General features: G+C 42.9%; 6 protein-coding genes, 3 long non-coding RNA genes and 1 pseudogene across 27 annotated transcripts; 7 read left to right on the top strand and 3 right to left on the bottom strand.

Moving 5' to 3' along the window:
- The first annotated feature begins 30,018 nt into the window (after positions 1-30,018).
- LOC310825782 (cytochrome c, testis-specific pseudogene) lies at positions 30,019-30,695 on the top strand (annotated as a pseudogene). Its single transcript has one exon. The product of its transcript is annotated as a cytochrome c, testis-specific pseudogene (transcript).
- A 222,865-nt stretch (positions 30,696-253,560) lies between these two features.
- Positions 253,561-773,059, top strand: LOC310825730. The gene is made up of 3 exons (XR_014555493.1): positions 253,561-253,670; positions 772,394-772,586; positions 772,716-773,059. It is a non-coding gene; the product is annotated as an uncharacterized lncRNA (long non-coding RNA).
- On the top strand, positions 426,559-705,945 carry KCND2 (potassium voltage-gated channel subfamily D member 2). The gene is made up of 7 exons (XM_083699258.1): positions 426,559-427,239; positions 429,659-430,825; positions 689,524-689,686; positions 700,019-700,108; positions 701,528-701,623; positions 703,758-704,005; positions 705,490-705,945. Exons 2-7 carry the CDS (start codon positions 429,711-429,713, stop codon positions 705,665-705,667), a joined length of 1,890 nt encoding a protein of 629 aa, XP_083555384.1. The 5' UTR covers positions 426,559-427,239; positions 429,659-429,710; the 3' UTR covers positions 705,668-705,945.
- Positions 712,594-797,821, bottom strand: TSPAN12 (tetraspanin 12). Of its 4 annotated transcripts, XM_083699476.1 has the most exons (9): positions 797,567-797,800; positions 796,220-796,374; positions 777,521-777,666; positions 770,270-770,352; positions 766,851-766,986; positions 736,282-736,356; positions 726,523-726,630; positions 719,635-719,778; positions 712,594-716,225 (listed from the first exon to the last, which is right to left on the bottom strand). In XM_083699476.1, the coding sequence occupies exons 3-9, from the start codon at positions 777,536-777,538 to the stop codon at positions 715,920-715,922; spliced, it is 870 nt and encodes a 289-aa protein (XP_083555602.1). In that variant the 5' UTR covers positions 777,539-777,666; positions 796,220-796,374; positions 797,567-797,800; the 3' UTR covers positions 712,594-715,919. The 4 variants fall into 4 exon arrangements, with proteins under 4 accessions (XP_083555602.1, XP_083555600.1, XP_083555601.1 ...); XM_083699474.1 differs by lacking the exon at positions 777,521-777,666 and having other exon boundaries at positions 797,567-797,821; XM_083699475.1 differs by lacking the exons at positions 777,521-777,666; positions 797,567-797,800 and adding an exon at positions 796,495-796,968.
- On the top strand, positions 758,499-763,057 carry LOC310825655. 2 transcript variants are annotated; one of them, XR_014555388.1, is made up of 4 exons: positions 758,499-758,580; positions 760,603-760,957; positions 761,173-762,004; positions 762,732-763,057. It is a non-coding gene; the product is annotated as an uncharacterized lncRNA (long non-coding RNA). The 2 variants fall into 2 exon arrangements; XR_014555389.1 differs by lacking the exon at positions 758,499-758,580 and having other exon boundaries at positions 760,281-760,957.
- Positions 797,822-835,089: 37,268 nt separating the features above from the next.
- ING3 (inhibitor of growth family member 3) lies at positions 835,090-850,924 on the top strand. Of its 4 annotated transcripts, none has more exons than XR_014555364.1 (12): positions 835,090-835,381; positions 835,556-835,627; positions 836,581-836,681; positions 837,693-837,758; positions 840,597-840,693; positions 841,590-841,661; positions 842,010-842,129; positions 843,302-843,459; positions 843,991-844,261; positions 844,646-845,673; positions 849,319-849,357; positions 849,904-850,924. XR_014555364.1 is itself a non-coding variant. In XM_083699419.1 (12 exons), the coding sequence occupies exons 1-12, from the start codon at positions 835,354-835,356 to the stop codon at positions 850,018-850,020; spliced, it is 1,254 nt and encodes a 417-aa protein (XP_083555545.1). In that variant the 5' UTR covers positions 835,090-835,353; the 3' UTR covers positions 850,021-850,924. The 4 variants fall into 4 exon arrangements, 3 of the variants coding, with proteins under 3 accessions (XP_083555545.1, XP_083555546.1, XP_083555547.1); XM_083699419.1 differs by having other exon boundaries at positions 843,991-844,181; positions 845,481-845,673; XM_083699420.1 differs by having other exon boundaries at positions 843,401-843,459; positions 843,991-844,181; positions 845,481-845,673.
- A 7,408-nt stretch (positions 850,925-858,332) lies between these two features.
- On the top strand, positions 858,333-991,757 carry CPED1 (cadherin like and PC-esterase domain containing 1). 6 transcript variants are annotated; one of them, XR_014555343.1, is made up of 26 exons: positions 858,333-858,490; positions 858,935-859,425; positions 886,404-886,581; positions 905,194-905,300; positions 907,575-907,650; positions 925,180-925,315; positions 926,582-926,738; positions 927,231-927,373; positions 928,323-928,395; positions 929,711-929,878; positions 931,742-931,846; positions 932,826-932,995; positions 934,646-934,702; positions 936,057-936,121; positions 939,037-939,081; positions 939,888-940,074; positions 941,472-941,640; positions 969,802-969,919; positions 971,090-971,226; positions 975,359-975,579; positions 978,515-978,616; positions 980,072-980,159; positions 981,954-982,100; positions 985,584-986,877; positions 987,313-989,095; positions 989,146-991,757. XR_014555343.1 is itself a non-coding variant. In XM_083699068.1 (24 exons), exons 2-24 carry the CDS (start codon positions 859,168-859,170, stop codon positions 985,809-985,811), a joined length of 3,135 nt encoding a protein of 1,044 aa, XP_083555194.1. In that variant the 5' UTR covers positions 858,333-858,490; positions 858,935-859,167; the 3' UTR covers positions 985,812-991,757. The 6 variants fall into 6 exon arrangements, 1 of the variants encoding a protein (XP_083555194.1); XR_014555345.1 differs by having other exon boundaries at positions 985,584-986,749; positions 987,823-989,095; XR_014555341.1 differs by having other exon boundaries at positions 985,584-989,095.
- LOC310825725 lies at positions 942,098-957,165 on the bottom strand. The gene is made up of 3 exons (XR_014555488.1): positions 955,212-957,165; positions 952,774-952,817; positions 942,098-943,679 (listed from the first exon to the last, which is right to left on the bottom strand). It is a non-coding gene; the product is annotated as an uncharacterized lncRNA (long non-coding RNA).
- An 18,536-nt stretch (positions 991,758-1,010,293) lies between the features above and the next one.
- Positions 1,010,294-1,020,766, top strand: WNT16 (Wnt family member 16). 3 transcript variants are annotated; one of them, XM_083699429.1, is made up of 4 exons: positions 1,010,294-1,010,588; positions 1,014,525-1,014,814; positions 1,016,726-1,017,012; positions 1,019,622-1,020,766. In XM_083699429.1, the coding sequence occupies exons 1-4, from the start codon at positions 1,010,488-1,010,490 to the stop codon at positions 1,020,084-1,020,086; spliced, it is 1,143 nt and encodes a 380-aa protein (XP_083555555.1). In that variant the 5' UTR covers positions 1,010,294-1,010,487; the 3' UTR covers positions 1,020,087-1,020,766. The 3 variants fall into 3 exon arrangements, with proteins under 3 accessions (XP_083555555.1, XP_083555556.1, XP_083555557.1); XM_083699430.1 differs by having other exon boundaries at positions 1,014,540-1,014,814; XM_083699431.1 differs by lacking the exon at positions 1,010,294-1,010,588 and adding an exon at positions 1,012,883-1,013,471.
- Positions 1,020,767-1,026,231: 5,465 nt separating this feature from the next.
- On the bottom strand, positions 1,026,232-1,062,408 carry FAM3C (FAM3 metabolism regulating signaling molecule C). 4 transcript variants are annotated; one of them, XM_083699497.1, is made up of 10 exons: positions 1,062,301-1,062,408; positions 1,041,993-1,042,051; positions 1,041,126-1,041,230; positions 1,040,396-1,040,425; positions 1,038,570-1,038,693; positions 1,035,739-1,035,797; positions 1,033,684-1,033,734; positions 1,032,236-1,032,320; positions 1,030,054-1,030,180; positions 1,026,232-1,028,524 (listed from the first exon to the last, which is right to left on the bottom strand). In XM_083699497.1, exons 2-10 carry the CDS (start codon positions 1,042,003-1,042,005, stop codon positions 1,028,435-1,028,437), a joined length of 684 nt encoding a protein of 227 aa, XP_083555623.1. In that variant the 5' UTR covers positions 1,042,006-1,042,051; positions 1,062,301-1,062,408; the 3' UTR covers positions 1,026,232-1,028,434. The 4 variants fall into 4 exon arrangements, with proteins under 4 accessions (XP_083555623.1, XP_083555622.1, XP_083555621.1 ...); XM_083699496.1 differs by having other exon boundaries at positions 1,038,570-1,039,655; positions 1,039,728-1,040,425; positions 1,062,301-1,062,379; XM_083699495.1 differs by lacking the exon at positions 1,062,301-1,062,408 and adding an exon at positions 1,046,635-1,046,717.
- Between the last annotated feature and the right edge of the window lie 91,025 nt (positions 1,062,409-1,153,433).

Raw genomic sequence — 1,153,433 nt, forward strand, 5'->3', positions numbered from 1 at the left:
ATCACAGGGGGTTGGATTAGATGATCCTTGGGGTTCCTCCCAACTCTGTTATTCTGCAAATACAGATAGCCAAGCCCTAGTCCCAATGTATTCCATTTAAATATCAGAGATCTGCAGGAAATTTTGAGAGATTAGTTTCAGTTCTTTCAAAACACCATGAGTACATCAGTGTTGTGCTCCTAGTACAATAGTGCCATAATTTTGCTTCATGTCTGTCATGACATCTCACACTGTATAAATTTAGATTATTCAGAATTACTGCAGCCACCAGCCATTATTTCCAATTACCCTGATGCTCAATGACTAGATTTCTTGACAGATAGGAAATTAACTGCTATCTGAACTCCAATGTGCAGTCTGCCTCCTTTCTCTCATGACTATTGTTTTACGAGGCATAGGGCAGAGTCAGCGCACCATGATTCTGAAACCAGATTTTTAAGAGCTTCCTCAGAGGAGGTGGGTTAGCAAAGCATGGGTTTACATTATGTAAAACCTGCTTGTAAAATGAATGCAAAAATTCAATTACGCACACCGAATATCCAATGCAGGTGTGAAGCTATTTTCCTTAGTTTCAGCTGCCTTGACTGACAAATGTCGAGCTGTTTTGACAAAACACACTGCAGGTATTTGTGGAATTCGACAAACGAGAAAGATGGAGTAATTTGGTTGTGGCAGCACTAGCCCAGTAATCCAAAGAAGCTGGACGAATAGAAGTAGTGACTTGTCCTGCCACAAAACAATACTAGCATCTTTAAAAAAAAATTAAAAAATTATAGCAAGTTTAACCAAGAAAGGGCAAAAAAGGCACATATTAGAAATGCAATACCTCCAGCTTATTTTAAACATGCAAGTTGATATATGCTATTCAAATATCATGATAGATATCCGAATGAAATTGACGTTTATAAGAAATACAGTACGTACAAATGCCGCAAGGTCAGTGTCAGGCTTCAGGGAACTGGCTTCCTCCCTGCCTTGGCAGATCAAAGGAAAAGGAGTCTTCTTACCAGTTAGAAACTTTAATGATCACAGCGAGAGAACAAAGAATCCATTTCCTAGGAATGGAGGTGCTCCCAATTAAGGGTGCCAACCACTTCCTCCCTAGTCACCCACATCACTACTGCATCTTGTAATCTGAGCTCATAATCTCTGTGCTTTCTGTTCCACCACCTTATCAGCTCTTCTTTCAGAGACAGTGAATCTGTTAACTCTCCCTCTCCCCCAGTGCTTCTTCTCCTAGCTGTTCCCTATCCAATATTTCCCAGCTTCTGCCTTCTGAACTATGCCCCTCTGCAAAACACCATTCCAAATCTATACTGTCCTCCTGCTCCTGGGAAGATTCAGGATCCTGATCAGGAGCAGGGAGAGGAGGAGGCTCCCACCATTCCTCCTCGGTGCAGCACTCCTCAGCGCGGTCCCTGACAGTCAGTCAGGACTTCGGACCATTACATAAGGGATGGTGGGTGCTTGTCCTTTCAGGCTCCAGGTGACCAAAAGTGTTCACAAAATCCACTTTTGTTGTCCTGCCATTAGTCCCCATATCACAGGGGTATAATGTAAAAGTACACAGACCTCTGCAGATATCAATGATTTTTTCCCCAATAAAAAACATCACTGAACATGCCCACATCATACAACCCAAAGAGGCATTATAAGCATTATGTCTCCAACAACTATCTGTTTTTAGATGATGCCATCCTATGAAGATGTCATGGTGCCCAGTAACACCATCTTGTGATTGAAGAAGTTGGCAGAGCACTTGTCTCAAGCAAACTCTTTTTTGGGGGGAGCCTCTTGTTCCTATCTTAGCTTGTTATTCCATTGTAGCTCTGATGGGTCTTTGTAGAGTACTTTCTATACCACACGTGAGTGCTGCGACGGCAACCAGTGATTGCGATAGTGAGTCTGAGATGGAGCTCTTTGTTCCTCGTATGGAATGGAGGGTGTGAAATCAAAGAGGTGGAAGCAGTTGCTTTAAACAATGTTGAATTTTGAGCAGTGGAATGGTAGAAGAATAACACTTTTATATTCTCTCTCTCACACACACAAACACATAAAATAATGGCAGCAGATAAAAAACAATTCAGCATGATGTTTAGAAGGGTGGATAAAAATGTCATAGATATTTTCCCAAGCCATTGAAGTTCAAAAATTGCAGGGCTTTAGTTCATTCTGAGTTGCAAATATTAATAGATTTGTTTACAAGCATCCTAAACTGCTGCTTTATTCAAGCCATACACTAAAATTGGGTGAAAGTGTGCACCATATGTGTATTTAGAATTATCGTAATGTGTTCTGGTTATGGATATACACTAGCTTCAAGGATCTGTTTCTGTTTCTGGGTTACAGCCCCATCTGTTCTGGATTGATCTGTGGTTTGTCCAATTTGTATCATGATTCTGGTCTAACTCAGCTTAATTAAAAACAAGCTGGTGTTTCCCACCATTCACTATTATAGTGAATCAATAAATGACTATAACCGGCCTCCCCTTTAATGAAAGTGGATGAAATTTGCAGGCACAGTGACCCCTTCTGAGAGGATTAAACTTGCCAAATTGACAGGAAGATACATCTTGGGTTTTTCGTTTTGTACTGGGCACCTTTAAATTTTAATTTAGAAGAAAAACCAATCCGATGCCATTTGCTGACACAGTTTCCCCTCCTGAAAGGTATCTATGGTTGGTCTTCCACAAAGACAGATCTTACCATTTCAGGGGGGGGGGGGTAAAATTGTTTACTTTTAAGTCCCCCACCCCCCAGAAGGAAATGTCTATAACTTTTTTTTTATTGTTTCTGGATAGAATTTTTAAAAATGCAGCCACAGTCATACCTTCAAAGGGGATGAAGCCTGCCAAATTTCAGAATGACAGCTGTGGTGGTTACAGTATTCCACAAAGGAAGCCTTTAATTTGGGATGAGTAAATTAGGAATCATTTTATCTCCTTTAGTTTTGTGGGCAATCAGTCTGAAAACTGCTGACACGAGAGAGGTGCCCCTGGGTAAGAAACCAACCAAATAATAGAGAAAGAGGTTTTTGTGTGAGGAACCCTTTAAAACAATAGGAGAATAAAATAATGAAGGATTGTTGAGAGATCGCACTATGCTCTAATGTGTACTCTAACAACATTTCCACAAACGTCAAATGAAAAAAAAACAAGAAAAATGGAATGAAAACAAAATAATTAAAAAGAGATAGGATGCATTGTCAGTAATTGGAGTAAAAAGCAGTTTGGAAAAGAGGAAGGGGGTAGGAAAACGGATTCTGCCTAGTTGTGATGGCCTGGGATTCGGACTTGGATTCTGAGCCGGGGCTGGGGCATGAGCCTGAAGGGTCCTCACCTGCGCTGGATCCTCAGGTGCAGGCATCAGCTGAGTCTGCTCTGGCTCCTGAGATGATGGAGGACCCATTGCCTGCAGGTGCTCCACTCTCAGCCCCATCAGAGGAGGCTGAGGTTGCCTCTGGGTCCAGTAACCCTCCATCCTCTCCTGAGCTGCAGAGGCTCAGGGCAGAGAGGCGGAGGGAACTCCAGACCAGGAGAGGCGAGTCACCAGAGGACCGGGGCCGCCCTATGCCTCGGGGCAGATAAAAGCTGGCCAGCCCCAGTCCCAAGTTGCGGGAGCAACATTGTTGGTTGCTAGTTCCTGCCTGAGCTCCTGACCTGCCCTGGCTCCCTGCTTGCATGTTCCTGACTTCACCCGACTCCCTGCCCTGCACCCAGCTTCAGCTACCACGGACTGCCTCCACGTTGCGCCTTTGACCATGGACTGGACTTGGACCTCACCTCTCGGGTACCAGCACACTAGCACTCGGGTACCAGCACACGGGACCAGCACACTAGTCCACCAGAACTCTTACAAACATCCAGTTCCAGAGAGACAAAAATTGTAGAAGAGCTATAAAAATGTTAAACATTCTCCAAAGCTCTGTGATGGGAGACTCCTTGTAAAATACTTCCCCCTGTTCAAATGCTCTTCCCACAGAAGTGGTAATGGGGTATTTCTCACATAATCAGCTTTGCTTCACTTACACAAAAAATAAAAGAAAGTCTGTAGTAATTCTTGGTAATCAGGGTGACACAAGACTTTGGATGCCTTGCTTTGCAAGTCTACTTGAGTGAGTCCAAAATCCACCCTGAGGAATCCTGACATGGATTTCAGACAGTCTTAGCACACCCCAAACTATGGGTACCCGAAACTATGGATACCCCAAACTATGGGTACCAGATCTCCCTGAGTAGCAACAGGGTGTCAGTAGTGGGGGTGGTGAGGCAAAAGACCCTGGGCCCAAGCACACATGCATATTGTATAAAGGTGCAAAGCCCTTCTTTCACACCCTGTGAAACATAAATGTGCAGAGTTTTTTTTAAAAAAACTGGACAATGGCTGTCCGCCTGTGCCTCCTGAGCCTCTGTCAAAACAAAGGGGAAGGGGAAAGGAGATTGGGGGAGGCTCAAGAGTCATGGTTGGGTGGCGTGCCGTTGCCCAGTTTTAAAAAACTCTGCACATTTATGTTTCACAGGGTGCGATAGAAGAGCTTTGCACCTTGCCTGGCAGAGAAACTGAACGCCTTGTGCTCCTCCGGGGCAACGGCCGCCTGTGCACAACTCCCAAGCCTCCCCCACCAGTCAAAACAAAGGGGGAAGGGGGCAGGAGATCTGTACCACTGGACGTCCCCAGTTCCCCTTCGGCAGTGGCTGTGGCAGCGGCATTTAGCAGCCTGGAGCCAGCCAGAGCCACCTGACCTACCAAGCTGGTTCCGGGCTGCTAAGGCTGCCACTGCCATGTTTCCTAGGGACAGATTTGCAAATCTGGGGACATTCCGGGGACGGAATTTATCCGGGGACAGATTTGCAAATCTGGGCACTGTCCTCGGGAACCGGGGACGTCTGGTAACCCTACCCCAAACAGCAACAGCACGACGTACTGCTTGGGAATATTTGAATTTTACTTGTTTGGGTGCATTAATATACACCACTTCCATTTTATGTTTAAAGTTTATACTGTTCAGTAAACAGCTGCAAGACTGGGGTTTAGCACATACCTGAGCTTAATGGGAGAAGCTCGCCTGGAGGAGTGGAGCTGCAGCAACAGCCTCCTGACAGCAAAGTCAGTAGAAAGGAGAGAAGACGGTATGTGGTAGTGATGAGGTTATTGTTGCATTGACACAAGATTGGGAGCTCCAGATTGGCTCTGCATGTGCATTCACACCTCACTGCCTCCTCCTCACTTCCAGAAAGGGTCAGAAACTCAATTGGTGGCAGACGATTGCTGCTTTACCTCACAGGGTGAGCCCACTTCTGGGGCATAGATAACCTCTCAGAAAGGTGAAGTCTATGAGTGCTACTGCATTCTTGTTACAGGGACTTGGGTAAGTAACAGGCTTGAATAACTGCCTTTAATAACTGCTTGATCTACTGACATTAGTAGCTGATGATGAAGGTTATCTCCACACAGACAAACACACACACGAATCCATATGCCTATTTCTATAAATCAACCTGTAATTAAAGACCAAAGAATAAACCTTGAGCAGCATTTAAAAAATAAAATAAAAAAAATCTAGACTGTTGGCAGCTTTATAATGGAGAATCAGTTGCAAAAATGATTTGCAGAATAAGGAAGAAGTGAGATTAACGCAGCAACAACTAATTCTTACCCGCTACGAGGTGCCAAGTTTGCTTACAGCAGATAAAAACACAATACAATTTGCTTACCATTATTTGCTTTCACATGTCCTCAGATTTAAAAAAAAATTCACCACCATTGTGCACTTTTAACTGTGTTTCCCTTTGTATTTACCCAGCAAACAAGCTTTACAGAGAGCCTTGTATGGCATTCTGTTTTTTCATCTTTCTATTAATAGGTCAAAAGTTGTTCCTTTACAAATTCAGTTGATTGTCTTGACCCCCAACAATTATGGTTATCAAGCTCTGCAAAATTTGAGAATGTATATTGTTGCATTCCACCCAGATCTCTGAGTGGTGCAAGATTCCAGGCGCTCACCCAGGGTTTGTGTTTCCTTTTTGGGAATGAGGCACAGCGGATACTGATGTGACCTTATGATATATGGTTTGTTTTCACATATATGCAACCTGAGCCTATGATGGAGGGGTTCACATTAATTTCCCCATAGCCTCCCATACCCTTCAAATATAAATCAGCTATCATGCTCTAACCATGTCTCCAGCTTGTTGCCCTACCAGCCTGCAACCTTTTCCCCTCCTGGTGACATCAGAGCCAGCTCTTGCCCTCCTTCAGTCTCTGGCTTTGTCTCAGAGTTGGGGCCCCACCCTTTTGCCATCTGGCAGAAAGCCCATTCTCATTGGCTGTCTCAATGGCCTCCTTGTTCTCTGAATGGTCCATCTCGCAGGCAATCTCCTGAACACTGGAAGCTGGGTCCAGGGATTAGCAGTTTGGAATCCAATTTATTTTTTTTTTTTTAATAAATTTTTATTAGGGGTTTTTACAAAATAAAGTACAAAGATAAACAACCTTTCTTTTATCTCAACAGAGTTTCATGACTTCTTTGGACTTCCTCACATCTCCCGCTGCCATTTTCATCATCATAAATTTTTCCCAGCAATTTATCATCTAATTTGCAAATTTTATAACCACTTATTTAAATATAATCCTCTGTAAATTAATTTCTCTTAATCTCACTTTACATCCCATTTCGATCCGATTTTGTGGTGGCCAATTATTTATGATCAAACATCCTACTTAACTTTCCACCAAATCACAATATTTTTGTAAATAAGTCTTAAATTTCCTCCAATCTTCTTCAACCCTCTCTTCTCCCAGGTCTCGAATTCTGCCAGTCATCTCAGCCAGTTGCATATAGTCCATCAGCTGCATCTGCCATTCTTCCAGAGTGGGTAGATCTTGAGTTTTCCACTTCTTGGCGATAAGTATCCTTGCTGCTGCTGTTGCGTACAAAAAGAATGTTCGGTCCTTCTTTGGCACCATCTGGCCGACAATGCCCAGGAGGAAGGCCTCTGGTTTCTTAAGGAAGGTATACTTAAATACCTTTTTCAGCTCATTATATATCATTTCCCAGAAGACCTTCACCCTGGGACAAGTCCACCAGAGGTGAAAGAATGTTCCTTCATTTTCCTTACATTTCCAACATTTGTTGTCTGGCACATGGCATATTTTGGCTAGTTTAACTGGGGTCATGTACCACCTATATATCATTTTCATTACATTTTCCTTCAGAGCATTACATGCCGTGAAGTTCATCCCCGTGGTCCACAACCTTTCCCAATCCTCAAACATAATATTATGCCCAATATCCTGTGCCCACTTTATCATGGCCGACTTAACCATTTCATCTTGTGTATTCCATTTCAACAGCAAGTTATACATTCTTGAGAGTACTTTAGTCTTAGGTTCTAACAATTCTGTTTCCAACTTCGATTTCTCCACCTGGAATCCTAACTTTTTATCCTTTTTAAAAATTTCTTGAATCTGAGCGTAATGTAACCAGTCTCGCACTTTGTCTTTCATTTTTTCCAAACTCTGCAATTTCCAATTGTTGCCCTCTTTCTCTATTATTTCCCAATATTTCGGCCATTTGGCCTCCATATTGGTTCTTTTTCGGGCCTTAGCCTCCAGAGGTGATAGCCATCTTGGAGTTTTATTTTCCAATAGGTCTTTGTATTTTGTCCAGACATTAAACACTGCTTTCCTGACAATATGGTTCTTAAAGGCCTTATTGATCTTAACTTTGTCATACCATAAGTATGCATGCCAGCCAAATGCATTGTTAAAACCTTCTAAATCTAACACATCAGTGTCCTCTAGAAGTAGCCAGTCTTTTAGCCAGCAGAAAGCTGCGGCTTCGTAGTACAACCTTAAGTCTGGCAGGGCAAAGCCCCCTCTTTCTTTCGCATCAGTTAATATCTTAAACTTAATTCTGGGCTTTTTGCCCTGCCAGACAAATTTAGAAATATCTCTCTGCCACTTCCTGAAGCACTCCGTCTTATCCACAATTTGCAATGTTTGAAACAAAAACAACATCTTAGGCAATACATTCATCTTAATAGCAGCAATTCGGCCTAACAGAGAAAGCTTCAATTTTGACCAACTGTCCAAGTCTCTCTTAATTTCAGACCAACATTTTTCATAATTATCCTTAAATAGACTCAGATTTTTTGCTGTTATGTTTACCCCTAGGTACTTTACTTTTTTAACCACAGTTAGTTCTGTTTCTCTCTGAAACCGTTCTGACTCTGCATCTGTCAAGTTTTTTCCCAACACCTTAGTTTTCTGTTTGTTTAGTTTAAAGCCCGCTACCCGACCAAAGTCCTGAATCAATTGTAACACTCTTTTTGTACTAGATTCTGGCTCTTGCAATGTCAAAACAAGGTCATCTGCAAAAGCTTTAAGTTTATATTGTTTCACTCCGATCTGAATCCCTTGCACCAACCGGTCCCCTCTAATCAAGTTCAAGAGCACCTCCAGGACAGAAATAAACAGCAAGGGGGAAATCGGGCAGCCTTGTCGTGTCCCTTTTTCAATCTTAAACTCTTCTGTAACCACATTGTTGACTATCAGTTTTGCCTTTTGTTCTGAATAAATCGCGTCAATCCCATTTTCAAAACCCCGCCCCACTCCCATTTCTTTTAAATTCCCCTTCATAAATTTCCAAGAAATATTATCGAAGGCCTTCTCCGCGTCTATAAAAATTAGAACTGCTTTAGTGTTAATATTTGTTTGCAAAAGTTCCAAAATGTCAATAATGTGCCTTGTATTAGCAAATAAATGTCTTCCTGGGAGAAAGCCTGCCTGGTCTTTATGAATTATCTCATTTAAAACTCTTTTGAGTCTTCCTGCCAAAACATCAGCAAATATTTTGTAATCCACATTTAAAAGGGAAATGGGACGGAAGTTCTTAAGTTGTGTCTTTTCAGTTTCTGATTTTGGTATCAATGTGATGAAAGCTTCCTTCCACGATTCAGGCGCCTTCTTTCCCTCCATAATTTCATTGCTGACCTCCATCAGTGGTTGAATCAAATAGTCACTTAATGTCTTATAGTACTTGGAGGTCAAGCCATCTGGCCCTGGAGACTTGCCCAACTTCATATTCTGAATGGCCTGTTCTATCTCTAGTCGTGTTATTTTACTATTCAGGAGTGATCTGTTTTCTTGTGATAGTTTTTTAAGTCCATTTTTCTCCAAAAATTTTGCAATCTCTTCCTCCTTTTGTGGCCCTTGAGTGTATAATTTCTTAAAATATTTCTGGAAACATTTTCTAATTTCCACCGGGTTCTGAATATTCCTTCCTTCTATTTCCAAATTTGTTACTATGTTCAGCTTTTGTCTCTTCTTCAACTGCCAAGCCAGCAGTTTCCCACATTTATTAGCCGATTCAAATGTTTTTTGTTTCATTGATTTAATCTTCCATTCTATTTCCTGATTTATCAGTTTGGAATATTGTGCCTGATGAAGTTTAATTTCTCTCAAAATCGGCTGTGACTTCGGGTTTACTCTTAGTTTCTTCTCTAACTCTTTAATTTTCCCCAAAATCTTGTCCTTTTTCTCATTTTGTAGTCTTTTCTTTATGGCGTTCTGTTGTATCAAGAACCCTCTCATCACAGCTTTGCTTGCGTCCCAGATTGTTCTTTTTTCCACAGCAGTGTTCAAATTTATCTCAAAATAGTCCTTTATTGTTTTTTTGGCCTTCTTGATAATCTCCTGATCTCTAAACAAGTTGTCATTCATCTTCCATCTAAAGGAGCCGGTTGGTAATAGTGTCATGTCCATTTTCAACGCGTTATGATCGGAGCAGGTCTTTGGGCAGATTTCCACTTTCTTCACCTTGGGAGCCAGACCTCTAGAAATCCATATTTGGTCAATTCTTGTCCAAGTCAGTTGGGCTTCAGAGAAAAATGTTCCTTCTTTCCCTAAGGGGTTCTTTGTCCTCCATATATCAATCCAGTCCATGTTGTCTGTCATTTCAAAAAAGGTCTTTGGTAGTCTGCCTTCTTTAGTAACCTTTTGGCTTTGTGACCTATCCATGTTCGTAGAAACGATCCCATTCATATCTCCCATCATAATGATGTTATCATAGTCCAGATAATCCAGCATAATCTCATGCAACTTCTTGTAGAATTCTGATTTCCCTTCATTTGGAGCGTAAATTCCTAATATCAAAATTTTCTCTCCTTGGTGCTGTATTTCAATTGCCAAAATTCTTCCATGTTCATCTTTAAATAGAAATTTTGGTGAGAGGCTCTCCTTTGCATATATCACCACTCCTCTCTTCTTAACTAAGTCCGAAGATATAAATTCTTGGCCTAACCTTTTATTTACCAATATTTTTCTGTGGAGCCTAGTCACATGTGTTTCTTGTAAACAAGTAATGTCTAGTTGCTCCTTTTTTAATATGTGAAAGATTTTCTTCCTTTTTTCCGGACTGTTGCAGCCATTTATATTCCAACTTAAAAGTTGCAGAGACATCCTGGATAGATCTGTTTAGTTTCCTTGGGATGGTATTTTGTTCTGTGAGTCTTCAGGGTTCTGAGGTACAGGCACCTGTGGTGGTTCAGGCCCTGAGGGTAGTTCAAGTCCTTTATGAAGGTCCTCTCCGTAGGCAGTCAAAAACTTATCCCTATCTTCCAAAGTTCTAATTTTAATCTTCTTCCCTCTAAAGGTAAAAGATAGTCCTTGGGGAAAGTCCCACCTAAAGATGATTGAGTTGCTTCTCAGCAGTTTTACTAAGTCCAAATATTCAGATCTAAGATCCAACAGCTGTTTAGGAATGTCCTTAAAAATCTCAATTCTTTTGTCCGAAATGTTCAAGGAGCTTCCGTAGTGCAGGCCCAAAATCTTGTCCCTTTCCTCCTTTGATCTCAACGTAATCAAACAGTCTCTGGGCCTTTCTCTCTTTGTGAGTCTTCCAAGTCTGAAGGCTGACACAATTTTAAAGTCTTCCTCCTCTAGACCCCAGAACTTGGAGAATTCTTTGGTCAGAAACTCAGCTAGATTACCTTCTTCCACTTCTGGTATCGATCTTATCCTTAAATTAATCTCCCTGTTCCGAAGTTCCAACATGGAGAGATAGGTCTGGTGTTCCCCAACCTGCTTACTGAGCGGCCTTACTTCTTTTTCCAACTCTCCCACTCTTTGGCTGGTCTCTTCGGCCAGTTTCTGATTTTCACCTGCAGCCTCCTTCAGTTGTCCGATTGCTTGTGCATTCTGTGCAACTTGCCCAGATAATTTGTTTAAAGTTTCTGTATTAAGGTCAATTTTCGCAGTTTGTTGGTCAACTTTCCTCTCCAAAGACTCCAATTTCTCAAGAATTCTCTCTAATACAGAACCAGATCCTCCTGAGGCCATCTCTTCTAGTTGTAAATCCTCAGTTTCTTCCTCCCCTGCCTGTGACAGGGAGGTAGCTTTTTCCTCCGAGGGCAAAGTGGGCACAGATGATCTGCGTGCTTGTGAGGCTGCAGTTACGGTTGTCAGAGTTGTTTGTCTGGTTCTTAATCCCTTTCTTTTTGCGCCACTCATTCCAAAGTTATCTAGCAGTCAAGGTCAAGCTGAGTTGTTCCCATGGGAAAGCTACGGCCCAGGTGGTAGCAATCAAACAGAGGGCCGGGAAATAGAAAGTAAAACAATGTTTTTGTTGTAAATCCTCAATCCTCTAGGGGGAGCATAAAATGTCCTAGGAAGAAGAGTCCATTCCACATACGAAATCTGAACCAATACTTAGGGATCTTCACAAAAGTAGTTTTAGCAGAGTTGGTTTTAGGTTTGCCACAATATTTCAAGTTGTGCTTACTGGAGTTCCAAAATGCAAGAACGTAACCATTCTGAACTCCCTCAGACTGTCTCAAAGTTTAAATAGAATGTATCCAAGTTTGCAGTCTGACAGTTCTACTGCTCAGGCAGTTCTGACACCTGGGCTTCTTAAACAGAATTGTAATCCACAAAGAAGGGAGTATATAAGTCCTAATAAAAGTCCAAAAATCAATTGCTTACAGTCATTAAAGGGAAAAGTAATTTCTGCGGGTGCTCAATCTGAGCTGTCAAAAGTTCTCTCTATGCCTCCACTCCTCCTGCTCTTTGCTTTAAAAGTCAATGGCTGCGGAGGACGGACTTCCTTTTCCTCGTCTCTCCGCTTTCAGCTTATTTTCAATATTTTTAGTCCCGAAATTTAGTAAAGTCCTCAATTACTCACGGGTTGTTGCGTTTTAGAATCTTGTGTTGAAGGAAGAAAGGTCGGCGCTCACCGGCAACGGCAGCGCGGCTTCGCTCCGCTGAATGCGCATAGACCCACAGCGCCGCTACCCCCTCTGCGATCCGGAGCCCCTTACGGGGTTCCCTCCACGTTTCGGGGGTAGCTCCTGGCGCCCGCCGGGTCCCGAGACCGCAGGCTTCCGCTGCCTGCGGTTTTCCAGAATGGGTCTCCGCTTCGCCGTAGCGGACGACCCTTTTCCAGCGTAGCTTCCCTCTCCCGGTTAGGAAAGGGCAGCCATTACCGTTCGCGCCGCCTCCGGAAGTGGCAGTTTGGAATCCAATTTAACCCCCCAGGCCTTGATTAAATTCCAACACCTACTGAGCCCAGGAATTTAAGGGAGCCTGGCACCCACAAGCTCATAACCATGTGTTAAATTTTATCAGGAAACCAAACACCAAATATTGGTCTTTTTTTAAAAAAAAAAGGAAAGGAAAAACATAGCATCACTTTCATGCAATGCATTGGGGAGAGAGGATATTTGAAAAAGTCTTGGATCTATAGCTAGGGTGGATATCATCATGCTATAAATAGACTGCTACAAAGTCAATTTCTGCTGCTGGGCTTTTAAGAGGAATCCACGAATGTACATATCCATATTGACATATGCACATTCACCCAAATTCCAAAAGAAAATGTATTAACAAAAACATAAGGTAGCGGGAACCGTGGTCAAAGTGAAAATGTAATTTGTAATTCGGGGGGGGGGGGGACAATATGCTTTGGGATAAAATGTGAACACTTGCAAGAACCACTATAAATTCATGACATTTTAACAAGGAGCTTAATATCTGAAGTTTGGCCAACTTTTCTCATACTGTACTTAGTTAACAATGTATATATGAAGCACCCTCCTCAGTGTGGTCTACTGTGGGTAGGAGTGACTCACTGAGGTATCACAGAAAGTGGTATGCTAGGGATTGAAGCTGGGACCTTCTGGATGAAGAACATATATTCCACCAGTGAGGTGCAGGTTACCTCAAGGGAACTGGATAAAGCCGTAGGAACAAATGTACATAGGTTTGGGTAGACGGATGAACTTGGGAGTCAGAGTTTCAATTGGTAGTTAAGTTTCAATATAGCTCTACAGCAAGGTGCACTTGGCATTTTAGGGTAATATGCGGAGGCCCAGAATTATAATAATATAATATAATATAATATAATATAATATAATATAATATAATATAATATAATAATAATTTATTATTTATACCCCACCCATATGGCTGAGTTTCCCCAGCCACTCTGGGTGGCTCCCAATCAAGTGTTAAAAACAGTACAGCATTAAATATTAAAAACTTCCCTGAACAGGGCTGCCTTCAGATGTCTTAAAGATAGGTTAGCTGCTTATTTCCTTCACAACTGAAGGGAGGGTGTTCTACTGGGTGGGCGCCACTACTGAGAAGGCCCTCTGCTTGGTTCCCTGTAACCTCACTTCTTGCAATGAGGGAACCACCAGAAGGCCCTCGGATCTCAGTGTCCGAGCTGAACGATGGGGATGGAGACTCTCCTTCAGGTAAACAGGACTGAGGCTGTTTAGGGCTTTAAAGTTCAGCACCAACACTTTGAATTGTGCTTGGAAACGTACTGGGAGCCAATGCCGATCTTTCAGGATCGGTGTTATGTGATCCTGGCAGCCACTCCCAGTCACCAGTCTAGCTGCCACATTCTGGATTAATTGCAGTTTTCGGGTCACCTTCAAAGGTAGCCCCACATAGAGCGCATTGCAGTAGTCCAAGCGGGAGATAACTAGAGCATTCACCACTCTGGCGAGACAGAACCCTAGCAGAAGCTACAACTAACACCTGTCGAAGTTTGCCACCACCAAGTAAGCTTCCTATAGCTCAATGGAGTGGGGGAACAGACATAAGAAAAATCCCACATAGATTATTCTGCTATTTATGTTAGAAATGCTTAAACTGCCAATCATCTAAGTCGATTCCAGGGCAGTGTACAATAATTAAAATGCAATACACTAAAACAAAACAAAAAACACCCACCCCACATTCTTCATATAAACATAAACACTGAGAGGCAACCAACCAGCAGAACTATTAAGCAGACAGAGGCCATAAAACCAATTTCAAAATGCCTGGGAAAGAAAAATGTGACTCTGGAAAAGTCTGTCGTGTCAGCATCAGTCAGACCTTGCTGGAGAGGGTATTCCAAAATTTGGACACCACCACATTATGCTGAGCGATTCCTCTGACCTGAAGACAGCCCAGTTCTATAATTCTGAGTGTAAGTTCAACTGATGAGTTAACATGTAAATTAAGTATTATACAGCTGATGATTAAGGCATTTTAAGTCCCAATGATTGATGAAAAGGTCAGTCTTAAGTGTTCCCAGGCATGGAGTGTGCCCTATTTAATTTACTGCATTCCACTCTGGGTGCTTTATGAGGCAGCCATTTCTTAAAGCAACCCCCCCCCCACTAAACACAATGTTTAATGATTCTCCACTCCCCCCTTGGGGCGTACCTAGCGGTTGGCTCCCTCCAATAGAGCAGGCCCAGGATGTGCGTGTAAAAATAATGATGCTCCTGGACCAGCTTCTGGGTGAAAAGGGTTTTCCCAGGGTGGTGGAGGGCACCCCACTCCAACATTTCTCAGGGGAAGAGAGGGACATCCTATTCCATCCCTTTCAGCATTTCTCCAGTGAAAATAGGGACATCCAAAGGGAAAGTGTGACAGTCTGGGATCAAATCAGAAACCAGGATGGCTTCTGTAACTCCGAAACTGTCCCTGGGAAACTTGGAGGGTATGTGAGTGTGTACACATCTGCAAATAAATGGTGAGGCTCTTCTTTGGTCCAGGTACGTGGTAGTGCCAGAAGGCAGGCTCTGTCCAGGGCATGTGAATCCACCCACTTTTTCTCCTTTCATGCTTGCCTACTAATTAACTTTCATATTTAGTGGCCAAGCCACTCACAATAAATGGACAGCATAAACATGATGGCAATTTACCTCCGTTTACTCTCTTCTATGATACTAGACTGTGAAAATATAAAGGTACGAATGAAATGCAGAGAGCAGGTTTTAGTAGGGTTCTCCACCCCACATAGACCTCTTTCGCCTTTTATCTGAATAGACAGATAATATTCAATGTAAGCACTGCAGTGTTTGCGCTGTGGGCGCAGAGGCAGCAGAACTAAGAAAGGGTGTGTCTCTGCATTTTGTAGCAAACGAATGTCAAAGATCTGCGGCAACGCAACGTTTCCCTTAGCTAAATTCCAGGAGAAAAGTCTTTGCAGAGTTTCACAAAGACTCCTGTAGCATATTAAAGACAGATAAATCTGCTGTGAAGTTACATTTCATAGGCCGCAGGCTATTTCTGGATAAAGTGTTCAGGGAATCCCAATCGTGTGAGGAGGTACAGCAAGGGTGCACTCTTTGGCACCATCCTCCAGGCTGAACTTCTGCAGTGGGGACCCATGAAGGCACCTTGTGTGATTTAGATCAGACCCTGATCTTCCAGCATAGAAGGCTGCAGGGCAGGTGATGGAGAAACAACAGAGAGAGAAGGACCAGGGAGCACACTTGCACTCCTCTCCTCTCCTTCACTTATGAATTGCATGTGGGGAGGAGGGTCTGAATAGGGCTATATGGCCTTGCCAAGAAAGCTCATCACACTCATCTCTAAGGTGCTTCCGAATTATGGCTCACCTTAAAGGTAAAGGGACCCCTGACCATTAGGTCCAGTCGTGACCGACTCTGGGGTTGCGGTGCTCATCTCGCTTTATTGGCCAAGGAAGCCGGCGTACAGCTTCCGGCTCATGTGCCCAGCATGACTAAGCCGCTTCTGGCAAACCAGAGCAGTGCACGGAAATGCCTCTGGCTCTCCTTAGGTAGCATTAAATAAAACTGCACAGAATTCTTTGAACATGCAAGGAAAAAGAGCACAACTGTAATCAGAGTTCTCACTGCACAAGAAGGATGCCTAGAGCCAGCTGGATAGGCAATTTCTATCACGAGTAATATAATCCTTCCATTAGCTGAATGGCAGCCAGTAAAAATTCATTGCCTTTGTGTGCCGAAGTGGCTCACATTGATGCATGATTCCTGATTAATGCTCTGTGAACGGCTCTTTGGCCCGTGTGTGTTTTCAGCGCTATGTGGCTGTGGGGACACAACCCTTTGATGAGCTTGCATATGGATCTCATTAGGCACTGGCTTGATTTTCAAAGCACACAATTGTGCAAAATCGGCTCGTAAACACATTCCAAAGATATATGCAGGGAAAGAAGCAGCCATTAGTAGGCGGGCACCATCTTGCCTCTAGTAGTTGTTTACTTTGCTTCCTTTCAAGTCAGGCAAAACAAAGGTTGGGCATTAGGTACTGCAGGTAGCTAGACACAGATCATTGCTCAGCAGAGAGGTAGGGAAAAGAACCCATTCCAGGCTTTGACATATGGATCAGATAACAGCCAAGTACACCACTTGACTGGCACCAGTGCAAGAGCATATGAGAAAAGGGACCAGAGAGTTTTCTGAAGAGCAGCGGTGAGAGGAGAGGAAGTAAACAGTTGGTAGCAAAACTGCATTCCAGTTACCACTGTGCATGGTAATTGCTTTGCCCTTTAGGAAAGAGAAAATTGCACAAATAGTATTATATTCCTATGCTGCTTAAAAGGGGGAAAAAAGCAGAAGACCAGTGTAGCAAAGTTAAATGGGACTAAGTCCAATGGCAAGATACTGACCTTGGGTTTGGAGAGCTGAGCTAAATTACAAGCCCTCCTGATCTTGTACAACCTTGGGCAAATAATCAAAGAGGATTTTGAGACAAGGCCGAAGCAAGAGGAATCACTGGCTTTCTATTGCAATCCGATGATGCCTGTTTCTTCAGAGTGCAGTTTTGATTATGTAGCAGTATCACTAAAGTCTGTGCCTGAGGATATCTGTGCCTGCACACAGACCTCTAGCAGATATCATGCGGCACACTTGGTACGCTCTTAAGGAGCACAGAAAAAGACACGGCAAACATCTGCAAAGCACCACGCGGCTTAGATCGCTGGAATTGGGTGGCATGCCTAAAAGCCCCCCAGGCATAAATACCATTAGGGAATAACAGTAAGCTAACCTTGAGAAAAATATTAAAAGGTTTGTGGACATTTCCAGCAAAGAGGTGTACTGGTAATGGCAAAAATGGTGGCAACTCTATAATATAGCAAGTGACCATTTCTCAAGGAAAAGGGAGACTTATAAGGAAACAAATGTTGAGCTTGGGGGTGGGGATTGGAAGTTTCAGTAGTGGTGGAGATATAAACAAGCTGCTACTCTGAATCACTTGTCCATCATACCTGTTTTGGGGTTGAACATAACATTTGCTTAAGTGTGGTGGATCTGCTTTTCACTGCCCTTCAATAGTACTAATAATGCTTCAAGAATTCATAAAATGTGCTTTCAAATCATTTTCACCACACTCGGTGTTATGTCTGTCTTCAATATTAGGTTTCCCAGTCTGTCAAGCGCTGATGAGACTTGCGGGCAAGTGGAGGGCTGGGAGTGGGGAAGCTTCCCATAGAGACCTTGCAGGTTTTGTGCTGGATAGCGTCCTAGATTTCTATGCCAGCCTCTGCTGTGCAACCCTCTATAGCTTCCCAGTGGGACTTGGCAGTCAGGTTTTAAGTACCCAAGTTGAAATTATTCTGCAGATTTTATCAGTGTGTGAAGCTGATAAAGGAAGATAAATGCTGGTGACGATTGTTTGTGAATGAAACATTCTTGATATAGGATACTTCGTCATTAACTAAAAGCCACTTATTTCCTTGGTGTTAACAGGTTTAGCAACGATTTTTCAGGTCAGCTAATTTATTTCTCATTTCTGTGTTTTCCTCTTGGAGCTGATCTATTTACATCTCTTGCATCTGGGTCTTCTTTTCTAGAGTGAAGATTGGGCCAGTGAGGGTTTCCACTTTGGAAGCCAGGTCGTTCATCTTTGTCTCTCTAGAGGAGTTGGCAATTTATTCATGATTTCTGTTAGTCTCAGTTCCGTTTCCCTCAGCTCCTGTTCTGTCGTTGGATCGTTGTCATCATGGAGTGTGTGTGTTGTGGTCTCTTTGTCTTTTGCCTTCCCTTCAGTTGGTGCCATTTTGATCTTCTTGGTGACCTTGGTCTATGTTGTACGTGGTGTTCTTCGGAGGTTGGAGGTATTATGGTGTGTTAACAGTTTGTTGATCCCAAAGAAAATATGGATACAGGTTTCCATTGCCCATCTCACCAACCCCCATCCGTACAAACAAATATCCCATTGTAGATGCTTTATGAAAAAGTTTCCAGTCATGCACAGAATTTCACCAAACATCAGTATCCCCAAGACTACTAACCCCCACATCTCGCTTTCCACCCAATTTGATTCCTTTTCCATAACAGCACAAATGTATGTGGCAAGGGGGGCTTCACTAACAACTTTGGTAGGTTAGGCATTGGTTAAGCCTTAGTCTTGGGTGAAGGGGAGGTTGTAGCCTCTGCCAACCCTTCTAGTCTCCAGGGGTATCCTGATAAAGGGATCCTGAAGGAGTTACTTCTGTCCAGAACCCCAGGTGGGGCGCTAGATCCATAGCACTTCCCAAGGCAATAACCCAGCAAGAGGTTCTTACTTGATGTGTGTCATAGGACCTCTTCAGCCCAGGTTGACTCCTAACAGTTATACATCAATAAGTGAATTTGGTGGTTCAATGGTTATGTCCAATACCTATGCCAAACCTCTACATCTGTAATCAATAAAGTTGTCAGCTGGTTTGACCCCCAAATAATGTTGTTTTGTACATTTCCCCGGAGTCAGACATGGGTGAGGGGAAGCGCCCAGCCTATGCAAAAGAGTGAGTGAACGATTGGGGTTGCTGATTCCAAGGAAGCCTTCGTGCATGCAAGGCTCTTTTGCTACACATGTTTGTGCATTATGCGAGAACATCCAGGGAGGAGCATGTAGTGTCAGGAACAGGCTACTCGGTGTAGCCCCACTCCTGGCTCTCCTGTGTTTTTCAACATAGGAGCAAAGAATGCCCAAATCGGCTCAGTGTTATCAGTAGAGGCTGATCCATTAGGACGAATGGGATGTTGTCTCACCATCCTCAGTCTGCCCCTAGCCAGCCTGCACTTGCCTCCCTACTTAACAACCAGTCTACTTAACAAGGATGGCAACTGACTGTTGCGTGGCGAGTTCCCACCTCTCCCCTCAGAAATAAAGACACGAGACACCAGAGTTTTAGGTTAATGGGCAAAATAGGCCACAACTTTATTGATTAAAGGAATTGAGCAGTCTTGGCTTAGGCATTGGTCCTATCGTCTAACCGGCTTCAGCCTGCTTGCTTGAAGACCGGCAAGGGTTAACCGCCAGTAAGGGGAGTCCTGCTGATGCACATCAACTAGGAGCTGCCCCGGGGTGCCCATCTTGATATCAATACCCCTACCTATGCCTAACCGCCAATGCCAAGGAAGTTGTGACGATTTGCTACGAGGTAGACGAAAAACCCAATGGCTGGTGCCAATTTGCCAAGTGGAAAAAATTCCTACCAGGCCCCTTGACGGCGACCAACCGAAGTCCATAGCAATGTCAGAGAGCCGAACCTAACGGGTGGGATGGGGCAGGAAAACCTGAGCAGCTGGAGAGCGGAAAGAGGGAAATCCTCGGCCGTGCCAGCCCTAAATAGGACGAGCCATGCCTCCCGGACCAGCCAATTGGCTGGCCAGGGAGATGACACGACCAAGGATTCCCTTAGTATCGCGGGGGCTGTGAGCCAGCCCCTGCGCACGTGGGGAGGGATATGAAGCCTGCAACCCCACATCCTCTCTAGTTCGGAAGTGGCTTTAGTTTCCTCCTCCTTAGTGTTACGCTTGCAGAAGTCTTCAGGAAAGAAGATGGGGACAGAACTAAAATGAATGGGCTCTGCTTCTCAATGGCACTGCCTCCATCTGCTCTTTGGACTTCCGGCCCTGCCGGTCACAATCAGCACCAACCACCACGGTTTGAGACATCATAGTTACTGTTCCCTGAACAGTGTGTGTGTCTCTCTCTCTGTGTGTGAGTGTCAGTGGCGGGCATGTAGTCCACATATCCTTCTAGCCATCCAGATCTTGAACAAAGAACAGGCGAAGTTTTGAAGGGGCAATTTAAAAGCTCACCAACAAACAGAAGTAAATTCTTTCCAGAGTGAAAACAAAGATTAAAGAAGACTGTTTCTGTTCAGCTTTACTTTTTATGCTGAATGTGAAATGTTTGGGGATCAGATCATATATTACACTTAGGGCTGTCATTTACAGCTCAGTGGGTTTGTTCTTGTGAATAATAGTTCTAATTATTTAATCTTTTCAAGAGAAGAGGCTTTGCAATACTACTGAAGTCCCCCTTGGAATATAAGTGATGATCTACACCCTTCATAGTGTCTGGAACAAAGCTCTACTATTAGCCGAGCATTTGAAACATAAAAGATTTAATGCTCAATGCAGGAATGTAAGCTGCCTCTTTCTTATGGTAATTATTTAATTCCAGCAACTCAAAGAACATGAGTTTGAGAACTGGCATACATTTCCCCTCATGCTGAGATAACATCAGGATTCTTCTTCTTTACTTACCTTTTGCTCAAAGCATTGTCACTTAAGTTTCTTACTGGTAAATCCCATGGATTGGTTGAAGTGGAAATAGTGCAGGGTATGAATTAGGTCTAAGAAAAAATGGGCTCCAAAAATTCTCCACCGTATTTGTGTGCTGCAGGAGTGTGTGTGTGTGTGTGTGTGTGTGTGTGAGAGAGAGAGAGAGAGAGAGAGAGAGAAACAGACAGAGACAGACAGACAGAGATTGTGTGTGTGCGTGTTTGTGTGTAGCTCTCAGTGAATGTTATTTTAGGGTGGGTGGAATTTAGGGTGGGTGGGAAGGAGATAAATTTCTTGGAAAATCTCTTGAGAACATTCTCTTTTGAGATTTTATACTTTGGCTCAGTTAATGCTGAATGAAACTGGTGGATGAAAGCAGCAGTGGGCTACGAATTGAGAACTAGAAAGAGTTAAGCCCACTGCCTCTTTCCTCAACATTAAAATAATACTTAACTAGGTGCACTCAAAAATCTTTATCTTATTTGTGGCTGGCAAAAAGGGGGTATTTTGCCAAATATTCTGTATGTGGGCTGAAATTCTCAAGGCAGGGCACCTCCCCTCCAAAAACACACGCAAATATCTCAGGAAATTTATCAGATAATTCTTTTCTAAGAGATCTTGTCCCAGTACTTCTTTTAAGGAAGCAGCACTTCATCACTTGCCATAAAATGCCATCTCATTTACTTTTGCCAAAAGAATCCCAGAGAAAGTCATACAAGAAGGATAAAGAGAGCTCTCTCACATTCTTCTCTGTTTCTTACATCCTGCTCCCAGGAGGAAGCTGCAGTTTCTTTGAAGGCAGTGGTATCATGCCATGCTTGGAAGAGAAGTAGTGGCAGGACAGCACCAAAGGCAGCAGTGGGGCTTCCTTTCAAGTTCTGGCAATAAAAAGGAAGTTGTTGTTGTTATGTATTAAGATTAAGTTGCAGTTCTCACTCAGGGCCACCAGTATGTAAATGAAGGATTGAAAACTGTCGCTCCTGATTGGTTAGCTAGTTGTGAGTTGTTACTGTTTCAAGTTACTTAGTATTATATAAAGCAGCCAGCTAGGCTGCAGTCAGTCTGATTCCAGGAGCAGTTCTAACTGCTGCAGTAAAGAGCTGTGAATCCAACAGAGCTGGGTCCTTTGTCCATCTCTTCCACTATTCAACAGTTGTGTTATGGCAGCTCTAGGACTTTGGAGCCAGATCCTACACGCTACGAAAGCAGGATGGGGGTCACTAGGACTGGTCCTTTAGGGGATAAGGACAACAACAGCAAAATTTGCTCTAGAACAGAAATCAGGGAATAATTTTCTCTTTTTTTTTTAAATGGAGACCATCATGAACATCTGTCATAAGTCAGGAGTGGGGATCATTTAAAAAATACGTAGGAAACAGATCCACCTTTAATCTTTTCTATATAAATCATGGGTCACCAACTTTTTTGGACCAGTGGGCACATTTAAAATTCTGAGGAAGTGTTTTGGCTCCCCGTCAGAAAACAGCTGCCATAGGGTTGTGACGTAACACAACATGGCTCCTGTGAGGTGTGGCATAACACAACATTTGAGATGGTGCAGTCATTGCTGCTCCTCCTTCACCACTGGACAGCTTCATACTTCAGCTATGTCCTGCTGGTGGAATCCTGGCTGTGTAGATCACCCAATATTATTTCCCCCTATCCCCATAGTCAAGGTGTTGAGGTTCAGCTGCTTCCATCAAAGCTCCTATATTTATTTTGGGGGTGTAATGAGATAGACAGACATCTGGTGCCCTTTTGAAATGTGTTGTGGAGGTGGGATTATTGGGTTGTTCTTGCTTTTCATTTTTATTATGTGTTTTGTGGTTTTATATTGTGATTTTATGTTGTGAACTGCTCTGAGATCTGCAAGCATAGAGTAGTATATAAATTTTAATAATAATAATAATAAAAGTAGTAGTAGTAGTAATAGATGAACATGCTATGGGTGAGTAGGGGAGTATGGAGATATATCTGCCACTCTTCCTGCATAATAGAGTTTTGCTATACTTGCTCCGTGCAAACCTTGTTTTTGATGGCAGTTATGAAGAAGCTACCATTACAGCTTTTCTTCTGTGCACATCAACTATCACCTTCTTTATTCTCTCACAGTCTGTTTCAATAAAGCTATCATCTATCACCTTCTCATTATCTTCTGCTCTGAATCCCAATGCAGCAGTAACTTACACAAACAGCCATCCTGTCTGTGTTGGTTGATGCCCATTGGGACTTGCAGGGCAGAAGGCAGAGAACCCAAAAGTAGATGGAGCAAGAGCCAATGGCAGGCAGAGCTTTGTCCCCATCCTTCTCCCTGTTGAGCCCTACAAGGGCAAAACCGAGACCAAGGAGGAGAAAGCTAACAGCCAGGGCAGCCCCCTGGGCTGGTTGTAAACATGGTGTAGGCAAGTGGGGACCAGCTATGGGGAGACTGAGGTTGGTGGCACAGTGCCCCACTTGTTCTGATGGCTCAACTTCCCCTACATCCTATTGCCATTGGTACTGTATGCTCCATGCCTGAAGCTGAAGGTGAAGGAAAGGTTATTATAGTAATACTGCAATTTTAATCTGTATCTAACACATCTGAAAAGAGTCTCCTCTCCCTCCTCCACTCCTGCCCCTAAATCTTCTCCACCAACCCTAGAAAACAAAGGTGGTGGCATTTTAGCTCGAGGCAGAAGACTTTTAGTCAGAAAATAAAATTATATAGGATTAAGAAATGGAAACTTGACTCGTAATTTGTTTCAAAGGAATAAAGAGTTTGTGATTCAGCTTCCTATATTTAGTCTAAGGACTGAGCATGTATTATTTGCTGATTCTTTGGGTCTGGGTATGAAAGTCTTCTGGAAGTGATTTTCCCAGATATCTCCCAAGCCAATCAGTTTCTGAAGTTCTAAAGAAGAAAAAGGAATATTAGTACTTAACAACAAATGTAGGGGTTTTTTTGTAATTAAAACAACCCCTACAACTGATTTTTCTTCAACAGGGAATGCAATGTTAGTGAATCATCTAAAAACAATGATATTTTCCTCTCTCTTTTTGGCTGAAAGAAAGCTTCAGATTTTGCCGTGGCTATGCTGGTTCATTTAAATTCACATTACCACACTAGCCTCTGGTTCAGATTCAAGAGAATGACTGATCAACTTTAAGAGACAAGGAAGCAGATAATTAGATACTCAGGACTGTGGCACAAAATTAGTAACTTGTGTTAAGTGTTGGAATTCATTAACGATTTAAGAAAAATTAACAACAATCAGGTTAAGTAATCTCAAACCTCATTTAATCAGAGTCTGGGCATTTTCCACGTGTTTCTTCCAGGTGCCAGCAAATGGATCTTGGAACTTTCCCAGATAGTTTATACTGCTGAGTTGTAGAGGGCTCCTAATTTTACATAAAATTCAGAATGTGATCTAAGAGGTCTTGGTTCTGATTTCTGGTTGATTGCACAGACATAACCAATACTATGGAAAATTGGTGACACTTGGCTTCTCTAAGTGATAGCGATTTCCTCCAAGGGTATTGAGACAGAGTTTTCCATTAATGGGAATGAGTCTTAAGGACTAAGAGATAAATGTGGCAGAAAGGCACTCACATATTTAGTTACTGGATGCCTTCCAAGGTTTCTTCCTCAAGGTGGAACACTATGGGGTTGAGACCAGACACAAAAAAATAATGGTTAGTCACTTATGCCTGGGATGAAATGGCAACTTCCTTGCATATGAATTGGATAGAGTCTATTAAGAGATATCCTTTATTTATACATGGATTCTCTCAATAAAGTAATGAACTATAAGAAAGATGTTGACAGTTCTCTCCATTTGCATCTAGATTTCCAAAAGCAACAAGAAAATTATCAGTCTATCTGCATGAGCTGTGCTCTGTGGCAAATAGGTTGTCTAAAACCTGACAGAAGTGCTCTGTTGCTGGAAGAATAATATATTACATGCGACTTACAAAATTAAAACGAAAGGAACATTGCAAAGGAATGCAGGATTCGCGTGTGAGTGTAATTATCAGAGAGCAGCAGAATGCAGAAAGTGGCAGGTAAAACACTGCAGAATATTTATTTTGAACAATTAAATGCAGTTCCCAGCTTAAAATTGCTTTGCATTAGTGATTACACCTTTGAATATATTCAAGCATATTTACAGTGTGTTCACACTGTGCTGGGTTTTGTTCACTTGTACTGGACAGCAAGGAGGCTTCGTTTTTGTTTTCTCCTGTGTGGGGGGCCTTCCCCTCCTTCCTTGGTGTAAAGTGCACTTTATCCTGCACAGCACTCATCCATAATGCACTAAAATCACCCGTCCATTACCGGAAGACTAAGTGCCATCCACAGGACTCTTGCAATCCATTGGTAAAACCTCTTCAGTGGATCACAAACCAGCCTTGTAGAATCAGGTTAAGAAGTCCTACAGTATGCTTTTTCAGGTCAAAGTCTAAAAGACAGAGAAGGTCAGCCACATTAAAAATGCAAAGTTTATGCAGTGTCCAGGTCCAAATAGACATTCTTTGAAGAACAGATGCTAAGCAATAGGTAGGAGCAGAGATTAATATATCAAGACTTTGGGACGGAAGCAACTTACTGAAGGGGTTAAACCTTGATGCACTAATGGACCCTGAGTGATGTTCACAACAATTCTGATCACATTTACAGCTGGGGCGGGGGTCTTTGATACAAGCCACTCTTGCACCCATGAAACAAAAAGCAGACTAGGCTTTCCAAATTGGTCCATTTGTTAATTGCACTCCAACCAGCTCTCTGTTTCCTAAAGAGCCCAGTGACAGGTTTGGTGCAAGCCAGCCTCCATTGGAGTGCATAACTGGCAGTATGTATGTTGCCCATTTAAGAGTTTCTCCAACACAATTAGCCATAGGACAATGAGTCATAGCCTGGGGTCTTCCTATTTAAGGACTCAGAAAAGAGTTGACCTTTGCAAGCGCAGAATTGCAGTTTTCCTAGCTCCCTGTTCCAGGTGGATAGTCTCTGTTCATTCAACCTTTTGATGACTTGATCAATCTCCCACATACAACCCTACAGCTCCAGCTAATTTGAACAAACCTTTTTCACTATTAGGGACATGGGTGGCTCTGTGGTTTAGACAGAGGGCTTGCCAATCAGAAGGTTGGTGGTTCGAATCCCCACAAGGGGGTGAGCTCCCATTGCTCAGTCCTTGCTCCTGCCAACCTAGCAGTTCAAAAGCACGTCAAGTGCAAGTAGATAAATAGGTACCACTCCAGCAGGAAAGTAAACGGCGTTTCCGTGCACTGCTCTGGTTCACCAAAAGCGGCTTTGTCATGCTGGCCACATGACCCGGAAGCTGTCTGCAGACAAACACTGGCTCCCTCCACCAGTAAAGCGAGATGAGCACTGCAACCCCAGAGTCATCTGCAACTGACCTAACGGTCAGGGGTCCCTTTACCTTTACCTTTATTTCACTCTTAACTTTCTCATGATTTAAATATACTCCTCTGAGGATAGTGGCTTAAGCCATCTCCTGTCTGATGTCTCCTTCCTACCCATCGTAGAAGATTCGAGAACGAAAGTGCACCTAAGGTCAGCTGGAAAATATCACCTTACAGAAGGTGCAAAGATGTAAGAGCTCATAAAAGGGCAAGAAGAAGAGCTCACTCAAAGACAGAGAGGCTGAAAATAAAAGACAAGGCAGAATCTGTGGAAACTTGCGGCAAGTTTATCCCACGTACATGCCCTTTGGAAGCTATCGTACAGGTAACTCGCAACTTACACACGTTTAACTTGTGCACATTCAGCATTATGCACTTGGCAAAAAAATAAAAATAAAGATGAAAAGGGGACAGGCAATTGGGAAAAAAGACTTTGGCAATCCTGAAGTCCTGGGATTGTATACAAAGTTGAGAATATTGTGGAAAGTTTTCAACCAAATGCTCAGAGGTCAGGGGCAGGGTTGCCTAGGAGCGGGATATGAGTTCTCCAGAGGATCCATTTCTTTGTGAAATTCAGCTATGCATGGTTTTGAAGTGCACTGTATCTGCCTAGGAATGGAATTAAAATAAATAAATAAATATCAGTATTGAGTAAAGTATTTACATCTGCATGTGCGTGGTTTTTTTATTTTAAATAATTCCCTTCTCACTTCTTAATCTCAAGAAATGAGTTAAGCTTTTTTGATAGGGTTAAGAAAAGAAAAGAAGATTAGCTGCATGAGCAGCTTGGACATCAGTTGGTGCTCAATAAAAGAAATAGTTTGGTGGGAGCAAAGCTCAACTAGGTCAGAACCACCAAACACAGTTTATAATGGTTATCTTCTCTATTCCTATATCTACCCAACCACTCATCTCCACATTTCATGGACTTGAAAGGACAGATCTTACCCTCTTTGAACAACAGAGGGAGCCTGTTACTCTGAGCCACAGTGGATCTTATTATAGTTGACACTATGCAGTTGTTTCTTGTAGAGCTGAGAAGAAATAAATAAAAACTGAAGCGAGTGCGGTGGAAGACTTTTGCGGAAAGCCCTGTAGTCTGCTTTTCTGTCCCTCAAGATATTTTTTCCTTAACTTGAGCATTGGTGGTAAAGGATTCAAGGTTTCTGAAGAATTCAAGTGGACTCTGGTGTTTGTAGGCCAGATTCAAATGAGAGCACTTGGGTGGGCGGAGGGGGGGCATATCCTACGGAGAAAGATGAAAGGGCTTTGAGAAGATCAAAGACAAAACAGTGAATAGGAAATGGAAACAGTTGTGGTAATAACCAATGTTCTCTTTATATATCAGTTCAGCATTTTCTAGTATACTTTGGAAGTCACACTGTGTGAAAGATAGCGAGTCCCGCCAGACTGCAAGTGTTTTGCAGGAGGGATTCAAGCATACACCGGAATTTAAGTTTGTGCAATTAAAGTGGATTAAAGTGCTTTGTCAGCCTGGTACTACAAATCCACTCCTTATTTAAGAAAGGACTTTTGCAGATTGAAAAGCATGGAATGAGCAAATGATTAATGGGAAGACATGCACACCCTGCGAGCAAGTCAGGACGAATGCTGGCTGTGATTCGAGGACCTGATCCCCGCTTGGGGAATAAAGACACGTGGACACAGAATGTAAGGTTAATGGGTAAGGAAAAGGCCACAACTTTATTGATTACAGCATGTGAGAAGGTATTGGCTTAGGCATTGGACCACGGAACATTAGACTCCACCCACTCGTAGAGGGGTGAGTCTGAGGAGGGGTTAACCACCAGCAGGGGGAGCCTGTTGATGCTAATCCAACTATAGGCTCTCTTCCTGATGTCACCGAGGGTCGTGCCATGGCCCCCTGCCACACAGGCATCGGACAGGATCCACGACCGCCGGATTCCTTTAGCGTAATACCCAAAATTGTCAGGGAAGGCGATGGCCACACCTTGCCACCCGAAACACCAACAACACATTCCAATGCCTAACCGCCAAATACCACGAAAGTTGTGACCGTTGCTATGAGGTAGGCGAAAAAAACCAAGAGGCCGGGCCCATTTAGCCAATTGGAAAAAACTCCTACCAGGCCCCCTGGTTAAACAGGGCAACCAACCAGAGGTCCATAGCAAAGTCTCAGGAACAGCTAATCTAAAGGGAGTGGAGGGTGGGTGACTCAAAGAAAATGTGTGTGCAATGGTGGGGATCGCTGGCACGACTGCGTTTGAGCAGCAAGCCACACCCCCGTCGAGCTTCCCTATTGGGTGCCCAACTGGGGAGGGGCGTGGCGCCAGGCCTGGAGTTGAAGCAGGGGGTGGAGCGCCCCCTGCATGACGCGGGAATCATCTCCCGATCACAACCCCTCCCCTCCTGGGAGGAGGAAAGGCTTTGTCATATAACCTCCCAGTAAACCAATCAGAACAAAGGTTCAAGGAAGACTGGACTACTTGTGCAAGCAAATGTGGATGAATGCCTTAAAAACCAGATTATCTGGATGGATCCATTGACTACATTGCACAAGGCACTTGATTGATGCTCTGGCCAAAGTGTCACATTGCTTCAGGCAAATGCTTGTGTAGTAAGTCCATCTGCACAGACACAACCCTGCTGAGACCTCTCGTGTTCTTTTGCTATTCTGCCTTCTGAGCTTCAATATGGTAGCATAGATATATTTATTTAGTTACCCAATCTTTAGTGGTTAGTTAGCACATCAACTGTTAAGGCAGGTAGTCTCATTCTCCAAGCCCAATATTCGAATAATCCCCCAACAAATGTATATAAAGGAAATGTTGTCCGCAGTCATTTTTCTCGTGCAAATACTGTAGATTAGGAAGTATGTTTTATATTCATTTATATCAGGGAGGACTCCAAGGGTTAGTAAAAGGTAAAGGTAAAGGGACCCCTGACCATTAGGTCCAGTCGTGACCAACTCTGGGGTTGCGGCGCTCATCTCGCTTTATTGGCCAAGGGAGCCGGTGTACAGCTTCTGGGTCATGTGGCCAGCATGACTAAGCCACTTCTGGCGAATCAGAGCAGCACACGGAAACACTGTTTACCTTCCCACCAGAGCAGTACCTATTTTTCTACTTGTACTTTGACGTGTTTTCGAACTGCTAGGTTGGCAGGAGCAGGGACTGAGCAACGGGAGCTCACCCTGTCGCGGGGATTCGAACCGCCGACCTTCTGATCGGCAAGTCCTAGGCTCTGTGGTTTAACCCACAGTGCCACCCGCGTCCCTCCAAGGGTTGGTATATACAGTATCCCCAAATATCTATTCCTTTTCCAATTGCTTTTACAACTTTCATTCACAGTAATTTCTCATGGCTCCTAATACTGTGTACTGCCTCTTTGGTGCGATCTGCCAAGGAACACGTGGGTGCTGTAATCGGGGGCAGACTTTGGTCTTTCAAATTTCAGCGGCACCCTGTATGAGCCCCAAATTCGATGCCCCATCATCCCTTCCATTCTGCCCAATTCACAATGTCATAGTTGCGCCGCCCTGCAGCGCCCCCTAGGCTGCCCTAAATCCGCCTCTTCTGTAATGGTGTGTGGGCTCTCCTTTGTGTGTTATCCTCCAAAACAGGGATTGTGAGGGGCACAAAGAACTCTCCCTATACTTGCAAATTTCAGTTCTTGCATTATTTCAGAAAGTGCAAATTATGTAGATTTGCCTTTAAATGTCAATTGAATTAAATTTCTCTGCCATCACTAGTTCTCAACAATTGCAACATGTGGATTACTAGTTACAACATGCAGATGATGGGGCTCAGTCTGCGGAACTCTTGACGGGAGTACGCGCTTCGGCAGAGGCGGCTTTGCATCCCTTCCTCTACTTTGCGTGCAGTGACCATGGGAGACGTTGAGAAGGGCAAGAAGATCTTTGTTCAGAAGTGTTCACAGTGCCACACAGTTGAGAAGGGAGGCAAGCACAAGACTGGCCCTAACCTTCATGGTCTTTTTGGCCGAAGACTGGTCAGGCTGAAGGTTTCTCTTACGCAGAAGCCAACGAAAGCAAAGGTATAGCCTGGGGAGAAGATACAGTGATGGTTTACTTGGAAAACCCCAAGAAGTATATTCCAGGAACCAAGATGATCTTTGCTGGCATTAAGAAGAAGGGGGAGAGGGCAGATTTAATAGCATACCTTAAGGAGGCCACTTCTAACTAATGGCTTCTGCTGCCTTATTTATTTCACCATACAAATGGGAATGACTCTCTGATGAGATTGGTTTTTAAACTTTCTATTTTTACATGCATTACATTGTAACAACTTCAAAAAGCCTTTTCCTCAGCCTGAGAACCTTGACCATGGATGGTTCTCAACATATGTACTTGTTCTTGTATTATAATTTATAGAATTGCACAATCAGGCTTGAATGAGTCCAGCCAGGGTGATTGTAGTGTTTCCTGATCATGTAATTAAAAAACAAACAACCCCTAAAAAACCCAAAAAAACATAAAAAATTCCTTCCAGTAGCACCTTAAAGACCAACTAAGTTAGTTCTTGGTATGAGCTTTCGTGTGCATGCACACTTCTTTTATTATTGTGGGTTAGGAGTTGTTTAATAATAATACTACAACCAGACCTAACACGGACACTGGCACCAGAGCCTGCAATAAACCCAGATGCCAACTTTGCTGCCACATACACCCAGACAACACCATTACTGGCCCCAACAATGTCACACATACCATCTCGGGACTATTTAATTGCTCATCGTCTAACATTGTGTATGCCATCAAATGCCAACAGTGTCCTTCAGCTCTCTATATTGGACAAACAGGCCAGACCTTACACCAAAGAATAAACGGACATAAATCGGACATCAGGAATCACAAGACAGAGAAACCAGTAGGAGAACACTTCAATCTCCCAGGACATTCTATACAAGATCTCAAAGTAGCTGTTTTACTACAAAGGAATTTCAGAAATAGACTGGAAAGAGAAGCTGCTGAATTGCAACTTATCACCAAACTTAAAACCATGGAGACACCTGGTCTGAACAAAGACCTTGGATTCTTATCTCATTATACATGACAAAGCCATTTTCACCTTCTCACCCCTTGCTTTTTCCTGTAGACCTATTGCAGTCGTTAAGAGTCGTCAACAGGCTCATCACAGCTATCTGCCAATCACCCATTCCCACCACCCTTCTGAGTAATACCCCTCCCCACCTTCTCACTATATAGAAGGGTCTGGAAACTTCTGTTTCAGTGTATCTGAAGAAGTGTGCATGCACACGAAAGCTCATACCAAGAACTAACTTAGTTGGTCTTTAAGGTGCTACTGGAAGGAATTTTTTTTGTTTTGACTATGGCAGACCAACACGGCTACCTATCTGTAACCAAAAAAACATGTAGATGATGATGGCCAGAAGAATAACACATAGAGAATTTCTCAAATTTGCCTAGGAACTGCTTGGATTTAACGAGGGAGAGTGACACTACACTCCAGCAATTTATCCATCCTCTTTCTATTTTGCATAAGTTTTCCCCCTCCCTGACATATCTCTTTTGGTTGCTTTGAGGACTAATTTACACTTTGTGAATAGACCATTAAAGTGAATCCGAAAGGAGACAGGATGTATGAAAAAACCATTAAGGACAGTGAAGATCTATGGAGCTCCTACAAATGACTATCATTCAGTGTCATCTGATTTATACAGAGAAACAGGAGAAATTGTTCCCTCGATAATATTATGCTACTGCTTTCTAAGGGAATTTCTAAATGAAGAAAGTAACTTGGGGCATATCAACTGTTAATGTGAGACTAGTAAAGTACACTCACCGAGCTATGAATTAGTTATTAAAATAAATAACTCAGAGCCCAGCATCTCTCTTAGCTCTAGAAACCTTATTTACAATTTGGTGAGCAATAGTGAATCTTCTATGCCTAGGGAAAATTATGTTAGGAAAACATTAAGGTTGATAGTAATTTATGGTATTTACATATTGTTGATTAGGCGAAGCGTTCATATGGTTCTACAGAAATGTAGATATGGAAAAGTTATCACAACCAAGCATTCTTTTATATGGCAGGAAACAGAACATTTTTGTTTGCCCAGGCATTTTAAACAGCGGGAAATTAATTTTGTTGATTTTTATTTAGTGTTTTCTTGTTGTACTGTTGCTATGATTATTGATTGGGGGTTGGGCTGAGATGCACTTTTAACCATTAGGTCTGAACTCAGGATTTCCCATGACTTCTGTACTGGAGCATCTTTATTAATATACCAATTTGTGTTGTGTCTCTTTTCAATTAGATTATGTAAGATAAAATGTACTGGAAGGTAATCTCACTGCCTATATGAGTCTCATTCTTTCTAGAGCAAGGATCGCCAACCTGACTAGTGGCCCTCATATTTTTTTTTGTTTATAAAGCACAGAAAAGCCCACAAAGGAGCTTTTCTGAATGGGGTGTGTGTGTTATCCAATATGCTCTCTATGAGTGTGTGATTGAGAGTGATGTACTTTTTGGATATGTCCTCTGTGTACCCAAGTGGTCTGTGTGAGAAAGGGAGAGATAGACTTGGGCAAAGAGCGTGGGAGATATTTATGTATGACCTGTGTCTATGAGAGAAAAGGCAAGGTGTGTACCTAGAGAAGTATGTGGTGTGTATGTGAGAAAGGCAGTGAGGGAGGTTGTGTTCTGTGTGAGTGAGGGGGAGCTGTGGAGCTGTGTATTCGTGAAGTATACAAGTGTGTGAGAGAGAAAGAAATATGAATGTGTGCCTGTGAGTCCTGGAAGACTCCCCCCCTCCGCCTTGCAGGCCTTTTCCCACTTGGCCTGAGAGGGCAGGGCTGAAGTGTAGGTGGGTTCCCACGAGGGATAACAGCAAGAACCTTTATTAAACTAACAGAACTGGACAACAGGGGCAAAGCAACTGCTTATATACATTTCTGAAGGCCTGGGCCACTCCCACTCCCACTCCCAACGTGATTGGCTGTCTAAACTTTCAAGCTGTGAATCATACCCCAGAGTTTAAGGTCCAATGGTAGAGGCCAAAATCCTGAAATGTTCTGTGATTGGATATCATGTATCGAATCAGAACACAGGGTCTCAGAATCCTTAGTCCAGACTCAAACTCAGGCAAACACAGACCACTGAGTACATAACAAGGGCCCTGACTGACTCCAGCTACAAAAGCTGAGGCTGCTGAACAGACTCTTGGGCTGGGGTGTTGTTGGGGGGGGGGGATGTTGCTGTTGGATTTTTGTGTCTTTGCTTTAGATCTTGTGATTTACATGGAAATTGTTCGTCTTGGTTCTGTATTTTTAATGTTTTGCTGATTATTTGTGACTGCTTTCATTATGCTGGAGTTAGGTATGTTTTTCATGTTGTAAACTGCCTTGAGCATGGTTTGAACCGCGGAAAGGCGGCATACAAATTATGTATGTATGCATGTTTGTGGCGAGTATGTATGACAGTGAGTATGGAGTGGCAACATTATACCCATTTTGTGACTGGCACCTACAGCACTTTCTCAGAAGCCTGTATTTGCCTAATGTTTCAGAATGGTTGGTGGCCTCTGTTCTAGAGCATGAATAGCAGGAATGGACAAATTAATTAGCTGTGGTCCAGATATGATACCACATTGGGAATGGTTTGAAACAGTCCCAAATTAGCAGTCCAAATACTGGGAGTATGAGACTGAAACTGGCATGTTGACTGGAGTGGTTGTCAACTTGCCAGACTGTTACATTTGCTGCAACGAGGCTGAAGATGACATGATCATTCTCACTATATAGAAGGGTCTGGTAAGTTCTGTTTCAGTGTATCTGAAGAAGTGTGCATGCACACAAAAGCTCATACCAAGAACTAACTTAGTTGGTCTTTAAGGTGCTACTGGAAGGAATTTTTTTTGTTATGATCATGCCAGGTTATGTTGAGTCAGGATGATGCCATAAGCTTCAGCCAGTTCCCAACCTGCATTTGTCCCAATGGTTTCCTTTATTAATGATTGATTATAGCCCACCTTCACTAAATGGTCCCAGGTAGGGCTTTTTTCAGCCAGAACTCAGTTATGGCACCTCTCAGATGGGCACCATTGCCATTATAAGAGAGCAAGGGAGGCATTAATGGTGGGTCCTGGCTAGAAAAATAGCACTGGTCCAATGACATGTTACAAAAGCCCAGGATAGATTGCAATTTAGATCTCTTTCAATATAATTTCAAGCATCCTAAATATAAAGTGCCCGTGCATGGCTAAATATATGCAAGATTGTGCCTTTAAAAAGTTCCCTAGTTTTATTCCACTGGCACAGCTGAATGCCTGAAAAGAAGAACTGCCTTTTCTGAAAATAAAAGTCAGATATAGTTTTAAACACCCTGAAGTAATATTAGAAATTCTCTTAGAAACAACAGTGATTTATCAGAGAGATAGTTTTGTTTCATTTTTGGTTAGCTGTTACCTTTAGCCTATGCTACGCCTGTCATTTCGAATATAGCAGCATTATGATTTTTGTAAAGAAAGCAAGGCACAGATAGAGGAAGACGTGATTGCAGAATTAAGGTCCCAGTTTTAACATTTTGCCTCCTTCATTCCCACCTGACCATGTTTGACAAAAGGGAAAGATTCATTGGGGTTAATAATAATAACGCAGATCTCTGCACCGAAGGAGAAACTGATTGATGTTTACTCAGGCTCACATTTTCTTATTTGAAGCCGGGGCTTATCTTAGAGCCTTTGCTAAAAGAGGCTTACTGTTTAATTATAACTCCGAATGTTGAGTCCTTAACACTAATAATCAGATTCTTGTGAGAAATGCTAGGATATTGTGCTTGAGATTCCCCCCACCCCTTCTATTCATTGTTTAGTTTAGCAGGGCCTGTCTTCTTTGAAGGCCTCTAATTTTCTTCCAGATTGTAGATCTATTTTTTATTTTTATTCTAAGTTCAGCATATCATTGATCACTCTGTGCTTTGTCTCTTATACTTAGAACCAGAAAAAGCAGGTCCAGGCAAAGTTTCCATTGTTTAGCCAAAGCCTATTTCATAAAGGGATGCGGGTGGCGCTGTGGGTTAAACCACAGAGCCTAGGACTTGCTGATCAGAAGGTCGGTGGTTCGAATCTCTGCGATTGGGTGAGCTCCCATTGCTTGGTCCCTGCTCCTGCCAACCTAGCAGTTTGAAAGCATGTCAAAGTGCAAGTAGATAAATAGGTACCGCTCCGGCGGGAAGGTAAACAGCGTTTCCGTGTGCTGCTCTGGTTCGCCAGAAGCAGCTTAGTCATGCTGCCCACATGACCTGGAAGCTGTACGCCGGCTCCCTTGGCCAATAAAGCAAGATGAGCGCCGCAACCCCAGAGTCGGTCACGACTGGACCTAATTGTCATGGGCCCCTTTACTATTTTATAAAACCCAATGGATTTTCCATTTTGTTTCCATATTTATCTGGATCATAGGAAGCTGTCTTCTATTGAGACAGTCCATTGATCCTTCTAGTTCAGTATAAGGTGTGTAAAAGGAGATGGCATACCCTCTAACATTTCTCTGATTAAAATAGGGATGTCCTATTTCATCATCATCATCATCATCATCATGCTCCACCCTTCTGACTGGGTTGTCCCAGCCACTCCAGGTGGCTTCCAACATATATAAAAGCATGACAAAATTTTAAACATTATGAAACTTCCCTGTACAGGGCTGCCTTCAGGTGTCTTCTAAAAGTTGTGTAGTTGGCTCAGGAGTCACATAACTCCATATCCTCCAACATTTCTCTGATGAAAATAGGGAAAGCAGGACATTCTGGGATCAAATCAGAGAATGGGATGGCTTCTGTAAATCTGGGACTGTCCCTTGGAAATAGGAAGGTTTGCAATGGACTGCATGCATTTTGCTCATATGATTCATTCAGTGGATGGAACATTGTGTTTCCTCTCCCTCCATTTCTGTGTATGCAGAGCTCAGAGCCAATTCTGTTTGTTGCCTGCTTAGTAAAGTCAGCTGTTCAGCTACTTTCCAGGAGTCCATGGCACATGGTTAACAGGGAGGTGTGCAATTACATAAATAGGTGCAGAAAGAGGCACATAAACATCTCACAGTCTACACTGACTCCAGAGTTTCAGGCACAACATTTCTCAAGCCACTTCTGGAAATGCTAGTGATGGAGCCTGGGACTTTTTGCCTTCAATGCATGTGGTCTACTACTGAGCACATATGACCCATTTCATTTTTAAAAACATGATTTTTGCAATTTTTCAAAGTGAAATCTGCATGAAAATTCACATTAAATTGTTATTTATTATGTGCTTTCAAATGTATTTTTTCACAAAATGTGCATTTCTGAACAGATTCTGTCTTAAATGGTACATTTAAAAATCAAACTATGCATTCTTAAATACATTTTTGTACATTTGTTTGTGCTAGCAACTGCATTGCAAATCTGGAGAAGTTCAAAACTCAAAGTATGATTACATTCTGGTCTGCACATTATTCCAAGACAGGGAATGGAAGGTTGCATGAATGCAACAGCTAATTTTTAGACTTCACGATGAATAAATTACAGACAGTTAATAAAGAACACGGTTATGATCCCTAGTTTTAATTTATGGTTAAGTTTTATTGACATGTAAAAGCTTGTTACATAGTTCTATTTTATAGTGTTTTTGTGTAATTACATTACTCTTTGCAAGAAGAAGAAGAAAGATTTTGCCCAAAAAGGGTGCCAAGCTTATGTGTTTGTAGGTAGGGTAGTATCTCTGTGCTGGATAAATGAGGTGAATGGTTCATTTGTGCCACCAGTGAGATTCTTATAATGGATCCAACACACACTGGTCTGGGCTTTTACATTCTCTAAGCCTAGCATCACTCAGCTGCTGCTGCTGCTGTATCTTTTATGAGAGCGATCTCCATCAATACTGTGTTGGGAATAGGTTGTTTTTATCACCACATATATAGAAATATCCCAGATTAACAAAAAGTAAATAGAAAGAAGCACTGAGTTTGCAATTAGTTATGGTATTAATAATGAACATAATAAGATGAGAAAAGAGAAGGGGGAAATTCTGAATAAAACAACAAGCATCATTTCTGATTTACACTGAAACCTCTGTTTGAACTGGAAACGTAAAGAAGCTTTAAAGTTGTGGCTGTTTTAAAAGGGCCTCAGTGTAAGGAAGAATTAGGCCACCTGGGTCCTGAGTTCTGCTTCCAAAAAGTCAGAAATAGAGGAGGAAACACTGGATGAGATTTTCTCTCCCTCTCTCTGTCTATCTCTTTTAACATAGAGCTCCATTGAGGTTCAGTTTCCTCCTGGCTAATTTCCAGCAGTGTATTTGTTCTCTCAAAGGCAGATGAACCTTTAAACTAGAGAAATAACCCTGGCAAGGAAGAGACGAGGAGAGAGACCTGCCGACCAGCAGAAAGAGCAACTATAAAGGCATGCTTTCATGTCCTCACAAGAATGCCACATCCATACAAACAAGTAAGTGGGTTTCTAGCTCAGCTGTGTGAATTTGCCACCCAGGGATATTTTTTTATGTGTATCTTTGCAGATATATTGTTGCCTATATATGAAAAAAATGTTTTCCATGGGAAATGGAGCCTCATTTGATGCCTTTCCAAAGGTCTTTCCTTAGAGAGAAGAGTTAACCTGTAGACCTTGGTCTGATATCAAGGAAATGAGGAACCCAACAGCCATTTGATATAAAAGCACCAGTGTTTTTAGGCCAGGGCTGACTGTCTTGAGAAAAAACACAAAGACAGAAAACAAACAGCTTTTAGAACATATAATTGAAAGGCAGGCTTTATCCACCCATTTTCCCTGGAGGATATGAAAAGTTGTTTCATGAGTCACACAAGGCCTATCAAAGCGACTGGGCTTCCAGAGAGTTGGACTCAATTAGTCCAGCAATCTCGCGTTAGCAACTGCATCTAATTCAACAATGTAGTTTGCTGTGTGCAGGAAACAGGATTACATCGCCATTCATTGTGGACAGTTGGAATATTGGGGCACTAGGTAGATGCTTTTGCCTCTGTTGCATCTAAGCCTCTTGCATCTGTTGTCAAGAGCCAGAAAGGATGAGTGACAGCTGCAGCGGCCTATAGGAGGAAGCCGCGTCCTATAATGGACAACTTAAGTGTGCTTTTAATGAATTGTCAACTACTTTGAGAACTTTGGCTTGTAAGCTGACCATATTTCAAATAAATCCACACAAATAGGCAAGCAAACATAAAGTTATTTATTTTTTTACCTCTATTTATTTCTGTACCACTGTATCATGGAAATATATCACAGCGGTTTACAAAAATTTGTGCAAATTAAGACGGGGATAGGTTTTGCTATGTTGATTATAAAATCCCAAGGATTTGTTTGTATAGCTAGCTGAAGGGCCTTGTTTAAATCAACTTGTGAGCAGAAGGTGCGGGAGGGCAATAGACTTTGCCACTGATCTTCACACAGTGATGGGCTCTGGGTCTGTGCATGCAAGCCGTATCTGCATATAAGTTCTATCTGTGTGATTAGGTAGCCTGTGAAAAATGTGATACCAGATCACATATGCTCATCTACCCAAGGAGGTTGCATTTCCATGGTGTCAGAAGTTATGGCTCAACCTTTATTAAGAACACAGTAAGGTTAGAACCTGGCAACTTTCTGGGTTCATTCTGAGACGGACTAGGAACTCTTTCTCTCCATTGTGTGTGCAGTTATAGAAAAATAGCGAAAAATACTCATATTAGCTTCTGACTTGTTGGGGGCATTTAACAGTACAAAGAAAGAAAAGGCACCACTTTTTTTACGCAAAGCTTTATCTACTGTAATGCTGAAGAGGCTGCTGGAAAGTTAATAATGACTCACAAATCAATGCCAAATACATAGTACAGGCTTCTCCTTCTTCACAGTTTGTGGATCGGCAGACTGTAATTAAACCTTGCACTTTCTTTTAGCTTCCCACCAGAGCACCTCATCATTTGCTGTGTTTCTTCGACACAATTACCATTTCTGCTGGCCTGCCAATATCACTCTGTCCCTCCGGAGATAGTGTGTCTACAAAGGCATAAGCTTCAGAGAATAAACTGAATCTGGAAACATCTCTAAAACTACTGTTCAATATTACTCTGGAGCCCAGCAGAATACTAATACCAACTCAGTAGTGTAATGAATAATAAAAAGCAAATTGGCATTGTTTCAAACATTTTCCCAATATCTCCAAATCATATTCATGACAGATATAACAAGTATTTCACAAATGAAAAGGCTTTCAAGGGCCTAAACCATGAATCCTAGTTGAAAATTACATGCTGGGGTGGGGGTGGGGAAGACCTCAGAAATGACTCTCAGCTTTATAGGACAGAATTCATTTGCATATGCTTTTAGAAGGTACAAGTGGTTTACTTCCTCTGAGTGAGATACTTTCATATTTCTGCCTTGTTGCTTGGCAACACTATTTTTAGATATTCAAAAATGTGTACTTTTTGCAAATTAATCTCAGGCACATTGTTGCAGAATGTTTTTCAAACGGCAGCTATTTCGTAATATTAAAATACAAATCAAATCAACTGCTCCTTCTTTGGCTTTGATTTATAAGAATGTTTAAAAATCTTGGGCTAAGTCAGATGGAAACATCTCAAGTGCAGTGAATGAGCACGTGCCATATATTTCACATCATTGGAACTCTCCATTAGCAGTTAGGAAGGGGAGGTCTCAAATTTAAGGAAATCTTTATTATTATTACGGTGGTACCTTGGGTTAAGTACTTAATTCGTTCTGGAGGTCCGTACTTAACCTGAAACTGTTCTTAACCTGAAGCACCACTTTGGCTAATGGGGCCTCCTGCTGCCACCGCGCCGCCGGAGCACGATTTCTGTTCTGATCCTGAAGCAAAGTTCTTAACCCGAAGCACTATTTCTGGGTTAGTGGAGTCTGTAACCTGAAGCGTATGTAAGCCGAGGTACCACTGTACTTCTTAAATTTGTATACTGCTCTTCAGCCAAAGATAACAGGATGGTTCACAACATAAAAACACAAAATGGTAACACAGAATACATAATAAACCAAAACCAAAACAATACCAACACACACACACACACACACACCCGACACATCTTTATGGTATGTATAGTACTTTCACAATAACCTTTTTTCTTGAAACAACTTGTCAGGTTTGTCAAAACCAAGAAAGTGAGCAAGTCCAGCTGGTCATACAGTATGACCAGGAAGCATGGGAATAGCTGGGAATTTTGTTAGGGGGACAGGCCTTTTGTTTTGGGGAGGCAGAACCTCAGTTCGCTATGTATTATTATAGATTTTTATTGATTTAAGGGGGCGGTTGCCCCTCCTTGACCCCCTTGGCTACGCTCATGCCAGGAAGAGAACAAGAAATATTGTGTAACCATCTAAAATAACCTGTCCAAAATATGGCCGTCTCATTCCGAGATCACATTCTCCAGCCCTCCAAACCGTCGACCAGTGGTTCCCCATGTTTTGTCAAAATCCAAAACACGGACCCCCTACTTTTGAAAATATTGAGCTCTCTATATGGTATTTCTTGTTATGTGAATGGTGCCGCAGACCGCCAGAGTGGGTTCTGTTCTAAGAAACAGAAAGCTCATGGTAGGTGGGAGAACTATCCAAACCCCTTCTTTAACAATTCAACAACTGAGGTGCAAGAATAATAACACTGACATTTCAGCAAGCTAAGACTGAAAAGGAGCAGCTTTGAGATGGAGGTCAGGTTTTAGTCTCAAACACAGAACACCTGGACAAATTTATGTTTCTGTGACAAAAAGTGGGAAGGAAAGAAGTTGACTTGAAAAGTGGCCCAGTGACACATTGTACCAGAAATCTGTTCCAAAAAGAGAAAAGAAAAAGCAAGGAAGGGCAATCCTCAGAACTGCTTCTTAAAATAACGATGTCTTCTGCATTTTGACAAGTATAATGTCTGAAGATCAAAATCAAGTACTAGTCTTCAATTATTCAAATAACTGGATCCTAAACTAAAAATATATAGGTTGTGATTTGATATATAGAAGTGATTTGCCTCTTGCACTAGCAAAAATGTTCATAATATATATAAAAAAGCCCTCTGGCAGCACAAGTCCTGCCCTATTTCAATTTGAAGCCTGGGAGTGTAAGTGCTTTCAGGATCAAACCACAATCAATATAAAGTGGGAGCATTCAGCTTTCCTTGAAGGGCAACATGAACTTTGCCCCAGTATTATTGCAACCAGCTTGTTCAATGAATCACACTACACACATATATACAGTATATATATATATATTCTGCAAGCAGCTGAAATTGTAAGACAGTGGTTTATGATTAGCAAATAAAAGCCTTTTTGGAATTCTGCCAGCATGCATTGTTTATTAGCAGGTCGCAATGAGCTTACTTAGTCAAGTCTTGCTATTAGTCTGCCACTTATATAGAATACTTTGGATCTTGAGGCTAAAATTATCGGTAGCTAATAAAAAATGGGCTCTCTCCATGGCCTGTGTTAACACAACACTACATAGAATAATTACTTTTTGATTACTGACCTTACTAAAACTCTGTAACTTCTACATTATTGTCGTCTTGGCCTACTCCATAAACAGTCATGATAAACCTTCTGTTGCAGTGAACAGTTTAATTTCTAAAACGAACACTGCTGTGCTTTTTAGCTTTTCCAGAAACTTGGATATTCTGTCACTGAACATTTTCCCCTACCCCTCCAAATCCCAAATGTATGAAGATATAGTGTTATTTGTGCTGCATTCATAGATATAAGAGATACAGTGGCTTGGATCCAAGCCGCCACGTGAAAGGGAAGAAAGTGGGTGCCCCTCATCTGTGCATAGTTTCCTTTCCTTCTAGTGCCCCCACCTGTTCTCCCCGCTGCTTTAATTTGCACCGGGGGGCGGGGGCGGAGGAGACCTCCAATTAGGGTTCCCACAGCTACTGTAGTATAAATAAATATTTTCTTATTTTCTCTGGCTACATCCATATCTAATATCCCCAGTAAAAAAAGCTTCTGTTCTCTTAACAAAGTTTTGTTTAAACAGTTTCTTTATCTCTTCGTATACCATATCTGTTAAGTTGTGGGTGAACATATCAGACTGAGGCATCTAGTCATAAGCCTGCATTTTTTATCAGAGCTTCTATATTTTATCAAGGCTTGTATTTAAAAATGAGCTTAAAAAGATTTTCAAATGTTTCATGCCAGGCAGAAAGAACCTTGGCAAGAGGTTTTTCTCCTAAGACAAGGGGGCCCCATTGATTTATAGTAGAAAAACAATTCTCAAAGTCATAAAAAGGGAGAATTACATATGCTGCCCTTGCAGACTGAGAAAACACAATTAAAGGCAAGGGTAAATAGTAAAATAATACCAATGTGCCTCTCAGTAAAATGAGCCAGATCTTCTTTCCAAGGTTGAAAGGCCAAGAGCAGTGAAAAAGGCAACTGGCTTGGCTAGAAGAAAAAAGAGCATTTTTGGGAAATTTTCTAAAGCTGTTTCTTTCTTAAACTGAGAGAGTTAAAAAGGTTAAATGTTGGGAAGAGCTAATGGGAGAAGCATCTAGCTGGCTGGGAAAGGAGGGGGAAAGGGGGGAGGTGTAAACTGAAGAGGCTTCTTTTTAAAAGCTGTTTTTTACTGAGTTCCTTTTTACTTTACAAAGGCTTTATTCTTTTAAAAGGCTACCTATGATAAGTGAATGAAATATATTAGCTTAAATATATTGGCTTAAATGTAATTATGCAAAGGATTTAAGGAATGCTAGATTCTTATTTCATATGGTTGTAAGAGTTGTATTTATCCTGAAATTAAGTCAGCCACCAGCCTAGCCCCCCTGCTAGACAGAAGACGCCATCCAAGCACTCTCGATATATATGGTTGTCAGGCATTTGTTTAGAAACTTTCAAATGAAGGAAATCTTTCAATATTGATGTGAAACTCGAGATCCTTGACATCTGTTGAACATAAAAATGTAAGATTAAACATTTGTTTTAGAAGGCAATAGGGCAAGGAGGGCAAAGAGGTGAGCTGGTAATTAAGATTCCATGTAAGATATATTATTACTTATTTGTCATTTATATATAGCTCTTTGTCTCCCTTATAAGGGCAAGGAAGTGGGTGTATCTTTTGTGGGTGTATCTTTTGTGATTGGTTCTACCAAACAGCCAATAGGAATTTCAACCAGGCTGATTGGACAGAGGCAGCCACAGGAGGAGCAAAGGGGGCTGGATTAAGGGAATATAAGTGCTGGCCAGGATGGCAAGAGGCCAGGCCAGAGCTTGGTAACCATATACCACTGAGCCTCTCATTTATTTGTCTGACAAATAAATTATTATTTTAATTTCTCTATTGCTGCGTTGAATATTTCATTCCAGCTAAGCGTTAACCACAAGCAGGGTGCTACATTTTATGGTGCCACTGTGACTCGGATAAGTGGTCTGCTGGAACGCAGCCCCTTCGCCCTACTGGGCAGGGTACAAGAGAGAGGACCACTGCTTACCCAGCGCGCACTGGTAAATTTTTCCAGGGGGAACGCAGAAGACTCGTCTGTCTGATACCCTGCTCACTGGCGGCGACGGACCGGGGGAAACAGGGAACCAACCAAGGGTAAGTGCACAAAGGGATTTTTGGCCCTCCAATTAATTGGGAGGAAGAGAAGTCTTGATCAAACTTCTGCGTCTCAGTAAGGGGAAACTGAGTACGCTAGGTGGTTGGGTACATCAGATGTTGGTCTGGTGGAGGAAAAGGGAAAATTGACAAAGCGTGTGTGTGAGTGACTGAGTGGATACTTCACAGGGCCATACAATGGGAGTTGGGGGTTCAAAGGGGGAAAATACACCTCTTGAGTGTATGTTAAATAATTTTAAGAAAGCCTTCTCAGGGGCATATGGAGTCAAAATGACGCCAGAGCGCTTGAGAACGTTATGTGAACTAGAATGGCCGAAACAAAATACTGAATGGCCATCTCAGGGAACTTTTGATATAAATTTAGTAAGCAAACTTTGGTCTAATATCGCCAAAGAAACTGGAGGGTGCCCAGAACAATTTCCATATATAGATTCCTGGCTGAGCACATTAAATAAAAATCCTCCATGGATAAGGGAATGCAAAGTCAAACGATGCAAATTATTGGCTGTAAAAGCTGAAGCTAGGAAAGGAATCTTGCCAAATAAACTCAAACCCATTTTTGAGGGACCAGAGGAAGAGGTGCTTCCACCTCCACCCTATGCTCCACATCGAAGGGAGCTTAATTCAAACACTCCGCCAGTTGTAACCCCAAGGCAAGAAAGTGGAATGAATAATGGGAGTGGAGTCACAGAGCTTGATTCCTTGATAGATTATGATAAATATCTTCAGGAGGCATTGGAGTCCTATAATAAAGCCCAAGCAGAAGTGGTTATTCCACCTGTGACTCCTAATAGACCTGCATCTACAGTCTCCTTTAGTGGAACAACTGATTGCCCACCCCAAACCCCTGTACATCCAAGTCCTAGAGAATTATTACAGAAGTTACAGGGAGACCTTGATCGGTCAGCAAGCAATACAGCCAGGCGTATAAAGCTGCTAAAAGAACGCCTTGGGACAAATACCATCCCCTATGATTTGAGGCCCCTAGAGCAAAGCGAAGAGAAAGATCACGTAGTAGCCCCTCTTAGAAGAGTATTTGATGCACTTGAGGAGCCTGCGCTGGTTAACGGGCAACCCGGACCACGGCCACCTCGAACTTCGACCCTGCAATATATTCCATTCACAACTACAGATTTGATGAATTGGAAAACACACACCCCATCTTTTGCAGAAAAACCTCAGGCTATGATGGACTTGGTGACTTCAATAGTAAATACTCATAGCCCTACTTGGACAGATTGTCGCCAGCTCCTAAATACTCTTTTCACCACTGAGGAAAGGAGAGACATAATTGAAAAGGCACAGATATATTTGCGTGAGCAGGCCAGAGTGGGAAATATTTTTAATATTGACCGTCATCTCCAAGATAACTTTCCCTTGGAAGATCCTAATTGGGATCCAAACAATGGAATTCACCTGGCCAGACTTACCACCTACCGCCAGACACTTGTGCAAGGTATCCACAGGGCATGCCAGAAGCCCACTAATATGTCTAAAGTCTCAGAAGTAGAACAGAAACCAAAAGAGAGTCCAGGAGACTTTTTAGAGAGGCTGCAAGAAGCCTATCGTATATGGACTCCTTTTGACCCTGAAGCCCCTGAAAACAGCAGAATGATTACTGCTACATTTGTGGCCCAGTGCGCTTCTGATATTCGTAAGAAAATTCAGAAATCAGAAGGATGGGAAGGGATGCTGATGAGCCAAATTATGGCCATTGCACGCCGAGTTTATCGGAATAGGGATGAGGCTGAGAAGCAAGAGAAGAAGAAGTGGCAGAAGGAAAAGATGGTAATGCTAGCCACAGCAGTGAAGCAAGACCACCGCCCCTTAGATGGAGGGAGAGGGCGAGGAAGGAATCCACCACTGGGAAGGAATCAATGTGCAAATTGCAAGAAGGAGGGTCATTGGAAGCGGGAGTGTCCTGAACCCCTGAGGTTGGAAGAAGTACGCCCAGGCCCAGGCCCAGGCCCAGGCTCCGGCCCAAGAAACCAGGGACGGGGACGGGGAATGATCCGAAATGGAAGATATCAGAGACCAGGACAAGGACAGAATAGAGACAATTTCATTGGACTGGCAGAAGAGGATTTTACTCAAGACTAGGAACGACCGGACTCCATAAAGTTAGGCTTCCAGGAGCCCACGGTCACGATTCAATTAGGGAGCCATTTAATAGACTTTATGATTGATACTGGGGCTGAATACTCAGTACTCCCAGAACTATTGCAGAAAAAGGCATCCAAAAGTGTAGTCATTAAAAGTGCCACTGGACAGTCAGCTAAGAGGTCTTTCCTCCAACCTTTGGAATGCCAGATTGGGGGACATCGTTTAACCCATCAGTTTTTGTATATACCTGAGTGTCCAATACCTCTCTTAGGCAGAGATATGCTGTCCAAATTGCAGGCCCAAATCACCTTCACTCCTCGAGGTCCAGAAATGAAACTGCCATCAAAAGCAGCAGGAATAATTACCCTCTCAGTACCTAAGGAACAATCATGGCGCCTAATGTCAGCCCTGCAAGTCCAACCCACATTGGATACAGAATTAAACAAGCTCCTCCGAACTCTACAAGTGCCACCAGGAGTATGGGCCGAAAATAGCCCACCAGGAATGGCTAAGAATATAGCTCCAATTGTAGTAACCCTAAAACCTATGGCTACCCCCGTATCTGTAAAGCAATATCCCTTACCCCGGCGAGCAGCAGAGGGCATCCAGAAACATTTGGACCGCCTATTAAAATATGGTCTGCTTAAGCCTTGCCAATCAGAATGGAACACACCCCTTTTGCCTGTTCGAAAACCTGGGACAGATGAATACAGGCCAGTGCAGGACTTGAGGCTCGTAAACCAGGCTATCGAGACCTTGCACCCAAATGTACCAAACCCATATACCTTGTTGAGTTTGATCCCACCAGAAGCAACATTTTTTACTGTATTGGACTTGAAAGATGCATTCTTCTGTTGCCGGCTGGCACCACAGAGCCAACCTATATTTGCCTTCCAGTGGGAAGACCCTTTGACAGGAACAAAAGGCCAGCTAACCTGGACAAGATTGCCCCAGGGATTTAAAAATTCCCCAACTTTATTTGGCACTGCCTTGGCGAGGGATCTAACAAGTTACCCCTCAATACCGGGAGAAAAGGTGGTTCTGCAATATGTAGATGACCTTATACTAGCGGCAAAGGATTTTAATACCTGTAAAGAAGGGACAGAGGAACTGCTCCACTTGCTCTGGGAAGCTGGCTACCGAGTTTCCCAGAAAAAGGCACAGTTATGTTTAGAAAAGGTCAAATATTTGGGCTTTGACATCTCACACCAACAACGAGCATTGAGACCAGAGAGGAAAGAAGCTATTTGCCTTATCAAGGAACCTACCACAAGAAAACAACTTAGAGGATTCCTGGGAACAGCAGGGTTTTGTAGACTATGGATACCTGATTTCAGCAGTCTGGCCAAGCCCTTACATGAAAGCACTCGAGGTGCAGAAAAGGACCCATTCGTATGGGGACCTGAGCAGAAACAAGCCTTTTTAGTTATCAAACAACGACTTATGGAGGCCCCAGCCCTTGGATTGCCTAATTCGGAAAAACCCTTTCAGCTGTATGTACATGAACAGAATGGGATTGCAGCTGCAGTCCTGACCCAGAGATTAGGAAGTTGGAACCGCCCAGTAGCTTATTTGTCTAAACAATTGGACTCAGTAGCAAAAGGATGGCCTCCATGCCTAAGGGCAGTAGCGGCCACTGCAAGCCTTGTCAAAGAAGCTGATAAATTTACCTTCGGCCAGACGATGTATGTGAATGTACCTCATGCTGTTCTGACACTCATGGAATATAAGGGTAGTTATTGGCTAACGAACCCAAGGATGGCTAGATACCAAGGCCTATTGTGTGAAAATCCCAGGATTCATCTACGAGTAGTGAATATGCTCAATCCAGCGACTTTGCTGCCCCTACCAGAGGTAGATGATGAGGAATCACATGATTGTCTCCAAGTAATGGATGAAGTTTATTCCAGTAGACCTGATCTGAAAGATGAACCATTGAAAAATCCAGATGTTGTATATTATACGGATGGTAGCAGTTACCTTCATGAAGGTGCCAGACGAGCAGGATATGCTGTGGTCACCAATGAGGAAGTTGTGGAAGCTGAAGCTTTGCCTGCTGGCACATCAGCACAAAAAGCTGAACTTATAGGCTTAACTAGAGCTCTGCAATTGGCAGCTGGATGTAAGGCAAACATCTATACTGATTCTAAATATGCCTTCTTAACCCTGCATGCACATGGAGCTCTATGGAAAGAAAGAGGTCTAATAGGAGCCCACGGGAAGGCCTTGAAATATGGACCTGAAGTAGAAATCCTGTTAGAAGCAGTATGGGCTCCAGAACAGATTGCTGTAATGCACTGCAAAGGTCATGGACGAGGAAGGGATCCAATAACCAGAGGAAATCATGCTGCTGACAAAGCAGCCCGAGAGGCAGCCCAAAAGCCTGTGGGAGGATTTATAGCAGCCCTCATACCAGAGGTAGTTCCAGAAGAAGTTAAACCTCACTATACCCCAGAAGAGAGGAAGTGGGCTGAACAGGAAGGAGCGGTTATGAAGGACGGTTGGATGATCCTGCCGGACAATAGGATTTATGTACCTCATCATCTAGCAGGCACAATTGTAAGAAATTATCATGAATCTACTCACCTTGGCGGTACTGCAACCAGAGAGAGTCTCAGTCGGAAGTTGTATATTATTAATCTATCACAATTAGCAACTTGCATTTCACAGAAATGTGTTCTTTGTGCTAAAAACAATCCCAGGCAGGGACCGGTACAACCTCCTGGAATTCAACATGTGGGATATGTCCCCATGGAAAGTCTAATTGTGGACTTCACAGAGCTGGTCCCTTCTAAGGGATTCAAGTATCTCCTTGTGTTTGTAGATACTTTTACCGGATGGGTTGAAGCTTTTCCCACCCAAACTGAAAAGGCACGAGAGGTAACTAAGAGACTCCTCACTGAATTGATCCCAAGGTTTGGATTACCTAGATGCATTGGAAGTGATAATGGGCCAGCGTTCATTGATCAAGTAGTACAAGATGTATGTCGAGTCCTACAAGTAAAATGGAGACTGCATGCAGCATATAGGCCTCAGAGTTCAGGGAAAACTGAAAGAATGAATCGGACTCTGAAAACCCAATTGGCAAAATTAACCCAGGAAACGGGATTGGGATGGGTAGATGTGTTACCCATAACACTGTTTCGTGTTCGGTGTGCACCCACAAAAAGACTTAAGTTGTCACCTTTTGAGCTCCTGTATGGGAGACCGCCCTCCTTTGTTCAGGATATTCCAGCTGACCTTAAACAAATAGGAGATCATGTGACACAGGGACAAGTGCAATCTCTCTCCCGTGTTTTTGTTTCTCTTAACAGGTGGGCCCTCGAACGCACGCCGTGCAGCATTGCCGAGCCGATTCATCAGTTCCAGGCTGGCGATAGCGTATGGGTGAAAGAGTGGAAACGTGATCCACTTGCACCAAAGTGGCGTGGACCTTACACCGTCTTGCTCTCTACTCCAACAGCGGTGAAGGTAGCTGAGGTGACCCCCTGGATTCATCACTCTCGTTTGAAGAAGTCCGAAGGCAGTTGGACGTGCAAAGGTGACCCCTCTAATCCTTTAAAACTAACTCTCTCCAAAAACCCCTGTATCTAGCCCTACCGGGAACGGGCTAGGTCACGGGCAACATTTGACGACCGGCCTGCTGCAGCCACAACCTGGAAGCTGGCTGACCTGCGCACGCCTGAAGCTTGAGGAGCGTCTGAACCAGCGACTGTGAACGGAAAGATTCTCTAATACAATTGATTGACTGCCCCCTTGTGGAACAATTATCAGAGATATTACTCATTGGGGATCCTCGGGATATATGTTTTGGTCTTGGTGGTACCCCATTTCTGTCACTGGGGGAATTATATTGGGGCTAATAATTATTTGCTATCACAATAAGGTAATCTTTTGTGGAAGGAATGCATAAACTAGACATCAACATGATTTTATTATTAATCCTGATCCCTTGGGAAGGGGAAGGGTCCTTGAATCTGACCAAATTGGCTAAATATGGATTCAGCCATGACCACAATATGTGGGTAGGTTTAGCTGAAATGGTAGCCAATGTTGCAAATAGGACCAATTGCCTTGTTTGCTCTCTTGGGCCAGATGATTCAGAGGGAGGTATGCCCTTATTACCGATACCATTAGATGCCATTGGTATGGTAAGCGAAATGCCACACCAAACAGAAATACAGAATTTCCCCGGATGGAACTCAACTAAACCATTACGAGTTATACCTGTACAAGGGGAATTCTGTGTACATAAATCATCAGATGCAGCTGATTCTCCCATGATAGGCTCTTCTCATTGTCACTATACTTGGGATTATATTAAGAATAGTCATACCTGGGCACACGGTACTACCTATCGAACTCGGAATACCTTGCCCTGTGCACCTCCTTTTATTCACGCATGGAAAGTGGTGTGGAACATAACTGTGACAGAAAAAGGCAATCTAACATACTGCACTGTGAACTCTCTACCTCTTTTGGTATTTCGCCTTCTGTACTCCACGTACCAAAAACCTCAGACCCGATGGTTGTGGTGGATATGTGGAGAATGGGCATACAAAAAGCTCCCTTCCAAATGGAGTGGGACTTGTTTCTTGGGTTGGGTATTACCACCAATGTGGATTATGCCCACTAGTTCGGCCAGGCGAACACGAAGGAATGCTGATATTTCTCATATAGCAGGAGGAAGTACCCAAAGTTGGAGCGGTACTGATGATTGGCCGCCAGAGCGCATTATAGCCTATTATGATCCTGCCTCCTGGAATCCTGGTGAGCTCATACAAGGGGCACGGGATCCTATTTATAATCTAAACAGAATAATTCGATTGCAAGCAGTAGTGGAACTTGTAACCAATGCAACGGCCCAGAGTTTGAGACTTATTGCACAACAGTTGGATGAAAGTAGAGCCGCCATTTTGCAGCTGAAAATGGGAATGGATTATGTACTTGCCAGGCAGGGAGGCCTATGTGGAGTCTTGAACTTGACAGGGAATGCCTGTTGCTTTAACATTTCAGATAATGGTGAGGCAATCCGTGTGTTGGCCACAAAGATGGAGAATATAGCACATGTCCCAGTACAAACATGGGAAGGATGGGATATGGGATGGCTCACCAATTGGTTACCTAATGTCGCAGGACTCAAAGGGATACTATTGTCTTGCTTGTTTTTCTTGACAGTAGTGGTAATGGTTTTGTGTATGATGCCATGTATCATTTCATGTTTTAGAAGTACAATTAGCAAGATGGTTTCAAATGAAACTCTACCTCATATCATGGCCCTATACAGAGCTTTACCTCAGGAATATGATGAAGGTCAAGCTATCAAGGACACTTGGGATGAAGGTCCTTGAGCTTGAAAGGGGGGAATGAGGCATCTAGTCATAAGCCTGCATTTTTTATCAGAGCTTCTATATTTTATCAAGGCTTGTATTTAAAAATGAGCTTAAAAAGATTTTCAAATGTTTCATGCCAGGCAGAAAGAACCTTGGCAAGAGGTTTTTCTCCTAAGACAAGGGGGCCCCATTGATTTATAGTAGAAAAACAATTCTCAAAGTCATAAAAAGGGAGAATTACATATGCTGCCCTTGCAGACTGAGAAAACACAATTAAAGGCAAGGGTAAATAGTAAAATAATACCAATGTGCCTCTCAGTAAAATGAGCCAGATCTTCTTTCCAAGGTTGAAAGGCCAAGAGCAGTGAAAAAGGCAACTGGCTTGGCTAGAAGAAAAAAGAGCATTTTTGGGAAATTTTCTAAAGCTGTTTCTTTCTTAAACTGAGAGAGTTAAAAAGGTTAAATGTTGGGAAGAGCTAATGGGAGAAGCATCTAGCTGGCTGGGAAAGGAGGGGGAAAGGGGGGAGGTGTAAACTGAAGAGGCTTCTTTTTAAAAGCTGTTTTTTACTGAGTTCCTTTTTACTTTACAAAGGCTTTATTCTTTTAAAAGGCTACCTATGATAAGTGAATGAAATATATTAGCTTAAATATATTGGCTTAAATGTAATTATGCAAAGGATTTAAGGAATGCTAGATTCTTATTTCATATGGTTGTAAGAGTTGTATTTATCCTGAAATTAAGTCAGCCACCAGCCTAGCCCCCCTGCTAGACAGAAGACGCCATCCAAGCACTCTCGATATATATGGTTGTCAGGCATTTGTTTAGAAACTTTCAAATGAAGGAAATCTTTCAATATTGATGTGAAACTCGAGATCCTTGACATCTGTTGAACATAAAAATGTAAGATTAAACATTTGTTTTAGAAGGCAATAGGGCAAGGAGGGCAAAGAGGTGAGCTGGTAATTAAGATTCCATGTAAGATATATTATTACTTATTTGTCATTTATATATAGCTCTTTGTCTCCCTTATAAGGGCAAGGAAGTGGGTGTATCTTTTGTGGGTGTATCTTTTGTGATTGGTTCTACCAAACAGCCAATAGGAATTTCAACCAGGCTGATTGGACAGAGGCAGCCACAGGAGGAGCAAAGGGGGCTGGATTAAGGGAATATAAGTGCTGGCCAGGATGGCAAGAGGCCAGGCCAGAGCTTGGTAACCATATACCACTGAGCCTCTCATTTATTTGTCTGACAAATAAATTATTATTTTAATTTCTCTATTGCTGCGTTGAATATTTCATTCCAGCTAAGCGTTAACCACAAGCAGGGTGCTACAAGACGACACAGCGATTCTTCCAAAGCAGCTCTTTATTTGTAAGCTGGAACAGAGCTGAACTGAGGAGCTCAGTCAGTCTGCTTATATAGAGCTCCACTAGAATGCAACAGTAACCATTTTCTGTAACTATCCAATCACTGAACGTCACTTTCGATCCTTCATTTGCATAACTATCTACAGTATTCCCCCTGCTGGCCCGGGGTGAGAACTTCAGTACATAACAATATCCCATCCCGCCAACCTAGCAGTTCGAAAGCACGTCAAAGTGCAAGTAGATAATAATAATAAAAAAAATAAAAAAGTAGATAAATAGGTACCGCTCCGGCGGGAAGGTAAACTGCGTTTCCGTGCGCTGCTCTGGTTTCGCCAGAAGCAGCTTAGTCATGCTCGCCACATGACCCGGAAGGTGTTTGTGGACAAACGCCGGCTCCCTCGGCCAATAAAATGAGATGAGCGCCACAACCCCAGAGTCGTCCGTGACTGGACTTTAGGTCAGGAATCCCTTTACCTTTAAACCATATCCCAAAAGCCTTTGATTTTTATCACAAGTCCACCACATAGGAGTGTCCCCTCTACTTGGTTACACCTCCAACATAAATTTGATTTTGTTTTATACATTTTACATACTTTGGTTGGTGTTAAATACCACCTATAAAACATCCTTATCAAATTGTCCTTTATGGCCTCGCAAGCCGTAAATTTCCAATTCTCCATCCATGATTTTTCCATATCCCATATCTGTCATTTCTATTGCCCATCAGAGTCAGTGCATCACATGGGACTGGGCCTCACTGTGGCAGCCTCTCCTCTTCCTCAGCTGCTGTCTGCTACAAGCTGCCCAAGGGAGGATGCCTCTGTTGGGATGCTGCCAGGAAACGGGGCATTTGGCAGGCCCCCCAGCTGGCTCCAGCCACTTCTGGCCAGCAGCCGGGCGATCTCTGGTTCTCGGAACAGCATCAAACAGCGACACAAGCCTCAGATACCTTTGGAGACTTGACATGCTCCTATCAGCAGAGTGAGTAACTTCTCAGAACAGAAGTGGTGGGCAGAGGCATGTGCAAGCATTAGTTACAGGCGTTTATTCAGCATAGTTCAGGAACAAAGGAAAAAACATGTGTGCTTCCCTTCGTGTCCAAGCACACAGCAAAATAGCAAAAGCAATATACAAACGGAAGTTCCCAGCAAGCCTGTGCTGGAAGTAAACAGGCATGTGACACACAACAGTCATGCCTGTTCCCTTTTAAGGTGGAATGGAACTATTTCCTAACAGCCCCCACACAAGTGCCACTCGGGACAACTGCTGGCTCATCCTCTTTCCTGAGCTGAGTGGTGGCAGCACTGGCGGGGGAAATAGGTACATTCCAGGATCGAATCAGAAGCCAGGATGGCATTCATAATTCTGGGACTGTCCCTGGAAAATCGGGAGACTTGGAGGGTATGCATCAGGCTTTTGGGCCAGAGATTCCCCCGTCCCTGGTCTTCACTGACTGGCAGCAGGCAGGAATCTTTCCCTGCTCTATCTAGAGAAGCCAGGAATTGAACCTGCATGGAAAGTTGGTACTAATATTAACTATGTTATTATGGTAATGTTGACATCAATGGAGGGACTTAGCTGAACATACTCCACTTGAATAAACCTGTGCAGCACAGTCTTCAGAAGTAACTGGACAGTTGTGCAAAAGGATGCCAATAGTCTCTGCACATCTCCAAAGTGTCTCTGTTCTGTGCTTGCTTAACATGTTCCACAGCTTGGCACTGGAATTAGATTTTCAAGGACCTTCGATTAATGGTGGTTCAGGTAAAACTGTGGTCTGTGGTCTATCCATGAAAATGGAGATATGGCCATTGGACAGAAGACACCATGCAGGTGTTGTTCTTAAGTATAGCCATAAGCAGGAGGGGGGGGGAGGAGACAGAGAGACTCATATATCAAAGGTAGATTTAAGAAATGCTGTACATTTATAATCTGTAAATCTTGTGATTTATGGGCTTCCCCCTGGCTAGACCATACCCCTGTTGCCGCTACAAATCTCCTAATATGTTGAATAGAGCTCAGGCAATGATCCCAGTATGGCGAGGAGTGGCAGGTAAATTCCAGTGACAAATTGGATCAGCTACTGATATAAATAATACATATATTACAAGCGGAGTTGAATGTTCCTTCTATCAGGACAGATAAGGGCTCATCTAAGCCCTCTGGCCAAATAAAATGATAAAGCTCCTTGCAATAAAGATTTGCTCTTTGTTACGGTCTGGGGGTCAACTTTTTCTTACCCTGGAGCATCTGAACTGTTCTAACTGTTGAAGAGTGGAATAAGATAGATAGATCTATTTCTCCTTGGTTTTTTTTTATGCTCGGATCCAGAAACAATAAAGATAGTTTTATTTAATTTTACAGAGATTTATTTAGAGGTGCCAAAAATGGCAAATAAAAGATGTGTAAAAAGTACGGAAAGCCAACAGGAACCACCAGAAGAATCCAAAGTAGCACAAAAAAACCTCCAGCCCAAACCGCAAGACAACACTCAAACTAACGAAATTAAAATTAGAGTCAATATTTGAGTGAATGCCAGCAAAATGGTTAGAAGCTGTGGACATAGGCATAAGGAATGGACATTGCCTGATTTGTACAGCCTAACACTATTTATGTTTACTTGGAAGTAAGTCCACAAACCACTATAGCTGCCTTGTGTATGGTCAATGGCCAAAATCCACAATATGCAATTACTTGTGAATAAATCCCATTGAATGCACCAGGACTTACTTCTGAGCAAGTGCATTTGGGAATGGGATATGAGATGAGAGCAGGGGTGGGGAATCTGTGCCCTTCCAGATGTTGCTCGACTACAGCTCCCATCTTCCTTCACAGTTGGCCATGCTGGTTGGGCATGGGGGGAGTTGGCATCAAACAACATCTGGAAACATGCCCTCCAACATTTCCCCATTAAAAATAGGGACAATAATAATAGTTATACCCCACCCATCCAATTGGATTTCCCCAGCCACTCTGAGCAGCTTCCAACATATATAAAAACATAATAAAAAATTAAACATTTAAAACTACCCTATACAGGGCTGCCTTCAGATGTTTTTTTAAGTTGTATAGTTTCTTATCTCCTTGGCTCAGGGGTCGCATAACTCCATGCACTCCATTTCTCTGATGAAAATAGGGACGTCCTAAAGAAAAGCAGGACATTCTGGGATCAAATCAGAAACTGGGATGGCTTCTGTAAATCTGGGACTGTCCCTGGAAAAAGGGTCTGCTGGAAGGCCACAGGTTCCCCATCTCTGGGTTAGAATAGCTCACAAAGAACTGTTTTATTTTAGCCTTTTAATAACTTCTACAAAGAAAGGAATTCTGAGCTATGTTTGGAATGCATTATTTAGAAGCACAACTGTCCATGGAGTATGAGGTAAAATGATGCAGCCATTGTGGGAATATTAATGCCATATACAGGTAACCTGTCTGTAAAAAGAAGATGCAGAACTCAACTAGTTCAGTTTTAATTCCTGTCAAGGAGTAACCTCATGACACTTTCCCACCTTGTGATGGCCTTGAGCAACAGAGCACAAAAAGTCTAAATTCCAGGCCCCAAACCCGCTCAGTCAGCATGGACACATCACTTTGTAATTAATTACTATAATGAGATTAATTAATAATCTGAGCAAGCAGGTTCTGCTCATTCCTAGTGGTGGCTGACATTGTGAAGGAATATAGAATGATTGTTTCGGTGTAGTGGCCAGTCCTTTGAATGCCTTTGCCTAAGGCAACAAATGGGAAGTCTGTAATTTGCCACATCAGGCTCAGTCCTGATTTCCAGGATGTAGTGATCTGCATCCTCACCAGCCAACTGCCACGCCTCAGGGATAAACTAGACATTATAATGCAATTGGGTATAAACGTACCCAGATATGTGGGAGGGAGGTGGCAGTGGGGGGTGTTTATCATTTTTGTTGTGTTGGACTCAACAAAAATCAAATGAAGCAGTAGTTGTGGATGCATTCGATATGACTTAATTGATTCGACTTCTAAATGTCTTTGTGTATTGTGGAACTGTAAAAGTCAAATAAAGAGGCAAAGCAGGGGGAAGTTAGTAAGTACAGTGGTACCTCGGGTTAAGAACTTAATTTGTTCTGGAGGTCCGTTCTTAACCTGAAACTGTTCTTAACCTGAAGCACCACTTTAGCTAATAGGGCCTCCCGCTGCCGCCACGGTTTCTATTCTCATCCTGAAGCAAAGTTCTTAACCCGAGGTAATATTTCTGGGTTAGCGGAGTCTGTAACCTGAAGTGTATGTAACCTGAAGCGTATGTAACCCAAGGTACCACTGTAAGGGCTTCTCCTTTGATGTCAGGCATCAGAGAATCCAACCCCCCACGGTAGGTTGCCAGGAACAGATAAGACAAGGAAAGTTCTTACCAATGCTTTTACTCAATATTCACAGAGAGAGGCTAAGAAATTAGTAATTGTGTTGCTCTGAGTGAAACCACATCCCCTCTGTCTCTCCCACTTCCTCATGTCATCATTACGGGTGCTGAAAAGTGCTTTTGCCCTTGAACTCTTTGCTCTCCTACTTTCAAGGCCTGCCAGTTCTAGGAGAAGCGGGGTCTGGAATGCTTTCTAAAGAAACTGAGTCTGTCAGCTGTCTCTCCTCCTCCTCCTCCTCCTCCTCCTCTCCCATTACTTCCCAGCTTTTCCCTTCTGAGCTGTGACCTCCCTCAAACTCCTTTATAATTCTGAATTGTCTTCTCCTTCTCTGGAAAGGTCAAGCAGGGGAGGCAGTCTACACCATTCCTCCTTTGCCCAGTCCCTGATACTTGAATAGTAGAAGGCAAACAGGGAAGGGTTTGATACTTTTTCTGCCACCTGTTTACCCTGAAACCACCATCAACTTCCTCCTCCGGCTTCAGAATTTATTAAAAAATGAATGTAAAATGAAACCAATTTGCTCATTTGTTTATTTGTTTCTACAGTGGTACCTCTGGTTGCAAACGGGAGCCGTTCTGGAGGCCCATTCACAACATGAAAAGAGTGCAACCCGCAGCGGCGCATCTGCGCATGCGAGGGTTGTGATTTGGTGCTTGTGCGCATGCGTGAGTGGCAAAACCCAGAAGTAACCCTTTCCGGTACTTCTGGGTCGCCGCTAGACGTAACATGAAGCAAACGTAACATGAGGTATGACTGCAATTTGATCAAATAAATATAAATGAAAATTTGTTCATGCATAAGTTCACTGATTCTAACTTGCTTGCATTGTTAGACGCATCCCGTCAGCACAATGATGTCTACTTGTACAATTGGATGTTCCTCTCTCCTTCCCCCACATACTCCCTAAATGTGTTCTAAGGGTTGCTCCAACTCTCCAGAACAGATTTAGGGGGAGCACGGGGCTCACATGTGGGGGAGAAGAGGAAACTTTCATTGTGCAAGTGGAAATGTTTGCACTGATGTGGCTTGTTAGTTGGATAGCACCCATTGCTTTGCACTGCAGAAATAGGCTAGAACACCAATATTTTATGGATAAGTCACAGGAAAAGAGAAGAAAGAGAGAGTAGTGCAATTGACAGAGTGGAGGAAATCTCTGCTTGGTTTGAAATCACAATTAGAGTGTGTCTGTGTATTTTTGCAAACCACCTATAAAATGAGATTATTTGTTCTCTCTATATGAAATGAAGCAGAATTCCTGCAAATTTCAAGTCACATGAATGGAAAACATCGACATTGCAGGCAGTGGAAGGCTGACTGGGTCTTCCATTGAAAACCATGACAGAACCAAATGAACTAATGCAATTCAAATAAATAAGAAAAAAAACCTAATAAATTCTAAAGATGGAAACAAATAGTTTTTTCCATACATGCCTTAAGCTCATGTTTGCATGCATAATTTTCTCTACCACCCTCCTCTGCTGCAAATCAGCTTCTCCAAAGCAAGAAGCATTCCATGGATTTTGAGGATTTGCTACCTGAGTCACATACAGTGATTTAGTTGACTAATTTATAAAGGTTTCCTTCCCATCTTGCAATAGCCATATCAGTATTTATTTATTTAGAACATTCCTTTTCTAACTTTCTACCTCTAAGGAAACCTCCCAATGTTGCCTTGTCTATGAAGGAACCCCCTGTGTGCTGTGGAAGATTCTGGAGGATGCAAATTCAATTCACTTGGAAACCTGTCCAAACCAATTGGGTGTCACTGTCAGTCACCCAACTAGATGTCATTATACCTTGGAATTCATCCAGTGGTTTCCTGTGCCACACTCCTTTCCCATCGCATTAGAGGATCAGGAGACAGAAGCAAGCTGTCTTTCAGAGAAGTTTATCAGTCATTACTAATCTTCTCTTTGAGGAACCCCTGCTAAGCTTCCTACAGATTCTGGGAACACAGTGTGAAACCATTGATTTAGAGCATATACCAAACAAGTTCCATATGTTTCTAATTTGATGGGTTTCTTTGGTTTTTTTTTTTAAAAAAATGTTCCCTACATCTCTTCTCTTTACTGCAAAGGGGATTTTCATTTTCTATTCTGTGGCTTACGTTTACTGTACATTAGGAATTGTTGACCTTGCAAACAAATAATCCAAAGTGATAATTACCTAGTTTCTATATTTACAGAAGAATTGCCTTTGCCAAGTGAACAATGCCATTTAATATTAATGAAGGTAATGGTTTGTGTGAATGCAGCAATTTAAATTATTAATTACTGTTTGAACGTTTTGTTATTCACCTTCATTTCATGAATGAGAGTGTGTGGGGGTCAATTACAATTCCAAAAGCCCACAACCATCTTAAGAAATTGTGGCCAGCTTGCACTGCCAAGCCTTGAATTATCAGCAAACTGTGAATTCCCTCCTTTGTGATCAAAGGATTGGAGATCTATGCCTCTGTCTTCACTCTCAAAGGAAAGCAGTGCCCAACCTGGTGATAACAGAATCAGTGATGCAAGGAGGGAGCTGCTGCCCAAGATAGGAAAATAGATAGTAAAGGAACACCTAGCTAGAATTCAGATCTCGAGGGCCTGTTGCAAGGAGCTTGCAGATGTAAACTCAGAGCCTCTGTCTATGATCTTTGAGATATTTTGGAGAACAGGCAAGGTCCCTGCAGAATACAGACAAGCAAATGTTTCCGTATCTTCAAAAAAAAGAAAGGGGGTGGGTGGAGAGAAGACCTAGGTAACTACTGACAAGTCAGCTGTTTCTTGCACTGTCCTTAAACAGAATGAAACACTCATGAATTTTTATCCTTCCTTGAAGGTTTTTAAGCAGAGTTTGGGTGGCCAGCTGTGGTGTATGATTGAGCTGAGATTCCTGCATTGCAAGAGGTTGGCTAGAAGACCTTCAAGGTCACTTCCAACTTTACAGTTTTATGATTCTGCAGATCATTCACTGAAAATGGTCAGGAAGTCAAAGTTGTTGCACTATCCATGACCTCCTCTGACTTGGGTTGAAGCCATAACCTTGCAAGGGAGACCAAACGCAACATCAGTTCTTCAGTTTCCCAAGTAGACATGTATGGTTTCCATACACTGGGAGAACCCACAAATGTGCCTTTGGAGAATAGGTGTGAGCTTTGGACATTTGACAGGAAGGCTGCTTGTGGTTTCCTCTAACTTTACTTGTTAAACATCCAATCTCTCTCTGAGACACTCTCAAAATATACAGTTACAGATAGGTAGCCGTGTTGGTCTGCCATAGTCAAAACAAAACAAAAATTTTCTTCCAGTAGCACCTTAAAGACCAACTAAGTTAGTTCTTGGTATGAGCTTTCGTGTGCATGCACACTTCTTCAGATACACAGCCAGCCAGCCCACATTCTGAAGAAGTGTGTACCACTGTATTGGAATGGAGATGGATATAGTTTTCAATGATTCCTTAACTCCTCTGCATTCCCCATATCACCTGAATCTGTAACACCCAAACACCCTGGCACTGGTCCAAAGAACATTCTGAAACGAAAAGGTCACACCATTGTTCCTTAAATATAGTCATTAGATCAAGACCCTCAATAACAAAGCTGTAACGACATTACTGTTTATGCAGGAATGCATCTTTTCTTCTTCTTCTTCTTTGGCGATCACTCGCAGCCGAGTAAGATTGTCTTCCATAAACGCAATTTTAACAATGAGTCCGTAAGTGACTGTGGAGGCCAATTCTGGATCCACACGTCCTTCCACAGTGGGGACATTGGTTTCCGGGCAGGAGTTGATCACGGTGTGGATTTGCCAAGCGCGCCTTCCTCTTAGCACATTTCTCCCTTGTGTCCTGAGTTCTAGTGTCTTCAAAGCACATGAGACCTTTGGTAAAGGCTGTTCTACAACTGGAGCGCTCGCAAGCCAGTGTTTCCCAGTTGTCAGTGTTTATACTACTTTTTTTAAGATTTGCTTTGAGACAGTCTTTGAACCTCTTTTGTTGACCACCAGCATTACGCTTTCCATTTTAAAGTTTGGAATAGAGTAGTTGCTTTGGAAGATGGTTGTTAGGCATCTGCTCAACATGACCAGTCCAAAGAAGTTGATGTTGAAGAATCATTGCTTCAACTCTGGATATCTTTGCTTCTTCCAGTACACTGATACTAGTTCGCCTGTCTTCCCAAGTGATGTGTAAATTGTTTTGGAGACACCATTGATGGAATCTTTCCAGGAGTTGGAGATGGCGTTTATAAGTGGTCTATGTTTCACAAGTATATAGTAAGGTTGGTAGTACAATAGCTTTGTAAACAAGCATTTTGATTTCCCTGCAAATGTCCTGGTCCTCAAACAGTATGCACTTCAATCGGGAGAAAGCTGCACTCGCAGAGCTCAGGCGGTGCTGGATTTCGGCATCAATGTCAGCCCTTGTGGAAAGATAACTGCCTAGTTAGGATCTTATAATGCATCTTATAAGAATGCTGGGATGATGCTATAGTATCTCTGATTAATGAATTGTAAAAATGGGCAGATCTGTTAAGGAATTTGCAAGAGGATTGCAGGTAAGATTAGTAAATGGTTAAGCAATATTTTTGGAGCAAATAAATACATTTAATTTCGGTTGCGGGAATGAAGATTGACACAAAGTTAATTAAAATCTTGTGCTGAATAGCTCTTTTCTTTTGTTGGCTCAACAGCCACACCTGGCCTGTCATTTAACAAGATTACAAATGAGCCAAATGCATTTATCTATATGTTGGCAATTTCAAGACTGGTAGTGTATATTCTCTTCCTCACTTGTTCATTTTGGGGGCTTACAATCAAATCAAATCCAAGAGTGATTTTATTTTATCCTAGCTGGGTGCAAAATAACCGAGGAATTTAATACTCCCGCGAACCTTTAGATACTCTCATCCTCCATGACACCCTGCCCCCACAATTTAAATTAATAACAAATAGGGCATGTGAATCTCCACAAAATTGTCTTCATCTATATTTGCAAACAATGAATGAAGCAAACAGAAAATCTTTAACATTGTAAGTCGCACTAGTTCTTTGCCTCATTTGCCCAAATGTACATTTGCTTCATAGCCGGTCAAATGTCACAAAGGTGGATTTGAGCCAGGATGTGAAGTGAGAGGAAGGGTCCTTAGGCGTATTGATCGACAGATAATTTCCCCCCTCCCCCAGAAAATAACATTTTAGCAGTTAAACTGGCCTTGTTTATGTCAGGGGCAGGGATCTGGCAGACAAAAAGCAAGACTTCAGTTGTCAGGACCAGCCCTGCTGCTTAGTATGGGCTGTTTTCACACTCCCCCCCCCCCCTTTTTGGAAAGCAAACAGACACTTGCTGTTCTGCAATTTGTTTGCATCAAAAGGCCTTTCAGACCCTTTTGAATAGCGAACATATCTCTGCATATTCAGTTAATTTGTGAACAAACAAACTCAAATTCTGAATGGATTATTGTACAGAAAACATTTGGCTTCCTGTTCAGGGACAGAGAAAGGGAGAATGGAGCATGTTCAGCCAGAACAATCGCTCCCCCTCCCCACTAAATCTTTTCATTTGTAGCAGATGTACAGTTGATGATGTGTGACTGACATGTTCTGCCACAATGATTTAAAGCCTTACTGCAGCATGCTAGCCTTATCATTGTGTGAATAAAGGCAAAATGCTTCCCCCATATAATTCCAGTTAGAAGAGATAAAAGAAAATAATGCATGGAGCCCCTTTCCCCCTGCAGAAGAAATTGTTTGCCCTACGATGAATAAAGCAAGATCAGGTATTCATTAGCATCGTAATTCAGAGGATCTTTGGGCAAGATGCTATCAGCGCCTCCCACTGTTCTCTCCTTCTTCACTACTGCTACCATTGATCATTTACTTGACTCTCTCTCTCTCTCTGGACCCAATCCACACCACACCACCTCTGAGAGACACAGAAGCCCTTTCCATGTGTTCCTTGTATGCAAGGCTTTTTTTTTCAGCCGGAACTCACCAGAACTCAGTTCCGGCACCTCTCAGGTGGGCGCCATTGCCATTCCAAGAGAACAAGGGAGGCGTTCATGGTGAGTCCTGGCACCTCTTTTGCTAGAAAAATAGCACTGTGTATATCTTTAGGCTGGGCCCATTTACCTGGGAATGACCCTTGTTGAAATTGATGTATGCATACAGTACAGAGAAACGCGGGCACTTTCACAGCACCCAACAATGCAACGCCCCCCCCAACTAAATACTGTGCATTGTGGTATGAGAACAAAAGCCAATCCATGGCCACTTGTTCCTGAGTAGCAGGAACATGTGGTTGTGGGAAGCAAACAATGTGGTATCTAGGGTGAGGAGATTAATATATATATATATTACAAGTGTAAAGTTACAACAATACAAGATGCATATCTGTCAGAGCTGCCTCTAGGTCCCAGCTCACAGAGGACCAACGCTAGGCTGTAGTAATGTACAAAAGTCTTTATTGAAGTTCAGTTTCCATTTCAAAGCCACAGCGTGCAGCCCTACGTCTTAAACCCTAGATTGGCGAAGTCCCGTTTGAGTCTCCTCCCCTCTGACACCAGTTTAAGATCCTAGCTCCACCTTTTCCACTGCTCTCTCCTCCTCTGGGTCCTCCTGCCCGCTGGGGCATTGCCCTTTCTGGACTCTTCCGACGCTGAGTCGCTTAGCTCCTCCCCTGCCTCCGGCGGGCTTTAGGACCCGGTTCCCAATCCTCATTCTCTGCTGTCCCGCGCTCCTGTACATTTGAACTTGCCTCTCGCGCCAACCCAGTGACCTTTCTCCTAACCGTTACACTGCTTCTGTCACTGCTCCCCTCTTCCGTGATACTGGCCGGATCTGACCTCCCCTCCGTTGTCCGACTCTCCGATGGAGGCGTGGTCAGCCCTGCCTCGTCTTCTCTCCCTGGTGGGGAATGCACTGGCCCCAATACTTGGGACTCTTCCCCCCCACTCTGCTCTGGTGGGGAAGCTGGTCCTGATTTCCAACTACTGCTCTGGGAGTCCCTGCTGCCCCCTTGCTCCTGGGGCGTTCCCCTTGGGAACCCCCTACCCCTGGCCACTGGCGCCCCCTTCTGTGAATCTTCCAATTCGCTGGAGAGGCTCATGGAATCCCTCGGGCAACTGTCCTCTTCTCCTACGCTCCCCTCGGATTCTTCCCCTTCGCTCTCCATTTCCTCTCTTCCCTTTGCCTCTGCTCCTGAGCCCCTGACAATATCCATATTTAGAGATTTCTTCAAATCTCTAGACTTCCCACCTTCCCCTCCATGGGTCCTATTATAAACCTTTTCAACTGCATATTATTTCATATCCAAATTTTATGTCTCTCCATTTTGTCCATAATATCTTTTACATTACAAGTGTTATTGTAATCCTGCAAATGTTTCCATTTGCTTACAGCGGTCTCTCAAATAAATTATAAATTTCCCCCCTTCTTTATTGAAGTTTTGGTCTTCTTGGTTCCTGAGCTTTCCGGTCAGTTTTTCCCATTTCGACATAGTCCAACAGCTTAGTTTGCCATTCCACTGTGGTAGGGACTTCGTCTTCTTTCCATCTCTGGACTAGTTGCATCTGTGTGGCTGTCATTGCATACATGAAAAGTCTTTTCTGCTCCTTTGGGATCTTGGTACCTACAATTCCTAATAAAAAAGCTTCTGGTTTTTTTAACAAAAGTTATTGTAAGCATTTTTTTCAATTCATTATCATTTCCCAGAACGCTTTTGTTACCTTACACATTCACCACATATGGTAGAAAGTGCCTTCTTTTTCTTTATGTTTCCAGCAGGTATTTGTACTTGTCTTATACATGTTTGCTAACTTACTACTGCAATGCGTTCTATGTGGGGCTACCTTTGAAGGTGACCCAGAAACTACAACTAATCCAGTATGCGGCAGCTAAACTGGTGACTGGGGGCAGCCACCGAGACCACGTAACACCGGTCCTGAAAGACCTACATCGGCTCCCAGTATGTTTCTGAGCACAATTCAAAGTGTTGGTGTTGACCTTTAAAGCTCTAAACGGCCTTGGTCCAGTATATCTGAAGGAGCATCTCCACCCCCATCGTTCTGCCAGGACACTGAGGTCCAGCGCTCAGGGCCTTCTGGTGGTTCCTTCACTGCGAGAAGCAAAGCTACAGGGAACCAGGCAGAGAGCCTTTTTGGTAGTGGCACCCGCCTGGTGGAACACCCTCCCATCAGTTGTCAAAGAGATAAACAACCACCTGACATTTAGAAGACATCTGAAGGCAGCCCTGTTTTTAATGTGTGACATTTTAACGTATTTTTAATCTTTGTTGGAAGCCATCCAGAGTGGCTGGGGAAGCCCAGCCAGATGGGCGGGGTACAAATAATAAATTATAATTATAATTATAATTAAGGAAAAGGTAAAGGGACCCCTGACCAATAGGTCCAGTCGTGACTGACTCTGGGGTTGCGGCGCTCATCTCGCTTTATTGGCCGAGGGAGTCGGCATACAGCTTCTGGGTCATGTGGCCAGCATGACTAAGCCGCTTCTGGCGAACCAGATCAGTGCACAGAAATGCTGTTTACCTTCCCACCAGAGCGGTACCTATTTATTTACTTGCACTTTGACATGCTTTCGAACTGCTAGGTTGGCAGGACCTGGGACTGAGCAATGGGAGCTCACCCCATCGCGGGGATTCGAACTGCAGACCTTCTGATCAGCAAGTCCTAGGCCCTGTGGTTTAACCCACAGCGCCACCCGCATCCCGTTTGCTAACTTACTAGGAGTCAAATACCACCGGTGCATCTAGGGTGAGGATGAAAGCATGGTTGTGCTTCTCTCTGCACACACATATGCCCTACAAGTGAGTAACATGTGAACAGGGCAACTAGAGAGAATATGGCATGAGGTTGTTACTGATCTTTCTCCTTGCTCCTCTCAGTGCTCAGAGAGGTCAAGCTGAACAGGCAGAAACGGCAGTTGTGGGGGTGGGTGGCAGAGCGCCACCAGTGGCCTGTGGGTCTTAGCAGGTGCCCAGCATAACCATCTCTTGATACTGGCTCTGGGCTGAGTGAGGATGCATTAAACTGAGCCTCATAGGATGCAGGATTTGGAAGGTTTCTGGGAAGTGTCAGTTTGTCTCATTTGGTGTTTAACTGTCTGGCAACAGATGCCTCTGCTGTAGGGAAGAGAGAGAGAGAGAGAGAGAGAGTGCGCCATGGAGAAGTTAAGTCTGGCACAATGAAAAGTTTAGATAACCAAGGCAATGGTGTAGACAAGGTTTGCAAATGATGTTATCATAATTCTGTCTACATCATCAGCCTTTATTTCAACACTGAGTACACGGAGCCTAGCCCATATGTTTAGCCGGGGAGAATCTATTATCAGCTGAGTTTCTGCTATATATGTATATTTATTTCATGCATCTTCACTCAAGATCTCATTGCATTTCCCCCACTGACAGTGTAAGCAAACACTATATCCCCAAGCCTAAACAAATAAATATGATTTAAGGAGAGAAAAGTCTTCCAGCAAATTAGCAAAAAAACCAATTGACTTATTAAAGCTAATTTTCTTTAGTATACTACTTCCCACATGATGGTACGTAATTGTTTCTTTAATGACCCTGGAGTTTTGCCTCAATAGTTTTGCCTCAGAGGCAGCTTCACAGTTCTATAATTCTCTACGTGAAAAAAGACTTCTTGACATCTGTTCAGAACTTGCCTCTTTTGGTCCTCCACACTTTCAAATCCTGCTTTGTCCCCTTTGCCCTCTCATTGTCAGGATTTTGCTGATAATAGGCGTTTGGGTTGATGGTTCCATAATATTTTATGTGCATGACTTTAATTAATCTCTTTGCTATACTGCCTAGTCCGAGCCTTTACAGCTCACCCTGTGATTCATCGTCGACTGAAAACAACCTGAGACAGGAATCTTTCAGTATGTCTGAGGAGAAACCAATACTTTGGGGTTAGTATAAAACTAAGTAGAACATCCAGCAAAATAGTTCAATTACTGCAACTTCCCGGCTGCGCAGTGGATCTTCCCCTCCTCTCCCTGCTCTGATGCTGTGTACACACCATACTTTGCAGCACATGCGTAGTTTCTTAAGGGTCCTGGGAATTGCAGCTCTGTGAGCAGTTGTGATTCAAGGACCTGCCACCTGCATGGGGATAAGAAAGACACATGGACACAGTACAGTGGTACCTCGGGTTAAGTACTTAATTCGTTCTGGAGGTCTGTACTTAACCTGAAACTGTTCTTAACCTGAAGCACCACTTTAGCTAATGGGGCCTCCTGCTGTAGCTGCGCCGCCCGAGCACGATTTCTGAAGCAAAGTTATTAACCCAAGGTACTATTTCTGGGTTAGCAAAGTCTGTAACCTGAAGCGTATGTAACCCGAGGTACCACTGTATATTAGTTTAATGGGCTAAAAAAGGCCACAGCTTTATTGATTACAGCATGTGAGAGGTATTGGCTTAGGCATTGGATAAAACAACAGAGTGTGACTCCACCCCCTCAGGGAGGGTGAGTCTCACAAGGGTTAACCACCAGTGGGAGGAGCCTGTTGATGGAAAAACCACTGAAAGCTCCCCCTGATGTCTCCAGGGGTCGTGCCTCTGAAGAAATATTTATTGCTCAGATAAGCCTTGGCGTCCAGCCCGCTTCGGCTGCGCAGTTACCAGACTTCAAAGGCCACATTCCAAAGGCTCTGAGCAACAGCAGAGTTCAGCAGCGGCAAGAGAAAGCTGCAAAAAACTCCTTCAGAGCTTTCTTTATTGTGCCCAAACAAAGTCCACTCAGCTAAAAGCAGTTTTTATTTACAGCAGACTATCCATTATCTATCACAGCGAACAGCATCGTGAAAACACGTCCTCTCTCCTCAAAAGCGAAAGTAGAGAGAAAGAACAAAGGCTGGAGACTCTCGGAAATGACGCAGTCTCCCCCCTCCCAAATGTAGGCAGGGCGTACATTCTGAGCTGTTTAACCCTGTAAGCTCAGGTTCTCCTCACAGTGCCATGGCCCTAGCCACCAGCAACGGCGTCGGACAGGATCCACGACCGCTGGATTCCTTTACCGTAATACCCATAAAATGGAGGGGTAGGCAATGGCCACACCCTGCCCTCCAATACACAAACATATTCCAATGCCTAACCACCAATACCTAAAAGGTGTGACAATTTGCTATGAGGTAGGCGGAAAACCAAGTGGCCAGTGCCAATTTGCCAGTTGGATAAAAATTCCTACCACGCCCCTTGGACAACCAAGGCGACCAACCACAGGTCCATAGCAATGTCAAGAACCAAGCAATGAACTAAAGTGAGGGTGGGTGAGTGATCTGACGAAAACCAGCAGCGGAATGAAAGGGAAGTACTGCCATGGTTCGCATTTCAGTGGCTAAACCCCACCCCCAAGCCTCCACCTGATTGGTTGGCTACCTGGGGGCGTGGCACAGCAGGCAGGCCATCTGGGCAGGGGCTGAAATACCCCCTGCCAACACGGGAAACGGCTCCTGCTCACAACTCCTCCCCTCTGTAAGAGGCTTTCCCAGGATTTATGCTGGAAAGTTATGCTTTAAAAATATGGTCCATACACAGCTTCAGTTTGTTCCCCACCAACACTCCTTGGCAGATTTGGGGAGGGCAAGGGAAGAGGGAAGAGGGATGGGAATCCTCATTGCTCAAATGGAAATATTTGCGCTAATGGAACTACGTACGTCGTTGCTTTCCCTCCCATCCCTACCATGGCAAGCAGTCAAAGTCCCTGCAGGGAATTTTGCAATGTATTCCCTGCACACATTGTGATGGAGGCTTTGCGTTCCATTTTCCTGGAAGTTGTGGTTTGGGGTCTATAATGTTCTCTGTTTCAGAATGAGCAAGCCCAGAGGAGTTGAAGAATAAATAGTTTCATTTAAAGAACTATGTAGAACAGGTCTTTTCTCCTTTAGCTACTTTCGTATTCTGCTTCTAAACTTCCCAAGCTTGATGTGGAAGGTGCCCTAAAAGGTACAGTCACATGTTTCCTCTAAACACTCATGCTCATTGGCTACATTCAAATGAAGGAAAGCTACTGCAAATCAAGTTGCCCTCCCTTTTTCTGGTTATTTGGCTATAGCTGTTGATAGGATACAGATAATTGAACAAACTTTGTTGCATTACATTCTTCATTAAATTATTTATCCATTGATTATATAATTTTATGGTATTACTCCAAAGAAAATTGGTGTTATGAGCCATCAAACCTCAGAAATACACTTTATCCAAAAGTTTCCACAATTTTGGCCACGTGTGTGTGTGTGTGTGTGTGTGTGTGCATAAGTTTCTGTGAATCCTTCTGGTTTCAACTGGACCCCCCTCAGGCTCATTTCTGAAGATTCTTAATTTTCTGATGTATGACCAATCCTGTGTTATAATGATGTCAGCAGACATGACAAGAAGTCTGGAAACATGAACCCCACCATGTGGGAATCCCTTGCAGATGACTGCAGTGCCTTGAGACAGTTAGGCTGTGTATCTACCGAAGTGACCAGAGGAGAAATGACTCCTGGGAAGGGTGCAGAAAGAAGAAACATCTGTAACAGTGAAAATATATGCCTCCATCTGCCCCAGCTGCAATAAACATGTCTGTCCTGTATCAGTCTCTACAGCCACTGCATGTACTGCAACCTTCCAGTGGTTTGACTTCACCCCCAAAGGTGCACTCCTCCATTGTTTCTCCATGCAGATGTATGCCAACGACATGACTAGCTCAGTGTTTTCACCTTGATGTTTTTCCTGCTGTGTTCCTCCTAAAGATAAAGGTAAAGGGACCCCTGACCATTAGGTCCAGTCATGGCCGAATTTGGGGTTGCGGCACTCATCTCGCTTTACTGGCCGAGGGAGCAGGTGTACAGCTTCCGGGTCATGTGGCCAGCATGACTAAGCCGCTTCTGGCGAACCAGAGCAGCGCACGGAAACGTCGTTTACCTTCCTGCCGGAGCCGTACCTACTTATCTACTTGCACTTTGACATGCTTTCAAACTGCTAGGTTGGCAGGAGCAGGGACCGAGCAACGGGAGCTCACCCCATCACAGGGATTTGAACCGCCGACCTTCTGATCGGCAAGTCCTAGGCTCTGTGGTTTAACCCACAGCACCACCCGGAGGGCCCCTATCTGATACTGGAACCTGATCTCCAGTTCACAGACCCCTCTATATGCACTTATTTCCTCAGTGTAAACCTTCAGTCTTACATTTGGCTTTCAGACAGGGCAGGTTTTTCTTGTGTTTTTTTTAAGATTCTGAAAGATTGTATGGTCAGTGGTCACATTTGTCCAACTTGTATTCCAGCACAGTTTCGTTGGTTTCTAAGGCAATGGTCCATATCTCTGACACCTGCCCTGTTCTTATTACAGCACTGATGTAGAAGTCGTCCTCTGCACTGTCCTGGGATGAAGTTCCTGCTTGCACTCACTATATTTTCTGTTGAGCTTGCTTTAGTTAGTAACATACTTTTGCGAAACGGTTGCAATTTTTGGCAACCAGTGAAGTGATTCCCCATTGCAAGAGTGTTGTGTCTTTGATTGCCTTCACAAATGCACATGCTTCTCTTGGTGAGACATTAATTCAGAGGTGTGTGCATGTTGCATGCCGATAAACCTGTGATTTCCTTGTTTCTCTGACTTTTTCCCCCTGGAGCTGTCCCTTCTGTGAAAACCAACTCCTACAGCATTCTGGATTCCTAGGGTTTCTGTCTCCTCTGTTTTAATGGAAACATTTAGTATTTTTCTCTCTTAAGATCTGCATTCTACCTTCGTTGCAGCAGCCACTTGCGCAGTCTTGACTGCCCTTTCTAGAGTCAGATCACACGAGTCTTTTTTTCCCTTTCACTTTGCAGTCTCTAACTCTCAACACTATCTGATCACTAAATAATGACTCTGTTAGGGTCCCCAAGTTTTATGTCTAACTCATCAGTTTAAGGCCAGTCAAGAACCCTTTCTGCTGCATTCTGAGGCAAAACTTACATCTGTCATAAGTCTTATTGAATTTGGGTATGGACTACTGAAAAAACTAGTCAAATAATAATAATAATAATAATAATAATAATAATAATAATAATAATTTATTATACCCCTCCCATCTGGCTGGGTTTCCCCAGCCACTCTGGGCAGCTCCCAACCGAATATTAAAAACACAATACAGCATTAAACATTAAAAACTTCCCTAAACAGGGCTGCCTTCAGATGTCTTTTAAAAGTAAGATAGTTGCTTATTGCCTTGACATCTGATGGGAGGGCGTTCCACAGGGTGGGCACCACCACCGAGAAGGCCCTCTGCCTGGTTCCCTGTAACTTCGCTTCTCGCAGTGAAGGAACTGCCAGAAGGGCCTCAGTGCTGGACCTCAGTGTCTGGGCTGAACAATAGGGGTGGAGACGCTCCTTCAGGTATACTGGGCCAAGGCTGTTCAGGGCTTTAAAGGTCAGCACCAACACTTTGAATTGTGCTTAGAAACATACTGGGAGTTATCATGTGTCTACCACCCCATGCCCTGCTATATACAAAATATGGCCACCTTTGCAGATTTTCTGTTTCAACCACTCCTGTAGCTTGCCTGCAGTCTTCTTCCTTAAGCCTTTTCCAGGAATCTGCTGCATTGCCACTCAGTTTCAACTCCCCTGGGCCTTGAAGCCATTCCATCTTTCAATCTCAATTTTCTGCCCTCTTGCTGATCCCTCTCCTGGTACCGTGTAATGTTCTCTGCTTAATGATGAGCAGGTCAGAGGAGTTGAACGAAAAAGAGTTTAGAGAACTATATACAAGAGGTCTTCGCTACTTCCTCACTCTGCCTCCTATGTGGACCTCACCTCCTAAATAGAAGCGACAGATGCCCTAAATGGTATCGTTACATTTAGACTGGAGATTTACAACATGAACAGAAGCTCCATAGCCAACATTAGATAACGCAACCACTGGGACGAGGATCTCTTGCCATGGAGAAGCTGTACATTAGTTTAGCTTTAAAAATTGGATCTCTCCATACTCCCCCCCCCCCCCCCGATGCAAAAGTACTTTGTCTGTTGTCTCCTTGTTCCAGCTCACTTCCATTCAATTTGTACTTGTATTATTATTTTTAATGAATAAAAACTTATATAGCTGCACTGCTGTCAATAAGCTGTAATTTCAGCTCATAAGGAGGCAGTCTTTAGCAGTTGCATTACAAATGCAATGGGCCAGAACCATCTGCATTCACCAGCACTTTTCCAGACTGTAGAAATGAAGTGGTAAACTTTAGTATCCTGGTTGTTGGCCAGAAAGTGAAGTATTGCACAGTCATCATCATGTAAGAAGTTGGGATCCTGGCTTGAATTTCCTATGGCAAAACTGCTACATCAACACTTATAAGTGTGACTTTTCCGGGACTTGCCTCCCGTAGAGACAGTATTATTGACCCAACACCATATACTGTGCAACTGTATTGATTTTCTAATATAGTACTTTATTCCAGGTGCCTGTACTGGTTTTCTGTGTGCATCTGATATGTACCAAATTGCAACACCATGCAGCTTGCCTTCCCTGGAGTCCTCAGGTCTATCCTGGGACAGAATGGCCTTTTGTAACACAGCGAACAGTGCAACATAGCTCAATTTCTTTGCAAGCTAATCAGCTCCCTGCAATAAGCCATGGTGGTTTTTTTAGGTAAAAGAATTAACTTGCCAAGGAACACTGCTGTGTTACTTTGAAAACTTGCAGAAGGGTTTGCAATGTTTAATCAAGGACACCTTCATAATCAATAACATCTTTTAATCAAAATATTGAGAATGCAGGGTGATGAATGGCAGATTCAATTAAAATATCGTAAGGTTTTAAAAAATAATCTAAAAGGTCAAATCAGCAGAATAAAATCTCATTCACAAATAAAGAATAAAATCGCACCCTCAATTTTAAACCAGCAACAGGAAGCTGATAAAATGTGGGTTGAATGAGGTAACTGTTAGATGGATTTGTAGCTGGTTGACTGACCGAACCCAAAGAGTACTCATTAATGGTTCCTCGTCACCCTGGAAAAAAGTGACAAGTGGAGCTGCAGGGTTCTGTCCTGGGTCCGTTGTTGTTTAACATCTTTATAAATGACTTGGAAGAAGGAATTGAGGGGATGCTCATCAAATTTGCAGATGACACCAAATTGGGAGGGGTAGCTAATGCCTCAGAAGACAGAATCAGAATTCAAAAGGACCTTAACAAATTGGAGAACTGGGCACAAGTTAAGAAAATGAATTTCAGTAGGGACAAAAGTAAGGTTCTGCACTTAGGTAGGAAGAACCAGATGCACAAATATAGGATGGGGGACACCTGGCTTACTAGCAGTACATGTGAAAAGGATCTATGGGTCTTGGTGGACCACAAACTTAACATGAGTCAACAGTGTGATGCAGCAGCAAAAAGAAAGCTAATGCTATTCTAGGCTGCCTCAACAGAAGTATAGTGTCTAGATCAAGGGAAGTAGTAATATCATTCTATTTTGCCTTAGTCAGACCACACTTGGAATACTGTGTCCAATTCTGGGCACCACGATTTAAGAAGGATGTTGACAAGCTGGAACGTGTGCAGAGGATTCTTGCTTACGGTGATTACCAAAGAACAATCTAAAATATGCCTTAAAAATACCAGTAAGGGTAAACATTAAAAAGACATTGGCATAACAGTTTATCAAAATATAAATATCTTATCGCACTCACAAATCTACGTTAGAATTCTTACCTCATGAACCTATAACTAAACCAGTTAGCATTTAACTGATTACTGAATCTTCATTTGCTGGTCCCCAAAGAGAATCCAAATAACTTCAGTGACAGTGGAAACTTAATCTATGTCTAAGAAATGGTATAGCTGATGTCTTGAGTACTATATAGTGGTATTGCTTGTCAGCCAACAGGGAGTTGGGAAAGCCATCAATATTTTAGGGAGAGTTATTCACTGTTTTAGAAGGTCAACTCCAAATTTCTTAGATGGAATAATTTTCAGAAACAAATTCTTCCCTATCTAAAAAAGTTGATCTTCATGTAATATTTTGTTCTTAAGAACCATTAGGTGATTGAATCGCTAGCATTAATCCACCAGGTGACTTTCCAAAATGACCAACATGATTTGTAGCCATTTAAAGACATTTCAGAAAGCTTAATGGCACAGAAAGACTATATAAAGATTTTAGAAATGGAAATCTCATTTCATGCAAAATTCATTCATTACTTGGGCTGAAATATCTCTTGCTCTTTCTCAACAGTAATGAAGCAATGAAACAATTCCTATGTGCAGGTATGGATGGGGGACAATGCACCCATGTAACAATAAATAAATAAAAAAAATGTTGAACATAGCTGATTTTCTTTTTCTTTTTCTGATGAGAGGGACCAAAATATGTATGTTATTTTATGAGCAAATGAGGGACAGAGCCGCACCATTTTCTTTATTGAATGGCTTTGTACCACTAAAGCAGAGGGTCATTGTGTCCTCTATCTGAATGGCTGCCTAGTGAGTCCTCTTTTTGAAAGGCTGTCCAGCCCAGGTCAATATAAAGATAAAGAACCATAAGAATTAAGAGGAGTGCCCTTGAAGTTGCCCATCAGCAGTTCAGCACATGAAGTGCAGACTGAGAAGACACCATCCAGCCACAGTCTTCACCGATATGGTGAGACGTTGCGTAGTATATTTAATCATGTACATCAGCATATGCAACATTTATGTAAATTGGCACCTTGTTTTGTCCTCTTTTGGGGGGAGGGGTGATGTGCATCTGTACACTCTACACTGAGGCCGTATTTCACTCATTTAAATCTATGATTCCTTTAATCATTTAATAATCACTGTCCCCTGTAATTACTTCTTGGTATATCCAATGATATGCAGTGCAAACTACATACGGTATTTTAGATTAATCACAGTGCGATACAATGAAATCCTTTTTTGAAAATCATTTTTATTTGATTTTACAAATACAAAGTTATAAAAATCCAAATATATATCCATAGACAGAGATTACTCTCAATCTCACGACTTCGCTCCACCCCCTCCACGTAGTCCCATTTTAAACATTTACAACTGCATATTCTTCCATACTCTTATCAGTCCATATTGTCCATGGTATTTGTTACACTACAAGTGAAATCAAAATTCTGCCAATGTTTCCATCTGCTTACAGTGGTCTCCTAAATAACTTATAATTTTCTCCCATTTTTTAATAAAGTTTTTGTCCTCTTGGGTCCTGAGTTTTCCAGTCAGTTTTGCCATTTTGGCATAGTCCATCAACTTGGTTTGCCATTCCTCTCTGGTAGGGACTTTGTCTTCTTTCCAGAGTCACAGTTCAATTCTAACCATGTCTACTCAGAAGTAAATAGACTCTTCAGGCTATTATGGTCCTTCCAAAGCAAATCCTGCATTCCACAAAAACGTAGAAGAGCCTCCTGCTGATCACTTTTGAATTAAGTTGCCAGGATTCATAAACTAATCTTCCTCTCAAAAGCATGGGCTTTCCAGGTCTCCCAGCCATGATTTAGCTTTCCGTTGAGTTCTGCTACATAAATGGTTCCCCCCTTTTTTGTAGTGCTGTTTACTTATTTGCATTTCAATTGGCTTTATTTGTAGCACTGGTGAGCAGTCTTGCCCTCATATCACCCACAATGGCTTGTAGAAATTGAGATTAGTTCATTCTGGGCATCTTGCCAGTGGCTTTCAGGTTTATGTTATTGAAAACAAGTGTTTTCCCAGTTTCCTCTGAGTAGTTACCTCTGAATATGGTTTGAAGCTTTCCATTCATGGCACATGTTGTCATGTCATCCGCCTTTGAAATTGTGATTTCCTGATTTTAGTAAGTTCTTGAGTTCGGTCAGATTACCAGATGTGAAAGAAAGCTCCTCCATCAGCATCACCAGAAGAAATTGGGAGTCATTTTAGGTGGTTCTTCAGCTGTTGACTGTACAATGTACCTGCATACATAATTAGCTGAGAAGTAAAAGAGGGCTCAAGCTTTGAGAAAGGACTGACCACAGGTCTGGTTTTTTAAAAGCATAGGTCAACATTATTATTTTTTTAGTAGATCTGCATGTGCAGAACTACTCTTGTTAATGGTTCTGTGTGCTTCCAAAGGTTGAACAAGCCTTATCCTTACGCATCCAAACTTTGAAATTATGGTGAATTTTCCTTCTTGTTGTATATGGCATAAATATTATTCCTTTACTTCACAGATGAGGATTGCTTTTGAGTACTTATGCCATTTATTATGTAAACGCAACTACCTTTTTTTCTAAACCAAATGATTAAAAACTGTGTGCTGCAAAGAGATTTAGGAAGTACCACTCTGGAAGGCAGTATTAGAAAGCCAAATCTTATTTTTGGCTAGAGTTTCCATTGAGTTCAGACTCTAAATGCTTCTAAGATGCTTGTTATGGATTTAAATGGGATCTGTTGCTATTGGAAACTGTTTCTGTAATTGTAAAATCCATAAAATTGAGAAGGCTATTTAAGACGGTTAAAATTTATAGCTTAGTAGATTTAATTAATGCATTCAAATGTGAGAAAGCATTGATGATTTAAAATCTAAATCAACATTTCATATATATATATATATATATATATATATGCTTTCGTAGATTTTCACGGGTACAGGAATGCAGGTTTTGGTGTCCTCGGGTGTCTTCCCGTGTAAAAGTTGGGGTGTCTAGGCGACGTTTCGACGAGGTCTCACTCGTCATCTTCAGGCTGGTGCTTTCGGCTTCTTGTTACTGGAACAGAGCGGGATCTCAATGTTTGAGTTCCTATAAATACTGTAGAGGGGGTGTGGTGTCTAGCCTCCAATGTTCTGGGCAGAGAGGAAGTTCCCAGGCTAGTGTGCCTTTTCTTCTTTTGTTCCTTAATTACTTGAGAGATACCTTGAGTGATTTCTTGAGTGATATCCTGAGTACCACTTAGGTGGGTCATTAGGTGTGGATTAGTTGCTAAAGTCTTTGTGTCTTGACCTCTTGAACTTTGTGAAGAGTTTTCCTGAGAAGATGGCTGTATTGCACTTAGTTGTGCTTTGGCTTGGCTTCGTGTATAGGGGCGAGCTGTGGTTTTGTGGCTTGTGTCAGCCAGATCTGTGTAGGGATTGCAGGGGGGTGCAGCATCCGGAGGTGCCACCATGGATTGGCTACTGGATGGTGTCAGTAATTCATCTGTGGAGAGGGTCTGGGTTTGGGTCTGGTGTGGTTGATTGGTGTTGGCGTTCTGTGTGCCTCTGGATCTGGTGTCAGTTTTTGTGGGGAGGGCTAATTTCCAGATGTCTGGCAAGCGGGATGTGTCGTCACGCTTGTTCATGTTGTGAGGGTGTTTCTCTATCTCGATGGCTTCCATGATTATTCTCTTGTGGTGATGTTCCGTGTTAAAGAGCAATTTGGAATCTGCAAAATTAATTTCGTGTCCTGTTTCTTTCATGTGTTGGAAAAGAGAGGAAGTTTTTTCTTCTTTTTTGACGGCATTCTTGTGTTCTGCGATACGTGCATTTATTCGTCTGTTTGTTTGTCCAATGTACGTGGCTGGGCAGACTTTGCAGGGTATTTCATAGATCCCTTGGTTTTCCAACTGGATTTTATCCTTGGGGTTTCTGAGGATATTGGCTATTTTTTGGTTGGTGCAAAAGGCTGTTTTGATATTGTGTTTATGGAGGATTTTGCTAATTTTATCTGTAGTGCCCTTGATATAAGGAAGGAGGGCCATGCCATTGTTTTCTTCTGTGTCTTGGTTTTTGGGGGGTGTTTCCTTTTGGATTAGCTTCGTAATCCTGTTTTGCTGGTATCCATTGGCAATTAACACATTTGAGAGATTCTGTAACTCAGTTGTCAAGTGGTCTTTGTCAGCCAGGCGTTTGGTTCTGGAGATGAGAGTCTTGGCTACGGAGTTTATTTGTGCAGGGTGGTGGTGTGATTGTGCATGTAAGTAGCGGTTGGTGTGTGGTTTTTTCCGGTAGATAGTGTGTCCTAGGGAGCCATCAGGTTTTTTGTAGATTAGGACGTCAAGGAAGGGAAGTTGGTTGTTGGCTTCTATTTCCATAGTGAATTGTATTTTGGGGTGTAAGTTGTTGAGATGTGTGAGGAAGCTATCCAGTTTTTCCTTCCCGTGTGGCCAAATTACAAAGGTGTCGTCAACATATCTGAGCCAAAGTTTGGGTTTGTGTTCTGACTTGTCTAAAGCATTGGTTTCAAAGTGTTCCATGTACAGGTTTGCGATGACCGGTGAGAGGGGTGATCCCATAGGTGCTCCTTCTATCTGTTTGTATCTTTGTCCATTGTGGATGAAGTACGTGTTGGTTAGGCAGTGGTTGGTCAGGTCCAAGATGTATTCGGGGGGATTGTATTTGTTTTGAATAGCTGTCAAGGCTTCATTAATGGGCACTTGTGTGAAGAGAGATACAACATCGAAGCTCACAAGTAGGTCATTAGGATGTAGGTTTTGCTTCTTTATTGTTTCTATGAACTGGAAGGAGTTTGGTACGTGTGAAGAGATGGATTCTGCATAGGGCTGAAGTTGCTTGGCGAGAAATTTAGCGAGATTTTGTAGAGGTGAGCCTATGGAGCTGACTATTGGTCTGAGTGGTGTTCCTTCTTTGTGTATCTTGGGGAGGCCGTAGAGTTTGGGGCATCTGGATGATTTTTCTCTGGGGATGATTCTTAGCTGGATTTCTTCACTGATAGGAGAGGCTTTTATTTTGGATTTGGTGGTTTTTTCCAGATAGGAAACACGTACATTGGACAAACAAACAGACGAATAAATGCACGTATCGCAGAACACAAGAATGCCGTCAAAAAAGAAGAAAAAACTTCCTCTCTTTTCCAACACATGAAAGAAACAGGACACGAAATTAATTTTGCAGATTCCAAATTGCTCTTTAACACGGAACATCACCACAAGAGAATAATCATGGAAGCCATCGAGATAGAGAAACACCCTCACAACATGAACAAGCGTGACGACACATCCCGCTTGCCAGACATCTGGAAATTAGCCCTCCCCACAAAAACTGACACCAGATCCAGAGGCACACAGAACGCCAACACCAATCAACCACACCAGACCCAAACCCAGACCCTCTCCACAGATGAATTACTGACACCATCCAGTAGCCAATCCATGGTGGCACCTCCGGATGCTGCACCCCCCTGCAATCCCTACACAGATCTGGCTGACACAAGCCACAAAACCACAGCTCGCCCCTATACACGAAGCCAAGCCAAAGCACAACTAAGTGCAATACAGCCATCTTCTCAGGAAAACTCTTCACAAAGTTCAAGAGGTCAAGACACAAAGACTTTAGCAACTAATCCACACCTAATGACCCACCTAAGTGGTACTCAGGATATCACTCAAGAAATCACTCAAGGTATCTCTCAAGTAATTAAGGAACAAAAGAAGAAAAGGCACACTAGCCTGGGAACTTCCTCTCTGCCCAGAACATTGGAGGCTAGACACCACACCCCCTCTACAGTATTTATAGGAACTCAAACATTGAGATCCCGCTCTGTTCCAGTAACAAGAAGCCGAAAGCACCAGCCTGAAGATGACGAGTGAGACCTCGTCGAAACGTCGCCTAGACACCCCAACTTTTACACGGGAAGACACCCGAGGACACCAAAACCTGCATTCCTGTACCCGTGAAAATCTACGAAAACATATATATATATATATATATAAGTTTCTGAGGTATATATCTCAAAAACAATTTATTCAGTTCTTTGGGTAGCTCAATTTAGCTGTATTTATTTACTTGGGCAAGTTCAGACTCTAGCTGGCTTAACGCACATCACAAAGAGAATTAATGTGGACAGTTTCTCCAATTCCCTGTCAGGAGGTGATGATTAAAGCATATTACACATAATTTTAATTTGAGGGATGCTTGCAATATTTGCAATGGCTGGGTTCCAGAGAGCTACTTTAGGGCTGCTCAAGGGTTGCACAGGCCCACTGGCATCCCGGACTTCGATTTTTGAGCAATATCACAAATTGCTTCAGAGGCTTCTCCCAGATTCAAAAGTGACTTGCCAATCAGGGCTGCACTTCGTCAGACATTATTGCATTGGACATGCATATTCTAAAAATGGTAAGGGCCACCTCTATGGTCCTTGAGCAGCAACAGGAATGGAATCACAGCATGCAGGTGGGGGACTTTTAAGACTTCCCTCCTGCTGTGATCCAACTGAACCTACCCCCCCCCCAAAAAAAAAGATTGGGTGGAAATCTTCCAATCATTGGTAGAGTGGCGGGATGTTTTCACTCCTGTTTAGCTGTTGTGGTTTCAATCCTGTTTAGCTCCTCCCTACAAAATGCTGTCTATTTCTATATTTTTAAAGCAATGTTAAATACAGTGGTACCTCATGTTACATACGCTTCAGGTTACATATGCTTCAGGTAACAGACTCCGCTAACCCAGAAATAGTACCTCAGGTTAAGAACTTTGCTTCAGGCTGAGAACAGAAATTGTTCTCTGGCGGCGCGGCGGCAGCAGCAGGAGGCCCTATTAGCTAAAGTGGTGCTTCAGGTTAAGAACAGTTTCAGGTTAAGAACGGACCTCTGAAACGAATCAAGTACTTAACCCGAGATAGTAAGGTACCCCTGCCCGTACGGGCCAGTCGTGACCAACTCTAGGGTTGCGCGCTCTTCTCGCTCAAGAGGCCATGAGCCGGCGCCATCCGAAGACACTTCCGGGTCACGTGGCCAGTGTGATGAAGCTGCAGCTGGCGAGCCAGCACCAGCGCAGCACACGGAAATGCCGTTTACCTTCCCGCTATAAAGCGGTACCTATTTATCTACTTGCACTTAAGGGTGCTTTCGAACTGCTAGGTGGGCAGGAGCTGGGACCGTCCGACGGGAGCTCACTCCGCCGCGGGGATTCGAACCGCCGAACTTGCGATCAGCAAGTCCTAGGCACTGAGGTTTTATCCACAGCGCCACCCACGTCCTGAGATGCCACTGTACAAAAAACATATTCAATGTCATGTCTAGTTTAACCTTTAGTGCGGTCTAGCCACATTGGGAAAGCAAAGACAAATGGTGGTGGGGAGATAATATCAAATCCTTAATTTTCAGCTACCTGTTGAGGAATTAGGGCCCCATGTGCAGTTATACCTTTAAAGCAGCATCACACCACTTTAAACAGTCATACCGTCTCCCAAAGAATATTGGGAAGGGTTCTGGCAGTTGTTGAAAGACCCCTGTTTCCCTCACAGAGCTGCCATTCTCAGAGTTCCCTAGGTAGCAGGCTTGATTGTTAAAGCACTCTTTAAGCTATGTCACTGTAGCTTATGAATCTACTAAGGGTGGAAAGACCTGTCACAGAGCAAGCCGGTCAGTAAGTTACACCATTCAAAGCTGGACTTAATTCTTTATTAGCGAAACATGATCTACACAGACTTAGCTGGATTTCAGGCCCAATGAGCACAGCAGCTCATGCCCTGTAGGACTTACTCAATGAAATCAGTTGCCAACACGAAAAGTCAGTGTTTCTCCACAGCCGTCTATGTCTCCTCTTCTGCAGGGCTGCTTGTCAGCAATCAGACTGTGCCCATGTAAAGTCTGCCTTTGCTCCACCCGTTTCATACCTCTCTTGGTTCTGAGAGTATGGGAGAAGGCAAGGTTGTCACAGCAAGAAGGGAAGAGACACCTGTGACTCTTCACTAGCCTGACTTCTCTCTGTCTCTTGACCTCCCTCCTCATACTCACCTGCTTCAGCTTCTGCCTCTTAATCTTGACTTCTCTCTGCCACTGACTCTCCCAGCACACTGAGCCTTGCTATACCTTTCAACACATCCTCTTCCCAGTCTTCTCCCTCTGACCTCTCATTGTTGTCCTACCACCACCCCCCAGGCTCTGAGCCTTTCCCCCTGGGTGGTACACCTCTGTGTCTTTTTTATGATAATAGTTTTTATTAGTTTTCAGTTAGAATGCAATAATAGCCTCATTATAACAACGCCAAATTATAACACAGTTATTTATTCCAATCATTCAGATGCCACATTCTATAATTTAGGTGGCCACCCGTGTGCTATAATTGATGGTTTGATTATTATTATTTTCCATGTTCCACTATTTTATTTATCTCAATTACACTGCAGTCAAAATAACAATACCTTATACAACTGCAATATTAATGATTCCTCTGTGTCAGTCCATGACAAGACCTGACAATTTAAATTTACTCAGTTTCTGCGGTTTTAAAAATTGATCTATCTATCTAACAACAACAACAACTTTATTATATCCCACACATATGGCTGGATTTCCCCAGTCACTCTGGGCAGCTTACAGCATATCTAAAAACACAATAAAAACATCAAGCATTAAAAACCTCTTGATACAGGGCTGTCTTCTAAAAGTTGTGTAGTTCTTTATCTCCTTGACATCCAATGGGAGGACGTTCCACAGGGAGGACGTCACTGCCGAGAAGGCCTGGTGTGAATTTAGAAAGATAGCTACAGTATGTTTGGGTTCTCATTATTTCAGAAAGTGTGATTTGTTTAGACTGGGCTTTAAATATTAACTGAATCAGATTTTCCACCCAAATCCAGAAGCTGCACATTTCCCTTGTAGTAGTGCTTAGGCAAAACCCACTGCAAGAGTAGTGAGAACATGGATCCAAAAGTCCAAGTTAGATAGATAGTCCTTGAAATTACACAAACTCCAATCAATACTCAGCTGTAATGGCTACGGAACAGAGTTTAGCCCCTTAGGAAAGAGAATTGAAAACACCAAAACCAGGGCTGGATTTAGATGAAGAGAAGCCCTAGGCTACTCCACTTGTGAGGCCCCTCCCCCCCTCACAACTAGAAGAAAATGGAAGCGATGATGGGATATATAAAATTCTGCAATTCACAATTCTCCTTTAAAGAACGTAAGATATTATTGTTAAAACCATGGTGATTTTTAAAAATGCATAAAGTTAACACTGAAAAGCTTTTGCAATAACTAAACTTTGTAAACTTTTTTGTTGCCTGTGACCTTTTGTGGGCAGGCCGCAGTGCCACTTTGTTTTGTACAATTCTTTGCAAATGAAGGAAAACAACTTTTCTGCTTGTATATGTTGGGGAGGCTGGGTCTTCCTGTTACAGTCATTCCTGTTGAAGTGCGTTACTCCCGGGTTTTGCCGCTTGCACATGCAGACACTCAAAATGATGTCACATGCATGCATGGAAGCAGCGAATTGTGAGACATGCGGACACAGGTTGCATTTGCTTCAGGATGTGAATGGGGCTCTGGAACGGATCCTGTTTGCATCCAGAGGTACCACTGTATATACCTGCTGGGATTGACAAGGTATTTGACCCTCACCTGAATCTCATAGCTCTCCTGACGAGTGCTTTGGTCTGCAGCCAAGTGTGGAAATAAAGGATGAGATTGCCCACCGGATACCAGGCACTCTACTATTCAAATTAGGCCCCAGTGTTTTTGTTACAGTCCCCTTCTCAATTAAGTAATCAATTTTAATCCAGAATTTAAATTCTCAAAACTTTATTATTTGTTAATTTGAGCAGGTAAACTACTGCTCTCACTTCATTACAAACAGTATTTCTATCTGCAACACACTTGAGCAAATCTGCTCCTCTTCCTTTCACAGATATTTTGTTGTCATTTGCAACTGTAGCTGCCACTGATTAGTTATCATTTAAATCTTGGGGGAAATAATTAGCATCACACGTCATGTGCATGGAAGTTGCCGAACCAATTAACCACCTAGAAGGATTACTGTTAATAGCACCAGTTTCCCTATAACTTGATATTGCTGGACAGTTTTAATGAGCTGCAAAAGCATTTTCAGATTGCTTTCTGCTGCCACCCTGAAACTTTTCTTTATTAGTGCCACTTTGTTTTGTACGATTCCTTCAAATGAAGGAAAACAACTTTTCTGCTTGTATATGTTGATAATATCATTTTGGTTACTGAGGACAAACAAGATTGTGTGCAGGCCTGGCCAGGACATAGGCGTCCTGACTGTGACAAAGGTGACCTGTGTGCTTGCTTGATTAACAGCTGTTGGGAACTTCAAGGTCCCTACTCTCCCTTCTTATGGTCTTTGTACTGGATCTGGAGACTCCAATAGAGAGTATTCCAGGTCAAGAAGGAGGGCAAGTGGGCACCCTATCAAATGACAGTGCCGGAGCTACACGGAGCAGCGCCTTTTCACTGGTGGTGCCCACTGTATGGCTTGCTCTTCCCAGACCTGCTCTCTTTTGGCCTGTATTTTGGAACTTTATAATTTAGGAAGACTTTGGAAGAACTGGTTGACAAGTCTTATCGGTTGCTGACGTATGAACAGATTTTATTTGCTGCTATTCTGGGCTTCTGGTGCACCAGGGTTTACACCAGCATAATAGAGTTGGCCAGGACGCCAGAATGGATACAATTAACGAGCTTTCTCCATTATCTGCACAGCAGTGGGTGTTTAGTCAACAGTGCAAAGGCTGAGCTGAAGCGTTTCCTGCTGGTTACCTGCTTTCAGCAATAGGGGCCACTGTTTGGTAGTACCCAATTGGTTAGCTGTCAGATTCTAGAGGTCTCTGTTGGTGGCTCTTAGATAATTCACAAAATACAGAGTCCATTCATAAAACACAGTGTTCATTCATAAAGCAGTAACATAAATCTCCATTGCTATATATATTGGGTGTATATTTCAGCAGTTGAACATACAGGTTTATGGCCATGCTGTAGTGTAATGCTTATGGAACTGTGAATAAAAGGTGGCTGGGCTCATTGTCTCAGGGTTTTTTTGGGGGGGAAGAGGCGACAAAACTGATTTCCAATAAGTTCTCCCCCTTTATTTCCATAACAAGTCCTTGAGTCTGTACTCTGAATAGTGACACCAGGGACCTAGAAGGTGCAGGGCTTGTCAGTCCAACCTCTGCACAGTCTCATCATGGCTGACCTTAAGGCAATTGGAGCAAATGGGCCAAATTGGGCCCCACGTATCGCTCCTAAGGGCCCCCCTCCAGATTTACAAGTAAAAAAGAACAAATTCCAAATACATATACTAACCATCAGATTCAGCAGCTGAAAGAAATGCTTTTTGTTTCCAATGACATCCTTTGGAAGGCAGGTAAAGTGCTTCATAAGCTACTAGGTAAAGAGAAGGGATAGGGTTTTTTTTGCCCTGTTTTTAAGTTGAAGGAAGGGAAACAGACATTTTTCTTCATGGTATTTGTCAACTCCTTTCAGAAGACACTGCAGTTTAATCCAATGAAACAACACCTTCTAAAGGGTGTCTCTCTCTCTCTCTCTCTCTGTGTGTGTGTGTGTGTGTGTTTGTGTGTGCAACCAATATACAGAGATAGTGATACATAGGTATTTTTTTGCAACTTTGTGATTTCATCACACAAGAGAGAATTTAGCCCTGGAATTCAGCATCCTGAATTTAGTTCAGGCCACATGTTATTCATGGGGCTATTTCTGCTGCCTGCCAGGGTAAACTCACCAAGGTTCATGAGAGCTTAGGAGGCGACTCTTTGCAGGGCTCTGTGCTGAAGGCTCCCTTAAAACTGGAGCTGACCCTGCTTAGAATTGACCTGGCTTTCAAACGTGTAACCAAATTCCCAAAGCAGCGAGCAATGCAAAACATAATTCCATTGGGGATGTAACAGCAAATGTAATTTATTTGCAGAGCAGCAGGTCAGATGACTAATCGCAGGACCAGAGATAAAAGTGGTAAAACAGCAGATAAGAGAATAAAAAATGATCCATGCAAAAATGTTCTCATCAGAGAAACCCAAGCTCATTTTTTACTCTAAAAATGCTGTCAAACTATAAAAGCTTTCTCCAGAGAGAGCATGCCATCAATGGGGTCCTGTAACCCCCCAAAAGGGTACCTGAGAAATGCCTCCATTGAAGATTTCAGTGCCCAGCAGGTTTTGAATGGGCCTTGCATGGTGCTGCTAGGAAGTCACTTAAATAATGCATGTGGGCTCCAGAAAGAAAATAAATCTTGATAACACTTTACTGAGGAAACAGAACAAAAGTAGTGCATAATTTCAGGAGAAAAGAGCAGAGATATTTCATCTTTTTTTTTTGGTCAGGCCTTGTACATAGCACAGAGACATTAAACTAAGCATACAGAACTCCACAGAGCACTTGCTACCAAAGTGAATAGAATATCACTTTGGTTGCTAAGCAACACCTCCACCCATCTTCCCCTTGGCTAGTTGACTGACTTTTACATAATTAACTCTTAAGTTACAAACTCAATGATCACTGCTGCTGCACTTCCAGCAATTACTTAGACCATGGGTAGGCAAATTAAGGCCCAGACCAATTGCCTTCTAAATCCAACCCGTGGACGGTCTGGGAATCAGCGTGTTTTTACATGAGTAGAATGTGTGCTTTTATTTAAAATGCATCTCTGGGTTATTTGTGGGACATAGGAATTCGCTCATTTCCCCCCCTTCAAAATATAGCCCCCCCAAGGTCTGAGGGACAGTGGACCGGCCCCCTGCTGAAAAGGTTTGCTGACCCCTGACTTAGACAATCCCGTGACTACTTGAGAAAGAGGTGTGCATTTGCCCAATCTGCATAATTTCTACAGGTTGCAGAATTTGTCTTTTGTGGTTGTAGGAATCCAGTGTGCAGACTTTAAGAGTATTTTAGCACAGGATGTAAGAACCAGATAGACACATTCCCTAAATCAGTTTTATCAACTGTGATAAAACTCATTTTATAATCGTGTTCCCATTGTGGAACTGCCTCCTCAGGCAATTGGTCTTATGCTGACATCACAGTTGTCTCTTTGGTTGCATTCTGAAACTTTTCCCCCAAGCTTTTTGTGAGAAATAATATTAGAAGCTCACTTGGTGACCTTGCCTCTCAGGTTAACCTTCCTCACAGGGCTGTTGCGGGGATTAAATGAGAAGGGGGAGAACCACCTTGAGCACCTTGAAGAAAAAGCTGGGGTACAAGTACAATAAATAAACAAACATTTAAATTTCTGTTTAGTGCTGCTTCTCTGCAAATGTGGGAGTTTAGATTGTAGTGTACTTAAATGTGCAGAAATAGGACAGTTGAAAACAAATTATAAGATGCCACAAAGGTCAGTTTTGGTGGAAAGGTAGGATTGAACTTTTTTTGGGGGGGGGGGTAGAGAAATTGTGTACTCAATAACTCTAGCACTGATGAACTCCACACAAGTGCTACACAGCTCACATCATTCTCTGATGAAAATAGGGACATCCTAAGGAAAAGTGGGCGATTCTGGGATCAAATCAGAAACTGGGATGGCTTCTGTAAATCTGAGACTGCTCCTGAAAAATAGGGACACTTGGAGAGTCTGCTCCTGCCAGCTCTGTTGCTTTGCTTACTACTACTGCTACTACTAATTTATTACTTATACTCCACCCATCTGGCTGGCCCTCCCCAGCCACTCTGGGCGGCTTCCAATTGGATATTAAAAACACAATAAAAGATCAAACATTAAAAACTTAAACAGAGCTGCCTTCAGATGTCTTCTAAAAGTCAGATAGTCGTTTATCTCCTTGACATCTGATGGGAGGGCGTTCCACAGGGTGGGCGCCACTACTGAGAAGGCCCTCTGCCTGGTTCCCTGTAACCTCACTTCTCACAGTGAGGGAATCACCAGCAGGCCCTCAGAGCTGGACCTCAGTGTCCATGCAAAACGATGGGGGTGGAGACGCTCCTTCAGGTATACTGGGCCGAGGCCGTTTAGGGCTTTAAAGGTCAGAACCAACACTTTGAATTGTGCTCAGAAACATACTGGGAGCCAATGTAGGTCTTTCAAGACCGGTGTTATGTGGTCTCGGCAGCCACTCCAGTCACCAGCCTAGCTGCCGCATACTGGATTAGTTGTAGTTTCTGGGTCACCTTCAAAGGTAGCTCCACACAGAGTGCATTGCAGTAGTCCAAGTAGGGATGAAGTAGTGGTAGAAGCATGTGGTGGAGCCAACCCAGTGCTCCTGGTACTTTTTTGCTCACACAATGTCCTCATTGCCCTTGCTTCTCTCTGTCTCCCTCCTGGTAAGCCGAGTGATGTGATTGACAGGAAGCCAGCCTTCTCCACCAGCTGTGGAGAAGACACAAACCAAAGTAATGGTTGCACAAGCTGTGGGGTGGTGTGCAACTGCAGAGCTCTCCCACACTTCTCCCCCCCCCCCCCCGAGCTGAAATAACCATGGAGCTTAGTGTTATGTCTAATAAACATTCATCATTTGTTTTTGATCGAAACAAACCATGAACTGAAGCCAAGGTTTTTTCCTTAATCTTGGTTTGTTTGGGAGCAACAAGCCGTGAGCATTGGAGCGGATGCGATACTAGAACAGCCGCCCTGCTGGTTGTTTCCCCACTGGAGGGAGCAAAGAGAGAATGCTCAAGCTACGTGCACTAGTGTTGAGCTCATGCACTGAATAGTTTGCTTAGAGTTGTGCAAGGCTTTTTATCAGCTGGAACTCGCCCGAAGTCCTTTGCAGCACCTCTCAGGTGGGCGCCATTGCCACTATAAGAGAACAAGGGAGCCATTCATGGTGAGTTCAGGCACCTCTTTTTCTAGAAAAATAGCACTGGTGTTGCATCTGAATGTGGACAATGGGCCCTTTTATGCCGAAAATCCCCATGCAAGCTCTGGAACATGTAAAGTTTCCATCATGATTAACATGCGCCAACTTATTGTGTATTAATGTGATTCTGGTGCGGAAGTCAAACAACTACATTATTTGTAAAATGAGAGCTTTCTAAATAATTCATTCTTCCTTTTAGCTACAAGAAATGTGCTTTGTTTAAATAATGATGTGCAAAGTAATAGAGAATGCTCCCTGCGCAAAATTTTCTAGTTATCTAATCTTTGATTGTTCTGATTGAGAGCAAACTTTTGTGCTTTTCTCATAGCCTGGAGTCTTTCTGCCTCTTTGCGGGCTTTATTTTTCATTGGAAACATCTAATAGGCAAATTAATAATGTCATTGATTTCAATGGAACAACTCTCATGCTTAAAATTAATCACATACTTTTGTGTGCTGCTAGCTTAAGGGCCCAAATGCCTGGTGTGGCTAGGCTTCAACTATAATGGAGAAGCCTAAGAAATTCATAATGAGAAAGAAGCATTTATTTTTTTTGGCAAATATTTTCTTGCAATATATACTTGGAGGTGTCAGGACCCAGGCAGGAAGGAGCAGGATACTATGGGATTGATTCAAGGCCAGAAAGAAGATCAATACCAGAACATGACCATAGCTGAGAATGTAAATCAGGTGGTCTAGCAAACAGAAAAACTTGGACCTAGACTGAAATACCAGCTAAGCTGTAGGATGGCAGTGAATAGCCCAAGGTCAGCAAGGGAACATCCTAGATTAGTGGTGATTTTAACCCTGGTCTCCTACACCCTGGTAGGACTGTATATCCCTCCACATTTTGAAAAAAAATGTATATTATTATTATTATTATTATTATTATTATTATTATTATTTCTGTACCCCCTTTCATCCAAAGAACATAGGACAGTTTACAATGTCAAAGCACAAAAATAACATACCATGGGGGTCAGGACCCAACACCTCCATAGTTTAAAAGGCCATAGACTGTTTAATTAGCCAAAGGCCTGGGAGAATAGGAATGAGTTTCCCTGGTGCCTGAAGATATGTAATGAGGGTGAGCATTCCATAAGTGGGGAGCCATCACAGAAAAGGCCCTCTCTTGTGTTGCCGCTTTCCAGACCTCTCATGGAGGAGCCACACGTAGAAGGACCTCAAATAACAATTAGGTTGGTTCATATGGGGAGGGGCAGTCCTTGAGTGTCAGGATGCTGTTAGCAGCTCCCAGCTGGTTGCCCACGAATTTATGCAGACAAGGAAAAGTTTCTTACCATCAATTTTTATTTCAATCTTTACAGAGATTGAGAGAGGCTATAGAACACAACCTCTTGGATAATGGCGTTGTCCTGAGTGAATCTCCATCCCTGTCTCTCCCACTTCCTCATTCGTCTTTCTCATCAGCTCCTCTTCGGATGCTGCTACCTGCCCTCTGTCTTTGAGCTCTTTGCTCTCCTACTTTTAAGGCTTGTCAGGTTCTGAGAGATGGAGGGTCTGTAATGCTTACTAATGACAACTGTCAGCCGGGTGTTGTTCTGGCTCTCCCATGATTTCCCAGTTTCCTCCCTCATCTTCTTCTGACCTGCTTCCTCCCTCCCTGTTGTAAATCTAAACTGTCTTTCTCTTCCTCCTCCCTGGGTCCTGGTCTTCACCATTCCTTCTCTGCCCAGTCCCTGTCACTGAGATACTGCAGTCCTGAGCCATTTAAGGCTTTATGGGTCAAAACCAGCACTTTGCATTGGGCCAGGAAACTGGTTGGCTGCCAGTACAGGATTGGCATTGTATGCTCAAACTGTCTTGCCCCGGTGAGCAACCTGGCTGCTGAATTCTGCACCAGCTGAACTTCCGACACTGTCTTCAGAGGCAGCTCCACATATAACTTGTTGCAGTAATATAACCTGGAGGTAACCAGAGCATAGACAACAGTAGTTAGGCTGTCCCTGTCCAGATAGGGGCTCAGCTGGCCACCAGCCGAGGCTGATGGAAGGCACTCCACATCACTGAGGCGACCTGAGCTTCAAGTGACAGCAAAGGATCAGGAGTACCCCCCAAGCTGCGTACCTGCTCCTTCAGAGGGAGTGTAACCCCATCAAAAGCACACAACCTCCCATCTATTCAGTCTGGGAAACTGTCCACCAACAGTGTCTCAGTCTTTTCTGGGTTGAGCTTCAGTCTTTTTGGCTCTCATCAGGGGTGGCCAACTCCCAAGAGACTGCGATTTACTCACAGGGTTAAAAACTGCCAGTGATCTACCCCCTTTTTGGGGGGTCTAGGTCAAAGTTGTTGAGCCAGTGATCTACCAATGATCTACCACAGATGTCCAGTCATCTACCAGTAGATCGTGATCTACCTGTTGGACTTGCTTGGTCTAGTCCATTACCAAGGCAAGACGACAGTCCAGCCCATCTGCTGCCACTCCTACAGATATAAAGGGGAAGTAGAGCTTTGTGTCATCAGCATTTTGCTGACAACATACTAAAAACTCCGGATGACCCCATAGAAATAAATAAACTGGGGTGGGAGCTAAGCCTTTTTTTCAGGGTTGTGTGTCTTGTTAACAGCTCCGTGTGGCACCTTTAAGACTAACACATTCAAGACCCAGTCCTATCTAGGAGCTTTCCCCGTGAAATTTAGTGGGGCTTACATCTGAATAATGTACAGTTAATGTCACATTAATCCACACTTGAAATTGTGATAGCAGGGGCTGCTTCTAAATCAAGGCCAGTTACTCTTCAGTTTAGTTAGGCACTATGTAATACACAACTGCGATGTTTTTCTGTCCACAACCTTGCAACGGCGGAGGAGGGGATGAAAAGCAGAACAAGTTGACCATGTCCATGTCACCTCCTTGGTCCCAACCATGTGAGTTTACTGGCCATCCCTGAATGACCTCCTTGGCTACTCACCAGGTCCAGGGGTTACCAGCCATCACTCATCTATCAATGGAATTTAGTACATTTTCAGATCATTATTCATGGCTGCCAACAAGCCCTAGGGGAATGTACATATCCTGGCTGAATTCTGTGCATTCTCTTTCCAATATGCATAATCTCCAGCAGGCCTTGAGGAATATACGTACAGTCAACCAAAATCCCCAGCCGTTATGTATGTTGATGGGGGATTATGCCTAACGGTCAAAGAATATACAAAATGTAGTCAATATGCGCTATGTGGATTTAATAGATCTGTTGCATTGTTGCTGTTGCTTTGTTATAATATTGATTTGTTTATTTCTATAGTAATCTATCGTTGGCGTTTTTATGAAATTTCTTTTTCTGAGCTGCCTTGCACCCAATACCTATGGAAAGATGGCAAAGAAATAAAGCCGCCGCCCCCCCCCCCAAAAGATGACATGCATTAGAAGAAAATTGTGGGAGAATACAGAACATATTCAATGCAGAATAAGGTCCTGTTTTTAAAAAAATCTGGTGTGCTTGTGTTGAGATTTCTCATCACACTTCTTTGCCTGTGATGAGCATTCTCATTTGAAATCTGATTTTCATTAACTTACATAATACCAGGTGGTTAAGCAAAACAGCTGGGGCAATAGAAACGTATATTACATTTACATCCAGGCTCTCGTCAGAGTGGCAGGAATCCACAGCTCTTCAGAGCTAATGTCTGCAGCAATGCTCACTAAATTCAGCACCGGCTCTATGAAATTTCCATGACAATTCAGAAGGAGTAAAAGCTGCATAATTCATAACAGCAGGGAACATAATATAGGTACTTTTCCGCATTAAAAACAAAACCTTATTTTGTTTTTATACCCTGTAATAAATCAGACACCTTGCACATTCAGTTTCCCTGAGAAAGCTTCTGGTGCCTTTTATTTTGGATTTTTAAAAAACACCACCCACCTATGCGATTTAGGAACCATCAACTTTACACCTCCAGTGAATGTTCTAGGTGGAAGGGGGAAAAGAAGTTAGTGGATTGAACATGGGTCTGTGCAATCAGGGGCTTTAAAGGTAAAGGGACCCCTGCCCATTAGGTCCAGTCGTGGCCGACTCTGGGGTTGCGGCCGAGGGAGCCAGCGTTTGTCCGCAGACAGCTTCCGGGTCATGTGGCCAGCATGACTAAGCTGCTTCTGGCAAACCAGAGCAGCACACCTTCCCGCTAGAGCGGTACCTATTTATCTACTTGCACTTTGTGCTTTCGAACTGCTAGGCTGGCAGGAGCTGGGACTGAACAACAGGAGCTCACCCCATCGCAGGGATTCGAACCACCAACCTTCTGATCAGCAAGTCCTAGGCTTTGTGGTTTAACCCACAATGCCACCCGTGTCCCAATCAGGGGCTTTAGAGATGTGTTAAATGACATCAACATGTACCTGAATATACTGATAAGAAAGCAGTGTTCTCACTGCCACATCCTATAGCTCAGCTGTGGGGGACCTTTTACTCTCTGGTTGCTGCTGAACTGCAATGCCCATCAGCCCCAGGAAGCATGGCCAATGGCCATGGATGATGGGAATTGTAGTCCACCAACATCTGGGAGCACCAAAAGTTCCCCATACCTACTATAGCTCAAAGGCTTCTGGGTAGGCTTAGCTTTGTGGGTTTATAAAGTGGGACTGTATGTGTGACCTAGCTGAATTTATTGTGTTTTTTTTTTTCTGCGCTGGCTTTAGGCATGGGTATAAAGAGGGTATTTTAAATGTTTTTATATTGCACTCCAGAAATGGAATTTTTCTCAATATCTGAAAGCTCTCTTACTTCCTTGGCCACCTCTCCTTGGCCATGCAACGTCAAGGCGGGGGCTGGCAGATCCCAGCGAACATGCATCTCTTCTCTCCATGCCCCCTCTGTGGGGCGTGTGCCTCACCCAAGGACACATGCCAGGAGGGAGGTTCTGGGGAACGACTGGTGTGGACCAGGAAGAATCTGGGTTCTGGTCAGCAGAAGTTCTGTCCGGGGCAAGCGCCCCTTCACAGGCTGCAAAGAGAAGGAGGCGACACTGCAGCTTGCCTCCCTGCAGTGAGTGAGCCTGTCATGGGGGCACTGGATTGCACCCCCTCAGAATTCTGTGCCCAGGTCCACAGCCCTCCTTGACCCACCCCCCATGCACTGCCTGTAAAAGGTTGTCATGTGTGAAGAGGAACTTTGGATGTTTACACCCATGTGTTCACCTGCATTCATAGCGCTCCACCTGCTGGTTGAGAAGCAATGTGCCCAATCCCAACTTCTCCTGTATTTCTCCCATAGTGTTTTTTTTAAATGAAATACTGCATTTTGATGGATTTCCCACCAAACCAGCTGAGAAAAAGAATGACCTACTTGTGTTTTAACCCGGTAATGTGTGCATGCCTATGTGTGAAAGAATCGAGCCTGTACAGTATAATGGTTTGGCTTTAGAAAATAGCAAAGGAAACTATGGGGTGTGTTTTCAGAGCAGCAATGCCATGTGCGTGAAGGATGTACAGTTGTACCCGAAAAGTTGAACGGAATTCCAAAACATTCAGAAACCGAGGTGCGGCTTCCAATTGGAAGCCACGTCAGACATTCAGGTTCCAAAGAACTTTCGCAAACTGGAACTCTCACATCCGGGTTTGCAACGTTTCACTTGCAAGGCGTTCAACATCCGAGGTACAACTGTATCATTCCGGGGAAGACACCTCATGGAGGGAATGGACTAAGTATAGCTAGGGAGTTAAATTTTTCCTGTCTTCCCCAATGAATTGTGTACTGTTGCAGATCCCTTTCTTTTACCTAGAAGCACTCATGCCTGCAAGTAATTGCCAGATTAAGCAATTCTGTACTACACAATGTTGTCCTGACAACAATTTTGATATCGTAGAAGAATAGAGAAAGATATTATTTTCCTCCACGGGAAAAGTGTTTTCTTGTTGCCATTTTTATTAACCTTTGGGAACTTGCATTTTACTTCCAACCATGTGTTTAACACCAGCATCCAGTTTAATGCAGACTTTACAATTCACCTCTAATAATATTTGATAAGCAGGGCTGACATTTCTGAGCTCCTACTTTGTCACTCTCATAGTGGGTGCTAATAAGAAAATGGAGATTTTTTTTAGGGACTGTTTGAACTACTTCTGCTTAGCTGTTCAGATTTTGAGTGGTGTGTTAACTTTTTAGATTACATTTTGCAAATAAAGTAAAGAAAGAAAAGAAGCATTGATAAATTAGCATACCACCATTATTGATGATGAGCTAAATGTTTTCAGGAATGGATGCCAGATTCATATAAAAAACATCCACTTGAGAATACATATAAATTATTGCAGCAGAGACATTGCAGATATACTCAGTAATTTGCTAAAAGGACTCTTGTTTATAAGCATTCTATAAATCAAATATACAGAAACCAGTTTCATAGCCCTCATACCGTTTCCATTGTATATTATGGCAGTAAATATATAAAAATGAAATAGCCCAAGACATTTCACAGCTACTACATTGTCTGACAGCCATTTGGAGAAACATTTGTAAGAAAACAAAGTACGTTAAATTAACAAATGGTTCGCTATCATTTGTTCTATAGAAATTGTTCTGACAATCTGTATCTCTGTAATTGTTTTCTCTTTTTTGGCAGGGATATATATATATATATATATATATATATATATATATATATATGCAGGTTTTGGTGTCCTCGGGTGTCTTCCCGTGTAAAAGTTGGGGTGTCTAGGCGACGTTTCGACGAGGTCTCACTCGTCATCTTCAGGCTGGTGCTTTCGGCTTCTTGTTACTGGAACAGAGCGGGATCTCAATGTTTGAGTTCCTATAAATACTGTAGAGGGGGTGTGGTGTCTAGCCTCCAATGTTCTGGGCAGAGAGGAAGTTCCCAGGCTAGTGTGCCTTTTCTTCTTTTGTTCCTTAATTACTTGAGAGATACCTTGAGTGATTTCTTGAGTGATATCCTGAGTACCACTTAGGTGGGTCATTAGGTGTGGATTAGTTGCTAAAGTCTTTGTGTCTTGACCTCTTGAACTTTGTGAAGAGTTTTCCTGAGAAGATGGCTGTATTGCACTTAGTTGTGCTTTGGCTTGGCTTCGTGTATAGGGGCGAGCTGTGGTTTTGTGGCTTGTGTCAGCCAGATCTGTGTAGGGATTGCAGGGGGGTGCAGCATCCGGAGGTGCCACCATGGATTGGCTACTGGATGGTGTCAGTAATTCATCTGTGGAGAGGGTCTGGGTTTGGGTCTGGTGTGGTTGATTGGTGTTGGCGTTCTGTGTGCCTCTGGATCTGGTGTCAGTTTTTGTGGGGAGGGCTAATTTCCAGATGTCTGGCAAGCGGGATGTGTCGTCACGCTTGTTCATGTTGTGAGGGTGTTTCTCTATCTCGATGGCTTCCATGATTATTCTCTTGTGGTGATGTTCCGTGTTAAAGAGCAATTTGGAATCTGCAAAATTAATTTCGTGTCCTGTTTCTTTCATGTGTTGGAAAAGAGAGGAAGTTTTTTCTTCTTTTTTGACGGCATTCTTGTGTTCTGCGATACGTGCATTTATTCGTCTGTTTGTTTGTCCAATGTACGTGGCTGGGCAGACTTTGCAGGGTATTTCATAGATCCCTTGGTTTTCCAACTGGATTTTATCCTTGGGGTTTCTGAGGATATTGGCTATTTTTTGGTTGGTGCAAAAGGCTGTTTTGATATTGTGTTTATGGAGGATTTTGCTAATTTTATCTGTAGTGCCCTTGATATAAGGAAGGAGGGCCATGCCATTGTTTTCTTCTGTGTCTTGGTTTTTGGGGGGTGTTTCCTTTTGGATTAGCTTCGTAATCCTGTTTTGCTGGTATCCATTGGCAATTAACACATTTGAGAGATTCTGTAACTCAGTTGTCAAGTGGTCTTTGTCAGCCAGGCGTTTGGTTCTGGAGATGAGAGTCTTGGCTACGGAGTTTATTTGTGCAGGGTGGTGGTGTGATTGTGCATGTAAGTAGCGGTTGGTGTGTGTTTTTTTCTGGTAGATAGTGTGTCCTAGGGAGCCATCAGGTTTTTTGTAGATTAGGACGTCAAGGAAGGGAAGTTGGTTGTTGGCTTCTATTTCCATAGTGAATTGTATTTTGGGGTGTAAGTTGTTGAGATGTGTGAGGAAGCTATCCAGTTTTTCCTTCCCGTGTGGCCAAATTACAAAGGTGTCGTCAACATATCTGAGCCAAAGTTTGGGTTTGTGTTCTGACTTGTCTAAAGCATTGGTTTCAAAGTGTTCCATGTACAGGTTTGCGATGACCGGTGAGAGGGGTGATCCCATAGGTGCTCCTTCTATCTGTTTGTATCTTTGTCCATTGTGGATGAAGTACGTGTTGGTTAGGCAGTGGTTGGTCAGGTCCAAGATGTATTCGGGGGGATTGTATTTGTTTTGAATAGCTGTCAAGGCTTCATTAATGGGCACTTGTGTGAAGAGAGATACAACATCGAAGCTCACAAGTAGGTCATTAGGATGTAGGTTTTGCTTCTTTATTGTTACAAAAGAACAAAAGAAGAAAAGGCACACTAGCCTGGGAACTTCCTCTCTGCCCAGAACATTGGAGGCTAGACACCACACCCCCTCTACAGTATTTATAGGAACTCAAACATTGAGATCCCGCTCTGTTCCAGTAACAAGAAGCCGAAAGCACCAGCCTGAAGATGACGAGTGAGACCTCGTCGAAACGTCGCCTAGACACCCCAACTTTTACACGGGAAGACACCCGAGGACACCAAAACCTGCATTCCTGTACCCGTGAAAATCTACGAAAGCATATATATATATATATATATATATTCTTTGTGCTTGTTCATTAGTCCTTTGCAGAGTGCAGCAATGCAGACAGACTGTCCTTATTTTCCAGGACAGTCCCAGATTTACAGAAGCCATCCCAGTTTTTGATTTGATCCCAGAATGTTCCTCTTTCCCTTAGGACATCCTTATTTTTTAATGGGAGAACTATTGGAGTTAAGTGACCTCCAAGCCAAGCCATCTGAAGGCAGCCCTATATATGCAAGTTTTAAAAAAAAGTTTAATGCTTTGTTATGTTTTTATATATGTTGGAAGCTGCCCAGAGTGGCTGGGGCAACCTGGTCAGATGGGAGGGGTATCAATTAAAAAATTACTCTTGTTATTATTATAGAATAGTGTGTCCCTATTTTCATCACAGAAATGTTGGAGCGTATGAACAGATGATAAGAACGTAAGAAGGCCTCTGCTGAATCAGACCAAAGGCCCATCTAGTCTAGCATCCTCTTCTCACAGGAGTCTTTGGGAATCCCATAAGCAGGACCCAAGTGCAGCAGCATTCTTCCCATGTGTGGGTCCCAACAATTGGTATTCAGCGGTATACTGCTTCCGACTGTGGAGGTTCAACAAAGCCACTGTAGCTAGTTGTGTGTTAAGATCCCAGGGGCTTCCCAATAAATAAAGACATAATTGACACGGAACTTAGTTTTTAGGTTATTGGCATAATTTTGGCCACAACTCTATTGATTACAGATAGTGAGTGGTTTGTTCAGGCATTGGTTCCCGACTAGCTGAACCTGACCTTGGCAAGGCAGCACGGACAACTGGAACATCGTGGGGGAGCAATGGTCCAGGATGAGACTCAAGCTCACCCCAAATGCTCCCAGGGACTCTTGCGTGGCCCTACCCCTCGAAAGGGGTCGACAAAAGCATGGTGAATCCCTGGATTCCTTTAATGGAACACCTTTGCGCATTGGAGGGGACAGGTCTCCAACCCCCCCTTCAGACCACCTTGAACCATTGCCTAACCCCCAAACCTTACAAAGTTGTGATGATTTGCTATGCAGCAGGCGAAACCCAAGTGGCACCAGCCAATCAACCAAATGGGAAAGTTCCTACAGGGCCCCTGCCCCCAAAGCAGACGACCCATGGCGGCATAGCAAGGTCATGGCAAGACTCTAAATATAGGGTGGGTGGGTGTTCTGGTGCACGAAGCGAAATGAGGAAGCTCTATGCAATGTCCAGCGGTATATAAAGGTCACTCGGTTAATAAATTCCCCATTGGCCAGATTTGCCCAGCAACTGATGGACCACCAATCAGGGTTGTTGTGGCTATCCAATCGCTCCCACCCACCCAAACAGTGAGGTCAGTCCTGATTATCTCCCCGCAACAGTGCCCTCTATGAGGAGGACTCGACTTGCTGCTGAAACCTTGAATTGGTCTAACTGAAAACCCCTCACCATTTATAGTTATCTTAATATTGTATCTTAACTTATCCCATTACCTGAAGCAGTTGTGTTTGGCACACAACACACTTTTTTAAAAAAAGAAAAGAAAAAGAAAGGAACCTGTGTCATTAACACGTACACCATCGTTCCTAAAATGTTCTCAAATAAAGAGCCTGGGACCTATTTGCAGTCATCAGTATCACTGATATCACTCAGCAAACCCAATTCACCCTCACCACAGTCAAGAAGACTTAAAGGACATGTTAGCAAGCACACTTATTCATGAGCTGATCCCATAGTGACATGGTCACCCCTTTTAAATCACCTGATGAGCTTGAGTTAACCTTGCAGCAAGCCAATATTCTTTTCACTGAGAAGCAGGCATGAAGAAGTGGGTCATCTTTCAAAGTCTTTTTTCCCTCCCTTGCTAGTGCAATATTTTCCCACCTGGAGATATTCCAAAGAAAGTGCTTACAGCGGAGTGGGGTGCATGCAGGAAGAGAAGACTGGAAAATTGAAGTTTGCCAAATTAATTCACTGGCATTTCCAGTTAGGGCCAGGAAAGACTCTGTCTGAGACCTTCTAGAGTCGCTGCCAGGTGAGAGAGGCTACAGCTCTAGAGATTCTGCATGCCATTTTTTTCTACGCTAATAAAAATAATATGTAACCAGAAATCAGTAATTTGCATCTTCAAATCCTGTTCTAGTTGAAGAGAATATAAAGTGTGAATTCACCAGTGGGGATGAATAGATAAGGGCATGACCTTTACAATTTGTAGTTTCCCTCATCTCATGTTTGTTTTGTTTTTTTAAGACAACCCCCAAAGCTTTTGAACTTTTTTTAGAGAAACCCCAAAGTTTTATTTTACAAAAATACAAACAAAAAACACCTGTGATTTTTTTATTGACTTGCCTAAGATCCAGAACAAAGCACCACCTTTCGGAAATTCCCTGTGGATGTCAATGTTGCCTTTGAAATCCTAGTAATGTCCCGCAGTTTGGTCAATCTCATGTTAGTAGCTTCAAGAACACTGTCCAGCTATCTCGTCCTCTGTTGTCCCCTTCTCCTTGTGCCCTCAATCTTTCCCAACATCAGGGTCTTTTCCAGGGAGTCTTCTCTTCTCATGAGGTAGCCAAAGCATTGGAGCCTCACCTTCAGAATCTGTCCTTCCAGTGAGCACTCAGGGCTGATTTCCTTCAGAATGGATAGGTTTGATCTTCTTGCAGTCCGTGGGACTCTCAAGAGTCTCCTCCAGCACCATAATTCAAAAGCATCAATTCTTCAGCAATCAGCCTTCTTTATGGTCCAACTTCATGGTGTTAGTGGAGTACAACTCCCATGATCCCTGCTCATTAGCTATGCTGGCTGGAGCTGATGAGAGTTTGGAATGCAACAACATCTTGAGGGTGTCAATAGGGCTACCCCTATTCTAACATGAACTTGAGAATGCAGGGTGGCGCAGCACCACTGACTTCAAAGTGCCCTTGATTCTAAGCCATGTATTTTTTCAAATCAAAATCATTATTTAACAACTTTATATTATTTTGCAGTGTTCTTGAATTCATCCACATGCTTTCTTAGCCATCTATCTTTTTAATTTTAATTTTCCTTTTGATTCTAGGATACCACTAATACATTATCTGGTGGGTAGATTTCACCAACAGATTTTCTACTGTTAAAAAATAACTAGACTACCTTGAGGGAGATAGTTCACTTTTTAAGTTTCTTCTCTCCAACTTTTATCTCTATCTTTTAATGAGATTTTAAAAAATGTTTTATTAGAAGTTCCACTCTTCCTCACTTAATTGACCATTAGTACTATTATAGGTGCAGAAGTTTTATATTAGATGAAATTGCATATTCAAAAATTAAAAGCATCTCATAAGAACTATGAATAGAGATAACACCTTTCTATGCAAGAGACAAATCTCTAATACTGGTCTTTATACTCGCTGGCAATATAAATCCATGCCCTACTTTTCTAGAGTCATCTTATGAAGCAAAGTCTTACATTTCTCAACCTCTTCTTTCTGCAACAGTGTTTTCAATACAGCCTTATTGTAAGAGAACAAAGAAAACTGTAAGTGTTTTTGTCTGAACTAATAAGACATAAGGGAAGAATTTTGAAGCCATGAGAAGAAAAGTATTTGGTTTTGTTATGTTTTAGTCATCATCAGAAGGCACCTTGTGTACAGTATATGGATTCAAATTTCAATATTTCTATAGCTGTGGGACTAATCATGCATCACAGGGTCAACATAGTAGAGGTGGGTAATTGGAGCACTATAAGCCATGAATCATGACATTATGCCTTTCTGGGATGACAGCAGTCTGAAAGAATCAACCACTATTGCTCTCTAGCATGTGGGACTAGCTCCTGGGAGTGGCCTCCCTCTGGGAGCAAGCCACCCTAGGAGGGACAGGATCAGATCGTGTTCAAGGGGAATTGTATGGGGAAAGCATAAACGAGTGGCTGGATGCATGATTTAACAAGTTTTCAAGTTGGGGAAGTGGGCGGTGGGAACGGAAACAGTATACAACCCTTGGACCACGTCGTAAGTGATTTTAATTATGTGTTTCCAGGCAGGTCTTCAGGATTTTCCATTAATGGAAATGGGTTAGGATGGACTTTAATGAGTTCAGACATTCCTAGGTACAAAGTACAGTGGTACCTCGGGTTACAAACACCTCAGGTTACAAACACTTCGGGTTACAGACTCCCTTAACCTGGAGTAGTACCTCGAGTTAAGAACTTTACCTCAGGGTGAGAACAGAATTTGAGTGTCGGCGGCGCAGCGGCAGTGAGAGGCCCCATTAGCTAAAGGGGTACCTCAGGTTAAGAACAGTTTCAGGTTAAGCACAGACCTCAGGAACGAATTAAGTTCATAACCAGAGGTACCACTGTAAAGGTAAAGGACCCCTGGATGGTTAAGTCCAGTCAAAGGAGACTATGGCAGGCCAGACCATGTGGCACACACAGGCCTGTCTGCCAACATCTCAACACTCCTACCCACCTCGTAGCTGATGTACATTTCTTACAGTGTGGGTGTGGGTGTGTCATCAGCTGGTTGTATGTTCCTGATTGCTGGTTGTAAATTATTGTTATTGTTATTATTCCTCTTCTTCCTGGAACTGATTATGGGATTTTGATGGGGGTTTTTGTTGTTGTTTTTAGGGCCCACTCTTCTGATTGTAAATTATTTTAACTGATATTAATATAGTGTTTTTATACTGTTGCAATCTTCCCTGTGACCTTGTGACGTGTAAGACAGGAAGTGGATAATCATAATGATAATCATAATGATATCTCAAAATGTAGGAAGCTACTCTAATTCTATACTCTTGGACTCAGGAGATTTTCTCTGGAGAGATTCTCATTTGCAATGGAGGCAACGGGATGTATACATTGTGACATGTTTCATTCATCTGTTTTAACAGCCACTATAGATTTAGTCCTGACATGCTTTCCGAATGTTGAGTAAAATATTTTGCAGTGCATTTGCATAATTTCAGAATTTATTGTTAAATGACCCTCTGGGTCTTTTCTCTTTGCCCATTTTAGATTACGGTAACGGGATCTTCATTAACTTATACTTATGTAAATATGTGGCAATCAGAAGTAATAAAAGTTTATGCCAATCATTATAGAAATTGAATAGCTGACACCACATTTTAGATAAACCATAAATATTTTATTTAGCTTTAGTCACTCTTCCTGGAACATAGTCTAGGAGCATGCCTTTAGATATGCTAACAAAATGCAAAAACATTACTGGAAATGAATAAAGTATATAGTCATCATGGCTAGGACATAATGAATCAAACTATATAAGACCATGATGCCTTTGACAGCTTCAATGGATTTCTGTAAAAACAATAGTAACTCTAATTGGAGATTTTGGATAATATTTGGTTCATCTTACAGAAATAAGTGGAAGCTAGATAAAATTGATATGTCAGTCATTTCTTTTTATTTTTTGCCACTGTGTGGGACAAATCAAACCAGTCTACTGTCAAACATAAGTGAAAGAAGTTAATATCTTTGAAACATCTTATTAAATTAGTGTAATATAAATTCAAAGCATCTAGAAAGAAAAGGCTGAATAAAAGGTACAGATGAAATATTCAGGTTGGAGAAAAGTGAATAATGATGAAAGGGACCACTTTCTAAACTCAGTTACAAAACAACCCCAAAAGACTTGTGCTCTCTTGCCTTCTTGGGGCCCAACCCAGTCATGATTAACTGCTAAATCTTATGCATATCTACTCGGAAATAAGCTCTTTTGAGTTCAGTGGGGATGATTTCTCAGGTTATGTATGTTTAGGATTTCAATCTAAGCAATCTTATACACAGTGCTATTTTTCTAGAAAAAAGAGGTGCCTGAGCACACCATGAACGTCTCCCTTGTTCTCTTAGAATGGCGATGGTGCCCACCTGAGAGGTGCCTCAGAGGAGTCCACCTGCCTCCTCCCCCTCAGCCGCCCTACAGCTGTGGGGGAGGCAGCAGGTGGACTGCTTGGGGCAGCGCAGAGCCTGTGGGTGCCCAAGCCACTGCATCACTCTCAGGAGAGCCACGTGTCTCAGGTGTGCTGCAGGCCCCGCGGTGAGTGCCGCCCGCCATTTTGTCACCCCCCCTCAGTGCTGACACCTGGGGTGACTCGCCCCCACCTCACCCCCTTCCTCCGCCCCTGGTTAACAGTCATTGTACAGAAAGACTCCTGTGGCTTACTATTGCTTGTGAGTGGTTTCCGCCCTCTATCCCTTTGATCTACAGCTGCAGATTGTGATTCAGAGAACAATACATTTACATTCAAGCTCATCCATAGCATAGCAAGTAATTTGAAGTGGAGGAGAGAAAACAGAAGTAAATTCTAGAGGGGGTTTTTTTTGTCTTAAGAAAGGCAAACAATAAACAGATTTGCCCCTGATTCCCTTCACAAAACCGTTCATTCATGTAAGAACTAAGACTCCAAGAGAAGCATGTGCTACTGTCAGATAACTGTCAGCACAGAAAGGCTCAGGAAGGAAAAATAAAACAAAATGATTGTCTTCAAAGAGAGAGAAAGCATTATCATTTTACATATCGTACTCCATAATGTGTTTAAAATGGCAGGACAAAACTGCATTTTAGGAAAAGGTCTTGGTTTCTGAAGGAAAAAACAAGTGAGATGCTTTTTTAAATAAAATGCAATGATTGTAGAAAATGTGTGATCAGTTGGTTAGCAATGGTATGCCAAATTTATCTCATGTTGTCTTTCAGCTTGTGCGGTGGAATTAGTTGAGAACATTCGCCCCAATCCTCAGTGGCTGGTCAGTCAGGGTAACCTGCCTCTTAGCTACCATGGAGATGGGCAACCACTGCTTCTTCTGATGTTTTTGGACTCCAACTCCAGTCACCATTGACCTTTGACCGTGTTGGCAAAGGCTGTTGGGAATTGAAATCCAACAACATCTGGAGAGCCACAGGTTCCTCAACCCTGAGGAAAAATGCCTTGTTCTCAGTGAGCTGATAAATCTGTGTCTGCATTGGGGACAAATGAGTTTGTCTATTTCTGTCCATTTCTCTCTGGTTTTTTTTTTCCTTTTTTTCTTTTTCAGTCTTAAGTTCAGTTCCACATCCGATTTTTTTTTTGTTTAAATTCATCAGTGATCATTTTGCCTACCACTGTCGTATACTCCCCCAGCTCCCACTGTGTACATATTTTTTGTTTGCAGTTTTACATATACCAATAACTATAAGATGATGTAGATGAAGAAACTAAGTGCTTAGGGCTCATTGCAATAATTTTAAACAGAAATTCATCACTTGATCATTTCCCATTTATTTCAATGGGAGCTAAGCACAACTGTTTAATGTGAGTCTACCCCTATATAGAAGGGACGCGGGTGGCGCTGTGGGTTAAACCATAGAGCCTAGGACTTGCCGATCAGGTCGTCAGTGGTTCGAATCCCTGTGATGGTATGAGCTCCCATTGCTTGGTTCCTGTTCCTGCCAACCTAGCAGTTCAAAAGCACGCCAAAGTACAAGTAGATAAACAGGTACCGCTCCGGCAGGAAGGTAAACGGCGTTTCCGTGTGCTGCTCTGGTTCGCCAGAAGCGGCTTAGTCATGCTGGCCACATGACCCGGAAGCTGTACGCCGGCTCCCTCGGCCAGTAAAGCAAGATGAGCGCTGCAACCCCAGAGTCGGCCACAACTGGACCTAATGGTCAAGGGTCTGTTTACCTTTACATTACCCCTATATAGGCGCATTCAGTGTCAAGGTTAAAGGCAGTAGAAGCATTTGACTCTATTTTTGCTGCAGATTGCAGTTTTACTTTGTTCACACATGCTTTGTTATAAATTTCTGCCAGAGGAGTTTTAAATCCCAAGTTTGAAATTTATTTTCCTCTTGTCTTTAAACTTCATGCCAGCTTTGGCATGTGGGAAGAATGAAGGATTTAGTTAAAATTCTTGCACTCAGGGAACTGGACTAGATTACCCTTATGGTCCCTTCCAGCTTTAAAATTCTATGATTCTGTTACTTTTATGCACAATCAACCCTATTACCTACATTTTCTCCCACTGTGTATGTGCTGCAGAACTGCATTCAGAGACGTGTGGATTTTGAAGGGTGGTTGTGTGTCAGTTCTTGCATTTGTTTTTGGAAGGTTAGATGGATTCACCTTGAAAGGAGAACGGGGTCAAATTTCTACTCTATCCCTAATCTGGACTATATGACTTCTGATTGCAGATTGCATTTCTTGCAATAAAACTCCTCCTCCGTGTTTTGATAATGAGGCCTGACTCCACTTCTTCAGAAAGTGAGGCTTAGGATTCAGTGTGGCAGATGGAATTTCCCTCAGTACTGACAGCAGAAACAACTAACCTGCTAGAAGTGCCCAGGAAGCCATGAAGACATTGTGTTGTCCTTCTCTGATTTATAGAACTCATCTTCAAAAGTCTTCTCCATTCAATCAGAGTAAAGTTTGCAGGAGAAGACTGGGCCATTCTAAGAGGCACCTCTCAGTGACGACAGCTCTGTGGCGGAGCTGCAGCTCCTATATACGGCTTGGACTGACACTACTGCTGAGGCAACATCTGAGTTCTGCTTTCATTGCAATATTCAGCCTGAGCTCTGCACAAGAGCTGTCCATGGCTTCTTCACCTGTGCTTTTGGTCAATTCAAAGGCAAACATGGACCCCCCTCCCATGTAGAAAGCTAGGTGTCAGGAACGAGATGTTTAGCCTAGAGCTTTCCTGAGGTCTAGCTTTCTTTGTGCAGGGATTTGTTTTATTTGGATATACAGTGGTACCTCAGGTTAAGTACTTAATTCGTTCTGGAGGTCCGTTCTTAACCTGAAACTGCTGCCACCACACTGCCGGAGCCCGATTTCTGTTCTTATCATGAAGCAAAGTTCTTAACCTGAAGCACTATTTCTTTATTAGCGGACTGTATAACCTGAAGCGTATGTAACCTGAAGTGTAACTACCCACTGTAGTGGAGGATTTCCTCAGGTGACTTCCATGCTGTTGTCTGAATTGGCACGGCCCAGATTAGGTACTAGTTTACCGTATCAGTGGAAACGAGACTGACGAGGCTATTCCAGAAGAAGAATTGGCTCAAATGAGCCTTTAATACAGGGGAAGAAGGGAGTGGAGAGCTTGCCACCCATGGGAAATGAGCCAAATCTGGGATTTATTCCATTTGCAGGAAAAGGAGGTTGTGCTTCAGTTTATGCTGCTTTATATAGTTTTATAATGAATGTTGTTTATGTATCAGGAAAGCTCTGTTTGATCCTTCCTGCGGTATAAATACCCCAAATAGATGCTCTTATGACAGTAACGGCACGATTTCCCTCTCTGCTTTTTTATAGTATCAGAGTAATGAGAGGGTCCTCCTGGGTGGGAGTAACACCCTAATCTTTCCCCCTTGAATAGTTGCTGTAAGAAGCCCAGTTTCCTGAACTGACTACTGGAATGAAGACCTATTCCTTGATATGCTATGTTAATAAGCTGAGCTGTTTTAGCATATGTAGGTCACATCTGAATCCAGGCTTTTCATAGAACTTAAAATCTTGGTGTGCGCGCATCTCACTGAGCTCCTAAATCCATTAACTTTCAGTAAGACCCACTTAATATCGCTTCCCATTGCGATGATTCAGAGGACTGAAGAAAGGGAGGAGATAATAAATGCTGAAGAGAATAAGCATTAAGGAAAGCACATTTAATCTGAAAGCCAAGAGGAAAACAGTGCAGATTTATCATGCATGGGAAACAGGAAAGCAAATCACCTACCCAATATGAGATGAGATGAGGGGCAAACACTTCTCCCCATTTTTTGTTCTTCCGTAGCTTGGTTCTGCCTCCTATTGTCCTTGTCTCCATTTCATATTAAGGATGTCTACTTGAGTCTGGGTTTGGTATATGGACTGCTTGCCTCCATTTGTTTTTTTCCTCCCTTCTCTATGTGCATAAGCAATCATGTGTTTTAACAATGTGAGCTTTCTGGTTTTTTTGAGTCTGCGCTCAGGATGTATAAATTTGCATCACTAAAAAAGCATGGGTCTTAATGGGGTGGAGAATCATTTATTTATTCCAAGGCTTTATGAGCCATTTTTTCAGGGCCATGCCCTCACACAATAATTTACATAAAAAGAATGATATGGATTTATGCTGGATACATGAAAAATATATCCATTACTGTACAAAACCTGCTCTAAACCACTTAAGCCACTTTCATTCTTAGGAAAAGGCCTCTTCAAATCAATATATTTTCAAAGCCCTCTGAAAAGGCCCTCCAATCCAGAGTTCCAGAACTATGGAGCCACCACTGAGAAGGCCATGCCTTTCCAGGTTTCTTAAACAAATGGGGAGCCTCTAGGGATGGACAAAGGTTCCCCACTGCAGAAGTTGTTCTTCCATGAGTTGGAAGGTGTCAAGAATAGCGATCCAGTTGACAGAGTTATTGCATTCATCCCTGCTTTACTAATTACAACTCTTGAAGAGGACTAACAGTTATCTATGATCCAGAAGGTCTACTTTTTTGCAGTGCTGTTTGGTTACTTCTGAGTTTGTACAGTATATAAACACATATATATACATATCTTGCTGTGAACTTGCTGCCTGATCATGATGACTTTCATCTTAAAATGCTGCCCGATTAGAGTCTGAGATTTGACAAGAGAATGTCCACGGCATTTAGAACTGCGAATAGCCTTTGAAATCAGCAATTCACTTGTAGCACTGGGGTCACCAATGATTTCTTGCATGCAATAAATAGTTGGCTACAACCCCATGTCCCTGTCTGTTTCCCAAATTCAAATCTTGGGAAATCACTCCATTTTACTCCCAACCAAACAACCAACTGAAATTAATAAACCCTGAGCTAGTCATGTCCATTAAGTTCAGTTGCTCCAACTCTGAGCATGGCTGATGTTAGAATCAACCCAGAGAGAACTGCAAGTTGGGTGAGGTCACCATAGAGATGCAGGTTGTATTTCTGGGCATCTGATGTGTAGCAGATTCGGCAGGTGAGCCTTAGCTTCCACTTAAGCACTGCTTGAATATTTGTGTTTAAAGGAAAGGTGACAAAAATGGCATGATAAGTGTCAGGGACTGTGCTGGCGAGGGCTGCACTGAGGAAGAATGGTGGGAGCCACCCCCTCCCCCGGATCCTGATCCTGAATCTTCCCAGGAGCAGGAGGACAGCATAGATTTGGAACAGCGGTTTGCAGAGGGGCATAGTTCAGAAGGCAGAAGCTGGGAAATACTGGCTAGGGAACGGCTAAGAGAAGAAACCCTAGGAGAGAGAGAATTAACAGATTCACAGTCTCTGGATAGCATCCACCCCCCTTTTCCAAAGTCATGAAGAGCTCAGAAAGTGTCAGAACAGAAAGCACAGAAGGTACAAACTCAGATTACAAAACGTAGGAGTGACGTAGATTAATAGGGACAGAGGGGGGAGTGTCCCTTAATTGGGAGCACCACCATTTCTAGGAGATGTGTCCTTTGTTCTCTCACTGTGATTGTTAAAGATTCTAACTGGTAATACTTTCCTTTTGTCTGATCTCTTATCTACTGCCTACTACTGGGGGTGGGGGTGGGAGTGGGGAGGAAGCCAATTCCCTGAAGCCTGACAATAAGGCCGTAACACCCTCTCATCTAGTGGTAGTTACGCCTGGTAGTCCTGCCCCTGGAACCTCTCAGTGCTTGGGAAACCAGGGAGCATGTAAGAACACCAGCTTGATAAGGCCCAACCAGTCAAGCATTCTGTTGTCACAGTGGTCAACCAGTGGCTTATGGATAGTTCAAAAGGCAGAGCCTGAGTACAACAGAACTCTCCCCAGTTGTGATTCCCATCAGTTGGAATTCTAACAGTGGGGGAAGAATGTGGCCAATATACACAATTCAGAATGCACAAAAAAGTATACATTTACTACAAAAGAGACACAAAACTTTTGATTCCTGAGTTTGCTAAAGCTATCCAATATTAGAAGTGACTTTAAAAGAGGTTTAGAGGATAAAGCTATCAATATGTCGTCTGTGGATGAATTCCAGAGTTCAACTTTGTGCTGTGTGAATAACTTACTTTCTTTTGTCGCAATATCTATGTTGCTGTAGGTACATTAAGGGAAGATATAATGTCTCAGAATGCATAAATGAGTTGCTTTCAGGTGTTTCCTGATTGGCAAATTGGTCAATGCCACCTGCAAGAAAATTAGTGTGTTGAATTTATTTGAAAACATAATTATCAAGAAGATGACACTTTTTCTCAGAACTGCTTGAATACTTAAAGGCAAAAGCTTCTTTCAATAGACCTGACAGAATATTAAACAGAAAAGAGCATTATTCCCCTCTCACCCCCAGGAAAATATATCATCATCCTGTGAAGAGTATAATCATTTAATCATCCTTGTCGATGCTGTTCTAAACAAAAATCCATCAAATTTGTCAAATCTGCAGTATAGCAGAAAAGTTGGATATGCATTACGTGAATCCCTTCTAAATCCTTTTGGGATGACATACCTCACTGCTGCCATTAACTCTACAGACATGGCTCCACTTCTGCACCGAGGCTGCTATTAGGGACACTCTTATAAGAGGCTGGTACAGATGTAATGGGACGCAGGTGGCGCTGTGGGTAAAAGCGCCTAGGACTTGCCGATCGAAAGGTCGGCGGTTCGAATCCCTGCGGCGGGGTGCGCTCCCGCTGCTCAGTCCCAGCGCCTGCCAACCTAGCAGTTCGAAAGCACCTCCGGGTGCAAGTAGATAAATAGGGACCGCTTACCAGTGGGAAGGTAAACGGCGTTTCCGTGTGCGGCTCTGGCTCGCCAGAGCAGCGATGTCACGCTGGCCACGTGACCCGGAAGTGTCTCCGGACAGCGCTGGCCCCTGGCCTCTTGAGTGAGATGGGCGCACAACCCCAGAGTCTGTCAAGACTGGCCCGTACGGGCAGGGGTACCTTTACCTTTACCTTTACAGATGTAATGCTGGTTTAGTGATGTGAGAGTGACCCTGCCTCTTTCTCTAGTGTGAATAATAATAATAATAATAAATTTTATTTATATCCCGCCCTCCCCAGCCGAAGCCGGGCTCAGGGCGGCTAACAACAATAAAACAGTACAACAGTACAACAGTGTGGACACAAAGTAGTGTTTGCATACTTCCATTTCTGACAAACTCCAGCTTGCTGTCTTGTCCAAACCTGGACTAACTGAGTGATGGTCTTTCGCCAAATCCTAAACCACCCCAACCCCTTGGGTGGATTTATGGACACAAACCAGTTCTGGGAACACTACTTGGACAAGCACACTTCCCTCACACCAACCTATATGATCTCTTTCTGGCATTTGAAATAGACAATTGTTTTTTCAATAAAGTAAGTCAATTGCCCTCCTAGAAAGGAAGCTATGGGATTTCTGTAAAATGAGAGTGAGTGTGATGTGAACACCTTGTGTATTTTTTCTGGAACAGCACTAAGGAATGCTCCCTGTTGCTGTAAGATTGTGTGTGTGTGTGTGTGTGTGTGTGTGTGTGTGGAGAGAGAGAGAGAGAGAGAGAGAGAGAGAGAGAGAGAGAGAATATTGCATGATCTCCACAAAGCGTGTTCTCCTTCATGGTCATGGACAAGACATCCAACTGTTGCTGGGTGGGAAAGGTAGTTGGCCACCATTGTGATTGGGCTCTGTTTGTCGTTGGGGAGAATTTGATGTTGCCATTTTTTGATTGACAGCCAAGAAGTTTTATATTCCCTGCGCTCAACCTTGAGCTTCCTCTTTTCGCTGTGTGCATCAGATTACCCGCCCACCCTTCCTATAGTTAGATTTGTTCGCTTTGACCTTGCTATGCCTGTCCTGGGGTCATCTGCTTTTGGGGCAGGGGCCTGTAGGAATTTTGTCCATTTGGCTGATTGGCTGGTGCCATTTGGTTTTTGCCTACTGCGTAGCAAATCGCCACAACTTGCAAGGTTGAGGTTAGGCATTGGTTTTATGAATTGGTTGGTGGAGGGGTATGGATTGGCTGTGCCTGTCCCTCCAATGCTGCTGCTGCAAGGGAATTCCGTTAAAGGAATCCAGGGGCTCACCATGCTTTTGTCCTAACCCCTGTCAAGGGGCTAGGGCCACACAAGAGCCCCTGAGAGCATTTGGGGAGATGTGAGGGCATGGTACCCAGCTCCTTCTTTCTCCCCAAAGTGTTTTCCCTTTCTGACTTTCGTGGGCGTGCGAATGTCTGTCTGTCCCCAGGCTGGGACAGATAGTTGCAACCAATGCCTAAGCAACCACTCACATTTTTTGAATTTTTAATAAAGTTGTGGCCCAAACTCTGCCAAAAACCTTAAACAAAAATTCTGTGTGAATTGTGTTTTATTGGGGTGGCTTGGGGACCTCGACACGCAGTCAGGACCAGCAGGACATAGCTGACTTACCATGCTAAACAGAAGGTTGCCGGAGGTGGCTGACTAATTTGGTTTTGCACCATGCCCTCTCTGTTACACCATCCCCCTGCCCACTGCAGTTATTTTGTGATTGTGACCCTTAGCACTCTCAAAATTTGAATTGCCCATTGGTTCAAAAAGGATAGCAACCCGTGAAGCAATCGCTTGTGTCTACAGGAATTTTGAGGCACACGGGTCCTTCTTCCCCATTAATTTCAGTGGAGAACAGGTTGTATACGCGTATTCCTTTTGCTTGCACTGAGCTCTACCCAGTTAAAAGAATGGAGATTTCCATGTTGGTGGAGGAGTGTCCTGGACTTTGCAGCTGTCCAGATTAGGGCAAAGATTAGTAGATAACGCAGTATGGCAGACATTCACTTTTCTGATGGCTACATTAGATACTTTGACACTGAGAGCAATGAGAATGCATCATGAAGTAGATGAACATAAAAATCCATTTGCTAAAAGCAATCTAAATTGATTTACCTTGGCCGCTTGAATAAACTTGACTGTAGTCAGAATAAAGGATTTATCATCTGCAATTCAACATTTCTTGGAAACAAATTTCGTGGGTGTACCCCTCCTCCATGCACCAATTATTGCAATGTTTGCTCTTCTCCATTGTAGTAGTAATGATTAAAGAACTCCTCCAAATAGCCTGTTCATTCAAGATTCCTCCTCACTTGTTTGCACAAAGTTTACATGGTGGTGAGATTATGTCTGGGCTTCACTGAGCATTCATTCTGATTTGTTTACGGGGTGGTCATACCAAGCTGAGCATTCATTCCAGTTTGCTTGCAGGGTGTTTGCACATATTCCCATTAACCATTCACTTTTCAACCCCTCACTTTTCAGTGCACTTAATAATAATAATAATAATAATAATAATAATAATTTATTTATACCCCGCCCATCTGGCTGGATTTCCCCAGCCACTCTGGGCAGCTCCCAACAGAATGTTAAAAACACGATAAAACATCAAACATTAAACACTTCTCTAAACAGAGCTGCCTTTAGATGTCTTCTAAAAGTTTGGTAGTTATTTTTCTCTTTGACATCTGGTGGAAGGGCGTTCCACAGGGCGGGCACCACTACCGAGAAGACCCTCTGCCTGGTTCCCTGTAACTTGGCTTATTGCAGTGAGGAAACCACCAGACGGCCCTCAGCGCTGGACCTCAGCGTCTGGCTGAACGATGGGGCGGAGTCCCTCCTTCAGGTATACTGGACCGAGGCCGTTTAGGGCTTTAACTTTCCTTAACTCACAAGTCCTTTTTTTTTTAAAAAAAAAGGTGGATTTGTTGTTCTAGGGCAAAAGAACATTTTAATCACACAAGCATACTGTTGCACACCATCCCAATTTCTGAGTAGTGTGAGATTCCAGGGGTTTGAGGCATTTACCCAGAATTTGTGTTTCCTTTCGGGAATGAGGCACAGCAGAGACTGCAGTGTTTACATGATATATGGTTTATTTACACATATATACAACCTGAGTCTACAATGGAGGGGTTTGCAGCATTGACACTCCAAGAAACCTGCAAGACTTAGATTCAAGGTTGCTCTGACTCTCTCCCCAGCTTGCTGCTTTTCCATTACTGAAACTTTCATCTAAACTCTGGCTTTCTCCTTCTAACTAACCACGAGCTGGGGTCCCCCAACCATTTGCCATCTCACACAGAGCCTCTTTCCTTTGTTTCCCTTAATGGCTCATCATGTGAGGAATCACTTCATCAGAAAGCTAGCCTGGCTCATATTTTGACACTTGCTGGATGCAATGATTAGAAGGGTCTAAGCCAGAGGTTTTCAACCTTTTTGAGTCCATGGCTCCCTTGACCAACTACATTCTTTCTGTGGCTCCCCTGTGCTCCAAGCCTCAGAAGCTCAGTTATGCCAGCCCTTGCAAGCAGAGCTGGCAGCCCCTCACTCCTTTTCAAACACCCTCCCTTTGGGGAGTGTTCCCTTGGCCTCCTCTCCTCTTCCCTTCTTCTTGGGAGTCCTCTAGGCAGCCGCCACCACTGCTTACCTCCCCCAACCTCAAACTCCTAGCAGTACATTTCCAGCATGTGTTTTAATCCTTCTCACAAAACAGCCACAGTCGAAAGGCACCCAAATGCAGCATTTGCAGCAGTTTCCTAATAGCTCAAAGTTCTTCAAATATAATACAGCATCAGTCTCTACAATTCTGATAATGTTGTTGTTGTTTAGCGTTTAGTCATTTAGTCGTGTCCGACTCTTCGTGACCCCATGTACCAGAGCACACCAGGCACTCCTGTCTTCCACTGCCTCCCGCAGTTTGGTCAAACTCATGTTGGTAGCTTCGAGAACACTGTCCAACCATCTCATCCTCTGTCGTCCCCTTCTCCTTGTGCCCTCAATCTTTCCCAACATCAGGGTCTTTTCCAGGGAGCCTTGTGTTCTCATGAGGTGGCTAAAGTATTGAAGCATCAGCTTCACAATCTGTCGTTCCAGTGAGCATAAATTTACAATGCATTCAGTATAAGGGACATGTTTACAAGTCACATGATCAAAGGGGGTCTGAAGGAAGCTAGTCTTCTCAGAGCATCTAGGTAAATAAACTGTCCCTATACCAGCCTTTGAAAAGGACTGCCAATTTTCCTGTAGTTATATCTGTCCCTGTAGCGAACTCTTATGAGATTAGGTGTTTAAAATTTAATTTAAAAAATTGCTGGTTGTTAATGCCACATAAGGAACCCGAAGTGTGTGCTGAGGTGATTCTCAATAGGTAGACAATCCGCTTTGTGTAAGTCAAACAGATTCATATTAATTAAGAGGCCGAGATGTACTTCCTAGAAAGGCAATCTGGAGTGGCTGGCCTACATGGAAAGGATTAAAAACAGGACTTTTCAAACCACTGAATGTAAAATTTATCATAAAAATAACTTGAGCTCCCTTCCTCTAAAGAGAGATCAGGAAATAATTTCATTCCTTAGGCCTTACTGGAATGCTCAAACAGTTCCACCGTGCAGTTTTCAATAACACATCTTACAAAGAATTTCAAACCTTCAGTTTCATCCATTGTGAAGGGAAGGGGAAATTAAAAATGCTTCGTGCAGGAATGATAAAGTAAAATAATTAAGACTCATAAACTAGGAACCACATGAAATTTGACAAATGCCACAGGAGGTTTGGGCTGGGTGTTCACTAGTGTGCAGATGATACCCAGCTCTAGGAGCCGGTGGAGGCAGTGAACGTCCTGTGTGGGTGTCTGGAGGTGGTTGGAAGATGGATGGCAGCTAATGGGTTGAGGCTGAAGCCTGACAAAACAGAAGAATTGTTTCTGGGGGACAGGGGGAGGGCAGGTGTGGAGGACTCCCTGGTTCTGAATGGGGTAACTGTGTGCCTGGAAGACCAGGTGTCACTCTGGACTTACAGCTGTCCATGGAGGCACAGGTCAGTTCTGTGTCCAGGGTAGCTGTCTACCAGCTCCATCTGGTATGCAGGCTGAGACCCTACCTCTTGCCAGGGTGGCACATGCTCTGGTTACCTGCCGCTTGGATTACTGCAATGCGCTCTGTGTGGGGCTACCTTTGAAGGTTACTCGGAAACTACAACTAATCCAGAATGCAGTAGCTAGACTGGTGACTGGGAGTGGCCACTGAGACCATATAACGCCAGTCCTGAAAGAACTGCATTGGTTCCCAGTATGTTTCCAAGCGCAAGTCCAAGTATTTGTGCTGATCTTTAAAGCCCTAAACAGCTCCGGCCCTGTATACACTGAGATCCAGCTCCGAGGGCCTCCTGACGGTTCCCTCATTGCGAGAAGTGAGGTTAACAGGGAACCAAGCAGAGGGCCTTTTTGGAGACACATCCGCCCTGTGCATGTGTGTAGCTGGCACCCAGAGTGCAGAGGGACAAGCTCCATCAGCCCCGACCCTGCAAGGTGCTGTGGCTAAGGAAGGTTGTTTCTCCCTCGGCTTCTTTTCCCACTGTGCCCTGCACCCAGCACACCACACCCCCTGGTGCTCTCACCTGCCCGCCCCAGGCGCTATGGGCTCACGCAATGCTGCTGGCCCTGTGGAATGCCCTCCCAGTATGTGTCAAAGAGATAAGACAGCTATGCAATTTTTAAAAGACATCTGAAGGCAGTCCTGTTCAGGGAAGTTTTTAGTGTGTGATGTTGTATTTTGCTTTTACTATTTTTTGGGCAGCATATAAATTATAAATTATTATTGCTATTGTTGTGTTGTTGTTGTTGTTGTTGTTACTAGAGGCCATCACCTGGTTGAAGCTAATCAGGTCTAGGTCTGTTCCAGCATTTGGACTCGAGATTTTCTGGGAGCCACAAGTGTGCCACTTTGGGTTCCTGGTGGAAGAAAGGCAGGCAGGAGATATAGATGATAGATAGATAGATAGATAGATAGATAGATAGATAGATAGATGATAGAGTATGGGCCTAATGTTTCAACTGTTGGTTGCACCAAAGGAATATGATAGATGATAGATGATGATGATAGATAGATAGATAGATAGATAGATAGATAGATAGATAGATGATAGATTAGATAGATAGATAGATAGATAGATAGATGATATATAGATGATATAGATGATAGATAGATAGATAGATAGATGATAGATAGATGATGATGATAGATAGATAGATGATAGATAGATAGATAGATGATAGATAGATAGATAGATAGATAGATAGATGATAGATGATAGATGATAGATGATAGATAGATGACAGATAGATAGATGATAGATGATAGATAGATCTCTATCTGTCATCTATCTATCATCTATCTATCTATCTATCATCTATCATCTATCTATCTATCTATCTATCTATCTATCTATCTATCTATCTATCTATCACCTATCTATCTATCTATCTATCTATCTATCTATCTATCTATCTATCATCATCATCATTATCTATCTATCTATCTATCTATCTATCTATCTATCTATCTATCATCTATCTATCATCTATATATCATCTATCTATCTATCTATCATCTATCTATCTATCATCTATCTATATCTATCTATCTATCTATCATCTATCTATCTATCTATCTATCTATCTATCTATCTATCTATCTATCACCTATCTATCTATCTATCTATCTATCTATCATCTATCTATCATCATCATCATCTATCTATCATCTATCTATCTATCTATCTATCTATCTATCTATCATCTATCTATCATCTATATATCATCTATCTATCTATCTATCATCTATCTATCTATCATCTATCTATATCTATCTATCTATCATCTATCTATCTATCATCTATCTATCTATCTATCTATCTATCTATCTATCTATCATCTATCTATCTATCATCTATCTATCTATCTAGCATCTATCTAGCATCTATCTATCTATCATCGATCTATCTATCTATCTATCATCTATCTATCTATCTATCTATCTATCTATCATCTATCATCTATCTATATCTATCATCTATCTATCTATCTATCTATCATCTATCTATCTATCTAATCATCTATCTATCTATCATCTATCTATCATCTATCTATCTATCTATCTATCTATCTATCTATCATCTATCTATCATCTATCTATCATCTATCATCTATCTATCATCTATCTATATATCTATCTATCTATCTATCTATCTATCTATCTATCTATCTATCTATCATCTATCTATCTATCTATCTATCTATCTATCTATCTATCATCTATCATCTATCTATCTATCTATCTATCTATCTATCTATCTATCTATCTATATCTATCATCTATCTATCATCTATCATTATATTCCTTTGGTGCAACCAACAGTTGAAACCTTAGGCCCAAACTTAAAAAGTGTTAGACCTGTGTTAAATGAAAACTCTGCAGTATTAATGAGTCCAGCTTCGAAGCCTACTTACACGGTTTCCCAAACACAGTAATGTGAAACAAAGCCATTCATTTTACCTTAACAGCAGTGTTGCTACTGCTGTTAAGTTTCATTAAATTTTGGTTGAAGCAGAAAATGGTCTGTAGTTCAAAGTGAATAATTTACTATTGAAATATACAGAACCTACTGCCCATAATCAGATTGCTAGTACTCTTCCTAGCATTTCAGAATATGGCAAAGGAAGATGTGCTTATTTTATATGTTTCTCTCTCCACCCTCCCCAACCCACTCAGGTTTACCCAACTTCTGGCAGAGTTCCTTCACTTTGTCATTCTGATCCTGGGGAGTTAGGTGGTCTGTAATATTTAGAAGAATTAAACTTTAATAATGCATCACATTAAATGTAGCAATAATGGAGTACAGAAATCTAACCAACCATGCCTTTAATAGAATTAAAGTTTTAGCTGTAGGTGAAATAAGCACACGCTCTCACTTCTGCCATGGTTTTTGCTGCCCTGTATATTCAATGAGTTAGGGATGAGTAATGAAATGCTAATTTAGTGAAAAACACTCATTATGTTGGGTGACCTGTGGGCAAGTTGTGTCCATATCAAAGACAGATTTTCATCACACAGATGGCACCTTAACATAGGATTGGGATGAGGGGGAAATCTATTGATCACATCACAGAAGACACTTCTAAAAATGGCAAGTAATTGACTATTAATGTGCTGCTACAAAAGCTGGCCCTATCAAAGGATTTGTCACGTTGCTCTTTGGAAGAAAATGAAATATGAAATATCCTGTCAGAACTGATTCGGATGTGCATAACAAGGAGAGAAAGCAGAAACACACATGATTTGACCTATTCATCTCATACTGTATCACCCAAAATGGAAATCTGCAGATCACACAAACATGACTCGCTCAAGACATTTTGCCGCCTGGGGCAAAAGAAATGCACAGAGGACAATTGTATCTAGCTTCAACATTGGCAATAGAAAAGTGTCCTCCATGACACCTCAGGGAAGCAGGCTAGTTTAGGAGGTGCAAGACAGGTCATGTGACACACACAACTCTGCTCCCCCCACAGAGTGGAATGGCTGGTGAGTTCAGGAGGAACATTTTGGGGGCTTCCAATGTTACCCACCATCATCAAGTGGTCACCTCGTATGAGATACTGTTAGGCATTCAGTAAAAGCAGAGGATCTTATGGATAACATAATATGAAGAACTACTTCCCTCTACTGATTCAAATCAATAACTCATTTAGCAAGGTCTGCCTCTTTTGACTGACACGCCTGTCTCTGGAGTTTTGAGCAAAAGGCTTTCTGAGCTTTGCAAGCCTGTGATCCTTTAAATAGAGACGTCAGCAATTACATCTAGGATAACTCATGCAAGACATGTGCTCTTCACTAAGCTGTATCCCCTCCCAACATCCATTTCATACTGTGAGATCTATTAGACCTGTGTTGATTAATACATTTGAAGCAGCTTTTAAAAGAAACTGGGCTTTGCATGCCTTCCTTGAAATACCCCCAAACCTCTCCTATGCCTTTGCAACTACCTGCAAGGATGTCTAGTTGACAGTTTTCTAGCTCTACAGGACTGGGAAACAGATGGGACCTGGTGGGTCATGTAGTCCAAGGGAATAGAGTCCCACAGAGCAAGGAGGGAGGGAACTTCAGAGACCTTAAACCAACAGTAACACTGCAAAGACTGTTGGGCTTCTTGCTGTAAAGTCTGCCTGGGTCCCAGACTGCAGCTAGTTAGAAGAAGAAGAAGAAGAAGAAGAAGAAGAAGAAGAAGAAGAAGAAGAAGAAGAAGAAGAAGAATAGTAGTAGTAGTAGTAGTTTGGATTTGATATCCTTCTTTATCACTACCCTAAGGAGTCTCAAAGCGGCTCACAATCTCCTTTTCCCTTCTTCCCCCACAACAAACACTCTGTGAAGTGAGTGAGGCTGAGAGACTTCAGAGAAGTGTGACTAGCCCAAGGTCACCCAGCAGCTGCATGTGGAGGAGCGGGGAAGCGAACCCGGTTCACCAGATTACGAGTCCACCGCTCTTAACCACTACACCATGGAGGCAACAGGGAGTATAGAAGCAACAGAAGAAATAGGTCCAGAAAAGTATAGGGTAGGACATCAAGACCCTAAGAAGTGGAAGATCAAAATAGGAATGGAGCAGTGGGAATATGCAGCTTCCTCCTTCTAGTGGTCAAGACCACCTCTTGTGGCAAAAGTTTGGCAGATCTTTAAAACAAAGTCCTGTACACAATACTACAGTTAATGACACAGCCACTGCCCACAGCTGCAAAAAAGTTCTACTATTGTATTGTTATAGCACTGCAGGGTTGGTGGTTTCAACTATGCCTCTTTTTTATATCTGTAAGACTGTAGTCAACAGCAGAAGTAACTAAAACTGAAACAATATAAAAAAATTCATTGCACACAAAAGCTCATACCAATAACAAACTTCGTTGGTCTCTAAAGTGCTACTGGAAGGATTTTTTTAAATTGTTTCAACTACGGCAGACCAACATGGCTACCTACCTATAAGTAGAATTAACTGTTGAACTGGTCAACTATAGGTTTGAGAGCTAGTCTTGCAGTAGCCTGGTCTGGTGTAGGGTACTGGAAAAGAGACACAGAGACTTGACTTGTGTCTGTGCTGAATCCAAAGCTATGGCTTTGGGGGACAGCCTCCCTAAGAACCTAATGAAGAAGCAAGGTCTGCTGGAATGTTAACGCTGGAAGCCCTACCATCTTATGCTCAAACTGTATGTATGCGAAAAGAAAACTATACCTATATAGTCTACAGTGACTTTTCTTCCAATGAAACCCCAGGAGTCTATCACCAGAGATTCGGATGCATGCAGCAATATACACAGGGCCGGATTTAGGTTTGATGAGGCTCTAAGCTACTGAAGGTAAAGGGGCCCTTTATATGCCCAGCTGTCCTTTGTCAACAACAAATTATCACTGTTTTCTTTGTCTTGAATATATGCTATATGGTAATTTATGGACCCAATAGGTATCTAAAGCCATTTGCACATAACAAAATATGTATTTTATCAAAGTAATTGTTGAACTGAAATACAATTAAGAAGTATATTAATAGTGAAATTTCTTGGGGGGCCCCAAGAGAGTGGAGCTATAGCTTGTTTAGCTTATATGTAAATCCGGCACTGAATATACATGAGGGGTGGGGAACCTGCAGCCATCCAGATATTGGATTTCAGCTCCCATCAGTCCAAGTCAGCAGGGTCAATGATCAAGGATGATGGGAGTTGTAGTTTCTTAGCAACTGGAGGGGTACAGACTTCTCATCCCTGATTTGCACACACCGCTGAAAAATCCTTAAAAGGTACAGGAACTCTGGCATCTCGTCCACCTACTCGTGAACAAGGCAGAGCTGTAAGGTGTAAGCTGATGCCACGTTTTTGGGTTTGACATGAATCAGGATAATGTAGACAAGGAGCTGGGAAGTGCATGGCCATTGCCACTGCTTTCAAAGGGAGGCAGGATTAATAGCCCTTCATCTGAAGGTGCAAGAGTGAAATGTCAGGCAGCAACCATTATGCAAGGTCTATTTCCCTCTGCAGACAGTAACCAGTTGCTTGGGAAAGCAGCTGGTGACATTGTAGTCAGTGCTTTCCAAAAGCTAATTGAGAGTGATAGGGGTAGAAATTCTTGTGTAATATATCGGTGCACACATTTCTATTTCACCCCAGATGCTCATCATACACATCTGTTCTTTGGTTCCAATAAACAAGCCGTTTCTTCCGTCCTCCTTCCTTCCTCCAAAATTCATCAACAGCCTGGAAGACAAAGAGGCACAAGGGAGGGACAAGATGAAGCTTGTTGCCTCAATTACAAGCCCCTTCCCTTACAATCTGAAACACGTTAGAGGTTACTCACTTTGCAATCCCCGCAAGGAATTTGTTTCACAAATCTGCATCACATTGTGGCATTCATATTGTGCTAACTATGACATGTCTATGCTGAAGCAGCATTTCCTGGCCCCGTCTGTAAAGTTCTGATGGTAAAATAAATCTAAAAATAGAATACATGCTTTTTGCTTTTGGATAAACACCGTTTTCTAAAAACAAAAAAAAACCAAACTGCCAGGTTTTGATGTATTATTGTCATACAGAATGAAGTAACACAAAGATGTGGATTTTTTAAGCATATGTTTTTAATGACACATGCCCAGTTCAGTTTATTTTATTGCACCACAGACATGGTATCACCGTGTGATGAAAAGTAGATTGAAAGTATTTTAAATAAAAACAAGTATATAAAATCCAACACTTAATATTGAAGCAATATTAAGTAGCAGAACAGAGAAATTTAATTACCTGCCAAAAAAAATAAGAAAACTTATTCTGTACTAGCTACTAATATAAATTTTCAAAAAATTATATTCCTTATTACAGTCTAAATATATATTGCATAATAAAAACCCAGCCAGATGTGCAGGGTAGAAATATATTATTATTATTATTATTAGTAGTAGTAGTATTACAACAAATACAGAAGAAACCAAGGCTGGGAAGAACCTTCTTTGGTAAAGTGCTTATTATAATTTTAACTAAAAAGCCATCCTGGTTTCTTAACAATACTTAATAGAATAACTGGCATATACAGTGGTACCTCGGGTTACATACGCTTCAGGTTACAGACCCTTTTTGGTTACAGACTCCGCTAACCCAGAAATAGTACCTTGGGTTAAGAACTTTGCTTCAGGATGAGAACAGAAATTGTGTGGCAGCAGCAGGAGGCTCCATTAGCTAAAGTGGTACCTCAGGTTAAGAACAGTTTCAGGTTAAGAACAGACTTGCAGAACGAATTAAGTTCTTAACCCAAGGTACCACTGTAGTTCTTGGCTCAGAAACTTCTAAAAGTTAAAAGTCAATAAAGGGGGGGGGGGTTGGTTTGCGGTGGTAGTTAGTATTTTATTTTCATAGCACTGAAACATAATGCTGATCATTGTGTGTTTGCTGTTCAAAATCCCCAAGGTGATGAATCTAAAACTATTGCATAAGCTGCTAAATAGTGTGGGAGAGGAATAATTCACAGCCTTATTGGTAAGTACTTAACAGAATGAAGTGAAGAAAATGGGAATCCTTAAATCTAGCATACCAGCGTTGTGTTCTTAAATTTCTTTGGGCCATGTTGAAAAATCTATGTTGCTGTTGTTGTTGTTGTTGTTGTTGTTGTTGTTGCTGCTGCTGCTGCTGCTGCTGCTCCTGCTGTTGTAGGATTGGAGTTTGGTTTAGATTATGCCCATAGGTCCAAACAAAGCCTTTGATGGCCGGTAGAAGAGGGAATCTTCTTTACTGATCAAACCAGTTTCTTTGTCAATATGATGGCCCTGTTAAGTACCACCAACTGAAGAGTTTGCTGCAACAGAGGCAGGTGGGTGTACCTTTACCTGGCTGGGTACCATTTTATCCTGGGAAGGAGAACATTAGACCAGGTTGGCTAGGGTGTGTATGCATTTAGCTGGACTAGAAACAAGAGAGAGAAGCTTAACTTTTTCTGAGCTCCAAACTATGACTTTGGAGCCTTCCTGTGGAAACCTAATGGGAAAGCAATATCTGTTGGCGTGTTAATGCTGTGAGCCCTTCCAGCCTGTGCTCAGGTAATATATATGTGCACTTGTTTGTTTTGTTTAGTCGTCTTAGTCGTGTTCGACTCTCCGTGACCCCATGAACCAGAGCATGCCTTGGAAACTCTCACTTTCTTCTCAAAGCTTCTCCTTTTTTATGTCCATGGAGTTTTCTTGGCAAAATACTGGAGTGGTTTGCCAGTTCCTTCTCCAGGTAGATCACATTTAGTATAAACTCTTGGCTATGACCTGTCCATCTTGGGTGGCCCGACAAGGCCCTTCTCTGAGTTATTCAAGCCCCTTCGCCACGACAAGGCAGTGATCCATGAAGGGGATATATGTGCACATAAAACTACATATTCCAAAGAGAGCAGATTCTCCACTGACCTTTACTCCATGGAAACTGAATCCTAGGTAAGAACAGGCATCTCTGGAGTCTCCCACTGCTCAGAGATTGGGGTGCATGCAAAGAGTCACACAGTTCTCCTTTAAACACTAGCCATTTTAAATGTGAACCAACATTTCCGAACAATATTGGTTAGGAATCATCAAATAACCACAAAGAATGCTAGTGCACATTGGCAAATAAATCTAAAGCTTCACTTATTCGTTAATGGCATCTGAGCTGGTGAAAGAGGTTTTTGGGGTCATGGTGGATAGTTTAATGAAAATGCCACTTACGCAAGTCTTCAGTTTCAGGGGTCCATGCACAAAGCAAAATCTTGTAAAGCCAGGAACCCCCAGAACCGCCTGTCCCATGACCACCCCTACCTGCCGCGAGTGGGCCTTGCCTCTGCTTCACTTCCTGGGCTCTAGAAAGCTCTCATGAGTCTTTAAGCCTCTTTCCCAGTGGCCCATAAGCAGTCCTTTGCTTGTACAAGGGCCTTGGACTCTCCCAGAGCCCTTGCGCCTCTTTTTCCAGGGCCATGATGATAGTTTTGTAACAAGTATTAGTATAATACTAGAACAGCACATACCTGATTACTGTTATACCACTCTGATCACACACTGACAGCCTATTATCAAGGTAACAAAGAAGGCAGCTTAAGCAGCTGATCCCCTGAGCATCAGGGTTTGGTGGAGGTGGTAAGACTGGGAGCAAAAAACTCTGATACCCCAGCCTCATCTCTAGTCCTCTTTCTTCCTCCTCCCTCTAGCTGACCTAGGACTCAGCTAAACAGCTGCAAATATGACATTTTATGTGTGTATTAAGTGCATTATAGAAATGTGACAGTAGATGGCACTGGTGAGCTAATGGCAGATTTTATATATATTTTAAATCGTTGGGTTGTTTTTAAGGCATTTTCACAGCATTTTAAAATATATGTGTAGATTCAGCCCCAGACTGGCCATCTACCAGTTTAAGTCCTTATCCCTAGTAACTATCCTCCTGCATTTGTTAGTGTGCAAACGTGTATGTGTTTGTAAAGGTGTGTGCACCTCTGCTAAGGTGTGTATGCATTAAGATGCATGTGGATAGTTGCTCTTGGCTATTTCTCCCCCCCCCCGGCTGTACCAATTGTATCAGTAAGTACAGGATTTTACCTCATCCCCCACTATATATATATATATATATTTGCTGTTGTTTAAGTCTGGGCCTTATGCACAACACCAGCCAGACTCCTACTTTCTGAAGTGTTTGATTTCCCATTGGCATAATAAATAAACCAGTGCACAAGATGTCGCTGCAGATATGATTCTTAATCAGCCTTTTGTGGCATATCTTTTAATGCTGCTGATTGTCCACATTTCCATTTCTGCTCCAGATTTGAATATATTGGAAATGCAGCTTCAATTTCAGAAATAACCATCTCATTTTAGCTATAAGACAACATTGTTATGAGTCAGAAACCTGCCATCCATTTTGTATGTAATTCTGCATAAGATTTGCCTGAACTGGTAGACAGATTTTGTGTTTTTGCAAAGTACCTTATGTAGCTTCCAGTATGAAACTACAAATAATTGTATTCAAGTGTCCCGGCTAATCTGCATGCGAAAGCAGGATTCTCTGTGCAGATCATCTCCAGCCATGTATACATAATGGTGCAGTATGGTATAAAAGCAATATATCAGGCACCTGGGGATATATGTGTGGTAATCTATGCTAATCCATTCATTCATTCGGTGGAATATTCTGCTGATTAGACCAAAAGATCCTTGCAGCAGTTTACAACAACACACACACACACACACACACACACACAAAATACAAAATTTAATAAAATCAATTAGCAGTTTTTAAAAACTGTTGTGGAATAATTAAACCAACTACACAGACCCAACCAGCAGATTTACATCAATATCACTAGATTCCAACTTCCAGTAGGTAGAAGCCGTCATGCACAAGAAAGATAGAGCAAGTGTTCTGAAGGGTAGAAGTTTACAGAAGTTGGGCAGAGTTTTTAGCTTGCCACAAATGTGAGGGCAACGCCACCAAGTTCCTTTGCACTAAACGTGTACAGTGAGGTATTCTAAGGATGTCCTCTGGTGTATCTTAAAGTGTAAATCAGAGCACGGAAAAGTTAATTTTTAAAAGGAGCTAGTTCTAGTTCAACAGTTCAGCATGTCCCGAAAGGAACTAATTCCAGTTCATGTTCATGCCTTTACGAAACAAAATAATCCGGTTCCTGTGGCCAGCACTGTCAAAACTGACAGCAGCAGTCATCTTCGGTTCAGGAGGTCTACATCCCCAGATCCTATAAAATGCACAGATTTTTTTGTGTGTGGCTTGGAACTAGGTCAGAATACCATGAAAATGAAATGGTTCTGTTCTGTTGTGATGAAATGCCCAGGAAATAAATATCACTAGTGATATATTTTTTAACAAGCACTAGGTAGATAGCTGCTCTCTTGCTCCCCATTGATACCATTTGATGCCTGTCACCTCTATCCTATGATGATATTCCAAAATGAAATACCTTTAACAGATTTATATTATTCTGTGACTCACTCCATCTCTATTTTTAGAGAGACCATTCAAACTGACAGGCAGCACTTCCTTTCTGAAAGGCCAAGGTTGGTGTTCATCGTAGTTCCTGATAGCATCTCATTGGAGCATAAACAGTCTAGAATTATTCACCCTCTGTATGGTTTTTCAGCTAATTAATTCAAGATTTTTGTCACTCCCTGCACTAGAGGGCATGTAACTTTTGTGCAGCAAAAGAACAATGTGCTTCTATCTGATTAACAAAGGGAAGTCCAACGTTCCTTTCTTTTCTGATTTGGTGCTGCTTCGAAACTTCTGCTTGGAAGAGGCCAAAATCCCTGATCTTGTCAGCAACTCACATTTCTGGAAAGAAAAATCTCTATATGAAGTGGCCTGTCTTGTTGTTCAAATATATGTTGCACTGGAGGAATCCTGTCAGATGGAGATATATTAATCCTTCTCAGCACTGCAAAACAACAGCCCTAGCTACTGCTCTCAGCCCTGCAAGAAGTAAAAGCAGAGAATTCATGGGGTAGTTTTAGAACAAAGAGAAACAAACACCCCACACCAATTTCATTTTCAAAATTCATATTGTAAGAATGATTAACTGGGGGGTGTGTGTGTATGTGTAATTCCATTCTGGGAAATAGGCGAAGCTCTGGATTGGTTATCTGTGCAAGTTTCCCTTCTAAATCATTGCAGATACTTCAATGCCTAGAAATAGTTGACCTAGCCAAACCTGTTTGCTGCATTGGCAGAGAAATCCCAGTGGCAGCTTGACAGTGGCAGAGCATGATGGAGCCGCAGGGTCAGTTCTGCATCTGCAGCCCCATCACTCACGCTGACCAGGATGGGAAGCAAGAGAACAGGCAAATGTTGGTGTAGCAAAGCATGTTCTCCTTCATGGAGAGCACGTGTTGCGGTGGGGTCTAACAAGATGTTGCTGGGCGGGAAAAGATTTTGGCCACCATTATCATTGAGCTTCCTGTTGCTGGGGAGATTTAAATGTTGCCATTTCGTGATTGACAGCCATAGCCTTTAAATACCCGGCGCGCAGCGTTGAGCTTCCTTTTTTCGCTGTGCGCATCGGATCACCCGCCCTCCCTCTCTATTTTCAGGTTTTTCGCTTGACCTTGCTAAGCCTGTCATGGGGTCATCTGCTTTGGGGGCATGGGCCCGGTAGGAATTTTGTCCATTTGGCTGATTGGCTGGTGCCATTTGGTTTTTGCCTACTGCGTAGCAAATCGGCACAACTTGTAAGGTTGCGGTTAGGTATTGGTTGGTGGAGGGGTATGGATTGGCTGTGCCTGCACCTCCAAAATGCTGCTCCTGCAAGGGTTTTCCGTTAAAGGAACCCAGGGGCTCACCATGCTTTTGTCCGAACACTGTCAAGGGGCTACAGCCTTGCAAGAGCCCCTGGGAGCATTTGGGGAGAGGTGAGACATGGTCCCCAGTCCTGTCTCTCTCCCCAAAATGTTTTCCCTTTCTGACTTCGCTGGCGTGCAAATGTCAGTCTGTCCCCAGGCAGGGACAGATAGTTGCAACCAATGCCTAAGCAACCACTCACATTTTTTTTGTATTTTAATAAAGGTATGGCCAAAATTATGCCAAAAACCTTAAACTAAAAATCATATGTCAATTGTGTTTTATTGGGGGGGTGTCTTGGGGACCTCAAAATGCAACTGAGTGTGAGTCAAGTCCAGGCCAGTCAAGCTGATGATAGTGGGGCCACCTCAGGATCTAGATGCTGCCCCCTGGACACCCCATTCCGAGCTTTCAACAAAGAAATGGGTGAGTAGAGGAATGCTTGGTTAGCTGCTCCTCTTCAGGCCAGCATTGTGCTTCTGGAATGGCAGGTGGAGCTGGCTGGCTCCCTAGTTGGCTGTTGTTACTGTCATGGGAGCCAATCAGCAGCCATGGCTGGCTCCCTGAGGGTGGGGACTGCAAGCATAGACTGGACTGACTCCACCTGTCCAGGCTTTGGCCACAGCAGGGTGGTTTCTGGCAGTAGGTTTCTCACTCATCCTCCCTTGGAGAGAATCACCCTTGCTGTGGACAAAGGTTGGGTCAAAGAGATTGGGAAATAATTTTACTCACTGTCATAGTTGGCCTGGTGGGCTTGCCATCCCCTAAGCAAGGCTGTGTGTGCATTGGTTTGGATGTTGCAGCAAATTTGTCATGACGTCCCTTGGCAGGACCTGCAATTTACATGGAGATCGTCATAAGGGACAGAGCTGATTTACTGTAAAGATAGCTTAGGAGACCAGGATTTGTTACCATACACACCTGGTTGTCAGTAGGACCTCCAGGAGCAACCTTCATTATGATGGGTCCTACCTGTTTGCAACTCCTTCTGGTTACCCAGCAGATGGGCTGGCTTATATTGGCCAGTACCCATGTTGTTCATTAGACGGATCCATGCTGTGTCAACCAGGAAGTTGTGGCTATGTTTGAAACTATAGTCTTGACTCTCACTGGCCCTGCATTCCAGTATAGCTGTGTAGGGTGTGCAATGAGAGACAGCCGTTATATTCTGTGACATGGTGAGATTCTATGGATTAATCTCAACAAAGAGCTTTATTTCTGAATTGGAAAAGAAATCACACAAGGTAGCCAAATAATAGGAATGAATGAATGAATGAGGAGGAGAAGGATTATGATGTTGTTGATGATGATGATGATTTGGGATGCAATATTCTATAATAAGGGGAAATCAATTTGCTATAATATCTTCTGGCCACTCCAGTCACTTAAGAGAAATCAGGGAACTTCCTGGTTTGATACGGATAATAGTCAGAAGCCCTTTCCTAGTAGCTTTTAGCGTTGCACCAACAGCTTCCTACACCGGAAAAAGCTGCCCTTCCACAGAATAAATTGCAGGAGCTCCAAACTGGTTGCCTCCTGTAGCTAAATTATTGCTCTCCTTCAGATTGCACCACAGCTATAAATAAAGGGAACAAGAAGCCACATTTTTCTGAATGACCAATATAAGGTCTGAGGTGCATTTTAAATAGCAGTTCCCTTTCTGCATCACAATCAGGCCATTTTACAGATTTCTTTCCCCTTCTTGAGAGCAGCCTCATCGAAAAGCATCTCTTCTGAAGACAATGAGGTGCATTCATTGCTTTGCGTAGATCTTGTGGCTTAAACATCTAGGGAATGATTCTGAACTCACTAGCTCGTGAATGAGAACCATTGAATTCAGGAGTATGGCTTTCCCCATTCTACATCCACTTATTGCTTTTCTCCTCGAGTCTTCCTCCTTGCTGTGCCTTTCAGCTTCAGTTCCCTTCTTTGCTACTTTTTTCAATTATCCTTAGTAGACATCCCCCCGTCGAAAGAGAAAAAAGAAAGGAAAGGAAGGAGTGCAATTAAATGGAGTAGATATAAACTGTTCACTCATTAGCACTATACCGGCTGAAAAGAGAACAACTTCAAATGATAGTGATACCATATACACATACAGCGCTACCTAAAAATAATTGTATTCACAGTTTTGTTGCTGATTTTTAACAGGCTTTTTGCCCTGCCTTGGATTTTACAGATGATTCCATTCAAATGTTTTGAACTATAACTCCTATCAGGTGCAGCCATGACAGCCACGCTGGCTGGGCCTCATGGGAGTAGTAGTCCAAAGTGTCTGGAGGGAACCAGCTTGAGGCTGGCCTATATAGGGTTTCCAGTTGAGCCAGGAGGATGTAGTCTGCCGTCCCTTATTTGGTGGGAAAGTCCCTTATCCCAGGGCTGTGTCCCGCTGCTGTCCCTTATTGATGATGTCCCTTAAATTTCCCGGGTTTCAAGGGAAGCAGCTCCTCTCCCTCCCTGCCTGCCGGCCAGGTAGGAGGGAGGCTCCAACTGTGTTGCTTGGCTGCGTCACTCACCCAATAAGGAGTCTAAGAATGACTGGGGGGGTGGAGCTTGCATGCCTTGTGCCGATCAAATTGGCCGCATTGCCTGGGGACTCGCTTTTGCTCAACGCTTCCCAGCAGAGAGGTGATGGTGGTTTTCCTTGCTGCATCCCCTTTGCCGGGTTGCTGCGCTGTGGGAACCACCACTTGAGGCTTTGTTTGGCTGCTGGCTGGGCTTTCTGGCTTTGGCTCGGAGGGGCTCAGAAGTCGAACATACCTGTGTTCAGAAAATCCCTTATTTTGGCTGCTGATCCCTTATTTTCAAGGCTGCTGGTCCCTTATTTTCAAATCTGTAAATTGACAGCTATGATGTAGTACTATTAGTTTTCTGTTGGCTCCGAAAATGGTTTTGATGTCATATTACGCCATTTTCAAATTCATATGGGTGATAACCCTCTCACAAGGCACCAGGTTCAATCCCAGGCTGGGAGAGAATCCTGGCTGAAAATCTGGAGAGCTTCTGCCTGTCATTGTAGACAATACTTTTTTTTAAAAAAAAAAACTTCTTCTTCAGCTTCTGAAAACCCTTATAACAAACAAGCCTTATATACCCCCAACCTGGAAGAAACATCTCATGTATATGCAATGTAAATGATACAGCCAACATTAAGCAGTTTTGTACAATAGTTTAGAGTTGATTTTATCCATTAAGTGTCTTAATGGCAACACTGTCCTTTCCTGAGTATAGAATAACCATGTATCATTCAATCATCAAATTGTGCGTGGTCTTTACTGTAGACAGTACTTAGGAATGGTCTAACTTAGTGTAGGGCAATTTAGAAAGATTTACCACTTTTACTCCTTGTGTTTTCTTACTACTCTATGGGAAAGCACATTAATCTGACCTTTGAACAGTTTGTAAGTAAACCATTTTTAACTTACCAAATGTGTGGTCTCTTTCCATGATGAGGGAAGTGGGGAACTTTGGAAGCAACTTAGAAGGAGATATTTTAAAGATCTAACAGCCTATATTTCCATTTGTGGAATATTTTGTGATTTTAAATCTCTGCTGGGGTTCTCTCACCATACAGTACTTGTCCCAAACCTGGATCTTAATCATCCAGGAAATTCTCCTTCTTATATACCTACTATATTTATATTTAACCTAATCAAATTATCTTTCAGAATCCATACACATTCCTTTCATTCATACCTTCTCTTTCTCTGCTGCTCGACCTTTTTTGAGCCTGGGAGGTGCTAACATTAGATCAGTTCCCCTTAAGATGCAGACCAAACGAAATTCTCCTCAATTCCAACACTCCACTTGCCTGCTTCTGCTACTTTTCTCTTATTTCATGAATACCACCACAAAGTAACACATCCACAGTCTTAAAATTATTACCAATCCCAAACGCCGAAAGATTCTTACTAATCCGGGGAACGGGGCCACCATCATTTATCCAGATTCTTTGCTCTGATCCCCATAACTGGTGTGTCAGTCAATTTTATGTTGTGAGCTTGTGGGAAATTTTTTATTTTAAAATGCATCGCAGAGAACCTATAAAATTCAACACAACAGAACATGAATGAACCACTTCCCTAAGCAGAAGTTGGTGGTACTTTCATGTCATAGAACATAGCTGTAAAAAGTTGTAGTGGCTGAAAGAACCTTTGTAAAGAACTTGATGTTTGTCAAATGGATAGTTTCTACCAAAAAGCCAAAGGACAACTGTGACCTTTCACTAACAGCTCAAATCCCAAATAAAATACACAGGAGAAAATGAACTGAGCGAACCACCTAATCTATGTCTCTCTAACAGACCAGTGGATCTTAGCTATTAAAGTCGGAGAACTTTACTGAAAAATCAAGTAGACATCAGCAGGAATTAAAGATTTGCCTTTGTCAGCTGGTTTCAGGGACATTTAAATCATTTTTCTTGGAATGTTGAAAGGTTGGGTACTATAAATTTAATATATGGGGCATAATTTTATTTTATTTCTTTTGTAGAGCTGTGAAGTTTCAAGAGGGCAGGCTTATTTATATTAAATATGACAGCAGGTTTATTCAAATGTGTATTAATGTTCAGTCTACATTTGCAACAAAAGGACATGGCATGTTTTCAGCAGTTAATATATTTAATGACATTATTAACCACAGCATATGGACAGCAATGTGAGGGAAAGTGTGTACTTGAGAAAGGGAAGGTATGAATGAAAGGAATGTGTATGGATTCTGATGGATAATTTGATTGGGTTAAATATAAATATAGTAGGTATATAAGAAGGAGAATTTCCTGGATGATTAAGATCCAGGTTTGAGACAAGTACTGTTTGGTGAGAGAATCCCAGCAGAGATTTAAAATCACAAAATATTCCACAAATGGAAATATAGGCTGTTAGATCTTTAAAATATCTCCTTCTAAGTTTCTTCCAAAGTTCCCCACTTTCCTTATCAAGGAAAGAGACCACACATTTGATAAGTTAAAAATGGTTTACTTACAAACTGTTCAAAGGTCAGATTAATGTGCTTTCCCACACAGTAGTAAGAAAACACAAGGAGTAAAAGTGGTAAATCTTTCTAAATTATTTGTACAGAAACACAAAAGATTCCATGTTTAAGCCACTTTTTCTGTTTCCTTGGTCTTTTGGAGTTTTTAATGAGAAACCATTTCATCCTTGACTGGTTGTTCCCCCCCCCCCAAAAAATCATTTTTTAAAAAAAAAAACACACCCCAAATTTATGTTATAATACCCTGACATTAGTACTGATAAAAGGTGGGCTATAAATCTTCTAAGTAAATAAACATCCCACACAACTGGTGCATTAAGGTAAAGGTAAAGGTACCCCTGCCCGTACGGGCCAGTCTTGCCAGACTCTGGGGTTGTGCGCCCATCTCACTCAAGAGGCCAGGGGCCAGCGCTGTCCGGAGACACTTCCGGGTCACGTGGCCAGCGTGACAAAGCTGCATCTGGCGAGCCAGAGCCGCACACGGAAACGCCGTTTACCTTCCCGCTGGTAAGCGGTCCCTATTTATCTACTTGCACCCGGAGGTGCTTTCGAACTGCTAGGTTGGCAGGCGCTGGGACCGAGCAGCGGGAGCGCACCCCGCCGCAGGGATTCGAACCGCCGACCTTTTGATCGGCAAGTCCTAGGCGCTGAGGCTTTAACCCACAGCGCCACCTGCGTCCCCAACTGGTGCATTACTATGAGAGTTAAAATGAAGTCCTATTATTTTCAATGGGAAATTTGAGGACATGCTTAAAATTCTGCTTCAAATCACTGGACCTTAAAAGCTCTTAGCATTGGCTAGATTCAGTAGCTTAGGACCAAAGTTATATGCACTTAAGTAACAAAATGAATCTGTTTCACTATGCTTGGACTTCAGTTAGTCTTAAACGTGGTTCTTTTTCTTTGAACTGGCTAAATGAATATGATTTAACATGTACATTTGAAAAATAATAATAACAACAAATTTAGACACTACTTGTATTCTGACAAGATTCCACATTAAAAGTGTTAACTTTAATGATGTGTGTCATTAGGGCTAAAAAATAGTTTATGAAGAATAATGCTGAGATCTAATGGCACAAAACCAGTCCATAATTACTAAACACCTCTTAAGTCTAATTTTTAAACTGTAGTAATTGATCCTACAGTGAGATTTATTCCATAATCATGGAAGCGACAGCATTTACAACCAGAATAAATTAAAGTAAATGAAGAGGAAAATTGTATTCTGTGTAACATTTAGTTCATTATAGGCTTAAACAACTACACCAATCCATGTTCATCAATATAAGTTATGATGCTCGCAGACATAATTAAATAAAATGTTATCACCAAGAAACAGTTTGTGTTCCACAAGCATAGAAATTGGTACATTACAAGTGAGTTGCTTGTCTTAAGGGCTTATTGGCGGCGCTTAAGAATATGAATGGCAGGCCCAAGTATGGCAATCTCTCCTGTGTTTTGATCTGGAGGTAGAAATATGACACAACACTGTTGCAAAGTGTGTGCCTTGTGGATTGTTTCCTTTTAAAAGCCATTTGCACTATGCCATTTGGTGCTTTTTAAAAATTCATTTCAGGCTCTCAAGAGTCTTTTCAGCTGTTCGGAATCTTCAAAGACATTTCTGGAAGTGCAAGAGATTCTGAAACCTCCTCACTGAAAGTACATGTTCTTGAAACTACGTCTGGTTCTGGCCCAGATTTTCAGTGTGTGGAATGAGAAAATGGTTAGGAATCACCTAACCATTCATGGGAGATCTGTAGGCAGGGTTTTGCAGGTGGAAGTGCCTTGAAACCCAGCCCTTGCAGAGCTTGTCTGATGCTCAGGGTAGGAGTCTGGTTAGAAAAAAGTTATAAACTCCTACAAAAAGGCAGCTGGTCCCTAGTGGGACCCCCTGGCTGACTTAGCCCTCCAAGGCCCAGGACAAGTGTGCACAGCTGCCCCCAACTTCTAAGCAGGTGTGCTTGAAACCAGTGACTATACCTTGAAGCAGATGAAGACCCTAATTCTCCATCGCACTTCTTGATTGTGATTTGTTGTTGTTGTTTAGTCATTTAGTCGTGTCCGACTCCTCGTGACCCCACGGACCAGAGCACGCCAGGCACTCCTGTCTTCCACTGCCTCCCGCAATCTGGTCAAACTCATGCTGGTAGCTTCGAGAACACTGTCCAACCATCTCGTCCTCTGTCATCCCCTTCTCCTTGTGCCCTCCATCTTTCCCAACATCAGGGTCTTTTCCAGGGAGTCTTCTCTTCTCAAGAGGTGGCCAAAGTATTGGAGCCTCAGCTTCAGGATCTGTCCTTCCCATGAGCACTCAGGGCTGATTTCCTTCAGAATGGATAGGTTTGATCTTCTTGCAGTCCATGGGACTCTCAAGAGTCTCCTCCAGCACCATAATTCAAAACTTGATTGTGATAGGAGTATATATATTTGCTCAGATACCAGTTGGCGTTGCCTTGTGACAGGTCATTTCCAGTGGTGGTTATGAAATGCTTTCCCTGGTGAGGTACACCTTTATTCATCAATATTAACTTTCAGGAGCAATTTGAAAGCATCCCTGTTTACCCAGGCGGCCAAAAATGCTGTTCCTGGCAACCCTGAGATCACTGGATAGAATAATGTTTTTAACTGGAACTTCTTTTAGAATGTTTTAGAATACAGTGGTACCTCACGTTACAGACGCTTCAGGTTACAGATGCTTCAGGTTACAGACTCCACTAACCCAGAAATAGTACCTCAGGTTAAGAACTTTGCTTCAGGATGAGAACAGAAATTGCACGGCCGCGGCATGGCAGCAGCAGGAGGCCCCATTAGCTAAAGTGGTGCTTCAGGTTAAGAACAGTTTCAGGTTAAGAATGGACCTCCAGAACGAATTAAGTTCTTAACCTGAGGTACCACTGTATATATCTTGCTTTTGTTTTGAAATTATGGGTCCATTTGCCACCCTGAGCTCCTTCTGGGAGAAGGGTGGGAAACAAACAAACAAATAACCAACCAACCAAACTACGGTGGTCTGCAACTAAGTCCTAGCCAATGCAGACCCCTGGTTTTATGGGACATGTGCTTCAGGGCAAGGTCCCCATTATATGGACATTATATTTTTGCCATTTGGAGAGAATCTTATTTCAAGCTGTTATGGGAGCACTGGGGAATCTGTTTTTGGTTATGGAGCCACATTTCCTTAAGTGTAATCTACGAGAGGCCACATTCCAATAGCAGGTAGGCCTGGAGCCGAAAGTGACTTAAGGGCTCATGAAATTAGGACTGCAAGTTTTGCACCTCAGTTTTATGGACTCACACCAAAAACTCAGGCATGTGGGAAGACATTTCAGTATCTTGACTTATCCTACTAGGATATCTTAAGATTACTGCAGCCTTTGGCAAACAAGAGTGTCAACGCTGCTACCAGCATGGAATATTGGAAATGTAGTACTTAGTGAAAATATTGACATATGCAGCGGTTGCGGGATTTGTCTGTAGAAACCATACCTTCACAGTGAAGTTTTCTAAATGAAAAACTGATCACGCTCACCTCCTATTGAAATTAGTAATTATGTATTTGGTCATACACACTGCAATTATAGCCAACGAACTGTAGAACTCGATTCCATTTTGTAGTTACTGCTTTATCAAATGTTCATGTTAAGAAAATAATAATTGGTACACCAAGACTGTATAGTCCAGCATTCCCTTTCAAGCAGGATCAGCGAGATGATTCTAGAAACAGGCATCTTGATTTCCTATGCAGGTGGCTTTCCATTATTTAATCGTTTTCTGTGTGGCTTGCTTTCCTGTCTGTAAATTAATAGACATGCATTTTAATTTCTGGCGTTCTTTTTTTGTTTAGCTTAGCAGTTTATGGAAAAAGGGAGACAGCTTTTTTTTTGCCTTGTTGGGATCAGAGCATTCTTACATTTTCACTAAACATTGACTTTGTACTTAAAAAAAAAAAAATGGTTGAAAGAGTGCATTTGAGTGGCGATTTGGTTTGGTCGAGAATGTAGCCTGAAGATTTAATTAGTGAGGGTTCAGTGGGTTTAGACTCTCAAGATTTGTTCTTATGGGATTTATTTATTTATTTATTTATTTTGGTACACATTGTGCCCTGGAGGAGTCTGAGCAGGTCCAAGGATTCATTGCCATCCTTCTCACAGTAGAATGCAACAGAGACCAATTTAAGATTCTGCTTTTGGTCTTCCTCTGGCTCTAATTAACTGCAATACAGAATTCCAAATGAGTGGGATGTTTTTAACTTGATGTGTACTTAGCTACTCACAACCGATTGGTTTAATTCTACTCAGTGAAAGTGCTCCACTTGGTAAAAAAGTTCACGTGAGCTCTGGGAACAGAGAAGATAACCCAACTCTGCCACATTATAGAGTCATTAATTAAGGAAAACGATGCTGAAGTTTGCTTAATTACTAAATTGTTGATTCATTCAGTATAATACATTGCTTTTTTTATAATTACTTCACAGGTTCACCATTTACCATTCAGGTCCAAACAACCCATTACGTTTAATGCATAGTAAAAGTAAGAGCCAAATAATATCCTATAATAAACATGTATGATTATTTTAACATGTTAAATAGGGGGAGGGGAGTCTGTGATTAAGACGGTGGCAAGATGGGCTGAAGAAAGTTCCCAACTCTGCAATAAAATAACATAGTGCACATCAATTTTAACAGCCTGAGCAAATAAAAACGTCTTAGCCAAAAAGAGTACAATGTTAGTGCCATTCTGCGTGCCTTTGGGAGGGCACAAAAGCGAAGACACGGAACATGCTTTCCCTGTGCTCCTTTTCTCAAAGCCTGGCCTTGGGGCTGGCAACTCTCTAGAACATTGCAAGGCATTTCAGATGATAAAAGTGTGTCGGCGACCATTAAATCACAACCTGATGGCAGTTATGTGTCCCACAACTCCTTTGCAATTTTCTCCATTCAATACTTAAAATTCGCTACTGATGCCTTTGCCAGCTGACCTTTTCCCCCGCTTCAGTTCCAGAAAAGGCATGAGGGCTGCAACAAATTTGTGGGACTCCAATGTTTCTTGAGCAGCAACTGGCATTGTCTGATTCAATCTCGCTGGGCTTTGACGCTTTCTGCTCCTTCTATAACGGCAGATCGCACACTCTGTTTCCTTAACTGGAATGCAGTTGTCACTGTGTAACCACAGTTTTGTGGCCGGTGAGCTTGGTTTTCTTTGCTGCTACCTACCTTTTTCATATCAACAACCTCAGATATGCAGATGACACAATCTTGATGGCAGAAAGTGAGGAGGAATTAAAGAACCTTTTATTGTGGGTGAAAGAGGAGAGCGCAAAATATGGTCTGAAGCTCAACATCAAAAAAACGAAGATCATGGCCACTGGTCCCATCACCTCCTGGCAAATAGAAGGGGAAGAAATGGAGGCACTGAGAGATTTTTCTTTCTTGGGCTCCATGATCACTGCAGATGGTGACAGCAGCCACGAAATTAAAAGGCGCCTGCTTCTTGGGAGAAAAGCAATGACAAACCTACACAGCATCTTACAAAGCAGAGACATCACCTTGCCAACAAAGGTCTGTATAGTTAAAGCTATGGTTTTCCCAGTAGTGATGTATGGAAGTGAGAGCTGGACCATAAAGAAGGCTGATTGCTGAAGAATTGATGCTTTTGAATTCTGGTGCTGGAGGAGACTCTTGAGAGTCCCATGGACTGCAAGAAGATCAAACCCATCCATTCTTAGGGAAATCAGCCCTGAGTGCTCACTGGAAGGACAGATCCTGAAGCTGAGACTCCAATACTTTGGCCACCTCATGAGAAGACTCCCTGGAAAAGACCCTGATGTTGGGAAAGATGGAGGGCACAAGCAGAAGGGGACGACAGAGGACGAGATGGTTGGATAGTGTTCTCGAAGCTACCAGCATGAGTTTGACCAATCTGCGGGAGGCAGTGGAAGACAGGAGTGCCTGGCGTGCTCTGGTCCATGGGGTCACGAAGAGTCGGGCACGACTAAACGACTAAACAACAACAACAATAACCTGTTTCATTGCAACCCTGTGATTGTAAAGACATTAGCAAAGTTAATAAAACAAGTCTTTGGAAACCAAACAGTTCGCAATGACTTGCATCAACTATGATTCGTGTGCAAAACTGCTGTTACTGAAGCTGTTCGTAATTAGCATTGACCCAATGCCAGTCTGTTAAATTTAAATGGGGTTCCTAGACTGGAGGTATTCTACCCAGAAACCCCAAAGGATGCAGGCTCCCAGGGAAAATTAATGCAAGAAATTCCCTTTATTGAAATGCAAATGTACATAGGAACAGCCTCAGAAATAAGGAGGCTGCAAATAACTGCATCCAACACAATGTTTTTTAAACATTTCCAGATTACACATGATTTCATTTCACCAACCAAAGGATCACAGCAATCTTAGCAGTTGCAACCCTGTGTCATCATTCTGAACTAATCAAAATCAGTTACAGATAGGTAGCCGTGTTGGTCTGCCATAGTCAAAACAAAAAAAATTCCTTCCAGTAGCACCTTAAAGACCAACTAAGTCAGTTCTTGGTATGAGCTTTCGTGTGCATGCACACTTCTTCAGATACACTGAAACAGAAGTTTCCAGACCCTTCTATATATTGAGAATGCCAACTTTGCTGCCACATACACCCGGACAACACCATTACTGGCCCCAACAACATCACACATACCATCTTGGGACTATTTAATTGCTCACCGTCTAACATTGTGTATGCCATCAAATGCCAACAGTGTCCTTCAGCTCTCTATATTGGACAAACAGGCCAGACCTTACGCCAAAGAATAAACGGACATAAATCAGACATCAGGAATCACAAGACAGAGAAACCAGTAGGAGAACACTTCAATCTCCCAGGACATTCTATACAAGATCTCAAAGTAGCTGTTTTACTACAAAGGAATTTCAGAAATAGACTGGAAAGAGAAGCTGCTGAATTACAACTTATCACCAAACTTAAAACCATGGAGAAACCTGGCCTGAACAAAGACCTGGGATTCTTATCTCATTATACATGACAAAGCCATTTTTCACCTTTTCACTCCTTGCTTCTTCCTGTAAGACCTATTGCAGTCGTTAAGAGTCGTCAACAGGCTCATCACAGCTATCTGCCAATCACCCATTCCCACCAGCCTTCTGAGTAATACCCCTCCCCACCTTCTCACTATATAGAAGGGTCTGGAAACTTCTGTTTCAGTGTATCTGAAGAAGTGTGCATGCACACGAAAGCTCATACCAAGAACTGACTTAGTTGGTCTTTAAGGTGCTACTGGAAGGAATTTTTTTTGTTTTAATCAAAATCATTTAGCTCTTCAGATCAGCATGCAGTTCCTAGGATTCTTTCATGGAAGCCATGGCTGTGAAAGTGGTATAAGAGTGCTTTACATGTATGGTGCAGCTCTGACCTGTTCCCTAATAAGTGTGCTTAGAGTATTAGATTATAAGCTAGTTCTTACTGCATTGACTCCCCTTTGTGCAAAAGTGCATATGAGTTTCTTAAAACATTCCGCCAAAGGTATTAATTATAATGGGGTCATAATATTGGTAATTTATATCGTGTGATGATTTAGAAGTAAGATGTTTTGCAAATGTCTTCAAAATCAAAAAGAAACACACCTATAACATCAAGAACGTAAAGGGCAAATGAAGAATCAGGCGCCGAATTAGCCTCCTCGATGTGCAAATGACAGGAAAGTCAAAACTATTGGTAAGCACAGCTTAGGCAGCCCTGAATTATTAATTACTAGATTACTAATTAACCCTTAATTAACTTGGAGAACTCATTACCACAAAACACCGTTAAGGCCAAATAATTTAGTAAAATTCCAACCTATTAGAGTCGGCTTTTAAGGAATAATGAGAACATCCATCGCTACATTAGACGTGCCTCAGAGCATAAAGTCAGCTAACAAATTGGTTTAGGGGGGAAGGTCTCTTGTGGCCAGATGATGTCATAATTGCCAACTACCCTGTGCTGTCTTTTTGAAAGAGTTTACAGTGGTACCTCGGGTTACAGATGCTTCAGGTTACAGACGCTGCTAACCCAGAAATAGTACCTCAGGTTAAGAACTTTGCTTCAGGATGAGAACAGAAATCGTGCTCCGGTGGTGTGGCGGCAGCAGGAGGCCCCATTAGCTAAAGTGGTGCTTCAGGTTAAGAACAGTTTCATGTCAAGAATGGACCTCCGGAATGAATTAAGTACTTAACCCGAGGTACCACTGTACATTGGTGGCTTTGTTTTGTTCAGCAGCATACAGTAGTTTGAATACTCAAAAGGGAACTTAGGAAGATAGTTTATTCTAATCAGGTTTTGCCAGTAAGTGGCTCTGTAGCAAATGCTTCTCCCATCACTTCCTAGCTGCCTGAGCCTTGTTTGATAGAGATGCCCAGGACTGTACTGGTGCTGTACTACTGAGCCATAATAGTCCTCACACCAGCACTGAGCAATACAGTTGAGGGGCAGAATGGAGCTACACTCAGTGGCTCCACTCCCTCTAAAGCAGCGGTTCTCAACCTGTGGGTCCCCAGATGTTGTTGGACTAAAACTCCCATCACCCCTAGCTAGCAAGGCCAGAGCTCAGGGATGATGGGAGTTGTAGTCCAACAACATCTGGGGACCCACAGGTTGAGAACCGCTGCTCTAAAGCATGCCAGTTATCTGGACCCCATTGTTCTCCATTCTTTGGAGGGGAAAGGTCTGAAGCAAGGGGTCTACTCTATGTATATATGTGCAAGGGAGGTAAAGGGACCCCTGACCATTAGGTCCAGTCGTGACCGACTCTGGGGTTGCGGCGCTAATTTTGCTTTATTGGCCGAGGGAGCCGGTGTACAGCTTCCGGGTCATGTGGCCAGCATGACTAAGCTGCTTTTGGCGAACCAGAGCAGCACACGGAAACACTGTTTACCTTCCTGCCGGAAGTAGACCTATTGATCTACTTGCACTGTGACATGCTTTTGAACTGCTACGTTGGCAGGAGCAGGGACTGAGCAACAGGAGCTCACCCCGTCGTGGGGATTCGAACCGCCGACCTTCTCATCGGCAAGTCCTAGGCTCTGTGGTTTAACCCACAGCGCCACCCGCGTCTCCCCCAAGGGAGGTAAGTGCACTTAAAAGTCTAACCATATTCTGTGTTATAACTGGGACATCCCCAAAGAAAATGGATCTGTTGAGTTAAGCATAAGTAAGATTTACAAGAGCTGAGGAATACCTGCCTATTCTTCCCCAACCCCCAAATTATCTGCCATCTTTCTCCCATCATGGAATTCAAGGGTTTCTCCAAGCCATGAAAAGTTACCATGCTGTTGAAGACAGAGGGCTATCAAAAGACAAACGGTGATTAAAAAAACCCCATGTCTTTATAGAGGATAGAACTGCATTGAAGAATCGAATCGCATTTCTGCCAGCAAAAAAATGCCCTTGACCTTTGTTCCTGATTCAAGTTTGTTCCCCTGCCATTGTGGCACATTCCAGTGTGTGCTGAAAGTGAAACCAAGGGAGCTATGGAAGAAAACAGCTCAAGCCATCTTCTGTATGACCTTCAGACCTCATTCACTGTGACGCAGAGAAGAAACTCTGAATCATTTTGTTAATGGCTGGGGTTACAGAAGCTAATTAACACTGAACTACCAAGATCAATGGTGGAAGTAATTGGGTTTTCTCTTTGTATACCCATAGCCAAGAAAGCCAGTTTTGAGGGAAGAGAAAGGGATAAGAACGGAAACACGTGAAGAAGGAGAAATAGAGTGATGGTTCGATTATTAGGACTTTACATGCACTCACTTGGCTTCAGTGCTGTGCACTGAGAAAGACACTTCCTTTCTCAACGCAGAAACACAGAGAATTGCCATTGGTGGAAGAGAGTGATCTCCTTCTCCATGGACAACTCACTTTACTTCCATGTTGCACAATGAAATAAAAAGCTGCTATAGGGACCATGGGTTCATCACTATTTTCTACACTGAATGACAGTTTCTTTCCAAACCCTACCTGTAGACAGTGGCATAGTGGGGGCCACAGAGGTGGTTGCCCTGGGTGCAAAATTATTATGGGCGCAAACATTCAACAAACGGTGCTGCCTCAAAACAGCTGCACGCTTCCATCACTGGGCTCAGTTAAAAACAGCTTCTCCATGCAAACCAGGAAGTGACCTCGCCACAGAACGGAACTGTAATCTCCTGGATGATGTGGATGCCATTAGGCAATTGAATGTGCATGCATACTCCATCTGTTTCCCTCCCTCACACCCACTGTCCTCCAAGCAGCCCCAGGTGCTGGTAACTCACACTATGCCACTGGCTGGAGATTCCACTTGTCTGACCATTCCCAACAACAAGTGCTGTTGGACTGGCTGGCTAGGTTGAAAACCACTGGTGTAGACAGTGCTGAGCTACTTCGACCAAAGGTTTAACTCAGTATGAAGCAACTCCCTATGTTCTTTCCCATGTCCTACTATAGGCCACAGTGTGAAAGCATTTCAGTTTCTTTATAAACCAATGCAAGTTGTCAAATCCATGAAACCTTGTTTAATTAGTACATTGTACCCAATCAAATATTTCAGTATGTTCAGTTTATATGGAGAAGCCTGACTTTGCTGGAGGAGCAACAGTATATGGTTGTGGGGAGGAGATGTTATTTTTTCTCTCCTTGGTTTTTCAAACCATTTTTAGCTCCTCAGACTTAATGAGGTAACACTAGGTTCCTTGAAAGTGGCAGATATTCTAATGTGTCACTGGCAGTGACAGAAAGAGCCAAGAATGAAAAATCCTTGCTCTGTGGTATAAATATAGTGAATTGCCTTGGGTTCGTGTTTGAGACTCTAGATATCCAAGCTACCTTTAAAGAGTTGTCATGCTACTTTCACAGCAATTCCAATACAGTGGTACGTCAGGTTAAGAACTTAATTCATTCTGGAGGTCCGTTCTTAACCTGAAACTGTTCTTAACCTGAGATACCACTTTAGCTAATGGGGCCTCCCGCGGCCACTGCACAGCCTCCTCACAATTTCTGTACTCATCCTGAAGCAAAGTTCTTAACCTGAGGTATTATTTCTGGGTTAGTGGCGTCTGTAACCTGAAGCGTCTGTAACCTGAGGTACCACTGTACTTCATTTGCATTTTTTTGAACTAAACTCCTAACTGCATAAGCACGCTCCCATCATACAGCTGTGCTGACTGAGGCTGTTGAGTGTTGTGGTCCAAAACATCTGGAAAGCACCAGTTGGCGAAGGCTGGCTTAGGAATAGTAGTTTGACAGACTAAAGGGAAATCACAGAAAGGGCCTCCACAAGACAGTTAATGAACAGTTATGTTTGGGTGGAAATGGGGCAATGGAATCTGCTAACCATGTTCTTCTACACTGTAGTGTATGTAGAGAAAGTTTACTTTCCCTTTACTAAGAACTTTCCTGGGAAGATTTCCCAAAGATTTGGGAGCATTCCAGACTTTCCAAGTGTCCCTATTTTCCAGGGACAGTTCTGGATTTATAGAAGCCCTCCTGGTTCTGATTTGATTCTGAAATGTCCTGCTTTTCCTTAGAACTTCCCAATTTTCATCGGAGAAATGCTGGAGGGTATGGAGTTATACGACCCCCGAGCCAAGGAGATAAGTAAGTATACGACCTAACTGTACAAGATATCTGAAGGCAGCCCTGTATAGGAAAGGGTTTTTTTCAATGTTTTATCATGTTTTATGTCAAGAGTGGCTGGGGCAACCCAGTCAGATGGGTGGGGTATTAATAGTAATAGTAATAGTAATAGTAATAGTAATAGTAATGACTTCCCTAGTTTCATTGCAGAAATGTTGGAGGGTATGGCACTCTGTTCCTTACATGCTACTGAAAGGGTTGCAAACAAATTTCTGATTTCCATGCAGATCAGGATAAATTTTCTGCTGCCTTAAGAATAGGGTGGGAGGAGAAACGTATATTTATTCTAATTGTTTTAATGAATTGTATGTTTTATTTTGCACCTAACTTTATTGGTCTGTGTCCATAAAAAACAGTCCATTCATTTACATATGCAGAGGACCTGTTTAGATGTCACTCACTAGAGAGGAATCTCACCCATTCCTTGGCAATTTGCCCTTTCACTAGATGGACATAGTTGGTTAGCTAAATTTATTTAGCTAACTAACAGTGATTATATAATAGGTTCCATCCAGAGAAACACTCACATAATGGGGCTGGTAGAAACTCAAAACCCCCCTGCTGAACGGAATTGACGGTGACACAGGGAACATTCGTCTCCGTGGTATTGCATAGAGTCTGGAGGAATCAAAATCAGTGGTGGTTCACAAGTCCCCTATACATTACAAATATGAATAATTGTGTCATTTCATAGTATATATGCTAATGATCTTATGTGCTACATCCACCTGGAGCATGTAAAACCTTACACATACGAAACATCTGTTCCATGTGTAGAAACATGCCCAGACTCTGCTGTGTACAGGAAACAAGGCAGATTGAGACATTCAAATTTCATATACGTAAGTAGAGTCTGGAAGAAGCTACATGCAGATAAGCCAACCTGTAGGTTGTATTCAGCATTAGTCCTAGTCAAAGTAGAAACATTAAAAATGATGGGCATGGCCAACTTGGGGTCATTAATTTCAATGGGTAGAACTTAGCTGGATACAACCTGAAGCACACAGATGTTCATGGAAATTTGTAAGGGCTACATGGGCAGGCACTTTGCCATATGCCCTTAAATGCAAATTGCATTCATTCACATGGCTCCTGAAGTCCTATGACTACTCCTGTGCAATGTAGATATTGCTGGATTTTATATATTTGTGTACCAGTTACTGTGCATGCTTTTCAAAACCCCTTAGCAATGCAAGTCATTGGCAGAAAAAATTAATGGACTATGCAGAATTAGATAAGATGACAGGAAGGATCCGAAACCTGCAGGACTAGAGATTCTCAGAGGACTGGAGTAAATATTTGAACTATTTGAAAAGCAATTGTAATAAACAGATTACGCTAGTAGGACTTCAAGAAGTTTTGTAAGGAGGACTACGCGAAGTATTGCAGAGAAGATTATGAAGAGAGTTATTAGTTAAGGATAATTAAAAGCAATAGAGAAATTAAGAAATGTAGATTAAGTGATAAAGATTGAAGAATCTTCAAATGTGGTTGATGGAAGTCTAAAACATTGTATAAGATAAGAAAGTATGCATAGCTGTCAACTTTTTCCTTTTCTTGCAAGGAATCCTATTAGAAATAAGGGAATTTCCCTTAAAAAAAGGGAAACGTTGACAGCTATGGAAAGTATGTGATATGATTTTTGGAATATATATATATATATATATTCACACAATGCAAGTTGTGAGTCTTGTGCATTGCGCCCAACAATTTCTGGACGTGAACCATGAAAAGGTCCTTGAACTGAGTGGGCGAAGTACTGAAATTTGATTAGATGAGAGCTGAAATTGGAGGTTGTTAAGCAGAGGTTGAATGGCCGCCTCTCATAGATGCTTTAGCTGAGATTCCTGCATTGCAGTTGGACGAGAGAAGCCTTGGGTTTCCTTCCAACTCTACAGTTCTATGATGGAAGTAGCGGTTTGCAGGAACGAGTGCCTGACAAATATTTCCCTCTCTTGTTAAGCACAATTATTTTCATACTCATTAATATTTCCCTCTAAAATCCCACAGAGCTGTGATCTCAACTGATTCTTTTTGTCACCGCTGCATGACTATTGACAGTAGTCTGAATGAGAAAGGACAACTTGCACCGTATTTTTCGCTCTATAGGACACACTTTTTCCCCTTCAAAAATGAAGGGGAAATGTGTGTGCGTCCTATGGAGCGAAGAAGCCATTGCCCCGTGACCCTCTCCTGGCTGGAGAGGTGACACGCGGCTATGGCAGGAACCTCTTTAGCCACACACCACCTCTCCAGCCAGGAGAGCACGTGCGGGGCTAAAGAAGCCATAGCCCCGCGACCCTCTCCCAGCTGGAGAGGTGGCACGCGACTATGGCAGCAACCTCTCCGCTGCGCGCATTTCCGCTGCTCCCCGACCTGCTCTTTGGGGCTGGTGGTGGGCTTCCCTCCGCCAGCCCCAAACAGCAGGTCAAAAGGAACCTGAAGCCTGGAGAGCAAGAGGGGTTGGTGTGCACCGACCCCTCTCGCTCTACAGGCTTCCAAGGTAGCCGCCTGAAGGCGACTGAACTCACCTTAAGCGGCACCTTGTTTTAGAGGGGGAAAACAAGAGGGGGGAAATTCTCCCCCTCTCTGCGCAGCGCCTCCTGCCGCTTCGCTGAAGGGGTGCTGGGCAGAGAGGGGGAGATTTCCCCCCCTTGTTTTCCCCCCTCTAAAACAAGGTGCGTCCTATTGTCCGGTGCGTCCTGTAGAGTGAAAAATACGGTGTACTTCAGTCCAATTATTTCTTGGAAAAAAGGAATGAGATCCAGTTAAAGACACTTATTATTATTATTATTATTATTATTATTATTATTATACCTCACCCATCTGGCTGGGCTTCCCCAGCCACTCTGGGCGGCTTCCAAAAAAATATTAAAATACAGTAATGCATCAAACATTAAAAGCTTCCCTAAACAGGGCTGCCTTCAGATGTCTTCTAAAAGTCTGGTAGTTGTTGTTCTCATTTCTACTGAAATGAGGCTGCATTTTAATGTTGTACTTAATCTTGTTTTTAAGTTGTATTTTAATCAATTGTTTTTATCTGGTGTTAGCCACCCTGAGCCAGGTATTATTATTATGCGTTCCACAGGGCGGGTGCCACTACCGAGAAGGCCCTCTGCCTGCTTCCCTTTAACTTGGATTCTCACAGTGAGGGAACTGCCAGAAGGCCCTCGGTGCTGGACCTCAGCGTCTGGGCAGAACAACGGGGGTGGAGACGCTCCTTCCTAAAAGTCAAATAATGTTACTGGCAGGATATTGCTCTTCATATCCAATTTGTCAAACTGGCATCATTTAACTCTGATAATGCTTTTTAGTTGCTGCTCATTTGAGGCCAGAACTTACAAAGTTTAAATAACTGGAGTCAGAGCAATATTCTGAACCACACTGGGGCAGAGGGATTGTATACAAGCACCATAAATTTATCTTCCACCTTTATCCATTTCATGGCTCCATCTTCTAAAAGGGGTCCAATCTTTCACTTAAGCCCAATTAATCAGTGTATTGGTGAATGTTTAGTGCAGGAGTTCATCATGACAGATTCTCACAGCCAAACCCCCAAGAAGAATCTAATTTATTAAGACCAGCTGACAGTGAGAGAAGAGTGAGTTGGCAATAGTAGAATATTGATTAGCATGTTGGACTTGGGGTGGGAAGAGCAGGTGTCACATCTCTGATCAGCCATGTTGTTTCCCGGGTTACCTTGACTGAGCCTTAGCCTAACCAACTTCACAAAGGACTAGGGGCCAGGGAGAAATTTGATTAAAAGTCACACCTTCCAAACAGTACATGAACCAAAACACAACCATCCTTCTAATTTTGCAGTGCAGTTTTTCAGCCAAGCCATGTATACAAAAATGCATACACTAGGGCAGGGGTCAGCAAGCTTTTTCAGCAAGGGGCCGGTCTACTGTTCCTCAGACCTTGTGGGGGGCCATCCTATATTTTTTTTTGGGGGGGGGGTAACAAAAAAATGAATGAATTCCTATACCCCACAAATAACCCAGAGATGCATTTTACCGTATTTTTCGCCCCATAGGACGCACCGGCCCATAGGACGCACCAAGTTTTTTGGGGGGGGAAATAAAGGAAAAAAATTTGATTTCCCCCCCAGGCGCTTGTGGGGCCGGCAGCGGGGAGAAGCGCTCTTCTCCCCACCGCCCGCCTTCAGACCAGGTCCGGGGACAGCGGGAAGACGTGCTGCGCCTCCCAGCTGTCCCCGCAGCTTGGGGTTTTTTTTGGGGGGGGGAAATGAATAAAAAAAATTTATTCCCCCCCAGCCGCGGCTGCCGCCCCAAGCCTTGCACACACCTGCCCGAAGCACGGGGCACCCTCCGGAGGGCTCCACATGCTTCAGGCTGCAGGCTGCCGCCCCAAGCCTCGCGCGCCCGGCGGGACCTCCCACCGGGCGCGCAAGGCTTGCGGACGCTCGCCCGAAGCACGGGGAGCCCTCCGCAGGGCTCCCTGTGCTTCGGGCGGCAGGCTGCCGCCCCAAGCTTCGCACGCCCGGCAGGACCTCCCACCGGGCGCGCAAGACTTGTGGACGCTCGCCCGAAGCACGGGGAGCCCTCCGCAGGGCTCCCTGTGCTTTGGGCGGCAGGCTGCCGCCCCAAGCCTCGCACGCTCGGCAGTACCTCCCGCCGGGCGCGCAAGGCTTTTGGACACTCGCCGGGGCTGCAGGCTGCTGCCCGCAAGCCTTGTGAGCCCGCGGCAACTCCCGCCGGGCTTGCAAGGCTTCCGGATAGCTTCCTGAAGCCTGGAGAGCGAGAGGGGTTGGTGCGCACCGATGCCTCTCGCTCTCCAGGCTTCAGCGAAAGCCTGCATTCACCCCATAGGACGCACACACTTCCCCTTCATTTTTGGAGGGGGAAAAGTGCGTCCTATGGGGCGAAAAATATGGTAAATAAAAGCACACATTCTACTCATGTAAAAACACGCTGATTCGCAGGCCATCTGAGGGCCAGATTTAGAAGGCAATTGGGCCAGATCCGGCCCCCGGGCCTTAGTTTGCCTACCCATGCAGTAGGGTAAAGTGTGCATTAAAATGCCTATATTCATTAAAATAGCATACATAAATGCAATATATTTAGGGAAAATATTTTGCACATATGTGTATACAGTGGAACCTTGGTTGTCGAATGTAATCCATTCTGGAAGACTGTTTGACAACCAAGGCGCAAAGTGCTGTCGGCAAGTTCAATGGGGGAAAAATAGAAACGCTCCTCCGAAGCCGTTCGACTTCTGAGGCACGTTCAAAAATGGAAGTGGTTACTTCCAGGTTTCCAGCGTTTGGCTTCCAAAACGTTCAGCAGCAATTATCAGATAGGCTTAGGATTTAAATATGTAATGAGATGAATTAATATGTTTAAAGCTGAATTGATAAGAAAGAAAGATGATAAGAGATTAAGTTATTAAGTTAAGTTTATAAGAATTTTGATTTGGAAAACCGTTAAAATGATATGTATTGAAATTCAACTAGGGGGATACGAGGAAGTGACTTAACAATGTTAATAAGATTAGTTTTAATGAGGTTATGATTTATGTTTGTTTGTTTATTTGTTTGAGTGTTTATAATTTTGTGAAAAATCAATAAAAAAAATTTGGGGAAAAAACAAAACAAAAAAAAACGTTCGGCAGCCGAGCAGTTCAAAAACCAACATTCCACTGTATTCGGCAAAATTGCATGGAAACTTGTATGCTCAGGAAAATTTGCACTAAAATGTAGATAAAAAAAAAAGTGAACTGAAAAATGTGGACAACTGAATTTAAGAGTGGAAAAATGAGAAACAAAGAGATACTGAAACTGAATGATTAGCCTATTCCAGGCTTTGTCAACCTTGGCCCTCCAGATGTTTTGAGACTACAATTCCCATCATTCTTGACCACTGGTCCTGCTAGCTAGGGATCATGGGAGTTGTAGGCCAAAAACATCTGGAGGGCCGAGGTTGAGGAAGCCTTGCCTATTCCTACAAAGAGGCCATGTGCCTGGTCAACCCTCTCCTCCACTGACCTGGCGAATGCCGTTCCAGCAGATGACATCACTGCTCCTGCTATGAAAAAGTACGAAAGCTGCACTTCCCTATAGTCACTGTTCAAACTTCAAAATTAGGTCCCCACATGTCGACAGACTACAACTTCCATCATTTCCACCAGTTTAGACAATTGACAGGAATGATGGGTGTTGGAGCCCAACACCACCTGGGGACCCAAGACTGAAGAACACTGTGCTATACTACTCAACTGTTTCAATTCAAGTTACCACTAAACGTTGCCAAAAGTGAATTTGTGGGTTCTTCCTGAGCCAAAACAACAAAGGATTTCAACAGAAGCCCAGAATGTTTCTATAAGATCAGCAATATTTCTCAAAAGGCATTTTCTTAGTTTTAACAACAACAACAAACACCACCACCCATCTGGTTGCCCCAGCCACTCTTCCACACTCTTTCATGTCTTTCTCATCTCACTGCTTACTGCAACCACTACTATGCTATAAGACCCACTATCCTGTAATATTACATATTGTATGTACAGTTGTTTATGGTTTTTTTACATTAATTTTGCTGTAAAAATGTGTGAGATTACGATATTGTATTTATTTGCATTACTTAGAGCCTGTTCTACTGATTTCCCTCCAACCCAAACTGAAAACCTTGGTTTGTTGGGCTGGTTTAGACCTATTTGAACTACTGTGGAGTTTAATTAACTGCTTGGCACATATCTGTGCAATATTTAGCTACTTCCTCTTCCCTTCCCCTTTGCAAAGCTTGCCATAGATGGGGGAGGATATGCATCTCATTCAAGTTTGCACATGGAAAATTCCTCTGTAGTTCTTCCTGGTAAAAAGTAGTCCTGAACCTTCCATTTTGAGGGGAAGGTTGCATGTGTGCATAGCTCAATAATGGTTCAGCAAAATGTTAGCAAAGATTAAATACAATTAAGTCTCACACTTTTTCAAAATTAAAAAACACACAATAAATGTCTAATAGATCTACTTGGATGTGACCATGCCTTCTGGCTTAGTATTGCTTTTTTCATCGCCTTTCCAAATAAGCATATAAATCAATTTCTTCCTTAGTTCCAGCTGAGACATTGATTTCAACTTATAAATCCAGAAAGCTTCTTTCTCTTCTGTTCTATTTTATCTATTACTTCCTCTCTTTAATTACAGCAGATGATCTATTGCTTGGATCTGAAATTGGACCACCAAATATTTCAAACTATTAACATGACGCAACCCCAGGGATGCTATCTCATTATTTCTCACAGCACGTCCGTGCTCTAGCGGTTAAAAAAAATTCTTAGCGATGTCCTCAGTAAAAATTAAAACCATTTAGACATTGTGTTAAATGAAAAACATACTCATGACGGCACTTACCATATGAAACTCCCTCCATAATTGAGGATGATGGAATGCATTCCTTATAGTAATACAACTCCATTTTGCGTAGCCTGTGAAGAAAGATTGTCATGATGACATAGGTACTTTGGGTGAGATTAGCAATTTCCCTCCGATCCCTGGAACACAGCGACTTTGTACATGTGCATCGGGGCTTAGCTTTCTCTACATGGTGCTCCCTACCATCTGGACCCTATTCTGGAGATATATACCCGTGCACCACAACAAACATTAGAACCATCCAAGTATCTATGTGCAGCTCTTAGAGAGGTTTTCCATGCTATGTTTTAGTGGCTATTCTGATCAGCTATGTCTGAGAGCTTCAGCTAGTGAACACAGCAGCTAGATTGGTGGTGTAAGAAGACCACTGCCCAAACATGGTCCCAGTGTTAAAAGACTGCAGTGGCTTCTCATCTGCCACCAAGCCAGGTTCAAAGTTCTTGTACTAGTGTGCCTTGCCCTGAACAACTTAGGCCAAGTACATCTTATGGGCTGCCTTATCCCCATTTGCTTAAAGCCAGTTACTGGGATCATCAGGGGGAAGCAATATTAGTTGTTCCTGATGGACCAGAAGCACAACTTATGTCAATGAGGAGTCGTGATTTCAGTGTAGCGGGCCCAATTTTATGGAACTCCCTCCCAGTCGAAATCAGACAGGGACTGTTCTTGCAAAGGTGCAGACACCTAAAGGTAAAGGGACCCCTGACCGCTAGGTCCAGTCACGGACGACTCTGGGGTTGCGGAGCTCATCTCGCTTTATTGGAGTACAGCTTCCGGGTCATGTGGCCAGCATGATTAAGCTGCTTCTGGCGAACCAGAGCAGCGCACAGAAACGCCGTTTACCTTCCCGCCGGAGCAGTACCTATTTATCTACTTGCACTTTGACGTGCTTCTGAACTGCTAGGTTGGCAGGAGCAGGGACCGAGCAATGGGAGCTCACCCATCGTGGGGATTCGAACCGCCAACCTTCTGATCGGCAAGCCCTAGGCTGTGTGGTTTAGACCACAGCGCCACCCATGTCCCTTTATGGAACTCTCTCCCAGTTGAAATCAGGCAGGGACTGTTCTTGCAAAGGTACAGACACCTAGTTAAAAGTATTTTATTCCAGGAGGTATTTGAACCATAAATGCCGCTCTTTCAATCCCTGACATTTACTTTTTGCATACTGTATGGGGTGCTAGGGAAGGGGTAGTACCTCTGGTGGGGGTCACATCATGATCCTTCTGGTGTAGTTTGCCCACCTTTGGTCCCCACTCTGCACTCAGCTAGAACCTGTGGCTCCTAGAAGCTGCCAGACTGAGATAGGTACCCCAGCCTGGGAACGGCTTTGACTGGCTGGCTTAACTAAGTGAGGGTAGTTGCTGGGTCTCAAACTCTCAGTGAGTTAGGAGCTTCCCCTGAATGTGAAGACAGGCTCTGGCGAATTGAGTGGACGAGACTACAGTGGTACCTCAGGTTAAGTACTTAATTTGTTCCGGAGGTCCGTTCTTAACCTGAGACTGTTCTTAACCTGAAGCACCACTTTAGCTAATGGGGCCTCCTGCTGCCGCTGCAAGGCCAGAGCAAAATTTCTTTTCTCATTCTGAAGCAAAGTTCTTAACCTGAAGCACTATTTCTGGGTTAGCTGAGTCTGTAACCTGAAGCGTATGTAACCTAAAGCATATGTAACCTGAGGTACCACTGTAATTGTGGGTTCAATGGTCAAGAAGGCGGTTTCTGCACATGCCGTAGAGGGCAATCAGGGACTGCCATGGCTCATCAACCTAAGAAGGCAGCCCATCTAGGAGATGGAAACCTCTGATCCTAAACCTCTGCTGTCTTGTGGCTATGCTCATTCATGAGAAAGACTTTGAGAGAAAACCCCAAGGAAAAATCTGTACTCACTGCCTTGTGGGACATCTTCAGTAGAAGAAAAGACTAATCATTAAATCCTACACAAATCCGGAGTGGATTCCTTAAAGGATGATGTCTTGTACGCCTCTTTCCAGTAACTCCTGCAGCCAAGTTGATGCCAAATGTATTGCTCTGCTTTCCTTTGGACGACATCAGCAAAGCCGAGAAGGGGGTCTTGTTGTATGGTTAGCCCAGGACCTTGCACCCCAGAGCGGTCACTTCGCTGTTGCTAATGGTCAGTAGCAGTTATGAATTACTGGTCTGTGTGATTCTCCAATAGCTTGACTTCACCCCGGAGGTGTACTCCATTGTTCCCCTTCAGAGCCATGTAAGTTAGGGGCCATCACTACTTCTTCTGTGGTAACGATTTCCTAATTTAACTATGTGCTGTGTGAAGAACTTTGCTGCTGCACATGATGGCCTGTGATCCATTGCCTTGATACAAATGTTTCCTAAACAGATAATCAAACAATTAAAAACCTATATTTAACTACAGCCAGAACCATTCTAATGCATGTCCACAGATAACAATCTGTTTTGTCAGTACTTATTATTTCGAAGAGTGTTACAGCTAAACAGTATCTGACGCTTCTAAATGTAGCAAACATTAGAATAATAAGGAAATGGAACCCCATTATTGATTTATGGATTTCCACACTAAAACTAGTGCACAGAATGTCTCTCAGTGCTTTCATTCTTCATAAACATTAGCATCAGGAAGCTGATACAAGGTTGCAGCCTTCAGTTTGAGAAATCACATCAGATTACATTTACATTATTAGATGTTCTTTACCTCGTTACTTTAACATGACTAAATGTCATTTGTCAAACCGGCATAGTCAGTTACACTTCAGAAATGTCAAATGTCAAAGGAATTGTCATACTGGTTCAAGAAATTAGTTGTTGTTCAGTGTTCTATCTCTGACAGATAGAGCAGATATTTCACAGAAAAATACTAAAATTAGCAAAATAATATTACTCTGTACATATATAGTGTGTTCCAGGTGTTCAAAGCAGTTTATATACTTTATAAATTATATACCTTATATATGTATTTTACCTTATAGTAATGGACAGATGCATCTGTTTCCAGTTGGTGTAACTTTCGCATACATTCACTAGTAAATTCATTTCATCCTGTTTCCTCATTAATCTGTGAACAATATAAAAACAAAATGAAAATCACATTTACCTGCTAATTAAAGGCATATTTCCCCACAAAAAGTAACATTTAAAAGCTGAGAAGTGCAATACATAATTTGGAGAAGTGTCAAATCTAAAAGGGAATGACCTCATGATCCATACATTCGTCTGGGATGAGCAAATCTCATAAATACATTTTAGAATTGTAGAAAGAATCATTGAATCATAGAATAGAATCATAGAATCATAGAGTTGGAATAGACCACAAGGGCCATCGAGTCCAACCCCCTGCCAAGCAGGAAACACCATCAGAGCACTCCTGACATATGGTTGTCAAGCCTCTGCTTAAAGACCTCCAAAGGAGGAGACTCCACCACACTCCTTGGCAGCAAATTCCACTGTCGAATAGCTCTTAACTGTCAGGAAGTTCTTCCTAATGTTTAGGTGGAATCTTCTTTCTTGTAGTTTGGATCCATTGCTCCGTGTCTGCTTCTCTGGAGCAGCAGAAAACAACCTTTCTCCCTCCTCTATATGACATCCTTTTATATATTTGAACAAGAAAACCATTCAGCATTCCTCAAATAATTCTACAGTGTTTACAACTGCCCTATAACTTTTACCCTAACAGTGCAGATAACAAGCTTGGAATGAGAGGCTATTGCACCTCACCTGAGCATAGAGCAGCTCTGAAAAACCATCCACTTAAAAAAAACCCAAAATACTCTCCTGGCTCCTCTACAGGGTAAGAGGCCTGCATGAATTCAGAGGCATTTCCCTCCCAATATAGACAAGCTGCAGAAGACCCATTTCCCCACAGATAGAGCCAATGCTCTGTAGTGACTCATTCAGCCAATGAAGAATAGGCTTTCATGGTTTGCCTTATGGGCTGTTGCAAATGTTAAGATGGGGAAATGAAGGAAGCAATCCTGTGACTCACTTTCTGTTATTAGTGTCCGTGTTTCTATGCTAGATTACATTATTTCATACTCTCACACTACATTGTGAAGTAAACATAATGGGCATTTATTTCACTTTGGAGCTTTAATGTTTTTAAAGAGTAAAATAGTGTGTGCGCACACACACACTCACATATATATTACCTAGTATCATGACAGTACTGCTGGACAGGGAGCAAATGATAAGGGAGGTATAGTCATTTTCCTCAGAGAGTTTTTAGCACTCTGCTTCATGGCAATCCAAATCCAGCAATGAAAAGCTAAGCTGTAAACTATTTTAGCACACCCTGATAGGCTATGTTCCCAGAACGGCGGCCACTTATTTATTTATTTTCCGACAGCAAGAAAAGGGCATTATCGCATACAGCTGTTCAGTCACACTTGGCCACATCTTTTTAATAACTAGGTGTAGCTCACCCTCGGCTTTAATGTTCATAGGCCAAAGGGAAATGAATAGCACTCAAGCAAGTTGGCTGGAGGAAGAGGCCAAACTTTCCTCAGCGAGGCATTTCCATTCTTGGCTGCCATGGTCTGCCTGTAGGGTGAAGGTGGCGGAATGCCTTGTTCTTCAGTTCCCTGACTGCAGGCTTACTTGACAACAGTGCTGAAGAGTTTGAAAATGCCATTAAACCCCCCTAGTGCCACAGAGTGGTGCTGTGTTGAGTGCTCTAGGACATAACGGGAAGTTTTTAGCGCAGGGACTCATGGCTGCCAAGCGAGAGGGCTTGAGGAAGCTATCAACACCAGTGGACCCAACTGGCTTGCTCATGCTCTGTTGGGTGCTTAAGAATGCTGATGCTGGACCTGCAGGTTAGTACAGGTTGTATGTAATAAGCTATTGCATGTTAAGATCCCAAGACCTCCCCCAATAAATAAAGACACAATTGACACAGAATTTACTTTAAGGTTATTGGCATAATTTTGGCCACAGTTTCATTGATTACAGATCCTGAGTGGTTGGCTTAGGCATTGGTTCCCGACTAGCTGCAACTGACCTTGGCAAGGCAGCACTGATGACTGGACACTGGCGGAGGTCAGTAAGGGTAAACATCCTGGGGGAGCATTGGACCAGGCGCAGTCTCAAGCTCACCCCAAATGCTCCCAGGGGCTCTGGCGTGGCCCTAACCCCTGGAAGGGGATCGGACAAAAGCAAGGCGAGCCCTTGGATTCCTTTAACAGAATACCCTTTTGCGCAAGTGTGATAACCTCCCCTCAACTCCACGTTGAACCAATGTCTAACTGCCAAGCCTTACAAAGTTGTGACGATTTGCTACACGGCAGGTGAAACCCAAGTGGCATCCGCCAAATGGGAAAATTCCTACCGGGCCCCTGTCCCAAGAACAGATGAGCCACGATGGCATAACAAGGTCATAATGGACCCTAAATATAGGGAGGGTGGGAGGGTGATCCGATGCATGAGACAAAAAGAGGAAGCTCAACGCAACATGCAGTGGTATATATAGGTCCCTTAGTTAATGCATGAACAATCCCAATGGACAGACTTACCCCAGCAACCGAGGGACCACCAATTGGGTTGTTGTGGCTATCCAATCGCTCCCACCCACACAAGCGGTGAGGCCAGTCCTGATGATCTTATTGCAACACGTGCTCTCTGTGAGGAGGACATGATTTCTCAGAATAGACCCACCGAAATCAGTCGGCATTATTAGCTTGTCAATTTATTTCAGGGGAGGGCCTGGTCTCAGTATGATCTTTTTGTTAACACGTCAACTTTCCGATGCCCCAGTGAAGTCGCAAACAGGAATCTGGGAAATTGCCCTGTCATGACTTGTCTACATTGACTCTGGGATATGAGAAAAGGTTCTCTCCTATTATTTATTAGTCTTATATCATCTGTTCAATTTATATACAGCCCTTCATCAAAAGATCTCGGGTGGTGTACAACATTAAAAACACATTACAAAACATCAGTGATAAAAACATAGTAAAAAGCATACTGACAGACAGCCTAATAGTAAAATAATCATAATAATAGCAGTTCTTTTCCCTACACTTTTACAGGCCATAGATTATTTAATAGCCATAGGCCTGGGTAAAGAAGAAGGTTTTTGCCTAGCCTCTAAAGACATGTAATGATGGTGCCAGCCAAACCTCTCTACTTGGACACGCCATGGATCGGACCCAATCCATGCAAAGCAGATGCTATTCTACCCTTCCCTATACCTTGCAAGGTCACATCTTAGTACAATGATACCCAATGTGGTACCTTTCAGATAATAACTCCCATTATTCACGTAGTTTGGTGAATACCCGTTAGGAAATATTGACGTGGTGAAGAAAGATTCCAAACTAGATCATGCCATTCTCTAGTATCTTGTGATCTTCAGACCCCAGAATCCCTAGAGTGGATGTAGATGTGGATTGCCATACATGGAATTGGAGATGAAACATATCCATGAGGCCAAACATTATATTTAGCAGAGAGTCACCGAACCAGCCATCACCCTTTATTTTTTATTGACAAGCAGACCTACCACTATTCACTCAGGGGGTTTCTATACTTCCTGTGAAGGCAAGGCAAAATAACAACAACACCAGATTGGACTAGTGTTAACAACTGTTGATGACCATCACTTTTGCCCCAACAGTGGAGACTTTAGATACCAACATCAAAGATTGGTGGCTAAGATCAGACCTTTGGCTTAGGTTCTTCCCATGGAATTGAAACCAACCAAGCATAAGTTAAAGTAGGGTTGCTGTATTTCAAAAAGTAAAAACCAGGCGCCTTTCAGAAATTCCCCCCGGATGTCAATTCTGCCTTTGAAATCCCAGTAATGTCTGGGAAAATCTGGATGTATAGTAGCCCTAGTTTAAGGGTATCATATTCTTTAAGCCAGGGACCCGAGGTTATGTATTTCACCTCAGCTTCTACTATTCCTTGGGGTTAGGCCTAGGCAAGTCAATAGGGATTTACTGTTCCATTAGGTAAAATGCTAGACCACTCATTTTCTCCATCCTCCTTAAGTTCACTTCCAGGCAGATGGCCATGCAAATTATTATTAACATGCAGCTCTTACATTTCTAAATTTATAGCAGGAATGATGAGGGTTTTTTTTTTTAGCACTAATGAATTTTCCTTATTAATAACTTCAAGATACATTGAAATATTAGCCTGCACGTGGAGATTTGGGAAAAGATGCACATGCTGTCTTATTTCATTTATTGTATCTTTTAACAAGGCATCGGTATCTGTGAAATCAGAATTATATTTCCAAATGGTTAAAGTGTTAACGTAACTTCTTCTTTTTTAAGGAACTGATAGACGGTTCTAATTAATGAAGGAGCCATATCAGTACATTTCAAACAAACCTTTCATCCTCTGTTGTTCACATTTGACGCCAGCGCCTCTGAAAATTTAAAGAGAAACACCCACTAAGTATTAGTAGAGGGTGCTCTTTAAACAAATAATCACACAGCCCTAAAAAAAGGACTACAAAAAGGTTTTCTGCTTTGGGGCTAAATCTTAAAAAATCTGCAGGTATCAGCAAGAAATAAAGAAGTGAAAAGAAAATTTATATTTGGCCAGTCCACATTCCTTAGAACAAATGGTTCTGTTTTTGTCCCAGTAATGAGCAGAATTACCTATACACTAAGGACTCAACCATATACAAACTTAGGTAAAGGTAAAGGGACCCCTGACCATTAGGTCCAGTCGTGGCCGATTCTGGGGTTGTGGCGCTCATCTCGCTTTATTGGCCGAGGGAGCCGGTGTACAGCTTCCGGGTCATGTGGCCAGCATGACTAAGCCACTTCTGGTGAACCAGAGCAGCACACGAAACACCGTTTATCTTCTCGCCAGAGCGGTACCTATTTATCTACTTGCACTTTGACATGCTTTCAAACTGCTAGGTTGGCAGGAGCATATACAAACTTACATGGGAGTAAAGCCTGTTTTACCCAGTGAGACATACTTTTGAATAGACACACACTGGATTGCACCATTAGTGAAACAGCTCCAACAATGACACATTGATAAGAAATCACACATTTTGGTCCAAAACAATTTATGCAAATAACACACACAAATTCAAATATACATACATATGTTCATTTGTGGGGATTTCTCTTAAAATCAGTACAGTGGTACCTCGGGTTAAGTACTTAATTCATTCCGGAGGTCCGTTCTTAACCTGAAACTGTTCTTAACCTGAAGCACCACTTTAGCTAATGGGGCCTCCCACTGCTGCCGCGCCACCGGAGCACAATTTCTGTTCTCATCCTGAAGCAAAGTTCTTAACCCGAGGTACTATTTCTGGGTTAGCGGAGTCTGTAACCTGAAGTGTATGTAACCCAAGGTACCACTGTATTGGCATACCCTTGTTGAACTTTCTGAATGATGTTTTGCTACTTTCAGAAGATGCTGAAAACTAAGATAGGTTTTCAGCTTGGACTGTAAGAGCTTAATTAACTTCTCAGTTCATGAGTGTTCTCATTAGTTGAACTTAGGATAATCACAGCAATGTAAACATGCCACACAAACTCTAGTTTCTCAAGGCTCTTTATGGAGTGCATGACTCATAGTGGATCAGAGATATGCATGTAAAATTCTCATGCAAACATCTGTTAGGAGTAACTCTTTTCGTTGAAAATGTAACACCAGAATTCACCCTAAAGAAATGGCTGCCACTATACCCCCTTAGTTATCCATGGATAGCAAAATCTGTATTCAGGTATATAGGCATAAGGCCTGCAGGTATAATGCAGCAAGTGTTCTCAACCTTAGGCTATAATGTTTGTAAGCTGTTTCCATCTTCTTAACCAAAAGTATTCTGCAGGAGTCCTTTGGAAACATGCCAGAAACTCATTGATTGAAACAGTGATGTTGGGGATTTAGCAGAGAACATTACAGCAAACACCTCTGATCCAAGGACTCCTAGAGGCTAGCATGTTTAGATTTGGATTTGACCCATGAGGTTCTTCTCATTTTGCTTTATGTGAAGTTAGTGTAACACAAGTAATTGTCAACACTACGTTGAGAAATAAAATCTAGATTTATGACTGTGTTTTTGGAAAGATGAGTTTGAGCATACTGCAAACGAGCATCAAATCTGACAGGTGGATAGTTTTAATTTCAATATAATTGATACCTTAGGGAGGACAGAAAAATGTGGTTGAAAGCTTCAAACACGTAAGCAGGCAGAACTGTGTATCTAGTTTATTTCTTCAGGAGGTTAATGCATGCTAGTTCAGGTTCTGAGGTTATGGAGCTAGGGTAAATTACTTTGTAGTCAAATAATCCTGTTGGGAACGGAGCAGGAATAATGGAAAAACAGCTAGAGTGCGGCAATTTTTGGAGGTAACTAAAATGAATTAATAGGGTTCCAAGTTACAAAATTAAATCCCAGTGTGTCTGAGCTTGCATGAAAAGTGCAGCAATATTTTATCATTTTAGTGCTCTCAAATATAAGAGTTTAAACCTTAATGCCGATACGTAAACACGGATGCTGCATAGTGATTAATATAAGGACTCATTTCAATATTTTAAAATCTAGGTGAGCTATTTAGTAAGATGAAAGGAAATGAATAAACATTCAAAAATATTTTTTTTCTAAGTGTAGAGTACATCTAATCATATGTGTCAAATTCATAGGGAGGGTTTTGCCCCCTCGGTTAACATTTTAGAAGTTAGAATGTTTTTCTTAGGCATTCAACAACATGCAAAACTTCAGTTTTCAGTGAATGTTGTTATTGTTCTTTTCAGACCTGGATGAAAGGTTTTGGTCAGCTTTCAAAAAAGCTTATATTCTTTTCTTAAATATTGAAAGCAGCTCAGTTTACTGACAAGGATCCTCTTTCAATATTTCCAGCTCATTGCGTCCTTGTAGGATGGTCACCAGCAAACAAGGGCATCAACATGAACTGCACAAATCATTTTCATTGCCAGGGCTTGTTACCCAGCCTTGAAACAAGAAAATAAAATTTATATGCAGACCCTCGATGAAAAATTAAAATCACAGCTGCAATAGCAACATGCAGAAGTTTAAACAGATTGTAGTAATTTCACATTGCTGAATGAAAGCAACACTGGAGTGTCCTTTTGTTCTGTAAATATGACACAACTAAAGTGTGGAACGATACGTCTCTGCCCAAAATAAGAACACAAACAAACATACGTGTCTTTCTGAAATTGAGTCATCAATAAAACAGACGTACTCCGATAAACTGGCACCATTACTCTTGAACTGGAGAGTGCTAATGCTGACAGATGTTCATCTGACATGAATGAATAGAGGTAGGCTTCTATCAGGTTCAGCTGGGGAAATCTATGTTCTACAGATGCTGCAATCATCAGAAATGTCAGTAATATTCTCATCGAAATGTGACAACTTGGTGATATGTTCCAATATAGATCTGTTTACATTGAAATGTGGAAGTGCTAGGCACATCTGTATTTTTCTCAGAACATATACTCCGAAAGACTGGAATGAACTTCATTACTGTAAGTATTACAATCTCCTCAACCATATCTCAGGTACTATAGGTATTATTTGATACCCTCCCCTGCAAATTTAATTATGTGTTTCCATCTTTAGTACACACACACACACACACACACACACACACACACACAATGCTTGAATAAAAATCATTTGGTTACACTTGTATTAGGAAACAAAGTGCTGGTATATACCTTTTCGAGAGTCTAGGACCAGTGCTACCACTGGCCAGACAAATTCCTACAGTGCTTCCTTGTGAGTAGGGACTAGGGATGGGTGATTATGTCATTTTTGGTTTCCTTCCATTTCTCATTTTTCAAATCTTAAATTCAGGTCTCCACATTTCCACACCAGTTTGCGTCCCCTTGCCTAAAATGTACTCATGAAAATTCACCAAGATTTTAGTGCACGTTTCCTAACGAGCACATTTATGTATAATTTTTGCAAAGCCATCCCTCCCCAATTTAACACAGTTCTGCATGCTACTTTTTCACTTATATATGCATTTTCATGCACACTTTTAAACTAGCATGTGCTTTTTTGCACACATTGGTAAGTTGAAGAAATCAGTTGCAAAATTCAGAGAACTGAGAATTTCAAAGAATGGATTTTTGTTGGTTCATGTATTGTTTCCGGAAGCACAAATCACCAGTAGGTGGGTTTGACTTTGAATCTAAACTGAAACAAATTTATCTCCCATCCCTACTATGGACTGAGCAGGCATACAGATCACCTGGCCCCAATCTTCCCTGCTATGGTGAGGTGCTTGTAACCTCCAGTAATCATTTCTAGATTTTCCTCTGTTAGCATATGCTACTTTCATGGAAAGCTGTGTCCTCTTTTGACTTTTTATGTATGTTACATTCCCTGGCTCTCTATGCCACAGTTCTTTCTTTCATATATATATGGGGAATCACAGGCACTGAACTACCGAGGCAGTAAAAGAGCCTTCCTCTCCATTTGTACATATTTGTCTCCCCTGCTTACCTACTTCCATTCATGGCCTACAGGTATTGGGGCAGCACATACTCAATTCCTGGTCCTTTCCCCAATGTTTCCCTTGCTGGATGGGCTCCTTGATATGAGGCACAGTGCAGATGGAGCACACCTTTTCATTGAATTCACAATGCAGATTAGGACACAGGTTTCCTTACTACATTTTGGGTTATTGGGACATGCAGCTGTACTGGAACCTAAGTTCTATAGCTTTGATTATTACACAAGTATCAAAAAGGCTATATACTATGATTTAGAATTGTACTGCTTAGATTAAAGCTATTTTGAGCTATGCTTTAGAACTGGCACTCCCTTGGGTGTGTGCATATATATATGATCTCACTAAGTCATACTCAGAAAAGACTTTTTGATATCAATGGACCTAAGGTAGCAATAGCTAAGTTAAGTCCAGGGCTCTTTTTTAGTCTTAACTTGCTGGAACTCAGTTCTGGCATCTCTCAGGTGGACACCATTGCCATTCTAAGAGGTGTTCATGGTGAGCCATAGCACCTCTTTGTATAGAAAAATAGCACTGGTCAAGTCCATAGACGCCAATGAGTCTTCTCTTAAGTCGTGAGTATGACTCAATTAGATACAATCTTACATGCATACATCATAGAAGACTACCGTCTAGGTCTATAAACGAAACTGAATATAAAATTTCCCTCTCACTTTGTCACTGCAGACATTGAATTATATTGTATTGATCAAAATGTTCCTTCAGATGACAGGCCCGCGCTCTGAGTGGATGTTCCTCCTCAAAGAACAGTACTACCTCATGGCTCCCATTTCCCCAAATCGTCACTCCTATATTTCCCACCACCTCCAGTTTCAACTCCACCAGCATCCCAAAACAACACGACAACATGGTGTATTCCTAGAAGTTCAGGCCATATTTTGCAGGGCCAGGGGAGGTGCCCTTGGTAGTTAACACGGATTCCCCCCCCTTTTAATTCACAAACTTCATGTGTTATTCTTAGGTTAATAATTTGCAGAATCCAGGATGTCCATAAACATAATGTAAGATTGTCATGGACTGGCTGGGTGCAAAGGAGTGGTGGGAGGCACAAAAAACAGGGCACCCCCTGGAGAACCCTCAGGGGAAGAAGGCTCAGAGCCAGGGGAGTGGTGGTGGGATGACAAGGAGTGGACAAGGAGCAAACTGGGAGGTGTCAGAAGCAGAAAAGGGGACAGGGTTTAGTGAACAGGAAGGGGCTATGCCTGAGCATTGTCCAGACTCCTGCAGAAGTGGAGGCAGGAAAGGGGTGGAGCGATGAGACAGAGAGGCAGGCAACTGAAGAAGCCCCTGGTCTCCTAGAACACAGAGAGAAATCAAATGAACAGAGCGGAGGGGAGGGGAGTTGTGCACAGAGACTGCACGAGAAAGACCCTGGAGAGGAGCAATCCTAGCGGTCACTGGGAAGGTGGAGACCACCAGTCTTTGCAACTGCAAGACCTCCTAGAATGAGTTGCTGAGGCCAGAGCTGCAGTTTGTTTCCTTGAATAAAGAACTCACTGGCCTTGGTTGAATTTTTGTTTTGTTGCTGACCTATGCCTGACTCCAACCCTAACATGATATAAACTTATTAACCAAATAGTACCTTGTTAAAGGAAGCCATGGTTTCTCTGTTGCTGAATCATTCTCCTCCCCAGATGTCCCTTCCAGTCTCATCTGATTCACTTTGGCACAACCCACTTAAAGTGATAGGCCCTCCTCCCCTGGGGATGTAGAAACCACAGTGTTATTTTTGGGCAGTCTATTTCACTATCAAACTGGTAAGCAGCCTGATTCACTATAAGAAAAACACACCATACAATTAGATAAGAAACAGTATCACAGTGGGTTAGAGAGAGCCCCATAATTTACTGTTCCATCCTCCTACAGGGGAAGGACTAGCAGGTATTGCTGCCAGAGAGATTGTAGCCGCCCCCCTCAATGAATTTTAATTTTTTTTCATGAACCTTTTAAAGACATTATTTGTTTTTTGTTTTTTTTGATGTTTGGAGTGCCCAGGCTCCTGGATACTTTTTAATGTAAATTTATTCTCCTATGCAACTAAACAAATCTCTCTCAGAAGCAGGGCATAACTAGGTAAATTTTACAAATGGGATATGAAAGCAGCACCATGTAAATCTCCTGGGAACCTGTTGTTTTTATGGATATACATTTCTATAGCAGCTATAGTGGTAAACTGCTCTGGGCATGTATTATATTATTGGAGGTTTGTTGCATTTCAAAGCATACCTTGATTTCCCATACTTTATGCAAAGACTGAAGGCATATATGCAGATTAGCAAAGAACATGTTTTCTGTCACGGCTAATTGCAGAACAAACATGTTCATTCTCAGGGAACGTTATTTAAAAATTGCATAAAGCACATGTGTCAGTAAACATGCAGTGTTTCATATTGTTTAACATGACATTCCTTCAGCGCTCTGCACATAGCCTCTGGAGAGTACTTGAATTAGAAATGGTATTGATTTGTGTAGCCAAATTATAATTAACGAACACTCAACTGTTTGCTTTTTATTCATGGAAAACATTGCTAACTCCAAGCCTCGCGCATTATAGAAATTGGTGTTTTCTATGCAGTGAATGGCTACAATAATGAATAACTCAAAAGAGGATTAAGTAGTTTGTTTTACTTGGTTTTATGACAGACACTTTGGAATGGCAATGAGAAAATGCTAAGAAAATCACAGCGACAGTGTAACTCAGGAAAACTATGGTTATCTGTATCAGGAGCATAATGCACAAGCAAGATAGAATTCTGTCTAGTGTTGCCATTAAAAGAGCAAGTAATGCAAAATCTGTACTGATGTATCTTCTTGCTTAGATGAAACACCTGAAGAATTGTGACAGGACCCAGAAATAAAGAGATCAGGCCTGTTATCGTTTAGCATCTTGGAAGAAGGAATTGAGGGGGTACTCATCAAATTTCCAGATGACACCAAATTGGGAGGGGTAGCTAGAGCCACAGAAGACAGAATCAGAATTCAAAATGACCTTAACAGATTGGAGAACTGGGCGCAAGCTTAACAAAATGAATTTCAGTAGGGACAAAAGTAAGGTTCTGCACTTAGGCAGGAAGAACCAGATGCACAAATATAGGATGGTGGACACCTGGCTTACTAGCAGTACATGTGAAAAGGATCTAGGGGTCTTGGTGGGCCACAAGCTTAACATGAGTCAACAGTGTGATGCAGCAGCAAAAAAGCTAATGCTATTCTAGGCTGCATCAACAGAAGTATAGTGTCCAGATCAAGGGAAGTAGTAGTATCACACTATTCTGCCTTGGTCAGACCACACCTGGAATACAGTGTCCAGTTATGGGCACCACAATTCAGAATGGATGCTGACAAGCTGGATGGGCAAACACATGCCTGTTGTGTTGCTGTATCTCACCTCCCTTCTGGTTGTGACCAAAAGGTGTGGCCCAAGGGAGTGGGATTTTGAGTAAAACCATAACTACAGCAATAAGAGGAGCAACATTTATCACATATCCATGAATTGCTATATAAAAAGCATAAAATGACATTGTTTTTATAGGTTGAGCACTAAAACAATGTGATCCCCACATACAGTTGTTGTTCGCATCCACCTGTCTTGATAAACAACGGAGTGCGCCTCTGGGGAGGAAGACAAACCACTACATTAGCAGTGGGAATTATGCATTTTCTACCTAGTTCAAAAATGGAGTTGAACAGCACCAAACTCTTCATTTCAGTGAAGTTGTGCCTGTCTTTACAAAAACAGGAGAACCGAAACAAGATGAGTCATGAAGGTGGGGTGCAGTGGTAGCAATTATAATAGTAGTGAAGAAGGGCACATTTTCGAGGGACCCTATGGACTTTCCAAAAAAGGCTTAGTTTACAGCTTCATTGAATTCTGTAGCAGTGGTATACCCTACATTTTTAGCTCAATACTTGCATTTCTGAGCATCACCAATCTCAATAGTGTTGTAACAGCAGGCAGGCATTTACAACTACATACCTGAAAGGGGACCCACAGGTCTAGGCATACTTGGGAGAAATTGATCTTTGCAAATTCCAATATGGAATGTCGTGATCCGTATCTCTCAGACCAATATACAGTTCGAAATTTGGCTATCTAAACAGATCTCACAGTTCTCCAGATGTTTGGATACTGTTCTTGGCCATTAAATAAATAGATTATCTTATTCAGAGAATACTGTTCATATATATCTTTTGAGATACAATATGCATTTAAATGCATACTAAAACAGATATGTTTAAGACAATTTAAATGCTAACAAAGCCAGATTAATATGGAAATCCAAAGGAATAGAGCTATGGGTAATATCCAGCCTTGAGAGTAGATCCACTGAAGGCAGAAGAACCCCATTGACTAAGCATGACTAAGTTTGGAGCTAACACATGTAGAAAAAAACAGAGAAATACAGATTTATCAATCCATTTGCAGGCCTATGCACTGGCTACTTTACAGTAACATTGCTTCTTCTTTGTCTGTATTGTACAAAAATGTTCATTAAGAGACCCTGATTTATTGTATCAGTTGCACATATATGCAACTTTTTGACAGCTACCTTATATAGCAACACAATGTTCCGTGCCTTTCTAGGCTAAACCTTTGACAATGGCAACAGTATGGGGCCTTAGTGGAATATATTAAAAACAGCATATACTAAAATATAGTGTTTATCCATTAGTTAAGCAGAAAGCCAGCAATGTAAAGCGGTTGCCAGACGATTAGCAAAGCAAGTTGGACATCTAAGAGATTACCTTTCGTGCCAAATCCCTTTCGCTAGTTCTCCACCTCATCAATATTGAATTCTGAACTTCCTTTGAAAGAAGCATAAAAGTGGTTGTATTGATGATATACTGCCACCTAACTTTTCAAAAGCAGCATTTTGTTCCCACATCAGCCTCAGCAGAAAAGTACTTTGATTCTGCACTTTATCAACTGAAGCTACTGATCTTCTGCTAGGATCTGCCCTCACACCAGGAAGAAAAGTAGATGTGACCCCCATATTTGTTGGTATCACGTAAGCCTGTGTGGTTTTGCAAATGAGACCTGAAGTACGGTAGTTTCTTATCTCATGCCACTGAGGGAACTACTTCCTCCACTCCGTTGAAAGGATACACACAGCTAAGTATGTATTTTGAGATAAAATATGCATTTAAATACTTAAAATACATATTTAAATAGTTTGAGTTGTTTTTTTAAAAAAGAAAAGAATAATACAGATCTGGAATGGAACAGAATTAAAGGTTAAAATGTGCAGTAGTGACATGGATCAAAACTAGTCAGATTTGTGCATCCCTCATAATACATCATGGTTTACTTTCACTGCCAATTTCCCTCTCAGGCTGGCCTAAATAGAATATTAGTTTCTTCTGAGTGCATTTCCCCTCCACTATGGCTGTGGGTCAAGGGTGCTGACCCACAACTATAGCCTTATTCATGCACTCCTACTCCCAATTATTTCAAGATGATTGGCCCTACCCATCTTGCCAATCCTCCTCACTATTCCTGAAGCTCATGCATGTTGAGGGGCTGAAATTCTGCAGCAGAAAGCCTGCTCTCATTGAGCTGCCCACATCATTATGAACCTGAGAAGAACAGGGTTCTATATTGTACCAGGACTCTACTTGAGCTGATAGGTGGTGACTTCTAGCTTGCTGGTCAACAATGCTTCAAAGCATCAAACAGGGGCTCCTTGCAAGCCCCGCATGACACTTTCAGTTCAGTCAGATCAATTCATCCAGCCCTGACCCAACATGTAGAATCAGGGGCACCTCTACCAGAGAGCATTTGAAACCCACACAGACCAAAACAAAATATGAAAAAAATAAATGAGTTCAAGGGAAGTTGTACACAAAGTAGATTGACAAGCAAAAGTGCCCAAGTGTGAAAACATTAACCGTTTTCCTGTCTCTTTTCATATTCAAAAAGTAATCATTTGGTTGCCTAGAGGAATGGAATATGCAACATTCTTTGAAAAATGAGACCATTTCTGTTTACTCACAGCCAGCCCCCAGTATGACTGTCCAATACAGTGGTACCTCTAGTTATGAACTTAATTCGTTCCGGAGGTCCGTTCTTAACCTGAAACTGTTCTTAACTAGAGGTGTGTTTTCACTAATGGGGCCTCTTGCTGCCACTGCGTTGCCGCCACACAATTTCTGTTCTCATCCTGGGGCAAAGTTCTCAACTAGAGGTAACTCTTCCAGGTTAGTGGAGTTTGTAACCTGAGGTGTTTGTAACTTGAGGTACCACTATATATGGATCAGTAGAATAGAAACATTAGTAGAAACTTTTAAAGGGAAATGCTTCCCAGCTGACGATTTCCATTGAGGATTCAGATTTAAATTCAGAGGTAGAACACATTAGGGAAAAGTAGTGGAATGGTCAGAACAGCAACAGGAGAGATATATGCTTCAGATGACACTTCAGCAGAATTCTCATTTCTGCAGTACTCTGCACAATTTCAATTAGCTGTTATTCTGGGCTGGTCACAGAAACTCAGGCCTTCTATTAAGACGACACAGCACATTCTGCTGGGATGACTCAAATCAGAAACTGGCATGCTCTGGCAATGATGTTCCTGCCCACCTGTGGGTGGGGCTAATGGAAGGATTGCTGTGTGCAGGCATGCAAACTGTAGGGAGCCAGGGCAAGGTGATGCCACAGTAATTCAGCTGATCATTTTGCACCTTCCTAATAGAAGCACCAGGCCCTCTGCCCATGTGGCCAGCAACACACAGCAGTATTAGCTTAGAGGACAAGGCAGTCCTGGAGTGAGGCTTCTTTCTTCTTGTTTATCCAGAGCAGGCTAGACCCATCATAGGAGCCTACACAACACAAAACACTGTTGTTGTTTGTGGGTTTTATTTTTTTATCTTATATTTTGGAAATGTACACCCAGGTTTTTGTTTCCTTTAAATTTTTTGGGGGCCCCCAAGAGAGTGGGGCCCTAAACTGTAGCTTGTTTAGTTATACGTAAATCTGGCACTGGGTGGGAAGACAAGGTCAGGCTGTCCCTGGGTCTGTCCCACCAAGATATGATGTGGCCTGGCACTAATGCAACCAACGCTTTCGTTAAGCACATGTTATTTGAACACATTTTTAGATTGGATGCATCTGGGAGTGATGAAGAGATCAGAGTTGTGAGGTGAAGCTTAGACTAGGCCAGGGTGAAGCTTAGACTAGGCCACTCAGCCACAAAGCTCACCAGTAGATGATGGATCTGTTGCTGTCTCTGTCTCCCAGCCTAACAGGGTTAGAAACATGCATGCAGGGGTGGTCCTGTCCTGTGGAACTCCCTGCCAGAAGAGAGTGGGAATGAATTGTCCCAGTCTTCTAAACACTGTTTGATCCACGTAGGCCTCTGAAACCTAAATTTGTTTTCCCAACAAGATTTCATTGATGGCTTTATTAATTTTGTTGTCATTTTGTATGTTGCATACCACCTTTTTGTATTTTTATGAAAGTGTGGTCTAGAAATAATATTCAATATGGGCCAAGCATGGAATGAACAGACAACAGATCCCATGCGTGGGAGTGTTATAGGTTTCAAGGTGGGAAAAAATTATGGTTTTACTGGAAGATAGTAAGGGGAATCAGAACTAGAATCCACTAATTATCCGTCACCCATAGGACCTATGTAAAAGTTTGCTTTTGATCGCGATTGATGCTCTTTGCTTCGAAAAGCCAGCTTTCCCTCCCCCACCCTGAATATCGGCATAGCCCCCCCCTTTCACCCAATTCTGGAGACTGGCACACAATGCCTGCAGGAAAAGATAGAAATAGACACCATGTCACCATTATTTCTCATCAAGCTATAAACCTAATAGCAGGCTCCTGTAATGGCCAGTTGAGTTCTATAAATGTAGTGTGTCACATTTTCAGTAACAGATAAGGAGTACTATCCTTCCCCAAGTCAGCACAGGACCTATGTAGGTATGGAGCTCCAAAAGATGCAACAGAAACCAGGTCCCACCCTCCTCATTCTCCTAGCTACACACACAACACGACACTTAATCCTTATTTAACCATTTTTTCTGAAAAAGGTGTTAAGGGGAGAACAGGGTCACCTATATTAAACAGGCCCCAACATCTCTGAGACCCAGAGCTGGCTCTTCTATAAAGCAAACTGAGGTAATTGCCTCAGACATCAGGTGCAGGGGGTAGTTAAACTGCTCCCCCTTGGTTTAGGATGAAGAGTTGGAACCGACAAGGCTGGTGCATGTGGACATATTGGAACAGGTGCTGGTGCATACAGCCACATTATCTATATACTTTGCCACCCCTCACATGTTCTTTAAATATCCAGATAGGGCAATAGGATTATCACAAATGAGAGGCCTGTGCTCACTTCCCTTATCCTTGTCAAGGAACATTAGCTTGTGTTCCTTTATGAAGCAGAGAAACGGTTGAATGGGAATGCAGGAGATGGGCCCAGACATACTGTCCTCTGTTATGTCCAGGGCCTATGTTCATGCTCTAGGGCAAGGAGGAATTTGTTCTGCTCTATGGCAGGAGTGGGGCATCTCCAGATTCTGTTAGACTACAACTCCCATCATCCCCAGCAATTGGGGCTGCCTGGTGTCTATAAGTTGAACCTGTCTACTCTGCGGGAATATTTCTACTGTCCATGTACAGGGAAACATCATGCCCTATAAGTATGTACAGATTTACATGTGTTTGTTTTGTAAAAGAAACAACAAATAGGAGCAACACATAATAGCAATCCAAAACTGGTCAGCTCCCTTTTCGTGGCAGCTATTTATCAACAGAACAAGTTTTACACTGTGTCAAAAGACTACAAGTATTCTACAGCCCCACCTGGACTGGTAGACAAGCTCCGTCATTTCTTTCTTTTGGGTGGATGCAACGAGTTTCATTTGCCATTTCACTTGCTAACAGGAGCTGTTCTTATGGATTGATCTGCATTCACTTGAGCCATCATATTCCATACGTAGCCCGGCTGAGTTGCAAGATTCCATTCACCATTGATAAGGCTGGAGTGTTATTTCTGGGCAATTCCTATAGCAGTATTTCCTAAACTTTTGATACCTGCAACACAGTTTTCAATTAGAATTGGAAGCAAATCCCACACTTAAAACTAAACAATATTTATCTGAACCATATTCCTAGTCAGCAGAGCTTGACTCCACCCCCTCAGGAAGGGGTGAGTCTAACAAGGGTTAACCACCAGTAGGAGGAGCCTGTTGATGCAAATACAACTGTAAGCTCACCCCTGATGTCACCGGGGGTCATGCCATGGCCCTAGCCACCAGCAGGGCATCGGACAGGATCCACAACTGCCGGATTCCTTTAACAGAATACCCATAAAGTGAAGGGGTAGGCGATGGCCACACCCTGCCCTTCCATACACCAACAACATATTCCAATGCCTAACTGCCATCCGAGCCAAAGAGGCTCGCCGCCAATACCCTCACAGCTGCAACCAATCCCTAAGGCTTCGGATGATGTTGGCCAGCCATATATCATTGCCAAGATCTGAAAGATGAACTCCATCATCCCGGAACAAAGTCTCCTTGCAGATCCGGATGTCAGCATGTGGAATAACCTGCGCTACCAAACAATTTAAGAGTTTCCTGGATTTTCCCCAGCAGCGCAATGAGGGGAAGGAGCTGCCACGGCCGCATCTGAGTAGTTAAACCCCACCCCCAAGCCTCCCCTCGATTAGTAGGCTGCCTGGGAGCACAGCGTGGCAGCAGTGACGGCAAGCAGGGGCCAGAACGCCCCTGCAAAGCACGGCAATGGCTCCCGATCACAACCCCTCCCCTCCGGGAGGACGAGAGGCTATGCCACAATTGCCTTCCTTCCTGCAGTCACTCAGGTCACTAGAATATAAGTGTGTTTATGGGGCATTGCTTCTCCTTTTTACTATTACATAGCCAAAATGGCACCACACATACACACAAAAGGGGGTGTATCAGCTCACTTGGGGAAACCGCAAGGTTTGCAGAAATATTTTCCCCAAAAAACAACTCTAGGGCTCCTTCCCAAAAAAACAGCCCTATGAGGATGAGCATGCTCAGTGGCTGAAGAATAATGGCTGACTGTTGGAGGTGGGGATGGAAACTAGCAGCAGAAAGAATTGAGTGGAGTGGCTGGAGCCATGAACAGCCATGGCCCACAATGGACAGTTTTGTTGCAGGTCGAACTGATACCTCTCATAGTCCCATGCACCTGTCAACTAAAGCCCAGTAAATAGTTCTTCTGAATTATATCACCAGGTGGAGGCAAAGCCATTATGCTAACTTCCGGGTAGATAGGTTACTGTTACATAACGGGAGGGAGAGTGGGGAGATAGCAGGGAGGTCATCATGGTGCAAACTCACAGACAGAGCCTATCAACACTCCTGCTGATGCATTTCCACCACACTGACGTCCCTCCTGCCTCCTCCGTTCCTTTTGATAGACAGCCATGACCCATCTGCTGGGAAGCTAGGAATATATTGTAGCTTCTTCTAGGTGTCACTGTCCACATACTGGCAAAGATATGTGGGATTCAATGCTGCACATGATCGCTTCACTCCAACAGACACAAAGTTGTAGATCCATTTTTTAATTTCTTTTTTTAAGGCATACTGCCACACTGCACTATTTGGGAATTACTTCCCAATAGTATAAAATCAGGATTTTTTAAAGCAGGATTACTTGGTGGAATGTGCCCACAGTTAGGTTTTTCAATTTTTACACCAAATTATGAGCAGTCCCATCTGGGGACTATTTTAAAATGCTAAAAGTTGATGATTTAATGGCTTGCAAAGCCATTATGTCTGCATTGCCTGAAATCCATTTGTATTTCAGAATGAATTCAAACCCCAAGAAAAAGCTATATCCCAAGAAAATGTCATTAAGATCCCAAAGTGAACTGGATGTATTACAAGGGAAATAATTAGTATCAAACATGTAGATTCTACTGAAGCATGACTAATACATTTGGTGCAAGCTGAATGAATAAGCAAGGGTTTCTTATTTGAAAGTATATTCCTTTTTAAACAAGCTATGTGAAAAACACGCACAATGAGATTTGTTTTTGTTTATACCCCAGACTTTTAAAAAAATCAATTATAATTTTGCCTAAAGAAAGGGGAAGCTCGGAATTATTTTTAAAATTATTTTTGTTGTTGACTCAAGTTGCAAACTTCAGCTGTCGGTAACAAAATTTTGACAGTTCATTACCAGCATGACATTTAATATATTAGCAGCTTTCCCCCCTCTTGGTTATTTTGCCAGCTGCAGCATATTTGTTGCAATCTATTGCAAGTTACTAACATCAAAAATTAATTTTGTCACTCTCAACAAAGAAAAGGATAGATCAGATTCTGTCACTGCCTCTGTGGATGCCGTGCAACAATGATGTCGGCCTGAGATGGAACACCCATGTGACTCAAAGACTTCTGATTATAGTGCTACACTCTCCCCAACTCTCTGAGCCAGCCTCTCTCAACCTCGGGTCCCCAGATGTTGCTAAACTCCCAATCTCACCTTCCATGAACAGGAGGGGCAGCAGTCAGGGATGACTGGAGTGGTAGTCCAACAACATCTGGGAACCGAAGGTTGAGAAAGGCTGCAATTTACCTAATAATAAGGAAATATTTAGCAGGTTACCATATTTTGTTGCATCATATTCTAGTTACAGGACTACAGGTGCAGGTCAGTAATGAAGTGTTGTGCATGGAATTGAAAGGCCTGTGCTCATGTCTTACCATGGCTATGATCACTAAGCAATCATAGGTATTACTTGCTAGCCTCTGTTCCCCACCTGTTAAATTGGAACTAGTGCCTTAACATGTTTGGGGGAATCTTAATGTCTACTGAATAGTAAGTCTTATGTAATTTCAGAAAGCAGGGGGAAGATTGCAGCCTTAATTCTATAGTATTGCCTTTCCAAAACATTATGCAATTAATTAATGTCAACATCTTCGGTCTATTTTCCCTTATTATAAATAAATAATATTAAGGGTCAATGTCTGCAACATGCAATAAAGTGGAATTCAAGCTGAAATGAACCCAAGTTGATTCCTGTAGCAGCGGTTCTCAACCTGTGGGTCCCCAGATGTTGTTGGACTACAACTCCCGTCATCCCTGAGCTCTGGCCTTGCTAGCTAGGGGTGATGGGAGTTGTAGTTCAACAACATCTGGGGACCCACAGGTTGAGAAAGGCTGCTGTAGGTGATGGGTCAGTCTGAGTGGTTCACTGCCAGTCCAGGTTGTTGGCTACCTCATGACAAGGAAAGTTCAACAAAGTCAGTCAGCTGGCAATCCAAGCACTGGGTTCAGCAGTCTGCCTGGGCATGTGTTTTTCCACGGACTGAAGTCTCCTGCGAGGGCCAACAACCACTTGACAGATTAGTGAGGCTAACTATTCTGATAGTTGAGAAAAGCAGCAGACTTCACAAAGCTTAACTTTTGATTTCTCTCTTGTTCCCTCTTGCCCATACTTGATTGCATAAAAAGGACCTGGGAGACTGGGGGTGAAATCCTCACTCAGCCATGAAACTCACTGGGTGACCTTGGGTCTCTCAGCCTAGCCAACCTCACAAGGTGGTTTGTGAGGAATGAATGAAGAATCATGTTTGCTACCTCGAGCTCCTTGGAGAAAAGAGTGGGATAGCAATGTCATAAATAAAATAAAATAAAATCCCCAGATCATTCAATGCCTTTTCTCCTTCCTATTCAGACTGATTTCTATCACATACAGAAAGACTAATTGCTAGGTCACTTTAAACATAAAACCAGTAAACCTAGACTGGGGAACACTGACCACACTTGTCTCTATTAGCACAGCTTAGGGCTTGGGGTGGAACTTACAGCAGTCACCCAGCTGATTTGAAACTTAATCAAGTATCTAAAAACAGAATACTTTCTCTCTTATTACTGTTGTAATTAATATTCCCTAGTGCACTTGCATGCATGAATGCAACTGTAGTTGATCTGAATTAATCTAACTACACATTATAAAAGCCTAATTACCTGAATCATTTCTTCCTGGCTATAGAAATGAAATCATGGTAATGCAATTGTGCCATGTTGATCTCCTGCAACATTCATCTGGAAGTCGAGGAACGTAGTCTATGGACTCAGCTATAAAACTGCAAATTATGGCTGGTGAAACTGCCGCTGCAAGTCTCACATTACAACTGGACCCTGAACCATCTCTTACAAGAAGTAGAAACTTACTGTTTCCACCATTGTGCATTTGAAGCAACCTCCCCTGAGAAGTATGCACGTCTTACTCTTTACCGGCCTTTAGATGGATTTTAAAGATTAAAAATAGAAAAAGAAAGAAAACCCCATCAGCCTGTGTTTAGTTAGTTTTTGTGCAGTTTTCTTTCTTTTTCTATTTTTAATCTTTAAAATCCATCTAAAGGCCAGTAAGGCTTTATCTCCTCTGCTAACTTATTTGTTATTTGAATGATTCATATGATGGATATTGTTTTTATGGTTTGATTATTAATTACTCTGTATTTTAAAAGTATATTGCAATCTGCTTTACGGGAGGTGGGGTGGTTAGGGTCAACATTATCCTCTTAGAGTTCCACTAAAATACAATACTATGATACTCTTTCGCTGTCCCTGGGAAATAGCAGCACAATGCCATGTTGGTCAACATCATTTGGTTTAATTAACTGCAGTGTCCTCACAGTTAAAAGGTAAAGACCTGACCGTTAAGTCCCGTCGCTGACAACTCTGGGGTTGCGGCGCTCATCTCACTTTATAAGCCAAGGGAGCCGGCATTTGTCCATAGACAGCTTCCGGGTCATGTGACCAGCATGACTAAGCCACTTCTGGCGAACCAGAGTAGTGAATGGAAACGCCATTTACCTTCCCGCTGGAGCAGTACCTATTTATCTACTTGCACTTTGACGTGCTTTCAAATTGCTAGGTTGGCAGAAGCAGGGACCGAACAACGGGATTCGCGGGGATTCGAACCACCAACCTTCCGATCGGCAAGCCCTAGGCTCTCTGGTGTAGACCACAGCACCACCCACGTTCTTGTCCTCACAGTTACTCACATGTTTAAAATCCAGCTTCTCAAAACCCTTCAGAAAAAGAGGCACATTTTCACTTTGCTCTGATTATGGGGAGGTGGGGAGGAGAGAGAAGATAGTTAAAACTTGTAAGGCATAATGACTCCATGTTAAATGCTCTTGTAGAGAATCCCCTATGGAGCATATTTTAGCAGTGTCCTGGAAACCTTAGTCTGGAAGCCCATTTGCTTCAGAGCGAAAGGCTCTGGTGTAAGTGAATTGTGGCACCAGAATAACATCAAATAATTCTTCATCTCTCCCATAGTCAGCTGTGGGCCCCTGGAAAATGTGGAGCACCGTTTTTCTGACGTGCCCCTTCCTCTAGAGTACAGCACAGCGAGGAGGAAAATACAGGAATGCTGCAACACCACTTATAGCAACCCAGAAATAATAGCATGAAAAATTGGGGTGGGTGGGGTGAGGGAGAAGCCGTGTGCAAAGAACACTCAAAAGGATATTTGCAAAATACTAAATATTGAATGCAATTACATTGGGGAGAATGGAATTCATTTGTCAAAAATTGAGAAAGCGGGTTATTAATCCCATGGGTGGGGGCAGAAAGAATGATGCAAACGTAAGGGGAAATGAAACAGGAGGAATGTCAACCAAGTTCCTTTGACGTACTCAGCTTTAGCTGACAACTGCTAAACCCCAGAGGTTTTTCTACAAGTCGTGAATGCTCCGAATTCATTTTCTCAGTTAATGGATGGCACAGGGAAATGCCTGTGGAAATGGATGAACACATTAGTGATTAGAAAGAGAGGTTTTGGTGTCTTTGGGCCAGTGGCTTATAAGGCTTTCAGAGATTCATTTGCAAATCCTCCACCCAAAGTACTGTGTTTTCTCTTCTTGATCCCCAATAAATTACACCTTATACTTTTCAAGTTGGTTTGAAGACACACAGACTGGGTTCATTCGTAAGTGGGACTTGGAACATTTCTGCACATGATGCATTTGGAATAGAGTCTAAAATCAGTAAAGGATGTCCGCTGCCCTTGAGCATTTAATCCTCCGCCTTCGACATTTACCTGCTTGACCTAATGTCTTGTGACTTAATTCCCAGAACTACTGCATCTGGAAGGTGATGGTTCCTGGAAACCTATTTCAGAGCAGTGCAAATCAATGTCTTGATGGCTAAAATCTAATTTCTAATATTATAATTCATCCCAGAAACCATATGTTCATGAATGATAATGCAACATCGCACAAGGAATGCACTTTTCATAGAGATGCAAAAAAATGGGCATTAGTCTCCGACTTCAGACTTCGCTGCTTCTTAATGAAGATGCCTCACTGTGTTATGACATTCCGAATGTAGCCATGGATGCTTCTCTCAAACAAGAATTCATACAAGATTGATAACCTGATATTGTTTACTGAGCTAATTTATGCTGATAATGGAGTGCGCCAGTCTTCAATTTATGCAGATATTTTAATCAGACAGGATGCATAGCTAGTTCACTTTGAACCATATATAATTCAGCCATAAATTCAGATACATAGGATTGTGCAGAAAGCTTTGGCTCAATCTTGACTGAGACAAGGTGCTAGGATTGTGTGACTTATTCATTCTATCAGTTGCACAAAATTCCCATCCATTTCCAAGTGCAAATCAAGGTGCTTGATATTATCTATCAAGCCCTAAACCAAGCTACTCAAAGAACTGCTACCTTGTATGGGAATCTGCTTATCTGTTAAGATTGGCTGGTGTGCCCCTCTTACATTGGCTGGTGTGCTTCTCAGCAGCAATCGGCAATAAGGCATTTTCTGTAGTGGCCCTCTATATGCAGAATTCCATGCCCAAAGTGGTTAGGCCATCTTCCATTTTATCTCCTTTCTGCTAGCAATTGAAAATGTTCCTTTTAAGCAAGCTTTCCCACTCTGATGCATGTTACTGCTCATCATGTTGGTGCTTTCCACTGCTGCTTTTAGCTTTATTAATTTGTGCTGCAATGATTGGCTTATTTCTTTTATTTCCTTAGATATTTGTGATCTGGTCTTCGCTCCAAGGCTCCAAGCTAGCACACAGTAAGCAATGTAATTAACAATAAAGGAAACCAAAAGAAGAACGAACAATAAAACTCGGTAACAATCGCAAAGAGAAATTTCACAGATTGTAGAAAGCAAAATAAATGCACGCTCAGTTCACCAACCCACTTCAAATTCTTGGTCAAAGAATTTTATCGTTGCTGGCTGTCAACATGAAAACAATGTTGGAGCATGCCACACCTCAAAAAGAAAGCTATTCCAAACTTGTGGAGCCACCACAGACAAAGGCCAGTTTGTGGAGATTACAAATACACTGTGAATAAGGCACTTAAACAACATTCATACCCAATGACAATCTGTTTCAACACATGCATTGCCTGACAATGGGTCCACATTTGCATCAATTGAATTTAAGGAATTTGTGCACATAAACCTTATATGAGCAGTCACCGCTGCACCCCATCATCATCTAGCAAATGCTCAAGCAGAATGGATGATGCAGACAACAAAGGATGCTCTGAAGCAGATTATTGGGGGTGACTGGCCAACAAGAGTTGCCAGGCTCCTCATTGCACAACATGTTACTCCACGTTCAACAATAGGAGCCAAATCCTGCTTAATTACTCAAGGCCTGCCCCAGCCATCTCCATCCAGACTTAGCAGAGGACTTTACAGGATAATCAAGGAAGTACTTTTGATGCTTTCTCAGCTCCTAATCACTGTTCATTTGTGCCACAAGACCTAGTTTTTGCTAGGAACTATGGATCTGGACCCAAGTGAGCTCCTGCAAGTGTGATTGAAGTCACAGGACCTGTGCCATATACAGCCCAGAGCACAGATGGGCTGGTGTGGCTTTGCCATGTTGATCAGCTGAGAAGGCCTTCTGCCTACAACAACAGAACCATCAGAACAGTGGTGCTACAACAACAGAACCATCAGAAGCTTATCACCTAGAGCAATCTGGAGCAGATGTTCCTGCTACAACTCCTGTGGACTTACTGGAGCCACTAAGTGACAGAAGTAACAATACCCCTCTGTCCACAGGAGCTGCTGAAGCAGAGTCACCCGGGGTTTCTACTCCCATCAGTGATACACAGACTACACCATGAATGGGTACCTCTCGGTTGGTTAAAAGATTATGTTCACTAAGTGGGGAGGAGTGTTATGTGTTCAGGGGGCGCTATGCTTCAATGTAGTACTTTTTGGACCTCTTTAGCTCCTACAGTTTGCATGCTGCAGAGCTCCAGAGTTAGTTTCTTTTTCCATTCTTGTTATGTAGCATTAAAGGACAATAAAGGGCAGTTACGTTTGAGAGGCATGTTTCCTACTGATGTGTTTTCCTGTTAGCCCAACAGAACTCATTTCTCCCATCAAGCTGGAGAATAAAATGGTTCAATAACTGTTTAAGCATTGCTCATACAGAATATGTTTAGAGGCCAAGAATGACATGAAACCCAATTGCAGTTCTTTTTTTCAAGATGAGCAAGTGCCTTTGAGGACTGCAAAATCATTTTTTCCCCACATGTAAATATTATTAACTGTTCGTAATATCTGAACTGTAATTTCGAATCTAATTTCCAAACACTGTTTATGAAAAATTGTTCCATGAAATCACTTTACCCTGAAGATCTAGCATGATATTATAAACGTAATATATAGATCCCATTTAACCCACGACCTTTGCTATTTAAAAAAACAAAACAAATTTCAGGAGTTTATAAACAAGGTTGAGTCAATGGGAGAGCAATTTTCATCAGTGTTTTCATTAGAATGAAACATGCCTTGTGCCCTTAGTGACTTTTTGGTGTGTTGTTGTGCAAGGGAATGGAACTGACTTTTCAGGAAGCATTATCCTGAAAAGGCTTCATTTTCCTTTAGTAATATTATATTATTTCTGATTGGTTAGGTTATATCAGGTCCAATAAGCATCACCCTTTATATTCCATCAGTGACATTAGCACATAAGCAAATTTGACCGTCTGTTGTTTTATACTGCCATAATGGTCAATTATACTGCCATAATGGTCAATATCACCATGGTCACAGGTGGCGCTGTGGTCTAAACCACAGAGCCTAGGGCTTGCCGATCAGAAGGTCGGCTGTTCAAATCCCCGTGATGGGGTGAGCTCCCATTGTTTGGTCCCAGCTCCTGCCCACTTAGCAGTTTGAAAGCACGTCAAAGTGCAAGTAGATAAATAGGTACCACTCCAGCGGGAAGGTAAACGGCGTTTCCATGTGCTGCTCTGGTTCGCCAGAAGTGGCTTAGTCATGCTGGCCACATGACCCAGAAGCTATCTGCGGACAAACGCCAGCTCCCTTGGCTTATAGAGCGAGATGAGCGCCGCAACCCCAGAGTTGTTCACAACTGGACCTAACAGTCAGGAGTAGCTTTACCTTTAATAGTCAACATGGCTGGATGGGATGAATCTAGTAAGACGACAAATCACTAATTAGAAATAAAGATAGCACCAATATACAATAGGCCAGGGGACAGCATTTCCATTTATTATGTGGATACTCTGGGTCCAATTTTTATAACTTGACAAAATCGAATCATTAAGAGAATGTAGAATATCCTTGCTGCGTGATTACTTATTTTTTAATAGTTGTCCAAATATCATGGATCTCAACCTCATATCTACTGGCTCTTTCCATGTGCTACTCTAGCAGCTGGTCAGGGGATTGTATTCTGCATAATCTAATCCAGTCAGGAAGCTGACACTTCCAGGAAAGAAATTCACATGACTCACAGAATCCATTTGCATGCCACTGTTAACATCCTGGTTGTCATTATATGGTTGTCAATATATCCCCAGATCCCTAAGGACTGTGCTACAGGATTCGGTTTTCTTTGGATGAGAAATCACTGGAAGCTTGGGATTTCTTAGTGCTGTTACAAATGTACAAGCAGATTGTAATGGAAGCAAATACACTGTACAGATATTATACCCACTAATTCTGAATAAAATGCTGAGAGAGAGAGAAAGAGAGAGAGAGAGAGAGAGATCCTGAATCCTACAGTTAAACTCTAAGCTCAATCTTTTCTTTGTCTAAACTGTGGTTTCCACATGCACAGAAGGTAAAATGTCTGTTATTCAAAGAGGGGAAACTCCACAACCCACCCATAGTCTGCGAGAGCCATTAACAACTCAACAGATGTGATATTAAGCAAGTCACAATAATAGGCCACTCACTTCACGGAATTAAAGATGCCCTGACTCACAACATTATACAGCACCATCAGTGTACATGGCTTTTTACCATGTTTCATAAGTCATCAGTAGAAAGGACCACTGCCCCCTGGGAGTTGAACTTCATAATGTGGGGTGGCAACAAATGAAAGACAAGATTGGACTGAAACAAATATGATAAATATGGTTACAAAACAAATAGTTAAACTTGGTTTTGGGTATGAGGATTAACAAGTTAGCATAGTTGATATCATTATGATCAATTCATTGCGAGAACTGGACTTGGAGGGGCCATTTTGCACTCTAGATCCACCGGTTGCTGTTCTTGATTGAAAGATGCTTCGATATGATAGAATTATACTCTTTAGTAGAATATCTTTCAATCTGTATTGTGGGATTCTGCCTGAATGGAACATCTGCAAATTTTGGAGAGGAAATGCTGCCTGGAACCTCTGGCAGATCCAACCTGGTCTTGGAAGGTGTCCTAACACCCAAAACCTTATTAGATGTTGTCAAATGTCTGTTCAAAAACTGAGCCTGAAAATAGCCTCCCAAAAAATAGCCTCCCAAGCTGTTCTAGATGGTAAACAACAAAAATTTGCAAACCGATTTTGAATGTATTCAATTTTTCATCAAGCAACTTGATAAGTGAGTACAATGAATTGCTAATCAGTGACTAAGCACATATATGTTTTGGTCATGTTTATCATTGCCAAGTTTGCCATCTTACAAGGTGTTCCTCCAATATTGCAGACATGCATTGGAGCTTTGTGTTCAATTCTTTAGGCCTCTGTCCTGCCACAATCCATTACAAACACCATTTGTACTGCAACACCATAGAAATGTATTTGGTCTCCCTTGAGTAGCCATTCACAACCTTTGATTTCACACACTATCAGCTTTAGATCAGATATATTTCCCCTAGCCTATGGCTGCCTTTTTGATAGATAACTCCTGCCTTGGCAAGCCTTTTCCCCTGAATCAAAGTCTGACAGCTGGGTTAGGGCCAGTTCCCTTTCCTACAGACAGCTCTGGAAGACATTCAGGGTCACTTGTCAAACCACCTTTCTTTGCGAGTTCATGGGTGAAGACTGGCCGACCACACGCTTTCTGCTCCAAGTGAATTATTTAAATCCACTTAATGCTGATGGTGAGGCAAAGCAACATACAGAAAAGGCTATGTAGGTGGTTCCACTGGAATAAAAACCACTTATGGGAGAAATATGGCTTTAAAATAAAAGGTAGTAGGAAAGCATACAACCCCAGTTGTAGACTAGTGATTTAACCTCCGTTATTAGAAAATATTTTTACTGCTGGCCTTAAACTGCAGGTTCTCTTAGAGAAATATACCACACACTCTCATATGCACAAGAGATTAATTACCCCACGATGTAATAAAAGAAATGAGCGGTGCAGTGTTGTCAAGAACTACTTATACAGCAAGACACCTCTACAATGCAGAATAAGCAGCGGAGGAGCAGAGGTGCAGAGTTTATTGTGCAATGCATTAGCAGAGTGCTGCTTCAAGAGTCTCTTGCTGCCCTTGCTTGTTTTCCCCTTAGCAAACTTAGTGTCAGAGGTGCGAGCCAGGAGCAGGCCAGTAGTAAGTCACACCGCGTCAGGGAAGTTAACTCTTTATTCAAAGCAGCAAACAGCTCAGGAGGCCAAGCCTATAGAGCAGGTTTCCTCAACCTCGGCCCTCCAGATGTTTTTGGCCTACAACTCCCATGATCCCTAGCTAGCAGGACCAGTGGTCCGGGATGATGGGAATTGTAGTCTCAAAACAGCTAGAGGGCCAAGGTTGAGGAAGCCTGCTAAAGAGCACAGCAATTCTTCTAGGTCACTCTTGCCCCAATGAGGCAGTTGCAAGGACTGATTGTCCCCACATCTCTCGTAGGTCTCCTCCCTACCCTAGTTCCTTTTCCAAGCAATCGGGGGTGCCTTCTTCTTGCCTGTCTTTGCTCCACGCTCTGCATACCTCTTTGGGTTCTGGGAGACTGGGGGGAAAGGGAGCTGGTCACAGCAGGAGGGGGAGACAGCCAGGATTCCTCCCCAGCCTAACTCATCGCTGTTTTTTGCTCCCTACTCTCCAGCCTTCACTTCTGCCACTGATTCTGGACAGCTGTCTGCCATAGACTCTTCCTGCTCACTAGACTGTTACCTTTTCAGCTTCCGGCACCATCTTCTCCCAGTCTTCTCCCTCTGACCACTCCCACCACCAATCCCCTGGCTCTGAGCCTTCTTCCCTTAGGGGTTCCCCTGGGGGTTCCTCAGCTGGTATCTCCCACCACTCCTCTGTATCCAGCCAGTCTATTACACTTAGCTGCATTGTTGGAACTTAGGCTGCAGTCCTAAACAATGGTAAATTCAACTGAAGACAGTGGCACTGCTTCTGAGTAGGGGTAGACAAATCTGACAATCGTAGTTTCTCTAGGTTTTTTATACCGAGTACAAACAATACCTTTGAAGCACATTCAAAGTACACTTCCCTTCTCAAATAATTCTGGGTGCTTCACTTTGTTAAGCATTGCTGGGAATTGTAACACAGTGAGTGGTAAAGTAGAGTGCCCAGAATTTGTTGACGGAGAAAATCATGCTTCAGATGATTTTCAAATAATTCTGGGCACCGCAGTTATCTTTTGGTAATAAATGTGGCCATTGCTTCCAATTCCTTTTTTACATGTTGCTGTACAGCCAATGCAAAGTGTGCCATGGCAGAACGCAATTAAAGACTGATTTGTTCAAATAATTACTGTACAATGAAAATGTACGTTTCAATCAGGCATTTTTGCACTCAGAAACAGTAGTGTAGCTTTTTACCTTTTTTATTCATGCAGAATTTTTTTGGAAAGGCAGAGCAGATATAAGGACTTATGGGAAAGGAATACATGTGTCTTGACTCTTTCTGTGAAGCAATTGCCCATGTGGGCAGATACCTCTGAGCATTATTTTTTAAAAAACCAAAGAGTGTTACCTCAAAAGTGGAAAAAGTGCTGCCCTTTGACACTATCTTTAACATTAAAAATAGTAGTATTGGGGTCTGGAAAAGGTTGTGCTACTTTTTATTAACTTTAATAGTATTTTTTTTTCTGATGAAGAACCCCACCCCAAATTTCCAGCAGTGCTATTCAAGGAGGGCTGTAAGGTGCACAGAAGAACAAGATGTGGCACCAGCGTTGCTGTTGTGTCATCTGACATTGATTGGATCTGAAACCCCCAAGTCCTTTAATATTAGCACTCAGAAACTAGGTCTCGGAAATGACATAGTCTCAATCTAAAGTTCCAAGGCTGGCTGGCTTTCAGCCTTCTGGATGGGAGAGGAGAAATCGAGCGGGCAATTTCATGAGACCATATCTGGGTTAATTTCACAAATGTATGGTCAAATCACTGTTTAACCAGTGTAGACTGCTTTGCAACCCTGATTGTTGGAGCAACCATTATTGTTTCTAAAAACCATCATGTACAAATCAGCATCAACATGGGGCGAGTGTGATAAGGGCAGATTTGTCTCTGGTCCCAAGTTTCAGCCAAAGGTGCAAAATGAGGCTTTGGGACTCACTGGAGTCTCAACTGCTGAACCAACTTTCTAACGACCTCTGACAATAGCCAAGGATGGAGTTGAGAGTTGATTGACAAATTAGACGAATTCCATTAGCTCAATCCTCCTTGGCAGGCCTGCTTTTCAAACAGTAGTTTATATGAAACATTTTTTTTTTTTGTGGTGCAAAACAAACAGATAAACAGGGAAAGGTACATCTATTGTCTCCGCTTTTAAATCAGAGTCATTTTCACAGTTCGTTTCATTTAGCGAGAGAGACTTGTCATAGACATCTTGTGGTCGGGGGAAAAGAGAGGAGACAGATGTGGGGGAATTGTTCTTTTGTTCTGTTGCCTAGTGTTAGTGTAGGGGTTTGTGTCAGCATCATGTGGGTAGGTCCTTAGTTGAGAGAGAGAGAGAGAGAGAGAGAGAGAGAGAGAGAGAGAGGTATTGCAAGAGAGGGGTTCCAGAGCTTGCTTGGTTGTGTTCAGTTGGTTGCAAAATAACAAAATAGGTAATAGAAGCAACTCTAGAACTAGCCCTATTAAATATTTTCCAGGAGAGCAACACACAAGCACATGATGCCCGCCCTGTAGAACTCCCTCCCATCAGATGTCAAAGAGATAAAAAACTACCTGACATTTAGAAAACATCTGAGGGAAGTTTTTAATGTTTGACATTTTGATGCATTTTAATCTTTGGTGGAAGCTGCCCAGAGCGGCTGGGGAAACCCAGCCAGATAGGCGGGGTACAAATAAATTATTATTATTATTATTATTATTATTATTAGTCACTTATTTGCAACAGCTAGAAATATAGCAATTAGACACTGGAAGGACCTAGCAGGAGTTAACATAGACCACTGGTACCAAAATATATGGAAAACAGCCCTATTTGAAAAGTTAACCAACAAACTTAAACTAGCATGGGGACAAGCAAAGGAGGACGCCTTTACCCTGGTGTGGTTCCCCTTTATCACATATGCAGGACAATCACCTATCCCCAGAGGCAAAGCAACCTGCTCCGGTACCCAGAGCGGCGCTCATCTCTGGGGGCATGGCGCTCTGCCCATGGGGGGCATACTATGCCCCCCATGGGGGACATGGTGTGCCACTTGTGGGGTGTGTGGCGCATGTCCTGGGGGCGTAGCACGTGCTCTGGGGTTGCTGCCAACAGGGGGCAGGATTTTGTCACCCCCCTTTTGAATGGTACCTGGGGCGGACCGCCCCCCCCCTCAGAATGCCCTGCCTATTCCCCCCCAACAGTTTATAAATCAATATGGCTAACCTGACCCAAGAACCTCTTTCCCCCATACAAGCAAGTCACACTGCTTGGTTATTTTGACCATTTCCCATTCTTAAGAAATCAGGTGATACAATTGTTGTAAGCAGGATAAAGAGCTTGAGAGACTCCGGGGGGGGGGGGGGAGAGATCGTTATAGACTACAATTACTTTTAAGTGGATGATTAGGATTAAGTTTTTATCATGGGGTAGGAAAGAACAAGGGGAGCAATATTTCTTAGCCTTTGAATTTAAAATATTCTAGTCCCTGCATTGCTATTTGCACCAAAGTAAAGGCAGGCAGTATTTTTCAGTACCAGCTGCTTTAGTGCCCACCATCTGTGGATATTGACAATAAGCTTACCCAGGAGAGCTTGTATCATAGCACTTAACATTGAGAATATTTTAAACCTTTTATGGGCCTTGCTACACGCTGAAAAATTCAGGGCAATGCAACAGTTTGACTATGGGAAACTTGCATAAAAATCTCCGCTCAGCCCTTACACTTATTCAAAAAGTCTTGGGAGGGGGGGAGTCGTGATTTCACAACCTCACAGGTTTGTTGTAAGCAGTGCTATTTTTATAGAAAGAGAGGTCCCGGAACTCACCACCTCCCTTGTTCTTTTAGAATGGTAATGGCACCCACCTGAGAGGTGTGGGACTGAGTTCCAGCATATTCTGGCTGGGGAAAAGCCCTGGTTATGAGTATAAATGGAATTAAGAATGGTAAAGCACTTTGTAAGGTAAAGGTAAAGGTACCCCTGCCCGTACGGGCCAGTCATGTCCGACTCTAGGGTTGCGTGCTCATGTTGCTCTAGAGACACTTCCGGGTCACGTGGCCAGCGTGACGAAGCTGCAGTTGGCAAGCCAGCACCAGTGCAGCACACTGAAACGCCGTTTACCTTCCAGCTATAAAGTGGTCCCTATTTATCTACTTGCACTTAAGAGTGCTTTTGAACTGCTAGGTGGGCAGGAGCTCGGACCGAACGATGGGAGCTCACCCTGCCGCGGGGATTCGAACTGCTGACCATACGATCAGCAAGTCCTAGGCACTGAGGTTTTACCCACAGCGCCACCCGTACTTAGGGCTAAATCTATATAAGTTATTAAAAACAATGTACCAATGGACATTAAAAAAAAAATGGATGGGGAATAATTTTCAGCCCAAGGGTCACATTACAGTGGTACCTCGGGTTAAGAACTTAATTCATTCTGGAGGTCTGTTCTTAACCTGAAACTGTTCTTAACCTGAAGCACCACTTTAGTTAACGGGGCCTCCCGCTGCCACCGGAGCCCGATTTCTGTTCTCATCCTGAAGCAAAGTTCTTAACCTGAGGTAATATTTCTGGGTTAGCGGAGTCTGTAACCTGAAGCGTCTGTAACCTGAAGTGTATGTAACCTGAGGTACCACTGTACCTTGTGGACAGCCTTGTAGGGGCCACTTGGCAGTGATGAATGGGACAAGAGACAAGAGTGGGCAGATAAATGGATGTGACCTTTATATTTATACAGTAGGTTACATTCCAGGCATGTAAAAGTCAGAGGTTTGACACACCCCACCGACTCATGCCTCTCCATCGTCCATCCAGGCAGTCAAGAGGCATTAACAGAGTTAAGGAAACACTCTAACAAGATAAAAAGGTATGGAAGAGCGCCATTGAGATGGAATCTAGTGAGATTCTAGAGGGCCAGAAACATTCAGTCCCTGGGACCAAGGTTCCCCAACTCCGATACAAAGGGTTGGAGATAAAATATTGTAAGGAGTGTTTTGCAATTCTTCCTGAAGGGCAGCTGAAAAATACTGTCCAAAGATTCCTGGGTGAATAAGCTACATTATCAAATTGTTTCCATCTCTTTGGTTTCTATTTATATTAGATATTGGACATCGCTCCACCAGCAGGTGCCCATGTCAAAGGCTGTAGGCACCGTTCTTGAGAAAGTGAACATAAATGGATTTGATGCTTGATTTGGTCTGGTGAGTCAGGGTAAGTGGCAAGGACCTCCTGTCTGCCATGCCTAGCCTGAAGGCTGGTGTGATGTGCAATTTCAAAACTCATTTTTTTCCAGCTGTTTGACTAGTAAACGATCATCGGATAGCCCAAATGGTCACCTCATGACCTATTATCAGAGGATACTTTCCATTGTTTACCTGCAGGCTGGGTTGCAGCAGAAGAACAATTTTTCTCCTAGCAAAAACAAATAACCTGAGCTCATATTGAACAGCGTTGGGGCCAAAAAAGCATGGCAATGATATGATTTCTAAGTTAAAGGATGATTAGGAATGGGTGGGCAGGTTTATTTCTGGTCTGTGTCACTGTCATGTGTTCATTCATAAGGTTGTTCTGCTTTTTTCTCATTTTTCTCTGTTGGTTTTTTAAAAAAATATCTGCATGAAAATTCATATGCAACTTACTACAAAATAGAGATTTCCAAGTGTGTTTTATCTAAAATCAAACGTTTTAAAAATGCACTTTGATACTTGTTTGATCTGAGAACTGCATTGCAAAATCTAGAGATTGTATAACGGAATTCTCAAAAATAAAATTTGAAAAAATTAATGGGGTAAACCTTGAGCAGGAAGAAAAGAGCCCTACTACAGCAGAAGGGAGCGGTATAACAGATATAGATGAATTAGGTTCACATAAATGACAAGTTCTCACAATTTCCTGGCTGACATATGAATGCCAGTTGATTCTGCTGAAAAGTGTTGCGATGGAGATGATGAAAAGCAAGATGGAAGTCATGTCTATAGCAACTGGTCTCACCCCTTCACAAACGCCAATCACTACCTGATCATTTGAGACAGCAGTGACAAACTCTCAAAGCTGAATTTCCCCAGAACTCTGTTTTTCCACCCCCCTCTGGAGCAGTGAGCCAAAGAGATTGTTGCTGTTAAAGAAAGCTATTTAATTACCGCCCACAAGGTTTGAAGTGAGCACCTGCTGGTGGAATGATATCTAACAAGTCGTATAACTAGAATCCAGAAACCGGTCTTCCTCTACAATGACACCCCCCACCACCATGCTAAGTAAGGGCTCCAAAAGCACCCTGGGAAATGGAACTGCAGGTGAGGAAGACATCAAAAGCTTCTGTGTAGCAGAGAAAACACTAAAGGAAATTAAGCTCCTTGAAAACCTAGCCTAAAATGATATGAAATTCAACAAACAGAAAGAGGATGTTCAATGAAGGCCATGTGATCCATTTGTTGTTGTTTAGTCATGTCCGACTCTTTGTGACCCCCTGGACCAGAGCACGCCAGGCACTCCTGTCTTCCACTGCCTCCCGCAGTTTAGTGAAACTCATGCTGGTAGCTTCGTGAACACTGTCCAACCTTCTCGTCCTCTGTCGTCCCCTTTTCCTTGTGCCCTCCATCTTTCCCAACATCAGGGTCTTTTCCAGGGAGTCTTCTCTTCTCATGAGGTGGCTAAAGTATTGGAGCCTCAGCTTCATGATCTGTCCTTCCAGTGAGCACTCAGGGCTGATTTCCTTAAGAATGGATAGGTTTGATCTTCTTGCAGTCCATGGGACTCTCAAGAGTCTCCTCCAGCACCCTAATTCAAAAGCATCAATTCTTCGGCAATCAGCCTTCTTTATGGTCCAGCTCTCACTTCCATACATCACTACTGGGAAAACCATAGCTATGCGATCCATACCCAGGAGTAAATTCAATTGCATTCAGTACACATGTTCCGTGTGTATAGGACTGTAATTTAAATATATATTCTCTTTGTTACCCCAGATAAGCAAGAGAATAATAAAGTGCAATTGAGATGCAGATTGATCAACAGTTTCCCAAAAATCACATTTTATATTAATCCACTTGTTGAGAGATAATCCTATGTTTTCATAAACCGCTCTAACTATTTTCTAATCTACCACCTTTTGGGAATGATGGTTATGTATTTATGCTTTTAATGTTTAGGGTGTTTTACTATTTCAATTAACTTTTTTCCAAAAGTTTTATTGAAATTATAAAGCAGTTAGAGAGGGGGAGAATGAGGTCTTTGATAATTTAATCAGAGCTTATTTTTTTTTCAATTAGCATGCTTCTTAACAGCAAAAGACAGCATGATGCCAGCGGGAGATTAATTTGGACAAAAGAAAATGAAGATGGAAAAACTGTACATGAAAAGCAGCATTTGAGAACCAAAAGTTTCTAATAAATGGGAACTGTAAAATAAAACAAAGTCAGTCAAAGGGCAGCAACTAGCTCTTGTACATTGAAAACATTGTTCACCTCAGAGTTGTCAACCAGCAACTTCCCACTAGTCATCCAGCCTACCTTGACGAAAGGTGACCCATGCTGGATTCCAGAATTTGTGTTCCTACTTAGGATCAAGTTGCGTTTTATGCTTATTTCTTAGCATGTAACTACATCCTGTGGAGGCTGTTCCATCAGGGCAAATAGGACATTGCCCCACCAACCTCATTCTGCCTTCAAGCCCCTTTCTTCTTGCCTTCTTAAAGATAAAGGGTAAAGGGACCCCTGAGCATTAGGTCCAGTCGTGGCCGACTCTGGGGTTGCGGCGCTCATCTCGCTTTATTGGCCGAGGGAGCCGGCATACAGCTTCCGGGTCATGTGGCCAGCATGACTAAGCTGCTTCTGGTGAACCAGAGCAGTGCACGGAAACGCCGTTTACCTTCCCACTGGAGCGGTACTTATTTATCTACTTGCACTTTGACGTGCTTTTGAACTGCTAGGTTGGCAGGAGCAGGGACTGAGCAACGGGAGATCACCCCGTCGCAGGGATTCGAACTGCCGACCTTCTGATCTGCAAGCCCTAGGCTCTGTGGTTTAACCCACAGTGCCACCCACGTCCCATCTTTTGCCTTCTTACGTACAACTAATCAGGGAACACTGGCTGTCACCTTCCTCCTCAGCCTCAGTATTGTCCTTGTAGAATTCAGCAGGGTGGAGGATGAGGACAAAAGTAAAATTGGTTGGCTCTGCCTGTCATTGGCTTTCTAGCTTTACCTGTCACTGCCTCTGGCTCCACCTACTTTCAGCCTTCTGCCCGACCATTCTCAATGGGCACCAGCAAGTACTGGTTACATCTCTTATTTTTAATTCATTAGAGGTGGGATTGTTTTCTAGGCCATGTAGCCTTTGGGGAGGAGACTTGCACACTCTGATCCTGATAATAAATGGGGGCTTATGGCTATCTGCTGTAGATCAAAGAACAAGAATGTGCATGCTTCTCTCTTTTTAAAAAAATGTGTGATTTCACCCATATTTTTCTCATATGGGCAAAACTTTTAGGTGAGTGGGGGAACTTTTCCAGCCTAAGGGCTATGACCCCTCCTGGGAAGCAATCTGAGAACTGTGTGCCAGGGGTGGATGAGGCTAAATGCAAAAGTAGATGGAGCAACAAATATCAATGTTATCTGTGTACAGTAGGCTAGTTTCTACAGACACATGCACATCCCTCTTCATCCTCTGTCCAGAAAAGAAAGAGGACATATTTCAGCCAGGGGAAAATACCTACCCTGGGGACACAGCAAGGGCAGTGAGGGGTGTGTCCTGTGGCAAAGGGAGCAGAGAGTGGAGAGTTGCATTCAGCCCTCATTTTCCCACCAATGTTTTAATGGAAGCATGTATGGAATGTTAACCACATTTGCATCCTCTTGGCTTCATTTGTGTGACTTTCATGATATGTATGATTCATATTCCGTCTGAACTTAGAATCGCAGAATTGTAGAGTTGGAAGAGAGTCATCTAGTCCGGCCCCATGCAATGCAGGAATCTCAACTGAAGCGTTCATGGCAGATGGGCATGCCACCTCTGCTTAAAAACCTCCACTGAAGCAGAGTTCACAACTTCCTTACCAAGGGAGACTGTTGTGCTGTCAAACAGTTGCTACTGTCAGGAAGTTTTTCCTAATGTTTAGTCGGAATTTCCTTTCTTGGAACTTGAAACCATTGGTTCAGGAGAAAGCTTGTGTTCAGGTGAAAACAAGCTTGCTCCATCTTCCATGTGATAGCCCTTAAGGTATTGGGAGATAACTAGAATATCTTCTCTTATGCTCCTCTTTTCCATGTTAAACATTTCCATGTTAAACATCCTCTTTTCCATGTTTAACAGTTCCTCATAAAGGCTTGGTTTCCAGACACTTGATGATCTTGGTTACCCTCCTCTGCCCCCACCCTCTTTTCTCTCATTCTTTTTGTTTCCTGGAACAGGCAAGAAGCAGTGTGGTCATGGCTCTCTGCAAGTGAATTGAATCTCTCTAAAAGGAGATTTTGTAGTCTGCATCTTTGGTAACCCAAAGATTGTTTCCCCACAAAAAGGATCATGCAAAGTTGTTGTTTTTTAAAAAGCTATTTAGATCCTTTTTTTTCTGCCAGGAGATGAAGACTTGCTTGCTGCAACTTCTGGAAAATGAGTTAAACATTCACTTATTTGCAAAGCAAAGTCCCTGTGATTTATTCTAGCCTATGTATTTTCATGGGGAATGTTTGTTTAATGGTGGATGAGGGTAAATGTAAATCTAACCAAGTTTTAATATCCCTGGAGCAATGACCATTGTGCTTAACTCTGCCTGCCCTGTGGAACACCCTCCCACCAGATGTCAAAGAGAACAACTACCACCAAACTTTTAGAAGACATCTGAAGGTAGCCCTGTTTAGGGAAGTTTTTAATGTTTGATGTATTACTGTATTTCAATATTTGGTTGGAGGCCAGAGTGGCTGGGGAAGCCCAGCCAGATAAGTGGGGTATAAATAATAAATTATCATTATTATATTATATTACTGGACAGTAAGAATCTCTTTTCCAAACTTCTCTCCCCATCCATTTTGACAATATTTTGTGAATGTTTTATTTGTTTGTTTATATATTTCCATTTATGTATAATTTCCTATGAAATATATTGTGGTTATTTTGTGGCTGTATTTAAGGATGTAAAACTTATTTTGTACACCACCCTGATATTTAATTGATCCAGGGCAAAAAGTTAAAAATCTTTTCATAAATAAAATAAATGTTGGTTTCTTTAAATCTAAAGAGGCTTTATTCCATGTCCTTCAATATAAGGGGCCCACCACTAAAACTCCCTCTCATATATATTCACACACACACACACACGCACAATGTGAGAGAGAAATTGTTTAGCTTTAAAATATTAAATAGAAGAACAAATTTGTATATATATTTTCATAAGAATAACAGTTTTAAATATTAATATTGTAATTTGACTGGAAGCATGCACTATGGAATCAAAATAATTTATTTTAATGGGATTATAAATGGGTAACAAAATGAAATTATGTTGAAATATCATCAGTTTGACACTGAGCAGCATTCTTCAGCTATGCACCTTTTTATTTATGTTTATACTAGAACCATTTAATTTCTAGAAACATAAACTTTTATGCCCTAATTTAGTGCTACAGAAATCATCAGAAGCAATGGTCCAACATCTTAGCACAACTGAAGGTCATAGAATGCCACCTCTATTTCTGTCCTTCAGTTTCAACTAATCCACGCATTCCTGGATGGCTCCCAATGACATGACATATAATTTTTACGTTGATTCATTTGCAAACATTCCTCATCTTTGTTTCCATTATGCCATGCTATAGTAGTTAAGGTTAACTGCCTGAATTAAAAGCCATTTTGCTTGTATGTTTGCAATGCCTTTGTTTTGAGTATTTAAATTTGCTTGCAAACATACCCTTCCACTCTTTTCTTTCTTTCCACAGCCACTCCTCACTTCCCCCCGCCCCCTAGGTCACATTCACACCAAAAGATACCTCCATATCAGTACCTCATTAAACTGAGGTTTTCTTTCTCAATATGATGCCCAGAAGGTTCTTGGGGAAAACTCAAGTCATAGAACTATTGCAATGGACAGAAGCTGGAGTAGCCAAATTCAAGAAGAGGAACATGGCTTTTTTGTATCATCAGTGGACTTTTTAAGATTGTCTCTACTAATGTTTTCATTTCTATATCCATGCACAGTATTTAAGAGTGTCAACTAGAACAGGGGAGAACTAAGTTTTAAGCCCTCATGCAGGCATGAAACTCATTGGTTGACAGTCCCTTATCACCCTAGCTAACTTCACGAGGTTCTTCTGAGAATAAAATGGGTGAGTGGAGTGCCTGCTACTCCAATCTCCTTTCAGAAAGGGGGAAAACAAAATCAGAATGGTAATATATGGTGGCATTCAGTTGGCACCCATATGTGCTCATGGAAGGGCTTTAGATCCAGCAGAGAAACTGTTAATGGAAGAGGAAGAGGCAATTGTCCCCATGACACCTGTATCCCTACTCCCCATCATCTCCAAAGAGTTAGGAGGCCACTCCAAATAGTGTGGAAGTTGAAAGAGGGATAAATGCTTCCATTTGTGATTTCCATTATTAGTGGTTGTCTCCACTGGATCAAAAGCCTTACCGTGAGCTTCAGGGCACCAACTGGATTCCTCCTGTAACAAGTTGCACACCTTTGTATGAGCAGAGATCTGTGTTCACTATATTGGTGTGAGGTATAAGACTCATGTAACATATTGCAACATGAGCTGGGAATATGAAAATGTGGCAAGATTTCTGGTGGGGCAAGTATTTTATGAGACATTCTGTTAATTAGCAAATGTTTAAGTCCAAATGATTACTATTTGATGAGGAGGATAAAAGACTTATTTTATCAAAATCATATAATCTTCTTGATGGTTGCAATTCAGTTAGAAGTTGTAAAATACAATGCAGAAAACTGTATGATGCCAGCTTTTTAGGCCCAGGAATCAACTGCAGTCTTCTAGGCCTCAATCCAGCTATCTGGAATCTCACTAGGGCACAGTCTCTTTTCCACTACCCTCATAGACCTTCCTAACCAACCTCCTTGAGTGCTTTGCCTGGCTGGAATGTTTCCCTAACTGCAATAATACATGTTGCCTTACTAGATGGATGGAGGATGAATAGATGGGAGTTGGTGGCTTTGGAAACCTCTGATTTGGGTGGGGGATTATAGCCTACTGTTCAAAGGGAGCAGTCACATCCATTCATCTATCCACATTTGCCTCTTACCTCAACCTCCTGCATTTCCTGAGAGGTTTTCCAAGATGGAATGTGGCCCCCAGGGCGAAAACATTTACCTTACCTTGATCTAAATGATGGAAAGGAATATCTTTTTGATGAGAGAACATAAATCACACATCTTCCCATGGAAGGAAATACATTCCTCTCCCCCTTTGTGTGAGACCAGAGGCAGATCTACGCTCATGCTTAAGGAAGGGTTAAGGCAGGCTTCCTCAGCCTTGGCCCTCCAGGTGTTTTGAGTCTACAATTCCCATCATCCCTGACCACTGGTCCTACTAGCTAGGGATCATGGGATTTGTAGGCCAAAAACATCTGGAGGGCCAAGGCTGAGGAAGCCTGGGTTAAGGAATGGTTTTGATAATCTATATGGACACATGACATCCTACTTTTAACGTTTATAATACATTATCAAAATGTGACACCAGACACCAGCAATAAGGAGACAGTGTTTAGATGAAAGAAACAAAGGTAAAAACACTTTAATTTACAAACATGCCCTGTGACATTTTGGAACAATATATTTAATATCATTCTAGTAACGTTAAACAGATCAGTGTAGATCCAGGTCTAGTAGAATGAATGGGGAAAGCACAAGCCCCTAATATTTATTTCCTCTTTCGCTTCCTCCTTTCATGTCCAAGAGTGCTCTTTAGACTCAATGTTAGTCATAGGAAGCAGCACTTAATTCACAGCTAAAACAGTGGCAAAATATTTGTTTTTTACAGTTACTTTGAATGATGGCTGCTACTTTACAGATACCAAGTAAGAAGTTGGATCAAACTAGCAGGTTTACAGTCTCTGTGAACAGGTTAATGCAATTCATACAATGCAAAAAAAAGGTCTTCTCTCCCTTACAGCCCTCTGAGAGCTTCACATCATTAGTGAAAAGAATAAATATGCTCACTAATTCATGAGGGCTACAGCTCACAGGCAGACGCAAGGTCATCAGTAGTTTAGCTACCCGATCAAAGATTTGCTTCAAAAAACATAATGGAGAATTCTCACCACCCACCTTTTGAATTTTAGTCCAAAATGGAAATGCAGAAGTTGCAGCTTATTAAAAACAGTTAATGTTCTTCTGGATGTTTCTTATTTTATGTCCTCGTATTACTTCAGGCAGTTGTACTTATCTTGTGCCTCGGCATAATCCTTTTGTGGATTACTGTGGAATTGTAAGCACATCTCTACATTCATGGTTTCATAAATATGTTCAAATACCAAAGGCGCTTTTCATTTTAAGTGGAATGAATACTGTATCCCACTGGAAGCCATTAGATAGTCTCTATAGTGCACAAAAGTGAAAGACTGTAGTATCTTTGAAATGTAAAGCACCTTTCTCAGTAGACAGATTTCTCTTATGGGGTGTTCTTTAAAAATCTGGCATTCTAAAGTTTTAAGGAAATATATCTCCCTCTTTCTCCCAAGTTCTAAAGAATGGAGAGGGAGATGAGAGTCATGGATGGCTATCTCAATGGTAGAGTCAAGATATTTATACTAGGTCTGAAGCTTTAACTAATCCATTAAGCATTCATGGTGCACCCTTGGGCTTTGTCCTGGTGCTAGCGTGATCCAACAAGCAAAGTGCCGTGCAGAGGGATCCTAGATTTCCCTGCTGGCCTATAATTTCATTTTGTAACCTGGGCAAGTCATTATCTCTTAGCCTCATCTCTCAATGTGTAAAATGGGAATGGAATTGATGTCCCCCAGAGGTTTGGTTAAAGATCAGTTGCATAAAAATTGCATATTTGGTGAGACTAAGGCTTCAACACTTGCCCCAGCCCAGAAGTCTGGGTTGACTCTGTGGGATATTTACAAAGCAGTCAAACCAGGAATGTATGTTTGCTACACAGGTACTTGATAGGAACTGAAGCTCAGAGTCCTGTAAGTTTCCTAGAGATAACTCTGAAAGACATTCCCATTCTGCCCTGTCAGGGGGAGAGGAATAGGCACTTCCCCTTTCCTCTTTCACCTTTATTCAAGCAATGTGAGAACATATTCCAAATCTGCACCACAGCTCATACTCCATTTTAAACTGAACTAAATCTCAGCAGCCAGAAGCATCATAGCTAGACGTTGAAGAGACTGGTCAGAAGTAAACATGGACCACTGGTATCAAATTACATGGGAAACAGCCTTACTACATGAAATATACTCGGAGTCCTGTAGTGATTTCATGCTCTTTATTGCAGCTTGTAAAACAAAGATTGAATTGCCCCCCAAACCTCAGGCTTTTATATACATTATTTACACAATGAGTCCAGTCTGATTGGCTGATTCTGCTTACCTCCTGGAGCCTGATTGGTCTTTTCCTGCAGGCCAATCAGTTGTTTCATTCTAGGATCCTACTTGCCTATTGTTCTAGGATCCAAGGTTAGTATATAACACTAGAAAAGCTAACCAATAGAATGAAATTGACATGGAACAAACAGAAGAAGACGCCTTCATTCCGGTATGGTTCCCCTTTATCGCACACACAGCCCAACAAGACAACAACCAGAATCCACCAACAGCATATGACTAACCTGATCCGACAACCCACTTCCTCACATACACAATTGTCACTGAAGCCAACCAAAGACAACCAACCACACCCTAGGCTACACCCAACCTATCTCACTACCAAGCGAATAGGAAGTGAACCTACCCAAATGACGCTGACACAAAACCCCACACATACACGAAGTAGAAAAATATAAATTTTACCATCCCACCCACCCCCTTCCTCTCCCCAACCTTATACTGCATACAACACTAATGTCTCACAACAAATGTAACTGATCTGTAGAAAACACAACCTGAAAAAAGAACTAAGAAAATCCTTAATTTTTTTAATTAAAAAAAACTGGACTAAAGTATATCTTTGCAACTGGATTATCACTTCAAACCTGCCTGAACAAAGCTACTGTATCTGTTACACTTTGAGTGAGTAAATGCTTTTTACCTTTCAAAAGATTGTATGATTGTTATTTAAAGGGGGAGAAAAGTGGGAAATACCAGGATAATCCAGTCTGCCTTAAAGCATCCTGGGTTACTTAAGCTAAAAGGATAGAACTAGCTTAACTAAGCTTCCCTTTTAAGCTGCAAAGGAGTTGCACTCTGCTGAACCCACAAACGTGAGGAAGGAAAGATAATATCTAATAAATAAATCATCTCCTAGCATCTATACACATCCCTACAACACTGCAGCACCCATGTGGAGCTTCTAGACATCCGACTTCTTTTTATCCTTACTGTACACATTCAAGTGCCTTCTCCTAAAGGAGCCCATGCGAAGTGCAAAGCTCTGTATGTCCACCAAAGCTCCTCAGTCTGTAAGCCATCACTTGATTGGATCCCATGTGATGTGCTTAAAGAGGGTGAACAGAAGCTGGTTCATACATGTTGATAATGAGTTCCTTATATACAGAAGTGTCCCCCTCCCCACAATCCTGCGATGATTGCTTTTGAGTCCTAACGCAGCAGTGTCATTTTGGGAGAATAAGAGAGCACCATTCTTCCCAGTGTGCTGCAGCCCACATGTGATTATTTGTCAGGAGCACCTACACTTCTGGCGAATTTGCTGGTCTACTTACAAAGAGGCTATTATAATGAACATGCAAGTGTCCCTCTGCACAAGATGTGCCCATTAATAGCACATAGGTAAAGGTAAAGGGACCCCTGACCGTTAGGTCCAGTTGTGGACAACTCTGGGGTTGCGTGCTCATCTTGCTCTATAGGCCGAGGGAGCTGGCATACAGCTTCCGTGTCATGTGGCCAGCATGACTAAGCCGCTTCTGGCAAACCAGAGCAGCACACGGAAACACCGTTTACCTTCCTGCTGGAGCAGTACCTATTTATCTACTTGCACTTTGACGTCCTTTCAAACTGCTAGGTGGACAGGAGCTGGGACCAAACAACAGGAGCTCACCCCGACATGGGGATTCAAACCGCTGACCTTCTGATCGGCAAGCCCTAGGGCTCTGTGGTTTAGACCATAGCGCCACCCGCATCCCAATGGCACAGTATTGGGAATGGGGAGGGGGAGGGAAGAGTGGCCTCTTACTTAATGTCCCCCACTTTGGGTTTAGCATTCCAGGGCGAAATCAGCACGACCTATATTTGTACATCAGCTAGCATGAGTTGCAGGTCAGACCAAAATTGCTGTATCAGGAAGCACTGCATTGATGCGTGTGTTGTGTCGATTACAGAACAAACTTCTCAGGGCGCGGTTGCTGAACAGGTGCTGGTGTTTCTTATTAAGAAATAGCTATCAAATCTCAGTAGTGCAAAACATGTGCCCTGTGAGACTGTGGTGTCACAGCAGCATTTGTGACTCAGTGACGCTGCAGGAAGCACTGAACGAAAAGAAGCTTGTCAAGTAGGAGAGAGAGAGAGAGGAAAGGAGAGAGAGAGATTCTGTGTTGCGGCTTACAAAAAGAGAACCCATTTCACGCTGAAAAGGTCAAGGAAATGATCAAGGTAAAAAGCAAATATTGACTAAGTACCTCACATCTGATGTAAATGTCACAAGCAGGAAGCAGGCAGAGACACACATGTCCAATTAGCTTTTGGCAGGGCTTCTGGTTACATTCTAAGAGTCCTCAGTACGCATAATCAAAATGGTGCTTCGTACAACAGCGTAAGATTGTACATTATGTCCCAGCACACTTCTGAAGGGCAGCTTTAAGAGCTTCTGCCAAGATGCATCCTTTCCCTCTACTTGCCAGTGCCTTGGAAATATATATATTTGTGAAACCTAAACGACCTCTGGGAGATAAGTGGCATTTCTAGAGGTCAAAGATATCCTAATCAATAAGGACATTTCCTGGAGATTAATGATTCAAAATCTCATTAATCCGTGGAAAATATCCTGTATCAAAACAAAGGTTGCTATTATGACTGGGTGTGTGTGTGTGTGTGAAACTAACAAGGCGGAAATGTATAGTATTTCAGCCCCAAACAGTATTATTATACCATTCACTTGTAAAATACACTTCTGAGTTTTTCTTCTAAGATGGGAAAATAGCTTGGAATTTGGGGGGGGGGGATGGAGGGGCAGTTAGAAAACGCTGCCTGAGAAGACTCCAAATTCTCCCAACAGTTGTGGGGAGAACAAAGAGAAAAAAATCTCAGAAAATTTATCAGAAAATTCTAATTGAGAAACTGCATATTGGCTAATAGTGAATGAAACTATAGTGTTGTTGGTGAATGAAGGAAGCAATGAGCTAAGAGAGAAGGGCTGGAAGGAACAGGAGTCAAACTTATTGCATCAGCAGTACTGAAGTAGGGTAGGTTGGGGTGGCTCATAAGAACTAAGAAGAGCCTGCTGGATCTTGGGGTGGATCATAAGAACTAAGAGGAGCTCAGGTCCAGCATCCTGTTCTGACAAGCACCTGTAGGACACCTGAGAACAAGAACATCCTCTCCTCCTGTGGCTTCCAGCAGCTGGTACTCAGAACAATACTGTTCCAACCATGGCAGAGCATTGCCATCATGGCTAGCAGCCACTGGTAGCCCCATTCTCTATGAATTTATCTAATCTTCTTTTAAAGCCCACCAAGTTGGTGGCCACAACTGCCTCTTGTGGAACTGAGTTCCACAGTCCATGCACTGCAGAGTTCACAGTGGTGCCTGAGATTCTCCACTCTATGTGCTGGTAACAAAATGGGAAAGACATGCAAGTGAATATTCTCTGGGGGTTAAATTCTGAAAAAACTTTCCAGGGGAAGAGGGGAAATTCTCAAATTTTCTTCAGAAATGTTTCAGCTAAGCTATATACCACAAGGGAAATACTAGGCAGACATGCTTTTCCACCAATAAGAAGTACAGTGGAACATTGGTTCTCAAACTTAATCCATTCCGGAAGTCCGTTTGACTCCCAAAACATTTAAAAACCAAGGTGTGGCTTCTGATTCGCTGCAGGAGCTTCCTGTACTCAAGCGGAAACTGCAATGGACATTCGGATTCTGAAAAACGTACGAAAACTGGAACACTTACTTCCAGGTTCTGGGCGTTCAGGAGCCGATTTGTTTGTCAACTAAGCCATTCGAGAACCAAGGTTCCACTGTACCATGATGGCTTTGTTTCCATGAGTGCTCTTGCATGCTATTTATTTTATTTATTTTGTTATTAAATTTCTATCCTACCCTTCTATACGTATATTTTTAAATAAACACAATCAAACAGCTGAAAACATGTAAAAAACCCCAGGTTCAATACCCTCACAGCAAATAATTTCAAGGTTGGCAGTCATTAAGTGCCTTGGGTGCACAGGAATGTCTTTAAATCTATTCTGTACCATCAACTAGTCCACCCCTGCAAAACAGCTGATTTTGGAGGAGGTACTATTTTTGGTACTTAGGTCTCAATTCCATTGTTATTTAAAATTGTCACTTTGTAATCTGTAATCTGGATTGGAGCACTGGTACAAAGAGAATTCAGCCTTAGGAAATAAGTTTGCTTTGATTAACCTATTGCAGTTTATTAGATCCAGTTTCAGTTTACCGGTTCCCATTCAGCCCCTTAGTGCTCCCAGGCACTGGTCTAGCTCATTCAGTGCATTGTTCAATTCCAACTTGAGAGAGAGCTGGGTAGCATCAGCATACTGACACCTTGCCCCAAATTACCAGATGACCTCTCTCAGTGGCCTCATATAGATTAACCTCCTCTGATCTGGTGCCCTCAATATATCTCAGAGTACAACTCCATCTATCCCAATCAGCAATATTCAGTGATGGTAGGAGTTGGTTTCCAAAATAATCTGGGGGAAACTAGGTAAGGAATCATCACTGTGGTGGGGGCTGCAGAATGCAACCATCTATCATCTCTCAGCACAACTACCACATGGCTGATCAAAGATCCCTCAGTGCTTTCGATATCACAATACCCTAAACAGTATTCCAGTGATAGCTACAGTATTAGATTCAGAGACCTATTTACGACTAGATCGTGACACATAGGTTTTGTAAAGGCTACATGAACTGAAACTGACCTGAACACTAGCTACAAGTTTCCATTTGAGCTAATTATTTCGTTAAATGAAGGGCTGTGTTCCTCAACTCACATTTGTGTGGCAGGCCTGCAGAGGCAGAGGGGGAATAATTGCCTTCTTTCTGCAGAGTATTCAGTTCTGTGGCACAATAACTGTCATGTCTTGGAGAGCTATCAAGTAGCCGGATTAGTAGCACCAAAATAAATTCCGTTCTAACTATAGTTAGCTCCCCAGACTGTCTCCATTTCATACTATCCATGTTACACATTTCATTCAGCTCATGCCAGATTGGCAACTATTCTAATTGACAATTCCCTCAGTTTCTCCCATTCCGTTAACTTTGGCGAGGAGAATACAAGGCACCTTCTCATGCTTGCAAACAGAAAATTGGAACTGGTGGATCAAAGAGGACACAAAGAACCCCGTGGGAGTTGTAGCTCAGTAATATCTGGAGGGCCTAAGGTTCCCCACACATGGCCTATAAAGTCCAGCATCCTATTTCTCCCTGTAGCCAAACAGATGCTTATTGGAAATCTACAAGCAGGGCACAAGGTAATTACCCTGTCCCACTGTTGTTCCCCAATAATCAGAGGCAAGTTGCTAGAGGACATGTACTCAGTGCTTTTTTCTTAAAAATATGTTTAGGGTATTCTCATTTTGACTCAAGAAAATCACCATTTTATAGTTCAAATTGGGAAAAGTAAATACAGTAAATGGACAAAGATTCACAAAATGTTTAGGAGAATGAGTACCCCTGCATACCCACCAGAAAAAAGCATTGCATATACCAGGCATCTGCAAACTCCGGCCCTCCAGATGTTTGGGACTACAATTCCCATCATCCCTAGCTAACAGGACCAGTGGTCAGGGATGATGGGAATTGTAGCCCCAAACATCTGGAGGGCCGGAGTTTGCCTATGCCTGGCATATACTAATGGCCTTCCCCTTCATGAATGGCTTTGAAGCCATCTAAATTGGTGGCCCTCACTGTATCTTGTGGTAGCAAAGTCCATACTTTTAACTGTGCGAATAAGCAATTTCCCTTGTCTGTCCCAAATCTCCCATCATTCAGCTTGATTAGATGTTGTCCAGCTCCAGTCTTAGGACAGGAGGAGTAGGGGGGAAAATGCTTCTATCTATCCACGTTTTGTTCACCATGCAGAATTTGACGCCCCTCTATCATGTCCCCTGCCTTACCTGCTGTGGTAGTCTTGTGCTGAGCAAGACCGAGCAGAGCTCAGTGGAAGGGGAGGCCAGCCAACTAGAAGAGTCTCTGAGGTGGACTTGCCTGGAGACAAGGCAATATCCAAAGTCAGGTCCAGTCCTAGGGTTGGGCGAACAGCAATCCACGTGGTCAGACAGTCCAGGGATCAGGGAATGCGATGGTCAAGGGTCACGCTGAGCAGGAAGCAACAAGGTCTGGCCAGGAACTACAGGAGTTGTTTCCAGCGTCTGACTTCTGCTAGAAGCTCTGCTTGAGAAGTCTGAAGCCAGCTGGTTCTCATCAGTGCCTTCTCCTCTATGTCCTTGAAGGCTGATCAGCTGCAGGTGGAGTCACTCTGCCTTCTCTCCCTTCAGGCTGCTGTTCAGCAGGTGAAGCTGACTCCTGGCCCATGACACCTGCCTTTTCCTAAACTAAAAGGACACAAGAGTGGTAAACATTTCTAGTACAAAGGACCTTTTCTGCAGCCAGAACTATACACAGTATTACATTTGTGGTTGCTCCACAGATATGTATAAAGAAATTTCAATACTGGGAGGTTCATTTTTCAATGCCTTTTCTGATCACCCCCAACATAGAAAATACACTTTTCACAGCTACCACACAACAGTGCAGCACTTTCATTAAGCCATCCACCACAAGCCCAAGATCCCTTTTTCTGGTCAGTCACAGCTGGCTGAGGACCCTTAAGTGTGTATGTGGAGGTATGATTTATTTCACTTTTTGTCTCAAAAGTTATTAAGCATGCAAGGCTGTGGTTTGTGTTGTGTTTCTTAAAATGCCATCTCCTTTTTTTAGCTTTATACATTTGCATAATCTCCTATGACTGTACCTTATTCTGCCTTTGCTTCTAATATTGCATCTTTTTTTATTCCTTTACCTTATTATATAATAGCGCAAGCATGATCTAGCCAAAGTTACTCTTCCTTAAATCTCATTGGTTCCAGGAGAAGAGATTTTAGAAGGTGCTTAACTTCCTCGCTGATAACAAAAGGATGAACTAATATTTAACTTGGGTGGCAGAATGTCTGTTATTTGGAAGCTTCCTCTGTAAACAACTGAAGAAACAAAACTCTTCTTTTATGAGCTCCCTAAATTGGCTCACAATTCATTCATTTATTTATAAATCTTTTGTACCCCCCAAAATATAACTTAAAAAAATTATCTAAGTGGTTCACGTAACTGCAGTTAAGGTACAACAATAACATTCAGTAAAATATTTTCTTACAACTTGATCAAAGCAAAACCGTGTATCACTAGTAAAACTAGTGTAACAGAGATTAAAAATTAAGAGTCCAGGAAAGCTTGGGTAGAGAAGAAAGCTTTTAAGAGGTGCTTAAAGTTTGTCCCTGTCTCACAAATCATTCAAGGGAGGGCAAGAAGGCTAATTTTCGTAATGTCAACAAGGGACAATCTGCTAGTCATGGAAAAACCAGCAGTCTCCTCAGAAGATTTTAAAGATCAGCTTGGAGAGATAGTTTAGAAGGTATCCTGATCTCATGTAGTATTTAGGGCTTTATCTGTCAACATCAAAACCTTGGACCTAGCTGCGTAGCTAATAGGAACCCAATGCAGATCTTCAAATACTGACACAATATGTGTAAAGCTGGGTGTTCCCCTAAGCACCCTAACAGCTGCACACACATATATAGCCTTATATGATGCCCACTCCAATACTTGGAAGCCAGATTTCAGAATGCCATCTTCCTGGTTGCCATCTTCCCATTTTTAGTTGCAAAAGCACAGCGGCCATTTTGGTTTCCATGATCTCATGCAATTTTGCACCACCAGTTTCCCCCACAAAAGTGCTTTGGGGGGTGGGAATCGTGCTGTGAAATCTCAAGAGGTCACGACAACCAAAATGAACACCATTCTCTCGCAATAAAAAAAAAGGGATGTCCCAGTTTTTCCAGGACATTTGTGGGGTATGCTATATACATTTATTTGCAACTCAGCACAACACGTCCTACATCAGACTGAGAAAACTTGTGCCGTAACAAATGTGATCATCTGTAAGGCTGCACGAGGGTCCTTGTGGGTTTTTTTAAAAAACAATAACAACACCACACACACGCACACAGTAAGATATTTTAAAATAATCCTTTAAAACAATTGCAAAACTGTTCCAGGCAGTTTTGGAAATGGATCCCCGCTTCCCATAGTGAGCACTATCTAATACAGTAAGTGCCCACAGCAGAGACTAAAATGTATACACACCTATATTGCTTTTTTAAAACTGGTTGTCACTTGTGAATCAACAGTCCTGTGACATCAATTTCACTGGCTCACACTACCTCCGTTTACAAGCGATTTTTTCTTTTTAAAATAAGGTGGAAAGAACATGATTTCTTTTAAGAGAACATCGACTTGTCACCAGCAGGGGGCGCTAGTTCAACAAGAGCAGGACTCTTCCTGCCTGTGTGAAGATGCAAAAAAGGGAAGAATGCCAATGGACCCAAGATATTGATGAGAAAGAGAGGACAGGCTGCCCAAGCTCTCAGTTCCAGCCATGGAATTAAGGGTACAGCCTGGATACAGTCCTTTAATGTGCATTACTACTAATAAGGAAATCCCACTGAGTCAATAGGCTATACTGCCATGTAAGGCTTGCAGCCTAAATAGATGCGAAGAGTTTCCATTTTAGTGGAGGACTTAGATAATTTTATGGCTAATGTCTGGCTTATGAGGTGCTCTCACTCAGATTAATATGCAAGTGGGTGAGACCAGAAACCAGTTTCTTGTGCCACTAGGGGGAGTTTGTAACATGTCCAGTTTCACTGTTGGTGGAGGCGTTGGCAAAGAGATTGTGGCAGCGCACTATTGACTGCAAGGTTCAAAGGCCTCTTCTCACAAGTTAAAAGCAGTGTATTTTAAGACCATTTGTTGGATTTTCACTCCTGTACATATCATAAATTGAGATACAGTTATTCCTAGGAGAGCGAACTGAGTCTGAAATGTATGCAAGAAAGCATTTGTGTGTGTGAGAGAGGGGGGGAGAATAAAAGCCCTCAATCAATTGAAAATGGTGCCCCTGAAATATTTGTTTAAATATTTTTGCACTGCTTGTTATGGGGGTATCACAAAGTATAGTGGAACCATGGTTTTCGAGAGTCTCAGAAGCCAAACAATTCAGAAAGCGAACACCGAAAACCTGGAAATAATTGCTTCCATTTTCGAACGCACCTCAGAAGTCGAACAGCTTCTGAGGCGCGTTTTCCCATTTTTTTCAATGGATTTTGTTGACTGCCCATTGAGCCATGGTTTTCAAATGTTTAGGAAGTCGAACAGTATTCTGGAACAGATTACGTTCAAAAACCGAGGTTCCACTGTACAACAAATAATATATCACAACTCAAAAATGCAATTAAGAGAATCAGGTGCAAAAAAACAGCCATCAAGTGATCAAAACATCCTTCAAATTCTACAGTTGCAGACGTCAAAAGTGGTATGTCTCCTTTCACCATGCCTCCTGCCTTTTTAGGGTGACTTGTGTCACACTCAGAGAACATAATGTAAAGATTATGGGTTGTAGCCACCCATAATATTTCTACTCAGGGCTTATTCACACCTCCACTTGCCTGGCTGCTTTCCCCTGGTGAAAACCGATCTTTAGTGCTGAACCAGAACGGACGGTGATTGAGTTTTCCATAGATTGCTGTTTCTTCCAATTCAGCGCTAAAGAACAGGTTTTCCGGAAAAAGCAGCGAGACAAAGGCAAAACCACTAACACCCATGTTTTCTAGGCACAAGACAAGGGAAAGTGTGGATGAGCCCTCCAAGTCATGCCCACTAATTTAATTGGGTCTGCTCTAAGTAGAACAAACATTGTCTAAAATTCTATATCAATAAAATATCACGCCAGCAGCTGGGAAATATTCCTCCCCCCTTTCAAGCCACCCACATCACTTTCTGATCTCTTCATATGATTTAATTGAAGAGATAGCTGAGAACACTGAATGTTCAAAGCCAACCATTACAATAATTTATGCTATAGATACTTTAGTGTTTAATTAAAGGCCAGCATTTTCCTGCAGTGCTCTGTCTGTCACTTCTCTTTTGCTGATTGTTTTCCTCATTACTAATTGAATGAATTAATGCCCCTTTGCAATCAGTCAGACAATTTAATGGTTCCTCTTTTCTTACGATAGCGATTTATTACCTTCCATGGCTAACTGTCAAGGTTGCATGGTTCTGGTTCCAGTGATTGCATTTAATCTCTTGCAGGTACAAAGCTGACCTCCACTTTGCTCAGTCTTCTTAATTGTGATGAAGAGGCCTGTTCATCAAATACTTTCTTTACTTTCAAACATAGCGCAGTGAAACAGGGGCAATTAAAAGAGCTCACGGCAGCTGACACCCTTCCTACTCAAAGAACAGGGAAACCTGGAAGAAGAATTCTCACTTGCCATGCAGAATGAATGCCAGGCAACAGGAACACCTCAACACCACTTTTTCACTTAGCTTTCTCTCCCCCCTCCCCATTCTCAGTGAGAAAAGGCATGGATATATTCAAGATGAACTAGCAGCCCCATATGAACAATTGCCAGTCAAACACTGATCTAGCTTTAGCACCCACAATATGTCAGATAAATATTATGGACAGGGAACTGTTTATTTGGGAGTCAACAGAAACAGGGCCACTTTTCTCATCTTGCTTTTCGGCGCTGGCATCAATGATGGCAGGATTGCCAGGCTTCTCTAATGCAGATGCCATCTTTAAACGTGCCTCTATGTGAATGGGCGGACGCGGGTGGCACTGTGGGTTAAACCACAGAGCCTAGGACTTGCCAATCAGGAGGTTGGCGGTTCGAATCCCCACAACGGGGTGAGCTCCTGTTGCTCGGTCCCAGCTCCTCCAACCTAGAAGTTGGAAAGGACATCAAAGTGCAAGTAGATAAATAGGTACGGCTCCAGCGGGAAGGTAAATGGCATTTCTGTGTGCTGCTCTGGTTCGCCAGAAGTGGCTTAGTCATGCTGGCCACATGACCCGGAAGCTGTACGCCGGCTCCCTCAGCCAGTAAAGCGAGATGAGCGCCGCAACCCCAGAGTAGTCCACGACTGGACCTAATGGTCAGGGGTCCCTTTACCCTTTACTTATGTGACTGGGAGGGGCAGAGAAAGATGCTATTGTCTCATCAGTCCTTGCAGCAGCAAATGTAAAGATAGAGGAAATCTGTGGTCTCATTCCCTAAGAAGAGGGCAGGGGAGGGACCCACAATAAAAGGTTCTGTGTGCATCCCCATGGCCACTTTTCTTCTCTTACATCCTCTCCTGAAATAACAAGCTAATTGTTTCACATGGACATCTCTTTCCATAAACTGCTAGGCTTTGGATCTTTGTGGCCTGCCCTGCATTCCTGGAACTTTGGGAAGGTGCCTTTATTTAGCCTAACCACCCCCAACATGCTACCCTTCAGATGTTTTGCACTATAGCTCTCATCATCCCCGAACATTGGCTCTGCTGGCTGGGGCTGGTGGGAGTTGAAGTCCAAAACATCTGTAAGGCACCAGGTGGGGAAGTATGACTCAGTCCACCATTGCCTACATGGATAAGCAGTGATTTTCAGACACTCTTCATTCCAACACATGCTACCTGGTGTACCTGGTGTCTTTTTAGCCAAGGAATAAATAAGGGACTTCTGCTTATCAGTTCTCTCTATTGAAACTTTTCAGCACAGAATAAACTAAAAGGCAAAGTAATCTAAATAAAGACAGAAGAGGGAGAAGCAAACAAAATGAAAAAGAAAAAGAAAAGAAAGGCAGAAAAACACAAAGAGAAGAAGTAGTAGAAGAAAAAGAAGAATAGAATTGTAGAGTTGCCAAGGGACCATGAGGGTCATCCAGTCTAATGCCAATCTTTTTACCCAATGTGGGGCTCAAACCCACAACCCTGAGATTAACAGCGTCATGTTCTCCTGACTGAACTATCTCAGAAGAAGAGGAGGAAGAAGTATGAAGCCTTTATTAGAGTTGTATCTTACACCTTGTCCCACACAAAGAAGGTGGGCTCTCTCCTTTCTTCCCCCAGCTTCCCATCCTTGAAGATCTTCCCTTCTGTGTCGATAGAGCGTCATCTTGTTTAGTCGTTTAGTCGTGTCTGACTCTTCATGACCCCATGGACCAGAGCACGCCAGGGACTCCTGTCTTCCACTGCCTCACGAAGTTGGGTCAAACTCATGCTGGTAGATTTGAGAACACTGTCCAACCATCTCGTCCTCTGTCGTCCCCTTCTCCTTGTGCCCTCCATCTTACAATGTGCATGTTCTGTGGTTGATCTATGGACCCTCCTCAAAAGATGCTTCCTACTCTGAGTTCCTGTTGTCTTCTTGTGTTTTCTGTTTTCCTGTCTGCTTGCTGCTTACTCTGATGTTCCTGGACCTAAACCTGTATGATGCCACCCTAAACTTAACTCTGCTGAGACTCCGCCCCCCCCCCCCCAGCATCAAATTATATTCATGGTTTATCTAATTGCTAATCTGCCAAGAAATAATGAGGGTACAAGTCAAAGGATCAAATGAGTTATCCCAGATAATGGAAAGGATTAAGATATTTTTCTTATTGCTTTCTTTAAAAGACTGGAATACGAATTGCAAAACTCTATGGCATTCCCCATAGGATCAAACTGCAAAAGCTTATGTACATATTGGCCTTGAGCAAGCAAGTGAGCTCATATTTTATTTTATTTTTTAAGATTGTAGATTCTTAGGTTGAAACTTTAATTTGATAGAACACACAATTTTTATATAAAAAAATTGTCACGAAGACCCTATGAATATTCATCATGAGTTATGCTAAAACCAGCAAAATGAAAAATAAACATTTCTTCAAAAGTAACAGTAGGCTGGCATAACCTACTAAATGTAACCTACTAAAAAATCAACTTTACAGTCTACAAATCCCACTTGGCTAATTGCTCATCAAATTTTCAGCAGCTTTGTGTAGTCAGAAACATATTTTTCTGCTCTGCAGAATTTATATAGTTTGCATGCCTATATTTGGAGGGTGTTCCTTCTCTTCATTTGACTGGGTTTGTAGGAGCATGACTTTCTCATAAATACAAGGAGAGGGCTGTACACACTCTTTTGCACATCCATGCTTGGTAGTCAGTGATTCTTTGTGAATTTTCAGTTGCATTAATATGAGTTAAGATGAAAAGACTTTATTAAAAGGCTGGGGTGAATTAATACAAATTAGTTTTTAATTCTTCATGACTTTATTAACTGCCCCGCTTCCAGAAAAGGCAGAAATTACAGTTCCTTTGCCGCGAACATTTAGGCTAAGGATTTTTTTCAGACGTGCCAAGGCAAAACTTGGTTTGCCATCAAATGGATGGCCAGTGGGTCGCTACTGCCAACCACAACTCCTTGACTCCCTGTGTTTGTAAATGTTTTTGTTACATTACTGCTCTTTCCCTAACCAGGACTTCACAGCATGATAAGCAGGACTAAGGTGACTCTGTTGCCTCTTTCTTGTACAGTCTGGCCAATGGAGTCTTAGCCCAAATTGGGTTCCTGAGGTCAGAAGCCTATCTCCTGGGCACACTCAAATATTCAGCCTCTCAGCTGAACATCTGCACTGTAGAGGCTTGGCAGGAATCGGTCGAGGATGCTCTGGCTCTAAGATTCCTAGCTTCAAGCTGAGGCTGGATTAAAAATGAATGGCATAGCAGCTAATGAATAATGAAATGAATTTGATTCGAACACATTTAAATGAATGAGGCTTTTAAGAACAAAGAACAGCAAAATTATCTCCACCACCTCCACCCCGTTACATATGCCTAACCCTTGAAAGACCCAGACATCTTTTATCTCCTTATTTCCTGGTCCATGCAGAATCCCATTTTCCATTTTTAAGTGTGCATATAAAACATCTTATTCATATGCCTAATACTGTAACATGTAAAGTAGGCCTCATTAGTGCTCAACCACACCTGCCTTTTAGAGGATCAGGCCCCTATCCTTAGTCATACTGCTATGTTTCCACCTAAGTTATATGGATTTTAAATGTATACCAGCTAGTTAAGTGTCTGTAACCACGGCATCCCGGTCTAAATAACTCCCTTGGAAGCATCAATGACATTACATATATCCTCTGCCCAAAACATTTCATGTTTTATTTTAAACTAGCAGCCCTGTACCCTGCATTGCTCAGAAATTCTAAGGCACCCCCCCAAAAAAAAAACCCACAATGCTGTTTTGAAATCAAGTGGTTGAAATCAGTGCCATTTTGAAAAAGTTCAGTTCACCACCTTGATTCAAAATGGCACCCAGCTGTATTCAAATATCTGCTCCTTGAGTTTAGGGACCACCATGCCTTATTTGGTTAGGATATCTTGAGAGGTGTCCAAACGCATAGCTAACAGACAGCTTTCCAAAACATGTGATAGATGTTGGAAGGCAGGGACCTAAAACCTTGGCAATGGTTCTGAGTGATGAAGCGAAGCCAGACTCTTCTGAAGTGTCTAGGGTTTGTTTGTTCCTACCTTTCTAATTCATCTGAGTCGCCAGTGGAATAGATTGATTGGGGATGCAGCATTTAAATGTGCCATTGGACTTTATATCCTACCATGAAAGGAAGGTAAAAGGCTGACTGGCTAATAGATCAGAAGCCGAAGACATGTGCTGGGCTCTGGCAAATAAATGTAGGGTAAATAAAGTGTGCATTTGCTGGAGCCACAATGTCTGAGGAATTCTGTCACTGGCTAATAATTAAGGGTAATTACTAGCAAACTTTGCCTGGAGTTTTCATATGTACATCCATGTGTGTGTGCGCACACACACTCACTCACATGCCTGAATACACCCCATGCAATAAAAACTCCTGCACATGGGGAAAAGGCACATTGGGACTTTCCTTCCTGGGATCTTGTCTTCAATGTGGATGGACATTTTTAGTTTATTATTTTGTAGTATAAAAGGTAAAGGGACCCCTGACCATTAGGTCCAGTCGTGGACAACTCTGGGGTTGCGGCACTCATCTTGCTTTATCGGCCTAGGGAGCCGGCGTACAGCATGACTAAGCCACTTCTGGCAAACCAGAGTAGCACACGGAAACGCTGTTTACCTTCCTGCCAGAATGGTACCTATTTATCTACTTGCACTTTGACGTGCTTTCAAACTGCTAGGTTGGCAGGAGAAGGGACCGAGCAATGGGAGGTCACCCTGTCGTGGGGATTCGAACCACCAACCTTCTGATCAACAAGTCCTAGGCTCTTTGGTTTAACCGACAGCGCCACCTGTGTCCCATTTTGTAGTATAGAGAAGCCTTTAATCATTTCAGCCCCATCTGCATTCTGAAGTGGTACAGCCCAGACATAGCTTTACCACTGATGCTCCTCATGAGATCTAAGCCTTTGGCTGCAATGCTAAACACTGCAAGCTGGGGACAGAGAGATGGCCCTGACAAATTTTACTGCATTAAAACAGAATTGCTTTCAATGACTTAGTAAACACTAAGAGTGAAGAACTCTTTTATTCCCGAATGCTTTCCGCCAGAGAAAGTGAGAGACGATACATTTAACTTGGTGTTGGGCAGGCCCTGAATAAATTAAAGAACAGAATTACTTTATGACTATCATTCCTAAGAGAGAGGCAAGGAAGGATTGCCTGTTGTTTTGAATGAGCTCTGAATGTTGCAATTAGGATTGTCTCAAACACTCATGTGCATTGAATCTTACAAACAGTTCATAACGATTGGAACGAATCCTTGCTAGTAAATGTTTTAACGTTACTTGTGGACTATAAAGGCAGAGCAGGTATCTGGAAATTGCCCACTTTATCAGACTATAAGGGTAGCTGTGAAGCCTCTGCTACACTCTCAAAACCACCGAGGAGGCTATAAGAAGAAAGTGATGAAGTAAAGATTTTTAATGGGGCTCAGGAGAACTGAAACGGACATGATATTGAGAGAGCTGGGAGGCAGACTATACTAATCAGTGAGCTGAAAGCTTTAAATACACTAATGGAAGCCAGCGCAAGCATCACTCTTCAGCATCTGACAATCGGCTGGCTGGTCCTTCACCTTTCTTTCATGATAAGGACATAGAGTCCAGTGATTCATTTGTGGAATGCTGTAATTCGAAAAGCAATTGTTCAGAATATTTACAGCCACCCCAGTGACTTGTTTAATGGTTATACCGTCGAAGGAGCATTTGAGGTTATGCCAAATCTGCCCTGCGCTCTTATTAATCAGCGTGGAGTGCACAGCGTCTGTGCATTGACATAGGATGCATTGAAGGCTCAGGAGAGATGGAGTGGGAGAAGTGGACGGCTGAATAAAGGGTGGCAGGAATGGGAAAAGCCTTTGGCATCACCAACCAGGTGCCCTCTGGATGTTTTGGACTGGCTGATAGGCATTGTAGTCCAAAACACTAGGAGAGTCCCAAGTTGCTGGAGTACATCCTTGGTTTCTCCTCCTTGCACTGCACTAGTCCCTATGGACGGGGTAGAAATCTAATGTTTGTATTTTCATAAGGATACCGAATTCACACTTCTCAAACTAACACACAAACCGAAACACAGCTATCCTTTGAAACCCACATTTCTCTGAGCTTTGAGATGCACTGTGCACAAAACTGCATCTATTAGGGAAGTCTGTGCATACGATTCATGATAATAACACCCACGGGGAAATTGCTTGCAAAAATGCCAGGGACAGACAAAACTGTATACAAAAATGAAGAAACCTGCACAGAAATGCTGAGCCACTTTCATATGGATTTTTAATATATATATATATATATATATGCAGGTTTTGGTGTCCTCGGGTGTCTTCCCGTGTAAAAGTTGGGGTGTCTAGGCGACGTTTCGACGAGGTCTCACTCGTCATCTTCAGGCTGGTGCTTTCGGCTTCTTGTTACTGGAACAGAGCGGGATCTCAATGTTTGAGTTCCTATAAATACTGTAGAGGGGGTGTGGTGTCTAGCCTCCAATGTTCTGGGCAGAGAGGAAGTTCCCAGGCTAGTGTGCCTTTTCTTCTTTTGTTCCTTAATTACTTGAGGGATACCTTGAGTGATTTCTTGAGTGATATCCTGAGTACCACTTAGGTGGGTCATTAGGTGTGGATTAGTTGCTAAAGTCTTTGTGTCTTGACCAAGACACAAAGACTTTAGCAACTAATCCACACCTAATGACCCACCTAAGTGGTACTCAGGATATCACTCAAGAAATCACTCAAGGTATCCCTCAAGTAATTAAGGAACAAAAGAAGAAAAGGCACACTAGCCTGGGAACTTCCTCTCTGCCCAGAACATTGGAGGCTAGACACCACACCCCCTCTACAGTATTTATAGGAACTCAAACATTGAGATCCCGCTCTGTTCCAGTAACAAGAAGCCGAAAGCACCAGCCTGAAGATGACGAGTGAGACCTCGTCGAAACGTCGCCTAGACACCCCAACTTTTACACGGGAAGACACCCGAGGACACCAAAACCTGCATTCCTGTACCCGTGAAAATCTACGAAAGCAAATATATATATATATATATATATATATATATATATATATATATATGGCAAATTACAATGGAAATATGGAGAACTGAGTTTAAGGTGGAAAAATCAGAGCAGCTAGAAATGAAAGATTCAGCCGTCCCTATTAATCCCAGACACTGTCACAGACTTCCTTTGCAGCCAAAATGCTGTAGAATATAGTAGTTCACTCTTAACCCCATTCCCACCCCTTTGACACTTCTCCCGCCCAAGAATTAGCACTAAAACTGCCCCCCCTGTGGCCATGGGAGGGAGGCATGCCTAGGAAGTTGGGAGAAGCTGATGGAATGGGGAGCGCCTATCGTTGTGCAATAATATGCACCCAATGCAGACTAGTCCATTGGGGTGAACAGAATGCTGCCCCACTGACACCAGCCTGCCCTCGGCCAGCCCCCACATGCCGGTCTTCTTTCCTACATCCACTGTCTGTCAGTTTCCTCCTCCTTAGTCTCACTGTCACAGGGGAAAGGGGCGAGATAAAACGAGAATTAGCTGGCTCTGTCTCCAGCTGCTGTCTTTGTCTTCTGCCACCAGCCATCACTGGCGCAACATGAAGCACGCACAACAACGCAATACATGCAGCTCAGTCTGTGTGAGACAGTATCTTGTATGTCGCTACCCCAAGGGCCTGGAACCATATCCACTCTCGGTGTGAAAATCCCTAATATATGTGAACATCCCTGATATATGTTCCTAGTAATCAATTGCCCTTAATTATTAACCAGCCATGGAATTCCTCAGCCATTTGCAGAACTCCAGCAAACAGGCACTTTTTATTTTATCACATGCATGTTATTTATTTTCATTCCACCCTGCGCCCAAGAAACTCGGAATGGGTTTCTGTCCATTTGATCTTTACACAATTGTGGGACGTTCACTCATCTTTTTCAGTGGGTGGTGTTGTGGCCGGGCCTTTTCAGTGACACAGCATGGGAGTGGGGAGCTGCTACCGTCCTTGTGCCATCCCAGCCACCTCACCGGTGCTGGGCAGGGCCCTGCCCAGTGTAGCCCCGCTGGCCAATCACTACTGCGCCTGACATCACACCATGAGTTTTACACTGGATCTGGGGTTCAAACAATCTTTCTGATCCAAATGTTTGTTTCATAAAATTTATACATCTCTTGGTTGTAAAACAAACAACCTCAAAGCAGTTTACGAAAGGATAAGACAGGAAAATCCGGGGGGGGGGGGGGAATTACGGGCATACTTTAAAACATACAAAAGTTAAAATGCTAAAACAGATTAAAATTACCTCAATTTTCAATTTACTATTCAGTACATAGCACTGTCATTTCACGAGGCTTCTTCATATGCAACTGAAATTGTCCTGGATACCCACATTTACTATCCTACCCAAGAAATTCTTCCACACAGAAAATAGTTACTGATTTATTATATGAAACTAAGTCTATAGTTGTGAATAAACACAATGGAGGCCTTCCTATATGAACTGGTGCCTTTAGCTGAGGCACATCCCTGAAGGGGTAAGCACAGGGCGTGAATCACTCACGAGTTCACCCACATTCTATTATGTTAAATTGGGCAATTTGCTTTCAACAAAGTTACTTAATTAAACTCCAGGTAAATTAAACCTTAAGCCAAACAACAACAACAATAAATGACTTTGCCTTCCAATTGCTAAATTGGTTCACGAGCAAAACTCACAGGAGGCGAGTTTGAGCCGAGCTGGCAACCTGCATATAAGTCACAGGAAGCGTTGGAAGATGATTTAGGAAGTGAAGCTGCAAAGATTTTGTAGACAAGCACATGGTAGTCATTATGGACTCATCAATACCTCACCTACAGCCCAGGCCATTAATCTGCTTTATTGAGAGAGTGAGGGAGTGCATGGCCAGGAAAGCAGGATTTTCACCTACCCTTTTAAAAACTTCCACTTGAATAACTAAGAAAACAGAAGCAAAGGACCCTGATTTAGCTAACTTGGGTGCCTGGCAGTTGCAAAGTCCCACTTCTGATGCTTCCCTCTGTCTGATGCTTCTACCCAGGGAGAAACAAATATGTCAATTTTGGTTCCTTCAAGTTTCTTTTTGCAAGATCAGGTGTCGGGTTCCCCTTACCCCAACCCATGCAAATATGAGGCTGGGGTTTTTGGGTCAAAACAGGCTGCAACTTTACTGAATACAGATGAAAGAGGTTTGGCTTGGGCATGGGGCAAACAAAATACTTACGGCCCACCTACCGGAAGTGACGTGTGGTCAATCCAGATTCCTTAGACTTACATCAAATAGAGTGACCCCTGCAAGGACTGTCGTCTGGGGGTGTGTCTTCGGTCCTGGCCCCACCTGGGCACGCAGACATGGCCACTCCCCCCAGATTCCTTTAATGTAGCCTTTCTCAACCTGTGGGCACCCAGATGTTGTTGAACTACAACTCCCATCACCCCTAGCTAGCAAGGCCAGAGCTCAGGGTTGATGGGAGTTGTAGTCCAACAACATCTGGGGACCCACAAGTTGAGAACCGCTGCTTTAATGGGATACCTCAGGGGCAGGCGAAGACTACAACCTCCCCTCCATCCAAAACAAAGGATTGCCCCAACGCCCAACCAGTTGTGACGATTGTTTGGAGGTAGGCAAAACCACCGGGTAAGAGTCATTTATCCCAGTGGGCAAATTCCTACCCAGCCCCTTGAAAGATGACAACCACCGTAGCCACAGCAAAGTCATTGACCATCAGCTTAAACCGAGGGTGAGTGGGTGGGCAGGGAAACCTGGTGCAGCAACAAACAGGCTGAGCCCCAGGTGCTGGCTGCTTAAAAGGGCAAGGGGTGGATCCGACAGAAGCCTACCTGCGACGTCGGCTCCACCCCCTGGCACAGTCCAAGTCCGCAGCCTGCATCCCCATTAGCCAAAGCTGGGTGCAGGCCAGGATCTAGTTCCTGATAGGTGGAGGGGGCTTAAGCCCCCACTGCCTATCAGAAGGGGCACCGCTGTTCCAGCTCCCTTGTTGGGGCCCCGGTGAAGCCTCCGCTGTCCTGCAACACTGCTGAACCAAGAGAGAGGAGAAGGCTTCTTCTTCCAATCTTAAATTCAGTTCACTATGTTTCTACAGAAGTCTACACACACACACACAGCAGTCTACACACACAGAGAGCAGCAGCAGCATTTCTCTCTTTTAATTTTGTTTTGTCATCAACTGTGTACAAGTAACAAGTGTTGCATGGAATAAGTAAGCATAATATTAAAAAAAAAAAACCACCACTCAAATGGAACATGCTGAAGTCTCATATCCTTAACATTCACACTCCTGAGGAATAAACGGAATCCAGAACAATACACGAATTAAGTACTTAACCCGAGCTACCACTGTATTCATATTTCCTGCTTTCTTGCAGGTAAGTGTTCATTGCTGTTTTATGACCACTTTTTGCCAAATACTATAGTTTGGTGGTTGTTACTTGCACTCATTATGTGCGCTTCTCTCTAATTTGGTACACATCTGGGGGCGGGGTTGGCTAACCACATCACATAAGTGCAACATTTTTTGGTGGGGGGGGGGGAGGCCCAAACAGTAGCATTTCGGTTCATAAAGTGCAAACTGGGTAGCTTTGCACTGAAATGTGAACTGAATTGCACCCCTTTGCTTCCTCCCAGCACACTTGACAGAAATCTCTGGCCACCAGATGTTTCAGGGCCGATACATTGCTAAACAGCGCCAAAAATAGCATATTTTGACCTGCTAGATCATCCTCCTTCTTCCTAATTTTGTTTTCCAAACAGTGGCGATAGGAAAGTAGCATTTTTACCCAACTGCACTCCTGCTTCCAGGTCACGGCATCCAAAAAGACCCCATTTGACAGATACTTGCAGTATCGTTCACCCTAAAATACTTTACAGAGGTTGTATATTCAGAAGGATTTGAAACACAGTAGCTTCCCAGTAGTGATGTTCAGTATGCTGCCACTGGTGTTTTGTGTTTGTGTGTCTTTGCTGTCTCTGCACTACCACATTCGTTTCTTTGGAACTTATCTCATAGTTACCCGAGTTGAAAAGGTTACAGCCTAATCAAGCCATGTGGCAGCTCTCCAGAGGCAATGAATTTTTAATATGAGTATTGTTAAAACCTACTTGTCCTGTCTAGACTGTAGAAATGTGAGAGTAAACACAGGGGATCCCTCTTTCACCTAAATGTATTGTGATGGAAGGGAACGGCTACCCATACCAAGCACAATTTCTTCCAGAGACAGGCATTCAAACCCAGGCAAGCAGCAGACTTACAGAATGATAACAGAAAACAAATAGGGAAAGAAACCTCTCTCTCTCTCTCTCTCTCTCTCTCTCTCTCTCTCTCTCTGACAATAGTACCCACAGAATTTTGCAAACCTGCCTGGCATTACTTCTGTCTGCCACTGTTGAATTATAATATAATGCAATTACGGTGTTGCTCTACATATTTATACCTGTAACCACGGCTGGGCATGGTGCAATCTTTTTATGCCAATGGGCAATTGCTCATGTCTTCTGTGTCTTTTTATTTGTTTAAAGCATTTCTACCCTGTTCTACAGCCAGGAACGCTTCCAGAGCATCATACAGATCAATATAAAACAAGACCGTTCCTGTCCCCTGGCTTACAACCTAAAAGTATAACTAACACAAAGGGGTATGGGTGGGGTGGAGGTAAAGGTAAAGGGTCCCCTGACCATTAGGCCAGTCATAGACAATTCTGGGGTTGCCATGCTCATCTCACTTTACTGGCCGAGGGAGCCGGCGTACAGCTTCCGGGTCATGTGGCCAGCATGACGAAGCCACTTCTGGCGAACCAGAGCAGCGCACAGAAACACCGTTTACCTTCCTGCTGGAGCGGTACCTATTTATCTACTTGCACTTTGACGTGCTTTTGAACTGCTAGGTTGGCAGGAGCTGGGACCGAACAAGGGAAGCTCACCCCATTGCAGGGATTCAAACTGCCAACCTTCTGATCAGCAAGCCCTAGGCTCAGTGGTTTAGACCACAGCGCCAGGTAGGAGGGGGGGGGAAATGGAACCCCAGTTCTTAAAATTTAAAAATTCTATTTTTAAAAAATTCATTCATATTTTTTAAATGTTATTTTCACTAACACATGCAATTTTTTACACATTGCATGACTGGAGAACTGTGTTGCAAAATCTGGAGAACTTTAAATTTCAATTGACGGCTGTGTTTCAATTCACGTATTGTTTCCAAAAGTGCAGACTGGGTAGATTTGCTTTTAGATGTGAATTGAATTGAATTGCTGAGAGCCAGTGTGGTGTGGTGGTTAAGAGCGGTAGATTCATAATCTGGTGAACCGGGTTCACTTCCCTGCTCCTCCACATGCAGCTGCTGGGTGACCTTGGGCCAGTCAAACTTCTCTGAAGTCTCTCAGCCCCACTCACCTCACAGAGTGTTTGTTGTGGGGGAGGAAGGGAAAGGAGAATGTTAGCCGCTTTGAGACTCCTTAAAGGGAGTGAAAGGCGGGATATCAAATCCAAACTCCTCCTCCTCCTCCTCTTCTTCTTCTGCTTCCATATCCCTGCTAAATCCACCCTGAACGGAACTTCCCTATCACCAGTCCTGAGTCTGCATCCTAATACAAATTCTTCAGGCAAGCTGAATTCTCCTTTTGACTCAACGCTACCTATGCTTTGTTTCATACCTCCTAGACACATCCTGACCGTTTAATTGAAATTGTCAGAGAGCACGTTATGCTGCTTCATATAAGCATTAAAAATGTCAAAAAATATATGAGCTTGTGATTTAGACCTCTATTGCTGGAGTCAACCTTGCGGTTAATGATATAAACACATATTATTTTCTTTGTCGTGCTCGCAGCTCGCCCCACCTCCTCCAGAGTCGCCGAGGCGTAGTGCATCGCCGTCACCTGAAACGGCCACCAGGCAAAGAAATACGGCTCTGGCAGCCATGCCCCTTTGAACGCCTTTCCAGTTCTTGAAACATTTGTGTAATTCACTTGGGCTTCGGCGTTCAGGCTCTGGCTCTGATGCCTGACTCTGTAATGAGACCTGTGGCATGAATGAATGCAGGGAAAAATTAAGCTGAAAAGAAAGTATATCACACATCTGTGCCACTTCTCCAAAACCTTGTCGCTGGGAAAGCTCCAAGCGCCTGCATGAAAATGCAGGGAGCCGGCCAATGGCACTCTAAAAGCATTGTCTGTATGCCAAGAGCATGGCTAAACTTTACCACTTTGATGCCAAGGCAGTTTCCATTCGTTGGCTGCTAGCTAAGAGCTAGCGAACGGAGAGTGGAGAGCTGATGGGCCTCCTCCCGTTCAATGGCATTTGTCAGGGCTGTCATTCAACAGTTTACATGATTTAATATTCCCTGCATGGATACAGCCAAACGGAGTACTTAAGCTAGCCAAAGAGAAACACCTGGTGTAATAGGATGTCTATGGCTACTTCCTACACATGAGATAAAACACACACATGCACACATTGACTACCCTGATTAACAACAAAACAGATCTACTTGGCAGAAGCTTCTATTTATATTATTGGGGTCCACATACTTGCTATTGCAGTCTGTATCTGGGTCCCTCCCATCCCACTGTGAGCTACCAATAATATAACAGTGACCATATGTTGCTCTCTCTGGTGTACTTTAGTTTATTTACTATGTTCATATACTGTCCAGTAACTTACATTCTCTGGGGCACAGAAAAATACAGTTTGAATGCTGTATTTTATTTTATTTTTAAAAAAGAACAAGCAAGCACAGATAACAAAAACAGAAAATACAAAACCGTGAATGGCAAACCTTATAAAGAGCATTAAAAATTATAAAAGAACTAAAGAATTAAAGTAACCTGGCAAGAAAAAGCCCCTAAGTTAGACACCAAGGAAGCCTCTCTAGGGTGAGCATTGCACAACCAGAGCACTGGAATGCAATATGGTCTGATTAGCCAATAAATTCAATCTTGGCCATACTAGAGAAACCACACTTAACCATAGGTGGTACAGGACCCCAGTGCAGATGTCACAAATAACATCTAACACGCCTCCCATTTGTTGGCAGGACTCTGGTGCATGGGGAACATATTTCCAATTGTGGTGGGAGTACCCAAAGGTCCATACATTTTAGTTCCTGGTTTTCAAAGAAATGGCTGCAATTATTAAGAAGTGGATTCGGTTATCCTTCTTGCTCTCCTATTTAATTTGGACATAATGATAAGATGTTTATGTTAAAAGATCTAGAAATCTTTCTATTGGTTGCTGCATGTTTGAATGGAAAACATTACAAGAATTCAATTTATGCTTTGATACAGGAACATTGCTATTTTGGAAAAAAGTTATATTCTATGTTTGAAGATGGCAACACCAGACAATTGTCTGGAGGAATTTTATTTCATATACAAATAAACACCACTTACAACAACACTTTATTTTGGCTTCCTGTGAGATCTGGAATTCTTGCGTTAACTTTTCTTTTGCCACAGAATACAATATGTGATTTGTGTCATCCATCATCCCTATGTTTGCTTGTTTTTGTTTTGTTCTACCTCTGTTTGTTTCATATCAAAACCAACAAGAAAATAAAGGAACGGAACGCAACAGAAAAGCTTGACACCATGTCATTACCATGCCACTACCCAGAATATGCAGTATTTACCATGCTTTTTAAAATTATGATGGATTTTGTCACCATGACCAGAAAATGTTTCTGGGATCTGTAACTCTAATTAGAAATGGCACTGTGGTTTCATTTTAATTACTTGAGCCTAAGGAGAGCTGAAACTTTTTGCAGTGATCTGTAAATCTTTTGATGCCAGAGGGAAACCACTTTTGTCCTTCCTTCCTTTTCATTCTGAAACTTAATTCACATTTGAACACCCCCCCTAAAAAAACCACATAGACACACTTTTACTGTCAACAGTAGCTTGCTTTCTTGCTTTATATTCCGTTTAAAGGTAAAGGTAATGGGACCACTGACCGTTAGGTCCAGTCGCGGATGACTCGGATTGTGGCGCTCATCTCACTTCATTGGCTGAGGGAGCCGCCGTACAGCTTCCGGGTCATGTGGCCAGCATGATGAAGCTGCTTCTGGCCAACCAGAGCAGCGCACAGAAACGCCGTTTACCTTCTCACTGGAGCAGTACCTATTTATCTACTTGCACTTTTATGTGCTTTCGAACTGCTAGGTGGGCAGGATTTGGGACCGAGCAACGGGAGCTCACCCCGTCATGGGGATTCAAACTGCCGACCTTCTGACTGGCAAGTCCTAGGCTCCGTGGTTTAACCCAGAGTGCCACCCACGTCCATTTACTTTTAGATTCCATTTACTTGCTTCCAAAACAAAACATGCACAATTTTGCTCATTAGAGAAGTGATAGGGAAGCTGTTGCTCCTCCAGATGTTTGACTCTAAGGTTGCATGCACACATTTCAAGCACATCACTTGTGAGTCAAGGACCTGCTTGACGAAAATCCAGAGCAAAGTGATGGAGCAGCGCTGCCGCGGCTGCTTAGGTGCAGCTAAACCCCGCTCCCAGGCCAGTCCGATTGGCTGGCGGCAGGGGCGTGGCGCAGCAGCCAGAATGGCTGGTGCAGGGGGCCGGGAACGCCCCCCTGCCGACACGGAAACCGGCTCCCGCTCACAACCCCTCTCCTCTGGGAGGAGGAGAGGTCTTCTCCTATAGAATACTGTAGTTTACCCTCATAGAGCTGTAAATCCCAGCACTCTTAACAAATTCCTGTTCCCAGGATTCTTGGGGGCAGGGGCGGGGAGGGAGAAGCCATGTGCTTTAAATGTATGGTATGTATGGTCCTACATTCCACCAGCCACAATCAGTAACATCTGGAGATCTTCATGTTCACATCCCTGCATTAGAGCTTAGCAACAATAGACATAACACAGCCAGAAGATTAATTGACAACCTACAAGTATCATAGGAACCTTATGTCAAACCCTCCAGGGGTTCAGGCAGGGGTCTCTCCTAGCCATACCTGGGACCTACTGTATTCAAAGCTGATGCTCTCCCACTGAGGTACTGCCATTCCCTTGTTTGATTTGTTGATATGGCTGTGTAAAATCAACAACATTCTGAGAAACTTGGGATCAACAGACCACGTGTCTAACTTAGCACAAATCGTCAGGCACCAAATGTTTGGAAGAACCTGTTATCCCTGAAAACAACATTAGGGGAAAAATGGCTATAGAAAATCTAAGCTTTTCAAGGAGCATGGGATTTCGTACAATGCCTTTCACTTTAGATTATTATTATTATTATTTTAAAAAAGAAAATCTATCACTTTGGAAGGAAGAGTGAGGTTGCCGTTCAGTCAGTCAACCAACCAACCTAAAGGATAGATGGATACCTATATGTTTACTGGCACTTTTGCCTTGCCAGAACCTGCTTCTAACTCCTTCTGCCTATTAGGCCAGAACAAGTGAGCAAATGGCATGGAACAGAAAGCGTGGGGTGAAAATGGGCCTGTGGGGATTTCTAGCCATTACTACTTGGAAGTAAGTGCTAGTGAATTCAGTGGGGCTCACTTCCAGGTAAGCGAGGTTAGGATCATAGTCCAAGTCAAAGAACAGAACATCTAGAAAACCAAGACACTAGGTTTTGGCTGCATTTTTGTGCCTTCTGTAAAGAAATCAGCCCATCAGCAGGGCATACAAGAAAACCTCAACTAACACTGTTGAACGAAACTGAAACAATCTATGTATCAATCATCTACAGGCCGGGTGTGGTGCAGAGGAGAACCAATCTCATTTTATGGTCATGGACACCCAACAAGCCAGACAACAGTCCTTAATGAGAACTGTTTTGCTTCTCTATGTTCAAGGAACAGTCACAGTTTCTTCTTCTCAGGCCTGAAGTTAAACAACACGCAGTTGTGGGTACTGGGCAGTTATCCTCTAACATGTTATTTTCTTACTTTTACGACATGCAGCCACATAATGCCACTTCCGACATCAGGAGGAGGGGGTTTTGCGGTTCTCACGACCCATTCACACTCTCGCGGGGCTGACTACAGCCCCGCGAGAACAGGGGAATCCCGGGATCATTAGTATGCATTATTCATCACGCCAGCCAATCGGCTGGCGGCGGGGGCGGGGCGAGTAAGGGGCATTTAAGGTTGGGATAGCCCATACTCGCCCCTTTCTTTCCTTCCAGCAGCTACGGTTTCCCTCCCTCCCACCCTTTAGGTTCTAAGCTGGACTTTGCTATGGGCCTCGGCTGGTCGCCGCAAGGGGCCTGGTAGGAATTTTTCCATTTGGCTAATTGGCTATATTTTGGAAGCCACTTGGTTTTTTCGCCTACCTCGTAGCAAACGTCACAACTTCTTGGTTTTGGCGGTTAGGCATTGGCAGGGGTATTGTTATGCAAATGAGATGGGGGGGAGGAACGCCATCACCTCCCCCAAAATGCTGAAGGGTAGTTCGTTAAAGAACTCCAGGGGGCGTCGCCTCGTCCGAAACCTACGGAGGCTAGGGCCTAAAGCGCGCTCCCGAGCGGTAACCCCTCGGGGAGCGCCCAGGGATGTGCATCTCGGGGGCTCCCCCTGTTGGTGCTTAACCCTTCCCGGTTATACCGGTTAGTCTGATAGGGCCAATGCCTAAAGCCAATACCGCTCTTACCTGTAATCAATAAAGTTGTGGCCATTTTTCGCCCATTAACCTAAATTCCGTGTCCTGTGTCTTTATTTATTCCATTCAGTGGGAGTGGGCGGGAATAGACACGCAATGTCTTATTTCTACAACAGACTATTTTCTTATATTTACTGATAAAACATCCTGCATCAGAGAATTCGGTGGGGAGCATCCTTCTTAACGCTATTGTCTTTTGTGGTACTTCTTCAAAAAACTGCCCTTCAGCTGCTTTACCCAGCTGCCAGGAAGAAAAGCATGTAGCCAAACAGAAACCTACCCCTGTGTGTATGATGTAGAATCAACCTCTCTCTTTTGCCCTGTGATTCTGTAGACACCTAAATCTTTTCTCCTGGGTGTGGGAGGGCAGCTCAGAAATAAACTTTTGAGTGGGGAGACGGAAGTTGGGTGGGAAACTGCAATCTCCCCCTGAAAATTTCAGCTCCTTGGTTGTTTGGGGTTATAAAAAAAACTGGGGAAAGCTTCACTTGATTGACTGATCATCATTCAAGGCCAAAGTCATTTTGAAGAAGCAGACAGAATACAAGCATATAGAGCTTAAAGAGAAGTACTTTTTATATATAAAGAATATTATCATTTTAGCATTACTTGAAACATCAATCTGTGCTTGTTCACCACTGAATGGATGTTGTCATCTCAAACTTGTGACAATTCACCTTCCCATTTGTGTAATTCTGTGGTAACATGCTACCGCTTTTGAAGAAATATCAGAATCTTGCCTGAAATACTTGGGTTATGTTCTTATAGTGGTTTTTTGTTTTTTTTTAAAAAAGCCACTTAGAAATTTATGCCCATTACCCTTTGTGGTTGAGAAGGCAATGCAATATATCCAGAACTGAATCAAATCAAATGAAGGAGGGTACTGCTGTGCAAAATTTTACAATGGATTTTGTTCAGAGGGCAATGTGAGTGACATGTAAATGGAAGATGGAAATGCACCATAGGGTATGCTCTGCAACAGGCGCAGGAACCAAATGTTCCTTTCTGTCAGCCCTTGGGACACCCTCTAGGCCAAAAGCTTCCCTCCCTTGCCCCACTTCATTCTCTTCTCAAGTGCATCGTACAAAGCACGACACCAGAGTTCATCATACAAAAGATGTGAATGGTGTATACAGTGGTACCTCGGGTTAAGTGCTTAATTCGTTCCGGAGGTCCGTTCTTAACCTGAAACTGTTCTTAACCTGAAACACCACTTTAGCTAATGGGGCCTCCTGCTGCCACCGCACCACCAGAGCACGATTTCTATTCTCATCCTGAAGCAAAGTTCTTAACCCGAGGTACTATTTCTGGGTTAGCAGAGTCTGTAACTTGAAGCGTATGTAACCCGAGGTACCACTGTACGTGTATTGTTTGGCCACTTGCCCCACAAATGACGTGGAACATGCTCCTTTTCTGATCACTGCAAGCATGGATTTTAAATAAGACAAAGTCTAAAATGGAATTAAATGGATCATATGGATTAAATTTAGGTCGCTGTCCTAAACACACTTGCCATGGAACTCAGATTTACTTACAAAGTAGACAGATTTTGCTGCATGACAGAGTGAATTCACCAGAATTTAAGCATTCCTAACAGGGGCTGCATTGCAGCCGTCATCATATATTTTTCTCCGACGTCTGCAACAAAATTAAGCTGTCAATAAAAATCTATTCTACAAATACTAAATAACTGAATTATTCACGCTGCTCTTTGTTCTCATGTTTCATTGCAACGTGACTCCACTGTAGGGCGAATGATGAGAGCGTATCCACTGGCAATTATTGATGCCCACGAAGGCAATATGGTTCTATAGGAGACTAAAGTTTAGATCGGTGTCTCAAAGCATTGTGACTCTGTTTGGAAGTCTCGGGGAAAGTCAATATCTGCCTGCCTCAATGATATTCCTCACTTTTAACAAAGACATCCAGCCCCGACAATAAAACAGACCATAAGAGATCCAATGAGTTGTCACTACAACTACTAATTATGCTTTGGGTCATGAACTTGAGGAAAAGCAGCAAGAGCTGAAACTAAATGGAGGTTAAGGAAATGCATTCAGGAGACAATTAACAGCTTGATTATGAAGCCACAGTTGGGAAGACAAAGGCCCAGCTCCAGGAGCTGCTGTTTAGAGGCATCAAGCCTGGCATGAGACCAAAAGACACTGCCCCACACAGAGTGGCACTCATTCAAGGCCCACAATCTTCTCCTTTAGAATCCTGTGCATCTACTGAGGTCAGTTGGAGAGGCTCATTTTTGCATGTTTTATCACTAGCTGAAGCACAGTTCAAGGTGCAGGAAACACCTTCCTCTGTCATGGCACCCAAAATGTAGAGCTCTTATCCCTGGAAACCCATCTTGCCCCTCTTCCCTGGTCATCCATGTCCCTGCCAACATAATATGCTTCTGTTTCAAGAGTCATCAACCTGAAACAACACTGCTGCTGTTTCCCCTATTCTTGTTGCTTTGAAAACAAAGTGTGTTCTCCCTAAAATGAGAGCACGGGTTGCGCTGGGGTCTGCCAGGCCAACCCTCTGTTGCCAGGCAGGTTAATGGTTATTGCCTGAAGCAACGATTGGCTGACCGGGTTGCTGGGGCAAATTGCATGTTGCAAATTGGGTGGGTGGGACTAAAGGCTTTAAATATTGGGGGCACTCTGCTTTTGCTTTCTCTTTCGCAGAGTGCATCAGATCGCCCGCCCGCCCGCCCTGTGTTCCAGTTGACCTTGCTATGCCTGTCATGGGGTCGTCTGCCATTGGAGCAGGGGCCTAGTAGGAATTTTGTCTATTTGGCTGATTGGCTGGTGCCATTTGGTTTTTGCCTACTACTTAGCAATTTGTCACAACTTGTAAGGTTGCGGTTAGGCATTGGTTATAAAAATTGGTGGAGAAGGGGTCAGGATAGGCTGTGCCTGCCCCTCCAATGGTGCTGGAAGAGAATTCCGTTAAAGGAATCCTGGGTCTTGCCACGATTTCGTCCAATCCCTGAAATGGGACCAGGGCCGACAAGGCTTGGGGAGCTGGTTGGGTGAGCGGTGAGGGAATGTCGCTCAGCTCAACTGATCCCCAACATTGTTTTCCCTTCACTGACGTCCGAGGGAGTTCAGATAGTCAGTTCTGTCCCAGGTGGGAGGACAGATAGTCATAACCAATGCCTAAGCAACCACTCACAGATTATGTATTTTAATAAAGTTGTGGCCAAAATAGTGCCAAAAACCTTAAACTAAAATTACTTGTGATTTGTGAATTATTTGAGGGGTGGCTTGGGGACCTCCACACGCAATTTTATTTTTATTGTGAACTGTTTTCTACTGTGATCTTGCAACCCTAAGGAGGCAACATTTGATGCATGTTACAAAAAAAAGAAAAAGAATGTCACCATAATTTAATCAGAGATGGCACTGTATGTCAATAATAATAATAATAAAGAATGAAAGGACACTCATCCATCATGACTATTTGAGAACATTAAGATGATATGTTGTTGACAACACATGGCTGGTTGGGTACAGGTATAAACTGACACGCTTCTTTTTTCTATTGACCCTTTTAAATATATTAGTGAGCTGGTGGTCAGGGTTGCTGTGGTTTAATGGACCAGGTTCAGCTACTCTTAAATACAACATATCAATATCAATTTGTGCATTCATGTTACCCTTGATTAACTGATTTTTGCCCTCCCTTTTGTACAATTTTATTATACCAAAGAATACTACACACCTGTTTAAATGATATATTTATGAACATTTTCCCTCCAGTACTTGTCACACACAATATGAATGCCAAGCCGACAGCTAACAATAAGTGCTTTAGATCTCCAGAACAAAGCAGTTACAAAGTTCAGCACAGTGTAACTTACTAAGTGCCTTTCAGCACCAATGAAGCATTTGCATTCTTTGGTGCTTTCTGTGGGATAAATTGGTTACTGTTGTTTAGTCGTTTAGTTGTGTCCAACTCTTCATGACCCCATAGAATCATAGAGTTGGAAGAGACCACAAGGGCCATCGAGTCCAACCCCCTGCCAAGCAGGAAACACCATCAGAGCACTCCTGACATATGGTTGTCAAACCTCTGCTTAAAATCCTCCAAAGAAGGAGACTCCACCACACTCCTTGGCAGCAAATTCCACTGTCGAACAGCTCTCACTGTCAGGAAGTTCTTCCTAATGTTTAGGTGGAATCTTCTTTCTTGTAGTTTGGAACCATTGCTCCGAGTCCGCTTCTCTGGAGCAGCAGAAAACAAACTTTCTCCCTCCTTTATGTGACATCCTTTTATATATTTGAACATGGCTATCATATCACCCCTTAACCTCCTCTTCTCCAGGCTAAACATGCCCAGCTCCCTCAGCCGTTCCTCATAGGGCATCGTTTCCAGGCCTTTGACCATTTTGGTTGCCCTCCTCTGGACACGTTCCAGTTTGTCAGTGTCCTTCTTGAACTGTGGTGCCCAGAACTGGACACATGGACCAGAGCACGCCAGGCACTCCTGTGGGATAAATAAAAAGGTAAAGGGACCCCTGACCATTAGGTCCAGTCGTGGCCGACTCTGGGGTTGCGGCGCTCATCTCACTTTATTGGCCGAGGGAGCCAGTGTACAGCTTCCGGGTTATGTGGCCAGCATGACTAAGCCGCTTCTGGCGAAACCCGAGCAGCGCATGGAAACACCATTTACCTTCCCACTGGAGCGGTACCTATTTATCTACTTGCACTTTGAGGTGCTTTTGAACTGCTAGGTTGGCAGGAGCAGGGACCGAGCAATGGGAGCTCACCCCGTCGCAGGGATTCAAACCACCGACCTTCTGATTGGCAAGTCCTAGGCTCTGTGGTTTAACCCACAGCACCACCCGTGTCCCTGTGGGATAAATATCAGCCTCATACAACCAGCATACTTAGTGCTAGTTAATGCAGGAAGGGGTTAAGACCATAGAGTAAGCAGTTATGCTAGAATTAACTAGGTCACACCCCCTCACCTTGGGAGGAAGCATTATCAAAAACCTTTGTTCTCTTCCAACCATGTGAATCCAGCTAGAAAGGACTTCTGGGCTGATCACTCCAGGCCCAGACTCCATGACTTTAGCAAGTCATGTTTGTTTTCCTATGTGACCTTTGAAGAGTTTGAAGAGTTTGTGGTCTTTCTGCACTAAAGGAGAAGTCAGGGGAACACTGAAAGTGACTTAGAAGGGGGTATTTTAAAGGTCTAACAGCCTATATTTCCACACTTTACTTTGCTGCATGCTTTGTGATTTTAAATCTCTGTTGGGGTTGTCTCACTCAGAGTATTTGCCCCCAAACCTGTATCTAGGCATGCAGGCAATTCTCCTTTTATTCTTGTAAACCAGTTGAAAACAAACACTAAAAATGCCAACACTTTCTAGACTTCCTTTTCCATTGAGGACATTTTGTGTTGTTTTTGTTGTTGTTGTTGTGTGTGTGTTATTTCAGGCAAGAAAACAGCTTCTCATTATATATCTCTTATTCACTCTGTCATGCCGCACATTTATCAACTTCTTATTTCAAATGTGTGGCAATGTATCCTACTGATTTCTTCTAAAGCTCAGTTACTCTGCAGATGCCTTTGTGCATTGTTTAAAGGAATACTTGAGATGGTGTTCTTTAGCGAAAACAATACCACCAACAATGAGTCCTTGATGTGGGGGGGAAACAAAACAAAAAAAAGGCGCAAGACTTTGGTATTGCATCATTCCTTTAAAAATATGGTAGAATGTGGCTGCAGAAAAATGTTTCAACAGCAGTGGCACTGAAGCACCCTGGTGTTAATGAGCTGCCCAGTGAAATTCTGAGTATTATTAATGAGTGAGTTAGCAGTGAAATTGTTTGTAATGTAAAGAACTCAGCTTTATTGAGCTTCCACAGCTTCAGCAAAGCAAAACAGTGGCCTGATAAGCACAGCATCTTCTGTCTTGTAAAGGATTCTGAGCAGATTCCAAAATGATTAAACCAGGAGGTTGGGAATGGAGATGAGACAAAAGGAACAAACCCCTCACTGTTTTTCAATCTTCCCTGAAACAGGTATTTTACATCCCCCCCTCCAATAGATGATGAAACTGTTCCCATATCAGAAGCATGCACACTTCTGAATACATTTCCTAGGATTTTAAACTTGAGCTGTTTTAGAATCCTATCCTGGTACACACTTCCCTGGGAGTAAATACCACTGAACTTGTATAGCATGTATAGCATTACAGTGGGACCTCTGGTTAAGTGCTTAATTCGTTCCGGAGGTCCTGAAACTGTTCTTAACCTGAAACTGTTCTTAACCTGAAGCACCACTTTGGCTAATGGGGCCTCCTGCTGCTGCCGCGCCGCCAGAACAGGATTTCTGTTCTTATCCTGAAGCAAAGTTCTTAACCTGAAGGACTATTTCTGGGTTAGCAGAATGAATGAATGAATTAATTTATTACGGTCATAGACCAGAAAAAACAACAACGATAATTTACAAGGGGAGTAATGGTGTCAATTAAAAATTGTAAAATTATACATAAAAGCAATACACATATGCACACACACACACACACATACACGCACACACGCACTACAATGTATGTATAGACTTAAAAAATGAAGGGGCTTGTCCAGGGGTCAAGTCTTTTACTTTTTTACAGCTAATGCCCTCCGCTTGATCGCAGCCGCAGAAAATTTGGCCACTTTCAGTGTTACTTCTGGGTTTTTATCTCCTAGTAGGATTTTCAGCCGCTGAGATTCAGATCGACCTGGAAATTTCTGAACGATAGGGGAAATAAACAGTGACCTGATATCCCCATAGAGGTCGCAGTGTAGCAACACATGTGAAACCGTTTCCACCTCTTTCAGACCACATGGGCAGACTCGTTCAGCATAGGGTTTGCCCACGTATCTGCCCTTTAGTAAGGCAGATGGCAGTACATCAAATCTGGTAAGGGTAAACGCCCGCCTGTATTTTGCGATTTGTAAATCCAGCAAATATGGTGTTAGATTGAACCCTTTTCCATAATCTTGGATGGCTGGATATTTATCTATCTTGCTCATATGGTCCTGGAGCTCTACATCTCCTATTCGCTGGCTCACCATCCTTTTAGCCTTTTCAAAACCTGAGGCTATAAGTTCTTGTGGGGAAAGCCCCAGGCCCTTCAATTTTTCATAGAGCAACAATCTCCATTTAGACTGGAACGGGTCTAATAGAGTCAATGGAGCCACTCCCACTGGGAAAAATATGAGTTTTAGCCAGAAGTGAATCTTCAGGATCCATATCCTGGCATTGATAGGGAGTTGACCTACCTCCAGCCTAATGGCTGTGTTGGAAACACAGGTAGGTAACCCTAGTAGGGAGCGGTAAAATTTAGTTTGTACAGATTCCAGGGACTTGAGTTTTTGACAATTAAATATCTGGGTGCCATACATCAGTTGTGGAAGTATTTTTGCGACAAAGACCTGGGAGGCAGCAGGAACATATTGACCTCCTTTTCTATAGAAGAATCTTATGATAGCTCTGGAGGATCTTTGCGCATTTGCAATGGAATTCTTAATCTGATGGCACCAGGATCCCTTCTCATCAAAGATTATTCCAAGATATCTAAAGGATGTTACTTGCTCAATAGGTTGGTTATTAATTTTCCATTTATGTCGGAGTTTTCTCTTGGAGAACACCATAATTTTTGATTTAGTGTAATTTATTATTAGGTGTTCAGCTTCGCAATACTCTGTAAGAGTGTGTAACCTGAAGCGTATGTAACCTGAAGCATATGTAACCCGAGGTACCACTGTACATTGTTAGGGTGATTTTTGTTCAGATTATATTTTCTGTATTGCGTTTTTTTTTATTCTGTTGGGTTTTTTAAAAAACCAAATCAACCTGGAAGCAGCATATATTACAAAAAAAACTACTGATATTTCACATGACAGAGCACACAAATTATGACTGCACATTCTACCAGATATTTTTCTATACATTCCTGATGTGTGTGTGTGTGTGGGGGGGCGAATCTTCCCTGCCAGTTAGGAGGATGGTACTGTACAAACTGCCACAGCTATCCCAGGGTGAGAAAGTTTGCCCCAAGGTTATTTGGACATGTGCAGGGGCTCAAATTAGTGCAGAGTAAAACTATCCTCCAGTTTCTCAGATGTTTTCTTCCTCTGTGAAACAGGCTTCCATCTTTGCACCTCAGAGTGCTTGAGAATTCATTTAGAATTTGATGTTTTTAAACTTGCATCATCACTGTGAAGCAACCCAGAGCGGTTATGTGCGTTTCTTTCATATATATATATATATATATATATATATATATATATATATATGCAGGTTTTGGTGTCCTCGGGTGTCTTCCCGTGTAAAAGTTGGGGTGTCTAGGCGACGTTTCGACGAGGTCTCACTCGTCATCTTCAGGCTGGTGCTTTCGGCTTCTTGTTACTGGAACAGAGCGGGATCTCAATGTTTGAGTTCCTATAAATACTGTAGAGGGGGTGTGGTGTCTAGCCTCCAATGTTCTGGGCAGAGAGGAAGTTCCCAGGCTAGTGTGCCTTTTCTTCTTTTGTTCCTTAATTACTTGAGAGATACCTTGAGTGATTTCTTGAGTGATATCCTGAGTACCACTTAGGTGGGTCATTAGGTGTGGATTAGTTGCTAAAGTCTTTGTGTCTTGACCTCTTGAACTTTGTGAAGAGTTTTCCTGAGAAGATGGCTGTATTGCACCCTCACAACATGAACAAGCGTGACGACACATCCCGCTTGCCAGACATCTGGAAATTAGCCCTCCCCACAAAAACTGACACCAGATCCAGAGGCACACAGAACGCCAACACCAATCAACCACACCAGACCCAAACCCAGACCCTCTCCACAGATGAATTACTGACACCATCCAGTAGCCAGTCCATGGTGGCACCTCCGGATGCTGCACCCCCCTGCAATCCCTACACAGATCTGGCTGACACAAGCCACAAAACCACAGCTCGCCCCTATACACGAAGCCAAGCCAAAGCACAACTAAGTGCAATACAGCCATCTTCTCAGGAAAACTCTTCACAAAGTTCAAGAGGTCAAGACACAAAGACTTTAGCAACTAATCCACACCTAATGACCCACCTAAGTGGTACTCAGGATATCACTCAAGAAATCACTCAAGGTATCTCTCAAGTAATTAAGGAACAAAAGAAGAAAAGGCACACTAGCCTGGGAACTTCCTCTCTGCCCAGAACATTGGAGGCTAGACACCACACCCCCTCTACAGTATTTATAGGAACTCAAACATTGAGATCCCGCTCTGTTCCAGTAACAAGAAGCCGAAAGCACCAGCCTGAAGATGACGAGTGAGACCTCGTCGAAACGTCGCCTAGACACCCCAACTTTTACACGGGAAGACACCCGAGGACACCAAAACCTGCATTCCTGTACCCGTGAAAATCTACGAAAGCAAATATATATATATATATATATATATATATCCAGAACTCTGCAGCCTCCCCAAGCACCCATGTTTTCTGAAAAGAAAAAAACAAAGCCCCATGAGAGGAAATGCCTCATAATGTCTTCCCCTGGGATTTAACTGAAGAGCAGGTGGTGCTGTGGGTTAAAGCCTCAGCGCCTAGGACTTGCCGATCGAAAGGTCGGCGGTTCAAATCCCTGCGGCGGGGTGCGCTCCCGCTGCTCGGTCCCAGCGCCTGCCAACCTAGCAGTTTGAAAGCACCCCCGGGTGCAAGTAGATAAATAGGGACCGCTTACCGGCAGGAAGGTAAACGGCGTTTCCGTGTGCGGCTCTGGCTCGCCAGATGCAGCTTTGTCACGCTGGCCACGTGACCCGGAAGTGTCTCCGGACAGCGCTGGCCCCTGGCCTCTTGAGTGAGATGGGCGCACAACCCCAGAGTCTGTCAAGACTGGCCCGTACGGGCAGGGGTACCTTTACCTTTACCTAGAGACCACCACTGGGATAATTTGTGGAAAGAAAAATGAAACTCATAAAAACTCCTTTGCCATCTCAAAAGTAAAGCAAATGCATAAAAAACCCCTGCACCCTACCCATGGGGATTTTATTTCTCCCCCTTTTAATAATAGCTGAGTGCAATTTCTTGCCTTATTGATGGATAAATGGTCAGGAAAAAATACAAGAGGATTTTTTTAGCACTGCAGTAACTGACACAACCAAGTCATCCTGGGAAAATATACACAACCAACTTGAATTAGTTTGCTCATATAACGTACTTTTCCGTCTATAACATGCCCCCTATTTGGGGGGACTCAAAATTAAGAAAATATGGGGGTGGGAATCCAAAGTTGTTGAGCTTTTTTAAGGGGGAAATGCCAAAAATCGCTCACCTGCCAGACCAACAATGCGTCACCAAAACAACCTATCCTCTGTCTCATTGCAGAAAAAAACAGCAAATTGCCCGCCCTATTGCCTCAGCGACAGCCAATCAACAACAACAGCAGCCACCAGTAACAATCTCCAACTCACAACCGATCCCACGCCCCCACAATGCACTGCCCATGTATAAAACGACTCCTAATTTTGAACATGATTTTGAAATAAAATAGCAAAGTCTTATACATGGAAAAATACAGTACATGGGATCTAAAAATGAAGCACAATGCAAGTTAAATGATCTAAGTCCATGATGAAGCAACTCCAGAATTCAAATAGCTCTATGTACTATTGATATATTGCAGAGATGTGCCCACCATTACCCTGTAATGTTCTATTTAGATTGATTGATTGATTGATTGATTGATTGAATCTTTATTTGCGTCAGCCATCAGCCATAGCAATAAAACAATACTGTTATGTGCTAAGCTTGGATCCTAGAACAATAGGCAAGTAGGATCCTAGAATGCAACAACTGACTGGCTTCAAGCAGCAGCCCAATCAGACCCCAGGAGGAAGTTAATCAGCCCATCAGGCTGGTAGGATCACAGAATGCAAGAACTGATTGGCCTGCAGTAGCAGCCCAATCAGGCTCCTGGAGGGTAGCAAAATCAGCCAATCAGATGGGACTCATTGTGTAAATAATGTATATAAAAGCCTGAGGTATGGAGGGAAATTCAATCACTGTTTTACAAGCTGCAATAAAGAGCATGAAATCACTGCAGGACTCTGAGTGTATTTCAAATATGATATACAAAGAATAGAAATAAAAAGTCAATTATATAAAATACATTTTAGGTTTTTGAATCAATAGTCAAATAGTGGATCTTATTCTGATTGCCCCAGCTGAAAACCTTGTAACCTTTTGCTGTCACCTGCTCATCTTGATCTGCCAAGAGAACACTGTGGCAGTGGTTGGGCGACCCGGAATAGACAATAAAAGAGGGGTGACAACCTTATTCCTCAAGTCTTTATAAAGAGTGCAAGCCAGAATGGCATGTGCCCCCGATTTGGTACTGCCATCTCCACAGCAACATAAGCGTTTTCTGTTGGAATCGTCCCTCAAGTACAGTCGAGGGCAATGCAGTCAATCTTGCATGAGTAAAAGCACGTCTATATTTTAGAATTGCTATGTTATGCAGATAGGGGGCCAGAGAGTCGAAATGGGAAGGTGGAAAATAGTCATACCATGGGCAAAATTTGCTTATTGAGGCCAAGTTGTTCTGACACTCGATATCATTTAGGCGCTGACAAATTAGACTGTTTGGCTTTACTGAAACCCAAAGTGAGTAGCTGCTGTGGTGATAAACCACAAGTGAAGTTTTTGATAGACAATTTTAGTCCAGGCGTTCTATTTAGATTAATAGCAGGCTGTGTTCTGAAGTTAAACAGTGATGTGCCTCATGACATTTGCGAGGGACAGAGGTGAGTATGGATACACTTGAGCCAAATTTCAGTGAGTCTTTGGCTGGTTTGAACCCAAGTCTTTGAAATTCAAGGCCGCAACTGCTGAACAAGTTAACAGAGGACTCAAGTGAGGTGTGGTAGAACATCTGCTTTTCATGCAGAAGGTTCCAGATTCATTCTCCGACATCTCCAGACAGGACAGGGAATATTCATTGCCTGAAACCCTGAAGTCATTGCCTGTCAGTGTAAACACTGAGCTTGGTGAACCAATGGCTTGACTCAGTAAGGCAGCTCCTTATATTTCTATGATGGGTACTGAGAAAAAATGAGGAGATACAGTGGTACCTCGGGTTAAGTACTTAATTCGTTCCGGAGGTCCATTCTTAACCTGAAACTGTTCTTAACCTGTAGCACTACTTTCGCTAATGGGGCCTCCTGCTGCTGCCGCGTCGCCGGAGCACGAATTCTGTTCTCATCCTGAAGCAAAGTTCTTAACCTGAAGCACTATTTCTGGGTTAGCGGAGTCTGTAACCTGAAGCGTATGTAACCCGAGGTACCACTGTATAAGCATGCCAAGGGGAACCACAAATTTTATGCAGAAGTAAATACAATCTTGAGGGGGCAACTCTACTTTTTCTGCCTTGAATGGATTCATGTCCCTTGCCCACGTCTTGTCACACTATATTTATAGACTTATTAACATGGTCTTTATAAAGATCTCACCAATCTTGTGTGTGTGTGTGTGTGTGTGTGTGTGTGTGTGTGCATGCGTGCACAAACCTCTTCAGAAATGGGTGGATAGCCATGTTGGGCTCTCAGAACTTTCAAAAAATTCAAACATTTTCAAAATAATTCCATATCATTCATATTCAGTGAAAGCTTCCTTTCTCTGTTTAATAATGTCTTTTTAAATACATGTTGGGCCCCATAACAACTGTCAAGAAAGAAACAACATATATCTGATGTGAATTTAAAGGAAACTGTTGTGGTTATACTTTTAGAAAGGGCTTGCCACTGTGTTTGCCATTTATATTCTCAATGGAGTTTTGCAGTTTGTCTGAAGACGAATTTCAAAGAATTTGTCCTTTCATACTCTGTCTTTATTCTTTTTTTCTAGTTTAATAGTATACTTTTTTGTACATATATCTTTATTTTGTTTTTAAAACCCTGGATTAATTCTCTGTAGCGTAAGGCATGGAGACTTTTTCCTCTGTCAAATATAATAGCTTTCCACTGAAAGTTCGAATTTGCATTCATCCTAGACAAAATGTGAAAATGATCCCAGACTTATTGACACACCGAAGAAGAAATATAAAATTGATCATGATTGTCTTTAAATCTTGGCACACCAGGTACTGCAAAATTGACAGGCAACGGTTCAAAGAAATAATAATGTTGTATTGGATGGATTAGTTTTTGCAGTAAGCTGCCATTGTGAAGTTATTGTTGGAGCGATTGTTCATGTTGTGAAGGAATCATTTCAAACAAAGATAATTGACATAGGCTTTAGGGATCACTGTGAAATACAAAGTGATATGGACATACTTCTGATTAGCTTGTTCACAGTTGTATTGCAACTTTATCTGAAGGAAGTCCAGCTGGAATCAACGTATGTATGAATTTTTAGTTTCATAGAACGCAAATAAAATTTTCCTGGTGCTCACACCAAGCTTAGAGCTGTAGAACTGGAAGTACTCCTCCTCCATGAAGAAATATTCAGCCTTTAAATGTTCCCCTTAAGGTAATTTAGCATTGTAAGTGATTCTGATACTTAGAATGTCCATCCTCTAGCAAAGAGTTGATCAAGGTAGAACTAAGTGATCCATGCTTTGAGTGATCCAATACTCTCCAGGCAACTCTGTGGGTGGTAAAATGAAAAGACATATTTCTTAAAATTCTTTTTGAAGAGGGAGAAGGGGGGGGGTGGAATCCTCCAACAGCCCCTCCCCCAAATGTTGAAAAAAAACAACCCATGAGATATCTTGGTTCTTAATGTTCAATGAAGGTCCATTGTTAGCTCATATTGCTGGAGGAATGAAGCAATGGGCTAAGACAGCAACACTGAAATAGAAGAGATAATCTCATTACCAAAGTGTTGTGACATTTCGGCTTGTCTTGAAAAAGGTGTTTATTGCCCAGTTGTGGTTCTTGAATTATTTCTAATGGGCTAAGATGGCTTCCTATCTGCTTTCCATGGCTTTGTACCCTGAGCGGATGCATATGGGGCTGTTTCATTGTGATTGCTCGCAGACCATTATTTTTAAAATCACAGATAAAGTGATTTCATATACCCCTCCATTCAAATTTCTAAACAGCACGAAGCATTAAAGCTGCAATCCTAACCCCCTTATCTGGGAGTAAGTCCCATTAAACGTAATAGGATTTACTTCCAAGTAGACACTAGTTAGGCTTGTGCTATAAATTAAAAGCAGGCTTTGTCAAACTCAAGGATTTGGTATGGGGACAGAGGATGATAATCCCCAACATGAAATAAGAGCTTTTGATCATAGGGTATTTCGTTTCTACTTTATTAAATTAATGAATTAAAGAAGAAGTGGGAAATATCAAGCTGCGAAATGGAAGAAAAATGACTGGACATTTTAAAATGAAAGGAAGAGTGAGAATCAAAGTTAGAATTGGAGCCTTGGCTCTACAAAGAACTAAAGCTTATTGAAAAGGATGGTCCTAAGTCACGTTGCTCAAGTAAACTCAACACCTGCGTTTGGTAGCTGGGAAAAAACAAAAAAACCAAATTCAGCCAGATACACAGAAGCCAATGGGTGTACTAGCATCTATTTAAAATATTGACCTACAGGGTGGGAAGTCCCTGTATAGCAACTATCATTTGAAGTGGTGTGATGAAAAGTGAAATATAATCCTAAAGCTAATTCACACAGCAAGTCAAAGAAGTGGTTCTCAAATGAGTTTTTTTTTTTACTCTCATCAATAAAAGGTAAAGGGACCCCTGGCCATTAGGTCAAGTCGTGACCGACTCTGGGGTTGCGGCGCTCATCTCACTTTATTGGCTAAGGGAGCGGTGTACAGCTTCCAGGTCATGTGGCCAACATCACTAAGCTGCTTATGGTGAACCAGAGCAGCTCACAGAAACGCCGTTTACCTTCCCACCGAAGCAGTACCTATTTATCTACTTGCACTTTGATGTCCTTTCAAACTGCTAAGTTGGTAGGAGCGGGGACTGAGCAACAGGAGCTCACCCCATTGCGGGGATTTGAACCGCCAACCTTCTGATTGGCAAGTCCTAGGCTCTGTGGTTTAACCCACAGCGCCACCCACATCCCGTCACTCTCATCAATAGGTTGGAGCAAAAAACCTGCAGTCCACCCCAGCTGAGCTATGAAAGCCATGTTTACTTAATCCATCATATGATATTTGCAATTATTTAAGAAACCTTGGGATGTGAATTGGTCCAGGGTAAATCTGGAGACTTGGGGTATTTAGTGGTTTGTGTTTATTAATATCTATGTCGAGCTGAACAGTGGATGAATAGATCTGTTTTTTGTAATTACTGGTGTTAAAGAGCTATTCTCCTTGTGGTGCACAGAGGGAGCTCTTTGGCATCAAACTAAAAAGGAGCTCTTGCTTTGTAGTTCCTATAAACACATTTCAGTAAGGAAGTATTAGCATTACATATACATACTTAAGAATCAAACTGTCTCAGAACACCAACTCACAAGAGAACCAGCAAGTTTTACCCTGCATATATGCACTGAGACTGGCAAGCTTTGTTCCTTGTCAATTTCACCTCTACAGTGCTTCCAACCACACACACACACACACACACATACACACACACGTGTCAACAAGCACAATACAGTGGTACCTCAGGTTACATACGCTTCAGGTTACAGACTCTGCTAACCCAGAAATAGTACCTCGGGTTAAGAACTTTGCTTCAGGATGAGAACAGAAATCGTGCTCCGGCGGCACAGCGGCAGCAGGAGGCCCCATTAGCTAAAGTGGTGCTTCAGGCTAAGAACAGTTTCAGGTTAAGAACGGACCTCTGGAACGAATTAAGTACTTAAACCGAGGTACCACTGTAGTTTGTGCAAACATGTACCAACAAAAACTAAATTGGATGGAACCAGAAACAAGATGGTCAAGGGTACTTGTGCATGCAGTAGAACTAATATCTGCATTGGATATCCTTAAATTAAATTTTCAACAGCCTCTCTCTCTCCTTCTCTCCATAATCATTTAGACTCTCAGCCAGCTTCAGGATGTAGATGAGATAGAGAGTACAAGAGGTTAGGAAGGCAATAGTGTCTTTCTACTGCTGATGCTTCCTTTGGGATGGCTGTCTTATACTTCGCAAACTGACACTAGACAAAAGGCTAAAGGGGTTAAGGAGCAAAATGAGGGACATAGCAAGCTAAGTTCCTACAGTCATTAAAATCTATGTCAGCTCTCTCAAATCCTATGTCTCATTTCTAAAATGAAGCATAAGTTTGTGTGTGTGTTTTTCTTTTAGATTATTTTTCTTTTACTTAACAAAATAAAATCTTAATTGAGACATCAGATATTGTTAATTCAGAGTGACTGCATTTGGAGAAATTGTTTTTGTCATTAAGGCCTTATCACCAGCGCTGGTGATGATTCAACCAGTCACACACCGTTCAACAGATTGCAGACTGAAAATGTCATGCACAAGACTGAGGGGAGGATGTGCATATTATACACAAGAGACCTTGTGAATGGTTGGATTCTTAGTGAATCCACAGAAGGAGATGAGCTCTCCCCTGTTCATTGGCAATGAAAAATATAGGTATAAAAAGAGAATTCCTTGGATGCCAAGATCCAGATGTGGGGCAAGTACACTTTGCTAGGAGAACCCCAGCTGAGATTTAAAATCACAAAATATGCTGCAAAGTAAAGTGTGGCAATATAGGCTGTTAGATCTTTAAAATATGCCCTTGTGAGTTCCTTCCAAAGTTTCCCACTTTCCCTGCATAGGAAAAGACCACACATTTGGAAAGCTAAAATCTGTTTACTTACAAACTCCCCACAAGTCAAATTCATGTGCTCTTCCATACAGCATTCAGAAAACACAGGCAGTAAGACTTGGGCTCATTACAGTGGTGAAGGTTGCCAAATTATTGGTATAGGAACACAAGAATGTCTCGTAGAAGGCCATGTGATCTGAGCTTGGATCAACCAGCCCACATGCCTTTCCACACCAGAGTTCCCATGTGGACCGAAGGAACAATAGGCTTGACTTCTGTTATGAATAGGATCCAAAATGCAGCAGTCTGATTGGTCCTAGAACAATAGGATTCAGAATGCAGCAGTCTGATTGGTCTGCAGGAGCCACCCAATCCAACTCCAGGTGGAAGTGAATCTGCAACCTGATTGGCCTACAGGAGAATCCTGGAATTAGCCAATAATGTGGGGCCCATTGTGTAAATAATGTATATAAAGCAGACATTCTGGGGGAACTTCCATTCCTCCCTACTATGAGCTGAATAAAGAGCATGGAATCCACACTCGACTCAAAGTATATTTCAACTTCCTTTTCCTGAAGGTGGGGGGGCGAAGTGACCTAACTAAGACTGGCATTAACCCGTTCATGTATTAGTTAAGCTAAGTTATATGAAACTGCTTGTCCTACATTCCCCCCCCCCCCCTATTCTGGTTAACTGTATAGCAGCCCCCACAACTTTCCCATGGGTCTCAATGGGGTGAATAGATAACAATCCATGAAAATATTTGCAGGTGAAGGGGGCATTGTCCTCAGAGGAGTTTCATCCTCCAAGATCAGTTACTCCTCCCAAACTTTTAAAATGTAAAGGGTCACCACTTGTTATCAAAACCATCCATTCAGGATTATTCCAATTCTCTTCCACCATTCTCTCTCAGCCTAGCCCTATCCACCTGAAGGGTTCTGTGTGCATATGACTGCTGCCAAAATTTCATGGCAGCATGTAGACCGCTTTTGAACCCTATTGTGTGTTTGCGGGACAGGGGGGTGGGGGGAGAAGGGGAATAGTCTGGCAGCATTTCAAGCCCCCGACATTTTCCCCCCTCAAATGTACAGGGAATCTACCATTTAGTCATCTACTCCTGCGCTGTCTTCCTGCTGTTAATACTCCCTGCACACTGCAAACCCTCCTTGCTAATATAAAGAGTGATTTACAAAGCAGGTGAAAACTGCATGAAATGTTTATGGGAATATGAGCTAGTGAGAGACTAAAGAGATTTATGGCCGAGGTGTGTGTAAGCAATATGAAAGGGAATACATTTCCCTAACATTCATATAGGCACAAGAACATAGGCATTGTCGTTCTGGGACCCGTCCGAGTCCATCTTTTCAGGACAGCGGCCACCTAGATCTGCTTCCAGATATTTCAGATATTCATAAACAGGACAAAATGGATAAGAGCTCATGATCTTTGTTCCCAGCATCAGCGTCAGCAGCAGAGTATCTTTTTCTTCTTCCTATTTTCCATGTTTTATTCATTGTCTTCTGTCTGAATATCGAAATAATTGTTGCCTTGGGATGAAGTCTATGAAAAGGGGACTCTGCGGGTTCAGTTGGATTCCAACAGCCCTGTAGCAGCTATGAAACATCTGGCATTGACAGTCATCCCAAGGTGTTTTGCTGTCTCAGGAAGAGCGCAACATAGCACCTCTAGTCAATGTCCAGAAGTCTGGTAGTTGTATCTTACAGTGCTCTGGTAGTTGTATCTTACAGTGCTCTCCATTGAAACTGGAGGCAGGAGGCTACTTTAGGGAGTTCAGGGCAGCCCTCAAGTCCTCTAACACGTTGCTGCTGATCCCGGCCACCCAGCCTTTGCCACCTGAGGTGGCTACCTCACGTTGTCTAATGGTAGGGCCAACCATGGATATTATCTTCTTTTACCCATAATATAGGGACGTGGGTGGCGCTGTGGGTTAAACCACAGAGCCTAGGACTTGCTGATCAGAAGGTCAGTGGTTCAAATCCCCACAATGGGGTGAGCTCTCATTGCTCGGTCCCAGCTCCTGCCAACCTAGCAGTTCGAAAGCACGTCAAAGTGCAAGTAGATAAATAGGTACCACTCCGGCGGGAAGGTAAACGGCGTTTCCGTGCGCTGCTCTGGTTCGCCAGAAAGCGGCTTAGTCATGCTGGCCACATGACCCGGAAGCTGTACGCCGGCTCCCTCGGCCAATAAAGCAAGATGAGCGCCGCAACCCCAGAGTCGGTCACGACTGGACCTAATGGTCAGGGGTCCCTTTACTTTTACCTATAATATGTTTGCATAAACCTGTTGTTTCCTTAATTCCCATCTTTCAGTTCCTGGTTCGTTTCTGATTGTAAGCATTTGAAGCTCCAATAAATGTTCTAATTCATAAAGCATTTCTGTGTCAGGTCCTCAGCTTAATTGGTTGCTGGTCTGGTAGAAGCAATTGGCTTTAGCCATTAAAGGCCTATACAGCTTGGGACCTGGATATCTAAAGGGCTTCTTACTTCTATAGTGTAGACTCTACATGAGCATTCCAAAATATTGAGATCGTCTACACTGGTCCTAATACAGGTACTTGCATCTTCTGTAGAGGTGGGAGATAACAAGAGGGAGAGGACATGCTTCGTGGTGCAAGTCGTTTCCAAGAGACACTGGCCTGGAGCCCATTTTCAGCAATTTCCCTTTGTTCCTTTTAGTTTTTTTATATTCAGCTTTGAAACTTTAATTTTGCTGACTTCTCCAACTCCACCCCCCATCTATTTGCTGCTTTTACTTCCTGTGCATTGTAATTGATTATGCATTTCTATTGCTTTATCTTTTAATTGTGAAACACTTTGAGAGTTCCGACTGAACTGAAGGACAGGAAATTAAATTGTATGAAAATAAATAACCTTAAAAAAATACTTAGATGTAGACACAGCTATTGCTTTTCTAAAAATGGCATTATCACGTGGTTTTAGAAAAAGTCAGGAGGTGTACATAGAGCAGGAGAGGCAGACAGAGGAGGGCAAAAATATAGGTCTCCCCTGGAGAGAGTGTGGCACCTGAGAATGTGAAGGAACCAGCTACCCATTGGGAAGAGAGGGTTGGTTGCCTAGAAAAGGGAGGGGAAAGATTGCAGCAGTTCAGGATTGGTTTCAGCAAGAAAAACAAAAGGAGAGAGAATGAAGAGAAGTAAAAGAAAGCGCCTTTGCTGTTAGACTGCCTAGGAGAGGATTCAGGAGCTGGGAAGAGAGTATAATCACTGCCCTGAATGAGATTAGATTAGTGATCTCTGCTTGGTTCAATCTATGGCTTGCTCTGTAATGGAGCAAGGAAGCCATGCACCCTGGGACCAAGAGAGGCCTCACCATCTGACCACTGCCACTTTGCACAGAATACTCAAGAAGACCAGAGCACATAAAAGTATTCTCAGTTTGCATGTTCTACTTCTTTCAGCCCCCCCCCCCCCAAATCATGGAGCTAGCAGTTGGGACAAAACAATCTGAAGATTATTAGGCCTCACCCACAGAATTCAATGCCCACAAATGAGAGAGGGTATATTGTAGGAATGGATTTAGACATCAAGAGATTATGTATTGCTTAGTTAATATCTTTCCATGCTCACATTAGTGAGATCAGCAGACTACCCATCCTTTGCCGCTTAAGCTTAGAAGCTAAGACAAGGTTGATACAACCTTCTAGAAACAATAATGCAGGATTCTTTAAGGCAGACTGAATTCCCCCTGGTATTATCCATTTTCTCCACCTTAAAAACAACAATCCCCCACACATTGTTTTGTGAAGAAATAAAAGCAGTATTTACTTACATAATCTAGGTCTTGAAGCAGCAATTACAGTAGCAAAATGAAGGCTGGCTTATAACTGCTATCTGAGCTGCAAAGCTAAGAGATGCACAAGTGATACTTACCTGGCAGGGGAGACACCTTGATCAAGAGATGCACGAGTGGTCGGTTTGGAAGCATGATGAAGAAAGAGGAGGCTACTCAGACATGAAGGAAGTATGTAGTGTTACAGCTTTCTGCCAAGACAGACAAGAAAGCAATTTCACAGAGTTCTCTAGCAATTTTTTTTCAGGATAGCTCTGCGAGCCTCAGCCCTTTCCAGTGCCAATCTGGCAAAGCGTGAACTGTTGGTTTGACTGCAACAATGCCCCACATGTCTATAGGATGGGTGGTCATTGGCCAGGCATATCATCTGGCACCTTGCACTGGGGCAGCATGCCATCCTGTAGTTAGGTTTGGAGAAGAAGATCTCATTCCCTTAAAATCTTCAGAGGCCTATTGAGATCATCCCTCTATGTAGACCTGCTCATGCATGGGTTCTGTACATCAAGGAGGGCAAAGAAGGGTCACACTGGGATTATTATTTCACTTGTGTATGTAACAAATATTTTATTTAGATTGACTAATTCCATGTTTTAAAGATTTCAAGTCTCCATTGTTTATTTGCTGTTGAATTAACTATATTGCCACTATGCAAGCGACTTTTCAGTATCAACAATGTGCCTTTAATTGCTGAAAAGAGTTTTCTACTTATTAACTATATTTCAAATGAGGCAGCTGAAAAATTGAGTTTCTTAAAAAATAGATTATTATGCAGTTTAATGTGGAGATATAATACTAATTAAACTTTTAAACAAATTAGCTAAAATTAACTCCGGAGATTAGAAATTAATCTATCTGAAATGGCTGTGGTCATCACCATAAGACTCCCAACCACCTGAGGCCAAATACAGCATACTATTATAATATGGACAGAAATCTTAATTTTTTTAACCTGTTCCCAGCTGCAGAATACTTTACAGATCACAGAGAAAACTGCCTCCTCTCCTTAGTTAATTAGACCAACATTAATTTTCTAGCCTTGGGTAGTCATAACTTTGATGGCAATATGTTAAATAACTACATGGAAACGCTCCAGGTAGATTTGTGGTCATAATCCATCCGAAGTTAAGATCACCTGCGTTTCAGTAATTTCAAAGCAAAAGAGCTACTTGCATTGACTGAAATCAATGGTACATAAAAGCAAAACTTGACTATATTGTTCTCTGATTCAGGGTGGAGTTTAATCGAGTTCAAATCATCTTTAATAAAATAGCAAGCACTTTGTTGCACAAGTAGAAGCCCTCACACAGGGCTTGCACTGATAGAACACATTAGATTAATCCTGCCCCAAGTTTACGGCTGTATAAAATCCAAATCCCATAAAATTAAAATTAAATCCATTAAACATTTCAAACATATACACCCATCCCAAAATACCCAAACCACCATAAAGGAAAAGAAAAATAACCCAACTAGCTCTAAAAACACAGCATCCAGCACCCAAGAACATGCTGGGAATTTTTTTTTAGGCCCTTATGAAATTAATGAGGGATGGGGCCTTCATGGTATCGCTTGGAATTGAACTCTATGCTCATAAGGTTGCGTAACTAGGCTTATTCACTTTGAAGAAATGTGTGAGCTCGTTGTAGACCTCCCTTTGCGAGGGCTAAACTTTCTTTCATACTGAAGCAAATGTGGAAGCCTTTACAACTGGAAGCACTATGTGGATCTGGAGTCAGCAACCCCATAAAAGATAGTTGAACTGGAATTCTTGGGTGCAATTATAAATTCTAGCAATAAAAATCCCCTGATTTGAGCCACATAGGGCACTCTTCAGCTTTATTTGTTTGGGTATAAATTAGCAAATTTGGTGAGGCAGACATCATTCCTGAAAAACACTTTGATTGCATCAATATTCACCCTTTAAAATCATGGGAAACAGTATGTTCGATATATGATTTCTACCCCAGTGGGGAGTTTCCCTATGACAGAGTGTAGGATCATGGCAATGAAAATATTGAATAGATTTGGGGCAACAACACAACCCTGTTTAACAGATGAAAAGCTCTTCCATCTGGGCAGGCTGAAAGCAAAGAGTAAGGTTACCATAACTTCCATCATAGAGCTTCAGTATGCTGATGACAACGTAGTGTGCGCACGTTCAGAGGATGACCTCCAAACCATGCTAAATATCTTTGCAGAAGCTTACAAAAAGATTGGCCTGTCACTCAACATCCAAAAAACCAAAGTGCTGCACCAACAAGTACAAAATAATCCCTCTGCAGCACCACAAATCCAACTCAATGGTGTAACGTTGGAAAATGACGATCACTTCTCCTACCTGGGCAGTTATCTTTCCACAAGGGTCAACACTGATGCCAAAATCCAGCATCGCCTGAGCTCTGTGAGTGCAGCTTTCTCCTGATTGAGTTGCAGAGTCTTTGAGGACCAGGACATTCACAGAGAAACCAAAATGCTTGTTTACAAAGCTATTGTACTACCAGCCTTACTGTATGCTTTGTGAAACATGGACCACCTACAAACGCTACCTCAAACTTCTTGAAAGAGTCCATCAACGGTGTCTCTGAAAAATTTTACATGTCACTTGAGAGGACAAGTGAACTAATATCAGTGTACTGGATGAAGCAAAGATCACCAGTGTTGAAGCAATGATTCTTCAACATCAACTTCGTTGGACTGGTCGTGTTGTGTGGATGCCTGATGATTGTCTTCCAAAGCAACTACTCTATTCTGAACTTAAAAATGGAAAGCGTAATGCTGGTGGTCAACGAAAAAGGTTTAAGGACTGTCTCAAGGGAAATCTAAAAAATGTAGTATAAACACCGACAACTGAGAAACACTGGCCTGCAAGTGCTCCAGTTGGAGAACAGCTTTTACCAAAGGTGTCATGGACTTTGAAGACACTTGAACTCAAGAGCACAATGGAGAAACATGCTAAGAGGAAGACATGCTTGGCAAATCCACACTCCCGCCTGGGAACCAATGTCCCCACTGTGGAAGGACGTGTGGATTCAGAATTGGCCTCCACAGTCACTTACGGACTCATTGTTGAAACCGTGTTTATGGAAGACAATCTTACTAAGCTGCAAGTGATTGCCAAAGAAGAAGAAGAAATGGTATGACATCACAATGCTGCACAAATATTCGTATTAGCAGCATTACACTACTTAACACAAAAGAGAAGAATGGAAAGGAAGACAATGTAAATGATAAGTCCCTGGAATGAGGAGACTTTCTAGCACTGCTGAATATATATATATATATATATATATATATGTTGGGTAGTTTCAGCTCAGTTATTTAAAATCAAAACTGTATGCTCCAGCTTCAGTACTATTTAGAAAATACATTTAATAATAAAGGCAATTGTGAATTCATGCTATAGCTCCACGTTATGCAGAACCAGTAGAAATGGCTGTCCCATGGCTTTTTATCTCAAGCCTGGAGCATCTTATTAGGAGAAGATCCATTCTCAGATAAATGTACAATCTATGATTCAGAGGAGTTCCACATCAGGCCAATAGTTAAAATGATCTTGAGGGTTATCCTGCCTCTTTGTGCAGCCCATAACTAGTAAATTAGATAAAGTTCCAATTTCCACATATTTCAGGGTTAGAGGGGGTGGGGAATAAATCCAATAAGTGTCATCAGCCTCTGGGAAGAATTGAAAAGTACCCAAATATAATTGAACATCTAATTTTATTTTTTGGCAGTCGTGTTCTATCCGGATTAACACTAAAAGCATATATCTGCTCCCGTAATTAAAGTGGCGATACCAGAAAACAAGGGACAAAGACAACAGTGGTGTTCCTAAGGAAAAGGTGAGCAAAACTACAGCGCTGACCTGTCATGGGAAGATGATAGATAGATATAGATAGATAGATGAAGATAGATAGATGAACATGAAATATTAAATATATAGCTATCTGAGGAAAGGACTGTGTTGTAGGAGCTGCCCTGTCCTTCTGGCTTGGTTTGTCAACAGCTCTGCCCTCAAATCTGATGCCAGGAGATGGGAAGAGTGCTTCTGAGGGGAATGGGGTTTTTAAAATAAAAAATAAATCAAGGGCAATACACCCCAAACTGCCACTGACCTCAGTGAGATGTGGGTGCTCTTGCACTGTCATCCTAATAAAATTCAGAAAGATCAAATCTGTTTTGTTAGACTGTTCTTTGTGAAGGTCTTGAACCCCTGGCCTACCTGGCAGCAAGTCAGTACATCAAGTTCCCAGCCCAGGTCAATCCATGTGTCCAAAATCCCTCAGAGATCCTAGCACACCCAAGCTGAGACCCACCAAGAGTTGAGCAGACCCAGCACCTCAGTTCTGCTTCCCTTTTAAACTTTGTGTGCTGATTGCAGCATCTGGGCTTGATGAGGCAGGTGACCCTCACCTGTTCCGAGCCTACAGTGCTCCAGCTGAGGGGTATGTTTGTGTGCAAGCAGTTAACCTTGCCTGGTGTGCAAAATAGCCTGGCACTGGCACCAGTTGTAGATTATGCCATCAAAATTTCAATTGCCGGGCTGCTTGAAATCATGGGTTCTGTACAATTCTTGCGACAGCTTAATGAATGAACTACAGTGGTACCTCAGGTTAAGTACTTAATTCGTTCTGGAGGTCCGTACTTAACCTGAAACTGTTCTTAACCTGAAGCACTACTTTAGCTAATGGGGCCTCCTGCTGCTGCTGCGCTGCCAGAGCCCGATTTCTGTTCTCATCCTGAAGCAAAGTTCTTAACCTGAAGCACTATTTCTGGGTTAGCGGAGTCTGTAACCTGAAGTGTATGTAACCTGAAGCGTATGCAACCTGAGGTACCACTGTATTGTGCCACACACAAATAAAACTTGATCTAGTTCCGCCTGCCTCAGAAGTTGGACAGGAGAGGATGTTTTCTGTGGCAGCCCCAAAGTTGTGGAATAGGCTTCCTCAACCTCGGCCCTCCAGATGTTTTTGGCCTACGACTCCCATGATCCCTAGCTAGCAGGACCAGTGGTCAGGGATGATGGGAACTGTTGTCTTAAAACATCTGGAGGGCTGAGTTTGAGGAAGCCTGTTGTGGAATTTCCTCCGCAAAGAGGTACGTCTGGCTTCTTCATATTGTTTAGCATTTGGCAAATCATTGTAGATTTGGAAGGGACCCTGAGGGTCATCTAGTCCAAACCCCTGCAGGGCACAAATCACAAGATTGCTTCCTTCGCTGGTGTGCTGAAGACACACTTCCTTACGCTCACCTTTTGACACATGAGACGTGCATTTTCAGGATCCGCCCTATTCTTGTGGCTGTAATCTGTTTCTGCCTGAATTTAAAATCATTGTAACCCACTCTGGGACCTGCTGGTGTAGGGCAGGAATTAATTTAACAAGAACAGAAATATGTTGTTTTATATTCTGGAGGCCGTGCAAAATGTTTGATGCATGATAGACCTTTCAGAATCACCAGCCTAACACGTAATAGCTTCAATCAAGTGCAGAAAAGGGGGGGGGGAACCACACACACACAAAAACCACCATATAAATTCATTCTCTCTGTATACTTGGTCAAATCTGACCTTTGCAAATTATGTCTGTAAAAACATTTTGTATACATTATGGAAAAGTGTGGGTATATTGATACAAATTAGACTGCAAATGCTTCTATCCCTCAAGAAACGGCCATTGTACAAAATGCTGCCTAGCTTGACTTCCTAAACTACCATATAAGAACCTCCTGGCTGTGAGCAGAAGAGATTATAACATTTTTAATCAAGGAAAAGAAGCACTTGCAAGCAAAAAGCACAAATTGATTTTCGAACCTCCAAAATGATACACAGCAGGAATAGAACAAACTGATTTTCTCCTTCTCAAAAAAAATAATATAAAAAAATGCTAGCATGTGAAGGATTTTATTATTATTACTACTATTACTATTACCTTTCTCACTTTTCTTGTTGGCAAGGAAAGATTCAATTTAGGAAAAGGTGCAACAGGATGAATACCGGGACAGATCTATGACACCAACATGCTAGCACCAGCCCATATTTTCTCAGGGTTTCCAAGCAAGCTATTTCACCTTGCTTGATTGTATTGTAGCATTAGTATTCAGCCCACACTGGAAGGAAGCAGAAAGGGCAATGTTAGAGTTTCCATTGTGCTTGTTTGTGAATTGAAGCATAAGCTGACATTCTGTAGTAGAGCAGGAAAATGCAAGCAACACAGTTCATAAACTAGCTTTCTTGTGGGTCTACCACTTGAAATCGTTGTTCTATGATGCCTTCTTGCTCAATACATCTCCTTGCTTTTATTTTGCCTTCTCCAGATATGACTTCCCTGACTTGGTTTCGGTTTTGGTCAGCTAAATATGCCCTCCAGCAGCCAATGGCTCCTTTCCCCGCCAAGCAACAATAAACCCAGATTGCTTCCTAAACTCCTACAGCTTCTCCTAATGGATGATAGGTATCTGGGCAGCAGGGGCTTGCAGGGTAAATCAGAATTGCCCTCTGTCTTGTGGTTACCATTTAAATAAAAATATGCGTGATTCAGTCATAGATGTCTTGCTTGCTCAATTAGCTGTGCCATAAGTCTCAGATGGAGGAAATACTTCTAAGTCCCTTGGGATCTACAAGTGAATCATGGCCTGACCTAAGGTGGTTTGCAGCAGCAACACAATCTCTGTACGAATTCTGTGGTGTAGAATAAAAAGTGAGTCCCCAAAGGCATATCTGGGCTAGAGGTGGGTCCCTGGTCTGAAGATGTTGAGGATTATTGCTCTAGTACATGTGGCTACAGCTATTATTTATCCCTTGTGTAAGAAAAATCTACAGTGGTACCTTACAAGACGAATGCCTCGTAAGACGAACAACTCGCAAGACGAAAGAGTTTTTTGTTTTTTTAATTGCTTCGCAAGACGAATTTCCCTATGGGCTTGCTTTGCAAGACGAAAACGTCTTGCAAGTTTGTTTCTTTTTTTGAGCCTTTTTTGAGGTTTTTGAAGACTTTGGTGATTTTTGAAGCTTTTCCAAAACTTCTTTTGCAGCCATTTGGTAAGTTAAACTTTTAAAACTTTTTTGGGGGGGTTTGGTTGGAATCTGTGCTTCGCAAGATGAAAAATTCGCAAGACGAAAAAACTCACAGAACGAATTAATTTCGTCTTGCGAGGTACCACTGTACTTTGACATCCAGTGGGAAGATAGAGCTAAAATAAAATCTGGAAGGTGTTTGGGTATTACAAAGCAGTATTTACAAGAAGTCTGCGCTCAGTTAGAATAGCGTGAATATCATCATCTAGGCTGTTTGTTGCTATCTTAGCTGGTGTGCATTATTATTTCAAAAATGTTTAAAGCTGAAATCTGCTGAGGAGAGCAGGGATGTTCACACTTGGGCTTGTGCAAAATTTCAATCTGAAATTTCAGATTGTTATTATTTATTGAATTTATATACCACACCAAAATGACACTTCTGCCCCTTCCACCTAGCCAATCACTCAACCTTACTTTGGGGTGGGGGTGGGGAGGTGAACTGTGGAAGAAATTCAGAATAAATCCATGCACAAAGGCCGAGATGTTTTCTCGCCGGTATTTTTTCAAAAAAATAAATTGCAAACTTATATGGAAATGTGGAGAAGTGAACTAAGATGAGGGTAGGTGGGATGAGAAACAGAGATAAAATGAATTGACGGATGTGCCCATCCCTAGTCTGACAGAAGCAATGGGACTACAGTTATGATTAGCTTGTCTCATCAGTTTTTTGGACAACTAACTTCAGCTGCAATGGGGCAATTATATTTAAATGTTCAGGAAAGGCTGGATTGCATCTATCATTGATTTATTTACCTAAGCTAAGTCCTGCTCAGAGTAATCCAATTTAAATTAACGGGCCCAAGTTACTAATATCCATTCATTTGAATGGGTCTACCTTAAGTAGCCCTGTAATTGGAAATTGCTCCTTTCTCCTAGAAGGCCTGTTAATGATAACATTGCAGTATCAATGCCATACTGAAAAGGTTAGGTTTGAGTGGTTCTTTCTCTTCTGAGATGAAGCTAAATGAATTTTAGCCATCTATGTGTAGAGTGTCTTTACAACAAAACCAAAATAATATTTTAAAATCATTAATTCTCTTAATAAAGATCTCCTCTTAGATATATATGAGAAGGAATTATTCTTCACTTTGTCTATCCTTTCCAACATTTCCATTATTTCATTACTATTTTAACATTTCTATAAATCCCTCTCATCCCACAAAAGTATTCCTATTGAATGCAAAACTGCAGCTATTGTTCCATTCTGTATAAAGCTTTTGTGAATCAGCGGAATTCTCTAAATATAGGCTTATTACTCAATTATCTCCTGTGTTTAACTAGGGAACCAAAGTTTGTTTGTTTTTTAATTACTTCCTTTTTTATTTTTTGCAGCATCATTGCATGGCATTATGGAAAAGCACAGGACAATGATTCTAGAAGTATCACTCAAATGACCTTTCTCTTAATAAAAGCGCTCTAAAGTTAATTGAGCCTTTTAATAGAGAGCTCCTTGTATGCCTGATAAAAATTACAAATTATATAATTTGCCAGTTTAAAGGGTACAGTAAAATTTTAGGCCTGAAACCCTCCTGCGAACATGTGACCCTCCCATTTTGTGCTTCTCTGCGCCACTTCAAAGTCGCCCTTGAGGTCATAGCCTTTTGATGATATGGAGAGCACTGATGTATGAGAGCCGCTCTTCAAGGTGCCTCCATTTCAAAGGTCTAAGGTATTTGCAGCAGATTGAAGTTTTCAATTAGGAGATACTAAGACCTTTATAAAACAAATACGGGTTTGATTAATATTGCAGTTCAAATTAAGTGTTGCTTTATGACCTCTCTAGCACAACAGAAGACAAATAGTGTTGACTTGAACCAAGAAAATCTTTTCTCCCCTGCAAACCTCCGACAGTATCAGACCATTATTATCCACATTGTATAATTTAATCAGCTACCTTGTCTAGTCTAAACTAATCACATCTTCATTGGCCAGTAGGATTCATAGTATAGTCAGAGGTCAAGATTTAGCTGATTAGTTCAAGAGTCAGCATGGCTACAATGTCAGACTAGGATTTAGGAAAATCAGGTTCAATCCTAGCTTCTTCTTGCCTCGGTCTCTCAGCCTGTGAGGATAAAATAGGCAGAGAGAGCAATGAATGATGCCTCAAGCACATTGTAGAAAAGGCGGGCCATAAATGTCAGAAAAAAATAATCCAACCCACGGTTATTTCCTCCTCCTCCTCGTTTGCTCCACATTTCTCCAGACCCTAAACCTCTGATTACTTGTCCACTTTTTCTGCCAACCATTGAAAGTTCTTCCTACCCAGTGCCAGCTCCAGTTTTTTGGACAAAACTGAATCCTCTTCCCTCAATGGCCCAACTCCCCTTTTGCCACCTTTGCTATTGGATGCTTCTACTCAGCACAGGGACAATGGCCAGCTCATGAGTTGGTGGGAAGGCAAGCAAGAGCAACTGATTCTCAGCTTTGCTCCTCTGAAGCAGAGTGTGATGGCCTGGGATTTGGACTCAGAGGCTGAACCTGAAGAATCCCAGCCTGCACAGGAGTCCCCGCCTCCAGAACTAGCTGAGCCGGGGCTGGGGCCTGAGCCTGAAGGGGTCCTCACCTGTGCTGGATCCTCAGGTACAGTCACCAGCTGAGTCTGCTCTGGCCCCTGAGGTGATGGAGGACCCATTGCCTGCACTCTCAGCCCTGTCAGGGGAAGAGGAGTTTGCCTCTGGGTCCGATAACCCTCCAGCCTCTCCTGAGCTGCAGAGGCTCAGGGCAGAGAGCCGGAGGGAAGCTGCAGAAGGAGTGCTCAGCTCCAGGCCAGGAGAGGTGAGTCACCTGTGGGCTGCCCTATGCCTCGGGCAGATAAAAGCCAGCCAGCCCCAGTTCCCAGGTTGCAGGAGCAACGTTGTTGCTAGCCTGTTCCTGCCTGCACCCTGTCCCGCTCTCCTGTCAGGGTTCCTGACCCCACCCGACTCCCTGCCTTGGATCATGCTACAGCTTTGACGGACAGCCTCCATACCCCGACCTCGGACCAGACTCGGACCTCGCCTCTCTGTTAGCCCCCAAGGCTAGCACACAGAGGAAAATGGGGGCAGGGAAACTATCAGGCAGCAATACTGACAACTAATGGCAGCAAGTGACAGTAGGTGTTTCTTGGTGATAGGTTTCCTGCAGGAGCCTGAGCCTTGACAGGTGCTGACCTTATTTCTTTGGGGTCCTTTCTTTTCCCAGCCATGTGTATCTTCAAAACTGCTTCTCAGTCTACTTCCTATTCTCATTCTTGGCCACATCAACTCTTCACTATTTTTCCTGTCCAACTTTGCAGTCCTTAGCCATTCTATGCTCAGCACACCAGCTTCTTTTTCCATCTACTTGGCAAGTCCATTCACTCTCCTGTTCTTCCATGCTTAGAACAGAGGGAGCCCTGTGTATACTTCAAAGTGCCATGGTCTGGCTTTTGCAGAGGTTTTTTCCCACCCCTCTCTCTCTCTTCCTAGATTCTAGAGGAAAATGTCTGAAACTGTTTACTTCCATCCAGGCTAGGCAATGTAAATTAAATGCCAAACACATATTATAGGGCTAGACTAGACCAGCTTTTATCAGTTTTCAAGCAATAGCTGGAAACACAGCATTGTTCAGATGAAACAAATTAACCTGACTGGCCAGAATGATATCTGATAAAAGCAACAAGAGAACCAGTGACATTAACTGCAGGGCAATTTCCATAAGCAAAGAAAGCATTATTCCCACTAGACAACACATCTTGACACAGCAGTTGTAAGGCAGAGAGGCAGCAACTTTAAACAAAGGTTGAAGTAAGAATTTAGACTCAAGACCTTTCAGATCCACAGAACATGGATGCTCAACTTGTGTTCTGTTTTCTAAAGGCCAGAAGTATGTTTCATTACACCATCCAATGAAAGATAGTCCACCTGTCATTTATCAGTAGCCTGTTACACACATTTTCCAAAACCACCATTCTCTGATTGTGGGTGAACTAATGTTTGTTTCTGTAGCTCAGTGGTAGAGCAGAGGTTTTGTGGGGAAAAGTCCCAGGTTCTGTTCCTAGGTTCTCCAGGATAGATCTGAAAGATCCCTGTCTGAAATCTTGGGCCTCTGCTGCTAGACAGTGTTGACTAAGCTTCCACATCTCATACCATCCAGATATTTTGTACTTTCCATTTCCCAGACAATAGCTGGGCTGATGGGAGTTGTAGTCCAACACTTCTGGAGTGTATCAAGTGACCTGACTTAGCAGAAGGCAGTTTCTTAAGTCCCTTACTTTTTAATCTAGTTAAGCACTGTAAACAAGTATAGGAAAGAGCTAAATGAAAGGTATTGAGTCAATGTAGTATATAATACAGACTTTATGTGTAATAAAATTCTATTTAATTTTTCTTTTAAGCTTATTGAGTGTAACCAGCTAATATGAACAACCTGCTTTAAAAAGCCCATTAAGGGCCATTATCGTACACTAGCTGGAAGGCATATTTCAACCATGGTGCACTTTAAAAGGAATGTCACAATTGTTTAAGGGCAAGGCTTTGGTATCAGAGCTTTTGGTCAGACAAATTCGCCATCTGGCAATGCATAGCGAATTGCTGGTGTGCAGCTGCCTTCCGTCAAAGGGAAGAAATAACTCGAATGACATAGAGGTTAGAACATAGTGGTTGTACAAGGACTGAAGAGATCGGGTTTCAAATCCACACTCAGCCATGAAGTTAACTGGGTGACCTTGGGCCATATTCTCTTTTCCCCCCCCCTTTACCTCTCTCTTCCTTCCCCCTACTTCACAGGTTGTTGTTAGGATAAAATGAGGACTGGAGAACCATGGGACCACCCTGAGCTTCTTGTAGAAAGGAGGGGTATGTACACAATCAGTTAGTATTGAAGAAACAAAGATTCAAAATGCTGACACACACAGTCTTAGCCACCTTAGAAATGTACAGTCCCCGATCCACACTTTGGGTAGGTGCATCATAAGCAATCCTGGTGGGCCTTCATAACTCACGTAGCCTGGAGATAATTTGCACCTCTAGAGAAAGGAAAAGCATTTATCTATGCCCATATACCTCCAAGCAGGCTGGCAGAATGAAAGGGATCCTCAAGCACGTAATGTAGAGAAGTGATGGCTCGGCCACATTAGACCAATGGTGTTGTCATTTGAGTTGGAAGCACAGTAAACAATAGATGCTCTGTGACGGCCAGAGATCTGTAAATTGGGCCTCCAAAGGTCTAAACTAGGGGTCAGCAATTTTTTTCAGCAGGGGGCCGGTCCACTGTCCCTCAGACCTCACTGTCCCTCAGACTATATTTTGAAAAAAAAATATTTGAACAAATTCCTATGCCCAACAAATAACCCAGAGATGCATTTTAAATAAAAGGACACATTCTACTCATGTAAAAACACACTGATTCCCGGACCATCCATGGGCTGGATTTAGAAGGCAATTGGGCCAGATCCAGCCTTAGTTTGCTTACCATGGTCTAAAAATTGTCGGAAAAGGAATACATATACATATATGGCTGGTCTATCACCACCTTGGTTGCATTATAGTGGCTGCATGCATACAACATTTTATTATTGAATCAATGGGGACTGGTTGCTTGTTTTTTCAGCATAGTCCACAAACCATCTAGAGCTATTGCATTTTTTTTATTGTCCCTGTAAAGCTCTTTTTGAGAAACTGGTTTCATTGCAAAAAAGCCAAAAGCTCATTGCAGACTGATTCTACAATACCCCACAGTATGTCCATTTGAAAAAGATGAACATCTGGTGATGTGGAATCTAATTGCACCTGCCCAATGACATTGTGAGTAAACATACACCAAGGCTACAATCATTTCTTGGTACAGAAAGTATAGATCTGATGTGTAGAGATCTTGCCTGTTCTAATTGATTCAAGAGAGTTCTGGAAGCTTCTTTTTGTGTGATACAAACTGGTGCAAGCAGAAAGTTCATGATGTTTGGGTTATTCCTTCAGAGAAGCTGAGTACAGCTGGCTTAAACTGGTTCTGTTATCTCTTTCTGTCAAGGTCATGCTGACTATAATAATAATAAGGCTAGAAGGAACCTGGGCTTCACTCTTTTCTTTCTTTCTGGTGCGGTGTTCTGTATATAGTATGCTTAATGTTAAGGTTTTATGATAAGTTATTGTAAGTTTAAGTTAAGTCTGCTGCAACTGGATTTCTTATGGACAGTGCCAATCCTGAATGTATTGGACTTGCGACCATTATGCTCATTTGCCTTCAGTAGCAATAGCAAACTCTGCTGGATGAAATATTAATTGCCTCTAGTCTATTTGGGCAGGAATCCTGCAACGTGTTTAGGTTTTTACTTTGCTAATTGTGGTTTTTATGTGGATCTTTTCTGTGAACCACCCTGAGACCTCCGGGTATAGGGTGGTATATAAATTCAAATAACAACAACAACTACTACTACTACCACTACTACTGTAGTAGAATCTGCTCTGGATCAATATAAGTAGAATTCATGGCAGTGAACACCATTGAAAACAGTGGGGCTTACTTTCAAGTAAACATGCCTGGGCATTTATAGTGCAATAAGCCATTTACAGTGAGGTCCTAGATATTTTTACCTGGAAGTAAGTTTCAGGTTCCATAACATAAGAAGAGTCTGCCAGATCAGGCCCGTGGCACAAGTAGTCCAACATTCTGCTCTCACAGTTGTCAACTGGCAGATGAAACAGATGAATGCAGATGTAGGTGGTTGCAACAAGGGGGTGTGCACAGGGGCGAATGAAGGCGTCGTGAAACCCAGCACGGGGCATCGCTGTTAGGATATTGATGTTCTGTTTCACCTAAGAGGAGCAGATATGTGGGTTGTTGTATGTCACATGTCTGTTTACATTCCAGCACAGCCTGCTGGGAATTTCTGTTTGTGTATAGCTTTTGCTTAGTGCTTCTTGCTCTTAGACATGAAGGAGAGCAGACATGTTTCCTTTGTCTTGATCTATGCTGAATAAACTGCTTGTAAATATGCTTTACCTATGCCTCTGTCTGCCCTTCCATCGTGAAGAGTTAATTACTCTGCTGATTAGAGTGTGCTCCAGCTTCTGTAGAGTTCTGAAGCTGTAGGTCGCTGTTTGATGCTGTTCTGAGGACTGGAGTTCGCTCGGCTACCGGCCGGTGGGCTGGAGTCAGCTGGGGGCCTGCCATATGCCCCCATTACCTTGGATGCATCCCAACAGTCTCTACATAGGGTGCAGGTGTGGCGTCACTATGTACGACGCATGCACCGTATGTAGCAACGCCGCACATGCACTGTACATAGCAGTTTGCCACCAGCACTGGGATCCTCTGCCCGTGGCTACAGCTGCGAATGAAGGATCCTCCACATGTGGCTGCGGAGCCGTGATGGCTGCTCATGCCGCCGCAGCGGGGCGAGCCCCCGTGGGGTGCCTTCTTGTCACACTCCCAGACATGGCACCCGAGGCGAACCACCACCCCTCCCCCGTTGCGACGCCACTGGGAGTGCATCCATACCTGCTCACATCCACCTTTCTGGATGGCAGAATATATAACCAATCTAGATTGAAAGCAGAATATTGATGATGAGCGCAAATGATTCTGGACTGAGGGGGGAAACTACATTTTTGTGCTACAGATGGGTTAGGGTGTACACCACCAAGGTTATTAAAAACACAGGTTGCTAGGCCAAGCCACTAGACTGCCAATGAAGTCACTTGCATACATTGCAACACATTGTAGAGCTCAAACGTATGGGTTGGAATTTGCCTTCCCACTCAATCATACAAGCAATCCCTGGTGATTTTTCTGAGTTGAGCTGCCTCACTGGCACCTCGCACTGGCCTGAATCCAGATAACCACACAGTTAGTTGCTTATTCCAAGGAGATTTGGGGGATTTCAAACCAATACCTCATTGGAAGAGTTGCCCAAGCAGGCTGAAATATGACAAGAGGTTCTGCCATTCAATTTTTCATTTTTTAAATCAAAAAACACTCGTCGTTGAGCCTGTCCAAGCCTTTGGGCATACAGAAAGCAAATCTTTGGACTCAGGCTCCGCGTATAATGTCTATGCATTTGGCTCTGCTGAGAGATGCCCCATTGCCTTCAGCATTGAGAAACACTCTACATTGTCCAGCTTTGTCAAGATATACAATTAAAAGTGATATATGTAGGAAGGCACAGTATGGAAAGGGGGAAACCCCAAAGAAACAAAGACTGTTCCTTCTCAAACATGAATGCTTAAAATGCTGCATAGGAAAGTTGGGTGCTAGCAAAGGAATAATCCTGTCCATACCCAAGCAAATGACAAAACACTGCAGCTTCAATACTAAGCTTTGGAGGAGTTAATCCAGCAATGCAAGCAAGCTTATTTTTCATTTACGCAGCGCCATCAGTGTGCATGGTGCTTGGATTTAAGCGTCGTAATCCCTCTGCAGTGAAGCCTGAATCCACTGAAGCCTTCCTGATATTTTATTTTCAGATGTAGTGTTTACGTGGCAAAGGAATTTTTAATGTGTAAAATGTACACAAATGCTTGTTTGATAGGTAGGCAGATGGTGGCCACTGAATGCAGAGTGTAAAATATTGATTACTATTTTTTTATGTTAAATGTCAGAGAAAATGGAATCCAGTTTCTGAAATTCTAAATAGAGGAAAGCTGTGGTGCCCTTCATCAAAGAATAGCTATAATTGAATGTAACAATACAGTTCCCTCCTCTCATGCTAAGATTCACTTGAAAACAACAAGAACAAGAGCGCCTAAAGTTCTCAACCCACTTAAAAACCTTTCTGGAAGACAAACACTATAAATGTAAATGAGTTACTTATAGATTCTCATAATTCTTTATAAATAAATGACATGTAAATAACATTGTGCTGTGTCAGAGACACTTTTGTAGAAATGGATTTATGTCAAAGTATAACCATGGGGATCTGGTACAGTCACTCTTTGCAAACATGGTGTCTAAACCTCACGGCACATCACCCTTATGAGGAAATTGACAGATCAAGTAAGGATATGGGATTGTTTCAGGTGCATCTGCCAAGGTTTGGTTATTGACTATCCATGCCTTTCTACAAGCAAGGCTAAGTTAGCGCTCTCTACATGTGACAGGATTCCAATTCCCATCATGGACAATGGTCAGGGATTATGGGAGTGTTAAGGATAACGGTTTAATTCATATAGAAATGGGGGGAAATGTACAGCGGTACCTCTGGTTACGTACTTAATACATTCCGGAGGTCCGTTCTTAACCTGAAACTGTTCTTAACCTGAAGCACCACTTTAGCTAATGGGGCCTCCTGCTGCTGCTGCCGCGCCACTGGAGCATGATTTCTGTTCTCATCCTGAAGCAAAGTTCTTAACCTGAGGTACTATTTCTGGGTTAGTGAAGTCTGCAACCTGAAGCGTATGTAACCTGAAGCATATGTAACCCGAGGTACCACTGTATCTGTATTAATGAAGGTTTAAAATTCAAAATGGCCAAATGTGTATTGCAAACACTGGGTTTTCGCCCCACGAGATTTTTCTAATGGACTCTGAGCTTCTTGCAGAGTTAATGATTAACTGACTAAAGCATGTCCTCTCTAAAAGAGGGCACATGTTGCGGTGAGACCTGGAGACTGACCTCTTGGTTGTGGGTGGGTATATTGGACAGCCACAACACCCGATTGGTAGGTCCCCCATTGCTGGGTTTTATCTGGCCAAAGGGTGCAGTCTAAATGGATTGAGGGACCTATTTATGCCCATGCACGTGACCCAGAGCTTCCTCTTTTGGCTCGTGCATCGGAACACCCGCCCACCTCTCCCTATATTTTGGGCATTTTGTGACTGACCTTGCTATGCCATTGTGTGTCATCTGTCCTTGGGACAGGGGCACGACAGGAATTTTCCCCACTTGGCTGATTGGCTGGTGCCATTTGGGTTTCGCCTGCCGCGTAGCAAATTGTCACAACTTGTAAGGTTGCGGATAGGCACTGGTTCAGGTGATAGGAATGGGAGAAGGCTCTCGCCATCCCTATGTGAAGGGTATTCCGTTAAAGGAATTCAGGGACTCAACCTGGTTTGGTCGACCCCTGAGAGGGGGTTGTGCCCATGTCTGAGTCCAGGGGAGCATCTGGGGAGTGGTCATTGTCCGTTCTCCGGCTTTCTACCTACCTCAGGTGTTCACCCTTGGCTGACCTATGATGGAGCTCTGGGTAAGCTCTCCCTGCAAGGGTGCAGGGAGCTAGTTGAACCAGAGCCTATGCAACCACTCACTTTCTGTAATCAATAAAGTTGTGGCCTAAATTCTGCCAAAATCCAAAACTAAAATTTGAGTCAAATGTGTGTTTATTTAGGGGGGAGGTCTCTGGGTCTGAACACGCAACTGTTGTTTTCGGGTAACTAAAGTTGTAAACCTGGAATCATGTGAGAAGTATTGGGTTGCAGTCTCCATTTTGAAAGGAGTTGCCTTTGTGTCTTTGCCTCCCAAACTGAATGGAGTAAAGATGTAAAATGGAGTTGTCTCTCTGAACCCCACAGGGAGAACAATGCATGGAAATGGCTTTCCTGAAGGAACAGCAAACAGCCTGGAGGCTGGAAAGCAGGCTGGTGGGTGTGTGGGTGTGGGTGTGTGGGTGGGTGTGTGTGTGTGTGAGAGAGAGAGAGAGAGACCTTTGCTTATAGGTCTGGTTGGATTATTTCATATTTTGTAAGGTGCTGAGCCTGTGCTGGAAAGCACAAGGTATTGCATAGACACACACACACACACACACACACACACACACATATATATATATATATATATACTTCTGTTTTAAAGAAAGCTCTGCCAGTAAAGTTTGAATAATATTTCCATGGGCATGGACAATGTTTCATTTCCAAAAGAGTCAGTTCTTATGCTTCCAGTTGCTTCAAACTGCACAATATTCAATATCTGCAACAGGGAGGTGGAGTCCAACAGTGTCTGGGGGGCATCACATTGGGTATCACTGTAGTAAAGCATGGAGGACTGAGCTAAAGACTTCACATGACAGGTGAATTTTAAAGATTGGTTTTTAAATTTTTCATTAGCCCTTAATTCATGAGAGGTATCAGACCAATTGAACCCTTTGATTAAGGCTATCTATAACTGGCCATTCTTCTGACTAAACTCCCTTCCTTTTACTCACTGGTTAACTTGAAGTCTGATTCATTCAGTACAGGCTGACTAGTTCTTTGGAAGTAGGTTGCTACTTCACAGGACTTCATCTCTCTGTGAGACTGGTGCCCACAGCTAATGCTTAGCTTGCCATATTCAAGTGCCATGACCGCTTGCCAATGCTTCGAGGAAACACTTTGCAGCAGAGGGGACCATCAAAAACAGATTGCATCCTTGTCTTTTCATCTGCCTCTTTGTCTGTTTCCAGAGAAGCAAAGTGATGTGCTGACCCAGAATGCTGAGCTCAAGGCTTGATCCATTCAATGTATTCAGACAGAATGCATTTTGTTGAGAATGTAGCATTTATATATATAAAAAAATGTTTGTGTTGTGAAAATGTGAGGGGACTTTGCAAGCATTTGTCACTCTGGTGTGTAAACAAAACAAAACAAAAAGTTTAAAGTACTCCTGGATGGTTAAGTCCAGTCAAAGGTGACTATGGGGTGCAGCAGTCATCTCACTTTCAGGCCGAGGGAGCTAGGTCTAGTGGCCAGCATGACTAGACCACTTCTGGCACAACAGAACACCGTGGCGGAAACCAGAGTGCACAGAAACGCTGTTTACCTTCCCGTCACAGCGGAACCTATTTATCTACTTGTACTGGTATGCTTTCGAACTGCTAGGTTGGCAGGAGCTGGGACAGAGCAACGGAAGCTCACCCCATCGTGGGGATTTGAACTGCCGACCTACTGATCGGCAAGCCCAAGAGGCTCAGTGGTTTAGACCAAAGCTTCACCCGTGTGCCTTTTCTCCTCTGTTGTGTATACACATTGATGCACATAATAAATAAAAAAGGAGAGATGACATGGCAGACCCTTGCCTTAAAAGCTCACGTGGAAAAACACTGCCCAAGATGGTGCGTTCTCTGCAAACTGAATTCTGCTTCAAGAAAGGTGGAACTCAATTACCAAGCTTGCAACTTGGTGCTGAGGAAGCTCAGCGGATGGTGAAGGTGGCCAAGAGTGCTTCATTTGGCTGGTATCCCAGTTGCAGATGCCTGTGGAAAAACAGCAAGTAGGGCCTGAGCACACTCTCCCTTCCTATAGTTTCCAGTAACTGATATTCAGAAGCATACTGCCTCTAGTGGCTAGTAGTCACTGACTGTCTTATCCATGAATTTGTCAAATCCTCTTTGAAAGCCATTTGAGCTGGTCGCCATCTCTGCCTCCTGTGAGAGTAAGTTTTATAGTTTACCCATGTGATGCATGGAGAAGTACCTGTTGTGAATCTTTCAACATTCAGTTCCGTTGAAGGCATGGTGGAACAGAATATGGAAGGTTATTGTTTTGGTTGGAATCAAATTTATCCCCCAGATCTGCTTGTGAGTAAAAAAAATACCATCCTGAAACTGTCTGGGTCAGTTTCTTAGTTTCAGAATCTCTGTACTGGGGTTCAAAAAAGTTACACATGATTTTTCAGGGAAACCGATCCATGGAAACAGACCAAAGGGCTCTTCTGACACAACACACGTTTAGTGTTGGGACATTCTATTACCCCAAGATACATTAGACTTGGATTCTGTTTCCAGTTTTGTATTTCTCCTGGATGAGAAGGGATAATATTTTAGTGCAGAATTCCAACCATCTCCTTAAATATAGCAAGCTTCAAAGAAGATTGGAGGAAAATGCTATTGCTATTGGGATACAAGAATTGTCACAAAGCAAACTCAATCTCTCTTATGTATTCTGCAGCGGCATTTTACATGTAGCTGTAAACATTGGCATTAGTCTCAGTTGACTTGTAGTGATATGATAAAAAGAAGACTGCAAAAAGGAGAAAAAAAGAAAAAAGATCAATTAATATATAGAAATTCAGAAACTGTAGTAGTACATTTATGGAAACGGAGTATTTTAAACTGTCACTTGATGTCATGTTAATGTTGAATCTTCAGTGCAATTAGATTTCAAAATGCTGTACATGTTAGTTATTTACATGAGTCTGCTACTAAACGAAGTTCCTCTCTGCACAGAATGCTAAATATATGTTATGAGTATTCTGGGAAGTTACACCTTATTATTATAATTTTTTCTTTTAGCGCCGAAACCTGGGAGTTACACTTTATTCTGAGAATACACTTTTGGCAGGACAAACACATAGCAATACAAAGCAGACGCATGGCTAAATATTTGGGCATTTACCCATAATACATGCTGACCTTTGAATCTAGGGCACTTTGCTGCACAATAATATGTAGTATATAAGTGGCAATTACCGTCTCACATTTGCTCACACGCACAAAGAAGCAACAAATTCCAAGGCTTCCTAGTCCCTTGAAAAGCTGCAAACACAAGTTCAGCTCCACATCCAATTATATTTCCCCTATCACAGGAAAATCTCCCAATTAAAATGGAAAAGGTCTGGGTAGCTGGCCATATCTGATTAACTGGTTAAACTGGTGGGTAGAAAGAAGCCAAAGGTGTGATTCAACAATTGTGTGTGGACATGGAAATGAAGAGATGAGACACATTCTTGGATTTTAAATGGGCCACTTTTTATTCATGTTAAAAGAATATGAAATTTATATTCAGCTCCAAAACAGAGTGCCAATATCTGAATATCGTAGGAAGAGGGGATGGAAAATCTGTCTCCTCCATCTTTATTCCCATTATCAAGGTAACCACACCTCAGAATAGCCACCAGTTCTGCTGCTTGGCATAGTCTACACATCAATGAGTCATCAGGCCCAGAGCAAGAGAGTTTTAGTGAAAGAAGCAAATGGACCCCAATGAAGTTTCATCTCTTGAGCCAAGAATCAAGGCTAGGGAAAAGCCATTCACCCCTCAGTGGGTTCTCACTCTGCCTCTCAGGGTTCTCACCAACATACCTTACTTGAGGGATGGAGAACATGATCAGATCCAGAGGCTAAAGGCAGCCCTGAAGACCTCTCTATCTGGCCCTTGGCACTGTCCCTAGGATACATCTCCTCCTTAGCCACACACCATCTCCCTGGTCCACACCCACAATGGCTTGCTGAATGTTTTGGCCTGTTTGGAACATACCGTTGAACTCTGAGAATGCCTCTTGCTTGCCTAGATAAAGAGTGGGGTTTGAATGTCTGTAAATTTTACATCTGTTTAAAAAATGCTTTTAACTCTGCTCCTACCCCCTTTGGAAGGGACGCGGGTGGCGCTGTGGGTTAAATCACAGAGCCTAGGGCTTGCCAATCAGAAGGTCGGCGGTTCAAATCCCTGCAACGGGGTGAGCTCCCATTCCTTGGTCCCTGCTCCTGCCAACCTAGCAGTTCGAAAGCACGTCAAAGTGCAAGTAGATAAATAGGTACCGCTCTGTGCGCTGCTCTGGTTCGCCAGAAGCAGCTTAGTCATGCTGGCCACATGACCCGGAAGCTGTACGCCGGCTCCCTCGGCCAATAAAGTAAGCTGAGCGCTGCAACCCCAGAGTTGGCCATGACTAGACCTAACGGTCAGGGGTCCCTTTAACTTTTTTACCCCCTCTGGGCCTGTTGCCCCTGGAAGCTTTTTCAGCAGGAAATGTTCCCCTCAGTCTGAAAATGGTTCCTTTATTTCACGCAGGCAAATACTAGCTTTGACTTAGTGCCTTCTTCCCCTGCCATCTGGCAGATGCTTAGAAAAATCCATTGTAGATTTTCTATGAATCCTGTTCAACCCATTTATGGGGGGGTGGTGGGATTTGCCACACTCCTTCTCCCCTGGAAGAAGAGGAGAGGTGGTATCTCCCTAGAGAAGGACATTATGGCCCAATGAGGAGAGGTGATAACAGGCTATTTAAACCTGCTCTGCCCCACACTCTTCCCTCTTGCTTCTTTGAGGGAGGCCACCCAAGGACCCATTGACTATTTCTTGCTTATACATCCCCCTCTATTGATCTGAAGGCTCGCCTTCATCATTATTCTTCACCACTGTCTCCCTGTATTGGATGTGAGGAGCAGCAACTATTCATGTTGAAGGGCTGTGAGTAGCACATGGCTCTGTGCGTAAGTCTATGCTTAGAATGAGCTGCTCACATGTTTCAATATGATGTTTTCAGAGGAAAGTACATTCTGCATGACTGTGGCTGGTTAGCCATATTTCTGGCAGCTTTTGAGGCAATGCTTTAAACATATGTATAGGAAATCCTGACAAATACAGCTTTTTTAAAAAAAACAAAAAAACAGCTTGATTACTGAGCTTCTAATACTGTACTTCAGGTTTTTTCTGGGTTCATCTCTTTGTATTTCCATTCTCTGTGATTAAACACGCTTGATTGCTCATGAGCCGATTCAGAACTGCGTCATCTTGCATTTAAAAAAGCTCATGGCAATTAATGGTAGCTTGTGTTCAGAAACCACTTTCATCCAATAGATTCCTCTAGAGGCAAATTACTGCAAAATGGGATCAGAGCCACTACTTAATTTGCAAGAATATTACTCTGATCTATTATCAGGATTCCACCCCCCCCCCAACACGATCCCTACACCTGTATCAGCTGCATGACAAGAAAAACATTCAGCAAGGCAAAGTGGCTGCTTTTCTGAGATGCAGATGTAAGGATGGGAGAGCACTGACTGAACTCATGCCAGATGTACAGGTCTGGAAGGCAGAGGAAATTTTGGGACCCCAGCTTTGGGACAAACAGGGGTGCCTCCAAACTGTCTGTATTTTGTAGGTGGATTTCAAGTGCATACTAGAAATATAAGTTTGCTCAGTTAAAGTAGATTAAAGCACTTTGCTGCCTGAAGCACAGCAAATTCACTTAAAAATAGAGTTATGTGATTAGGAAATGCACTGAAAAACATGGGATAAACCAATTATTATTGGGAAGACGTACAAACAAACCCACATACAAATCAGGATGTTCATTGTTGTATAACTTCCCCACAAACAACAACAACAACAACAACAACAAAGACTGCACATCATCTAACTTCTGCTTAAGATTTGTGTAAGCAAATCAGAACTGTGTTGTTTAGTCGTGTCCGACTCTTCGTGACCCCATGGACCAGAGCACGCCAGGCACTTCTGTCTTCCACTGCCTCCCGCAGTTTAGTCAAGCTCATGCTGGTAGCTTCGAGAACACTGTCCAACCATCTTGTCCTATGTCATCCCCTTCTCCTTGTGCCCTCCATCTTTCCCAACATCAGGGTCTTTTCCAGGGAGTCTTCTCTTCTCATGAGGTGGCCAAAGTATTGGAGCCTCAGCTTCATGATCTGTCCTTCCAGTGAGCACTCAGGGCTGATTTCCTTAAGAATGGAAATCAGAACTAATGCTCAGTAAATGGGCAGTCTGGAGGAATTCTAGATGTGAATGCAAATCAAATCAAATTTTTATTAAACGGTCACAGACCAGATTAACTCATACAGCTAGTCAGCGAAGCATAACACCGGAAAAAAACAAAGGACAAAGGACAATTTCAATACAGATTAGGCCATAACAGCAATTTAAAATTAGACAGCATAAATAAAATTAAGTATTTGCCTTCACCTGCATATTGACATTGGAAAGCTCTTGTTTCCTACGCCTAATAGCGGCTACACAGAATTTGGCAACGTTGATCGTAATTTCAGGAACCTTATCTTCTACCAAGGCTCTCATACATTGGAGTTCTGGTTCATTTTTAAGCTTTTGTAGAACTGGGGCAATAAAGGTCAGGCGTAAATCCTCGTAGTAACTACAGTGCAGCAATACATGCAGACTTGTTTCCACTTCCGATGAGCCACATGGGCAAACACGTGACTCATATGGTTTGCCCTCATATCTGCCTAGCAGCAGGGCAGAGGGCAGAACGTTGAATCTGGCCAGGGTAAAGGAGTGTCTGTACTTAGGTATTTGTAAATTAGCCAGATAATTTGCGGGTGAAAACCCTCTCCCAAAGTCTCTAATTGTGGCATGTTTATCCATTTTGCCCATATGACATTGCAACTCTATGTCCCTAATGCGTTGAAGCACTTGACTTTTGGCTCTCTCATATCCTGCCGCTATCAAGATCTGTGGGGAGAATCCTAAGCTTCTTATCTTTTCAAACAGGGAAGCTTTCCAGGTAGAATGAAAGGTGTCTAAGAGTGTTAAAGGAGCCAAACCGGCCGGGGGAAAATAAGTTTTAACCAATAGTGTATCTTTAGAATCCACAACCGTGCGTTAACGGGTGGTTGTCCAACTTCTAAGCGGACAGCTATATTAGATACACAGGGGGGGATCCCCAATAGACACCGATAGAATTTTGTTTGAAATGCCTCCATAGGCGCAAAATTTTTAAAACTGCAAACCTGGGATCCATAAGTGAGTTGTGGGAGTATTTTTGCAGCAAAAACCTGGGAGGCTGCCGGAACGTATTTACCCCCTTTCCCGTGAAAAAATCTTGTAAGGGCTTTATTGGCCCTTCCTGCGTTGGCAATGGCGTTTTTCATCTGTTGGTGCCACGAGACCCTTTCCTGAAAAGTTATTCCCAGGTATTTGAAAGTTGCTACCTGGTCAATAGGTTGACCACTTATTCTCCATTTGTGTTTCCTTCTTTTTTTTGAAAACACCATAATTTTAGATTTGCTGTAATTTATTGATAGTTGTTCCTCTTGACAATAGTCAGCAAGTGATCTCAAAAGCTTCCTCAAGCCAACGCAGGAAAAGGAGAGTAGGACTGCGTCGTCCGCATACAGAAGCACCGGGATGGGCAAACCTGCCAGTTTGGAAGGGTGGGCATTTTCTTTCGCCATATTTACTGCTAGAGAGTTGATGTAGAAATTAAATAGCGTTGGCGCAAGGACACATCCTTGTTTAACCCCATAGTGCGTTTGAATTTCTTTAGTTAGATGGCCTGACCGATCGCATCTTACCCTCACCCTGGTGTTTTCGTATAGACCACGAATAAGGCGTAATAAGCGTTTATCTATGTTTGTAGCGCCAAGCTTTTCCCAGAGTCTATCCCTTGGTATTAGATCAAAAGCCGATTTAAAATCGACGAAAGCTGCATATAAAGACCCCCCTTTTCTAGAGTATTTATCTGCCAGGTGTTGAAGGACAAGGGCCTGGTCTATAGTTGAACGCTTTGCTCTAAAGCCAGCTTGAGCTTCTGATAGAATATGCTCTCTTTCCATCCACTCCACTAATTTATCACATAAATGAGCAGCGTACAGTTTACTAATAATACTTAATAGGCTGATTGGTCTGTAGTTAGCTGGCTCAGTTCTGTTTCCTTTCTTGAATATTGGAATGATGATGGCTAAACCCCAGTCCTCGGGGATAATAGCCGCTTGATTTATACTAGTGAACAAGGCGGCTAGCACAGGGGCCCACCATTCAACATTTGCCTTAAGAATTTCTGGTGGAATATTATCAGCACCCGGGGCTTTCCCTGATTTAAGAGATTGAATAAGGCCAGTAATTTCTTCTGTGGTCACAGGGGGCCATTCCTTGCCAAATTCACTTGAAGCAGGAAGCAGAGCTGGGACCAGTTGATTTGATGAATATAATGAGAGGAAGTAGGCCTCCCATGCTCCAGCTGGTATAGAGTATTCGATTTCAATTGGGGAGTCTCTCCAGCTTTTTGCAATTGTTTTCCAAAACGTGGCAGAATCTTTCCTTCGGGAGGCCTCCACTAGGCACTGCCATTCCTCCCTTTGTGCCTGGAGCTTTTTCTTGTTAATCAAAGCTTTATAACTGCGTTTTAACTCAAACCAGTCTAATGGAAGCGAAGGTAGGTTTGCTGCTCTATAGTTCCTGTACTTATCCAGCAGGAGGCGTTTCATAGCCATGCATTCTTGGTCAAACCAAGGTTTGGATTTATTAGAGTGTAGAGATTGCCGTGGCGTTTTTTTGTTGGTCAGATAAGGTTGTAGGGACGAAATCAGTTCTCGGAACATGTCTAATCTAGCCTCAGGAGTTGGGGAATTAACGAGGTTCTCCTTTCCAGCAAGAAAAGTATCTGAGTGAAGTCTTTCCGATATTTCATCACTCAATTTGCTGGACCATTTGATACGTGAGTATCTTAGCTCCATGTTTTCGAAACATGGGGCTACAAGTTTATCAGAGCAAAATAAATCTTTTCTTACACCCAGTATTAAACAGAGCGGTAGATGGTCGCTGTCAACCCTCTCCACCACTTTACATTCCCGTGCTCTGCTCAAAAGGTTAGATGACACCAGGACGTAGTCGATAGTGGAGGCTCCCATGTTGGATATAAATGTAAATTCCCCACTGGGTTCTTTGTCGACACGACCATTTAATACAGTCAGATCCAGATTGTTGGAAAAACGTAGAAGGCATAGGCCTGCGTAATTGCAGCCCTTGTCTTTTGAGAGCCTTGGGGGAATAGAATGGGCTTCTTCAGAAATGGGAGGTACGTCATGGAAGTGAGCATATAACGCTTCGTCTGATTGGCCAATTCTGGCATTTAAATCCCCAGCCAGCAGCACTGCCGCTGCAGGAGTTTGATTCATTAGCTCATCGACATATGATTCTAGCCTATGCCAGATATTTTTGATAAGCTGCTTGCCTCTTTGGGGAGGGGCATATATATTAATCAATAGAAGTGTGCAATATCTGCATTTCATTAATAATGCCATGGCCACACTGCTCAGAGGCTCCAGCTCGACGAAAGATGCTCTCAACTTTGTGGATATTAGAATGCCTAGCCCTCCCTTAACTCGTCCCCCTTTGTTGCTTGGTGAACCTGCGAGCGAAAATGAGGCAAAACCATTTACATCTAAGTCCCCTGTTAGCCATGTCTCTTGCAGGAAGACTATATCATGATCTTGAATAAAATTGACAAATGATTGTTCAGTCGCCTTGTTGAGCCAACCAGCAATGTTCCATGATAGAAATTTAAGATTGGCTTTATCACAGTCGAGTCTTTGTCAATTATTAGCTAATGTACTTTTAGGGTGAATGCAATTAACATACACTTAAAAAAATGCAGATAACAGCAGTGCGGAGAGACTGAGCGGCATCAGGGGTAAGGAACAAGAATTTAAGGACCTTTCCCCCTGCCATGGTCAATGGAAGCTTCCTTCCTGGTGTGAATAGCTGCTTTGGAGAATGTGACAAATCACTACAATTGGCACTGTGTATATATGGGTGTGTGTGTGACTGGTTCTGCCAATGCTTTCAGCAGCCAGTGTCAGTGAAATTAAGTAGCACTTTCCCACTCCATTCAAGCCAAAGTTCCACCTGGCACACTTTTCTGACTGAAGCTGCTATTAAATGTGCCGGCAAAAGTTAGGAGAAAAGAAAATGGTGACACCCCTATTCATTAACCTTCTCTAGGCTAATCCAAAGGGTACATCCCTGGACAATTTCAGCATGTCTCTGAATACCAGGTACACAATAATTAAAGGTGCAGGAATCTTGTCTCCTGGCTACTAGGGATTGGGGAGGAATCAATTCTAAACGGATTTATATGCTGAATTTTCCTGTTCCAACCCAAGTGAGTTGTGCGTATATCAGAGTGCCTCTTGCATTCAGAACCCACTTAACTTCACAGCCAGACATGCATTGCCAGTTTTTCTGTTATAAAGCTGAACCCATCATACAAAAAATTATCTGCAAAAACATCACAAAACATATAATACAAATGTATTATAATCAGTCCTTTTTTCTGGGGATTACGCAGGGGTACGCATACCCCTAAACATTTTGTGAATCTAAGTTTGGCCTCATTGAGGGGCAGTATTTCAATATGAGTAGGAAAATGAGAGCACCCCTAAACATTTTTTTAGGGGAAAAACCCACTGATTATAATACATGTACAATACAAATAAAACAGCCTAGGCCCATGTGTTAGAGTGGTACCTCGGGTTAAGAACTTAATTCGTTCTGGAGGTCCATTCTTAACCTGAAACTGTTATCAACCTGAAGCACCACTTTAGCTAATGGGGCCTCCCGCTGCTGCTGCACCGCTTTGTTCTCATCCTGAAGCAAAGTTCTTAACCCGAGGAACTATTTCTGGGTTGGTGGAGTCTGTAACCTGAAGCGTCTGTAATCCAAGTTACCACTGTACTGTATTTCTGCCACATAAAGTGTTACTGGTATGTACTGAGTTGAATAGGATCCAAAATGCAGCAGTCTGATTGGTCCACAGGAGCCACCCAATCCAGCTCCAGGTGGAAGTGAATCCGCAACCTGATTGGCCTACAGGAGAATCCCAGAATTAGCCAATCACCTGGAGCCCATTGTGTAAATAATGTATATAAAGCAAACATTATGGGGGAACTTCCATTCCTCCTCACCACTATGAGCTGAATAAAGAACATGAAATCAACTCTCGACTCCAAGTATATTTCATAAAGTTAGCAAACCTGGAGTGTGCATGTGTATACATAAAATAATGTGTACAATAAGGCATAGGGGGTGTGAGAATTTTTCATATTGTTAGTTGATGGAGCTATCTGTCTGGTCGATTTCAATAACTAAGGAGACTCTGGCACAGAAGCTTGGAAGATGATCAGATGCCACACTGTTGCAGGAGCAAGTAAGAAAATTAATAAACCAGTTCTCGTTGAAACCAAGGAGCAAGTTGTGAATGAGGTGTTGCGGGTGGGGAATCAGTGCAGATAAGCTTGACGTTGAAATTTTCTTAAAATCCCATCCCTATTGGCTATCCTATTGCTCAATGTGTGGTGTGTGCATGCAATGACACTCTGAGCATCCGTCAGTTCAGAGTACATGGCTGGTGGGTGGGGAGGCAGGAATGATTCAGGGAAAATATATAAAGCTGGGATGGTTATTCTACCCTTCCTGTTGTGCAGTTATTCCTTATTTATTGAAATGTTCCAACATAAATCCCGTTTATTTGTCCTGACAATGGTCATTATGTATATGTCGTTATGTATGGGGGCCAAGTGGCAATGAGGATAATGCCATCATTCTAAGCAGTTTTTGTCCAGAGGTCTTAATTCCTCTCAGTGCTGGCAGAAGCAGCCATCAATTTACATTGATGCATTGCATGGGGAGAGAGGCATGAATGCCACTGATCCCAGTCTGATATAGTAGCTCAAGTGTTTACTGTAAAAGATTACATCACTGGAAGAGATAATAATTTCAAATGCTTAATGAAAAAATCAATATTTTGCTGAAACAACCTGAACAAGCAGAATATAGTATACAGTTCCTACAAGTGAAGAAGAAACAGCCTGATTTGGAAGAGATGTTTGGCATGCCGTTTCCCTTTCTTAAAGAGAGATTTAGTTGACCAATTTCCTTAATGGCATCGAGATATAAAAAGTTTGCCACTAGTAACGTACTTAAGGTAATGGTCATTGCACCATTAATTGGCCACGACCAAGAAAGACAAGAGGAACTCTCTCTAGCATTGCCAATTGAAAAGCCTTAATTTAGCTCCTTCATTGTAAGGAAGATCCATAATCGACACTGGATAAATAATGAAGATCCAATTGTCGTATATATCCAGGAAAACCGTTTTTCTGGGAGATGCAATTGCAGACCCTCCAAGTGTCCCTAATTTCCAGGGACAGTCCTGGATTAACAGAAGCAGTCCTGGTTTCTGATTTGATCCCAGAATGTCACACTTTCTCTTAGGAGGTCCCTATTTTCATCAGAGAAATGTTGGGTGGTATGGAATTATGTGACCCCCCCCCCCAAGCCAAGGAGATAAGTAACTATACAAACTTTAGAAGACATTTGAAGGCAGCCCTGAATAGGGAATATTTTTAATGCTTCATGTTTTATTATGTTTTTATATGTATGTTGGAAGCAGCATGGCTGGGGCAAACCAGTGAGATAGATGGGGTCTAAATAAAACTAATAATAATAACTACTACTACTACTACTAATATAATTATTTAATGTTAAGGTTGTTATTATTATTGAATAGGATGTCCCTATTTTCATCAGAGACATGTTGGAGGTTATCTGATTGTCTTTAATTAGTAGGATGGTCTATTTTTTATACACAACACCAACATTCCTGTTTATCTTACTTTTTTTTTTACTATATGGTCCTGTTATAAATCTACTGTTAATAAGAATGCTTTATAAAAAGGTTTTTCTATATAATGATTTGATTTGTTTAGAAAGTAACCAGCCAAAGCTAATGGGCAAAATAAATCAATATTGGTTAGTTTGTTTAATATATTTATATGCTATCCTTTAGCTAAGTTATTATTACTGTTTCGTTTATGAATCTCTTCCCTTGATACATTCCAAAGTGTTTTGCAATATAATAAGGTAAATTAAACTGGGCAGCTTACAGCCATGGCAAAATTAAAAATGCATACAATAAATAAATAAAGAATATAAAGGATAAATTTTAAAGGGAATTTGTTAAAAGGGCTGGGAAAACAAGAAGTTCTTCATCTCGTGCTGAAAATGAGGTCAGGTGAGCTTCTGTGTTGACAGTATGCCATAGCTAAGATGTCACCACCCAAAAATCCTTGCTAAACCACCAAGAGCACCCAGAGAAGGGCTTCAGTAAAATATCTTCAGGACAGGTGTACATGGAGACAGGTGGTCCTTTAGGTACCGTGGTCCCAAGCAGTGAAGGAACCAGCAATTTGAATTGGGCCCAGAAATGGACTTGCGGTCAGTGAACTTGGCAATGCACCAGTGTGTTAAACTCCATATATGAAGTTGTCATCTATCAAGTCAGACCATTGGCTCTGCTACAACTTACCCAGTACAACTTACTGGAATTGGTACACTGGGTGGACTGGAAGCACTGGACTAAGCTTAGGGCCCTCATATTTATGGGACCCGCAGAGGACCTTAAGGTCCATGAATAATCATAGTTTAGAGGTCCCGGGCCCTAAGGAAGTCAGATTATCCTCCACCAGGGCCTTCTCAGTTATGGCTCCGACCTGGTGGAATGCTCTGTCCCATGAGACCAGGGCCCTGCAGGATTTAACTTCCTTCCGCAGGGCCTGTAAGAGAGAGCTATTCCACCTGGCTTTCAATTTGAACTTAGCCTGATCTTTTATTCCCCTTGCTTCCCTCCCCCTCCCATTTTTATGAAGATTACCTGCTCTAGGATCCCACAGCTATTTCTCCCCTGGTCTCCTTGCTGGCCCAAATAGGACTAATATTTAGCCAGCTAGCCCTGGTGATCATCTAATGTTTATTGGATGGATTCCCCCCCTAAATTGATTTTTGAATTCTGAATTTATTGTTATTCACATTTTATGCTGTTTTTTGTTGCATCAATTAAGTATTTTAAATTTGTTGTTAGCTGCCCTGAGTCCGGTTTTCTGAACCGGGAAGGGCAGAGTATAAATAAAAGTTTATTATTATTATTTATTGTAGATTCCCAACAGGTGGTTTGGTATTGCTCATCAGAGAGGCAAGGCAGTGGAAAAGCTGGTGTGGTGCAAACACACTGGCAGAAGTACCAGACTGGATCACTGCAGTGACCTTCCCATAACTGACCCTCTTTTCCTCCTGTTGGATAACGCCCTGGGGTGCCCCTGCAGCCCCCAAACTCCGAGCGTCCTCAGGTATGCACAGTTTTGGAAAAGCATTTCCCTTCTTCTCCAGTGTGCTTCAGCGACATATATCAATTGATATATGCACACTAATCTTCTAGCATAAATAACACAGCAAGAAGTGTGAGACATCATAGAGTTAATCTACATATTTATTTACACACTATGTACAGACAAAGGAATCATGGCGCTTTCTCTCTCCAGCTCCGAGCGGGAAACAGGCAGAAGTAAAAGCAAAAGTACAGTACAAATAGTACATACAGCGGAAGAGATAAGACTGTCTTCTGTTCCCACACTCTTCCCAGACAGGCATGTGATTTACACCAATCTCATCATGGGACATGGGTGGCGCTGTGGGTTAAACCACAGAGCCTAGGGCTTGCCGATCAGAAGGTCGGCGGTTCGAATCCCTGTGATGGGGTGAGCTCCCATTGCTCGGTCCCTGCTCCTGCCAATCTAGCAGTTCGAAAGCACCTCAAAGTGCAAGTAGATAAATAGGTACTGCTCCGGCAGGAAGGTAAATGGTGCTTCCATGCGCTGCTCTGGTTCTCCAGAAGTGGTTTAGTCATGCTGGCCACATGACCTGGAAGCTGTACACCGGCTCCCTCGGCCAGTAAAAAGAGATGAGCACCGCAACCCCAGAGTTGGTCACGACTGGACCTAATGGTCAGGGGTCCCTTTACCTTTTACCATCTGGAGCATCGGAGGAGTGAAATACTAACATCTCCCTCCCAGTAAAAAAAATCATAATCCACCTGGCAGTGGTTCTCCTACTCCAAAATGGCAGCGGTGAGCAGTTTTGCCTGTTCTCAAGAGATGTGGAAACTGTGGCCCTCCAGCACTTTGTTGGACTACAGATCCCAACATCCCTGGCCATCGGCTATACCGCTTATGGCTGATGGGACTTGAAGTCCAACAATCTTTAGAAGGCCATTTGTGGCCTACTCTGAATAGCAGCAGCTGTGCACGATCCCTCCTAACCCAACTACCCAAGATACTTTTAACTGTAGGTGCTGGTAACTGAACCTGGGGCCTTAATACATGCAAGGCTTGCGGCTCTTTTAGTGTTGTAGCATGAAACTGTTACTCACTGTTGCTTTTGCCCAAGTGGGGTCAAGGATTCTAATAATGAAAGCACCATAAGGAGAAACCATTCATGTTGTAGTCATGGCACATGTGGCTATTAAGATCCTACTACGATTCTTTGTGTTGCAGGATCTGAGATGGGCTGAGAGATATATATCAAAGACAGGAGCAAGAGATGAACAGCTTATCACAGGGAGAGAGAAAAATGTTGTTGGAGTCACTGTTGACTTTAATTGTTATTAACACATTTCTAATTAGGACTGAGCAAAAATTCATTCCTGAAATTGTTCACTATGCTAATGATGAGTAGGAAAACGGATGGGGCACACCACCAAATATCTTTCAGAGGGGATGGAGGTAAAAGTCTCCAAGCAGACTGGGGACTGGAAAATATAGTGGTACCTCAGTTTACCTACTTAATTCATTCCGGATGTCTGTTCTTAACCTGAAACTGTTCTTAACCTGAAGCACCACTTTAGCTAATGGGGCCTCCTGCTGCCGCTGCGCTGCCGCTGCATGATTTCTGTTCTCATCCTGAAGCAAAGTTCTTAACCCGAGGTAATATTTCTGGGTTAGCGGAGTCTGTAACCTGAAGCACATGTAACCTGAAGCGTATGTAACCCGAGGTACCACTGTATCAGAAAATGCCTCAGAAAACACTGGGAAATTTCAATTCCATTAATATTGAGTGAAATGGTACAACTGTGTTGGTCAGTACTTGGATGAAAGGTTGTAATTTAGTGGTAGAACATCTGCTTTGCATGCAGAAGGTCCCAGATTCAATCTCTGCCACTTCCAGATCGGGCTAGGGATGTTCTCTACCTGAAATTGTGGAGAGCTACTGCTAGTCAGTGTATACATTAGTGAACTAGATGGAACAATGAGTGTCTGAATTGGTAAATGGCAGCTTCCTATGCACTGGTGAATGGATTAAATGACGAAGACAGAAAGGAATAGGGCATCAAGCCCTTCCTTCAACAATATTAAGAATGATCTTAAGCATGGGTAGGCAAACTAAGGCCCAGGGGCTGGATCCGGCCCAATTGCCTACTAAATCCGGCCCGCGGACGGTCCAGGAACCAGCGTGTTTTTACATGAGTAGAATGCGTCCTTTTATTTTAAATGCATCTCTAGGGTATTTGTGGGGCCTGCCTGGTGTTTTTACATGTGTCGAATGTGTGCTTTTATTTAAAATGCATCTCTGGGTTATTTGTGGGACAGAGGAATTCATTCATTTCCCCTCCTCCAAAATATAGTCCAGCCCCCCACTAGGTCTGAGGGACAGTGGACCCAACCCCCTGCTGAAAGTTTTGTTTCTGATCTTAAGCAACATGTAAAACAGGATTCACCGCTGCTCCCCAAATTCCTCACCTGGTTATGTATTTATTATTTTTATATCCTGCCCTTCCTTCCAATGGAGCTAAGGGTGGCCAATGCAAAAATTTAAATCAGTTACAACATCTAAAAACAATTCCAGTGCAGATACATACTGAAAACGACCCCATTTTAAAAGACTTGTTGTAAAAGAAAGATATTCATCAGGTCAACAGAGACGATGCCTGTCTAATATTTAAGGGGTGGGGGATCTCAAAGGGAGATACTATAATACTAAAGGCCCCATTATTGTATGGAATGGACAGATCTGCAGATATGTAGGGGATTTTGCTGAACATTTCCGGGGTGGGTGGGCACTAAAATTCTCTAATATAATAATAATTGATTTCTACCCTACCCATCTGGCTGGGTTTCCCCAGCCACTCTGGGCAGCTTCCAACAAAAGTTTAAAAGTACATTAAAACATCAGTCATTAAAAACTTCCCTAAAACTTCCAAACATTAGGTGGGGAGAAAAATCCAGATTCTCTAGAAAATCTGTCCCATCCCAAGTTCTAATATTGTCTTTACTGTATCCTCACACGAACTCTGTGAGATAGGTCACTTTTATACCAGTTTTACATCTGTCCTTGGCATGCCTCTGGGTTTTTATGCTCTGGCACATAGGGATAGTGCCATTGTGAGGAGGTGGTGACTTGTCAGTCTGACCAGGATTCAAATAATAAAGTTCCTATCGGGACTCTGTGGCCAAACTGCATCTACCAGGCAGTTGTCCAGAGCTGAAAGTGTATACTTCTGTTGATAAAGTAAGGGCATGGATTACCGCAGAGCGATATACTGCAAATGAGAAAAAGGTGAGCTCTCAAGCAGTGTGGGATAATCTGTTTCGTACTGGGTTCCAGGAAGTTGACATTGCTTCCCACTGTTTGATGCTTGTAACTGTCATAGCTGTTCTGCACCTGGATGCCTTTTTGCAATCCTTCTAAATATCTGATCTCTTCTAGGATCCTGCTTGAATCTTGGCTCCCGCTTCATCCCTTGGCACTGAATTCCAATCAGCTAATTTTCTCCTGTGTTGGCTTGGACCCATTCCAATTGGTTCATTCATCATGTGCTTAACTTTAACCATGTCTTAAGTTAATTTACAAGGATGCCCCCAGAGCTTTGCTAAATGGAAGCCTTTAATTGGTTTCCTTTATGGCACAGCATTCCTTCACCTACAATTGCTTAAAGAGAAAGATGTGTATGTGTGTATGCGACTAAGTTAACCCATGGAAGTCAAGCCATGGAAGACATGTTCAGCCTCTTAATCCCAGAAGGGCATCTCTTACACTGTGGCAACGGGAATCATCATCATCATCATCATTTTATTTGTATGGGAATGCACTCTGTACATCCTCAGGTTTATCTGAAATGGCCAAAGCTCATTGGTCCTAATTTGACTTTAGTTCAGAATTCTTCTTTTTATGCATATTGGCTGATGGGATCCTGATAACCATGGGCCTCTGCAGATTTTTTATTTTATTTTTTTACAAGGGAAGCACAGTAAACACTCCAAACAAACTAGAACTTGGGACCACCCAATGATACTGAATTTTGGAAGATTCAGGACACACAAAGAAGGTAACTTTTTTACACAACGCATAGTTAAACTATGGAATTGGATCCCACAAGATGGAGTGATAGTTACCAACTTGGATGTATTTTTTAAAAAGGATTAATCGCATGCATGGAGGACAATGCTATCAATAGCTTTTTGTCACAATGTCTATGTTCTACCTCCGCTGTTGAAGCCAATATGCCAATGGATGAGAATGACAAGTGGGGAGAGTGTTGTTCCATTTAGTTCCTTATAGGCATCTAGTTGGCCACTGTGGGAACAGGATGTTGCACTAGATGGTCCTTTGATCTGATTTGCAGGGCTCTTCTTATGCACCTGAGAACTAATGTATCCTTTCTTGAAGAACAGGTAAATGAGCAATAGCGAAGCCTAGTAGAGAAACTTATAGTCCAGGTCTAGCCCTCCCTTGTACCTCAGTGGGTAGACAGCTGTTCATTTACAGGTAGACCTGGCATCCAGACGGTGTATTTCCATCCATCACTGAAGCTCTCCATTCACACTCTGCAGTCCTTAATTAATTGTTCTGCTGCTACATTCAACTTCAGAGCCTGCCACCGTTTCTTCATTCCCCTAACCCCCTCCCCCAAATGCTATGTTAATAGTAGCCTGCACTTCAGTGCTCTCATATACTGCTCTAATTACCCCTTTGCAAAATTGGTAGAACAACAACAACAACTGATAACTTTGCAAAGCTGGCCTCGGTCCTGTATACCTGAAGGAGTGTCTCCACCCCCATCGTTCAGCCTGGACACTGAGATCCAGCGCCGAGGGCCTTCTGGCAGTTCCCTCATTGCGAGAAGTGAGGCTACAGGGAACCAGGCAGAGGGCCTTCTCGGTAGTGGCGCCCGCCCTGTGGAACGCCCTCCCATCAGATGTCAAAGAGATAAAGAATTACCTGACATTCAGAAGACATCTTAAGGCAGCCCTGTTCAGGGAAGTTTTTAATATGTAATGCTGTACTGTTTTTAACACTGATTGGGAGCCGCCCAGAGTGGCTGGGGAAACTCAGCCAGATGGGCGGGGTATAAATAATAAATTATTATTATTATTATTATTATTATTATTACTCATACTCTCTCACTTTCATTTCTTGCTTTCTTTTCAATGGTGCTGGTGCTGCCAGTTCAGACCCTCCAAGTGTCCCTATTTTCCAGGGACATCCCTGATTTTTAGAAGCCACCCCGGTTTCTGATTAGATCCTGGAATGTCCCACTTTTCCTTAGGGTGTCCCTATTTTCATTGGAGGGTATGCCACTTTGTAAATGTTTACCAGCTAAAGATAAATAAATAAAAATATTTATTATTGGCATTAAATAAGACACCAGCACGTGTAGTGGACCTGTGAAAAAGTGACCGCAATCCAACAGTCGGTATTCAGGGAAATTTTACTCAAACTTATCTTGTGAGATAACAGAACCTTCATTTTGAACATCTTATTAGTCAGTTACTGTTGGCAGTTGGGTTAGTAGTAGCAAGGTATTGGAAATTTCTGGAAGGAGCATCAATTGCCATATGGTATTAAAAAGTATGTCCAACTCCCCAGAGACTGCAATCTACTCCCATTATAGAAAAACTGACAGTGATAGACCAGGGATGGTTGGACATGCCTGTCATATGCTATTAAAAAGTATGGCGGTTAGCTTTGGTAGAAAAAATGGCTAGCGAAGCATCCAATGACTTTGAAATGAAAGGGTACATTTGCAATCAATGCACTGGTCCCATAGGAGCCAACTCCTACTTGATGGGCATTGCCATTCAAATGGGCAGGCTTTCCCTGTGCCCTACACAACTTGGCACCATTGATTGGTCCACTGGTTAGCCTCTGCTCACTGTTTGAGAATCTCGCTGACGTAGGCCACCTTCCCGCCAAAGCTAAACAATTCCTTTTATTTCATTTCCCTCCCCTCCTCCTGTAGCATCCAATCTTGCTTTGAAAGTTCCAAATGTACAATTAGACTTGTTCTTAAAACAGTTAGACATAATATGGCCTTGTATAGTATCACTTAAGAATTAGTCCCGAACTGTCACACTTCTTACTCTATCTTGCCAGAAACATGATGGGAATTTCTGATCAAACTCAAGTCTTGTTTGCACTACATTTTTATTCTCCGGGGAATTATTATGAGTACAGAGTGCCATTTCTTTCATTCAAAACTGATCCACACTGAAATAATGTGAATGAAAAGTCAGGATATTCTAATAGGCCTTAAATGGAGAGCTAATCATTGCGATGCTGGAGGAAGTGGAGGAAGAAATGCTGGAAGAAAACGGAGATCTTTTGCGATACACATTTATAGCTATCCTCGTTTCCATTCACAGGGATAAACTCATCATAATACTGTGGCTGGCGGCTTCTACACCTAAGAAAATTAACTGTTTGTCCCGGGAGAATAGATGGCATAGGTAGAGACACCAATTTCCCTTTCAGAGCAAATAGGAGCTTGAGGGGAATTTCTATTGGGAAACATCCAACCTTCTCACATTCCAGGTGAGGGTTTCCTACCAGTTCAAAATAAGAAAAAGCTATCACATATTTAACATATTGTATACCTTGACCCTCTGTAGGATAAATTTATACCTCCTTAAATTTATTTCAATAGCATGAATCTCTGCTAGCTTGGACACATGAAGGCAGAAAATAAGAATTCTCACAACAGAAATTGAACAATACCAAATTTCTGGGCAGCAGTAATCCATGGATACTGGACTTTATTTTTTCCCCTATATCTGCTTACTAAGAGGCATTCAGGACAACAAAATATAAGCAGTTGCTTTTTGATAGCAACAGTATGTGATTTGGTCTAAAATTGTAAGTCTGAGTGCAAAGTGTTGTTGTTTAGTCGTGTCCAACTCTTCATGACCCCATGGACCAGAGCACACCAGGCACTCCTGTCTTCCACTGCCTTCAGCAGTTTGGTCAAACTCATGCTGGTATCTTCGAGAACACTGTCCAACCATCTCGTCCTCTGTCGTCCCCTTCTCCTTGTGGCCTCCATCTTTCTCAACATCAGGGTCATTTCCAGGGGGTCTTCTCTTCTCATGAGGTGGCCAAAGTATTGGAGCCTCAGCTTCAGGATCTGTCCTTCCAGTGAGCACTCAGGGCTGATTTCCTTCAGAATGGATAGGTTTGATCTTCTTGCAGTCCATGGGACTCTCAAGAGTCTCCTCCAGCACCATAATTCAAAAGCATCAATTCTTTGGTGACCAGCCTTCTTTATGGTCCAACTTTCACATAGCTGAGGTATATGATCTTATTGTCTTTATCCCTCATACTTGATAACAGGAGGGGAAAAGTTTAAAGGAGAACCTTTCCCCCAACATGTCTTGTGTTTACACGTTTCTCCAGCATTACAGTGCTACATTGGTAGAATGATATATCTTCTCCATGTTTTACAAAGAGGTTGACTTTTCCTTATAGGAAATCTGGGTTTAGCTATAAGTTGACAGAATTCCTGCAGGATCTGACAAGACAAACACATGTGGTAACAATAAAAGGATTCAAGCTTTTGATATAAAAGATGTAATGAAAATATCCTTAAAAGATTTGGGTAGCTGTGTATGCTATGTGTTTTTCACTCATTTTTGAAGCATTAAAAAAAAAAATCTAGCCAATGCTGGAGTTTCCGGAGCAGGTGCAAGCCTCCTTTACTATAGGGCCTCTGCAAACCCTACAGTTCCAAGATATCTTCAACGAATAGAGAACAATGTATGCTTAGAAGCTGTCATTGCAAAGCTGGAAACCTAGGAAGAGCTCTTAGCTTTTGTTAGCCCTCTTGACAGCCATTCCCCTTGAGTGTGGGAAAGTGGAATTTAGGAAACTAGTTAAGAAGAGGTCAGGTGGTGGAAGGGCTTTTCCAAGATTGGTCTGGTGGTGGAAGGGCTTTTCCAAGATTGGTCTAATCTGAATGTTGAAGGGTAGGTGTCTTGGGGGTGGAAAGGCAGCCGACAGTTTACCAAGAGTTCTAAAAAAAGAGAAAAAAGACTAAAAAAAGAAAAATGCATTCTGCACACTTTGTTTCATCTGCATTGAGTTGCAGGGAAGGTCAAATCAGTCAAACTCTGGCCCATATCACATCCATCTATCAGTTCCATACCATTCTTGCATTAAATCTGCAACATATGTTTTTAAATGTATGTGAATACCCATATTCAAATATATATTTTTATATACTGGTATGTTTTCTCACAAACTGTGCATTTCTAAACATATTTTCTCTACACTTTTGCATACATCTAAATGCACTTTCTGAGTTGAAAACTTTGCAAAATATGTAGGACTGCAAAAACCATCGTAAAGCGTGTGTTCCAATTCACATATTAGCCCAGGAGGTGTGATTATGTTCTGTTGGCATCAGAATTCACAAAGAATGAATTCCTCGAACATTACTTGCCAGCCGTGTTGTGAAGAGCCATGGGCCGTGGCATAACTCCAGGAAACACTGAATTTTAGCAGCCCACTGTGAACTGGACTCTGTGGTCATTTCTGGTGATATGCTAAAAGTCTACGCAGGCTTTGTGTTCCAACAGCCTACGTATGGCTGTTTTTATACATGCCAGTAGTGATTTGAAGTCAGCATGAGGAGCAGCTAGCATGCTGGTGGTGGTCATGAGACTCAGTTCCTTGTTGTCATCGTCTTCTTCTTCATCATCTTCTTTTTCTTCTTCAATTGTCTTGTTTTCGATGCAGGAATTATAACATCATTTTCAGACAATATGACTGTAGCATTTGCTGCAGTGACAGATGGGCCACACCCAGCTGCGTTTTAAATGCTAAACAAAGACCACAGGAGAGCCAGCTGAGATATCACCTGCTGGGGGATGAAAATGCTCACTTGTGCATTGTGACTAGCATCCTAAAAAGCAGGATGGCACAATTAGCTTGCCAAGCAGAAAGAGAAGAATTGTCTACGTCCCCTAACTCACCAAAGTTCTGTCATATGCACATCGCTACCCCATTATCAGAGGGACGCGGGTGGCGGTGGGGGTTAAACCACAGAGGCCAGGACTTGCCAATCGGAAGGTCAGTGGTTTGAATCCCCGCAACGGGGTGAGCTCCTGTTGCTGGTCCCTGCTCCTGCCAACCTAGCAGTTCGAAAGCAAGTCAAAGTACAAGTAGATAAATAGGTACCACTCCGGCAGGAAGGTAAACGGTGTTTCCGTGTGCTGCTCTGGTTCACCAGAAGCCACATGACCTGGAAGCTGTACGCCAGCTCCCTCGGCCAATAAAGCGAGATGAGCGCCACAACCCCAGAGTCGGTCACGACTGGACCTAATGGTCAGGGGTCCCTTTACCTTTACCCCATTATCATGTGTTTCTGTTGTTTGAATCTTGCCCATCCTCTTCAACTTGTTAAGACAAAGCTTTTGATTAAGTCTGAAATCATACACACATGAATTGTGTGCTCTGCCGCTGAGCTCCAAGGCTTCCCCACACACTGCGATGTGATCTCTGAAGCAAGCTTTTTCGGAGATAGTGTTTTACTGGAGGTGTCAGGGAATGAACCTCAGACTTTGAACATCACTGAAATATCAGGCCTTTCCCAGTGGAAATATATGAAGCTGACCTAAGACACTGCTCGGTAAAAAATAGTCAGCATTATTCACCACAAACGGTTCTTGCTCTTCGGCTCTCTCCTAAGAACTGGACTTTGAAGAAAGGCTTCAGCCTTTTAAGAGGTATGATATTAAAGAGTTCCATTTGAAGACCTGATTAACAATTCCCTTTTGGGCAAATTGAACTGGTACAGAACCTGATTGAACTGAATGTGAACTTTGAACCCAAAGATGACCCAAGTACATATCAGCAGAGTTCAATCCCTGTTTCTGTGAGGCTCCAGTTGCAGGATAACAGTTCCTGCTAGGAACAGCAGCCATGATTGAGCTGCTATATGCCAGGTGGATAGAGAATTTAATCTGCTGCTACTATGGAAATTCAGATAGAGACTATAGTGTTGGTTCCTCTGCTAAGATCTTGCCATGAATCACTTTGCTGATGTACCATTGGGGGAAAAAGGTTTCATTGTTGCTTGAGAGAAGTGACAATAAATTCCCCCTTGCCTTTATATTCTGTGTTGACAAACGGTGCACACCTCACAATTCTTAAAAATCAGAGCTTTAGATAATACTCAGTTAGCTTTTAGTGTCTGCAATCCTGCCAGAATCCCTTGAATTACAAATATTCTTACTGAAGTGTGAGGCATAATTTGATCTCTTTGTAACTCCTCTGAGTTGATGCACCCAGAAAATCTTCAGTATATGAAATACATTGGCCAACCAAAGTCTTAAGCATAAGTATGGGGTCTGAAATGGGATGAAAATCCCATAAAATCAATCAATCTAGTGAAAACTTGATGTGTAGGGCCTAAGGAATCAATACATTCATGTATATCACTTGATTTATCTAGAATTGATTACTGAAGACTTACTGCTTACTGAAATGATGAGAGGCAAACTGGATATTCTGCCTTAGATTCTATAACACTGATGTCTTGTTCAGTCATCAAGTGATATTACAACCTACCTAAATGCAAATCCAAATTTCTGGCTTACAATGAAAAAATGTAAGAGTTGGTACTGGCACATTACTCCACCATTGCAGGAGCAATGGCACATTACTCCACCATTGCAGGAGCAAATGCTTAAAATCAGTGTTTGTTTCTGCTCCTCAAAGTGCTTAATTCCCAAATCAAGTGTCATATCAGTTCCAGCCCTTCTTAAGTAGGTGCCATTGCCGTTATAAGAGAACATGGGAGGTGTTCCTGGTGAGTTCTGGCACCTCTTTTCCTAGACAAATAGCACTGTGTAAATATGTCCATCCAACAAGGTAATACCCTTCTGCTTTTAGTTTTAAAATATTTCATATTATTCAGCACAACTGCAATAAGACCAAGAAGCGGTTCAGAGGGGTGGCAGGAAATCTTTACCTCATTTTCAGCCTATTTGCTTCCATTGCGCTGCAGGAAAAAAAAAAGTAAGTCCGAGTTATCTCTTGACATTAAATGAAGAACAATCCTTTAAATCCTCATTATTCTTAAGCCTTCAAAAGATTACAGGTTTATACAGCAGATGAAAGCAGATGCAAAGGAATGACAAAGATGTACGCAAATGGGAAGTCGAGCATGCTTTCCTTTCCAAACATGGAAAGAAGAAAAATAATATTGACAATCCTTCGGCGCTCTCCTGTTCTCCAAGTGCTATGCTAATGAGAAAGTGTATCTTAAAGAATTGCTTAAAACGAGATCCGAGGAGGGTATCTTAACACGGAATAAGCGAATATATTTTTTTGCAATCCATTTAGTAAACAAACAAGCTGTGCCAAGCAAATATCTACTTCTGCAGAAAATGTTATAAGACTCCTGCTGTATTGAATATAGCATGCAGTGGAAATGGAGTGTGTCTTTTCACACCAGACATCTTTTGTCTGGAATTTCCATCCTTTATTCACTCACTTTTTATGGAGAATCCAGACATTGTTAGCATTGGATCACTGCACTCCAGTATTCTTCTGCGATGTCCTCCTATATTTCCCTCCCAGATCTTAATTGTGGCACTCTTTGCACAGTAAAACACAACAGCAGCACAAACTCATTCAGTCTGTGGACAGGCCAATTGCATGGATGCTGTGCCTTTAGTTAAAAGTCTCCTGTCCCTCTGCTGTGCTTGTTTTATAGCTTCCTGTTGATCACCGCAGAACACTAGTGATGAGTAGCCTTCCAACAGTCCCAGTTTCAGTTTCCATGCCTACAGGGGTGGCTTTAATTGCTGGTTTCCTTGTATTAAATTATCATTAACATAGGTCTCCAGGCCTCTCTGTATGACACACAAGACTATATCTTTAGGCCACACCCCTCTCTGACCCCACACCCAAGGATATTTGCCTGGCTGCAATGTGTCCTTGAATTCCAATGAACTATTTTTCAAACTACTTTTAGAATGTTTTTAATGCTGATTTTTAAATGGTGTGTTTGCCACCCTGGGCTCTTTTGGGAGGCAGGGTGGGACATAAATGGAATAATAATAATAATAATAATAATAATAATAATAATAATAATACCTATTTAATTGTTCCACCCACATTTGCCACTGACACATTTGATTCCAGTGACATGGGGCTGTAGAAAGATGGCCCAAAAGGGAATGCAGCCCTCAAACTGAAAAAAAATATTTTCAACAGTTGTGGTACAGCCAAGCAGGAATCTGTCTGTTAGCTTTCACTTCTCCTTGAACAATGGAAGGTGAGAGGTAGGAGGTGCCAAATTTTGGTGTTGCACTGCTGAAATTTTAAACTGGAGAAAAATTGACAACATTCTATGAAAGAAATGTCTCTCCCCCTTTCTTTTATTCTGTATCAATAAACATTTAGCATTTCACTGAAACCTGAGAAACTTCAATGCTTTCTCTGAACATATCAGCCTCTCATCTAAATTCTGTAATAAGGCCTTGATTTTCTACAAAATGAAGCATATTGCTGGCTTGTAGGATGTTCTCAGGAGCAATGTAATACAACTCTCTCCTTGCTCCCCACAGAAATCTGAACTCAAAACTTTTTGACAATGCTTTACTTTTGTTCATTAGGGGAAACAGTTGTAAAAAGCTTATTTCCACCAAGCTGATTTCCAGTTAATTTCTTTTGAGTATAGTAGCTGTGCCCAGAGGAAGCGATAGTTACATCTTTGAATGGAGTGTTAATGTGCCAGAATCTAATATGGATTATGTATCATGGCTGAATTTATAATAAACATTATGAAGGAACACTGTCTTTGTGTTTTAACCAGATATTTAACATGCACACCCCAAAACCCAGTACCACAAGCATATTAATAATTAGCCCAAAGAGTGATTAAACAGTTGATAAATCAGTAAATGCTCTGATATCAAAGCAAACATCAAAAGTCCATCAGTGGAAGTGTCTGCGTGTAACATATAATAAAGGCCATAGCCCAGTGAAATGTATTGTGTGTGCATGCAGAGAGAGATAAAGGGTATATGAGCCATCGACCAGAGCTAGAGTTTGACTCCTAAACAGCACACATGGCAAACATCTGGGTTGTACATGTGAGTTGTATACAGGTGAAACTCAGAAAATTAGAATATCGTGGGAAAGTTCATTTATTTCAGTAATTCAACTTAAAAGGTAAAACTAATATATGAGATAGACTCATAACATGCAAAGCGAGATATGTCAAGCCTTTATTTGTTATAATTGTGATGATCATGGCATACAGCTGATGAAAACCCCAAATTAACAATCTCAGAAAATTAGAATATTAAATGAAATCAGCAAAACAAGGACTGCAAATAGAGCAATATTGGACCTCTGAGAAGTATGCATATGTACTCAGTACTTGGTTTGGGCCCCTTTTGCATCAATTACTGCCTCAATGCGGCGTGGCATGGATGCTATCAGCCTGTGGCACTGCTGAGGTGTTATGGAAGACCAGGATGTTTCAATAGCAGCGTTCAGCTCTTCTGCATTGCTTGGTCTCATGTCTCTCATCTTTCTCTTGGCAATGCCCCACAGATTCTCTATGGGGTTCAGGTCAGGCAAGTTTGCTGGTCAATCAAGCACAGTAATCCCATAGGCATTGAACCAGGTTTTGGTACTTTTGGCAGTGTGGGCAGGTGCCAAAGTCCTGCTGGAAAATGAAGTCAGCATCCCCATAAAACTCGTCTGCGGAAGGAAGCATGAAGTGCTCCAAAATCTCCTGGTAGACAGCTGTGTTGACCCTGGACTTAATGAAGCACAGTGGACCAACACCAGCTGATGACATGGCTCCCCAAATCTCTTTTCTGTTGACAGCAGCTTTTCCATCTCATTTGGAAACCAAGGATCCAGAGTCTTGAGGAGCCACATAATGCCAGATGCTTAATGTCCAGTGTGAAGTTTCCACAGTATGTGTTGATTTGGGGAAGTGTGGAGAGCAAGGCCAATACATCCAAAGGCAAGGTAAGGGAACTTCCTCAGGTGGCAGGATCCACTGGGACAGCAGACCTGGCCTCCAAGGAATGCATCGCCTGCTGGTGCTGTGGTAGCAGTGATGGCTGTGGCGCACTCCTTGGAGGCCAGATCTGTGGTCTCCTTGGCAGCCTGCCCCCATGCCACCTCCACAGTTGGCCCCTTGGCAAATAGGAAGTGCTGCTGGTCCCCTCCCATCCCTAGGGAGGAAATGGCAGGGGCTGCCCTCTGGGGTCTCTTTGGCTGTGCGCTGTCCATCACGATTCAGAGCAGGCCCCTTGACTCCTCCAATGGTAGCCTTTGATTCCTACTTCAACCATTGGTTAAGTTAGATTTGATTCCCCCTCCCCTGATCTTCACTTCCCCCTTTTTCCTAATGTTGATTTTCGCTCACACCTCTCCTGCTATTGGGCTGGGCAGCATTTTGTGGTTTGCCTTAGGTGCCAAAATGCCTTTGAATAGAGCCAAACAACTGTATCAGAATGGATAGAAAGATAAGCTGTGAGTGAGTGACACTCTTGGACCTGGATCCTGAGACAACTTGCTGGGATATGGCATCCTGGCTGACTGGCCACCACCACCTCTGCTACTTTGGAATGGAAGAAATGTTCCTTTTTATCTTCTTTATTCACCATTGTTATTTTTCCCCGTGTTTGTTTGAAGCTCTGTGCATTTCCAATAAATCTGTGTTAAAACCATAAACATATTTGTTTTCAATACACCATATTTAAGTCCAGCAGGTGAACTAAAGGCTCCCAAGGACCAGGGATTAAACAGATAAGTAGGATTTGGCAGAAAATATCCAATTAAAGTTCTGGGACCTTATTTTAAAAAACCTCCTAAACTTATAATCCTTTCACCTAAGAAGCAGAATCCTGAGACCTCCTGAGAGGGCTGAACATCTTTCACAACTCATTGGATCTAAGCCAATGACATGCCGAGAGAGAGAGAGAGAGAGAGAGAGAGAGAGAGAGAGAGAGAGTGTATCGGCCAGACATAGGCAAACCAGGCCCTCCAGATGTTTTGGGACTACAACTCTCATCATCCCTAGCTAACAGGACCAGTGGTCAGGGATGATGGGAACTGTAGTCTCAAAACACCTGGAGGGCCAAGTTTGCCTGTGCCTGATATTGGCCATAGCCCAGTATGAGAGCATCTCCCTCCCTCCCTCCCTCTCTCTCCCTTCTCGTCGTCGTCCTCCTCTCTTCTCCAGTTGTGTACCTCTGCTCACAGAAGGCTCTACAATCCCAAAGAGGTTCCATATGCAGAAGAGAGTGATTCTCATTGTCTCTTCCTGTCCTTTGCAACCCTGTTTTTGCCTCTAACAATCTTCTTCAGAGAGTTAAGGAGCTCTTTGAAGCAGCATTGGAAGTGAAGTTGCAAATAATAATAATAATAATAATAATAATAATAATAATGCACTTGTTTCCCTCTCATTATCCCCTTGCTCTCATTGATTTGCTATGAGCTGTGTAAATGATTGTTTGACGAGATTTGTGTTGTCGTCCCCCCCATCCCTTGCCCAAATCTAGAACCCCTTTTTATTGTCGAATTTGTTTCTTTGAGGGTGGGGTGGCTGAAGTTCCAAGAGACAGTCTACCATGTTTGGTGCTGTGGGGTGTGTGTGTGATAATTACCAGTAAGCAATACAATACTGTACATGAGTGTGGCACATGAACGAACACTGCAAGCTGGCAGAAAACTCTTGAAAAACTGATGAGCTTTGTCTGGACAAATACCAAGGAACTAAGTACTAAGCTGAAATTCAGTGAGAGATCATTGCAAGTTTCCTGGCCAGAGCACATATGGCGAAAAAGATGGGATGAAAATTAATGTAAATAAACTTTTTTCAAATGACAGTGCAGTGCCTGATGGTGCATGGGCTTCCTCCAGATAAGGCAGATCCTAATATCCTTTGGTTGGATGGGCAACAGAAATGTTGAAAAGGTTTTAATTTGTAAAACCAAAATAAACTCATTTATCTTAGCAACCTACATGTGGTGGCAAAAAGACAGCAGCAATTTATTAACAATGTTTTATTTAAAAAACAACAACAACAAATGGAGATAATTTATATAAAATAGAATATAGCCACATCCTAATCTATTGTTTCATAGTAATTATTAATATGCAAGGCAAAATGCCTCTTGCAAATTAAGCAGGGGTTTAGCTTCTTAACTAGAGAGAAACAGTATACACTGCATGACTAATAGTCCAATCCTAGGTACAAGTCTTTTCAGAAGCAAGATTGAGGAAGGTTAATGGGGCAGACTCCTAGGTAAGCAGGTATTACAGCATTGCAGTCTTAGATTTCAGTCATATGGATACTTATCTGGGTGTAATCCCCACTAAACTCAGTGGGACTTATTTTTGAATAAACATGCATGGGATTGCATTATAAAAGAATATATTTCCAGTGTCACAACTTTATACAGTATGGATCAGTACAACTTTCCCCTTGGTTTACCAGATTTTTGCAAGCAATAACATTTTAGAAACACAGATAAACTCTTCCCTGGGAATTCACACTCCTTTTTAAAAGCAAACAAAATAATTCACAAGGAATCTAGGTTTTGTTTTTTTTTAAGATTACTTTAACATCTCAAGTGCAGCAGTTATACTTTTAAAGAGCTTCCTCAGAAGAATAAAAAAGTAAACAGAATTGTGTGCTTCTGAGTATGGATTTTAAAATTAAGTATACAAATATAAATTACACACACCCACATCATTTTTTGAAAGTTCGTGGGAAAGTGTTTGTCTTTGGAAAGTTGTCATCATAAATATTGAATTTGTTCCTAATATTGTTACTATATTTTGAAGATCCCCACCAGTGAAAGTTAAGTTTGCATTTCACAGGTTGTTATTTACTTACATCAGTGGTGGGGAACTTTTTTTCAACCTCTCCCACAGGCTATTTTGATAGACGGGCACTTTTATACACCTATAAATCACCTTTGATCGTTACAACTTCAGGTGAAGTTTCCAAGGAGCTTGTTGCAATCACCACTTGACCCAGGCATGGTTTGAACTCCCACCCATATCTGCACATGGGGAAAAGTCTATTTACAGGTACAGCTTGAATACAAACTGTGCCTGTAAATAGAAAAAAAATGGAGCTTTTAATTTGGCTTTTTAGACAAACTCAGGTGGTAGCTGCTAAAAGTGTGCCTTCAAAGGGGCTCACTGTGAGCGTCAATGGGCTCATGGGCACTGCCAGCAAGTCTCCTTGCAAAGGAACAATGAGACATCACTTTAAGCTCCCAATACTTCATCCATGTCCTTGTCTGTCCTGCATCTGGCATCACATACAACATTGGGTGTGGGCAGGTGGATGTGGTTTGTGTGTTCTGACCCAGAAACCTCCCCCTTAAATAAATTCACACTTGACTCAAATTTTGGTTTTGGTTTTTGGCAGAATTTAGGCCACAACTTTATTGATTACAGAAAGTGACTGGTTGCATAGGCTCTTGTTTGACTAGCTCCCTGCCATGCAGGTAGCGCTGACCCAGGGTTCCAGCATCGGTCAGCCAAGGGTGAACACCTGGATAAGTGGAAAGCTGGGAACCAGCTAACTCTTCCACCCAAATGTCCCCCTGGACTCAGGCACAGGCACAACCCCCTCTCAGAGGTTGACCAAACCATTGAGTCCCTGGATTCCTTTAATGGAATACCATTCAACATAGGGATGGCAAGAGCATTCTCCCATTCCTATCACCTGAACCAGAGCCTATCCGCAACCTTACAAGTTGTGACGATTTGCTACGTGGCAGGCAAAACTCAAATGGCAACAGCCAATCAGGCAAGTGGGGGAAATTCCTGCTGTGCCCCTGTCCCAACAACAGATGACACACGACGGCATAGCAAGGTCAAGTGCAAAGCCCTAAAAGCAGGAAGAGGTGGACGGGTGTTCCAAATGCTCGTGCCGAAAGAGGAAGCTCTGGGTCACGTGGTTAGGCATAAATAGGTCCCTTGAACCGTTTGGACTGCGTCCCATTGGCCAGATAGCACCCAGCAACGAGCGACCTACCAATTGGGTGCTGTGGCTGTCCAATCGTACCCACCCACAACACAGAAGAAGAAGAAGAAGAAGAGTTTGGATTTGATATCCCGCCTTTCACTCCCTTTAAGGAGTCTCAAAGCGGCTAACATTCTCCTTTCCCTTCCTCCCCCACAACAAATACTCTGTGAGGTGAGTGGGGCTGAGAGACTTCAAAGAAGTGTGACTGGCCCAAGGTCACCCAGCAGCTGCTTGTGGAGGAGCGGAGAAGCAAACCCGGTTCCCCAGAATTACGAGACTACCGCTCTTAACCACTACACCACACTGGCTCACAGGGTGTCGGTTTTCCAGGTCTCACCGCAATACGTGCCCTCTTTAAGGGAGGACCCGATTTGGCAAAACATCTGACAGATCAAACTGGGATCCATGCTGGGCCTGATTAAGCAGGCCAAACAATCTCCAGCCCTGCCTTATATTTTGTTTTCTATACAGCTTTTACAGAAAGACAGAAGATTCATAGGTACACTTCACATGGAGAGAGAAAAATCCTGGACACTGTGTTGCATATTCATAAGGCTACCCACTGGTTATACCTAGAACCTTATGCAGAGTCAATTTGTTGCCTTTTCATTCACCAACTTGACCCCAACATGTGAATATTAAACAAACTCAGCATTCAGCATTCCTCAAGAAGAAGAAGATGACAGCTGTCTCTGGATTATCTAACAGCTTGCTGGACAACTGCATAATCACAATTTTCCTCTAGGTATAACTGAAATGTGTCCTGCCTATGAATGAATTGGCTCAGCTGAGCCACAGATAATCGCTGTGACTCTCTTCTGACTGAAAATATCCAATGCACAATCCTGTGCTGCGAATGAAAGAGAAGCCAGGGAAATCAAGGGACCACATGAATGAAGCAAGGAGTGTGTCTACGTAGGTACTCCTTTGGAATTAAGGCCATAGCCTTGATGTCATCCATTTGGGGTGGAGTAAACTACAGTAAACTAAGACATTGAAGCATGAGTAATTCACTTCCTTCATAGCTAAAGAATGTGACTCTTACTAATGAAATATACTTGGAGTCGAGAGTGGATTTCATGCTCTTTATTCAGCTCATAGTGGTGAGGAGGAATGGAAATGCTTTATATGCATTATTTACACAATGGGCTAATTCCGGGATTCTCCTGTAGGCCAATCAGGTTGCGGATTCACTTCCACCTGGAGCTGGATTGGGTGGCTCCTGTGGACCAATCAGACTGCTGCATTCTGGGTCCTATGGTTCTAGGACCAATCAGACTGCTGCATTCTGAATCCTATTGTTCTAGGACCAATCAAACTGCTGCATTCTGAATCCTATTGTTCTAGGACCAATCGGACTGCTGCATTTTGGATCCTATTCAACTCAGTATATAACAACTAAGACTGGAGAAATACAGACTGCAAACCACAATTTATACCATTCCTACCATTTTCCATAGTACCTTAGGGACTCCCCGAACCCTGATATCCCCAGGTTGATCGCTGAGGTAATCTGTAGGAGCATTGCTGGTTATCCCATGAGTTGGTGAGACTCATCTGACATAAACACAAAAACGGAGCCTTCACTATTATTGGCCTAGGCCTGTGGAATGCTCTTTTAATTTAGATTCAGCAGGTGTCTTCTGTTGTAACTTTTAAACATTTGTTAGGAGACTTCCAGTCCCCTCATCAAGCTACAACTACTAGAGTTCCCTCTGAAGAGGGATTGATTGTTAAACTGCTCTGGAAACTATAGCTCTGTGAGGGGGGAAAGGGAGTCTCCCCATAACTCTCAGCACAACTCCCAGAATTATTTGGGGAAAGCCATGATTGTTTAAATCAGTATGATACTGCTTCAAATGTATGGTGTCGATGGGACCAGAATGTGTTGCAAATGCACAGGGCACAGACCCTCCAAGTGTCCCTATTTTCCAGGATCATCCCTGATTTAGAGAAGTCATCCCAGTTTATGATTTGACCTCAGGATGTCCTGCTTTTCCTTAGGATGTCCCTATATTCACTGGAGAAATGTGGGAGGGTATAGAGTTATCTGACCCGCAAGCCATCTGAAGGCAATCCTGTATTGTTTTGTTTAATGTTTAATGTTCTATGATGCTTTTATATATGTTGGAAGCTGACCAGAATGGCAACCCAGTAAGATGTGTGGGGGATGCGGGTGGCGCTGTGGGTTAAACCACAGAGCCTAGGACTTGCCGATCAGAAGGTCGGCGGTTCGAATCCCTGCGACGGGGTGGGCTCCCGTTGCTCAGTCCCTGCTCCTGCCAACCTAGCAGTTCGAAAGCACATCAAAGTGCAAGTAGATAAATAGGTACCACTCCAGCAGGAAGGTAAACGGCATTTCCGTGCTCTGCTCTGGTTTGCCAGAAGTGGCTTAGTCATGCTGGCCACATGACCCGGAAGCTGTACACCGGCTCCCTCAGCCAATAAAGCGAGATGAGCGCCACAAGCCCAGAGTCGGCCATGACTGGACCTAATGGTCAGGGGTCCCTTTACCTTTTAAGATGTGTGGGTATAAATGGCAAAATTATCATTATGGAGTGGGACGTTCCTATTTTCATCAGAGAAATGTTGGCGGGTATGAGAGCACACAGAAAGTCACGTTATGCAAGTGGTTTCCTATGTAGCATTGCACCCATCACGAGCTGCGCACTTGCCTCTGTGGCTGAGAAATCTGTTGCACAAAAGTTTCTCTAAAAGTTTTATTCCCTTCGTTTCACTTCCTCAACATTACGTGGAAATCAAATGCAAATAGTGCTCTAAAGACTAACCAACTCTGACAGTTTGTTGGCAGAATGAACTTCTATCAGCCCTGAGGGAAAATAATGAACAGGTTGTCTTGATGGTATTAAAAGAGGAACTTGAATCCAAACAGAACTCTTTCTGCCTTTAGTCATTTTCCCCTGATGGCAATGAAATTTATTTCTCCTGTTAAAGGACACCAATAAATTGGTGAAGAGAAGCTCTCGTTTCTCCACATTGGGGGGAAAGCTGCTTGTTCAAGGAAAATATGAGGAATTTATTGGAAAATGTTCTGTGTAAATTTGTCATTATTTTTAACCGGCTTTGCCTTTAAGTAATGTATACTGCACAGGGCGCAGAAGCATCAAAACAATGCCACCAAAATTAAGCAGCTTATTCTGGCACAAATGATTAAATGATCACAATCAAATACTAGAGCGTTAAGAATACAAATGGAGACTTTATTATCAAATCAGAATTTCCTAGGTGATGTTCAGGGAACCCCGGTACGCCATGTTTAATGAAGCTACACTTGGAGGGAAGTAAAATACAAGCATGCACTACAGAGAGAGAAAAGCTATCCCTGCATATGATGTGTGAGCGCATGAATGTAATGTGAGAGGAAATGCATACGCATGGCAACTATCATATGTCTGTGCCACTTCGATGGCTATAAAAGGTCGTAAAGCAGCATGACCACGAGCAAACGATTCACACAATTTATTTGAAGTCTTCGGCTGAACATAATGATCCTGCAAAGATTGCAGAGCGATCCTCTGCATGCTTAATCGCAAGGAAGTCCCATTACATTCAGTGGGACTTACTCACAGGCGTGCTCAGGATTGTTGCCATAGTGCCACATGGGCAAAATATGATGTGCAAGGTAAATCGTGTGCCCAGTACATGGAGATACATGCACTGTGATAATACAGTGGTACCTCAGGTTACATATGCTTCAGGTTACATACACTTCAGGTTACAGACTTCGCTAACCCAGAAATAGTGCTTCAGGTTAAGAACTTTGCTTCAGGATGAGAACAGAAATCATGCTCCGGCGGCGCAGTGGCAGCGGGAGGCCCCATTAGCTAAAGTGGTGCTTCAGGTTAAGAACAGTTTCAGGTTAAGAACAGACCTCTGGAACAAATTAAGTACTTAACCTGAGGTACCACTGTACTTTATTATAATTATATTATTCCCTTCCTACAAGGAATCCAGGATGGCTACACAATTCTCCCAGTTATTTAATTATCACGGCAACCCTGTGAGCTAGGTTAGCCTGATAAATGAGTGACATTGGATCATAGGAGCCAACTCTTAGGGTCTTTGGCCCCCCAGTAAAATATTTGTGAGAGCTTCCCCCCCCCCAAGTTGATGGGAGTTGCCATTCAACTGGTGCGCATGCACCACAACATGTGATCAATTATGTAGGTGGGGGCTTATCTGGACACCCCCAATATTTTATTCAAGTTGGCACCCCTGCATAGAATAGCATTGTAGAGATCATTTAGCCCAACTCCTTGCAATGTAGGAATATTTTGCCCAACATGAGGTTCAAACACGCGACCCTGAGATTAAGAGTCCCATGCTCTATTGACTGAGTGGTTAAGAGTGGTAGACTCGTAATCTGGTGAACTGGGTTCATGTCTCCGCTCCTCCACATGCAGCTGCTGGGTGACCTTCGGCCAGTCACACTTCTCTGAAGTCTCTCAGCCCCACTCACCTCACAGAGAGTTTGTTGTGGGGGAGGAAGGGAAAGGAGAATGTTAGCCGCTTTGAGACTCCTTCAGGTAGTGATAAAAGTGGGATATCAAATCCAAACTCCTCTTCTTCTTCTTTCTCTGATCTGATCCGACCCTGGATTTCTCCAGTCTTAAGCTACACCCACACAATACATTTAAAGTACTATGGTACCAATTTTAACAGTCATGGCTGCCCCCAAAGAATTTTGGGAACTGTGGTTTAGTAAAGGTGCTGAGCATTGCTAGGAGACACTTATTCCCATCACAGAACTATACTTCCCAGTGTTCCCTGGGAAGAGGGGCTTATTGTTAAATAATTCTGTGGACCATAGCTCTGTAAAGAGGACAGAGGTCTTTCACAACCCTTGGCACTCTTAAACTACAGTTCCCACAATTCTCAGGTTTTTTGGGTAGGGGAGAGCCATGACTGTTAAAGAGGTATAAGAGTGCTTTAAATGTATGGTGCTGATGTGGCATTTGACTGGTATGATCCTACAGTCAACTTCAGGTTAAGCAGAAAAATGTCCTAGAGCCATAAACAATGTGCAAGTACCTTAGTAAATTTCTGATTCCCTTAGCAGCCCTAAATCCTATCTTTAGGGAAGACATTTACTTGCATTTATTTTGCTGAGTCCCAAGTGAGCTGTTTTTGAGAAACCTGTCAAAATGTAGTATATATATTGAAGTGTCCAAGGAGTTATAGAGAACATCTGAGAGCCCTTCACGTTACCTTGAACTGTTATTAAGGCAATATAAAAATGGTCATCAAAAATAAAAAATAAAAATAAAATTCTATTCCATGGAATGACAATGGTGATTAACTCCGTATTGCAAAAATAAGGAACGTAGGCCAGACTGGTACATTATAATACATGGCTTTAAATTGAAATGTGGAGCCTTTCTGTAGAAGTAAGCCTGCAAGATGCAATTTAAATTCAGACTGGAAAATGGAAGACAGGCATCTCAAAGACCTTACTGAAACTAAATATTGAAGCGTAATGAAATATATAAATATTTTTTTCAGGAAGTTTCGCTAGGGAAGAGTTCCTCAACAGGAGGTCTCTTCAGGTGGTCTAATTCAAAGTGATGTGTGAATAAGATCCAACTGAACTCTTCCTCAAAGGGATCCTTAGAAATGTTCCAGAATTATATTCCTACCAAGGTCAAGCAAAAATGGCCTCCCAACATTCTTCACAGTATGTAATAATACTCACACATGTCAGGGTCTTCTCTGTTGTAGCCTCACTGCCACGAGATTCTTCAGAGAAGCCCATGACCGTCAAGCAAAAAAAAGGTGGCTTTTTTCAAAAGGCCTTTGGCATCAGTTGACTTATGCATTATATTCTTTCTTAATGATGGGTTACTGATGCTTTGAAAAAAGATATTGCTGGGATTTCCAGTGTATTTGATCATTCCTGTTCTCCCGCTGCAGACATTAAGTTTATGATCTTGTAGTGTGATTAATTCTTTTTAATGATTCTGTTGCTATTAGACACTTTGAGTTTTTCAAAGGGCAAATTCGTGCTGTTGTTTTTTTAAAGGAACAAACTGCTTTTGCTTTTTTTAAAAAAACAAACCCTTATTGTGTTCATTCTTGGTTATGACTTTTTAAATATTTTGTATTTGTATATTTTGTTGTGTTAACGTTGATACTTGTGGTTTGCTTAAAGAGAACTCCCCATTTGTGCAGGATTGGTGCACGCTACTTTCAGCACTGCAAGGGGGTGAGTTGAGTCAGAACAGTGCAGGCATATTAACAGTTAGCCATGTCTATTAATTTCAATGGGTATACTCAGAGTAGCAGTAGGATTTGTTGCAACCCATTTTTTTTAATGTACCAGTGGAAAATCTGGTTATAAACTGAGTAGCAGTTTATTTGAAGTAAAATGTGGATAGGATCGGATAAAGGATGAAAAATCAGACCATAGGAAGATTTAAAGGACAAATTAACCGGATGGTTACAGTTTCATCAGATTAATGCCCTGTGGAATGAACATAAAAAAATAGGGATGAATGAGAAAAAATCCAAATATCAGGTGGAAATACTAGAAGGAAATTCCAAACTTTTATCCAAAATGTATAATCAATTATTAGACTGGGATACCAAAGACGAAGAGGTGAAGGAGGTTATGACCAAGTGGGCTATGGACCTTGGATATAATCTAGATTATGACAGATGGGTGAAACTCTGGAATAAGGATATGAAATTCACAGCTTGTATTGGACTCCAAGAAAATATGGAAAAAATGATGTACCGATGGTACATCACTCCCGTAAAATTGGAGAAAATGTATAAGACCGGGGACAAAACTTGCTGGAAATGCAAAACAAAAGTGGGTGATTTCCATCACATGTGGTGAGCCTGTGAAGAAGTGAAAAGGTTTTGGGGATTAATCTATGACGAACTTAAGAAGATTTTGAAATATACATTCCCTAAAAAACCCGAAGCCTTCCTTCTAGGTATGGCGGGAGACGAGATTAGGAAAGAAGACCAAACTATGTTCCAATACGCAACGGCAGCGGCCAGGATATTGCTAGCACAAAACTGGAAAACACCTAATATCCCAACTATTAGAGAATGGCAAATTAAGTTATTTGAATATATAGAACTAGCAATGATGACACAGAAGATCAGGCATCAAAAAAACGTAAAATTTATTAATGACTGGAATAAATTTATTACATACATAGAAACAAACTCAGGAAACATTAAAATCACAGTAGGTGTAATATAAAACCTGTGATGTATACACAAAGGTCATAAAAAGGATACCGCAGAAGATAACGAGAAGATATAGCTCAAACCTTGATGGAGGGAAGTTTAGCGATATGCTATGAATTAATGATTTCTATGATATTAATTTATGTATTTTTGTTTTTGTGTCGTTTTTTGGTATGCTTGTGGTTGTGTTTTAGTTTATGTTGTGTTTCTTTCAAAAAACAACAACAGCTTAATAAAAAGAATTTAAAAAAAAATGAAGTAAAATGTGGATAGGATCATTAGCACAGTATCCAATCCATGAATACAATTCTCTGAATGAACTTAAGAAAATGTTTGAAAGTTTCTTCCAAAAAAAGCCCGAAGCCTTCCTGCTAGTTGTTAAGTTGTGGGCGAACATATCAGACGACACAGCGATTCTTCCAAAGCAGCTCTTTATTTGTAAGCTGGAACAGAACTAGCTGAGGAGCTCAGTCAGCCTGCTTCTATAGAGCTCCAGAACAATGTAACTGTTGCCATTTTATAACTATCCAATCACTGAACGTCACTTTCGATCCTTCATTTGCATACAAACTATCCAATCACTGAACATCACTTTCAATCCTTCATTTGCATAACTATCTACAGTATCCCCCTGCTGGCCCAGGGTGAGAACTTCAGTACATAACACTAGTAATAATGAACAATGAAATTTCAAAGAAATTTAGGTGAATATTCATATATGCTACAGTAGCGGCCAGAATTCTAATTGCAAAAGGCTGGAAAGGAGACGCTATCCCATCCAAATCAGACTAGCAAAATAAGATGCGAGAATATGCAGAGCTATCGAGATTATCAGCAAGGTTCCGAAATGTTACCAATGAAAAATTTAATAGAGAGTGGGAAGTGTAGAGTTTATCTAAAAGAACAATGCAAAAATATATATCTGTTGGCAGGTCTGGACTGACTTATCTGTGTGTAATAGGAGAATCTTACAAAATTATTGTAACTGGAATAACCTAGAAGAGATAAAGGTTACTGTGCAACTATGGAATGATATGGGAACCACAAAGGGGGGGGGGCGGAGGTCATGTAGAAAGTTATTACTAAGTGTGATATATAACAAGCACTAACTATGGAACGAAAGTTTTTTAAAAACAATAAAGCATTAAAAAGAGAATACAATTCTCTGGAAATTCTCAGAAAATATCCAGGCATATTTGAACTTTAAGCACATTTATGGACAGGGCCTTGTCAATCATGGCCCCTTATTTGTGAAATCCCCTCCCAATGGATACATGGGTACTTCTGTTAAGTTCTGGAGTTTCCTGGAAACCCCATTTGTTACGAGATTATTTCAGCAGGCTGAATTTCTAACACTGCTGGCTTCAAAGTACTTTTCCAATGGTTTAATTGGTTTTATATGCATGTTGGGCCGGACTGGCTGTTTTAAAATTATTGCATTTTATTAAAATGAAACATTTTAAATGTATTTTATGATTTGGGAGGACTCCGAAAGGTGTTGTACTTAAAGTAAATGAATTCAGAAATAAAATGAGCAAATTCCTATTGATCAGTCCGAACATCTGTCCTGTTCATTTAAACATGAAGGCAAATGGAAGAAGTAAGATTATCCACAGGACAAGTGACGCTCACATATCACACGTAATCCCATATCGGGTACAGGGGGCATGGTTCTAGGGCATCCCAGTAAAGTTCTCAGGTTTTCTGGATCATGTTCAGAATGAACTGATTAATTTACCATTAGCGATGTAAATAATCATCCTCTTTCTAAAGCTGGTCATTGTGACCTGAGCTCTTGTGTAACTTGAATAGTGCATTGAAAGCCTTTAAAAATATATTAATAGCAGAGAAAGTAGGGCCTTGAGTGACAGACAACTTTGCAACTAGGAGTATAGCATCTAGATCAAGGGAAGTAATAGTGCCACTGTATTCTGCTCTGGTCAGACCTCACCTGGAGTACTGTGTCCAGTTCTGGGCACCACAGTTCAAGAAGGACACTGACAAACTGGAATGTGTCCAGAGGAGGGCAACCAAAATGGTCAAAGGCCTGGAAACGATGCCTTATGAGGAACGGCTAAGGGAGCTGGGCATGTTTAGCCTGGAGAAGAGGAGGTTAAGGGGTGATATGATAGCCATGTTCAAATATATAAAAGGATGTCACATAGAGGAGGGAGAAAGGTTGTTTTCTGCTGCTCCAGAGAAGCGGACACGGAGCAATGGTTCCAAACTACAAGAAAGAAGATTCCACCTAAACATTAGGAAGAACTTCCTGACAGTGAGAGCTGTTCGACAGTGGAATTTGCTGCCAAGGAGTGTGGTGGAGTCTCCTTCTTTGGAGGATTTTAAGCAGAGGCTTGACAACCATATGTCAGGAGTGCTCTGATGGTGTTTCCTGCTTGGCAGGGGGTTGGACTCGATGGCCCTTGTGGTCTCTTCCAACTCTATGATTCTATGATTCTATTTTATGATTCTATGCCTTACAAATTATATCCGGAAAAGAAAATTTGTCTGATTTGGGGAAGGCCACCTGTGTGCCCAAAAATATCTGCAAAGATATCTGGGTCTAGAAAGCCCCTGATTACATGTTTAAAGAGAAGCAGGGTTATGATTCTAACTTCACACCTGTCTTCTTGGTACCATTGCGATGACTTTCTCAGATCAAATTGAAGTCTGACAGGGGAGCTGTCTGCAGTGGCGGAGGAAGGGGGTGCGGGCCGCCCTGGGTGTCATCACTGTCAGGAGCTCAGCCTACACTCGAGTAGGACCCTAGCAGAGACACATGCCCGACTGGCATGTTCCCTCCCTCCTGGTCAATCGTTCAGAAGCTTCAAAAGCTTTCTTCAGCCAGAACATCACAGCAACCAATGCCAACAGACATCGGCAAATTTAGCGATCCACAGAGTCTTCGCAGTTGTGTAACAGACCTCAGCAACTCGGCATTTTGGCTAATCTACTTTATTTACATATAAACACACATGGAGCACTGCAACATGGCTCCCTCTCTCTCTAGCATCAGACAGCAAAGAGAAAGAACAAAAGACAATAGTCCCACTTCACGGAACACAGTAACACAAACATCCAGTCTCTGTCACTTCCCACTCTATGGAGTCAAAACATATACCGTCATGTGAAAGACAACAATCCCATGACTGCAATCATGGAGCAGGAATTCTAACAATCACTGAGTGGGTGTGGGTGTGACTACATTAGTTTTTTTAAAATTGGGCTCACGAAACCTTTTAGGAGTGACATGGTGGCTTAGGTTCTGCGCTGCCTGAAATAGCAGCATGGGACTTGCACTGGCCTGCCTACTGCCTCTCCCTCAGCTGCCCTACAGCTGAGGGGGAGGTAGTGGAGAGGCTCCAAGCATGAGAGAGGCTCACCCCACCCCCATGGGCACAGATTGCCCCGCCCTCGGCTGCAGAACATGCCCCCGCACCAGGCACACAAGCAGCTAGCTACGCCGCTGGCTGGCTGCACAAGTAGAGGCTCCTCTAGAATACGGGAGCTCTGACAAATCGGGGCTCTTGGTCACATGAAGGCACTTCTATGAATATAGCCAATGTCAACATGCAGAGGGCCAGGAGGCCAGCTGGCAAGCCCAGCTCTGACGTCTCCATTCATCGATCCTTGCTCCGATGTAAATCAGCGACCCGAACTTCAAAAGCCAGGGCATGCAACAAGCAGAGTGTACTGCGCACACAAGGGACGCGAGTGGTGCTGTGGGTTAAACCACAGAGCCTACGACTTGCCGATCAGAAGGTTGCCGGTTCGAATCCCCACGATGGGGTGAGCTCCCGTTGCTCAGTCCCTGCTCCTGCCAACCTAGCAGTTCAAAAGCACGTCAAAGTGCAAGTAGATAAATAGGTACCACTACGGCGGGAAGGTAAACGGCGTTTCCGTGCGCTGCTCTGGTTCACCAGAAGTGGCGTAGTCATGCTGGCCACATGACCCAGAAGCTGTACGCTGGCTCCCTCAGCCAATAAAACGAGATGAGCGCCACAACCCCAGAGTCGGTCACGACTGGACCTAATGGTCAGGGGTCCCTTTACCTTACTGCGCACACAGAAGTAGGCGTGAGACATGTGAAGTCATGCTACAGCTACAGATTTATTAAACATAAATCAGAACAAAGAAACATGTCATCTCTCTCTCATGTCGTCTCGGAGAGAACAGCAAAAACTATACACAAACGGAAGTTCCCAGCATACTGTGCTGGAATGTAAACAGACATGTGACATGCAACAATCTCATGCCTGTTCCTTAAGGTGGAATGGAAATGTTAACAGCCAACTCACCTGTCACACCCTCACTCAATACACAGATGGAGCCATGAAAATAGGAGCAATGTCAGAGTGGAGCCCTCCTCCCCTTTAATCGTGTGGACTCCCTTCATGTAACACATTTGTGCCATGATATTCCTGGTTTTTCTCCCTCTCTTCTGATTCCTGCACACTCTCTGGAGCAGATTGTGGGGGTTCACGCAGAGAGACAGGGGAGATACCCCATTACAGGAGCAGACACCTTCTTGCGCTACATTTGCACTTCACCTGAGCTGTCAGAATCATTCCAACTATGTTTCTGGTTGGGAGTCTTATAATAAACTTTGAAAAAGTTTTAGATGGAGACGGATGCAAGGCTCCCCCTCGCAAATTAAAAAAAAGGGGGGATGGAGATTAGGACCAGATTTCTGGATTAGGATCAGAACTCAAATATATTCTAAGTTGGCTATACATTTAAAATGTATTGGGGAAGTGAATCACAATTTTTTGCATGTTTACTCTGAAGGAAGTTCCATTAAATGTCTGAATAACATGTCTACAATTGTGATCTAAGACTTCAGTTGTTTGTGTGCACATTACCCCTAGGAACAAGCCCTATGGAACTCAGTGAGACTTCCTTCCCAGTAAATATTCATGGATTCGACTACAGAAGTAACATTTGAAAAGTACACAGTACCTATAAAACCACAATAGTCTAGAGAGTGTAAATCAGCTCTTTCCATCTGTCTTGGTAAATGCCTTGCTTCTTTAATCATTATGCGGTTTCACGATGCCTTTTTAAAAAAACACCTTAAAACTGCAAAATCACACTTTTCTATTCCACTACCAGAGTTCTGATTTTCTGCCATTATGCACTGGTTCAATTAGATCCTTACTGCATGTAATGACTCTCTCTGTCTCTGCAGCAAAGAAGCACCAGGGAAACTAAGCAAAGATTCCATATATTTCAGATTTGCTTCTCAATTTACTGATTTGTTGAGCAGGGTACAGTTGAGCACTTAACTTTTTGGAATTAGACTTGGCGAGGAAGGGAACGTGTCTCTTGCAGGAGAAGCAATCAGACATCTTTGAATGTGTCATAAATGGAATGGCTCCATCACTTTTCAGGGAATATATGAAGCTTGTCTTGGGATGTAGCTCATTCTTTCTATGCCTGAGACTGTGATCCAAAATGAGCTGCAGCTTCGGGAGTAAAACAGATTGAGGGACTCAGATTTTGAAATCTGTGTGTACTGTTTCAGAACTTCTTATTTCTCTGGACTGGATGTGCAGAGTACTCAAATTCCCCCCCCCCCCCTCCGCCAGGGCCGCATGACTGATAGAAACCAACATCACAGACTTTGCAGTCTACACAGCTCACTCTCTGCCATAAGTCCGGAGTGAAAAACCTTCTGCTTCCATCAGCAAGATTCCCTGCTAGCCGGTTATTAAAGCCAGCAGGAATTCTGCTAATTTCCACCTGGGCAACAGCATCTGTCTAAAAGTAGGGGGAGGCTACAAATCTCCCAACACTATATTTTGTCATGGTGTGACTTGTGAGCACTGCTGTGATCCCAAACAACATAGATAGCACTCCGTAAAATGTCTATGAACCAGCACTTGTGCACACTTCTTGGAAGACCTTTAATTTTTGAAGAATATCCCAGTTTTTGGTTTTTATCAGGCAATGACATTGACTCCTGACCTTACAAGCAGATAATCACATTGGGGGTTACTTATGCAGTTCCGCAAAGCAGTCACCCGGCCAATAGGGATGGATTGATCAGTCTTCGGTCTTACTGTCACACAGCAGAAGGCTCCTTTCATCCCATTTTCTGTGATCTTTTAAAAGGGAGAATGCACAAAAAAGCCTGCATTTAAAATATACACCTGTCAATGCTCTTGAAGCATTCTGTCATAAAACATAACCTGTGTGCAACTGTGGGGAGGGAGATAGACCATGTAACAGGTCATATTTGTAAGAATCATGGTACTAGTGTTATCTGTTTTCTGCCGATACCTCCTGAAGAATAATAGAATTGTAGAGTTGAAAGGGACCCAAAGATCATCCAGTCCAACCCCCTGCAATGCCAGTATCTCAACAATGACCGCTCCCCACTTAAAACGGGGGGGGGGCACCCTTTGCGTGGATGCGTGCAGCCCCTAGATCTGGAGCGGCTCCAACAGCATAGGCTTGGCTTTGCCTTCCCTCAGGTGGGATACCTGGAGGTCTCCACCTACCTCAGTCATTTGCCCAATCCCACCTGGGGGAAGCGTTGCCAAGGAGATCAGGCCAGGTAGGGGAGGGATTACCTGCCCACACAATAGAGGGAGGATCTTACCTGGGAATCCTCACTTGGCTCCAGAGCTTCTCCCACCCTACCCACCCACAGTTAATGTCTTATTTTGCAGGTTAACTTTTCTTCACAGGTTTCGCAGGTTAACTTTTCTTCAGAGGTATGTGGGCGCTGCTACGTTAAGGTTGCTGTTAAAGGGCCGGAAAGGAATTTCCCTGCATTGGCAGGTTTCGCCTTTCCCGTAGCAAAATGTCACAACTTTGGCGGTATCAGGCCTTGGGCGGAATCCTTTAGTCCATCTTCTTCTTTGCGGCAGCAATACCAGGGTTCCCCGTTAAAGGAGTTTCTGAAGGGAGGCTTTGGCCGTGCGCCGAAAGGTCATCATTGCTCTCCCCTGCGGCGGCGGCGTAACGGGGGCGGCTATCTCTGCTTGAACATATGTTCTCCGGCCCATCCCCCCCCCCCACACTGGATAACCCTGTAGCTCCCTAGGTCCCTGGCTGGGGACTGGGGAGAGAGAACGCCCAATGCCTGAGCCAAGGTCTACCCACATTTGAAATTTAATAAAGTTGTGGCCAATTTAATCCCATAGCACGTTGTCTTGAGTCGTTATTCCACATGACGGGGGGGACCGCTCGGGATCTGGGGATTCCGCCTGTCCACGCAAAGCTAGAAAAATGCAACCTGTGCTGATGATGGAAGTAATGACTCATGCAACATGTTGGTGATTAATATACACAGAACAATAATTATACATACTTTATCAACCTTCTGAGAAAAAATACAAAACATTGAACAAAGCCACAAATCAGTCTCTTAAACGTAAGCCAAGAAAGAGAAAAGCCAATCTCTATAAGATTGAATATCAATATACGTATCAAGACTTTGAGATTAGATCACTGAAGAAACCCGGAAAACTATCTTGGGAGTGTGTTACCTGCAAGCCCCAGTTAAACGGCCCCATCGGGGGCGAACAGCAGCCTTTTGATTACTTGGACTGTCAGGGCGAAACAGGCGCAAAACGCCAGCACCCTGTCGTCTACACCTTCATTGTCTACAACTTTATTAACATCTATCTACAACTCTACTAGCATCACTCGGTATTGTGAATATCACCGAACTTGCCTTTTGTTGGTATCTTCATGAGCTTATCTAAAAGACTGAGTTAAGCATTTGAAAAATCTATTGAAACCAGACATTATAAGTTCATTTTAGGCTGGATAGTTTGCAAGTCTTTGTGGCTTTGTTCAATGTTTTGTATTTTTCTCAGAAGGTTGATAAAGTCTGTATAATTATTGTTCTGTGTATATTAATCACCAATGTGTTGCATGATTTGCACTACTAGTATCTCAACCAAAGCATCCATGATAAATGGCCATCCAACGTCTGCTTAAAAACCTACAAAAAAGGAGAGTCCGCCACCTTCTGAGGAGTCAGCCCCCCTGCTGAGTAGTTCCTACTGTCAGTTCTTAACTCAGAAACCTGTAAAGCTCTAATCATCTTGCTTCATTGAGCACCATAGCTTGCTCTCTGTTTCTTTGTCCTGTATATTCTTTTGAGGGGGTGTTCCTGTCTTCCTACGCAGTGTCCCAAAGGTCAAAAAGAGACCTGGAGGGCCGGATTCTGCCCCTGGCCTGAGGCTCCCCATCCCTTTACTAAGAAGATATCTTAGTGCCAGAAAAACAAAGAAGCTGTGCATCGCTGGAACAGCTGTCATGTACAATATAGAGGAGTTATTTTTAGGTGAGGCAATCTAAGCTATGATCCCAAGATTATTTTATTATTATCTTCAAGTTTATTTTATTTTTTTATGAAATCCACAGTATCTTTCCTGTCTAAACCATTTTAAGGGAGCCATCTTTTAAGAAGACTGGTTTATGTGGCTGCTACAAATACATTGAGGAAATGAGATGGTCGAGAAGGGAAAAGGGGGGGGGGGCAGGAACGTAATGTGAGAAGAACATTTTTCACAGCAACCAGCCAGATGCCGATGGGAAGTCCGTATGCAGGGAATGAGGGCAATAGCTCTGTCCTGCTGCTGTTCCCAGCAACTGAAATGCTGTCTCCTAACCAGCCTCTGCTTGCTGCCATTGGATGGCATTCAACAAGCTGTGCTCAGAGTAGACACATTAGACTCTGGACCTAACATGGTCATGTTCATTGATTTCATTGGGTCCACACAGATGTAAAATAGATGAATACCACCCAGTGACATCTTTTTCCTCCACAAATTCTCTCCAACTCCCACTTAGAGTCATCTAAGCTAATGGCACTCAGCACAATTGGTGGCAACAAAATTCACAGGTTAAGTATGGAAGTCCGTCCATAATCTCATGTAAGTCAGCATCCTTATATGACACTAGGTTCCAGCGTTACGGGGGAGAAATAAAGCCTCCCATTTGCACTACCACATGAATTATTTTTTTTAATAAACCTTGATCAAAAAGCGTTCACCCTTCTTTGGGACATTGTCACAGAATTGTAGAAGGGGCCACAAGGGTCATCTAGTCCAATGCCCTGCAATGACCCTGAGATCAGGAGTCTGTCCTGAGCTATCCCGGGCCATTATAAAGGTAAAGGGACCCCTGAGCATTAGGTCCAGTCGTAGCCGTCTCTGGGGTTGCGGCGCTCCTCTCGCTTTATTGGCCGAGGGAGTCAGCGTACAGCTTCCGGGTCATGTGGCCAGCATGACTAAGCCGCTTCTGGTGAACCAGAGCAGCGCACAGAAATGCTATTTACCTTCCCGCTGGAGCGGTACCTATTTATCTACTTGCACTTGGACGTGCTTTCGAACTGCTAGGTTGGCAGAAGCAGGGACCAAGCGACGGGAGCTCACCCTGTCGTGGGGATTTGAACCACCGACCTTCTGATCAGCAAGCCCTAGTTTCTGTGGTATAGACCACGGCACCACCCGTGTCCCTGGCCATTATACACAAATGTTAAATTTCAAGCAAATTTTGTACCATGGGTACTGGTGCAAGTGGCAATGCCAGTAGGCTTGCCATGCAGATACAGTCATACCTCATGTTATGTTTGCTTCATGTTACGTTCTTCCAGGTTACGTCCTGCGGTGACCCAGAAGTCCTGGAAAAGGTTACTTCCAGGTTTCACTGCTCACACATGTGCAGAAGCACCAAATAACATCACACGCATGTGCAGGAGCGACAAATCGCAACCCGTGCAAGCTCAGATGCGCCGCTGTGGGTTGCGCTCTTTTCATGTTGCGAACAGACCTCCAGAATGCATCCTGTTCAAAACCAGAGGTACCACTGCATCAATAAATGTTTCTGGCCATTTTATGGCTAGGAATTTGAAAAGAGAGCCTCAACGTTCCTCAGTTTAATGGCTGTGGGATTATTTCCAAAGTGGGAAATCTACCTGCATGGGTGGAATCTCAGGCCTCTACTCTCTGTTTATGTGGAAGAAACCAGAAGTCTTGTGGTTGAGAAACAGGGACAGTGGGAGAGAATAATTCTAGTTTCTAGCTAAAGCTGAAGTACAGTGCTGGGACCCTGCTGCTCTATATGGAACCTGCTGCCTGTTGCAAGAGTGCCTGTTTTCATGTGTATTTGCAATAAAGCAAATATTATTAAGATGTCATAAGTCTCCAGTCCTCTCTCTCCCTCTCAGTCAAAGCTAGCTAAACCTGTTAGTGCTTCTCCGAGTACTTATTTCTGGGGAAAGTGGGTAACACATAAATATGCCTTTCTGGATAACGTCTCTGATATACCATTGCAATTCTTTATTTTTATCAGTCCACCAGATGCTGTCCAGAATATAGAGAGGCATGGCTCTTGCCTGGCATGCTTTCAGATCCACTGCTGACAGATAAAGAGAGAGATCCTTGGTTGGCAGTATCAACCAGGATAGCAGAGATTAAGGTGACAGCAGAGAAGCACCCAGTACGTTTCCAAGCACAATTCAAAGTGTTGGTGCTGACCTTCAAAGCCCTAAACGGCCTCAGTCCTGTATACCTGAAGGAGCGTCTCCACCCCCATCGTTCTGCCCGTACACTGAGGTCCAGCGCCGAGGGCCTTCTGGCAGTTCCCTCATTGCGAGAAGCAAAGCTACAGGGAACCAGGCAGAGGGCCTTCTCGGTAGTGGCGTCCAAACTGTGGAACGCCCTCCCATCAGATGTCAAAGCGATCAACAACTACCTGACATTCAGAAGACATCTTAAGGCAGCCCTGTTCAGGGAAGTTTTTAATGTGTGATTTTAGTGTATTTTTGGTTTCTGTGGAAGCCGCCCAGAGTGGCTGGGGAAACCCAGCCAGATGGGCGGGGTACAAATAAATTATTATTATTATTATTATTATTATTATTATTATTATTATTATTAAGCAAGCAGTGTGCAGTTAAGGTGGTCCATTTAACAAACGACTTAAGCAGTTCTGGCATGGCGTAAGCCAGAGTTGGATGGTGGTACACAACCTAAATGCCTCCTTATAACAAGTCCCAGCTTCAGGACCAACTAGACAGACCCAAATCTTAACAGGAAGGAGCAGCATAATGATGGCAAAGGAAACAAAGGGAGAATCAAGGGAATAACAAGCAGCTAAGGGAAGAAATTGAATCCAATTAAGCCGAGCTAAATAGAATTTCAAATAGATTTTTCAAATTATCTCATTTTCACTTATTTCGCCCGATAACCCTTGTTGGGAAATGTAAAGGATCTGGTTCCCCCACAAATATGTCCAGTTATTAAGTCTTTTATTGACAACGGCCAGTATCATTGTAACTAAGCACTGGAAAATTGCTCCATGGCCATTGTTGTGTGTTCATCTGTAGCTTCTTCCAAAGGCTCCCCATTCCTGAGTTAGATGGTGGAAAGCATCTTAGAACATCTTCACATGCGTCATGGGCTAAGGCAGAAGTCTCCCAGCACTATCTTCTGGAAGTAGCCCATCAGGTAGGAAGGAAACCAGTGAAATTTAAGGGCTCCAATTCCAAACCTAGAGTGTCTATCCAATAGGACATCATGGTTGATAGTATCCAAGGGGACTGAGAGGCCCATGAGAAGAAGCAGGCTTGTATTTCTCCTATCCCTTTCCTTGAAGGGGTCACCATAATGGTCTGATATAGCTTTTACTTGCATACTTTCTATATCAAAATCAGGTGTGAAATCTGATTGAAATAGATGTAGTCAATGGTTCTATCCAAGAATACTGAGAACCCCAAAACTGAAAGTCAGCAGTAATCTTCTTGCCCAGCCCAAGCAACCAACAAAAAACAGAAAGAATGCTTAACCTGAACTATACATGTTTCTGTTTATTACAGATGTGTGAAAGTGATATACTTGCCTTGGATTAACTGAAAAATTACTCAATTTATTCCCTCTAAAATCAAGAACAACTGAATTTTGCTAAGCCATTTTGACTTCCCCTCACACCAGCCCTCCACATTTTCAAAAGTCTGCCATACAAGTCCCCCTTTCTCCCAAATACCCTCCATTTCCCTTACTTGGCCAGCAGTCTGGGATAGGGCAAGAGCAAGCGAAGAATAATTATCTGGGTCATATTTTGATCTAAGTTGGAGAAGAATATAATGGTACCTTGGTTCTCAAACGCCCTGGTACTCAAACAACTTGGAACCCAAACACTGCAAACCCAGAAGTAAGTGTTCCGGTTTGAGAGAAAAAAGTTGGAAGCTGAACATGCTTCGTTTTGAGTGTTACACTTCCATTTTGAGCGCCACACTTCTGTTTTGAGTGTTACGCCGAGATCTGTCTGTTTTTGCTATTTATTTTGCATTTTTGTTTTTGCGGCTGTTTTTTGTTTGTTTTTGTGACTGTGTGGAACCCAGTTCTGCTACTGATTGATTGATTGAGTGACTGCAGTACATTGTTCATTGCTTTTCATTTTATAGTCTCGTTAGATAGTAAAATTCATGTTAAATTGCTGTTTTAGGGGTTGTTTTTAAAAGTCTGGAACAGACAGTGGCGGAGCTTCATGCTCCAGCACTGGGGGCGGACAGCAGGTGGGGGTGTGGCTGGCGTGCGTCCCGGGGGTGTGACGCATGTCCTGGGGGTGTGGTGAACGTTCTGGGGGCGTGGTGTCCAGCGCAGGGGGGGGCAGCCACAATAGCACCCCAGCGGGATCATGGTGCCGGGGGCAGTGTGCTCCCACCACCCTCCTCTTCCTCTGAAATTGGGAACAGATTAATCCATTTTGCATTACTTTCTATGGGAAAGCATGCTTTGGTTTTGGAACAGACTTCCGGAACGGATTAAGTTTGAGAACTAAGGTACCACTGTACAGTGATTTTAAAGATTTGCTCCTCATTTGAAGCAGCCTTTTATGCAAAAACAAGATTCTCCTCTGACCCCGACTTGGGAAAACACTGTCAGCTCCTCTATTTGTACTATTGCTTTCTTAGAATGTTAGAAACTATTTAGTACTTTGAGTGTTGGGAAAAACAGTACTTCTGGGAATTGCGTTTCAGAATGCATCACAGATGTGAGCTGCCTTGGGCGGCTTCTTTTTCCATATATCTCTGCCGGGTTTGAAAGTGTCTCAGGCTTTCATATAAGTTATAATTTATTAAATATTTGTTCTTGCAAGGGGTTTGATTTATTTCTGCAGAAATGGCAAGCTGCAGATTCATGGAGTAATAGAAATATTGCCTCTGTAAAGTTTTCGTATTTGTTTGGCAAACTTCTCTCTGCAAATGTCAGGTAGGACCAAGAACGGCTGCGTTTCAACTCAGAAGACCGTATATATGTTCAGCAGCAGCAAACTTGCGGGAGTGTTTGATTAAACGGAATATAGCACCACCTCTGCCTCACCTAGTGGAGGCATGAATCTGTGATTATTTGGAGAAGGCACCCAGTATCTGACATCCACTAGTTGCTGCTTGACTGAGCAACTGCCATTGAGGGGGGGGGGGAGAGATGGGAGGAATCCATTTTGGAAATCAGCAAAGCTAGCTTGGTCTTATTTGAGATGCACATTTCTTTTTCTGTCACCAAGGCAACCAAGTCATAGGCCTTCTCTTTTCTACTGCATAGATAATGCCTGGCCATTTACCATTAATTGCCCTTTTCATAGTTCTTGGTCAGACTTGTCCAGAGAGGTCGAAATCTTAAATTAGATCTCTCCCCTCCCCACTCTGACAACCATTAATTTAAATTAGCATGAACAATGGGACAGCTCTTCTGGACTGGGCCTCCCTTAACTAGCTTAAAAAAAACAACAACCAAACTCTTGCGGTCTGTGCTGTCCTAGCTGCACACAGGAGTTATAGGAGTTCAGGCATTTGGGGTGTGCAATGACAACTAAATCTTCTTCCCAGGCACTGTCACTTTGCTTGGAGACTGTTTGGCCTGGAGACAGCATTCTTTCACCTCACCAGTAGTTCTTTTCTGTATTGGCAAACAGGATCTCTGAACCCCAACATCCTTTTGGGTAATATGTCATGGTCCGGTCTACAGGCAATCGAAGTCCTGGCTGACGACGTTGGGACCGGGGGCAAGATGGCAGGGTGGGAGCAGGAACGAGAGTCCAGAAGCCAGGGGTCCGAGGGTCAGGAAGCAGGGAGTCACAAAATCAAGGGTCCAGGGGTTGAGAAGCAAGGAGTCATGAAGTCAAGGGTCCGAGGGTCGAGAAGCAAGGAGTCAAGAAGCCGAGGTCTGAGGATCAGGAAGCAAGAAGCCAAACGCAGCAAGGCAGGAAACGTGTTGCTGTGGCAAAGAGCCGAAGGGAAATGCTGACCTTATATCCCTTCCAGGCTCTTGCCACCAGGTGCTATGAGCTACCAAGCAGCCTCACATGTGCAGCCATGCCTTGCCTCTCCAGAACAAACTTAGGAAGGCCCCAGTCCTACGAAGCCCTACTGGTCACAGGGCCTGGCTCCTGCACACACTCCTGACACAAGGTTGTCTCAGTATAGGTGCAGACTTTGGTAATATGGTGCCCTGTGCAAGGTCAAAATTTGAGCCCCCTCTGCCAGCCCTTGCACCGCCTTCCCAAAGCCCAGTAAGTGGGGTGCCAGGCTTTGGGACAGAGGTGTGAGACTCTTGTAGCATCCTAGAGCCCTCCTGCCTCCTTCCCAAAGCTGGGAAAGCGCTTATTTGGCTTTGGGAAGGAAGCGGGAAGCATCCCCTAGGCATCTGCACCCTGTGTGGGGTAACCGGTTGTGGTGAAGAAGAAGAAGAAGAAGAAGAAGAAGAAGAAGAAGAAGAAGAAGAAGAAGAAGAAGAGTAGTAGTAGTAGTAGTAGTAGTAGTAGTAGTAGTAGTTTGGATTTGATATCACTACCCGAAGGAGTCTCGAAGCGGCTAACATTCTCCTTTCCCTTCTTCCTCCCCCACAACAAACACTCTGTGAGGTGAGTGGGGCTGAGAGACTTCAGAGAAGTGTGACTAGCCCAAGGTCACCCAGCAGCTGCATTTGAAGGAGCGGAGACGCAAACCCAGTTCACCAGATTACGAGTCCACCACTCTTAACCACTACACCACACTGGTGCCCTAAATCCACCTCTGCTCAATAGAATCAGCACTAACATAATAATAATAATAATAATAATAATAATAATAATAATAATAATAATTTATTTATACCCCACCCATTTGGCTGAGTTTTCCCAGCCATTCTGGATGGCTCCCAATCGAGTGTTAAAAACAATACAGCATTAAATATTAACAACTTCCCTAAACAGATGTCTTTCTTCCTTCCTTCAGATGTCTTTTAAAAATAAGATAGCTGCTTATTTCCTTGACATTTGATGGGAGGGATTTCCACAGGGTGGGCGCCACTACTGAGAAGGGAACTACTGTTTAGTTCCCTGTAACCTCACTTCTCACAATGAGGGAAACCACCAGAAGGCCCTCAGCGCTGGACCTCAGTGTCCGGGCTGAATGACAGGGGTGGAGATGCTCCTTCAGGTATACTGGACTGAGGTAGTTTAGGGCTTTAAAGGTCAGCACCAACACTTTGAATTGTGCTCAGAAATGTACTGGGAGCCAATGCAGATAGATCTCTCAGGACCGGTGTTATGTGGTCTTGGCGGCCACTCCCAATCACCAGTCTAGCTGCTGCATTCTGGATTAATTGCCGTTTCCGGGTCACCTTCAAAGGTAGCCCTAAGAGAGTCTGTGTACTGGCCCAGTAAACGCTTCCGCTGCGCAACCAGCAACAGTTCTCTTTGCAGAGCATTAATTAAGTCCAGTGCAGAGATTCTTGTTGCAGTACAGGCTTCAGAGTCTCAGCAGCAAAGAAATAACAACACAGGGAAGCCTGTCTTTCCAAAGACAGGTTTATTGCAGACAGATAACAGAAACACCTCCGGAGCTTTCAGACATTTTTGCTTCACGCCCCGCAGGCAGAGAAAACAAACACTCTTTATATACTGAGCAACTTAACAACTTAACGAGCTTGACTACTTAAAGTCACATGACATTGCTAACTTGCCAGCGTCTTAGGTTTCACACCCTAACACCCCCTCTCGCTGGCAATACAAAAACAAAATTACTTCAGACCCATTTCTTCACAAAAGTTTTCATGCCGCTGACACCCAAGCGGTTTTGTAAAACCATCAGCTTGATTTTCATGACTGGGACAGTAATTTAATTTAACAATTCCTGCTTTTACCGTTTGACAAACATTTTGAAAGCGGATATCCAAATGTTTTGTACGACCTTTAAACTGCCCATTTTGTGCTAACTTAAGACACGGTTGATTATCACCCCATACAGTGATTGGAGTGATGGCCTTTTCATACATCTCTTGTGCCAAGCATTTGTAAAATTCTAGATCTCTACATAACTCAGATAAGGCACAGAACTCAGCTTCCGTTGACGACAAAGCAATCAGGTTCTGTTTCTTGGATCTCCACCCAATCAGAGAGTTACCAAATTTTATTACACAGCCAGACACTGATTTTCTATCCTTTAAATTTCCCCAATCACTATCTGCCCAACAAGTAATCTGTGCTTGTCCTTCAGCAGATAATTCAAGGCAAAAATCTTTGGTGTATTGTAAATATCTTAACACTCTTTGAATTCCTTTCCATGCATTTACACTAGGTTTTGAAGCTTCTCTGCTGAGTAAGTTAACAGCGTAAGCAATATCTGGTCTACTCCATTGCGAAAGATGAAGTAAGCTTCCCAGTGCTGACTGAAAGATTTCAGCACTCTTGAATTCAGCACTATCCTTGAACTCATTGTCTTTTACAAAACCCATTTCCATTGGTGTTCTAACACCTGCACACTCTGTCATGCCAAACTTTTTCAACATTTGCAATATCTTGCCTTTTTGATTCAGTAGAAAACTGCCATTTTTGGTCCTATCTATCTGAACACCAAGATAGACCTTTACATCACCAAGATTCTTAACTTTGAAGTGTTTATTTAACTCTTTGGCTAGTTTTTTTACTTGTTCTTGTGTCTTTGAAGTATAAATCAGGTCATCTACATAAACAAGCAAAGATTCTTGAGCATCTCCTGAACCTCTGAAATATAAGCAATTGTCAGCCTTGCTCCTGCTAAAACCAATGCCTACCAAAACGTCATTCAAACACTCATTCCAATTATGAGCAGATTGCTTGAGTCCATAAATAGATTTATGTAATTTCCATACCTGATTTGATTTACCAACTTTCAATCCTGGCGGAAGCTCCATATAAAGCTCTTCAGCCAAGTCTGAATGAAGATAAGCTGTAGAGACATCCAATTGATTCACTTTGAACCCTTTCTGAGCAGCAACTGCTAATAGTGCCCGTAGGGTTTCACTCCTTGAAGTGGGTGCATAGACTTCAGAATAATGTAACCCCTCTCTTTGCGTAAAACCTCGAGCTACAAGCCTTGCTTTGTACTCTGGTTTCCCCATCGCTGTTGTCTTTATCCTGTACACCCACCTACAACTTACTGCCTTGGTACCTTCTGGCAGTTTGGTGATGGAAAACACACCCAGTTCTTTCATAGAATTCAACTCTTTTTGCATGGCCTCACGCCACCTACTGGCCTCCTCCTGGGGTAATTGCTCAACCTCCTCAAAACTTTCAGGTTCGCAATTTGCCAACCCAGCCCAAACACTAATAGCTTGGTACCTTTTAGGAGGTATACCTTTGTTGGCACGCTTGGAACGCCTTAACAGTTCCTGTGATGTTCCTTCAGTTTCCCCCTCTGACCCAGAATCACTAGTCGTCACCTGTTTGTCACTAGTAGTTGAAGAACTTTCTGATTCTGACTTTACACTCTCTTGCTCTACAGGTGAGCTTTTAGAGCTAGAAGATTCTGACTTTACATGTCTCTCTTGCTGTACAGGTGAACTAGAAGAGCTAGAAGATTCTGACTTTACAGACTTGGGTGAACTAAACGATTTCTCACCCTTGTCCTCAGACTCAAATTCCTCAGCCTGTTCTGGAACTAATACCTGCCCTGGGGCCTGAGTTTCATTGTTACTGTTCACCACGTCAAATAGTATGTCAGGATTTCCATGAATTTTATTCCAACCATCCTGTTCACAAAATTCTGCACTTCTGCTGATTGTGATTTTCGTTTGATTGCCTTCTACATTCACAAATCTCCAACCTTTTGTGTTTGCTTGATAACCACAGAAAAGCATTTCTTTAGATCTAGGATCGCCTTTCCTACGTTGTGCCCTAGGCACCAGCACATAAGCACGACATCCAAAAACTCTTAGATGATCAATTTTTGGTTTTTTCCCAAATAGCATGAAGTAAGGAGTGTTGCCTACTGTGCTATTGTACACTCTGTTAAAAGTATAATTCGCATACAGTGCAGCCTCAGCCCAAAACTGCTGTGGAAGTCCAGAATCAAACAGCAAAGCAGCAATGGCTTCCTGTAATGTTCGAAATTTTCTTTCGGCAACTGCATTCTCCTGTGGTGAATAGGGATTGGTAAGTCTATGAACTATACCTTTCCTTTTTAACCACGTCTCCAGCGTGTGGTTCACATATTCCCCACCACGATCTGATTGTATTTTACGCACCCTGGTGTCAAATTTACATTCGACTTCTTCAATCCAATCCATCAGGATGGAAGCTGCTTGCGATTTTTCTTTCAGAAAGAAAACCCAACTAGCCCTTGAAAAATCATCCACCAAAATTTGCATAAATCTCGCACCTCCAAGCGATTTGACTGGCATAGGGCCACACACGTCTGTGTGCACAAGTTCAAAGGGTTTCTTGCTTACTCTGTCAGATCTAGGATAGTTACATGTCTTAACCTTAGCATGTTTACAAGCACAACAATCCAGAAAATTTGGACAGGGTTTAATGTTACACTCCTCAGCTAAATCTGGCATCTTGCTTACATACTTAAAGCATATATGAGCTAACCTTCTGTGTAGTAGATGTGCACAACCTGTATGAGGAGCCTTATTTACACACTTAGCTTGCGCTTCACCTGTTGAACATCTACCTGCTGCTAACTGCTCTTCATCCAAAACAAAAAGCCCATCCTCACAGGGAATTTTAACTAGCTCCTTCCCCTGTTTCGAAATGGTGCACACATCATTTTCAAACTCAACCTTAAAACCACTTTTTACCAGGCATGACACACTCAAAAGTCCATTCTTCATTCCTGGAAGAACAAAAACAGGAAGGTTAGTTTGCAAACAATTAACATAAATTGTGCCTTTAAGGCTCATTTCTCGTTTACTATTGTCTGCTATAGTCACAGTTTTTGCAACTGGCAATGTCTTGCAGTTCTTCAAGCTGCCACTAGATGTCGCTGGAACTAAACTGTGACTGGCTCCACTGTCAATTATCCACTTCAAGGTTTGTTGGCTCCTTTTAGGACTCCGTTGTGCTGCCATTGCAGATAGTCCCTTATCAGCACCTGCTCCCCCTCTGGATCGTTGATTCTTGTAGCTCTTACGTCGTCTTCCCCTGTAGCTCCGGAAACTGACCTTGGACTGTTGAAATTCCTGTTGCTTTTCAGGACACTTTGCTATCAAATGAAACCTGCTGCCACATCGAAAACATGACTTGCTGGCCATAGCAGACACTTGTGAGGCTTCCTTACAGCTCTGCCTGCTAGTTCCCCCACGCTCTATGGTGGCTCTATGGTGAATTCGCCTAAGAGCTTCCCAAATTTCAAATGCAGACCTTAAATTTTCCACATGAGGTAATTGGGAATCGTCTATCGATACCATCAACATGCATCTAGCTTTAGTGTCCATTTTATCATGTTCCCTGTTCTGAGCATGTGCAGCAGCTTCTTGCTCTGCTGTGGCATCTGCAGCAACAGCCACAAACGGCTTTCGCCTCTGGACATAGTCAGCCCACACTTCTTTGGCTTCCAACCAGACTTGAGCCCTCTTAGACCACTGCACGTAATTAGCAGAGTTCAACTTTGTAAAGGGAACCTGGAAATTTTCCACTGCCATTCTTGGGGTCGGCTGCTACTCCCTGTGTGCCCTTGCTTCTCTTTCCCCTTGGGATTTGTTTTACTCACTTTTCAGACGCCTCCAGCCTCCTCTGAAGCCTTTTAAACTTTTTTCCTTCCGTCTCTTCACTAGCAACCTACCACCGTCCTCTGTTTTTATTAACAAAACAAAAACACAACGGGAGGTCAGGCTAGCCTTTTGCAGCTAATGAAGCTGTAAATATTCACTTACGCAGCTCTCTCAACTTTCTGCAGCCTCTCAGTTCCTTTAAGAGCTGGATTTATGACCAAGCCGGTCTTCTCTCATCCGAAAGCTGCTTTCACTTTCTCTGCACACAATACAGCTGTAGAAACGTAGAAAGAGCCATAACCTAAGAGAGTCTGTGTACTGGCCCAGTAAACGCTTCCGCTGCGCAACCAGCAACAGTTCTCTTTGCAGAGCATTAATTAAGTCCAGTGCAGAGATTCTTGTTGCAGTACAGGCTTCAGAGTCTCAGCAGCAAAGAAATAACAACACAGGGAAGCCTGTCTTTCCAAAGACAGGTTTATTGCAGACAGATAACAGAAACACCTCCGGAGCTTTCAGACATTTTTGCTTCACGCCCCGCAGGCAGAGAAAACAAACACTCTTTATATACTGAGCAACTTAACAACTTAACGAGCTTGACTACTTAAAGTCACATGACATTGCTAACTTGCCAGCGTCTTAGGTTTCACACCCTAACAAGCCCCACGTAGAGCGCATTGCAGTAGTCCAAGTGGGAGGTAACCAGAGCATGCACCACTCTGGTGAGACAGTCCGCTGCCTGAAGTGGAGCTAAAATGACATACACACCTGTTAGAACCAACACTTTAAGTATTAAAAGTTTTGCTGCGCCATTCAGACACTAGCTCCTGCCTTCTCCTATCTACCCTGAATGTTGCTCCATATTTCTGCATAGCTAGGCCAGCCTTGAGTAGAATGCAGCTTAGAGCTGCAATCTCTGGGGAATTCAGGCTCAAGGAGTTCTTGGACAGCATCCTAAGCCTAGGGCCTTCCTAGTCTGCTCCCTCAGCCCTTCTGACTCAGTTGCTCGCTAGGTAGTGCCAGGGTCATCAGACGCATCTCTTAGGCAGTTGAAAATATTGATTCCTTTCTGCCGCAATAGATAAGTGCTCAAACTCTCCCCTTCCTGAAGCTTTCTCCTCTACTGAAGACTAACATTTAATTCATTTCTTTTCCTTTTTGGATGTTCTATGGATATGGGGACAAATTCTTATTACTCCCTTCTTCCAAGATAGTGGGGACTGGCATCAATCCCTTAGCCCTTTTTATTTGATTCTCTGAAACCTCTTCCACTGTAAAACCAAAATATATAGTTGCCATTAAGAATTATTAAGCATGTAGACAGGCACAGCATGTTTAAATGCCTCTTCAAATCCAGAGGCAATTTCTCAGTTAGGACATTGCTTTGTTATAGGGAATTCAGATCACTTGCTAACCCTCCAAGTGTCCCTATTTTCCAGGAGCAGTCCTGGATTTATAGAAGCCATCCCGGTTTCTGATTTGATCCCAGAATGTCCCTCTTTTCCTTAGGACATCCTTATTTTTATCAGAGAAATGTTGGGGAATATGGAGTTATGCGACCCCTGAGCCAAAGAGATAAGTAACTATACAACCTTTAGAAGACATCTGAAGGCAGCCCTATAGAGGGGCATTTTTAATGTTTAATGCTTTATTATGTTTTCATATATGCTGGGGCAACTCAGTCCGATAGGTGGGGTAAATAAATAAATATAATAATAATGATGATGATCATGATAATAATAGAATGCCCACAGTTCTTTGTTTTCTAGAAAAATAGGTGTCGGTACTCACCATGAAGTTGTTACAGTAAAATGGTGCCGGTACTGTGTACCATTGAATATCCCCTGGGGGGAAAAGTACTGGATATCCTTACTTTCATCAGAGAAATGTTGGAGGGTATGCACTTGGTAGTCAAAACTTAAAAGCAAATAAGGTATTGCAAAATGCTGTCTACTTCAGCATAGAATGGAAAGGCATATACTTCGTTGAATTATGTATTTACCCTACAAGCACACCCAACACGTAGAGAGCTTTCTGCAAATCCTTTTTTTCTTTTACACTTTGAATCCCATTTATGAACAATAAATCTATGTTTTGTCATACTAAATTGTCTCTGAATTTGACTCTTTGGTGACTCTGCATATGCCTAAATTATGTGCTACACGTTATTAGGATTTAAACGACATAATATAGGATATTATTATTTTATAGGATAAACTGAGGCATCATCAGTAGCACTCCTCCACAGTTATGGGTCCACTTGCCTCCCTTGTCAACAAGTCAGATACAGTGTGATATGCACAAATATGGAAAGATACAGCTCTACACACTGTAAAAAAAAAAAGCGGATAAAATTATTGGCTCTGGCTGAGATGGCAAAGTTAACATGTTTAATTAGAGAAAAATCACCACTGACATTTGTTAAGGAAGGAAATTTCTTATGGACTTTTTGAATGAAAGAGAAAATGAACCAGTAATTCCAGCATTTGAAGACTGAAATAATACTGGTCTATAGAAGATAAAATGGTTGGATTTAAAGGAATTAATATTATATGTAGCCGCAGAACAAAGAGCCGGAAGTCCTTTTACTCTTTTCAATTTTTCTTTGGTCCCCCCCCCCTCAAAAGATACTGTTATGTACTGAGTTGAATAGGATCCAAAATGCAGCAGTCTGATTGGTCCTAGAACAATAGGATTCAGAATGAAGCAGTCTGATTGGTCCTAGAACAATAGGATCCAGAATGCAGCAGTATTGGGTTTGTATTTTTATATAGCTATGAATAAGCTTCAGTAAATAAGCTTCAACAACAACAATAACAACAGGGGGATGCAGCAGCAGAAAAAAAGTCAATCTAGTCACCCACCATTTTAACTCTCTCACCATGTCTCTGGAGCCCTGATATAGTGTCGCCTCAGAGTGAAGCTATGTTGAGACTCCCACAGGCATTACAGGGAAATCAAAATGGCAGAGCCCAACACAGCTGTCAAGACTCCAGAAGTGGATAAAGGAACACTGAAAAGAAGCCACTCAGCTTGGTTGCCTATAACTTGCATTTTAGATTGGCCGCAGGCTCAGTGGTGGGCATTCAGACCATTGGCACCTGCCTGGCAGTGCTATCCCCTGACACCAGACCCACCTGGGTGCAAAAGAAGTATTTGAATTTGTGTTGCTTAAAAAAACAAAAAAAAACCTTCTCTTGATAACAGAAGATTGGTGAGCATTCCATTTCTGTCCCAGCAGAGGAAAGAGGATATTTGAATAGAAACTGATTGAACTATTTTGTAATTGTAATGAGCTTAGTCATTATTGCACAATAGTTAGAAATAAGGGCTGAAAATATATTTCAATTTCATTGTAAAATTAAGACTTCGTGATATATATATATATATATATATATGCATGCACAATGGCAAAATTAAGTAGGGCATCATATGTAAATGGAATAAAGAAAGAAAGAAAGAAAGAAAGAAAGAAAGAAAGAAAGAAAGAAAGAAAGAAAGAAATTCACAGGAGACAAGAATAGGATTCTGCTTTCCACAGACTATCAACTGGGTGGCATAGTATTTGAGTAAAATGCAGTTGTTTCTTCTCCGAAGATACCTAGCAGTAGGAACACATAAACTTCAAAGCAACGACAAGTAGAGGTGACCTTAAGCTTGTTAGCATGGAGAGCCATTTTAAAATGTATAAAGAAACCTTAGCCTGCAGGTTGTTCCTTGCTGTTTTAGCTCTTTTATGTAGCTACAGCGTACTAAAGCAACTATTACCAATATCTTACCTGTACTGTTAGTCATACCTACATTTTGTTAACTTTTGGCATTCTGCAGGAACTCGGAAAAAATGAGGAGTGTTGGTCCAGAGGAAAGATTTATAATAAATTCAGTATTGCGGAAATGGCAAGGGTATTTGTTTCTCTTTCCTGTGATTGCCTTCTACAATAGTACTAATTTATGAAGCAGTGAGCCTGGCAGTATAGAGTCAAGGTGGGTGCAAGGAAGGAAGAGGGGTTTTTTTGGAGATACGTAGTATTGAGACTTCAAGATAGTGAAAACAGAAAAGCGCTTTCTTTTGTGAACTGGATAATAACACATTCAGTATAGTTAATATATTGCTTCCAAGCAGTGTTCAAATTCAGCCCAGAAAGACTCTTATGAAGAGATCTGTTTTCCCTCTATCAACAATAACAAATAAAGATTAGATTCAAGGTAGAAAATATAAACTGCGAAGCAAATCCACCAGGGCTAGAAATATTAAATATAGTCTTATCTTTAATGGATTGGCCTTTCCATGGGCATTTCAGAATGGCAATCTAAGAAATCCTACATGACTCTTTGAACATGAGTTGCAGAACCAAAACATTAAAAAAAAAACCCAGTTCACAAAATACACTTATATGATTTATGTACTAGATATGTAACCCTGCTTTTTAGGGTGCTTGCCCTAAAACACACTAATAGTTTAATTTAATGTATGCCATTAAAAAACCCTCCTACAAGGTACTTAATAGCACTGAAGTTATTTAGAATGTAAATTCCCCCACTTCCATATTTGGTTAAACAGGTTTTGTAGGCTTCTGAAGCAATACAAAAAGGAGCAGAGTTCGTTTAACAAGTGATGATAGTATATATAAAAAAGAAAGAAACTGTTCAAACATACTACCAGCAACAGCATGTTCAACAAGTGTATATATTTTTTATTCTCTAGTGCGGGGAAAAGTGCTGTCTGATGTTTTTGCTTTTCAGGGCACACACATCTTCATCTTAGGTGAAGAGTGAACACATCTGCCCATCTTTGTTTTATTGGATTTAGATACTAGTTTAGGAGCAACACTGCTTTCAATATGCTAAAAGGAGGGCTGCCTGTCTGTGGCCTTGCATTCTACCTTTCTACACACATTCCAAGGTGGTGAAGTCAATTTAAAAAACAGCAATAAAGGAATCATTAAAAAGCAAGCAGACAGCATCAAATCAATAAAGCAGCCCGAGAGCCAGTCAAAACACACAACCTGAGCACAGGGGGGGAGTGACTCTCTCGAAAGGCAGAGCAAATGTCATTAAAAGCCAAAGAGAACAGGACTGACTTGGTGGGGGAGATTAAGAAGAAGGTGCCCAGCATGCATGATTAAGACAGTCATGGGTGCTGTCACTGGAAGAGGTCCCATCTCAGGTAGCAACCTGCCTGTCTGTCAAAGGCAAGTGCACCTGGGAAAATGTAACATCATTTTATAGTAGACTGCAATGTGTGTCAACCTTGAGATTTAAGCTTGAATCCAGAGTCATGGGTTAAAAAAGGTAGACAGTCAGTGAGTTCCTGTCACTCTCTGCAGTATGTGCTGTATACTGCATGTCTGCTGCTGACACAAATACTGCTTGTGTGAAGCTCTACAGTATATCTTCCCTGTGTCATTTCGTTTCTCTGTCCCTGTCTGTGGCATCCAGTAACATTCAGCTGCTGAGTGTTCAGCATCACATGTACTTCTTTCCTCAGAAAATCTTGTACAGCACAGTCCTCTACAGTGGTACCTCGGGTTAAGAACTTAATTCGTTCCGCAGGTCCATTCTTAACCTGAAACTGTTCTTACCCTGAAGAACCACTTTGGCTAATGGGGCCTCCCGCTGCCGCCGAAGCACGATTTCTGTTCTCATCCTGAAGCAAAGTTCTTAACCCGAGGTACTATCTCTGGGTTAGCGGAGTTTGTAACCTGAAGCGTCTGTAACCTGAGGTACAGCTGTATACAAGAAGTAAAGGTAAAGGACCCCTAAATGGTTAAAGGCAACTATGGGGTTGTGACACTCATCTCACTTTTCAGGCTGAGAGAGCCGGCATTTGTCCACAGACAGCTTTCCGGGTCATGTGGCCAGCATGACTAAACCGTTTCTGGTGCAATGGAACACTGTGATGGAAACCAGAGCACACGGAAACACCGTTTACATTCCTGCCACAGTGGTATTTATCTACTTGCACTGGCGTGTTTTTGAACTGCTAGGTTGGCAGGAGCTGGGACAGAACAATGGGAATAAGAAGAAGAGGAAGAGGAGGAGGAGTTTGGACTTGATATCCCGCCTTTCACTCCCCTTCAGGAGTCTCAAAGCGGCTAAAAATCTCCTTTTCCCTTCCTCCCCCACAACAAACACTCTGTGAGGTGAGTGGCGCTAAGAGACTACAGAGAAGTGTCACTAGCCCAAAGTCACCCAGCAGCTGCATGTGGAGGAGCGGGGAAGCGAACCTGGTTCAGCAGATTACGAGTCCACCGCTCTTAACCATTACACCACACTGGCTCTCTGGGAGCTCACCTTGTCACGGGGATTCGAACTGCCAACCTTCTGGTCAGCAACCCCAAGAGGCTTGATGGTTTAGACCACAGTGCCACTCTATACGAGAAGTGAGTCCCATTCAGGGTTTACTCCCAGGTAAGTGAACATATAGGAATCCAGTCTCAATTTCAACTTATAATTTGCCCTAATAGCTCCTCATATAACTTGCCCACATAGCCTCAGTGGGGCAATGTGGGTGTCCTCTCATCCTACTCTGATAACATCAGACAATGGAGGACACATCAGTGAAGCTCAGGGTGCAGTTTCTTCTATCACCATGTCATTTCCTGGAAACTGGAGCATTCCTAGTATGGCAAGGAGCTGCTACCACAGACTTAAGAGGTTACCATACCGCAGTGGTTCTCATTCCATTTCTGGTATCCTCAAAAGGAACCTTCTGACTTGAACGTTTGGGGGGAAATAGAATTAGATTTGCAGTAGTATCTATCTGCCGAAGAAGGAAACGAGATCACAACCTGACAAATGGCATCAGCAGCTTGCAGATATAAGTGAACACCACAGCACACAAGTGCCATTTTCTGCCCTTCTTATATTGTAAACAACGGAAGCAATAGATTTGACTTCACCTTCGGTGAGCTGTCTCACCCCACCCACACCTGACATTATTTCTCTAGACCTTTATACATAACCTGACAGCGCTTTGCTCACAGGCTATAAAATTACCGTCTGCAATGTGCTTTACGGTGAGCGGTTTGCCAGTCTCAGTGTTACAAGGTTATGGCCTTGGAAGTTTGGGGACTCGCAAAATTGACAGAACTCTCTTTTAACAGCACCTCAAGTGGCAAAGAGTACTGTGGGCAATGCATGACCCCTGGAAAAAAAATAGATTCAGCAGTTCAACATGAAAGGCAATTAAAATGAATGCAGCAGCCTTGTACACTTCTGCACATCATAATGAAACCACCAGTGTGCTCCGCTCTTTAGAAGTGGAAGCCTAGAATGTCAGGGCCAAAAGCACATTTGCACAGCTGCTCCAGGGAGTTTTGAAGTACTCTTAAGCCAAGCCACGTTGTTTTCATATTTACAATGAAAAAAAACACCATTTAAAAAGTAATATTTTGAGTGAGGGCAGCAAACATTAGATCCAAGACTATTGGTTTACTTTTCATTTTAAAAAATATTATTTAAGAATATATTATAATTACTACTACTATTGTCGCTATTATTATTCACACACATTTATTGTTTTTCCAGTGTTCCAAGTGCTTAACCCCATCCCAATGTAACAATCTGTGCCCTGGGCAAGGATACGGAACAAATCAGGAGCTTTGGGCATTTCGATGTGAACCAACGTAATTCATATTTTCTGAAACAATCCACAATCCACAGGATAGCTATCCTTTGAAATAAAGTGTTCTCCAAATCTTGTGATGCAGTTTTCTGACTGAAAAAGGTGCTCAAAAATTCATACATTAGGGGAAAGTGTGGCTAAGAACAGATATATTATACACTACGTTAAGGGAAATTGCTTGAAAAAATTGTGTATATTGGGCAACGTTGTGTACAGAAATGTGTGCACTGGCGGAGATGTTTACTATGGGTGGTAGCCAATGATGTAGTTTCATTTGTGCAAGGACTTCTAGCCTCACAGTGGAACTTTCCCTGTTCCTTTCCCCTCACATTCCAGCCTAAAATGCAAACATTTTCATAAGGACATTTTAAAAAAAATTATTGTAAACCAATGCAGAAATGTGGCAACCTGAATTTAAGATCCTCATTCTTTCCAAACAGAGAAACTGAAATGGGCAGCTCCATCCATTCCTAGGGATTATATCTCGCAGTTGACACAGGCATAGTGGACCCACAAAAATAAAAATCTCACTTTTCAGGCCGAGAGAGCCGGCGTTTGTCCACAGACAGCTTTCTGGGTCATGTGGCCAGCATGACTAAACCGCTTCTGGTGCAATGGAACACCGAGATGGAAACCAGAGCACATGGAAACGCCGTTTACCTTCCTGCCACAGTGGGAAGGTAATGGACTTGAGTCCATTAGCTCCAGTGCGTTTACTCATAAGTGGAGCTTTGATATAGCCCTAGCACTTGGGACAGAAAGGCTTGCAACACCTCTTGCCAAGAGAAGTCCAGTTTATTCTTTGTTCTAAAGAAACTGTAGAATCTAAATTTTACACAGTACTGCTCCTTGTTATTGATGTTGTTGCTCTTGTTGACTTCTACTCAGATAATCCAAGCCTGTTGAAGGACATACAGATCAAAAAAGTTCTTTCACGCTATTAGAGACCAGTTCTTATCTCACTTGCTCTGTGAATCACTGAGGACAGAACTAAAGAGAGACCAGTTCTCAGCCCATAAATACTCAAACATCTTCAACAAGAGCTCCCGAGGATTCTTTTTTCCAGAGGAAAATGTAGGACTAGCAGTGCGACTAATTATCCATCTGCCTAATAATAAGGAAGGCAGGGAAAACTCGCCATTTTCTGTGGCGTGCTCTGTCCCTGAAACCAACTTTCTTTTCCCAGAGTGCATCATATTTAGTTATTCCTCTGTCCCCGCTCCTGCCTCAGATCTGTTCCACTGCATCAAAATGAAACGGGAATGCATCAAATCATTTAATCCTTCTCAATGGTGTTTTTAGCACAAAATAAATAAAGCTCAGAGAGAAGAGAGCATTTTTCTAAATGAACAGCAGCACACAGGTCATTGAAAGCTTCCTCTGTCGGAGCAATCATTCTTTCACACAGCAGAAAACATCTTTGAAGGATTAGAGGCACTTGTTAATTAATTTTCCAGTCTGACTTCTTCGGTCCCATACATAAAACAGACAGCTAATGTGATTATATGCATGCACATTCTAGAAATCAAGCGTAGCTAACAGGAACCGCTTCTCTAAAGCAGCAGCTGAACAGGCTTTTTTGGCTTTTTTGGAGGGGGGACTGCTGTAATATGAATGTGTTCAGATTATGATTCACAGTTATGGAGAGATGTTTTCATTCATTCATTGTTCAAGCTAACAGTCAACAGTTCATTAAGATATCAGAGCAATTGTTTGGGGGGAGGAGGAAGGATTAAACATGTTCAGTATTTAAAATGGAAAGGTTTGAAGCTATTTAGTCGCCCCCGCCCAAGAAACAAAAAAGAATAATTTCTGTTTTTGTCATAAAGAGGCCATCAGAATCAATGACTCTTCTTTGTGTTCTCTGGATATACATTCTGATAACATTCATAAGCATCTAAAATCAAATCTTTCATGAAGCTGCAATGAAATTTGGAATATACATCAAACTAGTGATGTACGGACACCACAACCCCTGGATTGAGTTTTTCCTTTTCTTATAAAAAAATACCTTTAGGCTTCCATTGGAATTCCTCATATGTTTCCCCCCACTTGCGAAATGCACCTTGAAATTTCATGTTAGGCAAAACCCTGTGGCAATTTAGAATGCGCTGGCCCTCAAGAAATGGTGTTTGTCTTATTGGAACACATTTCAGTTGCCATGAAATTCCACAGATGCTTCATCTGTGCAGAAATCGTCAAATACAGTTTGGAGTTGAAATCTGGTGGCAAAATCTTGTATTTAATTATTACATTTTTAAAATCCTGCTCTTCCTCCAAGGTGCTTAAAGGTCATGCTTAAAGGTAAAGGGACCCCTGACCTTTAAGTCCAGTCATGGACAGCTCTGGGGTTGTGGCATTCATCTCGCTTTACTGGCCGAGGGAGCCGGCGTACAGCTTCCGGATCATGTGGCCAGCATGACTAAGCCGCTTCTGGCGAACCAGAGCAGAGCACGGAAACGCCGTTTACCTTCCCACCAGAGTGGTACCTATTTATCTACTTGCACTTTGATGTGATTTCGAACTGCTAGGTGGGCAGGAGCTGGGACTGAGCAACGGGAGCTCACCCTGTTGCGGGGATTCAAACCGCCGACCTTCTGATTGGCAAGCCTTAGACTCTGTGGTTTAGACCACAGCACCACCCGCGTCCCAAGGTGCTTAGGTGCTCGGTTATTGGTCCTCCCCCCTTTTTTTAAATCCTCACAACAACTCTGTGAGGTGAGTGGGGCTGCATAGGAGTTTTATGGAAGGAAGAGAATTTGAATCCAGCTCTCCAACACTGGCTCTAATAAGGGCTGTGTTAGGGATAAACTCCAATCCTCACATCACTGTGCTCCACTGTGCCTAAATTCATCCTTCTTACTTAGGTGAATAGGCTATTTGCTATAAGCAGAAGCAACAATTTTGCATGCTGATATAGCCTGGGCTATAGTTCAGTCTCCGGACAAATATTTTAGCTTACATCCTGAAATAAGTGAACTGATGGAACTAAATGTTTCTCATCCCATCCACCCTCCAACCACCTGCTCTCCCCGCAAAAGCCCCTGTGGCAGGATGAGGTGTGTCAAGGCCCTCTCCTGAACAATGGGGGGCATTTCTAGAGAAGTGGGGATTGGTCAAACCAAACAGAGCTCCACCCAGTTCTGAATTATTCCTTCCTCCTGCAGCGTTGCCCTGCCATGGTTTCCACAGCAGCAGCTGGGATTCTTCATGCACAGAAATGGAAGGAAGAAGTTCCCACCAAAGAAGAATCAATGAGTAAGATAATGGACTACGCAGAACTGGCAAAATTAAGAGAATCTAATGACGAGTGCTTTGTGGGAGAATGGATGCCCTTTTCGGACTTCTGGTCGGCGCCAGCGCTTAATGGCGGTCCTCCCTTCGAGCTCCGGAGGAGGACTGCTTCACGAGTTCAGGTCTGACCGCTACGGCGAAGCGGGGACCCCCAAAAATCACAGGCGCAGAAGCCTGTGAGCAAGGAGACTCGGTGGGCACCATTTGCGCCCCCCTTTACTGCAAAAGAGCCTTTTTAAAGGCTCCGGAGCGGCATCGGGTGTGCGCGCGGTGCTGAGAGTCGCTACCCAGCCCGTGGAGTGAAGCCGCGTCGCCATGAGCGGAGAGCGCCGATTCCTTCCTGAAATTGGAACTGAATTTGAATGCCCGTAAGTAGGACTGAAAGGCTTATTGGGACTTTAAACTTCATTCAAAAATTTGGCCGAAAACGGGAAAGGTAATAATTAAGGAAGTCTGCCTTTCCCGGACTGCAAGACAGCTAAAGCAACGAAACTACAGAGCTGCAATTGTGTGAAAAATTGACTTGAAAATTGTAACCTGGACATTGAACTTGAACCTCCCCCTAGCAAGCAGGAGCAAGGGGGAAGATAAGTGGATTTTGTTTAACCTGCATGGAAGAAGTAAAGGGAAAAAGAGTTTTCTGCCATTTTAGACTCTTGGAACGGACTGCCTGAGTAGGGCACCGAAACAGTGAACTGTCATTTGAGATTTGCTACAAGTTGGGACTTTATTTGTTACAAGTTTGAGACTTTCACTTGAAATTATTAATTGACAGTTTTGATACATTGGAGGATTGTTGCTAAAAACCTTTTCTTTGGAGACTTTCTGTTTCTTTGTTCTCGTGTATATTGGATACTTTGAATTACCCCCTCTAGAGGGCTGAGGGGTAACAGTTGCAAAACAGACTGTAAAAAAAGTCAGTGGATTTTTCCATCTAAAAGCTGCTCCTGTGGGAACGACCTTGGGACATGAGTGGCCCACCAGAAGAGATAACAATAAGAGCTAAAAGTAAAATCGCACAAAAGAAAAGGGGCTCAATATCAAGCCTACTGCCAGCAGGTGCAGCCGGGCAGGAAAAAGTGACAAATATACCCATGGATCCAGTGACACAAGCATTACTTAAAATAAATGAATCTTTAGAAATTTTGACAAAGTCCCTTTTCAGACTACTTAAAGAAATATTATAATATGATAAACCTCCACGTAGGATTTGAGATATGAGCAACAGAAGTAATTAGATTATAATATTGTGGTTACAATTTAATAAATAGGGTGCAGAGGAGGGGAAAAACAACAACTCCATGGAAAACGGGGTGGGAGGTTGACAAAAATAAGAGGAAAAGGTGAAATTGTATATGTTAAAAACGTTGATATTTAATATAATTGGAAAAAAACGAGTGGTAAAGTTGGGGTGAGCACCTTATTCCACAAGTATTGTGTTCCGCTCTCATATTTGAGAAGTCAGAGTTAGGGAGAGGTTGGCTGAGAGCAGAACAAGAAGCCTATGATAGTTCAGAGTTGCCTTTGTCTGAGAAGTGGGTTTTCTGAAAGAATGTCAAGATGGAAAGGGGCACTGATCGAAATAGAAGAGCTGTTCTCTAGATATATTCTGCAGTTTTCGTCTGTAATAAAACACGTGTACTCTACTTTTATTTGGATAAATCCACAGTATCTATTAAAACCAGGCAGTAAAACTGACACCACTATTCTGTGGAATGAAAGCCAACCAGGGCAGAATAACAAGCAGAGCCTGTATTACCAAAGGCAGGTCAAGAGTTTTCTTCGAGAAAAGCAATGCCATTGTGGAGGTGTGAGTGAAAGAAGGAAATTAATCTCGTAATCACAAACATGATAAATTGGAATGAGCAGGAACAGTGATCCAAGTTTTTTCTTGTTTCATATTTACGTAACTGCAATCATTTTGGAAGGAGGGCTAGCTATGTATGTAACAAGTATATGAAAAGTGGGGGAGACACACACCCTTTTTCTTACCCTCCGTTGCTTCTTATGATTTAAAGGTATTTATGGAGGCCAAAGTCAAATTGCTTAAAACAACAATAAAGGGTAAACACTCTTCAAAATACAAAATACTTCATACATATGCCCCCATTTTCATTTATCAGTTTTTAGCATACACTGAGAAGATTTATTTGCAAGTTTTTCAGCTTATCTGGGGTTTTTTTTAATCCATCAAAATGAATTAACACCCATGATGAACACCCACATCCGTTAACAATGCCAGTTCATTTCTTCATATCACCATATCATATTACTGAATCTGTGCTGCACAGTCTAATAATAGGGTGTGTTGTTATTTTGTGACAAAGGAATGTTCCTGACTATTTAAAAATCTTGCTGCATTGAACTTTTCACTTTAATATTGAGATAATATTGAACGAATCATCAAAGGATCTCAGTATTCCTTTCTATAGAAAATATTGTTTTCATCCTGGGGACACTGGAAGGCAATAGACCAGAGACTCATTTTCTGTTCTTTCATTTCTTTTGATATCTCCCTATTAGGACCCAAATTTAAATTCAGCATGATTGCCTAGTAAATAAAAGCCAGAGCAAGACCAGACTTCTAATAATAGATCAGATATCAAGTCATTGTTGTAACAAACAAAAAGATTCTACAATACAAATGTGTTTCTCCAATCTGGTGCTTGACCTCAATTTTGGATTTCGACACAACCACTTCAGTCATGCCACTGACTCTTTGGATGTGTGTCTCCATTGGATAGACACCTGGACAAGCTAGTACAGAGAAGTAGAAATTATAAAGAGACAGAGAAATGTCAGGGGCATAAAGAAGACTGAAAGGGAGATGAAGAAGAAATTACGGAGTCAATGGAATACGAATTCATTGAACAAATGGGCTGAGAGTGGCTATATTCTCCAGGGTTAACAAACCTAGGCATCTAACTGATCTTCAGTGTCTACTGAAAACAACAGCAATACTTTCCTGTCTTTTAAAGAGTGCACCAGACCTAGGCAAATAAATGAAATTTATATGACTACACATTCACTCAATGCACACATGAATCACATTCATTTATTCCCTCTTCTTAATTGCAAGTGCTTGTGGCTATTGTGAAAACAAAATAGTTTATATTAGAACTGAGCCAATACTTCTGAAGACATTTCTTCCAGAGAAAAGAAGGCTACTTCACAGAATTTTTTCCTGAGAAATATTAGAAAATAGGTTAGGAGTGGTGTTTTGGTGCCATTTGAAACAGTTATAAATCCAGTATTAATTCCCAAATAGGTTGTTTTACAAATGTTTTCCAAAGTTGTGTTTTTATCATGGCAGGGGTGGGTGATGTTGATATTCTAATTTTAAAAATAATATATTTTAAGACTTTTGATTTGGCTATTCACTTGACTGTTGATTTCTCTATACTTTTTCATTGTATGCACTCGTTATAATAATAATAATTTATTATTTATACCCCTCCCATCTGGCTGGGTTTCCCCAGCCACTCTGGGCGGCTGCCAACAGAACACTAAAATACAATAACTTATTTAGCATTAAAAGCTTCCCTAAACAGGACTGCCTTCAGATGTCATCTAAAAGTTTGGTAGTTATTTTTCTCTTTGACATCTGGGGGGGGGGGGCGTTCCACAGGGCGGGTGCCACTACCGAGAAGGCCCTCTGCCTGGTTCCCTGTAACTTGGCTTCTCGCAGTGAGGGAACCGCCAGAAGGCCCTTGGCACTGGACCTCAGCGTCTGGCTGAACGATGGGGGTGGAGGCGCTTCTTCAGGCATACTGGACTGAGGCCGTTTCCTAGTGTTCGTATGCCCTATATAAATACTAAATAATAATAATAGTAAACAAGTTTATTCTCTGGAGTCTTTGCTAGTGTGAATTAAGCAAAGAGGACAGACTTTTTGTCTGATCCAGCAGGGCTTTTCTGAAAGCCAAAGGATCATTAAATGCCCTGTCATGAAGCTACATCAATTTCCATGTTTGATGGTGGACCCCTCTACTGCCTAGGCTGATGCAGGCTCCCCTACTCCCTACTATGACGTAGAGATTTCTTCCATCTTCCCTCCCTGCTTCTCACCCTCCTTCCCTCCCCTCAGTTGGCCCAGGACCTGTTTTGTTCCGACTGTCACTTTCCCTTCCCTTTGAACATACAGAATACTCTTTGAAGCAATATGTTCTGTTTTTCAGCACGTGTCAAGCATGCCCAAGTGGTTCCCTTACTGAAGTTTCAAGATGTTCCGAAGTTAATAGTGCTACTCCAACCCAGATTCTATACAGTCCTATGAAATCTCAAGTTCCATGAAACATTGAATACCTTATAGCAGGCTTCCTCAACCTTGGCCTTCCAGATGTTTTAAGACTACAATTCCCAGCATCCCTGACCACTGGTCCTGCTAACTAGGGATCATGGAAGTTGTGGGCCAAAACATCTGGAGGCCAAGGTTAAGGAAGTCTGCCTTATAGCCTTTTGGGAATCCTGGAGAAAGTAGAAATGACTTCCTCCCTACAAGTTCTCAGGCTTTCCTCCTGTGACTTTCTGGCTGTGTTGTCAATGCCCCCTCTTGAAAAACCTGCTGCCAGCTCTGTCGCAGAGAACCTGCCTCGCATACAGAAGGGCCCAAGCTCCCATCCCTGGCATCTCCAGGTAGGGATGGGAAAGAATCCTTGTCTGAAACTGCAAAGAGATACAGTGGTGCCTCTGGTTGTGAATGGGCTTCGTTCTGGAGGCCCGTTCACAATGTGATAAGCCTGCAACCTGAAGTGCTGTATCTGCACAGGTGCACTGCGTGATTAGGCGCATATGCGCATGTGTGAAGCGTGATTTAGTGCTACTTTGCATGTGCGAGCGGCGAAACCCAGAAGTAAACCTTTCCGGTACTTCCGAGTCGCCGCATGACGCAACCTGAAAAAATGTAACATGAAGCAAACGTAACATGAGGTATGACTGTACTGCCAATCGGTGTAGGCAATGCTGAGCTGCATAGACCAATGGACTGACTTGGTATAAGAGGACTTTCCAGTGGTGGTTGGCAGGGGCAGAGGAAGGGGGGGTGGGTGTGGTCCACCCTGGGTGTCACCACTGAGGGGTGACAAAATGCCGGGCAGCACGAGCCACACCTCTCTCCTGGGAGAGACGCAGTGCCTTGGGTACAAGCAGGCTCTGAGCTGCCCAAACGGTCCACCTGCTGCCTCCCCCCCCCCCAGCTGTAGGGTGGCTGAGTGGGAGAGGCAGGCAGACTCTGGAGGCCCCGTGGTGCAACTCACCCCTTTGGGCCGCTCACTCCACCCTCGTCCCACCCCATGGGTTGCTCGCCCACCCACCCCCCAGGCACGCCACGTCAGGCACCCAAGCGGCTTCCTCTGCCACTGGTGGTTGGTACCTATTGGGATGGGTGGGGTGGAAGGCAGGGAGCCTAGCAGTAAGCTGAGTCAATGACATGCAGATCCAACTACTTTTGTCTCCATCTTGATGAGGAGATTTCACCCCTCCCATATCCAAGAATCTTCTGATGATCTCTGCTGATTCTCCAGAGAGGAGGAGCAGTGTTCTGCTCTCTACTTATTCTGCTCCAGCACCACGTCAGTCAGTCAGTCAGTCAGTCAGTCAGTCAGTCAGTCAGTCAGTGTGTTGGAGAGAGAGAGACTGAGTGTTACAGATCGTGTGTAGAGATAAGGTTGCTGCTAAGAGCAGCTGCAGACACTCAGTGTAGTGCAGCATTCTTTATGCTTAGACCCCATTTAGCTCTGTATATAGTTGTATAGTAGTTGTAGAAAGAATAAAGAAGATATTCTACAGAGCTGCTCTCCAAGTCATTTATATATACTCTGCTAGACTCTGCTGTGCGACGACTGTCTTCTTGTGGAAGTAAATCCGGTGCTCACAACTCTAAGCTGTGATTCCACAGCACTTTGACCTGTTCCTGTCCAGAAGTGGTCTCTGGAAGTGCTACCCAGCTCGCCTAGCCCAGTCGGGGCTGAAGTGGATGAGTCCAGTTGGTGGCACTGGCTCAAGGGCGATGCTGACACTTCCTCCCTGCTAAGTTCTACAAGGTCAAAACTGAGACTAAAGAGGAAGATGAGAGCCAGCACCATCCCCTCCACTGAAGGCAGCTGGGGGAGATTACTGAGGACACCCTGGAGGGCTGAGGGGGCAGTGCTCCATTAGTTGCCCAGCACCCACTGTGGCTTCCTATAAAGAGGTCTCCTTTCTGTCTTCTGCAAGTAAAAGGTTGCCTGCCATGGAGCAAGCGTTTGGGGGATGCATCTATCTTGTGCAGAGATCCTTTGTGCTTTCTGCCTAAGAAACCTTTCAGTGGGCAAATGCATACATTTCCCCTTCTCTTGTGTCACTCTGTTGATTTCCAGGCAGTGTAGCTCGTCTCGTAATGGTGTGGTGTGACATGCACTGGAAGGTACTAAATCATATTCACTTTCCATGTGTGTTTGTGTCAATCATCAGTGAGGGCGATACATATTCTCCACCTCCCTCAGCCAACCGTGCGAGGTGCTTTTTGCTTGTCATGATGTCTCAAGATAAAAAGAAATCTTTCTTTGCTCCTGGTGAATAGTCTGTCTATTTATAATGCAGGTATTAATGTTTGCCATTATCACCTTTTCCCTGTCGTCAGCTTAGAAGTCGGGTTTTTCCCATTATTCTGTGCTCACTGCCACCCATTGTTTCTTTCCTGGCATGCATTTGTCCTTCAAAAATTGCTCATGGTACATTCAAAGGTTTGTGTATTTTTCCCAGTTTCACTTCCGCCATATACTCTGCCTTTAATATGTCTTCTTTGTGCAACTCTGTGGGGTTGCTCACCCTGGCCTTGTCCCTGAGCAAAAGTCCCCTCTTGTGTCATCCTCATCAGTGCTTGAATAGCTATGGATTAATTGCCAATTGCTCCCAACCATCTGTGAATATACTCCATCTCAGAATGAAAGGCAAGCTATGCTGCTTAGGGTCATGGCACAAGTATGAATGAGCATTTTAGAAATAATTTGCATGAGTGTGAGTAATGGCATGTTGGTATTGCTAAGGCCACTGGGCCAACAGTTCACCCTAGGGGCATATTTAAAGTCAAAATGATTGCATTAGTCATTTCATTGAGCAATGGGGACTTTCAACGTAATTACTCAGAAAATCCCCAGAGATTTGTTGTCATTTGTTGGACAAATTGTAATATGGATGTGCTCAAATATATGCATATCCAGTTGAACATGGTCCTTTCTGATGGGGAGAGGATTTCTGCAGGTCTCTCTACTAGCAGAAACATTTTAACACGTGGTCTTCCAGATGATGTTGGATGACAGCTCCCACCATTCCTGACTATTGATCCTGCTGGTTGGGGGCAGATGGGAGTTGAAATCCAATGGCAAATGAATGGTCATAGGTTCTCCATCTCTGCTTGCTTCTATGGAAGGTACCAGAGAATGAAGCAGTGGTGTGTGGTCAGTAGACTAGGGGGACAAGGCTAGACCCCTAAATCTACCCTGGCACCTCCTCCCCAAAGCCCAGGAAGCTTCTGCCCACCTTAGGGAGGGAGGTGTGATGCTCAAGCATGCAACATTAGGACCTCAAGATGTCCCATGGACGACATCACCCCTCAATTGCCCTCGCAAGCTGGTATCTTTGGTCCTAATGAAACATTTCACCACACACCACTCAAACAAAGCTGGGTGGTTATATAGGTAAAGCATGCTCTCTCCCTCAGAACTGTTTCTGCACCCAAAGCTCTTAACTTCCATTGGCATTTGGTAAGGAGCTGTCTCTAGTGGCTGAGGTCCATGGTATCTCCACACAGGGTTGGGAAAAACTACTGTGCAAAACATTAGTTGCTGCTAGTCACTGAGGCAGAAGGTCCTGAGGTAGATGGGCCAGTGTAAGTAGGGATGCTTGTGAGATTTGAGCTTCAAAAATTCTTATAAGAATTGGTTGGATTAGCACTCCTAGAGCAGCTGCCATCTTGTCAGCTGAGGAGCTGACGGTAACATCTGGAAGATACTTGGTTGGCAAAGGCTAACATGTGGAACAGAACCTAGTCACCATTTTTCATACTTCTGGCATGTTTCCACTTACAGTGGTACCTCTAGATACAAATGAGATCCGTTCCAGAGCCCCGTTCGCATCTAGAAGCAAATGTAACCAACGACAGCACGTCTGCGCACACGCGCGTGTCACTTTTCCCTGATTCTGCGCATGAACGTGACGTCATTTTGAGTGTCTGCGCATGCGCAAGCGGCGAAACCCAGAAGTAATGTGCTCTGTTACTTCCCAGTTGCCACGGAATGCAACTTGAACGGGCTCAACCCGAAGCGCATTCAACCCGAGGTATGACTGTACAACATAGTTCCCAGTGCAAAAAAGCCTATTTTGAAAGCAAATATGTTTAGAAATGTATAATTTGAGGGGAAATGCATTTAAATATATATATTTTAATATGCATTTAAACTAGGTGGGGTTAATGCAGTTGCGTGGCAAGGTCCCAAACCCTCCCAGGAAGTGGAATAAAGACACATGAAACAGTATTTTAGGTTAATGGGCAAAAAAGGTCACAACTTTATTGGTGACAGAATGTGAGTGGTATTGGCTTAGGCACTGGAAACCACACGACTGTATCTGACACCTGCCCATCTGCAGGAAGTCTTGGAAGGGTTAACCACCAGTAGGGGGAGCCCTGCTGGTGCACATCAACAAAGATCTCCCCCAGGGCCACCACTAGGGGTCGTGCCATGGCCCTAGCCCCCTGCCTGGGGCTTCGGACAAAGACTATGCCTCTCGGATTCCTTTAATGGAATACCTCTGACCTGCTGCGGGCAGTTTTAAATAGCCTGCATCAAGCCCCTGGACCATCCAGATTGTATGGCATAGGGATGACGTGGCCAGGGACCCTCCAATGGCGCAGGGAGGGCTTGCTCCCAGCCCACAACGTCATTTCCCTGGGAACGGGAAATAGCTAAACAGGACAGAATAAACTTGTGAACATGTGTGAAAGTGACATGGACACAGCTCTTTCCCTAAGCCCAAGGCAGCTTCTGCTGTGGCTGTGGGAAGTGAGCACATTTCATGCTCACTTCCAACACTGACTGCTAAAAGGATCACATTTTCATGGCTTGGCAAAAATGTCGAAAGGCAGCCTTATGACTCAAACGTTTATGACATTCAGTAGCAAATCACAATGCAGTGATTATTCAAAAAGCTGTACTTTTCATAATTTCAGATCTCTTTTCAGCTGTCCTAAATGCTGTCATTTACTGGTAAATGATGGAAATGAGAATGAAATGGGGTCATCTAGCGAAGGCATTTGGACGCTTCTCAAGAAGTACAACTTAGAATCTTCTGTCAAAAAGTTCTTACTTTTTTCTCATTGGCATCCTAAAATCTTTGTATTACCCATTAAGCACTGACATTCTCTGGGTCCCATGCACACACTTCTGAATTTTGTCTGGACCCAGCGCTTTTGCACAGTGTATCCGTACTATAAAACTGGGGATTCATTTCTTGATACTTTGCTATGGTTTTATGAGTGCTCCTTGACAGATAACAGTAAAAAAAGTCCTTTCAATCTTTATCAGTCCGATATATTCACAAATGGTTCTTCCAATTGACCTTCAGATGGGATTTCCACAAGCACTTTGGTTTCTGGCCAGTTCAGTACTTCTCCAAAGTGCTCAATCCCTCATCATTTCTTCCTGCTGAATTGTGCATATTGCTGCTATCAGAGTTGGTAAAAGGAGGTTTAATGCATGCATCTTTTCTTCCTCATTTCACTTTGCAATATTAGTGGCGGTGGCGGGAGGATTCACACGTGTGGAGTTGCATCCAGAGTAGTAGTCACTACCACAATCCCAACACCAGCAATGCTACAGTTTACCTGGACAGGTCAGTGGTGAGGTTGGGGCTGCATGGATGCATCAGTGGAGCCGATGTGGTGCTCCCACCGGTGTGGTTCTCATTTCTGCCCTGCCTCACCCCACCCCATCCCTGCCCTGCCCTGCCCTGTCCAGATAAACTACAGTGTTGAAAAGGTGGCTTGGTGACCACTGCTACCCTACTGGAGGGTCCAATATGTTGCTAGTCTAGTGACTAGACTGATGATGGAAACACACTATCGCCAAAATATGCCTCCAGTGTTCAAAAGCCAGGTTCAAGTTTCTTGTATTGATTTTCAAGGTTCTGAAAGAGTCCAGGACTGCCTAACGCCTTATATTGAAATATAATACAGGTGTTGAATACAGCACAATATATTATGGGCTGTCCCGTGAACACACTGGATGAAATAATGGAAGATCGTTGCCTCAGGAGAGTGAGGAAAATTCTCAGGGATGATTCACACCCTGGCCAGCACTTTCTTGATCTCCTGCCCTCAGGCAGAAGATATAGAAGCAAGATTAGTCGCACCAACAGGGTAAAGAACAGCTTCTATCCGTGGGCTGTTAGGCTGCTGAATGAAAAGATAACAACAGGGCAACTGACTTTCGGGTTTGGTGGGTGTGCATCAGTAAACGAGGGGAATTAAGACTAAGAGAGCTGAGTGGGGGGTGCTTGTGTAATCTCACTGTATACAAGTTGTACAAGTGACAATAAAGTATTTCAATTTTGATATCTGTGCCCGATCACTGAGATATTTGGAGACTTCTTAGCAGTCCCTCCATGGCTCACATGCACAGGTCATATCCACCAAGAGCCATGTATTATGGGCTCAATGTTAAGCAGCTCCCTTCCAGCTGAGGCCAGACAGGCCCCCTCCCTGTTGGACTTTTGTCGTCTACTGAATAATAATAATAATTTATTATTTATACCCCACCCATCTGGCTGGGTTTCCCCAGCCACTCTGGACTGCTCCCAACAGAATACTAAAAAGACGCTAAAACATCCAACACTAAAACCTTTCCTATACAGGCCTGCCTTCAGATGTCTTCTAAAAGTCAGATAGTTGTTTATTTCCATGACATCTGATGGAGGGCATTCCACAGAGCAGGTGCCACTACCAAGAAGGCCCGCTGGTTCCCTGTAACCTCACTTCTCACAGTGAGGGAACCACCAGACAGCCCTCAGAGCTGGACCTCAGTGTCCATGCTGAACGATGAGGGTGGAGATGTTCCTTCAGGTATAGTGGGCCGAGGCCATTAAGGACTTTAAAGATCAGCACCAACACTTTGAATTGTGTTTGGAAACGTACTGGGAGGCAATGTAGGTCTTTCAAGACTGGTGTTATGTGGTCTCAGCAGCCACTCCCAGTCACCAGTCTAGCTGCCACATTCTGGATTAGTTGTAGTTTCTGGGTCACCGTCAAAGGTAGTCCCACATAGAGCTCATTGCAGTAGTCCAAGCGAGAGATAACCAGAGAATTCACCACTCTGGCAAGACAGTCTGCGGGCAGGTATGATCTCAGCCTCCGTACCAGATGGAGCTGGTAGACAGCTGCCCTGGACACAGACTTAATCTGCACCTCCATGGACAGCTGTGAGTCCAAAATGACTCCCAGGCTGCTGAAGACTTTTTTTTTATTCTAGCAGGCATTTTAATGGAATTCTGATATTATACTTTAAACCGCATCTCTCTCTGTGTGTTGTATTCCTTGTGCAGCACGTAGAGACAATTGCAATTAAGCAGGAGGAAATAAATTGTTTTAATAAATAAATAAAATTAGAAACCATCTGGGCTGAGAGATTTCATAGAATGATAGAATTAGAAGGGACTTTGGGAGATATCTAGTCCAACTCCCTCCAATGCAGGAATATGCAGTCGTCCCATATGGGGATCAACCTGCAACCTTGGCATTATCAGCACCACGCTCTAACCAACTGAGCTATGCAGCTGATTGGTTGGTTTTTAATTTGTCCATTAAGCATAAGACTTCATTTCTTCTCACCGCTACTTACTTCTCTCTCTGGCCCCTCTCTCCCTTTCCATATATGTTTGTCCGTGTGTATAGCCTTGCACTGAAAGCCTAATGAGGCGCTTTACAAAACGTCAGACCCTGACCATATAGGGTTTTAGAAGCAAGCTGATTTAGATGATTACTTCCCAGTAAATGTATTTAGAGTGCAGACAAAATCATTGCCAAGGGTCTGCTTGCATTCTGAAATATAGGCAAAGGAAAAACAATAGGCCAGAAATCAGACTACGAGAGACCAAAAGTATAATATGGATGTGATTAAATGCAAATGTCAAAAAAACACTCACAGAGTATTAAGTAGACTGGACAAGGATGAAGGAACAGTGGTGCTAAAAGCAGATTAAATAAAATTTACATAAATAATGCAGGCAAGCTCCCTTTGGGAATAAAATGAAAAAGACAGCAGTCATTGGCCATCCATATACAAGAGAAAAACTTATCTCAGGATCTAGGACATCAGGGTTTGTTTTAAATTTGCCTTTATACAGCTTACATGCTTATTTTTCAATGAAATATCAAGCCTAATTTTATTGAACATTTGCTCCAGAGGTGGAGATTAATGTTTTATAAGCCTTCAGCAAATAACCAAGTTTGCCACAGCCTCAACTCTCAAGCAACTCCTTCCCAAACTTCAATCAATAACAATGCGAGAGTTAGATGAAAATCACATTGTATCATTACAGTCAAAGCACCACAGGGAACTCATAAGGAAAAGAAGTGGGGTCTCCAGGTGGCATCCAATGATTTCACAACAGGATTTCTGGTTTTCCTCTGCTTTCCTGTACCATCAATATCAGCATCAGGGTCCTTCACCAGAAAGGATTTGAGGGCATGCAGGGACTGCAGGGGGCACAGGTGGAGATGAAAGAGAAGTTTTGTTGTGTGAGTGGACTGCTGCAATGAGCTCTACATGGGGCTACCTTTGAAAGTGACTTGGAAATGACAATTAATCCAGAATGCGGCTGCTAGATTGGTGACTGGAAGCAGCTGCTGGGACTACATAATCTGGTCCTAAAAGATCTACATTGGCTCCCCGTACATTTCCAAGCACAATTCAATGTTTCGTTGTTGAACTTGAAAGCCCTTTGGCCTTCCACCACCACCATTCACCCTGGACACTGAGGTCCAACTCCAAGGGCCTTCTGGCAGTTCCATCATTGCGAGAAATAACTTTTGTGCTCAGCAATAAAAAGATGAAAAGCAGTACTGGTGTAGAATGGCTACATCAGGCATAGGCAAACTCGGCCCTCTTGATGTTTTGGGACTACAACTCCCATCATCCCTAACTAACAGGACCAGTGATCAGGGATATTGGGAGTTGTAGTCTCAAAACATCTGGAGGGCTGAGTTTGCCTGTGCCTGGACTACATCTTCACTTAAATCTGCAGGCACAACATGTCACATCAAAGCAGTGCTGTGAATTAATTGTGAAGGGATGGGAGGAGGGAAGAGATGGCCTGCTCTTATCCACCCAGGGTACTGGCCTGGTTATACCAGAAATGCCCTCAGGTGGTCTGAACACACCCAACCACCTTTCCTAGGGGGAAACTGCATTGAGTAAAGGCAGGTCCCCCTCCCATAGATGCCTCAAATCTGTACAGTAGTGCCAAGTTTAGCCACTCCAGAATACATAAAATAATCCTTCTTGGTCTTCAAAAGAGTGACTGGGTGTGGCCTGCGGTAATCCTGCAAGCTAAGTGGAGAGGACAGGTTGAGCTGCCCATCTGGCTCAACCGAGACCAGCCCATGGGGTCTTTTACAGGGCCTCACAAATTTCATTTTCCATATCCCAAGAGATGGGTAAATAAAAACCCTGTTCTCAGAAGATTTGGGCTCAGCAAGAGGCTGTGGGACTGCGCCAGTGGCACAAACCAGTACATTCAGTGCTGTACTTTCACAGCTCTACAGACTAGGGCATTAAGCTACCTGGAGTTCTTTTGCTTGAATATTGGTGAAAAATTGAAATGCAGCCTACAATGACTCGTTATTTTGAAAGTTGAAGTAGAGGAGGGACAGAAGGAAAACAGTTTTATATTCTAATCAGGTGTGCTAATAGTATATTCTCAATGAGTCAGACATTCTTTAGTGCATTCCTTTTGTTCTGTTACGTCCTGGAATAACAACTCTCTAGACAAGCAGGGAAAGTGGATGGAATATTCAATTTTGTTGGGTAAGGACTTAAAATTGCAACCTTTTTTATGAACCATGTGCCTCTTCCCTCCACCATTACTTTCTGCAATTTTTGCAGGCTTCAGCTTGCTATTCTGTGATTCTATTATAATCTGTCTCTTACAGATCAGCACTTCTGTAGTTATTCAGACTGTTTCTGCATTGGCACACACACACAGCAGGTTGAACTAAATGCATATTATTGAACTTCCAGGAAGGTTTCAGAAGAAGCTTAGAAATAAGACCAGTTCCAGGATCCAAATTTTCTCCATGAAATGCATCTGGAGAGCTGGTTGAAGTTGCAGTTCAAACTGTGGAGCTGGGCTGTCCACAGTTATAGACACAACTGCTCAGAGATCATTGCTGTGACCGGAACAATGAAATAAATGTGCCACCACAGTGGCAGGAGTCTTCACAAAATAAGGCTACAGATTAGGCATGGGAACTTCTGCCCTGCGAGATGTTGCTGAACTAAAACTCCTATCACCCAGAAAGGTTGTCCATGTCTTCTATAGATGCAGCTATAGCCTAGAGTTGCCATATTTCAAAAAGTGAAAATCTGGACGCAATCTAGCCAGGGACAACCAGATGCCTGTAGGAAGTACACAAGCAGAATCTGGGCACAACAGACAACAGGGCTTACCCGTGAAGACTGTGGTGTCTTTATGTGAACCACCCTGAGACCTCTGGGTTTAGGGAGGTATATAAATTCAATAAATAAATAAGTAAATAGTGATATATGTGATTCCAAACAACTGGTATTCAGAGGCTTACTCTGCCTATAACAAATGTGTTTCTCTCCCAGTTGGTGCATTACATGGATAGAATTACTGAACATGAACTCGGTGTCAAATTCAACAGTGTTTACTCTCAGGTAAGTGCATAGAGGATTGCAGCCTCAATCTTCTTGCCCCAGTTCCATAAAATAGCCTCTTTTCACCAGGGCAGACTTTGGCAATATGGTGCCCTGAACAAGGACAAAATTTGGCGTGCACACCCAAAATATTTCTTATTTTCACATTAATTCCTTTTGGTACAGTTGCTTTTTTATGGAGCTTCTCTTTAGGTAGCACATAAATATAGGCATTTATTATTCTCATTAGGTTGAGTGCCCTGTGTGGTGGAGCTGCCCTAAAACCAGGACCACTTTTCATATAGCAAACTCTTGAATGTTGTGAACTGAATTGCCATTTTATTCAAGCTGGCACCCTTGCTTGGGATATTGGGCAGATAGATATTGGGATTTAATTCTGAGTGAACTTACTGAGGACTGAGCTGACAAGCTTACCAGGACATTCTCCTTTAATTCATTTCATTCTCTGGAATACCTTTCTGGAACAGTCCCATAAACATCAGTAAGACTGATCACTTTAATAAGACACTATTGTCACTGTGAATATTTGCAGAACCAAGCCCTCTTGAATATTTACAAGTTCCACAACCCAGCCTAATCTTTGATGAAAATGAGAAAACCAGGCAAATTGGCTGCAAGCATATATAGTGGTTCTACATTTGCTTTGTGCCATTGGTACAAATCTGATCATAAGGTGATGCTATAAACCAATGTGATGACTTAACTGCAATGTCCTTGTAAGTAAACCCAACCCCGCCAAATTCAACTGGACTTTTTTCCAAGAAAATTGAGCTTAGGCTGTCAACTTAATAAAACATTTGGACTTGCAAGCCTTTACTTCTAGGTTTTGAATACCTTTTTAATGCCTTCTTTTTCTGACACATTCAAGAATTTCTGTGGAGGACAAAGAATCAAGTTTTGGATAGCTCTACATATTTTGTGGAAGGCTGTGCTATACAGCACACCAACACAGCCCTTTAAATGGAGCGTGCCTTCATCTTTTGTCCCCAAAGCTGTAGAAAATACCATAGATAATGTAGCTTTTGATACAGTATCTTATCCAAAGTACACAAAATGCAAAACCTAATTTAAATAGGCCTTGAAGAAGTAACATTTTCCTCCCTGTAATATAAGGAAATCAATGCTTTGGTAAATTTTTGGGACAGAGCTGCAAAATTTGAGAGCATGTGAGCAAAGGGTCTTGTCACTTTGGAAGCAAAACCACAAAAAAGCAGAATTAAACAAAGAGGTAGTTCTGCAGAAATGTATCAAAGTCACAATTCATAAAGAAAGCAAGTCCAAGGGGGCTTTAAGTATAAAATGACATTTTTTATTGTTTCTGACATGGTGGGAAAGTACAGCGGGTCACAGTTTAACTGGAATATAATGTGTACAATTAACTTAGTGTGGGGTCAGATATTGAATTGTAGAGTTGGTTTTTACTGGCAAGATCCTTGGGGGAAAAACAACCACTCCCTGTGTACAGCGGAATCTTTGTCAAACAGTGACCACAACTCAAAATGGGATGGTGCTTCCAACACACATGCAAGCTTTGAGTTGCTCCATTGGTTTCCTTCAGTAGTGAGAAAAAAGTATGCAATGGTGCCATCAGGACAGGACTTTGGAGCAGAAGGCACCAGCAGCTCAACTGCTCACTGGGACAGAATATTGCCACCCTATTATGCTACTGCTGAAAAAATTGCAGTGGCTGCCAATTAACTACAAGGCTAAGTTCAATATGCTGGTACTGGTGTACAAAGCCCTATACAGACCAGGAGACCTAAAAGATAGTTTCACCCTTTATATACCCAACTGATCATTCTGCTCTACAGGAAAGGGTATCAGGACCTCAATTCCACACAATGTAGGAATTGGACCTTTACTGTGCTGGCACTTCTGAACTACCTCCCATTACATATCAGACAAATGCTGTCTGACGTCACTGTCAATTGAAGATCTTCCTTTTCCAAAAACCCTTTTAAGTGGAATTTATCAGTGACCTGGAAACTACAACTAATCCAGAACGCGGCAGCTAGACTGGTGACTGGGAGCGGCCGCCAAGACCACAGAGCACCGGTCTTGAAAGACCTACATTGGGCTCCTAGTACGTTTCCAAGCACAATTCAAGGTGTTGGTGCTGACCTTTAAAGCCCTAAACGGCCTCGGTCCAGTATATCTGAAGGAGTGTCTCCACCCCCATTGTTCTACCCGGACACTGAGGTCCAGCACCGAGGACCTTCTGGCAGTTCCCTCACTGCAAGAAGCCAAGTTACAGGGAACCAAGCGGAGGGCCTTCTCGGTAGTGGCGCCCTCCCTGTGGAACTCCCTCCCACCAGATGTCAAAGAGGACAACAACTACCAGACTTTTAGAAGACATCTGAAGGCAGCTCTGTTTAGGCAAGCTTTTAATGTTTGATGTATTACAGTATTTTAATATTTGTTTGGAAGCCGCCCACAGTGGCTGCGGAAGCCCAGCCAAATGGGAGGGTATAAATAAATTATTATTATTATTATTATTATTATTATTATTATTATTATTATTATTATTCTCATCATCATCACAGTCTATACCTGAATTGAATTTGGTGTTGTTTTTATATGCTTTCACTCTTGATTTTTTTCATTAACTTGCTTCAGGGATTTTTCACGGGAAGCTATATAAATAAAAATGAAACCACTTCATTGACTCCTTGCATGCTTGTACGTTGTAACTCTTGGCAAAAATGGTGTTGCTTAACTATGAAATGTTCAGAAGGAGTAACTGAATGTTTTAATAAGAAGCTTCAGCAATAGCCACTGTGATATTATTTAATTTTATGGTACCCTATCTGAACTCTGATATGAATACTATCAACAATAACAGCTAAGAGTCTTGTGGAATCTTAAGTCTAATGATCCTTTGATGCTTTTGCTGCAAAACACTAGCACAGATACCCCTCTGGAAATGTTTGCTATAAAACAAGTCACATCGGCTTATTGTAGCATCACTAGAGCCTATTTAATTTAACGTGTCACAGCAGTTTGTCCCTTTGCTGCTACAGACCCATCCAGCTGCCCATCTTCTGGCACTGGTTGCTGACAACTGCTGCAAACAGTTGCCAACAGATTCACATTCCTCCATGTAGTGATGGCCCCTGGGTAAAATCTGAAGCTACATGAGTCCACCTCAGAATCTATTCAGTGCCCAGATGGGTGACCACCTGGGAAACCGCATGCCCACCCCCTTGGGTTCCATGACAGAATGAAGGTAAGATAGAAGTGTAAGCCAGCAAATAAAGTCAATGGAAAGTATCTAGGTTCTACAAACACAGGCGTGGTTCACAGATTCTGAAGAATATGAAGAGCTTTGTAAGAACTAGTAGCCATCTAGAATCCCTTTCTACATAAATGCATTCATGACCAGGGCAACAGACTTCCCTGATCAATAGTAAAAAACAGTAGAAGAGGGACTTCTGATTTAGCAGTTACAAGATGATATACTTCCAATGATCCGAACAAGAAGCAGATAGTTTTTACTTTCAGAGTCTAATTTAGCTGGGTTGTAAGAGAGGAGTTTAATTGCTCTGCTAATTAAGTGGTGTGGTTTTGCTGGGAAAAAAGAAAGCTCAACAACTTTTCTGTCCACATTTTTGAAATATGGCAACCCTAATGAACAACAAACTTCAGATATTCAGGAATCCAAGATGTGGGTTTAAGAAAATAGAATATCATACAGGAAAATGATAGCAAAAATGTTTTAGGGTCTCCTTTTTCTTAATTCCTTTGGAATGGGAAACACAAGATTTCAGTTTCAATCAAACGCATGAATGCTATGTATTATTGTACTTGTGGATACTTTGGTGGAACTGATATTTTGGAATATCATTTCTGTCTTTTGTTTCTGTGCTTTTGTTTCTCATACGAAATTCATATCAAAATCAGAGCTCGGCCATCTCTACCGCAGACAATTTACAGAGATAGGTATTTTTTATTGCCCTGAAGGGACTGGCTGGTGTTCAGGTTTCCTGCTGCGGCTCTGCATTGTGAAATATGGGCTGCCTGTGCACCATATGTCTGCTGCTCTTAGCTCTTCAGATGAGCAGTGGGATATAAATATGATAAATAAATAATTTTCCCCTACAATAGCATAGGAAATTCATCTTGTGGAGTGGCTGTTAGACTCCAATTGTCTTAAGTGCAGCTCAATTAGCTTTCATCAATTTGTACAGAACGATACTAACAAACTGCTACTTACAAAGTACTGAACTGATGGCAGCTGAAGATCCATTATGAAAAGGCATACATAAACTGAAAATGTGCTTGTAGAGAATCACCCCACCTCCAATAAAATTTGCATGTTCTATTTATGTATAATTTATGTATTTATGTATTGTGGAGGGTTGTCTCCAGTGCTATTTTTCTAGGAAAAGAGGTGCCAGAGGTGTCACCTTGAATGCCTCCCTTGTTCTGTGATAATGGTAACAGCACACACCTGAGAGGTGCCCAAATTGCATCAAGTTCCAGCTGAAAAAGAAGTCCTGTTTGCTTCACACCTCGGTATCTCTGTTTCTTTATTTAAGCTATAACTTTGTCTTTCTCAGTCTTTTATCACTGCCACTATGTCACTAAATACCAGGTCAATTCTATACCAGTAGCTATACATAGGCATGGGATAAAACAGCATAGACTCAACTATGGAAAGAAGTTGTTTTTAATCACATATATATTCACTCTTCCTCCCAAAGGAGCCCAGGGTAGGATAGATGGATAGATGGTAGGTAGGTAGGTAGATAATGTTTAATCTAATCTATCTATCTATCCATCATAAATAGAAGGTGATGTCAGTTGGCATGTTGAACATCACTTGGTTACTATTTCTTTAAGTCAGAATGGTCACACTATAAGATTATTGTTTCTTTATGAAGGCAATTATGAGAGATTCCATTCCTCCCAATAGTCAAAACTTTTAGCAAATTTCCTTAAACCATTCCTACCCAGTGAACACTCATTAAGTAGGCACTGAGAACAATCTTCAGCCCTTCCATTTGCAATCTTCATCCTGGTCTAGTAGCCTCTGTGGCATCAGGCACTAAGCATCCCTAATGACTCCCTCAAAAGCTGCCTCTTGAGACATATACCCTTCCCCACAGACCTCATTTCCACCAAGTGATTTCAGAACTTGTCTTCTCAGTTATCTAATCCTCAGCATCCTCCACCTGACTCTAGATTCCAGCTCATACAGTGTACATTTTCTAGTTAACTCCTGGGACCAGCCTTTTATTTCCAAACACGGTTTCTCTCCAGCCAATCATGCTAACTTTGGGTGGAATTCTCTCTCCGCTCCCCCCCATATGCCCATAACTATGGTCCAATGAGATGAGGCAGAATGTTCACAGAATGACCAATCAGAACTCATGAGTTTCTAAACCTACTTCACAACTACCTTTGTTTTGACACAATGCAAATGGCAGTTAAGTGACCCAGAGCCCCTCTGCCATTTCTTTGTACCCCTACAGCTCTCTGCAGAAAGTCATGAGTTTGCACGCAGTTAACACTTCACATTCAACAGTATAGATTGGATTGCATATTCCTTTTGGACAAATTTTTACCTCAAAAATAAATCACAATAATCCCAAACTGCCCCAAAGCGGCTGAGGAAACCCAGCCAGATGGGCAAGATATAAATAACAAAATAATTAAAAATAATTATTATAAAGTTTCAGACTCTTGGGGTGACAGAGTCCTTGCTGGTTGTGTGTATATAACATATTTGCTACCCCAGTGTATCCTGGGTATCAATGTTCGTTTCCCACCACCTTCAGCCCCCTTTGATTCCTATTGCCCTGAACCCCTGGCCTACCTGGCAGCAAGTTGGTATGCTAAGTCCAAAAGGTCAGGAAACACAGTCCAGGGTCAATCCAAGTAGCCAGGTCTGAAGTCCCGCAGTCAGGATACAGTCCAGAGTCAAACCCAAAGCACAGTCCCGTAGAGTTCCTGGAGCATCCTAGGGATGCTGCTGGCTCTGTGGCCTAAACCACTGAGCCTCTTGTGCTTGCTGATCAGAAGGTTGATGGTTCGAATCCCCAGGACAGGTTGAACTCCCATTGTTCTGTCCCAGCTCCTGCCAACCTAGCAGAGCAGTTTGAAAGCACGCCAGTGCAAGTAGATAAATAGGTGCCGCTGTGGCAGGAAGGTAAACGGCATTTCCATGCGCTCTGGTTTCTGTCATGGTGTTCCATTGCGCCAAAAGTACTTTAGTCATGCTGGCCACATGACCCGGAAAGCTGTTTGTGGACAAACACCACCTCCCTCAGCCTAAAAGCGAGATGAGTGCTGCAACCCCATAGTCACCTTTGACTGGACTTAACTGTCCAGGGGTCTTTTACCTTTTTTTATCTGGAGTATCCAAGCTGAGGCCCATCAACTTGGGGAGTTGAGCAGACACAGCACCTCAGCTCGGCTTCCATTTTGTACTCCACATGCTGATTGCAGCATCTGGGCTTGACGAGGCAAGTGACCCTCACCTGCTCCAAGTCTAGTCCAGCTGACCCCAGCTGACCAATCAGAGCTCTCCCAGAGCTAGCAAGCCACACCTGGCCAACTATGGAACCGGGTTGTGGGCCCTTGCCTGTTTCAGCCTCCTGAACCACCCCTCCCACTTCTCCCTACGCCTCCTCTGTCTCTAGTGGTGGGTCCTGCTGCTCTGGTTCCTGTGCACTGATCCACATCCCCTGACCATCCTCTGTCACCCTGGGAGTACTTCCTCCCTCACTCCGAGCTTACCCTAGTGTGTCCCAGTCCCGACTACACCCCTCACCAGGATCCTCTTCCTATTGCATGTCATCCTCCCATTTCATGTCCCCTAATATATCTGCTGCAAAACAGTCAAATGTGCCCTTGTGAGAGAACCACTGTAGCTATCATTCTAAAATTGACAGGCTTTATCCTTTTAGATGGGACACGGGTGGCGCTGCAGTCTAAACCACTGAGCCTAGGGCTTGCTGATCAGAAAATCAGCGGTTCGAATCCCCGCAATGGGGTGAGCTCCCGTTGTTCAGTCCCAGCTCCTGCCCACCTAGCAGTTCGAAAGCATGTCAAAGTGCAAGTAGATAAATAGGTGGGAAGGTAAACGGTGTTTCTGTGCGCTGCTCTGGTTCGCCAGAAGCAGCTTAGTCATGCGGCCACATGACTCGGAAGCTGTACGCCGGCTTCCATGGCCAATAAAGCGAGATGAGCACGCGACCCCAGAGTCGTCCACGGCTGGACATAATGGTCAGGGATACCTTTACCTTTTATCCTTTTAGAAGGGGCAACTATTTCCAAATTGCATCAAATTGCGGCAGAAAAGGAAAAATGTATAGACTTTTTTTTAAAGCATTTTTTAAAACATGCCCTGAATGGAACCCCGTGGATTTGTGTGTCTATGATACCACAGGCTTAATCTACTCTGGGGTGAGATGGGGGGGGGGGCGCTCCTATGCCTGCAAATTTCAGCCACTTATTGGAAAAGGAGAAACAAAGTTGGGGCAATTTTATTATAGTGAATGGGAATGATGAAACAGAGTTTCATTTCAAACAGATCTAATTAGGTTCTGAATAATGAGTTGAAATGGAGAGAAACAAAGTGGCACTGAAACAAATAGTGCTTCTTCCCAAAGCTACTGATACAGATACAAGTCAAATCGTATGACCGGTGCATACCCCTAATATAGAGGCATCATGACAAGTAGCTATTGAGAAGACAACCTCCTCTTATCTAAGCATCTTTTCCTGATGTTCAGATCAAGAGCTACGCTCCAGGTGCCTAACAGTTCATAAGTATATTGTTCTAGCCAAAGGCCATGGCAAACTTGCATTGGGCAATACAGAATATACATCCATAATATAAAAATCCATAATATAGAAAATACTTTGCTAAGTTCCCGAGCATTAAAACAAAGTTCCCCTTGTGTATCTCCAACACTTCCAATTCTCATATTATTTTGCCATTTTAAAATCCAATTTGCCAACATCTATGATGTAAGAGAAAGACGTTACCAGGCAGCCTTAGAGTATTATTAGCAAGATTTATAATGTTTACAAGACTCGCCTTTCACTTTTGCTGGAAGTCTATAGCACAATATAATTTATGTTTTGAATGTGTAATTACAGTGTTGATTATGTTTCGAAACTGAAATTCTCTATGAGGAAAAACCTCTGAGTAGCTTGCGCCTTATTGAAGTTTTCTGTCATAATGAAGGTTATTCATATTAGAACTCTATAAATACTTCAATTCTTTACAGATATTCTGTACAGGCATACAGACAAATAGATCTTGTTAGAAGTGTTCCTATGGCTGGGCTGGTTACTCACTCAGAGTATGTATAGCAGGGATGGAAAACCTCAGGCTTGGGTTTTTTACTCCTGTGTAACATGGTGACTGGGCTCTTGGAGACCCACTTCATCATGGACCTGAGGGCCAGTTGTGAATCTTTAGGTGCTGGGTGGTGGTGACTTGACCTCTGCTGCAGGATCCACTACGGGGCTCTGCTTTAGTACAGTGGTACCTCGGGTTACAGACTCCACTAACCCAGAAATAGTGCTTCAGGTTAAGAACTTTGCTTCAGGATAAGAACAGAAATCGTGCTCCGGCAGCAGCAGGAGGCCCCATTAGCTAAAGTGGTGCTTCAGGTTAAGAACAGTTTCAGGTTAAGAACAGACGTCCGGAATGAATTAAGTACTTAACACGAGGTACCACTGTACTCAGACTACAACCCACCCAGAAGGCCCATCAAAAGGATATTCTGGAGGCAGACCTAGAGAAGCATGGGGGGGGGGGAATGCACATGTGAAAATAACATACCAAAATGAATTATATTAGACAAAAATTGTTTCACAAAAAAATCAGCATATTCAACAAAACTGCATACAAACATGTCACTAAAATGCTGGTGCATTTCCATGCAAACCTTTAAAAAATAAATCAAGTGCAAATGGTTGTGAAAATGTAGAGAACTGAACTTAAGATGGGGGGAAAGAGAGAAGCAGAAAACTGATAGATCCCCCCATTCCTAATGCATCCTAAGTACATCTCAGAGATTTACATGTAAGCAAATATGTTGAGTTTGAATCATTTATTGTGTGCCGCGCTAAATGTTTGTTTCCCTGGCAAAGGATTCGGACCTCTGATGTTAGTGCTTTCCTCGGTAGCACAGAAGGTCATCACCATCAAATATTCAGGAACTCAATCTACTGTGCATCTGGGTCAGCTCCTGCATTGTTTGGCGTTCTCATTAGCGATCTGCAAGAGAGGGTAAACAGTAGTGCATTAATGAATAATGCTTAGGACTAGATTGGGTCTGTTAGAATCAGCCTGTGTATCAGTAGCAATTCAGAGCAACATTTTCCAACGAGCAGAGCCATTCACTATAATCTCCTTTATTTCTGAACAGATGTAGAGGGTGTGGAGCAATGTCTCATCATGGTCCTTCCTCTACTAGAATCCCCCCCCCCCGTGCTGTATGTTGACAGTGTAAACAGACACAGTCATATGCTTGGATAAGGCGCCAAATTGATAGACAGGAATAAGGTGTGCAAAGATGAGCTTTGGAAAGATGGCTGTGAACTTGTGGAGACTCAAAAGAATTCACAGTGAGCGTGGAAAAGAAGAAAAACAGAACTCTCTGCCTCTCTTCCTCTTCTCGTTGCCCAAAGGGGAATGCTCCCTTCTGTTCTAGCCTAGTACCAGGCCTATCATATCAGTAAAACTCAAGGCAGGCAGGCCTGGGACACGGGTGGCGCTGTGGTCAAAACCACTGAGCCTCTTGGGCTTGACAATCAGAGGGTCGGCGGTTCAAATCTCTGCAACTGAGTGAGCTCCCGTTGCTCTTTCCCAGCTCCTGCCAACCTAGCAGTTCGAAAGCACACCAGTGCAAGCAGATAAATAGGTAATGCTGTGGCGGGAAGTAAATGGCGTTTCCATGTGCTCTGGTTTCTGTCACACTGTTCCATTGTGCCAGAAGCAGTATAGTCATGCTGGTCACATGACCCAGAAAGCTGTCTGTGGACAAACGCTGGCTCCCTTGGCCTGAAATTGAGATGAGTGCCACAACCCCATAGTTGCCTTTGACTAGACTTAACTGTCCAGGGGTCCTTAGCTTTTACCTTTTTTATTAGCAGGCCTCTACTAGAGCTGACTTTCTGGACTTGGCTCTTGTCTCCTGCAGGAAGTCAGTGTTCAATGGCACTGCTGATATGTATGGAATACCAAACATTGATGCTTCTGTATCGGTTCTGCAAATGTATATAACTTGAGTGCATATATAAGCCGAGAGTTAGAGTTGCTCAGGTATGTTAGCAGTGATGTATGTTGTTGTTGTTGTTTAGTCGTTTAGTCGTGTCCGACTCTTCGTGACCCCATGGACCAGAGCATGCCAGGCACTCCTGTCTTCCACTGCCTCTCGCAGTTTAGTCAAACTCATAATTGTATCTTCGAGAACACTATCCAACCATCTCGTCCTCTGTCGTCCCCTTCTCCTTGTGCCCTCCATCTTTCCCAACATCAGGGTCTTTTCCAGGGAGTCTTCTCTTCTCATGATGTGGCCAAAGTATTGGAGCCTCAGCTTCACAATCTGTCCTTCCAGTGAGCACTCAGGGCTGATTTCCTTCAGAATGGATAGGTTTGATAGCAGTGATGTATAGGAGCTGGCTAATTTAAGGCTGATTTAACCTGTAATGATATAACTGGCATTGCGATAAAGAACTGTTTTTCTTAACAGCACATGCTGCTAAAGCCTTAGCCATGCAAATGATATGAATATCAGAAAGTAAAAAAGAAATGCCTGGAACATTTTTACTTGATTATTCCATTTGTCTCAGCCTGCAGCAGTTTTCTCGTCTCTTGGGACTCCTTGAGTGGAACGTCCATTGTCAAAGAAACAGCCGTTCTCTTAGGAACAGCAGAATTCTTAATGCACAGTCAGTTCAAAATAGGCAAGAGCAAAATGTAGTATGAGTTTTGAGTACACAAAAAATAGAAAATAGTTTTAAAAACTTTTTTTAGAATTACAGATGATAAGATTTGCGGTTAGTACCACAAATCAGTAGATTTTCAGGAGACTGACTAATGTAAGGAAGGGAGTATCGTTGTAAATATTTTTATAAATTTTAAGTGGTTATGAGTGACAAACAAAATATCCAATTCAAAATTCAAAGGAGGAGAATTTCGTGAATAATCTGTATATATTGAACAACATCCTCTCTATTTTTCATTAATTTGTTTAGCAATGCATCATAAAAACATTGGGTTGTATCCAAGTGATTCATACGCAGAGAAGACCAAATGAAATCAAAAAGGTTAAATTAGTCATGACAGATTTAGTCCATTGATTTCAAAAGGTCTACTCTGCATACTGAGCACAAGATTTGGTTTGGGCTGGACTTTGGCACTTCAAACAAGAGCAAGCACTTCATTGTCTGATTTGACCTGGAGTTTAAAGCTGTGCTCCAGTTTAGGGAGAAAATGAAGCTTCATGTCTCCCTTATTCCCTGAACCCATAAAAAAAATTGGCTATTTTTTTGGCAGAACTGGATGAAATTTGTAGGAGTATCGGTTCCTTTTGAGCATGTAAGGTTTGCCAAATTACAGGTGAATACATTCAGAACTTTTGCACTGGGTAACTTTGACAGTTGATATTTCTTCTTCTAAAAACAAATATCAATAATTTCTTTTGAAAACTGACAGAATTTGATGAAGCTTCCAGGCATGGTAGCCTCTTCTGAAGGAACGAACTCTGTGAAATTTCAGGATAGATGCAATAGTTTTCCTGCAAGGGCAATCCCTACAGTTTGGAGTGGTTAAAAAAAATCACTTAATCTCCATTATTTTATAGGCAATTTGTATGAAAATAGCATACATAAAAGAGATCCCATTAGGTATGAATCCCTGCCAAATTACAGATGAAGAGGTACAGCAGGTGCTAGGCCCAAAAGTTCATTAAAGGGAACTTTAGAATTCATTAAGGAAAATGTAATACTAAATTGAATTTGCTCCCCCTCCCCATGGTTTTGTGGACAATATTTCTAGAGGACTGCAAAATTTTGCATGAAATGAGGGCTGGTTGCTAGGAAGTTATGATGAATGAAGGAAAAAAGAGTGCAGGCCCCAAAATTCACAGAAACCAAGTGCAACACCAATGTACATGAACAGATGTTTGGGGATGTGACACAGAAGCAGAAAAACTTGAATATTCAGTATTTCATAAGCAAGCATCTATAGCAGCACAGAACAGACCAGAACAAGCTGATGCACTGTGTCAATATCCTTTCCCCAAAACAAAGTGATTGAAAGCCCTGGTAGAAGTTAGATCCAACAGTTACATGTACAAAAAGCTCTCCCTTCCAACTTTCCTCATCCTGGCTCTTTCCCTATATGGCAAGCTTGGGGAGAGGTGCTTCAGTTTTTGCAGACATACTGTCTGCAGCATTTATTTTTTTTAACCTCCAAATCTCCAGAGCACTTTGGAGATCCAAACTCCAGTTCCTAGGGATTGCATCTTGATTTGCATGCGGACCGAATCTGTCTGAAGCAGCCGCACATTGTTTCTTGATTTGAGACACGACTTAATCCTTTGCACACCCCTCCTGCACACATACAGAGGATTGCTGAGAGGGGACATTTTGAAAAGACTGCATAGCAACAGACATGAGAAACAGCCAAAATTCATGCTGCTGAATTTGTAATGTGCTATGAGTCAGAGAAATTGAAATCCTTGCCTTCAAGTCAATATTTGTTGCAATGGGTACTTTGGGAGAGCTAATTGTTTTATTTTATTTTTACATTAACTTGTTTTGAAATTATACTGATTCGGTAATGAGAAAACAGTCTCTTCTTTGGAAAAGGAGGGTTCCAGCGGAGCTGGAGTAATTAATTAATAAATGATTGCCTACACTCTAATAAAAGTGATTATTATTTGTTTACTTTGTTTTGTTCTCCTCAGGCCCAAATGCTACAGAGTGATGCATGCTGCAATTTTACTCATGTTTGCTTGGATTTAAGTTCAGCTGATAATAACCCAGCAGTCAGGCTATCCATTTGGTAAGGCAGGCCTATGTAGCTTGTGACCCAAGTCAAACACCAGCAGTCAGGAATATGTGCCACTTCCAGGGGATTTGATAAATCTCTATTTTCCTTACTTGCTTTTCGTTCTAATGAAAAGCACTTTTGCTTGTTCAAGGCAGGCTACTCAGTCTCTGCCAATCCTCTTCCAGGCCCTTCTAGCCTCCAAAACGATTCCTGAGAGTTGGGGAACCTTCTAGCACATTCTGGGACATTGTGCAGAGGGTGGGGGCATAACTGAAAATCAGACACCACTTTTTGCATCAGCTTGTTCTGCTAGTGCAAAGCCACCTATTGGATGCAGGCCACTGGGCCTACCACCATCAATTGCCATTGTGAACGTCAAATAGCTGTTGTTGTTGTTTAGTCGTTTAGTTGTGTCCGACTTTTCGTGACCCCATGGACCAGAGCACGCCAGGCACTCCTGTCTTCCACTGCCTCCCGCAGTTTGGTCAAACTCATGCTGGTAGCTTCGAGAACACTGCCCAACCATCTCGTCCTCTGTCGTCCCCTTCTCCTTGTGCCCTCAATCTCTCCCAACATCAGGATCTTTTCCAGGTCAAATAGCTATCGACACCTTATTCTGAATGGAAATTCACCTCCCTTTCAAATCGTAAAATTGTACGCATTGTACGTAGCGCTTAATTACACTGTTTAGGTACAGTACATAGTTATATTTGTACGATTATGCAGTATATAAACTGAACAAAGATGTAAGATGCTTCGAAGGCCAGGCAAACACTTGAAGCATACTTGACTCGCTGCAAACATAATTGAGATGAGTACAGCCCTCTTTGAATGAATTATCTGCCTCAACTATGGTTGCTCCATACACAGCTCACTGGTGCCCAGTTGAAGTGTCGCCATAACCTGCCCACCCCGGTGGAGAGCTGCCCTTTGACTCTTCATGTGTTCTTAATAATAATAATAATAATAATAATAATAATAATAATAATTTTATTTATACCCCACCCTCCCTGGCCAGAGCTGAATAAATGAGCAAATTTAGTTAATTTGGATATGCAGGAGAAATTAAAAATGAATTAAAGAACTGCAGAAAGGAAGGAAGTCAAGTTTTGAAATGTTAAAATGATTGTAAAATTAGTGAAATGTACAAACCTTAAAAGCATAGATAAATAAATAAAAAAGAATTGGCACACCTGAATGAGAGCATAGGTAAAGGTAAAGGGACCCCTGGCCATCAGGTCCAGTTGTGACCGACCCTGGGGTTGCGGCACTCATCTTGCTTTACTGGCTGAGGGAGCTTCCGGGTCATGTGGCCAGCATGACTAAGCCACTTCTGGCGAACCAGCGCAGCGCACGGAAACCAAACCCCGTTTACCTTCCTGCTGGAGCAGTACCTATTTATCTACTTGCACTTGGAAATGCTTTCAAACTGCTAGGTGGGCAGGAGCTGGGACCGAGCAACAGGAGCTCACCCCATCGCGGGGATTCGAACCACCAACTTTCTGATCGGCAAGTCCTTGGCTCTGTGGTTTAACCCACAGTGCCACCCACATCCCTGAAGGAGAGCATAGTAAGGGCCTATTGGGCCTCTCACTGACTGCAGAGGATGATAACAACACCATCTTCTGAGGCTCATAGGTAGTTCATATCCCAGGATACCAGCCAGAAAAAGGTAAAGTCAAGATCACAACACTGATAGCACACTTTAATTGCAAGTACTGGGACAAAAGACCAACTTATCTTCAGGGGAGCTTTCAGACCTGCTTCATTGATTTTCGTTTCAACGTGAAAGTTTTTTTTTTCCTTCCAGGGGCAGGTAAATCTTATAGGTCATGGAGTCAGCGCTGGACCACCCAGGAGGCAAGGTGAGGCCACTGCCTCAGATGGCAAGATCCACAGGGGCAGCAATTCCAGATCCAAGCTATGCATCGTCTGTTGCCGCCGCTGCCACCACTACCATAGTGGCATAACAAAGGGAGATTTTCTCAGATGTGTCTTAACCGAAACACCGTTACTTTTCAACGGCAGCAAATTTCATAGCAGCATGATGAGAGGCACTGAGTAAATGATAAAAGTAATATGCATCAGACACAACTGGATTATCTTTCGGTGCTTACTCCTTTTTTATGAAACCTTCATAATTAAGAGGAAATGGGAAAATGAATTTATCATTTGACGTATTCAAAGGTTGAATCAAGACAAGTTAACGGCGTACTGTTATGACAAGTGCAAGAAGTAAATGAAAAATATCAGAACTAATTTGGTTTGGAGCTATTACTGGAGTAAACTAATAAGATAATATGCACTCTCCACGTAAACACCAAACCTGAATCTGAAGTTCCTACAGGACTCATTTTGTTTGATTTATCTTTTAGTAAGTATTGCACAATTGTCCTGATTTAATTTATTCCTTTTATTTTTAAGCATTTGCACAGTAAAATTGGTAGAATATGAGATTTGCTCAGTGATATTACAAATGAACTCTGGGTAATCTCAGGATACCTTTTTGAAGCAAAACTACTAACTGAATGTTTCACATGGGCTTATAGAAACCCATTTTTAGCTCTTATACCTGCTGGAATAGAAACTTTTTTTAAAAAAAAATCTTCCTTGTTTCTGTCCCTTCCTGGTTTTTCTTTGCTTTTCCCTCTGCCTTTCCCTCTCTGTCTCTTTAATTGTCCATTAAATTCTATAACTGCTCTTTCGGAGAAGTTTATAGCTTCTCCTAGTGTGTCATTTAACTTCTTTTGACTGTATTTTTCAGTTACTCTGACACCTCTTGCTGCTCCTTGTCACATCTCAGTGTCAGTTCTCAAGGTTACACTCATTGTCAGCCATGTTTTCAAACTTACTATACCCTCAGTTGCAATTCTGTCATATGCCTCTTCTTTTCTAAATGACAGATCCATCCCCACGTTCTGTTCCAGCCCCCATATTTTTAAAGCAGCCAGAATTCTCCCGGTGGTGCCCTGCAGATCCAAATACTAGAAATATAAGACGGCGTTCAACTAGGTTTCATTCAGAGTAGCCCCACTGAAATTAATGAACCTCACTAAGGCAGGGCCATTTATTTCTTTTTATATATAGAATATGATTTTTATTGATTTTCAAAAGAAAATAATTTTTTTAAAGAACAAAGAAAAGAAAAAATAAAGTTACATCATAAGATCATAAAAATTCCATATTTTGAGATTACTCTGAATCTTGACTCCCCACCCCAATCCCATCCATGGGTCCTATTAATTCTATTTTCAACTGCATGTCAACACTTCTCCAATTTTTCATATTTCTAGATTATCTATGCTTTCAATTACAATGCAAGTGTAATTAAAATCCTGCTACTGTTTTGACCTGTTTACAATGATTTTGTATATGCATAATAAATATTTTAAATTATTTTTAAATTTATTGTCTTCTTGATTCCTGAGTTTCCCAGGTAGTTTTGCCATTTCAGCATAGGCCATCATCTTGATTTGCCATTCTTCTTTGGTCAGGGTTGTCTCTTCCTTCCACCTCTGGGCTAACAACATCCAAACAGCTGTTGTAGCATAAAAGGGCCATTGATTTCAACTCTGAGTAAAACTTAGCTGAATATTGCCCATAATTTCAAACTGTACCAATTCAGGTGCAGCTCTAGTTACCTGCATCCCTTATTTTTTAAAGATGAGGTAGTTAAAAGTAAACTTTTTTACTTGATTCTGTCTAAGAGTAATGGCCAAAAAGTATAACCATGAAGGTGGCTATTTAATAATAAAAAAGCAAACACACCGAGAGAAACATAGCTTTTTAGTTTCCATAAGGCAAGTGAGGAGATCATATGGATGTTCTGATTATTGACCATGCTGGCTGGGGCTGGTGGGAACTGGAGTCCAACAACATTGAGAGGGCCACAAGTTTTTCTCCCCTGCCATAAGGAATCATGCTCTATACTCCCAAGAAGTTTACAACCCTTAATGCAGACCATTAATTTACCTCAGTTTCAGTTGCTTTTCTCCTTTGCTGGTTTACCTCAGAAATGTGAGGTGCAACACCCATCTATGGGTGGTGTTCACCTAAGTTTTACTCAGAGTAGACACATTAAATTTAGCAGAGTCATGTTCATCCATTTCAGCGGGTCTACTCTAGATGAAGCTTAGTTGAATGCCACCCCTATATATTTAACACAACGTTGGAGAAAATATTACCCATAACAACAAATTAGAATTAATATGAGCACTTCAAGATTTAAGTATCACAAGAACAAATCCTCAAATACGTTTGTTAGGCTTAAGCTTCCTGATAAGCATATCCTCTGCTTACGTGTTCTGTGGTCGTCTTCTGCAGGATTAAGACATCTCATCTTAAAGGAGGCAAACATGAAAGTTAAACCCTTGTTTGAAAAGTAATAGAATTATTTTATAGCTGCCACTTGTACACAAAGAAGTCCTGAAATCTCATGTATCAATATAGCATGTGTTTAATTACATTCAAAACAGCTGTGGGCTTTCATTTTGTATTCTGATTAGTTTTTGTTTGAAATCGAGACCCAGTGTAACATTTGCATGAGAACCTTGATCTTAGATATGGGAGCTGCAAATATGGCCATTGCCATTCCTAAGACGTGACCTCCATTTTTCAGGTTACTGCAATAGCACAAATCATAGTAGTATGGAGGTATCTGCTCATACAAGGGATACCTTTGCATGAGAATGGTGTGGTTGTGTCTCAGTGGTATCCTAGAACCTGCCAAAGCTGCACATGAGGTAAATGTGAAGAGCCCCAATTAGAAAACATTAACGCATGGTGTGTTCGTTCAGTTCTTGTTTGTTTGCCTGCAATCATCTGGGAATGAGGTCCATTAAACATGGGATTTACTTCCAAGTACTGCTAATGAGCTTTGGACTGTACCACAGGACCTGTGCTATAGGGAGACCTATACTGCATGCTCCCCACAATTTAAAAAACAACAACATGTTTTAAAAAGTCAAGTGCTTTGGGATTTTAATGAAGCGCATTAAATGAAATGAATCATCCTAATTTTATTTATATCCCATCTTTCCACATAGTCAGTATACATCAAGAGATATTAGAAGAGGAGCATAAATATTTTAATATATAGGACAGTACAATGAACAATGCAAATTAATGCAACAATAGTTTTATTTCTGAGGAACACATCAAAGTAGAAAGAAAGTAGTTAGACATTTAGGGATCAAATCAGAAAAAGGAATGGCTTCTGTAAATCCAGGACTATCCCTGGAAAAAAAGGGTCTGACATTGTGAAAGACAAAGGCCTATTTTATGGGCCATTGCCTTAGTACAGTCAGTGTGGTGTAGTGGTTAAGAGCGGTGGACTTGTAATCTGGTGAACCGGGTTCGCTTCCCTGCTCCTCCACATGCAGCTGCTGGGTAACCTTGGGCTAGTCACACTTCTCTGAAGTCTCTCAGCCTCACTCACCTCACAGAGTGTTTGTTGTAGGGGAGGAAGGGAAAGGAGATGTACAGGAGGAAGGGAAAGGAGATGGTCCAAACTACTACTACTACTACTACTACTACTCTTCTTCTTCTTCTTCTTCTTCTTCTTCTTCTTCTTCTTCTTCTTCTTCTTCAGCGCAGTTGCTCACATACCAATGTATGCAGGGCCGTCTTACCCATAGAGGCTAGTGGCACGGGGCGCCAGGTCACCAAGTTCTGGAGGGCGCCAGGGAAGAGGCAGAGGCCCTTCCAGCATCAGCTCGTCGCCCTCGCCCGCCTCCGCCATGCCGCGCCGAAGCAGTGCCACACCTGGAGCCTCCGTCTGCCGTGGCCACCGCTGCATGAAGTGGCCAGCTGAGCCAGGAGGCACCGCGTCCAGCCTCCACCTCTTCCCCGCCGGAGGAAGCGCTTTCCATTCACTGCCCATCTCCTCCAGCTCCACCGGCAGCGCCGTCCTTCCTAAAAAAAACCTCCGGGAAATGGTGGGGGCGCCGCCGGAGGGAGCTTTGCACCATGGCACCAGATACAGTGGTACCTCAGGTTAAGTACTTAATTCATTCCGGAGGCCCATACTTAACCTGAAACTGTTCTTTATCTGAAGCACCACTTTAGCTAATGGGGCCTCCTGCTGCCGCTGCGCCACTGGAGCACAATTTCTGTTCTTATCCTGAAGCAAAGTTCTTAACCCGAGGTAATATTTCTAGGTTAGCAGAGTCTGTAACCTGAAGCGTATGTAACCTGAAACGTATGTAACCCGAGGTACCACTGTATGCTTAAGACGGCCCTGAACATATGCATGCCATAATATTCTGAAAAGAAGGTTCAGCCATCCCGTACTGCAGAAATGCGGAAAGGCAAACCCACTGCTGCCAGTTATCAAAACACAGGAAGCTCTTCCCTCGCAATTTCTTTCCCTCATCTTTCCTGCTGCTGGAGAAGCCAAGCCAGAAATGCTCTTAAATCTCTTCTAAATCCTACAATAGAGAATGTGATGAAGAGCTAAGATACTGGGGTTCTTCTCAAACCAGAAAAAGGTGATTATGTGCTCTATCTATAAGGCCCACCTTGACAGTGTATTTGCAGACTTTAAATCGGCAGGATGAGTGCTGTGTTCTTCCTGGCCTTCATTGAGTGCCCTAGGCCCTCTCTGTTCCTGAGAGACAAATGGCCTGGATTTTTAAATGTAAGAAACATCCCAAAGCCAACACTGTACATTGCTGGCTTCCATTTCTAAACAGCAGACGATTCCGCTTCTCGCAAGTGGTTGCCATTCCACGTGGATCTCTTCCTTCCTTCTCTCGACTCTTTCCCTCTTGTTTCATGCATTCTTGATCTACTTGACACGGCTCCTGTTTTCTTTCTTTCTCAGTTAACTTCACTGTTTTCTCCTATTTGTTCTGCATTATTTCCTAAGGAGGCTGCTTCACTGTTTGCTCGTTCTACAACAATTGATTCTCTCAATCCTCGGTTCGTTCTCATTGTTTTTCTCCATCACCCTTGGCTTACTTTTTTCATTGCACTGCGGACCCACTCGCAGTGACCCCTCCCTAGGGAGCAAGGCCTAACCTAAGAAAGGCGAATAAACTGGACAAGACAACATTCTGGGATTTCAAAACTGGCCACAACTTTATTGATTGCAGATGTAGGCAGTATTTGGCTTAGGCATTGGGTGTATATCCTTCTCAGCCTCTTGGTGGAGGGCTGAGGCATGACAGGGTTGAGCCTAGGATTAATGGGTCACCTACAAAACAAAGATCTACACAGATGGCTATCTCAGGCAGCTGAAGACAGCTCTGTGTCCCATCAACCGAATGCCCTGGCTTTTGGACAGAGACTTCCATGTAGACCCTTCAAACAGGATACACCTCTTCTGAGGTTGGGCTGATGTACCACTTCAGGCCCCACCTGATGTTAGACTAAGAGATTTGCCTTATCTGCCAAAGTCATGACCATTGCTATGGTGAAGGCAACATCCACAAACAGGGCAAACTGTTTGCGGGCAAAATCCTTCCCAGCTCTGAACACGGCAACCATTATAGAACCAACGCAAAGTTGATAAACACAGTGCCCAAGGAAGGAAGGAAGGAAGGAAGCTTAGCATACAAAACCACAATATGACTAAATAAGAAGTGAGCAGGGAGGGTGTTCTTTGGCCAACTGTGCTTCTGAGGTCAGGCGCAGCTGGCTCTTATTGGCTGGGGGTAGACCCGAGTGAAAATGGGATGCGGGTGGCGCTGTGGGTTAAACCACAGAGCCTAGGACTTGCCGATCAGAAGGTTGGTGGTTCAAATCCCCATGACGGGGTGAGCTCCCGTTGCTCGGTCCCTGCTCCTGCCAACCTAGCAGTTTGAAAGCACATCAAAGTGCAAGTAGATAAATAGGTACCACTTCGGCGGGAAGGTAAACGGCGTTTCTGTGCGCTGCTCTGGTTCGCCAGAAGCAGCTTAGTCATGCTGGCCACATGACCCAGAAGCTGTACACCGGCTCCCTCGGCCAATAAAGCGAGATGAGCACCGCAACCCCAGAGTCGGTCACGACTGGACCTAATGGTCAGGGGTCCCTTTACCTTTACCTAGACCTGAGTGAAGCCTGCTCCACACCCAAACAATGCCCACCTAGTCTGGCCAGATTGGCCAAATTTGAAAAATTTGTTAATCAAAGGGGCCAGGCAGGGGAATCCCCAAATGCCAGGTACCATGCCTAGTGTTGCTCTCCAGGGATTTTGGCCTACTGCGCTGGGCTGCAACCACCACCCATCCCGGTACTGGGTAAGCAGCCATGAACTTCATTCAAGTACTTGGCCTAGTGAACATTCATGGCACAGGTCCCAGACATGTTACTTTTCTCCAATATACATTTACGTTTGATTCTTCTTCTGCTTCTTTTTGTGAAACGATCTTATTTCTCAAAACGGATTCTTTTTACGCCTCTTCTCCTTGCCATCTCTTATCCACAGTTGATTCTCTTCCCTCATCTCTAACTCATCAAGGGGCTCATTCCCCATCATCAAGAATTTGTATTAAAATGTTGCATTAACAATAGAATAAAAACTTGATTGATTGCATCATATTTTGGATGATGCAAAACTAATTTTTGGGTCAATTACTCACACCCACCCACCCACACACACACACACACACACACACATAACTGCTATTCATTCCTCTACTTTTGTTGACCAATCTTTGTTTATTTATGACTTCTTCCTGAACTTTCTTTGCTTCTTCCATTCTTCTCCCCACCTTGTGTATTTCTCACATTTTATTTTCTCTTAGTGTTTGGGTTTTCAAAAATGTAATTTTCTTTTTGATATTTGCCATTCTGGCTTCTGGGTTTACCATTCAACAGAAGCTATTTACCTTTCTTAACTTTTTTTCTAATCTACCAAGAGAGCAGCACCAGTCTTTTCCTTCATCTACACTATGTTTCAATACTATTTATCATTCTGTTCTTCTTTGTATGTTCTTGACTTTCAGGGTTCTGCTCTGACTCCGTTTTGCTTTTATCATGTTTATGTCCCTTAATGGAGACCCAGTCATAATTTCTCCTCTTTTCCAAAATCCATAAAGATTTCCTCAAGATTTTATTTTAGACTCCCTGCTTTTTTATTCATCAGTATAAGAGAGAGTTTGGATTTGATATCCCGCCTTTAACTCCCTTTAAGGAGTCTCAAAGCGGCTAACATTCTCCTTTCCCTTCCTCCCCCACAACAAACACTCTGTGAGGTGAGTGGGGCTGAGAGACTTCAGAGAAGTGTGACTAGCCCAAGGTCACCCAGCAGCTGCGTGTGGAGGAGCGGAGACACGAACCCGGTTCCCCAGATTACGGGACTACCGCTCTTAACCACTACACCACACTGGCTCTCTACATCCTTTCATTCCCCTTATTCAGAAATTTGCTATTATCATATATATGCTTACAATTCAGTTACTCTTTTAAACCTACATCACGTCCTTTTCTTCATTCACCTTGTCTTCTTGCGGTTTCCCCATGAGTCTCTGCTCACTCTTTGAAGCTATTTCATAGGCAGATTTTTTTTTATTTATCCTACAGATTCTTCCTTCCCATTCCTTCTATTTATTTTTTTTTCTCCTGTTGCTGATGTCAAGAGTTTTCCTTTCCTTTCCTTTGAGAACAGGTTGTCAAGGTAGCTGACAAAAAAAGGGAAAATTAAGATGGGGTGTTAATGTGAAATGTCCGCTTCCCAGCCCTATATGTTTCTATCTGCTACTCCTAGATGGGTACCTTCCCAGGTTGATGAGCCCCATCTGCCCCTGGGCTATAAATATTCTTAATACATAATAAACAAGATTATGGCAATCTTTCCCACTCCCTGTCCACAGCACAATTTTTGTTGGAGGCCATTCAGTTCCTTGAACAGCATTGATATGATAGGGATGCCATAGACCTGGAATTTCCCTGACATATCCAGGATTCATCTGTCGGGAATAGCTTCCGGGCGGAATTTCCGAGAATCAGTGAAAATTTCCAGGAAATCCCAGGTGTATTGCAAACCATGTTGGAAGGGTTGATTTTTTTTGGCGAATTTCCTTAAAAATAGCTCAAAAACTTTTTTCTTTTGGAGATCTTCCAGAAAAATCTCAACTATATTGGCCTCCACCAATATTTGTTGTTGTTGTTGTTTAGTCATTTAGTCGTGTCCGACTCTTCGTGACCCCATGGACCAGAGCACGCCAGGCACTTCTGTCTTCCACTGGCTCCCGCAGTTTGGTCAGACTCATGTTTGTGGCTTCGAGAACACTGTCCAACCATCTCGTCCTCTCTCGTCCCCTTCTCCTTGTGCCCTCAATCTTTCCCAGCATCAGGGTCTTTTCCAGGGAGTCTTCTCTTCTCATGAGGTGGCCAAAGTATTGGAGCCTCAGCTTCATGATCTGTCCTTCCAGTGAGCACTCAGGGCTGATTTCCTTAAGAATGGATGGGTTTGATCTTCTTGCAGTCCATGGGACTCTCAAGAGTCTCCTCCAGCACCATAATTCAAAAGCACCACTTCTTCGGCAACCAGCCTTCTTTATGGTCCAGCTCTCACTTCCATACATCACTACTGGGAAAACCATAGCTTTAACTATATGGACCTTTGTTGGCAAGGTGATTTCTCTGCTTTTTAAGATGCTGTCTAGGTTTGTCATTGCTTTTCTCCCAAGAAGCAGGCATCTTTTAATTTCGTGGCTGCTGTCACCATCTGCAGTGATCATGGAGCCCAAGAAAGTAAAATCTCTCACTGCCTCCATTTCTTCCCCTTCTACTTGCCAGGAGGTGATGGGACCAGTGGCCATGATCTTCGTATATTTTGCACTCTCCTCTTTCACCCTCATTGTCCTCAAATGTCTTGGACTCAGAGGTGGAGCTAGCTGGTCTGGCACCCGGGGGGGGGGGGGAGAGTCCCAGGAGGGCGCCGAGGCAAGCAAGTGTCCCAGAGGTCGAGCCACCCATCGGGGCGGAGTGAGTCGCTTATGATGGATGGAATGAGCCGGCCATGGCGGGCTGCTTCCTGGGGGTGAGGTGGGGAGCCGAGTCACTTTGCCAGCAGCCTTCCTCCCTTCCCTCTTCCCTTTGATAGCTCAGGGGAGGCTTCCCCCCTGGAAGCAGCCTGGGAGTGGGGGGCAATGGTGCACTGCCCACCTATGACTCCCAAGCCTCCCCCAACCTGTCAAAATGAAGGGGGAAGGGCGCCGGCAAAGCAGCGCAGCTCCGCCCCTCCCCCTGACAGCTCAGGGTAGCCTTGGGAGTCACGGGCAGGCAGCACGCCAAATGTCACTCCCCTCAGTGATGACACCCAGGGCGGATAACTTTCTCCGCCCCTGCTTGGACTCCAACTCCCATCAGCCCCAGTTTAGAACTGTTGTCTAAAATGTCCAAAGGGCACTGCATTGCTGAAGGCTGCCATAGGCAAGTATTTAAAGCTCACAGCTCATTCTGCTTTGACTCTTCAACCCTCTTACTGGAATACAGTGGTACCTCGGGTTAAGTACTGAATTTGTTCCGGAGGCCCGTTCTTAACCTGAAACTGTTCTTAACCTGAAGCACCACTTTAGCTAATGGGGTCTCCAGCTGTCACCGCATGATTTCTGTTCTGCTCCTGATCAAAGTTCTTAACCCAAGGTACTATTTCTGGGTCAGCGGAGTCTGTAACCTGAAGTGTATGTAACCCGAGGTACCACTGTATGTAGAACAGTTTTGGAGTACATTTGTGGTACGTTCCTGCCTAACGATTCCCATAATCATTTTTCAGCATGGTAACATCACTTCACAATTTTGGTTTGGCAAAGTGGCCTTGGGGATGCGTCAGATTTAAAGCTTCCAACATCCTTCCTATCTTCTTTTCAAGCAAAACTGGTTGCGCCAAATGACAGCTAGAAAAGGCCAAGATCATCAATGGGGAAAGAACTCTATTCCTAGCGGCAATAAGTTACAGCTGGGCCATGAAAATGAAGACCAGGGGATATTTTTATGAATAAATTTCTGCAATCATTTGTTGGCTTAACTAGTGTTGCCATATTTCAAAAAACATGATTTTTCAACTGACTTGCCTAAGTTCCAGGGCATCCCCCCAGACGTCAATTCCGCCTTTGAAATCCCAGTAATGTCCGGGAAAATCCGGGGGGGTGGCAGCCGTAGCTTAACTGTTGTCATATATTTCACCCCCTTAAATTTCAGAAATCTGTAACTCTACAGTGTTGCATCAGATCTCTCTGAAGCTGGCAAAGCTCTAACTCCCTAGGGGAACAATTTGAGTTTTCAGTTAATATTCCTTTCCACTCTCAAACTTTGGCAGTTTTGAAGTCCCTTGATTTTTATAAAATGAGAAGTGTGAATCCCTACCCCACCCTTTTCTTTCTTAACCCAATAACAATTGACTGCAGTACGTTAAAACTTTCTAAATCACTCCTCTATGAAGCTACATCACAATGCAGACAGCTACGCTTCTGAAAGCTAGAGTTGATGCTACAGTCTCAAGGTGTGAATCTTAGCCACATTCTCTGCCATGTGTATGCATGAACGCTTTAATGCATGTTATTTCACCGAAGCTTTTCTTCCAGAATAAATAAGATGAAATTAGAGAAGGGTAGTAAGCCCTTATAATTTTCTTTGTGCTTGCGGAAATCACAATATTCACTTTTTCAGAATACCGCTTTCCCCTTTTATTTAAAAAAATAATAATAGAAAAAGAAGCAGTGGTTTTGAAATGAGGATGAAAGGATTATTAATATCGAAAAACCTACACATTTTCCCCCTGCAGAATCTTTGTCTATAATGAATCTAATGGCAGGGGGTGATTATTATCTTAGCATACTCTTGCAACCTCACATCTTTCAAAATGAATCATCAATATAATTCAGCCAAAGGCATATTTGGGTGAGCACTGGCTGATAACAAGAAATGTTTCGGAGAGGAAAGCAAAGGATATTTTAATTCTTTAAAACTCTTCCCCGCATTGCTTCATGCTTGAATTGTCTTTGGTTTCTGAATTATTAGCAGAACTCTTTGAAATATTTAGCAAAATCATGGTTCGCTGCCTCTCTAAGGCCAGCCGGATAGTGCTCTCAGCATGGCAGAAGGAAGGAACAAGCTAAGTCTCTGAGATGACAGCCCCAGGAACCAATCAAGCATCCTTGGACAGCTTCTGGGGGCAGGGATGAGTTGTGGACCAGAGGGAAGACTAGCTTCCTCCAGTCTACACCCTTGGTGAAAAGTTCAGCAATCTAAGTACTATGTTTTTCTTAAACAAACCTGAACGCCCAAAGCCTCCAGGCAAAAGTACCCTGTCAGTCTTTTAAAAAGGTATTGCCAGAAAGATTACAGCACATCTCACCAGGCAATATATAAGTCTCCTCATCCACGCTTCTTTATTTTACGCTACACATCTCTTCCTAGAAATAGTCTCTTGGTTTCAGCATTAGGATAATAAATATTTTAAACCGCTGAAAGTTATTGTTGCTTTACTATCCTGCCGGTAAGAGTACATCATCCCGCTATTTCACACACAGCACTGAGAGAAACTAGTTTCTGAGGTCTGGCAGTTGCCATGGAAACTGGTGTCAGAAGGCCTACTGTTTAACTACAACACAATTTGGATATTATGGGATCTTGCACTGCCTCTCTCGGGGAAAAACAACAACAACCAAAGTCTCCAAAGGAATGGATGATCTGTTATCTAACTATTTAATACTTCTAGACAACCTGTCAAATTGAATGGATTTATTAATTCTAGGTGAGATTCTTCTAATGCCTCATCAGTGGAAGTCCTGTGCAAGGACATTGAAATCCAACCTCTGTTTCTAACTCTTAGGATTGCTGTATGTCGCTCTGTCTCTGGAAGGACTTTTGGTGCTCTTCATGGTGTGGAGAAAACTACTGCTCTAATTAGCAGGTCCAGCTTCTGCCCCAATAATGGTGTTGAGCTGTAGTCCATTAACCTTTGTCAGCTGGTCTTGGAAATGCAATGATGTTATATAGCAGATGCTTGCTTGCTGGGGCTGATGGGAGTTGTAGTTCAGCAACATCTGGAGGGCCAAATGTTCTCTGTATATCCTCTCCATTCTGAAGGAAATCAGCCCTGAGTGCTCACTGGAAGGACAGATCATGAAGCTGAGGCTCCAATACTTTGGCCACCTCATGAGAAGAGAAGACTCCCTGGAAAAGACCCTGATGTTGGGAAAGATGGAGGGCACAAGGAGAAGGGGACGAGAGAGGACGAGATGGTTGGACAGTGTTGTTGAAGCTACCAGCTTGAGTTTGACCAAGCTGCGGGAGGCAGTGGAAGACAGGAGTGCCTGGCGTGCTCTGGTCCATGGGGTCACAAAGAGTTGGACACGACTAAACAACAAATACCTGTGGCACAGGAGAATGTTTTTAGTGTCTTAACTCTTCTCTTATACTGAAGTTTTGTTTTTTAAAAAAAGCTTAATTGGAGTATATAAGCAAAACCCATCCTATGCGCTGGAGAAAATTATGTCCTAATGTGTTCATACAAATGTTAATTGATGTGCCGACGGATAATGCCATGAGCACATTAAAATTATAAATTATAGCACCTGCACAAACTTCTGCAACAAGTAAACCGTAAACATGTTAAAGGATTTTGCAACAAGCCCCAGCCAAATGCTCAGAAGAATCAGAAGTGCCATGCTGCATCAGAACAGGAATTCAGGAAGTCCAGCACCCTGTTTTCAGAATTTACTATCATTTCCAAGCTGCATAAGCCTGAATTCCCAACAAACCTTTTAATGGAAAAATTCCACAGATAAATTGTGCTAAATTATGTTATGAAGACCAAATACAGGTTGGTTGGTTTTTATTCCTTTAGCCATTTCCCCCATAGCATGCATTTTAAAAAACCTCTATCATAACTTCAGGAGCAGGAAAAGTTTAATAACAACAACAACAACAACAACAACAACAACAACAATAATAATAATAATTTGTACCCCACCCATCTAACTGGCCAATTTAGGCAGTTTCCAACAAATATAAAAGCATAATAAAACTCTAGCCAGCTTCCAACAAATACAAAACATAATAAAACATCAAACATTAAAAACCTCCCTATAAGGGGCTGCCTTCAGATGTCTTCTAAAAGTTGTATAGTTATTTATCTCCTTGACATTTGATGAAAGGGTGTTCTACAAGGTGGGTGCCACTACTGAGAAGGCCCTGGTGTCCTGTAACTTCCCTTCTCACAGGGATGGATCCGCCAGAAGGTCCTCAGAACTAGATCTCAGTGCCCAGGCTGAAGGATAAGGATGGAGACACTCCTTTGAGTATAGAGGGCCAAGGGGTGCAGGAACATTTCCCTATTAAGACCCATTGACTCAAATTCTAGGGTTCTGAGAGAGGGAGGAAACCTTTTCTCTATCCGTGTCCTCAGCACCACAGATAATCTTGTACACCTCCATCATGTCCCCTCTGCACCTCCAACCTTCAGAAGGTAAGGGTATCAGGGATATGAGCACAGGAAATTGCTTGGATCATTAGCTCAGAATTGCTGATTCATGCAGGGAGCTATCCATGGGCTAAGGTAGAAATCTTTGCCAAAACCTGTGACTTGAAATCTTTGGAGCTGCCAGTCAGGGAAGTAGGGCTAGATCTCACACAAAGACCACATGTGCTTTTCCCAGTGCACTAAGGCTGCTCCCCCAGAGACTTGAGAGGTAAAATGCACCATTATGTGTCTCACTGTGTATATATGAGGATAAATTTATTTTTTGTATCACAGAGATGGGAAAGGACACTGCAGCTGTGTATGTGTGTGCTGTAGATTCAGGTTTTCTTTATGGCTATATTTAGCGATAATATGAGCTTTCTCCTCTGACAACAAAAGGAAATCTACTTCCTTCCATTTTCACATTTCAAGGTGTTCAATTGCTAGTTGATATTATTTTTAAAAGATGGTTTTTAAAAATATTTGCTGCACAAAAAGCAACATCAATTTGGAGAAACATAAAAGAGAAAGGAAACGAGTCCCAGCATTTCTTCCAGCTGATGCAGCTTGCCTCTGCTTGAGTGAAACAAATGGTATGGGGCATTGATATTTCAAATAAAGTGGACAACCAGTGCCGATGTGAAACAAACCAATGGCATTTATCCAGGTTCTTTGGACTTTCTTTCTTTGCTTTCCTTTAGAAAGGCAACATAGCTGTGAGAATTCTGAAAGCACAGTTCTTTCCGTCTATGCATCCTTGCACAATGCTGGCACCTTCTCGCAGCAAGATTGTATTTTTCTATTATAATCATTGCACTAAAATGAAATTTACATGAGGATTTCCACGTGGGCACCTAAGCTACGCATTTTGATTTGCGCACTGTGTACAGCATGCATTCTAAGTACCTGCCGAGGTCTTTATTAATATTGAGACACATGCTACATGATTTCAAGGGGCTTACATTTAAAACATCGTACTACAAACACGAGGTGCTTATTAGCAATAGATAAATTGAGCGGCTATGTTCTGAAATATAGTGAACACACACACACACACACAAACACACATTGAATCTTAAGGAAGATTGTGTAATGTGTGCTGTACACCAGTCATCAGCTGGAACCAGTGAATTTCTTTTCCGGGGGGACACAGGGGGACACATACCCCTAATTTTGTGAATCATTGTACTTTTGTCCATTTACTGTATTTATTTTTCCTGATCTGAACTATAAAATGGTGATTTTCTTGAATCAAAATGACAGTACCCCTAAACATTTTTTTAAGAAAAAAAAACACTGGCTGGAACTATTTAGAATAAAACATTGATTTATAGTTACAAAATACTGAAAGTTTCTGGATACTGTACAATGAGCAGCAGCCTTGCCCTCAGGCTTTAAATACAGCACTTGCATGTTGAGTCCCACAATTGCCACCCCCCAAAAAATTCACACTTCACACATCAATTTTTGTTTGGGTTTTTTGGCATAATTTTGGCCACAACTTTATTCAAGTACAAAAATGTGAGTGGTTGCTTAGGCATTGGTTATGACTATCTGTCCATGCCCTCAGGGACAGAGCTGGCATACCGGACACCAACGGAAGCCAGTGTGGGGAAACAAGTATTGGGTGAGAAAATGAAGCTGGGCAACAGTCTAACACTTTTCACCCTCATGTTCCTGTGGGGCTTGCACGGCCCAAGTCCAACGCCATGAACAAGGACGAAAAGAATGGCAAGCCCCTGGATTCCTTTAATGGAATTCCCTCCGCATCATTTGGAGGGGTAGGCACTTACCCCTCCAAGTACCACTTTAACCAATGCCTAACCGCCAACCTTACAAGTTGTGACAATTTGCTACGCAGTAGGCAAAAACCAAATGGCACCAGCCAATCAGCCAAATGGCAAAATTCCTACCAGGCCCCTGCACCAAGGCAGACGACCCCATGACAGGCATAGCAAGGTCAAGTGATCAAGAAAACCACCCTATTAAAGGGAGGGAGGGCGGGTGATCCGATGCAAAATGGCCAAGAGGAAGGCCAACGTCTGGCCTCTGTATTTATATACTCTGACCCCTCCTCCAAATTGGCTACAATCAAAACTCCCCAGCAACCCAATCTTAACACTTTAAGAGGCTTGGGTTTCTCCAAATCTGCCTAGTCATGGCAAGGTGGCTTGTTCCCCCAACCGCAACACGTGCTCTCTGTTAGGGAGAACACGCTTTCCCCATATATCAGCCTGCCTGGTCCCTAAGATCTTCAGGGGTGGCCATTTTGGAGGCTCCCCTGCTGAGTATAAGCCAGATGGGGTGACTCAGGTCAGGGACTTCTCTGTGGTGGCTCCCCAGCTATAGAATCCCCTTCTCTCAGTTGTACAGCAAGTCCCATCATTATTCGGCTTCCATGACTGGTTAAAGGTGTACCCCTTCCCCAACACCAAGGGGGGTGGGGTTGGTTTTCTCAAAGCCAACAGCAATTTCATGGATGCCCATTTGCTGTATGACACAGTGCGTTTCAGACTGGTTTTAAACAGCTACATTGCGTTTTATAGTTTTAATATATACGTCCTTCGGTTAGTAAAATGCTCTGGGTTCACACGTGATGAAGAAGGATTTCAGCATTGAATGAATGAATCTAAAAGGTGAAGAAGAGACACTTTAGGGAGGGAAGAATAAAAGAGAAGAAAAATCAACCAAGGAAAGCCAGGTCAATAGAAGAACATTATCTCATGCAGAGTGCAAGAGTCTGAGAGGAATGGACCACTTGTCAAAATGGTCAAGGGTCTTTTTTCCTCTCCTTCTACAGTGCTTCATTGGATGCTGGTCATTGATTTAAACCCAGGAGGATGAAAGGGGTAACTAACCTAGATGAGGTAAGTCATAAGTAAGCATTATACAGTGGTATCTCAGGTTACAGATGCTTCAGGTTACAGACTCCAGTAACCCAAAAATAGTACCTCGGGTTAAGAACTTTGCTTCAGGATGAGAACAGAAATCACGCGGCGGCAGCATGACAGCAGCAGGAGGCCCCATGAGTAAGTGGTTCCTCAGGTTAAGAACAGTTTCAGGCTAAGAACAGACCTCCAGAACTAATTAAGTTCTTAACCCAAGGTACCACTGTAAATTTCAAGAGAATGACACACAGAAGGGCAGGGAGCTAAGAAGGATTTGACTATAAATAAGCTGCGGCAGGGGGAAATGTTGTACAGCCTTCTCCATCCTGGCACCCTCCTGACATTTTGGATCACAACTCCCATCACCCCTAGTCTGCATGGCCAACGGCCAGGAATGATGGGAGAGTCTGAAACATCTAGGCTGCACTTGGTTGGGAAAGGCTGGCGAAATAGAAAATCTAGACACACTTCTCTTATCCCTTAAGGAATTCCTTCTCTCTACTAACAGCTTCCCATCCCCCTTGAAGGGAAGAGGAACACACCAAGGAATGAGTCTAACATGGAGAATGGACACAGCAAAGGTAAGCATCTGTGAAGAAGATAAATAATCAAGTTTCCAGGTGAAGTATGTAATATAATGTCGGCATTGAAGGGCTTGCTTAATATACACCACTATGCTGAACATTATCCAACCCAGTTTCTAATGAAACAGCCAACAGAGAATATCCCCCAGGCAACAGGTGTTAGTCGAGTAAGTTTTGCTCAGAGTAAACCTACTGAAATTAATGGACATAATTTTCATTAATTCCAATACATATATTCTGGGGAAAACCTGGATGACTACCACCCATTGTTTGAATCATGACTTTTCTGACACAACAATATTTGCCCTCTAATGCACATCTCTCCACTCTATTTTTCTGCCCTCTAGGCCAGTATGACAACATCAGCAAAACTCTAGTTTTGCAGTCACACAGATTATGTAATGTTGTTCACCCTTAGTCTAGTAAGCATAAATGACGGGTAGGAACTAAGAAACATTGACCTCAGTGGACATCTGTTAATGCCAGCACATAATCAGCCTGATATATAATCCAGTTAAGCTGCGGTATTAAGATTCATGTAGATTTAGTCCCATTGACTTTCAGTACTTTGACTTAACTGGCTTGTGGATTGGGCTGTTAAGAGAGCACCCAGGAGGAACCAGAGACACAGCACTTTTACAAATGAGGCATGAACTGCATGCCATTGGAAGAAAAGGGTTTGTATGAATAATCCCACAAACAAGAAATTAACAGATGCAGCATCTGTTTAGAAAAAAAATAAACACAATAATGGATTTGTGTGTTTTCTTGGGGGGGGGGCGTCCTTAACTTTATGTTTGTCACTTTTAAATTAATGAGCCAAACTCTTTGTACGGATCAAGGGCTTTCACAACAGCCACCTTTGCTTCTCTGCAAGGCGGCAAAGGGTTGAGCGAGGGAGAACAACACACAGCCTGCTATTTCTGCCAAAGCAGTTCAAAAAGGCAAGTGACTTTTTAAACTGAAGGTTCTTCATCAGTGGAAAACAGTTGGGATAGACATTGCAAGTCAAACTCTGGCTTGGTGTACAAGTCTTTGTCTGAGTGTGGACCACATTGTTCAAACGGTGCCTTCAAACTATAGGGAATTGAAGTGCACATCCTATTGACTCTTAGCAATCAAATGGAAGCGTTCATTGGGAAACCTCATCATCAGATGAGTCCTGCTGGATTGAATGACAGATTTATCCAGTCTTTTGTTGTTGTTTAGTCGTTTAGTCATGTCCGACCGTTTGTGACCCCATGGACCAGAGCATGCCAAGCACTTCTGTCTTCCACGGCCTCCCGCAGTTTGGTCAAACTCATGTTGGTAGCTTCGAGAACACTGTCCAACCATCTCGTCCTCTGTCGTCCCCTTCTCCTTATGCCCTCCATCTTTCCCAACATCAGGGTCTTTTCCAGGGAGTCTTCTCTTCTCATGAGGTGGCCAAAGTATTGGAGCCTCAGCTTCATGATCTGTCCTTCCAGTGAGCACTCAGGGCTGATTTCCTTAAGAATGGAGAGGTTTGATCTTCTTGCAGTCCATGGGACTCTCAAGAGTCTCCTCCGGCACCATAATTCAAAAGCATCAATTCTTCGGCGGTCAGCCTTCTTTATGGTCCAGCTCTCACTTCCATACATCACTACTGGGAAAATCATAGCTTTAAATATACAGACCTTTGTCGGCAAGGTAATGTCTCTCTCTGCTTTTTAAGATGCTGTCTAGGTTTGTCATTGCTTTTCTCCCAAGAAGCAGGCATCTTTTAATTTCGTGACTGCTGTCTAGTCTAGTCTACTCCTAACCAACAAGCTTTTGCCCAGAAGCCCACAAGCAGGGCTTGAAGTCAACAACCCTTTCCCACTTCTGCTGCCCTGCAAACGGCGTTCAGTGGCATCTTGCCTCTAAACACAGGGATTCCATATGACCATCATGACTAAAGGCCATTGATAAGACTTATCCTCCATGAATTGGTTTAATCCACTTTTAATAAGAACTCTGTTTCCATCCCCTGCATTCATTGGACCCTGGCCGGGGTAGCTAGCCAAAGGAAGGGATAATCCATAGCACACACGATGGTGGGGAGAAATATTTTTGTGGGAGGGGAATTATGATGGGCAGAATAAGTTGTCTGCTTCTAAATATTTCCACCTAAGTAAGTATTTCACCTGCCCCATGTCAGAGATAGGAATGCTTGAGAAATGGGATCTTTGCATTCTCTGATGCAAACAGACCTGAGCTAAACTTCCGGAATTAAAATGCAGAATGGATTTCACACTTTGTTGGCTTCCACGATACTTTGAGATAAAATATGTTCATCAGATGTGTATTTTCTAAGAAAAGGCATTCAGAATTATGTATTTCAAGATGAATCTTCATATGGATTATTATTTTATTGCAAATTAAGGTGGCGATGCGATGAAACAGATTTATGAACGAATGCGTGACAAAATGACATTCACCGAAGGTAGAGTGATTCATCCATCCCTTGCAGAGAATCAGTGCAGAGAGCAGTAATCCAAAAGTATCTGTTTTTAAAATTTAAAAAAAACCAAGTTGAGTGCTGAAATTTCCATTCCAAAGCCTTATGAGTCCAAAGGCAGAAATGAATCATACAGCACTCATGAAAGATGCTGAACTCAAACTTCTATAAGGATAATTTCACAGTTGTGAGAGAACCCAAGAATCTGCCTCTCTTCGGACTTCCGGGTTGGCGCCATCGCCGAATGGCGGACTCCCTCCGAGCTCCGGAGGGAGCCTGCTCGGCAGGGGCTGGGTCCTACCGCACCGGCGATGCGGGGACCCTTAAAAACCACGGCCACGGAGGCCGTGGACATGGAGACTCGGCTGGCACCGCTAGCGCCCTCCCGACTCGTGAAGGAGCCTTTTTAAAGGCTACGGATCGGGTGCCGGGGAGAAGCGTGGTGCTTTGAGTCCTTTGCTATCCCTGCCGAGCGAAGCCGCATGCCATCCGGCGGAGAGCGCTGACTTCTTCCATTGAGAATTCGGACTTTCAACAACAACCCGTGAGTAATTTGGAAACCGGGTTTAAAAGGAGAAAAAAAAAAAAAGAAATTTTTTTTTTTTTTTTGGATTTGATACGAGCGGGGGGGGATCCAAAAAGGAAGTCAGTCCCCCTCCCTACTGTAAACCTTCCAAAACAAGGACTGGGAAACCAAGGTCCAAAAAGAATTGTATTGCTGATAAAAACTAAGAATTCCACGATGGGAAATTACAAGAACTGTGCTGGAGGAAGAATTGAGGGAGAAGGAAAACGTAACCCCCCCCCCCCTGGGAACCGGGGTGATTGAGGAGAGAGCCTGGCGAAAAGCGAAGGAGATTTTGACAGCTGTCAAAGTAGCTGTCAAAGTCGGAAATTCAAAGAGGACTTTAATACGAGGACTTTGCTGGTTAAATTTTGATACAATTAATTACAACCCGTTAAAACTTGGATACAAAATGGCGAAAACATGGATAACAATTGGACTTTTGGACTAGAGAAAACAAAGTTACAATAACCCCCCTAGAGGAGTTTCGGGACATTACAAAGAAGGTCGTAAGTGGAAAAATACCATCGGAATTTTACAGGACTGGTTATCTTCTGGGAAAGCTGCAAAACGGAAACAATATTGTGTCTACAGGGTGTTCAGCTAAAGGAGACAATAGAATTTTCTATTGAAGAAAGGAAGGGACTGAACGCAAGTTTTTGTTCCTGAATAACAATAACCCCTGCAGACTTACTAAATTTCTGAACTAGAACGTTTTAGCAGCGGAACAAGAGGAAACTGGACTACAACTTGGAAAGAACAATAGGGGGAGCGTTATTAAAGATTTGATGCTAAATGGTTTAAAAATAATTCTAAAAATAATTATAAAAAGAAAAAGCTAGCAAGGAGTTGGGGGAAAAATGTGATTTATGGACTTTAAAAATTCCAGGCAGACAACATGGATTGGTGGTCAGGGGGAAACTAAACCGGGGACGGGGGGGGGGGGGGGAGAAATAGAATCCAAAGGCTTGTCAACTATTTTCTGAATTGGTTTTCTTTTACTTTCTATACTCTCTATTTTTTATTTTCTTATATTTCTATTGTGTGGGGTGTTTTTATCACTAAAAAAAAAAAAAGGGAAATTGTGGAATGGAAAGGGGGTGGGCCCTGGGGAAAGAACTTTTGTTTTGTTAGTAAGGGTATTGATGGGGATTGTACAAAATTAAATTTAAATTCGACTAATGGTTTAAACAAATTAAGTTTTAATTAGAACTGAGAGCTTGTGGAGCCAACAATATGATAGGGGAATATGGTAGGGGTGGGGGAAAGAGGGAGTCCCGGAAAGTGGGTGTATGAAAATAAGGCTTTGAATGTACTTTAATCTTTTCTTTCTGTATTTCTGAAAATCTTAATAAATATTATTTAAAAAAAAAAAAAAAAAGAATCTGCCTCTCTTCATGCCCTTTCTGTAGTGTATTGACCTTCTTGGCTTGCCATACCAGGAATTGCTGAGTCAGCTCTTAGGAGGTGTGCTGTTTCAGTACAATTCTGCAATGCAAGCAGCAACTTGTTTCATTGCTTGTTCCATCCAAAACCCTATTTTACATTAAAGTTGTTTCTGTGTCTTTGTGGCCTTCTCTTCATTATACTTTTCACTTTCAATCTAGACAAAGCACACAACAGGGGCCTCCTCAAATATTTTCTTGGGGAGACTGAAGACCCCTCTGCGTTGGCTCCTTTGGATGGCTGCGACTTAACTTTCCATAGCTACTAAAATACTTGGGTCTTAGGGTCTTTCATCTTGCCGTCCCCCCACACTTTCATGCAGATCAGACCTAGGATGGAAACACAGGGGACACAGGGGAAAAAACCACTGCAAATACGTCATAAATTAAATTGCTAGAACAAAATAAAAAAAACCCTATGTAAAACCTCATAGAAAATTTTGTGCACTACAGCGCCATCTGGTGTTGCATGTTTATAATGCATTCAAAACACTGTTATTTTGACTAATGTAGCTGGGTCCCTACAGACATAGAAACAGTTTGAGCTCTTCATAACAACCCTTAATAATAATGAAAGAGGGTGCAAAATGGTTAAAGATATTGCAAAGCCACTGGAAAAGTTTAAGTTCACTTCCACACATCACTGTTTTGCAGAAGGGTATGGCATACAAATACAAATTGGGAAAGGAGTACGACAAGGCTGTATATTGTCTCCCTGGTTATTTAATTTATATGCAGAATTCATCATGTGAAAGGTTGGGCTGGATGAATCCCTAGCCGGAATTAAGATTGCTGGAAGAAATATCAACAACCTCAGATATGCAGATGACACAACCTTGATGGCAGAAAGTGAGGAGGAATTAAAGAACCTTTTATTGAGGGTGAAAAAGGAGAGCGCAAAATATGGTCTGAAGCTCAACATCAAAAAAATGAAGATCATGGCCACTGGTCCCCTCACCTCCTGGCAAATAGAAGGGGAAGAAATGGAGGCAGTGAGAGATTTTACTTTCTTGGGCTCCGTGATCACTGCAGATGGTGACAGCAGCCATGAAAGCAATGACAAACCTACACAGCATCTTAAAAAGTAGAGACATCACCTTGCCAACAAAGGTCTGTATAGTTAAAGCTATGGTTTTCCCAGTAGTGATGTATGGAAGTGAGAGCTGGACCATAAAGAAGGCTGATCGCCGAAGAATTGATGCTTTTGAATAATGGTGCTGGAGGAGACTCTTGAGAGTCCCATGGACTGCAAGAAGATCAAACCTATCCATTCTGAAGGAAATCAGCCCCAAGTGCTCACTGGAAGGACAGATCATGAAGCTGAGGCTCCAATACTTTGGCCACCTCATGAGAAGGGAAGACTCCCTGGAAAAGACCCTGATGTTGGGAAATATTGAGGGCACAAGGAGAAGGGGACGAGAGAGGACAAGATGGTTGGATAGTGTTCTCAAAGCTACAAACATGAGTCTGACCAAACTGCGGGAGCAGTGGAAGACAGGAGTTCCTGGCGTGCTCTGGTCCATGGGGTCACAAACAGTCGGACACGACTAAACGACTAAACAACAACAATGGCATACAGGCAACAGGGTGCAACACTTTAAAGGTGTGGACTTTCTGTGATAAGGAAAGTGATGGGAAAACACACTTCAAAGTGTGGGGAAATGATTGATGGGAAGAGATCTGGGTGCGTACATACCATACACTTAAAGTAAACCCCCCCCCCCCGACTCCTGGATACTGTAGTTTAATTATCAGATCTACAATTCCCAACACTTTCAACAAACTACAGTTCCCTGGAGTCTTTTTTTTAAAAGGTTTTTTAAAATTTATGGTGTGTATGCAGCCCAGGTGAGTTTCCACAAAAGTCTCCATGCAAAACAAATCAGGCTGGATGCTCATCAGGAAGCAAACATAAAAAGTTGCCAAAAATTTACTCTATATGGCTTTTACACATTACAAAGATTATTGTGACACTGATAGTAAATTAATAAGTTACATTTCAATCATCCTGAAAAACCAGAGATTTTTTAAAAATTTATTTCACAGATGACAGCACTCCAAGTAGCCTGGTATATTTTACTTCCCTAATGAACGTGCATGCCATAAAATATGCCAGTCTAATATGTTAGAATAAAACAATAAATATGCAAATGTGCCATACTTCAATACTTTGTGATATATGGTAAAGCAAACCCTAATCCATCAGACTTTTCTAATTACAGCTTCCCATCTATTAAGAAATACATTAGAACATTGCTAATATAAAAATAATTGCCTTGGTGGAACACATTTTATATCACAGCAGGGCTGTATTTGTTTATTTTCTTTCTCATGAAAATTATGGTCAAAACATTGCTGCACATATGATTGCAACGTGGAGGTGGCTGGCTGAAGAGTAATTTCGGCAATTAAGTACAATTTTGTAAACTTCTGAAGAGAAATTACCTTTCAGATTACTGCATTCAAAGATAAGCGTGTGGCTTATTAAGCCCTCCTAGTAGTATTTTCAAACAATTAAACGTTAAAGAAATTAATAGCTTTAGTGTCAGTCAGCAATTGTTCGCTAACTAATCAAAACATTGTGCTAGTTTCCTCAGAACCTGAAAAGGTCCTGATATGAAGGCAGATCACATAGCAGGTAATACTCACAATGAGTGGAAAGTTTTCACAAGCTTTGACATGGTAGAAAAAAGTCACAAATTAAAAGCATATTACACAGCACACTTCAAAGGATTTTACCTCACTTAATTTAAGATGCCAAAACTAAAGCTAGTCTGCAATTTTATTCTGACATTCATCTGTCTTGCACATAAGGAAGGGTTATCACGACCCCAAATCCCTTGCTCACTACAATTATTCAGGCCTACAATTTTACTTTTGAAAGGCTCGTTTCTTTGCCATTTCTCGCCTCTCCTCCTCTCCCTTGGTGCACCAAGTCAGCATGATATTAAAAGTGATCTGGTTTATTTAAGAAATGATGGTACTTGACGGTCATCTCTGAGGACAGATTAAGGCTTAACTCTGACGCTACAGATTAAGTGTATTTAATGTTCCTGAAAGTACAGGCTGTTTAAAACCCAGTTAATGAAAGTAATTTGCTGTACGTATTTGGATTCTTTGTATATATCTAAAGACACTTGTTCATTATCTCTCTCCACCCCCACCCCCCACTTTCAGAGTTTGACTTGCTCTCCATGGCAATTTTTAGTGGATTCTTTATGCGTGCGTATCAATTGAGGAAGCGCCTTGACATTCCAAACCCATGGATGGCGATAAAGTACAGCGAGTTCTGCCTGTGTTCCTCTTCTAGCACAGGGGTTTATGAAATCAAGTCTCTGCATTTCAGTACTAATAATATTTCTCAACACGAAATATGGGGAACCTTTTCCACCTCCAGGACCACATGCCAATGTGGATACACTTCTGGGGGGCCCATGCCAATAATGGGCAGAGCCAGAAAGTATAGTAGGTAGGGCCAGTACCCCCCAAAATGGGCCAGGCCAGAGCAGAAAAGTGTTCTGGCTTAAATTATCTAGAAGAAAGAACATCCTGCTTCATTTTTCACTGTGCCTACCAGTCTTTGCTGTACAACACCCCTCGTACCTACGGGACCGCCTCTCCCGGTATGCCCCACAGAGAGCCTCAAGGTCCATAAATAGCAACACCCTAGTGGTCCCGGGCCCTAAGGAAGTTAGATTAGCTTCAACCAGAGCCAGTGCCTTTTCTTTTTTTTATATAATATTTTTTATTGAGTTTATGAAATACAGAAAAAAGAATAGAAAACAGATTATAGGAATAAAATAGAAAAGTTACAAATTTCCATGTTCTTTTTTCCATCAAGTCTAATGGACTTCCCCGCATCCTCCCAACCCTGCATTCTCTGTAGTACAGAACATCAGCAATTTGTTAACTTGTTTCAATACTTATTGTATCCTTCATTTTATCATGTTACCTAATTTCAAATATGTTATAACCCAAATCATGTACATTTTCATTTAAACACAATAAAGTTATTTCATTATTCTACCTCTGACTTCTTGTGCCTTAATTTCCATTTCATTAATTTATCATTGCTGAAGCTAGAATTTCCTAAAAGGTGCATTCTTTAACATTCGTACAGCTTATAATGTTTTTTCAAATAGTCCTTAAATTTTTTCCAGTCCTCCTCAATTGTTTCTTCTCCCAAGTCTTGGATTCTGCCAGTCATTTCGGCCAGTTCCATAAAGTCCATCAACTGCGTGTGCCATTCCTCCAGCGTGGGTAGATCTTGTGTCTTCCAATGCTTTGCAATCAGGATCCTTGCTGCTGTAGTGGCGTACATAAAAAAAGTTCTATCTTTCTTAAGCACTCTCTGGTCTACCATGCCCAGGAGAAAGGCCTCCGGTTTCTTAGGTAAGGTAAATCTAAGTACCTTTTTTAGTTCATTATGAATCATCTCCCAAAAGGCCTTCACTTTTGGGCAGGTCCACCAGGGGTGAAAGAATGTCCCTTCCGCCTCTTTACATTTCCAACATTTATTGTCAGACAGGTGATATATCTTAGCAAGCTTGACTGGGGTCATGTACCACCGGTATATCATTTTCATAATGTTTTCCTTCAAGGCACTACATGCCGTAAATTTCATTCCGGTGTTCCATAACCTTTCCCAGTCTTCAAACATAATGTTATGCCCCAAATCCTGCGCCCATTTTATCATGGCGGATTTGACTGTCTCATCCTGAGTATTCCATTTCAGCAGCAAGTTATACATTCTCGAAAGTAGTTTATTTTTTGGCTCTAACAGTTCTGTCTCTAGTTTCGATTTTTCCACCTGGAATCCAACCTTCTTGTCCACTTTAAAAACCTCTTGAATTTGTGCATAGTGCAACCAATCTCGCACCTTGTTTTTTAGTTTTTCCAAGCTCTGCAACCTCCAATTGTCTCCAATTTTTTCAATTATTTCCCCATATTTAGGCCAATTGGCCTCCATGTTAAGTCTCTTACGTGCCTTGGCCTCCACCGGTGAGAGCCACCTCGGAGTCTTACTCTCCAATAAGTCTTTATATTTTGTCCAGACCATCAAAATTGCTCTTCTGCCTTTTCAACACTGGCTCCAGCCTGGTGGAACGCTCTGCCTCATGAGACCAGGGCCCTGCATGTTGGGATTCGTAGGATACTGAGTAAGTCTGCAGGCTTTAACAGGCTGATGCAATAATCTGTGAAGTGCTGGGTCAGAAGTGACTCAGCGGGGATGTGATTGGCTATCACCTGTTTTAAAAGGAAAGCCTGTTCAACAGTAATTGTGGTTGTGCTGTGGTGGAGAGTATTCGTTTGCCTTAAGGAGCAGGTACTCTGTATGGACTGTTTTTGTAAATACTTGTATATAGCTCACATTAAAAAGACTGCACTGAAAAGAAACCTGGGAATCTGAGCGTTTCGCTAAAAAGTGCCGCGAGGAATTCGCGACACTGCAGGATCTGATTTCTTTCCGCAGGGCTTGTAAGACGGAGTTATTCCACCTGGCCTTAGGCTTGAAGCCAATTTGATTCCCTCCCCCTCTTTCTTTTTTCTTTTTCCTTTCTCCTCCTGTGATGAGGCTGCATTTTAATATTTTAATGTTTCAATATTTTAATGTTGTATTTTAAACTTGTTTTTAAGTTGTATTCATTCAACTTGTTTTTATTATTGCTTGTTAGCTGCCCTGAGCCCGGCCTTGGCTGGGGAGGGCGGGGTATAAATTATTATTATTATTATTATTATTATTATTATTATTATTATTATTATTATTATTATATTTTATTTATTTTTTTAAAGCCCCACTGCATATAAGACATTATGTAAATGATTATTATTTTTTGGGTAGCAGGCACAACTAATTTTCTAGAAAGCATATGAAACCAATTCCTTTCTGACTTTACTGTGCTACACAGAGAGAAAGAGAGAAATAAAATCTAGCATACTCAAAAAAACACCCCACACCCCTTTTTCCCCCCAAGTCCTTAAATGAGGTGTGTGTGGGGGGAGAGATATGATTTATTTGAAGAAAACTAAACATTGCCTATTGTCTTAACTATACAGAAAGAGAGGTTGGGGATGCCTTTAAGGAAGGAGCAAAGCACACGGCAATTTTATTTTGAGCCCAGTTGGGAAACTAACCAATTGTTTAAAGACCAAGAACTGCATTGGATCACACAAGCTCCATGTGTCCCTCTGCATTTAAAAAGATCCCTTAAAGACTGTGATTGTGATTACTAATGTTTAAAAGCCTCTCTCACTCTATATTCCCCCTTGGCGCTTGACAGATGCTGTTACAGTTGACCCGCCACCCCAAAGTCTTTTGTCTCCCTCATTTCTGCCTCAGACATGCTAGCATGCTGGAACCTCCTTTTCCTAACTCTCTCTAAAGTCAAGATGCTTATGGGAAGCAGTGAAGGTGGGTGGAGCAGTTGTAAACTAGCAGAAGCTGTTTGCTGCAGAAGAGGAGGACAGAGGTGGAGTTGGCCTGTACTGAGCAAAATATGGAGCAATGAGTGGGCTCAAATGATGCCTCTGATTAAAGGAGATTTCACAGCTATTTTAGGCGGTTTGCTTTGTTCCTCCATCAGCAGCTCCGCAAAGACTCAGCAGCCACGCATCCCATTCCCCTCCTCTCAGTTGTTTCTCTCAGTTAGATAAACAGCAGGGATGAGAAGATTGCATGAAAGAGAGGCTGAAACCGCACCACTCCACAATCTCTTTCCTTTGGCCACTGATGAGCTGATTTGTGGGAAGCAGTGGAGAATTTAGGGAATGGGTGGAGAGGCTGGGGAGAGTGGGTGGGGCTTTGGAGAGTACTGACAAACCAGATGGGAAGGCTTTGCAGGCAGCAGGGTCCCCCTCCCCTCGCACCGCCTTGCACTCAGAAAGTTTCTTTTATTATGTACCATCTGCAATAACAGGACCACCATTTTGCATGCATCTCTGCAAACGTAAGAGAAATAGCATTTGTTAAGTATATGGCTGCACTCTGTCAACAGATAAATGTAGGGATGAACCCAGACTTAAGCCTCCAGGGTCTCAGTATATGTAGTATAAACACCGACAACTGGGAAACACTGGCCTGTGAGCGCTCCAATTGTAGAACAGCCTTTACCAAAGGTGTCATGGGCTTTGAAGACACTCGAACTCAGGACGAAACATACTAAGAGGAAGGCACACTTGGCAAACCCTCACCATGATCAACGCCCGCCTGGAAACCGTCCCCACTGTGGAAGGACGTGTGGATCCAGAACTGGCCTTCACAGTCACAGACTCACTGTTAAAACTGTGTTTATGAAAGATAGATCAATCAATCAATCTTTAGTCTTAACGGTCCAGTGACCCAACAAATCGTTACAAAGCAATGCACAATTGAGACACCCTATATCCAGGTTAAACAAGCATTTTGTTCAGACTTAAAGATAGGGATCATTGGTTCTTGAAACCACCGATAAAAACTTCGCCACTGCTAATGTTCTAGCATTTGTCCAGTCTTCCAATAGGAACCTGACATAGTGAGCCTCTGATTTTCCTGGGAAAGGTACCAGCAAGGGTAATATCAGTTCAGCCCTGGCTTGCTCATATTTCGCACAGTGCAGCAAAATATGTTTTATAGAATCAATGTCTTGAGCACATGAGCAAAGTTTATGAAAGACAATCTTACTCAGCTACAAGTGATCGCCAAAGAAGAAGAAAGAAGATATGTACAGTTTGCCTTTCATTCACCAATACAGTGGTACCTCAGATTAAGTACTTAATTTGTTCCGGAGGTCCGTACTTAACCTGAAACTGTTCTTAACCTGAAGCACCACTTTAGCTAATGGGGCCTCCTGCTGCTGCCACGCCGTCGGAGCACGATTTCTGTTCTCATCCTGAAGCAAAGTTCTTAACCTGAAGCACTATTTCTGGGTTAGCAGAGTCTGTAACCTGAAGCATATGTAACCCAAGGTACCACTGTATAAGTAAATACCAAGATACATACTAATTCCGCCCTGTGTTCTCCAGTATTCTTTTTCAGCAATTTGCTTTCTGTTCATGAGAAATGTGATCCAATGGACAATATCTTGGACTTAGCCATGCGTCCCACCTTCACTTTACCGTCTCTCAAAAAAGGACTCTTCCTGTGATTGTTTTGAGGACAGGGATGCCAACGAATAAAATATTAGGGGGACCCAGGCAAGCCCCACCCCACAGAATCAATCACATGATGTGGTGCATGCACACCATTTAAATGGCAATGCCCATCAACATTGGGAGGGCAGTTTCCTCAAATATTTTAGGGGGGGGGGGTCTGAAGGGACCTTGACCCCTAGGAGTTGGCTCCTGTGTTTGAGGATGAAAACTATAGTTGCCTGTGTTAACAATATGCTAAAGCATTGCTGTTTGCTGTAGAAAAGTAATAGCCAAAGACGGACTAAAACTAGAACAGAAGATGTGATATATGATGCTCATAATTACACAGATGGAGCACATAACTCTGTGAGATTCATCATAAAGTAAATATAGCCCCACAGCTTCGGAATAGAACATGTAATATCAGGTGTGAAATTTAAAAATGATATTCTTAGCTCTAGCACGAGGGTAAGGGAGCTGTGGCCCTGCAGATGTTGTTGAACTTCAGCACCCAGCAGCTCAAGACAGCATGACTGATTATCAGGGATTATGGGAGTCAGGGCTTTTTTCCAGCTGAAACTCCCCTAAAAATTGCTCAACAAGTTCTGGCACCTCTTTTTCTAGAAAAAAAAAAGCCCTGCTGCAGGTTATAGTCCAACAACATCTGGAAGGCCAGAAGTTCCTCTTCCACACTCTAGTTCTAATCCTATAATTCCTAAAAGGATGTGCACAGCTTCATGCTATCTACAAAGTCTCTTGGATGGAAATGTCTATCTAATAGTACACAATTAATCAAGGTTCATGCATGGTGTTCCTTTTTTAATATATATATATATATTTCAAAACCAAAAAAAATTACAAACATCAAATTCAATGGATGGATTTTGAACATGCATGGTCCTCCTTATTCCCAATGGATATACTTCCCAACTTTTGCTAATGCTTTGGTAAGTAAGTTTGAGATTCTTTTCTCTTGTAATTCAAGTCTTATCCTTTCATTTCCGACAAATAGTATTTGTGCAAAATGGCACAGTGGATTGCCAGTAGATTGCAAGCGGAAGGTGTGCTTATAAATCCGTTGAACTTCATTAGACCCACGCAGTAGTTCACATATTTCTGACAAAATTAAATAACACATTTTGGGAGTGTGTGAATTTTCTGCCATAGGTAATTTTTCATGTCCTCTCACACAATGAAAGTGTAATATTCTCCGTAGGTGCCAATGTAGTGCACTTTAATGGTAAGTAAAACCGTTCTTTAAAAAGAAAAGAAAAAAAGAAAGAAGCACTAATCTCATCTCATTGAATAGCAACCTAAAATTAAACTTGTCAACCACTTGAGCGTTGGAGACAGACATGTTAAAGGAAATTGCTGCCTCACTTAAAAAACAACTACTGCATATTTGAAGTTTAATCAGTAAGAAAAGGGATGACAGTAGTGCTGTGTTGAACATTTATCCTTTATTTCTCCCTTTGCCATTTTCCATCAATTAATAAGAAAATAAATTGCCTAGGGCTGTTTGCAAGTATCTATTCTTCCATTCTACAAATCATCTCTTCAGTATCCAAGATGGCCACGCTTCAAATGAAGTCCAGGGTCTTTTTCACATAAGGAAACACAGGCGGCCACACACATACAGCCTCCTTAGCCACCTCACGATAAGGCAAGTTCAAAACCCTGCATCCATCAACCTGCGAATGAGGCAGAAAACAGAACTATCTTTTGCAAAAGAAGACACTTTCAACACAGCTCTTCATGGCACTTCCTGGACACAGCCACCATATTAAGCAGCATATGGGGAGACTAGAAAAGTCACTTCCTAACAAGCTATCTTGAATTCTCACTAGAGACATCTTGGAGGACAATTCAACGGATGTTTGGCATCACATACTTTCCCCAATACACTACAGATATAGTGAGGTGGCCTAAGTTCAAGGTCAGAAATCTCATGCGAGCATCCCCATACAACCAAGAGTAACAATGTGCTTTTGTCACCATCGTTAATGGGATGTGTTCATCAGAGAACAGCATGAACTTTGGTCTACACACGTTGAGTAGAAGAATAACATAGACTCTTGAGATGCCAGTGTTATTTTTAGGGCAGGTGGAGAGTATTTGTTCTGAATTCTATCTCACGTTTTTAACAAAACGCAGCAAATCGAGCAGAAAAGCCCCAAACTACTCTTCTCATGGCTAATTGTTTTGTAGAGCTAGACAAATGCTTATGTAAAGGAACATTAGAAAGTGTGCACCTAAAGCACTAGTCTGTTTTTCCCCTTCAGCACTCTACTTCATCCTGCTGCATGTGGATCAGGCCTCACCTTGGATTTATTCAAAGGAATCTGGCTAAGATAGCTACCACCTCCTTGGAGGTTTTGCCAGTTGCAACACTAGGGCCAGGAATATAGAGCTAAAGTCAATGTTGAAGGGGCTAGTCATCTTCCCCAAAAGGATTATGTACTGGGACCTGGGGCATCCCAGTTTTTGGACTCAAAGCACTCTCAGACCCAGCCAGCATAGCCAATAATCAAGAAAGATGGTAGGTGTAGTCCATCGTTCTGCCCCACCTCCATCGTCTGCCCAGACCCTGAGGTCCAGTGCCGAGGGCCTTCTGGTGGTTCCCTCACTGTGAGAAGCCAAGTTACAGGGAACCAGGCAAAGGGCCTTCTCAGTAGGGGCACCTGCCCTCTGGAATGCCCTCCCACCAGATGTCAAAGAGAAAAACAACTACCAGACTTTTAGAAGACATCTGAAGGCAGCCCTGTTTAGGGAAGCTTTTAATGTTTAATAGGTTATTGTATTTTAGTGTTTTGCTGGAAGCCGCCCAGAGTGGCTGGGGAAACCCAGCCAGATGGGTGGGGTATAAATAATAAATAATTTATTTATTATTAAATAATAAATTATTATTAATTATTATTATTATTATGCCTGAAGGATCACAGGTTGCCCATGGGTTGTCGTAGTCTTGTGCTGAGCAACGATGAACAGAGCTCAGTGGAGCAGGATGCCACCCAACCTCTGAGGTGTGCCTGCCTGTAGGCAAGTCAGTATCCAAAGTCAAGTCCAATCCTAGGGTTGGGCAAACAGCAATTCACATGGTCAGATGGTCCAGGGGTCATGAAATCTGATGGCCAAAGGGTCAAGATGAGCAGGAAGCAGCAAAGTAGAGCCAGGAACTACAAGTGGTGTTTTCAGCTGCTGCTGGAAACTCTGCTTAAGAACCCTGAAGCCAGCTGGTTCTCATCAGTGCCTTCTCCTCTGTGTCCTTGAAGGCTGATCAGTTGCAGGTGGAGTCACTCTGCCTTCTCCCCCTTCAGCCTGCTGTTCAGCAGGTGAAGCTGACTCCTGGTCCATGATATGGGACAGGTATATGTTCTCTTGGGGACGCGGGGGACGCTGTGGGTTAAAGCCTCAGTGTCTAGGACTTGCCGATCGAAAGGTCGGCGGTTCGAATCCCCGCAGCGGGGTGCGCTCCCGTCGCTCGGTCCCAGCGCCTGCCAACCTAGCAGTTCGAAAGCACCTCCGGGTGCAAGTAGATAAATAGGGACTGCTTACTAGTGGGAAGGTAAACAGCGTTCTGTGTGCTGCGCTGGCTCGCCAGATGCAGCTTGTCACGCTGGCCACGTGACCCGGAAGTGTCTGCGGACAGCGCTGGCTCCCGGCCTATAGAGTGAGATGAGCGCACAACCCTAGAGTCTGTCAAGACTGGCCCGTACAGGCAGGGGTACCTTTACCTTTACCTTTATATGTTCTCTTAAATACAAGACTACAAACCACAAATCACTCATGGTCCAGTTTCTGCCACCAGAAACTCTCATGGCAACCAGTCCTTTGATTTTCTCCCATACATGTCTCTGCTATTTGCACGCTGGGTATTATACTGTGGTATTATCTAATATTATTAACCTCTAAGGAAGTCCATTTAAAAAAATTATGAGCTTCTGTATTGGGAATATTTAACTGCTCTTAAAACTCATATTAATGTAAAGAAAATTAATGATAAGATGTTAGAATGAGACACCATCATGCATACCATCAAAGATCAGTAAAGTGTGATCCTCATTTCTTGCATGGGTGAGTGCCAGAACCAATTAGGCCCTCATATATTATCAGCGATAACAATGTTATACAATAAAGGTCACACAAAATTGCATGTGTTGGTTTATATTGTATTAGACTGATGATAAAGAAGTAATAAGGCAGTCAAGCTTTCCAGGAGCACAGATTCTCAGACCGGGGACCCTAATTTCAGTTGAAAAATAGACAAAGCAGCACAGTGTTGATTCAGATCATGTAATTCAATTAAGGGACAGGCTTGAATTGAATGGGTCCCTTCTTCAAAAATAGCCCACGACCGTGAAGTTGCTCTGAATTATTTTATCTAGACCTGCAGTGAGAGGAGAATATGGTTCTCACTAGAAGGTGACCTTTTAATACTTTACCAATGATAATACTCCACGAGATATAAAACATGATCTAAAGCAAGAACAAGCTAAATACCTTTCATAACCATTGCGTCTTAGAATTATAGGACCTTGCTGGAATGATTTATGGAATGCCACATAGTAGTGCAATAGTTAAAGCTAACGGATATGAGCTGTCAAGATTCTGTATCTGAAATTATGCTCCTTTCTAGGTGACTAGCCCTATAAAGTAAGGGCTAGCATTTTCTCCCTGTTCCTTTTGTATTGCTAAGAATTAAATACATTACCACCTACTCTCCAGTTTGTACAACACTAGGGAGTACTTTAAATTCATCAGTGGTGATCATCCTAGGGCTGCCACACTTCTGATTTTCCCACACATTCCGCTCAACAACTTTCAGGGTGTCCTGGTTTTTACTTTTTGAAATATGGCAACCCCAGATCATCATGCCATTAATAACAGAATCCTATAAAGAGTCACCTGATGCATCATATGGATGGGTCGCTCTTCAATGCGGGAGTCAGAAACCTGAAATTAAACCTGAAATTAAAAGACGCCTGCTTCTTGAAATTAAAAGAAATTAATTAAAGAAATTAAAAGAAATTTTAAAAACCCTGAAATTAAAAAATGCCTGCTTCTTGGGAGAAAAGCAATGAAAAACCTAGACAGCATCTTAAAAAGTAGAGACATCACCTTGCCAACAAAGGTCCGTATAGTAAAAGCTAGGTTTTCCCAGTAGTGATGTATGGAAGTGAAAGCTAGACCATAAAGAAGGCTGATCGCCGAAGAATTGATGCTTTTGAATTATGGTCTGGAGGAGACTCTTGAGAGTCCCATGGACTGCAAGAAGATCAAGCCTATCCATTCTGAAGGAAATCAGCCCTGAGTGCTCACTGGAAGGACAGATCCTGAAGCTGAGACTCCAATACTTTGGCCACCTCATGAGAAGAGAAGACTCCCTGGAAAAGACCCTGATGTTGGGAAAGATGGAGGGCACAAGGAGAAGGGGGCGAGAGAGGACGAGATGGTTGGATAGTGTTCTCGAAGCTACCAGCATGAGTTTGACCAAACTGCGGGAGGCAGTGGAAGACAGAAGTGCCTGGCATGCTCTGGTCCATGGGGTCACGAAGAGTCGGACACAGCTAAACAACTAAACAACAACAACAGAAACCTGAAACCTTCCTCTTGTTGCTGGAATACATTTCCATCATCACTGACCATTGACAATGTTGGCTGGGGCTAATGGGAGCTGGAGTCTAATATCATTCAAAGAGCCACAAATTACCCACCTCTGCTTCATTATCAACAAAAGTAATCACATTACTTCACATACATTGTCTTAGTAATCCTTATGATGACACATACAATAGTTCAGTATTCCTGTCCTATGCAGAAGCAGAGGCAGAGGAAGGATGAAATTAACGAGGCTGCAACCTGATCCTATATAGTTATTCATCTTGTTGCTAGTTTTATTTATTCTGTTGCTGTTTTTAAGTCATTGATTTGTTGTCTTTTTTCATTACAGTAATGGATAGATGGAAAGACAGAGAGACAATTACACTTTTATTAGTCTCCTTGGATGTTTGGATTGAAAAGCAGGATTTAAGTGTTTTAAAACAAATATACGGTACCTTGTCCTGGGCTGCTGGATAATTTTGCATCTGTAGATTTGAAGAGCTAGCCATAACCATAAAAATCTGCAGGATCCTGATTCCAGTGTATTATGGCCTAGAATTCTAACTTTAGTACTCAGATCAATCTTATGAATTTAATATGCTAAATTACTATGAAAGGCCACAATATTTTAAACATAAAGTGGGGGGGGGAGTTAACAATATTTTAAAAATATGGTCCGATCGGTTTAATAGTTGCATGCCATCACAATCTCAACATAATGCACATTCAGTGTGTGCAAAGTAAATAATATTTCTGAGAATATTAACTAGGGTTCAATCTTGGGGGAAATCAATCATCCTCGAGACTGCGGTCCTAACCACGCACATTAGGGAGCGAGTCCCACTGCTAATCTGTGTTGACAAGATTGAACTGGATGGACCAATAGGCTGACTCAGAATATGGCAACTTGCTGTGTTCCTATGAACCCTTCTTTAGGATTGTGCTGTGTGTAATTCAATGAAGTGAGATGGGTTAAATGAGCAACATAGACTTTTGCTCTCCACTGGTGTCTGATGGCTGTACTGCAAGGTGCTGCTAGCACGAAAGCGTAGGATTGTGCCATAAATGATATTCTACACCTGTTGATTAATAATTAATCCTGACATTTCTGACTGGAAATAAATGCCTGGGAGAATATAACACTTCCAATTATGTTATCAGCATACTTAAGAACGAAGACTGTGATCCATACATGAATTATGCCAGCAAACTTTCACTTAAGATTAGCATAGCAATTCTGAAGCCAAAAGAGAGAGATTAAGCCAGCTTAACAGAAAGCATGCTTGTTTAAATCCTTTATATATCCTACCATAAAAAGTAGTCGATATTCAAAAAAAGGGCATTTTTATCAGCCACCTGTCAGTCAGCTGCTCACCAGAATGTTCAGAAAATGTGAACAGAAAAGAAATCAAATGCGCCTCCATACAAACCCATGATTTAACAAAGTTGTGAAGCTCCAGTACTGAGGTTTCATACAGCAGTGGTCTTTTCATTCTTCTTGTTGGAGTTTAAGAAGGACATCTGAAGATTCTGTGAAATCTGGAATTGGGTTACGAGCAAAGGTGATCGTGTCGATCTGAAAGTATATTTCATTCTAAAGTCTTCTTTCAAGTCTGCTCTTAGTGTGGTCATTCATGCATTTCCTTGGATGCTGAGCCATTGTGTGGTCAGCCATACCACACGTTAAACACCTACAAGAATAAGACTTGCCTACTTTGTAAATTCACTGAAGTACTTTATCCAGAATTAAACAAATTGAAGCCACTAAGTTTGATGGATGTGGGCTTCACTGTGAACCATTTGGTTCAGTTACAGCGTTGACTTTGCTGTGTGATTTGTAAAGAAAAGAACGGTCACTTTTTAGGACTGAAAGGTAGGGTGGCAATCTAAAAAGGGAAAGGCGAGGCGAGGCTCCATTTAATAAAGAGAATTAGTGACACAACTTAACTGCCACATTTTTATCTTTTTGTGCAAGGTCTCTGATTCTGCTCTGCTCCCAGCAAAACTATTGATAATAGTCACTGTGGGGTGAACCTATTGGTACAATCCCTTTGGTTTACAGCTGAAAAAATGAAACCTTTGTGTGATTGGGCCAAAACACACAGAAGCAAAGCCACCGCAATATTGGTCGGTGAAACTTCAGAGAATCAGTGCACCTAGAAAGGGGATAGATCTCCCTGGAAACATCTCTTATCTAGGTGTTCCAGACAGAACACCTTCAGTGGTTCTGCCTTCTGATGATGAAGGAAGTAGGTGCAGGAAAAGTGGGGAGTGCTCAAGCATGGGGTCCTCAGTGGGCCCCCTTGACTTGTGAGAGTGGGACACACAAAATGGTGGACAGCATCTGATGCTCTTGGATAATCTCTGCAAATTGGAAATGGCAATGTTGCTGGGACAGTGGCTCTCTGCTAATCTGGGAAATGTCCAACTTAGCCAACCTTTGGAGCCAGCCCTGATGAGGGCTCAAGTCTCTGTACCTGCCTAGATACAGCTTCAGGGTCAATGCTAACCAGTCTCTTTTAACACCAGCAGGAAAGGATTAAAAGTAAAGATAAAGGGACCCCTGACCGTTAAGTCCAGTAGCGGACGACTCTGGGGTTGCAGCGTTCATCTCGCTTTACTGGCTGAGGAAGCTGGTGTTTGTCTGCAGACAGCTTCCAAATCATGTGGCCAGCATAATAATAATAATAACTAAGCTGCTTCTGGTGAACCAGAGCAGTGCATGAAAACGCCGTTTACCTTCCTGCTGGATCAGTACCTATTTATCTACTTGCACTTTGATGTTCTTTCGAACTGCTAGGTGGGTAGGAGCAGGGACCGAGCAATGGGAGTTCACTCTGTTGCGGGGATTCAAACTGCCGACCTTCTGATTGGCAAGCCTTAGGCTCAGTGGTTTAGACCACAGCACCACCCGTGTCCCAAAGGATTAGAAAGGATTAGAAAGCTAGAAAAAAGTGATACAATACACCAGTGATATCATCTGAGGATAAACTTTTGCATTGTCTGAATTACTTGAGTGCCCCTGCATGAATTCCAACTAATACAACATTTTCACACATAAGAGAACAAACAGTATGAGATTATAGGGGGGATTTTAACAAAGAAAAATATACTTTTGAAATCACAACGTTTAAGGAAAAAGCAGCATGAATCCTTTCTTCTTCTCTCCCTCCCCTTTATTTTCCTGCTCTCGTTTTCTCCTCTGACTGGCAACCCAAAACATTATATTGGTTTCCAGTACAAAAGAGTGTTTCAAAAATTATTAAAGGATAACATCTGAAATCTTCATTTATGTTTTTGCTTGCTTGTTTCGTGGGTGGTGGAAATATAGTGCTACAGCACTTGTTTGGGGGTATATATTTTTCACCAGAGGAAAGCGGGTACTTTAAAGAGGCAGGAATATACTAGCAGGGCACATAAAACCCATGTTCTGATTAGAAGGCTATGCAAATAGAAGGCTCAAATAAATGAACGCTGCTAATTAAATTAGGCATGTACCACTTGCAACTCAACAGGCTAAATGCAGCCCTGCAGTCATATAATGTAGCTTGATGCTCCTCCTGTATTTACTGTTTCAAGGGGGCAACAAAATTTGGAGTTCTGTTCAGCGATGACGGGTCACCCAAGATGGCTGGCTGGATGGCTGAGTTCAGCTTGAGTCATAAGTTGTGATCATTCAATTGTTTAAGCATCTTCCTTCAAATCAAACACCAACAGAAAGAGATAAATTGTATCCAACAAAAACAAAGGCTTCGCTTTAATGAGAGAAACTGTTTTCCACCCAAATAATCATTAATAAATCATCAATGTTTCCAAGAGTTGATAAAAATACATTAGGAAAATCATCATTCACATTGATTGTTCAGGAGACCACTTCAGTGGTGTTAATACTAATACAATTTTTTTGAGAACATACTTGTTAATTTATTCTATTTTAATTTGCCAGTGTCAATAAAAAAGTTACATGCTTTTTCCACATACCAGTTACCATTTTTTTTCTTCTGTAAATTTTTTTTTTTCTCTTCTCCACCCCACAAATGTTTGATACATGTAACCCATTTAATTTGTTGAGCTGTTGGGTTGTGTGAAACATTCTGAAAAGTTTTATTCTGTTTTTAGTGATCTGTTGGGAGCCGCCCAGAGTGGCTGGGGAAACCCAGCCAGATGGGCAGGGTATAAATAAAAAAATTATTATTGTTATTATAACCATATTTATTCCATCTGGTTTTAACAAATTAATTCACTGATTGAGTTTGCATCTTTTTAAACTTATAATGAAGTAAGTTAGGGAATATTAGCAGTAATATTATGGTATTTAATGTGCTGTTGATAAAACTACTGTGAATTACAAGGTTTGCCTTGTAATTTCAGGAAGAGCTGAGGCCTAACTGACAAATTAAAAACCAACAAATCACCTGGTCCAAATGGCTTGTTTTTTTATTTAAACAATTTGTATACGATCTAACTATAATCATCTCTAAGAGGTGTACAAGAAACACAATACAGAAAAAGGCAAAAATCAATTAAACCCCAGACGTTCAGCAGGGAGAGGGATTTCCATAAAAAGATACAGGTTTTGGAGACTTGATAGCAAAGAGAAATTCTTCTGCCACACATATCATGCTAGAACCCAGGTCATCTAATTAAACTGAGGACAGGCCAAAGGAAGTACTTATTTACACAATGCATAATTAAATTATGAATTTTGCTGTTATAAGGGATGTAGTGCTAACCATCAACTTGGGGTGGATCTACACAAGGGAAAAACCCTCCACTATAAATAAGTCAGAAATCACATTGTTATAACAAAAGGAATAGCGCCCTGTTGTTTTTTTTTTTTGCTCTCCACTGCCATCTGGTGTCGCATGTTTATAATGCAGTCAAAATGCTAATTTTTTTTACTAATGTAGCTGAGTCCTTGGGTGATTAAAGGAGATTAGACAAATTCATGGAGGACAGGGCTAGAGGCTATTAGGATTGAGGGCAATGTGCCAACATGTTGTTGTTTAGTTGTTTAGTTGTGTCCGACTCTTCGTGACCCCATGGACCAGAGCACGCCAGGCACTCCTGTCTTCCACTGCCTCCCGCAGCTTGGTCAAACTCAAGCTGGTAGCTTCAACAACACTGTCCAACCATCTCATCCTCTGTCGTCCCCTTCTTCTTGTGTCCTCCATCTTTCCCAACATCAGGGTCTTTTCCAGGGAGACTTCTCTTCTCATGAGGTGGCCAAAGTATTGGAGCCTCAGCTTCAGGATCTGTCCTTCCAGTGAGCACTCAGGGCTGATTTCCTTAAGAGTTGATAGGTTTTGCAGTCCATGGGACTCTCGAGAGTCTCCTCCAGCACCATAATTCAAAAGCATCAATTCTTCTGCGACCAGCCTCCTTTATGGTCCAGCTCTCACTTCCATACATCACTACTGGGAAAACCATAGCTTTAACTATACGGACCTTTGTTGGCAATGTGATGTCTCTGCTTTTTAAGATGCTGTCAAGGTGCCAACATGACATGCCTCTGAATATCAGAGGCTGGAGATTATAAACAGGGAGAAAACTATTACACTCAAGTTCCACTTGTCTCACAGGCACTTGACTAACCACAGTGAGAATTGGACTAGATGGGCTTTTGGCTTGATCCAGCAGAGCTCTGGTGTCAGCTCAGGTTTCTCAGGTTTTCTCAATTCTTGGGGGAAAGCTCGGATTCTTTCCATATATTTGTTTGTTTGTTTATCTGATTTCTGAGGATGCCTAATTTATTTTATTATACTTGCTATTTTGGAGCTTTCACAAAGAAACAAAAATGGGATGAGTGGCCGCCTCAGCGATCGGCACGTGCTTCCCTATTGCTTGTGGAGAGTCAAAGCCATTCCCGAACTCAGGAGGGGGGGGGGTTGCGGGGCTCACGCCCCCATCCACGTTATCACGGGGCTTGGAGCCAGCCCCGCGAGAACCAGGGATCTTCATTATTATTCATAGGCAGCATCAGCCAATGGGCTGGCGTTAGGGGCGGGCCGAACTGGGGGCACTTAAGGTCGGAGCAGCCCCGGCTTGCCCCTCTGTTCCCTTTGGCAGCAACGCGGTTTCCCACCCACCCGCCCTTTAGGTGTGCATTCGGTTTTGCTATGGGCTTCGGCTGGTCGCCGCAAGGGGCCTGGTAGGAGTTTTTCCATTTGGCTAATTGGCTGAATTTTGAAGCCACTTGGTTTTTTCGCCTACCTCGTAGCAAATCGTCACAACTCCTTGGTTTTGGCGGTTAGGCATTGGCCGGGGTAAAGGTAAAGGTAAAGGTACCCCTGCCCGTATGGGCCAGTCTTGACAGACTATGAGGTTGTGCGCCCATCTCACTTAAGAGGCCAGGGGCCAGCGCTGTCCGGAGACACTTCCGGGTCACGTGGCCAGCGTGACAAAGCTGCATCTGGCGAGCCAGCGCAGCACACGGAAACGCCGTTTACCTTCCTGCTGGTAAGCGGTCCCTATTTATCTACTTGCACCTGGGGGTGCTTTCAAACTGCTAGGTTGACAGGCGCTGGGACCGAGCAGCGGGAGCGCACCCCGCCGCAGGGATTCGAACCGCCGACCTTTCAATCGGCAAGTCCTAGGCGCTGAGGCTTTAACCCACAGTGCCACCTGCGTCCCACATTGGCTGGGGTATTGTCATGCAAATGAGGTCGGGGGGGAGGATCGCCATCACCTCCCCCAATTCATGAAGGGTAGTTCGTTAAAGGACTCCGGGGGGCGTCGCCTCGTCCGAAACCTACGGAGCCTAGGGCCTAAAGCGCCCCCCCGAGCGGTAACCCCTTGGGGAGCGCCTACGGATGTGCATCTCGGGGGCTCCCCCTGTTGGTGCTTAACCCTTCCCGGTTAGACCGGATAGTCTGTTAGGGCCAATGCCTAAGGCCAATACCGCTCTTACCTGTAATCAATAAAGTTGTGGCCATTTTTCGCCCATTAACCTAAAATTCTGTGTCTTGTGTCTTTATTGGTTCCATATGTGGGAGGGGGCGGGTATCGCCACGCAATTGTTTGCCATACCTATAGCTATGCAAGATTCAGTTTTGATGATGCATTAGCAATTCCACAAAGAGCTCTTGCACCTGAGTTCTGAGCATGCCCGATTTCCCTTTGGAATGCTCGGCACAATGAAAATGTACCAATATCCACAGATTTATAAAATTGGTTTATGTCGCAAAGCCACATGCTGGGAACAATCAGCCTGCATATCGTTCAGAAGGCTGATTTCATGATCTGCTACACTTACTGATTTAGTTTCCGCCTACTCTGTGTGTCCATGTAGATATTCCCCCGAGATGTAATATGGGGATTATATGTTATTCAGGGAAGAACAGGAGGCGTCTGATCCAATTCCAAAGCAATTGATGCTTGCGTAACAGCCCCAGCAAAGAGTGTTGGACTCAGGAGAACTGGGTTCAAATCCTGATCAGCCATGAAGCCTACTTAGTGACCTTGGGTCAATCATTCTCCCTTAGCCTGACCTACTTCACAGGGTTGCTGTAACGTTCAAATTAGGATAACCCCATGAGCATGTTTTCCATGTTAATTACATCATCGAAATGCAATAAATTAGTAGAAGGCAATGTTTGTACCATGGTGGCTCAAGCTGACTCAGGGCCAGCATGAACAGCATGGTCAGGCATCCGACAAAAGTTCTCGCCAACCTAGCAGTTCGAAAGCACATCAAAGTGCAAGTAGATGAATAGGTACCGCTCCGGCAGGAAGGTAAATGGCGTTTCCATGCGCTGCTCTGGTTCTCCAAAAGCGGCTTAGTCATGCTGGCCACATGACCCGGAAGCTGTACGCCAGCTCCCTCGGCCAATAAAGCGAGATGAGCGCCACAACCCCGGAGTCGGTCATGACTAGACCTAATGGTCAGGGGTCCTTTTACCTTTACCTTTACCAAAGGTTGAACCTGCTTCTGCCTCTTCATCATTGCAACGTACTTGATTGTTTCACTTATTTTGCCATTCGCTCTGGTGCAGGCAAAAGTGGTGGAGAGGAGCAGTGCAGTGGTACCTTGGGTTAAGAACTTAATTCGTCCCAGAGGTCCGTTCTTCACCTGAAATTGTTCTTAACCTGAGGTACCACTGTAGCTAATGGGGCCTCCCACCGCCACGTGATTTCTATTCTCATCCTGAAGCAAAGTTCCTTACCAGGAGGAATGGAAGAAATTTAAAGACTATTTAGCTAAATATGCTAAGATAATGTAAATAGAAATACTTGCAAGTACCAGATTGGCCTAGGATTTAAATATGTGAGGTTATAGAATGATATGTCTAAAGTAAAAATGAAGAGAAAGAAAAATGATAATTGATTAAGTAAATTATATGTGAAAATAGATTTGGAAAACTGTTACAATGATATACATTGGAATTCAGCTTGGGGGAGTTGAGGAAGTCATCCAACAATCTAAAGAAAAGTGGAATTATTACACTTAAGATGTTTGTTTGTTTGTTTGTTTGTTTGTTTGTTTGTTTGTTTATAAGTATGGAAAATCAATTTTAAAAATTGGGGGGGGATGAAGCAAAGTTCCTAACCCGAGGTACTATTTATGGGTTAGCGGAGTCTGTAACCTGAAGCGTCTGTAACCCGAGGTACCACTGTAGTTGAGTACCTGTGCCTTCCCTCAGAACTGACAGCTGTAAATTATTGAATCCTGAGGTCAGGGGTAGTACAGTGGTACCTTGGGTTACATATGCTTCAGGTTACATACGCTTCAGGTTACAGATTCCGCTAACCCAGAAATAGTGCTTCAGGTTAAGAACTTTGCTTCAGGATGAGAACAGAAATTGTGCTCCAGCGGCACAGCAGCAGCAGGAGGCCCCATTAGCTAAAGTGGTGCTTCAGGTTAAGAACAGTTTCAGGTTAAGTACGGACCTCCGGAACAAATTAAGTACTTAACCCGAGGTACCACTGTATATCCCATTTTGCCACTTCAGGCAAAATAGGAAGTGCCACCCTGCTCTGCCACACCACCACTCATGGGACAATGACGACCACCTGCCAGTGGCACAGCAGCTGTAACATACCCTTCAACATTTCTCCAATGAAAATAGGGATGTTCCATTGCATAATGATCATTTTACTCTTTATACCCACACATCTTATTGGGTTGCCCCAGCACTCTGGGAAGCTTCTAAAACATAATAAAACATTAAACCTTGGATCAAATCTCTGCTTCCAGGTGCCATAAGAAAGCTGCAGAGATCGTGCAGGATAGTGCGCACCCCGGAAATGATCTCTTCCAGCTTCTGCCTTCTGGAAGAAGGTGCAGGATTATAAAGATTAGGACTAGACGCCTGAGAAACAGTTTCTATCCAAATACGATTTTGATTTTAAACATAGTGTAAGGTAGTCTCTATGGGAGTATATTGTATTTAATTAGGGGTATCAGAGTTTTTAGGGGGTTAACCAGGCTGGGATAGCTGGGATAGCAGGCTGGTTGGTTTTTTGAATGCCTGATGTAGATTTTTTCAATTTCGTTGTTGTATATGGGACAATGACAATAAAGATTATTGTATCGTATTATCGTATCGTAACATTTTTTTAAAAAAACCCTTCCCTATACAATATTGCCTTCAGACAGCTCAGTTGCCGGATAACTCCATACCCTCCAACATTTTCCCAATGAAAATAGGGGCATCCTCAGGAAAAGATTCCAGGATCAAATCAGAAACAGCTTCTCTAAATCAGGGACATCCCTGGAAAATAGGGACCTCGGAGCTTCTTTTGTCACCTGATCTGACCTGCAATACTGTCATTGGACTGATAGAGAATAACAGAACCTGTGTTACAACCTTGGGACAAGGCTGCTAATATACCTATATAGATCTAGTGAAAGCTGTGAAATATAGACCTGATGTTTGTCTCTGAGCTGGAAGGGATGTCTGTAGAAGCGTTTTTTCTCCCCAACATCTACTTCCACCCTGAATTTTCTTTTTTGCTTTTACTACTGGCAGACACAAGGGAGTTAACTGTGTTGGAATACGCCCAATTGCTGTAGAGGAGTTCCAGATGTCATTTTAATCCCTTCACATCTGTTATCCCAAAACAGCTATGTTTTCCCTCTGAATGGAGAAAAATGTGCGTCATTGACCGTTCTACCTGTGTTATATTGGGATCCACAAACACAGCGGGAGGACGGCAGCATTTAGCTATGTACCAAACATCCAGGATGTCTCAAGACTTCACGATGCCAAAAGATAACAAGAATAGCTCAACCGTATGTGGCAGGACAGAGCTAAGATATTATAACTATAGGATGTGGAAGAAGAGGGTGGTCATTCAGTCCAGATGGGAGGTAGGATAAGCTGTGCAGAAACAAGCTGGCTGGCTGGGTTAAGAAACTCAAGAACAACAGAATAACCTTTAGACCAGATTCAGTCTCTGAACAGTATTTTTGAAGAGTTGGAGCAACTGGTAGTCTTGTTTATTCATTTAAATATTTAAATATTTAGAAACCACTCTTTCATTAAATATATATAACAACAGCATAAAACAACTACAGTAGCATGATTTAAAACATCAATAAAGACTGGTTGGTTACACACACACACACACACACACCTGCTGGTCTTCTATTGGCAAGGAGCCCCCCAGGGCAGGGCCTGTCACACTAGAAGCTTGGTTCCTGGTAAAGGTCAACAAAACCTCAGGGACCACCAAATGTGTCCCATCAGAATATTTCTGAATATATCATAAGGAACAAGGGAGTCCAAAAGATAATATGGACCCAAATTACTTAGGACCTTTGTGAATTAGCACACAAATAAAATGTTGGTAGAATATTGGATAGGGTGGACAAACCATTGGAGACTCAAGGATCATCTGTTAGGGTCAAATGTTATTTGGTTGGCAAATGCAGGAGAAGGGATGGGTGCCATATTTAAAAAAAAAAAATGGCAAAGAGGTGTGGTTTTTTTTAGTTGTTTTTTTTTTTGTTTTTTTAGTTTTTTTAGTTTTGAAGTTTCTGAGCTATTTTTAAGAAAAGTCACCCCCAAACGGCACTGCCAACATGGTTTGCCATATGTCCAGATTTCCCTGGTTGTTTAAGCGGTTTCTGCCCGGAAACTTTTTCTGATGGCCGATTGCCAGCTATGTCTGGAAAATTCCAGGCGTATGGCAATTCTAGGAGAAAGTCATGTTTGAACCAAGTTTCTTCTCTTTGCATAGCTTCCGTATAATTCCTATATCCCAGCACTGCAAAGCACAATAAATTCTATATTCATGTGCCTCAGATTTGATTGGTGGGTGCAAGATTCTAGACTATTTAGTGTATGTCATCTAAAGGCTGTTTGGTATTCTGTCAAATACTTCTCTTCCAAAGGAAAGTCTTAACTGAAAACACATATTAGAAAGGAAGCAGCATACTTGACACCATGATTGTTTTCGCTAATAAAATAATAATTCAGCAAGATATCTGCCCTGACATTTTGCTTTATGGACAACATTGCCTCAGGAAAAGCTATTTTAATTGATAAACAAATAGAGTAATCTGTCTATGAAGTGAATTTGCCTTTATTAAACCTTTATTACTTTTAACTACATTAGCATTAATTTTCTTCTGGCCTGTGGGTGGTCCTATCCTAAGATCATTCAGCACGCTTTGACACTATTTGCAGAAAATTGCACTCTGGGTAATTAATTGTTCCTAGGAAATATTTCAAGCTGGTGTTTCAATTCAATGATAAGGCATAATAATGAAATTTAATTTTTCTCTGTGACCCTCATTTTACAAACATAGAAGACAGGAGCACGTCATAGCATAAAAAGAGTTTTTCATTATAATTGTCTTGTCTTCAAAGAGGTTATGCCCTTTTGCTGCTAACACACCTGGTCATCTAGTGACATGCAGAGCAGCCCCTTATCTCATTACTCATCTGCAAGCAGGCTAGATGTCTCCCCTGGAGAGCCTTCTCAGCTAGAGAACATGTGGTCGCTTTTTCACAGCACAGACATTGATATTTGCACATAAAACAAAACGACGGGCAGTCCACAGCCTTCCGCGAGAATCCATTGCACTGTCAACAGCTATTTCTGTTCTTCCTTCTTCCTTGGAACTTGAATCCATTGCTTCAAGTCCTTCCCTCCAGAGCCGGAGAAAACAGGTTTGCTCCATCTTCCATGTGACAGCCCTTAAGATATTTGAAGATGGCTACCATATCTCCTCTCAGTCTCCTCTTTTCAAGGCTGAACATTCCCAGCTCCTTCAACTGTTCCTCATAAGGCTTGGTTTCCAGACACTTAATCGTATGGGTTGCCCTCTTCTGCACACATATCCCAGCTTGTCAATATCCTTCTTAGACTGTGGTGCCCAGAACTGGACACAGTACTCCAAGTGAGGTCTGACAAAGGCAGAATAGCACGGTACTGTTACTTCAATTGAATAAGGTGGATTATACTTCTGTTGATGTAGCCTAGAATAGTGTTAACATCTTTTGCTTCTGCATGGCACTGTTGATTCATGTTAAGCTTGTGGTCTACTAAGACCCTTATATCCTTTTTTCATGTACCACCGGCAAGCCATCTCATATTTGTACTTCTGGTTATTTCTGCCTAACTGGAGAACCTTACATTTCTCCCTATTGAAATTCATTTTGTTCGTTTTGGCCCAGCTCTATAATCTGTTGAGGCCATATTGAATCCTGATATTTTCTTCTATGATATTAGCATAATCTGATCCAACTGTGCTCTTCTCATGTTCTCTTTCAGGTGTAGAACACACCAATATACAAAGTTCAATTCTATGCATTTGGGAATCAACAGAGACTATAGAGAAAATGGTGTATATACATACTAACAACTAAGGATGCAACTGATGAAGCATATGCCATAATAATAGTTTTTTAAAAGTATGGGTTTTTATTGGTTTTTATGTTTAGACTCATCAGGGACGCAGGTGGCGCTGTGGGTTAAAGCCTCAGCGCCTAGGACTTGCCGATCGAAAGGTCGGCGGTTCGAATCCCTGCGGCGGGGTGCGCTCCCGCTGCTCGGTCCCAGCGCCTGCCAACCTAGCAGTTCGAAAGCACCTCCGGGTGCAAGTAGATAAATAGGGACCGCTTACCAGCGGGAAGGTAAACGGCGTTTCCGTGTGCAGCTCTGGCTCGCCAGAGCAGCGATGTCACGCTGGCCACGTGACCCGGAAGTGTCTCCGGACAGCGCTGGCCCCTGGCCTCTTAAGTGAGATGGGCGCACAACCCCAGAGTCTGTCAAGACTGGCCCATACGGGCAGGGGTACCTTTACCTTTACCTTTATGTTTAGACTACACAGCTACCTCTCTGGAAGGGAATATCCAGAATGGCAAGTCATTCAATTCATTTTTTTTTCTTTTTATCTCAAACTTCAGTAGCCCCTACAGCCACACAAATAGAAGCGACACCGAAAAGTTCTCCTTGCTACACTTTCATGAGTGGCTTTGTTCGGTAAAGCTTTTTTTCCCTGTATGCAAGTAGGCATAGTTAAAGGAAATATCTGCAATTTGCTCTGAGTAAGTCCAATTCTCAGAATGAATGGCTTCTTAAAAAGCCTCAATTTACATGACACTGAGAGCTCTCCACATACAGATCTTCCATTTTACACTGGGTCTCAAGAAATGCCACCCCATGACACCATCCAACTTCTATGAAAAAATAATATATACTGTGAATCTGTGTCAGTACAAATTGCTATATAATTTCTCTTCTTCCTGAGATATTACATAAATTACCCATTTGTATAACATATAGCCATAATTTTAGACCAGTTATTACTTGTGTATTAAATCTGTTCCATTAAGTCAACAGTAGGAATGGAAGAGTCTTGGACTTTGTCCTAGCAAATGGGGAATCAGCTGTTGTTCTGCTTAACTGGCAGGTCTTTGAGGAACATAGTAAGATTTCTAGCACAGGTTGACTCTCAGAGAATTGGTTTGATGAGACTGGAGTTCCTCAGTTCCATGGGTGATACAAATAACCATTTCATTGTGGTAACTTACCAAGGTGTCTATGTAACCTCAGAGTAAACCAGTAGCTAGCATAATTCTGTGTCTGATCATAAATGAATGCAGACAACCATCTATTTATTACATGTGCACACCATCACTTAGTAAGCTAATCATCTGTAGAATCCTCTCAAATGTGATAATTTGACCATCCACCCTCCCTGATTAGAAATATAAATGGTAAAGGGACCCCTGACCATTAGGTCCAGTCGTGGCCGACTCTGGGGTTGCAGCGCTCATCTCGCTTTATTGGCCAAGGGAGCCGGCGTACAGCTTCCAGGTCTTGTGGCCAGCATGACTAAGCCGCTTCTGGCAAACCAAAGCAGCACACATAAACGCCGTTTAACTTCCCACCGGAGCGGTACCTATTTATCTACTTGCACTTTGACATGCTTGGTTGGCAGGAGCAGGGACCGAACAACAGGAGCTCACCTCGTCACGGGATTTGAACCGCCGACCTTCTGATCAGCAAGTCCTAGGCTCTGTGGTTTAACCCACAGCGCCATCCGCGTCCCTTAAAAATTAGAAATATAAGGCATATATATTCCTTGTCACTGAGGTAGATACAAGTGACCATTCTGCTAAATTTTATCATGCACCAATAAAGTCCTCTTGCTGGTGCACTCCTGTTCTTTGGTCAAGCCAGATATTCATTTTGCATTTTTCTGAACCCCATCCCATGATGGTTTTTTAAAGCACAACAATTTGATAAGCAACCCCCACCCACATTCCCCACGACAACACTTGCTTTTACCTCCCATCATTCTTGTGCCCAGTTCATTGTCTCATTTACAGATCCTTTGAATTCATAATTCCCTGCTGATATTATCTTGTGCTATGTCGCCTAGCATAAAAGTCCTTAATTAAAACAAATTGGTTTCCCACATCTCATTCTTGTTAGGGGAGCAGGAAGATAGTTGTAAACCCTCAGAACATTAATGCCTTCAGTCGCACCAGGAGAGGAAAAAAGAATAGAGGAATGTACATTGATTGGGCTAAAAATGGTACATTAAGGATTCTACAGGTGTTGCATGTCAACTTTAATACATATAAATTCCATTTGGCTTCTGTGAGCCTTAAAAAAAATTCATTCTCATATATATTTTACCCCAGAGTTCAAATAGCTGATAAGAGTAACATTTTGGAGGGGCTTAAAATATATATATGTTGCTGTAAGCATAAAAGTAGGTGAAGTGGCTTTTGGCTGCTCTATATTGTATATCTTGTGCAATTTAACAGGCTCCATCTTCCAGAAATAGCATACTTCTGTAAAAAGTTAAATAGGTTCCCATTAAAATCAGTGCAAAAAGAAGCACCTAGGGCATGGTTCAACCAAAAATGAGGACTTTTAAGGACAGTTCAGCATGTGCTTCCAACTTCTCTATTGAAATCAAGGGAACTTTTAAAGTAGCTTAACTTTGGCCACACCCTTTATCGGCATTTTAAATTTCTAAAACAAAAGACTGCTCTTATGTGGTCTAAACCACTGAGCCTCTTGGGCTTGCGGATCAGAAGGTCGGTGGTTCGAATCCCTGTGACAGGATGAGCTCCCATTGCTCTGCCCCAGCTCCTGCCAACCTAGGACATGTGCAAGTAGATAAATAGGTACCACTGCGGTGGGAAGGTAAACAGTGTTTCTGTGCACTCTGGTTTCCACCATGGTGTTCCGTTGTGCCAGAAGCGGTTTAGTCATGCTGGCCACATGACCCGGAAAGCTGTCTGTGGACAAACACTGGCTCCCTCGGCCTGAAGTGAGATGAGTGCCGTACCCCATAGTTTCCTTTGACTGAACTTAACCTTTACCTGCTTACCATTTAGGCATGTATAAATAATTTATTTTTCAATTTAATAGGTTGGATCAAGGGCCCTTGTACTTGTAGGAGGCATCTTTCCTTTACAGAAAGTCTTTTTTTATATATAAAAAAAAGCCTTTCACGCTAGAAAATTGCATAAGAAAAATGAAACTAAATTGGAAGCTCTCCATCCACTTGTGGGGAAACTTAAGCGATGTGTGACACAAATGGAGACATGAGAACTGCTATAAAGGTAAAGGTAAAGGTACCCCTGCCCGTACGGGCCAGTCTTGACAGACTCTGGGGTTGTGCGCCCATCTCACTCAAGAGGCCAGGGGCCAGCGCTGTCCGGAGACACTTCCGGGTCACGTGGCCAGTGTGACAAAGCTGCATCTGGCGAGCCAGAGCCGCACACGGAAACGCCGTTTACCTTCCCGCCAGTAAGCGGTCCCTATTTATCTACTTGCACCCGGAGGTGCTTTCGAACTGCTAGGTTGGCAGGCGCTGGGACCGAGCAGCGGGAGCGCACCCCGCCGCAGGGATTCGAACCGCCGACCTTTCGATCGGCAAGTCCTAGGCGCTGAGGCTTTAACCCACAGCGCCACCTGCGTCCCCCAGGAGAACTGCTATAGAACATACCTATTAAAAAAACTGCCTGAAGGTATTGCACAATATCTTGTGTAACAATCTGTGGAACAGCACTAGTGACTATTTTCCTTCCACTCATGCTTTTTTGGATCAAACCCAAGCTATATCAATAAAATTCACAATCCAGAGCAAAGACCCTCAGTTGTATGCTTTTGAAATGAAAGCGTGTCCAGGAAAACCCACCAATGTTCTTATACCTTTCGATGTGCCTCTGATTTTCCAGAGCTGATATTCTTCTCATGCTTTAAGTTCCTTCATAATGTACCTCTCTTACATATGAAGTCCAGCGGCACCAATTGGAGTGGGGCAAAATTGGCAGTTGTCAAAGAAGGAAGAGGGTCTTGAGGTGTGTGGGAGGGGTGGAGACAGTCTGGGCTGTGGGATGTGATACATACATAGCAGTCAAGTACAACATTCCTTGTTTTCCTAGAGTGGACATGTGGATGGAATGTTTGGTCCAGCCAATCAAAAACTTCCTGTTTCCTCCTGGCTGGGACATACTTCTTTTGCATGTGACTAGAGGTGGGCATGACCTTACCTGTCCAGGTAACAAAAAGGACTATGTATGCAGCACTCTCTCTTTTTGACTTCCTCCATCGTTGGAGCAGCTTTTTAGCTAGAGATGCTCTGTTGGCTGGGATTGTTCCCATATGGGACGGCTCCACATGTATATACTTTGTAACTAAGTCTGCCTTCAGGGATCCAGCTGTGAACTGAATGTGAGTAAACTACTTTTATATACTTTACATAAGATTGTGGCGTATTTATTCTTTTAAGAGGTATATAAGGGAACTTGCCAGGAACCTAATAGTGAAAGGCTTACACAAGCCTGCAACCAGCTACCCGCTATGCATTTTAAAAGGGGAATGTGGAACTCTGCTAAGTAAAGGAACTTGCTAGCGCAAGTTAGGAAGGATGTTAATAAAGAATATATCCCCTCCTGCCTCCCTGAATATTCCCTCAAGGGCAGTGGTGTGAATGAGAGTGGACATCCCGGAAATGAAGTCAGATGTGTCCATCGCCACTCAGCTTTCAGAAAGCATGGTACCCACAGTCAAACTGAGCTGGCATTTCCCTGACATCTCATGGCAATATGATATTGCATTTTGCACCAGGGGCAATCGCCCCTGTGCCCCCCAGGCTACACCACTGAGAAGAAGCAACATGCTTCAGTAACGTCTTCTGAAAATGCCTTAACCAAAATACCGTATTTTTTGCTCTATAAGACTCGCTTTTTCCCTCCTAAAAAGTAAGGGGAAATGTGTGTGCATCTTACGAAGCGAATGCAGGCTGCGCAGCTATCCCAGAAGCCAGAGCAGCAAGAGGGATTGCTGCTTTCGCTGTGCAGCGATCCCTCTTGCTGTTCTGGCTTCTGGGATTCAGAATATTTTTTTCTTCTTGTTTTCCTCCTCCAAAAACTAGGTGCGTCTTGTGGTCTGGTGCATCTTATAGAGCGAAAAATATGGTACTAGGTTTCATATTTACAGTATAGAGCCTTGATGCATTGACAGGACCTGTTTCAGGCTATCAATTAGCGATAAAATAAAGACAAACTAATATGCACTGCTGCCCTTTAGGAAGGGAGTGTTGCTAGCACTGGCCAAAGCAGAAAATTGGAGACACACAGACACATATATGCAGCCCTGTTTTGTTTTTGCTCTGCAAGCCTCAAGGTTTGATTTGGCCTACAACTGGTAGCTGCATGGGTATGGGAGGTCTTTGGCTGGCTGCCATCTTCCCAGTCCTTCTGAACTCCTTCCCTGACCTCCAAACAGCCTATTTCAGTGCTTACACTGGCTACAACTGGTGGGGATACTGCCAGCGGTGGCTTTTGACTGCTTGCACCTTCAAGCTGCTGGAGCCCCCATCAAAATGCTGGAGGACACCTCTACTACATCCAAATCTTCCCCAATCCATTGGATCAGGGGCTTGGGTCATTCTGTTACCCATTATCCAGTGCTTTTTTGCTTTGCAATTTTACATTTTGCATTCCTGTGGCAGCGGGTCAGTCTGAAAATAATTATTGGGAAAGCAATGCAATGTTCGATGCCTAACAACTCCAAGATGATTTAGAAAGTAAAAACAAAATGGCTATCACCATTATGGTAGCCATTGAGGGCCATTATGTTCCAAACCAACCTCCAATATCTAAACTGAATTTCAGGTCAGCAACAAGCAACTTTATTTATTTAATAATTTAGTGTAATGCACTGTAGTCTATGTAAACTGTTGTCTTTTTTATATTTAGAGATCGTCTCAATAAAACTCTTAAGCAATTAAAAATTTTGCCATTATATTTGGTAACATTTTGGCTTCCATCATTGCATTTGTCTGGGATTATTCACATGAAAACAGGATTCCACCCCCTTCTTTACAGATCCTGCTGTTTAATTCTTACTTGAAGTCATAATCCTTTTTATCACATCACGACAATTTCCTGGTAAATAACTGTGATGTCACAGAAAGAGGATTATGACTTTAAGGGATTAATTGATTATGAAGCAGTTTTAATTTATATGAAATTAGGCTTTATAACTTACATTTTTTATGGAGTGCTATTGCAACAACCCCAAAGACAAAGAGAGAGAAAAGAACCTATACCCAGATAATAAAAACATACACAAGGAAGTACTCCTCCCAATTCAACTTTTGTGGGGGTGAATCTCAGCTGTGTATGAAATGGATTTTGTGGCACAGTGAAAGAGTAAAGCATGGCTGCATAGTTCATGATGAATAGTACTTTGCTCCACATTTTCTTCATCTTCTTTGGTGATCACTTGTAGCAGAGTAAGATTGTCTTCCATGGACACGGTCTTAACAGTGAGTCCATAAGTGACTGTGGAGGCCAGTTCTGGATCCACACGTCCTTCCACGGTGGGGACATAGGTTTCTGGGCAGGAGTTGATCATGGTGAGGGTTTTCCAAGCATGCCTTCCTCTTAGTGCATTTCTCCCTTTCGTCCTGAGTTTGAGCGTCTTCAAAGCCCATGACACCTTTGGTAAAGGCTGTTCAACAACTGGAGCGCTTGCAGGCCAGTGTTTCCCAGTTGTCAGTGTTTATACTACTTTTTTTAGATTTGCCTTGAGAGAGTCTTTGAACCTCTTTTGTTGACCACCAACATTCCATTTTCAAGTTCAGAATAGAGTAGTTGCTTTGGAAGATGATAATCAGGCATCAACACAACATGACCAGTCAAACAAAGTTGATGTTGAAGAATCAATGTTTCAACACTGGTGATCTTTGCTTCTTCCAGTACATTGGCATTAGTTTGCCTGTCTTCCCAAGTGATGTGTAAAAATTTTCGGAGACACCATTGATGAAATATTTTGAGGAGTTGGAGATGGTGTTTGTAAGTGGTCCGTGTTTCACAAGCATACAGTAAGGTTGGTAGTACAATAGATTTGTAAACAAGTATTTTGGTTTCCCTGTGAATGTCCCGGTCCTCAAACACTCTGCACCTCAATCAGGAGAAAGCTGCACTCACAGAGCTCAGGTGATGCTGGATTTTGGCATCAATGTTTGCCTTTGTGGAAAGATAACTGCCCAGGTAGCAGAAGTGACCAACATTTTCCAACATTACACTGTTGAGTTGGATATGTGGTGCAGCAGAGTTTTGTGCTTGTTGGTGCAGCACTTTGTTTTTTGGGATGTTTAGTGATAGGCCAAGCTTTTCGTAAGTTTCTGTGAATATATTTAGGATGGTTTGGAGGTCATCCTCTGACACTTTATACAGTGTCTGTCACTGTTACAGAGGCAATCCCCCAAAGCAAACATATAAAGTGCAAATAGCAGGTGCACTTCCTTAGAAAACCTTAAGGACAAGTATCGTTCATTCATATTGTCCCACTCCCAGAATAAAAACATGAGGAAAGATTGTTAGATTAGACTAAAGCCATGGCCTTATTAAACAGCTGGTCTACAAGCCCCTTCTCTTTTATTTTGAGTAAGTCCCCCTTTACCAGTTTGATGCTTCAACATACTCCTTCCTCTTTCCCAATCCAACCCAAATCCAACCAAATCAGTTTCGGGGCCCAATTAACTCTGAGCAGGTCAATTTAATGAGAAGGCTACCTCATGAGAAGAGAAGACTCCCTGGAAAAGACCCTGATGTTGGGTAAGACTGAGGGCACAAGGAGAAGGGGACGATAGAGGACGAGATGGTTGGACAGTGTTCTCGAAGCTACAAACATGAGTTTGACCAAACTGTGGGAGGCAATGGAAGACAGGAATGCCTGGCGTGCTCTGGTCCATGGGGTCACGAAGAGTCGGACACGACTAAACGACTAAACAACAACAACAAGGTCAATTTAAAGCGAACCATCAATAGACTTTGACAGTGCAAAACAGGCACAATCACAAGGCACTATCAGTTTTGGGAGCAGGGAATGGCACTTGTGCCTGAAATAGTTGCATTCACACTTCCTCGCCCTTGACTTGGCACTTAAAGCCTCATTATACCAGTCAGTTCCATCACTCCCTCCAGCCTTGCACTTTATTCATAAAAACACGAAGGAGGTATGGTCACCCCGACTCACAGGTAGTGAGTTGGGGACCTGTACTGTATATTTGCTGTGAGAAACGCCAGCGCAACAGTGGCATGGCAACAGCATACAGAATGGTACATAAAGTGAAGAACTGTGGTCAAAGTGTTTTCTTGAATGGCGAGCATTGCCGCATATAACAAAGGTGGGAAACTCCAAGCCCAGGGGTCAAATGAAGCCCTCCAGGCATTTTTGTCCGGCTGTGAGGACTCCCATCAGCTCACCATCTCCCCAGACACATCCAATCTCTTCACAACCCTCAACGGCCTGGTCTCGCACCTTCTTTGAACATTTTGGCTTGCCTGGATTGTGTTCTTGAACTGCTATAATGGCAGTTCAGTGGCAAAGCGTGGGTTGCCAGTGCCCGGGGCTGCATTGAGGGAAGAAACAGATGAAGTACACATGCGCATTCAACTTCCAAGCAGTGTCCATGCCACCCAGGAGATTGCAGCCACAGTGATAAGAAAAGAAGAGTCGTTCCATTGTCTGAAGGGGTCACTTCCTGGTTTGCATGGAGAAGCCATTTTCAACAGAGACCAGCGATGGAAGCATGCAGCTGTACAGTGGTACCTCGGGTTAAGTACTTAATTTGTTCCGGAGGTCCATTCCTAACCTGAAACTGTTCTTAACCTGAAGCACCACTTTAGCTAATGGGGCCTCCTGCTACTGCTGCGCCGTCGGAGCACGATTTCTGTTCTCATCCTGAAGCAAAGTTCTTAACCCGAGGTAATATTTCTGGGTTAGCGGAGTCTGTAACCTGAAGCGTATGTAACCTGAAGCGTATGTAACCTGAGGTACCTCTGTATTGAGTCAGCACTGAGTGTTGACATTTTGCATCCCCTAACAATTTTGCTCCTGAGACGGTGTGTCTGTAAAAACAAGCCTAGTGAGCATAGGTAAATTTTATATTCGTTGTTACACCCACTTTTGACTCTGGCCCCACTCACCCCATAGACCAAATCACACTCATGGAATAGGATAGGAACATCTTCAGAGGCATCCCAATCTGTGCAGTTTGGACTGGTTCAATTCACAATTTGGACTCAAATCAGTGTGCACCACTATCCAAACATTGCCCCAAACCCACAATTAATCTCGGGAACAGTCAGGCCAAATTGGGTAACAATATTTCAACAGGTGCCCGTACACAGAGAGAATAGACAGAGATACAAACTACTTCCCAAAATATATAGCAGGTTTAGATTTATACAGCCTTTTGTACTTTGTATTCAGAAATATGAATCGTTTGCTGGAGTAATTTCATGTCTCAAAATGGAAATTGATTAGCAGTTGTCTCTGAGAGATGATTTACTTAGAAATAACTGGATAGATTTGAGTAAACATCAGAGGGAATTTTTTTTTTCCAGGCTGAAGTTCTTCTTGAATTGTTGAACTTGTCTTGTAAATCTATATGAGGCATATATGAAAGGTTTATTGACCAATGAATGAAGCTGTGGGAATAATTCATTATACATCTAACCTCTGCAGAGAGACAATACAAATGAATTTACCAATAAAAATTTAGCCAGCACATTTCTGACCAAAGTTTTCTGAAACAACTTTCAACTATTTGTTTGCAATGACAATCCAATTCTTGTGTTCTAGACACACACAAAAATGTCACATTAAATGTGCAAATCTGAATATTTTTGACAAACAAGTTCTCCAACTTAATGCAGTTTAAAGAAAGGATTTTCCGCCCTTTAAGACTTACAGAAAATATCACAGGGGCATCAGAAATGTTTAACTATATGCTGCTTTTGATCCTAAAAAGCAACAAGTTTCCATTTACAACTGGAATCTTGCAATCCTAAATGTACTTCCTATGGAGTGGGTCCCATTAAGGTAAGTGGAGCTAACTTCTGAGCAAAGTATTGCTGCAATTCTTTAAAAGTTGGCAGAATTTAAAGAAAAGTTTTAATAAGGGTATATTGTGGGAGACTGGTCAGCAGGAAAACACACTTTAAACAAATTTTTGGTAGTACACAATGGCTCATTGCTGTGCTACTGAAGTGAAGACATCAATCAGCTGCTTTGATAGCAGTCAAAACATTATCTTCCAACATTATTAGATCAGAGGCCCTGCCCTTTCACTTAGAATTTGTAAATGGCATCACTGACATTTATTCCACATGTCCTGACTAGCTTACAGGAAATTGAAGAGCAGGGCTTTTTAATAATACAATTACGACATTATTTTTTTTTTTTTTTTGCAATATCTGGGGTGTTAAAGCTCTTGTCTGCACAAAGCTCAATATAACACAGCTTTTCAAGGTCAGTCTATTTAAAGCATCATTCCTGCTACACCCTAATGAAAGTTTTGTCCAACTGCTTTCACTTATAATTCAGGGTGGCTAACACCTAGTCTCCCCGAAAAGTTATTCTGCCACCTAAGGTTCCACTAATTTTGGTGTCAGTAGCAAAAAAAAGGAAAATAAAGTAGGCACACGCTGAGCTGGACAGAGCCCAGGGTCCTCATAAGGATTCAAAGTGTCCCTTCTCTAGTCATCAGATCCATCATTTGATCAGTGAAGAGGGGAGCCTTTCTTAGCTGACCTGCAATGATCAGATGAGGAGTGTGTGTGTGTGTGTGTGTGTGTGTGAGAGAGAGAGAGAGAGAGAGAGGTGGTGGGGTGAGAGAGAAGGAAGGAAGGAAGAGTGGTCACCCACTACTGGCAAGTGGTCCTTAGAGGATTGGCCAAAAAAAGATTAGTCACCACCTCTGATCTTAGCACACATCCTTCTCTGTTTTGTAGCCCCTGTTCTGTACAGTGTGGGGAGGGGGCAACGCTGCAACCAGTTCCCCCAAACACAACCAATATGTAGCAGGCCCCACCACTGAAATAGTTTTAAAAAATAGACCCCGTGTTGCGAGATCCAGTTAATTTTATTTTTTAAATGTGAGAGTAAACCATATGTTGTTTAAAATGAAGAGCTCGTCTTTGTCTACCAAGCACATTTTATTGAAACATTATGTAAATGTAATGCAACATTGCACCATCAACAATGACTTCATTTATTTACCGTCATAAATCACTCCTCTAACTGCTGTACAGTACATATGCGTACCTTTAATAATTACCATGAAGGTGCCTGGTAGTGCATTCATAGTGCACATCATTTTAAAACAGACAGACCCCTTCTCTAATTCTGGGCTAGGTTTCAGTGGCAGTCATTAAGCTGCTGGTAGGTGAGGATTTTAACTTCTCACATGTACTGGGATGCAAGCCCAACCAGAAATGCTTCTTGCCCTAACTCCTGCATGAAGACTGGTTGTGGTTGTGCAATGTGCAAGAAACATGCATCAGACATACCCTCCAACATTTCTCTGATGAAAATAGGGACGTCCCAGTCCATAATTTTAATTTTACTATTTATACCCCACACGTCTTACTGGGTTGCCCCAGCCATTCTGGGCAGCTTCCAACATATATAAAAACATAATTAAATATTAAACATTAAAAAAATACTTCCCTATACAGGATTGTCTTCAGACGGCTCAGGGGTAGGACAACTTCATACCTTACAACAGTTCTCCAATGAAAATAGGGACATCCTAAGGAAAAGCGGGACATTCCAGGATCAAATTAGAAACTGGGACAGCTTCTCTGAATCAGGGATGTCCATGGAAAATAGGGACACTTGCGGGATCTGTGCTTAGGCCTTAGGCACATCCTCTGTTCTTTATTCATAGAATTCAGAGCTAACCTGGAATTTCCACAAAATGATCTAGAACCATGATGCTGTAGCTCAAATTTAAAGCCACAGGGATCTGGGGCCAGGCAATGCAGGGGTGACACCTATTATGCTTTAGCTGTTTATAGCAGTGATTTCAGCTGGTTATTTTACATTTCCTCTTTAATTGCCTTTGGGACACAGCAGACAAGTCTGATGTTTGGGCAGCGCAAGTCAAGAGTTCACCTTGTTTCATGATCAGCATAGTTTTACAAATATTGTAGTTAATGGTACTGTTATTATTAGCTTGGAATCTATGATAGATTAACTTAAAGAAGTTCATGGAAGAATGGTCTCCTGTCTGCTTCTCCCTCCTACAGCTATTTGGATCTGTAGAAGCTTCTTGGAGTGTTGGGGAAGCCCGTTAACCAATGTTAGATGGAGAAGGGGAGAAGACAGAAATATTTCTTCCCAATTAACTTCCTTAGGTTACCTTAGGTTTAAGCACACTCTTGTGCAATTCCCATTTTCTCTAGGAGGGTCCCCTGATCTTATGGAGAGGGGTTTTTTTTTGGGGGGGGGAGACAGTGCCTTCAAATAAGATGATGGGAAAGGAAACATTGCTTCCATTGTCTTCATTAAGTTTCCACTAGTTATTGGCTTCAGTTAAGATCTGTAGCTAAATTGCCCTATTAATTCTTTTTGTGGTTCTACTGCACATTGTCTTCTTTACATTTATACCATAGTGATTTACCACCACCACTGCTTTCTCATCATTCAGCACATCATCATCTTAACCTAGGATTTATACAATTTTGAGCTATAGCTCATTTGCTTAGCACGTGGTACTGATAATGCCAAGGTTGCAGGGTCAATCCCTGTATGGGACAGCCGCATATTCCTGTATTGCAGGAGTTGGACTAGATGATCCTCAGGGTCCCTTCCAACTCTATGATTCTAAGAACTGAAAGATATACTAGATTCCAGAACTATATTCCAGCAAACCTCTCAGCTGTGTGACCCCAGTAAGCAAGGCTTTAGTGAGGTGGGTGCTGCACAGTGCACACACAGGGCAGGACCTTCCTGTTTTGCATCAGGCGGCAAAAAAGGATGGGCCACCCACATTGCTGCGGAATGAATATCAGCAGGAAGTGCACCATGTGGTGTACAGCTTAGATGCATGTACGATTACATGCATTATGATTAGATTACATGCATCTAAGCTGTACCCCACATGCCACATATTTCTGATTTGCCTCAGGCAGCATAATGGGGTGGGTCACTTCTGAATCCTCTACTGTATATAGAGACGCGGGTGGCGCTGTGGGTTAAACCACAGAGCCTAGGACTTGCCGATCAGAAGGTCGGTGGTGAGAATCCCCGTGATGGGGTGAGATCCCATTGCTCGGTCCCTGCTCCTGCCAACCTAGCAGTTCAAAAGCATGTCAAAGTGCAAGTAGATAAATAGGTACCGCTCCAGTGGGAAGGTAAACGGCGTTTCCGTGCACTGCTCTGGTTCGCCAGAAGCGGCTTAGTCAGGATGGCCACATGACCCGGAAGCTGTACGCTGGCTTCCTCAGCTAATAAAGTGAGATGAGCGCCGCAACCCCAGAGTCAGTCACAACTGGACCTAAAGGTCCCTTTACCTTTACCACTGTATATACAATTAAATTCCTGATTCATATATTCTTGGGAAGAAAAAGAGGGGAGAGGATGCCTTTCCCTGACATCAAGTTTTTATGCAGATATAATTTTTTGACCAAGAAGCATTTCAGTCCTGTAGCATCACCCCAGGCTGAAGTGGTCCAGCTCAGACAACAGGTATCAACCATTTCTGAAGTTGGAGCCACGAAGGTGCAGCGGAGACTTACTCGTCCTTTACGCGCCATCTAGTGGTCAAAAAGAGAGGGATTCTGGTTTTCCAAAGCGGACGGGGATAAGCGAAGATGATTTGGAAAACGAAAGAGCGAGAGAGAGAGAGAGGGAGAGAGGGAGAGAGAGAGAGAGAGAGAGAGAGAAACCTCCCAGGAATGACGATCATTTTCGAAAGCTGGTTCAAGGCGATTTAGCCAGCGGCTGCAAAACACAGCGAAACATTGCATAACCTCAGCTTAGTTGGTTGACATTTGCAAATGGGCATTCTTGGGAATCCCACAAAGTTTCAGAAATATTAGAAGGGGGGGGCGGGGAGAGAAACCACCTTCTGCAAAGACTTCTTCAGAAAACGTGTGTGGTGGGGCAGACGGACAACCAAGGTGTCGTCTGCCTGATTCCGATCAGGGCAGAGCGACACACGCAACACACACACACACACACACCCCGCTGCCCTGTGTTGCCAAGCCGGAGTGTGCACCGATTTGCAATTCTCTTTGTTCCTCTCCGGATCGATGCCCTCCTCCTCCTCCTCCTCCTCCGCACCGGGACTCCCCCCGCCTTCTCCCCCCCCCCCGCGCCGCCCCAGTGACATTTGCCGGGTGGGAGGAGGCGAAAGAGGCGCCTGTGTGAAATCATAACCTGCAGCAGCGGCGGCGGCGGCGGCGGCAGCAGCAGGGTGGGCTTCTCTCCCCTCCTCCGCCTCCTGCTGCCGTCTTCCCCGCTTCCTTCTCCGCAGCCCCGCCAGCCCCGAGCGGCGACAGGAGCGGCAGCGGCAGCAGCATCCTCGGCGGCGGCGGCGGCGGCGGCAAGCGAGAAGCCCCCCTCGCCCGGCTCTGCCAGGCATGGGCCACCCACTGGAAAGGCAGCAGCAGCGAGGAGGGAGCCGGTCTTCGCCCCCAGCCCTGCCCTCCTCCGCCAGCAGCAGCAGCAGCAGCCCGCGGCATGGACGGCGGCAGCAGCAGCCCTCCGACTGCCTGACTGGAACCGCCGCCGCCGCCGCCGCCGCCGCCGCCGAGCAGGGCTGGTTCCTGAGAGGAGGAGGAGGAGAGGAAGAAGAAGAAGCGGGTCTGCATTGAGCCGCCAGCAGGCGGGATTGCGTCGCTCTCGCCACACGCCCACCGGCCGCCCCGCCGCCTGCCCGCCGCCGTCGAACTTGTTGCTGAGGGGAAGCGGCGGGAAGAAGGGGCGGGCGGAGGAGAAGCCTCTCGCGGAGAGGGGGGGGGGGGAAGAGACGCACGCGCGCCCGCCACCTCCATGCCAAACGGGGCGCCCCGGCCACGAGGCGACTTCGCCAGGTGAGGAGATACTGCAAGGGAGGGGGGGAGGGAGGGAGCCCACCTCAGGAAAGAGAACGCGCGCCCCCCCTCACCTCCTCGCCTCCACACACACACACACACACACACCGGTCACACGCCCCTACTCCATATTATTAGGAACACACACACACACACGGGTCAGCAACGGATTTTTTTAAAAAAATGTTCAATTCCATTTCTCTCCGCCGCCAGAGGTTTTGGGCGCCGCGCCACCTGCTCGGCAGCATCAAGTGGCGAGGAGAGTTTGCGAGGGCTCGAGAGGCGCCCAGGCGAGGCGGCGCTGAGGGAAGGCGCGCGCCTTTTTCGCTTTTTTTTTGGCGGGCGAGGCGAATTCGGGCGAAGGGGGGTGGGGTGTTCAGAAAGCGGGTGGGGTGGGGAGAGGAACCGAGAGCACTCTGGGCTCCCCAGAGAACGGAGGCAGTTTATTTGCTTTCTAATCTCTTTCATTAGATTGGGGGGGGGTGTCCGGGGGGGGGGAAATCACTCCCCACCAGCCCCCTTTCCTCCCAGAGACTACAAAATGAACTTCCTGCCTATGTCCTCCTGCGCCCCCCCCCCCGCGTGTCCTCGGTTTCATATTGTCCATAAATCTCTTTTCTGTGGAACTGTTGCTGGAACTGTTTTCTTTTGCGTGAGCTGTATTTCCCCCTCTCCCTCGTAGTATCTTCGGACTCCCTAAGCTTATTTATTTTCTGACATCCCTGTACTCCCTAAGGCATGGCGGGGGCAGGGGGCAGCTGTCCCCGCTAGATCAAGTAAAACAATAGAAATAGCTAATTGACCTATCACGTCGGCTCTGCCCCCCTAACCAAAGTCCCGCCCCTTAATAAAGTCCCGCCTATGCCCTTGCCCCAAGGCACCCACACTTGCTCATAGAACCCTAACCTGTCTTCAACCTTTCCTGAAGATGGTCAGGCAGGAGACTTCCCTCCTGCTCCCCAGACACCTACTGACCCTCCCTTCCTCTTCCTGAACTATGAATGCTCTAGTCTAGCCTAACTCAACTGCATTTGCAAACTCAAATCAGTCTAGTTCCCCTCTACCCAAATCAGCACCCTCAAGTTCCATCCCTATCCTCTCAGGAACAAACTCCCAACACCTCTCCCTCCCTCCCTCTCTCTCCCCCCCCCAACATCTCCTTCATTTCCCCCCTCCCCAACTTGTTACGAAGCTCCTGCCTTTTCTCTCTCCATTTAATAAAATATGCCCCCCCCTTCATAAGAACCTCTCCTTCCGAGTTTCCTACTTTTACTCCTGCACCCACAACTGGTCCTTCTTCCTGAACTTCTGCCCAGAGAAAGTCACATTTTGACTTTCCCCAATTGTTCAATATGCCCATCTTGCTTACTAAGGTACTCACTTTCTTTTTTCCTCTTCACCTTCCCTAAGACAACTTGCAGAATCCAGGTCCCATTTTCTTCTAAACACCTGTTCCCTCCATTGCCTGTTCCTCAGGAGTCAAACTGTCCCTCCACAAGTTTTCTTAAAAGAAAGCTTGTCTTTCCCTAACTTTTAAGCTACTGGTTTGCCTTTATCCCTCTGCCCTGTTTTCCCAGAACAGGAGGAGTCTGGAGAAGGTGAGTGATGGGTTGACATGATGTGAAATCAGCTGTGAATTCAGAGTGGACATCTTCTTCCTAAACCTGCTGTTTCCTAATGAATAGATGCGGGAAAATTAGCAAGTATTCCTTCAGCAGCATTGCTTAAGGATTTACCAAAGGGAACATAGCATAATCATCTGTTCCCTCTCTTCATTTCCAAGCCAGATATTTGCAGCTGATGGCTAGTGTAGGAGTAGGTGGGGAGGGATTTGGGCTTGGATTTGGGCTTGGAGTGCATCTTCAGGAATCTGGACAGTACAGGAATTGTTCCTAGCTAGTAGATTGCGCCTTTGGCCTGGAATATTATCTAACTGCTGCTTATTGGACCTGGCAGGCTGGCTGACTGATTACCTCTTGCAGCTGCTGCTGTCCTATTGCTGTATTTTTCTGCATGTGGAGATTTCCTTATCAGGAACCAAATGGTAGAGACAGGAGGTGCCAGTTTGGGGATTATAGTACTACATGACATCTATCCATCCACCATCAATAGTTAATATACAAAAGCCGATTTCTTAGTCTGACTTGAATAATGATGGAATGGTGGCAATTGAGAGAAGGTGACATAGAGTAAGAGGGGAGAAATGGGTAAGGTTTTTATTATGCACTCAGAGTATGTTGATACTGCTCTTCACACTATAAGATGATCCCAACAGTAGAACACCAAGTAACACATCAGTAGACTAAACATATAAAATGATAAAATAAACCTCAAAGCAACAGACATAAACATAGAAATTTATATTCTTTGGAAATAGCAGGCATCCTAATTTCTTGGTACATTTTGTTTTTTCATGTAGACTGGATTATTTCTAAAAAGAACCCCTGGGCATACCAGTAGCAACTTACACCATGGCAGCAGGAGTAGCAGCATGGCTGCCTTTTGCTCGGGCAGCTGCTATAGGATGGATGCCAGTGGCCACAAACCCCATGCCGACTGCCCCTCGCCAAGAGAGGAAGCGTAGCCAGGACTCTCTGATTGTGCTGAATGTCAGTGGCACCCAGTTCCAGACCTGGCTGGATACCCTGGAACGCTATCCTGACACGCTGCTGGGCAGCTCAGAAAGGGATTTCTTCTACCATCCTGAGACGCAGCAATACTTTTTTGACCGGGACCCTGACATCTTCCGACACATCCTCAATTTCTACCGAACAGGGAAGCTACACTACCCGCGTCAAGAGTGCATCTCAGCCTATGATGAGGAGCTGGCCTTCTTTGGTATAATCCCTGAGATCATTGGTGACTGCTGCTATGAGGAATACAAGGACCGGCGGCGGGAAAATGCCGAACGTCTTCAGGATGATGCTGATCAGGATAATGCCGATGAATGCAATCTGCCCTCCATGACAGCCCGGGAGAGGATGTGGCGGGCCTTTGAGAATCCACACACCAGCACGCTGGCCCTGGTATTTTACTATGTTACGGGCTTCTTCATTGCCGTCTCTGTCCTTGCCAATGTAGTGGAGACAGTACCCTGTGGGCTAAGTCCTGGTACCATCAAGGAGCTGTCCTGTGGAGAGCGCTATGATGTGGCTTTCTTCTGCCTGGATACGGCCTGTGTCATGATCTTCACAGTTGAGTATCTGTTGCGTCTAGTGGCTGCCCCGAGCCGTTACAAGTTTGTGCGTAGTGTCATGAGCATCATTGATGTAGTGGCCATTATGCCCTATTACATTGGTCTTGTGATGACCAACAATGAGGATGTCAGTGGGGCCTTTGTAACACTGCGTGTCTTCCGCGTATTCCGGATCTTTAAGTTTTCCCGCCACTCGCAGGGTTTGCGCATCCTGGGCTACACTCTGAAAAGCTGTGCATCAGAGCTTGGCTTTCTCCTCTTTTCTCTCACTATGGCCATCATAATCTTTGCTACGGTCATGTTCTATGCTGAGAAAGGCTCAACGTCCACCAAATTCACCAGCATCCCTGCAGCTTTCTGGTATACCATTGTCACTATGACCACCCTTGGGTAAGTGCATATTGGTTTTGGTAGCTACCTGAGCAGAATATAAGAAAAGCCATGTTGCTATCATTGCTTTTCCGATTTTGTGTTTCAAAATTGCGTGAGGAAAGTGACAATGTACACCTGTGTTTTGATCAAGGAAGTGCCTCTGATCTAACTGTCTGTGGTGATGTGCAGAAGTATGGGGGTTCTCCATCTCTAATTGAGCACAATAATGAGAGGTCCTTGCAATTATAAGATCGCTTTAATTTTAATATTTTTTCCTCTTGCATATTGAGATCCCAGTGTTTAAATTTCCATTCACCTACTTCCATTTGAATGTTAGGGAACAACAGGTGATGAGTTACATGCTTGAAATCCAATCTAAAATTTGGTGATTTTGCTTTCATGTTAGTGTTGGACCCAAATTGTAAATTCTTTTAAAATATTTTAAAGGTGAATGTATCTGTCCGAGAAAGAGTAAATATATTTTTACAAACTTTAGTGTAATCTCAGGAAAGTCAATATTATTCTCCAACGGAATCAGAAATGGGATGATACCTACCAATTTACATGCATTTATGCCAGTGCTGGTATATCAGAATGATATATTATGATGTTTGTACTTAATATGTGTTAAATCTAAGTCCTGCTAACTTTGAAAATATAGCAATGAAAATTTCAAACCCATAATAATATAGTGAACTTTTTGTGGGAAGTCAAACTCTTCTGAAACTGCAGCAAATTTACCAAGGACATTAATAACTGATGTAGTATTGTATTTCTAAAAACATGTTGTGTAAATATATTTGCTTAAGATGGAATATGATACAACATTAAAATCAATGGTTCAAGTGCTGGATTTAACCTGAGGAGGTAAGTCAATTCTAGGGTCACCATAGTCATTGTATTCCCAAATCTTTGCAAAACCTTAGTCAAATGTATGGCTTAAAAAATGTAACTGTATTTACCCATTTCAAAATTTTCATTGCTGCAACATCCATATAAACTTATTTGCTGAAGATAAACTCTCTCTGTATCAGAATTAATGAACTCACAGATTATGTTTTATATAGAAAACCATTTGCAAAGCATTAAAAATGTGCATAAGTATACTGCTATCATTTTCTATTCAACAATGGTATTGGCTGATAAGGAAAATTATTATGGAGGTAAATCCTGAACACTGAAAATATTGTTCTTGCAGAGGACTTGGCATTTCAGTAATGAGTAGTGATCTAGTTATACAGGAAATTGGTAGTCCCTCTCTATATGTTATATTATTATTATTATTATTATTATTATTATTATTATTATTTTCCATTTTAATGTTGTTTCATGCATAGGGCAAAATACAGTCAATTAAGCTCCATTACTTTCAATAGAAGAGATTTAAGCATGTACTTAACTCTCCCATTGAAATCGGTGCTGTGTAAAAGTGCTTAACTCTGGCTTGACTGTGCATACAAATTAGGTTGAAATTAGTAATGATAATGTCTTTAAAAAGGAGCCAGTCATGAATAAATAGGGGCAGGGAGCTGATTTTAAAGCAGAAAGGTTGTATATGTTGGGAGTACTGAATCCTCTTCCACTCAACAGTTTATTTCACCCCAACTCTTCCATTCCATCACTTTTCTCCCAGATAGGCAAACCTAGTTTTGGAGCATTGGAGATAAAAGTGTTTGGGAGGTGGGACTGACTGACTGTGGGAAGAAAACAGAGAGACAAGGGAAGCCTCAGTACTTCCCACCTGATCACTCTTTTTGCTCATAAACGTAGACCCTCATCCTCTGTTTTTGATGGGATTGAGGCATATCTGTGTCACGCCTACCGGTATATATTAGACCAAAGTGTCTAATGAAATGTCTAGTTTTGCACTCAGGGAAATATTATCAGTAGCATTTTTTTTAATAAGTGGTACACAGTGTTGATCTAATATTTTCCATAACACTTGAAGAAACAATGTTGATGCAATATCTGCCACAATATCTGAAGAAGAAGAAGAAGAAGAAGAAGAAGAAGAAGAAGAAGAAGAAGAAGAGAAAGTCTGGTCAGTAGTTTCTGTGACTCACATTAAGTGCAGGGCATGTTTAAATGACTGCATTGATGGTAGTATCTGCTTGTTCTTGTCCATGGTGCTGAAGAGGCACTTGTCTTTTGTTACATCGTCTTGCCTTTGAATTTCCCCCATGTTGTCATTATTATTTAGTGGGATGATGGCACCAGTCACTTAGGAAAGTAGGTAGTCTGATATGCAGATAAATAGAATTGTTCTGCTTCTTAGCTCCTTAAACACTAGTTAGACCATGTTGTGTCTTATGACAAAATGTCCATTGTCCCACTGTGTGATACTTTATACAGCTTTCCTTTGTATGATACCCCCTTTCCTTTTTAGGACCACCTCTGTGGATATTCTTAATGCTCTTAGAGAGAAGGAGTATTACTAGTGCCAAGAATATGTATTAATGTTAAAGTTGGCGTGAAGGGGTGTTGACAGAAAAGCACTGTGTAAGTTTTCTTGTGGTTCGTTACTATACACATCAACAGATTGACTGATTCAATTTATCTTTTCATATCAGTTCTTTGCAATTATAGTGAAATTATAGTGAAACAGTAATTTCAAGAGCAATCCCTGCACCCCACAAATGATATTTTCATTTGGGACAAGGCCAAAAGAAGGAAAAGTAGAAGCAGGAGAAAGCAAACTCAAGGTTGTTATATATTACTCACTTCTAAAACTCAGTGTTAAATTCTGCAGTTCTCCATTAGACAAAATTATCTTCAGTTTACCTGGCTGGCTTAAAGCCTATTTAAGGACATTAAGATTTGTTTGTATAAAATAATGTTTTAATTATGGACAAAGTGAAATGAACTACACTTTGCTTAGTAACTTCTCTTGAATGCTATAAAACCACATGAAGGTTTATGGTAAGTATACAGCTAAATTTGTACATTGTAGAAAATGAATATGGGCTTTTCTGAAATAGCAAGGATATGGAATGACAACTTAGTCATGGAAAAGTCATAATGCTGGGAGCAAAGCCATATTTCTTTGTGATTGCTAGACAATTTACCAATCTTCTAAAAATGCAACAGATTACATTTTATTTTTTACAGAGCACTCCTCATGTTAAATATTGTCATATTTTAGTCTCCAAAAAGAGCTCTAATAATACAATTCTATGCATGTTTACTCAGAAGTAAGCCACAATATGTTCATTGGAACATATTGCACAATACTTCCGCCTTTTTCAAGGAGTTAAGTGAGATGTTAGAATAAAAGCTTGGACCAACTTTAAAGTAGATCAGAAACAATCTTGTTTAGCTGTAGTCCAACTTGAGATAGCTACAGCTACTATTATTAGACCTTGCCACTTTTTATTGCTAATTCAGTGTGGGTCGAATCTATGCTAATTTGCAATGCCAGAGATCTGGTAAATAAATCAATAATGGAGATTTTAGTAAAGTATGGATAAAGTAAAAAAGCAAAAACAAAACTTTTTTGTTTAATTAGTATTGCAGTTTATGAATCATCGCTACATTTTTTGCAGTTAGTGAAAAGATCACAAATATGTTTTCATAACCAGGCAAAAGTAATTATCTAGGCAATAATACATATAAGTATTATAAGCTATTTCAGTGTCTGATTATATTTCCACATAGAGGTGAATGGTAGACTTTTTTGAAGATGATTTGCAAATACATCCTGGTCTTTTGTTGCTTTTCAGCTGTGAACTGCTGCCCCTTTATGTGCTGAATATATCAAGCTGCTATTTGTTTATATTATCATTTTGTTTAAAAGCAAACAGTGGCAGCCTATCAGTCTGAAGCGAAACAGTAGCTTTTACAAATTCAGGGGACACAACAAACATACAGAAGTATATAAGTGCTGCCTGACAGAAACCCGTGAGCTTGCATAATGTGGATGGCAGTGGAGCCTACATAGAAAAGTGGGGGGGGGGCAGTGTTTTTTAAAAATTAGAAGATTGGTTGTGTGGCTCTATTAATCAAGTTAGTGGCTAAGTGCACTTTGAGACACAGAATGTTCATGCCTCAGTTGAAAGTATCCTCTCTCCATCACTCACACAATGGAGGTCAAAGGCAGGAAAGGGAATCAACCTGCACGCATCCCAAACAGCTTATAGAAAGTATCCTGGAGAAAGAGAGAATTAAGGTTGGATTGGAGAGATGCCTTTCTCATCACTAAAACTGCACGTCCTCCACTCTGGTTTTGGCCTGGCAGTCGTGCAACACTATATAGTACAGAGGGAACCCTTTTCGGTGGGTGAAGAAAAATGATGTCCTTATACCTTTTCAACTCCTGAAACTTGCCTGCTCTCCTCCCCACCAACACCATTGAAGGCCTGAACAAGTATTGCGAGGCTTCTGTTATTGACTGCCTGGAATTATAAATGGGATACACTTCCCAACATTTTGTTGCAGGTGTCACTTGTTACTATAGTAATCTCACCTCCAGCATCAGAGACATCCAATTATTTCTAGACAATTTTTCACGGAAAAGAGACAGCCCCCAAAGCCCACAAAACTGCTTTATTTCTCAGTTCTGTATCCCCTGCCTCTGACCACTACAGCCTCTCTTTTGGCCATCCCTGCTTAAAACCTTGCTGCTAATGAAGTCCCCTTCTTGGTCATTCTTGCTGTATTTTTGTGTCACTACACTATTGCTAACTTGTCTTCTTCTGTGCATTTTTACTGTACCTATCCAGGTTTTTGACGAAGCCCTCCATTATATTCTTGCAGAAAAGCTGGTAAAATGTAGATGAGGTAACAGTTAGGTAGATTTGTAGCTGGTTGATTGAACTAGCCCATATTTTACTTACTAATGGATCCTCATCATCCTAGAAAAAAAGTGACAAGAGGGGTGCCTTAGGGTTCTGTCCTGGGCATATTGTTCAATGTATTTATAAACAGCTTGGATGAAATGCCCCAGCCAAGGGAGGAAATAGTACCACACTATTCTACCTTGGTCAGACCACATCTGGAGTACTGAGTCCAGTTCTGGGCACCAAAGTTTAAGGATATTGGCAAGCTGGGACATTTGCAGTGGAGGGTGACCAAGATGATCAAGCGTCTGGAAGCCAAGTCTTATGTTGAATAGTTGACGGAGCTGGGTATATTTACTCTGGATAAGAGGAGACTGAACAGAGTTATGATAGCCATCTTCAAATATCTCAAGGGCTCTTGCATGGAAGATGGAGCACACTTGCTTTCTTCAGCTTCAGAGGGTAGGACCCTAACCAATGACTTCAAGTTACAAGAAAGGAGCTTCCAACTGAACATCAGGAAGAACTTTGTGACAGTAGGAACAGACACCTTGTAAGGTGGTGGACTCAGCTTCGTTGGAAGTTCTGAAGCAGAGGTTGGATGGCCATCCCTCATGGATGCTTTAGATTAGATTCCTGCATTGCAGGGAGTTGGACTAGATGACCCTGAGGGCTGCTTCCCACTCTTCAATGCTGTGATTCTATGGTTCTAAGAATGTACAATTTATGACTGTGGTCCTAAGGCAGAATCACACTATATTCAAGGGCTGGAGAATTGGATCTGGCTGTCAGACTGAATCCTTATCTCTCAGCACACCACATAGCTCATGTTAGACAGATTGGTGGGGTTCCCAAATGGATCAAATCTTGCCTAGTGCTCTGCAAGTTGTGTTCTAATGACGAGTAAAACAGCCTATCAAATGCCTGAGAGCAAAATTCACATCTGATGCCAAAAAGATAGTAACAGGTGGGGCATTCTGAGAAGGGCATTCCCATAGATTGGAGACCACAACCAAAAAGACCTTCTAACTTGTCATCACTCTCTGAATCTGTTATGGAGGTTGCATATGGAGGAGGGCTTCTGATTTAAATTTTGTATCAGCTTTGGTAGAGAACAAAGTTTACAGGTGGGAATATACCATGGACAAGGCCAGGAAGAACTCTGAAGGTCGAAGAGTTTGTAGTAGTTGAAGAAAAAGAACACATGCTCAAGATTATTCCCCTAACAGATAATATAGTATTTTGATGACTTGCTGATTTCATGAAACTGCCATGGCTTGAGCGTTGTGTCACCAAGTGTCAGTGGCAGGTACGGTAATTCATTTTCCTTTCCTTAGATTGGAAGCAGATGGAATCTGGTGTTTTGGCAGTTGAGTCATTATGAGTCAGAAAATAGCAGTTTGACTAGTGCAGTGGAGACCAAAAGCCAAAACAACAAATATTTTACTGCAACACTAACAGCATGAGCTGTCATGTATGATAATGGCAGCTAGGATATGATTTATTAGTCTTGGACTATTATTTAAGTGATGTTCCGGAGTGTTAGAACGAGATTAAAAACCTGACTTAAAATAACAGAAAAATCCAGGAATCCAAATGAGTGTTACCTCATTTCTTGTCCCCATTTGTTTTTACAAAAATACTGAAACATTTATAATACTGGTGACTGAAATGTTCTTACCAGGTTGGAAAAGCTGTAATATGAAGCGCAGTGAAATATAAAAAAACCTTTGCTAATAAAATATTTATCTGATATTTTGTTGACATGAACAGTATTTTACAAGCACAAGAGAAAGTACTCACCTTGTTTATTATTTACCAGCAAATTCTGTTCATCTTATTGCTTTCTTTGTCATATAGAATTTTGTTCCTGGAGGTTACTCAGTATCCACAGAAAAATCCCTTCTTTATAGAAAACCAAGTGAGAAGAGAATCAGTATTTATATGGCAATTGTTTTAAAACAATTAGGAATTAATAAACTGTCCAGAACTAGTGATACAGTTGCAGATGCATATATTCAAAAACAAACCCTTCCTTTCCATCACTTGGTCCAACATTTGGTGGTCTGCTTTGGTGAGAATTATGTTACCTCCTTTAAGCATTTTAAAACCCCTTATTATTTTCCAGCTTATCACAGAAAACATTTCCATCTTTCTGAAAAAGATACTAATGTGGAATAGATGTGAAAACAACCCAATCAACCCCCCACCAAATAAATTCTCAATATTATACCACTCCAGGAGTAGGTAGCTTTCTTTAAGCACACACTTAACTGAAAAGTATAAAAGCATTTTGAATATAAGAAGCATCCTGCAAAGCAAATTTCTGGATGGAAGTAAAAATTTATGTGATCAGTGAACAAAGTTCTACCAGATATATCAGTGTTTCTGATATAAAGCAATCAATGCATGGACATGACATTCTGCCAGTGTAACTCAATACACAACCAAGTTAAGGGATGTATTTTGAGTTAGACAATCTGGTGCCATGGGCTTCACTAGGACAAAATATGTGCTCTGCTATATATCTGGGAGTAGATCTGATAAACAACTATGACTTAAATGAAAATCCCAGGTATTATACAGACATCTTTAAACAAGAATGAACTAATTTAGTATATTGGGGCATACTGCTCTCCACATTTCTATGGCATCTATAAACCTTATTGCTGTGATGTTTGCAGGAGCTTCATTTATTCACACTATATGTCTTTCTCATATATGTTTAATCCTTTTTTATGAACACAGTCTATGTATGTATCTCAAAGCTGTACCTGGACCCATCCCAAAGACTCACAGCAGATTACAGTGGATTAAAAATACTACATTCCATTGTAATCCGAAGAAATTAATTTTAACAGCTATAAACGTAATACTAAAACACTGAATCTCCCTCTACTGGCTCAATTGTTACACCTGAGAGTGGAATCATGTAACTATATGGGATGTATGTGTTTTGAAATTTCCCTAACAGCAGTCTATGCCCCCAGGTGTGTTGGAGAGGGTTTGGGTTTCCTCCCCCAGCAGTAGCCATCAAAACACAAGTCATAGGGCATTTCTGAGAGTGGGGTTGAAAATGGACAGACCTGGACCAGGCAAGGAGTTGGTGGATCCTAAGCTGGTCTCGCTACCAACAGTGGACCTGGCATGGGCCTCTCTGCTACACCAGCCTAGAGCTACTGCAGCAAAAAGGGGGAAGAAACTACTCTCCTCCCCAAACCTTCCATTGTGGCCAGCATAAGTGGCAGAGATCCATTCAGCCCTACACTCCCAAATAGGATTGTTTCTTTAAGCAGCTATATAATAAATCTGTAGCTGGTTGAACTTTGGCCATGCAATAAACTCAATCTAGACTAAGGTTACCAGATTTTTTTCAAAGAATCTGGGGAAACTTTTAAAAAGAGAGAGAGAGAGAAAGAGAGAGAGATATTTTTAAAAGTTATTTTTAAAAATTAAGAATTAATATCTTCTCTTCTGTGGTCTTCTCTGACATGTGACCTTCCTCTGGGCCCTGGCCTGATCTCTTGGAGCACTAGCCGCCATGGAGTAGGCACAGGTCAGCCCGGGGCTTGGCCACGTGTCCTTGTCCTCCAGGTGCTCTCCTACCTCTCTTCTTGAGCGGTGGCAGCAGCGCGGCAATTTCGGGGCTCCACTTTTTTTCCTCTTTCCTCTTTCTCTCTCTTCCTTCTCCTTCTCCTCTCTTCCTTCTCCCTGCATCAGCTCTGGAGTTTTCCTGGCCCCAGAGTGCCGCTGGGCAGTTGGGTCACGGGGGGGGGGGGGCGGTCAGCGGTTCCCCCAGTTGACACACTGGGCATCCCTGGTTCCCCCTTGGCAGTGGTGGTGGCAGTGCCAGTCTCAGCAGCCCGGAGCCAGCCTGGTAGTGCAATCGGCTCTGGCTGGCTTCAGGAGCTGATCGCTGCCATGGCGCCTGCCATTTTGCCTCGCCGGAAGTCCCCATATTGATGTGTGTTGTGCCATTGAACCAACCACGCAACATTCATTCCCTACTAATAAATCTACAACACTTAAAATATAAATCTGGGGACATTCCAGGGACAGATTTTGTCTGGGGACAGATTTGTAAATCCAGGGACTGTCCCTGGGAAACGGGGACGTCTGGTAACCATAATCTAGACAAGTGAAGCTTGGTGGTAATGCTTGAGGTTCAATGTCACATGGCCAGTGTCTACACACATCTAGCTCTTCGCATGGTTAAAGCCGCCACATGTGCAGTGTCTCCTGGATAATATACAGTCTTCCAGTCCTACCCTATGAAGTTTGTCTGAAACTTTAAGATGTGTGGGGTGAATGTGGAATCACTGGCAGACCCAATGTAAGAGCCGTCATCTTGATAGTTTCATTATAGGTAGGCTGGGAATAACCTTGCGAAGAGCCTTGAAAGAAAATTTTATATTTGATATGGTAGAAAAGATGGAGTGGAAAAGGTGATGTGATTGAAGCAATTACCCAGAAGAATGGCTGTTACCTCTAAGCTTGAATAGATAGAAAGATGTATGATGAGGTCTGGGAAAAGCTGGAGAATGGGAGACTGAAGTAGTCAGGTAGAGGCTACATATTAAAATTAATAGCATGGCTACAACAATGCTTTGGCTGAAGGGGCAGCAATTCAGAAAGATTCTACAATATTGTAATGGGGAAAGGGACAACCTGGCACAAGAAGGGGAAAATGTGATTCATCAGCATCCAATTGTTATTCTTGTATTCCCTAATAATTTACTTAATGAGTCCCCTTATAAATATAACAAATAAATAAACTTTTATTTTGTTTGTAATCAATATTAATAATGTTGATAAATAATGTCATGCTCTCCATTTAATCTATTGCATTAGTAGAACAGCAACCACAGAGGCAGAGTGAGTGACGGCATTAAGCTGATCTCCAGAATAACACCATAATAAATACACAGATAAAACTAATGTGGACCATAGTGCAGGCTGAGCTTCAGAGAAACAGGGAATTCTTTGTGGACCAGTTCAACATTCTGTCATGTAGCTGGACTCCAATCCACTATCAGATCCTATTTCATGGCAACCATATAAAGGAATAAATAGGTTAGGGGTTATTTTTTTTAACAGCTTTACCAGTATTGCTTCCAAATCACTTAGCTAATCTCCTTCTTGTTAGATCATGACATGACAACTAACATTCCTGATTCCATTAATCAGTTTCTGTGCCAATTATTCTAACACCTGAAGGTCATTTTACCAAGAAAACTATGCTTTCACCATTTTAGTTACAATCTGGCACTATATTCCAGCTTTTGTGGTTTATCTAGTCTCACCAGCTGAGTTGTATTGTTTATCATGACCATGGCTTTTCTTCAGCCGGAACACACCAGAGCTCAGTTCCGGCACCTCTCAGGTGGGTGCCATTGCCCTTATAAGAGAACAAGTGGGGCGTTTATGGTGAGTTCCGACACCTCCTTGTATAGTAGCACTGATCATGACCATATACTGTAGTAGTGGTGTCAAAATGGACTCAGCTGGCAAACTTTTCAACTACAGTGGTACCTCGGGTTACAGGCGCTTCAGGTTACAGATGCTTCAGGTTACAGACTCCGCTAACCCAGAAATAGTACCTCGGGTTAAGAACTTTACTTCAGGATGAGAACAGAAATTGTGCGGCGGCGGTGTGGCAGCAGCAGGAGGTCCCATTAGCTAAAGTGGTACCTCAGGTTAAGAATAGTTTCAGGTTAAGAACGGACCTCTGGAACAAATTAAGTTCTTAACCCGAGGTACCACTGTAGTATGTGAACATGTGTTTAAACAAAGTCCACAGCTAAATACAAGCATATTTATTTATTTATTTAGATGAGGAGCATAATCACTAGAAATATTTCAAAGAGAAGGTCTGCCTGACTAACTGTCTCTTTGGATCACTTCATGTGACAAATGTTCTGCAACTGAAATATATATATATACTACTCTTAAATAATGAATATGTTGTTCATACAATATTGGATTGTCATCATAATAAAAGTAACACCATTTCAGGATTTACACCAATGGAAGTTATCTAGCAGCCACTGTATAGAAAAATAGCATTTCCCTATTTTCACTTTCTATTTATACAGTGAAAGTACTCCTAAGGGAGACTACCAACATCTGCTGTTATAAATTATATTCAAGAGGTGGCATCCTGGTCCACAGCAGGGCTATTAGGTATAAACCAAGGCTTAGAGACAGAAGAACTGTTGCAAACATATTCAGGGAGACTTAACATTATGCTTCCTACCCTACCAACTTGTCTTGTAGAAGTGGGAGAAAATATCTCCCTTTTGCAGTCTACAGATGTACCCATTATTGTGATATGGTGACAATACAAAGTATTACAACTACCTATGGTAGAATACGTCTTCTGAATTAATATTACTGTGGTGTTTTTGTCCCTCCCCCCATTTCCCCCCAAATTAAAACTATTTTTTATTAGTTATCACCACCCAGCGACATATCCTTTAAACAGTTTTTGCATCCTGGTGGTAACTCCTGCATCTCTTCTGAGTGAATTCACTCCTCTTATCAAAAGGAATGTGTTGCCCCATGTTTGTCGGCGCTACCATGAAGGGGGAAAGAGGCTAATTTATGTCCACCGCACCGCTTTTTTTTTTTTTTGAGCTGGTCTTTATAATAAGGGTAGCATAGAGATAGTACAATCATTTTTTGTAATCTCTATTCACTTTCCAACCAGCTAGCTAACATTTCCTTGAGCTGCCTTTATCACTTGTGGACAGGAGCAACGAGGCTGTGCTAAAACGGCTTAGGAATAAAGTTGATGCATTTTGCTATGGTGGATTTCAGCTGCATCATGACTCTTTTGCAGAGAAATGGGAGATATGTTGTCCATCACAAAATAAGAAGAAAGCACTGTACACTGGCTTTAAGAAAAGAGTTTAATCTGGTCACTGATGTGAACCAAAACATTTAAAAATGAACATCACTCTTGTGAAAATGCAGCTATAATGGCATAGGATTTTTCCTATGCATTTACTGTAGAAACATCTTTAGACTGAAGATGATTCATAGCAGCTAAAATGAATGACACCGTTTTCCCCTTCAGGGGAAAACTGATCTCTATTCATGACTTTTTCCTCGCCACAGAGTTTTCACAGTACACGTAGCAAACTTAGCTGCTGCATGTACATTTTCTTGGGCTAAGAAGCCCAGTGAAGGGTCCAGGGCTGTGTGCACAGCACCAGCCAAATTGCTCATGATTACACCAAACAGTTCAGGATGCAGAAGAGTGATTTTGAATAGATGGGTTGGTCCTGTCACTGACAATTTGTCTGGGGATATCACCCAGTTTCGATCTTACATGAACTCTTTCTTCCCCTGGACAATGTATGTGCCCCTCGTCTAAGTAGGGATCTCCTCTTGAAAGGTTGTGTCTGTGCACAATTGGTCTTAGATAATGGGAGCTGACTGCTGCTATTCTAGTCTCTAATATAATAAATTCCACCTATTGGTTTCTTTGAATAGATGAATGCAACTGTGTTAATTTGAGTGCACGCAAGTATGTCATGTCATGAGATGATGGCTCCCAATTCAGGAAATCTCCCACACAAAAAATGAAAAAAGGCTGAAGCCAATTAAAATGGCTGTGACAAAATTAGGATCCAGGATAGCAAGCATTGCTAAGTACTACATACTAGATTCAGAATTTCTCCCAATTAAACAACTCAGTAAAAACTTCCCTCTACCTCTAATTTATTCATAATTCTGAAAATGTTCATCCTCAAATCACTTTGCCTTTCTCATAGTACTTTCCTAACCAAAGCCCAAAGGCAATAGCTCCCTATCAGAAATTATCCTCACATCTCTTTTCTATCAAAGAGGCCAAGAGAGGAACATTCAGTTGACTACTCACTTTGTATATTGGTATATGTGCAGTTAAAATAAATCACACCTCAGTTTGAGAATCTGTATAGCTTTATAAGTTAAAAGAAGCTTTAGAATATGCTTTATACTTCTTTAGATTAATTTCAGAATGCTACTTATTCATCAAATCTATTTATGATAATAAAGAGCCTGAACAAAGATGAATATTAAGATAGAACTGCACACCAGATGGTAGTAATGTTGGGACAAGTAAATTATTCCAATAATAAAAACAGAGGATTTATTTGGATGTTACAATATTCATCAGATACACTGTAATCAACTACATTAAAAATACTTATAATCTGAAAACAACTTCAGAAGAAAGTTTAGTGAGCCTATTATCATATAATGAATGGTAATTTTCTACTCAGATCATTGAGCAGGAAGCTTTATGAGCTACAAATTAGATTGTCTTTCTCCAGGTAATAAAAAATATAAATATCCAAAAAAGAAAGAAAGAAAGAAAGAAAGAAAGAAAGAAAGAAAGAAAGAAAGAAAGAAAGAAATTCCACCTCTGTATAAAGGAATCAAATAACAGTTGCTTACTACACCAAACTTAATCAAATTTTCAATAGGTAGCAAAAGTTGTAGCAAATGTCTGGTAGAATATTTGTTCATTCCATAAAAGTTACTATTCTTAATATCAGTATGGAAATTTGATTACGATACCAACCCTGGAGTATAATATATAGCATTGGTGATGCCATCTGAAGATAACTATTGTAAACGGAGCACTAGAGAACAGCATGCAAATTGAAAATATTTGATACTTAAATACAGTGGTACCTCGGTTTACAAACTTAAGCCCTTCCGGAAGTCCGTTCTTAAACCAAAGCCATTCTTAAACTGAGGCACGCTTTCCCTAATGAGGCCTCCCGCTGCCTGTGCCCTTCCACCATTCGGCTTCCATTAGTAGACCCAGGTAAAGTTCGCTAACCGGAACACTACTTCCAGTTTTGCAGAGTTCGTATACTGGATAGTTCGTAAAGAGGACTGTTCTTAAACCAAGGTACCACTGTACAGCTCAGATGATCAGTTAATGCATGCTCCAACTTTCACAGAACAGGCAGTCCTGCCTTTGTATGAAGTGCTGGGGAACTTTACAAACATGAAGAATAGGGAGGAAGAGACAGAATGTAATGCCTGTTAAAATAGTTTTGCTATAGGTTTGTTTGTTTGTTTGTTTGTTTCTTTGAAGGGGAGTAGAACACTTTGCAGTCAATGAAAATATAAAACAACACAGTGTGACAGAATAGAAATCAAATATAATAAAATTAATTCTATAAATCCAACACAGAGAAGGGGGGAAAAAGAGGCAGCATTAAATTCAATTCCATTAAAATCTGGCTGTTAATTTTTTTTAAAAAAAAACCCATCTAACAAGTGAACAGATAGGCTTCCTGTAGTGGCAATCATGGGTAATGACTTCTAAAATAAGAAGTGTCAGAAGTAAAGCAGAACTCTATAAAGTATAACAAACCAAGGTATTACAGAAAAGGCAGTTGGTTTCAGACATTTAGGCTGCAGTCCAACCACCTGTTCTGCTTGACTGTAGAGAGATCAAGTGGAGGCATCCCTCTAGTCATTTCTGCTAATATAAGCAGCATTCCAGCAACACAGTCCTTCCCTTCTGAATGGGTGGGCAGGACTCCTGTGGTTGGTATCCACACCAGTAGAAAGCCCCCAAACAGGACATTCCAAGGGTGAGGCGGAGCTGGTCCAGGATTCACTAGATCCCAAGGCAATCTCACAGCTAGTGTCAGAAAAGAACGGGCCCAATCTCTGCAGGAGATCTGGGAGCAGGAGGTGTGGAGGGTGAGCCTAAAACATTCTCTATGCGAAGTACCACGAAGAACAAAATGTGGGACCATATAAGCCACTGGCCTGGTGCAGCAGGCACGTTTATGCTCTAAAAGCACTGCAATTGAGCTATTAACATTTTCTTGTTTTCTTTTGTGACGAGAAAGTAGATTCCAATTCCTAGAACCCCAGTAAGTGCCTAGGGACCCATACAGAAAGTTAGTTGGGCGTTGTGGTATATATGAAAATAGCTCGGTCATTTGATGTTGTTAGAAGTATTACATAATAGAACTGATGGATTCAAAATTGATTTAATGTATCCTATTTGAGCCATTATCATTTTCTTCCTAACTCTTATGATGGGTTAAGAACGGACTTTTAAAAGTTACCGCCTAGAGAAAAATCAAAAAGTTGTGCCGTAGAACATTCATACAACACCATCAAAAGTATTCTTTATTCACTATTCACTTTTGGATGAAAAGCTGATTCTTTATTAGAGATGTGAGAAGAAAGAGATGTAGTTTAAGAATGACTTTAAGGAAGTCATTCCTCATCCTCCAACAAATAGAAAAATGGAAACTGGCCCTTGAAAATGGCATTTTTATATGAAACTTCAACAATTACACTTATGCATCAAATGATAAAAATGTTCATTATATTGAAATGTTTTTTGAAAGGTTCGTCTTTCTTATCATAAATCCCACATCAAGAACACTGAAAATAAAGCAGCATCTGCTGAGGAGGAAACCATAGCTTAAAAAATAGCACCAATGTACTAGTAAAATTTCAAAGAACACTATGTATCAAGCCTACTGTCATCTGTGTTTTGAGGAAGAACACATTTTTTTAAATAGCAGGGTAATGGGTTTCTTTAAAATATTAATAATTATTATTAATATTAAAAACCATGTAAGATACATCTCATAAAATATCAGCAAGTGAATCTAAAATAAGTTATATTATATACTGAAGTCCTTTAGTGTGGGTGAGTGCAATGGAATAAGTGGTATTTCAGCTAGTATCAACAAAAATGGTATCGTACACTACGCAATAAATACAATCAAGCCAGTTGGAAATGTCTAGTAGCATTTAAGAAGTAGTTGTACATAACTGGGTACAGTGGTACCTCGGGTTACAGACGCTTCAGGTTACAGACGCTTCAAATTACACACTCCGCTAACCCAGAAATAGTACCTCGGGTTAAGAACTTTGCTTCAGGATGAGAACAGAAATCGTGCTCCGGTGCGGCAGCAGTGGGATGCCCCATTAGCTAAGAACAGTTTCAGGTTAAGTACGGACCTCCGGAACGAATTAAGTTCTTAACCCGAGTTACCACTGTATCAGGAATATCTTTATGCACTGACCTGAACGGGGAAAGGAAATTTCTGTGAAATGCTTGTGGGTTTGATGATGGGTTTTGTTGCAGCCCCTCTTAACCTCATCAATATGTTTTCTTGCGAAGGAGATGGTGCAATACCTCTCCCCAACAAAATCAAGGTTTGTAAGGCTTGTAAATCGCAGCCAGATCACCCATCAAAGCCTCGTGGATGACCATGGTGCTATTATGGATGGACCTGGCATTCAATAACAGCACCACCAAACCAGAGGGCTCAATAGGTTAGCTACCAGTAACTGATGTAGGAGTGAAAGGACTGAAATGGAAGACAGGGGTAAAATATCTAGATCTCCTCCACAGATGGTAGTCAGCCCCTCCAATTTGACTATACTTTCCTGTGTCCACTCCTACCGCCGGTTTAGTTTGAATATGGCAAAGTATTGTTCATGAGTGTCCTTTCTTTCATTTTTCCTCTGTGGTCTGCACTCTGAAGTCTTTTCAGGTGTTTTGTGTTTCCTAAAAACTGTGTATCATCCTTAGCTGGGCCACCATGAGTAGGTGGAGAAACTGCCTCCTGTGTAACTTGACAGCTCTTTTTTTTAAAAAGTGAAGAATGTTTACTTTTAAAGAAATCAGAATGGAAAGGGTCTTTCAAACCAAGCTTGAAGGACTTTCAAAATCAGAGAGTGTACCAGTCTAGGGTGCTTGGTAGCCAGCCTCCGTGGCTTCCTATGCTCTGGTGAAGCTCATTGAAAGACATCGGTCTTCCATATGGCTTTTTCAGATCAGGCACAGGTAGCTGGGAAGGGTGCAGAGCTCTGAGAGAAGTTCAGTGGGGAGAAACACCCACATCACCTTGCAACAGTAAGTAAGAATCAGGATTTGATTACAATGTTGGTAAGAAACAGAAAAAAAATGGAAGCTTCCTTGAAGTTTTTAAGTATTTGGAGAATAGATTCTGGCAGGGAACTATTTTAAATAGGCTAGCCCAGAAATTATATCCATTGACAACTGAGCCTAATGGTACTACCTGATGAATAGGTTAAGTCTCTCACAGTTGAGATATCTTTTGCCTATGATTTCTTTCCTTAATGTAGCTAAATAGGATGCCATGCTAGTGCAATTAAAATGTGCCAGACAAAATGTGATTCATAGAGTGGGGATTCCTAGCTTACTTCCTTGTGGGTCCCCAGTGTCTTCTTTTTGATCAAAAAATATTGTTCGTATTAACTTGGTTTTGGAAAAATCATTGATATTTGTGGATGGTCATGCACTCTTAAATTATATTCCTGAGACATGGGACAAAAAAGTAGATCCTTTGAGTCCCTATTGTTAAAAAGCTGATTTTGGGAGTGGTGCAAAGGGAGCTGATGTGCTTGTGGAAATCATTCCCTGTGCATAGTGGTTTAGCTGGATAGTTTCTCTTGCAGCTTTAAAACAATCCCTCCAAGGCACTCAATAATAATAATAATAATAATAATAATAATAATAATAATAAACCAACTTTTATTTATATCCTGCCCTCCCCGGCTGAAGTCGGGCTCAGGGCAGCTAACATCAAATATATAACATAGGTATAAAATCAAATAATAATTAAATTACTTTCTGAAAACAGGTCAGAATCAAATACATGAGCTCAATACTCGGGATCTGTATGAATCTTTCACACACACCTAGTATGTCGAATCAACAGCATTCCATTCCATACCCACAATGAAAACACATAATTTTTGAGCCTGTCATAGAATTCTTCAGCTGGTTTATGTAATTCACTTTGCAAAATGCAATTACTCTTCCGTATTGAGCTCTAAGGGTTAGATGCTGTGCAAGCGTTTGAAGCCAGAGACCATGACATTTTTTTAGGCTGTCTCATTAACAAATTGTAGTTCTGCAATATGTGCTGATTTACTTATTTATTGAAGAGATAATAGGAAATAACCCATTACTTTCTGAAGTCATAAATAATATGACAGGAGGATATTAAGTGCACCGAGATGTGACAGAAAAGCTAAAAACTTGTAGTTTAGTATTTTATGGTGCCTGTTCCATTTTAACAACTACATGTAAAGCAAACAAATGTTTTCACCTGTTTTTGTGTTGTTGTTGTTTTGGCCAATTATTCATTTATTGGACTACTGAAATGGAGAAGACTTTATTGCAATCTCAGACATTCTGTTTCTGTATAACATTTTGAAACTTTAAAAGTGGGGATGTTCTCATTTGGGGTGGGGGTATTGCCATATTTTAAAGATACAACAAATAGTCACTAGCCATGGCTCAAGGTCAGGGAATTTCAATCTGAGTATGGAGAGCAAGCATAACATTGGGTTTTTCACCACCTCTTTGCCAGTTATGGATATAATTTCCCCCAGCATTCTATCCAAGAAAGCAGAATCAAACAACTGTCCCAGAATATATGCCATTATGTATTCTTATTTGGGCAGCCCTGCCAACAGCTTTTAGACCCTAGATCTAAGATATGGGCAAGCCTGGCTGGTGCATTGAACCACCAGTGTACTACTTTGAAAGAGTTCTCCTGTATATTGGCAGAAACTGAGGAGAACGGCTTGGTAAACCAGACTTTTCTCTTTCAGAGCTGGTTCTAAAGTCTTCCCCAAGTCTCCCTTCCACATGGCCTTCAAATTGTCAAAAGTGGTGAATTGGCCTCTCAAGCAGGAGCCAAATTGCTTGAAACAGCTTCCTCATGCGTAATGATTTTTTGCTGAAGGAGACAGGGGGTCGGATCCTTCTTATTTCAAGAGGTAAATTTGACTTAGCAGGATGCAGCCTTTGTGTGCAGCTTCACTATGTTTCGTCTAAGCTTCAATTCTAATTAATTTTAATGGATTATTTTTTCTATTAAAAATATTACCCAAGTTAGTATAACAAGGTGAATCCTCTACAGGTAAAAACATATTGTATCCATAATTCTGAAGACTACAGAAATGACTTCACTGAATTTAAAATGAGTATGTGTCTCTCTTTGGCTCTTCTGAGATGAGCACTTATGACATAATCTCACTGAGCAAAAACAATGTAATTAATTTTATTGAGTCTTATAATTTATGTGCACTGTCTGACTTGAATTATACAGGTTATGCTACCAACAGCTCTACAGTACACACAGCATCTTTGTCATGTCAAATACATCTTTGGATGTCCTAGCCGAAATATTTTCTTTGGAAAGCAATGTTCTCATCTCAAAAAGACACAGCCGAGTACACTGTGTGAGGTTAGGAAAGGGTGCATGCTTGTTATATTGGGACACCATGCACAAAATAGTTCATTCTCTGTTACGCACACAAATGGCTGTCTTCTGTTCTGCTTGAATATCAGGCTTATTGGAGTGATTCTCTTCAAAACTGCAACAGTCCTAACTTAGTCATGCATGGGTAAAACAAACGACTTAAAACATACCAGCTGAAGAAAGAGTCTATTGCCCCCCCCCCCCAGCTGCTAATTCTGAAACACATGAGGCATTGGCTCTTTATAGTTACTGGCAAACCTTGTAATAAAATACAAATTGATTCTGGACATGAGGACTGCATTATGCCAGTGTAAATTCCAGCATGAAAATAGGCTTCATTTGGTGATTCATTCATTATGGAGATACTCAGTTATCATAAGGACAGATGCATTAAGCCTCACTATAAGAAATACTTTCATAAAACATAACTGGGTTTTTTGTGTGGATAAATTTGGTAATTTAAGAGACCTGCAAAATGTGAATTTGAGCAGGTATTTATTTAGGGGGAGGGACAAAAAACTGATTATTGTTTACAAGCTCACTTTCACACCTGACCCCCATTTGCTGGCAACCAGCTGGCACTTTGTATTACAGAGGGCTTCTTAATATTCTGTTAAAATTCTACAAAATTCTACAAAATCAACTAAAGATAAAATAAGATGGTTATTTCAGCCTTGGTGAAAAACCAGGAAAGAAATGAAGGAGGTCCAGTTTCAGCAAGACCTCATCTTTGCTGCCCAACAATCGCTGTTTTTGGAGAGGTGACCAGGTACTAACAAGTTCCTATTTGGCCCTATACACACCTGGGCATCCTACTGAACACAGTGGGACTTCTTTCTGAGAATCTAGGAATGTAGGATTGATATGCGGCAAAGACAGCTGTCAGGCCATTTTGTCTTGTATAGAAAAATCTGGCTGTGTATCGTCAACCATAGCCTAAGGTTGGTACCACACTTAAGGAAGTCCTTGGCCTGGAGTCACCACTGAGCCCCCAATATACACCATATGTTTTAGAAGTGACCCGGTGACACAGCTGCTTTTGAATGGGAGCCAAGCTCCAAATTTCAGTGGCTCAGTCTATAGATTTGTGAAATCAAAAGAAGCTTTGCTACCCGTCCATGACTAAAAGCGCCTTCTGGGAACACACACAGGCCACTCACGCGCATACTGTATAATATAATTTGATTATTTGCAGGAGCAAAACCTACCTTTTATAGGTTATAGAACAAGAGCAATAAAAGTAAAATCTTACTCCAGCATTTTTCAGGAGCTTGCCTGTGATTTTTGAAAGAGAATTTCATAACATACAGACATCTGCGCATTAAAGCTTATCTTTATCCCTTTCCACATTCAGCTAGGTAATGTTTTCAAACAGATGTAGTTCTGGATTTGGGCTGTTCAAGATTTAATTCACAATTTGAACAGAGATTTCCTGAAAGTTCAGGCTAGGTTCAGTCTTGCCCCATAGCTCAGATATGCATCTGGTTGTCCACTGATCAAGCAGGGCTTTTCTTATGTTTTTAAAATAAAATATTCTGAATCTCCACCTGGTTTGTTTATTTATTTAAGCCATTTGTACATTGCTTATTGACCAACATTTCCTGGGCTATTCACAAAAATCAGTAAAGTAACCAAATACAATGCAACCCATAAAACAATTAATACAAATATAAAGATACAGAACTAGCGTAAAGCTTTTCCTAAGCATGATAAATATCAGCAGAGAATCAAAATGGCTTCCCTGTAGCTATAGGCTCCAGTCTGTTCTTTCCTGAAAGAGCCTTGGGTTCACTGTGGAAGTGGTAGCAATTACCAGAGCCTCTTCAGGACAAACCAGTCGGGATCTTAGACAGTTCCCAGTGGTCCCTGCTGGCTGAATATTACAAGTTATTGTCTCAGCAAAGGAACAGAGTCATCTGAAGCCCTACAAAACCTGGCAAGACCTCTTCCAGTGGTTTCAGGCCCTGTGGGAAAGATGTCTCCAATCTTTAAAAGGCCTGCAACTTCTTCTGAAGTTGCATTCTCCTGCATGGCTGTAGACCAGGAAGAATTTCAAGAGGATTCATCAACTGTGTCTGATACCATACCTTCCAACATTTCGCTGATGAAAATAGGGATGCCCCATTCCATAATGATAACTTTATTATTTATACTCCACTCATCTCACTGAGTTGCCTAACCACACAGGGCAGCTTCCAACATATATAAAAACAAACAAAAAATTAAACTTTTTATTCAAAAATCTCTACACAGGATTGCCTTCAGACGGCTCAGGGGTTGGATAACTCCATACCCTCCAACATTTCTCCAGTGAAAATAGGGACATCCGAAGGAAAAATGGGACATTCTGGGATCAAATCAGAAACTGGGACAGCGTCTCTAAATCAGGGATGTCCCTGGAAAACAGGGACACTTGGGGGATCTGTGATGTTGATGAGAAAGCCACTTTGTCAGAATGAGATGATGTAGAAGTGAATTCTGAAGACCCGCCAGTGGTGGGTTTATAGGTATGAAAAGCATTGGGGGCCTTGCCATTGTTGACTTCTAGTATTTTAGTGTGTTGCATGGTTTCTACTCTCTGATTAAAGTCATTGGAGGCCTGGTCTGTCAGGGTGGAGGTCACCAGCCCTGGTGCCCATGAAAACCTTCCTTGGCACTCCTGAACAGGGATTTCAGACTCTGAGCCTTCATTTATTTATATTTTTCTCATCCTTCTGGATCTAGCCCATCATTTGGGTTGTCTTATGTTTATTAATACTACTTTCCCTTGTAAAGTGGCAGAATATAAATGGAACATTAAAAAAAAAATCCTTACAAGCAATCAATTCTTTCAGCTAACAAGAAAGTCAACTAGATTCAGAGGAGAGAGTCAAAAGGTGCCCTTCCACACAAATTGTGAGCAGAAGATTTTCTCCATGGATGCCAGGGCCTTTTGAATAAAATGCTTTACCGTTGAACCAATCAAATGCCACCAATTCCTTCAGCGTCCTTCAATCTTCCTGTTCACTGTGTATGTGTTAGAAAAAAGGCTTTGGAAGAGGCATAGTGTTTTTCTGATAGACTATCTATAGGTTTTATAGTTGTGGAGCTTACTTAGGAGTAAACATGCCTAGGATTTTGCTGTAAATCAAGAATTTATTATTCACTTTGAATATGAGAACATTTGAGTATCCAAACCATTGTTGGACCAGATTATAAACTTCTGTCAGATGTTATTCTGTGATGGAAGGATTACATTAATCACTAATTTAATATCTAAAGTTGGTTGATGATGGGGGTTCCCCTCCCATTGATGGAAGAATTGTTTTACACCTTACACTAGGGCATTGTATGAGCAAAGTGAAACTTTAGGCAAAGGTGATGTTCTGCCTGTGAAACAATTTGTGCAAACTCCTGCACAAGTGGAAACGTGAGAATGGTTATACAACCCATAAAAGCACTGAGTGAACGTCTATGCATTTGCAGAACAGCACTAAAAAAGACTATTTTCCTTCTGTTCATGTTTCCTTAGATCCAGCACACACATTATAAAACTATAGTGACAATACACTTTCTGAATTAAATCTGCAAAGGGGGAAAAACTTTAAAAAATTGCTGGCGGTTTTGAACATCAAAATATAGAAATATGAAGAACAAAATATACACATAGTAAATAAAGGATTGTGCAATGTAAATGTTAAATAGTATGATGAATTCTGTTGCATTTATAATCCAGTACCAAAAACAGATTCATGGTTTAATCCTTAAGAAGGGGAGAGGTAGAGGAGAGATGATTTTTAAATATTCTGTGGTAAAACTGCTTTGGCCAGGGCACAGCTTGTACTGCAGTCTTTACATATAATGAATTATTTCAGCATGGAATAGTGAGCTCTGTAGGCACATAATAAAGGTTACTAAAATGAACTAAGAAATTGAGAAGAGAAGCAGAATAAGAAATTCTATTTTGAATCAAGGTTGATATGAAAAGAGGGCAATGCATTCCTTGGCTATGATTAGATCTGGCAGTTATATTATCCCTAATAACTTGCTTTCTAAGACAGAAGTGGAAAGTTATTTTTTGGTTGGCTGGGTGAATTATATCATTCTAGTAAGAGTCTATAGCCAAACAGTGCTTTCATTTTTATTTTATTTTATTGGGGGGGACCAACTAATGTGCACACAAAGTCAGTTGAAAATTCATCATAGTATGGAAGAGGGGGAAAGTTTGCTTAGAATTTATTATCTAGTCTGTCATCCAGCCTTCAATAGGAATGACTTCATAAGTGGTTCTAGTATACAAATATATGAATTAGCAATTATCTGAAATACTACTGTCTGGAAATGTCCCATCAAGAAGAGTGGGATTTCTTCCAAAGTAAGAACTGAGTAATACTATTGCAGGTAACTGGGAACAACTGGGATAACTGGATGAGGGTGGAACCGAATAGCTCCTCAAGCTTCTGTTTTTCCCAAAGGTATCTTTACTGCAAATGATATTGTTATGCACAAAAAGCACCTGGGGGTGATTTTTTGGTAGGAAAATGGCCAGCTTTCAGCTTGGTTGTTTTACATGTTGCTTGACCCTTTAGAGAATGAGTCACTGCTCAGTGGAAAACTCAAAGCAAAATAGAAGGCTCTTTTTAAGTAAAGTTGACACAACCAATGTAATGTTGGATATTCCAACCTGAAGATGTTAATCAGTCATAATGTATCTTTCAGCGTATTTAGGCTTCGTGTTGAAAATTGCACGTAGTGAAGTCTCAGGCAGTTGAGAGCAGCAAAAACATTTGCAGTGACAACACTTGAAGAATTGGAAAGATTGCTCACCTTCAGTGCAGCATTACATCATCATGCAAGAGAAACAACATGAATTTGAATAAGCAGGATTCACATAGTGGCTTCACTCTCATATTATTTTCTTAAAATTGTAGTAATCTCCATCCAATCTAAAATGTGTGGATAATACATTTGGATAATACATTTGGATACGGAAAATAAGAGTGGTATATTAGCATGTGTTGTAAACAGCAACACAGGACAGTATTAAACCGTGCCAGACTTCTAGTTGGATTTATGCAAATATATGCGACAATTGTCCAGCTCCTAATCCCACTGATGTCAATAGCAATACTCCATAGAATTCAGCAGGAGAAGAATTTGGTTCTGTGCCTGACCTGCTGGAGAGTATGTGATAATGGAGCCTCAAGGCCTTGCAAACCACAGGATCCTTTGCTATGGAAATTGATTTCTGCAAACACAGACACTTGTGATTGCTTCACATATATTCGCCAGAGAATGAACAAATCTGTTTCTTTCTATTCTTTCTTGTCCCTGCTGCTGCTCTCTTTACAAGTGATTCATTTTGCTGTACCAGAATGTGTGCGTGTGTGTGTAACACATATTAACTTAGGAAGGATACAATTGCTCTGGAAATAGCATATCTACATAATCATTAGAAATAATGGATGGTGGCATAGCAGACCCTCCAAGTATCCCTATTTTCCATGGACAGTCCTGGATTCCTTTAGATGTCCTTATTTTCATTGGAGAAATGTTGGAGGGCGTGGTTAGATGTCCCTTTTTCATCAGAGCAATATTGGAGGTTATGAAGTTATCTGGCTCCCAAGCCATCTGAAGACAGCCCTGAATCGGGAAGCTTTTTAATGTTTAAAGCTTTATTATGTTTTCATATATATTGGATAACCCAGTCAGATGGGCGGGGTGGTGGTAATAATAATAATAATAATAATAATAATAATAATAATAATGGATGTCCTTATTTTCATTGGAGAAATAGTGGAGGGTATGGTGAATATCCCAGATTATTAATTATCCCGTAGATTGCTGGAAACACTTGGAACACTTCTATTTAAGTCTGTATTTATACATGCAGATACATAGACCAACAATTATGTGTGTGTGTGTGTGTGTGTGTGTGTGTGTGTGTGTGTATAAAATTTAGATGCAAAGCAGCCCTTGGAATACTATATATATGCTAAAGATTAAATAGCAAAAGGCATTCTTTCAGGTAGTAATTGTGCTGAATTCTGTAACTGGTGATCCAGAATAATGACTTATTTGCCTCATAATGCACAGTTGATTTCAAACTCTGTATTATTTCTCTGAGTCTTCCAAGTGATCAGCAGATCAGCCACTAAAGACAACTCATTGTGTGAAATATGTTAAATCCTTACTCTGTAGAAACTTGTTTGAGCTGTTCCAAAAATGGGAATTTAAGTGCTTCTGCTAAGCACACAGATTTCTATTGCGCAATGGAACTTCCCCTCCCTCTCCTCTCCTTGCATGTCCCCCCCCCCCCAATTAAATTTGCTCTGGAGAGTTGCAGAAACAAAACCTAGAACAGATTTAGGAGGTTGGCAGGTAGAAGAGAGGGAAGAGATGTTCCTTTGCACAGCCAGAAATCCTTGGCAGTAGTGGATGAACCTCAGTGGATACCATCTATCCACCTCAGAAATTGGTAGCTGATAAATAATGGGGACGCGGGTGTTGCTGTGGGTAAAACCTCAGCGCCTAGGGCTTGCTGATCGCATGGTCGGCGGTTCGAATCCCCGTGGCGGGGTGAGCTCCCGTCTTTCGGTCCCAGCTCCTGCCCACCTAGCAGTTCGAAAGCACCCCTGGGTGCAAGTAGATAAATAGGTACCGCTTTATAGCGGGAAGGTAAATGGCGTTTCCGTGTGCTGCGCTGGTGCCGGCTCGCCAGAGCAGCTTCGTCATGCTGGCCACGTGACCCGGAAGTGTCTCCGGACAGCGCTGGCCCCCGGCCTCTTAAGTGAGATGGGCGCACATCCCTAGAGTCGGACACAACTCGCCCGTACGGGCAGGGGTACCTTTACCTTTACCTAAATAATGGGGAAGCTGTGGTCCGTGAAATGACCCCCGAAACAAAGAATAGAAAAAGGGGATAATATGGTAAACCTTAAGAAGGCCAGGTCACTTTTATTGTAAATTGCGATACATATTTCTGCCATCAGAAAGTTAACTGTTTTGGACCATACAGGCAAGCAACTAGTATAGTATCATGGTGAGGGTGCCAGACTAGAACTAAAGAGGCCCTTTAGTTTAAATCCTGATCAGCTATGAAGCTCACTGAGTAAACTTCGGCGAGTCCCTCTGTTTTAACCTAACCTACACAGGGCTGTTTTGGGCCCTAAGCTTCTTGGAAGGAAGGTTAGTTAAAATTCAATAAATACAGGTTCAATAAGTATCTCTATTGCCTCACTACTCAGAAGGTTGGTGTGGATAACTTTGATTCAATCACACTACACTGAGTTCCTTTGGGAGGGGGGTTAAATCAATGATTTCAAAACCTCCTTTATATTGGCTTAAGTCTCTGTCAAGCATTGCGTGTCAACACCCCCACATCACCCCCAGGAGCATAACAACACAATGACACAGAATTTTAGGTTAATGTTAGTGGGTGAAATTTAGGCCACAACTTTATTGGTTACAGAATGTGAGCGGTATAGGCTTAGGCATCGGTACCAACAGACGATATCTGACTTCCTGCCCGCCTTGCAGGTAGTCTGGTATGGGTAAACCACAAGAGGGGGAGCCCCGCTGATGCGGATCGACTCGAGCATCCCCTGGGTTCCCAAGGGGGTCATAGCATGGCCCTAGCCCCTCGGACGAGATTCCCACTTCCGGATTCCTTTAACAGAATACCCTTGTTCACGGAGGGGCAGCCTCACGCAGCTGTTTAATTGCCCCGGCCACGCCTCTCAGTCCGCCCTATTGGCTGCCCGGCAAGTTAGTGTAGCCAGGCCTCCTTGGTGTGACGCAGGACGCAATCCCGCCCCAACGCCGAGGTGGGGGGTGGGCCTGGCAGCGAGACCGCAACCTGCCCCCACTCAGAAGTGGAAGCGATTTCTGAGATATGTCCTTTCTGAAAATGACCCAAGCAGGTATATAATTGTTTATTTAATTTATGAACTACTTCCCATGACAAGTCTAAAAGTGATTGCATATAAACACAGCTAAAACACTCGTGTATATATATATACAAGTCCATGCTTTGTTTTGGGTGTGGAGGTGGGGTTTTCCCCCAAATAAAATAATAAAAATAGGATACAGTACTATGTAGCTGTCTGAATAGATGGGAGTCTTAAGTCAATTAATGATGTGATCCACAGCTCATCTGAAAATATAGTCCATTAATACAAACACGGTAAGTCTCTACAGGGTGAATAAAAACAACACCATTAACAATTAAGCAAGCAGCAGGACCACATATATACAGCTGTTAGGTGCTTTTGCAAATTGTTCCTTAAATTATTTAATCCCCTAGACATTTCTGTATAACAGCTTAGCCTCTGTGCCTGCAATTCCCCAGTGACATTGAATGAAGTCTATACCTGTATGATTCCTAAGGGATAGCATTCATTTTGTAAAGCACAAACACTAGAAGACATAACTACTAAACATTTTGCCCATTTATATTAAAACATCTCAATGACATGTAGGATTCCAAGCTCATATAATTAGCATGTTTGAATCTAATTAGTGCATGAATAAGCCTCCGTACCAGACTTAGCTTATGTCATTGTTTCCCATCTTGAGAGGAAATGGGTCACCAAACTTTTGTTATTTCTCACTTTAAGTATGTAAGGAGCCTTGAGCTGGTTAGCTCATGGTTTTAATGAGCCTCTTTTGTTTCAGCCCAGAATGGAGTCTGAATCTAGAATTTTTCTATTCCAATAGTTTAGAAACTTTTACCTTTTGCAACCAAGCAACGTTTTAACTGCCTGTGCTTCTTATCTGACTGCTGTATGGAAAAGCACATAAATTTGACTTTTGAAGTGTTTTGTAAGTAAGCCGTTTTATAGTATGCCAAGCGTATTGTCTATTTCAATGCTAGGGAAGTGGGATAGTTTGGAAATAGCTTTTTAAAGGGACAATTTGAGACTCACTGGAAGGGCACAATACAAGGTTTTACAGCCTATATTGCCACACTTTTATTAGCAAATATCTGCTAGGGTTCTCTAAACCAAGAGTGCTTGCCCCAAACTTGGATCTTGTTAAACATAAAATACAATGTAAACAATGAATTATAGATATGACAATTCTGTTGGCTTTTAACTTTGCAAAAGAAAAACAAAAAAATAGAGCCTCCTTTATTTAGATAGGAACTTGCTTGTGACATGATTGGTAGGAAAGGAACACAGGAGCCATGAATGCTTCAGTGGTTTGCTGGAACTTGGAAGACCATGGTTGGAAATTCCATAATTCTTATTCACTTGTGGAAGCCTTCAGGCAGTCCAAATAGAAGAAAATGATTAATCCAGGTGGACATTACAATTTTTTTTAATCATCAGTTTCCTGTTGAGATATGTTTGCAAATTGCATGTGCTCTAATTTGGATGCTGGCTTGCTGATGGGAAGTGGAAATCCCATAGTACCTGTCTGTTGCAGTTGCTTGGATGAGTGCTGATAGATTTCACCTGCAGATGCAAGCAAGGTCATTGCTCAAGTCCATTCCATAACTTGCCTCTTGACCCTTATGCACATTGGCTGGTGTTAGTCATTTTGGAACCTCGATTGTCCTATCGAGTTTGGTAATGAACCTGCCTTTATCAAAAGGCTTTCATCTGGATACCTGTTCACCAGGGAAATGTGCAGAACAGAATAATGATTAAAGGGCTAGCTGCGAACTATTATCTCAGTGTGAAAATATACCAGCGTGAAAGCTTAATATTTGGCTCAAGGAGGCATGTAATTAGAAGAGAAAACAGAAATACTTGGCCAGGAGAAATGCTAACATTAATTTGAAGAATAAGTGCAGGGTTATTTTCTCCCCATATGTGAAAGTATCCTAACCCAAACCTAGGATGCGACCATAGGATGGTTGAGCTGATTCAAACAATATTCCCTTCTCGACAGAAATGTATGTCATAGATCTGACTTTAGAAATATGAAAAGCAAATTCACTCTCTTTCTCTTTGGCTTTTTGCCGCTTTTGACCTGTAATCTTAAGACTTAATTATCCTTGCTGCTCATGCTCCATCGGAGAGCATGCTCTTAGATGAGTTCTGTTTTAAGATATATAGCAAGGGGCAACTAACTCATAAAACAATTTTAGTTTAACATTTTGAATGTCTTGAATCTCTTGTTTCCTTTGAATCATCCCATGACTGTGTACTTTAACTATGCAGGAGGATTCACTAGGATTAATACTACAATGGAATGAATTAAATAGATGAATTCATAGTAAGTTATGTACCTAGCAGATAAGCGCCAGTTGAGATATGAAAAGCATCGAACATTGTCTGAAAGGCAGAGTACCTCTTAGAAGAAGTGGTGGTGGAGAATCCAGGGATTAGCTAGACAGAGGAAGAATTTTTTGGCAGGGGTCCAATATGATTTAGAATATTTAGAGGATAAGGCAACCTCATATGTTTCTTAAGTGCAGGTGAAGGTTCTAGTTTCCTTGAAGTAATTTTCTGTATTTGCCTCATTTATAATTATATTTTATAAAAGGATATGTTCTAGTCTCGAATAGGAAACTTTTGTTATAAAGCTCAGTGGTAAATAAAATAATACTTTCCAGGTGGTTAATGAAACTGACTTTTGCCATTGACAGAACATAAAATGAAAATGGCAGCCTCGAACACCATGTGCTACATTCTGCATCTATGATTGTACTGTGGAGATCTGGCGCCCACACCAATGAAACAGTCATTGTTGTCTCACTTAGTGGGTATGGATCTAGCCCTTCTATGTCCATACCCAACACAGATTTGATCCCAGCCCAGCAATAGTAACTGCAAACTTATTTAGTCTGTACAGCAACCTTTCATGCATGCAGAACCAAATCTGGAAAAGGCTCATCCAGGCAAGCATGCAATATTTGTTGTGGATGTGCACGTGCTGGTATTTCCCTTCCCAGTCCTGAGCAATCTAATGAAAAATATGGAATTTGTGATAAATATATGACTTGAACCCATCTCCCCATGACATTTTGGGGTATTTTTGTGGGCATGAACTAAGATATAAATTTAGTTATGCCTTATTAGTCTAGAAGTCCTCAAATGATTGTATTTGCTGCTTTAGCAAGAGATAACTCTTGTGGTTAAAAATAGGAGTCCTAAAGGTTATGACTGCTACCTACCAAATAACTATTACACCTATCTTGCATAGGAGAGTAGCCATTCTCTTTTCAGACCTACGCTATTTTCTTTCTTTTCCTGAGACAAATATTAATATCTTTTGCTTCAAGCTAACACGGAAGCGTTGGGTTTGGTTTGAATAAGAGTTGCGAAAAATTTAAGAGCTTCTTGCAAAAATCAACGTTTTCCTCATCTCATAACTGAAAACCTGTCCGTTTTGATTATTTCAAAGTTCTGACAAACTGGAATGACTTCTCATCATTCTAGAAGCAATTTCTTTGCCTGAACAGAATAGAATTAAAATCAATTGCGGGGGGTGGAGGGGAGGGGAGCAAAACTTTTCATTAGAAGTGGCTGACACCTCCAGTCAATTTGGTGAGTGGGCAGAAGGGAAAGGAAAGAGAGGGTAGAAGTTTTGACACAACCCATTGCTCTTTATGGCTTAAGTTCTGAAGAAATGGAAATCCTGCCCTCCAACAAGCCAGTAATTCAGTTTTGCCTTTAAAGCACTTTCCTAGCCTACTGCCTTGTGTATTTATCTGCAGCAGAGGCAGGCAGTAAATGATTTTTATAGTAGAAAACACTAGCTTCTCTCTGCATGCAGATCAAGAGGAAAAAGGAATCCTTTTCCTTGCCAGACAATGTCAGGAAATGGTGGTGGGACTCGGAGTGCCCTCAATAACTACCCCAGTTGTGGGCATGGGCAGCTGGTGCCAATGAGAATGGCTAGCTTGTCAGCAGCAACATACTGACAGAGGACAGCCTTGTTCTCACCACTGCCTCCTGTTGGTTATTGCTGTATGTAAGTTCCCCTTAAGCTATCGGCTGCAGCCAGCAGTTTCTACTAGAGACAGGTACTGTGTAAAAAATATAAAGTAGAAAATAATGTAGTTTAGGTGTTTTTAAAAAAAGAAGACAGATATTTAAAAAGGAGATTACTATGGGGTGTGGTTTGTACAAGGGGGTAGCTGCATGAAAGGAGAAGAAAGGCATAAACGTGGGTGTGAAGTTGAAATGGGTGCAAAGTGGAACTGCAGAATAGGAGAGAGAATTGGCTTCAGAAATAGGATAAAAGGTAAAGGTAAAGGGACCCCTGACCATTAGGTCCAGTCGTGACCAACTCTGGGGTTGCGGCGCTCATCTCGCTTTACTGGCCGAGGGAGCCGGCGCACAGCTTCCAGGTCATGTGGCCAGCATGACTAAACCGCTTCTGGTGAACCAGAGCAGCGCACGGAAATGGCGTTTACCTTCCCGCCGGAGAGGTACCTATTTATCTACTTGCACTTTGACATGCTTTCAAACTGCTAGGTTGGCAGGAGCAGGGACCAAGCAACAGGAGCTCACCCCCATTGCGGGGATTCAAACCACCAACCTTCTAATTGGCAAGTCCTAGGCTCTGTGATTTAACCCACAGCATCCGCTTCCCAAGAAATAGGATAGGGAAGATTAAAAGTGAGCGTAGTGGGTAAATAATGGGTGTTGGTGGGCAGAGAAAGCAGGGGCACAGCCCCTAGTTTACTAATATGTATATTTATTGTGCATGCTTTTTTAAATAGACAACTGTGTCACAAAAGGTCTATGTAGCACCTGATTTCTAAATCTCTATATCAGAAATATTTGCAAACCCTTTAATCCCTTTCTTTGGAATTTCAAGAGAGGAGCTTGTTAAAAAGTAGCAATGCTCTATCTATGCAGGAGTATTTTTATGGTTGTGATGTCTCTCTCTCTCTCTCTCTCTCTCTCTCTCTCTCTGTGTGTGTGTGTGTGTGTGTCTGCTGGCTGCATAAAAGCTTGAACAGCTGTGTTCTCAGCACATGAATATGTTTTTGCCTCTTCTATCCTGCCTGATGCAGTTTTGAGTAGGAGGCATAGTCTATTTTTTGTGATTTGTTTTGAAATGCGCATCAGGTATTTGTGTCATCCCTGATATTTTTATATTTACCAGTCTTTAGCTAAAAAAGAAAAAAAATATGAATAAGACACAAGTATGAATAGCGCTATATTTATAGTTGGTAATCAAATGCCACATAGATTATTATGATTCAACACTAAAAGGTCAATAAACAAATAATCCGCAAAAAAATCTAATTATACTGAGAAAAATATAGCCTCTGTTGTCTAACAGCTGCTATTAAACTATTGTTGAAATCCCCTGTAGTGGCTTTACCTTGTGAAATTCAGTCACCAGTGATATTGCTAATAGATCTTCACTGTAAATGTAGTAATTCCTGTTGTGTGCTATTTGTCTGTCACTCAGGTACCGTGTCTGCACCAGGGTACTAGCTATTAGTTTTTCTTATATAACAACAATTAAAAACAGGAAAAATACTCCACTGCAAAGTATCTTTTGGGTAAATTTAGACTTTCCGTGAAGTGAGATCTGCATCATTAAAAAAACCAGCTGTTGCAAAAATGTTACAAAGATGTAAACAGATAAAGTTGAACACATAATTAAAATTTATATCACAACATAGTTACTAATTTGTAAAATTATGCATAATGAAGATCCAGAAAATACATCAACGCTACCCAGCAGGACTCAATGTATCTTATCATGGGTGCTCAGGGTCCTTTATTGACCGCATTCTGTTTCACAACTACAGAATGCTTTCAGTGTGATATGTGAAAGTTCATCTTCAGTTTGCATTCAAAACAGTTCCTATTTGTTGCATACTAAGAGTGGGGTGAGGGACGCGGGTGGCACTGTGGGTTAAACCACAGAGCCTAGGACTTGCTGATCAGAAGGTCGGTGGTTCGAATCCCCGCAACAGGGTGAGCTCCCGTTGCTCAGTCCCTGCTCCTGCCAACCTAGCAGTTTGAAAGTACGTCCAAGTGCAAGTAGATAAATACGTACCGCTCCAGCAGGAAGGTAAGCGGCGTTTCTGTGCGCTGCTCTGGTTTGCCAGAAGCAGCTTAGTCATGCTGGCCACATGACTCGGAAGCTGTACGCTGGCTTCCTCAGCCAATAAAGCGAGATGAGCACCGCAACCCCAGAGTCGGTCACGACTGGACCTAATGGTCAGGGGTCCCTTTACCTTTAAGAGTGGGGTTGGGAGAATTAAGCATGCTCAAGTGTGTTGTTATGCTGGAGACAAGTGATTTATAGCTTCCTCTGCCTTCTGAATTGAAACAGGATTGAGGTGTACAGAGAAAACTAAAATTGTCACATATCCCAGAGGAAAATGCTTGCCTTGGTCATGCTCAGTAGTGTCATTTTTAACTAAGGAAGTTCAGAAAGTCATCCTGTGAGCCCCCTACCCCATCATGGGTTTCTCTTTTGGGAACGTGAATGGCAGGAGTAGTCTTAACTATGTTTAATTGCAAATATGGAGAACCTAATTTTCAGTTTACAGGCCATGTTTCCTGGTAAGCAATCTTCTGGGCCCAAGGCCAGGTGGGGGGCAAAAGTGGGCAGGACTATTAACGTGAAGCTTTGAACAGTAGGTGTAGGGATGATCGTGGAGTGGGGAATGGGGTCCGGAGGGAGCACACTCCCCACCCGCAGGCAGCCTCAGCCTGCCTGCACGCGTGACCTTGGGGTGCGGAGCACACACACCCCTCACAGTCAAATCCACGGCTGTCTGAACATCGTTGGCTCTATCTAACCTTTTGCGGTCTCAGTAGTCTGCGGTGTCCTGTCTGTATCCTTTGTCTCTGAGACCTTTTGTCTCCTTCGTCATACACTGTGCAAGGGGAAAATGACGCTGTGGAAACAGGTGCCAAAATAACTTTGTACCACCCCACGATCTCGGGACCGGAAGATGTGTAAAGGTCACAGGCCAAAATGTATCTGCCTGGTTTGCATATTTGTGTCAATAAAAGGAGGCTCCACAGGGCTGGCTGGCAGCTTGCATGCAGCCCACCTGTGCGCAGCTCCTGCCTCATGTTCATCACTTCAAGTAGGTTACATTCCAGCCACACAAATGCAAAAGGTTTCTACACACACACACACACACACACACACACACACACTACCCTCTATTCAAGTAAGAGGCATGATCACAGTTCAAAGACAAAAGTGTTCAAAAATGGGGCCAAGATGGGATTGTGGCCTCAGGAGGAGACAGGGCATGATGAAAGTCCCATGGGCTGGATAGAGATGTACATTTCCCCCAGAAACATTTGGCTCCTGGGTCTGAAGTTCTCTACCCTTAGTTTACTGAAACAAATTAAATTAAAAACAATAGTTTGTGAAGCTGGTTTGTTTCAACAACCATAGTTAAGACAACCGCAACCAAGGGGTTGAATCAAACCTCATTACTTGAAAAGAGAAGCGAAAGCTTCTGTTCATATAGCAAAAAGGCATAGTTTATCATTGTATTCTAATGTAGCCACTTTGTTATGTCTAAGCATGGGTGTAAACTAATAATTCTGAAGCCTTATTGCTATATCAAAACGTAACTACTAAAGATTTTTTCTTTTTTCATCTCAAGATCCCTAGGTAGTTCTGTGTTTCTGTTTCCTACCTTTGTAAGGATAAAGAAGCTTTGTTGAAGCATGCTCTGCACATTCATGAGACGATCATTTTATGCTAGTTTTCCTCTCTAAGCTTTAGCCTTAGACGCAATCCATCATAATAGTAACTTTTTCTCTCTTGAGTTCACACCGAACAGAGGGGGCTGAATGCTCATTGGAAGCAGAGGGAGAAACAGAACAGCAGGGAAGGGAAACAAACAAAAAACAAAAGCAGCAGATTCACTTAACATATTAACTTTTCCGTTGTTGGAAAATTTATGAGTGAAAGAAAGGATAAGAGATCCTTCCATTCTAGTCAGTATTTCTTCTAACATGACCCACATAAAGATTTAACAGAAATGTTAGGGGGGCTTTTTATTTATTGTTTTTTTCAATGCTCCTTTCCCCTCTTCTGAAACAGTCTGTACATCTACAATATAAAGAGTACAGTCAAACATTAAGTTTCTAAGTACAGTGGTACCTTGGGATGCAGATGGGATCCGTTCCAGAGCCGCGTTCGCATCCTGAAGCGAAAGTAACCCGTGTCTGCGTGTCTGCGCGTGCGCGGTCATGTTTCGGCGCTTCTGCGCATGCGCGTGATGTCATTTTGATGGTCAGCGCATGCGCACACGGTGAAACCCGGCAGTAACGCGCTCCATTACTTCTGGGTCACCGCAGAGCACAACCCGAAAATGCCTAACCCGAAGCGTATTCATCCCGAGATATGACTGTAGTTTAAAAATGATGACAACAGTTAGGTGTCCTCTACTCTCCCTGTAAAACCATGCCTGACACCACCCATACCTGTCCTGGGGCCTCTTCAACCACATTGTGCTGGTCCTCTAACCAATAGGAGCATGCACTGACCACAACATTTGGTCAGGTCATGATTTGGTATTTCATAAAACAGTTTGATTGGGAATCAGTTTGGAGGCTCCTCAGTTCAGCTCACTTAGTCCTTATCAATCCCCATTTACTATTGGGGAAGAAGAAGAAGAAGAAGAAGAAGAAGAAGAAGAAGAAGAAGAAGAAGAAGAAGAAGAAGAAAGCTACAACCCCTCCCCCCCCAAAAAAAAAATTGGACAAAAGTGGATGAAATCTGCAGGCTTTAACCCATTCAAGCCTGTCAAGCTTCTAGGAAATGGGTCCACATTATATATATATATATATATATATGTATTTGCTTTCGTAGATTTTCACGGGTACAGGAATGCAGGTTTTGGTGTCCTCGGGTGTCTTCCCGTGTAAAAGTATACTTTTACACGGGAAGACACCCGAGGACACCAAAACCTGCATATATATGTATATGTATATGTCAGAGCCACCCGAGGTCCCAGCTCACAAGAGACCAAAATCCAGTCCAAGTTATATACAAAAGGTTTTATTGAAGAACATTGTTGTCGTTACATCCAAGCTCCGTGGCTCAGCATCTGTTACCCTTAGATGTTAGAAGTCCCCTCTGAGTCAGTCCCGCCCCTGCACCAGCTTAAGAGGCTTGTACTGCTCCACCTTTTCCTCTCCTTCCTTTTCCGCAGGGTCTTCCTGCCCCCCTGTGCTCCCTCCCTTCGGGACTCCCCCGAGGCTGAGTCTTCTGACGCCTGCTCCCCCCTCCTTCGTGCTTTGGGACCAGGCTCCTCCTCAGGGCTCTCCTCATTTCCGCGCGCCTCCACATTTGAACTTGGCGCGCGTACGTTGCCTCTGACCTTCCTTTCGACCGTTACGCTACTCTCGGTACTACACTCCTCCCCTTCCGGCAGGACATTCTGCTCCGAACTCCTTCCCCTCTCTGCTCCCTGTTCTGCTCTTTCTGACACACTGGCAACTCCACCCCCTTCACTCCGTTCCGACGGAGAGGCCGGTCCCGATCTCCAACCCCCACTGGGGATTCCCTCTTCGTTCCCCTGCTTCTGACTGCTTCCCTCTCTACTGCCCCTTGGCCTGACCAGGGGGGCTCCCTTTTGGGAATCCTCGGATTCACTTGACGGACTCACTGACAACCTCGGGTCATCGTCGTCCTCTTCCTCGTCGCCCTGGGACCCCTCCCCCTCGCTCTCTGTCCCTGAAACCCTGACATCCATCCCCCCCTCGAAGCCCCCCCTTCCCCCCTCCCGCCCATCGGGTGCAGGTTGCAGGAGCTGCAGCTCTTCGGAGGTGGATGCAGGATACAGGTTGTGTACCTTCATTTCCTCTGCTTGCAGTTCGGTGTATGAGTGTTCGAATTCGGGTTCTTGACCCAAATTGTTCTCTTCTCCCTCTTCCATTGGTACCTCGTCTGGTGCTGCCGGCCAAGGTCCCGTCAGCCATTTCCTGCGCCAGTCCTCCTCTGGTTGCTCGTCCCACCAATAAGAGGGTTCTGTGTCCACCCCTGAGCACGATCCCCTGGGCGGGCTAGATTCTGGCGTTCTCTCCTCGGCTGAAGAAAAACTCCGGAAAGTACTGTCTGAGAGTGTGGGCGTAAAGAGCCAGTCATCAAAGTACTCGGCTGGCATGGGTCTATGCGGGAAAAGGGCATGGAACTCGTCTTTTAGAAGAGGTTCGTCTAAAGCGTAGCCCGGCACCCAACCGTTGGCACTGGCTGGAGTGCCCTCTGTGGCTAGAAAGTATTCTACCCCCTCTTTCCCCCATCTCGAGTCCAGGATTTCTGTGACCTCGTTGAGTGGTTCGGCCCTAGGCGCCCTCTCCCTCTCCTGTGACTTAGTGTGCAGTTGCGGGACTGTTTCAGACTCCTGAAACCTGTGCGGTGCCTTGTAGGGGGTGAGCACCGACCTGTGAAATACCGGATGCACTCTGGAACCTTCGGGGAGGGCTAGTCGAAAGGCTACAGGGTTGATCTTAGCCTCCACCTGGTACGGCCCTAACTGCCTGTGCCCTAGCTTCTTCTTGGCCAACGACTTGGCTGGCATTGCTTGGGCCGCTAACCACACCCAGTCCCCCACCTGGATCTCTTCCCCCGCTCTCCTGTTTTTGTCTGCCTGCACCTTATATGCTTGCTTGGCCAGCTCCAAATGTCTCCGCAACTCTTCGTGCACCTCCTGCAGCTCCGCTGCAAACTGGTCGGCTTCTTGCGGCACCCCCTCTCTCGGTGCCCCGAACCCCGGGAAGGTTCTGGGATGACGACCGTTGTTCGCGAAGAACGGCGTCACCCCCGTGGACGCGTGCTTCGTGTTGTTATAGGCAAACTCTGCCATCGGCAGGTAGTCCACCCAAGCTGCGGGTCGCTGATTGGCGTAACATCTCAGGTACTGCTGCATGATCGCGTTGACCCTCTCAGCTTGGCCGTTGGTCTGTGGGTGTCTCGCCGACGTAAGGTTGATCTTGACGTTCAGGATACCTAAAAGCTTCTGCCAAAAATTGGAAACAAACTGGCGCCCCCTGTCGGACAGGATGGACTGCGGCAGCCCATGCACCTTGAACACGTGATCAATGAAGAGTTTGGCAGTCTGTTCCGCCGTCGCCACCTTTGCGCACGGAATGAAGTGCGCCATCTTGGTGAACAGGTCCACAACCACCAGTACCGCCGTCTTCCCTCTGGAGCTGGGCAGGTCAGTAACGAAGTCCAGGGCTACCCTCTCCCACGGTTGCTGTGGCGTTTCCAGCGGTTCCAACAGCCCCGCTGGCTTCTGGTGTACTGGCTTGGACCTTTGACAAGTGTCACACCTGGCGACGTAATCCGCTACCTCTCCACGCATCCGAGGCCACCAAAAGTCCCTTGCCACCAGTTCTATTGTCTTCTCCTTGCCGAAGTGGCCCGCACTGGGGGCGTCGTGCAACTGCTGCAGAACCTTTGCGCGAAGCTCGTCGCTTGGCACGTAGAGGGCACCTTTGCGAGTTAGCAGCCCGTCGCGTAGTTGGAAATCTTCGCCACTCTGCACACCTCTGCGCAACTCCTCCATTTTGGACTGTGCGAACTGATCCACTTGCAACGCGCGTCGCACCGCGTCCAGATCTACTGTGATGGCAGCGCACGACCACGCCTGCGGTGCGAAAATGTGCCTGGCTGCTACTGGTGTCGCTTCATCAAGATATTGCGGTTTCCTGGATAGCGCATCGGCTATAACGTTGGAATCTCTGGGGATGTACTCTATCCGAAAGTCGAAATCCGCGAAGAATTCCGCCCAGCGCATGTGTCTCTGGCTTTGGAGCTTCGCCGTGCGCTAATACTCTAGGTTCTTGTGATCCGTGCGGACCTGTACTGTGTGCTTGGCTCCTATGAGGAAGTGTCGCCACGCTTTGAACGCTGCGTGAATGGCCAACAGCTCTCTGTCCCATATGGTGTAGTTTTGCTCCGCCTTGCTGAGCTTTCGGGAGTAAAAGGCACCGGGTCTCCAGTTCCCATGTGGATCTTCTTGCAGGAGCACGGCTCCAACCGCCCTGTCTGACGCGTCGGTCTCTACTCGCATGGGCCTGCCTGGATCCACGTGCAGCAGCTGCTCCTCGGAGGCGAAAAGGCTTTTAAGCTTCCGAAAAGAGCGCTCCGCCTGTTCCGTCCACACGAACCTCTTCTTCTTGGAACTCAGAGTGTCCGTGATCGCTGCTGTCTCCTTTGCAAAACCTCTGATGAATTTGCGGTAGAAGTTGGCGAAGCCGACGAATCTCTGGACTTCCTTCCGATTGCGTGGGCTCTTCCAGTCCAACACCGCGCGGACCTTGACGCTGTCCATGGCCAGCCCCTTGTCGGACAGCTTGTAGCCCAGGAAATCCACCTCCGTCACATCAAATTGGCACTTCTCTAACTTGGCGTAGAGCCTGTTCTCCCGTAGTCTTTGCAGGACTTCCTTTACGTCCCTCTCGTGGGCCTCTTCCGTCTCCGAAAAGATCAGGATGTCGTCGAGGAAACACACACATTTCTTGTAGAGGAGTCCCGCTAGCACGTGATGCATAAAGGCTTGGAATACGTGAGATCCATTTTGGAGACCAAACGGCATAACTCTGTATTCATACGTGCCCAGAGGCGTGAACATGGCCGCTTTCCACTCATCGCCCTCCCGGATGCGTATGAGGTTATACGCTCCACGCAGATCCAATTTGGTGAAGATCTTCCCCTTCCTCACGGTTGCTAGGAGATCATCTATCTTGGGCATGGGGAAGGCCTTGGGCTTGGTCATACTGTTTATGAACCTATAATCCACAATGAGTCTTTTTGGGGGCGTGTCCTTCTTCTTTACAAAGAACACAGGACTGCCCCCCACTGCTTTCGATTCCCGGATGAATCCACGCTTCAAATTGTGCTCTATGAACTCCCTGAGCTCTTGCATCTCGTCCTCAGACATGGAATACAGTTTTGCCGTCGGCAACTGCGCCCCCGGCACCAGGTCGATGGCACAATCATAAGGTCTGTGGGGCGGCAACTGGTCAGCTTCCTTCTCGCAGAAAACCTCCAGGAACCCTTCGTACTTGCTAGGTACTGCCTGCACCATGCCAAGTCGCAGCTGGTGCTCAGCCCCCTCCTCCTGGCAGGACTGGATGCAATTTTGAGCACAGTACGATGAGCAAAAGGTGATCTGGCGTTGGTACCACGCTACAGCAGGACTGTGTCTCTCCAGCCAACTCATGCCTAATACTATAGGCGTGTCAGACAGTTGGGTGACATTGAAGCTAATGACTTCTCGGTGATCTCCTATCCGCATCACCATGGGAGGTGTCTGTTGCACAACTTGCCCTCCTAGCAATTTCCTGCCATCCACCGTGACTACGTTCAGAGGCGTTGTGGCGGGCAGAAGCGCTATGCGATGCTGCTTGACGAATTGCATCCCCACGAAATCGGCGTTGCTCCCCGAATCGATCGTGAGGGGCACTTCTAGGGTGGTCCCATTTGGCAACTGAAGTGTTGCAGTGAGCTGCACCGCTGGCTTGGGTGGTAAAGGGTCTGTGGGTTGCAAAGACGCTGGGGACTGTTCTACAGATTCGCCTGGCTGAGCCCCAGCAATTCTGCTTGCAGCCAGGCATTGTCGTTTCCCTGAGGTTCCTCTTCCTGGATCACTTCTGCAGCTACCGTCGCTAAAGCTGCAGTGTGTTTCTGGAGCCTCTGGGGGCACTCTTTCGCCATGTGCAGTGCACTGTCGCAGATGTAACACTTCCTGGTCCCTCTAGGAGGCTTCGCCTTTACTGCACCGGAAACTGGGACTCTGGCTGTTGCTTGAGCCTTAGCACCACCAAGTTCCATCGGCTCCTCCCCCTGCCTCCCCAGCGGCGAGGGATGTGACTGACTGAACTCCCTGGGGATGAAAGAAGACGTCCTCGCTGGTGGACGCACCTGACGTTCTTCCTCATTGTGCCAAGGACGTCCCTCGTGACGTATCCCAATCGCCAGAGCCCTCTGCACCACCTCCTCCAGGGTCTGAGGTCTGTCTCCCCTGGCCAGTTCGTCCTTTATGGGACCGCTGAGACCCTCCCAGAACAAATCCCTCACAGGTGTGCAGTCTTTCTCCCAGCGTAACGCAGTCAGTAAAGCAAAAAATCTGGAATGGTACTGACGCACAGTGGCTTTGCCTTGCCGCAGTCCAAATATCTCCCTGCGTGCAAGATCCAAATCTACGGTTGACTGGAAGCAGGCATCCATCGCTTTAATGAATTCATCAGAATCGCGGCGGGCAGGGCCATCTTCACGCCACAAATTGCGCAACCAGTCTCTGGCCGGCCCATGCAAGTGAGAAACAATAAACCCCACTTTCTCCTCCTCATCTTTAAAGTCATGACGAAGCAAGTGTAATGCATACAAAACGTCTGCTCTGAAACTGGGGTAGTGCTTCAGGTTCCCATCGAAGTGGGTGACTAGGCTGCCCCCCCGCCTTCCAAGTCCAATGCCCTCTGATCTGGACCCTGGGAACCCTTCCCTGTTTGCACGCTCCCACCTTGTTTGCAGGTCCTGGCAGCGCTTCTCCATTTCGTCATGCTTCTTCTGAGACGCAAGGACTGCAGCGGTGAGTTCGGAAACTGTAGTTCGCAGTGCTGTCAGCTGATCCTCCGCACTCATGGCTGTCACCGTTTGTGAGCTTTGCAAAAAAAAATTTTGCGTTCTTTGGGAGGGGACTTACTGTCAGAGCCACCCGAGGTCCCAGCTCACAAGAGACCAAAATCCAGTCCAAGTTATATACAAAAGGTTTTATTGAAGAACATTGTTGTCGTTACATCCAAGCTCCGTGGCTCAGCATCTGTTACCCTTAGATGTTAGAAGTCCCCTCTGAGTCAGTCCCGCCCCTGCACCAGCTTAAGAGGCTTGTACTGCTCCACCTTTTCCTCTCCTTCCTTTTCCGCAGGGTCTTCCTGCCCCCCTGTGCTCCCTCCCTTCGGGACTCCCCCGAGGCTGAGTCTTCTGACGCCTGCTCCCCCCTCCTTCGTGCTTTGGGACCAGGCTCCTCCTCAAGGCTCTCCTCATTTCCGCGCGCCTCCACATTTGAACTTGGCGCGCGTACGTTGCCTCTGACCTTCCTTTCGACCGTTACGCTACTCTCGGTACTACACTCCTCCCCTTCCGGCAGGACGTTCTGCTCCGAACTCCTTCCCCTCTCTGCTCCCTGTTCTGCTCTTTCTGACACACTGGCAACTCCACCCCCTTCACTCCGTTCCGACGGAGAGGCCGGTCCCGATCTCCAACCCCCACTGGGGATTCCCTCTTCGTTCCCCTGCTTCTGACTGCTTCCCTCTCTACTGCCCCTTGGCCTGACCAGGGGGGCTCCCTTTTGGGAATCCTCGGATTCACTTGACGGACTCACTGACAACCTCGGGTCATCGTCATCCTCTTCCTCGTCGCCCTGGGACCCCTCCCCCTCGCTCTCTGTCCCTGAAACCCTGACAATATATATATATGAGAAAAGTATTTATAAAGGTTTATTTTTGAAGTAGAATTAAATTATATTTGTAGCCAAGGTGCTCCCTTCTGAGGGCATGAACCCTGCCAACTTTCAGAAGGGTAGTTTGTAAAAATATTTCCTCTTTATTCCTTCTAATTGCAAGTTAGACCAGCCAGTCACAATGCAGTTCTCTTTCTGCATCCTCTCTCCTCATACCCACATTTGTTTTTGATCCTCCTTCCCTCATCACAGCATCCTGGCATTATGGCAACCTTGGAGACATAATTTCACTTTCATCCCACAGGTTATTTTTATGTCTGTATTTTCAAAGTACCCCTAAGCATTTCAGAGGTTCCCAAATTAACTCTTTTTGGGGACTCTGAAAAGGCTCTAGTTGTTCACTAATAACTCATTGTTATTTTTATTTTTCAATGGTCATGCTTTTCAAGTCATGCAATGAGCTTGCTTGGACAGTGAGTACAATGTTCCAAGGAGTGTTACTATCCCGATGCAGGTACTAACTTCCCAACTCACCAGCTAAAGAAAGTATTGGTTAAATCCCATTTATCTATGGAGAGATTGATTTCCACTGAATTAGTGCTGGGGTGGTGAACAAAATCTGGCTGGTGGGCCAAATCCTGACGTCACCCAGTCTACACAGGCCACTTTGACAGATTGGAATTTTTCTTCACAGACTGGCTTGAATTCATCCACGACCACAAACTGTGTGGACAAAGGAAACATTTTCCTTTAGGTAAAGGTAAAGGGACTCCTGACCATTAGGTCCATTCATGACCGACTCTGGGGTTGCGGCGCTCATCTCGCTTTATTGGCCGAGGGAGCCAGCGTACATCTTCTGGGTCATGTGGCCAGCATAACTAAGCCGCTTCTGGCAAACCAGAGCAGCACACAGAAGCGCCGTTTACCTTCCTGCCAGAGCCGTACCTACTTATCTACTTGCACTTTGACATGCTTTCGAACTGCTAGGTTGGCAGGAGCAGGGACCGAGCAACGGGAGCTCACCCCGTCTCAGGGATTTGAACCGCCGACCTTCTGATCAGCAAGTTCTAGGCTCTGTGGTTTAACCCACAGCGCCACCCTCAGAGACCAGCTTAAATTCAGGAACTCCAAAATGGAACCTATCCCTATTGGGCTTGCATTTCGCAAGGAACAGTTGGAAGCGCACTTTAAGACTTTTGAATTGTTCCTTTGCAGCAACATCTTCATCTGCCCCATACCTGGGTGTCATGTAGGACCTCTGCTGGGCTCAATTTGAGTTGCAAGGCAGAGGTTGAGTTGCACTGCCAGAATAGTGGGAGTGACTGGCTACTCTCTCACTTGCTGCAGCATCCCTACCTGATTTGGAAAGAGCTGCTCCTTTTTAAATTATTATTCTCACAAAGTTTCTCCCTGTGGATTCAGGGGAAGTCAGAGATATCTTAGTCCATTTCCATTTCTAATGGCACTGCCCGTTTAGTGTCCAATTCACAAACCTTTGGACACAGCAGCAATGTACAGCGGCAATCTTGCCCATTCTATTTGGAAACAGCAGTGTGATTGGTACTGAGTTTTGGCAGCCCAGCAGGTAGAATACATTCAGAATAGGGAGCTTGCCAAAGCTTATACCACAACAAGTGACTATTATGGAGGTGTGTCTTTTGATTTTCTGCCACTGTGACCAGCTGAAGAGGGATATGGCAGTGTGCATCTTTTGTGGCTTCCTGAAGCTTGGACTGCATTATCTTCAGAATTTTGCTAACATCTCATGACTTTATATGCCAGCAGGACCACACTTCCTGCTGTTGCTGTTTGTGCAGGCACTGCTGGTGTTGGGATTCACTCCTAAATTATCAGCCAAGGCAATAAAAACAAATAAATCAATTTCCCTCTTCAATAGGAGGGGTTTCACATTCAGTACATTGTTCATTTATTTTATTCATGTTTTGCTGTCTTTCTGTTTTTGAACTATTATTTGTTAGTTACTAAATGTCAGAGAGGCATTCACAATTTATGCATTGGATTCTTCCCCACAGTGCTTTACAACTCCTACCTATAACTTTGCTGTCAGAGGCAGTCCCATCATGGCTAAGGAAATTTATCCTTTGATGTGCTTTTCCCCAGCTTTTTTTTAAAATAAAAATAAAAATAAGGAGCCATGTTGGTGTAGGAAGCATGGCATCCCTAAACACATTTAATTAACTTTTTAAAATTTTGTCTTTGTGGTAATAATGATCAAAACCTTCCAGGCATGACTGGGGGGGATAGGAGAGATGGATCAATGAACAAGAATAGTTCAAGCACAAACAGAAGCCATTTCTGTTGCTGAAAATTTTAGCATTATATTATTAATTCCTGTTGCTCTGCACCATCTTCTGAAAATATTAATTAGCTAATCAGCATGATTAATCAATTGTTCCATTCAGTTTGGATAAAAGATGCTTGTTTTTAATGGGTTTTTAATTATTGCTGTCTCCTGAAAATGCTATTTGCTACTGATGGTATTGTTTTGAGTGATCTATGTATAAATCCTGTAGCAGTGGGTAGCAAATCTATTTCCAATGAATATTTGAAATTATCCACTCACAACGAAATACTATATTGGCCAAAGATCCAAAGACTATTTCTTTATTGGGTTTACAGACCGCTGCTTCTCTTACAATGAGTTTTGTGATCAATCCAGGTTGTTCTCTCAACAGTACCATGTATCCATCAAGTATCAAGTGTTACAGCAGTGCAATCTTACTTGTGTTTACTTTGATGTATATTACAATGACTTCAATGTGACTTAATTCTGATACTACAAAATTCTTCATATATTCTTTCAGGAACTTAAAAGCAAGAATGGATAATGGAAGGGGGGGGGAGAGAATTCTGAAGGAAATGTAAAGCAGTAGGAAGTGCCCACTACTTGATTTTTATTGTTAGTGATCTTACAGCACAGTCCTTTCTATCTCTACTCAGAAGCAAGTCCTGGTGAATTCAGCGGGGCTTATTCCTAGGTCAATAATGTTAGGATTGCAGCCTAACATTCTTTCTGGTATTTAAAGTTGTTGTTTTTGTTTTGGTGGTGGTGTTTTACATATTTATTTATTTGCTGCAGAAGTCCACACTTTATGGGGAGCAGATACCCATGAGATCAGCAGAATGGTTGTGACCTCAGCACTGCGACCTTTTGTCAATATGATTTACACATCAGTTCCTGCATTTAATCCCATTAGAATAATCGAGGTGCTGGCAAAGCGTTTTGAGAATTAGGCTTTTAATTCATTGCCAGATTGGAACCTTCATCCTGGCAGACATCTGTATCTTATTGTGGGATCCTACAGGCCTTTTTATATAGAACTTATTATATGATCAGGACCTTGGGATATAAATATTGTAATTAGCAGAAAGCATTTAAGGGAAAATCTATGGCTATAAGCATATGTTTCTCATGAATCATTCAATACTGAGAAAATGTTAATGACAGTATGCTAAATTGCTTCTCAGATATAATTTCTGCTGTGTAAAAATTGAACCCATTGCAAAATTCCCTGCACTTCATTTGAAATTGGAGCTATTTCCTTTTCATAACAGAAATCAAGCTCTGGTTCATTCACTCTATTACAGTTATGGGCTATACATGTACAAAATCAGGCTTACACTGTCATATTCCTAGAGCTTGTGGTTTGCAACTTTTGTTTCGCAATCGTAGAGCGCTTCCTTTGCATGCGGAAGGTCCCATGTTCAGCTGCTGGTAATTCCAGGAAGACTTGGTAATGACTCCTTTCTGAAACCATTCAAGCCACTGCCAATCAGCATAGATAATAATAACCAGCTAAATGGACCAGTGGTCTGACCCAGTATAAAGCAATGCCATACATTCAGAAGTATGGCAAATTGTGCATGTTAAGTGGGTGCTATAATTCTCCACCCTGGTCTGGTCTGACATCCAGTCTAGTGGAGAAGGACTCAATTGTATCCTTCCCAACATTGTGGGTCAGGGAGGTGGCAGCTTCCTCAAAAAGTATCCTGGCTGTTCCATGTAAAGGTAAAGGTAAAGGGACCCCTGACCATTAGGTCCAGTCGTGACCGACTCTGGGGTGGTGGCGCTCATCTCGCTTTATTGGCCGAAGGAGCTGGCGTACAGCTTCTGGGTCATGTGGCCAGCATGACTAAGCCGCTTCTGGCGAACCAGAGCAGCACACGGAAACGGCATTTACCTTCCCGCCGGAGAGGTACCTATTTATCTACTTGCACTTTGACATGCTTTCAAACTGCTAGGTTGGCAGGAGCAGGGCCTGAGCAACGGGAGCTCACCCCATCATGGGGATTCGAACCGCCAACCTTCTGACCGGCAAGTCCTAGGCTCTGTGGTTTAACCCACAGCGTCACCTGCATCCCTGTTCCATGTACGCTCTGTAGAATCAAATTAGAAAACTCAGGGGCAAGCCTAAACTATGCTACAGTTCATACATAGACAACTGGCTTCTTAGCTAAAATACTTGCATAGGTTAGAGGAGCTTATCAGTTTAACCAGGCTTCCTCAACCTCGTCCCTCGAGATGTTTTTGGCCTACAACTCCCTAGCTAGCAGGACCAGTGGTTAGGGATGATGGGAATTGTAGACTCAAAACATCCGGAGGGCCGAGTTTGAGGAAGCCTGGTTTAAACCACCCAAGAAGCTTTCTTTTTGTACTTTTTACTAATTACTTAACATTCAAGAGAATGTGCCTTTATGGGAATATTGATGAGTACAGAGCTCTAACTCACAGGAGAGAGGATTATGATTAAGGAACGACAAACCATGTGTTGGTGCTGATTAATTAATACTTACCTCAAAGATGTAAGGTAAAGCCAAAGCAGAGGGCCCCAAATGCTCCCCAGGTATATATTAATAAGCAACACTAACAAGCATGTTTGACGATGATTATCAGGTTGGCAATTTAAAATGAAGATGATATGCTTTTAAATATTCAAAAATATTCTTATTAAGGTTTAACTAGCCCCAAGAGGAGCTTTGGTATACTTAATTTTTGATAAAATTGTTAATTTAAATGCTTTAATTTCCCTTCCCCCATCTCCTTGATACTTTTTCTTCAGTCTCGCTTTCCTTGATGCTTTTTCTTCCCCTCCTAACTTTGTTAGCAGTTGCAGTGTGGCTCCTTCCACACAGTGACCGATGTATTAAGAAACATTCTCCATTGACAGTGCTTCTAAAGTAGCATTGTAGCAAGAAAATATTTCTTGTTACAATAGCAAATTGGTCATTCCTGCTGGGGAGAATAAATCAGCAGTGCTGTGTGACATATTTTCAAATTCCAGGGGGGGGGGGGTAGCCATATTAAACTGTTGCAGCAAAAACAGTGAAAACTCCTGTAGTGCCTTAAAGACTAACAGATTTGTTATAGCATAAGCTTCCATGGACTTGTTCCAAAACATAGTTGCTAGTCTTTAAGATGTCATAAAACTCATTTATATTTTCAAATGCAATAAATGAATCTCAGTTTCTTGTTTTCTGCTATCAGGGTCATAGGAAGATGTATTAGGATGATAGCAGTCCTATGGACACTTATCAAATGTGACTTACCCTTTGCAAACATGTTCAGGATTAGGAGTAAAGAATTCTCTTCTATGGGAGTTTACCCATGTTATTTGCTGACCTATTGTGTTCAAGTGTTCCTTTCTATGTCCCATTCCATACTTTCTGTTTGTTGCACCATCTCTCCGTATGGCCTTGGGACAAAGTCAGTTTCAGAAGGGTCAGTTTCAGCTGTCACGCTGAATTATTTTTATATATTTGAATTGATATATGTTTATTATATCCCGTCTGTGGCCTCTCTTAGGTGACCTGTTCCCTTTAAGAGGCTTTAGGTCCTGCATTAGAATTCAAGATGCTCATTAATACCTATAAAACTTTTAATAATAATTAATACCCTGCCCATCTGGCTGGGTTTCCCCAGCCACTCTGGGTGGCTCTCAACAGAATATTAAAAGCACAATAAAACATCAAACATTAAAAACTTCCCTAAACATGGCTGCCTTTAGATGTTTTCTAAAAGTCAGATACTTTTGATTTCCTTGACATCTGATGGGAAGAGGTTCCACTACCGAGAAGGCCCTCTGCCTGGTTCCCTGTAACCTCACTTCTCACAGGGAGGGAACCACCAGAAGGCCCTTGGAGCTGGAGACCAGGATATTTGAAGGACCATCTCCCACACGGACCCATCTATTAGTGGTAGGTATCTTCAAGGGGACTGCTCAGCATTCCATCACCAAGAGAAGTATGATTGGTGAGGGTTCAGGGTGGAGCCTTTTCAGTGGCAGCTCCCTGTTTCTGGAACTCCCTCCAAAGGAAAGTTATACTCCTCCTCTTCTCTGTTGTCATCTAGGTAGACAGAGAAGATGTTGCTATTACTCCAGGTTCTTTGTGTGATTTAATCTTTCTAGCTATGGTTTTGTTTGTTTTTTTGTTATAACTGTTTTACCCTAGCTTTTAATACCTTCTGGGTTTAAGTGTATTGAGATGTTGCTGTTGCAAATCCCTTATTAGGGATGGAGAGTGGTAGTAAAATGTATAAGTAATAACCAGCATACAAAAGATGTGAGTAAGCTTATACTTGCAACCTCATGATTCCTATATTACATTACTTAAAACGACTGGCCACCAAGGGATGCTGTTGTTCTAACTGGTTGTCTATGTCCAGTGCTTGCAAGTAAGAAACTGAGAAGATGAAATCATTTGCATTTCATTTTTGTTCTGTACTCAATACCTCATGAAGAGCACTTAAAATTTTTCTTCCTCTCACCTCTCTAAAACATTGCTTTTTCATCTAAGTGCAATCATTTGTTTTTATTATTTTAATAAATTACACTGTCCACTTACACAGTCGAAAGCTTGCTGTCAATAGAGAGTATAATAGAAAGATGCCCAGTGTGCAGAAAAATCTGGATATGTGAAATGCTGCTGCTGTCAATGATGTATTTCTCCATGTGGTTTTGTTTTTCTAGTTCTTAAATTGCTCACTTTAAAAACCTGTTTTAGTGCAGTCAGACATAAATATTGCATGATGTATCCTTTGCCTTGAGTTTGTGATAATGGAAGACAGAATTGTTTCTAGAAGTACAAATGTGCTGAAGAGCATTTGCAATTGGCAGCAGAAGGACTTTTCTTTCACACCTAAAGTTTGAATTAAGGCCCCTTTCTCAGTTCCTTGTAAAGAAGTATGATTGTGAGGTTGAAGGGAAATAGATGGGGGGAAATACATATGGTGAACGTGTGTGAACAGGTGAATGAGAGCATGTGGATGGATTGACAGAACATGTGGATGATAGGTGGACATACTGTATGAATGGATTTGTGAGGATGCTTATGTAACTTTGTCCCCAACCACCACTGGCAGATGGATCCCAGGAGATTAGACCAGAGGGCGTGTCACCCTTGGGCTGAAAAAAGTGTTGAACCTTGTGCCATACATGTCACAGAAAGCAGAGGGTTCTGGTACAGTTGAGAAAGGCAGGTGTGCAAGATCCTGCACAAAATCTTATGTGAAGGTCTCAGGAATTATTATTATTATTATTATTATTATTATTAATTTATTTATACCCTGCCCACCTGGCTGAGTCTCCCCAGCCACTCTGGGCGGGTCCCAATCAAGTGTTAAAAACAATACAGCATTAAATATAAAAAACTTTCACATTGCTATCTGATCCTTTTAAGTCGGGAGGCAGAAATTGAACTTGAAGCCAAAAACACTAAAACATGTAGGCGGGGGAGAAACATTCCCAAGGACTGACACCTTCATTGAGACCTTTTTCTTCCATGCTCAATGGGAATGGTCACACAATATTTTGCCTGACTCCATCAGTGTATCGCTCAGTTGGTTAAAGCATGGTGCTGATAATGCCAAGCTTGCAGCTTTATATTCCTGAATTGCAAGGGGGTGGACTAGATGATGCTCAGGTTCCCTTCCAGTTCTATGATTCTCTGTTTTCTTTAACTAGAGATGCCTTTTTGGATAGTATGCATTGCAACACTGCTGCTTTTATGAATAGTATTTTATGACCGTTTACGTTTCACTTCTTGTTTGGTGTAAGGTTTTTAATGCAAGCTACCTTGGATTTCAACTCCAGCGTGCATTTAGTTGACAGTGTGTAGGGACTTGCAACTAAGAACTTTATTTCATGACCTTTTTCTGTTTTTTTTTTCCAAAAGTTAAAAGAACAAAGCCACATGCAATGAATAGTTCATTTAGAGCTAATGAGGATGTTTATTTATTTCTGCCACACTGCGTTCCAGTGGCCTTACTCATAATTGCTAATCTTTATCTAAAAGTTTGTTGTATCTAGGAACTTGGCTGTGATGCACTTGCAATTCTGCAACTATGTCACACGAGTGCTGAGCTTTAGCTAAAACCCAGATACTCCCCCCCCCCCTAATCTTCTCCTTCTCTTCCTTCCTTTCTCTCCCCCCACTGCCTCTGCTCCAAACAGCTTGCAGGGTCAATCTTTTTAAAGTTTATGCTTCACTGAATACAATTATTAATCATTTCCCTTCAGGAAAAAAATATGAAATTAAGTATTAAAGTACAGATCTAAACACTGTTAAGCCCAGAGCTTCTAAGCGCAGAGTTTCAACTTCATTCCATAGAAGATAACTGACCTGCTCCAGTGGAAATGTGAAATTGGCACTGAGATAAAACAAATAATCCTGCTCCTGCTTTATCAGCACTTTTCCTTGATTTGGGATCCATTCTGCAAGGTGCTGAACACTGAGGCCTCCCCAGAAGTGGTCTGTGTCATACAAACTACCTTTTCCTATTATTATGGAACGACCTGCAGGACACCTTTCTCTTAAGAATTCACTCTACGCGGGGCTGCCCTTGAAGCTGTCCCAGAAACTCCAGCGGGTACAGAATGCTGCAGCGAGGCTCCTCACGGGGTCTCTGCCATGGGAGCATATTCACCCAGTGCTTTTCCAGCTGCACTGGCTCCCGGTGGAGTACAGGGTCAGATTTAAGGTGCTGCTTTTGACCTTTAAAGCCCTTCACGGCCTAGGACCCTCATACCTATGGGACCGGCTCTCCCAGTATGCCCCACGGAGAGCCTCAAGGTCCATAAATAGCAACACCCTAGTGGTCCCAGGCCCTAAGGAAGTTAGATTGGCTTCAACCAGAGCCAGGGCCTTTTCAACTGTGGTTCCGGCTTGGTGGAGCACTCTGTCTCATGAGACCAGGGCCCTGCAGGATCTGATTTCTTTCCGCAGGGCCTGTAAGACAGAGTTGTTCCACTGGCCTTTGGCTTGGAGCCAATTTTATTCCCTCCCTCTCTTTCTTTTTTCTTTTCCTTTCTCCTCCTGCGATGAGGCTACATTTTAATATTTTAATGTTTCAATATTTTAATGTTGTATTTTAATTTTGTTTTTAAGTTGTAATCATTCAGCTTGTTTTTATTATTGCTTGTTAGCCGCCCTGAGCCTGGCCTTGGCTGGGGAAGCCGGGGTATAAAAAAAAATATTATTATTATTATTATTATTATTAAGACGGTAGACTAATAAGAAACAGAAATAGTAACATTCTTCTTGATTTCACAACTGCCAAGACGGCTAAGAATAGTTTGGCATGGACAAGCATATTAACGTATGCTGCTCAAAAGTCCCCACTTTGGTCCTCTGCGCTGCTGGCCACACCACTCAGGGAGGAATGAACCACGAGGTTTTTCATGTAACCTGGATCTGAGTCCATGGTTTGTTTTCCCCAGGCATGTGCAATCTGCCAGCAAGAAACCTCGACTGCTTCTCTTGGTTTGTTTGGATGGAAACAAACTGCAAGACTGGGTTCAGGCATATCCGGGAGTGGTGGCCGAGTGAAGCAGGGACTTTTGAGCAGCATGCAACAGCACACTGTTCATTCATCTTAAACAATTTATGGTTTGATGTGACATGAAAACCAGGCCGTTGCATAGTAAGTTTTGCTTCTACAACCATAATGTTTAACCCCAGTAACTGACAAAATATAGATTATCATGTAGTGATTCCCCCCCCCCCCCACCACCTCTATTTCTTCTCATTAATCACTCTGGGCATGGATGGAACGATGTACTGCTTTGTGACCTATATACACAGTGTAGGGCTGGGGTAGGTTGGTGACAAGGTTGGGACTGCATGGGTGAACGAGGCAAGCCAATTTGGTAAGGAAGGTGGCATCAGAGCTGTGGCTCTGCACCTGCATGGGACATAGGACCTCTCTGCACCTTGGTTTAATGTGGATTGTGAACCCCTTGTGGCATTCTCTTACAACTGCTGCTGTCTCAAACTTTCTCCTCGCCAAATCTGGAGATTAGGATTTTCAATGTGTAGGAAAACTGTGTTTGGGGAGGACAAAGTGTGGGACTGCAGTCGCTGGAGGATAACACAGTATGAGTGAGGGCAACTAAAGGAGGCAGAAGGTGAGGTTCACAATCCACGTTAAGATGAGGTATGGATGGGCCCCTACTTTTAAAGTGACTTATATCAATGATGTCTTCATCAGTTTGGAGAGAATCTAAATCGTCCTCATTCTGGATGGAAATCTTGGTGTCAACCATTTAAGAATTTGCCCATAGGAAATCACTTCATCAACTCACTACACTGTGACTATGTTCTATGTTTTTTTTGGGGGGGGTGTAGTTGTAAGAATTATTGGAAATATGCCAGAATTCCTCTAGGAAATTACAGAAATGCTCCTGCTTTACCTTCAGGTAATTCTAACATTGTCTAACGTCTTATTCTCATGCCAAATGAACTATTTATTTGAAGGTTATTTCTCCAACTTCTACAATATTCCATTTTCTCATTCTTTGTTCCTTTTGTCTGCTAAACAACTATAAGTAGCAGAAGAGAGAGGGAAAACCAAATGAATGAAATCAAGGTATATTTTCCTATAATGAAGCAAAGGGCAAACTGAAGTGACGTTCTGTTTTCACACTAGCAGGTATCACAGAACTGCAAAGCCCAAATTCTACAGATAAGAGTTCTATGAATGACATAACCTTTAGTCGTGGCTCCAGAGGCAATTATAAATGACAAATTACTGCAGTACAATTCTTGCTAGCAAAATCTTTGAGATGCTTCAGATGATGGGTCAGTCCAACTGGGGTTTCCTGTATTGCAGCCTCTGGTTAACTGCACCCAATATCTGTTGATTTTCTATAGTAAGAAGGGTAATAACTTATCTTTTCCAGACACGCTTAGGATTCCCGCACCCTGTCTTTACAAATCATTTGAAAACACTAATGATCCATATGCAAGATTCTATCAATGAACTAGTGGTATCCCCGCCCCCCTAGATTACTTAAGAGTATAAGCAAAACAAGGAAGGTGAGACACTGAATGCAAGACAAACAAAATGAATAGGTTATATGAGTACCCTCAAAAAGTTTGTTGTGGTTGTCAATATAAAACACTTGGGGGCACTCTTCAGGGGAAAAACATTTTGTTGGAGCACTGCAGAAAAATGCTCTTGAAATGCATTTGGCTAAGGAAGAAGCCTCAGTAAGATTTTTGGCAGTGTCCCAGCAAAAATAATTGTAGCTGAAGAACAGGTGGGGAAAGAATCCAAAATGCTGCAGTAAACTTTTTTTTTTGGGGGGGGTACAAAACTATAAGAACCTTTATCTCTTTTGCTACTTAAGATTATAAGCAACTGTCACAGATCAATTTGTGGGCCACAGAAAAGGGAAATAATATGAAACTATATGTATTATGTTGTGTAGGTTTGCACTTCACTACTGGTATTGGGTTCAGTCTTGATGATAGATCATTGTTAATGGTCCAGAAAACCAAGTTAAACAGCCCAGAAGCAAAACCTGCACTTGCAATATTGCAGACAACAAGGAGAATATTGTTGTTGTTGTTCATTTCTATACCACTTTATATTATTTTAAAAAATCTCAGAACAGTTTACAACACATTAAAACGTTAAATAAAACAATGCATGATAGAAACATTACTGAAAACAGTTTAAATATAAAGTATACATTAAAAGCAACAATAATCAACAGGAAACTAAAACATTTCCTTGAAGATTTCAAAGTGAAACATTGCAAAGGAGGTCAGCTACAGAATGAACAGTTAATGCAGCAAAACCACACACACATAAAATATCTTAAATGTTTCAAAAGAAAACATTACTAAAGGAAGTCAAATATGAAGTGCATATTTAAAATAGAATAATTAGAAAGGGAATAAAATATTCCTGTAGTGCGATTATTTAGAGCCAATCACTGGCTTTCCTAAGTTTTCATTACTCTTTCAGAATCTGCCCCAAGTATGTCTTCCATCAGAGGTTCAGCAGCTATCTTGGAAACTGTAAGATCAATATGTATGAATGTGGATTGTGAACCTTTCCAAAGTAATGTTTCCAGACCTACACATGGTTAACTTTGATAGCCTGTACATGACTTTTGCATTCACTAGTAAGGCTGTGTATTTGCTGGCATGCACCAAGTGCCGTAGAAAATAATAATAATAATAATAATAATAATAATAATAATAATAATAATAATAATAATAAATTATTTCTACCCTGCCCGTCTGGCTGGGTTTTCCCCAGCCACTCTGGGGGGCCATAGAACCATCATTCCTAGTAAGAAGCATTGTCAGATGTGGAGGGCAACTCGGGACCTGGTACATCTCAAATAATGTCCTGCTTGTAATTCCCCCCCCCCCCCAGAACAATAGTTGTTCATAACGACAACAGGGAACAGATTGGTGGTGTAGGTCAGGGTGTGTTTTTGTGCGAGGGTCCTTGGACTCAAACACCCAGGTCCACATTTCAGTAGTGAGTGTGACCAAAAGTGAGTGTCAGTACTCAGCACACATCTGTGCATACAGCTGGCCATACAGTCCCCCTCCTCAGCTGGTCAGTGGAACATTGTGGGGTGGGAATTTGCGGTTGTGTATGTGGTATGTGTATGCCCGCTGTTAGGTGGCCCCGTCCCATATTCAGCCATGGTGGTGCATCCCTCAGGGTCTTGAAAGGTTCACCTGTAAAATTTCCAAATTATATTTAAAAGGTTAAGGTAAAGGACCCCTGACAGTTAAGTCCAGTCACAGACGACTCTGGAGTTGCGGCGCTCCTCTCGCTTTGCTGGCCGAGGGAGCCGGCATTTGTTTGCAGACAGTTTTTCCAGGTCATGTGGCCAGCATGACTAAGCCGCTTCTGGCACAATGGAACATCGAAACCAGAGCAGCGCACTGAAACGCCGTTTACCTTCCCACCAGAGCGGTACCTATTTATCTACTTGCACTTTGATGTGCTTTCAAACAGCTAGGTTGGCAGGAGCAGGGACCGAGCAACGGAGCTCACCCCGTCGTGGGGATTTGAACCGCCGACCTTGGGCAAGCCCAAGAGGTCAGTGGTTTAGACCACAGCGCCACCTGCGTCCCATAAATTATATTTATAGAGCACTTATTTTATATACCCACTTTTGGAACCAAACTCCTTCCTTCTTTTCTTCCTTCCTTCCTTCCTTCCTTCCTTCCTTCCTTCCTTCCTTTTTTTTCTAAACCAACTGTAATATGTTGTCCAATGTCATCCTTCCTAGAATTGGTCTTCTTTTGGGAATTGTTTGTTTCTTTACGGGTTTGTTACTCGGAATGCCCATCGGTGGCAAGACTAAATTTCGCACTGATCTATTTTAACTAAATTGAATAGGCACCAGTCTACAGCACTGGGATAAGTTACTATTGATTTAAAGTGTCTTGGTGACACTTCTTTTAAGAACACCTAACAGAATTGCATTTTAAACCGCTTCTATTTATGTAGCTAGGGACGCAGGTGGCGCTGTGGGTTAAAGCCTCAGCGCCTAGGACTTGCCGATCGAAAGGTCGGCGGTTCGAATCCCTGCGGCGGGGTGCGCTCCCGCTGCTCGGTCCCAGCGCCTGCCAACCTAGCAGTTCGAAAGCACCTCCGGGTGCAAGTAGATAAATAGGGACCGCTTACCAGCGGGAAGGTAAACGGCGTTTCCGTGTGTGGCTCTGGCTCGCCAGAGCAGCGATGTCACGCTGGCCACGTGACCCGGAAGTGTCTCCGGACAGCGCTGGCCCCTGGCCTCTTAAGTGAGATGGGCGCACAACCCCAGAGTCTGTCAAGACTGGCCCGTACGGGCAGGGGTACCTTTACCTTTACCTTTTTATTTATGTAGCTAAAAGATGGAGTAACATATTTTTATATATGAAAAGGTTCTGATTTCTCTGGCTTGAATAGAATATCATTAAAACTAATGAACCATTGGCTACCATTTGAAAAGCCAGCTAACAAGCCATTTTCTTCCAGGAGCCTGAGCAGACTTAATTAAATCAATTTCTTTCTTTCTTTCTGTGTGCCTGTTGCAAGTGGACTACAGTTCTTTCTGAGCATTAGAGATAATCTGTTTCCCTTTACTAGATACAAGTGGCTTCTGTTTGGATGTCCTTTTTCAAAAGGGATTACTGATGTTCATTTTAATCAAATTAAAAGTGTAGAAACACTGCATGTCTTAGAGGTACGGTTTGTGCCCCTTAACACATAATTCATTCCGTTGGCTCAGTTAGGGTCTAACTGCACGTGATGCTAAATGTGCCAATCTTGCCAGTCTGAGATTATTTAATATTAAGTGTGGGCTGCCCTGATTGGATCAGGGCCATGGCACATGGGGTGGCAGGTTTTACCCTCCCCTTCAAAGCTAGCATCTCTGCAAAGATCTCACATCTGCACTGCAATTAGTAATAAGAAACATTAGCACCAGGACAGACCCATTAAAGTCGGTGTTAAGCCCACTATCTGCAATGGGTCTACCCTGACTGTGGCTTAAACCAATACCACCTTAAAACATAAGCATTCATAAATTAGAGTCTAATTCAGGGGCAGTCAACCTTTTTGTACCTACCGCCCACTAATGCATCTTTCTTGATGGTAAAATTTCCTTAGCGCCCACCAGTGCTCAATGGAAGGAGGATTCAGCTTGTGCTGTAGAACCCCCTACCGCCCATCTAGAATCCTGAAACACCTGCTAGTGGGTGATAGGAACCCAGTTGACAACCCCTGGTCTACTTCATCATTTGTATGACACGCTCTTCAGTTAGGAAGTATAGATGCACATAGGTGTAGAAATTGTAAACAGTGGGGTCACAGGACAGTGGAACGCAAAAAGGAGAAGCTTAGACATGCAAGATAACTGCACTGGTAATTCACAACAGCAGTAATTGGTGATAACAAAATCACTCTAGCCTTGACAAGATAAGAATAAGACTTATGATCTTATTCTGTGATTTTATACTGTACTCCCCCTTAGAAACACTTTTATTGCAGAACAGTAACTTTCAGACAAGAAGTTGAATATTGTGGGTGATTTAAACCATGGGTAGGCAAACTAAGGCCCGGGGGCCGGATCCAGCCCAATCGCCTTCTAAATCTGACCCACAGACGGTCCAGGAATCAGCGTGTTTTTACATGCGTAGAATGTATCCTTTTATTTAAAATGCATCTCTGGGTTATTTGTGGGGCATAGGAATTTGTTCAATTTTTTCCCCAAAAATATAGTCTGGCCCCCCACAAGGTCTGAAGGACAGTGGACCGGCCCCCTGATGAAAAAGTTTGCTGACCCCTGATTTAAACGTTCTCCCTCTAGTTTCTGAAAGTTGCCTTTTTGGGATGTCTAATTTGCATCCTTTTATTCTGATCCTGCTAGTCCCATGCAGAATGCAAAATAGCACTGCTGGCAGGCCCTGAAACTGGCACCGCAACTTTCAAAAAAGGAAAAAGGCATTATTATTGACATGGCCATGCATATTTTTTTCTGCTGTATCTTACCACTGCATATGTGCACTTGTGTGAAATAAATACAGTAAAAAGTGCCACTCCATCCAAGAGTTATGAGACAATTTGCCTTATGTGAATGAGATTGAAGAGGAGAGATTATGTACATTTCCTTCAAGCAGCATTAGTCACGTTAACAGCAAGGTCCATGGGTCATGTATTACAGAGTCTGTGCACAAGCAATTGTCTTAAAAAATAACAACTGTTTTTCTATATTTAAAAAAAGCAAATCAGTTGGGAATTCTGTACCTAATATTTACTATGCATAGCTCTCTGCTCAATTTTCATAAGTGCAGGATCTGAGGGACCATTTACAAATGTGAGTGTAATTACACAATAGATTTCCATGCCTTAAAAGCTGTAATTTTGTGCATAGACAGAATATTTGCATGCAAAACCAGACAATTTTGTAACGGAGCATTTTTTGTATGCAGTGCATGTTTCACCGATGCAATCATGGAAACTGTCTATGCAAATTGGGGGGTTGTGTTTGTGCATGATTCTGAATTTCTTTCTTTTGAAAATCAGGTTTCATATACATAAAAAATAAAGTCAAGTTTCTGCTAACAGGATCCATACAAATCACAAATTCTGGACTTGAGGGTTTGGGGCATTTAGCAGGCTTGTCAAGGAAGGAACAACCATAAATAGTACAAAGGCATATAATTAAAAACAAATTAGCTATGCAATCCTATGCATGTTTGTTCACTGAGTTCATCAATACAGTGGTACATCGGGTTTCCCCAGCCATTCTGGGCGACTTCCAACAAAATATTATTAAAATACAGTGGTCTGTTAAAAGCTTCCCTGATGTCTTCTAAAAGTCTGGCAGCTGTTCTTCTCTTTGACATCTGGTGGGAGGGCTTTCCACAGGGCAGGTGCCACTACTGAGAAGGCCCTCTGCCTAGTTCCCTGTAACTTGGCTTCTCGCAGTGAGGGAACCGCCAGAAGGCCCTTGGCACTAGACCTCAGAGTATGGAAAGAATGATGGGGGTGGAGACGCTCCTTCAGGTATACTGGACCGAAGCCATTTAGGGCTTTCAAGGTGAGCACCAACACTTTGAATCGTGCTCGGAAACATACTGGGAACCAATGTAGGTCTTTCAAGACCGGTGTTATGTGGTCTCGGTGGCCACTCCCAGTCACCAGTCTGGCTGCTGCATTCTGGATTAGTTGCAGTTTCCAGGTCACCTTCAAAGGTAGCCCCACAGAGAGCGCATTGCAGTAATCCAAGCGAGAGATAACTAGAGCATGCACCACTTTGGCGAGACAGTCCGCTAGTGACTGGTGCTAGATGAACCTTTCTTGGGCGGCGGGGGGGGGGGGAGAGATTCTGTTTCTGGGCAACCCTGCAGAGAAAGATTACTCGCTTGTAGGTGACCTGCAGTTTTTTCAGAACTTAGCATAGGCAGTAAGACACATTTCATATAGGGTTGGAGGTTATGTACATCATTGCTGCTGCTGAAAATTCCCCCTCCCTTTCACATGTCGACAGATGGTCATTGCTGTAAGCTCTGGCAGAAGATTCGTTTCCCGAGCCAAATGCAGGTGACTGACATTTTCAATACTGTACAGGTTAAAGGACATCAGTTGATGGCCTGTCAAATCCGGCCTGTCCTTTTCTGACACCATTTTCACCTGGGGTAGAACTTGCTTCTAGATGAGAATCACCATTTTAAAAGATGACATGGAAATGTTTCCGTATATCCTTACCTTTTACAACTTCCCACAATACCTAAAATTACCCGGTCATTTAACCAGCTTGTAAAACTTCATATTAGTTTATATACTTTAAACTGAAAGGGCAATGGAATGAGAGACATATACCATTTATTTTTTCATTCAGCCATACTATTTGGCATATGTCTTCTATGTGAACCCATGCAGAAAATTTATAACACAGTTTTAAGTGAGGAGCTCATTGCAGCTCAAGCTGAAACAAATGCCCAATAAATTGCTAAATGCCATTTAGAACAGAGAGTGACTTTTGTATATGCAAAATATTTTGTTTCAGGAATGCTCAGTTAATTTGGAACCATAAGGTTAACTGCATCACCTGAGGCTATCAGAAAGTCCAGCCAAGTCTTTTGCCAGTTGGTTATCTATCTGTATATTGATCCAAATGCATAATATAATTTTTGAATCCATTTATATCTTGGCAGTTAGAGGGGATATAACTTTTGCATGGTAGAGAAAAGATGCACAAAATGTAGGAAGGAAAATAAGAAGCTGTGTTTCATCCATTTACATAATGCACGAAATAAACATTAAAATCCGTTATTAACATTACAGCTAAGTCCTTTGTTCTGATACTCTCCCGACAGTGTGCTACAGATGGAGGATTCTGTCAATTTCAGTCTCTCATAGTTCAATTTTAAATCCTGCTCATCCTGTTTCTGCATCAGTCTGTGAACTTTTGTGAAGAAGTCTACATGAAAAATTGTGTGCACCTTTCAACTCAGCTATATTGGCAAAGAAAAAGCACTTTCTATGCATTGTTTATGCATTCTAACACCGTGACACCAGATGGCACTGTGGAGTTCCGTTTTTGCTAACCCGATTTCTCATACAAAGTTTGCAATGGGTTTAACTGAAACGCTTCTTTGATGCATCTAGATCCAGCCTTTGTGTGCTTTTCTTTTAATAAATGAACTTCTTATACACACTTACACAATGTCTCTTACAATACTGAAATCCAAACTGATCCATGTGACACTTGAAGATGTACCACGATAACTTGATAGTTTGTTGCATGTGCAGTTGTTTCAGAAAACAGTTTTAAAAGCAGAAATTGGGAATAGAGGGGGGCATTGACTCTTCAATAAATACACATGTTGATATCTCCTTTTTTTGTTGGGGCATGTGCAGAGTGCCCATTCAACATGCCTGCAGCTTGTGCAAATGGAAAACCCAGATTAGGTTTGTCAAAGAAAAATACCAGACAGTTTGGGTAGGGTCAGTTCCTTTATTGACAGGTAGTCCAAAGTATAATGCAGTTCCTCAGCTTACAACATACAGTTGTAGCATAAAGTATGGTAATCCTGCCTCAGTCTGTCCAAACAGACGGCTTACAGCAAGAGTAATAAACAGTCTTTTTCCTGCAACATGTCCTCCTCGCAGCATTCCAACACAGATTCGGTTCTAGCCTAGGGGCAGGGGCCCTGAGGCAAATATGCTACAAACACAAGGGTCATCGAATCTAACGCACACCTCAATTTTCAGAACCTTGAAACAAAAAAACCTATTTCCTGGCGAATGTAAATGCGCCATCAAATCTAATGCCCACCTAAATTTTCGCAATGTAATTTGGCCAAAGAAGGTGAGCAGTCAATTCGAGTAAATACGGTATTCATACTTTATATTGTGCTGAGTCACCCTGCGACTCATTCTCGCAAGTTTGCTGACTCACATTTGGTTGCAAGCGTAGAGCAGGCACACCTAAATTAACCCTTTATTTCCCTTTTCTCTGAATGCATAAACTTGTTTTTTTTCTTTACTAACATCTTGTACCCAATCCATTGGTACCTGTATTTAACAACATTGTTGCGTAATAACCTTTTTATGCTGCAAAGAACTCAACAGCAGCAGCAACTTTTTTAGCTGTACACTGAGCCCTGCTTTCCCTACATCAGAATGGCAGTTATGAGTAGGACTAGGTTGAATATAGTACAAAGAAGGCGGAATATTCTCCACCGGCCCCTTACTGACTGATGCAGGATATGCATTGGGGCACCATCCCAATGTCATATACATAAGAGGTCAACAAGAGAAAGGAAGAGGTGAATAATATTGATTCAATATACATAAAATCGTACTTTATAAGAGATGAGCTAAGCCTTAAATGAATAGATTGAGTGAGTCTGTGGGTCTGATGTTCTGCCAATGCCTAAAATGGTTTATTGGCTGGTTTTACTTTTGGATAGAACTGGTTTCTGGAGTGATAAGCTTTGCAAGAGCCTGGTTGCCAGAATTAAGGTTTAGAATTAACAAGTATATATATCTTATTAAACTTTGAACTAGGACCAATCTGAAATTGTGTTACCTCCAAGCCGTAGAAGAAGAAAAATGGGTCTGAAAGACCAAGACAAAGTGAGCTTGCATAGAGCCAAAGTTGTGAGCGCAAAAAATGTGAAACTGTAAACTGAGAAGAGTGTGCATTAATGATAATATGGTGGATTGTAAAGATTTGATCATCAATGAAATATAGAAACTCATGTGTTTTGGGTTGCATTTCAAGATATATATATGTGTATGTATGTATGTATGTATGTATGTATGTATGTAAAATTGGCTAACATTGTCTTTTAATGGTGTATCTATGCACATTCTGTATCATATGGATAGGACGTATATTTCTTTGTAGTGGTGGCTGAAATGACCATGATGGTCACAACAACAAATAAACTGTAGACTGTGGAATGGGTCTACTGATTGGACCAGGCATAGGCAAACTTGGCCCTCCAGCTGTTTTGGGACTACAACTCCCATCATCCCTATTTAACAGGACCAGTGGTCAGGGATGATGGGAACTGTAGTCCCAAAACAGTTGGAGGGCCAAGTTTGGCCATCACTGGCTTACATGTAGTGGTGGCTGAAATGACCATGATGGTCACAACAACAAATAAACTGTAGACTGTGGAATGGGTCTACTGATTGGACCAGGCATAGGCAAACTTGGCCCTCCAGCTGTCTTGGGACTACAACTCCCATCATCTCTATTTAACAGGACCAGTGGTCAGGGATGATGGGAACTGTAGTCCCAAAACAGTTGGAGGGCCAGGTTTGGCCATCACTGGCTTACATGGCAAGGAAGTCAAGGTGGGAATCTTAATTTATAATTTTCAGTGCCTTTGGTGTATGGGTGAATTTGTAAGAGATTTAATTATTCTCTTTAAGCAAAGATTTTTTTAAAATAATCTAGAGTTTCATACTCTTTTATTCACTTGCTCTCTTTAATATCTCTCATCTCTCTTTCCCCCCTGTAGCCTCTAGGTCAAACAGATGTGGAATGAATTCACAGAGGGTTATTCTGTGTAGCAGAGCTTCTTCCTTTAGGTGATGAATGGCTTTTAGTGCCTGATACTATTAATACTTCGGTAGTATTTATGTTTCATGCTTTATTTACACGAAGGTCCCTCCTCTTTTTTATTATTTATTGCCTCTATCCCTAGAGACTGTGTTTCTTCAAAGCAGCTGGCTCTTTATATAGATGAAAAACAAACTACAGCTTCTGCAGTATTTTGTTTTTCTCACTTCTGCTAATCAGCAAAATATGAAAGGATATGGAAAGTGCAAATTTGACAGATTCAGCTTTATATATGAACTGAATTAAATTTCTCCCCCAGTCCCTAGCCAGCAGCCAGGTTTTACTCATACATGTTAAACTTATTGACTTCTAATTATATAAATCAGAGACGGGGGATAAGATTAGCTGAACTGTGGTTGCAGCGATCTCTGGATTTTGACAGGTGTCGATCACCTCACATCACGATGACTGGCAAGCAGCTGGTCACACCCACCTGTCAAATTTGGTCTGTGGGAGCTTGGCTGATAAGGATTTGGCACCTGGTTGTTCAAAGGTTCAACCTCCTACTAAGTTGAACTTCTGCTATTAATGTCATTAAATATTTTTTCTTTGTTCTTTCTGATTTTACTAATGCGCTCCTCCTTTTTTTGTATCCCTTTTTGTCTGCTTTCATTTGTTGTGCTTGTTTTCATCTCATTTGAAAGAGACTTACTTTTTCTGAAGGAACCTTCCTGGCTCTAATAGCTTCTTTCAGTCTGTTCATTAACCACACTGGCCCTGGTGTTACCTTTCTTATTTTGCAGTATACATTCTAGCTGAGCTTCTGTTATATGGTTTTGAACAAGCCCCAAACATTCTGGAGAGATCTGACCTGCTCAACTTTGCCTTTCAACTTCCTTTTTGCCTTTATCGTCTGACTTCTTTGCTCCCTTCAGCGTGCATGGACAATAGTGGCAAGATCAGATTTCTCTTGGTAGGGTTGCAGAGCATAAACCAGTCTACGCTGGGGAATGGGCACCCTTTGCTACCTTAGCTTCCCAAATTAGCAATGAGTCTGCAGCCTTATTAGACTTTACCAATTGGTGGGCTCTGCGTTGCTCTCATACGGGAGGAAGAAAGTCAAATGACACCGAGGGTTGGATCAGAGAAAGAGTTCTTTATTTCTGCTCTCCGGAGTAGCAGAAAGGCACTTGCTGGTCAGTCCACAGCAAGTCCAAAGAAATGAGGAATTTCATGCAGTATATAAATCCTCCAGGCACCCTCTCCCCCCTCCCCCAGGAATCCAGCCACGTCAGCTTATACACGCAGGTTGACATCATAGATGTTCCTGCTCCGGCATTCTTAACCATAAAAGGGTTTTCCTTCCTATACTCCTGACCATAAAAGGGTTTTCCTTCCTGTACTCCTGACCATAAAAGGTTTTTCCTTCCTATACTCTTATCTTGGAGCAAGAGGTCACTAACTCCAAGAACACACTCTGGCGCTGTTCCTGGACTAGGTCTGTGCGTCAGAGTGTGGTCAGGATGTAAGATAAGACCTAGACATGTCATCCCTACTCCACTGGAACAGCCAAGGTCATCCATTGCCGTGACTGATAAAGGAGAGAGCTTTGTTCATACAGCTGTGTTTTTGTTATGCATTTGCTCAACAGCTCATTTTAGAAATGCTCTCTTGGAGAAGAAGAAAAGGAGGGTTTTGAGTCAGTTTCAAACTGACTGCACAGAAACCCATTCCTTCAAGTCCAGCAACACCCTAAATGGATAGATAACTTGATCCTTCAGTGGAAGAGCAATCCTGTCAGGGCAGACTGAACACTTTTATCCAGGAATACTAAATTTCCCACCCACAGCATGTCCAGCTTGCCTAATGTAAGCTTCAGCTTCTTTCACCTTGTCCAACACAAAACTGCTTCCAAACAGAGTAAAGTAAGGTGTGTAGAATCAGTTCACCATCACTTCCCAAGAGGGTGCCATAGCTTACAATACCAACAATCTATTTGGCAGTTCATTTGTGGCTTTGATCCAGCACCAAGATTTTTGTGGGGTAGGAAGGTTATCTGTACATAAGAAGTCTATTACTGAACCTTATTCCAACCTAGAATGCAGATGTTTTCAGATGAAAAAGAATAGGCCCTGATCATTTTATTAATTTCAAAGAATGAACACTAATTGAAATCGTTGTAATTACTACTTAAAAAGTAATTCCATGTTATGGGGCAGTAATTTCTGAAATAGATTATTTGACTTCTCCATTTTAACTTTATGATTTAGAATGCAGAATAAATTTATTGATGTTTTATATCAATAAAGCATTTGCTAAGATGTAATGAAGTACGTGATTTTTCAACTTTCTGTAGTTTAGTGGCTGTTAGTAGATAAAATTCTCCATGCTGAAATACAATGCATGCCTGTAAATCTTGAGAGAATCTCCCATAGAATCACAACAAATCATTTCACTGACAGAAAAGATTCCAAACTTGCTTTCACTGTGTTTAGTATATGACAGGAATTTTATATCTCCGTCAATCAAACCAATGTTCATGATCCAAAGAAACTGACAAGTTTTGCAAAAGCCATTCCAAATGTTGAAAGCTGCAACCCACTTTAAAAAAGTATTGCCAACAGAAGTTTGACAAACAGTGTAGGTTCTATGAGGGAAATGAAAGATAGGATGAAGAAAGCGTTTCACAGAAGGCCCACATACAGATGGAACTGTATGTACTGCTGACAGAAAGTGAAGACTAGGATACTGGACATACAAAAATGTTTTAGGCATGAGTAGCTAGAAGACATTTAAGAAGAAAGGCCAGAAAAGGGAGGGAAGAATGACAAAGATAGGGAATAAAAGCAGGGACATGAAAGAAGTAGAAAGAGATCAAGCAATGAAACTCAAGGTTGGGAAACAGCAGGCCATGGAAACAAGGAAGAGCCAAAGAAGCTGTGAAATGAGCTAGGAGGCTAAAATATACACACCGATCTGAACTAACAAGGCCTGGATCTAGACCCGTCTAAGAAATGACATTTCAGTTGAACATATTATAAACTTTGAACGAGAAATCGGGTTAAGCAAAAACGGAACTCCACAGCACCATCTGGTGTCACAGTGTTATAATGCATAAACACACATGTAAAGCGCTTTTTCTTTGCCAGTGTAGCCGAGTCCCAGGTAATGTTTTACAAGTTTTTGTGCATCTTAAAAAGCAGAGACATCACCTTGCCAACAAAGGTCCGTATAGTTAAAGCTATGGTTTTCCCAGTAGTGATGTATGGAAGTGAGAGCTGGACCATAAAGAAGTCTGATCGCTGAAAATTGATGCTTTTGAATTATAGTGCTGGGGGAGACTCTTGAGAGTCCCATGGACTGCAAGAAGATCAAACCTCTCCATTCTTAAGGAAATCCGCCCTGAGTGCTCACTGGAAGGACAGATCGTGAAGCTGAGGCTCCAATACTTTGGCCACCTCATGAGAAGAGAAGGCTCCCTGGAAAAGACCCTGATGTTGGGAAAGATGGAGGGCACAAGGAGAAGGGGACGACTGAGGACGAGATGGTTGGACAGTGTTCTTGAAGCTACCAGCATGAGTTTGACCAAACTGCGGGAGGCAGTGGAGGACAGGAGTGCCTGGCGTGCTCTCGTCCATGGGGCCACAAAGAGTCGGACATGACTAAATGACTAAACAACAATAATTGTGTGTACAAAATGCACCCTCTCTTTATGATGGTTGGTACATGATCATGGCTTCGAGGGGGCTACCTGATATTTGAATTTGGGTGGCAGCTTGGCAACACCCCCCCAAAAAGAGGGTAACAATTTGCAGAGCAATTGCTTATGGTAGTGTAAGATGTACAGGTGCAAATTTAGAAATGATTGTTATATTTTAAATAGAAATATAATAAATCTCACCATAGTTTGGGGGTGGGGGAGACAGCGAATGTACTTTCATCCATTTTACAAATACCTTACCAGAGATCTGCACCTGGCAGCATTCCTAGCTGCTCAATTAAAGCCCAGGGGGAGACATTATGAGGTAGCTAAAGAGGCTTTTTCAGGTTAGGAGGAGTTGGGGAGTTGGGGAGGCTTCAGATTGCTGAAGGAAATGCTTACTGGAAAGGAATATATACATACCACACTTGGCCACTTCACAACAGTAACATAAGTGCAAAACTTCACAACCCCCAACATTCTTAAGTGCTCAGAATGATGCCTTGAGCAAAAAAAAGAAAAGAAAAGGAAGCCTCTTTTGCAGGGTAAGAAAACTTCTGAGAAATTGGAGATTTTGACAAATCACTACTGAAACACACATATCACATTTCTGGTTAGAATGAAAATTTCACTGCCTTCCTCCCTTACAACAGATCTCTATAAATGTTACCCAACACTTTTGTATAGTACAGAAAACCAACAAAAGCAAAAAAGAAAAAGACAAAGAAAAGCAAACATTTTATATTTATGCAATTCTACAGTTGTAGGTGCAACCTTACAGTCATTTTCATAGCAGGGCTTTCTTCCTTTGTGATTTCTGTTCTGTTCTCTCTTTCTGTGTGTTCTCTGCTGTTACTTACCTTTCCTCTCTCAGGACAGCAGATGTGATTTGTATGCTACACGCGAAGCATGACCTTGGCTTTCTGTGTTTTATCATTCAGAAAGCAAAGATTTCAGACTGTCTGGGTGTGCTTGTAGGCCAATGCAATATGTTATGAAGTATGTTGATTTCTAGCAGTTCTAATTTGACTTCTGAAATAGATATCAAGTTGCATTATGTCTGTCTCATCTGTCATCTCAATTTAGTATTTTAGTGAATTTTAGCAAGCTGCAGTAAAACCAGGAAGAGTAAAGCAGTGAAGGATTAGTATTTTCCCCTATCTCCTTATTTCCTTCCTAGAAGGCAATATTAATTCTCTGTCCATTGGAGATTCAGATACTTAAGAGACCTCATGGTGCAGTCTGTGTGCAGGCACTTGTGCAATGTGATACAGTGTCCACAAAGGACTTCTTCTTTATGTGAACCTGACATTTGCTCTCTTCCCTCTTCTGGTATGTGGCAGTGGCATACAATTCAGTAATGGAAAATTGTTATTAGTAAGCATGTAACACTGCAAGGGACGCAGGTGGCGCTGTGGGTTAAAGCCTCAGCGCCTAGGGCTTGCCGATTGAAAGGTCGGCGGTTCGAATCCCTGCGGCGGGGTGCGCTCCCGCTGCTCGGTCCCAGCGCCTGCCAACCTAGCAGTTCGAAAGCACCTCCGGGTGCAAGTAGATAAATAGGGACCGCTTACCAGCGGGAAGGTAAACGGCGTTTCCGTGTGCGGCTCTGGCTCGCCAGATGCAGCTTCGTCACGCTGGCCACGTGACCCGGAAGTGTCTCCGGACAGCGCTGGCCCCTGGCCTCTTGAGTGAGATGGGCGCACAACCCCAGAGTCTGTCAAGACTGGCCCGTACGGGCAGGGGTACCTTTACCTTTACCTTAACACTGCAAACATATAAATGGTTTAAAAATATATATTAATGTGGCAATTGCTACTGGTAAATTACTAATTTTGTTGTCATGCCGCTAAAACAAAGGAACAAATGATAAGAAAGCGTGTTCTCCATAACAGAGAGCATGTGTTGCGGTGCGGCCCAGCAGGCCCCCCCACTGTTGCTGGGCAGATACGTTTGGATGTTCATAGGCAGTGATTGATTGGGTAATTCAAGTCTCTGGGGGGATTTCGATGGAGGAGGGGTCAAAGGTTTTAAATACTGGACACGCAGCTTTGGGCGTCCTCTTGGGCTGCGTGCACCGGATCACCCGCCTACCCTCCCTGAATTGGGGGGGGGTCTTTGCTTTGACCTTGCCATGCCTGTCATGGGGTCACCTGCTTTGGGGGCAAGGGCCTGGTAGGAATTTTGTCCATTTGGCTGATTGGCTGGTGCCATTTGGTTTTTGCAAATCGTCACAACTTGTAAGGTTTGCAGTTAGGCATTGGTTAAAATTGGTTGGTGGAGGGGTAAGTGCCTACCCCTCCAATGGTGGTGCTGAAAGGGAATTCCGTTAAAGGAATCCAGGGGCTTGCCATTCTTTCGTCCAAGTCCCTGGCATTGGGCTTGGGCCGTACAAGCCCCCAGGAGCATGCAGGGAAAAGTGAGGGTCTGCTGCCCAGCTTCATTTCTCCCCAATATTGTTTCCCCTGACTGGCTTCCGCTGGAATCCGGAAGTCACTTCTGTCCCTGGGGCAAGGACAGCTAGTCGTAACCAATGCCTAAGCAACCACTCACATGTATGTATTTAAATAAAGTTGTGGCCAAAATCATGCCAAAAACCTTAAACAAAAATTGATGTGTGAAGTGTGAGTTTATTTGGGGTGGCTTGGGGACCTCGACACGCAACTGTCTACATGACCATATGTCTCATCCACACATTGCATAATATACCTTGCTTGTGTAAAACTACTATTTTAACACAGCCTCCATGAAAGAGGCCTTTCTTTTCAAGGAAACTCAAGGACACCTCAGAGGCAACACAGGACAAAGGGGCAAGAAAAGAAGTATGAGGGGGTTGTGCTCCCTTCCCCATTCGTGTCTAACCTCCAATTGGAGGAAATTAGCATATGGTCAAGTAAGGTGGGAGTGAGGGGAGAGGTCTCTTGACCACCTTGTCTCCTCAGCTGAGGGAGGAAGAGTGCAGAGCCACCAATTGGCTACAACACCTGAACCGCAGCCCTATGAGCATAGGTCCACCTCAACAGAACAGACCAAATGATTAGTCAATATGGCTGCTACCCAAGTGGGAGACAGGACTAGCAATTGATCATGTTCAACATGGCAGGCTCTGCCCAGGGAGAAGGTTGGCTGGTGAATCTTTTATACCATTTTGGTTCTATGGTCTTCTAGTAATCAGAGCTCTGCCCGTTCCACCACTTCCACCACTGGTGAGAGGGAGGCGTTGCCATTCGTCTTTGCCACCCTTGAGGAGAAGCTGATCAGCATTGCATGGAGGTGCACCTCAGTGGAAGTGGGTGGGGCGGTGGCTGGGGAGGCAGGAGGCAGCACTTTCTGTTTTGCCTCAGGCGACAAAATAGGACAGACCACCTCTGCTGGTAATTGTGTGTGCGTAAGTGAATGTGTGCGTAAGTGTGTGCGTAAGTGAATTATCCCTTCATGGATCACTGCCTTGCCGTGGCGAAGGGGCTTGAAGAACTCAGAGAAGCTATGAACTATGCCAAGCAGGGCACCCAAGATGAACAGGTCATAGTGGAGAGTTTTGACCAAACATGATCCACCTGGAGGAGGAACCGGCAAGCCACTCCAGTATCCCTGCCAAGAAAACTCCATGGATAAAGACAACAGGCATGTAAAAGTTATGACGCTGGAAGATGAGCCCCTCAGGTCGGAAGGCATCCAACATGCTACTGGGGAAGAGCGGAGGACAAGTACAAGTAGATTCAGAGCTGATGAAACGGCTGGGCTAAAGCCGAAAGGACGCTCAGTTGCGGATATGCCTGGAAGCGAAAGGAAAGTCCAATGCTGTAAAGAAAAATATTGCATAGGAACCTGGAATGTAAGAACCATGAACCTGGGTAAGTTGGATGTGGTCAAAAATGAGATGGCAAGAAAAAATATTGACATCCTGGGCATCAGTGAGCTAAAATGGACGGGAATAGGCGAATTCAGTTCGGATGACCATCATATTTACTACTGTAGGCAAGAAACCCGCAAAAGAAATGGAGTGGCCCTCATAGTCAACAAAAGCGTGGCAAAAGCTGTACTGGGATGCAATCTCAAAAATGATAGAATGATCTCAATACGAATCCAAGGCAGACCTTTTAACATAACAGTAATCCAAGTTTATGCACCAACTACTGGTGCTGAAGAAACTGAAATTGACCAATTCTATGAAGACTTACAACACCTTATTGAAGTGACACCAAAGAAGGATGTTCTTCTCATTATAGGGGATTGGAATGCTAAAGTAGGGAATAAAAGGAACAACTGGCAAGTTTGGCCTTGGAGAGCAAAACGAAGCAGGGCAAAGGCTAATAAAGTTCTGCCAAGAGAACAAGCTGGTCATCACAAACATGCTTTTCCAACAACACAAGAGACAACTCTACACATCGACATCACCAGATGGGCAGCATCGAAATCAGATTGATTATATTCTCTGCAGCCAAAGATGGAGAAGCTCTATACAGTCAGCAAAAACAAGAGCTGGAGCTGACTGTGGCTCAGATCATCAGCTTTTTATAGCAAAATTCAGGTTTAAAATGAAGAAAGTAGGAAAAACCACTGGGCCGGTAAGATACTGTAATGGTTATAGGGGTTGCTCGTGTGTAAGTTGCCGCCACTCCTGGCTAGGTTGCCTGGTTAAACCTTTTCTGTCTGGACAGCCCTTCACTTCGTGGCTGTTTCAGTCGCTAGTAGAATCCGTCAGTGGGCGTTTCTTGAACCTCTTCCAGCACAGAAGTTCTTTGACGCCAAGTCTCCACCTACTCTCCCTGCGTGGAAGTCTTCTGCATAGGGTGGGTGTGGGTAGCGGAGGACCCGTGCTCTCCCCGCTGGTCTCCGGCGAGGAGTCCTGGAGCCCTCTCACCGATTCCCCCATCTGCCCCCCTTTATCCCTGGTGTTACGCTGATTTCCTTCCCCAGCCGATGAGCTGCCTCTCTCCCTGCTGGGCCCTTCTCCAGCATCGCTTGGGAGCCTTGCCTCCGCCGCTGGCTCCGATGGCAGTTCCCTGACAGATATGCCGGCTCCTTCGGCCAGTAAAGTGAGATGAGCGCCGCAACCCCAGAGTTATCCGCGACTGGACCTAATGGTCAGGGGTCCCTTTACCTTTACCTACGGGAATGTTGGGATGCGGGTGGCACTGTGGGTTAAACCACAGAGCCTAGGACTTGCCGATCAGAAGGTCGGCGGTTCAAATCCCCGCAACGGGGTGAGCTCCCGTTGCTCGGTCCCTGCTCCTGCCAACCTAGCAGTTCAAAAGCACGTCAAAGTGCAAGTAGATAAATAGGTACCGCTCAGGCGGGAAGGTAAACGGCGTTTCCGTGCGCTGCTCTGGTTTCGCTAGAAGCGGCTTAGTCATGCTGGTCACATGACCCGGAAGCTGTACGCCAGCTCCCTCAGCCAATAAAGCCAGATGAGCGCCGCAACCCCAGAGTCAGTCACGACTGGGCCTAATGGTCAGGGGTCCCTTTACCTTTACCGTTACTTTACGGGAATGTTGAGAGTTTCAATGGTGTGTTGGGTAGATGCTGCTGAAGGATATTGAGAGTGTTTAAGAGTAGGTTGGGTAAACATGTGCCTGAATGGGCAGAAAAGAAGTGAAGGTAAGAAGAGCATCATTATACCAGCGATTATAGGTAGGGGAGGTACAGCTTTGATGGAGGGTGAGACATCTGTAGAGAAGAGGAGGTTGAGGCCTTCTGCCCTTTCCCTCTTCTGGCCCTCTTTCCCAGCCTTAAGGATCCTGCTTGCTCTAAGGCAGGCACCCCCAAAATCGGCTCTCCAGATGTTTTGGGACTACAATTCCCATCATTCCTGACCCCTGGTCCTGTTAGCTAGGGATGATGGGAGTTGTAGTCCCAAAACATCTGGAGGGCCAAGTTTGGGGATGCCTGCTCTAAGGTTGCAACCTGTGGCCTGATGTTGCTGCTTTTTATTTCCAGGTCAATTCGCAATAAGTTCATGCTAATGCGCAACTTGATTGTGGCTGAGGGATCTGGCCTGGCATGTATTACCAACATGGGTGGGGAGATTGAGTAGAGTTAATTCCTCAGTTGTTCCACCTGAACATTGGGTTCAGCTCTGACATAGGATTGGGGCCAGCTGGTTTTCTTTTCAATTTATTTGCTAGTCACGTTTTACTCTGAATGGTAAATTCCATGGTACTTCTGGATTTTTGTACATCACTTTGTTATTGTGTATGAAAGACAGCGTGGAAACATTTCAATTAATAAATACCTCCTGTGGAGTAATGCATATTTTTCAAGATGAAGGGAAAGAACTTTCATCTACCTGTGGAGAACATGTCATTCTTGCTTCATCTTAATGTTGCTTTCTGGAGAGCATCTAAAGTACTCCTTAGTTGCTGCTTACAAGCTTACAGTGTGATAAGTTTAGCTACCACCTCAAGTGACTATGAGAATTAATCCCCTAGTTGCAACTTCAAGGAAAGTTTGGCAGGCTTATCCACATCCCACATAAACTGAAGTCCTTGAGTGTGAGGTGAATCCCAGCAGCAGTGGTTTAGTTTTCTTGTAGATTGTACAAATTACTGCCATATTTTAATCTGGAAAGTAATTTCAAAAATTAATAGGGTAATATTTTCACATCTCTTAGACATTTTGTTTACCCTTGCAGAATCTTTGATGAATTCATCTTACTGCCACATATATTTTTTTATTACGTATTTGGCCTTAAGATCATGCATATACAGAAATACTCAGAATTCAGTAAATAGGGGAGAGTGCTTTATTCCCTTGGGAGGGAGATGGAGTGGGAGAGCAGATTGCTATTTATTCAAACATCAAAGTGTAGATTGAAGCATACTTTTAAAAGCATCTATAATTTCAAAGCATTATCTTGATTTAAAAGGTATAACAATCAGTGTGATAAGCTAGAGCCGAATTTTTCAAACCATCCTTTTAATTTTGCTTGAAGGAATATCAACATTATGAATCATTTCCCCCAGGTTCATGCTTATTTCGGGAAATCCTCATTTCGATTCTGTTTCTGCTGATGGCTCCCACCAGGGTTTTTAATACTTCCTATGGAGCATTTGGTAACCACTGAGTTGTTGATTTTGTAGGTCAAGTTACAGCATGGTGTATTCCTCTTTTCTGGAAAAGTATTATTAAATATTAGCAACATCAAAGGGTGAATGAATATATATAGGTGCATTATTTGCACTAGAATGTGTTTGAGGCATTTTATGAAAAAAGAGATAGCCGTACTCATAGTGCCCTAGTGTAGCCAAACAGAATGTTATTGCTCTCTTGTTGGGATTAGAGCAAATGTACGTTCAACAACCGTTTTAAAACAAGGCCAGAACAAATTGTAATAAGCTTAGACTGAAATTTAGAGAATTGTGTAACTAGTTGCACACAATCAGGGATAAATGCTTTTTTCTCCCTCCCTGCCTCAATTTTGGAAATATCAGTGGTCCTCTGGTAAAGGGGGAAACTGTTTTTGAAACTTAGAAAGCTGCAGTGTGTCATGAGAGGCTTACATTGTGAAAAAGTGAAACTGGGCATTATGGTTTGAAGGATCTGGCCATTCTTAATTCAGTTCTCCACATTGCTACACAATATAAATATTTTTTTTTTTTTTTTAAAAAAACTTGTTCAACACCCTTCAGCATTCTGCTGTGCAATTTCTCCCAATGCACACATTTTTCTGTATGCCGTTTTGACTAAAATTCAAATTTTTGCTTGTGGTTTCCCCTGATGCGGTGCATTTTTATATGCTATTTTTTACTAATATCTTCAATCCCAAAACTGGCCAAAGCAGCAGGATTTAATCACTGCTCACCAGCTGTTGTGTGGGGGTTAAATCCTGCTCAGTTCAGATAATTGGGAGCAAGGGCTGTCTGAAAGTTCCCTACTGCTTGTATTGTACCTGATCCTTCAGTTCACTCGTGTCCTCCTTTGCCCTGCCCAATGGGGCTGGTTCAACCCTAACATCAGAGTGGAGGAGTATGGGGGTAGTTTCTGCTCTCCTCTCCCCTACATCCTTCTCTGCTCATAATCACCCTACCCTATGCAAAACAATGCACTTTCTTCTCCCCTTTCATCCATCTGCAGCATTTCCTTGGGAAAGTGGTGCCATGGTCAGGACAGGGTGACTGGTAGAAGAAAAGGAGAAGATAGGAGAGAAACTACACTCATAATTTTATGGGCATCACTACTCTCAAGAGAAGGTACTTTTGTGGCAGGTCTTCCAAAAGCAGGATTATCTGCATGTGGGACTCTCCTGCTTCAAGCAGCCCTATGTTAACAACAACAACAACAACAACAACAACAACAACAACAACAACAACATTCTATTTATACCCTGCCCATCTGGCTGGGTTCCCCTAGCCACTCTGGGCGGCTCCAAGCAGAAGACTAAAAACAGAATAAAACTTCAAACATTGAAAACGTCCCTAAACAGGGCTGCCTTCAGGTGTCTTCTAAAAGTTAGATCACTCTTTATTTCCTTGACGTCTGATGGGAGGGCTTTCCACAGGGCGGGCACCACACCGGAAGGCTCTCTGCCTGGTTCCCTGTAATCTCATTTCTCTCAGTGAGAGAACCGCCAGAAGGCCCTTGGTGCTGGACCTCCCAATTATATGTCCAGGCTGAACGATGGTGGAGACACTCCTTCGGGTATACTGGGCCAAGGCCATTTAGGGCTTTAAAGCGTAGCACCAACACTTTGAATTGTGCTTGGAAACGTCCTGGGAGGCAATGTAGGTCTTTAAGGACCGGTGTTATATGGTCTCAGCGGCCACTCCAAGTCCCCAGTCTGGCTGCCGCATTCAGAAGTTGCAACATAGTTCTCCCTTCTTGTGGGAAGTGGAGGATTAAAAGAAAGATGGTAATATTTTACAACCATTGCTGCACTTAAGTGGAGCTGTAAAAACAGGGTTTCCCCCCCCCTCTGCTTTTTGCAAGATCTACGGCAAAGGGGGCTATGCTAATAAAATGCCTACATTTTTTTCTCCCTCCCCCAGGGCAGGAAGAACTGCATATTTCCCAAAGCTTTTTGCAGATCTCCTGCAAGAGGTGTTGCTGTGCTCAAAAAAGCCATATTTTTCCAGTGGATGTGCAAAAAGGAAGGTTTCTCTCGAGCACAGCAATGCTTCTTAAAATGCCAGTGCCTTTTCCCCTGTCCCCCATGAGGCGAAAGAGTCACATTGCAAGCCCTGGACATTGGGCTGTTTGTGAAGCTGGGGAGTCCAGCATGCAGGCAATCTTTTCCAAAGGCAGTCATGTTTCTACCTTCCAGGTCAGGTGATTGGGAGATGAGATAAGCAGCTGGCTGCTTTGGGGGAAGATTGGTTGTGTTCAGGAGGACAGATTGAATCATCCTTCTCCTTCGAATGAAGACATTGAAAGGCTGCGTCAAACAGCACTTTTGGGAAGCCTTTAAGGCAGCCCCCATGATCCCATTTCATACTGTCTTAAAGTCTTTGCAAGTCTCCACAAACTCCTTTTAAACTACTGAGATTAGGAGTTTGACAGGAGGGAGACTTGCAAAGCTCCACATTTGACAGGAGTCTGACCCTGCCCAGATGGGTGGCCCCAAACCCCATCCTATTTGGCTGACAAGGTCAAGCCAAATAAGGACATGGCCCATGGAGCCAAAAAGTTTCCCTGCTCATGCATTAATTATTTGCTCAGTTTACACTTTTCAATGCATTTCTTTGTCACTTTACTATGAAAAGGTTGTTTCTTTTTTAAAAGTGGATTTGTTATGCTGGAACACAGGCCTAAATTCCCTAGCATGTGCTTCCCATAAAATACAGGAAGTCTGGAGATACCCTCTTAATGATTTTTCAAGATTTAGAACACTGAATTTAGCAGATTAATAATTGACTTCTCATTGAAACATACTGACTTCTATCCTCAATAGTTTGCTTCTATGGGAGTTATTTCCAGGTAGCTCTGCATAGGATTGCAGTTTGAAAGCTCCATTATGATAGGCATCATCCACCCCTTGCTACAATTCCTGAAGCTGTTTCAAAAGTGCCGCTTGTAGCAGTCCTTTTTAAACTTTCTAATCCAAAAGAACAAAATTTATGCGTCCTTCATTCTATGCACATGTCAGCCCCTTTGCTGATGTGGCGATGTAATCATGGCATATTGAAGAATGAACAAGAGTGAGGTTTACACGTACTGTACATTGATTGTATTGAGCAATGACTCCCTTTTAAGCACATATGTATTGTTCATCTATCTTGTAGCTATCATCACACTTTGCAAAATGTCCAAAGAATTATGGTGCTTGGCACATGGAGGAAAGCAAGAAGCTGTGGAAATGCTAGGCGTAAAATTACATAATTAAACCTAATTTCCCCCAGAACTCTTCCAAAATATTCTAGGGCTCTACTATAAATACTGAAAACAAAAACAAAATGTAAGTTGACAAAGTAAAATGTATGCAGTGAGCTGCTGCTGTCTCACATTTCCATGCTAATGGAATACAAATTTTCATATGAAGCATACCTCAAAATATGACAAGATCTAATTCCAAAAAGACAGGACAGAAATGGTTTCAATCATCACTATTTATACAGCAGGTGAAAATTCAGACCAAAGAGGGTGGGTGTCATCTGTCACAATCTGGTTTCTTCGGAATTATATAAAATAGATGTTGGCAGACATCTTGTAAAAATTAGTTGAATATTTTGAAGAACTCCCTCTTTGCTGTTACTAACAATCATTTGGATTTAGAGTCTTTTTGCAGACAGTAGAACACATCTGTATCTCCTTAAGAGGTTTTATGGCATAATGGAAAATTGTCAAAAAGAATTGTTCATCAGAAATGATTTATTATATTCCAAATACTTCCTAAGGCAGTAAGTTATTGTATTTTGATACAGATAGAATTCCATTTTCTTCTTCTATCTGTTTTAAAATATTTTTTATTGGTTTTCACTATCAAGCATCCCCATTTTCTCTGTAGAAAATGGCTCACGACCGCAATACCTCAAGGTCCGCCTCTCCCCATATGAACTGGCTCAGACCCTACAATTATCATACAAGGCTTTTCTTTGTGAGCTTCCTCCATGATAGAGGGTGGCAACATGAGAATGGGACTTTTCTGCATTAGCTCCCCACTTGTGGCACCTTTAGGTGTCAGGCAAAAACATTCCTCTTCTCCCAGGCCTTAAAAGGTAAAAGGTAAAGGTACCCCTGCCCGTACAGGCCAGTCGTGACTGACTCTAGGGTTGCACACTCATCTTGCTCAAGAGACCAGGAGCTGGCGCCGTCCGAAGACACTTCCGGGTCATGTGGCCAGCGTGACGAAGCTGCAGCTGGCGAGCCAGCACCAGCGCCACACACAGAAACGCCTTTTTCCTTCCCGCTATAAAGCGGTCCCTATTTATCTACTTGCACTTAGGGGTGCTTTCAAACTGCTAGGTGGGCAGGAGCTGGGACCGAACGACGGGAGCTCACCCCGCCGCGGGGATTCGAACCGCTGACCTTATGATCAGCAAGTCCTAGGCACTGAGGTTTTACCCACAGCGCCACCCGCGTCCCACCGCGTCCCAGGCCTTAGGCTAATTGAAAAAACCAAGGCATTTTAAACTGTAGATGTTATTATTTTTCTTTGTTACTATTTTATGTATTTTTGTGTTATTATATTGTAAACCAGCCTGTGATCCTTGGATGAAGGGCGGTACAGACATCATCATCTTTATCATCATAGTGAACTGAAAAATAAAGTTATCTGCCTCCTCTGACAGCAGACTGAAACTATAAAAAAAAAGAAAGATAAGGGATTACCGTAATGTAAATATTGGGGGGGGGGGGTGTTTGTTCCATACATACCCCAAATCATGAGACACACTGGGGTGGCTCAGGAAATGCTTCACATTTCCAAGTTGGTTGTTCCTTTAATCAGACATCTCAGATCAGATCAGGGGTGGAGCTTAGATGTTTAGTGGGAAACCACAAAGTGTATTGTCCCTGACTATCTGTTAGTTTCAACCTTGCCCTCTACTGACTGAAGGCATGCAAGGTTGCTTATAGCCAACAGAAAGGTGGGAACATCTTTTGTTTTAAGTAGCTGTAGTGATGCTTGTGGAGTTTGAACTTAGGAAATTCATGTATGACCCTAACCCTAACCCTAACCTGATCTTCAATTCTTGGTAATGCACAGATCAGCACTTAGCTCTCTAACAGATTTTGCTCTTTCCCAAATGTTGCAGCACAGTTTTCAGAAGTTTAAAGCTATTACAATAGACATTTGGATGGATAGTACATGTTTATACCATGTATATTATAATAATTACACTGGAATTAGAAACAAGAGATTTCTATATCTCTAAGTGACTGCCTTTAATGCTAGATTTAACAGAAAATTGGCATTCCCTGATAAGGTATCGCTTATTATAAGATGTACTTTTACTTCAGCTCTACATAACATTGTGTTTTATATCTTTAAAAAACCCAAGTGTGATAAATGATGTTGCTGTCTCCTTTCAAGATTTCAGTTCACATTTCAGCTCACATTTGTCTTCTATAAAAACCCCATCATATGAACATGGACAATGATTCCATAGAAAACTGAATTGCTGAACATTTAGGTATCCTTTCTGCTGTGACTGTGAAGCTTAAATAGTTTCTTATTCCCCCATATGCTGGGACTGCAGTGCTTGGCTATTAGTTCACTGCAAGTAAAAAGCAAATTGTCATGGGCTAAAGCTGTTAAGGAATACCTCCCTGCTCCTTAATGCAGTTCAATTGTACCATAAAATCATAGCCACCATTTGCCAGTACTTCACACCACTTCATAATTCTAGGCAGCATGAGAGAACTGTAATTTCTAGCAACCGGCTATCGTCTGCTACACTCCGCCAAGCATGCAGTACTGTAGCACAACCCTGGCTGGCTGCCAAACCTCTTCACTCCACAGCACTCCACCTTCAGCACATAACTCAGCATCGCAGCATTAGGATGCCATAATGGACATCACGTTGTGTGGAAGAATTTAGCACAGCTGTGGTGTTATAAGCCAGTGTGCTATTGTAACACATTTCCTTACAAAATTCGTTCCCATTTTCAAGGAAGAAAAAGGGCATTGGCTGGTCAGCTGAGGGCACCTGAAGTATAGCTAAGTCACACTGCTGTACCAAAATAGCACCTTATATATCTAAGCAAGCTGTTAGCAGCATGGATCATTTCAGCGGCAGATTTATGCGGGAAAATGTATGAAATTCCAAATGCAAGCAGCCCAATCTTAAGCCAAAGTAAGTTCTATTTATTTTCAAATTAAAGGGCTCCTCGAGACAACCTGATTATTGAACGTTCATCCACTTGCTTTGCTTGCACAAAACGTATGTGTGGGTTAGACAATGTCCAGCCTTTAATAATAATAATTTGTTTTTTATACCCCGCTCATCTGGCATCAGACATTAAAAACTTTCCTAAACAGGGCTGCCTTCAGATGTCTTCTAAAAGTCAGATAGTTGTTTATCAAGCATTTGATCAGGAAGGTTATACTACAAACAGCACAAATCCTTATTCTGCATGCGCAATGGTTAATATGTCTCCCATTAATCATTTCTTCATCTCACGGTTTTCAGTGCATTTCCCCATCACACCCTAACCACAAAAAGGCAGTGGTTTTTTTGTTTTTAAAGTGGATTTCTTGTGCTAAGAGTGACAGAGCACTTTAATCCACTATAATGGTGCAAACCTAAATTTCTGGAATGCACTTGAATCTTCCCACAAACACTGACAGTCAAAGGGTGACATAAGTCGAAGGGTTGGAGCTCATTGGTAGAACTTATGAGATGAATGTAAAGCATGCCCAGTTCAATTCCTGTCATCTCTAGGCTGGGTAGAGAAAGGCTCCTCACTGAAACCATAGCGAGCCACTCCCAAAATACAAGTCCAAAATCTCACCGTGCAACAATAGCTACTCATGTGATTCTCTAGTATGCACCCTAAAATGCTAGAGGCTCTCACAACAACACATCCACCCATGGTTCTTTCTGAACATCTGCTCTAGTCAGTTCCTATAATGCAGGCTGCCTTTCCTGGTTTTGGTTGTTTACAATTTACATTTTGAATGGTTTAAGCCCACAAGCTGCTACAACTGTTAGTATGTAAGTTATACTCTTAAAAGGTTGCATCTATGCACCAGACACATAAGACATACTCCATTGTTGCATTCAGTTTGGGATACAAATCACACTCAAGGAAAGCTTGTGATGAATCATCCTGCCTCGCCCAAAACATTTTCAGACCTGTTTACCATGTACATCATTGCTATTATGCCGAAGGTCTCCCCACTATGCAAGACTTTGGAATGGGTGCGGTTCTAAGGTTAGCAGTTCTAAATTGTCCAGGATGGAGATCACATTCATGGTTGTGGGTTTTTATGATACATGGTGGATGTTGTTGCTGTTTAGTCATTTAGTCGTGTCCGACTCTTCGTGACCCCATGGACCAGAGCACGCCAGGCACTCCTGTCTTCCACTGCCTCCCGCAGTTTGGTCAGACTCATGTTTGTAGCTTCGCGAACACTGTCCAACCATCTTGTCCTCTGTCGTCCCCTTCTCCTTGTGCCCTCCATCTTTCCCAATATCAGGGTCTTTTCCAGGGAGTCTTCTCTTCTCATGAGGTGGCCAAAGTATTGGAGCCTCAGCTTCAGGATCTGTCCTTCCAGTGAGCACTCAGGGCTGATTTCCTTCAGAATGGATAGGTTTGATCTTCTTGCAGTCCATGGGACTCTCAAGAGTCTCCTCCAGCACCATAATTCAAAAGCATCAATTCTTCGGCAATTCTTCGGCGGATAGATGAGTGCAAAAAGTGTTTCCTTAGATTGCCATATGTGATATGTTTCTGTGGCATTGGATCTTGCACTTTGATCCACCTTGAAGGTTCATCTTTGAGGTGTATGATGGGGAAGGTAGATCACTTCAGTGAAATGGAGCCTCAAGGACTAGATCACACAATAAGTTCTTGTTGATTTCAATGCGCACAATAAAGTTATGCTGAAGTTAAGCTTATCTTGCCGTAAACAGCCAAGCCAGCCACTGTGAGATATAATAAATAATGATAAATAATTTATTGCTCACACAAGCCAAACTAGTTTGCTCTCAATACATGCATTCATAAGGCCTAGAGGAATGGGAGGTCTGGATCATCACAGACATAGTAGAAAATCATTTCTACTATATTTGTCTTCACAACTAAGGAAAACCAGGGCTGCTTGTGTAGGTAGGAAATGTGTTAGCTGTGAACAGGCCTTAAGCTTACTGTAACTATTTGCAACTAATAAAATGATGCCTTTGGAACACTTTGCAATTTGAGATCTTTGCACTTCGAGCCACAGACTTAATTTCCAAAAACCAAACAGTTCTGTAATAAGAACAAAAATGACCTAAGGCAGTGAAGTAATGAAGGTAGCAAATGTTTAGTAACTGAACTTGGTGGAAGTGGCTTCAGCGTCGTGGGAAATGGTCACGTTCCAATATGCTCACAGCAATGGAAAAACTTCCAGCTGGCATTGTGAAAGTACTCAAGGGTCTCTCCTCCAAATGGCTTGTAATTCATATGTGAACAGTTTTATGCGTAATGCGCTAAATAAAATATACTTTGTGTGTGGAACACTTTCAGTCAGTTCGGTTCTGTTTTGATTCAGTACAAGTTACAACATTATATATGTTCTCCTCTTGGCCATCCACACACAATGGTTTTATGTCTCTTCAGAGACCACCTACACTTTCCCCTTTATTGAGCCCTGCAAGCCATGTTGGAGCAGCTTTCAGAGCTACCTCATTTATCTCAGAGGATGCAACTTACACTCTTAGCTTTCTTTGCCACATCTGAGTGCTAGCCTGGAAGAGTCAGATATTGAGAAAGGACCAGACCTTTTTCAACAGAAGCCTGTTCACCCTTGCGGCTTTTCTGTGAAGTATGGGGTGCAATAAATTGTCAAGACGTGGTCAATATAACTATGTAAAGAAACAAGTAAATCTTCTATAATAATATGCTTGCCTAAATGGGGACAACTCTTCCAGCCTACCTTTCTCAAACTTTCACTTCTGTGGTCAGAAAACTGAGAAAGAGGTCAAGGTAACCAACCTGTGACTTTTCACCTTGGACAGAGACTTTTCACACACCCTCTTCAAACATCTAATTTCTGCAGGAGCAGTAGTAAGGGCTCTGTTAATGCCATTTCGACATCAGGTGATAGTACACAAATCCTCTCATTCTACAGGCTCCCAGATCTACATGTCTGGGAATTCTGAGTGGTTGTGCTGCAGCCTTCAATCACTCTCAACATTTCATGTTCATATTGCTAGTAAACAAATAAAACAAAAACCCTATTTGGATGTTCTAATTCCACACACAATTGGAAGGAGACTGGGACATGAATTGTGTGAAGGAGACTGGGACAAGTTCCACCACCTCTCCACAAGCTGGAGACAAATATCTGCACCAGGGAGCCTCCTGTACCCAACTAAGTTCCTTGCACAATATACAGCCCTGGAAGATCATAGTTTTAAATGGCGTGGGGAGAGTAAAAAGGTAAAGGACCCCTGGATGGTTAAGTCCAGTCGCAGACAACTCTGGGGTTGCAGCGCTCATCTCACTTTACAGGCTGAGGGAGCCAGCGTACAGCTTCCAGGTCATGTGGCCAGCATAACTAAGCCGCTTCTGGCACAATAGAACACCGAAACCAGAGCAGTGCACAGAAATGCCATTTACCTTTCTGCTGCAGTGGTACCTGTTTATCTACTTGCACTTTTTTTTTGGCGTGCTTTTAGTTTGGCAGGAGCTGGGACAGAGCAACGGGAGCTCACCCCATTGTGGGGATTTGAACTGCCGACCTTCTGATTAGCAAGCCCAAGAGGCTCAGTGGTTTAGACCACAGCGCCACCCACGTCCTATGTGGAGAGAGTCCAGGACTGCAAAAGGTTCCCCACTTCATAATAATATAATAATAATATTAATAATAATTTATTAATTATACCCCGCCTATCTGGCTGGGCTTCCCCAGCCACTCTGGGCGGCTTCCAAAAAAATATTAAAATACTGTAATACATCAAACATTAAAAGCTTCCCTAAACAGGGCTGCCTTCAGATGTCTCCTAAAAGTCTGGTAGCTGTTGTTCTCTTTGACATCTGGTGGGAGGGCGTTCCACAGGGAGGACACCACTACCGAGAAGGCCCTCTGCCTGGTTCCTTCAAATGTTATCCCTCCAACTTGTAGCTAGCAAAGCAATGGAGGGTGAATCAAGGATGATTATTCCTGCTGATCATCATCACACAAGAGATTAGAACATTTGAATTCAAATATTGTGGATCCACATATTCACACCACATTCTAAATGCTCTGGGTCTGTGTTTGTGTGTTGCTTTGAATCATATACCGTATTTTTCGCCCTATAAGACGCACTTTTCCCCCTCCAAAAATGAAGGGGAAATGTGTGTGCGTCCTATGGGCCGAATGCAGGCTTTCCCTGAAGCCTGGAGAGCGAGGGGGGTCGGTGCGCACCGACCGCTCTCACTCTCCAGGCTTCAGGAAGCTATCCACTAGCCGTGGGAGACCCAGCTCTCCCAAGGCTAGCGGAGACCTTGCCGGCACCCAGAAGCTTGGGGCGCGCTGAGCTCCGCTCGCCCCAAGCTTCGGGATTAGCGCAGCGCTCCGCTAGCCTTGGGAGAGCTGCGCAGCTCTCCCACGGCTAGCGGAGACCTTGCCGGCACCCAGAAGCTTGGGGCGCGCTGAGCTCCGTGCGCCCCAAGCTTCAGGATTAGCACAGCGCTCCGCTAGCCCTGGGAGAGCCGCGCAGCTCTCCCACGGCTAGCGGAGACCTTGCCGGCACCCAGAAGCTTGGGGCGCACTGAGCTCAGCGCGCCCTAAGCTTCGGGCTTAGCGCAGGGCACCTGGGGGGGGGGAATATTTTTTTTCCCTTTATTTCCCTCCCAAAAAACTAGGTGCGTCCTATGGGCCGGTGCGTCCTATGGGGCGAAAAATACGGTATATCGATACATACATTTCATTATTATTATTTTAAAAGCCATTGGGTTTAAGATAGATTGCAGTGTTTATAATTTTCACTCATGACCCCACAACCTAGGGAATTAAGTTAAGTGCGGGGACAGGGATTAAGTTGTAAAGACTCTGTCCAGTCTCATATACTGTGTTCACACAGGTTCCCACACTTTGCTTTGATCTTTCAGGTGAACATTATATTGGGGAGAGGGGCTGAATCCATGGGAATGGGGGAATCAACAAGTACAGCACTCTCTCCAGTCATTTCCTTCTTTCTTTCACTTCCAAAATGCCCTTCCTGTAATCCCAGGGTGATTAAAAAAAAATTTTATAGAGACAAAGCACAATTTAACCACAATTAAACCATTATAAAACAGAAAGAAGCAAATCATTTCGATCACAACTGCAACACTTCATGGTAACAACAGCAAACTTGGACAGACTAATCAATATCCACCAAAAGCCTGTGAGAACAAACATGTTTTAACTGGTTGCCAGAAATCAATTGCTACCTACAGACCGGATGGATTTCTCATTGATGCATTTAAGCCAGACACTATGCTTCCTCAAAATGCTCTTCTTCACCCTTCCACTGTTGTACATGGGGTATGAAATACGCAGGGAATTAGAGAGAAACCCATAGACTTCAAAGGGAGTTGATTCCAAATAAACAGGCATAAGACTCAGCATGACCTCGTCATCTGGGGATAGTTTTGTAGTTTTATTTTATGGTTTGTCATGTAAACTATACTTGTTTTAGTTATGACAATTTATAACCCATATGTCAATTGTAGAACCATTTGGTGAAGATCAGGCCATAGGTACAAATTATTTTTATTTATTTATTTATTTTTAAAAAAATACAAATATTAATTTAATTTATTATATTCTGCCTTTCTCCCAGTGCAGGACCCAAGGCAACTCCCATCATGCTTTTTTTTAAAAAAAAGAATCAGCTTTTTTAAAAATAAAAAACACCTGTTATAAATATTAAAGAAGAATTAAATAAGATTCCTCACTTCTAAAACCATTTAAAAGCACAATTGGGGGGGGGGTACAACACCCACCCTTAAAAGTCCCAGCTGCAACACACAGTTAGTGGCCAGAGACCTGTTAAAAGAAAAAGTATTTGCCTGCCAGCAAAAGAAAAGTGGTCAGCTTAGACTCCCGTGGAAAGGAAGGGAAAGGAGATTATAGAAGGCTATCCCAGAATGTAGAGGCTTGTGCACTTAACATTAGTATCAGCTGAACTGCAGAGTTTGCTGTGTATCTGCTCAGAAGTACTTTTTCATTCTTAAGACTTTGCTGGCAGGAACACCTTTACAGAACATGGAATGTCACAGCTTGTGGAGATACAACACGTAGGGTCAAGTGCGGTACTGCTATGGAAAAGGACATATTCAAATTGCTACTTATTGTATGTGCCACCCCCCTGCAATATCGACCTTAAGAGATGCTTTCCACAGCCTTCCTGAATTCCAGAAATGGTTGCTAATGAGCAGAAACCACAGCTGAAAAAGAAAAAGAAAAGGCGTTGGGTTGCAGGTGCATCCTTAAGCAAGCTTAGCATCTGGAACAGATTTTTTACATTGATATCAATATTTTAAGAGAGTGCATAATTCTGTTGCTATGGGACGGAGATGACTTTGGTCATCGTGGTAAATGATGGGTAGGACAGGGGGAGTGTGTCCCTGTTTTTTCTGCTAGACCTGCCAGTGGCTTTCGATACCATCAGTCATGGGATCCATCTGGGCCACCTTGCTGGGATGGGACATGTAGGTTCTACTACACAGTGACTCCATTTCTTCTTGGAGGAGCAAACCCAGAAGGCAGTGCTAGAGGGCTCCATTCCCTGTTCTCTACATGATTTTACTATCTGGTTTTCATTTCTGAGTTTTATCTTTATCTTTTTCTTTTACTGCTCCTGTAGGTATTAATAGGGGGCGGGGAGAATAACAAGAGAACAAAATAGAATGAATAGTACAAAATGGACTTTGAACATTGCCAAAGCACTATGTGCTATGTTCTATGTGCGAATTTGGAACTGTAATTATTTTTCTGGAAAAATATCCACCCAGACTATCCCATGGACCACATGAGGCTCATCAAGGTCTTCTTCATGCCTATGAAACTAAGGACTCAGCCACACTTTCCCTTAAGTCTGTACCTCTTTGACCTGTTCTGGATTTTGTCTGGCCTACTTGTGATTTCTGCCTTGGATTTTACTTGGGGAACCCCCCCCTGAAACCCTGTTTTTCCTAAAACCAATAGTCCACTTTTCATGTTGTCTCCACCTTCAGCTCCACCCACCCGTGGCAGAGAGTCAGAGAATCAGAAAACCAGAGGGTCATGTTGACCAAAGGAGTTGGCATCCTTCCAATATGTGTTATTAGAGAAAATAAAGCAGTGACTGAGACCATCACAACCAATCAAAACAAATGAGCGAGAACACCCACACACATCAAGCATATATAACCTGATCACAATTATTATATGAGTGCTAAACAGGGTAAAGTACAATGAATTTAAAAATTAAGTATCCCAAGAAATCCAGGAGTGCACTGCTCAAAGCTAGAGAGACAACGTCCCTGAACCTCTCTGAGACCTCCAGGTATAGGGGCGGTATATAAATTCAATCCATAATAACTGGAAAAATTACCTTCCAGGGCAAAGCAGGAAAAGAAGGTCTCCCCCCACACACACACACAGTTACCAGAAAAGCATCCTGTTCAGGAGCTCTTTGGGGACTGGTTCAGAAAAGAGGCAATTATTTTTTTCAGGTTTTCCACAAATTGTTTTTATTCAGCACTAAACAGTGGGGTTTCCCCTAGAAAAGTGGTGTGACCAAAAACAAACAAACCCTCCTGGACCCAATAGGACAGATTGACACAAAGTACTAGAAATTGTGGGGGAAATAAAATTGTGGACAGGCCCTAAGAGATGGTCCCACAGAGTTGTGACTCATCAGAAAAACACGTTGATTTTGTGAGGAAAGACTTTGCAGGTCTGGAAAGATACCACCCATGCTGCTGCCTGGTTTTGTTTCCTAATTTTGCATAAGCGCAATTAACCAAGGGATGGGGGATATAGCTGTGAGATTCATAATGAATATGTTTTAAATTGCCTTCAGTGACAAAAGAATCTTAATTCAGCATAGTAATTACAAGCATATTGAGTCTGTGGTTAATCGGGAAACGGGAGGGGCTTTGGGATTGGTTGTATGAAACCTACGTATAGTATGTGCCAAATATTTTTAAAGAAACATTGTTGGCACGTTTGTGGTTAGAGGTGTCAGGAGTGTGGAAAGTAGGGAAGAAAGCCCAGTAAGAGGGAGAAATTCTCAATACATCCAGGCCAATATATTGCTGCAGGTGGGGGAGCTTACATGAGTCACTGGTAATGAATTATCTGGTGTTTGTGTGTTAGCTGGGAGCAGGAGATTTCTGAATAGCACTTTATTCAAACTGATTTCTTTTTTTAACATATAATTTTCGACAATAATTAAACACACTTTAACATCTTACTGTATACAGTTTTTTTTACTTCCATCAATCACATCTGAAAATTTTCCAATCTATTCACTTAATATACATTTCTTACTTTTACTATCACATTTAAATCTCATAACTAACATCTCTATTCTTTTTCTGCTTTGCAATATTTCATATATTTCTCCTTACAAAACTTCTTGTAGTCCTACTAGCGTAATTTGTTGGTTACAGTTGCTCTTCAAATAGTTCGTACATTTCTTCCAATCTTCTGTAAATCTCTGGTCCCGCAGGTTTTGAATCCTTCCTGTCATTTCATCTAATTCTGTGTAGTCCATTAATTTTGTCTGCCATTCTTCTTTCATAGGAATTTCTTCTTGCTTCCATTTCTGGGCTAACAATACTCTTACCGCTATTGTTGCATATAAAAACAATTTAACATCTTATCTATTAATATCATTACCTATAGGGATTTCAACACCTATGGAATTTTCCCCCAACATTGGTAGCTTGCTTTGTTTTGTTTTTTGTACTTCTGCAAACCTCACTCTTATGGGTGGTGCCAGTCATAGAATGAACATCAGAAATAGAGCATATGGTTTAGAGGCTTAATATTGGTTGCCTGTTGGTCCCCATTCTCTGTACACACTAGCCATAAATACAGGTGATCATAGCCTGGACCTTTTTATCTTAAATCAATTACCCCTAAAATAACAAATCTTTAAAAAAGCATGGAGGGACTGTGTTCCAGAATTTGCTTCCTATAAATTTGCCAAACTGGAAATAAAGTTTTCTCAGCGTGTGTGGAAACTTGCAATTTTCACATGCATTTGCTTCCAATTCATTTTCCGGCATCAAATTATGCAGCAGAATTCAAGCCAGGCAGCCCTGAGCTTGTAAAATAATGGAGGTTGCTGGAAACTGAAATTCATCATGAGCCTCTGGGACCGGCACGCCGAAATAGATGATGGGAAGGAGAATGACAGAGGGGTTATGACACATTTCATACTACTGTTGAACTCATACTAACACTGAGACAGCCCAGTTGTAGGTCAAACATTTGCAGAGGCCTTTGAGGTTTGGAGCCAAAAGGCTTTTAATTTTCCATTTTCATCTAATGATAATGTCCTCCGTTTCGATTTACTTTCTAACTTGAATGCCAGCTAGACAGGGAATCTGTTAGTACGTAAAGATTTACCATCCTCCGATTTTTGTTGGCATTTATGATTTTACAACCCCCAGAAGTGTGCTAGGGAATATCCTAGGGCAGACAAATTGTAAGTGGTACCGCCAGAAAGCTTATAATCTCATTTTACTCATTGACTAAATGAAGGGGCAATAATGTGTAGTGGGAGTTGGATTATGATAATGCTGACAATCATTCTCTTTCCCAATCATGGATCATTGTGCCATGTGTGGCGCAACATACAGACTGATTTAACTCCTGACAGATGCGTTTTTAGGAAGCAATAATGAACAATAGCTAACGGTAAAAATCACATACATTGGATAAATGATAAATTGCACGAAACTGCAACTGTTTTTCTTCTTCTTCAAATAAGTGAGAATCTCTCTCCCTTTGGATCCCACTGCTCACAAATTAACGTGAGCTCAATTGATCTTAAGTTCATATGTTTCCCTGTTCACACCTGGAGAAAGATGGAGAGTATTGGCATGTGCAAAGGCACATCCCTAGTATTATCCAATGAAAGCATAGAATTCATTTGAAGCAGGGCCTGCATTGAGCTAGGGCTCTGGATTCATGAGCACCAAAACTATTTTCATAAGAAGCAACCTACAGAATGGTGTTTTGGGTTTTTTTAATGGAAGTTACCTGTCTAAATGCGCTGCTTTGATTCGCCAGAAGAAGAAGAAGAAGAAGAGTTTGGATTTGATATCCCGCCTTTCACTCCCTTTAAGGAGTCTCAAAGCGGCTAACATTCTCCTTTCCCTTCCTCCCCCACAACAAACACTCTGTGAGGTGAGTGGGGCTGAGAGACTTCAGAGAAGTGTGACTGGCCCAAGGTCACCCAGCAACTGCATGTGGAGGAGCGGGGAAGCGAACCCGGTTCCCCAGATTACAAGACTACCGCTCTTAACCACTACACCACACTGGCTCTCTAAGAAGTGGCTTAGTCATGCTGGCCACATGACCCAGAAGCTGTACGCTGGCTCCCTTCGGCCAGTAAAGCAAGATGAGCACTGCAACCCCAGAGTCGGTCACGACTGGACCTAATGGTCAGGGGTCCCTTTACCTTTACCTTACCTGTCTAAAACTAATGGCTTCTGAATAAAAAAAAGCAGGTTTCATCCTGTTACCTCTTGATTTAGTAATGACACAGATTTCCTGCAATGTAACAAGACTATGAGTTAGAATGGAACTACAGTGGTACCTTGGTTCTCAAACGCCTTGGTTCTCAAACTCCGAAAACCCGGAAGTAAGTGTTCTGGTTTTCAAACGATTTTTGGAAGCCAAACGTCCGATGCGGCTGTCGGTTATTTTTTCCGGGGCACCTGCACCAACCAGAAGCTGTGCCTTGGTTTTCGAACATTTCAGAAGCCAAATGGACTTCCAGTTTGGCACTTTCGTTTTTTCTATTTATTTTGACTTTTTTGTTTTTGAGTCTTTTTCTGTTAATTTGTTTTTGTGACTGCATGGAACCCAGTTCAGCTACTGATTGATTGATTGTGTGACAGTGGAAATGGATAAAAGCCTCCCATCCAAACAATGACTATCATCAGTGCAGGAAAGAAAAAAAATAAATTTCAATTTTTGTCATCTACAATACTGTCTTATTTATTTTATTTTATTTATTTTATAGTAAAGTACATTAATTATTGCTTTCATTTTATGGATCAACGGTCTCGTTAGATAGTAAAATTCATGTTAAATTACTGTTTTAAGGATTGTTTTTAAAAGTCTGGAACGGATTAATCCATTTTGCATTACTTTATATGGGAAAGTGCACCTTGGTTTGGAATGGTTTGGTTTTGGAACGGACTTCCAGAATGGATTAAGTTTGAGAACCAAGGTACCACTGTAAAGTTATTTGAGAATTTAGGAACACAGGAAGATGCCTTACGCTGAGTCAGATCACTGGTACATCTAGATCTGTGATTTCTACACTGACTGGCAAAACAGTGGAAAGAAGCTGTGCTCAAAATGAATTCAAACATTAAAATGAACTCATCTGTTAGAATGAACTCATATGTTAAAAAAATATATCCCCCAAAATGTGGGAGGTGTGCATCTACAGGATTGGTCAACAAAATGAGAGGAGGGATGAGACAGGGAAAATCCCATGGAAAGTGCTGACACCACGATTTCTGGATCTCTGCCATTTCTCAAATGAGATGCATTTGAGATGCATTTGAAATGCATTTTCACACCTAAATTATACCCGCCTCATGCACTGGAAAATAAAAAATTAGTCTGCAAATCTTTTCATACTTGAAAAAAATAATCAGTTGATAGTTGCTGTGAATGTTCATTTTACTGCTTACTGCTGCATTTGAGGGGCAAAGAGTAGCGAGGGAGCATTTTCAGCCACACACATGTGCCATACATTCCAAACACATTTCTGCCCCCTATGGATATTGGGAGCTATAGTTTACTCCCAATAGAGCTACAATTCCCAAGATTCTTTGAGGGGTAGTCAGGTGCATTAAATGTGCTTTAGTGTCAATCAACATCTGATTATCTCCTTCTACCGATCCACAATAGAAAGTGTCCTTTCATATTGCATCACGGTGTGGTACGCTGGTTTGACATCAACTGATAGGAAGTGCCTACAGAGGGTGGTGAATTCAGCACAAGATATTATGGGCTGTCCCATGAATTCACTGGATGACATTGCGGAAGAACGTTGCCTCAGGAGAGTGAGGAAAATTCTCAGGGATAATTCACACCCTGGCCGGCACTTTCTTGATCTCCTGCCCTCAGGCAGAAGATATAGAAGCATGATTAGTCGCACCAACAGGGTAAAGAACAGCTTCTATCCGTGGGCTGTTAGGCTGCTGAATGAAAAGATCATAACAGGGCAACTGACTTTCGGGTTTGGTGGGTGTGCATCAGTAAACGAGGGGAATTAAGAGTAAGAGAGCTGAGTGGGGGGTGCTCGTGTAATCTCACTGTATACAAGTTGTACAAGTGACAATAAAGTATTTCAATTCAATTTCAATTTATTTCAACTTCAATTTAACCGTATGGTGCACACGCAGCCAAAATCAGGGCCTTTTGCAGCTAGCATGCCTTCGAAATGAAGATGACCAGCTTATATGTGCTTATTTAAAATTGGTATTTGATGTAAGGAGCAGTTTGGCCCTAATATGTGGGATGAAACTTTCTCCCTCTTTGCCTGTTCCTTGTCACCCACATCCAGGAAGATTCCTGGTGCTGCCATGGCGCCATGTCAAGAGGACCTGTGTGGTCTTTTCAGATACGAAAAAGTGGAAACGGTTTTATCTAACGCCTTCTTTCTCCTATTGGGAATTCTTCTTAAAAGAGACTTCTTAAAAGCCAGAATATAACAAAAGCCTCAGTCAGCAAACCCCCAGCTAGTGAGTGGTACAAGTTCCCACACTGAGGCAGATCAATACAAGTTGTAAATCAATTTAAAAAACAAAACACTGATCATTTATGTATTATGACTGCATTTTGTGAGGCAGCAACGTCCAGCTATGTAACCCATATATTTATCCGAGCTGTTCAAATATTAATTAAACATATGCCCAGTTTTAGATACCCTATTGAAATCTGTGCACAGTGAAAAAGGAGCAGTCAGTGAGCTCAGAGAATGGCTTCAAACTTTGCTGCGTAGATAAAATCCTTGGCCTCTCCATGAGTCAGCTTTTGCCTGAATGCGGAATGCATTCCAAAGAGCTTTGTTAAGCCCTTCCACAGGAACCCAAACAGACTTGCCTGGAGAGCAGAAGTTCTTCTGAACGATTCCTCCAGCCCCAGTAAAGAGAGGATAGCAAGCTACTTTTCTAAAAAACAAAACAAAACAAAAATCAATGTGCGCTTCATCATGACAGGAAGATGCAGCTTTTCATCTAAAGACTACACTATAGATTTACTGGGTTTTGACCCAAAATGTACTTTATTGTGCAAATTCCTTAGTTGTTGAGCATGAGGAAAGCAAAAAACTTAGATGAATTGCATACTCTGTGCTGAGACGCTGAGCACTTCGTCTCTGTCACACCACTGTTAAGAAATGGAAATGGCTATTAATCTTCAGATAATTCATAAAATATGTATTTTGCACTCAGATATATTTAACCACTGTATGCTCTGCATGAGAGCCTTATGCACTTTGTGATGTACAGAAGCTTCTGAGATGCAAAGCCCTCACAAAATTCTCCTTGAGTTCAATGCGATCTTTGCATTCAGCTTTCTGTGGGTTGAGGTAGAAATATAAAGGAGAACCAGGACTCTGCATCAGGGTTTGACCCTCTTTTCAATGTTAAATCTTTGCCTTCATATATACGTGATAATAATGGGGTGTCTCTGAGCATGAACAGAGTGCCTTTAGAGCTCCTCGCTTTTGGGATTAGGATACATGCCTTTCAGGTCAAAGCGACTTAATGGGATTTAACATATGGTTAGCAGACGTCCCTGTTTCCCAGATTTACAAATCTGTCCCTGGACAAAATCCGTCCCTGGAATGTCCCCGGATTTCATTTAATGTCCCCGGATTTATATTTTAAGTGTTGTAGATTTATTAGTGGAGAACGAATGTTGCGTGGTTAGTTCAACGGCACAAGACACATCATATGGGGACTTCTGGTGAAGCAAAATGGCGGGCGCCATGGCAGCGAGCAGCTCCTGAAGCCAGTCAGAGCTAACTGCGCTACCGGGCTGGCTCTGGGCTGCTGAGACTGCCACTGCTGACGGAGAACTGGGGACACCCGGCGCATCAACTGACACACATGCGTGCGCAACCCAAATTGAGCTGGGAGCGAGAGCACCTGGCCAACTGCCCAGTGGCGTTCCGGGCCAGGAAAACCCCAGAGCCGATGCAGGGAGAAGGAGAGGAGGAGGAGGAGGGAGAGAGGAAGAGGAAGGGGGGAAAAATAGAGGAGCCCCGACCTTGCCATGCTGCTGCCGCCGCTGAGGAGAAGAAGTAGAAGAGCACCAGGAGGGCAAGGACACATGGCCGAGTCCAGGCCCGAGCCGAGCCTACTCCACTGCAGTTAGCACTCCAAGAGAGCAGGCCAGGGCCCAGAGCAAGGTGGTGCGACAGAGGAGACCACAGAAGAGAAGATATTACTTCTTAATTTTTTTAAAAAAATAACTTTTTTCAATGACTTTTTTTCTCTTTTCAAAAAAATTAAAAAGTGTCCCCAGATTCTTTGGAAAAAATCTGGTAACCTTAATTTAACGCCAATTTCCAAAGATCTCTCAATGGTTTGCTTAAATAATTAATTCTCCCCCACACAATTCTTCTGTACACTGTGCAAGAACAGGCTATAGCATATCCAAATACAGTGGTACCTCAGGTTAAGTACTTAATTCATTCCGGAGGTCCGTCCTTAACCTGAAACTGTTCTTAACCTGAAGCACCACTTTAGCTAATGGGGCCTCCTGCTGCTGCCGCGCCGCTGGAGCACGATTTCTGTTCTTATCCTGAAGCAAAGTTCTTAACCTGAAGCACTATTTCTGGGTTATCGGAGTCTGTAACCTGAAGTGTATGTAACCTGAAGTGTATGTAACCTGAGGTACCACTGTAAATGGAACATTGCAAAATGAGGTTGCATATAGCAGTGCAGAAGGGTTTTAGCCAAATTTGTCATCACTACCATTGATATTTGGGTTTGTTCTTCTAAAACAGCCTCTTAGGTTATCCAAGAGAGAGAGAGAGACTTGTGTAGGCGGGAATGATGGATGTCTGTCATTTCTGCTCATATTTCTTCTCTCACCCACTTTCTTAGCTGTTGCAAGAGAGTGGCTGTGTATACACCATGAATTTAAAGCGCAAGGCTTCCTTCAAAAAAAAAAATCATGGAACTGTGGTTTCTCAAAGTGCTGAGAATTGTAGCTTTGTAATGGGAAAACTTCAGTTCTCAGGATTCTGTGGGGGAAGTCATGTGTTTTGATCATCTAGCATCTCTGGAGCTGAAGCAGGGAGAGGTTCTGATGATCAAAGGAAGCTCCATTCGCTCAAAATACCGTGCTCGTGTGAGCGGCCTTTGTGACTCTAATAATCACTGTCCTATAATCCTATGTGAGAATTACCTTTTGTTTCATGAACTGAAGGACTGAACATCTCAGGCTATTTTTATGAATAGAAGCAGGTTACGTATTAAAACGTTGGCAACCTAATATACCGTATTTTTCGCTCTGTAAGATGCACCTAGTTTTTGGAAGAGGAAAACAAGAAAAAAATATTCTGAATCTCAGAAGCCAGAACAGCAAGAGGGATCGCTGCGCAGTGAAAGCAGCAATCCCTCTTGCTGTTCTGGCTTCTGTGATAGCGGCGCAGCCTGCATTCGCTCCATGAGACGCACACACATTTCCCCTTACTTTTTAGGAGGGAAAAAGTGAGTCTTATAGAGCAAAAAATACGGTACATTATTTCCCCCCCACCCCCATATTTCCATTTAAAGATAACAAGTATCACAAGAGAGCCATAAAACAGAGCCATAACAGCAGAGAGAACTCAATGTAGGGAAAATAATGTTTTTGCAGATTGCCTAAGCTCCATAAAAGATGAGGCAAGCTGGACATCTCTAGGAAGTCCCATTACCTGTGAGCTACAACAGGCTCTATTCTGTGTCCCAGCCAGCTACTGCCAAAGATGATGGGATGCTGCAGCATCCAATGAGAAATTCAAAAGATAGGCAGGTTCGAATCGCCTGGTCCCAAACCACTTAGGGAGCCAGGAAGTGAACTGGAAGCCTGTGCAAAAATCAAAAGTAATAAAGCTAGACCGCTCTGAAGGTACTTCCAAGCAGTCACTTGTTTGGAGATGGGATTCAACTGTGTATCAGAAAATTCAGGTTTAAATTCAGGTTTAAATTCAATTAAAGTTGATTTGGCATTCTTGCACAACAAACCCAGATAACAACAACAACAACAACAATGAATAATATGCCTTTTGGGTAAAGTGACATATATAAAATGTGTTGGATAACTTCACATGATGTCGTATAACTTTCCTGAAAACAAATCAGAACGAATGCTCAGTAAATAAAGACATTGTATAGCCTCCCCACAAACTTCGTGCAAACAAATTGGGGTAACAGCTCAGGAAACAGGTTTTCTGGAAGTGATCTGACTCCAAACAATTTTGCATTAGCTACAGTTTCTGAGTATTTTTAAAGGGCAGTCTCAAGGAATATGGCAGCATATTCTTCTCAACATTCTCTGGGCTTCAGCAAATCCCACCCACTGCTGATACTCTCCATGTCTATCATTCTGGACCTCTGTATTTTTTGTAATTGCTTTCTCACTAGAATGCCTTCCTTCCTTTGACTTACAGCATGTAGACTCTTCACCAGCAGATTGGTTTATTTGCCTTTAACCTACAGGCTCTTTCTTCGATTTTCACCTTTCTCTTCAACTAGATTAATTATGCTAATCACCCATGCAGTGGACAGAATTGCCTCTAATTACCAGATTTGGCATATTCATAAATGATAACAGTAGAACAAGAACAGGGGGGCACATTATGTTACATTCATACAGGACTTAACAGTATGCCTGTATGGACCAGCCTATTCATGCAAATATTTATATATAATTAGCCTTTTTGGAGGCATTATTAGAATCTGGATTACATATATTTGTATAATAAAGGGCATGATTTACACAGAGTTAATTCCAATGAAATAGTCCATTCTTTTGTTAGGGTTCACCTAAAAAATGTGTTGTAATACACTACTTCAATTTACAGACTAAATCCTCAGTTCTGTACTCATTTACCTGGGAGTAAGTTCCACTGAGCCCTAGACACCTATAGGATTACATTGTTACCCTGCTCCTCTGCTATCTAATAGCAGTCTGTGATACAGAAATTAACAAATCCCCCCCCCATTACTTGTAGACTTGAGACTGCTTCACACAGATATGTTCACGTGTAATGATGGCAACATAAAATTCCAATTAATATGTGAACAGCAGGTAGGGTACTCGCAGTTTCAAGGCAGAGGGGTGAAACATACTTCTTGTCCCACCTCTGAAGTTGCAGTGCTATGCAAGCTACCCCCATTAATAATAATAATAATAATAATAATAATAATAATAATAATATATTTATATCCCTCCCTCCCCAGCCGAAGCCGGGCTCAGAGTGTCTAACAACAGTAAAAATAACACAGTGTACATAAAATCACAATTGATTAATTAACATACATTCTAAAATTGATTCATTCTAAAATCGATTCAGAATCAAATTAATGGCAACCATTGGGCTAGAGTTGTATGAGGATTACCGAAGGAGGGGGTCAGACTGTGCCCTGGCCAAAGGTCTGGTGGAACAGCTCTGTCTTGCAGGCCCTGCAGAAAGATGTCAAGTCTTTCAGGGCCCTAGTCTCTTGTGACAGAGCGTTTTACCAGATTGGGGCCACGGCCAAAAAAGCCCTGGCTCTGGTTGAGGCCAGCCTAACCTACCTGTGGCCCGGGATCTCCAAGATGATTTTATTTGAAGACCGTAAGGTCCTCCGTGGGACATACCAGGAGAGGTGGTCCCATAGGTACGAGGGTCCTAGGCCATGGCATGTTGAGCTTGGTTATTTGCAAGGGAAGCCTTGAGTGCCAACACTGCTCACACACAAGAACACCACACATTTGGGGACCCCACACAATTGGATGTTTTGATTGCATGGTATGCCTAAATTGGAAGCAATTGAATTTTCATATCACTAGTTGGCACCTTACACTGAGTGGCTCATTGTGGATGTTAGTCATGTCCATCTGTGACTTGTCATACATGCCAAGGCTAGCCAAAATAGGAGATTCTGGTGTTTATCTCCCCACCCCACCCCCGTTCCTGGTGTAGATCTTCCCTGACTCCTACTCTACTGGCAGGGAGGGAGACACCATTTTGGGGGTCCACCGCAGATACCAAAATGCCTTGGACCAGTGATGGTTGGACCAGTGATGGTTGAAATGACTATGATGGTCACAACAACAAGTAAACTGTAGACTGTAGAATGTGTCTACTGCTTGGACCAGGCATAGGCAAACTCGTCCCTCCAGATGTTTTGGGACTACAACTCCCATCATCCCTAGCTAAGAGGACCAGTGTTCAGGGATGATGGGAGTTGTAGTCCTAAAACATCTGGAGGGCCGAGTTTGCCTATACCTGCCTTGGACCAATGAAGTGAAGGCATGAGCAGGAGTTAGTAATGCAGGTGAACTGTGCAGGAGCAAGCATGCTCCAAGCAAGCTGCTGTCTAGCTCTGTAAAAGCTCCTTTTATTAGCGGAAGTCACCAATTGGAAACAGTAGTGAAACCACCCTGAACTTAACGTATTTCCATCTCAGCACATTTCCAGCATTAGCAAATACACGTGTCAGCAGGTGTTTCCCTCAAATGTCCCCCCGATACTTGATTATGTCTGTTTTCCCCGCCATGCTCCAGCCAAGCGATATGTCTAGCAAACAAATTGTGAAAGGACAAAAGGTCAGGGGGGAAATCCTGTTTTCTAGACAAGAAAGCAAAAGGTCAGGAAAAGCAGGTATAATGCTCCTTGTTGCACGTCTGGTGCGAGGTTTGCCTTCGCAAAGCGGAGCGTTACCTCTTCAGACCAACCCTGATGCATGTGTGAACAGGCACTTTGGAGTGGTTCAAATGACTATTTGCAGAATTTATAGGAGTTTATATAAATCCTAAGTGAGCTGATAGCAACCAAATAGACTGCCAGTTGCCTACGGAGTGTGGAATGCAAATAATCATACTTGAGCACCATACAGAATGGAATAAGATAGCGTGAGCTTCATTAAACTGACAACTGCACTGCTGCAAGTTTCCCATGCACCTGCATTCACCTATAAGCTGAGTGTAAATGGGGTCACCACAGCTAAATTGGTCTTCTGCATCGGCAAATGCTTGTAGAGAAATGTGCATAGGATATTGGAATGAATTACTTCAAATCCCACAATTCTGGCTTGTAGATTGAACTGTCTTTTATGTTTTTGGTTTTTTTTTATAATATTTTTTATTAGTTTTATGAAATACAGAAAAAAGAATAAAGAGCATATTATAAAAGTAGAAAAAGAAAGTTACAAATTTTTCTTACTCTTTTTTCCAAATCTATTGGACTTCCCCACGTCCTCCCAACCCTGCATTCTCTGTGATGCATAACGTCTGCAATTTGTTAACTTGTTTCAATACTTATTGTATCTTCCTTTTTATCATGTTACCCAATTTCAAATATATTATGGCCCAAATCATGTACGTTTTCATTTTAACACAATAAAGTTGTTTCATTATTCTATCTCTAACTCCTTGTACCTTAATTTCCATTTCTTTAATTTAACATTACTGAAGCTAGGATTTCCTAAAAGGTGCGTTTTTTAACATTCATACAACTTATAATGTTTTTCCAAATAGTCTTTAAATTTTCTCCAATCCTCCTCGAATGTTTCTTCTCCCAAGTCTCGGATTCTGCCAGTCATTTCGGCCAGTTCCATGTAGTCCATCAACTGCGTGTGCCATTCCTCCAGTGTGGGTAAATCTTGTGTCTTCCAATGTTTTGCAATCAAGATCCTTGCTGCTGTAGTAGCATACATAAAAAAGGTTCTGTCCTTCTTAAGCACTCTCTGGTCCACCATGCCCAGGAGGAAGGCCTCTGGTTTCTTAGGTAAGGTAAATCTAAGTACCTTTTTTAGTTCATTATGAATCATTTCCCAAAAGGCCTTCACTTTCGGGCAGGTCCACCAGAGGTGAAAAAATGTCCCTTCCGCCTCTTTACATTTCCAGCATTTATTATCAGACAGGTGATATATCTTAGCAAGCTTGACTGGGGTCATGTACCACCGGTATATCATTTTCATAATGTTTTCCTTCAAGGCACTACATGCCGTAAATTTCATTCCGGTGTTCCATAACCTTTCCCAGTCTTCAAACATAATGTTATGCCCCAAATCCTGCGCCCACTTTATCATGGCGGATTTGACTGTCTCATCCTGAGTATTCCATTTAAGCAGCAGGTTATACATTCTCGAAAGTAGTTTACTTTTTGGTTCTAACAATTCTGTCTCTAGTTTCGATTTTTCCACCTGGAATCCAACCTTCTTGTCTACTTTAAAGACCTCTTGAATTTGTGCATAATGCAACCAATCTCGCACCTTGTTTTTTAGTTTTTCCAAGCTCTGCAACCTCCAATTGTCTCCAATCTTTTCAATAATTTCCTCATATTTAGGCCAATTGGCTTCCATATTAGGTCTCTTACATGCCTTGGCCTCCACCGGTGAGAGCCACCTCGGAGTCTTACTCTCCAATAAGTCTTTATATTTTGTCCAGACCATTAAAATTGCTCTCCTGACAATGTGGTTTTTAAACAGTTTGTGCGCTTTGACCTTGTCATACCACAAATATGCATGCCACCCAAAGGCGTTGTCAAACCCTTCCAGATCTAGGACATCAGTGTTTTCCAGTAAGATCCAATCTTTCAACTAGCAGAAGGCTGCGGATTCGTAATATAACCTCAAGTCTGGCAGGGCAAATCCCCCTCTTTCTTTCGCATCAGTTAATATCTTAAACTTTATTCGGGGCTTTTTGCCCTGCCAATGTTTTTGGTTTTTTTAAATGTCTAACTTTTGAACATGTTTACTTAGAAGGAAGTCCCAATCGTGTCTAATAGGACTATTTTTTAATGTGTGTACATGTACTTACTACTGACGGAGGAACATTATATACATTATGATTCACTTCTGAGTAAATGTTCTTAGGATTCTGCTATATAATATAAAGGTAAAGGTAAAGGGACCCCTGACCATTAGGTCCAGTCGTAGCCGACTCTGGGGTTGCGGCACTCATCTCGCATTATTGGCCAAGGGAGCCAGTGTACAGCTTCCGGGTCATGCGGTCAGCATGACTAAGCCGCTTCTGGTGAACCAGAGCAGCACACGGAAACACTGTTTACCTTCCCGCTGGAGCGGTACCTATTTATCTACTTGCACTTTGATGTGCTTTCGAACTGCTAGGTTGGCAGGAGCAGGGACCAAGCAATGGGAGCTCACCCCGTCGCGGGGATTCGAACCACCGACCTTCTGATCCGCAAGTCCTAGGCTCTGTGGTTTAACCCACAGCGCCACCCATGTCCCCGCTATATAATATACAGATGCACAAAAGGCACCTGGGTAAAACTACACAGTCATTTTCACTCCTTAAAATAAACTCGGAAGCTATAGGAGAGAGCAGTTTGCTCTAGGGTTAAAAAAAAACACCTTAATTTATATAGTCTTATAGTTTTTGACTAGATATATTTTGTTTTGGAAACTTTTAGTATATGCAATCTCATTAAAAATAATTGGGCACAGGAATTAAAAAGGGGGAGCAGTTTGCTGTATTAAGGGCAAAATTGCTTTCAGAAGAATAGTTCATGCAGTTTTATTTCTTCCAAAACTATGCTGCATATCTTCTTCACTCAACCAATGTTACATAATTTTTACGATTTCCAATCTGATATTGCATATCATACCTAATCTCCACATCAATACTTTTGGTATTGAAAATCTTAGGTAATTTATCTGAAGTGATGATTATTTGATGAACGTAATTATTTTTCTCTAAAATGACTCTTTAAGTAATGATATTTTGTCACCAAAAGGGGTTTATTTTTATAGTACAATCTAATAAATGTCCATTCAGAAGTAAGTCTCACTAAGTTGAACGTGGCTTACTCTAATGTATGTGGCTACAGGTTTGCAGCCTTCGAGTTTCTAGGTAGCTTAATTTTTGCCATTATTATCTTATATTACTCCTATTAATTGCTTAATGTTTAGCTGCACTACTGTGTTCCCTTTTTATTATAATTTGTTTTAATATAATAGTGCCATTATGCTGCAAAGAATGTCAGAATGCATAGAATGTTCTCCTTTCGTAAAGTAGTCATTTTGGGATTTCTGTCTTGTTTTTCTCTTTGAAATACAATGAAATCTACAAAACAGGATGTTGAAACTTCAGGAAATCGCATAGATAAAAGTAATAGATCAGAAGTTCAAAAGCAACAGCTTCAAGAATCTCAAAATACTGACCACAGTGCTATTAAACTAAGCACACGTGTAAATGGCCAATTGCCAAGAAAATCCAACATGGTCATGTTTGACTTCAAAGGAGGAAATTTACCCAAATGAGGGGATTAGTAAAAATGAATTTTCAGTTCTCAAGCCAATACGCAAATCAAAACATGTCAGCCTTTGAAATTTGCACTCAATGTGTGCATTCATTATAACTGTATATGTATAAACATCATCATCATTTGTACCTCTTGCTGAAGAGAAGAGGACAGTAGTGTAGCAGGAGCAGGGACTGAACAACGGGAGCTCACTCCGTCGTGGGGATTCGAACCACCAACCTTCTGATCGGCAAGTCCTAGGCTCTGTGGTTTAACCCACAGTGCCACCCGCGTCCCCTGTATGACAACATACCCTCCAATATTTCTCCAGTGAAAATAGGGATGTCCTATTCTGTTGTTGTTGTTGTTGTTGTTGTTGTTGTTGTTGTTGTTGTTGTTGTTAATCCCCCACTCATCTGATTAGGTTGCCCTAGCCACTCTGGGCTGCTTCCAACATATATAAAAACATAATAAAAATCAAACATTAAAAACTTCCCTATACAGGGCTGCCTTCAGATTTCTTCTAAAAATTGTATAGTTATTTATCTCCTTGACATCTGATAGGGGGGTGTTCCACAGGGTGGGTGCCACTACTGAGCAAGCCCTCTGCCTGGTTCCCTGTAACATGTGTTTATTAAAAGAAATTCATACTAAAATGAATTTCATAATAAATTTTTATATTAAAAAACGGCAAATTGCTGCAGAAATGGGGAGAACTGAATTCAAGATCGAAAATAGAGGAACATAGAGAACAGAAATTCACAAATTCATCCATCCCTACGTTGGAGTAAGCCTCATTTAACATTATGGGATTTACTTTTGAGGATCTGCCCATAATAGCATGCATTTCATTTTATTACATCTTGCATATTTCTGCAGTAATATATTAGTTGCAATCATCAATGGAATGAAGTGTTACAAGAAAACATGTTCTTCCTCCTCCTCCAGTTGAAGCTTAGAAGATGATGCTCCTTCCTACACTCCTTTTTAGGCCACATGGGAAAAACTCAGACTATAGCTCTGCCTCACTTTGCCCCCTTGTAGAGACTAAATCAGTGCTGATGGAAGGGAGAGTTGCCCTGTGATGGGCTTCTCCACTTGACCATATTACTCAAGTGGTATCAGAAGGAGACATGCTTCTGCAGCTACAAATGTAATGTGAGAAGGTAGTTCTGAATGCGCTAATTAAACCTACTTCAAGTCTTTAAAGAGCTGGCAAAATGTGTCTGTAAAAGTCATGTTTACAAAGCTCGATAGCACTGAGAATTACAGAAAGTGTATTCCGACTGCTCCAATCTGTTTGTTTCTACCATTCACCATATGCAGGAAGTAAAACAGGAATAAAGTAAAGAAAAACCTAAACCAACTTTAAGAGAAGCCCAAGGCAGCTTTGAGGGAGATATATAATTTAATAACGTAATTCCATACACGTTGTTTCAATCTTCCTCTGTTCCATTAAGAATGCAACACACTTCTGACTTTACACTTAAATACTAACTGCTTATCGACTTGGGAAATTATTCAGTTTACACATTCAAAGTCAGAGAAATATGTTGAGGTTGCTATCACATGGAAGTTTATCTATGTGTGGGTTGAAGACACCATTTGGTGGGTTACAAGTACAATGGTTGTCTGTTATGTTCAGCATCTTCAGTTGTCTGCAGATTGACTGGGTTATATTTGCACTCATATCATGAAAGAAAGGGAACGTTTCTAGATATGGCAAATGATTAAAGCAGCCTTGTGTCTTCAGGTTTTTCCACCATCCCCAGCAAACATGCCATTGATCAGGGATGATGGATTTGTAGTCCAACAACATCTGGGATCCCAGGTTGTGAGGGGGAGACTGAATTAAGTCTTAGAACAGTTTGAGAGAAGAGGTGATCCATAGCTTAACACTGGGTGTTGCCAAAGATCTGGTACAGAATACAGTGGTACCTTGGTTTAAGAACAGCCCTGTTTGCGAACTATTCGGTTTACGAACTCTGGCAAACCGGAAATAGTGTCCTGGTTTGCAAACTTTATCTTGGTCTAAGAACAGAATCCAAATGGTGGAAGTACACCGGCGGTGGGAGACCTCATTAGAGAAAGCGCGCCTCAGTTTAAGAATGGCTTCAGTTTAAGAACGGACTTCCAGAACGGATTAAGTTTGTAAACTGAGGTACGACTGTATAAGTGTTACCATACCACTGGGGAACATTAACCAAAACAATATAATGTTCAACATATGTACAAGTAAAAAAAGTCTAGAAGTACAACATACTCATACTTAATTTTGGAATTATGAATTTCTAAAAAAAACATGAATGGAAGTTGAAGGCACAAATACTTTTTGGAAGCATGAGGGTAATAATAATAATAATAATACAGTGGTACCTCAGGTTAAGAACTTCATTCATTCCAGAGGTCCGTTCTTAACCTGAAACTGTTCTTAACCTGAGGTACCACATTAGCTAATGGGGCCTCCTGCTGCTGCCACTTCACAATTTCTGTTCTTATCCTGAAGCAAAGTTCTTAACCTGAGGTACTATTTCTGGATTAGCAGAGTCTGTAACCTGAAGTGTCTATAACCTGAAGCATCTGTAACCCGATGTACCACTAATAATAATAATAATAATAATAATGATGATGATGATGTCCCATTTATCGTATTGTAGTAATATTGTAGTAGGTTTCAGCTGCCAGTCTGGTTGGCTTTTGAACATGGAGGGGAGAGAGTCACAGTCCTTTAGCAAAATGTCTTGGATAAGTCTTGCATATACATTAGAGTGTTCCCTCTCATTACATTGTAAGGTTAATGCTAATAACTTTGATCATGTGGGAAGCAGTCTCTAAAAGCTAGATAGTTGTCACTGTTTCATTTAATATAATAATATGTAGGTTATGGCTAGTTGAATTTCATCCAGAAGCCAAGAGATGAATGTTCCAATTTCCCTTAACCAATAGAGACAAAATAGCAACTAATCCCTCTCTTTTAAAGTAAATCCCTAGTAGTTCCATTTATGACCTTGGGGTAGTAATTTATTTCAGCTTTACAGTTTTTTTGCTATAAAAAAAGGTGACAGTGTCAGTTTGTGACAAACTAGGGCAAAGTAAGTTGATGATAAAGCGAGTTCATTCCAAGATGTTTATAACACATATTTGGAATCAAAATATGTATTTTAATCTGTTGGACAAGCTCTAGTAGTCTTTGTAATGTGGCTTAGATCTTATTTTTGAGTTAGACACATCGACACATATAATTAATTCCCAGTTAAACTATTATTCTTTCAAAATGACCAATTTTGGAGCTATAATTAGATTTTTGTAGAGTTGTATTAATATGCATTTTAATAACAGTCTGATTTAAAGGAAACAAATAGTGAATCAATCAGATCAGGACATGGGCCTTGTATTACCTGGCTGGATTTAATTCAGTAATAGAATTTTCTAAGTCACATCTCACCTGGAAGGCTTTTCATAATTGTGATTAAATACTTGAATATTGTACCTTGAAATTTGGGTTCAAAGAATCTATGTGTATTTATAGATTGATTGATGCCCTTGTATACATAGCTGAATAGCTTTTATTACCACATTTGAATTGCTTGACAAGTAGAGACCAAAAGTTGGCTCTGCTAACATTTAATAATAATAATAATAATAATAATAATAATAATAATAATATCATCACCATTGTTTTTGTCATCAATACACACTTCCTGCTGAATGCAGAAAAGACAGGCAGTGACTCCCTGGAAAACCTCAGTGCTCAGGCAGGGATTAAGGTAACAAGGTATTCCCTCAGGTATCTTGGTCCTGACTTGTTAAGAGCCTTGCAGATAAATATAAATACTTATGTGCTGGTGTTAGTTGCAGCTTTGAGTCAGGCCTGGTTGTAAATGACCTTGACTCCAGCTGGATCAAATTTGCTTAAATCCAATAACTTTTAATTAATTAGATTGTGTGTCCCTCTTTTTATGAAAAAATATATTCCCGAGTAAAGTTTGCAAGCTCTGAGAAGTCTATAGTTGCACTCACTTTAGAGAATAGTGGAACACTTCTGAACTGAATGCTAAAATGATTCTCGAGTAAAGTTTGCAAATTTTGAGAAGTCTATAGTTACACTCACTTTAGAGAATAGTGGAACACTTCTGAACTGAATGCTAAAATGCTTCGCCCTAGGTGTATTCAGTGAATTATAAATTAAAGATAACATGGCTATATTTAAAACAGAAACATAATTCCTGCTAACAAAAATAGGGCCAGGATTACCCCTGAGTGAATGCTTGGTTGTCCGGAAAGTGATTCTGCAGGAGTGCACGTTCAAATAATTTAATTACAGTTACTCTGCAGGGAGCACAATTCTTTCTGTAACATTACAGACCTGTTACACTAAATGGACAACAGAAATCTTCAATGGTGGGTTGTTGGTTTTTTTTAAAAAAAATGGGAGTATCTTTTCAACATTTCAAGTGGAGTTAAGGCTTTCAGCAAAAGTTTCTCTTATTTTCTGTAGCATTTGAAGAATCCACCTCAGTTTTAAATAACTTTATTAAAAGGCGTAAAATCTAAATCTCATACACTCGAGTTTTCTGCATATGAATTTATTTTAGCCTTCTAAAGATCTTCGTGTTAAAATGCTTTGCCTCCTGGCTGAGTTTTTATTGGCTTCGTGTCTCGATAAAAGCTACCAGAGAAGCAATTAAGTTAAGAAGAGATATTAATAATATAAACACAAATTTGAGATTATCCCTCCCTCTAGGTTTTATATATATATTTCTATTTATTTATTTATTTATTTATTTATTTATTTATTTATTTGCTGGTGGGAAAAGAATTTAATGTAACAAGCAAGTGCTTCAGGAGAAGTGAGAGTTTTCTGAAGAGTCACTTTATGATGATTCCTCTGAAGCTATTCTTGCACTTTTCAAATCCGAAGGTGTCCATTCAATACTTTCTCATTCCTTATGCAAAATCTTATGATAACCACAAACATAGAGTTCCATATTCAAAATGTTGGATTATTACTTTTTGAGCAAAATGTGAACTGAGGCCAAGGTGCAACTATGGCCCTATAAAGGCATATTTCCCATCACACATTTCCTTTTGCATTAGGGAGTAGTAGCTAAGCCCCTGGCTGATGCAATTTCCAAGTTCAAGTTTGTTTTGCCCTTTGTTACATGGTACAGCATCCTTTCTGGAGTCAATCTTACAAGCAAGTTACTACAAAATAAGGAAGCTGATTTAAATTCAGCTACAAGCCTATTGCAAGTGGCCAAGTATTACCTTGTGGGCTTCAAGTGCGATAAGGGTTCTCAACAAGTTTTGATAGATGCTACTGGGATTACAAAGAAATACCAGCTAACTCTTGAATCAGAACAAGGTAGAAAAAGGAGGAAGAAACAGCAGTTTGAGTATGAGGCCCAAGAAGAGGCACCACAAGATCCAAAGCAGGTATTAAAAGTAGGGTTCTCCTATGCTGCATTAGACATGGCCATGAAATCTGTTGAAGGGCATTCCAACAGCTACAACAATATAATTCTCTATTTGGCTTCATGTATGATATATACAGTATCAACAAAAAAAAAAATTAAAAATCTATATAAGGCCTGTAAGAATTTGGGAAAAAATCATTGATGGAACAAAGATACTGATGTTGAAGATCTGTGCTGTGAACTTGCAGCAATAGCTTGAAGTCTTCCAAAGTCTGTGGCACCAAAAGGAGTCCTTCTGTTTATATTGAACAAAATATCCTGGATAATGTGCCTAATGTTTCTGTTGCTTCAAGGATCTTTCTCACACTTCCAGTGTCAGTAGGGAACGCAGATTCTCAAAGCTAAAAATTATAAAAACTTGTTGTTGTTTAGTCGTTTAGTTGTGTCCGACTCTTCGTGACCCCATGGACCAGAGCACACCAGGCACTCCTGTCTTCCACTGCCTCCTGCAACCATCTCGTCCTCTGTCGTCCCCTTCTCCTTGTGCCCTCCATCTTTCCCAACATCAGGGTCTTTTCCAGGGAGCCTTCTCTTCTCATGAGGTGGCCAAAGTATTGGAGCCTCAGCTTCATAATCTGTCCTTCCAGTGAGCACTCAGTGCTGATTTCCTTAAGAATGGACTTTCCTTAAGAAAGAATTTACATACACCCAAATTTGTTGCAAAAGGGACGAATTGGCAAAGAGAACGTCTTTGTACCAAATATTTACTCGTGTTTTCATTTTTTCTTATTGTCATTCTGTAGGCTGAATACTGCCCTGCTATATTTTTATGAAAGAGAAGTCTATAAATATTTCAACAGATAAATAAAACCACACACTAGTAGAATGTAAAAAAAGAAGAAGACACAACCTCCCAAAGCCTGTGTATATGAAAAAGCCTTAGGCTGGCATTTAAAAACTGGCAATGATGGTGCGAGGCATGTTGTAAAAGACCAGTCTCATATTGCCATCCACTGCACCTCCTTTAGATAAAGCACACAGAGAAGTGTGTGTGTGTGTGTGTGTGTGTGTGTTTTGAAGACCACATAACTCATAGGGGATGCAGAGAGTAGTCAGGAAGGAAGTTCTGTCCCAATGTTATCTCTGAACTTCCAGAAAGGATTTGTGTGTGTGTGTTGTTTTGCATGCAGGAACATTCAAAAATGTGTCTGAACGCCTTCTGAAGGCATTCTGAGGGCACCTGTAACGACTCATTCTGCTGCAAATATAAACACAATCTAGCCATGACTGCATAATTATATTTATTTATTTATTTATTTATTTATTTATTTATTTATTTATTTATACATACCCCGCCCATCTGGCTGAGTCCCCCCAGCCACTCTGGGCAGCTTCCAACAAAACACTAAAATACAATAACCTATTAAACATTAAAAGCTTTTTTTTTAATGTTTAATAACCTATTAAACATTAAAAGGGCTGCCTTTAGATTTCTTCTAAAAGTTTGGTAGTTATTTTTCTCTTTGACATCTGGTGGGAGGGCGTTCCACAGGGCGGGCGCCACTACCGAGAAGGCCCTCTGCCTGGTTCCCTGTAACTTCGCTTCTCGCAGGGAGGGAACCGCCTGAAGGCTCTCGGTGGTGGACCTCAGTATCTGGGCAGAACGATGGAGGTGGAGATGCTCCTTCAGGTATACTGGGCCGAGGCTGTTTAGGGCTTTAAAGGTCAACACCAACACTTTGAATTGTGCTCGGAAGCGTACTGGGAGCCGATGCAGATCTCTCAAGACCAGTGTTATATGGTCTCGGCAGCCACTCCCAGTCACCAGTCTAGCTGCCACATTCTGGATTCATTGTAGTTTCCAGGTCACCTTCAAAGGTAGCCCCACATAGAGCGCATTGCAGTAGTCCAAGTGAGAGATAACCAGAGTATGCACCATTCTGGCAAGACAGTCCGCGGGCAGGTAGGCTCTTAGCCTGCATACGAGATGGAGCTGATAAACAGCTGCCCCAGACACAGAATCAACCTGTGCCTCCATGGACAGCTGTGAGTCCAGAATGACTCCCAGGCTGCGCACCTGGTCCTTCAGGGGCACAGTTACCCCTAGATTTCACTTGTCACCTACACCAGTTTTACTTATTTATAACCATGTGGTTATTGTACCACTTTTTAAAGGAATAAGATGGTGCACTGTGTTCTTACAGCATTGTGTATCTTCTCGAGTCTTTATTTATCTATCTTCTTACACTGGTGTTTATTATCCATGGGCACAGAACGCGCATGACCTTGCCATAGATCAAGAGGTGTGTCTGAAGGAATTATAATTTCTCGGTATGCGATTTATGTGATGACTGCCCAAAAGAGTACTTGTTCTGCAGTGACTGATGAGATCCCTGGCAGTATTCACTGATCATTAGAAATATTTATATGGCAGATTCCTTAAGGTGGCGGAAGACTTGTAGAGGAGATTAACTGCACACAGGATGGAGAGAAAGGGGGACAGGAAAAAGGAGACATGTGTGTAACCAGCTCTCAGTTGCCCTCCCCCTTTTATCTCCTTCAGAGAAAATGGAAAGCATGCAAAGCTTCCTATAATCCTTCTGAGAGAAAAGATAGTATTTTGCAACTTTTCTTCCTCCAAAGACAGCATGTCCTTGAATTAGCATGCATGTTCACTGACTTCTTTAGAGGCAGCCTTCATTATTTTCTTAAGGCGAAAGCAGCAGCCATCGTTACATGGTTTAAAATCCACTGAGCCTTGTATTGGGCCCATTAATTATGATGCAAGAAACATTCCCACAAAAATCCACATGGGTGTTTATGGCTTTGCAAACATGGGGCAGGAAATGTTTGAGATGTCTCCTGACCCCTTTTTGTTTCTCAGGTCCTTGAGGAGAGAATAATAGTTATTAGGGCATGCTGAATATATTTCTTTTGTGTTTAATTTGACAGTGTGACTGTAAAGGAATACTTACAGCTTTAAATAGTGTGCATATACTATCTAAACACCAGGTTATTTGGTCATTTTGTTGTAGAAAATGGGTTATGTTTTTCGTAGTAATCTATAGAAAAACTTACTGTGCTTGTCCTTCACGTTATGTTTGATGGAAGTTAATTGTTCATTGTTTTTAATTATATACCAAGGCCTTTGTCCTGGAGACAATCCAAAGAGTAGATCATCTTGGTGTGTAATTAACTGAAACATTTTCTGGGCATTATGCCATCATTGGAGTCAGGTGACACAATTGTCATTAAAATTAGGAAAATATTAGCATGCATATTTGAATTCAGAATTAAGGGAGAGAAATGTTTCAGAACGCTCTACAAAATGCTACAAATGTTAATTTCTCATCGTTGTCATTTTGGAATAGCTTTAAAATGAAACTGTATCATTCCCCAAGTAGCAGTGTATCATTGTTTCCCTCCCTTTATGACAGAGAACAGCAGGTCATGAATATCTCTGAAACTTTGCAGCAGGTGGGTAGGTGTGTTCAAATCTCTTGCAGCAGCTTTGAGAACAGCCATTAGGAAAGGATGGTCCTGTTCATACTGGTGTGAACTTTGTGTTGCACCAAAAAGATTCCAAATCCCGTCAAAAGCTGGTGCTATGTTATGTTGTGCCATACCATATTGTGCCATAGTGTTGATGTGACAGAGATAATGCCATTCAGTTTCAGTCAGGTAGGAAGAAACTGTCTCTGAATGGCCCGCCATTGCAGATTCATCCCAAAATATGAGGAAGTGACTTCACCAGAACATTCCTTCATTAATTTTCTATAAAGTAAAAACACAGCCACAGTTCTACTGAGTTCTATATTGATTCTATCTATTAATACCAGGAACAGCACAATAAATTTATTTTGGTTTTGTTCATAATGGCATGAAGAGCAACTCAATAAAACTGAGGGTAAATATTTTCCAAGATGTCAAATATCCAGGGCCAACTTTTTTGGCCTTGGTTAGGTGAAAGTGTGTAAAAATGAGAGAGAGAGAGAGAGAGAGAGAGAGAGAGAGAGAGAGGGAGAGAGAGAGAGATATGGTACCTTCTCCTCCATCAGGGGGAGCTGAATGGGATGTTTCATATCCCTAGATGCAATATTTTACACACATAAATTACACTCGGCCCTATAAAGAGCTCACTTCTGCATTCAAGCTCCATGAAATGGAACCACTTGTAAACTGGGACATCTGCTCTATTTTCATTAGCTTTCCATCTTTCTTTCAATGACCTCAAGTATTTAAGTTGCACCTCTTCTATAGTTTACTTGTATTTATAGATTTAAAATCAATTAGAAGGCCTTTTCATTAATTGACTTCATATTATTGAAACTCTCTCTCAGTGAACGTACCTTTGGCCCAATTGAAGTTAGGCTTTAAGCAAAGAGGTGGATTTTGGGGAGCGTGACTGGTCACCCTTAAAGGTAAAGGTAACCCTGGCCGTTAGATCCAGTTGTGGACAACTCTAGGGTTGCACACTCGTCTCACTCTATAGGCTGAGGGAGCTGGCATTTGTCCGCAGACAGCTTCCAGGTCATGTGGCCAGCATGACTAAGCCGCTTCTGGCGAACCAGAGCAGCGCACGGAAATGCCATTTACCTTCCCGCCGGAGTGGTACCTATTTATCTACTTGCACTTTGACGTGCTTTCGAACTGCTAGGTTGACAGGAGCTGGGACTGAGCAACGGGAGCTTACCCCGTCGTGGGGATTCGAACTGCCAACCTTCTGATCGGCAAGCCCTAGGCTCTGTGGTTTAACCCACAGCACCACCCGTGTCTCAGCAGGGACCCTTACTGGGTGCCAATTCTAGAGGGTGCTGCAGGGGGCACCACAACAATGAAAAACAGAGGAAGGCAAAAAGCATGCGGGGTGGCTCTGAATTTTGGTATCACACAGGGTGCCTCTGAAATTTGATAGCTCAAAGTGTGCACTGCTAAGCAGATGCAGTGCCGAATTTTTTGGCTTCATGTTTCTGCTGTTTTAAATTCTTATGCTGCAGACATATACCCACTTACCTGGGAGTAAACTCAATAGAACTCAATGAGACTTACTTCTCAGTATATGATGTACATTGCTGGTTGTCCATATAATTTCATTTTTGGTGGGGTGCTGGCCTTTAGAATGCTCTAATAGTCATTTTTAGTATGATTGTATTTAACTGAATTTATGTTGAAATTTAAATAAATTAAAAGATTGTCCAGTAGCACCTTAGAGACCAACTAAGTTTGTTCTAGGTACAGTGGTACCTCAGGTTAAGTACTTAATTCGTTCCGGAGGTCCGTTCTTAACCTCAAACCGTTCTTAACCTGAAGCACCACTTTAACTAATGGGGCCTCCCGCTGCCACCACGCCGCCAGAGCACGATTTCAGTTCTCATCCTGAAGCAAAATTCTTAACCTGAGGTACTATTTCTGGGTTAGCGGAGTCTGTAACCTGAAGCATCTATAACATGAAGCATCTGTAACCCAAGGTCCCACTGTATAAGCTTTCGTGTGCATGCACACTTCTTCAGAAAAGTGGATTTATATTCATATTCATTCCTTTTATGTAAGTCATCTTAATAAGGCAGCAACAGATACTACAACAATTTAATAATAATTTCTTAAGACTTTTTTTTTAAAAAAGGAAAGTGTTACAATCAGTTCATTAATACACCTGCTTCGGAAGTCTATGCAAGGCAGTCTATTGTAGACTAAGTTAGTACATTGAACAGCAGTCAAAAAAAGATTATCTGAAATAGTGGGTGGGTGGATCTCAGACAATTATTCTTGCTGTGGGGATAGGGGTATTCTAAGGATGCAAATGTCTCCAGAAATGCTGGCGGATATGAAACAAGTTCCACAGAGTTCACTGCAATTTGTTTTTCTAGCATATATGTTTACAGCCTTAAACTGAAAAAGAAACCTGCTCAGAATAATAGGGGGCTAGAAGGTCTCTCAGAAAATTTTAAAAACAAAATATGAAATAATCCAGGCTGTTTAGACATGTCTGGAGGCGGAATGTGGTAGGCAGTAGCCTTTCTGGGAAGATAGAAATCCCCCTCACAGATTTCAATTTTAAAATCAATAATGGAAAAAAGGGAACATAGTGAGGTGCACAAATGAAAATTGTGTGGGTCAAAGGATAGTGTCTGGTTCCTTGTAGCATGTCAGTAACAGTACATATTTTTCATTGTGTGTGTCCATGCATATTTGTGTGTGTGTGTGTTTATGAAGTAGAGATTGCCTTTTTTTTGTTGGTGAAATTCTTAGCTGTTAGCTCTAACATGGGGGTAGGGGTAGGTGCATAAATAATAATTTAGGGTCCCTAAATTTTTGTATGTCGTGCATTACCACAGCAGATAATACACTACACCCATGTATCAATCACCATTGCAACAATATTAGATTTAACAATATGCATTAATGCTATGTAACTTTCTTGTGTCATTTTTTCTCAGGATAAACCAGTTATTGTAATGATCATTTTTGCACTGTTTTATGGTATTGGGGTGGGGGAAGTTGTATTTGTATATATTGTTGTGCAGCACCTTGATATTTTACATAAGTAAATCTATGGAAAATAGATAGAAGTGCTGGGCAGGAAAATAAAGGAAAGGACAGACCAAGAGGAATGTCTCTGTATTTCACATATTTATCCATGTGGGGGACCAATGTCAGCATGCTCTTCTTGAACGTTTGTGGTACGGAGCAGCATGCAGATGAGAATCCGCAGAAAGCTGAGTCATTAGGCTGAAGGGGATCAAGCAGCCTAGAACCCAAGCTGAGAGAATCACAACACAAAAGCACCAAATAAACTCTGGACTGGAATTACTCTGGGTTTATCACGAACATATGCAGCTGCCTTATACCAGACTATTTGTCCATCTAGTCTTCTCTGACCAGCAGGGGCAAGGGCGCTTCCTAACAGCTAATAATAATAATAATAATAATAATAATAATAATAATAATAATAATAATTTATTATTTGTACCCCGCCCATCTGGCTGGGTTTCCCCAGCCACTCTGAGCGGCTTCCAACAAAGATGAAAGATGCACTAAAAGGTCACATATTAAAAACTTCCCTGAACAGGGCTGCCTTCAGATGTCTTCTGAATGTCAGGTAGATGTTTATCGCTTTGACATCTGATGGGAGGGCGTTCCACAGGGCGGGCGCCACTACCGAGAAGGCCCTCTGCCTGGTTCCCTGTAACTTGGCCTCTCGCAGTGAGGGAACCGCCAGAAGGCCCTCGGAGCTGGCAGAACGATGGGAGAGGAGACGCTCCTTCAGATATACTGGACCGAGGCCGTTTAGGGCTTTAAAGGTCAGCACCAATACTTTGAATGGTTCAAAGTGTTCATTCAACACTTTGAATGGTTCACAGCTGCCATCTAATCCTGGTTTGGGCCTGTTTGGGGCTCAGAGCACCAGTGTTTTTGTGTGCCCATTCTGTTCTACTTTGGCCACACCTTTGCCTCTGCAGCCTCACTTCAGATGTCCAACAGAACTCTGTTTCAGTGGGAATGTAAGACGGGGATGCTCTGAGGTTCATAGCTGTCAACCTTCCCTTCTTTTTTTTTTTGCGGGAAAATCCCTTATTCCAGTGCCGTTTCCCACTGCTTCCCACTGCCATCCCGGATTGTTAGATATCCCGTAGACTGTCCCCGGGACAGGTGAGGCAGCTGATCCCTTATTTTCGAGGCTGCTGATCCCTTATTTTCAAATCTGAAAGTTGACAGCTATGCTGAGGTTTGTTAAGTTGTGGGTTGACATAGCCGACGACACAGCGATTTCTCCGAATAGCTCTTTATTTCGTAAGCTGGAATAGAACTGACTGCAAACAGCTCAGCCGGCCTGCTTTTATAGGCAGCCGGCTGTCAACATTGTAGCAACAACAGCCCAGAGTTCCCACCTAAAATAACTGACGTGGACCTGAGTGAAAACTATCTACAGACCTGAGTGAAAACTATATACAGTATCCCCCTGCTGGCCCAGGGTGAAACTTCACTACATAACAAGGTTAGTTCCTTATCCACTTATGGGTGGGTGGGTGGCCTCATCTGTTAGTGCAGGCATAGGCAAACTTGGCCTTCCAAATGTTTTGAGACTACAATTCCTATCATCCCTGACCACTGGTCCTGTTAGCTAGGGGTGATTGGAATTGTAGTGCCAAAACATCATTTGCCTATGCCTGTGTTAGTGGCCGATTTGGTGGAGAAGAGCCTGGTGCAGCAGACAGGGCTCACTGTTAGTCATGGCACCGTCAAAGACCTTCAGTGCATCTGTGCTTGGACCCCAGGGGTAGTGGCAGTTTGGTCCGCACTCTTGGAGAGATGGTGCTGGAGAGAGGCACCCTAATCACTCCTAATAACATTGATGGGACTCACCAAATAGTTAACCATTTTGTCAGGAGGGATGCCCTTGCATCTGGGCTGTGTGTGTGTAACATCCCTCATTAGTATGACATTCCTGCCCAGATGGCATTCACCTTTCCCAGGAGAGAATAGACATCTTTTTGAAGGGCCTGCAGAGAACTCTAAGTGAGCTCTTGGGTTTAGTGGCTGGAGGTGAACCAACCTAAGCTGATCATTCAGTGCAGGCATAAGGTAAGATTTTAATTTACTGCAACCCATAGGCATTGTGGAGGCAAGGGATGCTCTTGAACTATCACCCAGAACCAGAGGCTTGCAGGTACTTGGGGGTCAGCATTAAACAATGAGGCCCAGGTGCACAGCATATACCCAACACTCACTTAACAAGGAGGGAGAATTTCTCCCCATCCTTTGCTGAGGAGCACACAGCCTGCTAGTTTACTTGCCCAGGGGTAAGGGGCGATTCCCTCCTATCTCAGCATTGATTCCCCCTACTCACACTTGTGTGTCAAATATGTCACATCATCTAACATAAATTTTAAAAATTGTCCAGTAGCACCTTAGAGACCAACTAAGTTTGTTCTGGGTATAAGCTTTCGTGTGCATGCACACTTCTTCAGATACACTGAAACAGAAGTCACCAGACCCTTAGATATAGTGGGAGGGTGGGGTTGGGTTTTTCTCAGAAAGGCAGTAGGAGATGGGTGATTGACTCAATGGGTATGGTAAACCTGTAGACGACTGTTAACAACTGCAATTAGTTAGTCTCGAAGGCAGTGGCGTAGCGTGGGTTGTCAGCACCCGGGGCAAGGCAAGTAATTTGCGCCCCCTAACCCATGGATTTGCGCCCCCTAACCCATGGATTTGCGCCCCCTAACCCTAACCCCCAGATTTTGCGGCCGGCCCCCCCTGCACCCCCCATGCTACGCCACTGCTCAAAGGTGCTACTTTATTTATTTATTTATTTCGACTGTATCAGACCAACACGGCTACCTACCTGAATCTAAAATCATCTAATATGTTATATTCTAATAAATATAACCTTTTTAGACACTCAGTAAGGTGTTGTGGGCCCTCTTTCTGGGTGCTGAAGCAACTGATCCCAAGCTAAGCTACAAAACAGAGAAGCTCAACTCCTGGAGAAGACTTAATGCCTTACTTATCGTTGCACAGCCCAAACATGGTAACTCTGATTCTTATTGCAGTAATTCATTTGATAAATTCATTTCATAAATATGGGTAGGTCAGTGGGAGAGATTTAGGAATATCTGATGCTTGTTCTGATTTATGCCTAATTCCCCCTTTGATACCGGAAGGACTAAAAAGTGCTTAACTCCTCTCCTTAAAAAAATAAAATAAAATACTGTTATGTAAGATGCTATACAGCAAAGAACAGCTCCCTCAAAGATATCACTGGGCAGTGTCCTGAGAACTCATTCTATTTTAAAGTAATAGTTTGTGGTCTCGTTCTAATTAGCATTTCATGAGCCAAAACTCATTGAGTTAGCAGTCAAACGTTTATTTTAATTTGGGAAGTTCATTGCAAATAAGTTGTCTTTTCTTGATTTAGGTAATTACAGTCACTTATTACGCTAATGGCAAGGCCTGTTCAGGCTTTTAAAAACATTCTAGCTTTCTGCAGAACACTTATTAAGAGGAGTGAGGGGTTTGCAGTTTTCTTTGATCGCTTTAATGAACCTCGGTGTTTTTATTGTCTACTACCGTACATGCAAACCATGGCACAACTGTGTATATGCTCCTAATTAAAGTTTTATTCAGAAAAACATAAAAGCCAGCTACGTCATGATTAACATTTTGAAAATAGACTTCCTAATGACTATCAAAGTCCCTTTATAAATCACTTTGAAATGCTCATCCTTTTTCATGGAGATTAAGTCCTCAGATGCTTTTTGAGTTTGTGTAGACTTTGTTTTGCTGAGTAGATGGTTCATTCGAGTTTGCAGGATTACTGGGATATTAAATCTGCAGTAGTTTTAGTTGAAGTCTATTAATAAATGTCACAGCTTTACAAATTGTATCTGATTCACTCTCAGCTATGTAAAGGAGGTTTCTTATGTTTGCATGTTACAAGGAATTGATATTGAGGTATAGGGACTTCATAAAAGGCAACCGAGGAGGCTCATGATTGTCTGGCTCATTACAGTCATGTTTTTCTACGGAATCTAGTGCATATGCATTTAAAAATGCATGTTGTGTGGACAACATTTGTTTGTTAATCCATACAAACATTTAAATGTTGGGTTTCTCTGCAATAGGTTTCCCACCATTTTATTTCTCCAAACATAGGGCTATGCCCCTTCCAACAGGTGGTCTCCATTAAAGATACATTCATTTCATATTGTATCTTGTCAGCTGATGTTTTTGTACTCTTTTGCTGTTTTTATGATACTGACTGCAAATTGCCTTGAGGCATATATGTAAAAGGTGATGCATAAATAAATAAATAAATGTTATACATTCGAACCTCCTCCACATTTGTTTTGATGCTGAGCAGTTCATTATTACCCTAATGATGAATTTGAGGCAGAAATACTCACTCGCTATGCAATCCATAGGTTTTTAATTGGATGGTGTCAGGCTGTAAAGGTAAGCCACTGGCACCTGTAAAAATATACTAACAAAAAGAACCACAGTCATGGAACAAGAGCTATTTCTTTCCTGCTTTGCACGATGGCACAAAAAACTGGTTATTTTATCAAAATTTCATTAACATCCACAGAAAATGCTTTGTGCTTTGATGAGATAGGTATGGAGACTGGTAAATATCACTATTTTCCTTCCTTCCTTCTACACCTATTGAGTAAGGTTGGGGAACCAATGGCTCCCCAACTGTTGCTGGATTACAAATCCCATCATCCCTGAACGCTGACCACGGTGGCTGTGGCTGAAGGGTCCAATGACATCTGGAGAGTCAGATGTCCTGGATATTCATGGATATATCGTGGAATATATCCTGCATATATTCATGGAAATGGGTGTTCGCTTGTTTAATGTATTGAATTCCATATGTACAAAAACGTATCTCATTTTGCATAACTCTTGATCCAGGACAGTTAATATTCATAAACTCGAGACCATTTAGAGACCTAGTCCATTTCTCTGAATTCTTTGTGTGCTGTTTATTTCTTGTTCTTCAGCTTGACATGGGCCCACTAATTATCCCAGCACTTTTCTAGCAAATGACCTACATTAACTGAGGGCTCAGATGTTAATTAGATGTATTAATTTTAGATGCAATTGCTTCGGTTCCCTTCCTTACATTACCAAGGAGACCCTAACATAGCTCTCCTAAAATTAAAGCAGCTAATATTGCTCCGTCTGCGTTTTTACAGAAATGTGAATGTATTTGTTATCTTTAAGTATGTAGAAAGTATTGTGTTGGAGCCAATATTTAAAGGGAAATGTGGCTCAGTTGAAGTAGACTGCAAACTCATTCAGGGGAAAAAGTGAGAGGATGTATTTCAATTCCTTACCCATGCTTCAAAACGCTACTATATAAACTCACTTTATGGCAGGTGTGGTGAATTAAAACAAAAAACAAAAACCCCTAAAATTCTGTCACTCTGCCTTTTCACTCTACTGTCTCCATACTGCATGAAGAAGTAAATTATTTTTTCTGTCCTAAATCTTCCAACAATCAGCTTCACTGGATGTCTACAAGTTTTAGTGTTTTGAGAGAGGGAGAAAAACATATCTCTACTCATTTTATCCATGCCATGCATGATTTTATAAATCATGTCATCTTTGCTTGCCTTTTCTCTCATCTAAAAAGCTTCAAATCTTGCGACCTTTCTGTTATGTACTGAAGTTTTCACCCTGGGCCAGCAGGGGGATACTGTAGATAGTTTTCATTCAGGTCCACATATGCAAATAACGGATTGAAAGTGACGTTCAGTGATTGGATAGTTACAGAAAATGGTTGCTGTTGCATTGTAGTGGAGCTCTATATAAGCAGGCTGGCTGAACCCTTCAATTCAGTTCTGTTCTGGCCTGTGAAAAAACAAGAGCTGTTTGAAGAATCGCTGTGTCGTCCGATATGTTCACCCACAACTTAACACTTTCCTCAAAGGGGAGTCGCTCCATTCCCTTGATTATCTTGGTAGCTGTTTTCTGAACCTTTTCTACCTGTACAGCGAGCGTCCTTTTTGAGGTGAAGCTAACAGAACTGTACGCAGCATTCTAAATAATTTGTATAACAGCTTAGTGATAGTTTTATTTTAAATTCCTTCCAAATGATCCCTAGCATTGAATTTGCCTTTTCATTTGCCCCAGTGTCACCAGAATGAAAGGCAGGACTATGGTTGCTAAAATATTAGTTATGTATATGCTTTGTTTCATAGATGCGTAAATAATAACAACAACAACAATAATAATAATTAATTATAATTAATAATATATATTATTTATTATTATTATATATAATTATATAATTAATTATATAATTAATAATAAAGTGGTCTACCAAGATCTCCACCAATTTTTAAGTGGTCTACCAAAACTGAAAATAAAAAATTGAGAACCATGTTTTTCAGCTCATAAGCCAAAACACTTCCACCAACATTCCACCACAGATTATTTCAGTATTCCCACTCCTAAAAAAATGTAAACTGGCCAAAATCAATGGGAAACAGTGAGATCGTTTTGATATATTTCTTCTGTGTCCCTTTCAAAAACACTGGTGATTGGAGAGAGCCCTGGTAAAGTTATTTCCTGACAATCATAAAACTACATCCTCTCTCATTTCCCCCTCTTCGCACTTCCTGACATATTCCTTTTATGGAAAGCAGTGACTGGGAATGAATCCATTTTAAACTGTGTTCCTCCAAATCTCCAAAATGGATCCTGAGCTTTGGGATATAGGAAAACAGTACCAACAGTAGAGTTCCATGTTTTCCCCCCACATGTGTTCTTGAGAAAGGAAACACATTTTCTATACCACAGAGCATGGTTTTTGGGTGTACTCAGTTCTTTAATTTCATTGCTGGTAAACAAAAGACTATTATATCAGTACTAATATGCCAACATGGCATTAATTCTGCATAACCTTCAGAAATTAGGAAAGGTAGCAATTAGACCCTTAAAAAGTCATTTTTGAATTGACTAATTAATCATTCATCGCCTGTGGCACTAATAAGTCATTAGTCTTGTAGTGGCTCATTATAAGGTGCAATGTGTAGATGGGCTCATTTATGCAACTCCTTACTGAATGCTGATTAGGTTATTTATAGATAATACGTGCTTGTTATGATCAATTATGGCTTACATCCACGAAGAGTTTTCCTGTTGAAAGACAACAAGGTTAAGGCTCAGTTAAACCATCTGTACAATCACAGCTTTGTTAAATATTCCCTTAACAACTTGTCTTCTTCATGCAGATGGGCTATATCTTCATGGCAAGAAAGCCAACTGTACAGCTGATTGTTTTTTTTTTAAGCGTTCGCTCTTACTTTTCAGTTTACTTTTCAAGTGCTAATCTGCCCACTAGGTGTAGCTTTCAAGTGCTGCTGCTACGTGCTTCTGGGCTGCCGTAGCAGTTGGTGTGGTGGGGCAGAGCTGTGGAGCCAGATCTCCTGCCACCAAAATCACTCCAGATTATCTGGATGGAGTCTTGGCACATGGGCAGGGAGGCCAGGGATTCACTGATGCACCACCACCAGTGGTTTCAATACAGCATCTGTGCAGCTCCAACCACTCTGCCACCCTGCCCTGTCCCATCCCCATCCAAACAACCCAGTGCTTCTTCTACCATTGCCATCAACCTGGCCTTCCCCATCCTACTCCCAGTGGCGCAACAGTGACACCTCGGCTCATGCGCCATGACGGACTGTGGTTAGTCTTAACTATGGTTTAGGGAGACAAGCCAGAGTTGTAAACCACAGTTTGAAGTTGACCAACAGCGGTTTGCCCAGGTTGGATCCTCCTAACCGAGGATCCATGTTGCATGCAGCCCTGGGACTCCCCACAACCGGCCCGGAGGCGGGGCTTTGCCCCGCTCTGGGACGGTCGTGTCACAATCATGCCACTGGCTCTGAGCCAATTGGCGTGGTGGGGTGATCTGGGCTTTATTATTTAAATGGTAGCGTGACGTGGGGAACCCCTCTTGCTTCGTACTGCCAAACACCCACCCATCCACCTGTTGATAGGTCGGCATTTGGCCTTGCTTTGGACTTCGGTTGGTTGCCTGTTTTCGAATGGGGGCCGGGTAGGAATTCTTCCCAATGTGGCAGATTGGCAGTGGCCACTTGGTTTTTGCCTACCTCTTAGCAATCGTCACAACTTTGTAAAGTTTGGCGGTTAGGCATTGGTTTAGGGGAATGTGGGGAGGGTAGGTACGGGCCATTACCTGACCCTCCCTTTGATAGGGTATCCCATTAAAGGAATCCAGGGGTCTGGATCTCGTCCGAAGCCCGGGGAGGGGCTAGGGCCATGCCAGGACCCCCGGGAACCTCAGAGGTGAGCGCCAGTCAATAGCCATTGTTGGCTATTGCCAACTGCTGGTAGTTTACCCTTTGCAGGCTCCCTGCTGGGTGGACAGGAGCCAGTTATAGTCATTAGATTCCAATGCCTAAGCCAATACCAGCCAAACTTGTGTATTCAGTCAAGTTGTGGCCTATATTTGCCCATTAACCTTTAAACTAAATTCTGTGTCTATTGTGTCTTTATTCCATGGGGGCGAGTTTTGGGGCTTGACATGCAAATGGATAAACATTGAAAATGGAAGTTAAAGCTTCTCACTGTACCTTAGGAAGAGAGATACGTGGCAAGCTCACCATAATTTAGTGTTACACCCGGACTGGAGACAGACAGTCAGGTTGTGTATCCATAGCAGTGACCAGTGAAGGAATGACAAGGACCTGCTCTACAGGGAGCGGGCTTCTAGCGCCGGACCTGTTGGCAGGCCAACTCTGCGTTACAAAGATATCTGCAAATGTGACATGAAGGTTGGCAACATCAACTCTACAATGTTGGACTCCCTTGCAGACGACCGCAGTGCCTGGAAACAGACAGTCAGGTCATGCAGCCATAGCAGGGACTAAAGGAATGACCACTGGAGGGAGCACAGAGAGAAGAAACGCCATGGTGCATTTACAGCAGCACAACTGGATGCCATCATCTGCCCCCGCTGCAACAAAGCATGTCTCTCCCATATCAGTCCCTACAGCCACAGTAGCTGCTGCAATTTTCCAGTGGTTTGATTTCATCCCCAAAGGCATACTCCTCCATAGTTTCCTGAGACAGACAGATGCCAGCAACAACAATGCCCAAACAAAACCAAGCACGTGAATCAGCCTATGTCACGTGAGTCAGCCCAGCCACAGATTTACCACCACATTGAAAATTAGATCTTAGACTTCTAACTTATATTGTTAAATTGTTGAAATACACCTTGCCCCTTGATTTAAGGTGTGGATAGTTATGTGGTGTTCTATTTTTCAAGTCTTCAACATGTCTCATAATAAACTCCTAGGATTTCAAGCAACCTTCTGGAAACAATGTTTGATCATATTTTTTGTTGCCATTATTAATAAAAAGCATAGTGCTTTGTCAGGCAGCTTGAATTAAGGGGGGCAGTGCCAGATTTACATATAAGCTAAACAAGCTGTAGTTTAGGGCCCCACTCTCTTGGGCCCCCCAAAAAAAATTAAAGGAAAAAGCCTGGATGTACATTTCCAAAATATAAGATGAAAAACAAATAAAACCTACATACAGCAACAGTGTTATGTGTTTTGTAGGCCTCGCTGATGTAAGTAGTGAGCCCCATCTGCTAGCCTGCTAGCCCCATTAAATATCACTGGTTTGCTCATAGGGTGCCCACATTCTGCATGGACTGGTCCATAAATTACCATATAGCATATATTCAACACAAAAAACAGTGACAATTTGTTGTTGACAAAGGACAGCTGGACACATAAAGGGCCCCATTACCTTCAGTAGCTTAGGGCCTCATCAAACCTAAATCTGGCCCTTGGGGGCAGGTTCCTCTCTCAGAGAAGATCTGTGATTATTTTGACACCACTAACAGTCAGAGCACCGCCAAGTGGACATCTACTTCCAGCTCAGTGAAAAAACCTAGCTGTGTTGAAGATTCATTGTATATTTGACCACACATGGAACAATAGATCAGAGTATGTGCTATCACTGTAAAATTACTTGAATTCCCCCCCCCCATATACTTTCAGACTGAGCAGCCCCAGTGTTACAATCATTTTCACCTAACCTACGGAAACTGAATGTCTTAGCAATTTGCTTGCAAACATATGTCCAACACCAAGTAGGTATACACAAAATTGAAGGCTACAGGAACAGTGACAAGTTCTAAGCATAACTAATTGCAGTTGAAGACTTAAAGCCTAGGTGGAGGAAAGGAAGAAAACCTACAAGCAAGCTGTATTCTGTCAGCATTGAACTGTTATACCAGCTGTTTCCTGCTATCTGAGGAAATGATAAATCTGTATGAAAATATTATTCACTGTGAATAAGCTCATCAAGAGACTTCACTCCACCACACAGGGAGTGAACCCCAACGTCTGAACATCTATAAGAATGGTTATATTGGTGCCCCTTCATGTAAAGAAGACCAGCAGATTAATTAAAGTAAGGATGGGCACATCAAATATTTCAAGGGACAATTCTTTTAGAATTCGTAGTTGTTGATTCATCTGCGCTCATTTTTTAAAAAACAACAACAACCTAATTGCACAGTACATGTGTGATCAAAGGTAATGCAATATTTATGCAATCAACGTAAATGTATATAATGATTTTGCCAGATACGTTGTGAATATGAATTACAGATTAACATAATTATTAAACATCATAATATTTGCAGGGAGAAATCATTTTTTTTTTCAAGTAATGGTTTCTCTCATTATCTCAAAGAGGATTACATGAATTAATTGTTTGAAGAGAGTCTCCATAGGCCAAATTACCCTTTGATCTCTGAATAATTTTGTGTGATGGTATTTAGATATCAGCAAATTGCAGGCAGTTTTGTTATCAAGGTATACCTAGGTAATATAATTGTCTGCACACACAAATACCAGTATTTCAAATAATTAAAATCTCTTCATGGCCAAAGAAAGGTGATCTCTCTATGAGAGGGAGGGAGAAAGAGATGGGGGGGAGGAGAGGTAGGATACAAATGTAATAAAAAGTCCCATTTAAACCCATGATTTATTATATTATAGAAGACCCACTGGTTTCTATGCATATTCAACAATCAACTGCTAATTACCAAATAAGGATTGTGCACAGCCAATAAAATATCCCAACATTTTCAGTAAGATTAATAAACTTAACAAAAAAAATTCCTTCCAGTAGCACCTTAAAGACCAACTAAGTCAGTTCTTGGTATGAGCTTTCGTGTGCATGCACACTTCTTCAGATACACTCAAGAAGAAGTGTGCATGCACACAAAAGCTCATACCAAGAACTGACTTAGTTGGTCTTTAAGGTGCTACTGGAAGAAATTTTTTTTGTTTTGACTATGGCAGACCAACACGGCTACCTATCTGTAATTAATAAACTTTGTAGCTATCTGATGAAACTTGGGAAAAGTAAAAAAAGTTGGAGGGTATGGTAGGTTGTCCTTACTTTCACTGAAGGAATGTTGAAGGGTATAGAGTTATGTGACCGCTGAGCCAAAGAGATGATACAATCTTTAGAAAATGTATGAAGACAGCCCTATATAGGGAAGTTTTTTTTTAATGTTTAATGTTTTATTATGTTTTTTATATACGTTGGCAGCTGCCCAGAGTGGCTAGGGCAACCCAGTCAAATGAGTGGGGTATAATAATAATAATAATAATAATAATAATAATAATAATAATAAATAATAATAATAATTGAATAGGATTTCCGTATTTTCACTGGAGAAATGTTGGGGGGTATGTTGTCATACACTACTGGCCTCTTCTCTTCATCAAAATGGTCTTTACAGCAGATTACTTTGCAGGGCTGGTGTAGCACACACTTTCTGCTACTGTTCTGTCCCCTGTAATATGGGTATAATAATGATGAACTGCACCAGCATTAACACAGTAATTTTAAAAATGTTTATAAGCTCAAAAGGGAAATGTATGTAGTAGAGTGGTACCTTGGGTTACATACTTAATTCGTTCCGGAGGTCCGTTCTTAACCTGAAACTGTTCTTAACCTGAAGCACCACTTTAGCTAATGGGGCCTCCTGCTGCCGCCCCGCCCCCAGAGCATGATTTCTGTTCTCATCCTGAAGCAAAGTTATTAACACGAGGTACTATTTCTGGGTCAGCGGAGTCTGTAACCTGAAGCATATGTAACCTGAAGTGTATGTAATCTGAAGCATATGTAACCCAAGGTACCACTGTATTCTAGTTGGTGTTCTTTATTAAAATGTAAATATCAAAGTTTTATCATAATTTGTCCTCCATACTCTGTACAGCACAGTACAATTAAAACACAGCCTTTCCCCCATGGGCAGTTTGACATCATTCATTTTTTATTCCCGAAACATCCCTGTTCTATCATTCATGGAAGAGAAAAGCATGAATGAAATGCCTCTTGTTATTTGTGTTAAATATAATCTCCAATTTCGGAGCACTTCAGATCTCTTTGTATTAGGGAAAAGGTTCTCATTCCATTGCAAAGGTTCTCCTTCAAAAGTCCCAGCATCAACAAAGCCAAGGGCGTGCGTGTTTTTTCCTCATTTTGAAAATTACCTGAACTTCTGCTCCATGACGGTCGAAAAGCTGCATTATTATTATTTTATTATGGCACTGACCCAAGCTGCTTTCCTCATTGCTGAACTTGGAATGCTCTCTCACCTTGGCAAGGTTTCAACTATGTCAGCTAAATCATGAAGAGGAAAACCCTGGCCAGCAGCAAGGCCCCTTTCCTAGATAGATATGATGCTGACCTAGAAATAATACCAAGACAGGGAAAACCACTTTACTCCATCCAGTTCAGTTGTTATCTACAGAATATGTATGAGATGTATTGCATAAATAGGAATATTTTGCTGGTACAATAAGTTCAGCGTTAATCTTTATTTTAATTTCAGTCTGCACACGCACACAAAAATCACATTCAAATGTTTAGTTTTCAGTGCATTTTCTCTCAAAACACATATTTTGTACACAGAAGGCCCTAGGCCCATTTGCTGAGCCGCCAACAGCAAAGGGAAAACATTTCAAACCTTCCAATGGTTGTCTGTTTCCTTATATTTTAAAATGTTTCTAGTAAGCATGCTCAGTCAAAAACAAACAAACCCCAAAACAGTTAGACCAATGATTTTTGGTGCAGATTGAAAACAAACCATGGATCAATGCAGAATTAGCTCTGAATGAACACACATCTGAAAGCACCACAATAAGGAAACAGATTGAGTTATCCATCCATCAAGTTGTTCTTTCCAACTAGCTAGTATGGTGGAGCCTCTTTCTAATCCAGCATGGGTGTGTACAGCCTTTCCTTCCTTCCGAGCTGTATCAGTGCCTTTGAGGCCATGAGAGACCATGGACCAGAAACTCAAAAGGTTTGCTTTTCATCACCTTTTGCTCGCTGCTTTCCCACCTAGCCACTCCAAGCCAGAGGGGAGAACCTTAGGTTTTGCGCACCCCTGGATCTGCGCCCTTGGTGGGGGCCAACCTGGCCAGACCTTAGGTATCTGTGATTGAACATCAGCTAGATTACTAACTGAAGCCAGTGGAAGATCTTGGGCTCTCAAATTTTGGCAGTGCCCTGTGTGACACTACAATTTGGTGCCACTCGCACTCCTTTCTAAATCATAGTTTTGGCATCCCCGCAGCGCCCCGAGGCTCCATGCCCAGTACAACCAAAATTGTCACACTCCCCGAAATCTGCCTCTGCTGAAGCTTCAATCATATCTCAGTGATGGAATGCAAGCCTTGCTTTCAGGAAATCTTAAGTGTGCGGCCCCCGACAGTGGTGGCTGGGGCTGGGGCCCATTGATACAGAGCCAGCGAAGGGCACAAGCCAGCTCATTCAAAGTTTGCTCCCATCTTCTTCCCTGCTGAGATCCGCAAAAGATCAGCAGACACTAAAGAAAAGGAAGCTGACAGGAAGTGGTGCCCCTGGATTGGAAATAGCAAGAAGGCAAGGAGCAGACTGTCTGGGGGACAGCAGACTGAGGCAGGTGGGCAGTGCCCCATTTGCCCTAATGAGTCAGCTTCCACCAATCACTGGCATCTATAGTTTAAAAAGAAATAATGTAAAAAGGCTGGGAAATGCCTACCTGTGACCTTAGAAAGCCATGCCTTTAATAGCAAGCAATACTAGACTACAGAGGTGCAGTAAGTTTTCTCCAGTGTGGAGAGCTAGCGTGGTGTAGTGGTTAAGACTCGTAATCTGGTGAACCGGGTTCGCATCTCCTCTCCTCCACATGCAGCTGCTGGGTGACTTTGGCTAGTCACATTTCTCTGAAGTCTCTCAGCCTCACTCACCTCACAGAGTGTTTGCTGTGGGGGAGGAAGGGAAAGGAGATGGTTAGCCGCTTTGAGACTCCTTAAAGGGAGTGAAAGGCTGGATATCAAGTCCAAACTCTTCTTCTTCTTCATATAGGGCACATTCACACATTTGAACCTTAGACTATTCTTGTGGCCACCATTTTATCAAGGCTGTTGACATTATTCACTGATGTTGGACTATTGTTACTGTTTCATTCAAATACCTTTAGTCACATTGTGTGTTTACAGAGATTTAAAAGGTATAATTGGTGTGATCTTGATGCAACTGTTCTTATCATTCACTTCAGAGGAGGAACATGCAACTTTAAGAGAGAAATCATGGATGCTAAATACTATCTCTAGTACAACTCATGAATGCATATTTTGCATTAGTACCCTGATTTTTTTTATATGCCACTTTTCAAGTTTCATATGGATGGTTAAATTAAATTTACATTTTATCTGAAACAAAATGTGCATTCTTGTATAAAATTCAGACTGGTTTTTAAAAATTCCAGAAAAAAATGGCTTGGAATGAAGAAATATCTTGCTCTAGTTGTTGACTTTATGCATGGGCTTCTGGGCTTTTATTTTCTTTGACTAACACAAGCCCATATTTTCCTTGGGCACACAGACTTATTCACAAGGTAATTTGGACCCTAGTCATAAACACTCATTTCCCAATACTTGAAATGATTGGTACAATAGCTTATTTAAACAACGTTCACATAAATATGACTGTATGGATGTCTAAATTTGGCAAATGTGTCTTTTGATAAAGGCTGTCTGAACTTTTGCCTAACCGCAAGCCTTTAAAAACCCCTGTTTGCTTATAATTAGCAGAAGCCAGCAGCATATTTTCTGGTTCATCGTTCTGCAAAAACAAAATGTATTTCTCCTTCCTTACATACATTGTTGTTGATTCAAGACAAGGGATTGCAAGAAGGAGGGTTATTGGAAACTGTATTTGAAATTTATGATTTCAAAGGAGATGCTGCAGAAATCTTTGCTACCATCCACATATAAGTCACCCCACACTCTTTTGTCTCATTGCTTGGTAAAGCAATGCTTGATAATTTGAAGCAGAGCATGTGATCTAAGTCTACTGAAACATGTTACATGTGAATTGTTTTTGTAAAATTTGTATCTGAATTCAAGCTGACGGTGATCTAGAAGAACACGTGCAGCTGTGTACTTGACATTGTCATCATGTAGGAATGTGTGTTTAAATTCACTTAGACAGGGACAAAGAAAAGCAATACATTTTTCTTTGTAAGAGAGCTGCATGGATTTCAGCTGTCTCTTAAACTACTTCATGTAATATAATATTAATGGTGTAAAATCTGAAATAGGGAACAGTATCAAAGTATTACCTGTTCTCAATCATTACGTGCCATTATGTATTACTAAGGACCTCAACAATTGTCAAAAGTATTCATTAAATATGACATTTGACAAGGATAGAGTAATTTATTTCTTGTACCAGCTGTCTGTTTGAACAGTACCTTTCATTCTGATGTGAATGAATATTTTCCACAGGTCTTCTAGAATACAGTGGAACCTCGGGTTAAGAACTTAATTTGTTCTGGAGGTCTGTTCTTAACCTGAAACTGTTCTTAACCTGAGGTACCACTTTAGCTAATGGGGCCTCCCGCTGCCGCCGTGCCGCTGCTGCGCGATTTCTGTTCTCATCCTAAAGCAAAGTTCTTAACCCGAGGTACTATTTCTGGGTTAGCGGAGTCTGTAACCTGAAGCGTCTGTAACCTGAAGCGTCTGTAACCCGAGGTACCACTGTATAGCATAAACGTTGGAATGGCAGAACTAAAAATAAATAAGGAGGCAAATATTGATATTTGTTCTAGAGCTATACAAATTTTCTTATAATCCTATAGATTAAGAAAAAGAATTATAATAAATTAAAAAGTTGAAAGATGGAGTGTGATAAAGAAGGCCATATTTAGACTGAGATCTAGATTCCAATTTCCAGTAAGCCATAAACCTGACTTTGGGGTGAGCCTTTAACTTTCAGCCTAACTTATTGTAAGGTAAAGAAAAGGTAAAGGATCCCTGGATGCTTAATCCAGTCCAAGGTGACTATGGGGTGCAGCGCTCATCTCGCTTTCAGGCTGAGGGAGCTGGCGTTTGTCCACAGACAGCTTTCTGGGTCATGTTGCCAGCATGACTAAACCGCTTCTGTCGCAACAAGACACCATGATGGAAACCAGAGCACACAGAAATGTCGTTTATTTTTCCGCTACACCAATACCTATTTATTACCTTTAAAGCCCTATACCAGGGGTCTGCAACCTTTAAGACAAAAAGAGCCACTTGGACCCGTTTCCGAAGAAAAAACAACAACTGGGAGCCGCAAAACCATTGCGACATTTAAAACAAATATAACACTGCATACATTGTTTCTTAGCCCAATGTTATCCTCGTCATTATAAAAATAACTTTTTTGACACTTTTTAATTATTTTTTGTTTGACCCCTCAGAATTACTCCTCCTCATAGAAATAAACGTTATATTAACAAGTTACCTTTTTTTGAGTGTGTGTTCTTCACTCCCCTTCAAAACAGTAGCTGCAAATTGCAAAGCAATAGCAGCAAATCAGCCAGCAACAAAGACATGCTATATACCGTATTTTTCGCTCCATAGGACGCACTTTTCCCCCCCAAAAATGAAGGGGAAATCTGTGTGCGTCCTATGATGCGAATGCAGGCTTTCGCTGAAGCCTGGAGAGCGAGAGGCATCGGTGCGCACCGACCCCTCTCGCTCTCCAGGCTTCAGGAAGCTATCCGCAAGCCTTGCAAGCCCGGCGGGAGTTCCCACAGGCTCACAAGGCTTGCGGGCAGCAGCCTGCAGCCCCAGCGAGTGTCCGCAAGCCTTGCGCGCCTGGCGGGAGCTCCCGCCAGGCGCGCGAGGCTTGGGGCGGCAGCCTGTTGCCCGAAGCACAGGGAGCCCTCCGGAGGGCTCCCCGTGCTTCAGGCGAGTGTCTGCAAGCCTTGCGCGCCCGGCAGGAGCTCCCGTCGGGCGCGCGAGGCCTGGGGCGGCAGCCTGCCACCCGAAGCACGCGGAGCCCTCCGGAGGGCTCCCCGTGCTTCGGGCGAGTGTCTGCAAGCCTTGCGCGCCCGGCAGGAGCTCCCGTCGGGCGCGCGAGGCTTGGGGCGGCAGCCTGCCGCCCGAAGCACAGGGAGCCGTCCGGAGGGCTCCCCGTGCTTCGGGCGAGTGTCTGCAAGCCTTGCGCGCCCAGCAGGAGCTCCCGTCGGGCGCGCGAGGCTTGGGGCGGCAGCCTGCCGCCCGAAGCACAGGGAGCCCTCCGGAGGGCTCCCCGTGCTTCGGGCGAGTGTCTGCAAGCCTTGCGCGCCCGGCAGGAGCTCCCGTCGGGCGCGCGAGGCTTGGGGCGGCAGCCTGTTGCCCGAAGCACAGGGAGCCCTCCGGAGGGCCCCCCGTGCTTCGGGCGAGTGTCTGCAAGCCTTGCGCGCCCGGCAGGAGCTCCCGTCGGGCGCGCGAGGCCTGGGGCGGCAGCCTGCCGCCCGAAGCACGCGGAGCCCTCCGGAGGGCTCCCCGTGCTTCGGGCGAGTGTCTGCAAGCCTTGCGCGCCCGGCAGGAGCTCCCGTCGGGCGCGCGAGGCTTGGGGCGGCAGCCTGTTGCCCGAAGCACAGGGAGCCCTCCGGAGGGCTCCCCGTGCTTCGGGCGAGTGTCTGCAAGCCTTGCGCACCCTGCAGGAGCTCCCGCCGGGAGCTGCTGCTGCTGGGAGCCCCCACAACCCCCGAAAGAGGACTCGCTCCAGAGATCCTGGCGGCTCCCAACCCGGGGTCGCTTCACCGCGCGGGGCAACAATGAGTGAAAGGAGGCGCACTAAAAACAATGGCTCACGGGGAAGGCGGGCGCGTGCCGCTCGGCCCTTGGGGAGCCTTCCTGCTGCCGCTGCCCTGCGCCCAACTCGCGAGGAGAGTGGCGCTGCCTTCTGCTCTCCGCCGCCGCCTCACAGATGACAGCGACTGCACGGGAACAAAGGAAAATGCGCCTCCTCCCCTCGCCTCCACCCCAGAGCCGCGGCAAAGGCGTTAAAGAGCCGCATGCGGCTCCGGAGCCGCAGGTTGCCGACCCCTGCCCTATACGGCCTAGGACCCTCGTACCTACGGGACCGCCTCTCCTGGTATGTCCCACAGAGGAACTTACGGTCTTCAAACAAAAACATCCTGAAGGTCCCAGGCCACAGAGAGGTTAGGCTGGCCTCAACTAGAGCCAGGGCTTTTTCGGCTGTGGCTCCAATCTGGTGGCACGCTCTGTCACAAGAGACTAGGGCCCTGCGGGACTTGACATCTTTCCGCAGGGCCTGCAAGACAGAGCTGTTCCACCAGGCCTTTGGTCAGGGCGCAGCCTGACTCCCTCCTTTGTCAATCTTCACAGAACTTTAGCCTAATGGTTGCCATCAATTTGAGTTGAATTAATTTTTTAATGAAATGATTTTAGAATGTTGTGCTATTTTATTGTTGTTAGCCGCCCTGAGCCCGGCTTCGGCTGGGGAGGGTGGGATATAAATAAAAATTATTATTATTATTATTTTCTTGTGCTGGTCTGCTTTCGAATTGCTAGGCTGGCAGGAGCTGGGACAAAGCAATGGGAGCTCACCCCATTGCGAGGATTCAAACTGTTGACCTTACGATGGGCAAGCCCAAGAGGCTTAGTGGTTTAGACCACAGCGCCACCTGTGTCTCCTTCTAACTTACTGTATAGTGATGCTGTGAATATACAATAAACCAAAATAACTGTCGGAATGCTGATGTATTTACACTTATTCCAAAGAGAGTATAGGAAAGACATGTTTTAGGAATCTTAAGATTCTGAATCTTGTAAATGGATATGCCACTCTTTTTCTTTATCATGTGCCTTATTTCTTTCTTAACATTAGATTTTTGTATACTTCAGTTTCTTGCACTCATGCTGAATAGGATTGTGGAAAGTAGTTGATTTTTCCTTCACGATCCCTTTCCATAGCTCCTAGGAAGGCATATTGCCAAAAGCAATTTGAAAAATGTAATCACACCCCCTCCTAAAACTCTTGACAGCATGTTTTTAATTAAGCTATTATGTCAATGAAATAAAAAGTTGTCTTAGGTTAATTGACTCCAGCTGCCAAATAAATACCACTGAAAAGCAAGACATTTTTTTCTCTCCCAAAGTAATAGGCATTGATCTTATGACAATGACTTTATTCCTATCATATCAAATGAACAATGCACATATTAATTGTTTTATCACCTGGACTAGAGGCACAAAGGACCAGGCAGATGCACAATGCAACAGTAAAAAAAATTGCAGCATTTTAAAATAGGATGGTGACAAATCATATGATTTTTAAAAAAAAAAATCTGCCCAGATGTTACAATTTTAACTGCAATTGGCTTAGCCAGTTTTAATGCTTGATAACAAATAGTTCCTCCCAAGGCATAATCGCTAGGGCATGGCTTCAGACATGTCCACCTGAGATAAGCAGGAACCTCAAGTGTCTTCCACTTCCTGTTTATAAACTTCTGCTTTGTAGTTTGCTTTTTAAATGCATCATCATTCGAAAATGGAGAATGACCTCCAATAGGACAGCATATAGCTGTATGAACCTCCGCTCTCAGTATCAATCCAGATTAGTTTGGTGCCCACACCTGTCAAAACCAAGCAAATTCATCCACACGTGTGTGTTTTAAATTCTATTTTCCCTCTCTGATTATTATTTTTTGAGGGGGGGCTGTTCTTGGGTTATTCTTTTTATTTTGATTATGTATTTTGTGTTTTTATATTGTGATTTTACCCTGTGAACCGCCCTGAGACCTGTGGGTATAGGGCAGTATATTAATTAATTAATTTGCCACCTATCAATAAGGAAGGTCACAATCTATAGCGCTAGTAACCTCCTTTCCAGGATAAATTCCATCCAAACTGTTCCCTGAGTTGTGATAAAAACCAAGGCTCTACATATGTTTGGGGTTCTTAATATGGCATGGGGGGGGGGTTAGCTCTAGGTTTCTAGCGGGAAACCTTATAAGGGGGGGGGGCACACCAGTAGTGTGTAGAACATCAGCCGCATCAAAGAGCTTTCTACATATTCACCCATCCAGGCAAGCTAGAGGCATCATTACAGCTCAAGGACACATTCCGGAAAGAAAAAGGAAAAGGAAAAACAGAGAAGGGGTTGGAGTAGGCCAGTGAGGTATGTGGCGTAGGCATGGCCTGAGCAGGAGACATGACCCGTGAAGAGTTATGAGAGCTAGATAGAGAGACCTGAAGGGACATGTTTGGCCTTGCTTTGTGGGATGAATAGAGGAGGATACAGTGGTACCTCAGGTTACATACGCTTCAGGTTACATACGCTTCAGGTTACAGACTCCGCTAACCCAGAAATAGTGCTTCAGGTTAAGAACTTTGCTTCAGGATGAGAACAGAAATCGTGCTCTGGCGGCGCGGCAGCAGCGGGAGGCCCCATTAGCTAAAGTGGTGCTTCAGGTTAAGAACAGTTTCAGGTTAAGTACGGACCTCAGGAACGAATTAAGTACTTAACCCGAGGTATCACTGTACTTCCTTTCTTCATTGGATATTTGAGTAATGTTGGACCTGTTCCATATCTGCTATTTGGTCCCCGGAGCACAGATTCACACAAAGTGGCAAAAACCTTGCAGGTTGTAACAATGTTTATTTGAAATGCATATGCAGAACAAAGGTACAGAGCGATAAGCTCGCAATCTGCACACCCCAGTCAGGGTGCGCCCACTTTTTACAGACTATACAAAAAAAACAGAGAGTGAGACTTTACATTCTTATCCAATCAGGCTCTAACATTCCATGTTTCTCCTTTTGAAGTTGCACACATCTTAATTTACTCATTCTTTGTTTGTATGCCTGCTTATGGCCTTCCCCGTCTTGTAACAGTTGCTTTGATAACAACATGCTGGAATTTCTATTTCTGAGGTCCTTCGGTATCACCACCAAAGTAGCTCCTACAGGGACATGTAATTGCTATCCTTCAGGCCAAGGCTGAGGCCTGTTGACTGAGCGGCATGTCAGTTGACCACTCGGAACCAGTGACACATCACTTCAAATTACAGTGGTACCTCGGGTTACAGATGCCTCAGGTTACAGACTCCGCTAATCCAGAAATAGTACCTTGGGTTAAGAACTTTGCTTCAGGATGAGAACAGAAATCATGCTCCAGCGGTGCGGCAGCAATGGGAGGCCCCATTAGCTAAAGTGGTGCTTCAGGTTAAGAACGGACCTCCGGAACGAATTAAGTTCTTAACCCAAGGTACCACTGTATATAGAATTTGTGCTTTTTCTTTAGCATAAGTGACTAGTCTCACCTGCCCTTAATTTCTGTCTCCTACCTAGCACCACAGATCACCCACTTTCATTCTTATTTTGCATGTGATTGTGGTCCCAGCTGTTCTTCCCCACTGGTCCTTATCCTGTTGTGGCTTAGGAAAATCATACCCATTCCAGGATATGCTCTAGTCTACAAGAATATTAACCTAGAAGAAAAAGGTAGAAGAAAACTTCATGTTTTCATTCTAGAAACATTTTTGGGACTATATTTTGAATCCCAACTCTCTGTTGCTTTCATTTCTTCCATGAGACCCAAGTGTAAATCCCTCACAGGGAGCTATTAAAAGTCCATAAATGTTTTTTTTATTTTTAAATGTAAAGACCATAAAAAATTCATTATTTTAGTTTAGGTGCTTGCTGACGTCAGAAGCTACTTCTGGGTCATACTGGGAAATACCATTCTCTCCTTTTCACTGTCAAACTTTAATACTGGTCCTCTTGGGAGATGGCTCAGGTGGTTTAAATATGAGGCAGCCTTCAACTTTCATACTGCCAGTAAGAATTATAACTTCTACCATGTCCCTGTATGCTATGATGCTAAACTATATTGTAAAACAACACTATGAGCTGCCACGTGAAGGCAGTAAATTATTCTGCATGATGATGACCCTTCTTTATTAAACCTGTATAATGACCACTAGCCTCAATGAAAAGTAATATACACCTTTTTTTCTTTTTTCTTTTTAAAAAACCCCAAAATTATAATAAAAGCAAAGTATCACCTAAGCCTAAAATGGAACAAAATCTTCAGACTTCCTAAACTTTATGTGTCTTTGCATGTGGCATTCCAGGAATCTAAATTGATTTATGGGCTACTACTAAAATGAGGCTGCATTTTAAGCTGTATTTTAATTAACTGTTTTTTTCTTTTTCTTTTTTCTATTATGTTTTATTGTAATTTATATTCAGTGTTAGCCACCCTGAGCCCAGCCCTAGTCAGGGAGGGCGGGGTATAAATATTATTATTATTATTATTATTATTATTATTATTATTATTATTATTATTATTAAATGGGTGTAGGCAAGAGAGCTGCAGAATGAATATTCCTGGAAGTAGAGAACAGAAATCTGGTATGAGCACTCAGGCCAATGGAGGGGAGGAATTCAGAAGCTGGATGTCAGGGAAGCAAACCTTCTGCCTCTTTCTTCTCTTCAATCTAGGGCCTAGACTTTGCATATGCCATTCCTCACACTCCCCAGAGATCCAGATCTATGCTCTTTTTAGCTTCTGACCCACCCCTCCACCCCAGTTTATGGAAACCGTTCTTGCCTTCTTGTGCTATCCTGCAGAGAGCAAGCCTGCTGCAGACCCATGTCAGGACACAGGAGAGCGGTTCTTGCCCGCATGCCATTTGACCAAACTACCAGGGCACATGTGGGTGGCACTGTGGGTTAAACCACAGTGCCTAGGACTTGCCAATCAGAAGGTCGGCGGTTCGAATCCCCGTGATGGGGTGAGCTCCCATTGCTCGGTTCCTGCTCCTGCCAACCTAGCAGTTCAAAAGCGCATCAAAGTGCAGGTAGATAAATAGGTACCGCTCTGGCGGGAAGGTAAATGGCATTTCCGTGCGCTGCTCTGGTTCACCAGAAGCGGCTTAGTCATGCTGGCCACATGACCCGGAAGCTGTACGCCGGCTCCCTCGGCCAATAAAGCGAGATGAGTGTTGCAACCCCAGAGTCGGTCACGACTGGACCTAATCGTCAGGGGTCCCTTTACCTTTACCTTACCTGACATGTGGAGTCAGTTTCATTCCTTAGGTATCATTCTCTTTCTCGGAATCGAAAGGCCCATTTTTAAGACTGCATTGCTTTTAAATAATTACCTTTTACATTAAAAAAGACCCCACTTGGTTAATAAAAACAAGCAAGCCTCCCTTTGCCATTTCAGGGATCTTTGGGTTTGCAGCGGGAATTGGGCAAGCAATTCTGAGCCCTACCTCTAATTATCTCCCCCGAAGTTCGAAGACTAAAAACTTATGGTTACAAACTGATTGCTTAAAATAATATTAAGTCATACTATATGTGCCAGTTTGGCTTTTAATAATAAGAATTAGGATGTTGTGTCAAGTCACTATTTCAATGCAAACACCATCATAAGAGCAGAGGCTTGTTTGAGGATAGTTATTGATAAATTGTTCCCAATAACTGAAAATAATTGAGCACATTTCTAAATAACACCCAGTTAAGTACAAAGAAGACGCTGACAGGGTTTTTCAGTAGCAATATTGTAAATTTTATTTAATATATCTCTTAGAAAGACATCTCTGATTTTGTCAAAACTGTCTCTTTCTCTTTCTCTTCCTAAATAGCAGTTTGCCCTCTGAGCAGGCCCAGCGATTTCAAAGCAGGGCGTTTTATTGTTTACCACTTGAATTTTTTGTATTCTTGCAAATATTGTCACTGTTCTGCTTATCAACTTTTATAGGCAACGTTTTTGTTTATCTTCTTGGTTCTATGTACACTGATGCATGTGACACTCCTTATCCATATCCAAATGTGTCCACGTTCAATGCCTCTATATGCACATTCAACTGCACAAGCCATCAAAATTAATGCTGTGCGAACAGAGGACATCCATATTCAACTGTGCATTCAAACACAGATGTAATCCATCTGTCCTTCATTACTTTCAGTGGTATGAGTACCCTCATCCATACTGTGTCACAACCAGTCAACTGCATGACACTGGAGAAGACTGAAGAAGCATCCACCTGATAGTTACCTAAGCAATGGAGACACATTCTAATCCTAACCCTAACACCCAGCTTCTTGTGAACATCTTTGCATCCATTCATCAGAGGTTTGAAAAATCCCCAAATGTTTTCAGAGTGCAAAGACGTTGACCAACACACACACACACACACACACACACACACACACACCATTTTGGTTATGCACTAAATTAGATACACCATCAGGAATCCTTTTCCTCCTCATCTGCATCCTTAAAAGAATAAGAAGGCTATAATGACTGCTCCCCGCATAAAACGGGGGGCGACCTTTGCGTGGACGCACGCAGCCCCTGGATCTGGAGCGGCTCCAACAGCATAGGCTTGGCTTTGCCTTCCCTCAGATGGGATACCTGGAGGTCTCCGCCTACCCCAGTCAGTTGTCCAATCCCACCTGGGGGAAGCGTTGCCAAGGAGATCAGGCCAGGTAGGGGAGGGATTACCTGCCCACACAATAGAGGGAGAATCTTACCTGGCTCCAGAGCTTCTCCCACCCTACCCACCCTCAGTTAATGCCTTATTTTGCAGGTTAACTTTTCTTCACAGGTTATGCTGCTACGTTAAGGTCGCTGTCAAAGGGCTGGAAAGGAATTTCCCTGAATTGGCAGGTTTCGCCTTTCCCATAGCAAAACGTCACAACTTTGGCGGTATCAGGCCTTGGGCGGAATCCTTTGTCCATCTTCCTCTTTGCGGCGGCGACACCAGGGTTCCCCGTTAAAGGGGTTTTCTGAAGGGAGGCTTTGACCGTACGCCGAAAGGTCGTCATTGCTCTCCCCTGCGGCGGCGGCGTAACGGGGGCGGCTATCTCTGCTTGAACATATGTTCTCCAGAGCCGGCCCATCCCCCCACACACACACACTGGATAACCCTGATGCTCCCTAGGTCCCCGGCTGGGGGCTGGGGACGGAGAACGGCCAATGCCTGAGCCAAGGTCTACCCACATTTGAAATTTAATAAAGTTGTGGCCAATTTAATCCCATAGCACGTTGTCTTGAGTCATTATTCCACATGATGGGGGGGACCGCTCGGGATCTGGGGACTCTGCCTGTCCACGCAATAGACAGAATGAAGTCTAGATAATAGTCTCAGAAGTGTCTCCTCCTTCTGGACCATCGTCTTCTCCTGGCATTAGATCTTTATGTGTAACACAAATTCGACAATTTGTGGCCCACCATGCCCCACATGGCCTACCAGCTATACATTACGGCCTGTTGCAGCAGCAAAAGCAGAAGAACTATCACATCCTTGCTGTCGATCATCACTGGTAGACTGCATTCACCTTGGTGAATCACAAGTAGGGAAACCTGCTGTAAGCTACTGCCTTGGTAGGTAAAAGGTAAAGGACCCCTGGACAGTTAAGCCTAGTCAAAGGCAACTATGGGATTGCAGTTCCCATCTCGTTTTCAGACCAAGGGAGCCAGCGTTTGTCCACAGACAGCTTTCTGAGTCGTGTGGCCAGCATGACTAAGCCGCTTCTGGTGCAACGGAACACCGTGATGGAAACCAGAGCATATGGAAATGCCATTTACCTTCCCGCTGCAGTGGTACCTATTTATCTACTTGCACTGGCATGCTTTCAAACTGCTAGGTTGACAGGGGCTGGGACAGAGCAACAGAAGCTCACCCCATCGTGGGGATTCAAACTGCTGACCTTCTGATCAGCAAGCCCAAGAGACTCAGTAGTTTAAACCATAGCACCACCCACATCCCTTGGTGGTGCTGCTTATTGGATTGGGCATTTATTTAATCTCCTTACCAGCATAGCATCCAGTATTACTGATTGTCTTTCTTTCTTTCTTTCTTTCATCCCTGCCTATGAAACCCTTGTAGCTGCACAGACATTGCTCAGACATGCCCCATGTTCCACTCAGATGGTTTCACACTAAGATGATATTTGCCCATTTTAGAAGACATTCTGTTTGTTTCTTTTGGAGGATGGGGGAGGGTTCAGCAAGACCAGCACTGAATGAATATTGCTGCAATTTTCAAAATGGTATGTGACATCACTAACGCGAATAAAAGGAATTTAAAGTCATCCAATTTCACAACCTGATTAGGAGCTAAAGAGGCTGAAGGACAGTTTAGACAGAAATCAATTTGTATTTGACAAGTGCTAATATCTTTAGCAGACTGCTGTGAATACAGGCTGCCACAACAACTCAAATTTCACTCTTTGGGGAAATAAATAAGACATCTGGAAGGCAATTTATATTGCTTCTTATTTACTGCTAGTGCTATAGAAGTACTTTCCCCCTTAATCTTTCTCTATTAATATATATTAAATGTCTGCTATTTGAAAATCATAGGGCAGTGAATTTTTTTTTATTTACCCATTACTGAGCTGAAAGTACTATAAATTAAAAAATAAAAATAAAAACACATACAGTTGAGAAGCAAACTGACAATTTCTAAATGGGCTTTCAAAATTCAATACAGTGGTACCTCGGGTTACATACGCTTCAGGTTACATACGCTTCAGGTTACAGACTCCGCTAACCCAGAAATATTACCTCGGGTTAAGAACTTTGCTTCAGGATGAGAACAGAAATCATGTTCCGGCGGCGCGGCAGCAGCAGGAGGACCCATTAGCTAAAGTGGTGCTTCAGGTTAAGAACAGTTTCAGGTTAAGAACGGACCTCTGGAACGAATTAAGTACTTAACCCGAAGTACCACTGTACTTAAAAAAAATAAACAGCAGGCCAAATACCTTCTTGCTTCAACCAGACTACAGGGACTATGGGTGACTGGGATATACATCTGTGTATATCCAGATGTTTTCACCTTTAATCAGATTTTGATATTTTGATCTCTTTAGAGAAGTTCAGAGATTAGTAAAAATATGTTCTAGAGCTGACCAGTTTAAACAGTTTGTTCCTGTTTCTTATCAGGCTGTGATTTGTGAACTGATTTTGAGGACTGAAGAGGGAGAGCACAATTTTCTCCCCAGATAAAATTGCATGGTAACAAGGGAGTGCAGTCAGAATTGTCTTCTGAGGTGTATGGAAGCACAGCTCATTTGCTAAACGTATAATTAAAAACATTTAGTGGGTTTGTTTCTCTCTCTTTTTTCCTTTTTAGCTGCCTAAAATTATGCTACATTTAATTTCATTTAAACAAATATTTCCTTTAAATTTTGTTTAAATTTGGCCCTAGTTTGTTCCAAACTCTTGGCAGCTTCAAAGACTCACCTGGATGCTTCTGCAGATAATGTTTGAGATAAGACCCAGAAGGGACAAGCAGTGTGTAGGAAGGCCACCAACAGGTTGCATGCCATTCATGGAAACTGTGTCCACTAGGACACATGGAAAAGACACATGAAAAGGAGCAATGACCAGTGATGGGCTCCAGATTGAAATCTGGTTTGCCTCATCTCACTTGTGCACATTTAAAAGTCATCCGGGAGTGGCTCTGAAAAATGGTACATTGTGAGGTCACTCAACACAGATCTTTGTCTTTGACACAGCAGCTATCAGACTCCAGCTGGGGCATTTGAATGCTGTCTTAGAGAACATCACCTAGATGTGCTGCATCTAAATTGTTGCTGTTTTCTCTTTGTGTGTGTGTGTAAGGGGAACGCAACCAAGAATTGGTAAGCATATCTAATTGTGTGAATAATATGCCTCTAGTATTTCTCTCCCAGAAACTCCAGTGGGTGCAGAATGCTGCAGCGAGGCTCCTCACGGGGTCTCTGCCATGGGAGCATATTCATCCAGTGCTTTTCAAGCTGCACTGGCTCCCGGTGGAGTACAGGGTCAGATTTAAGGTGCTGCTTTTGACCTTTAAAGCCCTTCACGGCCTAGGCCCCTCGTACCTACGGGACCGCCTCTCCTGGTATGCCCCACGGAGAGCCTCAAGGTTCATAAATAGCAACACCCTAGTGGTCCTGGGCCCTAAGGAAGTTAGATTAGCTTCAACCAGAGCCAGGGCCTTTTCAACTCTGGCTCCGGTCTGGTGGAACGCTCTGCCTCATGAGACCAGGGCCCTGCAGGATCTGATCTCTTTCCGCAGGGCCTGTAAGACAGAGTTGTTCCGCCTGGCCTTTGGCTTGGAGCCAATTTGATTCCCTCCCTCTCTTTCTTTTTTCTTTTCCTTCTTCTCCTGCAAGGAGGCTACATTTTAATATTTTAATGTTTCAATATTTTAATGTATTTTAATTTTGTTTTTAAGTTGTAATCATTCAACTTGTTTACTTGTAAGCCGCTCTGAGCCTGGCCTTGGCTGGGGAGGGCAGGGTATAAATAAAAATTATTATTATTAGTAATATATCTGGCCACATGACCCGGAAGCTGTACACTGGCTCCCTCGGCCAATAAAGAGAGATGAGCACCGCAACCCCAGAGTCAGCCACTACTGGACCTAATGGTCAGGGGTCCCTTTACCTAGTAATATATCGGCAAAAGTGGATCTTCATCTGTCTTCACAGATACATGTTACTGAAGATGTGATTGTAGTTACTGTTGCAACTGAGCATGTGTTGACTTCACATTTGTGCATGTGAGTGACATGCAGCCTGACTATGGACAAACTATATCTAAACGTACCCTTGGAAGTATAAAACTGAGCTGTTTCGAGCAGAAAACATTCCCAGCTTTTATACTAGTGTTTCATTAGGGTAACGGGACGCAGGTGGCGCTGTGGGTTAAAGCCTCAGCGCCTAGGATTTGCCGATCGAAAGGTCGGCGGTTCGAATCCCTGTGGCGGGGTGCGCTCCCGCTGCTCGGTCCCAGCGCCTGCCAACCTAGCAGTTCGAAAGCACCTCCGGGTGCAAGTAGATAAATAGGGACCGCTTACCAGCGGGAAGGTAAACGGCGTTTCCGTGTGCGGCTCTGGCTCGCCAGAGCAGCGATGTCACGCTGGCCACGTGACCCAGAAGTGTCTCTGGACAGCGCTGGCCCCTGGCCTCTTGAGTGAGATGGGCGCACAACCCCAGAGTCTGTCAAGACTGGCCCATACGGGCAGGGGTACCTTTACCTTTACCTTTACCTTTCATTAGGGTAACCTCCAGACTGTCAGTATTTTTCAGAAGTTGCTCAAGCGTCTACTGGAACTTTAGACTTGCATGATTGAAGTGAATTAAAATATTCTTGTCAATGGAGCACTGTAAATCCACTTCAAAAACAAACCAGACTTTTTGCAATTTGGAAAGTGATAGGGAAATGCACTGTAAAGTGTGGGATGAATGAATCATTAAGAGGATTACTACTCCTTCTCCTGGAGGACTTTCATACAACTGGCTTATTATGCTTTCCTTCACAAGAGTGCAGCAACCTATATATTCTGTGGTTGTTGTGGGCAGCAATATGCCACTATCTTGTCTTTTTTATTTTTTTATTTAAGTTTTAATCTGTCCTGTTCCAGGAGGCTCAGGGCAGGGAACAACTCTTCTAAAACAAATTAGGTTTTATTAATAATACCCCACCTTTCACCAATGAGGTCTCAAGGATGTTCATAATGTTAAACAGACAAAATTTAATACAATCCATTGAAACCTATGGCAAAACATAAAAAGAACACATCATTAGCAGGGCCAGGGTAGGCATGAAGGCTTAACAGGAAAAGATGATATTGCAGCCACTGAACCCACTAATACAGTCTCCCCTCCACCCAATTCCAAGTACAGTGGTACCTCAGGTTACATACGCTTCAGGTTACATACGCTTCAGGTTACAGACTCTGCTAACCCAGAAATAGGGCTTCAGGTTAAGAACTTTGCTTCAGGATGAGAGCAGAAATCATGCTCCGGTGGCGCGGCGGCAGTGGAAGGCCCCATTAGCTAAAGTGGTGCTTCAGGTTAATAACAGTTTCAGGTTAAGAACTGACCTCCGGAACGAATTAAGTACTTAACCCAAGGTACCACTATATCTTACAATAGTTACATTCCTAAGATGTCTTACACATCTGGAACCACTAAAATTTGGTCTTGTATCATTTGTAGAAGATGTGCATTGTCAAGGTTTAGGGAACTTCTGGGAGAAAGGATGTCCACAATTGGACACAAGGATGTCCACAAGGTTCGCAGGACTCATGTTGTTTCAGTATTAAAATCTGTGCACTGAATCACTGATACAATGGGCTTTAGCAAATGCAGCAGAAACAAAAAGAAGCTGAATTATGCCTAGACAGAACAACGGGTCCATCTAGCTCAGAACCGTCCACGTTGACTAGCAGTTGTTCTCCGGGATTTCAGACAGGGGTCTCTCTCTCAGCCCTACTTGGAGGTTTCAGGAATTGGGTCTGCAACTTTCTGCATGGAAAACAGATGCTCTTTCACTGAACTTTTGCCCTTCCCAAAGTGTAAACTGTGCAATTGTCGAACATTCAAAAAGAGCATTTCAGTCACTATGCGAATAAGAGCCTCAACTGGATCCAATGCTAAAAGAATGGACAGCTTTCTCATCGGGTAGAAATGGTCAGGAGGTACCCCTGCCTGAAAATCTATATTTAAGAGTGAATCCAAGAGCTAACCGAATCCATGCATCTGTTGAATATGGCTCTTTCTCACGTGCCTTCCAATCAACACTACATTTTGAGATAAATAGGCTTATTGGTTTTGTCTGTCAATAGATGCACATCTGGGGTTGATATGACAGCAGGAAAGTCCTCTCTACAAATGCTTCCTCTTTTTGGCTCGTCTCAGTAGCCTTTCCTAATGAAAACCATGAGATATAATGTACCAACAGGACCTGAATAGCTTATGTAATGATGGCTACACATTACCTTTGGTAACTGTATCAACATCAGTCATTGAAAAACACAGTCTTTAAAACATTCTGACTGGTTTATATGCTTGGCTGCACTTTCAGACTTCCATTTAGCCAAGTCATTTACAGCTACTAATTGCTATCAGGAGGGGAGGAAAGCCTGCTCAGATTGTGCCTTTTTGCAGTTGACTTAATATTGCATCATACTTTGTTAATGTAGTACTGTATTCAGTAAGCTCAGGCAAACTTTAGCAAGGTACATTTCAGAGGGTCAGGGTGGGGAATCAGCTTAGAAACAGCAACTGTGTATCTTGGGTGGAAATTTTTGGAGCATTTGAAACCAATCCCTCCGTGGCAACTTACAGCTATGACATTACAGGGCAGATTCTTGCCTAATTTAAAACAATGAATGCATTCTGTAGAATTTAAATGAGGCCGGTGTTCACTCATTAGGATGCAGGTCTGGCATGTAAATCCCCCAACCAAATCGCTCTCTAATGGGGCTCCATGCTAGAATTACTAAAAAAAAAAATCCTGCAAAAAGAAGCCCTTGTTACAAACGATGCTCATTTGTATTGCACATGTGTTCCAAAAGTAGTTGAGGGACATCCCTGGACTATAAATATATCAAGAAGATTGTTGACAGTTTAAGCTGCCAAGCAGCTGATAAAATGTTGCCTCCCTAATCTAGGGCTGCAGGGGATGCTGCTTTGACTTTAATTCAAACTAGTTCTCAAATAGGGACCTTTCAAACTATTAGCGTTTCCTAAATAGAACTGCTGTGAATGGGGAATGGGAAATGAGGGAAGTAATGGGGGGGGTTAATTTTAATTTTAAAATGGTAAAACTGTTTATCAATGCAAGGCATTTTATGCATATTATGATCCTGAAATCAGGCACTCCACCAGTTATTATTTTTTTTGTAGAAGTAGGCACATGTTTTGAGGCAAAAAAATTGACAATACTGTGATAGCTCTGGCCAGTGGCAGCTGGTGCTCATCAGTCCTAGAGGAGCTGCTAGGAGGTCATGGGAGTGGAGCAAAGGTATTCTGGTTTTCGCCACATCTTCCCTCCATGCAAAGCTACCATGGACGCTTAAGCATTGTAATATTACAAAAAGTAAGCACCTAACTGAACTGAAATGTGTCTTGCTATGGTTCCCTACTCTCACTGTTGCTTCTTTGCTGGGGGAAAAGTGTGACCCACTCACATCTATTCTGGTTCTCTCTCTTCACCTCCTTCCTTCTCTGCTTTTTCCCCAAGTCACTGTGTTTTATAAAAGACGGAACAACAAATCCTTGACTCTTAAACACTTTGTTTTCAAGGCCTAAAACTTAAGAATTAAAGGCTTTTGCCTGCAGTCAAAGCAGTCAGCTGTCACGATCCGGGGACTTGGCTTCCTCTGTCCCCTTTGGCCATAGAGAGTCGCTTACCGTTTGTTTAGTTGTTTAGTCATGTCCAACTCTTCGTGACCCCACGGACCAGAGCACGCCAGGCACTCCTGTCTTCCACTGCTTCCCGCAGTTTGGTCAAACTCATGCTGGTAGCTTTGAGAACACTGTCCAACCATCTCGTCCTCTGTCGTCCCCTTCTCCTTGTGCCCTCCATCTTTCCCAGCATCAGGGTCTTTTTCAGGGAGTCTTCTCTTCTCATGAGGTGGCAAAAGTATTGGAGCCTCGGCTTCACGATCTGTCCTTCCAGTGAGCACTCAGGGCTGATTTCCTTAAGAATGGAAAGGTTTGATCTTCTTGCAGTCCATGGGACTCTCAAGAGTCTCCTCCAGCACCATAATTCAAAAGCATCAAGCCTTCTGCAGGTGGGCGCCGAGACCACATAACACCAGTCTTGAAAGACCTACATCGGCTCCCAGTACGTTTCTGAGCACAATTCAAAGTGCTGGTGTTGACCTTTAAAGCCCTAAACAGCCTCAGCCCAGTATACCTGAAGGAGCGTCTCCACCCCCATCGTTCTGCCCGGACGCTGAGGTCCAGCCCCGAGGGCCTTCTGGCGGTTCCCTCATTGCGAGAAGCAAAGCTACAGGGAACCAGGCAGAGGGCCTTCTCGGTAGTGGCGCCCGCCCTGTGGAATGCCCTCCCATCAGATGTCAAAGTGATAAATAACTACCTGACATTCAGAAGACATCTTAAGGCAGCCCTGTTCAGGGAAGTTTTTAATCTGTGATATTTTAGTGTATTTTTGGTTTCTATGGAAGCCGCCCAAAGTGGCTGGGGAAACCCAGCCAGATGGGTGGGGTACGAATAAATTATTATTATTATTATTATTATTATTATTATTATTATTATTATTAGTTTTCCAGTTATAAAACCTTTTATATAGGCTTTAGAACCAACAGCAATAATCAGCCACTGGTAAATAAAACAATAAACCCTGTTGACTCCAGAGCTTGTTGTGGGGTTAATCCAATCCCTTCAAACTAACACTGCAATTGAAGAAAGAAATAATCAGCAAACTTAAAGCAGCCTTGCTGGCATTAAACTGAACTCTCTTTCAGCAGCCCAGTTAATATCTATAATACAGTCTGAAAAACCTCCTCCTGTTATTATTGAGGCATATGAGGAGTCTATGTCTTCTCCAGGACCTCATGACACTAGATTTAAACCCCTCTTGCGGGAATTTTGGCCCAAATTGCTTTGGCCCAGTGCTTTGATGTGGGGCTCTGCTCTGTGAAAAGGACATTGAGATGCCTATATTTGTTAGAGAGAGTATTATGGAGTATTATGGAGGTATTATGGCCACCAAATCTGGCATCCGTTCATAGCCTTATCTTCTGTAAGTTTAATTCCTTCTTAAAGCCCAATAAATTGTTGGCTATTGTTACATCTCATGGAGGCAAATAGAGTGTAACTGTGCACTCTGTTGTAAATAAGTACTTCCTTTTGGCTGTCCGGAGTATCTTCCACAGTCCTCTTTACCAATTGACTAACCCTGAATTCTAGTATTACAAGAGGCAAGAAACAACTGTCTACCCACACATAATTTTATATATCTTTATCATGTCTCCACTAACTAAGCTTTTCTCTTTTCACCCTGTATGTTGATGTGTAGCTTATTTATCTTGCTGTTATTTTATATTTTTAACGGGCTTTTTTATTTATTACTTACATTGAAACAAATGTGGCTTTCGTGTGTGTGTGTGTGTGTGTGTGTGTAGCACTTATTTGCTGACATTAGGAAGAAATCACTTTATTTTGCATATAAAGTATTATGCTGAGCTATTGCTCAAGCCCAATAGGAAATATGCAGAGTGGCTGATGTTAGGCTTCGACCATTAAAAGTGAGAGCTGGTTTCATTTCTAGTAAATATTTCATGAAATGTAAATCATTTCAACGTTTTGTTCCCTGGGGAAAGTACAATGAAAATAAAGAAAAGTCCTGATGTGTAGAATTGGCAGAGACATATGGACATAATGCTTTTTTATAATATGAGAAAGCACTGTCATTTCTACAGGATGAGTGAGACATGATTTAAATTATCTCTTAAAACCTATGTTGCCTTTCCAATATGTCAGCGGTGTGGTATTCTGTGTCAAAACTATTTGGGGGGCGGGAATGCCTAGAACCATTAAGATAATTTAATAATATATGTTCAAGTCCCTCATTGGAAAGCTGTTGTATAGTAGCTAAGAGGCAGAGCTACAAATTAAGAAGTTCCCCTGGTTCAAATCTGTCTCAGCCATAAATTCACCATGTATGTTCAAGTGACTCTCTACTTCAATCTCACTCCTATTAATATAGTTGCCCTACAGGTTTGTTGAAATGAGAATGTTCAGCTTAGAAATTGGCTAGTGGGGCTGCCATTTGTTTGTGACGGCGGCCATGTTTTCCCTCAGAATGCCCCATAAACAGTGCTGTTTTCCTGGGGGTACGCGTCCCCCTAAACATTTTGTGTATCTAAGTTTGGCCTCATTGAGGGGCAGTATTTCAATATGAGTAGGAAAATGAGAGTACCCCTATACATTTTTTTTTTTTTAGGAAAAAAGCACTGCCCATAACAATGCGACATCGAAAGCACATTGGCCAAAAATAAAAAGGTAGCTAAAGGTGTTCTGCTACCACTGTTGTTGTTTTTAATACAGTGTTACCTCGGGTTAAGAACTTAATTCGTTCTGGAGGTCCGTTCTTAACCTGAAACTGTTCTTAACCTGAGGTACCACTTTAGCTAATGGGGCCTCCCACTGCCGATGCGCCACCATGGCACGATTTCTGTTCTCACTCTGAAGCAAAGTTCTTAACCTCACGTACTATTTCTGGGTTAGCGGAGTCTGTAACCTGAAATGTCTGTAACCCGAGGTACCACTGTATGAACCAGGCAGAGGGTCTTCTCGGTAGTGGCACCCACCCTGTGGAATGCCCTCCCATCAGATGTCAAGGAAATAAACAGCTATCTGACTTTTAGAAGACATCTGAATGCAGCCCTGTTTAGGGAAGTTTTTAATGTTTGATGTTTTATCGTGTTATTAATATTCTGTTGGCAGCATAATTGATGATGATGATGATGATTGGCCCTCTTCCCCCTCCTGCAGTGGAGGAGGCTTGCAGGAGCCCAGGGGCACAGAATTAGCTGTGTACCATCTGTGAAGTGGTCTAAATTAGGGATGCACCCCCGACTTTGCAGGGCATAGCGGGGGGTGGGGGGGGGGGCTCAAGCATCAAATTCTCATGATGTACAGGAACTCCCAGCATTTCAAGTGTCAAACTTTGAGAAGTTCTGTGTAAGGCCCCACACACATTTCTCAGCTTCTTTTTTGCCTCAGCAAGCAATTCAGCCCACCTGCCTAGGGTTACCCAAGACCCCTTTGGCAGCAAGAAGGAATTGTCTTCATCCTGTCCCAATTTGCTACCTTCTTGATAGCTGTGCTGCCTCTTTAGATCCCCATTCTTGGGGGCAGGGGGGCGGGAGCGAGCTGCCTTACAGCATCCTTATACAGTGGTACCTCGGGTTAACAACTTAATTCGTTCCGGAGGCCCATTCTTAACCTGAAACTGTTCTTAACCTGAAGCACCACTTTAGCTAATGGGGCCTCCTGCTGCCACCGCGCCTCCAGAGCACAATTTCTGTTCTCATCCTGAAGCAAAGTTCTTATCCTGAGGTACTATTTCTGGGTTAGCGGAGTCTGTAACATGAAGCGTATGTAACCCGAGGTACCACTGTACTTGTTTTCTTCTTTTTTCCTTCAGAATTAAAACTCAGCTGTTGGAGAGCATTGTCCCTCGAGTTCATCATTTGGTTTGGTTTTTGTGGCACTGTAACAGTTGTGGTTACAGTGGACGCAGGTGGCGCTGTGGGTTAAAGCCTCAGCGCCTAGGACTTGCCGATCGAAAGGTCGGCGGTTCGAATCCCTGCGGCGGGGTGCGCTCCCACTGCTTGGTCCCAGCGCCTGCCAACCTAGCAGTTCGAAAGCACCTCCGGGTGCAAGTAGATAAATAGGGACCGCTTACCAGCGGGAAGGTAAACGGCGTTTCCGTGTGCAGCTCTGGCTCACCAGAGCAGCGATGTCACGCTGGCCACGTGACCCGGAAGTGTCTCCGGACAGCGCTGGCCCCTGGCCTCTTGAGTGAGATGGGCGCACAACCCCAGAGTCTGTCAAGACTGGCCCGTACGGGCAGGGGTACCTTTACCTTTACCTTTAAGAGTTGTGGTGCACTTCTCTTGCTGCAATTAGTTGGCTTTTTTGTAGAAACAATACAACTCTGTGTTCTAACACACAATGCCATATGATCCAAAGACTATCTTAATTCATAAGTAAGTAACAACGTATAAATATTTCCCGTTCTAATTAAACGTTTGACTTGGAATTTCTGCTAGAGATGGGGCCAATGTACAGCACAGGGGGAGCTCAAAATATACCACCCTTCCTTTCAAAAAAAGTATGTTCAATTTTGACTGGAATAAAGACCCCTTCCAGCTTGAATCTCACAGTTTACCATGGCTCCTACTGCCTGTTATACCGCTCCTTACTCCTCAAGTAACAACAACAGCAGCAGCAGCAGCAGCAACAACAACATCTTACCTGTAGAAGCTGGGAAGCAGCAGGGCAGAGAATCATGGGACTTGTAGTCCATGGCTGCAAATGGAAATGACAGACCCTCCAAATGTCCCTATTTTCCAGGGATAGTCCCGGATTTACAGGAGCTGTCCTGGTTTCTGATTTGATCCCAGAATGTCCCACTTTTCCTTAGGACATCCCTATTTTCATCAGAGAAATGTTGGAGGGCATGAAATGGGCTTTGCATAACTGGCCAACCTACTGAGGTACTTCAGATTTTCTAGTCAAGCCCCTTGGGTTTTGACAAGCATTCAGTTGGCATGCTTAAGCAGCCCAATTTACTTTCCGGGCAGGGAGGAGGGCTGATCCCCGTTTCTAGTTTAGCCATCATTAATGTGCAAGCTTAGGCTTTTGTTTTGTACCACCTTACCATCACCATGGCAACGAGGCCCTTTTTGTCATTCACAAAATTGGCAAAAATGCCTGTTGAACATCCTGGGATATTGACTTTCCTTTTACTTCAGGTTGAAATCCCTGCAGAGGCTAAAGGTCTTTAAAGCAAATCTAACTCAACACGTTTCAAGTTGGGGAAGATATGAAACAAGTAGAGGGCTATGCTAAAATAATGAAAACAGTCAATTTTCTGCAGTGAAATAAATGTCTTCAATATTTTAAGAGTATCAAGAATGAATTCATGATCCTGTGGCGGAATATAGGAAACGGGGCTCATTTATGTATCAGGTGTGACCCTCAAATGAAACTTGTGAAATTGAAGGTGACAATCAGACTACGTTAAATCCAGTTAACCTGAAAGCCGGAGATTTGGTTTATTCTTAGCATATAAAGTAGTGTTTTTTTCCAACTTTCTGCCTTCAAAGAAGCCTTTTCCACATCAGCTTGTCTGCTGAGTAACCTCTGTGGGTACACACTATGCATTTAAAGCAGATGATTCCCCCCAAACAACCCTGGAAACTGAAGTTTATACCTCAGAGGGCTACAATTCCCAGCACCCTTAACAAACTACAGTTCCCAGGTGTGCACATCTGGATAATTTCTGAGATGGTACGGCCAGAAATTTGCACCAGAACGCACCCAACTTTCCTAGTTTGCTGCACAATCGGGGAGGGAACTAATAATGGTGGACAAAACCACCTTCGGAGGAAGCCTGTTTGCCATTTTCTTATTGAGGAACCCTTGCTAAGCTGTCAAGGAACCCCAAGGAATGACAGCGTGACTTGGGATTTCGATGCCTCCCAAAGACAGCTGGAGACATCCCAAGTGAAGACCCACAATCCCAGATGACACCATGCTGTCTGAACTTACACACTGAAGAGACACATCAGGATGACAGAGGGGAACAGAAAGGGATTCTTTCTCCCTGATCTATGGTACTGCTGTTGTTGGCACCATCCTCACCTGCAGATAAATAAAAGAAAGGGTGGGGTTGACAGGAATATTAAGCTGAATCAGAAAAGAGAATGAGGGGTCTGCTTCTCTTTCCCTTTCCTTCTAAGTACCCTTTGAAGACACTTGATAGCTAATTTCTGAGCCAGAGATGCAATTCCATGGCACCTCTTCAAGACACAGTGACACAGGTCACACCACATTTAACACACATTTAAACATGGTTTCCCCCAAGGAATACTGGGAACTGTACTCATTCTCAGCACCTAAAAGAAAAACCACCATTCTCAGGATTCTTTGCTTTAAATGCATGGTATGGTTGTGATCCTGGTGGCAGGTCAACATGTTCTGGGCATTTCTCGACTTATTGTTGCTGTTTACAGGCAATGCTATTCTTTGAGAGAATCTATTATTGCTGTTGATTTTATTATGTTCATATATACTTTATTGTCGTTTGGTTTGTATTTTGTAATCCACTTTGGGAGCAATTTTGCAGATAGGGTGAAGTATAAATGTTTTAATTGAAAGAAAACCAGTTAGGCTTTGGGTGGAATCCTGAGCCATTCAAATGAGTTTTGTCGTTGATTTTTTTAACATATAAAATCAGGCACGTCCCTTTTATATATAGAACCATGTGTTAAGAAAGTGAACTAACTTTGGTGTAAGAAACTCAAGATTCCTATCTTAATTTCTTTTAACAGTCCGATAGCTGCAAAAGAAGCCGCCTTATACAGAATCAGACCATTGATCTCTCTAGCTCAGTATTTTCTGCACCAGGGTTTCCCAAATGTGGGTCTCCATCTATTTTTGGACTACAGATCCCATCATCCCTGGCTAGCAGAGCCAGTGTTCAGGGATGATGGAGATTGTAGTCCAAAAACAGATGGAGACCCCAGCCTGGGAAACCCTGGTCTACACTGGCAAGCAGTGGCTCTCCAGGGCTTCAGTCATGTGATAGTCTCAGTCCTACCAAGAGATCCCAGATACTGAATTCAGTATGCAAATCATGTGTTCTAGCACTAAGCTACGTTCCCAGTAGTGATGTATGGAAGTGAGAGCTGGACCATAAAGAAGGCTGATCGCCGAAGAATTGATGCTTTTGAATTATGGTGCTGGAGGAGACTCTTGAGAGTCCCATGGACTGCAAGAAGATCAAACGTATCCATTCTTAAGGAAATCAGCCCTGAGTGCTCACTGGAAGGACAGATCCTGAAGCTGAGGCTCCAATACTTTGGCCACCTCACGAGAAGAGAAGACTCCCTGGAAAAGACCCTGATGTTGGGAAAGATGGAGGGCACAAGGAGAAGGGGACGACAGAGGACGAGATGGTTGGACAGTGTTCTCGAAGCTACGAACATGAGTTTGACCAAACTGCGGGAGCCAGTAGAAGACAGGAGTGCCTGGCGTGTTCCTGGTCCATGGGGTCACGAAGAGTCTGACACGACTAAACAACTAAACAACAACAGCACTAAGCTGCAATCCTTCTCCAATCGTATACATCTCTACTCAGAGATTTCTAAGTCCCATTGAGTTCAAGGGGACTACTCCCAGGTTAGAGTTGACAGGATTGCACCTTGGTGGAATAGCACTTCATACTTCAGTATTCAAACTATTCATGAGGATGCCCCCGAAAGAGTGAAGCGCAGTTTATGGATCATATTTTAGATTACATTTAATTCCAGCAGGTTTTCATTGTACCTGCCAGATAATGTTTTTACATTTGGTTTTAACTGCTGATCCTGTTTCTTTAGTTGAGTGTTTTATACGCTTGGTTTTTATGAAGTTGTAATTTTAGATGTAGTAAGCTGCCCTGAGTGGTCTTTTCTTGTGCCAGAAGGATGGGATATAAATTTTGAAATAAATAAATATTTATCATTGTTTTTAAAGCAGCAACTGCTGAGCTAAAGGGACTGCAGTAAAAAGAACAAAGAACGAAACAAACAATTTAATTAAATTTCACTGCTATGATTTAGCATATGCATCCCCAGGCATATTTACTACTTCACCTCCACGAATACAGATTTGACATGAAAGAGGATTTCTAAAAATAATGTGACAATAACTAACATAATTAGGGTGGACATCAACGCAGGGGAGTTGCTTATCGATTCATAGACAATTCCAGATAATGGAGGGTGAGAAGACTCCCTGAGACACTCATGTAATTTGAATCTGCTGTTCTTTGAGGAGAGGCAAAACACTGTGTGAAAATGGGAAACAACTGACTTGCCATTTTTAAGCACTGAATTTGTGTTATGATTTTAATATGTGAATGTTAGATAGCCATTACTTCATCGAATCTCTTGCAGATGCTGGGGTCCTGACATCATTCTCCAAAGGCTACAAAAAGGCTCCCATGCCCACCAATTTTCTAATGATATAAATATACCCTGTGCCTCTGAATTCCTTACTTGCTGTTCACATTCCAAACCTATTCAGAAAGAGTGGCTCTTAAATACAATTTTTCTTTTTCAGCCTGCCACCCCATGCAACTCATACAACTCATCCAGAGCAGATTCCAGGGTATAGTAAAAACTTAAACACGTTGCAGGATCCCCCAAAATAGACCAGGGGCAATTATATTTCATCCAGCAGAGCTTTACTGCTAATGAAGGCAAATGAGCATAATGGTCACAAATCCAATACATTCAGGATTGGCACTGTCCATGAGAAATCCAGTTGCAGCAGACATAATTTAAACAACTCTAAACCTTAACACTGAGCATGCTACGTACAGAACAACACACCAGAAGAGAGATAGAAAGAGAAAGTGAAAACCAGGCTCCTTCCTGCCTATTACTATAGTCAGCATGATCTCGACAGAAAGAGATAACAGAACCCGTTTAAGCCAGCTGTACTCAGCTTCTCTGAAGGTATCCAGGCATGGTCAAACTTGGCCCTCCAGATGTTTTGGGACTACAACTCCCATCATCCTTAGCTAACAGGACCAGTGGTCAGGGATGATGGGAACTGTAGTCCTAAAACATCTGGACGGCCAAGTTTGGCCATGCCTATAACCCAGACATCATGAACCTTCTGCTTGCTTCCTTCACACAGAGAAGCTTCCAGAACCCTCCTGAATTAAGTAGAATAGGAAAGATTTCTACACATCAGATCAATACTTTCTGCACCACGAAATGCAAACTGACATATTCCATATTGTGCATGGAATATGCAGAAATAGCCAAACTAACGGAAAATTTGACAACAGGGCAAGGAAACATTTCAAAAAGAATGGGAAAAATTTATGTTGTATATAGGAAAGATAAGATGAAATAGTAAAACCAGTAGAATTGGAAACAAGCCTCATAATGGGAAAGATGAAGAAAAGTGATGGATAATGAAAATAATAAGAAGCAAAATGTATAAGGAAACAAATATAGCTAACAGTAGTGGTAAATGAATACAGACAGACAACAAGAATTGTATAAACATGAAGACTTATTTGTTTATGGATACACTATGGACAAACATGGAAAATGAATAACAATATTTAAAATGGCAGAAATAATGCGATAAAATTATATGTGATATAAAAAACCAGAAGAAGGAAGGAGGGAAGTCAGCTCTGAAGAGCAAGTATAAATGTAAAATGTAATACAATATGTGTATGTGGAGTATCTAATTGAAAAACTAATAAAGATTATTTGCGGGGGGGGGGGGGAGAGAAAAAATGAAAGAAATGCAAACTGACATCTGGACACTGCTCCCTTCTTTCTCTTTACTGTTTGCTGCCTGTTCACCTGCCCTCTCCGCATATACAAGCAGAGATGAGGCGATGGAGCAGTGCCTCTGCATCCCAGGGGATGGCAGTCTGTGGAGTGGTCCCAGAGGCAGAGGGCAAGCAAGTGTCAGAAGTGCTTGAAGAAGGCACTTCCAAAGAGCCCTGCAACTCCTGGAGCATCACTGCAGCAACCTTCCTCCACATGTTTCCTTCTCAACTATCATGCCAGAGATTTCAGTTTTCATACACAAGATCTCAGTTTTCAAATTCCAGCTACAGTGTGTTTTTTTTAATTTAAAAAAACACACAAATGAGGTGCGTTAATTTAGCACATTATTTGTATATTCCTTATCTGCATAATATTTGCAACATTTCCCCCATCTGACAGCTTTCCCTGCTGCATTGCTCTCACTCTGTTATCATGCTTGGTTATGCACAAAAATTACTCTAATAATAATAAGCAGGCAGGGGCATCATCCATCCTTCAGCACAGCCTTTCTCAACCTGTGGATCCCCAGATGTTGTTGAACTACAACTCCCATCACCCCTAGCTAGCAAGGCCAGAGCTCAGGGATGATGGGAGTTGTAGTCCAAGAACATCTGGGGACCTACAGGTTGAGAACTGCTGCTCCAGCCCATCATTCTGTTATTGCCAGAAGGCATTTTCAAAGGGCTCAGCTGAAACCTTCCTCCAAGGACAAGCAAACCATATTTTACTGCTGGAGGTGGAAAAGGTTCCCACTTCTCCCAAATCCACGTACAGCCCAAACTTGAAGTTAAATCTAATTTTAAGACACACACTGCACCTAAAGGCAGCAGGCTAAGTCTGGAAGCGCAGAGCAGGCTCTGTAGCACACACAAATCTGATGTCCAACATCTTGCCACTGCCCTGTACTCCCCGCCTCTGGTGGCTTCCTCCCTTTTTCCAACAGTAGGGCTGGCCCTGTTGGAAATATGCTCATCACAATGCCCAGCCATTGCCAGCCATGGGAGGCCAATATGTAGTTTCATCTAGCACACTCTGCCCACACTTTGAACTAGCTGTGTGGGAGGATGAAGCGTGCCTGTAATGTACCGTACTGTGCAAAAAAACTAATCAGTAATCCTCAAAAGCTTTCTGTGCTGTTATTAGGGTTGTTGTTGTTGTTTTTAACCATCCTAATTAAGGTTTCTCTCAGATTGCTTTTTTTTTTTAATCTGGAAGAACGAGAGCTACCAAAACAGACTGCACTACGTTACTTCTGCTGCTTCTATTATTTTATAATCCCTGCGTAGTAAAAAGTGATATATGAATAACACTCCATGGATTCCCTTCATAAACTAATGGGAAAGTTATATTGAGACGTTCTCTTTTGTACCTCTCAGAACACAAATCACATGCTTGCAACAGAAATAAGCTGGCTTGTTATTAAAAACAAGATGCATCTTGTGGAAGCTCATTAGGTAGTTTGTTAGCAACCCATGAATCATGGGGAAAATTATTTCTGTTGTTTGCTAAATTATACCTTTCTCTTTGGTTACTGTCAAGTTCGCCTGGCAGGTTAAATTTGTTATACTTTATACTAACTTGTTCTATCTCTTTAAAGCAAGAAAGGCCAACAACATTATTACTTTTTAATTTGATTTGTTTATTATGAATTATCATTAGATTTTTATGTACTGCCCTTCATCAAAAGATCTCAGGGTGGTGTACAACATTAAGAACATAATTTATGGAGAATAATAATAAAAAACACAATACAAAGCAGAAGAATAGACATCAGAAGAAAAATCATAGTAACAGTCCGTCCACCCCCAAACACATCTAACAGGCCACAGATTATTTAATGGTCAAAGGCCTTAGTAAAGAGGAATATTTTCACCTGGTGCCTAAACACATGTAGTGCTGGAGCCAGGCAAGTCTCTCTTGGGACAGCATTCCACAGACGGGGAGCCACCACAGAAAAGGTCTGTTTTTGTCATCATCCTCTGAACCTCTTTGTGAAGGGGATGTAGAGAAGGGCCTCAGATCACAGGCAAACAAACTGGGGCGGTTTGTATGGGGAGAGTTGGTCCTTAAGTTAGTGACATCCTGAGCTGTGTAAAGCTTTAGACGTCAACACAAGCACTTTGAATTGGGCCCGGAAACTAATCGGCAGCCAGTACAGTCGGGCCAGGATACGAATTATATGCTCAAACATGCTGCTACCCAGACATTACTGGTGTACAGTTGCCATCACTGTTGTCCATGCTCACTGGTTCTGACAGATGTCGAGCACTATGTGGGCTCTGGTTTTAAATGTTCAGTTCCCCACCCTCTGCCATGTAAGCATACAAATCACAGAGGCTGCTGAATCAAGGGTGAATTTTAACACCCACCCAAAACATTGCATGCCACAGAGAAAACCCAAACCTATTTTCATTTTGCTATCAATAAAAATTATATCCTCTTAAGAAAGGGGGAAGTATATTTAACCCTGTATGTTGCAATCATGGAGGCATGGGCACCCCTAGTCAACCCAAAAGAGGGCTGAGCTTTTGTGAGCTCTCAGTCTGAGCCCTCACAAAATGCCCACCCCACCACCCCTTTCGCTGTCCCTCAAGGCCCCAGAGATGCATCTGCAGTGGTGGGGAAGGCAGCAAAGGGGGCAGCAGGCCCTTCCAGAGGCATAGAAGAAAGTCTTCTCTCACTGGGGGTGGAAATGGAACATGACTCAAATACGTAAGCTCTTTCCGTAAAGTACATTTGTACAAACCTGCTGTTTCCATCAAGTTTATTGATATTCCTTTTAAAATGGACAGTGATATAATGAGATGCGAACCACAAAATACAGATGTACTTGAGTTTTCTATTCAAAAGACACAGAAGTGTAAGTTGGCAGCGATGTTGTTTGCGTTGAAAAATTGTAGCATTTTAAAGCGGTTAGTGGAGTATTTTTCTGGATTCTTAATGAATCGCCTCCCTCTCTCTCTCTCTCTCTCTCTCTCCCTCCCTCCCTCCCTCCCCCCCCCCCAGTTGCATAGGCACTGAGTGTGGTAGATAATCTTTCTATGGGCATGCGCCTTTCCACACCAACGCACAATTGTCTTATTTTTTAATGTATGCAGTTTGACTTTAATAAATAATTGAATGTGCACATCTTGTCTCCAGGTGCCTTTCCTATAAATATTGGAGAGAATTCCTTAAAATGGAACGAGCAACTTCTTTTCTCAACCAGGGAAGGGGGAATTACTGGAGTAGAAACCAAGACTACTAATATAGTAACCATTAAACTATCATAGCTCCCCAAGGCTTCATTTTTTCAGTATGCTGATTGTTTCCTATAGTTTCTGTCTGCTGATACACTATGTTGACTCCAGTGATGTCCAGTTTATTAGATGGGATGAAAAATATAGGGTAACTGAACATTGCAAACATTTCCATGTTTCCATCCAAATATCTCCCTGTGTTATTTTGGGATGTAATGTTATATGCTAAGGATGTGCACCAACCACAAGAACTGGTTCCGCCCCAGTTTAGCGCTTCAGAAAAACAACATGTCTCAGTTCAAGATGGCTTGGGTAATCTCCAGTTTAGACCAGGGTCCAAAAATGATTCTTTGTTTCATTTTTACATAAGTAGATGAAATTTTAAGGCATACCAGTCCCTCGTGAGTGAAAAAATCTTGTGCCTCCAGAGTGTATAAAGCCTGGACAAATAGGTCCAGGGGCTTTCATCCTGGACACCTTTAAATTTGATATATTTTCAAAAGGAACCTCTAACTTTTAAGATTAACGGCAGAATTGCACAAAGGTTTCAGGCAACATCACTACTTTTGAGGGCATGAAATCTCCTAAATTTTTGAAGGCTAACCTGCAGCAGTTTTGTGTGTCAAGGCCCCGCACCCCCTCCCTTGAGGAATGAAAACATGTAGGCACCAGTATTTTGGTTAATGGGTAAAAAAAAAGCCACAACTTTTATTTGTTACAGAATGTGAGTGGTATTGGCTTTAGGCATTGGACCTGAACCGACTATATCTGACTCCTGCCTGTCATGCAGGAAGTCTCACAAAGGTTAACCATCTGTAGGGGGAGCCTTGCTGAGGCACATCAGCTAGGAGCTCCCCCAGGGTCACCGGAAAGGTCGTTCTATGGCTCCAGCCACCACCCGGGCTTCGGACAGGAACCACGACCCCTGGATTCCTTTAATGGAATACTCTTAAAGGGGAGGGGTAGGTGATGGCCACAACCTCCCCTCCCATGAACCAAGCTTTTCCAATACCTAACCGCCACTCAAGCAAACGGCTCGCTGCCAAATATTTTCACAACTGCAACCAACGTTTAACGCCCTCGATAATGTTGGCTAACCAAAGATCATTTCCATGATCAGAAAGATGCACACCATCTTCACGAAACAATGCCTTGTCGCTAAATGTGATATCCATGTGCACAATCACATAGCCATTCAATGTTTGTGCTTTCTTTGCCACTGCTCAATTCATGAGCTTTCTGGCTTTGCTGATGGCAGCTGAGCAGAGACTGCAATGCCATACATGCCTCTCCAGTAGAGACGACCACATCAAAGTCATTTTGGGGAATGACAACTGCTGAGAGACTCTTTCCTTTAAGGCTACCTTCTGTTTTCTCCCTAGCTGCTTCCCCCTCCGTCTTCTCCACTTCACTTTAATCCTCTGCCCTTCCAAAATTCCAAAAATTAAGGGAATTAGGTTAAAAGCTTACTTTTTGGTGTGCAAGAGGAAACAGATGCTTCCCAAGCTAGAGTGACCGTTCGCCTACACATTCCCTTGTCTCAAACCCAGCTTTTTCACATCTCGTGTTTTCCTTATCTAGAGTTGTCCTTACATATGATTAGCCTTTAAATGCTGACATATATTATTCCAGTTCTTATGCTGCCTGATTTGCTATTCAATGCCTCCGGTGTCGAATTCATTTTTGGTTAATTAAGTGCTTCAGTAAGTGTGTGAAAAATAACTGAAAGTTGTGTGACATTGATTGAAGTAGAGAATGCTTTTGACCTATTCAATCAGCTTACTGCTTCCTAATAGTTTGATTCCACCTCATAAAAATGGTGGTTATGAAGACAACGATATGTATCTTTGCAACTAAAGCAGTATCTGAAGCAGAGCCAGTGTGGTCAACGGGTTAGAGTGTTGAATTATGGCTTGCTCATGCAGTATTTTGGATTGGAGAACTATATCACAAAATTTGGAGAAGTGTGTGAATTTCCTTTTAGTTCACAGTTGATTCAGGAAGTGAGAATTGTTCACATTAAAATGCCAACTGAGTGGATTTCTCTCCATCCCAGCTGGGAGAGGAGTGACAGCAAGACCCCATAGATTCTTCCCTTAGGTGGTGTGAAGAACCAACTGAAGCAATTTATCTTCCCTTTTATTATCACACATCAGATTTCTGTAGAAAATTAAATTGCTGTTAATTAAACAAAACTCAAGTTCTGTCAAGTAGTATGCTATTAACTCAAGAATCTTCCCTTAAATTGGATGAAATTGACTTTTGCTGCATAACCCCTATTAACACGAATGCCAGCTGTGTCTCTAAAAAGCCAAAGTGTCACCCTGAAAATGCCCCAGTTAATATAGGATTTTCATTTCCATCAGGTCTATAACATTGGGATCCTTTTTTTACATTTGTCTTGCATTGGTGGCCATCAATCATTTTCATTTTCAATGACCTGTTGACTCTGATCAACATGGAAATTTTCTTTTAAAAGAAATAACACTGTATAAAAAAAATGCAACTGCTATTAGCTTCTTTGTAGAGTAAATAATTTTATTCAGGAGAATCTATTTGAAATCTTGAGTTAGAGAGATAGCATTTTCATTTTCACAACTTTACCAGGAGGAAAGGCAGCTTTCCCAACAAACTGTAAATGGCTCAGACCATAGTGCAGTCCAGCCCTGCAGGAGCGTTGCTATTTTCTTCACTCTCTCATGGTTCCTGACCGTACAAGGTTGAAATTTGAAAGATTAAATTCTGGCTTGCCAGAAAAAGGTACACCTGTTTTCATTCAAGAGCTGCCACGGAGTTCCTTAAAGCACAGGGATCCCTTCTGGAGAAAAGTTGGCAGTCCTAGCTGAAACAAGCAACCATGAATGAATCATCGCTGCTAATAAATTCTGCCACTGCTAACGAGCAAAGGGTCAGGCTGCAAACATTGCTGAAAGAGCTGTAGAGCAAATTTTCTAGAAGAGCCTTTTTTCTTTCTTTCTTAGAATACATATATGACATCCATTATCAGAGTCTTATAAAATTGCATTAGGAGACTATTCTGGCATCAGTATTTTTGGATTGTAACTAAAGGTTGCAATCCAACCAGCTTAATTTTGCATCCCACTAAATCAATAACTTGAAAATGCTAATTTGACTTTATAGAGTTATGGGGTTTGATCCAAAGTAAGAAGACTGGGGAGGAAGGTACATTTTACCACTTTCTTCTTCCCTCTGCAGTGCCCTGTACCCCTGAAAAGCTGTTCCAGGGTGTTGGGGAACCCTGTGAAACATCATGGGAGGTGGCACTGAAGGCTGAGTGGAAGAAGATAAATTAGCAAAGACAACGGTGTTTATGCCTGAGCAAATATGCATAGCGTTGCAATGTAAATTGTTTTGCAAAAAGTTATTAAAGTGGAAATCAATTAAAATATACTTGTGGAAATGCTCAGCTATGACTGGATCATACTCAAAGTGATTAAAAGATGCACCTCAGAATTTCACCTGAGACCTGAAAAGCACCAGACAGTGTGACATCAACCCAAGCAATTCCAACCATAATGCAAAAAGCTCCTTCAATTTAATACAACAGTGCTCCTGTTGCTTAAATAAAAAAAGGAAGTGCAATGAAATGTTCCATTAACCTAACCTGGCATAATAAAAATGTGAAATTAAAAGAGGGGAAAGTGAATTTCCGGTAACTCAGCAAGAACGTCTTCTAATGTCAATCGTTCCTTAATTCAGAAATCCTTTTACTACGTCTCACATCTGGCTGAAAGCATTTGCATGAATTTTAAGAAAGGGTAGGCATTAACCTTCCAGATCCACCTCCATCTATACAAGATTAAAATGCAAGTTCATTTTGAGATGGATGGCTTTATTCTAAATGTGTTTTCCATTTCCAAAAACAAAAGAAAAGCCATAGTTTGCAGAGGCTTAAACGATTACTTTAAAAATGGAAAAGAGAAGTTCCAGTAAAGGCATTGCAAGACATTTCTGGTGTTATTTTTTAAAAAAACGTCAGCGATTTTCATTTCCCAAATTCTTTCATTCTATAGCAATCAGATTTTCACCACCACCACCAAGAATAATTTGCAATCTCAGATGCTAAATAATTTTCTGTTAATACATGGAACCCGTCTTCAATAGCTGAACACATGCTTTTATTTTTTTTTATTTTTTTTTATAAAAAAGCAATCTTAGAGCAGCACTGCTATAGTTAATGTGTCAAAAACATCACATCATTTTAACTGAATGTGACATCTTTTTTACCCTTCATGTTGTTGTAAAGAGGCTGTTCCCCCCCCCCAAAAAAAGCAGATACACTTTATTTTGCTGAACAAACATGGTGCGTAATAGTCTGACTTTCAGCAGACATCAGTGAGGTGTCACTCTGAATCATCTGGAGCAAAGAAAACGTCTCCCTACCCCCTACCCCCAGCTCCCTGAAGCAAACAAATCAATCAAAACAAGTTTGCATTTCACTGCCTGCGATCATAACACATACAGTTGTTATGATAGTGCATGTTACATCACCAGAGTTCCCTTCGTGCCCAGCTGTGACTTTTAACTCAATAGGATACTGTTTACAGAAAAGTAACAACACGCGTTTAGTAAATTGTGGGGAAAAAAACCTATTCTCATTTTGCTTGTCTGGACAAGAGGAATTGGTGTGAACATTTGTAGCTCAGTCAACAGTGAACACTGCGTTGTCCACCCCTGTCAAAGTGCAATGTTTTAGGTTCTGGCTGAAAGCTTCAAGAAGCAATTCTTCATGAGTTATCACAAGTTTCAAAATAAGTTTAAACACACTGGTCAAACAGTTTTAGAAATTATCCTTGCACCAGAATCCATTGCGGGGGGGGGGGGTAGCTGCAGAGAGGAAGTAAGGCAAAGAAATGCTTTACTCATATGATATGTTTAAATGATTTAATAATTTGTACTGGCAGATGATGGCGTGCTACAAACCTGGCAGCATACTTATCTACTTGACCCAGTGACAATGGATTCTAGACAGTTCTGAATCACGGCTGCATGCAACCCATTGACCTATTTGACTCACCACTTGACTCATCGGTTATTAAAACTGGTACATGTAATTAGTAATCCTCTGCAAATTAATTGGAAGGGAGAAGGGAGGCAGAGAATAAATGAACTTTGTCTCAAGGTGATTGATTCCTGAATTTTCTGAATATGTTAAATATTAGGAGGCATGGTGTTTCCTGTGTGATATTTCCTGCGTAAAATTTCCTGTGATTCTCTGGGCTAGGCTAGCCTCTTTTGTGGGCTTCGTTTTTATGCTGCCCAGTAGAACACTAGTGGGGGGGCATCAGTGTAGGAGGTACATTTGGTGTATGAGAATACTAATGATTTCCAAGTGGACTGCAGACTTCATTAGTTTTTAATTTCCCATAATTTCTTAAATGCCTTTCCGAGGGAAACCAGTAGACAGTGGAGGTAAATTGTAAATTGATTTTTAAAACAGAGGGAGTGCAGGTTGCTGTGATGTAGCAAAAGTGACTAATTAGTGGAGGAGCGCTATTGCCTTCCAGGAAGACGCTGGTGTAAAATTGCTACCATTTCGCTCAGATCCAGTTTTATCTCACCCATCCCCCTTAGGTTCCTTCAACGATTGTACAGGGTATGGTTTGAGGGAGCCTGACCTTCTAACAAAGAGAATGCACAAGAACCATAACTATAACCTTCTAAGGTGCAATTTACATTTTGTGAATTATATCCACTTCTTTGTGGTGTGTCCTGGATGTCAACTTTGCATGATCAAGCTCAAGGTACCATTGTGCTGGCCTTTGACCGTGCACACAGTTGGGGTAGATGATGCAGAATCTTGAACAGTCTCTCATTCACTTCCATTCGAAACCAGAAGCCTCTCTGTTGACCTTCTTTGATGGTTATAACAAGATGGGGAGGATCTTAGATCCAGGGGCCAAACTGCTTCCTGGAGTCATATAGGAGCGTGGCACCAACAGAAAAATAAGATGACAAAATGTGGGGGGGGGGGGATCCAGATAGGCTTTTAGGGTCAGACTTTGATTTGCTCTGTCTCATAGAATACACACTATCGCTACCCCCCAAAAAACCCCAGTTGCTGCGCATCCTACTTCTGCCTCATCCCTCCCCAGTGACTAGTAGTATTCACATCCTGTTGTCCTGTTGTAACACTCTGACGTTCTGCATTTCCCCCCACTCCCACGCCATATCATTGACAACCAAGAGCAGATAGCTTGAAAATGCAGGAAATGCCATGATGTTTTTTTTTTATAATAATTTTTATTGGTTTTTTAACAAAAAGACAAACAAAACACAAAACAAAAACATATAAAAACATTTAAAACATGACTTCCCCATACCTCCCTTTCACTGCATCCTTGTTTTACAACTCTTTAGCAACCCTTCAGTCAATTTCTCTAGTAGTTTTCTTTAAATTTCCTTAATGTTAATGTTTACAGCTGTAATTCTCTATTTCTTACCCCTAGACATCTTGTCAGTCCTCAATTTTACAACAATTTTTAAGATATATTTTAAATTTCTTCCAGTCCTCTTCCACTGTCTCTTTCCCCTGGTCACGGATTCTGCCGGTCATCTCTGCCAGTCCCATAAAGTCAATCACCTTTGTCTGCCATTCTTCCAGAGTAGGTAGTTCTTGCATCTTCCAATACTTTGCCAACAGGATCCTTGCTGCTGTGGTCGCATACATAAAAAAAGTCCTATCCTTCCTTGGCACCAACTGGCCGACCATGCCCAAGAGAAAAGCCTCCGGTTTCTTTATAAATGTCCACTTAAGGACTTTTTTAATTTCATTATAGATCATTTCCCAAAAGGCTTTGATCTCTGGGCAGGTCCACCAAAGATGATAGAAGGTACCTTCAGACTCATTACATTTCCAACATTTATTATTGGGCAAATGGTAGATTTTTGCAAGCTTGACTGGGGTCATGTACCACCTATAGATCATTTTCATTATGTTCTCTTTTAAGGCACTACATGCCGTAAACTTAATGCCGGTGGTCCATAACTGGAAATGCCATGATGTTGTGGTATAGTGATACCTTGGGTTACAGACACTTCAGGTTACAGACTCCGCTAACCCAGAAATAGTACCTCAGGTTAAGAACTTTGCTTCAGGATGAGAACAGAAATCACGCGGCGGCAGTGGGAGGCCCCATTAGCTAAAGTAGTACCTGAGGTTAAGAAGAGTTTCAGGTTAAGAACGGACCTCCAGAACGAATTAAGTTCTTAACCCGAGGTACCACTCTACTAGGTAATTCTACTGATGCTATGGAGAGAGAAACTGCCGATGGCTCTGCATTTAATGCAGTTTAGCTTTATCCTAAGATGGATGTGGTGCTCTTTTGCAGCTCCCATTTCGTTCAGTTGAGTTTTCACAGAAGAACATCCTTGCTGCCTTAAGCCCTTTCCCTAAAAGGTGATTGTTTTGTTAGGAGTGAAGTAGGCTAGTGCAACATCAGGGTGGTGCTTTTCTTTGCTAAATTCATATACAGTCCTTCACAGGATGTGGTGGAACTGTATGAATTGAGTATTTTTACAATATTGCTTTCTACACTCCTTATGTTACAATGACATAGTATTTATGAGTGGCTTGTTGAAAAGCAGGGACAAAGCAAGCACTGTTTTAATATTGCCAGTGGTGCAAAAATACCCAATGTAGGACATGCTTTTCTCCAACATGGGCATCACTTCCCCTACTATTCAGATGATCAGTGGACCTACATCAAGCCTAAGCAATAGGGGAGAGTGTAGAAAGCTGGAGCGCTTTCCATGAGCTGTTGGAATTCATCTAATTGGGCTGCTAGGAAAGAAATGTCCAGCAGCTTATAAAATACATCACAGGTCCATCTGTGAAAGTCTGCTCTGGTGTCTCTCTCTGCCCCCTTTTTGACGTAAGGAGTAGGACTCCCTCACAGCATTGGGGAGCTGCAGCTGTTCCACAAATTGACCAGATAGCATTAATATATTTGAAAGAATGCAGGGATTGGTAGAAGAGAACCACTAGAACTGAGAAATTAATTTCCACCAGAAAATCGAAACGGATTAGAGTAGTATTAGTTGATGGATGGAAATATCCCTGTAGTATAAGAATGCCATTGATATCTTTTACAAGCTAGACATTTCCTTCTTTTTCTGGAAGGCCTATTAGATGAACTCCAGTAGTCAGTATTCTTCGGACCGTGCTCAAGGAATTAGTTGACCTGAGGCAAGAGGAATCTTCTTCTAATTAGGTGTACTTACATCAGTGGAAATGGTATTAAGTGCTCAAAAGGTATTAGGGATTTCATTCAGAGGAGAGACCCAGAGCCCTATAAATAGTTCCTGCAATATGAGTGATCTTAAATAGATTTGTTTGATATTTAGACTGTGTGCAGACGCTATTAACTGCTTGAGACAAAGTGCTATGATGAAGGCGAATAATTAATCATCTTAGCGGCTGAGATTTGACCGGAGATTAACTGAGCGGTGTGTGATAATAAGAGAAGAATAGGGAAGAGAGAGTTGCTGGGATCAAGGTGAGATTACTGGAATGGCTGCTCTTTGTCAAGGGGAGAAAATGGAGATTCTAAAGGGAGGGGACTGTCAGGCCATGCTTAGCAGCCTAGGGCTGCATGGGGTGGGTTGCTGCCCTGTGTCTGCCCCTAAAGTATACCTTTCATTTCTGAAACAGCCAATATTGCCTCACATATATCTTCCTCGCTCTGGTTCACCTTTTGAGGATAAAAGGAATAAATGTAAGGTAGGGCCAATTTCTGCTTCTTGACTCTAACTCTACAGGTGTTCATTCAGGGTATGAAGAAGAAGAAGAGTTTGGACTTGATATCCCACCTTTCACTCCCCTTCAGGAGTCTCAAAGCAGCTAACAATCTCCTTTCCCTTCCTCCCCCACAACAAACACTCTGTGAGGTGAGTGGGGCTGAGAGACCTCAGAGAAGTGTGACTGGCCCAAGGTCACTCAACAGTTGCATGTGGAGGAGCAGGGAAGCGAACCCAGTTCACCAGATTACGAGTCCACCGCTCCTTTCCCTTCCTCCCCCACAACAAACACTCTGTGAGGTGAGTGGGGCTGAGAGACTTCAGAGAAGTGTGACTGGCCCAAGGTCACCCAACAGCTGCATGTGGAGGAGCGGGGAAGCGAACCCAGTTCACCATATTACGAGTCTACCGCTCTTAACCATTATACCACACTGGAGGAGATCAGGGGTTGGGTTGGTCCTATCCATATTCACTGACCTAGAACCAATACACATACAGACTAGTATGCACTGATCATTTTTATTTTATTTTAATCAGGAGAAATATCATTGTTTGCAAAAGTGATTGCAGCATGGAGGCCCCTTCCCCACCTTTGCTCATTCCTACCTGGATTGAATGCCTGACCAAAACATGAAACACAGAACTGGTGACAGAAAACAAAACGTGTAACAGAAGAGTGAGTGGAAGAATGATTGACAGCAGGGAAGTGTAACAGAATGCAGTGGGAGTGAGTGGCAGGTGGAAACAGTCAGACTGAGAAAGACTGTCAGAGAGAGTGACCATAGGAAAAAGATGTGAAGTTGCAGTAACCATAAAAGATGGAAGTCAAGTACTCTGGGTCAGGGAAATAAAATTATTTGTCGTTCTTTATTAAAATAATATTTGCTATAATTGTTGTTTTCTGTAAATAAGTATATATGTACTGGTTTTTAAAATTTGTGTTCAAGACACAAATTCTAGGTAAGCATATCTCAACCCATGTGCTGGCTTTGAATTACAAAGCCAAGTTATTCATTCATTCATTCATTCATTCACAGCCATTTTTAGCTCACTCTTCAGCCAAAAAAGGGGGGGGGGGAATCCTTACAAATGTCAGTGATTAGACAGCATACATTCTTAAAGATATATCGCAAAAGGAAAGGGAATCGGTAGACAGGAGCAAGGAACGCAAACCAGCCACAGCATTATTCCTTAGTTAACAGAGTCCTTGTAAATACCAGCTGGAATTGAGAGATTTCAAGGGGAGTCCAGAACCAAAACTGGATAGTCTTTCAGCAAAGTTGATGGGAAGAACCTGTGTGCGCATGTCTCTCCCTCTTCTGTTGCTTGTGTTTTGTGACACGGCAAGACTAGACTCACGTAGCACCACTGAGCCCTTATATAGTAGTAAGAGCAGCCTGGTTCTTAGGGCCAAGATACTGTTTACTTAGAGGGGCAGCCTTCCCCATTAATCTAATGTGACAGAAGAAGATGGCAGTGCCACATCCTCAGCCTGGGTGGTGGAAACTGGCACCACAAGTGCATCTGAAAGCAGCGCTTCTGGGGCTGGCCCAGTATGTCCTTCCTCTTCAGGTTCAGAGTCCTCACCGCTACCATTCAATGAAAAGGAATCAGACTCCTGGTCGCTGACACCTTGGTGGGATAGCTGATGATGACAATTGAAGGAGGAACCTGATGAAGCTGATCTTTCAGCAGAGTGAATAGCAATGCCTTGAAGTCCGATCTTCATCTGTCTTCTGTACCTTGACGGAAAGCCTGCTGATGTATAGGAAATTAAAGGAAGGCCCTATAGCTCTTGTTGGATAGGGGGGAGGCTCTTACCTTGGCCTTGAATGCAGAAAGTTTCAGGTTCAGTTCCTGCAGGTAGGGCTGGCTGGAGATGTCTCCTGTCTGAAACCCTGGAGATACGCTCCTAGACAGTGTGGGTAATACTGAACTGGCTTTGTGTATGATAGCTTCCCATAAGTTCTCAGTCCCCAAGTTCCAGTGAATGTATAGAAGTCCCTTTCCCTCCCCTTGTTCATCCATAGCCTGGATTGAATGCCTGAAAAGGGTTTCGGTGACTCAAATAAGAAACAGAGCTTTGGTGGTAGATATTGAGATGCTGTTACGTATATGCTCGAAATGACAGAGAAGACATGTGAGAGAGCAAGCATATGAAGCCTTATGCACCAGTTAGCACCTGCTAACCAGGGCTGGTGGGATGTATAGTCCAAAAAAAAACAATAATCTGGAAGACACCAAGTTGGCAAAGGTTTCTGCAGACGGTAGTGGACTAACATCTGATCTGCTGAGCTTCCTGATTGGACGTACCTGCTGTGCTTAACAGGTCCTCTCTACTCAACACCATTAACTGGATATGTAAACATTGTGTTTATTTTAAGTTGCATTATTACAACCTTATCTAGGTTACTTTCCTCTAGAGAAATCTGGCTCAGCTATATAGATAAGCCCCACAACTGGTCAAATTGACTGTGCTGGGGCATGAAGGAATTGGGCAGGAATGGGAAATGCATTCAGCTCCTCGACTTGGGAGAGGAACTTCATTCCACATGGTCCAAAGCACAAATGTTTGCAGGAACCAACCCAAGTATATTAAGTGGAAAGGAATTTGGTATAGAAGCTTTAAGAAATTCCGCCTTAAGGAATAGAAACCGCAGAAGCCTTTTGCCCAAAGTGTGGTCCTCTGAGATCCATATTTTCATCCTTTCAAGTCTACAACGACAGGCACTTCATGTGCAGCAATATATTGAAAACAGTGGTGATACAGCTTAATTATCTCCACACTGTAGATGCTGGGTAACCCTTAGAAAAGTGATGATAAGATGTGGCAACTATTTCATTTATGATATGAAACATTGGCATTGCACAACCAATGAGTCTTTCAATAAACCACTCCAAAGAAGGCATTTTCATTTCCGTTTTGAGCTGTGCCAGGACTGGAGCCACAAGCTGCATTTTAAAGGTAACCAGTAGCACCTGAATAAATAAGCAAACAAACAGAGCCGATAGCTGGAAATAGATTAAGCAAATCGAGAAAACATGGCAAGGAGGGAATTGACTTGTCAAACGGCCTGCCATCTGCAATCTCTTCTACAGAGCTGCACAGTTGGATAATTTATATCAGATGAAACATGAGGGAAAATAAGGGTGGGCGGGGGAGAGAAACAGAAAGAACAGACATTAGAGAGGAAAAGATAACTGGGGGTGGAAATGTTCTTAAAATGCTTCTGTGAAGACAAGCAGACTTTCTAATATGGAAAGCTGAAATGACTGCAGTTTTTAAATCCAGATGGAACTCTAAAAACATTTATTTATTGCTACAATTGACAGAGTTTCAAGGTTGACCTTAATTGGGTTTATACAAAGTCTTGTGCCATACAAGCCAGAAACAAAGGTCTGGATTGCATTCAGTTTCTGTGGTTGTTCGAAGTACAAGGGAAGTTTCAGTTTTCCTCTCATCACCAAGCCTCAGTCTGCAAGCTACATCATAAGTTTATTTATTTTTTAAAAATAATTGTCACCCCCATTCTTCAATGGAAACACCTCCCAGAAAAGTTGGCATAATATTAAGGACAAAATGGCCTTTGCCCGCAGGCTTACGATTGAAAAGACATGACACAAAAGCAAAAAGAGATGCGAAGCAAGAAAAAAATCTAGATTGGAAACAGTTCTGGGACAAGAGGGTCTGAAAGAACCTGATGTCTCAGCAGAACCTGATGTCTCAGCAGAACCTGATGTCTCAGCAGAACCTGATGTCTCAGCAGAACCACGGGAGAGGCCTGATGGTTGCCCTCTCTTCCTCTCCTTTAGCCCAAAGGGATGGCTGCTGCCAGATGATGACAGTTGCACGAACTGGTCCCTTAACAGAGCCGATGGAGTGGTGCTGCTTCCCTTCTTGCCCTCTGCTGCAGCCAGATGGAAGGTCCTTTTTTAGCTCATTATACAAGAAGCAGCCTTTGACGAGGCAGAAAGCAAGGGGCATGTTTTTCAGGTGATAAGAGAACGGCTCCCCCAGCACGTGCTCATCCCTCACCTAAGAGGCCTAAAGTGAGAACTACAGAATAAGAAGACTCTGTGGTGTAGTGGTTCAGAGTGGTAGACTCATAATCTGGTGAACCGGGTTCGTGTCTCCGCTCCTCCACATGCAGCTGCTGAGTGACCTTGGGCTAGTCACACTTCTCTGAAGTCTCTCAGCCTCACTCACCTCACAGAGTGTTTGTTGTGGGGGAGGAAGGGAAAGGAGAATGTTAGCCGCTTTGAGGCTCCTTGTTGTTGTTGTTTAGTCATTTAGTCGTGTCCGACTCTTCGTGACCCCATGGACCAGAACTCATGCTGGTAGCTTCGAGAACACTGTCCAACCATCTCATCCTCTGTCTTCCCCTTCTCCTTGTGCCCTCCATCTTTCCCAGCATCAGGGTCTTTTCCAGGGAGTCTTCTCTTCTTATGAGGTGGCCAAAGTATTGGAGCCTCAGCTTCACGATCTGTCCTTCCAGTGAGCACTCAGGGCTGATTTCCTTAAGAATGGAGAGGTTTGATCTTCTTGCAGTCCATGGGACTCTCAAGAGTCTCCTCCAGCACCATAATTCAAAAGCATCAATTCTTCGGTCATCAGCCTTCCTTATGGTCCAGCTCTCACTTCCATACATCACTACTGGGAAAACCATAGTTAGATAAAGTGGGATATCAAATCCAAACTACTACTACTCCTCCTCCTCCCCTCCTCCTCCTCCTCCTCCTCCTCCTTCTTCTTCCTCTTCTTCTTCTTCTTCTGTTCTGCAAACCCAAACCTCCACCTGGAAGCCACAAGTGGAAGTGGTGAATGCAATTTAAATCAGAGAAGCAGTGGGTGTGGGAGGGGTGCTAAATTATTCTTCCATCCCACTGTCTTCCCCTGAAATCCTAGTATTATCAACACTGACTGGTTATTGCTCAGATCCATGGTTTCTCCAGTATGGGGTTGGTTCTGTTCTCCATCTTGTTTAACAACTACATGAAGCTACTAAGTGGGGTCATACAGAGTTTTATAGTGTGTGGTCATCACTGTGCTGATGACGACAAGCAGCTCTATTCCTTCTGTTCATCTTCTGTTGGTGAGGTAGTGGACCTGCTAAATCAATGGATGTGCTTGGTCAGGATAAGGGAATTGTTTTGGGCCAAGAAACTGAAGCTCAATTGAGACAAGACTGACATGTTGTTAGTGGGTAATTTCTCTATCCAGCTGAGTTGTATATGGCCTGCTCTTGATGGAGTCACACTCCCTCTGAAGGTGTGAGTTTGTGATTTGTTGGTTCTCTGCTGTTGTTACTTGAGGCATAGGTGTCGTGGTGTGCCCTCCATCAACTTAGTCTGGTGACCCAACTATGAGCTGATCTGGGCAGGCATAACTTTCTTATAGTTTAGTCCAGTAACTTTAAAACTGGACTATTGCAGCACACTTTATGTTGGGGCTGCCCTTGAAAATGGTTTGCAAGCTGCAATTAATGCAGAAAGCTGTTGTCTGACTGTTGACTGGTTGAGGTCAAACAGATCATATAACATCAATTCTGTTACAACTGCACAATGGGACGCGGGTGGCGCTGTGGTCTAAGTCACTGAGCCTCTTGGGCTTGCTGATCAGAAGGTTGGCGGTTTGAATCCCCGCGACAGGGTGAGCTCCCATTGCTCTTAAATGACAGTAAAAGGTGATTTTGCAGTGCAATCAACTACATGTCTGCTCAGAAGTAAATCCCACTGAGCTCAATGGGGCTTACTCCCAAGTCAGCAGGTGTAGAATTGTTGCCTAATGTTACGTCAGTACATAATATTTTATTTAGTTTGTTATTGCAGTAGGAAACCAAGATGAAATATAACCAAACAGAACTCTAATAGCTTTACCTAATTATACAGTACCGCTATATCAAAACCACTTACATTTCTAAAGATCTCTCGCTCACAAGATTGTATGGTGAAATCTAATTTGAAACATGGCATTTTGCATTTCCTCTTTCTTATTGTCTTAAAAGAAGCTTAAAATAATGGACAATTTAATTCATTTGTGCACAAAAAATCCTCTAGAAAAAGCAACTAAAATGGAGTAAATATCTGAACTAAACAATCTGAACAGCTATTAAACGCTAATGGATTTTCAGTTTACCATGGAGTCCTCCTTAACTACATTACTTCTGAAAATAAGGCTAGCTAAAAAGAAAGGTTGATTAAAAGTTCAGCACTGGGTTTTGTTTTGTTTTTGCACAAGTTACATTCTATGGAAAGAAACATGAAAAGAGATCCAGATGGATTCCTTAGGAGTGCTCAATTTTAAATTCAAAAGGCTACAAGCAAAAACAGTGTTCATTCTGTCTGAAGCAGGGCAAAGTTACAATCCTAAAGAGTCATTGCATGGGGACAGGACAAGAGTGTGACTTAACACCACCCATTTTGCTAGGTCACGTGGCTGCAGTTCATCCTGCCATGTCCCTGGAATACTCCCTTTTGCTGACTTATCTTAAGCTTCAGCTGGCAAGAGCCACAGTTGAACCCAGGCTCAGATGGCCTTAGATGAACATCCACCTGTTCCATACTCTGCACATCCCTGTGGATCTTGGGTTTGGATTGTTCCTGAAGTCACATTAAACTCAGCAAATAGGATTGTGCTATAAAATCAAAAAACAAAATACCATAAAACCAACAGCTGGTAAATCCTATACGCGAGCCCGTTCTACTTGTGCGCATGTGCAAACACACACACACACACACACACCACTCAGGATTGTTCCATGAAGTAGTGTACTGTAGATGGATTAGATTCAATAATCGTGTTTCTCTAAAGAACAAAACTCTCTTATATTGGCTCAGCATGTTTTCACTCAGTGGAAAGGCTGGCTATTTAGTATTTTCAAGTTTTTGACACATAGTGTTTTAGTAATTCAACCCCAGGTAATATGATGCTCTGGGCTTGGTGACTGTGGTTAAATAGGCATGAGAAACATGGAGTGAGGATGTTCATAATCAGAGGTTCTGTTCATAGAAAGAGTAGCATATGATAATCTTGTATTATAATGAGTTATCATCCTAAAGGTCTGCACAAATATCAATGTCTGGGCTTGACAACTAAATGTAATTGAAACATAGGGAGGGTTCAAATATTCAAAGGAACACTGAAGCAAGGTATGTGAATAATCCACATTTCCTTTCAGTGATATTCTGTTTCTTTATCCTCTCTTTTTTTGAAGAATTTTAAAATGCAGACAAGAAAAAGAATACAATTTACTTTACAGCAAGATCACAAAAGAAATAAAGAAATTCGCTGATTACTGTCATTTGTATATCATGGATATGCCTGTGGGAAAACTAGAATAGCCCAAGAAGCATGATAGAACTTGCACATCTTCCCCATGTATTCATGAGATCCAAGTGCATGTGGAACTGAACTCATGTATCTTTCTGCAAGGACAATGTACGAATTTACACATTGTATGATACCCGACAAATGCAAAATTTAGTCATCAGCACCCATTCTCTCTACACTTTTTAAGCTCTCCAGAGAAGAAGGTGTAAGTGTATCAGAATAGCCAGGATGCAAAATCACACTGAGAACTTGAAGGAGAGAGAACAACACTATTTACAAAACAAGCAAACACCCAAACACATCATACCTTTTGAAGAGAACAGAAATATAGCTGTGTGTGGTTGTCTGTTGCTTTGTTCAGAAGTCACCATAGACCTGTGCTTCTCTTGCAAATCAGGCATCTGTTTGGCCCTAGGTTTCCCCCTGACAACTCTTGGCTGTGAGGTAGAATTGTAGAGTTGGAAGGGAGTTAAAAGGTCATCTAGTCGAAACCCCTTCAATGCAGGAATCACAACTGAAGGATCCCTCATCCTCTGTTTGAAAAACTCTAATGAAGGTCCACCACCTTGTGAGGCAGTCTGTTCCACTGGTGAACAGCTCCTACTTGCAGAGAGTTGTTCCTAATGTTTAGTTGGAATCTCCTTTTTCCTAATTTGAATAGTTTGGATCGGGTCCTTTCCTCCGGAGCAGGAGAAAATATGCTTGCTCCGTCTTCCATGTGACATCCCTTTAGATATTTGAAGATGGCTATGGAATCACCTCTCAGTCTCTTTCCTTCAACTGTTCCTCATAAGGCTTGGTTAAAGGTAAAGGGACCCCTGACCATTAGGTCCAGTCGTGGCCGACTCTGGGGTTCCGGTGCTCATCTCACTTTATTGGCTGAGGGAGCCGGCGTACAGCATAACTAAGCCGCTTCTGGTGAACTAGAGCAGCACATGGAAACGCCGTTTACCTTCCCGCCGGAGGGTACCTATTTATCTACTTGCACTTTGACGTGCTTTCATACTGCTAGGTTGGCAGGAGCAGGGACCGAGCAACGGGAGCTCACCCCGTTGCAGGGATTCGAACCGCCGACCTTCTGATTGGCAAGTCCTAGGCTCTGTTGGTTACAAGCATCATAAACTCTATGGCTGCCATTGACTCAGCTGTTTTGATGTCATAGAAGGGTTTATGGGCCACTCTTAGCCCAGCTGAGCAAATTATGGGAGCAACTTGTTTTGGACTTTTTATGATTTGTCTGGTTTTGCGTTTTTTATATTGTTGGAAACCAGTGCGAGATATTTTTTATGATATAGCGATATATAAATATTTATATAAATAAGTAAAATAGCAGTGCCTGAGCTGCTTAGCAGAAATAAATCAGGGAGCACTTCCCAAATAAAAATGTTTGTTTTTATGCTAAATAAATTCAAAAGTATTCCAACCAGTGTTTGTTTATTGGGGGGGGGGGATGATAGGTTTTCTGGTACAGTGCCATCAAAAGCAAACCATTACAAAGTTGCTTCTTGTTTATAGCACTTGAAGTGCACATTTAGCAGTATAAGCTAGCACATCTTCATAAAACTCCTTAAAAAGAACCTGAAGGATGCAAATTCTGCAGTAACCTGGGAATCCACAATCTTTCCATTAACAGCTGCTCAGGCCCAAAGGCAGCCTCCAGTCGAAGTGTGCATATATATATATATATATATATATATATATATATATATATATATATATCCAGGTCATGTGGCCAGCATGACTAAACTGCTTCTGATGCAACGGAACACCGTGACGGAAACCAGAGTGGAAATGCCATTTATATATATAGCAGTTAAACATTTTCAACACTCATTTTACATTCAGACCTGACTACATTGGATGCAGAAATGCTACTCCACATTTTGAGCCTTTTACAAGGTCTTACATTTCCTTTCATTTACCTGTAAATAATAATAATAATGTTCTAAAAATTATCTATTTGTGACTACATATTGCTTAGCTAATAAATGACAAAAATCAACTCTATATGTTATAGTCCAGGGGTCTGCAACCCGCGGCTCCGGAGCCGCATGTGGCTCTTTTACACCTTTGCCGCGGCTCCGGGGCGGATACTAGCGAGGGGAGGAGGCGCATTGTGCGCCCCGACACTCCCCACTGTGGCGGGCGCTGTACTGGCTGTGACGTCGCATGGGGGCGGTGCGTGCGTTAGTCACGCACCCCCCTAACATCACCTTCCCGCCCGCCCGCTACATTGTAAGGGGCATGTACGCTGGTCACTGTTTTGAAAGGGAGTGAAGAACACACACACAAAAAAGGTAACATGTTAATTTAACGTTTATTTCTATGAGGAGGAGTAATTCTGAGGGGTCAAACAAAGAAATAATAAAAAAGTTTAAAAAAAGTTATTTTAATAATGATGAGTTTTGCGGCTCCCAGTTTTTTATTATTATTCGGAAACGGGTTCAAGTGGCTCTTTTTGTCTTAAAGGTTGCAGACCCCTGTTATAGTCGTTTGATTATCAATAGGGAGTAAAATAGTCACATGTTTCAACTTAACATTGCAAATGAAGTCATTCATTACTGTGCAGATTTGCTTATCAGATAAGTTATATGTGGTGCTGTGTGTGTGTGTGTGTGTGTGTGTGTGTGTGTGTGTGTGTGTTGCACACCTGCAAAAGTAGGATGGTTGCTATTAAATAGTAACTTGGTGTGCATCTCCTAAAATATGCAATGGCCTAAACAGACTTACTGTAGCTATAGCACATCTTATGCTTCGCAAATGAGACGTGTTCATTCTCCTCTACTGCCTTGGGAGACCCAATCCCATTTAAAATGGCTAGCAGATATGAGGTGCATAGCATCACTCTGAAATGGCAATACAATATTAATATGCCTGCTTTGTAGCTGTCTCTGGTTTCTCTGCTATTATGATCCATGCTAGGACAGTCCCATAATGGCAGCCTTGATTCCACAGTCCCCATTTGAGGACCATTAAAGTGTGGGGATGCTTAGGCATGGGCAGAAGTCAGGGATGAGGGAGAAACTTACAAACAGCTCTGCAGCTCCTACTGGTTGTTGAGTGGTGGTTAGCCTGAAACCTCCACCAGATAAATACTGTCATCACCTATGCTTGGGAAGGTAGGGTAACCTCTGGTAGCTATGGTCAATTTTGCCCCTGATTTTTGAACATGCACACCCCAAATTGATGGGAGATTTCAGCACCCATTTCCCACCCTTCAGTTTGAATCCTGTGAAACCTTTGAGCTCAGCCCTATACAGAACCTTTTCCTCAAGTGGTAACTACACTGTGAAGCGAGAATAATAATAATAATAATAATAATAATAATAATAATAATAATAATAATGTATCTGTGTATCTGAAGAAGTGTGCATGCACACAAAAGCTCATACCAAGAACTAACTTAGTTGGTCTTTAAGGTGCTACTGGAAGGATTTTTTTTTTGTTTTAATAATAATAACAATAATAATAATAATAATAATTTATTTATATCCTGCCCTCCCCAGCCGAAGCCGGGCTCAGAGCGGCTAACAACAGTAAAATAATACAGCATTCTAAAATCAATTCATTCTAAAATCAGTTCAAATCAAATTGGTGGCAACCATTGGGCTAAAGTTCTGTGAGGAATGCCAAAGGAGGGGGTCAGGCTGTGCCTTGGCCAAAGGCCTGGTGGAACAGCTCTGTTTTGCAGGCCCTGTGGAAAGATGTCAAGTCCTGCATGGCCCTAGTCTCTTGTGACAGAGCATTCCACCAGATCGGAGCCACAGCCAAAAAAGCCCTGGCTCTGGTTGAGGCCAGCCTAACCTCTCTGTGGCCCGGGATCTCCAAGATGTTTTTGTTTGAGGACTGTAAGGTCCTTCGTGGGACATACCAGGAGAGGCAGTCCCGTAGGTACGAGGGTCCTAGGCCGTATAGGGCTTTAAAGGTTAAAACCAGACCTTAAACCTGATCCTGGCATTTCCATGTGCTCTGGTTTCCGTCACGGTATTCCATTGCGCCAGAAGCGGTTTAGTCATGCTGGACACATGACCCAAAAAGCTGTAGGTGGACAAACGCTGGCTCCCTCAGTTTGAAGCAAGATGAGCACTGCACCCCAAAGTCACCTTGGACTGAACTTAACCATCCAGGGGTCCTTTACCTTTACACAAGCATTTAACTACATTAACATTTATCCACTCTGAATGTGTCTTAACTTCCTAAAAGTGATCTAGTGGCCATCGCCACATGAAAGTAAGCACTTTTCCTGAAAGGATGGCTTCTGAAGGAAGCTTCTCAAAGGAAAATGGGAGGGGAGAAAAATCAGCAGGTTTAAAAAATGAGGAGGCTGACACCATAGAAAAACTGAGAGATGTAAGGCAGAAAGAATGGCAAAATTTATAGCCTATTTTCCAGCACAGGAGGATACTTCTCATTTAATTGCACACATCACTTGGAAATGCTTGACTAGAGTGTGCACTTGTGTAATTAGCATCTGACACTTCAGAAACATGAGGAAATTCAATAGTAACAAATTCCATTAAAATACAGAGTTAGGCAGGTGTTTTAGCCTAATTTAAAGACCACCAAGGAAGGAATTGCAGGCTCCTACCATTCCCATCCATGACGGCCAACACAGTACCCTTTACCTATTCTAAAGAGTTAAGATAGCAAGAAAAACAACAGCTGTATAATATGTGGGAATGAGGTATTAAGGGTTAGGGTTATTTCTGTCCACACTGCTGGGCATCTGAAAAATAATTCAAGGTGGGAGGAGGTATGTGACTTGTAACTGCAGGTTGTTGGCTAAACTATCTGCAGTCTTTATATGAATAAACCCCAACCACCATGACAAGTTGCTCAAGAGAAGCCACGAGAAACCATGGTGATTTAGGACTCAGCTACATTCGTAAAGATAAAGCACTTAATATGTGCTGTTACACTGTGGCACCAGATGGCACTGAGGAGTCCTGTTTTTCACCAACATGATTTCCCTGTATTAAGTTTACAACACGTTTAACTGAATCGCTGCTTTGATGTTTTCTCAAACCAGTGTTGTATGGGATGATATATTTCAGAACTCACTGCTTACAAATTGCTTTATTTGTCCATTTAACAATAAGCAAGTAAGGCACCAGAAAGATACACAGCTTCCATTTGTCCATTGATCAACGATACCCTAGGAGTCTAAAACAAATTTGAAAAGCCCTAAGGCTGAACTTCACAACTTTTACACAAAATCTACCTTGGCTGACGTGAAGGCCTGAAGTAAGAAACAGTCTCCCCACTATCCCCCCCCCCCGCACATCCATAACAAAGAAACATATAATGCAAAGTGAATCACTCTTTAAATGCAAATTGGAGTCTTTGAGAGTCTTGGCCAAATTTCTTCTTGGAATAGGTCTTGTTTTTTTTCTCTATGAACGCTCAACAAGCCAGAAAATCAATCTTCACTCATTGCCAGACATAGCCATGTCTTCACGTTGACCAAAGCGCTGAAGGATCATTCAGTTGTGCCTTTTGTAACTGGGACGGAAAAGTGCTTGTAAGGATAGATATTTTAATAGTCACTCTCAGTAGGATTGGTCTCTAAACCTCTTGTTGACTAGCTGGTAAAAAGGTAAAGGGACCCCTGACCATTAGGTCCAGTCACAGACGACTCTGGGGTTGTGGCGCCCGTCGCGCTTTATTGGCCAAGGGAGCCGGCATTTGTCCACAGACAGCTTCTGGGTCATGTGGCCAGCATGACTAAACCGCTTCTGGCGAACCAGAGCAGCACATGGAAATGCCATTTACCTTCTCACTGGAATGGTACCTATTTATCTACTTGCATTTCGTGCTTTCGAACTGCTAGGTTGGCAGGAGCTGGGACCGAGCAACGGGAGCTCACCCCGTCGCGCGGATTCGAACTGCCGACCTTCTGATCGGCAAGCCCAAGAGGCTCAGTGGTTTAACCCACAGCGCCACCAGCATCCCTCTTTACTAGCTGGATGTGCATGTATATTGAATATCTACATTAAAATACATAAATAAATACATTTACACCATCCCCCCAGACACCCATGTGCACATTTACTTTGAAATAAACTCTGGTGAACATAGTAGGGCTTATTCATCAAATTGCACTAGTAATGGTGCTAAGAACCATGACATCCATATTTGTAGGGAGAAGAAATTGATAATAACTGGTAATGCATTCAAGCCATGATTTTCTGTAATTGTTTGTAATCCTCGGATGTAGTTTCTGATAAAAGAAGGTTTCTTAGAGTTCTGCTACCGCTCAGTGTGGGACCATATGGAAGTTGATATGCTGACTCTTGAAAAGGCAAGTATATTCAGCACTGAATTTATTTACATTTAAAATTGTACTAAACTGTATTTCTTCCTTAACTCAGGATTTAATGGGATTTTTGCTGTTGTCAAAGAATCCTAGGTAGCTGAGAGTCATGTTGTTATAAATGCACAAGGGAGCAGTTTAAAATCAAATGCAACCACATTAATATTGATATTCCTTTAGTATTTAACAGAGGAACCTTAACATTGTTTTGAAGCAGGAGGACTATGCAGATTGCATTATTCATGCATACATGCTTACATTGCATGACATACCAATAAGAAGACTGATGTAGCCATATTTAAGTATAGTGCATAGCAGTAGAAAATACAAAACAATGCAGCTACATAAGAACATGAGTCATTCCCAAAATATAATGCTGATTGTCCTTGAATCTTCTTGCTATACTTGCCATCCTCTCCAGCCGCACCAGTTTGGTATGCCACACCCTTTGAGAATTGCTGTTGTATGGCATGGACTCTTTGTGTTCTGAACTAAACATAAGATGGTATTTTGACAACAAGCAAAAGAATACTGTATTGGCTAGATTGAATTTAGACTGCAATTTCAGTTTTGCAGCAGGTAGCAGTCAATGCTCAGGGTTTTGCCTACTTGCTATTAAATGTCTGAGCCATCTTTTTTTCTACAATAGTATATAGGATATAAGGGATGCGGGTGGCACTGTGGGTTAAACCACAGAGCCTAGGACTTGCTGATCAGAAGGTCGGCGGTTCGAATCCCCGCGATGGGGTGAGCTCCCATTGCTCAGTCCCTGCTCCTGCCAACCTAGCAGTTCAAAAGCATGTCAAAGTGCAAGTAGATAAATAGGTACCGCTCTGGAGGGAAGGTAAACAGTGTTTCAGTGCGCTGCTCTGGTTCACCAGAAGCGGCTTAGTCATGCTGGCCACATGACCCAGAAGCTGTACGCCGGCTCCCTCGGCCAATAAAGTGAGATGAGCGCTGCCACCCCAGAGTCGGTCACAACTGGACCTAATGGTCAGGGGTCCCTTTACCTTATATAGGATATAAGGTAGATCCTATATGAAAATAATACCCTAGTATGTGAAAACAAGATAATAATTCAAAAGATAAAAGCTATTTGGACACTCACCCCAATAATTATGACAAGGCTCCAAAGAAGTATTATATTTTGAAAAAGACCCAGTTCTTTTTCCTCAAAAGTATTTGGTGCCTTGAGGACTGAGGTTGGAGGGCTGGTGCTCAGTGGTCAAGAAATGAATTGTTACGGTACTTGTTCTCTGTATTTTACAGTTTGAAAATGAATGAATGAATGAATGAATGAATAGTGCAGTGAACTCAGCCAGTTCCATAATCTCTAAGGCAATTATCAGCAGCTTTACAGTGGTGTGGTAGATTCAGGCTGGTATGCTACCCATGAGCATGGCTAATAAGCCATGGACTTTTGTTGAATGAACTTGTGATGGGGTCACGAAATTTGGCTTTGCCATCATCGGGCAATAGGAGCTCTCATGAAAGCATCCAGCCCATTGTTTGCTCAGTTGATTGGCAACTCTGCTTTAATCAGAAATGGGCTTCAGTACTATGTTTCCCAGATGTGGAAAATTCTAGTACTCATTCTAAAACTGAGTAGTGTGTTCCTCCACAAAGTAGTAGACTAGAGATACATTATTCCTATCTTGGAGTCTGACCACCATATTAGTTTCCCACATATGTACTCGTCATCTTTAAATTAAAGCATAGGCATAACCGCTAACAGTCAGCATTTTATACCAGAAATTTGTCTTCTCAAATTATCAGAAACATGTGATGTTTTTAATTTTATTTATTTACTATATTTATACAAGGCAGCCCAACAATATTGTTGGAGGCTCACAAACATAAGAAGATAAAAAAAAAAACATTTTTAATCAGTAATGGGTGCCTGCTTCATTTGCTCGGCTTAAAATATCATGAGAAACTTGGCTTAAAATATCATGAGAAACTTTTGCAAACATGATATCAGGTGAATGAACTAGGCACTTTCCTCATAACCTGACTTTCAGCCCCTGTCTCAGCAGGTAGGAGTGACCAGTATTCCTACCTGATCTTAATTCTCCATTAATGAACATTCACTGTTCACATCCTGACCACTAGACAGAAGAGTATATTGCTAAATAGGAACAAACATATCATGACTATATGTGACTTGTCTTGTTACATTTTCAAATGATCTGGTATCAGCGACCACACAAATTGTAAAGGTCTTTCTTGTTGCATTCTTATTTATTTTTTTACTACCAGAGGGAAATTGGCTCAGCTTCACAAATGTTCCATAAATCAAAAACCATTTGAGACTTACATTTACCTCTCATTAATGACATTTTCCTGATACCTCAGGGATGAAAGGGAGGGTGTGAAGGTGTTAACAAGGAGCAGTTCATTGCAGCAGTATTAACACCTGTTAATACTTAAACTTTGGCTTAAATGTTAAAAGTGTATAAAATTAAAGACTTGAAATTTGCATTCAGACACACACGGTTTTCCATTTGTGGAAGGTGGTTTTTTTCTTTCTTTCAAGATAACAGATAGCATGGGCAATAGTCCAGCCGTGGTGGAACTTATACAGTATATTTAAAACATTAGTAACATTTGTGCAATAACCTTGCATTCACCTTGGATCAAATACTAAGCCGCTTACAGTGCAAGCCTTTACATGTCTACTCTGAAGTCAGCCCCACTGAATTTGACAGAATTTACTTCCAGGTAAATGTGCAGCCTTAGGTATCGTGATCTAGTTGAATATTGTAAGGGCCAGGAGGGTTGCAAAATCAGTTATGTGAGCTTCAAACGAATCCTCAAAAGAAATTAATCTGAACTTCTATGAAATGATCTACAGGAGACTGTCATTAAACTGACTGATGTTTTGTTCAAATGCACCAATATCTGCCAAGGCAATATACCAATATTTGCAGGGTGATATTAAAAGTCTTTGCTTGTGGCAAAATATTAAGCACATTGCACAACTGAGCACATCTGAGGAGCATTTCATTTTTGTTCGCTTCTATTTTTGGAACAAAGCTTGTGGGACAGTAACACATTTCTCTTTCGCTACTATATTTGTAGTCTTGTTCTCTACAGCAACCGGCCATACAGCACACATTTTGATCCCCATTGTAGTTGAAGGATTTTGTGTGTGTGTTTGTATACCATTCCTGTGTGTCTTCTACATTATTATGTCTCTCATGTGGAATCCAACTGATGCTATTGAACTCATTAAGGGCTTCAATCCAATGGATGGCTCCAGTAACAGAAGAGGAGAAGCATTTTTTGCTAATTCACCCTTCAACCTGCAGTCCGCATGACACCATCTGCTCTGCTCTGGAGGGTATCCTAGCTTTCTGGGAGCTGATTTCAAGGACTGCATTGGGGAGGGCTAATCATCAAAAATCACCTCCATTCTTCTTTCATCAGTGGAGGCATACACTGGATCAAAAACCCTTCCACAAGTACAGTGGAACCAATTGAATCCCACCATTTTTAAAAACAACAATTGCAGTATAGAGTGATATATGCTTCATTACTTGACTACCTCATATGCAATATAGTAGTCACTTAGGTCAGCATCTTAAAAAGCAGAGACATCACCTTGCCAACAAAGGTCCGTATAGTTAAAGCCATGGTTTTCCCAGTAGTAATGTATGAAAGCAAGAGCTGGACCATAAAGAAGGCTGATCGCCGAAGAACTGATGCTTTTGAATTATGGTGCTGGAGGAGACTCTTGAGAGTCCCATGGACTGCAAGAAGATCAAACGCATCCATTCTTAAGGAAATTAGCCCTGAGTGCTCACTGGAAGGACAGATCGTGAAGCTGAGGCTCCAATACTTTGGCCACCTCATGAGAAGAGAAGACTCCCTGGAAAAGACCCTGATGTTGGGAAAGATGGAGGGCACAAGGAGAAGAGGATGACAGAGGACGAGATGGTTGGACAGTGTTCTCGAAGCTACAAATATGAGCCTGACCAAACTGCGGGAGGCAGTGGAAGACAGGAGTGCCTGGCGTGCTCTGGTCCAGGGGGTCACGAAGAGTCGGACACAACTAAACGACTAAACAACAACAGTCACTTGGGTGCATGACGTTTACTGCCACAGTGAAGCCTTTCACTTCATACTTTGTGTAGGCCTCCTACAGAACGCTCAGAGAAACAGCAAAAGCTGTTGACTGGTTATTTAATCTGTGTCTGGAGCTGCCCCAGTTTGCACGTAACTAAACCGAACCATGTTTCCTGCGGCACTCCACTTTTGGTTCTGCTGCTGCTGCCGCACTGCCCAAAACTCAACCGTGGTTTGGCTTAGTGGTGTGTCTGAACCTGGGCTTATGCTTTGTCTCACTCCAGACAAATCTTGTGGTGTAACTGAGGTTTGTTGTTGGCTTACTGCTCATGGTTTGTCCAAGGGAGACAAACCACAAGTCCAGGTTCAGACATAACATTCAGCCAAACCATGGCTTAATTCAGAGTAATACATCAGTAGGAGAACCAGAGAAGAGCAGCAGGAGTATTTTTTGTATCGTGCGTGGCTGCTCGCTCACACATTTGTGCTACGCAATAGTTTGACTTAGCATTATGTGCTGACTGCATACCCCCCCAACATTTTGGGAGGACAAATTGGGGCACCTCCACCCTCACCATCCTGTCATCCCTGTTGCTTGCCCCCTTCCTCACCTCCTCACCCACTTGCTGCCAAAACAGGAGCCAAAATGTGAGATCCCAGATTGGGATCAGTAGCGAGGATGGCTTCTGTCAATCTGGGATGTCCCTCTTAAAACAGGACGGTGGCACGGTATGTGACTGGGCCATTGTATCATGTATCAGGGATTCTGACACTAGTCATATATCATATTCAAGTCAGTAGCAGCTTTCATGAAAAAGTAGGATCCTAATTTAAAATTTGAGCGTGAGAGAGGACCAAATTAGACATGCTGCCAATGGAGATTTTCTTCCATTGCAAACAGTGGCTTCTATGGAGCAGTTTTAACCAAGACCACGGTGCCAGGGATTAAATTCCCCCTCCTAATAGTTGTGATCCTGATCTTATCAGTCCACACCCAATGGTTTCCATTTGCTTTTTTAAACAAATGCATGTTAAATGCAAATCTGCATTTAATGCCATTTTTAATTTGGCTCTAGGGCTTCAGTTTCTAAACACACTTTCTAGAGAACAAGAGCATACTATGGGACTTCTGAGAATTGCATTGTATGCTGCACCAAAAACAATGAGACAAGTTAGTCACATGTCAAACCTATTTCATTAGTCTCAGTGGGAATTCGTCACCATGACCAGCTTTAGCTGAATTGGGATCTGTGTCTAATTCTCAGTTCCAGTGGTAATTTTTTTAGAAAAAGAAAAAGCGGTGCCTGCTAAACATTTTAGCACTAGACAAACTGAACAGAAATCGAGGCCTGATCTAATCACAATGCTACCCCTGCAAGAACACAACCGGCAATACATCTTCGATGCACACAATTTATTTTGTCTTCTGTTTCACTGATGTCCTTTCTAGTGTTTGACACATCTGCTCCCTCTCTGAGCCACCACAGCATATCCCAAAACTCTTTGTATATAACACTACACCTTCTCCATAGCTGGTTTAGGTTTATGTGTTTTGTTTCAGATATACTTAGAAGCGCTGCCTTAAAAATGTGCTAGTAAAGCACAAAAGACTTCCAAAAAATCATAGCTGCAGTTTTAAAAGCACTGGAAAGCTATTCATCATGAAAGTTGAACCAGCTTCTCCAATGCTAGCCAGCAACTCCACTGTAAATTATCCACAGGCATATTAGCTTATCAGTTATGGCACTTTAGTACTTTCCTGAAGGTTGTGGATTCAAATCTCAGTCTACATCAGTGTAGCTCCTCAATTCCTGTTCGTCATACTTAGTCCATTTCACCGAAGAAAATCAAATCAGTTGTGGGCTACAAATAATGCTATAAAATGCTTTATTTCAGGTTATTCTTAAGAATATCTGTCTGAAACAATAGGTGTAGGAAAGGAAGTCAAATAAACTCCATAAAAGCTCTGTAAGAAAAGGGGGAAACTGCAATTAATCCAGAATGCGGCAGCTAGACTGGTGACTGGGAGTGGCCGCCGGGACCACATAACACCAGTCCTGAGATCTGCATTGGCTCCCAGTACGTTTCCAAGCACAATTGAAGTGTTGGTGCTGACCTTTAAAGCCCTAAACAGCCTCGGTCCTGTACACCTGAAGGAGCATCTCCATCCCCATCATTCAGTCCAGACACTGAGATCCAGCGCCAAGGGCCTTCTGGTGGTTCCCTCATTGTGAGAAGTGAGGTGACAGGGAACCAGACAGAGGGCCTTCTCGGTAGTGGTGCCCACCCTATGGAACACCCTCCCTTCAGATGTGAAAGAAATAAGCAGCTACCCTATCTTTAAAAGATGTCTGAAGGCAGCCCTGTTTAGGGAAGTTTTTAATATTTAATGCTGTATTGTTTTTAACACTCTGGGGAAACTCAGCCAGATGGGCGGGGTATAAATAATAAATTATTATTATTATTATTTACCAAACTTGAGTCTAAAGGGACTTTAAATTAGGAGTAGTTCTAATATAATTTTTGTCTCTATGGGAGTGCTTTTGGAATTGTTTCCATGGAGGTGCCATTCTGTAATGTAAAAAAAAGCCATTATCAGTTTCATTACATTGGAAAATAAAAAAATAGAAATACTAGTAATAAGGGTAATAGGAAGCATGATTGCACAACATGTGAGGTAGGTAAAAAGCTGCACACTTTTAATGATATGTGAATCCATGAGTAGATTACCTCCACAGAACCATCATTGATATTTACATTACAAAATGACAGAGGTATCTGCACAAAAAGTACTACATCAGAACTCAAATCCGCATAGATATTTCAGGGAAGACTTGTGAGTAGATATTTAGACACCTGTCAGCTTGTAGTTGCATATATTTTCTGGGGGGAAGCCCACCTGGATTTTCAATACAATCACAACATTTTAAATATATGTTCAGCTAAAGAATAATTCAAAAAGCACTTCTGTGGAGGCAAACATTGTTTGGGAAGTAGAGTGTTTGAAATTATTGACAATACGATTTAAAAATAGCCAATATATGAATTCATGCTCTATTCAGAGACGAAGAAAACTGAAGGTTAGATGAGTTGTCAAAAATAAATAATGGCCAAGAAAACCTACCCAAATATATCTACATGGAGCCCCAGCCAACCTCAGGTTATTCAAGGGATACAAGGATTTTTAAAAAAACAATTCTACAACAGCTTTATTTCTGTGTCTCAATAATTTTTTTAAAGTTGCATAATTTTATTTTGCACATAGCATTCATAATCTTATATGAAACAACAAGAATTTTGCAAAAGCAGTCCAACCTCTTCATCTAAGAAGTGGCTCGGCATTGTTTTTTGTTGTACTGCAATCGTGCTTTTCTTAGTTACATTGAAATATGAATAAATATAAGTGATATATCTCTGAAGGCATTTTTCTTTCATACTAGTAGGAAGAAGCAATGTTCAAAATTGATCACCCTATAAACACCAGGAAGAGGAAAAGAGGGAGCATTCAACATGTTGGAGGGCCCCAAAATGAAAATGATATATAGTTTTTATGTGTGTAAATAAATATAATTTATTAGAATGAAATAAAATACCCAGCAGTGAATGTAATACCTAGGAAGTGTGAGCATTGCTTTCCTCAGCTGCAAAAGGATTAACTTGTAAATCCAGAAGCCCTGCTGTATTGTCAGCCATACCTTGGGGCTTGCAAAACCTTCTCCTTGTCATAAACATCATTTAACTTCAACTGTTAATTATTGGCAAATGGAGAATATTGAACAAGCAATTCTTAAATCCTGCTATACACTATACACTTTAAATGTGTCTGTCATTACTTACTGGGAGGACAAATGTAATAGCCTTCTCTAAATACCTATTATGGGTGTTGTTTTTTGAAATGCATGCAATTTTTGTAGCTTTTCTCTTCTATAAGGTAACATGAGAGACATCAGGTTTAGGGTATGGTGCTGGCATCTTGGGTGTTGTTATGCCATTGTTTAAAAACTAATAAATAAAATAGTCCCTCTAGTGGTAAACTTAGATGGGGAATGTCAACAGGATTGGAGCCAAAATGGGGGAACACTGAGAAACAATCTCACCTAAGAAGCAGACAGTGGGGATAATTCATTCTGATAGCTCAGTTGGTTACAGCATGGTGCTGATAATGCCAGGGTTGCAGGTTCGATCCCCATATGGGACAGCTGCATCTTCCTCCATCGCAAGTGGTTGGGCTAGATGATTCTCAGGGTTCCTTCCAACTCTACAATTCTATGGTTCTATGAGAGCCCCCATCTGGTCCCATCACCTCCTGGCAAATAGAAGGGGAAGAAATGGAGGCAGTGAGAGATTTTACTTTCTTGGGCTCCATGATCACTGCAGATGATGACAGCAGCCACAAAATTAAAAGACGCCTGCTTCTTGGGAGAAAACCAATGACAAACCTAGACAGCATCTTAAAAAGCAGAGACATCACCTTGCCAACAAAGGTCCATACAGTTAAAGCTATGGTTTTCCCAGTAGTGATGTATGGAAGTGAGAGCTGGACCATAAAGAAGGCTGGTTGCCGAAGAAGTGGTGCTTTTGAATTATGGTGCTGGAGGAGACTCTTGAGAGTCCCATGGACTGCAAGAAGATCAAACCTATCCATTCTGAAGGAAATCAGCCCTGAGTGCTCACTGGAAGGACAGATCGTGAAGCTGAGACTCCAATACTTTGGCCACCTCATGAGAAGAGAAGACTCCCTGGAAAAGACCCTGGTGTTGGGAAAGATGGAGGGCACAAGGAGAAGGGGACGACAGAGGATGAGATGGTTGGACAGTTTTCTTGTAGCTACCAGCATGAGTTTGACCAAACTGCGGGAGGCAGCGGAAGACAGGAGTGGCTGGCGTGCTCTGGTCCGTGGGGTCACGAAGAGTCGGACACGACTAAACGACTAAACAAATACAATGAGAGCCCCAAAGTTAACAGAAGTGAAAATAAAGCTTTTAAAAAAATCAGAGGTGTACACCTCCCTCTAATTCCCCCCCCCCCCCAAAAAAAGTCCCAATTTATGAACATGTTCAGTAGCCATGGGCACAAGTTGATTTAGGGGAGTGTAACCAGTTCAGTTGCAATGGGCGCACAGGCTTGGGGGCACCACGGGGAGATTTCACAACTATTATTGAGAATGGAGCATGAGAGGCAGGAGATGGTGAATTTTGGTACCTCACAGGGCACTGCTGAAATTTGAGACCCCCAAGTCTGCCTCTGCCATGGGTTGTTGGGATGGTAAAGAAAAATGGGGAACCAGTTGGAAAAGAAAAAACTGAAAGCCAGAAGGGATGGAATTGAATTTCCTGGAAGAGGACAAGCTGGTACCTTGAACAGGACTATTCCATACTGCAGCATTCCCACTTGTGTGATATATGGATCACGGGTGATTACATAGTTGTCTATTACTTAATAGCTACCCAATACAGAGCTGGCAAAATTAACCCCCAAATTTTATTAGGAAAAATGGGATGTTAGTCCTTTAGGAGAAAAGAAACAGTGTCGGGAAGGGATTTGCATGCGATAGTCAATTGTCCATCAAGTTTGTATCAAAAGAGTACTATATTCAGAAAGTAATGGAAGCTTATGAGAGCATGGTTTTTACTGTGTAAGCTGAAAACGTATTTGGAAAAGAGGGCCATGGCTGATTTGAGGTCTGTATCAGTTTTCCTGTGATGAAGAAAAAGAGCAGGGAACCCTATGCAACAGGATCTGAAGAGGCTGTCTAGTCAAGAGAAGAGGAGCTCCAAGGAGGCATTTTGCCACGCAAGTTTGGCAATGGGGTTCCTTTCCTCACTGTGCAACTCCCCATTCTTGGTCCACTCTATTTTGTTTTTCATATTGCTTCATATACCTGCCATTTTGAAGTGATAAATTTAACATTTGCAGACCTCCAAGTGCACCATTTGAATTCATTTAAATCAGTTTAAATAACTGTAACAGTCTAATTTCAGGGTTCAGTATAAGATATTGGTTACAGGCTTAGGCCTTGTCTGCACTAATCACGAACTATTTTCACAGAGTTTCAGGAAAGCGTGTTCGCCTTCATGGAGAGCACGTGTTGCGGTGGGGTCTGCTGAGCCACCCCTCTGTTACCAGGCAGGGTCTCTAAAGATGGCCTGGGGCAGTGATTGGTTCACTGGGTTGCTGGGGTAAAAGTTATGTTGCAATTTTGGTGGGAGGGGTAAAATGTTTAAATACTCTGCATGCAGCCTGGAGCTTTCTCTTTGCTGTGTGCAACGGATCACCCGCCCACCCGCCCTTGAGTAAGGGGTTGTTGCTTTGACCTTGCTATGCCTGTCATGGGGTCGTCTGTTTTGGAGCGGGGGCCTGGTAGGAATTTTGTCCATCTGGCTGATTGGCTGGGCCATTTGGTTTTTGCCTACTGCATAGCAAATCGTCACAACTTGTAAGGTTGCAGTTAGGCATTGGTTATAAATTGGTGGAGGAGGAGTTAGGATAGGCTGGGCCTGCCCCTCCATGGTTGCTGCGGAAAGGGAATTCCGTTAAAGGAATCCTGGGGTTTGCCATCTTTTCGTCCAATCCCTGGAATGGGACTAGGGCCGGCAAGCCTTCGGGGAGCAGGCGGGTGAGAGTTGAGGGTCTGTGTCTCAGCTCCAATTCTTCCCCGACTTGCTTTCCCCTGCATTGTCTTTCGGTGGTGCCCGGAAGCCAGTTCTGTCCCCAGGCGGGGGGACAGATAGTCTTAACCAATGCCTAAACAACCACTCACGGTTTTGTATTTAAATAAAGTTGTGGCCAAAATTATGCCAAAAACCTTAAACAAAAATTAAGTGTGTGTTGTGAGTTATTTGGGGGGTGGCTTGGGGACCTCGACACGCAAAACACTATGACAATGTTCAGCATTCATGGGGTGCAAAAAAAAATGTATTAGGCAAGCTGCTCTAGATAGTTTCTGCTTTCCAAGTGAACTTGTCTTTACTATATATTTTATCTTAACATGCTGCTGCATTTTCCTGCGGAGGTTACTTTTCTACAGTAGTATTTAAAGTCGTTCTTCAGCACTGAACATAGTATGCCTAAACCTTCTTAAAGAGCATTCAGAAGGTCATTTACTGTTCTTGTAAATAAAGGTGAAGTATGTTGAACCAGGAGAATTAAGTGTAATGGATTCTTCCACTTTCCTAAGTGTGATAAGTACTCCATCTTTACTGACCTTGTGAATATGGCCTTTATAGCATGGAGAGATGAATGCAAGAACACAAGCAGGAGGGTGGTGCTCAAGATTAATTGATACAGAAACATTCCCATTTAAGAAGACTCATTATTTGAAAGAACGGCTAGTGCAGAATGATCCTTTATACTAGAATAATGGTGCATTGTACTGTGAGGGAGAAGGTATTTGGGATATGCATTAGAAGAGCTTAAATACGGCATCACTCATAATTGAAATTTCAAAGTTTGATTTCCCATTGTACACCTCAATTACACGTTGAGGTTAAGAACCATGAATTCAGATGCCACAATATGGCCTTGATCTCTCTGTGGGTGTAAATCAGTATATGGGAGCCTTTTTTCATGAAGAAAGCATTTTATCTGAGAAATTATGGCTTATTTTAGAGCTTTTATATTTAATAAAGGACATAAATTATGGATGAGGAGGAGAGAGAGAGAGAGAGAGAGAGAGAGAGAGAGAGAGAGGAAGGAAGAGAAATCAGGGTAATATAGTCCATGTTTGTTCATTTTTACAGACATACTTGAAAGGAATCACATACGGATCATATCCAATAACACAGCACTTACCAGTATTTGACTACTTGTTCTGAGACCATTAATATTGAAACACTTGTCACACCTCCAGTTAGTAAAGCATAGTTCCAAATGACAGAAATCAGAAAAAATAAACCAACCCAGCCCCAAAACGCCCAAATCGGTTCTCTCAAGTGATGATGTGTGTCATGTTCCCAGCAGTCCTAGGCACTGAATGAGCATCACTCTGACCAGACAAGAGGGTGAATTATGTTTTCTTAATATTGTTTGGAATACAGTGGTACCTCGGATTAAGTACTTGATTCGTTCCGGAAGTCCGTTCTTAACCTGAAACTGTTCTTAACCTGAAGCACCGCTTTAGCTAATGGGGTTTCCTGCTGCTGCTGTGCCGCCGAGCACGATTTCTGTTCTCATCTTGAAGCAAAGTTCTTAACCTGAGGTAATATTTCTGGGTTAGCAGAGTCTGTAACCTGAAGCCTACGTAACCTGAAGCGTATGTAAAGCGTATGTAACCTGAGGTACCACTGTACTATCTTGAAATCCAAAATTCCTCGTCCAAACTATTGTCTCAATGGAGGCAAGACTCTGAGTCCTTCCCTCTATGAAACAGCTGCTGCAGGGCGGAACAGGGTATTTTTTAAAATAATGATGATGATGATGATGATGATGATGATGATGATAATATTAGAACTCTGAGTGAGCATGCCCTTTGGGGAATGAAAGGAAGCAGAGATTTTCCATGCTTTCCTCTAGGTGACCATGAGGTGAGAGATATGTTTGGCTCTGACATATGGGATGTTGTCTCAGAGACACTTGAGGAGCAAAGTTGAGCTAAAGTCACTTCCGAGCTCGAGAGGAGGTGGGGTTGCGGGCCCACCCCCTCCCACACACGCGGGGGCTGTTTCTAGCCCCCGCAAGAAAGAAGGAATCCCTGGGCACTCCTGCGACCCGGCCCGCCAATCGGCGGGCAGGGGAGGTGTGCCCTAGCCCATTTAAGGCTGGCGTGCTCGGGGACTGCCCTCTTTGCCCCGAACAGCTGCCCGGTTTTCCCGTCCCACCATCCCTTTAGGTTTAGCTAGCTTGACCTTGCTATGGACTCCGGTTGGTCAAAGTTGAGCTAATCCCTCTCATCATCTCTGGAGGGGCATGTAGGGAGAATTTGACTGAGAGACAGGACACCCCTTTGTTCACAATCTCCAAATTCCTTCCTCCAACAGCTGTATCAGGGAGAAATTTTGAAGGAGGCTTCAAAATGCTGCTGAGATGAGGGATTTCCTCCACAAATTGAACATGACAGACATTCTTAGGGATAGTACAGACCCCCCCCCCCAAAAAAAAAATCAATTACGTTTTCATATATTTGATCAGAAGAAGAAATCTCCACATCTTTCAGAAAATGCATCAATGCAGTTCTAACAAGGAGAGAACGCTAGAAAAGATCAGGTAGTGATGTTCTCACCAAATTTCAGTTTGAAACATCATTTCGGAAGAGACTGGGAAGACAAGAGTTATGAAAAGGAGAGAGCTGTCCATGGTACTTGTTTTATTTTGCCGCTATTTAGACTGGTATAAAAGAGTTGGGAAATATCACGTGGCTACCCATTGGTGAACCTGGACAACTTCAGCTATTGTGAAAATAATATGCCCATAAAAATTATCATTACTCTGTTTGAAATCATTTATAGCAAGAGGCTAGTCTTGCAGAACTGTTACAGTCCAAGAGCTCTCGGTTTCCACCAGCTCCACTGGGAGACTAAGCAGGCTCTGTTGGCAAGTGGCATCTCTTTTTCAATGGGCGAGTGACTTAACTAATAAATACAATCAAGATCAAATTTCATTCAAATGGAAATAGTGACCTATGCAAAGCAAAGTTCACAATCAAGCATCTTTGAATGCTTTGAAAGCCATTGCAAGTAATTAGAAGAGTGATAGCTATAAGACAAGAGGCACTGACATGGCTGGTTTTTCTTTTCAAAGAGATAGGTATAATCAGGTGTAAATTCTGTGCTGGATTTGCCTAACACATCTGAGTGGGCACTTCAGCTAATACACTTCAGCTTACATAATCAGCAGGATTTATCCGAGAGCATATTGACTTGGTAGCCAGCACTGCATTATAGCTGTTTTTGACCAAAATGTATAGTGTGTGTTTTTCCTAATATATGAGTGCTAGCAGGCAAAGGTTCCCCCTCCCCAAGCCCTTTGTGTGCTATTCACCCTTAGTCCTACACACAGTCGACCAATTGAAGTTGCATTCATTTCAGTGGGTCTACTTTGAGTAGGACTTTGTTGAACGTATTACACGTATTACAGTAATTAAGTTGCTGGCAAGTCCCGTCCCCCCCCACCCATTTTATGTACTTGTCAACAATCAAGTCTGGCAGAAAAATTAGGACATCATCAGTCCTGATTAAAACACAACAATTTCTTAGTCACATGTTTCAGATGCTTCACTTGTGATTCCAGGATTTGCGTCAACTCTGTGATCAAAATTTTAAGCATCCTTCCATCTTTCTTGTAATGAAAACATTTTCTTAGGAATATTGATTGATTGGAACTTTTCAGTTGTTAACTCGCTCCTAGAAACTGCCCGGGGGGGGGGGGGAATGTCATCTAATTTTTCCCCTATTTTTTTATTATTCTAACTTCCGTTTTTTCTTATGTGTCTGAGATCTATGGATATAGGGTGGAATACAAACATAATAGTAATAGTAATTAGTGACTAGGCAAACATTTTTAAAATACCACACAAACACACAAATTGCTCATTTTAAAATGAAAAGCAAATTTCTTTTGTTGCACATAGGATGAAAAAAGTGTATGCAGGATACGAAAAGTTTTCCAGTTGCATTAGTATAGTATATTCACATTTCCTATAACTGGTGCAGAATTAATTATAGTGTCTTCCCAGTAACCTTATTACACAGCACCCAGCAAAAAGTGATTTAGTACATCCCATCACTTAGAGCCAATGAAGCAAATTAAGTAATTGAAGAAACACTAGCAAAACAGCAAAGTAAGGCGATAGCTATTAATAGCAAAGTTTAATAGTCTCATTAAATATATCTCAGCAAAGATTACTCCGTCTATCACTTCAGTCCCTAACCAAATCTTCTGACTTCATCTGCAGTCTCTCCTGAATGTTTCTAGTAGCTGAATGGCAGATGCCCATGTCCCAAAACAAAAATGCATCAGGATAAATGACTGACATAAATCTGATCTGTGACTCCCTACTCAATAACAGCTTGCTTAGAAATGCTTTGGGCAAGTGCTTGGGAAGAATCGTAATTATTTAGCTTCTTCCTTAGCAGAATCCACCTTTCTGCTGTCTTTGTAACTTAAATATAAGATGTTCTGGCATTGACTTTATGTGCTATTGAAACAGATATTTGAATTTCAGCTGGACCACAAAAGCCAAAATATAAGGAGCTGCTTTATTCTATCTAGCCCAGTGCTGTCAACTATTATTGGTAAGCAGAGCTCAAAAAACTCCTAAGCAGGCTCTCTGAACACTGTCACCAGACAGAACACTGTCATTCGACAGCAGATAGAATGGAAGTGGCTCCTCTGACATGCAAATATATTCTTTGCCATGCTTTGGCTACAGTGCCTTTTAAGAAGTATCTTTTTAGAAGTGTCTCTCTTTGGGACTTGGGGCAAATACGTCTGAGTCTGCTGAAAAACTTTCATTTTAGAGTTCTTTTCAAAATGATTGTCACAATACAGTGGTACCTTGGCTTAAGAACAGCTTAGTTTATGAACAACTTGGATTAAGAACGCTGCAAACCCGGAAGTAGGTGTTTTGGTTTGTGATCTTTGCCTTGGAATAATAACATGTTTCACTTCCTGTTGAGTGTGTTCCATTTGTAAATTGAGCCCCCTGCTGCTATGGGAAAACACGCCTTGGTTTAAGAACGCTTTGATTTAAGAACGAACTTCCAGAACGGATTAAGTTCATAAACCAAGGTACCCTTATTTTTGCTGCAGCAGATGAAGGCTCCTGTTCTGGAAATTTATTCATTATGTCAGGTGGGGTTGGGGTTGGAAAGCATGCATTCACAAATTATGTTGGCTTGAGAGCTCAAGTGAGTTTGTTTTCAAAGCGATTAAACCATTTTCCAACACAAGAGAGGTGGTACATTGATCAGGTTTAACTCATAGAAATGAACAGGAGCTTGTTGCACACAACCTGTATGAACCAAGGAAAACATTTCAGGAAACTCTGGTTAAGGTCCAGTCTGTTCCACAACGTAGTATAGGTAAGGTAAAGGGACCCCTGACCATTAGGTCCAGTCGTGACTGACTCTGGGGTTGCGACGCTCATCTCGCTTTATTGGCCGAGGGAGCCGGTGTACAGCTTCCGGGTCATGTGGCCAGCATGACTAAGCCACTTCTAGCGAAGCAGAACAGCGCACAGAAACACCGTTTACCTTCCCGCCGGAGTGGTACCTATTTATCTACTTGCACTTTGACGTGCTTTTGAACTGCTAGGTTGGCAGGAGCTGGGACCGAGCAACGGGAGCTCACCCCGTCGCAGGGATTCGAACCGCCGACCTTCTGATCAGCAAGTCCTAGGCTCTGTGGTTTAACCCACGTCCCAATGATGTAGTATATTCGTTCCCTAAATAAAGGCTCTTGAAGAACTCAGTCGAGTAGTTCACTCTGCTGTTTCCATGTCTGTGGCTGGTTTTTTTTTTGTTGTTGTTGTTTTGCAAGGGGGCAAAATTAATCTGCTGGAACTGCAATCCTTTGCCTAGAAGGAAGTTTCAGTATAAAAGCACTGCACAAAGTCACTTTCATAACACTGGCTGAGAAGGAAGGGGATCTACTTGCCAGGTCTAGCTTTCAGGACTGTTAGAAGCACAGTGATCCATACAGCTCTATGGAGGTCTCATAGAATAGTGATAGCAGTAGTATGGTGGTTGTCTGGGAAGTAGAATATGTAGCCTAGTATATAATATATAGTGAGATGGCGCCATTCATTTTGACCACGTGAGCATCCTGTATCATGTGCTGCAGTGCATTGCACCCTTTGGACTGCTGCAGATAAACCATACATGTCGGATCAGTGAGATTTGAGGCAGCTTCAGGATGAGTTTATCCTTCCAGGGTCCATGATGTTTTGTACGCATAAAGCTTGGCATGTTAGAGGCTTGTATTTCTGTTAGTTCCGATAACACTTCAAAGTTAGAATTAGCCATCCCATTCAAAAATAACCCGCAGACACCACACATGCAGCTAACATAAATCAGCTTGAATCCAAGTACTCTAGCTTATGTAAATTGTGTACTGTGTGCATAAATGAATCAGCCCTGTAGTACAATGGGGCTGGAGGTGAAAATCAGCTTCTGGGGGCTATGCTATTGCTTACGCATATTTTGTTTTTATGATGAGCCAAGTAGCTCTGGACAATTTCAGAGTGAAAATTTTTACATCTCCATTCCATTAAAAAAAAAACAACCTATGTTACTATGCAAATGCTTCTTGCTGGAAGCAGACTTGTAATATAATGTCATATGGCAGAATTTGAAATTAGGCATATATGACTGTTAATGCTTCTAGAGCCCTGCTAACTGCATCTGATAACTAAATCTGTAAATTGGGGGAGAAAATCCTTTGGCTTAGTGTTGCCATCAGCCTTGAGGAGCTGCCGTTTGAAAGCGATTACATATTTTGCTAACAACTGTTTCTAAAGCTGTTGACAAAAGGTAATACACGTCTATTATCTTGAGGTTCAATCTGCAAATGTGATCAAGGTGATGTTCTTTGGCTGATAGTGTTAAATCAAACAAAGGGCATCATAAAATTGTGTTTGTGCATATTTAAATAATGTTTTAGGATCTTTATCTGTGAATGCGTTTTGTAACACAGGGCCATTTGTAAGGATGCTTATACTTCCCCAACACACTGAAGCATATTATCTTTGTTTCTAAACCTAAGAGGGTACTCGGTATTCAAGCAGCCATAATATTTAAGTGCAAAACTCGCTGACATTTGAAAAGGAGAGTCTGGACAGAATTTGATGATATTGCTTCCATTGTGGAATATAAAAATGTGCAATTCTGTACAGGTCAATTGGGAACATTGTAATATTTGCACAGACAGTTTAAAGATGATGTGTACGGAATTATAAGCAGCAATCCGATTTGTATTGTTGCCACTGCCTTGAGCCAGCAAAAATTCTATTTCTGTTGCACTCAGATTTATAACCCTGTAACAGCATGATAGGATATGACAGGGCTGCTAGACTCATAGTTCAAGGCCACATCTATCTACAACAGAAAATATTGAATCCCTGAACCAGATCCAGATCTAGAATGGAAATATAATAAGGATACAATTGGGGGAAATGGACTTGATTGTTTCATGTCAGTTCTTTCTGGCCTGGTTCATACATTCAAACTCACAACAACATCTTCCATGTAATAGGCGCTGGGGCAGAGGCCATGTGAATGAAGCAGCCCGCAATATACATGCTATCAGTCTTTCCCCCTCTCCAAAGGAGTGGAAGGATCACACAGATTGTCCTGCTCAGAAATATGTCATTCATACCAGCCCTAAAACCCAGTCTGGTGCCAGAAAGTAAAAAAAAAAAAAAAAAAATGAGCCTAAGTTTAACCCAAACCCAGATGCTAAGGTGTTTTGTTGCATTGTGAAAGCTACAGCTAATTTTCAGATATGATCGCTGATAGCTATGCATAGTGAGTACACATACAGTGGGTTGACTTCCCATGATGCTGTGATACCATATAGAAAAGGAGGAAATGGTGCAGTAATTTTATATGCTACTGCTTCCAGCCTAAGTGCTTTGCCAATTGCATAAGGCAGATCGTTTCCAGTTGCAGAAACTACATGACCAGGTGTATCAAGTATATCTTCCAGCCTTACTTTACCTTGTCACAAAGACACTGGGCTTCTGAATGCCAGTTGCTAGAGATCATGAACTGCCCTTGTGCCCTTTTTGTGGACTCTCTCGTGCGCATCTGGATGACCACTGTGAGAACACTGGACTAGACTGGCCTCAGGTTTGCTCCAACAAGTCTTTTCTTATGTCCTTGTTTGGGGTGAGTTGGAAAGGCTCCCAGGGCAACAGGAAGTTTTACTTCCTGACAGGTATGATTCTCAGGACTCTCATTTCAGAAATCAATCTGTGTATCAGCTCTGTGGCTTCATTCACTCAGATATTATTACAACGACCAGAACCTGACTCACATTTAGCTTTCGTGTGATGTCTAACTGCTGCTTTTTTTTAATTAATGAATATTCTAAAACTCTGATTTGGACACATTTTGAAGCAGAGAGAGAGAGAGAGAGAGAGAGAGAGAGAGAGAGAGAGAAGAGAGAGAGAGTCAGACACACAGAGAGAGAATTAAACTCCTTATGCACATTTAGTTGCTTTTAGGCAAAGCAGAGGTCAGTTTGTATATAATCGGGTTCAGTTTGTTCATCTCTAATACCAAAGGACCCAGTGGATTTACGGCTGGATGAACTGAATTTGGTCCATCGAGTGCCTGCTCCTGTCTTTTGCAGTTATTTCCTCGGCTTGCTACAAATCTATAGAAGGATTTATTTTCATCTAGCCAGCAGTAAGTAGGGACTGGCAAGCAGTTCACTCTTGGGAATTGTCTTTACCTCCAGCTGGCTGTGACCCAAAGCAAGCATTCCTAAATCATATTGCGCTTCATACTAAGTACAAAATACTTTGAAGGGTGGGTTAGGGGCAGCATAGTTGTTAATGCTTATGAAACGGATGATCTCTGTGTCGGGGTGAAAGAGACAAAAGAATCTCCCTGCATTGCTTCTTATGCCTGACCTAGAACTAATATATATAATGTCATTCCACTTTTCATAAATCAATTTTTTAAATTATGGGTATCTTAAACATATTTTTAATAACATGCTTTCAAAGATTGATTATTCCGTGGTATTTCTGTGTGTGTTTTTTTCCTTTTGGCACTTTGAGACTACCCCGTGGAGTTAGTTGATGGAACGTCTGGTAATATAGTGAGCCTTCAGTGAAATTTATTATCCTTTTTAGGTGACATAAATATCTTAAATAAAACTTTGGCATCAACATCAAAGCCTTAAAATATGCCTTGTGTTCTCTCCAGCTATTTTATATTTTATGTGTGTTTGATGTTAATGTGGATGTGGCGTCAGGCTTAATAAATGTATGGGAAAGGGAAGAGTAAATGTCAATAAGCTTCACTGAACACTTTCATTAAACGGTTGTGCAGTGTGAAAAGGCACCTTAAACTTAAGAGTCATTGTAAATCCTGCACGCCGACATTAGGTAGTTCTGTGTGTTGTAAAGAGATTTATAATCCCCAGTAGAACCCTCTAAAGTAATCAGTTATTTGGCTGTTTTAATATTTGAAAAAGCCGATGTGATATTTTTAGCACTGTGAGGTTTAATCGGTGAGTTAATCAGCTAAAGCATTAGTTGATTAATTGGTGGGACCGATTTTAATTGGCAAGGGCAAATCTTAATGAGTGGGGTTGAGAGTTAAGGGCAAACATGTTTATCTGTTGCATCTGGTAACAGAAATGGAAAAACTACATCAAAAATTATGCTTTTATCTAACCATGAATGGTAGGGTTTTTTTTAATTAAGCAGAAAATTGTTGTACACATATTTCTAATGCACAAATAGATGATTGTTGAGATGTTGGGAATATGCAAACTTCTTAATGCTAATAAATTAATTAACCAATTTATGAAATAGTTGGTTAATTCATTGCATTAGAAAGGGTTAACTAATAAACTAACAGTGAAATCTTATGCATATTAGGACTCACTCAGAAGTAAATCCCATGGTATTCAAATCTTGTTACATGAGCAGACCTCATTCCGCTTCCACATTACCCATTTAATTCCACCCCATGCATTTAGCTCCATCCTATCTGTTCGATTTCCAAAGCGTTCAAAGATCCAGGATGCAGGAAGATCCTGCAGCCAATCGGAAGCCCCACTGAATGTTCGGCTTCCAAAAGAATGTTAAAAAACCGGAACAGTCACTTCCGGGTCTGCGGCGTTTGGGAGCCAAAACGTTAGAGAACTAGGCTGTTCGAAAACCAAGGTATGACTGTATTTTGGACACCAGCTCTCTGTTGTACATCCTCTTTGTGGTGTGTGGTTTACTTTGTGTAGAAAATGGATGGGATGGGCAATTCTGCATTTGGCAAGAAGAGCAGAGCTAGATTGCTGATCAGGTGAGAACACCTTATTTGTGCAGAATCTGATATACCTTTGTGCCCATGCACAGGTAATTGCGGCACCCACTGACTAAGCAATCCCTTATTAATCCTTCTCAGTCACGCTATATTGGAAGCCTGTGGTGCACCACACATGCCAATCAATACATTCCTGCTAATGCTGGCACATTCTGCTATTTTGTCACTGTGATTGTCTACAATGTTACATTCACATTAAAACGCCGGCTCTTTAGATTTAACTGTATGCCTTGCAGCCTGCTGCTCCTGGCTTGCTCACAATTATTTGTTGGTGCTTTTAGTAACTACAAAACTATGTGATGTTCATTTTCCCTGCTTCACATTTACTTCTTCTTTTTTAGTTTTTTAAAAGTTCATTTCTATTCACAGTGGTTTGTTATGAGCAACACGGCACAGGTTTTTTTAAAATCTCATTAATGAAATTCATGGTTGGCATTCTGAATGAAAGCTAATGAGAATGTAGGTTGATTACGTTACTTTGTTTGTTTCATCTTGGGCCAGTTTTCTTGAGCTACTGTTCCTATCCATAAAATAGCATTCTTCAGTATGAGAATTTGGTTGTAAAAAATAAAAATAAATAAATGTTGTGGTTTTAAAAAAGAAACTAATGGGGGGAAGCAAAGCAAGGGCAATGAATGGGTCAACATTTTGCAGTGGCCAAGCATTATGAGTGCTGCTGGATTAGACCAAAGGCCTGCCTAGTTCAGAATCCTTTTCCCCACTGTGACCTGCCAGCTGGCTCTAAGAAGCCCACCAGTGCAAGTAGATAAATAGGTACCAGTGCAGCAGGAAGGTAAGCGGTGTTTCCGTGCGCTCTGGTTTCCACCACGGTGTTCCATTGTGCCAGAAGCAGTATAGTCATGCTGGCCACATGACCCGGAAAGCTGTCTGTGGGCAAACACCAGCTCCCTCAGCCTGAAAGCGAGACGAGTGCTGCAACCCCATAGTCGCTATTGACTGGACTTAACCGTCCAGGGGACCTTCACCTTTCACAAGCAGGATATGGAGACAAGAACCTCACTTGCTCTTGCTCCACAGCACCTGGACAATTCAGAGGCATTCTGCATCTTAATTTGGAAAAAGCCCATAGCCATCAAGACTAGTAGTCACTGAGAACTTTATCTTTCATGCCTAACTCCCTTTAACCGTCAATTAAGCTAATGGCTGTCACCACATCTTGAGGCAAGAGGTTCCACAAGCTCTCCATACCCCATGTGAAAAAATGCTTCCTTTCGTCTGCCCAAATCTCATTTCCATTAGTTTTACTGCATGACCCCCAAGTTCTGGTATCAAGAAGAAAAGGAAAACTCCCATTGGTTTCATCTTTGATGCCTCTTTCTTCCTAGTTTCCCATGTTCAGTCGATAGCCAAGTCTCCCTTTATGGTATTACAAAAATACAACCCCTCTCTCTGTTTCCTTGGCAAAAGCTTTGGTCCATGTCCTGGGCATCTCTGACTTGGACCACTGTAGTCTTCTCCTCTGTATTACCTCGGTCTCCCTCTTCCTCACACATATTTCCAGCACTCTGCATCCAAAATCATTCACCTCTCTCATTGATCACATGGAACCCTTCCTTAAATCCCTACACTGGCTTCCTGACTGCTCGCAAATCCTGAACAAGCTCCTCCTCCTTATCTTTAGAACCCTTCATGATCTTGTCTGCCCTTGCATCTCTACTCTTATATCCTGATACATCCCTGCTCATAGATCTTTGTTCTTCCAGCTCCACCACTGGCCTTTGCCTTCTGCTCCTCAGAAGACTCCACTTTTTCTTCCTTGCTGCTCCATGTGGTTGGAACTTTCTCCCAGATCATCTGTGTGATGCCACCTCTCTTGGTTCTTTGGCATCCCTCCCCAAAAGCCACCTTTTCCATGAAGCCTTTGGCACAACCCCCTTGTGTACAAATTCCCATGCCCCAACTGTGACTATTCCAAAGTATAGGTGTCTAACATAACTTTACCCCTCCCTCCACTATCTTCTGGTCTTTCCCTTGTGCCAGATGATAGACTGGGATCTCTTGCAATTGAATCTGTGCTCCTCTACTCTGGAAGGTGCAGTGCACAGTGATGCATAACAACAACAACAAGAAGAATACCACCATTGTCTATACGCTTTATCCACTCCATACATGATTTTATAAACCTATATTTATAAACCCTCAATCCCAGACACCTTTCCCAAACCATAACATCACAAACATTGTAGCTTTTCCTTAGGTACTCCATACCCCCAGCCCAATCAGTTTGGCGATTCTTTTATACATCATTTCCAGCTCCACAAAATCCTTTAAGATGTGGGATATTCTGCATGCTGTTCCAAGTGTCACAACATAGATTTGCAATAAATCTATTGCAACATGGATTCGTATAAGCGCATGCCACTGCAAGATTAGTGGAACAGAGCCTAATCAAGATTCATTTACTCTTTTCTTGCAAGCTGGTTTTGGCCTTCTATACTTAACACATTCTAAGCTAAATCAAGACTCCATATTTTAAAACGTACATGGCATTTGTTGTGATGAACAGTGAGTTTGCTACAGGTGCTCTGTTGTTGAATTGGACGTTGTTTGGGCCACAGCCCTATTCCAAGTAGCCAGAGACCCTGCAGTTGCTTCTAGCAATTAAAATCTGTCAACAGACTTGCTTGGCGGTGCTCAACCCATCCCTGCTACCTGAGCAAACCTAATTGGCGGGAGGCATTGAAGCCACTTGACAGTTTGGGAGATTCAAACCAATAGGGAAGTGATGAGCTGAGGACAGAATATTGGGAGGCTGCGGCTTCCAAATGACTAGGTTGGATCTTGTTCTTGCATTTCACATTAAGGGCTGCAGGAAACATTTTTATTCCTAGATAATAAGAACCCTATTATACGTTTGGATAGGGACAGAAAGCTGCCTTTACTCCGTTCAGGGACTAGTTATACAATCCACTTAAGCCTAGTTATCTTGGCAGCTGTTTTACTCATCCAGCTAGCATTCCAGTGCTGGGGGGAAAAACAACCACCCCATATTTCTGTCCTCATTTGCAACACATGAAAATGGCTCACCTCAAGGAAAGGTAAAGGTAAAGGGACCTCTGACCATTAGGTCCAGTCGTGACTGACTCTAGGGTTGTGGCGCTCATCTCGCTTTATTGGCTGAGGAAGCCGGTGTACACCTTCCGGGTCATGTGACCAGAGCAGCACACGGAAACGCTGTTTACCTTCCTGCCAGAGCGGTACCTATTTATCTGCTTGCACTTTGACGTGCTTTCGAGCTGCTAGGTTGGCAGGAGCAGGGACTGAGCAATGGGAGCTCACCCCGTCATGGGGATTCGAACCACCGACCTTCTGATCGGCAAGCTCTAGGCTCTGTGGTTTAACCCACAGCACCACCCGCGTCCCTCACCTCAAGGAAACTTGAGAGCAAAAGTGCATTTGTTCCCCAAACCTGAATAAGTGCATTTAGGCGACTTTTAACTTCTTTATTTGTGAGATGAAATAGTTGTCAGATGAAATTGAATTGGATTTGGCACTGGAAGTTTCACCGGTAGAACAATGGTGCACCATGTGTGCAGGTTTACAGCTGTTTGTATATGACATGGTTCTCATTTTGCAACTAGCAGGTTGGTCAGTTAACAGCAGTACTCACTGCAAGACATAAAGTCTATAAGATTCTCTCTGAACTGTATGCAACCCTATTGCAAATTGTTGATTCTGTTTTCAAGCTGTACTTATACAGGCACCACCGTTAGCAAACGGCATGGGCCCATTTGTCTCTACGTTGTATAACAATAAGATGAGGAGCTGCTCTGCAGCTGGGAGTAGAAAGGAGGGGAATATTTTCATGGGACTCATGTTCTATGTATCCTTTTTGTGTTTGAATATATTTAATCTCAATAAAAAGTATATGTTTAAATAGGTTAACAACTGTATTGCAGAAGTGGGAGGGAGGGATTCCCAGTCTTGACATTTGAATGGGAAACATAAACTCATTCATTGGAACAAGGTTTAATTTCCATAAATCAGTTTGTATGGCATTCTCATTCAATGTTAGTTTATATTTCTACATAGAAAGCATTATTTTACTTCATTAGCAAGGGTAACTGATTATTTTTACTACCAACATCATCTTGCCAACAAAGGTCCGTATAGTTAAAGCTATGGTTTTCCCAGTAGTGATGTATGGAAGTGAGAGCTGGACCATAAAGAAGGCTGATTGCCAAAGAATTGATGCTTTTGAATTATGGTGCTGGAGGAGACTCTTGAGAGTCCCATGGACTGCAAGAAGATCAAACCTATCCATTCTTAAAGATCTGGAAGGACAGATCTTGAAGCTGAGGCTCCAATACTTTGACCACCTCATGAGAAGAGAAGACTCCCTGGAAAAGACCCTGATGTTGGGAAAGATGGAGGGGAGAAGGAGAAGGGGATGACAGAGGACGAGATGGTTGGACAGTGTTCTAGAAGCTACCAGGATGAGTTTGACCAAACTGTGGGAGGCCATGGAAGACAGGAGTGCCTGGCATGCTCTAGTCCATGGAGTCATAAAGAGTCGGACACGACTAAACGACTAAGCAACAACAACAACACTGCCGTCCTATACATGTCTACTCAGAAGCAAGCCTCACTGAGTCCAGTGGGCCTGCCTTTCAGCCCCAAATGCCATTAACCAAGGAACCATCCTTAAGCCATTTTCATGGGAAAAGGGTTATTGCTTTTCAGAACTCTGGGGGGAAAGAGACTCTGTGTTGGCTAGCAGGTAATGGCTTTTTCAGCCTGCCTTGCCCGACCCTTACAACCCAGTAGATGTTTTTAAGGAATGACAGCACAAATAGAACTGGCCAATTTTTTGTCCTTGTTGTGGAAACTCTCAGCCTTCTGAAACAGATTTCACCATAGGTTCAGTTTACACCTTTCACATATCCATGATGTTTTTTAATAGGATGTATACAAATTCGCCTTAGGTTAAAAAAAAAAAGGTAAAGGACCCCTGGACAGTTAAGTCCAATCAATGGCAACTATGGGGTTGTGGTGCTCATCTCACTTTCAGGCCGAGGGAGCTGGCGTTTGTCCACAGACAGCTTTCCGGGTCATGTGACCAGCATGACTAAACTGCTTCTGGAGCAATGGGACACCATGATGGAAACCAGAGCACACGGAAACGCCGTTTACCTTCCCGCCACAGTGGTACCTATTTATCTACTTGCACTGGTGTGCTTTAGAACTGCTAGGTTGGCAGGAGCTGGGACAGAACAACAGGAGCTCACCCCATTGCGTGGATTCAAACCACCAACCTTCTGATTGGCAAGCCCAAGAAGCTCAGTGGTTTAGACCACAGAGCCACTTGCGTCACTGCAAATTCACCTTAGACTGTCAATAGAAATGATCTAGCTCAGACTAGCAGCGGATTCTCCAGGGATTCAGACAGCATTCTTATGTAGCTCTACTTGGAGATTCCAAGACTGAATCTTTTGTACACAATGAACGTGTTCAATAGGTCTTATGAATGTCCTTATATTTCATTTAGCCACTCTAACAAGGGCTTAATTTGAGTTAGAAGAAATAAGCTCTGGGATTTCTTTTCAGCAACAAAACTCATATGTTCCACATCACATTAGGTTATGATTGCCCCTTCTACATCTGCATGCTTGCTAGGTAAAAGAGGTTTTTCTCCCCTGCTACCCTAACGGTACACTTATTCTGAAAAAATTAAGGGTCAGAGATTCCATGTCAGAAAGTGTAGTCAGAAATAAATCCTGGCAACTTATTTTACAAATTAAACAGTGCCTCTACCCTTGGCAGTTAATTAGTTACTTAGCTCATAAAGAGTCAAAACCAGCCTTGTTTTTAAGGCATGAAGATTTCCATTTTTGATGGCATCAATGAGGCATGCTAATCAAAGTGCAAACTTTTGCAAAGGAGGTGTGTGTTTGCTACTGGCTTCTTGAGACTGTAGTAATTTACACACCATTACTTTCCCACAGTCGCGTTGCTAATTATGTCTACGTAACGATAATTATTATACCACAATGATTGCTCCTTTCTTCACATGGTAAGAACAATGCTGATCTAAATTTTTAACTAAAGCTGCACCTAGTATTTAGTGGGTTCTTTTCATTTTGCTGTGTTTCAACGGGGGGGGGGGGATGCAGATAGCAGTCATGGTTAGTTTGAGACTCTGTGACCAGTAAAATGCCCTGCCATGTTCACTCAGGTCTCACTTGAGCAAAGGACAGTGTGTCTGAACACAAAAAGCAGGTGTCAATTAACACGTGGTGTTAATAGTGTCAGACTAAGTTGTGAGAGACAAGGGTACAAATCCCTACTCAACCATGAAAATCACCAGGTCCACCTTAAGCTAGTCACTGAAGATAAAATGGGAAGAGGAACCAGCCATGTATGCTACCTTGAGGAAAGGTGGGATATAAATGTAATTAACTGGTCGATCAATTAATTAATTAATTAATAACACAATAATTTCAAAAATAAGAAATGCAATTCAGATTCTGTATTCAAAATTCAAAATGTCATCCTTTATCAAATAGTTCAGTTCAAAATGAATCCAAGTATAACAAGCCAAGTGTACAAAACCAGCTTTGAATATTTGTAAAAGTTGTATTTTAGTGGATGATTTAAAAAGGTAAAGGTAAAGGGACCCCTGACCATTAGGTCCATTTGTGGCCGACTTTGGAGTTGCAGCGCTCATCTCGCTTTACTGGCCAAGGGATCCGGCGTACAGCTTCCGGGTCATGTGGCTAGCATGACTAAGCCACTTCTGGCGAACCAGAGCAGCGCACGGAAACACCGTTTACCTTCCTGCCGGAGTGGTACCTATTTATCTACTTGCACTTTGACATGCTTTCAAACTGCTAGGTTGGCAGGAGCAGGGACCGAGGGACGGGAGCTCACCCCGTCGCGGGGATTCGAACCACCGACCTTCTGATCAGCAAGCCCTAGGCTCTGTGGTTTAGACCACTGCGCCACCCGCGTCCCAATAGTGGATGATTTACCCATCTCAAATAAGGGTGTGCGCGCGCTCCACTAATTGAGTACGGTTGTATAATGTTTTACAAATTGTGAATGCATGGTAATCAGAGACATCCTGTGTGTTTGTATGTGTCAATTAAGGAAAACTGCACCTTTTTTTCTGGCAAGGAGGGCAACAGATTTTGGGCATCACATGACAAGACAGAGCCTCAAACAAAGATGTGCTCTTCCCAGCATGTTTTCACTCCTGTCTCAGCGACATCTATGCTGGAATGGTCATGCCTACAGAATGGAAGATGGCAGAGTCCCCAAAGACCTGCCCTATGGGGATATGACTTCAGGCAGCAGGTCCATTGGCAGACCAACTCTGTGTTACAAAGATGTCTGCAAAGCTTGCATGGAGGCTGGCAGCATCAACCCTCCCTTGTGTGAATCCCTAAAGGCAGACAGTCACGTTGTGCATCCATAGCAGTGATTTGAGGAGGAATGACTGCTGGGAGGAGCGCAAAGAAAAGAAGCTCAGCACAACCAAATGCATTCACTGCCCCTGCTACAACAAAACATGTCTCTCCCATATCAGTCTCTACATCCACAGCAGGTGCTGTAACTGCCCAACAGTTTGACTTCACCCCCAAAGGCACACTCCTCCATTATCTCCTGAGACAGATGGATGCCAATGACATAAGTAGCTATAAGCACACAGAAATGATGTGATTAGAACTGCTATACGTTCACAGTTTGCAAAACTTTTTACTATATTATTTGCCGAGTCAAATTAATGAATTGAGGAAAATGCATTTGTTTCTTAATTAAGACTTAATCACCTTATATCCATTTCATTGCTGCTTTGGTATTCCACCAACTTCGCTTCATATTTATAATTTTACGGTCTCATATTAGTTGCACAAAATAGATTTTTAATGTTCGTGGCTACCAGAATTAATATAAATTATGTGTTCGGTCATTATGTAGCAAATTAACTGTTAAAAACCAGGCTAAAACAATGACTATAACAATTATGGACTGTGCACTCCAAATCTTACTTATGGGAAATAATTAGTAAGCATTCTACAACATCAAGTAGTATTTTCATTCATAAATGACTTACACGTCCCAGGAGACATTTTAGATTCTTATCTAGAGTATTATATTGGAATCAACCGGCTGAAATCCTGTAGAGCAGCACTCCACACAACCTCATTCTGTTGCAGTTGTATTTTAAGAGCCATAATTTAACTTGCGTTCTACAACCACAGAAACACATACCCAAGCTATACCAGTTACAGATAGGTAGCCGTGTTGGTCTGCCATAGTCAAAACAAAAAAATTTCCTTCCAGTAGCACCTTAAAGACCAACTAAGTTAGTTCTTGGTATGAGCTTTCGTGTGCATGCACACTTCTTCAGATACACATCTGAAGCTATACCGACATCAAGCATTAAGGCTGTAATACAACAGGATAACTGCTATAATTCTCGGAGCAAAAGAGCAGTCTCTACCTCTGTTCACCGTAGCTCATGAGCTCCTATCACAGCTCTTCTCATTCAGATTCTATAACATTTGCAACACAGACCTATCTGCTACTTTGAAGTAATAGAGCCACAAGTAGTTCAAGGCTGGACTTTAAAAGTCTAGTCCTAAACATGGCTGCACCTTTGGGCCTTACAACTTCCTCCATAGTAGATGCTTCCTTGCATAATAGGCATTCCCAGTTAAACTCAGTCATTCAGACATCCTTCCAAGTACACAAGCATGGAATCATGGATCCTTGAGCTGTAATCTTAAACTACAGTCAAACCTCGGTTCCCAAACGCCTCTGTTTTGGAACACTTCGGCTTCCAAATGCCGAAAACGGCGGAAGTAAATGCTCCGGTTTTCGAACGTTTTTCGGAAGCCAAACATCTGGCGCACCTTCCACTTGAGTGCTGGAAGCTCTTGCAACCAATCAGAAGCCGTGCCTTGGTTGTTGAACTTTTCCGAAGCCGAATGGGCTTCTGGAACGGATTACATTTGACAACCGAGGTTTGACTGTACTTAAGATAAATTCCAGCCACATTTAAGCAAATGTATTCAGAACTGTATGTATGTATGTATGTATGTATGTATGGGATGCAGGTGGCACTGTGGGTTAAACCACAGAGCCTAGGACTTGCCGATCAGAAGGTCGGCGGTTCGAATCCCCACAACAGGGTGAGCTCCCGTTGCTCGGTCCCTGCTCCTGCCAACCTAGCAGTTCGAAAGCACGTCAAAGTGCAAGTAGATAAATAGGTATTGCTCTGGCAGGAAGGTAAACAGCATTTCCTTGCACTGCTCTCGTTCTCCAGAAGCGGCTTAGTCATGCTGGCGACATGACCCGGAAGCTGTACGCCGGCTCCCTCGGCCAAAAAAGTGAGATGAGCGCCGCAACCCCAGAGTCGGTCACGACTGGACCTAATGGTTAGGGGTCCCTTTACCTTTACCTTTACCTTTATTCAGAACTGGCTTTTAAATATCACTCAAGATGAATCACTTTCCCAAATTCTGTCTCTGCCACTTGTGATCCTCAGCCCATTGTCACCCTGAACCTTTGTCTACCAACATGCAGATAAACCTTCTGGTTTGTTGCTTGCCTGAGATGGCAAAAACAAGAGATTGACAGGCACATGTACCACTCCATTGTTTCTGACTGGTGGGCTACATTTGGTTTCCTAGGACTTCGCTTCTTCTGCCCTGTTCTGGGTTAATCATGGCACCATCAACTGGCTCAGTTGTCATGCATATTTTTGGATTTCATCATTGCTGCAGAAATTTCAAGACCACACATATATCTTTCCCAGTAAAGAAATTCTGGCACACTGGGTTGTCTGACACAAACAGCATAACAAACATATGGTTTCTCTACAGGATAGTAGATATCCTAGATTAAATAATATAGTCCACAAAGAGGTAATCTTGCTACTTTTTATAAATGAAACTGCATGTTAAAAACATTACAGATCACACATTTTGAAGTTAAAAAGTTAGAGAATCATACCAGAAGTAAATGATTTGTGTCTCCGGAAAGCAATACGATCTTAGTGTCAGAGCTACTCTATCTCATAATGAAAACGTATCTCCTAACCTTTCACTTAATGAAATTTATTGAACATAGCAACAACTTATTCTCCTAATTTAAGAAAAATGCCCTGAGTACATGCAATTCTTCTGGAATATAGCTAATATTGTGAGCCTCATATGACAAAATATGATGCTGACATTTCTACAAACTGCCAAATTAAGCTGTGGCTCCACCTCCCAGTAATGAACATATCAAGCTAAAGCAAGAATTTCATCCCTATTGCAGGGTTCTAACTTGTATTCCAATTAGTAGGGCTGAATAGATTGCCTCACAGGACAGTCCAAAAATAAAGGGGGGGATCCATCTCTTGTTGCTCTGCATAACATAGGATTTATCATATGAGCTGGAGTGTAATATTTTACACAACACTCCATTGTGGATGCAGCAGGGTTGCAGCCCTCAAAGGCAGCGCATCAGCACTGCGCATTACTGAGATGAGCAGATATATTGTCTCATCATTGCACTGTGTTCCACTGACCTAGGGGAAGGAACGGAAAAAACAAGATTTATTTCCTGCAGAGTGTAAGAGCAACAACACCTTTTCGGTTGCGTGGAGTTGCATTTTTATTTGATAATTTGTTTTTGTTTATCATATTGCAATGTATTAACATATTAATGAGTTTACATCATGGGCCCTGGCATATCACAACGAGAGTAATCTAGGGCATGGCTTTTTCCTGGAGGTACTCAATGATACGCAGTAACGGCATCATTTCCCCCCAAATGTTGTGGCATTTACTGAAACAACAATAAGTTCATCTTATGCATGAACTGACTAGAGAATGAACTGATCCACTGGGTCTTCTGCTTTTTTCGTTGAACTTTATGAGACTTCCATTGAAATCTACAATTTGATACAATGAATAGTATACCTTTATTTATTCAAAAGTACAGCCGGTTACACCTTATGTGTTTATTGAGTATGTTTCATGTAACCATAGGTTTGTTGTTGTAACAACTTCATGGTGAGTACCAGAACCTTTAAGAAAAAACTGGTCTGGGGCCACTGCTGTGTAGGCCCTGCCGCTTATGCCCACCAATTGCTCTTACAGATGGCCACACAAGTATGGCCTCTGAAGTAAGTGTGGGCAGGTTTATATGGATGAAGGCAGTCCCTCAAGTAACCTTGTCCTATACAGTTTTAGACTTAGAATGCTTAACATACTATATTTCCTACATGAATATCACTTCCCTATAGTGAATTCTGTGTACACCATCAAATGCAGCAAATGCAGTCATCTACTTTACTCCACCTCGTGCCAACCCAGCAGTTCGAAAGCACGTCAAAGTGCAAGTAGATAAATAGGTACCGCTCCTCCGGGAAGGTAAACGGCGTTTCCGTGCACTGCTCTGGTTCGCCAGAAGCGGTTTATTCATGCTGGCCACATGACCCAGAAGCTGTACGCCGGCTCCCTTGGCCAATAAAGCGAGATGAGTGTTGTAACCCCAGAGTCGGTCAAGACTGGACCTAATGGTTGGGGGTCCCTTTACCTTTACCTTTACCTTTACTCCACACAGTACTGGTAGAAATCCACTCGTCACAGTCCTCTGTGCACCAGTAGCGGTTTAGTCATGCTGGCCACAGAATCCAGAAAGCTGTTTGTGGACAAATGCCATCTCCCTTGGCCTGAAAAGCAAGATGAGCATCACATCCCATAGTCTCCTTTGACTGGACTTAACCACCCGGGAGTCCTCTATGTTTTACCTTTACCACTCTTGTAGGGTTTATGTGCAGTTAAATGGACACATTCATCACTCATGTTAAGGTGCATGTGGAGCATGCACATGGTTGAGTAGAAGAAGGAACTTGAACCGACAAGGGGAAAAGTATCTCTCCCCCTTTGGATGCCATCTAGACAAGTTCTCAGGCTAATTCTTCTAATGCCTAAACATCAACCAAAACCACAGTCTTGTTTGGCAATCCCCATGTATGTACATGTGTGGGAGGAAAGGGGAATGAGACTTAAGGTTCACAATCATAAAGAAGGAGTCCTTTATTGTATCTACATAAAGTATGCAGACCTTCAAAGGAGCACATTTTGTTTGGAGTGGGCATGCAACCGCCATAACCACTATTCCTCCCCTCTATCAGTCAGCTGGAAATTGCTAATAATAGAGGCTCATTATCGTTTTTAAAAAATCATGCTTGGTTTAATCCATACCAATTAAGCATTACTTGAACTATAAATGCAGTTGTCTCTATCATGCATTGATGAAACTCCTCATTAGCCAATTTTATTATAAGAGGCACATACATAGCAGATTTGAGTAATAAAATGAACTTCATAGCATTTTTAACAGTGTTTGCTCCTTCAGGGCATGCAGAAAAGGTGTCACGAGCAAAATTATTTACAATAAAAATGGGGGGGGGGATAAGGGGAATTTGGAGCTTTTATAGGGTTTTTAATATTTCCAGAAAGTACTGTGACCATATAATTTCTGCTGCTACAGCTGTTAATTGACTAACATATATATATTCTATTGATCTGATTTATCGTTCCTTAGCTAAAAGCAAGGCAGAGGGAACAAACTATATTCTGTTGTCTTGAGTGCAACTAAACAAAAAATTTTAAAGCTGGGCAGCCGCAGATAATGATTTTAACCCAAAGCAAGATTTGGAACTGGAGAGTGGGTTTCACAATACTTCACTCTATGCATTAAATCAATAGCACTTGAGCATAGAGCTATATACCTCAGCATCAAGTGGTTATTTAGGCGAGAGAGATTCCTTGATTAATGCTATAGCACTGGAAATTATCATAGGTCATAGAGAGACATGGCTTTACATACATCAGACCAACAGAGATTAATCCATGATTTAGACCACAGTATACCACAAGAAAAATGCTGTTAAACCCAAATAAAAGTGTTCACAGAGCAAGCAGTCGAAGTCACTCAAGCTATAAACAGATGCAGCATTTTCAAAAAAGCAGAAGTGGCAAGGTAAAGAAACTGACATCTGCAATACATACATTTCTTCTGCCTTTTGGGATCTTTGATGAAACCAGCTATAACGTTTTGCAGCACAACAAGCTTTACTTCAGAAACTCAGTTCCTGCATGCATGACTGTAGGCACCTAGGTCAAATTTGCACCTTTCACCTTAAAATGAAGGGGAAGAAATATTCAAATTGTACCTACACGCATCACCACACATTGCTCACACGCCCAGAAAGAAGACTCAAGAGACATAACATTTGGTTATAAAGACAAAACTATTATAAAGACAAAACTATTAAACTATTAAAACTATTATACATACATACCAGGGTCAGGGCCTTCTCAGCGATGGCTCCAACCTGGTGGAATGCTCTGTCCCATGAGACCAGGGCCCTGCAGGATTTAACTTCCTTCCACAGGGCCTGTAAGACAGAGCTATTCCACCTGACTTTCAATTTGAACTTAGCCTGATCTTTTATTCCCCTTCCTTCCCTCCACCTCCCCTTTTTATGAAGATTACCCGCTCTGGGATCCCACAGCTAATTCTCCCCTGGTCTCCTCGCTGGCCCAAATAGGACTAATTTAGCCAGCTAGCCCTGTTGATCATCTAATGTTTATTGGATGGATTTCCCCCCTAAATTGATTCTTTAATTCTGAATTTATTGTTATCCACGTTTTATACTGTATTTTATGCTGTCTTTTGTTGCATCAATTAAGTGTTTTAAATTTGTTGTTAGCTGCCCTGAGCCAGGTTTTCTGAACCCGGGAGGGCAGGGTATAAATAATGTAGTAGTAGTAGTAGCAGTAGTAGTAGTAGTAGTAGTAGTAGTATTAAGATCTGTAGACAATCAACAGATTATGGAAGTACAAGTAGGTAGTGTCTGAGTATGTCATTCCACTGGGCAGGAATATTCCAGCAGACCTCCATCCCCAGAGCGGAAGATGGGGGGTGAAATTAGGGAAGTCATGGGTACCTAGCCTGTGTACCCTGCCCCTGCTGTCTAATGTTCTAATGTTCATCACGTTGCACATTCCACTCCCCAAAGAGCCCCCACCAAGGAAGCTGCCAAACCATTCAGCAATGGAAGGTGACTGGAGAGTGTTCCTCACCCATCAATGCCTTGCAATGCTTATCCTTGACATTTCCCCAAACCCACATGCCTGCCAATCAAACAAGAACAGCAGCATGTTAAGTAACTGAAGCACGTCCCCAACAACCAACTGCAATTCCAGGCTGTGGAGGAGGTGAAAAACAGAATCCATCCCATCAAAAAAGTCCTACTAAGGGTGGCTAGCATAGTCCACGCTGCCAGGGAGTGGTCCAGTGCTGCAGGAAGGAAGGCTGATGAGGGGATGGTGCCAAATTGAATACTAGAATACCAGCCCCCTTTGTGATTGGGTGGAGGGCCAGCTCCATCCCCTCCCTTCAGACTGCCTCTGAATTGGGGTGGGGAAAATTTGCCCCTGTTTTAATAATAATAATAATAATAATAATAATAATAATAATAATAATAATAATTTATTATTTATACCCCTCCCATCTGGCTGGTCCTCCCCAGCCACTCTGGGCGGCTTCCATAGAAACCAAAATTACAGAAAAATATCACACGTTAAAAACTTCCCTGAACAGGGCTGCCTTAAGATGTCTTCTGAATGTCAGGTAGTTGTTTATCGCTTTGACATCTGCTGGAAGGGCGTTCCACAGGCGGGCGCCACTACCGAGAAGGCCCTCTGCCTGGTTCCCTGTAGCTTTGCTTCTCGCAATGAGGGAACCGCCAGAAGGCCCTCGGCGCTCGACCTCAGCATCCGGGCAGAACGATGGGGGTGGAGACGCTCTTTCAGGTATACTGGACTGAGGCCGTTTAGGGCTTTAAAGGTCAGCACCAACACTTTGAATTGTGCTCGGAAACGTACTGGGAGCCAATGTAGGTCTTTCAAGACCGGTGTTATATGGTCTTGGCGGCTGCCCCCAGTCACCAGTCTAGCTGCCGCATTCTGGATTAGTTGTAGTTTCCGAGTCACCTTCAAAGGTAGCCCCAAGTAGAGTGCATTGCAGTAGTCCAAGCGGGAGATAACCAGAGCATGTATCACTCTGGCAAGACAAGTCCACAGGCAGATAGGGTCTCAGCCTACGTACCAGATGGAGCTGGTAAACAGCTGCCCTGGACACAGATTTGACCTGTGCCTCCATGGACAGCTGTGAGTCCAAAATGACTCCCAGGCTGCACACCTGGTCCTTCAGGGGCACAGTTACCCCATTCAGGACCAGGGAATCCTCCACACCTGCCCGCCTCCTGTCCCCCTGTCTTGTCAGGATTCAACCTCAATCTGTTTTTTCAAAGGGAATGGCATTGTCTTTCTTTAAATGGTGAAGAGAGGCACATTTCTCCACTGTCAAAAGAGGCTAAGTATTGGTGGTTTTTAAGCAGAGGTTGGATGGCCATCTGCCATGGATGCTTTTGCTGAGATTCCTGCATTGCAGAAAGTTAGACTGGATACAATTCTACGATTCTATGAACTAGCCTCAAGCCTTCTTTAAGTTTGCCTTAGAAAACAAAATATTTTTTCGTAGGTCCACACATTTGGTAAGTAATATTCCATGTAACTATTGGCTGGCTGCCTTCGAATAATGCATCTTTCTATATATATTACTGTATTAGATAGATAGATGATGATAGATAGATAGATGATAGATTCGATAGATGATAGATAGATAGATAGATAGATAGATAGATAGATAGATAGATAGATGATGGATAGATGATAGATAGATAGATAGATACATAGATAGATAGATAGATGATAGATAGATAGATAGATAGATAGATGATAGATAGATAGAGATAGATAGATAGATAGATATAGATAGATAGATAGATAGATAGATAGATAGATAGATAGATAGATAGAGATAGATAGATGATAGATAGATAGATAGATAGATAGATAGATAGATAGATAGATAGATAGATAGATATAGATAGATGATAGATGATAGATAGATAGATGATAGATAGATAGATAGATAGATAGATGATAGATAGATAGATAGATAGATAGATAGATAGATAGATGATGATAGATGATAGATGATAGAGATAGATAGATAGATAGATGATAGATAGATAGATAGATAGATAGATAGATAGATAGATAGATAGATAGATAGATAGATATAGATAGATATAGATAGATAGATAGATCTATCTGATAGATAGATAGATAGATAGATAGATAGATAGATAGATAGATGATAGATAGATAGATAGATAGATAGATATAGATAGATATAGATGATAGATGATAGATAGATAGATAGATAGATAGATAGATAGATGATAGATAGATAGATAGATAGATAGATAGATAGATAGATAGATATAGATAGATGATAGATAGACAGACAGACAGACAGACAGACAGACAGACAGATGATAGATGATAGAATTAAACAAAGAAATTCACTAAGGCTGCAATCCCATGCTCACCTCCTTGGTAGTAATTGACATTGAAATCAGCTGGTTTTATTTTTCTGAGTTAAGACAGATGGGATAGGGTTGTCAAAATTAATACATTGGACAAAAAAAAAGATGCACTGAATATATCATCTGTGTACCGGGATTATCCATTTAACTCATTCCCCATAAACTATCTAAATCGGGCATTTTAAAGTCCAGAAGATTTCACACCTGAATTGCGGTGAAATATTTTGGGATTAAAATAAAACCTTGAAACACATTCTGTATGCCTAGAATGGATAAAGCCATGTTCCACCATCAGGGAAAGATTTGTTTTTCACCAGGAGTGTTGAACAGCAGAAGCAGAACACTTCACAAAATATACCATCCTAAGCTTTGGGAGAAAAATCTATATAAGAAAGGCAATTTAGTTCAACAGGTTGTGGTCTTTGGCATCTGAAAACAGTATGTGACTATGTTGAAGGTTAAAAAACAAAATGGACCCGTAAATTGATTGTCATCTGATTCTAAGATAGTTTAAAAAAAAAAAAATTTTTTAATCCAAAATTGAATGTGATAGTCAATACCACATGGGATTCAGGGTTTTCAGGGCAGGGATGTAAAAATCTGGCAGATTCCAAGATATTAGTTCCGGGTTTTTAACTGGAACTGTTTTGACCATACTATTTACTTCTGTTTGAATCACCCACAGATTCATCTCTCCCAATAACACACGACTCCGGTAAGCAGGTAATCATTTTTTCTCTAAAGGATATTTTCAACATGTCATAAGAAATCGAATGGGTACAGCAAATCAGTGAAATTATAGTGCGAGTTCCATCATCTTGAAAATGAGGGTGCTTTTCGAAATACGTGATAAAAGAGGTGCCACATCATTTCGTTTCATTTTCCGTTGTGTAGTAATTTCTCTATTAGGCATGATCTCTAGTAAAGCATGACCAGTTTCTCTCAGAAATAGTTTATGGCATCTCACAGTTTCAAAACAGCTGTTCTGCTGGAAGCTTCTTAAATTTTACTGCCCATCCTTCATAGAGGATTACAGACATATTGGTAAACCTAATCTCAGGAAAATGAGGAGCAATCATAAATTAATCAAAATATGAGGTAAGCCCAATAATTGCTTTGATTATTAGAGAAAATCAAATGGAAATATACAACAATTCCACCTACTCCTACATACATTCTTTTTCATTTTTCATAACTTTAACACCCCATGAAGATTTGTAATCCATGCAAAAGTTTTAAAAAATTGGCAGTCTAATAATGTGAACTGGGCAGGGTTCCCATACGCCCAGAATTTCCCAGACATACATGGAATACTGCAGTCGAAAGCCGTGTCCAGGTAGAAATCATGGGGAAAACATCCAGGGAGATCTGGATGTATGGCAACCCATGTTAGCAGTGTCATTTGGGGTGATTTTCCATATATATATATTGTTGTTGTTTAGTCGTGTCCAACTCTTCGTGACCCCATGGACCAGAGCACGCCAGGCACTCCTGTCTTCCACTGCCTCCCGCAGTTTGGTCAGACTCATGCTGGTGGCTTCGAGAACACTGTCCAACCATCTCGTCCTCTGTCGTCCCCTTCTCCTTGTGCCCTCCATCTTTCCCAACATCAGGGTATTTTCCAGGGAGTCTTCTCTTCTCATGAGGTGGCCAAAGTATTGGAGCCTCAGCTTCACGAAGTATTGGAGCCTCAGCTTCTAGTGAGCACTCAGGGCTGATTTCCTTCAGAATGGATAGGTTTGATCTTCTTGCAGTCCATGGGACTCTCAAGAGTCTTCTCCAGCACCACAATTCAAAAGCATCAATTCTTCGGCGATCAGCCTTATATATGCTCCAAAACTTCAAAAAATATGTAGCTCAACAATCATAGCCAAAAAAAAGCTCAACAACCCTTCTGTCTGGATTTTCAATATGGCAACCCTGGGGTTTACCCCACTAAAAGCACTTTGCATCTGAGGTCTGTTGAAATCAAAGCTTTGTTTAATAACAGAATTACTGGCATTCCATCTTCGGGGGTTGGGGGACCCAAAAACAGAAATATAATAGTTTTGCATGTATATGATCCTACATGAGGCCAGTAGGGACAGACCTTTCGATATGTATCTTCAGCTAAATATGTGGATAATTGTGCGTGGATGGCAAAGGAGGGTTACAGTCAATCTATAAGAATCCAAAATGAGGTTCTCAATACTCCTACCATCCAATCAGAATCCAGCAAAGTTTTTAAGTTAAGTACTTAACTCCGGAGTTCACAAAATCAATACCAAGCCACTCCAGATACACTTATCTGACATGCTTTGTATGATCATATCCTGGACCTCAAAAACTGCCATTGGAGTCTGATTTGCTCTTCCAATTTTGTATAAAGATGCAAATCTGAATCGATAGGAATATATGATAAGCCTCCAGAAGGCTTTGTGTTTAAATCATTGGACAAGTAAATTGTTTTGAAAGGCAAAACTAAAAACTGCAAGATTATTTCAGGTACTGAGTTTTCCAATTTGATTGCAATCATAACTTTGCATTACATTGTACCATGGAGTCAGCCACCAGCATTCATCATACAACATACTGGTACATACCAGCTTCCACCAGGCTTGTTAAAAAGAGCATTTTAAAACAAAACCTGGTGTTATCAAGCTGCATAATGTTTGATCTCTCGAAGCAACAATAGCCTTTAACAAAGCAAAGGCCATGTGTGCCAGCGGTTCACTGAAGCCTTTGTTCTTTATGTGTAATTTGTAAGCAAGGTATTAAAATGTGGACGTTTTAATCTTAAGGGGGGGGAATTTGCTGGGTTTATAGTTTGTATTATTATAGGTTTATGTAATGCAAATCTTCAGACCAATCTTACTTTCATTGGTGTGGAAGTGGGACCTACAGACTTGATTCCTAGACAAATAAAGGACAACAGTTGTACATAGTATCATCGGTCAATGCTGTTATCCAAGCACTGTGGCTGGATGAAGGTCCCATGTAAGAATTAAGACACTGAAGCCTGATGTTGCAAAGCAGAACATCTGTACACTGTGCTGTGTTGCTGTCTAGTGGCAAAATTAGAAAATAATAGGTATGGTGCTTATAAAAACTAACAGATGCAAGAGAATTTAGTGTCTGAAGTTGTATATATGCATAGCACTCCATAATTCTTTTTTCTAGTGCTAGAAAGTCTGCAATAACTCTGAAATATTGGCATGGAACAGCAAATGGAACCATAATAATCTCCACAAATCGTGGATCCACAAATTGTGGATCTGGCCCTATAATAAATTCAAGAACATTAGAATTTCCTTTTTTATATAATAATAATATTTTATTAAGTTTTAGCAATAAAGGAATTTCAGAACAACAAAAGAAAAAAGAAAAAACACAAGAAAATTATAAAAACACAAAAATACAAAGTTACAAAATACAAAAATACAAACATTTAGCATAAAAAGGAAAAAGAAAAAAGCACACACACACACACACAAAATCCCTCTTTTTTAATTTCTCATCTTTGATTAATTTATTTTCCTGACGTCCTCACGCCTCCCTTTTTTGTATCCCTTTTAAAAATTGGTTCAGCAAATTCATATCCTATTAATTTATCCTTAATTGTTTTTCCTCACATATTATAGCTTCAAATTTTCATCTATTATCAATCCAATCTTACATTTTACCTTGTTGCTAGAACCCCTTCATTTCATTTCAATGTCATCAACATTCAGAAGTTTTACAATGTTTCTGTAAATAAATTTTAAATTTCCTCCAATCTTCTTCCACCAACTCTTCTCCCTGGTCTCGGATTCTGCCAGTCATTTCCGCCATTTCCATGTAGTCCATTACTTGCATCTGCCATTCTTCCAGAGTGGGTAGGTCTTGTGTCTTCCAGTGCTTTGCGATGAGTATTCTTGCTGCTGCTGTAGCGTACATAAAGAAAGTTCTATCCTGCTTTGGCACCAATTGGCCACCTATGCCCAGGAGAAAGGCCTCTGGTTTCAAGAGCATTAGAATTTCCACCCAGAGAATATGTAACAATAGGGGGGCACAGTTTGGGGGCCAAATGTAGCTAAGGGGACTGAGTTATGTCCTCAGAAATTCCTTTAGTTGTAAATGTTTTCCTTTTCCCTTTTCCATGTAGTACCTTTGTTTTTCCTAATTTGTTCTTCTGGTGGTTCTTTCTTCCATGTTAAATTCAGTGCAGAGTTGTAGCATCATCCCAATATCAACTAAGATCCATTATGGCCAGGAATTCTGGCTGGCACCGGCAGGAGAAAATGATGTATTAGATAAGCTGATAGTGAGGTGGGTCTCAACTTTAGGGTTGGGCTCACCTCATAATGGCTTCATGTTTTCCAATCTGGAAGAGTTTGGTTCTGAACCTCAACAAAGAATTTCACTGCCATTACTAGAATAAAGTAACAATCTACCATGCCATGTCTACCCATCTGGATGGGGGGGGGGGGAGAAGGATAGATAAATAAATAAATAAATAAATAAATAAATAAATAAATAAATAAATAAATATTGTTGTTCTTGTTGCTATTGTTATTAATATCCTATTAATTCCCATATGTTTTTAGCATGGATTACCTCCATGGATTACCACCTAAGTAAGCAAGCCTTAAAAACTTGTGCACATATATGTACGGTAGGTTGTTTTGCTTCCTTTGTCTCAGTGGTGTCGCATGGAGGGGTCGCAGGGGCAGTTTCCCTGGGCACAAAATGCTTAGGGGCTCAAAATACAGCTGTGCACTTTCGCCACTGGGCTCTGCTGAAAATGGCTTCTCCATGTGACCTCTCCAGACAATGAAACGACTTCTCTTTTCTTATCTCTGTAACTGCGATCTCCTGGGTGACATGGGCACCGTTAGGCAGTGGAATGCACATGTGTAGCACATGTGTGTTCTGTCTTTTTCCCTTCCCACCCCTCCATGTGGCCCCGGGCACTGGCAACCCACGCTACACTACTGCTCTGTCTCATAGGAGAACAGAATCAGTTCATATCTCCTCACCCACCCCTATGTCTAAGCTCCATAAAACATGTGCGAATCCTCAGCAATATCTCTTCTGATGTCTTTAAGTCCAAGAACAAAAGATAATAAAATAGATTTACAGATGATTAACATTTTCCTACAAGAACGGGATTACATTCTTTGATTCTTAGTATTTGCTGAGCTTCTTTCATCAGTCGCTCTTCTTCTTCTTACATCTATAATTTAAGAAACTATGTGCTTTATATCACTCATTCAGCGGGTACACCTAAGCAATCTCTGTCTGGCTTTTGAAGTCAGTTCTATTACTGTGGAACACTTCTATTTTCTTTGCTGAAAGTCTACAAAAAAAAGTGAGACACAGCATGAAAAGACTAACAGAGTGTAGTTGTTGGTAGTTCCCATTCCAAATGACTCCTTTAGACGCAAGCAGTTGGGTTGGGGGGAAATAACGTCTCTACCTAGGAATGTTCTGTCAGCAGTAGCGATAGATCCTGCTGCCCGTGTATAAAAATCTCCACCATTTAGACAACCCCCAAGTCAGGATTGTGTGGCAATCAAACATCAATGTTGTAGAAACAAATTGAAAAGGACATAAAGGAACTTAATGGCTCCCCAAACTCTGTTGTACTGCTTTTTTGTTGTGGTACATAATGATAGCAGCTGCTAGAGGCAAACTTATTTCACTTGCTCTATCTTAGAGACCCAGAAATGTTACATTTGAGATGGGCCATAAAGACCTTGGAAAGGCAAGTATATCTTGGCTTTTCCTGGGGCTTTTAGATTACCGGCTATCAAGTGTACACAGTTTGTCATTAGTTCTTAACTCAAAACAGTGAGACGTCATCTGTGTGGCTTCCTTAACATGAACATCTCCTGAATCAAAAGTGAATTTTATGTGAAGGTATTGTTTCATGACCGCCTGTCTTGGGTACCATTCACAGTACTCCATGAATGCATTTGCCTCCCCATCCTCTCAGTGCATGCTTGACAGGAAAAGGCAAGCACAGAAAGTACTGTACCCTCACTTCCTGCCATGAACCTAGAGGCTCAAAAGTTCTAGAGTAGCAAAGTGGTATCACAACCAGCAACAATGATAACTGTAGGCCTTTATTAGAAATGTATGGTTGGTCACAGAGATAGAGAGATGAAGTGGCAACACATGAGGAGCTATTGCGTGGACAGGCGGAGTCCCCAGATCCCGAGTGGTCCCCCCCGTCATGTGGAATAACGACTCTAGACAACGTGCTATGGGATTAAATTGGCCACAACTTTATTAAATTTCAAATGTGGGTAGACCTTGGCTCAGGCATTGGGCATTCTCCCTCCCTAGTCCCCAGCCGGGGACCTAAGGAGCATCAGGGTTATCCAGTGTGTGGGGGGGGGGATGGGCCGGCTCTGGAGAACATATGTTCAAGCAGAGATAGCCGCCCCCGTTATGCCGCCGCAGGGGAGAGCAATGATGACCTTTCGGCGTACGGCCAAAGCCTCCCTTCAAAAACCCCTTTAACGGGGAACCCTGGTATCGCCGCCGCAAAGAGGAAGATGGACTAAAGGATTCCGCCCAAGGCCTGATACCGCCAAAGTTGTGACGTTTTGCTACAGGAAAGGCGAAACCTGCCAATGCAGGGAAATTCCTTTCCGGCCCTTTAACAGCGACCTTATCGTAGCAGCGCCCGCATACCTGTGGAGACAGGTTAACCTGCAAAACCTATGAAGAAAAGTTAACCTGCAAAAGAAGACATTAACTGAGGGTGGGTAGGGTGGGAGAAGCTCTGGAGCCAAGTGAGGATTACCAGTTAAGATCCACCCTCTATTGTGTGGGCAGGTAATCCCTCCCCTTACCTGGCCTGGTTTCCCTGGCAACGCTTCCCCCAGGTGGGATTGGACAACTCACTGGGGTAGGCGGGGACCTCCAGGTATCCCACCTGAGGGAAGGCAAAGCCTATGCTGATGGGGCCACTCCAGATCCAGGGCTGCACGCGTCCACGCAAAAGGCGCCCCCCGTTTTAAGTGGGGAGCGGTCATTATCCTATCCCACTGAATAGAGATCCAGATAATAGACGTGTCAGGCATGATATCAATTTTGCATGTTTCCATTGCTATGAAGCCTATATTGATGTATTACAGTACTTTAATGTTTTTTGGAAGCTGCCCAGACTGGCTGGGGAAGCCCAGCCAGATGGACAGGGTATAAACAATAAATTATTATTATTATTATTAAGCTCAAGATTCCTGAAACCGCCAGTTTTCTTCCATAGAAAACAATCTTCCGTGCTTCATTATGCAGCTACGGTCATGCAGATTTGATATGTATGAGCATAATTTACTTCATTTGGAGACAAGCTCCGCTTAGAACTGAGAAACACACACAAACACACACAAATAACACACATCCAAAGCAATGGCTTACAATTCTTTTGTGAATGCACACATTTGCCATGGTAACAGAACATATTTTCTATTTCTCATACAACACTTCTTCTCCTCCTGTCTCTGACCATTTGAAAATATAATGAATTGCAAGGTTCACAGATGCAACATAGGTTTGATAATCAGGAACCTTTAACACACTGGCAGCTCACATCCACGAATGCCTGAAATTTTCATTGAAAGAGCAAAATAGCAAAAAAGATTCAAGCCTTATTTCCATGGTGCTACAGCAGCAGTGGCCTTAGTGGTTTTTAGAGCAAATTGCCACAACTACCAACAATTTAAATGCACAATGTAGCAATGTACCTTGGAAGTCGAACGGAATCTGTTCCGTAAGTTCATTCTACTTCCAAAATGTTTGGAAACCAAAGTGTGGCTTCTGATTGGCTGCAGGAAGCTCCTGCAGCCAATCAGAAGTTGCGGAAGCCCCGTCGGACGTTCGGCTTCCAAAAATAGTTCGCAAACCAAAACACTCACTTCCGGGTTTGCGGTGTTTGGGAGCCAAAGCGTTCGAGAACTAAGCCATTCGCAAACCAAGGTATGACTGTGCTTATTACTACTGAAGAACCTCAGGTCTCCCTATACAATCCATTTAGTTACCAGTATTTATAGGCTCTCTAAGCATGCCTTCTAAGAGTGTTCTTGGGTTTCACCTGGGACTCAGCTGCAATAGTAAAAAAATAACATTTTGAATTTGTTATAAACATGCAACACCAGATGGCACCAGAGAGCAAAAAAAAATGTATGTGATTTTTACATAGGTTTTTCTTTTCTTTTGTTATAACAATTTAATTTCTGACTTATTTATAGTGGGTTTCTTCCTGTGTGTAGGTCCACCCTTGGTGTGGTTTCCAGTCAGAGATCAGAAAGCAAACTCTCATTGCCCATAATTATGTTTTTGTGTCTGATTCAATGCAGGTTGATGTCTAATGCCTGTTGTGCATTTCTTTGAGCCTTGTTTCCCTGCAGTTTAAGTGTTTAGTCTTTTCACCTTTGCACTGTAAATTCTTATGCAAGAAGAGGTATCCAACTGATTTAGGAGATGCCCATTCTTTTGCCCCTGTAACCTTGGTAACCTTGAGCAATGTGTCCCCTTTGCCTTTCACGTAACCTCAATCCCATGATACCAAAATAAGTTTTAAAAAAAGAACTTCCGATGATGCACTGGGCCATTCTGAAATATTTTTAGCAAACATTATTTCTGGATGCATGAAACTAATCAGTGCTCCATATACAGTAATCAGGGCTCCATCTACCTCCTTAGCTGAGGGCATAATCATCAATTTGTGAACCATCTTTTTCTTTTGTTGAACTGTCAGGGCAATAGATGGCTTTAGTGAACTGAAACCGGCTCTCAGCCTCAGCTCCTTTGACTGAAAGTGAGCTTTATCTGTGCAGCACATATGCACTCTGCCAGAGAGCACTATATTTAAACTTCATTACAATTCTTGCATATTAACGCTAAGGCAGTTGCCAGGACCTGACCTTAGCAGGAACACAGCTGACATTGGCATGAGTGTCTAAATAAATGCACTTTATCGGCACAAAAACCACTGGGCTCTTTTGTGTTGTAATGTAAAGACATTATTTCTTGATAGCTGCTTTTTCCCTACAACATTCCCAGTGCCCTAGTGTGTCTGTATGTGATTAAATGATTTACCACCCTTAATTAGCCCATGATCTCCCTATCCTATAGCGTAGAACTCATACTGTGCACGCACTCACAACATCCATGTTTTTCACATGGCAATTGCAGTTATCACATGATGACCTAATCAGTACATTGCGTGTTGAGTCCCACAGTGCCACCCCCCCAAAATAATTCACACTTCACACTTCAATTTTTGTTTAAGGTTTTTGGCATAATTTTGGCCACAACTTTATTCAAATACAAAAAATGTGAGTGGTTGCTTAGGCATTGGTTATGACTATCTGTCCTTGCCCCCCAAGGACAGAGCTGGCCCCTTCCGGACACCACCGGAAGCCAGCGTGGGAAACAAGTATTGGGTGAGAAATGAAGCTGGGACACAGACCCTCAACTCTCACCCTCATGTTCTGGTGGGGCTTGCACGGCCCTAGTCCGGCTCCACGGACAAGGATGAAAAGAATGGCAAGCCCCTGGATTCCTTTAACGGAATTCCCTTCGCATCATTTGGAGGGATAGGCACTTACCCCTCCAAGCACCAATTTAACCAATGCCTAACCACCAACCTTACAAGTTGTGACGATTTGCTACGCAGTAGGCAGAAACCAAATGGCACCAGCCAATCAGCCAAATGGCAAAATTCCTACCAGGCCCCCGCTCCAAGGCGAACGACCCCATGACAGGCATAGCAAGGTCAAGTGAGCAAAACCACCCTATTAAAGGGAGGGAGGGCGGGTGATCCGGTGCAAAATGGCCAAGAGGACGTCCCATCGTCTGGCCCCTATATTTAAAGCCTCTGACCCCTCCTCTGAATTGGCAACAAGCAAAATTCCCCAGCAGCCCAATTAACCTCTTAAAGACTGGGTTCCACCAAATTTGCCTAGTCATGACAGGGTGGCCTGTTCCCCCAACCGCAACACGTGCTCTCTGTTAGGGAGAACACGCTTTGTTCTGTCACAGAAGGGCTTTCAGTAGTACTTTGTGATAGATACACATCGCTAGGGAAAAAATTATCTTTCCATGATCAGCACAGTGTTATTAGAAACACAGGAAACCATGACTGAGGACCATTTTAATGTTTAATAGGTTATTGTATTTTAGTGTTCTGTTGGAAGCCGCCCAGAGTGGCTGGGGAAACCCAGCCAGATGCACAGGGTATAAATAAATATAAGAAGAAGAAGAAGAAGAAGAAGAAGAAGAAGAAGAAGAAGTCAGTCTCGTTCGACTATTGTCTATATGGTAGCAGCTCCCTGGGGATTCAGACATGAATCTTTACCTGATGAAGCCAAGGACTGATTCTGACACCTTTTTGCACACAAACATGTGCTCCACAACTAAGCTGTTATCTTTCCCCACAAGTTGTGGCCTCTCATGCTTTCAGTTCAAGGTACTGTCTAGGAACGGAACCCTGAGGATTTCTCAGACCCAAAATCTTGCAGATTCTCCAAGTGTCCCTATTTTCCAGGGACAGTCCAAGATTCTGGTTTGATCCTGGAATGCCCCACTTTTCCTCAGGATGTCCCTATTGTCATGGGAGAAGTGCTGGAGAGTGTGGAGTTCTGCCCTCCAAGCCAAGGAGATACAACCCTAGAAGACATTTGAAGGCAGCCCTCTTGTCAGGGACTGGGCAGAGGAGGAATGGTGGAGAACGCTTCCCCAGCCTGACCCTTCCAGAGAAGAAGACAGTTCAGAATTACAACACGGGTTTGAGGGAGATCACAGCTCAGAGGCAGATGAGGGGAAAAGCTGGGAAGTAATGGGGGGGGGAGGAAGAAGACGTACCAGAGGGGCAGGACAGCTGATGGACACAGTGTCTTTAGAAAGCATTCTGGACCCCACCTTCCAGAACCCAGCGAGCATTGAAAGTAGGAGAGCAGAGGGCTCAGAGGCAGATGGCGCTTCTCAGCACCCGTAGTGATGATGCATGAAAAGGAGAGAGGGAGCGGCTGAAGACTCACTCGGGGCAATGCCATTATTCCGAGATGTTACTATCCCAAGCCTCTCTCTGTGAATATGGAATAAAAGTAGATGGTAAGGATTTTTCCTTGTCTCGTCCATTCCTGGCAACTGGCTGTGGGGGTTGGTTCCTCGGCCGCCTGACACCTGTACAGTGGTACCTCGGGTTACATACGCTTCAGGTTACAGACGCTTCAGGTTACAGACTCCGCTAATCCAGAAATAGTGCTTCAGATTAAGAACTTTGCTTCAGGATGAGAACAGAAATCATGCTCTGGCGGCGCGGCAGCAGCAGGAGGCCCCATTAGCTAAAGTGGTGCTTCAGGTTAAGAACAGTTTCAGGTTAAGAACAGACCTCCGGAACGAATTAAGTACTTAACCCGAGGTACCACTGTATAGGGAAGTTTTTAAATGTTTCATGTTTTATTATGTTTTTATATGTGTTGGAAGTCACCCAGAGTGATTGGGTGTCAAATCGGCGTGGCAAAAATAGTAAAGTTGTTGTTGTTGACTAGTACTTCCCTATTTTCATTGGAGAAATGTTGGCGGGTGTGATCCTGCCACTGGACCAACAACCCACCCACTCATTATCGGCCACAGATCTTAATGTCTGCTCTTCCGTCTTCCTAAACCCACCACCACCCAGCAGCTTAAGAACTGCTCAAATTGGAGTCAAGGACCTCAGTCTAGTGAGACAATAAATATGCATGAGTTTCAGGGTGACCTTTTTCTGCCCTCAGCTCGCAGATGAATCTCAAACTCAGCACCAGACATTTAAAACTTTCCTAAACAGTGCTGTCTTCAGTTGTCTTTTAAAAGTAAAATAGTTGTTTATTGCCTTGACATCTGATGGGAGGGCGTTCCACAGGGCAGGTGCCACTACCGAGAAGGCCCTCTGCCTGGTTCCCTGTAACCTCACTTCTTACAGCGAGGGAACCGCCAGAAGGCCCTCGGCACTGGACCTCAGTGTCCGGGCAGAATGATGGGGGTGGAGATGCTCCTTCAGGTATACAGGACCGAGGCCGTTTAGGGCTTTAAAGGTCAGCACCAACACTTTGAATTGTGCTTGGAAACGTACTGGGAGCCAATGAAGAACTTTCAGGACGAGTCTTATATGAGAATATGAATATGAGAATGTTGCAAGGACAAGTGTGTTATTATTATCCTGTTTCCTTTGGGTGCTACAGTAGTGGGCTGCCCCCATTAATGATTTGTCAGTCTTATGAAAGCACCCCCAACTTCACATGAGCATGCAAAGAGAGGAACATGCTGTCCCTGGTACCTCAGTAAGCAGCTAACCAGGCATGAAAGTGAAAACTTTCATGCATATGTAAAAGAAGCAGAGGCACAAAATAAAATAAAATAAAATAAAATAACACATTTTGTAGATGAACTTGATACAGCACCATTCTAAAGGGTCTTCTGGCTTTACGTAAACACCGGACAAAGCACTTTGAATGCAAACTGCTTTCTCTGGAAAGAAAAAAATAATGTTCCTTTTAAAACTGAATATTCCCCCACCCCTCCTCAGAAACTGGCTTGAATTTGAAGCACTGTAGGAAGTGCTTTGAATCTAAGTCACCCCCTCCAACCCTTGGCTGCAAATTGCATGTGATTCCAGCTGATTGTCAGGGCTTTGGCTGCACAGGGCTGGATAACTAGATTTTGGGTGGGAAACGGTTTTGCAAAATTGAGAGACGTGTGGCGTTCAAAGGATGGCTGTGTTTCACTTCGCGTCTTGTTTCAGAAGTGTGGATTAGGTGAGCTGGATCAAACATCTCCCCCATCCCTATTCAAAACAGAAGTGCAAGAAAGAACAACAGCATGAATATTTTATGTAAAAATAGGTTGCATTTTTATTAGCCACATACAGGTGTTATGTGGATCACCCCAGAAGAATATGTCTTTGGTACTATTTAAGCTGCTGTAAACAAGAGAGCCAAAGCTACACTGAAAAGAGGGAGCTAGCCTTAAATGAACAGTGAAACTAGTAAGAAACCTGCTGATTCTTTTGAAAAAGAACCACTGCTGATTTGAGTACAATGTCACATACCCTGTTTCATTTATTAATCTTGCTAGGAAAGTAGCCTGGAGCAGAAACAATGGGACAAGAATTTAGAAACACTATTAGCCCAATCAGTATTTCCATAGCCTCGAGCTACTAGACAGAAACTACTTTTTAGATATTTTTAGAAAGGCGCTGGTGCGACATTGTGCAACTTGAGATTTGGAGACTGATGTTAGCTAGACATTGTGTCTACTTTAGTGGCTTCAGATAAGCCAAGGCATTGGAAGAAGTCCAGTTCATAGGTATGCTGTTGTTGCTTTCTGTTCCACTGTATACCATTAATCTTTCTAGAATTGCTGTTTAATATTTGCATTGCAAACAGTGCCTGAAGGCATGAGCCAAGATTAAGGCTTCATTACGCAAAATGGTATACAAATGCACAATTAAGAGGGATCTGCTGTTGTAAATGTCCTGACACTCGTAACAGGAATTTCAAGCATGTAGAAAATGGCCAGAAATGATTATGAGGCTAAGTGGTTTGCTAAAGGTCAAAAAGGTAGTTCTGAGGAAAAGTCAGAAACAAAGCTCAGATCTCCTGAGCCAAACATTCAATGGTTTCAGGGCACACTGCCCATCTTGAGATCTACACAATTCAAAACATAATGTCTGTGTAATATTTCCTTTAAAAAAAGATCCAATTAATGAAAGACTAATATTTGATTCTGGTGCTCCCAACTCCAAAAGTACATTGAAAACTGCCCTACATTGTTAGAGAAGAAACAGCTAAGCTAAGTACAATGGAGCAGGAATTTCTCCTGCACAAGCTCCATTGAAACCAAGGCAAGCTTAGCAATAGCATCACTTCAGCTCCCCACTCTTCTCAATGGGCTTGACAGTGTTCCCATGGAGTGTGCCAATAGCTAGGAACATTCTCTAGCAAAGCTTCTATTTGCCTGATTTGCAGAAAAGACTGTCCATTGGACTGAGGTGTTTTGTTACTGGGCAAGCCTTTTGTTCGGATTTCTACTAAATATCACAACTAACCCCTCTCTCCATATTTTACATTAATCCCAGGTGTTAAATTGTGTGGTCCAAACCCTGAAGTGCACCTCTTGGATCACAAGGTTGCATCTGTTTCAGTTGGCCCCTTTCCTTGCCAGTTCCTAGGCTGTCACCAGCTGCCGGCCATGTGTATCGACCATCACTTGCATGATCCAGCTTTCAGAACTCATCAGCAAATGCCCAATGTGTGCCATTTGCAGTGGCATGCCAAATTTTTGAATCTTGCATATGGTGCCACCTGTTTTGTGAAGTGAGAGGTGTTTTGGCTTAACCCCTTAGTCCTTGTTCCAAATGGAAGCGTTGGCTCACATTTATCTCTTGCTGCCTTCACCTTCATTCAAGTGAATGTGGTTTTCTGCCAGGATTTAGAGTGCAAGAGTCTCACATTCTTTGTTACAGGGAACTGTCAGGCGTCAGAGGATCCACCCCCCCACCCCCAATTGTAGGTTGCCAGGAATGGATAAGACAAGGAAAGTTCTTACCAATGTTGTTTATTCGATATTCATAGAGAGAGACTTAGAAATGCAGCCTCTTGAAGTAATGGTGTTGCTCCCTGAAGTGAAGGACATGAGGCAGGAGTTGATAATGCAGGTGAGCTGCGCACAGGTGAGCTGCAAGCAAGCTGCCGGCCAGCTATGTGGAGGCTCCTTTTATTGACACAATATGCAAACCCGGGCAGATACATTTTGGGCTGTGACCTTTACACATCTTCCGGTCCCGCCCGGGATCGTGGGGTGGTACAAAGTTATTTTGGCACCTGTTTCCATTGCGTCATTTTCCCCTTGCACAGTGTATGACGAAGGAGACAAAGGTCTCAGAGACAAAAGTCTCAGAGACAAAGGTCTCAGAGACAAAGGTCACAGACAGGACACCGGAGACTACTGAGAACGCAAAGGGTTAGTCAGAGGGCAAGATGTTCAGACAGTTGTGGCTTTATCTGTGAGGGGGAGTGTGCCCCGCACCCCAAGGCCACACGTGCAGGCAGCTGAGGCTGCCCGCAGGCGGGGAGTGTGCTCCGCACCCAGCGATCATCCCTACACTCCCCCCTTCTCTCCTGCTTCCTCATTCATCAACAGCACACCCACCTTACAGTTGCCACCTGTCTCCAAGCCCTTTGCTCTCCTACTTTCAATGCTTGCCGGGTTCTGAGAGGGGGGTTCTGGAAGGGGCTTTCTAGTGATAATGTGTGAGCCAGTTGTTCAGGTCTCCTCCTCTCCCATTATTTCCCAACTTTCCCCCTTATCTGCCTCTGAGCTGCGGCCTCCCACAAACCACTGTTGTAAATCTATACTGTCTTCCTCTTCTCTGGAAGGTTCAGGCTGGGGAGGCAGTCTGCACCAATCCTTCTCTGTCCAGTCCCTGACAGGAACTGGCATGACATGAGTAGAATTTTCATGTAAGGTTGCCTTGTGGTCTAGTTTGCTGATGAAAGACCTCCATTGGAAGGGCTGTAAGAGAATGGTTCTGTATTTGAAGATATCTGGTTAAAGGCTCACTGGTTAAAGGCCCCTTAGAAAAGGTTATAGCACACTGGTACAAGCATCTGCTTTGCATGCAGAAGGTCCCAAGTTCAATCCTGACATCTCCAGGTAGAGTCAGAAGACCAGTCTGAAATCACGGAGAGTTGCAGCCAGTCAGTACTGAACTAGACGTGTCAATGTTTTGATTCAATATAAGGCAGTTTTCTAGGTTTGCTTGCGAATTATGGTTTACAGATACAGGGTGGGATTCTCCTGATCAGCCCCATCAACAGAAGCCCTATGCAATGACTTCTGCTTGTGCAATAGGGTGTCAGGGGCTGGACTGAGGAGGAATGGTGGGAACTGCCGCCTCCCCCTCTTCCTACACCTTCCCAAAAAGAGGAGGACAGTATAGATTTAGAACAGTGGTTTGCAGAAGGGCATAGTTCAGAGGCTGCAGAGAGGAGAAGCTGGGAAATATTGGGGGAGCAGCACCAGGGGAGAGACAGCTGACAGAGTGTCTCTTGAAAGCATTCCTGACCTCCCCCCCAAAAAACCAGGTGTGCTTTGAGGGTAGTAGAACAGAAAGCTCAGAGACAGAAAACACAGATCAGCTGGCAAAGGGGTGATGTAGAATAGGAGGGACTGAGCAGGTAGCACTTCACTTGGAGCAACGCCATTATCTAAAAGAGACTGCATTCCTTCATCTCTCTCTGTGAATATGGAATAAACTACTTGGTAAGAACTCTTCTGGTTTTTCTGCTACTTGGTATCCCATCGTGAGAGAGATAGAATTCCCTGAAGCTTTGACACAGGGCTTTTCTCCTTCTTTGCCCTGCAACCCTGAAATTGGTTCTGGGGATCATGAGAGGTAGGAGAGGGAGGAAATCATCCCATCTGCCAAGCTATAATGCTTGCTCAGATGGAACTACTGGGAAAACTTGGCAACAAATTCCTCCCATAAAAGCCTAAGAAGGAAGAAGAGCATCCTTAAAGTTGCCCATGACCAGTTAACCACAAGAGTCAGCAGGTGACATGATCAGTCTTCCCAACCATGGTGTAATATATTTCAATTTAAATTATAGTGACTATTTCTAGATTTGCAACTATGTGTGTAAATTAGCATAAGCAAATCTGCATGTCCGCTTCTTTTTTTATTGCATTTCCTCTTTTTTGGTAAGGCCAAACCTATTTTTGGCCAACCTGTTTCGAATTCACTCTCAGCAGACCCAGCAGTCTTGTGAGCCAGTTCAGCTGCAAACTCCAGCCTCTGACACACACACCCCCCCGTTTCTGACGCATCTACAGCTGCATGCAAAAGTTATAGCCTGTCCACCCATTGTACATCCTGCTAAGCAGCTTGTTTGACTGCAAAAGCTTAATAAAATGGAACACCCGGGTACATTCTCAGCCCTTTTATGTGAGTGTATATAATGAAATAATTATGTCCGGCAAGACACACACACAAAAGTTTACAGATATAAATAATTGCATTTATTGAACCTCTGGGGGCAGGGCTCTATTATATTCTCATTTATTTTCAGAGGATGCAATACATGGCTGGGTGAACTTCTTAAGTTTTCCCCCTCCTCCTAGGGGATTAACTAAATCCACTAAACCCCTCAGCTACAAGATAAAATGCACCAATTATTTTGACTGTCATAAAGTTCTGATTGTCTTTACTGGTGACAATCTGATTCAGCATTAACATTACCAAAGCAAACACCTGTTGAGGGAAGTCAGCCCATTCCTCAGAAACACTGTTTTACAGATTCCCATCTCACGACAGACAAAATAATGGTTTGCTAAAGCTGCAGCCATTATATAAGGAACCCTCACAGAACTACCTAACTTCTATTTATGTATTTGTTTGTTCACACAGCCCAACTGGGCAGGGCCATTTCCACCTGTCTTGCCAAATGCAAGGTGTACTCAGAAGTACCATATTTTTCTGTGTATAACACGCCCCCCCCCCCCCCGTGTATAAGACACCCCCTATTTTGGGGGGACTAAAAATTAAGAAAATGGGGGGAGATTGTTGAGCTTTTTTTAGGGGGAGTGGCTTAGAGTTGTTGAGCTGCTTTTAAGGGGGGAGTCGCTCACCCGTCTAAACTGCACTGCTGGGAAAAACAGCTATCGTCTGTCCCTGTGTCGGCACAAGCTGCCAATCATCTGCCCTATTGACACAGTGGCAGCCAATCAACACCAGCCCTGGACGCAGCCACCAATAATGCACAAAACAGCTGCTGACAATCTCCAGCTCGCGACATCGAGACCTCAAGACCTCAAGAAGTGGCGAAGGGAACTCCCCAGGCAGCCTCAGGTTGCACAGCCCCGTAGCCGTCAGTCCATGCACAAGCTTCTCTCTCTAACTCTGCCCACAACCATCTGATTTATAGATAGCTAACCAGTGTGGTTTGCCCGACTGACTACATGCAGATCACTAGCTACTGGCAGATTATTCATTAGCCATCCTCTCCCAGTGCCTCACTTTCTTGAAACAACATCCAACATCAAAGAAGGTACTCCTCGCTATGGCTTCCTTCTGACAGATTAGGACATTATTAAAGGCTGTTCTCAGCCATCAAAGAGCTTAACAAGAGGTAGACAAGGGGAAGGAACGGGGCAGGAAGGGTAACCATGCCAAATCACTAACTTCTTGAAATACAAATATCTTCCGGATAGATTGCCCATACACCACCATGCTAAAGAAGATTGAAAGACTGTTCCTATAATGATGTAGAAGAGTAGGGGGAACTGCATTCCCCGCCCCCCATGATTGTACTCTAGTATCCTCAGATTCTTAGGATATAAACTGCTTAGGCAGGGGCATCCAAATGCCCCTCTGCCAATCTCACCCTTCTGTGACAGTGTGGCAGCTCAGCCAATCACTGCAAGAAGCTTACTCACAACCTCTGCGAGTTTATGCATTACAATACACGTGAAAAGTAAAAGTTACTTGGATGGCAAAGAAATATAGTTAAGAAGGGCAATAAAAGTAACAGGATATAGTTACTAGCACACAAAACTATCCTTTTTTTTTACTTGAACAATCCTGCCCTGAAACCCTGACAATTAAATGACTGGAACCTGAAAGGAAACTCCAAGCCTGCCAACCCAACTCACCATGGCCAGCTGGTCTTGCCCTGTCTCCATTAAGAGGCTGAAGCTAGCCATGGTGAACCAGATGGCTCGGGAAAGGTACAAGCAGTGAGGGATGCGGTAGGGAGGTTCTCAAGGAACATGAACCTTCCCTGTTCTGACAGCTCAGGGAGGGGAACAGCAGCAATGCCAGACCTGCAGCTGGCTCCATTCTGGTGGTGGCAGCAATCATCTCCAAAGGAGTGAAGGAACAGGTCCAGGAGAAGGTATCCTGTAAGCTGCCTATATCTCCCTGCAGCTTGAAGATCCCAGACCCACAACAAGCTTTGGCTGGGAAGGGGTGGCTTCTTGAGAGCACAGCACCCATCTCAGTTGATAGTTAAGAAGACCGGAGATGATTTCTGCCTCCACCAGATGGGGGATGGAGCTTGCATGCCTTGCGCCGATCAAATCGGCCGCGTTGCCTGGGGACTCGCCTTTGCTCAGTGCTTCCCAGCAGAGAGGTGACAGTGGTTTTCCTTGCTGCATCGCCTTTGCTGGGTTGCTGTGCTGTGGAAAAGGTCTGTCTGGAGCGGGGCACATGGTGAGGGAAAAGGAAATCCCTTATTTTGACTGCTGATCCCTTATTTTTGAGGCTGCTGGTCCCTTATTTTCAAATCTGTAAGTTGACAGCTATGTCTCCACCCACCAACCAGTATAGCAACTGGGGTAGGAGCTAGTCTTATACTGGAGGGGTGAGTCCCAACTCCTTTAGATCAGGCTTTCTTTTCAGCCTGCCTCTTTAACACCATCAGAGAAGCCTACACTTATATCAGCTGGATCGAGGAGACAATTCCGGAAGCCTCTGCTTCACTTATCTCTTTCCCCCGATTCCCATCTTGAAAATGCCAGCCTCTGTATCACCACCATATTATGCACCAGCAACATGAACATATCAGAGAAAGCAGGGACTGATGTTAGCGGGTCAATAGTTTACAACTTGACTCTTGAGAGGTAATGAAGTGATAGCTGGATGTTGTTTCTATCAATCAAAAGATCATGGATTATCAGGCAGCTGAGGCTATTTTAAGAAGGACGGATGCAGGGGAATAAAGGATAAAGAAAAGCACTTATCTGACTTTGCATTGAACATGAACATTGTTGTCAGACAGAATCCATAATTTAATGATTTAAATGGTTTCTGTTTAATAATCTGTATTTGATTTTGTGGAGGATGGCCTCGTGAAAGGACTCCCAAGGACAGCAGCAACAGGTGGCACAAACAGAGGGGCCACTTTAAGGACACCCTTATTTGGCCCAGCTGCAGTGCAGCAGAGAAACTCAGAGATGAGCCGTAAGGCTGGTTCTTTATTCCGAGAAACCAAACCCAGCAGAGAGCTCCACAGGGAGGTCTAGCCCAGTGAGGCAATAGCCAGAACTGAGGATATCAGCCTCCCACTTCCTCCTAAAGCTCCTCCCCAGCCGACTGCCTACCCAACAGCCACAAATTGCTTTGAGAAGGTGCTCTCTGGGACTTTTGTTCTGCTACACGTAACACCCTCCTCAATCTCGGGCACAGAGGAGGAGGGGAGATGGGAACAGTGGAACTGGCAGGTGGCTGGGGATCTGTCGCAGCCGCAGCCTCCTCCTCCTCCTCCTCAGCTGCCTCAGTATTGTTGTTGTTGTTGTTGTTGTTGTTGTTGTTGTTGTTATCTATACCCCACCCATCTGGCTGGGTTTCCCCAACCACTCTAGGAGGCTTCCTGAACATATAAAAATATAACAAAACATCAAACATTAAAAACATTAAAAACCAAGCCGGGCTGCCTTCAGAGGTCTTCTAAAAGTCAGATAGTTGTTTATTTCCTTGACATCTGATGGGAGGGCATTCCACAGGGCAGGCACCACTGCCAAGAAGGCCCTCTGCCTGGTTCCCTGTCACTTCACTTCTCACAGAGAAGGAACCACCAGAAGACCCTTGGAGGTGGACCTCACTTAAACCTGTTGCTTGCTCAGCCTCCAACCCATCTGCACCTCCATCTTCCTCTGACCTGTCTCCTGCATCCCACCACCATTCTCCTGGCCTGAAGCCTTCCCCCTCTGATGTTTTCCTGGAGAATTCATTTGCTGTATCCTCAGACCATTCCTCTATGTCTAGCCAGTCCCTGACATAGGACTAGGCCATCACTGAATTTAATAAGTGGCTGCATACATTATGAACAACCCATCAATGAAGCACAGTATCATTTTATATAGACCCAGTATTTCACCAACAGGTGAGTATTTGAAAAGATGAAAAGCTTATTGCTTAGTTCATGAAACCACATTTCACAGTGGTAATAAGACTGTGGCTCTGGTTAACTTGCTCTGCTGGACAAGCAACAGCAATTAATTACCTAACGGCCTCCCTGCAGCTGTACCAACATCGCATTGTCGACTCAAGTAAGGAAGGATCCAAAACAAAAGAGAGAGTCACAGTGGGGAAAGGGGAGGGGGGCGAACAGAATCAATGTTTGACAAACAGAAAAGGACGAACACAACAACAAAACAGGACAGAGGACTTGTTATTTTAGGCTTTGGAGGGGGGGGGGGGAAGAGTGTTACAATCAATGAGAAGAAAAATAAAATTAAATCCTGTAAAATGGAGAGGCCTTGATAGGCAATCCTTAGTTGAGGCTCTCTTCTGTTTAAAGCAGGTTGTCACTGGGATAAAAGCAGCAAGGATGAATCAAACCTTGAACAGAAAAGGAGAATACTGAGAGGTATAATATGCCAAAGAGAAAGATGCTGGAGGCGGTCAGCTGCCGAGAACGACTGGCTGAACCTGGCGAAATGGTTTTCGCTTGTATGGAGCAACTTTTTTATAATCTTTTTGTTTGATTTTCAAAAATATAAACATACAACAAAAAACAGTACAAAATCCAAATATCGAGATTACTCTGAATCTCCTGACTCCACCCCCCCATCCCTTCCATGGGTCCTTTTGATTCTATTTTCAACTGTATATCAGTACTTCTCCAATTTTTCATCTTCCCAAGTTATCTATAAATTCTGTTACATTACAAGTGTACAGTGGTACCTCAGGTTAAGAACTTAATTCATTCTGGAGGTCCGTTCTTAACCTGAAGCTGTCCTTAACCTGAGGTACCACTTTAGCTAATGGGGCCTCCTGCTGCTGCTGCCGCGCCGCTGGAGCATGATTTCTGTTCTCATCCTGAAGCAAAGTTCTTAACCTGAGGTACTATTTATGGGTTAGTGGAGTCTGTAACCTGAAGCGTATGTAACCTGAGGTACCACTGTGTTTAAAATCCTGCTAATAATTTGACCTGTTTACAGTGATTTTGTATATACATTATAAACATTTCCCATCCTTTTTTAAATTTCTTGTCTCCTTGATTCCTGAGCTCCCTATTAGTTTTGCCATTTGCCATCAACTTGATTTGCCATTCTTCTCTGGTCAGGGCTGTCTCTTCCTTCCATCTCTGGGCTAGTAACATCTGAGCGGTCGTTGTAGCATACATGAACAGCTTTCTGTATGGAGCAACTTTTAAAACATTGTGAAGAAAGAGATGGGGCCCTACTCTTTTCTTCCTATTGTATTTTAGTGTTCTGTTGGAAGCAGATGGGTGGGGTATAAATATATTATTATTATTATTATTATTATTATTATTATTATTATTATCCCTATGCATCACTTGGTCCTTCTCCCTCACTAGGTGGCATAGCAGTGGGCAGTGGAGGTGCTAGTAAATTGATGAGACGTACTATCCCCTTCCCTATCCACTTCCCCACTTTTTACAGAATAGACATGTTCCAGAATGAAGCACCTGCAATCTTCATTTCACAGGCAGCCCTCTGGGAAAGGAAGAAGGTGGGCACTATGGTTAGGAGCTTTGCTCTGCAGCATGGCTGCTCTTTGAAACAGAAACAAACTGGAAAGGAGGAAGCAACAGTAGCAACTGCTACTGATGTGGGGAGTGATTTGGGAGGATCCTGAGCTGTGGGGCTGCCCCAGACCTGTAGCACAACAACCTGCACTCCCTAGCAGCACTGCTGACATTCAGACAAATTCTGCCAAGAAATAGGAGCTCTGTCCTTGGTCAAATGATACTTCCTCCAGTTATCAGCCTCCGGGGAGATCTTTTAACAGGAGAATTAGCAAATATTGTCAATATTGTATGTTGCATCAAGCGCCTTTGGGCAAAGCATTGATTGATAAATGTTATAAATAACAAAAATAGCAAATATTGGAGCCAGTCCTTAATTTTGCAAAGCAGAAAGTGTTTGCTATGGCATGGAACATCCAGCCAATTAACAGATCTGGACACTCGTTCCTTTTCCACTTCCATAATCCAGATTCACAGATGCCATGCCTGGGGAGGCTGAAGCGTTGGCCAACTTTAGGAATTTATCTACGCTACAATATTCTAGCAGCTTATCTAGCCTACAGACCTATATCAGTGCTTTATTAGTTCAACTGATAAAAACTTTTTTTAAACAACAACAACTAGGAAGTATAGTTTCCTAGCAAATTCTGTTGGAGAAAACACAGCCAATAGGAAAAACAAGACTCGTGTTTCATCCGTGCTGTGAGTTTTCTGCACAATTCCAATGGCAGAAGAACACTGTAGCAGCAAATCTTAATGCTTGTTCAAACTGGTTGTGTTGCCCTGCCTGTGTGCTTGCCTTTTCCCTGACCCTGGGTGCTGATAATACCTGTTTCACCTCCCACAACCCAACACAGCTTGGAAAGTGATTGAAAGGCATCTGGCTGAAGCAGAAGGAGAAGAGGGCAGCAGGGAGAAAATGGATATGGAAGGGGAAAACTGACAACTTGGAATGCTCGTTTGTCAGTTTTGTTATAAAGGTCAGCTCAAAGCACTGAGAGTACCCTGGACAAGACAAGCCTCTTTATATATTACATCTGTGTCCTCTCATATGTATCCCTAGCCCTCTGGTGAAGGGTCAGAGTTCCCTGCGAAGAGGAAATAGCTGTGAAATTAGCTTAAGTCTATGGCGTCGCTGTGCACAAATGAAAGTTGTATTCAAAGGAAAGGATAATTGGTGGTTTCGTGCCTTTTTCCTTTGGATTTGGAGCATGTTTGCTTCAGTGAAATAACTTGATGGTATTGGAACTTGTTAAATATATTGCAGCGGTGTGTCGAAATAAATAGCACGGTAAGATTGCTGGTTGAAAGAATAAAGAAACTAAAGGTCAATTAACTCCAGTTTATCAAAGGCATTCGAGCACAAGCTCTAATATGGAGTCATGCAGTCAAGAGAACCAAAGACAAAGAGAACACAAAGACAAAGAAAAGACTGACGGAAGTAGGAGGAGGAAATAAAAGTGAAAAGGGAAGTGATCTGTATGCCAATAAGTAGTTCCTAAGGAAGGAACCAACAGGAGAAAGAATATGTTGTATTTCCATCGCCCCCAGATGGTTCAGGTAACTAACTGCAAGCACTGTTGCTGTTCTTCCCAACAGGTGGCAGGGGTTAAAAAGGAGCCCATGACTGCTCAGCAGTAGCTGGGCAGAGTATTCTGACTATATCTGAACAAATGAACACCTTATAGGATGGCCGAGGGCTTGGCTTTAGGCTTGAAATTATTTTCCAATAGACACAAAAATAGAGAAGATGGGATAGTCAAAGATGGAGGGAACACAGGGAAGTTAGCAGTGTTGCCAAGAGAAAAAAATTAGCAGTGTGGATGTATCACTGGTGAAAATGGAGTGGTTTTGGGTGACTTGGGGAGCCAATAATTGGAAACAGAACCTTTAACCTCTGGGGCAGAGATTCAGATCAGATGCAGGCTGAAAGAAATAAAGCCATTATCACTGATGTCATGGGGTGGAACCTCTGACTGCAATCTTCAGATTACTTACTGATAGTCGTGGTGTTTCGCAGAATAAGTAAGTAACCCTGAAGATCAGGGTGTAACCGTGCGATCCTATGCATGCCTATTCAGATGTAAATCCCATTGAGTTCAGTGGGGCTTAAATTGGGGGAGCACAGTAACCTAAATCAGATTAGGTAGCAACATCTGTCCAATGCCCAGCTCATTGAAATGCAAAAGGCAGTCACTAGCATGTTTGGGTTTTGGGGTTCATCCCACCTTGTTCCTCCAGAGGCGATCTGCAGTGAAGTGTGCAAAGCCGTCTCTGTGGCTCAATATGAGCATGCTCAAGTGACAGCTCTTTAACAAAGAATTCCATCCCCCCCCCCAATCAATTTTGTAGATGCAGGTAGTACTAGCTAGAGCAGGGGTAGGCAACCTGTCAGGGAACTGCCATCAGCTCAGAGGCGAGAGGTGGAAGAGCAGTTGGCTTACAGGGAGCCTCTGAAGATCGTGTGAAGCAGCTCTTCCTCCGGCGAGGAGGGAAGCCCCGCCTCCAGTGGGGAAGGGATGCATGGATCGGAAGATGCTAGAGAGAGCCACAACACCGAGCCTGAGCAAAGCAGGGGAGAGACAAGTCCCCCTTTGCCAACGCCCTCTCTGCGCAGTCGGTTCGCACGCAGAGAGGGTGTCAGCATCGCCCTTGAGCCAGTGCCACCGACTGGACTCATCCACTTCAGCCCCGACTGGGCCAGGCGAGCTGGGTAGCATTTCCAGAGACCACCTTCTGCACAGGAACAGGTCAAAGTGCTGTGGACTCACAGCTTAGAGTTGTGAGCGCCGGATTCACTCCAACAAGAAGACAGTCGTCGCACAGCAGAGTATAGCAGAGTATAGCAGAGCATAAACGACTCGGAGAGCAGCTCTGGAGAATATCTTCTTTATTCTATCTACAACTATAATACACAACTATATACAGAGCTAAATGAGGTCTAAACAAAAATGCTGAACTGCACTGAGTGTCTGCAGCTGCTCTTAGCAGCAACCTTATCTATACACACGATCTCTCTCTAACACTCAGTCTCTCTCTCCGACACATTGATGTGAGGCTGGAGCCGAGTAAGTAGAGAGCAGAAACCGCCCCTCCTCTCTGGAGAATCAGCAGAGAACATCAGCAGATTCTTGGATATGGGAGGGGTGAAATCTCCTCAGAGGGGAGGAGAAGGATGGGGGTCAAAAGACTGTTATGCTGGGGAAAGTTTAAGGACCGCCCACTCCCAGATTCTGCTAGCGACTGAGCAGACATGGACTTGAGACGCTCTGCACTGTAAATGTTTTTGTACAGATAATAAAGCCTGGAAAAGACCGGTGGGAGTCTTGCCTGTTCGCTCTCGAGCAACCATACCGGCACATAGCACAACCTAAGACCCAGGGGCCACAAGCGGCCCATGTGAGTCATTTAACCAGCCCATGAGCCACCCCTGAACTGAGCCACCCACTCTGTGAGTCCCCACATGCTGCACTAAACCAGCATGGCGCAGCGTGGCATGGGGACTTGTTTCCATTGTGCTGGAAATCGTGTCTGCGCAGATGCTGGAAATCGCGGGTGTGGGGGCACAATCCTGACCACGGAGGGATCTCCACTGGAATGAACTGGCCCAGGCGAGGTAAACCTTGCCTCCTCCTGAGCTAGAGCTCCCATTTTTTCCTGCGTTCCTGGGCCTTTAACATCTGCATACTTTTTTAAGCACAGGGATAATGTTTAACTTTCTTTTTTTAGCGCCAGGCTTTCCTTCAGCACCATTGCAAGGTCACGGATGCAGTTGCTGAGCACCACATTTATGCTGGGTGCAATTATCTGCGGGGTAAAGGTACGACAAGCAAGTCATCCTTAAAAACTGGCATTGCTATGACTAGCAGGGAGAAAGTTAGTTTCCTCCAGGAGACAAAGCGCTCATGTTCAGGTGGGTGGGTGTTTCGTAGAGAGAGGGTGAGATTTAACTGGGCTCAGCAGGAATGAATTAAGGCTGCTAGGAGGGATTATAAGAGGAATGAAAGGTGAACCATCCACTATATGCTCTCAGATATTTGACCTGCAATGAAAGGGAACCTTGGCTGTGAAAAGCCTTCCTTTCTTAACTAGCTGAACTCGGAATCCTGGCATACCTGATTCTCCCCCGTTTTGTTCACCCCTCAGAACAGTAGATAGTTCTTTTCTTTCCTTCAGTTTATATGAGCTTTTCCAGAGGCCGATGGAAATAAGTCAGAGAGGTGTGGGAACATATTGGTATAGAAAAGAATTTGCAAGAGGGATCTTAGCTCATGCTGAAGAGACTTTTGGTTATTTTCTTCTCCCTCTCAGGAAAGGTAGAACAAGAATGAGTACAATAAAAGGGGGTTTCAAAAGGGTTAGAAATGAAAGTAGCACCTAGGGAGAAAGCCCCATTGAATTCAATAAGATTTACTTATGAGTAGGATTGCTCTGTCTGCTACTATATTAGTATGAAGGTTTTCTATCTTAATATAGCATCCCATGGATACAGCAAACTTATAATTAGTGTCTCTGAACCGTTTATTCACTGCAGTGCTCAGTAACTGGCAGAGCTTCATGTAAATGTTGTGCCAGTATCAATCTCTCATTGGCGCAAACCATATTGCGTGTTCCTGGTTTGCCTGAAGCTGAGATAGAAATCTGGAAACATTTTTCCCCCATTGAGAATAATGGCAATAAGCAAAATGATACAATGCTCTTGTTTATCAGCTGCTTAGCTTGATCTCAGATACCATTCTCAAATGAAATAAAACTGTTTAAAGGGAATAATGAAAGCAGTTTCTCAGGCTATGTTCCTGACATTACCAGATCTTCTTTGCTAGGAAGGGAAATCTATTATTCCTGATTAGTATCTGGGGCAAGGACTGTTCAGACTCTCTCCCCCAACACACACAGAGTGCATACGAAGGGCAGTGGGTACAGATATGTGCAGCACATTCTCCTTGAAAATAGAAAACAACAACAACAACAATAACAACCCATCTGAATGGGTTGAAGTGTAGATGGGTTCCCATGAGGCTAGACACAGTGATAACAGCAAGAACCTTTATTGAACTACATAACTGGATAACAAGGGCAAAGCAACTGCTTATATACATTTCTGAAGGCCTGGGCCACTCCCACTCCCAACGTGATTGGCTGTCTAAACTTCCAAGCTGTGAATCATGACTCAGAGGGCCAATGGCAGAGGCCCAAATCCTGAAATGTTCTGTGATTGGATATCAGGTATCAAATCAGAACACAGGAGCTCAGAATCCTTAGTCCAGACTCAAGCTCAGGCAAACACGGACCACTGAATACATAACACAGTTCACTCTTCCACCCTATCACAATCATCAGGATCCACCCTGAGGCACCTGCGTAGCTGAGCGCTCTTCTTCTGACCTGCCAGGCTCCATCATCTGCCTGCATCAGGTGCCATAAAGCTGTATCCCTACTCCACAGGCCTCATGGCCAGTTCCACTGGAAATCACCTTTAGCTTCAAGGCTCCAACCTCTGAAGTTTCAGAATGTGAGCTTCCGAAGACCTAGTAACCTGATGGTTGTTACTCTTCAATATATATATAACAAGCAGAAGCTTTATCAACCATTCCAGAACATATCTGGCAAGCTTCCTAATGGAGCAACTATAGTTACCGTCTATGGTTTGAATAAGAGAACGCACTCGTGGCATCTATGTGAATTAAAATGCTCACAGAGACCGAGGTTACCACAATATGAGATTATTTAGGTTCATGAACAAGAGGCACTTGACTATTCTGCCTTACCATAGAGGACAACATAAAATGCTGCGGTCTACTCTGTCACTAGCAATCACTTGCACACCGACTGCTAGCGAGGAGCCGAATAGTACACATATAAGGCTTTAAAGACCACAAGACTCAGACTTCTTATACCTCCCCATATCAGTTTTCTAGATACTGTATTATGAGACATCGGCCTTATGGTATACCGATGTGTTTTTCCTTTTATTGTGTGTTTTGTGTTCTCATTTTGTATTTTTATGTTGTGAATCACCCTGAGATTTTCAGATGAAGTGCAGTATACAAATTTAATAAATAAATAAAAAAGATTGATTTGTTTAAGTAATGAAAATGTAATTATGAACATCCTTCGAACTTTGGGTATCTGGCCAAAGTACCTTTTTTTGCTTCTATTTATTACCTAACCTTCCACCCTTATGTTCTTTTTACCCATCCTCGACACAGGTGCATAGTCAGAAAGTATACTATTCGCAAACAGTTGAACTTGAAGCACTGCTTATTCACTTTGCTTACATCAAACTTCATGTGACCCAAAAATATAAGACTGGTCTACTACAATCAATGGGAATTTCCCCATTGGTTTAAATAGGGTATGAGTATATCATCACACTTTCTAGATGCTTAAAAGGCATCTTATGCCTGGATTATGCACTTCACCAGACCTTTACCCATTTTATATGCTGGATAAAGGCATTGCTTGTTCTTAGAATAAAATCTGCAATGGAAGAGGGGCTCCTGATCTTATGGGAACACAGCGTAAGTAGCAGCAACTTAAGACATGGACTTATTTTTAGCAAGTGTATTTTGAATTGATGTCTCAACAGCATCGTGTACCAAAGCTTGTCCCACATGGGAGAGTTTGTAGAGGCTCATTCCAGCAGACATTGGATTCATGGCTTCTCTAACTGTGAAACCTTTGGCAGGTCCCCGAAGCTTGCTGTGGCTTAGTTTACCATCTGTACTATGGACATAATTAGACTTTGCTGGGGCAGCCAAGCTTTGGGAACTGATTCCCTTGGCCTGGCTTAGTAAACAGCCTGCGTTCGATAGCTTGTGGGCACCTGCTTCCTAGTCTGTGAAGGCGAAGTTTCGTGCAATGCATTAAAACGTTATCGGTTTGCAGCAGAGATAATTAAATCTGCAGATGCTTCACAGAGTCTGATTGTATACATATTTATTATAGGTGGGTGTGAACATGATTTTTTGTTCTTGGTACTATGTAGGTTTCCTCCCACACCTACTTGCCGTAACAAAGCTTATGCTTAATTCATGCCTTGAACTTCTTGCCATGTCTCTCTTTATCATAGCTGTCAACTTTTCCCTTTTCTTGCGAGGAATCCTATTCGGAATAAGGGAATTTCCCTTCAAAAAAGGAAAACGTTGACAGCTGTGCTCTTTATCAAACTAATTGCAAATAAATAGCTGATTTATCATCTGAGATCGCACTATTATTTCTGATGCCTCTAAAGATATCACTGCCAAACTTGACACAAGGGCTCCCAAGGTCAAGACAGCAGGCGCCAATTTGATTCAAAATGGCAGACCACAATGTGATATTGCCCATTATTTTGGCATAGGTTTGCCTGTCTCTTGAGATACTGTCAGCAAACTCAGCACATAGTTTCTTCCCAAGGTGGGGTGGTAGACTCTGTCGCTGTTTCGATGTTGGGCATCATTTTGAATCCAGATGGCAAGCCAAAACATCACTTTGGCATGACTTTGCCCATTTTTGGGCATAGGTTTATTTGGCACAAGGTTTCCAGGGGTGGGAGTGGCAAATGTCTTCACTGCTTGGATACTGGGTGCCATTTTGAATCAAGATGGCAGACTGAAACATGGCATGCAGATATGTTTAGGATGCGGCTCTATACGTCCCCCCCCCCCAAAAAAAAGGAAATAAATAAATTGCCTCTCTTTTAGCTTCATCTGCCATCACATATTCTTCAGGCTCTTTTGAGTACCATGCTTTGTTCACCCATCCTCTCAGAGGGTATAGGAATAAATGTGCGGCAGGAAAGCTGATGTGATCTCTGGTGCTAGTTTTTCTTCCATCAAGAAGTTATCACAACTGAAGAATCGGTTGTAAAAAGAATGCATATATAAACTGGTTATTCAACCTGGAAAGTGCAAAATGACGGTTGTTGTGAATTAAGCAGTGCAACAGATTAATGACCTTCACCGAAACCAAAATATCATTAATTCACCTTGTGAGATTCTGTTGTTCTGAAGGGAAGTCGTGGCTCCGACAATAATGCATCACTTTGCAAGATGTTCTTGGGGATGGAAATAATGCATTCTTTCTGATCTTGCCCATGTTCCTGGTTTCTGAATCCCCCAAAAGTCAGACAATCTAATCTTTTCAGAGGGGGAAAGAATGCAACAGTCGTGTTGAAAAATGGCACAGTGTTCATGCAAGGAACATTCTTTTTATAGGCAGGCCACTTGGAGATTTTTCCATTAAGGAGATAGGTAAGACAGAGGTATAATGCAGAGTCTGCTCTGATCATTCATGTCAGCTGTTCCTTGCCTTATTTCTTCTTGATCTGTGCAGAGTAAAGGCACATTGGCCCCGCGTGACTATTGCAGAGCAGCAAAACCTCAGGAGCAATATGCTGAAGAGAATGTTTAACTTCTGTAGAAGTGTTATGAGCCTGTCAATAACGATCCAGTCAAGCATTCGACTCATTTTCATTGCTGCTGGGCTTTTTTTGCGAGGGGGGGGAGGAGCTGTTGCAGACTTTACAACAATAGGCTCATATGTGTGGTATAGCATGCAACATGGGAAATCAGGAGGGATTGTAACAGCCATTTCCATAATTAGAAGCTTGGAAATCCTGCATTTTGCAAAGTTTCTAATCACAAACATAGTCTTCTGTGAGTGCATGCCACTGTGGACCGTTTCTGTGAGCCATTATTTGCAATAATAATAATAATAATAATAATAATAATAATAATAATAATAATAATAATATTTTTTCCATTTAACAATATATATTCACATCATTATCATTCACTTTACCTCTTTGGCTCTTTAGAGCCTATCGACTTCCTTCCCTCCCACCTCATGGTTTTCAAAAGTTAATCTTTATATCATAGCATTTTATGCATTTTCCAATTCTAATTTCGATCCTTTCGAAATACATTATAATTTAAATAAATATGAAAAGGGAGAAAATTTCTCATTACAAGTCTTCAGACAACCCTGCTAGTGATGTTAATTGCTTACAATAATCTTTCAAATATTGTGTAAATTTATTCCAGTCCTTTTGAAATACTCAATCATGCTGGTTCCGGATTCTTCCTGTCAGCTTTGCCAGTTCCACAAAGTCCATTATTTTCATATGCCCCTCTTCTTTCATTGGTACTTCTTGTTTTTTTTCACTTTTGGGCTTAAAGAATTCTTGCTGCTGTTGTTGCGTACATGAACAGTATTTTATCTTCTCTTAGTATCTCTTCCCCCACTATACCCAATAAAAAGGCTTCTGGTTTTTTCACAAAAGTATTTTTAAACATTTTCTTTAACTCATTATATATCATTTCCCAGAAGACCTTTACCTCTTTACAAGTCCACCACATGTGGTAAAAGATACAGTGGTGCCTCACAAGACGAAAAGAATCCGTTCCGCGATTCTCTTCGTCTAGCGGTTTTTCGTCTTGCGAAGCTTAGCGGATTAGCGCTACAGCGGTCTAGCGGCTTCTAGCGATCAGCTGTTAAGCGGCTTATCAGCGGATCAGCTATTAAGCGGCTTAGCGACTTAGGAAAAGGGGGGGAAAGCGGGGAAAAACCGTGGGAACTCGCAAGATTTTTTCGTCTTGCGAAGCAACCCCATAGGGAAATTCATTTTGCGAAGCGCCTCCAAAACGGAAAACCCTTTCGTCTAGCGGGTTTTCTGTCTTGTGAGGCGTTCGTCTTGCGGGGCACCACTGTACCTTCTTTTTATTTGCAGTTCCAACACTCATTAGCTATTTGCATTTTTACTGATGTTCGCAGTAACTAAACATTTGACAGATCCAAAAAACCTGATCTTCCAAGTGTTCCTATTTTCCAGGGACAGTCACAGATTTACAGAAGTCACCCCAGTTTCTGATTTGATCCCTGAATGTCCCATTTTTCCTTAGGACATCCTTATTTTCATTGGAGAAATGTGGGAGGGTGTGGAGTTATGCAACCCCCAAGCCAAGGAGATGTAACCATATAAGCTTTAGAAGTCATCTGAAGGCAGCCCTTCAGATGACTTCTAAAGGTTAGTTTTTTTATATAGGGAAGTTTTTTAACATTTAATGTTTTATTATGTTTTTATGTGTTGGAAGGTGGCTGGGGCAACCCAGCCAGATCAATGGTATATTATTATTATTATTATTATTATTATTATTATTATTATTAATTGAATAGGACATTCCTATTTTCATCAGAGAAATGTCAGAGGGTATGAAAAAAGGAACAGATCACGTAATGTCATGATATATAGTAGCATATGTTTATTTATCTACACCATAGGTCATGACAGAAACAGTCTAATTTAATGCTGTTGCAGGCCTTTAAAGTCAACTGATTAAACAGGCGACGTTGCTCATAAAACCTGCCATAAATCATAAGAAAAATGCAACCATAAATTAACATGCCATTAAAGATTTAATTGGTCTTGAAGCAGTCTATCACCTGTGTGTCAAAAATAGTTCTGGTACTACCATCTCATCACCAGCACAGAGGCAAATGAAACCTCAGGTTAAGTACTTAATTCATTCTGGAGGTCCGTTCTTAACCTGAAACTGTTCTTGACCTGAAGCACCACTTTAGCTAATGGGGCCTCCCGCTGCCGCTGTGCCACCGGAGCACGATTTCTGTTCTCATCCTGAAGCAAAGTTCTTAACCTGAAGCACTATTTCTGGGTTAGTGGAGTCTGTAACCTGAAACGTATGTAACCCGAGGTACCACTGTACCTCTGCCATTGTAACTATATTAATTGCGGCACAGTTTTCTTGGCCCTCTGCTTGAAAATAAAATAGTTTTTTCTCTAAGTATTCTGTTTAAAGAATAAATCCTTTCAATTATCAAACTTGTTTCCTTCCTGTAAAGGTAAAGGGACCCCTGACCATTAGGTCCAGTCGTGGATGACTTTGGGGTTGCAGCGCTCATCTCGCTTTATTGGCCAAGGGAGCTGGCGTACAGCTTCCAGGTCATGTGGCCAGCATGACTAAGCCACTTCTGGCAAACTAGAGCAGCACACGGAAACACCGTTAACCTTCCCGCCGGAGCAGTACCTATTTATCTACTTGCACTGGCGTGCTTTCGAACTGCTAGGTTGGCAGGAGCTGGGACCGAGCAACGGGAGCTCATCCCGTTGTGGGGATTGGAACCGCCGACCTTCTGATCGGCAAGCCCTTGGCTCTGTGGTTTAGACCACAGCACCACCCATGTCCCTTCCTGTAGGGAACAGCAATGATCAAAAGCTGCATAGGATTCCATTCATCACAAAGCTTTGCACAAGCCTATTGCCAAACTGTGTAGGAGCTTGAGAACCCAAGACTCGGCTACCCTATCATATCCAGTGCACATGAAGGATTTCCTTATGTGTTTTGAAAAGGATGAGCCTCAGCTCATCCGGAGCTCCATGCACACATTGGAAAAATAGACAGAAGCAAATCTGGCTGGTTTCAAAACAGAAACTGCAGGAAGTAGAAGCCTCCTAAAAATTACCGGAATGCAAGAGATGTGTGCATTTGTAATGCACATGAATGGTTCCAAATGCTACTTAAGATTATTACCAGTGGCATTTTAAATTAACTACTCCAGTGTGCCGTTCTGAAATAAATGACTAATTAGGGCTCACTTGCCAGTGTTTAGTCACCTTGGAAGCTATAGGGAACAGTTGGAAGCTTGGAAGCTATAGGGCTTGGAAGCTATAGGGAACAGTTTTATACCGATTTGCTTCACCCTCCACAGACAAGCAGCCTATTTTGCAGTTGCCAAATATAATTTCACAGCTCTATAATATTATTTCATATTTTTCCTTTCTTGTTCCACTGTTTCAACACAGGCCATTCCTGTCCTTCACTAATGGTATTTTCTCGAGCCACTATCCAAATGAAAGCATCTGACTGTTTGTTTGCTTTAATGTACAGAGAAGCATGCCAGCATTGGAGAATTACCCTAATTTCCCACATTAATTGTTTGGCTGTTTGTGAATAAATGCTGGTTTGTTTGTTTGTTTGTTTTGGTTTATATTCCACCTGGTTCTTGAGAATTAGGTTGGGTGTAAAATTTTGGGGGGAGAAATAGAACCATGCATTAAAAGCATACGAAATGTTAAGCCGAAATAGCCCAATATTTATTCTTCACAATACAGGAATAATTGGAAATGGGAGAGACTTAAGATCACCACAGGAAAACTCTCAAATGCAGAATCTGGCATACCTCCTCAATCCAATTTGCCTCCTATTTGCAGCACCCAAATGTAATCTCCATCTTTGTAAATATAAAGACTTGCTCTTTATTTTTGTCCTCTAAAACAGAATATTACAGAAATGAAAACACATTAAGGGTTTGTTAAACCAAAGTTGTTTTTGGTGTGTGTTTGTGAACAGGGCCACAGAAAGTTGCCTGCAGATTGTTTCCTGTTTCCCAGAAGAAGAAACCCATTTCAGTATTGCTTGTACGTTTGCTTTTACAATGGCTTACTGGACTATTGTGCTATATTCCAGGTTATTTGGAACTTAATTATTAGGTGCAGGCTACTAGTGATACAGCTGATTGCCTCCTAATGCACAACAAACTTCCACACCGGCTTTCCATTTCTCAGAACAACTTGAACTTTCAATGGCAAATCACTCTTGGTGATTTGAGCCATTTTACAGATCAGAAGGAGCTTCTCATATTCTGATTAGTGACAGCTAAACTGGAAAGCAAAAGGCAGAAAGACTCAGAGATGCAGGAGAGCTCCGTCAATGGAGGGCATGGGCCTCTTAAATCTCTAGATTCGACCCCCAGCTCTATAATTCTATGACTATGTTGTCAAGCTTTTGCAACATTTATCAAAAAGTGTAGCCTCATTCAGATAGTTAATGCAATAGTTCAGAATCTCAAAAATAAAATAAAATACTACAGTCTGAAGCAGACATACCATATTTTTCGCTCTATAAGACGCACCAGACCACAAGAGGTTTTTGGAGGAGGAAAACAAGATATTCTGAATCTCAGAAGCCAGAACAGCAATCCCTCTTGCTGTTCTGGCTTCTGGGATAGCTGCGCAGTCTGCATTCAGTCCATAAGAAGGAAAAAGTGAGTCTTATAGAGCAAAAAATACGGTATTTTGTATGGCATTGTATTTATTTATTTTCATTCAATGTATCAGCAATCATGAGCTTCAGCGGCACCTGTCGCTTGTCACTTTGCCTCTCGGGATGAGCTGTTTTGTCAGCTGGCTCCTCCAGAAGGGGCTCCCCTCTTGCCCTTAAAGATCATCACTGTGGCTTTGCTGTTTTGTAATGTTTTCCTGTTTACACTGGTGTTATCAGCAGCAATAGGGACACGGGTGGCGCTGTGGTCTAAACCACTGAGCCTCTTGGAAGGTCAGTGGTTCAAATCCTATCAACGGGGTGAGCTCCCACTGCTCTGTCCCTGCTCCTGCCAACCTAGCAGTTCGAAAGCACACCAGTGCAAGTAGATAAATAGGTACCGATGTGGCAGGAAGGTAAACTGCATTTCCGTGCGCTCAGGTTTCCGTCATGGTGTCCTGTTGCACCAGAAGCAGTTTAGTCATGCTGGCCATATGACCCAGAAAGCTGTCTGTGGACAAACGCCGGCTCCCTTAGACTGAAAGCAACATGAGTGCCACAACCCCATAGTCACATTTAACTGGATGTAACTGTCCAGGGGTCCTTTATCTTTACCTTTTACCTATAAGCAGCAATATAAACCAAACAGGAAATATATATTATATGCCCTTCTATCTTTTGCGTCCCCATTTGGCCTCACTCTTTTCAGACAACTGTTGCACCATGATTTTCATTTCTCTGTACTCAAGACCATGTTCACCTGCCCACTTTGGTGACCGCATCACTCACCTGAAGAAGTTGCCTCTGGTCCTCAAAGTGTTAACTCCACAATAGATCTATTAATTTTTAAGGTGGCATAAAACTCATTTGACTTGGCTTTCAAGACTCAGGGTCCCTAGACACCTTGTTGAATTCTTCAACCAGCAGGCCCTATATTTACAGACAAGAATAACTCATACAAATTAGAATACATTTGCTCACCCTGCTTCCATTCTGTTTTCCTGCAAAATTTGATTTCCGCCACCTTCTAATTTATTTATCAGCCACTGTGATCATTGCTGTCTAAAGTTTTTCATCTTTTTCATGCATTAGTAAGGAATGACCTTGCCTTTTAAAAGGAACACTGTCAGGTTCAATGACCTATTTGTTTTACTTTCCCAGTCTCTGCAGTCCCCTTTTTACAAGCTGCAAAATAAAACCAAAAAGTCATTGTACTATCTCCCCCCCCCCCCTTTCAGCAAGCACAGCAGAAGTTAGACAAGAAACCCCACATGGGTATAACATTTGTGGAGAGAATGTAATTGAACTGGAAAGGAGGGTATCTGCAGTATGTGTTTGGGTACATTTGTGTCTCACTGTGTAAAATATGACACATTTCAGCTGCTTTCTGGTGGTGTTTTATGCCCTCTAGTGGGGCAGAAGATTATTGTAGCACATTAGTTTTCTTCTGCTTTGGCTTTATTTCATGGATAAATTGGATTCATTCCTAACTCTTAACCAGCAAAAAAAAAGATTTAAAAGTTTCTGTGCAGAATTCACGATACGATTTTTACTTTTCAGCTGAGAAGTATCTTATAGTCTGTTCCTAAGTAAAAAAAAATGCACCAAATTTAATTCTATAGAACTGATCAATAGTTTAATTTTTTCCTTCTAAATGAGAGGGAACAGCATCTATTGCTGTAGGGCAATTTAGAAACCTTTTGAGGGACGAGGCTGTGTAAGTCACACTTCCTCATGTCTGACTGCCCATCCTTATGATGTAATCTCTGAAGTGCTACTCTCTTCCAGCCCATAAAAAGGAGCACTGCCATCTCAGAAGGGATGCTAAATAAATTGAACATCCTCCAGCCAAGAGGTTCATGGGGTAGGTCAGCACCAGACTTAGGGCTGTGTGTGTGGTTCCCCCGCATAAGATGCTGGGCCAAGGGGGCACAAAATAATAAGAATAAGAAAACCTGCGTTCGTATGTGTACCTACTCAAAGTAACAAAAGGAATTACAGTCATACTGTGGAAGTCAACCAGCTTAGTTCCCAAACGTTTTGGCTCCCGAACGTTGCAAACCCGGAACTGAAATCGCAAAACCGAAATTGTTCCGGTTTGCGAACAATTTTTGGAAGCCAAACATCCGATGGGGCTTCTGTGGCTTCCGATTGGCTGCAGGAGCTTCCTGTAGCCAATCAGAACCCACACTTTGGTTTTTGAACGTTTTGGAAGTCGAACAGACTTCTGGAACGGATTCCAAGGTTCAACTTCCAAGGTAGGACTGTATTGTGAAAATACGAAATGTTTTTTTGGGGGGTGCACCCAACTTTGTCCTTGCTCAGATGCGATATTACCAAAGTCCATCCCTGTTTTTGGTGCATTTCTGTCGAACCTAACAAAAACCTTGAGAGGATTGTATGCTGTGCTGAGGTCACTGGAGGAAAGGTGTAGAAAAGTGATAAACAGGAATATAGAATATGCCATTGGTCCATCCATCTCAATATTGATTGCATCCCTGGGGATGCTGCATACGGAATGTGGGTCAAAGTAGGAAAAGTTACTTATGAATGAAAGTAGTAGTCGTACCTTGGATCCTAAACCCCTTGGTACTCGGACATTTTGGCTCCCGAATGCCACAAACCCGGAAGTGAGTGTTCCGGTTTGTGAACATTCTTTGGAACCTGAACATCCAATGAGCCTTCCGTGGCTTCCGATTGGCTGCAGGAGCTTCCTGCAGCCAATGAGGAACCATTCTTTGGTTTCTGAATGTTCTGGAAGTCGAACGGACTTCCAGAACGGATTCCATTCGACTTCCAAGGTACTACTGTAATGTGGCTCTATCCATTAAAATTCTAACTAGGGAAATGTACACAGGTGACTCTCAACTTACATGACGGTCACGTTCTGGGGATAGCACTTAAGGCCAAAATCTCAGAGTCAACACACATTGGGTTCAATGGCAGGTAGGACTGCCAAAGTCTTTTTTCCTGGACACCTGCCCTGTTTCCACCTCCTTTTCGTATAATAATAATAATTTCAGCCAAGCTCACTAAGCTGGTTAAATACGTGTGCAAATTGCGAGTTACCTTTAAAACAGAAATCTCTCCTTTTTTTTCCCCCACCGCAGGTATGGTGACATGGTGCCGAAGACAATCGCTGGGAAGATCTTCGGCTCGATTTGTTCCCTGAGCGGGGTCTTAGTCATTGCCCTTCCAGTTCCTGTCATTGTCTCCAATTTCAGCCGCATCTACCATCAGAACCAACGGGCAGATAAGCGCAAGGCACAAAAGGTGTGCTTCTACTTCCCATTCATTACATTCTGGGATAGACACAAAGTGGTTCTTTTGTATGCTGTACGTTATCAAAGTGAATTTGTCGTTGTTAATGAAGAAAAAAATGTTACGGCTTCAGAAGCTCTGGAACAAAAACAAAAACCATCAACTGGAAATCGGCTTTCACTCCTCCTGAAGATATAACTACTTGATTGGTTGGTTTGACACATTAAAAAAACAACCTTAATAGTTGTTTTAAATTCATGCATATAAAAGCATGTCTCTAAAATTACGTTTTTAAACCATTTTGAGTGGATTTTTATACATTTTGAGCATGCATTATTAACGTTCAAAAATTGCAAGTATAATAGAGAGTTCGTGTGGATGGAAGTGGGGTTTGCAATGGGAAGTTATAGTCTATTTCTTTAAGCCTGCAGTCTTATTTTTTTTCCTGTATCTGAAATATCGATAAATCATCTTTTATTCTGCCTGATTTCAAGGTTGCTTACAATGAGTATCTCTATATGTGCCTATATGAGAAAAAAAGACCTCACTGAGACCAGTAAGATTCAAATCTGAGTAAATGTGCAAAGGATCGACCTCCCTGTGGGACCTGAACCATTTAAGATCATTTATATGGGATGTGATACCAGTTTAAGTGGTTTGTTGGGTGAATTACATTTATTTTCCCAAACAACAGTGTTTATATCATTATTGTTACTATTAGTTTACTTAAAACAAACAAAGCTAAACCCTTCATTTTCTCTCATACCTCCTTTCCAGCTGTGAATTCAAGAAACCTTTAATTTCTGCACAGCCAAGGAATTATGAATGAAGTGTTCTTCATAATCAGTAAAAAATCAATTTCACTCCAAATGGCCACGGGAAACTTTAATTAACAGCCTGCAAAAACCCTGGCTACCTAGAGAAGCCTCGCGTGATATTTTTAATAAAAGGTGCAGTAGGTAGGAGCTTAAGGAAAAGGTGACTTTTGAATCCATTATTAAGCCAAGGCATTTCACATGATTGTGATCTGTTAAGAACCTTTGCTTTGTGTTGAGTATTCTTCATCTCTTCCTTTATTTCCTGAATGATTGTGGAACCTGCAGGAGGGTGACTTGTCTGAACCTCCTCTTTGACCAAAGCGTAGTATAAGTGGATGTACCATATACCACTTTAGGCAGGAAGAAACAGCCTATGAAATATAAAAATCTATTTGAAAAACCGCTTCATTAATTCCTGAAATGCTCCCAGCGTTTGAGGAATACTTTAGAACTACCTCACCAGGGACCAAAGTGCATTTCTACATGAGCCACATAAATATGACTTTCAGATTAAACAAGTTGTTAGCTTCACTGGAGACGTGAGGATATAATTAAGCAAAGCGCTTGCCCTACATTTTCATATAGAACAAATGCTAAGTATAGTTTGCACTCAGACAATTATCCCTTCAGGAACCGTAAATCCTCTTTCAGTCATCATACACATAGATCTGCATGAGTAGATGAGGGAAAGACACATTAAATATTGGTGCAACTCATAACTATCTGAACTTTAAGTAAACCCAGTTCCAAAAATATCGTCCTGTCTGTGAATGTGTGGGAAAGCCAAGGAAATCCCAAAGTCTCTGTTGATTAAGACTTGAAGTGTGAGAAAATAGATAGGTAATTGATGCTCTGCAATCTCTGGTTCTTGGGAGAGTATCTCCAGGTCCTCCTCACTGGGGGCAAGAACAGAGGTCCACCCTCAGTGTGGGGCACTGGACCTCATATTGTTGTAAACAAAATCTGCCCTTTTCCCCTTATGGGGTATCCAAGAGCCCGTATAGAGTCCTTACGTGGGTTCCCTATTGGTAGGAGAAAATTACAGAGACCAACCAGAGAATATTGAGAAGCAAAGCAGCTAGTAATCCTGATCTTTATTGATCTGTTGCAACAGAGTCCTCACTCACCACAATGTAGGAGGGAGGAGGAACCCAGAACAATGGCGCGCAAGGCCTTATATAGACATTTTAAATTCCCTGCCCTGGAGCTCAAGACCACCCCTCCATACACCATACATACATCACAGAAGGGGTGTAACCCAAGACCACCGCCCACAAACATCATACCTACATCACAGAAAAGGTTGTCTAGAACAGAAATTTGAATGTTGTTGTTTTTTCTGTGTGCCAGGTTATCTGATAATGCCTTATCTGACTGCCTTTTCTGGTAGTCTTTTCCTGGTAGTCTGTCACCCTTTGAAATGTCATTACTAAATTCCTGTAACAAGGAAGGTGGGGTGGTTTTTTTTTTGTTGTTGTTGTTTTTTGAGAGCCAGTGTGGTGTGGTGGTTAAGAGCGATAGACTTGTAATCTGGGGAACCGGGTTCGCGTCTCCGCTCCTCCACATGCAGCTGCTGGGTGACCTTGGGCTAGTCACACTTCTTTGAAGTCTCTCAGCCCCACTCACCTCACAGAGTGTTTGTGGTGGGGGAGGAAGGGAAAGGAGAATGTTAGCCGCTTTGAGACTCCTTCGGGTAGTGATAAAGCGGGATATCGAATCCAAACTCTTCTTCTTCTTTTCACCTTCTCCCTCCTTGCAAAGAAACATTTGGTCAGCTTGGGAGTGAAAATGGTTTCGGGACTGTCTTCCTGTGCTGCTTCAGACATGTGGTTTATGTATGTATGTGTTTGCTTGGTACATTTATGAACATATATTATATATCTAAGACCTTAAAATTCTTATTGCAATATGACTCCTCCGTGAGACTGCAGAAAGACAGCCAGTGTCCCTCCACTGGGCCTCAACTTTGGAGTAGGCAAAAAGGTGTTCCAGAGGGTGTGTGGGAAAGAATGTGGATCCAACAGATCTAAAGCACTCCTGTTCCCCTTACACCCCGCCCCTCCCACAAAATGGGGGACAAACTATACTAACTTTAGCATACCCTCTCACATTTCTCCAATGAAAAGAGGAGCATCCTATTCCATCCCCTCCAATATTTCTCTGATGAAAAGAGGGGTGTCCTATTGTGTACCTTATTTCACTCTCTATTCAATCAATGGAAGGCAAACTTTTTTTAATGAATAAAAACCTAGAAAGCAGGAGTGAAGGGGAAACACCACCCATCTGCTATGGTGGCATGAGTTCATAGCTGTGAACTTCTCCCTTTTCTTGTGAGGAATCCTATTCGGAATAAGGGAATTTCCCTTAAAAAAAGAGAAACGTGCATGAGCTTGGCAGGAAAAGGTTGCCCCATCCACTTTTAGATTGTTTCATGAATCCATTTTCTTTGAAACCAGGGAACAAATTGGTCTCTCTCTCCCCCCACTTTCTCTTTCACATTAGAACATCAAGACTGTAAAGAACGAACACTAAGCAGCAAAACTTCATGCTTGATTTTATGTGAATAGTAGATAGTTAAAATGCTATTGAAGTAGAATCAAATTTACCTCTTTACAAAAAAAACTGACAGATTTTTATCAATCTCAAAGGCTAGAAAGGAAGAAAGCAAGAGAATTTCCAATCACTATTTATTGTAGGGCTGTGTCCTCTGAAATATAAGGAAATGTCCAAGGTTTGAACAAAAAACAACAGATGTTTAAAGGTTCTACACTGGTGATGTATTATGATGCAAATGACAGGGAATACACCCCAAACCCAGGGCCCAATTTGTGTTTACTGGATATCCAAGCGATCCAGAAATTATTCACACAGAATAGATACACTCTTTTGATGTTATAGACTAAGAATTCATAGCATACAAGGAAAAAGAGATTGAATTCAGGAGGTGGGGTTCTGGAAATAAAGCTGGACGCATTACTCCTGGGACATGCAATTTTTTCGGCAAGTCGGCAAATGCATTCATGTTTGTCACCTATCACCCAACCTCTGAGAATAACAGCATTTTTTGAGCTTCCAGATTCAATATCCATTAGGGAAGTTGTGAGATCATGTTCGCTGTTAACATTCGGAGACCACAAAATTCAAAGGCAGCCCCGTTTTCCCCGATTCCAAAATCATTAAAGAACTGAGTAGCAGAGGGGTGCCATTTTGACTGTTTGCCTCATGTGAGTGAATGTGGTGTAGTATTTTAGCCACACAAAGAGATGCAGTTGGCAGGCAAACGTGGTACAAATTCGTCGTACAAGATCAATAGTTGAATTCAAGACACATACAAGGAAGGGGGCCTGCGATTCCAGAAAGTTCCCTTTGTGTTGGCATTTTTGAGCTGTATGTGCAGGGAGAAATCTTAAAGCATCTTTCATCTTAAATATCCTGCCCTTCCTCCAGAGATTGCCAGGCTCACAGGTGCCTTTACGCCTTTACCCTGCATCAGCATTCTACTGATTAAGGGAAGAAATGGGGAAAACATCACAGCCAAGATGTAGTACCTGCATTCTCTTGTTTTGAACTGCGGCATATGTGTGCGTGTTTTTTTCCGTCCTGTTGCATGAAGAGAAAAGTGCTTTGCATTGGCGAAATCAAAGCCCAAGCCCCTTCAGCGCACCTGACAAAACACTCAGGTGGCAGGTGCTAATGGAAAAAATACAGTTCTTTTCGCTCTCTGATGACATACAGAAACCATCCATTCTCCACCTGGCACCTCTCGGGGACTAAACATATTAAATCGCCCCAGTGAATTCTGTCAAAAGCAGCTGAATATGAACAGTAACTGATAAGTTCAATTTTGGCAGCCTGTTCTATGATTAGTAGTACAGTGGCAGCATGAGAGAGAAAAAATGACAGGAGTAATTTCAAGAGCAACTAAGTGATATTTACTAGACATGTATTTGCTTGGAACACTGCTTAGAAAAGAGGGAATTGCCCACAGATTGCACCTGCCAGTAATGTCGCGTTGCAAAGATTTAATATAGCTAAGGGCTCTCTTCCACAAAGCACTAGAGGGCCTACTAGAAAACATGCTGTTCTGTTCCTCTTTGATTTTACACATACAGGTGCACACACACAATGAGTCTATAGCGCATAGGAATATACTTGACCTCCATTTTGTGTGGAGTCTTAAAGCCATCACATAGCCCAACTTGATGACCACCTGTGTGAGGATACCTGGGTGGGATTTGGGGCTGGCCCTGTCATGAGTTACAGTGTGGCATTTGCCTGAAATGTCCACTTGTGTGTGTTTTTAAACCGTGGGATGTTGTTACTGTTTATAATAATACCTCAGATGCTGGGATGTCTTGGGCTCACCTTCAACTGAGTGGCGTGCATGGCAACATTATTTAAGGTTGCCATATTTCAAAATTGTTGAGGTTTTTTTAAGGAAACCACAGAAATTATTGAGCTTTCTTTAGGAAACCCCCCAAGCTGTTGAGCCTTTTTCCAGAAAAGTTACAAGAATTTTTGAGTTAGGGGCTTTTTTAGGCATTGAAACCCCCTATGGGTGCTAATGGAAGAGTTCTTTTTCCCCTATGGCAGCCCTACGTTATTGTGTGATTGTTTCATACAGATCACCAGCACTTGCCCGTGAGGCAAGGAGAGACAACTGCCTCGGGTGGCAATACCCACCTGATCCATCCCCACAGTGACCTCTTAGCAAATAGGAGGCGCTACTGTTCTCCTCCCACCCTTGTTCCCGATGTAGATAGTTATTTCCACCTTGTTCCTGATGTAGCTCTTCATTCGCCCCTTCCTCCCTGACCAGAGGGACGCCATTTTGTGGCTCACCTCAGGTGCCAAAATGTATTGGGCTAGCCTGCTGACCACAACTTAAAATTCACTCCAGTTATTGCATAATGAATTGTGATGTCAGCTGGCTTTTCCTCTGTACCGTTCAATGGCACTTGATTCATCAGGAGTTACTTTCTGGTGTTGTATGTCATCCTCATGCTTTACTAACCAGCTCAGCATGCATTACGCTAAGATAACTTAAGGCCGCATCTTACAATGCAGAGGCAGCTTGAAACTTCGGTTCATGACGGCTGCACCTTTTAACTAATTTATATGTTCTTTAAAAGTATGAAATACTAGAGTGAATGATTAGGAAGCTGGAGACTGGGATTCCAATCTCTACTCAGGTATGAAGCCTACTGACTACTGAGTGACTTTGGGTCAGTTACTATCTCTCAGCCTAACCTGCTTCACTGAGTTGCTGTGAGGATAAAACGGAGAGAAAGAAGAGCATGGCCACTACCTTGAGCTCCTTGGAAGAAAGTTGGCCTATAAATGTAATAATACAAGCCCCATCTGCATTATATGTGTAGAACAGTATCATACTATTTTAAGCTGCCATGGTTTTCCCCAAAGGATCATGGGAACTCAAGTTTCCTAAGGGTGCCGAGAATTCCCCTCACAGAGCTATGATTCCAGAGTTCCCTGAGAGAAGGATGAATTGTTAAACCATTGAAATTATAGCTCTATGGGGGCAATAGGGGTCTTATCAACACTCAGTAGAGGTAACTCACAACTTACACACATTTAACTTCTGCACGTTCAGCTTTACATGCTTGGCAAAAGTTAAAAAATTTAAAAGTGGGTGGAAAGGGGACAGGCATCCAGGAAAAAAGGGCTTTGGCAATCCCACCTGCCATTAATCTAGTGTGTTTTGACTAGACACAATTTTGGTTGTGCATGCTATCCCCAAAAGTTCCAGAACATAACCCCTGTGTAAGTTGAGAGTTGTCCATACCCTTATCAAGTTCCCACGATTCTCTGAGGAAAACCATGGCTGTTTAAAGTGGGATGATATTGCTTGTGGTACAGTGCAGAAGTGGCCAAAAATTACGGTAAATAAATACTCTTAAGAGTCTGTCAGCCATTATCCTGAGGTGGCAGCTTAGAAGGGTTTTGACAGGCGTTCTTTGCCCATAGTATATTATGTGTAACTGGTGTTGGATCCTTCCTTTCCCAGCCCCCCAAACTGAGCTCCATAGCAAACAAACAAACCTGCTCAGAACAGCTATATGGTGTAACACTATCAACCCATGTGGAAGGTGATGTATCCTACTTCCATGAAGCCATTGTAGATCTTCAGTGGAAGTTACCATAATTTGGCTAATACAACTTTTGTGCTTTTGCTTATGGATACAATTGAAGGATTCTGTCAGTATTTATAATTCACAGTGCTTGGGGGGGGTAGGAGGGACGTCTGCCTCATTTCTCCCCCAAAATTAACTTGGTAACTTGTTTTCTTAAAAATGAAGCATTTAAATCTTAATGGAACAAAACTGCAGACCAGCTTCTTCCAACGTGCTTCGTGAGTCAACCTGGACTGCCACCTAAAAAATATTCAGCGCTTGACTTCAGATATCAAACACTAGCAGCTTAAGCACATGAACAAATTCAATATGGCTTCACCCAGCGCACGCATTTTGCCATAAAAGTAAAATGACTGGAGAGAGTACAACTGTTCATATTCTGAGAGGTCAGGGGAAGGCTGTTTTATTATCTGCCATGCATTTGATCCTATGAAAATTGTTCCTTTCTAACAGAACTTGTAATCTTTAATGTTGACTTCCTGCTGTTCAATTTACACATCTTACTTGCTCAAGCTGACATTCTTACTTTAAACTTCTTCTTTTTTGCAGTCTTCTTTGTTCTCCCTCGTGTTATGTCCCCTACTTGAAGAGCAATCTTCCTTCTAAGTTGTGCTGGCTAGCGAGCAGGGAAATGCCTGCCCTAAAAATCCCTTCCCACCCTGTCACAGATTTAGAATTATAGAACAAATATAGAGAGAGGCTTTGGGAAGGTTGTAATGCGTGGCTTCTACGAAAATCCATCAGCCCTGCCCCTGGAGGCATGCAGCATTTGAAAGGAAGCTTCAGAGCAATGACTCTTTAGTGCCTCTCAAACGCCAATTAACATGAAATTTTAAAAAACATTAATTTCATTTATGGGGTCAATACAAGGCTAGGAATCAGTGAAACTAGTTGCTGGGACCTACCAGGACTAAAATATCAGCCCTGATGAGACTCCTACCCAGCTATTATCAACATGGGACTGAGAGTCACTTAAAAAAAAACAGCACAGGGGATTTATTTTATTTATTTAAGAGATGGCTCAGCTCTCCAAAGCCAATGTTGAATTGACTTAGAAATGACCTGGGGGGTGGTAAATTTCCTCCAGCACTCCACTTCCCAAAACATGACCACCCTCTTCTCTTTCCTTACCTGGGCAGGTGCGGCAAAGGACTAGCAGAGTCCTGCTACTCTTCCCCTCCATAACTTCTCTCCCTTTCTTTCCAGCAGCTTATTGTGCTGGGGAAAGGCATGGGGATTCATATTCTTCTCAAGGATTGCCTCCTTAGTTCTGAGAAGACTACAAAGCCAAAGGATTAGCATGCTACAATGACAGAGAGTGGGTCTCCTCATGAGCCACCACTGCTCTCATCACCACCACCACCACCACTGCCCAGATAAGTAAAGGGAGAATATTTAAGAGAGTCGGGGCTTGCAGTACAGTAGTGCCTTTGGGAGATAGGGAGACCTGGTGTGAAAAGAAGAAGAAACAGGAAGCCAGGAGTTCTTCTCTGGCTCGGATTTAAATCTGAGCCTGAGAAGAATTGTAAATTCACCTTCCAGTCCCCTAAAGTTATTCCCCAAGCCCACTTCAAGAGCAGCATTTCTAGTACCTGTTCCTTTTGCTTTGCAATGTAGTATGTTAGCCAACCCCTGATAAATTGATCTGGGTGCTGGTGGACCATCACAGAAGGTTGGGTAGAACCAGAGGTTTTACACCCCTGATTTATCATAGCAATGACACAGGTTGTAGAGCCAGTCATTGTGCCTGAAGAGCAATCACATCCCTAAATGGGACCTTGAGACATCAATTTGAAGCTTCAGGCCCAACTTACCATTGTCTACCTGCCAGTCTCCCACAAATCTGTATTCTCAGGACAGTCATTCTTCTTAGCCCAATGCAGGTAAAGGTCTGTCCCAGGCTACATCCTGAATACTTGTGAAGTCGTTGCTGCTAGCTTCTGCCAGTTATTATAAATTAAGCACAGCTATCTGAGAGGGAGACAGGGGGTTGCACCATCAAATGGCTATCTGGAGAATAGAACAGCCCTCAAGAAAATTGAAGTCGACCAGTCCTGGCATCTGCAGTGTGTCTTAGTTAAAAAGTCACTGCACTTCAGAAAGTTGTATACAGATGGGCGAGCCGATCTGCACCCAGTCCTTTCCTTATCTTACCCTCCCTTATAATAGTTTTCCTCAAAGTTGCACTAGTACAAATTTGATGCATAATTCAACTGAAGAATCGCCTTAGTCCTTGGTCTCTTTGGCCTGTGATATGAGAAGGAGAATCCAAATGCTTTGCTGAGAATGGCTCCATATTAAACACTGATGCGTATTTTCTTTACCCTAAGGGCAACTGTTTCTTCTATGTCAGTTCCTGCAAAACTGTGCAATTATTAAGAAAGACATATAAGCCTCCTTTTCAAGTGTTATGGGATATATGAAAATGGGATGCAGCACTTGTGTTTCCAGTGTCAGCATGTGTGACAACATGCAAAAGCTGTCACTGTAGAAAAGAGTTGTCTATTAAGTATAGCACTGAAGATAGCTCTGTAAATAGCTTAAGAAGAGTGTCAGAACTCAAGAGCTTCCATCTAACATGATTTGCTTAGACTACTGCTTCTTAGCCACAAGGTCTTACACTTCTTTATACTAACCCTTGGAACATTAGTGTTGATGTTTTTGCTTTTAATTTAAGGTGGACATTCCTGGATTGCCTTGATAATGGAAATTAAAAGTAGGTTATTCAAATACGAAGGTTTTCGTTTGAATTCTTCAGTGTTTGGGGCATTTATCCAATCAAAGTCCCATCAACCAGGCCTTGTTGTGTGTACACTGTTGTCATATCACAAGGCCCTGTACTCAAAGAAATTGAGATCCACTGGTTTTGCTCTCCTTGTGTTATGCAGATGTTCTACCACAAATCAGAATGTTCTGAGCAATTGTGTGTGGCACCTCACAGCAGTTTAACAGTGGCGCATTCTTTTTGGCGTATTGTCCTTTTCTCTGAAGGAACCTTTAGAAATGGAGTAATTAAAGTGAGATGAAAGCAGCATTTCTGACCTTGACGTACAAGCAACAGCATGATCGTGGTGACGGAAAAATGGAGAAACAACGTGTCTAATGTGAAAATGCGTGTAAACACCATTCATTGTTCTCGTTGGCTGATGCATGCTGAGAAACAAATGCTTCTTGCTCATTTGCATTGTAAATCTGAAAGCGCCCGCACCTGAAAGCCCAGTTGAAAGAGTCCCTTCCGTGATTAGGGACCTTGCTATTCACAGAAACGTAATTCCAATTAGCTTTGTTATCTTCCTTTGAAAACAGAATGAAGGATACCAAGGCAAGTGACATTTCTTTCTTATCCTCATTCCTTCCCCCTTCCCCCAACACAGAAAGCCAGGCTCGCTAGGATCCATGCTGCGAAGAGTGGGACTGCCAATGCATACATGCAGAGCAAAAGGAACGGCTTGCTCAGTAACCAGGTAATGAGTGTGCACATTCTAAATTCGGGGAAAGCATTCAATAATAGCCCAGCAATCCATGTTCTGGTTCACACCAGAGGCCTCCAAACACAGAACGACAGTCAGGCTGAGGAAGGAAGCATTGTGCTTCCTAAGAGGAAGCTGTGACAGCCAGGTTTCCCCTGGGACTCAATCAGCTCTTTGTCGAAGGTGATGGAGCCTTGCCCGCTCAGCTCTGAAAGCAGCCTTCATCCTGTGAATCTCTGATACAGCTCCCAAGAGTTTGTAGCTGCCATCCAGAAAGCATCTCCCCTTCACATACAGACAGGGGCTGGATCTACACACAGATATAAAAAAATTAAGAGGTGGGGGGGAAACCATTATATAGCTCTCTGCAATTTTCCATTGGCTGCTGTACAGTGCCCCCTGGTGTCACTTTCTTATAACGCATTTATAACGTTATAACTCACCAGGATAGATTAATCCAGGCAGACACACCATTAAATAGCATGGACCAAATGCCTGCTGGTCTCCACCAAGTTTCATACTGGTCTGCAACTTTGATGTATAGTATATTACAGATGACTGGTCCCTGCTATAATGAGGATGTGCTTGCATCACAATCCCTCTCCTGCAATTTCTCTCCTCTTGATCTGTCTGTTCTTATTCCTCTGCTAAATCGCACATTATTGCATCACATACGTTAAAGGGCAGGGAAAGAGATGGAAGACAGAGCGTAAACCCACATCTAAACAAACTTGTGAGCAGCAGTTTACTAACCTGCCCACTTTAATGTAAGAGGCGAAGTCATCTGCAGCAAACAGCAGGCCCTTTATCACTAACAGTTCCAGAATTCTGCAATCACTTCCCTCAAGAGGTGCAGGTCTATATTCTTTCCTCCTGACATTGAGGTGATTTTCTAAAGCCCATTTATTCAGGAAAGCTTCAGAGCATTAAGAATTGCTGGCTATACTTTGAGATGCTTTTAGATCGTGCTGCAAAGTGTTCAGCTATGTTACTTAACATATGGAGTTTGTTACAACATATATTGATGATAACCAGCGTAGATGTATTTTTTAAAAAGGATTAGAATGTCAAAAGGATCCTTCATAGAGGATAGCTTTGATCAACAGCTACTGTGGAGGGCAAACCGGTCATTTGCTTAAATGCTTCCACTTTTCTTGGTCTTAAGACCGAATACTTCACCTGAAATGGTGAAGTATGCTAATAATTAGGTTATTAGCAGGGATGGGGGCTCATTGAAAGGATTTTTCAAGGAAATCTAATGATCAGTGGATATGCGCAAATTATTTTATATTAATCGATATTTCCACAAAACAGATCTCTTTATAAATTGTCCAGATGTGCTCTGATCAAGAATTTAGTTTAAAGTCTATTCCTTCACAACTGAGAAAAATATAATATTCAATGTATTTACAGTTATGCGGTGATGAACAAGAGGTCTTTGTTAGCAAATCTGGTTCTTCCTTTGAAATCCAGCACCACCACCTGCTGCACTGTCTGGAAAAAACCACGGTAAGATGATAAACCTGCAGCTTCCTTGTGATCTGAGAAAAATAAATATGGTGTTGATTTCCTGTTCTCTTGTTGCTCTTAGTTAAGAACTACTCTGATAAAGTAGATTTTCATCATACTTAGCAAGTGAAATTTCATGAAGTGGCAGTTTCCTGAAATTATTTTGGTGGCAGAATTTATATGGAAAAATGGCACTCATTTGTGTTTTTATTAGCTCTGTTGAGAATACTGCTGTGCTTGAATGATTAATAGCTCAGTTTAACCTATGAACAGCTTGATCAGATAATTCGCTGGCTGAGTTGCATACTCTCCAACATTTTTCTGATAAAAATAGGGACATCCTATTTCATCATCATGATGATTTTATTATTTATACTCCATCCATCTGACTGGGCCACTCTGGGCAACTTCCAACATATACAATATAAAAACATTAAATATTAAACATTAAAAAAACTTCCTTATACAGGGCTTCCATTCAGATGTCTTCTAAAGGTTGTATAGTTACTTATCTCCTTAGCTTGGGGGTTGCATAACTCCGTACCCTCCAACATTTCTCTGATGAAAATAGGGATGCCCTAAGGAAATACAGGACATTCTGGGATTAAATCAGAAACTGGGACAGCTTCTGTAAACCTGGGACTGTCCCTGAAAAATAGGGAAACTTGGAGGGTCATCCGTAGTAACCACTGGCTCCCTCCAGCAAAGTGTGCAGCACTGTTCGTACTTGCCCCTTTTCATATCCTGAACTTTACATTCCCGTTCATGAGTCCTGACAACAAAAAGAAAGGGGATAGATCCAAGGGGAAATCTGAACATGCTGGCCATTGGAAATACAACACCAGTGCAGGGAGTTCTCTCAGCAGATACCAAAAACGCCACATGACAATTCTGCTGGCAAAGTTGCACTAGGTTGGCTGCAAAAACTCACTTCCTCCAATGGGGGAAGGCTTCCTGACGTGGAGGAAGCTCCCTTTGTTGGAAGTAGAGAACTTCGAGTTCAGTAGTGGTTTTATTATATGCATTTATCTTTTTCGCTTTTGCTCACTGCAAAATAGAAAACGTAGCCTCTTGTATTCCGCACTGGACCATTATATGGTGTTTGTTTTCATCGCTTTCAATGACATGAGCCTCATCTGCTCCTGGAAGCTCAGTCAGGTGTGGATGAAGCTCCTGTGTTCAGAAGCCACCTGATATTTCAGGGCCACTGCCTTGAGTTTGGCGGCTGAACGAGTCTGCGTTATGAGGAGTTCCACAGCGCCAGATTTGATCCCTTTTAAAAATAGTGTCCGTTAAACATGAAAGGTTGGCTTTTTTGTGACAGGGCTCACCCACAGGAAGTACTGTTGCTTATTCTTTTGACCTGCATGGCAGCCATTTTGTGCTGGCACACGCAGCATTTCGATCGAAAGCATGAGTGCTGGCACCTTGGGTTTTTTAACTTTAAAAAAAGCAGTTATATGTGCACTCCTATTTACCACCCATACTCTACACTGTGACGCATCCTGTTTTGAAGCATACATATAGCAGACTGAAATGCAATTCAGAGTGTTGCAGCATGAAATTGAGCAGAGTTTGGGTCTGCCAGTTAGCAGCCCTAATGATGCAATTTTTTTATAAGCTATAGAAATCTGTAGAAATCTGCAGCCCTAATGATGCCATTTTTTTAATAAGCTATAGAAATCTGAATCAGAAGGGGACCTTGTTTTTGCTACTTGCCTTATTTACTTGGGCTCTGTGCTGCTTTTGTTTAAACTGCTTTAAGTGAAAGTTCAATTGGCAGTATTTTTGTTTTAAATCTTTTACCGATATGGCTGACTGTGATATATTGGGCAGGAAGTAAACGATATAGAAGAATTTGGGTCCCCTCCCCACCCTTCCTTCTCCTGTTATTGTGCTTCTGATTACATTGCTTATATTTTGATACGGTTCTAAATTATTTTAAATGTTGTATGCTGCCATGGGAAAACATTGTATTTTGAACAGTTGGGCTACTAAATTTATTAAATAAGCAAACCAGCTCTCTTCCCATGAAATATGAATGAGGCCAAATCTTGTGCCGTGGGGAAACTTTCATTTATCACAGCTGCTTTTAGCTTTAATGCTGCTTTCCCTTCTAAATCTTGTTGAGCAGAATCACGACTTCCTGGACGAACAAACCTATGAAGAAAGCTGCATGGAGGTGTCTGCTGCCAACAGGCAGTCCAGCCAGAGTCCATCCCTGTCTTCTCAACATGGAGTGACAAGCTCTTGCTGCTCACGGAGACATAAAAAGACATTCCGCATCCCAAACACAAACCTAACTGGCAGTCGCCCAAGTAGTGTCCAAGAACTCAGTACCATTCAGATCAGATGCATGGAAAGAACACCTCTGTCTAACAGGTACTTCAGCTTAAAAATGACCCCAGACAGAGATAGCATTATGTTTGCTCTCCAGGCAGAGATAACATGATGTTTGATCCTGCCTATCAAAGAATTGGCATGGAGTGTGTGTATGTGTGTGTGTGTGCCCGCGCAAAATATTGCTCCGTTTGGGGTCATAACCTGTGTTCTGTAATGTTACGAGGAAAGCCGTTTCCTAGTCTTGAACGTAACGATTTTGAAATGCTTAACTGGCAGAGGAACAGTGAGTGTATGTCAGTTCTATTAAATATCAAAGCAACTCATTTGTGTAAAATGTTGGGCTCTACTGGAAACCACATTTTGAGAGACTTTGAGTAGTCCCATTGTGACAAGGCACAAATGAATTGAAAACACCTATGAATTCAATATGGTCAGTATGTTTACAGATAGCTGTTCACAAGACCATTTGTCATACTTCCCCTTGGTAGATGACCTCATTAAAAAAAAAAATCTTAACTGCACCGCGATTGAAAATATTTATTGAGAAAATATTGCTGTGTAGATGAGCCCTGAACTTACTCATGGCACTGGGCAATATTGTGACTACAGGCATATCAACTGATCTCATACCATATCACATGAGAGAGGTGCTTTTTAAAAGGAAAAGAAAAGAAATCTATTAAATAAACATTATCAAGACTTAATATTAGTCGTATACCGAAAGATTCTCATATCCATAACATGTACATAATATGGCTGAGATTTATGACCTTTTTTTGTAAAATGGTGAAGTCGAAATATGCTAACCTTTCAGGGCATTTTAATAAGGTGCATTGCTCTTGTGAAAGCTTATAAGCATGTTGTAATAATAGCCTCCAAAACAACCCAAAGAGTAATTTGGTGCACCAAAATCTGTTGCAATTCAAGGATTTGTATACACTGACATGCGCATAGAGTTTTGCATGTGTGACATGTCCCATTTATTTCCAGAGAAAATATTGCACCCCAATATGGTGGCCTCCGCTGAGATGAATGTAGATAGACGAATTGCACATGTCTGTGACTCAGGTGTCCGCACTTATAACATCTATGATATCTAAGCTGGTTATCTAATGTTAGTAACTGAGGTCAGCTGTTCCATTACTCTCAACAGCAAATACAGCCACCTGAGATGCCACCAGTCACTAGGACCAATATGAAGCAGTAGACCAGAAAACCGCCTTGGTGTTCTGTTCATGGTGATTTCACAGACCTGCCTACCTTTGTAGTGCTGTGTTTCTTTCTTATCTACAATGAAGACATGGTTCCTAATTGCTTCCATGTAAAATGTGTTGAGGCTGGTGGATGAACAGTAGAATAAGCATTGGAAGAGATAATAGACATTTGCGTTGCATCCTACATGCAACCGGGATGCTTTTGTGACATACCAGAATTGAATAGAAAACACTAAGCAGATGGGACATTTGTATAATTTTTTTTATCCACTGGTTGTTGTTTTTGTTTGTTTTTTTAAACTTCTCTAGCCGATCCAGTTTAAATGCCAAAATGGAAGAGTGTGTTAAACTAAACTGTGAGCAGCCTTATGTAACCACAGCAATAATCAGCATTCCAACACCGCCTGTGACTACGCCGGAGGGAGACGATAGACCGGAATCTCCAAGGTACTCAGGAGGAAACATTGTCAGAGTATCTGCTTTATAAAACAGTTAGAATAAAGACCACTCGGAAGCTGCGGCCAAGAGCATAAGATCCCAAAGAAAGAGGGACATGACAACTCTTTGTTCAGTGGAATGGCAAACAAGAAAAAGAAAGAAAATATGAGTTTCTGGAGATGCAAAACATTTGGGGTTTTCCGTATTGAACTGTGTGCTTTGGGCAACCAAATGGAATTTCTACACATCACTTGAACTTTTCTGGAGCAAACTCTTCTGTGACTCTTTTGATTTACTCTATGAGCACAATGAAAGGTCTCCCATTGATGCTTCTTCTTACCATGAAAAATCTTTTTGATAAAATATCTAAAAAAAAAAAAAAAAAAAACACACACCCGGCAACCCACCAGTCAGACAGTTCCAAATGAATGCAAAACCAAGACTGGAAATGAAGTTTTGATAATGTGTCCTCCTTTTTCCTGTTGATAAACCATGAACCCAGGACCAAGTGAGTTTAAAAGAGATAGTGAGAAAATGGCTCATACAATATTTGTATCAACTGAAAGAAACACAACCATAATGCATGTGAAAATTCTTTGGAGCTGTGATCTGAGTTTACTTCTGTTGTTTATTTCAGGTTAGGCATGATAACATTTTACTGTAGAAAAGGGACATTTCTGTGCACTTACAAAAAAAACTGATTGTTAATGTTCCATGGTTGTGCAAATAACTTCCTTTCTTGTGGGGGAAATGAAGTATTTCTCACTTGAAACATGCATTAGTGAACTTGAGGTGTTCAGTTAGTTTAGCATCTATCATTCTTTTCGCTTGCTTCCTTGGTACTGTTACAACTGCAATAATTCAACATACACCTGTTGTATCAGGAATCAGGCCTTTATGTATAAAACTGCACAAATTCAGCTACACAGGTAAAATAATCACCCGGATAGACAGTAAAGTATTTTCTGTTGTATGAAAATGTTTTGAATAATTTCAAAAGCAAAATTTTTGTGTCACAGATGTTAGCTTTTGGGTTTTTTTAAAAAGTTTATTTAATTCTCATTACCCTGTAATTCCTTAAAGCCAACCATTGCCTTTCGCTGCATTTCTATCCTCTTTGAATGTCAAGGGTTTCCATAAATTAACTGAGAAACCCTGTTTTATGAACACCATCCTTTATGTTTCCTGAAAACGACAGTCTTCCTAGTGCAGTGATACAATGTAAATCTCATCCAAAGTGATAATCACTTGGTTTAGTGATTAACATCTCTAAAACGTTGCTGTTATGTTGTGCTATTAGACAAGCTGAGCACTGGGAGACATGCAAGTTAAATTTGCAGAGGATTACGAAAACGTTGATTGTCAAATCTGTAGTCGGAAACACTTAGTAATGCAATACTCTCACAAGGATGAATGGTGAAAAGGACCTAATTTTGCAAAAAAACAGTGACATCAAAGGATGTACCCCAATAGGATTACTCATATAATTGTAGGAACAATACACAAACTTTACTGTTTAAATCTTTTTTTTTCTTTGTTTGTTTCATTGTCCAAAGGATTTTTAAAATGCTGTTTCCAGAAAAGTAACTTTTCTCCACAGTTGCTAATTTGTTTAGGAACATGGTGGGTTGTTTTTTTTTCATCTTTTCAGATCTTCAAGATATTTCTAAGTAAGAACGTGTAACCAAACATTGAAGGTGCTTCTCAAGAAACTACTAAATAGATTTATATAGCACCTCTGCTAGAATGGGTCCTATATGATTGTGTATTAACAGATGTGTCTTCATCTAGTCATTGAATACACTGCTGTATGGAAGTAAGGATGTCCTTACATAGTTTCTTGTCTGCAATTATGTCATATTAAAAATAATATATTGGATGTTGGTCATCAGATGCCATCCTCATCTATTCCCAAACAATTTGTCTAGTATGGGTTAGTTACATCTATTACTGTAACATTATGTGACCAGCATCACACCCAAATACATTTCACATTGCCACAACATTGGATCAGAGGCTCATTTATAAGAGAGGGGATGGGGTATGTAGAATTATAGGCTCTCCCAGCTCAGTCCTCTGGACGGATTAGCCATGCTATATCAGTGCATTAAGAGTAATAGTTCTCGGAGTGGGCAGGAAAATATCTCCCTTTGGTGTGGCTCCCCCTCCTTTGAAATTGAATCAAGGGGAAATGAAATGAATTGTCATAATGTTATACATACAAGAGCAGAGGATCACAGGGATTAAGCCGGGGCAACAGAGACATGTTCATGCAGGTATCATTGGTTGCACAGGTAAAACTCCTTTTTTGAAGCCTGGTTGGGAGTTAATAAAAGAAATTGTAGATTTCTTGCATTCATATATATATATATATATATATATATATATGCAGGTTTTGGTGTCCTCGGGTGTCTTCCCGTGTAAAAGTTGGGGTGTCTAGGCGACGTTTCGACGAGGTCTCACTCGTCATCTTCAAGATGACGAGTGAGACCTCGTCGAAACGTCGCCTAGACACCCCAACTTTTACACGGGAAGACACCCGAGGACACCAAAACCTGCATTCCTGTACCCGTGAAAATCTACGAAAGCATATATATATATATATATATATATACACACAGACCAATGAATAATGCAAGGCAGAAAATGAAATAACTTTTGCATCTTCTGGCATTTTTTTCACCTAGGTCACATGTATCTGCCCTAGAAATTATCCTCTCCAAAATGCGCTCATCTTAGCGCTTACGTTGTTGGTACTCAGTGCACCAGAAGTAAGTCTTTTGCCAGTAGGGTGGCCAGGTGTAAAACAGTGCGATCTAAGGACTGTGCCTAAGAACTAGGCAGATAGAGGCATCTGCTAAAATCCCCTCTTCTATACAATTGTTATGGAAGTAGGAGCCCAGTCCTCCTCCCTCTCCCCCACCCCCATTGCCAGGACTTAGGTTTGCACCAATTGGTGGTATTTCACACGAGACGTTGTGGCAGATACTGAACTAGTCCATCAGTTACATTATGTGTCTGTGCAGAAGATTTTCAATGGGGCTTCCTGCCAGGTAAGTTTGCATAGGAAACGTTACACAAAACAGTCAAATTGGTGGGTTTTTTTGTTTTGTTTTGTTTTTTAGAAGAAGGCAGATAAGCTGTGATACTTAGGCATAATTTTAATAATTTGCATTGGAACACCCATTCATTTCCGCACACTAGAAAGAGTCTACAGCGTTTGCAAGTGACATCTGGCCCTTTTTACTCAACCGACGTTTTTTATAATATGCAACGCTAGAGTTTTCTGCACTCTGCTGTAATCTTTCTAAGTGACTCCACTGAAACCACACAATCATTTCATTCTTCAACCACAGAAACGCAGTTCCATTTTGACAACCTGCCGCTGTAACCCTTTACTCCTGCAGAATACGAACATTTTCATATAATGCGCTGGAAAATGGTGAAGCAGCCCTTGGCTTGCTTCACCATGCAGGGAGTGCATGATCTGCCCTGGACTCTTAAAATAAAAAGCAAGAAAGGGCAGCTCAAGGTTTACAAACTCTCCCTCCGATTAACTTTGACGAGAACTCGCTTTGTTTGCAATTTGTGTCAATTTCTGAATCTGAATCTGCAACAGCTTCTGCTTCTTTTAGTAACATTGTACTTCTGAACCGAGTTTAACGAATGTTAAATTTGCCGATAGAATATGGCAGCCACAGAAAACTCCTGGAGACTAAAGACCTGGTCCAGAAGATGCACTTTGCATGCAAAAACAGGTTATAACACAGAGATCTGCCACACCGGTTTCACAAAAGGCTTTTGTGCAAGAGGAAAACAGAGCAGTAGCACAATGATGAGATGCGTCCAAGACCCCCAATCTTGTACCCTATTGAAACCCTGCTGGGATTTAAATATGCCATCTCTAAAGATGCTACATTCCTTATAGAACAGGTTACATTCCAGCAGTGTGACCTTCATGCAACCCTCTCTGCCCCCAGCTGCCCTTGAATTTGGTAAGGATTTTCCACAACGCTCGTCGGCCCCCATCACCCATGCAAAAATGTTATATTTCCCCCCTCTGAAATTCAGATGCTAAAACTTCTTTTTGTGTTTTAGGTGATTTAAATGCTGTTTTTCGGTAGTGAATGACTTGGCGACTGTGTAAAATGCATCTGTGCTGTAAATGAAATGTAATTATTTCTGTGTATCACACAAAAGAAACCAAGGTTGTTGGAGGTTTTTTTGACAATTTTGGAGTGGGGGCGGGGAGATTTGAAACTGATATTGTACTTCGGAAAGGCGGTATAACAAGATGTGTTACGCTGAATAAATCGGACATCTGAGGAATATTTAAATAAAACTTCTGCATGCTTGAATGGGACAACTGGTTTTGCAATAACCTCATTCAGGAAGCGCTTTGCTCCTGCCTGTATTTCAAACGAACCTCAAGTGAATGTGATAAATCTTTGCTAAAGGTCCTCATGTGATTCGAGATGCCATTCATTCTACTTATTGTGCAGGCAAAAGCACCACTTTCTTCTGAACATCAGTTTCTCCTCCATTGCCTCAAAATAGCACATTTTTTTACTGTCCTACAAAAAACGCACACCCTCTAATGCATGAAGTCTCTTCAAATCCTGTTCAGCACCTGTACACACATAGTTCTAGTCTGATCATCAGTCATAAAGGTAAAGGTAAAGGGACCCCTGACCATCAGGTCCAGTCGCGAACGACTCTGGGGTTGCGGCGCTCATCTCGCTTTATTGGCCGAGGGAGCCGGTGTACAGCTTCCGGGTCATGTGGCCAGCATGACTAAGCCACTTCTGGCAAACCAGAGCAGCGCACGGAAATGCTGTTTACCTTCCCACCAGAGTGGTACCTATTTATCTACTTGCACTTTGACATGCTTTCAAACTGCTAGGTTGGCAGGAGCAGGGACCGAGCAATGGGAGCTCACCCCGTCGCGGGGATTCAAACCGCTGACCTTCTGATAAGCAAGTCCTAGGCTCTGTGGTTTAACCCACAGCACCACAGTGACCAAGAGATATGGCATAAGCATATCTGCTTCCAGGTATTTAATGTGCCTAGGCTACATCTTGACCACAAGCTACAGTGTAGTGTTGGCTAGAGGAAAGCTGTGGTGCAAGAGATACAATCTGCAGGCTTTAGAGTCTACTCTCACTAAAGCCAGGCACCAGTTTATTTCAGCACAAATAAAAAAAGGCCCTTTGGACAAGTGAAACCATGGGACAGAAGGCAGTCAAGATTGATTTTGACGCAACTGATGAAAAACTCTGATATATAGCATAAGCAAATATTTCTGTATAGGAGAAAAATGACAATAGAAATCATGAAAGCCTTCCATATGGGCAGGAAAAAATCCCCATCTATTTCTGTAGTTTAATTTTTTTTAAGTAGGCTGTGGGCACCTACGTAAATTGGCAGATTAAAAAAGGCCTCCGTTAAATATGATCGCTCCAAACTATTTTTACTTACGTGTTGCCAAAGCTTTCCATCTAATGTGTCTAGACAAAGCTCTGTTAAGTGAAGTGAAAGTACAGATGGAGAACAGAGACCCAAGGAGGCCAAATTTACAAAATTACTCGTGTGAGTTCATTCACCTCATTTGTAATGCACCCGAATCTGTTAATATTCACGCTCAGGTCTACATGACTGACAGTTACCTTTTCTGCCTCCCGGTTCTGGGGATTCTTAAAGGAAATATTGGCGTGCACTACAGAGATAGAGACATTTCTCCATGCCTGCGATAAAGAAAAGATTGGCAGTTCTCAGGTAATGTCTATTTGTTCTATAGGCAAATATTTGTTATTGGACCCTAGGCGCTGGTGAGGTGCTGTTATCTGTGAAAACACTGCAGTGGCACCACGTGATAAAATGCTGGTTTTAAGACGGCCCCTGAGGAACTGTCTCATCTTGTTGTATGGGATCTTATTTTGAGCTGCTGTGGTTTGAGGGCATGCGGGATAATTTTCCCAGTCTGGATGTATCTTGCGTCCAGAGGGTGACATAGGCATCCTTGTGGGAGAATGCGCTGGCCTCGGCCTTGAAAGAGGCAGTTATTCCCCTTACCATTATGCAGTAGACACGCAACTTACGTTTCAGGGATCATGTCTGAAGCCAAAATTCTGTATAGTCCAAACCCACTGGGTTCAATGGTGAGTGGGAATGCCAAAGTAGTTTTTCACACAACCCCAGCCCCTTTTTATATTTCTTTGTATAAAGGTGAATGTGCACAAGTTGTGGGCTTGCCGTAATACAATGGTACCTCGGTTTTCAAACGTAATAATAATAATAATAATTTATACCCCGCCCGTCTGGCTGAGTTTCCCCAGCCACTCTGGGTGGCTCCCAATCGAGTGTTAAAAAATTATTAAATATTAAATATTTCCCTAAACAGGGCTGCCTTCAGATGTCTTTTAAAAATAGGATAGCTGCTTATATCCTTGACCTCTGATGGGAGGGTGTTCCACAGGGAGGGTGCCACTACCGAGAAGGCCCTCTGCCTGGTTCCCTGTAACCTCACTTCTCGCAGTGAGGGAACTGCCAGAAGGCCCTCGGCGCTGGACCTCAGTGTCCGGGCTGAAAGATGGGGGTGGAGACGCTCCTTCAGGTAAACAGGACTGAGGCCGTTTAGGGCTTTGAAGGTCAGCACCAACACTTCCATTCTGGAAGTCTGTTCAAGTTCCAAAACATTTGAAAACCGAAAACTGAACGCGGAAGCCTCAAAGCGGAAAACTCAAAATGGAAGCCGCGTTTCCTGTTTGACTTCTGAGGCACATTTGAAAGCTGAGGCATTTACTTCCGGGTTTTTGGCGTATGAGTTCTGAAACGTTTGACTACGGAGGCATTCGAAAACCGAGGTACCACTGTATTAGCTAAATATAAAGAAGGCGAAAGTTTCTGTCTACAACGCACAGAATCTTAGGAAAATGGGAGGGCAGCTCCCATTTCAAATAATGCCATGACAAAATATACGACAGTAGTGGTTTTATTGCCTGCAACAATACACATAGCTTTTTTTTTTTTCTCCTGAAGCACTGTGAGTGCAAACTGGAACAATTTTTAAAATCATAGGAGGACACAAATTTCCACTCGGGCCAGTGCAATGCTGGCTTCATCCCACGAGGGAAGTTCCCTGGTCTGACTTTGCAAGCACTGAGGGAAACTGCTCAAGAGGAAAGAAGCTTAAAGGTGGGTTCATATATCTCAGAGTCACATGGCAGCCACTTCAAGTTTATTGTGGGAATGCAAAAGTCGGCAGACTCCAACCTTTGGCTTCCACTCAGAGTTACCCCCACATACCCATTTTTGAGCATCAGTGGACGGGGGACCAACTTGGCTCGAAGCCAGAGAAGTTCAGCTTGTCACGTGCCGGCATTTGCCACACAGTCAGCTTTTAAGCAGCTACCACAGGATTGGCAAGCATTTAAATTAGCTACTATAACATGTGAAACAAGAACATGGCTAGGTGGAAACAACCGTAACTCTATAGTACACATAAAATACAGTAAGATGCACTTTTCGCAATTCAATAAATACATTTTAATCTCTTTACCATGTTGCTTCGGAGAAGACTTCCTTCTCCGTTAAATTGCAGTCTCTGCAGAGGTCCAGAATGAGAAATGCTGTTTGAAGCACTGTGTTTGTTAACGAGGATATCAGAAAATGGTATTTCAACAAACTTGGGTCTATACCCAAGCCACCGGAGAAGGGGAGGCAGGGCAAGCTGTTGCTCATTCCCAGTCCAATAAACCACTCCAAATTCCTACTCCAACAAACAAGGTTGTCTTTCCCCAATCTGGTGCCTCCTAAATGTTTTGAACTACTGTATTTTTCGCTCTATAAGACGCACCAGACTACACCTAGTTTTGGGAGGAGGAAAACAAGAAAAAAAAATTCTGAATCTCAGAAGCCAGAACAGCAAGAGGGATCACTGCACAGTGAAAGCAGCAATCCCTCTTGCTGTTCTGGCTTCTGGGATAGCTGTGCAGCCTGCGTTCGCTCCATAAGATGCACACACATTATCCCTTACTTTTTAGGAGGGGAAAGGTGAGTCTTATAGAGCAAAAAATACAACTCCCACCATCCATGATAATTGGGCATTCTGTGTGTGGCTGGTGGAACTGCAGTCCAACAACATATGGAAGACGCCAGACTGGGAGAGGCTGGCTGGACAAGTGTTGGACATCCATCCATCTCCCCATGCAATCTAGATTAAAGCATGCTCCAAGCAGTGGCCCACAGAATGCTTTCTACAGGTACAAACAGCTCTAGATGATTCAAGAAAATGAACCAGGTCATGCGCTACAGGAAAGAAACCAAACGTTAAGAGTAATCAAGCCAGAATTAAACACATGTATGTATCATTGGCTTCAATGGGAGAGTTAACACCATACACATTCTGAACAAAAAATGAACAGGGCAGGAAAAAGAGGATTAAAGACATTATCCTCACGATCCCTTGCTTAGAAAGAATGTAGAATCTCTCTTCAATAAATCCAGTTCCAAGACCATTCACCACTTAATTTCCTCTCCTAAAAGTGGGTATTTCAGATATAACTCATTTATTAGCATTTTAAAAATCTCTGTGGACCACATAATTTAATTTGAACATTAAAAATTAATTTAAAAATTAGATGCTTGAGGTACAGTGGAACCTCGGGTTGCGAACGTGATCCGTGCGGGGGGCACGTTCGCAACCCACAGCGCCGCGTCTTCACATGCGCAGGTCGCGATTCAGTGCTTCTGCGCATGCGCAAAGCGCGATTTAGCGTCTCTGTGCATGCATGAGCGCCAAAACCCGGAAGTAACCAGTTCCGGTACTTTCAGGTTCGACATGGTGCGCAACCCAAAAAACGTTTAACCTGAAGCATCTGTACCTCGAGATACCACTGTATTTCTTTTTTTAAAAAAACAGCTAGATAAAGACACTGCCAAAAACACACGTTTCTCTTTTTACAAAATTTAAAAGTGTGAAGTAAAATGTGAATATGGATTTCAGTTCTGCTATACATACACATGCCTTATTATATACAAATAACATCCCTGATCTTTTAGAGGCGATTTCCACAAAGTCCAAGCGGAGGAGTTGAAATAGGCTTTCCTAGCAATTTATCAAGTCCTATCAGCTTACAAACAACTAACTGTGCACCAACAATTAGCTTGCCCATGGGATATGGGCTCTGTGCGTCTAGGTGCACGTGGTGGGAGGGCTGGATGTTCAGGGTTTTGAAATGCTGGGGGAGAAAAAGATCCGAAGATCCAACTTCAGAATTGCACTGGCTATGGCTACATGGGGAAGCTAAGACACATGGATTTCACTAAGCTGCAGCTGAATATGTTTCACCCATTGGCCGGTCCTACCATTAGCCAGAGTGAGAGCACTGCCTCAGGCAGCAGATTCTGAGCAGCAGCAGCAGCAGCAGCCACTCCACTCTATAGGAAGAGAGAGCGGTGTATGCCACAGGCCTTAAATTAGTGTGGCTCCCTCAGGTGTGACAGAGGATGCCATCCCATCATAAACATCAAAGTACGATTCAAAAGCCAGTCTAGGTGGATTCTGTACACGGAGCGGGAAAGGTGATTATCTTGAATTTTTTTTCTAAAATCTAAGAAAGAAAGAAGCACTTAAAAGAGAAAGAGATCCCTGTTTTCCAACCTCATGGCTTTAGACCCTTTTCCAGGTTTTGAAGGGTCTGCCTTCGGCTGTGATTAACAACCCCAGAAGAAGCTTATCAGAGTGCAACGTATCCAACAGCTGCAGCTTGCAACACATCAGAGTATCAGAGTGCAGCACATCCAGCTACCATTTCTTCAAACGATTATGAAAATTACTTAAATTACAAGTAAGCGAAAACACTGATCAGCTCTCAGTGCTGAGCAAGTTGCCCACACTCTTACCTAATCATTTAAAATCAAAAGTTCAGACAGAATCAAAGAGCCCTAAAGTCATAACCTGAATGTGTTCTTTTTGTCAGATGCTTCTTAATTTTAAAATGTTGATTATTTTTTTAAAATGTTTTAAGGCCCTGCTACAATCAGCATTTTATATAATGCACATCTTCTCACGAAACAGAACCTATTCACTCTCAGTACTTAAAACAATAGATATATTTTAGTGGTAAAACTATAGCTAGAACCTTCAGGTTACGTACGTTTTAAGAAACAAAAAGGTTAAGAGCCCGGGATCGCTGTCATTTATGAAGAACATCTCCATTCATTCTGTTTTCTTCTCTGAATCAGAATGATGACCTCAGACTCCTTTTTCAAATGTACAATTAGCAAAAGTGACGATCACCCTAAAGTTCCTCCATTTCAAAGTGTGTGGTGAAGCTGTTTGCCATGGACGTGTGCTCCAAAATCCTCGTCAGGCTGGGTTTCAGCAGTTCCACTGAATGACATGACAGGTGCTGTGTGGTGTCATTCTTCAAGGACAGCATTTGATCTGTACCTGGGCCACGTCGGTCGTAATACAGAGCCCACAGCAAAGTAATAGTGAGGATCATCGCCAGAATCTGGGTGACCCCAATCGATATTCCAAGAAACCGAAGCACTTGCAGTTGTTTCGTTCCTCTCAGGAAAGTATACATCTTTTTACCACAACCCTGTGGACCAAGAGAGATAAGAAAGGTCAACCACCATTGGAAGTCATTACCCCAAATTTCCAGATCTTTTCCACAACACTTTTGGTGTTGCTGCTTTAAAAAGGTAAAGGGAGCCCTGACCATTAGGTCCAGTCGTGACCGACTCTGGGGTTGTGGCGCTCATCTCACTTTATTGGCCGAGGGAGTTGGCGTACAGCTTCCGGGTCATGTGGCCAGCATGACTAAGCCGCTTCTGGCGAACCAGAGTAGCGCACGGAAACACCGTTTACCTTCCCACTGGAGTGGTACCTATTTATCTACTTGCACTTTGACATGCTTTTGAACTGCTAGGTTGGCAGGTGCAGGGACCGAGCAACGGGAGCTCACCCCGTTGCGGGGATTCGAACCGCCGACCTTCTGATCAGAAAGTCCTAGGCTCTGTGGTTTAACCCACAGCGCCACCCGCGTCCCTCTTGCTGCTTTATGTCAATCCATAAAACAAAACAGCTATCATCCACGACTTCTTCTGGGAGAAGGGTGCTGACCTAGAAGCCACAAGAGAAGCCAGATGAACATAGCCAGGTTGATATTTCTGCTTTGTGTCCACTTGGGTTCTTGGCGCAGCACCATCATAATAAACAACTGACTGACTTTTAGAAGACATCTGAAGGCAGCCCTTTTAATGTTTGAGGTTTTATCGTGCTTTTAATATTCTGTTGTTGTTATTATTATTATTATTATTATTATTATTATTATTATTATTATATCATTGGCTTGTTGGCTGTGTGTCCTGACTGGCTGGGTTCGGGAAGCAGCTGACATATTTGGCAAGGGGAGGTGATCCCAGCTGTCCTAAGGAATCAGGCATGGGACCAGCCCAAAAGCCCACCCAGGACTCCAAAGATCATACAAACTGGCTGAAAATATTTCCTATTGGGGCAAGGTGCTTGTTGTGTTAGTCTGAGCATCCTAGGAGCTTGGTTTCAGGCCTGGCTTTGGGTCCCAAGAGGGTCTTATCCTGTCAGAATTCCTATCCTAGGAGAAATCAAGATGAATTCATAGTTCTCCTTGAGTCTTTGCGGGTCGAGGTACCTGATCATGTTATGCTTCTAGACTGACTATCTAGAAAAGAAGTTGGTACCTGCACTGATTCTCACCTTGATAGGCTTTTCAAGCCTTTCACATCAATGCTAAGAAACTGTTGCAATGCTCCACAGCATTTGTGTTATATTGTTCTGCTACACACTGTTTGATTCAATTCAAAGTATTGATGCTTTCCTTTAAAGCCCTGTACAGTTTGAGGCACAGGAACCTCAAAAACAGCCTACTCCCATGGGCACCTGCCCATCAATTGAGGTCATCTTCAGAGGTCCTTTTCCAGGTACAGTGGTACCTCGGGTTAAGTACTTAATTCGTTCCGGAGGTCCGTTCTTAACCTGAAACTGTTCTTAACCTGAAGCACCACTTTAGCTAATGGGGCCTCCTGCTGCTGCCGAGCCGCCGGAGCACAATTTCTGTTCTCATCCTGAAGCAAAGTTCTTAACCTGAAGCACTATTTCTGGGTTAGTGGAGTCTGTAACCTGAAGCGTATGTAACCCGAGGTACCACTGTACTCCCTATGCTCTGAGGATAAGTCCCTCAACCACAGTAGCAACATTTGGAACGCTCCCATCTCGGAGAAAGTTGCCTGATACTAAAGCTTACAACCTTCCACTGCCAGGAAAAGCCTTTTTTTTTCATTTCCCCCTTGCCAATTAGTTTATTGTTAGAGTTGCTTTTAATTCTGTCTTGTGTGTTTTTTTATTGTTCTGCTGTTCCAGCGTTTTATCCGCTTTCAAATGCTGATATTTAATGGCGTTATTATTACTAGTGAGCTAGCTATCCTGGGGAGCAGGAACGCCAATAAACAAGACAATAATTTTCAATAAATTAAAGAGAGAAAGAGAGAATTTTTAGTTTCCTAGTCATAAAACAGCCTTTTCTGTTCCAGCTCTTCCCCCTCCCCCGTTTTCTACAGAACCTTTTGATGTCACAAAAATTTATGTTCGTTAAAAAGCCAAGATGCCAAGATCTCTGAGGACTTTGAAGAAAGTCTCCAAAGCTCCATATCACTATACAGATATTTTTAATGAACTCCCAAAATGATGAGATGAGTTTGTTCCTTTCACAGGAAAGCACATTCTGTTGAATAAGAAAGCTATAGGTCTCTCATGGAGGAGATTCAAAAGGCCACGCTCTCCACATACTTCTGAGGGATCTTTGGAACTATATGACAAGTGAAAATAGAGCCTCATTGATGGGATCGCCTATAATTATTCACTAATAGCCGTAAAGTTCATACTCCATCCAAATCTCCGCACAAAACACTTCAACTCTTCAGATAAAAGAAGTGGGAAGATAATGAAAAGAGCGAGGCATTTAATTCACTGCAGGTGAAATTAAAAGTCCTTTGTAGCTTGCATATTATCACAATGCAGAAACATAAAACTGGAGTTTGGGGTTTTTTAAGTGAGGGGAACGAAACCTATGCAAGGAGGCAAATTAGAGGAGCAGAATTTTTGAACCAATGGCTTAATAATAATAATAATAATAATAATAATAATTTATTACTTATACCCCACCCATCTGGCAGGGCCTCCCCAGCCACTCCCATCAGCATTAAGATAAATTCAACAGTGTGAATAAGTTTTGATGGATGTAACAATGGAATACTGAATGGTTTAGTTTATGTAAAATATGCAGGGATTTATGATATGCAAAATGAACCATGGAAAGAGAAGAAGGGAAGTCACTGATATTTTAAGGATGTTTAAATGAGTATTCTAAATTGTAAAACAGAAAATTTAATAAAAATTATATTTAAAAAAAGGAAGGAGAGTCCACCACCTTCCGAGGGAGACTGTTCCACTGTTGAACCGCTCTTACCATGCCAAAGCTCTTCCTGATGTTTGAATGACCTCCATGGGAAGCTATTGCCATAATAATAATAATAATAATAATAATAATAATAATTTATACCCCGCCCATCTGGCTGGGTTTCCCCAGCCACTCTGGGCGGCTTCCAAAGAATATTAAAATACAATAGTCTATTAAACATTAAAAGTTTCCCTAAACTGGCCTGCCTTCAGATGTCTCCTAAAAGTCTGGTACTTGTTTTTTCCTTTGACATCGGGTGGGAGGGTGTTCCACAGGGTGGGTGCCACTACCGAGAAGGCCCTCTGCCTGGTTCCCTGTAACTTGGCTTCTCACAGCGAGGGAACCATCAGAAGGCCCTTGGCACTGGACTTCAGTGTCCGGGCAGAACGATGGGGGTGGAGACACTCCTTCAGGTATAGTGGGCCAAGGCCGTTTAGGGCTTTAAAGGTCAGCACCATCACAGCAGCACCCACCTTCCAAAGCTTAGAAACAAAAATGTTGTGGACGTCCTTACCTCCTGGTAAAGGTCACTGAGATCCTCATGGTGCGCCTGTTTGGAGCATCCTGGGAATTCTCTGACGCAACAGGAGTCTGGAGGCCAGTCCATCTCCGTCATTTCCAGCCAGTCCGTGAAGTACACAACTCCACAGCATTTAAACTGCAAAAGGAAGGTGGCACAGGTGTGATGCTCCATGGGAATTCAGAAGAATTCAAGGTCCCCTTCCACCCTGCACCCCGTATGGAGCCTAGTATGACTTTGAATGCACCTTATTTCTCCCTTCAACTAAATATTCTGGTGTGCCTTTATGTGGAAAAAGTAGAATTTCTGACAGATATTGAGTGAATCCAGAAAATGGTTAGAGTGAAAGGAGAGCAAAGTCAAGATAGAAGAAGAGATTAAAGAAATAATGAAATGCGTTTAAGCTAGTTGGAAAAATAAAGTAGCGTAACAAGAGTGGCTGGAAGTCAAGTCATTTGGTGGGTGTCCGTGGGGCGTAGGTGTGTAGGTATGTTGATATATACAGTATAGGTAGGTATTATATAGAGTAATGTAGGTATGTTTTATGTTATGAAAATAACGTAGTATGCTATGTATGTGTATTGTGTGAATGCATATGTATGTGTTTTATATGTAAATAAATAAATATTAAAGGGTAAAGGTAAAGGTACCCCTGCCCGTACGGGCCAGTCGTGTCCGACTCTAGGGTTGCGTGCTCATCTCGCTCTAGAGGCCGTGAGCCGGCGCCATCCGAAGACACTTCCGGGTCACGTGGCCAGCGTGACGAAGCTGCAGCTGGTTAACCAGCACCAGCGCAGCACACGGAAACGCCGTTTACCTTCCCGCTATAAAGCGGTACCTATTTATCTACTTGCACTTAAGAGTGCTTTTGAACTGCTAGGTGGGCAGGAGCTGGGACCGAACGACGGGAGCTCACCCCGTGGCGGGGATTCGAACCGCCGACCATACCATCAGCAAGCCCTAGGCACTGAGGTTTTACCCACAGCACCACCCGCGTCCCTGGTAAATAAATATTCTGGTGTGCCAAATTGGCTACTTCCTTCTGCTTGTCAGTCTTCCACCTTGGCTGAAATTTATAAATCACTGACTCTAGAAATGGGCCATAAACTCCAGAAAAGCTCAAGTGAGATCCCATTCCCCATCCCCCACCCCTACACTAAATTGTGTGATTTGTAGTCATTAAACACATTCCCCTTAACCTCGAGTTCATTCCTGTGTCTTGCGATGCATAGCTCTTTTTAACAAGTTGGTATCAGGAAGTCAAAGAACTCTGCATAAAAATACTCAGCCAAGTATTTTTTTAAAAAAATAACATCCTTTCCAAACTAAAATTATCTGCTTTAGTAAAATAAAAAGATAGGCCCTCATTAGGGCAGAGAATGAGCGCCGCTCTAACACATTCAATAGTTGATCTGTAAGCGGTCAAAAATAGCAGAATGTTCAAAACGGGAAACACACCAAATCAGTTATAGTCCCATAATAGGAAGACAGCTTTTCTAATTAAGCCTCCTCAAAGATTGCCCCTGGCCAGGGATACATTTAATATGTATCCCTATTTCCAAAGTATATCTGGCAAGAGAGTGCTGCTGGGGTCCTGGCTAATTTTAAAGAAAGGACTACAGCAGGAAATTCTATTCATAGGCAGTCACTTCTGCGGCATTTAAATCAGGCAGAAGGGCATTCTGCACCTGAAGAATCTCAGCTTCCTTCTTTTTAAAACAGGTTTCTAGCCCTCATGATACAGAAACGGGCTTCAAAGTGCGCAGCAACAAATTTCAAAGGAACAGCTGCACTGGTCAACTGAAACAAAACTGTGATGTCTCCTTAAAGACTAACAGTTTGATTGTGGAATGAGATTTTGTGGGGCAGAGCTCATTTTGTCAGGTGGAACTTGCAGATGTATGTCTCTCACACACAGAAGAAAAGAGTGGAGAATATTAGTTCAAACTGACCCCAAAAGGCCACAGCAAGGCAAGAAATAACTATCATGTCTCCTTACTATGCAGAAATGAAGTCCAGTGGAAAACTGGGAGAACGGGGACAGGGGATCTGAAATCTTCAGATCCTAACTGATAATGAATGGCAATGCAAGATAAATAATGCAAATAGATACCCATGGAGGAATAATTTCTGAAGGAACCTTCTGAAGCAAGTTCCTATGAAGACAGATAAATCTAATAACTGGGGTTGCATCCAACTAAGTTATACTCAGTCAACCTTTTAAGATTAATGCACTTAAGTTACTCACGTCCAATAGCTTTAGTAGGTTTACTCAGAGTAGGACTAGCACTGGATATAACCTATGAATTCCAATTAAGCAGCGTCACGGCGGGAGTCTCACTCTGAAATACGACAATGTTCCAGTCTCCATTGAAGAGTGAAATACACATTACATGTTTCTGAGCATTACTGTTATAAAATGTCTGATTTATTTCTATTTATTCTGAGAATAAAGACAGCCTGGTTTTGGCCTATGTTTCTGTGCAAAAGCATGCTCCATTATTTGGAATGGCTCTCATTTACATTTTTGGTCTGCATAGCAATGGACTAATAGATATTGCATTGATGGGCCTTTGGGATTCACAATGAAACAACATCCTCTCTTTTGCTGTGTCTGTGTGTGTGTGTGTGTGTGTGTGTGTGTGTGTGTGTTAAGGATTGCACACATACTGCTCTAACCCTGCAAAAAAAAAAAAAAAACACCACCAAAAAACATGTGTTTGGAGGAGGAGAGTGGGATATATTAAAGGGGCGCTGTGAAAACCCTAAACACAAAAATTTTCAAAGAGCTGAGACGTGTTCAGCAAATTACTATAATAAATTGTTCAGGTTCCAGAAACATTTCAAAATGATCCCCCCCCCCTTTCCTTTTGTGATGGAACCTCTATTTGGGGACTTCATTGGCTTTTTTCTGGATAGTTGGTCTTGGTGAAGATTTGACATTTTCTTCCCCCAAACCGTTTTTGATCGGGGCTTCCACTGAAATGAGGCTGCATTTTAAGTTGTATTTTAATCCTGTTTTTAAGTTGTATTTTAATCTATTGTTTTTATATTTGATGTGAGCTGCCCTGAGCCCGGTCTTGGCTGGGGAGGGCGGGGTATAAATAAAATAAAATAATAAAATAAAAACAAATGCCAAGTGCCCATCGTTTTGCTATCGAGCCAAGAAAAGCAGTGACTTTGTCTTGCCAGCCAAGCAAATAGCCACGGCCAACGAGAGTTGGTTGGACTCAACCAGGGGAGGAAGTGTAAAAAAAAATCTCCCACCATTCATGTGTGCAAGCAATAAAGCAGCTGTATCCCACCGGCAGAGCTATACTAACTCCCTGGTGCCACCACGACCCAGTGACCACTTGTGCTCACAGCCTGGGCCCTCACAGTAGCAGCAGCGGAAGCTGTTGTGTTGGAGGAAGATGGTGCATTCTTCCAGAGCCAGCTTTGGGATGGAGCATCAATTGGGTCTGGAATGGACCCAATGCAGTGGATCCTGGGCTGGCTCATTCCCACCCCCCACCCCCCAAACACCCTATTTCAGGGATCCACCAGTGAACAATAAGAGGCCAGTAAAAGGCCGGCTGAGGCCATGGAAGTGAGTGGAGGGCTATGTCGGCCCAATCTAAATCTTGTAGCAAGTGGTGGAATTGCAACACAGCATAAACCCATTTAAATCTGTGGCATAGCTAACTTGAGTCCATTTATTTCAGTGGCTTAAGTATGACTTAAATGTGATTTATTGCGATGTCATTTTGCTCACTGGAAAGCAGGATCAGGTTAATTTCTGAATGAGCATTTGGGTAAAACACTTCTGCACATTTTCACTTAAGTCTCTGTAAATAGATAAACAGAGGTTTTCCCCAGTTAAAGTAGGGTTGCCATATTTTCAAAAAGTGAAAATCCGGATGCAAAAGTTGTGGAGCATTTTTTGCAACGAAGAAGAAGAAGAGGAAGAAGGAGAAGAAGAAGAAAAAGATTCTGACCTACAGTGGTACCTTGGGTTAAGAACTTACAGTGGTGCCTCGCAAGACGAAAAGAATCCGTTCCGCGGGTCTCTTCGTCTTGCGGTTTTTTCGTCTTGCGAAGCAAGCCCATTAGCGGCTTAGTGCTATTAGGAGCTTAGTGGGTTAGCGGATCAGCTGATAAGCGGCTTAGCGGATCAGTTGATAAGCGGCTTAGCGGAACAGCTGTTAAGTGGCTTAGCGGATCAGCTGATAAGCGGCTTAGCGGCTTAGAAAAGGGGGGGGAGGAAAAAAATCCCGCAGGAACTCACAATACATTTTCGTCTTGCGAAGCAAGCCCATAGGAAATTCGTTTTGCAAAGCACCTCCAAAACGGAAAACCCTTTCGTCTAGTGGGTTTTCTGTCTTGCGAGGCATTCTTCTTGCGGGGCACCACTGTAATTCATTCTGGAGGTCCGTTCTTAACGTGAAACTGTTCTTAACCTGAAGCACCACTTTAGCTAATGGGGCCTCCCGCTGCTGCCACCAGGCGATTTCTGTTCTCATCCTGAGGTAAAGTTCTTAACCCAAGGTACTATTTCTGGGTTAATGGAGTCTGTAACCTGAAGCGTCTGTAACCTAAGGTACCACTGTATTTTTAAGGAAATTCTGACATGGGTTGCCATACGTCCAGATTTTCCAGGACGTTTCAGCAATTTCCCCCCAGACACTGTCTCCAACTGCCATATTCCAGATACGTCCCGGAAATTCTGGATGAATGGCAGCCCTAAGTTAGAGCAAAGCATCAGGAGAGGGAGTCTCAATTACTGATCATGGCAGCAGTTCCCCACAAGTACTCCCCACAGCTATTTCAGAAACTGAGCTTTCTGGAGGAAGACGTTAGTGACTCCATTTTTAAATCCAGTCACCCGAGTGCAAGAAAGGAAGTTATTTTTTCAGGTTAAGCAAACCAGAATTCTTTCATTCTGTCTTCATAAAAAGCTGCTATTTCTTCTAACGCTTGCATAGCTTTAGAGGAGTGCAACTTTAAACTTGTTAATTCTACGTTCTGTCTATTGAGTGCTTTCTAAAACAAATACAGACATCAAATGCGGCCAGGAAAGGCTTAAATAAACAGGAAATCTGTGCAACAGTGATAGATTTCAGATTTCAACCAGGGCAAGAGAATGACAGGCATTTAAAGTGTTCTTTTCCTGTGCCTGAACATATATCTAGAATTAATGGCTTTTACCTTGTGCACTTCCATGCTTTCGCTATAGAATAGCTCATTCTTTTTTTAAAAAAGCCAAACAAACAGTGCTGTGTTTCCCCTCAGCAAGGATCCAAAAATATACAAAACCAGGGCTGTTCTCACCATAGGTTTGTTGCAATAAATTAAACACAAACAAAAACTGGCCATTTTAATATATCAACAATCCAAAACACAGTACTCGGACCTTAAACACAACTTTAGACATTCAAGTTTCACATTCAAAAATCTCTAGAGTCAGTATTAGCAATCTCTGACAAGCTCTTTGCTTTCATTTTGTGGGAAAGCTTCTCACTTTAACTTATGAACATTAAACTCCCCCACCCTAGGGTGGAATCTACACACATATTTAAAAAACGCTTTTTTGGGGGGGAAGTTTTTAAAAAAATACATTGAAATTGCCATAGCTCACTGTCGCCATCTAGTGTTGCATTTGTACATTGCACATTACAAAACACTTAAAATGTTTTATTTGCAGCTGTGTAGCTGAGTTCTAGGTCAGGCCTGAGATTCATCCAGCCCAGTGCTATTTCTACTGCCTGTCCTTAGCATAACTTAGCGGCACAGCAATTCAAACCCCCTTTTAACTGGGTGGTGCTGGATTCAATGGACAAACATGTCAATCATGTTCCCTGTGGGCTGCTGTAGAATTCCCCCCTTCTGCCCACCAAATGTGGGGCTGAGCAGAAGTGTCGCTGGCAGGATTCCTGTGTGGGGTTTTCTAGTGTGGGGGCAACCCTGAACTGGAAACTGATGGATGCCAAGGCAGTTTCCATTATGTGACAGCACGGGGCTCAATTGCTTTACTAGCTCCATGGCGGGACAGCAATCTGCCTGATCCTCCGCCTTCTGCTCTGGTTACCATGCACGACAGGTCTACAAATACTTTGGAGACCCCATCATTTTATTAAAACCTGTAATTGCTCCCTTAATCCGGCTGCTCTTTCCAACAAATAAAAGCATGTCTTTAGGGTTATTGTTCATCATGAGCGGGCAAGAGAGTGAGCTATTGTTCCCTTTTCTATTGTTGTTGTTGTTGTTGTTGTTTAGTCGTGTCCTACTCTTCGTGACCCCAAGGACCAGAGCACACCAGGCACTCCTGTCTTCCACTGCCTCCCGCAGCTTGGTCAGACTCATGCTGGTAGCTTTGAGAACGCTATCCAACCATCTCATCCTCTGTCGTCCCCTTCTCCTTGTGCCCTCCATCTTTCCCAACATCAGGGTCTTTTCCAGGGAGTCTTCTCTTCTCATGAGATGGCCAAAGTATTGGAGCCTCAGCTTCACGATCTGTCCTTCCAGTGAGCACTCAGGGCTGATTTCCTTAAGAATGGATAGGTTTGATCTTCTTGCAGTCCATGGGACTCTCAAGAGTCTCCTCCAGCGCCATAATTCAAAAGCATCAATTCTTCGGTGATCAGCCTTCTTTATGGCCCAGCTCTCACGTCCCTTTTCTATACTAATTCATTAACACCAAACATACTTTTTTCTTAAAGGGGGCTGGGATGTTGTTTGGGTTTTTTTTCTTGCTGGTTTTTTTTTTTTTTTGTATCTTTATTTCAGATTTATGGGGAAATGGATCTGCTTGGTTTTGTAATTTTTAATGTTTTATCTGCGGTTTATGAGTATTTTTGTTCTGTCATAGTTCTGTATTATTTTAGTATCCACTTGACCACTTACCTCTCTCTGAAAGAAATTCCAAGCATGAGTAAGCCACTGATATCTAGGCAAGCCATAGTTGGTCATTCTGGCTTTCAAAGTGACCATATCTGACCACTGCACAGGGACCTGAAGGCAGAGAGACAGAAACATAAATCCATGTGTTGGAAGACTCAGGAAGGACAAAATAAAGTACTTCATTCAGCTATGCAATTCTCTCCCCTAGGAGGCGGCGATGGCCGCCATCTTGGGTGGCTTCAAAAAGGGATGAGAGAAATTCATAAAGGATAAGACTACTAGCACAACGTCTAAGCTCTGCAGTACAGTGGTGCCCCGCAAGACGAATGCCTCGCAAGACAAAAAACTCGCTAGACGAAAGAGTTTTCCGTCTTTTGAGTCATTCCGCAAGACGAATTTCCCTATGGGCTTGCTTCGCAAGACGAAACGTCTTGCGAGTTCTTGAAAGTTTTTTTCCTTTTTCTTAAAGCCGCTAAGCTGCTAAGAGCCGCTAAGCCGCTAATAGCCGTGCTTCCAAGACGAAAAAACCGCTAGACGAGACTCGCGGAACGGATTAATTTTGTCTTGCGAGGCCCCACTGTATGCTTCTGAATGCAAGTTCAAGCTTGTTGTTCATCGTTTTTCACAGTGAGGATTTTCATGGCTCCCTTTTCTGAAGGCTGAGGAGGAAAAACCTCATCAAGTTTGCTCTTTCCTCTCAAAAACGGTTATATTGACTATATTTGATATTTCATTGAAGGAAAGCAATACATTCTTGTTTAGAATTGTGCAAAATAACAACCACCACCACAACACCTGCACATGAAATTGGCCAGGATGATAGGGAATCAATTACAATGAATATTTATCCAGTAAAAGACCTGACTGAAAAACACTCTAATAAAATGATCCACAAAATGTGAAGAGAATCGATAGGAAAAAAACACATGGGTGGTATTCAACTAAGTCCTACTCAGAATAGACCCATTGAAATAAATGAAGCTAAGTTAGTCACGTTCATTAGCTTCGGTGGGGCTAAATAGAACCACAGTTGAATACCACCCATAGTTTATTTTCGCTTGTAAAATAAACAGCAGCAGCAATACTTGCCCAGCAGTGCGTGCTTGATAGGTGTGAGGAAATATTTCCTTTACAATTCTCCCCTCCACCCACAAAAAATAAAGACTATTTTTAGATGTGTACAGCTTGTTTTCTCATGACCCCAGTCAGTGCTTGAGTAACAAGATTCAGCATGATTCTGTTTCCGTCAACTTCACTGTTCTCTGAGTGAGAAAGCAATTCTGCATCAAAATAAACGCCCACTGAAACACCATAATTCTGATCTCAATTCTGTAATTCTGCATTCCTACATTCACATTAACAACAAAACTATTACAGCTTTTTTCCTAGTTGGCTGAATGTTAAGGGGGTGGCCAGGCAGAGAAATTTCTCTTGCAGCTCCTCAAGTGATATCCCTCCCACTTTAGTGTGCGATAATCTGCAGGTATCTTCAGGTTTTTATGGGTTTTATCACTTGGCATCCTTGCCCTGCCTGTCCTTATTAGGTAGCGAGCTAACGGGAAAGCATTTTGCAAAAGCAAACTAGTGATAATGGCTCCTCGTAAAACTAAGCAACTATTATAGAGCAGGAGGTTTATCGTGTAAAAAAAGCACTAAATCCTCTCATGAAAACAGATGGTGTGACTCAAGACGGGGGCCTCCATTCTGAAATAACGCTTCCAGACTGGTACATGCTGGAGTGTGAATGACAATACTATGGAATCCATTCTTAAACGCAATTTAAAATGATACCAGCTGAACTTGGTTCTATTTAAATCTGATTCAAGGTAATATCAGCTGTTTCCCTTTCCTTTAGCACAATAAGCATTCGGTCTTTCAGTAAAGGACCCCTGGACGGTTAAGTCCAGTCAAAGGAGACTGGGGTTACGGCACTCATCTCGCTTTCAGGTTGAGGGAGCCGGCGTTTGTCCACAGACAGCTTTCCGGGTCATGTGACCAGCATGACTAAACTGCTTCTGGTGCAACGGGACACCGTGACGGAAACCAGAGCGCATGGAAACGCCATTTACCTTCCCACCTCAGCAGTACCTATTTATCTACTTGCACTGCTGTGCTTTGTGAACTGCTAGGTTGGCAGGAGCTGGGACCAAGCAATGGGAGCTCACCCCGTCGTGGGGATTCGAACCGCAACCTTTCGATCGACAAACCCAAGAGGCTCAGTGGTTTAGACTACAGCACCACCCGCGTCCCTTCAGTCAAGAGGAAGTCACTGCTAGCTTAGGTAAAGAAAGCTTTTATAGCAAATCATCATTGCACCTTCTGACTTGATATTTTCCCCTACCCTGGGTTTGAGTTAGTTTAATGATATACTTTTCACTTATCTCCATCAAACAAAGGTGAAACCAAAGTGGCTTCCAGGTATTAAAGTATAAAAATTACAAAAGCAAAATGCAAATGGTAAGCCGACTACAAGCAACACCATCGCAAAATGCAAGGCGGCAAAAGAGAAAATAAGGACCTTAACCAGGCCAGGTGACAGTGATTTGTTTCAACGCATCAGGTGAGAACTAGTATTAATAAATTTCCAGCCATTCATGTTGACAAGGGCCAACTGTGACTTTTGTACCAGTATGGTGACTTTGTGGTTGTGGACAGAAATTTGTAAATGAGAGGACAACTCGTATGACAGGCTCAGAAATGACTTCCCTCCCCCCCCCCCCAAAAAAAAAGAGGAGGGCAAGCAATATCACCCTTTACATTTTCAGATTTTTTGTAACATGCCCTTCTAATGTTCCCCCACCTCATGATATCTGTGGATTAGTGAACAGAAACATACACGGGATGTTTATTCATTCCGCCACGAGTTACTCTACAAAATGGGTGAAATTGGACACTGTCACACTTCTAATAAATATTAATTATAACCTGAAAATGAAATGTCATGCCATGACATAGAGCCAAACATCAAATGACAACTATGGAAACTACCGTTAAAATGCAGGCAGCACTGGCGGTTGTATTACCTGAATTATTTTTTTTGTCACAGCTGCTGATGGAGTTAATTGACCAGCTCAACTCCCTTCCAGTCTTTGTCAATATTAACAAACAGGAACTTGGAATAAGAGGCGCTTAGAATTAAAATCTCTATCTTAAGTGTGAATGGAGATCACAAAAATTGTCTGGGCATCTACAAGACACCCAAATCTTGAAATCTCGGGCAAAATGGCACAAATGTTGTGCTTAAATAAGAGAGAGAGATTGTCACATTTGTAGGCTGATGTTCTTGTGTTGAACTGTCATTCAAATCATCAATAAGAAAATATACATTTCTCTGCATCCCTTGGTCTCCAGATGTACCTTCCAGAACAAAATCATTTCCCTATGTCTTGTATAAATGTGCATCAAGATAAAAGCAGGTGTCTATAATATTTCTGAGAAAATGGTTTAATTCTATGGGGTGTATAAGGAACGCTGAAGAATCAATGTGCACGATTGTGTCAAATTCTAATCAAGTACGCTCTCAGCAAGCAGTCTGGATTTTAAAATCATGTTTATTGTCATTTTTCTAATAGCTTCCAGGCCTAAAACTCTGCTTCGAGGAAGCTAAGCACCAGTTTGTGGTTTCTCAGTCTTATGGAAGACATTAGACACACCAGACACACTTTTGGTTGTGAGAACTATCATAACAGAAATCAGATCCTCGATGCAAATGTTCTCACGGCAGATACATGCCAGAAAAGTGTCAAGTGAGACTTTAAATGCAGCAATGACTCCCCCCCCCCTTAAGGATGTACAAGCACCAGCACTGACTAGACCTCTGACACTGCTTCGGGCGCTCTCATAGTTTTATGCGAAGTTGAAACCAAAATGGGCCACAGCTCAGATTGTTCTTTGCCCTTTCTGTTGCTTAGTCTTCATGAGCCGTAACTCCTGAGAGATGCTCCGAGCTGCATAAGTGGTACTAAAAGAAATGAGTTTATCTTAGTATTGTTATGAATAGCAACAATAGTGAGTGAAAGGACACTTGTTCCAGGTTATACGTCTCTCACAGCATCTAACTGTGACCCTGAACTACAACTCCCATCTTCCTTGATCATGCTGGTTGGAGCTGATGGGAGTTGTAGTTCAGCAATATATGAAAGGCCACTGGCTAGACATTCCTGCCCTAAAAACGAAAGAGATTTGTTGAGTTCACACCTAATGGGAAAGCTTGGCTTCCTGTTTACGAGAACAAGCCAGAGCAAACTTCACGTGTTCCCTAGTCCTCTTCACACATGTGCTGGAAGAAAAATCTGAAAGCTGCTCTCGATTTTAAACTGATTATGATGTAAATGGAGTGAAGGTGAGAAGGAATATTTTTGTGAATTGATAGAATTCAAAGCAATTCATGGTTTAGGGGTAGCCCAAAGACAAAAGCAGGGAACTCACCAGTGACCTAAAAATGAAAACTTGTGTTGGAAACTAGAGGAGAGCTATTGCTTGGGAAACACTGGGAAATAAATATTATTCGCCGATCAAAGCTGGAAATTTGGATAAATTTAAGAGTTCGCTGTGAAAGAATGCTGAACTTAGTTTCTTTCTTTCTTAGATGTCACGTTCTTGCCCAGCAAGAATGATATAAGCAGCAGAGAAATTTGCACAGCAAGTTATGCAGCAGAGGCTGCTGCGATGGCAAGGGCAGGGCGGCATCGCTTAGCTGGCTTCCCAACAACATGCCTTGCTCCTGGTTACGGGGTGAGGGGTGCAAGGCAGCGGGGATCTCAACAAGATGCAGGCAGAGCTAATCCAATGCTGCTTCTGCTATGACCACACCAAGCACCTGGCTGCCTCACTCCCTTACCTGTCGGTAACCAGGAGCAACATGTGGCACTGGGAAGCCAGGTGATTCGACCACCAATACATTCATTCACTGAACATGGCAGGTTGAGCGAACAGGTCTAGTGAACAGTTCTCTGCCAAACCAGAAGGAGAGTCTTTGTGCTGACAACAGAGGATAAACTCCTTGCGGGAAGGATAGAGTGTACAGGTAAAGACAAATTAAATATCAAATCCTTCATAGTTGTTATGTAGCAGACTCACACAACTAATTTCTAGTGCCCTTTGTAATAAACTGTGATGGCCTGGGATTCGGACTCAGAGGCTGAACCTGAGGAATCCCAGCCTGCACAGGAGTGCAGCTGAGCCGGGGCTGGGGCTCTCACCTGTGCTGGATCCTCAGGTGCAGGTACCAGCTGAATCTCCTCTGGCCCCTGAGGTGATGGAGGACCCATTGCCTGCAGGTGCTCCACTCTCAGCCCCCTTCAGGGGAAGAGGAGGTTGCCTCTGGGTCTGGTAACCCTTCAGCCTCTCCTGAGCTTCAGAGGCTCAGGGCAGAGAGGCGGAGGGAACTAAGTTCCTGCAGGAGGAGTGCTCGCCTCCAGGCCAGGAGAGGCGAGTCACCTGTGGACCGGGGCCGCCCTATGCCTCAGGGCAGATAAAAGCCAGTCAGCCCCAAGTTGCGGGAGCAACACTGTTGGTAACCTGTTCCTGCCTGCACCCTGTCCTGCTCTTCTGCCAGAGTTCCTGACCTCACCTGACTTGGACCCACCTCGCCTTTGACGGACAGCCTCCCTTGACCTCGGACTGGACTTGGACACACACACAAGATCAGAGATTGTGGCCCTCTTGTTGTACTATTATCACTGGCCATGCTAGCTGAGGCTGATGGGGGTTGGAGCCTAACAACATCTGGAGGACCAGAGGGTCCTTGCTCCTATTCTCAGAGGGTCCTAATTCCTATTCTAGATACAGCTGCATCACAGGAGTGTGGATGCCAGAAGAGAGGATGAGGAACTTAATTCCAGTGATCTTCGCCACAGTCCCTCATACAGCAGACAACATGACCCTGTTGAACTTCTTCATCAACACAGAGTGTGCACAGCGAATGGAGTGTAAAAATAAAAAGCTGTCCGCAATATCTTTTCTTAGTTTTATTTTCGAAAACGTAACAGCCAAACGCTGCAAGCCATCACTCATCCTCAGCAGCAGCTTGCAAGACATTTGATCAAACTAAATACAGTTTGAATTAACCAATTATCCTATCATTGTCAGGAGCTCATCCTACACTTGAGTAGGAGCCTGGTAGAGACACATGGCCGACTCGCATGTTCTCTCCCTCCTGGTCGTTCGTTTGGGAGCTTCAAAAGTTTCTTCAGCCCGAACATCACAGTGACCAATGCCAACAGACACTGGCACACTTAGGGATCTGCAGAGTCTTCGCAGCTTGCGTAAAACAACTCAGCAACTCAGCATTTTGGCTAATCTACTTTATTTACATATAAACACACATGGAGCACTGCAACATGGCTCCCTCTCTCTCTAGCATCAGACAGCAAAGAGAAAAAGAACAAAGGACAATAGTCCCAGTTCATGGGACACAGTAACACAAACATCCTGTCTCCATCACTTCCCACTTTGTGGAGTCAAAACATACACCGTCATGTGAAAGACAAGAATCCCATGACTGAAATCATGGAGCAGGAATTCTAACATCCATATCCCTTCCTGCACCTGGTGCAGAAAGTAACTCCCCTTTTAATTAGGCAAAAAGTCGAGAGACCACAGGTATGCAACTAAGTAGGTCAAACTGCAAACATGCACCTCTGAAACCAACCTGGTTCCTGAGTAGCATTATTGACCACTTTAAGATAAAGGAAAACCAACAGACCCATGTGTACAGCCCCCAGCAGGGGTCAGCCTTGCCCACCAAGACCTACAACCACGCAGGATGGGCCACCACTGACCCAATGTTTCTTGTGTCTTTTCCTCTGCACTGTTGCTGCCTGTTCACCTGCCCTCTCCAAACATGCAAGCGGTGACAAAGGTACGGCTAAAAAGCAGCATCTTCCACATGGGGGGCTGCCGAGAAACTGGGGCACAGTGGAGGAATCGTCCCCCAGTGCCTTACACTGGTATGACGTCTCCTTCAAGTCCAACCCTCAGGCAGCACCTGTCAAGAAGCATTATTCCTGAGCTCCCAAAAACTCTTCCTTCCTCACAATCCCAGGGGAAGGGGGGAAACACTCAGCGGATGAAGGAAGCATGCAGTTACATTTCCATTTTTATTCTGACATTTCAACAAAGCAATCTATTTTTTATTTTATTTTTAGAAACTGCAGTTGTATTTGGAATAGTCGCCTCTCGCTGGAAATCTGTACAGCAAGGGAATGAATTCTGATGAAAACTGTTAGCATGCATTTTCAGACGCGAGATCTGCCAGAAATTCCTTTGGTCCCAGTGCTGTGCAAATACCAAATGAACTCTCTCTTTTTATTTAAAAAGAGAAAGAAAACAGCCAACGCCACAGCGTTGTAATTTCTAATACACTTGCTGCTGTTGAAAAGGCCACTGCCGCGGTTATATTTTGGCAGCTGTGTGAAAAAACTTGTCACTCTCTTCATAAATATGTACCAGACGGAATATAAGATGGGAGAATTTAACCGTTAGCCGAATAACATGCCAGCTTCTTTTCTCCTCGGTGATTAAACTATTTCCCCATGCAAGAACAACACCTCTAGCTTGAAAAGGATGCCACCTCAAGGCAAAAGCTCATATGAATAATTGCTGTTTTAGAAATGATGCGAGTTTTCCACAGACCACGAGCAACTTAAGAAACAGTCGCTAGACTTTTTCCAGCACATGGCATTTAATGGATGGAATATATTGTGGCCCCGATCCAGCTGTGACTAAGACAGCAGTCCTAACAATCCAATGAATACACCCAATGGGGAGCAAACCTGTACGGAACTGCTGTGCGTACCTTGTTGAAAGCAACAGAGCTTTCAAACAAGTCAAGACTGACCTGTTTCATTTATTTCAATGGGTTTCAAAAGAACAGCTACATTTATCTGAATCAAGGACTAGTGCCTGGTCACGTAACACAGAATTTCAATATTCAACCTCCTCAAAAGGAAATGAAGAATGCAATCTCTCCCTCTCTCCACACACACACACACACACACAAAGAAATAGTTTTCCCATTTTTTGAAAATATGTTACAAATGGGTGCCATTTCCCCAACTCAAAGCAATAAAAAGCAAAACATCCTCACACGACAGTGCCTGCACATCCAAAACTAATTTTCGGGATTAATATGAAATAGTTTGTAACTACCAGGTGAGTCTGTATTTGCACTTTACTGCTTATGTGGGCTAGATGTGATCAAAAGGAAGCCTTTAATATGGGTAGAATGTGAGACTGCAATCCTGTACACGCTGACTTGAGGGTAAGTCTTATTAAGGTAAAAAAAAAAGGTAAAGGACCCATGGAGGGTTAAGTCCAGTCAAAGGTGACTATGGGGTTGTGGTGCTCATCTTGCTTTCAGGCTGAGGGAGCCGGTGTTTGTCCACAGACAGCTTTCCGGGTCATGTGGCCAGCATGACTAAACCGCTTCTGCCACAACAGAACACCGTGACAGAAGCCAGAGCGCACGGAAATGCTGTTTACCTTCCCGCTGCAGCAGTACCTATTTATCTACTTGCACTGGTATGCTTTCAAACTGCTAGGTTGGCAGGAGCTGGGACAGAGCAACAGGAGCTCACCTCATAACGGAGATTCGAACCACCAACCTTCCAATCAGCAAGCCCAAGAGGCTCAGTGGTTTAGCGCCACCCACGTCCCTTAAGTCTTATTAAGCTCAGTGAGTAGACTTGCAAGGGGGTTGTGCTGAGAGTCACTTTTACATGGCGAGTTAATTTGTCCGTTCTCACTGCAAATTCTGATTGCATGGGTCTCCATCCCTATAATCCTTTGGTGAGGCTAATTTTTTCTCAATGAAAATTTGCCTCGGTATAATGCAGGACACAGAGAGCCAGGTTTCAAAAAAAAACATGATTATATTCATATTAAGCACATTTTTAGACACGACTGCATTTCCAAAAGGACAGCTGATAATCTTACACATACAAAAGCACCTGTTGTTAAAACTGCTATTCAAGGATTAATCTGAGCTCATACTTGGCCCCCACATCCTGTTTTCACTGCTAGGATTCCTCCCTGTAGAACACCCAAAATAATAATGAAAAACGCCTCTAAACATGCACAGCGTAATAAATTTTAAAAATTCTGTCATGGTTATTCATCAAGGAAGTGCTTTCTGACATTCCACTTTACACAACAATACAAATTAGAATGCTTCAAAATAGATAAAAAACACAATCCTGGACACATTTACTGAGAATTCCAGTGAGATATATTGGACTTACAGCCCAGTTGGTGGGTTTAAGATTCGCACGTCACTAACACTAAGCAAGAGAATCCCAAGGCTGCCATTGGACACCCACTTACCTGAACGTAAGCTCCATTTAACTCAACAGGACTTACTTCTGAGTAGAATGGTACAGGATTGCATGTCAAACATTCAATTGATTTCCATAGGCTTTGTTCCCAAATAAACGTGCTTAGAATGGCAGCACAAATTAGAGAAAAGGGGCTGTAGTTGGTTCTCAAATGGAATTCATTCCGGAAGTCCGTTCGACTTCCAAAACGTTCGGAAACCAAAGTGCAGCTTCTGATTGGCTGCAGAAAGCTCCTGCAGCCATTGGAAGACGCGGAAGCCCCGTCGGACGTTCGGCTTCCAAAAATAGTTCACAAACCAGAACACTCACTTCTGGGTTTGCAGAGTTCGAGAGCCAAAACTTTCGAGAACTAAGCTGTTTGAAAACCAAGGTACGGCTGTATTTTTTCCCAATCAAAATATTTGAACGCTGTGCATTACCCACTCACCGCAATTTCCTGCTCGTAGGTCCAAACACCGCAGGCCAGTTCAATGCAGAATATAACAAGCAAACTTCCAAAATACTGCAAAACATAAAACAGGAGTTAAATTGTAACCAGTCTAGTAGGGAGAAATGACTTCTTGTTTTAAAACACAATTTTTGTGCTCTAAAAATCCTAAAATAATTTTGGCTTCTTAACCAAACACATATAACGGTTGTTTTGGTATAGTTAACCTACCAAGCCCACTTAATCAATGGGATGGATGCAAGCCAACTGCTGTGATAATAAACAATTAGACAAAAGCTGCTCATAGAGGGTAGTTTTTACCCTGAGGGTAGTTTTCAAGAATTCAGGGTAAGAGGAATTCAGAACAGGCAGCTGGTGCTATCATAGCAGGTTACATAATCAGTGGCTGTTCAATTCCAAGTAATAATTTTAGGATCAAGTTACAAGGCAGTTATTTACCATGTAGTAAATCAAAGCTGGTTTACCATACTGTTATTTCTGCAAAAAAAAATGTGTCCTTTCAGGAAACCTACAGAAAGCTATTTGGTCGCTATCATCGGCAGTGGGTCTTATTTAAGGTCACCCAGTAAGCAAATAGTTAAACTGAGTGCTGATCCACAGCTATATCAGTTGTTTAAAAAAGGTGTTTAAAAATGCAACCTTTGTGGTTTGGTAACCACATCGACTTATAGGGTGGATATAGAAGAAATAATTCCTGGCACCTTCCGGTTCAGTCATAGCGCCAGGAGATTTCAGTCGGCAAGCTTTAAATGGAAGATGGGCATGAATCAAGCATTTCTTGTCTTAGGGCTTATTAATAGGAGATTTTTGCGCATGACAGAGGGAGAGAAGCATTGCTTTCTCATTTGTTACTGAAATTCAAACACATACCAATTTGTTATTGGCGTCAGAACGACCAGGGACCAACAACGAGAAGGAATCTCTCATATTCAGGCTGCAGGCCTATGACTGATTTACCCAGTCACACATGCCCCCTTTGAACAGTTTGGGTCAAGGAAACACGCTTTGAAAGGGGCACAGCCATTCACAGTCACTATGGCAGTGGCGACTTTGGGCCCATCCTTCCGTTAAGCCTCCACATTGCTCCACCTCCAACTGCACTGCAGCTCATCACCAAACAAGAGTACAGTGGTACCTCGGGTTACATATGCTTCAGGGTACAGACGCTTCAGGTTACAGACTCCGCTAACCCAGAAATAGTGCTTCAGGTTAAGAACTTTGCTTCAGGATGAGAACAAAAATCGTGCTCCGGCGGCGCAGCAGCAGCAGGAGGCCCCATTAGCTAAAGTGGTGCTTCAGGTTAAGAACAGTTTCAGGTTAAGTACGGACCTCCGGAACGAATTAAGTACTTAACCTGAGCTACCACTGTGCAGCATGCTAAAATGGTCTGAGGTATTTCATAGAATAGGTGGCTACTTTGGTCAGTGGTAGACCTGGTTCAGGGAACTCAGGTTTCTGAGAAACGGTTGCAGAGGGGGTAGAATGAGGTGGGGAACCTCAGGAACAGACACCAAATGTGACCCACTTGAGTGCCCTTGGGATTCTTCCCACTCCACAACCCCTATCCTCAGATTGCATCCATCAAAGGTCATGTTCTGTGCCCTCCTCGAGTCAGTGCTTCATTGAACAGTGATAATGCTACTCTTTTGGTTGTATAGGTCATAGCTGTCAACTTTTCCCTTTTCTTGCGAGAAACCCTATTCGGAATAAGGGAATTTCCCTTTAAAAAAGGGAAACTTTGACAGCTATGGTATAGGTGTACATGGGTAGGCAAACTAAGGCCCGGGGGCCAGATCCGGCCTAATCGCCTTCTAAATCTGGCCCTTGGACAGTCCAGGAATCAGCGTGTTTTTACATGAGTAGTATGTGTCGTTTTATTTAAAGTGCATCTCTGGGTTATTTGTGGGGCCTGCCTGGTGTTTTTTACATGAGTAGAATGTGTGCTTTTATTTAAAATGCATCTCTGGGTTATTTGTGGGGCATAGGAATTCATTCATCCCCCCCCCAAAAAAAAAATACAGTCCGGCCCCCCACAAGGTTTGAGGGACAGTGGACCAGCCCCCTGCTGAAAAAGTTTGCTGACCCCTGGATGAGGTGGCTGGGTGCCGAAATCCCAAGGGAGCAGAAAAGACTATTTATGTATGCGACCACAGCTGCACGGATGTTATTGGCCCAAAGATGGAAAGATGATAAAGTTCTTACCAGAGACGAATGGCAGATGAAGTTGATGGACTATGCTGAAAGGGCTTAAATGACCAGAAGAATCAGAAATCAGGAAGACCAAAATTTTAATAAGGAAGGGGAAAATGTATAACTATTGTAAACGGTTAAAATCGTTAGTAGGATTATGGCTTTCAGAAAGTCGCCTATGCAGAAATGTGCCTTTGGGAAGTTTCCCTGACCCTGAGAGAGAATGTGCAGATTATTTACAGCAAAGAAGTGGGGGAAATGTTGCTCTTGGGAAATGTTGTTGTTTTAAGAAAAGCATTTTATGGGCCTTTTCCTTTGCGAAAGTGTTTCCTATTTTCTCTCTTCTGTCAAAGTTACAGCGTTGCTAGAAAACCAATTAATCATTTGTCAGGATGCATCTTCCGCTGTTATTAATTTATTCCCTTTCACTGCTCTAATAAATAACGAACATGCATACAGTGTGTCGTACGGATCGACTCTGCCATCATATTTCAGGCAATGGTGCAAGGAATGCCGGGCGTGGAAATAGAAAATGCTTCACATGCAACCGTTCAGCCACTTCTGCACTCAATATATTGGTTTAATTCCAACATTTCCTTTTTTTTGAATGCCATTAAATGTTTCACAGCTGAAGCAACACAGTGAGTGAGTGAGTGAGTGAGTGAGTGAGTGAGTGTGTGTGTGTGTGTGTGTGTGTAAAATAAATGGCTTTCTGCCTTACACCAGGTTCTCAGAAAGTTTGTGAATAACTACACAGATAGCTTTTAAGTACTGTTAAAAAGACAGGGGGGAGAGGGAAAGATAAAAAGTTGGGAAACACTGATCTACAGCGAGCAAGGAATCGACACAATGTTTGCAACAAGCAGTCAAAACACACTTCCCAGAAACAACAGGTGAGATTGTAGGTGGGAGATTCTGGCTCAAGAAAGAGAGAAAGAAGATTGGTTGGTGCCTGGGAGAATGTCAAGAATAGATCAGCCACTCTCACATTACAGGGGTTTATGTATGGATTTTATAACTAAATTTATACTTGTAAACCGCTCAGATGCCATTTTGTCATGCAAGCGGTATATAAATCAAACAATTATAACAGCTATTATTGTTATTTCTAGGAATCATTGTATTACGTTTTGTCCCTACAAAACACTTTGTTATTCTGAAACTGTTAATCTTTTATTTTATTCTATTTATATGAAAATTTATTTACCGCTAGCTTGTGTAGAACACATCCACACAGTGTACAAATATATATATACATATAAACGACAATAAATGTTACGAGAAAGTGCAGCATTTCCTACTGGCTACCAGTTTTCTTCCGAGAAACAAGCAATCCAGACATCGGCCTGTACCCTCGGAAGCATCTCATGACCCCCAGCAGAACACTCAATTTGCAAAGGAAACTCAAAAGGAGAAGATGAGAGCCAAGAAAAATTCCTGCCTTTGTAACCGATGGCTTCTGCTGCTCAGATCATAGTTACAACCCAACGAAGCGTGATGAGAGGCGGCCCAAAGATCACTCTGGAAGCTGCTCTTTTAAAACTCTGATTAAATCCGGGAACAGCATCCCAAATAATGGGAAATGAATTCCTCTGGGCATACTTCTTTTCGGCTACCCTTATCAAAATCCCGGAGTGATGAAACTCAGCTTTTCCCATTTGCATGCCAATAAAAGGGCGTTTCCTCAGCTGGGAAGACAAACTATTTTAGAAATGGAATGAATGTCGTTAGGTCTTTAAAAATAAACCCTCTTCATGACAGATATGATCAAAGCAAAAGGGTGGACTTAGGTCAAGCAAATTGAAATGTAGCTGTTGACTTCAGGGAAATCAGGATGAAAATAAATGATCCCCCTTATTGTTTGCCAGTACATGGGGTGTGAAGATTCACAATACTGCTAAATTATTGGGTTTTTTAAAGCCCCAAATGTTCTGCGGAGTGTGTTAATTTTCTCAGGTTTCCCCTGAATGTGGCACTATTCTTTTTGGGTTGTGCATGTGTGTGTTTTCAATGCAGACTTCATTCCTTCTTCACATTACCATTTCAAAGATAATAAATGCCATGTGTTTATCAGTTTATTCCCACACGATCAAACACAAGTGAAACATCATTTCAGATGGTTCGAACAGAAAGTGAATGAGAGGAAAGTTGAGTTTTCCTGAGCAAAGGGAGAGCTTGCAGGTGATGGTGAGGAAACCACGGTCCCATGCATGCAACAGGGCCCCTAGGTATAGAATCATAGAATCATAGAATCATAGAGTTGGAAGAGACCACAAGGGCCATCGAGTCCAACCCCCTGCCAAGCAGGAAACACCATCAGAGCACTCCTGACATATGGTTGTCAAGCCTCTGCTTAAAGACCTCCAAAGAAGGAGACTCCACCACACTCCTTGGCAGCAAATTCCACTGTCAAACAGCTAATGTTTAGGTGGAATCTTCTTTCTTGTAGTTTGGAGCTATTGCTCCATGTCCGCTTCTCTGGAGCAGCAGAAAACAACCTTTCTCCCTCCTCTATGTGACATCCTTTTATCTATTTGAACATGGCTATCATATCACCCCTTAACCTCCTCTTCTCCAGGCTAAACATGCCCAGCTCCCTTAGCCGTTCCTCATAAGGCATCGTTTCCAGGCCTTTGACCATTTTGGTTGCCCTCCTCTGGACACGTTCCAGTTTGTCAGTGTCCTTCTTGAACTGTGGTGCCCAGAACTGGACACAGTACTCCAGGTGAGGTCTGACCAGAGCAGAATACAGTGGCACTATTACTTCCCTTGATCTAGATGCAATACTCCTATTGATGCAGCCCAGAATTGCATTGGCTTTTTTAGCTGCCGCGTCACACTGTTGGCTCATGTCAAGTTTGTGGTCAACCAAGACTCCTAGATCCTTTTCACATGTACTGCTCTCAAGCCAGGTGTCACCCATCTTGTATTTGTGCCTCTCATTTTTTTTGCCCAAGTGCAATACTTTACATTTCTCCCTGTTAAAATTCATCTTGTTTGTTTTGGCCCAGTTCTCTAATACATGGGTGTCAAGATAGTGTCGTGCTATCCTCCCATTATTTGGCATCTTGGCAAATAATCCTCAAGGTTAGAGGGGGAGAGCCCTGCGGAGGGGGGACTGCCACAGCTTAAAAGCAAAGCAAAGAAACCTGTAGTCCAATGGTCAATAAGTATGGAAGTTGTGTCACGAATTGCTCACCCTTTCTGTAAGAGTAGGAATATGCAGCATTGACAGGAACAAGAAGATACTCCTCCATTAGGCTGATCCATTAGGTTGCCTTGATGCAGCATTTTGAGAGTGCCATGTGGAATTCTCTTGAGCAAAGAAACCTACTGGCGCATTTGGAAGTCAAATATGACCTTCTAGGAAGCACGTTCCTGGTGAACTAGGAACTTTGCCACATAAACCATCTAACAACTGTACTTCTTATGTCACCTCAATTGTCAATAAGATATTGGAAGAACCTTGGGGAAGAACCTAGTGGGTACGATGAACCTAGTACATGGAAGGTAACATGGCTCTGGGGTTTGGGTGAGGAACCTACAGCTCGTCAGTTGGTTCTTGGACTCCAGTTCCCATCAGCCGGCATTGCCAACGATCAGAGATAATGGGAGCTGAAGCCACAGGTATGCCAATAATGCTGTAGAGCAGGGTTGGCCAAACCCGGGTCTCCAGCTGTTTTTGGACTACAAATCCCATCATCCCTAACCACTGGTCCTGCTAGCTAGGGACGATGGGAGTTGTAGTCCAAGTTTGGGAAGCGCTGCTCTAGAGCATAGCCTCTCAGTATAGCCCCACCTGTGGAAAAGCTGCTAGAGGGCTCACGGACAAGCTGTCTTCACTCAGTTTCCTCTGATATTCCACGGGAAGCCCACCCCACCCCTCCAGATACATCCCAGGCCTTCCTGTGGCCCCTGCAACTCTCAGGAGATCCTGATCATCGAAATTTCTGTATTCAAGTGCATTGCTATTGTGAGCAACAGTTAAGCACAGGGCTATCTTTATTAGAAGAAATGAGCCTGGGAGCCAACGTGATTAAACAGCAAAAGAGTGTCAGGAGCAGCTGGCACCATCAGCTCCCAGCCCAAGCTGTCAGCTGTCACCCTAACCTTAACCCTGATAGGCAGCTGCTGGCAAGAGTCAAGCCAGGCAAGGCAGCCCTGGGGGAGGAGAAGGAAGAGTGCTCAACCTGGATAAAGGTGTGCCCTGCAACACATTTAAGGAGGGGATGTCAGGGACCGTGCTGAGAAGGTCTGCACTGAGGAGAAATGGTAGGAACCTCCCCCTCCCTCTGCTCCTGATCAGGATACTGAATCTCCCCAGGAGCAGGAGGACAGTATAGATTTGGAACAGTGGTTTGCAGAGGGGCATAGTTCAGAAGGCAGAAGCTGGGAAATACTGGAAGGGGGACAACTAGGAGAAGTAACACTGGGAGAGAGAGGGATAACAGATTCACTGTCTCTGGAAAACATTCATCCGCTCAGCCCAAGGTCAAGAAGAGCTGAACAGAAAGCACAGTGTTTACGAGCTCAGGGTACAAGACGCAGTAGTGACTAGTGACGTGAGTGACTAGGGAGGAAGTGGGTGAAACCCTTAATTGGGAGCACCACCATTCCTAGAAAATGGATTCTTTGTTCTCTTGTTGTGATCATTAAAGTTTCTAACTGGTAAAAAGACTCCTTTCCTTTGTTCTGCTTATCTACTGCAGAACAGTAGAAGCCTGACAGAGAGCAAGGATGGAGAAGAAGTAACAGGGGAAAAACAAAGAGGTCTGCTAGGCTGTGGGCAAGATTGTCCACAACAACTTAGGCCTCAGCATGGGAGGAAGGAAAAGGCAGCATTTCTGGGACTTGCTACCCCAGCAGAGGGTTGGGGAGGGGAAGGGTAACTGAAGGAAGGGGCAGGCTCCTTGCACATCTGATAACAGAGGAAAAGCAAGACTGCTTGAATAAACAGCTCTCAGAAGGGCTCAAAGGACAAGAATGGCTCTAAACTCATCTGAAGGAAAAGTTCGCCAGGCTTTTTAAAAAGCCACGGTTTAGCATTGCATTAGCGCTGAGGAAACCACAGAAACACAGTATCACACAATTGTAAGGTTGGAAGAGATCCCGAATCCTATTCAAAATAAGGGAATTTCCCTTAAAAAACGGGAAACGTTGACAGCTATGGACAGATGGCCGTCCAACCTCTGCTTTTAAATCTCCAAGGAAGGAGAGTCCACCACCTCTCGTGGAAGTCTGTTCCGCTGTCACACAGCAGGGTTGCTTGTGTTTCTCTATCCATGCTTTTCTGAGGCAAGACTTGGTTCAGCAAACTATGTTTCTTTAAAACACAGGCAATGCAACAAACCATAGTTTACACTTAACTATGGCTAAGGTAATAGAAGCACTGAGCCAGTGTCATACTTGCAGCAGTGTGAATCTAGCTGGCTGCTATTAAACTTGTTAAAAACCTTCAATTGTTCAATTTTGGTCTGAAAGCAAGATAACAAAATGCCCCTTATGCGTCTTTTTCCCTCATAGATTTTTCAGTGTTTTAAAGCTAGATAGAAGAGGCAGCAAACGGGGGGAAATATATCTGAAAACTGAATGTGCAGACTCTCTAGCCATACGCTAGAACTACATGCTTTATTCTGAGCTGAAGTGTTAAATACCTCCTGAGATGTGGGACTCTGCAGAACGCGATTGCAAAGAAAGCAAAAGGAACCATAGAAGTATTTAAAATGCTGCTGCTATACATTTTGAAAGCAATTCAAAAAAGAGGATTGCGCATACTCTCCTTGCCAAAACATTCAGCGCTGACCACCCCAAAATACAAAAAAAGCTGATGAAAAGCCAGTAATCCAGCATGGATGAATCCCAGTCTCTGTCACGCCTGGTTCTCTGCAGACCTTAACGCTAAACCTCTGTCAGTTGTTTATATTTTTTCCTGCTCATACTGATTGGCTATTGAGTGATATATTGAAACACTCCCATTTAGCAAATAATCAAAGTCCAGTGTCAATATTTGTACAAGGTAATGGAGCAGCTGGTGGACTCTTAATTTTGTACTTAGGTGGCAACTGCATTCCTTCATGCCGGGCACCAACTCCCCTACATACCTAAACCCCAAAGTGTAGGTGACCAAAGCACTCCAGGAGATTAAAATAAATATTAGGGGGAAGAGGTTCTGCCTCACTTCCTCTGCTAGAAGGCAACGTGTGAGAAACTGTAGTGCTAGGAGTCAAAATGATGTGGTTCTTCTTTTCCTGAAGGAGCATCTCCACCCCCATCGCCCAGCCCGGACACTGAGATCCAGCTCCGGGGTCCTTCTGGCAGTTCCCTCAGGGCAAGAAGTGAAGTTACAGGGAACCAGACAAAGGGCCTTCTCAGTAGTGGCGCCCGCCCTGTGGAATACCATCCCATCAGATGTCAAGGAAACAAATAACTACAGTGGTACCTCGGTTTACGAACTTAATCCGTTCCAGAAAACCATTCTTAAACAGAAACTGTTCTTAAACCAAGGCACGCTTTCCCTAATGAGGCCTCCTGCCGCTGGTGCCCTTCCACTGTTCGATTCCGTTCTTAGACCGAGGTAAAGTTCTCAAAACCAAGACACTATTTCTGGTTTTGCAGAGTTTGTAAACCAAACCGTTCTTAAACTGGGCTGTTCTTAAACCGAGGTCCCACTGTATCTGACTTTTAGAAGACATCTGAAGGCAGCCTTGTATAGGGAAGTTTTAAATGTTTATTATGCTTTTATATTTGCTGGGAGCCACCCAGAGTAGATGGAGCATCCCAGTCATGGTACTTCTTATTATTATTATTATTATTATTATTATTATTATTATTATTATTATTATTATTATTATTGATGGCCAGCACCATCCAGCACTGGTGAGAGCCAGTGTGGTGTAGTGGTTAAGAGCGGTAGTCTCGTAATCTGGGGAACTGGGTTCGATTCCCCGCTCCTCCACATGCAGCTGCTGGGTGACCTTGGGCCAGTCACACTTCCCTGAAGACTCTTAGCCCCACTCACCTCACAGGGTGTTTGTTGTGGGGGAGGAAGGGAAAGGAGAATGTTAGCCGCTTTGAGACTCCTTGAAGGGAGTGAAAGGCGGGATATCAAATCCAAACTCTTCTTCTTCTTCTTCAATGCAATGTGATGCAGATCCATGGATGATCCCCATAAACAGGATGGCCTATACCTTGTGTGTGTCATATCTGATAGCCACCCACCACAAACTATCACACAATTGTGCCATGAAACTAAGAGTTACCTGGGTGACTAGATCACATGCTGCAAACGTAACAGCCCTGATGGATCAGGGTTTTACACAATGGCAATACAGCCACCTCAGGGAAATGGACAAAGGCAATCACTCTCTGCTGTTGTTGCTCCTTAGCAGTTGGTATTTAGAGACATGTTGTCGCTGAATCACAAGGCTCCATTTAGCCCCACCCCACCCCCATGACTAGCAACTATTGAATTTGTATAATCCCCCTTTAAAGGCTGTCTAAGCAACATCTTGCAGCAGTGAATTTCGTAAGTTAATTACAATAGCATGTTAAGTGGTTAAATTGCCCCAAACTCCTGCCAATCGATGGCAACTGAGCTCTAGTTTTAAGAGACCAGGGTTGAAATCTTGTGAAACTCATTTTCATTATGAGAAAGTGGCCTTTCAAGTTCTTGCAATTATGGAGGAAGCCTCTTGAACGTACATGACTGAAAAGGACCTGCAACTTTCAGGTCTGTGTTATTATGCCAAAAAGACAAAAACAACGCTCACAGTCCTTCTGGAGCCTCAAGTAAGAGGCCAGGGGAAGGCCTTGAAAGTGGAAAGGAGAGATTAAAGGCTGAAGCTATTGAGAGAAGTAACTGGGAAGAAGAAGAAGAAGAAGAAGAAGAAGAAGAAGAAGAGCCTGCCTTAGCAATAAAGCAAAGTACAGTTGTTGCTTTTGGTAGCGAACTCCATTTGTTTGCGTGTGCAACTGATGGACATTATATGTTATATGGACTCTTGTATCATATGGGAGGAGGAAAGAGAGGAGGCTCACCCCAGAAGAGCCAGCACAGGGAGGCTCCTCTCAAAGGGCAATTTAGAGGCACAGGTTTGAGCATCAAGAAAATTCCTCTTATGTGGATGATGTTGTGTGGGTTCTTTCAGAAGAGAGGAGTCTTCCCACAATTCATGCAGAACTCAGCACTGATAATAATAATAATAATAATAATAATAATAATAATAATAATAATAATAATTTATTTATACCCCGCCCATCTGGCTGGGCCTCCCCAACCACTCTGGGCGGCTTCCATAAAAACCAAAAATACAGTAAAATATCACACGTTAAAAACTTCCCTGAACAGGGCTGCCTTAAGATGTCTTCTGAATGTCAGGTAGTTGTTTATCGCTTTGACATCTGCTGGAAGGGCGTTCCACAGGGTGGGAGCCACTACCGAGAAGGCCCTCTGCCTGGTTCCCTGTAACTTTGCTTCTCGCAATGAGGGAACCGCGAGAAGGCCCTCGGCGCTGGACCTCAGCGTCCGGGCAGAATGATGGGGGTGGAGACGCTCCTTCAGGTATACTGGACCGAGGCCGTTTACGGCTTTAAAGGTCACCACCAACACTTTGAATTGTGCTCGGAAACATACTGGGAGCCAATGTAGGTCTTTCAAGACCGGTGTTGTATGGTCTCGGCGGCCGCTCCCAGTCACCAGTATAGCTGCCGCATTCTGGATTAGTTGTAGTTTCTGAGTCACCTTCAAAGGTAGCCCCACGTAGAGTGCATTGCAGTAGTCCAAGCGGGAGATAACCAGAGCATGCACCACTCTGGCAAGACAGTCCGCAGGCAGATAGGGTCTCAGCCTACGTACCAGATGGAGCTGGTAAACAGCTGCCCTGGACACAGATTTGACCTGTGCCTCCATGGACAGCTGTGAGTCCAAAATGACTCCCAGGCTGCGCACCTGGTCCTTCAGGGGCACAGTTACCCCATTCAGGACCAGGGAATCCTCCACACCTGCCCGCCTGATGCCTTCAGACTGCAACCACATACCCTCCAACATTTCTCCAATGAAAATAGGGACGTCCTATTCAATATTATTATTATTATTATTATTATTACTACTACTACTACTACCCCACCCTTCTGACTGGTTTGTCCCAGACACTCTGGGCGGCCCCCAATACATATAAAACCATAACAAAACAATAAACTTTTTTTAAAAAAACCTTCCCTATGATTATACAGTTACTTATCTCCTTAGCTCAGGGGTTGGATAACTCCATACTCTCCAACATTTTTCCAATGAAAATAGAGATGTCCTAAGGAAAAGTGGGGCAGTCCGGGATCAAATCAGAAACCTAGATCGCTTCTGTAAATTCAGGACTGTCACTGGAAAACAGGGGCACTAGGAGAGTCTGGAACCACTTATTTCCAGCTACTATGACTTATTTGTACTTTTGATGTATGAGCTACTTCAGAGGGCCAAACCCACGGTCTGTGTGTGGGAGTGTTAATGGACAAACTGAAAAAGTTGCATCCATATTAGAAAGTGATGGGGAGGGAGACGTATTCTAGGAGTGAAAATGGCACGAAACGCCAGTTCACCTACAGGTCATGAATGCCAGCTATTGATCTTCTGCTACCAAATCTGGGAATCTTATCAGCTGCCACGACCTGTTTGGTTCTATCTGCACAACTTTATTCAGTCATAAAGGAACTTAATCATTGTTAAACCAAGATCTTACACATTTTGGTCTGGCTTACGTAGAGAGGGACAAGCCAGTTTATAGATTCATTGCACCATGCATGACTGTGTTAAGCAAATGTTAAAATACAAATCATTTGGCTGTGCAGTGAGAGCCTTCCAGTGCTTATCTGCCAAACAATATTTATTTTTCTGCCATTTTTCCGATAAAAGCTATTAGTAAAGAGATTTGTGCCGTCAGCTCAGAGATATATTCCTAACAGATTTTCTTTGTTATATAGATACAAATCCACAGGAAAGCAATAATTCTGGCCCATGCTTCGGTCGGTTGTAACAAAAGCCTATTTTCTTACTACTTCTTCTTTTTTTAAAATTCCACCAGCTTCACGGTCGTATTTTTGTCAAATAATGACATAGTGTGTTTTTAATGGCTAACCAAGATGATAAAAGAATTTCAAGAGGCAGTAGACATTTGTGGAAATTACTTCTTACAATCTTGGCGTATTCAAGGCTGAATCTGAGCCAAGGCTTGGCCCTGTAGTTTGTGTAACTGTAATAAAAAGTGCCTCTGAGCATGTGAAGAACACATTTTTCAAACCATGGATGAGTCATAGACTCATGTACCTGGAATTGAAGAAAGGTTAAAAACTAATGGTCAGAAACTATGGTCCCTCTTTAGACAACATTAGCCATTGGTTCTTAGAATGTGGGTTCCAATCCACAAGCTTGTATCACAATACATTTGTTAGTCGACACTGCAAGATGCAATGGGTTGTATCCACCTAAGTTTTAATCAGAGTAGACCCAATGAAATTAAAGGACCTAAATTAGTCATGCTCATTAATTTCAATGGATCTACTCTTAATATGACTAAAGTCGAGCCCAACTCCATGTTGGCATTTCAGCAAGAGACCAACATAGATCTGAAAGTTATTAAGCATTTAATGTGTCCAACTTTTCCTGCACGTTTTTCTGTTCCCATGTCCTATTCACTGGTAACAAAGCTATGTCTAGCCAAAATAGCCACCTCTGACTTTTTTCCACCCATCAAGTTCCAGTGGGTCCACCTGAAATTAACCAGTCTTCCAGCAGTGAACTGTGGTCAATATTTTACCCCTGTGGTAAAAAAGGTAACCCTGGAGGATTAAGTCCAGACAATGGCGACTATGGTGTTGTGGCGCTCATCTCGCTTTCAGGCTGAGGGAACTGGCGTTTGTACACAGACAGATTTCCGGGTCATGTGGCCAGCATGACTAAACTGCTTCTGGTGCAACGGAACACCGTGACGGAAGCCAGAGTGCACGGAAACACCGTTTACCTTCCAGCCACAGCGGTACCTACTTATCTACTTGCATTGGTGTGCTTTCGAGTTGCTAGGTTGGCAGGAGATGGGACTGAGCAACGGGAGCTCACTCTGTCGCGGGGATTCGAACCGCTGACCTCCTGATCGGCAAGCCCAAGAGGCACAGTGGTTTAGACCACAGCACCACCTGCGTCCACAGTGGTTCATGGACTACAGAGAATTTTCTTGTGAGAGGAAATAAAAGAACTATAGGAGCTCAGATCAGCTATGGACACAAAAGACTTCAACTAAACGGGTTGAGGCTGTGTGCTAGATCAGTTGGTGCTTAGATAATTTGTTAATTAACTGTATTTAGCAGCAGTAGCTTATAAAAGGAGTTGAGCAATAACCTCCCAGCAATGGAGTCACAGAGTTGGAGATGGGTTGGATACCAGCTGAGTTAATGCAGAGCTCCTGCTGGTGTGTTTGTGCAGTTCCATTCTTGCTGCTGCTTCGCTCTTCCCTGGTGTTGTAAACAAAATCTGCCCTTGTTCCCTTATGGGGTATCCAAGAGCCCATACAGAGTCATTATGTGGGTTCCCCATTGGTAGGAGAAAATAACAGAAGCCAACCAGAGAATATTGAGAAGCAAAGCAGCTAGTTAGCCTGATCTTTATTAAAGCTGTTGCAACAGGGTGCTCCCCTCACACACAGGAGGACGGAGGAGGACCAAGAACAAAGGTGTGCCAGCCCTTATATATACATTTTAAATTGCCCACCCTGTAGTCCAAGAACACCCCCAGAAACATCATACATACATCACAAAAGAGGCGGTCTACAACAGAAATCTAAGTGTGTTATCTCCTGTCTGGCAGGTTACCTGTTAATGGTTGATTGGATTACCTGGGGAGCCTGGCCAGATGGTCTGTGAGCCACACCTTGTCACCCCTGTTGCAATTGCGGTCCCCCTCTTATTCCCATCTTCCTAGGCCGGCGAGGAGGAAAGATCTCAAGAACATCACTTTGCACCGGATGTCAGGTGAGTCCAAGGGACTCCTTGATGGGCAAGGAGTTACTTCCCATGCACATAGTAAACAGAGGTGAAACAGGTGTCTTTGCAATAGTGCAGAGGCCCCTGGGACATCCTGCCAACTTGCACAGGGCACCCACAGCATTTGAAATCCCTTGTTCTGTGACCACAAGCAGGTGGTGTCCCATCTGCAGTTCAGTGCAAGTCCCATGAAAAGTAAGAAGCCCATTTCCGACAACTGGAGCCTATCTGTGGTGGTGTCATGGCTGGGATGGAGCTAGGCTGTGCCTCTGTAGCTGGAAGCAGCAATGCTTATGAACACTAGCTGCTGGAAACCGCAGGAGGGGAGAGGGCTCTTGTGCTCAAATCCTGCTTGCTGATTCCCCAGAGGCAACTGGGAGAACAAGATGCTGGACTAGGTGGGCCATTGGCCTGAACCAGTAGGCTCTTCTTATGTTCTGATGGATCTGCCATCTTCTCCATGCCATAGACGTTGGCTGTTCCTCATCTAACTATACAGACCAGCTTCACTGCTTCCTTGACCTCCAAGAGGGAACATGGGAGTTTTTCAAGGTTGTTGTTGTTGTTGTTTAGTCATTTAGTCGTGTCTGACTCTTTGTGACCCCATGGACCAGAGCACGCCAGGCATTCCTGTCTTCCACTGCCTCCCGCAGTTTAGTCAAACTCATGCTGGTAGCTTCGAGAACACTATCCAACCATCTCGTCCTCTGTCGTCCCCTTCTCCTTGTGCCCTCCATCTTTCCCAACATCAGGGTCTTTTCCAGGGAGTCTTCTCTTCTCATGAGGTGGCCAAAGTACTGGAGCCTCAGCTTCAAGATCTGTCCTTCCAGTGAGCACTCAGGGCTCATTTCCTTAAGAATGGATAGGTTTGATCTTCTTGCAGTCCATGGGACTCTCAAGAGTCTTCTCCAGCACCATAATTCAAAAGCATCAATTCTTCAGTGAACAGCCTTCTTTATGGTCCAGCTCTCACTTCCATACATCACTGCTGGGAAAACCATAGCTTTAACTATATGGACTTTTGTTGGCAAGATGATGTTGGTAGGAAAAATAATCAGTTACCCTTGCTAATGTAGTAAAATAATGCTTTCTATGTAGGTGATGTCTCTGCTTTTTAAGATGCTGTCTAGGTTTGTCACTGTTTTTCTCCCAAGAAGCAGGCATCTTTTAATTTCGTGACTAATATTTAATACTAATATTTTGCTGTTTCTGCTTTCTTTATCAATTAAAAATTAGTGGAAGTCTTTATGAGAGGGACAGAAATCCTGCCTGAAGCCTTGCCCATCTAGTCGTGAGATCTCCCTGCCTCTCTGAACTGTCTCTGAGGCAGCACCCTACTTTCCTGGCAGAAAGCGCTACTGGAAACAGATTTTCCAGTAGCGCTTTCTGATTTCAGATAGGCATGTATAAGATTGCACGGCTAGCTTTTTAGAAAGTGATATCAGGCACCCATGTGTCTTTGATGTCAAGCTGAAATGGAATATTTAAGAGACCTTTCACATACCGAGAGATTTTTGCAAATGTGTAGATGATACGGAGGAGGAGAAGCAGGAGATTTGCATTTTATTTCAAAATAAAAATGACCCCCTAATGCTACAGAAACGAAATACATTACAAATGGATCAGATGACAGAAAAATTCTGTGATGAAATTCTTCCCGCAAACATCTTAACTTTATGATGGGCAAGTGTTTTCCTCCAACCAGAATGCCCCAGTCACCTAATGCAAAACTAAGTATTTAAGAACCAGAATCTCTGTATAAATAGCATTCACCAAACAGGAAACCAGATTATTTGGCAAAGAGCCAAACTGATAGGCGATCTGTGCTCAAAGTCTCATTGAATTAAATGGAAGCTTAACAATTCCTTGAAGCCTGAACTACCTGAAACTGATAGCATCTTTTATCCATTGCTGCTTCTTAAGTCATCTCTTACTGGAATTACTGGCTGCAATTCTATTAGGTAAAACACTGGAAAGTCTAGTTAAGAGGAAATAAGCAATATAAAAGACAGATCTATTGTTCCTGTAAAGGGAGAATGACCACCATTATCTACCTAGCTCTACTGGCTTTTATCTTCAGGTCTGTTTTTTGAAAAAGAGAACTATAAAATCTTGGTTTGGTGCCGTAGTACGATTTCTGCAGCAACACTGGAGTTAATTCACTGCTGGCTCAGGAAACTTAGCATTATGGAAATGAAAAATTTGGTTTTATCATACAGCCAGCAATTTAAACCTTATTCCAGTGTACCAGCTTGGCACATACTGAAATGAACAAGTCTCGTGCTAGGAAAATCATTCTGCAGCATTTGTGGTTCATCTTAGCACATACTGTGCACGCCGGAATCAGTTCAATAGGGGGAAAGGCTAAATTTACTCAAGGAACACTTTTAAATGTTCCGCCAGAAGCTACATCACTAGAAGCTCATATCACAAAATAGCCATTGGAGCTATTTATTGCGTTGCATAGCTTCCTCAGAAGAAGAAAAAAAGATCTGTTGCTTATCCACTTAGTTGCACAAGGCCAAATGCAGAATATCAGCTAGCTCTCTCAGGAACTATTCAGGCTAGGCAAGGCATGCAATTATAGACACTTGTTCAATCATGTAATTCTTGGCTGAGCTAAGACAGAGATTGGAGTTGCCTGGTGGCCTTGGGGGAGTTCCCAGCTTTAGAGGCTAGTTAGATGGGAGTCTGAGGCAGAGAGGCAGGCAGTCTCAAAAACATACCCTCCAACAGTTCTCTGATGAAACTAGGGATGTCCTATTTTATAATAACAACAATCATTTTTTATATTAAAATAATATATAAAATAATATTTTACAATACAGTGGTACCTCGGGTTACATACGCTTCAGGATACAGACTCCGCTAACCCAGAAATAGTACCTCAGGTTAAGAACTTTGCTTCAGGATGAGAACAAAAATCGTGTTCCGGTGGCGCGGCGGCAGCGGGAGGTCCCATTAGCTAAAGTGGTGCTTCAGGTTAAGAACAGTTTCAGGTTAAGAACAGACCTCCGGAACGAATTAAGTACGTAACCAGAGGTACCACTGTAATAATAATTTTATTATTTATACCCCACCCATCTGACAGGGTTGCCCTGGCCATTCTAGGTGGCTTCCAACATATGTAAAAACATAATTAAACATTAGAAAGAAACTCCCTTATACAGGGCTGCCTAAGATGTCTTTCTAAAGGGTGCATAGTTATCTCCTTGGCTCGGGGGTCATATAACTCCATACCTTCCAACATGTCTCTGATGAAAATAGGGACGTTCTAAGGGAAAGTGGGACATTCGGGAATCAAATCAGAAACCAGGGACGGCTTCTGTAAGTCTGGGACTGAAAATAGGGCTACATTGAGGGTCTGCAAAAAATGTGTCTCCATTTCAAATAGGGCTATGCTCGGGACGCTGTGTGGCAAGCCCTTTCTTCTTAGAAGGAGGAAAGGCGGTACAACAAAGCTTCAAATCTTAAGCTAGTGTTCCCTCAAGCTTTTACAGCTCACAGATTTAAGGCTGTAAAGGAGGCTTTGCAGTACAGCCTTAACGCAGTTGTTTCATTTGCGTGTTCAGACCCAGAAACCTCCCCCCTAAATTAATTCACACGTGACTCAAATTTTGGTTTTGGTTTTTGGCAGAATTTAGGCCACAACTTTATTGATTACAGAACGTGAATGGTTGCATAGGCTCTTGTTTGACTAGCTCCCTGCCATGCAGGTAGCGCTGACCCAGGACACCAGCATAGGTCAGCCAAGGGTGAACACCTGGATAAGCGGAAAGCCGGGAACAGGCTGACTCCGCCACCCAAATGTCCCCCCTGGACTCATGTACGGACACAACCCCCTCTCAGGGGTTGATCAAACCACCGAGTCCCTGGATTCCTTTAACAGAATACCCTTCACATAGGGATGGTGAGAGAGTTCTCCCATCCCTATCATCTGAACCTGAGCCTATCCGCAACCTTACAAGTTGTGATGATTTGCTACGCGGCAGGCGAAACCCAAATGGCAACAGTCAGTCAGCCAAGTGGGGAAAATTCCTGCCATGTCCCTGTCCCAACGACAGACGACACACGACAGCATCGCAAGGTCAAGCACAAAGCCCTAAAAGTAGGTAGAGGTGGGCGGGTGTTCCAAATGCACGCGCTGAAAGAGGAAGCTCTGGGTCACGTGCATAGGTATATATAGGTCCCTTGAACTGTTTAGACTGTGTCCCATTGGCCAGATTGCACCCAGCTCTGAGGACCTACCAATCAGGTGTTGTGGCTGACCAATCGTACCCACCCACAACACAGGGAGTCGGTTGTCCAGGTCTCACCACAATACGTGCCCTCTTTAAGGGAGGACCCGATTAAGCACAATAAGGACATCAGAAGTCCCCTGCTGGATCAGACCAAAGCCCCCCCCCCCCCGCCCAGGCCAGCATCCTGTTCTCACAGTCAGCGTTTGATACTCCCATTGCACCAGTTGTATTTTGCCACTGGCAAGCCACCTTTTGTGACTGTATAGAGATGTCTGGAAAGAAGAAGTCCCCGCGAAAGAAGAATGGATACAAAAACTTATGGAATATGCAGATATGGCTTAGAAGTAATATAAAGAATAACTCAATAATGTTAGGTATATTCATTACTAGAATAAGGCTATATACCGGGAAAAGACAGGAAGTCCAACTACACCTTTTATTCTTTTTTTCTGGTTTTTTCTTTAATTCATGTTAATAAATAGATAAGACAACAAAAGAAAGTAAAAATACGAATTAGTTTAATTTATAAAAAAAAATCCTTCCAGTAGCACCTTAGAGACCAACTAAGTTTGTTATTGGTATGAGCTTTTGTGTGCATGCACACTTCACGAAAGCTCATACCAATAACAAACTTAGTTGGTCTCTAATGTGCTACTGGAAGGAATTTTTTTATTTTGTTTCGACTACGGCAGACCAACACAGCTACCTACCTGTAACTAGTTTAATTTATGTAAGTAAACAGAATACTGCTTGTATATAGTTTTTGCTTACACGGATTATATATATATATATACGTTTATTCAAGAAGATGTACAATACATATGCAGCACAAACCCAAGCAGACCACAGGACACTGGCTAGGAATAGATATACTTTCATTTGCATGGTACAGCATCAGTCTTTCACAGGGAACTCACAGAACTGGACTATGAATTGTAAATTTTTTGGTCCATTTTTCCATTTGTAAAGACAAGAACAGGAAAAGTATATATTAATAAGTTGGATTAAAATGGTTAGAAAATAAATCACCTACCAAAACCAAGATTTTTAAAGCAACAGAATATGATCAGTTACTGTTGAAACTCAGGCCTAAAACCCAGATTGAAATGGATCTAGATCATGGGTAGGCAAACTAAGGCCCAGGGGCCGGATCCGGCCCAATCGCCTTCTAAATCTGGCCTGTGGACAGTCCGGGAATCAGCATGTTTTGACAATAATAGAATGTGTGCTTTTATTTAAAATGCATCTCTGTGTTATTTGTGGGGCATAGGAATTCGTTCATTTTTTTTTCCAAAATATAGTCCAGCCCCCCACAAGGTCTGAGGGGCAGTGGACCAGCCCCCTGCTGAAACAGTTTGCTTACCCCTGGTCTAGATAACCAGGGTCATCAAAGATACCCAACTGAGGTATAATAATGGCGGTCAGTCTCCCCTTACAGATACCAGCCATCTTTCTTGAGCATTGCTTTCTTCATCCTTAACAGGACCCTCCAGCTCTCAACTAATAGGTTTTTGCAATTAATGTATACAATCTATACAGATGGACCCAACTTTACTTTAAGCCAAAAGGAAGCCTCCTCATTTTTAACCTTTCCGTTTAGATTGCTGTCAAGTGACCATATGCAGGCAGCTGCAGATAATAAATTATGGTCTTCTTGTAGCCGGGTTCCAGTGCTATTAGAGGCTAAACATGCCAACTCAGTTTAGATTTACATCTTGCATTAAACCCAAATGCTTCCACTTGGTTTAGATTTTACTACATAGTAACGTTTTGTGAGGAAATGAAGGTACTACCAGCCTCAAAGCTTCAAAACAGAACTGCAAGATTTGAGTTTCATAAAACATGTAAACGTCCAATGTACTTTTGGGAAGGCTTTCTTGGGGACATCAGAATACAGGTTTTCTATTAATGAAACAGTGTTATTGTTGTTGTTGTTAAATGCACTTTGCAGCTTATCTGAAGAAGTGTGCATGCACACGAAAGCTCATACCAATAACTAACTTAGTTGGTCTCTAAGGTGCTACTGGAAGGATTTTAAAAATTTTTTTAATTATTTTGTTTTGTTTCGACTACAGCAGGCCAACACACTACCTACCTGTAACTAGTATCATTCGTCTGTATGTGTGTGTATAGATGGTATATCACACCGGCAAAGATGGCCAAATGTATAAAACAAGTTCCAACAAGTGTTGGAAATGTAAAGAAAAAGAAGGCACGTTTTTTCATATGTGGTGGAATTGTAAAATAATAAAAAAATTATGGGAAATGATTTATAATGAAATGAAAAGAATGCTTAAGATAACTTTTGTTAAGAGACCAGAAGCTTTTCTGCTAGGCATTACAGGTCAAGACTTGCCAAAAGATCAGAAGAAATTATTCATGTATACCACAACAGCGGCTAGGATATTACTAGTCCAAAAAATGGAAAGACAATAAAATACCAACTAAAGAAGAATGACAAGAAAAACTGATGGAGTCTGCTGAAATGGCGAAGCTAACTGGAAAACTGAGAGATAAGGACAATAGAGGCTTTAAAAAAGACTGGGAACCATTTATGTTGTACATACAGAAACATTGTTAAGAAGTGAACTCACCAGCAGGGTTTGAGTAAACACAATCAACAAAACACAGATAGAGAGTAAGATGTAATACTGGGGAAATAGTAAAATATTAGAAGTAATTTAAAAATAAGTAGAGTGGTACCTTGGGTTACATACGCTTCAAGTTACATACACTTCAGGTTACAGACTCCGCTAACCCAGAAATAGTGCTTCAGGTTAAGAACTATGCTTCCGGATGAGAACAGAAACCGTGCTCTGGTGGCGCGGTGGCAGCAGGAGGCCCCATTAGCTAAAGTGGTGCTCCAGGTTAAGAACAGTTTCAGGTTAAGAACGGACCTGCGGAACGAATTAAGTACTTAACCCAAGGTACCACTGTATGGGGATAAAAGAAAAATGATAAGAATATAAAATATTCAATTGGAAGAATGGAAGGGTTAAAACACAGAGCCTAGGACTTGCTGATCAGAAGGTCGGTGGTTCGAATCCCCGCGAGGGCGTGAGCTCCCGTTGCTCGGTCCCTGCTCCTGCCAACCTAGCAGTTCGAAAGTGTAGGGATATCGCGGAGTGGGGTCCGGAGGGAGCACACTCCCCACTCCGCGATATCCCTACAGAAAGCACGTCAAAGTGCAAGTAGATAAATAGGTACCACTCCGGCGGGAAGGTAAACGGTGTTTCCGTGCGCTGCTCTGGTTCGCCAGAAGCGGCTTAATCATGCTTAGTCATGCTAGTCTCATGATCCGGAAGCTGTATGCCGGCTCCCTCGGCTAATAAAGCGAGATGAGCGCCACAACCCCCAAGTCGGCCATGACTGGACCATTAGGTCAGGGGTCCCTTTACCTTTACCTTTTAAGGCATGAAAATAAGCAGGACATGTTATTGCATAACAAACCAGAAAAGAAAGTTGAGGGAAGTCTCGGGGGGGGGGGGCGTTGGGGTACTGTATTTCTTTTTCTGCTTGAGACAATGTTTTTGTGATGAGCACAAAACTGCAAAACTTAATAAAAATTATTTTAAAAAAGAAAAAGAAAAGAAAGACATTTGCACTCACTGTGTTAATGTCGCAGGGGACTTTTTTATGTGTTCTTATGACCAACAAGTGGTGGAAGGAGCGAGCCGCATTCCGCTGAGTGAGCCTGTCCCTGGCTATAGTACTGGGTTTAGCCCTCTCACTGGTCAGAGCTGAAGGAGCTAATGGCAGAGGGATTAGGGGAGGTAGGCTGGGGAAGATGAAACAGGTTTGAAAAGGCAACAAACCAGCTTAGGTAAGATTACTTTTCCAAACTATTGGGTTGTTGTTTTTTTATAGAGTAAATGAAGGGATTTCCCTCTGCTGAAATTCATCATTTGCAACTTTAAAAAGGGACACAGGTAATTTTCGCCTGGAATCTCTGCTGTGGTTGATTTCAAATACTGTGCACATATATCTTAATCAGGTATTTGTCCCTAAAAAGTGTTAGCAGAGACACTAAATTTTAAATTGAAAGGAAACCGAAGGAAAATAGAAGATCGATGAAGACTTAATCCTAATAACACAGGGAAGTAAATTGTAGACAGATGGTGGACCTTGAGAAAGTCCCCCCCAAAAAAGAGTTTAGCCAAGCAATATTTAAACTGAAAACTCAGAAAAATACCAAGATGGAGATAGTAAAGAGAATCAAGAAAATTAACTGGAAGAGCCAAGAGAAAATGAAGGTGAATGAAGGGATGTGAAGCGGGAGAAATCAAGTTTTATTTACCTTTCAAACTAATTAGTCTTCAGATGAAAAGGAGCACATGGATATGAAGCCTGCTTAAAGCAGAGAGAAAATGAGCAGGGAAAATAGAAGGCATTTCTTTTAAAAGGCAACTAGAGAAGTCATTTCATGAAGAGAAAGTTGGGGGTTTTGTTGCTGAAGCTAGAAATGTGCACGTGGAGGGGGGGAGAGCAAAGAAGACAGGGAGAGGACAAAACGGCTCCTTCTACCGTATTTTTTGCTCCATAGGGTGCACCGGACCATAGGGCACACCTAGTTTTTAGGGGGGGAAATAAAGGGGGGAAATTATTTTTCCCCCCCCAGCCCCCAGAACAGGTCCAGGAGCAGCGGCAAGATTGCACGCAACCTCGCCGCCACTCCCAGAGCTTGCGGGGCTGGGGACAGGGGAAGCCCGAGCTTTCCCCGACCCCAGCCCCCAGAACAGGCTGCTATCTGCAAGCCTTCGGAGCCCAAAGGCTTGCGGATAGCTGCCTGAAGCCCAGGGAGCGCAGCGGGAGTTGGCGCTGCGCTCCCTGGGCTTCAGGCTGCAGGCTGCTATCTGCAAGCTTTCAGAGCCCGGCGGGAACTCCTGTCGCGCTCAGAAGGCTTGCAGATAGCTGCCTGAAGCCTGGAGAGCGAGAGGGGTCGGTGCGCACCAACCCCTCTGCTCTCCAGGCTTCAGCGAAAGCCTGCATTCACTCCATAGGACACACACACATTTCCCCTTCATTTTTAGAGGGGGAAAAGTGTGTTGTATAGAGTGAAAAATACGGTAATTTCATGTTGGCTCAGGTTGCCTTGGAAGGAGAGAAAGACAGGTAAGTTAAAAACTTGCTGAAAAGGCGCATAAAGCATTTTGAGAATGAACCTGCTGATGGTGACTGGAGTGACTGTTCAGGGACATGGCAAGTCCAGGATCTTGTGGAAAAGTGCTTTCTCTGAGGAAAGTTCCTGAGAGAGTGGAGTGGCTACAGTGGTGGATTAGGAACTGGGAGACTTGAGATCAAATCCTCACTCTGCCATGAAACTCTCTATCTCTCAGCCTAACCTACCTCACAGGGTTGTTGTGAGGATCAAATGAGGTAGCACACTAGAACATCAACTCCACTAAGCCTATCCAGCAGAACCTGCAAGATTACGAAAACATATGGGAAATGGAGCTCAAAAGGTTAACTATGGAATAGGCCTGGCAAAATGATCTCTGGTGGTAATAAACAAGGTTTTGGGATTTTATTTTATTTTTGCTAAGCATCTTCTTGGAACAGCTATTTAGCAAGTAGCTCAGACAACACAAAGCACTGACTTTATATAAACAAAAATATACAAACTTCTCACTTTGAAGTGACCATCACAGTGAAAGGAAGTTACTATCAAGTACTCTTGTATTTTCAGAGGCTCAGGTACCTCACAAGTAAACCCTAAATGCTACATCACAATGACAGCAGCAATATACTTGTATACATTATGCCTGAAGGACATCTAAGTGAGTATCACTTGCTTGGCTGGGAAGAAAAATTATGTTGTGTTCCTTCTGCAACTCTTTGTGCTAAGACTCTTTCAGGTTGCGGTGACGGAGTTGTCAGAAGAGGCCATATTCTGTGTCGCCACAATGAGGCTCACCTAAAGGTAGGAGAACACTTCTTCTTTTCTTCCAGCTCTTCTTTCCTACAGGCTTCCCACAGTTCACTGTACCTGAGGGGAGAGTCACCTGCATTTGGACTGTGCTGCGTTAGGTAAGTTCACATTCCACCACTCAGTGGTCTTTTTTTTCAAGAGAGTATTTTTTGTATTAGTCTCTCCTTTTTCTCATTTTCTTTTCTGCTGGTCTTTTCAAGGTCTCTCCAAAGAGCCCTCAAAACCCTCAAAAGAGGCCAGGGCTTCCAGCAGAGTCCCAGAAGTCATGGTGGTAAGAAAAACCATTTTTTATAAATAAATAAAAAGTCGTTTTCTGTAGGATTGGTGGAAGGTGGCTGGAGGCAAACTAGTGACCCTAGATCACAGAACAAAAAAGGGGGACCCGCAAGACACAAAGTCACCCTCGGATAGACAAATGAAAGGGTGAACAATCTTCCTTCTTTCCACACTAAATCTGAATCTCATCTCTCTGTTGTGCCCCTGTAGATCAATGGCTCATCCAGCTTCAAACAAAAATGGCGGTCAAAATGGTATTGTACGATTGAAGGACATTCAGGTGAGTATGCCTTGCTTGGCTAGGGAGAAAATCTCTACTGTGTTCCGTCTGCAACTCTTTGTGCTAAGACTCTTTCAGGTTGCGGTGACGGAGTTTTCAGAAGAGGCCCTATTCTGTGTTGCCACAATGAGGCTCACCTAAAGGTAGGAGAACACTTCTTCTTTTCTTCCAGCTCTTCTTTCCTACAGGCTTCCCAGAGTTCACTGTACCTGAGGGAAGAATCACCTGAATTTGGACTGTGCTGCGTTAGGTAAGTTCACATTCCACCACTCAGTGGTCTTTTTTTCAAGACAATATTTTTTGGATTGGTCTCTCCTTTTTCTCATTTTCTTTTTCACAGGTCTCTCCAAAGAGTTCTTCTGAACATCTTATGGGTTGTTTTTTTCCTGAGAGAACATTCGCAGAATGTTCTCTCAGGTTTTGCTTTTTACCTTGTTGCACTGCTCAAAAAAAAAGCAAAAGACACTGGTGGTCGGCGCTCCTGGTTCCCAGGACGGGGTTCAAGTCCCTGTGGTGTCCATGCTAACTTCCAATGCAACAATCATGCCCCTCTTTTTTCCCCCTATAGCCCTCACTTCCCAATGTATTAGCATGGGAGGGTTTTTGGATAGTGATTTCAGTGAATAAGCTTGGTTCTGAACTCCGCCAAGGCATCTAAGGACCAATTCAAGCAACCTTTCCACTGTGCCTGCTGCTCTAACGATGCTTCCCTGATTCATCACCGGCTAGATCATGTGGGTGCTTCCTATCCTAGCATCCCAGGTATGTATGTATGCATGTATGTATTTAATTTCTATACCGCTTTATATTTTTAAGAAAAATCTCAAAGCAGTTTACAGAATATTAGAACATCAGTAAAACAATCTGAAGAAAGTCAAATATAGAGTATATTCTGTCAGATTTTTAAAATGAGATGCTGATGCAAAAGCAGAAAGAAAAAATTGTAGCAGAATTGGGGAAGAACACGAAAATGGTCACAGAAACGTCTGGCAAATTAAAAGCTTTGGACATTTCTGTGAAAAACTTGGAAAAAATTGAAAAAGAGAACGAAGAAATTCAAGGGGAACAAGAGATAATAAGGGGGGGATAAGAGAGGTTTAGCTGGCACACAGGGTCAATTTGAGGATTGTCTCGCGGTCTTAGAGATGAGACAAAAATCTGATGTTCTGCGAAGAAGAGGCCTTCCAGAGGCAGAGGGGGGACAAGTTCTTAAAACATACATAGCCAAGACAATTGTGGATTGGTTGGGAGAGGAACTGGAGTATGTTGAAGGATCTATTGACAGTTGCTACAGGGTCCGGTCTAAATCAGCTAAGGCTAAGAAACAGCCTGGAGAATGTTTGGTAACTTTTAACTCTAAGAAATTGAAGGACGCTATAATTGAAGGAATTGAAAGAATTGCAGGCAGAGGGAGAAGGCAGTCAAGAAGGGAGGGGGTTAAACGCAGGACTAGATGAGTACAATCAGGAGTCCTGTCCCCAACCCTCAGGTATGTGGACTGGAAACAGCCCTGATGGCAGACAGACAACCATTTGCCAGCCGACCAGTGGAATTCAAATTACAGCAGCAGCTCCGAGAGGAGGAACGAACATGGAAGCTCCGTGTCTGGGAATGAGGAAGGGGAGGGGCTGATCCCCTTAGCCCCCGCTCTCATTGAATAGGACAGATCACGTCACAAGAGGAGGCTGGGCTGCTTTTGGTTTCGCTGGAAGAAGTCTCCTCAGTAGGAACATCTTCACTGATGGACAGACAGCAGCATTCACCGCTCCATGAACCCTCTTGCGTTTTTTTGCAATAAATCTTTCTAATTAACCATGCTCATTTGTTTCCAAGACTCCCTGACAAATAAAATTGAACATATAATTTTCAAACAAAATTTAGATGTAATTTGTCTTCAAGAAACACATATAGCGAGCAAACATAATGGGCAGGTTCCAATCTACCTTCATTACATATTTCTAGGTGCTAGGCAAAAACATTCCTCTCCAGGCCTTTGGCTCATGAAATAATCTATGACCTTTTAAGCTGGGGAGGTTAGTGCTACTCTGGCATGCATTTTGGTGTTTTTATATTGTAAACCGCACTGTGATCTTCAAATAAAGGGCAGTAGAGGAGGAGGAGGAGGAGGAGGAGGAGGAGGAGGAGGAAGAAGAAGAAGGAGAAGGAGAAGGAGAAGGAGAAGGAGAAGGAGAAGGAGAAGAAGGAGAAGGAGAAGGAGAAGGAGAAGAATGCTCTGGTGTGGATTCACTCTCAGTTTAGACAATTAGACAATGGTTGTCAGGGTTGGGAAGTATGTGAGCAGACACTGGGATGGGTCCAGTAGACTTGCAATGAATAGTGTTGCCCTCATGCCAAACACCAATGGAGGAAATGGGAAGATTATTTTCAATTATTCCTCCTTCCCCATGTAGCCCCTGCCCTTGTGACAGAGCCGTCTTTACCTGGGGATGCTAGGGGTGCGTTGCACCCAGGCGCCAAATTCTGTGGGGCACCCGCCTCTGAAGCCGCCTAAGCTGTTAACCACGACCTATGGGTGATTGCGTTTGACGGGTCATTTCTGTTCTCTATTGCGGAATAGCTGCACAATCAACATATCTGGCGACGGCCCCTAGTGGTGTCTTTCATTTTAGCATGATCACAGCCGTTTTTTACTTTTTCATGTTAGCGGTTTTTGCTGTCCCCCTTCTTAAAAGCTCAAAAACTCAAGAACTTTGACCTGCTCCCCCCCAAAAAATTTGGGGTGCTGGGCGAATTTTTGAACCCCGGAGCCGCATATGCTAAAGACGGCCCTAACCAGGGTACAGGAACCTAGCCCCGAATTGGCTGCTGCTCTCCAAGATCTCAGGCAGAGAGAGAGATCTTTCCCATCACACAAAATCCAATCCCTTTTTAATGAGAAACTAGAGACGCAAGGAACAGAGTCTGTGATCTGCTGTGTTCAAAGGATGTACGAGCTATAATCCTAGACCAAAAAGTGAAGAGATGCACTTGGAGACGTGACTGGGAGGAAGGCTAATCCCGCCCTCTTCCCCAAGTAGGTAACTCCATCCATTCTGGGTCCAGCTGACTCCTTTCTGAACAGTGCAACTTATGCAAACCACCCTGTTCTTTAAGACTGATAGTCGTGCCTTGCTTGCATGGGCCATTGGGTGCTTGGCAACATGTGAGAATGCTTTTTCTGCATTGCCATCCCAAGTGTGGAACTCCATGAGGCAAGAGGTTAGGGTTTCTGTTTCAATCTCAAGACAGTGCCCTGTCATTATTTGCCCCTTCAGCCCCACCTACTCCAACCCTGGTGGTTTTGTGCCTTATAAAGTACAGGTATAGGGCGCTGTAGTCTAAACCACTGAGCCTCTTGGGCTCGCCAGTCGGAAAGTCGGCAGTTCAAATCCATACAGTGAGGTGAGCTCCCATTGCTCTGTCCCAGCTCTCTGTCCCGGCGTTTCTGTGCACTCTGACACTCGTCACAGTGTCCCATTGCACCAGAAATGGTTTAATCATGTGGGCCACGTGACCCGGAAAGGTGTCTGTGGACAAACGCCGGCTCCCTCGCCCTGAAAGCAAGATGAGCGCCGCAATCCCATAGTCGCCTTTGATTGGACTTAACCATCCAGGGCTCCTTACCTTTATCTTACAGGGCAGTAAACATATAAAATAAAATAAATAATATAAAAAAGTAGGACCATCCCTCTACAGTACACCATACTTTAAAAACACTTCTCTGGGTTTAAATATTTGTGTGTGTGTGTGTGTGTGTGTGTGTGTGTATATTAGCTTCGGGATGCATTCAAATTAATGTGTGCTTGATTATTTCAATCCTCGAGAAGTTTCAGAATGAAAAACAAAGGGAAAGACTGAAAAGACTTAATATTTTACACCAGGTTTCTTTATCCTGCATTTCATCTGGTTTTACGAAAGCTTTTTCTGTCGAGCTGTTGTGGGGGGGGGGTGTTGTTGCTTCTTATTAGGGTGATGAATCAACTACTGAGTCGCACCTGCACATCTCTGCAATGCCATGGTAAACGCCTCATTTAGCAATTAGTCAAGAACTGTGGTGTACTTGGGAAAAGATCATTTATTTTTTGCTTATCAGTTGGGCCAGAAAGAGCTGGTTCTCAGGCTCCCCAGAGTGAAATATTGTAGGTTAAGAGCTCTAGAACTGTCTAGGCTTGATTTAATGGAGTTTGATTGCTCTACACATAGTACATGTGTTTACTACCAGATTGTGTTAAAGAGCAGTAACTGATTCTGCTTCTCCACTGGCATTTTAAATAAACAAAGAAAGAAAGGATTAGGACCCAGTTTTAAATCATTTTATTATTTGAACACACTGCATTTTTTTTTAAAAAAAATGGTGATTAAACAGAACATTCATCTGAGATTTTAAAAAAACAAAATGATAATGGGTTAAACGTTTTAAGACACTCAAGTGATTTAAGAGCTTGTTTTAGAAGTCTGGGGTGGCAAGAACCAAATAATTCAGATTCTTTCCCATTCCCAGGCATCTGTCTGTTAAGGACAACTTACAGTGGAATGTTGCCTGGTACACAGCCTTATCTCAACTGTAATGTCCAGATTGTGGACTGCACTAAGGCTGCAACTCGATACACATTTACCTGGGAGTAAGTGCCACTGAACTCAATGGAGCTTACTTCCAGGTAAATGGGGAATTACGGTGCAATTTATGCATTGCTCAGAAGTAAGCCCCACCAAATTCAACAGGACTTACTTTGGAGCAGAGCAGTACAGAACTGTGTTGAAACTGCGGCACTGTTTTCTAATAAAGCTGGTTCAGTCCCACTCATGAAGTTAAGATTGAACCAGTTTCAGAGCTTTGTAAATAAGAGCCTAAATTCTACCATTCAAGCAAAGCTAGGCATTCCTCAGGCTCTTAATCTATATTCTACTGGCAAAGACTTCATTTCTTTCCACAAGCTTTGTCTCACGCAGAACTGTATCTAAACACAGAATGCTCCAAAGCTGACTGAAAAGTTGAACAAGACTTGGTCCCAGAGCAGAGAAGAAATTTCTCCATTTCTACCAGCTTCTGAGACTATGGGTGACCAAAATACCTTCAGCAACCCTCTTCTCTCTTTTTTCCCCAAAGCCATTAAAAAAAAATAATACATTTATTCAAAAGTTACAATACAGCTTTGCCCACTGCCATTATATCACAGAATGATCACTCCAATCCTCAATCCCAATCCCAGTGGGATTGTCTTAAAAAATGTAGTATGAACACCGACAACTGGGAAACATTGGCCTGCGAGCGCACCAATTGGAGAACAGCCTTTACCAAAGGTGTCATGGGCTTTGAAGACGCTCAAACTCAGGCTGAAAGGGAGAAATGTGCTAAGAGGAAGGCACGCTTGTTAAATCCACACCATGATCAACTGCCGCCTGGGAACCAATGTCTCCACTGTGGAAGGATGTGTGGATCCAGAATTGGCCTCCACAGTCACTTACGGACTCACTGTTAAGGCTGTGTTCATGGAAGACAAACTTACTTGGCTACAAGTGATTGCCAAAGAAGAGTGGCAATGGGATATTAAGAGACGTTCTCCTTGCATCAGTGACAAAATAGCACGGGAAAACAGAACACTCTTACCCACACAAGCAGAAGAAGGTTGCTTTTCACTGTTCCGCAATAGCCCAACATTCCAACAATGATAAGGAAACAGCAGACGGCAATCATGACTGGGTGGACAACTGGAAAGTAGGTGGAAAGAACAGCTTCCTCTACCCTGAAAGCAAATGAAAACAACAGGATCATGCTAACAGAACTGAACCGTGGCTCATTTTAGAAAATGGTAGTCTTGTGATCAAGGAATGCAGAAACCATTAGTCGTACCCACGTACAGTGGTAAGTCGGGTTACATACGCTTCAGGTTACAGACTCCGCTAACCCAGAAATAGTGCTTCAGGTTATGAACTTTGCTTCAGGATGAGAACAGAAATCGTGCTCGGGCGGCGCAGCGGCAACAGCAGGAGGCCCCATCAGCTAAAGTGGTGCTTCAGGTTAAGAACAGTTTCAGGTTAAGTACGGACCTCCAGAACGAAATAAGTACTTAACCCGAGGTACCACTGTAATTTTATTTTGATTTTAAATGTGATTCGAATTGTATTTTAAACTAATGGTTTGATATTGTGTTTTTAATGTATTAGATATTTGGTGTTAGCCGCCCTGAGCCCAGTCTTGGCTGGGGAGGGTGGGGTATAAATATTATTATTATTATTATTATTATTATTATTATTATTACCATTACACCTACTACTACTACTACTACTACTACTACCAGGAGTGTCCTATTAAGAGGCAGTTGTGCCCTTTGAATCTACATGGAAATAGCCTAACAGCTTTTAGAAGCTATGAATTATTCAGTCTCTTAGTTTTGAAATAACTCATTTTGCTGTGTACTTTAAAGTACATATTCCTTAACGCACGGACAATGAATGAAGGAATGAACTGAGGCTGCCCTATTGAGATCTCACGAGAGGTAGAGTAATAAACAGCCACGGAATCAGTGCTCAAGGGACAACCCCAGTTTTCTGGAACCTGTATAAATTATTGTCCCTATTTTGCCCTTCAGGGAAGATTTGAGGGTGCTTAGGGGGAAAAATCCCTGTGCCTTTTGCTTCTGAAACTGCTATCCTTCAATGGCTTCTCCCTTCTGGGAGATGGGAACTGTAGTCCCAAAACTACAGCTGGAGATCCAAGCTTGGGAAATACTGGGCTAGACTCTTCAGAGGAAAAAGTCCAAGAGGGGCGAGCAGGTTTGGAGGATGCCACCACACTCCACAAACTCAACCGGAACAGAAAGGAGACTTACAGTGAGAAAATGGCCGAAAAAGCCACAAAACGACTACTCCAGCTGAACGAACCCTTAACCCTCTCTAACCTTTGTACTATTCTGACAGAATGAAAAGTGAGGAGGGTGTGGGAGCATGGACTCCTGTTTAAAGAGGAATCCCCATCCCTTCCCAGGATTCTTGCATCCACCACGCCAAGAATTATTGGAAGCAGAACAGGGAATTGTGGGAAATCCTCACACAGTCACTGAATGTGATCCTGCTGCCATGCTGAAGGGGGAAGGGAAATGATGCACACGAAGCTTGCAAAAACCAGGCAGACTGTCACAAATAACCCCCTCAGACCCATCTCATGAGTGCAGTTGCTAGCAAAGACCAGAAATTTAAATCCTGGTGATCAGTGTTTGCAATGGGAGCAATACAGTGGTACCTCGGGTTACATACGCTTCAGGTTACATATGCTTCAGGTAACAGACTCCGCTAACCCAGATATATTACCACGGGTTAAGAACTTTGCTTCAGGATGAGAACAGAAATCGTGCAGTGGCGGCGCAGCGGCAGCGGGAGGCCCCATTAGCTAAAGTGGTGCTTCAGGTTAAGAACAGTTTCAGGTTAAGAACGGACCTCCAGAACGAATTAAGTTCTTAACCCGAGGTACCACTGTACCATTGTTAAAAGTTGCCGACAATGCAGGAAGACACCCAGGTTTGTCTTGTGCTGAGATGCAGCCATAAATAACGTCGTGGGTTGGAGGAGAGGGGGTGCCACCCAAATCCCCAGGCACCATCAACCCCTCCTGCCCTGTAACACCTTGTTTGCAGGGCAGCAAGTATACTTTGATTCTGCGGAGCTGGGCGCAAGAAAAAACATGCCTTCCTAGCTACTGAAAGCTTGGCTATGCAGCCCCAAGTAAAATTTGTGGAACCTTGTGCCTTTGCTCGTGTGAACATGTATCGAGAACTATGGGAACCAGAACCAGGAAGCCACCAGGACTGAAGGGAATCTTCCACAGCAGCAGAGAACGGCCACTGAACCCGCTGAGGCAGGAAGAGCTATGAAAAGCTTCCCGTTTACACTGACTCTTCCTGACTCTGGTGTGCCTTCTTGACTCCAGATTCCTGGCTTGGTCCCTGGGCTCTGACTCCAGACTCCCCCTCCAACTACTGCCCACTGTGGCTCAAACCTGACAATATTCTCTCACATTGAACACTTAACCACTTTGACAGTCATGGCTTCCCCCAAAGAATTCTGGGAGCAATAATCTGTTAAGAGTGGGGGCGGTCAGGAGCTTCCTATTCCCTTCAAAGAACGACATTTCCCATTTAGCAATCAATGCCTCTTCCCAGGGAATTCTGGGAATTTTAGCTCTGGGAGGGGAATAGGTTTCTCCTAGCAACTCTTTGCACCCTCAACAAACTACAGTTCTCGGGATTCTTTGGGGGGGAAGCCGCGATTGTTAAGGTGTTACACAGTCAAACCTCGGTTGCCGAACGTAATCCATTCCAGAAGCCAGTTCGGCTTCCAAAACATTCGACAACCGAGGCGTGGCTTCCGATTGGTTGCAAGAGCTTCCTGCACTCAAGCGGAAGCCGCGTCGGATGTTCGGCTTCCCAAAATTGTTCAGAAACCAGAACATTTACTTCCGGGTTTTCGGCGTTCGGAAGCTGAAACGTTCCAAAATGGAGCCCTTTAGGAACCAAGGTTTGACTGCAATGGTGCATTAAATGTATGGTGCAAACGACTGGACTCCTTGGCAGGTTTTGAACAAACAAACACAAATTTATTGAGGGTTAATATAGTAGATATATAATAAAAGGATGTATACAATTTTACAGTATGCAGAGAACAACATGAGTTGAGAAATCAGAGAGAGGAGCTGAGGGAAGTCTTCGGGGGGTGGGAGGGAGGGAGGGTTATTTGGGGAGGGGGAGGGGGGAAAGGAGGGAAATAATGAAGATGATTTGGTTTCATAATTTGTTACGTTGAAATTGTTAAAAAAAATTTTATTTTAAAAAAATGTATGGTGCAAACGTGACCTTAACCAGGATTATTCCAGCAGTGGGGTTTTTTAAAACAGCATCTCAGATAAATTATGCAAAATACCAAAGCCCTTTTCAGAAACTTTGTGGGACCTCACCCTTCCCCACAACCAACCAAAGCATTCGCACTTTCCTCCTTGGCAGTCTAGCTCCATGCGGACAACCATGACAAGCCTACCTTGTTTCTGCAGTTAAAGTGAGAACATTATTCAAGTAGTCCCTCATCCAGGCGGAAACAGCTAACACAGTGACGGACATCAACTGAAATAAAACAGGGATTTTATTTAGCAAACGCAATTTAGAGCAGACTCAATTATTAAAACAGCATTACAGTCAGTGTGCACCGTTGCACAGAACATCCCCCCCCCCCACTTAGTGCTGTGAGCAGATGCGTTGCTAAAGTATTACTTCTCTAAACATGGCAATCTGCTCCTTTCCAATTTACTAATACTTTGGAAGAGCGAGTTTCTCAACGGAGCCGTTTCCAAACTGGCTGCTCTCCCCAAAACTGTGCACCTCAGGGACCCGGTAAGCTTTGAGGTTTTATTTTCTGCTTGTTGTAAGATTAATAACTCCAGCAGAGATTTCATAAGTGAAATCCACAAGGTACCATGATACGTTTTCCTTCAGACTACTGGCTTTGAGAGACCACTATGTGTATAATTATCGGATTACTCAGGGGAGGGGAGAAATCCTCACTCAAGCTGGCATGTATGGGGAAAGCCACTTGTGTGATTGAAGCTGAATGAATAATATGCAGCTCATCAGAGGCCTGAACTAGGTTAAGATGATGGAGTGTAATAGGATCAATTCCAGCCGTTGAAAAGGTTTTGCCAACTTCTGAACACTCACAGTTTGGTTATCAAACGTGGGCAATCAGGAAGAGCGAAACTAACTTAAGATTTCATATTTTAAACTATACGTGATTTAAAAAACCCCATAGAATTTCAGAATTTGACGGGGCCGTGGAAGTCACCAAATCCCACCCCTTGCTGAGCATAGCAATCTTGTGGCTAAAAGGACTTAAAGTACCCAACTTGATAGAAAGAAAATATATAAACAGGAACATTCACAATACTGAATGTTTGAAACTCCCATTTTCTAGGCACGTTTTGTGACAGGGAATTTCATTAGAACGAGCAGTTTCTGAGATCTGGGATTTCATATTAAAACGGCAGAGTGGAAGCAAAGGAGGGCCTTTTTCTGCCTTCCCGCTTCCAGCTACTCTCCGAAGACTGGAGAAGAGACCCTCTGAAGAATATTAGGGGGGTGGGCAGGGGAAGGACTAGACCATGTGAAAAATGAACATAATATTTTAGCTGCAGTTCATTCATCTTTAGCTTCGTATTCTTGTTATAAAAAAGCACGCCTAGACATTCCGTTGTTGTGCCCGTAAACTCAGTTTAAGGTGCCATCTAGCTCCTACCTTTCGTATCTCAGTTTCTAACACTGCTGAAGTAACTAAGGACATGACATTTTTAATTTCGAGCCACAAAAAAGGACCATATAAGTACACCCATTCTGGAAGAGGATCAAATTGAGCTTTCATAATTTCCATTTAGGGAGGTTGGGAGGTTTGGAGGAAAGTGATTACCTCATCATTTGCTATTATTATTGGTCATTAAATTTATATACAGCCCTTCACCCAATGATCACAGGGCAGTTTACAAAATTAACCTCCTTCAGAAGTGGAACACAGATATAGCATCAAAAGAGTAGCCTGATCTTAGATAAAGAATGGAAGCAACTGAAGGTTACTATTGCTATTTGTTTTCTTCTTCTTTTTTCCAATACAATATTTTATTGGTTTTTCCCATATTACATCACAATATAAATAAACCAAAGCCATCACCACATCCTCCCCATCCCCCCATATATCCATCAATCACACCTAATATTCTTTTGTCCCTCCCCCCGCTTCCCTCCGCCCCCACTCGATTCTGAGATTACATTTATCTTTGCAGTTTACAATCTTCTCAAATCTTCTATATATTCTTATTATCTTCCCTTACTGATTTACCTTCCCTCAGATACTTTACATTTTAATCTAGGCATACCAGCATATCTTTTTTTTGAGCAATATTTTACCATATATTCATCAAAACATTCCCACTCCTTTTTTAATTTTTGATTCGATTGGTTTCTTATAATAGCTGTTAGTTTTGCCGGAGTTAAGTATTCATTTAGTTCACAAATCCATTCTTCCCTTAAGCGTACAGTGGTACCTCGCAAGACGAATGCCTCGTAAGACGAAAAACTCGCAAGACGAAAGATTTTTTCGTTTTTTGAGTTGCTTCGCAAGACGAAAACGTCTTGCAAGTTTGTTTCCTTTTTCTTAAAACCGTTAATACCCAGGGTTCATTGCTTGAAGAGGTGCAGTTGCAACTTGACTTCGAGGAGCAACTCATAGCACGTGGTGTGGTAGCCTTTTTTGAGGTTTTTGAAGACTTTGGTGATTTTTGAAGCTTTTCCAAAACTTCTTTTGCAGCCATTTGGTATGTTAAACTTTTAAAACTTTTTTGGAGGGTTTTGGATTTTGGGCTGGGGTGTTTTCTAGGAGGTTTGGTGCTTTTGAATTTTTTGGATGTGAAACACTGATTTATTTATTTTTGGGGGTTGCGAAGGTAGGAGCTGTGCTGCCATGGGGCCCAAGAAGACTGCTGCTGCAGAGGCCGGCGAGAGGAAGAAGGAGAAGGTGACGCTGGAAATGAAGGAGATCATCCGGAAGCACGGCGGTGGAATGCGTGTGACAGACCTCGCCAGGGAGTATGGGAGGAATCCATCGACCATCGGGACCATCCTGAAGATGAGGGAGAAGATCCTTGCGACTGATGTAGCCAAGGGAGTCACCAGGATCGTGAAGAACCGCCCAGCTGTTCTGGAGAAGGTGGAGAAGTTGCTGCTCATCTGGTTAGAAGAGAAGCAGCGTGCAGGGGACACAGTGACTGAGGCCGTCATTTGTGAGAAGGCCAAGCAGAACGCAGACCTCGTCCAGCAACAGCCAGGAACGTCAGGCGAGCCAGAAGTCTTCAAGGCAAGCAGAGGCTGGTTTGACCGGTTCAGGACGAGATCTGGAATCCACAGCGTGGTCAGGCATGGAGAGGCTGCCAGTTCTGATGTTACTGCGGCTGAAGACTTTGCAGCGGGGTTCCTGGAGGTTGTGACGACGGAGGTCTACGTTCCACAGCGGCTGTCCTCCAAAGAACTGCGGGACATTTGCCAGAAGTGGAAAGATGTGCAGGCTTTTGCACAGCGGCACCACCCTGACAAGGACCTGACACGTGACCTTGCGAACACTTTTGATACGAGGGTCATGTCGTCTTTCAGGGAGGTGCTGAAGAGGCGGATGAAGCAGCAGACCATGGACAGGTTCTTCAGCAAGAAGCAAAGAGTGGAAGAGGAACCTTCTTCGAGTTGTCCCCCAGAGTCTTAGAAAATGTATGTACAGTACTGTACACTTTGGTGATTTTTAAACTTTTTTTGATCATAGGAACGCATTAATTGATTTTCAATGCATTCCTATGGGAATCCGTGCTTCGCAAGACGAAAAATTCGCAAGACGAAAAAACTCGCAGAGCGAATTAATTTCGTCTTGCGAGGTACCACTGTAGAGTCTGTGACTTCCACTTAGCAGCAATCACTACTCTAGCTGCTGTACTTTCATATAAGAAGATTCTTTTTCCCCTCTGTGGTTTCGCTTCCCCTATCAATCCAAGGAGATATATCTCTGTTTTTTAATTATAGATATTTTCAACACCTTCTTTAATTCTTCTTGTATTACTGTCCAAAAATTCTTAATTTCAATGCTTCGATGCAACCCTTCTCCCCCTACCCAAAGAAGCGTATATAATATATGCAGATCTTAAGACTGTGGGTCCTGCACCCACATTTAAGAATCCAAAGAAACGTGCAGGATCAGACATTTCCCTGTCCTCTCTCCAACTCTAACCATAATATTCATGCTCTTAATTAGGCCTTAAATCAGATCCTGATCACTCATTAATTCTGTAAGCATTAATTATTGGGAGGGGCCTGGAGAGGGAGTCTGGCATAGCTCCATGATTTTCCTGAACAGCTATGGGATTGCAACATGATAGATCTACATAGGCTCATGGCAGTTGGTTTGCACATTGCGCATGTAACAGTGGCTGGAAAATAGCCTAATTCTTATTACTAGATTTTGGGAGGCAATCTACACTACTGTTCTGAGGCTGTGAGCTCGACATGTCCACACCATGTAAACGGCCATTATTCACCATACGAACCCGCCAGTGACCCAGGTCTCTTTAGAAAGCACAGCACCTGGACTCGGGATCTGGTGGAAACCAAAAGATGACCAAAAGTGCGAGGGATTGTGGGGTGCAAGCTATGTGGGGGATTTGGAGATCTCTTTGGAGAAGCCTGGGTGGTTGACGTGATCAACCTATCAAAAACCAGAATCACCTTTTATCAATTTTATTTAGCCTCTGTGGAAATAAAATCCGCAAGTTTCATCGATATCTCTTTAGCCCCCTTAAACCATCCCCAACTTTGCTTTAAGGAAAGATAAGCACAGGCCTATCGGTTTATCTGGCCTCTCTCGCTGAGCAGTTAACAGCATCAAACTATGACAACGGCACAAAAGGTTTCCAGCTGTAGCTTCTAATTGCGTCCATGATGCAATCGATTAAGAAACCTCAAGCAGCGCCGCTTTATTTTTCACTCTCCGTTCCCTCCAAAAGCAAAGGAAAACAAAGGGGTGACATTGAGTTGCTGGACGAGCAACTATTAATTACATTCGGCAACAGGCTACACCACAAGCAGCTATGCGGAAGACAGAAGAACCCTGTATATATTTGAGGCAGGAATGTCAGAGAAGCAAAGGAACAGCTGCAACCAGAACCATGCTCCCTTGGCGTGCAGTGGAGTTCCAGCTACGAAACTGACAAGCACACACCGGGGCGTATGCAAGGCGTTCTTCCCACATCAAGACTCCTCGTCCACTTTTTGCTTCCAGCCTTTTCTTCCTTCCTTGGCACAAAAATGGGCACAAGGCCCTGGAATGACAATGCAAATGGGCATGAAGGTGTAGCCCATGGGTAGGCAAACTAAGGCCTGGGGGCCGAATCCGGCCCAATTGCCTTCTAAATCCGGCCCGCGGATGGTCCGGGAATCAGCGTGTCTTTACATGAGTATAATGTGTCCTTTTATTTAAAATGAATCTCTGGGTTATTTGTAGGGCATTGGAATTCATTGTTTTTCCCCCCAAAAAATATAGTCCGGCCCCCCACGAGGTCTGAGGGACAGTGGATCGGCCCCCTGCTGAAAAAGTTTGCTCACCCCTGGCGTAGCCTCTCTTCACCCTCTCACAGTGCCAATGAAACCTTGTTTTGTCTCCTGAGGGAGGCATTCGATATACAGTGGTACTTCTAGATGCGAACAGGATCCGTTCAGGAGCCCCGTTCGCATCTAGAAGCAAACGTAACCCGTGTCCGCATGTCTGCGCATGTTACGTTTCGGCACTTCTGCGCATGCGTGTGACGTCATTTTGAGCATCTGCGCACTGTTATCAGTGCTTGTGGGGCAGAAGAAGATCTAGCCAACCCCTAAGTACGACGACCTGTGTTTGGCCTCCAACACATGGAGAGCGATGGCGGGCATAGGAGCCAACTCCTAGGGGCCAAAGGCCCCCCAGTAAAACATTGGAGGGGCCATCCAAATGATGTGCATGCGCCACGTCTTGTGATCGATTATAAGGGTAGGGCAATGTTTTATTCAAGTTGGCACCTCTGATGGTGAGGAACTTCTGATCCCAGCATCTTTGCACATGGCCACATGTCAAATACCTGAAAAGGCCTTTTTTATTTTTTTATTTCAGAAAATGTATACACATTGGTAAAAAAACACCAAAAAACAAAGAAAACCTTGAAGTGGTTTACAAAAAGACAAAGCAAAAAGACCAAGAAAGTTTTACAACCATACATGCAAACGTTAAAATTTTACTTGAAAACATACAAATGTTAAAATACTCTCAATCATAACAGCCTCCTAAATGGCCTTACAGTATCTAATTCGCTTATTCCAAAACTGATACATTAAGAGAGGAATGTTCTCAATTCAGTAGAAATATTCCTGTGCAGAATTTTATACAGTATAGAAGAAACTCATTCTGGATACATTCTAGTGGTGATTCTTTCGGCATGGATTTCTGTTGTTGTTTTAAAAAGTTTTGTTTTATGATTTCTTTTATTTGGCTTTTATATTATTTGTGCCTTAGAAAGGGGGGTGTATATATATATATATATATATATATATATATATAGCGATGAGGATTAAAAATTTAAAAATGCATACTTTACATTCTTCCCTTAATAATTGGTTCTACGGAGGCTGTGATTTTGTACTTTCTTTTCTTTTTGTATTTTGCTTAACAGTTGGTTGATGGTATTAATTTTGACTGATTTAATACTTGCTTGTCTGAAGGTGTCCTCTGTGGGAAGGGATCTCCAGACCAAGTCCGGTTTAAAGATAAGGAACCATAAGAAGGCAGATAAGGGCGCTTGAAGCTGCCCATCAACAGTTGTTGTTGTTGTTGCTGCTGCTTAGTCATTTAGTCGTGTCCGACTTTTCGTGACCCCAAAACAGGCTGAGCAGGCCCCAGAGGCTCCAGGTTGCCCCCAAGATTGGGGGGCAACATCACACACACCTCCCAACATCATGCAAGTCAGTGCAGCCTTCGCAACATTGCACTGGGCTCCTCTCAACATGGGGAGGCTGGGCCCCGTTCAAGCAAATATTGAGGTGGCTGAAAACCCCTCGGCTCCCAGAGTTGGCATGCCTGGCACACCCATAGCTCATCTTGTCACAGTTTTACCCATTATATCAGACCCTCCAAGTGTCCCTATTTTCCAGGGACAGCCCTGGATTTACAAAAGCCGCACCGGTTTCTAATTTGATCCCGGGACGTCCCGCTTTTCCTCAGTACGTCTCTATTTTCATTGGGGAAATGTTGGAGGGTATGGTAGGGTGTTCCTATTTTCATCAGATCAATATTGAATGGGTATCTGACTCTGAGCCATCTGAAGGCAACTCTGTAGAGGGAAGGTTTTTTTTTTAATGTTTTAATGTTTTATTGCATTTATTATATATGTTGGAAGCTGCCAAGAGTGGCTGGGGTAACCAAGACAGATGGGCGGGGTATTATTATTATTATTATTATTATTATTATGGAATAGGATGTCCCTATTTTCATCAGAGAAATGTTGGAGGGTGTGTTATATTGATATATAGTGTATTCAAATTTTGGTAATTATTTCTAAAATTTGCATCTATCCATATAAATTAGCATAGGCATGCTATATGCAGATTGGTTTTTCTCTTCCATCCTCTTTTTCCAGTGTTGTATTTCTTCTTTGTGGGCTCCCAAGTGTGTGACAATCGTATTGTATACTTGTCTTCTTTGCTCCATGAATCCCCTTCTTCTCTTTTCTAAAATTCTCCTTTCTAAAGTTCCTTTTTCTTCTTCTTAGCAATGGCACCAGTCTAGTAATCTCTCTCCGACCCACCCCTTTTCCTTCTATCCTTTCTTTCTGCTTCCTTTCTTTCAACAAAACATATTTTATAGAGAGAGAGAGAGAAAGGAGATAACATTCTTCCCTTTTTCTCCAACCAACAGCATTTTGGTAAGCTCTAGCAAAATATTTTTCGTGGCATGCTTCTCTGCACAATACAATTTGCGATCATATTGAGCAGCAGGAATTTCCCCAGTCATATTGCTTTCCATGTTGGGACTGCATTATCTTACTATTCCGCCGCTTTTGAAAAGTGAGGTTAAAGCAACAGCATGAAAAAAGTAGGAGCTGCACACTTATATAAGATGAAGGAAACTAACTCACCTGCAGCAGTTTGATCCCTTCGCTATGACTAAAATGTCATTTCTCTCTGACATTACCACAGAGCTGCTTAACTGTCATCAGTTCATCTGTTTTTGCTCTAAGGTAAGGACTACCATAGGAATAACTGTAATGGAAAGCACACTTTCTGGGTGTGTTGCTGTTACAGAATTGTTTGGGGGCATTGATTTTAATTAACTACCGTATTTTTCGCCCCATAAGACGCACTTTTCCCCCTCCAAAAATGAAGGGGAAATCTGGGTGTGTCCTATGGGGCGAATGCAGGCTTTCGCTGAAGCTTGGAGAGCGAGAGGGGTCGGTGCGCACCGACCCCTCTCGCTCTCCAGGCTTCAGGAAGACATCCGCAGCCTGGGCAGCCCTGCAGGAGGTCCGGCAGGGATGTCTAGGCTGCGGATAGCAGCCTGCTTCCCGGAGCGCCGGGCGCCCTGAAAGCAGAGCGCCCGGCGCTTCGGGAGCGCATCTGCAGCCTGGGCAGCCCTGTGGGAGTTCTCCGCAGGGCTCCCCACGCTGCGGATAGCAGCCTGCCGCCCAGCGGGTGGGGCGCCCTGAAGCAGAGCGCCCCGCGCGCCGGGCAGACATCCGCAGCGTGGGGAGCCCTGCAGGGGTTCCCCGCAGGGCTCCCCACGCTGCGGATAGCAGCCTGCCGCCCGGCGGGCAGAGCGCCCTGAAGCAGAGCGCCCCGCGCGCCGGGCAGACATCCACAGCGTGGGGAGCCCTGCAGGGGTTCCCCGCAGGGCTCCCCACGCTGCGGATAGCAGCCTGCGCCTGAGGCAGACATCGGCCAGCCCCACAAGCTCAGGGAGGCGCAGCGCCATTCCTCGACCTGGTTCAGTTTCCCCGACCTGCTTTTGGGGGGGAAATAAAGGGAAAAAAATTTCCTTTATTTCCCCCCCAAAAAACTAGGTGCGTCCTATGGGACGGAGCGTCCTATGGGACGAAAAATACGGTAATCTGTTAGCACATTTCTGTACTGCTCTTCATCACATTTGTCCTCATCTTTGTTGATTTTTTTAAACAATAAAAATATAGAGTCAATGGACTTTCTTGTTTTTTTCTTAGTTACTGAGTCTTCATTTTTCTACATATCAAATTAAACATTTTACAAACTTTGAAACATCTAATGACTTCCCTTCTTCTCCTTCCATGGTTCATATTACAGTTTCCTGCATATTTTACTATAACCATTCAAATCAGTTTTCCACTTTTACATCAAACAAATATTATTTACTCTGTTGAATTTATTGAACGCTGCCAGCGTTTTGAGCTGTGTAAAATTATTTTCCATATATTCAATAAATATTTTCCACTCTACTTTAAGTTGCTTTTTTTTTTTTAGTTTAGTTTCTTTTCCCCTCGTCATATGGATTCAAATATTTCTTTTTGAAATTTGAAGGTCTGTGAGCTATCAATAAACCTGAACAGGCTTGCAATATTAGTGGCAGGGTATGTGGATATATTAATGAGTTTGCAGAATATACCAGTTCAGAGCATTTTTTCTAGAAAATACAGAGAGGCATGAGCATTAGCAGATACAGGCAGTTTAGAAAAGAAACTGAACGAGAAACATAATTCAGCATTTTCAATCCTGGCTCTTCAATTGATGGCAGTTGGTCTACTGACCTTAAGACTAAAAAGTTACTAAGCTAAACATCTGTACTGATGTGCACAGCTTTCCCATAGCATATGTGGAAACTCATATCCCTTTCACGACGAAAAAAACTTTCTTCCTTCTTTCCAAACAATGCTCTACTAGCCTAAGGTTGCTTGGGAATTCTTGTCCAACCAAGTCTGTAGACAGATATCTAATATAATTTACAGATTTGGGGTCAGCCAATGCTGAAGTTAACTTTTAAGACGGGCCCTTTCAAGTGTTGTGTTAATTACAAAAGGCATCTGGAACTATGAAGGGATAAATATCAGAACAGAGATGTTTCTTCCCAATATTTATTTTGGTAGAAATTTACCAGAGAGCTGGAGCAGCAGGCAGATAGGATGCAACATGGAATTTAACAAAATAATGGTGTGAGACAATTCCCTATGAACACATACGCTGTCTCTGAAATGTGACAAACTCAGCATCCTATACCCTTTTAAAAATGTGGCTCTTTTCTGGGGGTGGGGGTGTTATTGGGTTGTTGTTTTTATTCTGATTATATATGTTGTGATCTTTTCTGTGAACCACCCTGAGACCTCCGGGTATAGGGCGGTATATAAATGCTAATAATAATAATAATAATAATAATAATAATAATGGTCTCTAGGCTACACTGAAGTCAATATATAGCTAGCTAGCTAATTTTAAAAATTGTGCGTTCAGACCCAGAAACCTCCCCCCTAAATTAATTCACACTTGACTCAAATTTTGGTTTTGGTTTTTGGCAGAATTTAGGCCACAACTTTATTGATTACAGAAAGTGACTGGTTGCATGGGCTCTGGTTCGACTAGCTCCCTGCCATGCAGGTAGCGCTGACCCAGGGTTCCAGCATCGGTCAGCCAAGGGTGAACACCTGGATAAGCGGAAAACTGGGAACAGGCTAACTCTGTCACCCAAATGTCCCCCTGGACTCAGGCACGGGCACAACCCCCTCTCAGGGGTTGATCAAACCATCGAGTCCCTGGATTCCTTTAACAGAATACCCTTCACATAGGGATGGCGAGAGCCTTCTCCCATCCCTATCACCTGAACCAGAGCCTATCCGCAACCTTACAAGTTGTGATGATTTGCTACGCGGTAGGTGAAACCCAAATGGCAACAGCCAATCACGCAAGTGGGGGAAATTCCTGCCGTGCCCCCGTCCCAACGACAGGCAACACACAACGGCATAGCAAGGTCAAGCACAAAGCCCTAAAAGTAGGGAGAGGTGGGCAGGTGTTCTGAATGCACCGCTGAAAGAGGAAGCTCTGGGTCACGTGCATGGGCATAAATAGGTCCCTTGAACTGTTTAGACTGTGTCCCATTGGCCAGATTGAACCCAGTTTCGAGGGACCTACCAATCGGGTGTTGTTGCTGACCATTCGTATCCACTCACAGCACAGGATGCCGGTTTTCCAGGTCTCACCTTCCTCTTTAAGGAAGGACCCGATGTATCTAAAACAGCTTTCTTCTATATTGCATACAACATTCTTCGCAGAAATCTTTCCACTGAATCGAGAATATTCCTCTCCTGTTTACCAGTTCTGGGACAAGTAAATTAAGTTTCTGTTAAGTCATTTAGGAGACTTCTATGACTGGTAAGGCACAGTAGCCCTCTTTAGCATTTGATCCAAGAGGGCACCAGGTTGGCAAACGCTGGAAACCCCATTATAAAATCTTTCCCATGATTTGCAAAACCACCCAAAATGAGTGCATTTACATACCCTCCAACACAGGGGCATCCCAACATTTCTCCAATGAAAATAGGGGTGATCTATTCCATGCCCTCCATAATTTCTCTGATGAAAATAGAGACATCCCAAGGAAAAGCGGGACATTTCAGGATCAAATCAGAAACCGGGATGGCTTCTGTAAATCTGAAACTGTCCCTGGAAAATAGGGACACTTGGAGGCTCTGTGTTTAATTTTTATTTTGAGAAGTATTTTTATTTTGAGAAGTAGTTGTGAGACATCTGCAATAATCTGTCAGTTTTGGAGACACTGCAAATTCATACTCAGCAGTGTATTATCTGTATTTGTTATGCAGAGCCAGAACCACAAATGTGGGAATAGTGTTCAGGGTAATACCCCCCACTCTGAAGGAGAAGAAAAAACTGGTTACTACCCAGCAGAAGATGACATATAAGTGGAAGTCATCTGGCATCTGGATTATATATTCAATATGCACTTTTGGCTTTTGACTGCAAGGGAAAAAACACATCAGCCCACACAGCATCTGTGCTTCTAATATAATTTGTTCTTCTCAACACTTCCTCCTACTGAATGTTGAAGATTTCCAGACGAATCTGTCTTGCTCTGGGTCCCCAAACCACACACTCCGCAATTACACAGGAGTTGGGTTAATTTACAAGATAAAAATGCAGAAGGCACTCTCTGCTTTCTTCTCAGTATGCAGAATTAAAGCAGGCATTCAGCAAAACGAGGAGCTCCAACTCCTACACAAAAAGTAATGTGTGCATTGACAACGCAGGAATTTCCCCTCAAAGCACGTCAATAAATCAGAATCGCGAGCCCCTCTGCCTTACAAATTGAAATTTGCTCCCTATTATCGAAGCCTCAGTCCAACTATTGCTTGTACTGGATCCCAAACACTGGTTCAGTAGCTCTGATACTGAAAAAACAATTCCCTCACAAACTCGGCCTTTCATGTCCTATTTTACAAGCAGAGGAAAACTCCTCGTGCACAACAGGGAATCCCAATAATAGGAAGAATATTTCCCGTCATAGAAGAGAACAGGAAGTCCCAGTGCATGCAGGACTTATGCCCACATCCCTTGGGTGCAATCCAGCAAAAAGTTTGAAATCCATTCGTCTTATGCTCCAAACCAATTCACAAATTCGGCAAATTACATTTCAGAATCTTCCTGGAGGTGTGCCGTTTTAAACTGGAGCTGAAGGAATTACCTTTTTTAAAAAAGTCACCGCACAAAAATTACACCCCGCACACAGAAACCTAGTGCATATGGAACTAGGCAAAAGTAGAAACACTCGCATCTGGTGAGCTAGCAGAGATTTGTTTTGTTCTTTTTAGAATGTAAACCCGCACCTGCAATCTGCTGCAATATAGGGGCAAGAAAAAAATTACACTCCATGATTTTGCTGAACATCTCACTCATGTATAATTACCATCAAATTGGGGGGACCGAAGAGCACAGCTAAGTGCTTTTAAAAAAATAAATATTGATACTTACTCAAAGATATACAAAAATACCTACCCATTATCTTTTTATAACATACTGAGATAAAACAGTTACTTAGTCTTATAGGAGAACAAAGCCAGAAGGGAGAAAAAACAAAGGAACAGAAAGCAAGAAAAAAGGAATAGAAAGAAGAATATAGCTAAGTGCTTAAGGCTGCAGCTCTGGACACATTTTCCTGTAAACCCCACTGAACACAACAGGACTTATTTCTGAGTTGCCATGTGCAGGATTGCACCGTTCCATTTACATTGGTGGGACACACCTAGCTTTCTGTGCCAGCCGACCACAATCAACTGCAGGAGAATAGGAAGTGGAAGCAGAGCTATTGAAAATGGAAATTATTCCTTGCTTGTGTGAGTTTTCCTTTCATAGCCAACAATGGGCACTCTGTATCCTGGCAACCTCTGGATGGTGGGCATTGTGTGGAACCAAGTTTTACTAAAACCAGTGAACTTATTTCTATGTAATGTGTTGATAGGTAAAGGTAAAGGGACCCCTGACCATTAGGTCCAGTCATGGCCGACTCTGGGGTTGCGGCGCTCATCTCGCTTTACTGGCCAAGGGAGCCGGCGTACAGCTTCTGGGTCATGTGGCCAGCATGACTAAGCCGCTTCTGGTGAATCAGAGCAGCGCATGGAAACACCGTTTACATTCCCGCCGGAGTGGTACCTATTTATCTACTTGCACTGTGACGTGCTTTCGAACTGCTAGGTTGGCAGGAGCCAGGACCGAGCAACGGGAGCTCACTCCGTCGCGGGGATTCGAACCGCCGACATTCTGATTGGCGAGTCCTAGACTCTGTGGTTTAACCCACAGCACCACCCGCATCCTTAATGTGTTGATGGTCAGCACTTATATTTAACTGCATCTGTAAGCCTGCTTAATGGGATGTAGGTGGCCCTATCTTTCTCTGGAATGCGCCCATTACACAAATCACATTAATTTCTATGAAACTTATTTAAGTGTGAACTTGTTATGAGCTTCCAGATAAAACTCAGGGATGTTAAAGCAAGCTTTACTAAAATAAATGGAATTTACATTCCAGCAAAGTGTTTGAGATCAAGGTGATAGTCTAAGGTAATCAAGCCATATTGAAGTTTCTGAGAGAGCACGGAAGACCATTTTAAAAAAAACAGCATCATGTGCGACTTCAAATGCCAATATATCAATAATGTTAAGATCCAAAAAGTATCTGTAGGTATCAGTTGTGGTATATTATAAACACAACAGTAACCAATTCAACATTTTCTGCTTGTTACAGTCGAGTGGCCAAATCACTTCTGGTTTCATTTTAAACCATCAGAATGTTATATAGCCATCACCATGAAATTGCTACTTTACATTTTTTGCTTGATACGCCAGCCTCCGTGATTGCCTTGAAAATAAGTGATGAAGCCACACAGACCAGGATTACGTTTTCAAGCTACATTTCCTCACTTTAAATCAGATATTTGCTTAATTGTATTTATGCCAAAAAAAACCAACCCAAAACTAGCAGATACTTTACAAAGTTGGTGCTTTAATGGAGACATTTTTTAAAAATGTTGTAGCCTAAATGAAAAACATACAAAATATATATTGCTAGCCATGACACTGGAGCAAACTGCAGGCTACAGTTTCATCATTTTTTTTTTATTTTTTCTTGTTTGCTTGCTCTTATATCCTGCAAGGAGTCTACCATCCAGACAATGACCAGATCTTGATCTGCTTAGCTTTTGTGAAGTGATAGCCTTACATGTGATCTCAGACTATACCCTGGGACCCAGGATATTTTTGCACAGACATTTTCTCATTGTACTCTGCTTCCAACTTACAGCAGGCAAAATACCTTAGCAGTAAGATAAGGCAAAAGTGAATGGCACTAACTACTAACTACTTCAATTCACAGCAATGCGCCCATTCCAATGATGACCAAACAACCAACAAGAGTGCTGTTTTGCCTTAGCTAGCCAGCTTGTCTGGGGTGGCCAAGACAGATAACCAGCTTACCGCTTAGTAATGCTTTCTGACACATGGCAGCTTAGTCACCTGTATTACTGCAAACCTGGTATAAACTAGGAATGAGGTGGGAAACTGGTTCCATTTAAATTTTAGCTCACATGGAACAGGAAACCATGGTTTCTGCTAAAATACTGTACTGAGTGTCAGAAGAATTGATGCATTTGAATTATGGTGCTGGAGGAGACTCTTGAGAATCCCATGGACTGCAAGAAGATCAAACCTATCCATTCTGAAGGAAATCAGCCCTGAGTGCTCACTGGAAGGACAGATCCTGAAGCTGATGCTCCAGTACTCTGGCCACCTCATGACAAGAGAAGACTCCCTGGAAAAGACCCTGGTGTTGGGAAAGATGGAGGGCACAAGGAGAAGGGGACGACAGAGGACGAGATGGTTGGACAGTGTTCTCGAAGCTACCAGCACGAGTTTGACCAAACTGCGGGAGGCAGTAGAAGACAGGAGTGCCTGGTGTGCTCTGGTCCATGGGGTCACGAAGAGTTGGACACAACTAAATGACTAAACAACAATTGAGTCTCAGGTTCTCACATATACAAACAGGTCCCTTATGAAGCAGAGAATCATTCCATTTTAAACTACCCACTGAGCCCTGTGGTGTATCCAAAATTTGGGACACTATGATTTGTTTAAAGCTGGCATGCTCTGGCCCATGGGGACATGACTAAACTACTAAGCAACAACAGCAATGGTTTGTCAACTAGCCAGGATCTGAAACCAGAGTTTAACCCAGCTTGATCTCACCAACTATAATTCAAGCAAACCAAAGTTCCCCACGTCTGGACATCACAGGGAACTCTGGTTAGCAGAAATGTTCCATCAACCTAGGAAAAGAGGGGGGCAGGAGAGGGGATTAAAATAGTGAGGGTTTTGCCAGGTTTTCCATTACATCTGAACCAAACTAAAGTGTCAGAAAGTGAAGTCAGATACAGAAGGCTTCTCCATCAGAAGACATCAAAGGCTAAGTCCGGAAATTGTGTTACTTTATCTCATGTTGTACAAAATGCTATGGTTTTCACAGGAAAGTGGTAGGGAAATACCCAAAGGAGTAGTGGGTTTTTCAAACTTTGATAGAGGTCATGTCTGGCTCAGAATCTTTATTCCCAGTGGAACTATCTATCCAAATTAAGCCAGACTTGGCTCAAGCAGGAGTGCTGCATGCTGTCGATTGTGTTGATCTTTCCAAACTCTCCAAATCCTGCGTAATTCTTCTGGCTGATTTTGGATATGAAACAGCCTGATGCTGCTCCTCAGCAATAGTATGTCACTGGCAAATTTAACACGTTATACCGCAGAAGCTACACAGTCACAAATGCACAGGGGTCATAAGGACTGAAGCCTGCCAAATGGTAGCAGCTTCGCATTTAAACATCTGCTTCATTTGCGGCGGCTGCAAAACAATCTGGTTTTGTATGTGACGCTGCATAACACAACCAGAAGGTGGGAGCTGTTACCCACCCAATTTTTCTTTTTAAATGTCATGATGCACACGGGATTCATGGAAACAAAATAAAAAAATTCCTTCCAGTAGCACCTTAGAGACCAACTTTTGGTATGAGCTTTTGTGTGCATGCATGCACACTTCTTCAGATACCATGCACACGAAAGCTCATACCAATAACAAACTTAGTTGGTCTCTAAGGTGCTACTGGAAGGAATTTTTTTTATTTTGTTTCGACTACGGCAGACCAACACGGCTACCTACCTGTAACTAGGATTCATGGACAATGCCTCCTCCAAATTTCATCAGAACGAGACACTCCATATTTCATTTATTTAAAAATATACACCTAGCTTTTCAAGGCAAAGAAGTATTTTGCCTCCAGTGACCGTCATCTTGCAGCGTTTGCCTGTACCCGGTTCCAGGCTAATTTTAGGTTGGTCAATTTCTCCTGGATAACACCATCTCAGAAAGCATGTCCAAAGAACATTACTTGCCCCTCGAGCTCTAAAAGTAAATTTAAAGGATCCCTTTGATGTACCAAGGCACGGCCTCTTCTCTGACCTCTCTCAATGCCCTCACATGCTAACTAGTCCTCCCTCTTCTGTCATTTTTACCTCAGTGCCAAGCTTTTAAAGTATGAAACTCTTTTATTTTCTTAAGCTATTTATAAGCTGCCCTCCGTCAAAACGTAGCAGGGTGGTAACTGGCCAAACAACAATAAAATACCATCATAAAAATGGCTTCAAAAGGCAGTAAGCGCACAGCAGAACAAAGTAGCCAGCTTAAAATCTGCTCTGGAGGGTAGGACTCGAACCAGTGGCTTCAAGCTTTAAGAATGGAGATTCCGACTAAACGTTTGGAAAAGCTCTCTGACAGTAAGAGCTGTTTGGCAGGGGAATGGACTCCCACAAGAGGTGGTGGACTCTCCTTCCTTGGAGGTTTTTAAACAAGAGGTTGGATGGCCATCTGTCATGGATGCTGAGATTCCGGGGGGTTGGACTAGATGACCCCTGGGTCCCTTCCAACTCTATCATTCTATACCCAGGCAAACAGAAAAGTTTTGACCCAGAAGATAGCATCACAGCTTCTGAAATGTCGGTTACTGGTGAATTATTGCAGAATCTGATTCATTGCTCAAATGACAAGTTCTGGGATAGTCTAACTCCCATTTAATTTTTTTCTTGAAAGAGCGCTTGCCTGTTTTCCAGGGCAAATGCCATTAAATAATGCTGAGCCTTTTCCTGAAAGGATGATTGTCCTTCCCTCCAGGAAAGACAGAACATCCTCTGAAGAAAACAAAAACGCTAGTTCAGCTATAGGGCCCATCCTGTCTCTAATACCAGGCAGTTCCGAACGCTGAAATTTACAACCGCAAAAAATCATTAATTGAAGAACTCCATGCCATGTGATTCACTTCCACCTTTGGACAGACTACGATATGACAGGACATTCTGAGCTTGACATCACTTGCCTTAATTAATAAAATACCGTGTAATAAATAAAATACTGGGTGCGGGTTACTGTTTTTGTTTGCTGTTAAGTTATGCATTTTTGAGTTTTTATATTGTAAATCGCCCTGTGATTCTCAGATGAAGGCACATAAATTCAATAAACAAATTAATAAATAAAGTTAACCATCTTGGATAATCTACTGCTATTTCTGTCCTCCACAAATCCGTCTGGTTATCAGACCTTCCAAATGTCCCTATTTTCCAGGCATGGTCCCGGATTTACAAAGGCCATCCCGGTTTCTGATTTGATCCTAGAATGTCCCGCTTTTCCTTAGAACGTCCCTATTTTCATCAGAGAAATGTTGGAGGGTATGGAATTATGTCACACACACCCAAGCCAAGGGAGGCCTATACAACCTTTAAAATACATCTGAAGGCAGCCTTGTATAGGGAAATGTTTAATGTTTTATTATGTTTTAATATATTTTGGAAGGTGCCTGAAGTGGTGCGGGAGCCCAGTCAGATGGGTGGGGTAATAATAATAATAGTAATAATAATAAACATTATGGAGTAGGACACCCCTATTTTCATCCGAGAAATGTTGGAGGGTATGATATATAATTATATGACTCGGCTCACTTTTATACCTGATTCCTGTACGTACCCTGTAGCTTCCGCATTACCTGAAAGGATTTAAACCTGTTTATGTTTCCACACAGCTTCTGACCTCACATGCATCTCTCACAGTGATGACAAATTACAATGTGAATGCAGAGAGCCTATTTTCACTGACTTTCTGTGTACTTCTTAAGAGAAAAAATTGAATGCATTGCCCACAAAGCCCGGCACAATGTCCACTTCAGCAACTTGAATGTAGTTATATTAGAAAAATGGGCCCCTACGTGATTATAAATAAGGAATGGTAAAATAAAACAAGATAGAGAGTTATACCGACGACTGGTTGAGGAGAGGATCGATATCAGCAGAAAATAAAGGATGGATATTAGCTATTGAAATCTAGAACATGGGGAGTCCCGTTGAAATCAATTAATTAATTCGGACTATAATTGGCTGTATTGTTTTTTGGTTTTGAATGTGGAAACATTTGGTTTGATTTGTTATTAATTTGAATGGGTTTTTTTAATTGGAAAAGGAATAAAAATTATTTACCAAAAATAAAAATAGTTACATTTTACTTAAAATTTGAGAATCGCTTGTTTTCCCTGCCGCACTAAACAATATGTATTGCAGGCTTCAGGAGATCAGAAACCAAAAGGTCTCTTCGGTGCTACTTTACTTCAAGTAATAGATAATGTACCTTAAAAGCAACTACCTTCCAAGAACCTGCTGTAACAAGTCTGTAAATAAAGCAACAGGGGCCTTTTAGAAACACCAAGTTTAGGCCTGTCCAGATTAGATAGCTGTTGATTTCTGAAAGAAGGCAAATTTCTCACCAACAATCTTAAGTCAGAGACAGAGAAACTCTCTACAGTGATGAGAGTTGGTGGTAGTATTCTAAAAGGGGTTGGTTTTCTTTCTTTCTTTACTGAAATATCTGTTTTCAAACCGCTCTTTCATAAGATATATCAAAGTGGTTTACAATGTACAAAATAGAGTACCATTAGTAGAATTATCTACCAATCCTTACAGTATGATCCAGTGCAAACAATGCTTAAACATAGATTCAGGTAGGTAGCCGTGTTGGTCTGACGCAGTCGAAATACTGTGTTTCGAATGCTTAAACATAGCTTAGCGCTGCGTTTTGCTGCCTTAACCTGGATAAGACCCCTCAAAGCAAACAGTTACTTGGTAAAAGCATGGGTTTGCTTGCCAAATTAAGCTCTCGCCTGGCAGGCCATATAGCTGTTCAAGTTTAATGTTTGTATATTTTATATTGAAGTTTTATTTTGTTTTGTAACCTGTCCTGGGATCACGAAAAGTTGACACCACGCAAACAAACAAAAAACGGCAATGTGGTTTTGAGTCCTTGTTTGCAGCCAAATGTTAACTACGGATTAAGTACTTAGTAAGTCCTTGTGTTCAACGATTGACTCCTGCTGAGCTAATTCTGTTGGAATCCTTTGCACATAAATAAAGGAATAAGCCATATTAAACCCAGCGGATTCTGTTGGAACTGCAAAATTGGCAATAAAGGTCTATCCAAGAAATCCAGCGCTCCTCTCCAATACTTGTGACAAAACCAATCAATCAATCTCTATGGGTTTGACCACTGAATTTTATGGGGGAATATTTTCATATTGTATAAGTTCTGCAACAAGAACAGTGGGTTAGCCGTTGCAGGATAGGATTGTTGGTATTGTCCTATAAGACTGACAGTGCACACCTGAGTAATCACACCTAAGTACAGTGGTACCTTGGTTTACGAACTTAATCCGTTCCGGAAGTCCATTCTTAAACCGAAACCGTTCTTAAACCGAGGCACGCTTTCCCTAATGAGGCCTCCCGCCGCCGGTGCCCTTCCATTGTTCAGATTCCGTTCTTAGACTGAGGTAAAGTTCACAAACCAGGACACTACTTCCAGTTTTGCGGAGTTCATAAACCGAATTGTTTGTAAACAGGGCTGTTCTTAAACCGAAGTACCACTGTAAAAGGTAAAGGACCCCTGGACGGTTAAGTCCAGTCAAAGGCGACTATGGGGTTACAATGCTCATCTTGCTTTCAGGCCGAGGGACCTGGCGTTTATCTGCAGACAGCTTTCTGGGTCATGTGGCCAGCATGACTAAACAACTTCTGGTGCAACCGGACACCGTGACAGAAGCCAGAGCGCATGGAAACGCCATTTATCTTCCTGCCACAGTGTTATCTACTTACACTAGTATGCTTTTGAACTGCTAGGTTGGCAGGAGCTGGGACAGAGCAACAGGAGCTCACAGGGATTCAAACCACCGACCTTCTGATCAGCAAGCCCAAGAGGCTCAGTGATTTAGACCACAGTGCCACCCACATCCGTTGAAGACTGACAGTGCACACCTGAGTAATCACACCTAAGTAATCGCTACTCAACGCCAATCAGCGCCACCTTTTCTAAGTTCCAAATGTGCCCGTGACCCTGAAAAGGTTCAGGACCCCTAACCACACACTGGAATTAAAACCATTTCAGCAAGTACACAACACTGCGGCCTTTTTTTCTATGTTCTACACGCCCACCTGCCAATCTTTCCGAAGATGCCACGAAGAAATAATGCTTGAAGGCCAGTGCTTCTGAACCTCTGGAGGAGAGAAAGAAATCATCTCATTGTGCTACAGCAGCCTCAGCTGTCAGATTACAAGATGCCCTTTGCTCCACAGCTGACATGGAGCGTAAGACAACAAATCTGTGAAAATATAAAGGCGCCACGACCATCCTTGCATCTTGAATCGTGGGGCTCAATCTCAAAAACATTTACTCAGAAGCATTTCCAAGGGAATGCCTTACTTCTAGGAAAGAATAGTGAGGACAGCAGCGCCATGTCTGTTTTCTTGCTTTAGGGGCACCGAAGGACCTTAATCAACGCACATTTGACTGGCACGGCAGCTGAACACACCAAGGACACACATGCCCTACAGCCATAGTTAGGAAATCTGGCAGCAGCATTTGGAAGGGAAGGTTGCTCGACGGTAACAGAAAATGACTTTGAAATAACTTGGAAGAATTCAGGCTTGGACATCTCAAGAGTTGAAAAGTCTCTGCGGCGGTTAGAGCCATCAAAGGCTGAAGTGGCAGCCAGGATTCAAGAAGAGCTTGGGCGGGAATGCCAGCCAATTCTACGCCTACGTGGGTAGACGACCCATTTTTCTTCCTGGCGAGAGATCATTGTGCCTCGTGGTATGCCTTGCCAAGACTGAGTTGCTAGCCTTTTAGGGTAGCCTTGAGAAGCTGAGCCCAAAGAGGAGAGCTGAAAAGCTCATGAGCGCATGCAGAACGCCACACATGTTTTGGATTGTTTCTTTTTTTAAAAAAAGTAAAATTATTCTCTAGGAACACTGCAGAGATCGCGTCATATTGGAGTCCTGTAACATCAGCTAAACTATCATCACAAGTGCTACTCAGAAGATACACATAACTGGAACTTCTCTTGTGTTAAATTCGTAGAATCATAGAATTAAATTGGAAGGGACTTTGAGGAGCGTCTAGTCCATAAGGACATTGTTAGAAGAACCGCAGGACGGTTTGTAGTACACTGGCGAAGTGTTTTGCAGTCCTTGCCATTTAAAATCATTGCAACCGCAATTGCCCACTTTAGCAAATAACTACAGCAGCTCATTAGTGACATTAATATAGTCATTAAATAGATTGCCCCAGCTGCCCATCTTTGCACACAGTTAGAAACAAAAGCCGTGGTACTTTTCAAAATCCATTTATTATTTAACTAAGCTTTCTTACATTTTTCGCAATCAGTCTGGAGGAGAGATCTTTTTACAACAGTGAATTTATTTTATTTATTAACCTCATTTAAGTCTTGATTCTCCAAGAGACTGCACGTAGAGCAATAAAAGGACCATTCTTTCCAGTGTAATAAGGAGAAGAAACTAAAGAAGGGAATCTCTATAGCAGAGCAATCCAGGGCCCGAGTCACTTGTAACACTGAGACAAACCATGGCTTAGTCGCTTCATGTGGTTGTTTCTGATCATCCTCTGATCTGCTGCTGCTGCTGCCGCACTGCTGGGAACCAAACCATAGTTCAACATAGTGCTGCACCCAAACCCCAATTCATGGTCTATCTCCCCCAAACAAACCATGAGCGATAAGTCATAGAATAAATCTTAGCTAAGCCTGTGTTTTGTCAAAGAGGGAGAAACCATGAGCTCGCAGTTCAGACATTATAATTACTTTCCCCATTTTTCTATACCACTTTATATTTTTAAGAAAAAAATCCCAAAGCAATACACCGCAAAGCCAAACCATGGCTTAGCTCAGAGCATAGCGTCACCAGCAACATCTGAGGGGGTGCAAAGTGACGGTACTGATTTCTCACTGGCAGGCAGCACACTCGTTTCTTCAAAACTAAGCCATGGTTTGGATTAAAATTACATTTTGTAATTTTACAAACCATTTTGTAAAATTACAAACCAAGTCTAAAAATCACCCCTAAACGGCCTCGGCCCAGTATACCTGAAGGAGCATCTCCACCCCCATCGTTCAGCCCGGACACCGAGATCCAGCTCCAATGACCTTCTGGCAGTTCCCTCACTGTGAAAAATGAGGTTACAGGCAGAGGGCCTTCTCGGTAGTGGCACCCGCCCTGTGGAACACCCTCCCATCAGATGTCAAGGAAATAAACAACTATCTGACTTTTAGAAGACATCTGAAGGCAGCCCTCTTTAGAGAATTTTAAAATGTTTGATGTTTTGTCGCATTTTTAATATTCAGTTGGGAGCCGCCCAGAGTGGCTGGGGAAACCCAGCCAGATGGGTGGGGTAAAAATAATAAAATAAATTGTTGTTGTTGTTGTTATTTACCCGGCACCTCAGCACCAGCTGTGGAGGTATTTAAGTGGTGGGACGTAGAAAAGACCCTCTGAAGCCCACACCCCACTCACCTCAAAAGGTAACAGACTTACAATGCAGATTTAAGCAAATAGGAACTTTGCAAGGGAGGCCATGCTTTTGGATTCCCCCATTTGGAGTTTATAGCTCGAAGCAGCATTCTGTTTCACCCCTGAAAACATACTAGAAGCCAGAGTAGACTTTGCAAGATGAGTACAATAATATTCAATGCAGGACTACCCTCTTCGCAATCTTGCCACTGCATATGGGACCAGTGCTTTTCCCAAGAAGCCTCAACACACTGCAGTAATCTAACCTTACGTACCGTGAAAAGAGCATGGATTAAGTGAGGCAAGATCGCATCTATATAAGAAGATGGAATACCAAAGAAGGAAAGAGGTATTTGAAACCTGGGTGTTGCTTGGGCCTCCAAAGATAAGGCAGGCTCTTATTTACTGAAGATTGGAAACTCCTTACAGACTTTCTGCGTGAAAAAGAAAATGAACTTGATACCTGGGTTTGCGGATCGAAGAAAAGATTGCTTTATAGAAATTAGAATTGTGGGGTGTTATCTTGGACTGAATGCCTTCAACAATTTTCTATATATAGCTGACAGATGAAGAATCAGAAGTTCTCCTTTTCTCTTTTCGGTTTGTGTTGTTATTTAGGTTAGGGTTTTTTTAATCCCTGATAAAAAAGATACCTGAAATTTGACAAAATAATATTTGTATTCTGTTTCAAACTTTAATAAAATCTGTTTTAAAAAAAACCCAAATCTGAAAGCACATTCAAGCTGCCAACCTAATCCCTCAGATCAATGCTAAAGTACAGTTCCCAAGATTCTTTGGGGCTGTTTAAAATGATATGATACGCTTTAAAGCAGGGGTCAGCAAAGTTTTTGTGGCTTGGGCCAGTTCATGGTCCCACAGACGCTGCGGTGGGCCGGAGTGTGTGTCTGTGTGTGCGCATGCATGCGCAAACACTATTTGCAGCGCTCCTTCCGGCGCAGAGGAGTCGTGTGCAGCTTCCCATTGGCTGCAAGAGCTTCCTGCAGCCAATGGGAAGCTGGCCAGTGTTGCACACGAGCCAACTGAGTAGGCGGCAGGAGTCCCTGAGCGGGCGGTAGGGGTCCATGGGCCGGTTAAATGACCCCCATGGGCTGCTTGTGGCCCATGGGCCTTAGGTTGCCGACCTAAGATGGCAATGCAGCTTTATCAACCCGTTATATAAAATAATTAGTAGTTGGTGTGCTAATGAAGAAAATACGCTGTTTTAACACACAACACTAAAAAGCATTTTAGAAAAAGCATCACATCTGAATGCAAACCCCATGTCAGCCCCAAAGACAGTTCTAGGCATGTTTGAAAGGGGCACCAGCAACACACAATCTGGTGGTTTCGTCCTAAATTGGTGCCCCTTTCCCCCCCAATAATTTTTATTGTTTTCATATAAATACAACAACAACTTCAAACTACACTAAAAGCAGCAGAAATATGAGATGATTGGACCCTACTGAACTCGAAGCATGGGAACCCCAAACAAAAATTTTATAATTTGGAAAATATTTGGACTTTATGATATGTATTTGTATAATTTGGAATAATTAATGTGATTTGATTGGATTGTTAAACTGGAAAACTTAGTAAAAATTACTATAAAACAACAACAACATCAAACTACATTTACTTGTCCAGTGGTACATTCTCACTCAGTTTCGTACGGAGTACACAGTACACAAGTAATACATTTATTTATGCATTCTCAATTTAAGTATCCTCTCTGCAGAGATTGTTGTGTTGGGGAAGCCAATCTTGGCCGTGGATTTACGTACAGGACAGCAGCCATCTAGAGGAGGGAGCTCAGAGCTCAGAGCCAGTACCAGCACCTGTGGGCCCCTGTCAGGATTCTAGGCGCCCAGCAGCTGCCTAAGGGTACGAATGTCACACACTGTAGGCCAGGTGCTATTTGCATAAAATCAGTTGTGTTACTAGGAAAACACAGCGATGGAAAACCCGCATGCACCTTCTAATATATGTATCCACCCTAAAGACCACATTTGACCATGATGTCAGGCTGTCAGGTTTTTGGAGCCCAGTTCCACTTTTCCTCTGATGAATGAGCAGTCCCTGTCAAACAGTAGGGATCCTGCAGCCATCCAGATGTTGTTGAACTACAACTCTCATGGTCTTTAACCATTGGTCACGCTGGCCAGGACCAACGTGAGTTGAGGAGGGCCACGGGTTCCCTATTCCTGCTCTATAACATAAATTCATCACGGCTAGGTCGGCAGAGCCTTTTCAGGGGTGGCCACACACATCTTTGGAGCCCCTTCCCCAAGAAAATTTGCAAGGCTGTATCACTACTGGTTTTTAAGACAACTCTGAAGAAGCCTTTACGTACAGTGGTTCCTCAGGTTACATATGCTTCAGGTTACATACACTTCAGGTTACAGACTCCGCTAACCCAGAAATAGTGCTTCATGTTAAGAACTTTGCTTCAGGATGAGAACAGAAATCATGCACTGGTAGTGCGGCGGCAGCAGGAGGCCCCATTAGCTAAAGTGGTGCTTCAGGTTAAGAACAGTTTCAGGTTAAGAACGGACCTCCGGAACGAATTAAGTACTTAACCCGAGGTACCACTGTATTCTAGCCTGCATTTGGCTAATGGGCAGTATAAAAAAAAAGAAGCGTTAGCTGCTCCTAATTCTAATTTAAATAGTGATTATTATTCCATTTTTATGGAAGATTCTTTTAATTTGTAAACTGCCTCACCCTAAAAGGTAGGTTATAAATTATTTGAATAGAATCCAATTTGTTGATGAGCAATATGGCTAACTGGCAACACTGGAAATCGGAAAGAGGGCATGAAAATGCCCTGCAAGAGCAGATTTGCATACAGAGCAGTAAGCCCAGTGAACTAATTGTCCTTTGGAGGCAATATCTGGAAATGCTGGAGCCTCTCATCTGAGCAGGAGGAGGAACTCACCCAGAAAAGCAGGTTTAGGGCGTACAGCAGGCACCGCAAACACTTCACCGAGTCTTCTCTGGCCATTGTGAGCGCCTCTCCGCAGAAAGCCCCATCCTCAGACTCGCTACATCCTCTTAGGAACAGCCACCTCTGACACAGAAAATTTCAGCAATCTTCCCCCCCCAAAAAAAGAGGGAGGGAGAAAGGGAGGGGCAGGAAGAGAGGAAGGAAAAGGAAAATCATTTCACTGATGACAGTATAAGGAGAAAGCCAGCCAGGGGCGTGAAACCAACCGGGCGCCGCAGGACGGAGATGGAAAGTTCTCTTGCTGCAGCAGTCAACTTTGCAAACTTTTCTTTTCTGCTGGCTGTATACGTTTCAACTGAAGTGTCATTTGAGCGTCAGAGGGGACAGAGAGGGGGAGCAGGAGCAGCAGCAGCAGCAGGCGCTGGCTTTTTGCACAGCTCCTATGCAAAACTTCCTGGGAGGGGAGGTCTCCTTTCGCCCTTGGCCTCCATTCACACGACGCGCGCGGGGTGGCACCCTTCTGAAACCCCCTTGTTTACTGAAGCCACGAGGGCGCGGGCGCGCTCTCTCTCTGTCTCCCCACACGCACCCGCATCCCGGAATCATTGCTCCGGTTAAGGCGCTTTGGCGGGATGGGAAGAAGTTTCTCCCTTCATTACTCATTAACCACCTCGATGGCGGACCGACGGCAGGGCGCGAGAAAGGAGACCTCGACTCACAGCCGTGGAGTTCAGGATCGGAGAAGGGGGGCGCGTTCTTGGAGAGCGCAGACCCTCCCCTCTTTGAGCCCGCCTCTTAAAATAAAATATTTTTTAAAAAAATCATTTATTTGGTTTTTTTGCAAATGGAAACGCCGTTCCCTGTTTTAGGATTCAGGGTAGACGATTGCTTCTGCCCTGGAACTGCTGCTGGGGTGACAGGGCGAGTGGGGTACAGGGGTGCCAACTTTAATAAAATATTGGGGGGAGGCCAGGAAAGCCCCATCGCGCATAAACGGATTACAAGACGAGGGGGCGCACTATTTGAATGCCCATCACCATTGAGGAGGCCCTGAAATATTTTAGGGGAGTGCAGCGCGGGTTGCAACAAGAGAAACGGGCGATCGAGCCATGACAGCGAAGGATCCGGCTGGAGCAAGGCGCAGGGAGCAGCCACCGGGTTCCTCCTCCGTCTCCCACCCTCCCAGGTCCCGATCCCATGCCATGCCCTGAACTCCTTCCCGGGAAAAGCAACGGTGGGCATGGATACCAGATGCCCCTGCTGCTGCCCAACCTGCCCGAGGATCGCGGGGCAACGCTGGGAGTTGCGCCGGGGAGGAGGAGAAGTTGGTGAACTTACCACGCTCGCCGCGTGGGTTGCAGCTCCGCGATCTCGCCCCCAGCTGATCCCGACGGAGCTGATCCAAGGTGCAAAAAGGGAAAAGAGAAAGTGCTCCGTTCTAAAGCCTCTCCAAGCCCCGCCAGGTAAAGGAGGGCTGCTTAGGCAATAACTCTCGCCCAATCGCTCGGACTCCCACCTCCTTTCCCCTCGGTGGCTCCACGAGAGGCAGCCGCCAGCTGCACAAGTACTTGCCACGCATGCTCGGCAGGAACAGCAAGAACGGGCTTCTGTCGGGTCTTAGAGACCACGGTTGCCCTGCCGCCTCCTGGGACGAGGAGAGAGGCATCCCTGGTGACCTGGGCGCGATGCGATGCGATATTTCTTAGGACCCCCCCCCCCCAAAAAAAAAAAATTGTTGAGATTCTTTTAGATAAACTCCAAAATTCATTCATAAAACAGTAACATAAATCTCCATTGCTACATATTGGGTAAGGAAATCAGCCCTGAGTGCTCACTGGAAGGACAGATCCTGAAGCTGAGGCTCCAATACTTTGGTCACCTCATGAGAAGAGAAGATTCCCTGGAAAAGCTGTGGGGAAGATCAAAGGGGCAGAAAGGGTAGGGAAGCCATGAAAAACTTTGCAATGGATCCATTGGGTGCCTAGCTGGCTTGCACTGCTGTGCCCAAAGTATACTGTACAAAGAGGTAATTTTGGAATGGCAAGGAGAGAGTGCTGTTTATCTGCTATGATGGAAAATTTGCACTGCAGGAACCAGGGGCAGTGTGTCCTATTTCACCACAAGCCAAACGAGTAGCGCTGCCCCACTCTGCTGCGCCACTGCCAGACCGCTCACTTCCACTGGCATGACTCTTCCTAGCTCAGCTGGTAGAGCACAAGACTATTAATCTCAGGGTCGTGGGTTCGAAACCCTTGTTGAACTACATGACCCTCATGGTTGTCCCTTCCTGTTTTTCATCTTAAAAAGCAGAGACATCACCTTGCCGACAAAGGTCCGTATAGTTAAAGCTATGGTTTTCCCAGTAGTGATGTATGGAAGTGAGAGCTGGACCGTAAAGAAGGCTGATCGCCGAAGAATTGATGCTTTTGAATTATGGTGCTGGAGGAGACTCTTGAGAGTCCCATGGACTGCAAGAAGATCAAACCTCCCCATTCTGAAGGAAATCAGCCCTGAGTGCTCACGGGAAGGACAGATCCTGAAGCTGAGGCTCCAGTACTTTGGCCACCTCGTGAGAAGAGAAGACTCCCTGGAAAAGACCCTGGTGCTGGGAAAGATGGAGGGCACAAGGAGAAGGGGACGACAGAGGATGAGATGGCTGGACAGTGTTCTCGAAGCCACTAACATGAGTTTGACCAAACTGCGGGAGGCAGTGGAAGACAGAAGTGCCTGGCGTGCTCTGGTCCATGGGGTCACGAAGAGTTGGACACGACTAAACAACTAAACAACAACAACAACGGGCTCATTGTCTCGGGGTTTGGGGAGGGACAGGTGACAAAACTGATTTCCAATAAGTGCCCCGCCTTTATTTCCATAACAAGTCCTTGAGTCTGTACTCTGAATGGTGACACCAGGGACCTAGAAGGTGCAGGGCTTGTCAGTCCAACCTCTGCACAGTCTCATCAGGGCTGACCTTAAGGCAATTGGAGCAATTGGGCCAAACTGGGCCCCACGTGCCGCTCCTAAGGGCCCCCCCGTACCAGGGCAATCTAGATGGATTTTATTGATGTCTATAAGGTTTTGCAGACTTTGGCTGTGAACTGGAGCCCTACAAAAAAAAAATTCAAGTTGTGCCCCACTGCTTCAAATTGGGCCCCACTGGCTAGCCCTGAGCCTCATAGTTGTTGGGTCTGAGTTGCCCTGCCCTTGCATGAAGTCTTGGGTTTGCAATTTTGGGAGAGGGGAGACTGCGGCACTGGGGTGCGGGCAGGCTGGCGAGGCCCCCTAGATTTAGAGGCCCTAGGCTTCAGCCTACTTAGCCTATACTGTACATAAATTCGGCACAGTTCATGGGAAACACCCAAAATTGTTGATTTATTCTTTTTCAGGGAAACCCCAAAGTTATGGAGCTTTTTTTAGAGAAGCCCCGAAGTGGTTGAGCTTTTTTCTTTTTCTTTTTCTAAATCCTATACCCACTACTGAGTGGACATGTATAGGATTATGAATTCCTTTCTTTCCTTTTCTTTGGAAAAAGTTTTAAGAATAAATAAATCTTGGTTTACATGCCTTGCCTCTGTTTTCGGTTGTGCAGCCTTTCTTTCAAGGTTGAGCTTTTTTTTTCCCCCAAAAACGCCAACAAAACGTGATTTTTCAATTGACACACACACACACACACACCAACAACACAAAAACACTTCTATCATAGGCAGTAGTGTGCATACATAAAACGTTTTGCTAATTTTAATTAAACTTGCAAGGATTATGCACCATAAATAGCTTTTCTTATTTTCCCAGACTTTGGGGTTCTTTCAGTAAGTTATGAACTCTTTGATTGTGGAGAAAATATATTAGCAAAAGGATGAGCAACAGCAGAGTGCCCTGGAAGAGATCCTTGTTCTAAAACAGTGTTCGGCTTTATAACAGAATAGCAAAGTCCGACATGGTCAGTTAAGGGTTAGGTCATTGTCTCCTGATCAATACAGACCTAGTGTTTCAGAGAGAGAGGCCCAGAAAGCTGGTAGAAGATAACCTTTAGCTTGAAGGATATCAGAAATGCTGAATGGTGGGAGGCAAATATATAAGCCAGCTAATGGGTGAATGTCTGTGGAGAATTTTCTGTCCTGTTGGGATACCTTCTGCTTCCACTTTCTCTCTGCTTATATATTCGTCAATAAAGCAATTGTCACTGCAGACACCTTAAGTTTCCTATACACCTTGCATGCAAATACTAATTGATGCATGACACATATGCATGCATATACTATTCAGTACAAATATGATGCAGATGGGAGGAATGGTTGCAGATTCAGGCCATTTCCCGTCTTGCATTGCGTGCATCATCAGCGATAAGATTTTATTATGCTTTTTCTTAGGATGAATCAATTTGTATAATTTCAAAATGAAAAGATTGAAAGATGTTAAAGCTAAAGGTTAATTTTATAAGAACTGTGATTTGGAAAACCGTTAAAAGGAAATGCATGGAAATTCAACCAAGCGGAAGCGAGGAAGTCACTTAACAATGTTAATAAATATAATTTTTAATAAGATTATGATTTGTGTTTGTTTGTTTGTTTGTTTGTCTTGTTTGCTTATAATTTTGTGAAAATTAATTTTAAAAATTGAAAAAAAGAGATTTTATTATGCTTATTCTAAAAGAGTTGATAACGTGGTAAAGTTTTATATTCATTATATGTCTTCTCGCATCAACAAAGCTATAATAACTAGAATACAGGAGATCAAGCTTCCTTTAGCTTTCTCCATCTATTTTATCATTCTTATTATTTGTTAAATTTCTATACCGCTCTTCATCCTAGGACCACAGGGTGGTTTGTAACATAAAACCACAAAAATATATAACATAATAGCAAACAAAACAAAACAATACTCCCCCACCCCCCCAGTTTAAAAGGCCATAGGTTGTTTAATTAGGCTGGAGAAGAGGGACATTTTTGCCTGGTGCCTAAAGATATGTAATAAAGGCACCAGGCGAACCTTCCTGGGGAGAGCATTCCACAAATGGAGTCACCACAGAAAAGGCCCGTTCTCATGTTGCCACCCTCTAGACCTCTCATGGAGGGGCACACAAGGAAGGGCCTCAGGTGATGATTGCAGGGTCCGGGTCGGTTCATATGGGAAGAGGCGATCCATGAGGTTTTACAATGCAAAGCTGTTTAAGGCTTTATAGTTCAAAGACTACATAGCTTTTAAAAGACATCTGAAGACAGCCCTATATCAGGAAGCTTTTAATGTTCGGGGTTCTTATTATATTTTTATATGTGTTGGAAGCTACCCAGAGTAGCTGGGCCGACCCAGCCAGATGGACAAGGTATAAATGAAATAAAATAATAACAACAACTCTTATTATTATTAAACCAGCTCTTTGAGTTGAGCCCGGAACCTAATTGGCAGCCGGTGCAGTCGGGCCACATTTGCTCCAGTATTTCCCAAAAAGGGATCTTTTTTAAACCACCTTGATGGCATTGAAATCCTGCATTTGATTTTGTATATTTTTAAAGCAGGGTCAAGAGCATTTAAACATTAATTTTGAATATGCTGAAGCTTTGGATACACATACAGAGTGCAATCCTATATATTTCCTATCTATACTATATATAATCCTGTACTATATACAGTGGTACCTCTGGTTACGTACTTAATTCGTTCCGGAGGTCCGTTCTTAACCTGAAACTGTTCTTAACCTGAAGCACCACTTTAGCTAATGGGGCCTCCTGCTGCCCCAGTTCTTAACCTGAAGCACCACTTTAGCTAATGGGGCCTCCCGCCGCTACCGCGCCGCCGGAGCACGATTTCTGTTCTCATCCTGAAGCAAAGTTCTTAACCCAAGGTAATATTTCTGGGTTAGCAGAGTCTGTAATCTGAAGCATCTGTAACCCAAGGTACCACTGTTTGTGTGTGTGTGTATATATATATATATATCCTATAATCCTTTATATCCTATACTATACGAGGGAAGAGCTGTGGTCTAAACCACTGAGCCTCTTGGGCTTGCTGATCGGAAGGTTGGCAGTTCGAATCCACGTAACGGGGTGAGCTCCCGTTGCTCTGTCCCAGCTCCTGCCAACCTAGCAGTTCAAAAGCACGCCAGTGCAAGTAGATAAATAGGTATGGCTCCAGGAGGAAGATAAACAGCATTTCCATGAGCTCTGGCACTTGTCATGGTGTCCCGCTGTGCCAGAAGCAGTTTAGTCCTGCTGGCCACATGACCCAGAAAGCTGTCTGTGGACAAACGCCGGCTCCCTCGCCCTGAAAGTGAGATGAGCGCCGCAACCCCATAGTCACCTTTAACCATCCAGGGGTCGTTTGCGTTTTACCTTTTACATCTACTCAGAAGCGAGCCCCACTGAGTGTGTGCAGAGCCTCAGTCTAAAAGAGGTGAGAATGTGCTTCGTGATCGTTCTATTATTTCTCCCTCGTTTAAGTGATGGATTGGGGAGCATGAATTGGACACAAAGCATGAGCAAGCACTTCTGGCAAGAAGGCAGCCTTGACATATGAGTGTTTGGCAGGCTCTGCAGCCTTAATGAACAGTCCCCGAGGAGCACTTCTTTCTGCTGGACTGTCAACTTCCCTGAAATTTCCATGATACTGAAAATGGAAAAGAATCAGGGAGAACGTTCCCATGGAAGTAAAGCAATGTAGTGTAACCGGAAGTGTTAGCCACTCTGAAAATTCTGAAAGTCCTTTTCGATTATGCTCTGTTTGGAAACAAGCCGAAAACACGCCGGAGGAAAATAAGTACTTTTAAAAGGGGGGGTACCACTTATAAATGAATAAACCCTCCCCAAATCTGGAGTGGAGTTCTAAGGTGGTTGGACCACATCAGTGAGGCCGAGAAGGGGGTCAACCCAGGACCTTTTGGTTATTCTTATGGAACTTCTATGTTGGCATGGCACTTCACAGCAGAGTGTTTATAGTCCAATATGAGTATTATACGCCTCCTTCCAGCAACTCTTGCAGCCAAGCTGGTGCCAAAGTATAGCTCTTTAAATACACTCGGAGTCCTGCAGCGATTTCATGCTCTTTATTGCAGCTTGTAAAACAGCGACTGAATTGCCCCCCAAACTTCAGGCTTTTATATACATTATTTACACAATGAGTCCCATCTGATTGGCTGATTCTGCTTCCCTCCTGGAGCCTGATTGGTCTTTTCCTGCAGGCCAATCACTTGTTGCATTCTACAATCCTACCAGCCTAATAGGCTGATTAACTTCCTCCTGGAGCCTGATTGGTCTTTTCCTGCAAGCCAATCAGTTGTTGCATTCAAGGATCCTACTTGCCTATTGTTCTAGCATCCAAGCTTAGTACATAACAGCTCTATTTTCCTTTGGACCACATCAGTGAGACAGAGAGTCATCTTGTCATCGGGGCAGCTTAGGACCTCCATACAAACTACCCAGGCTTGGGCCCCAGGAAGGTCACTTTGGTGCTGCTAACCCGGAGGCAAACTCTACCATCTCTCGGGACACATGGATGCCAACAACAACCTTAAAATTCTTTTGAAACAATTTAAAATCAAAGTGACTGAAAATATAATGTGTGCTCTAACACTGCCGACGTTTGTGTTTATTATATTTGCTGCAGGGGTAGCTCTAAATATTTCTCTTTGGTCTTGGGACTCAACTCCTGCATGCTTGATGTCAGGAAACTCCCCATGGAACAAGCATGGGGTTAACTGGGAATCTGGATCCTGGATAGAAGAAACAGAGAAGAGTTAATCTACGGCTCATACACTAAAGCTTAAAAAAAGGGGGGGGTGAAAGACTCCTGGACGGTTAAGCCCAGTCAAAGGTAACTAAGGGATTGCTGCGCTCATCTCACTTTCAGGCCGAGGGAGCCGGCGTTTGTCCACAGTCAGCTTTCTGGGTCATGTGGCCAGCATGACTAAACTGCTTCTGGCGCAACGGGACACCGTGACGGAAGCCAGAGCGCACGGAAATGCCGTTTACCTTCCCGCCACAGCGGTACCTATTTATCTACTTGCACTAGTAAGCTTTCAAACTGCTAGGTTGGCAGGAGTTGGGACAGAGCAATGGGAGCTCACCCCGTCATGGGGATTCGAACCGCTGACCTTCTGATCAGCAAGCCCAAGAGGCTCAGTGGTTTAGACCACAGCACCACCCAGGTCCCACACTAGGGCTGTCCAACTCCCTTCATCCCTGACCATAATGTCTGAGGCTGATGGAAGTTATAGAGCTCAACCTCATCTGGAGTCTCACCAGATATGCATTAGAGTTGCTGTGAGAATGCGAGCAGGGGGTTAGTTGCAGAGCTGAGCACCCCTGCTCAGATTGTAAGCAGAACTGAAGCGAGCGCTGTTTGCCGGGCACCTGTGCCATGCTGATTCTGCATGTACCAGTGCTGTGAACATTTCCTGTTATTAGCTGCTTCCTTCTCCCCCTCTCTCTTTCCCTGGGCGAAGACACTTTCCTTGAGGAAGGAGAAGGGGGCAAAGTGGCAGACGCACTGTGTACAACCCCACGGAGACATCTTTCCTCACAGGGGACCAAGACTTCACTGCAAATGCCAGGATTTCTGGAGAGAAACGACAGTCTGTGTCTCAGTTCCTGCTGCAGCCTCTCTTCCTACCAGGGACTTGGGCTTGAAGTCCCTGGTAGGAAAGGGCACTCTCTGTGAGTCTACCACCTCTTCTGCTTCAAATTCTCTTTTCTCAATTACACCCCCCCCCCCCTTCATTTGCCTTGGGAAGCAGATGAGTTCGCACTCTCTTCCTCTCCGCCCCGCCTCAAGCGTAATGAATGCCTGAAGAGCACTAGAATCTCTAGGCTGGAGTGATGTGAACAGCTGGGCGTACACACGGAACCATGCAAATTTCAATTTGGAAAACATATTTTACTTTTGGGTTGTTTTGCCTCGGAAAACAGAACTAGCGATGAGTGGCTCCTATATACTCACCGTCATTACTCAGCAAAGAAAATTCTCCGCATTTTCCTTTCTTGCTAATCTCTTATCTCTCTTTCAGGAATTTCAGTATACCAAAAGCTTAATGGAACCTCCCTGGAGGAAACTTGGACATGGGAAAGGGAAGACCTGGAAAATGACAGTCATGGAAAAGATGCACTTAAGCCAGATCTTTGAATGTCTGCACTTTGGCTTTTAAACTCTCTGGTCCTCCGGCCTTGCCTCTGATCACTTTAGTTCTTTCTATTGACTTGGTGCCTTTTTAAGGCCAAGATTTCCCCCGAGCTGAACCATAATGAAATGATAAGCCTGCTAGGAGTATATTGTTTATCATGAGCCTTCGATCTCATTCCTGCAGTGTTTGAATGCTTTGTATAACTCTGTGGCATGCTTCACTTTCAACCGTCTCCTCAGCTTGCAGCACAGTGCTATGTATAGCGTACTTGGGTTCTATCTTTACAGGATCAAAGGGGAGATTGCTGTGCTTTATAGACCAAGATAGATTTAAAGGAGTTGCTGAAGTAATTCCTGGTTAAATGGCTCTGATGAATTTCTTTGAACTTATCTCGGCACCACCCTGCCGAACGTGTCCTAGATGTACGGAAGGCTATGTCGAATCGGGAAAGTATGACTGATCCATTTGGTGTTCTGTCACCTGGAAGCAACTTAGTTTGGACTACGTAGCTCAAAAAAGGAGAGCTAAACCGAGTCAATCGCTGTGATTCGTCGGTTTGAACTTCAGAACCAAATTGGAGGAATACTTCCCATTGCATCAAGGGAGTTGTGATGAATGCCATGTAAGGAATTCAGAACCAGTGACATGTGGACTACGGGAACTAGGGTAGTCTCCTAAATGTTCCCGGCAAATTGGAGTATTAAAGAATTAAAGCCTGGTGCCTCCTTCTCAAAGCCCAGGAAGCTTCTGCCTGACTTAGGGAGGGAGGCACGATGCTCTGACAGGTCGAAGAGCCCTACACTACTTTCCCAAAGGCCCAACAAGGCACGCAATATCAGCCCCTCAATCGCCAGCGCAAGATGGCATCTCTTGGTCCTAACTAGAGTACCTGTTCCCCTACGAAAAATTTCACTGCACATGACTAACCATCAGTTAGAGGACTTCCTTCAGCCCTGGGACCTAAACTAGCCCCAGTATGGAAGCAGCCATGAATTCCAGACCAATCTTGCCTAGCTCAACTAAGAGCTATGATCAGTGAGTTGTGGGGAAGATCAAAGGGGCAGAAAGGGTAGGGAAGCCATGAAAAACTGTTTGCAATGGATCCATTGGGTGCCTAGCTGGATGCCCAGAGTATTCTGTACAAAGAGGTAATTTTGGAAAGGCAAGGAGAGGGTGCTGTTTATCTGCTATTATGGAAAATTTGCACTGCAGGAACCAGGGGCAGTGTGTCCTCTTTCGCCACTTGAGCAAAATGAGTAGCACTGCCCCGCTCTGCTGCGCCACTGCCAGACGGCTCAGCTCCACCAGGATGACTCTTCCTAGCTCAGCTGGTAGAGCACAAGACTTTTAATCTCAGGGTTGTGGGTTCAAAACCCATGTTGGGCAGAAGATTACTGCCTTGCCGGGGCTTGAAGTACATGACCCTCATGGTTGTCCCTTCCTGTTTTTCATTTTAAAACGCAGATACATCACCTTGCCAACAAAGGTCCATATAGTTAAAGCTATGATTTTCCCAGTAGTGATGTATGTAAGTGAGAGCTGGACCATAAAGAAGGCTGATCGCCGACGAATTGATGCTTTTGAATTATGGTGCTGGAGGAGACTCTTGAGACTCCCATGGACTGCAAGAAGATCAAACCAATCCATTCTGAAGGAAATCAGCCCTGAGTGTTCACTGGAAGGACAGATCCTGAAGCTGAGGCTCCAATACTTTGGCCACATGACAAGAGAAGACTCCCTAGAAAAGACCCTGGTGCTGGGAAAGATGGAGGGCACAAGGAGAAGGGGACAACAGAGGACGAGATGGTTGGATAGTGTTCTCAAAGCTACCAGCATGAGTTTCACCAAACTGCGGGAGGCAGTGGAAGACAGGAGTGCCTGGCGTGCTCTGGTCCATGGGGTCACGAAGAGTCGGACACGACTAAATGACTAAACAACAACAGTTTTATGACACTGCACTGCTGGCACCAGCAGAGAAGCAGCTCTGGCATCCGTACCAATTCCCGGTGAGATTTCGCTGGAAATTTCACAAGATCTTCAGCGCGTCTTGAAATTTCAGTGAGATCTCACTGGAAATCAGTACCGGGGCTGACGCAGCTTTTCTGCTAGTGATAGAAGTGGCAGAGCATGTTGGGTGATGATGAGGGTGCTGCCTCTGGGCTTCTGCCACCTGAGGTGCTTCATGAATAGGCTAGTCTTGCAAGGAACTGAAGCAAACATACTTTTCCTTGGCATGATGGTTTTACATGGTGTTATTGCTGTGAATGTACATTCAAACATGTGAATAATTAGTTGGATCTGAAATGTAGTGTTCTTAAAAGCTTGCACCATTATCCTCCAACTACCCCAGCATCTGAATGAGCTCTGTACGTGTACATCTATCCTGCAGTGTTCAAATTGCAGGTTAATTTCCCCCCAAAACAAGAGTCCTTTCTGTTGGGGATAATTCAGACATAAATTCCCAGGTGTCCAAAAAGGTTATTTATGTATGCTACTACTGCGGCTCGTGTTTTGTTAGCCTGAAAATGGAAAACGAGTGAGTTCCTAACCAAAGAAGAGTGGCAACTTAAGTTGACAGAATATGGACAATTGAAGACTTATCAGATAGAATAAGAGAACAAGAAGAACATATGTTTAGAGAAGATTGGGAAATGTTTATTGAATATATGGGAAATAACTGTGTACAGCTGAAAACGCTGGCAGCATTAAGATAAATTCAACAGTGTAAATAAGTTATGATGGATGTAATAATGGAATACTGAATGGTATAGTTTCTGTAAAATATGAAGGGATTCGTGATATGTAAAATGAACCATGGAAAGAGAAGAAGGGAAGTCATTGATCTCTTAAGGATATAAAAATGAGTACTTTAAATTGTAAAACAAACACACACACACACACACACACACACACACACACACATATGCAGGTTAGCTAAAGCATTTCTCCTTCCTTCATATATTTACCCAGGCTTTGAGATCAACCTTGGAGTCCCTTCACTGTGAAATGACACATATATACTCTACTGCCAAATGGGATGCATAAATCTCGAGGGGGGAAACTGTCTAAATGTTCTCACATTTCTTTTCTTTATGCTCACGTCATTATATTGGCAGCTCTAATAAGGATAGTGTGAATCCTTAATTCTGTGCAAAGCAATAACTTGTCTTTCCATTGTGGAAGCAGTATGCCTTTGGCTGACCCTGGTAAATTGACCCTGGTAAATGACTCAGTGGTAAATTCCAAATAGCAATCAGCAAAGCATGCATATCTATGAAATACAGTAAAGTTTCCAGGACTAAGATAACTACCAAGATTTCACCCCAATATAACAGCAGCAGCAACAACAATTTATTTGGACCCCACCCATCTGACTGGGTTTCCCCAGCCACTCTGGGCGCCTTCCAACATATAAAAAAGCATAATAAAACATCAAACATTTAAAACTTCCTGATACAGGGCTGCCTTAAGATGTCTTCTGAAAGTTGCGTAGTTCTCCTCGACATCTGATGGGAGGGTGTTCCATAGGGTGGGCACCACTGCCAAGAAGGCCCTCTGCCTGGATATCTGTATTTTCACTTCTTGCTGTGAGGGAACCACCAGAAGGCCCTCAGAGCTGGATCGCAAAAGAGGTGTGCAGTGGGCAATTCCACAACTCCATGTGGCTCTGATTTCTGCCCTGACATCTCCAACACGTCAAGGACAAAAATAATTTGTGGTGGAGCCTCTGTGGTGTCCGATCTGTCGACATTCATTTTCGTTGCATACGACATATGATCAGATCAAAGGAGGATCTTTCAATAGACAAGAATGCTCTGGGCCAGGGCTTCAGTTGAACAAGGCATTCCAACAATCCATTTCACTCTTTGCAAAGGTATGATATATTCACCTTAAAGCTGTCTAAGAAGCAGCTATATAAAGAGGACACTGGCTTTGGCAGGCCAGGGAACCCAAGCAGATCTTCCAAGGAGTTTTGGTGTAACAGATGCTGCTCTGTTAGCAGGTCTCCAAAATGGATGTGAGGCGCTTAAGTTGAGAAACTGACAATTAGCTCTCTTTGCTAAGCCAAATTCCACTTGTAATTCTTCTTTATTCAAAAGTTGGTCCAGAGTCATCAGCTGGCATATGCATGTAGATCAGCTCCAGCTGAAGTCATGAGTGTCTTCCAGCCAAGCAAAGTGGCATAAATGGTCAAAGGCACAACTATTTCTAAGAGGCAAAGCTGACCTGAATCACATATTAGGCCTCCGGATGTCCATTCTTTCCTATGTCTATGGCTGTTATGTACTGAAGTTCTCACCCTGGGCCAGCAGGGGGATACTGTAGATAGTTCAGGTCCACATATGCAAATAAGGGATCGAAAGTGACGTTCAGTGATTGGATAGTTACAGAAAGTTGTTACAGTAACGTTGTACTGGAGCTCTATATAAGCAGGCTGACTGAGCCCTTCAGTTCAGTTCTGTTCTGGCCTGTGAATAAACAAGAGCTGTTTGGAGAATCGCTGTGTCGTCTGATATGTTCACCCACAACTTAACAATGGCGGATTTCTTGATTCCATTTATAATCACCTCTAATCACCAAGCGTTGGAGAAGGTAACAGTCTTGTTTAATTTAAACACACACACACACACACACACACACACACACACTTTAAATTTATTTTAAAACACATCAAATTTAACATGTACAACTAAAATTCTCCATTCCGATCCCCTGCCATTCAAAAATGCTTTCCAAGTCTTTTCTTGGAACAAGATTTAAAGATGAAGCAATACAATCAGCTTTCTTTCTTGGGGGAAATGTTTAAATACTCTTATTTAAAGGATATCACAGCACGCCCGATACTTCACAATTATTGGAAAAAGGAAATTGATCCGCCTTAAAGCTCGCCAAGAACATTGCAACACAAATACATCACATGGTTTGAGGTAGAGAAAAAAAACCCAGCTATATTATTTGCTGCTTGAACTTATGTATATTTACTCAAAAATCCATGGAGTTCAATGGGACTTATTCCCAAGTAAATATGCACAAAACACAGGCAAATATATATTCAGAGTTAGCTTCCAGATGTTTTGGACTATTCCCATCATTCCCAGCATGGTCATTGGTCAGGATTGATGGGAGTTGTAATCCACAATATCTGGAGGATAGAATTAAGATTTCCCTAACGACTTGTATAGCTGCTTAACTACAACGGTGTTAAATCTTAGGCATTTTGAAATGGAAGTAATTCCCACGAAGTTCAGTGAAGTCCAATTCAATTCAATTACGTTTACACCCAAGTAAATAGGATTAGGATTGCCGCCTTAGTCCTGATTCAAAAGGCATAAGAGGCAGGCAAATGACGATATAAAAAGCCGCATATTAATTACATGAAGATGATGTATAGATGGTACACAACACCAGTGCAGTTGGGGAAAATGTACAAAACTAGTTCAAATATATGTTGGAAGTGTAAGGAAAAGGAGGGGACATTTTATCATATGTTGTGGGATTGTAAGGTAATTTAAAAAATTTGGGAAATGATATACAACAAATTGAAGAAAATGTTCCATTTAACATTTGTTAAAAAACCTGAAGCATTTTTATTAGGGATTGAAGGGAAAGATCTGCCAAAAAAGCTGAAAAACATCTTCATGTATGCGACAACGGCTGCGAGAGTTCTGGTAGCACAAGGATGGAAGACCGAAGAAACCCCAACCAAAGAATCATGGCAAGAAAAATTGATGGACTATGCAGAACTGGCAAAACTGACATACAAGCTACAGGACAAGGATAACTGTGACTTTAAAGAAGAATGGGAACCCTTTACAAAGTATTTGAAGATACAACAAAGCGAACTGGACTCCTTGGCTGGTTTTGAATAAACATTCACAAACTTTTTCTTGATAATAATCAGCTAAATAGTTTGAGGATTTATACAACTGTGTAACATGCAGAAAACAGCATTTTTAGAGAAATCAAAGACTGGAACTGAGGGAAGTTGGGGGGTGGGGATGGGTGAGTTCTGTGGGGGGAGGGAGGAAAAATGGGGGGGAAATAAGGGTGATATGTTTCTGGATAATATGTTTTGTTTTAATTTTGAATAAAAGTTTTTTTTTTTAAAAAAAAAGCCGCATACTGGTAAGCAGTGAGACCTAGAAAGGAGAAAAAAGTAGAAACATGGAATTGGAAGGAACCACGAGGCTCATCTAGTCCAATCCCTGGTAGTGCAGGAACCTCTTGCCCAATGTGGGGCTCAATGTGGCACTCAAACCCACAACCCTGTGATTGAGAGTCTCGTGCTCTACCGACTGAGCTATCCCAGCAGTACAAGTAAATTGAAACCAAAAGATAAAAAAATGTTGTGGAATACAGATAATTATATGCAGCAAAAGGAGCAGCTGGTACGTTCACGTCTGTTATCTGATATGAAAACTCCATTGTGTGTTGCTATTTTCTTTCTGTTTACTGAAGCAGCAAATGATAGTAATTTTCTGATTATAAGGCATGTATAGCCAAGCTGTATTGATATTGCTTTTGGGAGTGGGGAGTGGGAATCCCTTATTTTTAAAAAAAGAAAAAGAAAAAACCCTAAGAAATTCATAGGGATTAGTTTCCAGAAAAATTTCAAGCTTGTATTTATACAGATTTTTAAAATCCCTATTAAACTGAAGGTTTTATAGCTTTGATATTTCACACTTTGATAAGATTATACAAAAGGCAGGAGCAATTTTAAAATGAAGTTGGAGTGTTGTTCTCTTTAATTCCCAAATGCAGTGGGAATTAAACCGTTTTCTATTCTGCTTTCTGTGCATAAGAACTTACCCTCTGGAAATGTATTTTTAAACTCCAGCTTGAAACAGCCAGATCCTGATTTGTAATGTGTCGCGAATTTTTTTTACACATTTAAAAGTGAGGCTCCCTTTCTAAAGCCACATTATAGCTGCAAAAGCATTACTTACGACTTCCACTGAAAAAAGGAAATCACACAAAAAAAACCCCCAAACTGCCATGCTGAAAACGCTGGTGTTGTTAACCAAGTGCAAATGTCAGTAATTTTAAATCCCCTTGGCCTAATTATATATAACGGAGATCGCTAACTGGAAGCTTAAGGCCGTATAATTTCAGAGAATTTGAATCTGATCCCTCATCTCCTCGCCAAATTTAATCAGGCTGTGGTGAAAGAAAAACAATAATCTCATTCGGCCTCACTTTAGAAGAAATTGCTTCTAAAGTTGTGAAAACCAAAAGATACTCCACACTTTAATATGATATCTCTTAGGGAAGGGGAGTAAAAGTGGAGACTCCATTTTGTGCCACCATATTTTTTTATGCTGCCTTCTCTTGCCAAGTCCTAGGAGGCATATAATTATTATTATTATTATTGTTATTATTATTATTATTATTATTATTATTGGAGACAAAGGATGAGCAAGTAAAATCCCCAATGATACATTGGGCAATAGACGTTGGTCATAATATAGACATGGAAGCATGGGAATGATTGTGGAATTTACATCATGTTATGTAGAGTCGTTTGCGACTGGACTTAACTGTCAGGGGTCCTTTACCTGTTTATGTTTATAAGGGACGTGGCTGGCGCTGTGGTGTAAACTACTGAGCCTTGGGCTTGCAGATCGGAAGGTCGGCTGTTCAAATCCCCATGACAGGGTGAGCTCCCATTGTTTGGTCCCAGCTCCTGCCAACCTAGCAGTTCAAAAGCATGTCAAAGTGCAAGTAGATAAATAGGTACCACTCCAGTGGGAAGGTAAACGCTGTTTCCGTATGCTGCTCTGGTTTCACCAGAAGCAGCTTAGTCATGCTGGCCACATGACCCGGAAAAACTGTCTGTGGACAAATGTCTCCTCCCTCGGCCAGGAAAGCGAGATGAGCACCGCAACCCCAGAGTCGTTCGCAACTGGACTTAACTGTCAGAGGTCCTTTACCTTTTTACCTTTATGGTCTAAGAGAAAATTATATGAAAATGATATATTGATGGCATCTAACACCAAGTAAATTGGCAAAAAATGTATAAATCTAAATCAAATAAGTGTTGGAAATGTAAAGAGAAAGAAAGTTCTTTTTATCATATGTGGTGGTCTTGTAGTAAGATTAAGGCTTACTGGGAAAGTATATATAATGAAATGAAAAGGATGTTTAAAATAACCTTTGTAAAAAAAACAGCAACCAAAAGCTTTTCTTTTGGGAATTATAGGGACAGAACTACCTAAATTGTATAGAAACTGATTCATGTATGCTACTACAGTGGCAAGAATGTTTTTTTGTTTAGTCATTTAGTCATGACCGACTCTTCATGACCCCATGGACCAGAGCACGCCAGGCACTTCTGTCTTCCACTGCCTCCCGCAGTTTAGTCAAACTCATGCTGGTAGCTTCGAGAACACTGTCCAACCATCTCATCCTCTGTCGTCCCCTTCTCCTTGTGCCCTCCATCTTTCCCAACATCAGGGTCTTTTCCAGGGAGTCTTCTCTTCTCATGAGGTGGCCAAAGTATTGGAGTCTCAGCTTCAGGATCTGTCCTTCCAGTGAGCACTCAGAGCTGATTTCCTTAAGAATGGATAGGTTTGATCTTCTTGCAGTCCATGGGACTCTCAAGAGTCTCCTCCAGCACCAGAATTCAAAAGCATCAATTCTTTGACGATCAGCCTTCTTTATGGTCCAGCTCTCACTTCCGTACATCACTACTGGGAAAACCATAGCTTTAACTATACAGACCTATGTTGGCAAGGTGATGTCTCTGCTTTTTAAGATGCTGTCTAGGTTTGTCATTGCTTTTCTCCCAAGAAGCAGGCGTCTTTTAATTTCGTGACTGCTGTGACCATCTGCAGTGATCATGGAGCCCAAGAAAGTAAAATCTCTCACTGCCTCCATTTCTTCCCCTTCTACTTGCCTTTCGCATGATGAATTCTGCATATAAGTTAAATAAGCAGAATGTTACTTGCCCCCAAATGGAAAGAAGCAGAAGTCCCAGCAAAGGAAGAATGGATACAAAAACTTATGAAATATGCAGAAATGGAGAAACTTACTGGAAGAATAAGAAATCAACATAACAAACTTTTTATAAAAGAATGGAAACAGTTTATTGAATATTTACAGATAAATTGTAAACAGATAAGAATATTGGCAGGATTATTGTAATAACCTGCTGTTTCATAAGAGTATATATTTAGAGTAGATGAATAAATGAGCAATTAAGTTAATTTAGATATGCAGAAGATATTAAAAATAAATTTAAAAAGAGGGGGAAGGAAGTCAAGCTTTGAAATGTCAAAATGATTGTAAAATTAATAAAATGTGTAACTTGGAAGGTATAAATCTATTTTTTTTAAACGAGGCATGCAAGCTGCTGCTTCCCACCTGGCATAGGAAGGGGTGTGTGGTGGGTGTGGTGTGCCCCGGGTATCATCACGTTTTTGAATCATGGCGCTGACTGATAAGCCTGTATTACAATGTCTCATTGTATGTAAGAGGAGGGAATCTAAATGTGCAATAAAATACATTTCTGGCCCACTCTGTGGGACATTGTGTCTGCTGAGAATGTTGACCATTCACAATATACAAATTACAGTGGTACCTCAGGTTAAGTACTTAATTCATTCCGGAGTTCCCTTCTTAACCTGAAACTGTTCTTAACCTGAAGCACCACTTTAGCTAATGGGGCCTCCTGCTGCTGCCGTGCTGCTGGAGCCCGATTTCTGTTCTTATCCTGAAGCAAAGTTCTTAACCCGCGGTAATATTTCTGGGTTAGCGGAGTCTGTAACCTGAAGCGTATGTAACCTGAAGCGTATGTAACCTGAGGTACCACTGTACTGTAAAAATATTATTTCAAAATCAATTTGTGCACCAGAAGTTCCAAGTGTCCCTATTTTCCAGCGATAGTCCCGGATTTACAGAAGCTGTCCCGGTTTCTGATTTGATACTGGAATGTCCCACTTTTCCTTAGGACTATTTTCATCGGATAAATGTTGGAGGGTATGGAGTTATGCAACTCCTGAGCCAAGGAGAAAAGTAGCTATGCAATGTTTAGAAGACATCTTAGGCAGCCCTCTATAGGGAAGTTTTTTAATGTTTAATGTTTTATTATGTTTTTATATTTGTTGGAAGCTGCCCAGAGTGGCTGGGGAACCCAGTCAGATGGGCAGGGCATAAATTATAAAGTTGTTTTTGTTTCTGTTGTTGTTGAATAGGACAGCCCTATTTTCATCAGATAATTGTTGGAGGGTATGTTATACACACCATAGCTGTCAACTTACAGATTTGAAAATAAGGGACCAGCAGCCTTGAAAATAAGGGATCAGCAATCAAAATAAGGGATTTTCCGGGCACAGGTATGTTCAACTTCTGAGCCCCTCCGAGCCAAAGGCAGAAAGCCCAGCCAGCAGCCAAATGAAGCCTCAAGCGGTGGTTCCCACAGTGCAGCAACCCAGCAAAGGGGATGCAGCAAGGAAAACCACCGTCACCTCTCTGCTGGGAAGCGCTGAGCAAAGGCGAGTCCCCAGGCAACGCGGCCGATTTGATTGGCACAAGGCATGCAAGCTCCACCCCCCAGTCGCTCTTAGACTCCTTATTGGGTGAGCAACGCAGCCAAGCAACACAGTTGGAGCCTCCCTCCTCCCTGGCCGGCAGGGAGGGAGGGAGAGGAGCTGCTTCCTTTGAAACCCAGGAAATTTAAGGGACATCGTCAATAAGGGACAGCAGCGGGACACGGCACTGGGATAAGGGACTTTCCTGCCAAATAAGGGACGGTTGACAGCTATGATACACACTAAATTAAAATGTGAGCTTCCAAGCAGATTTTTGTCAGAGGTTTTGCAAATGCTGTCACAAAGAGGAATAGTTAGTCTATGGTATTGGTTCCCGTGCAGTTTCTGAGCCACATGTTTGGGGAATCACAGCTTATTTGTCCGATGCTTCCTTTAAAATGGTTCATAGACAATGTTCACAACGTAAAACAGAGTGCAGCCTGCTCAGGGCCACTGAAATCAATGCTCAGGTCTTTTTTGTGGCTCTCAAATGTAGACCAAAAATGATAAATTAGCTGCATTCAGCACATATCATCGGAAGCAGTTCCCAAGAAGAAAGAAAGAAAGACCCATTGTGGAGAAATCTCTGTCTAGGTAGGTCTTGTATTTTGTCCACACAAAGCCGTTTTAGCGCTATCATGATAATCTAATTTTCTTCTTCCCCAGATAGCACCAAACAGTATCCCACTGTTCCCTGCTGGAAACTAAATATTATGTTTTCAAGGGGAAGGCATTCTTCAGTCAAGTTCAACTAAGAATCTCACAAGGGAGCTGTCTCTATTGTCCGATCCATTTATGAGCCAGGATCAGTAAATAAAGAAAGCAAACTACATCTGTCCTGTAACTTTGGAGGTCACCAAGCAATTCGAGCAGCCATAAGTCACCAGTCTAATGGAATTTCGTGTCTCCTTAATTCAGAGCTTTGGGTCACATTAGCTAGCATCATTCACCCGAATGTTCGATATGAGGACATTCCCACAAAAAGGATTGCAATGCATGTTTTTCATTCTACTTGGCATACATTTGCAATATATCTTGTTCAAGTTGGGAGATATAAACCCTTTGCTTCATTGAGAAATATATTCTTGCTGGATATGATAACATGCGAGAGGAATGATTAGGGAGATCATGGCAGGAGTGCTTTAGATGCTGCTCAGCATCTGAAAGTGATATACGTTTTTGCCCAGGGGACTTTCAGTCAATCGTAAAGGGACACAATAAAAAAATAAGATGTGGAAAAGAGCAATGTACCCTTTTCTGAATGTAGCTCTATACTTCACCCTCTTTCTCTCATTGGGAATACTTTCTGTTCCCCTGTGCTGTGGCCAGGTTAGTTTGCCCCAGTTTTGCAATTTCTTACAGGTTCAGGCAAATATTTGAGAATTCAAGGGTTGCTTTACAGCAGTCAAGGTTGGTCAACGTTCACTTTTCTACCTAATCCATTGGGGACCTGCATGGGTCTCTGTGACACTGAGGGCAGAACTTCGCTAATCGAGATGGTGCAATTGCTGCAGGAACCTCGTATGGTTTACGTTCTTTGGTTTGGAGCAAACACTACTGTACTGGTTCTAGGGGGTTGCTCGTGCGTAAGTTGGCGCCACACCTGGCTGGGTTACCTGGGTGAACCCTTTCTGTCCGGACAGCCACCCATCCGTGGCTGTCTCAATCGCTGGCAGAAACCGTCAGTGGGCGTTTCTTGAACTTCTTCCAGCAAAGAAGTTCTTTGACGCCCAGTCTCCTCCTACTCTCCCTGCGCGGAGGTCTTCTGCGCAGGGAGGGTGTGGGCAGCGGAGGACCCGTGCTCTCCCCGCTGGTCTCCAGAGAGGAGTCCTGGAGCCTTCTCTCCGATTCCCCCATCTGCCCCCCTCCTCCACTGGTGCTACGCTGATTTCCTTCCCCAGCAGATGGGCTACCTCTCTCCCTACTGGGACCCTCTCCGGCATTCCTCTGGAGCCTTCCCTCCGCCTCTGGCTCCGATGGCAGTTCCCTGACAACTACATAAGAATTTTGTGTGTCTTTTAAAAAACCAGTCTGGATCAGGCCTCTCTAGCCTAGCATCCTGCTCTCACAGTGGCCAATAGGATGCCAATGGGAAGTTTGCAAACAGCACTTTCACATCCTGCGATTCCTCGCAGCTAGCAGACCGAGGCATACAACTTCTGAGAGTGGACACAGAGCATAACATTGATAGCTAGTACCGTATTTTTTGCTCCATAAGATGCACTCTTTTCCTCCTAAAAAGTAAGGGGAAGTGTCTGTGCGTCTTATGGAGCGCATGTGTGGTCAATCGCTGGCTCCCTTTCTGGCCCCGGCCCCTTACCCAGGCCTTCACTGTTGAATGTTCTGCAGACGGAGGCTGTTTGTTTCCCCAGCAACACATGACTGGCTGATTAGATTATCTGTCTGGAAACTGTAGACATGGCTCCCTTTCCTTTCCTAAAGAAGCTGCAGAACTGTGAGTTGAACCCCATAAAAACAGGATTTTTCCCTTTGCAAAGTAAGCTCAACAACTTTGAGCTGATCCTCATAAAAGGGGCTTTTCCCCTTTGCAAAAGAAGCTGCACAGCTGTGAGCTTTCCTCCTCTAAAAACTAGGTGCGTCTTATGGAGCGAAAAATATGGTGCGTCATTCTTAAATGGCATTTAAAATGCACCAAAGGAGCAGAAAATACTTTTTATGTATGCGACAACAGCCACACGGATGCTTCTAGCCCAGAGATGGAAAGAAGAAAGAGAGGAATGGCAAACGAAGCTGATGAACTACGCCGAAATGGCAAAACTGACTGGAAAGCTCAAGAACCAAGAAGACAAAAACTTCAGGAAAGAAGGGGGGAAATTCATAATTTATTTAGGAGACCACTGTAAGCAGATGAAGACATTAGCAGGATTTGAAATGCACTTGTAATGTAACAAATACAGTGGATAATATGGATATATATAAAACATAGATTATGATATAATACGCAGTTGAAAACATTGGCATAAGGACCCACTAAGGGGATGGGGGAAGTCGCGAGATTCAGAGAAATCTCTGTATATGGAAATGTATTTGTTTTTTCTATAAATCTATATTTGAAAAATCAAATAAAAACGATCACACACACACACACACACAATGCACCTTAATCAAGATGCACATACCTGCAAACGGTTGAAAGCAGTCCGATAAATGAATGAATCTGCAGGGTTTGCCAACCCGTCTGGAGCAGTATCTTTCTTGGTCAGACTAGACCAAGTGCAAGAATATGGGTTGTATAGCTGAACTCTCTCGCCACACCAGGAGCACTAGGGGTCCATAACCCCAGGTTGCCACATCCGTACAGGCCAAGGCTATGGATGGATGAGTTGGAAAGAAGGAATTGAGACATACCTGAGGACTTCCCCTTTAAGGCCTTCCATCCCTCAAGGAAGGGGGGGAACTTTGTAACTAGAGGTTCAACTGAATAGAATCTGAATAACATGCACCACAAGGCCTATGCAGCCTCAACTTAAGATGGCTCCCCGGCCTGGCTTTGCACTGCAAAGTTTGCAGCAGCACGTGCAACAAAATGGCATCCAGCATTCAAAAAACCCCTCAGCTTGCATTAACTAGCCACACAAAACGCATGCAAGCTCCACCCCCCAGTCGTTCTTAGACTTCTTATTGGGTGAGCAACACAGCCAAGCAACACAGTTGGAGCCTCCCTCCTCCCTGGCTGGCAGGGAGCGAGGGAGAGGAGCTGCTTCCTTTGAAATCTAAGGGACATCATTTAAGGGACATTTAAGGGATACCCATCAATAAGGGACAGCAGCGGGACATGGCGCTGGAATAAGGGACTGTCCCTTCAAATAAGGAACACTTGACAGCTATGGTCTGATACAGTTTTAGAGATCTGGTGCAGCTAAGGGCCTAAGCTACAAACCAAAAGCTCTTCTCCCTGTAGTGTTTTGTGAGGTGCTCCTTGTTGGTAGCAGAACTGGCAGAAAGAGAGGAGTCGGATGAAACAGCTCTGCTGCAAGGAGGCATTGCAGCAGGTGTGGGAATCTTTTTTCACACCTAGTGTTGGTAACTACAACTTCCATGGAACACGATACGATATGATAATCTTCATTGTCATTGTCCCATACAGAAGAACGAAATTGAAAAAATCTACATCAGATATCCCAGCCTGGTTAACCCCCTAAAAACTCTGATACCCCATAATTAAATATAATATACTCCCACAGAGACTACCTTACACAGCGTTTAAAACCAAAATAGCATTTGGATCAAAACTGTTTCTCAGGCAGCTAGTCCTAGTCTTTATAACCCTGTAGCTTCTTCCAGAAGGCAGAAGCTGAAAGAGATCATTTCAGGGGTGCGTACTATCCTGCGCTATCTCTGCAGCTTTCTTATGACACCTGGAAGCATAGATTTGATCCAAGGTGGGAAGAGCACAGGTGGCACGGTGGCCTAAACCACTGAGCTTCTTGGACTTGTTGATCAGAAAGTCAGTGGTTCAAATCCCCACGACGGGGTGAGCTCCTGTTGCTCTGTCCCAGCTCCTGCCAACCTAGCAGTTCAAAAGCACACCAGTGCAAGTAGATAAACAGGTACCACTGTGGTGGGAAGCTAAATGACATTTCCGTGCGCTCTGACATCCGTCACTATGTCCTGTTGCACCAGAAGTGGTTTAGTCATGCTGGCCACATGAGCCAGAAAGCTGTCTGTGGACAAACACTGGCTCCCACGACCTGAAAAGTGAGAAGAGCGTGGCAACCCCATAGTCACCTTTGACGGGACTTAACCGTCCAGGAGTCGTTTACCATTGGATGTGCTTGCTGATAGTTCAACAAGTATTTCAACATTTGGTTCTCGGCTTATAAATATACTTGTGACTCTCTTCCATTTGGCAGCCATTAACATCATCCCTTAAAATCAGCTGAAGTGACTACAGGTTTGCACTAGCTTTCATGTTCATGATAACTCCCAAAGCCTTAAATTTAGCATGATGCAGAAAGAGGACGGATGGCGAAAAGGAAGAGCAAGCAGCCACAAAAGCTGCACCATAAAATGGTAAGATTCATGGGAAACATAGCTGTTTATGCGGTTTTACAATGGATTATAATCTATTCTTGCACAAACTATCTTTTGTTGCCATTAAGTGACTAAGTGCAGGCATTCTTTGCATAACAGTCCCATTAATAATAACTGTAAATCTGCAGCTTTTTAGACTAATTCATCATTGTGATCCTGCGGCAGGCTGGTTTGTGTTAATCCTGTTTACTGTGGAAGTCTTGCCATTTAAAAGTACTCTGGTTCCAGTATATAAATCACTTTGATCTAAGAATTAGGGCTCCATATTTATTTTTAGATAAAGTGCATATATAAGATTAACAGCATGCTAATGTTTTAGCTGCAATGGAATTGGAAAGTTCAATCACGATTCCCCACTTGCAGTTGTTTTATCCAGTTGGGCTACAGAACCAGTCTGCCATGTGAAGGTGGCTGAGGTCAGTTGCCCCAGCTAAGAACAGCAATCCTCTGTGGTGTTATCTGAAGAGGGAAATATGCGGCACGAAACTGTCCCTTCTCTAAAGGTGCAGTTTAAGAGTGAATGGCCTGGAAGGCGGCCGATAGGTTCTTGGCCAGAAAGTAAATATGCCATAGATATATTTGCTAAGCAAATCCCCCTGCCTGAGATGTTTGTTTCTCCATATTGCAGTCCATGGTATGAATCTGCAAAACGTTAGGGTAAAGGTAAAGGGACCCCTGGCCTGCTGATGCACATCAAATAGGAACACCCCCCTGGGTCACCGCTAAGTGGCATGTCTTAGGCCCTCACCTCCCCAGGGCCATGCCCCACGGAATCCTTTAACAGACTACCCTTCAATATGTGGGGCAGGTGATGGCACTAACTCCCCTCTTCCATCTACAGAACAATACCAGTGCCTAACTGCCAGTACCCAGAAAGTTGTGACGATTTGCTACGAGGTAGGCGAAAACGAAGTGGCTGGTGCCAATTTGCCAAGTGGAAAAATTCCTATCAGGCCCCAACAACTCAGGTCCATAGCAAGGTCAAAGAACGAAAACCTTATAGGGTGGGAAAACAGGAACAGCTGGCAGGCAGCAAAGAGGGAGATCCCCGGCCACGTCCTGCCTATATAGGGCAGGCCACGCCCCCGAGCCAGCCAATTGGCTGGCTAGGGGGTGATGCAGCCAGCAATCCCCCAATTGTGCGGGGCTGACCTCCGCCCGCCACGCCGTGAAGCCCGCAACCCTACCTCCTTTTTGGCGGAAGTGGCTTTAACGATATTTGGAATTCATTTTTATAAATACTGTAGTAGGTTAAGGTCTGGGTAACTACAATAACCTTTTTTTGTAATGTACACAATTTTTTGTTGTTGTTTTGTTTTCCACATGGGTGCGATTCCCTCCCCCCTCCCCTTTTTGCATCTTTTCTTACTCTGTGCACTTGTTATCTTTAAATAAAGAATAATAAAACCCCCAAAAGTCCAGAATCCTTTTTGAAGAGTGCTGTATTAACACGACAGAGTCCCCCAACCCCCATTCGATTATAAAGTTTGACCCATATAGAACTTAAGATCAGCTTTTACAACAATGTACCACCATAACATGCTTACAAGGCAGTCATTCCTTCTGGACACAGTGGGTCTTACTTCTGAGTAAACATGCCTAGGTGTGCACTTTAAAGAACTGTCAATGTCAATCAGCAATGAGTTACATCATAATGTAACAGCTATTATATCGGAAGTTATTTTATTGCATTCTAAAGCAGGCTTTCACCCTCAAATAGTAATAGAAATTCAGCGTCCTTGCCACCTGCTGTGAGTTGCCAAACTAATCAGCACCCACGATGCACCTCTCTGGCACAGGCAAAAAAATTTTTTAGAAATCACTGAGCAGAAAAAGGAAGGCGGGAGACTATAGTCCTGTAAATATCCCCAGGGCTGAAGTCTTTTGAATAATTCGTCTAGCACATGCCTGGTGAAATGGATTGCTCTAACCATTTCTGCTATCAGTTTCCTAATCAGGAATCTGTTATTCATAGAGATGAATTTCCAATCAACATTACTCCAGATAAAGAATCTCCGGTGCTACAGTGAAATTCTCGCTTTATATTCTGCTTCAGTGCCAAGCCGGCGCTGAAAGAGAGTCAGCTATTAAATAAGTAAAGTTCCCAAAAGGCAAGTAAATAAAAGCACCGTTTATTTCAACCATTTGTTAAGGAAGGAAGGATTCTAGAATATAGACCTTGGGGCACAATCCACCCAACAAGTTCAGTGCACAAGCAAAACACTGAAATGAACTGGAGCTGGCAAGAGCACCATAGGCCTCTCCTATTTTATTCTGACACATCTCCCATTCATTTCAATGGCACCTGCCTGGGAGAAGTTCCTGCAGTGGATTATGCCCATTGGGATTCTTAACAGTAAATCAAGAAACCACAGCATGTCGTCATTCTGTGCTGCAGTTGCCAAACGCTTTGGGATGGCTAGGTGCAAGTTCCCTGGTTCCCTGACAGTGCTGGTGTCAGGGAACTGCCATTGGAGCCAGAGGCGGAGGGAAGGCTCCAGAGGGATGCCAGAGAGGGTCCCAGTAGGGAGAGAGGCAGCCCATCTGCTGGGGAAGGAAATCGGTGTAACACTGGTAGAGAAGGGGGGCAGATGGGGGAATTGGAGAGGAGGCTCCAGGACTCTTCGCCGGAGACCAGCAGGGAGAGCACGGGTACTCCGCTGCCCATACCCTCCCTGCGCAGAAGACTTCCGCGCAGGGAGAGTAGGAGGAGATTTGGCGTCAAAGAACTTCTTTGCTGGAAGAAGTTTAAGAAACGCCCACTGATGGATTCTGCCAGCGGCTGAGACAGCCACAGGTGTGAGGCTGTCCAGACAGAAAGGGTTCAACCAGGTAACCTAGCCAGGAGTGGCAGCAACTTACGCACGAGCAACCCCTAGAACCATTACAGCTGGCTAATACACAATTCCTTTGGGGTGTTTCAGAAGGTAATTTTAAATCCTTTGTGGCCAAGTGCTAAATTTAAAAAGTATTGGAGAGTCGCGATTGCTGTGATTCATAAGGTTATAGAATATACTGGTCCAAAATCAAATGTAAGTGTTTGCAAATCTTGCTACAACTGCAAAGTTGGCCATTTAAAGGAAAAAAATAGATGGAGACTTTCCAAACCAAAATCAAAAGTAGGAGTAATTACAAAACTTGCTATAACTGTGTTTGGGCACACAATGTCCAAGCAGGCATTCCCAAAGTTTAAATGGGCAGCCCACTTTTGGGGAGAAATCAGGACCATTCATGAGGGTGAAGTAGGTTGCCCAAGGTGGTAGATTTATGGGAATAATTAAACACCATCAAATGATCAATTAGTTTATTGTATTTTTATCTCAATGACAATGAGTCCGATTCGATTTTCTACCAGAGGCACCAAAATTTCTGGAAAATACTACTTCATTGTCAGTCTTCACAAATTCTAACAAAGTTTCTTTTAAGTTAACCACTTTTGCTGCCTCTCAAATCCACAAGGGCCAGCCATTAACCATTAGAGAGATTTCCACAACTTTGCTACATCAATGTCAAAAGCGGTTTAAAGATTGCAGGCTAATTCTTTTAACTCCTGTTTTCAAAGCGGTCCTTTGAGATCTGCAGGATTAACGCACGACAACAAAATAATCTTTGGATTATTCTTTATTTTTCAAAGATGATTTTCTACACTGCATGTTTATGCTTCTTCCTCCAGTTAGCAAATACTCTCCAGCTGTAATGTCCAGTCTTGGTCCTAGCTGTGCTTGTTGCAGTGTTTCTGCTCCGTCTGCTGGCCGCAGGTGATAATGCAAGTGGAATGCTCTCCTTCTACCTGGTGGGGCTCTGCATTCATTATATTAAAAAAAAGCCCCTAAGGAAGTAACTTTTTAAAATGGTCATTAAAAAATAATAATCCAAAGAATATGACATCTTGTGATTTTCAGCTTTTTAAATGGGACATTTCTCGTGTAATCTAAAAAGCCAGATAGATTGCTGAGAAGTGAGTACTGATTAGGGCATATGGTTTTAGTACCTCTCCCTATCACTAGGAAAAAAAGCAATCAATTAGAAATTTGTCAAATTTTGTGGGTTGAAGAATTCTGTTGGTGCAGAATTTATTTACCCTGACACAGGATCATACATATCGAAGTGCAATTTTCATTATTTTCAATTTAAAAATTCAGGGGGGTTTTTAATTTCAAGTGAGCCAAGGCTAAGATCATAGAATCACAGATTTGTAGAGTTGGAAGGGAGCCTGAGGATAATCTAGTCCAACCCCCCCTGTGATACAGATGTCCCATTCAAGGATCGTGCCTGCAGCCTTGGTGTGATCAGCACCACGCTCTAACCAATAGAACTATCCATTCTGTGATGCAGATCTAACTTTTGGCCAGTCCAAGAGCCAGGGATGGGGAATGTCCAGCCCACAAGCCAACCCTGATCCTGCCAGACCTCCCCACTTGGCCTGCAAGCCATCCCTGCCTACCCAACATGTGAAGTCAAACTGGAGTTTCAAAGAGCAGCACAGGATGGTTTGGAAGCTCTTTTGCAAGCAGCCCCACCCTGCTTTTTCAGCCCCTGGATTTTAAAGAGCATGCACGGCTGTTTGAAATGGGGTTTTCAAACAGCCCATGCCACACGTTCAAATCCACACAATAAAAGTGCAGCATCACCTGACAGCACAGTAATGTCAGCTAATAGGCTGGTGGGTGGTCCAACTCACCTGTCAAATTTGGCCTGCGAGGGTGGGAGATCGGGATCTGCCCCACTTGGGCCAGAAAAAGTTCCCTAGGCCCTCCTTAAGAGTTTGGGCTTGGCCAGTGCAGTGCCATTTTTTTTAATAAAAAAGAAGAAGCCTTTCCCCCCCTCATTTAACAGGACGTCTCTGTGCTGTCAGGCTTTTGGCATTGATTCGTCCTGCCCTCCGAGCTGGGCTTACTCAGGAGGAATTCCTATTGTGCTTGGTGGGACTTTGTTCTGCTTGTCTGCTGTTCAAATCAAATCTTCACTTAGCCAAGGGCCATGCTCAAACCATACAACAGTACAGTACAAACAAAAATAAAAGGTACAAGCTCAAAAATTGTAACAGATATAACAATCTGTGATGCAACATTCATTGAAATAGCCAATGCCGTTTGCGACAATAATAATAAAAGCACTGATTCGCAACAGGAAAAAAAAATCCTACTTACCATATTTTTCGCCCTATAGGACGCACTTTTTCCCCTCCAAAAATGAAGGGGAAATCTGTGTGCGTCCTATGGGGCGAATGCAGGCTTTCGCTGAAGCTTGGAGAGCGAGAGGAGTTGGTGCGCACCGACGCCTCTCGCTCTCCAGGCTTCAGGAAGCTATCAGCAAGCCTGGGGAGCCCGCGGGGGTTCCCGCCGGGCTCCCTAGGCTGCGGATAGCAGCTTGCTGCATGGAGCGCGGGCGCGCTGAAGCAGAGCGCCCTGCGCTCCGGGCAGACATTGGGCAGCCCCACAAGCTAGGGGAACAGCGGGGAGGCGCAGCGCCGCCATCCCGCTGTTCCCCGACCTGGTTTGGATTCCCCAACCTGGTTTTGGGGGGGAAATAAAGGGGGGAAATTTCCTTTATTTCCCCCCCAAAAAACTAGGTGCGTCCTATGGGACGATACGGTATTTAGCATTCAACCCGGCACTGTAACAAGACTTGTCAACCTCTTGGTATTGAACAGTCTTCATCCATTCATTATTATGTTTGCAGTTAGTCATATGGGATCTGGCCCATTTCTGTTCAATAGACTATATCCGAAGTAGAAAACGAACAAGTAATAGAGTTAAAAAATAGGAGCCTAAGGACAGGTGCATCCTTAGGAAGGTGGAGTGCCTGGCAGTTAATCGCACTGTGTGACTGTCATCTTCATCTCTCTCTTGTCCCTCTTCTTCACGGGACCTCCAGGAATAAGACTGTATATAAATTCAATTAATAATAATAATAATAATAATAATAATAATAATAATAATAATAATAGTGGCTACAGACCCTTCTCCTGCTCCCTGGCTTACCTTTTGGTGGTGAGCCTTGCTAGGGAGGTGGGTCTGTTGATTGTTATTGTCAGGAGTTCAGCCTACACTCCAGTAGGACCTTGGCAGAGACACATGCCCAACTGGCATGTTCCCTCCCTCCTGGTTGATCATCCCGGAGCTTCAAAAGCTTTCTTCCGCCCAAACATCACAGCGACCGATGCCAACAGACACCGGCACACTTAGGGATCCGCAGAGTCTGCGCATTTCGCATGACAGACCTCAGCAATTCAGCATTTCGGCTAATCTACTTTATTTACATATAAACACACACAGAGCACTGCAACATGGCTCCCTCTCTCTCTAGCATCAGACAGCAAAGAGAAAAAGAAACAATAGTCCCACTTCACGGAACACAGTAACACAAACATCCTGTCTCCGTCACTTCCCACTCTGTGGAGTCAAAATATATACCGTCATGTGATAGACAACAATCCCATGACTGCAATCATAGAGCAGGAATTCTAACAGTTAGACCCAACCCCCCAGGGGTCCCAACTTGGATAAAACATTGGGGAGCATATAAGCCCTGTCTCACATTATCGATCACATGACACGCCCCCCCCTTTGAATGGCAATGCCCATTAACTTGGGGGAGGCGGCCCCCTCAAATATTTTATTGGAGGCCCAAGGGACCTTGGCCCCTAGGAGTTGGCTCCTATGCCCCCCTCCAACACAGGACCCTAAGCCCCAAACCCATTCCTCACCCAATCCTTTTTGTCTAAATACAATTGGTATTGTGGATCTCCTACTGTGTTTGAAAGACCTATATGAGCCTCTGAAGTACATCCTTCCTTAAAGTATGATGCAACACAATCTGCGACGATGCCCAGCAGATGCATATAACTGTCATGAGAACTAGAAGATTATGTGCAATGCCTTTAGACAAAAAAGTTGTTTTGGATCACGGCTTCTCGCATTTCGAAACAGTGGCAAAGGCAAATATTGTTACAAGCAAAATATTGGAAGGGAAGTAAAAATTCCATCCACTAGGGAATGGTATGGTAAAAGTTTGGTTTGTGGTGGGGATGAAGACAATTTCCATTATGGCTGATTTGTATAAGCAATTTAAATGAACTTTATTCATCTGTTAAAGAGTGGAAACCGTTTAAAGGATACTGCCTGTCTAGATTCCCCTATGACAATGATAAATGAACAAGGCTTGATGTTGTTATAAGTTTATCTGCCTCCCAAGGACAATTTATAAACAGAATTAGAAGTTGTCAGTAGTCCAAGAGAACTTGTTTAGACTGGTTTGCTGCTTGTGTATGTGTACATGGCTCATAACTAATAATAATAATAATAATAATAATAATAATAATAATATACCCTGTCCATCTGGCTGGGTCTCCCTAGACACTCTTAAGAATGTCATTCTACATAAACTTTCAAAATATAGTAAAAAAAATGTTGAAAACTCTCCCAACTTGCGTTAAAGAAGTACAACTTTTATGAAAAATAAAACACAAAGAGTTGAAACCAGGTTTAGTCACACTCGAAGTATGCTCCTTGAAAACACCCTGGTTTAATTTGGTTTACTCTGAATACAATTAAATATGGATCCAAAACAATTAGGGTGTTGTTGTTTTTTAATGGCTTTCGAACATTCCCACAGCTTCTTAAGCTGCTACAGCAAAGTGGGAGAGGAGGACTGCTGTTTTAGAAACAAGAGCCCCAAGCCCCCTTGGCCATACAGTGGTACCTCGGGTTACAGACGCTTCAGGTTACAGACTCTGCTAACCCTGAAATAGTACCTTGGGTTAAGAACTTTGCTTCAGGATGAGAACAGAAATTGCGCAGCGGTGGTGCGGTGGCAGTGGGAGCCCCCATTAGCTAAAGTGGTGCTTCAGGTTAAGAACAGTTTCAGGTTAAGAACGGACCTCTGGAACGAATTAAGTACTTAACCCAAGGTACCACTGTATAGATCTAGTTGCAACTTTTTTGGGGGATTTAAACCTGAAGTGAATTGTACACTCGAGAACTAATGCCCCAGATCCACACCCTATTTTCAAAGCACATCCAACACACATTCAAAGCACATGCAGCACACATTCCTCAATAAATTTTCTGGGAAATGTCGTTTGTTAAGGGTGCTGGGGATGATTACAATGTGAAGGGGGAACTACAATTCCCAGGATTCTTTAGGGAACATTATGTGCTTTAATTGTATGTTGGATGTGATGAAAATGATATACAGGTGGTACATGACACCAGTCAAGCTTGCAAAAATATATCATTTGCACGATAATAAGTGTTGGAAATGTAAAGAAAATGAAGGTACATTCTTTCACCTTTGGTGGACGTGCCCAAGGATTAAGGCTTTCTGGGAGATGATCTATAATGAAATGAAAAAGGTATTTAAATATACCTTCCTGAAGAAACCAGAGGCCTTTCTCCTGGGCATGGTCGGCCAATTGGTGCCAAAGAAGGACAGAACTTTCTTTATGTATGCAACAGCAGCAGCAAGAATATGCATCGCAAAGTATTGGAAGACACAAGATCGACCCCACCTTGGAAGAATGGCAGATGAAAGTGATAGACTATATGGAATTGGTGGAAATGACTGGCAGAATCTGAGACCAGGGAGAAGAGTTGGTGGAAGAAGATTGGAAGAAATTTAAAGACTATTTGCAGAAACATTGTAAAATTAATGAATGTTAAAATGATGTTGGATTGAAATGAAATGGCTTTAGCAATAAAGCTAAAAAGAATATGTAAAAATGGATTGATAATCAGATGAAGATACAAAGTTTTAGTATGTTAAGATATAGAATTAAGATAAAAACAAAGAAGGAAAGGATTTGCTGAATTAACTATGTGAACTGGAATACAAAAAAGGGAGGTGTGAGGAGGTCAGGAAACAAGTAAATGAAATATAAGACACGAAAAGATTGATCTGTTTTTAACTGTTTTTTATTTTTCATGTATTTTGTATTTTTCTTTGTATTTTTGTATATTTTTTTCTTTTCTTTTTCTTTTTATCTTTCTTCTCTTATTCGGTAATTCTCTTTTGTTTGCAAAATTTCAATAAATATCATTTTATTAAAAAAATTGTATGTTGGATGTACTTTACATGTACGACGTGGATCTGCCAATCTCTGCAGGACCAAGGAGAGGAAAGGCAATAAAACCAAAACAGAGAGGATGGTGATACACCACAGATATCTGTTCCACTGCAGATATGCGTAAAGGAAGCTTTCTTTCTATGCATTCAGGATTGATCGCTTTCCTTGCAAGAAGCCTGCCCCAATCATTTTTTTTCATTTCCTTTTTAATCCTATATTTGGAAAAGTCAAATTTCAAATTCTTAAGAATCCAAGGTTAAGAGCACCTGGGTCAATAGGTAGAAAATATATGTTGATAAGCAGTTGCAAACAGCTCAGACCTGGGCATGTTTTCTCAAATACAATTTCCACCAAATTCAAGAGTGGGGGTTTTTTTACCCGCAATGTATTTGTATAGGATCATAGCCCACACGAGCACAGTGTCTTTGTAGCAATTTTTAGATTCTGTCTCACTAGAAAAGTGACACAGCTCAGTGTGGGAGGTCTCCTAAAAAGAAGTTCGAGTTTCTTTGCTGGTGCTCACCACTTTTGACAGTCATTAAATTTCCCAGGCTTGCTGGCTAACATCTAAACAATGGCCGTCCAACATCCTCGCAGCTGAAATCTGCAAGTAATTTCGACAACGGACTCGGTGGCAGATGAAGTTAACACAGGGATGAAGATATAATTGCTTGAGTCAGAGAGGAATTGAAACCCCAAGACAAATGGCATCGCCATTCTCTCACTCACTATTCAAATAAATTATCTGAGGCCACACACGGGCTTCCAGAAATAGCACTGCAAAATATAGAAATACATTGCCTTAGTTTGCGAGGCACCGAGAAAGAAAGGTGATTGCCTGAAACAAATGATTACCGTACTTTTCACTCCATAAGACGCACCTGACCATAAGACACACCTAGTTTTTAGAGGAAAACAAGAAAAAAAAAATTCTGAACTAAACAGTGGATGTATGATTTTTGTGGTTCATGCTGTGGCTACAGACATGTGATCTGATGGTGAATTTGGGGTGACCCAATGCAAAAATCCTGAGGATCCATGTGGATCCGTGCTTTGTAACCACATTTTTGCACCATTAGAGCCCCAGGAAACAGTGGCTGTGTGATTTTTTTTGGTGCAGGCTGTAGCCATGGACATGCTATGTGATCTGATGTAAATTTGGGATGACCCAATGTAAAAATCCTGAGGATCCAGGGGCTTTTACCTCCCCCCTCCCAGGCAGCCTCTGCTAGTGTCCCTTATCTCTCTTCGGATCCCACCGATCAGCTGTTTCCTTTCAACACTCCCTTCCCTCTTGTTTGCCTTAGTGTCTTTTCCTTAGCTGCAGCAGTTTTTTGCTCCTCCTTTTCTTCTAATTTCTCTCCTCGTTGCTTTAGTCTTCCTGTCCCCCCCCCCCTTTGCAAGTTTGCTGTCTTTACCTCCCCACTCCCAGGCAGCCTCCTTTAACTATAGCATCCCTTATCTCTCTCCCCAATCGGCAAATGATCAGCGGCTTTGTTTCAACACCCACTTTCCTCTTTCAAAAAAAAAGGAAAAAAAAAAGAGCATGATCTGCCTTTTGCCCCTGGGTAATTCGGCTCCAGGGACCACACATTCGCTCCACAAGATGCACATACATTTCCCCTTACTTTTTAGGAAGAAAAAGTGCATCTTATGGAGTGAAAAATATGGTATATGACAATTTCCCTTCATTTCACCTCTCCTTTTGAGATGATCCTTTGTTTTCATGTGAGACTGTCAATTCTGTTGACTGCATTATGGACACGGTTCATAATTCTATTGCTTGGATGTGTTTTGAAATGGTTTACTAATCACCTATGTTTATATAAATATTGTAGCAATATTTTGAACCAACTGTAGTTTCTGGATCATCCCAAGAAGCAATCTTGTGAAGAGGCAGGTTCCCAAACTTATTTAGCCTACCCCACCCCCTTTTCAGAAAATGTTTTTACTAAGTCCCCGCCCCCTGCCACACTGGAAGTCTACCTTCTTTAAGCAAAGAAAGAAAGATGCAGTGACAAATTTGCATTCTTTCATGTATCTATATTTCTACCGAAGTCCTCCAACATAGCAAAGGAAGATGATGTTGTAAATAAGACACCTTGAAGCTGGAAATTATACTTCTTAAAATCAGCTGTGGTAACATTTGCATTACACACAGAAAATTAGGATAAGAAAGGAAAATATTAAAATAAAAATCACGAACATCAAAAAATAATCCCAATGAGAAGGATGAGCCTGGTGCACTGCTATCAATTTATCAATTTTTGTCAGCAGCATTCTTAAATCAGCATGATTAGCTATCTGCAGTCGGTTTCTTTTTTTAGTTAACAGATTTGTGACCGCACTGAACCTACGATCCACTAAATACGATGAAGGAAATGCAATTAAAAACTTTTGTACTATAACCAGTAATCCAGGACAAAGTGCAGGTATCTGCTATTGCAGCCAGAACTCATTTGTTCTTACTTCTATCAGTTCTTCTTGTAAATTTTGAGATTCTTCTGTGTTCATACTTGAAAAAGGGTGCAAAACCAAATCGGGCATGTTCATTTTAAGCATATCTTCAAATCATTGGCCGAAGTCAGAATGGAGAGCCTTTAAGTGCTGACAACAGGCTAGCAAGCCTTCATCAAATTTGCCATCTTGTTTGGTAAATGCAGCTATTTATTGGGGAGCTTGAATGTAAAGCTTCAGGTGATGCCCTGAAATGGCTACACTCACATTTTTATGCAGCTCCTGCTAGTGAGGTGACACACTAGAATAAGTAGACGATACAAAATACCAAAATGTGCAAAACCCAAAACCTTCCTTTCTGAAGAGTGGCTTGTATTCTCCAAAATCTAGTAAGAAGCATCTCCACCCCCTATTGTTCAGCCTGGACACTGAGAAGCAGCTGTGAGGGCATTATGGTGGTTCCCTCGTTGCGAGAAGTGAGGTTACAGGGAACCAGGTGGAGGGCCTTCTCGGTAGTGGCGCCCTCTCAGCAGATGTCAAACAGATAAAAAGGTAAAGGTAAAGGTACCCCTGCCCGTACGGGCCAGTCTTGACAGACTCTAGGGTTGTGCGCCCATCTCACTCAAGAGGCCGGGGGCCAGCGCTGTCCGGAGACACTTCCGGGTCACGTGGCCAGCGTGACAAAGCTGCATCTGGCGAGCCAGAGCTGCACACAGAAACGCCGTTTACCTTCCCGCTGGTAAGCGGTCCCTATTTATTTACTTGCACCCGGAGGTGCTTTCGAACTGCTAGGTTGGCAGGCGCTGGGACCGAGCAGCGGGAGCGCACCCCGCCGCAGGGATTCGAACCGCCGACCTTTCAATCGGCAAGTCCTAGGCGTTGAGGCTTTAACCCACAGCGCCACCTGCGTCCCCAAACAGATAAACAGCTATGTGATTTTTAAAAGACACCTGAAGGCTGCTTTGTTCAGGGAAGTTTTAAGTGTTTGAAGTCGTGTTTATGTTGGCTGAGTTTCATGATCAACTTTTATGTTGGCTGAGTTTCATGATCAGAATACAGTTGTACCTTGGTTGTTGAACGCCCTGGAACTCGTGCATTTTAGCTCCCGAACGCCGCAAGCCTGGAAGTGATTGTTCCAGTTTGCAAACATTATTTTGGAATCCGAACGTCCGACGGGGCTTCCACAGCTTCTGATTGGCTGCAGATGCTTCCTGCTGCAGATGCTTCCTGCAGCCAATCAGAAGCCGCGATTTGGTTTTTGAACAACAGACTTCTAAAACGGGTTCCATTCGACTTCCACGGACTGTTTTCTTTTCTTAATTTACATTTATATCCCTCCTTTTCTTGTTTTTAATACTGTGTAATACTGTATTTTAATATTAATGTCGTAAGGTAGCCTGGGACTTTAGGGTGAAGGGCAGGTAATAAATTGATGAAACACCCCCTCCCTTGTTAAGAAATTAAAAAACTACCTGGACTATGTGAAATCAGCAAAGCTAACAGCTAAAATACAGGAACCTAACAGTGGTTATTTTGTGGAGGAATGCGAGCCTTTTTCAGACTGTTGAAGGAAATATTATAGTATGATGAATTTGCGGGCAGGATTTGAACTATGAGCAGCAGAAGGAATTGAGAATTATTGTATTATTGCGATGAAGTAAGAGAGGGAAGACAGGATGCAGCAAGAGGGAGAAATAAAAAACACCAAGGGAAATGGGCCGACCAAACAAAATAAAAATCTATTTATTGGAATGTATATATGATTTTTTGGGGGAAATTTAATAAAATATAACTGGGGGGGGGGGATATAAAACTACCATCCTATCCATGCTTACTTGGGAGTAAGTTGCACTGTATTTAGCGGGACTCGCCTCTAGCTAAGGATGGAAAATCATAGAATTGTACAGTTGGAGGGGACATCTGAAGGCAGCCCTGTTTAGGCAAGCTTTTAATGTTTGATGTTTTATCGCGTTTTTAATATTCTGTTGGGAGCTGCCCAGAGTAGCTGGGGAAACCCAGCCAGATGGAACTATTATTATTATGAGGGTCATCTAGTCCAACCCCTTGCAATGCAGGAATCCTAAGGTTGCTTGGTCAGTTAAAATCCCTTTGCTGCTGTTCCAATAACAGCCATAACTTCCTTTTTAAGCAGGCCTTTGCTTGGTTTGATTGCCATCCTATGCCCTTTCAAAATGTGTGTTGTTTTATGGGATTTGATTATGAATCTTGTGGTTTTATATTTTGATTTTATTCTGTAAACCGCCCTGAGACCTGTGGGTATAGGGCGGCACATAAATTGAATAATAATAATAATAATAATAATAATAATAATATATTACTAATATAATTGATAGTATATATTTAACATATTATATATAATATTAACATAATATATATATAAACAATATAAATATAATTAAAATTATTCATGCGGCTAATAGGAGCTTGCTTTTTGTATAATAATAATAATAATAATAATAATAATAATAATAATAATAATACCAAAGGCAAGCTCTCATTCGCAGCGCGGGTAAAGCCCAGCGCCCGCGTCCCTGCATCACAACATCAGCAGCGGTGCACGGCGGGATAGGTAGTCCCGGCGTGCTCCCGACCTCCCCTCCTCGAGACTACATCCCCCAGGAAGCACAGCGCGGAAGAGCCGCGCGAGCCCTTGCGTCAGCGGCGCCGACAGCCAATCGTGGCTGGGCCGACGCGAGCGCCGCCCGCCGCCAATGTTGTTTTCGCTGAGTCGAGCGGCTGGTGTTGTTGGCGGTGCCGGCGCCATATTGGAAGGGACGAGGCGGCGTTTTTTTTTTGGCCCCCCCCTCAGCCCCCCCGCTCGCTCGCCCGCCGCCTCAGGAATAACGGAGCCCACCTCAGAGCGGGCCTCGCTGCCGACGCCGCCATGCTGTACCTAGAGGACTATCTGGAAAGTGAGTCTCCGCGGTGCGCGCGCGTGTGTGTGTGTAGAGGGAGGGGGGGCGCCAGGCCCGAGGGGAGGGGGGAGGGAGGGAGGACGGAGCGCGAGGCGGAGGCCCCGCCCACCGCTCCTCCCGCCCTCCGTGTCAGCTAACTCGCTCCTTCTCTCCGCCCCCCTCCCTTGCCAGTGATCGAACAACTTCCCATGGACCTCCGCGACAGGTTCACCGAGATGCGCGAGATGGACCTGCAGGTGCAGAGTACGTGAGTCAGCCCCGCCCCCCTCGCGCGTCACGCAGAGGGAGGAGGTGGAGCCGTTGGGTGTGAGCGACGCGCCAGCCGTCGAATAGGAAGTCGGCGAGCTCCCAAGAGCCCGCCCGCCGTGCAATGGAATTGGGGTTTTCTTCCTATCGATGCTGCAAAGCGGAAATCAGCGGGGCTTTATTCCAAGGGATGGGGGTGAAAGTGATCAAAGGTTTATTGGGGGGGGGGGGAGAAAGAGACTTACCCTGCTGAACAGCTACAGGATTTATAGGCGGAATAATTTCCATTTCGTGGAATGATTTTTAGATTCTGCCGGACCGAACCCAAGTATTGTGTGTCCTGATCGTGGGACTTTGGGGTGGAGGGACTGTTATTATAAAGAGCATCACAGAGCAGTGTAGGAAGGAGAGGGCAATGGCCGCATGCCTCAGTGTGTGGCGCCGAGCCTCTTGGGCTTCCCAATCAGAAGATCGGCAGTTCGAATCCTCATGATGGGGTGAGCTCCCATTGCTCTTTCCCAGCTCCTGCCAACCTAGCAGTTCTAAAGCACACCAGTGCAAGTAGATAAATAGGTACCGCTGCAGTGGGAAGCTAAATGGCGTTTCCATGTGCTCTGGTTTCCGCCACGGTGTTCCGTTATGCCACTAGCGGTTTAGTCATGCTGGCCAGATGACCCGGAAAGCTGTCTATGTGGACAAACTCAGGCTCCCTTGGCCTGAAGCAAGATGAGCACCACACCGCTTAGTCGCCTATGGGGTCCTTTACTCTTTTTTTAACCTTTTACTTTCAAAACTTAAAAGGGATCCATGAATTAGATCTCGTCAGATGCTTACATACACATGTAGTTTTCACGCAAGCTGCCTTTTACTTACTTCTGCTATACGGTAGCAAACCATTGTATAATTATACAAGACAAATGAATGTACATTCATGTTCTGTGTGTTTTAAGATGCAATGGATCAACTGGAACAAAGAGTAAATGAATTTTTTATGAATGCAAAGAAAAACAAGCCGGAATGGAGAGAAGAACAAATGACATCAATTAAAAAGGTAGGAATGAGGTAATATCTGGCCAAAAGAAATAAAACAAAAACAAAACACCCCAAAGTAGGCTATTTAGTCAGTTCTGATGCTACTACAAGTCTCACACAAACAATATACTTAGAGCTTTTAAAAAGCTATGAATTCATAGAAGATTGTGGCTCCCGTTCTCTAAAAATGGAAAGCACAACTTGCAGTTTTTCTTCAGAGCCGATTTCTTGCTTCACCTGAAAATGGACAAGTGACTTGTACATAGTCCTAAAGAAATAAATGCAATCAGGTTTAAAGTCATGTTGGTTGTACTGTTTATTTGGAATATTAGTATCAAGAGCTTTTAGTATCGAGTTAGTATCAGGTATCAAGACACCAAAAGAAATAGCTGCAAAGAGATACTTGACTGGATTTCTAGCAGTATGAATCATGGCCTTGAAAATCGGATTTGAAATGCCAAAAGTCCCAAGTATGAGCAACATCCTTCAGTCTGATAGGAACTAAGCTTTATACCAAGTTAGACCATTGATCTATATAGCTCAATATTGTCTGCACTGACTGGTAGCAGCAGCTCTACAGGATTTCAGGCAGGAGAGATTCTCAGCCTTACCAGGAGATGGCAGGGATAGAACCTGTGACCTTCTGTAGGGAAAGCAGAAGCTCTAACAACTGAGCTATGGCCCTTCCTCTAAATTTTTCTCCCATGTTTCAAAACAGGAGAATGTGGTGAGTTAAAGAATAATATTAAACCATAAAATTAAATAATATTCTCAACTATCATTTTGATAACTCAGTATTCAGCGACATTGTTAAATCATAAACATGCAAATGTTTGACCAAATGGTCAAAACGAACAGTATCCTGCATTTCATTTATTCACCTATCTTGAAATTGATTTTTCAAGAAGTTGTGAACTTTGTTTATCTTCAGAGTGCTCATATATTATTGTTCATCCAAGTTCATTATTATTTTGTAGTACTAAAAATGATTTCTCACAGTATTTTACTTTTATTATTTTCCCCAAAACAGGATTACTATAAAGCCCTAGAAGACGCAGATGAAAAAGTACAGCTGGCCAATCAGATTTATGACTTAGTAAGTAAAATAACGAACTTGGCTACTGGACTTTTAATTTGCAGACTTTTAAAACGTTAACACTCATTCTTCTTAACACTTCTTATAACATTTTTGTGTGTGTGAACATTAAAAACTCTGCAACACTTTTAAATGTGTCTGGGGGGGTTATTGGGTTGTTTTTATTTTGATTGTGTATTTTGTGTATTTATGTTGTGATTATATCCTGTGTACTGCCCTGAGACCTGCGGTTATGGGGCGGTATACAAATTTAATAAATAAAAATAATTAATAATACAGTTGTGCCTTGGATTCTGAATGCCTTGCGAGTCTTAATGTTTTGGCTCCTGAACGTCGCAAACCCAGAAGTGAGTGTTCCAGTTTGCAAACGTTCTTTGGAACCTGAATGTCTGGTGCGGCTTCTGCAGCTTCCGATTGGCTGTGGGAGCTTCCTGCAGCCAATAGGAAGTTGCGGCTTGGTTTTGGAAGTCGAATGGACTTCCCGAACTGATTCCATTCAACTTCCAAGGTACCACTGTAATGCATTTTTCTGCTTATAGCTTTTTTAAAAAAAATTGGGCTAACTGGCTTGCATGTACACTTAAATGTTTTAAGGGCTGAAATAATAAAAATTATTACATGCAAAAGCAGTTCCATATACGGATCCATGAAGGCATTTGCAGAGCAATCCTAAGTGGAGCTGGGAAGGAGTGGAATGGCAGATGCACCAGTGCAAATCAGGACATCTCATGCTAGCCAGGGCAGGATGTGGTTAGAGGTTGGTCTTCCTTTTCTCTATACCAGCTCCAGGCTGAAATAGCTGAGGGGCCTGATAGTTAGGTCCAGGGCATCTGCAGGATCTAAAGCAGGGGTTGGCAAGGTTTTTCCTGCCTGGGCAGGTCAAGTCCTGTGGAGATCCTGTGCGCAATTTCCGGCGTCTGGGCATGTGCAGACGTGATTTCCGGTGCCGCAGAAGCGAGTCCCTGCACCATGCTGGTTTATCGCAGCTGGCGGTGACTCACCGAGCGGGCAGCTCAGTTTGAGTGCGGCTCGTGGGCCGGTTAAACTGCCCCCGTGGGCCACTTACAGCACAAGAGCCGCAGTTGCCGACCCCTGCTCTAAAACCACCAGTGCCCTGCCCTTAAAATGCCCCATGTTAGTACTTTCTGCTTGCTACCGCCCACTGAAAAATTGCTGGTGGTAGTTTTCTGCTCCCTGGAATGCAGCTGGGGCCTTGGTTGTGGCACAGCCCCTCTAGCAGTGCTCCTATCTACCAGCAGAGGCTGGTAGAGAGAAACCTACTCACTGTCCTAAACTTGCATCCTCCCCCCCTTCCCTGTCAGTGTTGTGGGATTAGGATTGCATTCTTAGTACTGTGACACAAGTGTTACTTTACCACCTGTCAGCTGGTGGCGGTAGAGCTCAAGCTTGCTTTCTGCAAACATCTGGTGCATGAGGAAGTTACACATGGGAAACTCCCTTGTGTATCCAGTCCAAAAGGCTTTGGGGTTTACTGTGGGAAAATGGTTGTTTGCACATAAGAGCATGGGTGATTTCGTAGCAGGAGGCATCGCTTGGAGCATGAACAGTGCGTGGACAGCTCATGCTATCCCAATGATTGGCCCACATAGCATAGCCTGATCGACTACTTGGCCTGGTGTGATGGCATGATACCCATGTATGGTATTGTCCTTATCTGCCGGCTGAGGCAAAGTTGCATTCCTTGTATTTGTATCTTTTTGTACTACACACAATAAATGTTGGGCTGCAGCAGCTCCTAAGGCAGTCAGACTTCTTCAACCCATCTTGGCGTGAGACTGATTATTACTGATAACGAGCAGGTTCTCGTCAGTTTACCAATTTTCCTTTACCAGTGCACAGTTTAGAGTACACTAGAGTCTCCTGATTGTGCATTGGCAGCTGTGTGTGTGACAGGTGTGGGCATGGTTTGGGAGAAGCAGCCTTGCAGACCAAATGTGAGCCAAGTTTGGCCTGTGGGCTGGATGCTCCCCAGCACTGCTTTAGGCAATCTCAAAGCCTTGAGTGCAAAATAGTGGGATTTGTGAATCTGTGATTGGCAGTCTTTCATCTAATCTCTTTTAACAATTTCAAGAGGGGATGGTAGCTGTGGTTTGTGAAACCAGTTCAAAATTTTCTTGGGGTATGGAACTACCGTATTTACACAAATCTGATGCACCATCGGATCTAATGCACACCTCAATTTTCAAAACCTTGAAACCAAAAAAGTATTTGCTGGAGAATGTAAATGTGGCATCAAATCCAATCCACACCCCAATTTTCGTGACGTAATTTGGCCAAAAAAGGTGAGCATTACATTTGAATAAATGCGATAGGTGGAACCCTACTTGTGTAGGGTTTAAATTCCAGCCATATGCTGGAGGCATTTGGGTGCCACATGTACTAGAAGGTTTCTGTAGCACAGTGCTCCAAAGGCTTTACACTATCTTACTTAATATGTTTTGTTAATAGGAAAAGGTTTTTGACATGTACATGATTGATTAAATATTCTCAGCAGTACAATCTTAATACACATTCACACAAAAGGAAGGCTTGTTGAATTAAATAGCTTACTGTTCAATAGTTTTTTTCAGTGTACAGTATACACTTAACTTTAGATTGATTTCTGATTAGAACCATATAGGATTTCATTGTTAGAGGTTTTTCTCAGCTTAATGTTTTCATGTCCAGGGATCCTTTTATACAGATTCTCATTTGTGATTTTTTAAAATATACAGTATTGGTGTTTGCCACACTTCATATTAACTTTTCAATTGTGTGAAGTAATAAACTGGATGAAAAATAGCCTGACATCTCAAAAAACATATGTTCTTAAATCAGGTAGACCGCCACTTGAGAAAATTGGACCAGGAATTAGCAAAATTTAAAATGGAACTTGAGGCGGATAACGCTGGGATTACAGAAATATTGGAAAGGCGTAAGTATGCCTGGTGGCCTTCTCCAGTCATTATAATTTTGCCAGCACGTAACATCACACTCTGTTGCTGCTGCAGCAATAAAGGGTTTCCTTTTGTTTCTCATTTGTCAAAATGAATCATAACTAATAAAACTGGCTCAATTCTTTTTCTTGGGCCCCATCATAGTAGCATGAGCAAGAGGAGAATCTATGGTCTAATAGATCCTTTATGCTGCTTTTTAGTTTGTTTCCTGAACATTTCACAGGATACCCATTTGAAGCTTCATTGCAAGCCATCTTTAAAGTTTGTCTTACCTGTGTGCATCAAGAATTAAAATAGTCTTGGGTCCTGAAGAAAGTCTTATCTGTTGCTTCTCTGTGCGTTTTTATTGGTAGGGCAGAGTGTAAAAACCTCAGGCCTTGGAGCCATCTGTGGCTCTCCATCTGCACAGGTCACACCGCTCACCAGTCCTGCTTCGTGCTCTTCTTGAGTGTTTCTCCTGATGTGCCCTTGAACTGTGATCGTTCCCTTGCTTGCTTGTATTGAAAGAAGTGTGTGTGACCTTTGTGTGGCTGGAATGTTGTACAGATGTAAAGCGTCACATCCGTTGCTCTGCCACTTTTGCCTCTGTTGCAGCCCACCAATGGCATGCAGCACCCTGAAGGAATGTGGATTTTGGACCTCAAAAGCCCCTGCGATAGGGTTGTTCTCTTCAGAACTCAAGAGGCTATTGGCTTGAATGTGGCAAATTAATGTGGCAAACCAGGCTAGAGAACAAAAACCTCTCTGGTTAATTTCATAGCGCTAGCTTCTTCTGATGAAAATGCAATGTGCAGTATTTTAAGGATGGTGTCAGATAACAAAACTTTCTAAGTTGTAATAACTATATTTCATTCTTAAACACTCTTTCCAATAGGTTCTTTGGAACTGGATACACCATCACAGCCACTGAACAATCACCACGCTCATTCACACACCCCAGTAGAAAGTAAGTTGAACGTTGCAACCTTTGCTTTTGCTTTGGTGTGAAGAAGAACAATACAACAGGCAGAAATTCAGCAGGTTGTGCTCTGCAAGTATAGAAATATAATACGGAGAAAGCTTTGATCTGTGATCTCTCAAATTTTGTATTATGCCATGTGCACTCACAGCATTCTTACAAAATTCAACATGTGCTCACTGGTCCAAAAGGTTTGGTGACCCATATCTGTGGGAAAGAGCTCCTGGACTAAAATGTGATGGTGCTTTTCATGATGTGTGTTCGTGTGTGTGGTTTTTTCCTTCTGTAGTGATAAGCCCTTTGGATTAATAGAGTGTGTTTTGTTTGTTCGTATAGAACGGAAGCATAATCCCTCATCTCACCATGCAGCGGCAGATCATGTCCCTGAAAAGAAATTTAAGTCTGAAGCTCTTCTGTCAACTCTCACTTCAGATGCCTCTAAAGAAAATACACCAGGTAATTACAATGTCAGGTGTAAGTGAAGTTTTAAGCATACAAATGGAGGACATTCTCTTTCCTGACCTATTAATGGGATTGCTCCCACAGGCTTTTTTTCAGAGAGGCAGGTACAATCTATTTTTAAACAGGGCTGCGGTTGTAAGACTCCTGTATGTGGATCCCTAATAAAATTGTTACTGGTGGAGGACAGAAGCAAGGCAAGGACAAGGAATTTATCCCTCCTTTAATTTTACCACCCATGCTTGCAACAGCAGCTTTCTAGTCCTTGTGATGGTGTTTCTTTGTTTTTGCAGGGTGGGGGGCATCACTCACCTTTCCCCAACCTTGCATTGGGCTCAGAGGATGGAAGTGGCAAGATTTATTCAGTCCTAAATTGTAAATACTTTCTCCCTGTATCCTGCTCGTCTCAGGAGTGGTGAGGGTGATAAATTTAGCTGTGAGAGTTTACTGTGGAAAAGAACTACTGTTGGAAGGTGGAGGGGGGTTGGAATTTGGACCCTGTGTTCCCACTCCTTTATCCACCTCTTCTTTATTATTTATTATTATTATCATTCAGTACCTTCTCTCATTATATACTTTCCTCACCCATCCTTCCATTGCCTTTTCCCATCCTCTAGGCCACATTTACCAGCTCCGCACACCTGTCAGCTTTGCCCACCAGGGTGGGGGAGATAAAGATCTCTCTCTCTTGCCATAAAAGGTTCCCCACTGCTGGATTTAAAAAAACAAACAAAACAACAACAAAAAGAAACAGAAGAGGCAACAAAAGGACAGGGTGGAGTGGTGTGTTTTCAGCATTTAATGGGAACTGTATAACGGAGATACCAGATGCACCTTGTCAGGAGAAAGTTCCATAGAAGTTCTACTTCTGATCTTGTAACACCCAAGAAGTAGGGATGGAGGAAGTCGTTCAAATATTTAGGGCCCGAGTTGATTAAGGCTTTACACATTAGCCCTGGGGCAAGAGAGCAAACATAGATAAGAACGTCTGAAGAGTAGAGCAGTGCCAAGTTGTTTTACAGAACATTATATCCTGTTAGTCTTTTTGTCCATTAACGAAGTGGCTGACTTTCACTGGTAGACACAGCTGGTTTTCAGCTTTCTGAAATTTAAATCTACTTTTAGTTTTCACTTTGGACTATATAAACATGTTCCCTTTGTTCATCAAGGGTGTCGAAACAGTAATTCATCATCCTCATCCAACAGTGCATATAATGCAAATTCTTCTCAGCCATTGGCATCGTATAACCTGGGCTCATTATCTTCAGGAGCTGGAGCTGGTGCTATTACCATGGCAGCAGCTCAGGCAGTGCAAGCCACAGCACAGGTAAGAAATTCAAAATACATTGTTTAAAGTACCTGCAGTCTGAGTTGGACAGCTTTTATTTAGTTTAAATTGGTATCGGGTCTAGAATCCATAGATTTTAGAAACTGAATTTTTATGGGACTAGTTTATACAGAAAAGGAGGCAGTTGTTTTTACATAGTGCATTCTAAAAACTCTTCCGAGCATATTGAACTTGCACGTGTTTAATAAGGTTTGCTGTGTGATCCTGTGCGTACCTGTACAGAAGTATGTTCTGCTGAGTTCAGTAGGACTTACTCCAAGATTTAGAATTGCAGCATTCAGCCTCAGTCCTGTGCACACTTACTTAAGCGTAAGTCACATTGAAATAGGATGCAAGACAATATCCAGCTTGGTTTCTTAGAGCATGTGGGTAATTACGATCAAGCCATAATTTCTTGTTAAGTGTTGGAAATGTGAGTCTACTCTTTTAAGTGCAACAGATAGTTCAAAGCATGCTTTAAATGTTTACTAGCAACGGCATAATATATTAATATGGCTGCTTTTCTTTTAGATGAAGGAAGGAAGGAGAACGTCTAGCCTAAAAGCGAGTTATGAAGCCTTTAAGAACAATGACTTCCAACTTGGAAGAGAATTTTCATTATCCAGGGATACCGCTGGGTACTCATCATCCGCCTTGGCATCTACATTATCTCAGACTTTGAGTTCATCAACCACAGATTCACGGAGTGGTCGAAAAAGCAAGTAGGTTCATGAAAAATGGTTGCTTCCCTTCAGCTGGGCTCTCTTAAGAATTTGGAGAAATTATTAATTTGTTACTAGTAGTGTTCACGAAGGGACGCGGGTGGCGCTGTGGGTAAAACCTCAGTGCCTAGGACTTGCTGATCGTAAGGTCGGCGGTTCGAATCCCCACGGCGGGGTGAGCTCCCGTCGTTCGGTCCCAGCTCCTGCCCACCTAGCAGTTCGAAAGCACCCCTAAGTGCAAGCAGATAAATAGGGACCGCTTACTTAGCGGGAAGGTAAACGGCGTTCCGTGTGCGGCGCTGGTGCTGGCTCACCAGTGCAGCCTTGTCATGCTGGCCACATGACCCGGAAGTGTCTTCGAGCAGCGCCGGCTCCCGGCCTCTAGAGCGAGATGAGCGCGCAAACCCTAGAGTCAGTCACGACTGGCCCATACGGGCAGGGGTACCTTTACCTTTACCTTTTAGCGTTCACAGTTTTTAATAGAAACTCAGAATTTTGAACTGGCGATCTCATTTTGTTTCATTCCCTGATCCTTTGAGATGATTTCAAACTCTACATTTAAAAAGTTTAAATGTATTCCCTCATGTTTTTATGCACAGATGTCATCATACATACACAACAGTCTAATTTTTAAAAGGTTCTTAGTAACATAAGACCTGTACTAAGAATAGAAGTATACATAATTACCCAGGTGATAGTCTCTTCTCTTTCCTTCCATATGTCAGTTGACCCAGCCGCTTCTTTCTCTCTTTGACTCTTACTGAGGGGTGCCTACTTGCTCTTGAACGCTAGCAGAAATGAATGCTAAATCAAAAATATATAAAAGTAGCCATCCACACATTGATTTATAGAACGTACAAACACAGGATAAAAGCTCCATAGAAAATCAACAAGGTCCGGAATAGTACTGAGGCCCCATTGTGGTTATGAAATGTGAATTTACCCTGTGTATAAACCACTGGTACTGTTGAAACAGTGAAAGGAAGAACATGATGAGCCAGTACAGAAAAAGCATGTCTACTCCTAAGCGAAATAATGTAATACTCAAGTTGTTGCCGTCTGTCAGGGCAGGAACACTTGCTTATACCATTTCTAATCTCAAAAATCCTCATTATATTTTGTCAATTTAAGGGTGTGGTTGTTGTTTGTTAAAAAAAGAAAATGTTTACATCAAATATAGATTATTGTCCAACAGCTTAGCTATGAACTTCTGCTGTAGTGTCTTTCTTGTTTCAAATTACACACACAACTTGATGGAAAGTAAAGGGAGAACACACTGGGTATGTCTTTATTTTTCAGAAACAATAACAAATCTTCAAATCAACAATCGTCGTCATCTTCCTCGTCTTCCTCCTTGTCATCTTGTTCCTCATCCTCGGCTCTAGCACAGGAACTGTCTCAACAAACAGCAGTAATACCAGAGTCCGAATCTAATAGCCAAGTTGATTGGACCTATGATCCAAATGAGCCACGTTACTGCATTTGTAATCAGGTATATTTTGTTAAAATATGATGTTATGCAGAATACCCGGTAGAAAGTTTCCGTTTTTATAGGATAGTTTAGTTGGCTTGTTGATCTTGGTCCATTTACTGAGAATCGACCACATCTGGTAGCAGGTACTAAGAGATAAACTATACAACTTTTGATCATTGCACTTTAAAGACAATATAGTGCTTTAGACTGCACGTTATATTGGCTAGTCTGTAAAGCTAGACAGTTGTGATCAAAATCTGTTGATACATGCAGAATGCTAAGTTTTGTTTTAAATCAGCTTATTTTCACAGTATTGTAGCTTCAATTAAAATTGTGGAAAATGCATGGATACTGCTAAGGTACCTTTAGGGCTTTAGATTGGAGTTCTCAGTACTGATTTCTGCCCTGTGTTTGTCTTTCTGTTACTCATGATTCCCAGCCACTTCCTTATAGCCTGGTGCATCTACAGCTCTTGCATTATTTGTGTCCTCCTTCCCATTCAATGCCCCAGTACCTGCAAGTTTTTCATTTCAAAGTGTGCCATGCACAAAACACTGTAAATTTATATAACGTTTCTGACCATGAAACTTTGCTTTTGTCACTGCAGCATTTGTATAGCGAGGAAGCCTTGACGTTTCCTTTTCCACATAAAAACACCCAAAGGTCAATATTTATGAGGAATGTTAAAGCATTTTCTCTGGAAGTGATAACATTTATAAAAAGGTTACAAAATCTTAGCAGTGTACAAATATCAAAAACAAAAGATAGGCCCAGCTTCAGACTTACAATCCAATGAGACAAGAATTAAGGGGGGGGGGTTGACTGGGCGTTATATCAACATATTGCCCAAGATCGGTATGTGGGGGGACACCACAATGACAGCTTCACTCAGCGGTATATCGCTGGTGAAACCGTCACCGCTCTTGAGTCCCTCTGCCTCCAGCGCGCTGAAGGAGAAACACTAGCCAGGAGTGGCAGCGGTATGCCGCTGGTGAAACCACCATTGCACTGTCCCCCAGCAGAGGGAGAATCAAGCTGATGTGCTGATACAGCTTGTTCCTCACTCCACTTCTTTAAACCGCTTGGCCGAGAAACACGCTGCTGGCCTCCCCTTAGCAAATCAGTTTTACAGAGTCCCCGCCCTGCCCCCAGCTCACAGGAGCAGTGTCGGGATAGGGGCTCCGTTAAAGTGCTCCTCCCAAGCTGAGAGAGCCCCAACCCCGTTCCTGCTTGCACTCGAGTAGGAATGGGATCAGGGCTGCAGCCTTGCTTGGCTACCGCCTGGCTGCCTTCGTCTGGGATGGTGTGCTGCGCCTTTCCTCCCAGAAAGGCAGCTAGGCGGTGTAGGGCCAGTGTATGTAGTGGTTAAGAGCGGTGGACTCGTAATCTGGTGAACCGGGTTCGCATCTCCGTTCCTCCACATGCAGCTGCTGGGTGACCTTGGGCCAGTCACACTTCTCTGAAGTCTCTCAGCCCCACTCACCTCACAGAGTGGGGGAGGAAGGGAAATGAGAATGTTAGCTGCTTTGAGACTCCTTAGGGTAGTGAAAAAGCGGGATATCAAATCCAAACTCCTCCTCCTCTTCTTCTAGGGGCTCTTTGATGCCTAACAGGCTGCATGCGCTTGGCTACGGCTGTCTGGTCCGTCTTCGGGGAGTAGGGGGTGAGCAGGCAAAGTAGCTCACCCACCCCCTACGCCAGCGAAGGCGGACACAGCCTGGCCAAGGAGCCCCAAGGTCCTTGCTGCTTGAGAGCAAGTGGTTGGGACACTGGGTCTGGCTCCACTGGGGTCAGGAGCTCTCCTGCCCCCAGCAGAGCCTGGCCAAGGAGCCCTGGGTCCCTTCTGGGTGTGCAAGCGGCGAGGGACTTGGGGCTCGCTTAGCTAGGGGCAGGAGCCTTTCTGGCCCCCGGCTGAGGGCCAGCTGTATTGGCTGCAGCCCACGAGGCACTGAGGTGAAAGCACATCAGCTCCCATGGTGAGAGCTTGCAGCAGTTTTACCTGGCACCTCGCAGGCTGCGGGCCAATGCAGCCTTTTACAACAATCCTTTTTTTGGACAATCTTAACATTTTAAAAGTCTAAACGTAATGGAAGACATTTTAATGCTTTTAGAATAACTACTTAATTTGGGGGATAGTAATGCAGAACTGCTTCAGGTAATGACTCGGGTAATGGAGTCAGCTGTTTAAACTTTAGTATTACTGTTGCTTCATTATTCAGCCATTCTTTTATGTGCACTGAGCTCTTCAGCATTGATTTCCTCTGGTGACTTGCTTATAGGAAAAGGAAGAGTGTAGTTACCGTATTTTTCGCCCTATAGGACGCACTTTTTCCCCTCCAAAAATGAAGGGGAAATGTGTGTGCGTCCTATGGGGCGAATGCAGGCTTTCGCTGAAGCCTGGAGAACGAGAGGGGTAGGTGCGCACCGACCCCTCTCGCTCTCCAGGCTTCAAGAGAGCCGCAGAGCTAGCCCCACAAGGTTGGGGGACAGCGGGGAGGCGGAACGCCACCATCCCGCTGTCTCCCAATGTGGTTTGGAGGCTGACAGCGGGGAGACGCGTGCTTCTCCCCGCCGCCAGCCCCGCAAGCTCCGGGGACAGCTAGGAGTTGCAGCGCGTCTTCCCGCTGTCCCCGGACCTGGTCTGCAGGTGGGCGGCGGGGAGAAGAGCGCTTCTCCCCGCTGCCTGCCCCACAAGTGCCGGGGGGGGGGGAATAATTTTTTTTCCTTTATTTCCCCCCCAAAAAACTTGGTGCGTCCTATGGGCCGGTGCGTCCTATGGGGCGAAAAATATGGTACTACCCCTTTCCCGGAAGTCAGGTTTACTCTGTAGTAATGTAGTCCATCTTGGATCATCCTTTGGATTAGGTCACAGAAAGGTCCTCTGCTGAGAGCAAACCACCCTGAAATCAGGACTGTTTGTACATACAGTCATACCCCGGGTTACGAACGCTGCAGGTTGTGTGTTATCGGGTTGCGGACTGCGCCGAACCCAGAAGTACTGGAACGGGTTACTTCTGGGTTTCAGCGCATGCGCAGATGCACAAAATGACGTAATGCACAGAAGCGCCGAATCGCATCACGCGCGTGCGGGTTGGGAACGTGCCTCCTGCACGGATCACGTTTGCAACCCGAGATATGACTGTATACTGTTTAATGCTAATTTCACCTAAGGCAGGTGAACACAGCCAGGCTTACAGATTAGGGTTTTTTAGATTTTCACCTGAAAACACACAATACAAATTTTCAGTTAAAATGAAAGGCAGATATTCTACATAGAATGTTCAAGCTGTGAAAATAATGGAAGCGACTTTACCTATGCTTTAATTTTTTTTTAAAATAAAGATCATGCTGTCCTAATCTTTTGTAAAAAAATAAAATAATTTATCCAGGCATTTAAAGAAATGATTGCCAAAACAAGTGTAAAACTGATGCCTTACTTGCATTTGATCATCTAGAAAATCACACCCTTCTTGGATGTCTAAGGGAGTCTAAAATAATGCAAAAATGGAAAAGCAAATTCATAACATGAATGTTTCCAACATGTACAAGTTTGGCATATTATTCCATTTAGGGCCTTGCAACAGTAACTCTGATGTGAAAAATAATCTGGTCATGGAATACATTAATGCTTTCTTAATTTGTGTATATTGTATTCTCTCATAGGTGTCCTATGGTGAAATGGTGGGCTGTGATAACCAGGATGTAAGTATTAAAAAAGGGTGCAGGAGCTATTACACACACACACATCTCTCTCTCTCTCTCTCTCTCTCTCTCTCTCTCTCTCTCTCCCTCTCTCCCTCTCTCTCCCCCTTTCCCCCTTTCCCCCAGAACTAGACTTGGCTATGCAGTTTTCCATTTAAAAGCAGAATTTTGAGCCATCTTCCAAAGGAAGATTACACATGTCCATGAACACCAAGGCATTACTCTTTCCCGCAGCAGTTATTCATGGTGTAGATGAGGATAGATCGTTGCTTTGAGTGTGAGGACTGGTTTTAGACAGGGAACTACTAGTTTAGTATGTACGTCTGAAGCTAACCAAAAGAGGGCAGGTAGTTTTTGCTTCTGTACCTTTCCAAATATTCCCAAAGAATAGGTATTAAAACCAGTAATTCTGTTTTCTTTCTGTACAACAAAAAGCAAAGCTACCGATATCTGCCTAAACCTATACCGTGTCAAAGGACCCTGTTTGGTGTTTTGTCGTGCCCGCTTTTAGGAACCAATCGGTATGTCTTTCTGATTGCCTTACAGTGCCCTATCGAGTGGTTCCATTATGGCTGTGTCGGATTGACAGAAGCACCAAAGGGAAAATGGTACTGCCCACAGTGTACCGCTGCAATGAAGAGAAGAGGCAATAGGCATAAATAAATGTCCTGCTCGCTTCGCTTCAATTAAAAATACGTGCTATGCTGCGGGGAAAGGGGAGGGAAACGCTTCTTTGGAACCAGTCAAAGGAGGATGGATTTAGCTGTCATAAAATGTCGACTTCTTAATTTTGCTAGTTGTGTTTTAATATTGTACTTAAATTATTTATGCACCGCGGTTGTGCTTTAAATACTTTTTCCAGTTAGCCATGGATTTTGTTCCAGTGGCAGACATATGCAGACATTTGTACTCTCTTAACCATTTTCTCTAAGCGGTGGGCATTCTACAACAATTCAGCCTTCAAATAATTCCAGCAAATTTAAGATTTTGAATGGTTTTATATTTAGCTGGCATTCTACTGCATGTTCTGTACTCGAGAGCTGTTAATGTGGGATTTTGTGTATATAAGTGTTGCAGAAAGAACGTTAAGAGAATGGATTTTTTTCCAGACGCCTTTATAGCTTTGTTTCTTGTTGAAACTGAATTCAGCAGGCTGAAGAAAATGGTTCTTGTATACACTGGGCTGGTGTCCTCTAGAGTACTTGGTAAATAAAAGCAGACTCTTGTACACTTTAAAACAAAAATTGTACCACTAGTCTTTATATGTTTTGGGGCCATTCAGGGCACAGGTCATTAAAAAAGGGTGTTAAAGTGATAAACCTTTTATACCAAATGTGTTTATTTTTGTGTGCAAGTGATCCTTTAAATTGAAACTGTATTAGGTGTTAAAATTAAAAGGGGAAAAAAATCAAACGCTAGTATTAATGCTTGGCATACTTTATCAGAAAAGTACAGTAAAACATTTCATGGAGGCTTTCATAATATGCTGTCTAACTGGAGGATTTTAAATAGTTTTTATTTTTTAAGAAAATATATAAATAAAAGGTTTCCATCTCTGACATACTAAGTACTATGCCTGTTGTGTTGTTGTTTTCACTGCCAGAAGTTACTCATTTAATAATACCAGGTGGATTTAAGCGGAAAATTTAAAAATAAAAGTAGTTCCATACAACTGAAATTTGATACATTGCAGTTACTCTTAAGAGATGCACATCTATATTTAATTGAAAATGTGTTGCATATTTCAAGATCATGTTGGACTATGCTCAATTCACACTTAAGACATGGCAGAAATAATGTTATGCAAAACTCATTCAACCTGCCTTGCACAAGAGAAATCCGCTTGTGCCACAGTTTCTCCTTTCGCTCCTGTACATCTCCAAAATCTGTTTTGGAGGTTCCTCAACCCTCCAAAGCAAGGGGGAGGGGAAATGGGGGAAGAGAAAATTGTTACATGCACATGCGATGTGTTTAGAAATAGGACATAATAAGTTTAAGTGCTTTCTTGGTTGGAAAGACGGTCTAGAAATTTAAAATAAAAAAGAGCTAACAAATAAACCTAACGGTATCCTTTTAGAGCTGTTAGAACAAATAACCATTGCACCTCTATATTTCAGGGCAGTTTCATAACATCCATACCTTATATTTTATAACGAAATAGTGTGCAAAATAATTCAAATAAAAGTAGTTTTTGTTTTGCACAACTACATTAGCCTAAACCTGACTATTCTGCTTCCCAAACTTGGAATTTATAAGTTTGTGTAACCCAAAATGTGTAATTAATGGACAAAATTGTGCTGCATCTTGAATTCAAAGTGACCAGGATTACCTGCTGAAAGTTTAACGAAGTCGTGCTGGCTGCTCATCTGCCTTGATTTCTGCCCCAAAAGGCGAATTGTAGGAGAGAAAAAGATTCAACCTGACATCCCACCATAGCTGTCAACTTACAGATTTGAAAATAAGGGACCAGCAGCCTCGAAAATAAGGGATCAGCAGCCAAAATAAGGGATTTTTGGTGCACAGGTATGTTCATCTTCTGAGCCCCTCCGAGCCAAAGGCAGAAAGCCCAGCCAGCAGCCAAACAAAGCCTCAAGCGGTGGTTCCCACAGCGCAGCAACCCAGCAAAGGGGATGCAGCAAGGAAAATCACCGTCACCTCTCTGCTGGGAAGCACTGAGCAAAGGCGAGTCCCCAGGCAACATGGCCGATTTGATTGGCACAAGGCATGCAAGCTCCATCCCCCGGTCGTTCTTAGACTCCTTATTGGGTGAGCAATGCAGCCAAGCAACACAGTTGGAGCCTCCCTCCTCCCTGGCCGGCAGGGAGGGAGGGAGGGAGAGGAGCTGCTTCCTTTGAAACCCGGGAAATTTAAGAGACATCATCAATAAGGGACAGCAGCAGGACACAGCACTAGGATAAGGGATTTCCCCACCAAATAATGGATGGTTGACAGCTATGCATCCCACCCTAATTTGCTCACTTGCCCACCTCATTCACAGGCTTCTGACTAGCACCATCCTTTGCATTCCCCAAAAACTGGGAAGAGTACTCTCAGTCAACTGAGCATTGCATATGAAACATAATGATGTCACGACACCATCCCAAACCTAGTTCAGAATAAGGCAAATATTTCCCAGAACACACTTTCTTCCTATTTGCATCTTGGAAGTGGAGAGGGTTGCCCTTTTGGCTTAGTCCTCCAATTTAATGTTCTGTCTTCCTGCAAGTGATAGCATTAGCCGTTAAACATGGAATGCCTCCCTAGCTGTTAAGCTTCTCGGTCCATTGCCTCGCAGCAAGTTCTTAATAGGGTATTCTGGAAAGCGATATGACCTGTGCACATCATTACGGCGTAGCAAGTGGAACCCAAAATTGGATTTAGCCTGCCGTCATCTCCGCTAGCAAATTGCTGTGTGTCCCTGAGGTAAGCTTTTACAAACAATTTCCCTCTTACATGTGAAAAATAGGGTTGCACTGTGCTTTGAAGTTGGGAAATTAAAGGTCTCTACGTTACCCAGAGTTAAAGGTTATGATGGGATTGTTACTGTGGTGCATATGCTAAAGACTTTGAACAATAGATTACTGGATTTCATGGGGCCATAGGACTCTAGTTTTACTCTTCTGCAACTTTAGGTAAATAGTACAGTGGTACCTCGGGTTACATACGCTTCAGGTTACATACGCTTCAGGTTACAGACTCTGCTAACCCAGAAATAGTACCTCGGGTTAAGAACTTTGCTTCAGGATGAGAACAGAAATCGTGCTCCAGCGGTGCAGCGGCAGCGGGAGGCCCCATTAGCTAAAGTGGTGCTGCAGGTTAAGAACAGGTTAAGAACAGACCTCCAGAATGAATTAAGTTCTTAACCCGAGGTACCATTGTAATAGGATGATTGATTGGTAACCATAGCAGTAGCATGATCAATAGAACTTCAAAAGTGCTTTTACTGGGATTTCTCCCATAACTATTTTTATGCAGCAAGATTTAAATACTTTTGCCCTATCCCTAAACCTCAGGATTGCTGTTCATTTTTTTTAAGCATAATTTGGAAATTTTTGTAATGATGCAGCAGTAACTGTTTTGAAATGTTGCACACCTGGACATATTTCAATACAGTTCTTAAATTGTCTTGCTACAGCTGGAAAATTTGTACGACTTTGTATTTTTTAAAAACCACATGCTCCCCAGGAACGTTAAAATTAGCACTCATACAGACAGGCTTTATTTGTAGCTCTGTGGAGTTGCTTTCGAAAGGTTAACACAGACTTGAACAAGTTCCTGCAGTAGCCACCAGAGGTTACCCTTGACACTCTTGCCTGTTCCAAAATTCCATATTCTGGCAATAAGGGATTTACAGGCTACACATGTTTACGTGGAAGTTAGTCCTACTGCGTTTGATGAAGTGTGTTCCCAGTAACTGTAGAATCGCAGCCTTAAAGCCTGGAGCTCATTTGTGCATTTGCAGTGTTTGTAACATACACCCTAATGGTATTGGATTGAAAATTTGTACAAACTTGCAACATATATGAACAACTTGCGTATAAATGCAGGCTTTCCATGGACAAATTCAATGATATTTGGAATCCATTCTTACAAATACTGTAATAGGTTAAGATCTGGTGAAGTACAATAACAACCTTGTAAAATATACAGTTTTGGGTCCGCCCCCTTTGTTTTCCCTTTTGCACGGGTTCTGATTCTCGCTTTCTCTTGTTTGTTTGCATCTCACTATGTTTGGTACCACATATAGTTATGTACTTTTTGAACTTTCAATAAAGATGTTACAAAAAACCAAACCCTACCCCCTAACGGTGTTGACACAAACAAAAACATTGTGAGCAGTGATCATCCAATATCTCCGATGGTGTGTGTGCCTGTGTGGAACAGAGATCTGCTCACAGATTTCCCCTTCTTCTCCTCTCCCCTGTAGATCCCTCTGGGTTCCCAACATCAGAGCAGATTTTGGGGAGCGCAGAGAGCTGCAAGGAGGAAAAGGGAGGTCCAAGCAGAACTCTACTGATCAGCCCCATAATCTATGAATCTATGAACAAAATCATCCATAAACTATTGACAAGAGGGGCAGATGGGGCTCATCAGCCTGGGAACGCAGCTTATCTAGGAGCTGTGGAACCAGCCAATTCTCTTGATTCCTGCAACCCCTGTTAACTTTGTTGGCTCAGTTTTCCCCTGCCTCATATCCTGGGGGCAGCGAATCACAAGAGCAGTCGCCAGCAAAGATCACGATGCAAGAAAAGCCATGAAGCCACCCTTATTTCAGACATTGCAATGTATCTGTATATTGTGATGTTTAGCTGGTGATACATCACAATGTTGGAAACCACATATTGCCCAGCCCTAACCTTGACTTTGAGCCAACTAAAACATTCAGTAAACAACATACAGTACAGTTTTTCCGGGATAGTACTTCTACAGTCTGGGTGATGGAATAGTTTGAGTGCTCCTCCATGTAGGAAAGACGCTTCCACAAAAAAGATACCACATTCTGAGCTAGAGAACCTTTATCCCTCATATTCTAGCTTTCCACAAGGAAAGGACATGTTTAGATGCACTGCTTTCTACATTATGGATGAGCACTATGTCTATGAACCTAGCATCCTCCTGGGATGGCATGCACTCGCTCCCCTTTCATTCTCCCACAGTTAAGAGGAGTTCAGAAGTGTTTGCTTCATCTTTCAGTGAAACACAGTGTGTCATTTAATCCAAACTGGGAATTGTGGTTTAACAAGTAACTATGGCTAGTTTTAAAAAAGTTGGCTTTTTTAAAACCCTCCTGGTCAGGTGGGAAGAGGAGTTGGGAGTGTCTGTGATCTCAGGAAGAGGCTAGGCTCCTTCACAAAGTGCTAAATCCAGTTTCGGTTTATTTGGCCTGTAGCCCATAAACATCAAATGTAGTTCAGGGTTCTGAAGACGACCACAGCAGGGAAAACGCACAAAAGACATGCACAAAAATTGTGCCTTTTAAAATAAGAACGTAGCAAAAGCCCTGGACATTAAGAGTATAAAATAAAAGAGCAGCAATAGTTTTAAAATACAGACACCGTAGGGAAAGTTTATGGGAGATAACCCTATAAAAGTTACAGCTTATTCAAGTAGGTTTGGAATGTTTCTAGAAGAAATGTTACTGTGGTTAATTTATATTTCTTTAATTTAGCAATGAGAAGCATTGTTATTTTTTTGTTTTAAAATTTATTTTATTTAACAACTATTAAGTATAGGAAAATGTGGACTAATGTTTCTACTGGACCACTAGACAAACTCTCAAATGCCTAGACAACCTCATAAATTGACGTTTCACAAATACCTGCCTGTACTCTAGGAATAGTTAATGTTGCCCAATACTGAGCATGTCAATAATCACTATGAGGTTGCAGATCAGGGGTGGGGAGTTGGATCCAGCCAGTAGGCTAGGTTCTTCCCCATATAACCTGCCTTGGCAGACCCCTTAGGCAAGTGGACAAATTTGCGCGCCCCAAAAAACTGTCACCTGACATCACTATGACTACAAGCCCTGATTGCCTACACTGGAATTGTGCTTTGTAAAACGACTCACTGCCCTATAATGACAAAATGGAAACACACACAAAGGTTCCCGATTGTGCATTGGCAGTTGTATCTCCACCTGCCCCTTGTTAGATGTCACATATGACATCAGGTTTGGCCTCGCAGGTCAGATGGGAACCCATGCCAGCCCAATAAGGTCTGTGAACCAGAAGTCCTCCACCCCTGTTTGTAGACCGAGGTAGAGGGGTGAGCAGACACATTTTGCAAGAGTGAATGAATTTTGCAAGTTAAGTTCTAGAAGTCTCTGTTGGTGGGTTTTCTAATCCTAGTGGAAGAAGATAGGTTGTGAATAGCCAGAGGTGTTTAAAAGGTAAAGGGACGTCTGACCATTAGGTCCAGTCGTGACCGACTCTGGGGTTGTGGCGCTCATCTCGCTCTATAGGCCAACGGAGCCGGCGTACAGCTTCCGGGTCATGTGGCCAGCATGACTAAGCCACTTCTGGCGAACCAGAGCAGCGCACGGAAACACTGTTTACCTTCCCGCCGGAGGGGTACCTATTTACTTGCACTTTGACATGCTTTCGAACTGCTAGGTTGGCAGGAGCAGGGACCGAGCAACGGGAGCTCACCCTGTCGCAGGGATTCGAACCACCGACCTTCTGATCGGCAAGCCCTAGGCTCTGTGGTTTAACCCACAGCGCCACACGCATCCCTTAAGAGGTGTTTACCTTTGTTATTAACCAATGTGGGCCAAGAACAAGCATAATTCTTAAGCAAAACCAAGGACAGGTAGCCCAAATCCATAGAGAACAAATGTCTGCTTCCAGTTGGAGAACAACATTGCAAACCCATCTTAGCATAGCACACAAAATATATTTATCAAAAAAAGTGGTTTGTGTCACCTCTGAGGATTTATTAACTTCCAAGATCCAAACCTGTATGCTATATGTAACCTTGGTAACTATTTTGGTTTTATACACCTTCAAAACTGAAGGTATATATTGACCCCCTTTTGCACTGCAGAACCTCAGTAGTGTAGTGCAGCTAGAATATTCAGTGCACCTGATACAGTTATTGTGAATCTTAAGGATGAATAGACTAGATAGCATTTCCAGTTTTTAACTTGTTCTAAGTATTCTAGTGCAAAATGATGGTTTCTAGCCCCAAGGTGCATACAAACATGCAATCACATCTGTAGTCTCAACTGATACAGTCCCAGCAGGGTTTGACCAGATGCTTCCCCCCACCACCGAATATTGGATCAGTTGGTTCAAAAAAGAATTTCCTTGGGTGCCAAGATCCAAGTTTAGGGCAAGAACCTTTTGGTAAGAGAACCCCAGCAGAGATTTAAAATCACAAAATATGCAGCAAAGTACAGCATGACAATAATAGGCTGTAAAAACTTCCAAGTGAGTTTCAAAACTGTTCCCTTTAGAAGTTCCTTCCAAAGTTTCCTTCTTCCCCCGCAGCATAGGAAAAGACACATCTGGTAAGTTAAAAATGGTTTACTTACAAACTCTTCAAAGGTCAGATTCATGTGCTTTCCCATGCATCAGTCAGAAAAGTTGCACAGGCACTAAAAATGTAGCTTTGTTGCAAAGTGGTCAAAGCCCCTAAACTATTGGTATGGAAACACAAAAGAGGCTGGTGAAAGCCATGCAGCTGAGCCAGAACGACCTGCTCAAACCTCACACACAGAACTCACAGGTAGAGGCTTCATTACCTATTTCCTCCCAAGGTAAGAGGAAGTGACATAGCTAAGCCTTGCAAAGCAACTTACTCTATGGTATTAACCCTTTAATATATTAAATTGACTTAAGGAAACTATATGAAGCTGGTCATTCTACAGCAGGCATAGGCAAACTTTGGCCCTCCAGATGTTAGGGATTACAATTCCCATCATCCCTAGCTAACAGGACCAGTGGTCAGGGATGATGGGAATTTTAGTCCCAAACATCTGGAGGGCCAGAGTTTGTCTATGCCTGTCCTACAGAATCAGGTTGTTTTTTTAACTTACTAGGTTTCCATGCCTTCTCTGCATGCCATCCTATCTTTAGTAAGAACACATTAACAAGAAGCCGCTAATTAATATACAAAGGCCTCATCTGCACTCTACATTTAAAGCAGTATTGTACCACTTTAAATAGCTATGGCTTTTCCCAAAGAAATGTAGTTTTAAAAAGGGGGGGGGGTGCCTGGGATTGTTGAGACCTCTATTCCCTTCATGGAGCAACAGTTCTCAGACTGGTTTAACATTTCTCTTTCTTCATTATGTTTGAGTTGTCTGTATTCCAGCCACATTTTTAGAGTCCTTGTATAGCTTGGAAGCATGTGAGGAGGGGGGGGCACATTGTTGCTATGTGATCCAGCAGCCTTGCTCCTACAGCTTCCAGCGTGTGAGGCTTTTTAGAGCTTGGTGAACGTAACCCCACCCCTTGGGGCAGTCCTGTTTTTTATTTATATGTCTGTGGTCCAACTGAGTTCAGATGGAGTGCTGTGTGTGTGTCGGGGGGGGGGAGATGAGCTGGAGTCATGAGGCTGCGTTGCTCCGAGTGGTTTTAATCAGCAGCCCGTTAGGGGAGAATGGAAAACGTTTGACAGGGCTAAGAACCAAGTAAGTAAACATAACTTTGAACTCCGAAAGCTGGAAAGAAAGAAAAAAACTTAACTGAGGGAAATCTAGCCTTTCGGCTTGTTCAAAACCAGATGAATTCTCTTTGAGAGAAGGCATGCACATTTGCCGACAGGAAAAGGGCAATTTAAAAAGATCTGGAATGAAGGAAACGGTATTTTAAAAAGCAACAGAAGGGAGGGGGGACGTACGAGGAAATCTGTGGTGCTTTTTAGCCGTACAAAGAACACCTCATAATTTTTAACCTTTCGCTTTCGCGAATGCAGTTGTTCAGCTGGAGTTTTGTGGGATAAACTTTCTTCCAAACGGTAAGATTCTTTCTGCCACTAACTATTTCAGGATGCTGAAGTCTGCTCCTTCCCAACCCACACGACGTACGTACGTGTCACTTCTTTCTCTTTTCCTGCCTCCTCTCTTTTTGCACAGGTCGGGGACTGCTTCCTGAAGGGCCGTTTGTCGTAGTCTGTTTTGCTTCGGAGACCTCGAACTTCTCGCCGGCTGATGCCATGGGAAAACTCAAACCCAGAAGTGATGGAGAGCACTTCTGTTTCCCCGCGGGCAAGTCACGTTTCTCCCTTTATTTCGCGTTGATGAAGAGTAGCCAGAGTGACTCTTCCTACAATGTGGAAACGGGACAACATTAGAAACCTAGGGTGGCCATGGCTTGCCGGCAGATTCTGCCTGGCCGGAGGTGGTGTCGACTTCGCCCGTTCCTGGTGGTGCTGGTGCTGGCTGCTTGTCTTTTCTACCAGACCCTGACACCCTTAAGGACAAGGAGATACATCTCACCAGTTAGCAATGGAGTTCTACCAGACAAAGTGGTTTCGGAGTTGGTACAGCACAGGAGGTACAAGGAGATCTCCGCAAGGCAAGCCCGTTGCTTGCTTCCTTCAAGCAATCTACAAGGACGGAAGGAGGTAAGACAAGTACAGAATGAAAAACTGGCTTAGAAACTGGAGGCACATTTCTGGCAGTCACAGCTAAAATTAACCTTCAAATAAGCAGAGATGGATCTGCTTGCTAGCTAAGGTGAATCCTTGGCCCTGTTATATTGTCTAGATGAGGTTGTTCCAAAGCGATGACCCCCCTGGAGGGAAACTATGGGCAAATATGTCAGATTTGTTTTTCTCAGTTTTTCAATCTTAAGTTCAGTTCTCTGCATCAGTTTGCTTCAACAGCAAAAAAAAGTCCTCATAAACATTCATCAGCATCTTAACGTGAACTTTTCCTAACGTACGCAATTTTGCAAAGCAATTTTGCCAAACACAACGTATTTTTGTATGTTATATTCCCTAACATATCAATATGTATGCATACTGTACTCTAGCATGCTCATCTTTGTACTCGTGACTTGGCTGTGGAACGGCATCACAAAATTCAGCAACTTGCACATTTTGAAGGAGGGCTGCGATCCAGTTCGCATATTGTTTCTGGAGTGCAAATTGGGCAGCTTCACCTTTTGATGTGAACCGAATCGCATTCCTGCTCCATCCCTGCTGAAGCACAAAGAGCATGGTCAAAGGAATTGGTCCAGGAAAGGTGGATGGGCTTACACAAAAAGGACATATAGAATGGGGAGAGGCAGAGGGTACTTCTGAGATGGATGTTGACTCTGGGATGGGTTCTCCTCATGCATGCATCCCGCAGCATCCATACAACATCCTTGGGATCAAATGCTATGTTTCTACATGTCCTATTTAATATAGATCACTCTTTCCAGGAGAATCTGATAAGTTAAACAAAATCTGTTGCCAACCATTTCTGAATGACCCATTTACGATATTAAGCCCCCACATCAAAGCACCTAGAGAGAGGGGGAAAGTGCAGTTGCCCAGTAGCAATCGTGGCAACCCAATCTCGTTGGGAAATGAATGTGGTTCTGCGTCGTTTGCAGTAAATGCATAGCTGTCAACGTTTCCCCCTTTTTAAGGGAAATTCCCTTATTCTGAATAGGATTTCTCACAAGAAAAGGGAAAAGTTGACAGCTATGCTAAATGCATAACAAGAAACCCAAAGTCCTGTGAAGGCAAAGGCAACAGTAACTCCGGGCACATCCCGTAGATTTGCATTTATCTGTTATTATCCTACTTTGCTTCTTCCAAGACTTACGGCTTCAAATCATATAGAATATGTCAAAAAGAAACAGGGAGATGAAGGTTGGGAGAAGAAGGATAGGACTGCGTATCAAATAGGATAAAGGAAGCAGGGAACAGTAGTGATCATAGAATGCACTGTGCTATCCTCTGGCCACAGGAAGTGGTCTACATAATAATATCTCTGAGTGTTTACCAACCACTTTTCGTACATTTTAAACGCTTCCTCCATAATCATAGAACTACTATGATGGAATTTGCTGGGTAGAGAATTTCCTTTTGACTCAGTAAATATATAATTATTCCCATTCCAGGCCCAAGTGTGTTTGCTCAGAAATAATTGTGTTGAGTAGGCCTCACTGCCTTGCAAGTTCGTATAGGATTGTTGACTTAGCCTCCAGTAAACCCTATCCCGAAATCCTGCTTACGCCTCATTGCAATCCTTTGAACAGATTTGGATGGCTAACATAGTGCTAAGCTGATTTGCTATGTACCCTCCAAACTGGCCCTCTCATTTCAGACCAAAAACAATTTGAATGTTCTGATTACAAGGACCTCCAAAATGTTGCTGCATCCTGGACTCTGTCGTTGCATATCATGGAAGCAGACTCCCAAGACTACTGAATTTTTTCTCTCATCTGTATGCTGACCTATTACCTAAAAATATGATGCTGTCTTCAAAGTCCAAGCCATTTGATGCTGGCATATTAGGGAGATTGGACTATTTTTCTTGCTTGGTTCATTGTGTTCTGGAACAGCTAACCTGACCTACAAGCATAACAGAAAAGGGTGCACACCCTCCAACCTTTCTCCAATGAAAATAGGGGTGACCTATTCCGTTGTTGTTGTATTTTATTTATACCCTGCCCATCTGACTGGGTTGCCCCAGCCACTTCAGGCAGCTTCCAACATATATAGAAACATAATAAAACATTAAACATTAAAAAAACCTTCCCTATACAAGGCTGCCTTCAGATGTCTTCTAAGGTTGTATAGTTACTTGTCTCCTTGGCTTGGAGGTCATGTAACTCCATACCTTCCAACATTTTTCCAATGAAAATAGGGATGTCCTAAGGAAAAGTGGGATACTCCAGGATCAAATCAGAAACTGGGAAGGCGTCTGTAAATTTGGGACTGTCCCTGGAAAATAGGGACTCTTGCAGGGTCTGAGGGTGGGAATGAAAAGAAGAGGGCTAAACCCAGTCCTCCTAAGTTTGTATCACCCACAATTCCTTTCTGTAGGCCCTAATGACCTGGAGTGAAATGGTGCTCCATCGGCCTGAACTAGAGATTGTAGGGATGCATGAAAATAATAGTGAGTGGTGCTCTGTATTTATGGTTCTCTCGGTGGTGGTGGTGGCAACTCTGGTGGGCTTCTTCTTCTTTGGCTATCACTTGTAGCCAAATAAGATCATCTTCCATAAAAAGGGTTTTAAAAGTGAGTCCGTAAGTGACTGTGGAGGCCAGTTCTGGATCCACACATCCTCCAGAGTGGGGACATAGGTATCCAGGCAGGAGTTGATCATAGTGAGGGTTTGCCAAGCATGCCTTCATCTTAGCGTGTTTCTTCCCTTTCATCCTGAGTTCGAGCATCTTCTAAACCCATGACACCTTTGGTAAAGGCTGTTCTCCAATTGGAGCACTCTCAAGCCAGTGTTTCCCAGTTGTTGGTATTTATACTACATTTTTTTAAAGATTTGCCCTGAGAGTGTCTTTGAACCTCTTCTGTTGACCACCAGCATTACGCTTTCCATTTTAAAGTTTGGAATAGAGTTGTTGCTTTGGAAGATGATAATCAGGCATCCGCACAACATGAACAGTCCAACGAATTTGATGTTGAAGAATCATTGCTTCGACACTTTGAAGCAGTGTTGAGTGTCTGGTGGGCTTCTTGGTACACAATTGTTGAAATACAGTGGTACCTCGGGTTACATAAGCTTCAGGTTACATACACTTCAGATTACAGACTCCGCTAACCCGGAAATAGTGCTTCAGGTTAAGAACTTTGCTTCAGGATGAGAACAGAAATTGTGCTCTGGCAGCGCAGCAGCAGGAGGAGGCCCCATTAGCTAAAGTGGTTCTTCAGGTTAAGAACAGTTTCAGGTTAAGAACGGACCTCCGGAACAAATTAAGTACTTAACCTGAGGTACCACTGTATCCTGAATGTGTGCAGTTATAGGAGATGGATTCCTGTCTGTTTGACTGTTGAGAAAAAGAGAGTTCTTGTGGATTAACACACGATTTACTCATTCAATACAGTGGTACCTTGGGTTACAATCACCTCGGGTTTCAAACACTTCGGGTTACAGACTCCGCTAACCCTCAGGTTAAGAACTTTGCCCCAGGATGAGAACAGAAATTGTGCAGTGGCAGCGTGGCGGCAGTGGGAGGCCCCATTAGCTAAAGTGGTACCTCAGGTTAAGAACAGTTTCAGGTTAAGAACGGACCTCTGGAACGAATTAAGTACTTAACCAGAGGTACCACTGTACACTGTTATCGCATCCTTCCTCAAGGGACCTTAGGGGGGCATACATGGTTTCTCCCCAGTTTTGCATCAAGAATGTGTGCTGGTTAGACTGACAAACACTGGGACTGGCCTAAAGTCCCCCAGCGAGCTTCATGGCTGGTCGAGAAGTTGAACAAGGGTCTCCCAGGTCAAAGCCCAACACTATGCACAACACCACTTGGGCACTGCAAGTTAGTTTTCCTCCAGAGAAATAATATAGTTTTGGCAGAATGAAAGCTTGTTTACTACAGGGTGTGGTGTGCATAACTGAGGTTTTCTGCGCTGCTAGTTTGCTAGTCGGGCAGCTATTTTTACACACCAGCTAGTCTACACAGTTGGCGTATTTGTTCAAAAGCTCTTACATTACATCTTGCACTTGGGGAGATAACACAGCAGAGGAAAATTGGAATAGTGTGACCCTCTCTTCCAGTAAACTTTTAAAAGTTGATCCGCCCCGTCCTCAGTGCAGTGACCTAGCCATATGATGACATTACATGCTATTAAATACTGGATTTTACACTTTCTTTCTTTCTTTGACAAGCTCCAGTACTCCAATGATCTACGAAACAGCGTTAGGAATTTTATGGAGTTCAGACACAAAAGTCAAATGATAGGGCTTTTTTCCAAGTGACTTCCAAGGTTAATTAGCACAGTTTCTTGTCCCCAAATTGCCCTCAGGAGTGCATGTAGAGATCAGCAGTATTTCAGAGCTGCGTGCAAGGCCGCTTTCAGGTTCATTAAATGATTTTCTGAAAAGCAACCGTGACAGCAAAAAGACAAAACTTTGAAGGAATAATCCAGATTTAGGAATGTGCTTCCATCTTTTCCATTGGATTCAGAGGCTCTAAAGTGTGGCCAGAGAATATTCTATGTTTTCCACATCATAGTATTTGTTTATAGTTCCTTTGTGTGTCAGAAACAACCACTTGTCCTTGAGTTACCCACATTCCAGCTGTGCTGAAATATTTCAACCTTAGCTATTTGTTTGATCATAGTTATGAAGTGAACAACCTCTTGTGGCTGTAGGAGCTATTTTCCTGGTGACATTTGTTAGGAAATGTGGCGACGGCTCTTTAAATTAAATGTCCTGCAGACCATTTCTCTGATTACAAACAAATCTATGTCATGACTATAAATAAAACAGTCTTGTCGCCCCTAATTATTGGGCAGCTTGCATCTAGAAATTGCTCTGTAATCCAGATATAGCTTCATCTAAGGGGTGGCTGATAATTCAGATCCGCGCTTTTTTCTGGGGGTACACAGGGGTATGCATACTCCTAAACATTTTGTGATTCTAAGTTTGGCTTCATTGAGGGGCAATATTTAAATATGAGTGGGAAAATGAGAGTACCCCTAAACATTTTTTTTAGGGGGGGAAAGCACTGATTCAGATATCCTTTTGCTGATTTCTTAGTCGCAGGTCTGAGTGTAATTTGATGACATAGTTGTAAGCAAGTATGGCCAAATAATGCATCTAGAATGTTCTTCTTTGATAGTATTTTATCACTTGTAGATTTTAAGACGCTTGACAAAAGTTTGTTCCTTCCAATAATTTTGAACCCTTTTAGGGCAATATACACACCTTAGCGCCGTGGTGTTGAACCTGTGGCCCTGCAGACGTTGTTGAACTCACAACTTCCACCATCTCTGACCACATAAATACATAAAGTTTCCAATATGCTTTTTTCTGGGGGTACTCAGGAGTACACAGTACTGTCACCTTCCCCCTCCCCTAGCTATAGATAGATAGATTAGATAGTAGATAGATAGATGATAGATAGATAGATAGATAGATAGATAGATAGATAGATGATAGATAGATAGATAGATAGATAGATAGATAGATAGAGATAGATAGATAGATAGATAGATAGATAGATAGATAGATAGATAGATAGAGTGGCATTTAGAGTAACAACTTAAAAAGGAGAATACATTGGGGCTAGGAGAGATCCCTGTCTGAAATTCTGGAGAACCACTAGCTAGGTGGACTAATGATCTGACTCAGTTTACGGAAGTTTATGGAAGAGATTCCACAATACACAACATGACAAGGAGGCATAATTTTGCCCTGGTGTGTATATTTAGGGACAAGGCCTGGCTTTGGTATTCATCCTCTTTCCTGTTGCTGAAATATGAACTTCAATTACAGTAGGTAGTACATTCTTTGTGGCTAGCCCAGATTGACCTACACTCCTGTGGGAACTGCAATCAACCTAAAATAGGGACAGCTGAATGGAGGACCAATTTAGAGTCAACTGAACTGAATATTTGTAGCTGTGCAAGTTCTGAGCATTCAGAAGAATGGCTGATCTTATTGTTTTAAAAGTTGGACGAAATCTATGCAGTTCTTACGGCAAATTTATTTATATTTGCCTTCAGACTTCGAAGCAGTGCTTGACCATAAGGCAACTAAGGGAGGAGAGAGGTTGGAAATTTAATTATTTACTACATTCATATGTATTTATTTATTCTATTAAATTTATATACCGCCCCTCAACACAAGATCTCAGGGTGGTTCACAGAACAAAACGCAAGATAAAACGCAATTCAATAATTAAACCAAAACAACAAAACAATAACCCCCCCTTCCCGCACACACATTTAAAAGGCTATTAATAGGGGTCAAACATATGTTGGAAATGTAAAGAAAAAGAAGGGACTTTTTACCATATGTGGTGGGAATGTAGAGAAATTTAAAAATTTTGGGAAATGATATATAATGAATTGGAAAAAAATGTTTAAAATGACATTTATAAAAAAAGAAGAAGCATTTTTGTTAGGGATTGTAGGACAAGACCCTGCCAAGAAGAAAAAAGAATTTATTTATGTACGCTACAACAGCGGCAAGAGTCTTGCTAGCACAACGATGGAAGAATGAGGAAATCCCAATGAAAGAACCGTGGCAAGAAAAGCTCATGAGTTATGCAGAGTTGGCTAAATTGACATATAAACTGCGTGATAAGGACAACTGTGATTTTTAAGGAAGAATGGGAACTTTTAACAAATTATTTAAAAAGACAACAAAATGAACTTGACTCCTTGGCAGGTTTTGAATAAACGTACACAAATTTATTTGTTGATTATATGATAGATAATTTCATAACATGCAGAGAATAATATGTGCAGAGAAATCAGAGAGAGGAGCTGAGGGAAGTCCTTGGTGGGGGGATTGAAGGGGGGGGGGAAATAACGTATGGTTTGATAATTTGTTATGTTGAAATTGCTTAATAAAAAATATTTTAAAAATAAATAAAAATAAAAGGCTATTAATAGGATATTAATTGGTCAAAGACCTGGTTGAAGAGGAACGTTTTCACCTGGCACTTAAAATATATAAAATGAAAGGACCAGGTGAAGCTACCTGGGGAGAGCATTCTACAGAATGGGGAGCCACTACAGAAAAGACCCATTCTCTTGTTGCCACCCTCTAGACCTCATGCGGTCCACCTTTCCTCTAAGGAGCTCAAGGTACATGGCTCTCCCGGCTCCATTTTATCTTCACAACAACCTTGAGAAGTAGGTTAGGTTGGTAGGTAGTGACTGGTCCACAGTCACCCTGCAAAGTTCATAACTGAAGTAGAGATTTGTTTTAGGGCAGGCTTCCTCAACCTCGGCCCCCCCAGATGTTTTGAGACTACCATTCCCATCACCCCTGACCACTGGTCCTGCTAGCTAGGGATCATAGGAGTTGTAGGCCCAAAACATCTGGAGGGCCGAGGTTGAGGAAGCCTGTACTAGGGTATCCCAGCTCGTAGTCTGACACTCCAAGCATTTGTTTTTTTGAAATCATTTTTATTTGATTTTACAAATATAAGTTTATAACAATACCAAATACATATCCATACACTGAGATTTCTCTGAATCTCGAGACTTCCCTCCCATCCCCCCCATCAGTCCTATTGTCAACATTTTCAACTGCATATTATTTCATAATCTATATTTTGCATCCATCCACACTACCCATAGTATTTGTTACGTTACAAGTGAGATTAAAATCCTGCTGATGTATTCATCTGCTTACAGTGGTCTCCTAAATAACTTATAATTTTTTCCAATTCTTTTAAAAAGTTTTTGTCCTCTTGGTTCCTGTACTTTCCAGTCAGTTTTGCCATTTCAGCATATTTTTTTTTTTTTATAAAGATATTTATTAGGGTTTTTTATAAAAAATACAAAAATAATAAACAACATTCCTTTTGTCTTAACAAATTTTCAAACCTTTTTGGACTTCCTCACGTTTCCCGTTCACACTTACATTATCAATACATTTTTCCAAGCAAATTATCATGTAATTTATAATCACTCTTTTAAATGATAAATAACAATTCTTCAGCAATTTTTGTTTTCTAAAATCTCACTTATCTTCCAATTCAAATCCAGATTAGTGATGGCCAGTTTTTTATAATCAAGCACCCTTCTTAACATTCCACCAAATTACAATATTTTTGTAAATAAATCTTAAATTTCCTCCAGTCTTCTTCAATCTTTTCTTCTCCCAAGTCTCGGATTCTGCCGGTCATTTCCGCCAGTTGCATATAGTCTATCAGCTGCATCTGCCATTCTTCCAGTGTGGGTAAATCTTGAGTTTTCCAATTCTTAGCGATAAGGATCCTTGCTGCCGTTGTAGCATACATAAAGAATGTTCGGTCCTTCTTTAACACCTTCTGGCCGACTATACCCAGGAGGAAGGCCTCTGGTTTCTTAGTGAAAGTATACTTAAATACTTTTTTCAGCTCATTATATATCATTTCCCAGAAGGCCTTCACTTTCGGGCAAGTCCACCAGAGGTGAAAGAATGTTCCTTCATTTTCCTTACATTTCCAACATTTATTTTCGGACAAGTGGTATATTTTAGCAAGTTTAACCGGGGTCATGTACCATCTATATATCATTTTCATTACATTTTCCTTCAGAGCATTACATGCAGTGAAGTTCAGCCCAGTGGTCCACAACCTTTCCCAGTCTTCAAACATAATATTATACCCAATGTCCTGTGCCCATCTTATCATAGCAGATTTAACCATTTCATCTTGTGTGTTCCATTTCAACAGCAAGTTATACATTCTTGATAATATCTTACTCTTTGGTTCTAACAGTTCTGTCTCTAACTTCGATTTTTCCACCTGGAATCCTAACTTTTTGTCATTTTTAAAAACTTCTTTAATCTGAGCATAATGTAACCAGTCTAGCACTTTACCCTTCATTTTCTCCAAACTCTGCAATTTCCAATTGTCACCATCTTTTTCTAATATTTCCCAATACTTTGGCCAGTTGGCCTCCATATTGAGTCTCTTCCGAGCTTTAGCCTCCAGAGGTGAAAGCCACCTTGGGGTTTTGTTTTCCAACAAGTCTTTGTATTTTGTCCAGACATTAAATACAGCTTTCCTGACAATATGGTTCTTAAAGGCCTTATTGGTCTTAACTTTGTCATACCATAGATATGCATGCCAGCCAAATGCATTGTTAAAACCTTCCAAATCCAACACATCCGTGTCTTCAAGAAGTAGCCAGTCCTTGAGCCAGCAGAAAGCTGCTGCTTCATAGTACAACTTTAAGTCCGGCAGGGCAAAGCCGCCTCTTTCTTTCGCATCAGTTAGTATCTTAAACTTAATTCTAGGCTTTTTGCCCTGCCAGACAAATCTAGAAATATCTCTCTGCCACTTCCTGAAGCACTCCGTCTTATCCACAATTTGTAATGTTTGAAACAAAAACAACATCTTTGGCAATACATTCATCTTAATAGCGGCAATTCGGCCTAGCAAAGAAAGTTTCAATTTTGTCCAACAGTCCAAGTCTCTCTTAATTTCAGACCAGCATTTTTCATAATTATCCTTAAATAGACTCAGATTTTTTGCTGTTATATTTACCCCTAGGTACTTAACTTTTTTCACCAATGTTAGTTCTGTTTCTTTCTGAAACCGTTCTGACTCTATGTCTGTCAAGTTTTTCCCTAATACTTTAGTTTTCTGTTTATTTAATTTGAATCCCGCCACCCGACCAAAGTCTTGAATCAATTCCAAAACTCTTTTTGTACTAGATTCTGGCTCCTGCAGGGTCAAAACTAGGTCATCTGCAAAAGCTTTAAGTTTATATTGTTTCGCTCCGACCTGGATCCCTTGCACCAACCGGTCCCCTCTGATGAGATTCAGGAGCACCTCCAGGACTGTAATAAACAACAGCGGGGAAATTGGGCAGCCTTGTCGTGTTCCTTTTTCAATTTTAAACCCTTCCGTAACCGCATTGTTGACTATCAGTTTTGCCTTTTGTTCTGAATATATCGCATCAATCCCGTTTTCAAAACCCCTCCCCACTCCCATTTCTTTTAAATTTCCCTTCATAAACTTCCAAGAGATATTGTCAAAGGCCTTCTCCGCATCTATAAAAACTAACACTGCTTTGGTATTAATTTCTGTTTGCAACAGCTCCAAAATGTCAATAATATTCCTTGTATTAGCAAACATGTGTCTGCCTGGGAGAAAGCCTGCTTGGTCCTTGTGTATTACTTCACTTAAAACTCTTTTAAGTCTGTTTGCCAAAACTTCAGCAAATATTTTGTAATCCACATTTAGAAGGGAGATGGGACGGTAGTTCTTAAGCTGTGTCTTTTCAGTTTCTGATTTTGGTATCAATGTGATAAAGGCTTCTTTCCACGATTCCGGCGCCTTCTTCCCCTCCATAATCTCATTGCTGACCTCCATCAGTGGTTGTATCAGATAGTCATTTAATGTCTTATAATACTTGGAGGTCAAACCATCTGGCCCTGGAGATTTGCCCAATTTCATGTTCTGAATGGCACGTTCAATCTCTTGTCGAGTTATTTTGCTATTCAAGAGTGTTCTATTTTCCTGTGACAGTTTTTTGAGCCCATTTTTTTCCAAGAATTGTTTAATTTCCATCTCATTTTGCGGCCCTTGAGTGTATAGTTTTTTGAAATATTTCTGGAAACACTTTCTAATTTCCACGGGGTTCTGGATATTTCTTCCTTCAATTTCCAAATTTGTTACTGTATTCAACTTTTCCAAAATCCTGTCTTTCTTTTCATTCTGTGTTCTTTTCTTTATAGAATTCTGTTGTATCAAGAACCCTCTCATGACCGCTTTACTTGCATCCCAGATTGTTCTTTTTTCCACCGTCGTATTCAAATTTATTTCAAAATAGTCCTTTATAACTTTTTGGGCCTTCTTAATAATCTCTTGATCTCTGAACAAATTGTCATTCATCTTCCATCTAAAGGAACCGGTTGGTACTAGTATCATGTCCATTTTCAAAGCATTATGGTCGGAGCAGGTCTTTGGGCAGATTTCCACTTTTCTCACCTTAGGTGCCAGACCTCTAGAAATCCATATTTGGTCGATTCTTGTCCATGTCAGCTGGGCTTCAGAAAAGAATGTTCCTTCTTTTCCCAAGGGGTTCTTTGTTCTCCATATATCAATCCAGTCCATATTATCTGTCATTTCAAAAAAGGTCCTTGGTAGTCTGCCGTCTTTAGTAACATTTTGTCTTTGTGACTTATCCATATTGGTCGATACGATCCCATTCATATCTCCCATCATAATGATGTTATCAAAGTCCAGATATTCCAACATAATCCCATGCAACTTCTTGTAAAATTCTGTTTTCCCTTCATTTGGAGCATAGATTCCTAATATCAAAATTTTCTCTCCTTGGTGCTGTATTTCAATTGCCAAAATTCTTCCATGGTCGTCTTTAAATAAAAATTTAGGTGAAAGGCTCTCTTTTGCATATATCACCACTCCTCTCTTCTTAACTTTGTCCGAAGATATAAATTCCTGGCCAAGCCTTTTATTTATTAATACTTTTCTGTGGAGCCTAGTCACATGTGTTTCTTGTAAACAGATGATATCCAATTGTTCCTTCTTTAATATGTGAAAGATTTTCCTCCTTTTTTCCGGGCTGTTGCAGCCATTAATATTCCAGCTCAAAAGTTGCAGGGACATCCTGGGTAAATCTGGTTATTTTCCTTGGGATGGTGTTTGGTTCTCTGGGTCTTTAGAGTCCACAGGTGTAGGTACCTCTGGTGGTTCGGGCCCTGAGGGTAGTTCAAGTCCTTTATGAAGGTCTTCTCCGTGGGCAATCAAAAATTTATCTCTATCTTCCAAAGTTCTAATTTTAATCTTCCTTCCTCTGAAGGTAAAGGACAGGCCTTGTGGAAAATCCCACCTAAAGATGATTGAGTTGCCTCTCAACAATTTTACCAGCTCCAAATATTCAGATCTAAGATCCAACAGCTGTTTAGGAATGTCCTTGTAAATTTCAGTTCTTCTGTCCAAAATGTCCAGAGACTTCCCGTAGTGAAGGCCTAAAATCTTGTCCCTCTCCTCCTTTGATCTCAATGTTATCAAACAATCTCTGGGCTTCTCTTTCTTTATAAGTCTTCCAAGTCTAAAAGCTGACACAATTTTAAAGTCTTTTTCCTCTAAATTCCAAAACTTGGAAAATTCTCTGGTCAGGAACTCAGCTAAGTTGCCTTCTTCCACTTCTGGTATTGCCCTTATCCTTAAGTTGGTTTCCCTATTCCGAAGTTCAATCATAGAAAGATAGTTCTGATGTTCACCTACTTGTTTAGTGAGTGGCCTTACTTCTTTTTCCAGCTCACCCAATCTTTGGCTGGTGTCTTCAGCCAATTTCTGATTTTCACCTGCAGCCTCCTTCAGTTGTCCAATAGCTTGTGCATTCTGTGCAACTTGCCCAGACAGTTTGTTTAAAGTTTCTGTATTTAAATCTATTTTTGCTGTTTGCTGGTCCACTTTCCTATCCAAAGATTCCAGTTTCTCTAGTATTCTTTCTAGAACAGAACCAGATGCTCCTGAGGCCATCTCTTCTAATTGTAATTCCTCAGTTTCTTCCTCCCCTGCCTGTGGCAGAGAGGCAGCTTTTTCCTCAGATGGTAAAGTAGGCACAGATGATCTGCGTGCCTGTGAGGCTGCAGTTACAGTTGTTAGAGTTGTTTGTCTGGTTCTTGGTCCCCCCTTTCTTTTTGCGCCACTCATTCCAAAGTTATCTAAAAGTCAAGGTCAGGCTGAGTTCCCATGAGAAAGCAACGGCCCAGATGGTAACAGTCATACAGGAGGCCGGGAAATAGAAAGTAAAATAAAAGTCTCTGTTGTAAATTCCAAATCCTCTAGGGGGAGTTTGTAATAGTTTTGAGGAAGAAATAAAATTCAGTCCAGTACAATTAATAACTGTTTAAAATTCAAAGTCCAAAGCCCTCACAAATAGTTCCCAGCAGAGTCAGGATTTGCTGTTAAACAATGACAGTGTTTCAAATGGTGCTAGCTGGTATTCTCAATGTTTCAAAATAGCAGGTTCTCAGATTGTTTCAAAGTTCAGATTCAAAGTAACCATATCAGCAGACTGACAGTTCAATTGCACAGGCAGCTCCAGCACCTGGGTTTCTTGCTTATAATGTAAATCCCATAAGAAGAAGATGTCACCATGCCAATAAGAAACAAAAAATCCACCATTCACAGCTCTAAATCCACTTAATATAGAGTTCAATGGGTGCTCAAATCAAATAGCTCAAAAAGTCTCTCTTTACCTTCACTCTCCAGCTCTTTGCTTTGATATTCAGTGGGAGCGGAAGACGGACTTCCTACTTTTCGTCTCTCCGCTTTCGGCCAAATTCAGTTTAGATTCCAATCTCCAATAAAATATGATCCTTACTCACGGATTGTAGCTTTTTCAACTCCAATTTTGCAGGAAAAGAGGTCAGCGCTCACCGGCAGCAGCAGCGCGGCTTCACTCCGCAGATCGTGAACCGACTCACAGCACCGCAGCCCCCTCCACCGATCCAGAGCCCCTTACGGGGTTCCTTCAGCGATTTGGGGGTCGCTCCTGGTGCCCGCCGAGTCTCAGGACCACAGGCTCTTGCTGCCTGTGGGTCTCCAAAGCGGGTCTCCGTTTCGCCGTAACGGACGACCCTTTTTCTGCGGAGCTTCCTCCTCACAAAGGAGAAAGGACCGCCATTGCCGTTCGCGCCGCCTCCGGAAGTGTTTTGCCATTTCAGCATAGTCCATCAGCTTAATTTGCCATTCCTTTCTGGTAGGGACTCTTTCTTCTTTCCATCTCTGGGCTAGTAGCATCTGTGTGGCTGTTGTCGCATACATAAAAAGTCTCTTCTGCTCCTTTGGAATGTCGGTATCTATAATTCCTAATAAAGTTATTTTAAACATTTTTTTCATTTCATTATAGATCATCTCCCAGAAAGCTTTACACCAGGCATCCCCAAACTCGGCCCTCCCATCATCCCTAGCTAATAGAACCAGTGGTCAGGGATGATGGGAATTGTAGTCCCAAAACAACTGGAGAGCCAAGTTTGGGCATACCTGCTTTGCATGACCACCACATATGATAAAAACCTGCTTTCTCTTTACATTTCCAGCAGGTGCTTGTACTTACTCTATACATTTTTGCTAACTCACTAGGAGTCAAATACCACCGGTACATCATTTTCATAAAATTTTCTTTCAGCATATAACATGCCGTAAATTTCAGGTGTGTTTTCCATTACCTTTCCGTCCAAGTATTAAACCCAGTACCACTCAATTTATAATCTGCATGAAACAACTCATACATGGACAATGGTCCACATCTTCCTTTTGGAATATATATGTCAAATTACCGTATTTTTTGCTCTATAAGACTTACCAGACCACAAGACGCACCTAGTTTTTGGAGGAGGAAAACAAGATAAAAACTATTCTGAATCTCAGAAGCCAGAACAGCAAGAGGGATCCCTGCGCAGTGAAAGCAGCAGTCCCTCTTGCTGTTCTGGCTTCTGGGATAGCTGCGCAGCCTGCATTCGCTCCATAAGACGCACACACATTTCCTCTTACTTTTTAGGAGGGAAAAAGTGAGTCTTATAGAGCAAAAAATACGGTGTTAAGCAATTTGAGTTTGTGTTTAGCACTATCTTTCCACCCAACACGCAAAGTTCTGTCAACTAACCACATAAGCCATTCAGCCCACTCTGTGTGCTACGATGCCAACAGTCAAAGCATATCTCCCTGATTTAGGGGCCTGCCCTATATTTAGATAGCAAACAATGAGAAGCAGAGTAGCATTCCAGCCATCGCAGTTCAAATCCTCCTCCTTCCTGAACAAAAATACTAGTGATATAAAAAGCCAACAAATGTTTAAATAGCCTCCAGAGAAGGAAAAAAGAAAGATAGAGGAAATTAGTTTCTTTCTAGCAATGTAGGAAGCACTCAAGCATTCTAGGGTTGCCATATTTCAAAAAGTAAAAACCAGGACACCCCGAAAGTTGTTGAGCTGTTTTTAGGAAGACCTCAAAATTGCTGAACATTTTTTAAGGAAAACCCAGAAGTTGCTGAGCTTTCTTTTTTTAAGGCAAAAATGCAATTTTGCAATTGACTTGCCTAAGATCCAGGGCAAAGCGCCACCTTTTAGAAAATCTCCCTGGGTGTCAATTCTGCCTTCGAAATCCTGGCAATGTCCTAGACATATAGCAGCCCTAAATAAACCATATCCCAATAAAACATGCTGAAGGGGTGTGGACAACTGGCGGAGCGCCATATGATAATACAAAGAAGCGTCAGGGGCGCCGACTTATAAAAAATATTGGGGGGGCCCATACTGGGGTCCTGCCCCGGGAAGTTTTCTAAATTTTAGATGAAAATTAGTGAGTTTTAAAGTTTTTAAAAAGTATTTTAGAGTCATATGATCAACATTAGAACCCCGAAAACTCGACTCTCTATAACTCCACACTCCGGGAAACTTGACAAGCCTGAAACACTTTTTGGCTTTGAAAAAAGAAACAAAACATAAACACGCACGGTATTTTCGTAAAAAGCTAATTTAATTTACAGTAACAATTATGCTTATAGACTATTACAGAGCAGTGAATATATAGCTCTGAAAAGACTGAAATGATATTTAAATAAATCCTAAACTATCATTAAAAGAATAAAACATAAAATATTGCTGTCGCACAGTAATAGCACTTTGATTAATAAGTGAAATAGCTAATTTAAGCTTACTTTGAATAAGGCTGAGGGTTCATTAAATAAAAATAATATCTCAAAGTTAATGCTTTAATACAGTTAATAAAGTTAATACAGTACGCCTAATACTGTATGTAAATACTGTAATACTGTATGTAAATAACGGGCTTTAATTGGGTCTTACACCCTAAAAATATTTAAGTATTTGAAAATAACTAATACAGTACTATAGTAATATAGAAATACAGTACTAAACTAGTACTAATATTTCGAAACTGAAAATTTAACATTCTGTATGTATTTAATTCTCTATTTTATAAAGATTTTTAATATCTGACAGTGAGTTTGGAGTAGTCCAATGCAAAAATCCTGAGGATCCATGTGGATCCGTGCTTTGTAACCACGTTTTTGCACCACTGTGACCCTAGGCAACAGTGGGTGCGTGATTTTTTTGGTGCAAGATGTAGCCATGGACATGCTATGTGATCTGATGGTGAATTTGGGGTGACCCAATGCAATTTTGATTTTCCTGTAAACTGCCATGAGACCTCCAGATATAGGGCAGTATATTAATAATAATAATAATAATAATAATATCCAGTGGGGAAAGCACTTTGTCCTTTCAACTTATTTTTTAATGGCCTCTGGTGTTCTCTTTAGCTTGCATAACTTTGAAGCCATTTCTGTTCAAATGCGAAATTGGCTCAGGAACTTGTTCATAATTGCTGTCCTATTGGCCAAAAAAGAAGATTTATTTTATTTTTATTTTTTTAGGGCTAACATTCTGAAAGCTAGAAGGGGAGGAGCAGAGCTCATTCTTTAGAACTTTCTCAGCATAAAATGTAATTTTAGTAATCCTGCCTCATCTATGTCTGACTTTGATTAGAAACACAATCCACAAAGGGGGTGGGGGTGGGAATCCACACTGGAACAGGAACCCCATGAAGCTGGCCTCCTCTACTTGGATTCATTCAACCCACCGACATTCGCAATAAGAGAGTGGGTTATATAACCTGGCTGCTTAGGAAGGGCCATTGACTTAACTGCATCACATCACATCTGTGCTCTTTGATTTGCATCACACTTCCCCAGTCGCAATCCTTCTTGCAGGACCATTGCAGAAGCCGAGTGGGAATAACTTATGGTTCTTGCAGCTGATGAACAATCCTGCTCTTTTGCAATGGGGCGCAGAGAAGCAGTAATGCTGCATTTAACTGTGGTTAGGTTGGATGTGAGGGAGAGTCAGCGGTTGCTACAACACAGTGCGGGCGGCGCTGTGGTCTAAACCACTGAGCCTCTTGGGCTTGCTGATCGGAAGGTCGGCGGTTGATATCTGCACAACAGGGTGAGCTCCCATTGCTCTGTCCCAGCTCCTGCCAACCTAGCAGTTTGAAAGCACACCAGTGCAAGTAGATAAATCGGTACCACTGTGGCGAGAAGGTAAACGCCGTTTCTCTGCGCTCTGGTTTCTGTCACAGTGTCCCATTGTGCCAGAAGTGGTTTAATCATGCTGGCCACATGACCTGGAAAGCTGTCTGTGGACAAACGCTGGCTTCCTCGGCCTGAAAATAAGATGAGCGCAGCAACCCTATAGACACCTTTGACTGGACTTAACCGTCCAGGGGTCCTACAGCACGAGGTGACAAAACACAGAAACACAGCAGCTCGGGAGACATATTCTTGAGGGGGCCGCAAACCTTATGGCTGTTGAGCATCTCTTCTATTTAAGCAGACATTTTGTCTCAGAGATAACAACTGCAGCTGTTTTACTTTTTCATAGATGCACCTATGTCTGCTTCTGTTTTATCATTACTATCATTACATTATCATTACTTCTGATGGTTATTACCTTGACATTTATAACTAGATAAATATACCCCCGTCAGCACATCACATATGCTTATCTGTTTCAAAATTGTTCTTGAGTGCAGCAAATGAGGCTGCTTTTGGAAAAGCAAACCATCCACCCACCCTAATTAGAGGAGTATAAAAAGCATAAATTATTTGACCAGGCTCTTTTCATTTGTTGTTACTGAATCTTTTCATGCCAAGACTCAGCCTGAGGTACATTTTTTTATGTAGAAGCGGGTCTGAAAAAGCAAGATTTCTGCATAAATTGGGACATCGCTTCCAAAGCACTGTGAATGATGACAGGCTCAACTGACAAAAATTTTAAGAGAATTAATAGTGATGGCAACGTTTTGTGTACAAAATGGTTAACAGCTTAATGATACTCAGTCAGAAAAGGGGAAACATGAAGTTTGACAGGTTGTTTTTTTAAGTTCAGGTCTTTAAACTATATCTCAAAAGAAGAGGGAAGAATCTTTATATGTTGTTGGTCAGAAAGTAAAGGCCGTGAGTCAGTGATAGAGCACGTACTGTACATGGAAAACATTCCAGGTTTATCCCCGGAATACCCTGATTGAGACTCAGAAGAACTGCTGAAAGTCTCAACAATACTAAGCTATACTAAACAATACTAAGTTCCTTGCCTTAGCAGAACTATGCATTTAAAGCTGCATCATGCCGCTATTTAGTCATGGCTCCCCCTACAGGAGCCAAATCCCAGGGGCCAAGGCCCCTTTGTCCCCCCCCTAAAATATTTGAAATTGATGGGCATTGCCATTCAAATGATGTGTGTGCGCTGAGTCTTGTGATCAGTTATACAGAAAAGAGCTTACTTGGTCCCCCCAATGTTTTATTCAAATTGGCACCCCTAGCTCCTCCAAAATAATCTTGGGAACTGTAGTTTGTTGAGGATGCTGAGACCCCTGTTCCCCTCACAGAGCTACAATTCCCCGATTAGATTAACAATCATTAACTCTTCTCAGGAAAGACTGGGAGTTACCCTCCAACATTTCTCTGATTAAAATAGGGATGTCCTATTCCATAATGATGTTGATGACGATTTGATTATTTTTACTCCACCAATCTGACTGGGTTGCCCCAGCCCCTCTAGGCAGCTTCTGACATATACAAAAGCATAATAAAAAAAATCAAACATTAAAAAAACTTCCCAATACAGTGGTACCTCAGGTTAAGAACTTAATTTGTTCTGGAGGTCCGTTCTTAACCTGAAACTGTTCTTAACCTGAAGCACCACTTTAGCTAATGGGGCGTCCCACTGCCGCTGAGCCGCCAGAGCACAATTTCTGTTCTCATCCTGAAGCAAAGTTCTTAACCCAAGGTAATATTTCTGGGTTAGCGGAGTCTGTAACCTGAAGCGTCTGTAACCTGAAGTGTATGTAACCCGAGTTACCACTGTACAGGGCTGCTTTCAGATGTCTTCTGAAGGTTGCATAGTTACTTAGGTTCTTGGCTTGGGGTCCCATAACTCCAACATTGCTCTGATGAAAACAGAGATGTTCTAAAGAAATGTGGGACATTCCAGGATCAAATCAGAAACCGGGATGGCTTCTGTAAATCCGGGACTGTCCCTGGAAAAATAGGGAGACTTGGAGGGGGAAAATAGGGATATTCTAACAATTCTCTGCAGCTTAAGAGGCTACAGTTTCCAGGATTTTTTGGGAGACGCTGTGGTTGTTTAAAGTGGTACGATACTGCTTTAAATGTATTGTGTAGATGGATCTCAATATAACAGAAATACAAATCCTGCTACTATTTAATATGAATCTATTGCCTTCAGTATAGGTCCTGTGCGGAACACAATCTTGAAACAATCCATGCAATCTGAACTCGGGTTTGCCAAGCCAAACCTCAGGTTTCTACCCAGTGGATACAATGGCTAAATGGAAAGCTTAACGATATGCTTAGTCCAGTCCTGTATGCTAAACATCTTGTTGCTAATGGCACAATTAGAGAAAACTAGGGATCCTGGATTTCAAAGGGAAAGGGAAGTTTCCACTAAAGAAGCTGAATTCTCCATCGTCCAGTTAGAACATATTTATTCTCTCCGTGCTACATGTGTGTTTTTACAGTAGGAAACATTAATGTCTAGAAGTAGACCCTGTTTTACATTTTGTGGTCTGTTAAACAAGTGGCCAAGGAAAGATTTCAAAGCACCTGCATTTAAATCAAGAGTTTATGAACAAAGTGTTTGGGTCAACTCCTTCCAGAAGCAGAACAATCCAGTACAAAAGCTTTCTGTCTAGACGCGTTGGAAATGAGAGGCTACATGATCTATTATCCTGTTTTCCAAAACTGACTTGTGCAATGTTTTTAGGAACTATTTTTAACCGTTATCGCTGCCTGTGAAGGAAAATTACTGCTTGGTTTGGCTATGTTCCAGTCAGGCTGTTTTATTTCTAAGTATATATTCTGTCAAAGTTTTATTTGCTAATTAAAAGCACAAAAATGAAATGGCTATCGTTTCTACTGGACCATTAGTGGTAGTAGGCTTGACTAAAACATTTAGAATTCTTGAATCTTTCCAAGGTCAGATATTACAAACACACACACACACACACACACACACACACACAATTTTTGCTTTCTTCCTTTAGAGAAAAGTTGTAAAACATTTATGTCATCCTTATGGAATAATATTCATATTAAAAAGGTAAAGGGACCCCTGACCATTAGGTCCATGAAATATACTCAGAGTCGCAAGGTGATTTCATGCTCTTTATTCAGCTCATAGTGGTGAGGAGGAATGAATGAAAGTCCCCTCAAAGCATCTGCTTTGTATACATTATTTACACAATGGGCTGCACATGATTGGCTAATTCCAGAATTCTACTGTAAGCCAATCAGGTTGTGGATTCACTTCAATCTGGAGCATGATTGGGTGCTTCCTGCCAACCAATCATACTGCTGCATTGTTCTAGGACCAATCAGACTGCTGCATTCTGAATCCTATTGTTCTAGGACCAATCAGACTGCTGCCTTTTGGATCCTATTGTTCTAGGACCAATCAGACGGCTGCAGTTTGGATCCTATTCAATTCAGTACATAACAGTCCAGTTGTGGCCAACTCTGGGGTTGCGGCGCTCATCTCACTTTAATGGCCGAGGGAGCCGGCGTACAGCTTCCGGGTCATGTGGCCAGCATGACTAAGCTGCTTCTGGCGAACCAGAGCAGCACATGGAAACGCCGTTTGCCTTCCAGCCGGAGTGATAGCTATTTATCTACTTGCATTTTGACGTGCTTTCGAAGTGCTAGGTGGGCAGGAGCAGGGACTGAGCAACGGGAGCTCACCCCGTCGCGGGGATTCGAACCGCTGACCTTCTGACCAGCAAGTCCTAGGCTCTGTGGTTTAACCCACAGTGCCACCTGTGTCCCAATATTTATTATACATGATCATTTAACCAGAGGATGGTGTTGTTGGACTAAAATTCCAATCAGCTCCTGCCAGCGTATGCGGGTGGCTCTGTGGTCTAAACCACTGAGCGTCTTGGGCTTGCCGATCAGAAGGTTGGCGGTTTGAATCCCCTCGACAGGGTGAGCTCCTGTTGCTCTGTCCCAGCTCCTGCCAACCTAGCAGTTCTAAAGCACACCAGTGCAAATAGATAAATAGGTATCGCTGTGGTGGGAAGGTAAACGGTATTTCTGTGCGTTCTGGTTTCCGTCACAGTGTTCCATTGTGCCAGAAGCAGTTTAGTCATGCTGGCCACATGACCCGGAAAGCTGTCTGTGGACAAATGCCGACTCCCTCGGCCTAAGAGCGAGATGAGCGCCGCAACCCCATAGTTGCCTTTGACTGGGCTTAACTGTCCAGGGGTCCTTTACCTTTTTTACCTTACCTGTGAGAGGGGTCTCAATGGCAGTTTCTTTCTAGAAGCCATAGAGCTTCCACCTTAGTAGATCTGCATCTTGAGTGGCCTCCATCCCAGGCATGATCCTTCTTAAACGTACAGTAAGCCCTCCATCCAGATGCTGATAATGGATAAACACCCAATGCCTGAGCCAAAATCTACCTACATCTGTAATCAATAAAAGTTGTGGCCAATTTTAAATCACTAAACGTTGCCCTGCCTGTTTTGTTTGCATCTGTTGTTTCCTTGGTTTTGCCCTCCGGGAAGGGAGCACTGCGGGCAGGTCTGCAATTGTCTCTCTTTGTGAGGTTGCTTCCACCAGAAGGCCTCAATAAACAGGGACAGGACTAGGGTTGCCATACGTCCAGAATTTACCAGACATATCCGGAATACAGCAGTGTCTGGCCGAAATCAGCAAAAAGAAAAATTGCTAGGAAAAATCCAGCCCTTGTCGATAGTGATTTATTGTATTTTAATATTTTGTTGGAAGCTGCCCAGATGGGCGGGGTTAAATAAATTATTATTATTATTATTATTATTATTATTATTATTATTATTACCCATCCTCCATAAAATTGGTCCAAAATGGCATTTTTAACCTTTTTTTTTGCTGTCCTGATTTTTGTCGTTTGAAATATGGCAACCCTAGACAGTACGCAATAGACTCTGAGGAGTAGATGCAAGTGGGAGAGATGCTGAACTGTCCAAAGTGTTGGAAAATGATTACCTGCAAGCAAAAGAGTCATGGCAGAAGAGTGTGATAACACTGGGACTGTATTTTTATTTATTTTTATTCTCATGTAAAGGATCATGCGGAGGAGATGAACTGTATGAACCAGGCTGCAAGCAGAGACAGTCAGCAGGCATTTCCGCAATGGCAAAAATTGTGTTTTTGGAATCAAGGATTTGGAGAGTTTGGGGGTTCAGTTTAAGCGACAGTTCTTGATGTATTGCACTGTTTGACTGGATGATGTAACTGTAATCACAGTTAAGACGAATCAACAGACACTGTGTGTATGTGTGTATATGTACACACACACACTAATATTTGGTTTGCCCAAACTGTCAAATTCTAGTCCAGATGAAAAGGTTTTGTAAAAGTTGTGAAAGTTAGCTAGATTTTGGCAAGTTTCCAGGAGAAAGGAATTCCACAGCTGTGGGTTAGGCACTAAAATTGTCTCGCTGTGTTCCTTTGCCGACTGTCCTTACCTGGCACACAGATGGTAAACACAAGCCGGCATTCTCCCTTGAACCTCCAGATTCCACTGGGGCCTAGCGTAGATGAGAACATGACTCATAGGTATGTTAGACTCTACTGTGTAGGACTTTATGTATTAAAAAAACTTGGGTGACTGCCAAATTCTGCTTAAAGTGGAATCTGGCTTAACATTTACTTTCTATTACAGTGGAATAGCATTGTAAAACAGCTCGCTTACTGAAAGCTGTCGTTTCCCATTAAATCCACTGCAGATTCATTGATATTTATCAAGGAAAATATTGAACACTTCGCACCATGTGACAATTGGTATTCTGCTTTCTTACAATAGCTTCGTCAGTCTCTTTATCCTCACTGTATTCCAGTCCTTCTGTGCCAAACCACCTTCCATAATGAAGCCCATGGTGGCATTTCTGCCAGTGGTGGCTTGGCAACTTTGCATTTACTCATACAACACATGATCATATGTCTCTGTCCATCAGGATTTCAGGGTGAAGCTACATGAGACATAAGGGATGCACAAAGTATTAAATTTTTGCAAATAGTGAGACATCACCTTGCCAACAAAGGTCCGTATAGTTAAAGCTATGGATTTCCCAGTAGTGATGTATGGAAGTGAGAGCTGGACCATGAAGAAGGCTGATCGCTGAATAATTGATGCTTTTGAATTATGGTGCTGGAGGAGACTTGAGAGTCCCATGGACTGCAAGAAGATCAAACCTATCCATTCTTAAGGAAATCAGCTCTGAGTGCTCACTGGAAGGACAGATCATGAAGATGAGACTCCAATACTTTGGCCACCTCATGAGAAGAGAAGACTCCCTGGAAAAGACCCTGATGTTGGGAAAGATGGAGGGCACAAGGAGAAGGGGACGACAGAGGACGAGATGGTTGGATAGTGTTCTTGAAGCTACCAGCATGAGTTTGACCAAACTGCGGGAGGCAGTGGAAGACAGGAGTGCCTGGTGTGCTCTGGTCCATGCGGTCACGAAGAGTCGGATACGACTAAATGACTAAACAACAACAACAACAAATAGTGAGGTTGTGCAGGACATAACCCAGTCTGGACCTTGGCACAGGGAAGAGGAACTTGTCGCATTGCACCATTCTTCCATAGGTTCCCCCCCATTACTATTTGCACTTTTAAGAAAAAGCACACATGAGCTCTGCCCAATATAAATCAGGACCTTTTGCAGCTGCTATCTGCAAAAGTTTCAAGAGACTGGTGATGTATTCAGCTGTAATCTTTGCCACATCTAGTTTGGCTGTCAGCTGTAGCCTTCAGGTCCACAGCAATAGAGGGGAGCCCCTGTTCTAAAGACTACAAAACCCAAGGTGCAGTGTAATTGTGCGAAATATCATCTGCATAATTGTCTGATGCCTTTAGTTGAATTCAAACCAGAAGCTGAATTTTCCATGAAATGCCACTGCTTGCGAACAAATCTTAATTCCCCCCACCCTCCTCTCTTTTCATGACAGAATTTCTTCAGTTGGTTTTGCATAATCCCAGTAAAAAACACTCTTTGAATTATATTCAGAAGAAAATAGGGAGGAATAGGAGACTTTAATAGTCCTTGAGGCTAACTGAGAATAAGAATATAATGGGGAAGGAAATATCAGAAGAAGATAGCAGAAAGGGGTAAAAAGGGATGAAGGGGTGTTTTGAGGTAAAATTGTACTTCTAATCATAGAATCTTAGAGTCATCTAGTCGAACCCCCTGCAATGCAAGAATACCTAATCTCTCACTGTTGAATAAATAGGTTATAAATACAACCTCAGCTGGCCGAGCATGAATTACAAGAGTGTGCAACACAACACCGTTGAAATCTTAACTTCCTCTTTACTCCTGGTTACTTTTGCTTATGAGCACAATGCATTTGCTGCCTGGAATATTTTGAAACTTCTTGCCTGACACGTTTGTTCAACATATTTCATAAAATGTGAATGGAATAGTTTCAACTAGCATCAACTGTACTGATTGTAGTCAGGGAAAGAGGTATACTCTATATTAAAAACAGAGACGTGTTTGTCGTTCATCAAAGAGCTTAACACAGTTATGTGTTTGCCCCCCGCAAAGAATTTTATACTTGAGCCAAGTGTAACATAAACCTACTTCCTGCGGCTGGGAAAATATGGCTGTAAGCGTCACTTTATAGCTGGCTATCGGGCACCTCAACAACTGGAAGCATTTTGACTGACACTCATTTATAGTGAAACATATAGCCGACACCCAAAGACCCACAATTCCGTGTTTGCATAATGTCTCGTTTAAACACTCCTTGGCATCATTTTAGCAAATATGAAGCTTATCTGGCAGCCCTCTAACTTTCCAGTTTTGTTTTTGCATGGTGGGTGTTCAGATTATTAGTACAGTGGTACCTCGGGTTAAGAACTTAATTCGTTCTGGAGGTCCGTTCTTAACCTGAAACTGTTCTTAACCTGAAGTACCACTTTAGCTAATGGGGCCTCCCACTGCTGCTGCACCGCCAGCGCACAATTTCTGTTCTCATCCTGAAGCAAAGTTCGTAACCAGAGGTACTATTTCTGGGTTAGCAGAGTCTGTAAACTGAAGCGTCTGTAACCTGAAGCATCTGTAACCCGAGGTACCACTGTACACACAAGCAAAATTCCAAATTAAAGCTTCTGCACAATTACATTCCCAACGGGAACTTGAAACTTGTATTTTATTACAAGATCCATCAAGTGGTTACCAGATAGTCTTGCCACAGTTACTATGCATGCTCTAACAACAAGTAGATATGAAACATTTTGCATAGGGAGTTGCGTTTAATGTCGTCTGAGAAATTTCAGAATCTAGCAGCCAGATTGATGCCATTAGTCTTAAAAATTAGTCAGCTTCCCAGAGTCTCCAACATTTATCCGATGACAATAGGGACGTCCTATTCCATAATCATAAATTTATTATTTATATCCCACCCATCTGATGGGTTGCCCTAGCCACTCTGGGCAGTTTTAAATGTACAGTGGTACCTAGTCAAATGGCTTGGCTCCCGAACAAATTGGTTCCCAAACACCGCAAACCTGGAAGTGAGTGGTCCAGTTTGTGAACGTTTTTTGGAAGCCAAACATCCAACGCAGCTTCCGCTTGAGTGCAGGAACCTCCTGCAGCCAATCGGAAAACCACGCCTTGGTTTTCGAATGGTTTTGGGAGTCGAACAGACTCCCGGAACGGATTAAGTTTGACAACCAAAGTACCATTGTATATAAAAACAGCTTGGGACCACTGTATCTGAACAACTGACTCCTCCCATGTGGACTCTGGTCTTTTTCACCACTCTGGTACAGCCAAATATACAACCTTTTTTGGTGGCACCCAAGCTATGAAATATTCTCTCCAGGCACACCAGTATGGTACCTGTTTTACTTGTTTTCAAAGGCAGATTTTGGGGGGCAGTGTGCGGAATTTCATATCCTGTCTGTAGAGAACAAGTGAGAAGAACAATTCATGTATAAAGGAGCCAGCATATAAAAAACGAAACTCTGCATGAACCATCTCCTAATTTTGGGTTTGTCCTGGAAACTACAAGGAGAACCTGCATTCTGTGTCCCTTGTTGCACTTCTGAGGGCAAATGCAGTTCCAAAACTATTTAGTCAAGGTGGATTCAGACAACCAGCTAACAACTCCTATGGGAATTATCTTGTTGTTGTTGTTTAGTCGTTTAGTCGTGTCCGACTCTTTGTGACCCCATGGACCAGAGCACGCCAGGCACTCCTGTCTTCCACTGCCTCCCGCAGTTTGGTCAAACTCATGCTGGTAGCTTCAAGAACACTATCCAGCCATCTCGTGTTCTGTCGTCCCCTTCTCTTTGTGCCCTCCGTCTTTCCATCAGGGTCTTTTCCAGGGAGTCTTCTCTTCTCATGAGGTGGCCAAAGTATTGGAGCCTCAGCTTCAGGATCTGTCTTTCCAGTGAGCACTCAGGGCTGATTTCCTTCAGAATGGATAGGTTTGATCTTTTTGCAGTCCATGGGACTCTCAAGAGTCTCCTCCAGCACCATAATTCAAAAGCATCAATTCTTTGGCGATCAGCCTTCTTTATAGTCCAGCTCTCACTTCCATACATCACTACTGGGAAAACCATAGCTTTTACTATACGGACCTGGGAATTATCTTACTAGGTGGGAATTTTCTTTCCACTCCTCGGAAGTAAAAATGACTGTCCCCTAGTGAGTCAGAATATAGCTAGATATTCAAATTTCACATGACTACATTACTATTGTAATTATTGCATAAATAATATGGTTGTCTGAAACTGCTCCCAGGAAAAACATATACTATTTTCCATGTGATAGCATTTCACGGTCCTGTGTGTTGCCTTATATAGCTTACGAATACCCCTTTTTTCTTGTTTCTTGTTTTAGATGGAGGACTCCATTTTTAAATTCTTTGGAAGTCAGACAAGGACAGTAATCCTGTACATCCCGTCTTCCGGCAGCGAACAAGACCTCCTGTTATATCGGCACATCCTTGCACAGCACCGTTATAGAGTTACAGTCCTTGAAGACAGGAAACTGAGTGAACATGCAATCCCCAATTCAGGTGAGAAGACTTGACGGAGCCGTAGTATTTTTCCAACTGTAACACGATCACATCATGAGGGAGAGGAGAGTTTAATGACCTTATATGCCACAGTTTATTATTCAGAGGGTTTCCAAGTTGAAACAGATCATGGTCTAGGTTTACTGCAAACTATTATTTGCAATTTTCTTTCACCTCTGTCACAGTGCAAAAGGCAAAAGGCAGCTTGAAATTTGCATAAGTGCATGCATTAGTATTTAATCCAGCTGCATTGTGCTCCCACTACTGATGTTTGAATCCAGGCGCACCTAATGTTAGCCACAATCCATATTTATCATGGGAAACACTTCTGTTTTATTTGTTTACGTTCAAACCAGCTTCCATCTGATTTGAAAACGCAAGTCACGGTTAAGCTGAGGTGTGTACCTTAGAGACAGCCACCGCACATGTGCAGACGACAGCTTTGCCGAGTCAGAATTTGGGGGCGGGGTGGGGTTGCAGGCACAGAGAAACAAACTTGGTGAAGACATCCCTGCCCCCTCCCTGGTGTGTACAGCATTGTAAAAATGTGATTTGAAACACAGTGGGAGTCGGGGCCAGGAATGACGTTGCTGCATTTTAAGTTGCTAATATGAACATAAGCCTTAGGTTAGGTTCCATACATTTGAAGCTCATCCAACAAATGACTCTCCATTCCCACCCACCCCAAATCCTGAGAACTGTTAATTCCACCTCACAGAGGTATAATTCCCAGCACCCTTAAAACAAAACTGCAGTTCTCAGGATTCTCTGAGAGAACTAATGTAGAACTGCCAAAAGTCTGGATTTTCCTGGAGATATCCGGGATTTGTCCATTGGAAATATCATCGGATGGAATTTCCTGAAATTACAAAAAATGTCCAGGAAAACCCAGACGTATGGCAACCCATGTCGGAAATGTTGTTTTTTTGGGGGGAAATTTCCTAAAAAATAGCTGGAAAACTTCATCATCATCATTATTGTTGTTGTTGTTGTTGTTATTATTATTATTTTGCAAAGAAAGCTCAACAACTTTGTGTCTGGGTTTCCACTTTTTGAAATATGGGAACCCTAACTAATGTGCTTTAAATGTGCATTTAGTCTGGCACCTAAAGGGCTTGAAGGAAGGAGCCAATCTGATCTCCTGGGACAGGAAGTTTCAAAGTCTTGGCACCACAACACAAAAGGCCCTGCTGGTGTGTTCCCATCAACCATACCTCTAATAGGGGCAGGATACAGAGTACAACACACACACATGGATCTGAGTGGATGGGAAGGATTACATAAATGTGTGAATGATGTTCAGCCTGGAGGCAGTGTCATGCTGTCTGCTTCTCAGCTGTGAGGGGTGTGCGATTTATGGCCAACTCTTGCAAAGCACAGAATACTCTTTTCCTTAAAGGTTTGTAATCAAATACACTCTGATGCACTGCGTGGTTCACCAGTACAGGTGATGTTTATTCATGTTCTGAGATCAGCAGTAATAATTCCTTACATCCCCCACCTCCCCGCAGCCATAAAAGGGGTTTAAAGGCTTTCTTTCAACGTCCAGATGTACCTGCAGCCTTGCCCATTTGGGAATTTTATGGAAAACATCAAACAGGCGACATTTTTTAATTTGGGGGGGGAGTCTGTTCCATGAGCTGAAAGGGTTTGTAGCTTGCTTATGTTTCCAGATTTACGAATAAGCTTTTTGAATAAATTTGAGAAATGAAGTAACTTGCTTACATACCAAAGCGATGATCTTCTCTATAACAGATGGAAAATCGTTCCTTTTTTCTTGCTAGCAAATAACATTTCCGTGTGTTTTTGCAAGCACAGTACTCAACGTGCTCGTTTCTGAAAGCATATGCTTTATGTTGTGTCATAACATTTTCCTAGCAGAATGGTTCTGATGTATAAAAACGTGCTCCTATTTAAGAGAGCCAGGCTTTACATACTGAAACAAACGAACTGAAAATGGTAGGATAAGGAGACAAGAATCACATCTCCTTGTCTACTGTAATTATCCAGGGTTTCTTCCTCCTTTTAGGTTTCCAAATTCTGTCTCATTTATCTATATCCTAGAGTTAAGAGGAGTGTTTTAAGGAGTTTTGAAACACTGGCTTTGACGTAAACCAACAGATCAGAGTGATAACGGAGAGAGAAACATTTCCTTTTTTTATCTCTACCCCTTGAATACATGATAGTTGTGCAGCAGTTAAGATTATTATGTGAAGTCCATGTTTTAATCCTTTGGGCTACTTCCTCATTTGAACCACCCATGGGGCCTGGAGTCGCCTAGAGAGTAGTACGTTTGCATGTAGAAGGATCCAAGTTCAATTCCTGGAATCTTCAATTAAAAGGACAAGGTAGCAGAACAAATCTAATGCCTGAGTTCTTGAATGCTGATGCCAGCCAGAGAGAACACAATACTGGGCTAAATGAACAAATGATGTGACCTACTCTAACATAGCTTCCTATGTCCCTAGTATATCAGACCCTCCAAGTGTCTCTATTTTCCAGGGATGGTCCCAGATTTCCAGACGCCATCCCAGCTTCTGATTTGATCCCAGAATGTCCTGCTTTTCCTTAAAGGTAAAGGGACCCCTGACCATTAAGTCCAGTCGTGACCGACTCTGAGGTTGCGGCGCTCATCTCGTTTTATTGGCCGAGGGAGCCGGCATACAGCTTCTGGGTCATGTGGCCAGCATGACTAAGCTGCTTCTGGCGAACCAGAGCAGCGCATGGAAACGCCGTTTACCTTCCCGCTGGAGTGGTACCTATTTATAGACTTGCACTTTGACGTGCTTTCGAACTGCTAGGTGGGCAGGAGCTGGGACCAAGCAACGGGAGCTCACCCCGTCACGGGGATTCTGCTGAGATAAGATGGCGCCCGGCACACTTTCGCTGCGCCGATGGACGCCTGTGCCAATAGAAAAACTTGAACTCTCTTAGCAGAGTCCTTAGCAGAGTTCTGCAGCGGTAGAAAGTGTTGCCTTGTGTGTGGATAATAAATCAGACTGAATGCAGGCTTCATTAAACAACCTTTAATGAGAAGAAAAACATCATAAATCAGCCCGGCGAGAGAGAGGACATCCTTTCGTCTCTCAGCCAAAAACGAAAGGAAAACTCACACAGAAAGAAAGATTCCCGTATGTGAACCAAACCACGCCTCAGAATGTGAGACGTCACACAGAACTGTTTAACCCTGTAAGTTCTGATTCTCCTCACAGATTCAAACCGCCAACCTTCTGATCGGCAAGTCCTAGGCTCTGTGATTTAACCCACAGCACCACCCACATCCCACTTTTCCTTAGGATGCCCCTATTTTCATCAGAGAAACGTTGGAGGGAATGGAGTTTTGCGACCCTTGAGCCAAGGAGATAAGTAACTATACAACCATTTGAAGGCATCTGAAGGCAGCCCTGTAGGGGGAAGTTTTTTTTAACGTTTAACATATGTTTTTTATACATGTTGAAAGCTGCCCAAATTGGCTGAGGAAACTTAATCAGTCCCTTCTTTGAAAAAAATTGGTGGGTCCTTGGCTCCCCTCTCCCTCCCTAGATGGCGCCCCTGCAATAGTAAAGTTAATAAGATAAAGGACCCCTGGATGGTTAAGTCCAGTCAAAGATGACTATGGGGCTGTGGCACTCATCTTGCTTCAGGCCGAGGGAGTCGGCGTTTGTCCACAGACAGCTTTTTGGGTCACGTGGCCAGCATGACTAAACCAATTCTGGCACAACGGGACACTTTGACGGAAACCAGAGTGCACGGAAATGTCGTTTACCTCCCCGTCGCAGTGGTACCTATTTATCTACTTGCACTGGCGTGCTTTTGAACTGCTAGGTTGACAGGAGCTGGGACAGAGCAACGGGAGCTCACTCCATCATGGGGATTTGAACCGCCAACCTTCCAAGAGGCTCAATGGTTTAGACCACAGCGCCACCCACATCCCTTAGTAGTAACCCTCATATATCCCTATCAACTTCTCTAGGAATGGGCAGCTACTAAATAACCATATTCCTTAAATTTCAGGCTGTTCATCCACAGCTACACTTGCTCCTATTGCTTCTATACATGGACCATATCTTCTGCCTCTCCTTGCTCTTATTACAGTCCTGTGTAATCAGAATATGTCATCCAAAGATAGCCACTTCCTCTTCTTTCTGAAAAGGACACACACACACACACACACACATCCAAAGAAGGATGTAAATTCCTGCACAGCTTTTGGCCCAACAGTCCTATGCAGCTGCTGAAAAGGAAGCAGAATTAGCCATTTGGGTTGGGGTTGGGGAGGGGAGAATCAGAAAATTATAATGGGAGGAACACAACACAGCTGCTGTTCTGAGCTACAGTTACTAAGACGCTCTTACTCATTTTACTTGCCATTCAACTGCATTTATTTTTACACCAGTTTACTTAGCGTGCGTAGGATCTCTTGCTGAAGTCTGGTTTTGACAAAAACGACCTTTTAGAACACACATAAATAGACGCGAGTAAATTCAGAGGATGTAAACTGTTGTGACGTGGGGTTTGTGATTTCAGCTCTCTTGACATAATATGCTGGAGACAGTTCTCTAGTAACACTTCTTTATTAAAGCAAACAAGACTGAGACTTGAGGAGGGGAGAGCTACATTTATAGGGACAGGGAACAAGCTAGAAAGGATACATTTTGGAGGGAACAATCTCAGGCAATCACAGTCCTGCCTTTTGGAGGCAACCAATAAGACAGAGGATCCAAATACAGCAGCTTAAATGAACCAATAGTAGCTGTACCCTCTGGAACCAAAAGGCAGTTACTTTACCCTAATGCAATACAGACAATAATAATACAGATATAAAATCCTTTGACTCAATACACAACACCCCTCCCCCCCTAGTGAGCACAGCAGACGTAATCTCTCAGGTACTGTGGGGTCCTACAACTTCTACTTGATCTCCTGACAACAGGTGTTGCCGGTTCTGGATTGGGTGTCACCTGTGGTAGGGGGCTGCTATAGGGGTTTCGTCAGGAACAGATGGAGTCCCAGACATCTCAGGGTCCCCTACCTGTACCTCGTCATCCTGAGGACCAGCAGACCCTGGTTCATTTGCTGAGGCCCCTGGTGACTGCACCTCTGGGCCATTTTCACCCTGGTCTTGCAGCTCTGCGTCGTTAGCCAGGGATGAATTATCAGACTCCTCTCTGCTGAGCGCCCGGCGCCTCAGCTGATCTATATGTCTCTTCCAAACTTGCCCGTTTTCCAAGGTCACATAATAGGACACAGGTCCACTAGTCCGGGTGACCACACCAGCCACCCACCGCGAACCTAGTGAATAGTTCCTCACCCAGACCAGATCTTCAGGGGCGAGATACCTTGTTGTGTCAGTCTCAGCTTGGGGGGTTGCTCTTGAATTACGGTTTGGCATTTTATCCGGGTGGACATAATCCAGCACCGTTACCAGTCTTCTACCCAAGAGCAGCTCAGCTGGCGACTTGCCCGTCGCAGTACACGGCGTCGCATGCTGCAAAAATAACATTCGCGCGATGCGAGCTGACCAGTCACCCTCCATTAAGCGCGCAATGGATTCTTTGGCTGTTCTTACCATGCGCTCCGCCTGCCCATTGGAGGATGGGTGAAAGGGCGCGGATGTGACCCCTCTTATGAAGTTATCAGCCAAGAATGCCCTGAATTCTTGGGATACAAAAGCTGCCCCATTATCTGATACAATGGTCTCAGGTAATCCGTGGGTTGCAAACAGCTGCCTCAACACCTTGATTACGGCAGCTGATGCCATGCTAGGGACCATCGCCACTTCTAACCATTTGGAATATGCATCGACGATAACCAAAAAGACCTTCCCCTGGAATGGCCCAGCAAAATCTAAGTGCAGCCGGCTCCAGGGAGATCTGGACTGCTCCCACCAGTGAACTGGTGCTCTGGCCACTTCTGGCCGCACCTCTTGGCATGCCTTGCATGTTCGTACCCATTGTTCTATGTTCTGGTCCATTCCAGGCCACCACACATAACATCGGGCTAGCGACTTCATCCTGACCATTCCCGGGTGTCCCATGTGAAGCGTCTCAAGAACCCTGTTTCTCAGTGGTGCTGGGATGATCACCCTATCTCCCCACAGGAGACAACCCTTATGCATGGACAACTCGTGCTGCCTTGTCGCATAAGGCCTGAATTTGTCTTCATGTGGACCACCTGGCCACCCCCTCCCCACCCAAGTGAGCACACGGGAGAGAACAGCATCTTTCCTCGTTTTCTCAGCTATATTAGTAGCCATTACAGGAGCTCCCGGAAGTGTTTCCAGCATCATTATGTGCTCCGCTGGAGCAGGATCCTCATTGCTCCCGCCAGGAAGGGGCAATCGACTCAGCGCATCAGCGTGGCACAACCGTTTCCCCGGCACATGGGTCAAGGTGTACTGGAACCCGTTCAGGAATATAGACCAACGCAACATTCTGGGGGAGAGAATTTGTGGCGTTTGTTTGTTCGGGTTGAACAACCCTAACAGTGGTTTGTGGTCCGTTTCAATGGAGAAATGGCGACCGTACACATAATCATGGAACTTTTTGATTCCTGCCACAATTGCAAGCGCCTCTTTGTCAATTTGAGCATAGTTGCGCTCCGTGGCCGACAACGTACGGGAATAGAAAGAGATGGGCTTTTCCGACCCATCCGGTTCCCTATGACTCAGCACCGCCCCCAGACCGTATTGAGAGGCATCACATGCCAGGACCAGTGGCTTCGACTCATCATAATGAGCAAGGACGCTCCTGCTACTCAGCATTCCTCGCAAGGAGTCAAAAGCCTTCTGCTGCTCCTGCCCCCATCGCCACACATTTTTTTTCTGCAACAGTCTATGTAATGGTTCAGCTACCGAAGCTTTCTGGGGTAAGAACGAATGATAAAAGTTAATAAGTCCCAGGAATGACTGCAACTCCGTCTTGTTCTGTGGTCGTGGTGCCTCGATGATGGCCTTAACCTTAGCATCTGTGGGGTGGATGCCTGATGCATCAATTTTAAACCCCAAGAAGTCCACAGTTGGCACCCCAAAACTGCATTTTCCTTTTTTAGTTGCAACCCCACCTCCTTGAACTTGAGCAACACTGCACGGACACGCGCAACCAGTTCCTGTGGGTCTTTTCCAGCAATCAAAATGTCATCAAAAAATGGCAAGACCCCCGGCAGACCTCTTAACAGGCGTTCCATGAGCCCTTGAAAAATCCCTGGGGCCACAGAAACTCCAAATTGTAATCTGTTAACTCTGAACGCCCCTTTATGTGTGACAATAGTCTGTGCTTCCGCTGATTGTGGGGTTACTGGCAGCTGTTGGTAAGCTTGTGCCAGGTCAATTTTTGCGAACACCTTGCCCCCAGCCAGTTTAGCCAACAGATGTGATACGACTGGAATAGGGTATGAGTTTCCCCTGAGTGCCTTATTGATAGTACATTTGTAATCAGCACAGATCCTGACTTCCCCATTTGCTTTAAGGGGCGTGACGATTGGAGTCTCCCACTTAGCGGAGTCCACGGGTGAGAGAACTCCCTGCTTGACCAATTTATCCAGCTCTGCTTCGATCTTGGGTTGCAGTGCAAATGGCACTCGCCTTGGTTTGAGTCGGATTGGGGCCACCCCAGGGTCCAATTCGAAGTCAACTGGGGGTCCTTTATAACAACCCAGTTTTCCATTAAAGAGACCAGCAAATTCTTTGCATAATGCCTCGCTCATCTCAGGGCAGGTTTGGATTGAATTAAGCCCTGATATACTCAGTCCCAGGGCGGGGAACCAGTCAGTGCCCAGGAGACTGGGGCGACTGCCCTTCGCAATCACCAGTTTGAGTACCGCCTGTTTGTCCCGGAACTGTACTCTCACGGCACACATTCCCATGACATGGATGTGGCCCGCTGAGTATGACTGCAAAGTTGCCGGGAAGGGCTCCAGAGGGGGCAACTTACCCCTGGGGAAGAATGTCCTCGCGGTCTGGTCCGACACGATAGTGAATCCAGATCCGGAGTCCACCTCCATGTCGCACAGCTGACCCTCAATCTTCACCTTGACGTGTGCCTTGCCTTGCGCTGGAAACTGCACGACCCTCCCGTTGATCTCCGTTACGTAGTGACAGTCCTGTAGAACGTGGGTTGCTGTGGGTGGTCTGCGATGCTCCAGTCTAGGTGCTCCTGTCGCTCCCAACGCCGCCGATCTACAGACCCTGGCGATGTGACCTGTCTTCCTGCACGTCCAGCACATAGCATCCCGGAAACGACAACTCTTCCGTTCATGGTTTCCGCCACAACCAGGGCACCTGCCTCGGTGATCTTTGTGCACTGTGCAGGCCTGACACACTGACTCGACCCCACGGACTGGGCTCTGGCTCGAAGTAGCCTCTAGCTCATCCATGGCATGCACAACTTCTATCTGTGGCTAAGGGGCCCTGCGACTGGCATCAAGCTCCTCTCTTTCATAATTCTCCGTGGCAGTGGCCTCCTTCAAGGCTGAAACAAGGGTAACCTCTTCTTTAGCCACGATGCGTCTTCTGGCTTTCTTGCTGCTCAGACCACCGATAAAACGATCCAGGAGAGTCTCTTCCAGATCTTGGAAGTCACAGTGCTGAGCGAGCTTCCGCAGTTCAGCTAGAAATGCAGATACAGACTCCCCAGCACGCTGCTGCCTCTTATGAAACTCCATCCGCCGGGCCATCTTGGTCTCAGTAGGTGCCAAATGGCTTGTTAGGCAGGCAAGAATATCTTTGAGAGATGTCTCACTTAGCTTCGCTGGAGCAAGCAATGCCTTGGCCAGCGTGAAGATCTCAGGCCCACAGTAGCTCAGGAATGTGGCCCTTCTTTTGCTGGCATCAGTGATCCTTTGAGCCTCCGCGAAGAACTCGAAGCGTTCGACGTAGTCTTCCCACGTGTGGGGCTCTGATGGCTGGAAGGGCTCTAATACCCTTGGACTCTCCATTGTCCTGTGGGCAGGGTCGTCTTCTCAGCTGGCCAGTGAGTCTTGTTTTAGCTACAATCCGGACTCTGAGGCAGGGCTGCGTTAACCGCTCCTCAGCATTCCGGATCCCACCTTCGTCGCCAGTTGTTGTGACGTGGGGTTTGTGATTTCAGCTCTCTTGACATAATATGCTGGACAGTTCTCTAGTAACACTTCTTTATTAAAGCAAACAAGACTAAGACTTGAGGAGGGGAGAGCTACATTTATAGGGACAGGGAACAAGCTAGAAAGGATACATTTTGGAGGGAACAATCTCAGGCAATCACAGTCCTGCCTTTTGGAGGAAACCAATAAGACAGAGGATCCAAATACAGCAGCTTAAATGAACCAATAGTAGCTGTACCCTCTGGAACCAAAAGGCAGTTACTTTACCCTAATGCAATACAGACAATAATAATACAGATATAAAATCCTTTGACTCAATACACAACATAAACCATATGACAGAAGGGCATAAAATGCAGAACGTATTAGGAAATGTTAAAGGCACTGGTTTTGTCGGCCAGGAGAAGGAACCAAGTTAAGAGGGGGCATAATGGCTCTTTCCCCACTAAAGAAAGGAAAAGGCAGAGTAGCTACAATCCACAAACCCACACAAATCTAGCTGGAGGAACTAAGTAGGCAGTTTTCAGTGTGCAAAAGGAATTCGGCTGTGGAAACTGGTTTCCTGGTGGAGTTGCAGGATCTTCGACAAGCTGTAATCAGGAAAACAGGCAATGCCCTTTCCAGCTCCTGTTGTTACAAAACCCAGTTCTGAGGTACTTCTTGGCATGTAATGTTACCGGAAGAAGAAATTTTCCATATCAGTTTTGTGTGGCAACTATTTCACATGAATGTGCCCTCACTCAGCAGGAGTCGATACTTTATGGGTCTGGCCAGGACTTATGGGAGCGGAAGTCCAAAACATTTGAAGGCCACCATGCCTCTTTTCCAGGAGCAGTCCCGGATTTACAGAAGCCGTCCTGGTTTCTGATTTGATCCCAGAACGTCCTGCTTTTCCTTAAGACAGTCATCCCCAACCTGTGCCCTCCAGATGTTTTGGCCTACAACTCCCATGATCCCTAGCTAACAGGACCAGTGGTCAGGGATGATGGGAATTGTAGTCCAAAACATCTGGAGGGCCGAAGGTTGGGGATGCCTACCTTAGGACATCCCTATTTTTATCAGAGGGGGTATGGAGTTATGCAACCCCTGAGCCAAGGAGATCATTGAATAAAAAGGGAAAGGACCCCTGACAGTTAAGTCCAGTTGCGGCACTCATCTCGCTGTACTGACCAAAGGAGCTGGCATTTGTCTGCAGACAGTTTTTCCAGGTCATCTGGCCAGCATGACTAAGCTGCTTCTGGCGAAACCAGAGCAGCACACAGAAACGCCATTTACCTTCCCACCGCAGTGGTACCTATTTATCTACTTGCACTGGCATGCTTTTGAACTGCTAGGTGGGCTGGGGCAGGGACCGAGCAACGGATTTGAACCGCCGACCTTCCGATCGGCAAGCCCTAGGCTCAGTGGTTTACACCACAGTGCCACCCGCATCCCTATTTTCATTGGAGAAATGTTGGAGTGTATGGAATAGGATGTTCCCAGGGCTCCCCCCCCCCAGCTGGAACTAACCAGGAACTCATTTGCAGCATCCCTCAGGCAGGCGTCATTGCCATTCTACGCGAACGAGGGAGGCATTCATGGTGAGTTCCGGCACCTCTTTTTCTAGAAAAATAGCACTGGACAACCCTTTTTCCATCGGACAAATGTTGGAGGATATGGAGAACACTCCAGTATAGCCACAACATGAGTCCATTTATACCCCCAACAGAATCAAATTATGAAGTTTTTCGTAGACTGTGGCACTTCAGGTGGAGTTCACACAAAATTCTTACACACATGTAAAAAGCGGCACATGCAGAAGGGTAGGCCAAATTTCTCCTAGTAGTCAGGTATGTTGCCTCATCTTCTGCATGCGTACAAATAGCACAAATAGAGGAAGAAAGGTATGTTCAACTCCCAATACCAGCCAGTTATGTATTGTACTGTGGAGAGTGTATTAACTTATGGTCTGTGTGTGTGGTTTGGGAGCTGCACGGTCAGGGAAAAAACAATGCTGTCCAGGGTTGTAAAGACTGTGGAGAGAATAATTGGGTGCACTCTTCCCACCTTGGATCAAATCTATGCTTCCAGGTGTCGTGAGAAAGCTGAAGAGATCGTGCAGGATAGTACTCACCCCGGAAATGATCTCTTTCAGCTTCTGCCTGTCCAGGGTTATATAGACTAGGACTAGCCGCCTGAGAAACAATTTCTATACAAATGCGATTTTGGTTTTAAACGCAGTGTAAGGTAGTCTCTATGGGAGTATATTGTATTTAATTATGGGGTATCATAGTTTTTAGGGGGTTAACCAGGCTGGGATAGCTGGGATAGCAGGCTTGTTGGTTTTTGAATGTCTGATGTAGATTTTTTCAATTTTGTTGTTCTGTATGAGACAATGACAGTAAAGATTATTGTATCATAGATAACCTAATATGTGATTGTAGAATTCAAGCAGTACATGCAAGTCTTTTTTCATCAAAATAAATAGCTATAGCAAATGGAAATAAAAGCACCAGATGCCCTGAAGGGAAAAATGCTATAGTGTTCTGTAAACATCTGGTTGCTATTTTCAATTAGGACTGAAGGACCCGCTTTTTAAAGGAACTGAAATATGTTTTTAAAAATAAATAAATGGGACACTAGGCATTCTGTTCTTTTCGTGGCTGGGGGGGGGGGTAAAGGAAACACCATGGATAGAGAGGTCACAAGAAGCTCAGCTTTTCTAAACAAGAAAGTCTGAGAAATTTAAAGTGAATTGAACTCAAGTTCCAGCAGTATAAACAGTCCAACAGAGTTAAGGTTAAATAAACATGCCTGGGGACCCACCGATTCTAGTAGAAGCACAAATGTTCTTGTGCCATTAATGCATCCATTCTAGAGTAACCAAGAGAGAAACATCTTAGTAATAAAGTCAGGCAATAAATAAATAAATTGTGCAGTAAATAGCTTAAAAAGTACCACAACATTCTTGCCTTATTTTCTCTTATACAGAAGATGTGAGTGCAACTGGCCCAGGACAAGCAACGTTTATTTCTTAATTCAAAGCATATGTTGCAGGCATTAATTTTTTTTTCCTTTGGAAAGCAAAATATTCATTTCAGTTGCACCCTTTAGTCCCATCTTTCAGCAGGGTACGTCTGTAAACAAAAGCTGTGGAATGATAATAACACATTCTTACAGTTTAGCATTGCTTGTATAGAGATGTGTAGATTGTCGTGCAGCTTTTGAGAGTCGGCGTTTCAGTTTACAGTGAAAACTTTCTGAAGCTTAAGGAGGGTGAAAGAACAAGGAGAGATAGGATGCTTAATTTCAAAAGTATTGTAGTGCTGCAAAGAACTGTTAAAACACTGAACCCTTCATAAACATGCACAATAGGCATTTCTTTGAAATCTGTTTCCAGCCTTAAATTACACAATTAGGGTCTCAACCTCCGCCACCCTCAAAGAACCAGAGTTTCTTTCATTTTGTAACAAGGTTCTCAGTAGTTCACAATTATTTGTAGGTACAGAACAGCTTCAGACGTTGATAACTGGTCACAAAAACATAGCATATCCTGCATTTATTTAATTTGTTTATTTTGAAGCGGGTTTCTGTTACTTATGGATGCAAAGATAGTCTTGAAAATGTGTGAGCCCTGGGTGCTTTGATAATCCAACAGGTTTAGCTTACCATGTGGAGAATGTAGTTGCACGGGCCTAGATAATTTTTCCAAGCAAACCTTTTGGCCAATTCTATCCAATTTATTTATTTTTTTGTTGGTCAAGGTAGATGGGCGGGTGGATGATTGGTCCTATTCTCATGCAAACAAACTCTGCACAAATTCTAGATATATACAAATTCCGATGTAAGCTAGCTGGAGGTTCAAAAAAGCACACCCAAAGGCATATCCCACTGAAATCAATGAACAGCATCCCCAATGGATGTGCATTTTGATCCATGTCCTTTTAATATATATATATATTTAATACTTTTCAGGTTTATACATTTCATTAATTTTACAATCGTTTTAAAATGTCAAAGTTTGACTCCCTTCCCCTTCTTTCTGCAGTTCCTTAAATTTATTTTTTAATATCTTCTGCATACCCAAATTCATTTAATTATCTACTTTAAATATATACTCTTATGAAGCTGCAGATTATTACAATAATCTTGTTTTTTTATCTGTTTGCAGTTTATCTGTAAATATTCAAGAAACCATTTCCGTTATTTTATAAAAAGTTTGCTATCTTGATTTCTTATTCTTCTGGTAAGTTTCTCCATTTCAGCATATTCCATAAGTTTTTATATCCATTCTTCCTTTGCTGGGACTTCTGCTTCTTTCCATTTGGGGGCAAGTAACATTCTTGCCACTGTAGTTGCGTACATGAACACATTTCTATACAGTTTAGGTAGTTCTGTCCCTATAATTCCCAAGAGAAAGGCTTCTGGGTTGTTGTTTTACAAACGTTATTTTGAACATCTTTTCCATTTCTGCTGACCCTAAATTAGTGGTTGTGTGACTTGGTCCAGTAAACAGAATCAGTTACATAAAACATTGTTTGCAATAGGGACCCAGTTGTAGGAAAGTCAGTGGGTAAAGTCAGTGGGTGAAGGTTCCCACTGTACTAGGGTGAGGTTTCAGAGCAGCAGCTAACAGTATGGGGAGCTAAGAGAGATGTGATTTCAGAGGGCAATCTATGATTCTATGATTCTAGGATGGTTGGCATGCTGGGGCATTATCAAATGTGCTGCTGGAGAGGTTCCGGGCATGGAGGGAAGTCGAAAATGTTGTAATCTGCTTGCAAGGGGAGTCAGAAGAAGAAGAGTTTGGATTTGATATCCCGCTTTATCACTACCCGAAGGAGTCTCAAAGCGGCTAACATTCTCCTTTCCCTTCCTCCCCCACAACAAACACCCTGTGAGGTGAGTGGGGCTGAGAGACTTCAGAGAAGTGTGACTAGCCCCAGGTCACCCAGCAGCTGCATGTGAAGGAGTGGAGACGCGAACCCGGTTCCCCAGATTATGAGTCTATCGCTCTTAACCACTACACCACCACTGGCTCAGAGTCAGAACTCGGGAGCAGCTCTTTCTCGTACTATAGTCTCCTTGGATGCCAGAGGCTATTCCAGAAAGAAAGAAAAAGCGCTGTAGTTTTAGGTTCAGATATTCTGGAGGGAGAAGTTCTGGCTTAGAAACCAGCTCTTGACAGATGCATCCAGTGTGTAGGAAGCAGTACTTGGGACTGCCAATATGATGAGCACATTCTGCAAAAGTTTGAAGGTTCATCCAAAGTACCAAGGTCCAGGACAGAAACAGAAAAGCACGATGTGCTAGGATTTCTGTTATTTGTTTGCAGTTGCAAAGGTGTCTTCATCTTGAAATAAATAGATGTTGGTACGTCTTTCTTTTCGTTAGGCGTGCCATTCATGGTGCCTTAAAGCTGTAAAGTCTCATTTATTTTCCTGTTTATAGAGATGTTCGTGTATTCATCCTGACAATGTTTAATTTGTTTCATGGACACAAAAGATAAATAACAATGGTGCTGTGAATGGAGAAGGCACTATTCCTAATGCATATCAAGACAATTCTGTTGGGTAGACTCATTCATGTTGATTAACAGAGTTGACTGGGTTACATTTATCTTTCTGTCCCTCTGGATTAGCCAGATGATGTTTTCCTGTGCTCTTGATTCTTCTGTGGGGTGTAAAACTGGGATTCTAACAGCTGCCCAGGGGGAAAGCAGGCATCTTTTCTGTGGGTTCATCCTGTAGCAAGAGAGCAGAGTGCTGCCATTTGATGTGTGTACCTTAATACAGTCTTCATTTATTTTGCCTGTAAAGGAAAGCTAAACAGACAACAATGGTAGCAAACCTGGCATAAATTCAGTTTTACTAATTCATGCGTCAGGCTTGTGGCTCTCATTATGTTTGTTTCCCCTCCATTTTAGGGTCTTCAAAATTTAAATATATACTTTTCCTATATACTACCATTTATACAGAAATTTTGCATTATTACCATGCTATCCAAATCTAGTCAAATATCCAAATATAGCGGACCCGTTTGACTCTGAAGACAACTTAGTCAGATGTATAGTCAACAAGTTGTATGTTTTACTTTGCTTGAGATTGTGGAAGGAATTTGTGTGTGGTTGCAGCTGGCTCTTATATACTAATAAATAATGATTTAATAGCCCTCTTCATATCTTCAGTAGCTTGTTGCTATAAACGGAAACAGTACTGCACAGTTGTTTGTCATTGTGATAATCAGATTTTAATAGCTGTCTCTTGCCTGCCCGCGAATTCTTGCTTCTAAGATGGATCCCACAAAAGTTGGCAACTGATCGGGGGGGGGGGGGGAAACCAGCCAGGCCTGCCCTTCTGCCTTTAATAACAGTTTTCAAAAATTAGCAGGTGATAACATGATGGTAAATGATGGTGATAATGTCTGGACAGTGGCAAGTTGAAAAGTTGCAACCTCCCATCTGTCCTGGTACATACTTGTCCCATAACTGTGGTGGTTTTTGGAGACATCTCTCAAGTCAGGAGTAAGTGTTGGCACTTGAATTCCTAGGACAGCTGGCAGCTGCCCAGGGCTCCAGTCCCCCAGTAGTTGACACTTGCTCCAGTCCCTCCACAATGGGCAGCTGTGGCTGCGAACCTCAATTTTAATTTCACACAACCCCCTGGAGCAACATTACGGCAGGCATTCCAGGGCATTGTGGGAAAGCAAAATGGCATCTCCCTTGGAGTGTTCTTTGCTGTGTGGCAAGCCTAAAGGTATAGCCTCCAACATTTCTCCCATAAAAATAGGGACGTCCTAAGGGAAACATAGAGACGTGGGTGGCACTGTGGGTTAAACCAGCATTTCCCAACCTTGGGCCTCCAGCTGTTTTTGGACTACAACTCCCATAATCCTCAGCTAGCAAGACCAGTGGTCAGGGATGATGGGAATTGTAGTTCGAAAACAGCCGGAGGCCCAAGGTTGGGAAACACTGGGTTAAACCACAGAGCCTAGGACTTGCCGATCAGAAGGTCAGCGGTTCGAATCCCTGTGACGGGGTGAGCTCCCGTTGCTCGGTTCCTGCTCCTGCCCACCTAGCAGTTCGAAAGCACGTCAAAGTGCAAGTAGATAAACAGGTACCGCTCCAGGGGGAAGGTAAATGGTGTTTCCGTGCGCTGCTCTGGTTTGCCAGAAGCGGCTTAGTCATGCTGGCCACATGACCCGGAAGCTGTACGCTGGCTCCCTCAGCCAATAAAGTGAGATGAGCGCCGCAACCCTAGAGTTGGTCACGACTGGACCTAATGGTTAGGGGTCCTTTTTTAAGGAAAACAGGGACATTCTGGGATCAAATCAGAAACTGGGATGGCTTCTGTAAATCCGGGACTGTCCCTGGAAAATAGGGGCACTTTGAGGGTCTGTAGAGAAGGCACTTTACCCAGGTCACCTTCATTCTTCGAACCACCCCTGTCTCAAGTACACATTTTTATTTTTTCATTTCATAAAGTTACACAAGGTAGTTTGCAATGCCACAAAGGGCTATTTTGGGGGTTTCACACTTTTCTTCTATACGATGCAAAATATTTCTGAAAGTAGCCCAGTTTATTTTAAGCCCGTTTGTCGTATGAGGTCTTTGTTTTTGGAACCTCCGTTTGCAGAATAATATTCTCCCACTCCAAAAGCTCTTTGGATGAAAGAATGTTTGCCTTTCTCCTCCTACCAGCCCTTTGTCCATCTGCATTGCTTGGCCAGCTTAGGCATTCCATGTGGTTCGTTCAGAGGGCAGCGTTCTGAAGAGCGTATGAGGAGAGAATGTTATCTTGCTGCCATCTGCTATCTTGATGAAAATATTGAGCTGCATATCTATGAGAAGCCAGTTGTCAATATGCTGCTTAATGTGTACAACACGCTGCCGGGATCTAGACTGCTTGAAAAAGAACATTAGCAAGCAGGTATGGTATGATCTGATGTACCGAGGGTGCCCCCTAGAGGGCAGGTGAGGGAAAAGGTGAGGAGGGGGGAAAGGATCCTAGCATCAGTGTTGCATTGCCTGGCCAACATTCCCTTTCTTGCCTCCCCATCCATATAAAATACACCCATGCTTATTCAGGCAAGGTTACAGGTTCGATCCCCAAATGAGATGGCTGCATAATTTAATAACAACAACAACAACAACAACATAGTATTTATATGCCACCCATCTGGCTGAGTTTCCCCAGCCAACAGAATAATAATACAGTGGTACCTCGGGTTAAGTACTTAATTCTTTCTGGAGGTCCGTTCTTAACCTGAAGCTGTTCTTAACCTGAAGCACCACTTTAGCTAATGAGGCCTCCTGCTGCTGCCCCGCTGCTGGAGCACAATTTCTGTTCTCATCCTGAAGCAAAGTTCTTAACCCGAGGTACTATTTCTGGGTTAGCGGAGTCTGTAACCTGAAGCGTATGTAACCTGAAGCGTGTGTAACCCGAGGTATAATAATAATAATAATAATGGCAATGGCAATAAAGTATCAAACATAAAAAACTTCCCTAAATAGGGCTGCCTTCAGATGTCTTCTAAAAGTCAGATAGTTGTTCATTTCCTTGACATTTGATGGGAGGGCGTTCCACAGGGCAGGCGTCACTACCGAGAAGGCCCTCTGCCTAGTTCCATATTCCTGCATTGCTGAGGGTTGGCTTAGAATTAGATGATCCTCAGGGTTCCTTCCAACTCAACAATTTTGTGATTCTGTAACATATTATTCCTGGCAAATACACATTTATACCATCTTTCATCCAATGAGCTCAATGTGACATACATGGTGGTTCTCCTTCTCTCCATTTTGATCCTCCCAATACTCTTATGAGGTAGCTTATGCTGAAAGACTGTGACTGGTGAACTTTATGGCTAAGTGGGCCTTTGAGATATGATCTCCCAAGTTCTCTCCCACTAAGCTGCATTGGGGATTGTACTTTCATTTCCCACCATAATACTTTCTAGCTGTGGTGATTTGAGTTTCATCTTGTGCTTCCCTATGAAATTTGATTTGAGTTTCAAATTGTGCTTCCCTATGAAAATAAATACTTGGTCTATACAGGCAAAATAATTCTGACGAGAACTGAGAGGAGTCTTTAGCTGTACAGAGATACCTCAGGTTAAGAACTTAATTCGTTCTGGAGGTCTGTTCTTAACTTGAAATTGTTCTTAACCTGAGGTACCACTTTAGCTAATCGGGCCTCCCGCTGCTGCCGCACAATTTCTGTTTTCACCCTGAAGCAAAGTTCTTAACCCAAGGTACTATTTCTGGGTTAGCGGAGTCTGTAACCTGAAGCATATGTAACCTGAAGCTTACCAGAGGCGTATGTAACCTGGTAACCTGTATGTACGCGTATGTAAGCGTATGTAACCTGAAGCTTACTCTGTACCAGAGGTACAGAGGTACCACTGTATTAGTAAAAGTTGTGAAACTATGCACAGGATCAAGTGAGGCCCCGAATCTTGTGTCCGACAAATGCTGCTTCATAGCAAAAAATAAAAGTGGCACCTGGACAATTTTTTAAAATAGTTGTTTCCTATTGTGCTTCTCTTTCTTTTGTACAGATGAATTAAGCTCTTGGGATCTTCTGATTTGCCTATCTTCCAGCAAAGCCGACCATGAAAGTTGCTTAAATAGAGTAGAATCGCATGGAGCAACATTACTGCAGAAGGTATGGTTCAAAACTGTCATCTTTGTTTTTGACATGCCCTTAAGTAGTTATTGGCCCACCCAGTTAGATGCTAGTTCTGGCACCTTTATCGTACGTTTTTAGTGTTATAGCTATCCAACCAGTATGGGAATTTGCTGGTGTTAGAGGAGGACCATTGTGCGAATGATGTCTCAGGCGCAATCTGCAAAAACTCTACTTGAAAGACCTCTGAGAATAAGACTGAGAGAAAACAGCCTCCTGAGATCTTGGAGAATTTTTGCCAGGAACAGGCAACACTTGTTTCAATGAGGCTATTGTGGCAATGAAAATTGCAGGTGCTGAGGGCTTGAATTGGATTGGGCCTGCAATAAACCCAGTGCTTTCTTTCTTTAAAAATGTTTAGGGGTACTCTCATTTTCCTACTCGTATTGAAATATTGCCCCTCAATGAGGCCAAACTTAGATTCACAAAATGTTTAGGGATATGCATACCCCCAGAAAAAAGCACTGTATAAACCCATGCTTAATCCAGGCAGAGCCCCTATACAGAGGTGCCTTGCAAGACAAAATTAATTCGTTCCGCAAGTTTTTTCGTCTTGCGATTTTTTCGTCTTGCGAAGCACGGACTTTGGAAAAGCTTCAAAAATCAGCAAAGTCTTCAAAAACCTCAAAAAAGGCTACCACACCGCGTGCTATGAGTTGCTCCTCGAAGTGAATGCACGGTTTTAAGAAAAAGGAAACAAACATGCAAGACAAAGGAAACAAACTTGCAAGATGTTTTTGTCTTGCGAAGCAAGCCCATAGGGAAATCCGTCTTGCGAAGCAACTCAAAAAACGAAAAACTTTCGTTTTGTGAGTTTTTCGTCTTTCGAGGCATTCGTCTTGCGAGGTACCACTGTACAGTGGTACCTCAGAAGTTGAACAGAACCTGTTCTGGAAGTCCGTTCGACTTCCAAAACATTTGGAAACCAAGGCGCAGCTTCCGATTGACTGCAGGAAGCTCCTGCAGCCAATCGGAAGCTGCGGAAGCTGTGTTGGACATTCAGGTTCCAAAGAATGTTTGCAAATCATAATACTCACTTCCGGGTTTGTGGCATCCGGGAGCCAAAACGTTCAACTGCCAAGGCGTTTGGCTTCCAAGGTACGACTGTACTGGCAAATTAGAGAATCATGGAGTCAAAAGGGACTCTGAGGATCCTCTAGTCCAGCCCCCTGCAATGCGGAAATATGCAGCTGACCCTTACGGGGATCGAACCTGCAGCCTTGGCATTATCAGCACCACGTTCTAACCAACTGAGCTATTGTGGTGTGGGGCACAACAGCCCTGCATTTGAGGGTGGAACTCTGTGACTGACATCACCTGAGGTTTGGCCTGAGATAGCTAGTCCAATGGTCTGACTCATTCGAAGGCAGCTTCATATCCTGAGTGCAGGCCATCCCAGCATTTCAGGCTAAGAATCTCGAGCAAAAGACCTCTGAGATGCTGGAGAGGTAGCTTCTTGTAAGGGTGAACAGCACATCCCGTTGGCTTGATTCTGGAGAAGACAGTTTCATGGAGAGTTGTAAGCACATGTTTAATTCTCCCCCTTTGATATAAGTGGAAAGCGCAGTGCCTTAGCCTTGGCTGGATCATGCCCACAGAAATTTCTACACGATGCCGCAACAATTCTTCGTTATCTGACCTAGAATGTTGTAGTTCACCTCACCCACAGCTGGAATTCAGCTCTCACACATTGCAGTAAAAATATAGGATTCCAAAGAAATGGACACAAATGTCTCATTGAGGCAAGAACGCTTGGGAACAAAAGGAATTAAAGTGTGCAACATGCGCTCGGCATTTTGAAAGGATTGAGTGCCCCTTCTGTTGGGTGTAAGTGGGTGTCACAAGTTTTCTTGCCAGGGCAGGCTTGACTTTAAGATCTTTTTTTTTTTTTAAGGCTTTATTGCCCTTTTATAAATATCTCTCCTAGGCAATTGGCAGTTGTATCCATAAATAAACTAAATGCCAGTAGGGTTTTGGACTGAATGCCAAAGAGGCAACTTGCCTTGATTTCTGATGCCTTGGGGATGTTCACACCTACGTGACTTGCAGTTAAAAACGAACAGGATTTAGGGCTGATTGAAACCCTCAAGATAGTTTCTGTCCATTTTCTCTCCCCACGAAGGGAATGAGTCCCCGCTAATATCTCTGGAGCAGCAGAGCGCCTTAGTGGCATCCTTGACTGCCACAATAAAAGTGACGCAGCAGCTGCGAAAAGGAAATGCCAATGATCAGAATCTCTCCCATTGTTTTCAGGCAAATGCCATTCCCCAAATACAGCGCCTGCTTTGCAGAAAAGAAGGGTTATGCCAGATAGTCAGAACATTTCCAGGTAACATTTTGATTTATTCCAATGGACGTTTGGTTAATTTTTTTTTAATTAAAAAATCTTTGTGTTTTTTTTTGTGAACCCACATTGGCTCATCTTTGGTCGCTGTTGAAAATAACCTGTTACTCATAGTGCCAGGGCAGCCCATCCCGTTTTGCCGCCTGAGGGGAAATGAGAATGAGCTGCCTCCTGCTCCTCTGGCCGCCATATCCTGTCCCGTCCCCCACCTCCCTGTCTTCTCCTGCCCCCCACTTCTGCTGCCACTGAAATGCAGCAAGAGGGGACATCCCACAAAGTCTCCTCAATTGTCTTCTCCACCTCAGGGGTGTGGAAGATGAGTGGCAGTGCCATGTCCCGAAAGTGGTGGGGCAGGCGGGGAGCTGCCTCTTCTGCTTCTGCCGCCTGAGGCGGCTGCTTTACCCTGCCTCATGTGTGGACCAGCTCTGCACGGTACTTAAAGGTCATTCAGAGGCATTAAAGCTATTCAGTGCTCTTGTGATGGCTTGGGATTCAGACTCAGATGCTGAACCTGAGGGATCCCAGCCTGCACAGGATTCACCACCTCCAGAACCAGCTGAGCCGGGGCTGGGGCATGAGCCTGAAGGGTCCTCACCTGTGCTGGATCCTCAGGTGCAGGCACCAGCTGAGTCTGCTCTGTCTCCTGAGGTGATGGAGGACCCATTGCCTGCAGGTGCTCCACTCTCAGCCCCGTCAGAGGAGGCTGAGGTTGCCTCTGGGTCCAGTAACCCTCCAGCCTCTCCTGAGCTGCAGAGGCTCAGGGCAGAGAGGCAGAGGGAACTAAGTTCCCACAGGAGGAGTGCTTGCCTCCAGGCCAGGAAGGGCGAGTCACCTGTGGATTGGGGCCGCCCTATGCCTCAGGGCAGATAAAAGCCAGCCAGCCCCAGTCCCAAGTTGCAGGAGCAACACTGTTGGTTGCTAGTTCCTGCCTGAGCTCCTGCCCTGCCCTGGCTCCCTGCTTGCAAGCCTGTTCCTGACTTCACCCTGCTCCCTGTCCTGCACCCAGCTTCAGCTACTATGGACTGCCTCCATGTTGCACCTTTGACCACGGACCGGACTTGGACCTTGCCTCTCGGGTAACCCACAGGACCAGCATAGCTCTCCATGCATTGAAAGAACATGTGTGTCTGGTGGTTGCCCTGGGAGCAAGCAGACAAGCATCACTGCAAACATGCCCTGCTGTCTGTGCATTCACAGTGTGGGAAGGGCCTCTATGCATCATCTTCTTCTTCTTCTTCAATCACTCGTAGCCGAGTAAGATTGTCTTCCATCAACTCAGTTTTAACAGTGAGTCCATAAGTGACTGGGGAGGCCAATCCTGAATCCACACATGCTTCCACAGTGGGGACATAGGTTTCTGGGAGTGAGATGAACACGGTGTGGATTTGCTAAGCGTGCCTTCCTCTTTGTGTGTTTCTCCCTTGCGTCCGGAGTTTGAGTGTCTTCAAAGTCCATGACACCTTTGGTAAAGGCTGTTCTCCAATTGGAGCACTCGCAGGCCAGTGTTTCCCAGTTGTCGGTGTTAAAGATTTGCCTTAAGAGAGTCTTTGAACCTCTTCTTTTGACCATTGGCATTACGTTTACCATTTTTAAGTTCAGAATAGAGTAGTTGCTTTGGAAGATCATCAGACATCTGCACAACATGACCAGTCCAACGAAGCTGATGTTGAAGAATCATTGCTTGAATTATTGCTCATGCAGGAGGGGACACTGCTTCAATGAGGGTCCCCCCTTTTCATGGAAGAGTGCTAGGGGCATGCACACCTACACTCATAGTGCCCCTTTGCAGACCAGCAATATGTGCAGATGGCTTTGTTGTGGCTGCATTGGAGGGCAAGGCTTGTCAGGAAAGCCCCATGAACCCCCATTACACCTCCTTTGGTGAATGAGAGAGTAATTCAGACCCCCTTGTCAGATAAAGGAGAATGTGGCCGTTCTAGGCTTGTCCTAAGGCCTGGTTCCCCTTGAGGTATCAATCCTGTTAGTGATGTGTCCTTTCAGCCCGAAGGTGCAGGCTCTCCTGACATAATGCTCCTCCATACGGAAAACAACAAGATGGCTCCTTTTGTCGCTGCCATTGGTAAACAATTGGGAGACAGGAATCCTTGCCAGGAATCTAGTGCAAATGGTACTGAGATCTACCAGCAGAGCCAAATCTCCCTTCTGTTCTAGGGTAAGTTTCTGCATTATTGCATGATGTCAGTGGCCCACCTATCAGTGGCCCCAGTCCTGCCACTCACCACTTGGCCCGGGGCGGGGCCTGACAGGCCTATAAGAACTGCCGCTGCAGCTACCACCCAGGATGACTCCTCTGCTCAGTGCCTGAGGGCCCCAGTCCTGCCACTCAACACCTGGCCCAGGGCGGGGCCTGATGGGCTCTATAAAGGACTGCTGTGACTGCTGTTGCTGGACAGAAAGGGCTCCATTTTGTTTTGTTTTTTGTTTAAATTGCTGTTATTTTTTTACCTATGTCATTTTAAACTGTGATATTAATGCTGTATTCTTAGTTTTAGATTTATGTGGAAATTGTTTCCCATTTGGTTGTGTATTTTTTGGATGTGGTTTATTTATTGTTTATGACTTTTGTAATTATGTAAATCTTGTTATGCTGCAAGTCGCCTTGAGCATTGTTTTTTTAACTGTGGAAAGGCGGCATGCAAATAAAAAATGATGATAATGATGATGATGATCTGAATTTTCTGCCTGTTGTGCACCTATTGATATGGACATGGCATTTTTAAAAGTGGTAACTCGCCCACCACAAACCTGGGACTAGAAGCTTTAAAGACTGGGGGAAGAGGGAAGGATAATCTTTTTAATGGTTGAGCATACCCAGCCCCTAAAGTGTCCCTATTTTCCAAGGGCGTCCCTGATTTAGAGAAGCCGTTCTGCTTTCTGATTTCAACCCAAAATGTCCTGCTTTTCCTTAGGCTGTCCCTATTTTCATTGGAGAAATGTGGGAGGATGTAGAGTTATCCAGCCCCCTAGTTGTCTGAAGGCAATCCTGTATGGGGAAGGTTTTTTTTTTTTTAACGTTTAATGTTTTAATACATGTTGGAAACTGCCCAGAGTGGTTGGGGCAACCCAGCAAGATGTGTGGGGTATAAATAGTAAAATTATCATCATGGAATGGGATGTCCCTATTTTCATTGGAGAAATGTTGGAGGATATGGATACCTACGGGGGAAATGAACTTAACTATTACATTATAAAAGGAATAGGATTGTTTTGGTGTCAAAGTGGCTCACATAGCCAAATAGCACACCAAGGAGTGTCTTGTTCTTGCCACCGAGTCCTCACCCACACTTGAACCTTAAAAGGGGGAGGGCTGAGTTATCTTAGAAACAAGGACATAGCCTGCACATTGATTCAAGAGGAGCGATTTCAAAATATAAATAAAACACTTTCCTATTGTTTCTCTATTTTCCCTTGGCTCTTCTCCTCAGTCAGGATATCCTCCCCTGTATCTGCTGTGTTGATTTAACTTTAGTTTTCCTGGCAGCACCTTTTGAATTAGTGTTCAGCGAATTAGCATTCAGGCTTGGAATTATGAAGTTTTATTGCCCGGGGTCACGTGCATAATCTTGGAAAGGAAATTGGAATGGGCTCCTTTGGGTTGCTCTTGTGCGCTGCATGCGATGCCTTCTCGCAAATTAATAGCTGTGCTCCAAAAATGAGAAGTCACCACTAGAATGAGAGAACAAAATAGGGAGGAGAAAGAGGGAGACAAATAAAACTTGAGTTTTCCTAAGAGGGGTGAGGCACAACAAAGCAGAAAGTTAAGGGCATGATCTAGCTGTGTGAAAACCATTTGATTTTATTATAGGAGAGGCTTAAGCAGATGGGAGTTTAAAGTGCTTCTTTTTGTCTGGATTTTGCCATCAGCAGAGGGTTGTTGTTGTTTCGGATGAGTAGTGATAAATAATGGCAGTGTGACTGCTTCTTATAAGTGCCTATATTTCTTAGATTAGTTCCGTCTTTGGCAATACTTTTCACATTGCCTCTGCAATCGGGTCAGCCCGATTTCCCCTGTGTTTTTCTTTAACGTGCTTTCAAAACAACAATTTTGCCACAGGCAGCCTTTCCCTTCATCCTCCAGCCCGATGGCGGCATGTGGTGAGTCTGCTGCTCAGTTTGGCTGCCAGCCACCGTACACTCCCTTAGCCCTGACAGAGACATCGTGTCTCTCTTCATCTTTGTGGTATCTTCCACAACAAAAATAGTGTATCTAGACTGCAGATTTTACTTTCTTGGGCTCCATGATCACTGCAGATGGTGACAGCAGTCACGAAATTAAAAGACGCCTGCTTCTTGGGAGAAAAGCAATGACCAACCTAGATAGCATCTTAAAAAGCAGAGACATCACCTTGCCAACAAAGGTCCGTATAGTTAAAGCTACGGTTTTCCCAGTAGTGATGTATGGAAGTGAGAGCTGGACCATAAAGAAGGCTGATCGCCAAAGAATTGATGCTTTTGAATTATGGTGCTGGAGGAGACTCTTGAGAGTCCCATGGACTGCAAGAAGATCAAACCTATCCCTTCTTAAGGAAATCAGCCCTGAGTGCTCACTGGAAGGACAGATTGTGAAGCTGAGACTCCAATACTTTGGCCACCTCTCTGGAAAAGACCCTGATGTTGGAAAAGATGGAGGGCACAAGGAGAAGGGGACGACAGAGGACGAGATGGTTGGACAGTGTTCTCGAAGCTACCAGCATGAGTTTGACCAAACTGTGGGAGGCAGTGGAAGACCGAAGTGCCTGGCATGCTCTGGTCCATGGGGTCACGAAGAGTTGGACACGACTAAATGACTAAACAACAACAAAGACTGCAGATATTGACATGGCAGATGTTATGTGCTGAGCTGAATCCTAGAACAATAGGAGCCAGAATGCAGCAGTCTGACGGAGCCACCCAATCCAGCTCCAGGTGGAAGTGAATCAGCGATCTGATTGGCCTGCAGGAGCAGCCAATCAGGCTTCTGGAGGAGGTGAATCCGCAGCCTGATTGGCCTACAGTAGAAGCCCGGAATTATCAATGACGTGAGGCCCATTGTATAAATAATGTATATATAGCTAGACGTCTTGGGGAAAGTTTCATTCATTGCTACTATGAGCTGAATAAAGAGCATAAAATTCACACTCAACTCTGAGTATATTTCAGCAGACATGGCTTGGAAGCTACCTACATTTCTGGTTGCTTTGCTTCTTCTTTCTTCTTCTTTTGAATTTTATTTATAAGTTTCCAGAGTTTACAAATTTAACACAACATACATACTTTCCCATTGATATTCAATTACCAGTCGACTCCCCGCCCCTGCTGCCCCTCCGTAATTTCTAGTTCTTCCCCGTCCTTTCCCATTATTCCCAAATACATATTTTACTGCCACTTTTCATTCAAATCCTACCTGCGTTTTTACATGTTTACAATGATTCTTCAAATATTCATAGAGTCACAGAATTGTAGAGTGGGAAGGGACCCGAGGGTCATCTAGTCTAACCCCCCCCAAAAAATGTAGGAATTGGTTTGCAATCCTCTTTCAAACCTGCCTCTTCTTGGTCTCTAAATTTCATAGTTAAATTTTCATAGTTAAATTTGCCAATCGGGCACATTCCATTTCAACTGCCACCACATCTGGCTTCACTCTGTCAGAGGAAGCAAGAGCCATTGGTGAGGTGATCTTTCCTTCTTTCCCCACCCATTTTTCTGGAATATGTTGCAATTTCTTGACGTGAAAGACCATCACAGAGTTCCCCCCATCTTCCCAGTTACAGTTTCACAGTAGCAGGTGGTTGCTTAGTGCTGTCAGCTGTGAATTGTGTCATCTTCATCTGCATTCCTTCTGCAGGTTGATCGATAACCGGCTGTCTTAACCTTACATTTCTTGCCTTTTTAAAAAATATTTTTTATTGATTTTCTTTTCTCATAACAAATATCCAATAGCATTACTAAACATTCCTTTTTCAATTTCCCCCCTCCCTGTTGACTTCCCTCAGCTTCCATTTCTGTTTTATTACATCAAATGATATATTCTGCTGTTTGTATATAATACTGTGTTATCATATTGTTATACTTCTTGTTCTCTGTAAATAAAATTCTAAATGTTTATTTAAATCCTGCCAGCGAGTCCATATTTTGTTGTTGTTTCTGTAGATATATTGTAAAAGGTTCCCGTTCTTTTTCAAAATCGCTATTGTCCTTTTCACGCAGTTTGTCCATTAACTTTGCTAACTCTGCATAATTCATCAGTTTTTCTTACCATTGTTCTTTTGATGGTACTTCTCCATCTTCCAATTTTGTGCTATTAAAATTCTTGCCGCTGTTGTAGCATGCATAAATAATGTCTGTTTTTCTCTTGACAACTCTTATCCTAAAATACCTAACAAAAAGGCTTCTGGTTTTTTGACAAATGTTATTTTAAACATTTTTTTTCAGTTCATTGTATATCATTTCCCTTTTTTAAAAAAATATCCTGCAATCTCACTGCATGTGGTAAAATGTACCCCTTAACTTTACATTTCATTGTAAGTTTCTTAGGTCTCTTTTAGCAGTGGGCCTGAACCCAAATATCTTCCTTTCCTCCTAACAGAAACACCCACACGTCCACAGTTAGTGATGCAAATAATTATTGCTTTAAAAATTGCCAGAGTGTCATCAGAAATCACTTGGAACCAAGCTACGAATCATTGCTTTGAGAAGAAATCCCCCGCTGGCAAAAAAAAATAGGGGATTCCCCCCCCCCCAAAGCCAATACTAGCTTCAGAAAATGGATTTTCCTCAGGAATGCCCACCTACTCAAATCCCATTAACTATTGGTCACCATCCCTAAACTAATGCAATTTCCATTTAAACAACAACAACAGCTGCCTGGCATATGATTGTCATGTGTAGTTTGCTTCTTAGTCAGGTGATACTACGCTTGCTCCTTATGGGGAAATCTCTACTGAAAGTCAGGATAAGATTATATAGATTGTATTATGTATCACTCAGCATCTTAAAAAACAGAGACATCACCTTGCCAACAAAGGTCCATATAGTTAAAGCTATGGTTTTCCCAGTAGTGATGTATGGAAGTGAGAGCTGGACCATAAAGAAGGCTGATCGCCAAAGAATTGATGCTTTTGAATTATGGTGCTGGAGGAGACTCTTGAGAGTCCCATGGACTGCAAGAAGATCAAGCCTATCCCTTCTTAAGGAAATCAGCCCTGAGTGCTCACTGGAAGGACAGATCGTGAAGCTGAGGCTCCAATACTTTGGCCATCTCATGAGAAGAGAAGACTCCCTGGAAAAGACCCTGGTGTTGGGAAAGATGGAGGGCACAAGGAGAAGGGGACGACAGAGGACAAGATGGTTGGACAGTGTTCTCGAAGCTACCAGCATGAGTTTGACCAAACTGCGGGACGCAGTGGAAGACAGGAGTGCCTGGTGTATTCTTGTCCATGGGGTCATGAAGAGTCGGACATGATATTTCTAAATTTGTCTGGCAGGGCAAAAAGCCCAGAATTAAGTTTAAGATATTAACTGATGCGAAAGAAAGAGGGGGCTTTGCCCTGCCAGACTTAAAGTTGTACTATGAAGCCGCAGCTTTCTGCTGGCTAAAAGACTGGCTACTTCTCGAAGACACTGACGTACTGGATTTGGAAGGTTTTAACAATGCTTTTGGTTGGCATGCATACTTATGGTACGACAAGGTTAAGATCAATAAGGCCTTTAAGAACCATATTGTTAGGAAAGCAGTATTTAATGTCTGGACAAAATACAAAGACTTATTGGAAAACAAGACTCCGAGGTGGCTTTTGCCTCTGGAAGCTAAGGCCCGAAAAAGATCCAATATGGAGGCCAAATGGCCAAAATATTGGGAAATATTAGAAAAAGATGGAGACAATTGGAAATTGCAGAGTTTGGAGAAAATGAAGGATAAAGTGTGAGACTGGTTACATTATGCTCAGATTAAAGAAGTCTTTAAAAATGACAAAAAGTTAGGGTTCCAGGTGGAGAAATCGAAGTTGGAAACAGAATTGCTAGAACCAAAGACTAAGGTATTATCTAGAATGTATAACTTGCTGTTAAAATGGAATACACAAGACGAAATGGTTAAATCGGCTATGATAAAGTGGGCACAGGACATTGGGCATAACATTATGTTTGAGGACTGGGAAAGGTTGTGGACCACTGGGCTGAACTTCACCGCATGTAATGCTCTGAAGGAAAATGTAATGAAAATGATATATAGATGGTACATGACCCCAGTTAAACTTGCCAAAATATACCATTCGTCTGATAATAAATGTTGGAAATGTAAAGAAAATGAAGGAACATTCTTTCACCTCTGGTGGACTTGCCCTAAAGTGAAGGCCTTCTGGGAAATGATATATAATGAGTTGAAAAAGGTATTTAAGTATACCTTCACTAAGAAACCAGAGGCCTTCCTTCTGGGTATTGTCGGCCAGAAGGTGCTAAAGAAGGACCGAACATTTTTTATGTATGCAACAACGGCAGCAAGGATACTCATCGCTAAGAACTGGAAAACTCAAGATCTACCCACACTGGAAGAGTGGCAGATGCAGCTGATGGACTATATGCAACTGGCCGAGATGACTGGCAGAATCCGAGACCTGGGAGAAGAGAGGATTGAGGAAGACTGGAAGAAATTTAAGACGTATTTACAAAAATATTGTAATTTGGTTGAATGTTAAGAAGGATGCTAGATTATAAATAATTGGCCACCACTAAATCAGATTTGAATTTGATGATAAGTGAGATTAAAGAAAACATAAACCTTTTGGAGAATTGCTAGATTATATTTAAATGAGTGGATATAAGATTGTAAACAAGTTGATAATTTGCTTGGAAAAACCTTTTAACGATGTAAATGAGACGTGAGGGAGTCCAAAGAAGTGATGAAACCACGTTATGATATAAGTAATGTTGTTTATTATTTGTGCATTTGTATCCAAAAATTTTAATAAATATTTATATATATATATAAAAAAGAAGAGTCGGACATGATTAAACAACTAAACAACAACACCATATGGTGTTGTCATGAAGAACTTCCTTTCTGTCAATATACCGATGGAACTTCCATTATGTGTTTATATATGCCTCTGCACTGCTTAACTCTGGACTCGGCTACACAGCTGCCAATGAAATGTTTTAAATGTGTCGTGAAGCGCAATACACAAATGTGATGCTAGGTGGCGATGGTGAACTGTGCCAAATTCAATGTATTTTTCAAAACTTTTTTAAAGAAAGCATTTTTTATATGTGTGTAGATTCTGTGGGATTTTTAATATTTTTTTGTAGCTTCACTAAATACCTGTCACCAGTGCCTCTATTTGAAATCCTAGAATCTCAACATTCTCTGAATTCTCACATGGTGACCACGGTGGGAAAGCAAATTTTGCTTCCTCTTGTACTGTTTTCCTTTGTATCATAGTGACAGAGCCTTGAGAAACTGTTTAGAGGAGAAGGTGACTGCCACATTCTTGGCACCTGGCCTAGTTTAAAAGAAGTGCGTTCCCCTTCTTCCTGAAGCCCTTTCCTTTCCACTTGATGCTCCTGCTGCTGAAAATGTTGTTGGTGCAGGAGCAGGTTTGTACAGAAGACACTGCTTTCCCCCGCAATGGAGCAGCGCAGAATTAGCAGTGAAGCAAACGAAAAGCCAGCTTAACTGGCACTTTGCCTGGCCATCCCACACTGGGACATACCCTTGCTTGACATTCACCAGAACTACTGCTGCTGTTCTGCCTTACTAATAAATAAATACTCAGGGCCAAAGTTGGTGCAATGCTCAGCAGCCCTGATTTTTTGTGTGCATTTGCCTGCAAAAAAATGTAAAAGGTTTCAGTTTCAGGTAAAGACTCCTGATTCCTGCATACATCAACCTAGCTCTGTGTGTGTTTGTGTATCGGAAGAGTGCAGCTGATTGTGCTGCACATCACTCTTGGCCCTTCTGGCTATTTTGCTGGGGTTCGTAGCGGCAAAACCAAAGATTGTTCTGCTGTTAGATAATCTTCAGACGGAACATGGAACAGAGAAGCATTATTGTTTTAAATTAATACCCTATTCAAAACAAAGGCTGGAATCCAAAGAGGCGCACGATTAGTTCTGCGTGACCCAGATGGATCTGGGGTTTGTTTTGCATTTTATTATTGGGGGAGGGGGAGTCACAAACACTGCTGTGCATTTGGACTTTAACATATAAGTGGGCCTGCAACAAAATGTTGCAGTGTGGAGTGCTTATGTTCAGGGTTCCAACTAGCCAGCCCGTGTCCTTGTCACGGATAGTCTAGCCCAGGGGTAGTCAATCTTTTTTACCTAAAAAAAGGGTAAAGGGCCCCTGAGAGTTAAGTCCAATAGCAGACGACTCTGGGGTTGCGGCGCTCATCTCGCTTTACAGGCTGAGGGAGCCGGCGTTTGTCCGCAGACAGTTTTTCCGGGTCATGACTAAGCCGCTTCTGGCAAAACGGAACACCGAAACCAGGGCACCACACAGAAACGCCGTTTACCTTCCCACTGGAGTGGTACCTATTTATATACTTGCACTGGTGTGCTTTCGAACTGCTAGGTTGGCAGGAGCAGGGACCGAGCAACGGGAGCTCAGCCCGTCATGGGGATTCGAACTGCCGACCTTCTGATCGGCAAGCCCAAGAGGCTCAGTGATTTAGACCACAGCGCCACCCACGTCCCTTTTTTATACCTACCACCCACTAATGCATCTTTCTTGATGGTAAATTTACTTACCGCCCACCAGTGCTCAATGGAAGGAGGATTCAGCTTGTGCCGTAGAACCTCCTACCGCCTACCTAGAATCCTGAAATGCCCACTAGTGGGCGATAGGAACCTGGTTGACAACCCCTGGTCTAGCCCAGTCCCCCTCTTGCACGGAGTTTTCTGTTTTATTTCCCTAACATTTGGTCAATATTCCACAGCTACTGAGCTTGCTCAGTCCTCATTTGGCTGTTTGGGGTATTTCCTCCCCACCCACCCACCCACTGGGCAGGTTGCCTATGTTTTAAATATATTTCTGCAAACCTTGGGGGTTCCCCATGCCTGCTGATACCTTCCTCTTGTGCATGAATGGCACCATTTCAGTTGCATATGCATCCACATAATAATGATCAATGGATCAAATGAGATTTTCGTTACTTCAAGACCATTTTAAATATGCCAAATTTTCCATATGGGCAGTAATACCATGAATAAAAGAGCATGGGAACCATGCTGAAAATGGCCTATGAACCATTTTGTTGTGTGTACCTTCACTGAGTTGAAGGGAACTTAGGTTGAGTCCCAGTTATTGTTTAAAGGGGGAGTTCAGCACTAGGCCATTTTTTTCTGTAAGACAGCAGTGCTTTATCGTATCTGCATTTTAGAGTGCTGTTATCTGACACCCCCAAAAGCAAGATCATTTGGACAATGCTATTCTGCATTTCCCAAAGCTTATATCCCATCATTGTGGCTGAATGGTTGAGGGTTTCATCCTTCACTTTCTAGTTTTCCATCCTAACCACTTTGAAAACCATGGATAATTAGAAAACTGTGCTTCAGAACAGTTAGCTTATTCAGTAGATAATTTGACTGGTATGTGCAAGCTTTTTCGAAAGGCTAGGTCATTGTGGTTGGAGAAATGAAAGTATTTTTCTCTCTAAGTTAGGCTGTGTTCCATTTTTTAAAAAAAATGCATGAAGATTTTCTTGCACCTTTTCCAAACATTCGGATGAGGTGCTTTCTAATATGTAGCTGCTTGCAGACATAATCAATTGATCAGAATTTCTCTTTACAAAATGTTCAGTGTTCTCTCTTAATAAAGAGGAGGCATGGGAGGATACAGAGAGATAAGTTAAATTGTTTCCCCTGATGCAAGTGTTAAAGCCTTCTTTAACCACATTCCAGTCCTCTGAAATGTAATCGATATGTTTTCATTGACTTTTTGGATATGATGGATTAAATAACAGAAGGGGGGAAAGACGAATCAAGACACAGTTATTACTTTCCTTATATACTTGATGTTTGTCAGGGATTTTGGGTGCCAATTCATGCTGCAATGCTCTCTGCTATAAAACAGTGGATTGATAGTTGTCTGTCATATGTGAATAACTGCATGTATATGCGTTCTTCGCCCACCCCAATGGGGCAAACTGCACACTGTAGAAATATGATTTTGATCACATCAGGGAGAAAAGGATTAAGCATCTTCTCCTTTCACTGGTGCTTCAATAAATTGGCTTCCCCCCAAATGCCCACCACCAACACTCACAGCTTGGACTATGGGGCTCGGATGGTGGATTTGACATGTACTGACTGTGTAGCTTGGCTCTTAAAGCCCCTGATGGGTGCTCAGTGTTATGTATTCAGTGGTCTGTGTTTCCCTGAGTTTGAGTCTGGATTAAGGATTCTGATCCCCTGTGTTCTGATTTGATACATGATATCCAATCACAGAACATTTCAGAATTTGGGCCTCTGCCATTGGCCCTTAAACTCTGAGTCATGATTCGCACCTCGGAAGTTTAGACAGCCGATCACGTTGGGAGTGGGAATGGCCCAGGCCTTCAGAAATGTGTACAGTGATACCTCGGTTTAAGAACTTAATTCGTTCTGGAGGTCTGTTCTTAACCTGAAATTGTTCCTAATCTGAGGTACCACTTTAGCTAATGGGGCCTCCCACTGTTGCCACGCAATTTGTGTTCTCATCCTGAAGCAAAGTTCTTAACCTGAGGTACTATTTCTGGGTTAGCAGAGTCTATAACATGAAGCGTCTGTAACCTGGGTACCATTCTGATGTAAAATGAGGCAAAACGTGATTTGATTTGATTGTATCTCTCACTCTTGTTGGCAAGCGTGGCAGCAAGCAAACTGTTATCAGAGAAAGTTTCTCGACTTCCTAAAGGGAAGCACTGTGACTGAAATGTTCAGGAAATTCAAATTAATAGAGGGGCACTCCTTTCTGCCTTCTTGATTTTCACAAACCCACAGATCTTCCTTTACACGGGCATTCTGATTCTCTTCCTATCCTAATGTAGTGTCTCTGTGTTCTCGTTCAGGTCAATGAGGAAAAACCTGCGTTCCTTCACAAAAGCAGCTGCTAGCTATACAAAAAGAACTTCCAATACTCTCCTCTCACAGCCAGACCCTAGAATAAACCTACGGTGGAATAATGGCTTCTTACTTTGACACATTCTCCTTTGTGGGACGAGTCATTAGGCAGGACATAGATCTTCATACTTTTTGCAGAGAAAAGAATCATTGGGTTTCTCCCCTCCCACCCTCCGCCGCCAAACAACACTAGCAGGATTGCACTGTGACACATTTATTGTGGAATAATCTTCTGTGGGCCAGAGCACACTTCATCAGATGCATAAAATATTGTGCTCATTTGGCAGCTGTAGATATAGCTCTTGAAGTCTTTACAAAAGATTTGATCTATGTAACAAATGCAGAAGAACATTTGTCCCGTTACTCAGGGAGGGGAAACCTTATTCAGAGTGCGGTTCAAATCTAACCTAACCACAATACTTGGGCCGCATTCTTTGGAGGGGGGAATTCATGAATTTATTTTATCTTCTTGGGTTCTATTAACTGCGTATTAGTAGCTGCTCATCCTTTTGGGTCCCCTTCATGCATACCCTGATGTATATGCTCTTTGCGACAGGGCCACCCATTCAAATATTGCCTTTGCTGCTGATTCCTGTTTATCTGCTGAAGCCCTTTGCGTCACAATTGCCTGCTTTCCTGAACTTCTCTCTCTCTCTCTCTCTCTCTCTCTCTCTCTCTCTCTTCCAGTCATTTGATTGCACTTGCTTTATTATATTTGAAGGAAGCTGTTCAGTCATTAATAACTTTGCTGCACGAGGAATGTAGCTTTTAAACGACTCCAGCTCTGTTTTATTCATCAAACCATATACACTACGGAGCCCGATTTCTGTTCTCATCCTGAAGCAGGGTTCTTAACCTGAAGCACTATTTCTGGGTTAGCGGAGTCTTTAACCTGAAGCGTATGTAACCTGAGGTACCACTGTATAGTCTGTTCGGTTCCAATGCCTAAGCCCAATACCACTCACATTCTGTAACCAATAAAGTTGTGGCCTTTTTTAGCCCATTAACCTAAAATACTTGTGTCCATAGAATAATAATAATAATAATAATAATAATAATAATAATAATAATATTTATATCCCGCCCTCCCCAGCCGAAGCCGGGCTCAGAGCGGCTAACAATAAAAGTAACACAACATCCTAAAATCGATTCATTCTAAAATCAATTCAGAATCAAATTAATGGCAACCATTGGGCTAGAATGTTTCATTTCATCACAAAGCGCAGAGCGGGGCCTCAACTCACAAGCCTATGTATCATTTCCTTGGAGTAACCTCTTGCTGCTTACTTCTGACTGCACCAGTTTTGTTAAGCTGTAACAAAAGATCTTCAGCCAGCTTTATGCAGCCAGCTGAAGTTCAATCTTTAGCTTTAAATTCGAAATGCAAACAATCTTGCTAAGAAGTGCTGCCACTTAGAATGAAGTAGGAGCCACATCAGGGACGCGGGTGGCACTGTGGGTTAAACCACAGAGCCTAGGACTTGCCGATCAGAAGGTCGGCAGTTCGAATCCCCACGACGGGGTGAGCTCCCATTGCTCTGTCCCTGCTCCTGCCAACCTAGCAGTTCGAAAGCACGTCAAAGTGCAAGTAGATAAATAGGTACCACTCTGGCAGGAAGGTAAACGGCGTTTCCGTGCGCTGCTCTGGTTTGCCAGAAGCGGCTTAGTCATGCTGGCCACATGACCCGGAAGCTGTACACCGACGCCCTTGGCCAATAAAGCGAGATGAGCACGCAACCCCAGAGTTGGTCACGACTGGACCTAATGGTCAGGGGACCCTTTACCTTTACCTAGGAGCCACATCAAAAGAAAGGAAAGATGTATCCAGCCTCTGACTGAGTACTTTCTTAGTGCTCTGGCTTTCTCTATGCTAACTGGTGCAAGCAAACTTGGAAACCTCAGTATTCCCCTAATTCACTTCCCAAAGCAAAGACAGACCATCACTTACCCAGGTGCTCTTGAGTGATTATGTAATTGCTCCTGTTCTGAAATAAGTCTTGTTGTTCATGGTATAGCATGGCAGTAATAATCATAACTGTGATCAGATCATTGTGGCCTTGTACAGTATGTATCTCCCAAGGTACTTTGGAATGTGCATTCTTTTGAATAATATTTTGTCACCAATTCCTTATTCCTGTGCAATAATTAGACATCCTGCAGCCTCAATTATGTTCTTAGATTGGCATATTGAAATAAAGTGCATCTGTTTAAGTAGAAGTTATATTAATCACTTAATAAGCTTAGCACTGTGTGGTCTCATGCTAAGTAATGAGATCTGGGAATAATAGGAACAGCTTGACTTCTCTCTTAAGCATTAAGAAATGTCTAAAAATGGACTTTGCTGCAGTTAATAAAAAGCCACACCACATATGAACAAAAAAGGCTTTGTCACAAAAGCGTGGGGAAGGGAAAGGGAGAGCACGCCCTCTACTGGCAGATCTCATTACAATACCTTCGCAGTTTCATCACTGTAGATACAGTAACTTCTGTGAAGCAATTTATTGGTACTATACCGGAAGCATTTAATTCAACTGATTGGCAGCATTCCATCAGTTCGATTACTTATGTAAAACACCGGATATGTTCACTTCCTATCCCACCATTTTGTGCAATGTGTAAAGCATATCATAAGCCCCATCATGGAAATATATGACTCTTTCAGCCCTACCTTATGCATGTTTACTTTAGAAGTCCCAAGGTGTTTGGTGGAGCGTACTCTCAGGAAAGTGTGCATATCGGATCACAGCCTCAAGAACGTAATTGTGGGTTTAATCATTTCAAGGAATATGTATATGCCAAACTTTCCCTTGTTTTTTCTGAATGGGTGCAATCCTCTGCGTGCTTATTTCAGAATAGATCCCATTAAAGTCAGTGGGACCTATAACCCAGTAAGTCAGCTAAACTTTTGTTGTGCTAGCCAAAGCCCATGGCATCATCCGAAGTAGGGGGGTGGGGGAAAACAGCAGTCACTACATTTGCAGTGAAACCATGATCAGATCCACTGAAATTTCTTACTTTTTCTTTTTTTTCTTTTCTTTGTTAGGTCTTTTTCTCAGCCTACTCTCTGTTTTTTTAACGAATTTATTTATTTGGTTTTTCAGATTAAAGTTTTACAATCACATATCCAACATACAACATAAAAACAAGATTCCAAAGAATCTCTTGGACTTCCCTCCTCCCCTTTGTGGGTCCTACTTTTAATCATTTCCTCCTGCATCTTTTATGATAATCCAAATCTTTTACATACCCATCATGTCCAAAACTCACCATTAAACTAGAAGTGTTATTCCAATCCTACTAACAATTTCAGCTGTTTACAGTGTTTTCCAGGATAAATTATAAATTTTCCTCATTACTTATTAAAATTTTGGTCTTCCTGATTTCTTATTCTTCTGGTCATTTTTGCCATTTCGGCATAATCCAGCAACTTGATCTGCCATTCTTCTCTGATCGGGACTTGATCTTCTTTCCATCGCTGGGCCCATAACATCTGCGCAGCCGTGGTCGCATACATAAATATAGTCTTTTCTGCTCCATTGGGATTTCAGCACCTAAAAGAAAGGCTTTGGGGTTTTTAGAAAAAGTTATTTTAAACACTTTCCCCCAATGCATTATATATCATATCCACCGAAATTTCTTATTAAACAGAATAAAAAGTAATTCTCAGATAAAATGTGCAAATTAGATCTCAGAATCCCCATTGCAATTGACCGTTAATTATAAGAGTGTTTGTAGAATCATAGAAGTGTAGAGTCCAACCCCCTGCAATGCAGGAATCTTTTGCCCAAGGTGGTGCTTGAACCCGCAACCCTAAGATTAAGAGTCTAGTGCTCTACTGACTAAGCTATCCCAGCAGTTACTGCCACAGCCACCTCTGCCTTCATCCAGCCCCCATCTGCCTGCTACCTTTCTTATATCCAGTCCAAGGAGTGGCACTGCTTATCAGTTTGTCTTCCTTCGTCTCAGTGTTGCCCTTGCAGAACTCAGGATGGAGGGAGATGGGGACAAAGCTAGAATTAGTGGGCTCTGCATGTCGTTGACTCTGGCTCCACTTCATTTTGGCCTCCCTGTCTTCTTCCCCATCAGTTTCACTGTGCATCAGCCACCACAGATGGTCTTGGAAGACCTACACCTTCCCACGTTGAAATAAGTTAAGCCTATAAGGACCTGACAAAGTGTCTGAAAATCTTCCCCCACTGGAAATCTTATATAAGCCACTCTGCGTCTCCTGTAAGAAGAACATGGCATGAGCATAATAAATAAAATGTAAGAAGGTGGAATAATAAAGCACTCTGTGTACACGGAGAAACGTTAAAGCGGAAAATAATAACAAAACATTGCAGTTCCCGAAAAGAGAGGCGCTAGCTACTTTAACGATCTTCTCGTTTTCGTTCCTTCTCCAACTTGATGTTGTTTCAGATGTGCCTCTTCCAGTTGCCCTCTCTTCCTGCCCCGAATCAAACATTGTACCTCTTCATACCATGAAGTCCCAAGATGATAACAGAAGGACAAGTTTTACACAAATGTTGCATCGGCCGATCGAGAACGCTCAGCAGTAAGAGACTGGTTTTCTGTTCTTAATAACTGTGTCCGCATGGGTTGAACTAGATGTTACAATTTTCCCGTGATGTATTTGGATTCCTTTATGATGCCAGTTTTGGAACTGGAAGGGGTATTTGCAAGGAACCGTTCCCTAAACAAGGCTGCCTTCAGATGTCAGATAGTTGTTTATCTCCTTGACATCTGATGGGAGGGCGTTCCACAGGGTGGGTGCCACTACCGAGAAAGCCCTCTGCCTGGTTCCCTGTAACCTCACTTCTTGCAGGGAGAGAACCACCAGAAGGCCCTCGGAGCTGAATGATGGGGGTGGAGACAGGTATACTGGGCCGAGGCCTTTTAGGGCTTTAGAGGTCAGCACCAACACTTTGAATTGTGCTCGGAAACGTACTGGGAGCCAATGTAGGTCTTTCAGGCCTGTGTTATACTGAACTATAGTGAAGTATTATGTGAATGAACCTATATCGTTCCATGCTCACATGCAGCGGAGCCAACTTGGGCCCCAGGTTATGGGTGCCCAGGGTGTGTGACGTCATGACGTTACATGCACCCCCCCCCAGCCTCAGAACCTGACTTCCAGTCCCACTGAAAGTCAGGTTCTGAGACCTTAGAAAGCATCTCTATGGTCTCGTGAGGCCTTGGAGGTGACTTCCGGTGCTTCGTGAGGCACCAGAAGTTGCGTTGTGTGCCCCACAGTGTAGGTGCTGAGCACCCACAACAAAAATTTTGTGGGTGCACGGGCACCCAGAGCCCCCTATAGTTGGCGACCCTGCTCACATGCAACCAATTTTCTCTCCCCCATTGTTGTGGCGGCAAGGAGAACATCTGAGGCTTTCGTTTCTGCTTTTGTTCAATCACAACTTGTCATGTCATCTGAACGGACAAAACTGTGGCTAATGTTAACTATGGCTTGCATTAAGCAAGCAAATGTCGACCATATGGCTAAACTGGTTTTAACATAGCGTCAAAATGTGTCCGGTGTATCCAAATTGGAGCACGCTAGTTCTGCAAGGCTTTGGGGATATATTGCTGCTTTGTGAAATAGAGGTCAAAGGTTGGTGTCTGAATTGTGCAGTGAGATATTTTCAAAACTACGGGTCCTCAGAAAGTGGGGTACCATTCTGACTCTATTTCAGCAGGAAAATGTTTGGACCAGCACTGAGGAACATAATGGGAGGCATTTTTGTGCCAGTTAAACAGGAAGGGAAGAACTTTTGATAGAAAGGAAGCAGCCCTTGCCTAACACTGTGCTGTCATTTTCCAGGCATCCGTCACCCGCTAAAGACACCTTTAAAATTCAAGACATTTCAGTCATCATCAAAGTGTACGTGCTGGTGACATCTTTAACACCTCTGCGGGCATTCATTCATTCAACTGCTGTCGTCTGGTATCCGCCCAAGAAGAAGCACTTTTCAGTCAAGGTAAGCCTGTACTTTCATCTTCATTTCAGTTTTATTACCAAAGAGCTTGAAAAACACTTGGTTTGTTGGTTTGTTTTATTTCCCCACTTGTGTAAGAAGCTCTTTGCATCTTATCCACCGTGCACTGAAATGAAAGCTGGCTTTATAAATGCACGGGTGAGAGTGCTCAGATTTTGAAATCAGTTAGAGATGTGCAGAATACAATAGGACAATCTCTTTCTCTTTTTAAATTTCCCACCCATGTTTTTCTCTGTCTGTCATTTTCACCCTTTTAGACTTTGACCAGATTGTGGTACAGCCAGTTACTTCAGCATCCTGCAGATGCTGATAGTATGTTAGGGTCCGTATTTCAGCCAGACTGCATATTACAGATATAATCTTGGATCCCATCTCTTGCTGGGCTGTGGCTTCACAAATTTCATGAAGATGAAGAAATGCAACATAATTCAGGGATTTGAAAACTCCTGCATTTTTTCCCCTTTTCATTTGCAGCTGCAAGCCTTTTTCGAAACCATCTTGAAAGGCAGTTCCCCACAGCAGGCGCTGGAGGACATGAAAGAAGCAATAACCAAACTCTTATTGATAACTGAGGTTTTTAGTGAACCCTCTTCTTCCGGACCAAAGACCTCCAGCCAGTAAGGAGATTGAAGCACACAAATTGAAATAAGCTGAATTTTCTTAGAGATGCTCTTTGGAATATGAGGGTGCCTTGGACCTGGCTTCCAAAGTCTGGGACATAATGGAGCCATGTAGCTTTGCCTTGATGGGTTTATTTGAACGCTCAGAGTCTAAAACAGCAATAGATACAGAAAGAAGTATCTGTTGGTAAGGAGAAAGACTTCTTTTTTTAAAAGACATCTTCTTGGAATCTGCTATCTGAAGCCACTGAACACTTTCCGAGGTGTTTTGTTCCTTCCTGGTTAAAGTATTGTTGCAGGCAACCCCAATCTCTGAGCGGTGCAAGATTCCAGGGTTTCCGGGATTAGTTTCCTCTGAATGAGGGTCTTCGGAGATTGTGGTGTCTTTATAATATATGGTTTATTTACACATATATACAGCTTAAGCCTACAGTGGAGGGGCTCACAGCCTCAATGCCCCAAGAGGGTCTTGCTTCTCTTATTGCCCCTGCCTTCGATTCTGGCAGAAATCAGACATGGCTCTCACTCTTTGCCTTCTCAGCTTTGCCCTGCTGCCAGCTTCCAGTTTCTAGTTCACATAATTTGACTCTCAATTCTGGCCTTTGTCTTTCTAACTTCCAGCGAATTGAAGGAGGGCCCCCCACCCATTTCCTGTCTGCACAGAGTCACTTTCTTTGTTACCTTAATGGCCATAGTTAGAGGGCCATTATCTCTCCAGGAAGCTAGCCTGGCTATTCCAGGATTTGAATCCTGGTTTCATGCATACAATCTATCTCCACCCCCTCTACAAAAACAAAAGAAAGACCCCTCACAACAGTATTACTCACAGGCAGTCATTAAAATGAGGCTTTCTGAGAGAGATGCAGTGCATTTTGAAATCTGTATCTTAGGTCATTGCCTCCTTTGAAGACAGAACCAACTCTTCATTTCTGTCATCTTACTTCAGGTGCAGTTCCTGCTTTCAGATGCTAACCTTTGACGTTGGGCTCAGCCGCTCTATGGATCTGGTTATTCTTGAGGTAAGCAAGCATCGGCAGCATTTTCCCACATGAGCAGCTGCCTGCAGCTAAGCGAGAGGAAATCCTATAGGAATTCCCAGTGAAGTTTCCTTATACTGCAGAAACCACAGAGCTTAAAGCATCACACTGGAATGGTGAACATAAAAGTAAATCCAGAAACAGTAATATGAAACACCTTCATCACCCTTACAGGGCTATCTCCATCCCCGCAAGTCAATTTAGCCTGGAGCTGAAGGTCTATGCATGTTGTCAGCCCTTCCAGAGGGACAGTTGATGTGTCATAGATGGACTCAGTGTGACTCGATATAAGGCATAGCATGTTGTCCTTCATGGAGAGCACATGTTGCGGTGGGGTCTAACAAGACATCCCACTGTTGCTGGGCGGGTAAAAGATAGTTGGCCACCATTGTGATTGGGCTCCTCTTGTCGTTGGGGAGAATGTGATGTTGTCATTTCGTGATTGACAGCCATAAGCTATATATTCCCTGTGCACACCGTTGAGCTTCCTCTTTTCGCTGTGCACATTGGATCACCCATCCACCCTCCCTATATTTAGGGTTGTTCGCTTGACCTTGCTATGCCTGTCCTGGGGTCGCCTGCTTTTGGGGCAGGGGCCGGTAAGAATTTTGTCCATTTGGCTGATTGGCTGGTGCCATTTGGTTTCTGCCTACTGCATAGCAAATCGTCACAACTTGCAAGGTTGCGGTTAGGCATTGGTTTTATGAATTGGTTGGTGGAGGGGCATGGATTGGCTGTGCCTGTCCCTCCAATGCTGCTGCTGCAAGGGAATTCCATTAAAGGAATCCAGGGGCTCGCCATGCTTTTGTCTTAACCCCTGTCAAAGGGCTAGGGCCACGCAAGAGCCCCTGGGAGCATTTGGGGAGAGGTGAGGGCATGGTACCCAGCTCCACCTTTCTCCCCAAAATATTTCCCCTTTCTGACTTCGCAGGCTTGCAAATGTCAGTCTGTCCTCGGGCGGGGACAGATAGTCGCAACCAATGCCTAAGCAACCACTCACATTTTTTTGTATTTTAATAAAGTTGTGGCCAAAATTATGCCAAAAACCTTAAACAAAACTTTTGTGTGAATTGTGTTTTATTTGAGGTAGCTTGGGGACCTCGACACGCAATTCCCTTGGGCTCCCAGACCTGCTTTGGGCTCCTAGCCCAATATGATCACTGCCCATATTCTGTTCTGATAAACAACCCCTGGTGGATTCTACATTTATGGTCAAACTGTAGGTACTGAGAGCAGTGCACTTGATAAATATTCATCTCCGAATGAGTCAATAACCTTAAGTTAATAACCTTCCTAGGTACATGAACACTTTGATTTTCAAGCTGATGGAGAGTCGGATTTTCAGGACCAAACTGTTAAAGAAACCCTTCTTGGAGATACTTTCAGAATCCTCTTATCAAATCAGTCATCTTCCTCTACTTTCTTTGAGGCATTGCAGAATGTTTACCGATCAACAGGGATTAAGGTATTGGTAGATCTGTTTATCTAATATTTATTACACTTAATTAGTCGCTTTTTTAAAAAAAAAAACACCTAACAATCTGATCACTCTGTAAAATATCTGTGCTTTTCTGTGTTTGTCCAGCATAAGAGTAAGGCTATACTCCTGCCAACCCAGCCATTTCTCAAAAATCCTCTGCTACTCTCGACCAGGTTTAACTTGGCACCAGTGTTAACCATGGTTAATGTTAATGTTACTCTATTTTAACTCAGAGGTGGGTCGTGTCTTGTGCTATGAGGCAGAGATATGAGGTTCCAGAAACATGATGCTGGCATGATGTAGAATCTCATAAGTTCAGATAGTATGCTCACCCTGTTTCTAGTATTCTGTTTATTTTAAGCACAATCCTGAACATGGTTTGCATTCTGTTATTATATGAAAAAAAATCATTTGGCCTTCTTCAACAGGCAGGAGAAGTTAGGAAAGTATAGGCTGACAATCCTCCAAACTATGGACCATTTCAGCCTATCCTATATATCTCAGATGGCTCAGTCAGCAGAGCATGAGACTCTTAATCTGGATTCAAGCTCCATGTTGGGCAAAAAGATTCCTGCATTGCAGGGGGTTGGACTAGATGACCATTGTGGTCCCTTCCAACTCTATGATTCTAGGATGTATTTGAAGCTGTGCCTCCAATATCCCAATCCTAAACTCACTTACTTGATTTCAGCTGGCAGATCCAAACCATACACTTAAAGCACACCAGTACACATTTACTTACAATGGGGACGCAGGTGGCGCTGTAGTGTAAACCACTGACCCTCTTGGGCTTGCCGATCAGAAGGTCAATGGTTCGAATCCCCATGGTGGAGTGAGCTCCTGTTGCTCTGTCCCAGCTCTTGCCAACCTAGCAGTTCAAAAGCATGCCAGTGCAAGTAGATAAATAGGTACAGCTGCAGTGGGAAGGTAAATGGTGTTTCCGTGTGCTTTGGCTTCCATCACGGTGTTCTGTTGCGCCCAAAGCAGTTTAGTCATGCTAGGCACATGACCCGGAAAGCTGTCTGTGGACAAATGCAGGGCTCCCTTGGCCTGAAAGCAAGATGAGCGCCTGTTACATACTAAGCTTGGATCCTAGAACAATAGGCAGGTAGGATCCTAAAACTCAAAAGAAGCAGCCCAATTAGACCCCAGGAGGAAGTTAATCAGCCTATTAGGCCAGTACGATACTAGGATGCAACAACTGATTGGCCTGCAGCAGCAGCAGCCCAATCAGGCGCCAGGAGGGAAACATAATCAACCAATCAGACGGTACTCATTTTGTAAATAATGTATATAAAGCCTGAGGTTTTTGGGGAAATCAATCACTGTTCCTATGAGCTGAAATAAAGAGCATGAAATCCCTACTCGACTCTAAGTATATTTCAGCGCCGCAACCCTGTAGTCACTTTTGATTGGACTTAACTGTCCAGGCTTACTTGACCTTCTTACCTTACACATTTACAACACAAGACTGCCAGCAAATACATATGGGAGCTATAGTTTGTTAAGAATGCTAGGAATTGTTGCTCTGTGAGGGGATAACTCACAGCATTCTTTGGGGGGAAAGTCCTGTGTTTGAAATATGTGTTGGTCCTTAAAAGTATGGAGCTGTCCAGTGAGTCAATGCAAGGTGGATTTCTTCTGGATGTTGTGGTCATTAAGCATGTGTCCATCTTCCAGCAAAGGACAAGTTTATAAAACCCCAACAGATTAAAGTAATAAAGCTTTTTATTGGTCAAGGAGTCAGGGTGCCAGTAGCAGAGAGCTGTCTGCCTCAGAACACATGTACTTTGCCTTAGGAGCCAAGGCTTCCCCTACTGCCTATGATCTTCTGCTTTCCTTTCACAGCAAGAGCATTTCCCAAAGGAGTCTGACCATTGTCTAACTTTAGAAGAACTAAACCCACTGATCAATTTTGTAAAAGAGCTGCAGAATCTAGGAGAATATGAACTGGTAAGCCAACATTTGTGGGTTTGCTTTATAGCAAGTCTTTTTTGTCAATGCGAATATTTCCCCACAAACCTTTGATACGATTTTTATTCACCAGAGCAGGAAGAAAGAAACTAGGGGAAAATATGTCTTATTTTTTAAACGAGTAAGAGATACAAAGACTTATCGGTGTGTACTTGTAATTTCACAAGGGCTGCATAATGTTGGATTAAATCTTTTAGTGTGACAGCACCTATCATTTTGACCTCCCTGCCTATTGACATTAAATAGGCACTCTCACTATCATTTTTTATGCCAGCTGATTTTTTATTTCAACCTACACAGTAGTATAATTTAATTAGCTATATTTGCTTTAAAAGATTTACTGATTTTGCATTCCATTGATAATTATTTACATATATTTTTAAACAGCTTTGTGGTTTTAACTGGTTTATTGGTAATTAAACTATGTACACCATGTAAACAACTATCTGACTTTTAGAAGACAGCTGAAGGCAGCCTTGTTTAGGGAAGTTTTTAGTGTTTGATGGTTTTATTGTGTTTTTAATATTCTGTTGGAAGCCATCCAGAGTGGCTGGGGAGGCTTAGCCAGATGGAAGGGGTATAAGTAATAAATTTGTTGTTGTTGTTACTGAGTTTTATGATTAAGCAGTCTATAAATATTTCTACAACTATAAATCAACTGTGTTATGTACTGAAGTTCTCACCCTGGGCTAGCAGGGGGATACTGTAGATAGTTACGCAAATAAGGGATCGAAAGTGACCTTCAGTGATTGGATAGTTTTAGAAAATTGTTACAGTTACGTTGTCCTGGAGCTCTATATAAGCAGGCTGACTGAACCCTTCAGTTCTGTTCTGTTCTGGCCTGTGAATAAACAAGAGCTGTTTGAAGAATCACTGTGTCATCTGATATGTTCACCCACAACTTAACAAACTGCATGTCTGTACTAATCTGATCCACATTCACTTTTTTTCCTTTCAGCTGTTCCCCTCCACTGTTCCCAAGACCCACTTTTTGATGCATGACCTTTATCGTATGGTGAATCCGGGTGAAAAACTTGGCTCGATCCTGTCTGTGCATTGGCTCCTTTCAAATTTACTTGAACAGTTGCACATCATTAACAAAGTACCACGTGCAAACCTTCCAAAGGGGTAAGGTGGCAATTTGACCCTATTTCTGGGTTTAGAGATAGATTCCATGGAAAGATGACAACGCTTTGGACTTCTGCAATGATACACTTTGTTGCATCAAATCATGCAGCTGGAAAGGACCCCTAGGATCATCTAGTCAATTATAAATACAAATAGCTTTCTTGGCATTAAGAGTTAAAACATTTCAAAACACTAGGATCAATTTAAAAGGAACAGGAGTGAGATTGTCGAGGATCACTAGGTACTCAATTGTTCTGCTTCACCCTATCTATTCCCTAGAGCAGGGGTAGGCAAACTAAGGCCCAGGGGCCGGATCCAGCCCAATCGCCTTCTAAATCTGGCCTGCGGACCGTCCAGGAATCAGCATGTTTTTACATGAATAGAATGTGTCCTTTCATTTAAAATGCATCTCTGGGTTGTTTGTGGAGCCTGCTTTTTACATGAGTAGAATGTTTGTTTTTATTAAAAATGCATCTCTGGGTTATTTGAGGGGCATAGGAATTCGTTCATTCCCCCCCCCTTCAAAATATAGTCTGGCCCCCCACAAGGTCTGAGGGACAGTGGACCCGGCTCCCTGCTGATAAAGTTTGCTGACCCCCTGCCCTAGAGAGATGATTCATTAAAAACCCTTTCAAGTAAGATGGAGGTTAAAAAGGAAGCCACTGGAGCAGTAATGTCCCTGTCCCTATCCGCTAGGAGGAACCTCATTCGGCTTTCTCTTGGAGCCATGAGTCGCAGGTCCAAAATCTTGCTCAGCATCTGGTCCAGCCCCCTGCAATCCAGGAATCCTGCGCACAGCTGTTGCTGGGTGGCTTCAACCTACTTCTAGTTAACAGGCAGACACACTGACCCATTATATATCAATATCCATTTCCAGGCTAGGGCTACAATGGAGTTGTCCTTTGAGTTCCAATTCTGGCTCATTATCTTCAGTAATCTGTTAGATTAGGGTGCCAGCTATTGTGTGTGTGTGTGCTTAAATGGATTTTTTTTTTTAGCAATTTTAACAGAGTTTGAGATGTTTTCTCTACAGGAGAAGCAAGGTAGACAAATCAAATACAGTGATACCTCAGGTTAAGAACTTAATTCGTTCTGGACGTCCGTTCTTAACCTGTAACTGTTCTTAACCAGAGGTACCACTTTCGCTAATGGGGCCTCCCACTGCCGCCATGCCGCCGCCGCGTGATTTCTGGGTTAGCGCAGTCTGTAACCTGAAGCATATGTAACCTGAAGCATATGTAACCCTAGGTACCACTGTAAACCAAATAGACACTGATACTGTAATTTGAATAATATCTCCCGTTAGAGTGAACAAGCAGTTTTTCCACAATTCACATTGTAGTGGGGGATGGGTTTGTGTGTGAAATCAGGAAGTAGAGTGGTCATGGCCACATCTGGCTTTGGCTTATCACCCACAAAGGAATGCAGTTCACTGCTATAAGATAGCAATTATTGATAACGTCTATAGTGTATGTGTAAGACAAGAAGAATGCCATAGGATCCACGTGACTTGGTTCTGTAAATCACATTCCTAATATTAGACCAATGTTTCTTTGCAACTGGGCAAGGCAAAGATGTTCCCGTTAAGTCCTTATACTTCTAGCACTATGAATCAAGGACTTTTAAGAATTATTTACTCTTTTTCCACAGGCAAAACAAGGATTCCAGAAACGTGCCTTGGATGAAAACCAAATGGTCAAGCCTTAGGTGAGAATTTAAAAGCATGTGTTTATATGTGCTGAAAGTTGCCCAGAGTGGTTGGGAAACCCAGCCAGATGGACGGGGTATAAACAAAAGAAGAAGAAGAAGAAGTATAAAGGAAATTTTTAAGCAACACTTGTACTTATTTTGTGTTTTTATCTTGTATTTTTATGCTGTGAACTGCCCTGAGACCTATGGATGGAGGGTGGTTATTATTATTATTATTATTATTATTAATAATAATAATAATAATAATAATGTAAATGACCCCTGGGTGGTTGAATCCAGTCAGAAGTGACTATGGTCTACAGAGCTCATCTCGCTTCAGGCCGAGGGAGCCGGCGTTTGTCCGCAGACAGCTTTCTGAGTCATGTGGCCAGCAGGACTAAACTGCTTCTGGCACAACAGAACACCCTGACGGAAACTAGAGCACATGGAAACGGCGTTTACCTTCCCACTGCAGCTGTACCTATTTATCCACCTGCACTGGCGTGCTTTCGAACTGTGAGGTTGGCAGGAGCTGGGATGGAGCAACGAAAGCTCACCCTGTCGCGGGGATACGAACTGCCAACCTTCTGATCAGCAAGCCCAAGAGGCTCGGTGGCTTAGACCACAGCTCCACCTGCATCCCTGGCAACAACAACAACAACAACAACAGTCGTATGAGCACCGTGGGAGAACCAGTGCAAAGGGAATAATGGGCACAGATACAGTCACTGCACAACCTCCATTTGCATCAACTGAGCGTGTACAAATTCTCCTACAAGTCCTGTTGAATTGAGTGGGGGTTGCACAGCAGCGAGTCCCTCCTAGGGAACTTCATTTGTTCGCTTCTGTGAATCATTTATCAGTAGCAGTGATTAGGGTCATCAGAATTGCGTAGCAGAATTTGATCATGCTGTCCAGCATTCAGATATTTTAGAAACTCACAAGCATAACATGATGGTGATAACCTTTTGTCCCAACACTGTAGGGAAAGTCAAGCCTCTGGCAAATGTCATTTTGCATATGCAATGGAAACTTTTCACTGAATGAATTTTTAAACCCTTATTAATGGAATGCCATGAAAAATATATATGACCCATGCTAGATTAAATTATATTATCTTTCCCTATAAAGATTATTGAAGCAAAGACCATCTACAAAGGTCAAGCTCTATTTCCTTTATGGGTTCCTTTACTATTCCAGATTAGCTTCTTCCATTTTATTAATGTCAGCAGTTACCAAAAGAATTCTACTGAAAGGAAAGTGCTTGGGGGGGTAAGGGGAGGGGGAAACAACCTCACACTAGTGTTGTATGCAGATGTTTTCTTTCCTTGCACTTGTTAGTTTAGAAATCTCTCTGCTTTTTCATCATTAGGGCTGGTTACTCAGAGAAGGGTGGCATGAAAACAAGATCTTCTGCAATTAGAGAAAACCATGAAGGTAATAAAGTTTGTATTCTCTCTCTCATTCTATTTCCAGGGGTGGGAGGGATCATTTATGGGCAGAGCAATATGAAGGCCATGTAGTCAAACTGAAGCAGCCAAGTAGAATTGCCTCAAGGAGATTTCCATTTGCCCAGGCAGGTGCATTATGTGACCCATGAGAACAGCAAAATAACCAGACTGTACAATGGTGCTGGGATAAAATCAGGCCAAATCTTTGTGTGGACAGGCGGAGTCCCCCAAACCCTGGGCGCCCCCCCATGTGAAATAATGACTCAAGACAACGTGCTATGGGATTAAAATTGGCCACAACTTTATTACGTTTCAGATGTGGGTAGACCTTGGCTCAGGCATTGGGCGTTTATCCCTCCCAGTCCCCCGCCGGGGTTCTGGGGAACATCAGGGTTATCCATTGTGTGGGGGGGGGCTGGCTCTGGAGAACATATGTTCAAGCGGAGAGACTCCGCCCCTGTTACGTTGCAGGGGAGAGCAATGACAACCTCTTGGCGTACGCCCAAAGCCTCCCCTCAAAACAACTCCTTTAACGGGGAACCCTGGTATCGCTGCCGCAAAGAGGAGGGGGGCGTGGATCACTGCTACAAGCTCACCCCCATTTAGAGAAGATAGACTAAAGGATTCCTCCCAAGGCCTAATACTGCCAAAATTGTGATGTTTTGCTATGGGAAAAGCAAACCTGCCAATGAAGGAGAATCCCTTTCCGGCCCTTCAACAGCGACCCTGACGTAGCAGCGCCCGCATACCTGTGGAGAAAAGGTTAACCTGCAAAAGAAGTCTTAACTGAGGGTGGGTAGGGTGGGAGAAGCTCTGGAGCCAACTGACGATTCCCAGGTAAGACCCTCCCCCTATTCTGTGGGCAGGTAGTCCCTCCCCCTACCTGGCCTGGTCACCTTGGCAACGCCTCCCCAAGCGGGATTGGGCAACTGGCTGAGGTAGGCGGAGACCACCAGACCACCTGGGGGAAGGCGAAGCCAAGCCTGTGCTAATGGAGCCACATAGGGTCAAGGGGCTGTGCATGACAACGCAAAGGGCGCCCCCCCCATTTAGTGTGGGGAGCGGTCATTATTGATAGCAGCAGGCGGGGCAAGGGTTGGCATGGCATTGGGTCCCAGGATCAGTTAGTTCATCATTCCACAAGCCCCAGGTTAATGGAATGGATCCACTGGATTTGGATGGGAGTCGGCCAGTGTTAAACCTTGCCGTGGTGCAAGCCAAGCAAGCAAGGTCTCACTGGGGGACGAGGGTGAAGATTCCAACCAGGCAGATACTGAACCCACGCTTGGGTTTTGCCGTGGTCAGTCCTCCCCTCAGGCCCCTTATGGGGGGGGGGCTATACTACGTTGATCCTGCCCAGTGCTATTTCCTCCCTCAAACAATGTTCTGCCTAACAAAGGAAAGCCATAATTTCACTGAGGGAAAGGCTGAAAAAACCCCAACCAAGTGTCAATTAGCTTGAGAGAGAAAAAAAGCATTTTTGGCCCTGTCAACCAGCAACCCAAAACTGCTCAGTGAAGGCTCTAACCTGAGGGTGGGCGAGTGGGAAGCTCTCAAAGCAAAATGGCTGTGAGCTCCAACGAAAGCAGTCTTATACAGTGGTACCTCGGGTTACAGATGCTTCAGGTTACATACACTTCAGCTTACAGACTCCGCTAACCCAGAAATAGTACCTCAGGTTAAGAACTTTGCTTCAGGATGAGAACAGAAATTGTGTGGTGGTGGTGGCGCGGTGGCAGCAGGAGGCCCCATTAGCTAAAGTGGTACCTCAGGTTAAGAAAAGTTTCAGGTTAAGAACGGACCTGCAGAACGAATTAAGTTCTTAACCCGAGGTACCACTGTATAGGTTTCCCCTCGCTGCTGCAGTAAGGGCTCATGGGACAGCTATTTCCCATGAGCCCATCACACAGAGAAGATAGTGGGCAAAAAACCTTGCCCAGTATTTTGCTGCAACCTATGGGCCACAGCACCACCAGGCAAAGGTGTCCTGTGCTTATTGGGCACAAGACGGGGCTTAACAGCAGTTGCTTGAGTGTTGTCATAAATACAGATTCCACCCTGACCATTCTTGGTTATTTAGTGTGGGAAATGTGACTGTGCTGCTGCCGTGAACACATTTTGGATGGTGCTTGCAATGTTATTGCATGAGTCCCTCCTTCAGCCTTTTATCTCCTCTGCCACTAAAATGGCCCCTACACAGTGCTTTTCTTCCCTCTTTGAATAAGGCTGTTGCTTCTTGATATACGTTTAGGGAAAGTACAGTGGTACCTCGGGTTAAGAACTTAATTCGTTCTGGAGGTCCGTTATTAACCTGAAACTGTTCTTAACCTGAGGTACCACTTTAGCCAATGGGGCCTCCCACTGTTGTCGCACCACCAGCGCATGATTTCTGTTCTCATCCTGAAGCAAAGTTCTTAACCCAAGGTAATATTTCTGGGTTAGCAGAGTCTGTAACCTGAAGCATCTGTAACCTGAAGCATCTATAACCTGAGGTACCACTGTATTGTCCATTTCTATCATATTGGTCTCTCTGTGGCTTTTGGCCGTGATTATCAGAATTGTTTTATAACTGACATGGTTGTTCTGCAGATACTGGCAGAGTTATCTGCCATGATATTTTAGGGTTGCAATATATCCTGGACATATCTGGAATACTGCAGTTGGCTGCAGTGTCCAGGCGGGAAAACATCTGGGAAAATCTGCATGTATGGCAGCCGTTTTTGCTGATTTTCCATAAAAGTAGCTCAAAAATGTTGATTTTGCCAAAACAGGCAAAAACCCCTCTAGGTTTTCATTGTTTGAAATATGGCAATCCTATGATATTTTTATTTCTTCTCAGATGCAGACGTATGTAGTAGAGGTATCACAAACCATCCTGAATTGTGTTTGTTTATCCTCTAGGTTTGCGTTTTTTAAATCTGGCTAAAGAAATACACTGCAGTCATGGTAAGTCAAACCTAAGATTTTGGCAATAGGTGGCGCTCATTCAACAAAATTGCATGCTGTATTCATGTAACCTTTTTGGAGGATGATTTTTGCTTTCACTAGTTGCTTGGGTAAAATAAATATTTAGGCACTGAGAAATACTAATGGTGGATTTATAGACCTATAAGGAAACAAAACACCATCTACTTTCAGTCTCCTTCTTCCAATACGGTAACTACCTTGCAAATTGATTCATTTTCAAGACTGCCATCATTAGCCACATTTTCCCTCTCATTACCCTCACAAATGTTTCAATTAATCTGTGGGAAGATCTTTTACCACTCTAATCCATATTAATTGTTTAAAGATCTTACTTCATGTGGTTCTTGGGGAAGAACCATGAAACTGCCCATCAGAAACAGTTTGGATTACAGTGGTAGCTTGGAAGTCAAATGGAATCAGTTCCAGAAGTCCGTTCGATTTCCAAAACATTCAGAAACCAAGGCATGGTTTCCGATTGGCTGCGGGAAGCTCCTGCAGCCAATCGGAAGCCACGTCGACATTCAGGTTCCAAAGAACATTCGCAAACCAGAACAATCACTTCTGGGTTTGCAGCTTTCGGGAGCCAAAACGTTCAACTCGCAAGGCGTTCAGGATCCTAGGTACTACTGTATTTAAAACCTGATATTTTTATCCACTTTCATATGCAATTTTTTTTAAAAAATATGCCTGACAGAAGGGAATAGAATTTGGCCAAGAATAAGGAGTCAAGCCATTGATAATGTCCAATTGCTTATTTAAAAAACTGATTTCCCTTTTTGTTACAGATAAAGATTCCCTACCTCATATCAAGCAGATCTTCACCAATCCACATTTGGATTTAAATCCTAATTTTGACCCAAAGATCAAGGAATACTACTCTGAAGTCCCATTTGATGTGGTGACAATAAAGATTAGAGCAGAACCTGCAAACTGTCGCTGTGAAGTCCACCTGGATGAGAAGAACGGACCAAGGTATTTTGGGAGAGTGGGCTATTATTCAAGAGACATGGAATTAAAACACACACACACACACAAACCCTAGTGATAAGACAATGTGGGTGAAATCCAAGTGAGATGAGACTCATCAACTTTAATGGACATGAGGAGATTGATTTCAGTGGATCTGCTCCAACTATGCCTTAGTTGTCTATCTCTCAATAGTCATGCTTCTTAGGAAGGCCTGCTGTAGCAGATTTCTCCAGACTATCGCTAACTGGTTTGGTAGTTCACATGGAGAAGAGCATGCTGCTTCACATGGAAGATTTGTCAGGTGAAGCAGTTTCTAAGGTGCCCCTTTAAGCAGTTTGCTCCAATAAATTGGCCCTGATGCTGTGGTGCTCTTCATATGACTTGATGTATAGGGACGTGGGTGGCGCTGTGGTCTAAACCACTAAGCCTCTTGCGTTTGCCGATCAGAAGATTGGTGGTTCGAATCCCCGCGACGGAGTGAGCTTCCATTGCTCTGTCCCAGCTCCTGCCAACCTAGCAGTTCGAAAGCATGCCAGTGCAAGAAGATAAATAGGTACCACTGCGGCAGGAAGGTAAATGGCGTTTCCATGCGTCACAGTGTTCTGTTGCACCAGAAGCAGTTTAGTAATGTTGCCACATGACCCAGAAATCTGTCTGTGGACAAATGCTGGCTCCCTTCGCCTGAAAGTGAGATGAGCACTGCAACCCCATAGTCACCTTTGACTGGACTTAACTGTCTGGGGGTCCTTTACCTTTTTTTACCTATGACTTGATGTGTATGCAGATTTGCTGCAGCAGGCTTTGACTTGGGTATGTTAATGAATTTACAATCCCTATGCATGTACAAGTTGCAGAACAGGTACACTCTGTGTACATAGCCCAGATCCCTCCAGAAACAAGGTTCCCAGCTATGCAATAATGAGCCCAGTTTTCATCACGCTGTAGACTTGTACCCATGTCCAATTGGGTCAGAACTGGTTGTGCATGCGTAGATTGGGGAATGGGGCTTGCTGCCATGCTCTTCCTCTCCATTATGTACATGTATGCGCATTCAGTAACATGAACAATGCTTTGTAGTGAAATCATGCAGATTGCTAAAGGAAGAAACCAAAAGATGCTCTACATCTGTGTTTTATGAACTAAAATAAACATCTCTATTGAAAACCATGGAGATCTCAAATCCAGACATATAGAGCTAAAAGAGCATTGGGAATGTTAATGAGAACAGGGGGGCAGAAAGACAAAGTTGCATGTCATCAGATAAACCTTCAGTTCATCTATAATCTTTTTTTTTTTGAAAAAAATTAAAAGTTGTTATGGCCTCCGATGAGAAGCTATAAAGTGCACAGGTTGCTCTACTTTTCCCTGATATTTTCTTGCTATTGTGCTTTTTTCAACAGTGTTGCAAATTACCCTCTTGGACTAGGAATAAACAGAATAAATGTCCTGGTAACAGATAGATCTCAATCACTCCACGAGGTTGTGAGCATGTACAAAATCATCATTTACCGAGAAGACCGCCCAAGCTTGCCATTGTTTGACGACTTTATGGTGTGTGGCTTTGTGCAGGTACTGTTTGATTTTGTGGAATAGTAGAAGTAATTTCTCATGTACAACCCTTGTCGCTTCATGCATTCTTCTCCAGCAAAGAAATCAAATTGTCCTATAATGTTTTTGGGATCTCCTCTCTGTTGTCTGTGGATCGCATGTTTTCACTTGCCACCGCAGTTTCAGTCAATCCTTTTTCCTCTTCTTGGGCCATATTTCTCAGTTCCCAACTGCTTCAGAGGCTTCCTACTTTTGCAAGTCCTCAAAAGCAACTCCCAAGTGCATGTGGATGATTGCGTGCTTGGATAGTCCCTATTACGTCTGTCCACACTGCAACAGTAGGGCATGTGTAATTTGCAACCAATCATAGAATCAGAGAATTCCAAACAGTTCCAGGATAATAATAATAATAATAATAATAATAATAATAATAATAATAAATAAATAAATAATTTATAACCCACCCATCTGACCCATCTGGCTGGGTTTCCCCAACCACTCTGGGCAGCTCCCAACAGAATATTAAAAACATGATAAAAGATCAAACATTAAAAACTTCCCTAAAACAGGGCTGCCTTCAGATGTCTTCTAAAAGTCAGATAGTTGTTTATTTTCTTGACATCTAATGGGAGGGTGTTCCACAGGGCGGGCGCCACCACCGAGAAGGCCCTCTGCCTGGTTCCCTGTAACCTCACAGTGACAGAACCACCAGAAGGCCCTCGGAGCTGGACCTCAGTGTCCGGGCTGAACGATGGGGGTGGAGACGCTCCTTCAGGTATAGTGGGTCGAGGCTGTTTAGAGCTGTAAAGGTCAACACCAACACTTTGAATTGTGCTCGGAAATGTACTGGGAGCCAATGTAGGTCTTTCAGGACTGGTGTTATGTGGTCTCGGCGGCCACTCCCAGTCACCAGACTAGCTGCCGCATTCTGGATTAGTTGTAGTTTCCGGGTCACCTTCAAAGGTAGCCCCACGTAGAGCGCATTGCAGTAGTCCAAACAGACCACTGTCAGAACAGGATGCTGAACTAGATGAGCCATTGGCCTGATCCAGGAGCCTCTTCTTATGTTCTAATGGTCCGACTTGATACAAGGCAGATTCTTGTGCCGTTTCTTCAAAACTCGCTCACTGTGCAGGTGAAACCATAAGAGAGGCCGGAGGGAAGGCGTCACCTTACTAGCCATTTTACGAAAGTGATTGACTTTTGGTTAATACATATACTTCATTGTCTAAATGTTGCTTCAGTTCAAATTGTGTTATAGCAGTCCGGACTTAAGGCCTTTCAGGAGAACAACAGGAATGTCTGTGCAAATTGTGAGCGTGCGGCATGCCGCTTCAAACATGTTTCTATTTCCATGTACCCAGGGGACCTTTGGGCTTGCGTCTTGTGAACAGCAGCCCCCCACGAGACACTGCAAACCGCTTTGAAAACGAAGGAATTCCCAAAGCAGTTTGCGATGCACCACAGCAGCCTGCTATTTAAAGGCGGAAAGCCAAAAGTCCCGCGGGGCAGGCCCAGGCATTTGGGTGTGCCTGAGCTAGATCCTTGGACCCTGGCCAGTATTTGTATTCTAAGGAAGGCACCCTTTCCGGGAACAAACCATCCTATTATATCATTAAAGTGTCTAATGATTGCTTTTAGAGTTTAGAGAGGGAGCAGGCAAATAAGGTGCTGTTTGCACACGAGAATTTCTCCATAGCTTGAATATTGTAGTGCCGGTGTTTTTTTGTGTGTTTTTTTCCAGTTCTGAAGCACATTACTCATGCTGGCGGGCTTTGCCTGTGCCAGAGATCAGAGACTTCCATGCCTTTTCTCTTTAGTAACCAGACACCTGTTCTAGGAGCAAAAGGATAAACAGAGAGCAAAGGGACGGGGTCTTCTTTAGACCCTCGGCTAGGCACAACTGGGCTCATGCATAGGAAGGAAAAGGTCAAAGACAGTGGCGTGGTCTTTCTCACAGCGGGGTTTCAGTTGAAAGCCCAATCCTGAGACTCTTCTCTTTCATGTCTAATCCCGTTAGGATATTCAAGTTTCACTGCAAGCTGATACGGTGATGAAGGCTGCAACACAAAGGGAGAGCTAGGGATGTTGTTTCCAGTCTGCCAGCAATTCTCATGCATTTGAGTAATCCTGGATTAAGTTCAAGGCTATTCAGCGAAGAAGTGTGCAGTTCCAAAGCTGAACAGCCCTTAAGAGCACCAAATTATTGTTATTTCTCTTTCTTACAGTACCCATAATATCCTCATTAAAAGCAAATTAGTCGGGGGATAAACTGTTGAGCCTACGATGGCATTTTAAGAAGCATGGGTTTCCCATTGTTTGCATTAGACCGGCTTGTAGGAGAGTTCCCTGTAAATTAAGAGGTGGCTGTAGGGTTTATGCTGGGTTTCCTTTGGATTGAAAGGACTATGTTTAAAATGTGTGTTTCTGTCTCAAGAAGAAAGAAAAAATGCAATTACAACTTCGGCTCCACATTTCCAGCATCGTATTTCAAATAACTTTGTAGTAGCTGTGTAAGAGGCACATAAAAGGAGATATTGAAGTACACAGATTGGAAAGACTTGCGTAATTATCTTGCAGTTCTCTTCACATGTTGCAAATATTAAATTTATCCTCAGTAGAGTGGTCTCCAAAACCAGATTCTGAATCGTCCAATTAAGTTAGAGTAGACCCAATGAAATCTATTGATATCAATGGGTCTACTTTGAGTATGACTTGATTGAATACAACCTATAGTCCCTAGTTTAGGCAAGTAATATAATAAAAATGCTACACTTAAGAAGCCCATATAAGCGTTGTTGTTGTTTTTCTAGGCCTGCATCACCGAATAACTGATTATAGCCCTTAAAAATAATAATTAAATTTCCAAAAAAATAAAATAAAAATTAAGTGTCCCCATTAATTAACAAAAAAGTGCACACTTCTCTTTCTCTGCTCCAGTGCCTTCTAAATTGATATGTGCCATTTTCTGACCCTTCTCTAATTAGTTGGCAAGGTAGGTGGAATCTTAGTATCCTCTTGTGTAGCCATTGCGTGCCATTACTGTAGCTCATTTTTGGGCACGGTAAAAGTATGTTTAGCTATCCCACCACCAGGGAAGAACATCACATTGGTCCCTTTTGAGCATTCTGGAAATATCTTAAGTTTATTCCACAAATGCTGAATGGCTGAAAGAGAACCACCCTTATAAAAAGCATCACCTGGTCAGCAGCACTCCAAAAATCCCACACATGTACTGCAACTTGTACACGTGAATCTTATGTAGAAGTCACACTGATACAGGATGTGGAGATGACTCCTTGCTTAGTTGGCTTTTAAAAAGAATTGCAGAAGTGCATCGAGATGGATGAAGACCAGTACTGCTCAGAGGCTGTATACGTCTAAATGTTCTGGGGAACATACATTGAGGGTGGGCATCAACCTTTGTAGGATTCCTGGATCCACATGACTGGCCACTGGTAAAAATAGGATGCTGACGTAGGTGGACCTGTGAACAAACAGGACCAGTAGGCTCCTCTTAAAGATCACTAGAACACTGTGTTCCTCCAAAAATAAATGAAGCAGTTGAGTTGCATAATGCCTTCAGGACATGAAATGCCATTGCCTTCTCCTGAAAATCATGGCACGAGACACTCAGGAATGAGGAACAACAGCAGCAGCACAAAAAGGGCATGCGAAACTTGTGGGAATGTTAAAGACAGAAGGATATATTGAATAAGTATTATCCTTCCTTCACTTATGCTAGTAAGTGATGTAGCAGAGCAGATTCCCTTCCATGTAGCTGGAAACCAGTTTGCAGATTCATTTGAATCTCTTAGTTAAGATTATTTCCTGGTGTCCCCTTTTATCCCTCCTAAAAGAATAAAAACACAAGAGTCTTTCTGAGTAAAGTAACAAAAAGTTTACTCACATTTTAGTTCATGATATGATCCCTGAAAGGCAGGCTTTACTTGGTAGTTACACAAAGAAACCGTGAGTTAATCTCATATGGAGACTGAACTTGTGTGCTGCTGGCTGAGAGCCAGCAGACAGTAAAATGACATTAGGAATACAAAATGGCTGCAAGAGAGCAGCATGGCAGCAAAAGATCAACAAAACAAGAAGACAAGACAAAACTGCTAGAATCAAGACAATAGAAAGACTAAACAGACTCAGAAAAATGGCTGCATGACTCTGCTCTTTTATGGAGTCAGCCAGAGCCATGCCTATCTCCCAGGTCACATGCAGGGAGAGGAAAACTCCAGACCAGTGGAACAGGAAGTTACACTGACTGGATGTCCCCATGCCTGTGCCCACTCTAGGGAAATAAGGAATGCTGCATTTGACTGCACCAATGGATTACATCCCACAGAAGGGAGATGTGGCAGTCCTTGCAGAGAGTAGAACAAGACTGGGCAACTTATGACCTTCAAGATGTTGGGAGTATAACTCCCACGATGCCTAATTCTTGGCCATACTGGCTGAGATGGATAGGAGTTGAAGCCCAGCAAGAACAGGAGGGCCATAGGTTGTCCAAACCAGGACATTATCCCTAATAATGCTCACGGCTGATCTACTGCTTCTCCAAAATGGTTCCTTTCAGCCAAATGGTACTGCTTGCCTTAGATATGCTATTCAAATCGCCCAACAAGTGCATCATTTTCTCTCCAAATAGAGGCCGTGGATACAGTTTAAAGTGGTTCAAAATCCATTAAATGAAAGCCATGTATGAAGCTAGGCAAGGATTCGCCCAACGATTGATCTGAAATATTTTCCTTGTTGCTTTTGTTCATTCCTTGAAATATTTACAGTCATACCTCGGGTTAAATGTGCTTCAAGTTGAGCGCATTCGAATTGCACTCCTCAGCAACCCAGAAGTAACGGAGCACGTTACTTCCAGGTTTTGCCGCTTGCGCATGCACAGACGCTCAAAATAATGTCACGCGCATGCGCAGAAGCAACGAAAAGCGACGCGTGCGCAGACATGCCGTCGCTAGTTACGTTTACCTCTAGATGCGAACGGAGCTCCGGAACGGATCCCATTCGTATCTAGAGGTACCACTGTATAAGAAGGGGGCAGCCTGGTTTCCTCGGCTACTTTTGTCCATTTTGCTGTAAACCTACCCCAGCCCTGAAAGTTCAGACTTTAAGAATGCTGAGTCTGTTTTTGCAGTTGGGTCACAAATGAATGAAATGGCAGACTATTTTCATTAATGGGCAGCAGGCTGAGGAAGGATTAACTCTGTGTGTCACTTAGCTAATTTAAATTCTCTTTAAGCTCCTTTTTTTTGTATGGCTTTTAGCCTTTCCTCATCTGTTCTCCTCCAAGGATGAGGCACTTATAATTAGCTATGATCTCATTCCTCGTTATGGTGGAGACCTGGCTATGTTGGGCCGCTTGCAACAATTCAGTTATTTCTCATGAATGTCTTCTAATCTTCCTGGCCTCCTCCTGCTCTTTCTTTTGTGCTTGTACTATAGAGCATCATAGCCTACGAAGTCAAGTGAATTCTGGACTGTATGAGCTTTGGCCTTGACCCAGCAGGATTTTTCTTGTGTTCTTACAGGGCTACATTTGAAATGAATTTGAAATGTGAATTCGAATGTAGAATTTGTCAACATATGTAGGTGATGGTACTGTTTCTTGCTTCCCAGTTCCTAACCTTAAGCAGAGTAGCTGCATCTTTAACAGTTTAAGGGAAATAGATGCAGTGACAAGGATCCTTGCTAAAATAATGCTGCAATAATAATTTTTTGAAAACCCACAACAGGTCAACTGAAATTACTGTTTGCATTACAGTATTTTATTTATTTATTATTAAAGGTACCTTCCTGAACTTCCTGGTTCGATGCTTAGAATCATAGAATTGTTCACACCGTTCGCTGTTCACACAATATTCAGATCTAGAGACTGGGATTTCCATACCCTCCATCCTTTCTCCAGTGAAAATGGGGGTGTCCTGCCATACCCTCCAACATTTATCCAATGAAAATAGGAAAAGCGGGACATTCTGGGATCAAATCAGAAACCAGGACGGCTTCTGTAAATTCGGAACTGTCCCTGGAAAATAGGGACACTTGGGTCTGGATTTCTGATGTAACAAGGTCATTTTGTGGTGTGTTTCCCCCTCATTTTTAAAGGCCTCATGTTTGCAAGAAACAAATGTGTATTCATTTCACTCACCCAACCTTTCTTACTTGGTTGATTCCTTCTGCCTTGAAACGAAGCCCTATTAATTGGAGCACACAGTCACCGAAACCCTTTCAGCCTGTCTGAAGCCATCACTTTCGAACTCGGTAGACAATGTGAAGTAGCTTGCTGCACTTTTCCCTCGATGAGATGCACAATCGAGGTGAAAGAGGATCAGTCAGTAGGCAAGTTTCGAAGTGTTAACAGATTGTGAAAATTGGCAACAACTGTTTTGCTGACGATAGTAATCTTGCAAGCGGAGGGTGGATAATTTCACAGTGATGAGCGCTTGGCGCTTGAGCTGTGGTCGCGTTTGCCTTTCATGTCGTTTGGGCCTCCTGAACGAACTTCAGTGAGAGAGGAAAGTTAATGCAGCTGCCTTTGTTAATCAGCCCCAATGGCCCAGCCCTTCAGGAGGCAGGCGAAGGCAGATACACACTGAGACACACAATCCTTGCTGATTAACAGTGAAAGCTGGTAAAGTTACCCTCTAAGCCTGTCTGGTCCATCAGCCCTAGAAATGTAATTTAGATGATTATCTATGTGCCCATTAAACCTTGTGACCCGCTGCTAGCCTGTTTGAAGTTTGCCTGCTTAAACTTGCTAATAGGAACAATAGTGGGATTAGCTCAGGGGTCGTGAAATATAAGAGAGCAGCAAAAAATGAAGACAAGAGCGTGGAGGAGAACTTCCTTCTTGCAAGAGTCTGGAACATGGAAAGGAGATGATTTTGCTATCTAAAATATAGCAATCCAGATAAGATGAGTGCCAGGTTATCATCCCAGACCTCATGGGCATAGATGGGCAACCAAATAACCATACTAATTGGGTCCAGCCTCTTCAGTGATGCTTCATAAATAGATAACATTTGGGAGCAAAACCGTAACAGTTCCTTACTTGGAAGGAAAGTCAGCTGCAATAAATGGGGCTTTTTCTCCCCACCAAATATGTTTAGGATTGGAATAGAGCTTAGGCAGAAACCATCCTTTCCTTCTCTCAAACATTTTCCAAAAACCGCACTGTTTAGACAGGCCTTCACAATACGAATTTTTCTTTAAACCCACCAATGTTTACTGATGTTTTTAATTGTGTTTTCTAGGCATTTACAGACAGATTTCATTGCATCTTATATGTCGTAAGCCTCATTGCTATATTTTATGAAAGAGCTGTTTCACCAGATACAACGAGGTGGCTCACAGCATGTGCAATACAATAAAGTTAAAAGCATGTGATTTCTCTAGAGATGCATTAAGCTGCTTGCTTTTAATTACAGCTTGTGGCTCTCTCTCTCTCTCTCTCTCTCTCTCTCTCTGTGTGTGTGTGTGTGTGTGAATTTGTAAGGTGCTGATGAAATTCATTATTTATTTTGACATTGCACACCCAAACTTGGCTGTCGACCTTTCGTTGTTGGATTTGATTTCAGTTTGTTTTCCTCCATTCTCCATTTTGTCCTGAATATAAATGCATTACAAATGCATGTGAAGAACTTGGAATAAATCATAGGAGGCCAGGTAATGCTCAAGCTAGTATAAACGAGCAGGGAATGCCTCAAAAAGAAATGGAAATAAAATGGATGTGACACTTGTGGGGTAAATCAGCCACATATAATTAACATGCTTATCTCTAATTAATACATGAAGGGGTTAAGACAATAGAGTAAGCTGTCATGCCAGGCTTACCTAGGTCACAGTCCCTCACTTCCTGTCTTTTCTTGCTGTTGTGTGGAAAAGCACATGAATCTGACCTTTGAAGAGTTTGTAAGTAAACCATTCTTAAGTTAATCAAACATGTGGCCTCTTTCCATGTTAAGAGAAGTGGAGAATATTGGAAAGAACTTAGAAGGGTCTATTTTAAAGGTCTAACAGCCAATATTTCTACACTTTACATTGCTGCATGTTTTGTTATTTTAAATCTCTTTCTCACTTGTCCCAAATCTGGACCCAGGGAATTCTTTAATTTTACCTATGGTGTTTTTCCTTTTAAACCAGTTACAAACTAAAACTAACAATACTAGCACAAACAGCAATAGATGAACATTGACTCAAGCATGTAACAAGCAAACTATCATTCGATGACTTCCTTCAACAATTATAAAGTTTCCTTGGCCCCTGTACCACATACTTGCATACAGACAATGCAGCCCCCAAAAAGGTTAGGCTAAAATTATTATCCATGAAATACTGCAGTAAATTAGTTGTCAGATTATTAAACAATATTTGCCAGCAGACAATTGGAACACCAGAAGAATAAAAAATACATAACAATACGTGAGCCTATAGGTATGTACAAATACTGTTTGGGGAAAACTAGCCTGGCCTCTTCAGGGAGCTCAATAGCCAGTTACATAGCTGTATGTAACACTTCAACACCCATTCACAAAATGAACTATTGCCTTATCCCCTGTTGTCTGCTTCCTGCATTGACTAAGGAAGGCGAATACATAAAAATCAGGATTTAAATGTATAACCCACCAGGTGAATACTTTTTACACAGTAGGAAAGACTTGTGCCTAGAATCAGTTTTGGCAGCTCCTTCTTCTTTCTGACATTCCTTATTAATTATTGGTTCAATACCAATAAATTTTTGTTTCCACCTATTTTCCATGTGGAAATAATTTTCCCGCTTGTGGGCCAGTGGGTCGCCGGAAGCAAAATGAATCACTAGCCACAGGAGAGAAAGTGTTCACTTTGTGGCATTGAGAAAATATGCAACAACAGATTTGATGACTTGGGCAATATATTTTTCACATTTAATGCTTGTCCCTGTAATTTATTTTTCCTTTGTGCATATACGGTGCTTTTTTCTGGGGATACGCATACCTCTAAACATTTTGTGAATCTAAGTTTGGCCTCATTGAGGGGCAGTATTTCAATATGAGTAGGAAAATGAGAGTACCCCTAAACATTTTTAGGGGAAAAAAGCACTGTGAATATAGATAGAGATAGAGATAGTTGTTGTGGTAGGGCTCAGAAATCTTAAGTTCCTACACTTAATTACCGGTATTTGTATATTTTAGAGCCTATTTCATGCCAGCAAACCAGATTGCTGTGTGCCACAACATAGGGCTTATGAGCCCTCCTGTATAATCAGAAGTCCATACATCAGTTGCCCATTACTTCTGCACTCATGTATGACCAGTCAATATGAAGGGGTCCAGGCAAATTATGCAGCAGATGCATGTCTGTGTACAAGCTATAGGATCCAGGCATTTAACCAGTTTCATGTATATAATGTTCCATCAGGCTATTTAGTGGAATGGTTAAGCCTGAAATCTAATAATTTTAGCTTTCTGCATTTTGGGACAGAAGGACAAAACTTGTCATGCTGTTACATTGACCCACACTAAACATTTTTTAAAAAAAATTTGTAAGCAACGCCTCTGCAGGAGCAGAAAAGTGACAAATGTGTACTCTTGTCTTGTGTGCTCAAGCCTAAAATCATGTACTTTGGGTTACAAGTATGAATCTTGGCACACATATCCACTGACCCAGTTTTTTATATGGACTCCAAGCAGTGCTTTTTTTCTTTTAAAAAAATGTTTAGGATGCTCTCATTTTGACTCAAGAAAATGAACATTTTATAGTTGTAGGGAAATATTTTTTTATAGTTATATAAGTAGGGGAAAATAAGTACAGTAAATGGACAAAAGTACAAAGATTCACAAAATCTTTAGGTGTATGCGTACCCCTTTGTCCCCCCAGAAAAAAAGCACTGACCCTAAGAAATAAACACTGGGGAAGGGAAATGTCTTTTAAAGCTTTTGTCCACTCTACAAGGAGCCTGCAATTACTCTCATAGTCTGCAGGGGGCACTGATATATTCACAATGCATCCACCAGACCCACTTCCTCCTTTCAGCTCCCCACGTTCTCTCCAGCAACATTGCCCATCCTTCTAAGCAACCCTTGTAAATCACATTGAGTTCAGTAGGAATTGCTCCCAGGGAAGTGTGCAGAATTGCAGCCTAAGTGGCAGTTAACTGCAATGGATGGCTCACAGAGAGAGCAATGGGTCTTCCAACTATTGATGAACTGCAGGGGGAGATTTTCCATGCTGGAATACGAACCTTTTTTGCTTTCATGGGAGCCTGTGGGGTCCATTTCCTCTGGCCTTCAGAGAGGCCCTTAAAGCACAGGCATATAATTCAGCAGTGCTTGGACATCAGGAAATTTACTAGCATTCCCACGGTCCATCCGAGTGCTTACTTGCAACCCCATGACCTCTCAGTATGATTTATTGTTACAAATCAAGTGCACACAGAATCTCTGAATGGTTAGTAACTGACTGTTCCCATGAATAGAATTTAGGACACAAATTGAGCAGGAATAGACAGATTTAACCATGAAACCCAGCAAATCTCAGCAGTTGTCCTCACACAAGTCATATTAAAGCACAGACACAGGTCTCACCAGTCCCTAAATCCTGGGATAGAAAGGGTGGACAGTGGTCCCTTATAATCTCTAGGTATCTTCAGCTAGAATTTCTGAATCAGCTTCAGTTATATATATTTCCCCCCATTATATACTAATAGCAAACAGTGTGATTATTGATGTAAACCTCCAAAATGTATTTTGTATAGTTTAAGTTTTTACCTCTATCTTCAGTACATTTTATTTTATTTTATTGCTATGGCTAGTGGCTGATGCAAATAAAGATTCTTCTGATTTGATCTGTGAAACACAGCTCCCTAAGTTCCAGTTCTTAAATATGCAAAATGGCACCATCTGCCACAAGTACCTGTGGCCATTTCTTAGGGATAAGTAAGGGTTGCCATACATTCAGAATTTCCTGGACATAGCCAGGATTTGGCCATCAGGAACAGTGTCCGGGTGGAAATTGCTGAAATGTCCTGAACATATGGCAGCCTATGTTGTAAGTGTAGATTTTGGCGGTTTTCATAAAAAATAGCTCAAAAAGAGAAAGGAAAGCTCAACAACTTTACATATTTTCACATTTGAGAATATGAAATATGGCAACCCTACTCACAATGCATTGAGCTTGCTGTTGAGTATCACCGAACTCTTCTAAACCTAAAAGAGGTGAGTGGGTGAGCAGAAAAAGATGTTACTGGTATAATAATAATAATAATAATAATAATAATAATAATAATAATAATTTATTACTTATACCCCACCCATCTAGCTGGGCCTTCCCAGCCACTCTGGGCAGCTCTCAACAGAATATTAAAAACACAATAAATCATCAAACATTAAAAACTTCCCTAAACAGGGCTGCCTTCAGATGTCTTCTAAAACTCAGATAGTTGTTTATTTTCTTGACATCTGTTGGGAGGGCGTTCCACAGGGCGGGCACCACTACAGAGAAGGAAGGCCCTCTGCCTGGTTACCTGTAACCTCACTTCTTGCAGTGTGAGGGAACCACCAGAAGGCTCTTGGTGCTGGACCTCAGTGTCCGGGCTGAACGATGGGGGTGGAGATGCTCCTTCAATTATACTGGGCTGAGGCCGTTTAGGGCTTTAAAGGTCAGCACCAACACTTGGAATTGTGCTCGGAAACGTACTGGGAGCCAATGTAGGTCTTTTAGGACTGGTGTTATGTGGTCTCGGCGGCCACTCCCAGTCACCAGTATAGCTGCTGCATTCTGGATTAGTTGTAGTTTCCAGGTCACATTCAAAGGTAACCCCACGTAGAGCGCATTTTAGCTGCCTGGTGGAACATATGCCGTTTTCCCTTTGTGAACCGAACATGGTTTTAAATCAGAGGGTATCTACCGCAGACCTCTGCATATAGGTCACACGTTGCAGCCGTATGCAAACATGTGATTTAGAAAAGCACTTTTATCTTTCCGTAACCTTGAGAGTGTCGCACTTGTCGTGGCTTATAGTCTTTGAAGGAAAGCACACTTATTCCAAAGCATGAATGGAATGACTAGATGAAATAGCTGTCCTCTAGAAGAGATCTCTGGCATCGGAGCTGCTAAAAAGGGTGTGATCTAACATGGACGTGAAATAGATATGTTGTAGGGCAGGATATACCTTGCTTCATTCATTTCAATAAGATTTAGGGTAGAGGTTCTCTACTGAATTCTGCCTTCATTATTGTTTCTGATACTCTGCAGTGGTAGTTTGTCTTAGGAAAAGTGCATCTATACATATCAATTAGGATATCTATAGATATACTAATTCATATGTCTAGATGCAATCTTTTGACCTCCAGATCATATGTTCATTTTCAGAAAGACTAAATTACAGCCGACTGCTTAAATTTAATTAATCTGATATCTGAATCAATATTTAGAATTAACAAATCACAGTTATTTAGAACGAACTCATCTGTGTAAAACTAATTAAATATGATTAACATTTTTGTGAGTATCTGGTTGCCTGAAGTAGACACCATTGATTCGTTAGAGTTGTTAGCGTTCAAGGAACATTTCGCCTACGGGCCAAATAAAGAGAAGCAAAATTGCTTTTGTAAAAACAGCAAATTGGATTATTAAATTGTGTTTCTCAAAACTTTTCTTTTTAAAAAAGACTCTAGCAGATATCCTTGTTGTAGATGACTCAGGACTCTGCCGCATCATGGTGTGTGTGTGTTTTTGAGGCTGGAACAGACCAAAGTATCTTTGGTCTCAAAGCATACAACCGATAGCTTGGCCCCAAGTTTCCACCTTTCTCTGGTAATAAGCAATATTACCATTACTATAGCTGGAATCCATTCTGCTTCTGAACTTGAAGGTACCATATAGCCATCAAAACTAGAAGCCACTAATAGACTTATCCCCCATAAATCCCCTTTAAAAGCATCTAAGTTAATGGTCTTCACCACATTTTCATTCCACAGTTCGGCTGTGTACCATTCTGTTTTCCACCATTCAATCTCATTGGATGGCCTCGGATTCTAGTATCATGGGAGGAGGAGTAAAATTCCCTGTATCCACTTTTTCTACATCATGGATAACTTCATAGAGCTCTATCATATCCTCTCTCTCGGATTTGTTCCAGCCCTTTTCTGAGGCTTTTCCAGCTCCCCTGTGACCTTGGGCTCACCAAAAGTAATGTTACAAAAGACCAGCGCTGGTCCCTCTCTCTGCTAAGCTGTGGCAAGAGCGCATGGGATCTCAGGCACCCACACAGGCTCTGTGTCCCTTTGGAGAATAGAAGACATGGTGGAGGCTGCTGCGCTTTAAGAAATAGAGTTTATTTGCCTATTTAACACCCTCAGCCTGCATGGAGGGGGTCCAGATCTCACAGCATGGCCCCAAGCATTGCAGGCAGTCCTTCTTTCTGCCTGGCCAAGATGGATCTCCCCCTTCTTCTTCCCAGAAGCCCCTTGCCCTCCCCCAGGGCAGTTCCAGATCTCCGGTCTCTGGTCACACCTGGGAGAAGGAGTTGTTGACGACCCTCAGTGGCTCTTTATTGTAATGCTAACTGATCTGCTCTTCTCTCTCCCAGCCTAAGTTACCTTAGGCTGACAGATAGTGACCGCCACAAAGCAAGGTGGCTGAGAAATTCTTTGAATATGGTTCCTGCTGCCCTAGTCTAACCCGCCACAACATTCTGTCCATGTGGACTGACTTTGGCCAGTACAAATTTGCTCAGAGGACCACTTTCCTTGTACTTTTAATAGGAGGGTTGAAGGGTTGCCATAGTGATGTTTCAAGGATGTGACAAACACAGAGATCTTTATTACATAGTCCCAGGCTGAGTAACCTGTGGCCCTCCACATATTGTTAAACTCCCAACTCCCATCGATCTCAGTTGGCATCACCAACTGGGATTTGTAGCTCACCAACAACTGGAAGGACATAAGTTCCCCACCCTGGACTTAACCAAAGTCCGTTTCCTGCACAATAAAAAGTGAAGCATCAGTCAACATTTTAAAAAAACTAAACATTTTTTTTTGTAAAACTTTAGTAAATCCCAATATCATTACAATAATAATAGTAAATCCCAATATCATTACAATAATAATAACGTACAGTAACCCTCATTAAAACAACCAAGATCCTGTGCATTTATAATGCAACTCAACATTTTAACAACAGTTTCCTGCGGTTTTCCTTTATTGTTCAATTGCAGTGAATCACATAGCATTCAGCTCGTTCCTTTTTAATAGGCTAAGCCACAACTACAAAGCTATGGCTTGTCACCAGAAAGATCTGTGCATCCTCTCCTACCCAAGTCATTTTGTCCCCCAACCACCTAGTTATAAATTTCTGTCTAACGCCACCCCATTGTACTTCAGCATTATGTTCCAGGGTTCCCCCCACTGACATCTGCCGTCACCCAAGGGAATTTCTCTGAAATGTGCAAGCATAAATATTCACTCTAATTATTTGCTAGCATGAGTTCTTTTGAATAGGAGCCTGCTTTAAAGTATTGTCTTTTTTATTTGGGATAAAGCCTCTCTGAGATGTGCTAAATTTAAAAATAAAAAATAAAATGTCCAGTAGCACCTTAGAGACCAACTAAGTTTGTTCTGGGTATAAGCTTTCTTGTGCATGCAGATAGGCTGAGATGTGCTATTTTGAGATATGGGAGAAATCAACTTATTTTATCCCCCGTTATCCACGTAGAGACAGTTCGCCACAAGTTTACCTGCTCACAGGATCTGTTTTCTGTTTCTGGGTTTGTCTAACTAACCGCCCACTTTAGTACACAACAGAACTTGTTGGTTTCAAATGGCAGCGGAAGTTCAGCAAAGCCATCACTCAATCTACAATAAGGTGGTTTGCAGCACCGTGCAAAATTTTGGCTTCTGCACTGACAAACAAGTCAGTGAATAAGGAGCTGTTGTGAATAAGGAGCTACTGTAATAACATGGGAAAACCAGGCAGAAATTAGGAGAGGGGTTGTGTGCCACAGTGGTATGAAGATTTCTTAATCTTCAACAACTATGTGGCATGGTTTAAATAGTGCAAGCTCAAGAATAAATGCTTCATCGGTGGAAAGAGAGAAGAACTGTTATGCTTTAATTTAAGCCAAGAGAGCAGATATAATCCAAAGTGGTGATTTGAACACTACACATTTTCTCCCATATGAAATTAGAGAGAGAGAGATCACTACTGAACAAAATTTATGCTATATTTTCTGCAAACTTACAAAGCTGGGGCATTATTTGCCTTGATGTGAGTTATGGAAATGTACCTACAACTAGTAATGCGCATGTAGACCAAGTTTCAATTATTCAGGCCCCTAGTTTATAAAATAAGGAGAAATCACAAAGGAAGAATATACATGAGTAGCCAACAGTTTCAGACCCTCCAAGTGTCCCTGTTTTCCAGGGACAGTCCCTGATTTAGAGAAGCTGTCCTGGTTTCTGATTTGATCCTGGAATGTCCCTCTTTTCCTCAGCATGTCCTTATTTTCATCAGAGAAATGTTGGAGGATATGGAGTTATCCGACCCCCCAAGCCATCTGACAGCAGCCCTGTATAGGGAAGGGTTTCTTTAATGTTTAATGTCTTTAAATATGTTGGAAGCTTCCCAGAGTGGCTGGGGCAACCTAGTCAGATGGGTGGGATGTAAATAGTAAATTATTATGGAATCGGGCGCCCCTATTTTCACTGGAGAAATGTTGGTTCGTATGCAGGGAGAGGGTTAGGCAGGCCAAAGTTCATAATGAACTCAAGCTTGCAAGAGAGGTTAAAAATAATAATAAAGGTTTCTTTGGCTATTTTCAAAGCCAGAGGAGGAACAAGCAAGGTTCCTTGCATGGAGAAGATGGAGAGATCCTATTAGGTGACAGAGAGAAGGCAGAACTGCTCAATATCTTTGTTGCCTCTATCTTTACCCAAAAAGAAACCAGTGCCCAACTTGGTGATAACAGAATAAACAGTGCAAGGAAGGAGCAGCAGCCCAAGATAGGAAAAGGGGTGGTAAGGGAACACCTACCTACTTTAAATGAATTCAGATCTCCAGGGCCTGATGAGCCACATGCAAAGGTACTAAAGGAAAGGTGGACTTAATCTGTGATTCGCCACACAGTCGGTTTCTCGTTCCATCCCCAGTACAGCAATATTGGCACGCTTAAAGCTATGTGAGCATTGCTTGCTTAAAACCCAACTATGCCATCCCCCCAGTGGTGTAGCGTGGGGGTGCAGGGGGGCCGGCCGCACCGGGTGCAACATCTGGGGGTTAGGGGGTGCAAATCCACAGGTTAGGGGGCGCAAATTACTTGCCTTGCCCCAGGTGCTGACAACCCACGCTACGCCACTGCATCCCCCCCCCCCCGCCAATTCAGAATGATGCTGGTTTGGAGAAAACCCATTGAAACAGAGTATTTCATAAGAAACCACAGGATAGATACAGTATAGAGATGGATTGTGGCTAATGTTATGTGTACAGCGCTGGATGCAGAGGAAACAGTGGGATGTAGGTTGTTAAGTACTGAAGTTCTCACCCTGGGCCTGCAGGGGGATACTGTAGATAAGTTTTCACTCAGGTCCACATATGCAAATAAGGGATTGAAAGTGACGTTCAGTGATTGGTTAGTTACAGAAAATGGTTACTGTTGCGTTCTAGTGGAGCTCTATATAAGCAGGCTGGCTGAACCCTTCAGTTCAGTTCTGTTCTGGCCTGTGAATAACAAGAGCCGTTTGAAGAATCGCTGTGCCGTCTGATATGTTCACCCACAACTTAACATAGTCAACTGTCTTTCAGCATGCAGGTTGCATACAGGAATGTGTGAACATACCCATGATTTAGGCAAACCAGTTGCGTTGTGGTTGAGCAGGAGCACCCAGTTTATGGATGATGTATTGACATCAGCTGTGGTTAAAATAGTTTCGGGAAGAGAGCATGTTTCTGCCTGAACACATTTTTGCCGGATTCTAGGAGAGCTGTATTTTGTGGCCATCTGGTTTTACTAAACAACAGAAAGATATTGAATCACAGATTAAAGATATATCATACGTAATAATTTGATTTCTTATTATGCATGATAAATTATATTAATTATCATGGGCTCTGGACTGAAGCTGCAGCCAAATTCAAAGGGGTGTGTGCTGCTTAATGGAAGCATCTCAATCGTTTCATTCCAGGACATATTGTACTAAAGGAATTTTAAATGCCTGTTTCCATAACTGACACAACCTGAAAATACTGGATTTGCAGAGAGGCTCCAAAACTATTTATCTTTTTTACTATTTTCAGTCGACACAGAATACACCTCTCCACCTGTGCTGCATCTTCTACATAAAACATCTGTGCCGATTTGAGATAATCATTTCCCTTTAATAAAAAAAAAGCTGTTTTTGGAGCACAAAAATAATCTTCTCCACAGCACTAGGAAATTTCTAATAACTGGTGTGCTTTATAAAATCTGTTATCAGGCAAAGCACCAGCAGATGCCAGGAGTAGGAAACCTATTTCAGTCCAGGGGTTGCATTCCCTTTCTAACAAGCTTCCAAGGGCCACATCCCAGCAGTGGGCGGGGCCTTATGCAAATGTGGGTGGAGCAACGAATGCAAATATTACCCTTTTACAGTAAGATAGTTTCTACACCCCTGTGTTTCCTCGATCCACACAAGGAAGAAGCATCATCAGAACTCATCCAGGCAAAACCCGTTGGAGGACTAATGAGAGATGTAGACTGGTTGGGGAACAGGGAATAACACATTAGTTATGGGTCACTACAGGGCAGAGAGATCTTGATCATTTCTATTCAGTATGAGGGAACTTTATTTATTTTCTTTTTAGTTTCAGATTTACAGGTATCTCTCCCTGCAGAATCTAGAGAAATATGGTTGTCATGATTTTAGATTAGGTGTTATTTTGAAATATATATATTTAGGCTTTGCATGCCCTGCCTTTAGTTGGCTATATTATTGAATTATTGTTTACTTGTCTCTGTGGTTCCATAATAATTTGAAAGCTAACAAAAATATATATTTTTAATTAAAAAGACACAGTCTACCTAAGCAAAAAGAGTTGGCCAATGAGGGATGTCGCCTAAGTAGAATTCTGACGGCCAGACAGAGAGTCATTTGGCCCCTGAGGTTGCCTTCCCCTCTGCCAGGATATAGAGATGATGATGATGATGATCATCATCATCATCATCAGAGGGTTGAAAGGCCAGCTGGCTAGTCCCAGCTGAGTCGTCTCCTTTCAGCCATCCCGCTGCGAAGACCCATCGGCCTTTGCTCTGACATAAATCAGCGACCCAGGCTTCAAAGCCAGGGCACACTATATCAGCAGTGCAAACTGCGCAAACAGAATAGGTGTGAGGCTTGTGGAAGCAAACTACAACTACGGATTTATTAATCATAAATCAGGACAAAGAAACATGTCGTCTCTCTCTTTGTCTTCTCGGCGAGAGAGTCAAAAGCAAAAGCAATAACACAGTGGAAATTCCACTAATGGCAGCAAAACAGTGCTGGAATGTAAACAGACATGCGACACATAACAGTTCCATGTCTACTCCTTAAGGTGGAATGACATTTCCCAATATCGCCCACCTGGCTGGGCCTCCCCAGCCACTCTGGGCGCCTTCCAACAGAATATTAAAAACACGATAAAACATCAAACATTAAAAACTTCCCCAAACAGGGTTGCCTTCAGATGTCTTCTAAAAGTCAGATAGTTGTTTATTTCCTTGACATCTGATGGGAGGGTGTTCCACAGGGCAGGTGCCACTACCGAGAAGGCCATCTGCCTGGTTCCCTGTAACCTCACTTCTCTCAGGGAGGAAATCACCAGAAGGCCCTCAGCGCTGGACCTCAGTGTCTGGGCTGAACGATGGGGGTGGAGACACTCTTTCAGGTATAGAGAGAAGTAGCAGAGAAGCAGCAGACAGCAGAAGGCTCCACTTGATTCCAGAACCCCTTGACTTTCATCTGTTCACTTATTGCCTTACCCCAAAATTTCCTTCTCTCTATTTCTTATAGCTGTATATCCTAATTTAGGTAACTGTGTTTTCCACCGTTTTAATTCAGCAGCAACCTTGCCTTGTGTTTTACGCACCTGCCAAGCTACCCTGTTAACTCATTCATCATGGTCTCATGCGGCAGACGTAAGTGCTTGAACTTAGTGATTCATTCAGTGTCCCAGATTAATTCATTGCCGCTGTAATGGCTTGAGTCACTTTTTGCTACCGGTTCCTTGATTACTCTTCCCGAATCGAAAGAAACTGAGGGTATGGAGCGCTGTGAACTTTCTGCTGCGGAGAACAGAGTCAGTGTTTAACCGGGAGCTTGTCCTTTGGCACCAGCTTCAGCATCCAATCTGTAAAAAAAGCTTCCTCCATGCCATCATGCTAGCAAGCTGCAAGGAGACTGTGCGTTCTATCTGCTATGCACCAGAAGGCAAACCCTTAATCAATATCTTTTGGAAAATGTTGTGAGATACACACACACACACACACACACACACATATACACAGTGGTACCTCAGGTTACATACACTTCAGGTTACAGACTCTGCTAACCCAGAAATAGTACCTCGGGTTAAGAACTTTGCTTCAGGATGAGAACAGAAATTGTGCTCCGGTGGCGCGGCAGCAGCAGGAAGCCCCATTAGCTAAAGTGGTGCTTCAGGTTAAGAACAGTTTCAAGTTAAGAACGGACCTCCAGAACGAATTAAGTACTTAACCCGAGGTACATATATATATATATATATATATATGCCCATCCAACATTAAATTCTCTTCTTTGATTAAAGCAGCAAGAGCGCTGAAAATCTATTAGAGCCAATTTAGTTACCATTATGGGTTTCAAAGAAAGAAAGAACAGATTTGTAGGTGATTTGGGGGAGCCAATTTGTCTTCCTTATTTCTGTTCTCCAGCTGTGTGCATTAAACGAGAGTATATTTATCAGCAGCGTCGGTATAAGCCAGCCAGGGAAATCTAACCTAGAGATGGCCGTTCTTTTATTGATTTTCCAAAGCAAAACGTTTCTTCACTTGACAGCTCTGTATCCCAAAATATTGGTATTGATTGGTAGTATTGATATCGATATAAACCGCCCTTCAGTTTTATCGCCTTCAATGTGCAGCCTCATTTTGAAATTGACCATAGGTTTTCATTCTCTTTTGTCCTGAACCCCTGGCCTACCTGGAAGCAAGCCAGTATGTCAAACCCCCAGTCCAGGGTCAAGCCACATGTCCAAAGTCCTGCAGAGACCTTGCAGCATCTCTACACCAGTGTGGTGTAGTGGTTAAGAGCAGTGGACTCGTAATCTGGTGAACCGGGTTTGCTTCCCTGCTTCTCCACATGCAGCTGCTGGGTGACCTTGGGCCAGTCACACTTCTCTGAAGTCTCTCATCCTCACTCACCTCACAAAGTGTTTGTTGTGGGGGAGGAAGGGAAAGGAGAATGTTAGCCGCTTTGAGACTCCTTAAGCGGAGTGGAAGGCAGGATATCAAATCCAAACTCTTCTTCTCTTCTTCTCCTAAGCCAAGGTCCTTCAACATCGGCAGTGGAGCAGAGACAGCACCTCAGCTCTGCTTCCCTTTTATACTTTGCAGGGGAGCCAACTATAGGGGACCCTGGGGCCTTGAGTTTTATTGTGCGTGCTCAACACCGCAGGGCTCCCGATGCAACTTTCAGTGCCTTGCAAAGCACTGGAAGTCACGTACAAGGTCTCACAAGACCTCGTAGGTGGAAGTCAGGTTCCGAGGCTGCGGGGCGTGTGACGTCATGATATGACACCACAGCACACATGCTGGGCACCCATACCCTGGGGCCCATGTTGGCACCCCTGCTATTTTCCCTGCTGGTTGCAGCATCTGGGTTTGATGAGGCAGGTGTCAGGCTTCAGGGAATCCGACCCCCCTCCCTCACGGCTGGCAGCCAGAAATGGGGAAACAAGAAGTTCTTACTGAGATAATTTATTCAATATTCAGAGAAAGAGACGCGTGATGCTGCCTCTTGGATAATGCCATTGCTGCGAGTAAAGTCCCACCATCTCCGCCTCTCCTATTATACATCTTCCCTAAGTTGGTTGATCTGTGCTTTCTGCCTCTGAGCTTTCTGTTCTCCTACTCTCAATGCCTGCCTGGACCTGGGAGGGAGTGAGTCCGGCCTGCTTCCCAAAGACGCTGAGTCTGTCAGCAGTCTCTCCCCTGGTGCATCTTCTTCTTCCTCCTGCTCCTCTCCCAATATTTCCCATCTTCTCCCCTCTGCAGCCTCTGAACTGTGACCTTCTGCAAACCACTGTTCTAAATCTATACCGTCTCCCTCTTCTCTGGGAAGTGCACGAGGAGGGGGAAGGTCTCCACCATTCCTCTTCAGACCAGTCCCTGACAGCAAGTGACCCTCACCTGTTCCAAGCCTCCTCCATCTGAGGAATCACACATGTCCTCCCAGAGCTAGCAAGCCTCACCTGGCGAGCTAGGGACCTGGGCTGTAGGCCTTTGTCTGTCTCAGCTTCCTAGAGCACCCCTCTCACTGTTCCCTATGCTTCAGCACCCGCCATGCTCATGGAGACAGAGGTCCCTCTGGTGATGTGTCCTGCTGTTCTGGTTGCTGTGCATTGACCCCCCCTTTCCCCTCATTCTCCTCCATCACCCCATGAGTACTTCCTACACCCAACCTCTCCTTCCCCATCCCCAGCTCTCAGGTCTTTATCCACTCATCGATGGCAAACAGACACCATGGCTCTGTTCTAGCTCCACTGCCAGAGGCAGCAGGTTAGGAGAATGCTCAGGTTTGTGCTTCTTGGGTTCTCACGAGCATCTGGTTCTTGCATCTGCGGAGCTCTGTGGCTTCCCTTTGGATCAAAAGGCTGCGAGTTGACGTCTAGCTCCCACGGGAACTCCAGCTTTCCTGGCAGCAAAAACACAACAATCATAGCTAACAATTTGATGGCCTTTCACCACACCCGAAACAACGGCTTGAGACAAACGCTTGCATGCTTAACCACTGGTCAAGAACAGAGGTTGCTGTATCAAGGCAATCAGGCCCAGATTTCCAATTTGGATTGAAGCCGGTTTGGGAAAGCAAACATAAGATTTCATTTTAAAAGACGAGATAGATCAGGATAGATGTGGATTGTGGTTATCGCCATGTGCACGCCACTCCCCAAAGCAGCACACTGGATACAGCGTAAACAGAGGTCCTTCAAATTGTTATGAATAGAAAGCTACAAATGTCTTTCCAGTTGGTTCTTACCCAACCCATTAAAAATCATAGAAGGGATTGCAGAGGATTTGAACTGTCCTAACCAAGGGTCTGTGCCGTGTCAAGGTCTAGGGCGGACCCCTTTATACATTCCCTCGTTCAAGAAAGAGGTAGACAGAGAAACGTCTATCGGCGGGAAGAAGGCTGCTTTTTCTGCAGCCCAGCCGGCGCGTTTTTTTCTCATCAATCACCCATGTGATTCCTTAATTCCCCAAATGGGGAGATGAAGCATATGGCTTCATAGGTTTTTTTAATAGATATACAGCCATCGCACCCGATACAAGACGCTGCTTTCATAGGAGGCCTTTGTGATATTAACAAAATTAAAAACATCAAAGCCCTGCGGCTCGGATCTGTTGGAAGCATATTAGAGAGTAGACGGTAAACACGAACAAAGAGATATGCCAGCGAACAGAGTATGCTTTGCATTAGCGTTATCCCTCAACACACATGTAACCCCCCCCCCGCACTTTTGCATGAAGGGCAGGAACTAATTGGGTCTGTGGCGTTGTGTGGGAGAGCAGCCTAATCCTGTTCGTGTGCCTGATGCCGCGTTAACTTCCTCTCTGACTTTTATCCGAACATATTTACTTCAAAGGGAATCTTCCAGATGCTTACACACCCAGAGGAGTAGTCCAGATCTTCAGGGAACTAGCTGTGGGAACTAGCTGTGCAGGAACTAATGGCAGCAAATTTCATTCTTTGCCATTGTGCTGGAGTAAACCTTACGCTTTTTTATTGAAAGAAAACCCCAATATGAATTTGGTTTGCAACTAGCCTAGTCAAGGTGCGTAGTAAAGTGGTACCTCGGATTACATACGCTTCAGGTAACATACGCTTCAGGTTACAGACTCTGCTAACCCAGAAATAGTACCTCGGGTTAAGAACTTTGCTTCAGGATGAGAGCAGAAATTGTGAGGCGACAGCAGCAGCGGGAGGCCCCATTAGCTAAAGTGGTGTTTCAGGTTAAGAACAGTTTCAGGTTAAGAATGGACCTCTGGAATGAATTAAGTACGTAACCAGAGGTACTACTGTACCTTGTTCTCAAACGTTCTCGAACGTTTTGGCTCCTGAATGCTGCAAACCCAGAAGTGACTGTTCCGGTTTGTGAATTATTTTTGGAAGCTGAACATCCGACAGGGCACCTGTGGCTTCTGATTGACTGTAGGAGCTTCCTGCAGCTAATCAGAAGCCCTGCTTTGGTTTCTGAACGTTTTGGAAGTCGATCCGACTTCCAGAATTGATTCCTTTCGACTTCCATGGTACGACTGTACCTAAAACGACACTTGGCACAAAAAACCTCACAAGCGACGCTTCCCATCTCTGGCAAATCATCATGGATGATTATTTGTTGCCCTTTAATTTCATCCAGAATTTAGCATCAGTAAGGCTAGGGGTTGGTTTTTTTCAGCCGAAACTCAGTCCCGGCATCTCTCAAGTGGGCACCACTGCCATTATAAGAAAACAAGGGATGTGTTTATGGGGAGCTGCTGCACCTCTTTTTCTAGAAAAATAGCAAGCACTGAGTAAGGCTATTCACTACCTCATTCACTCAGGGTAGAATGTCTTTTAATTCATGAACTTTTTACCAAATCTTCAGCCGTTTTCTCGTCTTTTCCAGCATGGAAGCACATATCTATTCTGAGCACCCCGTTCCCCCCAAAAGAGAGCAAAGACTTCAATGTGTTGAGCTGGATATTGTGCTGCTGCTTTTAGATGGGACTTTTTGAGGCTGTTATACAGAGCCCAGAATGTGGCTGGGGGTGGAGCACACATACATCAATCATTTGCATAAAACCCCGAGGCAGGTGGGTTGCAGTAGAAACCACCATGGCAATTATGGCGGCATTTGCTTCTCATTTGCTCTGCTGCATGAATCGTTTTTGATAGAGTGGGGTTAACCCATCTGCTCATAATTTATTTCTCTGCAGTGAGAATCCTATTTGACTTTTTATGAGCTCATTCCGATTAATGTTATTAGCCTACTTTTCCTACAGCATTTGTTAATCACTTTTCATCGTACACTTTGGTTGTGTATGAAAACGGACATCAGCTGACTAAAAGAATTCATGAGGAGCTTTTCCTTTTAAAAAAAAATACAATGAGTTGCAGATGTTTCAGAGAAGGAATTGGTAATTTCATTTTGTCCTGATTAGATGAGATAGAGCTGTGTAGTCACAACTGAACAGTGCAAGCAAGAATACCATTCCTCTTCTTTAGATATAGCTGTCAAAGCAAGCTGACTGCATACTTCATTCTGTTATGGCATGGAGTGATGTTCTCTGTGGCCCATTTGAGACATATATTTGAGATATTTTTTCATGGAGCTGAATATTATATGTTAGATATTATATGATATGATCTATTATACCACCTGTGATCTGGAAGCCCATCTTTCTGTTGGACGATGGGGTAAAGAGGAGCTGCAGGTTTCCTTGCGATTCAGAAACCTGGAAAACTTGTTTGCTCAGAGCTAACAAATGCCCTGCACATAATGGCAATTGTGGTTCTGTTTTATCACTAGAAAAGCTCTTAAAAACAACCGTATGTTTCTGGGTGAGTCCTGTTTGTACTTGTTTTGATTTAGAGGGCATATGTCTCCTTTAATATAACCAACCCTCCTGTTTCCTGTTGTTTTGTGGGAATCTTACTGTGCCTTCCCTTTGGCAAAGCATAGGACCTATCGTTTAATTAAGGGGGAAGTACTCAGAACATAATTTGCCAAAAGTAGATGCTTAATGGCATGCCCATACCAGACAATTTGGTGTGATCAAGTGAATGTGAATGGACAGTCCACACCAAATGCAGTCTCCTTTCTCAGTTTTCTCTCCTTTTTCAGGGTTTTTAGTGATCAATCAGTACCTCATTAAAAGAATGGTGCCCCTTACCACTAGGAATGCATGGTTCTTGAATTTCTGATTTTCATCATGACATGCGAGGGTGCTTTTTTGCAATGTTCATATTTTTTTTTAATTTTAAATTTCTTGAAATATAAATGCTATTCAAGTTAAATGAATGAATAGCAAGTCAAAGGCAACACACAGACATTTATTTATGAGGGCAGCAGAACTGTGCAGATCTATCCCCAAGCTAGTTCATTTCATTTTTCTATTACTCCTGTTTTACAATTTCAGTGATTTATTGCTGGACTCAAGCTTGATGAATCCAGAAAATGCCTTGGATGAGATCATAGGATGCTGATGCTCTAAGGATGTAATTATTCAAGTGTTTTAAATAAATTAGAACTTTTTAATATGTGAGAAGTATAGCTGTAATCATGTGATCTCAGGAACATGGACCCGAGCTTGAATCAACCTTGTTGCTAATATTTTGAAACACATATTCTTGATATATTTATGGCTTGCTTAGATTTACATACAAGCGTGTCGCTTTTTCAGCTGACATGAAGCCAAGTTACCAAATAGCCTGCTGAAATCAGTTGCCATAATCCATTTAAGACCATATTGGCATATTCACTAGAGGTTGTGTAATTTATTTCCCTTTCAGGATGTCTCGCACCAACCTCTCTCTTGAACATAAATTAATAATGTAGGTTGTGGGTTCAGTAGAACCCCTTCAGGAGACCTCCAGAGAGTTCAGGTGTTGGAATCAACGCCAGCATGATTAACCCAACATAAACTGTACTACTCCAACTAAACTAGGTGCTCATTTTTTGTTTTCTATTGAATCTTCTCTGTTGTGACTTGCAGTGGTATAAATAACATTATCACGCTATGATTTAAAGGGCACCTGCCAACCTGGCTTTCTTTTGAAATCAGTCCAAACATTTCAAATGTTCCTTCTTGTATAAATGTATAAATGAGGGTGCCCCTCCCAAAAAAGAAATATAATTTGTTTGCCTCCCTCTCGTTCTTGAAGTGTCCGATATTTTTGATGACTTCCAAAGTTTTGTCAACTTTCATCTTTGAATAAAGCATTGAAAATTCTGCCATTCTGCAAGTGCCTGTAAGGGACCTTCCAAAGCCACACACTCTGAATAAAATCCTCAGAGCTAAAGTAAATGTGAGTGGCTGACCTTTGGCCACTCCATTTTACAAGGCAATATTAATGCCGCCTTTGATCACAAGACATTAACTTTCCCTCACAAACTGCATACGTCCTGCATTCATCCCCTGCGAGAGATCAGGGGTCGTTTTAAACATTAAACAAAATAAAATAACGTTTTTGGTCATATTTTCACTAGCTGAATTGAAGGCGAAGATGCATTTAATCAGCCTGCAAGGAAAGCAAAGATTATGGCATATTGCTTAAATACCTGAAACATCCACAAGAAATGAACAAGAAAATCCCTGTTCAGTTTTCTTATGACACTCGGGCGACGGCAATAGCAGTTGGTTCAGGAATCTGGAATTTGCCCGTGAAGGCTTGTGCAAATTGTCATGCCACATGGTAGAAGCCTTTGATAGTACTGTTGGTGGTTACTGTTCCAATGTTGTGTAAATGCCTTATGAGGAACGGCTAAGGGAGCTGGGCATGCTTAGCCTGGAGAAGAGGAGGTTAAGGGGTGATATGATAGCCATGTTCAAATATATAAAAGGATGTCACATAGAGGAGGGAGAAAGGTTGTTTTCTGCTGCTCCAGAGAAGCGGACACGGAGCAATGGATCCAAACTACAAGAAAGAAGATTCCACCTAAACATTAGGAAGAACTTCCTGACAGTAAGAGCTGTTTGACAGTGGAATTTGCTGCCAAGGAGTGTGGTGGAGTCTCCTTCTTTGGAGGTCTTTAAGCAGAGGCTTGACAACCATATGTCAGGAGTGCTCTGATGGTGTTTCCTGCTTGGCAGGGGGTTGGACTCCATGGCCCTTGTGGTCTCTTCCAACTCTATGATTCTATGATTCTATGATTCTATGATTCTAAATCCTGGGCTCAGAGGTTCCATACGGACCTGACAGTTTCACCAACGGAAAGTGCATGGTTGTGATGCTTCTGTATATGAAGCTGTCTTGTTCCAAGGCTGGAGATTGGTTCACCTTTCTCGCTATTGTCTGTGCTGCACCTGTAGTAGCTCTCCAAGGTTTCAGTCAGAATTTTCCCCAACCCTATTTGGAACTGCATGGGATCGAACCTGCGGCCTTCTACATGCAAAACACATCCGTTGTGCTATCATTTAGGGATGGGGGAGAAATTCAATTCAGCCCATATTTAAAGGCAACTATCTTACTCACATTTTTGTTGCATGTCTTTAGGCATCAGGCAAAATCCTCTCCCAGGCCTTTGGCTTTTCAACTGGGGTGTGAGGTACTGTTTTTGTTTTCTCGTGTATTCTTGTGCATTTATATTGTAAACTGCCCTATGATCCTCAGATGCAGAGCTGTATAGAAATTTTAAAAAACCAACACTATCATCCTTCAAAATGCACACTGAATTTTGCAATACAGCTATCTAGCCAAGTAACATGTACATAAACTGTGGTAAAGAATCCCTAGAAATGCATATATTCGTGAAAATGACATACAAATAATGTATTATTTTAGGGGGAAATTGCTTTGCAAAATTGGTATATTAGGCAAAGTTGCAAACCACCATGTGTATTTTAGTACAAACTGACGCAGGTAACCTGACGAATTTCCATGATAACTTTTTTTAATTGCAAACTGATGTGGAAATTTTGAGAACTGATCTTAAGATTCCGAAAGCAAGAAGCTGAATGAAACTATGACTGAGAGACTTGTGTATCCCCAGAAGAAGAAAAAGCCCATAGTTGCAGAGTTGGGATTATGTATGTTTGATTTTTTGTTATGTTTCAGAGCCAGCTAAGTCTGACAGCAGGAACCAGGAAAGAACAGCTTCCCTTGCAACATTCTCTTAACTGGGGAGTTCTTAATACTGTATTGTCCAATGTATTTTATATGTGATATTACAAAATAATGGCTGTGTGTTAACAAATCGTACCTGCACATTTTAATACAGGATTGTGGCACACTCATTCATCCTGAAGAACCCTGTGGCTTGCAGCCTCTCTCTGCTGACTACCGGTCAGCCATTTCAGAGCTGCAGTTGAAAACATGTGAAACGGGAGACACAAAAGGTTTGTTCCTGATATATTTCATACAGGTTCAGAAAGGCATCCTGTTTCCACTAGAATGCAGGTTATTTTGCTACAGGGAGCCACATTAAGTGAAAAAAGATCAAGAATGAACCATGAACTTTGAATGCTGATGACACAGCTAGGTTAGGTCAAAACTCTGTGTGCTTCTTGAGAAACAAATGTCTGTTGGATATATAACAATATTTTAATATTGCTAAAAAGTGCACAATTCCTTACTACTCCTAGATATTCCTATACCCATTATTATCAAGAAATAAGCTCCCTTGACCAGAATGGGTTTTAGCTCCTGAGTCAACATGCATAGGATACTGATGGAAATGAGCTGGTGAAAAAGACTTTTAAAATAGTATTAAAGGAAAGAAGACTCTCTCCTTTCATGGTGGCAGCTTAAGATGGGCAAAGCTTTATACAGAATGAGGAAGGCTTTTCTTTAGATACTACAGTGGCAAAACCCTAATCTCCTAAGGAATCAGGAGAGGCAAGTGTTGACAGCAGGAACTTTGTTTAACACCTGTCTAGTGTTGTATAAATTAATTATAAAAATTATAACTTTGCAATGTTTGGAGAAGGGATCGAAAATCCGTGATTGAGTTCAAGCCTTTCATGGGCATGTTCTCGGGTTCAGTCTTCGGTATCTCTAGTTGAAAGGATCAGGTAGCAGGTGATATGAAAAACCAAGGCCTGTTTCCCAAACTTGGGTCTCCAGCTGTTTTTGGACTACAACTCCCATCATCCCTAGCTAGCAGGACCAGTGGTCAGGGATGATGGGAAACCTTGGTCTAGATGGACAAACATCTGACCTGGTATAAAGTAGGTTCAAATTCCCACTGGGTGACCCCTGGGCCAGTTACCATCTTTGAGCCTAATCTAACCCACAGGGCTGTTGTGAGGAGAAAATGGGGTGGGGGGGGGAGTAATCTACACAGCCTTGAGCTCCTGGGAGGAAAGGCAGATACAGAAATAAGATGCTTGCATTATTCTGCCAAGCTTAAAGGTTGTCACACTGAGGTCTTGTCAGACAGTCAGTGACCAGGCAGTGGAAAGAAATCTGGTCCTGGTCACAGACGCCTCCTCTTAGTAACAGCAAATACAAGTGTGTTTAACAAAAGCCCAGATGAAAACCAAAGTGTGGTTATATTCTGTTTTTAGGACAATGGATTGTGCCCTGTCTGAGTTGCTCCGACAACAGAACCTGTGATTGGAGGCAGATAACATGGCAGCCGCACGATTGTCAATATCCCATTGTGAACAAACCAGAGCTCCAACAATGTGTAAAAAATAAAAAGGTAGGTTGTAAATTTGGAACAGGAAAGCTGAAAAGGGATTCAGTTTATCTCAGCACCGAATACGTTGTCCTGACATTCTTCGGCATATGTTTGCATATGAATATACACTATTATTAATATATTAAAGTAGCATTGATTTACTTCAGAATGATCTCCCTGTGACTGTTGCGCTTCGATTTCTAATTGGCCTTGACTTGACAGTATTCAAGCATTGAAAGAAATACAGTGGTACCTCGGGTTACAGACGCTTCAGGTTACAGACTCTGCTAACCAAGAAATAGTACCTTGGGTTAAGAAATTTGCTTCAGGATGAGAACAGAAATCACGCGACAGCAGCGGGAGGTCCCCATTAGCTAAAGTGGTACCTCTGGTTAAGAACAGTTTCAGGTTGAGAACGGACCTCTAACCCTAACCCAAGGTACCACTGTAGGTCCCAGTCACACATTAAGATGTGACATGTTTCAGACAAAGACTAAAACACAACGTACAGTGATACCTTGGTTCTCAAACTTAATCCGTTCTGGAAGTCCGATCCAAAACCAAAGCATTCCAAAACCAAGGCATGCTTTCCCATAGAAAGTAAGGCAAAATGGATTAATCTATTCCAGTCTTTTAAAAGTAACCCCTAAAACAGCAATTTAACATGAATTTTGCTATCTAACAAAACCATTGATCCATAAAATGGAAGCAATAAACAATGTACTGCAGTCACACAATGAAGCAATCAATAGCTGAACTGGGTTCCACACAGTCACACACAAAAAGAGCCACAAAAAACAAAAACACAAAATAAATAGCAAAAACAGACAGACCTCAGTGTAACACTCAAAACGGAAGTGAGGCACTCAAATCGGAAGCGTAACACTCAAAATGGAGCGTGTTCAGCTTCTGAAAAAAGTTCATAAACACTTACTTCCGGGTTTGCAGTGTTTGGGTTCCAGGTTGTTTGAGTACCAAGGTGTTTGAGAACCAAGGTACCACTGTATTATGGTTGGAGAATAGACACACTTTGCATGCACTCTGTTTCTTTGCTGAGTATCTAATGCATGGCATTGCTTCTGCCTAATAATCTTAACAAATCTTCTTTCACATTCTTGTGCAGGTCTCAGGCGGACCTCACTAGACTGACTTTTCTTATAGTGAACATTCTAAGATGGTTGCTTGGAAATGCAATTCTTAATAGGCATGGCTTGACTGTCTAACATTTGACAGAGATCTGTGGCTCAGGTACAATAGCCGGTGGCACAAGTTTTACAAGTAAGTAAAAAAAAAAAAAAAAGTACAGATTTTGCTATATGTTATCCAAATTAAGGAACACTTATTACAATTAAGCACACTTAAACCCAGCTGTAGGAAAAGGAGCTTTTCTTAAGGAAAGCTGGTTGTGGAGCCTCTCCCGGGACCCTGCAGGATCACTTGCTGAGGAGAGAAAAAAATATTCCTAAAGGAATCCCACTTACAAAGCACCCTATTAGTGCACAGCCCTACACAAACTTCCAGGCTTGCAAGTGGATTCCAGGATTGCAAACATATTTTTTTTCCTGGAGGCAAATATAACACGAAAATTAGAACTAAACTTGCACGTTATTCCGCTAGATTTCTAGAAGTGGCTTTTACGTCACGTGAAAGCTGGAACATAACACACAAAGTAACACACAAATTTATGCTGTCCAATGAATGCTTGGTCCAATGGGAGCCATTAAATGTGTCCAGGGACTCAGCTATACAGCTGCAAATAAAACATTTTAAATGCGTTGTAAAGTGCGATATACAAATGTGAAACTAGATGGTGAGAGTGAGCTATGCCAAATTCAACGTATTTTTTTAAAAAAAATAAAAATTAAAGCATTTTCACAGCGGTTTTTTAATATGTGTGTCGATTCCACCCAGGAGTGGAGTTTCAGTCTACTGTATCTCTAATAGGTGCTATTGCCTTCATCTGACCCCCCCCCCCCATTTCCGTGCATGTGACCTTGTGCTTGAATTATTTCTGTCAGTACTAACTCAAGATCACCTGTGGTGAAATGAAAGCCACGGATTGGCTGAGACATGAAAAGGGGGAATATATAAATTCCCCAAAGCATTTTTTTTAAAAGAGGGTCTATATAGATTAATGGTGTGTTAGCAAAGTTAATCAGTCATATGTGGAGACTGAAAGGAATTCCGGGTTGAGAAGTTCTTTACTCACTTCCTTTCATATTATATGCAGCAATTTGTCTTTGAAGCCCTTATTAGCGCAAACTATGTGAAGGCTATATTACATTTGTTAAATTGTATCCATTTGGGAAATGACATGAGCTTAACAGTGTTGGGGGGGGAATGTGAAAACCAAATAAAAATGGTTTAATTAGTTTTACATCTGTGTCACAAAACCTCATATAAGTTTATGGTTAATTAACTTTTACCGTAATAGTTCAGTGATGTGCTGAAGCATAAAACTTTAATTATTGTACACGTCAACTTTTCAGAAAAAGTTGAAGTGAGGAACAGGTCATGAATAATAAGTAGTTGTTCAGATAACTAGGTATACCTAATTGCACAATTACATTCTAAGTGAAAGGTGATGAAGCATACATATTATTTATTATGGTAAGAAAGCAATTCACATTTTACTGCTGTAATAAAACGCCCTCAGCAATGTATTATTAAGAACACGAAATATTAAAAAGACAATATTTACTAACGGTCTTATAATACACCTGTTTAAACAGGAACTTGTATACTTTTACCTAAAAGAACATTTTGGAATTAAAGGTGCAATCTAAAACACACTTACCTGGGAGAAAGCTTGAACTCAATAGGACCTACTTCTGAGTAGATGCGGTTAGATTCTGCTGTAAGTCTCTTAACTGTGCCTGATTTATGATACCTGTCTAATTAATTCCACGATTTAATCCCATTTTATAGACATAATGAGATATTTCCATGTTTGGTCCTTGCAGCAAAAAGCACAGACTCCCTTCTACACTAGGCAATTGTCAAATAGTTTAAATTTTAGCTTGTGGTCATTTTCCAACATAGCTGTCCAGTGCTTGGACAGAAAATCAGAGGTTCAATCTCTGGGTAGGACTGGGGAAAACTCGTGCCTGAAAGCTTGGCAGGCCAATCCCAGACTATGTAGACTTGGGACTCAGCTAAAGGTAAAGGTAAAGGTACCCCTGCCCGTACGGGCCAGTCTTGACAGACTCTAGGGTTGTGCGCTCATCTCACTCTAGAGGCCAGGAGCCAGCGCTGTCCGCAGACACTTCCGGGTCACGTGGCCAGCGTGACGAAGCTGCTCTGGCAAGCCAGCGCAGCACACGGAAACGCCATTTACCTTCCTGCTAGTAAGCAGTCCCTATATATCTACTTGCACCCGGGGGTGCTTTCGAACTGCTAGGTTGGCAGGCGCTGGGACCGAGCAACGGGAGCGCACCCCGCTGCGGGGATTCGAACCGCCGACCATGCAATCGGCAAGTCCTAGGCGCTGAGGTTTTACCCACAGGGCCACTCGCGTCCCTGGGACTCAGCTATTCAGCTGCAAAGAAACGTTTTAAGTGTGCTTTATACAATGCAACACTAGATGGTGATGGCGGGCCTAATGGAAAATTAAATGTATTTTTAAAAAATGCTTCTTCTTTTTTTAAAAAAAAGCATTTTTAGAATGGTTTTTATATGTGTGTAGATTACACCTTAGTATAAGTCAGTTTCCTGTCTTTCTACATAACATGGATGCTTTTAGTGACCTGTTAGCCTTGCCAGAATTAGAAGTAGAACACAAATACCTACAAATACCTGCAGCAGCTAGGTTGATATCATTTATATGTGGCATATTTTCCCTCAAGTATTTGAAAGTGGCTGATCCATGGTGCCCACTTGTAACGGGGTACTGCTTTCCGTTGTTGGCTTCCTACGGATCTTGGTATTAGTTTTAAGGTATGATTGCGTTTTGTCACTTTAATGATTTTCTATGTGCAAACAGCCCAGAGGTTATTTATGACAACCGGTGGTGTAGAAATTCATTGACTATAAGTAAACAAATAAATAGCCTCTCGGCTGAGCAAAAGCGCTTTGATTTAAGCTGCTTTCTTTCCACAGATGCCTGCAAACATGAGAACATGAAATGCTGCAATATGCTTTTTCGCCCTTAAAGGTTCTTTTCATTGGCGATTCCACCAACAGAGGGATGATGTATTACTTAATAGAGAGAGTGAACGAGACTCTCCAAGAATGGCAAAAGGCTCATGACATGAAGTTCTATCATAACGTGAACAACGGGGACACTTTTATCAGCTACTCCTATTACCCCCAGTTTTGGATTGACGTAAAGCAAAGACCAACCTTCGAAGAGGCTCTCGAGCAGCTGCTACTCAGGTATGATGGAGCGTCTGTTTGCATGGACAGGCGGAGTCCCCAGATCCCGCCGGTCCCCCCGTCATGTGGAATAACGACTCAAGACAACGTGCTATGGGATTAAATTGGCCACAACTTTATTAAATTTCAAATGTGGGTAGACCTTGGCTCAGGCATTGGGCGTTCTCCCTCCCCAGTCCCCAGCCAGGGACCTAGGGAGCATCAGGGTTATCCAGTGTGTGTGGGGGGGGGATGGGCCGGCTCTGGAGAACATATGTTCAAGCAGAGATAGCCGCCCCCGTAACGCCGCCGCCGCAGGGGAGAGCAATGACGACCTTTCGGCGTACGGTCAAAGCCTCCCTTCAGAAAACCCCTTTAACGGGGAACCCTGATATCGCCGCCGCAAAGAGGGAGATGGACAAAAGGATTCCGCCCAAGGCCTGATACCGCAAAAGTTGTGACGTTTTGCTACAGGAAAGGCGAAACCTGCCAATGCAGGGTTTAACAGCGACCTTAACGTAGCAGCGCCCGCATACCTGTGAAGAAAAGTTAACCTGCAAAACCTGTGAAGAAAAGTTAACCTGCAAAATAAGACATTAACTGAGGGTGGGTAGGATGGGAGAAGCTCTGGAGCCAAGAGAAGATTCCCAGGTAAGATCCTCCCTCTATTGTGTGGGCAGGTAATCCCTCCCCTACCTGGCCTGGTCTCCTTGGCAACGCTTCCCTCAGGTGGGATTGGACAACTGACTGAGGTAGGCGGAGACCTCCAGGTATCCCACCTGAAGGAAGGCAAAGCCAAGCCTAGGCTGTTGGAGCCGCTCCAGATCTAGGGGCTGCGTGCATCCACGCAAAGGGCGCCCCCCGTTTTAAGCGGGGAGCGGTCATTCCCAAGGTATCATTCCATTTTTGACAGTGATTCACTTGATTTCCTTGCATCCGATGTCTCTATGCCAGCATTTTCTAGCCCATGGGTAGGCAATCTAAGGCCCGGGGGCTGGATCCAGCCCAATCACCTTCTAAATCTGGCCCACGGACGGTCCAGGAATCATCATGTTTTTACATGAGTAGAATGTGTCCTTTTATTTAAAATGCATCTCTGGGTTATTTGTGGGGCATAGGAATTTATTCATTATTTTTTTCAAAATATATTCCAGCCCCCCCCCCCAAGGTCTGAGGGGCAGTGGACCGGCCCCCTGCTGAAAAAGTTTGCTGACCCCTGCTCTAGCCACAAGAGGGAAGGAATTTGTGAGAGGTTCTGAGTCTCTTGGAGACGTTTTATGCAATTCTTGTATCAATGAGAAGGAATTACTACTTAGGGTGCCAACTATAGGGGGCAGAAGGGGCTTTGGTCCCTTCAATATTTGTGGACAGGTAGCTGAGACCCCCCCCCCCAATTTTGAGGGCGCTGCCACCCCTGCCGCCAGGCAAACATGGGCAAGCATTGGCATATATCCACGGCATGTTCGGAAGATCACCCTCCATGCATCCCATCCCCCACTGCCAACACAAGAGCGTTGGCAGGACACATCACATGATGCTGGGATCCCTCAATGGGGGGCGGGCAAGTCGGCAGCCCTTATTACTATAATGCAGAACTTCAGTAACTGCCTCTAGGTCTACATTATTATTTTTAGTTATTGAATTTATATTCCGCCCTATACCCAGGGGTCTCAGGGCGGTTCACAGAAAAGAGCACAACATATATAATCAGAATAAAAACAACAACCCAATAACACCCCCCCCCCCAGAAAAGAGCCCCATTTTAGAAGGGCATAGAATGTACAGGGCACAGACCTACACTGGCTCCCAGTACGTTTCCGAGCACAATTCAAAGTGTTAGTGCTGACCTTTAAAGCCCTAAACGGCCTCGGTCCAGTATACCTGAAGGAGCGTCTCCACCCCCATCGTTCTGCCCGGACGCTGAGGTCCAGTGCTGAGGGCCTTTTTGGCGGTTCCCTCACTGTGAGAAGTGAGGTTACAGGGAACCAGGCAGAGGGCCTTTTCGGTAATGGCACCCACCCTGTGGAACACCCACCCGCCAGATGTCAAAGAGAAAAACAACTACCAGACTTTTAGAAGACATCTGAAGGCAGCCCTCTTTAGGGAAGCTTTTAATGTTTAACAGACCACTGTATTTTAATACTTTGTTGGAAGCCGGCCAGAGTGGGCGGGGTATAAATAATAAATTCTATTCTATTCTATTCTGTTCTGTTCTGTTCTGTTCCGTTCCGTTCCGTTCCGTTCCGTTCCGTTCCATTCCATTCCATTCTGTTCTAAATCAAATCAGCCAAAGGCCTGGTTAAAAAGGAACATTTTTGCCTGGCGCCTAAAGGTGTATAATGAAGGCACCAGGCAAACTTCCCCAGGGAGAGCATTCCACAGATGGGGAGCCACTGCAGAGAAGGCCCATTCTCATGTTGCCACCCTCCAGACCTCTTGAGGAGGTGGCACACAAAGGAGGGCCTCAGAAGATGATCTCAGGGTCTGGGTAGGTTCATAGGGAAACAGGCGGTCCTTGAGGTATTGCGGTCCTGAGCCATACATCACACTCTGCCTCTTAGTGATGTATCATCTGACACAGATTTCTTCTTCTTGCCCCCCTTCAGTAGTATTCCATGGGTATTGTGAAGAGGTCACCCTGTAACCTCCTTCGAATTCCAGTGCAATGCTGATATCTTGGCACAATGCTGAAATTCTCTTCCGTGTATGTGTGTGTGTGCGCGCGCGCACGCGCTGCTTTTGCCAGATATATATCTAGATTTGTGCAAAATGAAAACGAGAAAAAGTATAACTACTTAATATGTCTCTAATTTCTTTAAGCTTATGTAACTTTAAATGACGTCAGCCGTTTGTGGCCAGGAATGGCCTGTAGGGTTGGCTGAAGTGAATGCTTGCCATCTGTTCTGATTCTGCGGCAGGGTATATTTTGTGGTTTTGGCATTCTTCTTTATTTCAGATCACAGCCGCTAGAGAACACAGACCAGACTATATTAGTTGTCGGTGGTGTCCAATGGCTCAATTTCAACCACTTACATATTATTCAAAAAGTGCTGAAGCGGTAAGTGTCCACGCTACAGTCTTTCATTGCTGTTCTTACACCAAACTGTAAAATAACTTCCACTTCAATTCGCATGATGACTTCTCCGTGCCTAGGAGGTTTTCAGGCAGTCATCTTCACAGAACCCATTCTTCCAAAGGATTTCAATACCTTTTCTAGTGCTCTATGCAGTGGGGGGAGGCCCTAGGAGCGGTTGCCCTGGGCGCAAAATTGTTAGGGGTGCAAAATTTCAACACCCCGTGCTGCCTCAATATAACTGTGTGCTTCAGTTGAAAATGGGTTTCTACATGTGAACCGGGAAGTGACCTCTTCTAGGGTTGTCATATTTCAAACAGTGAAAATCTGGTGAGAAAAGCTCCTTTTTTGCCCAAAAGTTGTTGGATGTTGCTGCAGGCTGCAGTATTTCTGGGAAAATCAGGACATATGCCAACCTTCCCTCTCCAGACAACAGAACAACTCTTCTTTTATTAGCTCTAGGGCTGCAATCTGCTGGGTGGTGGGGATGCCATTAGACAGTGGAATGTGCATACGTACCCCCTTCATGTGGCCCCGGCACTAGCAACCCAAGCTATGCCACTGCCTCCATCTCTGTCCTCTTGCAACCTTCATTTTTAGCCTGTGAATTATGGAATGACATGCATTTCTTTTGTATTAGGGCATGTTGTTTTTTTAAAAATATTTTTATTAGACAGTTTCAACAGAACAAATTATCAATCCAAATAATCAATTACATTATTTTCCACCTTTTTATCCCCCCTCCCCATCCCTCCCTCTACCCCTCACCAAAGACTCCCCTCAGCTCACCTCTCTGATTTGTTTGCACAGATTATTCTCTGCATGTTAAAGTTTGTACATATCATTACCTTATCTGTCAAATAGTCTATTAATAAAATTGTGGATGTTTATTCAAAACCTGCCGAGGAGTCCATGCCATTTTGTTGTTTTTTTAAATAGCTTGTAAAAAGTTCCCAATCTTCCTTGAAGTTACGATTGTCCTTCTCACGTAGTTTATGTGTCAACTTTGCCAACTCTGTATAACTCATCAGTTTTTCGTATTAGGTCATGTTTTCATTTGCCAGTGCTTTGCTACTGTTGTAAGCCATTTTGAGCTTACTTTGGTTGCTGGGAAGGTGTCACACAAATACCAGACAGATTCCAATGAAAAAAAAAACCCTACTCACCAAAATGAACTACAATTCACTGACAAAACATGATCGGGAATGTAGCGTGGTGATAGCCAAGGGCTTGCGAACCCTGTGCTACACTTTTGATAGCTCATATCCTCAGTATCAAACTGGCTGCTCCCAGAAAAAAACAAACAGACATCATTTTATCTGATTCTGCATTGTATGGGACATTATACGAAATGGAGACAAAAGTAAGAGGTGTTTATGGTACGTCAGTTTTATATATCTGTAAATAAAAGGTGTGTGTTTTATTTCATTTGATACACAGGGCGAATCTGTCAAATATCCTGGTAGTGATAAAATCCCTGGGAATGGGCTTTCACCTGCCAGTGGATGGAGTGCATTTCTTGTCACCAGTAAGTTAAAAAAATTCCTCCGTTAGGATGGTTTTGCAATTTTATTTTGTTTGACCCGTTGCTCCTCAGAAGTATGGTGGGGCACTTTCCTGTTGAGCACAGCTGCTATGCCCATACAACATTATATTTTGCCAGGTGATGTGATGTGCCTCATCCTAATCACGTAGAATCGTAGAACTGTAGAGTTGGAAGGGACCACGAGGGTCATCTAGTCCAACCCCCTTCAATGCAGGAATCTTTTGGCCCAATGTGGGGCTTGAACCCTGAGTCTCCTGCTCTACTTACTGAACTAGATGGTGCTGCATGCTTTGGTATTACTAATACAGCGGTACCTTGGTTGTCGGACGGCTTGGCTCTCAAACAAATCAGCTCCCGAATGCTGCAAACCTGGAAGTGAGTGTTCTGGTTTGTGAACGCTTTTCGGAAGCCGAACATCTGACGTGGCTTCCGCAGCTTCCGCAGCTTCCGCAGCTTCCGCAGCTTCCGCAGCTTCTGCTTGAGTGCAGGAAGCTCCTGCAGCCAATCGGAAGCCGCGCCTTGGTTTTTGAATGGTTTCGGGAGTCGAAAGGACTCCCGGAACGGATTAAGTTCGACAACCAAGGTACCACTGTACCTTTATTTTATTTTATTTTATTTCATTTTTAACTGTATATCTTATACCTTTATTGTTTTAAAATAGATAAATTTCTGCCAGGAAAGCAAACAAACCAACAGACAAACATACAATCAAATAAACAAACTATAAATTGACAAACAGACAGTAGCAGCAGCACTGTACCTTAATTTTAACGAGGCTCCCTAAATTGGCTTTAAATCCAAACTCTTGGCCAGAAGGAGTTAATGTTTGGCCTGGTTTGGAAGCCCTTTCCCTTAAATCCTGATGAGCAACCTCTCTATGAATATTCAGTGATTAAAGAAATGTACTTTGCACCTGCCTAGAGGCCCATTCATATTTTCTTACGTCAAGTGTTTCAGAGTTGAGCCTTGGCATTGAAAGCAGGTTCTAGGGATAGTTCGTATCCACAATTTAAGCCCCTTCATCCATTCTGTCAACCACCAAAATAAAAACATGTTTATACAGTACCATACAATTACTATCATTTATGGCTTTCAGGCTATGTACCATCTATTCATTTGTTACTGTAGAACAGCTTTACATACCAAATGTATTAAATCTATTCTCCCAGGCTTTTGGCTAATTAAACAGATTGTAGCCTTTTAAACTGTTGGGGGTGGGTATGGCTTTCGTTTGTTACTATGGTATGTATTTTTGTGTTTTAATGTTGTAAACCACCCTGTGATCACCGGGTGAGTCAATCAATCAATCAAATAAATAAAATATAAAAATAATAAAAATAAAAATCAACCAAATAAATAACATAATAAAATAATAAAAATTAAAAAAAGGAAAAAAATTGGGGGGAAATTTAAATGCATGCAATGTGGTGTGGTAGAATTCTGTTTATAGTCCCAAACTACCACACTGGAGCACAGCACTTTTTGCACCTTCTCATTTGTAAGTTTGGGGTTCAGTTATTTAAAAAGGTGTGACATCTAAGGGACAGAATATTTCCTCCTCTGTTCCTCCCTCTCTTTTGAAGAAATACATGTTTGAGCTTAACTATTTGCTGGGGGAAACACTGATCAAATAACTCAAGATAAAATATTATCTTTTCTCCAGCCCAACACGTGTATATAATATCCATATGCTTACTGTCCCAATGATAACATGTCTTGATATAACCAAAAGCTGGATAAATGAGATAATATGAGATGACTTGATTTCAATTGCAGGCCGAAGTGCGAGATCTGTGGAAGGAAAACCAAGCTATTTTGAACACTGCAAAGCAATATGGCTACGAAGTGGTTGATACTTTTATTATTACCATGGGACGGTACAAGGAGTTTTTGCAAGGGAAGTGCGGGTGCCATTTTCACGAGGTAATCACTTGTCATTTAATCCTTGACGCGAGCCAAGGGCGTCCATGCCAAAGCAAGATTGGGGAGCAATAATTGGGGGAGGGGCTAAACAAGGCCACAACATTACAGTGGTACCTCGGGTTAAGTACTTAATTCGTTCCGGAGGTCCATTCTTAACCTGAAGCTGTTCTTAACCTGAAGCACCACTTTAGCTAATGGGGCCTCCTGCTGCCGCCGTGCCGCTGGAGCACAATTTCTGTTCTCATCCTGAAGCAAAGTTCGTAACCCGAGGTAATATTTCTGGGTTAGCGGAGTCTGTAACCTGAAGCGTATATAACCTGAAGCGTATGTAACCCGAGGTACCACTGTATTGTGAATAGAGCATCTCTAGTTTGCCATGGCCTTTGAACGTCCCAACTGCTGTCCGAACTAACCCTAAGCTGCTTTTGTGGATCCCGCTAGCAAGCTGGGAGCATGGACATTGGCTTTTCCCCACCGTGCACCCCAACTGGGGCAGATGTTTTTCAGCACCCATCCAAGAGCCACATGCTCCCTCCTGCTCCCTGCTGGGACGGTGGTGCCGAGGGGCCTTGAGCCAATTAGAGGGCTATATTTTGTCAAGAAAGATTTACCTAGACAGCATCTTAAAAAGCAGAGACATCACCTTGCCAACAAAGGTCCGTATAGTTAAAGCTATGGTTTTCCCAGTAGTGATGTATGGAAGTGAGAGCTGGACCATAAAGAAGGTTGATCGCCAAAGAATTGATGCTTTTGAATTATGGTGCTGGAGGAGACTCTGGAGAGTCCCATGGACTGCAAGAAGATCAAACCTATCCATTCTTAAGGAAATCAGCCCTGAGTGCTCACTGGAAGGACAGATCGTGAAGCTGAGGCTCCAATACTTTGGTCACCTCATGAGAAGAGAAGACTCCCTGGAAAAGACCCCGATGTCAGGAAAGATGGAGGGCACAAGGAGAAGGAGACGACAGAGGACAAGATGGTTGGACAGTGTTCTCGAAGATACCAGCATGAGTTTGACTAAACTGCGGGAGGCAGTGGAAGACAGAAGTGCCTGGCATGCTCTGGTCCCTGGGGTCATGAAGAGTCGGACACGACTAAACGACTAAACAACAACAACATTTTGTCAAGCTTTGGTGCAAAGATTTGCAATGCAAGCACACCGAGACAACCCACACTAGGGCTTCAGACGTTATGCTGCATCCCTGAATGCACTTACTAGTAAGCCCCATTGACTTTCACATGAGTAATCATGCATAGAAATGCAGAATGAGGGACCAGGGATGGAGAATTTGTGCTTGTGCTCATTGAACTGAGAAGGCGCATTGAGAGATTCTGTCAGCACCGGGCTGATCTGTATCTCGATCCGCAGATCCCTACAGCAGACCTCTCTATCCGCATGCATTTACACACTTCTTTCCCTTGGCAGGTGCTAATCGCAAAGAGATTTGAGATTTCCCCAAAGATACCATTTAAAGCGCATTAAGCAATCTCTCTGCGTACATTACAGCACTTTGCTTGCAATCAGAAATAGCTGGTGGGCAGTCCCCCCCTTGTAATTTTATCTGGTCTTTTATGGTCCTGCTAAATATTAAGCCAGGTAAAATGTCATTCCAACAGGGAAGAAAAGAATAATGCTTTCAAGGGCAGATATGACACATTTCAGGGTGATATCTCCGTATTGGATTTGGTTCATACTTGTACGCAGTATAGCATGCTCCATAATGAAGACCTTAATTATGCTAGATGGCACCAAATTGGTCATGGAACCTGACCTCTTGGGGGTGGAGGTTGGTTTATTGTGGCAAACTGTGCTCCTGGCCCTCAAACCATGTCTGGAGAATAGAACATTCCCTCAAGAAGACAAAAGTTAGCCATCTCTTAAACTGCCATTTAGGTAAAGGTAAAGGGACCCCTGACCATTAGGTCCAGTCGTGGCCGACTCTGGGGTTGCGGCACTCATCTCGCTTTATTGGCCGAGGGAGCCGGCGTACAGCTTCCGGGTCATGTGGCCAGCATGACTAGGCCGCTTCTGGCGAACCAGAGCAGAGCACGGAAACGCTGTTTACCTTCCCGCTGGAGTGGTACCTATTTATCTACTTGCACTTTGAGGTGCTTTCGAACTGCTAGGTTGGCAGGAGCAGGGACTGAGCAATGGGAATCCCCACCCCGTTGTGGGGATTCGAACCGCCAACCTTCTGATTGGCAAGTTCTAGGCTCAGTGGTTTAACCCACAGCGCCACCTGCGTCCCTAAAAAACTGCCATTTAGCCCATCTAAAAGACATGGAAAGTACCTTCAATATTTAAGGCTGATCCCGCAATATTTTTGAGGAATGCCTTTCCATCTGCGCAAGTTAGAATACCCACTGCCAGCTGATCACCTCTATCCTGCTAAGCCCCATGTTGTCATCCCCAAAAGCTGCTCCTGAGAGTTTGGGGGCCCTCTGGAACAGTATGGGATAAAGCATAGGGTTGCTTTGAAAATCCGGACACAAAAGTTTGAGCTTTTTCAGGCAAAGTTGTTGAAATTTGCCAAAATCTACACTTCCGACATGGGCTGCCATACATTTGGGTTTTACCGGACATTTCAGCGATTTCCGCCAGGACGCTGTTTATGAGGGATGAATACCAGCTATGTCTGGGAAATGTAGATTGGACCCTGATTTGTGCTAGTGGAAGCCCTTTTTTGCTGAGGCAAGCGTCTCCATTGGATACAAACCTCAGAGTTAACATATCATGGAACCACTCTGCTTCTTAGAGGAGCCTCAATGGGATAGCACTTCAAAGCACATCAACATATTGTTTTGTCTGGAGCTGATGCGCTGAAATGAAAGGAAGAGGAGAAGCAGCTGCGTCGGCTGGTTTGGTTTCAGGTGTTTGACTTCAACCAGAATGATCCCTGCTGTGAAAAGCAGGACGGTGCACTCAGAGATTATCAGTCATGGAGCATTTCAAAATGAAACAGTTGAAGAATTAGAGGAGGCAGGTCAATCTGCAGTCACGTCAAAACGCTCAAGTTGCTCAGAAGTGAAAAGGGATAGCGGCAGCAGGTCTCTGAGCCCTGAAGCTCAAGCAGTGCTACTTGACAACACGGGTGATGACGTTCCATGCTTCAAAATTATCACGAACTATTTTGTAGATGGCGGCGTGTGGAGACTCTGCGGCTAAGAGCTCCCTGGAGGGGAGTCAGGGTTTGTTAGGATGAATTATTTATAGCCGATATGAAATGCTGTTATATACTAAGCTTGGATCCTAGAACAATAGGCAGGTGGAATCCTAAAATGCAACAACTGATTGGCTTGCAGGAGAAGACCAATCAGGCTCCAGAAAGAAGTTAATCAGCCTATGAGGCTAATCCAAAATAAAGCAGAAATAGAATCTAGCTATCCCTCCGCAATTCATCCATAGCTTAAATGGGTGCTGCATTCCGTTACCCTGAAGCACCCGTATGAAAGTTTCACAAGCACATTTTCTTTCTTTTTTAGGTGGTGAAATCTAAAGCTTCTGAAGGAAGCTCTCCCATGGCAATGATGTTATCGAGGCCCTATGCTCTGGGCAAATTTTTCAACAGCCAAAGCAACCTGATGAAACTGCAAGCCTACGCCTCAAATTCTCAGTCCCCTTATCATGTGCGAGGTCCAATAAACCAGGTGTATTCAGAAATCCTCCTCAGCCGCATTTGTGCAAATGACAGGAAGGTTCTTGGAATGTAACTTTGCTCGGCTGAAGTGCCTGGTTCCAGGCTCCTCTCTTTCCCATGTGGCGATACACAGGCCATACCAGATTTGGCTATTATTTTTTTTACACACTTCTCTGAGTGGCTGAACACACCAGCATAACTCAAGACATGTGGCACTTTCCGCAAAGCCTTATAAAATCAAGATGTGTCCACATGTATCTGTGGTTTCAGAATGGGAGACAGAGAAGCACGAGAAATGGCAGTGAAGGCAAAGAGAGGGGGAGACGTTACTTGAAATATTGCCAAATGTTTAAACAGTTGTAAGCTAAGTAAATGTAATGTTATATAGGATGTGATATATGTTGCTCAAGTTTAGGTACGGATTAGAATGCTATATTGCCGGTGAAACAAATCTCATTCCATTTTGAAGAGTTTTATGGCATAGCAAAATAGTAGTACAAGAATATGCACTTAAGAACAGGCATCACATCTTCATCTATAGAACCAGATGTCCATTTCTAGCATTTGCACTTAGGTAATGATGGCAAACAGGTCCTGTAGTCCTAAGGGCCAACACAGACACGACATGGGAGTGCCATGACTGGAGATTGTGAAATCATTTTCTTGTCCAAATTACCCTGTAGGCAGGTTGCTTTAGATCTGAGCTGCAAGTTAACTTAACCTCCCTATTGCAGCACTAATTAAAATCGCACACATGTCCCACAGCTGTTTTTTGAACAAGAAAATGACCTTGGGTGCTCCAATCACATCACGTCTAGTTTGGCCCTAAATATGTTGTTTCGTACCTCTTGGTCCTCCTTAATTTATGAACTATTCTTGGATGTGAGAGGAGAACTTCTCCAAACACCCACAAGTGTGCAGCCATGGAGAAGCCACTCGTTTTATTGGAGCTTTACAACAATTTTTTTTTAAAAAAAGGGAGCAGAGACTTGGCACGTTTTGGATTGCACAATAGCTAATACAAGGTGTGACCAGAATGGTGAATGGTCACAGAAATCGGACAGTAAGAAATATTCTAGCATACAATTGGCTTCAGAAACCCACGAAATGCTCACAATTGTGTACAGAGATGAAGTTGTGTGGCAAGTTCCCGCCTCCCCCCAGTAAGAATAAAGACACAGGACACAGTTATTTAAGGTTAATGGGCTAAAATTGGCCACAACTTTATTGGTTACAGGTAAGAGCGGTATTGGCTTAGGCATTGGTCCTATCAGATTATCCGGCTTCAGCCTGTTTGCTTGAACACCGGAAAGGGTTAACACCAGCAGGGGGAGCCCTGCTGATGCACATCAACTAGGAAGTCCCCCAGGGTCACCAATCAGGGGCGCGCTTTAGGCCCTGGCCTCCATAGGCTTCGGACAAGGCAACGCCCCCCGGAATCCTTTACCGGGCTACCCTTCCATATTTGGGGGAGGTGATGGCGCTCCTCCCCCCCCAACACATCTACATAACAATACCCCTACCAATGCCTAACTGCCAAAAGCAAGGAGTTGTGACGATTTGCTACGAGGTAGGCGAAAAACCAAATGGCCAGTGCCAATTTGCCAAGTGGAAACCGGCAAACCATTGAAGATGACCCTCCGTCTGTCAGACCGTTGACAAGCAGAACAGCGGCAAATGTCAACAGAGTTTGTGAGTTATTGATGCGGGATTGGTGTTTGTCCGTCCGAATGATGGCAGAAGAATTGCATATTCCGAGTGAAATCGTTACTGAGGTTACTGAGTTGTCCCACCCTCCATATTCTCCCAATCTGGCCCCACCAGATTTATTTCTTTTTCCAAAACTGAAATCTGCACTGAAAGGGCACAGATTTTCTAACATTTCACACCTCCAAGCTGCTGTCACGAGGGATCTGAAAGCAGTACGAAAAGAGGACTTCTCCAGAAGTTTCCAACAGTTCTACAAACATTGTCAACGGTGCATTGTATCAGAGAGGGCCTACTTTGAAGGCCTGTAAGGTATGTATGTTCGAATATTTCTCGCTGTCCGATTTCTGTGACCATTCACCGAACTTTCTGGTCACACCTTGTAGCAAAGCCACCAAAGCCACCTAGTGAGTTAGTGCCTGATACCAAGTTTGGACAGAGGACTTTCTGGCTCACAGTCTGAGCCATCACAATACCTCAACTCTCTGTTTTGCTTATGACTGTGACTTCCTGTGCTATGTTGGAAGACTCTCCCAAAGGTCAGAAGCAGCATGGCGGATGCTTCCAGCACCCAAAAATTACAGGCAGAGCTTGTTGAACTGATATTTGGAACCCTGCTATGAGTCAGAAGGTCCATAGACTGCATGTGCAATTTCTCATAGAGTTCTGGAAAACCCCAAGTGGCAGCCTCCCCTCATTTGGCCAAGTGTGTGCCACCAACCATCACACCTATAAAATGAAGGGACAATTTCCACATTTCCCAGTGGATGACCTCAGAATTTGCACATATAATAAGCCCTGCCCTTATTTGCATTCAATTTGCAAGCTCACCATTTCCCTCTCATTGTAGGCTTAAAGAAATAAATACATAATTTGTCGCAGAAATAATTCATACATTGACTCCAGCATGAAAGATGCTGCAGTAGGGCCAAAGGTATGTTTGTGGGGGGAAGGCAGGCCTGTTTTATTGTACAGTCTTAAAAATCACTACCTTTTATCTTTAGATTTCTGAATATTAATTCTGATTGTGTTCTTTATATATATATATATTTCTTTTCTACATTATGTGGTTTCTTGTGACTGGGTTTTCTTGCAATGGAAGCAAAAACTTAGAGAGGGTTGCTTATACAAAGATGTTTATATTCATAGTAATATTAAAGTGGGACTCGGGTTCCTTTTTTATTAAGGATGAATTTTGGTCGTGTTATAGTTCATGCTGGCAAATGTGCAATGCAGTTTCTGCATAATCACCATTGTATGGTTTTCCTATGCTGTAGTACATTGTGTTTAATTTTCCTCAGATGCTGCTGTTTCGAAAGCGACCCAGGCTATATTTTTATACGTATATTTTTATATGAAGTTATCACTATAGCATGAAAGCCCACTGGCATTTAATGTAATAATTAGTGTGGACCAGATATTTTCATAAGTAGTTGCTCATCAGTGATAAAAGTAAATGTGTAGAAAAGGAGTCTGATCAGTATATTATGTGGTACAAGATTTCCATGAGATAATGTTTGTTTGTTTGATGCACATCCTGGTATGTGAAGAGATCAGGAGAAAGTATCCCTTTATTGTGTGCTGTCTTCATCACGACCAATTATAGAATATATTGCGGTACTCAGTTTTTAAATTTCAAAATTTTCTCTAGCATAACCTTCCTCATATTTTGGACCACAGCTTCCCTCAGTCCCAGCCAGCATAACCAATGAACTCAAATGATGCAGAAGTATTTCATTGGCAATAGGTCACAATGAAGTTATGAAGTTGTGCCTTTAGTCACTAGTTCCCTGAAACTGTTCAACTAACACAGGGTTGCCATATTTCCAAAATTTCCCAGACATATATGGCATTCGGCCATCAGAAACAAGGGTCCGGGTAGAAATTGCTGAAATGTCTGAGAAAATCCATACCCTTGTCGGAAGTGTAGATTTTGATGAATTCCCTTCAAAATACCTTTAAAACTTCATTATTATTTTAGATTGGGGGGGGGGGATTGTGTCTGGATTTTCACTTTTTGAAATATGGCAACCCTAACTAACTTCTAACACTTCTTCTTGGGTAAACAACTTTTCCAAATAATTCCACAGTGAATTAGCACAATTTGGTGTGACCAAAGAGTCAAAATGCACGTGGGTGAAGCAGTCGTTTCACCAAAACAGCTCGCAGTTATTTCAATGAGTTCAGGAACACTTTTTTCCATAGTCAGTGGAAACAGAAATTTAAGACACGAGCTTTGCCTTTGTGCATCTGCACCTTCTGCTTGGTTAATGGTAGCTGATATGAATTTTGCATACTTTTTGCTTGGTACAATCTGTGCCACTTTAGATGGGAATAGGGTCCTGCAAGCTTTCAAGGAAAGGTGATCCCTTCCACTCCTTGAAAAATCATTGCTGATTAGAAAGGGCTTTGTCAGTCTCAGGCCTGTGTCTAATCTTCCAAACAATTTAAGGCATTCACAGATGAAATATCTGCTCTCAATCCATTTGTCCGACTTCTGACCTGGTTGTGACACAGAGACAGGTTTAGGAGCCTAGGTGGATAAACTGTGCTTCCAGACTGATAGGGAAATAATTATCTTGGCCACAACACAGTGCACAGCTTTGGCATGGCATGGGGTGGTGATCCTGCTATCAATGGGTCTGACTGCTAGCCAATGTTCACATATGAGGAATTAGCTGGGATGTCTTTCCCACTTACACCCCTCTAGCAACCTGGGGGTTCAGCAACCTAATGCCCCTCCCTGAGCTAGGGCTGCAGGCAAAGGTGCCACCACAAGATCCATTAAGGGAATTCCCTCTGAGGAAAGTGGGGCACCCATTACCTGGTTAACCCAGCTATAGATGCTGCCCAATGCCTCTCCCACGGCTACCAAGCTGAGACAATAAATGTTAATAGTCCCAACCCCTGCATTGCAATGAGGAAGGTAAAATCACTAAAATTTCTTCCCAGCCCTGTTAACCATGGGCTGACCACTGTCCAGAGCCATGCACTTTATGGAAACCCACCAAGTGGCAAAATATGGAGAGCAAGAAAATGAGGGATGGCAGAGAAGTTGTTGACCAAACTATTGGAGACCCATAGCCGGGGCCGTATGCATAGTCCAGGAGGGGAACAAAGGAAAGAAGTCTTTTCTCTGGCCAACTCTGCTGGCCGCATCTCTGGTCCTAAAAACACCTACATTGGCTCCCAGTACATTTCCAAGCACAATTCAAAGTGTTGGTGCTGACCTTGAAAGCCCTAAAAGGCCTTGGCCCAGTATACCCGAAGGAGTGTCTCCACCCCCATCGTTTAGCCCAGACACTGAGGTCCAGCTCTGAGGGCCTTCTGGCGGTTCCCTCACTGCGAGAAGCCAAGTTACAGGGAACCAGGCAGAGGGCCCTTCTCGGTAGTGGCACCTGCCATATGGAATGCCCTCCCATCAGATGTCAAGGGGATAAACAACTATTTGTCTTTTAGAAGACATCTGAAGACATCCCTGTACTGGGAAGTTTTTAATGTTTGATGTTTTAGCGTGCTTTAAATATTCTGTTGGGAGCCGCTCAGAGTGGCTGGGGAAACCCAGCGAGATGGGCAGGGTATAAATAGTAAGTTATTATTACTATTTCAGGAGGTCAATTGGGGCTTTTGATTGGTCAGCCAAGGCAGATTGATTTGAACCCCCGTGTGGCAGGTTGGCAGCATGAGAGACGCCTGGCAGCCACATCGTAACATGCTAGGGAACTTGCTCCCTCCTGCAAATTGGGATCCCCAGGGAAGACAGAGACCTGAGATTCGTATTAGATGGAGTTTAGCCAACGTTCGCTGTTCTGCACCATTTACCAGAGGTGTGCAATCAGTAACATTACCCAAATGGGGATGAAGGAAAAATTACCCTTGAAACACGCTCCTACTTAACTCCAAACTTAGTGCTTAATTGAGAGCAAGAGAATGCTGTTCCGAGGGAAATGAAACCATTGAATCCGGTGGGGTAAACCTTAGCCAAGTCCCAACAAGCAAGGCAAAAATTAATTTCATGAATGTCTCCTACAGTGACTTGTTTGTATATCCATGGGCTTGCCAACTGTTATACCATACATTATAGTTTCTTTATGAACTCACATATTCAGTATTTTTAATGGGACGCCTTTTGTTTAAGAACACAGGAAAAGAGATTTATGGCACTGCTTGCTGCTATTAAGATCTGCAATTGCATACAGCATACATTACTGTCGTTGCAGAATATGTGGAGACCTGTATGTCCAATCTGAAAACTGTATACTTATGGTTGTTGTTGAATAAATAAAGCACAAATATTTTAACAGACCATCAATCGGAAACTTTTTTTAGTAATTTATTAGTGTGTCTTTTTATTTTATGATTTCCCTTAAATATGCCTAAGGTAAAGGTAAAGGATCCCTAACAGTTAAGTCCAGTCATGAATGACTCTGGGGTTGTGGCGCTCATCTCACTTTTCCCGGGTCATGTGGCCAGCATGACTAAGCTGCTTCCGGTGAACCAGAGCAGCGCATGGAAACGCTATTTACCTTCCTGCCGTAGTGGTACCTATTTATCTACTTGCACTTTGACGTGCTTTCAAACTGCTAGGTTAGCAGGAGCTGGGACCAAGCAATGGGAGCTGACCCCGTTGCGGGGATTCGAACCGCCGACCTTCCAATCGGCAAGCCCAAGAGGCCCAGTGGTTTAGACCACAGCGCCACCCGCATCCTTTAAATGCACGTACTCCTTCCTTAATACAAGCTTCAGCTCCAGACAACGATAAGAAGAGTGACCTCTTGTCTCTAATACCTTTCTATTCCAGACATTACAAGACTGGACTGACATTGGGCAGCAATTTTCATGGATGATAAAAAGGAAAATAACAATAACAGACCCAATACTTTAAAAGAAGCGCCTGCAGACTGCAATCCTGTATACACCTTCATAGGATGAAGTTCTAGTTAACAATGGGACTTAGTTTTAAGTAGTAATGCATTGGATTTTCCTGGCTGGACTGCAGACGTTTATTACTTAAGATGAATCAAAGCTCTTCATTTTGAAGTTAATTAGATGACAACCATGGAGGTCACTACTGAATTACCCTTGCAATCATCCAGGCCTGTATTGAGCACATCCACATAACAGTGGCAAAAGACACAGCTTTGCCAATGTTATGTCTAATTGTTATTATTATTTCCAAAACATCGGAATATCAGCCAAAATGAAGCAAATTTGCTAACGTTTGCCAAAGGAAAAGCATCAGTGAAAAACCGCACAGCTGATCAAGTGATTGATGCTGTCATGAATATAGGTAGACCTCAACAAATTCTGTGGGCTGCTACTGCTGACGTTTGAGTTTCGGTTATGCAGTTTGATTTTGTAGCTTCCACATTACGAATTTCATCTTCCATTGTTCCTTAGTTTGTGTCAGGACTCAAGCCCTATATTGAATGCCAGAAATACCTGAAGTAATAAGAAATGTCTCTAGGTCTTAGGAGGGTGTGATTCCATTGCTACTGAATTACCATAGACAGGCTATGTGTTTCTTGGCTTAGTATCTAGAGCAGTGTTTCTCAAACTTGGGTTTTTGGACTACAACTCCCATCATCCCTAGCTAGCAAGACCAGGGGACAAGGATGATGGGAACTGTAGTCTGAAAATAGCTGGCGACCCAAGTTTGAGAAACACTGATCTAGTTCACAACTGACATCTTTCTTTAGAAACTATTTTTGTTTATAAGCCTCCCTTTTAGTTGTGCTTTGTTGGAGATGTACTGTCCAGTACAACCCTAAGCAGAACCAATACCTGTATGACATACGTCATAGCACTGATAAAAGGTTAGTTAGAAAATATATCTTGGACTTCCCAACAGTGTTCAAAACTCCCATTGTTCTAGGCGCATTTTGCGACAGGGTATTTCATTAGCGCGAGCAGTTTCTGAGCTCTGGACACAGCGCTGCGCCTAAGATTTCAGATTAAGACTGCAGAGTGGAAGGAAAGGAGGACCTTTTTCTGCCTCCCCCACTACTCTCTGAAGACTGAAAAAGAGACCCTCTGAAGAATATTAGGGGGGTGGGCAGGGGAAAGACTAGACCATGTGAAAAATGAACATAGTATTTTAGCTGCAGTTCATTCATTTTCAGCTTTGTATGCTTGTTATTAAAAAAAAGCACACCTGAAGAGTCTGTTGTTGCGCCTGTAACTTTGGTTTAATGTGCCTTCTAGCTCCTAGCTTCCATATCTTTAACACTGCTACCCAAGGTCATGGTTGCGAACCTTCACAGTCTGAATCCTCAAATGGGAAATTGTCAAAGTGTAGAGGAAGAATTAGCTGCTCAATGTGATACCACTCCCTCTGTTTCAAGCCATTATTTGCAAGCATCTGGAATATCTGTGGAGACCTTATGGTCCATTTGTGGTCAAAGCTGTGAAGACTTCTGGAAACCAGAACAACTGCAGTGGGCAGGAGACATCTGAAGTAAATACGGTCAAATTGCTGGCCATGCACACGAAAGTTGAAGAGCCCAAACTGTACTCGGCTAAGAAGAAGAAAAATACTTCATTCTCTGAGATAAGTTACCTCAATTGCTGGCCAAAGGCTTGAGTGGAAGAAGACACTGTACTATTCAGCTCAGGGCAAAGTATCTCATATTTCACTCCTGATTATTGTATGAAGAGACGGTGGCTGTGAGTGTTGCAAACCATCTCCTCACGAACGCAGCCTTACAGCATTTTCTCCATGTGGTTGCTGTTACCAAGTGAGGAGGACATCATATGTGGCGGCTCACTTAGGCACAGCCTATATTTCCTTCAGGGTGTTTGTGGTGCTGTGGGCAGAAGAATCCACCAGAGCCGATGGCAAGAATCTGCACACAAGAAGCTTACCACAGGGTCACCGTTGCCAAGAGGAACAAGCGAACGAGGTCTCTACGTGGCAGCCGATGTAGAACTGGTCCCGAGGGACAGGCCTGAGAAGTACTCTTTGAAGCACCAAGACTTGACAAGCACTTCCATAGCACCCAAGACGACAGATGAAAAATTAAACTCCTGACTCCGAAGCTTCCATTAACATTACAAATAATAATAATAATGCATTCATCCACTGAAAGTTTGACGTGCAAGTTATATGTAATCATTTGAGCCTTTGGAATATGCCTGCGGGAGCTATTTGGACGGCTTGTGCTACAGCGAGAAGTTAATTTACTGCAGAAGCCAGGCTTTAAAAATGATAGGGTGGCTTTTTTTCTTTTCTTTGAATGAAAACGAGTGGCCTGGCACGGCAGATCATTTTATGTCAGAATTGGAGGACTTCCTTCAGTTAACTCCCCAAGGCAGCTGCAGGAAGGTTTTAACCTGTTGCCACTGAAGAATGTCAAGAGCGGTGTTAAATATGAAACAACTTAAATAAATCCCGTTTTCCCACTTAGCTTTAACCTTGACACTTCCGTAAATGATGTGTTGTGTTTCGGTGTATTCATCCATCTGTGTTTCCATTCACTATTAGTAAGGGCTCATCCACACTTCAGTTTGTGCTATGACAGCTCAGTTGGTAGTGTGTGAGACTCGTAATCTCAGAGTTGTGGGTTTGAGCCCCACGTTGGGCGGAATATTCCTGCATTGCAAGGAGTTGGACTAGATGATCCTTGTGGTCCCTTCCAACTCTACAGTTCTATGATTTCTGGGTCTGAGAGGTTTTTCTATTGTCCCGCAACTTTTCCTGGGAAAACCCACTGCCAACTGCTGAATCAGAACAAACCCCAATCTGCAGATTGTTCCAGTTCAGCAGGAAACAGCAGGTATTTTCTGAGGAAAACAGCAGGACAAAAGAAGAACCTCTCAGAAATCACGGGACAAACAAAAGTGCGAATGAGCCCTAAGTTACAGTCAGTTGCTGTCCTGCAATTTAGTCTTAGCATCCTCCTGAACAAAGAAAATTAATCAGGAATTATGTAACCTGCAAGCATTTTACATTTTATGAAGTCTTAGTAGTTCGAGGGAGCATTCTACTCAGAGGCTTTGTTCTGTTTCACTGTATTGTGTTTCCATCATTCAGTTATTATTATCTTTACGTTTCAGACTGTGCTATAAACTGCCTCAGGAGCTTGAAGGAAGGATACAAATATATCCCCAAACCAATCAACCAATGTACATAATGCCTGAATCGCTTTTCGTGAGCTACAAGTCTATGGAGGTACACACAGCTATTATCTTCTTACGACTGCATGCTGAGACTTCCTTACAACAAAGTGACTCACCCAAATACAGTCATACCTTGGTTTTTGAACAGCTTAGTTCTCGAACGTTTTGGCTCCCGAACGCCTCAAACCCAGAAGTGACTGTTCCAGTTTGCGAACTATTTTTGGAAGCTGAATGTCCGAAGGGGCTTCCAATTAGCTGCAGGAGGTTCCTGCAGCCAATCGAAAGCTGTGCTTTGGTTTCCGAACATTTTGGAAGTCGACCACACTTCTGGAATGGATTCTGTTTAACTTCCAAGGTACGATTGTAGAAGACAAGCTGTCTCCTGATGAAGGGCACCATATACCCCCAATTCACCCCTCAAAGTTTTCAAATTTGTGAAATTCCTGAATGGAGCTGACACGGGCTTGAGAGTCTTTTTCTTCAGTGTGGCACAGCTGAGATGGATGCAGTTTCAGCAAACAGAAAGCTGGTTGGTTTCATCCCTGAAATGAGTCCTCAGGCAGGTAATAAGTGAGTGTAGATGCACCATTTGCGGAACTCTGCTGTGGATCGGTTGGGATGATTAGATTTATTTCTGTAGACACCCATTGGTCCAAGAAACACAGGGCTTGGGGTGGCTTCCTAAGTAAAGGTAAAGGGACCCCTGACCATTAGGTCCAGTCATCGCCGACTCTGGGGTTGCGGTGCTCATCTCGCTTTATTGGCCAAGTGAGTTGGCGTACAGCTTCCGGGTCATGTGGTCAGCATGACTAAGCCACTTCTGGCAAACCAGAGCAGCGCACGGAAATGCCGTTTACCTTCCCGCCGGAGTGGTACCTATTTATCTACTGGTGTGCTTTTGAACTGCTAGGTTGGCAGGAGCAGGGACCGAGCAACGGGAGCTTACCCCGTCGCGGGGATTCGAACCGCCGACCTTCTGATCAGCAAGTCCTAGGCTCTGTGGTTTAACCCACAGCGCCACCCATGTCCCTTCCTAAGTAAGCTTCCTAAGTAGGATGGCAAAATTAGACCGCAGCCAAGCTTCTAGCTAGCTCTTGATGGTTTCCTATTCCTGCCCCTTTCCATCTTCCACCCTTAATCCCTGCACTTAACACATGAGCTACCTGCATTGCCTGCCCCCTATGAGACTGATGAACTGTATACCTACTATATGAAAGTTAACAACTGGACAGCAAAAATGGATTTTACATGCTCTAATGGTAGCCAAGAGGCTGATATTGATGAACTGGAAGAATAAAGACATGATCTCCTTTAATCAGCAGATTGATAATATGATAACACTTGCAACCTACAAACGGACTGCTTACAGACGTAGACTCTGCTTGGATAAATGTGACAATATTTGGAACAAATATATACAAAATGTAGTAGGCTATTAATATTTACATTAGTATTAGGACAATAATATCCAATTTATAAAAGAATGTATGGGCTATGGTATTTTTTTGTATATATTCATTTATATTTTTCCCTTTACACAGTTGTGTGTTTTGTTCTTTTTTCTTTTTGTATCACTTTAAAAGGTAAAGGGACCCCTGACCATTAGGTCCAGTCGTAGCCGTCTCTGGGGTTGCGGTGCTCCTCTCGCTTTATTGGCCGAGGGAGTCGGCGTACAGCTTCCGGGTCATGAGGCCAGCATGACTAAGCCGCTTCTGGTGAACCAGAGCAGCGCACGGAAACACCATTTACCTTCCCACTGGAGCGGTACCTATTTATCTACTTGCACTTTGATGTGATGTGCTTTCGAACTGCTAGGTTGGCAGGAGCTGGGACCGAGCAACGGGAGCTCACCCCTTTGCGGGGATTCGAACCACCGATCACTTTACTGCTTCATATTTGAGTCCCCCCCCCCCCAAAAAAAATGTCTATCAAAAAAGAGAGACTGATGCAAGGTCAAGAGGAAAGCTAAGGGAAGGTGGGAGGAGAATGTACCAAAGGCTGGACTCCATCATCCTTTTTCTGATCCATAAAGGCAGTCTTCCATTATTATTCTGTGTGAAGAGGCCCAAACACAGCAACTTACCGGTGTGTGCGCGCACGCATTCTATTCTCAAACAATATCCCCATGTTTCTCTTCTACAACAAACCTCACAAACGCTGCGCCCAATTAAATAGGGCTGCCCTCGTTTGTGGAATGCAACAGCTGTAGAACTGTGATGTGTTCTCCTACCCTCCAACAGAAATACTTCCCGAAGTAAAATTATCTCATTTATGGAGCATTCACCCTCCTTCACATCCTTTGCCAAGTAAAAAATCTGAAAGAAGATTTCTGCACTTCCTTGACTTCAGGCAAGTCAGATAGCCTTTGATGAAGTAAGCCGTTTCGGATATAGATCAAGATAATGGCAGAAATGTTGTTTTTCAGTTCATAGAATCGTACTAGGGCTGGTAGAAAACAGAAGGTCGAATCAATACTTCTCCCCTAAGTGAGTGGGTGTCAGGCTCCCCTCCCTCACCCATGGCCACTTAATATTTATTTCTTTTGTTCTACAAATCAAAGCACATGAGTAACTCGTATTTTAATAAGTGTAGTTGTGATGGGATAATGAGCTGCTTGTGCGTAAAAGCTTGATCCCGCTGGGGTTTGGCCGGTCATCCAAACCCAGGCACTAACGGAGCCCCCAAAAGCATGACTCCGTCAGTCGCTGGTAGAATCTGACAGTGGGCGTCTACGGAACTTACGCCAACATAAAAGCTGTTTGACGGACATGCGCTTTCGTGACTCTCTGCGTGACAGTTTCCGGCGAAGGGAGGGAATTCCTAAAGGGGGTCTAGTTACCTCTTCACTATTCTCACTAGAAGCGTCTGAGAGCCTCCCCTCCGCTGTAACTCCTGCACTCCCCCTGCTGGTTCCTGCTTCTGCTGCAGAGTCTCTCCTACTCTGCTGGAGCCTGTCCAGCACCTCTAACTCCGATGGCAGTTCCCTGACATCCACCTCCCCCCCAGGCCCCCCTTCACCCCCTCCCGCCTCCTCTCCCACTGGCGGTGAGGGCGGAAAGCCCCTGAAAGAGCAATCCTCGTCATCAGAGGATTCAAACACTTCTAGCCACGGCGTCCCGTCTCTCTCCCCGTCTTCTTCTTCTTCGTCGGAGGCAGCTTCCTCACCCACCCCTGACTCTGGGAACCCTTCAAACTCTCCCTCCTCATCGGTGGTCCCAAAGTGTTCCCTTCTAAATCGTGCCACGGGTTGCGGTTTTCTTGGGAAACGCTGATGAAATGTTTCTATTAAGATCTCGTCATTCACTACCTCTGCTGGCACCCAAGTGTTTTCCGACTCTACTTCCCCCTCCCATTCTACCAGATATTCCACCTGATTCCCCTTCCACCTGGAATCAATGATTCCTGCCACGTTCATGTCGCGCTCTCTCTCTTCTATCACGAGCGTTTGGGTGGCCTCTCTCTCACGCTCCCCCCACTCACGTCCCTCTCGGTACGGCGACAGTAATGACCTGTGAAATACTGGGTGTAATTTCATGTGACTGGGCAGTCTGAGTTTGAATGCTACTGGGTTGACCTGCTGTATGACCTCAAAGGGTCCCAATTTCTTGGGTCTCAATTTCTTACTCCCACCCTTGAACGGTAGTCCTTGGGTGGACAACCACACTCGGTCTCCCACCCTTATGATTTCACCTTCCCTCCTATTTCTGTCTGCTTGCTTCTTATATTCTTCCTTGGCTCTCTCTAAGTTAAGTTGAAGCTGACGGTGGATCGCTTCCATCTCTTCAAAAAAATGTTCCGCTGCCGGCACGCTCCACCTCTCCCCCCCCTCTCCTGGGAATGCCCGGGGATGGCACCCATAGTTTGCCAGGAAAGGACTCATCCCTGTGGACACATTCTCCGCGTTGTTGTAGGCAAATTCGGCCAGCGGTAGCTTATCTACCCAATCATTTTCTCTGTCCTTTACATAACACCTCAGGTATTGTTGCAAAATGCCGTTTGCCCTTTCCGCTTGCCCATTAGTTTCTGGGTGTCGGGCAGTGGAGAAATTGAGTTCTACTTGCAGTAAGCTCATAAGTTTCCTCCAGAACCTGGAAGTAAATTGTTTGCCTCTGTCACTGACCACCCTCAAGGGGGCGCCATGCAACCTGAAAATATGCTCTACAAACAACTTGGCGGTCTCCTCCGCTGTAACCGCATGTGAACAGGCTATAAAATGACACATTTTGGTTAATAGATCTACCACCACCATGACAGCTGTTTTGCCTTTGGATTTTGGCAGGTCCGTCATAAAATCTATGGATACTGCCTCCCAAGGCCTTTCTGGCGTGGGTAAGGGTTGTAATAGCCCCGCTGGCGCCACCCTCTCTCCTTTTGCTCGCTGACACCTGTCGCAACCCCTAACATATTCCCGCACGTCCTCCCTCACCTTGGGCCACCAAAACTCCCTGGTAACCAACCACATGGTTTTGTGCTGTCCAAAATGTCCCGCTGTGGGGCTGTCATGCAACTGCTTGAGTACTCTGCCCCTCAGTTCCCCATCTGGTATGTACAGTGCCCCTTTGTAATACAACGCCCCGTTCTTTTCTTCAAATCCCCCTGTGTTCTCTTCTGTCCTCCTGAGTTCTCTGAGTTTCTCTTGGGCGTATTCATCGTTCTCCGTACCTTCCATCAGTTCCCTTTGCCCCACCAATGCCGCCCCACACACCCAGCGGTCTTCGGAGATTACATGCCTTGCCTCAGGCGCTCCCTCCCCCTCTAAGTACTCAGGTTTCCTGGAAAGGGCATCCGCTCTCACGTTCTCTGAACCTGGCACGTAACGAATCTCAAAGTGGAATTTGGAGAACTCCTGGGCCCATCGCACTTGTCTCTGGTTCAGGACACGGGCTGTTCTCCAATATTCCAGATTTTTGTGGTCAGTTCGGACTTGAACCTTGTGTTGCGCCCCAATCAGCAAGTGCCGCCATTTCCGGAATGCTTCATGAATGGCGAGCAGTTCTCTGTCGTACACTGTGTAGTTCCTCTCGGATTTGTTCAATTTCCGCGAAAAGAATGCACACGGTCTCCATTCCGACGTATCCTTTCCCGGCTGGAGAAGCACGGCCCCCACTGCTCGGTCTGACGCGTCAGTCTCCACTCTCATTGGTTGTTGTAGATCCACGTGCAGAAGCTGTTCTTCCGACGCAAACGCCTGCTTTAGGCGTTCGAACGCCCGCTGCGCTTCTTCCGTCCAAACAAATTTCTTTTTGCTACTAAGACAATCTGTGATGGGCGCGGTCAAATGGGCAAAGTTTTTGATGAACTTCCTATAGAAGTTTCCGAACCCCAGGAACCTTTGCACGTCCTTCTTGGTCTTTGGTGTTTTCCATTCCAGTACCGCTTGAACCTTGCTGGGATCCATGGCCAATCCCTTGTCAGACAACCGGTACCCCAGGAATTCCACCTCCCTAGTATGAAACTGACACTTCTCCAGTTTCACCCACAGCCGGTTTTCTCGCAGTTTGCTCAGTACCTCTCTTACATCTCGCACATGCTGCTCCTCATTCTCTGAGTACACCAGGACGTCATCTAAGAACGCTACGCAGTTCTTGTAGAGCAATGGCCCCAGGACGTGATTCATGAATGATTGAAAACAGGCGGAGCCTCCTTGTAATCCGAAAGGCATAACGAGGTACTCAAACGCCCCCAAGGGGGTGAACATAGTGGTCTTCCACTCATCCCCCTTCCTCACACGTATCAAGTTATATGCCCCCCTAAGGTCCAGCTTGGTAAAAATCTTCCCTTTTCTCACCTGTGTCAGAATGTCATCAATTCTAGGCATAGGGAAAGTCACTGGTTCTGACACTGCATTCAGGGACCTGAAATCACACACAAGTCTGGGCTTGCCCGTGTTTTTTTTGTCCACAAAGAACACTGGACTGCCCCCCACCGCTCGTGACTCTCTGATGAAACCTCTCTTGAGATTCTTGTCAATGAACTCCCTTAACTCCTGCATCTCACTGTCTGACATTGCATACAGCTTCCCCACTGGCAATTGTGCTCCTGGGAGTAAGGTAATTTGACAGTCAAAGGGTCTGTGCGGGGGCAATTTATCCGCTTCCTTTTCGCTGAATACGTCAATCAAGTCAGCGTATTGTGGTGGCACCTTCCCCTTGTCCATCACTTCCACCCCTGCTAGAGTGGCCCTGCTGCCTGCCTGGGCCTCTCCCTCCTTGCAGTGTTCTAGGCAATGTGCTGATCCAAAGGAAACCACGCGCTGATGCCAGCCTACTAGCGGATCATGTAGTGCCAGCCAGCTCATTCCCAAGATAATAGGGGCTCCTCCCAGGGTGGCTACATTAAACGCTATCAGTTCTGTGTGCCGTGCCACCCTCATTATCATTGGTACAGTCTGTTGGCTCACTTCTCCTCCCAACAGCTCCCTCCCATCAATCGTGGTAACCTGCAAAGGCTTACTTAATGGGATAGTCTGTATCTGGTGCTCAGCTGCAAACTCCTTACTCATGAAATTACATGAGCTACCTGAGTCCAATAGCGCTCTTATCTTTAGTGGGTGTCCGTTTGCCAGTTCCAGCAACACCTCTATCACAAGTGCTGGTCTTGGGGGTTCCGGCGTGGGCACGTTCACTACTCCCTGGCCTGGCTGCTGTGCCCCGATGTTGGCAACCAGGCGTTGGCTTTTACTTGCTCCTTCATTTCATCCTCCTCCTTCCCCCCAACAGTTCCTGCCATCCCTTGCCATTCCTTCCTTTGCGGACAGACTCTGGCAAAGTGACCTGGCTGTTGGCAGAGATAGCATCTCTTGCCGCTCTTTCCCTCCTTCTTCCGCCCTTCACTGGTGTTTGAAACTGTGCGCGCGCGCGCTGCTCCAAGTTCCATCGGCTCTGCTGGCGGGAAAGGCTGCTCCGGAATCTCTGGAATGCGGAAGTCCTTCCAACGTTCCCCCTTTCCTTCCCGCTTTTCCAAAGCTCTAGCCTCCTGGCGTGCTCCTATGGACAGCGCTGATTTAGTCAGCTGGTCCATAGACTCCGCCCTAGGCGCCCGGGAAAGTTCATCTTTCACTGCCGGAGAGAGACCTTCTTCAAATAGCATTTGAATAGGTTCACTAGCAAGGTTCCACCCCAGTCTATGAATCAGCATGGTGAACTCAGTCCAGTACTCACGTACAGATCGGCTCCCCTGTTTACAAGCCATCAACTCCCTGCGCACCATCCCCTGCTCAATCTCGCTGGAAAACATCAAGTCCATGGCGCGAAAAAACTTCATTGTGTCCTTTAAGATTTCATTATTGGCTGCCATCAGGGGGCGAACCCAGTCCCTCGCCCCTCCCTCTAGATGGCCAATCACGTACGCCACTCTAGAGTTCTCATCGGGGAAGTCATCAAACAGTAGATTGAGAGCATATTGCATCTCTGTTCTAAAGGCTTGATAGTTCCTGGGATTCCCCCCAAATTTCTGCACCAATCCAGGCACCCTTCTGGCAAGTGGGGTGGTTTTCCCCTTATCTGCATCTTGAGCCCTCCTCTCCTCCAGCCTCGCCGTTTGCAGTGCGAGCTGGACCTCCAACGCCCTGTACCTTTCTTCCAGGCTTGGATCTGCTCCAGCTCCAGCTGCCCCGGTTCCTGCTGGTTCACTCATGATGCCCTCTGCTTGCACAAACAGCTTTCGGAGACTGTCAGATTGCTGTGATGGGATAATGAGCTGCTTGTGCGTAAAAGCTTGATCCCGCTGGGGTTTGGCCGGTCATCCAAACCCAGGCACTAACGGAGCCCCCAAAAGCATGACTCCGTCAGTCGCTGGTAGAATCTGACAGTGGGCGTCTACGGAACTTACGCCAACATAAAAGCTGTTTGACGGACATGCGCTTTCGTGACTCTCTGCGTGACAGTTTCCGGCGAAGGGAGGGAATTCCTAAAGGGGGTCTAGTTACCTCTTCACTATTCTCACTAGAAGCGTCTGAGAGCCTCCCCTCCGCTGTAACTCCTGCACTCCCCCTGCTGGTTCCTGCTTCTGCTGCAGAGTCTCTCCTACTCTGCTGGAGCCTGTCCAGCACCTCTAACTCCGATGGCAGTTCCCTGACAGTAGTCTTGCTGTTCTGATGTGATGGATGCCCACCCCCTTCTTCAGCAAAGTTCTGAAAAGTCAGGTGCATTCGTTGTCCACCTCAGTCATTCATCTTGCTTCTGTTATTTAGACTTGAGGGCAGTAACTGATGAAAAGGGCCATAGCTCAGCCGCAGAGAATCTGCTTTGAATGCAAAATGTTCCAATTTCAATTCCTGGGTAGGGAATCTCTAGGTAGGGCTGGGAACGCCCCCTGTCTGAAACCCCAAAATGCCCTTGCCAGTACAGTGGTACCTTGGTTCTCAAACTTAATCCGTTCCGGAAGTTCGTTCCAAAACCAAAGTGTTCCAAAACCAAGATGCACTTTCCCATAGAAAGCAATGCAAAATGGATTAATCCGTTCCAGACTTTTTTAAAAACACACCCTAAAACAGCAATTTAACACTATCCATTTCCGCAGTCATACCATCATTCAATCAGTAGCTGAATTGGGTTCCACACAGTCACAAAAACAAATTACCCGTATATACTCGAGTATAAGCCGACCCGAATATAAGCTGAGGCACCTAATTTTACCACAAAAAACTGGGAAAACTTGCTGACTCGAGTATAAGCCTAGGGTGGGAAATGCTGACAGCTGCAAAGGCGGAGGGCGAGAAAGGAGCAGCCCGAAAGGGCTGCTTTCGGGCTGCTCGTTCCTCCTACGCAGACAACAGCCTCTGCCGCTCGCAAGGTCAGGAACATGAACCGCGCTTGGCACGAACAGCGGCAGCAAACAGTAAGTGGGACCCTCACTCGAGTATAAGCCGAGGGGGGCTTTTTCAGCATAAAAAATGTGCTGGAAAAATCGGCATATGCACGAGTATATACAGTAACCAGAAAAGCCTCAAAAACAAAAACGCAAAATAGGGATTTTGAAACACGTCCTGAAAAATCTTTTGGATTTTATTCAAAGTTGGAAACAGAATTGTTAGAACCAAAGACTAAGGTACTATCAAGAATGTATAACTTGCTGTTAAAATGGAACACACAAGACGAAATGGTTAAATCTGCTATGATAAAGTGGGCACAGGATATTGGGCATAACATTATGTTTGAGGACTGGGAAAGGTTGTGGACCACTGGGTTGAACTTCACTGCATGTAATGCGTTGAAGGAAAATGTAATGAAAATGATATACAGATGGTGCATGACCCCAGTTAAAAGGTAAAGGTAAAGGTACCCCTGCCCGTACAGGCCAGTCTTGACAGACTCTGGGGTTGTGCGCCCATCTCACTTAAGAGGCCAGGGGCCAGCGCTGTCCGGAGACACTTCCAGGTCACGTGGCCAGCATGACATCGCTGCTCTGGCGAGCCAGAGCCGCACACGGAAATGCCGTTTACCTTCCCGCTGGTAAGCGGTCCCAATTTATCTACTTGCACCCGTAGGTGCTTTCGAACTGCTAGGTTGGCAGGCGCTGGGACCGAGCAGTGGGAGCGCACCCCGCCGCAGGGATTCGAACCGCCGACCTTTCGATCGGCAAGTCCTAGGCGCTGAGGCTGCGTCCCCGACCCCAGTTAAACTTGCCAAAATATACCATTTGTCTGATAATAAATGTTGGAAATGTAAAGGAAATGAAGGAACATTCTTTCACCTCTGGTGGACTTGCCCTAAAGTGAAGGCCTTCTGGGAAATGATATATAATGAGTTGAAAAAGGTATTTAAGTATACCTTCACTAAGAAACCAGAGGCTTTCCTCCTGGGTATTGTCGACCAGAAGGTGTTAAAGAAGGACCGAACATTTTTTATGTATGCAACAACGGCAGCAAGGATACTCATCGCTAAGAATTGGAAAACACAAGATCTACCCACACTGGAAGAGTGGCAGATGCAACTGATGGACTATATGCAATTGGCGGAGATGACTGGCAGAATCCGAGACCTGGGAGAAGAAAGGATTGAAGAAGATTGGAAGAAATTTAAGATTTATTTACAAAAATATTGTAATTTGGTTGAATGTTAAGAAGGATGCTTGATCATAAATAATTGGCCACCACTAAACTAGACTGGAACTTGATGATAAGTGAGATTAAGGAAAACATAAACCTTTCGGAGAATTGCTAGACTATACTTAAATGAGTGGATATAAGATTGTAAACAAGATGATAATTTGCTTGAAAAAAACTTTTTAACGATGTAAGTGGGAGCAGGAGACGTGAGGAAGTCCAAACAAGTTATGAAATTTTGTTATGATATAAGTAATGTTGTTTATTATCTATGTATTTCTTTTATGAAATATCTTTTGGATTTTAGTTTTAACTACGGAGATTTGGCTGACCTGTCGAGAAGGAATAAAAACATTGCTAAGTCGGAGCTTCCCTGAGATCTACTCTTCAGCATCAAAGGAAGGAAATTAAGAACAAGATCAGCAGAAGACAAAGTAAAGTGCATGTATAAATATGAAGAAGATCTGCAGAAGGGACTTGGAAAAGAGTTAAGAGCCCCGGACAGAAGATCACCAGGTTGATGGACCATATGGAATTGACGGAAAGGACTGGCAGAATCCGAGACCAGGGAGAAGAGACGGTGGAAGAAGATTGGAAAAGGTTTAAGGTTTATTTATAGAAATACTGTAAAATTAATGAGTGTTAGAAAAATGTTGGAATGAAATTATATGGCTTAAGTAGAAATGTTATAAGGAGTTAAGCACAAATACGTATTATAGTATTAATGGAAAATAAGGTTAAAATAAGTTAAGAAAATTATATGACAGAAAATAGAGAAAGATGGAAAGGAATTGCTAAAACAATTAACAGAAGTGGAATACAAAAAGGGAGGTGAGAGGAGGTCGATGAAATGAGGGAATGAAAGATAGGGCATTGAAATGGTATGATGTATGTTTTAAATTGTTTTTGTTTTGTTTTGTTTAGTCTAATGTGTTAATGTTGCATTGTGTATTGTTTATATATTGTATTGTATTGTATTTTCTTTCTTTTGCTTCTTTTCTCACTCTTCTTTTTCTCTTTTTCTTCTTTTTTGTAAGGTTTAAAAGTAATAAATATTATTTTAAAACAAAAACACAAAATAAATAGCAAAAACAAAAGCGTCAAACTTAATCCATTTCTGGAAGTCTGTTTGACTTCTGAAATGTTTGAAAACCAAGGCACAGCTTTTGATTGGTCCAGGCACCCCAGAAACAATAGCCGACAGCCGCATTGGATGTTCGGCTTCTGAAAAACGTTTGAAAACCAGACACTTCCTGTTAAGTTGTGGGTGAACATATCAGATGACACAGCAATTCTTCAAACAGCTCTTGTTTATTCACAGGCCAGAACAGAACTGAATTGAAGGGTTCAGCCAGCCTGCTTATATAGAGCTCCACTAGAATGCAACAGTAACCATTTTCTGTAACTATCCAATCACTGAATGTCACTTTGGATCCCTTATTTGCATATGTGGACCTGAACTATCTACAGTATCCCCTGCTGGCCCAGGGTGAGAACTTCAGTACATAACACTTCTGGGTTTTCGGTGTTTGCGTACCAAGGTGTTTGAGAAACAAGGTACCACTGTATATAGATGGCTAGATGGACCAGTGCTATTTTTCTAGAAAAAGAAGTTGCCGGAACTCACCATGAACGCCTCCCTTGTTCTCTTAGAATGGCAATGACACCCACCTGAGAGGTGCCGAAACTGAGTTCCGGTGAGTTCTGGCTAAAAAAGAGAGAGCCCTGGATAGACCAATGGTCTAAAGCAGTGTTCTCGTATATTCTTATGTAAAAATCCCCATTCTGTACAGCTAGGGGCCTGGTCAAAACAGCCTCCATCTCTGTTTTCAGAAATAAAATAAATCAATCACAGGTCCATAGACCGGGGGGGGGGGGGCGCTGGGAGGCTGTGCCCCTGGGTGTTTTTTTGGGGGGGTTTAGGGGGCGCAACCAGGTGCCCCCACAAAAGGGTCCTTCATCGGAACCTGGCTCCGGTGCACGAGGGAGATGCAGAGTCATAAACAGCAGATTCAAAACGATACAACATCCCTCCTAAATGTGTCAAAATCTGTCCTGGAGAAACGGTTCCAGAATTTAACACAATTTCCATTTCAGGTGATACAGCAATTTAATAATTTGGCTTGCGCTACTTGCTGAAAAACGAGTGAGGCTGCAATCCTATGCACTGGCAGAGAGGATACTTTCATTCTTTAGAAAGTAACTTTTTTAAACCTCCAGAACTATTGGGATTGGAAACTATTCTGATTTCGCTGTCTAAAGCTTTTATAAGAATTAGATTTATTCAGATCTATTGCAGGGATAGGTAAGGAATTTTAGGCATCGGAGCTAATTGTGGTCCCCAAGCCCCCAAGCCTAAAATCCTGCCCTTGGCTCCTCCCTAGACCACACCCCCTTCCCAAGCCACGCCCCTCACCAGCCTTACTTTGCCCTTGCCTTCAGTGTTTTGGCCTGGCTGGAACATATCCTCTATGGAAGTGAAAGTTGGACCATAAAGAAAGCTGATCGCCGAAGAATTGATGCTTTTAAATAAGAACCAGTGAAGGCGGTGAAGGTCCTGTGTGAGTGTCTGGAGGCGGTTGGAGGATGGATGGCGGCTAACAGATTGAGGTTGAATCCTGACAAGACAGAAGTACTGTTTTGGGGGGACAGGAGGCGGGCAGGTGTGGAGGATTCCCTGGTCCTGAATGGGGTAACTGTGCCACTGAAGGACCAGGTGCGCAGCCTGGGAGTCATTTTGGACTCACAGCTGTCCATGGACGCACAGGTCAATTCTGTGTCCAGGGCAGCTGTTTACCAGCTCCATCTGGTACGTAGGCTGAGACCCTATCTGCCTGCGGACTGTCTTGCCAGAGTGGTGCATGCTCTGGTTATCTCCCGCTTGGACTACTGCAATGCACTCTACGTGGGGCTACCTTTGAAGGTGACTTGGAAACTACAACTAATCCAGAATGCGGCAGCTAGACTGGTGACTGGGGGCGGCCACCGAGACCATATAACACCGGTCTTGAAAGACCTACATTGGCTCCCAGTACGTTTCCGAGCACAATTCAAAGTGTTGGTGCTGACCTTTAAAGCCCTAAACGGCCTCGGTCCAGTATACCTGAAGGAGCGTCTCCACCCCCATCGTTCTGCCCGGACACTGAGGTCGAGCGCCGAGGGCCTTCTGGCGGTTCCCTCATTGCGAGAAGCAAAGCTACAGGGAACCAGGCAGAGGGCCTTCTCGGTAGTGGCGCCCGCCTGTGGAACGCCCTTCCAGCAGATGTCAAAGCGATAAACAACTACCTGACATTCAGAACAGGCAGCCCTGTTCAGGGAAGTTTTTAACGTGTGATATTTTACTGTATTTTTGGTTTCTATGGAAGCTGCCCAGAGTGGCTGGGGAGGCCCAGCCAGATGGGCAGGGTATAAATAATTAATTATTAATTATTATTATTATTATTATTATTATTATTATTATTTTGAATTATGGTGCTGGAGGAGACTCTTGAGAGTCCCATGGACTGCAAGAAGATCAAACCTATCCATTCTGAAGGAAATCAGCCCTGAGTGCTCACTGGAAGGACAGATCCTGAAGCTGAGGCTCCAATCCTTTGGCCACCTCATGAGAAGAGAAGACTCCCTGGAAAAGACCCTGATGTTGGGAAAGATTGAGGGCACAAGAAGGGGACGACGGAGGACGAGATGGTTGGATAGTGTTCTCGAAGCTACCAGCATGAGTTTGATCAAACTGCGGGAGGCAGTGGAAGACAGGAATGCCTGGCGTGCTCTGGTCCGTGGGGTCACAAAGAGTCGGACATGACTAAACGACTAAACAACAACAACAACAACTGATCATGCATGGATGGAGGATAGGTGAGCATGGGAAAACTAGGCCACTGTACAAAGGGAAAAGTTGCAATTTATTGTTCTGCATGGGTACAGCTAAGAGTGGGGGGAGCAGGGAGGGACAGCTGCTCCCCCTAAATCAATAAAAATATATAGCTAATTGAGGTTCTGCCCCTTCCCAACAAAAATCCTTTCTACGCTACGCCCATGCTGTTCTGCTTTTGCTTCCGGCATTATTATTATTATTTATTGAATTTATATACCGCTCTATAGCCGGAGGTCTCAGGGGCGGTTCACAGAACAAAATCAAAAGACAAAACCACAAAACAATCAAAATAAAACCAACAAAAAACCACATTTTAACAGGGCATTGGATGTCAATCAATCAACCATGCGGCCCTCAGATGGCCGCATCTGTTATCATATTGATGCAGCGAGCTTTCCTAAGGATGCAAACTTCAGCTTGCTGACACATTCCAGGGAGTTATTGTGCCATCTCTCCCGGCGGCAAGCAGAGAATTCCTAGTAAAATTTTGTTGAGACACGGAAAGCAGCATTTTTCAGAATCCAGAGCAGCGCCTGTTCCCTGATGCTCCGTGATGCGCGTTCTCCCTTCTTGCAGCGCAAAATTTCGGTTTTATTCTTATTTCTTTGCAGAAGGCTCACAGAGCACAGCACAGACCGCCTGATTACGACCGCGTGCGGGCGAGCCCTTCGGAACGTGCCGCAGCCAATGAGAAGCGCGTTTCATATTGATGAGCCGCCGCCAGCCAATGAGGCGGCGAGCGAGAGTCGCCGAAGTCGAGAGGAGCGAGGCAAGGCGCGTCAGAACTTCTCTCCCTTTCGGAGGGCGCGTTGCTCTCTTGGGTCGCGTCCGGTGGATCGCCGGCCGGGGATCGCGCTGTCTTCGCATGTGATCCGCGTGAGCGGCGCTCCCCTCAATTAGGGGACGGGCTTTTAAGGCGCTGTCTCTGCTCAGGACTGAAGATCGCAGCTGCGGGATTGGAGAGCGGCCGGGTGGGGATCTCCCGGGGATCTCCATGCCCTGGCTATGGAGAAGGGGGCGCCCTGGGGAATCCTGCCTCGCCTGTGCGTGCTGTGCACGGCGCTGCTCGGGCAACTTTGGCCCTGCGGCGCCCACGGCAACTGGATGTGAGTAGAAGCGGGTGCCGAGCGGGATCCCTCTTCTCCCGGGGTCGGGGGTGGGGTGATCGAATTGGCTGCGCCTCTCCTGCCTTCGGGACAAATGTAAGCGGTTCTCAGCTCTGCAGAATGTCTCTCAAAGATAATAGAATCGTAGAGTTGGAAAGGGATCACGAGTATCATTAATCCAACACCTTGCAGTTCAGGAATATGCTGTTGTCCCATACGGGGATCGAACCTGCAACCTTGGCGGTGCTCAAACCAACGAAGTACGGTGCTCAAACCAACGAAGTTACCCAGCCGTTAACTCGATTCCGGGCTTTGGGCAGTTTTCACACGTGCGGGGTTTGAATCTCCCGGGTCTGTGCATAATAGAATGTCAGCTTTCCCGCACGACACGGAAGCGCCTTTCTTTTTCTTTTTGCACGTGCGGCTGTTTATAAGGAAAGCTCTTTGTTGGGTTGTCACGCGACTTTCAAACCTTCACCTGGTGAGCCAGGATGCTCATTCCCATATCAAATGCTGCCGCGTTAGTAAATCTCAAAGGGGCGGTTGCATGCATAGTCATTTATGCCGATCTAAAAGGAGCTGCTTTCCTAAGGAGGCTCCAAGAATCCGGGGAATCCTGTTGTCTTCTTGAGAGAAGGAACGCCAAGGCAGGATCTGTGCAAATGCTCCTGAAACACCTTTTTAAAGGTTCCTTTTTAAACTGGGAAATTTTAGTGCGCTATATATATATATATGGCAGAGACATTGCCTGTACATTTTCACTAGGGTTGCCATTTTCCCCATCAAATAACACATTGCAAACGTAGCAAAGGGAAAGGCTGATTTCATCCTTACAAGTTTCTAGGACGCCCTAGAAAGCGAACTTTTTCGATTCCTTTATTAAAAATAAATACAAACCTGCCTCCCCTTTTATAATATTCACAAATGGTGGCAGCAAAGTTTGCAGATCTATTTTGTGTGTGTTGTTTGAGAAGATCCTGAAACCCTGATTTGATTTGAAGGTACGAATCTGTTTGAAACTTGGTTACATGGTCTACAGTTTAGCATGCATTTATTTATATCCTATCTTTCCTCCAAGAAGCTGAAGGGTACATGCATGGTTCCCCCCCCCCATTTTATCCTCACAACAACCCTGCGAGGTAGGTTAGGCTAGGAAACGGTGGCCGGTCCAAAGAGTGAGTGAAGATTTAAAGCTGGTCTCCCAACGCTCTGAACACCAGATCACCCCTGGATGCTCTCACCCAGCATGGAATGGAGAAAGTGGACTGCGAAGCATTTGTCCCTTGCTCTGTAAATACTGGAAACCAGGGTTATCAAATAAGGCGGGGGGTGGGGGTGGAATCCAGCACACCAGTTACATGGCAACAGTAGTGGGTCAGTGTGGTGCAGTGGTTAAGAGCGGTAGTCTTGTAATCTGGGGAACCTCCACATGCAGCTGCTGGGTGACCTTGGGCCAGTCACACTTCTCTGAAGTCTCTCAGCCCCACTCACCTCACAGAGTGTTTGTTGTGGGGGAGGAAGAGATAGGAGAATGTTAGCCGCTTTGAGACTCCTTCAGGTAGTAATAAAGCGGGATATCAAATCCAAACTCTTCTTCTTCTTCTTGCTTCCCACATGCATTTGCTTGGGAAAGAGAATGCCTTTGGCCTCATCCCACAAGGTTTTTTTAGTTTGTGCTCAGAGGATGCGTTCTGTGAAACAATTCTCCTTTCACATTTGCAGAGATAATTTTGTGCTCAGGATCAGGCAAGGTGGAATCCTGCCTGGATATGTCTTGTGGTGATTAAATTAAACACACACACACACACACACACACACAAATGCCATGGGCTTGGGGTGTTTGCGGGAATGTCATTAACTGCAGATGTGATACAGGCTGTTACAATCCAGTAGTCTCTCATGAGTGTATTTTCCCAAGTGGCTCCAGGAATTGTGTTTGAATTATCTCATATCAGTACAGTGGTACCTCAGGTTACATACGCTTCAGGTTACATACGCTTCAGGTTACAGACTCCGCTAACCCAGAAATAGTACCTTGGGTTAAGAACTTTGCTTCAGGATAAGAACAGAAATTGTGCTCCGGCGGCACGGCAGCAGCAGGAGGCCCCATTAGCTAAAGTGGTGCTTCAGGTTAAGAACAGTTTCAGGTTAAGAACAGACCTCCGGAACGAAATAAGTACTTAACCCGAGGTACCACTGTATATCAAAAGGGGAAAGCTACATTGTACAATGAGATTTTTTAAATCGCCCTTTGTTTACTATGGGAATTTCCTCAGTGACATCTATCACCTACCATGGGACTGTTCAGTCCTCTTTCTGACTGTTGCCGAGTTAGAAGGCCACAGTGGGGAGCCTCTAGCCCAGCCTTCCCTAACACTGGGTCCCCAGATATTGTTGGACTACAACTCCCATCATCCCTGGTAGCTGAGGATGATGGGAGTTGTAGCCCAACACCACCACCCAAGTTTGAGAAAGGGTGCCTAGGACTTGGACCTCATTAGATTCTCTAGAACTCCTGTGGGGCCCTTTTGGCCAAGCTCACCTGCCCCACACCTGATGTCATATAAGGTAAAGAAAGAAAAACCGGGTCGCCTGATGTCATGGTGGCGCCAGGTGATTGACAGATGGGCGACTCCACCCAGCTGTCAAACCCTGCGCTCTGGGGATGTGGGAGATAGTGATCCCTCCTGCAGAATCCTCTCAGGCAACAGTCTTGCCCTGCCACAGAACTCCAAGATGCCTAGTACTAACCCCTCCCTCTCCTCTCCAGTCCTAGCTTATCCTCTGATTTCAGGTGCTTCTTGTTCCACACCTATTGCTGAGGAATGTTGCATTTGGAAGCATCATATAATGCTTTCAGAAGTGGCCAATAAAGATTACAAGGTATTCTGAGCATCACTTTTTTTTTAAGGGAAATGCCCAGATTTATTTATTTACCTTGGAAGTCAAACAGAATCCGTTCCAGAAGTCCGTTTGACTTCCAAAAGATTTGAAAACCAAATCACAGCTTCCGATTGGCTGCAAGAGGTTCCTGCAGCCAATCAGAAGCTGCGGAAGCCCCGTCGAACGTTCGGTTTCCAAAAGAACGTTCACAAACCGGACCAATCACTTCCGGGTTTGCGGCGTTCAGGAGCCAAAACGTCTGAGTTCCAAGGCGTTCCGGATCCAAGGTACAACTGTACTTGATTGATTGATTGATATACGACCCTTCATCATAAGATCTCAGGGCGGTTCAAAGATTAAAATGCAGGATAAAACAAGTAAATAAGTAAAACAAATCAACAAAATAATAACACCCCCCTTCCCACATCAGTCAGCCAAAGGCCTGATGAAGAGGAATGTTTTTGCCTGGTGCCTAAAAATATAGAATGAAGGCGCCTGGTGAACCGCCCTGGGAAGAGCACTCCATACGCAGGGAGCCACTACAGAAAAGGCCTGTTCTCATGGTGCCACCATCTAGACATCACGTGAGGAGGCTAAGGAAGAAGGGCATCAGGTGATGAATGCAGAGAGGCGGTCCTTGAGGTATTGTGGTCCTGAGCCACTTAAGGCTTTATAGGTCAAAACCAGCATTTTGAATTGGGCCCAGAAACTAATTGGTAGCCAGTGCAGTCGTTCCGGGATCAATGTAATATGACCTAACTGGTGACCATTGTTTACCATCCAGATGTTGAGGACCACAACTCAAATTGGTCTCAGCCAGCATGGCCAATGGTCCGGGATGATGGGGGTTGTAGTCCAGCGACATCCGAAGGACACAGCTTTGGCTACTCCCTCTGTGGGTCTTCTGTGAATTTGTGTTCCTTTGACCCTCTGGTGTTTTGATAGTCCTTTCGCATCGCTGGGTTGTTTGAGCCGCGGCTCCTCTTTCCTGATTTGGCCGCTCTCGTCTTACCTGTGTCAAATGAAATGTCCGGTGCTTGGGTCTCACCCCAGGGGCTGCTTTTTCAGGTGGCTGGGCATGGCCTCCTTCGGTGTCCCCGAGAAACTGGGCTGCGCCAACTTGCCTCTGAACGGCCGTCAAAAGGACCTGTGCAAGAAGCAGCCCAACCTCCTGCCCAGCATCCGCGAAGGAGCCCGCCTGGGGATTGAGGAGTGCCAGAGCCAGTTCAAACACGAGCGCTGGAACTGCCTCCTGCCACTTGAGACGGCTTCTACGGCTTCCAACCCTTCGCCCATCTCTGCGGCTCCTGCTTCCTCCGGCTTTGGCTATGAACTGAGCAGCGGTAGGTCCTCTGGTTGGGAGGAGTGGGAAAGTGGCGGGTTTGAGACGCACCATCTCACGTCCCATCCATGCAATGCACATTAGAAATTAGCCGGGTGCCTTTTGCGACTGGCGCAGGGCCAATTGTGACCATGTAGAGACCATGTGGCAAAGGTTCCCCATCCTTGCCCTAATTCAAAGGTAGCCAACATGTGCCTTCCAAATGTTGGTGGTCTACAATTCGTGTCTTCCCCAACCAGCAGAACCAGTGGTCATTGTTGTTGCAACATCTTGAGGTAAAGGCTCCCTGGATGGTTAAGTCCAGTCAAAGGCGACTATGGTGTTGTGGCGCTCATCTCGCTTTCAGGCCAAGGGAGCCGGCATTTGTCCACAGACAGCTTTCCGGGTCATGTGACCAGCATGACTAGACCACTTCTGGCGCAAAGGAAACCAGAGCGCACAGAAATGCCGCTTAACTTCCCGCCACAGTGGTTCCTATTTATCTACTTGCACTGGTGTGCTTTCGAGCTGCTAGGTTGGCAGGAGCTGGGACAGAGCAACGGGAGCTCACCCCGTCATGGGGATTTGAATCACCAACCTTCCGATTGGGAAGCCCAAGAGGCTCAGTGGTTTAGACCACAGCGCCACCCGCGTCCCTCCTAGAGAACACCAACCTGGTGACTGCTGCCCTAAGTTATGTGATCTCGGTACACTGGCCCCAATCCAAAGCAAGCTGGTAACACTGAAGTCCCTTTGAACTCCGTTGCAACTAAATTGCCCTGTTGATTTCAGCTGGACGTAAACTGAATGAATTTCCCCCAGGAGGGGAGCCAAGATTTCTCTCTCTCCTGCTGGCTTAATGGGAGCGGGCACCATTCTGGCCACAAGATCATGCTGCCAACCTTTTTGAGTGATGTTTCGAAGAGTGGTACCCTCCTATCTGAGATGGCCGGCCTCTTCCACCAAGTGTGCAGCTTTGGGAGGGAGGCACATGAGGCGGTGAGGGTGGAAGGGGAAAGCTGCCTAGCCCTCCAGATCAGTCGAATCCAACCCTGGCGATCAGTGGGGTGACAGACATCGCAGCCAGATCGCCCTCACATCCTAGAGATTGAATTCAAAACCCTTAGCAGCGCAGCCGACAAAACCTGTTTCCCTTTGGGGTTGGGAATTCCACCCTCGTTCGGTCAGGATGCTCCGTATTTACAACAGCTTTCAATCCCCACCTACGCAGAGCTCTTTCCCTTGCAAGATTTAACGTCTTGCCGCCAGCAGGTAGATTTTCGACAATCCCATCCTCTGAAAGTCACTGCCCTTGTGGCACAAAACAGGTTGAATCCCTCACACGTGTTTTATTTTATTTCCCAGTTTATGCAAAAAACATATGATAAATATTTGGCCCCCTTTTTGAAGGAGGGGATTTATCGACTCTTCCAGGGTGTCTTATCTGCTGAGCAATTGTAGAAATGACATTGTGGAGAATGTGGCAAGATTTTTGAGTGACGCCGCGAAATTATGCCACCATAGGTCCCAAGAGCCATTTTCGTATCTCATGGTGCCTGTACAGTTTCATCCTAAAGTATCTCCTATGTTTCGTTAACTGTGTTGTGTTCTGATCATGTACAGTCGCACCTTGGTTGACGAACGCTTTGCGAGTCGAACATTTTGGCTTCCAAACACCACAAACCCAGAAGTGAGTGTTCCGGTTTGCGAACGTTCTTTGGAACCCAAACATCCGGCACGGCTTACGTGGCTTCTAATTGGCTGCAGGAGCTTCCTGCAACCAATCGGAAGCCGTGCCTTGGTTTCCGAACATTTTTAAAGTCGAATGGACTTCCGGAACAGATTCCGTTTGACTTCCGAGGTACGACTGTATATGAAGCACTTTTACTATGCCGATAAAGGAGATTGATTGAATGACTGTGTCCTTCTGCAGGTACCAAAGAAACAGCGTTCATCTCAGCGGTGACAGCAGCGGGCCTTGTGCATTCCATAACTCATTCGTGCAGCGTGGGGAACATGACCGACTGCGCATGTGACCCCAAGCTACAGAGCGGCGGCTCGGCCAGCGAAGGCTGGCACTGGGGCGGCTGCTCCGATGACATCCAGTATGGAATGTGGCTGAGCAGAAAGTTTTTAGACGGCCCTGCGGAAAACGTCACAGGGAAAGATGGCAGCAGGCTGCTAGCCATGAACCTGCATAACAACGAAGCTGGAAGACTGGTATGGATTTGTCCTCCCATTCCACTTCTTTCCCTGTAATATGTAGCCAATGAATGGTAGAGGGAGACACAGTTTCCTGGCTGCTTCCCCATGTCCCTGGCCTGAAGCCACTATGCCCCAAGATCTTCCATCTCTTTGACCTGCACACAAAAAGATAGCTTCCTCCAATTATGCATTCCCTGTGTGGAGCTTTTCTTTAAGAAACCTGCATGTTTTAAATGTGAAGGTTGAAAACTTGTCTTTCCCCACCGTTGCATTTCAGTCTGAATGGTGCTGCTGTCTGACAAATTCTGGGCCGTGCACAAAGTGGCTTGTTTATTATGGGGTAGATCCAGGCCTCGCGGGTGGCGCTGTGGTTTAAACCACAGACCCTAGGACTTGCCGATCAGGAGGTCGGCGTTTCAAATCCCCGTGACGGGGTGCGCTCCCGTTGCTCGGTCCCTGCTCCTGCCAACTTAGCAGTTTGAAAGCACGCCAACGTGCAAGTAGATAAATAGGTACCGCTCCAGCGGGAAGGTAAACGGCATTTCCATGCACTGCTCTGGTTTGCCAGAAGCTGCTTAGTCATGCTGTACATGACCTGGAAGCTGTACGCCGGCTCCCTCGGCCAATAAAGTGAGATGAGCACCGCAACCCCAGAGTTGGCCACGACTGGACCTAATGGTCAGGGGTCCCTTTACCTTTAGATCCAGGCCTATGCAGAGTTGTGTTCACGCGGTTTTTCAGCGGTTCCTCCTTCCCTCTGCAGCCTGCTAAAAAAACTACTCCAGAAAGTTGGGGAACACTCTTGAGCTGCCTGGGAGGGCAAGTGTTGGGGGTTGCAGATGGAATTTGTGAAAATCACTTCTCCCCACCCTTATCCAGGAACCTCGGATGAACCTCTGGGCCTGCTGTGAGCAGAAAGAGCCTGTTCATTCATGGAGGGGCATGTCTGGATCCAAACCTGTATTTTTATCCTGTCCACCCTCAGGTTGTTCAAAATAACTGCCCACCACCTCTTGTGTCTTCCTTATCCTGTGTTATCTTCACAGCAACTAGCTGCGAAGTAAGTTAAAGTGAGACTTGTCCAGGGTCACTTAGTGAACATCACAACCAAGCCCAAGACTAACTACTAAACTCTCTAGTTTTTAGAGACCCAGGATTTGCTGCAGAAGGTATGACTTCTAAGCCGCATCCTACCACCACCGCTGCAGGAATTAAAACAAAAATATATATTCCAATATATTCCAATAATGGAGCTCAGATCAATACTGGACTCGGATTTTGCAAGCTCTTAATTGTCAGGGGTGCTATTTCAAGTTGGGGCTTGGGTTAGCAATGATTTCAGTAGAGGACAAGATTCTCGGGAAAAGCATGGTTCTCGTGGTTCAGGTGCACATATCAGCTGCTCTGCCATAAATATAGGTATATACAGTGGCAACATACCCTTCAGGTTAAAGACGCTTCAGGTTACAGACTCCGCTAACCCAGAAATAGTACCTCAGGTTAAGAACTTTGCTTCAGGATGAGAACAGAAATCGCACAGTGGCAGCGGGAGGCCCCATTAGCTAAAGTGGTGCTTCAGGTTAAGAACAGTTTCAGGTTAAGAACGGACCTCCAGAACTAATTAAGTACTTAACCCGAGGTACCACTGTATATATAATCTTGTGCTTATTCAGATGCTTACACAGATTGATGTGCCATTTTTAAGAACTTGAGAGGTGCACTTGGGCAGAGGAAAAAGGAATTACTGTGTATAGGTGGGGAAGACAAGTATTTGTGTTTTGGAGAGAAAAGCACGTGTGTCTCTGGTATCTATACGTGCTGAGAGTGTAAGAGTGAGACTGGCATGCCCGCCTTACATATTTTTCCTGGTCCAGGAGGAATGCTTTTTTTTTGTTGCTCTTACACAAACAAAAACAACAATAACAATTGTGTTACTGCCCATGTGCAAAGTCAATTTTGTGTTATCTCCACAATCGAAGCCAGCAGGACATAGGTGATTCCCCGTGGCAAGTATGAGGTTGTCTGACGATGGGGCAGCAGCAACGATGACGCTGTCTCTAATTTTGAGTTATGCAACTCTGCCATCACCACGGCAGCCGTGTTGTGTTATGCCACAACCCCATAACAACCATTCTGTGAATCGCCCCCGAGATCTTTTCACGAAGGGCAGTATTTAAATTTTGACAACAATTAATAGCAGCAACAATAATAACAGTAATAATAGGCTTTTTTATTATTTTTGTGACTACTGCCCCACAGCTCTTTCTCAAAATTTGAAATTTGCCGACTGGTCCTAAAAGGCGGGCAACCTTTGCCATAGCTGAAGAGACTGGGTGTAGTTCTGTTTTGAGAAACAGCTTGGCTCTTCGGCTGCAAAAATTATTGCAATGAAAGCAAGAACCTGAGCTCTAGTTGTGCATATGGCTCTCTCTCACTTACATGTCTGCTTTTTTGTTCTTTAATCTCTGGCCTCATTTCTGAGAAGCAAACGACTCCCAAATGGAAGATGTTTAAACATTTTGGGCATTGACATTTCATAGCCTTAGAAGCACAGAATCTGTTGCTCGGTAGTTAACAAATGAGCGGAACGTCGCTTGATTGATTTGGTCTCAACTTTTCCCCAGGCCGTCGCAAAGCTGATGACGGTGGATTGCCGTTGCCACGGAGTCTCGGGCTCCTGCGCTCTCAAGACGTGCTGGAAGACGATGTCCTCCTTTGCAGAGATTGGCAGTTTTTTGAAAGAGAAGTACGAAAGCAGCATCCAGATTTCCGAGAGGGCGAGAAGAAAGATACGCAGGAAAGACAAAAGGCAGCGGAAGATACCAATCCGCAAAGAAGATCTGCTGTACATCCACAAGTCCCCCAACTACTGCGTTGAAGATCCCAAACTGGGAGTCCCCGGGACGCAAGGAAGAGAATGCAACCGTACTTCCGAGGGGCCGGATGGATGCAACCTCCTGTGCTGCGGCCGCGGTTACAACACACATGTTGTCAGGCAAGTGGAGAGATGCGATTGCAAGTTTGTTTGGTGTTGTTACGTACGCTGCAGAAGATGCGAGACCATGACTGATGTCCATACTTGCAAGTGAAACCGTGCTTGCCCTGAAAATAGATGACGAGAGAAAAACCCTGAGAAGTAGCCTTCTCATCGTCCTGCTGAGGAGGCGTCTTGAGATGAAGAGCCTCGAGGGCCAAAGGTGTTGGTTTGTATCGAAAGGGCAGCTCGGAATTAGCAGAGGCCCCATTTAAAACTAATAGTAGTGGAGACCTGGATCATCTGAAGAATTTTGCCTAGCTGGGTGGCCTACTGGAGCGACTCATGTCCCTGATCGCCATGAATAGTCAGTATTTTGATCATTGAAGTCGAGATGGACACGTCTTTGCCAACGCAGGACACGCACAGATCTCAAGGCAGCCAGAAGAGCTTAAATGAAACATTTGGAGGCTACAATGATGCCTGGTACGAGATAAGCTGATCCCATGTATTAAGAGTACTCTGTTTATTGAGACCTCTGGGAGCAAAGGATTACCAGCAGTTGTACGGCTGTTTGCTTAGCTAGTCAGATGTTAAGGGTAAGACTGAGATGTTCATCAGTTAACCGAGCCGAGTCTAAAATGGGTTGAATAGCTTTCTTGGGCAGATCTGGACCTTGGCGTTGGGATTACACGCCAGTTAAAGTGAAATGATGTGTAGCTGCGACCTCCTGGTGGTTTTTTAAAATTTTAGTTGTGTCTTCTCCAGTGCCATTAAAAGCTTCATTGAGGAAAAGGGAGAGACATGGAGCAGCTTTGTAGGAATGTTGTTGTGTCGTCGCTTAAGGCATTCGCATTCCTCCCCCCCCCCCAAATTATGCTGTTTATTTTTGTTTTGTGATGCTCCATTCTTTTTATGAAAATGTCTCCCATATGCAATTGCTAAACACACCTGTCTGTGATTATAACACACCAGTGTGCTATGAAAACTGTGGTGTGCGTGTCAGCGAATTTGACGCATGCTCCATTGACCGGAGGATCATCAATCCATGATGGATGGATGCATTGTCTTCCTCACATTAGCTGCAGGACTGCTGCCAGCTCAGCTTATTAAGAAGGGTAGATAAATCCTAGAAAAGATATTGCTCCCTTTAGATCTTTTGGGCCACCCTGCAATAAAAGAGGCATTTATTCCGATCAGGTTAATCAATTATCTTGTTTCTTTGGCACAGTCATCGTTTCCTAGTCATTGCAAGTATGGTCAGTCAAAAGTGGTTTGCCAGCTTGGGTGGAGGAAGGAAGGGGGTGACTTGGAGGTCATTGTGGTGCAAATGCACTACCAGGAGTATTGGATCAACTCCTTTGGTGTCTTTGCACAACAATGACCTCGCCACCACCTCATCCCTTCCTCTTGCGCCGAAAGCCACTTCTGTGGCCAATGTTGATAAACCGATAAGCTTTGAGTCTGGATCTACTAGATGGCACTGGAGCTCCGTCCAATAAAATTTTTAATCTGTAGATTTAGTCATATACTGTAGTTGATGTAAGGAAAAAAATAGGCTTTGCAAACTTAAGAACTTGCTTGCAAATTTTGGGCAATGTTGGCTATTCAATGAACATGCATCCTGATTTGTTTGCACAGAGGTTAGATGACATTGTGTCGCAGCAAACATTGTCCCATACTTTCTATCGAGTGCCTTTTCCTGTCACTTTCCTTATTGCAAAAAGTCTGTTCTGTTGGGGGAATGGCTTTTGTTGCAGCAAACCTTCCAGTCAGCTATAATGGCACAGCCTGAATTTGCCAGTTTGTGGTGGAATCCCACCCCCAAATAGCAACAGTCTGGAATTGCCTCAAGTCCTGTTGAAGTTAGAGGGGTGAGCTCCTGAGTAGACATACAGGATTGCACTGTTAATATGTTTGCTTAAATTATGCTTTCTGGAATTTTCTAAGAGAACACTGGACCAACCTTTAATGGCCTCACTTTCAACACAACTCTTAAAACAGAGGCTCCTTATAAGAAAGGTAAGAGAGGAACACAAAATTATCCTCTAGATTTAGTTTTTCAGGTGTTTGCTGATGTGCCTTTGGTCTTATAGGAAGAAATGTCTTAGAATCATAGAATTGTAGAGTTGGAAGGGACCACAAGGGTCATCTAGTCCAGCCCCCTGCAATACAGGAATATTTTGCCCAACAGGGCTAGAACCCACAACCCTAAGATTAAGACTCTCTTGCTCTGCCATCTGAGCTACTAAGGTAGATCAACTCTTTTAATCTGGTTCACCAACCTACTGATTCTAAATTACCTTGGCTCTTAATTACCTTGGCTCTTCTAGCTTATCCAATATGGATAGCTTGAGGCTGTTATCCCATTTACTTGGAAGTAAGGCCCATTCTGATTTGTTGTTGTTGTTTAGTCGTGTCTGCCTCTTCGTGACCCCGTGGACCAGAGCACGCCAGGCACTCCTTCTTCTTGTGTCCTCCATCTTTCCCAGCATCAGGGTCTTTTCCAGGGAGTCTTCTCTTCTCATTAGGTGGCCAAAGTACTGGAGCCTTAGCTTCAGGATCTGTCTTTCCAGTGAGCACTCAGGGCTGATTTCCTTCAGAATGGATCGGTTTGATCTTCTTGCAGTCCATGGGACTCTCAAGAGTCTCCTCCAGCACCATAATTCAAAAGCATCCATTCTGATTAGTCATGGGTAAAGTTGTGCTGTGAAAAAAGGCAAGTCAAGGCGTTCCTGCTTTGTGAATGGTGCCATTGTTTCTAAGGACATTGTCCAACTGGAGCATGTCTTGCCAATCAAGGTCGGCGGTTCGAATCCGCGCAACGGGGAGCATGTCTACAGGAGGGTTGACCTGGTGAGGGATCTGGAAACCAAGTTCTGTGTGCAATGCTTGAAAGAGTTGGGTATGTTTTGCCTGAAGGAGTGATGATTAAGTTCAAGCCTTCAAATATCTGAAGGCATGTCATACAGGAGACAGAACAGGCTTCCTCTCCACTGTTCCAAAGGATGGGACTAGGACCAGCAGTGAGATTGCAGGGAAGGAAATTTCGGCTAAAGTTTTTAAGGGAAGGCTTTCTTAAGAGCCATTCAATAGCAGAATATGCAGTCTCAGACAGTTGTGGGCTGTCCATTGCTGGAGGCGTTCAGGCAGAGGTTCAAGCAAAGGTTTATGCTGTTGTTTGATCCTGCACTGCAGATCTTGTCTGGACCAGATAACCTCTATGTATCATAGAATCATCACCAATGAACAACAGTAGGTTAATCTGTTGCACAGCAGGAGCAGCTCTGAATTGAATTTTAAAATTCAGTGAGATGGCGTGGGACTTTTCTCTAAAAACAGCAGAAAATCTGACTGTATAGGTCTGTTGTGCATGCTTTCCTGGATCATGGCTTCTGGTTGTTATGGGGAGATGTGTGAGGGAAAAGTGTTTAATTCTCAGGTGGTGAACTTTTTGGCTCTGCAGATTCTTACTGGATCAAAGTTCACAGGTGGACAGGGCTGCCCACCCGTTAACACATGACCTCACATTGATGTCAGGTAGTTGGGTGCTTTGAAGTCCCAAAGTTAGGACTTCAAAGCACCGTGCAGGATTTGCAAAAGAGCTTTGCATGGTGTTTTCAAGCTCCTCGAACGTCACCTTTACCTGTTAGCCGATGGGCAGCAGTTCCAAAACCTACTGCTTGCAGACATCAGCTACTACGGGAGCAAGGGCCACCTAGGAAACCTGTTTGCCAATGCACAATTGGCTTGCTCTAAGGCTCCTGATGGTGCACTGAAAGCCACATTGCTACCTGCTACAACCTGATGTCACATATGTTGGGGGGGGGGGCAAGTGAGCGTGGATCGAGGAAGACAGTCTTGCGCTCCAAATTTGAATCCCTGTTGGGCCACCCTGCTTTAATGGCTAGTGGTCCCCTTCCATCTTCCATAGCTGGCAGCAGACTGCCCTGTTTGGTGTCATACATTGGCCTGTTTTGCTGGATCATGGGCGGTTTCGTGGAAACATCTCATTGATTTGAATGGACTTATTTGCATCTGGTTATAATCTCTCAACTGGTTATCTTTTATGCCGGCTTAGCCACTCAGCTTGGCTCATATATCTACTTAGCAGCCTGAGCAGCCTTTTGTCAACATCAGCACTATTGACGGGAAGAAATGCTGGCGGAATTGGGCAAGCCTCGAGTTTCAGCTCAAAAGCAGAATTTTTATTAGCTCTTGCAGATCTTGCTTTGCAGCCACTGTGTGGTACATAAAACCCTAAATGCTATGCACATGTGGGTTGGCTTCCTGGAACTGCTGGAATACATATGCACATGAAACCCACTACTTAACCCAGCTCATTCCTATGCTTGCTTGTTCTGATCCTATCGAGTTCAGTGGTTTTGACTCCCAGCTAAGCATGCATAGGGGTGGCAGCCTCAACAGTATCTTTCGGGACTGATTATACTTCTGCAAAAATGAAGGGTGATGTCATGGTAATTATTATGTAAATGGAAGCTTTGAAGGAAAGCATCTGTGCTTAAATGTCTTGTATTTTTGATACGACTAGAAGTTTATATAGTGCATGTATTTAAGTTATGCGTGTTTGCATCCAATGTTTTATTTAAGCCTGTTAAATTTCTAGAACTGAGATAAGCTTTGGTTGGTTTTTTGTGCATGGCTTCTCAGCAGCAAGTCTGAGATCAATGAGACTTCTTCCCATGCAAGTGTGTGTAGAACTGGCAGTGTGGTTATAGGGTTGGATCCAGAACTAATCATGCTTAGACTGAAATCGGTGGGAACTTAACCACAACCAACTTAGATCCCATTGATTCCAGTGGTTTCTGCCTGAAGCATGGTTAGATCTGGATCCTACCCCTTCGCCTTTGATGGAGACAAGCTTAATCTTCCCCATTTGGTAAGGCGGTTTTTAGATCTTTTATAACTCATCACATGGGTTTGAGAGCAGAGATGCAGGCAGCTCACGTGGCATCTGCACAGACAGAGGCTCAACGGGAGAATGAGTAAGATTATTGCAGGTGGAGCAACTGAACGGGGTAGCCAAGCAACTTCCATCTAATATGCTTAATTTTTTAAGGTGCTGTATTTCATTGCTTTATACTTAAAACATGACCATGTTCTTTGCTAGACTACAGTAAATTGCTAAGAAGAAGGGAGAAAAAACATGGTATGAACAGGTTAAAACAGTAAAGCAGCTCAGATTCCAGTCACCAGCTCTTGGTTTGGAAAGTTGGGTGGCTCTTCTGAACTATTTTAAGTCATAATTATCAGTATTGCTTTAATATCTTTAGTGCAAACAATATTTGATTAGTCCAACTGCAACTCTCAGTAACCAAGTCAACTGCAGAGCAAGAGAGTCTTAATCTTAGGGTTGTGGGTTCTAGCCCTGTTGGGCAAAATATTCCTGTATTGCAGGGGGCTGGACTAGATGACCCTTGTGGTCCCTTCCAACTCTACAATTCTATGATTCTAAGACATTTCTTCCTATAAGACCAAAGGCACATCAGCAAACACCTGAAAAACTAAATCTAGAGGATAATTTTGTGTTCCTCTCTTACCTTTCTTATAAGGAGCCTCTGTTTTAAGAGTTGTGTTGAAAGTGAGGCCATTAAAGGTTGGTCCAGTGTTCTCTTAGAAAATTCCAGAAAGCATAATTTAAGCAAACATATTAACAGTGCAATCCTGTATGTCTACTCAGGAGCTCACCCCTCTAACTTCTTTCACCTTCGTTAACTGAATAAAAAGTTATTTATTGTTACATATGCATCACTCTTGAAGTCCAAGCCTTAGGCAGGGCCATCTGCAAGGGGGACACCTACACATATAGGCTTTCCCTACACCCTGAAACCCTAGTTGGTTCCAGAACGCAGGGAGGTTTTGTGGCACTCAAAAAACCTATGCTCAGAAGGAATTCCCTGGCAGATGTCCACAGCTAGCATGCTTTGCACAATGTAAGCATGAAGCAGCTACAGTGTGGCTTTCATACTTCCTGATCCCAGGGATCAACGTCCAAGAGATTGCAAGTATCAAACTCCCTGTTCAAAGAGATTGTGTGGATTCTCAGCAGAGCTGCAGCCAATCAGGGCTTCCTGCTTTTAATGTAGGGGGATAGATGCTTGGGTTTGTCACATTTGTGCTTCACCTTTCTAAGGCAGGCTTTCAGCATCTTTGTACACCAAGTAAAAACATGGGCTTCTGGTGGAGCCCATAAAACTTTTGGTCGTGGGTTTTAAAAACTTTTATTTGATGAAAAAATATAATACTCGGAAATGTGGTTTTATTTCTTCTGAACATGAACAACAAATCTGCATGGTATTTACAAATAATTGCCTTGACTGTTGAGGGTGCATTTTATTGCTAGACTACAGTAAATTGCTAAGAAGAAGGGAGAAAAAACATGGTATGAACAGGTTAAAACAGTAAAGCAGCTCAGATTCCAGTCACCAGCTCTTGGTTTGGAAAGTTGGGTGGCTCTTCTGAACTATTTTAAGTCATAATTATCAGTATTGCTTTAATATCTTTAGTGCAAACAATATTTGATTAGTCCAACTGCAACTCTCAGTAACCAAGTCAACTGCTTGGTTTTAAAATGCTCCTACTGTCGGGGCGGGGAAGGTTGGCTAACCCTATCTGCCAACACAGCGCAGACTTGACAAGACTGTACACAGAAGTATAACTCGATCCCCTACAGCAAACACACCATCAAAATTATATTACACTTTGATAAGGTCTCTAAGACCAGTGGAGAGACGGGACGGTAGTTGTAGCTGAATTACATCTGAAGGGCTGCAGGTTCACTGCCTCTGAGTTGGGTACAAGTAAAAAACCCCCCCAAATTGGAACCCCAATGGAGGACTGCAGAAATTAGCACCACTGCAGCCCCCCCCCCAACTACTAAGAACCCAAATGGCCTGAGTCACTTTTAGGAACACTGGGCCCACAGTTCTCATCAAGTACCAGCAAGTTGTGGAAGAAGCTTGCCTTTCTGCTTCCTGGAGGTGGTTTTTTGTGGAGGGGGGTGCAACAAGCGGTCTGTGGATTCTAGCGATTGCCAGAGGTGTGCACTGTGCATGTAGAGCCCTTTAGAGCCTAGTCGCAAAAAATGTGGCACATGGATTTTCCAAACCATCAGTACCTATAGGATGCACACACCTGCCATGTGGAAGATGGCGGGGGCAAGGGGGGATGAAATGCACCGTAAATGAACATCAAATATCCTTAAAGATGTGGTCTGCCCTTTTAAACCCTATCATTAAAACGGGATATTCAATTGGCAACATTTTCAGTCCTATAATATAGATGTGCTCCATAAGAGTTCCCTTCCCCAAAATATTCAACCCCTTTCCTCAATTTTTTTACTTCTAGGATAGGTAGCGAAACTGCCCAGGTAGGCTGATGCGTGCTGAGTTTAATTCCTAATAGAAATTAAGTCTACTTTTTAACATGCAATTGCTTGCTTCCAGAATAACACTAACTGCCAATGGTGGGTTTCTCTCCAATACTACCTAAAGCAACTGGCGCGGTTGGTGGTTTATAGAACTTTAAAAGATGTCTAGCTGAACACACACAGACACAAAGCAACTATATTATCCTGCTCTATTAGCAGTATGTCTTGCTAACCAGAAGCATGGGCCACAGATAATCTAACAATAGCAACGAACGCAATGATATAACATTGGTTTTCATTTTAAAAGGGTTTAATTGTGCTTCTTATAGCAGCCTACAATTTTGTATTCAACACTCAACCTTCACCTATCTGAAGGTTTGAAAAGGAGTAGAGATCACAGAAGAATGCTGCTTTCAAAGAGGCAGAGCATAAATATAAGTTCGCATTTTTGGCTAAGGTTGGCATATCCCACTAGATATGCACTTGCAGCCAACGTCACCATTGTTTGAGCAAACTACAACATAGCTCAGGATCAGTTCAGTTATTTATTGGGTACATTTAATGGCCTATGCTGGTAGTTCTAAAAGAGGTTTACCATAAAATAACCTGAACATTGTGCTTTGGGGGGGAGGGGGAGTAAAAGAAAAGCAAGTAAGGATAGGAGGAAGATGCTTAGAAAGAGTAATTTCCTCGGTCTGGGCCTATGTACACATTTACACCAAAAGAAGGATCTCTGTTTTGACAATAAATAAATCGGATTTTCAAAAATGTCAATGTCCATGCACATTCTTAGGTGGAAACATGCTTGGAGAGTATTTACATGGGGCCCAATCTGGCCGGATAAATCCCTGCACAAGCCCCATTTAAAAATGAATTGCGCGATTCACCATGCTCGTTTGCTCAGCTCCCATTCATTTTTATGGGTCTTGAGCGAGATACTAGCCTGGATGGGATGTGCCCATACATAGTAATTCTTCTTCCTCCATACAGAGTATTCTCTACCCAACAGCAGCAGAAAGTGCATTTCCCCTCCAATGTCCTTTCGCACTGTAAATGTCCATTTGACGATGCCTTCAGTCCAGTTTCTGTGGAATGCAGCCTTCCATCTCCACGACCTCTGGCCATCCTTCATACTTGTTTGTGTCTTTGTTGTTCTTAATATGCTGCAAACGGGGGGTGGGGTGACAATTGCAACAGTCAAAATACTAAAGTGATAATTGGCTTTCAGCATACATTTACGAAATAAAAACTTTTTTACATACCTCGGGTTAAGAACTTAATTCGTTCTGGAGGTCTGTTCTTAAGCTGAAACTGTTCTTAACCTGAAGCACAGCTTTAGCTAATGGGGCCTCCTGCTGCCACCACACGATTTCTGTTCTTATCCTGAAGCAAAGTTCTTAACCTGAGGTTCTATTTCTGGGTTAGTGGAGTCTGTAACCCGAAGCGTCTGTAACCCAAGGTACAACTGTAGTCTCCTTTCATCTACTGTGATCTTGCAAATATATACATAACCAGGTATGTCACAGTTGGTTTAATAAGCCTTACTCTACTTCCTGTAGAATAGTCCCAACATGTTTGGAAGTGAGCTAGTAAGACAGTAAGACACCTAGTTAAGCTATCCTTGGTCAAAAGCTAAACACTTACAGTGGTACTTTGGGTTACAGATGCTTCAGGTTACAGACTCTGCTAACCCAGAAATAGTACCTCGGGTTAAGAACTTTGCTTCAGGATGAGAACAGAATTTGTGTTCCAGTGGTGCGGCAGCAGCAGGAGGCCCCATTAGCTAAAGTGGTGCTTCAGGTTAAGAACAGCTTCAGGTTAAGAATGGACCTCCGGAACGAATTAAGTTCTTAACCCAAGGTACCACTGTATTTTTAAAATCTATATTCTAGCCTTCCATTTTGTTTTTTAATAAAATGATAAAGAAGCAATCATGGAGCAAACACTTTAACTTGCTGATGTGCCTAAAACATGAAAGGCAGAGGCTTTTGGAAACTTGTGTGTAACAGAACTGAATTAAACGTTCCAATTGCACCAAATGAAAGGGAAAATTCAAATCAATGCAGATGTATAACAGCAGTTGCAAGTTTGCATATATTTCTACAGCTGCAATACAGAAGAGGAGGAATGTGCTCTGAGGCTAATTTTCAGAACCCGTTAAAAGCAATGCAGATATGATCTAGGAAATGCAGAAACCGTGAGTGTTATCTGAGATGTTCCCGTATCTGTTACAGAAACGGCAAGTTCCAACTTCCCTCGCAGGGTGAACAGTGGAAATTCAATGTGCTTTCTGCTTACGGCAAAAGGTATTACTGAGACTTCTTGCAGCAGAGTAAGGTGTTTAAAATGCTGGGATGGCAGAACAGGCGACGCCATTTCATTCTGCAGGTGGAAACCACTCGATGTTTCCCTATCTTAAACACTTCCTGCAAACAGAAAGCCTGCAAAGTTAAAACTTTTCTCTCTTACAAGTGCTGGATTTCTAGTTACAGGAAGGTTGGTTGCTTGAATGTTTTTAGTGCAGAAACATTAAAATGGGCATCCTCTGTCTGCAGTCTGAAGCAGTGCAGTCCTTCATATCATCTCAGGATTCTACAAGCACATTCATTCTGCTGCCTGCGGAGGCCAAGGTACGTCAGCTGTGAGTCTTGGACTCCACATGGCTTTTCCAAATGTTAACCTGGGAACAAACCTGTTCAAATGGGCTTTTAGTCTTGATTCCTTTCCCGCCGCAGAAGACCCAGTTGTCTCTGAAGCCAAGGTTCGTGATGGATGTGCTTCCTAGTTCAGATATTAGTTTCCGCGATTCTTCGTTAAGCCTTGGAAAAGATTCAAAAGGGTTAATATACAAATGAACTGATAAGGTCCTGGCTGTATTAACCATGGGCTGGCTTCTGAGTGTGCAACTTTCATCTGCCACAACCAGCATGACCAGATGTCAGCAATGAGAGCAGCAACCTCTGGGGGGTAACATTGGCTGGCTGTGATCTACGCAACTGATTCAAATAACCATTCTGATTCATTTGCCATTCGAGTTGTGTTTACTTGGGCAAAACGGTACAATTCAAGTCTAGTGATGCCTTCACTTTGATACAGATGGATGCTATTGGATGCCAATGCTTTAGATAAACTTCCATGGCCATTGAAGAAAAATATGTATTTCATCTACCGTATATACTCGAGTATAAGCTGACTTTTTCAGCACTTTTTTTTTTTTGCTGAAAAAGCCCCCCTCGGCTTATACTCGAGAGAGGGTCCTTTTGGGCTGCTCCTTCCTCCTCCGCTGCCGCCACCACCAGGTTTGTGGTGTGGTGAACCGGCTTATACTTGAGTCAATAATTTTCCCCAGTTTTCTGTGGTAAAATTACCGTATTTTTCGCTCTATAACACGCACCAGACCATAACACGCACATAGTTTTTAGAGGAGGAAAACAAGAAAAAAAATATTCTAAACGAAACAGTGGATGTGTGATTTTTGTGGCTCATGCTGTGGCCACAGACATGTGATCTGACGGTGAGTTTGGGGTAGCCCAATGCAAAAATCCTGAGGATCCATGTGGATCCATGCTTTGTAACCACATTTTTGCACCACTGCGCCCCCAGGCAACAGTGGGTGTGTGATTTTTTTGGTGCAAGCTTTAGCCATGGACATACTATGTGATCTGATGGCGAATTTGGGGTGCCCCAGTGCAAAACTCCTGAGGATCCATGTGGATCCGTGCTTTGTAACCACGTTTTAAGTGGGGAGGGAAGCAAAAGCACTCAAGGGACAAGGGACACGCGTGGGGTGGGTGGAGAAGGATGCTGCTAATAATGAAGAGGGGTATAAGGGGAGAAGGCTCCTCTCCTCTCCTCTCCTCTCCCGCTTTGCTCCTTTAAAGCAAGCAGGCTCTCTGTCCCTCTCTCCTCCCCACTCAGCGGCTCTTCTCCCGCTTTGCTGTTTCAAAACGAGCCACGGAGGAGGCAAGGAAGGGGAACCATGGATGCTCTGCTCATGACTGCAGCAGATCCCCCCGCCATCCATAGGCATTCGCTCCATAACATGCGCAGAAATTTCCCCTTACTTTCTAGGAGGAAAAAAGTGAGTGTTATGGTGCAAAAAATACGGTAGGTGCCTCGGCTTATATTTGGGTCAGCTTATACTCGAGTATATACGGCAATTATCCTAGCCTCTCTCTGACCACTACCCCTTCTCCTTGCTCCCAGCTGTAAACTCCAGAGGCATGGCCTATTCAAGGGCAATTGCATTCAAGTTCTCAGGGATTTTCCTAGTCATTTTGCCTGATTATATAGCTAGATCAGGCCACGGACCTAATTAGATCCACAAGGTCATTTTCTCAAAACCACAGCTACCAGCCCCACACCTGACATTGGAGAACCGTATACATCAGGAGGCTTAGTTTGGTCAGAATCGAATGTACACTTCCAGAGTTAACGCTAAATACGTTACTGGTAAATGAGCCACCATAGCATGAAAATTTGGGTCCCGGGCTTTTCAGACTCGTCTATAGAATCACAGAACTGTAGAGTTGGAAGGGACCATGAGGGTCATCTAGTCCAACCCCCTGCAATGCAGGAATTTGCATTGGTTGCAAAATGTGGTTATTATTTTTCCTGCTCTCCTACCCCACTACCTTGATCTCCACACTTTGGCAACGTGTATCCTCTCCTCCCCACAAATGCTTAGGCTCAGCCGCCTCCTACAGACTGGGGAAATGGCCTTAGGAATGTCAAACATTCAGAGAAATGGTGTCCTCCACTGCTACTACAGCAGCTGACAAGTTAAGACATCGCTGCCTTAGTCCTTATCCATATGACCGATTCCCTATGTGTAAACAACCCTCTTTTTTTGGGTGGTCTTAGCAACTGCTTACTTAGTTGCGCCATCATCGTAGGTTGCCATTAATACGATTGTTCCATCTTTAATGGTCTTCAGAAAGTCAATAAGCGGGGCGACATCTAAACGAAACAGAAGTTTAGCACAACACAGTCACAATCGAATGCAGTGCTAAAATTTCTACATGGGACTTCCTTTCAAAGAAGATATGAGATGGAAAATAGCAATGTTGCTGGGATTAAGAGCCCCAACTAATTTATGTTTAAGAATTACCTCTGAATGTTCTTTGCTAAATTTCGATGCCAAGTGTTTGCAGACTGCTCAAAATTTCTATTTCTGGCGTTTCACAGTAGTGATAGGTGACATGCCATGGTGTTTAGCATTTGATGATAATGACAGCCAATATGCAATGGTATATGCTGACGTTTTTAACTTCCTTCAACCAGGGAATGCTATCCACATTTATTTGTCTACTATGGAACTTCTGCACGCCAATTACAAAAATCCTACCGTAGCTACCGTAGTGATGAGGAACATGTGGCGTCCAGATGTTGCTGGAACCCCATTGGCCCCAGCCAAAAGTAGAGAGATGTAGTTCAACATCTGGAGGGACACAGGTTCCCCAGCTGTGATCTTCTGGGGGCACTTTCTAGGTGCACACTCCATTCCATGCATGGCTCTAGTTCTTTCCATTTCCTGCTGTGAGCTGAGAGTACACCCATAACACACCCAGCCTTCAGAAGCATGGTTGTTTTTGTTTCATTGTTGCTTTTGGACATTTATATACTGCTTGTAGTTAAACAAAACTCTTAAGCGGTTTACAACATAGGTTAAGACATCTCAAATAAACAGCAAATAATACCAAAACAAAAAGGAGACAATTTCTACATTCTATAAAACTTAACTAACTAGAGCATCCTCATCAGTATCAAAAACAACATTGTCACATAAAAATCAGCTGCGAAAAAAATGCAAGGAAAATCCATTGTAAAGGACTAAATCCAAGCATCCTCTAAAGATCAGGAAGCAAAATAATTCAAAATGAAAATGAGCTAAAAAATATAAATTTCACATTTTAACATATAAACCTGATTCGCAATGAAGCAAAAGAAAATCAACTCATTCTTCCCCACCACTGTACATCAATCAATCATGCCATTAAATGAATCAATCCAATTAAGTGCCCAGCTCCCTATTCAGCAATCTGCACAAGCTAAAAATGCAGAGATCATTCAGTTTCGTTCACACACCTGCCAGCATATAACATATTTGATAGCTGATGGGAGATTTTATATTTCAAGTCTGCAAACAAGCTAGCAATGCCAATAAGTTTCAAATGTCTAGATTCTGAGATTATTATTATTATTAAATCAAAATGCAATTTTCAATTCAAAGTTCTTCTTTCAACATCTGAGCAGGAAAACTCGCTTAACTACTTTCATTTTATACTGATTTTTTAATATAAGCAAGTATTCCAGCACTTACCTCCACCCCACATGTCAAAGAATTTTGTATCCACCATGCTACCTGTTTTGCCTAGAAAAGGATTAATAAGTAAGTTAAACGCAATAGCACGTTCGAAAACCGCTACAGATAAAGTGAACAGCTTTTGCTCGCATGGAAGCTGCAAACAGCCCCTTCAAAAGGCTCTGCATTGTTGTGTTTATAACAAAGCAAAGTGGGCTTTTAACACAGCTGCCAACCAGAGACAGAATCTGGCTAAGTGTACAGGATGCCTCCATCTTTGGCCATTGCTTGACTTTAGCCATAACCAGCAGAGGCCACGAGCGATTTCCACATTTTTAAAGCTAGTGATTACCAGAATGTTAAAAGCCATTACACACAAATTTGGCTAAGCTTTCGCCTAATGTCCTCCCCACTGAAATTGTCCTTCAAATTAGTTGTTTTTTCTTTAAAAAAATACACTGCATTTTTCGCTCTATAGGACGCACCGGACCATAGGAAGGGGAGAACGGGGGGGGGGGGGGAATTCTCCCCCTCTCTGCTCAGCACCCCTTCAGCGAAGCGGTAGGAGAAACGGAGCCCCTTCCATTTCTCCTCCCGCTTCGCTGAAGGGGCGCTGCGCCGAGAGGGAAAACTGCAGCGCCTCTCCAGCGAAGCGAAGCCTGGAGAGCAAGAGGGATCGGTGTGCACCGACCCCTCTCGCTCTCCAGGCTTCAGCAGCTATCCGCAAGCCTTCGGAACGCAGCGGAAATTCCTGCTGCGCTCTGAAGGCTTGGGGATAGCTGCCTGAAGCCCCCGGAGCACAGCAGTAGTTCGCGCTGCACTCCAGTGGCTTCAGTGAAAGCAACGCAAAGCCTCCGGAGCACGGGGGGAGCTCTCCCTCTGCGCTTGGAGGCTTCACGTTGCTATCGCTAAAGCCAAGAAGCCTGCATTCGCTCCATAGGATGCACACACATTTCCCCTTAATTTTTGGAGGGGAAAAAGTGCGTCCTATAGAGCGAAAAATACGGTAATACTGACAGATGCAAGTTGTCATTTTGTAAAGATTTTTAATAAAGTTATCGGGGTGGTCTGCTTACAACAGGGATGCAGTGCTGGATTTAATCACAGTGTACACACAAAGATTAGATTATGTTTGGGGACAGAAATGTGAACTCCTATTGGCCAACAATTTCATTAGCAAACCAAAATCACCATGTAAACTACGAAAAACCACAATCAGAACTGTTTTAGAGTTTCATGAAGGTTTTAAGAAGTAGGTACTTAGCAGGAATACCCCCAAAACTCTGCCCATTTGGGGCTGGACTGCTAGAGGATAACATCCTAGGAAGCAACGGGCAACAGTTAAGCTCAGAGTCACCCAAGTTATTAAGGTTTTTGCAAAGGGCGATGGCAGCAATCTCTTTCTGGAATTACTTCTAATGACTTCAGCAAGTACAAAAAGGCAAGAGCGTGCTAGAATCCAATCAATTTTTATAAGTTTTACTGTGATTTTGTTTCGGTGCTGTCGGCTGCCATGAAGGAAGGAGCGAATAAAACCTTTCAGTTAACAAAGCGAGAACCAGTGCCAGCCAGATTTTGTATGTTTCTTCTCAAGGAAATAGTCAATACATAAACACTCTTTTTCCAAGTGTAGATCTGTATGTTGGCAAAATGGTGCCATCCACACACAAAGAAGGGAGGTTATCAGTAGCATCGGTGGAAGCTCAAAGTTTCCAAGGGGGGGACCAGATGAAGAGATGCACCCCCTCCAATGAGGACTGGGCATGTTCTGTGGGGAAAGCAGGGGAGGGAATGATGGTGGGGGAGTGGAATGGAATTATTCTGGAAGGACCCTGAACAGGACCATTCTAACGCTGCAACATTTAGTTGCAGGTCACGCTAACCACTTTTGAGAGTTACCACTGACTGTTCATTTGTAGCTAGATCCAATCATTCCACATGTGAAATTTGCATTCTACTATGATTAATTCTCCGTGCCAGCGTTCAGGCTTCCTTACTACAACTACTGGAAATAGTTGTAACGTTAATATAAGAACTCTGATACGGTTTAAAAACCCCAAACCAGTCACTTACCATTGACCAGAGCTATATTAATCCCTCTTCCAACGTTGTTTTTAACTCCACTCATCAACCTGAAACGAAAACCGCAGAGAAAGGGAATTATGACAAGCTTTCCCCCTCTCCAACTCCCCGCTGCCAACTGGAGGTTGTGGAGAGTATAGTATACTTTCTAACAACATCCTGTAAGAAATGTGAACTTCTCCCCTCTGGGCTAAATGAAATTTGCACACCTTGCAGCTACAGGAAGTGTTGGCTCTTTTTCCATCATCACTTTAAATTATTACAGATGGCAGACAGCATAACAAATTGGACTGTGCATCTGATTTAACATGCAAGAGGAGTCCACCCAGGGTCTACTTTGAAAAGCTACAATTCAGGGAGACCAGTTATTCCAGTGCCAGCCGTGAGACTCATCTAGCCAATCTCAAAACATACAGCTTTAACTAACGCACGTTCTTCAAGTTAAGCAAATCTGACTAATTAACCCATGTCCCATTTCTGGGAAAAGAGAACCTCCTATTATTATAAGAAGAAGAACATGCACCATTTTAATCAACTTCCTGTTAAACAACAGGTCCATCTACAGAGCAGCTTTTCTGGCACTATCTTACAGAGCATAGAAACTGAAACAAGAGTTGGGCTATGGAAGAGAAAATACTCTTGATATGTCCTTTGCTGGGTTATGGTTTGGGTTCAGCACAGATGATGTCCTTTATGGACCATCAGATTGTCACAGCAGAACAGCATTTGTGAGCCAAGTATTGTATTTCATTTTTAAGATACAGGTGTTGGGTTTTGGTTTTTTACCAATTTCATCGTGAGTTAGCTACTGTGATGCATAGGATTTACCACAAGGGGGTAGCAATGCATCACTTTAGGTTTCTTGCTGAAGTGTTGGTAGAAAGGAACCTGGACAGTAAGACGGAGAAGTATTTCAAGGTTTGAAATTCCATTCAGAGTGTACGATTAACACTGCGTCTGTCAAACGTGGGTCCCCAGCTGTTGCCGGACTACAACTCCCATCATCCATAGCTAGCAGGACCAGCAGTCATGGATGATGGGAGCTGTAGTCCCAACAAGAACAGGGGACCCACGTTTGAGAAACAATGGTCAGGGAGCAGCGGAAAGGCGCAGCGGAGAGGCTGCTGCCATAGCCGCGCGTCACCTCTCCAGCCGGGAGAGGGTCGCGGGGGGCTTCTTTTGCCCCACGCGCGCTCTCCCGGCTGGAGAGGTGACGCGTGGTTATAGAGGCTCTAGCCATAGCCGCGCGTCACCTCTCCAGCCGGGAGAGGGTCGCGGGGCTATGCCGTCTTCGCTCCATAGGACGCACACACATTTCCCCTTCATTTTTGAAGGGGGAAAAGTGTGTCCTATAGAGCGAAAAATACGGTATATGTTATTGTGCTGGATACTAATCTTACAGAAATGGACTTCGAGTTTTGTATACTTAAGTGGCGGTGTGTGGGGAAAGTTCTGCTACTGACCCTGATGATGAGTTGAAGCCGCACGGAGGAAAGCGGCTGCCCCATGGTCACAAATGCTTCTAATCTTACAATGCCATTTTAATCACAGTAAAAAGTGACAAAACCTAACCTATTACTGAACATTTGGGGCTGTATCCTTCCATGTCACTCCGCTGATGGTTAAGGAAGGCTTTTGTCAGTGGAAAGGGGCAGGAAGCCATTTCTGGCAATTCCTTCTTCCCCCAAGTCCTCCCAGGTCCCCCTTAAACCTCCAGAGGGGTGGGAGGACCCTCTTAAACAGCGGTTCTCAACCTGTGGGTCCCCAGAAGTTGTTGGACTACAACTCCCATCATCCCTGAGCTCTGGCCTTGCTAGCTAGGGGTGATGGGAGTTGTAGTTCAACAACATCTGGGGACCCACAGGTTGAGAAAGGCTGCTCTAAAAGGACCCTTAGACAGTTAAGTCCAGTCAAAGGCGACTATGGGGTGCAGTGCTCATCTCGCTTTCAGGCCGAGGGAGCCGGCACTTGTCCACAGACAGCTTTCCGGGTCATGTGGCCAGCATGACTAAACCGCTTCTTGTGCAATGGGACACTGTGATGGAAGCCAGAGCGCATGGAAACGCCGTTCACCTTCCCGCCGGAGCGGTACCTATTTATCTACTTGCACTTGCATGCTTTCGAACTGCTAGGTTGGCAGGAGCTGGGACAGAACAACGGGAGCTCACCCCGTCATAGGGATTCAAACCACCGACCTTCTGATCAGCAAGTCCAAAAGGCCCAGTGGTTTAGACTACAATGTCACCCGCGTCCCTGGAAGGACCCTCTAGACTAGAGCAAGTTGAGAGGAGATGCATGAAGAAATGCCCAAATCTGCACCCTTCTCCATTCTGCCAACCAAGACCTGACTGCCAAGTCTGGGTAAAACCCTTTGCAATTAAAAGAGTACCCTCCAGCTTGACGTCTTATGACGTTATCCAAGGAGCAGACTATCTTAACAGAGTGCAGTTATGTGAAGCATGTGGAACATACACGCATTAGCATTCATAACCGCAAGATACCCATAAATTTTATTGTTTCCACTTTCCACACTGCCGGTTTGGCACATCAACACAAAACTGGAAGAATGGATGTGGTTGCTTAAAAACAAAGAAAGACAGGCTTCATCCACCCTTCTCTCGTACCATGCGTTTTGGTGCCAGAAACACCAGCTCTTCCCATTTTCCCTGGACTGGATCAGATATTGTTTATTAAGAAATCCTATATCCTGCCAATCCAATGTAAAACAGCAGCCAAGGCACTTTTTCTATTCAAGACCAGGGTGCAAATTATCCAAAACTACCTTCCGGAAACCAACAGAAGAGAAATCAGGTGATACGTACACATTATCTTCTACGCAAATTTTAGGCCCAACGACGTTGGCTGCTCCACTTGCCATTTTGAATGCAAAATGGTTCTCTGGACAAATTTTAGTCGTTCCACATTTATATCTCGGGGGTTTTGTAGCTTTGGAGGGAAAAAGAAATTCCATTAGCAGAAAAACGATATAACATTAGATGCCCTCTTCTCTTTCTTTCTAAAGACTATACGGCATGAACACGTTGATTTCAACAGGATGGTTTTTTTTAAAGAAAATCATCTGAAAAAGTGTTTTGTGAAGCCAAAAAAATTACACGCTTGTCTTGATGAATATTATGTTAACGGTTAAGAACTGGGAAAGAAAAGCAGCATCCTTTACCCCACCAACTTCTACTAGAGCAGACATGTGCAAATTCATGCGTTCTGGAATGTGAGATATAGATATTTCATAGAGTTGGAAGCAACCCCCTGCAAGGCAGGAATATGCAGCTGGGATTGAACCAGAAACCTTGCCACTGTCAGCACCACGCTCTAAAACCAACAGAGCTGCCCAGCTGTATGTATACGGCTCTTTCTTTTTCAGGCTCCACAAATTACACAGAAGGATGGAGGTAAATGCAATGGCTACCCCAAGCTTGAGTCTCCAAATGTTGTTGGGACTACAGCTTCCATTGCCCATCCTGGTTAGGATTGATGGAGTCCTGGTCCAGCAAAAATGGGGACCCGGGTCAAGATACAGCTCACTGTAATGTTCACTGGGCAGAACATAAAGAATGTGTGAATCTGGAGCTGAACATTCCAGTGGCGGTTCATATAGGGTGGGGTGGAGGCAGTGGCATCTTCCCAGTGGCAGCACTGCAGTGGTCAGGATGAAGCAAGGTGGCGATGTCAGGGGAACTCCAGGTTCAGCAGCCCCACACAGATGCTCCCGCAAACCTTGCTGCTGCTGCCTTGGCCCTGACCCATCCCAGTGATGGCCTTGGCCCAGTATACCTGAAGGAGCGTCTCCACTCCCATCGTTCAGCCTGGACACTGAGGTCCAGCTCCAAGGGCCTTCTGGTGGTTCCCTCCCTGCGAGAAGCAAAGTTACAGGGAGCCAGGCAGAGGGCCTTTTTGGTAGTGGCGCCTGCCCTATAGAACGCCCTCCCAGCAGATGTCAAGGAAACAGACAACTATCTGACTTTTAGAAGACATCTGAAGGCAGCCCTGTTTAGGGAAGTTTTTAAGGTTTGATGTTTTATCCTGTTTTTAATATTCTGTTGAAAGCCTCCCAGAGTGGCTGGGGAAACCCAGCCAGGTGGGCTGGGTATGTGTGTCTGTCCGTCTGTCTGTCTGTCTGTCTATCTATCTATAATTTTTTATTATTGTGAGTACAGTGCCAAGAGGATGAGCCACCATGTCTGAGATGAGCCACCTCTTTGAAAAAGTGATCAAAGCAACTGTTAAGCATTCCTGAACAATTTTAATGGCTTTACTGTAAGCCCGAGTCAAGAAGTGGGAACGTCTCCATCCAGGAAGAAGAAGAAAAAGGAGGAATAATAGGTACCTTTTAGGTCCCCATCTACGTGATGGAGTTCGCTTCAGTCCATTAGTAGCTGGAAGAGTTTTCAGCAAGGAAACTCAAACCCAGGGCTCATGACCACTCCACCAAGGCCTTCTGCCCCAGCCCCTATGGTCCTGCTCTGCCACTGTGTGTAAATTCACATGTGGTCTAGTCATTCTTAGTAAAGTTGGGATAAGAGAGTAGGCTGGAGATTGCCTGTGGGTCATGTGCATCTTATTTTGGGTTTATAGGAGAACTAAGAACATAGAACACGAAAAAGTAAAAACCCTGCTATGCGATACTTACGCCGTGCAGGTAGCTCCAGTGGTGATCTTGCTGAAAGAGATAACATTTTATGTTATTCCTTAATCACGTTCAAACAAACAAAAAACATGTCAACGTCTATCAAATAGAAGAGAAGGCTTAAAAGTTATGGCTTTTCTCCAAGGTTAGACAATGCTGGCCTACAGAAGCTTTACAATTCCAGTTTGAGTGCAGAACGTATTTTTACTGGATGGGATAACGGCCTACAAATTAATATTTCTCCATTCTAAATTGTGCGATTGAGTTATTGGCTCATTAAAGAAAGCCATTTTAGGTTCTATAAAGTTTTATTTGCTATAAGTAAAGATTAAAAATAAAACTTTTTCTGTATATAAAACAGGAAGCAAAACACTAACAAATTAGCAACAAATGAAATAAAATAGAATAAATAAAAGCAGGACTCTTTTTGACTTGCTGCTGATAAGCAATTTGCAAAAATAAAAAACAAAACAAAACCACCCGGCACGGTTTAGTTTAACATCACAGCATATATGAGAACACGAGGCTCAGAAGAGAAATAATTCTTTCAAAGCAGTATAATAACATGCACAAATCACCTAGCCTGCAACTCTGTATGCACTTACTAGGAAGTAAGCTCCACTGAACTCATTGGGAATTAAATCTGAATAGATGTGTGTAAGATTACACTCTTTAGCGGCATAATTCTGGCTGAAATTATATGCAGGGAAAACAACAGAAGCAAATCACTTACCAAACAGGTTCCCTAGGCTGGCGTCCATTTTTATTTCAAATACTTGGGATATGACGTAAAATGTCAGCAGAAAGACAGCTACCGCTACCGCCAATTTCGCAGCTCCTGCTCCGAAAAAAGGATGCGTTATCACCAACTGCTATTATTTTGATGCAACAACACATTTCTCAAGCCATCTGACTAAGACTTCTAGATCAAAAAGAGCAACACCCTGAACGCTGCTGGGAAAGGAACAAGAGCCCTTGGCCCACAAAAACGAGCCTTACTGTTTGTGTGTGTATATGTGTGTGTGTTTGTGTGTTTTCTTTCTTCTGAATAAATTTTATTAGAATATAAAGAATACAGAGCTCATTATCAAATATGGTCCCCCCCCCCCAAACTATATATCTGTATATATTGCAACGTACCTCTAAAATACGTATCTTACACATGGCACTTTATTATAGAAATGGACTGGTGAAATGTATTAATTCTGGCATGAACGTGTATGACTGTTCTGAATAGTGCTGTTGCATTTTGCTCCTCTTTTTATTCATTTGCATTATAAAACTGAAATAAAAACATTTATATAACAAAAGATAAACTTCCCAGACCTTAAACATACCAAAATCCATTCCTGACTGCTCCCATTCCTAATATACTAATATGCTACAAAAAGCAGGAAAAAACAGATACACCTCAAACCACACATAATTTAAACCAGCCTGGCCATATAGTCCCAATGAATTAAATGTTGGCTGACCACTTCAAAACTAAACACTCATGATTAACTGAACTGTGAAACATTGAGAGGACAGATCTTCATTTCCATGCAGACTAACGTATCTTGTTTCACCAGCCAAAAAATAAGGTGGTCGTTGTTCTTACCTGCTATTCTCATGGTTGCCCTTCTTTCGTTATTGACACAATTGCATTTAACCAGCTCCCTAGGAGAATGAAGGGATAAAAGCAGCGTTCAGTTATACTGTACTAGAACAATCAAACAGAGCATTTTTTGTTAATCAGTGCTGTTAAAAACATTATAATGGGCTGATGACAACAACACCATGATCCCGAATAAAAAATGTATAATTTCACCATGCAATGAAATCTGGAGACTTTTAGAAATTATTTTGGTAAGCAACTAAGACAGGATGCAAGAAGAGGCTGCAAGGATTATCTGTATACATTTCATTTTAGGTTGGGCACTCTGAGCCCCATACAGTGGTACCTCAGGTTAAATACATTTCAGGTTACATATGCTTCAGGTTACAGACTCCGCTAACCCAGAAATAGTGCTTCAGGTTAAGAACTTTGCTTCAGGATGAGAACAGAAATTGTGCTCCGGCGGCACGGCGGCAGCAGGAGGCCCCATTAGCTAAAGTGGTGCTTCAGGTTAAGAACAGTTTCAGGTTAAGAATGGACCTCCGGAACGAATTAAGTACTTAACCCAAAGTACCATACTTCTGTTTTCCTTGGAACACTGCACAACTTTTATTAGGTAAGAAGAGGCAACATTACAGAAAATTAAAAAGAGAAGCCATGGGATTTGTTAGAGATTACAAGTGCTCTAAGAACTCTCCTATGGAAATCAATAAATGTATCTATTTTCATTCGTACTGCAATTGAATTGTGAATATGCACCATGAGCTGTATTTATTTGCACCTACCAATTCCAAATAGATTATATGCTGTATGGATTAAAAATAAAGGCTAGGGAGGGAAGGGTAAACCATCTGCGCTCATTTGGCATACCCTCACTCAGTGAAAAATGTTTGCACAGGAAGAATGACGCCAACTGTACTACTATCAAAACCAAGAAGGTGCAAAAAACAAAACCTAGTTCTGTGTGCTGAACTGCTTTGAATAGTCCCCCATGCTGCATGCAAAACAGTTTTGAAATCCCCAGAGATTTGAAAAGCACTTTGCAATATATGACACAGGGGCCCAGTTCTCAAAAAGGAAGAGTCAATTTCCCAGAGGGTGCCTGCAAGCTTTTGATTGTGCCTAAAATAGCTCCTAGGATTCCAGTCTTAATATTAATATAATGATTTCCCCCCCTGCATGCTCAAAGGCTGTTGTTGAATAACTCGATTCTATGTACTGTACACCTGTACAACACTGGTGAAACCAATAAACTAAAGTATCACAACTTTACCAGTTTCACATAGGTAAAGGTAAAGGTACCCCTGCCCATACGGGCCAGTCGTGTCCGACTCTAGGGTTGTGCGCCCATCTCACTTAAGAGGCCGGGGGCCAGCGCTGTCCGGAGACACTTCCGGGTCACGTGGCCAGCGTGACGAAGCAGCTCTGGCGAGCCAGCACCAGCGCAGCACACGGAAACGCCGTTTACCTTCCCGCTATAAAGCGGTACCTATTTATCTACTTGCACTTAAGGGTGCTTTCGAACTGCTAGGTGGACAGGAGCTGGGACTGAAAAACGGGAGCTCACCCCGCCGCGGGGATTCGAACCGCCGACCATGCGATCGGCAAGCCCTAGGCACTGAGGTTTTACCCACAGCGCCACCCGCGTTCCCACCAGTTTCACCTACTCCTCGCTAATTTTGTCTTTCACCGAATGCTCCTAAATTAAAATTTCATAAAAATAGGGAGGGGGAGCCCATTCTAAGGATCCTTTTCCCGCTCAAGAAAATAGGGCACTGGGCTAACAGCCAGGACTCTGGCACAGCTAGATTAGCATTAATTCAAATGTGTTTTGGAAGAAGATTGTTTGTAGCTCTTCCTACATTCTCCAGGCTGGAACAGAGCTAATCTCAAAAGGCACGTGCACCTTCCTTCTCTCTGATGCTTACAGCGTAAACCAAATATAAAAGCAGGTTGGGTGCACAATGATATTTTTCCAAGATAGAGATCTGGTTCAACAGGATCTGCTGCCTGCAACCCAGCTTCAGTTGAATGTTTTACCGCAGATGCACCGATTTCAACACCAAGACTTGACCATCTGGAATTCTAACATGCAGCAACAATTTCTGGAAAATTGGTCATCTCCCACCCTTGTAGAATTCCCTGAGCAGGTATTTCAAAATCCAAGCAATGCTTTCAATAGGCTTTCCACACATAAACGTAATTTAAAATATGCCTGTAAGAGCCAATTTATTCCACGTTTCCATTTCACTAAAATTAACTTATTTAAAAACTCCAATTTCAAGGCAGTTCAGTTTGGGCAGTCTCATAAACGTGCTGTTAATCAGATCATTTTATAGCATCACATCTGCTCAGCTGCAGCAGCAACCATAATTTGTCTGAATTAAGCCACAATATTTTCCACTGCTAAGCTTATGACCAAAGCCTGCATTATCTTTTTATTGTTCCACATCACCAAGCAGAGTTGGGAACTCTTTCTGAACAATTCAGGGAACAGAAAGGAAAAAGAAAAAGAAAGAAAGAAGAAAAAAGAGAAGAGAAAAGAAAAAAGGGAGTTCAATGTAAAAGAGATGAGTTAAGGTTGAGGGGCTGTACAAATTCATTCCAGCATCTAAAGCATCAAAATGGAAAGTGAACAGACCTCACCTTGAAATGCAGGAAATTTTATCCCTCTTAAGCAGGCCATTTTTTTTATTTGTAGCTCCTGCCATGCTTTCCCCTCCGACTTTCCCCTTGTCGCCCCAATCTTCCAGTTCCTCCACTAATTATTTTTATTATTATTACTTTTGTATACCGCCCTATACCCGGGTCTTAGGGAAGTGCACAACAAAAAAAATCACAATATAAGAACACAAAATACATAATAAAAACAAATCCCCCCTCCCCATCACATTTTTGAAGGGCACTGGATGTCAATTAGCCAAAGGCCTGGTTAAGGTTTATAATGAAGGTGCCAACCAACTCTCCCTAGGGAGAGCATTCCACAAACAGGGAGCCATTGCAGATAGCACAGTGGGGACTTTCCCTCCCTCTTCCCCCACCCCTGCTGCAGGCAGTTTCGAAATTCCCATTGTTCTAGGTGCACTTGATTAGTTTCTGAGCTCTGGGTGCAGTGTTGCGCCTAAGATTTCAATTAAAACTGCAGCGTGGAAGGAAAGGAGGACCTTTTTCTGCCTCCCCACTTCCAGCTACTCTCCAAAGACTGGAGAAGAGACCCTCTGAAGAATATCAGGGGGGTGGGCAGGGGAAGGACTAGACCATGTGAAAAATGAACATAATATTTTAGCTGCAGTTCATTAGGCTTGTTGTAAAAAAAAGCACGCCTAGACATCCCATTGTTGCGCCTATTACATAGGTTTAAGGTGCCATTTAGCTCCTAGCTTTCATATCTCAGTTTCTAACACTGCCTAAAAGGCGCTGTGGTCTAAACCACTGAGACTCTTGGGTTTGCCGATCAGAAGGTTGGTGGTTCGAATCCCCGCGACGAGTGAGCTCCCATTGCTCTGTCCCAGCTCCTGCCAACTTAGCAGTTCGAAAGCACGCCAGTGCAAGTAGATAAATAGGTACCACTGTGGTGGGAAGGTAAGTGGTGTTTCTGTGCGCTATGGTTTCCGTCATGGTGTTCCTTTGAGCCAGAAGTGGTTTAGTCATGCTGGCCACATGACCTGGAAAGCTGTCTGTGGACAAACGTCGGCTCCCTCGGCCTGAAAGCGAAATGAGCGCCGCAACCGCAGTCGCTTTTGACTGGACTTAACCATCTAGGGGTCCTTTACCTTTTAACCTTTTCTAACACTGCCTACAGGAAAATGAGCCCCTCCCCAGCTGATTCCAGCCATGCCTACCATCTTCGTTTTCCCCTAGCTGGCAGGTGAGCTGGGGTTGACAACAGAACATGCTGAACGCCTCAGCCATGCTAGCCTGATCAGCTTCCAGGATGAGGGAGAAGAAGCAATTTCACTTCCACTGCAGAAACCAATTGGGCTTGGCTTGCCTCTCTGCCAGCCCAAACTCTCACCTGGGAGGAATTCTGCATACTCGCCTAGGCAGAATTTGTGGTTGCCTATGGTGACCAGGTGAACAGTTGAATATACATTCCACGGTCTTCCTTACTCTGATCGCTTAGAATGCACATCTCTATGCACTAATACTTCTCCTGAGTCTGCTGCCCCAACCCTGTCCTTTGGCATTTATTTTTTTTAAACCCCTACTTGCAAGTTCAGCGCTTCAGACATTTTAAACTGCTATAACTCAGCTGCTCTTCAGCTGATTTTTATGAAATTATCCAGATTAAACCAGTGAGTGGTTTGCTTATTTAACTATGTGTCTGTATGCTGCTCAAAGTAGTTATTTGGTGGCTTGCAACGATTAAGTAAAAATACGATTTCATTGCAAAATGTATATATAAAATTTTAAAATGTGCCTGCAGAGGCTTTATAACGTACTTTCCAACATTTCTCTGATGAGAATAGGGAGATCCTGTTCATTCATACATACATACATTATACATACATACCCTGGTCATCTGACTGAGTTGCTCAGCCACTCTGGGCAGCTTCCAACACAGATAAAAACATAATAAAACATTAAAAAATAACTTCCATATACAGGGCTACCTTCAGATGTCTTCTAAAGGTTGTATATATACTTATCTCCTCCTGACTTCCTTGCATAACTCCATACCCTCCAATATTTTTCTGATGAAAATAGGGGCATCCTAATGTAAAGCAGGATCAGATCAGAAACCAGGACCGCCGCTGGAAAACGGGGACACTTGGAAGGCCTGTTGTAATAGCAGAAAGTTTGGAAAACCCAGAGGTCTTACATCTGTATTTGCATGACATGGAGACTGATCTAAGGCTTCTGCATTTTTTATTTTTTTTAGCTATCTAGAAACCTGACCCGATGGCAACTTCTTGTAGGGTACTATAGTACCCTCGGAAAATGTAAACATTTTTCATCTCTTTTTCACCATAGTCACCCTGAAAATACATGGCGATTCTATCAGTCACGTGAACAAGCAAAGTCAGCAGTGTTTTCCTCATTCTTCCCTCATGTCCTTGCTTCTCAGATGACTGAATATTTATTCCTCTTTGCCTCTGTGCCTTTTCCCCCACTGACATTTCCTGCTCGAACACCTCCTCCACTTCCTATTAACAGCCCAAAATACAAGTTCGTCTTTGCTTCCGAAGCAGTCCCTACCACCTAGAAAAAGTTTCACTTCTTCCACACAAGCAGTGTTAGATACTCAGCTATATATAACCAGGCACCAAAAGGCTCCTTAAACCAGGGTTACAATCGCCAAAGGGGAATGTATAGTTGCTATTTGGGGGCCAGAAGGCTCAAAAGTAGTATTTTTCAATATACTTTTTGGGTTCCTGAAATTCGTTCTCATTGTGCAGATAAAATATAGCAGAGAGAATTCTACAGGATGTTTTGCGGGTGTGTGAAAATAGTCGAGATCCCAGGATCCCAAGGCAGGCACCTCCAGATGGTGGAGATGTCAGGTGCCATCCTGGCGCTCGGACATCTTCACTTGATTACAAGTGGCTGATAAAAGTAAAGGGACCCTGACCATTAGGTCCAGTCGTGGCTGACTCTGGGGTTGCGGCGCTCATCTCACTTTATTGGCCGAGGGAGCCGGCGTTTGTCCGCAGACAGCTTCCGGGTCATGTGGCCAGCATGACTAAGCTGCTTCTGGCGAACCAGGGCAGCGCACGGAAACGTTCAAATCCCCGTGACAGGGGAGCTCCCACTGCTTGGTCCCTGCTCCTGCCAACCTAGCAGTCTGAAAGCATGTCAAAGTGCAAGTAGGTAAATAGGTACCGCTCCGGCGGGAAGGTAAACAAGTGGCTGATAGCCTGGTGCAAAACGCGCCTCTCAAATTATGAAAGTTGCACACAAGTTGTGCTCTACTTTCTCTATGTACATCCTAGTGCCAACACTTTTCCTGAGGGCAGAGGTTGACAGGCATATCTACACACCTTCCAGCGTTCCATTGTTGCGTCCATAACCTCGGTTTAAGGTGCCATTTCGCTCCTAGCTTTCACCTCAGTTTCTAACACGGATGCCTTCACATTCACTTTATTCAGGGAGAGCTTACTCAGCTTTCAGCTGAATCCAGTGTTCAAAATTAGCCAGGCATCAGGGGCATTTGGCACCTGGCTTTTGACCACTTGAAGATGCCTCGGCACCAGGATGAGGCCTGACATCTCTACCATCTGGGGATCCTTGGATCTGGTCTGTTTTCACACACAAATACCCCGCCCTGTAGAATTCTATCAGTTATATTTAATCCTCACAATCGGAATGAATTTCAGACAACAAAATGCTTTTTCTGTGCAGGCTGAGCAGGAGCAGTCACCAAAAAGAGGTCGGAATAGGACGATACATATGTGGACTGTCCCTGGATCAAGTGATTTTTTTTCTTTATGCTTTCAAAGTTCTTAACCTAGGCTCAAGGTTGTCATCTGAACTAGCCAGGTGTTTAGCTGAGAATCAATCGCAGTCACTCCATAATTTGAAAAATAGAGCCATCTTGCCCCAAAATGGTAACTAGACATTTTGTTTTGGCGGCCATTTGGAGTCTAGCTTTTATATCTGAGTTTCTAACACTGGTTTTGACCAGGAAACAGGTTTTTCCATCCACCCCTTTAACTATCAGGCAGATTAGAATGCAGCATGAGATACTTGTAGAACAAGGGGAAAGTGCAGACTCAGTCAAATAACAATGCAGTTTTTGTATGAATGCTGGAGATTAGAGGACACAGAAAAACAAAAGACAAAATGCTATGTTAGTTAAATCAATTCAAAGTGTTCTCAATGAGTTAGAAGAACATGGGGTGCTCATTTGTGAAAGCATCAGAAAGTTAGTTCTGGCCTTTATGACAATGACTTGGGAATCTCTGATTCTAGTAGAACTAAACAGTAAAATAAGTTGATAAACATTTCTCTATAATAAATAAATTGTCTAAAATGAAATAAACATGTAATGTATGGAGTTAAGGAATACTGGAAAGCAAAGCACACCAAAAACTCTTTAAAAGGAAGCCTCACCAGTGCCACACCAAAAACTCTTTAAAAGGAAGCCTCACATAAAAGTTGTTGCGGTGGTCTATTGTGGAGTTCATCAGACATGGATAACTGTGGCCAGGTTACTTCTGTGCATGAGAAGCCCCAGAAGGTGGACAGTATCAGTGTTACAAACTCAGATGTAAGCTAGGTGCTAAATGGCTCCTTAAACCAGGGTTACAGTCACCAAAACGGAATGCCTAGTTGCCATATGGGGGGCCTGATGGCTGGAAAGTCATATTTTTCAATAGCACTTTTTGGTTCCTAAAATTCGTTCTGATTGTGCAGATAAAATATATTGGAGAGAATTCTACAGGATGTGTTGCTGGGCATGCACCTCCAGATGGCCAAGATGTCAGGTGCCATCCTGCTGCCTGGTCATCTTCACTTGGTCCCAAGTGGCTAATAAAGGTAAAGGGACCCCTGACCATTAGGTCCAGTCGCGGATGACTCTGGGGTTGCGGCGCTCATCTCGCTTTATTGGCCGAGGGAGCCGGCGTACCAGAGCAGCGAACCAGAGCAGTGCACGGAAATGCTGTTTACCTTCCCGTCGGAGTGGTACCTATTTATCTACTTGCACTTTGACGTGCTTTCGAACTGCTAGGTTGGCAGGAGCAGGGACTGAGCTCACCCTGTCGCGGAGATTCAAATCGCCAACCTTCTGATCAGCAAGACCTAGGCTCTGTGGTTTAACCCACAGCGCCACCCGCTAATAACCAGGTGCAAAATGCGCCTGGCAAATTTCTAATGCTGGGAAGCATACAAGTTTCATTCCTTGATATATAAACTAGATAAGTCTGACTGCCCAAGAGCTAACTTCCAAGGCGGTGGGAAGCCCCGTGGTGCAAGTGGAAGTCCTTGAACAGGGCTTCCACTGGCAGGACTCCTTAGCTAAACCCTGCCCTATAGTTTGCAAAATTTGGATAAAATGGAAGACAATGCTCTGCATGAATGGGTAAGTGAGAGAGATAAAGTTTGTGAGGAAAGCAGGGAACATGCAAACACAAGCCTCATTTGGTACGGCTGCCATACATCCAGGTTTTCCTGGACACATCTGGGAATTGGGCAGCCATTCTGTGGCCTGGTGGATTTTTACTAAATTGGCAAAATGTCCAGGAAAACCCAGACGTATGACAAGGGGGGTATTACAATAAATAAATCATTAAAAAATCGGGGAAAGCACAAAAAAGTCCTATCATTTGGACACTCATAGTTTGGTGTTAGATATGAATCAAGCCCATGTTTGAAGAAAATGTTTTGTTACGCCGAATGAATCTCTCCATTTAAGATATAAGCTGCATTCAATGGGGAGGGGAACAGCTCATTCATTCATGAATGGGTGGGGAAATACATTCTCAAAAGAGAAAGGCAATTATCTCACCTGTTACACACTATGTCGTACAATTCATCAAAAGACATAGTTAGCACTGAAAGTAATTGAAGTTACATCATACGCCTTTGCCTCTCTCAGGGGAAAATAGGTAGCTTAATTGCAAGTGCAATCGGAAGGAAGTACACAAGGAACCTGTATGGTTTGGAAGGAAGATATACCCTTTAATTGATCAAAACAAGGATTGGTATCCAAGCATTCCAAGCCCCTCGAGGAGCTAACAGGCCAGGTTCCAGTTCGAGAAACGAACTACTGATTGCTGTTATCAAAACACCCAACTCTCTTGTTACTATAAACCAGCCTCCCCACATTTGGAGAAAATCAGAAACGGAAGTTTGTTACAGATTCGGCTCCAAATTTATTACCTTACATACAAACCCAGAGCCGTTCTATGGTTTACTGCTATGTCTAAATGCGTCCATTGATGTCAATTCCACCTTTGAAATCCCAGTAATGGTGATCTACAGCACTGAACATGAGAGGAGTTCATAAAATTTATACACCACTTTAGTGTAACAAAACAAAACCTTAATGCAGCTTCCAGAAATTGCAGTTTATAAACTGCATTCTCAGATCTTCTTGTTCAAATCAACATTAAACAATAATTTATGTACAGTGGAAGCTCAGGTTGCGAACGTGATCCGTGCAGGAGGCACATTCTAAACCCACAGCGCAGCGCTATGTCTGTGCATGCACGACACAATTCGGCGTTTCTGCGCATGGGCAAAGTGCGATTTAGTTATTCTGCACATGCGCGAGTGCCGAAACCCAGAAGTAACCTGTTCCGGTACTTCTGGGTTTCAGCGCATCTGTAACCTGAAAATGCGCAACCGACAGCGATCGTAACCCGAGGTATGACTGAATTTATGACATTTTTATTCCACCTCTTCTCCAAGGAGAACATGGCTACGTACATGGGTCTCTCCTCTTCACAACATCCCAGTGAAGTGGTCTAGGCTGATAGTTATTGGCTCAAGGTTCATGGTTGCATGGGTTCCTAGTCCAGCACTCTAAGACTCCCCCCACTTTGGTGCCACAGTGTACTAAAACCAAAGTTTAGAATGTTTACTTACTTTTTTTGCCAATTAATTTTTATTACTTTTCAAAAAAAATAATGAATTTAACATCACATTAATTCAAATTTCATGCAAATTTAAAGGTGACTTCCCACCCCGCTTCCTCGATGTTTCACTTCCCACCCTTTTTAGCTTGCTCAATAGTACATACGTTTCCATATTACATTTCAAAAAACTTAAAATATTTTAGCGTTTTATCTTTGATTTCCTCTCCCAATTTTCTTCCTCTTCATTTCCCACTGGCTGCTCATTTTTAGTTCCTGCTAGACTTTTACTTAACTATTAACCTATTCCCTATTTGCCAGCCCACAAATCTTTACTTTTAAATCAGCAATCACCCATTAAAGCCCATCTCTCCTGCTATTTTCCATACAGAATGCTTCCTTTCCACATAGCATTTTCTTTAAAACTGGATAAGCCAGATCTGACTCTCTGAAAAGCTCTGACTCTCTGAAAATCGGTGTTAAGAAATTCTGGAATGATGTTACTTTGGCCCAGAGCATTCACAAGGCCCATCAATTCCCACATTTTTTCCCCTTTCAGAGCAATAAAGACTGAAGTGAAAAAAATCATTTTTGGGGTGAAAAAGAGAAAGCCACTCCTCTCCACATTAGGGAATATAATGGGGGCTTTGGCTGCTTGGGAGCTCTTACAGCAAAGACGGGCATTTATCAGAGAAACAGAAAATTCACATTCCTCAAACAGGATTTTCTTCCTTATCTTTACATGTGTTGGAGGGAAAAGGGCTTGCCCAGGGATAGATTAACAGCCTACCTACCCAATTTCAGAATTGCTGCCCCCACGCTTCCAAATCTAAAGAAGCAACTTTTCCTAGAAATTCTCTTTTTGCAGCTTGATCCAACAAGGCATATTGACTCAGATGCAAATCCCAGTGATTTTAAAGCAGCCTCTCCACAAGTCTATGCACCTAAGGTAACAGCTATAGTAATTCATTTTTTAAAATGGAATAAAACCTTTTATAATCAAATGTAGATTCTGATGTAGACCTTTCACCCAATGTAGAGAAACAGAAGCTAAAATATGGTTCCTAGAACAATTTGGTATGGGGCAGGGATAGGAGAATGCCCTCTTAGAAACTGCTCAAATTAAACTTCCGAAAAAGCTATTTGCGGGTAAGATGAACAACTATTCACTAAAATCTTTACGGTTTTTACCCGCGGCAGGCTGCAATTACACACAGCAGGTGCACCAGTATTAAAAACACCAGCCTGTCTTAATCATTCTTAATTTAGTAATAAGTAACTACCGCATGCGTGCCCATGCAAGATTGTAAAACATGATCATTCTGGCCCGCTTAAACCTGAAAAGCGTGGGGGGCGGATCGACAGCCTTTAATACAAAAAAAAAAAGTCTTCTACTTTGCTTCAGGTGTAAGTTTTTAAATATACGGTATATATTATTCCTTCCTGGCACTTAGACAGCAGCTACACTTGAGGCATTTTACCATGCAACACTTAATACACTTCTTCAGAAGGGAGCCCCCATTAATCCCCTAAAGCTTACTCCCTAGGGAAATGTCTACAAGATTGCAGCCTTCATAAATCTGCACACAGCCTTGCCCATCCTGGTGACCTTCAGATTTTTGGACTGCAGCTTCCATCATGAGCCAGCATGAGCAATGGTTGGAGATGGGAGGAACTGGGAGCCCTCAACAACTGTTGGGGAAAGATAATCTAATATTTTAGGGTTGAGTTATTGAATAGAGTTGTGAAAAAGAAAAGGGTGAGGAGTGAAAAGCATAAATAAAAAGAGAACGGCAGCCAATTGTAACCTGTGTTAGAAATTAGCCAGGCGTCATTTGCATCTGGCACAGGTCCAATTGCGACCACATAGAGATGTCTGGATGCCAGGATGGCAGCTGACATCTCCATCTGGCTGGCCCCTCCAGATTTCTTAAGCAGGTAAGGTAAGCAGAAGAGCTTATTTGCTTGCATTTCTATCCCACGTTTTTCTCCAAGGAGTACATGGTTCTCCCACCTCCTCAGTTAATTCCTAAAATGACCCTCTGAGCTAGGATAAGAGGCTGTGACTGGCCCAATGTCACCACCACACCCCACTGGCTTCCTAGAGCATTTCTGCTGTGGGCAACTCCATAAATTAATTAGGTAATTGAATATGGGGAAGGCAAAATGTTACTTAGAGAAGGATCTGAAATATTTTCCTTGAATTTGTTTTATTCTGGATTGCGGTATTTGATATTTTAATGTGTTGTAAACCACTTTGATATTTTTTTCTTTAAAATATAAAGTAGTATAGAAATAATAATAACAATGATTAATACAGTGGTACCTCAGGTTAAGTACTTAATTCATTCCATTCTTAACCTGAAACTATCTTAACCTGAAGCACCACTTTAGCTAATGGGGCCTCCTGCTGCTGCCGCACCGCCGGATCCCGATTTCTGTTCTTATCCTGAAGCAAAGTTCTTAACCTGAAGCACTATTTCTGGGTTAGCGGAGTGTGTAACCTGAAGCGTATGTAACCCGGGGTACCACTGTAATAAGCAATTTCATTGCAAAAAAGTGCCTGAATATTCCGTTGTGGTGACCGTAATCCAGGTTTAAGGTGCCATTTGGAGATTATCTTATATATCTGAGTTTTTAACACTGCCCCTCAGGAAATGCCTACTTTCTGTCACTGGTTAACACTGCTTCTTAGATCTTTATTCTCAGCATTCAAGTTAATCCAACTTAATGTGAAATAATCTTGTTACTTATACATAAAACTTTAGAACAGTTGACATCACGCCATTAGGCATCAAATATGCAAATCCTAATTTACAAATTGTTTTTCTTAATAACTGTTACCATTTCCACACAACTACTTCAGGCTCATTAGCATGTTGCCAGGTCGCCACCAGCAACTAGAAACTGTCCCAGGCGATTTGCAGCAGATTCCCTTTTTCAGTAATAATACTGCACTAGATGAACCTCAGGGTCCCTTCTAACTCTGTGATTCTATGATATATATAGCTGCCGTTGGACATGCTCAGCACACTACAAATGAAACTCTTTATCAATTATCGAGTCCATACCTTCCCACCACAAACCTCCACTCCTTATCATTTTTCTTAACCTGATCAATGCCAAATGTAATCTCTGTCTCTGGAAAGAGCTCGTATCTCGTTCCGTTTACTGAGTTGCAGGGCGTAGTGGGAAGGGAACTCTAATCAGCTGGTTGGCTTTGCTGCCAAAACTGCACCTCCCTTAAGAGAAAACAGCTTCTGTGTACAAGTTTATTTGAATGACTGTGCAGGATTGAATTTGGCGTTTTATTTCATAACCAGAAGAGGCGCTTTACCGATATTCAGAGACCATCCCTTCTCTATGTAGATGTGCCAAATCCTAACAGCACTTGCAAGCCTGGCTCAAATTAAAGAAGCAGAAGCAAAGAAAGGAAACAAGGAAGTTCTCTTGCAAAATATTACACATTGTGCTGCAAAAAAAGTACTATAGGTTAGAATCTGTGAAGGAGAACTAGGAAATAACAGCTCTTCTGCCACAGTGGTCATGATTTTTCTATTACATGTTCCTTTGGAGGTTAATAATTAGACGTAATTTTTTTCAAGTCCTCAGATATTTTTCTCCAAGTGTGCGTGCACTTTCACCTTTTCAATTTCGCAATTGCAGAATAGCTGGATTTTGAAAGCATACGTCAGCACCTGCTATCTCTGGGCAGCTGGCTGGGCCCAGGAACAAAGCTTGCCCTGGGCCCCTCCTAGGTCCTTCTTTCTGAGCAGCGGCAAGTGACTGGGAATAGCCACTCTTTAAATTTCCCACAATGCCTCCAGCCCAGGTTCACCCTGGGGCATTGTGGGAAATTATACAGGTGGTTTAATGCTCTCTGGATCACTGCCACTGTAGTCACATTAAACCCACCAGGGCCACTGACAGAGAAGGGGGTTGACCAGAATACACTTTGCCCAGTTTTAGAAACTCAGATAATATAAGCCCAGGTGCCAAATGGTTCCTTAAACCAAGGTTAGGCTTGCCAAAACAGAATGTCTAGTTTCCATTTGGGGGCAAGACAGCTTTAAAGTCTTATTTTTCAAATGATGGAAATTCTCAGTTAAACATCCGGCTAGTTCAGATGACAACATTGCGCTTGGTTAAGAACTGAAAGAGGATCACTGGATCCTGCCTCTTTTTCTGAATGGTGACACAGACGATTCCCAATGTAACAATACTCTTCACAACTGTGAGCAGGACAGTGGGGTGGAATAAAGGAAGACAAGTTACAACAATTAACTACAATGCTGTACACCGCTCCTGCTCAGGCTGCACGGAAAAAGCATTCTGGTTTCTGAAAGTCATTCTGATTGCGCAGATAAAAGTAACTGGTGATTTCTACAGGATGTGGTTTTAGTATGTAAAATAGTCAAGTTCCAATGATTCCCCAGGCATGCAACTCCAGATGGTGGAGATATCAGGTGCCACCCTTGGCACCCAGGCATCCTCACTAGGTTGCAAGTGGTCAAAAGCCAGGTGCCAAATGCACCTGGTGTTTGGCTAACCCTGATTTTGCCCGGCACTCCCAACGGGCCTTGTACCAAAGATCTCATTGTACCAAAGATCTCATTCCACACAACCCACGCAAAAGAAAGGTGTTTTAAAATTAATTTGTGTATCAGTAGATGGACCATTTAAGAAAAAATGGTAGGCTAGCAATTTCTCAATTTAATTTTTAAAAGCTAGATTGCATGCATTTCTTTAGATGGAAAAATACAGAAATGCAAAAATACTGAGCCAGAGAACTGGTTAATCAAGCCCAGTATGATCTACTCTCTGCTGGCCATAGATCTTTGAAGATGCCAGAGTTTGACCCAGGGCGTTCTTCATGAGAAGTGTGTGCTCTGCCGCTGCGCTTCCTCTCTACACTACGCTTCCCACGCTATGCTTCCCCCACTTTTGCCTCTGGCCTGAAATCACATAAGGCAATCATGTGTGGCGGCCACATGCATTTTCGGTTCGATGCTTTAGTGCTAAACTAGGGGTTGTGAAGGAAACCATTTCAAGGACCAAAAGGGGATGTACCTTCTTCAGGAGGGTAATTTTTTTAGCCACGGCTTTCATTTATCTCACCCATGCAAACTGTACGGCTGGCTGCTATCAAACATTGCATGCCAGGAAAGGCGAGACCTGGAGATTTTTGCTTAATGCCGTTGCTTCTAGGAAGTAAGGAGCTACTGTGGACCCCTGAAAAACTTTGGTTCAGAATTCTGTGCAATTTTCCTCTATTTCCCGAGGACGAATTTCCTATCTATCACCAGTCTTAAGGGCTACAATCTCTCTCTCTCTCGATACATAAAGATGCTCAGGGGCCCAATATAAATGTACATGTTTGCATCATGCAACTGCAAAATAACTCTGCTGTTAACTGTTCCACTTCAGAATGAAAATTAAAAAGCAATTTAAGACCATCGTATCAGAAAAGCCAGGCCTACAATGCAAACACTTGTGATTTTTATTATTATTTTACAGCTGGAAAGGCAAATACTGTAGTGCTTAGATAATAAGGAATCCTTCATCCCATGACCTCCTGTACAATATTTTACTATAATATTAACAGTGCAATTCCCATGCATGCTTACTCTGAAGCAAGTCCTCAGTACTCTGCGTTCAGTCTCAGGCACATGTGAATAGCATTGCAGTAGAAGACTGAAACTGTACAAATAATGTTTTGTATAGGAATAAGCCCTATAAACACTTTTCTGTACATTCAGTTTTAGGATTCCTCATCAGTAAGGTATAAATTACTATGGAGTGGAAGTACTATTGAGTTGACCTTCAACTTACAAGGAATTATGTTCCAGGGATCACGTGTAAAGCCAAAATTGTGTATAGTCAAAACACACTCTCACTGCACCTCCAAACGCTCTCCCAAGGCTATACACAGTCTCCCAAGGTCAGTGCCATTTTTTCTTTCCTGGACGCCCCCCCCCCCCTTCTCATTTATCTGTTTAGACCAAGCGCAAAAACATAATTTGCACAATTTAAATGCACAGAAATTTGCAAGCCGATTTTATATATAGACACATGCACACACAAACTAAAGCGCTAATTAAACTATTCAAGAAAGGTATGACCTCTACTGCTTTTTAAATGCCTAGTCTAAAGGCATGCACTTACAAAAAAAATTAACTGAACTCAACTGAGCACTCTCAGATATTTTCTTTTTGTAAAACAAACTGCTAACACTTGGGAGAAGGGCGCGAATGTGGTATCTACCAATGGATATACTACACAGAGCTATACAAAGTAAAAAAGGTCAGCCTCCTGCTTCTAGATAATGATTAAAGGTAAAGGTACCCCTGCCCGTACGGGCCAGTCTTGACAGACTCTGGGGTTGTGCGCCCATCTCACTTAAGAGGCCAGGGGCCAGCGCTGTCCGGAGACACTTCCGGGTCACGTGGCCAGCGTGACAAAGCTGCATCTGGCGAGCCAGAGCTGCACACGGAAACGCCGTTTACCTTCCCGCTGGTAAGCGGTCCCTATTTATCTACTTGCACCTGGAGGTGCTTTCGAACTGCTAGGTTGGCAGGCGCTGGGACCGAGCAGCGGGAGCGCACCCCGCCGCAGGGATTCGAACCGCCGACCTTTTGATAGGCAAGTCCTAGGCACTGAGGCTTTAACCCACAGCGCCGCCTGCGTCCCTCAGATAATGATTACAACCTAACAAAGGAAGGGGAAGTACATAAATGCAGGGGGGGGAACCAGGGAGAACATGGATGGCAAATTCAATGTATTTTTCAAAATGTTTTTTAAAAGAAGCATTTTCACAGCGTTTTTTATATGTGTGTAGATTTCACCTTAGTTACCAAAGAGATTGGAATGCTCCACACTATACAGTCATACCTCGGGTTACAGACGCTTCAGGTTACGTTTTTCCGTGTTACAGACCCACCGAAACCCAGAAGTACCGGAACAGGTTACTTCCGGGTTTCGGCGGTCGCGCATGCGCAGAAGCGCCTAATCGCAACCCGTGCATGCACAGACGCGCTGCGGATTGCAAACGCTGCGGGTTGCCAACGTGCCTCAGGTTGCGAACGGATCATGTACGCAACCTGAACATCTACTGTACTGCACATGGAAGAAGTGGGTGGCCTGCGTTCTCCCTCTAGAGAGCCCCACGGTCCAAATTCTCCACATTGCCAAACCAGGTTTGTCAAGCAAGAGAAGGAAGTGGTGACTGCAGCCTCTCTGATTTCTCTTGCTTCTGCCCTCTCCCTGGGCAGAGTCACAGGGCACAATTCCCTGCCATGCTCGAGAGAGAGAGACCGCATGTGCACTCCTCCTCTTGAGTGATGCAACAACCTTTACTACCACACCCCCACAAGAGGGGCAGGACATGAAAGCATGATAGTGGTCCCAACAAGCATCAATTGACACTTACTTATGAAGCCCCATTTATTATTTTGTTCTCAATTGACCCCGCCCTTTTAAAACTCTTTGCAGTCAGAGGCTCCATCAAACTGCCTTAAGAACTACTCTCTATATATGCAGTGCCTCCAAATTCATAGCCGTTGTGCATGCTCCTTTCTGACAAGGTTTAGTCAGCTAATTGTGTGTCTGAACTCCCCACCCCTGCCCCAAAGAGAGGTGTCTCCTCACAATGCCCCACAGGGGCCTGGGAAGCATCCCTTGGCCAGCGCCAGAGGTACCATTCCCCTGGGGACCTTGCAGCCAGGACTGCTGCAACAAACAGCTGTGCAAGCCTTTGGGAGGCAGAGACACAAGAGGGCATCAGAAGAGGGAGGGAAGGAAAGAGGGACAGAGGCCAGTGGTGCCCGCTGCACCCCTGACCATCATTCAAGGCACCCCAGGGTTCCATAGCACACAGGTTGAAAACCACTGCCAAAGACCTAGAGGCCTCTGTTTTGCAAGTGGGATTGAACTGCACATTTGGGTTGCACAATTAAAGTACAGCAAACCCACACACACACCCCATGGGCTTTTTGCAATAAGTGACAGGAAAATGCACCGGCAAGTGTGGGAAAACAACTGCCTCATGTGGCAGGGCAAACAAATCAGAACAAATGATCAGCAATGGGCTAACATCATCTAACCTCCCTGCAAACTTTGCACAAGGAAATCACAATCATGACTCAACAAACAGGTCACCCTGACGCCTCCCACCCAGTACAGAAGCAGAGTAATCTCTACTTTGATGGGTCTGTAAATGTTAATAACACAAAAGTGGTGTGAAGGGGAAATTGTCCAGTAGGCTTTGCTGCATATGCCTTTTGGGAATGCTGCCCCTTCCTTGAAATACAAGGAATGCTCCAAGGCTGCAGAGAAGGAGAGGCCAGGGCAAGAAACCATCTAGGCAGATAAAAAGGAAAGGACATAGCCTAAGAGGAAGAGGCAGAAAAAGTTTTCAAAGAGGTTTAGATGTAGCTTTAACATGCATAGAAATTGTCACTGTAACCTCCTATTAAATTTTATCTAGAAAACCAATCCCCACTTCACTGATAATGAATTGAGAATGCAGACTTTCACCACTCCAGTGGTGACGTGGATAAGAGACAAACGAATGTCGTCATGCTCAGCTTTATGCACCCATAATACACGAGGCGGGGAGGGAGAATGTGCCCTGTTATCACTCAGACTGACAAGAGTACAAGAGGATTAATATGTGTTAAGCAGTATTTAATTTCTCGGAAGAAGTGTCGGTGCTCAAAGTTCCTGGAGGAGGTGGGGACTTCAGACTTCACCAGCTCCAGGTGCGTGGCGGCTGACTGCAGCTACTCAGCGGCCATGGGAACCACACTCTGTAAATGCTCTGGGATGTTCACCCATGCAGTCTGAACTTCTCAGGACACCTACAAGCGCAAAGAATCACTGCACTGCAGAGTTGGAAGGGGGCATATATGGGATTAACATCAAACAAAATAAAATGTTTTCAAGCACGCAAAGAGCTTCACATGCCTTTTGCAGCGGCGACACTTCCATCAAGCAGAGGGGTGCCAACTTGAATAAAATATTGGGGGTGCCCAGCTAACCTCAGCCCCGCATAACGGATCACATGATGTGGTACATGCACACCATTAGAATGGCAACGCCTACCAACTATGGGAGGAGAGCCAGCCCCCTCAAATATTTTATTTGGGGGGGGGGGGTCAAAGGGATCTCAGCTCCTAGGAGTTGGCTCAAGTGCCTAAAGTCAGCCAGTATCACCGAATGCACATACACACCATTTAGCAGATGGGTAGACTGAGGCTGAAAGACATGAGTAGAAACCTAGGAAGTTCAGGGCAGAGGCAAGACTCAAAGCAAGGTATCATTGTTGGAAACTGAGATATGAAAGCTAGGAGCTAAATGGCACAGGGAAACAAAGCTTCCTTTTGCTACTAACTGAATAAAGTATAAATGTGAAGGCATCAGTGTTAGAAATGGAGATACAAAAGCTATGAGCTAAACAGCACCTTATAAACCAAGGTTATGGGCACAACAATGGAATGTCTAGGCACACTTTTTTTAATAACAAGAATACAAAGCTGAAAACGAACGAACTGTAGCTAAAATATTACATTCATTTTTCACATGGTCTAGTCCTTCCCCTGCCCACCCCCCTAATATTCTTCAGAGGGTCTCTTCTCCAGTCTTTGGAGACTAGCTGGAAGCAAGGAGGCAGAAAAAGGTCCTCCTTTCTTTCCACTCTGTGGTTTTCGTCAGAAATCTCAGACGCAGGGCTGCACCCAGAGCTCAGAAACTGCTTGCACTAATGAAATTTGCTGTTGCCAAATGCCACTAGAACAATGGGAATTTCGAAATTGCCTGCAGGAGTGGGGGAAGAGAGAGAAAAAGTTCCCACTGTGCTATCTACAATGTTTGTGGAATGCTCTCCCTAGGAAGAGTTGGCTGGCACCTTCATTATACAGTGGTACCTCGGGTTAAGAACTTAATTCGTTCCGGAGGTCTGTTCTTAACCTGAAGCACCACTTTTGCTAATGGGGCCTCCCGCTGCTGCCGCCACGCAATTTCTGTTCTCGTTCTAAATCAAAGTTCTTAACTCGAGGTACTATTTCTGGGTTAGTGGAGTCTGTAACCTGAAGCATCTGTAACCTGATGCTTCTGTAACCCTGTACCATTGAACACCTTTAGGCACCAAGCAAAAATGTTCCTTTTTAACCAGGCCTTTGGCTGATTGACATTCAATGCCCTTTTAAAGTGTGATGGGGGGTATTTTTCTTATGTATTTTGTGTTTTTATATTGTGATCTTTTCCTCACGCACTGCCCTAAGACCTGGGCACAGGGCAGTATACAAAAGTAATAATCATCATCTCCTGGATTAGAGGAGAAGAGGGTCTCTTCTCCAGTCTTCGGAGAGTAGCTGGAAGCGGGGAGGCAGAGAAAGGTCCTCCTTTCCTTCCACTCTGCGGGCTTCACCAGAAATCTCAGGCGCAGGGCTGCTGCACCCAGAGCTCAGAAACTGCTGGCGTTTCCGGTCGCCAAATGCGCCCGGAACGACGCGAGTTTCGAACCCTGCGAGGGCTGCGCGTGTTGCGCTGCGCGCGGGCTCCCTCGCCTTTCGGAAGAGAAGAGCCGGGGAGCCTCCTTCCTCCGCCGGCGTCCGAGGTGAGCGGCCACAGGCGCCCAGCCGAGGACGGGCAGCAGCCGAGAGGCGGCTGAGGAAGCGCGGCCGCGAAAGAGGAACCGGGCCGGAGGAGAAAGAGAGAGATGGAAAAGGCCGCAGGGGACGCGCGCGCGCGCGCCTCTCCTCCCGGGGAGGCTCTTCTTCCCTCGCCCGCCTTACCTGCCGCCTTCGCCAGCCCAACAGCAGCGAGCGCCTCGCTGCTGCTGCCGCTGCCGCCGCCTCCTCGCCTCCTCCGACTGCGCATGCGCCTTGGAGGCTCGCGATGCGTACCCAGCGGCGGCCGCCTAGAGTGGCTGCACAGAGCAAGGTACGGAGTACCGCCCTCTAGCGCTGGAGGACCGCCGCACCTGTGGTGGCGCAGCGGCCTTCGCGTAGCCTGAGGCGCTCCAAGACCGAGAGCGCTCCGAGGCAAGTGCAGAGCGCGGTGTCCTGGGCCGCATTGTTTCCCCCCCCCCACCAAAAAAAAAATCCCCACCTCTGGTTATTGAGATTCTAACAAATCGACTCCGCGTACAATATAGCATTCTTTTTTATGTTCCCCTTTTTCTTCCCCCCTCGTTTCGGCGGGTTGCCATACGTCCGGAATTCCCGGGACGCAGGCCAACGCTGCGGGCGTGAGGGGGTGTCGGGTTGTGCCTCCGGGAAAACCCGGGCGGATGGATCGCGTGCCGCTTTTCCTCATAAATAGCTCGGAAACGTCCAGTTCTTTCGAAATTTTGCCAGGGGGCGGGGGGAGCAGCTCAACAATTTCGCCAATGAAATCTCAACAAAGATTTGCCAAAGATTTTCACTTTTGAAAAATATAGCAACCCTATCGTTATAATCATGACCCTTAATTTTACCATTTCTTTTTTTATTCCCGCGTCTTATATCTCGAATCCAGCTCACGTTTTCAGATCATTTTGATGCTTCAACGGATAGCCCCAAAATGGGTTTTCCAGAAGCAGATTCATCATTGGGGTCTCTTAGTTTCGCCGTCAAATTAAACCCATTTTAATTTAAACCCATCTTTTTTCTTTTTCTGTAAATTTTATTTTCAGGTTTTTCCAAATGGACAGCAACAATCGTCAAATAACGATTGCATACATAGTTGTCGTTGCTTAGACTTCCCTCCACCTTACGGTCGCCACTCGCCATATTTCAAAAAGTGAAAAACCAGGACACCCTCAAACTATTTTTTACACAGATGCCCAAAAAACGTGATTTTTTAAAAAAATGTTATTAAGTTTTTCAGTTTTACATTTTTGAATATTCATTTAAACAACCTTAAAATATCAACGACTTTCTTCTTCTCTTTCTATTGTTCGTTTTTTCCCTGCATCTTTTGCATAAACTAAAACATTCGGTATGTTTAGATTGACTTGATTTTTTTATTGTTCCAGGACAAAGCGCCGCCTTTTGAATATTCCCCGTGGGCATCAATTCCACCTTTGAAATCCTGATAAATGCCCGGAAAAATCTGGACATATGCCAGCCGTACCGTATACAAACATTTGCCTCTCTTTCTTTGCTCCTTTGGTTTCTTACTCTTTGTATTTCTGCAAAAGTCACCTTTTAAAAATATATCTTTATTAATTTAAAATAAATACATTTATGAGAAAACAGATGTACATACAAGTAAACAAACATACAATCAAACAAACAAATAACAGAAAGATCAAACAAACCACCACACTATAAGATACAAGAAGATTAATATAATTATCATCATATATACTCTTGATACTGAACACAATTATAAAACTTATAGAGAAGAAATTTAAAACTGACTTCCAATTAATCTCACTGTACTTTATCTATCCATTACTTTATACCGCACAGTTACATATTTCTTTTAACAGCTTGATGTATTTAATTGTTTACCATTTTTTTAAAAAATAATCTGCATATCTCCCCCATTCTTTGTTGAAAGTTCTTTCCTCTTTAAAGGCGTTGTCCCCCCCCCCTCTTTTTGGCAATTATTAATTGACATTTTATTGGGGGGAAATCAAATATAAAGTAGTAAAGTGATATGAAAAGAAGAAAAAAGGGAAAAGAACAAAACACAGAACTGTGTAAAGGTGAGAGAAACATGATATGAATAGATACAAAAAATACCCAAACCCATACATTCTTTTAAAAATTACATATTATTAACCTAATACTAATAGAAATATTAATAGTCTACTACATTTTGTATAAATTCATTCTACATATTGTTGTGTTTATGCAATACTGTAGCTGCAGCAGTGTCTGGGCAAAAATCGTCAAAAGTTAGAGCCTCCAGATTGCACTGGATTTATGATACCCTCATCTCTAACCATTAGTCATGTTGTCTGGGTTGATAAGAACTGAAGTCCAACAAAATTTGGAAGGCCACAGATAAAAGCTGCAATCCTTTATTACATATTATTATTAATAATATTCTGTTGGGAGCCTCCCAGAGAGGCTGGGGAAACCCAGTCAGATATTATTATTATTATTTACCTGGCAGTAACTAGTAACTCCTGTTGTTCTCAGAAGGGCTTAAAGCAGCACAGAGAACACCTGCAGAATTTAATAAACTTGAGGGGGGGACTACGAAAAAGCTGCTAATTGTATGGTTTTTGCTGGGAGAACCTACTGTGCTGGCTTTGCTAAGATGGGTGACCTTGCCGTGGCATCACTTGTTTCTAAAGAATTGGGGCGTGTTCTCATAGAAATGTCTATGGCGCAGGAAAAAACAGAATGACAGCCTGGAAGAAAGTTTCAAGAAATTGCATTGTTTATTATAAAGTAAGATATGATTGAGGGAAATGTTGGTTTCAATGTGAACATGGTTTTGGAAACTGTAATGATTAAAAATATAAATAAAATTTAAAAAGAATAAAGTTTAAAGAAATGCGATCGTTTATTATAAGTTAAGGTACGATTGAGGGAATGGAATGTGGTTTTGGAAACTGTAATAATGAATTTTTAAAAATAAAATTTAAGTTTCAGGAAATTCCAGACCTACCTGCTGCTTCAGCTATTACGGTGACCAGAGGAGGCTGATCTCATGCTCAGCCTATCCTAGGCTTCCCCAACCTACCACTCTCCAGATGTGTAGAACTACAACTCCTATCACCCCCAACTAGCATTCCCGGTTTTTCAGAGTTTCAGACTATCGTGCATTTAAAGCACACAGCTTTCCCTCAAAGAATCCGGGGAACCGCAATTCCTAGCACCCTTAGCAAATCACAGTTCCCGGGATTCTTTGGGGGAGGAAGACAATCCTTTCTTCTGACTCTCATCTCCAGCTTGAGGAGACCCCGAACAACCACATATGGACTCAGCTACACAGCTGCCAATAAAATGTGTGTTATAAAGTGCAATATACAAATGTGACATTAGATGGCGGCGGTGAGCTATGGCAAATTTAATATGGTTTTCGAAACGTTTGAGAAGAAGCATTTTGACAGCATTTTTTATATGTGTGTAGATTCCACCTTAGTCAAGCCAGAGGCTGGAGCAGGGCTTCCCAAACTTGGGTCTCAGGCTGTTTTTGGACTATGACTAGTGTCATCCCAAGCTAGCAGGACCAGAGGTCAGGGGTGATGCGAATCATAGTCCAAAAACAGCTGGAGACCCCCAGTTTGGGAGAGCCTGAGCTAGAAGCAGTTTGCTGCCCTTCTTAACCCAGTTTCTAGGGTTTTGAGATGAGGGGGTGACATATTGGAAACCTATTGCCTCAATAATAATAATAATAATAATAATAATAATAATAATAATAATAATTTATTATATATACCACGCCCATCTGGCTGGGCTTCCCCAGCCATTCTGAGCGGCTTTCAACAAAATATTAAAATACAGTAATGCATCAAACATTAAAAGCTTCCCTAAACAGGGCTGCCTTCAGATGTCTTCTAAAAATCTGGTAGTTATTGTTCTCTTTGACATCTGTTGGGAGGGCGTTCCACAGGGCAGGTGCCACTACCAAGAAGGCCCTTTGCCTGGTTCCCTGTAACTTGGCTTCTTGCAGTGAGGGAACCACCAGAAGGCCCTCGGCATTAGACCTCAGTGTCTGGGCAGAACATTGGGGGTGGAGACACTCCTTCTCGAATGACCAGGCCAGGCACCCCCAAACTCGGCCCTTCAGATGTTTTGGGACTACAACTCCCATCATCCCTAGCTAACAGGACCAGTGGTCAGGGATGATGGGAATTGTAGTCCCAAATCATCTGGAGGTCAAAGTTTGGGGATGCCTGGACTAGGCCAACAAAAGCAGGCTTTCTGTCTGTGCAGCAGTTTTCCCCTGGTTGTAACACCGGGATGTGACACCAGGCTTCTCTATCCAGCCCTCAGGACTCTCCTCAGGCTGCCATGCTCCCTGCAGCCCGGCTCACAACCTCCTTGGCTGGGAAGCGTCCTTCAAGTTTGATAATATCTTGTTTTCCTGGACGGGGGTTTTCTCTGCCCACTTTTGCATTCTGGCCCATCTTGGTTTTTTGCTCCTGACTCCATGCACGACCTGCATGGAGCCCTTTGAAGGTTGGGCACAAGATGTGGGTCATAATATTGATTTGAATTTGTGGAAGCAATTGTGGAAAACAAATTTAAAATTCACTGCTAGTTACGCGTTAAAAGAGAACTATCCAAAAATCATTCACAGATGATACTTGACACCAAGCAAACTAGGCAAAATGTCTAAATATAAAAGTGACCTATGTTGGAAATGCAAAGAAACAATTGGCACATTTTACCATTCATGGTGGTCTTGTAGAATAATAAAAGAATTATGGGAGATAGTACATAATGAACTTAAGGAAATGTTTAGAAGGACGTTTCCCCAAAACCCAGAAGCTTTTCTTCTGGGAATAACAACAGAAATCCCCAAAGATCTATTTACTCTATGGATGTATGTGTCCACAGCTGCCCAAATTCTGGTAGCACAAAAGTGGACAGGAGATGCAGTACCATCCTGAGAAGAATGGCACCTTAAAATATTAGAATGTATAGAATTTGCCGGTATGACAAATAGATTGCGATATAAAGACAATAAGGGTTTAAAAGAGCACTGAACATTATATATAGATTATATGGGGAAATGTTATAACAAGAAAATAATCGTAACTGGCTGACAAAAATACTCAGCAGTAGAGGTTACAATGTGGAGTAATGTAAGGTCATGAAAGCAACTTTGTAAAGCAAGAAAACGCAGTTGAAAAGATAGCAGATGGGAAACCAGGAAGAGAGTAGAAGGGGAGTAAAAGTTAAGGTTTATAAGAGTCAAATAAATTGGAGGAATGAGTTATGGTGCCATTAATAGGAGGAGTTAGGCTAAGACCAGACCATGTCATTAGCGAGGAAGCAGATTTAGTCGCTGTTTGAGGACTATCTTTGCCTCCAGGTCTGGTCTTGACCAGATGGATACTGGAATCAGCAACGGAGACCCACATGACCTGAAGGTGCAGCTGTACAATGCCAGGTCAATGAATCACAAGACCACTGCCATCCATGAGTTGTGGTGAATGCTTCTCTCTGTGAGGGAGCCTTCCCAGACCCGCTGAAAGAGGTGGTTATTAAACCGCTTCTTTAAAAAAACATCTTTAGACATAGCCAATATGGCCAACTATTGCCCAGTCTCAAATCTTCCATTCTTGGGCAAGGTGATTGAGTGGGTAGTTGCTGAACAACTCCAGGCATGCCTGGAGGATCCAGACCAATTTGATCCCTTCCAGTGGGATTCAGGCCTCATCATGGGACTGAAACTGCCTTAGTTGTGCTGGTCAATGATCTCCAGCAGGCTAGGGACAAAGGTGAAAGCTGTTTCCTAGTTCTGCTGGATCTCTCAGCGGCCTTTGATACCACCAACCAAGACATCCATTTCGCAAAATTTTGAACCTGCAGGTTAGAGGGCTGAGGACCGATTGATTAAATCTAAGATAAAACTGCCAAACCTTTCAGGGGAGAATTTGCAACTATTTGGAACCATTTTTGAGTTATTCTAATAACATTAGATTTTTGGTGAAATTGTGACCCAGTGAGTGAGGGATTTTCCCCAAAAAATGCTTTTCGAGGGGATAGGGGGCCAAGGGCTGTTTTTAAATGTATAATAAAACCTTCTGTTTGCACTGCCAAAACTTTCACGGGAGCATTTGCAGCAGTTTGGCACCATTTTGGAGTGAATAGGAGAACGTCAGTTTTTTCCTGAAATTGTGACCGCGCAGCTTACGGATTTTTTCAAAAAAAAACACTTCCGCAAGCTAAGACGTCGAGGACTAATACTTTTTCCAATGATAAAAACCCTTCTGTTTCCACGGAAAAAGCTTTCAGGGGAGCATTTGCAACAGTTTTGCACCATTTTTGAGTGAATTGCAGAATGTCAGATTTTTGCTTAAATTGTGACCACGCGGCTTAGGGATTTTTTCAAAAAAACCATTTCCGCAAGCTAAGATGTCAAGGGCTAATTCTTTTTCCGATGATGAAAACGCTTCTGTTTCCTCCGAAAAACCTTTCAGGGGGCTTTGCAACAGTTTGGCACCATTTTTGAGTGAATTGCAGAACGTCAGATTTTTGCTTAAATTGTGACCGCGCGGCTTAGCGATTTCTTCAAAAAAATGTTTTCCCGCAAGCTAGGACGTTGAGGGCTAATTCTGTTTCCGATGTTAAAACCCTTCTGTTTCCACCGAAAAACCTTTCAGGGGAGCATTTCCAACCGTTTGGCACCATTTTTGAGTGAATTGCCGAAAGTCAGATTTTTGATGAAATTGTGACCCCGGAGCTTAGGGATTTTTTCAAAAAAATATTTTTCTGCCGGTTAAGTTGTCAAGGGCTGATTTCTTTTCCTGTGATAAAAACCCTTCTGTTTGGTTCGCCAAACCTCACAGGGGCGCATTTGCAATCGTTTGGCAGCATTTTTGAATGAATTGCCGAAAGTCAGATTTTTAATGAAATTGTGACCCCGAAGCTTAGGGATTTTTTCAAAAAAATTATCTTTCTGCCGGTTAAGTTGTCGAGGGCTGATTTCTTCTCCTGTGATCAAAAGCCTTCTGTTTCGATCCGCCAAACCTCTTAGGGGAGCATATGGAACCGTTTGGCAGCATTTTTGAGTGAGATGCCGAAAGTCAGATTTTTGATGAAATTGTGAGCCCGGGGCTTAGGGATTTTTTCACAAAAATATTTTTCTGCCGGTTAAGTTGTCGAAGGCTAATTTCTGCTCCTGTGATAAAAAGCCTTCTGTTTCGACCGCCAAACCTCTTAGGGGAGCATTTGCAACTGTTTGGCAGCATTTTTGAGTGAGCTGCCGAAAGTCAGATTTTTGATGAAATTGTGACCCCGGGGCTTAGGGGTTTTTTCAAAAAAATATTTTTCTGCCGGTTGAGTTGTAGAGGGCTGATTTCTTTTCCTGTGATAAAAAGCCTTCTGTTTCGACCGCCAAACCTCTCAGGGGAGCATTTGCAACCGTTTGGCACCATTTTTGAGTGAATTGCCGAAAGTCAGATTTTTGATGAAATTGTGACTCCGGGGCTTAGGGATTTTTTCAAAAGAATATTTTTCTGCCCGTTAAGTTGTCGAGGGCTGATTTCTTTTCCTGTGATAAAAAGCCTTCTGTTTGGTCCGCCAAACCTCACAGGGGCGCATTTGCAATCGTTTGGCAGCATTTTTGAGTGAATTGCCGAAAGTCAGATTTTTGATGAAATTGTGACCCCGGGGCTTAGGGATTTTTTGAAAAAAAATATTTTTCTGCCGGTTAAGTTGTCGAAGGCTGATTTCTTTTCCTGTGATAAAAAGCCTCCTGTTTTGACCGCCAAACCTCTTAGGGAAGCATATGGAACAGTTTGGCAGCATTTTTGAGTGAGATGCCGAAAGTCAGATTTTTGATGAAATTGTGACCCCGGGCCTTAGGGATTTTTTCAAAAAAATCTTTTTCTGCCAGTTAAGTTGTTGAGGGCTAATTTCTTCGCCTGTGATAGAAATCCTTCTGTTTCGACCGCCAAACCTCTCAGTGGAGCAATTGCAACCGTTTTGCAGCATTTTTGAGTGAATTGCCAATTGAGTGAGTTGCCGAAAGTCAGATTATTGATGAAATTTGACCCCGGGGCTTAGGGATATTTTTGAAAAAAATATTTTTCTGCCAGTTGAGTTGTCGAGGGCTGATTTCTTTTCCTGTGCTAAAAAGCCTTCTGTTTGGTCCGCCAAACGTCTCAGGGGCGCATTTTCAACCGTTTGGCAGCATTTTTGAGTGAATTGCCGAAAGTCAGATTTTTGATGAAATTGTGACCCCGGGTTTTTGATGAAATTGTGACCCCGGGGCTTAGGGATTTTTTCAAAAAAAATTTTTCTGCCGGTTGAGTTGTCGAGGGCTGATTTCTTTTCCTGTGATAAAAAGCCTTCTGTTTCGACCGCCAAACCTCACAGGGGCGCATTTGCAATCGTTTGGCAGCATTTTTGAGTGAGATGCAGAAAGTCAGATTTTTTATGAAATTGTGACCCCGGGGCTTAGGGATTTTTTCAAAAAAATATTTTTGTGCCAGTTGAGTTGTCGAGGGCTGATTTCTATTCCTGTGATAAAAAGCCTTCTGTTTGGTCCGCCAAACCTCTCAGGGGCGCATTTGCAATCGTTTGGCAGCATTTTTGAGTGAATTGCCGAAAGTCAGATTTTTGATGAAATTGTGACCCCGGGGCTTAGGGATTTTTTCAAAAAAAATTTTTCTGCCGGTTGAGTTGTCGAGGGCTGATTTCTTTTCCTGTGATAAAAAGCCTTCCGTTTCGACCGCAAAAACTCTCAGGGGCGCATTTGCAATCGTTTGGCAGCATTTTTGAGTGAATTGCCGAAAGTCAGATTTTTGATGAAATTGTGACCCCGGGGCTTAGGGATTTTTTCAAAAAAATATTTTTCTGCCAGTTGAGTTGTCGAGGGCTGATTTCTTTTCCTGTGATAAAAAGCCTTCTGTTTGGTCCGCCAAACCTCTCAGGGGCGCATTTGCAATCGTTTGGCAGCATTTTTGAGTGAGATGCAGAAAGTCAGATTTTTGATGAAATTGTGACCCCGGGGCTTAGGGACTTTTTCAAAAAAAAATTTTTCTGCCGGTTGAGTTGTCGAGGGCTGATTTCTTTTCCTGTGATAAAAAGCCTTCTGTTTCGACTGCCAAACCTCTTAGGGGAGCATTTGGAACCGTTTGGCAGCATTTTTGAGTGAGATGCCGAAAGTCAGATTTTTGATGAAATTGTGACCCCGGGGCTTAGGGATTTTTTCAAAAAAATATTTTACTGCCGGTTAAGTTGTCGAAGGCTAATTTCTGCTCCTGTGATAAAAAGCCTTCTGTTTGGTCCGCCAAACGTCTCAGGGGCGCATTTGCAATCGTTTGGCAGCATTTTTGAGTGAATTGCCGAAAGTCAGATTTTTGATGAAATTGTGACCCCGGGGCTTAGGGATTTTTTCAAAAAAATATTTTTCTGCCGGTTGTGTTGTCGAGGGCTGATTTCTTTTCCTGTGATAAACAGCCTCCTCTTTTGACCGCCAAACCTCTTAGGGGAGCATTTGGAACCGTTTCGCAGCATTTTTGAGTGAGATGCCTAAAGTCAGAGTTTTGATGAAATTGTCACCCAGGGGCTTAGGGATTTTTTCAAAAAATTATTTTTTCCGGTTAAGTTGTCGAGGCCTGATTTCTGTTCCTGTCTTAAAAAGCCTTCTGTTTCGACCGCCAAACCTCTCAGGGGCTCATTTGCAACCGTTTGGCAGCATTTTTGAGTGAATTGCCGAAAGTTAGATTTTTGATGAAATTGTGACCCCGGGGCTTAGGGATTTTTTCAAAAAAATTATCTTTCTGCCGCTTAAGTTGTCGAGGGCTGATTTCTTCTCCTGTGATCAAAAGCCTTCTGTTTCGACCGCCAAACCTCTTAGGGGAGCATTTGCAACCGTTTGGCAGCATTTTTGAGTGAGATGCCGAAAGTCAGATTTTTGATGAAATCGTGACTCCGGGGCTTAGGGATTTTTTCAAAAAAAAATTTTCTGCCGGTTGAGTTGTCGAGGGCTGATTTCTTTTCCTGTGATAAAAAGCCTTCTGTTTCGACCGCCAAACCTCTCAGGGGAGCATTTGCAACCGTTTGGCACCATTTTTGAGTGAATTGCCGAAAGTCAGATTTTTGATGAAATCGTGACTCCGGGGCTTAGGGATTTTTTCAAAAAAAAATTTTCTGCCGGTTGAGTTGTCGAGGGCTGATTTCTTTTCCTGTGATAAAAAGCCTTCTGTTTCGACCGCCAAACCTCACAGGGGCGCATTTGCAATCGTTTGGCAGCATTTTTGAGTGAGATGCAGAAAGTCAGATTTTTTATGAAATTGTGACCCCGGGGCTTAGGGATTTTTTCAAAAAAAAATTTTTCTGCCAGTTGAGTTGTCGAGGGCTGATTTCTATTCCTGTGATAAAAATCCTTCTGTTTCAACCGCCAAACCTCTCAGGGGAGCATTTGCAATCGTTTGGCAGCATTTTTGAGTGAATTGCCGAAAGTCAGATTTTTGATGAAATTGTGACCCCGGGGCTTAGGGATTTTTTCAAAAAAATTTTTTCTGCCGGTTGAGTTGTCGAGGGCTGATTTCTTTTCCTGTGATAAAAAGCCTTCCGTTTCGACCGCAAAAACTCTCAGGGTCGCATTTGCAATCGTTTGGCAGCATTTTTGAGTGAATTGCCGAAAGTCAGATTTTTGATGAAATTGTGACCCCGGGGCTTAGGGATTTTTTCAAAAAAATATTTTTCTGCCAGTTGAGTTTTCGAGGGCTGATTTCTTTTCCTGTGATAAAAAGCCTTCGGTTTGGACCGCCAAACGTCACAGGGGCGCATTTGCAATCGTTTGGCAGCATTTTTGAGTGAATTGCCGAAAGTCAGATTTTTGATGAAATTGTGACCCCGGGGCTTAGGGATTTTTTCAAAAAAATATTTTACTGCCGGTTAAGTTGTCGAAGGCTAATTTCTGCTCCTGTGATAAAAAGCCTTCTGTTTGGTCCGCCAAACGTCTCAGGGGCGCATTTTCAACCGTTTGGCAGCATTTTTGAGTGAATTGCCGAAAGTCAGATTTTTGATGAAATTGTGACCCCGGGTTTTTGATGAAATTGTGACCCCGGGGCTTAGGGATTTTTTCAAAAAAAAATTTTCTGCCGGTTGAGTTGTGGAGGGCTGATTTCTTTTCCTGTGATAAAAAGCCTTCTGTTTCGACCGCCAAACCTCACAGGGGCGCATTTGCAATCGTTTGGCAGCATTTTTGAGTGAGATGCAGAAAGTCAGATTTTTTATGAAATTGTGACCCCGGGGCTTAGGGATTTTTTCAAAAAAATATTTTTCTGCCAGTTGAGTTGTCGAGGGCTGATTTCTATTCCTGTGATAAAAAGCCTTCTGTTTGGTCCGCCAAACCTCTCAGGGGCGCATTTGCAATCGTTTGGCAGCATTTTTGAGTGAATTGCCGAAAGTCAGATTTTTGATGAAATTGTGACCCCGGGTTTAGGGATTTTTTCAAAAAAAATTTTTCTGCCGGTTGAGTTGTCGAGGGCTGATTTCTTTTCCTGTGATAAAAAGCCTTCCGTTTCGACCGCAAAAACTCTCAGGGGCGCATTTGCAATCGTTTGGCAGCATTTTTGAGTGAATTGCCGAAAGTCAGATTTTTGATGAAATTGTGACCCCGGGGCTTAGGGATTTTTTCAAAAAAATATTTTTCTGCCCGTTGAGTTGTCGAGGGCTGATTTCTTTTCCTGTGATAAAAAGCCTTCTGTTTCGACCGCCAAACCTCTTAGGGGAGCATATGGAACAGTTTGGCAGCATTTTTGAGTGAGATGCCGAAAGTCAGATTTTTGATGAAATTGTGACCCCGGGGCTTAGGGATTTTTTCACAAAAATATTTTTCTGCCGGTTAAGTTGTCGAAGGCTAATTTCTGCTCCTGTGATAAAAATCCTTCTGTTTCAACCGCCAAACCTCTCAGGGGAGCATTTGCAACCATTTGGCAGCATTTTTGAGTGAGTTGCCGAAAGTCAGATTTTTGATGAAATTGTGACCCCGGGGTTTAGGGATTTTTTCAAAAAAATATTTTTTCCGGTTAAGTTGTCGAGGGCTGATTTCTTTTCCTGTCTTAAAAAGCCTTCTGTTTCGACCGCCAAACCTCTCAGGGGCGCATTTGGAACCGTTTGGCAGCATTTTTGAATGAATTGCCGAAAGTCAGATTTTTGATGAAATTGTGACCCCGGGGCTTAGGGACTTTTTCAAAAAAAAAATTTTCTGCTGGTTGAGTTGTCGAGGGCTGATTTCTTTTCCTGTGATAAAAGCCTTCTGTTTCGACTGCCAAACCTCTTAGGGGAGCATTTGGAACCGTTTGGCAGCATTTTTGAGTGAGATGCCGAAAGTCAGATTTTTGATGAAATTGTGACCCCGGGGCTTAGGGATTTTTTCACAAAAATATTTTTCTGCCGGTTAAGTTGTCGAAGGCTAATTTCTGCTCCTGTGATAAAAAGCCTTCTGTTTGGTCCGCCAAACGTCTCAGGGGCGCATTTTCAACCGTTTGGCAGCATTTTTGAGTGAATTGCCGAAAGTCAGATTTTTGATGAAATTGTGACCCCGGGTTTTTGATGAAATTGTGACCCCGGGGCTTAGGGATTTTTTCAAAAAAAATTTTTCTGCCGGTTGAGTTGTCGAGGGCTGATTTCTTTTCCTGTGATAAAAAGCCTTCTGTTTCGACCGCCAAACCTCACAGGGGCGCATTTGCAATCGTTTGGCAGCATTTTTGAGTGAGATGCAGAAAGTCAGAATTTTTATGAAATTGTGACCCCGGGGCTTAGGGATTTTTTCAAAAAAAATTTTTTCTGCCAGTTGAGTTGTCGAGGGCTGATTTCTATTCCTGTGATAAAAAGCCTTCTGTTTGGTCCGCCAAACCTCTCATGGGCGCATTTGCAATCGTTTGGCAGCATTTTTGAGTGAATTGCCGAAAGTCAGATTTTTGATGAAATTGTGACCCCGGGGCTTAGGGATTTTTTCAAAAAAAAATTTTCTGCCGGTTGAGTTGTCGAGGGCTGATTTCTTTTCCTGTGATAAAAAGCCTTCCGTTTCGACCGCAAAAACTCTCAGGGGCGCATTTGCAATCGTTTGGCAGCATTTTTGAGTGAATTGCCGAAAGTCAGATTTTTGATGAAATTGTGACCCCGGGGCTTAGGGATTTTTTCAAAAAAATATTTTTCTGCCAGTTGAGTTTTCGAGGGCTGATTTCTTTTCCTGTGATAAAAAGCCTTCGGTTTGGACCGCCAAACGTCACAGGGGCGCATTTGCAATCGTTTGGCAGCATTTTTGAGTGAATTGCCGAAAGTCAGATTTTTGATGAAATTGTGACCCCGGGGCTTAGGGATTTTTTCAAAAAAATATTTTACTGCCGGTTAAGTTGTCGAAGGCTAATTTCTGCTCCTGTGATAAAAAGCCTTCTGTTTGGTCCGCCAAACGTCTCAGGGGCGCATTTTCAACCGTTTGGCAGCATTTTTGAGTGAATTGCCGAAAGTCAGATTTTTGATGAAATTGTGACCCCGGGTTTTTGATGAAATTGTGACCCCGGGGCTTAGGGATTTTTTCAAAAAAAAATTTTCTGCCGGTTGAGTTGTCGAGGGCTGATTTCTTTTCCTGTGATAAAAAGCCTTCTGTTTCGACCGCCAAACCTCACAGGGGCGCATTTGCAATCGTTTGGCAGCATTTTTGAGTGAGATGCAGAAAGTCAGATTTTTTATGAAATTGTGACCCCGGGGCTTAGGGATTTTTTCAAAAAAATATTTTTCTGCCAGTTGAGTTGTCGAGGGCTGATTTCTATTCCTGTGATAAAAAGCCTTCTGTTTGGTCCGCCAAACCTCTCAGGGGCGCATTTGCAATCGTTTGGCAGCATTTTTGAGTGAATTGCCGAAAGTCAGATTTTTGATGAAATTGTGACCCCGGGGCTTAGGGATTTTTTCAAAAAAAAATTTTCTGCCGGTTGAGTTGTCGAGGGCTGATTTCTTTTCCTGTGATAAAAAGCCTTCCGTTTCGACCGCAAAAACTCTCAGGGGCGCATTTGCAATCGTTTGGCAGCATTTTTGAGTGAATTGCCGAAAGTCAGATTTTTGATGAAATTGTGACCCCGGGGCTTAGGGATTTTTTCAAAAAAATATTTTTTCGCCAGTTGAGTTGTCGAGGGCTGATTTCTTTTCCTGTGATAAAAAGCCTTCTGTTTCGACCGCCAAACCTCTTAGGGGAGCATTTGCAACCGTCTGGAAGCATTTATGAGTGAGATGCCGAAAGTCATATTTTTGATGAAATTGTGACCCCGGGGCTTAGGGATTTTTTCAAAAAAATATTTTTTCTGCCGGTTAAGTTGTCAAGGGCTGATTTCTTTTCCTCTGATAAAAAGCCTTCTGTTTGGTCCGCCAAACCCCTCAGGGGCGCATTTGCAATCGTTTGGCAGCATTTTTGAGTGAATTGCCGAATGTCAGATTTTTGATGAAATTGTGACCCCGGGGCTTAGGGATTTTTTCAAAAAAATATTTTTCTGCCGGTTGAGTTGTTGAGAGCTGATTTCTTTTCCTGTGATAAAAAGCCTTCTGTTTCGACCGCCAAACCTCTTAGGGGAGCATTTGCAACCGTTTGGCAATATTTTTGAGTGAGATGCAGAAAGTCAGATTTTTGATGAAATTGTGACCCTGGGGCTTAGGGATTTTTTCAAAAAAATATTTTTTCTGCCGGTTAAGTTGTCAAGGGCTGATTTCATTTCCTGTGATAATAAGCCTTCTGTTTCGACCGCCAAACCTCACAGGGGCGCATTTGCAATCGTTTGGCAGCATTTTTGAGTGAATTGCCGAAAGTCAGATTTTTGATGAAATTGTGACCCCGGGGCTTAGGGATTTTTTCAAAAAAATATTTTTCTGCCGGTTAAGTTGTCAAGGGCTGATTTCTTTTCCTGTGATAAAAAGCCTTCTGTTTGGTCCGCCAAACCCCTCAGGGGTGCATTTGCCATCGTTTGGCAGCATTTTTGAGTGAATTGCCGAAAGTCAGATTTTTGATGAAATTGTGACCCCGGGGCTTAGGGATTTTTTCAAAAAAATATTTTCTGCCAGCTGAGTTGTCGAGGGCTGATTTCTATTCCTGTGATAAAAAGCCTTTTGTTTCGACCGCCAAACCTCTTAGGGGAGCATTTGCAACCGTTTGGCAGCATTTTTGAGTGAGATGCCAAAAGTAAGATTTTTGATGAAATTGTGACCCCGGGGCTGAGGGATTTTTTCAAAAAAAATTTTTTCTGCCAGTTGAGTTGTCGAGGGCTGATTTCTTTTCCTGTGATAAAAAGCCTTCGGTTTGGACCGCCAAACCTCACAGGGGCGCATTTGCAATCGTTTGGCAGCATTTTTGAGTGAATTGCCGAAAGTCAGATTTTTGATGAAATTGTGACCCCGGGGCTTAGGGATTTTTTCAAAAAAATATTTTTCTGCCGGTTGAGTTGTCGAGGGCTGATTTCTTTTCCTGTGATAAAAAGCCTTCCGTTTCGACCGCAAAACCTCTCAGGGGCGCATTTGCAATCGTTTGGCAGCATTTTTGAGTGAATTGCCGAAAGTCAGATTTTTGATGAAATTGTGACCCCGGGGCTTAGGGATTTTTTCAAAAAAATATTTTCTGCCAGCTGAGTTGTCGAGGGCTGATTTCTATTCCTGTGATAAAAAGCCTTTTGTTTCGACCGCCAAACCTCTTAGGGGAACATTTGCAACCGTTTGGCAGCATTTTTGAGTGAGATGCCAAAAGTAAGATTTTTGATGAAATTGTGACCCCGGGGCTGAGGGATTTTTTCAAAAAAATTTTTTTCTGCCAGTTGAGTTGTCGAGGGCTGATTTCTTTTCCTGTGATAAAAAGCCTTCGGTTTGGACCGCCAAACCTCACAGGGGCGCATTTGCAATCGTTTGGCAGCATTTTTGAGTGAATTGCCGAAAGTCAGATTTTTGATGAAATTGTGACCCCGGGGCTTAGGGATTTTTTCAAAAAAATATTTTTCTGCCGGTTGAGTTGTCGAGGGCTGATTTCTTTTCCTGTGATAAAAAGCCTTCCGTTTCGACCGCAAAACCTCTCAGGGGCGCATTTGCAATCGTTTGGCAGCATTTTTGAGTGAATTGCCGAAAGTCAGATTTTTGATGAAATTGTGACCCCGGGACTTAGGGATTTTTTCAAAAAAATATTTTCTGCCAGCTGAGTTGTCGAGGGCTGATTTCTATTCCTGTGATAAAAAGCCTTTTGTTTCGACCGCCAAACCTCTTAGGGGAACATTTGCAACCGTTTGGCAGCATTTTTGAGTGAGATGCCAAAAGTAAGATTTTTGATGAAATTGTGACCCCGGGGCTGAGGGATTTTTTCAAAAAAATTTTTTTCTGCCAGTTGAGTTGTCGAGGGCTGATTTCTTTTCCTGTGATAAAAAGCCTTCGGTTTGGACCGCCAAACCTCACAGGGGCGCATTTGCAATCGTTTGGCAGCATTTTTGAGTGAATTGCCGAAAGTCAGATTTTTGATGAAATTGTGACCCCGGGGCTTAGGGATTTTTTCAAAAAAATATTTTTCTGCCGGTTGTGTTGTCGAGGGCTGATTTCTTTTCCTGTGATAAACAGCCTCCTCTTTTGACCGCCAAACCTCTTAGGGGAGCATTTGGAACCGTTTCGCAGCATTTTTGAGTGAGATGCCTAAAGTCAGAGTTTTGATGAAATTGTCACCCAGGGGCTTAGGGATTTTTTCAAAAAATTATTTTTTCCGGTTAAGTTGTCGAGGCCTGATTTCTGTTCCTGTCTTAAAAAGCCTTCTGTTTCGACCGCCAAACCTCTCAGGGGCTCATTTGCAACCGTTTGGCAGCATTTTTGAGTGAATTGCCGAAAGTTAGATTTTTGATGAAATTGTGACCCCGGGGCTTAGGGATTTTTTCAAAAAAATTATCTTTCTGCCGCTTAAGTTGTCGAGGGCTGATTTCTTCTCCTGTGATCAAAAGCCTTCTGTTTCGATCCGCCAAACCTCTTAGGGGAGCATATGGAACCGTTTGGCAGCATTTTTGAGTGAGATGCCGAAAGTCAGATTTTTGATGAAATTGTGAGCCCGGGGCTTAGGGATTTTTTCACAAAAATATTTTTCTGCCGGTTAAGTTGTCGAAGGCTAATTTCTGCTCCTGTGATAAAAAGCCTTCTGTTTCGACCGCCATACCTCTTAGGGGAGCATTTGCAACCGTTTGGCAGCATTTTTGAGTGAGCTGCCGAAAGTCAGATTTTTGATGAAATTGTGACCCCGGGGCTTAGGGGTTTTTTCAAAAAAATATTTTTCTGCCGGTTGAGTTGTCGAGGGCTGATTTCTTTTCCTGTGATAAAAAGCCTTCTGTTTCGACCGCCAAACCTCTCAGGGGAGCATTTGCAACCGTTTGGCACCATTTTTGAGTGAATTGCCGAAAGTCAGATTTTTGATGAAATCGTGACTCCGGGGCTTAGGGATTTTTTCAAAAGAATATTTTTCTGCCCGTTGAGTTGTCGAGGGCTGATTTCTTTTCCTGTGATAAAAAGCCTTCTGTTTCGACCGCCAAACCTCTTAGGGGAGCATATGGAACAGTTTGGCAGCATTTTTGAGTGAGATGCCGAAAGTCAGATTTTTGATGAAATTGTGACCCCGGGGCTTAGGGATTTTTTCACAAAAATATTTTTCTGCCGGTTAAGTTGTCGAAGGCTAATTTCTGCTCCTGTGATAAAAATCCTTCTGTTTCAACCGCCAAACCTCTCAGGGGAGCATTTGCAACCATTTGGCAGCATTTTTGAGTGAGTTGCCGAAAGTCAGATTTTTGATGAAATTGTGACCCCGGGGTTTAGGGATTTTTTCAAAAAAATATTTTTTCCGGTTAAGTTGTCGAGGGCTGATTTCTTTTCCTGTCTTAAAAAGCCTTCTGTTTCGACCGCCAAACCTCTCAGGGGCGCATTTGGAACCGTTTGGCAGCATTTTTGAATGAATTGCCGAAAGTCAGATTTTTGATGAAATTGTGACCCCGGGGCTTAGGAATTTTTTCAAAAAAATATTTTTCTGCCGGTTAAGTTGTCGAAGGCTAATTTCTGCTCCTGTGATAAAAAGCCTTCTGTTTGGTCCGCCAAACGTCTCAGGGGCGCATTTTCAACCGTTTGGCAGCATTTTTGAGTGAATTGCCGAAAGTCAGATTTTTGATGAAATTGTGACCCCGGGTTTTTGATGAAATTGTGACCCCGGGGCTTAGGGATTTTTTCAAAAAAAAATTTTCTGCCGGTTGAGTTGTCGAGGGCTGATTTCTTTTCCTGTGATAAAAAGCCTTCTGTTTCGACCGCCAAACCTCACAGGGGCGCATTTGCAATCGTTTGGCAGCATTTTTGAGTGAATTGCCGAAAGTCAGATTTTTTATGAAATTGTGACCCCGGGGCTTAGGGATTTTTTCAAAAAAATATTTTTCTGCCGGTTGAGTTGTCGAGGGCTGATTTCTTTTTCTGTGATAAAAAGCCTTCCGTTTCGACCGCAAAACCTCTCAGGGGCGCATTTGCAATCGTTTGGCAGCATTTTTGAGTGAATTGCCGAAAGTCAGATTTTTGATGAAATTGTGACCCCGGGGCTTAGGGATTTTTTCAAAAAAATATTTTCTGCCAGCTGAGTTGTCGAGGGCTGATTTCTATTCCTGTGATAAAAAGCCTTTTGTTTCGTCCGCCAAACCTCTTAGGGGAGCATTTGCAACCGTTTGGCAGCATTTTTGAGTGAGATGCCAAAAGTAAGATTTTTGATGAAATTGTGACCCCGGGGCTGAGGGATTTTTTCAAAAAAATTTTTTTCTGCCAGTTGAGTTGTCGAGGGCTGATTTCTTTTCCTGTGATAAAAAGCCTTCGGTTTGGACCGCCAAACCTCACAGGGGCGCATTTGCAATCGTTTGGCAGCATTTTTGAGTGAATTGCCGAAAGTCAGATTTTTGATGAAATTGTGACCCCGGGGCTTAGGGATTTTTTCAAAAAAATATTTTTCTGCCGGTTGTGTTGTCGAGGGCTGATTTCTTTTCCTGTGATAAACAGCCTCCTCTTTTGACCGCCAAACCTCTTAGGGGAGCATTTGGAACCGTTTCGCAGCATTTTTGAGTGAGATGCCTAAAGTCAGAGTTTTGATGAAATTGTCACCCAGGGGCTTAGGGATTTTTTCAAAAAATTATTTTTTCCGGTTAAGTTGTCGAGGCCTGATTTCTGTTCCTGTCTTAAAAAGCCTTCTGTTTCGACCGCCAAACCTCTCAGGGGCTCATTTGCAACCGTTTGGCAGCATTTTTGAGTGAATTGCCGAAAGTTAGATTTTTGATGAAATTGTGACCCCGGGGCTTAGGGATTTTTTCAAAAAAATTATCTTTCTGCCGCTTAAGTTGTCGAGGGCTGATTTCTTCTCCTGTGATCAAAAGCCTTCTGTTTCGATCCGCCAAACCTCTTAGGGGAGCATATGGAACCGTTTGGCAGCATTTTTGAGTGAGATGCCGAAAGTCAGATTTTTGATGAAATTGTGAGCCCGGGGCTTAGGGATTTTTTCACAAAAATATTTTTCTGCCGGTTAATTTGTCGAAGGCTAATTTCTGCTCCTGTGATAAAAAGCCTTCTGTTTCGACCGCCAAACCTCTTAGGGGAGCATTTGCAACCGTTTGGCAGCATTTTTGAGTGAGCTGCCGAAAGTCAGATTTTTGATGAAATTGTGACCCCGGGGCTTAGGGGTTTTTTCAAAAAAATATTTTTCTGCCGGTTGAGTTGTCGAGGGCTGATTTCTTTTCCTGTGATAAAAAGCCTTCTGTTTCGACCGCCAAACCTCTCAGGGGAGCATTTGCAACCGTTTGGCACCATTTTTGAGTGAATTGCCGAAAGTCAGATTTTTGATGAAATCGTGACTCCGGGGCTTAGGGATTTTTTCAAAAGAATATTTTTCTGCCCGTTCAGTTGTCGAGGGCTGATTTCTTTTCCTGTGATAAAAAGCCTTCTGTTTCGACCGCCAAACCTCTTATGGGAGCATATGGAACAGTTTGGCAGCATTTTTGAGTGAGATGCCGAAAGTCAGATTTTTGATGACATTGTGACCCCGGGGCTTAGGGATTTTTTCACAAAAATATTTTTCTGCCGGTTAAGTTGTCGAAGGCTAATTTCTGCTCCTGTGATAAAAATCCTTCTGTTTCAACCGCCAAACCTCTCAGGGGAGCATTTGCAACCATTTGGCAGCATTTTTGAGTGAGTTGCCGAAAGTCAGATTTTTGATGAAATTGTGACCCCGGGGTTTAGGGATTTTTTCAAAAAAATATTTTTTCCGGTTAAGTTGTCGAGGGCTGATTTCTTTTCCTGTCTTAAAAAGCCTTCTGTTTCGACCGCCAAACCTCTCAGGGGCGCATTTGCAACCGTTTGGCAGCATTTTTGAATGAATTGCCGAAAGTCAGATTTTTGATGAAATTGTGACCCCGGGGCTTAGGGACTTTTTCAAAAAAAAAATTTTCTGCCGGTTGAGTTGTCGAGGGCTGATTTCTTTTCCTGTGATAAAAAGCCTTCTGTTTCGACTGCCAAACCTCTTAGGGGAGCATTTGGAACCGTTTGGCAGCATTTTTGAGTGAGATGCCGAAAGTCAGATTTTTGATGAAATTGTGACCCCGGGGCTTAGGAATTTTTTCAAAAAAATATTTTACTGCCGGTTAAGTTGTCGAAGGCTAATTTCTGCTCCTGTGATAAAAAGCCTTCTGTTTGGTCCGCCAAACGTCTCAGGGGCGCATTTTCAACCGTTTGGCAGCATTTTTGAGTGAATTGCCGAAAGTCAGATTTTTGATGAAATTGTGACCCCGGGTTTTTGATGAAATTGTGACCCCGGGGCTTAGGGATTTTTTCAAAAAAAAATTTTCTGCCGGTTGAGTTGTCGAGGGCTGATTTCTTTTCCTGTGATAAAAAGCCTTCTGTTTCGACCGCCAAACCTCACAGGGGCGCATTTGCAATCGTTTGGCAGCATTTTTGAGTGAGATGCAGAAAGTCAGATTTTTTATGAAATTGTGACCCCGGGGCTTAGGGATTTTTTCAAAAAAATATTTTTCTGCCAGTTGAGTTGTCGAGGGCTGATTTCTATTCCTGTGATAAAAAGCCTTCTGTTTGGTCCGCCAAACCTCTCAGGGGCGCATTTGCAATCGTTTGGCAGCATTTTTGAGTGAATTGCCGAAAGTCAGATTTTTAATGAAATTGTGACCCCGAAGCTTAGGGATTTTTTCAAAAGAATATTTTTCTGCCGGTTGAGTTGTCGAGGGCTGATTTCTTTTCCTGTGATAAAAAGCCTTCCGTTTCGACCGCAAAACCTCTCAGGGGCGCATTTGCAATCGTTTGGCAGCATTTTTGAGTGAATTGCCGAAAGTCAGATTTTTGATGAAATTGTGACCCCGGGACTTAGGGATTTTTTCAAAAAAATATTTTCTGCCAGCTGAGTTGTCGAGGGCTGATTTCTATTCCTGTGATAAAAAGCCTTTTGTTTCGACCGCCAAACCTCTTAGGGGAACATTTGCAATCGTTTGGCAGCATTTTTGAGTGAGATGCCAAAAGTAAGATTTTTGATGAAATTGTGACCCCGGGGCTGAGGGATTTTTTCAAAAAAATTTTTTTCTGCCAGTTGAGTTGTCGAGGGCTGATTTCTTTTCCTGTGATAAAAAGCCTTCGGTTTGGACCGCCAAACCTCACAGGGGCGCATTTGCAATCGTTTGGCAGCATTTTTGAGTGAATTGCCGAAAGTCAGATTTTTGATGAAATTGTGACCCCGGGGCTTAGGGATTTTTTCAAAAAAATATTTTTCTGCCGGTTGTGTTGTCGAGGGCTGATTTCTTTTCCTGTGATAAACAGCCTCCTCTTTTGACCGCCAAACCTCTTAGGGGAGCATTTGGAACCGTTTCGCAGCATTTTTGAGTGAGATGCCTAAAGTCAGAGTTTTGATGAAATTGTCACCCAGGGGCTTAGGGATTTTTTCAAAAAATTATTTTTTCCGGTTAAGTTGTCGAGGCCTGATTTCTGTTCCTGTCTTAAAAAGCCTTCTGTTTCGACCGCCAAACCTCTCAGGGGCTCATTTGCAACCGTTTGGCAGCATTTTTGAGTGAATTGCCGAAAGTTAGATTTTTGATGAAATTGTGACCCCGGGGCTTAGGGATTTTTTCAAAAAAATTATCTTTCTGCCGCTTAAGTTGTCGAGGGCTGATTTCTTCTCCTGTGATCAAAAGCCTTCTGTTTCGATCCGCCAAACCTCTTAGGGGAGCATATGGAACCGTTTGGCAGCATTTTTGAGTGAGATGCCGAAAGTCAGATTTTTGATGAAATTGTGAGCCCGGGGCTTAGGGATTTTTTCACAAAAATATTTTTCTGCCGGTTAAGTTGTCGAAGGCTAATTTCTGCTCCTGTGATAAAAAGCCTTCTGTTTCGACCGCCATACCTCTTAGGGGAGCATTTGCAACCGTTTGGCAGCATTTTTGAGTGAGCTGCCGAAAGTCAGATTTTTGATGAAATTGTGACCCCGGGGCTTAGGGGTTTTTTCAAAAAAATATTTTTCTGCCGGTTGAGTTGTCGAGGGCTGATTTCTTTTCCTGTGATAAAAAGCCTTCTGTTTCGACCGCCAAACCTCTCAGGGGAGCATTTGCAACCGTTTGGCACCATTTTTGAGTGAATTGCCGAAAGTCAGATTTTTGATGAAATCGTGACTCCGGGGCTTAGGGATTTTTTCAAAAGAATATTTTTCTGCCCGTTGAGTTGTCGAGGGCTGATTTCTTTTCCTGTGATAAAAAGCCTTCTGTTTCGACCGCCAAACCTCTTAGGGGAGCATATGGAACAGTTTGGCAGCATTTTTGAGTGAGATGCCGAAAGTCAGATTTTTGATGAAATTGTGACCCCGGGGCTTAGGGATTTTTTCACAAAAATATTTTTCTGCCGGTTAAGTTGTCGAAGGCTAATTTCTGCTCCTGTGATAAAAATCCTTCTGTTTCAACCGCCAAACCTCTCAGGGGAGCATTTGCAACCATTTGGCAGCATTTTTGAGTGAGTTGCCGAAAGTCAGATTTTTGATGAAATTGTGACCCCGGGGTTTAGGGATTTTTTCAAAAAAATATTTTTTCCGGTTAAGTTGTCGAGGGCTGATTTCTTTTCCTGTCTTAAAAAGCCTTCTGTTTCGACCGCCAAACCTCTCAGGGGCGCATTTGGAACCGTTTGGCAGCATTTTTGAATGAATTGCCGAAAGTCAGATTTTTGATGAAATTGTGACCCCGGGGCTTAGGAATTTTTTCAAAAAAATATTTTTCTGCCGGTTAAGTTGTCGAAGGCTAATTTCTGCTCCTGTGATAAAAAGCCTTCTGTTTGGTCCGCCAAACGTCTCAGGGGCGCATTTTCAACCGTTTGGCAGCATTTTTGAGTGAATTGCCGAAAGTCAGATTTTTGATGAAATTGTGACCCCGGGTTTTTGATGAAATTGTGACCCCGGGGCTTAGGGATTTTTTCAAAAAAAAATTTTCTGCCGGTTGAGTTGTCGAGGGCTGATTTCTTTTCCTGTGATAAAAAGCCTTCTGTTTCGACCGCCAAACCTCACAGGGGCGCATTTGCAATCGTTTGGCAGCATTTTTGAGTGAATTGCCGAAAGTCAGATTTTTTATGAAATTGTGACCCCGGGGCTTAGGGATTTTTTCAAAAAAATATTTTTCTGCCGGTTGAGTTGTCGAGGGCTGATTTCTTTTTCTGTGATAAAAAGCCTTCCGTTTCGACCGCAAAACCTCTCAGGGGCGCATTTGCAATCGTTTGGCAGCATTTTTGAGTGAATTGCCGAAAGTCAGATTTTTGATGAAATTGTGACCCCGGGGCTTAGGGATTTTTTCAAAAAAATATTTTCTGCCAGCTGAGTTGTCGAGGGCTGATTTCTATTCCTGTGATAAAAAGCCTTTTGTTTCGTCCGCCAAACCTCTTAGGGGAGCATTTGCAACCGTTTGGCAGCATTTTTGAGTGAGATGCCAAAAGTAAGATTTTTGATGAAATTGTGACCCCGGGGCTGAGGGATTTTTTCAAAAAAAATTTTTTCTGCCAGTTGAGTTGTCGAGGGCTGATTTCTTTTCCTGTGATAAAAAGCCTTCGGTTTGGACCGCCAAACCTCACAGGGGCGCATTTGCAATCGTTTGGCAGCATTTTTGAGTGAATTGCCGAAAGTCAGATTTTTGATGAAATTGTGACCCCGGGGCTTAGGGATTTTTTCAAAAAAATATTTTTCTGCCGGTTGTGTTGTCGAGGGCTGATTTCTTTTCCTGTGATAAACAGCCTCCTCTTTTGACCGCCAAACCTCTTAGGGGAGCATTTGGAACCGTTTCGCAGCATTTTTGAGTGAGATGCCTAAAGTCAGAGTTTTGATGAAATTGTCACCCAGGGGCTTAGGGATTTTTTCAAAAAATTATTTTTTCCGGTTAAGTTGTCGAGGCCTGATTTCTGTTCCTGTCTTAAAAAGCCTTCTGTTTCGACCGCCAAACCTCTCAGGGGCTCATTTGCAACCGTTTGGCAGCATTTTTGAGTGAATTGCCGAAAGTTAGATTTTTGATGAAATTGTGACCCCGGGGCTTAGGGATTTTTTCAAAAAAATATTTTTCTGCCGGTTAATTTGTCGAAGGCTAATTTCTGCTCCTGTGATAAAAAGCCTTCTGTTTCGACCGCCAAACCTCTTAGGGGAGCATTTGCAACCGTTTGGCAGCATTTTTGAGTGAGCTGCCGAAAGTCAGATTTTTGATGAAATTGTGACCCCGGGGCTTAGGGGTTTTTTCAAAAAAATATTTTTCTGCCGGTTGAGTTGTCGAGGGCTGATTTCTTTTCCTGTGATAAAAAGCCTTCTGTTTCGACCGCCAAACCTCTCAGGGGAGCATTTGCAACCGTTTGGCACCATTTTTGAGTGAATTGCCGAAAGTCAGATTTTTGATGAAATCGTGACTCCGGGGCTTAGGGATTTTTTCAAAAGAATATTTTTCTGCCCGTTCAGTTGTCGAGGGCTGATTTCTTTTCCTGTGATAAAAAGCCTTCTGTTTCGACCGCCAAACCTCTTATGGGAGCATATGGAACAGTTTGGCAGCATTTTTGAGTGAGATGCCGAAAGTCAGATTTTTGATGACATTGTGACCCCGGGGCTTAGGGATTTTTTCACAAAAATATTTTTCTGCCGGTTAAGTTGTCGAAGGCTAATTTCTGCTCCTGTGATAAAAATCCTTCTGTTTCAACCGCCAAACCTCTCAGGGGAGCATTTGCAACCATTTGGCAGCATTTTTGAGTGAGTTGCCGAAAGTCAGATTTTTGATGAAATTGTGACCCCGGGGTTTAGGGATTTTTTCAAAAAAATATTTTTTCCGGTTAAGTTGTCGAGGGCTGATTTCTTTTCCTGTCTTAAAAAGCCTTCTGTTTCGACCGCCAAACCTCTCAGGGGCGCACTTGCAACCGTTTGGCAGCATTTTCGAATGAATTGCCGAAAGTCAGATTTTTGATGAAATTGTGACCCCGGGGCTTAGGGACTTTTTCAAAAAAAAAATTTTCTGCCGGTTGAGTTGTCGAGGGCTGATTTCTTTTCCTGTGATAAAAAGCCTTCTGTTTCGACTGCCAAACCTCTTAGGGGAGCATTTGGAACCGTTTGGCAGCATTTTTGAGTGAGATGCCGAAAGTCAGATTTTTGATGAAATTGTGACCCCGGGGCTTAGGAATTTTTTCAAAAAAATATTTTACTGCCGGTTAAGTTGTCGAAGGCTAATTTCTGCTCCTGTGATAAAAAGCCTTCTGTTTGGTCCGCCAAACGTCTCAGGGGCGCATTTTCAACCGTTTGGCAGCATTTTTGAGTGAATTGCCGAAAGTCAGATTTTTGATGAAATTGTGACCCCGGGTTTTTGATGAAATTGTGACCCCGGGGCTTAGGGATTTTTTCAAAAAAAAATTTTCTGCCGGTTGAGTTGTCGAGGGCTGATTTCTTTTCCTGTGATAAAAAGCCTTCTGTTTCGACCGCCAAACCTCACAGGGGCGCATTTGCAATCGTTTGGCAGCATTTTTGAGTGAGATGCAGAAAGTCAGATTTTTTATGAAATTGTGACCCCGGGGCTTAGGGATTTTTTCAAAAAAATATTTTTCTGCCAGTTGAGTTGTCGAGGGCTGATTTCTATTCCTGTGATAAAAAGCCTTCTGTTTGGTCCGCCAAACCTCTCAGGGGCGCATTTGCAATCGTTTGGCAGCATTTTTGAGTGAATTGCCGAAAGTCAGATTTTTAATGAAATTGTGACCCCGAAGCTTAGGGATTTTTTCAAAAGAATATTTTTCTGCCCGTTGAGTTGTCGAGGGCTGATTTCTTTTCCTGTGATAAAAAGCCTTCTGTTTCGACCGCCAAACCTCTTAGGGGAGCATATGGAACAGTTTGGCAGCATTTTTGAGTGAGATGCCGAAAGTCAGATTTTTGATGAAATTGTGACCCCGGGGCTTAGGGATTTTTTCACAAAAATATTTTTCTGCCGGTTAAGTTGTCGAAGGCTAATTTCTGCTCCTGTGATAAAAATCCTTCTGTTTCAACCGCCAAACCTCTCAGGGGAGCATTTGCAACCATTTGGCAGCATTTTTGAGTGAGTTGCCGAAAGTCAGATTTTTGATGAAATTGTGACCCCGGGGTTTAGGGATTTTTTCAAAAAAATATTTTTTCCGGTTAAGTTGTCGAGGGCTGATTTCTTTTCCTGTCTTAAAAAGCCTTCTGTTTCGACCGCCAAACCTCTCAGGGGCGCATTTGGAACCGTTTGGCAGCATTTTTGAATGAATTGCCGAAAGTCAGAATTTTGATGAAATTGTGACCCCGGGGCTTAGGGACTTTTTCAAAAAAAAAATTTTCTGCCGGTTGAGTTGTCGAGGGCTGATTTCTTTTCCTGTGATAAAAAGCCTTCTGTTTCGACTGCCAAACCTCTTAGGGGAGCATTTGGAACCGTTTGGCAGCATTTTTGAGTGAGATGCCGAAAGTCAGATTTTTGATGAAATTGTGACCCCGGGGCTTAGGAATTTTTTCAAAAAAATATTTTACTGCCGGTTAAGTTGTCGAAGGCTAATTTCTGCTCCTGTGATAAAAAGCCTTCTGTTTGGTCCGCCAAACGTCTCAGGGGCGCATTTTCTACCGTTTGGCAGCATTTTTGAGTGAATTGCCGAAAGTCAGATTTTTGATGAAATTGTGACCCCGGGTTTTTGATGAAATTGTGACCCCGGGGCTTAGGGATTTTTTCAAAAAAAAATTTTCTGCCGGTTGAGTTGTCGAGGGCTGATTTCTTTTCCTGTGATAAAAAGCCTTCTGTTTCGACCGCCAAACCTCACAGGGGCGCATTTGCAATCGTTTGGCAGCATTTTTGAGTGAGATGCAGAAAGTCAGATTTTTTATGAAATTGTGACCCCGGGGCTTAGGGATTTTTTCAAAAAAATATTTTTCTGCCAGTTGAGTTGTCGAGGGCTGATTTCTATTCCTGTGATAAAAAGCCTTCTGTTTGGTCCGCCAAACCTCTCAGGGGCGCATTTGCAATCGTTTGGCAGCATTTTTGAGTGAATTGCCGAAAGTCAGATTTTTGATGAAATTGTGACCCCGGGGCTTAGGGATTTTTTCAAAAAAAAATTTTCTGCCGGTTGAGTTGTCGAGGGCTGATTTCTTTTCCTGTGATAAAAAGCCTTCCGTTTCGACCGCAAAAACTCTCAGGGGCGCATTTGCAATCGTTTGGCAGCATTTTTGAGTGAATTGCCGAAAGTCAGATTTTTGATGAAATTGTGACCCCGGGGCTTAGGGACTTTTTCAAAAAAAAAATTTTCTGCCGGTTGAGTTGTCGAGGGCTGATTTCTTTTCCTGTGATAAAAAGCCTTCTGTTTCGACTGCCAAACCTCTTAGGGGAGCATTTGGAACCGTTTGGCAGCATTTTTGAGTGAGATGCCGAAAGTCAGATTTTTGATGAAATTGTGACCCCGGGGCTTAGGAATTTTTTCAAAAAAATATTTTACTGCCGGTTAAGTTGTCGAAGGCTAATTTCTGCTCCTGTGATAAAAAGCCTTCTGTTTGGTCCGCCAAACGTCTCAGGGGCGCATTTTCAACCGTTTGGCAGCATTTTTGAGTGAATTGCCGAAACTCAGATTTTTGATGAAATTGTGACCCCGGGTTTTTGATGAAATTGTGACCCCGGGGCTTAGGGATTTTTTCAAAAAAAAATTTTCTGCCGGTTGAGTTGTCGAGGGCTGATTTCTTTTCCTGTGATAAAAAGCCTTCTGTTTCGACCGCCAAACCTCACAGGGGCGCATTTGCAATCGTTTGGCAGCATTTTTGAGTGAGATGCAGAAAGTCAGATTTTTTATGAAATTGTGACCCCGGGGCTTAGGGATTTTTTCAAAAAAATATTTTTCTGCCAGTTGAGTTGTCGAGGGCTGATTTCTATTCCTGTGATAAAAAGCCTTCTGTTTGGTCCGCCAAACCTCTCAGGGGCGCATTTGCAATCGTTTGGCAGCATTTTTGAGTGAATTGCCGAAAGTCAGATTTTTAATGAAATTGTGACCCCGAAGCTTAGGGATTTTTTCAAAAGAATATTTTTCTGCCCGTTGAGTTGTCGAGGGCTGATTTCTTTTCCTGTGATAAAAAGCCTTCTGTTTCGACCGCCAAACCTCTTAGGGGAGCATATGGAACAGTTTGGCAGCATTTTTGAGTGAGATGCCGAAAGTCAGATTTTTGATGAAATTGTGACCCCGGGGCTTAGGGATTTTTTCACAAAAATATTTTTCTGCCGGTTAAGTTGTCGAAGGCTAATTTCTGCTCCTGTGATAAAAATCCTTCTGTTTCAACCGCCAAACCTCTCAGGGGAGCATTTGTAACCATTTGGCAGCATTTTTGAGTGAGTTGCCGAAAGTCAGATTTTTGATGAAATTGTGACCCCGGGGTTTAGGGATTTTTTCAAAAAAATATTTTTTCCGGTTAAGTTGTCGAGGGCTGATTTCTTTTCCTGTCTTAAAAAGCCTTCTGTTTCGACCGCCAAACCTCTCAGGGGCGCATTTGGAACCGTTTGGCAGCATTTTTGAATGAATTGCCGAAAGTCAGATTTTTGATGAAATTGTGACCCCGGGGCTTAGGGACTTTTTCAAAAAAAAATTTTTCTGCCGGTTGAGTTGTCGAGGGCTGATTTCTTTTCCTGTGATAAAAAGCCTTCTGTTTCGACTGCCAAACCTCTTAGGGGAGCATTTGGAACCGTTTGGCAGCATTTTTGAGTGAGATGCCGAAAGTCAGATTTTTGATGAAATTGTGACCCCGGGGCTTAGGAATTTTTTCAAAAAAATATTTTACTGCCGGTTAAGTTGTCGAAGGCTAATTTCTGCTCCTGTGATAAAAAGCCTTCTGTTTGGTCCGCCAAACGTCTCAGGGGCGCATTTTCAACCGTTTGGCAGCATTTTTGAGTGAATTGCCGAAAGTCAGATTTTTGATGAAATTGTGACCCCGGGTTTTTGATGAAATTGTGACCCCGGGGCTTAGGGATTTTTTCAAAAAAAAATTTTCTGCCGGTTGAGTTGTCGAGGGCTGATTTCTTTTCCTGTGATAAAAAGCCTTCTGTTTCGACCGCCAAACCTCACAGGGGCGCATTTGCAATCGTTTGGCAGCATTTTTGAGTGAGATGCAGAAAGTCAGATTTTTTATGAAATTGTGACCCCGGGGCTTAGGGATTTTTTCAAAAAAATATTTTTCTGCCAGTTGAGTTGTCGAGGGCTGATTTCTATTCCTGTGATAAAAAGCCTTCTGTTTGGTCCGCCAAACCTCTCAGGGGCGCATTTGCAATCGTTTGGCAGCATTTTTGAGTGAATTGCCGAAAGTCAGATTTTTGATGAAATTGTGACCCCGGGGCTTAGGGATTTTTTCAAAAAAAAATTTTCTGCCGGTTGAGTTGTCGAGGGCTGATTTCTTTTCCTGTGATAAAAAGCCTTCCGTTTCGACCGCAAAAACTCTCAGGGGCGCATTTGCAATCGTTTGGCAGCATTTTTGAGTGAATTGCCGAAAGTCAGATTTTTGATGAAATTGTGACCCCGGGGCTTAGGGACTTTTTCAAAAAAAATTTTTTCTGCCGGTTGAGTTGTCGAGGGCTGATTTCTTTTCCTGTGATAAAAAGCCTTCTGTTTCGACTGCCAAACCTCTTAGGGGAGCATTTGGAACCGTTTGGCAGCATTTTTGAGTGAGATGCCGAAAGTCAGATTTTTGATGAAATTGTGACCCCGGGGCTTAGGGATTTTTTCAAAAAAATATTTTACTGCCGGTTAAGTTGTCGAAGGCTAATTTCTGCTCCTGTGATAAAAAGCCTTCTGTTTGGTCCGCCAAACGTCTCAGGGGCGCATTTTCAACCGTTTGGCAGCATTTTTGAGTGAATTGCCGAAAGTCAGATTTTTGATGAAATTGTGACCCCGGGTTTTTGATGAAATTGTGACCCCGGGGCTTAGGGATTTTTTCAAAAAAAAATTTTCTGCCGGTTGAGTTGTCGAGGGCTGATTTCTTTTCCTGTGATAAAAAGCCTTCTGTTTCGACCGCCAAACCTCTTAGGGAAGCATTTGCAACCGTTTGGCAATATTTTTGAGTGAGATGCAGAAAGTCAGATTTTTGATGAAATTGTGACCCTGGGGCTTAGGGATTTTTTCAAAAAAATATTTTTTTTGCCGGTTAAGTTGTCAAGGGCTGATTTCATTTCCTGTGATAATAAGCCTTCTGTTTCGACCGCCAAACCTCACAGGGGCGCATTTGCAATCGTTTGGCAGCATTTTTGAGTGAATTGCTTAAAGTCAGATTTTTGATGAAATTGTGACCCCGGGGCTTAGGGATTTTTTCAAAAAAATATTTTTCTGCCAGTTGAGTTGTCGAGGGCTGATTTCTATTCCTGTGATAAAAAGCCTTCTGTTTGGTCCGCCAAACCTCTCAGGGGCGCATTTGCAATCGTTTGGCAGCATTTTTGAGTGAATTGCCGAAAGTCAGATTTTTGATGAAATTGTGACCCCGGGGCTTAGGGATTTTTTCAAAAAAAAATTTTCTGCCGGTTGAGTTGTCGAGGGCTGATTTCTTTTCCTGTGATAAAAAGCCTTCCGTTTCGACCGCAAAAACTCTCAGGGGCGCATTTGCAATCGTTTGGCAGCATTTTTGAGTGAATTGCCGAAAGTCAGATTTTTGATGAAATTGTGACCCCGGGGCTTAGGGACTTTTTCAAAAAAAATTTTTTCTGCCGGTTGAGTTGTCGAGGGCTGATTTCTTTTCCTGTGATAAAAAGCCTTCTGTTTCGACTGCCAAACCTCTTAGGGGAGCATTTGGAACCGTTTGGCAGCATTTTTGAGTGAGATGCCGAAAGTCAGATTTTTGATGAAATTGTGACCCCGGGGCTTAGGGATTTTTTCAAAAAAATATTTTACTGCCGGTTAAGTTGTCGAAGGCTAATTTCTGCTCCTGTGATAAAAAGCCTTCTGTTTGGTCCGCCAAACGTCTCAGGGGCGCATTTTCAACCGTTTGGCAGCATTTTTGAGTGAATTGCCGAAAGTCAGATTTTTGATGAAATTGTGACCCCGGGTTTTTGATGAAATTGTGACCCCGGGGCTTAGGGATTTTTTCAAAAAAAAATTTTCTGCCGGTTGAGTTGTCGAGGGCTGATTTCTTTTCCTGTGATAAAAAGCCTTCTGTTTCGACCGCCAAACCTCTTAGGGAAGCATTTGCAACCGTTTGGCAATATTTTTGAGTGAGATGCAGAAAGTCAGATTTTTGATGAAATTGTGACCCTGGGGCTTAGGGATTTTTTCAAAAAAATATTTTTTTTGCCGGTTAAGTTGTCAAGGGCTGATTTCATTTCCTGTGATAATAAGCCTTCTGTTTCGACCGCCAAACCTCACAGGGGCGCATTTGCAATCGTTTGGCAGCATTTTTGAGTGAATTGCTTAAAGTCAGATTTTTGATGAAATTGTGACCCCGGGGCTTAGGGATTTTTTCAAAAAAATATTTTTCTGCCGGTTAAGTTGTCGAAGGCTAATTTCTGCTCTTGTGATAAAAAGCCTTCTGTTTGGTCTGCCAAACGTCTCAGGGACGCATTTTCAGCCGTTTGGCAGCATTTTTGAGTGAATTGCCGAAAGTCAGATTTTTGACGAAATTGTGACCCCGGGGCTCAGGGATTTTTTAAAAAAAAATATTTTTCTGCCGGTTAAGTTGTCAAGGGCTGATTTCTTTTCCTGTGATAAAAAGCCTTCTGTTTGGTCCGCCAAACCCCTCAGGGGCGCATTTACCATCGTTTGGCAGCATTTTTGAGTGAATTGCCGAAATTCAGATTTTTGATGAAATTGTGACCCCGGGGTTTAGAGATTTTTTCAAAAAAATATTTTCTGCCAGCTGAGTTGTCGAGGGCTGATTTCTATTCCTGTGATAAAAAGCCTTTTGTTTCGACCGCCAAACCTCTTAGGGGAGCATTTGGAACCGTTTGGCAGCATTTTTGAGTGAGATGCCAAAAGTAAGATTTTTGATGAAATTGTGACCCCGGGGCTGAGGGATTTTTTCAAAAAAAATTTTTTCTGCCAGTTGAGTTGTCGAGGGCTGATTTCTTTTCCTGTGATAAAAAGCCTTCGGTTTGGACCGCCAAACCTCACAGGGGCGCATTTGCAATCGTTTGGCAGCATTTTTGAGTGAATTGCCGAAAGTCAGATTTTTGATGAAATTGTGACCCCGGGGCTTAGGGATTTTTTCAAAAAAATATTTTTCTGCCGGTTGAGTTGTCGAGGGCTGATTTCTTTTCCTGTGATAAAAAGCCTTCTGTTTCGACCGCCAAACCTCTTAGGGGAGCATTTGGAACCGTTTGGCAGCATTTATGAGTGAGATGCCGAAAGTCATATTTTTGATGAAATTGTGACCCCGGGGCTTAGGGATTTTTTCAAAAAAATATTTTTTCTGCCGGTTAAGTTGTCAAGGGCTGATTTCTTTTCCTCTGATAAAAAGCCTTCTGTTTGGTCCGCCAAACCCCTCAGGGGCGCATTTGCAATCGTTTGGCAGCATTTTTGAGTGAATTGCCGAATGTCAGATTTTTGATGAAATTGTGACCCCGGGGCTTAGGGATTTTTTCAAAAAAATATTTTTCTGCCGGTTGAGTTGTTGAGGGCTGATTTCTTTTCCTGTGATAAAAAGCCTTCTGTTTCGACCGCCAAACCTCTTAGGGGAGCAATTGCAACCGTTTGGCAATATTTTTGAGTGAGATGCCGAAAGTCAGATTTTTGATGAAATTGTGACCCAGGGGCTTAGGGATTTTTTCAAAAAAATATTTTACTGCCGGTTAAGTTGTCGAAGGCTAATTTCTGCTCCTGTGATAAAAAGCCTTCTGTTTGGTCCGCCAAACGTCTCAGGGGCGCATTTTCAACCGTTTGGCAGCATTTTTGAGTGAATTGCCGAAAGTCAGATTTTTGATGAAATTGTGACCCCGGGTTTTTGATGAAATTGTGACCCCGGGGCTTAGGGATTTTTTCAAAAAAAGTTTTTTCTGCCGGTTGAGTTGTCGAGGGCTGATTTCTTTTCCTGTGATAAAAAGCCTTCTGTTTCGACCGCCAAACCTCACAGGGGCGCATTTGCAATCGTTTGGCAGCATTTTTGAGTGAATTACCGAAAGTCAGATTTTTGATGAAATTGTGACCCCGGGGCTTAGGGATTTTTTCAAAAAAATATTTTTTCTGCCGGTTAAGTTGTCAAGGGCTGATTTATTTTCCTCTGATAAAAAGCCTTCTGTTTGGTCCGCCAAACCCCTCAGGGGCGCATTTGCAATCGTTTGGCAGCATTTTTGAGTGAATTGCCGAATGTCAGATTTTTGATGAAATTGTGACCCCGGGGCTTAGGGATTTTTTCAAAAAAATATTTTTCTGCTGGTTGAGTTGTCGAGGGCTGATTTCTTTTCCTGTGATAAAAAGCCTTCTGTTTCGACTGCCAAACCTCTTAGGGGAGCATTTGGAACCGTTTGGCAGCATTTTTGAGTGAGATGCCGAAAGTCAGATTTCTGATGAAATTGTGACCCCGGGGCTTAGGGATTTTTTCAAAAAAAAATTTTTCTGCCGGTTGAGTTGTCGAGGGCTGATTTCTTTTCCTGCGATAAAAAGCCTTCTGTTTCGACCGCCAAACCTCTTAGGGAAGCATTTGCAACCGTTTGGCAATATTTTTGAGTGAGATGCAGAAAGTCAGATTTTTGATGAAATTGTGACCCTGGGGCTTAGGGATTTTTTCAAAAAAATATTTTTTCTGCCGGTTAAGTTGTCAAGGGCTGATTTCATTTCCTGTGATAATAAGCCTTCTGTTTCGACCGCCAAACCTCACAGGGGCGCATTTGCAATCGTTTGGCAGCATTTTTGAGTGAATTGCTGAAAGTCAGATTTTTGATGAAATTGTGACCCCGGGGCTTAGGGATTTTTTCAAAAAAATATTTTTCTGCCGGTTAAGTTGTCAAGGGCTGATTTCTTTTCCTGTGATAAAAAGCCTTCTGTTTGGTCCGCCAAACCCCTCAGGGGTGCATTTGCCATCGTTTGGCAGCATTTTTGAGTGAATTGCCGAAAGTCAGATTTTTGATGAAATTGTGACCCCGGGGCTTAGGGATTTTTTCAAAAAAATATTTTCTGCCAGCTGAGTTGTCGAGGGCTGATTTCTATTCCTGTGATAAAAAGCCTTTTGTTTCGACCGCCAAACCTCTTAGGGGAGCATTTGCAACCGTTTGGCAGCATTTTTGAGTGAGATGCCAAAAGTAAGATTTTTGATGAAATTGTGACCCCGGGGCTGAGGGATTTTTTCAAAAAAAATTTTTTCTGCCAGTTGAGTTGTCGAGGGCTGATTTCTTTTCCTGTGATAAAAAGCCTTCGGTTTGGACCGCCAAACCTCACAGGGGCGCATTTGCAATCGTTTGGCAGCATTTTTGAGTGAATTGCCGAAAGTCAGATTTTTGATGAAATTGTGACCCCGGGGCTTAGGGATTTTTTCAAAAAAATATTTTTCTGCCGGTTGAGTTGTCGAGGGCTGATTTCTTTTCCTGTGATAAAAAGCCTTCCGTTTCGACCGCAAAACCTCTCAGGGGCGCATTTGCAATCGTTTGGCAGCATTTTTGAGTGAATTGCCGAAAGTCAGATTTTTGATGAAATTGTGACCCCGGGGCTTAGGGATTTTTTCAAAAAAATATTTTCTGCCAGCTGAGTTGTCGAGGGCTGATTTCTATTCCTGTGATAAAAAGCCTTTTGTTTCGACCGCCAAACCTCTTAGGGGAACATTTGCAACCGTTTGGCAGCATTTTTGAGTGAGATGCCAAAAGTAAGATTTTTGATGAAATTGTGACCCCGGGGCTGAGGGATTTTTTCAAAAAAAATTTTTTCTGCCAGTTGAGTTGTCGAGGGCTGATTTCTTTTCCTGTGATAAAAAGCCTTCGGTTTGGACCGCCAAACCTCACAGGGGCGCATTTGCAATCGTTTGGCAGCATTTTTGAGTGAATTGCCGAAAGTCAGATTTTTGATGAAATTGTGACCCCGGGGCTTAGGGATTTTTTCAAAAAAATATTTTTCTGCCGGTTGTGTTGTCGAGGGCTGATTTCTTTTCCTGTGATAAACAGCCTCCTCTTTTGACCGCCAAACCTCTTAGGGGAGCATTTGGAACCGTTTCGCAGCATTTTTGAGTGAGATGCCTAAAGTCAGAGTTTTGATGAAATTGTCACCCAGGGGCTTAGGGATTTTTTCAAAAAATTATTTTTTCCGGTTAAGTTGTCGAGGCCTGATTTCTGTTCCTGTCTTAAAAAGCCTTCTGTTTCGACCGCCAAACCTCTCAGGGGCTCATTTGCAACCGTTTGGCAGCATTTTTGAGTGAATTGCCGAAAGTTAGATTTTTGATGAAATTGTGACCCCGGGGCTTAGGGATTTTTTCAAAAAAATTATCTTTCTGCCGCTTAAGTTGTCGAGGGCTGATTTCTTCTCCTGTGATCAAAAGCCTTCTGTTTCGATCCGCCAAACCTCTTAGGGGAGCATATGGAACCGTTTGGCAGCATTTTTGAGTGAGATGCCGAAAGTCAGATTTTTGATGAAATTGTGAGCCCGGGGCTTAGGGATTTTTTCACAAAAATATTTTTCTGCCGGTTAAGTTGTCGAAGGCTAATTTCTGCTCCTGTGATAAAAAGCCTTCTGTTTCGACCGCCATACCTCTTAGGGGAGCATTTGCAACCATTTGGCAGCATTTTTGAGTGAGCTGCCGAAAGTCAGATTTTTGATGAAATTGTGACCCCGGGGCTTAGGGGTTTTTTCAAAAAAATATTTTTCTGCCGGTTGAGTTGTCGAGGGCTGATTTCTTTTCCTGTGATAAAAAGCCTTCTGTTTCGACCGCCAAACCTCTCAGGGGAGCATTTGCAACCGTTTGGCACCATTTTTGAGTGAATTGCCGAAAGTCAGATTTTTGATGAAATCGTGACTCCGGGGCTTAGGGATTTTTTCAAAAGAATATTTTTCTGCCCGTTGAGTTGTCGAGGGCTGATTTCTTTTCCTGTGATAAAAAGCCTTCTGTTTCGACCGCCAAACCTCTTAGGGGAGCATATGGAACAGTTTGGCAGCATTTTTGAGTGAGATGCCGAAAGTCAGATTTTTGATGAAATTGTGACCCCGGGGCTTAGGGATTTTTTCACAAAAATATTTTTCTGCCGGTTAAGTTGTCGAAGGCTAATTTCTTCTCCTGTGATAAAAATCCTTCTGTTTCAACCGCCAAACCTCTCAGGGGAGCATTTGCAACCATTTGGCAGCATTTTTGAGTGAGTTGCCGAAAGTCAGATTTTTGATGAAATTGTGACCCCGGGGTTTAGGGATTTTTTCAAAAAAATATTTTTTCCGGTTAAGTTGTCGAGGGCTGATTTCTTTTCCTGTCTTAAAAAGCCTTCTGTTTCGACCGCCAAACCTCTCAGGGGCGCATTTGGAACCGTTTGGCAGCATTTTTGAATGAATTGCCGAAAGTCAGATTTTTGATGAAATCGTAACTCCGGGGCTTAGGGATTTTTTCAAAAGAATATTTTTCTGCCGGTTAAGTTGTCGAAGGCTAATTTCTGCTCCTGTGATAAAAAGCCTTCTGTTTGGTCCGCCAAACGTCTCAGGGGCGCATTTTCAACCGTTTGGCAGCATTTTTGAGTGAATTGCCGAAAGTCAGATTTTTGATGAAATTGTGACCCCGGGTTTTTGATGAAATTGTGACCCCGGGGCTTAGGGATTTTTTCAAAAAAAAATTTTCTGCCGGTTGAGTTGTCGAGGGCTGATTTCTTTTCCTGTGATAAAAAGCCTTCTGTTTCGACCGCCAAACCTCACAGGGGCGCATTTGCAATCGTTTGGCAGCATTTTTGAGTGAATTGCCGAAAGTCAGATTTTTTATGAAATTGTGACCCCGGGGCTTAGGGATTTTTTCAAAAAAATATTTTTCTGCCGGTTGAGTTGTCGAGGGCTGATTTCTTTTTCTGTGATAAAAAGCCTTCCGTTTCGACCGCAAAACCTCTCAGGGGCGCATTTGCAATCGTTTGGCAGCATTTTTGAGTGAATTGCCGAAAGTCAGATTTTTGATGAAATTGTGACCCCGGGGCTTAGGGATTTTTTCAAAAAAATATTTTCTGCCAGCTGAGTTGTCGAGGGCTGATTTCTATTCCTGTGATAAAAAGCCTTTTGTTTCGACCGCCAAACCTCTTAGGGGAGCATTTGCAACCGTTTGGCAGCATTTTTGAGTGAGATGCCAAAAGTAAGATTTTTGATGAAATTGTGACCCCGGGGCTGAGGGATTTTTTCAAAAAAATTTTTTTCTGCCAGTTGAGTTGTCGAGGGCTGATTTCTTTTCCTGTGATAAAAAGCCTTCGGTTTGGACCGCCAAACCTCACAGGGGCGCATTTGCAATCGTTTGGCAGCATTTTTGAGTGAATTGCCGAAAGTCAGATTTTTGATGAAATTGTGACCCCGGGGCTTAGGGATTTTTTCAAAAAAATATTTTTCTGCCGGTTGTGTTGTCGAGGGCTGATTTCTTTTCCTGTGATAAACAGCCTCCTCTTTTGACCGCCAAACCTCTTAGGGGAGCATTTGGAACCGTTTCGCAGCATTTTTGAGTGAGATGCCTAAAGTCAGAGTTTTGATGAAATTGTCACCCAGGGGCTTAGGGATTTTTTCAAAAAATTATTTTTTCCGGTTAAGTTGTCGAGGCCTGATTTCTGTTCCTGTCTTAAAAAGCCTTCTGTTTCGACCGCCAAACCTCTCAGGGGCTCATTTGCAACCGTTTGGCAGCATTTTTGAGTGAATTGCCGAAAGTTAGATTTTTGATGAAATTGTGACCCCGGGGCTTAGGGATTTTTTCAAAAAAATTATCTTTCTGCCGCTTAAGTTGTCGAGGGCTGATTTCTTCTCCTGTGATCAAAAGCCTTCTGTTTCGATCCGCCAAACCTCTTAGGGGAGCATATGGAACCGTTTGGCAGCATTTTTGAGTGAGATGCCGAAAGTCAGATTTTTGATGAAATTGTGAGCCCGGGGCTTAGGGATTTTTTCACAAAAATATTTTTCTGCCGGTTAATTTGTCGAAGGCTAATTTCTGCTCCTGTGATAAAAAGCCTTCTGTTTCGACCGCCAAACCTCTTAGGGGAGCATTTGCAACCGTTTGGCAGCATTTTTGAGTGAGCTGCCGAAAGTCAGATTTTTGATGAAATTGTGACCCCGGGGCTTAGGGGTTTTTTCAAAAAAATATTTTTCTGCCGGTTGAGTTGTCGAGGGCTGATTTCTTTTCCTGTGATAAAAAGCCTTCTGTTTCGACCGCCAAACCTCTCAGGGGAGCATTTGCAACCGTTTGGCACCATTTTTGAGTGAATTGCCGAAAGTCAGATTTTTGATGAAATCGTGACTCCGGGGCTTAGGGATTTTTTCAAAAGAATATTTTTCTGCCCGTTCAGTTGTCGAGGGCTGATTTCTTTTCCTGTGATAAAAAGCCTTCTGTTTCGACCGCCAAACCTCTTATGGGAGCATATGGAACAGTTTGGCAGCATTTTTGAGTGAGATGCCGAAAGTCAGATTTTTGATGAAATTGTGACCCCGGGGCTTAGGGATTTTTTCACAAAAATATTTTTCTGCCGGTTAAGTTGTCGAAGGCTAATTTCTGCTCCTGTGATAAAAATCCTTCTGTTTCAACCGCCAAACCTCTCAGGGGAGCATTTGCAACCATTGGGCAGCATTTTTGAGTGAGTTGCCGAAAGTCAGATTTTTGATGAAATTGTGACCCCGGGGTTTAGGGATTTTTTCAAAAAAATATTTTTTCCGGTTAAGTTGTCGAGGGCTGATTTCTTTTCCTGTCTTAAAAAGCCTTCTGTTTCGACCGCCAAACCTCTCAGGGGCGCATTTGCAACCGTTTGGCAGCATTTTTGAATGAATTGCCGAAAGTCAGATTTTTGATGAAATTGTGACCCCGGGGCTTAGGGACTTTTTCAAAAAAAAAATTTTCTGCCGGTTGAGTTGTCGAGGGCTGATTTCTTTTCCTGTGATAAAAAGCCTTCTGTTTCGACTGCCAAACCTCTTAGGGGAGCATTTGGAACCGTTTGGCAGCATTTTTGAGTGAGATGCCGAAAGTCAGATTTTTGATGAAATTGTGACCCCGGGGCTTAGGAATTTTTTCAAAAAAATATTTTACTGCCGGTTAAGTTGTCGAAGGCTAATTTCTGCTCCTGTGATAAAAAGCCTTCTGTTTGGTCCGCCAAACGTCTCAGGGGCGCATTTTCAACCGTTTGGCAGCATTTTTGAGTGAATTGCCGAAAGTCAGATTTTTGATGAAATTGTGACCCCGGGTTTTTGATGAAATTGTGACCCCGGGGCTTAGGGATTTTTTCAAAAAAAAATTTTCTGCCGGTTGAGTTGTCGAGGGCTGATTTCTTTTCCTGTGATAAAAAGCCTTCTGTTTCGACCGCCAAACCTCACAGGGGCGCATTTGCAATCGTTTGGCAGCATTTTTGAGTGAGATGCAGAAAGTCAGATTTTTTATGAAATTGTGACCCCGGGGCTTAGGGATTTTTTCAAAAAAATATTTTTCTGCCAGTTGAGTTGTCGAGGGCTGATTTCTATTCCTGTGATAAAAAGCCTTCTGTTTGGTCCGCCAAACCTCTCAGGGGCGCATTTGCAATCGTTTGGCAGCATTTTTGAGTGAATTGCCGAAAGTCAGATTTTTGATGAAATTGTGACCCCGGGGCTTAGGGATTTTTTCAAAAAAAATTTTTCTGCCGGTTGAGTTGTCGAGGGCTGATTTCTTTTCCTGTGATAAAAAGCCTTCCGTTTCGACCGCAAAAACTCTCAGGGGCGCATTTGCAATCGTTTGGCAGCATTTTTGAGTGAATTGCCGAAAGTCAGATTTTTGATGAAATTGTGACCCCGGGGCTTAGGGACTTTTTCAAAAAAAATTTTTTCTGCCGGTTGAGTTGTCGAGGGCTGATTTCTTTTCCTGTGATAAAAAGCCTTCTGTTTCGACTGCCAAACCTCTTAGGGGAGCATTTGGAACCGTTTGGCAGCATTTTTGAGTGAGATGCCGAAAGTCAGATTTTTGATGAAATTGTGACCCCGGGGCTTAGGGATTTTTTCAAAAAAATATTTTACTGCCGGTTAAGTTGTCGAAGGCTAATTTCTGCTCCTGTGATAAAAAGCCTTCTGTTTGGTCCGCCAAACGTCTCAGGGGCGCATTTTCAACCGTTTGGCAGCATTTTTGAGTGAATTGCCGAAAGTCAGATTTTTGATGAAATTGTGACCCCGGGTTTTTGATGAAATTGTGACCCCGGGGCTTAGGGATTTTTTCAAAAAAAAATTTTCTGCCGGTTGAGTTGTTGAGGGCTGATTTCTTTTCCTGTGATAAAAAGCCTTCTGTTTCGACTGCCAAACCTCACAGGGGCGCATTTGCAATCGTTTGGCAGCATTTTTGAGTGAATTGCCGAAAGTCAGATTTTTGATGAAATTGTGACCCCGGGTCTTAGGGATTTTTTCAAAAAAATATTTTTCCGCCGGTTGAGTTGTCGAGGGCTGATTTCTTTTCCTGTGATAAAAAGCCTTCGGTTTGGACCGCCAAACCTCACAGGGGCGCATTTGCAATCGTTTGGCAGCATTTTTGAGTGAATTGCCGAAAGTCAGATTTTTGATGAAATTGTGACCCCGGGGCTTAGGGATTTTTTTAAAAAAATATTTTTCTGCCGGTTGAGTTGTCGAGGGCTGATTTCTTTTCCTGTGATAAAAAGCCTTCTGTTTGGTCCGCCAAACCTCTCAGGGGCGCATTTGCAATCGTTTGACAGCATTTTTGAGTGAATTGCCGAAAGTCAGATTTTTGATGAAATTGTGATCCCGGGGCTTAGGGATTTTTTCAAAAAAATATTTTTTCTGCCGGTTAAGTTGTCAAGGGCTGATTTCTTTTCCTCTGATAAAAAGCCTTCTGTTTGGTCCGCCAAACCCCTCAGGGGCGCATTTGCAATCGTTTGGCAGCATTTTTGAGTGAATTGCCGAATGTCAGATTTTTGATGAAATTGTGACCCCGGGGCTTAGGGATTTTTTCAAAAAAAAATTTTCTGCCGGTTGAGTTGTCGAGGGCTGATTTCTTTTCCTGTGATAAAAAGCCTTCTGTTTCGACCGCCAAACCTCACAGGGGCGCATTTGCAATCGTTTGGCAGCATTTTTGAGTGAGATGCAGAAAGTCAGATTTTTTATGAAATTGTGACCCCGGGGCTTAGGGATTTTTTCAAAAAAATATTTTTCTGCCAGTTGAGTTGTCGAGGGCTGATTTCTATTCCTGTGATAAAAAGCCTTCTGTTTGGTCCGCCAAACCTCTCAGGGGCGCATTTGCAATCGTTTGGCAGCATTTTTGAGTGAATTGCCGAAAGTCAGATTTTTGATGAAATTGTGACCCCGGGGCTTAGGGATTTTTTCAAAAAAAAATTTTCTGCCGGTTGAGTTGTCGAGGGCTGATTTCTTTTCCTGTGATAAAAAGCCTTCCGTTTCGACCGCAAAAACTCTCAGGGGCGCATTTGCAATCGTTTGGCAGCATTTTTGAGTGAATTGCCGAAAGTCAGATTTTTGATGAAATTGTGACCCCGGGGCTTAGGGACTTTTTCAAAAAAATTTTTTTCTGCCGGTTGAGTTGTCGAGGGCTGATTTCTTTTCCTGTGATAAAAAGCCTTCTGTTTCGACTGCCAAACCTCTTAGGGGAGCATTTGGAACCGTTTGGCAGCATTTTTGAGTGAGATGCCGAAAGTCAGATTTTTGATGAAATTGTGACCCCGGGGCTTAGGGATTTTTTCAAAAAAATATTTTACTGCCGGTTAAGTTGTCGAAGGCTAATTTCTGCTCCTGTGATAAAAAGCCTTCTGTTTGGTCCGCCAAACGTCTCAGGGGCGCATTTTCAACCGTTTGGCAGCATTTTTGAGTGAATTGCCGAAAGTCAGATTTTTGATGAAATTGTGACCCCGGGTTTTTGATGAAATTGTGACCCCGGGGCTTAGGGATTTTTTTAAAAAAAAAATTTCTGCCGGTTGAGTTGTTGAGGGCTGATTTCTTTTCCTGTGATAAAAAGCCTTCTGTTTCGACTGCCAAACCTCACAGGGGCGCATTTGCAATCGTTTGGCAGCATTTTTGAGTGAATTGCCGAAAGTCAGATTTTTGATGAAATTGTGACCCCGGGGCTTAGGGATTTTTTCAAAAAAATATTTTTCCGCCGGTTGAGTTGTCGAGGGCTGATTTCTTTTCCTGTGATAAAAAGCCTTCGGTTTGGACCGCCAAACCTCACAGGGGCGCATTTGCAATCGTTTGGCAGCATTTTTGAGTGAATTGCCGAAAGTCAGATTTTTGATGAAATTGTGACCCCGGGGCTTAGGGATTTTTTTAAAAAAATATTTTTCTGCCGGTTGAGTTGTCAAGGGCTGATTTCTTTTCCTGTGATAAAAAGCCTTCTGTTTGGTCCGCCAAACCTCTCAGGGGCGCATTTGCAATCGTTTGACAGCATTTTTGAGTGAATTGCCGAAAGTCAGATTTTTGATGAAATTGTGATCCCGGGGCTTAGGGATTTTTTCAAAAAAATATTTTTTCTGCCGGTTAAGTTGTCAAGGGCTGATTTCTTTTCCTCTGATAAAAAGCCTTCTGTTTGGTCCGCCAAACCCCTCAGGGGCGCATTTGCAATCGTTTGGCAGCATTTTTGAGTGAATTGCCGAATGTCAGATTTTTGATGAAATTGTGACCCCGGGGCTTAGGGATTTTTTCAAAAAAATATTTTTCTGCCGGTTGAGTTGTTGAGGGCTGATTTCTTTTCCTGTGATAAAAAGCCTTCTGTTTCGACCGCCAAACCTCTTAGGGGAGCATTTGGAACCGTTTGGCAGCATTTATGAGTGAGATGCCGAAAGTCATATTTTTGATGAAATTGTGACCCCGGGGCTTAGGGATTTTTTCAAAAAAATATTTTACTGCCGGTTAAGTTGTCGAAGGCTAATTTCTGCTCCTGTGATAAAAAGCCTTCTGTTTGGTCCGCCAAACGTCTCAGGGGCGCATTTTCAACCGTTTGGCAGCATTTTTGAGTGAATTGCCGAAAGTCAGATTTTTGATGAAATTGTGACCCCGGGGCTTAGGGATTTTTTCAAAAAAAGTTTTTTCTGCCGGTTGAGTTGTCGAGGGCTGATTTCTTTTCCTGTGATAAAAAGCCTTCTGTTTCGACCGCCAAACCTCACAGGGGCGCATTTGCAATCGTTTGGCAGCATTTTTGAGTGAATTACCGAAAGTCAGATTTTTGATGAAATTGTGACGCCGGGGCTTACGGATTTTTTCAAAAAAAAATTTTCTGCTGGTTGAGTTGTCGAGGGCTGATTTCTTTTCCTGTGATAAAAAGCCTTCTGTTTCGACTGCCAAACCTCTTAGGGGAGCATTTGGAACCGTTTGGCAGCATTTTTGAGTGAGATGCCGAAAGTCAGATTTTTGATGAAATTGTGACCCCGGGGCTTAGGGATTTTTTCAAAAAAAAATTTTTCTGCCGGTTGAGTTGTCGAGGGCTGATTTCTTTTCCTGTGATAAAAAGCCTTCTGTTTCGACCGCCAAACCTCTTAGGGAAGCATTTGCAACCGTTTGGCAATATTTTTGAGTGAGATGCAGAAAGTCAGATTTTTGATGAAATTGTGACCCTGGGGCTTAGGGATTTTTTCAAAAAAATATTTTTTTTGCCGGTTAAGTTGTCAAGGGCTGATTTCATTTCCTGTGATAATAAGCCTTCTGTTTCGACCGCCAAACCTCACAGGGGCGCATTTGCAATCGTTTGGCAGCATTTTTGAGTGAATTGCTTAAAGTCAGATTTTTGATGAAATTGTGACCCCGGGGCTTAGGGATTTTTTCAAAAAAATATTTTTCTGCCGGTTAAGTTGTCGAAGGCTAATTTCTGCTCTTGTGATAAAAAGCCTTCTGTTTGGTCTGCCAAACGTCTCAGGGACGCATTTTCAGCCGTTTGGCAGCATTTTTGAGTGAATTGCCGAAAGTCAGATTTTTGACGAAATTGTGACCCCGGGGCTTAGGGATTTTTTCAAAAAAATATTTTTCTGCCGGTTAAGTTGTCAAGGGCTGATTTCTTTTCCTGTGATAAAAAGCCTTCTGTTTGGTCCGCCAAACCCCTCAGGGGCGCATTTGCCATCGTTTGGCAGCATTTTTGAGTGAATTGCCGAAATTCAGATTTTTGATGAAATTGTGACCCCGGGGTTTAGGGATTTTTTCAAAAAAATATTTTCTGCCAGCTGAGTTGTCGAGGGCTGATTTCTATTCCTGTGATAAAAAGCCTTTTGTTTCGACCGCCAAACCTCTTAGGGGAGCATTTGGAACCGTTTGGCAGCATTTTTGAGTGAGATGCCAAAAGTAAGATTTTTGATGAAATTGTGACCCCGGGGCTGAGGGATTTTTTCAAAAAAAATTTTTTCTGCCAGTTGAGTTGTCGAGGGCTGATTTCTTTTCCTGTGATAAAAAGCCTTCGGTTTGGACCGCCAAACCTCACAGGGGCGCATTTGCAATCGTTTGGCAGCATTTTTGAGTGAATTGCCGAAAGTCATATTTTTGATGAAATTGTGACCCCGGGGCTGAGGGATTTTTTCAAAAAAATATTTTTCTGCCGGTTGAGTTGTTGAGGGCTGATTTCTTTTCCTGTGATAAAAAGCCTTCTGTTTCGACCGCCAAACCTCTTAGGGGAGCAATTGCAACCGTTTGGCAATATTTTTGAGTGAGATGCCGAAAGTCAGATTTTTGATGAAATTGTGACCCAGGGGCTTAGGGATTTTTTCAAAAAAATATTTTACTGCCGGTTAAGTTGTCGAAGGCTAATTTCTGCTCCTGTGATAAAAAGCCTTCTGTTTGGTCCGCCAAACGTCTCAGGGGCGCATTTTCAACCGTTTGGCAGCATTTTTGAGTGAATTGCCGAAAGTCAGATTTTTGATGAAATTGTGACCCCGGGTTTTTGATGAAATTGTGACCCCGGGGCTTAGGGATTTTTTCAAAAAAAGTTTTTTCTGCCGGTTGAGTTGTCGAGGGCTGATTTATTTTCCTGTGATAAAAAGCCTTCTGTTTCGACCGCCAAACCTCACAGGGGCGCATTTGCAATCGTTTGGCAGCATTTTTGAGTGAATTACCGAAAGTCAGATTTTTGATGAAATTGTGACCCCGGGGCTTAGGGATTTTTTCAAAAAAATATTTTTTCTGCCGGTTAAGTTGTCAAGGGCTGATTTCTTTTCCTCTGATAAAAAGCCTTCTGTTTGGTCCGCCAAACCCCTCAGGGGCGCATTTGCAATCGTTTGGCAGCATTTTTGAGTGAATTGCCGAATGTCAGATTTTTGATGAAATTGTGACCCCGGGGCTTAGGGATTTTTTCAAAAAAATATTTTTCTGCTGGTTGAGTTGTCGAGGGCTGATTTCTTTTCCTGTGATAAAAAGCCTTCTGTTTCGACTGCCAAACCTCTTAGGGGAGCATTTGGAACCGTTTGGCAGCATTTTTGAGTGAGATGCCGAAAGTCAGATTTCTGATGAAATTGTGACCCCGGGGCTTAGGGATTTTTTCAAAAAAATATTTTTTCTGCCGGTTAAGTTGTCAAGGGCTGATTTCATTTCCTGTGATAATAAGCCTTCTGTTTCGACCGCCAAACCTCACAGGGGCGCATTTGCAATCGTTTGGCAGCATTTTTGAGTGAATTGCTGAAAGTCAGATTTTTGATGAAATTGTGACCCCGGGGCTTAGGGATTTTTTCAAAAATATATTTTTCTGCCGGTTAAGTTGTCGAAGGCTAATTTCTGCTCCTGTGATAAAAAGCCTTCTGTTTGGTCTGCCAAACGTCTCAGGGACGCATTTTCAGCCGTTTGGCAGCATTTTTTAGTGAATTGCCGAAAGTCAGTTTTTTGATGAAATTGTGACCCCGGGGCTTAGGGATTTTTTCAAAAAAATATTTTTCTGCCGGTTAAGTTGTCAAGGGCTGATTTCTTTTCCTGTGATAAAAAGCCTTCTGTTTGGTCCGCCAAACTCCTCAGGGGCGCATTTGCCATCGTTTGGCAGCATTTTTGAGTGAATTGCCGAAAGTCAGATTTTTGATGAAATTGTGACCCCGGGGCTTAGGGATTTTTTCAAAAAAATATTTTCTGCCAGCTCAGTTGTCGAGGGCTGATTTCTATTCCTGTGATAAAAAGCCTTTTGTTTCGACCGCCAAACCTCTTAGGGGAGCATTTGGAACCGTTTGGCAGCATTTTTGAGTGAGATGCCAAAAGTAAGATTTTTGATGAAATTGTGACCCCGGAGCTGAGGGATTTTTTCAAAAAAAAAATTTTCTGCCAGTTGAGTTGTCGAGGGCTGATTTCTTTTCCTGTGATAAAAAGCCTTCGGTTTGGACCGCCAAACCTCACAGGGGCGCATTTGCAATCGTTTGGCAGCATTTCTGAGTGAATTGCCGAAAGTCAGATTTTTGATGAAATTGTGACCCCGGGGCTTAGGGATTTTTTCCAAAAAATATTTTTCTGCCGGTTGAGTTGTCAAGGGCTGATTTCTTTTCCTGTGATAAAAAGCCTTCTGTTTGGTCCGCCAAACCCCTCAGGGGTGCATTTGCCATCGTTTGGCAGCATTTTTGAGTGAATTGCCGAAAGTCAGATTTTTGATGAAATTGTGACCCCGGGGCTTAGGGATTTTTTCAAAAAAATATTTTTCTGCCAGTTGAGTTGTCGAGGGCTGATTTCTATTCCTGTGATAAAAAGCCTTTTCTTTCGACCGCCAAACCTCTTAGGGGAGCATTTGCAACCGTCTGGCAGCATTTTTGAGTGAGATGCCAAAAGTAAGATTTTTGATGAAATTGTGACCCCGGGGCTTAGGGATTTTTTCAAAAAAAGTTTTTTCTGCCGGTTGAGTTGTCGAAGGCTGATTTCTGCTCCTGTGATAAAAAGCCTTCTGTTTGGTCTGCCAAACCTCTCAGGGGCGCATTTGCAACCGTTTGGCAGCATTTTTGAGTGAATTGCCGAAAGTCAGATTTTTGATGAAATTGTGACCCCGGGGCTTAGGGATTTTTTCAAAAAAAATTTTTTCTGCCGGTTGAGTTGTCGAGGGCTGATTTCTTTTCCTGTGATAAAAAGCCTTGTTTCGACTGCCAAACCTCTTAGGGGAGCATTTGGAACCGTTTGGCAGCATTTATGAGTGAGATGCCGAAAGTCAGATTTTTGATGAAATTGTGACCCCGGGGCTTAGGGATTTTTTCAAAAAAATATTTTTTCTGCCGGTTAAGTTGTCAAGGGCTGATTTCTTTTCCTGTGATAAAAAGCCTTCTGTTTGGTCTGCCAAACCTCTCAGGGGCGCATTTGCAATCGTTTAGCAGCATTTTTGAGTGAATTACCGAAAGTCAGATTTTTGATGAAATTGTGACGCCGGGGCTTAGGGATTTTTTCAAAAGAAAATTTTCTGCTGGTTGAGTTGTCGAGGGCTGATTTCTTTTCCTGTGATAAAAAGCCTTCTGTTTCGACTGCCAAACCTCTTAGGGGAGCATTTGGAACCGTTTGGCAGCATTTTTGAGTCAGATGCCGAAAGTCAGATTTTTGATGAAATTGTGACCCCGGGGCTTAGGGATTTTTTCAAAAAAATATTTTACTGCCGGTTAAGTTGTCGAAGGCTAATTTCTGCTCCTGTGATAAAAAGCCTTCTGTTTGGTCCGCCAAACGTCTCAGGGGCGCATTTTCAACCGTTTGGCAGCATTTTTGAGTGAATTGCCGAAAGTCAGATTTTTGATGAAATTGTGACCCCGGGTTTTTGATGAAATTGTGACCCCGGGGCTTAGGGATTTTTTCAAAAAAAGTTTTTTCTGCCGGTTGAGTTGTCGAGGGCTGATTTCTTTTCCTGTGATAAAAAGCCTTCTGTTTCGACCGCCAAACCTCACAGGGGCGCATTTGCAATCGTTTGGCAGCATTTTTGAGTGAATTGCCGAAAGTCAGGTTTTTGATGAAATTGTGACCCCGGGGCTTAGGGATTTTTTCAAAAAAAAATTTTTCTGCCGGTTGAGTTGTCGAGGGCTGATTTCTTTTCCTGTGATAAAAAGACTTCTGTTTCGACCGCCAAACCTCTTAGGGGAGCATTTGGAACCGTTTGGCAGCATTTATGAGTGAGATGCCGAAAGTCAGATTTTTGATGAAATTGTGATCCCGGGGCTTAGGGATTTTTTCAAAAAAATATTTTTCTGCCAGTTGAGTTGTCGAGGGCTGATTTCTTTTCCTGTGATAAAATGCCTTCTGTTTGGTCCGTGAAACCTCTCAGGGGCGCATTTGCAATCGTTTGGCAGCATTTTTGAGTGAATTGCCGAAAGTCAGATTTTTGATGAAATTGTGACCCCGGGGCTTAGGGATTTTTTCAAAAAAAAAAATTCTGCCGGTTGAGTTGTCGAGGGCTGATTTCTTTTCCTGTGATAAAAAGCCTTCTGTTTCGACCGCAAAACCTCTCAGGGGCGCATTTGCAATCGTTTGGCAGCATTTTTGAGTGAATTGCCGAAAGTCAGATTTTTGATGAAATTGTGACCCCGGGGCTTAGGGATTTTTTCAAAAAAATATTTTTCTGCCAGTTGAGTTGTCGAGGGCTGATTTCTTTTCCTGTGATAAAAAGCCTTCGGTTTGGACCGCCAAATCTCACAGGGGCGCATTTGCAATCGTTTGGCAGCATTTTTGAGTGAATTGCCGAAAGTCAGATTTTTGATGAAATTGTGACCCCGGGGCTTAGGGATTTTTTCAAAAAAATATTTTTCTGCCAGTTGAGTTGTCGAGGGCTGATTTCTATTCCTGTGATAAAAAGCCTTTTCTTTCGACCGCCAAACCTCTTAGGGGAGCATTTGCAACCGTCTGGCAGCATTTTTGAGTGAGATGCCAAAAGTAAGATTTTTGATGAAATTGTGACCCCGGGGCTTAGGGATTTTTTCAAAAAAATATTTTTCTGCCGGTTAAGTTGTCGAAGGCTGATTTCTGCTCCTGTGATAAAAAGCCTTCTGTTTGGTCTGCCAAACCTCTCAGGGGCCCATTTGCAACCGTTTGGCAGCATTTTTGAGTGAATTGCCGAAAGTCAGATTTTTGATGAAATTGTGACCCCGGGGCTTAGGGACTTTTTCAAAAAAAAAATTTTCTGCCGGTTGAGTTGTCGAGGACTGATTTCTTTTCCTGTGATAAAAAGCCTTGTTTCGACTGCCAAACCTCTTAGGGGAGCATTTGGAACCATTTGGCAGCATTTTTGAGTGAGATGCCGAAAGTCAGATTTTTGATGAAATTGTGACCCCGGGGCTTAGGGATTTTTTCAAAAAAATATTTTACTGCCGGTTAAGTTGTCGAAGGCAACTTTCTGCTCCTGTGATAAAAAGCCTTCTGTTTGGTCCGCCAAACGTCTCAGGGGCGCATTTTCAATCGTTTGGCAGCATTTTTGAGTGAATTGCCGAAAGTCAGATTTTTGATGAAATTGTGACCCCGGGGCTTAGGGATTTTTTCAAAAAAAGTTTTTTCTGCCGGTTGAGTTGTCGAGGGCTGATTTCTTTTCCTGTGATAAAAAGCCTTCTGTTTCGACCGCCAAACCTCTTAGGGGAGCATTTGGAACCGTTTGGCAGCATTTATGAGTGAGATGCCGAAAGTCATATTTTTGATGAAATTGTGACCCCGGGGCTTAGGGATTTTTTCAAAAAAATATTTTTTCTGCCGGTTAAGTTGTCAAGGGCTGATTTCTTTTCCTCTGATAAAAAGCCTTCTGTTTCGACCGCCAAACCTCTTAGGGGAGCATTTGGAACCGTTTGGCAGCATTTATGAGTGAGATGCCGAAAGTCATATTTTTGATGAAATTGTGACCCCGGGGCTTAGGGATTTTTTCAAAAAAATATTTTTTCTGCCGGTTAAGTTGTCAAGGGCTGATTTCTTTTCCTCTGATAAAAAGCCTTCTGTTTGGTCCGCCAAACCCCTCAGGGGCGCATTTGGAACCGTTTGGCAGCATTTTTGAGTGAGATGCCGAAAGTCAGATTTTTGATGAAATTGTGACCCCGGGGCTTAGGGATTTTTTCAAAAAAATATTTTACTGCCGGTTAAGTTGTCGAAGGCTAATTTCTGCTCCTGTGATAAAAAGCCTTCTGTTTGGTCCGCCAAACGTCTCAGGGGCGCATTTTCAACCGTTTGGCAGCATTTTTGAGTGAATTGCCGAAAGTCAGATTTTTGATGAAATTGTGACCCCGGGTTTTTGATGAAATTGTGACCCCGGGGCTTAGGGATTTTTTCAAAAAAAGTTTTTTCTGCCGGTTGAGTTGTCGAGGGCTGATTTCTTTTCCTGTGATAAAAAGCCTTCTGTTTCGACCGCCAAACCTCTTAGGGGAGCATTTGGAACCGTTTGGCAGCATTTTTGAGTGAGATGCCGAAAGTCAGATTTTTGATTAAATTGTGACCCAGGGGCTTAGGGATTTTTTCAAAAAATTTTTTTTCTGCCGGTTGAGTTGTCGAGGGCTGATTTCTTTTCCTGTGATAAAAAGCCTTCTGTTTCGACCGCCAAACCTCTTAGGGGAGCATTTGGAACCGTTTGGCAGCATTTATGAGTGAGATGCCGAAAGTCAGATTTTTGATGAAATTGTGACCCCGGGGCTTAGGGATTTTTTCAAAAAAATATTTTACTGCCGGTTAAGTTGTCAAGGGCTGATTTCTTTTCCTGTGATAAAAAGCCTTCTGTTTGGTCTGCCAAACCTCTCAGGGGCGCATTTGCAATCGTTTGGCAGCATTTTTGAGTGAATTACCGAAAGTCAGATTTTTGATGAAATTGTGACGCCGGGTGTGATGGGATAGTGAGCTGCTTGTGCGTAAAAGCTTGATCTCTCTGGGGTTTGGCTGGTCATCCAAACCGAGGCACTAACGGAGCCCCCAAAGCATGACTCCGTCAGTCGCTGGTAGAATCTGACAGTGGGCGTCTACGGAATTTACGCCAACATAAAAGCTGTTTGACGGACATGCGCCTTCGTGACTCTCTGCGTGACAGTTTCCGGCGAAGGGTGGGAGTTCCTAATGGGGGTCTTGTTACCTCTTCGCTATTCTCACTAGAAGTATCCCAGAGCCTCCCCTCCGCTGTGACTCCTGCACTCCCCCTGCTGGTTCCTTCCTCTGCTGCAGATTCTCTCCTATTCTCCTGGAGCCTGTCCACCACCTGTCCCTCCGATGGCAGTTCCCTGACATCCACCTCCCCCCCAGGGCCCCCTTCACCCCCTCCCGCCTCCTCTCCCACTGGCGGTGAGGGCGGAAAGCCCCTGAAGGAACTCTCCTCGTCGTCCCAGGATTCAAACACTTCTAGCCACGGCGTACCGTCTCTCTCCCCGTCTTCTTCTTCTTCGTCGGAGTCGGCTTCCTCACCCACCCCTGACTCTGGGAACCCTTCAAACTCTCCTTCCTCATCGGTGGTCCCAAAGTGTTCCCTTCTAAATCGTGCCACGGGTTGCGGTTTTCTTGGGAAACGCTGATGAAATGTTTCTATTAAAACCTCGTCATTGACTACCTCTGCTGGTACCCAAGTGTTTTCCGACTCTACTTCCCCCTCCCATTCTACCAGATATTCCACCTGATTCCCCTTCCACCTGGAATCAATGATTCCTGCCACGTTCATGTCGCGCTCTCTCTCTTCTATCACGGGCGTTTGGGTGGCCTCTCTCTCACGCTCCCCCCACTCACGTCCCTCTCGGTACGGCAACAGTAATGACCTGTGAAATACTGGGTGTAATTTCATGTGACTGGGCAGCCTGAGTTTGAATGCTACTGGGTTGACCTGCTGTATGACCTCAAAGGGTCCCAATCTTTTGGGTCTCAATTTCTTACTCCCGCCCTTGAACGGTAGTCCTTGGGTGGATAACCACACCCGGTCTCCCACCCTTATAGTTTCACCTTCCCTCCTATTTCTGTCTGCTTGCTTCTTATATTCTTCCTTGGCTTTCTCTAAGTTAAGTTGAAGCTGACGGTGGATCGCTTCCATCTCTTCAAAAAAATATTCCGCCGCCGGCACGCTCCACCTCTCCCCTCCCTCTCCTGGGAATGCCCGGGGGTGACACCCATAATTTGCCAGAAAGGGACTCATCCCTGTGGACACGTTCTCCGCGTTGTTGTAGGCAAATTCTGCTAGAGGTAACTTATCCACCCAATCATTTTCTCTGTCTTTTACATAACACCTCAGGTATTGTTGTAAAATCCCGTTTGCCCTTTCCGCTTGCCCATTTGTTTCTGGGTGCCGGGCAGTTGAGAAATTGAGTTCTACGTGCAGTAAGCTCATAAGTTTCCTCCAGAACCTGGAAGTAAATTGTTTCCCTCTGTCGCTCAAAACCCTCAAGGGGGCGCCATGCAACCTAAAAATATGTTCTACAAACAACTTGGCGGTTTCCTCCGCTGTGACCGCATGTGAACAAGCTATAAAATGACACATCTTGGTTAATAGATCTACCACCACCATGACAGCTGTTTTGCCTTTGGATTTTGGCAGGTCCGTCATAAAATCTATGGATACTGCCTCCCATGGCCTTTCTGGCGTGGGTAAGGGTTGTAATAGCCCCGCTGGCGCCACCCTCTCTCCTTTCGCTCGCTGGCACCTGTCGCAACCCCTGACATATTCCCGTACGTCCTCCCTCACCTTGGGCCACCAAAACTCCCTGGTAACCAACCACATGGTTTTGTGCTGTCCAAAATGTCCCGCTGTGGGGCTGTCATGCAACTGCTTGAGTACTCTGCCCCTCAGTTCCCCATCGGGTATGTACAGTGCCCCTTTGTAATACAATGCCCCGTTCTTTTCTTCAAACCCCCCTGTGTTCTCCTCTGTCCTCCTGAGCTCTCTGAGTTTCTCTTGGGCGTATTCATCGTTCTCAGTACCCTCTATCAGTTCCCTCTGCCCCACCAATGCCGCCCCACACACCCAGCGGTCTTCAGGGATTACATGCCTTGCCTCAGGCGCTCCCTCCCCCTCTAAGTACTCAGGTTTCCTGGAAAGAGCGTCCGCCCTCACGTTCTCGGAGCCGGGCACGTAACGAATCTCAAAGTGAAATTTGGAGAACTCCTGGGCCCATCGCACTTGTCTCTGGTTCAGCACTCGGGCTGTTCTCCAGTATTCCAGATTTTTGTGGTCAGTTCGGACTTGAACCTTGTGCTGCGCCCCAATCAGCAAGTGCCGCCATTTCCGGAATGCTTCATGAATGGCGAGCAGTTCTCGGTCGTATACTGTGTAGTTCCTCTCGGATTTGTTCAACTTCCGCGAGAAGAATGCACACGGTCTCCATTCAGACGTATCCTTTCCCGGCTGGAGAAGAACGGCCCCCACCGCTCGGTCTGACGCGTCAGTCTCCACTCTCATTGGTTGTTGTAGATCCACGTGCAAAAGTTGCTCTTCCGACGCAAACGCCTGCTTTAAACGTTCGAACGCCCGCTGCGCTTCTTCCGTCCAAACAAATTTCTTTTTGCTACTAAGACAATCCGTGATGGGCGCTGTTAAATGGGCAAAGTTTTTGATGAACTTCCTATAGAAGTTTCCGAAGCCCAGGAACCTTTGCACGTCCTTCTTGGTCTTTGGTGTTTTCCATTCCAGTACCGCTTGAACCTTGCTGGGATCCATGGCCAATCCCTTGTCAGACAACCGGTACCCCAGGAATTCCACCTCCCTGGTATGAAACTGACACTTCTCCAGTTTCACCCACAGCCGGTTTTCTCGCAGCTTGCTCAGTACCTCTCTTACATCTTGCACATGCTGCTCCTCATTCTCTGAGTACACCAGGACGTCATCTAAGAACGCTACGCAGTTCTTGTAGAGCAGTGGCCCCAGGACGTGATTCATGAATGATTGAAAGCAGGCGGAGCCCGCTTGTAATCCGAAAGGCATAACCCGGTACTCAAAAACCCCCAAGGGGGTGAACATAGTGGTCTTCCACTCATCCCCCTTTCTCACACGTATCAAGTTATATGCCCCCCTAAGGTCCAGCTTGGTAAAAATTTTCCCTTTTCTCACCCGTGTTAGAATGTCATCAATTCTAGGCATAGGGAAAGTCACTGGTTCTGACACTGCATTTAGGGCCCTGAAATCACATACAAGCCTGGGCTTGCCCGTGTTTTTTTTGTCCACAAAGAACACTGGGCTGCCCCCCACCGCTCGTGACTCTCTGATGAAACCTCGCTTGAGGTTCTTGTCAATGAACTCCCTTAACTCCTGCATCTCACTGTCTGACATTGCATACAGCTTGCCCACTGGCAATTGTGCTCCTGGGAGTAAGTTAATTTGACAGTCAAAGGGTCTGTGCGGGGGCAGTTTATCTGCTTCTTTTTCGCTGAATACGTCAATCAAGTCAGCGTATTGTGGTGGCACCCTCCCCTTGTCCATCACTTCCATCCCTGCTAGAGTGGCCCTGGCCCCTGCCTGAGCCTCTCCCTCCTTGCAGTGTTCTAGGCAATGTGCTGATCCAAAGGAAACCACTCTCTGATGCCAGCCTACTAGCGGATCGTGTAGTGCCAGCCAGCTCATTCCCAAGATAATAGGAGCTCCTCCCAAGGTGGCTACGTTAAACGCTATCAGTTCTGTGTGTCTTGCCACCCTCATTATCATTGGTACAGTTTGTTGGTTCACTTCTCCTCCCAACAGCTCCCTCCCATCAATCGTGGTAACCTGCAAAGGCTTACTTAATGGGATAGTCTGTATCTGGTGTTCAGCTGCAAACTCCTTACTCATGAAATTACATGAGCTACCTGAATCCAATAGCGCTTTTATCTTCAGTGGGTGTCCGTTTGCCAGTTCCAGCAACACCTCTATCACAAGCGCTGGTCTTGGAGGTTCCGGCGTGGGCACATTCACTACTCCCTGGCCTGGCTGCTGTGCCCTGATGTTGGCAACCAGGCGTTGGCTTTTACTTGCTCCGTGATTTCTTCTTCCTCCTTCCCCCCAACAGTTCCCGCCATCCCTTGCCATTCCTTCCTTTGCGGACAGACTCTGGCAAAGTGACCTGGCTGTTGGCAGAGATAGCATCTCTTGCCGCTCTTTCCCTCCTTCTTCCGCCCTTCACTGGTGTTTGAAACTGCGCGCGCGCGCGCTGTTCCAAGTTCCATCGGCTCTGCTGGCGGGAAAGGCTGCTCCGGAATCTCTGGAATTCGGAAGTCCTTCCAACGTTCCCCCTTTCCTTCCCGCTTTTCCATAGCTCTAGCCTCCTGGCGTGCTCCTATGGACAGCGCCGATTTAGTCAGCTGATCCATAGACTCCGCCCTAGGCGCCCGGGAAAGTTCATCTTTCACTGCCGGAGAGAGACCTTCTTCAAACAGCATTTGAATAGGTTCACTAGCAAGGTCCCACCCTAGTCTATGAATCAGCATGGTGAACTCAGTCCAGTACTCACGTACAGATCGGCTCCCCTGTTTACACGCCATTAACTGTCTGCGCACCACCCCCTGCTCGATCTCGCTGGAAAACATCAAGTCCATGGCGCGAAAAAACTTCATAGTGTCCTTTAAGATTTCATTATTGGCTGCCATCAGGGGCCGAACCCAGTCCTTCGCCCCTCCCTCTAGATGGCCAATCACGTACGCCACTCTAGAGTTCTCATCGGGGAAGTCATCAAACAGTAGATTGAGAGCATATTGCATCTCTGTCCTAAAGGCTTGATAGTTCCTGGGATCCCCCCCAAATTTCTGCACCAATCCAGGCACCCGTCTGGCAAGTGGGGTGGTTTTCCCTTTATCCGCATCTTGAGCCCTCCTCTCCTCGAGCCTCGCCGTTTGCAGCGCCAGCTGGACCTCCAACGCCCTGTACCTTTCTTCCAGGCTTGGACCTGCTCCAGCTCCAGCTCCTGCTCCTCCGGTTCCGGCTGGTTCGCTCATGATGCCCTCTGCTTGCACAAGCTGCTTTCAAAGACTGTCAGATTGCTGTGATGGGATAGTGAGCTGCTTGTGCGTAAAAGCTTGATCCCTCTGGGGTTTGGCTGGTCATCCAAACCGAGGCACTAACGGAGCCCCCAAAGCATGACTCCGTCAGTCGCTGGTAGAATCTGACAGTGGGCGTCTACGGAATTTACGCCAACATAAAAGCTGTTTGACGGACATGCGCCTTCGTGACTCTCTGCGTGACAGTTTCCGGCGAAGGGTGGGAGTTCCTAATGGGGGTCTTGTTACCTCTTCGCTATTCTCACTAGAAGTATCCCAGAGCCTCCCCTCCGCTGTGACTCCTGCACTCCCCCTGCTGGTTCCTTCCTCTGCTGCAGATTCTCTCCTATTCTCCTGGAGCCTGTCCACCACCTGTCCCTCCGATGGCAGTTCCCTGACACCGGGGCTTAGGGATTTTTTCAAAAAAAAATTTTCTGCTGGTTGAGTTGTCGAGGGCTGATTTCTTTTCCTGTGATAAAAAGCCTTCTGTTTCGACTGCCAAACCTCTTAGGGGAGCATTTGGAACCATTTGGCAGCATTTTTGAGTGAGATGCCGAAAGTCAGATTTTTGATGAAATTGTGACCCCGGGGCTTAGGGATTTTTTCAAAAAAATATTTTACTGCCGGTTAAGTTGTCGAAGGCTAATTTCTGCTCCTGTGATAAAAAGCCTTCTGTTTGGTCCGCCAAACGTCTCAGGGGCGCATTTTCAACCGTTTGGCAGCATTTTTGAGTGAATTGCCGAAAGGCAGATTTTTGATGAAATTGTGACCCGGGGGTTAGGGATTTTTTCAAAAAAATTTTTTTCTGCCGGTTGAGTTGTCGAGGGCTGATTTCTTTTCCTGTGATAAAAAGCCTTCTGTTTCGACCGCCAAACCTCTTAGGGGAGCATTTGGAACCGTTTGGCAGCATTTATGAGTGAGATGCCGAAAGTCAGATTTTTGATGAAATTGTGATCCCGGGGCTTAGGGATTTTTTCAAAAAAATATTTTTTCTGCCGGTTAAGTTGTCAAGGGCTGATTTCTTTTTCTGTGATAAAAAGCCTTCTGTTTGGTCTGCCAAACCTCTCAGGGGCGCATTTGCAATCGTTTGGCAGCATTTTTGAGTGAATTACCGAAAGTCAGATTTTTTATGAAATTGTGACGCCGGGGCTTAGGGATTTTTTCAAAAAAAAATTTTCTGCCGGTTGAGTTGTCGAGGGCTGATTTCTTTTCCTGTGATAAAAAGCCTTCTGTTTCGACCGCCAAACCTCTTAGGGGAGCATTTGGAACCGTTTGGCAGCATTTTTGAGTGAAATGCAGAAAGTCAGATTTTTTATGAAATTGTGACCCCGGGGCTTAGGGATTTTTTCAAAAAAATATTTTTCTGCCAGTTGAGTTGTCGAGGGCTGATTTCTTTTCCTGTGATAAAATGCCTTCTGTTTGGTCCGTGAAACCTCTCAGGGGCGCATTTGCAATCGTTTGGCAGCATTTTTGAGTGAATTGCCGAAAGTCAGATTTTTGATGAAATTGTGACCCCGGGGCTTAGGGATTTTTTCAAAAAAAAAATTTCTGCCGGTTGAGTTGTCGAGGGCTGATTTCTTTTCCTGTGATAAAAAGCCTTCTGTTTCGACCGCAAAACCTCTCAGGGGCGCATTTGCAATCGTTTGGCAGCATTTTTGAGTGAATTGCCGAAAGTCAGATTTTTGATGAAATTGTGACCCCGGGGCTTAGGGATTTTTTCAAAAAAAAATTTTCTGCCGGTTGAGTTGTCGAGGGCTGATTTCTTTTCCTGTGATAAAAAGCCTTCTGTTTCGACCGCCAAACCTCTTAGGGGAGCATTTGGAACCGTTTGGCAGCATTTTTGAGTGAAATGCAGAAAGTCAGATTTTTTATGAAATTGTGACCCCGGGGCTTAGGGATTTTTTCAAAAAAATATTTTTCTGCCAGTTGAGTTGTCGAGGGCTGATTTCTTTTCCTGTGATAAAATGCCTTCTGTTTGGTCCGTGAAACCTCTCAGGGGCGCATTTGCAATCGTTTGGCAGCATTTTTGAGTGAATTGCCGAAAGTCAGATTTTTGATGAAATTGTGACCCCGGGGCTTAGGGATTTTTTCAAAAAAAAAATTTCTGCCGGTTGAGTTGTCGAGGGCTGATTTCTTTTCCTGTGATAAAAAGCCTTCTGTTTCGACCGCAAAACCTCTCAGGGGCGCATTTGCAATCGTTTGGCAGCATTTTTGAGTGAATTGCCGAAAGTCAGATTTTTGATGAAATTGTGACCCCGGGGCTTAGGGATTTTTTCAAAAAAATATTTTTCTGCCAGTTGAGTTGTCGAGGGCTGATTTCTTTTCCTGTGATAAATAGCCTTCGGTTTGGACCGCCAAACCTCACAGGGGCGCATTTGCAATCGTTTGGCAGCATTTTTGAGTGAATCGCCGAAAGTCAGCTTTTTAATGAAATTGTGACCCCGGGGCTTAGGGATTTTTTCAAAAAAATATTTTTCTGCCGGTTAAGTTGTCAAGGGCTGATTTCTTTTCCTGTGATAAAAAGCCTTCTGTTTGGTCCGCCAAACCCCTCAGGGGCGCATTTGCCATCGTTTGGCAGCATTTTTGAGTGAATTGCCGAAAGTCAGATTTTTGATGAAATTGTGACACCGGGGCTTAGGGATTTTTTCAAAAAAATATTTTTCTGCCAGTTGAGTTGTCGAGGGCTGATTTCTATTCCTGTGATAAAAAGCCTTTTCTTTCGACCGCCAAACCTCTTAGGGGAGCATTTGCCACCGTCTGGCAGCATTTTTGAGTGAGATGCCAAAAGTAAGATTTTTGATGAAATTGTGACCCCGGGGCTTAGGGATTTTTTCAAAAAAAGTTTTTTCTGCCGGTTGAGTTGTCGAGGGCTGATTTCTTTTCCTGTGATAAAAAGCCTTCTGTTTGGTCCGCCAAACCCCTCAGGGGCGCATTTGCAATCGTTTGGCAGCATTTTTGAGTGAATTGCCGAAAGTCAGATTTTTGATGAAATTGTGACCCCGGGGCTTAGGGATTTTTTCAAAAAAATATTTTTCTGCCGGTTAAGTTGTCAAGGGCTGATTTCTTTTCCTGTGATAAAAAGCCTTCTGTTTGGTCCGCCAAACCTCTAAGGGGCGCATTTGCAATCGATTGGCAGCATTTTTGAGTGAGATGATGAAAGTCAGATTTTTGATGAAATTGTGACCCTGGGGCTTAGGGATTTTTTTCAAAAAAATATTTTTCTGCCGGTTAAGTTGTCGAAGGCTGATTTCTGCTCCTGTGATAAAAAGCCTTCTGTTTGGTCTGCCAAACCTCTCAGGGGCGCATTTGCAACCGTTTGGCAGCATTTTTGAGTGAATTGCCGAAAGTCAGATTTTTGATGAAATTGTGATCCCCGGGGCTTAGGGATTTTTTCAAAAAAATATTTTTCTGCCAGTTGAGTTGTCGAGGGCTGATTTCTATTCCTGTGATAAAAAGCCTTCGGTTTGGACCGCCAAACCTCACAGGGGCGCATTTGCAATCGTTTGGTAGCATTTTTGAGTGAATTGCCGAAAGTCAGATTTTTGATGAAATTGTGACCCCGGGGCTTAGGGATTTTTTCAAAAAAATATTTTTCTGCCGGTTAAGTTGTCAAGGGCTGATTTCTTTTCCTGTGATAAAAAGCCTTCTGTTTGGTCCGCCAAACCCCTCAGGGGCGCATTTTCAACCGTTTGGCAGCATTTTTGAGTGAATTGCCGAAAGTCAGATTTTTGATGAAATTGTGACCCCGGGTTTTTGATGAAATTGTGACCCCGGGGCTTAGGGATTTTTTCAAAAAAAGTTTTTTCTGCCGGTTGAGTTGTCGAGGGCTGATTTCTTTTCCTGTGATAAAAAGCCTTCTGTTTCGACCGCCAAACCTCACAGGGGCGCATTTGCAATCGTTTGGCAGCATTTTTGAGTGAATTGCCGAAAGTCAGATTTTTGATGAAATTGTGACCCCGGGGCTTAGGGATTTTTTCAAAAAAAAAATTTTCTGCCGGTTGAGTTGTCGAGGGCTGATTTCTTTTCCTGTGATAAAAAGCCTTCTGTTTCGACCGCCAAACCTCTTAGGGGAGCATTTGGAACCGTTTGGCAGCATTTATGAGTGAGATGCCGAAAGTCAGATTTTTGATGAAATTGTGACTCCGGGGCTTAGGGATTTTTTCAAAAAAATATTTTTCTGCCAGTTGAGTTGTCGAGGGCTGATTTCTATTCCTGTGATAAAAAGCCTTTTGTTTCGACCGCCAAACCTCTTAGGGGAGCATTTGCAACCGTTTGGCAGCATTTTTGAGTGAGATGCCAAAAGTAAGATTTTTGATGAAATTGTGACCCCGGGGCTTAGGGATTTTTTCAAAAAAATATTTTTCTGCCTGTTAAGTTGTCGAGGGCTGATTTCTTTTCCTGTGATAAAAAGCCTTCTGTTTGGTCCGCCAAACCCCTCAGGGGCGCATTTGCAATCGTTTGGCAGCATTTTTGAGTGAATTGCCGAAAGTCAGATTTTTGATGAAATTGTGACCCCGGGGCTTAGGGATTTTTTCAAAAAAATATTTTTCTTCCAGTTGAGTTGTCGAGGGCTGATTTCTTTTCCTGTGATAAAAAGCCTTCTGTTTCGACCGCCAAACCTCTTAGGGGAGCATTTGCAATCGTTTGGCAGCATTTTTGAGTGAATTGCCGAAAGTCAGATTTTTGATGAAATTGTGACGCCGGGGCTTAGGGATTTTTTCAAAAAAAAAATTTCTGCCGGTTGAGTTGTCAAGGGCTGATTTCTTTTCCTGTGATAAAAAGCCTTCTGTTTCGACTGCAAAACCTCTTAGGGGAGCATTTGGAACCGTTTGGCAGCATTTTTGAGTGAGATGCAGAAAGTCAGATTTTTGATGAAATTGTGACCCCGGGGCTTAGGGATTTTTTCAAAAAAATATTTTTCTGCCAGTTGAGTTGTCGAGGGCTGATTTCTTTTCCTGTGATAAAAAGCCTTCTGTTTGGTCCGCCAAACCCCTCAGGGGCGCATTTGCAATCGTTTGGCAGCATTTTTGAGTGAATTGCCGAAAGTCAGATTTTTGATGAAATTGTGACCCCGGGGCTTAGGGATTTTTTCAAAAAAATATTTTTCTGCCGGTTGAGTTATCGAGGGCTGATTTCTTTTCCTGTGATAAAAAGCCTTCTGTTTGGTCCGCCAAACCCCTCAGGGGCGCATTTGCCATCGTTTGGCAGCATTTTTGAGTGAATTGCCGAAAGTCAGATTTTTGATGAAATTGTGACCCCGGGGCTTAGGGATTTTTTCAAAAAAATATTTTACTGCCGGTTAAGTTGTCGAAGGCTAATTTCTGCTCCTGTGATAAAAAGCCTTCTGTTTGGTCCGCCAAACGTCTCAGGGGCGCATTTTCAACCGTTTGGCAGCATTTTTGAGTGAATTGCCGAAAGGCAGATTTTTGATGAAATTGTGACCCGGGGGTTAGGGATTTTTTCAAAAAAATTTTTTTCTGCCGGTTGAGTTGTCGAGGGCTGATTTCTTTTCCTGTGATAAAAAGCCTTCTGTTTCGACCGCCAAACCTCTTAGGGGAGCATTTGGAACCGTTTGGCAGCATTTATGAGTGAGATGCCGAAAGTCAGATTTTTGATGAAATTGTGATCCCGGGGCTTAGGGATTTTTTCAAAAAAATATTTTTTCTGCCGGTTAAGTTGTCAAGGGCTGATTTCTTTTTCTGTGATAAAAAGCCTTCTGTTTGGTCTGCCAAACCTCTCAGGGGCGCATTTGCAATCGTTTGGCAGCATTTTTGAGTGAATTACCGAAAGTCAGATTTTTTATGAAATTGTGACGCCGGGGCTTAGGGATTTTTTCAAAAAAAAATTTTCTGCCGGTTGAGTTGTCGAGGGCTGATTTCTTTTCCTGTGATAAAAAGCCTTCTGTTTCGACCGCCAAACCTCTTAGGGGAGCATTTGGAACCGTTTGGCAGCATTTTTGAGTGAAATGCAGAAAGTCAGATTTTTTATGAAATTGTGACCCCGGGGCTTAGGGATTTTTTCAAAAAAATATTTTTCTGCCAGTTGAGTTGTCGAGGGCTGATTTCTTTTCCTGTGATAAAATGCCTTCTGTTTGGTCCGTGAAACCTCTCAGGGGCGCATTTGCAATCGTTTGGCAGCATTTTTGAGTGAATTGCCGAAAGTCAGATTTTTGATGAAATTGTGACCCCGGGGCTTAGGGATTTTTTCAAAAAAAAAATTTCTGCCGGTTGAGTTGTCGAGGGCTGATTTCTTTTCCTGTGATAAAAAGCCTTCTGTTTCGACCGCAAAACCTCTCAGGGGCGCATTTGCAATCGTTTGGCAGCATTTTTGAGTGAATTGCCGAAAGTCAGATTTTTGATGAAATTGTGACCCCGGGGCTTAGGGATTTTTTCAAAAAAAAATTTTCTGCCGGTTGAGTTGTCGAGGGCTGATTTCTTTTCCTGTGATAAAAAGCCTTCTGTTTCGACCGCCAAACCTCTTAGGGGAGCATTTGGAACCGTTTGGCAGCATTTTTGAGTGAAATGCAGAAAGTCAGATTTTTTATGAAATTGTGACCCCGGGGCTTAGGGATTTTTTCAAAAAAATATTTTTCTGCCAGTTGAGTTGTCGAGGGCTGATTTCTTTTCCTGTGATAAAATGCCTTCTGTTTGGTCCGTGAAACCTCTCAGGGGCGCATTTGCAATCGTTTGGCAGCATTTTTGAGTGAATTGCCGAAAGTCAGATTTTTGATGAAATTGTGACCCCGGGGCTTAGGGATTTTTTCAAAAAAATATTTTACTGCCGGTTAAGTTGTCGAAGGCTAATTTCTGCTCCTGTGATAAAAAGCCTTCTGTTTGGTCCGCCAAACGTCTCAGGGGCGCATTTTCAACCGTTTGGCAGCATTTTTGAGTGAATTGCCGAAAGGCAGATTTTTGATGAAATTGTGACCCGGGGGTTAGGGATTTTTTCAAAAAAATTTTTTTCTGCCGGTTGAGTTGTCGAGGGCTGATTTCTTTTCCTGTGATAAAAAGCCTTCTGTTTCGACCGCCAAACCTCTTAGGGGAGCATTTGGAACCGTTTGGCAGCATTTATGAGTGAGATGCCGAAAGTCAGATTTTTGATGAAATTGTGATCCCGGGGCTTAGGGATTTTTTCAAAAAAATATTTTTTCTGCCGGTTAAGTTGTCAAGGGCTGATTTCTTTTTCTGTGATAAAAAGCCTTCTGTTTGGTCTGCCAAACCTCTCAGGGGCGCATTTGCAATCGTTTGGCAGCATTTTTGAGTGAATTACCGAAAGTCAGATTTTTTATGAAATTGTGACGCCGGGGCTTAGGGATTTTTTCAAAAAAAAATTTTCTGCCGGTTGAGTTGTCGAGGGCTGATTTCTTTTCCTGTGATAAAAAGCCTTCTGTTTCGACCGCCAAACCTCTTAGGGGAGCATTTGGAACCGTTTGGCAGCATTTTTGAGTGAAATGCAGAAAGTCAGATTTTTTATGAAATTGTGACCCCGGGGCTTAGGGATTTTTTCAAAAAAATATTTTTCTGCCAGTTGAGTTGTCGAGGGCTGATTTCTTTTCCTGTGATAAAATGCCTTCTGTTTGGTCCGTGAAACCTCTCAGGGGCGCATTTGCAATCGTTTGGCAGCATTTTTGAGTGAATTGCCGAAAGTCAGATTTTTGATGAAATTGTGACCCCGGGGCTTAGGGATTTTTTCAAAAAAAAAATTTCTGCCGGTTGAGTTGTCGAGGGCTGATTTCTTTTCCTGTGATAAAAAGCCTTCTGTTTCGACCGCAAAACCTCTCAGGGGCGCATTTGCAATCGTTTGGCAGCATTTTTGAGTGAATTGCCGAAAGTCAGATTTTTGATGAAATTGTGACCCCGGGGCTTAGGGATTTTTTCAAAAAAAAATTTTCTGCCGGTTGAGTTGTCGAGGGCTGATTTCTTTTCCTGTGATAAAAAGCCTTCTGTTTCGACCGCCAAACCTCTTAGGGGAGCATTTGGAACCGTTTGGCAGCATTTTTGAGTGAAATGCAGAAAGTCAGATTTTTTATGAAATTGTGACCCCGGGGCTTAGGGATTTTTTCAAAAAAATATTTTTCTGCCAGTTGAGTTGTCGAGGGCTGATTTCTTTTCCTGTGATAAAATGCCTTCTGTTTGGTCCGTGAAACCTCTCAGGGGCGCATTTGCAATCGTTTGGCAGCATTTTTGAGTGAATTGCCGAAAGTCAGATTTTTGATGAAATTGTGACCCCGGGGCTTAGGGATTTTTTCAAAAAAAAAATTTCTGCCGGTTGAGTTGTCGAGGGCTGATTTCTTTTCCTGTGATAAAAAGCCTTCTGTTTCGACCGCAAAACCTCTCAGGGGCGCATTTGCAATCGTTTGGCAGCATTTTTGAGTGAATTGCCGAAAGTCAGATTTTTGATGAAATTGTGACCCCGGGGCTTAGGGATTTTTTCAAAAAAATATTTTTCTGCCAGTTGAGTTGTCGAGGGCTGATTTCTTTTCCTGTGATAAATAGCCTTCGGTTTGGACCGCCAAACCTCACAGGGGCGCATTTGCAATCGTTTGGCAGCATTTTTGAGTGAATCGCCGAAAGTCAGCTTTTTAATGAAATTGTGACCCCGGGGCTTAGGGATTTTTTCAAAAAAATATTTTTCTGCCGGTTAAGTTGTCAAGGGCTGATTTCTTTTCCTGTGATAAAAAGCCTTCTGTTTGGTCCGCCAAACCCCTCAGGGGCGCATTTGCCATCGTTTGGCAGCATTTTTGAGTGAATTGCCGAAAGTCAGATTTTTGATGAAATTGTGACACCGGGGCTTAGGGATTTTTTCAAAAAAATATTTTTCTGCCAGTTGAGTTGTCGAGGGCTGATTTCTATTCCTGTGATAAAAAGCCTTTTCTTTCGACCGCCAAACCTCTTAGGGGAGCATTTGCCACCGTCTGGCAGCATTTTTGAGTGAGATGCCAAAAGTAAGATTTTTGATGAAATTGTGACCCCGGGGCTTAGGGATTTTTTCAAAAAAAGTTTTTTCTGCCGGTTGAGTTGTCGAGGGCTGATTTCTTTTCCTGTGATAAAAAGCCTTCTGTTTGGTCCGCCAAACCCCTCAGGGGCGCATTTGCAATCGTTTGGCAGCATTTTTGAGTGAATTGCCGAAAGTCAGATTTTTGATGAAATTGTGACCCCGGGGCTTAGGGATTTTTTCAAAAAAATATTTTTCTGCCGGTTAAGTTGTCAAGGGCTGATTTCTTTTCCTGTGATAAAAAGCCTTCTGTTTGGTCCGCCAAACCTCTAAGGGGCGCATTTGCAATCGATTGGCAGCATTTTTGAGTGAGATGATGAAAGTCAGATTTTTGATGAAATTGTGACCCTGGGGCTTAGGGATTTTTTTCAAAAAAATATTTTTCTGCCGGTTAAGTTGTCGAAGGCTGATTTCTGCTCCTGTGATAAAAAGCCTTCTGTTTGGTCTGCCAAACCTCTCAGGGGCGCATTTGCAACCGTTTGGCAGCATTTTTGAGTGAATTGCCGAAAGTCAGATTTTTGATGAAATTGTGATCCCCGGGGCTTAGGGATTTTTTCAAAAAAATATTTTTCTGCCAGTTGAGTTGTCGAGGGCTGATTTCTATTCCTGTGATAAAAAGCCTTCGGTTTGGACCGCCAAACCTCACAGGGGCGCATTTGCAATCGTTTGGTAGCATTTTTGAGTGAATTGCCGAAAGTCAGATTTTTGATGAAATTGTGACCCCGGGGCTTAGGGATTTTTTCAAAAAAATATTTTTCTGCCGGTTAAGTTGTCAAGGGCTGATTTCTTTTCCTGTGATAAAAAGCCTTCTGTTTGGTCCGCCAAACCCCTCAGGGGCGCATTTTCAACCGTTTGGCAGCATTTTTGAGTGAATTGCCGAAAGTCAGATTTTTGATGAAATTGTGACCCCGGGTTTTTGATGAAATTGTGACCCCGGGGCTTAGGGATTTTTTCAAAAAAAGTTTTTTCTGCCGGTTGAGTTGTCGAGGGCTGATTTCTTTTCCTGTGATAAAAAGCCTTCTGTTTCGACCGCCAAACCTCACAGGGGCGCATTTGCAATCGTTTGGCAGCATTTTTGAGTGAATTGCCGAAAGTCAGATTTTTGATGAAATTGTGACCCCGGGGCTTAGGGATTTTTTCAAAAAAAAAATTTTCTGCCGGTTGAGTTGTCGAGGGCTGATTTCTTTTCCTGTGATAAAAAGCCTTCTGTTTCGACCGCCAAACCTCTTAGGGGAGCATTTGGAACCGTTTGGCAGCATTTATGAGTGAGATGCCGAAAGTCAGATTTTTGATGAAATTGTGACTCCGGGGCTTAGGGATTTTTTCAAAAAAATATTTTTCTGCCAGTTGAGTTGTCGAGGGCTGATTTCTATTCCTGTGATAAAAAGCCTTTTGTTTCGACCGCCAAACCTCTTAGGGGAGCATTTGCAACCGTTTGGCAGCATTTTTGAGTGAGATGCCAAAAGTAAGATTTTTGATGAAATTGTGACCCCGGGGCTTAGGGATTTTTTCAAAAAAATATTTTTCTGCCTGTTAAGTTGTCGAGGGCTGATTTCTTTTCCTGTGATAAAAAGCCTTCTGTTTGGTCCGCCAAACCCCTCAGGGGCGCATTTGCAATCGTTTGGCAGCATTTTTGAGTGAATTGCCGAAAGTCAGATTTTTGATGAAATTGTGACCCCGGGGCTTAGGGATTTTTTCAAAAAAATATTTTTCTTCCAGTTGAGTTGTCGAGGGCTGATTTCTTTTCCTGTGATAAAAAGCCTTCTGTTTCGACCGCCAAACCTCTTAGGGGAGCATTTGCAATCGTTTGGCAGCATTTTTGAGTGAATTGCCGAAAGTCAGATTTTTGATGAAATTGTGACGCCGGGGCTTAGGGATTTTTTCAAAAAAAAAATTTCTGCCGGTTGAGTTGTCAAGGGCTGATTTCTTTTCCTGTGATAAAAAGCCTTCTGTTTCGACTGCAAAACCTCTTAGGGGAGCATTTGGAACCGTTTGGCAGCATTTTTGAGTGAGATGCAGAAAGTCAGATTTTTGATGAAATTGTGACCCCGGGGCTTAGGGATTTTTTCAAAAAAATATTTTTCTGCCAGTTGAGTTGTCGAGGGCTGATTTCTTTTCCTGTGATAAAAAGCCTTCTGTTTGGTCCGCCAAACCCCTCAGGGGCGCATTTGCAATCGTTTGGCAGCATTTTTGAGTGAATTGCCGAAAGTCAGATTTTTGATGAAATTGTGACCCCGGGGCTTAGGGATTTTTTCAAAAAAATATTTTTCTGCCGGTTGAGTTATCGAGGGCTGATTTCTTTTCCTGTGATAAAAAGCCTTCTGTTTGGTCCGCCAAACCCCTCAGGGGCGCATTTGCCATCGTTTGGCAGCATTTTTGAGTGAATTGCCGAAAGTCAGATTTTTGATGAAATTGTGACCCCGGGGCTTAGGGATTTTTTCAAAAAAATATTTTTCTGCCAGTTGAGTTGTCGAGGGCTGATTTCTATTCCTGTGATAAAAAGCCTTTTCTTTCGACCGCCAAACCTCTTAGGGGAGCATTTGCCACCGTCTGGCAGCATTTTTGAGTGAGATGCCAAAAGTAAGATTTTTGATGAAATTGTGACCCTGGGGCTTAGGGATTTTTTCAAAAAAAGTTTTTTCTGCCGGTTGAGTTGTCGAGGGCTGATTTCTTTTCCTGTGATAAAAAGCCTTCTGTTTGGTCCGCCAAACCCCTCAGGGGCGCATTTGCAATCGTTTGGCAGCATTTTTGAGTGAATTGCCGAAAGTCAGATTTTTGATGAAATTGTGACCCCGGGGCTTAGGGATTTTTTCAAAAAAATATTTTTCTGCCGGTTAAGTTGTCAAGGGCTGATTTCTTTTCCTGTGATAAAAAGCCTTCTGTTTGGTCCGCCAAACCTCTAAGGGGCGCATTTGCAATCGATTGGCAGCATTTTTGAGTGAGATGATGAAAGTCAGATTTTTGATGAAATTGTGACCCTGGGGCTTAGGGATTTTTTTCAAAAAAATATTTTTCTGCCGGTTAAGTTGTCGAAGGCTGATTTCTGCTCCTGTGATAAAAAGCCTTCTGTTTGGTCTGCCAAACCTCTCAGGGGCGCATTTGCAACCGTTTGGCAGCATTTTTGAGTGAATTGCCGAAAGTCAGATTTTTGATGAAATTGTGATCCCCGGGGCTTAGGGATTTTTTCAAAAAAATATTTTTCTGCCGGTTGAGTTGTCGAGGGCTGATTTCTATTCCTGTGATAAAAAGCCTTCGGTTTGGACCGCCAAACCTCACAGGGGCGCATTTGCAATCGTTTGGTAGCATTTTTGAGTGAATTGCCGAAAGTCAGATTTTTGATGAAATTGTGACCCCGGGGCTTAGGGATTTTTTCAAAAAAATATTTTTCTGCCGGTTAAGTTGTCAAGGGCTGATTTCTTTTCCTGTGATAAAAAGCCTTCTGTTTGGTCCGCCAAACCCCTCAGGGGCGCATTTTCAACCGTTTGGCAGCATTTTTGAGTGAATTGCCGAAAGTCAGATTTTTGATGAAATTGTGACCCCGGGTTTTTGATGAAATTGTGACCCCGGGGCTTAGGGATTTTTTCAAAAAAAGTTTTTTCTGCCGGTTGAGTTGTCGAGGGCTGATTTCTTTTCCTGTGATAAAAAGCCTTCTGTTTCGACCGCCAAACCTCTTAGGGGAGCATTTGGAACCGTTTGGCAGCATTTATGAGTGAGATGCCGAAAGTCAGATTTTTGATGAAATTGTGACTCCGGGGCTTAGGGATTTTTTCAAAAAAATATTTTTCTGCCAGTTGAGTTGTCGAGGGCTGATTTCTATTCCTGTGATAAAAAGCCTTTTGTTTCGACCGCCAAACCTCTTAGGGGAGCATTTGCAACCGTTTGGCAGCATTTTTGAGTTAGATGCCAAAAGTAAGATTTTTGATGAAATTGTGACCCCGGGGCTTAGGGATTTTTTCAAAAAAATATTTTTCTGCCTGTTAAGTTGTCGAGGGCTGATTTCTTTTCCTGTGATAAAAAGCCTTCTGTTTGGTCCGCCAAACCCCTCAGGGGCGCATTTGCAATCGTTTGGCAGCATTTTTGAGTGAATTGCCGAAAGTCAGATTTTTGATGAAATTGTGACCCCGGGGCTTAGGGATTTTTTCAAAAAAATATTTTTCTTCCAGTTGAGTTGTCGAGGGCTGATTTCTTTTCCTGTGATAAAAAGCCTTCTGTTTCGACCGCCAAACCTCTTAGGGGAGCATTTGCAATCGTTTGGCAGCATTTTTGAGTGAATTGCCGAAAGTCAGATTTTTGATGAAATTGTGACGCCGGGGCTTAGGGATTTTTTCAAAAAAAAAATTTCTGCCGGTTGAGTTGTCAAGGGCTGATTTCTTTTCCTGTGATAAAAAGCCTTCTGTTTCGACTGCAAAACCTCTTAGGGGAGCATTTGGAACCGTTTGGCAGCATTTTTGAGTGAGATGCAGAAAGTCAGATTTTTGATGAAATTGTGACCCCGGGGCTTAGGGATTTTTTCAAAAAAATATTTTTCTGCCAGTTGAGTTGTCGAGGGCTGATTTCTTTTCCTGTGATAAAAAGCCTTCTGTTTGGTCCGCCAAACCCCTCAGGGGCGCATTTGCAATCGTTTGGCAGCATTTTTGAGTGAATTGCCGAAAGTCAGATTTTTGATGAAATTGTGACCCCGGGGCTTAGGGATTTTTTCAAAAAAATATTTTTCTGCCGGTTGAGTTATCGAGGGCTGATTTCTTTTCCTGTGATAAAAAGCCTTCTGTTTGGTCCGCCAAACCCCTCAGGGGCGCATTTGCCATCGTTTGGCAGCATTTTTGAGTGAATTGCCGAAAGTCAGATTTTTGATGAAATTGTGACCCCGGGGCTTAGGGATTTTTTCAAAAAAATATTTTTCTGCCAGTTGAGTTGTCGAGGGCTGATTTCTATTCCTGTGATAAAAAGCCTTTTCTTTCGACCGCCAAACCTCTTAGGGGAGCATTTGCCACCGTCTGGCAGCATTTTTGAGTGAGATGCCAAAAGTAAGATTTTTGATGAAATTGTGACCCCGGGGCTTAGGGATTTTTTCAAAAAAAGTTTTTTCTGCCGGTTGAGTTGTCGAGGGCTGATTTCTTTTCCTGTGATAAAAAGCCTTCTGTTTGGTCCGCCAAACCCCTCAGGGGCGCATTTGCAATCGTTTGGCAGCATTTTTGAGTGAATTGCCGAAAGTCAGATTTTTGATGAAATTGTGACCCCGGGGCTTAGGGATTTTTTCAAAAAAATATTTTTCTGCCGGTTAAGTTGTCGAAGGCTGATTTCTGCTCCTGTGATAAAAAGCCTTCTGTTTGGTCTGCCAAACCTCTCAGTGGCGCATTTGCAACCGTTTGGCAGCATTTTTGAGTGAATTGCCGAAAGTCAGATTTTTGATGAAATTGTGATCCCCGGGGCTTAGGGATTTTTTCAAAAAAATATTTTTCTGCCAGTTGAGTTGTCGAGGGCTGATTTCTATTCCTGTGATAAAAAGCCTTCGGTTTGGACCGCCAAACCTCACAGGGGCGCATTTGCAATCGTTTGGTAGCATTTTTGAGTGAATTGCCGAAAGTCAGATTTTTGATGAAATTGTGACCCCGGGGCTTAGGGATTTTTTCAAAAAAATATTTTTCTGCCGGTTAAGTTGTCAAGGGCTGATTTCTTTTCCTGTGATAAAAAGCCTTCTGTTTGGTCCGCCAAACCCCTCAGGGGCGCATTTTCAACCGTTTGGCAGCATTTTTGAGTGAATTGCCGAAAGTCAGATTTTTGATGAAATTGTGACCCCGGGTTTTTGATGAAATTGTGACCCCGGGGCTTAGGGATTTTTTCAAAAAAAGTTTTTTCTGCCGGTTGAGTTGTCGAGGGCTGATTTCTTTTCCTGTGATAAAAAGCCTTCTGTTTCGACCGCCAAACCTCACAGGGGCGCATTTGCAATCGTTTGGCAGCATTTTTGAGTGAATTGCCGAAAGTCAGATTTTTGATGAAATTGTGACCCCGGGGCTTAGGGATTTTTTCAAAAAAAAAATTTTCTGCCGGTTGAGTTGTCGAGGGCTGATTTCTTTTCCTGTGATAAAAAGCCTTCTGTTTCGACCGCCAAACCTCTTAGGGGAGCATTTGGAACCGTTTGGCAGCATTTATGAGTGAGATGCCGAAAGTCAGATTTTTGATGAAATTGTGACTCCGGGGCTTAGGGATTTTTTCAAAAAAATATTTTTCTGCCAGTTGAGTTGTCGAGGGCTGATTTCTATTCCTGTGATAAAAAGCCTTTTGTTTCGACCGCCAAACCTCTTAGGGGAGCATTTGCAACCGTTTGGCAGCATTTTTGAGTGAGATGCCAAAAGTAAGATTTTTGATGAAATTGTGACCCCGGGGCTTAGGGATTTTTTCAAAAAAATATTTTTCTGCCTGTTAAGTTGTCGAGGGCTGATTTCTTTTCCTGTGATAAAAAGCCTTCTGTTTGGTCCGCCAAACCCCTCAGGGGCGCATTTGCAATCGTTTGGCAGCATTTTTGAGTGAATTGCCGAAAGTCAGATTTTTGATGAAATTGTGACCCCGGGGCTTAGGGATTTTTTCAAAAAAATATTTTTCTTCCAGTTGAGTTGTCGAGGGCTGATTTCTTTTCCTGTGATAAAAAGCCTTCTGTTTCGACCGCCAAACCTCTTAGGGGAGCATTTGCAATCGTTTGGCAGCATTTTTGAGTGAATTGCCGAAAGTCAGATTTTTGATGAAATTGTGACGCCGGGGCTTAGGGATTTTTTCAAAAAAAAAATTTCTGCCGGTTGAGTTGTCAAGGGCTGATTTCTTTTCCTGTGATAAAAAGCCTTCTGTTTCGACTGCAAAACCTCTTAGGGGAGCATTTGGAACCGTTTGGCAGCATTTTTGAGTGAGATGCAGAAAGTCAGATTTTTGATGAAATTGTGACCCCGGGGCTTAGGGATTTTTTCAAAAAAATATTTTTCTGCCAGTTGAGTTGTCGAGGGCTGATTTCTTTTCCTGTGATAAAAAGCCTTCTGTTTGGTCCGCCAAACCCCTCAGGGGCGCATTTGCAATCGTTTGGCAGCATTTTTGAGTGAATTGCCGAAAGTCAGATTTTTGATGAAATTGTGACCCCGGGGCTTAGGGATTTTTTCAAAAAAATATTTTTCTGCCGGTTGAGTTATCGAGGGCTGATTTCTTTTCCTGTGATAAAAAGCCTTCTGTTTGGTCCGCCAAACCCCTCAGGGGCGCATTTGCCATCGTTTGGCAGCATTTTTGAGTGAATTGCCGAAAGTCAGATTTTTGATGAAATTGTGACCCCGGGGCTTAGGGATTTTTTCAAAAAAATATTTTTCTTCCAGTTGAGTTGTCGAGGGCTGATTTCTTTTCCTGTGATAAAAAGCCTTCTGTTTCGACCGCCAAACCTCTTAGGGGAGCATTTGCAATCGTTTGGCAGCATTTTTGAGTGAATTGCCGAAAGTCAGATTTTTGATGAAATTGTGACGCCGGGGCTTAGGGATTTTTTCAAAAAAAAAATTTCTGCCGGTTGAGTTGTCAAGGGCTGATTTCTTTTCCTGTGATAAAAAGCCTTCTGTTTCGACTGCAAAACCTCTTAGGGGAGCATTTGGAACCGTTGGCAGCATTTTTGAGTGAGATGCAGAAAGTCAGATTTTTGATGAAATTGTGACCCCGGGGCTTTGGGATTTTTTCAAAAAAATATTTTTCTGCCGGTTGAGTTGTCGAGGGCTGATTTCTATTCCTGTGATAAAAAGCCTTCGGTTTGGACCGCCAAACCTCACAGGGGCGCATTTGCAATCGTTTGGTAGCATTTTTGAGTGAATTGCCGAAAGTCAGATTTTTGATGAAATTGTGACCCCGGGGCTTAGGGATTTTTTCAAAAAAATATTTTTCTGCCGGTTAAGTTGTCAAGGGCTGATTTCTTTTCCTGTGATAAAAAGCCTTCTGTTTGGTCCGCCAAACCCCTCAGGGGCGCATTTTCAACCGTTTGGCAGCATTTTTGAGTGAATTGCCGAAAGTCAGATTTTTGATGAAATTGTGACCCCGGGGCTTAGGGATTTTTTCAAAAAAAGTTTTTTCTGCCGGTTGAGTTGTCGAGGGCTGATTTCTTTTCCTGTGATAAAAAGCCTTCTGTTTCGACCGCCAAACCTCTTAGGGGAGCATTTGGAACCGTTTGGCAGCATTTATGAGTGAGATGCCGAAAGTCAGATTTTTGATGAAATTGTGACTCCGGGGCTTAGGGATTTTTTCAAAAAAATATTTTTCTGCCAGTTGAGTTGTCGAGGGCTGATTTCTATTCCTGTGATAAAAAGCCTTTTGTTTCGACCGCCAAACCTCTTAGGGGAGCATTTGCAACCGTTTGGCAGCATTTTTGAGTTAGATGCCAAAAGTAAGATTTTTGATGAAATTGTGACCCCGGGGCTTAGGGATTTTTTCAAAAAAATATTTTTCTGCCTGTTAAGTTGTCGAGGGCTGATTTCTTTTCCTGTGATAAAAAGCCTTCTGTTTGGTCCGCCAAACCCCTCAGGGGCGCATTTGCAATCGTTTGGCAGCATTTTTGAGTGAATTGCCGAAAGTCAGATTTTTGATGAAATTGTGACCCCGGGGCTTAGGGATTTTTTCAAAAAAATATTTTTCTTCCAGTTGAGTTGTCGAGGGCTGATTTCTTTTCCTGTGATAAAAAGCCTTCTGTTTCGACCGGCAAACCTCTTAGGGGAGCATTTGCAATCGTTTGGCAGCATTTTTGAGTGAATTGCCGAAAGTCAGATTTTTGATGAAATTGTGACGCCGGGGCTTAGGGATTTTTTCAAAAAAAAAATTTCTGCCGGTTGAGTTGTCAAGGGCTGATTTCTTTTCCTGTGATAAAAAGCCTTCTGTTTCGACTGCAAAACCTCTTAGGGGAGCATTTGGAACCGTTTGGCAGCATTTTTGAGTGAGATGCAGAAAGTCAGATTTTTGATGAAATTGTGACCCCGGGGCTTAGGGATTTTTTCAAAAAAATATTTTTCTGCCAGTTGAGTTGTCGAGGGCTGATTTCTTTTCCTGTGATAAAAAGCCTTCTGTTTGGTCCGCCAAACCCCTCAGGGGCGCATTTGCAATCGTTTGGCAGCATTTTTGAGTGAATTGCCGAAAGTCAGATTTTTGATGAAATTGTGACCCCGGGGCTTAGGGATTTTTTCAAAAAAATATTTTTCTGCCGGTTGAGTTATCGAGGGCTGATTTCTTTTCCTGTGATAAAAAGCCTTCTGTTTGGTCCGCCAAACCCCTCAGGGGCGCATTTGCCATCGTTTGGCAGCATTTTTGAGTGAATTGCCGAAAGTCAGATTTTTGATGAAATTGTGACCCCGGGGCTTAGGGATTTTTTCAAAAAAATATTTTTCTGCCAGTTGAGTTGTCGAGGGCTGATTTCTATTCCTGTGATAAAAAGCCTTTTCTTTCGACCGCCAAACCTCTTAGGGGAGCATTTGCCACCGTCTGGCAGCATTTTTGAGTGAGATGCCAAAAGTAAGATTTTTGATGAAATTGTGACCCCGGGGCTTAGGGATTTTTTCAAAAAAAGTTTTTTCTGCCGGTTGAGTTGTCGAGGGCTGATTTCTTTTCCTGTGATAAAAAGCCTTCTGTTTGGTCCGCCAAACCCCTCAGGGGCGCATTTGCAATCGTTTGGCAGCATTTTTGAGTGAATTGCCGAAAGTCAGATTTTTGATGAAATTGTGACCCCGGGGCTTAGGGATTTTTTCAAAAAAATATTTTTCTGCCGGTTAAGTTGTCGAAGGCTGATTTCTGCTCCTGTGATAAAAAGCCTTCTGTTTGGTCTGCCAAACCTCTCAGTGGCGCATTTGCAACCGTTTGGCAGCATTTTTGAGTGAATTGCCGAAAGTCAGATTTTTGATGAAATTGTGATCCCCGGGGCTTAGGGATTTTTTCAAAAAAATATTTTTCTGCCAGTTGAGTTGTCGAGGGCTGATTTCTATTCCTGTGATAAAAAGCCTTCGGTTTGGACCGCCAAACCTCACAGGGGCGCATTTGCAATCGTTTGGTAGCATTTTTGAGTGAATTGCCGAAAGTCAGATTTTTGATGAAATTGTGACCCCGGGGCTTAGGGATTTTTTCAAAAAAATATTTTTCTGCCGGTTAAGTTGTCAAGGTCTGATTTCTTTTCCTGTGATAAAAAGCCTTCTGTTTGGTCCGCCAAACCCCTCAGGGGCGCATTTTCAACCGTTTGGCAGCATTTTTGAGTGAATTGCCGAAAGTCAGATTTTTGATGAAATTGTGACCCCGGGTTTTTGATGAAATTGTGACCCCGGGGCTTAGGGATTTTTTCAAAAAAAGTTTTTTCTGCCGGTTGAGTTGTCGAGGGCTGATTTCTTTTCCTGTGATAAAAAGCCTTCTGTTTCGACCGCCAAACCTCACAGGGGCGCATTTGCAATCGTTTGGCAGCATTTTTGAGTGAATTGCCGAAAGTCAGATTTTTGATGAAATTGTGACCCCGGGGCTTAGGGATTTTTTCAAAAAAAAAATTTTCTGCCGGTTGAGTTGTCGAGGGCTGATTTCTTTTCCTGTGATAAAAAGCCTTCTGTTTCGACCGCCAAACCTCTTAGGGGAGCATTTGGAACCGTTTGGCAGCATTTATGAGTGAGATGCCGAAAGTCAGATTTTTGATGAAATTGTGACTCCGGGGCTTAGGGATTTTTTCAAAAAAATATTTTTCTGCCAGTTGAGTTGTCGAGGGCTGATTTCTATTCCTGTGATAAAAAGCCTTTTGTTTCGACCGCCAAACCTCTTAGGGGAGCATTTGCAACCGTTTGGCAGCATTTTTGAGTGAGATGCCAAAAGTAAGATTTTTGATGAAATTGTGACCCCGGGGCTTAGGGATTTTTTCAAAAAAATATTTTTCTGCCTGTTAAGTTGTCGAGGGCTGATTTCTTTTCCTGTGATAAAAAGCCTTCTGTTTGGTCCGCCAAACCCCTCAGGGGCGCATTTGCAATCGTTTGGCAGCATTTTTGAGTGAATTGCCGAAAGTCAGATTTTTGATGAAATTGTGACCCCGGGGCTTAGGGATTTTTTCAAAAAAATATTTTTCTTCCAGTTGAGTTGTCGAGGGCTGATTTCTTTTCCTGTGATAAAAAGCCTTCTGTTTCGACCGCCAAACCTCTTAGGGGAGCATTTGCAATCGTTTGGCAGCATTTTTGAGTGAATTGCCGAAAGTCAGATTTTTGATGAAATTGTGACGCCGGGGCTTAGGGATTTTTTCAAAAAAAAAATTTCTGCCGGTTGAGTTGTCAAGGGCTGATTTCTTTTCCTGTGATAAAAAGCCTTCTGTTTCGACTGCAAAACCTCTTAGGGGAGCATTTGGAACCGTTTGGCAGCATTTTTGAGTGAGATGCAGAAAGTCAGATTTTTGATGAAATTGTGACCCCGGGGCTTAGGGATTTTTTCAAAAAAATATTTTTCTGCCAGTTGAGTTGTCGAGGGCTGATTTCTTTTCCTGTGATAAAAAGCCTTCTGTTTGGTCCGCCAAACCCCTCAGGGGCGCATTTGCAATCGTTTGGCAGCATTTTTGAGTGAATTGCCGAAAGTCAGATTTTTGATGAAATTGTGACCCCGGGGCTTAGGGATTTTTTCAAAAAAATATTTTTCTGCCGGTTGAGTTATCGAGGGCTGATTTCTTTTCCTGTGATAAAAAGCCTTCTGTTTGGTCCGCCAAACCCCTCAGGGGCGCATTTGCCATCGTTTGGCAGCATTTTTGAGTGAATTGCCGAAAGTCAGATTTTTGATGAAATTGTGACCCCGGGGCTTAGGGATTTTTTCAAAAAAATATTTTTCTTCCAGTTGAGTTGTCGAGGGCTGATTTCTTTTCCTGTGATAAAAAGCCTTCTGTTTCGACCGCCAAACCTCTTAGGGGAGCATTTGCAATCGTTTGGCAGCATTTTTGAGTGAATTGCCGAAAGTCAGATTTTTGATGAAATTGTGACGCCGGGGCTTAGGGATTTTTTCAAAAAAAAAATTTCTGCCGGTTGAGTTGTCAAGGGCTGATTTCTTTTCCTGTGATAAAAAGCCTTCTGTTTCGACTGCAAAACCTCTTAGGGGAGCATTTGGAACCGTTGGCAGCATTTTTGAGTGAGATGCAGAAAGTCAGATTTTTGATGAAATTGTGACCCCGGGGCTTTGGGATTTTTTCAAAAAAATATTTTTCTGCCAGTTGAGTTGTCGAGGGCTGATTTCTTTTCCTGTGCTAAAAAGCCTTCTGTTTGGTCCGCCAAACCTCTCAGGGGCGCATTTGCAATCATTTGGCAGCATTTTTGAGTGAATTGCCGAAAGTCAGATTTTTGATGAAATTGTGACCCCGGCTTGGGGATTTTTTCAAAAAAATATTTTTCTGCCGGTTAAGTTGTCAAGGGCTGATTTCTTTTCCTGTGCTAAAAAGCCTTCTGTTTGGTCCGCCGAACCTCTCAGGGGCGCATTTGCAATCATTGGGCAGCATTTTTGAGGGAATTGCTGAAAGTCAGATTTTTGATGAAATTGTGACCCCGGGGCTTAGGGATTTTTTCAAAAAAAAATTTTTCTGCCGGTTAAGTTGTCGAAGGCTAATTTCTGCTCCTGTGATAAAAAGCCTTCTGTTTGGTGCGCCAAACGTCTCAGGGACGCATTTTCAACCGTTTGGCAGCATTTTTGAGTGAATTGCCGAAAGTCAGATTTTTGATGAAATTGTGACCCCGGGGCTTAGGGATTTTTTCAAAAAAATATTTTTCTGCCGGTTAAGTTGTCAAGGGCTGATTTCTTTTCCTGTGATAAAAAGCCTTCTGTTTCGACCGCCAAACCTCTTAGGGGAGCATTTGCAACCGTTTGGCAGCATTTTTGAGTGAGATGCCAAAAGTAAGATTTTTGATGAAATTGTGACCCCGGGGCTTAGGGATTTTTTCAAAAAAATATTTTTCTGCCTGTTAAGTTGTCGAGGGCTGATTTCTTTTCCTGTGATAAAAAGCCTTCTGTTTGGTCCGCCAAACCCCTCAGGGGCGCATTTGCAATCGTTTGGCAGCATTTTTGAGTGAATTGCCGATAGTCAGATTTTTGATGAAATTGTGACCCCGGGGCTTAGGGATTTTTTCAAAAAAATATTTTTCTGCCGGTTGAGTTATCGAGGGATGATTTCTTTTCCTGTGATAAAAAGCCTTCTGTTTGGTCCGCCAAACCTCTTAGGGGAGCATTTGCAATCGTTTGGCAGCATTTTTGAGTGAATTGCCGAAAGTCAGATTTTTGATGAAATTGTGACGCCGGGGCTTAGGGATTTTTTCAAAAAAAAAATTTCTGCCGGTTGAGTTGTCAAGGGCTGATTTCTTTTCCTGTGATAAAAAGCCTTCTGTTTCGACTGCAAAACCTCTTAGGGGAGCATTTGGAACCGTTTGGCAGCATTTTTGAGTGAGATGCAGAAAGTCAGATTTTTGATGAAATTGTGACCCCGGGGCTTAGGGATTTTTTCAAAAAAATATTTTTCTGCCAGTTGAGTTGTCGAGGGCTGATTTCTTTTCCTGTGATAAAAAGCCTTCTGTTTGGTCCGCCAAACCCCTCAGGGGCGCATTTGCAATCGTTTGGCAGCATTTTTGAGTGAATTGCCGAAAGTCAGATTTTTGATGAAATTGTGACCCCGGGGCTTAGGGATTTTTTCAAAAAAATATTTTTCTGCCGGTTGAGTTATCGAGGGCTGATTTCTTTTCCTGTGATAAAAAGCCTTCTGTTTGGTCCGCCAAACCCCTCAGGGGCGCATTTGCCATCGTTTGGCAGCATTTTTGAGTGAATTGCCGAAAGTCAGATTTTTGATGAAATTGTGACCCCGGGGCTTAGGGATTTTTTCAAAAAAATATTTTTCTTCCAGTTGAGTTGTCGAGGGCTGATTTCTTTTCCTGTGATAAAAAGCCTTCTGTTTCGACCGCCAAACCTCTTAGGGGAGCATTTGCAATCGTTTGGCAGCATTTTTGAGTGAATTGCCGAAAGTCAGATTTTTGATGAAATTGTGACGCCGGGGCTTAGGGATTTTTTCAAAAAAAAAATTTCTGCCGGTTGAGTTGTCAAGGGCTGATTTCTTTTCCTGTGATAAAAAGCCTTCTGTTTCGACTGCAAAACCTCTTAGGGGAGCATTTGGAACCGTTTGGCAGCATTTTTGAGTGAGATGCAGAAAGTCAGATTTTTGATGAAATTGTGACCCCGGGGCTTAGGGATTTTTTCAAAAAAATATTTTTCTGCCAGTTGAGTTGTCGAGGGCTGATTTCTTTTCCTGTGCTAAAAAGCCTTCTGTTTGGTCCGCCAAACCTCTCAGGGGCGCATTTGCAATCATTTGGCAGCATTTTTGAGTGAATTGCCGAAAGTCAGATTTTTGATGAAATTGTGACCCCGGCTTGGGGATTTTTTCAAAAAAATATTTTTCTGCCGGTTAAGTTGTCAAGGGCTGATTTCTTTTCCTGTGCTAAAAAGCCTTCTGTTTGGTCCGCCGAACCTCTCAGGGGCGCATTTGCAATCATTGGGCAGCATTTTTGAGGGAATTGCTGAAAGTCAGATTTTTGATGAAATTGTGACCCCGGGGCTTAGGGATTTTTTCAAAAAAATATTTTTCTGCCGGTTAAGTTGTCGAAGGCTAATTTCTGCTCCTGTGATAAAAAGCCTTCTGTTTGGTGCGCCAAACGTCTCATTTGGCAGCATCTTCAACCGTTTGGCAGCATTTTTGAGTCAATTGCCGAAAGTCAGATTTTTGATGATATTGTGACCCCGGGGCTTAGGGATTTTTTCAAAAAAAAATTTTTCTGCCAGTTTAGTTGTCGAGGGCTGATTTCTATTCCTGTGAGAAAAAGCCTTTTGTTTCGACCGCCAAACCTCTTAGGGGAGCATTTGCAACCGTTTGGCAGCATTTTTGAGTGAGATGCCAAAAGTAAGATTTTTGATGAAATTGTGACCCCGGGGCTTAGGGATTTTTTCAAAAAAATATTTTTCTGCCTGTTAAGTTGTCGAGGGCTGATTTCTTTTCCTGTGATAAAAAGCCTTCTGTTTGGTCCGCCAAACCCCTCAGGGGCGCATTTGCAATCGTTTGGCAGCATTTTTGAGTGAATTGCCGAAAGTCAGATTTTTGATGAAATTGTGACCCCGGGGCTTAGGGATTTTTTCAAAAAAAAAAATTTTCTCCCGGTTGAGTTGTCGAGGGCTGATTTCTTTTCCTGTGATAAAAAGCCTTCTGTTTCGACCGCCAAACCTCTTAGGGGAGCATTTGCAATCGTTTGGCAGCATTTTTGAGTGAATTGCCGAAAGTCAGATTTTTGATGAAATTGTGACGCCGGGGCTTAGGGATTTTTTCAAAAAAATATTTTTCTGCCAGTTGAGTTGTCGAGGGCTGATTTCTTTTCCTGTGCTAAAAAGCCTTCTGTTTGGTCCGCCAAACCTCTCAGGGGCGCGTTTGCAATCATTTGGCAGCATTTTTGAGTGAATTGCCGAAAGTCAGATTTTTGATGAAATTGTGACCCCGGCTTGGGGAGTTTTTCAAAAAAATATTTTTCTGCCGGTTAAGTTGTCAAGGGCTGATTTCTTTTCCTGTGCTAAAAAGCCTTCTGTTTGGTCCGCCGAACCTCTCAGGGGCGCATTTGCAATCATTGGGCAGCATTTTTGAGTGAATTGCCGAAAGTCAGATTTTTGATGAAATTGTGACCCCGGGGCTTAGGGATTTTTTCAAAAAAATATTTTTCTGCCGGTTAAGTTGTCGAAGGCTAATTTCTGCTCCTGTGATAAAAAGCCTTCTGTTTGGTCCGCCAAACGTCTCAGGGACGCATTTTCAACCGTTTGGCAGCATTTTTGAGTGAATTGCCGAAAGTCAGATTTTTGATGAAATTGTGACCCCGGGGCTTAGGGATTTTTTCAAAAAAATATTTTTCTGCCGGTTAAGTTGTCGAGGGCTGATTTCTTTTCCTGTGATAAAAAGCCTTCTGTTTGGTCCGCCAAACCCCTCAGGGGCGCATTTGCAATCGTTTGGCAGCATTTTTGAGTGAATTGCCTTAAGTCAGATTTTTGATGAAATTGTGACCCCAGGGCTTAGGGATTTTTTCAAAAAAATATTTTTTCTGCCGGTTAAGTTGTCAAGGGCTGATTCCTTTTCCTGTGATAATAAGCCTTCTGTTTCGACCGCCAAACCTCACAGGGGCGCATTTGCAATCGTTTGGCAGCATTTTTGAGTGAATTGCTGAAAGTCAGATTTTTGATGAAATAGTGACCCCGGGGCTTAGGGATTTTTTCAAAAAAATATTTTTCTGCCGTTTAAGTTGTCGAAGGCTAATTTCTGCTCCTGTGATAAAAAGCCTTCTGTTTGGTCCGCCAAACGTCTCAGGGACGCATTTTCAACCGTTTGGCAGCATTTTTGAGTGAATTGCTGAAAGTCAGATTTTTGATGAAATTGTGACCCCGGGGCTTAGGGATTTTTTCAAAAAAATATTTTTCTGCCGGTTAAGTTGTCGAAGGCTAATTTCTGCTCCTGTGATAAAAAGCCTTCTGTTTGGTGCGCCAAACGTCTCAGGGACGCATTTTCAACCGTTTGGCAGCATTTTTGAGTGAATTGCTGAAAGTCAGATTTTTGATGAAATTGTGACCCCGGGGCTTAGGGATTTTTTCAAAAAAATATTTTTCTGCCGGTTAAGTTGTCGAAGGCTAATTTCTGCTCCTGTGAGAAAAAGCCTTCTGTTTGGTCCGCCAAACGTCTCATTTGGCAGCATCTTCAACCGTTTGGCAGCATTTTTGAGTCAATTGCCGAAAGTCAGATTTTTGATGATATTGTGACCCCGGGGCTTAGGGATTTTTTCAAAAAAAATTTTTTCTGCCAGTTGAGTTGTCGAGGGCTGATTTCTATTCCTGTGAGAAAAAGCCTTTTGTTTCGACCGCCAAACCTCTTAGGGGAGCATTTGCAACCGTTTGGCAGCATTTTTGAGTGAGATGCCAAAAGTAAGATTTTTGATGAAATTGTGACCCCGGGGCTTAGGGATTTTTTCAAAAAAATATTTTTCTGCCTGTTAAGTTGTCGAGGGCTGATTTCTTTTCCTGTGATAAAAAGCCTTCTGTTTGGTCCGCCAAACCCCTCAGGGGCGCATTTTCAACCGTTTGGCAGCATTTTTGAGTGAATTGCCGAAAGTCAGATTTTTGATGAAATTGTGACCCCGGGGCTTAGGGATTTTTTCAAAAAAATATTTTTCTGCCGGTTAAGTTGTCAAGGGCTGATTTCTTTTCCTGTGATAAAAAGCCTTCTGTTTGGTCCGCCAAAACCCTCAGGGGCGCATTTGCCATCGTTTGGCAGCATTTTTGAGTGAATTGCCGAAAGTCAGATTTTTGATGAAATTGTGACCCCGGGGCTTAGGGATTTTTTCAAAAAAAAAATTTCTGCCGGTTGAGTTGTCGAGGGCTGATTTCTTTTCCTGTGATAAAAAGCCTTCTGTTTCGACTGCAAAACCTCTTGGGGAGCACTTGGAACCGTTTGGCAGCATTTTTGAGTGAGATGCAGAATGTCAGATTTTTGATGAAATTGTGACCCCGGGGCTTAGGGATTTTTTCAAAAAAATATTTTTCTGCCAGTTGAGTTGTCGAGGGCTGATTTCTTTTCCTGTGCTAAAAAGCCTTCTGTTTGGTCCGCCGAACCTCTCAGGGGCGCATTTGCAATCATTGGGCAGCATTTTTGAGTGAATTGCCGAAAGTCAGATTTTTGATGAAATTGTGACCCCGGGGCTTAGGGATTTTTTCAAAAAAATATTTTTCTGCCGGTTAAGTTGTCGAAGGCTAATTTCTGCTCCTGTGATAAAAAGCCTTCTGTTTGGTCCGCCAAACGTCTCAGGGACGCATTTTCAACCGTTTGGCAGCATTTTTGAGTGAATTGCCGAAAGTCAGATTTTTGATGAAATTGTGACCCCGGGGCTTAGGGATTTTTTCAAAAAAATATTTTTCTGCCGGTTAAGTTGTCGAGGGCTGATTTCTTTTCCTGTGATAAAAAGCCTTCTGTTTGGTCCGCGAAACCCCTCAGGGGCGCATTTGCAATCGTTTGGCAGCATTTTTGAGTGAATTGCCGAAAGTCAGATTTTTGATGAAATTGTGACCCCGGGGCTTAGGGATTTTTTCAAAAAAATATTTTTCTGCCAGTTGAGTTGTCGAGGGCTGATTTCTTTTCCTGTGATAAAAAGCCTTCGGTTTGGACCGCCAAACCTCACAGGGGCGCATTTGCAATCGTTTGGCAGCATTTTTGAGTGAATTGCCGAAAGTCAGATTTTTGATGAAATTGTGACCCTGGGGCTTAGGGATTTTTTCAAAAAAATATTTTTTCTGCCGGTTAAGTTGTCAAGGGCTGATTCCTTTTCCTGTGATAATAAGCCTTCTGTTTCGACCGCCAAACCTCACAGGGGCGCATTTGCAATCGTTTGGCAGCATTTTTGAGTGAATTGCTGAAAGTCAGATTTTTGATGAAATAGTGACCCCGGGGCTTAGGGATTTTTTCAAAAAAATATTTTTCTGCCGGTTAAGTTGTCGAAGGCTAATTTCTGCTCCTGTGATAAAAAGCCTTCTGTTTGGTCCGCCAAACGTCTCAGGGACGCATTTTCAACCGTTTGGCAGCATTTTTGAGTGAATTGCCGAAAGTCAGATTTTTGATGAAATTGTGACGCCGGGGCTTAGGGATTTTTTCAAAAAAAAAATTTCTGCCGGTTGAGTTGTCGAGGGCTGATTTCTTTTCCTGTGATAAAAAGCCTTCTGTTTCGACTGCAAAACCTCTTAAGGGAGCACTTGGAACCGTTTGGCAGCATTTTTGAGTGAGATGCAGAAAGTCAGATTTTTGATGAAATTGTGACCCCGGGGCTTAGGGATTTTTTCAAAAAAATATTTTTCTGCCAGTTGAGTTGTCGAGGGCTGATTTCTTTTCCTGTGCTAAAAAGCCTTCTGTTTGGTCCGCCAAACCTCTCAGGGGCGCATTTGCAATCATTTGGCAGCATTTTTGAGTGAATTGCCGAAAGTCAGATTTTTGATGAAATTGTGACCCCCGCTTGGGGAGTTTTTCAAAAAAATATTTTTCTGCCGGTTAAGTTGTCAAGGGCTGATTTCTTTTCCTGTGCTAAAAAGCCTTCTGTTTGGTCCGCCGAACCGCTCAGGGGCGCATTTGCAATCATTGGGCAGCATTTTTGAGTGAATTGCTGAAAGTCAGATTTTTGATGAAATTGTGACCCCGGGGCTTAGGGATTTTTTCAAAAAAATATTTTTCTGCCGGTTAAGTTGTCGAAGGCTAATTTCTGCTCCTGTGATAAAAAGCCTTCTGTTTGGTGCGCCAAACGTCTCAGGGACGCATTTTCAACCGTTTGGCAGCATTTTTGAGTGAATTGCCGAAAGTCAGATTTTTGATGAAATTGTGACCCCGGGGCTTAGGGATTTTTTCAAAAAAATATTTTTCTGCTGGTTAAGTTGTCAAGGGCTGATTTCTTTTCCTGTGATAAAAAGCCTTCTGTTTGGTCCGCCAAAACCCTCAGGGGCGCATTTGCCATCGTTTGGCAGCATTTTTGAGTGAATTGCCGAAAGTCAGATTTTTGATGAAATTGTGACCCCGGGGCTTAGGGATTTTTTCAAAAAAATATTTTTCTGCCAGTTGAGTTGTCGAGGGCTGATTTCTATTCCTGTGATAAAAAGCCTTTTGTTTCGACCGCCAAACCTCTTAGGGGAGCATTTGCAACCGTTTGGCAGCATTTTTGAGTGAGATGCCAAAAGTAAGATTTTTGATGAAATTGTGACCCCGGGGCTTAGGGATTTTTTCAAAAAAATATTTTTCTGCCTGTTAAGTTTTCGAGGGCTGATTTCTTTTCCTGTGATAAAAAGCCTTCTGTTTGGTCCGCCAAACCCCTCAGGGGCGCATTTGCAATCATTTGGCAGCATTTTTGAGTGAATTGCCGAACGTCAGATTTTTGATGAAATTGTGACCCCGGGGTTTAGGGATTTTTTCAAAAAAAGTTTTTTCTGCCGGTTGAGTTGTTGAGGGCTGATTTCTTTTCCTGTGATAAAAAGCCTTCTGTTTCGACCGCCAAACCTCTTAGGGGAGCATTTGCAATCGTTTGGCAGCATTTTTGAGTGAATTGCCGAAAGTCAGATTTTTGATGAAATTGTGACCCCGGGGCTTAGGGATTTTTTCAAAAAAAAATTTTCTGTCGGTTGAGTTGTCGAGGGCTGATTTCTTTTCCTGTGATAAAAAGCCTTCTGTTTGGTCCGCCAAACGTCTCAGGGACGCATTTTCAACCGTTTGGCAGCATTTTTGAGTGAATTGCCGAAAGTCAGATTTTTGATGAAATTGTGACGCCGGGGCTTAGGGATTTTTTCAAAAAAAAAATTTCTGCCGGTTGAGTTGTCGAGGGCTGATTTCTTTTCCTGTGATAAAAAGCCTTCTGTTTCGACTGCAAAACCTCTTAAGGGAGCACTTGGAACCGTTTGGCAGCATTTTTGAGTGAGATGCAGAAAGTCAGATTTTTGATGAAATTGTGACCCCGGGGCTTAGGGATTTTTTCAAAAAAATATTTTTCTGCCAGTTGAGTTGTCGAGGGCTGATTTCTTTTCCTGTGCTAAAAAGCCTTCTGTTTGGTCCGCCAAACCTCTCAGGGGCGCATTTGCAATCATTTGGCAGCATTTTTGAGTGAATTGCCGAAAGTCAGATTTTTGATGAAATTGTGACCCCGGCTTGGGGAGTTTTTCAAAAAAATATTTTTCTGCTGGTTAAGTTGTCAAGGGCTGATTTCTTTTCCTGTGCTAAAAAGCCTTCTGTTTGGTCCGCCGAACCTCTCAGGGGCGCATTTGCAATCATTGGGCAGCATTTTTGAGTGAATTGCTGAAAGTCAGATTTTTGATGAAATTGTGACCCCGGGGCTTAGGGATTTTTTCAAAAAAATATTTTTCTGCCGGTTAAGTTGTCGAAGGCTAATTTCTGCTCCTGTGATAAAAAGCCTTCTGTTTGGTGCGCCAAACGTCTCAGGGACGCATTTTCAACCGTTTGGCAGCATTTTTGAGTGAATTGCCGAAAGTCAGATTTTTGATGAAATTGTGACCCCGGGGCTTAGGGATTTTTTCAAAAAAATATTTTTCTGCTGGTTAAGTTGTCAAGGGCTGATTTCTTTTCCTGTGATAAAAAGCCTTCTGTTTGGTCCGCCAAAACCCTCAGGGGCGCATTTGCCATCGTTTGGCAGCATTTTTGAGTGAATTGCCGAAAGTCAGATTTTTGATGAAATTGTGACCCCGGGGCTTAGGGATTTTTTCAAAAAAATATTTTTCTGCCAGTTGAGTTGTCGAGGGCTGATTTCTATTCCTGTGATAAAAAGCCTTTTGTTTCGACCGCCAAACCTCTTAGGGGAGCATTTGCAACCGTTTGGCAGCATTTTTGAGTGAGATGCCAAAAGTAAGATTTTTGATGAAATTGTGACCCCGGGGCTTAGGGATTTTTTCAAAAAAATATTTTTCTGCCTGTTAAGTTGTCGAGGGCTGATTTCTTTTCCTGTGATAAAAAGCCTTCTGTTTGGTCCGCCAAACCCCTCAGGGGCGCATTTGCAATCATTTGGCAGCATTTTTGAGTGAATTGCCGAAAGTCAGATTTTTGATGAAATTGTGACCCCGGGGTTTAGGGATTTTTTCAAAAAAAGTTTTTTCTGCCGGTTGAGTTGTTGAGGGCTGATTTCTTTTCCTGTGATAAAAAGCCTTCTGTTTCGACCGCCAAACCTCTTACGGGAGCATTTGCAATCGTTTGGCAGCATTTTTGAGTGAATTGCCGAAAGTCAGATTTTTGATGAAATTGTGACCCCGGGGCTTAGGGATTTTTTCAAAAAAAAATTTTCTGTCGGTTGAGTTGTCGAGGGCTGATTTCTTTTCCTGTGATAAAAAGCCTTCTGTTTCGACTGCAAAACCTCTTAGGGGAGCATTTGGAACCGTTTGGCAGCATTTTTGAGTGAGATGCAGAAAGTCAGATTTTTGATGAAATTGTGACCCCGGGGCTTAGGGATTTTTTCAAAAAAATATTTTTCTGCCGGTTAAGTTGTCGAAGGCTAATTTCTGCTCCTGTGATAAAAAGCCTTCTGTTTGGTCCGCCAAACGTCTCAGGGACGCATTTTCAACCGTTTGGCAGCATTTTTGAGTGAATTGCCGAAAGTCAGATTTTTGATGAAATTGTGACCCCGGGGCTTAGGGATTTTTTCAAAAAAATATTTTTCTGCCGGTTAAGTTGTCGAGGGCTGATTTCTTTTCCTGTGATAAAAAGCCTTCTGTTTGGTCCGCCAAACCCCTCAGGGGCGCATTTGCAATCGTTTGGCAGCATTTTTGAGTGAATTGCCGAAAGTCAGATTTTTGATGAAATTGTGACCCCCGGGGCTTAGGGATTTTTTCAAAAAAATATTTTTCTGCCAGTTGATTTGTCGAGGGCTGATTTCTTTTCCTGTGATAAAAAGCCTTCGGTTTGGACCGCCAAACCTCACAGGGGCGCATTTGCAATCGTTTGGCAGCATTTTTGAGTGAATTGCCGAAAGTCAGATTTTTGATGAAATTGTGACCCCGGGGCTTAGGGATTTTTTCAAAAAAATATTTTTCTGCCGGTTAAGTTGTCGAGGGCTGATTTCTTTTCCTGTGATAAAAAGCCTTCTGTTTGGTCCGCGAAACCCCTCAGGGGCGCCTTTGCAATCGTTTGGCAGCATTTTTGAGTGAATTGCCGAAAGTCAGATTTTTGATGAAATTGTGACCCCGGGGCTTAGGGATTTTTTCAAAAAAATATTTTTCTGCCAGTTGAGTTGTCGAGGGCTGATTTCTTTTCCTGTGATAAAAAGCCTTCGGTTTGGACCGCCAAACCTCACAGGGGCGCATTTGCAATCGTTTGGCAGCATTTTTGAGTGAATTGCCGAAAGTCAGATTTTTGATGAAATTGTGACCCTGGGGCTTAGGGATTTTTTCAAAAAAATATTTTTTCTGCCGGTTAAGTTGTCAAGGGCTGATTCCTTTTCCTGTGATAATAAGCCTTCTGTTTCGACCGCCAAACCTCACAGGGGCGCATTTGCAATCGTTTGGCAGCATTTTTGAGTGAATTGCTGAAAGTCAGATTTTTGATGAAATAGTGACCCCGGGGCTTAGGGATTTTTTCAAAAAAATATTTTTCTGTCGGTTAAGTTGTCGAAGGCTAATTTCTGCTCCTGTGATAAAAAGCCTTCTGTTTGGTCCGCCAAACGTCTCAGGGACGCATTTTCAACCGTTTGGCAGCATTTTTGAGTGAATTGCCGAAAATCAGATTTTTGATGAAATTGTGACGCCGGGGCTTAGGGATTTTTTCAAAAAAAAAAATTCTGCCGGTTGAGTTGTCGAGGGCTGATTTCTTTTCCTGTGATAAAAAGCCTTCTGTTTCGACTGCAAAACCTCTTAAGGGAGCACTTGGAACCGTTTGGCAGCATTTTTGAGTGAGATGCAGAAAGTCAGATTTTTGATGAAATTGTGACCCCGGGGCTTAGGGATTTTTTCAAAAAAATATTTTTCTGCCGGTTAAGTTGTCGAGGGCTGATTTCTTTTCCTGTGATAAAAAGCCTTCTGTTTGGTCCGCGAAACCCCTCAGGGGCGCATTTGCAATCGTTTGGCAGCATTTTTGAGTGAATTGCCGAAAGTCAGATTTTTGATGAAATTGTGACCCCGGGGCTTAGGGATTTTTTCAAAAAAATATTTTTCTGCCAGTTGAGTTGTCGAGGGCTGATTTCTTTTCCTGTGATAAAAAGCCTTCGGTTTGGACCGCCAAACCTCACAGGGGCGCATTTGCAATCGTTTGGCAGCATTTTTGAGTGAATTGCCGAAAGTCAGATTTTTGATGAAATTGTGACCCTGGGGCTTAGGGATTTTTTCAAAAAAATATTTTTTCTGCCGGTTAAGTTGTCAAGGGCTGATTCCTTTTCCTGTGATAATAAGCCTTCTGTTTCGACCGCCAAACCTCACAGGGGCGCATTTGCAATCGTTTGGCAGCATTTTTGAGTGAATTGCTGAAAGTCAGATTTTTGATGAAATAGTGACCCCGGGGCTTAGGGATTTTTTCAAAAAAATATTTTTCTGCCGGTTAAGTTGTCGAAGGCTAATTTCTGCTCCTGTGATAAAAAGCCTTCTGTTTGGTCCGCCAAACGTCTCAGGGACGCATTTTCAACCGTTTGGCAGCATTTTTGAGTGAATTGCCGAAAATCAGATTTTTGATGAAATTGTGACGCCGGGGCTTAGGGATTTTTTCAAAAAAAAAAATTCTGCCGGTTGAGTTGTCGAGGGCTGATTTCTTTTCCTGTGATAAAAAGCCTTCTGTTTCGACTGCAAAACCTCTTAAGGGAGCACTTGGAACCGTTTGGCAGCATTTTTGAGTGAGATGCAGAAAGTCAGATTTTTGATGAAATTGTGACCCCGGGGCTTAGGGATTTTTTCAAAAAAATATTTTTCTGCCAGTTGAGTTGTCGAGGGCTGATTTCTTTTCCTGTGCTAAAAAGCCTTCTGTTTGGTCCGCCAAACCTCTCAGGGGCGCATTTGCAATCATTTGGCAGCATTTTTGAGTGAATTGCCGAAAGTCAGATTTTTGATGAAATTGTGACCCCGGCTTGGGGAGTTTTTCAAAAAAATATTTTTCTGCCGGTTAAGTTGTCAAGGGCTGATTTCTTTTCCTGTGATAAAAAGCCTTCTGTTTGGTCCGCCGAACCTCTCAGGGGCGCATTTGCAATCATTGGGCAGCATTTTTGAGTGAATTGCTGAAAGTCAGATTTTTGATGAAATTGTGACCCCGGGGCTTAGGGATTTTTTCAAAAAAATATTTTTCTGCCGGTTAAGTTGTCGAAGGCTAATTTCTGCTCCTGTGATAAAAAGCCTTCTGTTTGGTCCGCCAAAACCCTCAGGGGCGCATTTGCCATCGTTTGGCAGCATTTTTGAGTGAATTGCCGAAAGTCAGATTTTTGATGAAATTGTGACCCCGGGGCTTAGGGATTTTTTCAAAAAAATATTTTTCTGCCAGTTGAGTTGTCGAGGGCTGATTTCTATTCCTGTGATAAAAAGCCTTTTGTTTCGACCGCCAAACCTCTTAGGGGAGCATTTGCAACCGTTTGGCAGCATTTTTGAGTGAGATGCCAAAAGTAAGATTTTTGATGAAATTGTGACCCCGGGGCTTAGGGATTTTTTCAAAAAAATATTTTTCTGCCTGTTAAGTTTTCGAGGGCTGATTTCTTTTCCTGTGATAAAAAGCCTTCTGTTTGGTCCGCCAAACCCCTCAGGGGCGCATTTGCAATCATTTGGCAGCATTTTTGAGTGAATTGCCGAAAGTCAGATTTTTGATGAAATTGTGACCCCGGGGTTTAGGGATTTTTTCAAAAAAAGTTTTTTCTGCCGGTTGAGTTGTTGAGGGCTGATTTCTTTTCCTGTGATAAAAAGCCTTCTGTTTCGACCGCCAAACCTCTTAGGGGAGCATTTGCAATCGTTTGGCAGCATTTTTGAGTGAATTGCCGAAAGTCAGATTTTTGATGAAATTGTGACCCCGGGGCTTAGGGATTTTTTCAAAAAAAAATTTTCTGTCGGTTGAGTTGTCGAGGGCTGATTTCTTTTCCTGTGATAAAAAGCCTTCTGTTTCGACTGCAAAACCTCTTAGGGGAGCATTTGGAACCGTTTGGCAGCATTTTTGAGTGAGATGCAGAAAGTCAGATTTTTGATGAAATTGTGACCCCGGGGCTTAGGGATTTTTTCAAAAAAATATTTTTCTGCCGGTTAAGTTGTCGAAGGCTAATTTCTGCTCCTGTGATAAAAAGCCTTCTGTTTGGTCCGCCAAACGTCTCAGGGACGCATTTTCAACCGTTTGGCAGCATTTTTGAGTGAATTGCCGAAAGTCAGATTTTTGATGAAATTGTGACCCC

Source organism: Podarcis gaigeae, assembly GCF_964106915.1.
Source record: "Podarcis gaigeae genome assembly, chromosome: 10".
Lineage (NCBI taxonomy): Eukaryota > Metazoa > Chordata > Lepidosauria > Squamata > Lacertidae > Podarcis > Podarcis gaigeae.

Coding starts and splice junctions, on each gene's coding strand:
- TSPAN12 (XM_083699474.1), bottom strand. CDS start 796,285: ATGGCCAGAGAAGACTCGGTGAAGTGTTTGCGGTGCCTGCTGTACGCC. Junction 770,353..796,219: donor CCCTAAACCTGCTTTTCTGG/GTGAGTTCCTCC, acceptor GTTTTATTTCAG/TTGATGTCCGTCACTGTGTT. Junction 716,226..719,634: donor TCAGTGACCTTTACCAGGAG/GTAAGGACGTCC, acceptor CTTGGTCCACAG/GGTTGTGGTAAAAAGATGTA.
- ING3 (XM_083699419.1), top strand. CDS start 835,354: ATGCTGTACCTAGAGGACTATCTGGAAA. Junction 837,759..840,596: donor CCAATCAGATTTATGACTTA/GTAAGTAAAATA, acceptor TTCTTAAATCAG/GTAGACCGCCACTTGAGAAA. Junction 843,460..843,990: donor CAGTGCAAGCCACAGCACAG/GTAAGAAATTCA, acceptor CTTTTCTTTTAG/ATGAAGGAAGGAAGGAGAAC.
- CPED1 (XM_083699068.1), top strand. CDS start 859,168: ATGGCTTGCCGGCAGATTCTGCCTGGCCGGAGGTGGTGTCGACTTCGC. Junction 905,301..907,574: donor GAGCAACATTACTGCAGAAG/GTATGGTTCAAA, acceptor CATTGTTTTCAG/GCAAATGCCATTCCCCAAAT. Junction 936,122..939,036: donor AATTAGAGAAAACCATGAAG/GTAATAAAGTTT, acceptor TTTATCCTCTAG/GTTTGCGTTTTTTAAATCTG.
- FAM3C (XM_083699495.1), bottom strand. CDS start 1,046,702: ATGCCCCTATTTTCATCAGAAAAATATTGGAGGGTATGGAGTTATGCA. Junction 1,040,426..1,041,125: donor CAGCCTAGGGAACCTGTTTG/GTAAGTGATTTG, acceptor TATCTCTTTCAG/CAAGATCACCACTGGAGCTA. Junction 1,035,798..1,038,569: donor ATTTGCGTAGAAGATAATGT/GTACGTATCACC, acceptor TTTTCGTTTCAG/GTTGATGAGTGGAGTTAAAA.
- WNT16 (XM_083699429.1), top strand. CDS start 1,010,488: ATGGAGAAGGGGGCGCCCTGGGGAATCCTGCCTCGCCTGTGCGTGCTG. Junction 1,010,589..1,014,524: donor GGCGCCCACGGCAACTGGAT/GTGAGTAGAAGC, acceptor GTCTCACCCCAG/GGGCTGCTTTTTCAGGTGGC. Junction 1,014,815..1,016,725: donor TGGCTATGAACTGAGCAGCG/GTAGGTCCTCTG, acceptor GTCCTTCTGCAG/GTACCAAAGAAACAGCGTTC.
- KCND2 (XM_083699258.1), top strand. CDS start 429,711: ATGGCAGCAGGAGTAGCAGCATGGCTGCCTTTTGCTCGGGCAGCTGCT. Junction 689,687..700,018: donor ATAAGCGCAAGGCACAAAAG/GTGTGCTTCTAC, acceptor CCCCCAACACAG/AAAGCCAGGCTCGCTAGGAT. Junction 700,109..701,527: donor ACGGCTTGCTCAGTAACCAG/GTAATGAGTGTG, acceptor ATGTATTTACAG/TTATGCGGTGATGAACAAGA.